The 1,129,559-nt window shown below is 48.0% G+C and overlaps 41 protein-coding genes, 7 non-coding genes, 3 pseudogenes and 1 gene segment (V, D, J or C); 28 read left to right on the top strand and 24 right to left on the bottom strand.

Moving 5' to 3' along the window:
* The window catches only part of SMARCB1 (SWI/SNF related, matrix associated, actin dependent regulator of chromatin, subfamily b, member 1), a 34,870-nt gene extending 1,793 nt beyond the window's left edge, over positions 1 to 33,077 (bottom strand). The window contains exons 1-7 of one of the 2 annotated variants that reach the window (XM_036276939.1): positions 32,804 to 33,077; positions 28,549 to 28,660; positions 26,666 to 26,795; positions 22,884 to 23,021; positions 21,119 to 21,246; positions 10,977 to 11,143; positions 6,718 to 6,908 (exon numbers count right to left, since the gene is read on the bottom strand). In XM_036276939.1, the coding sequence (XP_036132832.1) occupies positions 6,718 to 6,908; positions 10,977 to 11,143; positions 21,119 to 21,246; positions 22,884 to 23,021; positions 26,666 to 26,795; positions 28,549 to 28,660; positions 32,804 to 32,896 (959 nt within the window). In that variant the 5' untranslated portion in view covers positions 32,897 to 33,077. Of the gene's footprint in view, positions 1 to 6,717; positions 6,909 to 10,976; positions 11,144 to 21,118; positions 21,247 to 22,883; positions 23,022 to 26,665; positions 26,796 to 28,521; positions 28,661 to 32,803 lie in introns of both variants that reach the window. The other variant, XM_036276938.1, reaches the window with a different exon arrangement.
* Positions 33,078 to 34,938: 1,861 nt separating this feature from the next.
* MMP11 (matrix metallopeptidase 11) lies at positions 34,939 to 44,481 on the bottom strand. Its single transcript, XM_036277277.1, has 8 exons — positions 44,365 to 44,481; positions 38,948 to 39,177; positions 37,857 to 38,000; positions 37,644 to 37,777; positions 37,274 to 37,515; positions 36,941 to 37,157; positions 36,002 to 36,259; positions 34,939 to 35,072 (listed from the first exon to the last, which is right to left on the bottom strand). The coding sequence occupies exons 1-8, from the start codon at positions 44,479 to 44,481 to the stop codon at positions 34,939 to 34,941; spliced, it is 1,476 nt and encodes a 491-aa protein (XP_036133170.1).
* Positions 44,482 to 47,912: 3,431 nt separating this feature from the next.
* Positions 47,913 to 49,849, top strand: CHCHD10 (coiled-coil-helix-coiled-coil-helix domain containing 10). The gene is made up of 4 exons (XM_036276954.1): positions 47,913 to 48,038; positions 48,305 to 48,524; positions 49,392 to 49,539; positions 49,641 to 49,849. Exons 1-4 carry the CDS (start codon positions 47,998 to 48,000, stop codon positions 49,658 to 49,660), a joined length of 429 nt encoding a protein of 142 aa, XP_036132847.1. The 5' UTR covers positions 47,913 to 47,997; the 3' UTR covers positions 49,661 to 49,849.
* Positions 49,850 to 50,222: 373 nt separating this feature from the next.
* Positions 50,223 to 52,499, bottom strand: CUNH22orf15 (chromosome unknown C22orf15 homolog). Its single transcript, XM_036277276.1, has 6 exons — positions 52,475 to 52,499; positions 51,453 to 51,539; positions 51,225 to 51,362; positions 50,923 to 50,997; positions 50,683 to 50,839; positions 50,223 to 50,244 (listed from the first exon to the last, which is right to left on the bottom strand). The coding sequence occupies exons 1-6, from the start codon at positions 52,497 to 52,499 to the stop codon at positions 50,223 to 50,225; spliced, it is 504 nt and encodes a 167-aa protein (XP_036133169.1).
* A 3,294-nt stretch (positions 52,500 to 55,793) lies between these two features.
* Positions 55,794 to 57,173, top strand: VPREB3 (V-set pre-B cell surrogate light chain 3). The gene is given in 4 exon segments (XM_036277157.1): positions 55,794 to 55,829; positions 55,831 to 55,883; positions 55,885 to 55,988; positions 56,722 to 57,173. Coding segments are annotated over 4 exon segments (510 nt in total). The 3' UTR covers positions 57,039 to 57,173.
* A 4,725-nt stretch (positions 57,174 to 61,898) lies between these two features.
* Positions 61,899 to 66,172, top strand: ZNF70 (zinc finger protein 70). The gene has a single exon (XM_036277323.1). It carries the CDS (start codon positions 61,961 to 61,963, stop codon positions 63,305 to 63,307), a length of 1,347 nt encoding a protein of 448 aa, XP_036133216.1. The 5' UTR covers positions 61,899 to 61,960; the 3' UTR covers positions 63,308 to 66,172.
* Positions 66,173 to 81,828: 15,656 nt separating this feature from the next.
* LOC118640350 lies at positions 81,829 to 86,075 on the bottom strand. The segment is given in 3 exon segments: positions 81,829 to 82,247; positions 83,653 to 83,771; positions 85,879 to 86,075. Coding segments are annotated over 3 exon segments (636 nt in total).
* Positions 86,076 to 91,779: 5,704 nt separating this feature from the next.
* On the bottom strand, positions 91,780 to 92,323 carry LOC118639863 (immunoglobulin iota chain-like). Its single transcript, XM_036276445.1, has 2 exons — positions 92,278 to 92,323; positions 91,780 to 92,192 (listed from the first exon to the last, which is right to left on the bottom strand). The coding sequence occupies exons 1-2, from the start codon at positions 92,321 to 92,323 to the stop codon at positions 91,780 to 91,782; spliced, it is 459 nt and encodes a 152-aa protein (XP_036132338.1).
* A 1,871-nt stretch (positions 92,324 to 94,194) lies between these two features.
* On the top strand, positions 94,195 to 113,896 carry TOP3B (DNA topoisomerase III beta). Of its 3 annotated transcripts, XM_036276742.1 has the most exons (18): positions 94,195 to 94,245; positions 97,563 to 97,722; positions 98,913 to 99,044; positions 100,337 to 100,443; positions 101,037 to 101,111; positions 102,461 to 102,657; positions 103,115 to 103,271; positions 104,136 to 104,249; positions 105,509 to 105,599; positions 106,975 to 107,129; positions 107,255 to 107,360; positions 108,347 to 108,493; positions 108,604 to 108,777; positions 110,298 to 110,426; positions 110,909 to 111,058; positions 111,400 to 111,500; positions 112,131 to 112,332; positions 113,339 to 113,896. In XM_036276742.1, the coding sequence occupies exons 2-18, from the start codon at positions 97,653 to 97,655 to the stop codon at positions 113,818 to 113,820; spliced, it is 2,589 nt and encodes an 862-aa protein (XP_036132635.1). In that variant the 5' UTR covers positions 94,195 to 94,245; positions 97,563 to 97,652; the 3' UTR covers positions 113,821 to 113,896. The 3 variants fall into 3 exon arrangements, with proteins under 3 accessions (XP_036132635.1, XP_036132637.1, XP_036132636.1); XM_036276744.1 differs by lacking the exon at positions 101,037 to 101,111 and having other exon boundaries at positions 113,339 to 113,820; XM_036276743.1 differs by lacking the exon at positions 94,195 to 94,245 and having other exon boundaries at positions 97,677 to 97,762; positions 113,339 to 113,820.
* A 29,766-nt stretch (positions 113,897 to 143,662) lies between these two features.
* PPM1F (protein phosphatase, Mg2+/Mn2+ dependent 1F) lies at positions 143,663 to 174,320 on the top strand. 2 transcript variants are annotated; one of them, XM_036276724.1, is made up of 8 exons: positions 143,663 to 143,712; positions 149,426 to 149,672; positions 154,655 to 154,800; positions 161,463 to 161,665; positions 162,262 to 162,450; positions 164,436 to 164,579; positions 167,188 to 167,281; positions 170,157 to 174,320. In XM_036276724.1, the coding sequence occupies exons 2-8, from the start codon at positions 149,476 to 149,478 to the stop codon at positions 170,534 to 170,536; spliced, it is 1,353 nt and encodes a 450-aa protein (XP_036132617.1). In that variant the 5' UTR covers positions 143,663 to 143,712; positions 149,426 to 149,475; the 3' UTR covers positions 170,537 to 174,320. The 2 variants fall into 2 exon arrangements, with proteins under 2 accessions (XP_036132617.1, XP_036132618.1); XM_036276725.1 differs by having other exon boundaries at positions 143,712 to 143,780.
* Positions 174,321 to 187,828: 13,508 nt separating this feature from the next.
* On the top strand, positions 187,829 to 294,042 carry MAPK1 (mitogen-activated protein kinase 1). The gene is made up of 9 exons (XM_036277097.1): positions 187,829 to 188,174; positions 240,673 to 240,855; positions 243,540 to 243,729; positions 255,754 to 255,870; positions 263,486 to 263,600; positions 263,903 to 264,034; positions 280,688 to 280,797; positions 283,482 to 283,607; positions 290,139 to 294,042. The coding sequence occupies exons 1-8, from the start codon at positions 188,056 to 188,058 to the stop codon at positions 283,596 to 283,598; spliced, it is 1,083 nt and encodes a 360-aa protein (XP_036132990.1). The 5' UTR covers positions 187,829 to 188,055; the 3' UTR covers positions 283,599 to 283,607; positions 290,139 to 294,042.
* A 19,772-nt stretch (positions 294,043 to 313,814) lies between these two features.
* On the top strand, positions 313,815 to 335,444 carry YPEL1 (yippee like 1). 6 transcript variants are annotated; one of them, XM_036277099.1, is made up of 5 exons: positions 313,815 to 313,848; positions 329,036 to 329,315; positions 333,111 to 333,154; positions 333,688 to 333,796; positions 334,257 to 335,444. In XM_036277099.1, exons 2-5 carry the CDS (start codon positions 329,199 to 329,201, stop codon positions 334,344 to 334,346), a joined length of 360 nt encoding a protein of 119 aa, XP_036132992.1. In that variant the 5' UTR covers positions 313,815 to 313,848; positions 329,036 to 329,198; the 3' UTR covers positions 334,347 to 335,444. The 6 variants fall into 6 exon arrangements, with proteins under 6 accessions (XP_036132992.1, XP_036132996.1, XP_036132993.1 ...); XM_036277103.1 differs by lacking the exon at positions 313,815 to 313,848 and adding an exon at positions 317,278 to 317,496; XM_036277100.1 differs by lacking the exon at positions 313,815 to 313,848 and adding an exon at positions 324,790 to 324,877.
* A 2,126-nt stretch (positions 335,445 to 337,570) lies between these two features.
* Positions 337,571 to 369,933, bottom strand: PPIL2 (peptidylprolyl isomerase like 2). Of its 4 annotated transcripts, none has more exons than XM_036277093.1 (21): positions 369,829 to 369,933; positions 368,267 to 368,316; positions 366,393 to 366,438; positions 363,481 to 363,543; positions 362,033 to 362,084; positions 357,714 to 357,765; positions 353,507 to 353,598; positions 352,590 to 352,679; positions 351,610 to 351,685; positions 350,685 to 350,845; positions 349,062 to 349,137; positions 348,393 to 348,499; positions 347,925 to 348,014; positions 347,609 to 347,642; positions 346,887 to 347,004; positions 340,803 to 340,859; positions 339,803 to 339,875; positions 339,635 to 339,697; positions 339,399 to 339,538; positions 339,094 to 339,216; positions 337,571 to 338,258 (listed from the first exon to the last, which is right to left on the bottom strand). In XM_036277093.1, the coding sequence occupies exons 1-20, from the start codon at positions 369,858 to 369,860 to the stop codon at positions 339,120 to 339,122; spliced, it is 1,569 nt and encodes a 522-aa protein (XP_036132986.1). In that variant the 5' UTR covers positions 369,861 to 369,933; the 3' UTR covers positions 337,571 to 338,258; positions 339,094 to 339,119. The 4 variants fall into 4 exon arrangements, with proteins under 4 accessions (XP_036132986.1, XP_036132988.1, XP_036132987.1 ...); XM_036277095.1 differs by lacking the exon at positions 369,829 to 369,933 and adding an exon at positions 369,628 to 369,729; XM_036277094.1 differs by lacking the exon at positions 363,481 to 363,543.
* A 1,496-nt stretch (positions 369,934 to 371,429) lies between these two features.
* LOC118640252 lies at positions 371,430 to 379,924 on the bottom strand. The gene is made up of 6 exons (XM_036277170.1): positions 379,703 to 379,924; positions 379,338 to 379,461; positions 376,866 to 377,080; positions 376,144 to 376,214; positions 375,776 to 375,880; positions 371,430 to 371,632 (listed from the first exon to the last, which is right to left on the bottom strand). Exons 1-6 carry the CDS (start codon positions 379,922 to 379,924, stop codon positions 371,485 to 371,487), a joined length of 885 nt encoding a protein of 294 aa, XP_036133063.1. The 3' UTR covers positions 371,430 to 371,484.
* Positions 379,925 to 399,071: 19,147 nt separating this feature from the next.
* On the bottom strand, positions 399,072 to 401,166 carry SDF2L1 (stromal cell derived factor 2 like 1). Its single transcript, XM_036276926.1, has 3 exons — positions 400,913 to 401,166; positions 400,348 to 400,544; positions 399,072 to 399,475 (listed from the first exon to the last, which is right to left on the bottom strand). Exons 1-3 carry the CDS (start codon positions 401,094 to 401,096, stop codon positions 399,194 to 399,196), a joined length of 663 nt encoding a protein of 220 aa, XP_036132819.1. The 5' UTR covers positions 401,097 to 401,166; the 3' UTR covers positions 399,072 to 399,193.
* Positions 401,167 to 405,764: 4,598 nt separating this feature from the next.
* On the bottom strand, positions 405,765 to 410,259 carry CCDC116 (coiled-coil domain containing 116). The gene is made up of 5 exons (XM_036277017.1): positions 410,227 to 410,259; positions 409,779 to 409,917; positions 408,462 to 409,025; positions 407,616 to 408,359; positions 405,765 to 406,655 (listed from the first exon to the last, which is right to left on the bottom strand). The coding sequence occupies exons 2-5, from the start codon at positions 409,848 to 409,850 to the stop codon at positions 405,924 to 405,926; spliced, it is 2,112 nt and encodes a 703-aa protein (XP_036132910.1). The 5' UTR covers positions 409,851 to 409,917; positions 410,227 to 410,259; the 3' UTR covers positions 405,765 to 405,923.
* A 3,356-nt stretch (positions 410,260 to 413,615) lies between these two features.
* On the top strand, positions 413,616 to 415,567 carry YDJC (YdjC chitooligosaccharide deacetylase homolog). Its single transcript, XM_036276956.1, has 5 exons — positions 413,616 to 413,780; positions 413,873 to 414,032; positions 414,251 to 414,350; positions 414,447 to 414,624; positions 414,834 to 415,567. Exons 1-5 carry the CDS (start codon positions 413,617 to 413,619, stop codon positions 415,198 to 415,200), a joined length of 969 nt encoding a protein of 322 aa, XP_036132849.1. The 5' UTR covers position 413,616; the 3' UTR covers positions 415,201 to 415,567.
* A 5,028-nt stretch (positions 415,568 to 420,595) lies between these two features.
* UBE2L3 (ubiquitin conjugating enzyme E2 L3) lies at positions 420,596 to 477,047 on the bottom strand. 3 transcript variants are annotated; one of them, XM_036276571.1, is made up of 5 exons: positions 477,001 to 477,046; positions 475,721 to 475,871; positions 457,480 to 457,575; positions 431,069 to 431,255; positions 420,596 to 423,111 (listed from the first exon to the last, which is right to left on the bottom strand). In XM_036276571.1, exons 3-5 carry the CDS (start codon positions 457,546 to 457,548, stop codon positions 422,957 to 422,959), a joined length of 411 nt encoding a protein of 136 aa, XP_036132464.1. In that variant the 5' UTR covers positions 457,549 to 457,575; positions 475,721 to 475,871; positions 477,001 to 477,046; the 3' UTR covers positions 420,596 to 422,956. The 3 variants fall into 3 exon arrangements, with proteins under 3 accessions (XP_036132464.1, XP_036132463.1, XP_036132462.1); XM_036276570.1 differs by lacking the exons at positions 475,721 to 475,871; positions 477,001 to 477,046 and adding an exon at positions 457,993 to 458,213; XM_036276569.1 differs by lacking the exon at positions 475,721 to 475,871 and having other exon boundaries at positions 422,633 to 423,111; positions 477,001 to 477,047.
* LOC118640458 lies at positions 423,996 to 424,100 on the bottom strand. The gene has a single exon (XR_004961378.1). It is a non-coding gene; the product is annotated as a U6 spliceosomal RNA (small nuclear RNA).
* Positions 477,048 to 490,709: 13,662 nt separating the features above from the next.
* LOC118639918 (RIMS-binding protein 3B-like) lies at positions 490,710 to 495,656 on the top strand. Its single transcript, XM_036276568.1, has one exon. The coding sequence runs from the start codon at positions 490,710 to 490,712 to the stop codon at positions 495,654 to 495,656; it is 4,947 nt and encodes a 1,648-aa protein (XP_036132461.1).
* A 42,654-nt stretch (positions 495,657 to 538,310) lies between these two features.
* On the top strand, positions 538,311 to 542,587 carry HIC2 (HIC ZBTB transcriptional repressor 2). Its single transcript, XM_036276961.1, has 2 exons — positions 538,311 to 538,439; positions 540,686 to 542,587. The coding sequence occupies exons 1-2, from the start codon at positions 538,414 to 538,416 to the stop codon at positions 542,508 to 542,510; spliced, it is 1,851 nt and encodes a 616-aa protein (XP_036132854.1). The 5' UTR covers positions 538,311 to 538,413; the 3' UTR covers positions 542,511 to 542,587.
* A 21,291-nt stretch (positions 542,588 to 563,878) lies between these two features.
* Positions 563,879 to 566,301, top strand: TMEM191C (transmembrane protein 191C). The gene is made up of 10 exons (XM_036277319.1): positions 563,879 to 564,048; positions 564,315 to 564,438; positions 564,557 to 564,607; positions 564,750 to 564,827; positions 564,991 to 565,047; positions 565,190 to 565,249; positions 565,399 to 565,463; positions 565,543 to 565,615; positions 565,938 to 565,984; positions 566,097 to 566,301. Exons 1-10 carry the CDS (start codon positions 563,894 to 563,896, stop codon positions 566,299 to 566,301), a joined length of 915 nt encoding a protein of 304 aa, XP_036133212.1. The 5' UTR covers positions 563,879 to 563,893.
* A 7,370-nt stretch (positions 566,302 to 573,671) lies between these two features.
* On the bottom strand, positions 573,672 to 694,956 carry PI4KA (phosphatidylinositol 4-kinase alpha). 2 transcript variants are annotated; one of them, XM_036277116.1, is made up of 55 exons: positions 694,721 to 694,956; positions 677,641 to 677,757; positions 676,081 to 676,174; positions 672,535 to 672,623; positions 669,439 to 669,511; positions 668,538 to 668,797; positions 667,936 to 668,002; positions 666,443 to 666,591; positions 663,722 to 663,787; positions 657,630 to 657,726; positions 654,835 to 655,026; positions 653,057 to 653,157; positions 652,273 to 652,402; positions 650,884 to 651,016; positions 649,845 to 649,940; positions 649,282 to 649,465; positions 647,659 to 647,762; positions 642,126 to 642,294; positions 640,028 to 640,078; positions 620,422 to 620,530; positions 619,920 to 620,056; positions 619,592 to 619,725; positions 616,681 to 616,763; positions 614,345 to 614,415; positions 614,137 to 614,261; positions 613,464 to 613,545; positions 613,144 to 613,227; positions 611,733 to 611,822; positions 609,521 to 609,640; positions 605,632 to 605,724; positions 603,098 to 603,254; positions 602,716 to 602,843; positions 597,651 to 597,809; positions 597,193 to 597,344; positions 593,970 to 594,077; positions 593,010 to 593,137; positions 591,857 to 591,976; positions 591,630 to 591,709; positions 591,339 to 591,532; positions 590,306 to 590,396; positions 589,785 to 589,952; positions 589,014 to 589,067; positions 583,411 to 583,531; positions 581,423 to 581,552; positions 580,910 to 580,980; positions 579,517 to 579,589; positions 579,363 to 579,433; positions 578,400 to 578,509; positions 577,896 to 578,000; positions 577,678 to 577,803; positions 577,254 to 577,374; positions 576,712 to 576,871; positions 575,828 to 575,917; positions 575,189 to 575,272; positions 573,672 to 574,097 (listed from the first exon to the last, which is right to left on the bottom strand). In XM_036277116.1, exons 1-55 carry the CDS (start codon positions 694,871 to 694,873, stop codon positions 574,046 to 574,048), a joined length of 6,306 nt encoding a protein of 2,101 aa, XP_036133009.1. In that variant the 5' UTR covers positions 694,874 to 694,956; the 3' UTR covers positions 573,672 to 574,045. The 2 variants fall into 2 exon arrangements, with proteins under 2 accessions (XP_036133009.1, XP_036133010.1); XM_036277117.1 differs by lacking the exons at positions 573,672 to 574,097; positions 575,189 to 575,272; positions 575,828 to 575,917; positions 576,712 to 576,871; positions 579,363 to 579,433 and having other exon boundaries at positions 577,264 to 577,374; positions 694,721 to 694,901.
* Positions 624,918 to 634,784, top strand: SERPIND1 (serpin family D member 1). Its single transcript, XM_036277118.1, is given in 6 exon segments — positions 624,918 to 624,947; positions 624,949 to 624,968; positions 627,940 to 628,835; positions 631,922 to 632,195; positions 633,753 to 633,897; positions 634,593 to 634,784. Coding segments are annotated over 6 exon segments (1,557 nt in total).
* On the top strand, positions 641,711 to 641,773 carry LOC118640464. The gene has a single exon (XR_004961382.1). It is a non-coding gene; the product is annotated as a U7 small nuclear RNA (small nuclear RNA).
* A 58-nt stretch (positions 694,957 to 695,014) lies between the features above and the next one.
* On the top strand, positions 695,015 to 719,423 carry SNAP29 (synaptosome associated protein 29). Of its 2 annotated transcripts, XR_004961312.1 has the most exons (6): positions 695,015 to 695,586; positions 703,438 to 703,634; positions 709,001 to 709,086; positions 711,534 to 711,632; positions 716,183 to 716,424; positions 718,687 to 719,423. XR_004961312.1 is itself a non-coding variant. In XM_036276563.1 (5 exons), the coding sequence occupies exons 1-5, from the start codon at positions 695,350 to 695,352 to the stop codon at positions 716,338 to 716,340; spliced, it is 777 nt and encodes a 258-aa protein (XP_036132456.1). In that variant the 5' UTR covers positions 695,015 to 695,349; the 3' UTR covers positions 716,341 to 719,423. The 2 variants fall into 2 exon arrangements, 1 of the variants encoding a protein (XP_036132456.1); XM_036276563.1 differs by having other exon boundaries at positions 716,183 to 719,423.
* Positions 696,228 to 696,996, bottom strand: LOC118640296 (annotated as a pseudogene).
* Positions 719,424 to 733,545: 14,122 nt separating the features above from the next.
* Positions 733,546 to 761,998, top strand: CRKL (CRK like proto-oncogene, adaptor protein). Its single transcript, XM_036276564.1, has 3 exons — positions 733,546 to 734,373; positions 749,685 to 750,150; positions 758,296 to 761,998. The coding sequence occupies exons 1-3, from the start codon at positions 734,063 to 734,065 to the stop codon at positions 758,428 to 758,430; spliced, it is 912 nt and encodes a 303-aa protein (XP_036132457.1). The 5' UTR covers positions 733,546 to 734,062; the 3' UTR covers positions 758,431 to 761,998.
* On the top strand, positions 747,259 to 747,365 carry LOC118640442. Its single transcript, XR_004961366.1, has one exon. It is a non-coding gene; the product is annotated as a U6 spliceosomal RNA (small nuclear RNA).
* An 8,706-nt stretch (positions 761,999 to 770,704) lies between the features above and the next one.
* AIFM3 (apoptosis inducing factor mitochondria associated 3) lies at positions 770,705 to 785,709 on the top strand. Of its 3 annotated transcripts, XM_036276551.1 has the most exons (22): positions 770,705 to 770,760; positions 772,999 to 773,061; positions 773,576 to 773,748; positions 778,048 to 778,261; positions 778,502 to 778,611; positions 778,854 to 778,963; positions 779,059 to 779,103; positions 779,331 to 779,427; positions 779,503 to 779,615; positions 779,889 to 779,975; positions 780,649 to 780,740; positions 780,852 to 780,982; positions 781,084 to 781,199; positions 781,299 to 781,370; positions 781,464 to 781,527; positions 782,085 to 782,161; positions 782,262 to 782,379; positions 783,372 to 783,470; positions 783,761 to 783,836; positions 784,375 to 784,479; positions 785,114 to 785,134; positions 785,346 to 785,709. In XM_036276551.1, the coding sequence occupies exons 3-22, from the start codon at positions 773,718 to 773,720 to the stop codon at positions 785,383 to 785,385; spliced, it is 1,818 nt and encodes a 605-aa protein (XP_036132444.1). In that variant the 5' UTR covers positions 770,705 to 770,760; positions 772,999 to 773,061; positions 773,576 to 773,717; the 3' UTR covers positions 785,386 to 785,709. The 3 variants fall into 3 exon arrangements, with proteins under 3 accessions (XP_036132444.1, XP_036132445.1, XP_036132446.1); XM_036276552.1 differs by lacking the exon at positions 785,114 to 785,134 and having other exon boundaries at positions 785,346 to 785,707; XM_036276553.1 differs by lacking the exon at positions 778,048 to 778,261 and having other exon boundaries at positions 785,346 to 785,688.
* LOC118640432 lies at positions 775,331 to 775,469 on the top strand. The gene has a single exon (XR_004961358.1). It is a non-coding gene; the product is annotated as a U4 spliceosomal RNA (small nuclear RNA).
* A 901-nt stretch (positions 785,710 to 786,610) lies between the features above and the next one.
* Positions 786,611 to 804,944, top strand: LZTR1 (leucine zipper like transcription regulator 1). 2 transcript variants are annotated; one of them, XM_036276795.1, is made up of 21 exons: positions 786,611 to 786,858; positions 787,317 to 787,379; positions 791,008 to 791,064; positions 793,057 to 793,136; positions 793,513 to 793,621; positions 794,127 to 794,210; positions 795,097 to 795,154; positions 795,795 to 795,934; positions 797,549 to 797,750; positions 798,142 to 798,297; positions 798,674 to 798,784; positions 799,214 to 799,306; positions 799,487 to 799,582; positions 799,663 to 799,828; positions 800,043 to 800,212; positions 800,324 to 800,480; positions 801,324 to 801,450; positions 801,537 to 801,686; positions 802,302 to 802,407; positions 802,495 to 802,575; positions 802,813 to 804,944. In XM_036276795.1, the coding sequence occupies exons 1-21, from the start codon at positions 786,659 to 786,661 to the stop codon at positions 802,927 to 802,929; spliced, it is 2,523 nt and encodes an 840-aa protein (XP_036132688.1). In that variant the 5' UTR covers positions 786,611 to 786,658; the 3' UTR covers positions 802,930 to 804,944. The 2 variants fall into 2 exon arrangements, with proteins under 2 accessions (XP_036132688.1, XP_036132689.1); XM_036276796.1 differs by lacking the exon at positions 801,537 to 801,686 and having other exon boundaries at positions 802,281 to 802,407.
* Positions 804,945 to 805,014: 70 nt separating this feature from the next.
* On the bottom strand, positions 805,015 to 807,414 carry THAP7 (THAP domain containing 7). Its single transcript, XM_036276800.1, has 4 exons — positions 807,113 to 807,414; positions 806,543 to 806,698; positions 805,901 to 806,041; positions 805,015 to 805,708 (listed from the first exon to the last, which is right to left on the bottom strand). Exons 1-4 carry the CDS (start codon positions 807,358 to 807,360, stop codon positions 805,156 to 805,158), a joined length of 1,098 nt encoding a protein of 365 aa, XP_036132693.1. The 5' UTR covers positions 807,361 to 807,414; the 3' UTR covers positions 805,015 to 805,155.
* Positions 807,415 to 808,207: 793 nt separating this feature from the next.
* Positions 808,208 to 817,905, bottom strand: LOC118640027 (tubulin alpha-3 chain). Its single transcript, XM_036276802.1, has 5 exons — positions 817,888 to 817,905; positions 814,985 to 815,207; positions 813,939 to 814,087; positions 812,981 to 813,661; positions 808,208 to 808,589 (listed from the first exon to the last, which is right to left on the bottom strand). The coding sequence occupies exons 1-5, from the start codon at positions 817,888 to 817,890 to the stop codon at positions 808,293 to 808,295; spliced, it is 1,353 nt and encodes a 450-aa protein (XP_036132695.1). The 5' UTR covers positions 817,891 to 817,905; the 3' UTR covers positions 808,208 to 808,292.
* Positions 808,926 to 812,132, bottom strand: LOC118640295 (annotated as a pseudogene).
* Positions 817,906 to 822,978: 5,073 nt separating the features above from the next.
* On the bottom strand, positions 822,979 to 834,605 carry LRRC74B (leucine rich repeat containing 74B). Its single transcript, XM_036276801.1, has 9 exons — positions 834,458 to 834,605; positions 834,016 to 834,158; positions 833,584 to 833,716; positions 832,498 to 832,704; positions 828,887 to 828,996; positions 827,798 to 827,913; positions 826,650 to 826,728; positions 824,831 to 824,926; positions 822,979 to 823,134 (listed from the first exon to the last, which is right to left on the bottom strand). The coding sequence occupies exons 1-9, from the start codon at positions 834,603 to 834,605 to the stop codon at positions 822,979 to 822,981; spliced, it is 1,188 nt and encodes a 395-aa protein (XP_036132694.1).
* Positions 834,606 to 835,488: 883 nt separating this feature from the next.
* P2RX6 (purinergic receptor P2X 6) lies at positions 835,489 to 849,700 on the top strand. Of its 2 annotated transcripts, XM_036276797.1 has the most exons (12): positions 835,489 to 835,666; positions 836,384 to 836,534; positions 838,133 to 838,204; positions 846,450 to 846,525; positions 846,706 to 846,799; positions 846,874 to 846,954; positions 847,037 to 847,178; positions 847,266 to 847,375; positions 848,979 to 849,072; positions 849,146 to 849,211; positions 849,377 to 849,454; positions 849,540 to 849,700. In XM_036276797.1, exons 1-12 carry the CDS (start codon positions 835,533 to 835,535, stop codon positions 849,621 to 849,623), a joined length of 1,182 nt encoding a protein of 393 aa, XP_036132690.1. In that variant the 5' UTR covers positions 835,489 to 835,532; the 3' UTR covers positions 849,624 to 849,700. The 2 variants fall into 2 exon arrangements, with proteins under 2 accessions (XP_036132690.1, XP_036132692.1); XM_036276799.1 differs by lacking the exons at positions 846,706 to 846,799; positions 847,266 to 847,375 and having other exon boundaries at positions 846,823 to 846,954.
* Positions 849,701 to 851,805: 2,105 nt separating this feature from the next.
* On the bottom strand, positions 851,806 to 854,507 carry SLC7A4 (solute carrier family 7 member 4). Its single transcript, XM_036277274.1, is given in 13 exon segments — positions 851,806 to 852,084; positions 852,165 to 852,278; positions 852,514 to 852,547; positions 852,549 to 852,699; positions 852,702 to 852,787; positions 852,789 to 853,146; positions 853,607 to 853,745; positions 853,747 to 853,786; positions 853,788 to 853,911; positions 853,914 to 854,016; positions 854,018 to 854,133; positions 854,136 to 854,171; positions 854,174 to 854,507. Coding segments are annotated over 13 exon segments (1,914 nt in total).
* Positions 854,508 to 855,435: 928 nt separating this feature from the next.
* LOC118640197 lies at positions 855,436 to 855,842 on the top strand (annotated as a pseudogene).
* Positions 855,843 to 863,634: 7,792 nt separating this feature from the next.
* On the top strand, positions 863,635 to 870,897 carry LOC118640348 (tubulin alpha-3 chain-like). Its single transcript, XM_036277273.1, has 5 exons — positions 863,635 to 863,651; positions 865,489 to 865,712; positions 866,609 to 866,757; positions 867,036 to 867,716; positions 870,601 to 870,897. Coding segments are annotated over exons 1-5 (1,353 nt in total). The 5' UTR covers positions 863,635 to 863,649.
* Positions 870,898 to 871,960: 1,063 nt separating this feature from the next.
* Positions 871,961 to 879,999, bottom strand: MZT2B (mitotic spindle organizing protein 2B). The gene is made up of 3 exons (XM_036276192.1): positions 879,812 to 879,999; positions 879,401 to 879,549; positions 871,961 to 872,222 (listed from the first exon to the last, which is right to left on the bottom strand). The coding sequence occupies exons 1-3, from the start codon at positions 879,973 to 879,975 to the stop codon at positions 872,065 to 872,067; spliced, it is 471 nt and encodes a 156-aa protein (XP_036132085.1). The 5' UTR covers positions 879,976 to 879,999; the 3' UTR covers positions 871,961 to 872,064.
* A 612-nt stretch (positions 880,000 to 880,611) lies between these two features.
* Positions 880,612 to 908,688, top strand: SMPD4 (sphingomyelin phosphodiesterase 4). Of its 3 annotated transcripts, none has more exons than XM_036277037.1 (20): positions 880,612 to 880,676; positions 883,514 to 883,597; positions 884,561 to 884,647; positions 886,331 to 886,473; positions 886,622 to 886,697; positions 887,777 to 887,885; positions 888,007 to 888,059; positions 888,582 to 888,733; positions 892,800 to 892,932; positions 897,024 to 897,095; positions 900,427 to 900,513; positions 903,118 to 903,263; positions 904,005 to 904,095; positions 904,382 to 904,482; positions 905,015 to 905,178; positions 905,685 to 905,890; positions 906,517 to 906,750; positions 906,956 to 907,087; positions 907,275 to 907,403; positions 907,525 to 908,688. In XM_036277037.1, the coding sequence occupies exons 1-20, from the start codon at positions 880,659 to 880,661 to the stop codon at positions 907,852 to 907,854; spliced, it is 2,547 nt and encodes an 848-aa protein (XP_036132930.1). In that variant the 5' UTR covers positions 880,612 to 880,658; the 3' UTR covers positions 907,855 to 908,688. The 3 variants fall into 3 exon arrangements, with proteins under 3 accessions (XP_036132930.1, XP_036132932.1, XP_036132931.1); XM_036277038.1 differs by having other exon boundaries at positions 880,624 to 880,883; XM_036277039.1 differs by lacking the exon at positions 900,427 to 900,513 and having other exon boundaries at positions 907,525 to 907,854.
* On the bottom strand, positions 890,677 to 890,783 carry LOC118640457. Its single transcript, XR_004961377.1, has one exon. It is a non-coding gene; the product is annotated as a U6 spliceosomal RNA (small nuclear RNA).
* A 21-nt stretch (positions 908,689 to 908,709) lies between the features above and the next one.
* LOC118640450 lies at positions 908,710 to 908,815 on the bottom strand. Its single transcript, XR_004961372.1, has one exon. It is a non-coding gene; the product is annotated as a U6 spliceosomal RNA (small nuclear RNA).
* Positions 908,816 to 915,218: 6,403 nt separating this feature from the next.
* On the top strand, positions 915,219 to 921,100 carry LOC118640174 (coiled-coil domain-containing protein 74A-like). Of its 2 annotated transcripts, XM_036277049.1 has the most exons (8): positions 915,219 to 915,465; positions 916,643 to 916,687; positions 917,812 to 917,871; positions 918,801 to 918,960; positions 919,895 to 920,084; positions 920,160 to 920,242; positions 920,321 to 920,377; positions 920,781 to 921,096. In XM_036277049.1, exons 1-8 carry the CDS (start codon positions 915,219 to 915,221, stop codon positions 920,917 to 920,919), a joined length of 981 nt encoding a protein of 326 aa, XP_036132942.1. In that variant the 3' UTR covers positions 920,920 to 921,096. The 2 variants fall into 2 exon arrangements, with proteins under 2 accessions (XP_036132942.1, XP_036132943.1); XM_036277050.1 differs by lacking the exon at positions 916,643 to 916,687 and having other exon boundaries at positions 920,781 to 921,100.
* Positions 921,101 to 921,160: 60 nt separating this feature from the next.
* Positions 921,161 to 1,001,581, bottom strand: MED15 (mediator complex subunit 15). Of its 8 annotated transcripts, none has more exons than XM_036277040.1 (18): positions 1,001,464 to 1,001,581; positions 974,017 to 974,104; positions 956,303 to 956,354; positions 954,316 to 954,345; positions 951,541 to 951,753; positions 943,259 to 943,497; positions 941,592 to 941,912; positions 940,387 to 940,491; positions 934,394 to 934,513; positions 926,820 to 926,956; positions 926,594 to 926,721; positions 926,232 to 926,366; positions 926,085 to 926,148; positions 925,129 to 925,195; positions 924,512 to 924,672; positions 924,259 to 924,425; positions 923,555 to 923,657; positions 921,161 to 922,839 (listed from the first exon to the last, which is right to left on the bottom strand). In XM_036277040.1, the coding sequence occupies exons 1-18, from the start codon at positions 1,001,529 to 1,001,531 to the stop codon at positions 922,578 to 922,580; spliced, it is 2,460 nt and encodes an 819-aa protein (XP_036132933.1). In that variant the 5' UTR covers positions 1,001,532 to 1,001,581; the 3' UTR covers positions 921,161 to 922,577. The 8 variants fall into 8 exon arrangements, with proteins under 8 accessions (XP_036132933.1, XP_036132939.1, XP_036132934.1 ...); XM_036277046.1 differs by lacking the exon at positions 1,001,464 to 1,001,581 and adding an exon at positions 957,242 to 957,327; XM_036277042.1 differs by having other exon boundaries at positions 922,604 to 922,839; positions 923,559 to 923,657.
* Positions 971,077 to 971,394, top strand: LOC118640175 (cytochrome c oxidase subunit 7A2, mitochondrial-like). The gene has a single exon (XM_036277051.1). The coding sequence runs from the start codon at positions 971,077 to 971,079 to the stop codon at positions 971,326 to 971,328; it is 252 nt and encodes an 83-aa protein (XP_036132944.1). The 3' UTR covers positions 971,329 to 971,394.
* Positions 1,001,582 to 1,013,432: 11,851 nt separating the features above from the next.
* On the top strand, positions 1,013,433 to 1,057,415 carry KLHL22 (kelch like family member 22). Its single transcript, XM_036276803.1, has 7 exons — positions 1,013,433 to 1,013,460; positions 1,019,291 to 1,019,556; positions 1,031,817 to 1,031,982; positions 1,037,868 to 1,038,586; positions 1,044,300 to 1,044,492; positions 1,053,216 to 1,053,449; positions 1,056,484 to 1,057,415. Exons 2-7 carry the CDS (start codon positions 1,019,330 to 1,019,332, stop codon positions 1,056,847 to 1,056,849), a joined length of 1,905 nt encoding a protein of 634 aa, XP_036132696.1. The 5' UTR covers positions 1,013,433 to 1,013,460; positions 1,019,291 to 1,019,329; the 3' UTR covers positions 1,056,850 to 1,057,415.
* A 3,946-nt stretch (positions 1,057,416 to 1,061,361) lies between these two features.
* Positions 1,061,362 to 1,072,748, top strand: SCARF2 (scavenger receptor class F member 2). Its single transcript, XM_036277272.1, has 11 exons — positions 1,061,362 to 1,061,531; positions 1,066,673 to 1,066,731; positions 1,066,835 to 1,066,936; positions 1,067,158 to 1,067,677; positions 1,067,787 to 1,068,005; positions 1,068,143 to 1,068,271; positions 1,068,845 to 1,068,948; positions 1,069,028 to 1,069,145; positions 1,069,366 to 1,069,481; positions 1,070,937 to 1,071,089; positions 1,071,841 to 1,072,748. The coding sequence occupies exons 1-11, from the start codon at positions 1,061,362 to 1,061,364 to the stop codon at positions 1,072,746 to 1,072,748; spliced, it is 2,598 nt and encodes an 865-aa protein (XP_036133165.1).
* Positions 1,072,749 to 1,094,068: 21,320 nt separating this feature from the next.
* LOC118640454 lies at positions 1,094,069 to 1,094,174 on the top strand. The gene has a single exon (XR_004961375.1). It is a non-coding gene; the product is annotated as a U6 spliceosomal RNA (small nuclear RNA).
* A 1,686-nt stretch (positions 1,094,175 to 1,095,860) lies between these two features.
* LOC118640021 (zinc finger protein 74-like) lies at positions 1,095,861 to 1,103,999 on the bottom strand. Its single transcript, XM_036276793.1, has 5 exons — positions 1,103,959 to 1,103,999; positions 1,103,220 to 1,103,305; positions 1,100,760 to 1,100,886; positions 1,100,218 to 1,100,313; positions 1,095,861 to 1,098,586 (listed from the first exon to the last, which is right to left on the bottom strand). The coding sequence occupies exons 1-5, from the start codon at positions 1,103,990 to 1,103,992 to the stop codon at positions 1,096,911 to 1,096,913; spliced, it is 2,019 nt and encodes a 672-aa protein (XP_036132686.1). The 5' UTR covers positions 1,103,993 to 1,103,999; the 3' UTR covers positions 1,095,861 to 1,096,910.
* Positions 1,104,000 to 1,111,345: 7,346 nt separating this feature from the next.
* On the bottom strand, positions 1,111,346 to 1,128,515 carry LOC118640346 (zinc finger protein 74-like). Its single transcript, XM_036277271.1, has 5 exons — positions 1,128,216 to 1,128,515; positions 1,127,730 to 1,127,815; positions 1,117,618 to 1,117,747; positions 1,117,076 to 1,117,171; positions 1,111,346 to 1,113,917 (listed from the first exon to the last, which is right to left on the bottom strand). The coding sequence occupies exons 1-5, from the start codon at positions 1,128,247 to 1,128,249 to the stop codon at positions 1,112,242 to 1,112,244; spliced, it is 2,022 nt and encodes a 673-aa protein (XP_036133164.1). The 5' UTR covers positions 1,128,250 to 1,128,515; the 3' UTR covers positions 1,111,346 to 1,112,241.
* Between the last annotated feature and the right edge of the window lie 1,044 nt (positions 1,128,516 to 1,129,559).

Below are 1,129,559 nucleotides of genomic sequence, written 5' to 3'. Positions count from 1 at the left end.
AGCCTCCCAGCTTCAGGGCAGACAGCCCAAACCCCTGGCCTGGCAGACCAGCCTCAGATCATGACCCTAACTGTGATCCTCTTCTGCCCCTTCCCCATGTAACCACTCCAGCCTCCCCAGGCCCTTTTCTCTCTCCTCCAGCTGGGCGGCTATGCCTTTTTCTGGAGGCTCAGCCCACCTGAAGGCCTGCCCTGCTCTACCGCAGCCTGCCAGGGGGCTGCCCATCGGCCTGGAGCCCTACAAAACACCGCCAGCTCTGGGAAGAGTGAGGGCAAGTAAGGTCCAAGCAAGGTGCTTGGTGGACACTGATGGAATCAAACAAGATAGGCCCCTGGGGGGGCGGCCATGGTTTTGACACCTCATCTGGAAAAGAGGAAAGACATCCTGCGGAATTTTCAGAGGATTACACTTATTAAAGCAGCCAGCATACATCCACTGAGGAGCTTCCTAGGGACCAGGGGCCCTCTTACACAGTCTTTCCGAAGCCTTTGCCCAAAGTCACGTGAGTGGTTGGCTAGAGAGGAGCATCCACCCAGCCTGACTGCAAAGTCCCCGCTCCTCACAACGCCAGCTAGCGTGGGGCAGCCAAGGGTTTTTCGGCCTCCCTATGCTGCTTTCCTTGCCTGGGGTCTCAGATACCACTAGCCTACAAGACACAGCTTAGGGTACAAGCTAAGGCTGGCACCCTAGCCCAGAGCTGACCCTGGCTCCCCTGCAGAAGTGGGGCTCACCTCTTGTTGCTGAATCTTGGCTCCTGGGGTCCACACCCACAAGGCCCAGAAGCCTGAGCTGGTGACTCAGAGACCAGTGACTGAACAGCACCAGCCCTCACTCCTTGCTACCCTGGGGCCAATCTCTCCTAAGCACTCCTGACAGCTGTTTTCCAGCCAGTCCAGTGGTTTGACAGGAACCCCCTAGCCACAGACCCAAACATCATTCCTCACCTCGAGGGCTACCAATCACCTTCCTCATGAGGCAGCATGAAAGGTGCCAAGCCCACACCAAGGGAAAGAAAACATGTTTTCCTCTTAATTTAAATAAGAGCTGGTGAGTAGGTCCTGGAGGCCCCTCTGTTTACTCCCATGGCTCTGGAAAGATTCCACTCCTGGGTTTTTTTTTCTAAAATAAGAACTGCTCAAAACAAGAATGACCCTGGAGTCAGCAGGCCTGACTCCAGTTTGGGGGAAGACACACAGACACAGACCCATCCTGCCTCCCACTCTCCTGAAGAAATTATGATTCACAGGCCTCAAGGTCCCTAACACCCCACAGTGCGCAGGTGGGGACCCAGAGACCAGGCAGGGGAGGCTATATTTGGACTGGGACTGATGCTTATAAAGTATCTTAAAGTTAATTTCCTCTCTCTCTCTCTTTTTTTTTTGTTAATCTTCACCAAAAGACATTTTTTTCCCATTGATTTTTAGAGAGTGGAAGGGGGGAGGGAAGAGAAACATTGATGTGAGAAACACCGATTGGTTGCCTCCCACACACCCCGACCAGGGCTGGAAATCAAACCCTCAACCCTTCCACGTGTGGGCTGATGCTCTAACCACGGAGCCATACCAGCCAGGGCTTGAGGTTACTTTTCCATGTGATCTCACTTTTATAACCTCACATGACACAACAGACCAGCTGACAAGCATTTCTATGCTCACTGTGTAAATGAGAGCATGGAGACTGAGAGGGAAGTGACCTGCACAGAGCCACTCGACTGGCAGGAGGACACAAAACGACATCACTCTCCTGTTCAAGACCAACTGGCTTTTGACAAGGGTGCCAAGTCCACTCAATGAGGAAAGAGCAGTCTTTCTAACAAATGGTGCTGGGACAACAAGACCATGGATTAAGCAATGGTTTCTTATATGTGACACTAAAAGCACAAGCAACAAAAGAAAGAAGAGATAAATTGTACTTCATCGAAGTTTAAAATTTTTGTACTTCAAAGCACACTGTCACAAATGAAAAGACAAGCCACAAAATGGGAGAAAATATTTGTAAATTTTTGTATCTGATAAGGGGCTTGTTTCTAGGTTATATAAAGAACTCTTAAAACTCAATTATTAAGAAAAAAACAATTAAAGGACAGACAAAGGACTGGACTAGTTATTTCTCCAAAGAAGATATACAAAGGGCTAATAGCACAGGACAAGATGTTCAATATCATTAGTCATTAGGGCAATGCAAATCAAAACCACGAGATGCCACTTCATCCCACTCATTAGGATGGCTAGAAAGAAAAGTCAAATAGCTCTAGCCAGTGTGGCTGTTGGTTGAGTGTCCTCCTGTGCACCAAGAGGTCGCTGGTTTGATTCTCAGTCGGCACATACCTGGATTTCGGGCTTGATCCCCAGTAGGGGGTGTACAGGAGGCAACCAATCGATGTTTCTCTTTCATTGATGTTTCTCTCTCTCTCTCCCCCTCTTCCTCTCCCTATCCCTTCTTCTCTCTCTAAAGTCAATAAAAACATATTTTTCTAAAAAGCCAGGTAAATGTTGGTGATGACGTGGAGAAACTGGGACCTTCATCACTGGTGGGAAGGGAAATAGTGCAGCTACGTTGGAAAGCAGTCTGGCAGTTCCTCAAAATGCTAAATATAGTCACATGACCCAGTAATGCCACACCTACATACACATCCAAAAGAGCAGAAAATAGGTATTTAAACAAAAACTTGTACATAAATGCCACAGCAGCACTATTCTTAGCCAAAAAGTGGAAACAGCCCAAATATTCATCAATTCGTGAATGGATAAGGAAAATATGGTGTATCCATACAATGGAATATTAGTCAGCCACAAAAGGGGACGTTCTGATATAGGCTACCACATGGATGAAACTTGAAAACATTATGCTAAGAAGTCAGCCACAAAAGAACATATAGTAGTCCCCCTAATCCATGGCTTTGCTATCATAGTCTGTTACCCACAGTCAATTGGTCGGAAAGTAAATGGAAAATTCTGAAAATAATAATTCAGAAGTTTTAAATCGCACACCATGCTGAATAGTACGATGAAATTTTGCACCATCCCTCTGTCCTGCCCAGGATGTGAATCATCCCTTTGTCCAGCATCTCCACCCTGCGTGTGCTACCAGCCTATTAGTCATTTAGTAGCCATCTTGGTGATCTGATAAGCTACCATAGTATCACAGTGCTAGTGTTCAACTCACCTTATTTCACTTCATAATGACTTTGGTTATGTCAAAGAGAAGCTGAAAGAGCCCGGCTGGTGTGGCTCCTGGTTGAGCGTTGACCTATGCACCACGAGGCCACCGGTTCAATTCCCGGTCAGGGCATATGCCCAGGTTGTGGACCAGATCCCCAGTGGGGGGCATGCAGTAGGTGGCCAATAGATGTTCTCTCTCATTGTTGCTTTTATCTCTCTATCCCTATCCCTTCCTCTCTCTCTAAAAAAAAAAAAAAAAATCAATAAAGAAAAAAATTTTTAAAAAAGAGAAGCTGAAAGTGCTTCCTTCAGTGAAAAGGTAGGAAAAAACAGCATATATAGGGTTCGGTACTATTTGTGGTTTCAGGGGGTCTTAGAATGTATCCCTGTGAATAGAGGGGACTACTTACTGTATATGGTATGAGTCTATTTATAACAAGTGTCCAGAACAGGCAAATCTATAGACAGAAAGTAGATTAGTGGTCACCCAGGGCCGGAAAGGAGGACAGGGTGAGAAGGTAAAAAATGTTCTAAAACTGTGATGGTTGCACACTCTGCAAATATACTAAAAACCATTGAATCTGAATCATACACACCAGATAGGTGAATTACACGGTTTGTGAATTATACCTTAATAATCTGTTACAAAACAAACCAACAAGCAAACCCCGATGCCCGGGCAGGTGGGCAGAGCTCTAGGAGTAACCCATGTCTCCAACCCTGACGCTGCTCCAGTAACCCAGTCTCTGTCTCCATTCAGGCCCAGCTACCAGGTCCCACCTCTCTGCCTGTCCTGACTTCCTCTTGGCCAGCATCCCACTGTGTGACTACTACCTCCCTCCACCAACGACCTCCCTCCCTGTGCATGCAGTCTCTGGTGCCTTTAGTAACCAAGCATAGAAGTCTCTGTTACGGCACCTTTTCCTCGCTGTCCCTAGCCTGAGGCACAGGACTGGCCTGGAGGAGGTGCCAGTAACTCTGCTGGATGCAATTCTCATAGGCAGCGACTCACACATCTTAGTGAATGTCTGACACCCCATAGCTCTGCTCAGCCCAGCCCCGTCCCCTGATGGAGCCCTGTCCCTCTCCTGTTACTCATTGTCTCTTTCTGCTGGCTCCAGAACATCTATGTCACTCTGGTTCAGTTCTGTCCTCTAAGAGCTCAGGGCCTCCAACCCATCTGTCACACACCAGTGTCCACCACGCCCCGCACTCCACGCTCACCCATATCAGGCCAGCCCACCCCACCTGCTGAAGCGATGCAGCCTGTTCTGTCTTGGTTTCTCTGAGTGTGGGCATCTTGCATCTTGCTCACACATGTTCTGTGACCAGCAGCTTGCCCTACTCCACCATGGACATGACTCAATGTCATCGCTAAGAAGAGCACCAGAGCCAGGCACTGGGCTCAGTCTTATGGGGGAGGACAGGCCTCCCCTGGTTTATTGCAATGACAAGCCGGCCCTGACCAAAGGCTCCCCTGCCTGTCCTTGACTGCTCTTCTCTCCAGAGCATCTGCCTGCCCAGACCAGACCAAGCACACACAACAGGCTGGGCCCAGTGTAAAGAGCTCACAATGCCTGGTCAGCTGGGAAACACAAGCAGTCCTTCTGATGCCAAGAGGCGCTTGGGATGCCTCCCAGATCCCCAGGTCGGCCATACCCCTTCTGCCTGGCTGGCCCAGGCTGCCATAGAGGGAATGTGCTCCCCCTGGTCCCCAGTTGGGTGGCCCTGCCTTCAATCTCAAGGATGTGAAACCTGTAAACTCAGCACTGGAGAGCGAGGTGGGACGGGGTCTGTGATGCTCCCCATCCACAAAACTGGAATTCATTAACTGGCTGCTGAGATAAGGGAGGAATCTGCCTGTGAGTCCTGACCTGCCATCACCAGGGGCTCCCAAGGGGTGACAGCTCTGGAGCTACTTGGCACACTGCCGACATCCTGAGGCTTAAGCGCTTTAGGTGAACGGCTTGGATCACCTGGAGGTCAGAGCAGGAGAGATGGTGCAACATGCGTCAACACCCTCAGGGTCCCACTGCTGAGAGCAGGCTGATACCCCCACCCCCGCCAGTCAAAATGTGGATTCTGACTCCATGGCATTGAGGGGATGAAGTACTCAGTGTCAATGTCACTCCCAAGACCTGCACAATGTCACTGCCTCCCAGGACCTCAGGGTCCACTCCAAGAAGCAAGGCCACGCCAGACTGGTCTCAGGCCCATTGGCCTTAGCTCCAGTGCACAGTGAGCATACCTCGAGCAGGCCTCCCACAGGAAGTAGGAGACGTGGGCCAGACACCATCTCCCTTCTCCTCTCTGGGCCTGGACCCTTGTCCGTGAAGCAGGACCACCTGGTTGGCAGGGTTACTGGAGGGTTATGGGAGGTGACAGGTGTGCCATCTCAGCCTCGATGCTGGGGCTCAGCAGTCTCCCAAGCCTGTAACCTCAAACCCTGTGAGTATATAGTCATTCCTTCTCTCTTGCTCAGATTTACAGGAAGCCATAAGAAAGCTATCTCTTGGGAACTCTGGGAGAACAAGCTGAGACACAAACATACTCACGAGCCCCATTAATTGTTATGTCTTTGCAAAAAGGACTTCAAACTTGCTCCTCATGCAGTATTTTAAGCTTCAGTCCCTAAGTAATGACCACCACATGTGGATGATGACAGTTTCACGAGCAGAATAAATCCTAACATCCTGTTTTGATGTAAGGAGACTTACCACCAGCGCCCCCCCCACCACCCCCACACACCATCCAAATGTGAAAGAGGAGCTCAAGGGACAGGGTTGGTATAACGAAACAGTCCTGAGGCAGGCGAGCACCACTACTCACTTAACACTCACCAAGTCCTACCTCCCATCAGGCCTATGCTCATGCTGCAGGGCCAACACCAACAAGAAGGCCTTGTCTGTCTCTCAAACAGCCCCTGTTCCCTGGTCCACTACCCACCCCAGCACAGAGGACACTAGACTGGAATGTTCTGTTTATACTTCCACCTTCACAGGCAGCCTGAATTCAGCTCTTTATCTTCCACAGAACCTGTACGAGGTCCAGCCAGCATGGGCGCTCACCAAATGGCCTCTCACTGTACGACGGTGAGATGCGACAGTAAAAAGCAGCTCCTGGAGGACTCCCTGCTCCCCTGAGCTGGGGAGGGTGGTATGGAGTGGCCCTTGTGAGACAGAACACAAGTCCATCAGATAAAGAGCCCTGGGATGTGCAACCCTGACAGAGGCAGCGTGGGCAAGAGTGCAGAGAGAAGAACAGAGAGGTATGAGGGCCACATAGGGGCTGCTGGCAGCAGAGTGCAGCCCAGGGCAGTGCAGGGGAGGGAGGGCAAAGGGGGCAGATACCCCATCTCCTCAGATCTACCCTCAACATAATGGGGAGGTGGAAGCCCTGCTTCTGGGGCACACGAGGTGGCAGGAGAAGGTTGCAAGAGGCCAAACCGTACTGTGAAGTCCAGAAAATCCCAGAGACATCACCACGCACAGGGAGAAGTCTTTTCACCAAAACAGGTTTGCAGAAGAATGATAGAGGGATTCATCTGCGATCCTACCTGAAGGCATAGGTCTTCTGATGCCAGCTCAGCTGTCCCCGAATGCTGTAGGCGATGGTGGTGACAAACTCCCCACCTAGCCCCAGCTCCGAGCACAGCTTCAGGGCGAACTTCTCAGGCGAGTTCTCCTTCTCTGACATGTCCCACTCGAACTGGTCCACCAGGGAGATGTTCCCCACATGAATGTTCAGCTGGGGCCAGAACCAAAAAACCCAAATTAGAATAGTCAGAACCTGCCCAACAGAGGGGCTGTGAGAAGATGAGACAGCATGCTCTGGAACCATCAGGCCGAGCTGGGCCCTGCCCACAACTTACTGGCCGAGAATCAGGGCCGGCCCTTGTCCTTTTCACCTCAACTCCCCACCCACAAAACGGGGCTAAGCCCACAAACCACCTAGGGTGGCCACAAGGGGTTCTGGCACAGAGCCCAGCACAGTCACCCTTGAGGGAAGACCCTGAAGTGGCCCTGGGGCACCTGAGTCCCACCTCACCCCTATTACTGTCCCCTTACTCCCCTTTGTTCCTGCTGGTCTTTTTTTTTTTTTTTTGCATTTATCTTCAGATAGAGCGAGAAGGAGAAAGGGAGGAAGAGAGAGAGAAACATCGATATGAGAGAGACACATCGACTGGTTGCCACTCACTTGGGGCCGGGGACAAACTGCAACTGAAGTACGTGCCCTTACGGGAACTGAACCCAGGTCTCTCTGGACTGTGGGCCAACGTTCTAACCGCTGAGCCAAACTGGTCAGGGCTTGCTGGTCTTGATCTTGACACAAATGCACTGGTCAGTAGGGCTCAACTCAACTGTCACTCATCATCCCTGAGCTCTCATCTGAGCCACCCTTACTCTGTCTCTTTATAGAATGTGTCCCACTTGGAAATCATCTTGTTAAGTGTGCTCACAGATGCAAGCCGCACCTTTACCAGCCCACAAGGCACAGACAAAGCCTGGGAGGGGAGCAGAGGCCCATGGCCAGCTACTCAACCATACTCCCAGCAGTACCCTGCTGACACGCAGCCTACAGCCAGGACAGTCTCCAGACCGTGAATGTGTAACACGTGACCAGGACAGGACACAGCCTGTACCCCAAGGGCGCCCCACCTATGCCTGCCCCAGGGAACTATCACCCTGTTCTTTCAACCCATACATGATTGTGTACACTCTGAAACTGGGCACCACCAAAACACAAAGGAAGCACTCTTTGGGGTCTGACTTTGTTCACTGAGCATCGTGTCCACAAGACTTATTCCATGACTGTGTGAGGCTGGGACCATCTCTCACTGCTGTCTAGTACTCTGCCAGGTGAGCAGGCCATGGTGTGTCTGCCCATTCACCCCACTGTGGTTGGGTGCTCAACTCAGCTTTTTTTTTTTCTCCGGACCGCAATATATATATTTTTTTTATCCTCACCCGAGGACATTTTTCCATTTTTTGTACAGATAGAGTGGGAGGGAGAGAGAGGAAGAGATAGAGAGAGAGAAACATTGATGTGAAAGGGACACATCGAGTGGCTGCCACCGCACGACCACCCAGGGTCAGGGACAAACTGCAACTGAAATACGTGCCCTTAGTGGGAACCGAACCTGGGTCTCTCCAGACCGCAGGCCGACGCTCTAACCGCTGAGCCAAACTGGCCAGGGCAGCTTTTTTTTTCTTTATTGATTTTAGAGAGGGAGAAAGAGAGAAAACATCAATGAGCGAGACATTGATTGGCTGCCTCCTGCATGGCCCTCACTGGGGATCTGGCCCACAACCTGGGCATGTACCCTGACCGGGAATCAAACCAGTGACCTCTTGGTGCACAGGTCAATGCTCAACCACTGAGCCACACCGGCCGGGCTCAACTCAGCTTTTAAGACAAGATCAGGGCATGCAGTGAACTGGCCAATGCTCAGGGCCCAGCCTCCACAGGGACATCTCCCTTCTTTAAGCAACATTAAGACCCTGACTCTATTCATGAAGCTCTGCACATGAGTCCTATGCACTAAATTCACTCACTGCAGCCCAGAGCCCAGTCCCTTCCCACCCACTGGGCGACTATTGTGGGTTTACAGAACGGAACCAGAAGACCTGCCCCTTCCCCTAACAGGACCAGAATGCCTGGTGAACCACATCAGCACACTGGGACAGGAGAAAACAAAAAGCAGCAGGCAGCCAACAGAGACACACCAAACAGAACATAACTGAACCAAATAGGACCAGTGGGGGCAGCTGTTCACACCCAACAAGATCTGCCTGGGTGCAACACCATAAGTTCCCTCTGCTACCAGACGGTGCCATGTGGACTGGGTTATCTATGCCCCACCAATTTGGTCATTAATGCTTTCAATTATTAAATATAGATTGCACGCTGACCAAGGAGAGGTTCAGGGGATGCAACAGTGGGTAAAACAGATAGAAAGCTCACTTCATGGGCTGACATCCAGCAGCAGGAAAGACAGACATAAAATAAATACATTGGTTTATAGTGAATGGTGCCAAGTGCTAAGGGGGAAAAAAGAGAGGAGAGGTAGAAAGTATAGAGTCAGCCACATTATGCAGAAAGCCCAGGAAGGCCTCCTGTGACAGGTAGCATTTTAGGAAGAACTGAAAGAGCCAACAGAGAAAGCTCGTGGCTCTCTGGGGAAAAGGGTCCCTAGCAGAGTAGGGCCTGAGGCCATCATGAAGGCTCCGGCTTCCACGGAGGAATCTGCAAAGCTTACGAAGTGTTTACGCAGAGGAGACACTGGCTGACACTGAGACATCTGCTGGAGGAAGCGTCTGGTGGTGGCAGCAGTGGGATGGTGAGGAGTGGCTGGACTCCAGGTGAGCTCATAGAGACAAGGCAGAGACAGACCTCCGAGCAAGCACACAGGTTCTCACTTGTCTCCCTAGCCGCAACCTGTATTACCCCATAAACCTTTCCACTCCCACAAAGGCCCAGCCAACCCCGAATAGTTCGATGGTTTCTCTCTTAGCAGCACCAAGCCCCCCAGGCCTCTATAACTGTGCGGAGCCAACCCGGGCCAAGTGCCTGGTTAAGGCGGCCAGGCCTGAGCTTTGGTCCCACTATCACTGAGGACATCTGTAAGTGGCTGCTCCAAGCCAAGGCACTGCTTTGTGAGAAGAGACACTCCTCAGGTGCCATCACTCCCAAGATTTCTGTCTTCTACTGTGTCCCAGAAGCCATACAAAAGAGATCCTCACAAAAGCAAACTCCCAAGATGCAGCGTAGAACTTACAGAGCTCATGGAAAGGTCAACCCCCACATGAGCTCTCCCTGCCAACTGAGATGATCCTCCCTGAGAAAGAGCAGATTCTTCCTAAACCAGAAGAGGAGATTGCACAGAAGAAACTGAAGAAACAAAAACTTATGGCCTGGGAGTAAATTCAAGGTAAAACAAACACTAATAAAAAAACAAAAGATAAACAAATGGCCAATATGCACATGAAAAAAATATTCAACATCACTAATCAAAAGAAATGCAAATCAAAACCACAAGAGAGCCCTGACCAGTTTTCTCAGTGGTTAGAGCGGGTTAGAGCATCGGCGTGCAGTCCAGAGAGACCTTGGTTCGGTTCCCGCTAAGGGCACGTACCTCGGTTGCAGTTTGTCCCCAGCCCTGGTTGGGTCAGGGCCGTGCGGGAGGCAGCCACTCAATGTGTCCCTTTCACATCGATGTTTCTCTCTCTCTCTTCCTCTCTCTCTCCCCCACTTTGTCTGAACAAAAAATGGAAAAATGACCTCGGGTGAGGATAAAAAAAAAAAACAAGAGATACCACCACTTCACACCAAACAGGCTCTGTAACAGGTAGGCCTGACACCAAATCCCAACTCTACCACTTCTCAGCTGGACAGTTTGAAGCTCATGGCCTCACCTTTCCATATGCTCACCTCTTCACCTGTAACAGAGGGTAAGGCAGCATCTACCCCAGACAGCGATGGGTAACTGAGACAGGATGGGGTGTGCTAGGCCTGGCCAGCCTATGGGAAGAGTGTGGCAGTGTGTTCATCTTCCTGTGGGCTTCCCCTCTCTACCCACCAACTGGCTTCATCTCCTTTGAATACCCCCAGAATGTGATACTGTACTCAGAGAAGTCAGGCCCACTCTTCCTGGGATAGTAAGCAGAGCCATGTACTGTGTCAGACAGCTTTCCAGGAACACTGTCTCACAGGCTTCAACTGAGGACTCCATGTACTTTCAGTGTCCCATGACCCCCGCCCCCAAGCCCTTCTCAGGACAAGGAAGGCCCTGGCACATGGAGAGGAGCTGCCTACCTTGATGATGACACGCTGGTCTGACTGGTCCTCCAGAATGCTGTCCGTAGGATACGACTCAATCTGCTGTCTGATGGCAGAGGCGATAGCTGGTACGAACGTCAGTGGGTTCAAATCCAGGTCATCACAGAGGATTTCAGAAAACATCTCAGGGGTCATCAGCTTCTCTGAAATCAGGAAAGAGGGCAGGAATTGCTAATGAATTACAGGGCCTAATCTTAGTGTGCTCAGCCCTGACTTCCCCTACCCCTTCCCCTCTGCCAAACATCTCATATGAATTAAGGATAAAGATGAAGAGGACAGGGGAACTGAGGGTGGCCCTCCCAGACATCGCAAGGAAAGAAAGCAAAGGATGAACACCTCTCTTCTGGCCATCATTTCACATACACCCCTGGGGGTGGTCAAGGCCCTAAGTGTTCCCCCATAACAGGTTCTCCCCACTCCCAGGCACCACTACACCCTTCAAATAGTTCTAACCAATGAGATGTTTGGAAGGGGAAGCAAAGGCACTTCTGAGTTGATGTGCCATGTCAACACTCTCTTCTCCTCTGACCCAGGCAACCTGGGCAGCCCATGTGAAGACACAGGGAGGAGACAGCCATCTACACAGCAAGGAGAGAAGCCTCAGAGGAAACCAATGCTGCCAATACCTTGATCTCAAACTTCCAGCTTCCCGATCTGGGAGAAAATAAATTTCTGTTGTTTAACTCCCCATGTGTGGGACTATTATGACAGCCCGAGCAAACTAACACAGGTTCCTTCTGGCTAAGCCACTTTGAGACTAGTTCCCTGTAGGATGGAGTAGATGCACATTTATCCTCTTCCTCACCAGTAGAGAAATCCCTCTGAGATAGTATTAGGCTTCTTGTGGCTTTTTACAGACCTTCCCTCAGTTTCTAACTCTGTGGGCAGCATATGTAACTCAACAAGTTGATGAGCACGGAAGTGTGTATGGATCTGGGATCCTGGATACATAAACACACCAGGCATGAGCTCGCAGGGAGCATCTGTGACTGGCCAGACTATAGCAAGGTAGTGTGCAATAAAATGTTTTTCTCCCCATTCTGCCCTGTTCTCATAACCCAAACCTCAGTGACGACACACCACTCTGGGATGAGCCGTAGACAAGAGAAAACCAAGAATGAATATCTCATGAGCACATAGCATAATTCCATTATCAAGAACCAGGTGTGCGTTAACAGACAATGGAACTCACTATTCTTCAGTAGGCCAGAATTAAGTGTTAAAGACCAGCTGTCCTAACAGCACCATCAGGACAGACCCAGAACACAGCCAGCCTATGTTCAATAACTCATAAAGCAGCCTGGCCAGTGTGGCTCAGTGGATTGAGCGTTGGCCCATGGACTGAAAGGCCCCGGTTCAATTCCTGGTCAGGGCACATGCCCAGGTTACGGCTCAATACCCAGTAGGGGGCGGGCAAGAGGCAGCTGATTGATGTTTTTCACATCGACGTTTCTATCCCTCCCTCTAAAAAATCAATAAAAACATATTTCTAAAAAATAACTCATAAAGCAAGCAAATGTAGTTATTTTTAAGATTGCAGCAGGAAGCTAAAGTGCTCGGGCTAAGTAACCTATGAGTACACTATCCACAGTGTTTTAAAAAAATTAAACTTTTTTGTCTATGGTAATTGTAGTCACATATAATCTTCATTACAATAGCTATACAGGAAGGCTTGAGGCTGGGGAGACTGATTCCTCCCACTGTATTCTTCTTTTTCAAAATTGCTTTAGCTGCTTTAGTTCCCTTGTATTTCCATTTAAGTTTTGCTGAGATTTTCATAGGAATTGCATTAAACTTTCACATCAATTTAGGGAGAATTGGCATACTGAATCTTCTAATTTATGAATTTGGTTGTCTATCCATTTATTTATTATCTTCTTTAATTATTTTCATCAGTGTTTTGTAGTTTTCAGCATACAAGTCCTATACATGTTTATTAGAGTCACATCTAAGTATTTCTTTTCTTATTGATTATAAAAGTAATGTACTTTTAATGTGAATATCCATTTGTTTGTTCACTGATAGTGTACAGAAATACAATTGATTTTTGCATGTTTATCTTGTATCTTGTGACCTTGCTAAACTCAGTTATTCTGGTAAATTTTTTATAGATCACTTGGGATTTTCTATGTAGACAATCATGTCAGCTACAAATAAGAACAGTTTTATTTCTTCCTTTCTAATCCATTATGTCTTTTACTTCATTTTCTCTTTATTGCACTGGCTAGTACTTTTAGCACTATGTTGAACTAAGTTTGTAAAAGCAGACCTCTTTGCCTTGTCCCTGATCTTAGGAAAAAGTGTGTGGCTTTTAATCATTAAATATAATGTTAGATATAAAAATGTTTGGTAGATGTTCCTTATCAAGTTATGTGTATAGTCCGGCTGGTGTGGCTCAGTAGTTGAGTGTCGACCCATGCACCAAGAGGTCACCAGTTTGATTCCCAGTCAGGACACACGCCCAGGTTGTGGGCCTGATCCCCAGTGGGGGGGATGTAGGAGGCAGCCAATTGATGTTCTCTTTCATCGATGTTTCTCTCTCTCTCTCTCACTTCCTCTCTCAAATCAATAAAGAAAAAATAAATAGAACAACTTCTCAAGCTACATATAAAAAAAAAAGTTATGTATATAGAGTTTTTTATAATGCTCCCTTCCTTTTGTTATCTGTAGAGTCTATAGTGATAGCCGGTTTCATTCCTAAATATGGCAATTTATATTTCTCTCTTTTGTGGTCAGTCTTGCTAGAAGTTTGTTAATTTTACTGATCTTTTCAAAGTGTTTCATTCATTTTCTCTGTTTTCTGTTTTCAATTTCATTGATTTCTGTTCTTTTTTATTTATTTATTTTTTTTTTTATCCTCACCCGAGGACATTTTTTCCACTCTTTGTTCAGGTAGAGTGGGAGGGAGAGAGAGGAACAGAGAGAGAGAGAGAAACATTGATGTGAAAGGAACACATCGAGTGGCTGCCACCCGCACAACCGACCAGGGCCGGGGACAAACCGCAACCGAGGCACGCGCCCTTAGCGGGAACTGAACCCAGGTCTCTCAGGACCGCAGGCCGACGCTCTAACCACTGAACCAAACCGGCCAAGGCTGATTTCTGTTCTTCTCTGTATTATGTCTTGCCTTCTGCTTGCTTTGATTTCATTTTGGTCTTCATTTTCTTGGTTCTTGAGTGGGAGATGGTATTATTGATTTAAGACCTTTTCCTCTTTTCTAATGTGTGCAATGGTGCTATAAATTACTGTGTCAGGTGCTATTAAATTACCATCTCAGCACTACCTTAACTGAATCTTACAAATTTTAATATTTTCTATTTTCATTCAGGTCCATGTATATTTTTTAATTGAATTGGGGTTTGTCTAATGACCCATAATATGGTTTATATGGTATGTTACATAGGGACTTAAAAAGAATGTGTAGTCTGCTGTGTTGGGTGGAATGTTGAATAAATGTCAATCAAATTCTGTTGGTTGATGGTGATGTGGGGTTCTTCTATCATCTTGCTGATTTTCTGTCTAGTTGTTCTATTAGTTGTTGAGAAAGAGATGTTGAAGTCTGCAATATAATTATGGATTTGTCTATTTCTCCTTTCGGTTCTATCAGTTTTGTTTCACATATTTTCCAACTCTTAGTGCATATACATTTAAGATTGCAATGTCTGCCCTGGCCGGTTTGGCTCAGCGGTTAGAGCATCCGCCTGCGGTCCGGAGAGACCCGGGTTCGGTTCCCACTAAGGGCATGTACCTCGGTTGCAGTTTGTCCCCGGCCCTGGTTGGTCGTGCGGGTGGCAGCCACTCGATGTGTCCCTTTCACATCGATGTTTCCCTCTCTCTCTCTTCCTCTCTCTCCCTCCCACTCTGTCTGTACAAAAAATGGAAAAATGTCCTCGGGTGAGGATAAAAAAAAAAAAAAAAAAGATTGCAATGTCTTCTTGATAGATTGACCCTTTTATCAATCTTTTAAAATTGATTTTAGAAAGAGGAAGGGAGGAAGAGAAGGAGAGAGAGAGAGAGAGAGAGAGAGAGAGAGAGAGAGAGAGAGAGAGAGAGAGAAATACCAATTTATTTATACATTTATTGGTTGATTCTTGTATGTGCTCTGACTGGGAATCCACAGACATATATTGGGATGAGACTCAAAAACAGCTACCCGACCAGAAAGATCCTTTTATTACTTAATATCCCTCTCTAACTCTGGTACTTTTCTTTATTTTTAATATGTTTTTGTTGATTTTTAGTGAGAGGAAGGGAGAGAGAGAACCATGGATCAGCTGCATCCTGTATGCTCCCTACTGGGGATTGAGCCTACAATGTGGGCATGTGCCCTGAATGGGAATCAAACTAGTGACCTCTCCAGTACATGGGATGACACTCAAACCAACTTAGCCACACTGGCCAGGGCTAATTTTCTCTGCTCTTAAATCTGCATTATCTGATATTAATGCTGCAACTCCAGCTTTTCTTTGATTAATGTTTGCACGATATATCTTTTTTTGACCTTTTTACTTTACATTATATTTGAAGTGAATTTCTTGTAGTTCATATTGTTGGGTCATTTTAAAAATCCACTCTGTCCATCTGTTTTTCAACTAGTAATTATTGACATATGAGGGCTTAAGCCTTCCATTTATTCTTGTTTTTTGTTTTTTTTTCCTGCTTTCCTGTGGGTTACTTGAACTTCTTTTTAGGATTTCCTTTTGAGTATATCTCTTTGTATAGCATTTTTAAGTGGAATGCTATATATTTATTACATTATACTTAACCTTAGTCTACTGGTTTCTTCATTTTAACAATTCAAGTGAAGTACAGAAACCTTACTTCTCTTTATGTTCCTTTACCATTTACAATGTAATTGCCTTAAATATTTCCTTTACATATATTTAGAACCGTATCAGAAGTGTTAAAATTTTTGCTTCAATTGTCAAATATAATTTAGAAAACTAAAGAGAAAAAGGAAAACCTATTATATTTACCCATATTTTTGCTTATCATGTTCTTCTTTCCTGATGTTCCAAAGTTTCCTCTTTTGTGATACTCCTTCTTACAACCATGCTTTTAGGTTAGGTCTACAGGTGATAGCTTTCCTTCATCTGAGAATGATTCCCCCATTTATTCCTAAAGGATATTTTCACTGGGTGTAGGAATCTAGATTGGTAGTTCTTTTCTTTCACTGCTTACAAAACATTGTGCCACTTCCTCTGGCCATGGTTTGTGATGAGAAATCTGCTGTTATTCGAAGTCTTTCCTTGCAGATGAGATGTCATTTTTCTCTGGTTGCTCTCAAGATGTTTTGTGTTTAATTTTCACAAGTTTAATTATGATGTATCTTGGCATAGGTTTCTTCAGGTTTATACTGTTGAGGTTCACTCAGCTTCTTGAATCTGTCATTTGGAGTTTTTAAGTGCTCATACAGAAACAAATCTCTACAAACTGCTTCCTGTAGCCGTGCCCTGTGGTGTAGACCCTCAGAAACTGGATCACTCCTGGCCTGTGTGCAAGAACAGATTCCCTATCTTTTCCTGAGGTAGCTCATGGCACTGCCCTGGGATTTCCTCACCCCTTTTGGGATCGAGGTGGCATCCACGTAGAGATGTGTTCTTGTTCAGCAGCTCCTTTCCGAGAGATTTTAACACTCCCTCAGGAGGCTGACTATTGAGACAGAGAATGTCATACTTGACCAGCAACACAGGTAAGTTTCCTTTTAAGTCCTTCTCAGAGACGAAAACCTCAAACTCATTATTAACTGACATTTACAGAAACCTTGTTAGAGACAAATCCTGGTTAGAAAGGATGGCCTGAACTACATAGAGTTCATTCATGCTGCTCAACTAGTGCTGTTTCTACATTTAATCCCTTTGTAATAAATACTTTCATAACCTTTATTATTATTCTTTTGATTCACCCGAGGGCATTTTTGCATTTATCTTCAGATAGAGCAGGAGGGAGAGAAGGGGGAAGAGAGAGAGAAAAACATCAATGTGAGAGAGACACATCAATGGTTGTCACCCACACGACCCCAACCAGGGCTGGGGACAAACTGCAACCGAAGTACGTGGGCTGACACTCTAACCACTAAGCCAAACCGGCCAGGGCTAGTTTCATAACCTTTAAAGTTATTTGATATTTAAATTAAGTTAAATATGACTTTAAAAAAAAACAAGAAATTAAAAGCAATTTTGAATATGTTCTTTCAACTATCATGCCAGAGGCATGGCCTCCTAATCACCAGTTAAGATTATCACAGTCCTGCCCTGGCCAGGTGTCTCAGTTGGTTGGAGCGTCATCCCATATACCAAAAGGTTGCAGGTTTGATTCCCGGTCAATCCCCAGGATTGTGGGTACAATCCCCGATCAAGGTGTGTATAGGAGGCAACCCATCATTGTTTCTCTCTCACTTCGATGTTTTTCTCTCTCCCTTCCTCTCTCTAAACATATCCTCAGGTGAAGATTAAAAAGAGACTATCACAGCCCTGGCATGCGCTCACTCTCTCTCCAGAGCACGACTGCTCAAATCTTCTTTTTGGCCCTGGCCAGTTTGGCTCAGCGGTGATAGCGTTGGCCTGCGGTCCAGAGAGACCCAGGTTCGGTTCCCGCTAAGGGCATGTACCTCGGTTGCAGTTTGTCCCCGGCCCTGGTTGGGTTGTGCGGGTGGCAGCCACTTGATGTGTCCCTTTCACGTCAATGTTTCTCTCTCTCTCTCTCTCCCTCCCACTCTATCTGAACAAAATATGAAAAAATGTCCTCGGGTGAGGATTAAAAAAAAAATCTTCTTTTTGAGTGTATTTTCCTAAGCTCTAAGGGCCATTCTTTGGCCTCTGTAACTTGTTTCTTTAGCCCAGTTCTTCTGCGGCTCACTTTTACTACCTTTGTAACTTTCTTATAATTTGAAATATATTTATACATCACAGCCCTTAGACACACTAAATATCACTCTGGGTTGAGGAAGAGGCACAGAAAAACAGCATTTTGGTGCTTCAAGTGTTTGTACTAAATTACAGTTAGTGGGATATGGTATGTTGCAATGAGGACTCCTATGAATAACAGCCTGAGAAACCCATGGTGGAGTTCACAGACAGATGCTGGTCTTCATTACGTTATACTCACGAGAGCCGTGGGAAGAGGTTCTCTTAGATTTAAGTATTATGTGTGATTCTGCTTCTTCTGAGCCACTGGCTACTGCTAATCTTGACCATATTAAAAACTGTAGAACGGATCATCATGTCGCTCTCTGCTTGGTTCTAAAAGGCTGAGAGCTATGCCTATCTCCTAGCAATGGATGCCTACTGATTTGTGTGTATGAACCAGAGTACTAGATTCATTTCATGTTTTATTTTCCCCTTTACCCAGTTTTTCCTAATCACTCCTTTTTCATTTGCTTTATTCTTTTATACCAAACATCTTCATAACAGCTGCCTTACATCCCTTCTGAAACAAGGTTGGGTATAAAAATATGGTTTTCTATGTGTTGTTGAAAGAAAAGTAACAAGACAAGCATGTACTGATTCATATGAACTAAATTCCTATGTTTGGCCAGGTTCTAAGTACTCTAAGAAAAACAGCAAGAAAAAACAAAGTCTCTGCCCTGGCTGGTTTGGCTCAGCGGTTGAAACGTCGACCTGAGGACCAGAGAGTCGTGGGTTGGGTTCCTGCTAAGGGCACATACCAAAACAAACAAACAAAACAAAAAAAACAAAGTCCCTGCCCGGCTAGTTTTCTCAGTGGTTAGAGCATCAGCCCATGGACTAAAGGGTTACGGGTTCAATTCCCAGTCAAGGGCATGTACCTAGGTTGCAGGTTTGATCCCTGGCCCTAGTCAGGCTTGTGTGGGAGGCAGCCAACTGATGTGTCCCTCTGACATCAATGTTTCTCTCACTCTCCCTCCCTCCCTTCCACTCTATCTAAAAATAAAAGGAAAAATATTCTAGGGCGAGGAAAAAAAAACAAAACGAAGTCCTTGCATTGGCCAGGTGGCTCTGTTGGTTGGAACATCCTCCTGTACATCAAAAAGTTACAGGTTCGATCCCCTGTTGGGGTGTGTACAGGAGGAAACTGATTGATGTTTCTCTCTCACATCAGTGTTTCCCTCTCTCTTTCATTTTCTCTCTCAAATCAATAAATGTGTCCTCGGGTGAGGATTAAAAAAAAGTCTCTGACCTCAAGGGGTTGAAATGGAGAGAAACAGAGATGAATTAACAAAAACTATAGCCCTGGCCAATTTGGCTCAGCGGTTAGAGTGTTGGTTGTGGATCAAAGAGTTGCGGGTTCAATTCTGGTCAAGGGCACCTACCTCAGTTGCAATTCGATCTCTGGCCCTGGTTGGGGTTTTGCGGGAGGCAACCAATTGATGTGCCTCTCTCACATTGATGTTTTTCTCTCTCTCTCTCTCTCTCTCTCCCTCCCTCCCACTCTATCTGAAAATCAACGGAAAAATATCCTCAGTTGAGGATTAAAAAGCAAACAAAAAACAAGTAACTACAATGCCTGACAGCTGAGATAAGCGGGGACATTATGACAGGTGATGCACTGTACTGGCGGTGGCCTGGCACCCATCGGCTATCCTATCCCCACGCTGGGGTATCACCAGTACACCACACCTGTCCCTATCTACACTCATTACAACCTTCTGGAACCCTTCACTGATGTCCCCCCTCAGTGATGTCCACCCTCATCCATATCTTCCCTTGGCCATGTCATCTCTTTGTCAATGTCCTCTCTTGCCAACTGGTCTATGGGTCCTGAAAGACAGGTACTTGTTCCCAGGGCTGAACAGAGGACCTTAGAGTCATGCCTGGCATGTCAATTACCAGGGGATAATCAAAGGAAGCAGCCTAATCCTTCCAGAAAGCTCAAAGCCACTGGTATCAACAACACACGTTCCTCCCTGAGGAAATCCCCTCTGGGAGAAAAATTCTGTAAGCTAATATGTTATCTGCCATGGAAACATTTAACAGCAGGGGGAGTTTTAGCAAACTAGGACATCAGAACACAACAGAGAATTCTGCACCAATTATAAAGACTATAGAAACCAGCCCAGTAGGTGTGGCTCAATGGTTGAGCATCCACCCATGCACCAAGGTCACCGGTTCGATTCCCAGTCAGGGCACATGCCCAGGTTGTGGGTCCAATCCCCAGTGAGGGGCATGCAGGAGGCAGCCAATTGATATTCTCTCTCATCAATGCATCTATCTCTCTCTCCCTTCCTCTCTCTTTCAAATTAATAAAGAAAAAAGATTTCTTAATCCTCTTAAAAAAAGAAACCAGGAAGATACTTAAGTAAGTGAAAAAATAAAATAAAAGTATACTTGCACTATAATTACAATTACAACTATGCTAAGTGTGTTTGCATATGAAAGTGACTGAAAGGAAAAATGCAAAACTGAAAACATTACAGTGGTGAGAGTCTGGTGACTCTAAACTGTTATTCATCTTAAAATAACATTCAGTTTTGTGTGGTTTTCTGTCAGAGTATAAATAGCATGTTTGGTGTAAAAAGTCTGAAAGATTCAAGACAAAAATAAAGAAGAAAATAAACAAAAGTGTAATCCTTTTTCATAGATGTGATTAGGACTCAACACCCTAGTGGACATCTCCTAACCTCTCTCTTCTATGTTTACAAACAGAATTACATTCAGATTTTGGGAGCCAGGGAAGAGTGGAAAGAGCTGGCACCTGACCCAGGACTTAAATAGTGAGGATGGAAAGAATAGAAAGGGCGAGGGAAGGCCTCCCAGCCAATGAGATGACAAGCACAAGCGTGCACACACAGTGTCTAAAAGATTGGGGGGGGAGGGGTGGACAGGTACGTGGAGGGGAGGTATGTGGAGGGCCAGGCAGCAGCATCAAGGTCACTATTGAGCTCTGTAGACTGGCAGGCTTTGTATCAGGCCATTAAACTACACATGCTCATGATAGGGAAAGAACCCAAGGTGCATGTGCCCAATATACAAGAAACAGTGGCAGAAGCAGGATTTGAACCCAGAATCCACACCCTCTAAATCTATGCCACAATGCTCTGATTGTCATGTTCAGAATCCAGAACCTGCCTGAAGGGCGTCAGGTAGGAAAGGGGAGTATTTACGCGGCAGCTGGTCTGGGCTGTACGGAGCCCCACATACCATTCATGTTCCAAGTAAAGGCGTCCCTCAATTTCTGCCCATCAATCTCCATGTCCAGCCGGATGGGAACCAGCACCTCAGGCTGGGATGCATTCTCGTGGATCACTGCTGGGTCGTGGTCATCAAAGCTGGAAGTGAATGGCAGCAAAGTCACCACAGGTTGCTAAGGATCCCCCCCGGACCTCCCTCTCTGCACCATTAACCATTGCAAACCTGTCCCAAGCAGAAGCCCAGCTCTTAAAGGGACTGGTCATCTAAGGGCTGAGTCAGCAGAGACAAGGCCAGCAGGGGTCACAAGCCACAGGGGCAGATAGGAAAGAGAGAAAGTTGCTGACTTGGGCAGCGGGACAAGACCTAGAAGGGATATTTAAGCCCCAAAGCAGGCAGAAATTTCACAGAAAGCTGTGGGAAAGAAAAGGTATTTCCAGAAGACAAAATACTTGAGCAAAGGCCAAGGGACAGAAAGAAGCAAGGAGCTGCCAGGGCAGCAGCAGCCAGAACACTGAAGGCGGGGTACAGATTAGATGGGGGAGCAGCACATGAGGCACTGGGAAACTACAGGGTCAAGATGACAACAGTTCTCTAGCTCAGGCTATGGAATCCAGCCTCTACCCTGAGGGAGCTCCAGGAGGACTGAGCAAGGGCTTATCATGGTCACATCTAGATTTTAGAAAGACAAAGAGGAAAGAGATGTGGGGATGTTGGAGGGCACGGGAAACTTAAGGGCATCTGCAGAATATGGAGGGCTGAGAACTACTCTCAGAGCTTGGGGCAAAGACGACAAACAAATAAACACAAGGAAAGCAGAGCTCGTTCCAGAAACAAATGCTCTGGGAAACACAGACAAGACAAGGGAAGGGGGAGGAGTGGCCATTCTAAAGGTGGAAGGTAGCCCTGAGAAAGTGACATTCAAATAGAGATGGAAAGGAAGGAAAAGGAGGGAGGAAAGGAAAAAGGAAGGAAAGAGGCGGAGGAGGGAAGGGGTGAGCCATGCAGATACTGGCAAGAAGTGAATAAGGCTGGGCTGTAGAGATGATTGTGGGGATGAGAGCTTGAAAAATAACCCCCAAAAGATTGCTATGTCCTAATCTTTGGAACCTTGAACAATATCTTATATTGTAAAAAGGGGAGGGATACTTTGCATGGTGCTTAAGTTAAGGATCTTGAGAGGAAATTAATTATCCTAGTGAGCCCTAAATTACATCACGAGTGTCCGTATAAGAGATAGACCAGGGGAGATTTCACACACACAGAGAAGGCCATGTGACCACAGAAGTAGAGACTGGTGATGTGGACACAAGCCAAGCAACGGCAGCAGCCCCCAGAAGCTGGAAGAGGCAGGAAGAGATTCTATCCTAGAGGCCCCAGAAATGAAGCCCAGACAATATTGGCTCAAAGAAACTCTTAGCCTCCAAAACTGAGAGAATTAATTTGTTGTGATTTATTCCAGCAGCCACAGGGAACTAATACAGCTGGAATAGCGTCAGTGACATCTAAAACCATGAGAAGAGGTTCAAGGACTATGGCCCCAGGAATTCTACTCAAGGTACTGGGTAAAATAGGAGACTGATGAGACTAACAGGCAGAGCTGGGAGGCTGGAGCAAGCCAGAGACCAGCATCCTGAAAGCCGGGGAAGTTTCACGGAAAAGGCAACATGGCATTTTAGGGAATGCAAGGTCAACGTAGAGTGTTTTTCAGGGGAGGAATATACTAAAACACATTTGAACATTAAGGTGGAATTAGTGGAGAGGGCAAGGTGCTCACCAGAGAGGGAAGGTTCTCTTCTTGTCCCGGCCCATGCGGTTCCTGTTGATGGTTGTGGAACATGGTACAGCATCCAAATGGTGGGAGCTATTGGGCAGGGTGGGCACCCATTGACTGTTCCTCTTTGCTTTCTGTTCCCTGGAAAGACATGGGAAATCCCCTACTCAGTCTACAAACCCAATACCACCTACCAGGTATCAAGTCATGGTCAGTGGATGCCCACTGAACCCCTGCTGGCTCCAGGCCCCAGTGGGAACTTCTGTGCACTGCAGACTCTGCAGGTGTCTATTCCCTAGACTCCCATCAGCATCTGCGCGGAGGTACCCGAGTACCTAGAAGTGTGCAAAGGGGCCCCAACATGTCAGAGCAGCCCCAGCCTAGTGCATGAGCCATAGTGTAAAAACACTATGTGCTGGACATGGCTCCACAGAAGCACTGTCCCTTCTGTGGGAAAGAGCACAAGGAGAAGCCTTCCCAGAGTGGAGCCTTAAACACTGAGCTGGGGTTCACTGGGGTAGGGGACAACTGGAGGGGAGAAGGCATTTCAGGAGGAGCACAGTCAGCAGCAGGGAAGAGGGAGTAGACTGCAGGTTTGGCAGGGGCTGGAAACATGGGATACAAAAAGGGTCCCAATTACAGGCGCTAGCATGTTCCATGAGAAACTGACTGAGCTCAGCAGATGGTTAGGAGTCCCCAGGGGTTTGTAGCAGAAAGAGACATGATCAGACTATTATTTTATACATGCAGGCCAGCCTGAGATGGCCTAGGCAACACTGCTGGCCTCTGGACTTCCAGACCAGTAGTGGTGAGAAGATGTAATATTGGTAAATATTGTCTACAAAGCAACACTCAAAATAATTGAAGTAGCCTATGTTTCATAAAAGGCTCAGAGTGCTCAGGTTCCCACTATGTTCTGAGTCTGTTTATCTTTGTTGGGGCCGCCTTCCCTAGCGAGACAATAGCAATGTGAGGGCAGTGACTGTGTAATTCGCCTATATAAACACCTGCACCAGTCTTCTTCAATAACTGCTACAACTCAGAGAATGTGATAACTGTTGAACTTCCTGCTGCTTAGTCAGTGCCCTCTCAGGAGGGCCACAGACACTGCTGGCAGCCCCTCCCCTCATGGGTGGTGGAGGGCAGAGATTGTGGCCACAACCTGCATGGGCCTGGGCCCTTTAACTCTTTTCTCTTCTAAAGTTGGGGCCACTCCCATCTCAGATGCTGAGGTCTAGGAGCAGCCATTGATTGAAGGTGGGGTCAAAGAAGGATTCACAGCACCAAATTTGGCCAGGACTCCACCAAGTCTCCCATCCTCAGGTCTTGCTTAGATCTTATAACCAGCCTTAGCCTTGTTATCAGAGACCTGGGAAAACGGGAAACATGGAACTAATCTGGGCAGGGCTTAGAGCTGGGGACAACAAGATCAGGATCCCCACCACAGCTTACCTGGGTCCACTGGCCACACAGACTCACTTAGAGCACAAAATTTTACGTAGTGCACTCCTGAGCCCCACCGAGATCAAGTGACACCCATCTCTGGGGAGAACCAGGGAATATGAATTCTTAACTCCCATGGGCAATGCCACTGGGCCTGTACCTGGGAAGCTTGGGTCTAGCACACTACCTCCTTCCTGAGCCTCCAGAGCCTGTAATGAGGTTTCCCCCAACCCACCGCCAAATTCAGTAGCAATCTCACTCATTTCCAGCCTGTGCTGCTCTGCCAAGTTAGTCACAGACACAGTGAGCATGAATACACAGCCATGTACAGAATCCAAGGCTATGAGTCATGTAATTCAACCTTCTTCCACTGCTAGGCGGTCTGCCAGCCTCTGCCTGACCTATCCGGTGGGGGGGGGGGGGGGGGGGGGCAGTCCTAGTGCCTTGGACTGAACAGTGAGAAGGCACTTCCTAAACATAAATCCCTCGAACCTTTACCCCCATCCCCCATAGTTCTGACCTCCCGGGTAACAAGTCTCTACTCCTCCTTCAGCTGTTCCTCAAATGACACGATCATTAAGAAAGTGTTTACCACCCCATAAAAGATTCCCAGCTGATGTGTGCAGACTTGAAAGTCCCATCCATATGTACTTAATTTCCTTCTGCCACTCCCTGGGAAAGTCTAGCCACCCTTACGTTTTACCACATCCCTTGGGGAAAAAGAAATCTGTAAAGCACACATTTATAACGCTGGCCAGATTGGATGTGTGCCACCTTTTTCGGGGGGGGAGGATATATAAACAATCCAATAGTCAAGTTGAGAGAAAATCAGAAATCATTTTTCATAACCACATCACTTGAAACAATAACGCTCTCCACCCCCCTTAGTGCTCCCAGAGTGTGGTGTATATGAATGCATATTTTCTTGAGAATTGAAAGCATAAAGCAGGCAGACTGCACATCTCATGCATGTGAACCATGTTTTTCGTTGCTGCAGAGTCTACTTAATTGTGATATCCAGGGTTACATCCTAGTCCATTCCAGTGAGTGCCTTCAGTCACGCAGCCTCTCCCTAAGGCTAGACACTCAAGCAGCTCCATATTTCCATTCTTATTCACAATGCTCCCAGGGTATCTCTGTATATATAATGCTTTTGTTGGTGGTGGTATTCTTGTAAAATATTTCTCTGGGACAAATTCCCAGAGAAATTAATGGGCCAGAGACCAAAAAAAGTTTGATGTCCTAATGCTTTACAAAAAGATCACACCCACATACCAGCCATCATAGCATCAGTGAGTATACCTGTCATACTTTCCCCAATTCTTTATGTTGCTTTTTTTTTTAAGATTTTTTTTTATCCTCACCTGAGGACATTTTTCCACTTTTTGTTCAGATAGAGTGGGAAGGAGAGAGAGGAAGAGGGAGAGAGAGAGAGAAACATCAATGTGAAAGGGACACATCAAGTGGCTGCCTCCCACAGGGTCCAACCAGGGCCAGAGACATACTGCAACTGAGGTACATGCCCTTAACGGGAACCGAAGCCAAGTCTCTCTGGACCGCAGGTCGACACTCTAACCGCTGAGCCAAACCAGCCAGGGCTAAAGATTTTTTAAAATTGATTTTTAGAGAGAGAGGAAGGAAGAGAGGGAGGGAACCATCAATGCAAGAGCACAACATTGATTGGCCACCTCCCTCATGCCCCGCCCCGACCAGGACTGAACCCACAACCTAGGCATGTGCCCTGACTGGGAATCAAACTGGCAATCCCCTGCTGCATGAGACAATGTCCAACTGAGCCACACCAACCAGGGCGTTATTTTATTTATTTTGAATTTTTTAAATTATACATGAGGACAAACATCATTCCCTATGTTTATTTATTCTTTGTACTTCCAGTATGGACCACCCTTTACCTATTTATCTATTGAGGCATTCAAGGTTTCCTTATAATCTGAATGAATAGACTCTTTCTACAACATAACAACTTTCCAATTACTTTCCTGTTTAAATGTTACTGTAAACACTCTTTTAAAGGTCTAAATTTATATATTCAAGTCTACTGTTTGTTTCTTTTGCGACTTTGTCTGGGCCACTAATTTTTCTGACAGAATAGTCCCACTTTTAAAGCATTCTTAACCACTCTCCAGAATCCAAGACTTGGCTTAGGTTTCTTTTAAATTCCAAAGACACAGAAGAAACAAAAACCCGGCTAGGATGATTTGTAAGCACAGTGGGTAAAGTATTGAAAAGTATTTCGGTTTGACTTAACCCCAACCAGTTCAGGAGTATGAGAAAAATACTCAAGGATATCCCAAGAGCACACCTGGCCAGGGGTGCATTACCTGAGGTAGGTGGGGGGCTCCGTGCTGATGGACACAGCCTTGTACTTCTCATCATTGCCGTCCAGAATCTCTTCCACCTCTGAGGCTTTTAACAGAGTCACGCTGGTGGCCAGGGTCGTGTATCCATGATCTGCAAACAGAGATGCAGCTGTGGTCACCCTGCTGGTAGGCAGCCAGCAGCAGCAGCCAGTAGATGCAGCACATCAAGGTCCTCACATGCAAGAGGTGGGAAAAGCAGGTGTTAACCTTACTACTGCTGAATGCTGGCCTCTTCCAAAAGGGCAATCTGGACCGAGCGCTTCATTTCGAGGTCTTACTGGCTAAACACTCTCTGAGGATTTCCTTGGACTAATTTGTCCCAGGAGCACTGGCTCCAGGAACAGAGGAAGTGCACAGAGCAGTGGCAGCAGGTACAGCGCAGCACAGCCAACAGGGGCTCTCAGGAGAAAGGGAAGGCTCCAGAGCAATACCATCAGTGGGAAGAGGTCTGACACCACTGCAGTCACAACATGAAGCAAAGTGGAGAGATGGAATGAGAGATGAAAAATACTATTCTTTTAAAACAAGAGCCCAGAGAGTTGGAAAGAGCTGCTTCACACCGAACATGAACTCTTGGCCCTGCGCCAATAAACACTGTGTGAGAAGCAGGACAGATTCTAGGCAATTCGACCCATAGCTCTTCAAGGGAACCTTGGTCAAGAGCTGCTACCTGTCTGCAGGTCCACCCTGGCTTCTCCTGAAGGAACAAACCAGTTACAGGGGAGGTGTCTCCAAAGCACAAGGCGGAAGAGTCACCGAGACTTCCTTTGAGACTTGCAGGGGGGAAAGCAAAGCTAGGAGCTCACTGCATTAGTGACTGGTGTCCTACTGAGGGTGGAGGGAGGACAAAAAGGAGACTTTTTAAAGTGAGTGAAAATGTTATAGCAGCAGATAAAGAAAAAGCTCTGGCTCCTGCATTAAAAGAACCACTATTTTGCCCACAGTGGACAAGACCACAGCAACACCTATAGACACGACCAAACAGGACAGATTACAAAGCATGCTTGAACTCGCACGTGCGTGCGCTCTCTCTCTCTCTCTTTTACTCTCTCTCTCTCTCACACACTCTCTCTCACATACACACACACAAACGTGCATGCACGTGCTCGCACAGCTCTCTACAAGGTGCCATTGCCAACTGGGAAGCAGTTTCAGCATCTGCTAAACATTGTGCTGTGTCCAAACCCAAATGGACCATGAGACTTTCATGATAGATCTGAAGAGCATCCTTTCACCCTGCACAGAGCTGCCACGGCTGAAGCACACCTCTACTGTCACTAGTGTCGGGCAGCTCACCTAGCAAGCCCCAGGCACACCTCAGACACAACAAGCAGGGACATGCACATGAGCTCTAGCACAATGGCTGCCAGAATGAAGTGCTATGGGATGGATGTGCTCTGGGAAGCGAAGCAGTGAAAGCCGCAGAGGGGAGTGGGAGCTGGGGTCACCACCCGCCGCTCGGGCTGCATGAAGGGTAACTATGGCGATACGCCATGGCAGATGGCAGAGCATCACAGCATTCCTAAAACGTTTTGAGACCAACATGTCTTCACAGCACCCACTACTGTCCCAGCCCCACCCCCTCTCACACCCTCTGGCCCCATTAAAAATACCTGATAAAAGACCACCAGTGGCTCCCTGGAGCCACTTTCTTGCCTGAGCTGCATGTATGCCCTGCCCCTAGATGATCCCTGCCATGATCCCTGCCACACTAAGGTCAAGGCTGCAGTGAAGACACTCTGGAGTGAAAACGTTTTATCTTCATGACATAAGCGAGTGGTTTTGAAACAGGTTTACAAACCCTCGTGAAGACGCACCCTTAGTGTTAGGTTTTGTTTTTTTACCATGTGACGATGCAACTATTTTCTTCCTCTCTTCCACAGTGGCTAGTCGCCTCCAGAGTGAGGGATATCTCTTGTACAGAGAACCTCGGAACATACGGAGGTAGTTTCCCACCTATGAGTAAAGCAAGAAGGCTCATTATGAGGGTCGCATCTCCACACAGCGGGGAGGATCCTGGCACAGAGGCTCCGCTGGGTCAAATGATGGACAAACAGGCCTTGAGTTGGTGGTCATCAGGCATCACACTTTTGGCAGCAATAAAAACACATTCTACTAACATCAAGGGTTCAACAGCAGTGCACATCTGGCTCACATCTGCCCCTCCAGGCGGGGACAATAACATCTGCATCCTGACGACAGGACCAAAAAGTTCATGAAGCAGGCCCCTAGAGCTCACCAAGAAGTCCCCGGAACTAAGAGAAGCTTGCAATGATTTTGATTTTGAACTCGGGAGCTCTGGCACTTTCCAGAAACGTAAGGCCTCTTTGACGTTCTTTTATCTTAGAGAACAACACTTTGATATTTTTACGATGTAATAAACACCAAAAAGGTCTCTTAATTTTAGACAGATGCAGGATAATTTCCCCCATGACCCCTGTTGCTTTGTTTAGTAACAAAACTCAAACCAGGGATACCAAAGGAATTTTCCAAAGAGTTTAAAAAGCACTTATTGGCAATCACCAGATTGCTACATAAATCACTACTTTTCCAAACAACAGCTTCAGTTTGCATGTACCAAATACTCAAAGTATGACTTCCTTAATGAAAAGAAAAAAAATCTAGTCCTAAAATTTTTATAAAGAAACCCCACTGTCTCACTGACTTTTCCAAAATGATTGCTTGAATCACATGGCCTGTGAACTGGGTGCCAGGTGCTGGCTCCACCTGTGACTAGGAATCACACTCCCTTTCTGGGTCTCCTTACTTACCCGTCAAATGCTCAGCAACTCAGTACCCCACAAAGGACCACTTGTATTATTCTCCCATTTACCTACCCATCATAGTACATTTATTAAATAAATAAAAATGTTTCTCCATTTTTCATGAATAAAAGATTTCTATGATCGAGTCTGGCCAGAATGGTTCAGTGGTTGAGCGTTGACCCATGCACCAAGAGGTCACCAGTTCGATTCCCGGTCAGGACACATGCCCAGGTTGTGGGCCCGATCCCCAGTGGGGGGCATGCAGGAAGTGGCCAATCAATGTTCTCTCTCATCGATGTTTCTCTCTCTCTCTCCCTCTCCCTTCCTCTCTCTCTAAAATCAATCTCTCTCTCTCTCCCTTCCTCTCTCTCTAAAATCAATAAAGGAAAAATAAATTTAAAAGATTTCTATGATCAATCGACAACCAGAGCCCCTGAGCAACGAAAGTAGGTGGCCATAGCATGTCACTCATGTGCCACAAAGTAGGCACAGACCCCTGTGTGTTATTTGGCTTGAGTGTCGTTACCATCCAAGGGTAAAAGTAGTTTCTGTTAGGATTTTGAAAAAACATTGATGATAACGCCCCCCACTGCCACCTTCCAGGTCTTGCAGAGTTCCAGGACTCCTAGACCCTTCCTAAGTCCCCTTCAGATCATGGGAGACCAGGGCTTGCCTTTCTGGGTTTTCTCTGAACCAACCTCTGTCTGCTCTGGAACTGGTTTTCCAAATTTAAAATGAAAACACAGACTTGAGGATTTGCTTGAGTCCTCTCAGGTCTGTGACTCTGACTTGGTGGAACAGCTACCTGCAGATGCTGTTGTCCCAAGGCCACTCCACGAATGTGGCATGGTGGTGTTGGGTGTGATGCTATGGCTGGCCCACCTCTTTGAATATGGTGCCTGTTTCCCAAGGGGAAGAGTTCTGGGGGCCATCCACCCAATGCTGCCACAGGAGCTACAGGATAGCTGATCTTGAACCTTTCCTAGACCTCCAAAGGTCCCATGATTGTTCAGTCAAGCCCCAGTAAGCAAACTGCCTCTCCCTTCTCCCATCTGGGTCTCTATTGACTGGGTCTCAGGTCAATGTTCTCACTCAACAGGGCTGAAAGGGAAGACTATAGTTAACTTTCTAGAAACTAAAATGTGTTACGGAGATCTTGCCATCTAGTCTAAGTATCTCATTAGACACAAGGGAAAAATGACACAGAGGCAGAACAGAGCTGGGTCCAGGCCTCCTGACATTCTTCCCACCTGTCCACAATTTTCTCAATTTGCTCCACCTAATAAATGAAAGCTTGCTTTTCAAAAGTACCACCCATTCAGAGTCATGGCCAAACTGATTGCTTTTCCTAAACTTCAGATTAAGTAGTTTTCTCTGAACAACCTGCCCATTATCACATACTGAAACTCTTCAACTGTCTTCTGTATCCTGCACTTACTGGCTCCATTTTCCCAGCACAGCTATCTTTGAAGAGCAGCATTTATGTGATGTGAAGAATGTATTGCATCTTTGCTTGCCCTTTTTGTTTTATAAAAACTGGTGCAGCCCTGGCTGGTTTGGGTCAGTGGTTACAGTGTTGGCCCACGAACTGAAGAGTCACGGGTTCATTTCCAGTCAAGGGCATGTGCCTCAGTTGCAGTTCAGTCCCCAGCCCCGGTCGGGGTCATAGGGGAGGCAACCAATCGATGTGTCTCTCTCAAAATTGTTTGTTTCTCTCCCTCTCCCCCCTCCCACTCTATCTGAAGATAAATGGAAAAATATCCTCCGGTGAGGATTAAAAAAAAAAACTGATGCAAAACGGTAACACTAAAGTTCTGAACATGACAACATTGGTATCATAATTTGATATAACTAAGACAACAGGAATCATAGGGTGTCCAGTGTAACCATCATACAACTTAATTCATGTCCAACTGTGAAGAAAAACTGTAAAAACAAGAATGAAATGTTGGTGTCTGACACTGAAAACTGCTATAAGGAGAGGCAACCCTTGGCACTTTTGTGATTGCTTTAGCTTTCCAAGATCAGCACATACCTTGTTACACGAGACTCTACTGCTTGGTATGTACACATCTTAAGTGAATAGCCATGATTTTTTTTTTTAAAAAAAGGAATATACACTATCTGGGGACTGCCTTTAGACCAAAAAGGGCTAGTTTGAAATAATCTGGAAAAACTTAATATACTTAGTACAAACTACCACTGAAGGACCAATTGTAGGATTTTCCTAAAGTCAGCTGATGCAACAAACTGCTGTCACTTCTAGTGAGGATTAAAGATCTTTAGGATCACCCTGGCCATGTGGCTCAGTTGGTTGAAGCATACACCAAAATGCTGAGGGTTCGATCCGTCTCATGTATATAGGAGACAACTGCTCGATGTTTCTCTCTCTCAAATCAATAAAAACATACCTCGGCCCTGGCCGGTTTGGCTCAGCAGTTAGAGCGTCAGCCTGCGGTCCAGAAAGACCCGGGTTCGGTTCCCGCTAAGGGCACGTACCTCAGTTGCAGTTTGTCCCCGGCCCTGGTTGGGTAGTGCGGGTGGCAACCACTCGATGTGTCCCTTTCACGTCGATGTTTCTCTCTCTCTCTTCCTCTCTCTCCCTCCCACTCTATCTGAACAAAAAAACGAAAAAATGTCCTCGGGTGAGGATTTAAAAAATTTTTTAAGTTTTTAGAATTTTTTCCCCTGTAATAATTCAGTCAGTTCAAGATATCCAACGTGTCGTGAACTGCTGATAGATACAGTTCAGGGACTGGGGCCTTTCCCACCCAAAGTACATAGGATGTCCTTATCCAGCCAAAAGCAAGCATTCTCCTCCCAACCTATTCCCTCCCTGGTAAACAAAGGTCAAAACACCTCCGTGCCCACCTCAAAGGCAATAAACACAGTGGGATGAGCCCTCACTAAGCCCCCTCTTTTCAACCTGCCATTTCAGGATCCCAGTTACAGCGATGGGGGAGGGATGCATGTGAGATTTCCAACATCTCCCCCCAAGAGTCGCAGGGGCCAACCGAAACACCCAGTTTCTTTTCGTCTGCCTGGAGTTGCACCAACTCAGTGCAAAACCAGTGGGTCCCTCGGGCAGCCATTAGCCCCGGCAGCAGGCTGTGTCCCTAACCACCACGAAATTGGAAGGTTAAGTGAACCCAGAATCTCCTAGGTACGAGGGGTGGGGCCTACCCGGCCCGGCCCCGCCCCGCCAGGCCGCGCCGCGCGTGCTCGCGCACCCGCCCGACGCGATGAATGGAGACGCGCGTGCCCGGCGCGCAGACCCGCAGTGAAGCTCCCGCGGGGCGGCGGCCTAGAAGGACGAGGACGTGCTGCACGGTACCTCTGAGCCGATCATGTAGAACTCGCCGTCATCCTCCAGCTGGAACTTGACGGGCTTTTGCCCGAAGGTCTTACTCAGCGCCATCATCATCATTGCGGCGGTGGAGGCGGGCGGCAAAGGCCGGGATGCGAGGAATCGGGAAGGCTCAGGCGGGTCCGGGCCGCGTCGAGTCAATGGGAGCCGAAGTTGGGAGGTGAAGGGCGGGCCGGGCCGGGCGCTCGCGCCGCCGCCACCGGGCTCCTCAGCTGCTGCAGCAGACGACGACCAGGCCGCCCTCAGTGCGCATGCGCAGGCGTTGACGCTAACGCGCGCGCTGCCGCCTCCCAAACAAAAGACCAGAGCGCGTCCCCGCGAGTCTCTTAAAGGAACCTAGACCCGTTTCTCTTCCAGACTGCTTCCCAAATTGAGGTGCGGAGGAAAATTCTCACAGATGGAAATAGCAACCGAGGCCCTGACTCAGGCGGTGGCTTTCCCAGCCTTACATCTGTGACTGGAATTCTATCCAGTGGAGGAGAAAGGAAGTGAAACCCGAAGACAGGGAAAAGGACCAAAGTACCTGTGCCTCAGTTTCCCCACCCGGAAAACAGTGCAGCTGAGCACATAAGAGGACTCATGCGAACAGATATGCCAGTTCCGAGCCCACAGCTGTTCCTGTGGCTATGGGAATGGGCAAATTGACAACACTGAGTGGTGTTGCATGGGCAAAGGCTCCCTGGCTTGGAAGGATTCCAAGGTCCAGGTGGTATTTGGTTTGTCTGGTGCATCAGATGAGTGTTGGAGGGGACAGAGCTTTCTCCATTTCTTCCTTAACTTTGCTTGTGCCCAACAAACTGAGCCCTACGGTGAAACTAAACAGCCCTGTGGCACTTACAGCTGGGTTTGGAGACTGACGTCAATGAAAGCATCTAAGCATCCACGTATCCAGTTGACCAAAGCAGTAGGTCAAAAACGGCCCACTGCTGCCAATTCCATACAGTTCAGTCTAATAAAAATTGCAGCTGTGATAGGTGTTACTATGAGCCAGTTACACAGGGCAGGGAGTGGCAAGCAAGGAGACACTCAAGAGTTAGGAAGGGTCAGCTGTGGTAACCATGAGTTTTGTTCTGTGTCCTGACAATGGTGGGATAGGGGCTGGGGTGTGGTAAGATCAGAAAAAGTGACTATCCCTTGATGGAGAATGATCTAAGGGGCAAGGGGGAAAGCAGGGAACAAATTACAAAGCCACTCCAGTTGTCTAGTGAGACAAAATGGAGGACTGGAGCAAGAAGGGCCCTAAACATTGTACACAGCCCAAAGACCATAGGTTTGGGGGGGGGGGGGTCTGCCACCCTGGATCCTAGGACAGAGCAGGTCCCAAGCCAGGCCTCCCACCTCCCTGGCCCAGCTCTTTCCCCATCCTAGCCTCCCCATCACAGAGAAACCTCAGTCAGGCAAGTAGAAAATGATCATGACCATGTTTAATGATAGTCCTCAGTAAAAAAAAAGGCACTGTCCACACATTTACATGGCTTTGGAGGGTCTCAGTGCAGGATGAAGGGGCTGGGGAGGATCTGGCCCATGAGAGGATTGAGGTATGTTGGGGCCTCCAGGGCCCTGGGTCTCCGGCAGGAAGCACCCCCCTCCCCAGCTGACTCTGGACCTTCTGAATCTTGGGGAACAGATCCCCAGGATCACCAACTAGAAGGTAGCCAGTTCCAAGCTGACTTCTCAGGAAAGGGCAGAAGCATGGGGCCCCAAGATCCATGTGCCAACACCCTGCAGGAACCTTGCAGCAGGAAGGGAGCAAGGGCTCCAGCTCCCCAAAACCTGCTGAGGTCCTTTCCTGAGGGACAGGGATAGAGAGCGAGGACAGCCAGGTTTGACTGTGATCTGCACAGGTCGGGTAGAGCAGACCCAAGACCACCCCCCACCCTAATGCCAAAGCCTCCCTGCCTAGTCTGAGACAGTTAGTGGCAGGTGACCACGACCTGCGTGGCCCTCCCTGCAGTTGTCATGGTGGTAGGACCCCTCCCCCCTGAGGAGACACAGGCTCTGTCCCATGCCTGGTGCCCACAGCCACAAAGATGGCCATGGGTTTCTAGGTGGTGTCTGTGGCCTGGCAGGGGTCAGGGGCCCTGAGAGCATCCAAGCCATGGTTAGTGGAAAGTGTTGGCAGGTTCTTTACAGCTGAAGAAGTCGGGGCCCACAAGACGGGGAAAGCCCTCCAGGGCCTTCACCTTCACAGGGTCAAACTTCCAGTAGAGGCGGCCACGCAGGAAATAGGCGTAACCTGAGGAGAGAAGAGGGTTAGGCCTGGGCGGGTGGACACGGCCTCACACCTACTATCAGGCTGTGCCAAGGGGTGGGCACAGGGGGAGGTCTAAGTGGGCAGGCCTTAGCCACTGCTGAGTTCCTTGAAACCTACAGGCCTCCAGAACCCCCTTTCCCTTGGGGGAACCCTTCAGCCTAAGAGTCTGGTTTGGGCTACCACCCACCCTGACAGATGCTGGGAGCTTCAAAGGCCCAACTCCCACCTGTCAGGAGAGCAAGTCCTGCTACCTTCACTGTCCTCCCCCCACATCACTCTACTCTGCACCCACCAGTCAGGTACATATGAGTATCTTAAGTCATGTGGGTGACACAGGCAACCTGGAGCCCCAGAGCCCAAGGCCACTGCAGGACAGCTCTCCCAACAAGTCCTACTGTGGGAGAACACAGAAGTAAGCAATGGGCACAAGAGAGAGCACTGGACTGTACATCCCCAATCTAGTTCTTGGAGATTGCAAGTGGTTCAATTGTTAGGAGCAGGGACTGTCTGGGTGGTGGTCCTTGCTGCTCACAGTCCACCTGAGTGGCCCCAGTTAGGGAACCTCATCACCTGAACCTGTTCTTCTGGAAACTGGGTTCCTAACATGTGCAATACCTGAGAATTGAATGAGACATTTAGGGAGCTTAAGTGCCTGGAGCATTGTCAGCCCTTAGTGTGCAGTGGTTATTATTACCAGCCATGACCAAGAAACTTGGGCAAGTCCATTCATCTCTCTGTCTCTCAATCTTATCTGCAACACAGGGCTGTAGCACTGCCCTGGCACGAGGAGGGGGCTTGCTGGGGAGGGTGCTGGACAAAGGACCTGTGATGAAAAGCTGATGCCCAGCCACCACAGGGTGGGAGATACAGCTGCTGCTTTACTTCCACCAGCCATCCCATCCCCAACACACCATCAGCATCCTGGAAGGCAGCATCGATCTCAGAGGGTATTCCTCGCCAATCGGTGGCCCGGCGGGGCACGGGGTTGTCCACACGGCGGGTGCTGGGGTGGAAGCGCCAGTAGTCTCCATCTCGGAAGAAGTAGATCTTGTTCTTCTCAGGGCCCCAGACCAAGGCTGCGTGGATCGGGGACTCCAGCAGGCCCAGCTCAGAGAGGGGTGCAGGGCCTAGAATTGGCTTCTCACCATCATACATCCAATACTGAGCCCCTGCAGAGAGGGAAGGCTGCAATGGAGCTGTGCAACTGCCACACGTAGCTAATTCTGGACCTGCCCAGCTGCCACCACCACCACAGACTTTCCCAGCCTAAGTTTCATTGTTCTGCTTGGTATCATCAGTCCAGGGGAAGTTGGAGCCAGCAGGAATAAGCTGGGGTGGTGCAGGCTCTGGGAAGTACCACGTGGGAAAGTTATTCTAAGCAGCAGAGAGGCGCCTGGGCTCCCGTTCCTTCCCCTGGTATTTGACTGCTCACCGCCTCTTGGACCTTAGCTCTGTCACAGCAGGTCCTGGCCTTTATGAAGTCCCTGCTACCTGGAATGCTCCAGGCTCTCCTCTTTGCCAATTGAAAGTTAACAGCACAGGCTCTAGGGTCACTAGACCTAGATCAATTCCCTGCATTACCTTTTCCAAACTGTGCCTCAGGTGAGTCGTTTCACTGCCTCTGAGCTACAAGCCACTGTGTGATACCTTCTATTCTACTCCACCTCAGGAGCCACAGCCTCCGGGAATCTCCCAGCTGTGCCCAGAGCAATGAGCCTTGCTCTTCTTGGAACCTGAGGATTCAGGGCACCCTCTACCTGCCCATCATATGTATCTGCCTGCCCCTACCCTTGGCCATTGCCTCCTGGCTCCTAGAAATCTCCTGAGTGTGGCTCCCAGCCCCCACTCACCCTGGAAGAACCAGATGTGGCCCTGAGCATCCTCAAAGGCTGCATCCACGGGGCTGGGCAGTCCCTGCCAGTGGCGAGAGGCGAGTGCGGGGTAGCCAGGCTGCAGCTGGCCCCCACGCAGCCGCCACACAAAGCCTGCCTTGAAGAAGAAGAGCTCGCCACGGATAGTGGATACCGCGTCAAAGGAGACCTCGCAGGCATCAGGTGGGACTTCTGGCTGGGGGTGGGGTGGAAGAGCCAGGAGGAGCCCACATTGGAGCCATAGGGGCCAGTAGGGTTGGAAGAGCTGGGGCAGGGCCTCATGTCCTGTCTTCCCACCCTCCTGCACCTCACCTCCGGTAGTGCAATCTCGTTGGTGTCCACCCCAGCCTGGGGGCCCAGAGCTGGAGGCCTAGAGGTGGGGGCTGGCCGGGGCTGGCCATATAGGTGCTGGATGCCGCTGCGGTCATCTGGACTGAGGGTCGGCGGGTAGTGGAAGGTGTAGAAAGGGGACATAAGGGCCTTAGCAGCCGTCGTATGCTGTAACCCGAGCATATGGCCAAATTCGTGGGCTGCCACCTGCAGGAGGTCTGTGCCTGGAAAAGGGAAATAGCCCAGCAATCCCCCAGCCATCTGCAGCAAGATACCCAAGCTCCAGACCCCAGCTCAGGGGTCTCTATGATCTTCAGTTGCCCAGTCTGGAAAATGGGTCCCCAGCCCATACCCTGATTGTCCCCAATAGTCCAGGTCTCATCATAGTCGAAGTGGACATCCCCTTCTCGTTGAGTCTTTGGGAAGAAGGCATGGGCCAGGATGCCCCCAGGTCCATCAAATGGCAGGTCGTCCCCATGCGAGTACCTGCAGGTGAGTAGGGGCAGAGTCAGCAACTGTTGACAGCTGGGGTTGTTCTCACAGGGGTTCCAGGCCACCAGTTCACCTGGTGAAGTCGATCATAATGTCAGCGTCGCCCTCATACACTTCAGTAAAGGTTAGTGGTGTCACCTCGCTCCACACCTGTAGGGCTTCTGCCATAGTCTGCCGCACCTGCTCCCGCAACAGCTGCCACGGGAATCGAAGGATCCTGAGGGGAGAAGAAGGGGCCTGTGCCTCACTCACTGTATGGTCAGCCCCTGATGGTTGTTGGGCCAGGAATTGCCCCTGGATGGGGGGTGCATGCATGCAGGGCACAGTCCAGGTGAGCCTCAGGTGTGATGCATGGATCTCTCTGCCACATGGGCACATTTTTGTGTGGGTTTGTGTCCTTATGTGCACACAGGTGTCTGCTTTCAGTGGGAAGAACACAGGACTAGAAGCCCCAAGACCCACCTTGTAGACCTGACTGTACTGCTGACTGTGGGGAGACATTGACCCTTTGACCTGGCCCCTCTCAGTCCCCCGTTCCCACCCAGGACATTTCTGAGGCCCCCAGCAGTCTTAGCTCCAATATCGTGTTATACCACAGTGGTCTTCATGTGCCTTCTCTCCTAAACCAAGTCCCCACCTGCACGATGTGTAAGTTTCAGCTTCTGTATCACTCCCAGGGGCCTCAGGTCACCTGAGCTATTACCTGTCCCCTCACCACTGTTTCCCACCTGCATGGATCCTGAATTATGATGCAAGAGCTGAACAATGACAAGTTTAATGCCCAGCTCCTCAAGAGGACAGATTATGGCTGCCTCATTCACCATGGAGTACCAGAGCCTGGCCTTTAGTAGGTCCCTATAGAGACTGCCTGTGGGACTGACAGCTGCACCCCAGCATGTCTACAGGGCGACCAGCATAGGCTGACAGAGGCACTGTCCCTCTGCCATGGGAAGGCATATTTGTGGAGAGGTGCTCTCTGTGTGTGCATCTAAGTTAGGGTTCACAGATGTTGGTCCATGGATGGCTCAGAGGTCGGTGGACTCACAGTTCTCTTAACCATGGAGATGTAGCCCTGGCATGTGTCTCGAGAAGCAGGTATGGGGGTGGCAGGTGTATACACAGATACACAGGGGTCTAGAGTCTGTTCATGGCTGAGGGTCCTACCTGTAGGTGAGGTCAGTCTTCTCCCAGCGCCCACCCGACAGCACAAACCGCTTTTGTCGGTTCCGGGCACTCAGCCCATCAGGTGGGTCAGGTACGCCACAGCGGGGAGGTCTGGGGCCCCTGGAAGGCTGAGGAGCTTCCTGCAGAGCAGGGGGAGGTGCCAGGCTGCTTGGAGGAGCTTCATGCCAGGGCTGTGGCCCCCTCCTCATCAGGTGGCGGTGGTGGGGGTCCTGGGCAGGAGAGAAGATGGGGAGTCCTCACTGCCCACTGGGTGAGGTGTGGGCTGTCAGCATACCCATACTCAGCCTCAGCCCACTGTGTCACTGGGCAAGCCAAGGGCAAGAGAAGGCGTGCTCGCTGTCATACTGCAGGCCCTTTGGCATGAGCTGACTAATTTTCTGATGACCTGTTCCAAGACCTCCTACTGCCTGCCACTCCCTCCTGGAAGGACCCAGAGCTGACTGTCACCTACTCAGGCCATTTGAGCTGGTGAGGTCTGAGTGGGGACACAGACTGTACTCTCCACACACACTCAGAAAAGGACAGGCAGAGCCTCCTGCTTCTCCCACTGGCCCCTCCCCCAGCAAATACCTCCCACCTCCCTTTCTTCCCAAGTCCCCTCCCTGCCCCTCCCAGCTCCCAAGTCATGTAAGCTACTCCTGCCCAGGACACCCACCTCAAACAATCTTCACTGTGCAGAGGCTGCAGCTCTGCCTCGATTTGCTTACCTGACAAATGGGGATGCTGCCTCTCCATAGTGTTGATCTGAGGATGAGCCAAGACAATGCATTTAAAGCATTGGCCTGGAGCCAGGTACCCAGTAAGGACACTTGAAAGTGAGGTCTTATTTCTAAGGGCAGTTTTGCTCATACCTCACCAGGGCTGGGTGCACGGGAGGGCTAGATGTGGTCTGCCTGCCCCCTCCATGCCTGAGTGTGTGGGGGAGCAGACAGTTACCAGCCACCTAGCCCCACCACAGCCCCAGGTGATTCTGACCTGGAGCTGTCACCCTCCACAAGTCCCAAGGTGGAGGTTACAGTTCTAGTGCATGAAAAAAGCAAAAGCCCAGAGAGGTTGGGAGACCTTGCGAAGTCATCCTCCAATGACATGGCAGGGCCAATGAGGACTCTGATGACCCAGGCCAGAGGCAAAGGCCTAGCTGTGGACACTGTGCAAAGCTGGAGGAGAGGCATAGAGTGGTGCTGTTCGTTGAGATACTCAGCACCTGTCTGGTCTGAGCAGCTGAGGCTGACCCACAGCCATATCTGGGGAGAGAGCCAGGCCACCCAGGCCCCACCCTCAACCTTGGCATCTGGCAATTCTCCCAGGCCCCAGGCTTCTGATCAATGTCCCAGCCCCCTCCTTCAAGCTTCCGATTAGGGAGCCACCAATAACTCAACCCCCAAGAATACCCTACTACAAAGGGTATTATACCCTGAACAACTGGAGCTTCTGACCCCTAGGTGGCTATGGAACTACTTGGTGGGTGGGGCCCGGAACCAGCTTTCCCTTGGTTTGAGCTTGTTTATCAAATGGTTGGTTACCTGGCAGAGCCCAGCCTCACTGGGTTGTGGGTTCCAGCCAACACTGGGTTTACTGCTATTAAGTATTTATCACTATTGCAGTTCATCTGCCAACAGCTCCATGGACATGCTCTTAGGCCCTGATGGGACGTCTCACCAACTCTACCTTCATGATGCCCATGTCTCAGATGAGGAAATGGAGCCCAAAGAAGTTAAGCAATGTTCCCAGGTAATATCTGGCAGATGGCAGGCTGTCTGTGCTCACAGCCCACCCTACCTGCTGCCTCTGCTATGCTCTTTGTGCTGGAGTCACCCTCTCCTGGAGGAGGGACCCAGGCTGGCCTCACCTTGGTGAAGAATAGAAGGAATGGGAAATTATTAAGCACCTACTACTTCTCAGGCACTTTGCAGGCAGGCTCATTGAACCTCCTCCCATACGGTGGGGATGATACATATGCAAGGTCTTACACTGAAGCTATAGACCTCGGGTCTGTGTGACCAACCATGAGGGCTTGCCCCCTCCCCTCCTCACCCTGCCCCCTTGACCTCCAGGATACAGTTTCCTTTCCCAACCCTGGCAGAGATAAGAGGACCCTCTCCGGGAAGGGTATGGCCATTCCATCCCCTGGGAGTCCCAAACAGCCCAGAGCCCAGTCTGCCAGCTCTGCCTATGTCCCTGGGCAGAAATCCCTCCTCTCCTTTGCTCCCAGTGAGGTCTGGAGCAGCCAACTATGGAGGGAGGGTGGGTAATGGACACACACACTGTCCCTTTCTCTCCTGCCCCTACAAGGCACCAAATCCACCCCCAGAGACCTGGATCATGGCACTCTCAGTGCAGCAGAAAGAGCCATAGACTGAGATTCAGAAGGCCCAGTTCTATGCCATGGCACCTCTGGACAGAGTGAACCTGGGCAAGTCACAGTCTTCTCTTAGCCTTGATTTCCCCACCTATCAAATGGTGATAGTGCCATGGCAAAGAGCCAAATTCCCTCCTTCTGTAACGCCTGCTGCGGCATCTGGCAGAGCCTCTTCCCTGGCCCTGCTCCTTGCCCCTGTGAACCCTCCTGCTCCACACCTGGGAATCTGCTCTCACCAAATTCCCTAGAGCTCCCACCACCCCCATGGCATCCAACTCCCCAAAAGTCTCCAGACTTAAAATCATAAAACAGGAGTTGCAGCCAGAAGGGAGCCTGCAAATCCAGAGAAGAGTGACTTATGCAGGGCCAAAACCTCTTGCTCCCTGTCTGTGTCATGTTCATTGGTCTTGGAGAGAGAATAGGCAGAAGGCACCAAAATGAAGGCTCCAGCCAGTGAGATCTTTTGGGAGGAGCCCATCATTCAATGGCTCTTGGCCTCTGTTTCCTCATTAAGGAATGGGACACATGCTCCTTGCCCCACTGACCTCCCACACTTCCTCTTTCTGTGTCCTTCCTGGCCTGGGGCCAGGTGGCCTAGCAATAAGGCCTGGCACGAGGCAGCCTGCTGATTCCTAGGATGGGCACACTGGTCCTCCCAAAGCTGCCGGGATTCAGTGAGGTGGGTGGTGGGCAGACCACACCTGGCCTTATCTACAGCTCTGGGGGTCAGGGAGCAGGCATTTCCTAGAGCCCATAGAGGGCAATGACTTTACCCAGGGCCACACAGCAAGTGGGGCAAGAGCTGGTCCTAGACCCAGGGCTCATGCTTCCCTACCCAGAGCTCTCCTCACATCCCTTTAGTTCTTGGCCTATCTCCAAAACCCACATTGCTGAGAAGTTTCTCTTCTGGTGCCCTCCCTCCTCCTGGGCCAGTATCCTCCCTTGTGTGGTGACTGTCCAGCTCGCTCACCCTGTCCTCCTCTGGCAGGCACTAAACCACAGCCTCAAACACCCTCGAGGAATTTCTCGGCTGACTCAGTCTCTTGGCTGAGCTCCAGGTTCAAGGTCAGCCCCTGGGACAACTTCCAATCAAGAAAATGGGAGGCATCCGGTAAAGGGGAGATAAAGGAGGACCTTAGACTAGAAGACTACTGGGTAAAACCAGGCTAGCTGTGTCCCTCTCTGGGCCTCAGTTTGCTATTGGTCCAGTAGGGACAATTAATCATATCTATGCCTTCTGCTCTTGGCAGGAGGTAACCCTGTCAGGAGGCTGTGAGGAAGACATGAGAGCATCATCATGCCATTCTATTTAGCATCAAGCCCCTCTGAGGTTCAGAGAGGTCAAGCAACCTGGTCAAGTCACACAGCCAGCTGGCAGGCAAGACCACATTCTCCCCAACTCTGTGGCCTAATCTTCCCCTTCCCATCCCCTCCCCTGCTGGTCCCAGGGGCTGCAGCTGCAGGACTTTCATCAACCCTGAAAGCTGCTGAACTGGGATGGATAAATATTTACAGAGCTTTCCTGGCCCTGCTAACAGCAGCCTGGGGATAAACACATCAGAGGCGACCCCAAATGCTCTCTGCATAGCTGCAGAGTGACAGACAATAGCCCAGCTCAGACCCAGCCCCAACTGACCCTGCATAAGCATCAAAGTGTCAGCTACAGGTGACAGAATGTCTCCAGTGTGCCCAGCTGTACCACACCTCAAATTACCTCCTTTAATCCTCATTGCCCAGCAGTGGGCACTGTTATCTCCCACCCACCCTTGATAACACAGAGAGTGAGGTTCTGAGGCACAAGAAGGCTCACATGGTTCAAACCCAGATCTCTCCAGTTCGCAAACCTGTGGGTTCAACTGCTACCCACAGTGATATCCAACTGCCCCAAAATCTAGGGGACTGGGAGAGGCTGGGGAAGAGGCAAGACTTCCAGACTGAGGTACCTCACACTCACCATACCCCACCTGTCCTATCCTCCTGTTCCCACAGCCAGTGAGGGTAAGGCTGGCCAGGGCAGAGCAGTGGGTGGGGGGTGGACAGAGGGGCCCAGCCTGGTCAGGCCTCCCTCCTCACCAGACCAGTCCCACACCCCTGCTTATCACACCTCCTAATGGTTCCATACCTGCCTGAGCTGTCTGGATGCCTCAGTAGCCAGCAGGGGTGGGATGGACTCCCAGGGGCCCAGGGGCCTGCAGTTGCCCAGGCTCTGACTCCAGGCCCTGCCTGGCCACCCTGTTACTGGTCCCTCGAAGCCGCAGCTCAAGGGGAGCATGCAGCTTTCTGGGCACATGCAGACTGTCACACACATCCCATGACCGGTCCTCCCCTTCTCACTCTGCTGCTCTCACATGGACTCTCTTCTACTCTTCAGATCACACATTCTTCTCCCTTCCCTTGCTTTCCTACCCCCTTGCTCTCTGAAGTTCTCAATTCTCCACCCTTGGCCCCCCTTCCTTCTCACGTCTTCAGTCATACACACACATTGTAGCTCTCTCACTCATGCTGTCCTGGCTCCAGGCCTCCCAAACTTGCCACTTGCAGGTGCCTAGGTGTTGGCGCCTCCTCCAGGCTCAGACACCATTTCCCCCAGCACAGCTGCTGCCCTCCCCAGCTTTTCCTTAATCCTCCAGCCTACTGCACACCTGGAGGTGCGCTCATTAAGGCCACACACCTGGAAGCTGACACCAGCCTGAGACCTGCTCTGCTTTGTCCCTGATAGAGGGCCCTGTAACCACTCCCTCTGCTACCTCCCTCAGCACACCCTGTAACATCTGCGGCTGGGGCACCGAGGAGCGGGTTCTCACGCTGAGAGGGGGCGTGTGTTTAGCGCCGAGTGCCGGCGCTAGCCTGGACGATCCCTGTGCAGGCTCCACTTGTACACCGCCAGGGACTGAAAGCTCACTATCTATCACGCCCACGGACCCAGAGGACGTTTTGGGTAACAGACGGCTCCAGGGTACCTCGGGCGTCCCCATGGGTCCAGCTCAACCTCTGGGCCCAGCCCGCGAGGAGCGACCGGCCGGTTTCTGGCACTCACCGGCGGCCGCAGGGCCCGGGCCAGCAGCGGCGGCAGCGAGAGCATCAGCAGCAGCAGCAGCAAAGGAAGCAGGAGGGCGCGCGGTGCCGCACCGGGGAGCCGAGTGGCCCGAGCCATCCGCCCCAGGGCTGCTGGGCCTGCTGGGCCGCGCCGGGCCACCGCCCCTTATAGCCTCTGCTCCGCCCCCGCCCCGCCCCCGCCCCGCCCCCCACGCCTTTTGTTCTAAACTCTCCCGGCCTTGAGGCGGCCGCCAGGATGGGGGAGGTGGACAGGGAGGGGCTGGCTGGGTAGGGACCTGGGGCCCAGAGACCCCGTCCTAAGCAGAGGCGGGCCGAGCCTGTGGTGTGAGGCCTGGTGCTGGGTGATCCTAGCCGGCTGGTGCTGTTTCGGGCCTCAGTTTCCCCAAAGTGCGGTGGGGAGCCTGAGAGAAGTTGGGTTTCACTCCTCCTAGCCCCTATTCCCATCTTTGGAAGGCGCATCCCCTGGTGGCCTGGCCTCTGACCTGTTAACCTGTGACAGGTGATTGTACCCACCGGCAAGTTTTCTCACTCCTCAGAGCCTTGCTGATCCATCTGGAAGATTGCACTCTATCCCCTATGAGAAAACAAATTTTAAAATGTGTCCCAGGGGAAACTGAGGCATGTGGAGCAGCCTGGCCAGTGCCCCAGCTTGGAACAGGGCCATAGACAATTTATAAATGGGAAAACTAAGGTCCCAAGAGAGAAGGGCCAGAACAGGGTTTTCCATACCAGCAGGCAATGGAGCGTGATCCGGAGTTTCTCTAGCTGGTCAGCTGGAGCAAGGGTGCTGTCAGAGGAGAGTGGGGCCCTGGGGGCTCAGGCTGTCCCTTCATCAGGGACCAACAGGCTCCTCAGGACCTCCTGAGACCTGAGGAGGGGGTGGTGTGAACATGCTGGAAGGTGTCCTCCAGTCTCTTACACTCCCTGTGATGACCAGAGGCCTTCTCACCAGGCAATCTGCTCCACCATTGATAACACTGCTGAGCCAAAAAGCAGGCAGTGGCTTTTGTCCTGGTGGGCAGGGTCCTGAGTGTTACAAGGTGAGGCTGTGGGCACCCAACCTAGGCCTCTTATCAGACAGGGTTTGCAGACTACTGTGGACTACTCCTAGAAAAGGGAGGGAGGCTGGGAGGGAACAGAGAACAATCAGGCTGATTCAACCCTCCATCCTGGTCCCAGCCCAGGAGCTTTCACAGCTCTCCAGGAAGGCTCCACGGAGATGCCTAGAGGGCAAGGAGATGACTAACAGCAGTGATTTTTACTGCCTAAACTGTTAGCAACTTTTTCTGTAAAGTGACTCACTTTTAAAAATTGAAATGCCTACTTCAGCCTCATTCTTAGCAATATTGGTCAAGAAATCATGGATTTGATGAGCTAGTTATACATTTTTTTCTGCTTTACATGAAAATACATAATTATTTCAATAAAACATTCATTAAGTGGTCTTATTTGCCTCCAGGGCTGCATGGCTGTGCTTTGGGGAACCTGCAGTCCACCAGTCATGAGAGCTGAAGTAACAGCCACCTGTAATGCAGGCCCAGGGTAGAGGGCCATGATTACAAGCTAACCATGCACTCAGCAAGGTGGGCTGGTCACTGGGGGCTTCTTGCCAGAGGAGGACCCTGATAAGCCTAGAAGGATGAGCCCATTTGGCAAATGCAAACAGGTGGGCAGGGACTGAATGAGCAAAGAAGTAGAGGCTGGACCAGGACTGGTATGTCTATGAGGAGGAAATGGTTTACCCTTCACATGCTTACCTCACCTTGAAGTGAGTGATCACCCCCACTTGAGAGAGTAGAAAACTGAGGCCCAGGCCCAGACAAGGGTTAGGGGAAGGCCCTGCTTCACAGACTGGCTGGGAGGAAAGAACATAGTAGTGCACATGACTTGCAGGTATATGTAGCCTATAAATGTTTTGCACACACATAACTGACTATGCCAGGCATGGTCCCTTGCCCCTTTCCCCTTCCCCCTTCCCTGCTTTTCCTTTCTCTCTCCCACCTTCTCACAGAGGGGTCTCCCCTCTCCACTTTAATCAACACCTTCCTTCATGTTTTTGCACTGGGTGATTTCATCTTCCTCACAATCTTTGTGCCACCGGGTTTCAGTTTCCCCTCCCATGGCACAAGGGAGAGTGATGGTGGGTGCAGTAAAGAAGTCAGCCAAGCCCTGGCCGGTTTGGCTCAGCGGTTGGAGCGTCGGCCTGCGGTCCGGAGAGACCCGGGTTCGGTTCCCGCTAAGGGCACGTACTTCGGTTGCACTTTGTCCCCGGCCCTGGTTGGTCGTGCGGGTGGCAGCCACTCAATGTGTTCCTTCACATCGATGTTTCTCTCTCTCTCTCTCCCTTCCTCTCTTTCTCCCTGTACAAAAAATGGAAAAATATCCTCGGGTGAGGATAAAAAAAAAAAAAAAAAAAAAAGTCAGCCAACCCCAGGGTAATAATATGACCACTGCGAAGTCACTCAGAAAAGACCATAAAACCTGGAGTTCCTGAAGGGCTGGGAAGCGTCCTAAATCCCCATTGCCGCCCTCCCCTCAGCCTAGAACCAAGGTGGTAAAATCAGGAAGCTAAAGGATTCAAACATGTACAAACGCCTCTAGACACTCAGGTCACAGCCTTTGGGATGGGCACGCTGTTTGAATATGGCGTAAACGTTGTCAGTGTGTGGCGCTGTTTTCATGGGGCAGGGGTGTCAGGCCGGATGGAGGGCCACGCTGGGGGCCTCATTGCACCCGGGGCGTTGCTTCCGAAGCTGCCGGTGCCTGCAGCGCCTTTTGGCCAGGAAGGAGTCGAAGGCAGGCTCCAGACGCCCCCTGGCGGGGATTCTGGAGACAGGTCCCGCCAGGCCTTCCCCAGGGCACCTCTTCGCAGCTCTAGTCCCCCACCCCAACCCACCCCGGAGACCCTGAGACCACACAGTAGTTCGCAACCCTGTCTGATAGGAGGGGGAAGAGTGAAGCTCGGGCTGGCCCCTCGTGCCACCTCCTAGGGGGCCTCAACCGGTCGCCTCTCATTCTCCTCGGCCCTGGAGCATTGAACAGCACCCAACTCCACTCCCGCGCTCCGTAGTCGCCCTGCGTAAATCCTCCTCGCTCTGCGACATTGGCTCATATCCCCAGAGCCCACGTAGCTCGAGCCAAGCGCAAGAAGGGCTCGGGGCCACGTTTTTAATTTTTTTTCTTTATTGATTTTTAGAGAAGAAGGGAGAGGGAGAGAGATAGAAACATCCATGAGAGAGAACTTCGATTGGCCGCCTCCTGCTGGCCCCCCACTGGGGATTGGGCCCACCACCTGGGCAGGTGCCCCGACCGGGAATCGAACCAGGGACCTCTTGGTGCATGGGTTGTCATGTGTCTCAGCCACTGAGCCACACCAGACGGGCAGGGGCCACGTTTTCAGCTGAAACGGCCAGCGAGACAAGGGGAGACTGAAATAGGTAAGTACGAGGGACACGCGGGAGTGAGGTGCGGCGGCACCCGCGGCCCCTCCTGCTGGGGGCGTGTCCCCGAGGCTCCGCCCCTTGCTTCCGCAGCGACTAGCTGTGCCGCGTTGGTCCCGGGGACAGAATCGCCGCCACTGTTGCAGTGTCAACAGAGACCCACCACCGCGACCATGCCCCGAGGGAGCCGCAGCATGGCCGCCCGGCCAGCCAGGTGTGAGCGGGACAGGGGCCTCGTGGGGAGAGGGCTTGGGAAGCGCGGGTACTCCTCCAAGGGCGTGACAGCGTGACCTTGGCGACAACTGCGCCATCTTAGCGGTTGCTGGGGCGGTAGGTGAATGCCACAACCACGTGTCTAAGACGGTGGTCGTCCACCCTACGGGAGGAGTAAAGGGGCATGCATGTCCAGGGGCTGCGGGCCCCTCGGACCTCTGGCCTGGGGTCCGGCCAGGATTAACCCTGCGATCCCCTACCCTGCAGCCGCCCTGCCGCACCTTCTGCCCACCCGCCCGCGCACCCGCCCCCCTCGGCCGCCGCGCCAGCCCCTGCACCGTCGGGCCAGCCGGGCTTGATGGCTCAGATGGCGTCCACGGCCGCTGGGGTAGCTGTGGGTTCGGCTGTGGGACACGTCGTGGGCAGCGCCCTGACTGGAGCCTTCAGTGGGGGGAGCTCAGAGCCAGCCCAGCCTGCCGCTCAGCAGGTAAGCAGTGGGCTCCGGAGAAACTGAGGCCGACTTCTTTGAAGACCATGGAACAGGGAGTCCAGCCAGAACGTCCACCGAGTTGTGTACGGGCATTTCCTAAGCTGCCTCAGGCCCAGGACTTTGCCCAACCAGGGTCCTATTTCTCACTGGCTGTTGCCCTACTATCACTCACATGCAGGCTCTCCCAGGCCCTCCCCTTGGGCCAAGGTCCCTAGACTCTCAGGGACAGATGCCAACCAGCTCTTTAGAGATGGGGAAACCCAGGCTCTTAGGGCTCAGAGATTGGCCTAAGGTCACCTTACCCTAGTAGAGGGGAGGGATGGAAGTTCCTGAGTCTCCTGTCTCCCCGCTCCCATGTCATGCACCGTGGTCCCTAGGTCCAAGGGCAAAGGGACGTGGGTCTGGGGCCTGCTCTCTGCTGACCTGTCACCCACTGGGCATCCTCCCAGTCCTGAGCCAAATGCAGACTCAGTGGCAGGTCAGGGGTCATGAGGATCAGTGTGGCTGAGCCAAGAAGTTGCTAGAACTTATGGGGGTGGGGCTTATACTCCAAGAGTACTAGCAGAGCACTCACTGGGCCAGAGCACTCACTGGGCTTTTCTAGATTCTTCTCCGTGCCCATTATGAGGCAGCAGGAAGATGCTGTCTAGCATCAGCTGAGTGGCTTTGAGAGGACTGTGGGGCTGGCTCACTCTGTTTAACAGATGGAGCAGCTGAGTCTGCTGGTCCTGGGTCATTCAGCCTGCCTGGACCCTTTGGACACCCAGATTGGGGTTGTGGGGATGGGTAGGTGACACCCAGATTTGGAACCCACTTCTCAGTACCAACCTTTAACTGACCTTGTTCCCTCCTGCGCCATCCCAGGCCCCTGCCCGCGCTGCCTCTCAACCCCTGCAGTTGGGACCCTGCGCCTATGAGATCAAGCAGTTCCTGGACTGCTCCACCACTCAGAGTGACCTGTCCCTGTGCGAGGGCTTCAGCGAGGCCTTGAAGCAGTGCAAGTACAACCATGGTGAGCAAGTGGCCCCTATCCCAGGCAGGGGCTGGGAGGGACAACCCCTCTGCCTATACCTTTGGGTTGACCACCAGCCTGTGCCACCTCTCCCTCCACAGGTCTGAGCTCCCTGCCATGAAGAGACTGGGGCACACTGGTGCAGATTGGAGCAGATTCGGGGTCAGCTCTGCACTAAACTCCACCCCTTCACTGACAGCCAGACTACAATGCCAGAATGTACCCATGTAGGTGGGATTTTGTGGGTTTCTTACCCCAAAAATAACCAGAGACATGAATGTGCAATTAAAAGAGTTTATTTTAGACCAGAGCCTGCTGTGTGCTCTCTCACTGGCCTGTCTGCTGGGAGCACCTCGGTTGAAGAGGTGATATCGATGATTCACCTTAAGCTGGCTTCCTGTGTGGGAAGGAAGGAGCCCTTTTGTAATCCCAAAGCCTTGGGCAGTCAAAGCTGGTGCTGAGGCATTAGCAGGTGACTTCAAGGGCATCTGATTCTGGGAGCTGGAATTCTCAGTTGTCTCTCCTCTCAGGGATGCCTGCCCCTTCCACCTTTCCTGTCTGTCTCTAGATCCCCTTCCTGCACCCACATCTTAGGGGTCCCTAGTAGCATCACAGCCTGTCTGTGACCTTGCCCCTCTTGCTGATACAACACAATAATTCCAGATTTTATAAGAGGAATGCTGCTAGGCCACTATCTGTTTGGGCCTGATTGCACAAGGCAGAGATCTCAGCCAACCCCCTTGGAACTGAGTCCAGCGTGGTCACCAGGCTGTGATGTGCTCAGTCATGGGGCCTGCTGGAATGGAGGAGCAGGTCTGTAAACCTAGTGCAAGCCCCACCATCACACGTGCTGTGCTGTTGCCTTCATAGAATTCAGAGCATCTACTGAATGCCAGGTCCTATGCCACATGTCCTGGGCACTGAGGATGTTCTTGCCCTTGGGCACTTACACTCCAGTGGGGTGGTGGGCACCTGTCTCTGGGTATAGTGTGTTCCATCTTTCGGGTATATGTGTGTGTGAGAGATGGGGGTTGACGTTGGGGGGAGCCTGCTCACCTCTCAGTACACAAGTGTCTGTCTCCTGGGAAAGGGTCCCACCTCTGAGTGTGAATGTCCCCCCAGGTGTCCATGTCTCCTCCTTACCTGGCTCCTGGCCCCAGATAATGGGTCCTGGACAGCCGGGAACCCAACCTTTGGGGCTTTGAAGGAGGACCTTGCTCCTGGTGGCCATACCGAGTGCCAGTACATCTCTTCCAGCTGTTGCCCATTGGCGGTAGGCCCGATAGCCGGCGTAGCTCCTCTGGAAGGCCCAGGAAACCCTGACTGTTGGGTCTGGTGAAAAGATGCTCCCTCCCCACCCCAGGGCTCTACCATGATACTCACTTGCCAGCTCTGGACACCGGTCATCCAGGTTTTCCAGTAGGGACTCATAGCGAGTGGGGGCCCCACCCTCCCCATCTGTGGAGGGAGGAAGAATGACTCCTGACTGGCCCCTGCTTCTCACTCTAGACCTGTTTGCTGGCTCAACCTGGAGCCAGGACAGGCCATTGGATAAAAGGGTCAGGGCTAGTTTCTGGCCAAAGTGGGGAGCTGGGTAGGGCCTTAGGTGGTCTCTGGACTATTGTCCCCCCTCTTACACCAACATAACTATGGGGAGAGGGGAGCAAGTCTTGGGCCCCACTTACTGATGATCTGCACGAGGATATAGGTCCCACGCTCTTGTAGCAGGGAGCTACCTGTGGAAGGGGTCTGGGGAGCCACCTCCTCTAGGTCTTTGTCCAGGCTCACCAGGTGCCCATCCTCAGCCAGGAGAGCGATGGTTGCTAGGAGGGCAGGGAGGGAGGCAGGGCAGGGCTGGTACCCATGCCTGTAGCCCTCTGCCCCCACCCCATCACCCATCCTTGCCACCTCACCATCTGGAGGCACCCGACCCCTCTGCCTTAGGTGAGCAGCGAGAGTCACCAGGCTGCACCACAGGTTCACCAGCTCCCAGCAGCCAGCTGTGGAGGAGGGGCAGAGATGAATGAATGGGACCCTCTATTTCCCCCCAATTTGGGACCCTCTGCCTCTCCCATCTCTTTTTTAAGTTATTTTATTGAGGTAAAATTTGCATAACGTAAGCCCTGACTGGTTTGGCTCAGTGGTTAGTGCATTGGTGCTGGTCCAGCTGGGCAAGGGCATGCAGTTTAAAAACATCCTGCAGCCCTGGCCAGTTTGGCTCAGCGGTTAGAGCGTCGGCCTGCAGTCCGGAGAGACCCGGGTTCGGTTCCCGCTAAGGGCACGTACTTCGGTTGCAGTTTGTCCCCGGCCCTGGTTGGTCGTGCGGGTGGCAGCCACTCGATGTGTCCCTTCACATCGATGTTTCTCTCTCTCACTCTCCCTCCCACTCTATCTGTACAAAAAATGGAAAAATATCCTTGGGTGAGGATAAAAAAAAAAAAAAAGAAAGTGCTAAAGAAAACATCCTGCAGCCCAGTTGGTGTGGCTCAGTTGGTTGACCATCATCCTATGCACCAGGAGGTCACTAGTTCGATTCCTGGTCAGGCCACATGCACAGGTTGCAAGCTCGATACCCAGTAGGGGGCGTGCAGGAGGCAGCTGATCTGTTTCTCTCTCATTGTTTCTATCTCTCTCCCTTCCTCTCCCTGAAATCAACAAATATATATGTGTTTTTAAATAAATAAAAATAAAAACACCCTCCATGGTAACACGGCAGATATTCTAGGAGAGGGGCTGTGTGAATTTCTTGGTACCCAGCCAGGGTTTTCCCCTCCAGGGACGCACTCCAGGCACTAGTTCTGCTTCCTTACAGAGCTACTCCCCTAAACCGAGCATCCCCGTCCCCACGCTGCCTCCCTTCCTCCCCAGGGCAGAGGGAAGCAAGCTGAGTGTACCATTCCCTGACCCATCTGCTGGGACAGGGGACCCTACTTACCTCCAAACATCACTGTAATAAACATGGCGGCAGGGTAGAGGAGAAAGATGTGGAGGCTTTGGTACCCCGACTTCCAAGTAAGGGAGGAAATGGGGCTGAGTTCTATTCAGGGTCCGGGCCCTGCTGGGAGATGTATGTGTGTGAGGGTGATGGGCAGGTGGACCCTGGCCAAGGTCCGTCCCTACTTGGCCATTTTTGGGACTGGGTCCTTGCAGTAGTCCAGGACCCTTGGCCTCCTCTTCCTCCTGCTGGCTGGTCAGAGTAGCGGGAGGAGACGGAGGCCCTCCCAGCTTCCAAGCTGATCTCCATGGCAGTGGTAGCTGCCAAAACATCCAGGCAGGAAATGCCTTCTCCCCTGTATCCAGGTAACAGGACCAGCAGAGCTAGGGCAGGGCCTGTAGCCTCGGTTTCCAGGGATGTCTAGAGACCACATTCTCCTACCAGTAGAAACTTAGCTCCTAGTCTGAAAGTGGGGGATGTTCCTGCGGGTGGGGCAGTGGCCCTGGGAAAACCCCCAGTGTGAGCTAGTAGCCGGCCAGGGGCCTTGGCCAAAGCATGGGGTCCTCACCAACCTTGCAGGCTCCCCACCAACTCAAGGCCCCATTCCCTGATTTCACATTCTTTCCTCTGCCTCTGCCTTCCTGTTCATTCCCAGTCTCCCCTCTTTTTTTCTGTTATTATTTATTTATTTAATCCTCACCAGAGGACATTTTTTCATTTTTTGTTTAGATAGAGTGGGAGGGAGGGAGAGGAAGAGAGAGAAACATCGATGTGAAAGGGACACATCAAGTGACCACCACTCGCACAACCCAACCAGGGCCGGGGACAAACTGCAACTGAGGTACGTGCCCTTAGCAGGAATCGAACCCGGGTCTCTCTGGACCACAGGCCGATGCTCTAACTGCAGAGCCAAACCAGCCAGGGCAACTCTTCTTATTTTTTTTTAAGTTAAGTTTATTGAGGTAAAATTTGCATACAGTAAAATTCACCCTTTTTAGTGTTTTGAGTTTTGGCAAATCTCATATAACCACCACCACAGTTGGGATACAGAACATTTCCATCACTTTCCAAAATTTCTTTTATTTATTTATTTTTTTTATCCTCACCCGAGGACATTTTTCCATCTTTTGTTCAGATAGAGTGGGAAGGAGAGAGAGAGAGAGAAATATCGATGTGAAAGGGATACATTGAGTGGCTGCCACCCACATGACCCAACCAGGACCGGGGACAAACTGCAACCAAGTTACGTGCCCCTAGACTAAACCTGAGTCTCTCTGAACTGCAAGCCAACCTCTGAGCCAAACCGGCCAGGGCCCAAAATTTCTTTATGCCCCTTTGTTGTCAACTCCGGGCCCAGGCAACCACTGCGTTTTCCAGAATGTCCTATAAGGGAATCATACATTATGGAACCTTTTGAGTCTGGCTTCTTTCTCTCAACATTACACATTTTAGATTCACTGAAGTTGTCCTATATATCAATAGTTTGTTCTGGGAGAGGGGGACTGGATGAAAGAAGGTATAGGGACTAGCCAAAGAAAGTATATGCATAACCCATAGACACAGACAATGGTGTGGTGATGGCCAGAAGGAATGGGGGACAGGAACTGGGTGGAGGTAGGCAAAGGAGGGGGAGATGGAGACATCTGTAATAGTGTCAACAATAAAAATAAAGTTGAAGCCCTGGCCGTTTGCTTAGCGGTTAGAGCGTCGGTCCACAGAGCAGAGAGTCCCGGGTTCGGTTTCCGCTAGAGGCACATACCTCGGTTGCAGTTTATCTGGTAAAGCCAACAGATCAGTAGACAATTGCCACTGAGAAGACAGCTTGTTACTCACAGTTCCCAAGAGGTGGGGGTACACCACGTCTCCAGGGTGGGTGTCACATGGGGAAGCACCAGTGTTATCAGGAGGCACAGGGAGAGGGGGGAACTGTGGGCTGGAGTCTTTATTGTAGGAACAGGCAAGGGAGGGGAAGCAGGCTCAGGAGTAATTGCAGTGGGCTCTGGGGCATAGGGGATAGTCCTGATTGTCTGGTATCTATCTGGATAGTTAGGGTAGGAGGATAGTGGCCCAGTATGAGCCCAATAAAGGAGGTGGTTGGGAGTGTGGGCTCAGGATTGATTGGTTTGTAGTTGGAAAGTATCTCTAGGAGCTGGATAACCCTGGGAGGGGCAGTTCTCTAAGGTCAGCGAGGCCCCAGATGTCAAAGCATCAGAACTCAGAAACTAAAGGCATGATTAATACACGCACTGTGCCTGGCACTGGGCACATAAATCCTATCTTTGCATTTTACAACTCTTGGCCTAGCACTATGCTTATCTTCATTTTTCAGATGAGGAAACTGAATCCCAATGAAAGTCAACTCCCCTCTATCTGGCAAATTAAAGTAACTGACCACATCAAGTGCTGATGAGGATGTGAAGTCTCTTATCCACTAGTGGGAGCGCAGATCAGTCCAAGCATGGTGGGAACGCTGGCAGTATTTACTCCAGTTAAATGTACACATTCCCTACCCCCAGGCAATTCTAGTGCTGGGTGTCTGTCCAGCAGAAATGAAAACACAGGTCATCAAAGACACTGACAGGATCACTCACAGCAGTTTTATTTGTAATGGTCAAGGGCTGGAAAGTACATAAATGTCTGATAACAGGGGAATGGATAAACTAATGGATTACACAGAGATATGAGAATGAGTTAAATATCACTGCACACTCTGGATGATGCCCATAATGTTGAACAAAAGAAGTAGGAACAAAAGAGGACACAGTATAATTTCATTCATATTAGAGTTCTAGCCCTGGCCAGGTAGCTCAGTTGGTTAGAGCATCATACCGATACCCCAAGATTGCAGGTTTGATCCCTGGTCAGAGCACATATAATGTTCAACCAATGAATGCATAAATAAGTGGAACAACAAATCAATGTTTCTGTCTCTCTCTCTCTCCCCTCCCCCCTAAAATCAATCAATCAGTAAAACAAATAAATAAAAAGAAGTTCTACAGCAGGCAAAACTAATCTAAGTGATAGAAGTCAGAATTATGGTTACCTTTGGGGGTGGAGAGGGGTGGGGTGAATGAGGGAGGCTTTGGGGAGATGAAAGTGTTCTAAATTGTGACCTGGGTAGAGGTTGCAGGTGTGCATGTGTGTGTACATATATATAATCTGATATATAAAATCATTGAGCCATCCTTAAGAGTTGTGTACTTTATCATATGTGAGTTATATCTCAAGAGAAAAGCAGCCCTCTGCTATAATGCATGTGTGGATCTAGGCTCCTATTCTCAGAAGGCCCTGTGGGGTCAGGACTCTCACATTTGGGAAGATGGGGCCTGGCAGATGGGCCCCAGCCACTGTCTCCCCCCACCAATCAATGGGCTGATTTGCATGCCCTGTCGTGGTCCAGTAGCCTCCCTGAAGCACCTGGAGCAACCAACAGAACAGCTTCTGCCTGCCTCCCTGCTGCTGGCCATGGCCTGGTGGTGCCTAACCCTCCTTCTGATTGGAACCCTCCTGGCAGGTGAGCTCTCCCTGGGCCTGGCTCACCTGGGGGTGGGGTAGGGGACAACACTGGCTCCAGAGGCCCCTCCAAGGAAGCAAACTGATGTGGGTAATGGGAGGGTTCTGGAAGGGGCAGTGAGGTGGAGGAGAGCTACCAGTGGTTTTACCTTAGACCTGAGGCAAGTCACTTCTCCATTTCTGATTGACTAGATCGCTAGGGTCCTTTAGAACTTGGACTTTTTAGGGTCTTAGATGGGACTGGAACTGGTCACCTTTAGAGTTTTTCACAGGAGAAGCCGGTGTGGACTGATCCCTACCTCATAGGGCCTCAGGAACAACCTAAATCCAAGGTCCCCAGTGTCCAGTTGCCTGAGGCTGAGCTGATGGGTGGTATAGCTCAGGAAACTTCCTGGAGGTGGTTAGTCTGTAGCCACGGTTTGGAAGAACCAGTGTGACCAAGGGGATAGGGATCTTTAGTGCAAGGGGTAGGAGTGGGCAACAGAAGGAACCAGAGGCCACCAGTCCCACCTTTTAAACTCGAGGCCCTCAACCGAATACAGATCCTTGGGAACATGACACTAATGGGGACTTAGGAGTTGCCAATTTGGTACCCCATCCAGTGCCAGTCCCACAGCACCAGGCCACGAGCCCTTTAGGAACAGGGGTCATTTAGGAGTCTGACCAAGCCTTCAGGAGGCCAGGGTGGGAGAAAAGAGGCCCAGGCCAGACCTGAGCAGATCTGTCTTTCTCAGTCTCCCAGCCAGTCCTGACCCAGCCAGACGCATTGTTGGTCTTCCCCGGCCAAGTGGCCCAAATCTCCTGCATGCTCAGCCCCCGCCATGCCACCATCCAGGACTACGGCGTGTCTTGGTACCAGCAGCGGCCAGGAAGTGCCCCCCGTTATCTCCTTTACTACCGTTCAGAGGAGGATCACCACCGCCCCCCAGACATCCCTGACCGCTTCTCAGCAGCCATAGATGCAGCCCACAATGCCTGCATTCTGATCATCAGCCCCGTGCAGCCTGAGGATGATGCAGATTATTACTGCTCTGTGGGCTATGTATCTTAGGGGTGGGGTGTGGGATGAATGCCTCTTGTCTGTCTCCCACTTCTGTCACTGACCTTAGGGCCCTCTTTCTCTGAGCCTTGATTTTCCTCCTCTGTAAAATGGGTTAATAATATCCAACATGTCAATAATAACTATTCTGAGGGCTATGAGATCCCTGCTGAAAAAGTGTCTGTGATTGGTCTGAGAGGGTGGTGGTGGTGGGGTAGGGATTCTGGGGATTGGTGCACAAGAGGAAGCACCTGAGACCCTTGGGACCGCTGGCCCCCAGGGGGTTCAGACTTGGTGGCCTGGCCTTCCTGTCACCCAAGGAGCTGGAGGGAGAAAAAAAGGAACCAACCCTTGTCACTCTCAGTTCTGCATGGCTGGTTGTAGTCCAATGCTCACTGGGTGACCACTGGGTCCCCATGGAACCCAGGCTGCTAGGTAGGGGAGAATCAGTCCCTGCCTGTTCCTTGATGGGGCAGGGAGGCAGGTGTGTGTATAGGACACTCAGAGGCACCTGAGGGCCAGCATGGAGGGTGCTGAAGGCAGGTGGGCAGATGGCAGGGATGGCTGAGTTCCCCCTCTCAGGAACACGTGTTCTACTGGTCTCCCATGAGAGGGCTGTACTCCCCACCCCCCAGGGGGGCTCTCCCATAGGCAGGTGGGCCCAGGGGGAAGCCCTGAAGGAGAGGGGCAAGTCTTGTCATCAGAAGCAGAGCTGAGCGTCTGGGAGTGGGGTGGGGTTGGCGGTTCAAGAACACACCCCTCTTCCCTCCCGGTTCCCCTAGGAGGTACCTCATGCCCGGAGGTCATCCCTCAAATGAACTGAGTCCAAAGAGGGTCCGCCTACACTCGCAGCTATCTGCTGGGGGCCTTCAGTGGGCCCTTCCTCTCATCTCGGTCTCTGTAGAGGCTGGGTGGGTAGACAGAACCAGAAAGGGAGGGTGAATCTTTACAGGGCTCCCGGGCCTATGACGTGATGGGCTCCACTCTGGGATCCCCTTCTCCTCCTCTTGAAGACCCCAGACACCCCGGCGGCCCCTGGCTTGCCCCCACCCCGAGGGAGTGCAGCGAGCGCTGGGCTTCCAGCCTGCAGCTCTAGACTGGTCTGCCCCTTCTGGCCTCAGTTTCCTCCCCTGCACTCCCGCCATCGCCTGCCCAGCTCTGTATTCCTCCCAGCCGGGCCTCACTTTGAGGGCGGCCCAGAGCCACTGCGTCGAACTGCAGAGACTCTCCTTAAGCCCGGGTGGCAGGCGGCTACGCGAAGCGACACCAGGCGCGGCGGGACCACCGAGACGCGAGGACTTCCGCGCGGCCTAGAGCAGTCCCGGAAGTGCCCGCGAGCGGTGGGGCGGGACTCCGGGCTCTCGGGCCGCCGCGGGCTCCGCGTCAGCAGCCGCCGGGGAGCGAGGCCGGGTCGGCTGCGGGTTGGAGCAGCTCAGGTGCGGCCCCGCCCCGGCCTCCTGCGGCCCCGCCCCGGCCCAGGTGAGCGGCTCCGCCCCGGCCCAGGTGAGTGGCTCCGCGTAAGCCCGTGTGCTCAGCTGTCCCTCCGATGGTTCGGGGTGCGAGCGTCCCCATTGGTGGGAAGCATGTTGGGGCACAGGCGTCGCCACCAGGGTGGTGTGTGCTTGTCCGCGGCTGCTCGCGGGCCTCCAGCCAGGAAACCCTGACCGGACCGAGGGTCTGCCGTGTGCTCGGCCCTGTGGGTTCCCCGAAGGATGGGGTGACGGATGCAGGAGGAGCCGGGGAAGGCCCTGAGAGAGGTGGGAAGCATGGGGTTCCATACCTTTGGCTTTTTTGGTCCAGAAGCGTTTAACACATAGTTGGGGATAGATGAAAGATTGCCAACTTTTAAAACAGAGTGGAGACTTCAGGGTGTAGGTGGTACATAGTGGGAATGGAAAACTCCTAAGGAGGAAACCTTGGAAACACTAGGATTTAACAGGTGGGTGGAAGAAGAGTTGCAGTCCACAGATACCAAGAAGGAGGAATCCAAGGACGTGAAAATTTGGGGGGAGGGGACTTTCAGAAACCAAGGGAATAAAGTGGGCTGTGGGAGTGGAGATGATTTGTCCATTAAGCTCAAAGCCTTGAAGCATCCAGGTAGGCAAGGTGGGTTTAGTAAAGGAGTGGGCCCATATTGTCACATCTTCCAGTTTTTCTAGAGAAAGCCAGAAACCTACTGAGTTTTCCATGTTGGCAGTTAAGTCAAACAAAAAGGAAAAGCCCAGCTCTTTTGAGAGCCAGACAAAACGTGTCTGTGGCAGGATCCCCAGGCTGCCAATTTGCAACCTCTAAAATGAAGGGTTTTGAGGAGGTATTGGTAAGCAGTGCCAGAAGGGGTGGGGAAGTGAGGACTAAGAAGAGAGGATTGGCAGTAAGGAGGTCATTGGATGCTGGATCTGAGTGCTGAAGTCCCAGCTGAAATTGGAAACTTGAAATCTGTCTCGGTGCCATACACAGTCGTATGATTTTCCTTGGCAACATTTAACGTTTTAGCAGGAATTGGCAGAGAAGAAATTAGCGACTGGTTGCAGCAGGGCAAGGAGTTGAGGAATGTGATGTTGGTCAGAGAGTTAGCTGAACTAATGTCTATAGTTAGACCCACTACAGACAGAGAGGGTCTAAGCTAGATGGGAATAAGTAGAACTAGAAGAGGAGAACAGGGTGAAATGGGGAGATACTAGATTTGATGAGGTTGAATGAGAGAACTGGAAGGATTGGAGATTATGGTCGCTGAGGAGGAGCGTATGAGGAGGTAAAGTGAGCAAAGAACATTTATTAAGTGGCTGAAAATTCATTAAGAAGATTTTTCCAGCCCTGGCCGGTTTGGCTCAGCGGTTGGAGCATCAGCCTGCAGTCCAGAGAGACCCGGGTTTGGTTCCCACTGGGGGCGCATACCTTGGTTGCAGTTTGTCCCCGGCCCTGGTTGGGTCATGTGGGTGGCGGCTGCTTGATGTGTCCCTTTCACTTCGATGTTTCTCTCTCTCTCTCCCTCCCACTCTATCTGAACAGAAAAAAAAAAAAGAAGAAGAAGAAGAAGAAGGTATTTCCAAACAGAAATGAGTTCCATCATGACTATTCTGATTATTTTAATTTTTTTTTTGAGTCAGTTACTCTTAAGCTTCAGGGTAAAGATAATAGTACCATTGTATAGAGTTGTGAGGATTAAGTGAGATACGCTTGCAAAAGGTCTAGTAGTGCTTAGCACAGAGCAGATGCTCAATAAACATGAGCTGTTATCATTATGGTACCTGGAGACTTTTCCTTTAGCTGTACAGAAGTTTCTGAATGGGGCCCTGAGAGGCTCCTTAGGGGCTATCACAGTGGGATGAGGTGCTGAGTTGGGGGTGTTCTAGCCTCCTTCTTTGTTCCTACAGAAACATCCTCCTTCAACTGGAGCAGTCATGCCTTTGTCTGTTTTATTTATTTACATCTCCCATAGAATTTTTTTTTTTTTTAATATAGAGTTCAAGTGTGACAGTCAGCTCTAGCACAAAAGCAGATGGCTGTTTCTCCATTCAATCATGTATTAATTCAACAAATGTATGTGTAGAGATTGTTCTATTGTGCTGGGGGCTGGGGATTCCAAAATGAAGGAGTACAGGACTTGCCCTAAGGGAGTTCGCAGGCAGTGAGGTGGGGAGAGACCTGTCAACCCATGTTTGCCATCCAGGTTGGTGAGTGCTTGATGGATGTGTGCACCAGGCTCCATGGGTCTCTAAGGGGGTGTACCTGAGATCATCAGTCTGAGGGTGAAGAGAAGAGAGGACATTTGGACTGAATCTGGAAGGATGAGCCAGTGGCAGTCTGAGAAGGGGGAGGGACCTTGTAAGCAGAGGGAATAGCACAAATGAATTATTGAGATGTAAGGTTAGGGATGTGTGAAAGGAAAGGCAGGAGATGGGCTGGAAGGGTCTCACATGAAGGGCCTTGTGAAGGAGTTGAGCTGTCACATGATCCTAAGACGAGAAATGATACAATCAGCCCTGTGTTTTGGGTATTTTTTTTTTTTTATCCTCACCCGAGGACATTTTTGCATTTATCTTCAGATAGAGCAGGAGGGAGGGAGGGAGGAAGAGAGAGAGAGAAACGATGTGAGAGACACATCGACTGGCTGCCACCCTCACGACCCCAACCGGGCCAGGGATGAACTGCAACTGAGGTATGTGCCCTTATCAGGAACTGAACCTAGGACTCTCTGGTCCACAGGCCAACGCTCTAACCACTGAGCAAAACTGGCCAGGGTTTTGATTTGGGTATTTGACACTGGTGTCAATGTAGAGAACGGACCAGAGGGAGGAGTAGAAGCTGGAGGTAGGTGGCCATTTGGGAGGTGAGTATTGAAATAATCTGGGGGAGTTGTACTAAGGACTGAGCTACAGAATGGCAGCAAGGGCAGAAGGGCAGAGACCCCTTCAATAGGGCCTCAGGAAATGGACATGACGGGACACGTGGGTGAGAAAGGAAGAAGGTCTAGGCTGACTCCCAGAGTTGTGGCTGGAGCACCAGAAGGAAGAAAGTGTGCTCTCTCTTTCTCAGCAAAACCCCCAATATCCTCCAGTAGGAGTATTGCTCCTTTTCCATATGACTCCACTTTTTGTTCTAGCCCACCTTTCTGAATATCCTGTTTTTAGAGTCTAAACACCATGGTGTGGTGCTTGATTTTGTCTTTTCTCTGTGTTTTTTGCAGTTGTTTCTGATAAATCAAACATCCGTTAGCTCAGTGGGGATCATCTTAAGGGCAAGATTGTATCTTAGACTTATTTTGCTATATCTGCCATTCATTCTGGCACAGGAAGTAGGCTCATACTGCGTGCTTGACTTGCTGGTTTGACAATGTCCCTTGTTTTCTTTTCAGACTGTAAGAACAGTAAGTGTGTCCCAAAGAAGAACATCTTTCAAGAAATAGAGTCATTGGGGGTGATATTAGATCCACAATGGAGGTTCCCCCAGCATCCAAGCTTGGTGAGACCTTTGTGTTTGAAGATGGGTTAGAGATGCAGCAAGAACTTTTCCCAGAGGAGGACCTAGGGGAATCATTCCTTCAGGAAAGAGGTTTAGAGCAAATGGCTGTTATCTATAAAGAGATCCCTCTTGGGGAGCCAAGTGAGGAACATGATGATTATGAGGGGAATTTCAGTCTGTGCTCAAGCCCTGTTCAGCATCAGAGTATCCCCCAAGTAAACAAACCCCAGAATGATGAAATATTCGGCCAAACCTTCCTCCAGAAATCAGACCTTAGTATGTGTCAGTTAATCCATGGTGGAGAAGAACCCAGTAAACCTGACAATGAGCTAGTGGGCAGGGGGGACTCGGGACCGAATGAAACTCACAGAACTGCACAACCACCAAAACCCTATGCGTGTCGGGAATGTGGGAAGGCCTTCAGCCAGAGCTCACACCTTCTCAGACACCTGGTGATCCACACTGGGGAGAAGCCCTACGAGTGCTGTGAGTGTGGGAAGGCCTTCAGCCAGAGCTCACACCTTCTCAGACATCAGATTATCCACACTGGGGAGAAGCCCTATGAATGCCCAGAATGTGGAAAAGCCTTTCGCCAGAGCTCAGCCCTTACACAACATCAGAAAACTCACAGTGGGAAGAGACCCTATGAATGTAGGGAATGCGGGAAAGATTTCAGTCGGAGCTCAAGTCTCAGAAAACACGAGAGAATTCATACTGGAGAGAAACCTTATCAGTGTAAGGAATGTGGGAAATCCTTCAACCAGAGTTCAGGCCTGAGCCAGCATCGGAAAATCCACACCCTAAAAAAACCTCATGAATGTGATCTCTGCGGGAAAGCCTTTTGTCACAGGTCCCACCTCATTCGGCACCAGAGGATTCACACTGGGAAGAAACCGTACAAATGTGAAGAGTGTGGCAAGGCCTTCAGCCAGAGCTCCAACCTCATTGAGCATCGGAAGACCCACACCGGTGAGAAACCCTACAAATGCCATAAGTGTGGGAAAGCCTTCAGCCAGAGTTCCTCCCTCATCGAGCACCAGCGGATTCACACTGGGGAGAAGCCTTATGAGTGCAGCCAGTGTGGGAAGGCCTTCTGCCACAGCTCTGCATTGATTCAGCACCAGAGAATCCACACTGGGAAGAAACCCTACACATGCAACGAGTGTGGCAAAGCCTTTAGGCACAGGTCAGCCCTTATCGAACACTATAAAACCCACACCAGAGAGAAACCCTACGAGTGTAACAAATGTGGCAAGTCTTTCAGGGGGAGCTCACACCTTATTCGGCATCAGAAAATCCATGCTGGGGAGAAGCTCTAGAAGGAGGAGCTCACACCAAAGCTTGAAAGCCTTTCCCAGATGGAGCCCGCACTCAATCACTTTGTCTGCGAGGCCCCGCCCACCTTCCCAATGATAGTGCTGAACCTAGGTGCTCCTGAACACTCACACCAGCAGCAAGGCCCCCTTGTGGCCAGGTGCCCTGTGAGCTGCAGGTTTACTGAGCGCAAGGGAGGGTGGGGGATAGGAAGACCGCCAGAATGGCTGAGCACCCGAAAAGAGAGCAGGCCTTCGGTTTTCTCATTCTCACATTTGACTTCCAAGCCTATGAGGTTTAGTTTTGCCCTCTATTCCAGAATCCAGAAGAGGAATAAATGTAAGAGGGAGAAAGTTGGGTTAAACCCATGTTCTCAGGTGAGAACATCAGGCTACAGTGTGGCACTTGTAGAAGAAATAACCATTCTCACAGTCCAAATTAGCTGAAGGAAAAGGAATCCAAAAAGTAGATACCTCAGCCACAAAATCGAATCTTCTATCTGGCTTAGGCACTTGTAGGGACAACCAAAATAGGTCACAGAACAGAGGGAGTATCGGGAAGGATTAGTTCTGGGACTGCGTGAGGGTGTGAGTCCCTGGTGTGGTCTCTTAATCCTGTTCTGCGTTAGTGTGAGGGTGTGCTCTTCCAAGGAGAGTAGAGGTTTGGTCCTGCAGGCCAGAGGACGTTTGATTCCCAGCTCTGACTCAGCCCATGCTGAGGCATCAGTGCCCTCCAGGAGAACCAAGGCTCCCAAAACCACAGTGTGCCTTGGACATCAGCAGGGCCCATCTCTGGTCTGGCAGCTATGCAGCCTTTCTGCCTTCCAGTGCAGGGTTGGTGAGGGTGGGGGGATATTGGAAGCAGGGTGATTCAGAGGTCTGGGTTCAAGTCTCAGTTCCATCCCTCCTACTTATGTGACTTTGAGGAAGCCCCAAGGCTCTGTTTTCCTATCTGTGAAATGGAGATAGTGAGGCCTGGCCACATACTTCAAAGGGTTAGTGCAAGGCTCCCATTCAGAATGAGACCACATATGAAAGTGCTTTGGCAGTTGAGTGTGGATACCCAGAGTGACCCCTGCCTCACCTGGAAACACTGTCCCTGAAACCTGGAGAGCATCCCCATCTGGTCCCTGAAATGGCAGAGCTTGCAGCAGGTCCTCATTAAGCCACACTCCCATACTCCCTCAGGATTGCACCCTGGGCTGGAGGTGCCCTGTGTTTGCTACACACAGATGTCTCCTGGAGGCCATCCTGAGCCTGCCTGTGGTGGCAGTGCAGTTCATGTCCCTGTACTTCTCTCTGTTCTCCCCACTGCAAACTGGTGTTCAACTGGGGATTCATCCCATGTGGACCAATTCAGTGGGCATCCCCAGAGGTGGGACTCAGTGGTGTTTTTAAGCTCCCAGGTGATTATAATGTCCCAGCACTCAGCCAGGCTGTGAGCTCTGTGCTGGGCACCCATGCAGCCCCAGCATCTCCCAAATGTCAGGCCTGTTTGCCCCGACTGAACAGAGCTTGAAGGTGGCCATTGTGTCTCAGTCCCCCAAGAATGGGCTCCAGCAGTGAGGGCAGTGGCAGGTCTGGCTAGTTGGTAATTGTTTGTCTCAGGCCCTCAGTCCTTCATGTGGCCATGGGGATCTTTAACACTAGCTTTCTCCCCTACCAGGCTCCTCAGCTAGTGTGGAGGAGGCAGTCTGAGCTATTTTGAAGTTTTCCAAATGTTTATGGCTGATTCCCTTGAACCCATCGTGGTAAAGCTGGTTATTTCAGCTAATCAGAAGCTCAGCTTGGCAGTTATGTGGTTTTGATGAATAAAATGGGAGAGCCATAATTGTTACTAAGTGGGGCTTGTTAGGCAGAGATTTTAAAAGGACTAGTCTGATAGGCTGGGGAGACAACCTCTGTCAAGTCTCTCTCTTTGCTATGTGAGTATGTGAAAGATTTAACCAGCACCCCAGAGTCCCCCAGAACCTGCTGCACCACAGCTGGACTGGCCTGGCATGACCAGGTGGCACCTGGGCATTGTTGGTAGGAGGCCTGCACCCACAGTGTTCAGTCATTTATCAGGAGTGAGGAGAGAATGCTGAGACCCCTGCTTGGTGCGGGCGACAGCAGCCACCACCACCCCTAGATCTACCTCCTTGGCACCCTTCCCTCATTCTGCCTCAGCCCTGGCCAGGCCTGTCCCTGTCAGGCAGTCATCTGTTTCCTTACTACCTTTGGTGTCTGCCTCCTGTACACCCTAACCAAATTGATTTTTTTAAAAGCATCACTTTGCACATCACCACTCTCCTTAAAACCAACCTTTGGGGGCTTTTTTGCACGTGAACCCCCATTTCAGCCAATCTGCTCCACCCCCTCTAAACAAACCACAGGGAGTTCATGCCAGCCTCTGTCCTCAGTTCACTCCCAGCTTCTCAACTCGCTTTATGCTGTTCTGACGTTTTGGAATGTGCACTTTTCCTCTGCCACAACCTGTCTGCTTTATTCCTTTTGACAGTTTATGTAACCCAGGATTAAAATCCCTTTCTAAAGGGTTGACAGATTCTCAAATAACCATGGGTAAGACCAGGTACTTTTCATTTTTTGGAAGTGTGAGCAGAACCTAATTCCTTCTGTTCAATTTATTTCAGTTTGATTATGTATTTAAATTCCCGTCATTTGATTTAGGTTCTCAGTGTAATGTTATAAGGGATTGCCTTGGTAATAGTTTCATCCTTGAATTTCGTTTGTTTTTGTTGTCTTACGTTTTTTTCCCTCATGGCGGGTGTTGAGTGTTGTAAAGCTCCAACTCTTGACTTCGTTTACTTAATTGAATTGTTGTGTCAAAGTATATGTATTCTGTTTTCGTTTTTGGCTTAATACTTTATGTTTCTAAGATTAATTATTAATCATATATATATTTTCTATTGATTTTAGAGAGAGGAAGGGAGAGAAGAGAGAAATAACAGTGTGAGAGAGAAACACTGGTCGGTTACCTCCCTCATGTGCCCCAACCAGAGATCAAACCTGCAACCTGGCCATGTGCCCTGACCAGGAATTGAACCTGCAAACTTTTGGTGCATGGGACGATGCTCCAACCAACTGAGCCACACCAGCCAGGGCATTAGTTAATCATGTTTTTACTATTTCTAGTAAATGTGGGTAATTTGGTCTATGCTTTTTTTTTCTCTTATAGTTAGAGCTTTTTCTGCACTCCATAAGTTTGACATGTGGTATTTCTAATTATTAGTATATTAGGAATTTCCTTTTGGCCCAAGTGTTATTATTTTTTTATATTTCCAAGTGATGAATGCTTAAGTCATTGTTGTTATTTCTTATTTTATTGTGGTGTCAACCTTTCAAAGTGTCCATAGAACTTCTTTGGGCCAATTTTTATAAAGCATTTGTGTACTCTCAAGAAATGTGTTTTTACTCCATCAGTTCTATTTGTTAACTCAGTTTTTAAACTATTTTATACAAATTCATATTTTCCCTAACTTTTGTTTACTTTAGAGTTCTGAACCTGGGGTTCGTGAACTGCCTAGGATTCTGTGAGCATGCAGGGGTTTTAAAAGGTTGTGGACCCCCTAGGATGGAACAAGCTATGTGGATATATGTATGAATGAATGGTTCTGGGAGAGGGGTCTGTAGCATTCTCCATATTTGGAAGGGCTCTGTGGCCCCAAAATAGTTAAGAACACTCATTTACCTGATCTAAGTGTAGTCTGATTTTATGTGTTTTTTTCTTTATGTATTTCTGTTTCCCTTTAATTTCTGTTCCTCTTTTATGAGGGTCGTTGCTATGTTAGTCGTGCAATTATCTCAACTCTTTTTTGAGAAATAGGCAGGGTATAAATTGTCAATAAGTACGTACCATGGTATTTGGGGTATATATATATATATATATATTTAGTAGTGCTATATTGAAAACCTGTGCCTTTTAGTGCCCGCTTTGCCTTTTTTGATGCTTCTAGCTTAAACTTCTCTTTTCCAAATATTATAATTGAAGTCGTTTGCTTTTCTTGAATATGCATTTGCATGAGAGTTTATTTAGCTCAGCATTTTAATTTTTAAATTTGTGTATATATTTTGCTATATATATGTAACTTATAAATACCAAATTGTTGGATTTTATTTTCTGATTCTTTCTGTAATTCTTTTCTTTCTTGTGTAAGAAGTTCTATCATTAACATTATTGTTCATAGTAAGGCATAATTTTGCATTTTAATATTTTGATATTTCTTAACTCATTTAACCTAAAAAGACCATACTCATTCATGTGTGGAGTATCATTTCCGGGTAGACTAGAAGTCTGCCATTGGGTGTTCCTGCTCCTCCTTGTTTTCATCAGTCCCAGGCTGTGTCCTAAGCCCACTCTTCAAGGCACAGCCTCTGGTTTCAGTGTCCTTGGCTGTAATGTGGAGGAATGATGCCACCTCATAGCCTTGTGGAGCTCAGAGGACTAAGGAAAACAAACCTGCATGACAAATTGAGGGCATAGATGATTGTTACATTTTTAGTATATTGAAATATTTAATTTTCTGTCCTTACTCCTAAAGTTCTTTGAATGTAACTTAGAACATTACACTGTGCTTTGCTTTTCTTGTTTTGTTTTGCTTTTTGTTAATTCTTACCCGAGGATGTTTTTTCCCATTGATTTAAAAATATTGATTTCATTGATTTTTTTAGATAGAGAGGAAGGAAGAGGGGGAGAGAGAGCAAAACATTGATTGGCTGCCTCCTGCACACCCCATACTGGGGATCAAGCCAGCAACCTAGGCATGTGCCCTGACTAGGAATTGAACCGGCGACCTCTCAATACACGGGGTGACGCTCAATCCACTGAGCTACACTGACACCAGCTGGGCCTCATTGATTTTTAGAAAGAGAGGAGGTGGGGGGAGAGAGAGGAGAGAGAGAGAGAGAAACATCTGTGTGAGAGAGACACATTGACTGGTTGCCTCCCACACAAGCTCCAGCCGATGCTCTGACCACTGATCACACTGGCCAGGGCACATTGTGCTTTGCTTTTTAGAAAATACTACCAAACATAGTAAAGAATTAGATAGACAGCACAGATCCATCCCACCCTCCCAGAGTGAACCCATAGTCATTTGAAGAGAGGTGGAGAGGTGGGGACTCTGATCTCATACTTCCCATCCTCATCACCTATCTGTCTCAGGCTGGTGCCCTTCAACTGTCCCTGATCTCCCCTAACACACTCCTGTGGTGGGGGGAGGGCACAGCTGCAAAGGCTCAGGAAGTCAATCACTTATGGCCACTCCTGTTACATACAGGTGGGGAAACTGAGACCAATGACTTATCAAAAGTGTGGCGATTTAGTGTCAGATCCACCCAGCAGTCACGGGAAGAACATGTTTGGATGCTATGCTGGAGCCCCAGCCAGTTGCCAGGACTTCTCCGAGCTAGCATGGTTTAGTCACCACGGGCCAAGGTGAAAACCAGATTGCCTCAATCTGCTCAGAGTTGCTCAACTCTTGGAGATGAGTGGACATTTGCAAACGTCACACAAAATAGATATAATTGCCAGAATGCCAAGGCATCGATTTACTGGGGGTAGGGAAAGAGAAACCCATTTTTAGTATCTGATAACTCAGGAAACCAAGGCGGGTGTGAAATTGGGGTGTCAGGAGATGGACCATCCCTTCTGCAGCACAGGCCATGGAAATGCTGCTGGGGGTTGTTTTCTGAAGACACACACTCCGTCTGTCCTTGAGTGTATTCATCAGGGCAATCATGCAGCTTCCACCGGTGCTTCCTACCCCTAGGTCAGCGCTCTCTGAGGTCTAGAGCGCCCTCTGCTGGTGATTTTGAAAGTTGAAAGGCTCTTAGATCTCTCCCAACTCAAAAGTGTTACTGGCTTTCAATCCCTGCTTCCCTTTGCCACTACCCTCAGCCAGGCTGGCTCTTCTTACCCCAGAGATAACCGGAAGCATCTCTGTTTCTTCCCTCTGGCCCTTAGATCCAACACCTGAAACCCCAGAAGGGAGAGAGGGGGTCACAAGCAGCCACGCAGTAATGTGCTACCTCCTTAATCCTCATGAATCCTAAGCTTCCAGGACTGGACTTCTCCCAGGACCACAAACACCCTCAAAGTGAAGAGCTGTCCCCGGCACATAGTGGGGGTTAGCAAGGGAGCACAGATCCCCTCCTGGAGGCTGGTGGGGCTTTATCTGGGTCTCATAATGGCAGTCTTATCCTAGGGCCTGTAGCTTCTCCCTTCTGTTGCTGGCCCATCCAGACTCCCCGAATGTGGGCCTCCCTCTCTGCCATCTTCCTTCCTACCTGACTGAGCCCTGCAGAGGAGGGACCTGTAGGTTTCACTGGCTACCCTCACCCTGGTGCTGAGCTGCATTTGCTGTGTGAACAATGGACTTTCTCCTGCCTGCTCTCTATGTCAGTGATACTTTTCAGCCCTCTTTCAATTGCCTGTTTTTTCCTCCAGTCTTGCTGATCTCAAGTCAGGAATCTGATTCTACCTCCTCTACGTTCTCATTCATCAGTTCCCCCTAGTCCTGCACTAAATATCACTTGAAGCCACCTGCCCTCTCATCTGATTGCTGCCTCCCGGGGCTGCTGCCATCCAGCTGCACAGCCTTTCTTCTGCCTCCCTCCCGCCTGACTTTCCCTCTGTCCTTTCTCCCCTTGGCAACCAGAGTGATGGTTCATATCTGCAGTCTGACGGGATCACTTTCTTCATCAAACACTCCCATTGTTTTTTATGTAAACCTTAAAAGGTCTGAGCCTGCGGGAGATCACATCCAGGACACAAGAACAATGTAGAGCAAAATGGCTTTATTGCATGTGCCTGGGTGCAGGCGGGCTGAGCCAAAAAGGAATCAGCCTCAAATCAAGGTTGGGGTGTCAGTTATATACTGTACTTTTAGCTTCTGACAGTTCCTGCTGATGTACTTTGTCTGGCCCATTGTCCACTTTACAGTAGGACTGGTCTGGTATCTCGTCTGGCATCTGCTGGGTGATTCATTGTCTTGCGGATAATCCAGATAGTCCTTATCTGTACTCAACAGAAGGCTGAGCGAAGGTCATGCAAGCAACACAATTTCCACAGTTTCCACCTTTTGCAAGCTTTTACCTTTACCCTTTAAAACATTACTGACCCTTTCAAACCTAAGTGTGGAGGCCAGCCTGCAGGCCCTTCCTGATCTGACACCACCCCTCCCACCAGGGCCTCCATGCTCCAACCACACTGAGCTCCCCTATTTCCCAGACATGCCTTCCTCTGGCAGGAAGGACATCCCCTGGGGACACCCTTCTCTCACCCAGAGAAAGAGCATGGCCAAAGAGGGAGAGTTCTCTTCCAGGGTTAGCTATTTTAAAGCCAGACACTCCACCATGCCTCTCCCCAGCCCTGTGCTGTATTCTGGGTGTTAGGTGCGGTTGAACCACAGAAGAAGGCCAAGTTTAGGATCAAGGCCAGCCCTTTGGTTAGTGGAGAATGAGAGGATAGAGAGGGACAAAGCTAGTGTGACTTCTTATGTCTCACTGTTACACTTTCACATTATCTTAACACCTGGCATATTTGCAGAGTTCCTGAAAACAATGATTGCACAAGCACCCTGGAGAGGGTTGTGCCTGAGCCCTCGTCCACTACAGCCTCACTCCTGACCAGAACACCCAAGCCTTGCGCAGAGCCTCACATGGCTGAGGCTCATTGCCCTTGGTTTCTTCCCTGTTTAATGGGAGCCAGGGCTCAGCAGGGATTTCAAGGGAAGGCCGGTTCATAGAAGAGTTAAATGGGTCAGTTTCAAGATTACAACTGGTACCTTGTCATTTCATGTTCTCAGGCACCAACAGTGAGAACATTGGGGGGAGTTTGCTTCCTCATAGTACGTGGAGAAAGTGGAGTAAAAGATCTCACCAATTCGTGGGATAATGGAGGACCAGGCCCGATGAACAGCTGGGTCTTGTTTGATACCTCAGCACAGCCCCTGAGGGTGTTTAAGTGTATGACACAAAGGCCACCAGGGGGCGCCATGAGTATGACCAGGACAGATATGTGGGGAGCCGGACCCTGCACCCCTGCCTGGTGTTCACCCACCTGTGGAAGGCCTGCAGCTGCATCCCCCTGGCCTATAGGCTCCAGAAACAGATCCAGTGTCTCCTCCCCTTTGCTTCAGCCATTCTGCAGGCCTGAAGCCAGACCTGCTCCAGGGGAACCCAGCTCCAGATGTGGGGCCCCAGGAGGTGAAACTCAGGGTCTCCTACTGGATGCATGGATGCTATCAGAGTTTCACAATCTGTGTCTGTAATTAATGGAATAAGCAGACCATGAAGGCTAGAAAGGCTAGAGAAGGCTTGAACAACACAGTTGACAACCTCATGGCCATCCACAGAGCGGAGTTCTCCACGTGCAGAACACACTCTTTTCCAGCACACACGAGACAAGAAGCACACATGTGCTGGGCTATGAGTATGGGCAGATATCAAAGTCCTGAGGTGCAGATTATATTCTTGGAGAATAATGCAATTATGCAGAGATCAATCGTAACAACAGGACCAGAAAACCAATTCATGGTGCCATTTCTCTCCTGCCATTTGCCATCTGGGCCTGGGATTCCACCAGCAAGAATGTGCTTCCCACCCATGTCAGTGGGACTTTGGGTTCTGCTAGTGTAGAGGTTTTAGTTCTCAAGAGAGGAATGCTGCTTCCAGGGACACAAAAAGAGGCCACCCCTGACCACTCTGGGCATCTCGTGCCAATGAACAACAGGCATGGGGTGACCAGCCTGACTCAGGAGCATTGCGGTGCCCTACACTGTGGGGGCTGGGAGGGGTGTGTCTGGAAGCCTGATAGCACCAGGGTACCTTCATGTCCTGTGATGACAGTTGATGAAAATTACAGCCTAGTCTCAGGAATCAAGGTTGGGGCATCCACCAGACAAGTAACCCTGACGAGCTGGGGTGTTTGCAGAGGGCAAAGGGAATACAGAATGGGCAGTGGAAACAATAAGCACCAGCTACCACCATGGGGTAGGCATAGAAGAGAGGCCTGTGAAAGAGCTAGCTGTCTGATCAGCCCGGCTGTATTCAGCGAATCCTGTTAAGCTGGTTTGGTCAGAATCCCCCTCACCCCTGATGTTGCCTTTTAGTAATTTTCCATCCACAGACTCCCTACTTTGATCCTTGGCTATACATCCCCACTTGCCCCCTGTATTCAGAATTGAGCCCAAATTGACTCTATACTGAAGTCTCGTTCTCCTTCTTGCAAGTATCTGAATAAAATGGTTTTTACCACTTTATTGTCCAGCTCTGGCTTTTCTTGGACCGTGTGTGTGTGTGTGTGTGTGTGTGTGTGTGCCAGGAGAGGAATGAACATCACCAACTTACATTCACATTCTCTCATTCGCTCACTCTCATACAGATACCTATACATATGCACATCCACACATTACACACTCAGACGGGCACTTCCACCACCCCTCTCACCCCTGCTCAGCCTCACACAGTTCCACTCGCATTCTGGAGCCAGAGAGGGAACCAGCAGAGGATGAGATGTGAGCCTGGTTGGAGGGCGGGCAGGGCCAGCGATGACCCACAGCCTGCTCGGAGACTCCCTGGGCTCCAGGACACTCCTGCCCCCAACCCCAGTGGCAACTCGGAGGTGCCCTACTATGAGCAAGCCTTTGACCCAGCATTTACTAGCTTTTGGGGCACACCCGGGAGGAGCTCCAAGGGTGGGAACCTGGGGTAGGGGTGGGGTCTTTGTGCTTTCTGAAAGGGTTAGTAATGTTTTAAAGGGTAAAGGTAAAAGTTTGCAAAAGGCGGAAACTGTAGAAATTGTGTTGCTTGCATGACTTTTGCTCAGCCTTCTGCTGAGTACGGATAAGGACTATCTGGATTATCCGCAAGGCAGAAGCTGAACGAGATACCAGACCAGTCCTACTGCAAAGTGGACAATAGGCCAGGCAGAGTACATCAGCAGGAACTGCCGGAAACTAAAAGCAGAGTATATAGTCGACAGCCCAACCCTGATTCAAGGCTGACCCCTTGGCTCAGCCCGCCTGCTCCCAGGCACATGCAATAAAGCCATTTTGCTCTACATTGGCCTTGTGTTGTAGATGTGATCTCCTGCCGGCTCAGAACTTTTACTTTCCAGGGGAGGTCCTGCTCAGTCCCCTTCCGACATTGGGCAATCATGCCCAGGATCTGGGACCACCTCACCCTCCCCAGTTGCCAGATGTTTCTGTCTCCACACTAGAAGCACACAGGATGGGGCTCCAGCACATCTAGACTCAAAGTAGGAACCAGGATGGCAGGAGGAGCTCAGGGACTTCCGAGTGATGAGCGATGCCAGGGGAAGCTGGGGCTCAGAGTCCAGGGACCATGAGATGGGGCAGACTGGAGATTAGAGCTAGTGACAGCCAAGTGACTCTGGTGGGCTTTACCAGGGTTCTCACTTAATGCCACAAGGGGATGTGCACTGTTGGGGACCACCAGGTCTGAGTGTCAACAAGGAAAGGCCTGACTTGGGGAATGGGATAGTGGCCTGTAACTGGGCTGTAAATGAGTCCTGCTGCTCCAGAGAGCAGGCTGCAGCTCCCGGGAAACCCTAACATAGATGCCCTGTGTCCCCCAGTTCCAGAAACATAGACACCCTGTGTCCCCCAGTTTCAAGTCAGTGTATGCCCTGGTGAGTGCACTGGGGACATGGTTTGTGAAAGTAAAACTAGAATTGCCCCTAAGTCCAGCCACCAAGGTTGCTAGTACTGTGCTATTTATTACTATAAAGACATCTAGCTCTCTGTATTTGATGTAGTTGCATCAAATATATTGTAGAGATGTATTTGTAGGAAGTTAGAAGGAGTATGATGTCCTTCAGGTACATTTGAAAATTTGGAACAAAATGCAAGGTGTTCAGCATGATCTGCAAGGCCCCAGGGACCTGCTGGCCACGTTCTCTTCCTTGGATCTGGCCACACTGGCCTTGCTGTTCCTGTAACTTGTCAGGCATGCTCCACCCCAGGGCCTTTGCACTTGCTGTTCCTGCTGCCAGGAGCACTCCTTCCCAGGCACCTTCCTGGTTAGTCCCCCAGCTTTATTCAGGGATGGCCTCTCCTGACCACCATCTAAACTAATAGTTGCCACTCTCTCCCCCTTCCCTTGACTAAGGAACTCATCACACCATGTCTTGTAGCACAACATCTTGTTTGTTCTAGCCTATGTCACTCACTGGAACTTTGCCTCAGGACTTTGTCTCTGAGACCACTGCCACATCCCCAGAGCTGATGAGTGGCTAAGTGTGGAATGAATGGCATTGTTTTTTCTGGGGAAGGAGGGAGCACAGGGGACTCGAGTGGGGTCAGAGGCAAAGGGAGTCAGTTCAGCATGACCAGTTGTTTTTCTTCTCCAGTAAAATCATCTGAGCAGTTGACCCCAGGTCAACATTTGTTGCTTCTGCATCTATATCAGTGTTTTTGGCATTTTTGTGTTTCCGTAAAGCTCAGCCCCCACCCCTACTGACTTCCTCCCATCCAGTATGGAGGAGCCCCATCCATCTAAGGAACTCTGTGCTCTAGAAATTTTTCTTCCCCAAGGTGACCTCTTCCCTCCTGGGGGACTGTGCATTCTGTGTGTGGGGGAAGTGAGGGTACAGCTTCTGCTTCAGCCCCTCCCCTGGGAGAGGGTTCAGCCTCTGGGTTCTGGCAGGGCCTTGGGAGCCGGAATCTGAGTGCCCAGGCCAGTGGGAGTGGGGAGAGCACTGGCCCCAAAGTGGGGGGCAGGGCTCCACCACCTACCTCCTGTGCGACCTTGGCCAGGTCATGTCCCTCCCTGTGAAAGGAGACAATCATCTTCGGACTTGTGCAGCTGGGATTTCTGATAAACACTCCCAGGTTGTTACTGAGATGATTGTGACCTTTTACAGAAATGACAACAGAAGCTACTAGAGGGCACTGTCAGCTCAAGTGTGCACCTGTGTGAGTGTGAATGCGAATTGTGAGCGTGTGCAATTGTGTGAGTGAGTTGTGTGTGTTGTGGGTGCATGTGAGTGTGAGAGAGGGAACTGTAGAGGGACACTTGGGATATGTTGACTAGGAATGCAGCTGGGACACCTCTGTAGCCCACGGTGGACAGGCACGTGAGGGAGGTGACATTCTGAGTCTTAGAGTGCAGGTCACAGGGCTGGAGCGGGGACAAAAGGGGGCCTCCTCAGGCCGAGGGCCTGTGAGCATCGTGTGGGGAGAGCCCTGGGCCTTGAATCTGGAGGCTGGGCTCATGGTATTTCTGTGGGTTTTTTTTTGTTTTTTTTTATCCTCACCCGAGGACACTTTTCCATTTTTTGTTCAGATAGAGTGGGAGGGAGAGAGAGGAAGAGAGAGAGAGAGAGAAACATCGATGTGAAGGGACACATCGAGTGGCTGCCACCCACACGACCAACCAGGGCCGGGGACAAACTGCAACCGAGGTACATGCCCTTAGCGGGAACCGAACCCGGGTCTCTCTGTACCGCAGGCCGACTCTCTAACTGCTGAGCCAAACCGGCCAGGGCTGGGCTCATGGTATTTCCATGGAGCCGGGACAAGTCTCCTCCCTGGGCTCTCACTGTGGGAACCACCAGCAGGGCCCTCCCACAGCCCACACGGCAGACCCCACAGACCCCAGCCCACAGCCTGCTGACCTCCACTTTCAGAACTCACAGCCTCGCGGCACCCCCTGAGCAGCCCGAGGCCACGTGCACAGCCCTCTGCCCCCACTGGGGGTCGGTGCTGCCAGGGAGACACAGCAACTGGGTGTGGGGAGGGGTCACTGGTGGGGGGGGGGACTCCGAGGAGCTGGGGAGAGGCCTCGGGGCCCCTCTCTGGCCCTGCCTCAGAGCAGAGCTGTGGTTGGGGTTGGGGTAGGTGGGGGGCAGTGTCCCCAGGTTCCTCTCTGTTCATGCCTGTGCTGTCCCTTCCTCAGGACCCAGGGGGTCTTCCCAGGCTCTGAGGGGTGTGTGGGGGGTGGTACATGCTTGTCTTTCTGGAAGGTCTGGAAGTTTGTCTGCATCATGCTTTCATAGCCTTGGACAGGCGACCTTTGATTCCTGTGGGGAGGGTTTGGGAGGGTTCACCTGAAATCAGTGGTGGACCCAGGGACGGAGACGGGGCGTTGTCTGTGTCCTGTGTGGAGCAGTGTCGTCCAGCAGGACGGGGGACAGGCAGCCTGAGTGTCGTTAGAGCCTCACGTTCACAGTGTGATGCAAGCCCAGGTTCCCCACGCCTGTGCTGCTCAGCGCAGAGGAAAACCTCTCCTGTCTATCTGTCATCTGTCTGTCTGTCTATCTAACCTTCGTCTATGTGCAGTTCAAGGTCAAGTCTGGAAATACGCATACCAGATACAACCAACACAATCTCCAGGTTGAGCTAGAAACTTTTCTTCTTTATACTTTTTTCCCTGTTTTATTATTATTATTTATTATTATTATTTTATTCTCACCCAAGGACATTTTTCCATTTTTTGTTCAGATAGAGTGGGATTGAGAGAGAGGAAGAGACAGAAAGAGAGAAACATCGACGTGAAAGGGACACATCGAGTGGCTGCCTCCCGCATGACCCCAACCAGGGACAAACCACAACGATGTATGAGCTCTTGACCGAAATTGAACCGCTGAGCCAAACCACCTAGGGTTATTGTCATTATTTTTTATTTATTTTTATTTATATTTTCTTTATTGAATTTTAGAGAGAGAGGAAAGGAGAGGGCAAGAGAGATGGAAACTCAATAAGAGATGATTGGCTGCTTCCTGCATGCCCCCCACTGGGGATTGGGTCCACAGCCTGGGCATATGCCCTGACCAGGAATGGAACCAGCGACCTCTTGGTGCTCAACCACTGAGCCACACCGGTCGGGCTATTATTATTATTATTTTTTTTTTTTAAAGAAAGTTTATTGGTTTTGAAATGGCTCAAATTGCCGATAAACTGATCATGTAGTAGCAGCAGCCTAAGACATGGAATGCATCTCTGTCAGTTCGCTTCAGAGCACTTCAGTACTCAGGAGAGGAAAAGTCTCAGAGCGAAGTCACAATGTTAGTGGTAGGACCCTGGTTGAAGAAGACTGCAGCGAGTACACTGGGGATCGCAAGTTCGTGCTACACTGGTACTTATTTCTGCACATTGCGGAGCCTATGAAAAAATACTAAGTGAGCCCTGGCCGGTTTGGCTCAGCGGTTGGAGCGTCGGCCTGCGGTACAGAGAGACCTGGGTTCGGTTCCCGCTAAGGGCACGTACCTCGGTTGCAGTTTGTCCCCGGCCCTGGTTGGTCGTGTGGGTGGCAGCCACTCAATGTGTCCCTTCACATCGATGTTTCTCTCTCTCTCTCTTCCTCTCTCTCCCTCCCGCTCTGTCTGAACAAAAAATGGAAAAATGTCCTCGGGTGAGGATAAAAAAAAAAAATACTAAGTGAGAGATGTACATCTCAAACCCTTTAGGGACAAATATTTAACCTGACAAAGCAGATATAATATCTAAAGAGTTGAGTTTCTAAAAAGCCCATTTTTGACAACTTGACCTACACATCTGTTACCGGGAGTGCCTGAAGACACCTTTGACTTATTGAAATTAGAAATGAACAAAAAGAATGAAAAATTCTGTGAATCAACTCTCTTAAGTCTGTTCCAAAGGAGAAAAGAATGGGGGAGGGAAGAGATAACCCACAGAACTTATATGCATGTATACATAACCAATGAACAGAGACAACAAAGCTGGGGATGGGGTGGGGGTAGGGTGGGGATGGGGAGGAGGGTGTCAATGGGGGGAAAAGGAGAAACATCTGTAACAAAAATAAATTAAAAAACAAAAACAAAACAAAGAAGAAAAGAACAATCTGACAATGGTAGATTTCTCACTGAAATTATGTTCCCAAATAGCATGCAAGAATTCTTCCAGTGGGTGCCTCGCACAGTGATGACACTGGCCTCACGTTGGGTCTGTGTACGCCTAACATGTTTTCTGCGCTCTACTCAGGGTTGATTGCTTGATGTTAACTTTAGGAAAATGTAACTACAGCATTCTTCATTATGAACACAAACAGATTACAAATGTTCCTAATAACTTCCATATAGCCAAACTGTGACCTCATAAGTACAAATGTAACAGGTGGCAAGCATGAATATTTTCCCAAAATGTTCTGGGGCCAGATGCATCAGCACTGTTGATGATTTTCCTACGCCTGTTCCAAAGAGATCAAAACGTTAACACGTGCTCACCACTTGCAGAAAGAGATTCCTAGGAACCAGCATCTTAAAGAAAAAGAGAACTCACTGAAACATAACTGGTGCTGTATCCTCATAGTCTAAAATGTCTTACAAGTATATGCTAGCCCTTCATCTTAACCACCAGATAGCTAATTAAAAGCCACCAGGAGCTCTGGAGCCTTACTTTCAAGAACCAGAGTATGGCACACATTTTAGATTTGGAAAGCCTCCTAACAGACAGTTGTATCCCAAGAACCCTCTATACAGAAATTGTACTCCATCCTAGGTATATATTCTCTCCCAGGACGCCGGGCAATGGGCCCATGGTGCCAGTGAGGACACACTTAGAATGAAGTATCCAGGGAGTTTTCAGTTTCTAAATTAAGGCATATTAAAAAATGTTCACATACAAGTTTATACCACTTTTCTAAATTAATCACCAGGCAATTAATTCAGGTTCACAGAAGAATTACTCTCAGTTTAACTATATGCAACAATCATGCCAATAACTTCTTCTACATTCTGCATAATAATAGTTCTAAAAAGTGGTACAGGCACTGGCCAGGTGGCTCAGTTGGTTGGAGTGTCGTCCAGTACATCAGAAGGTTGTGGGGTTTGATTCCCGGTCAGGGCACATACCTGGGCTCCTGGTTCCATCCCCAATCTGGTTGCATGTGAGAGGCAACCAGTCAATCAGTGTGTCTCTCTCTCTTTCTTCTCCTTCCATCCCTCCCTTTCACTCTATCTAAAAATTAATGGAAAAATATCCTTAGGTGACGATTAACAAAAACAAAAACAAAAAGATTGAACTGTATGTAAACCATGGACTTCAGGTGATAATGATGTGTCCTTAAACGTGCTGTCCATCAGTTGTAACAAATGTACCCCTCTGTGAGGGAGATTGGTAATAGGGAGGCTGGGCATGTGTGTTGGCAGGGGGCATATGGGAACTCTCTGCAAATCCCTCTCAATTTTTCTTTGAACCTAAACTTCTCTAAAAATAATTGTTTAAAAAATCAGTTGGTCGTAAATGTATGGTTTGATTCCTGGACTCTCAAGTCTATAGCGTTGATCCATATGCCTGTCCTTAGGCCAGTACTACCCTGTGTTGGTTACTGTAGCTTTTAGTAAGTTTTGAAATTGAGAAGTGTGGGTCCTTTGTTCTTTTGGAAGATGTTTTCTGGCTGTTTGGGGTTTCTTGGATTTCCATTTAATTTTGGATCAGTTTTTGCATTCCTGTAATGGAAAAGGCCCTTGGGATTTTGATGGAGGTTGTGTTAAATCTGTAGATAACTGGGGATTATTGCCGTCTTGACAATAGTCAGTCTTGCAATCCATAAACAGGTGGGATATCTTACCATTCATTTAGGTCTTCTTTAATTTCTTTCAGAAATATTTGTAGTTTTTAGTGCATAAGTTTACACCTCCTTGGTTACATTTATACCTAATTTTTGTATTGGTCTTGTATCCTGCAACTTTGACAAATTTGTTTATTTGCTTTAATAGATTTTTTGTGTAGATTCTTTAGAATTTTCTATAAATCATATCATGTCACCCGAGAATAGATATAATTTTACTGGCAATGGATGAAGAGAGAAAGGAAGAGAGATGTGGAGATGCTAGGGTGAGAGGCGTTGATGATGGAGGGAGGGGCCATGGGCCAAGGACTGCAGGGACGGGGGGCTCTAGAAGCTGAAAAGGCAAGGGACTGATTCTCTCCTGAGCCTCCAGAAGGAGTGTGTCCCTGCTGACACCCTGATTTTAGGCTGTAGGACTCATTTCAGACTTCTGATTTCCAGGCCCGTAGGAGAGAAAATAAATGCATGTTGTTTGAGCCACTTAGTTTTTGCTGTGATTTCGTTACATCAGCCCCAGGAAACTAACGCAGAAGCCAAGGGAGAGGCTCACCCAGGACTCAGCATGGTCCCTCCACGGTCTCCTACCCATGGTGACACACACATGACCTGTTGCCACTGCCCCGATCCCCGTCGAAACCCTCCTCTCAAAGTGTCGTGGAAAAGCCAGAGTCCAGAGACCCAGCATAGAGGGCTGGGGTGACACCCCTCATTCTCGTAGCCTCACAGTCTCCTTACAGGACCTGGTTTTCTTCCTGACATCCAGGATCAGAAGGACATGGTTCCCAATAATTAATGCCCCCCCAAAAGATGTCAGGTGGCTTTCCAGGCCACATACCTGAGTGTATCCCGCCTCCCTTTGCTCCCGTGGGGCAGAGGCGGGAGTGAGTGGGGGAGCAGCTCAGGGGTCCCGGGACACCCAAGGGGGCATCAGGCAGAGGTGGACTGGCCTTGGGTGTGTGATGGATGCAGGGTGGTATGATTTTGTGAGTCCACCCTTGGTCCAGAGGCAGGAGCTTTCCTGGCTGGGCCACCCTGAGGCAAATCAGGGGACTTTTACTATGTAACACCCCTTCCCCCAGTGGTGGTGACCTGGTGGGAATGAAGACAGTAACATGGAAGGCTCCCTGTGCAGTGGTAACTGTAGCCAGCTCGTGATCATTGCCATGTCCTGAGGCTGCTGGGCAGTCACCTGTGGGTGTATCAGAGCCTGATTCCCATCAGTGCCAAGGTATCTGGAAAAGTCACCCCCACTTTTAATTGTGGTACAAGATGTCGGAGACACCAATTTCCCTCCAGCAAAGGCTTTGTCTAATCTCAGAGAGATTATGAGGCACCTCTTTCTCTCCTTGCATTGGTTCCTGGGGAGCTCAGAGCTTATTTGTGTCAAGTATCTGAGCCTCCAGGCAGGCGTTTGGTAGGACAGTTTCCTTCTTGTGTTCCTCCTACTTCTTTTATACCTCTGAATCTGACACTGGGTGAGGAATCAAGGTGGGCCCCAGGTTTAAGAGCCTTTAAAACGGATTCCACTGGAGCGTCCTGGACCCCATGGGTGGTCTAGCCTGAGGGAGTGACAGGGAGGGGGTGAGGGTGGGCAGGAGCTGAGCTGAGCATGGAGGGAGCGGGGCATTCCAGAGGGCAAGGGCCAGGAACAGAGGGTGTCTCGATCAGGACAGGGAGGGAGGGCCTATCTGAAGGTCACTGCTCATGGCCAGCTCTGACCAGGAAGGAGGGACATAGTGGGCTGGAGGAGGAACCAGGGGAAGGAGAGGGCAGAGAGGTTGAATGGTGACCAGACTCCTTGTGTACTAGCTAGGTTCCTGGGAGGTGCCCCAGGAAAGTTTCCTGCTGGGTACCAAGGATTTTCCCGCCCCACTCTGAGAACCAGGAGAGCTCACAAATTAAATATGAAACAAGAAAAAGAATGAGCAGAGAGCATGATTTCTGATTGACAAGGAGAACATTTTGAGAATTGATTGTATGCAGGGAGCAAGGCTGGGGACAACTAAGGTGGGAGGGGAGACTCTCCCAGAGATCCTGAGGCTCCAGCCCCCAAGGATGGGGGGCTCAAGGTCTTAGGAACACTCTGCAGGGACCACTGTCTTCTCCACGGTGCTCCCCTCGTGCGTGACCTGGCAGCTGTATCTGCTGGTGGAGCTCCACTGATCACGCGTCAGGCTCAGGTAGCTGCTGGCCGCGTACTTGTTGTTGCTCTGTTTCGAGGGCTTGGTGGTCTCCACGCCCTGGGTGACAGTGTTGCCATTGGCCTTCCAGGCCACCGTCATGCTGCCGGGGTAGAAGTCACTGATGAGACACACCAGTGTAGCCTTATTGGTGCTGAGCTCCCCAGGGGATGGCAGGAATAGAGTGATCGAGGGCGCGGACTTGGGCTGACCTGTGTGGACAGAGGAGGGGATGTGAGACACAGAGGGAGAGTCTGGGTTTGGGGGCAGCCCCCCTACTAATCTATAGCCTCTGTGGCCGGTCCTATGGTGTCCATGTTTGTTCATCAGGGGACCCTCCTTCCTTGTCTCCTACTTTCCACTCAGCCCCTGGACAGCAGACAGCCCCCACCCTCCCAGAAGCGCTTCTAAGTCACCTCTCCCAGGTGACCTGGTCGAGCCCCTCCATCTGTAGCCTCAGTTTCCCCAACTGTAACCAGGGAAGGCTGTCCTCCCTCTTGGTCTCCAGAGTCTGAGTGCAGAGTCTGGTCCTGACCGCCTGAGCCCTCAGCCCAGCGTCAGGTCCCCACCTCACTTCAATCTTCCGGCGCCCAGTGCTTCTTCTGTGATCTGGGGTTCCCCACCCAGCCTGATGGTGTGTGAGGAGGCCCCAAGCCTGAGCCCAGCACACAATGGGGCCTGGAGCCCCCTTTCACCCTTGGGCACCCAGGTTGGCCCCAGCCTGGCCTCAGCTCTCCAGTGAGGGCTGGAGCCAAAGCCCGGGGGCTCCTCATGGCTCTGCCTGCCTCCGTCTCTCATGCCCTGACCCCAGGACCCTTCACCTCGGCTGCATTTTTGGTGCCGCTCTTCCAGATGATGGACTCCATGGCCCCACAGCTCTGACAACTTCTGACTTCGTGGAGCAGCTGTGTAGCTTTGAGCCCCCCACGTGGTCATCTCCTGAGTCTAATGCACCCTTGAGGAAGGTGGGTGGCCACCCTTGGACAGGGGTTATGGGGTTCCAGGGACAGATGAATCCGTGCCCCACAGGGTCTGCTCCTTTCTGACTGCCGTCCTGGGAGGCCTGGGCTTCTGGCCACTTTACCCTCTGGCACCTCACAGCCCAGCAGAGGCTTCAGCTTAGAGGGAGCAGCACCTCTCTCTCTTTCCTCCTCGGGCCTCCCCTCAGGTTGACCCTGTGTCCCTGGAGGTTGGGGTCATAGCCCCAGCCCTCCCCCTGGCCTTCTGACTGGCTCTCCCAGCTTGGAGCATCAGCCCGGACCTCAGGAGCCCAACACTGTCTTCAGGGCCAGAGGCAGTCAGAACAGCCTCTGGTCCCTTCGCGAGCATCTGTCCTGGAAGAGAGAAAGGAGCCCTGTTCCTGGGCCAAACCCCCAGCCCAGGCCTCGGACCCAGCCACATCAAACTGTCAGTCTCTGGAGGTGGCTACTCCTGCTGCTGGGTCCTTCCTACTGGTTACCCTGAGGCCAACTTGCCTTCCCCAGACCCCATGGAGAAAGTGGGGTCGGTCTGCAAGGCTGGAGGACAGAGGGAAGCAGCCCCCAGAGAGAGGAGAGTGACTTTCCCAAGACAGCAGAGGGGTGGGACACGATGGGAAAGGTGGTGAGAGCCACTTACCCAGGACGGTGAGCTGGGTCCCGCTGCTGAAGACATACCATGGTGACTGAGGCTCTGACCAAATGCCGCCGGGCCAGCACCTGGGGCGTGTCCCCCGACTGTCAGTTTGGAGCAGGAACCTGCCGGGCACGATGGGCACAGGGCTACAGCAGGCAAGGCTGAGTGCTGGGGTGGGGCGGGTTGGCAGCCAGGCCCCAAAAGGCACCGGGGTGTCCCTGTGCCTGGCCCCCTTTCTGAGGCAGGCACCACCTATGCTTTGGAGTCACCCACTGTGTGACCCCTGAGGCCGTCCTGGTCACCACCGAATCCTTAGTGCCGATGGAGACACTGAGTGCCGTGTCCCCTCAGATGGCTGTGTGGTGTGGCAGAATGAGTCCTGAACTTGCTTGGATCTGCCTGATCTCTCCTGGCCTCATTTGAGGACCTCTGAGGGTTCCTTCCCCCCAGTTTCCCACTGGCCAGCCGTGGACATTGAGGTATTCATGACTTACAGTGCTCCCACGTGGAGAACCCCTTCTCCTTTATCTCCCCACATCAGGACACAATGCTGTTCTCTTTATGAAGCCTTCTCTGAGCTCTTAGACCACTATCTTTCTGTTCATCTATCCATCCCTCCATCCATCCATCTACCCATCCTCCATCCATCCAGCATCCATTCACCTATTTAACAACGGCTCCCAAGCAACTGTCTGCCAGTAACAGTTTCATGTGCTGAGACATGGTAGGGCTCCCAGTTTTCACCTCCATCTCTCCCTAAAACCTCTCAGTTAGGACCAACAAGTCCCTCCTCCCTGTCAAATCCGAGATTCCCTCCCCAGTTCCTGCTGTACCTTATGGTTTTGCTGGATGTGACACGGAGCGGGTTCCTCTTTCCAGTGACTCTCTTGCCCTGGGCATCTGAGACTTCCCACTCCCTTCCTCCACTGGCTTCCCTTTCTCTGCGGCCCATACACGGCAACTGACCCATTCTTTGCCATCTTCTCACCCTGTGGATTCCCCCTACTGCCCGGATGGTGAGGCTCAAGTCTGTTCCAGCTCCAAGCCTTCTCCTCCGCGCTGCCTAAATGGCCTCAATTTCCAGCTGGATGGCCAACAGGAATCTCAAACTCACCACATCCAAATGAATCTGGACACTTTTCTCCCACCCCAGTTCTTTTTCTCTCTTCATCTTATTACACGTGATCATGACTGTTCTCAACCCTGCTCACCCCCAGGCTGGAAACCTGTGTTCTTAGATACAGAATCTAAATCTTCCTTTTTAAAGTTAAAAACAGGCTCAAAATTATTGAGAAACAACAAAACCACCCTCCAAGATTCCAAAACCTCAAGAAGCCTCAGATTTTGCTTTGCTGATGTTAACCTGCAACTCATACGAGAATGTGGCGTTGCACTGGGGCTTATTGGATGTAAGCATCTCTGCATTTTCACCTTAGAAGTTGGCCCAGTCAGCTGTGGTTGTCTTTGTGATGTAAATATAAGATTTTTTTGCTTCAATTTTTAATTTGTATTTATTTATCTATTTATTAATCCTCACCTGAGGATATTTTTTCATTGATTTTTAGATAGAGTGGAAGGAAGGGAAGGAGGGAGGGCGGGAGGGAGAGAGAGAGAGAGAGAGAAACATTGATGTGAAAGAGACACATGAATAGGTTGCCTTCCACACGACCCCATCCAGGGCCAGGGATCAAACCTGCAACCCAGGTACATGCCCTTGACTGGGAATCAAACCCAAGAGCCAAAGATGTAAGGGAAGGTGCCTCCCACCACAAGGCACCAGCCAGAGCTTGTGCCCTCATGCTCCAGGGTCTGGTACCTACTCAGCGAGGGGAAGAGTGAGGATGTGACTCGTCAGCTAAGAGAAGGAGGCCTGGGCACCCTGGAATAACAGCACTCACCACCCACAGGGCCATCCTGCCCCTGGTTCTGCCCCACCCAGAAGACCAGGACGAGGCTCTAGTCTTGAGTACAAAATTTAAGGGGATCCAAAACTCAGTAATTAAGATAAATAATATTTTAATACAATATTAAAAAGTAAAAATCAGTGCAAACCAATCCACACTGAACAAATGTCAACTTTTTAAATAAATCCAGTGTCTTCCCAGGCCCCTGCTCTCTGGCTGACCCTCCCTTCTCTCCCCTTCCCCTCACTGCCACTCTCTGTCCCCCACTCCCAGTTTGGGCTGCAGAGACCCTCACATCCCCCACGTGACTCACTCAGCCCCTTACCTTTCCCACAGGCTCCAAGGCCTGCTTCTTGTCGGGGCTCCAGAGCTGGGAGCCCTGCTCCGAGGTGCTGTGGTAGAGAGCAGCAGGCCATGGGTGCCCAAGGCCAGGCCCAGCAGCATCAGGGACCAGCACTGCCTGAGGCCAGGGCTCTGCCCCCTGCGGGCCTCATGGCCCACCTGTCCTATCCTGGGCCTCATCTGAGCTCAGGGTCAAAGGCACCTCTGGCTGGCCTGCTGGTGTAAGCTTCCAGGGGGGAGGATTATGTGGGCAGGTCCCCTTAGTCCCTCTCACTAGCCGTGGCTGTCTCAGTGCATCTGGGCCATGGCCCTGTCATCTCCCTGGGCCTTCTCTGGTCCCTGCCCCCAGTGCCCCACCCTCTCCAGGGCCATGGCTATTGCTCCTGGGGTCTCTCCCAGCGGGACATCTACCAACTGTCGTGCTGTGGTTGGGATCCAGAGTTCAACTGCCCCACACCACAGCTGCCAGCCTGCTCCTGTCCCTGGGGCCTTGTGTGAGGCACACCTGCTCCTGCTGTGTCCAGTGGACCAGGAATCACCTGAGTTCAGCGGTGTGGGACTGGGGCTGGGGCTGGGGCTTCTCTTCTGACCAGACCTGGGGCGTACTCGTGACAGGGGAGGAAACAGGTGTTGGTTTAGAAAGAAGCTAAACTAGCCAGGGCTCACCCAGTGTTTTAAGCACCCACTTATGATCCTTGCTTTAATCATTACTATTATCACACTGAGGGTTGCAAAATAATGTTTTCTCAATATAGTGCTCTTTCTTCATGTGTACTCTTTCTCCAGTCAGTGTGTTATAAATCATTACCCTTTTGAGAGTTAGCTGGAGTCGAGGTGTCTTTGCCCACATTTTTAAAATACTAAAAACAAAATTAAATGTATTATTTTTGACATATCAACAAGTTCCTGGTTAGAGACCAATTTCAATGGCCTTGTACTGGCCAAAGATAGAATAACTTATAATAATTGCCATGGATTTAAATACCTCAAGTATGCTGATACCCATGAACTTTTCATGATACTAACAAACTCATGTTGTGTGGTACTGGCACACTGACTTGTTATTTATTTATTTTTTTATCCTCACTCGAGGACATTTTTCCATTTTTTGTTCAGATAGAGCGGGAGGGAGAGAGAGGAAGAGAGAGAGAGAGAAACATCGATGTGAAGGGACACATCGAGTGGCTGCTACCCGCACGACCAACCAGGGCCGGGGACAAACTGCAACCGAGGTATGTGCCCTTAGCGGGAACCGAACCCGGGTCTCTCTGTACCGCAGGCCGACGCTCCAACCGCTGAGCCAAACCGGCCAGGGCTGACTTGTTATTTTGATAGTTGGTAAATAAAGGAGAAAAATCAAACACTGATCCTGCCTTTGCTGTAGGAGCAGTCCCTAGGTGACTAAATCATTGATGAGTGGAAGTTTTCTTTGTACAAGTTTTCTAGTGAATGAGTGAAGAAGAAATGCTAGAATGAAAATATCTGCACTTTGCATCCCACAATGAACCGATGGATTTGAGTGTTGTGCATACATCACAAAATGAAACATAGAAAGAAATATAAGAGCCCTTTGTTTCCTAAAGGACCTCCACATGTTATTTCCACCCTCCCTCTCTATGTGGGGCCATCTCCCATAGCTCACCTTGCCAGATCATGTCACAGCCACACTGGTCTTCTGTAGGTGCAGGGAGCCCTTGCATTTCACTCTATCTGATTGGCACACTCCATCCTCCTGGGTCTTCCTCAGATCCTCTCTTCCAGGGTCTCAGGGTCTAACTCAGGTCAGAATATTTGGGACCCTCATCTTCAGTACCACTGGTGACATGCTCAAGCCAACTGGGTTCTGTGTTTCTGTGTCACTCTTGGGAGCTCCATCAAGCATTTCTATGCACACACCACAGCTCTTAGCACCCAACACCTTTGTTCTGTAACACAGTCAGGAGCCCTGTTGAAACCTTGGGGTGTGGGGTGGGAGTTCTTTGCTGTACCAGGTAGCAGATCCCAACAGTCTGGGAACCCCACCTTCTCCCACATCATTCTTCTCCATTACTGATTCAGAGAGTGTCCCAAGTGTTCCTTTCCCTGCATTGGCCTATTTCAAGCTTTTCCGTTCCACACCATTCCTGGTGCTGAATATAACCACTTGTGTCATATGCCAAGCATTAAAAGGTGTGTGTGTGTGGGGGGGGAATGTGGCCAGTCACTGATGTGACAGAGCTTTCCCTTCTTAGGGAAGCACAGTGACCCTAGCCATCAAACAGGATCCTGGAATGGCAGGATCTTTGGAACCCAAGAATTCATTCAGTTATGCATTAATTTACGTATTTATCTACTCACCCAACTCTACTATCATCTAGTGTTTATGACACACAAAATGAGTTGAAATAGATCTGACCCACTGAGAATTTGCAGATTAGTGGAGGAGAGAGACTTGCAACATAAATTTAGAGCTGTGTGGTAGGTGCTAAATATAGTTAGGAAAACATATGTTTGCACATCGCAGGAAGTCAGTAACTGTATAAACAGGTCAGGGAAATCTTGCCCAAGGAGTGAGATTTGAGATAATTATGGAACCCTAAGTCCCTGCAGGCAGCTGGAGGTCACTGACAAGGGACAGGAAGTAAATATCTTGGGCAAAGGTTTGGAGCCAACCAAGAGAAGCAGGTGTCAGATCAACTGTAGATGACTTAATATGACACAAACAGACAGTGAGGGGAGCGTAAAGGACATGGGACTTGGGACAGAATCTGGGTCATCTCCAAAGGCTGCATCATGATAAAGAATCTGAATTTTCTCCCTTCAACCTGTCACAAGCCATAGGTAGCTGTTGCTCACTTGGAACATGGCTGGTCTAAATTGAGACGAACCACAAGTATTAAAAACACACTGAATTTGGAAGATTTGAAAAAAGAGTTTAGCCCTGCTCAGAAGTTAAAGCATTGGCCCGGGGACCAAAGAGTTGCGGGTTCAATTCTGATCAAGGACACGTACCTCGGTTGCGGTTCGGTCCAGGCCCTGGTCGGTGTCATGTGAGAGGCAACCAATCGATGTGTTTATCTCACATGATGTTTCTCTCTCTCTCTATTTTTCCCTCCCACTCTGTCTGAAAGCAAAGGGGAAAATATCCTCAGGTGAGGATTTTGAAAAAATGTTTTTAAAAAAAGGGTTAAAAACTATATTGTAACTAATTTTTATACTGATTGCAGGTTGAAATGATAATATATGGGATATATTGGGTTGAAAATCATTTCACCTGTCTGGCCAGTTTGGCTCAGCAGTTAGAGCATCAGCCTTAGGACTGAAGGATCACAGGTTCAATTCCTGATGAAGGGCATGTACCTGGGTTGCAGGTTCTATCCCCAGCCTCAGTTGGGGTCGTGCAGGAGGCAACCAATTGATGTTTCTCTCTTTCTCTCTCTCTCCCCCTTCTACTCTATCTAAAAATCAATGGAAAAATATAGTTGCGTGAGGATTAACAAGAAAAATAATAATAATTTCACCTGTTTCTTTTTACCTTTAAAAAAATGTAGCTACCAGAAAACTGGAAATGACAGAAATGGCTTGCAAACATGCTTTTGAGAGTGGGAGACAATCCAAGATTAGAGAGAAGGAATGCAGGCAAGGCTGGATCCAGGAGTAATGAGGATGAGAAGTGGGGGAGGCGGTGGTACAGGCTGCAGCAGAGGAAGTCACAGGCGGCTAGAGACTAAGCAAGGTGAGAAATGCCTCAGACTAAAGGAAGGGAGTGGGCAAGGGAAGAGGCCAGGCCTGGGGACTGATGAAGAAGTAATAACACTGTTATTTTGTTGAGCACCCATTACAGTTAAGCCCAAATAAGCACTTTATATAAATTAATGGGTGCTATTAATAAACTCTTTACATACAACATTGGAAATGTTGGCCTAGAATTCAACTGAGCCTTCCAAGGCTGACCAGAGCTAAGACTCACACTCTGGCCCGAGGCCCCGGTCTCACCTTCCAGCAATCTGGAAGGGCAGGACAATGGAGGATCCCAGCCTCACTTCTGCCTGGTTTATTGTCATAGCATGGATTCTCAGAATCACGAAGGATGAAAGCAGGAGAACTGCAGGTTACAGGCAGAAGACAGAGTTCCTTTGGGACCACCTAGCTGGCCTTTAAAAACATGGGCCTGGGCCTGGCCAGGTGGCTTGGATGGTTGGAGTGTCATCCTGTGCACCAAAAAGTTGTGGGTTTGATCCCTGCTCAGGGCACAAATGGAAGGCAACAGATCAAGTGAGAGCTCAAAGGTACCTGAAATGTGTTATGAGGTGAGACCATTGTTTTACAAAAGAGACTCAGGCACACATGCCTGCCTTTTGTGGGGGGAATCCTCCTAGGTCTTTTTAGCCATGACAAGTGGATGTTCTCAGCCAATTTGGGGTAATGAAGGAGATGGTTTTCCTGGCACCTCTCTGTACATAGTGTGACCCACCACCCAGGGGTACAGGGTACTGTGCTATGGGCCAGCGTTACAGGAATTCACCTGTTCCCTCTTCACCTAACAAGCTAATTGGTGATACCACACCCCTCCTACCTCCAGGTCTTTCTGTGGGTCCAGAGGTTTAGTATCCCTGGGATCATCAGGTAGGAGGATTTGAGGATGACCTTGATCAATGCACCAAGCATGGCTTGGTTGAAACCTGGAGGCAGGAACTGGGGTGCTTCTCTGGAGCAAGAGTTGGCAAACTGGCCCAAAGGCCATATCTAGCTCAGCTCCATCTGCTTCTATGAATGAAGCTGAATAGGAACGAACGTGCGCATTTGTTCATGTATTTTCTGTGGCTGCTTTCATGCTATGAGAACAGAATTCAGTAGCTGAGAGAATGATTATATAGCCCAGAGAGCCAAAATTATTTACAATCTGGCCCTTCACAGAAAATCTGATTGCCAGCTCTGCTGTCCTGTCAGAAGAGTACAGCCCTGGCCGGTTTGGCTTAGCTGTTAGAGTGTCGGCCCATGGACCAATGAGTCATGGGTTCAGTTCTGGTCAAGGGCACGTACCTCGGCTGTGGTTCATCCCCGGCCCTGTTTGGGTCATGGGGAAGGCAACCAGTCAATGTGGCTCTATCACATCAATGTTTCTCTCTCTCTCTCTCCCTCCCTCCCACTCTATCTGATGATAAATAAAAAAGTATCCTAGGGTGAGGAATAAAAAAAGTTAAATTAAATTAAAAAAAGAAGAGTACATGTGTTGGCCTCAGCTAGACCTCAATTGGGGTGATTTTGCCACCCTGGGGACATCTGGAAATGCTTGGAGACATTTCTGCTGTCATAACAAGGGGTGGGAAGGCACAGGTACTGGAATTTAGTGGCAAGAGTCCAGGGATGCTGCTCAACATCCTACAATGCACAGGACAGCCCCCAACAAAGAACTGTCTGGCCCCAAATGTCAATAGTACCGCGATGGAGCACCTGCTCTATACCTATCACTCAGCACTCATTCTCCTCCCAGAGGCCCAGTAAAGGCAGCTTCTGTGAATAATCAGGTGATAGCAGAGGGCCCTGTTCTTGGCCAGAGTGTCCCCTCAAGATGCGTATGTCAGTCCCCTGCCCCCATAACCCACAAGAGCAGAGGCTCCAGCCAGGCAGACCAGGTCCAGTTAGTCTCTTGGGACCTTTGCCTTACGTTGGTCCTTGGGTAGTTCCTACCCATTTTGACCTTACACAGAACAGCTGGGGCCTCCTTGTTATAATTCAGCACACCAGTCAGACCAAACAACTTCCCAAGACACAAGCAGCTTTAATCCCCCAATCTAGTCTCCAACAGGGCCTAGCTGGACAAGGAGCATCTCCTTCGCTCTGCACAACCCAAGGCCCACCCTCCTCCTCGCCCTCTCCATGGGTATGCACACCCCTTCAGTCTTTAGTTCATGGTAAGCGTGTCCTGGGGTGCCTGGGACACTGAAGCAGCAGGCTCCGTTTCTTCCTCCCTCTCCATTTCCATCTTCTCGTTCTCCAAGCCCTGGATGCCCACAGCACAGAAATATATAGCCTCATCCTCAGGCTGCAGCTCAGAGATGCTCAAATACCCTGTGTTCTTGGCCACATCTTTAGATCCAGAGAAGCGTGGGGGGACCTTGGGGCCCAGTTTCTTGTCTGCAGAGGAGGAATATCTCAGCAAGAATCTTGGAGCGTGACCGGGCCTCTGCTGGTACCAGTAGATGCTATAAATGCTGACATCATGGTCGCTGCTCAAGGTGCAGGCCAGCTGGATTGTGGTTCCGAGGGACGAGGACACAGAAGGTGGCTGATTCAGCACTGGCTGAGGGATACAACCTGGGTACACAGAAAAACATGGACCCCTGGGGCAGGGCAGGGCAAAGGAAGGGGTCAGAGGCTGCAAGCTCTAGGGTGTTCTCACCTGTGCAGTGGGTGAGGAGCGCCAGCAGAACAGGAGCCCAGGACATGGTGCAGACATACAAAGCTCTGCTTCCTGAATTGTGCAGCCACAGCTCCTAGGGTTCTTTGGGGTCTAAGCAGTATCCTCCTCCACCCGCCCAGGGGTGGGGTCATTGCACACCCAGTTCCAGCCACTACCATCCCAAACTTATTTGGGTTTGCGGCATCAGTTAGGGAAATGGTCCCATGGTGGCAATTGTGGCTCTTACTTTGTCCTCATAGAAGCGTTTGGGGAGGAAACACCTGCTGAAAGCTCACAACCCAGTGCCCAAGAGGCCAGCCTGCAAGCTTGCGTCCCTGAGGGAGAGTGATCTCAACATCCCCTTGAGGAAGCCGAGCCCCACAGAAATAAGATTTTTGTTCAAATTTACATGGCTGGTGAACCGGGAAGAGAGGACACATCCTGAGAGTGGTGAAACACCTGCTTTGAGCAGCAGAAAATGTTGGGTCCTGGAGGTGACACTGTTCCCTTCCACACTCCTAGCACTCCTGACCTCCAAACCTAGAGCAGCCCCTCCCCCTCACCAGGGTCCTACCCAGGCCAGGCCCCAGCCCTCCTGACTGCTCCTCTTTACCACGGTCTTCCCAGGGAGCCATATGGCAGAGTTCTGGGGCCACTAGTTGGCCAGAACCTGTGCCTGCAGAGGTTCTATTTGTCCCACTCAGCCCCACCCAGCCTGGGTGTGAGCCCATCAGCAAGCGCTTTCAGTTGGCCCAGGGCCTGCTCTCTGCTCACTGCTCCCCACAAAGCTGTGCAGGTTGTGCAATTGGAGGCTGTTGGGTGCTCTGATGGAGACTCCTGTACTAGTCACAGTTCTCCAGACAAACAGAACCAGTAGGAGATATATTTTGAAAACAGCGGTGGGTAACGAGTGAGAGAAAGCGAGGAATACAGAATGCCTTCAAGGCATGGGATTTGAACAACCAGGAAGATGGGGTTGCCATTTTGGAGATGGAGAGTCTGCAAAGGAGTGGGTTTGGAATCAGAAGTTCTGTTTTGAAAGTGAAATCTCATTGTGACTTAATTTTTGGCATTTCCCAACCTTAGTTTGACCATAGCAGTTTCCCAGAGCATCTGTCAAGGCTAGTATTCAAATTTTAAAAAAGCAAATTGGGTGATCAAAATAGATCCAGAGACATGGAAGTAGGGAGGGAACAGATGGACAAACCTCAGAGGGAAGGGTGATTGGGGGTGGGAAGAGATAAACCAAAGAACTTATATGCATATATGCATAACCAATAGACACAGACAATAGTGTGGGGAAGGCAGGAGAGGGTAGGTGCAGGGAGGAGGGGCGTCAATGGGGAAAAATGTGGGGACATCTGTAATACTTACAAGAATAAAGATTTTTAAAAAGCCATTCGCTTCTTAAAAAAAAAAAAAAAAAAAAAAAGCAAGTTGGGATAAGTGTCTATATGGCCAAAAGGAAATGTTTGTATCCTGTAATATAAACTATATTAAAATATGGTCATGAAAGTCATTTTAATTTTTCCATAAACCTAATGTTCTAAAACAAATTACTTTTATTTTCTGATTCAATTTCCAGATATATTTTACTCAGTTCATTCATTCCACAAATGTTATAGTATCCAGAAAAGTCTGCTATACACATCTGTAGTTTTAATTATTGTAATTATTAACTATATATGTTTTCATGCTTATCCAGTTTTTTTTATAATCATTGTAATGATCATTGTCATTATTGCCTCCTCGCGGCAGGGAAGAATAGGGACTACCGGTAGATTGCGCGTTCAAGGATCCTCGGGGCCACGCAGGCGGAACGCGCAAACTGCGGAACCCGTGGAGGGAGACGTGCGACTGCCGGATGGCAGACGCGAGGACGCCAGCAGCTGCCGGACCCGGAAGTAGGGGTTGCCAGTGGCTGTGCCAGGAGCCGAAGCTGAAGCGGGAACCGCTGTGGGGCTGCGGGTGAGAGGCAGGCGGCAGGTGCCGCCGGGCGGCTCAGGGATGTGGGAAGCGCGGGCCTTTCTTGGGCAAGTTTCCCGAATGCTGGCCGGGCACCGGGTCCTGGGCCGGGCTCTTAGAATTCTCTCCGCCTCTTCCCTGGAGGGGATGGACTCCCTATCCCGAGGCTTGTTGTGGGAGTTCGGGGAGGTGGTGATGGGTCCGCGTTTAACCAGGTGTCTGGAAAGAGCAGGCGCTGCAGTTAATTCTCTTCATAGAACCCTCCTGCAGTTCTTTAACATGGGGTTTGTTGTCCGAATCTTTGGTTAAAGGTAAGGAAACAGGCTCAGGGAGGCCTTGCTGCAGTCGGGTCAGGGTTGGGCCCAGGTAGGCGCGGCTCCACTTAAAGGCGGGTTCTACTCGAAACCACCTGGGCCCCAACTCAGTCTTGAGGGCGTCCAGTCCAGGTGTTCTGAGTTGTTGATGTAGATACAGGAGAGTACTTGAACAAATGAACGAATCCAGGGGCAGTTTCTCACGGAGACGAAAAGGAAGACAGTGGCTTTCTTACCTTTTTATCACTCCTCCTTTGGAAGCAGCACGTGAGAAGTCAGGCCAATGTGGGCTTGATGACCAGTGAGCCCTGGGATTCCTAGAGCCTTTGCAAAGGTCATCTGACACTAGTCTGGACCTAAGTTGACTCATAATTTAAAAAATCATAATGCCGGTCTTGTAGGGTTGTTGGCAAGATTAAATAAAGTGTTTATAGCAATAGTGTGCTTAGTACAGAGGAGCAACTTAACAAAGGGTTGTTTCTTACCCTCTTTTCCTGATTCCACAGGTATTTGGTGAAATTACTAAGATGGGACATCCTAGGGTCTAAGTGCTGTTCAGACCACTGCTAGGCCTTCACTCCCAAGCCAACTCCTCTTGTTTGTAAGACACTGACATAAAGACTTTCTCTGCAAACAGTGTCTCCCACAGGACGCATACCATTGTGGTATTGCTGGTGAGAGTTGGCAGGGTAATAACAGGCTTACCTGCTACTCCTTTACACTTTCAGCCCTTCTAATTACAGTTACAAGTTAGAGAGTTTGCTGTCAACACCACCTTAGCACTTATAAATCTCCCTTTTTGAAATACGAAGACAAACTTCAGGCTCAGCTTCGACAGACAACACAATAAAACTTGATATACCATGTAGGTTACTGGAAAGAACCTAGTTCTGGCCTTTTAGTTCCTATGAGGCTATAAAATCTCTCTCTCTCTCTCTCTCTCTATATATATATATACACACACACACACACATTTAAACTTTTTTATTTTTTGTTAATCCTCACCCAAGGATATTTTTCCATTGATTTTTAGATAGAATGGGATGGATGGAGGGAGGGAGAGAGAGAAACATTAATGTGAGAGAGACACATTGATTGGTTACCTCTGCACACACCCTGACCAGGGCCAGGGATCGAATCTGCAACCTAGGTACATGCTGTTACTGGGAATCGAACCTGTGACTATCTGGTGCACAGGCTGAAGCTGTAACCACTGAGCCATGCCATCCAGGGCTACAGTCAGTTTTTAAATTTTAGACATCTAAAAGAGTATTTTTATTACTCACTTTGCAGGTAAAATTACACATTACTCATATTCAGTCATTCATTCCATCAATATTTTGCTCATCATCTACTACTGACCATTAGAAGGAAAAAAACAAAACCCCTGTTCTCCTGGAACTTACTTAAATTCTAGGAAGTATAAGACAAAAACACCAAATAAGTAGATGGAGACGATCAGGTATAGTGGTAAGTGCTAGAAGGAAGTAAAGCAGGGCTGCTTCTCAATATAGGATGCTCACAGATGAGGTTTAGTGTGTGGGTTCTAGGGCAAACAGGATAAAGGCTTAGTGCGTGGGTTCTAGCTTCTAGAGCAAACAGGCCCTTGTTTGTATCTAAGTTCTGCCCCTGGAGCTCTGGTCTCCCTGACCCTACAGTTCCCACTGTGGGGCAACACAGTGTCATTGCCACCACTTGAGGGCACTGGCAGGTGAGGTTTTCAGGTGAGGGAGGGAGTGCAGTCAGAGCCATTAGACATCTGGGGAAAATGACCTAGGTGGAGGCCCAAGAGCAGGAACAATCATGACACAGGGAGGGAGGAAGTGGTGTTTGGAAGGATGGGAGTGGGGCAGCCATGGGCTATGCGCCTGAGTAGTCCTCAGGTCTGTGAGCTCTTCTGCAGACTGCCCATGCTGTCATTCCAGCAGTTGTCAACTTTTTGTCTCTGGGATGGTGGTGTATTTAAGAGAAAACATCCAAAAATGTATTTTGAGGGGGGAAAAGCAGTGTTCTTTCATTTGGGGGGTAGCTTTCTCATAGAGAATACTGATTTCACTGAAGTTGTACAGTGCCTTGCAGCAAGGGGGCTAGGTAGACAGCCCAAAGCAGACCTTGATCCGCTTCCCATCAATAGTGAAGGTGTTTTCCTTGACATCCTTTTTGAAGGCTGCCCTTTCTAGCCCTTCTATATTTTTCTGGTGTTGTTTTATTTTGTCTTTAGTTTTAAATCCATCTTTGTTCTTTTTTTTTTTTTTTTTAATCCTCACCCGAGGACATTTTTCCATTTTTTGCACAGATAGAGTGGGAGGGAGAGAGAGGAAGAGAGAGAGAGAAGGAAACATCGACGTGAAAGGGACACATCGAGTGGCTGCCACCCGCACGACCAACCAGGGCCGGGGACAAACTGCAACCGAGGTACATGCCCTTAGCGGGAACCGAACCCGGGTCTCTCCGGACCTCAGGTGGATGCTCTAACCGCTGAGCCAAACCGGCCAGGGCGCATCTTTGTTCTTTTGACCAGTCACATTTGTCCACAATAGTGAATGTAAAAGGTTGCAAGAGGCAGTGTGGTGAGCTGGAACACCCCTCCCCCCAGCCCCAACCTTCAGGCCTTAACCCCACCCCACACCCAGGCAAATGCTTTGACCATTTATTTTCTTTTTTTAAAGCCTCACCCCAGGATATTTTTCTATTTATCTTCAGATAGAGTAGAAGAGAGGGAGGGAGAGAGAGAGAAACATCTATGTGAGAGAGATACACTGATTGGTTGCCTCCCACTTGACCCTGACCAGGCCAGGACTCAAACGTGCAACCCAGGTACGTGCTCCTGACAGGGAATTGAACCCTTGAGCTTTCAGTCTGCAGGCCAACACTCTAACCACTGAGCCAAACATGCTGGGGCTGTTTTTTTGTTTGTTTTTTTTTAAAGTAAGTTTCCTTGTTAGCAAGTGGTATAGGTTCCATTAGAAGCATTGCTATTTTCTGGGTGTCTTTTCTTCTCTTTAAGAGTCAGTGTTTAGTAGTGTTGGGCTGCTGAAGCACCGTTGCTGGACTTCATCACCATTTCCCTGAAACTGGAGTCAGCTCTAAGACAAGATGAAGACCGTGCTCATGGTTGCAGAAAAACCGTCCTTGGCCCAGTCCATTGCCAAAATCCTCTCTCGAGGTAGGGAAGACCAAGCCTGGAGTCTCTCTGGCTTTGATATGTAAGCATGGTTGTTCCTGTTTTACATGGTCTTTTTTTTTCTGAAGTGTGACTCTAGCCCGCTGGAGTGGACTCGGTTCAGGACAGCAGGCATTCGTGAAGCACCTTGGTGTTGGTCACTGTGGGACACATTTACTGCCACAGCCAGCGTGAGCCAGGGCTGAGACTCCCAAAAGGCACAGGCAGTGGTCACAGCACAGCAGCAGGTGCAGACAGGCCACTGTAAGAGCGCCGTGCTGGTCAGGGTTGTTGGTCACCAGCAGCAGAAAACAGCCCTGTAACTTACAGAGAAAGGAATTCAGCGGAAGGAGGAAGACACAGCCTGGACCACACCCCGGTCTAAGTCTGATAAGGCCATGCCATAGGCATCATCACCACAAGACCCTTGCCACTACCCTTAACCCCTGCGTGCTGCAGCTTCAGCCCACGAACTTTTTGTCATTTGAGAGTAGCTATGAGGCTGAGTCTTGGCCATGGCCCTCCCAAACCAGCAGAGCACTGGGAAAGGAAACATCTGCCTTTACCCCCATTCTGGCCACTGGGTGATTTGTGCTGCTTCCCTTCTCTTGAGTTCCCTCCAAATAGGAAGGGTATTTGGATGCTGGGGACCCAGAAATGGCATGCATCCGCCCTGACCTCCCCTTGGTCCCAAGGCTGAAGGAGGAAGAGACCCTGAGACAGTGATCTAAGAAGTCATGGTCTGAAGGGGAAGGGAGACCCCAAAAATAGTGCTTGCTCCCAAAAGCTGAGAAAGTTTAGCTGAAGGGCCATGAGTGGGGAACGTGAGATGACACTGTGGAATTCGATAATTAGGAGGTTCCTGGGGACCTCTGAATAAAGTTGAGAGAAGTGAGGCAGAAATCAAATCAAGAGTGAACACAGAAATGCAGAGAAAGAGCCTGAGGGTATCTGCTCTTGAGCGTTCAGAGGGGTGCTCCTGGCCCCCAGCCAACCTGGGGCTCTGTGTGGCGAGCACACTGCTGGTTGGTTACCAGTGGTGTTTTCCCTGTGAACCCTGAGACCTTTCAGCACCTAGTTCCCTGCAGTGGCCTGAGGAATGTCATCACTGACCACTCTGGGGACGGGGTACTTCGGCCCTCCGAGAGGCAGCTGCAGCTCTCTGGAGCAGCCCTTACTGTGCTTCTGTGCAGGGAACATGTCCTCACACAAAGGGATGAATGGAACGTGCTCAGTGCACGAGTACACAGGGACCTTCGCTGGCCAGCCAGTCCGCTTCAAGATGACGTCCGTCTGTGGTCATGTCATGACCCTGGATTTTCTAGGTGAGCCCCACCCCCTGCTGCCCACCCTCCATCCTACTGAGGGAAGCCCTGCATGGTGCTTCCCAGGGTCCAGTTGGAACCAGGGGAAGGCTCCAGGCAGAGAAGTCCAGAACCCATGATGCCAGTGGGTCGTGAAGTGACCTGGGGTTCCTGGGTGAGGCACCCAGGACTCAGGCTTTGGTAGTCAACACCTTGGGTCCCCTTTCCAGTAGCATCCTTAGTCACTGCATACACTGCACTTTCCTGTGCAGACTGGAGACAGCGTCCACTTCAGGAGGGCCTGGTATGGATAGGTGCTTGGGACAGGGCTGCTGCTCCTGCTGAGTGTCGCTGTCCAATGGTCTCTTGGTGGCTGTAACCATCATCCTCGTATCGTTATTGTTACCCATCATCTGTAATGGCCAGCATTAGTGAGGTGCAGGGTTGTGTGGTTGACAAGAAACTGGCCTGGGCTCTTAACCACATTCTGCCAGCTCACAGGCCGGGACTGGGGCAGTGACTGAGCCTCCATGAGTTTCTGCTCCTTGTGTGTGAAATGGGTATTACGACAGTGCCATCCACTTCCCAGGACTGTCTGTGGGCTCAATGTGACAGTGATGGTAGAGTGCTTAGCACAGGGCCGGGCACAGAGCAAAGCCTCAGTACTTCTTGCTGCTCAGTGACAACAGTGACATTGACTCAGTTACGTGGCTGAGCATTCGGACCTTAAGATTTACCACCAGCCTGCAGGTGGGGAGCTGGAATTTGAACTCGGCTCTATGACAACCCCAGTCTCCTAGGTTGCAGGAAATGGGACCTAAATGAAAGCCCCGGTGCTGTATATGTGAGCGCCGAGCCCTGAGTAGTGAAGTAGGTGGATGTGTCCAACGTGAAGCCCAAAGAGATTGATTCTCCACTGGCTTCAACTGAATACCCATCGTGTGTCTGGTCAAGTGCTGGGTAGGGGAGAGGGTTAGAGAATCCAAGCTGGAAGAGAAGACGAAGGCACGTGTGGCGTAGTTTACTGCTCTGGCAAAGTGAACCAGCCCAGGAGTTGTGCTTCTGGCCACAGGGACTTTCCTGGAAGCAAGGCTAGAGCAGCAGCCCTGCCCAGTGGTGGCTCCCATGGGTGGCCAAGGTGTGGTGTCAGCTCAGCAGCCAGAGGAGGAAAGCTCTGCCTCTGACTATCGAGGTTGCCCTGGGTGAATCATTTTCCAAGGCTTCCTCTCCTTATTTGTGAGGCAAGGCCACATGACAATCATGGAGCCCAAGCTCTGGTGTGATTCAGATGTTATTGTGCCTGTGGTTTATAGGAAAGTATAACAAATGGGACAAAGTGGACCCTGCAGAGCTGTTCAGCCAAGCCCCGACAGAGAAGAAGGAAGCTAACCCCAAGCTGAACATGGTGAAATTCCTGCAGGTTAGTGGGGCTGGCAGGGCACAGGCAGGTAGGGAGGCCCTTCCCCCTTCTCCCAACAGGAGATATTTGGCTCTTAGCCCTTTCTGTGAGCGCCCCCAGCTGGCCCACGAGGCACCTTTCAGGCCTGCTCCTCCCCCCACTACACTGTCAGCCACTAGAATTTTTAAAAAATAATTTTGTGGTGGTGGTTGTTTTTCTAATTTTAAAACAAATGCGTATACATTATGGAAAATTGGAATATGTAAATAAGTACAAAGAAGGAGAATTATTTATAATCACACTACCCAAGACAACCACTATTAACATTTAGGGTTATTTCATCTTAGTCCTTTTTCTATGCAGTTTTTGGGGTTAAGATCTTATTGCATTTTAAATATTTTTTTTTGCCCACAAAACTAAACTCTTTCCTGACTGGCTAAGCCAGTCTTAACTGGATAGTTCTTCTGCTTTGCCTGGGCCTTGCTCTGGGCACCAGGCTTCCTTAACAGCTGGGGGTGGAGGACCAGTGCTCTGCTCCCTGAGCCGGTGGGAGCGCCATGGGCACTGGGGGGCTGGGCTGTGAAAGGTGTAAGTCTCCCTGTGCTTTGTGGCAGGTGGAGGGCAAAGGCTGCGACTATGTCGTGCTGTGGCTGGACTGCGACAAGGAAGGGGAGAACATCTGCTTTGAGGTGAAGGTGGATCCCACTGTGGTCCTCACTTTTGGCCTTTCTGCCACCTGCCCCAACCATTCCTGAGCCCAAAGTAGGGATTCAGTTACATTGGCTTAAAAATGCATTTTATTCTCCTTTATTTGGGAAATTCTCTAGATATTTTAAAATGCATAGACTCTACTAGGGGTAATGGAGCGCTACTTCATCTACTGGGGGCACATCGTGTGAGCATCGGTAAAAGGACAGAATTTGCGAGATGGATTTGAGTCGCAGAATGGGGCTGTCTCAAGGAGAGAGTTTGTTTTCATCATTTCGGGCCACTCAGCACCTTTTCAGGGACCTTCGATCAAAGCCGGTTGACACCTGGCAGTCTTCCTCACTCCTTCACACGCCTCATCTTCTCATGTTCCACCTTCACACGCCCTCTCCCCATGTAGGGTGCCCTCACACCGGATGTGACTACAGGTGTCACCTTGTGCCCCTTAGGCTGTGACTCTATATATAGGTTGCCCTTCTGCCTCTGCACCCTAGCTGTCACCAGGACCTGGCATGCCTCGGGGCTCAGGAAATGCTTCCAGCACAACGGGAACTCGGGGTGCTCCACATTCCAGCACGGCACATTTAGCAAACGTGCTTCACCCCATCCCTTCCCAGACCCCCGTGTCCGGTCCCCTCCCCTGCAGGCCTGCTCTTCCCCAGGGGTTCTTTGTGGCTGTGGGTAAAGAATGATGGCAGCTCATGGGGCTTTCTCCCTTCAGAACCGAAACCTCTTCCCTGTAAAGAGGCTCCAGCCTGACTCCCCTCCCACTGCATGGCCTTCTTAGTGCGGCTTGCCTCCAGGACCCCTGCTGTGCCTTATCTCTGAGCACCCAAGTCCCCCACAAGTGGTCCTCAGGGCCTTCCCACTCCTGCCCATTGCCTTTCTTCTTCACCCTCCCCCCTGTCCTTTCTCCATTCTCCTAAAGTTTTACCCACCCCTCTGGCATTTCCTCCTCCAGAAGAAGGAGGGGAAATGGGTCAAGTGTGGTGGATTTGGCAACTCTGAGTTCCCTTGTGACTTTGGCAGTAGCATCTCTTGGTTTGGTGAGGATGGAAGCAGGAGATGAGAAAGGGTGGCAACCTGCAGGATGGTAATAAGAAGGGAGTGTTTGAATAAATTTGTAGACAAAAGGAAGCCATGTGGCAGGAATATGTGGAGAGACAGTCTTCCGGAAGGGGAGACAGTGGAGGGTCTGGCAAGAGTGAAGAAGGGATCGCGCACACAGCTGGGGAGGATCAGCACTGGAGAGGAGTTGGGCCCACAGGTGGGGTGTAGAGTGGGAGGTGGAGTTGGAGTTGGAGGGGTCATAGCCAGCCACCTCCACCAGGTCCTGGATGCCGTGCTGCCTGTCATGAATCTGGCCCATGGAGGTGAGAAGACAGTGTTCCGGGCCAAGTTCAGCTCCATCACGGACACAGACATCTGCAATGCCATGGCCCGCCTGGGCGAGCCTGACCACAACGAGGCGCTCTCAGTGGATGCCCGGCAGGAGCTGGACCTGCGCATTGGCTGTGCCTTCACCAGGTGCTGGCCGCCCTCCATTTAGCCAGAGCCCCCACTCTTGCTTGTCCCCATTCTTGGTTCCTGGGCCTGATCAGCCACCTGCAATTGTCAACATTTTAAAAACCCTAAAGAAAACTGTCTAAATAGACCACCGCTTGAAAAGGAGTGTGTTTGTCCACACTCTATGGGTCTTTAGGAGAGGATGGATGGGATGGAATGTAATAGAAGGGCTTCCTGGCCTGGGATGATGAGAACGTCTGCTCTTCTTTCCCACTTTCTCTGTTATGGGTACATACCTCCCTAGCCCCATGCTGAGCATGTCCTCTTACCTGTCTTCTGAGCAGGGAGCAGCCAGTCACCTTGGCCTCCTCCCTACACCCACCAGCTAGCCCATCTCAGACTCTGACCAGTGTTAATGATGGTGTCTTAAGCAAATGAATGACTGAAATGTCTTTCTCTCCCTCACCCCTCCTTGTAGGTTTCAGACTAAGTACTTCCAGGGGAAATACGGCGATTTAGACAGCTCTCTGATCTCCTTTGGGCCATGTCAAACCCCTACCCTGGGATTCTGCGTGGAGAGACATGACAAAATCCAGTCCTTCAAACCAGAGACCTACTGGGTGCTGCAGGCCAAGGTTTTCTTTCCCTTCTCTGTACCTGCTGGGTCTTACCAGGTTTTGGTGTGGATTCTGAGAGTTCCCATCATCATCACTGTCATTATCATCGTCATAGTCCTGCAGGCCCCTGAGGTTGAGGCACAATTGTGGACAGCTGAACAAAGGAGGAAGGGCAGAGAGGGGACTGCAGGGTGCCTAGGGAAGGGACCCCAGCCTTCATGGAGAGGCAGGATAAAGTTTGGCCTGGATGCTTTGGCGGCGTGGGGTGAGGTCATCTCTTGGGTCCATCAGCTGCCACAGTCAGGTCCAAGGACTGACTTTTAGACTTTTTAAGGTTTTGGAACCCCTTCTCCAAGTAAAGCCTCCATTGACGCTTCTTGTAAGATTTAGAACATAATATAGAGCTGCTCTGGTTGACATAGAGCCAGGGGACCCAAGGTGAGGCCAAGCTTTAGGACGTGGGCAGGGATGGCGTGAGGGGTGGAGGCTCTGACACTCCTTAAGGACCCATCAGCCTCAGCTTTGGGCTCCCCTCAGTGATACCATCCACCTAATTGTCAGAGTAACCTTCACTTGGGGAGGGGCTGCATATCTTTTTAATTGATTAAAAGAGAAGGGGGGGGGAGAGAAACATCGATCCTCCTGCACACCCCCTATCGGGAATTCAACCCGCAAACTGGGCGTGTGCCCTGACTGGGAATCGAAGTGGCAGCAACGCCCAACCACCTGAGCCACACTGGCCTGGGCACAGCTATGAGACTTTAGAGCTGGGGCCATTTTGCTCCCAGACAAGGACCAGCTTCATCTGCCCCTATTCTCTTCTCAGACATCAGATTCACCTGGATACTTTCTCTCCTGTGTTCTCCTCTGTTCTTTCTGCAGGTTAACGCTGATAAAGACAGATCTCTCCTTTTGGACTGGGACCGAGTACGAGTGTTCGACCGGGAGATTGCACAGATGTTTTTAAACATGACCAAGCTGGAGAAGGAAGCCCAGGTGGGCCTGCTTCACCCACATCTGTCACCTTTGCCTGGGTCGGGGTAGGAGTGGGAGACCTCTGCCTGGAGGAATAGCTTGTGACTTAGGGTCACATCTTTTCTCTTCCCCTTCCTGAAACACAGACATCTTTTGGAAAGAACAGTCACGCATACACTCCCACTGAAATAGTTCTGCCTTCCACATTAATTGCAGTATGCTGCACATCTGCTCTGTAGCGTGCACCGCCCCACTCCCGTGACCCACCAGGCCCCTTCCATGCTTGTCTTTCCACGTGACCCTATGGGCATCATCTACTTTTTTTTTTCCTTTATTCATTTTAGAGAGAGAGAAACATCAGTGAGAAAGAATATCGATTGGCCGCCTCCTGCATGCCCCTCACTGGGGATTTGGCCCACAACCTGGGCATGTGCCCTGACCGGGAATGGAATCTGTGACCTCCTGGTGCATGGGTTGACGCTCAACCACTGAGCCACAGTGGCCCAGCTGGGCAACATCTCCTTTTGACAGGACTTCATTTCACACAGATGTCCCTTTTCTGTGACGCCGAAAGCTGACAACATCACAGAGCTCTATGTGCATGGCTGTGAACCCGCCCAGAGTCATACAGCTAGCACATGGAATTCAGGGACGAGCTGTTGGAGTTGAGTTGTTTGGGCTGTTTCTACCACAGGCAAAACAGAGCCATCTCTTCTGACAACTGTTCATTCAGTTTAGAGGTTGAAAGTGGTAGCTCACCAGTATTTTACCTAAACTGCATGGTGTTTACAAAAGTTTCAAAATAGTTACCAACATTTAAAATTATGATATTTTTACATTAAAATTCTGGTGTCTAGCTTTTCTTGACAAATCAGATGTAGCAGTACTAGCAGGCCCTGATGGCAGCACTCGGGCTCATTGAGGGGCAAGCAGCTGCCCCTGAGATAGTCTGCATCCTGGGGCCCTCCTGACCCACTGCCACCCCCAGGGCCACGCTGATGCTGGCCCCTGTCTGATTTTGAATTTGCAATCCCTTCTCTTGCCTCTACCCCATTCCAGTTTTTGTCTTTCCATAGAAAATTCTTTAGAATGTTATCTTTTTTTTTTCTTCCTGGGGCCTGGATAAATGTTTATTCAAGTCTTGAGAGTACTGTGAAGAGTGAATTTGAGAAGCAGGGAGACCAAATGAATGAAACCAGACCTTTCACCCATCCTGATTCTCTATTGTGTCTTTCCTCTTTCCCCCACTGCCAAATCACTGAATCTACTCTGTCTTCTAGGTAGAAGCCACAAGCAGGAAGGAGAAGGCCAAGCAGAGGCCCCTGGCCCTGAACACCGTGGAGATGCTGCGTGTGGCCAGCTCTTCTCTGGGTATGAGAGCATTTCTTGGAGCAGGCACACAGTGACCCTGTTCAACCTCAGTGTAGTACTTGGGGGTACAGGACAATGCTGACTTTCTTACCCCTAGCATTCTCCCTCTATGCTCACCTGTGCCCGTGTACACCCCTCCACGGGCCCACCTGTGCCTGCACCCTCTCTCCATGCATTGTCACCCCAGGCTTAGAGGGAATTGATCTTCATGCAGATTTTATTTCTTAAATTCCAGAGTGAAAGCAAGTAAAAATAAAAGAAGAGAGGATTCCATTTCACGGAATTGTTGGTTGATAGTGAACAGGTTCTTTAAACTTATGTGGGGAAAATGTAGACCATATCATTTTACTAAATGTCTGAGGAGTCTCTGCCAGGATTGAACACATGGAAGGCCACCAGCAGGGCCACCCACCAGGCAGGCCCTCATGGGCCCCTCAGAGGCGTTAAACCATGGAGTTCAAGCTCCAAATACAAACTTTGGTCCAAATCCCAGCTAAGCCACCTCCTTTCTTGTCCTAGAGCCTCACTTTTTTCATAAGAAAAGAGGGTGACCAACTCTCTGGGTTGTTGTAAGAATTGAGTGACTAAAATAGCACTAGCACATCCTAACTAGCGGTGGTAATGATTGTCACCACCTGAGAGGGACATCCTGACATTAGTGTCCCAGAGCAGCTTCCCTGCTATTGGGGAGAGGTCAAGAACCATCTCTCCTGCCTGGGACAGGTGTGCCATAGTCTCTCTGAGCCTTGTTCCATAGTAGTGAGAAGTGGGTTGGGCTGGAAAGTTGGTAGCCTTTAGGCATTGGTCGGGGCCCCTCAGTGGCCTCAGGAAACCATGTGCGATGTCCTCTCGGGCAATACCTCTAGGGATCCTCAGAGGGCAACAGTGACATTGAGTGACCAGTAAGTAGCTGAGTGCCAGCGTCTGTGGTCAGGGAGGAGCAGGAAGACCAGCCCTGTCAGTGGCCCTGGACTGCTGTGAGGCCAGAAACATCCAAGGGGCTCCAAACAAGGGCATGTGCTAATTCTGTCACAGCAGGATGTCAGCAGACCCTGAGGCATAGTTAAGGTTCCATGCCAGAGGATGAGAGGCAGGCAGTCTGAAGGCCACGTTTAGTCACTGCAGCTGCCAACATCATGAGAGTGACACTGAGCATCCCTGTCCAGGGTTCATCCTCATAGATTGAGGACCTCAACCTTGGATATGGCACAGGCTCCTGGTCAGCAGCTCTGCTCTGGGCCTTGCCTGCTCAGATTCACCGTCACCCCACAAGAGGCCCTGTATACCTTTCTGGGAGCCTGAGTGCCCAGGCCCATGGGCAGGCACCTGGCTGACCCTGGCATTCCGGGCCTGCTGAGCCTCCTGTCTCTTGCAGGCATGGGGCCACAACATGCCATGCAGACTGCTGAGCGACTCTACACCCAGGGCTACATCAGCTACCCACGGACCGAGACCACCCACTACCCTGAGAACTTTGACCTGAAGGGCCCTCTACGGCAGCAGGCCAACCACCCCTACTGGGCCGACACAGTGAGTGGAGCCAGGCCCCCCGCCCCCATACATACCTGTTGCTACGGACTGGCCAAATCCAGGACTGGCAGCAGTGGGAGGGCAACTTAACCCAGACTCACACTGCTTTGTCTCCTCTCCCTCAGGTGAAGCGGTTGTTAGCAGAAGGTATCAACCGCCCACGGAAAGGTCATGATGCTGGCGACCATCCCCCTATCACTCCCATGAGGTCTGCCACAGAGGCCGAATTAGGTATCAGGTGATTCCCCCCCACCATTCTCACACTCACATTTACACACACACACACACCCCCCCAAGCTCCTAGGGAGGGAAGGGCGAGAAGCTACAGTGACATAGGACCTTTTTTTTTTTTTTATCCCCACCGGAGGACATTTTTCCATTTTTTTGTTCAGATAGAGTGGGAGGGAGAGAGAGGAAGAGAGAGAGAGAGAGAAACATTGACGTGAAAGGGACACATCAAGTGGTTGCCTCCCGCACAACCAACCAGGGCCGGGGATAAACTGCAACCAAGGCACATGCCCTTAGCGGGAACCGAACCCGGGACTCTGGACCGCAGGCCGACGCTCTAACCGCTGAGCCAAACTGGCCAGGGCGACATAGGACCTTGGTATGGTGTCAGGCCCCATAAGCAATGTGGGGACTCCCTCCTGCCCCCATCTGCTCCTGGCTGTGGCACAGGAGGTCACCTAAAAGTATGCTCCCTCACCATGGGATGGGGCAGGAATCAAGTGATGACAGCAGGTGTGCCTGGGTGCAGGGTGCAGGCAGCTGTTGTGGGAGAACCTAGAACAGAGGGCCAGGCAGGAGGTGGGAGGGTGAGGTGAGTGGGCAGGTGGCTGTGGACAGAATGGGTTGACCCTGAGACAGAGAGAGACAGGCTCAGTCATCGGGCCAAGACAGTGTTGGTGGCCACATGCCAGGAGAAGGAGAGAAAGGGAGAGCCATATGGGTGGAGGCAGAAGATGGCTTGTGTGAAGTGAAGGTGGCATATCACTAGATAGGGACAAGCCAGGTACCTGAGTAGCAGCCCCACCTGGAAGCAGGGCAGGAGATGGGAATCGTGGCGGTGAAGAGCCACCAGGGCACAAGAGACTCGCTTTCCTTGCTATGCATTTCCTCCTGCCTCGGGCATCCTGTGGCTGTGCTGCCTGAGAGGAGCCAGGAGGTCCTTGGAGCCCGAGCCCTGGCCTGGCAACCAGCGCCTGTGCTTCCTGCAGGGAGCGAGGCGTGGCGGCTCTACGAGTACATCACTAGGCACTTCATTGCCACGGTGAGCTATGACTGCAAGTACCTCCAGAACACCGTTTCCTTCCGGATTGGGCCTGAGCACTTCACCTGCACAGTGAAGACTGTCATCTCACCAGGTAAGACTGCAGGGCCAGCTTTGCTCTCTCTTCACCTCCACAGATAGAATGTTCTCCATCAGACCTGGGGATGGAGGCCCAGGGTCTGAGGCAGAACCTTGTCTCTCCAGGCTTTACCGAGATTATGCCCTGGCAGAGTGTGCCGCTGGAGGAGAGCCTGCCCACCTGCCAGAGGGGCGACACCTTCCCTGTGGGCGAGGTTAAGTTGCTGGAGAAGCAGACGAGTCCACCTGACTACCTGACGGAGGCCGAGCTCATCACGCTCATGGAGAAGCATGGCATTGGTGGGTGGCCTGCCCACCTACCTGCCCACCCGGACCCAGGCCTGAGGGTTCCCATCCCAGGACCAGCCCAGGAGGCATGCTTCTAGAGCTGCCCAGTGACCCTTCCATGCCCAGCACCTGGGATGGGCCCAGGGTGTGGCCTGCTGAGCCAGGCAGGGTGGAGCAGGCAGTACCTCGCCAAAGCACCATGTCAGGACCTGGCCTTGCATGTAAAGGCCGAGATGTGCCCTTATGTCACTAACACCCAGAATGCCACATGGTTTATTTACAACACAGAAGTCAGCTCAGAGTCCTCCTGAGTCCACCCAGCCAATCTGGCTCTGTCCTGGAATCAGGTGATGAGGAAACCAAATTCACAGCCATTGCTTCCCTGTGAAGGAAGCAGAGAGCCCAACAAGGGCCAGAGCTCCTGCACCAAAACCAGGTTCCCAAGCGAAAATGGCAGCCCAGGGCAGTTTGTCCGCTCAGAAGTATAGTTGCTGATAACAGCACATCTTGCAGGCGAGGTGGTCTTGCCCAGTCCCTGGGCCTAGGGCTGTGACCTGTGTCCTCGCCCCCTTGAGGCCTTCTCCCTAGGCAGTGCTTGCTCCAGTGGGCACTGCCTGTCCCTGATGTGCTATCCCAGGTAACCAGGCCCCTCCCCAGTTGACAGGCTCTGGAGGGTTGTGGGACAATCCAGGCCACTGTACCTGTGTCTGACTCCTTCACTGACAGTACTACAGGTGACTGCTAGGGAGCAGCTCACCTGAGTCTGGGGTCCTGGTGACAGAGGTGGCCTCGGCAGAAGACCTGAGGCCTGCTTCTTCCTGGGGACCTGGGGGCCTATGGGGTCCTGCAAAAAGGCCTGTCGAGAGCTATCCCTCTGGCCATGGCAAGAATACAGCGGGGAGCCACACAGGGCCTGGCAGACAGGCAACAGCAGGCACAGCATTATTTAAGAGTCCACCACACAGGGTTCAGATCCCTGTCCCCACTTCTTCCTGTGAACTTGGGACCATAGCAGGTTCCTTAGCCTCTCAGTACTCCTTAAGGAGGCTCCTCAGCCAGAGGAGCAGTAATGGCAGCATCTGGCAGTGCCAGGTGACCTTGAAGTCCCTTGGGACTGATCACCAGGAAGTGGGCAAAACAGTGTAGGTTTTGGAGGGGAAAATTGGGCAGTGAGTGTGTACGCTCCATGTTCAGGAGGCTGGGGCTCTGGGTCTAGAATGCGGTAGGTGCCACTGGATGGAGGCAGGAGAGGCCAGGGAAGTCTTACCAGATGTGAGGGGCAAGTCGAAGAAACTCTCTGCCCTTGGCAGAATTAACCTCTGAGCCTCTGTTGAGCGGGAATAAGCACCCAGCACTGGGAACACCGTCCTTGGATTCACAAGACGAAGCACGGATGGCACGTGGTACAGGGCCCGGCACACAGTGCTGGCCAGGTGCTGAGAACCAGGGTCCCATGACGGTGGGAAAGGGAGCCTACAGTCCAGTGAGTGTCGGGCAGCCAAGGGACACCAGGGCCTTGCTATGCATTGCAGGGACAGACGCCAGCATTCCTGTGCACATCAACAACATCTGCCAGCGCAACTATGTGGTTGTAGAGAGTGGGCGTCGGCTCAAGCCCACCAACCTTGGCATTGTCCTGGTGCACGGCTACTATAAGATAGGTGAGTTCTGCTGGCCGCTGCTCCTTGGGCTGCAGCTCCGCCTTTGTCAGCCCAGAGCCTCTCCTACTGGACCCTGTGGTGAAGCCCCCCAGCTCCCACTGCAAGGATGCTACACTGGCCACCCCAGGACCTGCCCCAGCAGGGGTTTGGCATGGTGGGTGATGAACAGACAAGTGCAAAGGATCCAAGAGGGGAGGGGAGGGGAGGCCTCTTCCCCACAGGCCAGCTACTGTCCGGGCCTGGATCCTCACTGCAGTACTGTCTGCTCTGTCCCCTTGAGGCCCTGAAGAACATAGACATGGCCCAAGGACTGCCAGGAGTACACCTGTGATGCAGTTCTAGAGACACGTATCCCTGGTGACTCCACACAGGGTTTTCTGCGTGGGAGATCCAGCAAGGTCTGGGGGGGGTGGGGGCCAGAGCTGCCGCAGTGACCAGAGCTGCTCAGGTGGGGGCTCACAGCGGCATTCCCCCACCTGCAGATGCAGAGCTGGTGCTCCCTACCATCCGCAGTGCTGTGGAGAAGCAGCTGAACCTGATCGCCCAGGGCAAGGCTGACTACCGCCAGGTCCTGGGCCACACCCTGGACATCTTCAAGAGGAAGTTCCACTACTTTGTTGACTCCATCGCAGGTAAGGTCTGTCTCCACTACCCCTTGGTCAGAGCCACCACCACTCGGGATGCCAAGGGCCCCCATGTGAGACCACTCCCCGGATCTGGGTTCCCGGCCTCTGTTGGAGGATGGGGCAATGATGAATCATCACTGGGCCCTTGTCAGGATTAAAGAGCCAGTTTGTTAATACTACACGCAGGGCACATGGCTCATTTGACAAACAGGGCTGCAGCTCTGCCGTTGCTGTTACTGACTCAAACCCCACCACCCTCAAGGCAGGGGATGTATTCACTCCGATCCTCTGCCTCATGTGGGGGCTGCCGCAGGCCGGAGGATGTGACTGTCCCGCACTGCTTTCAGGCATGGATGAGTTGATGGAAGTGTCCTTTTCACCTCTGGCAGCCACAGGCAAGCCCCTCTCACGCTGTGGGAAGTGCCACCGGTTCATGAAGTACATCCAGGTAGGTGGTGGATGAAGGGCTGTGACCACCCCTTATGGCCCACAGTACCCTTGTGCACAGACTCAGGCAAGTCTTGTCACCACACGAAAAGGACTAAGAAGCCTGAAGCAGCCTTGCCAGCCAATACCCAGTGTCCCCAGGAAACCAGGAACACATAAGCTCTTAGACCACTTAAGTACATGTCACCCACTATTTCAACACGTTCCTTACTGTCATGGGTGTTAACATACATGCAGGGATTTTAGAACTGCCTTCCTTCATGTGTAGAGCAAGTGTCCTGAGATTCGTGGCTGGATCCTTGCAACATATTACTTATTATGTATTGTATGTCACGTATTATGTATTACATATTACATGTTACATATTCTGCACAGGTATTAAGTATGACATACATATTATAAATGGCATATTACGTGTTCTGTATTATGTACATATGTATACATATGTTATGTATTAGTATTGTATATTATCACATTTTATGTGTTACATATTTTGTATTACATAGGATTTATTGTGTGTTGCATATTATATACTATGTTTTATGTATTCAGTATTATAGGGAGAAAGAGGGTGGGCTGCAGAGTCAGGTGGCCCCAGCAACCCTGTGCCTCTCCCCTGGCATTCCTGCAGGCCAAGCCGAGTCGCCTGCACTGTTCCCACTGCGACGAGACCTACACACTCCCCCAGAACGGCACCATCAAGCTCTACAAGGAACTCCGGTGCCCGCTGGACGACTTCGAGCTGGTCCTGTGGTCATCAGGCTCTAGGGGCAAGAGCTACCCACTGTGCCCCTATTGCTACAACCACCCGCCCTTCCGGGACATGAAGAAAGGTGAGAGCACCTTTTCCTGGGCTTCAGCTTTCCCAAGCTGGGCTGCCCACATACCCCCCCTCCCCCGGTATCTGTGGTCTCTCTTCGCACCAGCCCCTGCCTGACATCACGCTGGACTCTGAGGGTATCCCTACTCTGGCCCTTCCCATGCTTCTGGTGCTAAGATAGGAGACCCCCAGTGTACATGGGCAGTGCTCAGGCATCAGCCGGACCCTCTGCCGCTCGCTCTCATCGTAATTGTGCAAGTGACTATGGTCAGCTCACTCAGGACCTGGCAGTAGGTTGTTGTACCCCCTCCTGGGCTGAGGTGAGTGGGAGGATGCATCAGGTTGGAGGTGTGCCCCCAGTGTTCTCCTTCCTCATGCTTATTACTGGAGAAAGGAGAGCATGTATCCAGGCGGAGCTGAGAGACTGAGCTGGGAGTCTGAAGAGGGCCCAGGACCCAGAGTGCTTACCCACAGCTGAGCTGTCTCCTTTATATCCTGTACCGGCCCTGGGGGGTCATCACTCATTCTACAGACAGGAGTGAGTCACAGCGAGAGTGAGATATCCGCCCACATCCCCAGGGGTCTGGGGAGTCCTCAGAGGTCTCAGTTCCTGACTTAAGCCTCACCTCTGGGGCAGACACTGGCCCATCCCTACCCTCGAGCAGCTTCCAGGGCAGCTGATGGCCCCATGTGGCCCATGAGAATGAGGGCCACACAGAGTTGCCTGGAACAAGCTGGAAGCAAAGTGAAGCCCAGGTGGACTTGGCTGGAGGCCACCAGGAAGGCCTTCTGGGAATGATGTGAGCCCAGGAGAGGGTGCCTCAAAGGATGAGGAGGGTGCAGATACGCAGAGAATGGGGTGCTCCAGAGCCCAGGCCAGTGAGCAAATCCGAGAGGAGTACTTCTGCTGGGATGAGAGGCTGGACTGAGAAGCACTGCGAGGGTCCCGGGGTGGGGGCGGGGGGCTGCAGACGGGTGAGCAGCCAGTCCTACCTCACAGGCTCCCCTCTCCCCACTAGGCATGGGCTGCAATGAGTGTACACACCCCACCTGCCAGCACTCCCTGAGCATGCTGGGCATCGGCCAGTGTGTGGAGTGCGAGAATGGGGTGCTGGTGCTGGACCCCACCTCAGGCCCCAAGTGGAAAGTGGCCTGCAACAAGTGCAACGTGGTGGCGCACTGCTTCGAAAATGCCCACCGCGTGCGGGTATCCCCGGAGACCTGCAGCTCCTGTGAGGCTGCCCTGCTTGATGTGGACTTCAACAAGGCCAAGTCCCCACTCCTGGGCGACGAGACGCAGCACACGGGCTGTGTGTTCTGTGACCCTGTCTTCCAGGAGCTGGTGGAGCTGAGGCATGCAGCCTCCTGCCACCCCATGCACCGAGGCGGGCCGGGGAGGAGGCAGGGCCGAGGGCGGGCCCGGGGCCGACGGCCTGCTGGGAAGCCCAGTGCCAGGCGACCGAAGGACAAGATGTCAGCCCTGGCCGCCTACTTCGTATGATGGCTCCATTGTCCTTCACCTAGGCTCCAGAAGGTTGTCCTTTGCCCACAGAAATCATTAAAATGCATTTTGTCTTCTCCAGAGCAAGCAGCTAGGGACCTTTTGCTGGTGTCAGAGGGTTCTTTTGTCCTCCCCACCCATCTCCTCATTGCCCCTCCCATCCCTGTCCCCTTGCCTCTCCCTTTATTCTGCATATACCTCTTTTGGCCCTTCTTTTTAATTTATTAGGATCACTTACATTGTAAATAACCAGAGGCACTTACTGAGTACCACTGGCCCACAACATTGCAGGTACTCAGTAATTATCTTCGCCAACCTAGGCTTTAGTTGATGTAGGTGGCACAGAAATAGATCAACTCCCTGGCCTCTATGTCCTTCCATATGGGTCCAGAATTGTCTATTAGAAGCCAAATTGCTACACTGTCTTTGAATATCACTAACATTGCATATACCTCTTAAGTGCCTGCTCTTCCCACACCCCAGTGGTGCCTTCAGGGAGGATACCTAGTGTGGAAATGGTAGCTGTGTGCACGATAGGAGGTGCCCCTGATGTCTGCAGGAGGGAGGATACCACCAGCCTGTCACCCCAGGCAGGTGTTGTAGGAGGGAGGTCCAGTGGGAGAGATGGGGCTGGGAGACGTGCTCTCTGGACCTGGACCTCACTGCAGCCCACTGCTCGGGGTCAGACCCCACATTCCGGGCTCAGCGGCTCTGAGCAGGTCTTTGTGGTGTCTCAGGTGACGCCAACAGTCTCTGGGGCCTGTTCGGTTCCAGTTCTCAAACAAGCCCTGATTGTCTCAGCCAGAGATAGCTAGTAACTTACCGGGGGTCGGGGGCAGGGGTGCCATGGTAAGCCATTCACATTCATTCCAGGTACAGAAACAGCCCGTAAGTCATAGCGCCCTGTGGTGGCTGGGTGCAAGCAGTAGGCCACTCGGCCGCCTGCTGTCCTTCCTGTGCCTGCACTCCAGTCCTAGGAGGAACACCTGCTTCAGGCAGCCACAAGGCCTCTGCGCGTTGGGAACTCCGCCTTGGCCCTGTGGCAGCAAGCGCTCAGTAACACGGCTTTCCGGGCTGTTCAGTGGAACTCTTGTATAAGGAGCAGATAAATGTTTCACATGGGAACCCACTATCTTGGTAGAGGTACAGGTCACAGAACACATAAGACTCTGAGAAGAGCCTCCGTAAATAAACCTGTGGCTTCGCCTGGCGTTCCACAAAGGAACTGCACACCCAGGCTCCCTCTTCCTGGAGGCTCCAAGGAGCCAACATGGTGTTCCCTGGAACACAGTTTGGGAAACTAGAAACTTTCAAAAGGCTGTCTCTGCAAGCAGGCTCCTTGGGAAGCTGTGCTGCAGCTGCCTGGTTCTGGAGCACTGCCAAGGCCACATCTGCTGGTGGGTAGGGTCCCTGGCACAGGGCTGTGACTGGCCACCCACTTAGGCTCTCACATGGTCAGGGCCCTCTTTCATGTTCTAGGACCCCTCCACTGAGACAGCTGGGGTAGAGGTTGGGTTTGGGCCTAGAGCACAGACACTACATTAGGCCTCAGACCCAAACCACATTCCTTATCAGGATTCTGCACTGAGGTTCTAGCCTCCAGCAGGACTGCTCATAAAGGGTTCATTTCTTTTTCTCTGCACTTATTTTTTGTTGATGAATCCTTGGGACCCTTGGCTTTCAAAGCTGGACTCTACCTTCTGGAACCCTTTACCTCATCCATCCAACAGCATCCAAACACCTCTGTTACTTACGACGTAGCTGCAGGAACAAGAAGGACAAGGAAGAGACAAGGCCTACTTTAGACTAGAATGGCCTACTGTGCTCCTTGGGGCTGTACCTTCTGCCTGTGAGGCCGGGAGTTCAGTTAGGGAGCTACTGTAAAGTCCACACAAGATGTGGTGTCTGGGCCCTGGCTGGTTTGGCTCAGCGGTTAGAGTGTCAGCCTGCAGACCAGAGAGTCCCGGGTTCGGTTCCCACTAAGGGCACATACCTCAGTTGCAGTTTGTCCCCGGCCCTGGTTGGGGTTGTGTGGGTGGCAGCCACTTGATGTGTCTCTCTCACGTCGATGTTTCTCTCTCGCTCTTCCTCCTCTCCTTCCCGCTCTATCTGAAGATAAATGTGAAAGTGTCCTCGCTCAGGTGAGGATAAAAAAAGATGTGGCTTGGATCAAGGTGGTGGATGTGAAGGTACAAAGAAGAGGGTGATTTATTATTATTGTTTTTATCCTCACCCAAAGATATTTTTCCATTTATCTTCAGATAGAGTGGGGGGAAACATCGACGCAAGAGGGACACATCAACTGTTGCCTCCCACATGACCCCGGCCAGGGACGAACCACAACCAAAACATGCCCTTGACCAAAATTGAACCCGGGACTCATTGGTCTGCGGGCTGATGCACTACTGCTGAGCCAAACTGGCCAGGGCTATTATTTTTTTTATCCTCACCCGAGGACACTTTCATTTTTTGTTCAGATAGAGTGGGCGGGAGAGAGGAAGAGAGAGAGAAACATCGATGCAAAAGGGACACACCGAGTGGCTGCCACCTGCATGACCCAACCAGGGCCGGGGACAAACCGCAACCGAGGTACATGCCCTTAGCGGGAACCGAACCTGGGTCTCTTCGGACCGTAGGCCAACGCTCCAACCGCCGAGCCAAACCGGCCAGGGCAGGGCTATTATTTTTTATTGTGGAAAATTTCAAATATAAAAATAGTGAAATATGCTCTGGCTGATTTGGCTCAGTAGTTAAAGCATCATCCTGCAGACAGAAGGGTTGCAGGTTCAGTTCCTGATCAAGGGCTTGTATCTGGGTTGCAGGTTCTAGTCCCAGCCTCTATGTGGAAGCAATCAGTTGATGTGTATCTCTCACATTGATGTTCCTCTCTCTTTCCTCTCCTCTCCTCCCTCCCTCCCACTGTATAAAAAAAAATTAAAAAAGTGAAATAATAAAATGAACTTCCAGGCCCTGGCCCATTAGTTCAGTTGGTTAGAGCATCATCCCAATATACCAAGGTTGCAGGTTTGATCCCCTGTCTAGGCACACACAAGAATCAACCCATGAATGCATAAATAAGTAATAACAAATCGATGTTTCTCCCTTTCTCAAATCAGTAAAAATAAGATGAACCTCTGTATATCATCACCCAGCTTCAACAATTAACCTGTAGACAATCTTGTTTCAATAATACCCCCATCCACATCTCTCCTGTATTTGGATGTGAATCGTAGACATAGCATTTCACTGGATATATTTTGACTATAAACCAGACAGGTCTTGCTAATGGATAGAGTATGATGGGAGAGAAAGACTGTAGTTAAGGACCATTTCAACGCCTTTGGCCTTAGTGACCGGAAGGATGGAGTTGTCCTTACCTGAGACGAAAAACAGTGAAGGCCACAGTGTGGGCATGAGGACCAGGAGCTCAGCTTTAGAACTAAAGTTTGAGGTGTCCATTAGAGATCCATGTGGAGTATGGAATTGGATATATGAGTCTGGATTTCAGGGAAGAAGTCTGGGCTTGAGAATAAATTTGGGGATCACCAGCATAGAGGTATTTAAAGCCACAGCTGGATGAGGTGACCAAAGAAGTGAGTATCGAGCAAGACAAGGAAAGGACCACAAACTGAGCCCTGCAGTATTTAATAGTGTGAAGAGGTTGGGGAGTTGCAAGAATCCAGCAAAGAAAAATGAATAGGAGTAGCCTGGGAGGTGGAAGAAAAGTCAAGGATGGTTTTGAAAGCCAAGTGGAGACACCATTTTAAGAGGTGATCTTAAAATGGGTGCATCTGCTCTGATATCCTGATGGCAGTGACGAATCAGGGGAGTGGCCAGTGGTGAAATTAGCATTTTGAAAGATTGGTCTGGATGCTTTTGTGAGGATGGATTGCAGGATGCAAGAGAAGATGCAGGGAGATGTGTCAGGACACTGCAGTGTCCAGGGGAGAAGCATTGGTGGCCTGGACTTGGCTGGAAGCTGTGGAGGTGGAGAGAAGGGGCCAGATTCTAGGTCTATTTTGGAGGAAGGATAGAGATAGTACTTGGTGATTATAGGTAGGAGGTGAGGGACAGGGAGAAACAGGGATGGCCATCAGCTCTCCGGCTTGGGTCCTTGAGTAACTGGTGGAGGGCACTGCTAACTAAAGGGGAAGATTGAAGGAGAAATGGCAATGGAGGGATCGAGAAGTGTATCTTTGAATGATGACTTGGAAGTACCCATGGATGATAAGGGAAGTGAGCAGCTTCATATGAAGACAGATTTGGTTTTCCTCAGCACATGGATGATTGATAGCAAAATTAAGTAATAGACAAATAAATTGAAACTTGAGTTCCAGATAGGGTAGCCAAAGAGATGGGACAAAGCCAGAATGCTTAAAAACCTTGTCCACATTGCCTAATGCTTCTGATAAGTTGAGAAATACAGATCTGAGAAGTACCCAAAAAGCCACTGGTGACTGCAGGGGATGCAGTCTTATGGGGGAGCTGGGAGCAGAAGCCAGATTAGGGTGGGTTGAGTAACGGGGGTCAGGGGAATGGAGACCAGGAGTGTAGCTAACCCTTATAAAAAGTTCATCATGAAAAACAGGGTATGGGCTAGAGGGCGTTGTAGGATGGAGTGTTCATTATTTGAAGTACCGTTTTGAAAAAAACACCATCATGATATTTCAATTTAAACTTTCAAACTGGCTACCCCCGAATGTAAAGCACCACATTTTTTATTGCACAAATGTGAACTCCTCATACTGCCAATGTTTGATCCCCTCGGTTTTTAGGTAACTGCCAAGAGCAGTTGCAATTTTGCAAACCTCAGTCAACATTAAAGGAAGTCTCCAAACATTTGCCATGTGCTTATGATGACAGTTATTCAAACAATAAAGATCCGGGCCTTATATACTGTTTTTTTGTTCAGCTTCATGAAATCTCTGAGAGTTGAGCAGCTTTCAATTATTTGATCGTTAATACAGAGGAAGGCATTTAAAGATTTTAAAAGGGAACATGGAGTTGGTAATGTATGGGTTTTATGTTTTGTCAAGATGCCACCCAGTTGAGCATGTTTCTATGGGGAGGGAGAAAAGCCAGTGGATAGGAAGGGGGTGGTCTAGGTTTGAGGTCTGCATTACAGGATGTGTTCTGTCGAGGATACTGTGGATTTTTGGAGGCCATTATTATTTTATCTTGTCCAAAGAAAGTATTTTTTTCATTCATACAATTTTATAAACTTCATACATCCACAGTCCTCCATGCTGGCTGTTGGATGCACAGAGCAGATAGACAGGACACAGATGAAACTGCTGAACACTTGAGGGTCCCCCAGGGAATGGAGTTCTCAAAGCCTGCATCCTCTTCTCACTGTGTATGTGGTGGGGGTGTCTCCACCACATATCTCCAGAGCTCCAAACCACTGATTACAGGTCCACCAAGCTAATGAGGCCAAGGGCTGGGAGACCCAGGTTACTGAGCTGAAGCGGTGAGCACAGCCTTCATCCATCACCTATCTTATCTATAACTGTCCCTGCTGCAGGGGGTTGGGATTGGCAGAAGGGGCCTCACTTCATGGCGTAGGGAAAGAGACTGAACCGTGGCTCCATAGCCTTGGCCAAGCTTCTCTGAGCTTCAATTTCCTCATCCGTAGAGTGAGAGGTAAACGCTATGTACCATTTATTCCCTGCCATGTGACAAATCACCCCAAAGTATTAGTGGTTTAAAACAACATACATTATGGTCAGTTTGGCTCCGTGGTTAGAGCTTCAGCCTGCGGACGAAAGAGTCGCAGGTTCGATTTCAGTCAAGGGCATGTGCCTCAGTTGCGGTTTGGTCTCCGGCCCCAGTCAGGGTCATGTGGGAGGCAACCAATCGATGTGTCTGTCTCACATCAGTGTTTCTTTCTCCCTCCCACTCTATCTGAAAATCAACGGAAAAATATCCTTGGGTGAGGGTTAAAAACAACAAACAAACATTATTTAACTCACCTCTTTGGGGGCTGGCTTGGCTGTGTGTTTGCTCTGACATTATGGTGAGAAAACAAGAACCAAAAATGGTATGTACTGTAAAATTTTACTTACATGAAGTTCAGGAAATAGGCAAGTTACTCTATGATGATAGAAGGGAAACTATGTCAGTTGGGTGATTGCTGATAAGGAGGGGTACAGGGAAACTTGCTGGGGCCTAGAAATGGACTATGTCTTGATAAAGGAGGTGGGTCCATGCTGTGTACATATGTAAACATGGATGGAGTTTACATTTAAGGTTGATGTACTTTACTATTTGTAAGTTATGCCTAAAAAAACAAAACCTAAAATTTCCAGTGGCTTCTGAGTGCTTATGAAATAAAGCCACACCCTCATCATAGCCCTGCATCATCTGTTCCTGCAACAGCCCTAGGACCTCATCTCTTGCAAAATCCTCCTCCCCACCACCTTTTGCCTGGCTCCACTCATCCTAGAATCTCCATTTGCTTTGATGGAGGGAGTCAGGATCTGTGCAATTTCACCTTTGGATGGGAGAGACCTGCAGGAAATTGCCAGTCACCTCTTTTTCCTGAGTGATGTCAGTACTCACTAATGCTAATGCAGCAACAGTGCCCTGATCAGATGCCTCTTTTTCCAGGAAGTTTTCCCAGACTCCCCGACCCCAACTCCAGATAGGTTCTGGCTCCCACAACTCTCAGCTTTGTGATACTGACTTCACTGATGTGAGTCTGTTTATTTGTCTGCCTTGTGCCGTGAGGGCTGGGACCCTCTCTGTCCTGTTCCCTGCTTTATCACCAGAGCCTAGCAAGGTGCATGGACATAGTAGATACACAGTAAACACCCACTGAAACAAATTAATGTTTGAATAAGAAGATTAGTCATTTGATGGAAGAAAAGAATGGAATGGGGCCAATAGTGATTCTATGCAACCCCCTCAGTATACAGAAAGTAAAATTTGGATCCAGAGAGGACTTGCCTAAGGCCACACAGCCATTTAGGCACAAATGCAGCAGAGCACCTCTAGGAGACGCTATTGTAACCCCCTCACACACACCACCACCACTACCAGATTCCCTTTCCTGTCACTGTACCCTTCCCCCGCTGCGCTGAGGTTCGCTGCTACCAGTTCACAGGTATACCCTTTTCCAGGACAACTAACCTCCAGTAGGTTGGCCCAAGACCCCTATTCCTTTCTGTACTCCCCACAAACCATGGAATCCATCACCAATGATGCCATAGGCAGGATTTGTTCTGTGGTCCCAGAGCCGACCTCCCCTGCCCCACAATGGGATCAGGCTGAAGCTAAGCTAGACTGCATCTCCTCACCTGTCACCTCCTACTTCCCTCCCTCCCCTACTCCTGAGAGTACACCCCAGTTGGCGCTTCCACAGAATGCCCATTTCAAGCTCTGCTGCTGGGGGACCCTTCCTAAGACAGAACCCAAGGCTCCCGACTGCCTGCCTGGACACAAGGTGGATGCATGGCCTCCAGAATGTAAATCTAAAATGGCATTGTGCTCCTGAAGCTAGTACAGAATAATATTGAACGTAAACTGCAATTGAAAATAAAATCTAAATAAAGCAACTTGGTGAATACACAAAAAATGATCATTTCTGTTAAAAAATAAAAATGAAGTGAATGACAATGACAGTGATGAACTCGGAATGTGCCAGGAGCCCAGCCCTAAGGGAGGGCCCTCCACAGAGACATCCTGCCCAATCCTCAGCTCTCAGAAATGCCCCTGGCAGACAGGGTCAGTCCCCATGAATCACTGCAAATCGCTCTAGTGAAGGCAACTTACCCAGTGAGGTTACAGAAAATACCATACAGTCTCCTAAACTCAGATAAACACCACCTGCTCTCAGTTCTCTCAGACCCTAATTTTGCCCAGCATAATCACGAGTTATTAAGAGCTCAGAGGGACACAGTGTTTAGGGAATAACATACAGGCCTGGTGGCCAACAGCCCTCAGTCCCTTGCCCTGTCTGTGTCCCCCTGTATGACTGTGCAGAACATGGACTTCCAGAGTCAACCAGCAGGGCGTCCAATCCCATCTAGACCTCTACCAATTGTGTGACCTTAGGTAAGTCACACCACCTCTCTGAGCCTTGGCTTTTTCATCTGTAAAGGTATGTAATCACCTGCTTTTTTGAGGATTAAGTATTACATATGTGAAGTGCTTAGTACAATGCCTGTGGTTGCCACGTGTGTCGATTACTGTCCGCATCAATAGTATTGTTATTAATCACTTAGAGAGACTGGGATGAGGTGGGAGCCTGTGAAATTAGACTGCTGATCAGTTTCTGCACATGTGCAGGAAAAAAGAATGAAACAGGAGGGACAGACTACATCTGGCATCCTAAAGAACACAAACTAAAGAGGCCTGACAAGTGTATACAGTAGACACTCAGTATACAGAGGCTCTGTTTATTATAAAATTCCTCTGCAGAAAGAGAATCCAAGAGAACAACCTCTCTGGACTCAGAGATCTTTTTATGTCCAATGCGGCAATTTCGTGCAAACAGCCCCAGATCTCAGGCAAAACCAGGAACAGTTTACCTCTCCCTGGTGGTCACAGCCTCTGAGCTATGGTTCACCTAAGCCACAGTCGCCCTCTGCCTGCAGGAGGCAGCAGAGCTCACCACGTATCAGCCACCAAGGGGAGAACCTGCTCAGGCATAGCAGATGCTGGGGGAGCCCTACCAAACCCTAGTGGCACAGGTGAACAACTTTCTCCACTTGGTGGGACAATTTGGAGGCATGTTCTACAGTCCCCCCACCCCGAGATACCCAGCACACTTACACCCCAGAGATAACCTGCTCATCAGTACACCCTAATGGTGTAGCACCACCCAAATAAACCACTTGCCCTGGCACCCTTGACTCAGGCTCTGCTTCTGGGGGAACCCAACCTAAGACACCCCTCTTTCCTAGAATCACTGACTCACAAGAGATGGACTTGCTCAGAACACTTGTTCTCCCTAGGGTGTCCTGACACAATGATGAGACATACCCACTGTGAAGTGGGTCCACAACACACTGACTACCAATCGATGTAAGGTTCCAAAGTTTGCACTGGCTGAATTTTTTAAGTTGCTCTTTTACCAATTTATTCAGAAGAATATTTGACCCATTATGTGCCAACATCACCCCAAATCTACACAATAGCAATGCACTGTTATACATGATTTCTAAATCCTATGTGAAACATGCTCCACAGGCTTCGGAATTCTTGGTCTCTGATAAGCAGCATAATAGTATGGAAGGGAACTGGCCTTAGGAGGTTGACAGAGGGGGGCTCAGATCCTGGCTCTATTCCTTCTAGCTCTGAATTCAATTTTTTTCAGCCTTAGTTTCCTCATCTGTAAAATGGGGACTGTAACAATACCTACAGCATGGTGTCACTGCAAGATAAGGTAGATGAACATATAAACAGACTCAGTAAATGGGTTCTACTCTCTTCCATTAGCTTTTGTTCTGTGATATCTGTACCCCTGAGGTTCTGCTGCAAAGAGTCTGTGATCAAGGCCCCAGTCTGAAGTCTGTACCTCGTTGAAATGCAGCAGGAACCAGTGGTAGCAATAGAAATGAGTGTAGTCCCCATTCTGATACAACAGCTCAAAGAGATCTGAGGCCAGGATCTGTCAGAGCAAGGAAAGGTGGACAGCGAATTAAATGATGGTCCATCCTCATACCAGACACCAGACAGCCCTTACTCACCAGGTGGAGTTGAAAAAATAAGTAAAGGATTTGATGTAGAAATCAACCTAGTTCAACCTAACCCAGTCGTTTCTCCAAAATGAATATGCAGATAGACCATAAGCACATAAAAAATTCTCAGTCATGAATCATTAGGAAAATGCAAATCAAAACTGTAATGAGATGCCACTTACCCAGTAGGATGGCTATAATAAAAATGACAGAGAAGTGTTGATGACTATGTAGAGGAATTGAAAGCCTCTTAAGTTGCTGCTGGGATTGTAAAAATAGTGTGGCTACAATTCCACTCCTAGATATATCCCCAAGAGAAATAAAAACATATTCCATATAAAAATTTATACATGAGCCCTGGCCAGTTTGGCTCAGCGGTTAGAGCGTCGACCTGCGGTCCAGAGAGACCCGGGTTCGGTTCCCGCTAAGGGCACGTACTTCGGTTGCAGTTTGTCCCCGGCCCTGGTTGGTCGTGCGGGTGGCAGCCACTCGATGTGTCCCTTCACGTCGATGTTTCTCTCTCTCTCTCCCTTCCTCTCTCTCCCTTCCACTCTATCTGTACAAAAAAATGGAAAAATATCCTCGGGTGAGGATAAGAAAAAAAAAAAAAAAGCCCTGGCCGGTTTGGCTCAGCGGTTGGAGCGTTGGCTTGCGGTACAGAGAGACCCGGGTTCGGTTCCCGCTAAGGGCACGTACCTCGGTTGCAGTTTGTCCCCGGCCCTGGTTGGTTGTGCGGGTGGCAGCCACTTGATGTGTCCCTTCACATTGATGTTTCTCTCTCTCCCTCTTCCTCTCTCTCCCTCCCGCTCTATCTGAACAAAAAAATGGAAAAATGTCCTCAGGTGAGGATAAAAAAAAAAAATTTATACATGAACCCTGGCTAGTTTGCTCAGTGGTTAGAGCATCGGCCCACGTTCAAAGAGTTGTGGGTTTGATTCCAGTCAAGGGCATGTACCTCGGTTGTGGTTGGTCCCTGGTCCTGATCAGGGTCATACAGGAGGCAACCAGTTGATATGTCCCTCTCACGTCAATGTTTTCTCTCTCTCTCTCTCTCTCTCTCTCTCCCTCCCTCCCTCTCACTCTATTTGAAAGTAAATGGAAAAATATCCTTAGGTGAGGATTACCAAAAAAAAACAAACAAAAAAACACTTGGACACAAATGTACAACATTATTAGTAACAGCCAAAAAGAGGAAACAACCCAAATGTCCATCAACGGATGAATGGATAAACAAATATGGTATATCCACTCAATGGAATATTATTGGACAATAAAATGAATGATGTACTGACACATGTGGATGACACATGCTAAGTGAAAGAAGCCTGACACAAAAGCAAAATATTGTACGATGCCATTTATATGAAATGTCCAGAATAGACAAATCTAGAGAGACAAAAAGTAGACTAATGGTTTCCAGGGACAGGGGGGAGGGACTGATGTTACTGGGTATAGAGTTTCTTTTTAGAATGATAAAAATATCCTGAAATTAGATAGTGATGATGACTTCACAACAGAGAATATTCTAAAAACCACTGAATTGTACATTTAAAAGGGGTACATTTTATGGTATGTGAATTACATCTCAGTAAAGGTGTATGTGTGTGTGTGTGCATACACAAAATGCTGAATTTATTCTTGCATCATTATGTATTAATATATTCAAAAGTAAATACAACTGTAAACCTACTTTTGCCCCACTCTGTATTTTTTTTATTCCTTAGGATTTTCTACATGAAAGATGTGTCATTTGCAAATAGAGATGATTTTACTTCTTTTCTCATCTAGATGCCTTCTATTTCTTTTTCTTCCTTAATAGTCCAGGCTAGAACATTTTGTAACAAAAGTTGACATCCTTGTCTTATTCCTTATCTTAGGGGGAAAGTATTCAGTCTTTCATCATTGAGTATACACTAGCTGTAGGTTTTGCTTTTTTTTTTTAATCTTTTTTTTTTCATTTATTGATTTTAGAGAGAGAGGAAGTGAGAGGGAGAGAGAGGTAGAAACATCAATGAGCAAGAACATCGATTGGCTGCCTCCTGCATACCCCGCACTGGGCTTTGGGCCCACAACCTGGGCATGTGCCCTGACCAGGAATCAAACTGGCGACTTCTTGGTGCATGGGTCGATGCTCAACCACTGAGCCACACCAGCCGAACATCTGTAGGTTTTTCATAGGTGCTTTTTACCATGTTGAACTTTTCTTCTATTCCTAGTTTGTTGAGTGTTTTTATTATGAAAGAGTGTTGAATTTTGTCAAATGCTATTTCTTTGTCAATTGAGACAATTATGTGGCTTTTATCCTTTATTCTATTAATGTGGTGAATTACACTGATTTATTTTTCATACATTGAGCCAGCCTTGCATTCCTGATAATAAATTCCATTTGGTTGTGGTATATAATCCTTCTCATATCTTTCTGGGTTAGTTTACTAGTATTTTGGTGAGAATGGGGGTTCTTTTACACAATGTGTTTGGGGAAGAAAGATATAAGTTGTTTTGAAAACAATTGACATTGGCTATGAATAGAGAGATAGGGTGGGAAGGAAAGGGTGACATGGGTAAGTTCTGGGATAGGTCTAGTCCTAGGAAGAAATGCTTGTTGCAAAGTTGTGCATAAGCAGAATGTGGAGGTGTCTGGTGCTCAGCTATTCTTTTTAGATAACTGCTGAAATAGCTGCCTGGAAGTTGATTCCAAGTTGCAACATACCTTCAGGAATGCGGCAATCTTTTGTTGTTTTAAGCCCCTGTCTGCTAACTGATTAATTATCCTTCTCTGCTCCTGCCATCCTCCATGTGTCTGTGATTAACTTTCCCTGTCTCTTCCTCCCATCCTCCATCTTGCTCTAATTTAGGACACCTCAGAATTTATTTTCTTATCAATGGTTGGTAGTTCTCCAATTCCTTTATTCTAGAGTTTTGGAGGTCCCGGGGCATCCTTTCCAGCTGCCACTGGTGGCCTCATCTGCTTATCAGTGAAGCCGGGTGCCCCATGTAGACAGTGGAAGCGATGCTGACATTGTGAGGAAGGGACATTTCCCCTACGATATGGGTGGTGATGAATAGAAACATACACCTTTACTTGTTGAATGAGGCACGTGGAGCTAAGATGGTAAAATTGGGGTGTATAAGAGCTGCCACCTGCAGATTCTTTTCAGTGGTTCCTTTGTATAGGGTGTTGCAACACTGCGTCTGAGATGACATTGATAAACATAGTGACGCGATCATAGTTTTTTAAAGTTTTAAACTAACTTTCATCGCGGTGAAGACATGAATAAACACCAGATTTTTTATTGAGTCTCAAGGGAGACTTCAAAATCCACTCTTAGGAGCAGTTGTGGACGTCGAGTTGACCAGGAGTGAATGGTAAGCCGCCTTTATTCTAAAGATTCCCTTTTCTTCAAATAGTAACAGAATTGTTTTAAAGGTTTGCATGATTGCCCTGGCTGGTGTGGCTCAGCAGTTAGAGTGTTGGCTCACAGACCAAAGAGACATGAGTTTGATTCCAGTCAAGGGAGCCATGCGTTCTTTGGTTGCGGTGCGGAGGCAACCAGTCAATGTGTCTCTCTCACATCAATGTTTCTCCCTCTCTCTCTGTCTCTCTCTCCCTCTCTCTCTCTGCCCCCCCTCTCTCCCTCTCCCTCTCTCTCTCTCTGTCTCTCTGTCTCTCTCTCTTCCTCTCCCTCTCCCTCTCCCTCCCTCCCTCTCTCTCTCTCTCCTTCTCCCTCTCTATTTCTCTCTCTCCTTCCCACTCTATCTGAAGATAAATGGAAAAATATCCTCAGGTGAAAATTAAAAATAATAATAATAAAAGTTTGTATGATTTGGAGGAAAAAGGAAGAACTGACCTAAGGAATGTTAAAAATTATATGAATATATACATTGGATTATAGATTTATTTTTGGTCTTCAATCACTTTATTCTCAGAACTTTAAAAATATACTGTAAATATACTTATGATTCCAAGGTTCTTTAGTTGTTGGGAAGAATGGTAGAACATCTGGTTAACATTAGACTTGTCAAGCCAATTATGTAAATGAGAAAATTACTCAAAACCACAGTGGAAATAAAACATGACATTCATAGCAATAGAGAAAATGAAGTAAAACTAAAGAAAGACAGAAGCATTGATCAATCTAGTAGAAGACAGGAAAGGAGTAAAAAAAAAAAGAGAGCAAGTAAAAAGTATGATAAGCAGCCTGGCCAGTGTGGCTCAGTGGATTGAGCGTCATCCCATGGACTGAGAGGTCCCAGTTTAATTCCTGGTCAGGGCTGACATGCTGGATTTGGGCTCGATCCAGTAGGGGGCGTGCAGGAGGTAGCCAATTGTTGTTTTTCTCTCACATTGATGTTTCTTTTCTTTTTTTTCCCCTCACTTGAAGACATTTTTTGTTCAGATAGAGTGGGAGGGAGAGAAAAGGAGAGAGAGAGAGAGAGAAACATTGATGTGAAAGGAACACATCAAGTGGCTGCCACCCGCACAACCCAACCAGGGCCCGGGACAAACTGCAACTGAGGTACATGCCCTTAGCGGGAACCAAACCAGGGTCTCTTGGGACCGCAGTCCGATGCTCTAACTGCTGAGCCAAACCGGCCAGGGCTCACATTGATGTTTCTATCTCTCTCTCCCTCTCTCTCTCTAAAAAAAAAAATCAATAAAAATAAATATATCTATATTGTAGCCCTGGTTGGTTTGGCTCAGTGGTTAAAGTATCAGCCCACAGACCGAAAAGTCTTGGGTTTGATTCCTGGTCAAGGGCACGTACCTCAGTTGCAGGTTGGATCCCCAGCCCCAGTTGAGGTTGTGTAGGAGGCAACCAATTGATAATGTCTCTCTCACATCGATGTATCTCTCTCTCTCCTCCTCCTCCCCTCCCACTCTATCTAAAAAAAAGAAAGGAAAAATAGTCTTGAGTGAGGATTAAAAAATAAGTAAATATAGTCCGAAAACCCTCCCTCAGGGAGCTAAGTTTCAGCCTTGCCTCCTGTCTCCTTGCTGTTCGATTTAGCAGTAAAAGCCTTTTTCAAAGGCAGTGCTAGAGGGCTGGCTTCTCTAGGTGTCCTGCATCAGTCACAATGTTGACGAGTGATGGGTCTGAGGCAGGGGATATAGATGGTTCCCTGGGGACAGATCCCAGAACACCTGGACATGAGATCATGTCCTGGACACCCAAACCAAGAGCTCTCCTCTCTCTCCATCCTCCCGCCCCAAAGTTGCTGTGGGAGGCAGCTGGTGCCAGGAGCAGATACCTCGCTCAAGAGAATGGCTCAGATCCTGTCCCAACTCCTGCCTCTGTTTCAATCCTTGCCTGGATATACAAGGCCTTTCCTCCAAATGAAGACCATCCCCCCTTGATGGAGTGGGGGATCCAAACATAAGTCCATGTCCTGCTCAGCTCCTCCCCATCCCCAGCACTTGATTCTATCAGCTGCCTTGCAGTGAGACTTCCTGGTGGTCAGGTGACCACCCTGAATGACCAGTACTCTATTTGACTTCCAACTGGCTCAGAACCCAGGACATTCTAAACCAACTGCCCACATGACAGTTGCACAAAGAATTAGCTTCTTCTTCAACTGTCCAAACCTGGACAATGAGCAGTTAACATTGATACCTGGGAAGGGGTCTGCAGGCTAGTGCTTTGGTGGCTTAATGGATGAAGTCTCCATGCCCCCAGGGTCTCGCTGACTATTGAACTGAGCAGCCTACACTTAGGCCTGGCTGAGAGTGGGCAGTGGCTGCACCGGCTCTGAGTGGGCAGAGTCCTGTTTCATCAGAACCCAGTCTCTGCTATGTAAGCTACAGTCCAAAGACCAGACTCTACTGCTGTTATTTCCATGGCACCTTCAGTGGAGTGGGTGGTGAGGCATATTTGTGCCTTTATCTATTGTTTGGGTAGATGGCCATTTTCATGCTGCTGAACCACTGGTCGGGATACCAGTAGATTTCTTGACCGCATTTGACTGTCTATTGAATCCTCTGTATGAATCCCTCAGGTTCGTCCTTATGTTCATGCTCCCAGGGTATCGCTGACTATAGAACTGAGGAGCCAGTGTCTGATGACCTGTATCAAATCATCCTGGAAGCCACATGAACCTGGGAAAATCACTTAACGCCCCTCTGTCCTTGGGTCCTTATTCTGTGACATGGTGCCTACTTATTAGTATATGAGGCTTAATATAAGAAAATTCAGATAGATCCTGAAGAAAAAGGACTGATTCTTCATAAGTGCTACATAAGAGTTCAAATATTAAATGTCTGGAAAAAATAAGCAAGAAATGAGATAGTGGCTGCCTCCAGAGAGGACATGTGGGTGGCTTCAGGACAGGGGAGGGTGGAAAGTTACTTTTCAATCTATATACAGGTGTGGTGCTTTGTAACAGCTCATGGAAAGTATGTCTTATAATCTCCTGTCATCTCCACATGAGCCCTGTGAGGTGAACAGAGAAGGGGCTGTGACCCATATTTTATGGCTCAGGGCACTGGGATTTAGAGGCGTTAATTGACTTGCCCAGTGTCACAACACTGATGAGTGATGGATCTGAGACAGGAATGTCGTTGGTTCCTTGGGGACAAAGATCCCTGAACACCTAAGACCGAGAAATCATGCCTGAACCACTGACCCAATAGCTCTCATCACTTCCTTTCCCACATCCTCTGGCCCCAAGATTGCTTCAGGGAAATGGCTGATGCCCAGAGAAGGTACCAGACCCAAGAGACGGGTCCATGCCTGACCCACTTCCTGCCTCTACATTTAAATCCCTGACTCCAAAACTATGCAGTTTCCCCCATCAAAGGCCCTCTAAATGACCTGGGGTGTCCCATCTGTTTCCCTCCTCCCTCAGCATCTTCATACTATTAGAGCCTTCCTGGTGCTCAGATGGTTGCCCTGAATGACCAGCCATCTGCTTGACTCAAATGACTCAGAACCCAGGGAAATCCCAAACCAACTGCCCACATGACAGTTGCACAAAGAATTAGCTTCATCTTCATCTGTCCAAACCTGGACAATGAACAGTTAACATTGATACCTGGGAAAGGGGTCTGCAGGTTGGTGCTTTGGTAGCTTAATGGATGAAGTCTCTGTGCCCCCAGGGTCTCGCTGACTATTGAACTGAGCAGCCTACACCCAGGCCTGGCTGAGAGTGGGCAGTGGCTGCACTGGCTCTGAGTGGGCAGAGTCCTGTTTCATCAGAACCCAGAGTCCTGTTTCATCAGAACTGCTGTGCAAGCTACAGTCTAAAGACTAGACTCTACTGCTGTTATTTCCATGGCACCTTCAGTGGAGTGGGTGGTGGAGGATATTTGGCCTCTACCTATTGTTTGAGTCAATGGCCATTTTCATGCTGCTGAACCACTGCTGGGGACACCAGTAGATTCTCTTGACCATAGATGATTTTCTATTGAATCCTTTGTATAAACCCCTCGTGTTCATTCTTTTTTTAAAATAATCTGAGCCATGAACCTGAAAATTCATTCAAAATAGGACTTTTGACATGTTGCTTGCAGAAGGCCATGGGGAAGAATTCATTCATTCACAGGTCACACTTTCGTTCTCCTTATTCACCAGCTGCCCAGGGAAGCCAACTGATTCTGAGCTGGGCTGGGAGAGGGATGTTGCAGTGTAATGTGGACTTAAAATACCCCGCACACTGATCACATGGGGACATACTTTATTTGGATGAGACAATATAGAAAGTCATCACAGCACAGTGACTGAGCACGGGAGCTGGTGTTTGATGACCTGTATCAAATCATCCTCGAAGCCACAGGAACCTGGGAAAGTCACTTAACACCCCTCTGTCCTCAGTTCCCTGTTCTATGACATGGGGCCTACTTAACAGTATTATGAAGCTAAATATAAGAAAATTCAAATAGAGCCTGAAGAAAAATGACTGGTCCTTCATAAATGTTACATAAGTGTTCAAATATTAACTGTCTGGAAGAATACGCATGAAATGTGGTAGTGGCTGCCTCCAGAGAGGACACTTGGGTGGCTACAGGGCAGGGGCGGGTGGAAGGATACTTTTAAGTCTATACATGGGTGTGATGCTTTGTAACAGCTCATGGAGAGTACCTGTTATTTCCTGTGAGCCTCAAATCAACCCTGTGAGGCAGGAAGAGAAGGGGCTATGATCATATTTCAAAGTTCATGGCAACTAAAATTTGGAGATTTTAGGTGACTTGCCTAGAATCACAACACTGATAACAGGTGGATCTAAGACAGGAATGTGGTGGGACCCCTGGGGACAGAGATCCCTGAAATCCCCCAAGTCCTCTAGATCAAGTCTAGTACTCCTGAAAAAAGGGCCACCCTTCCTCCAGTCCCCACACTCTCCTACTCCAAGGTTGCGGGGGGAAGACAGGTGGTATCTGAGCCATGGGAAGGGCACACGCCTTACCCAGCTTCCACCCATACGTGTCAATTCCAGACCCAAAAGTTATGATGTCTTCTTGAAAGTCCCTTGAAGGACAAGGAGTCCAGTCTGTGTCCCTACTCCCCCAACATCTTCACACATCGGCACCTTAAGGTGCACTGCCTGAGGGTCTGACCAATATCTGTGTAGCTCCGATGCGGCCGAGAGCCCAGGCCTTTCCAAGCCAACTGTCCACATGGCAGCTCTCTAATGAATCAGCTTGGCCTTCAGTGACCAACTCTGATGAACAGTTAGTGCTAATTAATGAGGAGGGTGAGCTGCTAGGTTGGTGCTTTGGCGGTTTCATGGATGAAGTTGTCCTGTTCCACTGTCTGCTGACCACTGATGTGAGCAACCGCCTGAGAAGCCTGGCTAAGGCCTGGCTGAGAGCAGGTGGTGGCTGCACTGGCTCCGAGGGTGCACCGTCCCTGCCCATTCCTTCCTCACTGCAATCCAGTGTTTACAAACTCCTCAAACCTCCCCCAGACCCTAGTGATTTTGTGCACATCAACCCAGAGAAATCCCGCCAGAGAATCCCAGTTCCTCTCCTTTCTAAAAACCTCTGGAACTAGACTGCTCATCTTTGGTTGCAGATATTGACATTTATACTAGGACGGTTGACTGCCTAATTTGGGGTGGTATCAAGATTTTCTTGATCCAGTGAAAGCAGTGTGGGTGAGCCCCTCTGTATCTGTTCTCTGGAAGACTGTGTAGGAGACTGGCATTATTTCTAAAATGTTTGGTAGAAAACAGAGGAAGCCACCTGGGCCTGAAGTCAACTTTGGGGGAAAAATTTTGTTTGCATTTCTTGTTTTCTATTTGACGCTTACTTATTGTAAAGTACCCAAATCTTAAGTATAAAGTGTATGATTTTTTATAAAATAAACACGTTGGTTGCCAACACCCAGTTCAACATTCAGAATATCTCCAGTATGTTGGCAGCCTCCTGTAGAAGGAGATAAGAATAATACCTAACTTCTTCGGTTACAAGAATGAAATCGGTTATTCCATGTATATTCCAAGCACAATGATTGCAACTAATTAGCTCAATATTAATGTGGCAGCACCCTTCAAAGCTACTGGACTGAGCCAGAGAGATGGGGAAACCCAAGAGGAGGCCATTAGGGATTGACCATGGAAGTAGGGGCAGGGCAAGGAAGACCAGAAGCTTCTTAGAAACATTTGGTCTTTGACAGTGAAAAACGACTACTACCCAAAGTGTGGTGCCCGTAATACCCCACTGACGGCTGCCATTGTTAAGGGTGCACTCTATATTTGTGTTTTATGTAAAAAAAAAAAAAAAAAGTTACAAAAAAACTAGTAGGAGATAATGTAAAGACTTAGAGTCATAAATATAAAACCTCTCTCTAAACCTGAAATCTGTACAGTGCATCTACAAAATAACTGGCAGCACGTTAGCTGACCTGGGAGAGGAGGCAGCTCTGATTCTTGGCCTTTAATCTCATTTAAACTTCCCAACAGTGTGTAAGCTCCAACCCCTGGGGGCCCAGGCTGAGGCCTCTGCCAAGTCACAGCATCCATAGGTGTCAAGCAGAACCTGCAACACAAATGCAGGTGAGACATCCCTAAGGAGGCACAGAGACCAATGAAGAAAGGCTCCCTGGAGTGGGGACCTTCCTTAGGTCCTAGAAGTGACCTTAGGCCCTGACATTCCCCGGGGTCAGGTCCACAAGGCTCTGGGGCCTTTGCTGCTCTCAGCAGCAGATGTTGTCAGTCTGCTGAGTGTACAAATGTTCTGCAGGAGCAATTGAACCTGGGCACTTGGCTGGCAGCCTTCAGGTGGCTGGCCTCCTGGACAGTGGAGTTGATGCAGGGGTGGTGGTGGGGAGTGCTCTAAGACTCTAGGGGAAAAAGCCTGAGGTGCTCTCCCCTGAGCCCTGTCAGGAGCAGACCTGGTGACACAAGTGGGAGTGGGGACACTGCCCCTCCACCCCACACTCAGTATGACCCAGTCATGACATCTTCACAGTAAGAATGAACAGAGACCTGAAGCGTTTTTCTTTTCCCCTAATAATTTTTTCCTTGAATGCCCTTTGCCTGTGCCTTTCGATTTAAAAACCATTATGCTGAAGTAATTTTAAAAAATAAGCTTTATGGTTTAATGCATTCCAATCTGGAAAGGTTACAGAAGACACTGCTGTTTAAAATGAAATCAACTATATTTGTTTATTTACAAATTAGGTGAGATGTGTGTGTAGGTGATTTACCTAGGACTTCAAAAGAAAAAAAAAAAAAGGTCAAAGAAATGGTTACATTAGCCCTGGCCGGTTTGGCTCAGCAGTTGGAGCGTCGGCCTGCGGTCCTGAGAGACCCGGGTTCGGTTCCCGCTGGGGGCGCGTACCTCGGTTGCAGTTTGTCCCCGGCCCTGGTCGGTTGTGCGGGTGGCAACACACTCGATGTGTTCCTTTCACATCGATGTTTCTCTCTCTCTCTCTGTTCCTCTCTCTCCCTCCCACTCTACCTGAACAAAAAATGGAAAAATGTCCTCGGGTGAGGATAAAAAAAAAAAAGAAAGAAAGAAATGGTTACATTAAAGAAGACTGAGTTGTGTGGAAGGTGGACTCGGTCTCCATCCAGCTCATTCCAGGTCACAGACGTGAGTGAAGCAGCAGTGACAACACACGACAACACACAAGGGTGATCCTTCCTGCTTTCTCCTCCCTGGGGCCCCTTTACTCCTGAGCTGCATTGTTCAAACTCACTTTTCACATTCTGGTGTCAGTCTTTTTAGCCACAGGACACTGTAAACAGGTCTGCCTTCCACTTCTTCGTCACTTGGACTAGTCAGCGCTTTTCTTTACTTGGTCCACAGACACAGAAACATGAGATCTATGCAAAGAAGCAAGAACAGGCTTTATCGCAACTTATGGAGAAAACAAAAGAATCCTAGGCAGTAGATGGGGAGAGGGCACAGTCCACGGTAGGCAGGAGGGGGGCTCCCACCTGCTCCAGGACTGGAGAAAGGCTGGCTAAGAGCCTCTGAGGACGGTCCTGAGGCTGCAGACCAGTGTGATGGGACAGCAGCCTCACACCACCCCGCTTCGGGAAAAAGTGCAGGGCAGGGACTGGGGATGGGATACTATATCTCTGGGTACCCAGTTTGCTCCTAGTCTTGCGTTGTACATCTACACACAATCCAGCCTGGGAGGACGGTGGGCAGGGCTACTTCTGGAGAAAGCTGTTTCTTCAGGCCAGCATTTTGTCGCTTGGCCCTGGAGGAAAATGACTTGGTTGATGGCTAAATGGTTTTGTGTTCAATCAATCCCTGGACAGGCCATGAGGGGGCCCTAACATAACAGCAAGGATCTTCCTTGCTGTGCCCACAGCAGAGGCAGGGCTGCTGGGGGTGGAGGCCGGGACGGACACCCCTCTGGAGGCAGCCTTGCTGGCAGTGGTGCTGGGCCTCAGCTGGAAGGAAAGGGGCTCTTCTTGAGGGCACCTCTGCGGATGGGACTTAAGGTGGGGGCTGTACTGCCTCCAAGCACAAGGTTGTTCTTAGTGCTGAGGTTCCTCGTCACCATGGGGGCACTCTGGTGAGGGTGGCCACGGAGAGTTCTTTCCTAAGCTTCCCCAGGGCTGTGAGTGACACTGGGGGCCCCCACTTGTTTCTGCTGTAATTCTGGGCGCTACAAAGGTGCAGCTCAGATCTGCTGCTGTGCTCCCAGGGCCCACAGGTGCTGCCCAAACCCCATCCTGAAGTGGGCGGAGCTTGTGCTGCTCACCTATGGTCACAGCACTGGGCATGTGGATGGCACCTGCAAAGCCAGAGACAGTGCCTTTGCCAGAGGGGACTACAGCAGGGTTGGCAGCAAAGGCTGGCCAGGTGCTGGCATGGGCGCCCAAGGGGGAAGTTGTGGGCAGTGAGCCCCCACGAGTTGCCTGGGTGGTGCTGCCCAAGGCTACTGGCCTGGAGCAGAGGTTGGGGCCTGGGCTGGGGCTGGAACTGCCTGTTTTCCACCCTGGACAGAACTGTCAAAAGAGCTAGTTTGTGCTGCTGCCCATCAGAGGTCCCAGTCACAGTCTGTGTGCAGCTCCAGGGTTCACAGGAAGTTTCCAAGTTGGGGTGGGGCTGCAGAAACTCGGGGCAGGCAGGATGGTGGCCCCTGTTACCAAGGCCGTGCTGTCGCTGGAAGGCAGGGTCTGGGCAGATGGGAAGAAGCTCCTACAAGAGCCAGGGGGAGCAGTGGAGAAGAGGAACTAGGTAGGTGGGGTGGTGTCCTGGAGGTGACCTCAGTGTCAGAGGTAGGTTGGGGAGCCAAGCCTGCAGATGTGCTGGTTAAGGGACTGCCACTAACTACAGAACAGTGAAGGGAGCAGAGATTTGGGGGGAGACAGGAGTATCTACAGACATGGGGGTACAGGGGTGAGGAACTCTATTCTGGAGGTGTTGGGAGCAGCGGGGAAAGTAGAAATGGCCTCTCTGGCAGCTGCGTGACGCCCTGGGTTGCAAAGGGCCTCCTTTCCCCCCATTCAGGAGGGCCCCCAGATGGGCTTCAACATGAGGTGGGAAGGGGATGCCCCAGCAGCTGCAGGAATCGGCCAAGTAGCAGGTGGCTTCTGTTTGCACTACCCATGCCTGGTGAGGGGGAGGGAACATGGGTGGAAGGCTTTGGGGGCTCCCAAAGACAAGTCAGCCCTGCCTGAGACCCCTGGGAAGAAGCAGGGGTCAGCAAGGACACCAGGGCTGAGGACAGTGAGTGTGATGAGGTGCCTGGCAGGGGCTCTGACGGGGAGAAGAGGGGACCAGGTGGGTTGTGCTTCCTGGGAGACAAAGGATGCACAGAGGTGTCTCCTCCAGCAGATCCCAGGTAGCCACTGGGTTTGGGGAGTCCTGCTTCCTCTTTTCTTTCAGCAGCTGTGGATTTGTGCTGGGGGCTGGAGGGACAGCTGGTGCAGAAGCAATAGGCAGAGGGCAAAAATACAAAGGCTCTGGAGCACCGCAGCCCGCGATGGCTTCAGTCTCACCCCGCAAAGCACTGTTGATGCGCAGGAATAGTGCTTCCTTCTCTGCATCTAGGTCTTCAGCAGTGAGTCGGAAACCCAGCTCAGGGCGTGACGGCAGCTTCAGAGGTTCCCCTCACCTGCGTGGCAATAGAGGAACCTTGAATTTTTCGGGGTCTGGGTGAGCGGTTCCTCTGGGATCGTTCCAACCCTCTGGTTGCATCTTCGTCCTTTTCGTGCTGGCTCTTCCTCTGGGAAAACACAGAGCTGAGGGAGCCTGAGGGCCCTCGGGACTCCTGGTCTTTGAGGACCTCTGGGGCAGCCTGGCGTGGCAAGTGGCAGGACCCCTCCTCTTCTGCACTGAAGGGAAACCTTGAGTGGAGCTGGTGATGGCATTTCTTCAGGGACAGGAGCTCATCACGGAGGCCTGGGATTTCTTGTTGCGGTCATCTTCTGAGCTCTGTGTGTGGAGCATTCTCGGCAGAGGCCCAGGCCTGGGCAAGAAGGGAGGCCTCCCTGGACCCCCAAAAGCCTAACTGCAGACTGTGCATCCCAGTGCAATCAGGGCCTCTTCCTTGCACAGCCTGCCTCTCCAGGCCTGCAGGTTCTTCCTCCTGCTTGGGCACCTCTTTCCAGCTCTCTCCAAGGGCTCTCAGGATGATCTGCTCTGTGCAGGCGTCTTGGATACACCTGGGTGTTGTGAGCGGAATGGGGGTGACTACCCACTCCTGTGCCACACAGAGAGTGACTTTGCCCCCTACAGATACTGAGCTGAAGGACATCTTTGAATTAGGAGAAGACAGCATCTTTGTCCTTTGACGGCCACTGGTGCCTGCAGATTGAGGTAATAAGGAGCCCTGGAAAAAAGCACAGGGTCTGCAGAATCCCGGAACATAGCCTGAGAGATGCTGTGACACAGCGCGGAGGCCAGCTCAGAGGGTACTTGCAGGATGGCCTGTGAGTAGACGGCGGTGGACCAAGAGAAAACGGCGGGCACAGTGAATGTGGTGCTGGCCCCCCACCCACCCAGGGCTGAAGTCGGGGACAGCGTGTGCCCAGGTAACCGCCCATTGGGTGTTTGGGTGAGGTCTGTACTGGGACAGAATGCTGCCAACACTGCTGAAAGCCAAGAGCTCACTGTTGGGCTTGTTGCTGGGATGCACTTGGGCCGTGCGGGCAAACGATAGGTGCCAGTTGCAGAAGTGCGAGGCATGATTCTGGGGAGGCGGGAGCATGCAGAGAACACGCTAGGACCTAGGGCCAGTAAAGGTGCAGATCCTACCCGATCCTCAGGTGCTTCCTGAGCTGCTGACGGTTGGAGGTGTTGGCTTGAGGGCCATGAACATAGGCACAGAGACCCCTGCTTCCCAGTGCGCTCTGCAGCCCTAGCAGAAGTCATTGTGCAGTGCCGAGTGGGGGATGGGTTGTATCAAGCTGAGACCGGGAACTCTGGGGAACAGGGGTCCTGGCCCAGCTGCCCACACACAGGTGGCAGAGTCTTCCCACCCTTTTCCCTGGAGACCCTGAAGGGTAGTGGGGGGGTAGAGTCGCTAAGATCAAAAGTGCCAATGCCACTAGCTCCCACTTGGGTGGCACCTGAAGGTTGAAGGGGGGGGCATACTTACCATATGACTCTAAAATTTCAATTCTAGGCAGTTAACCAAGAGATATAAAAGTTAAGTTCTCACAAAAACTTGTACGTGAATCTTTTAGCTATTTTATCCACAACTACTAGAGAGAGGACTCTTGAAATTGTCCAACTTGTCTTGAGTGAATTTGTCATTATTTTTCAGTTGTTCTGGGAAGAACACTAAGTGTACGAATCGTTTCGATCTAATCAGAGTTAACGTTTCATGAGTGAAGTGTGAAGCCTTAGAGCCACGCACCTCCTCTACCTTCCCTGCTGTAGTTGTCGTACAAGTTACCTTTGCAGGATTTGAACAGCATCCTCTGAGGCTGCGCGATACTTTTTTTTCTCTTCAAGTCAGGCATATATTATATAATGTGAGAGGAGAAAATAGGCCTTCACATTGATCCAGAGCCTTACCATTTCTGTCGCTCTTCCTTTGTTCCTGCGGTCCCCAGCTTCCCTCTTGCATCATCAAGTCAGGTGTTGGCTCAACTTGAGTTTCCTAAAAGCAGAACACGAGAAAAAAGCTTGCATGAGGGTGACTTGTTTTGGCCAATGATCCCAAGGGACAGTTATGGGTGATTGACAAGGAGGAAACACCATTCCAAAGAATATTATTAAATTGATCACTACTCTGAGCAACCTGGGTTTGATCTCACTGGGCACCATCTGAGGAGCAGTGTAGAATGTGCCTCTCTGAAGAGGTGGAAGAGAGGAATACCCATTCACTGGTTCCTGTCTTTCCATTGGCCAAGGGCTGCTCCATGGGGTGTTAGTTAACTCCCTTGAACGTCCCTGTTTGGCCATGTGCGTAATGGCTGAATGGGTGCCCACAGATGTTAAGGGGCAGCAGAGAATACCCTGGTAGACAGCAGGGCTATTTTTCCTGCCGTGTGGAAAGAGATTATCCAAGAAAATCCAAGAAAACAGTGCTCTCAAAATGTTCCCATCCCGGTATGCACACTCCTCTGCAATGCTGACTTTGCAGTTCCTTCCGTTAAGAGGAGGTGGAGCCTATTTTTCCATCACTTGAAGCAACAAGGCACGTGACTTATTTTGATCAAAGAGACATTAGCAAACATGATGCAAGCGAAGGTTTAAAAAAGGTGTGCCTAATGGGACTTATCCTTTGTCTTGCTACTTTTAGAACCTAGTGACCATATGAACAAACTCTGACCAGCCTGCCTCTTGAATAATGAGAAAGACACGCCTAAGGCATTTGATTTTCCAACTGATATTGAACCAATTGCCAGACATATGAGTAGAAATGTTGTAGACCTTCAGCTTCAGGTGAGCCAGTCCAGACCAGAAAAATTGCTCAACCAATTCCCAGAGCCAGAAGCAAGTAAATGGGTGCTTGGAGGGTGGTTGGTTATGTGGCATAAACTGACTGACAGCTTCTAGAATCATTTGGATTGCTGGATTGCTGGACCCCTGGACTCCTACTGGTCATTAAATTCTTATTTTTGCTTAAACTAATATGAATTGAGTCTCTGTCACTTGCAACAAAAAAAGTCCTTTGATGATCCAAGATTGAATAGACTATACAAACAAATGGGTGGGAATGATGAAGATATTGACCAGTGAGTGACTGGTAGACTTGACCATGGTGTCTAGGCTGGATAGAAAAGGAAACACATCCAGGATGGAGTGGAAAGGGTTAGGGTCAGTCGTTCACGGTCCCTCGTGAAACACTAGAATTTCCTTTTCTGAATACACTCTTGGAACTGGGTCAGATTCATTGGTTTCCTCCAGATCTCCCTCAGAAATGCTGAACTCATCTTACCTCATATAAGCCTGTTTTACACAGGCACCCAGACGTCCACAGAGCTGTGAACCACTCCCCTGTTTAAAGGTAGGTAAACTAGGGAGACCCTTCTCTGATCATCATCAGAATTAATCATATATTTGGGCAAGACAGAGCTCAGTTGGACTCATGGATCTTAGGAGTTTTTTTTTCTTTTTCCATTTATCTTCAGATAGAGCGGGAGGGAGAGGAGGAGGAGAGAGAGAAACATCGATGCGAGAGAGAGATGCATGGAGTGGTTGCCACCCACACGACCCCAGCTGGGGTGGGGGACAAATTGCAACCGAGGTATGTGCCCTTAGAGGGAACCAAACCCAGGACTCTCTGGTCCACGGACCGACGTTCTAATGGCTGAGCCAGACCAGCCAGGGTTTAGGAGCTTTTTTGTGGTATCCAGGGTACCAAGGAAGAAAGCTGCATCCAGTCTTAAATTTACTCAAAGGACAAAAACTTTTACAAAAATGTTGCCAAATGCCTAATATCACAATATTTTTTCTGTCCTCTGACCTGGGTATAAAGCAGAAAGGAGATAGATAGCCTCTGGAGATGTGGATCTAATAAACAAATCAAGGTTGTAGTGGAAGAACCTGCAAATTTGTGCATAAAATGAAAATGAACCACATTGATTATGACTTACTCCCATGGCCACACACAGCTACAGAGGAACCTGGGAAATGTAGTCTTCGGACTTTGGCAATGTGCCTAAGTAAAAATTCTATTACTACAGAAGAAAAGGAGGAAGGGAATGGGGGTGTGGTAGGAGGATTCAGATGTTAATTATGTCTTGGCATGGAGGGTAAGAAGGTGAGAGATGTGCCTGGACAGGTGGACAGGAGTTGAATTTTGGGGTGCTGTTCATTCATTTATTCATTCATTCAATGAACTTTTTTTTTTTTTTTTTTTTTGCATTTATCTTCATATAGAGCAGGAGGAAGAGAGGGAGGAGGAGAGAGATCAATGTGAGAGATTGTATGGCTGCCATCCATACAACCCCAACCGGGGTCGGGGACAAACTGCAACCGACATATGTACCCTTAGCGGGAACTGAACCCGGGGCTCTCTGGACTGCAGGCTGACACTCTAACCACTTGAGCCAAACCAGCCAGGGCAATGAACATTTTTTGAGCATCTACTATATGCCAGTCAAGAGTTAGACATGCAAAAGCAATGAGTAAGCAAAATTCCCTGTCTGCAGAGGACTTACATTCCAATGGTGGAGACAGACAATAAACAGGATAAATAAATAAAATTATAGTAAATATGGTAATAAGTTCCAAGCAGAAAAATGAAGCAGGGAAAGAGATTAAGAGGCACCGTGTGTGTGCGTGTGTGTGTGTGTGTGTGTGTGTGTGTGTGGTGTCTGTGTTTTTAGGTGTTCAGTCTTAAATAAGGTGGTTAGAAATAGCCTGAAAAAGAGACATTTGTACAAAGACACAAAGGAGGTGAAGAGTGAGCCGCGTGTGTGTCAGAGGGAAGAGGATCCTTCATTACAGAAAGAACAGTGAGCACAGAGGTCCATGGCAACAGGAGCGCCTGGTGGGTTGGACAAGTAAGTACTACTGTGACTAGAGTGGAGTGACGGGGGGCAGGAGAGTAGGAGGGGATGAGGTTTGAGTGGTAAAGGGCGCGGACTAATGGTGTAAGATCTAAGACTTTGAATTTACTCTGAATAAAATGGGGAGGCACTGGGGAGTTCAGAGGAGGAACATGCTCTGAATTTTTGTTTTAACAGGATCACACTAGCTGCTGAGGAAAGGTTTCATAAAGAACAGAGGTCCATGGCAACAGGATCTAAGGAGGTGTTCGCCTTCACTCTGTTTTATCTGCCCAGACACCCCCTCACTTCCAGACCCACCTCCATCCAGATGGTTTCCTTTCAAATTTGCCAGCTGCTAGTTCTCCAGTTTCCTGGCTTCATGAACACTTTCCTGTTAGTGAAGCACCCCTGAGACCTTAATTCCTGGGGAAAAAGGATACAGGCTGGTGTGTGGACCTGAAAGTCAGGTGGGCAGGGCCACTGTAGAACTTTTGAGGGTCCTTAATCCATAAAATAGATTTTTAAAATTGTATTTATAACTGCATCGATATAAAGATGAGTATATTAATGTGATAACAGGGTATCTTCCAAAAATGTATACACAATTTGAATGATTATAAAGTCAGACATTAACATACAGTTAATTTTCAAAATTTAAAAGTATCTACAGAAATGAATACTTTTTTGTCAACGCCTGTTTTCAAACTGATGACCATTCTGGTCCAGGCATGGCTGATAACTTGAAGCAATGGAATAGCAAAGATCAAGAATCATTTCGTTCAGTATTTGTGTGCATTCTCTTTCAATAGCTGCCCTCAATTTGTCAACTGTTGCTGTTTTTGTACTATATACTTTTGTGTATCCCCATAAAAAAAGTCTAGTGGATACATTTTCTTTGTTCAAAGCTTAGTCTGGCTTCACTCATTATTTCAAATCAGTAAAACCTGAACAGGAGTGAGAATTGATTTATCAGCTGTTAAAATGTGTATATTAAAACATTTTCTTTGACCTAAAAGGTCATTTCTTTCTTTTGGCATTAAAACAGTTTTGTGGGCTTCTGTGGCAGCAGAAAATGGCCCTCAAACATGTCTATATCCTTCTGGCCCCTATGTGGCAAAAAGGAATCAGGGTTGCAGATGGAAGTAAGATTGCTCATCATCTGACTTTAAAATAGGGAGATTATCCGAGATTATTTGGGTGGCCCAATGTCATCACAAGGGTCTTTACTTCCCTAGTTTTGAAGATGGAAAGGACCACAAGCAAAGAGCGGGGCAGTCTTTGGAAGCTGGAAAAGGTGAGGAAACAGATTCCCACTAGAATCCCCAGAGAGGAACGCACCTGCTGACACCTTGAATTTAGCCCATTGAGACCTTGAGAACTTCCAACCTCCAGAACTGTTAATAAATTTGTGTAAGTTTGTGGTGATTGTCATAGTGGCAACTGGAAATTTATATAGTCTCTAAACGTATGGTGGCCCAGGCCTCCTCTCCTGATGGATGGCGTGCTGTAGGCAATCTGGGTGTTCACTGCTCTACCACTTAACGGATGTTGACTGCACAAGTTGCTCAATTTCTGGGCGTTGTGAGATGGGGACTGCTTTCCCCCATCTACCCACCCATTCAAGGCTCGAGAGGTGAAGCAAGTCTTCAGTGAGCAGCCAGAATCCAGGAGGGGCCGCTCTGCATCTGAACTGAAAGGACCTTCGTTACGGGTCAGGAGGCCGCCAGGGGGCAGCAAAGGCCCGGCCCCGCCCTCCAGGGGCCCCACTGCGCCTGCGCGACGCCCGCGGCGGCAGGGGACGGGAAGTAGGCGGGGCTGGCCTGAGCAGCTTGCGGGGCGCGAAGCGGCAGAGTGGCAGGTGAGGCCCGCTGAGACCTGGGGGTGAAGAAACCCGGGGTGCGGGACTACGGGGCCGACGGCACTGGGGTGAGGCTCGGGTGGGGGCACTAGTTGTGCGGGGGTGAAATGGGGCGCCGAGGACCAGAGGGGGCGGAGTGGGGGGCTGCGGGGGCAGGGAGGCCGAGATGGAGAGACTCAAAGTGTTAGGGGGCCGAGTGGGGGCCTGAAAAGCAGGAGGAGCTGCTGAGGAACCTGAGACGGGACATTGGGCGGGCTGGGGAGCCAAGGGTGCAGAACTTGGGGCCCTTGGCCGAGTGGGGGTGTGGCCGAGTCAAAGCCAGGTGGAAACGAGGGCCAAAGCAGAGTGGGGTGCTGACGGATGAACCGCCCGCGTTTGCCCGGAGTGCGGCCCCTTTCCGCTCCATCTCACCCCCAAGAGCATTTGGGCTGGGCCCAATGCCAGGACTCCTACCCCAGCAGCTCCTGCATCTTTGTAGGACTGCATCTCTGCCCAAATGCCCCCACCCCATGGCCTTCTGGCACCCCAAATGTATTTAAGGTGTTTTATTTAAAGCCAGTGCTTGGGCTGCAGCATCTTGAGCGGGACTTGTGTGAGATAGAACCTCAGACAAGGAGGCCATGGGCTCCACCACTGCAGTTGTGTGACCTCAGACAAGCCCCTTAACCTCTTCCTGCAATAGGGAAGATTGTAGGGATTTTAATGCAGGGCTGATGGATTCCCCCTCTCCCCCCAGCCTTCCACCCAGCCAGACACATGCCCTGAGTGACACATGTCCTCATGGCAGTCCCTGGGGCAAGTTCTTTGGGTGGAGCTTTGAGGTCCAGCACTCTGAGGTCATCTCCAGCTCACTTCTGGCCTTTATGCTTGTATCCGTCCGGCCTGTTGTCAGATTTCAGTCTTTTCCTCTGGCAACCCAAGTGGAACTGATAAAGGCATCTGAAGGTCCTGTTTGAGTCCAGCCTTGCTTTAGTGACCTTAGATGGGTTGCTCACTGTCCCTGAGCCTATTTCTTCAATCTGCTATGTGACCTAACAGCATTCACTTTCTGCATAGTTGTAAAAGGTAAACAAAAAAATGCCACTTTGAAAGCTGTAAACCTCCACACAAGTTCATTTGTAGAATTCCTTTGAGATATCGCCTGATGCCAACGCTGTCTTGATAAAAACCTTTCTCTGCTGCCCACATGTTCCACAGAGTGTTTTAGCTTCCTCTTAGAAGGTGCCAGACCTTAGGCTGCACATCTCAGCCCACACCATCCACTAGTGGGTGGTGGAAGGAAGCTAGCACCTTCCCTCTGCCATCACACTTGCCGGCTGCCATGCACAAAGGAACACCCGAGAGGACAGGTGGGCTCCCTGACATCAGGGAGCTTACAGTCTAGTGAGAAAGTCAAGCCTGTAAAAAGTGGTGGTTGCACAACAGTGTGACTGTGCTTAATGCCACACAACCGTATACTTAAAAATGGGTAGAATGGTAATTTGTGTGTTATGTATATTTCACCATAAAATGTATAAATGTATATGTACAGGTTTTATATACACATATGTATATAAAGATCTGGGAAGTATTTATATACTCTTCCCAATAGTTATTCAGAAGTAAATAAGATTCTCCATTTGTAGAAAAAAATTTAACAATGAATACAGTACTTTTGTAACAGTTGTGTAGTTTCCCTTTCTAAGGATTGCTGTTTGTTTTCCCCCCACGGGACTTCTGAAGTCAAGCAGGACTCAACAAGTGTTTTGTCCAGACCTAGAAAAATGCTGTTGTACTAATAAGTGTTAGTTGAGCTTATGAGTCAAAACTAGTAAACTTGGGGAAAGTCCATATTTTAAATGGGGACAAAAATGGATGTTTTACAAGTCAGGTGCCAGCAAGTGTTCTAGAACCACAGAAGACAGAGGACTGGACTCCAAAGGTGGTGTGATTTCAGCAGAGCTTGGATTAGAGAGGTCTCGGGGCAAAATGCAATGCTACCCCCCAGCAACGCACAGGAGCATAGAGGTGAGGGGGCACAGAAATGAAAAATGGGGCCACGAGAGAGACCGAATTGGGGCTAGTGACTGATGCAGGATAGGCAGGGTATCTGTTGCAGTTAGGAGTCAGTCATGAACCTTATTGAGGGTCCTTGGGCAAGTTACTTGGCCCTTATGCTGCAACACCCACCAGTATAAAGTGAGGATAGCAGGTTGTTGGAAGGTGAAAAGAGATGATCCAGGAAGAGAACTCAAAGCATTGGTGGCACCTGTGGGGTCCTGGCAGATATTAGCTGTCATTCTGGCCACTCTGGCTGCCCGTTGATGAACAGCGCAGAGGGGTGTCATTCCAGGAGCCAGGTTTTAGCTAGACTGGGAGAGGCAGGTGGTATTTGGAGCTAGGGGCCCAGTATCCTTCCCATATTCACCCCGGTTTTTGGTAACTTATACAAACTCGTGCACAAGTCCCTCTTGAGCTCCTCACCAGCATCCCCAGTTGGGCTATCCCGGCATCAGACTCAGCGTCAGCTCTTCCTGTGCTTCCTGGTCCTGTTGCCTGCTGGCCACTGCATTGTTCCTGAGACCGTGTCTCCTCAGTTGGTCCTGTGAGAGCTCAGGGCCACAGCACTGGCCCCACCCTTCCTGGCACTCCCAGGGCCACCTCTGGGTCCCCCTTTGGGTTAGGAATTCCACACCTCCTCCCCCTTCATGCCTTTATCTCTAGGCCCTGGGCTCCCAAGGGTAGGGATTGTTTTGCTCATATCCATGTGATTCCATCATAGGCGGGACTCTGTTGAAAAAAGGAAGGGCAGGGAAGGAAATTACTCTTATGTTATAAACCATCTGGGCCCCAGAAAACGGAAGCCATCAACACTGTCATACTGGTGCTACCTCACCCCCCCGACACCCTTGGCAAACATGTCCCATTCAGGCTGCTGTCCAGGCCTGTGCCCTGTGTGGTGAGCAGGGCATAGCAAAGACCAGGTCTGCAGTACAGAGAGGAGGGGCCCCGAAACCCCAGGGAAACTGGCCCACTGTAGGGAGGAGGTCCCAGGCACAAAAAACAGTATCCCAAGGCTAGGAGGCTCCTACATTACAAAATGTCCAGCTGCACTACCACCAACAAGTGAGGTCAGAGGTGAAAGGAGCCTTGAACTTTGTGCTTTATACCGTGGGCCAGGGTTCTTAAACTGGGGCCCTCTTGTGCATTCTGGGAGGTCAGTGAGCATGCTGTCCTTTCATTTGGAGCCTGAGATTTCAATGCCAGTGGTGTATTTATTTCTGGGCTCAGCATTTCTCAGCCTGGCCTGGGGCACTCAGCATTGCTTAGGGCAGCTCTGCATCACACATTTCTCTGCTCTAAGCAACAGGAGGCCAGAATGTTTGAACGCAGAGGAGGGGAAAGCAGAGGAGGCCTCTTTCTCTGCCCAAGGGTGTTGAAGCCTGCTGGGAAATTCTTGCTGTCATGTTTTCACTAGCTGACTCATATCTGTGGGCACTGGTGCAGCCTGGCTGGCCTCCTCTGCAGCTGACCCTCACCACCCCACGGGGTCCCCATCTTTCCTGATCTCTCTGTTTCACAGTCTTACCCTGTGAAATGCAGTGGTCTCCCTTCTTTGTTTTATATTCTTGAGCTTTTTACTTGTTTGCCTTTGTAACTTGGGGCTGCATTGTATTCTCTTCTGCTGGCAAGTAAATGGAAGGATAAGAATGAGCTTAAAGGCCCTGGCTGGTTTGGCTCAGCAGTTAGAGCGTTGGCCTGCGGTCCAGAGAGACTTGGGTTTGGTTCCCGCTAAGGGCGCGTACCTGGGTTGCAGTTTGTCCCCGGCCCTGGTTGGTCGTGCAGGTGGCAGCCACTCGATGTGTCCCTTCACGTCGATGTTTCTCTCTCTCTCTCTCCTTCCTCTCTCTCCCTCCCACTGTATCTGTACAAAAAAATGGAAAAATATCCTCGGGTGAGGATTAAAAAAAAAAAAAAAAAAAGAGCTTATGTCTGTCCCCGTGTTCTACCACATGTGGCCCTATTTCTGTGTGTCTACTTTTAAAAATTAACTTTTGCCCTGGCTGGTGTGGCTCACTTGGTTGGAGTTTCGTCCTGTGCACTGAAAGGTATTGGGTTTGATTCCCTTAGTTGGGCACATACAGGAGGCAACCGACTCATGTTTCTCTCTCACATCATGTCTCTCTCTCTCTCTCTCTACCTCCCTTTTCTTGCTCTAAAAATACATTTTAAAAAAAGAAAGAAACAAACACTTTATTTCTCTGGGGGATAAATTTGTGGGATTCATTCTCAAAGACACTTTCCTAGCCTGGATGCTATGGAGAGGAAGAGAGGAAGGGGTGAGAGCGAGGAGCCTGTTAAGAGTGGGTGGTGATAGGAGGTGACTACCCAGGTGTGTGTGTTAGGGATTGGGGCCTGGAGAGGGATTGAAGAAGGGTGGCGGAGTTGGGTGACAGAGGCTAACCCTGAGGGTCAATGAATGGAAGCTCTATGGGACTATTTGGGTCTGGAGGGCTGTGAGTAGGAGTTAGGAGTCTAGCAGACCTTTGGGGTCATTGGGAGGTGTCTGATAGGGACTTTGCTAGCATACAAACTGAGACAGGCAGGCTGGGAAGAAAGGGGCTGGATTTGAGGTAGAGAGGATGGTTCTCAGCCGAGAAAGAGAGGAGCTGGAGTCCCACATTGGGGTTGAGGATGGGGGTGAGTGACAGCTTCTTCCAGATGTGAGAGAAGGGTGAACTTGGGCTCCAGAATCCTTCTCTGACCCCATCATCCATTCTTAGGCAAAGGGCTGCCCTTCCCCAAGCTCAGTATTCCCATCTGTGAAATGGGGTGACTCGTCCTGGTTCCCAGGAGTGTTTGAGATAATGCACAGGGGCTGGCAGCTAGTAAGCCCTCCACCTTCCTAAGGTTGCTGGGAGGAAGAGCTCTTGAGGCTGGAGCTCTCCTGGAACAGAGGGGTCAGTGGCCTATGCTCTCAACAGTGCCTCTCTTCCAGGGGGCCTTAGGAGGCTTGGACTTATTAGGCTTGACCACATCCCATACTCCCCTGACTGTGCTGGGTTAACCCTCTGCTTCCCTCCTGCCCACACCCTGGGGTGCCCCATAGCCGTGGGGGAGCCCTTCCTTGCCCATGTCCCGGTCCATCTCTGAAATAGTCCAGAGCCAACCCTCTCCTGCATGTGGGCCCTGCCACCATTATGTCCATGCTTTTTTCTTCTTTCCTGCAACAGATGACCCTTCTTTTCTCTGTGTGCCACTTCTAGGCTCACAGAGCTACTGCCATCACTTCCTCACCTCCTGGATGCCCAAGCCCTGGGATCAAGTTGAACCCCCTCATCTGCCTCAGTGGCCTGGTCCCATTGTCCCTTTCCTCCCCACCACTGGCCATGCTACCCTTCTCTGCCAGGAATACGCCTGCCTTCAGGACTTCCATGCAATCACTGTTCCTGGCTCCATCTCCTGAAGCTGCTTCTCTAGCCGCCCCCTCTCCGCCTTCATCCTCTCAGATCAGACCAGCCAGCATTGTCCCTCCCACTTACTTGGACCCCCTGAAGTGTGTGTGAAGCTGGGGGGCCCTGCCCTTCTGCCCTGAGCCCCAGGCCTGGCGTGGCACCTGCCGTGTGATGCTTGGGGGTTTGGGAGACCTAGCAGTCAGCACTGTAGGGCCCGAAGACCCACAGCAGGATGCCGAATGCTCCCTGTTTTTACTGACCTTCATGTCTTCCCCTAGAGTGAAGTCTGACTGGAACCCTGGCAGCAGGCCCCCGGGATGCTCTGGGCATGGCCTCTGGAGCCCCAGAGCAGAGCAGCCAGATGGCAGAAGAGATCCCCAGTTTCCTGGATGAGTTTCTCCGTGACTTCCCAGCCCCACTGAGCCCAGAGAGCCCTTTGCCATGGAAGATCCCAGGGACAGTGCTGAGCGAGGAGGAGGTGGAGGGCGAGCTGGCGGAGCTGGCGGTGGGCTTCCTCAGCAGCAGGTAGGCTGTGTACCCACGGGGAGGGGACAGCACAGGGCAGTAGGAAGGGACATGCCACGTGTCACATGCAGACCTTGAACCTGGCATTTACCCCACACATCTGCCTTGTGCAAATTATGTTCCCCATATGAATCCCTGTGACAACACTGTGTTGGTTTCCAAGGGCAGCCTTAACAAGCACCACAGATTGGGTGGCTCAGAGCAATACAAATGTGTTGTCTCAGCTCTGGAGGCTGGAAGTCAGAGATCAGTGTGTCAGCAGGGCCATGTTCTCAAGCAAAGGCCGTCTAAGAGAATCTGTTTCAGACCCTTCTCTTAGCTTTTGGTGTCATCAGTCTTTAGTGTGCCTTGGTCTGGAGACACACCAAACCAGTCTGATTTTTGTTGTCACGTGGCATCTTCCCATGTGTCTCTCTTCACGTGGCGTCTCTCCCTGTCTTCTGTGTGTCTTCTCTTCTAGTAAGGATGCCAGTCCTATTAGATATGGGGCCCACCCTGCTCTAGTATGACTTGCAAAGACCCTAATTCTGAATAAGGTCACATGAATCACTGTAGGTTAGGACTTCAGCATATGATTTTAGGGGACATAATTCAACTTGTGACAGGTGCTAAGCAGTAGGCACTGTTTCTGTCCTGTTTTACAGCTGGGGAGACAGAGGCCAGACGGATTAGGAGACTGGCCAAGGCCTTCATGTTGGGGCAGGGCAGGGCCTGGCTATGTGCCTAGCATGCAGGCCACACTACCCACAGAGAGGTGGTGGTGCTTCCCCCATTTCACAGATGAGGAAGCTGAGACACAGAAAGGGAGCACAACCAGCTTAGCAGATGTCAAGGGAGATATGGGGAGGCCCATGGCGTGTTGGCTGGTGGGCCATGTGGTGCAAACTTTATCCTTCCCTGAGGGTCCACACCTGTAATCCCCAGGCCCTGCATCACCCCTGAATCAGGACATGGTCCTGGTCTCAGTGTGCTTCCTTTGTGGCAGGTCAGCTCCATTCCTCCCCTCCCCCCAGCAGAGCTGCCCACTCTGCGGCATGGGAGCCTGGGTTGTTGAGCACAAAGGCCCCTGCTTGTGGGCCTACTTCTGGGCCACGTTTATCCTAGAATCCCCCATGGTCCTACAGAGCTCAGGAGAAAATGCCCAGTGGCTGTGTTCCTCAGGGGAGCGCGTGTATGGAGGAGTTGCTAGCTTGTCTGGCTTTGAAGAAATATTTTAGAGGCAGGTGGAGCAGAGTGGGCCTGGAACCTGATGGTGCCACATTGTGGGTGCTAGGTGGGTGCTAGAGGTGTGGGAACTGGGAGGGCTCCCAGAGTTCTGCCTCCTTAGGGCCAGGAGCACGAAGGACAGGAGAAGAGGGAGCTGGCCAGGCACAACCGCAACTGTACTCACAGGGGAGAAGGGAAATCAGGGGACTCCAGGCCACAGGGTGTCTTTCCAGCAGCGATAGTGCCTTCTGTGGGTTTCAGGGGTTGTGGGAGGAAAGGCAGATCTGCTGACCAGGGCTTGAGGAGAACAAGAGGACCCAGCACACGGCTGTGCCAAGGATGATGTGTCCATGGGACAGAGAAGAACAAGCTGGGGACCAAGGTGGGAAAGCTGGCCTAGGTGACAGCAGATCCCTGAGTTAGCCGGGCCTCTGGGCAAGGGGCACAGCATCAGAAGAGGGATTTGCCACAGCTTGGGGCCTGGGAGGGGCACCAACTTGAGGGTCAGTTCCCAGGTGGAGGAAGGAGAGGCTCAGAGAAGTGGTATGCAGGGGGGGGTCCAGGACGGTGGGGCGGGGTTTGCTTCACAGCAGTGGAAAAGGTGGGGGGTGAAGAAGAGGGTGGTGGGCAGGAGCAGGTGACTGCCCTCCTGCCCAGAGAGGGGCCTGGGCTAGAGAAGTCAGGAATTGGTCTGCAGTGTCTATGGGGTTCAGAACCTTGAGGGGAGTGAGTTTTAGTTGTGATGGAAGGCAGGTGTCTCAGAGTAAATGTATAGAAAAACAGGACTTGTTTGAAGTGGAATGGGGCGCCTTAAGGCCCTGGCAACAGGTGAGGCTGAGAGGGGCAGGAGGTGGCAGCAGACCCTGGTCTCAGGCGATAAATGGGCACCCTGTTAATTATGACAAAGCAGGGGCCTGAGACTATTAGTGACAAAAGAGACCTCACAGCTCCCTGGCCTGAGGCTGGAGGGGGTGGTGCCAGCCTCTGTGAATCCACCTTAAAGCACCTTAAAATGTAATATTTTAAAGTCATGTTTTCTAGTCACCTTTGTGAATTTATTTTCGTTATTTTTGTCCTTTTCTTGTTTTTTTCTATGTGGATATTCACATGTCGTCCACACTGTGTGTGACTGTCAGGAGCACCCCACGCATGTTCCCATTGGCGGGCTCCTGTTCCTGGAGCTCAAGTGCGTGGGCTCTGGGATGAAGGGGCCCGAGCACATTGGTCCATGGAGTGTTTCAGGTTGTGGATGGTATCTCACGAAAGTGTCTGGAAGTCAGGTCACTGAGCTCAAGGGTGTGATAATTTACATCCTGTCTTTCCCCTTCTTGTTAGCAGTTTTGAGTCACATCTCAGGTCCCCAAGCAGTGTATACCTTACACTATATTATTTATGTGGTTTTTTATCTCTACTACTAAACTGGAAACTCCTTGAAAATCCCGAGGTGGGTGAGACTAGAGCGTTAATTGAGTCCCTGGGCCTCGCATACAGACCTTGTCCTGTTCACAGCGTCTTCTGGCCACTCTGGAGCCCCGACGGATGCGGGGCCTGAGTGCTTTGAGAGTGTATTGTGCTGAACTCCTGCATGAGCGGGAGGGGCATCCAGGAAGCAAGCCTGTGGCCCAAAGCCAGGCATTGTCTGGGTCCCGTTGGCCGGAAGCTCAGTGGCTTCAGCAGTGGGACTTCAGAGAGCCTCCAGGAAGGCACAGCTTGACCTCACCAGGAGCAAGGAGAACAAGCGCCCCTTCTCCCTGGATTGAAAAATGAAAACCCGGTGGTGGGCAGGAAATCCTCAAATAGCAGAGGAACTCATTTCTCATGTCTTGGCTGTTTGTTTTTCAGAGGCAGTTCCAGAGGCTTCTCTCCCTGAGTCAGCCTCTCATTCATCCCAGTAGATTTCTAAGACCATCTATAGATACCACAGATACCTAGCCTTAAAGGGATGTGACCCATCCGCCAGGCTGTTGGGAGGTCCTTGACCTCAGGGTCAAGTTCACTGTGTCAACCCAGCAGAGAATCACAGGCCGCCCACCCTGGGCCTTGGTCCCCAGCCCTCGGGGAAAGGCACAGGGTGGTGAACACACATCCTGTATCCTGCAAGGGGCTACCACTGGTGGGAAGGCAGATTCTGGGGTCAGAATATGTTCTTAAGGCTGTGGGGTACCAGGGGTAGCTATCCCTATGCCTGGGGGAGCCAGGAAGGGCTTCCCAGGAACATGGTGTGGAAGCTGGCCCCAAGGCTGGAGGCTGGGCAGGCAGGCAGGAGAGTCCATGGAAAAGTGCACCTGTAGCAGAATTTCCGATAGTCCTTCCCTACTGGCTTCACGCTCTCCATCCCCATGACTTCCTCAGAGCTGCCACTTGTCCCTCTCCTGTGCACAAAGTTCCATTTCCTCCCTCCATTTGCTTTCCCACTCCTGCCCATGCCGACCCCCCCGTTCTGTTCTGGGTGGCCTGGCTGTGACCTTCAAAGTGCTCAACCAAGTCTTGCTTCCCAGAATTGTTCCTCCACAGCCTTAGGTGTCCACCTTTCCAGCTGTTCCCGTCCCTCCAGCTGCTCTCTGCCCAGGCGAGCTCCTTCAGGCTGTAGCCTTCACCCCCGTTCATTTAGCGGCCCCATCTCCAGTCCAGACCACATGCCCATCGGCCCTAGGCCTCTTGACCTCAGCTGAACCTGAGACTCACTGTGGACGTGGAAGCTGTGTGGTCCCCTGCCCAGTGCCTGCTCTGTTCTCTCCCATCCACCACCAGGCCCTGCTCAGCTGGAGTCTTGGACTCTGCAGAATTTACCCTTCAGTCCACCCTGAATGGAAAGGCCAGAGAGAAGCCTATCCCACCATGTCACATCCCTCTTCAAAACACACCAAGGTCATGGCTCCCCATTTCCCTGACACCTGCCTCCTTACCCCCAACATCCCCTTGTACCAACTACTCTGATGGGCCACAGACCCTGTGGGCCATGCACAGCCCAGCCTTCTAAGCACAGCCCAAGGGTCCCATGCTCCCTAGATTTGTTTCCTGGGGTGGCCATAAACAACAGAAATGTATTGTCTCAGAGTTCTGGACACTGGAAGTCTAAGAGGAAGGTGTCAGCATGACTGGTTCCTTTTGGTGGTTATTGGCCACCCCTGGCTTGTAGGTTCATCATTCCGGTGTCTGACTTCATCCTCATAGCAGAGAGGGGGAGAGAGAGAGAGAAAGAGAGTCCGAATTTCCTTTTTTGATAAGGAAAATCAGTGTTATTGGATTGGGCTCATCCTACTCCAGGGTGACCTCATCTTAACCCTTTATATCTGCAACTAGCCTATTTCAAAACAAGATCACATTCTGAGGTACTGGGGATTAGAATTTCAACATAGGAATTTTGAGGGACACGATTCAACCCATAAGCTCCCTAACACCCAGAGATCTCCAGCTGGCATTGGAGACCAGGCACCTGTCATCAGACTGGCATTGGACAGTTTGTCTAGCCTGGCCACAGAGGCCAGTGGACACAGTTCACAAATCTGTGCTACCCCCACCTCACCAGTCCCAACCCACGTCTGGAGCAGCACAGGCCTCAGTGAATGGTGTCATGTGGACATCAGCTCCCCAAGGATCAGAGGCTGATCTTGTTGTGGCCCCATGTTGGGGTGCAAGTGGTCATTAATGCCTCCAGAGGGGCCTCCCTGGGAGGAGGGGGCCCTGAGGTCTCCCCCTGGAGGGTTCAGGCAGGGACTGGGCTGTTGGCTTCTGCCGAGGAGCCGGCCCCAGTTCACTTCTCATTCCCATCCCAGGAATGCTCCGCCACCACTTGCTTCATCTCTGGCCCATGAAACAGTTTCCCAGCTGCTGCAGACAGACCTTTCTGAATTCAGGAAGTTGCCCAGGCAGGAAGAGGAAGACAACGAGGAAGCAGAGGAGGAGAAGGCTCCTGTGACCCGTGAGTTCTCCTCTTTCTTGGGACCCCAGGCTTAACAGGCAACGGACTTGGCATCCAGACAAAGGGCAGCCTGCTGGCTAGCACCAGTGTGGGAGAAAGCAGGGCTCACCTGACTCCCATCTCCTTTCACATTTTGCTGGTGGAAAGATGGTTGCAGCAGCACATGTGAGAAACTTGAAGGGGCAACAGGATCAAGATGCAGATAAAGCACTCACAGCCTGAAGTCAGCAGGGGGAGCCAACAGCTGTTCATGCCTTCAGAACGGCCAGGGGATGCATAATGTGTGGCCTGTTTTACGTGGGAGGACACCAGGTCCTGACTCTTGGTCACACTTCTGCTCTTCTGCCTCTGCCAACATTGCCCCATGGTGAAGTGGGAGTTGGGAGGGTGATTTGGGAGTGGGTTTCCAGAGGCAGCCTTGATGTCCAGCTGGTAGAAAATGTCAGAGCTTGACCCATGGCCTGGCCTGACCCAACCCCATCAGGCTCATTGGGTTTCCATGAGAGCTTGGGGAAGCAGCCTGCTCCTAGGACAGTGGTTAGTGGGGCAATCCCGAGCCATGTAGTAAGAGGGACCCAGAAACAGGGAGTGAGCCTTATCTTAAAAAGGCAGGGCTCCCCTGGCTGACGTGGCTCACTGGTTGAGCATCCCCCCATGCACCAAGAGGTCACCAGTTTGATTCCCAGTCAGGGCACATGCCCAGGTTGTGGGCCCGATCCTCAGTGGGGGGCATTTAGGAGGCGGACACTTGATATTCTCTCTCATCGATGTTTCTCTCTCTCTCTCCCTCTCCCCTCCACTCTCTAAAATTAATAAAGAAAAAAAAAGCCCTGGCCAGTTTTGTTCAGCGGTTAGAGTGTTGGCCTGCGGTCCAGAGAGACCTGGGTTCGGTTCCCACTAAGGGCACATACCTCGGTTGCAGTTTGTCCCCGGTCCTAATTGAGCCTTGCGGTGGCAACCACTTGATGTGTCCCTTTCACGTCAATGTTTCTCTCTCTCCCTCCCACTCTATCTGAACAAAAAACGAAGAAATGTCCCCAGGTAAGGATTTAAAAAAAAAAAAAAGAATAAAGAAAGAAAAAAAGGCAGGGCTGCTCTTACTTTATATGCCTTCCTTCCACTTTCCTAGTCATTCCTTTCTATTGTATTTCACCAAAGTGTCAGTTCATGTCGGACGAGAACTGCAGCAAGCCAGGGTTGCTCTCTATGGCCTGTGGCGGAGTGTGCGGGGGGCCCCGGCTGGGCGCCAGCTTTCAGTCACTCCACTCTCTGGTGAAAGGTGCTGCTCAGGCTGCAGGCAGGGCTGAAGGCCAGTTGGGATGCAGAAGACAGAGTGGGTCCTGGGGTAGTGGGAGCCTCTGCAGATTCCCCTTCCTTTGCCATTTCTTTTTGTTTTCTTTTCTTTTAATCCTCACCCAAGGATATTTTTCTATTTATCTTCAAAGTGGGAGATAGAGGGAGAGAGAGAGAAACATTGATGTGAGAGAGACATATCGACTGGTTGCCTCTTGCACAACCCCGACCAGAACTGGGGATGAACCTCAACCAAAGTCCATGCCCTTGACCAGAATCGAACCCATGACTCATTGGTCTGTGGGCCAACACTTTAACTGCTGAGCCAAACCAGCCAGGGCCTTTCTTTTGCCATTTTTTTTTTATCCTCACCCGAGGACATTTTTGCATTTATCTTCATATAGAGTGGGAGGGAGAGAAGGGGGAAGAGAGAAAGAAACCTCGATGTCAGAGAGACACATTGAGTGGCTGCCACCCACATGACCCCAACCGGGGCCAGGGACAAACCGCAAACAAGGTACGTGCCCTTAGCGCGAAGCAAACCTGGGACTCTCTTGTCCATAGGCCGACGCTGAACCAAACCAGCCAGGGTTCTTTTGCCATTTCTTATCTGACTGTGTTACTTTATTATTTTTTTAATTGGTAGATCACTCTGTGTAAGTTTAAGGTGTCAATTTGGCATACCTTCAAGATACTGGGGACTCGTTTGAAGGCCACTGCTATAAAGCAAGTCATAATCTTTTTGCTGGTGGTGGTGGGGTCTTGCCTTCAGTTTATAAAAAATGTAACATCTGTCAAGCACAATAAAGCAAAGCATAATAAAACAAGGTATGCCTGTATTATGTGACCATCTCTGCATTAGTGGGAGCATTGAAGGCGAAGCCAGGAACAGGTCAGTAAAAGAGAAGGAAAACACACAGCCTGTTCCTGCACTAGGTGCTGGGCCCTTCTGTCCAGGTCCCCTACCCTTTTCCTAGGCTCCCTGCTCTCATTTCATCCCAGCACAAGCTTCTCTCCCTGCTTCCGTGAAAGACAGCAGCTCAGTGACAGGCAGCCATTGTCCTCTGCAAAGCCTGCAAATTTATTGCCCCACAGCTCTGCCTGCCCTCATCCTGGCAGGAAATCAGTGCCACCTGCTGGAGGGGAAGGAGCAGTGTGGCAGTGTGGTCTTGTTCCTCCACTTGGGGCCTCCTGCCCCTGCCCCCCATGCAGGCCTGGTCTCACTGGGATCAGCTGTCCCTGTTGTGGGAGTGGAACTTAGTTAAAGTCGTATCAGTGGGTGTTATGAGACTCATCACCCAAGGGCAGAGATGTGACTAAGACCTCTGTATGAGGTCAGGTGGAACCACCTGACCCCTTCTCAGTGACAGTTCCCTTATGTACCAGGAAAACAGGCATATCCTGTGAGTAGCATCAGGAGTGAGTGGGCCAGGTGATGCTCCCCGTAGCTTATCATTCCCATTGGTAATTGCCCTTTGCTGGAGCCAAGATTCAAGTTTAAACATGTTGATGAAAACAGTAGCGTGGCCTTAGACGAGAGAATAAACGGTGCTCTGTGCCTCCCTGGATATTTCAGACCTGATAAAACCCAGTTCTCAACAAATGCCTGAATGGCCACCAAGTTCTGGGTGTGGTGGCAGCAGCCAGTTCTAGACACCCCTGATGTGTGGATTTCCTTGGATGTATCTTCCCCAAGGCTTCCTGCACTTGCAGACCCGCCCTGCCTCCCCTGGCCTTGACCCTTCTTTTCTTCTGCAGCCACTGCCTTTGGGCACAAGCTTTTTCTTCTCCAGCTCCCCAAATCCTTCAAGTGTGGTTTGTGTCACAGCTGAGTCTGCCGTTTCCAACTCCTTGCCCTGGGGCCACCCTCATAAGTGACCAGCCCTGACTCAGCTGTACCTGCTACCAGCGTCTGGGCCAGCAGGGGCCCCAGGAGGGTTTGTGCATCAGAATGAACTCAGTCTCTGAGGTGCAGCACCTGAGGTTTCCTGTGGTCTTGTTCCTTGTTAATCTTTTCTTTAGAGCTAGGTTTGGGTATGATTTTAGTTTTTCTTTTAAAATCTGTGTTGTAGACATTACCTGTTGCTGCATAACATTGCCCCAAAATGTAGAGGCTTAAAACATTAAACATTTAGCTCTGGACAGTTTGGCACAGCCGTTAGAGCATCAGCCTGTGGACAGAAGAGTCGCGGGTTCCATTCTGGTCGAGGACACGTACCTGGGTTGCAGTTTGGTCCCTGGCCTCGGTTGGGGTCACGCGGGAGGCAGCCAATTGATGTGTCTCTCTTGCATCAATGTTTTCTCTCTTTCCCCCTCCCACTCTATCTGAAGATAAATGGAAAAGTTTCCTCTGGTGCCCTGGCTGGTTTGGCTCAGCGGTTAGAGCGTCAGCCGGCGGTCCAGAGAGACCCGGGTTTGGTTCCTGCTAAGGGCATGTACCTTGGTTGCAGTTTGTCCCCGGCCCTGGTTGGGTCGTGTGGGTGGCAACCACTCAATGTGTCTCTTTCATGTCGATGTTTCTCTCCCTCTCTCTCCCCCCCCCCACTCTATCTGAACAAAATATGGAAAAATGTCCTTGGGTGAGGATTGAAAAAAAAAAAAAGTGTCCTCGGGTGAGGATAAAAAAAAGAAGAAATAAATAAATTAAAAAAACATTTATTTTCCCACAGTTTTCTGTGGGTTTGGAATTTGGGAGCAACTGAGCTGGTGGCTCTTGCCCAGGGTCTTTCATGAGGTCAGATAAAGGCAAGTGGGGGCAGAGGCTCCACTTCCAAAATGGTTCAGTCACACGGCTGTTGGCAGGAGACCTCAGTTCCATACCACGTGGACTCTCTGCAGAGCTTCTTGAGCATCCTCATGACATGGCAGCTGGCTTCCCTCAGAGCCAGCGATTCACAAGGGAGACAGAGAGAGAGAGAGACAGTGAGAAAGACAGGACATGCAAGGTGGAAGCCACAGTGCCTCTTAGGACCTATTATCTGAAGTCACTCATGGTCACTTCGGTTTTATTCACCAGAAGCAAGTCACTAAGTTACACGCTCAAGAGAAGGAAATTGAATTCCCTCTTGAAGGGAACAGTATCAAATAATTTATGGACTTTTTTGTGTTTTAATCCTCACCTGAGGATATTTTTCTATGTATCTTCAGATAGAGTGGGAGAGAAGGAAAGAGAGGGAGAGAAAGAGAGACATTGATGTGAGAGAGACACATCAACTGGCCGCCTCCTGCACGACCCCAACCAGAGCCAGGACGAACCACAACCAAGGTATGTGCCCTTGACCGGGATCGAGCCCATGACTCTTCTGTCCACGGGCCAATGCTCTAACCACTGAGCAAAATCGGCCAGGAATATAGATGTGTTTTTACTTATTTTTAAATATGTTTTTATTGATTTTTTTTTTTTCCCCAAGGGAGAGAGAGATAGAAACATTGATATGAGAAACATCGATTGGTTGCCTCCTGCACGCCCCCCACTGGGGATCGAGCCCGCAACCTGGGCATGTGCCCTGAAAAGGCATCGAACCGGGACCTCTCAGTCCATGGGACAATGCTCAGTCCATTGAGCCACACCAGCCAGGCTATAGACGTATTTTTAAAACCATCATCTGGGGCCAACACTTGTAAAGGCAAATTGGGAAAGCACTAAAACAAAGTGTACTTAAGAAGAAACATCACTCGTAAACCACCACCTGCAGACAGCCACTGCTGACATTGTGGTTGCCTTTCCTGCCGTTTATTTTCTAGGTCCAGGTGATTGAAGACTTTTCCATGTACTCGTAATTAAACTGTAGTGGAATTTTCTATCCTCTTTTCACGACATGGTTTCTTAATATAATTGTTTTTCTTTAATATGCTTACAAACTCTGTAAAAGCCCATTTTTGTTTTAGCCTTTAGTTTTTTTAATTAAATTTTATTTGAGAGAACCATAGCCTTATGTGCTGTTATAAGAAATAACACATCAGGCCCTAGCTGATTTTGCTCAGCGTTAGAGCGTCGGCCTGTGGACCAGAGAGGTCTGGGTTCCATTCCTGCTAAGGGCACGTACCTCGGTTGTAGTTTGTCCCCACCCTGGTGGGGTTTGTGTGGGTGGCAACCAGTCGATGTGTCTCTCTCACATCCATGTTTCTCTCTCTCTTCCCCCCACTCTATCTGAAGATAAATGCAAAAATGTCCACAGGTGAGGATAAAAAGAAGAAGAAATAACACATCAGGATCCCAGGCATCCTTTACCCAGTTCCCCCCAATGGTAACGTCCTACAAAACTATACTGAAATATCATGGCATAGTGAAACTACTGAACAGTTTCATCCCACAAGATTTCCTCATGTTCTCATGGCCACCCTAACACCCCCACAAGCCCTGACAACCACTAATCTTCTCTAGTTCCATAATTTTGTTATTTCAAGAATGCATATAAATGGAATCACACAGTATATAATTTTGGGGGATTGGCTTTTCTCATTCACCATAATTCCCTGGAGATTCATCCAGGTTTGTCTTCAGATAGAATGGGTGGGAGAGAGAGAGAGACATTGATGTGAGAGAGACACATCGATTGGTTGCTTCCTGCACGACCCTGACCAGGGCCACAACTGAGGTACATGCCCTTGACCAGAATTGAACCCATGACTCTTTGGTCTGCAGGCCGATGCTCTAACCACTGAACAAAACCGGCCAGGGCAAGAATAATTTTTTTTCTTCACCTGAGGACATTTTTTCATTTTTTGCTCAGATAGAGTGGGAGGGAGAGAGAGGAAGAGAGAGAGAGAGAAACATCGATATGAAAGAGACACATCGAGTGGCTGCCACCCGCACGACCAACCAGGGCCGGGGACAAATCGCAACCGAGGTACATGCCCTTACCGGGAACTGAACCCAGGTCTCTCTGGACTGCAGGTCGACACTCTAACTGCTGAGCCAAACCGGCCAGGGCAAGAATAATTTTTAATAGTAGCTTAATTCTTTGTTAACAGAATAGACCATAATTTACTCTGTCATGGATATGTATTGTTTACAATTAATGCAAAATTATAAGTGATTCTGTTCTTTGTCCTTAAGTCATCTGTGCATTTCCTGCTGTTTCCTTGGGGTGGGCTCCACGAGTGGAGGTATTCCACCGGAGGGCAGGAGGCTCTTAGTGCCTCTTGCCAAGCCAGGCACTTCTCACTGCTGATAACACAGCTTGCCATGCATAGTTTATTAGGCTGCTGTGCCTGGGGGGTGTTGGGCAGGAGGGGCCTGTGCAGGCCTGTGATGGAGTTGTCTGGAGAGCTACAGATGCCACAGGAAGGGGGAGCAGGGAGAGCAAGCGGAGTGCCAGCTGGCCTGCGCTGTTGCTTCCCTAAAAGCCCTCCATCTTGCACAACAGTGCTGGATGCCGGTGGCCTGGCGCGGAGTTTCTTCAACCAGCTCTGGGAAGTATGCAGCCAGTGGCAGAAGCAGGTGCCCTTGACTGCCCAGGTTCCGCAGCAGCAGTGGCTGGTCTCCATTCATGCCATCCGGAACACTCGTCGCAGGATGGAGGACCGGCACGTGTGCCTTCCTGCCTTCAACCAGCTCTTCGGCCTGTCCGTGAGTGCGCCACCTGCTGGGCCTTAGGACAGCACATGAGGCCAGTGTCTCAGTTAGGATAGCCTAGGAGGGCGTGCATATGGGGTGGGAAACCACTCAGTGCTGAGCAGAGCTTCTAGCCAGAGCCGAGGCAGGGGTGATGCCTACAGCTTCCCTCCAAAGGCCAAGGTGCTAGACATATCCAAGCTCTTTCAGGGGGTCTGGGAGGCCCAGGTCATTATCCTGGCACTTCTGGGCTCACACAGCCACTAGCCACTTTGCTTTCCCAGCTGAGGGACTGAGGCTTTTCCCAGATCTATTATAAGTGTAAGCCCCAGACACCAAGTTCACCTGGACTCATGGTTGCTGAGCCGTACACTGTCTCAAGCACTGGGAGCCACCCAGTACATCTTGCCTCATCTTTGGTTCCCAGCAGCCCAGTGCAGAAGATGGACCTGAGGCTCTGGAGGGTTGTCTGATGGCGAAGGCCATGCTGATTCTTCCAGACCCCCTCCTGACCCTTCTAGTCAGTCCCTGATGAGAGCCTCTGGCTGGGTCACAGCCTCGGTCAGGCATGAGGCCAGCAGGGCGGTGACTCCCACTGCATTGCCCACCAGGACCCCGTGAACCGTGCCTACTTTGCAGTGTTTGATGGTCATGGAGGAGTGGATGCCGCGAGGTACGCTGCTGTGCACGTACACGCCAACGCTGCTCGCCAGCCGGAGCTGCCCGTAGACCCCGAGAGAGCCCTCAGGGAAGCTTTCTGGCGCACCGATGAGATGTTCCTCTGGAAAGCCAAGCGAGAGGTGAGAACAGGTGGACCGACCTCCTGTGCAGTGTGGGGGCTAGTAGCCATTAGCATCGGAGAGCCCCAGCTCTGCAGAGGGGTAGAAATCAAAGTGCTTGGTGGTGCTGGAAAGTCCTTACTAAATGCTACTGGCAGTCATGTCATTTCATTCTTCTAGCCAAGGGGGCTTGTTTTTCATTTGCGTAGAAGTCACGTAAAGCTTGCTGCTGGTCCAGCCTGGCCCTGCTGCAATGTGGACCTGCCCCACTGCAGAGGGTTTGTAGGCTTCACGGGGAAGACAGACTGGCTGTGTTAAGATGTGTCCGGGATTTTGTTTTAATAAAGCACGGTAAGCCCTGGCCGGTTTGGCTCAGCGGTTAGAGCGTTGGCCTGTGGTCCGGAGAGACCCGGGTTCGGTTCCCGTTACAGGTACGTACTTCAGTTGCAGTTTGTCCCCGGCCCTGGTTGGGTTGTGCGGGTGGCAACCACTCGATGTGTCACTTTCACGTCGATGTTTCTCTTTCTCTCTCTCTCTCTCCCCCTCCCACTCTATCTGAACAAAATATCGAAAAATGTCCTCCGGAGAGGATTAAAAAATAATAATAAAAATAAATAAATAAATAAAGCACAGTAAAATTACTGACAGGCAACTGTCCTGAAAGAGGAGTTTATTACTTAGAGGAGTTCATTGCTTACAGTTCCCAAGAGGAGACGCCATGCCACACGGTGCCACACGGGAAGCACCATGTGGGTCAGGAGGCAGAGGGAGAGAGGAAAGCATGGCCAGAGCCTTCGTTTTGTGGCCTCTGCAGGAAGGCAGGTGTGAAGCAGGGCCAGCAGTCACAGCGAGCTCAGGATTGGGTAGTTGGAATCACTTCTACAGGCTCTGGGCTACAGGGGTAGTCCCCAGCCATTCGGGCCAGGGGGACATTGGCCCAGCGTGAGATACAAAGGAGGTGGTTGAAGACATGGTGGTTGATGACCTGCTGGCTTGTGCATGAAACGTGCGCTGGGGGAGACATTAGCTATCTTTAGGAATCAGCTGGCCTGTGGGGTAGGGGGCATTCTCTCTAGGATTAGCAAGGCTCCTGATTTGTCAAAGCATAAAATACACAAAACAAAACTCATGATTAGTACACAGCCGCTCTTCCCCTTGTGCTTCTGGGCAGGGTCTCAGCAGGAGGTGGTGTCCGCTGGGAGTGTTCTTTCCTCGGGAGTTAGGGCCACACGGAGATGAGGCATCTGTTTCTAAAGAAAGAATGCCCCCACCCCCACCCCCAACCCCTATTTTAGACATCGGGAAACAGGCCCAGTTGACATGGCTGGTGAGGAGATGTGGGGTGGGGGCTGTACCAGCATCAGATGCCCTGAGCATAGAACGGAAATCAGCAAAGCTGGACTTAACAAAAAACTGAAAGGCATCTAAAATGGTGAGGTAGGAACCAGTGAAAAGCTGACATGCCTCAGCCCTCCTGGCCACTGTCACCCCTAGGAGGTAAGAAACGTCTCCCAGCTCACGGCTGTCTCTCAGAGTTGAGAAAGGATTCTCTGAAGCAGGTGTTTAGTTCAGTTTATTATTTTTAAACATCTTTATTGAAATATAATTGACATAATTAATTACACATATTTGAAGTTCTTGATTTGATAGTTTTTGACATATGCCTACACCTGTGAAACCCTCATGATAACGGACGTATCCATCAACCCCAGTTTTTTCCTGCCCTGTTGTCCTGCCCTCCTTCCCACCTGCTCCCCACTCCTCTGGTTTCTGACACGACAGACAATACTTTGCATTTTCCAGAGTTTGATGTCAATAAGATCACACAGGACGTGCTCTCCTTCCACATATCTAATCTGTGGCCTTCACGGTGCCCGTCATGCATTGGCAGCCCTTGGCCCTCTCTGACCGAGCACTCTTCCAGCAGTTCTTCAGTCTGGACCACATGTGCCAGCGGGGCAGGTGCCTGGCCCGCCCTCATCCCGCTTGGCCTTTTCTTCCCACAGCGGCTGCAGAGCGGAACCACAGGCGTGTGTGCGCTCATCACAGGAAAGACCTTGCACATCGCCTGGCTCGGGGACTCCCAGGTCATCCTGGTACAGCAGGGACAGGTGGTGAAGCTGATGGAGCCGCATAAACCTGAGCGACAGGTAAGGGGCTTTCTCCAAACACACCTGAGACATCCCTGGCCCCATTGTACTGGGCCTGTCAGGGAAGCAGATGGTCAGGCAGCCCTGGCCAGGCATTGCTGGGGCAAATGGGAAGTAAAAGGGACCTTGAACCATCTTCCCAGGAACCCTCTGGCGTTCCTCCACAGGGTGAGCTCCCTACCTGACTCCAGTGGCCAGGTGTCCTCAAAGTTTGGGACATTAATAGCCAGTAGTCCCAAGTGAACCCCTCCTGTCACAGCAACATGGAACCCAGAGCTGCAGGGAGAGCTGCAGGCAGCCTAGTACATGGAGTCAGCACGCAGGGTCTTGTGCACGCAGGCCAGGAGCCATTCATCTGGGCTCTGGGGAAGGAGGGCAGGGAGGAGGTGATGCTGGGCTGGAAGGAACCGGGCTTGGGGCTTCAGTAGGCAGACGCTACGTGGAGACCTGAGGTCACTCACCCACCTGCGCCTCAGGGTTCTCACCTGCAAGCGAGGATGACATATTTTTACTCAGACCATATCTCACAGAAGTGTCCGTTCTATCTTGGGCGGAGGGAGAGTGAGAGTTTGCCTGGAGTGGGGGTGCCTGTAGACTCCCATGCTCTGCGCCGGCTCTTTCACCTACCTGTGCGTCTGGTGGGTGTCAGCACAGAGGTACGCCCACCCTCTCCTAGGGCTGGTGGAGTTCCACTCATTTCCGTCTCTTCTCGATAGACATTGAGATTTTCTTTTCAGTCTTTTGGTACTAGAAACAAGGCAGCCATAAATAACTTAGTACAGCATTTCCTTGTTCAGGGTCAGGGACATCTGCAGGGCACATTCCCAGAAGTGCAATAGCTGGGCCAGAGTGTACAGATTTGCCAAACTGCCCCCTCAGGCTGTGTGGGGTCCTGCTGCCTGAGAGGTGAGAAGGGCTTTGTTTATCTTGCATTTCTGTTAAGGAGCCAGCTTGAGCATCTTTTCAAACACTGAAGATCATTTATGTTACCTTTCCTGAGAGCCCTCAGTTCCTGTCCTTTGCCCATTTTTTTTGTCCTGAACTGTTGCTCTTTTTCCTAACCATCGGTGGACACCTTGTTGTATACATTAGGGAGAGTAGTTCCCTGTCTGTGCCACAATCTGAAAATTCTGCCTTTTTTTTTTTTTTAAATCCTCACCCCAGGATATTTTTCCATTGATTTTCCAATAGAGAGGGAGGGAGGGAGGGAGGAAGGGAGGCAGAGAGAGACAGAGAGAGACATCGATGTGAGAGAGGCACATCGACTGGCTGCCTCCTGCATGACCCTGACCAGGGCTGAGGACTGAACCACATCCGAGGTACGTGCCCATGACCAGAATTGAACCCGCTGATTCTTTGGTCCGCGGGCTGAGGCTGTAACCACTGAGCTCTCGTCTTTTTTATGGGCTTTTCCATCTTGAAGTGTTGGTTTTATGTAACTGTGTGGAATTGTCTTTTCTTTTGTGGCTTGTAGAAAGCACTGCAGGGAGTATCATAACAGCCAAGAATGACAGCATTCCTTAGCCTCCCAGCAGCTCACAGCCTGTGCTCAGCCTCCCACATATGCTGTCCCCTTTATATAGAGGAGAGAACTGAAGCCCAGGGAGTGTAAGTAACTTGCCCAAAGCACACAGCCAGGAAGAGGCAGGATTCTCTTGTCATTCCTGGGCCTCCTGTGCCTGCTCTCTGGTGGGCCCTTCTACCCCAAGACAAGCAGCCAGGTGACATGTGGCCAAGTTAGGACTAGATACAAACTTCTGCTTGGGGTGCCAGTTCTGCACCCACCGGCTGCACCCATGTAAACTCAGTGTCCAGCACCTCCTCTGAGGCCCACTGGGCACTCATTTTCCAAACCCTGCCTGAGCTCAGCAGAGTGGCACCATGGCAAAGAGCAAGGACAGATATTCATGCTTGGGCCTCGCTCCAACCCTTCCAAGCCTCAGGCTTGTCATCAAACAGCAGGTGCTGTTGTTGCCACCTTCAGGCAGCAGGCTCACGTCTGGAAACCTTTCAGGGAAATTTCTAGACCCAAAGAGGTTTTAGGACTCATGGCTGGACTGGTCTTCTGTCCTGTCCTTTCAGGCCTGGAGCACCACAGTCCTTTGAGGGGCTGGGCAGGGTCTGTGGCTGGAGGAGAAGGATGATGACCCAGAGCCACAGGGCTTGTCCAGGGCCTGATTCAGGTCCATCCAGCTTAGCCAGATGGCCGCATATAGCACATGCTAGGTCTCCTCCCAGCAGCTTACAGAGAAGGGACAGTGTTCTGCATGAAAAGCAAGGCAGCTGAGGGACCTGGGGCTCGCACTCTTTCTGTTGCCTCATGAGCATCTCTCTGACCCTGAAACACTGCTCAGGGACAGGCTGTTGATCAGTGCCTCTGAGTGGCCTGTCCGTATTTGCACCATAACCTATTTAGTTATTCCTGCAACTAAAGGATGATTAGGTTATTTATAATTTCTCACTGTGGTACTAATGCCTCATTTGGGCATCTTTCAAGAGCTGTGGCTCCTAGCTGTCTTAGAAACCAGTTCATCTCCTTCCGGCTGGCAGTGTTAGATACCCTGCCCTGTCGGAGCACCTAGGCCCCCACTCTAGCTGTCTCCCGCAGGACGAGAAGGAGCGCATCGAAGCCCTGGGAGGCTTTGTGTCTCACATGGACTGCTGGAGAGTCAACGGAACCCTGGCCGTCTCCAGAGCCATTGGTAAGGAGGTGAAGGGTGGGGAAGAAAGGCCATTCAGGGCTCAGGCCTCTGGACCCAGCTGGTAGGACAGTGTCATGTGCTGAAAAAGTACCTGTCGTTAATAGGGATGTGTTATCAATCAGATTGTTATGGGCCCAGCATGCTTCCGCTGCGCCACTCTGTCAATCAGATTGTTAAAGGAATTTGGAGAGTGCAGGCACAGACATCTCACACAGATAATTGTGGTTCAAGTTATATGTCATTGTCTCTCTCTTTTTTTTTGTTATTCCTCACCCAAGGATATTTTTTCCATTGATTGGTTTTTAGAGAGTGGAAGGGAATGAGGGGTGGGAGAGAGAGAAACTTAGATATGAGAAAGACACATTGATTGGTTGCCTCCCACATGTGCCCGACAGGGGCCAGGAATTGAACCTGCAACACAGGTGCATGCCCTTAACTGTGAATTGAACCCACGGCTCTTTAGTCCAAGGGCCGACGCTCCAACCAATGAGCAACCCACGTCAGGGCATGTCTTTTATTTTTTCTTTATTGGTTTCTTAGAGAGAGGAAGTGGGAGAGAGAGAGAGAGATAGAAACATCGATGAGAAAGAACATCGATTGGCCGCCTCCTGCATGCCCCCCAGTGGGGATTGGGCCCACAACCTGGGCATGTGTCCTGACTGGGAATCGAACCAGCGACCTCTTGGTGCATATGTCAGCGCTCAACCACTGAGCCACACCAACTGGACCCAGGGCATGTCTTTATTTCTTTGTTGAAACACTTCCTCAGATAAGTCTATAGGGAAACCCTTGGTTAGCTGGGAGATAAGCTTTAAATTTCTGTGAGTGAGTTTTATATCTCTCATTCATGCTGATGATTCTTTTTTTCTGTCTTTTAAAATCTGAAGCAGCTCTGGCCAGCTTGGCTCAGCAGTTAGAGTGTCGGCCTGCGGTCCAGAGAGACGCGGGTTAGGTTCCCCCTAAGGGCGCGTACCTCAGTTGCAATTTGTCTTCTCGACCCTGGTTGGTCGTGCAGGTGGCAGCCACTCAATGTGTCTCTTTCATGTCGATGTTTCTCTCTCTCTCTTTTCCTCTCTCTCCCTCCCACTCTATCTGAACAAAAAATGGAAAAATGTCCTACGGTGAGGATAAGTAAAAAAATAAAATCTGAAGCTAGCCCTGGCCAGTTTTGCTCAGCGGTTAGAGCATCACCCTGGGTTCGGTCCAGAGAGACCTGGGTTCGGTTCCTGCTAAGGACGTGTACCTCGGTTGCAGTTTGTCCCCAGCCCTGGTTGGATCGTGCAGGTGGTAACCACTCGTGTCCCTTTTACATCAGTGTTTCTCCTCTCACTCTCTCTCTCTTCCTCTCTCTCCCTCCCACTTTATCTGAACAAAAAATGGGAAAATATCCTGGCGTGAGGATAAAACAGAAAAAAATCTGAAGTCAAAGCAGCCCCCCACCTGCCTCATTCTATTTTCTCAGCATCCTGTCACTGCCACGCCTTAGTCTGGGGCTCAACAGCCACATCTCTTCTTCAGATACTTAAGAATCACCCCCTTCCTATGATAGGACATCTGTTCCTCCAGCCTCCTGAAATGTCTGACCTTCTTGCCAGACATGTTGCCTTCTTTTTTTTTTTAAATTTTTTTTCCTTTATTAATTTTAGAGAGAGAAGAAGGGAGAGAGAGATAGAAACATCGATGAGCCCTGGCCAGTTTTGCTCAGTGGTTAGAGCGTTGGCCTGTGGTCCAGAGAGACCCGGGTTCGGTTCCCGCTAAGGGCACGTACCTCGGTTGCAGTGTCCCCCGCCCTGGTTGGGTCGTACGGGTGGCAGCCACTCATTGTGTCCCTTTCACGTCGATGTTTCTCTCTCTTTCTCATCCTCCCACTCTATCTGAACAAAAAAATGGAAAAATGTCCTTGGGTGAGGATTAAAAAAAATTAAGAAACATCGATGAGAGAGAACAGGGATTGGCTGCCTCCTACACGCCCCGCACTGGGGATTGGGCCCACAACCTGGGCATGTGCCTTGACTGGGAATCGAACCAGCCAACTCTTGGTGCATGGGTCAGTGCTCAACCACTAAGCCACACCAGCCGGGTGTGTTGCCTTCTTTATAGCCTTTCTCCTTGTGTCTTCTGCCCTTGTGTCTCTGGACATACCAGGACAGGGAGGTGGGGACAGGCCTGTCCATGTGGAAGGGGGTGGGGGTTTTCTTCCGGGAGAGGGGAGCTCTGGGAAGCTCGGTGTTAGGAGTGACAGAGTCCAGAGTCTAGTTCACGCTCCTTGGGGAAGTGACTGTCAGGGCAAGAGCAGGAGGAGGGTGCCAGTGGAAGCTCTCGGGTCTGGGTGAGGTGTGAGCTGTAGAAACCAGGAGAAGAGGGGAGTTTCAGCTGCCTTTGGAGGTAAAGCCAGTTGGACTTGCTAACAGGTTAGATGGGGGGGTGAGAGAGAATTAAGAAACCCCCAGATTTGGACATAAGTACCTGGGAATGGTGATGCCATTTTCCAAGCTGAGGTGTGAGGGAGGAAAAACTAGCTTAGTTGCCTGTCAGGTGTCTGAGGGGAGCTGTCAGGAGCTCAGGAGGGCCAGAGCCAAGACCATAGCTCATGTGATGTCCTGGGCCGCTCACTCTGGGCCCTGTTCCATGGGGAGTGAGAAAGCTGTTTTGTGCAGCTGAACTCTGGCCCTGCTAAGTTCTGGGTCTTCCCTCAGGAACACCAAAATAAATCTGTCATATCCCCTCCACGTGAAGTTATCTTTTTACCCTGTGTCCTTGCCCGTGAGCATGGGTGTTGGAGGAGGGGTGGCCACAGTGAGGCCAGGCCTGGCAGGTGGACAGAGCTGCAGGCAGTCTGATCCTCTGACACAAGGCATTTCTCTCCCATCCTCAGGGGATGTCTGCCAGAAGCCCTACGTGTCTGGAGAGGCAGATGCAGCCTCCTGGGAGCTCACCGGCTCTGAAGACTACCTGCTGCTGGCTTGTGATGGCTTCTTTGACGTAGTTCCCCACCAGGAGGTGGCCGGCATTGTGCAGAGTCACCTGGTCAGGCAGCAGGGCAGCGGGCTGCGTGTAGCCGAGGAGCTTGTGGCTGCAGCCCGGGAGCGGGGCTCTCGTGACAACATTACGGTCATGGTGGTCTTCCTCAAGGACCCCCAAGACTTGCTGGAGGGTGAGGCCCAGGGGGCTGGGGATGCCCAGGCAGACAGGAAAAGCCAGGACTTCCCCTCTGACCTCTCGGAGCCAGAAAACAACACTCCATGGAAAAGCTAGGAGGTCCAGGCCCCTGGTGGTCCCCACCCTATGACCTTTCCCCTCAGATGCCTAAGGACGCAACAGGCAGCGGTGGGCAGGCTGGCGCCACCCAAGCAGTGCTTTTCTCTGGGATCCCCAGGCCCCTTATGGTGTTTGCATTGGCCCCTCCTGATGGCTGTGGAACTGCATGGGGCAGTGGGTGTCACACCTCGCTCATGACAGGTTGTAGAAGGAAGGAATCCTCCAAAGGAAGCCTTACCAAAGAGAAGATGACCCAGGAAGTGGACTGGCTCTTGCTCCCCATGGGGCAGGGGCGGAACCAGAGGCCACAGTCACTGACTGCAGCCAGACCAAAGACACCAGGCATGCGTGTGGGGCAGCAGGATGCTGTGTGTGGGACCCTTGGAGACAACCGGAGCCATGGTATTTGCAAGCACATCCTGGGTGCCCAGTGCAAGTTTCTCATCCATTCCTCATAGGCTGCAGCTGGGAAGGTTCTGCCTGCAGACGCACCTGGCGGGGCCTGGCTGACCAAGCTTACTTCCCAAACTGGAGAGGAACTGGGATCACATCTGCTGCGGTCGCCTCCCTGCATCATGGCATTGCTGACCTGTGATCCCTGGCCTCACTGGTCCCTCTCGTCCCCCGCACACCCAGGGAGGGGAAGCTCAGAGATGCCGCACTAGTCTTTGCGTTTTTTTGTTGCAGGGAAAAGACTAATGCAGAAGCAGTATTGCAGATTTCGTTTTTGTTCTGTCAGTGCCAAGGTGACCTGTTGTGTCAAATAACTTAAGCTGAGCTTAGCCTTTATTTTATTCCTTAGAAAACTTATGTATTGATTTCTTTTTAGGGGAAACTTCTTTTGCAGTATTACTGAATTTTTTTCTTGAATCAAGATTGAAACAAAAACCTTTCCAGGTAGTGTTAATAAGCCATTCAAGTGCCTTAAACGGTTTTTAGGGAAGGCTAGATCTGCAGGGCCTGTGATGGGTTCCAGTAGACATGTCTTAAGTTTCCACAAAAGCAGGATTTATCTTGTTACAGTGAATGCTTTAGGCTAGAATTCTTCCTGGAAGAGTTCTTCTGCCTCTTTGTGTTGTGCCATGACAGTCAGCAAGGTGGTCCCTAAGAGCATGGGCTGTGCCACGTGGCCCAGGCCAGACTGTACTACAGGAGCTCAGGATGGCCGTGGTCCCTGCCTGATCCCCACCTTCCTTGGCCCTGCCACTTGGTATCTGGCTGGACCCTAGACAGAGGACCTGAGCTCCATGAGCAGGCAGGTCCTTGCTGCTGTTTGGAATGTTACAGAATGACTTGTGTGTTGGTAGTTGGATTGGTTTCATTTGGAAACACACGTAAGAGGCTCTGGCAAGTCTGATGTAGCCTGTGGGTCTGTTTGGAGGCAGCAGGGATGTGGCTGGGAGTCTATCCCGCCCGCCTAGCAGCTGCCTCTCTTTCTGCCAAAAGCTGGCAGCCTCTGCTCTGTGGCCTTGCTCTGTCTGCCCCAAGCCTTGACTGCCTGTGAGAGAGCTCATTGGTGTCCCTTGCTGCCCTGGAAAAGTGAAGCTTAGGTGACTTCATTTGCTCACGTCAGGTGGGGCAATACAACTGCTGTATGGAGTTGAAGGTGGCAAGGATGGGTGAGGGCTCCAGGGGGAGGTCAGGCCAAGAGAGACGGGTGTCTGGCGGGTGGACCTGGCCTTGCAGTGCTGGGCAGGGCTGCTGCAGGCAGAGGCTGGCAAGTCTGGGAAGGGCAGTGGGTTGCTTAACGGAGCCTTCAGCAGAATGTTGCTACGAGGCAGGGCGGTGGGAGGAAGCTTGGTGCCAGGTTCCCAAGGCCCGAAGGTCCTGTAGAGGTGTTCTAAATCCACCCACAGCATCAGGGGCCCAGGAAGGCCTGTGCAGGGAGCCCCCTGATCCTAGTGGCATTGAGGGGAGTCCTGGAGAAGGAGCAGATGATGAGAGCCAACCCTCCTGAGGCAGTTGGGCTGTCTAGCAGGAAGGGAAGGAGCCTTGGGGACCCACCGCCTACATGCTTTGAGTGTACCCCCCACAGCAGGATGAAGACACTGAGGCCATGTGGTCAATGCCTTGCTTAGGGCCTCATGGTAAACGGCATCTTAAATATGGTCACTGCAATTCAGAGAATACTTGGCAGCCAACATGACCATGTGTTACCCCATTTAACTTGAAGGCCCCGTTGCCTTCTGAGGGCCAAAAGCATCAGCCCCTCTAACTCAAGGCTGGCAGCAGGCTGGCTATGGCCCCACCCTTCACTACCAGCCTGGCATCGTGAGGGCGTAACCTTAATGGAGGGAGGGAGCAATGGGCTTGTTTTTCTCTTTGCTAATCTTACTCCACTGATTGCTGCCAAGAGAGGAGCTTCACTGCGTGGAGTCTGGATTACACCAGTTGGTGGCCTGGTTTGTGCCCTGGTCTGAGGCTCCACCGAGACACTTCTCCAGGCTTGTCCTGATGCCTGTCCACCCCAGAGCCAGGTTGCTGGGGTCAAAGTCCCCCACACCCAGCAGAGACCCTTGCTGCCTGGTGTGGCCCTGTCAGCCCAGGGAGTCCTTGTTCTCCTGCTGCTTAGGGGCTGGCCTGTGCAAGCACCTAGGCACAGAGCAGGACTTTTCCATCTTGACTGGGCTGCACTGGGAGCCACTAGGCAGCCTCTGAGCACCCTGGTCCACTTCCTCAGGACACAGTCCCAAGAGGGCCCCTAGTCAAGACACTGGTCTGGAAACCTCAGTCCTCTTCTCAAGTCCCAGCTTTGCCGCTGGCTTATTGTGCAAGCTGAGTTAAGTCTCCCGTTGCACTTCCCTGGGCCTCAGTTTCCCCTTTGTAGGGCACAGTGTTGCACTGAACCTGCAGCAGCTCCTGGAATTCTGGAGGTGCAGGGGGCAAGCCCAGCACATCCTGGGGAGATGCTGCCAGTGCTGAGGGCCCTTCCCCCACTGCCAGCAGGCAGGGTGAATAAGTATTACTAGTGTCTATTCTTGAAATTAAGTGGGTTGGAAAAGAATTGAGCTACTGATGCTAGCGCCTTATATGGAATACAAAAGCTGGAGAATTCCAGCCCTGCTTTTACAGGTAGAGCTGATCCTGAGCCAGCAGAGGTGGGAGGGCCTGGGAGAGGGGCAGGCACAGCTGGGCTCCCTGTGGCCTCTAGTCAACCCACTGAAATCCTGAGGCGAATGCATGGCTTCCCCAGTCCAGCCTGTGCTCAGCATCCAGGACTGGGAAATGGGTGTTTTAGGGAGAGAGCAACAGGGTGCAGGTTCCAGGGAGAAGCACAGGCCCACTGAGGTCCTGGGTCAGCTTTTGGCCGCCCCCTATCTTTGACCACAGTCCTGTCACCTGTCCTCCCTGGGCCTGCACATAGTCCCTGGCCTCGCCCCTTCCCCACCTACCTCAGCAGTATTCCCAGGGTCCAAGGTACCCCTAGGCCTGGCCCCCACACCAACTAAACAGAAACCAGGTGGGCTTAGGCAAAATAAGCCATTTGGTTTGATTCTGCCCATAGCCCAAAGAGGGCAGCCCTGGGGGCCTGTGCTTTACCAAGGCCCCACAGCTATGCCAAATCTGCCAAGCTTTGCCATTCATGCACTGTGCCAGCCTTGCCAAGGGTTTATCTGTGTGTTTCAGTGAGGTTCCTGGGAGTTAGGTTTTTTTTTGGGGGGGGGGTTCCCAAGACAGGATAGCTGTTTTCCCTGATTGTAGGAACACGTCCCAGGGTGAGAGGTTAGAAAGGCAGTCTCCTCCCAGGGCTGCTGTGCTCAAGTGTCAATAAACCACAAGTTCTGAAACCTGTCTTGATTCCTGAATTCTGCCTTCTCTCACCTCTGAATTCCTGGTTCCCCTGGATGTCCAGGGTGTTTAGAAGTTTCTGGGGTACAGGAGGAACATCTACAAATCATGCAGGAGGAGCAGATGAATTCTGGAGGGAGCTCTACTGGCTCACAGCCCCTCCAGCCATCCTGCTCAGCCTGGTTCACATCCCTAGGCTCCCAGCCCACCCCTTCCAGCAGCAGGAAGTCATGTTCACTGTGAGCATGTGCAGGGGTTACAGGAGAGAGGCAAGGCCCCTGGTGAGCCCACAGGAGTCCTTGGTATCCCTGGACCACTGAGGATGGAGGAACTGCCCATGCAACACTCAGCTAGGAGAGCAGGTCAGCAGCCCAGTGGGAGGTTCTTCCTTGTGCTCCTGGCTGCATTCAGATCTCCAGGGAACATGGACAACATCAAAAATGCCTCCTCCATGCAGAAGCGGCTGAGCCAGGGCCCCAAAATACTGCCTGAACTCCCCAGAACAGAGGGGTAGCTTGTGCTTTCAGGTTAGTTGGGGCAGCTAGCCAGGGGTTGCTGCATTGCTCCCTCCCTGTTAGCCCCTGCCCCAGGTCCACGCTCCTTGCCCTTGGAACCCTCTTGTCTGCTTTCAGGCCTGTTGGCCTCATTTCTCCTACTCCTTCCCAAATCACCCCTGAGAGCTTTCAGTGCCCCCTCCTGCTCCAGGCAGCCTGGGCAGTGGTTTCCTACCTTTCAGACTACACTGCAAGGGAGATAGCTTGATTTCTCCATCCTATCACTGAGGAGGAGTTGGGGCTTCCAATCAGGCCCTGCCCTCCCTTCCCCCAGTCCCACCTACTCACCCATCTGCCGTCCCCCTCCGCCTCCTTCAAAGCTCCTGCACAATCTGCCTGACAGATCCTGGGCTTTAAGTATATGCTGTCTCGATTGTTCCCCTAATGAGTTGCCTCGTGTCTGAATCTCATCACTACAACCAGATGGTGGTTCTGCACTTCTCCCCAACCCCCCTAGCCTGAGCTTGGAGCTCAGGAGAGCATTCTCTCTGGGGCCACTGGCTGGGGGCAGAGGGAAGCCTGAAGGACTGAGTAAGCAGGGGCTGAGTGGCCCCTGCTGGTCTAGGCCATCATGGTGGCAGGTGGGAGTGGAGGCCCTGGACATCAACCAGGCTCTCTGCCTGCAGGGAGGCAGATCTGCACCCAGGAGTCATGTCTGGAATAGGGTCTGCCTCAGGGAGGGCTGGGACCTGGGGCTGTGGGTACAGTCTCAAGAAGCTAGCCAGGTTCCCTAAGGTCAGGGCTTGGGGTGGGGGTGGGGGACAGAGGTAGGAAGCCTGGCTGGGAAAGCTGATGACTAGCCCACCCCCAGAGTTGCCTTCAGAGGGCCCTGATGGCCCCCCAGCTGCCTCTTCTGGTCTTGCACTGCCCCCACTGTCCTCAGGCTGGTCTAGGGCAGAGGCAGGTTCTGAACCAGTCAAGAACAGGGACTCACACATGTCATCTTGGGTCTGCTTCCTGGGGTTGGGCTGGGGGAGTCCTCCACATCTGGGCACCCAAGACGAAGGAGTGGGCATGGCCTCCTCAAAGGAGCTTTGAGGATTGCTCCAATCCCAGGAAAGGGTCCTCCACAGGTGCCAGCTCTGGGCACAGCACAGAGGCTCCACTGCCCACCATAAGCAGGCCCCTCTTTAGACCACTGTCTTAGTCATTCTGGCTATGGGAGGGAGACCTCCTCCTCCCCACCTCTCTCTTTTCCTCCTCCTTGCCCCCTCCACCCTCATCCTTAAATTATAAAAGCAATATGACAACATGACAAAACTTGGAAAAAAAGAAAAAAGGCAAAACAAGATTTGACTTTGGATATAGAACAAAATAACCACACAAGCAAATAACCAAGGTAAGTGTTAAGAAATATAGTTTAAAAACTAAAACTTCTTGAAATGAAAGGCACCTGTTGCCCAGAGAGAGTAAAATAATGTCAAGATGATGAAGATGACAAATATAAGAGCTATATATTTTAGAATCAGAACTATACCTATTTCATTGGCCAAAAAGCAGGCTGCAGTTTGGTACATTTAATAAAACTTCATGAAACCGGTTCTCAGCAGCTGCAGCTACCTTCCAGGAGGTCTGGGCCTCAGCAGGAGAACATTCTCCTTTCACAACAGCCTCTCTTCACCTCCAGGCTCAGCCACGGTGACTGACACAAGCTTCCCACCTCTGCTGCATGCCCTCCATCTCTCCATGCCTGATCTCCACAGTACAGCACACCTGGGCTGGTTCCTCCATTTTTAAAATACAAAGTAGTTGACAAATACGTTGAGAATCTATGTCATAGATCAGATATGAAGCATAATAATTACAGACCCACCAATCAACCTCAAAACATCGTTTTGCCAACAATGTGTGCCTTAAGAGAGCCCACCTTCTGTGTCATCTTTAAAGATGATATCTTTATAGATTTTTCCCATGTATATCTCCCTATGTATGGTTATTTTTGCTTGTATTTTTATTTCACTTTATTTTGTATTGAGTTGAAGTATATAGCATAGTGGTTAGATAGTCATGTATTTGACACAGTGTTCCCCTCAATATTTCCAGTACCCCAACTGATGCCGTACATAGTTTTTGCAATATTATTGACCATATTCCCTGTGCTTTACCTAAACCCCACGATTCTTTTGTAACTACCAATTTGTACTTCTTAATCCCTTCACCTCTTTCACCTAGTCCCCCAATCCCACCCCCCTCTGGCAACCACTAGTTTGCTCTCTATGAGTCTATTGCAATTTTGTTTATTTATTTTGTTCTTTACATTCCACATGTAAGTGAAATCATCTGGTATTTTTCTTTCTCTGACACTTATTTCACTTAGCATAATACCCTCTGGCTCTATCATTCTGTCACAAATGGTAAGATTTCATTCTTTTATGTGGCCGAGTAATGTTCCACTGTATGTATGTACCACAGTTTTTTATCTACTTTTCTATTTTGTTTGTTTATTTGTTTTGTTAATTCTTATCCAAGGTTTTTTTGTTTTGTTTTGTTTTTAGAAAGAGTTGAAGGGAGGGGAGCGAGGGAGAGAGAAAGAAAGAGAGAGAGAGAGAGAGAGAAAGAGAGAGAGAGAAACAGTGATGTAAGAGAGACACATCCCTGAATGGGCCAGGGATTGAACCTGCAACCCAGGCATGTTCCCTTAACTAGGAATTGAACCTGTGACCCTTTGGTGCATGGACCAACATTCTAACCACTGAACAACACTGGCCAGGGCCATCCTTTTACTTTTAACTTCTTTGTGTCCCTATGTCTAATTGAATATCTTATAGGATTCATAAAGATGGGTCATGTTTTTTAATCTATTCTGCCAATATCAGTCTTTTAATATGAGTTTAATCCATTTATATTTATTGTGTTTAGTGGTGAAGTATTTATATTTTTCCACTTAGCTCTTTGTTTTCACATGTCTTTTTTTTGTATTTTTGTTACAGATGTTTCTCCTTTTTTACCCTATTGACACCCTCCTCCCCATCCCCCCACCCCATCCCCAGCTTTGTTGTCCATGTCCATTGGTTATGTGTACATTTTCTGCATGTCTTTTATGTTTTTTATTCCTCAATGCCCCTCCCCCCCCCGTTATGGCCTCTTTATTTTTTAATTTAGTTGATTTTTTGGTAATGTACCATTTTGATTCCCTTCTTCTTTCCTTACATATATTTTTATTTCCTTGGTGAAAATTACAATTAACATCTTAAACCTATAATAATTAGAATAAAATAATTACAACAATTATAAATGTTTATAATTTAAAACAATTATAAAATAAAATAAGATTTAATTATACCAACTTATTTTCAATAGTATATGTGTTATATTATATCACCATTCCTCCTCTTCTATATTTTTGAGATTACTTATATACTGTATACCTATTTAAAAGAAAAAAAAATTTTTTTTTATCCTCACCAGAGGACATTTTTTGCATTTATCTTCAGATAGAGCAGGAGGGAGAGAGAGAGAAACATTGATGTGAGAGAGACACATGGACTGGTTGCCACCCACACGACCCCAACCGGAGCCGGGGACAAACTGCAACCAAGGTACATGGCCTTAGTGGAAACCAAACTCGGTACTCTCCGGTCCGCGGGCTGATGCTCTAACTGCTGAGCCAAATCGGCCAGGGCATATTCGGGACATTATTATTTTTATTTTTTTGCAGCACATGCCCCTAGCAGGAACCGAACCCAGGACTCTGGTACGCAGGCCGATGTTCAACTGCTGAACCAAACTGGCCAGGGTATATACTGTATGCCTATTAACATAAATTTGTAGTTATTGCTTTATACATTTACCTTTTAACTCATACAAGAAAAAGAGAAGTTATATACCAAACCAAAAGTACAATAATATTAGGCTTTATATTTATCAGTGTTCTTTAATTTTTTTTTTTATTGAACAAAAAATGGAAAAATGTCCTCGGGTGAGGATAAAATAATAATAATAATAAATATATATATATTTTTTTTTAAATTCTCACCCGAGGATATTTTTCCAAATATCTTCAGATAGAGTGGGAGGGGAGGGAGGGGAAGAGAGAGAGAGAGAGAGAGAGAGAGAGAGAGAATCATCAATGTGAGAGAGACACATCAATTGGCTGTCTCCAATTGGCTGTCTCCCTTAGGACCCTGACCAGGGCCAGGGACAAACCGCAACCAAGGTACCTGCTTTTGGCTGGAATTGAAACTGCGACCCTTTGCTCCGCGGACCAACACTCCAACCACTGAACCAAACCGGCCAGGGCTCTTTAAATTTTATGTCTTCAAGTACCTATTCAGTGTCTTCATTTCAACCCAAAGGACTCCCTTTAGCATTTATTTTAGGATAGATCTACTGGTAATGAACTCCAGCCTTTGTTTCTCTTGAAATATCTTTTTTCTCCTTCTTCTTTAAGGATTATTTTTCTGGATATATAGAATTTTTAGTTAGCAAATTTTTCTTTCAGGGCTTTACATTTGTCATTTCATGGCCTTATTTATTTATTTTTTTTCTTTATTGATTTTAGAGAGAGAGAAAGGGAGAGGGAGAGAGAGATAGAAACATCAATGAGAAAGAACATCAACTGGCCGCCTCCTGCATATCCCCCACTGGGGATTTGGCCCTGAACCTGGGCATGTGCCCTGACTGGGAATTGAACCTCGACCTCCTGGTGCATGGGTTGATGCTCAACCACTGAGCCATAGCAGCCGGACGATGGCCTTCTGACCTCCATGATTTCAGATGAGGAATCGGGTGTTGATCTTATCGAGAAAAGCTTGCACATAACCAATCGCTTCTCTCTTGCTTTTAAGAAATTTCTTTCCACAGTTTGAATATAATGTGTCTCAGTGTCCATCTCTTTGAGTTTATTCTGCTTGGCATTTGTTGAGCTTCTTGAATGTGTATATTCATGTCTTTCATCAGATTTGGGAAGTTTTCAGCCATTATTCCTCAAATATTTGTACTGTCCCTTTCTCTCTCTCTTTCCTCCTCCTTGGGTTCCTAGAATGCATGTTTGTATATTTGATGGTATCTCTACAAGTCTCTAAATCTGTTTATTTTTCTTTATTCTTTTTTATTTCTGCTCCTTAGACGAGGTACTTTCACATATTTACTGATCTTTTCCTGTGCCTGCTCACATCTGTTCTTAAATCATTGTAGTTTTCAATTCCAGAATTTCTGTTTGGTTCCTTTCTATAATTTCTATCTCTTTATTAATATTACCATTTTGTTCAGACATCATGTTCCTAATTTCTTCTACTTGTTTATGGTTTCCTTTAGCTCACTAAACATAGTTAAGACAGTTGATTTAATGTTTTTGACTTATAATTCCATTGTCTGGGCTTTCTTGGGGATTGTTTCTGTCAAGTTATTTTTTCCTGTGAATGGGCCATTTGACTGTTTCTCTGTATGTTTTGTATTTTATTGTTGTTGTTGTTCAAAACTGGACATTCTGAGTATCGTGTTGTAATAGCTCTAGAGATCAAATTCTTCCACTCTTTAGGAAGCTGTTTTTCACTTATTGATGGCTGGAGCCATCCTTTTGTGACTTTTCCAAACTGTTTTTGCAAAATGAGTATTCCTTACTGTGTGTGTTCATTCAAGTTTCTCTCCATTTGTTTCTAAGGTCAGCTAGTGACCTGATAAAATTTCCTTAAATGTCTGGCTCACAAGGGAGGAAAAATAAATAGGTCCTAAATAAAGCGTTAAATCATTTAATGGCTAGGAAACTGCTTCAGCCTATGGGGGTGAAACAATGGCCAACCTCCATGCCTCTCAGTGACTAAAAGCAGCAATTAGCAATCAGAACCCATAACCTTAATTTTTTTTTTTTTTTTTTTAATCCTCACCCGAGGACATTTTTCCATTTTCTGTTCAGGTAGAGTGGGAGGGAGAGAGAGGAACAGAGAGAGAGAGAGAGAGAGAGAGAGAGAGAGAGAGAGAAACATCAATGTGAAAGGGACACATCGAGTGGCTGCCTCCCACACGACCCAACCAGGGCCAGGGACAAACTGCAACTGAGGTACGTGCCCTTAGCAGGAACCGAATCCGGGTCTCTTTGGACCGCAGGCTGACGCTCCAACCGCTGAGCCAAACCGGCCAGGGCGCATTTCTTGATTTTTGCTCTATGAATTACATTTTCCCCTTTATCTTTTGTCATAATATATAAGGTAGAAATAAAGCTTTTTATATCACAAAAAAGCTTTTTACACTGAAAAATCATATAAAATTATACTATTTTTTAAAATAACGTTTATCTTTACTTTATGTAAAACAAGACCTAATGTGCCTTGCTTTTTCTACCTCCTTCCCCTCTCTCTGGTTTTCACTGAATTAATTTGAGGTTAAAAACCCAGCTATTTAAAAAAATCCTCTCTCAATTTTTTCTTTTGCATTTGTTTGTTACCATAGCAACTATTATTTCAACCTATCAGCATCAAACACTCTATACTGAGTGGTTTTATTCAGTTATCTCTTTATCTTTAGCTTGTTTCAAGGCTCATTGCCAGTTCTTTTCTATCATTTCATCATTCATGAGTTTCTGATTCATGTCTTGGTGATTTATTGTACAATTTTGAGCAATTTTTGCAGAAAAGGGAGTTAATTGGCTAGTGTATTAGTCAGAAACCCTGTGGTTTCAAATGACAGAAACCTAAGTCAAGTTGACTTCAGTAAAAAAAGAGAATATATTCAGCTGAGCCTGTAAAGTACAGGTTCAGCTGAATATAGTCTCAAACTATGTCATTAGAAAATTGTCTCCAACTCTGGACTCTGCTTTTCCTGTGTCACCGTCATTCTCAGAGAGCATTTCTTACATAATGGCATGTTTGGTCCCAGACTCACACTCACCACCCTAGCATCCCAGCAGAAAGGGAGCACCTCCTTCCCCCATTGTTTCTTTAAAAGTCTGGGCTGAGTGTCATTGCCCTAGATTAGGTCACATGCCTATCCTTCGAACTAATGTCTGTGACTCTGATTGGGGAGCCCTGGGTCACATGCTTACTCATGAGAGTGCAGAAGAGACTGCTCACCAATGAAAAAGTGGGTTGTGCTACCAGATAGAGAAGAGTTGATGCTGTGCATGCAAAAATAACAGATGTCCATTGTTTTCTAAGATTCTACAGATCTATGAATTGTCACCACCCTAGAAAAACAATAGAGAAGACATTCAAGCCCGGCTGGTGTGGCTCAGTGGTTGAATGTTGACCCATGCACCAAGAGGTCGCCAGTTCGATTCCTGGTCAGAGCACATGCCCAGGTCGTGGGCCTGATCCCCATTGTGGGGCATGCAGGAAGCGGCCAATCGATGTTCTCTCTCATCAATGTTTCTATCTCTCTCTCTCCTTTCCTCTCTCTAAAATCAATAAAGAAAGAAAGAAAAAAAAAGAAGACATTCAAGTGGCCAGCTAGCCATCCAAGTAGGTTCTTATGCTTTGATAGTGGCTTAGTTTGGTTTCAGTCTTCCAGAGCCTAGTTCTCACCTCTGTGCTTCCAGAAATGTGTTGTCACTGTGGATAGATTTTTCCCTCTGGGCCTAGCTCATGCTAATCTGACTCAGTAGAGACTGATGTATACTAAAAAAAACCCATCTTGGAATGAACAATAATTGCCACAGGACCTGAGCAAGGTTGTCCTCTGGTCAGTGTACTTTCTCTGTCAGAAAACCACAAGTGAAATCAATCTCTAATTATAAAGTTGCTTACGGCCCATGGAACCAGGCAAGAGAAGGCCTCTGGAGAAAATCAGCTGTTGAGTGCATCTTGCCATGATAGTGTAGTAGCTTTATTTATTTTTCATATGTTTTTATTGATTTTAGAGGGGGAGAGGGAGAAAAAGAAAAACATCAATCAGTTGCCTCCTGCACATCCTCTACTGGAGATTGAGCCCACAACCTGGACATGTGCCCTCACCAGGAATCAAACTGGTGACCTCTTGGTGCATGGGACGTTGCTCAACCACTGAGCTACACCAGCCAGGGTATGGTAGCTTTAAAATGTCCACAAATCCTGGGTGAGTGAAAAGAGATTGGTATGCGCTAAGACTGAAAGACAAGAGAAAACAGAGTAATTTAGTCTGGCTGGACCATGGAAGGGCAGAGTAAAAGGAGTTGGAGTGGAGGGATGGTCAGCTACTGTCTCACTCTGAGAGCATTGGGAGCCACTGAGTTGCTTTAAGAAGGGAAATGACACCATGGCCAGTTTGGTTCAGCAGTTAGAGCATCAGCCCGCGGACCAAAGAGTCACAGGTTCGATTCCTGTAAAGGACATGTACCTCGGTTTCAGTTCAGTCCCCGGCCTTGGCAGGGGTCGTGTGGGAGGCAACCAATGTGTGTGTCTCTGTCACATCAATGTTTCTCTCTTCCTCCTTCCCTCCCACTCTATCTGAAAATAAATGGAAATAATAGCCTCAAGTGAGGATTAAAAAAAAAAGAAGGGGAATGACACGGTCAATTTCATTATGGAAAGTCTGCGTGTAAATAAGGAAAAGCCATTGGAGATGGGCAACAGTTAAGGCTATTGTGGTAGCCTAGGTAAGAGAGTTGATGCAGCAGGCTTTAAGCAACAGAATGACAGTGGAAATAGTGTGGATACATTTAAAACAGTGCTTTTCAACATTTAGTAAGAACCCCCTGGATCTTGTTAAAATGTAGATTCTGATTCAATAGGTCTGAGGTGGGGCCTGAGACGCTGTATTCCTAACAAACATAATGCTGATGATGCTGGTCTGGAGACAACGTTTTGAGTACCAATGATTTCAGAAATATTAAAGAAATAGAATTTACAGGAGTTTGAGATTGGTTGGGTGGGCGAGGGGTTGGTAGGGAGATAAAATAAATTATTAAGGATCATACCCAAATTTTCAACTTGAGTATCTGAGTGAAGGTGATGCTATCCACAGATACAAGATGAAGAGCAGGTTTGGGTGGGGTAGATAACAACAACAAATAACATGTATTGGGTGTTTACTATGTGCCAGACTTTTTACATATGTTGTCTTATTTACTCTGTACAACAAACTTAAGATTTAAAGGGGAGGAAACTGAGGAACAAGGTCATACAGGTAGTAAGTGGAGCAGCCAAGATTCAAACCCTTCAGCAGTTTGAGTGCAGAACACATGCAGTTAACAATTGGCAGTTTGGATATGTGAAGTTGAAGCACCTGTGAGATGTCACATTGAGCTCTCTAGGGGCACATGCTGACCTGGATGGAGTTCAGGAGAAATTCTGAGCAATGGTTAAAAATCTGAGAGGAATGTCCAGTTGGTGTGGCTCGGTGGATTGAGCATTGTCCCATGGACTGAGAGGTTCTGGTTTGATTCGTGGTCAGGGCACATGCCTGGGTTGCAGGCTTGATCCTTAGTGGGGGTGGGGGTGGGGGGTGCAGGAGGCAGCTGATCAATGTTTCTCTCTCATATTGATGTTTTTCTCTCTCTCTGCCTTCCTCTCTCTCTAAAATCCAATAAATATTTTTTATAAAATCTGGGAGGAATTAAGGCATTGGAGGGAGTGAAACCAAGTGAGAATCATAGTCTGCTCCCTCAAGAGTTCTGTCTATCTTGTTCCATATTCCTTTGGGCATTTATTACAGAGCGGGAATCTGAAAAACAATGTTTTTAGCTTTTTTTGTGAATAATTTTTTTTCTGATTGGATGCTGTTCGTGTTTGTTCTTTATCCCTGAAATTTAAGAATTTTTTCAGATTATGTCTTTTTTTTTTTTTTTTATCCTCACCCGAGGACATTTTTCCATTTTTTGTTCAGATAGAGCGGGAGGGAGAGAGAGGAAGAGAGAGAGAGAGAGAAACATCGATGTGAAGGGACACATCGAGTGGCTGCCACCCGCACGACCAACCAGGGCCGGGGACAAATTGCAACCGAGGTACATGCCCTTAGCGGGAACAGAACCTGGGTCTTTCTGTACCACAGGCCAACGCTCTAACCGCTGAGCCAAACCGGCCAAGGCTCAGATTATGTCTTGAAGTTGGTTTGTACTTATTAATTTTTCTGGATCCCAGTGAACTCACTCAATATTCCGCTTCTACCTGAGATCTTTTTAGACCTAAGGAAAGTTTTCTTTTATTATAATTTTAATTACTGGCTGTAATTGATTTGCTGTGTCTACTTTGGGGAAATGCCTATATTTTGAATCTCTGTGATGTTCTCCTATCCATTTTCTTCTCAAAGAATTCCATCATTCGGTTGTTTATCTTCTGTATTGTTGATTGCTTTTCCACATTGCAAATCTGGTTTTTATCACTTTGACCAATGAATTTTACTTTGATTACTGTGGTTTTCATAGTATTCTCCATTTATCTTAGTCGATTATAAGAGGATGCAATGTCCTCTTATAATCAAGAATAAGAATTAGGTATTTTCACCTGGCTGGTGTGGCTCAGTGGTTGAGCGTAGACCCCGGCACCAAGAGGTCACTGGTTTGACTACTCATCAAAGCACATGCCCAGGATGTAGGCCCAGTCCCTGGTGGGGGACATGCAGGAGGTGGCCAGATCTTTCATCGATGTTGATGTCTCTCTCTCCCTCTCCCTTCTTCTCTCTCTAAAATCAATAAAGAAAAAGAAATTAAAACAACAACAACAACAAAAAAGAATTAGGTGTTTTCTAAAACTGGATTCTGCTTCTTGGACTAAATATATTTCAAATGAGTAATTTTTGGCTCTATCACTTTCTTATGTGCTACATGTTTTTCCCACAGGGCTCTTTATAAGGTTGTTTATTCACCTTTGAGATCTTTGCAGATGTCTGCAAGTCCAGAGTTGACTTCTTTATTTTTTTTTATCCTCACCTGAGGACATTTTTCCATTTTTTATTCAGAATTGAGTGGGAGGGAGAGGAAGAGAGAGAGAGAGAAACATCGACGTGAAAGAGACACATCGAGTGGCTGCCACCTGCACAACCAACCAGGGCCAGGGACAAACTGCAACCGAGGCACATGCCCTTAGTGGGAACCAAAACTGGATCTCTCTGGACCGCAGGCTGACGCTCCAACCGCTGAGCCAAACCAGCCAGGGCTGACTTCTTTTTAAAAATATGTTTTTATTGATGTATAGAGAAAGAGGAAAGGAGAGAGATAGAAACATCAATGCGAGAGAGAAACATTGAAAGTCTGCCTCCTGCACACACCTTTCCAGGGGTCGAGCCCACAACCTGGGCATGTGCCCTGACCAGGAATCAAACCAGGACTTCTCTGTCCATGGATGACGCTCAATCCACTGAGCTACACTGGCTCAGCCAGAGTTGGCTGTTTTCAAGATCACAGTGTTGGACAAACAGGATACGGGGTTTTCTGCTCATACTTCTCTAAAGATGGCAAGTGAGACGCTTCAGAAGCAGTGGCTTGATCATTTCTGTCTTGTCTTAGCTATTCTTGGCATTCACCTGCTTCAGGATTCCAATATTTATTTTTCAATCTGTTGTTTGTGACAATTTCTAAGCCTCGGTGTACATGTCTCATTTTCTCTAGATCTTGATACTTTGGTTCAGCATTTCCATCTTTGTGTTTACACATCAGTATGTCCTCTAAGTTTCTATCCCTCTGTATCAATCTGGGTCTCAGTCTGAATCTCAATGTCTTTCTCTAGTGTCTGAACCTACTTCAGGAGGTCCTCAAAGGATAGGTTGATTGATGAGATGCTGTAGGAACATAATTCTTATTTATATCAATTAGCCTGTGGTAAAATTTTTTTTTTTTTTTTTTATCCTCACCCAAGGACATTTTTCCTTTTTTTTTTGTTCAGGTAGAGCGGGAGGGAGAGAGAGGAACAGAGAGAGGGGGGGAGAGAGAGAGAGAGAGAGAGAAACATCGACATGAAAGGGACACATCTAGTGGCTGCCACCCACACGACCAACCAGGGCCGAGGACAAACCGCAACCAAGGTACGTGCCCTTAGCGGGAACCGAACCCAGGTCTCCCTGGACCGCAGGTCGATACTCCAACCGCTGAGCCAAACTGGCCAGGGAAAAATTGGTTTCTTTATACCTTCTTTTTTTTAAAAAATCCTAACCTGAGGACATTTTTCCATTTTTTGTTTAGATAGAGAGAAAAACATCACATGAAAGGTACACATCGAGTGGCTGCCTCCCGCACGACCCAACCAGGGCCGGGACAAATTGCAACCGAGGCACGTGTCCTCAGCGGGAACCGAACCCGGGTTTCTCTGAACTGCAGGCTGACACTCTAAGCACTGAGCCAAACCGGCCAGGGCTCCTTATACCTTCTTTCACTTGACGTCTCAGAACCTTTTCATATGTTAAGTGAGTACTTAATACTGTAACCTCTAACCCTATACTCTGCTTTATATTTCTTCATAGTACTTATCACAACTTGAGCATTATATATATTGATTTGTCCATCTGCTCCCTCTAGAATGTAACTTCCATGAGGGTGGATGTCCAGGAACTTGGTAGGTGCTCACCAAACACTTGTTGAAGGGACCTCTGTCTGATTAGAGGATCCGCCCACCTTCTTTCACACTTTCTCAGTATGCAAATGTCTTTCTCGGTCTCGGTCATGCCTTTCAGTTTCTGCCCTGGTCTCAAGGTCTCTAAGTTGGTGTGGGGACCATTGGCTCTCATAGGCCTGGCCCAGGCCCGCAGCCCGTGTGTGGCACGTCAGTCGTAGTCCTTCACGGGCAGTCCCCAGTCGCTCTCCGGTTGAGACAGGACCGCACTCCCGGGCTTCCTCGTCCCCGACCGTCTATCAGGATCAGTTCTCTGGGTTATTTCCCAACGCCTCGGAGACCTCCTGCACCTTAACATTCACCTCCCGCGCAGACGCTCCCGCCAGTGCACGTGACCGCGTAGGGCGGTGCCGGTGCCGCCGCCGCCGCCGTGTTCCGCCCTGAGTTCGCCGCTTCCGCCGGCCCGCACGGTCCCGCCCCCAGGCCGCGGAGAGCCAATCCACACGCACGTTGCTTGGCCCCGCCTTTGCGCCCCCCCCCCAGCGTGCGCCCCGCCCTCCGCCCGCCGGCCCGCCCGTCAGTCAGTCAAGCAGGGAGTCCGTCTGAGGTACCCTGGGCTCTCAAGCTTTACCGAGCTGCGTCCTCCTTGCTCATTCCTGCTCAACGGCGGCGACTGCACCGGCGGCGGCGCGGTCTCCCCGGGAGGCGCGGCGTGGGCCGAGCGACGGCCGCAGAGCGTCAAGCCCAGAGCGGCGGCGGCGGCGGCGGCCCGGCAGCCAACATGGCGGCGGCGGCAGCGGCGGGCGCGGGCCCGGAGATGGTCCGCGGGCAGGTGTTCGACGTGGGACCGCGCTACACCAACCTCTCGTACATTGGCGAGGGCGCCTACGGCATGGTGTGGTGAGTGTCCACGTCCGCCCGCAGGCCTGGCCGCTCCCGCCCACCCCATCTCTCGGGGCTGCAGCGGACGCAGCCGCGGCCTCGTCCGCGCCTGGGCCTCCCGCGCCACCGCGCCCCCGACCCTGGGAGTCGCCAGGGTCCGCGCGCCGGGGCTTCGGGCGGTGCCACGGACCGGTCGAGGTTTGGGTGTTGCTCGCGGCACTTAGCGGCCCGGCCCTCTCTCGCCGCACAGAGGGGCGCTGTGGGCGGAGGCCAGGACCCCGGGTTCTCTGGACCGGGGCGCTGCACAGATTTCAGACCTAGCACCCCCAGGAAGGGAATGGAACCCCACCCCACCCCCAGTTTGCCAGTATGATGGATGTCTTTTTGACATCCGATTTTAAAGACGGGAATTTCTCCAGATGTTTGTCGGTGGTGGCGGGGTTCTTGGTCGTGGAAGCAGTTCGCCTCGGCTTGTGTGCAGAACACCGAAATGATAATGTTTTCCTCACCTCGCCTGTGTTTTCCGCGAAGGCTTTTCATTAAATATTTTCAGTGGTGTTAATGGTGTTAAGCCTCCTGCGCAGGCTTTCTAAAAAGCATTAGTGGCACCAGTGTTAATTGTGGACTATTTCAATCTTGAAGTTTTTAAGTGGATTCAATATCGTACTGTTGACGTTTCAGGAATGATAAGGCAACATCGCTCTCTGGATTTATTAGAGTCGTGTAGAGTTGGGCCTAATTTGACTTTTTTTTTTCCTTTGCCCTGAGTGAGCTCTCTTCCAGCATAAATGCACCCAGACGTTATAGCACAATTACTTTGGACTTTTACTGTTAATGTTTTAATGGCCAATATATATGCAGCCTTAATGGAGTTCCTGCAGTCACATGCAGGCTCCCTCATCTTAATCAGATCCTTCAGAAAGGTGGAACGAGGGTGACAGTATTGTTTTTATTAGAACTAACTAGCTGTAGTGTATTATGCTGATGAAGACTTGTGGTGGTTCAGTGGTTGGAGCGTCGACCCGAGCACCGAGGGGTGGCGGGTGCTATTCCATCCCTGGCCCCTGTCCGGGCGTGTGTGGGAGGCAACCAATTGATACATCTGACATTGATGTTTCCCTCTCTCTCTCTCCCCCTCCCCCTCTTCCCCCTCCCTCCGTCCCTCTCCCCCCGTCCCTCTCCCCCCGTCCCTCTCCCCTTCTCTCCCTCTCTCTCCCACGAACTCTCTCTCTCTAAAAAAAAAAAAAAAAAAAAAATCAATGGAAAAAATATCCTCAGGTGAGGATTAACTAAAAAAAAAAAAGACTTGTGGAAGTGTAGACTCCTTTACAGCTAAATCTTGTGACTGTGTCTTTTGTGTTGAATGAAAGAAGCAAACTAATATTTATTGAACACTGCGTGGCAGGTACTGTGCTAGGTACATTACCTCATTTTATTTGAACAGCTACTTGGAGGGAAGGAAAGTTGGTGATATCCCTCTTTCAGGTGAGAAAGTATTCCGATGTGAAGCCAATTCCTAAGGTCATATATCTAAAGAGTCAGACTTGAGATTGAAGACTGATACCCTGTTTCAAATGCTGCAGCTCTTTCCATTACACCCTACTATCCTTAAATAGTGTTACTAATAATTTTACAGTTTTAGCATATTTTACTGTTACAAGCAAATCTATTTTGGCAACATTCAAATTTGAATGATCATAATTTTAGAAATGTCATGGACATATTTTACCAAATATGTTAGCTAGATAGAAAGACTAGTTAAAATTCTTATTTAAAAAACAAAACAAAACACTATAATTCAATATTGAGTATTCTCATTCTCTCCAGGAGCAAAATGCTTCACATTATACAACTGTGGAGATAAACATGAACACAGAGGCTTAGGAGTCAAAAGAAAAATTAAATTAGGTCAGGCCTAAAAGAAATAAGGCACTAGAAAGTAAGGAGAGAAAGTACTGCCTGCAACATCACTTCTCTGTCATACATCTGATTGCTGTTGCATCTGCTGATAAGTAAGTATGCCAGTAAATGTCTCATTGTGAGAGGCTCATAATTGCCCATCTCGTCCTTCATCCCTTTTTTCAGAAATAAGTTTCTAAAATAGGAACTGAAACAATCCTTACGTTTAGGACACTTTATTGAAAGGTTTGTTTGTTTTCTATCTGATAGGGTTTTTACTAGTCTGAAAGTGATTTAGATCTGGTAACAATTTCTACCAATGCTGGATGATCTTCTAAGTCTCTGTCAGGTGAAATGCCAAGTCCTCTTACTATAGTTTTTCTTTCCTAAGTAAAATACAAATAGAGTTGGAATTAAAATTCTGGGTCCAGATTGCTTTTTATCTTCGGCTTAATAAAAGACGCTAGTAAGACTTCAAAATAATTTTTTTTCCTTTATTGATTTTAGAGAGAGAGGAAGTGAGAAGGAGAGAGAGATAGAAACATCAATGAGAGAGATCATCGATTGGCCGCCTCCTGCATGCTCCCCACTGGGGATTTGGCCCACAGCCTGGGCATGTGTCCTGACCAGGAATTGAACCGGTGACCTCTTGGTGCATGGGTCGATGCTCAACCACTGAGTGGTACCAGCTGGATGCCTCTAGTAAAACTTTAATTATGTTGTACGTTATTAGCATTTAATGTTGATTAGCAATGCTGGGTTTATAGAGGGCTTGTTCTTTTTTTTAAAAAATCTTCACAGGAGGATATATTTGTTTTTTTTTTTCTTTTTTAAGGTAGAGGGAAGGAGGGAGGGAGGGAGGAACATTGATTACTAGTTGCCTCCTGCATGACCCAGACCAGTGTCAGGGATCAAACCTGCAACCCAGGCACATGCACTTGACTGGGAATCGAACCCAGGACCTTTTGATATACAGCCTGACACTCTAACCGCTGAGCCAAACCTGCCAGGGCAAAAACATAATGCTTCCAGAAGGTTCTAAGGATTTTCAAGCCTCCCCCCCCCCCATTTTCTGAATCAGTTTATTAGGAATTTTGCCTTTTCTGTGCAGAGCTCTTTCCTAATCATTATGTGGAGGATATAAGAAGAGTGGAGTTTGAATTGGGCCTTGAAGAGTGGGTGTGATTTTGCTAGACAGATAATAGGCACAAATCACAGTGTGAGCAGTGGAATCTAATCTGGATTAGATGGTAAATGGTAGAGAACTCTAAAGGCAAAACTGAGTCTGTATATTTGTGCAATGGAGAAGCATCAGTGTTTTTGAAAAGGCAGTCACACGGGCAATTTTATTTTATTTTTATTTTTTTAATCCCCACCCGAGGATATTTTTCTATTTATCTTCAGATAGAGTGAGAGGGAGAGAGAGGGAGAGACATCGACATGGGAGGAACACATCAGGGTTGCCTCCCATTTGACCCTGACCAGGGCTGGGAAAAACCAAAACCAGGGTTCATGCTCTTGACTGGAGTTGAACCCGCAACTCATTGATCCGTGGGCCACATGGTCAATTAAAAAATTTTAGGGGAAGATACATTAATACTGGTGGAAATTGTAAGAAAAAAACTGAGGTGGGGGAACCAATTAGGCTATTGTAACTATCTAGTGGCAGTGGAAGGTAGCAGATGGAGGTGAGAGACCTTATAAAGATAGAATTAGTAACAGGGGCTGTTGTCAGAAGACTAGTAGAAAAGCTTAGTCATGGAGACTATGGGAAGAAGCAAATAATGATGGGATCGTAAAGGGTAAGGCTGAGAGAGGTGGGATTTGGATTTGAGAGGGATTTCTAAGACAGGCTTGGTGATTGACTGAGTATGGGCATAGTTGTTAATTCCACTGCTTCTAGCTTGGGAGCCTGGGAGGATGGTGGTGCCATTATCCAAGAAGGAATACCATAGGTAGTGCAGGTTTGTTAGGTAGAAATAGTGAGCTCTGGTTCGGATTAAGTTTGTGGTACCTGTAGGCAATTTTGGCTATGTCCAGGAGATATCTTGAAGTTTATAACAAGGAAGTAGAATCTGGAGATGAAAATCTGTGTAAGTTTTAGTCTTGGTGGATGGACATAGATTCTTATTTGAGGTCATTGATTAGGAGAAATTGCACACACAGATGTTGGATATGTTGAGTAAACAATCAATACCATTCAATGGATTTTCTTTTTAAAAAATATTTTTTCTTTATTGATTTTTTTTTTCTTTAGAGAGAGAAAAATAGAAAGATCAATGAGCGAGAACATCAGTTGGCTGCCTCCTGCATGCCCCCACTGGGGATTGGGCCCTCAACCCTGGGCATGTGCCCTGACCAGGAATCGAACTGGCGACCTCTTGTTGCATGGGTTGATGCTCAACCAGAAAACCACACCAGCTGGGCCCATTCGATGGATTTTCAAAGAGGTTCATTATCCCAGAAAGGTTAAGAGTCACTTTGGTAGAATAGAAAGACTGACTGAAGAGGTAACTCTGGCAAACAAATACTTTAAAGCAAAGGAAGAGAAACTTGAGGACTGGTGAGATGCATAAGAATCAAGAAAAAAAGAAAGGATATGAGAGGAGAAATTAAAGTTGTATACTTGATCGTTTAATAAACTAAGATAAGAAATATCTACTTGGGCCCTGCCCAGTTTGGCCTAGCAATTGGAGCATCGGTCTGTGGTCCAAGAGATCCAGGTTCGTTTCCCGCTAAGGGTACGTATCACAGTTGCAATTTGTCCCTGGCCCTGGATGGGTCGTTCGGGTGGCAGCCACTCGATGTGTACCTTTCACGTCGATGTTTCTCTCTCTCCCTCCCACTCTATCTGAACAAAAAATGGAAAAATGTCCTCGGGTAAGGATTAAAAAAAAAAAAAAGTAATATCTACTTGGGATAATTTGAAACACTTTCTGAATATGACTGAGAGGTTATAGAGTCATCTCCATAGAGATGCTAATTGAAGCCTTGAGAGTGGACAAGATGAGGGAAAATGTGAAAACCTAGCCAAAGGAATGCCTGACTTTAGGTGTCAATAGAGGGCAAGTTACAGAAGAGGACAAAGGATGGGTGGTCAGAGAGACCAGAGAACCCTGAGTGTATTATCAAAGGAGCCAAGGGAGGTAGTGGTCATTAAGGGATTGGTATTGAATAAGAATACATATAGGGCAAACAGCAGCTTGAAGACAGAGCTCATGGATTTGTTGACTTTCATCCCCCCCCCCAAAAAAAAACAGATGGTTCCAACCAAAATTTCATTATGATCACATTCCCGATGGTACAATATCCAGTTCTATTAAGGTTTTTGTGATTATGACAAACTAGTAGACCTACTGTAGTCAGCATTTTCTGTTTTGTTTGTTTAAATATACATTAATTAATCCTCACAACTGCATTGCAAAGGTGGTTACTTTGTGAGGAAATGAGACACAGAGAGGTTAGTTAACTTGCCCAAGGACACACAGCTAGGAAGTGATAGAGCATCCCAGTCTGTCTGGTTTCTAAGTGATATTCAACCAAAGATCAGAGCTGAAAAAATACATGCTTTCAATAAAAGAAAATAGCTGTTGTCCTGGCTGGTTTGGCTTAGTGCTTAGAGCATCAGCCCTTAGCGCTTAAAGAGTCGGGGGTTTAAAAGATTCTGGTTAAGGGCATGTTGCGGTTCGACCTTGGCCCTGGTTTAGGAGGCATCCAATCAATGTGTCTCTCTGGCTTCGGTCGTCCCCCCCTCCCCCCATCATCTGAATGTAAATGGAAAAATATCCTTGGGTAAGGATTGAAAATAGTTGTTGTCTGCTTTTGCTTGTATTGCTTTTTAAAAACCTTTCATACAAGGTCATTCATGCAAAACATTTCTTGAGCACCTTTTTATGTGGCAGGATTCACATGGTTCCTGGTCTTTAGTAGCTCTTAGTTTATATAGTGGGGTGGAGTTGGGCAATAATACAGAGAATATACTAGTGCTATATAGGAGTGTGTGAAGTGCTGTGAGAAAAAAAGAAGGCTGTCTTTGGCTTCACAGACTTCTGAACTAGGTGTTGATGTTTGACTAGGAGTTTGCTTTGAGAAGTACATTCTAGGTAGAGGATAATGTACATGCAAAGGCACAGAAATTTGAAAATAGCACATCAGGTCAGGAAAACCACAAGTTGTTTGGGAATGGCAGGAGCATAGGGTGCCTTTAGGGAGAAAGTTGGAGTTGAGAAAGCTAGGATGGGCAGGACCAAATCCTGAAGGACATTGTGTACTAAGGGGTTTGGACTTGATTTTATAGGTGAGTCATTAAAGGTCCTCTTTCTTATCAAATTTTGTGTTCCCCTTTGACTCTCTCATGCTTTCTGCCCATTGTGCTACTCTTTTCTTTCTGCTTATCCAGGGGTACTCAGTGGGTGTGTTTTTACACACACACACCCATCCAGGGGTATTTTGAAATGTATGTGGGCGTGTGGACTTTTTTTTTGTTTGGTTACATTAATTGGCCTTTGGTGTGGATATGGTGTATGTGGGCTTACTAAACAACTTGTAATGCATGATAGAGTCCCTCCACTAAAGAATTGTCCTGTCAAGATACCAGTAGTACATCCCTCCAGTCCACCTCCGAAAGACACTGGGCCTTATTCAAGTTCACCTTCTTTCCTCTAAGACTTATCTGCTCTATAAACTTGCCTTTATTACTCCCTGCTATACCACTTCCTTCCCTTCCCCCCTCTCTGGAACTTGGCTGGTTATTTGCACTACCTGTTTGAAAGGCAGAACCAGCAATAGTATGTATCATCTTTAAAAGCTCAAGACTTGGAAACAGATCTGGATTCAGATACTTAGGTTTGCTTGTTAACTGTTAATTTTTAATAAAGTAGTTTCTTGTATGCTTTTTGGAGCTCAAAGATGTGAGGAGACCAACTTACACGAGCAACAAAAAATCTAGTGTTTCTGAACAGAGTTTTGAGAGTGAATAAAACTCAGAACAAAATTAAATTTGGCATTTATAACATTCCTAATAATGTGCTTCTGGTGATTAGCTGTAACAGATACACCATTCCATGAATTTAATTAGTATGTTCTCAATTCTCAAGTATTTATAAAAATATTTTTATGAAAAGCATCCAAGTTGAGAGAGGGTGGTAGGGAGAGGGAAGAGATAAACCATGGAACTTAATATGCATGTACGCATAACCGATGGACACGGACAACAAAGCCGGGTATGGGGTGGGGGTATGGGGAGGAGGGTGTCTGGGGAAAAAAAGGAGAAACATCTGTAATAAAAAATAAATAAATAAAAAATTAAAAAAGAAAAACATCCAAGTTGGATTTTCCCAGGATCCATATATAAAATTCATTCTTTGCCTTACTCACGTTAATGTACTTACTAAGTTAAAACAACTGATTTGCCAGTAAGTATCCAGAGTTTCCCCTCACCCAAGGACACTTTTGCATTTATCTTCAGATAGAGCGGGAGGGAGAAAGGGAGGAAGAGAGAGAAACATCAATGTGAGAGACACTTCGAGTGGTTGCCACTCACATGACCCCAACTGGGTCCAGAGACAAACTGCAACAAGGTACATGCCCTTAGTGGGAACCGAACCCCGGACGGACTCTATGGTCCGCAGGCTGACGCTCTAACTGCTGAACCAAACCGGCCAGGGCCCTTTTTGTTTCTCTTAATTACTTCTTGAGGCTCCTACACATTGGAAAGCCAACAGGATGGATTTCTTCCAAGGTCCCTTTCAGATTCTCAGGCTCAGGGCAGGCTCTGGGTTCTAAACCAATGGCCTGTAGGTCCTGGGAAGTGGTTTGTAGAGATGGTCTACATGAGATATGCCATGACCAACTGACCAGTGTTTGCTGCAAGCCTACCTTGCTTTAGGTGATACAGTGTGAAATTCATTTTCATCCTCCTCTTTCAGGTGTTATTTTTTTCACTTTACATACAGATAAGGAAATCAGGTCTTAGGTAACTTGTCCAGGGTTCACAGCCAATAAATACATAGCAGAACTGAGATTTGTCTAGACCCCAAAACCCATGAATTTTTTTTTTAACTACTATAGGTTTACCTCTGTTATACCAAGCTACCTGGAGACATGCTTCCTGCATATAGCCTGTATTCCTCCATTGGCACCAAAGTATAAAATGATGATTGTCATAGTTGACTTGAGCCTGTTGAGGAGGGTGAAGAGGGAAAAACTAGATACCTGGAAGGGATGAGGGCAGTAGGGTCAAAGCAGCTTAGTTTTTTAGCTGAAGGGTAGTGTTGATTTCTTCTCACTCCTCCTACTTACTTCTACTTGTTTCTTGATTTTCATTCATTTACTAATAGTATTAAGCATGTACCTGATTTATGTGCTAGGAGGTAGGATCAAAGTGGTGAACAGAAGTGGTTTTTACTCTGGTATTTACAGTCCAACAGAAAAGTAGTATTTCTGAGTATGATGAGGTGAGAGTGCTACCAGAGGGTATAAAAGGTGGACTAAGTGTGATGAGAGTAGTCTGGGAGGATTTCCTGGAGGAAGTGGTGTTAAGCTGGAACCTAGAGAATGACTTGGAGTTAGCTGTATGAAAGGTAGAGTAGGGTACTGGAGTGTTTCAGGCACTACCTTGTATATACTGAGTTTATGATTAATCCAGGGATCCTTCCCATGGTACCGAAGGGAAAGGAAGTACAGTTCAAGCTTCAGGTACGGTTGCAACCAGGAACTAGAAAATAGATGAAGGAATCTACCTCCCTCCTTTTTTTGTTAATCCTCACCCAAGGATATTTTTCTATTTATCTTCAGATAGAGTGGGAGGGAGGGAGGGAGAGAGAGAGAGAGAGAAATATTGATGTGAGAGAGACACATGGACTAGTTGCCTTCTGCATGACCCTGACCAGGGCTGAGGATGAACCACAACCGAGTTATGAGGTATGTGCCCTTGACTGGAATCAAACCTGCGACTCATTGGTCTGCAGGCTGATGTTCCCACCTCTGATCCAAACTGGCCAGGGCCTCCCTTTGTCATTACACTTATAAAATCTTCTTGCCCCTTGCATCTCTGCACATCTAGGTGTATTTTTCTTTTTTCTTTTCTCTTTTACCACTTCCCTATGCACTTAGCATAAGACAGCTGACCCAAGCTTCCCCAAGATATGTGTTTTCAGTTCTCTAAATTTGATTCCTGGGGGGAGAGAGAATCTGATCCAACTTGGAATAGTGTCTACCTCTGAGGCCTCAGTCAGCTGAGGCCCAAGGTGGGGTCATTTGGATATCTCTAAGGGATGAGTAGTGGGATTGGGAGGGGTCAGAAGATGTCTCCCATTGATTACTGGCTTGGCAGGTTAAAGTGCTTGGTGCTGCTCTTCTCTAGGCTGGAACCAGTCCCTGCTGTTGGAGACTTTGGGGAAGGGGAGGAGAGGAGCGGGAGTAATTGAGGCAAGAGAAGGGCTTTGGGCTGCTTTTAAGACTCTTCTGCCTTTCTGTCTCTGGCAGTATGGGGTTGGCAACTAAACTGGGTGGCATCTGTTATGTATATATAAAAAACAGGTGACAAGTGACTTCTTGACCAGATTGACTGAGGCCAGCATTCTGAAACCTGGCCACAGTCCTCACCTCAGTTTTATTTTCTTTCTGGGAGTCTATACATTAGAGTGAATATGAGTGTGGGCTTTGACTATGTATATGTGACTTGAGCCTTGTTTTCCTCACCTGTAGTAAGGGGATAGTGATACACACCTCAGCACTGTGAGGATTAAATGAGATATGTAGGTGAAGTGTTGAGCACACAATCTCAGGTTAATGCTCTAATTGTTGTTATTCCCTTGAAATAAATGGGCCTAGCAAGACCCTATCCTCCCTCACCTCAGGTTTTCAGAATACCTTCTTGTAGTATAAACCAGAAAGTGCAGAAATAAAAATATTAGACATTGGGGGTCACACAGGTTGTGTGTTGAGTTCCAGTTATGCGATCTTGTGCAACTCACTCTCATTCTTTGATTTAACAGTCAGAGCATTTTCTGTGCCAGGCCCCGGGCCATGTTCCTGCCTTCCCTCAAGAATGTTGCAGTGTAGTGTTGTGGAGACAGACTGATAAGAAAATAAATTATTGTGTAACATGGTAAAAACACTTATGAGATCATTCTGGACAGAGCAGCTAACTCCACCTGGGCTTTCTAGTTACTAATTAATTCAACAAATCTTGTATGTACTAGGCACATTATATTTGTGCAGATACATCAGTGAACAGAATACCTCAGAAAGCTACTGTCAGATGCCTGGCCAATGGGAGAGGCTTGAAGAGAGAATTAGAAAGGCTTGGTCTTTAAGTTCCTTGTAATGATTTTCCTTTTATTTCTCTCTATAGCATTTATCACAAGTACGGGTCTAAAATACTTTTTCCAAGTCTATTGATATGTCATTTATTTTTATTTTTTATTCTATTATTATTTTTAATCCTTACCCAAGGATATTCTCCATGTGTATTCAGATAGAGTAGGAAGGAGACAGAGAGCGAGCAAGCAAGAGAGAGAAACATCCACATGAGAGAGAAGCATCGATTGGTTGCCTTCCACACAACCTTGACCAGGTCTGGGGACTGAACTACAACTGAGGTACGTGCTCTATTTTTTTTTTTTTTTTTTATCCTCACCGGAGGACATTTTTCCATTTTTTGTTCAGGTAGAGTGGGAGGGGGAGAGAGAGAGGAACAGAGAGGGAGAGAGAGAGAAACATTGATGAGAAAGGAACACATCGAGTGGCTGCCACCCACACAACCGACCAGGGCCGGGGACAAATTGCAACCGAGGTACGCGCCCTTAGCGGGAACCGAACCCGGGTCTCTCAGGACCGCAGGCCGACGCTCTAACCGCTGAGCCAAACCGGCCAGGGCGAGGTACGTGCTCTTGACCGGAATCGAATCAGAGACTCTTTGGCCCATGGGCCAATGCTTTGACCGATGAGCCAAACCCACCAGGGCTGTCATTAACTTTCAATTGGCCTTCCTTGGTTTCTGCATTTGGGAAACTGATAAAGGTGGCTTATGCGCAAAACTCTTTTATTTTTTTAAATCCTCACCCAAGGACATTTTCCTGATTATTAGAGAGAGGGGAAGGGAAGGACGGTGCGGGGGAGGGGAGGAGACACACATACACATCAGTGTGAGGGAAAACAATAGTATGTCTCCTGCGCACTCCCTGACCAGGGCCAGGGATCAAACCTGCAACCTAGGTATGTGCCCGGATTGGGAATCGAACCTAGGAACTTTCAGTATATGGGATGACACACCTACCAACTGAGCCACACTGGCCAGGGTTCACAAAACTCATTTTTAAATCCATTTATCTTCAGGCAGAGTGGAGGGAGTTGGGGGAGAGAGAGAAACATTGACATGAGAGACATCAACTGGCTGCCTCCCACGTGACCCCGACCAGGGTGAACCGCAACTGAGGTTTGAGCCCTTGACCAGAATTGAACCCATGATTCTTTGGTCTGTGGGCCTATGTTCTAACCACTGAGCAAAACTGGTCAGGGCACAAAACTCTTAAAAAAATTTTTTTTTCTTTATTGATTTTAGAGAGAGAGGAAGGGAGAGGGAGAGAGAGAGAAACGTTGAGGAGAGAGACCATCGATTGGCCGGCTCCTGCATGCCCCCACTGGGGATCGGGCCCACAACCTGGGCATGTGCCTTGACTAGGAATCGAACCAGCGACCTCTTGGTGCACGGGTTGATGCTCAACCACTGAGCCACACCAGCCAGACCACAAAACTATTTTTTTTTAATCCTCACGTGAGGACTTTTTCCCATTTTTGGTTCAGATAGAGTGGGAGAGAAAGAGAGGAAGAGAGAGAGAAAAACATCGATGTGAAAGGGACACATCGAGTGGCTGCCTCCCACATAGCCCTGGTTGGGTCAGGGCCGGGGACAAACTGCAACCGAGGTATGTGCCCTCAGTGGGAACTGAACGGGGTCTCTCTGGACCACAGGTCGACGCTCTAACCAGTGAGCCAAACTGGCCAGGGCACAAAACTTTTTTTAAGTGGGTTATTTCTATTGTTAGTAAATGAACATAAAGCACCTCTGAGCATTTTCTATAGTAAGCAGATGATACTTGTGTTTGTGTGTGTTTTTTGTTTTTTTTTTACATATGTCCCCTATAAACTTAAAAATTTCAGGCCATGTCACAGTTGTCCCCCATTTAAAATTCATATTCTATAGTAAGAAATAAAACAATGGTTTACAAATAAAAAGTTGGTGGGACATTCTAACCAAGAAAATTATTAAATTTTTTCTCAGCCAGTCAGGATCCTGTACACAAATTCAGACTTTGTTGGTCTAATTTGCAATGCTGTTTTAATAACTAGCATTGATGGGTTTGTGTTTCCTAGCTCAGGTATGCTCAGAACCTTTTGCTCAGGTGCTGGAAGGATGGCTGATATATGTATGAGTCTAATGCAGATGCTGAGAATTCTGTTTAAGGCCAAATGGAGAGAATATGAAGACAGCAGCTCCTACCAGTTATCAGGTTCCCACACTTCGCAGTTTGGACCTTAATTTGGGTTAACAAGTGACTTTAAATATGTTATTTATTTGTTTTTTTAGAGAGAAGAAGGGAGAGAGAGAGAAACATCAGTCTACTGGGAATCTAGCCTGCAACCCAGGCATGTGCCCTTAATGGGACTCTAACTGAGACCTCTCAGTCCATGGGATTATGCTCAGTCCACTGAGCCACACCAGTCGTGCATTAACAAGCTATTTATTTATTTTTTAAAATATGTTTTTATTGATTTTTTAGAGAGAGAAGAAGGGAGAGAGAGAGAGAAACATCAGTGTGAGAGAGAAACATCAATGGGCTGCCTCCTGCATGCCTTCCACTGGGGATCGAGCCTTCAACCTGGGCATGTGCCCTGACCGGGAATAGAACTGGGACCTCTCAGTTCATGAGACTATGCTCAATACACCAGCCACACTGGCCAGGCTAACAAGCTACTTTAAAATGCTCATTCCCCTTATAGGGTGAAGCCTCATTCACCCCTTTATACTATACTGCTTTTTTTTTTTTTAATTAACTAAATGGCAAACAAAAGGAGACTATCTTTGGCTTTCTACCTTTTATTTTAAAACAGATATATGAGCCCTGGCTGGTTTGGCTCAGCGGTTAGAGCATCAGCCTGCGGTCCAGAGAGACCCGGGTTCGGTTTCTGCTAGAGGCATGATGTTGGTTGCAGTTTGTCCCTGGCCTTGGTTGGGTCGTGCAGGTGGCAACCACTCGATGTGTCCCTTTCATGTTGATGTTTCTCTCTCTCCCTCCCACTCTATCTGAAATATAAAGAAAAAATAAATAAAATAAAACAGCTATATGGGTATACTATAACATTTAAAAAAATTTAAGTGGTCAAGTTCAATAATTTTTTAGTAAATTTATAAAATTGTGCAATCATCACCACAATCCAGTTTTAGAACATTTCCATCATTCCAAAACATTTTCTCCTGTCATTTGTAGTCAATTCCCATTCCCATTTTCACCCCCAGGCAACTGCTGATCTGCTCTCTGTTTTGCTTGTTCTAGAACTGTCATGAAAATGGAATCATGCAAGATTTTGTATCTGGTGTTTTCTTTACTTAACAGTGTTTTGAGGTTCATTTATGTTGTTGCCAGAATCAGAAGCTTGTGTCTTTTTGTCATCAAATAGTGATTAATTTGGATAGTTATACCAGATCATGGACATTTGGAATGTAAGTTCTTGTGTGGACATATGTTTTCATTTCACTTGGGTACTTAGGAGTGGAGTTGCTGGGTCATTAGTGATGTGCATGTGTTTGGGGGAGAGGGGATGGTCAAGTTTTATTTTAATTGTAATAAAACTAGATTAATTTATTGAACAAATATAAATACCCTATGTACTGGTCACTGTTTTAGTCACTGAGACTAGGTAAACAAACACAGTCCCTGCCCTAGAGGAGCTTGCTTTTCAGTGAAGATAAACTATCACAGGTATTTTTAACATTTCACTTTCTGATAAGTGCTATGAAAAAAATTAAAATGGGGTAAGGGTATAGAGTGGAAAGGGGAGGGCTTTTTGTCCCCCTATAATTTTATAATATTTTTAATGCTACACTTTTTTTTTTAATCCTCACCCGAGGACAATTTTGTATTTATCTTCAGATAGAGCCGGAGGGGGAGAGAGAGGTAGGAAAAGAGAGAGAGAAACATCATTGTGAGAGAGGCACATCGAGTGGCTGCCACCCACACGACCCCAACCAGGGCCGGGGACAAACTGCAACCAAGGTACATACCCTTAGCGGGAACTGAACCCAGGCCTCTCCCGTCCGTAGGCCGACGCTCTAACCACTAAGCCAAATCGACCAGGGCAGTGCTACACATTTAACATATATACATATATTTTTAAATTCTCCCCCAAGGATATTTTTCCATTTACCTTCAGATAGAGTGGGAGAGGAGGGTAGAGAGAGAGAGAGAAACACTAATGTGAGAGACGCATTAATTGGTTGCCTTCCTCACGACCCCGACTGGGACCAGGGACCGAACCACAACTGAGACATGTGCCCTTGACTGGAATTGAACTTGCAACTCTTTGGTCCTCGGGCTAATGCTCTAACCACTGCGCACCTGGCCAGGGCTATTTAACATATGTTTAAATGTATGGAAATAATTACAAGGACAGTGCAAACATTTTGTCCTAAATCATTTGAGAACAAATTACTGATAAAAATGTCCCGTCTTGCCCTGGCCGGTTTGGCTCAGCGGTTAGAGCATTGACCTGCCGTCCAGAGAGACCCGGGTTCGGTTTCTGCTAAGGGCATGTACCTCGGTTGCATTTTGTCCCCGGCCCTGGTTGGGTCATGCGGGTGGCAGCCACTCGGTGTGTCCTTTTAATGGCGATGTTTCTCTTTCTCTCTCTTCCTCTCCCTCCCTCCCACTCTATCTGAACAAAAAACAAAAAATGTCCTCAGGTAAGGATAAAAAAAAAAATGTTCTGTCTTGCCCTGGCCAGTTTGGCTCAGCAGTTAGAGTGTTGGCCCACAGTCCAGAGTCCCGGGTTTGGTTCCTGCTAAGGGCATGTACCTTGGTTGCAGTTTGTCCCTGGCCCCAGTTGGGGTTGTGTGGGTGGCAACCACTTGGTATGTCTCACATCAGTGTTTCTCTCCCTGTCTTCCTCCCTCTCTCCCTCTTGCTCTATCTGAAGGTAAACGTAAAAATGCCCGGTCTCCCCAGATCACTTTAATGTGTATTTTCACCAAAGAGTCTCTCCTACATAATATCACAGCCATTGCCATTAGGAAATTAATACTAACACCTTCCTAATTCCTACTCTTTAGATCCTGTTCAACAACTACATGTTGCATTTAATTGTCCTTTCTCTTTGGTCTCCTTCATGCTGAACATTTCCTCAGATTTTCTTTGTCTTTAATGCCTTGACACTTAAAAATTGGTGTGTTTTAACTGTTTAAGAAACTTTTTTTTTATCCTCACCTGAAGACATTTTTCCATGTTTGTTCAGATAGAGTAGGAGGGAGGGAGGGAGGGAGGGAGGGGGAGAGAGAGAGAGAGAGAGAGAGAGAAACATCGATGTGAAAAGGACACATCGAGTGATTGCCTCCCGCACGACCCCAACCAGGGCTGGGGTTGAATCACAACTGAAGTTTATGTTCTTGACTGGAATCGAACCCGAGACCTACTGGTCTGCAGTCCCATGCTCTAATCGCTGAGCCAAACCAGCCAGAGCTAAGAAACTTTTTGAAAGTAGCTGTACTGTTTTACATTTCCATCAGCAGTGTATGAGCCATTCTAGTACTTCTCGCTAACACTTGGTTTAGTCAGTCTTTTTTATTAAATCCCATCTGGTGAATTTCACCTTGCATTTTCTTCTCATGACTAATGATGATGAGCATCTTTTTATATGCTTATTAACCAGTTGTATATCTTGTTTGGTGAAGTGTCTATTTATATCTTTTGGCCATTTAAAAAATTCTCATTTGACTTTGTTATATGTAGTTCAGCATTCTCCAGATTTTTTCTTGAGACTAGGGACAACCAAGAATTTGAAGCATCATCCAAATCTAATCATGAAACAGCACCAGGCAAACCTGAGTTGAGGGATATTCTACAAAATAGCTATCCTGTGATCTTTAAAAATGACAAGGTCATGAAAGTTAAGAAAAGACAGAGGAATTGTTCCAGACTGAAGGAGTCTAAAGAGATGTGACAACTAAATGTGGTCTCTGATTCTGAATTGTCACAATAGAATGAAGTCTAAAGATTAGGTTGTAGTAATGAATCAGTGGTAATAGTTTTGATGGATGCATTTTAATTATGTAAGATAACTGTCTTGTTTTGTTTGTAGGAAATAAAGTATTAAGGGGTAGCGAGTTTTTCTCCCTTTAGCATTATTAATAACGAGGATCATATTAATGGATTTCCTTATATTGAACCTCCTTTACATTCTTGGAATAAATTCTGCTTGGTTATGTTGTATTCTTTTTTATAATGTGCTATTGGATTCTGTTTGCTAGTATTTGGAGATTTTATGTTGATATTTACAAGTGATATTAGCTTGCAGTATCTTTTTTTGTGCAATCTTTGTCAGGTTTGGAGTTTACTGTTGTTACACTTCCTTCATAAAGTAAATTTGGAGGTTTTCTGTCTTTTTGTGTGTTCTGAGATAGCTTTGGGACTATCTTATCTTTAAGTGATAGAATTTTCCCATGACACCATTGATGTGGTGCTTTTTTTGTGTTTCCTTCCACTTTTGTTTCTGACTGGTCTCTGCCATCACTCTCTTGCCCCTCCAGCAGATTCTCCACAGCCACCACCATGACTATTATTTCTTTAAGAGTTTATTATCTATTAAACACCTTCATGTGTATTTCCTTTGTGATTATTTTTTTTTAAATCCTCACCCGAGAACATTTTTGCATTTATCTTCAGATAGAGCGGGAGGGAGAGAGGAAGGAAGAGAGAGAGAGAAACATTGATGTGAGAGAGACACACCGAGTGGTTGCCACCCACATGACCCCCACCGGGGCTGGGGACAAACTGCAACCAAGGTGCATGCCCTTAGCGGGACTCTGGTCCGTGGGCCAATGCTCTAACTGCTGAGCAAAACTGGCTAGGGCTATGTGATTATTCTTAAACAATATAGTACTTAGTGTATCCTGGTTTTGAATTTTATGTAAGTGGAATCATACTGTATATATTCTTCAACTTTCTTTTTTAACTCATTATTGTGTTTTTGAGTATAGTTATGCATTTTCACTGCTTTATGAATATCATGTATAAGTATACCTCAGTTTATCCATTCTAGTGTTTATGGATATTTCATTGTTTCTTGTTATTACACCGTTTCTGAGAATAACCTTGTACATCTCTCTTGATATACAAGAATTTCTTTAGACATATCCCCAGTTGTAGAATTGCTGGATGCTAGGACATATGCATGTTCACTAGGTAGTGCCACATTGTTTCCTAGGTAGTTTTTCTAGTAAAATTTTGTGCTGTTATTATTCTTGTACATCTTTTGTTAAATTTATTCCTTGATGCCTTACATTTGTTGTATCTGTAGCTGGTTTATAGAAATGCATTTGACTTTTTATATATATATATATATATTTTTTTTTTATTCTCACCCAAGGACATTTTTGCATTTATCTTGAGATAGAGCGGGAGGGAGAGAGGGAGGAAGAGAGAGAAACATTTGATGTAAGAGAGACACATTGGGTGGTTGCCACCCACACAACCCCAACTGGGCCGAGGACAAACCACAATCAAGATATGTGGCCTTAGCGGGAACCAAACTTGGGCCTCTATGGTCCGCGGGCCAACGCTCCAACCACTGAGCCAAAACGGCCAGGGCTGACTTTTATTGATTTTATGTCTCACAACCCAGCTAAAGTCTTACTTCATTGATCTATATTTAAATTATTTTTGGAGAAGCGTATCATCTGAAGTTACGACAATCTTAAGAGCAGTGGTGATAGTGGGCATTGTTTACTGATGTTAAAAGAAAAGCTCTAATTGAATGAGAGGGCTGTCAGTTTTAGTGTTTTCCTTATTAGCTTTACTTTTTTTTTTTTTTTTTTTTTTTTTTTTATCCTCACCCGAGGATATTTTTCCATTTTTTGTACAGATAGAGTGGGAGGGAGAGAGACGAAGGGAGAGAGAGAGAGAAACATCGACGTGAAGGGACACATCGAGTGGCTGCCACCCACACGACCATCCAGGGCCGGGGACAAACTGCAACCAGGGAACCGAACCCGGGTCTCTCCGGACCGCAGGCCGACGCTCTAACCGCTGAGCCAAACCGGCCAGGGCAGCTTTACTTTTTTTCATAGTTGTCAAAAAACAAACAGAGCCACTTTATTTTTTTATTTTTATTTTTTATCCTCACCCGAGGACATTTTTCCATTTTTGTTCAGATAGAGTGGGAGGGAGAACGAGGAAGTGAGAGAGAAACATTGACATGAAAGGGACACATTGAGTGGCTGCCTCCTGCACAACTCCAAGCAGGGCTGGGGACAAACTGCAACCGATGTACATGCCCTTAGTGGGAACCGAACCCAGGACTCTCTGGACTGCGGGCCGACGCTCTAACCACTGAGCCAAACCAGACAGGGCCAAATGGAGCCACTTTAAAATGATGCCAGAGCCGCCATGCCAGAGGAACTACCTTGTATGTCGTATGCCTCAAATCTTTGGAATGTTAAAACATTTAGGGCAAAGTAACCTTTGGACTGGGACTAAAGCAACCTTGTGCCCCAAAGAAAACTGCAAAGATAAGAAGAAAGCAGATATTTTGACTTCTGGAGGACGGATGACTTCCAGATTGAACATTAAAAACGTTGTTTAGAATTAGCAGCACTATGTTTATGTTATCAGCACCAATAGAAATGCCTTCCTTCTATTGATTCAATTGTTCTCCTTCCCTTTCTCATAAACACCCATTGCTTTTGTCTCCTAATTGGAACACTATTTGGTCTGCTGCCTGAATCTGAGCCTCGGGATAGCTGTTCTTACTGATCTTAAATAAATGCTTGTTGTCCTTCACTTCTAAAAGACCTTTTATTTTTAGGTTAGACAAGTTTTTTTCTTGAATGTTTATTGAATTTCCACAGCTGCCTTTTTTTTTTTTTTTTTTACTATATCTGTAGACGTTTTATGTGCTTTTTCTTCTTTAATCTGTTACAAATTTCAGGTTACATTAATAGATTTTTCTGATGCTGAACCAGTTTTTAATTCCTGGGATTAAACCCTTAGTTTGGTCAGGCCCTGGCTGGTTTTGCTCAGTGGTTAGAGCATTGGCCCAGGGACCCAAGGGTCTCAGGTTCTATTCCTGATCAAGGGCATGTACCTGGGTTGCAGGTTCAATCCTGGCCCTCGTCATACGGGAGGCAGCCAATTGATGTGTGTCTCTTACATCAATGTTTCTCTTGCTTTCCCCATTCCTCCACTCTGTCTAAAAATCAATGAAAAAATATCTTCGGGTGAGGATTAACAATACAAAAACAAACCCAGCTTGGTCATGATGTATTATCATTATTACATATTGCTAGCAATAATGCAGGGTAATAAAGTTGTCATAATTTGGTTTGCTAATAACTAATTAGGGTTTTTCTCATCATGTTCATAAATGAAATTGGTTGTAATTTTTCTTTATAATGCTCTCCTCTGGTTTTGGTATCCAAATTACATAGACCACATTACAAAATCAGTAAGGAGAAGTGTTCCTTCTTTTTTTACTCTATTTCTAGTTCTGTAAAATTGGAATGATTGATTTCTTTAAAGCTTGATAGAACTTGCCTGTAAAGTAGTCTGGACCTGGGTGGCTTTATGTTTTGCTTTGTTTTGTTTTTGTTGGCAACATGTTAAGCTACTGATTCAAAATTCTTTTTTTTTTTTGTTATCCTCACCCGAGGACATTTTTCCATTTTTTGTTCAGGTAGAGTGGGAGGGGAAGAGAGGAAGAGAGAGAGAGAGAGAAACATCAACATGAAAGGGACACATCAAGTGGCTGCCACCTGCACAACCAACCAGGGCTGGGGACAAACTGCAACCGAGGTATGCACCCTTAGCGGGAACCGAACCTGGGTCTCTCTGGACCGCAGGCCGATGTTTTAACCACTGAGCCAAACCGGCCAGGGCCAAAATTCTTTTTCTTTTTTTTTAATCCTCACCCGAGGACATTTTTTCCATTTTTTGTCCAGATAGAGCGGGAGGGAGAGAGAGGAAGAGAGAGAGAGAGAAACATTGATGTGAAGGGACACATTGAGTGGCTGCCACCTGCACGACCAACCAGGGCCGGGGACAGACTGCAACCGGGGCACGTGCCCTTAGCGGGAACTGAACCCGGGTCTCTCTGTACCTCAGGCTGACGCTCCAACCGCTGAGCCAAACCGGCCAGGGCCAAAATTCTTTAAAAAATGGTTATATGACAACATTTTTCTACTTCTTTTTGATAATTTATATTTTTTCTAGGAATTTGTTTCTTTTACTTGTTTCTACTTTTATTGGAGTATTGTATTTTCTTACCTCTTTTTACTTTGAAGTATTCAGACATGTGTAAAACATAGGTACTATTTGAAAAATAATGCTAAATACATGTAATTATTGTACAAATTATAAAATAGAATATTGTCACAACCATACAAATGCCTCTCAAAAACCCTTCTAGAGTTGACCACTAACCTCAATTTTGTGATAAATTATTTTTTTATTTTTTTATCCTCACCCGAGGACATTTTTTCATTTTTTGTTCAGAATGTGCGGGAGGGAGAGAGAGGAAGAGAGAGAGGGAGAGAAACATCAACGTGAAAGGTACACATCGAGTGGCTGCCACCCGCACGACCAACCAGGGCCGGTGACGAACTGCAACTGAGGTGTGCGCCCTAAGCTGGAGCCGAACCCGGGTCTCTCTGGACCGCAGGCCAATGCTCTAACCGCTGAGCCAAACCGGCCAGGGCTGTGATAATTATTTTTTAAGCCTCTCTTCCCTTTTTATTGTTTACTTTTATTGAAGTATAATATACATACAGAAACGTACATATTATAAGATTACAGCTTGATAAATTTTCACAAACTAAACACACTCATGAAACTAATCAGTGTCCAGATCAACAATCAGAACCACAGGACATTAGAAGCTCCCTTTCTACTCCCAGTCATCATTGTCTAAAGGTAACCTCTATCCTGACGGATAAACAGCATAGATTTGTTTTGTTTTGTACTTCACATAAAGAGAAAAATGTTTCTTTTGTATTTGGCTTCTCTTATTCAACGTCATGCTTGTGTGGTTGTGGACTGTTCATTCTCATTGCAGTATTAGTACGTTATGGTGTGACTATACCACAATTTATTTATTCATCCTACTGTTAATATACATTTGGATTGATCCCAACTTTTGACCATTATTAATAGTGACACCATGAACATTCTAGTGCATATATTTTAGTGAACATGTGTACACATATCTGTTGAGTGTACACATTTCTGTTGAAGATACACGGGTGGGCAAAGGTAGGTTTACAGTTGTAATACAAATATATACAAGAATTAACTCTGTGTCCAGGCCGGTTTGGCTCAGCAATTAGAGGATCGGACCACGGGCCAAAGAGTCAGGGGTTCGATTCCGGCCGAAGGCACATACCTCGGTTGCTGTTCGTCCCTGGCCCTGGTCACGGTCATGCTACCAATCGATGTGTCCCTCTCACATCGATGTTTCTCTCTCTCTCTCTCCCTCCCTCCCTCTCTCCCTCTCCTCCCTCCCTCCCTCTCCTCCCTCCTTTGCCTCCCTCTCCTCCCTCCTTCACCTCCCTCTCCTCCCTCCCTCCCTCTCCTCCCTCTCCTCCCTCTCTCACCTCCTCTCTCACTCTATCTGAAGATATTTGAGAAAATATCCTCAGGAGAGGATTTTTTAAAAATTAACTGTTTTGTGTACTCACAACTGTGAACCTACTTTTACCCACTCCATATATGTAGGAGAATGGCTGTGTCATAGGATATGCTTAGGTTCCACTTTAGAGGATGTTGCCAAACAGTTTTCTAAATTGATTAAGTCATATTCGAACCCACTAGCAGTATATTAGAGTTCTGGCTGCTCCATATTTGAAGCAGTTGGTATTTTATGTCTTTGTTTTAGCCATTCTGGTGGGTATGAAGGGGTATGCATTGTGGGTTTTGTTTGCATTTCCCTGGTGATTTTAACTCTTTTTTTATATTGGCCTTTTGGCTATTTTCTTGTGAAATGTTTAGTTTTTTTGCAGATTTTTTTTCTATTAGATTTTTGTTTTTTATTAAGTAAGAGAAATTATGTGTTTGTCCTGGACATGTGTTTTTAGATTTATGTATTGCAAATATCTTCTCCATTCTGAGAGTTGCCTTTTCATGCTCTTAATGAAGTCTCTTTGATTCTGTTTTATAATTTCTATTTTATAACTAAGTGAACTTCATCATTTTATCATCTATTTTCTGTTGGCTAGATTGTCAGTGTTAGAAGAATGGATATGCATGGGAGGAAGCCCCTGGAAAGGAAGAGGAGGCCTTTAACTTGTATTGCACCTCCTTTGTCTCTTCAGCAGTTGTACATGGGGTGAGATTACAGATGGGAAGGATAGAGGAGGACTTTCTTCCCCCTGAGCTCAAGAGAAGAAAGTCACTGTTGAAACCATGCCAAAATGAGTGGGTTAAGGGATTTTTTTTTTGCCTAGTGGCCTTAGCTTCTGAGTCAAATAGGAGGTAAGATCAGGCTTCTGTCAAGAGTACATTGCATGAAGGATCAGAGGCTTGGAAAGTGTGGAGAAAGTTTGAGACAGCTGTTGTGTGCTTGAAAGTCAGCTGGAGATGAATCAAAGTATGGCCTTACTTCTTGAAAGCAAGGACTATGTTCATTCTAAATCCCCACTACCTAGTACACATTTCACACAGTAGGTGCTCAGCAAGTATTTGTCGAATCAGCCAGATATAATAGTACCAGTCCATTTGAGGCTGGCAAGCTCTTTGCTGTCCTCATAATTTTCACCTTCTCATCACATTTACATTCACTTTCCTATATTTGAATACCTCACTGAACTGTATTCCTCTTTAAGAGCAGTAGGGAACACGTCTCATTTATCAGTTTAGAAACTACATTTTAAATTTCAGCTCTGGCACTAACAGCTAGGTGACTTAGAGAATGCCATTTAACTTCTCTGAGTCTTATTTAACCTTTGTAAACAGGGATCATGCCTTTTGAGTGTTGAAATGACTATATCAACTAAACCACTGTGTATTCCTGAAAACAATTTTTCTTACATCCCCAAATAGGGCTAGAGAATAAAGCATTAAAATGAATGACTCGGGTACAGGCTGGACACCTGTTTAAGTAGGTAACTGTGGAGCTTGTTTTGGAATTTTAAATTTTTTAATTGCAGTAAAATGCACATGACATAAAAGTTACCATCTTAACCATTTTTGAGTGTAGAGTTATATAAAGTATATTCACATTATTGTACAACAGATCTATAGAACTCTTCAGTTCCTGCAAAACTGAAACTCTGTACCCCTTAAACAACTCTTCATTCTTCCCACCTCTCAGTTTCTGGCAAGTACCATTCTATTTTTTGTCTCTATGAATCTGACTACTCTAGGTACCTCAAATAAATAACTATAATGTCCTCAAGGTTTATCCATGTTGTTGCAAATGGCAGGAATTCCTTCTTTTGTTACCAGTGAACACTTGTATTGCTTCCACCTCTTGATTATTGTGAATAATGTTGCTATACACATACATGTACCAAATATCTCTTTAAGACCCTGCTTTCAATTCTTTTGGATAGATACTCAGAAGTGGAATAGCCAGATTATATGGTAATTCTGTGTTTAATTTTTTAAAGAAACACCATACTGTTTTTCAAAGCAGTTGCACTAGTTAACGTTCGCAAACAGTGCACAAGGGTTCCAATTTCTCCATATCCTTGCCAACACTTTTTTTTATAGTAGCCATCTTAATGGGTATGAGATCAGAGAGCTTATTTTGGTGGGTTTTGGTGTGCTGTCCGCAGTGGGTATTTGTCAGCTTAAATGGAGTGTCTCTTTTAATAAATAGTGTTAAGCACTTGCTGGAATAAAAATATGAGTAAGACTACAATCCTTATCTCATAGGAGCCTATAATAAATACAGTAGGGAGCTTATAACTTTGAAGTCTGAGTGTGTATGTGTTTTCCCAAGTATGCCTTTTGTTCCTGGACAATTATAAAAGTACTTCTTTTTAAAAATTTACTTTTTAAAATTGATTTTAGAGAGAAGAAGAGAGACAGAGACCAACTGGCCACCCAGCCAGGGCCAAGTGCACATATACCTCAATTGCTCAGTCCAGTGGGTTTTTGCAAATTAAGCATACCTTAGGTAATTAGTGCCCAGGTCAAGAAACAGAAACCTGTTTTGTTCTTCCTTTCAGTCACTACCCACCCCTTACCCACCAGAGTAGCCATTATCCTGACAGCTAACATGTAGATCAGTTTGCCTGGTTTTGTACTTTATATAAATAGAATCAGAGTATGTATTCTTTTGTATCTGGTTTCTTGTACTCAGCATTGTAAGAATCATCTTACCCTGATGCCAGGCAATTCAGTACCTCCCTGTATGTCCTTGTTGCCTTTTGAGCTGCTGCCCCAGCATTGGAGCTCAGAGTGAGTGAGTTGGAATAAGTCTCTTGTGCATGGCTCCCTCAGAGGAACACCTGAAACTCCAACAGCCTCTCTATCTGAGTCACAATCCCTGCTGGTTTTTATAGCCAGAAGTTATGGGGACTTCTCTTCCCAGCACTGGAACCCTTAGCTGAGGATCCTGGTGTGGGGATGGGACCCCTCACTCCTCAGGGAGATCCTCTGCCACTGAGATATTTTTCCTGATTTTTATCTGCCACATGTAGTTGTGGGACCATCCTACATCTCTGCCCCTCCTACCAGTCTTTTTTTTTCTTTTTATTAATTAATTTAAAATCTTTATTGTTGCATGTAAAATGTATTACAGATGTTCCACATTTTTCCCCCATTGACCCCCTCCTCCCCACTCCCGCCCCCCTCCCACCTTTTCCCACACTATTGTCTGTGTCCATTGGTTATGCATATAAGTTCTTTGGTTTATTCTCTCCCCCCCCCCCCAACCCCTTTCCCTTTGAGGTTTGTCAGTCTAGCAATGAATTTGTACTTCTTAATTCCTTCACCGTTTTCACCCATTCCCCCAACCCCCCTCCCAACTGGCAACCAACATAATGTTCTCTGTATCTATGAGAATGTTTCTGTTCTACCTGTTCATTTTGTTTGTAGATTCCATTGTTGATAGATATGTATTCATTGCCATTTTGTTTGTTCATATACTTTATCTTTTTCTTCAAAAAGACCCTTCATCATTTCATGTAATAACGGTCTGGTGGTGATGAACTCCTTTAACTTTTTCTTGTCTGGGAAAGTTTTTATATGGCCATCAATTCTAAATGACAGCTTTGCAGGATAGAGTAATCTTGGTTGTAGGTTCTTGCTTTTCATCACTCTGAATATTTCTTGCCACTCCCTTCTGGCCTGCAAAGTTTCTTTTGAGAAATCAGCTGACAGCCTAGTGGGAACTCCCTTGTAGGTAACTAGCTGCCTTTCTCTTGCTACTTTTAAGATTCTCTTTGTCTTGAACCTTTTGCATTTTGATGATGATGTGTCTTGGTGTGGGCCTCTTGGGGTTCATCTTGTTTGGGACTCTCTGTGCTTCCTGGACTTGTTTCCTTCACCAAGTCAGGAAAGTTTTCTGCCATTATTGTTTCAAACAGGTTTTCGATTTCTTGTTCTCTCTCTTCTCCTTCCGGCACCCCCAAGATGCGAATGTTGGCACGCTTGAAGTTGTCCCAGAGGCTCCTTACACTATCCTCATTTTCTTGGATTCTTTTTTCTTTTTGCTGTTCTGATTGGGCATTTTTTGCTTCCTTATATTCCAAATCGATAGTTTGCTCCTTGGATTTACATACTCTATTATTGAAGCTGTGTAAATTATTCTTTATTTCGGTTAACGCCTCCTTCAATTCTGACTGTGCATCCATGATTTCTGACTGGTCCTTTTTTATGCTCTTGAGGCTCTCCCTAAGTTCACTGAGGTTCTCACTAAGTTCATTGAGCATCCTTATAATCAGCATTTTGAACTCAGCATCTGTTAGGTTGCTTATCTCCATTTCGCTAGTTCTTTTCTTGGGGTTTTGTTCTGTTCTTTCATTTGGGACCTGTTTCTTTGTCTCCTAATTTTTGCTGCCTCCATGTGTTTGTTTCTGTGTATTACTTTTTTTTTTTTTTTTTAATCCTCACCCGAGGACATTTTTCCATTTTTTGTACAGATAGAGTGGGAGGGAGAGAGAGGAAGAGAGAGAGAGAGAAACATCGATGTGAAAGGGACACATCGAGTGGCTGCCACCTGCACGACCAACCAGGGCCGGGGACAAACTGCAACCGAAGTACGTGCCCCTAGCGGGAACCGAACCCGGGTCTCTCCAGACCGCAGGCCGACGCTCTAACCGCTGAGCCAAACTGGCCAGGGCTCTGTGTATTACTTAATGAGAGGTATGGGGCTCGCTGAGACCAGATGCTGCTCATTTGAAAGAATTTAGGAAAAACCTGAAGCAGGATCCAAGACAGGCCAATCCTATGGTTAAGCAAGTGGCAACAGCTTGGGTGGTCTTGAAAGTTGGGTGGGAGGGGCCTCAGGGAGTCACCAGGGCGGGGCTACCAGTGTGAGCCAGGTTGCTGGAGTCCCAGATGTGGGGACTGTCTGCCGCCCCAGGGAAGGGCTCACCAAAGGAACAAAGGCCTCTGACAGCATGTTTGTCCCGGAGAAAGCTCCCTCTCCAGCCCTCGCTCCAGTGCCAAACAGCTCTGTTCTTCCCTGTATGTCTCTGGTGTCCCTCGAGCTGCCTCCCCTCCAAGCTTAGAGGTAGAGAGTCCGATAAGTTCTTGTGCGGGCCCTTTAAGGAGTTGCCTGGGGTTCCAGCCCATCAGCTTCCCTGAGCCTCAGTTCCCACTGGTTTTTCCAGCCAGAAGTTATGGGGACTTCTCTTCCTGGCACTGGAACCTTGAGCGGGGCACCTGGTGTGGGACAGGGACCCTCAGTCCTCAGGAAGGACCTTCCCAGCCCAGGTATCCTCCTGATTTTTATCCGCCACACGTGGGTGTGGGACCAGCCCATCTTGCCACTGGCCCTCCGCCCCTCTGCCCCTCCGCCCCTCCTACCAGTCTGGATGTGGCTGCTGCTTTAATTCCATAGTTGTAGGACTTCCATTCAGGATGATTTCAGGCAGTTTTGAATGATGGTGGTTCTGTAATTTAGTTGTAACTTTGATGTGGTTGTGGGAGGACGCAATACTGCGTTTACCTATGCCACCATCTTGACCGGAAGTCCCAACCCCCGTACTTTAAAAGCATAGTGCTAACCGCCTAGAAAAGGATTTTCCCCATTTTTCTGTAGTTGATCTTGTTGCGTTGTAGTGCTGTTAATATTCCAGTTCTGAAAGGAAATTTTCATGTATTCATATTCTGCATTTCTTTTCCAGACCAAATGACATCTACAAAGGTTTCCATTATCTTGCTTTTTCTTATTATATTCCTGTATTCCTAATTTATTGTTGTTTCACAATTTAATGACTTAAAACAACAATAAACATTTGTTATCTCACACTTTCTTTGGGTCAGGAATTGAGGAGTGGGCCTAACTGGCCAGTTCTGGCTCAGGGTCTTATGAGGTTGCAGCCAAGATTTCAGCCAGAGCTACAGACATCTGAAGGCTTGCCTGGGTCTGGGGGTGTCCACTTCCAAAGCAGCTCCCTCAAATGCTTGCAGGTTGGTGCTGGTTGTTGTTGGCAGGGGTAGGAGGGTCAGGAGTGGGGTTGGGGACAGAGGGCTAGGCCTCAGTTTCTCCCTATGGAGTCCTCTTCATAATCTGTTTGAGTATCTTCACTACATTGTGGCTGGTCAGGCTCTCCCCAGAAAGAGCACCTTTTTATGACCAGCCTCAGTAGACACATAGCATTACTTCCACCTCATTTTATTTGTGACAAGCAAGTCACTAAAACTGGCCTGTGTTCCATGGGGAAGGGAATTGTGCTTTTGGAGGTTAGGGAAGTCATCTACTATATCTCAGCCCTTGTGCCAGTACCACACTCTTTTGATTACTTGCTTTGCAATATGTTTTGAAATTTGGCAGTATGAATCCTGTAACTTTGTTCTTCTTTGCAGGATTGTTTTTGTTGTTCTAGTTCCCTTGAGTTTCCGTATGAATTTTAGGATCAATTTGTCAACTTCTACAAAAAAGCCAGCTGGGATTCTGGTGGAGACTGTGTTGAATCTATAGATCAATATAGGGAGTATTACCATCTTAACAATATTATGTCTCCTGATCCAGAACATGGGATATTTTTCCATTTATTTAAGTGTTCTTTAAAATTTTTTCAGTGATGTCTTATAGGTTTCAGAGTTTTATATTTCCTTTGTTAAATTTATTGTTTTAATTATTTTAATAGTATTGTTTTGATTTCATTTTTGCATTTTTCCATTGGAAATGTATACAGTTGATTTTTATGTATTGTGTAATTTGTATATTGATCTTGTATTCTACCTTATTGCACTTGCTTATCAATTCTAGTTCTTTATTGTATTCCTTACCATTTCCTATATACAAGCTTATGTCATCTATAAATAGAGATAATTTTACTACATCTTTTCCACTGTATGTGCCTTTTTTTTTTTTTTTTTGTCTTGCCTAATTGCTCGGGCTAGAACCTCTAGTATAATGTTGAAGAGAAATGGTGAGATTAGACATGTTTTATTCCTGGTCATTCATATATATTCATATATATATATATATGGTGGAGTTGGTTTGTTAATCCTCACCCGATGATATTTTTCATTAATTTTTAGATAGAGTGGAAGAGGAGGAGGGAGAGAGAGAGAGAAACAACAATGTGGGAGAGACACATCAGTTTGTTGCCTCCTGCATGGCTCCAGTTGGGGTTGGGGATCAAACCTGCAACCCAGGCATGTGCCCTTGACTGGGATCAAACCAGAAACCCTTTATTCCAAGGGGTCTAACTGCTGAGCCAAACCAGCCAGGGCTTATTATTATTATTGTTATTTTTAATCTTCACCCAAGGATATGTTTTAGAGAGAGAGGAAGGGAGAGAAAGAAACATCAGTGTGAGAGAGAAACATGCCCACAACCGGGTATGTGCCCTGCCCAGGAATTAAACCTGGGACTTCTTGGTGCATGGGTCAACACTCAATCACTGAGGAACACTGGGCTAGGATCTTGTTTTTTAAAGGACCCCAGGTGATTCTAACCCCAGGTTACTCACCCCGACTGGGGATTGAACCTGCAACCTAGGTATGTGACCTGAGCAGAAATCAAACCCACACCTTTTTGGTGTACAGGACAATGCTCCAACCAATTGAGTCACTCTGCCAGGGTTAAAACTCTCGATTTATTTATTTATTTATTTATTTATTTACTTACTTACTTATTTATTTATTTATATGCTCACCGAGGATATTTTTCCTTGATTTTTAGATCAAGTGAGAGGAAGGGAGGGATAGAAAAGAGACACATTGATTGGTTGCCTCCTGTAGGACCCTGACAGGGGCCGGGGATTGAACCTACAACAGAGGTACATGCCTTTGACTGGGAATCGAACCTGCAACTCTTTGGTCTGTGGGACAGTGCTCTAACCACTGAACAAAACCGGCCGGGGCACAAAACTCTCATTTTAAATAATTGAAGATACTGAGGTGTCGCTCTGATTCTGGTATTAAATTTTGGTATTGTTTAAGTGAGTTTCATTTTTCCTCATTAGAGTAATTCTATATAAGTCAGTGCTTGTAGGCAAGAGAAGAAGGGGATAAATTGCAAAGGGAAAGTGAAGAACTTGTGTTCTTTTGCCTATCTCTGTTCTGAAGGAAGGGTTCTTCTGCAATAGACCTAAAACTAAGAGATACAGGCCCAGGACAAAGTAAGCTTCGAAGGATTGGAACAATAATTCTCATTAGTTATACATTAGAATCACCTGGGGTCCTTTAAAAACCAAGATCCTAGCCCAGTGTTCCTCAGTGGTTGAGTATTGACCCATGCACCAAGAAGTCCCAGGTTTAATTCCTGGTCAGGGCACATGCCGGGGTTGTGGATCTGATCCCCAGTGGGGTCGGTCATTTAGGATGCAGCTGATCGATGTTCTCTCTCTAATCGATGTTTCTATCTCCTCTCTCCCTTTCCTTTCCTTTCTCTCTAAACTCAATAAAGGAAAAAAAAATTTTTTCTTTTAATTCTAGTGCCCAGACTGCACCCTAGACCAATTTAATCAATTTCTGGCTGTGAAACCAGGCATTTTAAAAAAGCTCCACAGATCGTTCCAGCCAAGATTGAGAGCCACTGGGCTATAGAAACAAGAAACTTAACGTCATGGCCTTGTTTTACATTTTTATGTCTTTTACATTTTTAATGTATAAATAAATATTGAACATTTACCTTGTGCCATACGCTATTGAATATTTTGCCCTTTAATTTATTCCTTCACATAGTCTCATTGTTACTCTCTTTTATCACTAGTTACCTTTGTTCCTTTTAAGTCGAATCTAGTTTCCCTCTTTTCACACGTCCTTCTCATTTGCTTTTCTTTTTAACATTTTGTTACAGCCCTGGCTGGTTTGGCTCAGTGGTTAGAGTGTTGATCCGCGGACCAGAGAGGCCCTGGTTTGATTCCCACTAAGGGCATGTACCTCAGTTGCAGTTTGTCCCTGGCCCCTGTTGGGGTTGTATAGGTGGCGACCACTCGATGTGTCTCTCTCACATTGATGTTTCTCTCTCTCTCTCTTCTACCCTCTCTCTCTCCTGCTCTGTCTCAAGATAAATGCAAAAACAAATTAAAAATTGTACACACACATATGTACATATCATTTTTAACAAGCATATAGTTTTTTTTTATCCTCACTCAAGAACATTCCTCCATTTTTTGTTCAGATAGAGTGAGAGTGAGAGAGAGAGAAACATCGATGTGAAAGGAACACATCGAGTGGTGCTACCCGCACGACCCAACCAGGGCCAGGGACAAACTGCAACCGAGGCACATGCCCCTAGTGGGAATTGAACCTGGGTCTTTCTGAACCCCAGGCCATCGCTCCAACCACTGAGCCAACCAGCCAGGGCACAAGCATATAATTTTTAAAGCTTTTATTTTGAGATCACTTTAGACTTGCAAAAATAGTCTTGAGAGTTCCTATACACCCATCTTTTCCTAATGTTAACATGTTATATGTCTAAAATTATCAAAATTAGGAAATTAAAACTAGTACAGTACTATTAACTAGATACAGGCCTTATTTGGACTTCCCCATTTTCCCACTAATACAATTATTTTTCTTCTAGGATGCCATGTTGCATTGAATTATGTCTCCTTGGTTTCCTCCAAATGTGACATTTCTTTAGCCTTTTTCTGTCTTTCATAACTGTGACACTTTTGAAGAATACTGGACTTATTTTGTAGACTGTCTCTCAACTTGAGTTTATCTGACGTTTTCTCATGAATGGAGTGAGATGATGCATTTTTTACAAGAAAGCTATAGAAGTGATGTTGTACCCTTCTTGATGTTTTATATCAGAGTTCACGATGTAATTAAGCCTTATTCCTGGAGATGTTAACTTCAATCACTTGGTTAAGATGGTGTCTGCCTATTGATCCTTTCATAATTAATATCTTTGAGGATGTACTTTAAGACTGCAGATGTCCTGTTTCTTCTCAGATTTTCACTCACTAATTTAAACAGCCATCCATGGATCTTGTCTGAAAACATTGTGGTGTTTGCTGAATGATGATTTTTTAAAATTTCCCTCATTCCTTCCATAGTGGAGTGTTTCTGTAAGGAAAAGCTGTCCCACTCTGGCCAGGTTGCTCAGTTGGTTTAAGTGTTATCCCATACACCAAAGGTTGTGGATTTGATCCCTATTCAGGGCATGTACGGGGGGCATCTGATCCCTGTTACATCGATATTTCTCTCCCTCTGTCCCTCTTTCTCTCCCCCTCCTCTCTCTAAAAATCAGTGGGAAAAATGTCCTCGGGTGAGGATTAACCAAAATAAATAAATAAGAAGAAAAGAAAGAAAGATAGGTGCACAAATATATAATTTTGTTAGTTATTGCCAAATTACCCTTGAGAAGGATTGTATAATTTTTATTCTCACCAGCAATATATGAGAATTACTCATATATATTTTGTAACTTCACATACATGTAAATGATTATCAAATTTTGTTTAGGATCTTTCTTTCCTTGTTTATGTCCTTTTCTATCACGATGGTTTACAAAAAGTAACAAAACAAAGCCCTGGTCGATTTGGCTCAGCAGTAGAGCCTCGGCCTGCGGACTAATGAGTCTCGGATTCGATTCTGGCCAAGGGCATGTACACTGGTTACGGTTCGTCCCTGGCCCTGGTCGGGGTCATGTGGGAGGCAACCAGTCGATGTGTCCCTCTCATGTCAGTGTTTCTGTATCTCTCCCTTTTTTGCCCTTTCTCTCACTCCCACTCTATCTGAAGATAAATAGAAAAAAAAAAATCCTCGGGTGAGGATTAAAAACAACAACAAAAAAACTGTAGCTGAAGAAACTTTTTTAATGGAAAGAAGTAAAAATAGTTTTTCAGAGCTGCCCGGAGATTTTCTTTCTGGCATTTTAGAGTTATAATTATATGTTACATTTTTCTACTTCACCTAGTTTAACATCTGTTATGTAATATCTCACTGCCTGCTTAAATTGTGCAGACAACTCTTGAGTTTAGGTAATAATACTGTGTGTCTCAAGTTTAACCATTTTCCTCATCTTGGGGAGTTATTTCCACATCTGAGGCAGGCTTTTAATATTTCTGATGAGGCAGTTCATAAGAGGCTTAATTTCTTGACTCCTTTATGTTTCAGTAATGAGGACAGTCATCCAAGTCTCTCCTCCTTGACCTGTTTGAGTACAGGTTACAAAGGTGTACAAGGGTCAGCCTTATGAAGTAGATAATTTTCTTTTCAAACTATAGCTCCCTACCCTCCTGTCCACTTTTCCCTGCACCCCCTGACTTGAGATTCTCACCTTTATGATTTTCCCAGTCTACTGATCTTGTCTGGCCTGGATCTGGATTCTGTCTGCTGACCTCTCCTCTGACCAGATTATTACTTTCTCTTGATCTCTCCACTTCCATTCTACGAGAACCCAGCTTTATTTTGTCAGATCTTGAGCACAGTGTCTCTCACATTGGTATATCTCTCTCTCTCCCTCCCCCGTCTCTTTCTCTCTTTTTCCCACCCGCCCCTCTACCCCCCTACCCCTCTTCCTTCGAGTCTCTCTAAAAATCAATGGGAAAAAAATCCTTGATTGAGGATTAACAACAGCAACAACAAAAAATGGGTAACCCATCTTCCTCATCAAGGTCTCTGTCTTTCTCATGACAAGTTCACAGCCAAAGGTCACTTCTAAGTAGTGCTGCTTTGGTTTAGAGAATATCTGTTACAGAGAATAGTAACTCTGACTTTGTGCTACCCTAGCATTACTTCAAATAAAACAAACTTTCTTAGATGATGGTCACAGTGCTAAATCCTGATAAGAAATCTTAGATCTAGTAACATAGACTAATGTTTCCTATTCATAAGGAGAGAGATGTTAAGTTTTTTATACTTAAAAAAATAATTTGTGTACTTCAGTCTACCAAATTTGTGGAACCTTTACTGAGTCACTGCAAATCTTTATCTTTCTATGCTTTTATCTATGCATATATGTATATACATTCAATCACATAACTGGGTGTGAGGATTTTTCTCTATTCTCTTATATAAATATTATGTTTTGCTTGTTTATTTTATTCTATACTTCTAATGTTTGGGAAAAGTCTGACAGAATAATGAAAGCTTCTCCTTTTTGTAACTTGGCCAACACTATCAGAGCAGACATATAGTGCAGAGCCAAGTTAAGTCTAAAACTCGGACCTCCTGATTTGAGGTCTGATGTTTTTTTTCCCCTTTTTTAGGGTATCATGTGATAAATGTAATTAATAGTAATCATAAATAAAGTAATAAAAATGTCTATGCCACTTTTTTGGGGAAGGTCTACTATCTTTCAGTCTTTGCATCTGCTATTCGATATCCTTCACAATCCTTGAGCTTTCCTCTTTTTTGTTTTTTAAAGCTGTGTCATTTTTGAGCCAAGCAAATGGTTGCTCAGAGATGTTAGGTAACTCATTGATGTCTCAGCTAGTAAAGGATAAGGGCAGAATTGCAACTCATCTATTTGGTCCTGTTTTATTACTGAAGAGATTAAAAAATGCATATATAGATAAACAAATTGGTTCAAGCTCTGCACTGTGCCCTTTTATAGAGAGGTTATATACATGTTAATCATATCAGATTTTAAGCTAAGATATATAGTATATTGGAACATTGATTTTTAAAATACTGTAAAATTATGGTTTTATAACTCAAATGACTTTAGATTAGCTTTTATTTGCTCACTTAATCATTTGCACCCTCTTAAAAAAAACCTTTGCATTGGCTTTCTTGGTTAGTACATTATGAGAGAATCAAGTTAAAGTAAGGAATATATTTTCAAGCAGTCATTTGTATTATCTACCTACTTATTTTTGGAACATTAATTTGGATCAGTCTAACTTACTTAGCATCTGAAGACAAGTTAATTTTTATCTGTGAAGCAAAGTACTGTAGTTTTGTATTCAGATAATTAAAGTTCATCAAAATGGGTAGCTTAGAGAACAGCTTAATAGCTTCTCTAAAAATAACCCATTCACAGCTGATAGGTAGCATTTTAGTTGCTTAACACTGGATTCAGTATATGATGCGTGTGCATGATAAGATATCTACTTTATTTAGACATGCCTTATTATCCACAAATATTATTGAGTCTCTGCTATGAAATGACTATAATGACAGGGGGCTAAGGAGGATAGGGAGAAAATCTGACATACTGGAAATTTAATATTTATATCAAAGTCTTAAAAAATGACTATGGAAGGCTGGGCATTTATTCTGATGATAACTGCCATATCTCAAAACCAGTTAGGAACATTTCCCTTGCAGTTAGTTGCCTTCAATGTGAATATACAGGGTGTGGCAAAAGTAGGTTTACAGTTGTGCATTTAGAAAATCAACCTCATAATTTTATAGCATCGCTCAGTTTTTTAAAATCACCTTTTGAGGTGTAGTTTATGTACAATAAAATAACACTTTTTGTATGTGCACAGTCCAGTGAATCTTGGCAAATGTATATACTTGTGTAACCACCACCACAATGAAGATATAGAACATTATATAACCCTGGAAAGCTCCCTTTTGCCTCTTTGCAGTCAGTCTTCACCTCAGGTAACCATAGATCAGCTGTCACTGTAGATCAGCTTCAGCTTTTCTAGAATTCTATATAAGTGGAATTTGAAAAGTTATCCTTGTTGCGTAGTTTCCTTTTTTAATTTTTTTTTTCCTCACCCGAGGACATTTTTCCATTTTTTGTTCAGGTAGAGTGGAAGGGAGAGAGAGAGAGAAACATCGACATGAAAGGGACACATCGAGTGGCTGCCACCCGCACAGCCCAACCAGGGCCGGGGACAAACCGCAACCGAGGTACGCGCCCTTAGCAGGAACCGAACCCGGGTCTCTCTGGACCATCGGCCGACGCTCTTATCCACTGAGCCAAACCGGCCAGGGCTCACCCGAGGACATTTTTGTATTTATTTTCAGATAGAGAGGGAGGGAGAGAGGGTGGAAGAGAGAGAGAGAAATATCGACGTGAGAGAGACATCGAGTGGTTGCCACCCACACGACCCCAATCGGGGCGGGGACAAACTGCAACTGAGGTATGCGTCCCCAGTGGGAACCGAACCCAGGCCTCCCTGGTCCGCGGGTCAAAGTTCTAAGCACTAAGCAAAATTGGCCAGGGCAGTAGTTTTTTTTGTTGCTGAGTACTCTTCCATTGTATTGATGGTGCATAGTCTGTTTATTCTGCACTTGTGGATGGATATTTAGGTTGTTCCAAGTTTGCGGCTATTATGAATAAAGCTCCTACAAACATTTGTATACAATTCCCTGTGGACATATATATTCATTTCTTGAGTAAATACTTAGGAATGGAATTGCCGGGTTATATGGTAAGTATATATATACCTTTTCAGAAACTGCCAAACTTTTCCATAGTGGTTGTACTATTTTGCAGTTCCATCTGTAGACTATTGAGAGCAAGCTTTTCTACATCCTCATCAGCACTTAATATGGTCAGTTCTTTTTATTTTAGCTCTTCACTAATGGGTATGTGGTTTTAATTTGTATTTCCCTTATGACTTGCCAGTCATCTTTTCATGTGTTTATTATCTCACAGAATTGTCTATAATCTTTTGCCTAGTTTTAAATATTGTGTTGCCTTCTTATTCTGAAGTTTGTAAGAGTTCTTTATATATTCTAAATACATACTGGAAATGTTTTTCTCCTGTCTGCACAGCACATTTCCACCTTGATAGTACTGGAGTCATTCACCCATTTCATTCCCAAGATCCCACTCAGCACCTTTCTTTGCCTTTATTACTCCCCTCGAAGGTGTGGTTTTTCTTTTTTCAATTATTTTACTGACTTGAGAGTGCTACTGGTTCATAGTGCCCTTGAGCCTGAGGTGTTAAGTGTCCTGCAGTGGGTGGCATGGTTTAACACAATGAACTGACATGCTTAAAATGCCAGTTACATGCTTGTTGCTCAGTCCAAGTCGCTATCAACTCTCACTATTGCAGTGCTTCAGATGGTTTTCTTTTTTTTAACTTCTTTTCTTTTTACAATTCATTCTTTTTTATTTTTTTTATTTTTATTTTTTATCCTCACCCGAGGACATTTTTCCAGTTTTTACTCAGATAGAGTGGGAAGGAGAGAGAGGAAGAGAGAGAAACATCAATGTGAAAGGAACACATCGAGTGGTTGCCACCCACACGACCCAACCAGGGCCTGGGACAAACTGCAGCCAAGGTACATGCCGTTAGCGGGAACCGAACCCGGGTCTCTGTGGACCGCAGGCTGATGTTCTAACCGCTGAGCCAAACTGGCCAGGGCTACAATTCATTCTTAATATCACAGCTGGAGAGATCATTTATTTTATTTTATTATTATTTTTAATCCTCACCCGAGGACATTTTTCCATATTTTGTTCAGATAGAGTGGGAGGGAGGGAGGGAGGGAGAAACATTGACATGAAAGGGACACATCGAGTGGTTGCCACCTGCACGACCCAACCAGGGCTGGGGACAAACTGCAACCGAAGTATGTGCCCTTTTTTTTTTTTTTTATCATCCTCACCCGAGGACATTTTTCCATTTTTTGTTCAGGTAGAGTGGGAGGGAGAGAGAGGAACAGAGAGAGAGAGAAACATCGATGTGAAAGGGACACATCGAGTGGTCACCACCTGCACAACCAACTAGGGCTGGGGACAAACTGCAACAGAGGTACGTGCCCTTAGCTGGAACCAAACCCGGGTTTCTCCGGACCGCAGGCCGATGCTCTAACCGCTGAGCCAAACTGGCCAGGGCAGTATGTGCCCTTTAGTGGGAACTGAACCCGGGTCTCTCTGGACTGCAGGCCGACACTCTAACCACTGAGCAAACCGGCCAGGGCTGGAGAGATTATTTAAAAATATAAATTGGACCCTGGCTTGTTTGGCTCAGCAGTTTGGTTTGGTCCACAGACCAAAGGGTCTCAGGTTCGATTCCTGGTTGAGGGCATGTGTCTTGATTGCAGGTTCAATCCCTGGGTCATGCTGGAGGCAGCCAGTCAATGTGTCTCTCTCTCCCTCCTTCCCTCCACTCTCTCTAAAAATAAATGGAAAAATATCCTTGGGTAAGGATTCACACAAATAAATTAATTGATTAATTAAAATATATATAAATTGGGCACTTTGGGTACCTAGCTAAAAGTGGAAGATAAATGTTAAATTCTTAGCACAGCTGCCAGATTACTGCCTATTTCTTTAGCCTCATGCTGAGCCATTCTCTCTCTGCTTGGTACACTTTGACCACATGGCCGCCTTTGGGTCCACAAAGACTCAGGCCTTACCTCTCCCTGCTTGATAGAATACTTAACCTTCTCTGTCACTTCTCAACCTGGCTAATTCTTGCTCATTTTTATTGACTTTTAGAGGGAGAGGAGGAGAGAAAGAGAGAGAAGCATCAATATCAATGTGAGAGTGGAACATTGATCGGCTCTCTCCTGTGTACCCCCTACTGGGGATCAAGCCCTCAACCTGGGCACATGCCTCAACCTGACTGGGGATTGAACCAGCAACCATTTGGTGCACAGGATGATGCCCAACCAAATGAGCCACACTGGCCAGGACCAGGTATCTGTTTTAAATGCCACTTTCTTAGAAAGAGCCTTCCCTGAGCCCCTAATTAAAACAAGTTCTCTAGTTATTCATAATGACATTAAATATATAATTTGTATTGTTTCATAGCATCCATTATAATTTATGTATTTGGAATTATATTAATATGTTTCTTTATATTTACCACCCATATTATATGAGTTCATGAGAGCAGGAAGCTTTCTACTTTTACACTGCTGTATTCATAGTACTCAATACAATATAGATACTTGATAAATAAAATTGGCTTTAACATTTAAATGTTTTTAAAGTTATTCAATATGCCTCCTTTACGATCCCAAAGTGACATTTCTTTCTCTTGGATACAAACTTCTGCACTGGTTTTCTGTCTGCCATTTCCACTAAATCTGTAAATTGCCTGATAACAAGAGTTCTTAGTCTTTTTTTTTTTTTTTTTAATCTTCACCTGAGGATATTTTTCTGTTTATCTTCAGATAGAGTGGGAGAGAGAGAAACATCAACATGAGAGGGACATATCAACTGGTTGCCTCTGGTATGATTCCAGCCAGGGCTGGGGATGAACCACAACCAAGGTACATGTCCTTGGCTGGAATTGAGCCTGTGACTCATTGGTGCTCAGGCCAACGCTCTACCGCTGAGGCAAACTGGCCAGGGCTTGTTTTTTTTTTCCAGAGAGGGGAAGGGGATAAGAGATAGAAACATGGACGAGAGAGAGACATCAACATCAGTCAACTGCCTCCTGCACAGCCTGGGGATGGAGCCTACAACCCAGGCCTGTGTCCTAGCCGGGAATTGAACCTGCGACTTCCTGGTGCATGGGTCCATGCTCAACCACTGAGCCACACTGGCAGGGCAAGAATTCTAAGTTTTTTATATTTTAATGTTCTTTCATTCTTACTGAGTATTTATTTGCCTCAGATATAATATATACAAAAAACAGAAGTCTTGACATGAGGGAAACAAAACTTGAAAGTACAACATCAGCTATATTAACTGTTGTTGTTTTTTACAGTAAATAAGGGCCTGAGAGGAGGAGATGTGATCAGGAGTAGACAGTATTCAAGTTTGCAGTATAAGCCAACTGTTTGGAGCAGCTCCTCAAACCAAGCACTGACAGCTTGTGTAAGAATGCAATAGCTGCACCGGCCAGTGTGACTCAGTGGATTGAGTGTCATCCCATGGACTGAGAGGTCCTGGTTTGATTCCCGGTCAGAGCACGTGCCTGGGTTGCGGACTTCATCCCCTGTAGGGAACATGCAGGAGACAGCCAATTGATATTTCTCACATCGATGTTTCTCTCTCTCCCTTCCTCTCTCTCTCTAAAAAATCAATAAAACAAACAAAACATATAAAATGTTTAATTAAAAAAAAAAAAAAGAAGAAGAATGCAGTAGCTGTATTAGAAATATAACTGTAGAGATCAAATTGGCTTCCTGAGCTTGTGTGGACACCACCAGCCCTGGAGAGGAATAATAGTGCTGATCACCATGCTTGCAGGGCCACAGACAGATCCAAATGTACCTATAATGAGCAAGTACATTCAGGACGGCAGGGGAAATAATATTATGAAACATAGGAGAAATACTATCAGTGAAAGGAACTAGATCACAAAAAGTAAAGGCAAATGAATAGAGTCTTAAGAATAAAGTGGAGTTCCTAAACTCTAATAAGCAAATAACTAGAAATCCTGAAAAATTGGAAATAATGTGTTTTAAAATATAAAATATACAGTTTTCATAATACAGTAATTTAGAGGAGGCCTATTTTTTTCCTTCGCATCCCCTCCCGCCACCCTCCAAACAAATCTGCTATCACTTCTGGGCAGGCAAACAGTAGTAGATTTGAAATGGCTCTTCTGTTTCTCAAAGTCCAGAACATAAAAGTGTTCCTACTAGTTCAAGTGGAAATCTGAAAATAATTGCTTTCTCAATAATATGAGGTGAATATTGTAAGTTTCTAGCTGCAACTGTTCTAGGCTAATACTTGGGCACCAGAATAAGGTTTTATTTTGTTATAATGACAGTCTCTTTCAGCTATGAAATTGCTTAGTATTTTTGTTTTTAAACTCATCTTTATTACTGAATGTATTACAGATGTTCCCCCATTTTTTTCCCCCATTGACCCCCTCCTCTCCAATCCCATCCCCCTCCGGCCTTTCCCATACTATTGTTGGTGTCCATTGGTTATGCATATATGCATAGAAGTTCTTTGGTTTATCTCATCCTACCCTCCTTCCCCCCTTCCCTTGGAAGTTCATCACTCTTAACAACCAATTTGTACTTCTTAATTCCTTCATCTTTTTCACCTATCCCCCCAGCCCCCACTTATCTGGCAAGCAACAAAAGGTTCTCTGTATCTATGAGTCTGTTTCTGTTCTGCTTGCTCATTTTGTTTGTAGATTCAATTGTTGATATGTATTAATTGTCATTTTATGGTTCATATTTTTGTTGTTCTACTTCAAGAAGACCCTTCAATGTTTCATATAATACTGGTTTGGTGGTGATGAACTTCCTTAGCTTTTTCTTGTCTGGGAAACTCTTGATATGTCTATTGATTCTAATTTTTTTTTTATCCTCACCTCAGGACATTTTTACTTTTATGTTGAGATAGAGTGAGAGGGAGGAAGAGAGAGAGAAACATCAATGTGAGAGAGACATATCGAGTCGTTGCCACCCACACGACCCCAACCGGGGCTGGGGACAAACTGCAACCGAGGTACGTGCCCTCAGCAGGAACTGAACTGGGCCTCGCTGGTCCACGGGCCAACGCTCTAACCACTGAGCCAAACCGGCCAGGGCTGTCTATTGATTCTAAATAATAGCTTTGCAGGATAGAGTAACCTTGGTTGTAGGTTGTTGCTTTTCATCACCTTGAATGTCTCTTGCCACTTCTTTCTGGCCTGCAAAGTATCTTTTGACAAATCAGCTGACAATCTTATGGGAACTCCTTTGTAGGTAATGACTTGCTTTTCTCTTGCTGCTTTTAAGATTCTCTCTTTGTCTTTAACCTTTTGCATTTTGATGATGATTTGTCTTGGTGTGGACCTCTTTGGGTTCATCTTGTTTGGGACTTTCTTGCTTCCTGGACTTGTATGTGTGTTTCCTTCACCAAGTTAGGGAAGTTTTCTGTTATTATTTTTTCAAATAGGTTTTCAGTTTTTTGCTCTCTCTCTTCTCCTTCTGGCACCCCTATGATGCGAATGTTGGCTTGCTTGAAGTTGTCCCAGAGACTCCTTACACTATCCTCATTTTTTTGGATTCTTTTTTCTTTTTGCTGTTCTAATTGGGTGTTTTTTGCTTCCTTATACAGTATTCCAAATCGATGGTTTGCTTCTTGGCTTCACCTACTCTACTATTGATTCCCTGTAAATTATTCTTTTTTTTTTTTTAATCCTCACCCAAGGACATTTTTTCATTTCTTGTTCAGCTAGAGTGGGAGGGAGAGAGAGAAGAGAGGGAGAGAGAGAGAGAGAAACATCGACATGAAAGGAACACATCGAGTGGTTGCCACCCACACAACCCAACCAGGGCCAGGGACAAACTGCAACCGAGGTACATGCCCTTAGCGGGAACTGAACCCGGGTCTCTCTGGACCACAGGCGACGCTCCAACCTCTGAGCCAAACCAGCCAGGGCTGTAAATTATTCTTTATTTCAGTTAGTGCATCCTTCATTTCTGACTGGTCCTTTTTTATGTTGTTCTTACTAAGTTCCTTAGAGGTCTCCTTAAGTTCCTTGATGGTCTCACCAAGTTCTTGAGCAACCTTATAACCTGTGTTTTGAACTCTGCATCTGATTGATTGCTTATCTCCATTTTGTTTAATTCTTTTCCTGGAGTTTTGTTGTTTTCATTTGGGACATGTTTCTTTGTCTCTTCATTTTGGCTGCTTCTTGTGATTGTTTCTATGTATTAGGTAGAGTTGCTATTTCTCCTAGACTTCATGTAGATGTCCTGTAGGACCCAGTGGCACAGTCTTTTTGATCACCCCAGCGGGGCCCTTGAGGTGCACCCCTTGTGTGGACTGTACACCCTTCTGTTGTAATTGAATCTTGATTGCTGTTGGCACATCAATGAGAGGGATTTACTGCAAGGACTGCCTGTGCCCACTGACCACTGACCTCTGACTACCTTGGAGCATCATCTGTGTAGGGGCCCACCACACAGAGCAAGACCTAATTCAACAGGGTTCTGGTACCTACTGAGTCTGCTCATTGAGTGTGTCACTTGTAGAGGTGGTTGGGTGGTGGTGTACCAATGTGGTCTGAAGCTGTCCACTGGGTGTGCTGGCTCTGGGACAAGGTAAGCAACTGCCTGTGTTCTATCCGGGGCCACCCAGCATAAGCCACAGAGTGATCTGCAGATGACTGCTTCTTGTGCTGGGCTTGGAGGTACCTAGGAAAAGCCAAGTTGTGAACCAAGGCTGGCTGCTTTTAGTGCCAGGCCTGGGGCCACTTAACGAGAGATATGGGGCTCACTGAAACCAGATGCTGCTTGTTTGAGAGATTTTAGGAAACTCTGAAACAGGATCCAAAAAAGCCCAATACTATGGTAAAGCCTTTGGAAATAGCTTGGGTGGACCCGAAAGTTGGGTGGGGTCGGGCCTCAGGGAATCGCCAGGGCAGGGCCAGGTTGTGAGCCAGGTTGCTGGAGTCCCAGATATGGTGGCCGCCTGCTGCCCCAGGGAAGGGCTCACCAAAGGAAAATTGCTTAATTTTTAAAACCCATGTTGAGCCCTGGCCAGTTTGGCTCAGCGGGAGAGTGTCGGCCAGTGGATCAATGAGTCATGGGTTTGATCCTGGCCAAGGGCAGGTACCTCAGTTGCAGTTCGTCCCCGACCCTGGTTGGTGTCATGCGGGAGGCAGCCAGTCAATGTGTCCCTCTCACATTGATATTTTTGTCTCTCTCCCTTTCTCTCCCTTCTGCAACCTGTCTGAAGATAGATGGAGAAATATCCTTGGGTGAGGACTAAAAAAATAAATAAATAATAATAATAATAAAATAAAACTCATGTTGAGAGAAAAGTATTTTTCCTTGACATTAATACTTCTATAAAAATGAGTATTTCCTTTTCCTTAGATTTTGTACATGTGAAGATGTTAGACTCCAATTAAATATATGTTCAGCTATATGATCTTGTCCTGTAGCTCATGGGTACTCTGTTTCCCCCACACACAACCAGTCTTTTTTTCTCATCGTACTACCTTTTGATTCATTTCTATTGCTGTATCTTCTAGGTCAACAGGTTTTTCTTAAGTGCATAATCTGTTGCTAATTTTAACCACTCAATTTTTTTCATATGTAGAAGTTCAGTTTGAGTCCTACAGCTTCCATTTCTCTGCTTATCATGCTGTAGTTTCTTGAACATATGGAGTATATGTATAATTGCTGTTTTAACATTTATTCTTGTCTGCTGATTCTATCTTTGTAATTTCTGGGGTTTTTTAATTGGCTTTTCTCTTCTTTATGGATTATATTTTTCTGCTTTTTGGGATTTGGGTAAGTTTTGATTGGACATATGGCATTGTGGATTTTACCTTATTTATAGAGTGCTAGATTTTTTGGGTATTACTTTAAATATTGTGGGGCTTTTTTTCCTTCTGGGATACAGTTAATTTACTGGAATAGTTTGATTCTTTCAGTGCTTGCTTTTAAGTGTTTTTAGGCAAGTCCAGAATAGCCTTTAGTCAAGATTAATTTGCCCCCGGTACTGAGTCATTGTTCTTCTGAGGACTCGATTTTTTGCCCATATATAAAGTCTTTCCCCTCTGGGTGATAGGACAGGAACTATTCCCAGCCTTATTTCAGATGTATTTGTCCATCTGCTCCTTTCTAGTGGTTCCTTCCCCATGCACATGCTCTGTTCATTAATCAGCTGAAGACTCAAAGGGAACGTCTTCCCAACCTTCTCTGAAGTTCTCTTCTATCCTATACTCTGCCCCACAAATTTTAACTGACTAGGGCTCTCGTAACCTTGAATTTTGTCCTCAACTCAGGGAAACTGTCAGGTTCCATTTGGGTTTCCCTTTTCTGCATTACAGCCTGGAAACTACAGGCAGTAAGCTGGGGTAGTCATAGGACTCACCTTGCTGCTCTGTGCTGTCTATTGTTGGATGTCAGAAAACTGTTTCATACATATTGTCCTGTTTCTTTAGTTATTTAAGATAGGAAAGTAAATCATTCCTTGTTCTTTTATCATAACTAGAAGCAAAAGCCTGTGAAGGTATTTAGAACTTTAGGAACTCACTTAAAAACTCAAGTTACTTTCAGCTGTCTTGTCTTATGTAACCTACATACAGTTCATTGGTTATTTTTGTCTTGCAATGGAATAGACAGAAATAGTGAGACAAAAGATGATTTAAATCATGTCTTAAATCACTCATGATCCCATCATCTAGTTCGTTTTATAGCTTTCTTCTTCTAGGTAAATGTTTTTAAGCTTCAGTTGTGATTTTATTTTGAATCTTACCTTTAGTTAATAGAATCTTCATACTTAGTTTTATGGCTGTACAATGATTTTTGTTTTGTTTTGTTTTTTATCCTCACCCGAGGACATTTTTTTCTATTTTTTTGTTCAGATAAAGTGGGAGGGAGAGAGAGAGAGAGACATCGACGTGAAAGGGACACATCGAGTGGCTGCCACCCGCACGACCCTACCAAGGCCAAGGACAAACTGCAACTGAGGTATATGCCCTTAGCGGGAACCGACCCCGGGTCTCTCCGGACCACAGGCCAATGCACTAACCGTTGAGCCAAACCAGCAAGGGCTGTACAATGATGTATTATATTGATATTCCATAATGTGTTAATCCATATGTTGGCAATATAGGCTTTGTTATTTTTGGTAATGTGACAGTAAATATCTCCAGATATCATCCCTATTCTTAGGGATGCTCAAAGGGAGAAAGGCAGGTGGGATTTTGTTTTTATGAGAGTTTAAAGTAGCTAATTATGAAATGTTTATATTTCCTTTTACCTATTAAATTAAGCCTATATTGTCTAGATTATTTTATCAAATTTGCAGGGAGGTATCATTTAATGGGAATACCTTTTTTCAGATAAACTTGTATGTTGGAGTAGTCTTAGGTTTACAGAAAAGTTGCAAAGATAGTACAGATGGTTTTCATATGCTCCTTCCACCCAGTTTCCATTTATTTCCCCTGATGTTAATTAACATTTTACATTACTGTAGTGTATTTATCAAAACTAAGAAACCAACATTGGTATGTTATAACTAAACTCCAGACATAATTCAGATTTTGCTTTTCCACTGATTTCTTTTTCTGTTCCAGGATTCAGTGCAGGATATATGCATTTAGTTGTTATGTCTACTTCATCTCTGGTCTGTGACTGTTTCTTACTCTTTGTTTTCATGGCCTTGATAATTTTAAGGAGTACTGATCAAGTATTATGTAGAATGTCCCTCAACTAGGGTTTGTCTAATGTTCATCTCATTAGAGTGGAAATACTGGTTTGGGGAAAAAATAACACAGAAGTGAAATGCCTTTCTTGCCTCATCTGTCAGGGGGCTCATAATGTCGTGTGACACCACTGTGATCACTTGGCTGAGGTGGTATCTGCCACTGTAACTAAATTTTTTAGCCTACTCTAAAGATATGGGAAGAGATTGTGCTCCATCTCCTGGAGGGCAGAGTATCTAATTTTATATCAAGATTTGTCTTCTCTACACCATTTATTTATTTATTAAGTCATTTATGTTAATATGGACTTATGTATATTTCTTTTATTCTTTGGGTTATAATCTAGTACTGCATTATTTATTTTGTTGTTCAAATTGTTCCAGCTTTGGCCATTGGTATCTCTTTCGGGTTGATTCCTGTGTTCCTTTCATGTACCCTCTTTTTATATATGTATGTATGTATGTATGTCTTTATTTTAGAGAGGAAGAGGGAGAAATAGAAGCATCAGTGTGAGAGAGAAACTTAGATCAGCTGCCTCCTGCATACCCGCCACTGGGGATCGAGCCCAAAACCCGAACATGTGCCCTGACTGGGAATAGAACCGGGACTTCTCAGTCCATGGGACTTTGCTCAATCTACTGAGCCACACTGGCTGGGCATGTCTCTCTCTCTCTCTCTCTTTTTTTTTTTTTTAGCATTTCTTGACTTTCTGGCACTACACCATGCTTTATGTTCATCTTGTATTTCCCCTGCCTTCACTCCTAGAACCAGTTATTTCTCTAAGGAGTACTGGTTCTTTTTATTGGAGAAGGACATTTTGAAACCAAGACCTGGGCTGGGCACTGGATTATAGTATAATGCTTTCAAACCTGTGATATTAAATAACAGAAATATGTTAGTAGATTAACTTGAGCTAAAGTGTAGAAAGTACCCAAATAGTTGTCAGAACCTTTGAACACAAAACAGAATGAGCCTTTTCAGTCAAATGACCCCCTTTACTTAGTGAACTTTAAATGTATATTTAAATGTATACTTAATATCAAACAATATAGGGCAGGGAACCCCAACTGGTCTATATTGCAGCTTTATGCCATATTCTTTCTTGACTTTGAAATCTAGCTCAAGACTATATTTGAAATATTTTTAGGCCACCAAGAAGGATGTTTGACCTGGAGTGCATTGGTATTCCAGGTATTTTGGGGCTAGGGTGCTAAGACAGGTAGAAGCTGAGTTGTCAAGACCTGAAGAACTTGTGGCTAGCGGTTTGTACCTCTCCCAGTTCCAAATGGCTTTTGTGGCTTATCTGTAGAATTTGTATAGCAAGTCTTCCTTTGGGAGAAGTGAGATAAGCATAGTATTTTGTTTCTCCACTCAAATTGGGTTATAAATGTAATAAAGAAAATATCAGTAATTTAGAACACTCTGCACTTGAGGAATTTAGTCTAATTGGATGGAGAGCATTTGAACAGGACAGAGCTAGGAAACATGAGGTTTATGACATCAGCACCTGCTCCCTCTGAGTCTGCCCATGCTACTTATCCGGAGCTGTGGCTCCCACCATCATTACGAGTTGGCTAAAAGGGCTCCTGCCTAGTGTGCTGCCCTCCCCATTACTTTTTTTCAGCAATCTGCTACCTGAGGGACCTTCATAAAAATATCAGTGTTGCCATGCTTAACATCTTTGCCTAACATCCTTTGGTGGCTACCCAGGTTTAAAATGTGAATGTGTAAATATGGCCTGTCTCCTGCTTACTCCTTCAGCTTCAACACACCATGTCCCTGTGTGTCCAAGCTCCAGTGTCCCAGGTTCCCACAGGCCTCAGTACCTTTGCATGTGCCCTCTGAAATGCAATCTGCCGTCCTATTCCCCTGGCTGTCTCTTGGGAGCCTTCTCTTTCACTCCAGCCTCAACTGATTCATTGTTTTTAGACCACCCTGTGCCTCTCTTGATCACTTGGATTTGCTAGTCGTTCTCTTCCTCCTTGCTTTCTTACTCTGTACTCTTCACTGCTGTCTCCATTTTTCTCCTTTTACTTACTTATACCCAGGTTATCACAAATTATCTCATTGCAGATTTAGTGAATACTTTCCAGTTTTTAACTTTCTCAGTCTCCTGTTTGGAACTCTTTCCTTTGGCTTCTGAATCACCACTTTCTCCTGGTTCTACGTGGTTTAACACATGGGATTTGGAGTTGTTCAACCAGGGGTCTCATCCCATTATTCCTTATTATTTTTTCATTGTCTTCAGCAGGTTCATCTACTTCTGATTGCTCCTGAGTTTTATCCTCAGAACTCTTTTCTCAATATCATCTCCCCTCAGTAGTACTGTTGCTATGGCTTCTATTAAAGATTCCCATATCTTATTCCCAATATTGGTCTCCTTAATGTTGCTAGCATCACAGGGCCTTCATTTCTTTCAGCTGAATCATCCATAAGCATCCTTGGATCTTTCAATCCTGTCCTTGAAAGTTCAAGACTGTCCTTCTTGTCCTCTGTCCCCCATCTTTTTTTTTTTTTTTTTCCATATCATCACCCGAGGATAATTTTCCATTTTTGTTCAGATAAAATGGGAGGGAGTGAGAGAGGGGAAGAGAGAGAAGAGAGGGGGAGAGAAAAGGAAAGGGAGAGAGGAAGAGAGAGAGAGAAACATCGATGTGAGAGAGACACATCCATGCGAGATAGGCACATCGACTAGTTGCCTCCCGCACGGCCCCGACCAGGGGATGAACCGCAACCAAGGTACGTGCCCTCGACCAGAATCAAACCTGAGACTCCTTGGTCCATGGGCCGATGCTCTAACTGCTGAGCCAAACCGGCCAGGGCCCCTGTCCCCATCTTTATTTGTACCTTCCAAACTCAGGCTTGCCCCTATTGTTTGCAAGGCCTGGATCAAGACTACAACAGAGCCCCACATACCTTAAGAAACATTAAATGGCCCTGGCCAGTTTGGCTCAGCGGTTAGAGTGTCAGCCTGCGGTCCGGAGAGACCCGGGTTCGGTTCCCGCTAAGGGCACGTACTTCGGTTGCGGTTTGTCCCCGGCCCTGGTTGGTCGTGCGGGTGGCAGCCGCTCGATGTGTTCCTTCACGTCGATGTTTCTCTCTCTCTCTTCTTCCTCTCTCTCCCTCTCACTCTATCTGTACAAAAAATGGAAAAATATCCTCGGGTGAGAATAAAAAATAAAAAGAAAAAAAAGAAACATTAAATGTAATATATTCTCCCTTCCAACCATGACCAATAAACTTTAAAGACCTGGAAGATCAGGTTCAAATTGAAATTTTTTTGCCTGTTTAGAATTTGGTGCCAGCAGTTCAAGGAGAGCAGGCCTCCAACATAGCCTTCTTCTCTTTCTAGCCCAGCGGTCCCCATCATGAGCTTGAATTTGTGTTCATGGGCACCTGGCATGATATTCCAGGTACAGTGCATACCCTGCAAACGCTGCCCCTTGGTCACCCCTTGTGCACACACTGGAGAACCATTCTGCTCTCTGCAGAGCCACCGTGCAAGGAAGAATGTACCCTGGACCCTATAAACCTCCTTATGAGGAGGGGTATGGCTTGGTGAGGGCCAGTCATTCCCATAGATGTTCTGTTCATTTTCCTCTCCTCCTGTTGGCTCTTGCCTTTCTTTGTAGCCTTGCTTCTCTTTTGAAAGCCTGCTCATTCTAAAGAGTATGGTTTCTATAGGCCTCATCTTTTAATCCTCTCCATAAAACCCTTATTTGGACTTAATTTACCCAGCTTCTCCATTGTTTCAAATGAGTTTTACTATGACATAGGCAATGTAAGTTGTCTGTTCCTGTTTCCTTCCCTCATTAAATTGCAAGCTTCTTAAGAGCGAGATCATTATTTGTTTTTGCCACCAGTCCTAACTTGAAGTCTCACAAATGTGAAGTGCTTGACAAGTGAGGTTTGAATCCACCACAACTCGAGCATCACTCTCATGTTGTTGTGGTAACACTATCAAAACAGGAAATGAAGTTAGTTTAGCATGACTTGTTCATAATTGACTCATTCTGATTCTCCTTTCTTCCCTACTTGATCACAAAACATCTGTTAAATGATCTCCAGAATGTTGTGGGCTGCTTCTTCCACATTTACTGGTCAGATACATTTCTGGAATCTGTTGGGTCCCACTCACCCAGGCCCAGGAATAAACCACACATCCAAGGAACCCTTGTTCCTTGTTCTCTTAAGAAGTAATTAATATAGAATATACTGCACGTATTTAAAGTATACAGTTTGAAAAGTTTGACGTACATTCCAGTGACAGTCAACACAGTCAAGATAATGAACATGCTCATCACCTCCAAAAGTTATCTAGTTCCCATTTATGCAGTCCCTCCCTCCCACCAGCAACCCTGCTTTTTGTCCCCATAGACTAGTTTGCATTATTTAATTTATTTTTTAATCCTCACCCAAGGATATTTTTCCATTTATCTTCAGATAGAGTGTGTGTGGGTGGGGGTGTAGGGGGGAGAAACACATCGACTGGTGTCTCCCGCACGACCCCAACCAGGGCCGGGGATGAACCGCAACTGAGGTTCGTGCCCTTGACCAGAATTGAACCCAAGACTCTTTTTGCTCCAAGGGCCAACGCTCTAACCCCTGAGCCAAACCGGCCAGGAATATTTTGCATTTTATATGAATGGAAGTTTTTTCTGTGTTTTGTTTTGTTTTGTTTTGTTTTTGGTCTGGCTTCACTCAGGATAATTATTTTAAGATTCATCTCTGTTGTTTATATTAATATTTCATTCCCTTTTGTTGATGAATAGTAGAAATCTGTTTTGAAAATTGATTATACCCACCTTGACTTCATTCTTCACAATTTATGTGTCTCAGTATAGAATTCATCTGGGACTTGAGGCTGCATTTATGTAAGGTTGACTGGGTGATCTCAATAGCTTGAGCTCCTCAAAAGGCAGAGTATTATTGATAACCTTTCTATCCTGTTAGAATAATTCTTGGTACATAGAAGATACTAACCCAATGCTAGGTTAAAGTTTCTCCCTTTATTCAGGTGTGTCTATGGGTCAGTTTTAAATAATACACCCAATACCATTTTGAAAAATTATTCTCTCAGGTGGGAATGAGTTTGAATTAAGATATTCTGTACCTTTTCCCAATAATTCTTTGTTTTGTAAATATTTTTATATTGATCAGGAACTATAAAATAATTGTGCTTTCTCTTTTAAAGGGTATTTCAGTATTCCACTAGTATTTTTTTTTCTATTTAAAATATATTTTAAAGAGATTTACATGGCCCTTAAGTCAAAACAATATAAAGATGAATTCAATGAAAGATTTTCCTCCCCTGTGTGTACCCCTCCAAGCTTGATATGCTGTCCCTTCCTCCACCACCATTCACATTACTTCCTTTTGTATCCTTCTAGACTTTCTTTATATAAACACAAGCAAATGTTAATATATATCTTTCTTTCTTTGTTAGGAAAAAGATAGTATGTTATCTATTGCTTTACTTTGCTTTTGTTTGGTAATTTTTTTTCCCTTTATTGATTTTAGAGAGAGAGTTAGGGAGAGGGAGAGAGAGATAGAAACATTAATAAGAGAGAACATTGATTGGCCGCCTCCTGCATGCCCCCCACTGGGGATTTGGCCCTCAACCTGGGCATGTGCCCCGACCGGGAATCGAACCGGTGACCTCTTGGTGCATGGGTCGATGCTCAACCACTGAGCCACACCGGCTGGACTATGAAGATATTTTTTTAATAATACTTTATAAGTTTTGTTATAAGATTACCCAGACATCTTGGTTAAATTTCTTCCAGGGGGGTTGGGGTAAGAGAAATAGTCATGTCAAATGGATAAAAAAGCTGTGGTACATATACACAATGGAGTACTATGCAGCGGTAAGAAAGAAAGATCTCTTATCCTTTGAGACGACATGGAGGGACCTGGAAAGTATTATCCTAAGTGAAAGAAGCCAAGGAGAGAAAGACAAATACCACATGATCTCACTTATATACGGAATATAATGAACATAACAGTATAAGGAATACAGTAGACCCAGAAACATGGAAGTAGGGCACAGACTGACATCCCTCAGAAGAGGGGGTGGGGGGGTGGGAAGAGATAAACCACAGAACTTATATGCATGTATGCATGACCAATGGACATGGACAACTAAGCCGGGGCCGGGGCGGAGGTGGGGTGGGGTGGGGGGTGCCAATGGGGTTAAAAGGTAAAATATCTGTAACAAAAAAAAAAATAAATAATTCATAAAAAAAAAAAATAAAGAAATAGTCATGTCATTTTGCAAATAAGACAGAGGTGATGAAAAGCATTCAGGGTGTGTTCTCTTGGGTTCATTTTTGTTAAGGATGAAGATGTGATTGGTGGTCATGTAATGTTTCTGCTGAGCCAGAGGAATCTGATACAACAGTAGGAAATTGTTTTGGAGGCAGAAAGAATTACTCTCACCAGAATGCAGTTGCTGTTAAAAACAGTGAGAAAATAGTTTTGTGTGTGTGTGTGTGTGTGTGTGTGTGTGTGTGTGTGTGTCATAAACCCATATTGCTGGGTTTATAAAAATGGACATCCACAGTTACCAGGGCCAGGCCCTCTGCTACATTGTTCCAGTTGCATCTTTCCTAGCTTGAGGCCTTTTTGTGAATAATATTCATGCTGCCTTCGCATGTATTAAACAGGTATTTAACTGGAGTATTAAGCACTTAATACTTTACCGGTTTGCATTCTTTCTACCAAGATATTCTGAGAACTGTTTTTAATGCTATCTCTTACTCCTCCTTTTTCTTTCTTTCTTTCTTTTTTTAGCTCTGCTTATGATAATGTCAACAAAGTTCGAGTAGCTATCAAGAAAATCAGTCCTTTTGAGCACCAGACCTACTGCCAGAGAACCCTGAGGGAGATAAAAATCTTACTGCGCTTCAGACATGAGAACATCATTGGAATCAATGATATTATTCGAGCACCAACCATCGAGCAAATGAAAGATGTGTATCCTTTGCAGACAGCAGACTCTACTGCTTGGTCACCTTGTTGAATAAATGTAATTTGAAGTGTCCTGGACTTATCAGAGTAAGGGAAAAGACATTGTAATGTGTTTGCCATTTACTATAATACTTGCATTATATAAAATTTTTCTCTGATTCATTTTATTAGTTCTGCCTATTTTTAGTGTCTTTTTGACAAATCCACTGTTTTCTCTTGTCAATTTCAGTAAAGATTTTCTTTATGTGTAATTAATGGAAAATCTTGCTAGTACCATTTTCAGTCATGCTTTCTTCATTCAAGGTATGGTTTATTATGATGGTGAAATAGAAAAGAAAGAGTTGTAACCCGGCCAGTGTGGCTCACTGGTTGAGCATCGACCTATGCACCAAGAGGTCACTGGTTCAATTCCTGGTCAGGGCACATGCCCAGGTTGTGGGCCTGATCCCCAGTAGGGGGCATGTAGGAGTCAATGTACTCTCTCTCATCAGTTTTTCTATTTCTCTCTCTTCCTCCCTCTCTAAAATCAATAAAGAAAAATTTAAAAAAGAAAAAAATTGTAGACTAAGAAAGAGAGTGTACTCTGGATATTACCTGGTCAAATCCAGACTGTCCTAATCTTAAACAAAGTCATTTTATCTTTACGTCTCAGTTTTCTCATCTTTAAAATTAAGGTACAGTACTCTAGCCCTGGCTGGTTTGGCTCAGCAGTAGAGCGTTGGCCTGCAGACCAATGAGTTGTGGGTTTAATTCTGGTCAAGGGCACATACCTCGGTTGCAGTTTGTCCCTGGTGAGGCAACCAGTTGGTGTGTCCCTCTTTTGTCAGTGTTTCTCTCTCTTCCTTTCTGTCCCTTTCTCTCCTTCCTACTCTATCTGAAGATAAATGGAAAAATATCCTCAGTTGAGGATTAAAAATTTTTAAAAATAAAATTAAGGTACTCTAGCCCTCATGATCTTTAAGGTAATTCACCTCTGAAATTAGATTAACTATGATCAACATTTAGAAATCTGGACTAAGGAGGTCCAGAGGATGCTGTCTGGTTAAAGACTACATTTGAAAGATAGACATTAAATATACTGAAGAGAATCTGCCAGAAGAAAGTTACAGTTTCGGCTAGTGCAGCATTCCTACCAGTTTGCTTAATTTGCATTCTGCCCCTCCAGGGAGAGATAGCTCACTATCTAGGCAGCCCTTTTCATTTTTAAATAACCCTGTTACTAAGTTGTAGTGATATTTTAAGTGAAATACCTCCTGCCCCTACCACCTGTTCTGCTTTACCTTTTGCCATAAAAATCAAATTTCTTGCCCTGGCCAGTTTGGCTTAAAGGTTAGAGAGTTGGCCCACCGACCAAAGAGTTGCCAGGTTTGATTCCAGTCGAGGGCACGTACCTTGGTTGTAGTTCATCCCTGCCCTGGTTGGGGTTGTGCAGGAGGCAACCAGTCAATATTTCCCTCTTGTGTCAATGCCCCCCCCCACACACACACACTCTCTATCTGAAGATAAGTAGAAAAATATCCTCAGGTGAGGATTAAAGAAAAAAAAAATCAAATCTCTTTCAGATGACAAGTTTTCAAGTAAGTTTCATTTGAACCCCATACTGTGTCTCATCTAGCATGAATCTGTAGGAGACATACAAAAACTAACATAGAAATGCATAAAAGAGATGCGAAAAATGCTAATGAAATAATAATATAGTGAAATTAAGAGCTAAAGGCTTTTATAACTTAATTTCTGTAAAGATGTTAGCCATAGCTAAAATTCTAGATGCTTAGATACATGGCAAGAAAGAAAGGAACAAAACAAGCACAGGCTCCTTCTTGGTATAACTTCTTCACAGTCTTACTTATTTAGAGTGTTAATATAATTGAGGTCAAGCATAGACTGAGGGTTGAATTTAGTGTGTTTTAGGCCTGAATTTCCAAAAGTTTGGGTTTTTTTTTATCCTCACCCAAGGACATTTTTCCATTTTTGTTCAGATAGAGTGGGAAGGCGAGAGAGAGAGAGAAGAGAGAGAGGGACATCGACGTGAAAGGGACACATCTATTGGCTACCTCCCGCACGACCCCAGCCAGGGGCAGGGACAAATCAGAACCGAGGTACGTGCCCTTGATCGAATTGAACTTGCAACTCATTGGTCCGCGGGCTGACGCTCTAACCGCTGAGCCAAACCGGCAAGGGCTCCAAAAGTTTTGTGGTTGATTTTTGAGAAGATGGGAACAAGAATGGAGGGAAAAGAACAGTGACATTACAAGTTGTTACTGGACCAAAGAAAGAAGGGAGTAAAAGATGCTTGCTGGTCACCACTCTTGCCCAGCTCTTTCCAGCAGCCTTGGAGGGGCTTTTTGATGATAAACAATTCAGAGGCCAAAAAAGTTAGGATTTCAGAATTGGCCAGTATTTCCATAACAGCCTGTTTCAAGTCTTAGTCTAGGTTAGTAATGGGTCATATCAAGGAGATATAATGCCTGTTGCCTCTCACGTGCCCAGGTGGTGGGCCCAATCATTGAAGAGTCAACTACTTCAGATTTCTTTCATAAAAGAATACTAAGTTTTCATCAGTTTCTCATTTCCCTCTTGTTGTCCTCATGATGAAATAGTGAACCATTTGGGGAAAGGATTCATTTGTTTTCAGTACTTTGCTTAGTGTGACCAGCTATTTGGTGTGTTACCTTAACCTTTCCAAACAGATATATAGTACAGGACCTCATGGAAACAGATCTCTACAAGCTCTTGAAGACACAACACCTCAGCAACGACCATATCTGCTATTTTCTTTACCAGATCCTCAGAGGGTTAAAATATATCCATTCAGCTAACGTACTGCACCGTGACCTCAAACCTTCCAACCTGCTGCTCAATACCACCTGCGATCTCAAGGTCAGGCAGGTTATTTACTTTTAGGGTGAAATATATTGGAAAAAACTTTTACTGGGGCGTGTTTATAGTTATTGTTGCTTGTATTTAAAATTATTACCAGAGTCCGGCCGGTGTGGCTCAGTAGTTGATCGTTGACCCATGCACCAAGAATTCTCTGGTTCGATTCCCGGTCAGGACACATACCCAGGTTGTGGGCCCAGTCACCAGTGAGGGGCTTGCAGGAGGCGGCCAATTGATGTTCTCTCTCATTGATGTTTCTGTCTCTCTCCCTCTCACTTCCTCTCTCTCTAAAATCAATAAAGGAAAAAATAAAATAAATAAAATTATACCAGAAATAACATGAAAACATTTTTATGGCAAAAAAAATTCAAGTGCTAGTTCTCTTCTTTTCCATCCCATTGCTCCTTCCTCTCCAGAGGTAAGCATTACAACAGATTGGTGTATTTTCTTCCAGAGTTTTTTCTTTGATGTTACATAATGTATACTTTTATACTTATATATAAAAATAGGATCATGTGCATTATGTGTAAGTTAAAACAATCATCTGTTTCATTGGTAACCTTTTACTTTAATAAATTTTATAAAAGGAACACTCAGAAAATCTCAATGAATTTGATGCCAAATAAGGCATTCCTAGTAAATAGAAACTCAAGATCCTTTACAGTCCTGAGAATTTATCCTTGAAAATGCGCAGCATATCTTTCTATTTCTATTTTAATAGGTAGCAGAGCCAAATAAGTAGGGAAATCTATTTATGTCTTAGATAAGTAGAAAGGATGTAGATTAAGTCTGATAAAAATTCATATGAATTCAAGAAGGCCTAGATATTCTCAGGCACCCCACTGGACTGTGTGCTGGCAGCAGCAGGGGAGGGCAGAGACCTCTTCCCTGGCAGCCAGTGTCAGAGTTGATTGTACCAAGGCCGGCCTGGTGCTTTTGGACCGCAGCTGTGTGGCAGGTGTGGTGCTAGGCACGGATAACATGTGCGAGCTGGCAGCAAAACTGCTATTCAGCAAGGTGGAGTTGAGTGTGCCACAGGCCCTTCTTCCCCGACCTGCCAGTGGCCCACCAGATGGCACTGCTGCACCTGAGTAGAGTGACCTCTTTGTGCTGAATGAATTGCAGGCCATGCTGCCCTTGCACACAGTGCCACTACTGGCTGTCACTGGTCTGCACACCGCACCCATGACTGCTGTGGCCTTCGTGGACTGGATGTGCACCTACCAGGAACAGGTAGATAAGCTGGGTTGCCTGTAGGCCGACTTGGCCAAGTACCTCTATCTCAAGGCCATCATGCTGTTACACCTGATGTCCGTGGCCTCTTGGATCCGGCGCACATGGAGAGCCTGCAGGAGAAGGTACAGGTGGCTCTCACCAAGAACATGTGGTCCCAGTACCTGTTCCAGTCCCAGTGCTTCCAGTGCCTGCTGCTCTGGCTTCCCACCTTGTGCACTGTCCCCACCTCCCTCATCTCCCGCTGTTCTTCATGTGTCTTGTGTGCAAGATGCTGATCCAAAACATGCTGCTGTTCAGAAGGAAGTACCTTCAGCTGGCCCTACAGCTTGGGCCAGTGACTGGATAGGACACTGGGGCAATATGACCTGGTCTGCAGAACTCAAGGGACACAGCTGCTCAAGCCTCAAGGGGAATCCCCAGACCAAGGACCCTCCAGCCTCTCTCCTCAGACTCTTGTTTATTTTCACTGCGCAGTGTTTTCCTGTTCTGTTTTTTAAATGATCATGAAACCAAAAGGTGACCAATCATCCAGGCTTCTGCCTTGTCCTCCCCAGAATCCATGGTCAAGATTTGTTGAAAAACTTAGAGACTGAGGTTCTAATCCTGAGACAGTCTTGACCCTTAGCACCCCAGGAACTTCTGAGAAGGTAGGGATAGCTTCCCTGGTATGATGGACAAACTCCTGGTATCTGGACTGGAGGGGCAACCCCAGCCAGGAAAGAGTTGATTGTGCCAGGCGGCTCCTCTGTGCTTGTGATCCACATTGGATACTACACGATGAATGAATCAAAGCCAGTAATAAAGGTGTTTCCTACCTAAAAAAGAAAAATATGAAAAATGAGAAAGATAAATGTAAAAATGTCCTGTGTTCATAGTTTAGAAGACTTAATATTGTTAAGATGTTAGTACTCCCCAAATCAATCTTTAGATTTAATGCAGTCCCTATCAAAGCCCCAGGTGGGTTTTTTGCAGAAGTGGACAGGCTATTCCTGAAATGCATGTGGAAATTCATGAGATCCAGAATAGCCAAAACACTCTTACAAAAGAATAAAGCTATAGTAATCAAGACAGTGTGATGTTGGCATAAGAGTAGGCATATAGATCAGTGGAATGGAATTGAGAGTCAATAAATAAACCTATATGTTTACGGTCAACTACTTTTCAATAAGAAAGCCAAGATCATTCACTGGGGGAAAATACAGATTTTTTCAACAAATTGTCCTGGAACAATTGGATAGCCATGCACAAAAGAATGAGATTGGGCCCCTCCTCACATCGTATGCAAAAATGAATTCCAAATGGATCGAAGAGCTAAAACTAGAATACTGAGAAAATATAGGAGAAATTTTTGCAATCTTGCATTATTAGACATTGACACCAAAAGCACAATCAACAAAAGAGAAAAAATTGGATTTCATCAAGATTAGGAACTTGTGCTACAAAATAAACCATCAGCCCTGGCCAGCTTTGCTCAGTGGTTAGAGTGTTGGCCCACGGACCATAGAGTCCCATGTTCGGTTCCCGCTATGGGCACTTACCTTGGTTCCAGTTTGTCCCCAACCTTAGTTGGGATCATGTAGGTGGCAACCACTCGATGTGTCTCGCATCGGTGTTTCTCTCTTCCTCTCTCTCCCACTCTATCTGAAGATAAATGCAAAAATGTAAGGATAAATAAATAAATCATCAAAGGATAGATAAATAAATGAACAAACAAACCATCAAAAAAGTTAAGAGCCAACCCACAAAATGAGCAAAATTGTTTGTAAGTCATGTATCTGATACGACATATCCGGACTACATGAAAAACTCTTACAACTCAGCATTTAAAAGGTAATCCAATTTTAAAATGGGCAAAGGATCTAAATAGACGTCTCTCTAAAGAAGACATACAGCCCTGGCTGCTTTGGCTCAGCAGTTAGAATGTTGGCCTGCGGTCCAGAGAGACCTGGGTTCGGTTCCTGCTAAGGGCGCGTATCTCGGTTGCAGTTTGTCCCCAGCCTTGGTTGGTCATGCAGGTGGCAGCCACTCGATGTGTCCCTTTCATGTTGATATTTCCCCTCTCTCTCTTCTTCTCTCTCCCTCCCACTCTACCTGAACAAAAAAAATGGAAAAATGTCCTCTGGTGAGGATAAAAAAAAAAGAAAATATACAAATGTCCAGTAAGTACATTAGTGGGAAATGCAAATCAAAACCACAATGAGATACCACTTCATACAAAGTAGGATGGCTGTAATAAAAAGATCAGATGATAAAGTGTTGGTGAGGATTTCACTCCTATGTGTATGCCTAAGTGAAATGAAACATGACCACACAAAAAGTACACAAAGATTTATAGTAGCAAAATAGCCTAAAGGTAGAAACAGTTCGAATGTTCAGATGATAATAGGTAAGTAAAATGTGGTAGATTCATGCAATGGAACAAAAAGGAGCGAAGTACAGATACAATGTGGATGAATCTTGCAACATTATTTTGTGAGTTAAAGAAGCCAGTCATAAAAGACCACATACTGTATAGCTCCATTTATATAAATTGTCTAGAACAGACAATTCTAAAAAGCCAGAAAGGTTAGTGGTTGCCTAGGGCTGGTGGGACAGGGAAGAGACTGCTAGTTGGTATGCGGTTTCTTTTTGCAGTTATAAAAATCTTCTAAAATTAGATGATGGTAATGGTTGTATAACCTGTGATTGCAATATCAGAAACCATTGAATTGTATACTTGAAATAAGTGAGTTGTATGGTATGTGAATTACACTTCAGTAAAACTGTTCAAAAAATATATGCAGATGTATAGCAATGATCATTTCATGTACTTCAGTTCAACAGACATTCCTGTGATAAGTCCTATAAAGTATACCTGGCAAGGGAGATGAGTGTCCCAGAAATATGAAATAATAGATGATTGTAATAATATTTGCTGTAATTGAGATATTGAAAAGAATGGTGTGTAAATACAAGTAAGAGAGGTGGATTAGGTCTAGCTGGGGCTATGGCAAGTATCAGGAAGAAGATAGTATTCCTCTAAGGATGAGTATACTTTTAGTAAACCAATTTCTATGTTGTGCATAGGGTATGTAGGCAGAAGGAACAACAGAAATAAGTCAGGAGAATAAGGGATCTAGTACTTAAACACTGTACTATGTTGCTGCAGTTTTGAGTGAGTAATAGAGAGTCATTGACACTAACTGGAGAGGTTGTTTGGAAGTAAATCATGGAGAGCCTTCTGGAACTAGATAAAAAAGACAGTGGGTTCTGTCATTAGATGGTCAACTTATCTGCTGTCACTGGAAGTTTAAAAACAGGATGGCTGACATCCTATGAGATGTGGAAGACCGCCTCCTACATCAGAAACAGTTGGATTGGATTCCGTCGCTTCTTAGGATCCTTCTGAGTTAGAGTCATGTACTTTCCACAAGGGATGTAAACCAAATCCTTTCCCATGGATCTGTGCAATTAAAAGCCAAGTGGGATCCAGCCAGTGTGGCTCAGTGGATTGAGCATTGTCCCATGGACTGAGAGATCCCAATTCAGTTCCCAGTCAGGGCACATGCCTTGGTTTTCCGGGTTAAATCCCCAGTAGGGGGCCTGCAGGAGACATCTGATCAATGTTTCCCTCTGCCATCTATGTTTCTCTCCCTTCCTCTCTCTCTAAAAAAATCAATAAAAAATATTTTTTAAAAAACAGGTGGGCACAAAAGAAATGAAGTTAGGAATGTCCATACTTTCTTGGCTCTTAGTGGTTTTCTTGAAAAATTAGTGAGCCCTGGCCGGTTTGGCTCAGCGGTTAGAGCGTCGGCCTGCGGTCCTGAGAGACCCGGGTTCGGTTCCTGCTAAGGGCGCGTACCTCGGTTGCAGTTTGTCCCCGGCCCTGGTCGGTTGTGCGGGTGGCAGCCACTCGATGTGTTCCTTTCACATCGATGTTTCTCTCTCTCTCTCTGTTCCTCTCTCTCCCTTCCACTCTACCTGAACAAAAAATGGAAAAATGTTCTCCGGTGAGGATAAAAAAAACAAAACAAAACAAAAATTACAGTGAATATTTTTGTCTCCTAGTGCTTTTCTTTTTCTTTCTGTTTCTTATCACAACCCTGTTATGGCAGATTGGTTTTATTTGTTTTTGGAGAAATATTCTCAGTCAATATTTTAGTTAGGTAATATTTCTGAGAAAAATTGACTTTTGCTTGAAAATGCTTACCCTTAAGAAGATAAACAGAACCACACTACTTTGATGCCTCTTTACTGTTTGTGAACTTTTCTTTTAACTAGGGCCATTTTACTCACTACTACATCTGCAGAATCCAGGCATCGTTCTTACTCTTGAAACACAATAGGATGTTTTAACTATTTACATCAGTATAATTCACCCACATTTCAAAAAAGTACATATGGACTGTGCTTCATTTACATAGGCATAAATACTCACGAGATAGTCTCATTCCAAAGATGAGTATGGTATGCCACGTAAGTCAATGATTTGTTCTAGTGAGTGTGTCTGAAAGGCAGGTCAGGGTTATGGTGGCAGTTCAGGTAGATATATGAGGGATGAGAGCACTGATGGGGAGAAGAGTCCTTTTTGCTTGAGCTTTGGAGTCACTGTACACCCATCACATTCTCAGTACCTTGGGGGTGATCTCATTGCTCATTCCACAGGCCCTTGTGCCTAGAAAGTTTATAACCTGTGGCCTTTCTTACCTTCTTATGAATTTTTAAGTAAGTAATTATGTCATTTGTTTCTTTTTCCATTGGCTTCTGTGTTACTGAAGTGTTTCCAACTCTTGAGCCCTCAGGATATCAGCTGTTCTCAGTGTCCTAGAAGTTTAACTTTGACTCTGGTACCAGTCAAGGCCAACAGCATTAAGTTTTCTTTTGTTTTCCATATTCATGCTTTGCTCTTAATATCTGAAGTCCTGAGACCCACCAGGCATCAGCCTCTTGGGACCCTTCTGGGACCTTTATTTGTAGACTTTTTCTTTCTCAGGGCCACAGAAACACAAGGCTTATAAATTTCTGATCTCTAATTGGAGATTTTTGCTAGCATATTTTTAGTGGAACTCTCATGGGGATATATGTTCTCTAGTCTGTGTCCTCACTATTTGCTAGACTGAGCCCACAGAAATTCAAGTAGAAGTCCTAGGATGTTGGGTCACAGCACATGGTTCTGGGAGTGCCTGGGAAAGAGGACTCTGAAAATTTTATACAGCCCTCAAAATAGCCAACTAGGAGTGCTATATGTCATATCCTAGTTGTCTGTCTTCCTTCATAAGGAATAATAATAAATACTGCTTTTTTATTTTGTAGCCTTGATGGGTTTTGTTTTTGTTTTTGTTTTGCTAATGCCATATAAATTTGGTTAGTCTTCTGTGTTACAGTGTTATGGGTATTTTTTTTCCCCTCACCTGAGGATATTTTTCTACTTATCAGATAGAATGGGAGGGAGGGAGAGAGAGACAGACAGACAGAGAGAAACATCAGTGTGATAGAGCCACATCAACTGGTTGCCTCCTACACGACCCGACCAGGGCTGGGGACGAATCACAACCTAGGTACATGCCCTTGATTGAAATCGAACCCATGACTCATTGGTCTGTGGACCAACGCTCTAACTGCTGAGCCATACCAGCCAGGCAGTACCTTTTTTTTTTTTTTTTTAAATCACATGAGCTTTCCACTGATGACCATGATTATGAAATTTTTCAAAAGTCTAAACTCATGCCCTGGCCGGTTTGGCTCAGCAGTTGGAGCGTTGGCTTACGGTACAGAGACACCCGGGTTCAGTTCCCACTAAGGGCACATACCTCAGTTGCAGTTTGTCCCTGGCCCTGGTTGGTCATGCGGGTGGCAACTACTCAATGTATACCTTTCACGTCGATGTTTCTCTCTTTCTCTCTTCCTCTCCTTCCCACTCTATCTGAACAAAAAATGGAAAAATGTCCTCGGGTGAGGATTAAAAAAAAGTCTAAAGTCACATCTTCCTCTTTATTTTTTAAATTGTAACCAGTAATTTTGAGAACCTGCTGATTCTATGCCCTGTACTTGGTGTGGGGTATACAAATAATAAAACATGGGTCCCCCTTATACCAACTCACTATTCTGAAAATTGGTAACTAAAAGAAAAGAATTAAACATTTTTCCTATCTTTCTAGTAGGATCTCTGTATCAGGGTAAACAAATAGCTCCTGTTGACGAACGACAACTTTATTTATTTATTTATTTATTTTAATCCTCATCCGAGGACATTTTTCCATTTTTTGTACAGACAGTGTGGGAGGGAGAGAGAGGAAGAGAGAGAGAGGGAAACATCGATGTGAAAGGGACACATCGAGTGGCTGCCACCCGCACGACCAACCAGGGCCGGGGACAAACTGCAACCAAGGTACATGCCCTTAGCGGGAACCGAACCCGGGTCTCTCCGGACCGCAGGCGGACGCTCTAACCGCTGAGCCAAACCGGCCAGGGCCGACAACTTTCTTTAAAAAGAATGCCAGTCAATAAAAAATTCAGAAGGAATGATAAAATTAGAAAAATTATTTTTCAACCTCCAATGAAATAATTGATTTATGCACTATACTCCATGGATCCTCTGTTCACCCTGCTCAGTCTAATCCCCTGGGTGGGCTTCTGCTGCCTCCCCACATGTACTCCCTCTTCATCTTACACCTAGACCATGTCTCCATCTGGACCCACTCTTAACTCCACTTGGAATGTACATATCTCCCTGGGCTGCTGTGATTCTCCCCACCCCACAGAGACCCTTAGGTCACATGATCCTACCTAAAAGCTTTTGGCCTGGATTTCCTAGAAGGAAATGACAAGGAAGAGCAACTGTACCCTTGGTTTTAACTTTAAAGAAGCAGATGTGTTGCAGCATAGTAATACATTCAATTGTCTTTCCTAGTGAAGAAATGCTACTAATTCCTATTTTTAATTTTTCTTTCTTCCTTACTGTTGTCACTTTGAACACTAATTTTATTAACATGATTATTAATATAATATTTTAGCCTAGTAACTTTTACCTTGATTTTTATTTTTAAGAGTTTATCAGTAATTCAGATACTGTGAAAATACAGTAAATTCTTAATGTCATTGATGGGTTCTTCAACTTGATGCAAATTGACATGTAATGAGCCTGGCTGGTTTTGCTCAGTGGTTAGAGTGTTGGCCCATGGACCAATGAGTTGCGGATTCACTTCCAGTCAAGGGCCCGTACCTCGATGGTGATTGTCCCTGGCCCTGGTTGGGGTCGTGCAGGAGGCAGCCACTCGATGTGTCCCTTTTACATCGATGTTTCTCTCTCTCCCTCCCACTCTATCTGAACAAAAGTGGAAAAATGTCCTCGGGTGAAGATAAAAAAAGAAAATGACATGTAATGAAACCAGTTTTACCATAGGCTAATTGATATAAGCAAAAGTTAAAGTTTCTTATCAACATTAAAACTAAGTGATGGATGCCCTAGCCAGTTTGGCTCAGTGGTTAGAGTGTTGGCCCGCAGACCAAAGAGTCTTGGGTTTGATTCTGGTCAGGGGCACATACCTTGGTTGCTGTTCAGTCCCCGGCCTTGGTCAGGGTTGTGTGGGAGGCAGTGGGTTGATGTGTCTCTCTTACTTCTCTCTCTCTGTCTCTCTCTCTCGCTTTCTCTCCCCCCCTCTCCCTCCCTCTCTCCCACTCTCTCTTCCCTCCCTTCCTCTTCCTCCCTTTGTCCTCCCCCCCCCCAACTCTTACTGAAGATAAAGGGAAAAGGTATCCTTGAGTGAGGATTTAAAAAAACAAACTAAATGATGGATGAAAGGATGTTATCCAAGCACCTGCCAATCTAGAATGTCTGCCAATTAATTCATCCCAGTTGTCATGCTTCCTAAAACATTTAAAGGAAGGCATTTGTTCACCAAGTGTTGAGTGCTCACTATGTATAGGACACTTAGGAATAAAAAGTAATTCAAGTATTGCCTTTTTCTAGCAACTTACATTCTAGTTTGGGAGACAGGGATATGCTCAACTATGATGCATTGTGTTTGTGTACTTACATATAATAAATGTCTAACAAAGTATTAGAGAGTTGAGAAAAATGAGTAATTCTTGGAAGTGGTGTTGACTCCTGGGAAGCTTTTTAGAAGAGTAACTTTCAAACTGGGTATTTAGAGTAAGCGAATGGTGTAGGTAGGGCACGCAGTTGAGAGGGCATTGCATGGCCAGTATAGTCTGGAGTAAATAGGAACAGATGTGGGACAGAGGTGGTAGAGGGAGAGACAAGATTAGGAAGGGGGTTTGGTGGCAGTTGGTGAATTGTCTTGAAAGTCATGCTTAAAAAATTTGGGCTCCATTCAGTAGGCAAAGGTTTAAAGATTTTTGAGTTAGAGAGGTGACATACATTTTGGAAAAAACATTTAGGCAAGATTTAAAGAATGAATTAGATTGCAGGCAGGGAGACTAGCTTTTGTCTAAGTCCAGAGAAGTGTGGAGACACCTGGCCTTACTGATCTGTGGATTTCTTTTTTTCTCATTTTTAAAAATCTACCTGGGATTTGTTTTTGTGGTTCACCTGACCCTCGAAAAGCTATGTATCATGTCTAGACACATCCAGTCTGTGACACTAGTGGAGAATCTGTGATCATGGTCTTGGAATTATGCTAGTTTTTTGCTACTGACAAGATGCAGTATTCTTTCTCAGCATGATTCAGAATGTGGCTTCAGGTGTCCATTTACACTACAGAAGGCAGGCTGAGTGGTGAGCTCTGTTTGAACTTGAATCAGAAGGTTAGCCCTGAAAAAAAGAGAAACAGTGGATCACAGATGTATTAAGAAGTTCAAGCCACACACAATTGAAATGGGTTGGTGGTAGTCCGGTGTGGTAGGTGAGGGCTGTTAATAGTGTAGAGGACTATCCTTCAAGTGTAAGAAGAAATCAATCATTTGTTGCTTCTCTAAGTTGGAAATCATTCTAAATGGGATCATGTTGCTAGTGAACCTCATGGGAACAAGTACTGAGGTGGTTTCCTGCAATTTGCTTCACAGGTATTGTTAGAAAAGGCTCTAAAGAAACAAATAGGGTATAAGTACATGAAAGCCTCAAGAGAAGTCAAGCCAAAGTTAGAACTTATGATCCCCCTTAAACGCCTTTGGCCATATATTAACCAGATCCTCTGACAGGCCCATGAGTGTGAGGGGTATAATGGCATTGGCAGGTAAATCAGGTGAGAGTGGTGCCTGTGGTGGAGGTTATGTTGATGGAGAGAGTACAGTGACTGGAGTTAGCTGTCATAACTATGGAGCCAGACCCAATATTTTCTCACTATGCAACTCTATGAGAGTACACATAGACAGTGGCCTTGGGAAGAATAACTGGAGGAGCAGATATGCTATTTGTTCCTTTTGAAGGTACAGTGACAGTATGTCAGAAGATGGAAATTATGCAACACAGATATGTAACTCTTCTTGAATGTTACAGTTGAAGCAAGCAGCAGGGCCTGTGGAATCAGAGGTACTGCAAGGCAATGCCTGTTTCACCAAGGACGACATTTGTAAGGTGGATGGGAGCTTTCTAAATTTTTCTGAATTATTGAGGCACTCAACTACGGAATATCTAAACAGGGATTGGTGTTCATCTAAGTCCTATGTATATCTCTGAGGCATGTCCCTTCCTCTTCTCTCCATTTTATGGCCTAAGCTCAGGCCAAACTAGTCTCTGTTTTCCAGGCTGCATTCTGTACTTTGGCCTATCTTTGTTAACACGCTTCTCTCTTTCTTTTTTTTTTAATTTTTTTTTTTTTTTTATCCTCACCCGAGGATATTTTTCCATTTTTTGTACAGATAGAGTGGGAGGGAGAGAGAGGAAGGGAGAGAGAGAGAAAAACATCAACGTGAAGGGACACATCGAGTGGCTGCCACCCGCACGACCAACCAGGGCCGGGGACAAACTGCAACCGAAGTACGTGCCCTTAGCGGGAACCGAACCCGGGTCTCTCCGGACCGCAGGCCGACGCTCTAACCGCTGAGCCAAACTGGCCAGGGCCACGCTTCTCTCTTTCTTAGGTTAGTTCCCCAGGAATCAAGTAGTTAAAATATCCTGCAGTTGTGTTAGACTTAGTATATTATAGTTATATTTTATGTATGTATGTTGGAGTCAATAGTATCGAAGTGTGGAATGGCCAGATGATGGAAGGCCAGCAGTACTTTTTGTGAGTCAGGAGAAATTAGAAGCTGGATATTAAGGGGGAAAAGATTTGACTTTAGCTATGAAATCTCTTTTAAAGCTTTGGGAGTGAATTAGACTACAAGGGGGTGGAGTGGAAACAGTCTTTGGAAATAACTACATTCATGGAACAGGTGGAAGAACATCTGAAAGTGAAGTCTGAGAAGTAGGAGTACAGGTTGAGGAGCTAACCTCAGCAGTGATGATCTCAGGAGTGCCAGCAGGTGGGGGCCCTAGAAAGGATCCTAAGTGGTTTTTGGTGACTTTGTTTTTATACAGAACAGTTTTTGTCAAGCAGCCTAAATGAGATTGATAGGGAATAAACAGGTATTGAAAGAGGGGAATGCCTTTTAAAATGTCCTGTTACAGACTCCTCCAGCCTGTTCCTTGTCTCTGACATGTGAATTGTCATCACTGACTTTCAGGTTGTTTCGGGGATTAAATGAGAATGAGTTTGTAGAAGTCCCAGGAAAGTATCTGCCACATAGTAATATTAACAATTACTTATTACCATCATTATTGCTATTATCTTTTTTATTTTTATGATGTTTTGGTATTAAATTGGTTAGAATCTCTAAGGTGTTCTTTTTTTTTTTCCCCTCTCTTAGATCTGTGATTTTGGCTTGGCCCGCGTCGCCGATCCAGACCATGATCACACAGGGTTCCTGACAGAGTATGTAGCCACACGTTGGTACAGGGCTCCAGAAATTATGTTGAATTCCAAGGTAAGAAGCAAGTTTGCTTAAAAAGAAAACCAGGAAGCAAAAGAACTTTGGACATGTGTTGCAGTAAGCCCTCCCTCTCAGTAAGCCTGTTTACACTTGGGCTCAGTCTTGGCCTGTTTGGCCAGAACCAAGGTCCTGTCATTATCCCCTGTTCAACATGGAACTCTGGGCCCTGGGTGTTGACCTCTCCACCTCAGCAGGAGTAGTGCTGACGTGTTACAGAGTTGGAGGCTATGCCTCTCTGGTTACTCTTACAGTAAATGGTTCTTGTTCTTGCCCAGATCTGGTGAAGTTCTACCTGTGCCAGCTTTTACGTGTGCTGCTGCCACTGCTGGGTGCATCCTGGGTTGGTGTTAGAGGTGATCTGATAATGTGTCTTTCTGTAAACATAAACCAGGGCTGTTCTATAAAGGTCGGATTTATCTCATAATAAGAATGTCTCTTCAGCAAAATTATAATATAATTTAGAGAAAATATAGGTGTGGAAAGAATAGGAACTGCTAGGAATTATTTCAAAATTATTTGATAATCCTGCTTCCAAATGACATGTTCCTCTTATTGCCAAATGGCTGTGAAGAGTGCATCTAGTTCGCAGGCATATTCTTCTAATAAGGTCTGAGTCTTGGTCAGAAAAAATAATTGAATAAATATATAAAAGCAAGAAAAAGTGAAGTATATCTTTGTTAGGCTTATGAAACAGGTGGCAAGTATTGAGGGCTTCTATGGGGATTGAGATTCAGTATTATTTTTTTATTTATTAATTTATTTTTGTTACAGATGTTTCTCCTTTTTCCCCCCACTGACTCCTCCCCCCCCCACCCTGTCCCCAGTTTTGTTGTCCATGTCCATTGTTCATGCATACCTGCATATAAGTTCTGTGGTTTATCTCTCCCCCTAACTCCCTCTTCTGGGGATTGTCCATCTGTACCCCACTTCCACATCTCTGGGTCCCATTCCTCAGACTGTTATGTTCATTATATTCCACAAATAAGTGAGATCATATGATACTTGTCTTTCTCTGTTTGGCTTGTTTCGCTTAGCATACTACTCTCTAGGTCCCTCCATGTCGTCTCAAAGGATAAGGAGATCTTTCTTTCTTACAGCTGCATAGTACTCCATTGTGCATATGTACCACAGCCTTTTTATCTATTCGTCTACTGATGGACATTTGGGCTGTTTCCAGATCTTAGCTATTGTAAATAGTGCTGCTACGAACATGGGGGTACATATATTCTTTCTGATTGGTTTTTCAGGCTTCTTAGGGTATATTCCTAGAAGTGGGATCACTGGGTCAAATGGGAGTTCAATTTTTCATTTTTTGAGGTAACACCATATTGTTTTCCATAGTGGCTGCACCAGTCTGCATTCCCACCAGCAGTGTACTAGAGTCCCCTTTTCTCCACACCCTCGCCAACATTTGTTGTTTGATGATTTGTTGATGGTGGCCATTATGACAGGTGTGAGGTGATACCTCATTGTTGTTTTAATTTGCATCTCTCTGATGATTAGTGATGTTGAGCATTTCTTCATATGTCTCTTGGCCATGTGTATGTCCTATTTAGTTCCTCTGCCCATTTTTTAATTGGGTTCTTTGTCTTCCTTTTGTTGAGTTGTATGAGCACGCTTGGAAATTAACCTCTTATCTGATGTATTGTTGGCAATTATGCTCTCCCATAGAGATTCAGTATTATTTTTAATATATAATTTGCAAATAATATATGAATAAGGTGTCAAATATGGAGAATTTAAGTGGGCCTGACATACTCCCTGAATTTAATATCTTAAGATTATGAGATTCTTGAACTTAATTCCATTTACCATAATGTAACATTAAGAAAGATGAAGAAGAGCAATAAAAATAGACATTGAACTTCGTGTCCTAGGTTCAGGAACCAAAAATTGCATTCTCTTCCTCCATCTATTATGAATAATAGAAGGGTTTGGAAATGAACATTAGATTGCTTTTGTGAGGAAATGGAATTTGTTTAAAGCAGTGAGTTATTCTTGATATTATACATTTGTTCAGTTCAGTTATAAAAGTAAAATTCCATTAAAATAAATTCCATTATAAAGAAAAGTTTTAAGTAACGAATGTTTCAAAGAAGAGAATACTGTTGATTCTCTTATAATTTTGTATTACAAAGAATCCTGCACACTAGCTTCTTTCTTTGGACTGGCCACATGACAATCCTTCCATGCATGTGTTTGGTGCCTGCTGGTTGTAAAGGAGAACTGTGGATATGCTCTGTGTACTGGTAGTTTCATGGTCTTATAGCCTCCATCCCGACTTGAGATGCCTCCACTGTCTTCACTTCTCAGTCACCCTTCAGGAGGCAGTAGCCAGGGAGGATGGCCTCTATGTTCTGCAAGGTGCCCAGCTATCTCCCTCTTCTTCCAGTTAACTACAGTGAAATTCTTTTTTATTTTATTTAACTTTTTAAACATATCTTTATTGTTGAATGTATTACAGATGTCCCTTTTTCCCCCACCTTGACCCACTCCTACCCCACTACTGCCTTCCCCGCACTATTGTCTGTGTCTATTGGTTATACATTCTCTGGTTTCTCTCTTCCCACCCCACCTCCCTCCTTTCCTTTGAGGTTCATCAGTCTGACAACCAAATTGTGCTTCTTGATCTCTTCATCTTTTTCACCCATTTCCCCAACCCCCTCCCATCTGACAACCAACAAAAAGTTCTCTGTATCTATGAGTCTGTTTCTGTTCTGCTTCCTCATTTTGTTTCTAGATTCAATTGTTGATAGATATACATTTATTGCCATTTTATTGTTCATATTTTTTTTATCTTCTTCAAGAAGATCCTTTAACATTTCATATAATACTGGTTTGGCAGTGAACTCCTTTACCTTTTTCTTGTCTGGGAAACTCTTTATATGGCCATTGATTCTAAATGATAGCTTTACAGGATAGAGTAATCTTGGTTGTTGGTCCTTACTTTTCATCACTTTTTTTTTTTAAATTATTATTTTTTTCATCCTCACCCAAGGACATGTTTGCATTTATCTTCAGATAGAGCAGGAGGGAGAGAGGAGGGTAGAGAGAGAAAGAGAAACATCGATGTGACAGAGACACATTGAGTGGTTGCCACCCACACAACCCTAACTGGGGCCGGGGACAAACTGCAACCGAGGTACGTGCCCTTAGCGGGAACTGAACCCAGGACTCTCTGGTCCACGGGCCGATGCTCTAACCACTGAGCCAAACCGGCCAGGGCAATCACTTTAAATATTTCTTGCCACTCCCTTCTGGCCTACAAAGTTTCTTTTAATAAATTGGCTGACAGTCTTATGGGAGCTCTGTTATAGGTAACTAACTGCTTTTCTCTTGCTGCTTTTAAGATTCTCTCTTTGTCTTTAACCTTTCGCATTTTGATGATTATTTGTCTTGGTGTGGACCTGTTTGGGTTCATCTTGTTTGGGACTCTCTGTGCTTCCTGGACTTGTATGTCTGTTTCTTTCACCAAGTTAGGGAAGTTTTCTGTTGTTTTTTCAAATAGGTTTTCAATTTCTTGCCCTCTCTCTTCTCCTTCTGGCACTCCCATGATGCGGATTTTGGTACACTTGAAATTGTCCCACAGGCTTCTTATATTATCCTCATTTTTTTGGATTTTTTTTCGTTTTGCTGTTCTAATTGGGTGTTTTTTGCTTCCTTATATTCCACATCAGTGGTTTGCTTCTTGGCTGAAATTATTTTTTAATCACAGCCTGAGAATATTACTTCTACCAATATAGTCTTGTTTTTCTTTTTATTAATTTAGAACATTCTCAAATCCATAGAATTGAGAGTATATAGTGAACATCCATATGCCAGCCATTAACATTTTATGACTTCATCCCTTTTGCTGTCTCCTTTCCTTTTGTCAAACCCTCTGACATTTCATCAACATACTAACATTTTACTCCTAGACTTTTTCGGTGAGGGTTAACAAAAAATTAAATTAAAAACTCAGATCCTCAGAGGGAATATATATGGGCCACTGGCCCTTGGAGAACTGTTGGTTAGAACTCTTGCATACCCTTCAGTCCAGATCCAAACTCACCAAGTCTTTATTCTGTGTACCATTTGCTTTTTCTTTCTGTGTATTTGTTTTTTCTGAGTCATTTGAGAATAATTTGTAGGGCGATTTTGCTCAGCGGTTAGAGCATCAGCCTGCGGTCCAGAAAATAATTTGTAGGTATGCTCCTTTGCCACTAAAAACTGTGGTCCCGCCCTGGCCAGTTTGGCTCAGCGGTTAGAGCGTCGGCCTGCGGTCCGGAGAGACCCAGGTTCGGTTCCCGCTAAAGGCACGTACTTCGGTTGCAGTTTGTCCCCGGCCCTGGTTGGTCGTGCGGGTGGCAGCCACTCGATGTGTCCCTTCACGTTGATGTTTCTCTCTCTCTCTCCCTCCCACTCTATCTGTACAAAAAATGAAAAAATATCCTCGGGTGAGGACAAAAAAAAAACAAACAAACAAAAAAAACTGTGGTCCCAATGTTTCCCTAGGACATTTGGCAGTCTTTGGAGACTTCTCTGGTTTTCACAACTGAGAGGGGAGTGCTACTAGCATGGAGTGGTTAGCAGTCAGAAATGCTGCTAAACATCCTACAATGCATAGGACAAGCTTCCACAACATAGTCTTTCCAATCCAAAATGTCTGTAGTGCCAAGGATAAGAAACACTGCGTTATAAGAAGGATGTTCTCTAATATGACCATAGTATAGTAATTAAAAGTAGGAAATTTAATACTGACCCACTAATGTGCAGTTTATATTTAAATTTTGGATATTTTTCCAATGTAAACTTTATACTTTTTCTCCCCTCCATCCATGCTCACATATTGCATTTTCTTTAGTCTCCTTTAATCTGAAATAGTTCCTCATCCTTTCTTGACTTTGATAGGTTAAAGAGTGCAAGTAGCTATTTTGTAGACTGAACCTCAATTTTGTGTTGTGTGTTTTGGGCATGAAGACCGCAGAAGCAATGTTTTCTTCTCAGTGCATCATCGTAATTGGGGCACATCTGTTTTATGTCAGTATTAGTGGAATGCATGTTGATCTTCTGGGTAAGATGGTGTTCTCCAGGTCTCCACCATAATTATGATTATAGGTATTATTATGTTAATAATTAATAGGAGTTTATGGGGAAATACTTAAGATTGTGTACGTTATTTTCTTCTTCTTCCTCTTCCTCTTCCTCTTCTTCTTCTTCTTAGTGGAAGGGAGGGAGGGAGGAGAGAGAGAGAGAAACATCAATATGAGACATATCAATTGGTTGCCTCCTGCACGAGCCCCAGGGATTGAATTTGCAAACCAGGTAAGTGACCTTAATTGGGAATTGAACCCATCACCCTTTGGTGCTTGGGCCGACACTTCACCCACTAAGCCACACTGGCCAGGACTCTACGTTACCTTTTTCATCAAACTTTTAACCACTAATTGTACTATCCATTGATGATTTCATAATTAATCTTTCTCTATTTTATTTCTCTTTATTTATTCATGGTTATTTTACTTTATTTTTATTTATTTATTTTTTTATCCTCAACCGAGGACACTTTTCCATATTTTGTTCAGATAGAGTGGGAGGGAGAGAGAGAGAGAGAGAGAAACATCGACGTGAAAGGGACACATTGATCAGTTGCCACCCACACGACCCAACCAGGGCCGGGACAAACTGCAACCGAGGTACATGCCCTTAACGGGAACCGAACCCGGGTCTCTCTGGACCGCAGGCCGATGCTCCAACCGCTGAGCCAAACCAGCCAGGGTCATTGTTACTTTATTCAGTGGCTTATAATTCATATCTACTGTTCTATATTTTGATGCTTAGACTGTCCCAGATTTTCCAGCGGGAGCTACTTTAGACATGTCCCCATTGTACGTCTTTGCTTTTAGGCACTAGGTGCTTCAGGTTTACCTTATAGTACTTTCCCTGCCCCAGACTTGGAGCAGCCATTTCTCCAGGGAGCCCTGGTTGCTTTTAGTTAGTTTTTGTGTGTGTGTTTTAAATGTTCCTCTTGTCCTGGCCAGTGTATCAGTTAGTTGGAGCATCATCCTATATACCAAAAGCTGGCAAGTTCAATTACCCATGAGGGCACATATCCAGGTTGCAGGTTCGTCCCCTGTCAGGGTACATGTGGGAGGCAACTGACTGATGTTTCTCTTTCACATTGATGTTTCTCTTTTCTCTCTCTCTCTCTTCCCCTTTCTCTCTCTAAAATCAATAAAAAAAATTTTTTTATCCTCACACAAGGACATTTTTTTGCATTTATCTTCAAATAGAGTGGGAGGGAGAGAGGGGGGAAGAGAGAGAGAGAGAAGCATTGATGTGAGAGAGACACATCGACTGGTTGCCACCCACATAACCCCAACCAGGGTGGTACAAACTGCAACCTAGGTACGTGCTCTTAGTGGGAACCGAACCTGGAACTCTCTGGTCCGCAGGCTGATGCTCTAACTGCTGAGCCAAATGGGCCAGGGTGTAAAATAATTTTTTTTAAATCTGGCTTCCAATAATACAGTGATCCATACAACTGTATTAAAGAAGACATTTTTTTAGAAGTTTCTCTTTATTTACTTTTGGCCCAAAGCAAAAGTATTTTGGATTAGCCCAGCCAGTACGGCTCAGTGGTTGAGCGTTGACCCATGCACTGAGGAGCACTGGTTCTATTTCCAGTCAGGATACATGCACAGGTTTTGGGCTTGATACCCAATAGGGGGCGTGTAGGAGGCAGCCGATCAGATGTTTCTTCTCTTTCATTGATGTTTCTATCTATCTCTCTTTCTCCCTTCTTCTTTCTCTAAAAATCAATAAAAACATCTTTTTTAAAAAGTATTTTGTCCCTGGCCAATTTGGCTCAGTGGTTAGAGCATCGGCCTGTGGTCCAGAGAGACCCGGGTTCGGTTCCCGCTAAGGGCGCGTACTTCGGTTGCAGTTTGTCCCCGGCCCTGTTGGGCCGTGCGTGTGGCAGCCACTCGATGTGTCCCTTTCATGTCGGTGTTTCTCTCTCCCCCTCCCACTCTATCTGAAATATAAAGAAAAAATAAATAAAATAAAACAGCTATATGGGTGTACTATAACATTTATAAAATTTATAAAAATTTAAGTGGTCAGTTCAATAATTTTTTAGTAAATTTATAAAATTGTGCAACCATCACCACAATCCAGTTTTAGAACATTTCCGTCATTCTGAAAGTATAAGAGTGCCTCCTCTTTTGAGTTGGTTTTCAGGTTTCTAAAATGAGTAAATGGGCCACAAATGTTCTAAAACAGTGGGTGTAACTGCTTTTTCTTATTTCCAACTTGAGCTTCTAAGGATTCTAATTCTTTTCTCTCAAATTACTTGGAAAAAGGAATGAAGTATACTTTGAAAATTCTGATTTAATAATAAGTTAATTAACTTTGAAGAGAATAAAATTACGTAGTCTTGGTTGTTCAACATCCTTCTAGAAAGCCAAATTATTATTGGGTTCTTCCTCTCTTTTCATTTATTTGTGAACTATAGAACCAGTGGAGAAGCTAAAACTCCTGATGGCCATGTGCCTGTCACGTAGGAAGATCTCACTGTGTCATGTAACATCAGTTATCATTCTGTGTCTTTTCTCCCTTTCTACTGCAGGGCTATACAAAGTCCATTGATATTTGGTCTGTAGGCTGCATTCTGGCAGAGATGCTCTCCAACAGGCCCATCTTCCCAGGGAAGCATTATCTGGACCAGCTGAACCACATTCTGGGTAAGCTTTCCGAGCACAATAGGGGCTAGATTTACTCAGTTCATCTGCCCACAGTTTACATCAGGGTCATGTCATTAAATTAAGAGTTTCAGCAACTCTAACCTCAGACAGACATGAAGCTTTAATCTTTTTTGATTTAAAATTTTAACCCTTGTAAAAAAACTTGCTGATAAGAAAAGTAAGCAATGGGAGGTGGTGTGAGAAGACATTATTTATCAAGGTCCATTCTGCCCTACAGATGATGATGTGTGGTCAGTTTACATGGATCTTGATAATTAACAGCTAATTATTTTATCTGATAGGTATTCTTGGATCCCCATCACAGGAAGACCTGAACTGCATAATCAATTTAAAAGCTAGAAACTATTTGCTTTCTCTCCCACACAAAAATAAGGTGCCATGGAACAGGCTGTTCCCAAATGCTGATTCCAAAGGTAAATATTATTTTGTTGATTATTTTTCTTAGGCTTAGCTTCTGGTTTTTGTGTTTGTTTTATTTGTTAAATCATTAGGTCACTAGCCTGAAAGTTAGCCTATGGTTATTTGACAGTGCCTATTTATTTCTCTCTCTTCTTTTTATTCGGGAGCAGTGCCAGTAGAGTAAGAGAGTCTGGGAGTGACTGTATAGTTTCCTGCCCTTTATTTTCTTTGCTACTTCTTAACTTGGATCACGTTTAGTTTTTTAGGGTTCAGATAGTCTAGGATCCTACAAAACAATTTACACCTTTTTTCATCTTGTCATTTGGTGATTTTTACAGTCAGGGTTATTGAAGAATGATTTATGTAAAGTAAAATTCACCCTTTTTTTTTTTTATCCTCACCTGAGGACATTTTTCCATTTTTTGTTCAGATGAGATAGAGTGGGAGGGAGAGAGAGAGAGAGAAAAACATCGACGTGAAAGGGACACATCAAGTGGCTGCCACCCACACGACCCCAACCAGAATAAAAAAGAGAGAGAGAGAGAAGAAAACAGGACAGCCTTCGAGACCTTAGGTTATGTAAACATTTCTTAGGATACGAAGAACATGATTTACAAAAGAAAATGTGATACATTAGATTTTATTCTTTGATTTATTTTATTTTTTTGTCCTTACCCGAGGACATTTTTCCATTTTTGTTCAGCTAGAATGGGAGGGAGAGAGAGGAAGAGAGAGAGAAACATCGACGTGAAAGGGACACATTGAGTGGCTGCCTCCCGCATGACCCCAACCAGTGCCGGGGACAGTTGCAAACAAGGTACGTGGCCTTGACCAGAACCAAACCTGCAACACTTTGGTATGCGGACCGACGCTCTAACCATTGAGCAAAACCGGCCAGGGCTATTTTTTTATTTTTATTTTTTATAATCCTCACTCGAGGACATTTCTGCGTTTATCCTCAGATAGAGCAGGAGGGAGAGAGGGAGGAAGAGAGAGAGAGAGAGAGAGAGAGACATCGATGCGAGAGAGACACATCGAGTGATTGCCACCCACACGACCCCAACCAGGGCCGGGGACAAACTGCAATCGAGGTTTGTGCCCTTAGCAGGAACCAAACATGGGACTCTCCAGTCCATAGGCCAATGCTCTAACCGCTGAGCAAAACCGGCCAAGGCATATTCTTTGATATTTTTAAGTAATCTTTGTTTAATAATTATATTATGCTTTATTTCCCATTTAGCATATATCTGTCAAATATATTAAGTAGCATTTTTTTTAACCTTATACTATTACATAAAGCTGTAGTAGACAGAATAATGACCTTACCCCCAAAGTTGTCCACATCCTAATCCCCAGAGTCTGAATATGTACAATTACCTGGCAAAGGGGAATTTAAGGTTTCTTAAACTCAGCTGACTTTAGATAGGGAGATTATGCTGGATTATCTAGATGGGCCTAATGTCATTGCCAAGGTCCTTACAAGTGGAAGAGGGAATCAGAATAGGGAACCAGAGTGAGAGAGAGACCTGCTAACACCTTGGTGCTTGTCCTTCAATATTTTTCTCTGTTGCCATAAATATGCATATTTTTACCTAAATGATTATTCTCTAAAGGTCATTGTTAATAGAATTGTCTTGAGTCTTTTTCCTTGTTAGTACATACATCTGATTTATCTTTAATCCTTTTATAATATTTTCATCTAATCTTTTCTTGAAAGTTTAGCTTTTTCTAATTCTTGCTATTTTATGTGTGGGGGTATTTTTTAAAATTTTAACAGCTGTCTACTTAGATTCTGAATTTCTTTTATCAAGGTTCAGAAACATTTGGGGATTTAGAATTAAATTTCATTTGGATATAGGAGAAACTGTCTTTTAAATTATCTGGTATAAAGGTAGTATATTACCATGGCAGATAGTTTGGAAGTATAGAAAGTATAGGTAAGAGAATAATACTCTTAATTTCCAGAATCCCAACATAACCTTTAACATTTTGCTATACCAATGTGTGCACACCTTCCATCTATTTAGTTAGAAATCGTAGGATTTTAAAATTTAGAATTTCACATGCATTGTACATGTTACTGATACATGACTTGTATAGTCATGCTCCAGTTAACAACAAGGATACATTCTGAGAAAAGCATCATTAGGCAACTTCTTGTCGCTGTGCAAACATCATAGAGTGTACTTACACAAACCAAGATGGTATATAGTACACAGCTAGGCTATATGGTAGATATACCACTATCGTGTAATGTGATTCGTCACTGACTGAAATGTAACTATTATATTGTCCGAAACATGTTACCTAAATCTTGTTTCTTTAGTTGCCTTTTTAAAGAGGTCTATATGTAACAAAACTGCATAATTGAGACTTCATGATAAACCTCCCAGGCTTCCCTCCTGTTTGTTTTTTTATTCTTTTCTAACGTCATAAATTTTATATAACATTATTTATAAGGCTTTTTTTAGCTTATTTTCCTTATGTTCAGGTTATTCAGATAATAAAACCACTAAAATTCAGAAAGTTACTTTTGAAATTAGGTTTTGAAATAATACAATAAAGCAGAGAAGGTCTATAATTAGAGTAAAGTAGAGAGATGGAGTTTGCTGTGCTAGACTGAACCAGTAAAGCATCATGTGTTAGGAGTACAGGCTTTGCAGCCAGACCTCCTAGGTTCAATCCGTAGCTCAACTACTTGACTATGTGAACTTTGTACAAACTACTTAACTCTCTGGGAATCAATTTTTCCATTTATAAAATAAGATTAGTAATAATACCTGTATTACAGGATTGTACGGATGTCTAGACCACTGGCATTTGTAGGTCTAGTTTCTGAGATCTCAAGACTGAAATATTTTTATTTGTATATTTTGGACATCTTTCCAAATCTGTAATTATAAAGTGACTACAGCCCTGGCCAGTTTGGCTCAGTGGTTGGAGCATCGACGCATGGACCAGAGAGAATGGGTTCGATTTCAGTCAAGGGCACCTACCTCAGTGGCAGTTTGGTCCCTGGCTCTGATTGGAGTTGTGTGGGAGGCAACCAATGGATGTGTCTCTGTCGCATCGATGTTTCTCCCTCCTCCCCCACTCTGTCTGAAGATAAATGGGAAAATATCCTCGGGTGAGGATTTAACAAAAGAGTGACTACATAGTGTTCCTGGTAAGGATGATCCGTAATGTCTTTAGCCAGTCTCATATTGGACATTGAAGTTTCTATATCAGTTATCTATTGCTGCATAACAAACCACTCCACACCACAACTCGGGGCCTTAAGACAACCACCACATATTTGTTTATAAGACCATTAGGCTAGCCCTGGCCAGTTTGGCTCAGCGGTTAGAGCGTCGGCCTGCGGTCCGAAGAGACCCGGGTTCGGTTCCCGCTAAGGGCACGTACCTCGGTTGCAGTTTGTCCCCGGCCCTGGTTGGTCATGCGGGTGGCAGCCACTCGATGTGTCCCTTTCACATCGATGTTTCTCTCTCTCTCTCTTCCTCTCTCTCCCTCCCACTCTATCTGTACAAAAAATGGAAAAATATCCTCGGGTGAGGATAAAAAAAAAAAGACCATTAGGCTAGGCACAGTTGGGTGGATCTGCTCAGCTCGCTTCAAGTCGCGTGGTCTAAGGTGGCCTCATAACATCTTACAGTTGGTTCGCCTCTCATCCTGATAGACCAAACTGGGCTTTTCCGCTGGCAGATATATTCCGCCAGAGCAGAAGCTGCAAGGTCTTTCAAAGCCAAGTCTCAGAACAGCAGGCACTTCTGCCACAGTCTAATGATCAGCGCAAATCACAAGGTTACCCCAGATTCAAGAGGTGGGAAAATAAATCCACCATTGTTAGGAGGAGCTATTAAGTATTTGTGGCCATATTTAAACTGCCTCCAGGTTGTTTCTAGATTTTTTTACTATAGCATACATACATTTGTTTATTTAATAAATGGATCTAAGTGTCTATTCTATGCCATCAAAGGTTCCAAGGCCTTGGACATAAAACAGCAGTAATACAGTTTAAGAACCTGCCTACAAGTAGCTAATAGTCTAGATTTATATGAAAATGACATAAAGAAATGAATGGAAGACCTCAGGGAACTCAAGAAATTAAAACTTCAAGCTGAAACAGTGCTTTAAAGTCTGGTTAATGATAGTTCATAGAAAAAGAACTGTAAGTGTCTCTTAAAAATAGGGAAAAGGACTCATTTTTATTCATTATATGACATATAAACATTGAAAAGTCAGTAATTCCATTTTTTCCCCACTCATCACGGTAGCAAGTTTGACAGCCCACTGTGTGGTCAAGGCTATGGGGAAATAGATGTTCTCAGAGACAGCTGATGGAGTATAAATTGGCTGATTCTCTCTGGAGGACAGTTTGGCAATTCTGTCACATGTCTTTTGTTCAATAATTCTGGCTGGGTACTGAACTTTTGGATCTGCCAATTAGGATCTGCCAATTAAATGGGGGAGAAGTAGCATTTTAATTTGTTTTTTTCTTTAATTAAGAGTGAGAATGACTATTTTTTCATGTTTGTTGGAAATTTCTGAGTGCTGAATCTTTTGAACCAGTAGTAGTATATATAAATTTTTCTTCAAGGGAATCTACCTTATGATTTTCTCAAATCTTGAGGGGGAAGAAATGATTATTATCCAGCAGATGGTTCTGGGCTAGTTGAATAGCTAATGGGAAGAAAATCAATTTAAATTATTACTCAAACATCAAAATAAATTCAAAAGAATTAATGATTACTTTTTTTTAAATCATACCATTAAAAGCTAACAGTATTTAGAGTATTCAATATTTTTCTGATCTCTGCATGGAGAATGACTATCTTCCGAAGCTTTTAAAACAAACCAAGGAAACAAACATAAGGGAAAGATAGTAAATTTGATCAAATGAAAGTTTTAAAACTTAAAATAGATTAGATGGATCATGTGTGGACAATAGGTATAAAATGTTCTAAATTGAATAAGATCAATTTTTTTTTTCTTTATTGATTTTAGAGAGAGAAGAAGGGAGAGAGAGATGGAAACATCGATAAGATAGAACACCAATTGGCCACCTCCTGCATGTCCCCCCTTGGGGATTTGGCCCACCACCTGAGCATGTGCCATGACCGGGAATCGAACCAGTGACCTTTTGGTGCCTGGGTCGACTCAACAACTGAGCCACACTGGCCGGGCTAAATTGAGAAAGATTTAAAGGAGCTCTGTCTTGTCATTTTGAAAGCAGCACAGCATAGTGGTTAAGCTATGTGCTCTGGAATTGGGCTCCTGAGTTCAGACAGGCTCTACCACCTCAGATCTTTCACTTTGGATAAGTTATTGAACCTCTCTATTTTACAATTTCCTTATCTCGAATTGGGACAAATTGTACTTCCCCCCTTATAGGGTAATTTGGGATGATTAAGTAAATTGTTAGTTACTAAAGTTAGACTCATCAATAATATTAGTGTATAAAGAGCAGAGAGAAATTTGAGACTTCGGTGGATAAATAAATGAGCAAAGGACAAGAACACAATTCAAAGAAATTACACAATTAAGAAATATACAGAATCACAATTAAGAAATTATGAGATGAGCCCTGACCGGTTTGGTTCAGCGGTTAGAGCGTCGGCCTGCGGTCCTGAGAGACCCAGGTTCGGTTCCCGCTAAGGGCGCGTACCTCAGTTGCAGTTTGTCCCCGGCCCTGGTCGGTTGTGTGGGTGGCGGCCACTCGATGTGTTCCTTTCACATCGATGTTTCTCTCTCTCTCTCTGTTCCTCTCTCTCCCTCCCACTCTACCTGAACAAAAAATGGAAAAATGTCCTCGGGTGAGGATAAAAAAAAAAGAAATTATGAGATGAGCCCTGGCCGGTTTGGTTCAGCGGTTGGCGCGTTGGCCTGCGGTACAGAGAGACCCAGGTTCAGTTCCCGCTCAGGGCATGTACCTCGATTGCATTTGTCCCCGGCCCTGTTTGGTCGTGCGGGTGGCAGCCACTCAATGTGTCCCTTCACATCGATGTTTCTCTCTCTCTTCCTCTCTCTCCCTCCCGCTCTATCTGAACAAAAAATGGAAAAATGTCCTCGAGTGAGGATTTTAAAAAAAAAGAAATTATGAGATGAGGCCCTGGCCTGTTTAGTTCAGTGGTTAGAGTATCAGCCTAAGGACCAAAGGATCTCAGGTTTGATTCCGGGTCAAGGGCACATACTTGGGTTGCACGTTTGATCTCCAGCCCAGTCAGGGCATGTACAGGAGGCAATCAGCGTGCCTCTCGCACATCAATATTTCTTTCTCTCTCTTTCTCTCTCCCTCTCTCCCCCCTCCTCTCTCTCTCCCCTTCTCCTTCCTTCTTTCCTCCCCCTCCCCCTTCTCCCCTCCATCTCCCACCCTCCCTTACCTCTCTCTAAAAATCAATGGAAAAAATATCCTTCAGTGAGGATTAACAAAAAAGAAAAAGAAAAATTATGAGATGAGGAAAACTATAGGAGGGGCAATTTGGGAGGTAGCATTTGAGAATTTAATTTGTGCCATATTAAATTTAAGACACCTGTTAGGCAGTAGAACAAAGTAAATGGCAAATGTTAATTGAATGATTGAGTAAATTATGATACTTCTACTTAAAGGAATATTAAAAGTCATTAGGCCCTGGCCGGTTTGGCTCAGCGGTTAGAGCGTCGGCCTGCGGTCCGGAGAGACCCGGGTTCGGTTCCCGCTAAGGGCACGTACCTTGGTTGCAGTTTGTCCCCGGCCCTGGTTGGGTCATGTGGGTGACAACCACTCGATGTGTCGCTTTCACATCGATGTTTCTCTCTCTCTCTCCCTCCCACTCTATCTGAACAAAATATCAAAAAATATCCTCGGGTGAGGATAAAAAAAAAAAAAAAAAGTCATTAGAAGTGAGTTAAAAAGTTTTACAGCATGGGAAAATACTAATGAGCAATATTTACTGGGGAAATAATACAGCATTTATTATATATATAGTATGATCTCAGTTATGTACAAGAAAATGCATAGAAAATTTCTACAAGATAGGTCAACAGATTAGCAGTGGTTACCATTAAATGAGGAGGCTGTGATTGCTGGGGTGAAGGATCTTGGGTGAGACATTCATACAGATTAGAGGGTCAGCTATTTGAGGCCTTCTCAGTTCCATATAACAAGAACCTACTGTCAGCTGACTTAAGCCTAAAGGACTTTACTGGATCTCACAATTGACAATCAGCCCTGTAGTGTTGGCATTCCCAGACACAGTCACTTTGACTGGAATCTGGACTTCCTGCTCTTTCCACATTTCCCTCCTCCATACGATCTTTTTTTTTTTTTTAACTTTATTGTTGAATGTATTACAGATGTCCACCCCTTTTTCCCCCATTGACCCCCTTCCCAATCCTGCCCCCTTCCTGCCTTCCCCACAGTATTGTCTGTGTCCATTGGTTATGCATATATGCAAAGAAGTTCTTTGAGCCCTGGCCAGTTTGGCTCAGCAGTTAGAGCGGCGGCCCATGGACCAGAGAGTCTCGGGTTTGGTTCCCACTAAGGGCATGTACCTTGGTTGCAGTTTGTCCCTGGCCCCAGTTGGGGTCGTGTGGGTGGCAACCACCTGATGTGTCTCTCTCACATTGATGTTTCTCTCTATCTCTTCCTCCTTCCCTCCCTCCTGCTTTATCTGAAGATAAATGCAAAAATGTCCTCGAGTGAGGATTAAAAAGAAGTTCTTTGGTTTATCTCTTCCAGCCCTCCCTCCCCCTTTCCCTTTGAGGTTCATCAGTCTAACAACCAATATGTACTTCTCAGTCCCTTTATCTTTTCCGCCCAGCCCCCCAGTCCCCTCCAATCTGGCAACCAACAAAAAGCTCTCTGTATCTATGAGTCTGTTTCTGTTCTGCTTGCTCATTTTGTTTGTAGATTCAGTTGTTGATAGATATGTATTAATTGCCATTTTATTGTTCATATTTTTGTTCTTCAAGAAGACCCTTCAACATTTCATATTATACTGGTTTAATGTTGATGAACTCCTTTACCTTTTTCTTGTCTGGGAAACTCTATATGACCATTGATCTAAATGGTAGCTTTGCAGGATAAAGTAATCTTAGTTGTAGGTCCTTGCTTTTTATCACTTTGAGTATCTCTTGCCACTTCCTTCTGGCCTGCAAAGTTTAGAAATCAGCTGACAGTCTTATGGGAGCTCCTTTGTAGGTAACTAACTGCTTTTCTCTTGCTGCTTTTAAGATTCTTTGTCTTTAACCTTTTGCATTTTGATGACTTGTCTTGGTGTGGACCTGTTTGGGTTCATCTTGTTTGGGACTCTCTGTGCTTCCTGGACTTGTATGTCTGTTTTCTTCACCAAGTTAGGGAAGTTTTTGTCATTATCTTTTCAAATAGGTTTTCAATTCTTGCTCTCTCTTCTACTTCTGGCACCCCCATGATGCGAATGTTGGTACACTTGAAGTTATCCCAGAACCTTCTGTTTTTTTTCGTTGTTGTTTTTTTTTTTTATCTTCACCCAGGACATTTTTTGATATTTTGTTTAGATAGAGTGGGAGGGAGAGAGAGAGAGAGAGAGAAACATCAACGTGAAAGGGACACTTCGAGTGGTTGCCACCCACATAACCCAACCAGGGCTGGGGACAAAGTGCAACCGAGGTACGTGCCCTTAGGGGGATCCAAACCCGGGTCTCTCTGGACTGCAGGCCAATGCTCCAACTGCTGAGCCAAACCAGCCAGGGCTCCCAAAGGCTTCTTACACTAGTTTCATTTTGGTTGGATTCTTTTTTCTTTTTGCTGTTCTGATTGGGTGTTTTTTGCTTCCTTATATTCCAAATCGATGGTTTGCTTCTTGGCTTTACCTACTCTACTATTGAATCTCTGTAAATTATTCTTTATTTCAGTTAGTGCATCCATCATTTCTGAGTGGTCCTTTTTTATGTTGTTGATGGTGTCACTAAGTTCCTTGGAGTTCTCCTTAAGTACCTTGAAGTTCTCACTAAGTTCCTTGAGCATCCTTACAACCAGTGTTTTGAACTCTGCATCTGATTGATTACTTATCTCCATTTTCTTTAGTTCTTTCCTGGAGTTTTGTGTTTTTTTTTTCATTTGGGACATGTTTCTTTGTCTCCTCATTTTGGCTGCTTCCCTGTGTTTGTTTATATGTATTAGGTAGTGTTGCTGTGTCTCCTAGGCTTCATAGGGTGGCCTATTATTGTAGGTGTCCTGTAGGATCCAGTGGCACAGCCTCCCTGATCACCCCAGCTGGGCCCTCAAGGTGTACCCCTAGTGTAGACTGTACACCCTTCTGTTGTAATTGAGTCTTGATTGCTGTTGGCACGTCGGTGAGAGGGATTTACCTAGGCTGATCAGCTGCAAGGACTGGCAGTGCTTTCTGACCACTGGCCTCTGACTACCTTGGAGGATCAGCTGTGTGGGGGCCCACCACACAGTGCAAGACTCACTTCATCAATGCTCTGGTACCCACTGAGTCCACTCCTTGAGTGTACTGCTTGTGGAGGTGGTTAGGTGGTGGTGTTTCAATGTGATCTGAAGCTGTCCACTGAGTGTGCTGTCTCTGGTGCAAGGTCAGCCACTTAAGGAGAGGTATGGGGCTCGTTGAGACCAAATGCTGCTTGTTTGAGAGATTTTGGAAAATCTGATCAGGATCCACAACAGGCCAATCCTATGGTATAGCCATTGGAAACAGCTTGTGTAGTGCTGAAAGTTGAGTGAGGCAGGGCCTCAGGGAATCACCAGGGCATGACAAATAGTATAAGCCAGGTTGCTGGAGTCCCAGATATGGTGGCTGTCTGCCGCCCCAGGGAAGGGCTCGCCAAAGGAACTATGGCCTCCGGCAGCAAGTCTCTCCAGGAGAAAGCTGCCCCTCTAACTCTCGCTTCGGTGCCAAACAACTCAGTTCTTCCCTATATGTCTCTGATGCCTTTCAAGCTGCCTCCCCAATGCTGGAACCCAGATGGAGTGAGTCCAAGTAAGTCTGTGCATGGGCCCTTTAAGAGGAGCTCCCTGAGGCTCCAGCAGCCTCAGCCTCCCTCATCCTCAGTTCCCACTGATTTTACAGCCAGAAGTGATGGGGACTTCTCTTCCTGGCACTGGAACTCTGAGCTGGGCACTTGGTGTGGGAAAGGCACCCCTCATTTCTTAGGGAGGACCTTCCCAGCTGAGGTGTCCTTTCTGATTTTTATCCTCCACATGTGGGTGTGGGACCAGCCCCTCCACTTCTGCCCCTCCTACCAGTCTTGATGTGGCTTCTTTAATTTCATAGTTATAGGACTTCCATTCAGTTCGATTTTAGGCAGTTCTGAATGATGGTTGTTCTGTAGATCGGTTGTAATTTTGATGTGGTTATGGTAAGAGGTGAGTACTGCCTTTACCTACGCCACCATCTTGACCGGAAGTCCTCCCTCTTTCTTGTTAGTCTCTTTCTTATGGTGACAGGATGGCCACCAGCAGCTCCAGGCGCACACTGACAGGTTTCTCAATAGTTTCAGTCCAAGTATGGGATGGCACTCATTGCCTTTTTGTACCCAACCCAAACTAGTCATTGTGGCCAGGGGAACTCACCCAGGTGACTGGCCACGCCAGTGTCACCGTTCCCACAGCACAACCAAGGAGTAAGGGCAAGCCTGAGAGCTCCCTAATGGCAGGTGCAGCTCCATGTGGTTAGAGAGCAGTGGACATGGGCAAGCAGAACCAACAGACAAAAAAAGATGAGGAATTCTGTTCTTTCTCCCCTACTTTTGTTTATGTAATAAGGCTCTCCATTTCTCAGATAACCTACTGTTTGAAAAGCTTCTAGACTTTTTTATTGTCCCTATAAATATATATATTAGTTACAAATGGGACATAAACTATATCCTTTTTTATTACCTACGGAGAATTATATTTATTCATCTGAAACTTGGTGAGAGTTCTAGGCTAAAGATAGAAGAATTGGGAGTTATTTAACAAATGGCATTTGAAATCACACAGGAGGTTGAGAGGATAGTAGAATGAGATGTATAAGAAGCTGGATAACATGGACCTTCGGTGGGCAATGAAATAGGAACTCTTGAAGATTAGAAAGAACGGACAAAGAAAATAACTAGTGCAGTATTTCACAGAAGCAGAAGATGGCATTATAAGAAAGAGGGCATATTCAGCAGTCTCCATACTGCAGAGAGGCTTCCAATTAATGAATCATTTATGACAGCATAAGAGCAGTTAAAAATTAATGTAAGTGAGAAGTTTGAAATGAAAAGTGAAAACAAATGACTAGTTCAGGCAAGGGAGAAATTGTTGTTATCAGGCCACATGTCGCAGAGGATTGGCTTTAATTAGGGAGATGATCTCCTCTTCCACAGTAAGGATGTGTATGAATTTGGGTGGAGGGGCATCAGGAATGTCACTCCTGGGGATCTTGATTTTTCAGCACTCTCAGTTAGATCTGCAGAGAGTAATGAGGGCTACTTGACAGGAAGGTTATGATTCAAGCCATAGGAGTTGAGAAGAATCTTAGAATAGAGAAGGGGCTGACCAGGGATTTCCCAGAGCTTTTGGGGGCCTTCATGCTTTTTTTTTTAAGAACTTTTTAAAATTATTTTTTCTTTATTAATTTTAGAGAGAGAGGAAGGAAGGAAGAGGGAGAGAGAGATAGAAACATTGATGAGAGAGAACAACATTCGATCACCTCCTGCATGCTCCCCACTGGGGATCAGGCCCACAACCCGGGCATGTGCCCTGACTGGGAATTGAACCAGTAACCTCTTGGTGCATGGGTCGACACTCAGCCACTGAACCATACCTGCCAGTCATGAGATCTTTAAAAAAAGAAAAAATCTTGCATTCTTGTGCCACAACTATTCTCAGCATACTCCTTACATCTCTGAGGTCTCAAGGTCCTTTGAGGGTGTCTGTGAGAATGAAACTATTTTTATAATAATCTTAAGGTATTTTTTACCCTTTTCTTTCTGCTGCCATCTACACTCCTGGCGCAGAAGCCCTGGTGAGCAAGACTGCCAGCAGCTCAACACAGGACAAGGTGGTGGCAGTGCCATGCTCTCACAGCTAAAAACCAATGCCAACTGCAGTAAGAATGTCCTTGTAGAAGCAGTAAGAAATAAATACTTTATTAAACCCCATCCTTCATATAGGTCTTTTTAATGTTCTGTGTGACAGAGTGCAAAGTATACATAGAACATGTCTGCCACATATGAATGTGGTTTTGTCAATGAAAAGTGTTTGTGCAGTTTGAATTATGAGCTGAATTAGCTGCTTTTAAAAATTGATCCTCAATAGTTTTTAAGAGTAGGGCTCTGTGGTCAGCAAGTTGTGGTGACACAGTTTGCACAGCTAGGTCTTTTTTTGGTCACCATTCAGAAACTCAAGTTGAAGATGGAAGGGACAGGTGCAGCCTTGATCCTAGATAATTTTTGCTGGGAAGGTGAGACAGATCCAAAGCAGTGTTGTGGAGAGCCAATCAGATGACCCACCACTGGGTCTGGGCTAGGAGGGGAAAAATAGCCTGATGGGCCGGAAGGGTGGGGTCATGTTACTAAGTACCCACTGAAGCTAAAGAGAAGGTGTGGGTTCTGAGAGAGCACCAAGGAGAGTCACGGTCAGCATCAGAGGGACTTAAGTCTTTTAGAAGAAATAAAACCTGTATCCAAGGAAACATAGGCACAGACAGCGTGATTCATGCCATCTGAGTGGTGCCAGTAGATTGCCGTGTGGCATGGGTGGAGGGAGACTGGACACTCTAACTGTGGGATCAGCACCTGCCAGCTGCTTCCCATTTCTCTCATTTTCCCCTTCTGTAGTTGTGAATAATGGAGAAATAGCATTTGCAGTAAAAGGAGGCTAGAGACCCAGTTATTTTTCAGGTAGAAAAATATAGTTATCTTCCTTTGAAATTGTTACCTGGAAGATTAAGGGTCTAAAATTTTTTTTTTTTTATCTTCACCCGAGGACATTTTTTTCCATTTTTTGTTCAGATAGAGTAGGAGGGAGAGAGAGAGAGAAACATCGACGTGAAAGGGACACATCGAGTGGCTGCCACCCACATGACCAACCAGGGCCGGGGACAAACTGCAACCAAGGTACGCGCCCTTAGCGGGAACCGAACCCGGGTCTCTCTGGACCGCAGGCTGACTCTAACCAATGAGCCAAACCGGCCAGGACTAAAATATTTTAACTTTAAAGAACTAGCAGATCTGTTTTAGAAATGCTTAAACTGTGCCCTGTCTAGTTTGACTCAGCGGTTAGAGCGTTGGCCTGCAGTCCAGAGAGACCCGGGTTTGGTTCCCACTAAGGGCGCGTTGCCATTTGTTCCCGGCCCTGGTGGGGTTGTGCGGTTGGCAGACACTCGATGTGTCCCTTTCACGTCGATGTTTCTCCTTCTCTCTCTCTCTCTCCCACTCTATCTGAACAAAAAAATGGGAAAATGTCCTCAGGTGAGGATAAAAAAAAAAAAAAAGAAAGAAATGCTTAAACTGCAAAGCATCTGGGTGCCTTAAAGGGGGAAAGTAACCCCATACTATTTAGAAATAATGCTGTTAGAATCAGACTGTGGCAGGCCCACCTGGGCTTTCCTGACACAGATGGTTTTTAATTGGGCAAAAGGACAAATGACTTCTAATCTAAGGAAAGTTCTTGGGGCAATATCTGTGGGGGAGGGGTGATTGGGAGCAGGGGAGGCAGGTTTTATTACCTGTATTACAGATAAGATTCTAAAACTTACTCAGCAAGGGTTGTATCATGTGTACACACATCTGCCTGGTATTCCATGGGACTCAGATTTGAGCAGGAGGTGTCTGAGTTTTTGACCATCGTGCTGCACTGTCCTGACCCTTGAGAGAGCCTCCTCTGAAACCGAGCCTGGTTGTTGGCCCAAGACCTCGTGTCTCACCTGCAGGAATGAACACCTCTTCTGCTGCCCAGACAGTGTTTCAGTCAAAGCCAATATGTCTAGATTCCCAGGAGCCTCCTTTGTTCTGAAGTCTTCTAGCCTGTAGAGCAAAATGTCATTGTTTCCTAATTTTGTAAGTTATACTCGTGTGTGTTAAAAAGATTATCAATAGAGGCAAAAATTTATTATATGTGCTTTAGTAAAAAACTTTTACAGTTCACTTTCTGGACATGAGAAAAATTCCTTGTTATGTGGGATTTCTTATTATGTCCAACATGTGATTTACCACATTTATTATATTTTAATTGTCTTAAAGATCAAGAAGGGTGTCACGCAATGAGGAGAGTTACTAGTTGGAGTCAGATGAGCATGCAGAAGCATGCACATAAGCAAACACACACCCTTATAATGACCTTCTCGTCCACCTGCTCTCTTGAGTTTTTGTTTTGTTTTGTTTTTTATCCTCACCCGAGGACATTTTTCCATTTTTTCTTCAGATAGAGTGGGAAGGAGAGAGAGAGAGAGAGAAACATTGACGCAAAAGGGACACATTGAGTGGCTGCCTCCCGTAGGACCCAACCAGGGCCAGGGACAAACTGCAACCAACGTATGTGCCCCTAGCAGGAACCAAACCCGGGTCTCTCTGGACCACAGTCCGACAGTCTAACCACTGGGCCAAACCAGCCAGGGCCTGCTCTCTCAAGTTTGACTTCCTGCACATATGCAATCACTTCAGGAGGTGTTATTGGCCTTCTGTTCGCAAGGAGTAAAAGAATGAGTAAAATGATTTTCCTCTACCATTCTACTCTTAGAGCCTAATGATGTGCTAATTTGCATTTGGATGAAATTGATAACTTAACAAATTATCACTGCTTCATTAAGTAGATGCCACTGTGTTTTTGTTCAAGTGTCACTATATTCTCTAGGACTTAAGGGAGGCTTCGGTAGCTTTTTATCTACTCCCTATCTTGAGATTTAAAGAAAGGACCTGCTGCTTAAATAAAAAACCACTGGTCTGAGCAGTATTGAATAAAAGAAGACATTTTTAAAAGAAGCCCCCCTTCTCCTGGCCATTGTGGCTAAGTTGATAGAAGCATCATCCGGTACACCAAGGGGCAGATTCAATTCCTGTTGAGGGCACATACCCAGTTTGCAGATTTGATCCCCAGTCGAAGCGCGTTTAAGAGACAACAGATCAATGTTTCTCTCTCACATCAATATTTCTTTCTCTCCCTTTCCCTCTCCCTGAAATAAGTTTCTTAAAAAAAATTTTTTAATCTTAAAAACAAAACCTTTGTACCTCTTTATTCAAACAATGATGTCTTTTCTAACATGCATTGTTTCTCATTGAAATCTACTCCTAATAAATACAGGAAGCGTTCTTTCACATTTCCCTTAACTCTTGTACCAGTTTCAGTTAGCCATGCCCTTTGGCTGTCCTCTTGGTTTGAGATGATCCCTGGACACCTAGGTATGGAGTCCATCAGGATAAACTGTTTGAGCTGGCCGGTGTGGCTCAGTAATTGCGCGTCGACCCATGTACCATGAGGTCACTGGTTCGATTCCCGGTCAGGGCACATGCCCAAGTTGTGGGCCAGATCCCCAGTGGGGGGCATGCAGGAGGTGGCCAATTGATATTCTCTCTCATCAATATTCTCTCTCTCCCTCTCCCTTTCTCTCTCTCTAGAATCAATAAAAAATAAATTAGAAAAAAGGATTAATGTTGGTTAGCCCTACTCGCCCACCTAACATCTCATTCCTGTTGATCCCATTCTTGCTTCCTACTGCTACACTCTTGACATGAAAGTAATGTTCAGCTGCTAACTATGGTCAGGTTGACAGACTACCTTTAGTTTGGGGCCTTGCAGAAAGATGCCAAGCTGCAGGGTGCATGACTCTCAGCCAGGTCTTGGAAGGAGACTGAAACCATACAGGAAGAGAAGTGACCATTTTCTTCTATAATCTTGAGGTCTTCTCTCTGTGTTGAAAGGTAAATTGACCGTTGCAGAAATCACTTAAGAGAAGTACATACAGCCCGGCTGGTATGGCTCAGCCTTGTCCCATGGACTGAGAGGTCCTAGTTCAATTCCTGGTCAGAGGGCGTGCAGGAAGCAGCCACTGAATATTTCTTTCTCGCATTGATGTTTCTGTCTCTCTCTCCCTTCCTCTCTTTGTACAAAAAAAATTAATAAAACATATCTTTAAAAGAGAGACAAGTACATCCAAAGCAGTAGTGATTTTTATTTTTTTTATTTTTTTATTTTTTATTTTTATTTTTTTTATCCTCACCCGAGGACATTTTTCCATTTTTTGTTCAGGTAGAGTGGGAGGGAGAGTGAGGAACAGAGAGAGAGAGAGAAACATCGATGTGAAAGGAACACATCGAGTGGCTGCCACCCGCACAACCGACCAGGGCCGGGGACAAACTGCAACCGAGGTACGCGCCCTTAGCGGGAACCGAACCCGGGTCTCTCAGGACCGCAGGCCAACGCTCTAACCGCTGAGCCAAACCGGCCAGGGCAGTAGTGATTTTTAAAAAGTCCAGATTTAGTAGGCAGACTTGGGTTTCAATTCTGGTCTTGCACTTTCAACCTTTGGCTGATCTCATCACCTTTCTGAGTCTGGGTCTGCAAATGTCAGATGGTCAGTCTCAAGGTCAGAAATACAATAGGCACCCAGTGTGTTAACTCTGAGCAATGCTTAGCTCAGTTGTTTTATTTGAACGGGAAATGGAAAGTATTTCAGTGATTATTACTTTGGCTTCTCACCACTGCAAAACTTTTCTCTTTGTAGCTCTGGATTTACTGGACAAAATGTTGACCTTCAACCCTCACAAAAGGATTGAAGTAGAACAGGCGCTGGCCCACCCATATCTGGAGCAGTATTATGACCCAAGTGATGAGGTAAGAGCCTTTGTTCCTGGCTGCTTCTGCAGGGATATATCTGTGAGCCAGCAGCAGACCCAACCAGGAGGGGCCCAGGTGTTCTGCTTAGATTGTCCTGAGAGGTACATTGTCCCATACCTGGTCCTCTTTCCATGCCCACATCCTCCATCTGGAGGCCTAGTTCTGTCAGCACAGCTTGAAACCGCTCCCCCATTTCCCAAAGGTCCTTTTATCTTAGAAAACTTCTTTCAGGACCCCTGCAACAGGGGTGATGCTTGGAAATGGGTGGATTAAGGGGTGCACAGATAAAGAAGGGGTCCAGGTCTGGAGACCATTGTCATTGTCTATGGCAGGAAGAGACACCTGAACCAAAGTGCCCACCCACCCTGAGGGGAGAGAGGAGATTGATGCCTGTTTGGGGAAGGGTGTCACACAGAATTGGGGGGCAAGGAGGTCAGCCTGGACAGTTGCCACTATAGCTTGGTGATTCATGTCTGATGTGCCTCTCTGAAGAAGGGGACACAAGAGCCTATTGTGGTGAGAAATGATGAGTACACAGGTCGATGTGGAAGGTCTCCAGAGCATTCTGGAGATCCAACTAAAGATAGCAGAGAAAAATGCAATATGAACCAAAATTAGGATCTTTTTAGTTGAGGCTTGTATGTATAGAAAATAAGCCTTCACACTCCTGTTTTAAAAAGAGGAAGAGGCAAAGGGAATGTATCAAAATTAAAGGGAAAAACAGAAGAGGAGAGGAAAAACTAGAAAAGCTAAAAGCTGATAAATGAAAGGGAAAGAAGAAATAAAAAAAGAGGAATTATTGATTAATCCTCTTTCCCTTCCACCTCTACACCCTCCTTTAGAATTTAGAAACAAGGCATTTTGCAAAGATACCTACAACATAGTAAATAACAGGGAACTAGGTGAGAGAGTATACCTTTTGGGACCCTTACTAGCCCTGTGAGCTAGAGATTTCCAAAGCCCTTGGGTTGTTACCCCATACCCAGTAGGGTGTTGGGAGGATTAGAAGGATGGTGTAGGCAGGACATCTAGTGCGATTCCACACAGAGCCACCCTTCAGGGAGGGATAGCTACTTGTTTTTCTCTCATGGACACGAATCCTTTCCCCCTTTCAAGAAGCCAAAGCTTACTGCAGAGGTTGGGGTCCATGTTTTTTTTTCCTAAAGGTCTGTTGTGAGGAATACTTGAATAACTACTAGGCATCCAGTAATTGACAACTGGTATCATCATTAGGTTAGTTATATAACATAGCATTAATTTGGGTTACTTAAAAATCAACATATAGCCCGGCCGGTGTGGCTCAGTGGTTGAGCATCCACCCATACATCAAGAGGTTGCTGGTTCGATTCCTGGTCAGGGCACATGCCCGGGTTGTGGGCCCGATCCCCAGTCTGTAGCATGCAGGAGACAGCCAGTCGATATTCTCTCTCATTGATGTTTCTATCCCTCTCTCCCTCTCCTTTCCTCTCTCTCTCAAAATCAATAAAGAAACAAAAATTTAAATTAAAAAAAAAAATCAAAATATAGCCTGGCCAATGTGACTCAGTGGATTGAGCATCGTCCCATGGACTGAGAGGTCCCAGTTTGATTCCCAGTCAGGGCACATGTTCAGGTTTTGGGCTTCTCAGTAGGGGCCTGCAGGAGGCAGCTGACCAGTGTTTCTCTCTTGACATTGATGTTTTTATCTCTCCCTTTCTTTCTCTCTCTCTCAAAAGTCAAAAACATCTTTTTAAAAATCAAAATGTAAATAATATTGACTAATTTTATTTTTTTTCATTGATTACATGGATTTTTTTACATATGTAGTTTAAATCTATACTTAAGTAGCTTTCTGGTTACATAGAGAGAGTGATAAAAGAAAACTTGCAGGAGAAATACAAGAAAGATTACTTTGTAGTCTTTTTAAGTTATTATTAAATTTTTGAAGTATTTCCTGCCCAGTCTTCCATTTCTGTATCTAAATTTTAAAAATAAAATAGGGTTCATGAGCATTTTCCCATGATATTAATCTTTCTTGCAGCTTCATTTTTTTTGTTAATCCTCACCCGAGGATATTTTTCCATTGATTTTTAGGTAGAGTAGAAGGGAGGGAGGGAGGGAGGGAGGGAGGGAGGGAGGGAGGGAGGGAGGGAGGGAGGGAGGAACATCAATGTGAGAGGGGCACATCTAGTGGTTGCCTCCTGCACGATCCCAACCAAGGCCGGGATCAACACTCCAACCACTGAAGCAGACTGGCCAGGGCATTACAACTTCATTTTTAACAGCTCCATAATATTTCTTCATATAAAGAAATTGTAATGTATTTAATCAGATGCATCTATTTGAGTATCATGGGTTTTGATTGTATAAACACCATTACCACCATCCCTACAACAACAGGTTTCTGTGATTTTTAACTTTCAGTGCCTTAAAACATTTGAAAATTATTCTGGGACAAATTCAGATGAATACTCAAAATAACTCTGTTGCTCCCTGTTTGTTTATGAAGTACTCACAGGAAGTGCACTTTTAGGCAAGTGGGGCACAGGTACATAGAATAGATACTTACCATAGCTCTTGGTCTTTAGTAGACATCAGTCTTGTATAAATTTCAGAGAGTAAGCCATAGTCATTTTACGAATCAATAATTTTCTTAACCGTAACATCTGTTGTCTACTAAATGTTTTTGTTTTCTCTTAAAGCCCATCGCTGAAGCACCATTCAAGTTTGACATGGAATTGGATGACTTGCCTAAGGAGAAGCTCAAAGAACTCATTTTTGAAGAGACTGCTAGATTCCAACCAGGATATAGATCTTAAATTTGTCAGGTACCTGTAACTTCGACCATACAATAAACCATAGTGAGGGAGCCAGAATATAAATTAAAAGTTATTTAAAAGAAAATGGGCCCTGGCCGGTTTAGCTCAGCACTTTTTTAAGCTTGCAGACCAAAGGGTCGAGGGTTCAATTCTGGTCAAGGGCAGGTACCTGGGTTTTGGTTTCGATCCTTGTCCCTGGTCGGTGTCATGGTGGGGGGGTGCAACCAATTGATGTGTCTCTCTCACATAGATATTTCTCTCTCTCTCTCTCCCCCTCCCTCCCTTCCACTGTCTCTTGAAGAAAAAAAAATCAATGGAAAAATATCCTCAGATGAGGATTAATAACAAAAAAAAGAGTGGGATTTCTGTGGGCCTACATGGAAGCTTAATGAGCTTAGATTTAAGGTGTGGTGGACAATACATGATATTGGTAGATTTTTAAAAAACAAATGCTCAGAAAAAGAAATGCGGATCTTGATTTTAGAAAATGTATGGGAGAGAGAGAATAGGGCTTGTGTTAGAACTCTGCAGAAATGAACAGTGAAGTAAGAAATGCAACCAAGCCCTGGCTGGTTTGGCTCAGTGGTAGAGCATCGGCCCATGGACCAATGAGTCGCAGGTTCGATTTCAGCCAAGGGGCATGTACCTCGGTTGTGGTTCGTCTCCCGCCCTGGTCGGAGTCATGCAGGAAGCAACCAGTGGATGTGTCCCTATCATGTTGATGTTTCTCTCTCTCTCCCTCTCTCTCCGTCCCACTCTATCTAAAGAAAAATAGAAAAATATCCTCAGGTGAGGATTAGAAAAAAAAAGTTACAAGCAAATATTGAAGCATTTGCAGGGGAAATGCTTCGGACAGACTGGCGTGGAGGGATTGGAGGTGTTTTTTGACAGGCAGCAATATCTTGTGCAGAGCGCAGACAAGTGGCCCAGAGGGATAGGTGCCTTTGCTTGTATTGGAATAGGAAGCCACCCTGATGGCATAATGGAAGAGCGGATTCTGCAAGTGGTACAATTTGGGGGTTTCATGGCTGGATTTGTATTTTATTCTTTCATGCTCTGTCCTTTCTATTTTTATATATTGAAGTCTGGGGGCAGTGGCTCGGGCTGAGGGTTGATCCCTCGTTAACTCTGTTGAGCAGCATCCAGGCTCGAAACCAGAATCTGCTTAAGGTGTTTCTAATAGAGGGCATGTGATTGATCAGAAGGCATTAGAAGGGCTGGAGAGCTAAAAGAGGGAAGGTGGAGTGACCTGCAGATGAGTAATTGCAGGAAGTTGTCCCGTCTTCAGCAGAAGGGAAAATGATGTTAGCCAGGGTTTTTGATTACCCACACAAGTGAGGATGCTAGGCACCTGCTGTAACTGCAGCCGTTAGAGCATCATCATCACTGAAGAGGGGTCAGGAACCTGAACTACCAGTGACATCAGGGATCTCGAGGCCTGAAACTGCCATCACCAAAGAGTGCTTCTAAAACCCAAGAGCCACTCCTCCTGAAAATCCGTGTGTTATTAGAAGCAAAAAGGGTAAAGAACTATGGTTTTTCCTTCCATTTCCTGCATTGGCGAAATCTCCCCAGAAACCAGTCACCAAGCCCTGTCATTAAGAACAGAGCACAAGAGAAGGCTAAAAGGAACTGAGAACAGACATGGCCAGCTCAACCTCAGAGAGCCAGGCAAGTAAGTGGGCTGGGAACAGGTAGGGAACAGACTCTACTAGTTTGGCGGAATGGAAAATGGTACTTTCAGAAGTCTGAAACCAAAGCAGGAGGGGTTGGAGAAGCCTGGGTGGGAGATGAGCTCAAAACAGACCAAAGGACTGAAGGCTTGGACTAGGGTTGTATGGTGAGAAGCAATGAATTCAGGAGAATAGGGGAAAGGCAAAGTCTGAAAGACTCCATGTTTTCTAAACCTAGCAACTGGGTGTCGGAGGGAGTGATACTGGCACAATTAAACCCTTTCTTAGCCTGGTGTTAACACTGAACACACCCTAAAAAACAAACTGAAACCAAATGAAGTGTTGAGGAAGCCTGTGCCTCCCTAAGGACATTAGGTGTGCTCTGCTAAACCAGCCCTTGGAAAGAGTCTGAATGAGAAGGAGGGAGAGGTTAGCAGGAGGCTGAGGAGGTCAGTCTAGTGAGAGTTGAATTCTTTTATTTTTTCACACCTCACAGGTGTGACAATCTGTTGAAGTATTTGATACATACAACCATCTACATACAGTTACTCGCTGATAGAAAGTCAGTTCCTAGAACCCAGCTATGTTCACACCTTAACTTGAGTCCCCATGGGGCTTCCTTCCTGACCCCTCTGCTTGGTGATCACAGTAGGAGGAACAGTCTCCTGAGATTTCCCAAGAGCCTGCTCTTCTCTTCCCATGTCTACACAGGGTCAGATTGCCTGCGCCTGGATTGGCTGCCACTGGGTTTTGTAAATAAAGTTTTATCTGGCCCTTTACAGAACAGGTTTGGTGACTCCTGGCCTAGAAGATTGAACTGGACAGTGTCTGTTGCTTTTCTTCCTTCACAATCCCTTTAACAGGTCATTTTCCTAAAGCAGGCTGGTGGCCTCCATTTTTCCCCGTCTCGTTTCAGTGCACATGTACAACTGCCTACTCTAAGACAGGCTTGTGTTAGACACCTAGGTGAGCAGAACAAACAAGACATGAACATGGCCTCAAAGGATTACATAGTCTAGTAGGGGACAGAATTGTCATGCACATTTTTAATGTAAAAGAACATCTAAGGTTGACATAGTTATCAGTTCGTCATTCATTTAATCACCATTGAGCACTTACCTGGTGCCAGGTCAGAGAGAAACAAAGAGGAGTAAGACTCAGGCTTTGTATTCCCACAGCTTGATGACTGGACATGGGAGACAACAAGGAGCTGAGTGCAGTAATTGTGCCACAAATATTGTGGAGGGCTAACTAACAGTGCTGTGAAGTGGGCACTCCACTACTGGAGGAGGGACATGGCACTGCGGAGCCAGGGAGACAGGCTGGTGAGAGCCCCACAAGAGCCAGGCTAAAGAGGCTGAAGCCCAGGCTTTCTAAGGAACCCACCTCTCCCTTAAAGGTAGTTTCAACCCTGGCCAGTTTGGCTCAGTGGCTGGAGTGTTGGCCTATGGTCTGGAGAGACCCGTGTTCGGTTCCCGCTAAGGGCATGTACCTCGGTTGCAGTTTGTCCCCGGCCCTGGTTGGGTCGTGCGGGTGGCAGCGACTCAATGTGTCCCTTTCATGTTGATGTTTCTCTCTCTCCCTCCCTCCCACTCTCTCTGAACAAAAAACGGAAAAATGTTCTCGGGTGAGGATAAAAAAATAAATAAAGGTAGTTTCAGGTCCTGAAACATTGGAGCAGGTGACTTGGGGCAGTAAGGATGTTGGGGAACCACAGAGAGCAGTAACCCATGGAACAACCAGCTAGGCTGCTGGAGAAGGGCAATGCAGTGGGCACAGAAAACCAGGCGAAGGCAAGGGTGCACCTGGGGCCACAGGATGTGACTGCTGACTAGATGCCTCCTGAAGTCCCTGTTAGCAGACAAGGACCAAGGCTCTCCTAGGCTCCACCCAAATTCTGAGAATAGGGCACTGGGGCTTGTTACCAGGGCAGAGGGGTGGCAGAGATAGTCAACTTTTATTTAGGACACTTCCTCCAGAGTCACAGAAGGGACAGTGCATGCTTATAGCCTGATTTGTTCCCCCAATGTTTTCTAAATGACAGTTTTCAATTATTCTGAAGTTTTTAGTTTTACTGTAGACACCTGATATTCCCATCACCTAGATGCTATGATTAATGTTTTACTCTGCTTACTTTCTCATGTATCTGTACATCTGTTCCTCTACCCATCAATCCGTCTTTTTTTTTAATACATTTTAAAGGAAGTTTCCAAGAGACAACTGACATAGTCAGTAGGTTTGGCTGCAGTTCAGAATGACTTAGATGGAGGTCATTTCCCATATCTGAGCCCGTTTCCTTGTCATAACACCCATCCTTCCTGTCCTGACTCTTGAGCTGTAGACAAAAGTCATCCATCTGAAAGTGCTTTGTGAAATACCAGAGTGACATTCTGCTACATCATCATGCTAGCAAAACTTTCACACCAGTAAGGGTCTCCAAGGAGAAGATCTCTTTTGTCTGCATTTTGACAACACATTTAATTGTCCTGGCCATCTTAATTAACCATGCTTTCTAATCAGAACCAAGAACATAGAACATGACTTGAGTGGCAGTGTTTTCACTTCGCCCAAGGATGGTACAAAACTAAGAGAAACCTAGGGATGAAATTAATTCATTATATACAGTGGATGCCTTAAGCAGTGGTTTTTGGAAGTGTGGTCTATCTATGTCCTACCCCAGCAATCTGTGTTTTAACAAGCCCTCCAGGAGATTCTGATGCTCGTGATTGAGAACTACTAACTAGCCTATAAATGATTAGAGTAATTTTGAATCGTAATATAATTTCTCCAAGTGAAATAGAGACATTAGGATAATAAAGGGAGTAATGTGCTTCTTGTAGTTTTGGAGGTGGTCCATCTGTAAACATCTGGAGAGCCAGGTGAACCTTGTGTAGATAATGAGTGAAGGTTGTCAGCAAGTTACCACCTGCTGCTTTTCAGGGTGCTCTCTTCTGACCTGGATGATCAGAACCTTCTCCTGCCTATGGGAACCATGCCACAGTTCCCTTCCTTTCCAGAATCAGATTCCATCCTCACTCTTTCAACCAGCACTTTGTTCTTCTGTATCACAGTCAGAGAAAACTTGAGCATTAATAAATAATAACACACTTTCTGTTGCCTGCGTAGCTGATTTTTGTCCTACCTGGTCATCCAGAAAGAAAAAGACTTACTAAGAATAGGAGGGAGAAGAGTTTTTGCTTCCTATTATTTAACAAAGAGCCTTAGACTCTTGATTTTGACCATTAGCATGGTGGGTATCGTGATTAATAAAAGGTATAATGGCCCTGGCCGGTTTGGCTCAGCGGTTAGAGCATCAGCCTGCGGTCCCGAGAGACCCGGGTTCAGTTCCCGCTAAGGGCATGTACCTTGGTTGCAGTTTGTCCTTGGCCCTGGTTGGTCGTGCGGGTGGCAGCCACTCGATGTGTCCATTTCACATCGATGTTTCTCTCTCTCTCTCTCCCTCCTACTCTATCTGAACAAAAAATGTCCTCGGGTGAGGATTAAAAAAAAAGGCATAATGGGCCCAGTTGGTGTGGCTCAGTGGTTGGGCATCGACCCATGCACCAAGAGGTCACCAGTTCGATTCTCGGTTAGGGCACATGCCCAGGTTGTGGGCCCGATCCTCAGTGGGGGGCATACAGGAGGTAACCGATCGATGTTCTCTCTCATTTATGTTTCTCTCTCTCTCTCTGTCTCCCTCTCTCTCTAAAAAATCAATGAAAACATATTTTAAAAATAAATAAATAAATAAATGGCATATTGGATATACAAAAGCCAGCCAGCCTTGGAGCAAGTGTTTATGTGTGTCCCCTATGAGTGTTATGGAAACATCCTCCGAAAAATGTCTGAGAAGCCCGGCCAGTGTGGCTTACTGGTTGAGCGTCAACCCATGCACCTAGAGGTCACCGGTTCGATTCCCGGTCAGGCACATGCCCAGGTCGTGGGCCCTATCCCCAGTGTGGGGCATGCAGGAGGCGGCCAATCGATGCTCTCTCTCATCAATGTTTCTCTCTCTCCCCACCTTCTTCTCTCTCTGAAATCAATAAAGAAAAAAAGAGAGAGAGACATATCTGAGGAGATATGCCTTTGAAGTGAAGACAAAGTCCCGCCCCTTTAAAACTGCCATGTTAGACATGCCCAACTGGTTCCAAGTGAAACGACTGTTTTTGCAGATTTTTTTCCTTTGCTTTCTCACTTTTTGTTTTTATGATGTTGGTAATGTTTTTTGTTGTTGTTGTTGTTTTTTAAATAACTTTATTATACACTTTATTTTTATTTATTTATTTATTTATTTTTTATCCTCACCCGAGGACATTTTTCCATTTTTTGTTCAGGTAGAGTGGGAGGGAGAGAGAGGAACAGAGAGAGAGAGAGAGAAACATCGATGTGAAGGGACACATCGAGTGGCTGCCACCCGCACAACCTACCAGGGCTGGGGACAAACTGCAACCGAGGTACGCGCCCTTAGCGGGAACCGAACCCGGGTCTCTCGGGACCGCAGGCCGACACTCTAACCGCTGAGCCAAACCGGCCAGGGCGGTAATGTTTTAATATGGTTCATTCTTAGTTCACTTTAACATTTTCTTAATGCTACTACTGATGTTTTAATGTGATTCATTCTTTAAGAGAGAGTGAAAGGGAGGAGAGAGAAACATCTATGTAAAAGAGACACATGGATCAGTTGCCTCCTACACAGGCCCTGACTGGGGCCGGGACTCAAACCTGTAACCAAGGTTATGTGCCTTTGACTGAGAATTGAACCCGTGACCCTTTGGTGTTTGGGCTGGTGACCTAACCACTGAACAGCACCAGCTATGACAATGTGATTCATTCTTAACTCATAGGTTTTTTGTTTGTTTTTCAATAGGACAAGGGATCAGAGGACTGGACGTGCTCAGACATCGGTGTTCTTCCCAGTTCTTGACCCTGCTCCTGTCTTCAGCCTGTCCCGGCTTATCCACCTTGACTTCTTTGAGCCGTTCGGAGGAGCGGTTTCTGGTAGTTGTGGCTTTTATGCTTTCAAAGAATTCCTTCAGTCCAGAGAACTGTTCCTGGCACCCCTGTGTGTGTCACCCATTGGTGACCTGTTGCAGTATGTACTTTCAGTGCACCTACTGCTTACCGTTGCTTTAGTCACTAATCGCTTTCTGGTTTGAAAGATGCAGTGGTTCCTCCCTCTCCAGAATCCTTTCTTACATGACGCCCTGCTGACCCATGCAGTCACACCAGAGATAGTTTTTTCCAAGTTGGCTCTCGTCACTGGCATCTCACTTTATGATAGGGAAGGCTACTACCTAGGGCACTTTAAGTCAGTGACAGCCCCTTATTTGCACTTCACCTCTTCGTGTACTTGTTTCCCCAGAGCAGGAACTCATGGAAACACCTGGGATGATGTTGCAGCCTGCAGCAAGTGCTCCCATCCCGGGGATCTTTGGGGCACTTGTCAGCGTCTTTTCTCATATCATGTTAGTCACAACATTTAAGGTATGTGCTATTTGCTCAGCTTTTAGAAAACTTAGTCATTTTTCTAAATAAAAGAAAGATATACTGCACTCAGCAGTTTCACTCTGTAGATTTACTGTGGTTACTTGTACCATTTATAGAGGTATAATACTTGCCAAACTGTGTTACATGGGAAACAGAGGTTTTGCAAGACTTATGCAAAAAAGCTTTAAAGTGGCAGCTTCACTCGGATTTAGTGAGAGATCAAAGGTCACAGCAGGGTGCTGAGGAAAGTATCTGGAGAAGTAGCCAGCAAGCTGCCTGATGTCACTGGGTGGAGCTCAGCCCTGGGGTATGCATGCCCCAAGCTACTTCACATGGTGTGCCACGTTCAATGTAACCACATTCAATGCCTGAGGATTTAGCAGAGGGTAAACACTGCGTCTTTAAATGAGAAAGTATACAATTTTTCCTCCTAAAGCATGTCAGCATCTCAAGTTCATTTTTCAACCTACAATATAATAAAGCCTTCATGAGCTCATGACATGAAGTACTGTTCTGTCATCAAGTACCAACTACTCTCAGCTGTTTCAGATAATGCTGAGGTAAGACCATCAGAAAAAGCTAGCACTAAGTCATGTTTGGAGCTCAATCCCATATTTTCCTGATCTCTTTAAGTATTTGTTCCTGCCACTGTACGCTGTGGCATTGACTCCGTGTTCTGTCCCAGTGCGGTGCCTCCTCTTGACTCCCCCACTGCTCTCTGTGGTGAGAAATTTGCCTTGTTCAATAATTACTGTACCCTCGCATGACTGTTACAGCTTTCTGTGCAGAGATGACTGTCCAAGTGCCACATGCCTATGATTGAAATGAAAAATCTATTGTTACCTCTGAGTTGTGTTCCACGGAAAATGCTATTCAGCAGATCACTTAGGAATAATTCTATTTTTAGCTTTTTATTTCTCAGCTGTCCTTTTTTTCTTGTTTGATTTTTGACAGCAATGGAGAATGGGTTCTATAAAGACTGCCTGCTAATATGAACAGAAATGCACTTGTAATTCATGGAAATAAATGTACATCTTCTATCTTCATATTCATGTTAAGATTCAGTGTTGATTTCCTCTGGATCAGCGTGTCCAAAGGGACAGTCAGGTTTAATTTGTGCTTAGAACAGAAATGCTTACAGCCTCATCTTCCCACCGGGCACTGCCCCAAGACTTTGGTTTACATGAAATTATTTAGAAAGCATTTTTTTTCCTTTTTACACAGCAGAGAAATCAATTCTGACCTGGTTCTTTATTTAAATCATAGGTCTAAAATATTATGCTAAACTCTGATGAAGAAGCCCAAGTGTCTCAGGTTGGATTCTCTGGTTCTTTCTAAAGAGGGCTTGCCTGTGTGCCCCAGAGCTGCTGCTAGGCACAGCTCTGAGCACTGGGAAGGGCTGTTCAGCATCCCTCAGCCCACCCCACCCGGCCCAGGGTGCTGATGCTCACACTTCACGGGCTAAAGAAGGATGGCTGACTCATCCTCAGACATCGGAACCACATCTAGATTTTTGCCCTAAAATACACGATCTTCACCTCCACACTCAGAGCTGCCATGTCAAGGTCCACACAACATTGACAGGATACAGATTTGACTGTTACTTGATACATTGATAAGTCACTTTTCATTTTAAAAGGAGCATTGACAGTTTTATTACTCTCGTTTCTGTGTACTTTTTAAATGGAATGTTAGTATTATTATGAGGTTAATCTGCAGTTCTCTAAATAGAAAGTCATAGCCTTGGTTACTAATCCCTGGGGACTGGGCTCTTTCCATCCTCCTTGCTGATACCCTGGAGTAAGATTGACATGAAACCACTAACTGCATTCTAGAATCACTGTAGCTATATGTTGTGTGCTTTCATTAATCATGCCAAACTTGGTTTAATAGTTAAGAAAATCGTCATAACCAAGGTACCTGTGGAAAGTACTAGCTGTTATGTGTGGTAGAGTCATTTGGATCTTGCATCTCTCAAAATGTACAGATTAGGTCATAAATTTATATTGGTGAGACTGAACACCTCCCTTATTGGTATGCTCACGTAAGCTTTCGGACTAATGGCTTTTTTGGTGTCTAAAATGTAAGCAAAAAATTCCTGTTGAAACATTCCAATTCTTTCATTTAGTTGAAATAAAATACTTAACAAGCCGGAGGGATGGATTTGAGAGAACTCATGACAACTCTGTGCTGACACAGGTCTTCAGAGCTGATAGAGACACGCAGACCATTTTGATGCATGGGTTGAAGAATATCTTTGTATTTGTGTGCAGTACACAGTGCTTGGTGTGTTCACAGTGATTCCTTCTGCTGCAGGCATAGGTGATGGGTGTGGAAGTACCTGTTAGCTTTCAGGAGTCACACATGGTTCACCACTGGTTATCTCTAAGGAGTCACAGGTATACTGCCCACACCGTGTGCCACGTAATATATTCAGACCATTCAGAGGAGACTGTTTTACCTTTATTTGCTTATATGTTAATAAGGTTTTTAAATCGGTAACTTTTATATAGTATGGTAACAGTATGTTAATATACACATACATATGCACACATGCTTTGGGTCCTTCCATAATACTTTTATATTTGTAAATCAATGTTTTGGAGCAATCCCAAGTTTAAGGGAAATATTTTTGTAAATGTAGTGGTTTTGAAAATCAGAGCAATTCTTTTGCTTATACATTTTTAAAGCATTTGTGCTTTAAAATTGTTATGCTGGTGTTTGAAATATGATACTCCCATAGTGCAGATGAGAAGCATGTAGTGGTAGAGCGAGTCTGTGGTTTATCTCACTAACCCAGCTCCGCAGGTGGGTCAGAAACAACTGGGAATCCAAAGCGAATTTGCTAGGGTTGCACCAGGTCTACCTAAAGCTCGTTGCCTTTTTTGTGCTGTTTATCTGTGTAGAGCACTCAAGAAAGTTCTGAAACTGCTTTGTATCTGCTTTGTACTGTTGGTGCCTTCTTGGTATTGTACCCCAAAACTCTGCATAGATTATTTAGTATAATGGTAAGTTTAAAAAAAAAAAAAAAGTTAAAGGAAGATTTTATTAAGAATCTGAACGTTTATTCATTATATTGTTACAATTTAACATTTATTTGTGGTATCTGTGATTTGGTTAATCTGTATAAAAATTGTAAGTAGAAAGGTTTATATTTCATCTTAATTCTTTTGATGTTGTAAACGTACTTTTTAAAAGATGGATTATTTGAATGTTATGGCACCTGACTTGTAAAAAAAAAATTTAGAATCATTAAATTGTGTCCCTGTGTTACCAAAATAACATACCATTGTGCATATAGAGTTTAATTGGAATTTTATGTGTGAAAATATGAACTCATCTGGTTCTTTATTAGAACGTTTCCCAAATAAGTGTATCTTCCTAATTTGACTTTCTTACAGTAACTGTGATAGAACCGTAGGCTGGAGCTCTGGAGTTCAGTGGCATTTCAGTGCCCCATCGGGTTCTCCAGACTGTGCTTCAGGCTGCTGGCTGTAGGGGAAGGCAGTGCTGGCAGTCCTCTGACGCAGTGCCCAGTGCGCCTCTTCCCACCGTCCTGAACGTCAGCAACTCTGCAGCAGGACAGGTGTCATTGCAGCCTGTTTTCAGACCAAGAAACCATGAATGTATTAGGGACTCTTGGACATGTGGTTCTTGTCTGTATTGGGCATCGTGAAGTGAAATATTTACAAGATAAAATATTGGAAATGTTTCTGGTGTCGTGTAGAAAGAGCATAGGTTTTAGCCCATAAAACTGGGTTTAAGACCTGCCCTCTGCTTATAACTGCAGTTGGCGTTAGACCAGTCACTGCTGCTGTGCACACCAGTCCCTCACTTGTAAATTGGAATTAATATCTTTCTCTTGGGTATGATAAAGATTATGAAAATATATTTCAGCTGTCTAATGTAGGACCTCAAAACAGTAAGCCTGGCCAGTGTTACTCAGTGGTTGAGCATCGACCCATGCACCAAGAGGTCGCCGGTTCAATTCCTGGTCAGGACACATTCCCAGGTTGTGGGCCTGATCCCCAGTGGGGGGTATGCAGGAGGCTGCCAGTCTATTTTCTCTCTCATCAGTGTTTCTCTCTCTCTCTCTAAAATCAATAAACAAAAAAGTTATTTAAAAAAACAAAAACAAAAAACAGTAAGTAGCAAATCTTCCTAAATGCTTTTTTATTTCTTTAAATTTTGTTAAGGTGGCACTAAAATGTCTGCTAACCGAACTAACTGCTTTCTGTTAATCTGAGAGAGGAAAACCTGTCCACAGCTTTCTCCAGGGAAGTGGGCTGATCCCAACTAAACTGATAGTTTATGACAAGTATTTAAAACACTCATAGGGCCCTGGCCGGTTTGGCTCAGCAGTTGGAGCATCAGCCTGCGGACCAGAGAGTCCTAGGTTCAGTTTCCACTAGGGGCACGTACAAAAAAAAAAAAAAAAAAAAGACACTCATAGGAATACGGCATTTGATTTACCTTTGAGGGGTTAACATTCTGTTGTCCAAATCCCATAGAAAGCAATGAAAATAATCATCTTTCTTTTTTTTTTTTAATCCTCACCCGAGGACATTTTTCCATTTTTTGTTCAGGTAGAGTGGGAGGGAGAGAGAGGAACAGAGAGAGAGAGAGAAACATCGATGTGAAAGGAACACATTGAGTGGCTGTCGCCCGCACAACCGACCAGGACCGGGGACAAACTGCAACCGAGGTACGCGCCCTTAGCGGGAACCGAACCAGGGTCTCTCAGGACCGCAGGCGGACGCTCTAACCGCTGAGCCAAACAGGCCAGGGCAATAATCATCTTTCTTATTCACAGGAATCTAATAATCATATTTTTTTCAACTTTAATTACGATGAGTTCCTTGCCTTAGCAGTAATGCGGCCATTCCAGCTGGTGGTACAGACCAGTATCCAGGGTGGCCCAGTTTGCTGTATTTAATCAGAACCAGTGTTCAGAGCTGGTGGAGGTGAGGCGCAGACCCCCTGAGCCCTGAATATGGAGGGAGAAGACACTGGGTGTATCCACAGAAGAACGGTGAAGGGATTGGTTTTCTTGGGGGAGAGGCTTGACTGTCTGAGTCTACGTGAGGGGGAGAGATGGTGAGGGGGGTGATGGCGCTGGGCCCTACAGGCTGAGAGCAGGTAGAGGGTGGGTCCAGGTGGACATGGGACATGGGGACTCCTGGATCTTAGCACCAAAGGACTGAAGACAAAAGGTCATTTTCTAGGTGAAGAGGGAGTGGAGTGAAGTTGTACCCCTTGACATGTCTTGTTCAGGCAAAGGGGGAAACAGTCTGCAGAGAATGAGGAAGAGCTGCCAATAGAAGCAGAAAAAGGAATGCCCAGCAATGCGGGGCCTGACCAAGGCGACCTCATCGTTTGTATGTAGTGAGTAGACTGTGGAACTTTTCCTCTCACAGTGATGTCCTTAGCTGGGTAAAGCAGAGGATGAGGTGACTGACCACGGGGGCTGGCATGCAGTGTGGAAGTGGAGCCTGGGTGCAGGGGCTGTGGTGGGAGATACAGAAAAGTAGAAGTCAGTGGTCAGATCCCCATCATGCTCTTTGAAAATGAAGTTGTATGGGTTCTGGTTCCCAAGTTTCCAGCGGGGTGGGGTTTTCTGTACAACACCAAGCAATCCTTGGGACAACTGGGTGTCCAAGAATTCAAACATTAGATAGCGTCCGATCCCACAGGATAAGGGCTCAGTCCCACAAGGCTGCCTCCTGCCCCCCACTTCAGGTTCCAGTCACAAGTCCAGGCTATAGATCAGAGGTTCCCACAACCCCATTCTTGGGTTCAATTAATTTGTTATCTAGAGCATCTCACAGAATTTAAGGAAACACTTAAGTTTACCAGGTTATTAAAAGATACGATGAGCCCGGCCGGTGTGGCTCAGTGGTTGAGCATGGACCCATGCACCAAGAGGTCGCCGGTTCGATTCCCGGTCAGGACACATGCCCAGATTGTGGGCCTGATGCCCAGTGTGGGGCATGCTGGAGGCGGCCAATCGATGTTCTCTCTCATCGATGTTTCTATTTCTTTCTCCCTCTCCCTTCCTTTCTCTCTAAAATCAATAGAGGAAAATTATTTTTTTTAAAAAAAGGTAACTATGATACTGCTGAACAGCCAGATGAGGAGATACACAGGGTGAGGTCTGGGAGGGTCATAAGTGCAGGAGCTTCTGTCCCAATGGAGTTGGGGGGTGCATCAATCTCCCAAAGTGTGCAGGGTCCTCAAACTCCCTTCTTTTGGGGGTTTATGGAGGCTTCACATAGGTATGATCGATCATTAAATTCATTTTCAGATCATCTCCTTTCTCCAAGAATGGGGAATGGGGCTGAAGATTCCAAGCTTCTAATCATGGTCTGGTGTTTCTGGTGACCAACCCTCATCCAAGAGCCCACCCGGAGTGCCGCATTAGAGCAAAAGACACCCAGCACCCAGGAAAACGCAAGGTTTGCTGAAGCCCTGTGTCAGAAACCAGGGTCAAAGACCAAATGTGAGAACAGAAGGTGCTCCTAGCACTGTTATCACCCAGAAAATTGCATGGGTTTCAAGAACCCTGTGTCTGGAACCAGGGGCAGAGACCACATACTTTTCTCTTATCACAGGCCCTCTCCCAACATGATGAGCCTTGGGTGTGCCTGTGGGGAGCAGAAAGTCAGACTAGGGCCAGAGAACTGTGCGGTCCACGATGGGCTTTGTTATGCTGGGGGTCTTGATGTGACATGAGATGGTCAGTAGTGAGGTGGAAGGAAGAGACCCTGTCCACTTTCAGTTGCAAAACACCCAGTGGAAGAAATCAGTTGTGTGGATTTCCTTTTGCTTGACTTCATGCTGATTTACTAATCTGCTCTCAGATCAACTCAGCAGACTGAGTCCCTGCTGTACAATATTCCTGAAGGAAAGCCAGCCCTGGGCTCTTGAAGGCAATCCCGAATTTGCAGATCTCTGAAGGAAGGGAGGAAACTACATGAGGCCAAGAACTATGTCCAGTGGCTTTACAATAGTATTTCTATGTGGTCCACAAGTGTGTGGATTCAAAAGCTGAATGATTGCCCGGCCGGCGTGGCTCAGAAGTTGATCATCGACCCATACAACAAGAGGTTGCCGGTTCGATTCCTGGTCGGGGCACATGCCCAGGTTGTGGGCCCAATCCCTCGGTTGGGGACATGCAGAAGGCGGCCAATCCATATTCTCTCTCATCGATGTTTCTATCTCCCTCTCCCTTCCTCTCTCTCTAAAAATCAATTAAAAAACAAAAAAAAAGTTTAATGATTACAATAGGAATATGAAAAACTAATTCTTACCTAGAAGCAAAATATTCTCTCTTTCTGAGAGGATCAGAAAAGACCCTATGGGACATCGTCACTCCCCTCACGTGGGCCTTGAGAGCCTCTGTGAGTACACAGGAAACAGCTAGGGACCTCCTTATTTTGAAATGATAGGCATTTTTTTTTCTGGTACGTGCTCCTAGCGGGAACTGAACCCCGGGTCTCTCCGGACCACAGGCCAATGCTCCAACCGCTGAGCCAAACTGGCCAGGACTGAAATGAAAGGCATTTTTAATTACCAGTGCCTGGAAGAAGTATTTCTTGTTTCTTTCTTCCCCTTCATCTTCCCATTTCCTAATTTCTAAACTTGAGAGTCTAAAGAAGTCTCTATATAATAATGTCCTGCGTTCCCACATCAGGTACAGAGCTGCTTTCCATTCAACGGACCGAAACATGGTCCTGTGACCTGACTCAGCCGGTGTAGGATGGCAGCCTCTGGGATGTGTTGGACTGTGTCCAAAGGAAGAAAGCCCAGCTGTTTAAGCTTGATAACCTTGAATAACTATACTGTGGCTCACTGGCTTGGGAAAGAAATGTTGGGAGAAAAAAATATATACTAGGGAAAGGAAGCACCTAATTGGGCGGGAGTTGGGGAGGATTACTCTTGAATTTCTTGGCCAGAGAAGCAATGGGAGCCCATTCTCCTTTTACATAGTAAGACCAAAAGGTAAGAAGCCTGCTGTCAGCTGTGTGAGACCGAGGGAGGCACACCTGTGTGGTGGGGTGAGGGAGGGAGGGAAAGGGGTGTCAATGACTTGAGGCTTTAAGGCAGACAGCCAGTACAGGCACAGGAGTTGGCTGTCACCTAAGCTGGTGCCAAGGCCAGTGTAGAGAGTCAGGCAAGGACCGGCAGCCACATCACCATTCCAGGAGTCTGTGTCCTTTTCTGTTTCCTCTGAAGCCCAGGCAGTACTTCTACTACCCAGTTGCCACCACTTCCACACTAAAGGATTTCCATTCTGTGAGCATGAGGAACTGGCTGACTTTATAGGCAAGAAAAGGTGGGTTTTCTGAGATTGAACCAACTACCCAGGGAGGGGGACACTCGGGGGGAGACTCGTGGTGAAAACATGTGAAGACGGCACCAAAAAGCCAATGCTTTCTTTAAAGGAATTGTGGTTTTTAAAAACTGCCTTTGAAAGTCTCTGCTGCGTGTGCACATCCCTCATAAGTGGTTTTCAGATTTTCAAATACTTCTATATCATCGGTGCCCTTTTATGAAATGAAATCAGCAAAAGTTCACCTGCTCTGAGTAAGCAAAGGTGGGGCAGCCCAGCGCCCCCAGCTGTCTCCTCCCACAGAAGAGCATAATGCTTCTGCCTTAGAAGAACCAAAGAATGATCGCAGAAACCATAGAAGAGCAAACACCTGCCACCAAAGAGCAGTTGAAGGAACACCAAGCAACAGATGACTGTTAACACTCCCACGGTGGACCTGGGGAGGGGGATCAGCAGTGTGGAGTCACCAACAAGACGGCCTGAGAGTAGATTAGGTAAGGTCATCCTCCTGGCTTTAAAGTACAGGGAAATTTCCGATCACTGGAGACGTCATGCAACAAAGGTTAGGGTGGAGCTAATAGTAGGTAAGAAAGATGAACTTCTAAGGCAATGGAGGATGAAGCACTTAGTATTGATGCTCGTCTCAGGCAAGCGCCAGGCTCCATTGCATGCTGTGGGCATTGCACTAAACAGAACAGGACTGCCCTAATGGCGCTGGCAACCTGGAATGGGAGATGCCTTAAGTGAAGAGTTACACAGAAGGTGGAAACTACAAATGCACTAAGTGCTTAAAGGAGAACAGATGTGGGCCTGAGATCAAGGCACTAACTCGTGCAGTGTTAGAAAGGGCACCACCACTGCTGGATTGAAAAGTCTTAAGTCTGCAAAGGCAGCTGCATGGGCTCTGTCAGTTAAGAAGGAAATGCTGGGCTACAGCAGGTTTCAAAAAGGAGAGCCGAGCTCTCAGTGATGACCTTCCCTGGCAAGAAAGCACTAGGGAATAAAACTACGGGGACTGTTTGCAGGTTTGGTCCCTGGAAGGCCATGCTGGTGGCCTGCAGCTGGTTACAGGAGGGGCTGGGCTGGTAAAGTTCATTCCCTGAAGAGGTAAGTAGCTACTTACCTGCGAAGTACAGAAGTACAGGGGTAGGCAGAGCAAGTCTACAGCCATAATACAAATACAATAATAATAATACAAGAACAAACTGTTGCATGTACTCACAACTTAGCCCACCCCTGCATTTTAGTGAAATCAGGACAAAAAGGCAGGTGACGTCATGACAAGAGAAGGCAGAAGGGAGGGACAGGGTAGGGCCAGCCACCTGGCTTCTCTGGAGTTTGGAAAGGAGGTCTTGGAATTGACAAAGCCTAAGGCATATCTTCCCTGTTTCCTGACACGATACATTAGACTGCCCTGCCAATGGGCACTAGAGACCCTATTGGATGGTTGATGGTGGGTTCACAGTGGCTGACTCCCTCCCCCAGGGTGACATGTCACTGCACTGGCCTGGGGTGTGGGGAGCACACAGAGCTGGCACAGATGCCCCTTCACCCCCGTGCTGCTCACATTTCCCACACACCATGCTGTAGGGCTGCTTGTCTGCGCAAGCTCCCTGGTCTCGAACATGTGATCATTGAGGTAGGATGTCCCACCTGAGATCAGAGAACACAGATCTCTGCGGACAAAGGAGTCCCACAGGGAAGGCAGACACACCCCATCCACCCTGAGTGGCCACAGTCTGGCCACCGAGCTGTTTACCAAACCCCACTTGGTCCCAGTGCTAGGTGTGCGTGATCTCTCTCCATCGAATGCACAGATGAGCCCTGGGCAAGTAGAGATCATGGCCTAATCTTGACCTCACTCTTGAGTAGCTGAGGGACTTCAGGCAAGGCCATCCCAGCCCTCTGTCTCTGCTGGTGAAATTGAATGGCTGAACCTGCCCCCCAGTGGCTCCCAGGATTCACGAGGACACCTGTGTCCTGCACCTGCAGCGGGTTCCACGCTGGTGCTCCCTCCCTTTTCCTTCTCTATTTTTTGTTGGTTTGGCTTTGCATTTTGTTTTTTCTTGGAGGTAACAGATGTACATTTCTGGTTCTGGAGATCACATCAGGGCCCTAAATGAGCCCCTCCCTACAACCACTCTGGTCCTTGGCACCACGTCCCTGCCTTTGTGCCTCACAGCAGTCACAGGGAATCAAATCACCAGATCAGGTCACAGTGATCTCCCTGTGAAGCCCCTCCTGTGGATGGCCCTGACCTCGCTCCCTGCCCGCTGCTACATCCCACTGACCCTATGCCCTTCTGGGCTCAGCCCCTCGCACCCAGCCTGGGTGAATTTGCACCTGGTCTTCGGGCTCCAGTGCAGAATAAACTGGAGGCCCTCACCCATAGCAGCCCTTGGGTTGGCCTGATGGGGACTGTCCCATTGTCCCTATGTTCAGGTATCACACTGGTACCCAGGGAAGCGTCTGTAGTGCAGTTAACAGAAAAGCATGTCAAGAGGTTTAATACTTTGTATTATTATGTAAAGAAATCATTAGAACTAGAACACATTTTATGGAAGATGCCGTATCACAAGGTGGGGAGGTTGCATATATAGGCCTGAGAATTCCAGGATATTCTGTCTACAAAAACCTTTAATTTTACCTGTATTCATTGATGCTTTCTGTTTACTTAGTGCACAAAGTACACCAACTGCATTCTGCTCCACAAGACTCTAATATATGTATTAAATCTGAAAAACAGTTAACATTCCTTTGTCAGAATCCTCTGGGATCACAGAGAGCCCGTATCTCTTATGGCAGTGGTTCTCAAAACCCCTCTTAGTCACTTTTTGATCCTCACATTCCCCAAGAGCTCATTTCCACCAAATCTGGCCACTAAGCCCCTCTTGCTCGTATCCTTATTTATTTATTTTAATCCTCACCCGAGGACATTTTTCCATATTTTGTTCAGATAGAGTAGGAGGGAGAGAGAGGAAGAGAGAAACATCGATGTGAAAGGGACACATCAAGTTGTTGCCACCTGCACAACCCAACCAGGGCTGGGGGACAAACTGCAACCAAGGTACGTGCCCTTAGCGGGAACCGAACCCGGGTCTCTCTGGACCGCAGGCCAACGCTCTAACCAGTGAGCCAAACCAGCCAGGGCTCTCAGCCATTATTACTTCATATATATTTTCTGCTCTTGTCTTTTTTTTTTTTTATGTTTTTTATTGATTTTTTTTAGAGAGAGAGAAAGGGAGAGAGAGAGAGAAACATCGATGTGTGAGAGATGCATGGATTGGCTGCCTCCTGCACGCCCCCTACTGGGGATCGAGCCCACATCCAAGGCATGTGCCCTGATTGGGAATCGCACCGGGGACCTCTCAGTCCATGGGACTATGCTCAATCCACTGAGTCACACCGGGCAGGCTCTTTTTTTTTTTTAATTTTTATTTATTGATTTAAGAGAGGGAGAGAAAGAGAGACATTGTCCTGCCTATTTATTCATTTATTTATTTTAATCCTCACCCGAGGATATTTTTATGTTTATCTTCAGATGGGGGATGGGAGGAGAAAGAGAGAGAAACATCCATGTGAGAGACACACATCAACTGGTTGCCACCCACATCACCCCAACTGGGGCCGGGGGCTAACCACAATTGAAGTATGTGCCCTTGGCCAGAATCGAACCTGGACTCTTTGGTCCACTGGCCGACGCTCTAACCGCTGAGCCAAACCAGCCAGAGCTTGTCCTGCTTATTTATGCATTCATTGGTTGTTTCCTGTATGTGCCCTGACTAGGGATTGAACCCAAAACCTTAGCATATTGGGACAATGCTCTAACCAACTGAGCTACTCAGCCAGAGCCAATAGCTTATTTCTTTTCCTTCTAGAATTCCCATTATGTATATGTTACACCTTTTATAATTGTCCCACAGTTCTTGGACATCCTGTTCCTTTATTTTATGTCATTCCTTTTTTCTCTGCATTTCAGTTTACAAAGTTTCTAGTGACATTATTTTGGCTCACTGATTCTTTCCTCTGCAGTGTCCAGTCTGCTGATGAGCCCATCAAAGGCATTCTCCATTTCTGCTAGTTTTTTATTTCTAGCATTTTTCTTCTGATTTTTTCTTAGAGTTTTCATGTCTCTGCTTACATTACCCATCTGTTCTTGCATGTTGTCCACTTTTTTCTCTAGAGCCCTTAGCATATTAATCGTAATTGTTTTAAATTCCCAGTCCAGCCCTGGCCGGTTTGGCTCAGCGGTTAGAGCGTCGGCCTGCGGTACAGAGAGACCCGGGTTCGGTTCCCGCTAAGGGCACGTACCTCGGTTGCGATTTGTCCCCGGCCCTGGTTGGTCATGCGGGTGGCAACCACTCGATGTGTCCCTTCACATCGATGTTTCTCTCTCTCTTCCTCTCTCTCCCTCCCGCTTTGTCTGAACAAAAAAAATGCAAAAATGTCCTCGGGTGAGGATAAAAAAAATAAATAAATTCCCAGTCCAATAATTCCAAAATCTCTGCCATATCTGAGTCTTGTTCTAGTACTTGCTTTGCTCTTCAGACTGTGTTTTTTCATTTCTTCTAGCATAATCATAATTTTGTGCTGAAAGCCAGACATGCTATATTGGTAATGGAACTGAGGTAGAGAGGCCACAAGTGTGAAGGTTTTTTTCTGACCAGGAATTAGGCTGTGTTTGCTCAGCTGTAGGTGTCAGAGGCTGGAATTTCCTCCAGTATCCTTGCTTCTGTCTCCCCTGTTGTGTTTGGGTTCCTTCTTAAATAGGTTCCTTCTTAAATAGGATCAGTCTTGCCACTCTTTCAGCTGTAATCCTGTGTAGTACACAGAAGTTCTGTTGATGGGGTGGGAAAATGTCACAATCAGATGAGTAGATCTCAGTCTTCCAGTGGGCCTGTGACTGAGCTGTGGCCTCCATAAGTGCTCAGGGACATAAGACAGAAAGGCTAGAGGGGCTGAAGTTAGGCGTGTCCCTTTCCCATCCTGGCTGAGGCTCTGAGGAAATCATCTCCCTTGCTGGCTGGTCTTCATTATGGAGAATGAACAATCTGAGCATATTTAGTTTTTTAAATATTTTTTCTTGTTGATTTTAGAAAGAGAGGAAGGGAGAGGGAGAGAGGGAGAGAGATGGAAACATCAGTCGGCTGTTTCTTGCATGCCCCCTCACTAGGGATCCAGCCCATAACCTGGGCATGTGCCCTGACCAAGAATCGAACTGGCAACCTCTTGGTGCATGGGTCGATGCTCAACCAGTGAGCCGAACCGACCGGGCCAATCTGAGCATATTTCAAATGGTTACTTTTCCTCTCCCTATTGTCGAAACCAAGGGAATTTTGTTCCAATCTTCACTGTGAGAACCTATTAGGGCTCCCTGGAGGTAAATCCTATAAAATTGTGGTGCCCCTTTAGACTGAGTCCCCATGAGTTTTTAGCTCTCAAGTGAGTCCACACTCAGCCACCAGCATTTCATCAGCCTTACCATTTAAGGAGTCATTTTGAGTGTTACTATGAGATCCTGTCTCCAGTGGCTTCTGCTGCTGGTGAGCTGTGTGATCTCTGTCTGTGCCTGTCTCTACCTTTTGGGAGGGTGTGGGGGGTGTCTTGTGACTTCAATTCTCCGATGGATCCAGGAAGCTATTGATTTTTCTTGTTTTGAGGACGGGAGTGATGACTTCGAAGCTCTTTACATCCTGAAGATAAAATGAATCACCTCTATTTTTATGGTTGCTACCTACTTAGACTTTTTCTAACAGATGCATCTAGATGGGTAGGATGTTCACTTAGCAGGTATGGTTGGAGAAAACTGGTAAGTCTAGTGACTTGGACAAACTGGGAGACTGGAGAGAAATATCTCTGCATCTGTTTTCAACACCGGCCAATATGGACAACGAGGGAAGGTGGACCACAGGAGCCAGGGCCACATCTGCCATGGGTGACCAATAATAAAAGTCTGTTCTCCAAAACAGAATAAATCACAAAAAAATAAACACTCTGCCTCAAAATCAAAGAACATTGTGTGCTTACATGAGGAAAAACATTCAGGGCCATTAAATGAAAATGAAAATGAAGATGAGTGCCATTTTGTGCGTACTCTACTTTCTGTTTTTTCAGCAAAAGAAAAATTATAAAAGCCAAATGTGAAGCTGTAAGGAAGTATGTAACCTTTGGCATTGCTAATAGTGCTGTAAGTGAATACAATGGAATCTGGCAGAGACTGGAGCCAATCCGAAGACGTGTTCTGACTCAGTAATTCCATTACTGGGTTTCTTTTCCCCCTAGACAATAACCGTAGAGAAAACAGCCACATGTACAAAGGCCTTTGCACCAGCATTAATGTAATGGCAGAGGCAAGGTAAAGCAGACTCCGTGTCCAGCATCAGGGAATGGTCTAGCAAACTTAGGAGTCAGTAGGTAATGGCAGAGTTCTAAGTGTGTTAATGTTACCTCTTCCAGGCTTTGATCCTCAATACACAAATCCCAACCACACTTCTAAATCAGGCCGCTTTCTGTCCACTCCTCTGAAGTCACGAGACTCTGCCCCTTCTCTTGTCCCCCTGCCAGGAAGTTCCTGGAAAGCATGCTGTGTGGCTTGCTCAGTTTGGTCTGCCTGCCACCTTCCTCGGGCTCCAGTACAAACCAAGGCCCTATTAAAGCCTGACGTGCGGAATGTGGGCCACGGCCCTGGCTGGTTTGGCTCAGTGGTTAGAGCGTTGGCCTGAGGACCAATGAGTCGTGGGTTCAGTTCCGGTCAAGGGCATGTACCAGGCCCTGGTCAGGGTCCTGCAGGAGATAACCAGTCGATGTGTCCCTCTCACATCGATGTTTCTCTCTCCTTTCCTCCCTCCCACTCTAACTGAGGATAAACAGAAAAATGTCCTTGGGTGAGGATTTAAAAAAAAAAAGTGGCCCAACCGGTGTGGCTCAGTGGTCGAGCATCGACCCATGCACCAAGAGGTCGCCAGTTTGATTCCCGGTCAGGGCATATGCCCAGGGTTTGTGCCCAATCCCCAATGGAGGCATGCAGGAGGCAGCTGATCGATGTTCTCTCTCATTGATGTTTCTATCTCTCTCTTCCTCTCCATTCCTCTCTCTCAGAAATAAATAAAGGAAAAAAAAAATGTGGGCCATGGAACCCCTGTATCAGCATTACCCAGAGTCCATTAAAAATGCCAAATCTGCCCTGGCTGGTTTGGCTCAGCGGTTAGAGCGTCGGTCTACTGTCAAGAGAGACCAGGGTTTGGTTCCCGCTAAGGGCATGTACCTCGGTTGCAGTTTGTCCCCGACCCCAGTTGGGGTCGTGTGAGTGGCAACCACTCGATGTGTCCCTTTTACGTCCATGTTTCTCTCTTTCTCTCTCTCTTCCTCCCACTCTATCTGAACAAAAAAACAAAACAAAAATGCCGAATCTATGGTTTAAGATGGTAAATTTTATGTTATATATATTTTGTCACAATTAAAAAGTAAATTGCAGAATCTCAGGCTCCAGCTCAGACATACACATTTCAACATAAGCATTTTCACAAGATGCCAGGTGATTTGTTTATATTTTGAGAAATCCTCTATGTGGATATATAGTTACTTTTATTTTATTTATTTATTTATTTTTTTAATCCTCAACCGAGGGCATTTTTCCATTTTTTGTTCAGATAGAGCGGGAGGGAGAGAGAGGAAGAGAGAGAGAGAGAAACATCCATGTGAAGGGACACATCGAGTGGCTGCCACCCGCACGACCAACCAGGGCCGGGGACAAACTGCAACCGAGGTACGTGCCCTTAGCGGGAACCGAATCCGGGTCTCTCTGTACCTCAGGCCGACGCTCCAACCGCTGAGCCAAACCGGCCAGGGCTATAGTTACTTTTAAAATATGCCCTGGTCGGTTTGGCTCAGCGATTAGAGCATTGGCCTGTGGTTCCTGCTAAGGGCACATACCTTGGTTGCAGTTTGTCCCCGGCCCTGGTTGGGTTGTGCAGGTGGTAGCCACTCGAATATGAGGACATCACGTTGATGTTTCTCTCTCTCTCTCCCCCTCCCACTCTGTCTGAACAAAAAATGAAAAATTGTCCTCAGGTGAGAATAAATATATATATGTATATAAATATATATGTATATGTGTGTGTGTGTGTGTGTGTGTGTATATATATACACAGTCCCGTCATTAGTTCCTGTTTCCCATTAAGACATATATTTTTCTTTTTCTCCCTATGTATTTCTTTTCTCTTGGAACCCTTCATTGGTAGGAAGAAGGGAGAGATCACAGTGGCAGCTGGTAGACTCCAAGGGCAGCATGATGCCATGGCAACCGCTTTCATCAGTAACTTAATTTCATCTCTGCTTTTCCATCTTCCTCTCCTTAATCCTGAAGCTGGACATGTTTTAATTTGGAAAGAACATAAAATGGCTTGTGGTTGCTAAGCCAACAGTAACAGCATGCTTCCTAATGGGCTTGACCATCATAAAGGAAACCATCAGCAAACATAGGATTTTTTTCTTTATTGATTTCAGAGAGATATGAAGGGAGAGGGAGAGAGAGATAGAAACATCGGTGAGAGAGAACATCGATTGGCCGCCTCCTGCATGCCCTCCACGGAGGATTTGGCCCATAACCTGGGCATGTGCCCTGACCAGGAATCGAACTGGCAACCTCTTGGTGCATGGGTTGACACTCAACCACTGAGCCACACTGGCCGGGTTAATCATAGAATTTTAGACATCAAGGGGCTACCAAGAGCCTTCATCCCCTGACCTGGCCAAGGAGAGTGCCAGGCCCAGGATTAAGTTTCCTATCTGCTGAAGAGCAACCCACCAGCACTCACTGAAGTCACACGTAAGCAGGCTACTTGGTCTGTCCATCCTGAGGGTTTTCGGAAGAATGTGAGGACAGAAGTAGACTGGCAAACCCTTTAGGAGAATTGCTTTAGGTGACATCTAAACAAAAAACCAGTGTACAAGTTTGCTGGGCTTGCCATAACAAAGGACCACAGGCCGGGTAGCTAAATAGTTTTTTTCTTTACAGTTCTGCAGGCTGGAAGTTTGAGATCCAGGTATCAGCAGGTCTGATTTCTCCTGAGGCCTCTGCTTGGCCTGCAACAGCCGACTTCTCCCTGTGTTCTCACGTGGTCATCCGCCGTGTCTTTTCTCATAAGGACACCAGTCAGACGGGATTAGGGCTCACCCTAATGGCTCACTTTAATTTAATCACCTCTTTAAAGACCTCCATCTCCAAATGTAGTCACATATGGGGAGACACAGTGCAGCCTGGACCACCCAGCCAGGCTGCTCCTTGGGGCATGACTGCCCCTGGCCCTCAGCCATCCATCCCTGTCCGTGGGCACCAGGCAGGCCTGGCTCCAGCATGCATCAGCCAACTCATGGTGCTGCCTGAGGCTGGAGAGTCTCCACCCCACGGAGCCACCTGCAATGCTGTGGCTTCCATATTCTCATCCACTTTTGAAATGTGTGACCGGTTCCATTCACCTATGTTGGGCTTGAGTCCCTAGCACTTGGCATGCTTGCTGGTAGCTGTTTTATGACACCCCTGAACACTGTGGCCACCTCCATGGTACTCCAGGCTCTGATGGCTGCCGACATTTGTCCTCAGGGCTGCTTCCAGCGCACTGGGCGTCCTGAGAGGACAGAGCTGGGGGTGTTAATGCTACCTGGGCTGGCTCCAGGCTGCCTCTGGGCCGGCATCTAGGAGCTCACTGACTCCTCAGTCCTGCAGGAGTCACTCATTCAGCAAATGTCTAAATGGTGGAGACACAGTGGAGAACAAACCAAGTCCCTGCCATCAGGGGACTCGCATCCTGGTGAGAGAAAAGACAATAAACCAAACAAAGAAGAAAAGGCAGACTCGGGTGGGGTGGTGAGCAAGGAGAAAAACAAAGCTGGGTAAGGAGAGAGAGCGAGTGGTGGGTGAGGGCTGCTGGTCCCCCGAACCTGGAGGGGTGGCTTCAGTGCTGGGAACACATTCGAGGAGGATCCTGAAGCAAGAGGGGCATTCCAGGGGAAGAGACAGCAAGTGCGGGGGCCCTGAGCAGAAGCAGCCAGGAGGCCATGTGTCTGGAGAGGGGTGAGCAAGGGGACTATGTAGGAACACAGTTAACTTCACCCCCGAAGAGCTTGGCCTTTGCCCTCTGCTCTGGGGTAATCTGTAAGCCCTGACAGGAATGTCTATTTGCCTAGGGGTCAGGGTCATTTTGGATAGTCTAACAATGTGGGGGTTTTGTTTTTATTAATTCTCACCTGAAAATATTTTTTCAATTGATTTTTACAGAGTGGAAGAGATGAAGTGATGGGGGGAGAGAGACATCGATGTAAGAGACACATCGATTGCCTCTTACACAACCCTGACTGGGGATCAAACATGAAACCCAGATACATGCTCTTGACTGGAATCGAACCCATAACCCTTCGCTCTAACCACAGAGCCATACCAGGCAGGGCACAATGTGGTAAAGTGGGGACACCACACCAGATAGTATCAGGGTGGGGCTGAGTAGAAAAAATACAAAATACATGATTCAGGATGGGTGTTCAGGGTCACGCCCACAGTGGGGGGCTGGGCAATACTGGAGACTGAGATCAACCACATGAGCACTTTTTTTTTTTTTTTTTTTTTATCCTCACCGAGGACATTTTTCCACTTTTTGTTCAGATAGAGCAGGAGGGAGAGAGAGAGAGAGAGAAACATCGATGTGAAGGGACACATCAAGTGGCTGCCACCCGCACGACCAACCAGGGCCGGGGACAAACTGCAACCGAGGTACATGCCCTTAGCGGGAACCGAACCCAGGTCTCTCTGGACCGCAGGCAGACGCTCCAACCGCTGAGCCAAACCGGCCAGGGCCACATGAGCACTTTTTAAAAAAAAGTTTTTAAGCCCTGGCCGGTTTGGCTCAGCGGTGAGAGCGTTGGCCTGTGGTCCAGAGAGACCTGGGTTCGGTTCCCTCTAAGGGCGCGTGCCTCAGTTGCAGTTGGCCCCTGGCCCTGGTGGTGGCTGCCACTTGGTGTGTCCCTTTCACGTCAACGTTTCTCTCTCTCTCGCCCTCCCACTCTGTCTGAACAAAAAGTGGAAAAATGTCCTCGGGTGAGGATTAAAAAAAAAAAAGATTTTTAATTGATTTTTAGAGAGAGGAAGGGAAAGGGAGAAGGAGAGAAACATCTATGCGAAAGGGAAACATGGATTGGCTGCCTCCTGCACACCCCCTACTAGGGATTGAGCCCACAACCCAGGCATGTGCCCTGACCAAGAACTGAGCCTGCAACCTTCTGGTGCACAGGACAACGCCCATCCAACTGAGCCACACTGACCAGAGCAGCCACGTGAGCACTCAATCAATCAATCATGCTTGTGTGATGGAGCCCCAATAAAAACTCTGAACCCCCAGGCTCTGTGAGCTCCCCTACTTGGCCAAACTCTGTGGGTGTCATCACTCACTGATGCCGAGAGAGGAGGCTGTTGGTGACTCCATGGGGAGACAACAGCTGGAAGCTCCACATCTGGCACTTCCCTCGACCTTTTAGTGTGTGCTTTCCCCATGGCTGATTTTAATCTGTATTCTTTCTCTGTTGTAAACTATAACCACGAGTATAACAGCTTTCTGGGTGTCTGTCTAGGAATTACCAAACCTAAAAGCTAGCATGGGGAGCCGGTGTGGCTCAGTGGTTGAGCACCTAGAGATTGGTGGTTTGATTCCCGGTCAGGGCACCTGCCCAGGTTGTGGGCCAAACCCCCAGTGGGGGGCATGCAGGAGGCAGTCAATCGATGTTCTCTCTCATCATTGTTTCTATCTCTCTCTCCTCTCCCTTCCTTCCTCTCTAAAAATGAATAATAATAAAAAAAAAAAAAAGCCCTGGCCAGTTTGGCTCAGCAGTTAGAGCGTCGGCCTGCGGTCCAAAGAGACCTGGGTTCGGTTCCCTCTAAGGGCACATATCTCGGTTGCAGTTTGTCCCCGGCCCTTGTTGGGTCATGTGGGTGGCAGCCACTCAATGTATCCCTTTCACGTCGATATTTCTCTGTCTTTCTCTCTTCCTCTCTCCCTCCCACTCCATCTGAACAAAAAAATGGAAAAATGTCCTCGGGTGAGGATGAAAAATAAAAAAAAATTAAGAAAAATAAAACTAACATGGAGAGCCTGAAACCTGCAGTTGGTGTCAGAAGTGAGGGTGGTCCTGTGTGGACTGTTCCCTCTAAACGTCGTAGTTGGCTAACTGCCCACAGGGTCAAAATTAGGAAGTGAGAGATGGAGGAGGGAAGTCATGTGGAGCCATTGGAAGTGTTAGTGGCAAAGTGGCACCAGAATGTTATTGGCAATTGGATCTCAGTGCAGCAACCTCAGTACTTGCTTTCTGACTAAGAAAGAATTCAGAACCAAGACTCAAATACAAGCAAAAGTTTATTTAGAAAGTCACAGAGGCCTGGCTGGTATAGCTCAGTGGTTGAGTGTCGACCCCATGCAACAGGAGGTTGCTGGTTCCATTCCTGGTCAGGGCACATGCCCAGGTTGTGGGCAAATCCCCAGTGGGGGGCATGCAAGAGGCAGCCGATCAATGTTCTTTCTCATCAGTGTTTCTATCTTTCTCTCCCTCTCCCTTCCTCTCTCTCTAAAACCAACAAAGAAAAATAAAAGAAGAAAGAAAATGTCACAGAGTTAGAATAAGTGAGCTGTGGAAGAGGTGAGCCAACTGGGCTGTGTGGGCTCAAGAAACAAGTTATAGAGGCAAAGAATGGGCCCTTGGAGCTTAGGGAAAAGAAGGGCAGAGAGAATGTGTGTTGGGCAAGGAGATGGGGAAAGACACAGGCAGGCTCAGGAGAGAGAAGGATTCACTGAGTCCTTTGTTTTGAGGGTTTTTATCTGGAGATCTCAAGTGAGAATCTCAGCTCTCCAGGTGTGTCCTTTCAGGGTCATGGTCTTGTCTCCTCTGATTGGTGGGGACAAGGCAGGGGATCATTAGTCATCACAGCTGGTTCTGAGGTCAGCCATGGTGTCACCCACCTGGCCTTGTTGCTTTTCTGGGCCTGGAGTTGAAACACAACTGAGACCTAGATGTTATCTTTTTTTTTTTTTTTTTTTCCCACTTATCTTCAGATAGAGTGGGTGATGAAGAGAGAGAGAGAGAAACATTGACGTGAGAGAGACACATTGACTAGTTGCCACCCACAGGACCCCAACTGGGTCCAGGAACAAACTGCAACCGAGGTACGTGCCCTTAGCGGGAACTGAACCCAGGTCTCTCTGGTCCACAGGTCGATGCTCTAACCATTGAGCCAAACCAGCCAGGGCTAGATGTTATCTTTTTAAAGATTTTTTTCTTTATTGATTTTTAGAGAAGAAGGGAGAGGGAGAGAGAGATAGAAACATCGATGAGAGAGAACATCGAGTGGCCGCTTCCAGCATGCCCCCCACTGGGGATTTGGCCCACAACCTGAGCATGTGCCCTGACCGGAAATCAAACCCGCGACCTCTTGGTGCATGGGTCAACACTCAGCCACTGAGCTAACACAGGGCTAGATGTTATCTTTAGGGCTTAATGTTTAAGGGAGTGGTCATGCAGGGGCTTGTATGAGACTGTTCTCTGGTCCTCCCTTTTGTTCCTCCTCTGAGGTAGCCTCCCACATGACCAGCGACATGCCAGGGGAGGAAAGGTCATCCTGGGGGCGAGGTCCTTGTTTTCCCAGTTTTGCTCATTGCTGGGTACCGGGGAATTTTTGCCCTGATGACCTGCCATACCTGGCCTATCATTTCTCCTCTGCTTACACCTGTCTAACTGCTGCTACAGAAGGACTCTGGCTTTTAGCCTAAGTGAACTGGACAGCTCTTAGAGGCTTTGAGGAGGGACAGATCTGGTTTTGGTTCTAAAAGAATCAATTTGTGAAGAATAGAGTTATGGAGGAAGAGTCTGCCGCCCAGACCACCTCAGCGATGGCAGTAATCTAGGCAAGAGATGAGAGTGGCGCAGGCCCTGGGTGCTGGCGGCAGGAGTGGGAGCCCAAGGACTTGCAGAGGGGCAGCTGGTGCGGGTGTGACGGGAAGAGGAGGTGCGAGGGGGCTCTGAAGCTTTTACCTGTGCTGAAAGGAGGGGGCACTTTGTGCCAAGGTGGTGAAGACTCTAGCTTGATTTAGGGCATGTAGAGTTTGAGGTGTGCCAGAGACCTCCAAGGGAGATTCTGAGTGGGCAGTGGGACGTGTCAGCCTGAAGTTTGGGGGCTCTGTGCTGAGGTGCATGTTGGGAGATGGCAGGCTACTGATGGTAGTCAAAGTCACAAGCTTGGTGGAGACCACTGATCACAAGTGTGTAGAGAGAGAAAAGGCCCAAAGACTGAGCCCTCAGGGCCTCCAATCTCAGGAGGGTGGAGAGAGCTGGTGGAGGAATGGACAGGGAAAAAGACAGAGTAGAGCCCCAGAACCAAAGTGAACAAGAAGATGTTTAAAGAAAGTATCTGGCTGTATGAAGTGCTGCTTGGACCACCCAGTAAGACTTGGCTGAGCCCAGGCATGAGGTTCGGCACGGTGCAGGTGGAGTGGTTGGGAGGGGAACCTGAGAAGGGGAGCCTGGCTCCGCTGCTCCTGAATAACCTTGCTCTGAACAGTTGCAGGAATCACGATGACAGCGAAAGGGGGATATGGAGATGGGACAACCAGTAAAGAGGGACTTGGGGATGCTGGAGAATGAGGACATCGTGACTGAAATGACCCTTCAGCATGCGCAGGGGTGGACCACATGGACTAATGGCATGTGGAGTCTTGGAGAGGACGTAAGCAACATACTCATGGCAGGAAGGTGGGCTGGCGCAAGGTCAGTTGTGAGAGCAGGAGGTACGCTCTCCTGTTGGTGAGGATGTTTTCAGTAAAGTAGGACACAGAGCCAGCGGGGGGCAGGGGGGTGGGGGAAGGAGGCTTAGGATCTTCTGCCAGGAAAGTGAGAACCTGAATGGACAGGAGAGGTGGAGCAGGTGTGGGGTTGCCAGGAGGACTCAGTGCCCTAGAAACTAGTCTTCACAAGTAAAGCATTTCTCTAGCCACGCAGTCTCCCTTACCCAGGACAGGGGTCTGCAGGGCAAGTGTGTGGGTGAGAAAGGGGCTAAGGAAGGAGGTGGGCATATGAGGGAGGAGGACAGACAGCAAGTAGGTGGAGGGGACAGTACACTGTGGCTCCTAGTGTGGGTAAATGTGGCTGTGATCAGGTCACTAATAGGAGGGAGCCCAAAATTGAGGTTGTGGAGGTGGTGATGACAGGGAATGAGTGGCAGACTCCAGGTTGTGGCTGATGGGTGCCTTGTGAAATCATATAAAGAGTAATTAATAAAAATGTAACAGAAAAGTATAGGAAATGTTAGGGCATGCACAAAGTAAGAGTGTGTATTAAATCATGAAACTTTTCTTATGTACGTGTATACTGGATCATAATGAAGAATATATATTTGTACTATTTTTTATTGTGGTAAAGCACAATAACAAAATTTGCCATTTCAACCATATGTTAGCCCTGACTAGTTTGACTCAGTGGTTAGAGCATCAGCCCGCGGACCAAAGGGAGCATACCTGGGTTGCAGGTTCAATCCCCGGCCCCAGTTGGGGTCATGCTGGAGGCAACCAATCGATGTGTCTCTCTCACATCTCTGGAAAAAAAAAAAAAAATTGATGGAAAAATACCCTTGGGTGAGGATTAACAAAATAAAATTTTAAAAAATATATTTTTATTTTAGAGAGAGGGGAAGGGAAGGAGAGATAGAAACATCGATGTGAAAGAGAAACATTGATTGGCTGCCTCCCATATGTGCCCAAACCTACTGAGTATTGAACCAACAACCTAGGTATGTGCCCTGACCGGGAATTGAACTGGAAACCCTTCAGAGCCTGAGACGATGTTCCAACCAACCAAGCCACACCAGCCAGGGCCATTTTAACCATTTTTAAGTGTATGTTCAGTAGCATTAAGTACATTCTCATTGCTGTGCAATCATCAACACTATCTATTCCCAAAGTTATCATTATCCCAAATAGAAACTTTATACCCATAAAATGTATCTTTTACTGTGATCATCGTTAAAAACATTTGAAAGAAACTGGTCAGTGGCCAGCAAGAGGGTTCATATCTGGGGCCATGCAGAGGACAAAATCCTTGCAGAAGAGGGGCCAGTGAGCTGACAGGCCAGGGTTCTGGAAAGATCACCTACAATTCAAGTACATACTGCAATCACTGACATTTGAATGGAAAGCTGTGTCTCCAAGAATGAAGCTAGCAACCATAATGCAAAGAACAATACACGGTGTCTGGTGCTAAAATTTTCAGAGAGTGAAGGGGTCAGCAGAAATAGAGTAGAGATAGCCTTGGCCAATCTTGCTCAGTGGTTAGAGCATTGGCCCGCAAACCAGAGTCCCAGGTTCGGTTCCCACTAAGGGCATTATCTCGGTTGCATTTGGTCCTTGGCCCTGGTTGGGTCGTGCGGGTGGCAACCAGTTGATGTGTCTCTCTCACATCAATGTTGCTCTCTCTCTCTTCCTCTCTCTTTCCCTCCCGCTCTGACAGTAAATGCAAAAATGTCCTTGGGTGAGGATAAAAAAAAAGAGAGAGAGCAGAGATAATCTAAGTACCTAACCACCACACATAGTTAGATATGTAGGTAGGTACTGTATATGTTAAGTTTAATATTGTTCAGCCACTAAAAATTTATAAAAAACTGCAATAACAGAAAAATTCCCCTTCAAAAAGCAGAATACAGAATTGTAAACTTTGGGTCATATCAGAATTATAATTTGTTTTCAACAAAGGACTGAGAAAAGATATTTGCAATAGCAAAAACAGCAAAAGCTTCACATATAAGACAAAGTACTCTTTTTTTTTTTTTTTTTTAATCCTCACCGGAGGACACTTTTTGTTCAGGTAGTGGGGGGGGGGGGAGGAGAGGAAGAGACAGAGAGAAACATGGACGTGAAAGAGACACGAGTGGCTGCCACCCGTGCGACCAACCACGGCTGGGGACAAACTGCAACCGAGGTATGTGCCCCTAGCAGAGACGGAACCCGAGTCTCTCTGGACCGCAGGCCGACGCTCTAACCGCTGAGCCAAACCAGCCAGAGCAAGACAAAGTAATCTTAACAACTCCCAAGACAAAGGAAACCTAGTTGGAAATTGAAGGAGACCTGAAAGACTTAACAGTTAATGAAGAGATGCTAACACATCTCTGAAAAACGCATCTTAAAACAATTTTAAGTTCGTGGAAGCAGGGAGCTGGAGACATCGCTAAAAGAATGGCTAAGTTCTGACAAATGTTTGAGGCAATATCCAGAGGCTTTCTAAGTAATAAATCAAGTGACACCCAAAGACACAGAGATCTTTATAGCACATTGCACAAAAGAAACAAGATCTAAAGGATGCTAACATGTATAAAAATGTTATATACATTGTAACCTGAACAGTGTGGGTTTTTAAAACTATGTAATTTAAAAACCAATCTATAGAGAAAGGCTGTGGGACCAACAAAATAATGACATGAGAGGAGTGAGGGAAAGAAGTGTGGACAACGAGGGAGGACGGGCTGTCTGGGGGCCGAGAGCCTGTTGGGTCCGATTTGGGGGTTCCAGAGCAGAGCTACGGGTCAGGTGTAGATCCAGAAGTTCTTGGGCTTGAAGAGTTCTGGGAGGGTGGTCCCAGCAAGTGAGCGCGCAAGACCCCGTTCTGCCCACAGGGTCAAGGAGGGTCTGGCCAGGAAAAACCCGGCGCCGCGCACGATCGACCCACACGCCCCGCCTCGGCCCCGGGAGCTGTGAGCCCAGCATGTCCACAGTCGACCCACGCGTGTGGACACAGTAGGTGACTTGCGGGCTTGCCGGGGCGCGGGCTCCACTCAGCCAGAGAATCCTGCGGGGGAAGCGCCCAGCCCGGCCCGCACGCGCCTGCGCGCGGCGCTCCTCGCTGAGCACGCCCCCGAACCCCGCACCGCACGGCCCCGCCCCTGCGCCCCTGCGCCCCTCCGCCCTCACAGGCTGGCTCCGAGGCCGCGCTCGGAGGGCCGGCCAATGGGAGCGCAGCGCGCCCCGTGGCACGTGCGCCCCTGCCCCGCCGTGGCGAGTGCGAGCCGGCCGAGCTCCCGGTCCCGGAGCGCGCAGGGCGGGGGCGCGCGGGCAGGGCGGGACGCGGGCGGGCGCGGGCGGTGCTGTGCGCTGATTGGCCGGCGCCGCGTTCCGAGGCCGTTAACGGCGGCGCGGCGGGGCCGCGGCTCCAAAACAAAGGGCTGGCGGCCCGCGGGGCGGCGGCGGGAGGATGCCTCGCGCCCTGCGGAGGTGCCAACGGCCGCAGCGCGTCCCGGGCCGCTCCGGGGCCGCCTGAGGACCGAGCCCGCGCTGACCGGGGCCCGGGCCGGATGGGCACTGCGGGCCGGGGCGCGGACCGCCGAGCGGCCGTGAGTACGGGCGGGCCTGGACACTGTAGCGCGGGCGGCTACTTTGTGGACCCGAGGAACCTGCGGCTGCGGGCAGGGTCCGGAGGCACCTGTTGGGCGTTCCGGCGGGCAGGCGGGTAGCGAGCGGGCCACACCTGTCGATGTTGCCTTCTGATTTGATTCTTTGATTTGTTGATATTTGGTTCACTCCGTTTTGGAGCAGACCAGAAAGCCTCATCTTTGATTTTGCCTCCGCTTTCTTCCCTTCTTCCCGCCCCCGCCCCCCCCCCCCCCCCCCGGCCATGAAAAATGTACGGAGGGAATGAACTACATAATAATAGGCTTTTCCCTCTTTAAAACAGTAAGTCGCCATTGGGGAGGAGAATGAGGACAAAGAGGTCTCCTAGGAATGATTATGAAAAGGGGGAAACGTTTTCAAGTTGCCCACATAAAGATCGTGACTAAAATGAATTGTCCTCCGTGTTCACCACTTGTGGCACTAGGCTGTGTTAAAGCAGAGCTTGCAAAGCCTTCGCTTTGGAAACCTGCTAAGCAGGGTACCCCCCACCCCCAGCCCTGCCTGTGATGGGCATCTTTGATGTCCAAATTATGTGCTAAATTTCAGGATGGAAAGAAAGCTGAATTCCGTTTTAGATAGTGGCCTTGAAGACATCGATTTCCCCACCCCCAAGCCTTTTCTGTTCAGTTGCATTTCAGACTTTCTCTTTGTATCCAAAACATACACACCTTAACCTGTCCATTCCTTTGCCAAGAATGTTATTTTTTGCACCAACCAGTCCTTCACTCTCCTAAACTACCCAAGCCTCAAGACAAGGCTTGCCTCCTCTGGGGAACCCTTTCAGGTGCTTCACCTGAGCATGCTGCCCCTCTCCCATCACCTGTGTATCCTCGGCCTCTCCTCTGTTTTAATGGGTGTGATAGATGTTTGTTGAGCCCCTGCCTTGTGCCAGGCACTGAGCTTGATCCCAGTGTTGTTGAGTTTCATAATCCTGTACTGGTTCCCCTACTCCTAGCTGTGAGCTCTTGGGTGACAGTAGTGGCACATCTGAAGAATGCTAATAGTGCGGCTCTCCTAGACCTTCATGCTCCCTCCCCTTGATCTCACAGGGTCAGGGTGTCTTCTGCTCGTGGGAACCCCTCAGGGCTAGGACGTGAGCAAATTCATGTCTTAAAGTGACCGTGTATCACAGGGTCTGGCCTGTTTTGGACGCTTTAAAAAAAATAACTGAATGATCCTAATCTGAGCAGTAGTCTTTCTTGCTTTTTACATCAACTTCTTATATTGGAATAATTTTAGATTTACATAAAAGTTGTAAAAATAGTAAAGACAACCTCAGTATGCCACACACACAGTGTTACCATCCCCATTGTTACCATCCATCCTACATTGCCACGGTACATTTGCCAAAATTAGCAATTGACACGGGTACATTAAGTAAATTCCAGACATGAAGTCTTTCTGTTTTTGCAGCACTAAAATCCGTAAAGCTCTTTATGTTGAGAGCAGTGTTCCTATGTCTGCCTTCAATTCCACCAGGCTTCCCGAGGTTCCATGAGGGCCCCGCGTCATGGGGCAGGGCTGGGAGTGTGGAGCACAAAGGGCTCTCGTGTCATTTTAATGTATTTTTCTCCCTGGAAGACTGATGAAGAGTATAGTTTAGAATATGAAGCAGCAGCTGAAGTCCGCCTGCTTTAAAACCATTCTCTGATACTTTTCATTCAAGATTCATTTGGTTTTGAATTTTTAGAAAAGTAGATCTGTTAATCAGCAAAACCTCTAGAGAGTGAGAATTTTGACAAGAGATTTCAGCAGAGGTTGGAGAAAGTTCTAAATAGCCAAGTTAGTGGAGGGCCAAGGGTTCTGGGGAGGGCAGTATGAGTTCGTTTCTGGAAAGATGGCAAGAGGATGAGATGGACCCGGCCTGCTGGGTGACATTGTGACAGAGACAGGAGCACTGTGGAAAACCTGTCCACCACTGAGAGTAAATAGAAATCCAGGAGCCAACCAACCCACTGCCCTGGAAAGGCACCCTCTACCCAGGCACCTGCCATGCCACAGAACCAGGACCAGGATTCCGTGTGGTTTGTGAGCTGTTGAGCCAAGCTTGCTAACTCTGCCACACTATAACAGTGACACAGCCTGTTGTGTGAGTCTCTGGACCACCTTGTGAATTCCGTATTACCCCCATTTTACAGATGAGGTAACAGCTTGGCCACCAAATCCATGGCACAGTTTGAGTGGAGCCTTCTTTCAGCCATGTCCCCATCCTCCACCCTGGCAACCTGTCTCTTGTCAAACTTCACCTGCTGGCTTCCTCATGATGCCACCTGTCTTCCCAGCATCAGCACACTCTCCCCCAAGCACTGGCCCCCTTTCTGATTCCTCTTTGCATTTCGGGTTTTTCCTTTCCCTTGCACAACACAGGGCTTTGAATGTTTAGTTCTGTTTTATTTAGCATGTGACTAATAGTGTAAGATCACCAACCTCTTTCCTCTTGCTTCAATCCAGTCTTCTAGGTATAGTCCCTCCCTCTCAACTGGAAAGAAGGGCCGTCCTGAGTGTGTATTGTAGTTCCTGCATCTCCCCTTGGTGGTAGCAGGGAAGCAAGCAACCTTTGCTAGAATGTCCCAAGGCAGTGATGGGAAACTTTGTTACTAGTGGGAGAATTAAAGAAGAATGTGCTGAAGGTTCTTCTAAAAGAAAGGCTCAGTGCAAACTCATTAATCTGTAGGCTCGGTGGGAGGAGAACTGAGGACCAGAACCTGGGCAATGCAGGAACTCGGACCCCTCAGGTTCCCCGGAGAGGCAGGGGCAGTGGAGTCCGCAGAGGGCCGAGGGGGCTTTATCTGAGGACAGCTGCATAGGTGGTAGGTCTGAAGGAAGGAGGCTTCTCCAGTGGTCCACCAGGGCTGCAGTTCCTGAAATGTGGAGAAAAGATTTTCATCCTGTAACTCAGGTAGGAAGGAAGCCGGTGAGGAGAAGCTGGTACTGCCTAAGGCAAATTGTACCCATGCTGTCACCCTTTGATGTAAATCCTTCCAGGCCTTTCCAGGCCTGTGTGTGCACCTGCCGTGTGGGTTTGAATTGTCAGTACATACACTTGGTATCAAAATCAAAAGTTACCAGAAAAAGACAGTGAAAAGGAAGTCACCTTCCCTGTCCTTCCTGTCCTCAGCCTGCAGTCCCACTTTGGAACTATTTCTGATTCATGTTTATCAGCATGTTCCGGGGTCTCCTGGTTAGACTTGAGGTGGTTTCTAATCTTTTGTTATTTCAGGCAACATTGTAACAACTGTTATTCAGTTACATTGCCCTGTGCAAGTCCAGAGGTAAATGCCTGGGATGTATACTCAGTCTAGGGGTGTGCCTGGGAGCACTGATGGGTATTACCAAATGGCTACATTGCAGCATTTTCTCACCAGTGGTGTTACCAACCTTTTTTTTCTAATCCTCATCGGAGGACATTTTTTGATATTTTGTTCAGATCGAGTGGGAAGGAGAGAAAAAGAAACATGGATGTGAAAGGGATACATCGAGTGGTTGCTACTCACAGGGTCCAACTAGGGCTGGGGACAAACTGCAACCGAGGTACGTGCCCCTAGTGGGAACCGAACCCCGGTCTCTCTGGACCGCAGACCGACACTCTAACCGCTGAGCCAAACAGGCCAAGGCAGTGTTACCAACTTGTTAAAAATCTTTGCCAACCTGCTAGGAGGTTGTAAGGCAGATATCAGTGTACCTTTAATTTGCATCAATGAATAAAGGTCAAACCTGTCTACAGACACTGTGGTCCAGGGTATAGACTCTTTCTGACTTTGAATCCAGCCCCTCAGCTTGCTTGCTGTACAATGTTGGCAGATTGATTAACCTCTCTGGGCTTCAGTGTCCCTGTCTACAGGGTGGGACTAATAAGAACACTCAACTCTTAGGGCTGCTGTTAATTCGATTTTCATAGAGTCAGCTGCTTAGAATGGTGCTGACATTGGCTATGAGGCTCTTTGGTAGATTCTACATTTCCTTTTCTGTGGTGGACGTGATCTCCCCGGACATGCCACCTGCCTGGGGTTCTGCTTTCTCCAGGAACTGTGGCTGGACACAGCAGGCCGTGTGAGCACACACTGTGTCTTTTTTTTTTTTTTTATCCTCACCTGAGGACAAGCTGAGGACATTTTTTGTTCAGATAGAGTGGGAGGGAGAGAGAGGAAGAGAGAGAAGAGAGAGAAACATCGACGTGAAAGGGACACATCGAGTGGCTGCCACCACATGACCCAACCACGGCTGGGGACAAACTGCAACCGAGGTACATGCCCTTAGCAGGAACCAAACCTGGGTCTTTCTGGACCACAGGCCAATGCTCCAACTGCTGAGCCAAACCAGCCAGGGCGATTTTGAGCCATGTTTTCTTCCGGAGCTCTGTCCATCAGCACAGTAGTGTCAGGGAGACCCCAGTTTCCTCTGACACTGACAAGCCCGCTTCTTTGTCTGCCTGGTGCCTCCCTCCTCCTCATGGTGAAGTGGAGGCCTGGGGTTGGAGCTCACCTGCCAGGTCATGGTAATGCAGGAAGGAAACAGTAACTGGCGTGGGGGAATAGAGAGAGTGGAGCATTCTGGTGTCCTGTGGGTGTGAGGACCTGACAGGTGGTTTAGAGAGAGGGAAGGGAGCCCTTGGCCGTTGGGCAGCTTCCATTCTATCCTGTAATTGTCAGAGCTCTTTGGCTTGGGGTTTATTTCTCAATGTTTTTGCTTTTTTTTAGAAGTGTGGTAATGGCATCATATGGACACGAGCCTGATTCACGTTCTCTTAAAATAATTATACATGCTTATTTTAGGAGAGAAACTTCTGGAATCCGGAATATTGTTTTTGCTCTAAAAAAATTACCAACCACACTAGTTTTTTGGGGGTAATAGCTGTCCTTCCTACATGGGGACATAATGTCCTGTGGTGGACATGGTTTGCCTGAGGCATAGTTACTTAAAGTTGGTTTGTTCCCTTGCTCTGGCCAGTGTGGCTCAGTTGGTTGAGCATAGTCCCATGCAACAAAAGGTCACCAGTTCGATTCCAGGTCAGGGCACATGCCCGAGCTGTGGGCTTGATCCCCAGTAGGGGGTGTGCAGGAGGTAGCTGATCAATGTTTCTCTCTCACATGTTTTTTTCAAACATCGATGTGAGAGAGAAAGTAGTTTTTCTTTATTGATTTGAGAGAGAGAGGAAGGGAGAGAGATAGACATCAGTGAGAGAGAACATCGATTAGCCATCCCTTGCACATCCCCCACTGGAGATCGTGCCTACAACCTGGCCATGTGCCTCGATCAAAAATTGAACCAGCGACCCCCTCCCTGGTGCATGGGTTGATGCTCATCCATTGAGCCACACCAGCCAGGCTCACATCAATGTTTCTATCTTTCCCTTCCTTTCACTCTAAAAAAAAAATGGAAAAGAAAAATCAAGCCCTGGCTGGTTTTGCTCAGTGGTTGGAGCATTGGCCCGTGGACCCGTGAGTCATGGGTTCAAATCCAGTCAAGAGTGTGTATCTTGGTTGCAGTTCATCCCTAGTCATGGTCGGGTCGTGTGGGAGGCAGCCAGTCATTGTGGCTCTAACACATCAATGTTTCTCTTTCTCTCTCTCCTTCCTTCCCACGCTAATGATAAATAGAAAAATATCCTTGGGTGAGGAATTTAAAAAAAAGAAAAATCAATAAAACAAACATTTTTTTTCTTTATTGATTTTTTAGAGAGATAGGTGAACAGAGAGGGAGAGAGAGACATCGATGAAAGAGAACATCGACTGGCTGCCTCCTGCGTGCCCCCCAATGGGGATTTGGCCCACAACCTGGGCATGTGCCCTGACCGGGAATCGAACTGGTAACCTCTTGGGGCATGGGTTGACACTCAACCACTGAGCCACATCAGCTGGGCCAAACAAACGTATTTTAAAAGTATTGCCCCATTCAGAGGTTAAGAAATGAGGAATGCCCCCTCATTCTAATTATGAATGTGAGTGATTATCATTTGTTTAAAAGCCATGAATAAATCCATAGTTTTCCATTCAGGTCACTGGGAGCAGCGTCTTTGCCACTAAAGGGGCTCTAGAACTCCAAAGACCTGAATCACCAGCCTTTGGTTGATCCAAGCTTCCTGCCTCTCGGCTCCTTCATGTTATGCTTTAGAAGGAAATTTGAGGAAAGGAGAAAATGGGTAAAACAGAAGTTTATTAATTTAAGGCTCCTTTCAATAAAAAGAAAAACTTGGGTGAAGATGTTAAAAGAGACTCGATTGACATGAATTCAATAAGTGAAGTCAGAAGAAGTCTACTCCTTCCTTACTGGCCATTACTGACTGGTGGAGCGTGTGTGTGGATTGAAATGTGTCTGCATGGGCAGTGTGGGACACGTGGGTGGGAGTAGAGACTGAGGTAGGGAGGGCTTGGCCAGCTGGGCTGGTACAGGTGGTGTCTGAGTTGACACTTGCCTTCGTGAGCTCCATGGGCCTTGTCAGTGAGCTTATCAAAGATGGGACAGATGCCAGGGTTCAAATTCATAAAGGTCCAGTAGGCTGGAGCAACAGATAAAATCTGATCTGTTGTATTGGGGCTAATGTAATGCCTTTGTTGGACAGGGCAAGAGTCTCAAGGTCTGGGCAGTTCTAAATGTTACTACTGTTATTCTTGCTAAGTGTTAAAATGTAGCACAGTATTTTGCAGACCAGCTGTAAATAAGATAAGCATGACAGGAACCCAACAGATTAATGTAGCTAACTGCAAAGAAGAAATCAATGTGTAATTAACCAAAGAGTATATATAAGCAATGGCGAAGCCTCCCTTCCTGTGACAGAGCTTTGAATATGAATCCTGTATCCTTGAACTTGCTGCAAGTAAATAAAACTACCTCGCAACAACCTTAAATAGAGCACCCCAAGCAGTGAACCCCTTGAGTTGGGTAACATCTTGTCCTTGATTCTGAAGAAACCCAAGAGAAGAATTCAGGATGGACACGTGATTTAATGGCAGCTAATGGGAGAAAAAAGTATGTTTGAGGAATTTAATTGGGAATATCTGATACAATCAAGCTTGTTCAGAAATACCTTAACACTTGATTGTGAAGACCATGTATTGGAGAAGGAAACAGGCTTCATTGTAGAAGACAGGAGTGTGGGGTTGGGCCTGTGTCCCCTGCTTGGAAATGGCCTCCACTGTAGTTGTGCTAACTGGTTTTCTCTGTTGGGAAGTATGATAAGTTATTCATTTTTGTTTATGGCATGAAATAAGATCCAACTTTTTTTCTTCCTAGATACACAATTGTCCAGCACCATGTTTTAAAATCTGCTCTTCCCCAGTGAGCCACAGTGTCACTTTTGTTGTAGCTGGCCCTTCTGTGATATGTGTAGGTCTGTTTCTGAGCTCTTTCATGTCACATTGACCTGTTTTTTCCCCAAGCCAGTGTCACGCTCTTGATAACTCTGGTGGAAGGGACAGGACTGGAGCCTTGGAAGATTTGGGTGGAGAACACGTTTTCATCGGCTCTTCACCTGTTTTGCCCTACATGAGCTGGCTGGGGTGCCTAGTCGTGCAGAATAAAAGAGGTGGTGTAAAAAGGTCTCTGGTTTGATTTTCAGTCAGGGCACATGCCCAGGTCGGGAGCTCCATCAGCGGTAGGGGGCGTGCAGGAGGCAGACAGTCTATGTTATGCTGTCACATGGTTGTTTCTCCCTCTCCCTTCCTCTCTCTCTAAAAATCAGTGAACTATTCTTTAAAAAAAAAAAAAAAAAAGCAGTGGTGTAGAAAGCATCCTAGTTTTTTTCTTGACCTCACAAAGAATGTTTTCTAAATCTTATAAACATTAAGTGTGATGTTTATTGTGGGGTTTTTTTGTAGATGCCTCTTAACAGATAAGTTCCCTTATGTTCTTAGTCTTCATGAAATGTTTTTAAAATTGGGAATGGGTGTTAAATTTTGTCAGGTATTTTTTCTACGTCCATTGAAATAAACAGCTTAAGAAAGCAATAGGTGGGTCCTGGCCTGTTCGGCTCAGTGGTTAGAGCGTCGGCCCGTGGACCGGAGAGTCCCAGGTTCGGTTCCCGCTAAGGGCACATACCTCGGTTGCAGTTTGTCCCCGGCCCCGGTTGGGAACTGGGGTCGTGTGGGTGGCAACCACTCGTTGTGTCTCTCTCACATCGATGTTTCTCTCTCTCTCCCTCCCCCTCTCTCCCGTTCTACCTGAAGATAAATCCAAAAATGTCCTCACATGAGGATAAAAAAATAAATTAAAAAAAAAAATGAAAGCAATAGTTGGTAAATTTATTTAACTACATTTTCTAATGTTAAATGATTTTGTATTCCTGTGATAACATCACCTTAATTGTATTATCTTTTTTAAATGGTATTAGATTCTGTTGGGTGATATTATTTAGGATATTTGCATCTTGGTTCCTGAGAAGTAAACTATAGTGAATTTTATTCTTGTACTTCCCTGATTGAGGTTTGGTATCAGGTTAAGCTATCTTTTTTTTTTTTTTTTTTTTTTTTTTAATCCTCACCCAAGGACACTTCCATTTTTTGTTCAGATAGAGCAGGAGGGAGAGAGAGAGAGAAACATCGATGTGAAAGGTACACATCAAGTGGCTGCCATCCGCACGACCCAACCAGGGCTGGGGACAAACTGCAACCGAGGTACATGCCCTTAGCGGAAACCAAACCCGGGTGTCTCTGGACTGCAGGCCGACGCTCCAACCGCTGAGCCAAACTGGCCAGGGCTAAGCTGACTTTTTCTAGAAGAGTTTTTGTCAGATTATTTGGTAGAATTTACCCGTGATGCTGGGCCTTTTGGTTGATTTGATTTGTATGTGTATATATTGGGGGAGGAAACATTTTACCAGAGATTTCGTTTTTTCATGTTAAAGAATTATTCTAGTTTTCTATTTCTTCCTGAGTCAGTTTTGAAAAGTTCTATTTATTGTAAGAATTTATCTATGTGGTTTCCATTTTAAATATATTGACTTAAATTGATCACACCATCGATGCTCTTATCCATGAAGCTTATCCCAAAAGTGTGCTGTCCCTTCCATTTCTAACAGTTTATTCCACCTACGTGATCTCTCTTCCTCTCTGTCCTGACCAGACTCACCAGAGGTTTGCCAATTTTATTTGCCTTTTGCAAGAACTAACTTTGGGCTTTTTTGAGCCTCTCTAGTGTATTCAAGTTTTCTTTTAAACAGTTTCTAATTTTCATTATTTTTAGACCCATGGGTACGTGCCCCTAGCGGGAACCCAACCCGGGACTCTCTGGTCCGCAGGCCAACGCTCCAACCGCTGAGCCAAACCGGCCAGGGCTATAAAAGTAATTTCTTAATTTCTAGACATACGAGCCACAGCAGCCAGGGCTTTCCTGGTCTTTCTATTGTGTTCCTTTTCCTCTCCTTTTTTGCCTCCCTTTAGGAACATGTTATCATTCCCTGATATTTCCCTTTATAGGTTTGGAAGTTATACACTGTTGTTCTTATAGAAGTTTCATCAGAAATTACATTTCTCCTTAACTTACTAGAATCTAAATTATTTTTGGACAATACAGGGACTCAGGAACATTTTCATTTGAGTTTGTCCCCTTATTGTTGTCATGTATCATAATCGTATCTTTTTAAAGTCACTGTTCTGTTTACCTGCATGTTTACCATTTTCTTTATTCACCATTCCTTCTTTTAGAGTCTGAAGTTTATTTATTTAAAAATATTTTTATTGATTTTTTAGAGAGAGAGATAGAAACATCAACGTGAGAGGGAAACATCCATAGGCTGCCTCCTGCTCGCCCTCTACTGGGGATCAAGCCGGAAACCCGGTCACATGTCCTGACCCGGGAAACCAGGACCTCTCAGTCCATAGGGCGACACTCCATCCACCGAGTCACACCAGCTGGGCCATCCTTGAACTTCTTTAGTGATACTTGGCCGAGATCAAACTATTTAGTTGTCTGAAAATATCATTCCCCAATTCCTTGAAAGATATTTTTGCTGGATATGGACTTCTAGGATAGCAGTTACTATCCTTCAGAGCCTTAACGGTTCCTTTCCCTCCTGCCCTCCGGGTTCCGTTGTTTTCCTTGGGAAGTTGTACTGTGGAAAGGTCGTTTTCCTTCCCCTTCTGGATACTTAAACGGCCCCCCCCCCTTTTCCTTTGGTTTTCTGCAGTTTTTTTATTATGTGGCCAGATGTGACTTTATTTTTTTTTCATTCTATTTGGAATTATTGGACTTAACTCTGTGGATTAGTGTCTTTCTTCAGTTCTGGAAAATCCTCAGCCTCTGTCTTTATGGAATGCTTGGGCCCCACTATCTGCTCACTTTCCTTCCTGCACGTCTGCACCTGTGCGCTTCTGGCGTCATCCGGGAAGGCCCTGCCGAACCCACTGTCAAAGTTCTGGCTGTATTTTATTCTAAGAGTTTTACTGGTTTATTTCTCCATTTTTTTCCCATCCTCACCCGAGGATATTTGTCTGTTTATCTTCAGATAGAGTGGAAGGGAGGGAGGGAGAGAGAGAAACATCGATGTGAAAGGGACACATCCACTGGTTGCCTCCTGCACGACTCCCAACCAGGGCCGGGGACGAACTGCAACCAAGGTACGTGGCCTTGATCGGAATCAAACCCGCGACTCGTTGGTCCACGGGCTGACACTCTAACCACTGAGCCAAACTGGCCAGGGCTACAGTTTTATTTCTTAGTTTAGGTCTTTGATGCACTTGGAGTTCATTTTTGTATATGGTGTATGGAAAGGCTTCATCTTTTTGCAGGTGGGCGTCCAGTTTTTCTGGCCAATGCTCTCACCGCTGAGCCAAACTGACCAGGGCAGATACACTTCTTCAAGGTTGTTGACTAAGTGGGTCCATCATTTATTCGTACATGTCGTGGTGCCTTGAGTCATTCAGTCCATGTATCCAGTGCTGCCGTCGCCGCACTCGGATGGGAACTTTGTTGGCTGCTCTTTTCTTTCACTTTCCCTGAAGCCACACACAGTATAAGATGCATTTGATCACACATTTTCTCAAATTATTTGTATGTAAATGTAACTCACCTATCATGTTCAACTAAATTTAGAATGGTTAATCAGCGATCAAGTATTAGTATTCTAGGGGAATGTAGAGGGGACATCTGTAATACTTTCAATAATAAAGATAAAAGAAAGCCTTGGCCAGTTTGGCTCAGCAGTTAAGAGCATCAGCCCTCAGACCGAAGTGTCTTGGGTTCAATTCCCAGTCAAGGACAGATACCTGGGTTGCAGGTTTGATCCCCTTTGGGAGGCAACCAGTGATGTGTCTCTCTCTCTTTCTCCCCACTCCCTCCCTTCTACGCTGTCTGAAAAACAATGAAAAATATCTTCGGGTGAGGATTAACAAAAATAAAAAAGATTTAAAAAGTATTGTTTTTATGTATAAGTAATATAAAAGGACTAGATCTTTAACTTCCAGTCCTGCCCATACATGTATCCTAACACACACCTTCTTGACTATTTCATTCTCTCCATAACTCACTGTTTGTCTTATTTATTGACAGGTTGTGACATTTTTCTCTCGCCCCAGCTGTGTGGACAGTGCCACACGCCCTCTGAACAACAACGGCTCTTGCGAGCATCTTCCAGTGTTTCCTCTGTCAGAGAGCCCAGCAGAGCCGCCCTTGCAGGGCCAGCCCTGAGCTGAGCGCGCAGTGCCCCGCAGAGATGGTGAAGATGACAAAGTCCAAAACTTTCCAAGCTTATCTGCCAAACTGTCACCGAACGTACAGCTGTGTCCACTGCAGAGCCCACCTGGCCAATCACGACGAGCTGATTTCCAAGGCAAGTGGTTTGTGTCTAGACATTGATGAGATTCCCTGAACAGTGATTATTATTCCTAATTAGCAGATGAAGAGGGAACCGTCCCACGGCTCCCTGGGCTGGCTGCGTCCTGGCAGCCCGGAGCCTCTGGGCAGCACTGCTGGAGCTGTGTGCACGATGCCCTGGTGCCCGCGCTCCTGACCCCTGGCGGCTGGGACTCCCGCACACCACAGAGAGCACGATGAGCCAGTTACTTGTCAGAGCAGTAAAATTAGTGTGAAAGCAGACACAGTGAAGGAACAAAGAAGTCTAGAAAATCTGTGGAAATAGTTTAATAAGAGAATTAAGAATTTTTAAAAACTTGAGACTGGTTCAGACGAAAAGAGGCTGCCATGTGGGGAATGGGCTCTTTCAGGAAAATGCCCCGGAGCGCAGCTCTGGGCACTCTCTACAGCACCCGGAGCGCCTGGTAGCTGCGACAAGAACAGCCCCATTCTTTCTTTTCTTTTTTTTTCTTTATTGATTATAGAGAGAGAGGGAGGGATAGGTAGGTAGAGATGAAAACATCGATGAGAGAGAACATCAGTTGGCCGCCTCCTGCATGCTCCCCACTGGGGTCTGGGCCCACAATCTGGGCATGTGTCCCAACCGGGAGTCAAACCGGTGACCTTCTGGTGCATGGGTCGACGCTCAACCACTGAGCCACACCGGCCAGGCCCCATTCTTATTAGGTCGAACTCTTAATTACATTATGTAATGCTTATAATCAACCACTTGTGAACATTTGAAACAGTTCTAACATAGTGGATGAGTGAATGTTCCCTTGGGAAGCAGTGACAGTTCCCTCCCACCCCCACCCCCACAGGTCATGACCCCCTCCACCCATACTCACAGGTCATAATCCCATACTCACAGGTCATGACCCCCTCCACTCACACTCACAGGTCATGACTCCCTCCACCCACACTCACAGGTCATGACCCCCTCCACCCACACTCACAGGTCATGACTCTACACTCACAGGTCATGACCCCCTCCCCACTCTCACAGGTGTTGACCCCACCCACCCTCACAGGTCATGCTGTCCGCCCACCCTCACAGGTCAAGACCCCCTCCACCCACCCTCACAGGTCATGACCCCCTCCACCCACCCTCACAGGTCATGACCCCCTCCACCCACCCTCACAGGTCATGCTGTCCTCCCACCCTCACAGGTCTGCCTTCCTGTGCTACATGAACCCCATGTCTTTCAAAAACTAAGTCCATCAGGAAGTTGTACCTTTCAGGAACCCCCACTTAGGCTTCTTGTTTCACTCAGTGAGAAGAACATTTACCTGCTTGTGTTTTAACTAGGCTATAACGAGAGGTTGTCTCATTTCTGTTCACTATCTGAAATAAAAACTGGTCATCGAGGCAGGAGTCCCTGTTCTCATTGCTTCAGTGGCTCCTTTGTCCATTAGGAGGTTCCAGGTGAGAAGGGGGTGCCTCAGGCACAGCAGAGCGCTTGGGCCTCCAGGTCGGGCTCAGTGTCCCCTCGCAGACCTTGAGACAACCAAGCAGGCGTCAGTGTCGAGCACCATCCCGGTCTTTGTTCTGAAGCATTTGAGCGGATCCATCATGAGATGGGCCAGAGGAGCTCCAGCCGCTGCTTCCAAAGAACCCTAAGGCCATTGAGCTGGGTTTTTTTGTTTTTTTTTTAAATTTATTTTTGTTACAGATGTTTCTCCTTTTTCCCCCACTGATACCCCCCATCTCCCCCCCCCCCGCCCTGTCCCCAGCTTTGTTCATTGTTCACGCATACCTGCATATAAGTTCTGTGGTTCATCTCTCCCCCACCCCCTCTTCTGGGGATTGTCAGTCTGTACCCCACTTCCACGTCTCTGGGACTACCCCGTTCCTCAGACTGTTATGTTCGTTGAGCTGTTTTTAAAGTTGCATCAAGAGCAGAGGCGTGCCACGTGGGAACGGTCACGACGTTAAAGGAGCATTTTAGGGCGGAAGGGTGCGAGCCGAGACTCCTCCCGAGCGCCGCTGCCAGGAGTCAGGTGCGTTTCAGCCGGTGACGGAGTGAAGGCTGCTTTCCTCCCTGCCTTCAGCGATTCCCAGCCCTGCCATCTCCTGGCACACGAAACTAATTACTGAAATTCTGTGGCACGCCAGAAGATCTTTTTTTTTTGCCTGACAGACAAAACAGGTATAATTTTGATTCATTCACACTGGACAGCTATTGTGTTGGCTGTTGTCATTTTTTAACTTGACAATAGAAGGGAAAACGGTCAGTGCCCCTGACTAAGTAGTTCAGTGTTGCATGTTTTAAAAATTCTTGTGGCACATCCTGGCTGATGTTCTCAGTGGTTAGAGCATCGGCCTGCGCGCCGAAGGGTCGAGGGTTTGATGCCCAGTCAAAGGCATGTGCCTGGGTTCATGTAGGTTCGATCCCTGGCTCCAGTCAGGGCACATGCAGGAGGCAACCAATCAGTATGTCTCCCTCACATCCATGTTTCTTTCTCTTCCTCCCTCTCTCCCTCCCACTCTCTCTGAAGATAAATGCAAAATATCCTCGGGTGAGGATAAAAAAAAAAACCTGGCTGATGTGGCTCAGTGGTTGAACATCGACCCATGCACCAAGAGGTTGCTGGTTCGATTCCTGGTCAGGGCACATGCCCAGGTTGTGGGCCAAATCCCCAGTGGGGGGTGTGCAAGAGGTGGCCAGTCAATGTTCTCTCTCATCGATGTTTCTGTCTGTCTCTCCCTCATTTCCTCTCTCTCTGAAATCAGTAAAGAAAAGAAATTTTAAAAAAAGAGCTCACCACATGTGATTTTACAGCTAGCTTTCTCCACTTAACAGTATTCTATGCCTGCCTTTCCACGCCCACTCACACCGGTCTGCTGTCTCCTTTTAATGTCGGCACGAGTTCCAGATAGGAAATGAGTGCACGTGTTTGCTCACTTGGTGGTGGATATCTGTCTCCCTTTTTTTTTTGCAATTATAAATACTGTAATGGTGACCCTTCTTGTCACCTTCTTATGCACTCATGCTGATTTGTTCTTTCCAGCCAGCTCATGGAATGGGATTGCAGCTTCTCACATTTTGATACTGTGAACTTGTGCTTCAGTGAAGTTTCTTCACAGTCTTGAATTGTGCTAGGTGGCAGGCAAAGAAACTCAGGCAGTGTTCTTGATTCAGTTTGCATTTCCCTGGTTATTTTTGCAATCCATCTGTTCTGTTTGGTCATTTGAGCTGGGCACCAGAGTAGACGAGCCCCCAGCCATGTTCCCTCTTGTTCCCAGGAGAGTGAGGGTTGTGAGAACTAAGTCTGAGACTGACCAGATTATATCAGGGAGGTACTAATACCCCATTCTGCCTCCTAAATCATCTTAGAACACGTAAATATTTCTTAGCTTATAATACTCTCCTGGAGTGAGCTGTCCTTTCCTTCAAGTAAGGGGCCGTCTTGGACTATGACTTTCTTTTTATTTCAGTGGAAAAGCATGGAAATGTCCCCTTGCCCCTAATACCTGACAGATGTGGTACGTCCTGTGCTGGCAGAGTGAGAACACCTGGCAGCCCCTCCGGGGCTCCGGGGAGGGGAGGGGCTCTAGGAAGGGGCGGGGCTCCAGGCCCTCTCTTTGGGAACAGGCTTGTCCTGCTCCTGCCCGAGCACCAGCCCCTCACTCTGCAGGGCAGCCTTTCAACTCGTGTCAAGGCCCATGACCTGAAACACAGCTTCTCCACTTTCATTCCACAATGCAAAGCTCACCATCACTTTCTGTCATATCACAACAGATCTTTTAAAACGTTTTTCTTCTTTGCAGTCCTTTCAGGGGAGTCAGGGACGCGCCTACCTCTTCAATTCTGTGTGAGTATCGCTGCCACTGGCCTTGCAGACATGCTGTGTTCACTGTCAGATCACATTCGTCGCTTCCGCGTACCCATTTCGTTACTCAGAGCTGGGATATATAAACAGTGTCACCAGTGGTCTAGAATTACCCAATGTCTCTCACATAATCTTAAAGAATTGAGAGTTTCAGGAAAGCGTAAGGCTCTTAACTGAGAAATTAGTCCCTCACACACGCTGTGGTTTACTTCCCATTGTGGTAGATTTTGAGTTTTGTTACAGCAGAACTATGGTCACCTCCATAGCCTGTCCCGGCCTGGGATTCTCATGGAGACATAAAAAGTCCCTTCTCCTAAGAGATAGTGATGAGCAGGGGCTGGGGGAGCTGTGAAGTTAAGAAGAAACACTGCTGCCCGTCTGGTAACCAGTTGACGTAAGAAATCACGACCCAGGGTGGGAGCCAGGGTGGCCCCTCCAGGCAGTGGGGGAAAGGCTGCTGTCAGCCCGGGGCCCCTCCGGGGACAGGGTTCAGCACCTGCCGCCTCTCCCTGCAGGGTGAACGTGGGCTGTGGCCCCGCAGAGGAGAGAGTCCTCCTCACAGGCCTGCATGCTGTTGCAGACATCTACTGTGAGAACTGCAAAACCACGCTCGGGTGGAAATATGTGAGTGACACACAGCTTTACTGTAATAAATAAAACATTTACAACTAAGTTTAGAATGATGCGGGTCCATCCTGAACACCCCCCATGAAGTGCCTTCTCTCCCCAGCACCTCTGAGCGGTGCCCGGGCTCTTGCAGTGACCGTCATTCTCCTTTCCCCTGGGGTCCCTGGAAGGAGCTTCTCGCTCCTCCTCCTGCCTCCCAAATTGCCCTGCTGCTCAGTAACAATCTGAATTCATTTTTCCTGGCAAGCTGAACCGTAACTTGATGATACGTCTGCAGTAGGCCTGCCCTGCCCTCGGTGGGCTTGTCACCCGAGATAGGCCCCAGCCACAAACCCAGCACAGGGAATGTGGGGAGACATGTTACTGTAGACTTACTTTCTCTGCTCAGAGTGAATGAAGTTGAAAAGTGAAAGAGTCTGTCCTGAAACCTGCTCTGTCTCTGTTTTTTTCCCCCAAGGAACATGCCTTTGAGAGCAGTCAGAAATATAAGGAAGGAAAATTTATTATTGAGCTTGCCCACATGATCAAAGACAATGGTTGGGAGTAAAGTGAAGACCTCCTGTTCTCTTTTGAATACTGTTTTGTGAAAGAGACTTTAATGTAATGGAAACATAGAAGCATCCTGGATGGCAATATTTCTTGAACTTGAACCTGGCAAGCCAGCCTCTTCCGGCCGTTCCCTTGGGTAAGGCTCCATCCAGTCCATGTCCCCTTCATGTACATGGTGGTTTCTGAAATATTTCAGTGACCTTTTTCTAATGTCTCAAGTTCTAGAGAAGGAATTAACCAACTGATGACTTATCTGTTTAGTTAATACCTTCTTCAACCTCTGCCTTTAAGATGAAGTTTGGCTCTTTCATGTGTGACAGAAACTAGCTGAATCTCCACAGACCACAGGGACAGGGTCTGTTGAGAGAGCAGGTTCACCCCTGTCATTTAGAATGGAAGTTTATAGCCCACTTTTTCCTAATTCGAAAAATTACAGATTGATTGTTTCTCTTGCAAATGAGCTGTTAAGTCATAGTGCTCATTTCAGAACCTTCCAGAAGCAGTCAACAAATCTCTACACCAAGTGTGTTGTTTTTAGTCTTGTTCAAAAACAGAAGACACTATTGATGACATTTCAGATAAGCTATAGAGAAATGTATGTAATGGAACATCTTGTTTATTTAAGCCAATAGCTTTCTTACCTAGAAAGCAAGTGAACTAATCGTTAGCAGAGACAGTTCCGGGGGCCTGCGGGTGCAGCGGTGCGGAGGGCCACAGTCCTGACGCTGGGCTCTGGAGGTGGGGCTACGTGAGTCAGGCACTGAGTGGCTGGTCCATGGAATAATAGTTTAACACACTGGACCGAGTAAATCGGATTTCCTTTTCTACTCTGGTGTACTTGAAGAAAAATAATTATTTTTGCATATGAGAGGCCAGAACGAACAGGATCAACTTTCAAACTTGTGATTTGATAGGTTGTTTTCAGAAAAGGTTAAAGTTGCAAGACAGGTTTCAACTTTGTAAATGAGATGTTTGGTTTGCTGTCCGGGTCACCCTGCTTTGCCTGGTTCTGTCCCAGGGACTGACGCAGAAGGGGCTTGAGCAGCCTCCTACGTCCTGAGTTTCTATCCACCTATGCGTCTGCAGGGAGTGGGCACTACACAGGTTTTGGCCAATTTGCAGAGAATGGAGGCCAAAAAGCAGTTCGAAATAAGTTTTGTTTTTCACTGTTCTAACCCAACTCCAGCCTGTGAGCACAGCCTGCTGCTCCAGGCGTGTGGGGAGGCCGGCCTTCCTGTGTGGTCACCGTGGTGTGAGACTCACTGGATCCCAGCACCAAGGGCAGGGCAAGGGCCCGGGGGCAGCAGAGAAAGGAGAGCAGCGTGCCCAGGTGTTTCTCAGCCTAGAGGATGGCTCTGAAGCTGCCTTTGGATGAGGTCAGTCCAGTGGCGGCAAGCGTGAGCCCCTTCCCTGACTCCAGCCTCCCCTTAGCCCAGAGGCCGTGGCCCATGCAGGCACTGGCTCCCCTGCCCAGTTCTGGCTCAGCTGCTCGCCTGGGTGCAGGACTCCAGGGCAGGTTAGCACATGGAGGAGCCTCTGACGCAGGTGTTCGGCTGTGAAGGGAGGGTCTCCATACAGCTGTGGAAGCCTCTGTGAGCAGGTGCTCCAGCCGGTGGCCGCTTCCTGAGCTGGTGTCCCAAGACCTAGGCTGTCCCGCACATCCCTGCATCCGTTCCTTCGGCTGTGCAGCAGCCTTCAGGCTCCGGGGCGCAGTCACGTCACCCCCACGGCACCCGCTGCCATGGTCCGAAACCCGAAGATGCTCCCTCCCTCGGGCATGTGGAACAGCAGGCGCCTGCAGCTCGGTCCCTAGTGAAAACGTGGAGGACTGAGGACACCTTCCTTGAGGATTGAGTACAAATATTGAAAACTTGGCCTCAACTGACATTCCCCTTCTCGTTTTGGTTCTTCTACCAGCCTCAGGGCTGCACCTGGAGGGCCCGCGGGCCCGGGAGACGCACGGGGCTGTGACACCCACTGCTGGGCCAGGGCAAGTCTCCTGAGTGCTTCTCCACGAGGTCTTCACCTAAACGGAAACATCTTTCTAAAATGCTGACCAATTTTTGTATATACTAAACTTATATTTAAAGCTTTTATATGTTCTGGGCAAATTTACTGCTCCTTCGATTTGAGCACTTTGGTTTTTGTATCGTCTTTTGTGATGGCATTGAAACCTTTTTCCTAGTGGTCTTATGAATTATTATTTTTCTTTTTTGTAATTGATACAAATACTCTTACCACTTTTTTGTTGGTCTTCTGCAAAATCCAAGCTCCTTTTGAAACCAAATGAACTGAGCATGAGCTGGCTTCAGGGAAGGACAGCCACGCGCACAGCCGCGCTGCGGAACTGCAGGCACGTCCCACCCGCTCCAATTCCGAAACAGTAAATGTCATCCCCTGACTTTTATTTAAGTTATTTAAAATATTTTTTCTTTGGGAAGAGTGGGAGGTGATGCCAGGATATAAATGCATTTAACTTAAAACTATGCCATGTCCTCTGGCAGAGTGCATCTGCTTTAGAAATGTGGTTTCGTTTTATTGCCATTTTATATGTACATAGATATAGTATTTTTATACCTTAACACTTATTCTTGATGGCATCTGTCAGATATTAGCAAGGATCAGAAATGAGAATTTTTCAAAAGTCCTTTAATTTACCTGATGACCTCACCAGGTACTTAAAAAATCCAAGTGGTTTTAATTTCTGGAAAACTACAATTTAAGCTCCAAAACAACCTACAGAAATGTAAACTCCCATCTGTCGAAGGCCCTGGGCCGGCCTGTCCTCCCGCTGTGGGGCGGCTCCGTGGGCCGCAGCCCAGGCTGCCCGAAGCCTCACCTCTCGGAGCAGGACCGCCAGGCGTGAGTGCACAAGCCTCCCTCGGCTCCCTGTCCAGCCCTTGGTCCTGTGTGTCTGTGTGAAGTTTACAAATAAAGTTTCCATGTCCAGTGTCTCCTTTTACATGGCACACGTGTCTCGGGGGCTCTGCTCTGATGCCGAGGGTCAGCCCTGGTGCTGTGCAACTCCCACCAGGAGCACAGGGCCGGGGTGCCCCTTCCACAGGCAGTTCTGGGCCTGCGCTGTTTCATGCAAGGGCGCTGGCTGCCAGGCTCTCCACCTGTTTGGGGCCCGATAAAAGTCAAGCCATTCAGTTCCAGGGCTACAGCTAAGCCACACTCCGCCAGCTTCTGAGCTGCTGCAGGGTAAGTCTTCTCCCCACAGTATGTCCGGCCTCCAGGGTCTGCACCCCCACCCCGCCTGCCCTCTCCTCCCACGTCAGCCAGGCTCTTGGAGACAGGGTCGCTGCAGACGGCCTCTCACGAGTGAGTTCTCAGATGTCTGTAAGTTGAAGGGTGGCGTAAGGAGTCATGAAGAAGTTAGGGACCACTGTCTAAAGGTGCAGAGGGAATGGGCAGTCACTCCGAGAGCCTAGGTCCCCTGCTGACGGTCAGGGGCAGGGAGACTGCAGAGGGACAGGCTGCAGGCAGGCCCGGGACTTGCTCTCAGCACAGTGGAGAGCCAGGCTGGCGGGCACGAGGGGCAGGGACAGGCAGGTGAGAGACAAAGGGTTTGGGCCTGCTGTTCAGCATCAGAGCTGGGAAAGAGCCAAGGTACCTTCTGGAAGTAAGAGCTGCTGAGACTTACTGATGGAACCAAGATTGAGGGTGAGGAGGGAAAGAAGAAAAACCAAGCGTGGGGCCGAGTCAGAATTTCAGCATGACGAGCAGGAGGGGATGGTGGCCTGTGCCGACCCAAGGACCACAGGCATTGAGTGAGGGTGAGAGTCCCAGGGCTAGAGGAGAGGGGGGTCCTGGGAGGAGGCAGCTGTCCCACGCTTCTGCAGAGGCACTTCAGGAGAACTGAGGTAGGAATGTCAAGGTCAGGAGACTGAAGCTGGGCTGGCACAGGCTGCGGAATGAACAGAAAACAAGGATAGGCAGGCAAGAGTAAGGTTTTTTAAGACATTTATAGAAAAACAGAATCAGGAAAGGGATCTTTTAAGTTAGGAAATGCTGGTGCAGCGGGCCTGAAAGCCCCAAGGGCTGTGTTTGACACAAGGATGGGCCCTGAGGGGGGAAAGGAGGGGGGCGAGGGGCACGCCAGCTCCCCAGGCCTGCGGTCTGTCAGGAGCAGCAGGGGCCAGCTGTCTTCAGCTGTGTGTGGCCTCGTCACCATCCTGAGGCAGACAGGTGGGCAGTCCTGGGGAAGGGCCCAGGCCCAGGCTCATGGTCCTAGCTGGGCTGGACTCGGCAAACCCAAGCTAGAAGAGGCAGAAATATTTTTCGGAAATAACATCGAGGTCCTTAAACCACCAGCATCAGGAGCCCCTGAAGTTTGTCAAAATACAGAGCTCAGAGCCCACCCCCAGCTACCGGGGCAGAATGTAACAAGGTTCCAGGTGATGCTGCTGGTGTGGGACCACAGAGAGTCGAGTCCCAGAGATGGTGATGGAGGTGGGTGGTAATGGTAAGAAAACTAAGATTATGGGACAAAAGCCCTTCTCAGACTTACTAGATCTGGTGCCTGGTGGCCCAAGACATGGGCTCTGGCTGGGCCCAGGCCTGGAAACAGGGCCAGGACTCCTGCACTGGGTGAGGGATGAGGGGCCCATGGGTTCCCGAGGGCAGGAAAGGGAACCCAGGAACAGACAAGGGCTTTGCTGAGTCGAAGCCAAAGGGCAGGCTTACTGAGGGCAGAACCTTCAGGGGCCTGATGGACACAAGCCCCAGCACTGTGTCCCTACCAGGGTCCAGGGCAGCAGGCCTGCTGCTACCATGAGCTGAAGTCCCTGAAACCTCCACTGGGCTTTTTCTTGGCCACGGGGACAGCTGCACTGGTTGATGGTTCCTCATCTGCTACACGTTTCCTAGGAAGAGAAGAGCCAGGTTCCAGCTGCCATGGGGGCCACATGTCTCCACATCACCCCCACCCCAATTCTGAGCTCTCCAGCCTGCACGAGGCCTCCCGGCATGCCTCACTGCTCGATCCCGGTGCCTGCTATGGGATCGGTAAGCATGCACCATGGAAACAGACTCCCACCCCACTCACGTGGCTGCCGGGTTGATGTACTTGCCCACCCCCTGGCGGTAGGTTGGGGGGCCCTGGCTCCCGGGCTTGGGCTGGCTCTTCTTCACTGTGTTCTCTGGAGCTGCCTCCTCGAGCTGTGTCTTCTTCCGCTCCTCAGCAATCTGTGGTGGAGCAGGGACACGGCTGGCCCCAAGCCCCTTAGGCTGGATATGCCTCCTCTAAGCCCCCTCCCTACGTGGTGGCCACACCCTCCGCACCTGAACATCGGCCTCCTCGTAGGGGTCCACAAACACCGTGGTAGAGTCAATGCGGATCTCCTCCTGCAGCAGAGGGGAGGCCAGTGAACAGGGCCGGCAGGAGACAGTGGGCCCCTTGCCCGCCTGCTGAGTCTGAGGAGTGGCCCCTTCTTCTCCCAGGGCACATACCTTAGGGCGGTCAGTTTTGGGGTCGCTCTCCACATTCTCCATGGCTGTCAGTGTGTCAAAGCCCCCAACAACCCTGTAATGGGGGGTGGGGGGCTCTGAGTATGCCCTGCTCAGAGTGCCCCCAAAGGCCAAGTTCCCACAGTGTGCCAGGAAGAGGGGCTGAGAAGAGGCCCAGGCTGTAGGCCTCATAGCAAGGGTGCAGACAGACTGGGTTCAGAAAGGCCCACAGGGCCAGGACAGGACTGCGGTCCAGAAGAGGAGGGGCCCGAGAGGCAATACCAGCAGCCACCGGGCAGGTTTCATTAGGACACAGCACCGCCCTGGCCAGTTTGGCTCAGCAGTTAGAGCATCGGCCCATGGACCAGAAAGACCGAGTTCAGTTCCTGCTAAGGGCATGTACCTCAGTTGCAGTTTGTCCCCGGCCCTGGTTGGGGTCGTGTGGGTGGCAGCCAGTCGATGTGTCTCTCTCGCATCGATGTTTCTCTCTCTCTCTCTCTCCCTCCCGCTCTATCTGAAGATACATGCAAAAATGTCCTTGGATGAGGATTAAAAAAAAGACACAGCACCCACTTCTTCCATGCTGTCTGTAGCCGGTTTGTGCTACAACCACAAAGCTGAGTGTGGCAGAGACCAAAAGGCCATGAGGCTGGAAATACCACCTGGGCCTTCAAAGGAAAAGTCTGCTGACCTCTGGATGCCGGGATGGGCAGAAAGACAGGAGGTGGCCCAGACGTGTGATTCAGGATCATCCAAAGGAGAACCCAAGGGGCTGACTGTGGGCAGGACAGCTACCAGACAGGGCCTCCTCCTTAGCCAAGGTCCCCTGCCCAACATAGAAGCCCCAAGTCCCCACTCCTGCATGGCCATGATCTTAGCAGGGACAGTTAAGAGGGCAAAGGAGTGTGGGGCCAAGACCAGGGAAAGGGCAGGGAGAGGCCCCAGCTGGGAAAGGAGCCCACCCTCACCAACACTCCAGACCTCACGCAGCAACTTCTCTTACCGCCCGAAGATGGTGTGCTTCTTGTCGAGGTAAGCACAGGAGCGAAAGGTGATAAAGCTGGGGAGAAGGACAGGGGGGTCAGGAAGAGCATGAGAGCTTCCCCGCTTGGTCTGCACTGACCCCCAAGGCCGCTGGGCACAAACCAGGCCACACACCCACACCCCTATACCCCTGTCCTGAGTCTGCTCTGGGAAGCTGCTCACTTGTGTGCACTGCCCCCAAACCCTGCCTGTCCAGGGCAAGCTGTCAACCATGAGGCCACCCAGGGGGCCAGGGGCCGCCCAGTGCAAAGCCACCAGGTAGGGACAGGGAAGGCTCAGGCCCGGCTGCTGCCAACCTCCCATCAGGCAGACACTGCCCAGAGCCTGCAGGGAGAGACTGCTCTAGAGGGCACAAGTAGAAGACCAGAGCCTGTCCACTCAGAGACTGATTAAAGGACCAAGGGCTCTGAACCAGCAGGGAGGAGGCAACAAGCAGGCAAGGGAGCAAAAACAGACGTGGGTACACGCACAGCAACACTGACCTAGAACAGTTTCACTTCTGATTTGGCATAAAAATGGGTGGAATTAGGCCTTGCTCAGGTAGCTCAGTTGGTTAGAGCTTCAGCCCAATACACCAGGGTTGCAGGTTCGATCCCCAGTCAGGGCACATATAAGAATCAACCAATGGCCCTGGCCAATTTGGCTCAGCAGTTAGAGTGTTGGCCTGTGGTCCAGAGAGAGCCGGCTTTGGTTCCTGATAAGGGTGCACACCTCGGTTGCAGTTTGTCCCCAGCCCTGGTTGGGTCATGTGGGTGGCAGCCACTCGATGTGTACCTTTCACGTCAATGTTTCTCTCTCTCTCTCTTACCTCTCTCTCCCTCCTGCTCTATCTGAACAAAAAATGTCCTCGGGTGAGGATAAAAAAAAAATCAACTAATGAATGTATAGATAAGTGGAATAACAAATCGATGTCCCCCCCCCCTTTAAATCAATGAATGGATTAAAAAACTTTTTTTAATGGGTGAAATTAAAATCTTCAATTACACTAATGTGGATGGTGGGGGTAACTGGAAGGATCTTGTCTGGGAGAGAGGTAGAGATATTAACTAGTAACTTTAGACTTTAAATAGATGTACTTGATTTAAGGCCAGATATAAAACATCTCACTTCCAAACCAGGAGAAAGAGGATAGGAGGAGAGAAAAATATTTAAAAAAGATAATCAGAAAACACAAATTAAGATAATAGTATAACTAGAAAGTTAAGTATACACTTATTCTCAGGTTGTGCCTTGCTGGTTTGGCTTAGTGGTTACAGCACTGGCCCATGGACAGAAGGGTCTTGGGTTCAATTCTTGGTTAAGGGCACATACCTGGGCTGCAGGTTTAATCCCTGACTCCAGTTGGGGTCCTGTGGGAAGCAACCAATTGATGTGTCTCTCACATCGATGTTTCTCTCTCTCTCTCTCTCTCACCCCTTCCCTTTTGCCTTACTCTCTCTTTAAAAAAAAAAAAAACAATGGAAAAAATATCCTAGGGTGAAGATTAACAAAACAAAAGCCCTAAAACTTCAACAATCTGAAAGCCTAAAAGTTAAAAGGATGCAAGAAAATATCAGGTTGTCCGGCCAGTGTGGCTCAGTGGTTGAGTGTCAACCCACGCACCAAGAGGTCGCCAGTTCGATTCCCAGTCAAGGCACATGCCCAGGTTGTGGGCCCAATCCCCAATGGGGGGCATGCAGGAGACGGCCAATCAATGTTCTCTCTCATCAATGTTTCTATCTCTCTCTCCCTCTCACTTCCTCTCTCTCTAAAATCAATCAAGGAAAAAAAAAATTTAACCAAAAAAAAAAAAGATATCAGGCAAGACATGAGGGTAGAAAGCATCCAAGGTCGGCTGCAGCGCACGAAGCCACACCCCAGAGCAGGGGTGCAGGCGGGCAGCCCTGCTGTGACAGTGTGCTGCCACCCACATCCTGACAGTCCAGACCCACATGGCCAGTGAGGACCAGGGGTTTCAGCCCCTAGCTTTAGCAGTATGCATCACCACATTCAACCAGGATGGCTCTCCTTCCGAGCCTGTCAGGTCCGACCAGACGAGGCCAGCAGACCAGTTCATAGCCATTTAAACCTGCGGCTGTGCAGAGCTGACTGGCCACACAACGGGTCTCTCTCTTGCTAATTTCTAACACGGGGAAGCTTAAAAGAGAATAAAATAGTCCCATAGAAAAAAGAAATAAATAGAAAAGTGATGAAAGGGAAAACAAACAGAACAAGGAAAGGCACGTGCTTCACGTGTACAGACTTGAACGTCCTTAGTGGTCGCGAGTAATACATGAAAATAAGACAAAGAGCAAAGAAACCAGGAAGAAGTTAAAGATGGAAACTGACCATAATCACCCAGAAAGTAAAACAGACAAGCCCTTCACACACCATTAAGGAAGAAAGAAATACAGGTATGATCAGGAATGAGAAAGGAGCAGCAGGCACTGAGGAGACGCCAGGGAAACGATCGTGGGACTCTAGAGATGGATGAGTTCAATTCCGGCAAAACAGAAACTACCCAGTTGGCCCGTGAAGTGCAGCCCAACAGGAATTAGCATGAAGGATCCGCAGGCTGGCCTCGCCCAGCTGACTAACAAGCCAACTCTAGTGGAAGTTCAACCACCCTGGACCATAAAGCCACAGCAGGCTCACTGTACTCAGGCTGCACCCCCACACTCGGACCCGACCCGACCCGGCACCCGTATGAAGGCAGTAGCACTCAACTGGGATAGCAGCCCGTGGAACACCACAGCACAGTAAGGCCCAGCCAGGCTGACTCCAGGACAGTCACAGAAGGGCTGGCCAACCCAGTGGTTACATCCACAAGTGTCAGGAGGAAAAATCATATACCATAGTAACAGATGCTAAGAGAAAAACATCTGGAAATTCCACAGCCTCTCCTAAAAAGGAAGGCCCCAGAACAAGTTTGAGCAGATGGCAAAGTAGCACGTCAGGTAGCTGATGCCCACATCCTCTCCCTCTGTCCTCACAGTGAGGTGACTGTGTTCATACCAGGAAAGCAGAGAGGACACCACCTTGTGCTGATAAATGTGATCTGAATTATAGGAGAATTTGATAAAGTGGCTGGATATAAAATAAATAGATTTTATCTACATAAGCAATAAAACTGGGAAAAAGTTCCACTTTAAAATACCAAAAATTAGCCTTGGCCAGTTTGGCTCAGTGGTTAGAGCGTCAGCCTGTGGTCCAGAGAGAGCCATGTTCGGTTCCCACTAGGGACACGTACCTCAGGTGCAGTTTGTCCCCGGCCCTGGTTGGGTCGTGCGGGTGGCAACCACTCGATGTGTCCCGTTCATGTCGATGTTTCTCTCTCTCTCTCCCTCCCACTCTATCTGAACAAAATATGGAAAAATGTCCTCGGGTGAGGATAAAAAAAATTATAAAATCCTTGAAGAACAAATTTATATGGGAAAGCAAGGGACCCGTGTGATGAAAACTATAAAATCACATTAGAACACAGAAAACATCCCCAGGGAAAGTCAAGCCAAACTCGGACGGAAGATGTCATACACACACCTTTTCTTCCAAAATACAGATCCCGTGTCATTCCAGACTCAACAGAATTCTCAAAGCTCTAGATCAGCGGTTTTCAACCTTCCTAATGCCACAACCCTTTCATACAGTTCCTCATGTTGTGGTGACCCCCAATCATAAAGTTATTTTCATCGCTACTTCATAATTGTGATTTTGCTACTGTTATGTCTTAGGCGACCCCTGTGAAAAGGTCGTTCGACCCCCAAAGGGGTCGTGACCCACAGGTTGAGAACTGCTGCTCTAGGTAAAAGGATCTTAAAGTTCATATTAGAGAATACACAACTAAATAAAGCCAAAAGATAATGTGAGAATAGAGTGGACCTGCCTATATAACTTGATAGAGAGTCAACATGATCAAGTAAGTGCAATATTGGTGCAGGAATGACAGTGAACAGAACAGTCAAGAATGAGACTGGGGGCTCCCCAGGGGACAGGTCCGGAGCCCCAAGCTGTCGCACCACCCTTGCCCTGTGAGGCCTGGGGCTGACCAGTCACACTTGACAAGGGGGACAGCTCGGACGGGCAATCTCACTCTGCACTGGTCAACGGCAAAGCCTCAGCGCAGCTGGAAATGGGAAGGGCTCCTCTGTGCATGATGCTAGCAAGACTGGGAGAAAAGAAAAATGCTCGTTCACGTTCATATATGAAAATAACATGTAAATATAGAATATAAAAATAAAACCTTCTGCCCTGGCCGGTCTGGCTCAGCAGTTAGAGCGTCGGTCTGCAGACCAAAGAGTTGTGGGTTCAGCCCTGGCCGGTTTTGCTCAGCAGTTAGAGCGTCAGCCTGCGGTCCCGAGAGACCCGGGTTCGGTTCCCGCTAGGTTGCAGTTTGTCCCCAGCCCTGGTTTGGTCATGCACGTGGCAGCCACTCAATGTGTCCCTTTCACGTCAATGTTTCTCTCTCTCTCTCTCTCCCTCTCTCTCCCTCCCAATCTATCTGAACAACAACACAAAAGAGTTGCGGGTTCACTCCAGTCAAGGGCATGTACCTCAGTTGCGGTTTGATCCCTGGCCCTGGTTGGGGTTTTGCAGGAGGCAATCAGTTGATGTGTCTCTCTCACATCGATGCATCTCTCTCTCCCCCTGCCCCACTCTATCTGAAAATAAATGGAAAAATATATCCTCAGGTGAGGATTTTAAATAAATAAAACCTTCCTGCCTCCCAAACAATGAAAGCCTTCCAAAATTTCGAGAAGACCCCACTTACAATCAAAGTAGGGAGACTCCCTTAAGTACCACTGAGAACTACAGACACACTGGAATACACAATATTTCAAAATATCACATGGTAGTGTTCCAATCAAAAGTATCTGGAAAAAAATATTTGGAGTATAGATGACTTACCTAATCTAAAAAGTTCTTAGCAAGAAAAATACAAACCACCTAATAAAAAGTGGGTAAATATTATAATTCAAGAAAGTACAAGTAAGAATTAAGGATTTTTATAAAGCATAAATAATGGCACTTAGATAAAATCATAAAGCTCCTAGAGAAGGATGACTAGGGCCAACTGAGAGAGAAACAAACCCCCAACTAGATGGAAACTGCTCCCAAATTCCTCCCCAAAAGCCAGATGGTTCTGTAGGTGAATCCTATCAAACATCCAAGAAAGCCACCACCCAAACCACGGCATCACCAGCCTCCTCATTCCCAAACCAGTCTCCCTCCCCTGCCCTGCCTCAGTCCACAGCCTGTGGCGCCTTCGGAATCAGGTTAGTGTAACACTGGTGCAGGATGACAGGCAGGGAACGGAACAGAGTCCAGAATGAGGTCCTGATTTAGACAGAAAGGTAACAGGACTGCAGAGGAGGAAGAGAAGAACGGAGCCAGGAGCTCCCGTGGAACACCTGAGGAGCACCTCTCCTCCCTCGGCCTCGCAGACCCTTCCATCTGTGCCAGGCTGGTCCAGCTGCTCCTCTCCCCACACTTGCCGCTGGTGGCTCCCCAACCCCCTCACCTTCACATCTGGACATGGGGACACCCAGGCCTGTACTTCTAGCCCATCCGCATCTTCTCAGCACCAAAACTTAGACCCACTTGGAACAAGGTGGGTGCCCCAGGCATCTGACACATAAACGTTCAAAGCAGAACTCTTGTCCCCTCGCCAAGTGCCCCCATTGTTATAAATACACCACGACTGGCGGCTGCTCAGGCCAGACCTGATTCTGGCCCCCTGCACCACTATCGCTCCCTGCCACTCCTTTGCTGGCACCCGAGCCCCCCCATCTGCTTCCTGTGGTGCCTTCTCCAGGAGGCCCTCCTGGATCTCCTGGGAACTCCTGGCATCTGTTCCTTCACAGGCACTGGCCCCAAGGCACAGTGCTGCCTGCTGACTTATTCTGCACGTAGGTACACACGCACGTACTCGGGCAGGTCTGGTCTGTGTTGTCAGTGAGTCTACCGTCTCCCCAGGGGGTGCTGCCGTACACCTACCCTCATGGTAAGGCTGAGGGGGAACCTACAGGGAGCCCCAGGCCCATCCCCTAGCCATCCAGAAACTCACAACTGAGACTTGTTGGTGTTAGGTCCCGAGTTGGCCATGCTGAGGATGCCCCGGCCCGTGTGTGAGAGGTTGGGCCGGAACTCATCTTTGAAGGGTTTTCCCCAGTACGACTCCCCACCTGGAAGAGAGAGGACACGGGTGGCAGCAAGAACTGGGTTATGGCTGAGTACAGCCAGCAGGATGCAGCCCTGCTCCAGGAAGCTATGCTGTCTCAAGGGACACTGGGCACTGCTCGGGCTATGTCTGGGACAGAGGCACGTTGGAGGGCAGCCCTGGCCCTGAGGGCCCCTCATCACCAGCCTCCAGGCCCCATGAAGCCCTACGTGGGGCCTGGCCCTGAGAACGAAGTAGAAAGTGAAGACCGCACGTCACTATTGGGAGTAGGCCTGGGCCCAAGCAGCTGACAAGCTGAGGGGAGCTGTGAGAGGCAGTGGGAGGGCAGCCAGACATCCAGGACAGGGCACAGCCTCCCTCTGCTGTGGGCTCCAGAAGCATCCCTTGGTCCACTGACAACGGTGGGTGCTCTGGAGGCCTGCGGAGGAGGCAACATGCTCCCACTTCTATCTATCAGGCCTGATGACCATCTCCAAATGAGAACACAGGGAGGTGCCCAAGGTCACCTAACTCCACATCTGGAACTCTCAGCAGGGCGCCACCCACATACCCCTCATGGCCGATGGGGCAGCCAAAGCTGCCGAGGGAGCACCAGCACCAGTACCCACCTGTGCCTGTGCCAGTGGGATCACCCCCCTGGATCTGCAAGAACAACAAAAGCCAGTAAGAGCCATGCCCTTGACCCCGCAGCTCTTCCACAGCCGCCCACGGCTCACGGCCCGAGGCAATTCCCCACCTGCCAGCTGGGCTCAAAGGGGTCCGAGCTCTTGGTGAGTCTCTGCACAAGCCCACTGTGGCCAGGAGGGGTGACGGGTTGAGCCTGCAGGTTCCCTGACCCTGAGGAGCAGGGGCTCCCATGTACGACAGAAGTCACCTCAGGATTCACCTAGCCCTGTGAGGCCAGCACCGACCCATATCACTCACCACGAAGTTCCTGATGGACCTGTGGAAGATGGTGCCGTCGTAATACTGCTTCTTGCAGAGCTTGATAAAGTTTTCGCAGGTTTTGGGGGTCTGCAAAATAGCCCAGATACTTCTGTGAGGTGTGAAGCAGCCACGAAGGGTACAAATGCCACCCAAACCCTGACCCTGCAGTGGAGGAGGGTCAGCTGCTCCACCTGAGCACGGAAGGACTCGTGACGCTAACAAGACACTTGCAGCCACCGAGCCCAAGAGCAAGGGCCGCAGAGAGACGGCAGCAGCGCGTGTGCCGGAGTGCACTCGCTGCCCAGACTCGGCCAAGAGATGCACCACATGGCTGAGAGTCCCTTCTGGGGAGGGAAGTAGGGGCACCACCCCTTCCAGGGGACAGAATTTTCTACTACACGCACATCCTAAGTGCAGCTTCGCGGTTAAGACCCTGGGCCTGGGGCGGACGGCGGCCACACCCACCATGTCGCAGTGCAGCTCCAGGTTGAGGTCGCCCCTGTTGGTGTGCAGCCGCACGTAGCCCTTCTTCTTCACAAACTGGTAGCGCAGCACGTCCTCTTCAATGGCGGCTGCAAGCAGAGGCCCAAGCTCTGTGCCTTCCCTCAACCTGAAGACCACCCATACCAGGCCCGGAGGCCTGGACCTCAGCCCCAGCTCTGGAGAAAGCCCAGGGGCCCACCCTTGCTGAGCCCAGGAGGAGAGGGCAAGGCGGGCGCAGCAGTTAGGACAGAGGTGCTGGAAAAGCCCGGACTCAGGGTGGGAGGGGAGTGAGAAGGGAGGGCTGGGGAGCTGACCTGCCAAATACACAAGAGGAAGAGGCTTGGGGACAATGACAATGGCAGCCTTGGTGGAGGGCTAAGGTGCCCATGGGCAGCCTGGGAAGAGGCCAAGGTGGGGGGCCCCAGCAGGCAGGCCACAGGGAGAGCCTCCTGCCCCCCTCGCCTGGCCCTCACTACAGCCTCCCCATAGGCAAACATACCTTCAAAAGGGCACGGCCCCTGACCATTCCTGAGCTGCCTAAGCCCACAAACCCCAGACACAATGGAGTGTTGTTGGGGACAGGGAGGCAGGGCACCCGCCTCAGCTGCTATCAATCAGCACCATTGCTGAAGGAGAAGCGAAGGCAGCTACCTGCTTCGTGTGTGGTCTCTGGAACCATGGCGGTGGAGGTGAAGGAGGCGCTAACCTTCCCAGTGGAGTAGTGGGCCTGCCGAGAAAACCACATAGGCCCATCAGCAGCACCCTGGGAGGCTGGTGGCTGGGGACATGGAAGCCAACAGTCCCCAGGGCTTAAGACCCTGCTCAGCACCTCTCCTCTAGGAAAGTGTCCCTACCACCCAAAGATACCACCAGGTACCTCCTGGGGGACAGGACGGCCCTGTCCAAATTGGCCTTTCCCTAAAGCCCCAAGGAATAAGGGACTCCAGTTTTCTTTTAAAGGTTTTCAGTTTCACCCGGCTGGTGAGGCTCAGTGGACCAAGCATCATCCCATAGACAGAAAGGTCCCAGTTCGATTCCCAGTCAGGGCACATGCCTGGGTTGCAGGCTCAATCCCCAGTAGGGGGTGTGCAGGAAGCAGTCAATCAATATTTCTCTCTCACATTGATGTTTCTATCTCTCTCTCCCTTCCTCTCTAAAAAAGTAAATAAATATTTAAAAAATAGTTTTTAGTTTCTACAATAAATACATTATGTTTTTAATCAGGAAAACTGATTAAAAAGTCCCAAAAAGTGTTTTTTTATCCTAGGCAGAAGGAAAAAAATAAAAGGAGGTATTTATCCCCATCAAAAGGAAGTATACCATAATGCTAAGAGATATTGTGTTAAGAGTGGTGGGCTTGCCTGGCCGGTTGAGTGTCCACTCATGCACTAAGAGGTCGCCAGTTCGATTCCCGGTCAGGGCACATGCCCAGGTTGTGGGCCAAATCCCCAGTGGGGGGGCATGCAGGAGGTGGCCAATTAATGTTCTCTCTCATCAATGTTTCTATCTCTCTCTCCCTCTCCCTTCCTCTCTCTAAAATCAATAAAGAAAAAAATAAAAGAGTGGTGGACTTATGAACAACAAACATTTTTTCTTTTTCGAATTTCCCTGAATACTTCTCTAAGGAGGGAGCCTCAGAGCCCTACCTCCCTATCCCCACATCCCCAGCTCGCCAGGCTGAAGAGAGGAAAGGGGGAGGGGCAGGTTTGGGGCCTGACAGATCAAGACACAAATCCAGGTGCCAGCACTGCCAACTGAGGGCCTCAGGGCCAACTATTGGGTATTGTAAGAAGCAACCTGACTGCCCAGGAGGGCCAGCACCAAGCAGCGCCCAGCACCACTTGTTCCCTCCCCTCAGCTCCACGGCACCCCTGAAATGCTCCACCATCTCTCACTGGGTCTGCTCTGGGCACCAAGTGAACAGCTCTGTAGGGCAGTGACTCCATGCCACACGACATCCCCTCCCACAGACCTGCATGCCTGGGCTACTGTGTCAGGTGGTACCACCAAAGCCACTGGGCAGCTACCCACCCAGCATATCTGTTCCAGGCTCCCCAGCTTGGGCCACCCTGGTTGGAGCCACCTTCCCTGCATAATCCCCAGCGTACCCATCTGTAACCCTAGCCTCCTCAGTGCAGCTGTCCTCTGGGCTCCCAGGGGCACCTGGATGGGGTCCCAGCTGTTCACCCACCAAATGTATCCCAGAATCACTCCTAGGGGCTATGAAGGGAGGGCAGCCTGAGCTGACAGCTGCGTGCCCCTCCACCTACTCACAGCATTCAGCTTGTCAACCTTCTTCTTTTCTGGGGCTTTCATGGTGGCCGCCAGGACCTCATCCCCTTTGAACTCCTTGTAGAGCTCCTGCAGTGTCTCTCGGGTCTCGGCGTTTGTATTTTTCAAATAGTAAGATGGGTCCTGTTTGGCCTTTTCTTCATCTAGAAAACAGCATGGTAGTTCTGAGCAGCTGAGCCCCCAGGAACGTCCCCAGATGTCCGTGGCAGGGGCCAAAGGCCAGAGCTGGCTACACCAGCAGAAGTCCCAGACCAGGACACAGGCCAAGCCTCCATCAGTGACACCTTCCTAGTCCTGCAAACCCAGAGGTGTGTGTAGGGAGAGAGTGAGGCAAGAGCCCCGAAGGGCTGCCGTCTACCCACCAAGGCTTCTGCTGGAGTCGGCTTTGGTCTCTGTACCTGGCCCAGCTTTGGCCCCAAAAGTGTTCAGAAACAGCCCCGAACCCCAGTGGTGGTGACCGGCTAGCTGAGCAGCTCCCATACTCACCACCATCACAGGACCCACCTACCTGCCTAACCACCTGCCCTGCAGTGAGAACAGACACAATTTAGACAGGACCCCATCCAGGCACCCAAGGGCCTAGGCGAGGAAGCAGCCTGAGGGCCGCTGGAACTGAGTCTTGAGTGGGGAGGACCAGGTGTACAGGCCTCTCTCACATGAGGCTGTGGGCACTGAGGTATAATGGCCTGGCTGGCAACCATGGCATCAGGCCCCCCGTGGGCAGGTGTGGGCCAGCGTGGTCCTGCCTAGCTCAGCACAAGAGAAGCTGAACGTCAGCTCAGTAAATTCCAGACCTGCCTAAGTGTGACCGAGGCTCTGGCCCCAGGAGCGCGGGAGCTCTGGCCAGGGAGCACTGACCTATTTCCCCCCAATCCCTGGCACCTAGACCACCCCTGGCTATTCATACCTGGGTCTGTTATTTTCATGTTATTCTTAACGTGAAAGAAGTTGGAGACGTTGAATTTGTCCAAATTCGTAGGGTCCTGCAGCAGAAAAAAGACTTGCATCAGAGTGAGCCCAGCCAGGTCTCGGGCTGTGACCATGTGGCAGCCCCAGGCAGCAAAGGATAGGTGGGTGGCATGAGGGTCCTGGGGCCGGGCGGGGAGACGTCTGCGGCTACACAGAGGCCTGGGGATCAAGCAGGAAACAGGTGCTGGCAGGGCCATGAGCAGGGGTGAGGTGGAGACTGGCACAAATGCTCACCAAACTGCATTTGCATCTCCCTGGCATACAGCTGACAAGTGTCCCTTGCTGTTAGGCAGCCACAGGGCAGACGGAACATGGGCAGATACGGCATGCCCGCCACCAGGCCTCCCACGTGCCACCCCATATTCCCTTCAGCTGGGCTGCCGGACACAGACCCCACAGTGCTCGGACGCTGGGGACAGTGAGCCCACACCTTGGAGGGAATGTACACTAACCTCCAACTAGAATGGGACAGTCACAGAAGGGTTTGTCCCATCTAAGTCACTCCTGGATTTTCTACGTCCATGTTTTTCACGAACTCACCCAGGGTTCTCTGACACCACAGGGGCACCCTGTGCCCAACGCCGAGGTACAGAGCACACACCCACCCCCACTCTCAAGTGGGGCCTGCAAAGAGGCCACTCGATGCCGAGATGGCTCTGAGGGCAGAGATGAGGAGCTCTGACCCAGCAGGGACAGGCATCGAAGAGGGAGATGTGGGAGCCAGGCTGAGGAGGCCACGTGCAAAGGGCCATGTGGCTGCGTGTCAGGAGAGCACGAGGTGGGAAAACAGCCCGAAGCCGCTGGGGAATCGCAACCAGACAGGTGGCAAGGAGGAAGCCACCGAACCTGGCAGAGGGGAGCCGCACCAAGGTTCTCAAGTGGTCCCTCCTAAGAACAACAGGGGGAAGGGACACCCACCTGGAGGGTGATGATGTCTTGCCGGGAGAAGGGCTCATCGGTCAGTAGGTCTCGGAAGTTCTTGGCCTTGATGTTTAGCTGCTCCACCGCCTGCAGCCAGGAGGAAGCAGCGGTTACGGTGCCTGTGCCCAAGCCGGCACTGGAGTCCACCGCCCGCCCTGAAGACAGCACCATTCCAGCACGAGGCACTATCATGTAGCCACCACGGGCTCACAGCAATGGCCCTGCCACTGAGGGGGAAGCTTGCTGAACCCCAGAAACTTGGTCAGCCCTCTGAGCAAGGTCCCTCACAGGACACTCTCATGACACACGTCTTACACATCAGCAAACAGGTTCAATGAGGCCACCCATCTGTACCAAGCCCCCCAAATCCATGCACACACAGGCAAGGTGTCACCCCTAGAGCTCCTAGAGCAGTGTCGTCCACCTGGACCCTGCCAATGGCCAGGGACAGGCATGGAAATAGCTCAGAGGGCTTCCCTGCAACATGGGGCCCATGCTCTGCTGTCTGTACCCTCTGCCAACACACCCGCAGAAGGAGGACTGGTATGGAAACCAGGGCCTCCTCTCGCCCCTACCTGCCCACCAGCTCACATCTGCTCCTCTTGGGGACTTCGCTAGGAATTGGGGGGCTCAAGACTCCCCTTAAGCCCTAGAACCTTCCCTCAGAGCACAGGTTCCCTCCCAGAGCCTGACCAGTAAGTCTTCACTGAAGACAACTGTGGGGAGGACCCCTGGGTACAAAAGGACAACCCAGGCTCCAGGTCCAGAGGCCACAGGAAGGCCCCACCTTTCCTAGACTGTGCTGATGGCTGTCTGCTCCACCAGGACATGCTGTGCGATCCCAGAGCCCAGACCAGGGTTCCCAGGAGCACACACCTAAAGAGCCTGTATGTGATACAGTTCCCAGAGCCTACCTCATAGGCATAGACATTGCCCGTGGTCCTGATGGCTACGATGTGGGTGTTGTTGGTGAACACGGTGTACAGCACTGGGCAGTGGTACTTCTCTAGGGAGAAGGCAGAACCCTGCATCAGTATACCCAGAGTGGGGCCCAGAGGGACAACCAGCTTCTTAAGACCCTCCTCCAACCCCCGACGTGGCCTTCCTCAGAGGTGTCTGCTTCATCAGCCCCAGCTCACTACGGGCAACATTGCCCTGGCCTCCTCCTCTACTTCAGACCCTGCCACATCCCTCACCCTGTCACCTGGGATATTGCAACAAACTCCTGCTGCTTCTGCCTCTGGCCCACCAACTCTCTACAGGTAGCCAGGAGCCTGTTCAAATAAGTCCCAACAAATAAACTGCAAAAAGGCAGGAGGAGCACTTATAAATTAAGAGACTTAGAGAGATCAACCACCTATTTGTGTGGACTTTTGAGGTTGCCAGTTCAATTCTCAGTCAGGGCACATACCCACGTCATGGGCCCAATTCCCAGTGGGGGGCATGCAGGGGGCAGCCAATAGATGTTTCTATCTCTTTCCCTCTCCCTTCCTCTCTCTCTAAAATTAATAAAGAAAAAATATTAAAAAATAATAATAGCCCAGCTGGTGTGGCTCAGTGGATTGAGCATTGTCCCATGGACTAAGTGGTCCCGGTTTGATTCCAGTCAGGGCACATGCCAGGGTTTCGGGCTTGATCCCCAGTGGGGGGCGTGCAGGAGGAGCCCATCGATGGTTCTCTCTCACATCAACGTTTCTATCTTTCTCCTTCTCGCTTCCTTTCTCTCTAAAAATCAATAAAAGTGTGTGTGTGTGTATTTTTTTAAGAAAAATTTAAAAATAATAATAAAACTTAAAAAAATAAAAAAATAGCCCTGGCCAGTTTGGATCAGCAGTTAGAGCGTCGGCCTGCAGACCAGAGAGTCCCAAGTTCGGTTCCCGCTAAGGGCACATACCTTGGTTGCATTTTGTTCCCGGCCCTGGTTGGGGTTGTGTGGGTGACGGCCAGTCGATGTGTCTCTCTCTCTCTTCCCCCCTCTCCCTCCCACTCTGTCTGAAGATAAATGCAAAAAATGTCCTTGGGTGATGATAAAAATAAATAAATAAATAAGAGCATTCTGGAAATTTGACCACTGATTGGATAGTTGATGATATTAAGGAATTCCTATTAAATTTTTAGGTATTAGAGTAGTATTGTGATTACTATTTTTTAAGTTTTATCTTTTACTGAAGTATTTAAGCATGAAATGCTACAATGTCTGGAATTTGCTTTAAAATCACCTAAGCAAGTACCGAGTGGGAACACAGATCAAATCAGACAGGCTGTGAGTGGATGGGAACTGAAGCTAGGTGATGGATACGGGCCAGGGGTCATCATACTAATTCTCTCCACTCTCGTGTGTCTAAAATTTTCAATTAAAAACAAAAGGGAAAAAAAAGGTGATTACTAGGTCAAATTTGTAAATAGGCAAAAATTACAACAGATCTCATTTCTCCTCTCTGGCTCCCATCTGAGTCCTCCTGTGGCCACCCGAGCCCTGCAAGACTGCTCTGCACCCTGTTCCCCCCACCACACCCCTGACCCCTCTGACTATAGCGTCTGCTTCCACCCCTCACTCACACTGTTCCAACAACACTGGACTCCTGGTTGTGCCCAGATTTGCCTCAGGGGCTTTGCACTGGCTGTGCCCTGTCTGGAATGCTCTCCCCCCACATTCCCATGTGGCTCCCTCCCTCCTTCCTGCCAGATTTCCATTCAAACCCTGTCCATGAGTCTTCCTACAACCTTCTCCCTCCTCACTCTGCTTCACTTATGTCCCTGACAGAAGCAGCGTCTGACATATGTGATCTGTTTTCGTTTCCTCCTTTACCATGATGCAAGCTCCTTTCATTCTAGGAGAGATCTGGCCTGTTCTGCTCTCTGCACATGGCAGGCACTCAGTAAATATCTGCTGAATGAGACACACTGTGGGTCTCCCCAAATCAGCTGATCTCAGAGCAGGGAGACCCACGGCACTTGGCCACCAGGGCAGAGCTCCCTGACCCTAGGGACTGTCTTTGAAGCACTGTGCTTCTGTTCTGCTGAGGGCGTTCACTCATCACTACAAACCAGTATCTACCATGGGCCAGGCCCTGGGGTCAGAGTCTAGTGTCAGACAGGCCCCAGCTTCAGGTGCTTCAGAATTTCCCTAGAATATACACACCCCGTTAGCATGAACACCAGCCTTGACCATGACATCTGCACGAGCCAAGAGAACAATGCCAAGCCCACAAAGAACTGAGAACAAAGTCAGTGCCCTCGGGGGTTACCTCAGCTACAGCATCTGGCCGAGAGGGTATGTGGGGATAAAAAGCAGGAGGACTCTGGTTGGGCTGGGGCTTTATGACCAGTGGTGAGGAGCCCAGCCCAAGAGCCACCCCACAAATGCAGCAAATCTGTCAGACCCCCACATCCACTACCCAGCCACCTGCCCTGGGTCTCTCAGCCTGTACAGCTTCTGCCTCCAGCCATGAACAGACCAAAGACACAGGGCCCATCTGTACCCACAGAGGCCCACATGGCCCCACTGCCTTTGTGGGAAGAATACCCAAAACTCAAGGTTTTGCCCCCGCCCCTCCCCCACATACACAGAACTTTAAAAACTACCTAGACCTTTAAGAAAAAATTCTGGCCCTGGCCAGTTTGGTTCAATGGTTAGAGCACTGGCCCTCGGACCGAAGGGTCTTGGTTTTGATTCTGGTCAAGGGGATGTACCTGGGTTGCAGGACTAATCCCCAGCCCCAGAAAGGGTTGTATGGGAGGCAACCAATCAATGTGTTTCACATCGATGTTTCTCTCTCTCTCTCCTTCCCTACCTTCCACTCTCTTTAAAGATACATTGAAAAATAACCTTGAGTGAGGATTAACAAAACAAACCAAAAAAGGAGAAAAAAAAAAGGGAAAATTGTATTACATCTTCTTTTATGGTACATGCCCCTAGCAGGAACCGAACCCGGGACTCCCTGGTCCACAGGCCGACGCTCCAACCACAGAACCAAACCGGCCAGGGCCTGTTACATCTTTGAGAAATTAAAAGCAAGTGTTCAGCCCTGCCATGTAGCTCAGTGGATTGAGCGTCATTCCATGGACTGAGGGGTCCCGGTTCAATTCCAGGTCAAGGCACATGCCTGGGTTGCAGCTTGATCCCCAGGAGGGGGCATGTAGGAGGCAGCCAATTGATGTTTCTCTCTGACATTAACATTTCTCTCCGTTCCTCACCCTCTAAAAAAATCAATAAAGCCCTGGCCGGTTTGGCTCAGCAGTTAGAGCGTCGGCCTGCGGTCCTGAGAGACCCGGGTTCGGTTTCCGCTAAGGGCACGTACCTTGGTTGCAGTTTGTCCCCGGCCCTGGTTGGTTGTGCGGGTGGCAGCCACTCGATGTGTTCCTTTCACGTCGATGTTTCTCTCTCTCTCTCTGTTCCTCTCTCTCCCTCCCACTCTACCTGAACAAAAAATGGAAAAATGTCCTCGGGTGAGGATAAAAAAAAAAAAAAATCAATAAAAACATATTTTCTTTAAAAAGTACCCTGGCCCTGGCAGGTTTGGCTCAGCGGTAAAAGCGTCAGCCCGCGGTCCTAACGGCATGTACTTTGGTTGCAGTTTGTCCCTGGTCCCAGTTGGGGTCGTGTGGGTGGCAGCCAGTCCACGTGTGTCCCTCACATCGATGTTTATCTCTCTCTCTCTCCCTCTTGTTCTATCTGAAGATGAATGTCAAAAAAAGTGTCCTCGGGTAAGGATAAAAAAAAAATTTTTTTTTTAAAGTGTCCAGGCCTGGCCAGTTTGGCTCAGCAGTTAGATTATTGACCTGGTCAAGGGCAGGTACTTGGGTTGTAGGTTTGATCCCCAGCCCAGGTTGGCGTCATGAGGGAGGCAATCAATTCATGTGTCTTTCTCACATTGATGTTTCTCTCTCTCTCTCCCTCCCATTCTATCTGAACAAAAAATGAAAAAAATACCCTCAGGTGAGGATAAAAAAATTTTTTTAAAAATTCCATGGAAGAATATCCTCAGGTGAGCATTTAAAAAAACAAACAAAAAACAAGTGTCCAGCCTGATCAGAAAGGAAGAACTAGTTGTGCAGAGGACTGGTGAGAGGCAGCGGCCGCATTCTGCAGGCCAGTTGGTTGTAAAAGAGATCCCTTACCTTCGCTGTTCTTTGCAAAGTTCAGCTTGATCAGGGACCGCCCGTCCAGTTTCTGGAAGAAATAGAATTTATCATTAATAATAATGATGCCCAGCTGGTGAGGCTCAGTGAATTAAGCACTGTCCCATAGACTGAGAGGTTCCAGTTCAACTCCTGGTTAGGGCGCATGTCCGGGTTATGGGCTCGATCCCCAATAGGGGGCGTGCAGGAGGCAGCCAATTGATGTTTTGCTCTCATACCTTTGTTTCTATCTCTCCTTCCCTTCCTGTTACTCTAAAAAAAATCAATAAAACATATTAAAAATAATAATAATGATGATAGTAATGAATAAGTGGCTGATATGAAGAACTGCTGAGGCTGGGTGACACAAAGACTGAAAAAGTCTGACCATCCAAGACTTAAGAAGAAAAGGCACAGATGCTGACCTGGGGGCCCCAGACACAGCGATTACCCTAGATAAGGGGGCTGCACAACGAAAGCCTGGCCTCTGAGCCAGCAAATCGACCTCAAGCTCAGGGACCGACATCCAGGCTGGAGGCTGAGGCCGAGGGGCAGGTTTGTTTATACTCTGTGATGTTTAGATAGATTCATGGCAAGTACTGATTATTTCAGAAATTAAAAAGCAAATCTATTTCACCCTGACTGGTTTGGTTCAGCGGTTGGAGCATCGGCCTGCGGACCAGAGAGTCCCGGGTTCGGTTCCCACTAAGGGCGCGTACCTAGGTTGTAGTTTGTCCCCGGCCCTGGTTGGGATCGTGTGGGTGGCAACCAGTCGATGTGTCTCTCTCACATCGATGTTTCTCTATCTCTCTTCCTCCCTCTCTCCCTCCTGCTTTACCTGAAAAAATAAATGCAAAAATGTCGAGTGAGCCCTGGCTGGTTTGGCTCAGCGGTTAGAGTGTCAGCCTCCGATCCAGAGAGACACAGGTTCGGTTCCTGCTAAGGGCACGTACCTCGGTTGTCCCAGGCCCTGGTTGGGTCATGCATGCAGGAGACAGACACTCAATGTGTCCCACTCACATTGATGCCCCCCCCCCCCCCCACTCTATCTGAACAAAAAATGGAAAAATGTCCTCTGGTGAGGATTAAAAAAAAAAGTCAAGTGAGGATAAAAAAAAAGTGAACGTATTTCTTCAGCTGGGTGGTGTTCATCTTATTCTTCTGTTATATAACTATTTAAGAAACACAAGGGAGAAATGAATAAATATACCCAAATGCTAAGAGCAGTTGCAATGGGATCCTCTATTTTTTAACATTTCTATGTGTCTGCAGTTTGCCTCTTCTACAGGAAACTTCACAACAAAACAAAGTCCAGGCAGACAGAGGAAAGCAGCAGCCCTGGGGTAGGCCTTGGCTGGAGGCAGCAAAAGGCGCTGTGGAGAGGCCCTAGAACAGGGAGGCAAAGCTGTCCCCGGGAGCACCTGACTCAGGGCCCATGTTCCTGTAGACACTGCCTGGCCCTGCCCACCCAGGGCCAGGTGTCCTGGGGCTGTGCCCTGAGCCAAGCTCCAACCCTGTGTCCTCCCTCTCCTGCAGTGGCCAGTCCACCAGCCCCACACCTGGCTTCATTCCTTCTTCTTTCATTCAACTACCCCACACACCTGTGCAGGTAAACACAGACTCTAGGACAGATGATGGGGTCCTTGCTCCAAGGCTGCTCCCACCAGACAGCCCTTCTCCTTCAGGCTCAGGCACCCTGGGCACATGACAACACAGAAAGACCCCTACACACACAACATGCTCCTCCTCGGGCGGAGAAATGACATGGGGCCAGCCAGCCATGGGTTAGCCGCTCTTGGTCAATTTGGACATGGCGGAAGGTCGAGCCCAGGGCAACCTACATGTCTTGGAGCCCCATGGAGCACCTGTGGAGCAAAACCCAAAGTAACAAAAAGTGCCCCAGATACAACCAAATGGCAATGTTCACTGGAGAAGGGACAGAGGACATGGACAAGAAAATACAAGGGAACTCAGGTTCTGAGCGGGGCCCAAAAACCTCCACCTAGGAGGCAAAGCATAGACCTTCCCCAGCAGGAGGCCCAGCCTCAGCCCCAACTGCTCCACTGAGGCAGACAGGGCCTGAAGCCAGGGAAGGCAAAGTACCTGAGAACAAGCCAATCACACAGGGCACAGGCAGGCAACACTAATGCTGTCAGAAGCCCCTGGAAGCCCACGGTGGCTCCCAGCAGATCTCACAGAAAAACACTGATGGTGATACTTTCAGTGACAAAAAAACAGGAAGAACATAAGACACCTGAAAGGAAGAGCTCTCCTTAGGGATGAGCACCCCACCCGTCTGCAACAGACAAGCCCAGAGGCAGCTGGTCCCAGAACACATACCACCAGCCCAGCTCCTTTTCTCCCAAGAGCCTGAGCCACAGGGCCATGGAACCCCACACCTCCCCAGAATGTCACAGGCCCACAGGAGTCCGGGCAGTACAGAAAATAGGTAACAAGACTGCAGCTAAGACCAAACCAGTGACATTTCACAAGTCCTAGGCTGGCAACATCACACCCACCTCACTCCCTCCCCAAGTCTCACAACACCCAGGTCTCCTTGGGCCTCCCTGGAGACAATGACGATGATGACGATGGCCTCCAGGGTCTCTGTTACAGAGCTGACCAGGCCTCACTCAGTTCACTATGTTGCCGGTCAAGTCAGGGCCTGACAAGCCAGGCTCCAAGACAGCCTCCAGCTCTGCCCTGCCAGTCTGCACACTGCGCGCCCCACCTGCGTGCCATCCCTCCCCACAGGCCACACTCTAGTCAGGCTAACCTCTCAGCCTCAAACACCTCCCTCGGACATCGTGCAAGAGCCAACTTGTCCTCCAACATCACGCAGAAGTCCCCGCCTTCCCTGTGTGCCCTCTTCATCCCACCTCCAGCCCAAATGTCTGCCTCCGCTCCAGGCACCCACCTCCCTCCTGCTACCTGGCTGTGATTCTGACACCCACGTTCCTGCCAAAGTCCCACTCGCCTGGAATCCAAGCACAAGCTGGATCACATAGTTCTACTTACCTGCCCCTGGCACAAGACATGCTAACTGACACAGTCCTAATACATGACTACACTAGCAGGTTACCAGTGAGCTCTCCCTGGCCTGGGGAGACACAGTATCACAGCAAGTCCCACTAGTCCAACCTCCACAGCAATCTTGGGTCCAGTCTCTCTGCTCCACCTTCCTGGCCTCCACCCTGGTCCAAGTTCACCTAGCACCTCTTGCCCAGACAAGTGCACAGCTCCCTGGCTGCTCTCTGACTCACCCTCGCCTCCCTACAGTCTGTTCCCCACACAGCAGCCAGAATGAGCTTTCAAAACTGAGGCCTGATCATAACACACTCCTGTTTAAAGTTCTGCCTGGCTTCTAGCCCACCCAGAACAAACCCAAGCTCCTTCCAGGGCTTCAAGGTTCCCCTGATGTGGCCCTATCTACCATCGTCTCCCCTTTTCCCCAAGTCTCAGTTTAAATGGCACTGCTGCAGTCTGGCTGGTGTGGCTCAGTGGTTGAGCATCAACCCATGCACCAAAAGGTTGCTAGTTCGATTCCCGGTCAGGGCACATGCCCAAGTTGTGAGGCTGATCCCCAGTGCAGGACATGCAGAAGGTGGCCAATCAGTGTTCTCTCTCATCAATGTTTCTATCTCTCTCTCCCCCTCTCACTTCCTCTCTCTAAATGCAATAAAGAAAAAATTGTTTCAAATAAAAATAGAAAACTTTTTGTCTATAAGTAACAAAAAATCAAAGAAATAGATGGTATCTAGTGTTGCTGAGACTATGGGGAAATAGGCCTTTTCTTTCACACACTGCTGTTCGGAGTTTAAAATGGTGCAACTTTGAAAGGAAATTTGTCAGTAGCTACCAAAATAGAAAATGCATTCACCCCATGACCCAGTCCCAGGACGACACTCGTGTGTGCCCAAAGAAGGGTGTTCCCTGACCAATGTCTGCAGCGGCACGTGACTTCAAACCTCCTGCAGTACCCCCACACGAGGGCACCCACAGCCACCCCAGAACGAGGCAAGGCTTTATGTACGAACACACTCATATCCCTGACACGCTGAGGGATGCGAAAGCAAGATACAGAGGAATTCACACGTGATCGTACCCATGGCCCAACGATAGATGTACTCCTGTACACATGTATGCACACATAGGAAACATTCCTGGAAAGGAACAGGTGTAGAGAGAGAGGACAGTCCCCTCACTGTGCCCATGAATCATCCTGTCACACCTGTGCGTACACAAAAACCACAGAACCAAAGGACAGACCATGGGACAGCATTCACTGGCATCACTTAAAAACTCCTGCACACCCCTACCTCGCCACTGCTGGGGTTGGTCCCGTACTTCTTAAGCCAAGGGAGGATGTTCCTGAAGGGAAGAGAACAGAGAGCATCAGCACCACAGGCAGGTACAGCATGGTCCAGGAGGCTGCTCCCGGGAACAGCTGTGCAGAGCTTTGCTCCGCCTCACTTCTGCTAGCAGAGGCCAGGGAGAGGAGCGCCTAGCCTCACTGAAGGAAGCAGGAGATGTTTCTGCTAACGTGGCTTCAAGTATGTTCAGGGTTTTTACTGCAGTTATGTATAAACACCACAAACCAGCAAAAAAAGATGTATATAAATGCTGATCTGGTGTGACTCAGTGGTTGGAGTGTCAGCCTGTGCATCAAAGGGTCTCAGGTTTGATTCCCAGTCAAGGGCACCCACCTGGATTGTAGGTTCAATCCCCGTGCGGGAGGCAACTAATCAATGTGTGTCTCGAACATCCCTCTCCCTCCCTCCCTTCCACTTTCTCTAAAAATCAATGAGAAACAAAAAAAAAAACCTCAGGTGAGGATAAACAACAACAAAAACATTGTAACTTTGTTGTTGTTGTTAATTCTTACCGGAGGATTTTCCATTGCTTTTTAGATAGAATGGAAGGGAGGGAGAGAGAGAGAGAGAAACACTGATGTGAAAGAGACACAATGACTGGCCGCACCGCCCCCACAAGACCCCAACCAGGGCTGGAGATTGAACCTGCAACCCAGGTATGTGCCCTTGACCAGAAATCAAACCCTCATCCCTTCGGTCTGAGGGCCGATGCTCTAACCACTGAGCCAAACTGGCCAGGGCCTAAACAATTCTTAATGACATGGGGGGAAAGCTCTCATGATGACTGGGTTACAAATGGATCCAGAACTATCTTCACGGTATTATCTCAACCATGTTACCACAAATAAACTCACAGAAAAAGATGAGTATAAATAGTGACGGTGGTTATCCCAGACTGATTACAGTAAAATTTTCCTTTGAAATGTTTTCAATTTTTCTAAAATAAGTCTGAAACATGAGAACAGTATATAAGCTGGCTTATGTTGGAACATAAAACTGAGCATAATGCTTCAAAATATAACACTGGAAAAGTATGCACCCTAATTGTGACTCTCCTAAAGTGAAAAATATTTAGTTAATTAACATTCCAAAACAAGTACACCAGTGCCAATTAGAACACTAGGATCCCACCTGGGGGGAGATCAATGCCACTCCAGGAAGAGACAGTAGCACCTGACAGTAAAGCTGCCTGCCAGGGGTCACAGCAGCATTGCTGCTTCATCTCTGAGGCCCAGACAGTCCCTCCAGGGTCTGCAAGAGGCCCAGGACCTCATTGAGGCCTGGTTTGGTACTGCCTGGAACCGTAAACCCCCCCGTTGGGCCCACATCCCTTCCTAAGTGGATATCAACAATTTCACCCCGTTTGTTAGCTCTAAAGTCAAGGGAGAACTCACAGCAAGTCAAAGACGACGCCTTCAGGGGTACAGACCGGGTAGTTGAAGGGCTGCAGAGAGAGACTGAAAAAGGACATGATCCTGGTCACACAATGGACTGGCCAGGCCACCCCCACATGGCTCCTATGACGTCTCCCTTTGCCCCTCCCTCCTTTGGTCATTCCTCCAACAATTCTGGTGCTCCTCTGCACAGCCTGGGATGGGCACCAGCACAGAGGGGACCCATATCCCTGCCCCTCAGAAGCTCCCAGCACAAACCAGTAAGTTCAAGGAAAGGGTTCCAGGAGGTGGTGAGAGGGCTCAGACAACTGCAGCCTGTACCTCTCCACACCCTGTGCTGTGATATGTTAACACACATGTGATCATGTTCAAGCTCAAAAGAGGTCCCTTGAAGTGGCCTGGAAGAGGCAGGACTGGAATTTGCTCTCCAAAACCTCACATAGCAGGCATAGGCAGGCCACACTTTTCTACTGAGAATTGCCCTCTCCCATCCCAAGAGACTCTGGTGGGGCCCTCATGGTCTGGGGGTGCCCTGCCTACTACTGACTACAGAGTGTGCACACAGTTCTCCCCACATTTCCTAGAGAAGGACATGTGACTCAGGCAAGACCTGAGGCCCCAGGAGCCCATGGTAAGTTCTCATACATGGATGTGGAGGCAGAGAGACCTGCAGAGGCCCAAACTACCCCAGGCCATTTGCCACCTCAAGAAGGGTCTCCTAAAGAAAAGAAAAGCCCAGCCCAGCCAGTGTGGCTCAGTGGACTGAGCATCATCCCATGGACTGAGAGGTCCTGGTTCGATTCTCTGTCATGGCACACGCCCAGGCTGTGGGCTTGATCCCCAGTAGGGAGTGTGCAAGAGGTAGCTGATCAATGTTTCTATCTCCCTTTCCCTTCCTCTCTCTCTAAAAAAATCAGTAAAAACATACTAAAAAGAAAAGCAGAGCCCAGCCCTGGCCAGTCTGGCTCAGGGGTTAGAGAGTTGGCCCAAGGACCAAAGATTTGCGGGTTCAATTCCCGGTCAAGGGCATGTACCTCGCTTGCAGGTTTGATCCCCAGTCCTGGTCAGGGTGGTGCATGAGGCAATCTATTGATGTGTCTCTCTCACATCAATACTTCTTTCTCTCTCCCCCCTTCTCACTCTACCTAAAAATCTATGGAAAAAAAAATCAAAATATCCTCAGATGATGATAAAAAAGAAAGAAAGAAAAGAAAAGCAATCCAGGCAGTGTGGCTCAGTGAATGAGCTTCAACCCATGCACCAAGAAGTCACCAGTTTGATTCCCGGTCAGGGCACATGCCCAGATTGTGGACCCAATCCCCAGTGGGAATATGCAGGAGGCAGCCAATAGATGTTCTCTCTCATCAATGTTTCTATCTCCCTCTCTCCCTCTCCCTTCCTCTCTCTCTAAAAAATCAATAAAGAAAAAAAAATTTTTTTTAAAAAGAAAATCAGAGCCTGGCCTGTTTGGTTCAGCGGTTAGAGCGTCAGCCCACGGACCATAGAGTCCTGGGTTCGGTTTCTGCTAGGGGCACATACCAAAAAAATTTAAAAAAAGAAAAGAAAAGCAGAGCCCACAGATGAAGGGAGACCATACCCGGTGGACTTACTTGAGCCAATCAAGAGCCTTTTCTTGCACAGGATTTCTGTCACTAGCCATCAAAAGCCTAGGCTGACCTGGCTTGTTTATATATCAGTCACCTATAAATTTAGTCAGCTCAGGTCAGTCCCCAGAACCTAGACAGCCTGGCAGCATGACAGGTACCTCACGGGTGCGGGCTTGAAACCCAGTGGGGCATGCAGGAGGTGGTCGATCGATGTTTTTCTCTCATATCAATGGTTCTATTTCCCTTCCTCTCTCTCTAAAAAAATCAATGAAAACATATATTTTTTAAAAATGGCCAAGCCCGGCTGGTGTGGCTCAGTGGTTGAACATTGACCCATGCACCAAGAAGTCACCAGTTCAATTCCTGGTCAGGGCACATGCCCAGGTTGAGGGCCAAATCCCCAGTGTGGGGCATGCAGGAGGCGGCCAATCAATGGTATCTCTCATCAATGTTTCTATCTCTCTCTCCCTCTCCCTTTCTCTCTCTCTAAAGTCAATAAAGAAAAAAAAATTTTTTTTTTAATAAATAAATAAATAATGGCCAAGACACTGATCAGAGACCTCTTTCAGGAACTGGAAACCCAGGATGTTAGTATTTCCATAAAACCAATTCATACCCAATTGAATAAGACATTCTCATGGGGCTGATGAAAAAACCTGGTGGGTGGGGAGAAATCCAGCCAAAGACACCTGGGTTTCATTTGTTCACCCTTTCTGAGTAAATGCTATGAGTGGGGAAAAGCCCTCCGCATGGGAGCCTCGTGGGGGACCCTGGGCAGATCCAGCGGCTATATCCCTGGGCCTTCCCTGCATCCTCACCACCCTGTGGTATGTGGCTGACCCGCCTCAACTGGGTGCTGGGATCACCAGGAGAGCTTTGTCAGTTCTCAAGGCTCACGCTGACATACAGAATCAGAACTCAGGGGGGTGGGCAGGACGGCTGTGCAGACACGCATGTGTGCAGGGCCCAGATGACCATGGCTCGGACTTAGGAAACCCAGGCCCAAGGGGACCACCAGACCTGCCCATCCCACAGCTGTAAAATGGGCTTAACAACAGAGTCTACCTACCCTGGAAGGTAAGAATGAGGTTAAAAAGACAACGCACTTGTAAACAAAGACACAGAATAAGCAGAAAGTAATCATTAGTTCTTATCATTGTTAGGTCTCCTTCTCCCAATTCAGTGAGATCTGCATGGGGGGCGCAGACAGAACCCACATCTGCATCTTCAAGGATCAGATTCACGGTCAAATAACAGTATCAGAGAACGATTGCAAGGGAAAGGTTAAATTCTCAAGACTCTTACCTGCAGTGGTCAAAAGGTAAACGACGAAAATTTGTTTGTGGGATATCTGTTTAAAACAAAAATAAGAGACAAAATTTATTCTGTAAAAAATTTCATGTATGTATTCCAACCAACAATTCAATTACATTTTAAGAAAAAGTTCATATAAACTACCTAGTGCAGCAATTGCTTTGGATTAAAAACTTTCAATATAATCAAAACACCTGGGGTACCTCAGAAAAGGATTTAAGACAAAAAAATATATGGCATACCTCAGAGATACTTCAGGTTTGATCCAAACCACCACAATAAAGAGAATATTGTAATAAAGTGATTCAAACAAATTTTTTTATTTCCCTGTGCTTACAAAAGTTATGTTTATACTATAGTCTATTAAGTGTGCAATAGCATTATGCCTACAAATGTACTGTACAGCCCTGGCCGGTTTGGCTCAGCGGTTAGAACATCGGCCTGCGGTACAGAGAAAATGTACTGTACATATATTAAAAAATACTTTATTGCTAAAATTGTTAACCATCATCTGAGCCTTCAGTGCATCATAATTTTTTTTTCTTTATTGATATTAGAGAGAGAGGAAGGAAGAGAGAGATAGAAACATCGATGAGAGAGAACATCAACTGGCCGCCTCCTGCATGCCCCCCACTGGGGATTGAGCCCACAACCTAGGCCATGTGCCCTGCCTGGGATCGAACCAGTGACCTCTTTTTTTTTTAAATTTATTTTTCTTCTTTAGAAAGAGAGGAAGTTAAAGAGAGAGAGAGAGACAGAACCATTGATAAAAAAGAACATCGATTGGCCGCCTCTTGCATGCCCCTCACTAGGGATCGGGCCCACAACCGGGAATCGAACCGGCGACCTCTTGGTACATGGGTCAATGCTCAACCACTGAGCCACACCGGCCGGGCAGAGTAATAATTTTTTTACTTGATGGAGGGTCTTGCCTTGACGTTGATGGGTGCTGAATGATCAGGGTGGTGGTGGTTGAAGGTTTGGGTGGCAGTGACAATTTCTTAAAATACAACAACAATGAAGTGTGCCACATTGATTGACTCTTCCTTTCACGAACAATTTCTCTGTAGCATGCAATGCTGTTTTATAGCATTTACCCACAGAACTTCTCTCAAAACTGGATTCAATCCTCTCAAAGCCTGCCACCGCTTTATCAACTAAATTCATGTAATATTCTAAATCCTTTGTTTTCATTTCAAAAACCACTTTCTTTATTCATCCATCAGAAACAGCTCCTCATCCATAAAGTTTTATCATGAGGTTATAGCAATTTAGTCACACTTTCAGGCTCCACTTCTAATTCTAGTTTTCTTGCTGTCTCTACCACAATTGAGGTTGCTTCCTCCGTGAAGTCTTGAACCCCTCAAAGTCATCCATGGGGGTGAGAATCAACTTCCAAAACAAACAGCCCTGGCCGGTTTGGCTCAGCGGTTGGAGCGTCGGCCTGTGGTACAGAGAGACCCGGGTTCGGTTCCCGCTAAGGGCACGTACCTCAGTTGCAGTTAGTCCCCGGCCCTGGTTGGTTGTGCGGGTGGCAGCCACTCGATGTGTCCTTTCACATCGATGTTTCTCTCTCTCTCTTCCTCTCTCTCCCTCCCGCTCTATCTGAACAAAAAATGGAAAAATGTCCTCGGGTGAGGATAAAAACAAACAAACAAACAAACAAACACACAAGATTAAACATTTTCTCATATGTTTAGTGTACTTCCTCTTTTCTGAATTGTCTGTGTCCTCAGCCCTTTTGTCTGCTATAGTTTCCATGTTCTTGTTAATTGTTCATTTTTACAGGTTCACTGTATAGTGAAGACATTCCTTAATGACACCCACACACATACCATGGGCAACAGAAGGATTTCATGCCTTACCTGGTTTCTTGCCACCATAGAAGTGAGTGTATTCAGCACAGGTAATGTACCTGAAGGAGAGAAAGAGAATCTTACTTCCACTCCCTTTGTAAACAAGACAGAGTTTCTGGAAGTAATAGATGACTGAATCATTCCACTCATTCAGCAAATGCTTATTAAACACCTATTATGTGACAGGCACAAAATGATAAACAAACTAGACATGGGGACATACAAACAAGTAAGCAAATACAAACAGTCCTGCTTGGCTCTGAAGAAAATGAACTGAATTTAACAGAAGGCCCAATGATGAGGAGATCACCATGTGAAGATCTGGGGTGGGGAGCTTTCCAGGCAGAAGGACCAAGCAGGCATATCACATATAAAAGCCATGAAGCAGGAAAAGCTGTTGCGTTCCCAAAGGGTGAAGTCACTGACAGACTGTGCATGGGGGCATGTGGCAGCAGATGAAGGAGACACAGGTGGTGGTCAGATTACCAGGAGCCTTGTAAGTCATGTAAGACTCTGGATTTGCTGTAAGCGGGACAGAAAGCTGTTGGAGGGTTTGAAGCAGGGCCCTGACATGATCTAACATAAGACCTCAAAGCATTACTCTGGCTGCTGTGTGTAGAGGGACAAATAAGAGAGGCACCAGAAATCCAATCAGGAGATGACTACAAAGGTCCAAGAAGTTGACATAAACTCTCAGATTTCTGATCTGAGCAAACTGAGACAGGGAAAATGGGGGAGGAGTAGACTTAGGCACTGAAATACACGGGTTCCTTTGGGGCATCTCAAATTTGAGATGTCTACTGGACCTCCAAGTGGAGATGTCGAGTAAGCAGTTGACTACTGAAAGACTGGACAGATCACCCACAGAGAAGGTAAATAGAAAACAAACCTGAGGAATGTTGACCTGTGAGGTCTGGGAGATGGGGAGAAGGATCCCAAGGAAGGGCTTCAGAAGGCGAGAGATGGTCAACTGTGTCATTGTGCTGTTGAGGAGCCCAACAACATGAGGACTGATAACTGACCACTAGATTTAGCAACATGGAAGTTACTGGATTCCTGACAAGAGTAGCGCTGGGACGAAACCCTGACTAAAGTAGTTTCAAGAGACAGCAGAAAACAGCAAGTAGACAACTCTTTCACGTAAGAAACACAGTGGCAGCCGGAGGGAAATTCGGGAAAGGTTGGTTGGTTTTAGATTGGAAGATTCTGTAGCGTGTGTGTAAGCTGATGGGCGTGAACCAGCACACTGGGAGAGACGGGGATGCAGAAGAGACGGGCTAATTCAGTCCAGGGCAAAAGCGAAGTCGAGGGGGCTGTCCCCGAGGAGCGCCCAGGCGGTGGGAAGGCCGCGCCCAGGTGAGGGCACTTACAGTCTAATTAGACGCCTCCAAATACGGGATCCCGGGAGATCTCGGCGGCTAGGGGGGCAATTACCGCGCCCGGGGAGGGAGCGCAAGCTTCCGGGAAGAAGCGACAGGAGGACCCGCTCTGAAAGGAGAGGGGCACCGCCGAGCGCAGGACAGGCGGGGACTCAGGCAGAGCCAGGAGCGCCTGGCTGCGGTTCAACTCACATCTTGTCCTTCTGGTGCTGTCGCTTCCCCATGGCGCCGACGCCCGCAGAACCAGTGAGCACGGAAAATCGTCAACATACAACCGAGTCCACAGGGTCCGGGCCGAACTCCTCAACTACTTCCGGGTCCCGCCCCGTAAGCGGACGCTGGGCATGCCGGGAACTGTGGTCCCTGGAGGCGAGCGCCCGAGTCCGCGGGCACAGCTGGTCCCTGGGCCGAGTTCCCAGTTGGTCTCGCGATCTGTAGGAGCTGAGCTGAGTTGTCTCCGCCTCGAAGCCCCGTCTTCTCAGAAGCGTCTCGCCTACCCGCTCAGCCCCGACTCAGTGCCATCCGCACTCAAATCCGACCTCGTTTGGCTTGGGTTCTCAGGTCTTTTAAAGAGTCCTCCTGGAGCCTCAAGCCCTACCAGCCTCCACCCCCCCATCTCAGCTCCCCTCAATGATAGATGCCTCCAAAACGACGACCACATTCGCAGTGTACCTATGCACCTCCCAATCTCTCCACCCATTTGTTCCCACAGCCTCCAGGACCCTGAGTGGCCCAAGCCAGAAGTTCCCACGCCTTCACTGATCCCTAGGGTCTCTTCTGACCAACCCCACCCTCGACCAGATAACGTTTGTGTGCCCCAGCATAAGCCTTTGGACCTCTGTCTACACTCAAGCACTGGGTGATCTTACACAGGCTCATTGCTTTAAGTACCACTTGTAACCCTTTACTACCAACACTAAATTGCCAGTGCTCCAGACTCCTGATCTCTACTTGGGTACCCACTAATCTCAGATTTAACATGTCTCCCCAAAGCAGAATTTCCCATCCCTTAACCACTACCCCCAGTCTCCACTCCTCCACCATACCTCTATTCACCTAGTCACCCAAAGCCAATTGTCCTTGCCTTTCTCATCTCACCTCATGGCTAGCTCCTTCTCATGTCTAGATTTCAACATAAATATCACACACACACACACACACACACACACACACGAAGATGGGATGTAAACTTCTTAAGGGAATGGGCCCCAACCTCTTGGTTTATTATCTCCAGTCCAAAGCAAGTAGTGGGGCATACACAAAGGCTCAATGAATATCTGCTAATGTCCAACAGTCATCAAGCATTTTGTGAGGACTCCTATCTCACATGCAGGTTTGATTCTAAGGTCAGGGTGTGAGGCAACAACTAAAGTCACTATCTTTGAAATTCCTTAGGGAGGTGCCAAGTTGAAAACTGACACACCAGCTCATTTTCCTCTAGGGAGGGAACAGATCAGTTTCTAAACTTGCACCCAGAGAAGGTTTGTGTTTAGGGGCCAGGTGTGTGTGTGTGGGGGGGGGGGGGTGGAAGATTCACAACTTAGTGGGGAAGACTTGCTACTCAGTGGGGTCAAGTAAGAGGCCACAGAGCCACTGCAGAGAAAAGCAGCACTCTCTCCTCACTCATTTCTCTTTCAAAGTGCATGCAGCTGAGTTCACAGTAGCACTGACCTGACCACCTACTGTATGCAAGTTCAGGCCTTAGGATGGCACTACCCTGACAACCTCTTCTTGTTGGAGGGATTGCACAGCCCCTAGGGAGCACGAGGCACCTCCATGAGAACTTTATTCATTCCTCCGCCATGATCTGTAGGGAAGAGGTTATGGGCCACTCTTGAGGGGCACAGACTATGCACTGCCTGGGTCATTCTCTGAGTCATCTTTAGGTCTGGGCACAGTCTGGAACTTGAGCAGGACAGGTGGAGTGAAAATGGAGGTCTTCACAGCAGGGGACGGTGTCTCTTCGGTGTTGGGAGAGTCACTACAGGCTGAGGTCCTGTGCAGGAGACAGCCAAGACATGTCCATGAGGTGGGACACAGGGCCATCAGAGGTACACAGAACAAAACCCTCCAGGCTGTGGGATGGCTCTAAAAACACTTGTACTTCCAGAAATCTCTCCCAAGAATGTTTGTTCGAGGCTGCTCACTGCAGCAATGTTGTGATTGTGAAAACCTGGAAACAATCTAAACATCCATCAGGAACCAAGGTACAGCCATGCAGTGGACTATTCTGGAGCTGTTTAAGGAATGAGGTAGGTCTGTATATCCCAACAAAGAAAGATATCCCAATAGTACAGTAATGAAAAAAAGCAAGTTGCTGAGAAGTACATACAATATGATCCTACTTTGTTTAAAAATTAATCCATGTGTGGTATGTGTGTTAGAAGAGTACACATGAAACTCTTAGCAGTGGGACTTTTAGCAAAGGGGACTCATATTTTATGTATGCATTTCTGTATTGTAAACTTTTTACCATAGAATATATTCTGCTTTTGTAAACATCTTAAAACCAATAAAAAATAACCCATTTTTGCCCTGGCTGGTGTGGCTAAGTGGTTAGAGCATGGACCCATGCACCAAAGGGTTTCAGGTTCTGCCCTTGGTCAAGGAAACATACCTGGGTTGCAGATTTGTTCCTGGCCCTGGTCAGGGCACCTATGGTAGGCAATCAATCAATGTGTCTCTCACATTGATGTTTCTCTCTTTCTCTTCCCCCTCCCTTCCACTCTCTCTAAAAAAAAAATTAAGGAAAAAATATCCTTGGGTAAGGATTAAAAATTTAAATTAAAAAACACAACCCAACCTGGCCAGTGTGGCTCAGTGGATTGAGCAATATCCCATGGACTAAGAGGTCCTGGGTTCAATTCCTGGTCATGGTACATGCCTGGGTTGCAGGCTCGATCCCCAGTAGGGGGTGTGCAGAAGGCAGCCAATCAATGTTTCTCTCTCATATTGATGTTTCTCTCTCTCTCTCTCTCTCTCTTCCTCTCTCTCTCCTTCCCACTCTATCTGAACAAAAAAGGGCCTGACCAGTTTGGCTCAGCGGTTAGAGCATTGGCCTGAGGTCTGGAGAGACCCAGGTTCAGTTCCCGCTAAGGGCATGTACCTCGGTTATGGTTAGTCCCCGGCCCTGGTTGGGTCGTGCGGGTGGCAGCCACTTGATGTTTCTTTCACATTGATGTTTCTCTTTCTCTCTTCCTCTCTCCTCCTCCTGCTTTATCTGAATAAAAAATTTAAAAATGACCTCGGGTGAGGATAAAAAAAAAAACACTACCCAGGCCCCGGCCAGTTTTGCTCAGTAGTTAGAGCATCAGCCTGTGGACTAGAAAGACCGGGGTTCGGTTCCTGCTAAGGGCAAATACCTCGGTTGCAGTTTGTCCCGGGACCCAGTTGGGGTCATGTGGGTGGCAACCAGTTGATATGTCTCTCTCACGTTGATGTTTCTCTCTCTCTCTTCTCCCCTCTCCCTCTATAAATGCAAAAATGTTCTCAGGTGAGAATTAAAAACAAACAAACACACAACCCAGCCTGGCCGGTGTGACTTAGTGAACTGAGTTTTGTCCCATGCACCAAGAGGACACAGGTTCAATTCCCATCAGGGCACATGCCTAGGTTGCAGGCTCAATCCCCAGTGGAGGGCAGCCAATTGATCAATGTTTTTTTCTCTCTCTCCCTCTCCCTTTCTTTCTAAAATCAATAAAAACATATAAAAAAATCTTTTTTAAAAATATAAAAATGGACAAGGGTATGAATAAATATTTCTCCAAAGATACACAAATGACGAATAAGCACAAGAAAAGATGCTCAATATCATTAGACATCAGGGAAATACAAATCAAAACCACAATAAGATAACACTTCATACCCACTAGGATGGCTGTAATAAAAAAGACAAGTGTTGCCCTGGCCGGTGTGGCTCTATTGCTTGAACGTCATCCCATGCACCCGGAGGTCACTGGTTCAATTAACAGTCAGGGCACATGCCTTGGTTTCAGGCTCAATCCCCAGTAGGGGGTGTGCAGGAGGCAGCCAATGGATGTTCTCTCTCCCTCTCTGATGTTTCTCTCTCCCTCTTCCTCTAAAAATCAATTTTTAAAAACATATTTTTTTAAAAGACAAGTGCCCTGCTGGTGTGGCTCAGTGGCTGAGCGTTGACCTATGCATCAGGAGGTCACTGGTTGGATTCCTGGGCCCGGGCACCTGCCTGGGGTTGTGGGTTTGATCCCCAGTAGGGGGCATGCAGGAGGCAGCTTATTGGTGTATCACTCTCACATTGCTGTTTCTCTCTCTCTTTCCCCTCCTTTCTCTAAAATGTCAATAAAAACATATTTTAAAAATATTTTAAAAAGAGCCCTGGCCGGTTTGGCTCAGCGGTTAGAGCGTCGGCCTGCGGTCCTGAGAGACCCGGGTTCGGTTCCCTCTAAGGGCGCGTACCTCGGTTGCAGTTTGTCCCCGGCCTTGGTCGGTTGTGCGGGTGGCAGCCACTCGATGTGTTCCTTTCACATCGATGTTTCTCTCTCTCTGTTCCTCTCTCTCCCTCCCACTCTACCTGAACAAAAAATGGAAAAATGTCCTCGGGTGAGGATAAAAAAAAAAAAAAAAAAAAAAAATTTTAAAAAGAGTTACCATATGACCCAACAATTCCACTTTTAGGAGTATTCCCAAGACAACTGAAAACTATGTCCTCATAAAAACTTATACACAAATGTTCATAACAGTATTGTTCATAATTGCCACACAAAAGGATACCCAAATGGATAAATAAAATGTAGTATATTCATACAATGGAGTATTATTCAACCATAAAAAGAAATTCAACCCACAGGATGCACAACACCAAGAGTGAACCCTAATGTAAACTATGGACTTGAGATGATTATGAGGTATCAATGTTGGTTCATAGCTTGCAGTAAATGTACTGCTCTGGTGGAGTATGTTGATAGTGGAGGATTCTGTGGGGCACAGACAGGGGGCATATGGGAACTCACAGCACTTTCAGCTCAATTTTACTATGAACCTTAAAATACACTAAAAAATAAAATCTGTTTTAAAAAAACGTTAATGATTTATGCTACAACATGGATGAATCTTAAAAACATGCCAATGAAAGAGGCCAAATACAAAAGGCCACATATTTTATTATTCCATTTATATGAAATGTCCAGAATAGGCAAATCTATAGAGACAATTAGTGATAATTAGTGGTTGCCAGGGACTGGAGGAGGGAAGAATGGAGGAGTAATGGCTAAGAGGTTCCTTTTTGGGATTATGAAAATGTGTTAAAATTGATTGTGTTGATGGTTTTACAATTCTGAATATACTAAAAAATACTGAATTGTATACTTTAAATGGGTGAATTACATGATATATAAATAATAACTTCTCAAAAAGGCTGTTAAAAATAATAATAATCTGGCCCTGGCTGATTTGGCTCAGTGGTTAGAGCATCAGCCCATGGACCAAAAAGTCACGGGTTCAATTCCGGTCGAGGGCACGTACCTCAGTTGCTTTTCCAGCCCTGGTTGGGGTCATTCAGGAGGCAACCAATCGATATGTCCCTCTCACATTGATGTCTCTCTCTCTGTCTCCCTCCCTTCCTCCCTCCCTCCCATTCTAGCTGAAGATAAATGGAAAAAAATATCCTCGGATGAGGATTAGAAAAACAAGCAAACAAACAAACCTTTCCTATAAAAAAGAAAAAGTAATCTGATGAAATGAAATAACTAGTCTAACTCATATTTTGGAAAAACACTCACTGACCTAGGAAATACATAATACCCATAAGTGAAAACACAGGTGATTTTAAAAACCCCATATTCAGTAAATCTCTGCTTTGCAAAATACACACAGATATAAATCATAGGGCTGCCCACAGTTGATGGAATCATTCCCTTTCTGTTGGCCTCTGGGCTGTTTCTGATTTCTCACTATTACACACAGTAGGGAGTGACTTTTCTAGCACTCCTGATTACATAAGGGTCCTTCCTAGAAGTGGAAGGCACCATCATAAAGAACATCTGTCCCCCCAAAAAGAACATTTGCCAGCCTTTGGACATACCACCACAATTCTGGTCAAAGGTGAAGCAGGGGCTGAGCCAGGATGGTGTCTGGCCCCGAGGAAGCTCAGAAGCACACTTACCAGGGGAAGCCAGGGCAATGGGGCTTGTGTGCACTGTTTCCGGGCAGGTAGGAGAAATGGAAGCCTCCGGGATTGAGTACCAAGGGAGTCAGATCAACCATGCGGCTGCAAGACAGGGCAGAAAGGCCTTGTCAGCTCTGGGATCCTCCCAGGTGGCGCCTCCTCTGTCTTGGTGGGGAACACTCTGATACGGGGACAGGGACCTCTGATCCCAGACTCCCTCCCTGGACAATGAGAAGAACCACTCAGGACTGTGATGAGGGTTAACTAAGAGTTTGGAAGGAAATAACAGCTGAGCCTGGCACAAGGCATGCTCCCCAAAATGCTCCCTTTTCATTTGTCTCAAGCCCAAAATAAATTCCATTGACCTCTTTGGGTTTGATGACAGGCCAGTCCGGTTTAATTTCACTTCAGAACTTGAAAGTTCCAATTTCTCCACCTGCAGGAAACAAAGGTAGTCTCAGGACAAGTTGGGGGGCCTCACCATGAAAAAAATAAATAACCTATACAAAAACTATGGAAACTATGTGACTTTCATTCAATCAGTAAATACATCAAGCTCGTCCTCTGTGCCCGCCTTGAGCTTGGTGGTAGGGAGACAGGAGACGAGATGGGGGCTAGCAGCCAACTGAGAAGGTTTTAACCCAGCCTGGGGATGAGGGTCTGGCTGGAGTGAGCATGTAGGATAAGTGGGAGTCGGGAGGGGCAGGAGGTTAGGAAGGGTACTACAGGAGAATGACACCCCCAGGGAAAGATATGGAATGGGGGTCTATGGTTCTCCACCTTTGGCAGTCCTAGGATTCTTCCCAGTGCAATTGGGGCTGCCTAGCTGGGTTGAGGCCAAGCAGGTAGAGCTCTGTGTCTTCAACCCGCACCCCAACTGTTCAATCAAAGTAGCCCCCCTTTTATCCATTTTATCCATTACTGTTCCACCCAAAACTTTGTCTACAATCTTAAAAAGGGCTCTGTGGCTTGAAACAAAGCTCTGAAAGTCACTGCTGTGGGCCTGGGAGAGCTGAGGGATGGTTCTGACGGGGGGCAGAGGCTGGCCCTCTCAGGGCTGTAAGGAGTGCGCAATACACCCACTGACCGACTTGCTAGGCAGTGGAGGAAAGGGGCCAAAGACCCTGGGCATAGTGTAGACAGAGGGTGATGGGGCCACCACAGAGGACATGGTGGTGGCAGGTGGTGGCAGTGGTGGAGGTGGCAGCAGTGTTGGTGGCAGGCATGGGGAGGTTGACCGGTTCCGCAGGAGGATAGGTTCTGGTTTCTTCACTTTTGGCTTCTTTCTCTTCTTCTTGGCCTCTATGACAAAAAGTGCCAGTGAGTGCCTACCCCTCAGCCAGAAAAGGGTAGAGTGGGGCCAAATATGAGGGTGTGGGGTATTCAGTCTCTCTAACAAAGAGGGGAAGCAGGCCCCACAAAGGGCACCACATAGCAATGCCTAGAACCACTGCTGACAGGTACTAACATGTACCATCTCATTGACACCAAAGCTGCCCACGTGGACCAGGTACTTTTGTCTCTATCTTTAAGAGGAAACAAAAACTCCAACTGTTCAAGGTACAGGCAGAATCTGAGACCAGGCTGTCTGATGTTGAGGGCAAAATTTTAAGAGAAGTGATAGAGTGTCACTGCCAAGGAGGTCTGGGCTTGGCCTGGGCAGGTTGGTCTGCTGCCACCGAACCCCCTCAAAGCATCATGGAAAGGTCTTGAATCTGCCAGTACTCTTGGGTATCCAGGCCCTGGACATGAACCCACTGACTATACCCAGCCTCACAGCTGTCCTAATGGTGTGCAAAAGGCCCTTCTATGAGTAAATCTGGGGACTGCCCCCCTTCTCTCTCCATGTTAGATATTCTTCCTGTATTCAACAAGTCTGGCTATTTTATTTTTTTTATCCTCACCCGAGGACATTTTTGCATTTATCTTCAGATAGAGCAGGAGGGAGAGAGGGAGGAAGAGAGAGAGAGAGAAACATTGATTTGAGAGAGACACATTGACTGGCTGCCACCCACACGACCCCAACCAGGGCCGAGGACAAACTGCAACCGAGGTACGTGCTCTTACAGGAACCGAACCCAGGTCTCTTTGGTCTGCGGTCCAACGCTCTAACCATTTAGCCAAACTGGCCAGGGCAAGTCTGGCTATGTTAACTGTTCAAAATTGGAGACTACCAGCAAAGTGGGTGTTAACAAGCTCATCATACCACCCATCAGAACAGCTCATCTAGAATGATGATAACCAATGCCAGGTAGCACTGTCCTGGAGGCTAAGAGCCTGTACCCCAGAGGAACCCAGAGCTGAGTTCAAATCCAGCCTCTATGACTTACTATGTGACCTAGCCTCCCTGGGCCTGTTTCCTCTTCCATAAAACAAGGATAAATAACCTCAGGAGGCTGTGGTAAAAGGTACAAGTGCTGTGCATCCTTCCATCAGATGAAATGGTGACGTGAAACACATACACTCAACATCATGTACCATGAGACACCCAGGTGAGCTGGGCCTCCCAATGTGATGCAGGAGAAAGTAGCCCCACCACCAGCATAGTCTATCACTGAATACAAACATACCAAAAGAACTGAACCCAAATCTAATCAAGGTGTTAGAGCAACTGTCCAAGAAATACAGGCAGAGGGAGACAAACATCACTCATAACCAAAATAACAGATATAAATCCATAACGTGGGATAGCCATTCTTCAAGTCCATGGCACGGTGGAGGGCTTCCCTTCCACCTCAAAGAGGACTTCAGCAGCAGTGGCTACAGATTCTCTCTCTCTCTCTTTTTTAATCCTCTCCCAGGGATATATATATACTTTTTCCATTTATCTTCAAATAGAGTAGGAGGGAGAGAAAGGGAGAGAGAGAGAAACATCGACTCAAGAGGGACACATCGACTGGCTGCCTCCCTCAAGACCCCCCACCAGGGCCGGGGACAAACCACAACCGAGGTACGTTTCTTTAGCCAGAATAGAACCTGCGACTCATTGGTCTGCGGGCCGAGGCTCTATAGCTGAACCAAACCGGTCAGGGCCACAGACCCTCATTTGCCATCCCTGTATGGTCACTAATATGGGCCCCTTTCACTTCACCCTCACAAGTGCCCCAGTGTGGACACAAATTATATGGTCACCCTAGTGAAAGAGGCCTAACACCCAAATCAATGTGTTGGCTTTCTTGGGTCCTGACATGACAGAGCAAGTGTAGAAAGACTTTCATGGACCTTCTGGGAGATCTGATTATGGACTAAGTATCAGCTAATATTAGGGAACTGTTGTTAATTATGTCAGGTTTGACACTGTGATTATATCAGAAACTTTTTTTTTTTAATTAAGAAGCATTCAAAAGTATTCAGGAATACAGTGATACATGAGATTTCCCTCAAAGCAGGTTCAGAGAATGAAACAAGCATGGCAAGACAGGGGTAGTTACTGAAGCTGGATGACAGGTACTTGTGTTCTATAGTTTTGTGTATGTTCATTTTCATAATGACTTCAGGGACAAGGGGTCCTGGGTCAGGTTGGCTGGGTTACTTGGGCGAGGCTGAGGTTGAGCCTCACCTTGGGAATAGAGGTGCACTCGGTGGATGCTCCTCTTCAGGTGCTCCAGGCGCTGGTGCATCTCCAGGGCACCCACGCTGTTGCAAAAGTTCAGCTCTCCCTGGACTGCACAGAAGAACTTCGCCTGCAACAGCCGGAGGGGTAGGGCAGGAGGAAGGAATCTGGACCCGTGAGGTGCCTGCCTGCTGCACTCCCCAAGCTGGGATGCCTCAGGCTTCTGGAAGACTCAACCCTGCAAATCCAGCTAGGCTCACCCCAAACCCCCATGCCCAGAGCTCCGCCCTAGAGGGCTGGCCGGGGTGGTGACAGCGCCGGCCCTTGTGAGCCCCATCCCACGCCCCTGCAGCCCCGCCGGCAGCCCGCACCCAGAGGAAGGAGAGGAGCCCGCGCCGCTCGCACTCGGCCTGCTTGCCCTTGCGCACCACCCTCTCGGCCAGCGCCGGGTTGCGGTCGAGGCTGCGGAAGAGGCGGCGCAGCGCTCGCTCCGTGTAAGTCGCCGCCTGCCTCTCGAAGTCCTCCACGGATATGAGCTGGCAGAAGGTCACACTCTGGGGGAACTCGCTGTCGAACTCATCCAGGACCTCCATCCGGGTCGGGCTGCGGGTGGGCCGGGCTGCCGGCAGGCGGAGCGACCGTCCGGGCGCGGTCACCGAGGGTCCACGCAAGCAGACCCACCCGCTGCAGGCTGGGGGAGAGGGGCCGCTCCCAAGGTCCCCTTGGGTCGCAGTGGGCGGTGGGAGCCCGTGGGAACGCACCCGCTGGGTTCCCTACAGTCGCAGCACCCCCGCCCCCACCGCGCCAGCCAGTCCCCTAGGAGATCGCGGGCCAGCCAATACCCGCAAGAGGGCCGCACGTGACAATGCCCGCAGCTCTGGGCATGCGTTCTCGCTCCTCCGATGGTGCGAACGCCGCTGTGCTGGGTTAGACCCAATCCCAGTGCGTTGCGGCAGAGCTTTGAGCAGGGCCCCGCCTAGAGCCACACCAAGAAAATGGTAAGCACCTAACTTTCCAACTTCTTTAAGGCCCACACTCTTTGGCCGGCCTCCAGCCCCTCCCTATCTCAGCTGCTCCCCCTCCTCATGGCCTGTAGCCTCCCATCCCTCCAGCTAGAGCTCTGCCTCTCCCCCAGACAACTGTGGAAGGACTTCATTCTGCCCCAATGCCTTTAGCACCTCACGTTTCACCCTCTTCCTCTTCTTCTCCAGCATCAAACCCACCCTTCTCCAGCTTGTCCTCTCTCCTCCTGATACAGTAGGCAATTAAGACAGACATGAGCATGTTACTGGAAAGGGGACCTGGCCCTGAGTGGGTCTGCCTAGGGCCAGCCGATAGTGTGTGGATTCCTGAGTTCTGTAGGAAAAAATTCACAACTGAGTCCAGATGAATCTTAGGGGATATTTATTAAAGCTGCGGACAATGAAATAAAAAAGGGCTGGAGAAAGGAGCTTAGGCTAGTCTGTTTCAGAGCTCACTAAAACAAGTATGGGGTCAGATTAAGGGGTTTTCCTGTGACAGACTGCTTTCACCCCTTGCTGGCCCATAGCCTTGTGGGGTCCCTTAGAGTTTAGAAGATGCATGCCTGTGGAGAAAGAAGGAAAGGGAGGGGAAAGGCTGGGGCATGCTCCAGGAAGGAGAGCACACCTGGGACATTGATTTTTCTTGAATTTCAAAGGCTGGGAGTTTAGGGGAGGTCTTAGGGGAGGATCACTAGAATATTCATTACCTTTATGCTGATATACCAAAATGAGATTTATTATCTTAATTTGTATGTCCTTGGGTGTGGTTAGCAAATGGCACTAATTGAACTTCTCCTTCAGTAGGGTGATTTAAGCTATTTACCCTCTGGTTGCAGAGGAGAAGTACAAACAATTTACTCTTAAGTGTCCTTGTGTTGTAACCCAATGAGATCAACCACACTCGGACACCAGGTTTAAAATTTAATTTGGTGGAGCTTTATTTTCCTGCGCAGGGTCTGCGGCCTCTCTGAGTTTAGAACTGCAGCCCCAAGCAGCAGAAATTCAACCCTCTCATAATCAGGGTTAAACAAATGCTAGCAAGCAAGCTTGTGACAGGGACGGATATCAGCGGTTAGCCAGGTGCAATACATATTTTCTTAACAGTTACAGTTTTATGGGGTAAAGGCAGCTTCAGTTTCTCCCTATCAGTTTATTTACAGAGCATGCAGGACACTCTGGCCTTGGGGCCATTCCTGTCCTCCCTTCTTCCGAAGGATGTTGCTTTTTAAATTTCCAGCGAAGGTCAAACTCCGGTTGTTTTTTATGGGGCTATAGCATTCTATAACATTCCCCACTGGTCTTTTGGGTAGAATCAAACCCTTGATTCATATTCCTCCGGGTTTGTGAAGAGCCTTTGGTAATATGAGACTAGGACTAAAAGCTTGACTGATTGGACCCGATCCTTGATAAATGCCATGAGGCGATTAATGATGATAGGGCCACAAATTAATGCTATGAGGAGCAGTATGAAGGGCCCCACTAGTGCGTTAAGGTTGTTAACCACGGGGACCAATTAAAAAGTCTTTCAAACCATCCCGTAGTAGTTTGTTCTTCGACCTCTCTATCTTTTAGTCTCTTTCTTAGGAGTTGAATGCTTTCTCTGATGACACCTGAATAGTTAGCACAGAAACAGCAGGTTTCTCCTAGAGCTGCACATAATCCTCCCTGTTGTAGGAATAAAAGGCCAAGTCCTCCTGCGGTTCTGAAGTGTCACCTCGGCTAGGGAATTTAGTGTCGTCTCTAAGTAAGCTACCTGGTCTTGTAATATTTCAATATTTTTAGAGAAGGTGGCAGATAATTTTTTAAGATTCATGTCTCCCGTTATTAAGGCTGAGGTCCCAACAGTCGCTGATCCTGCAATTCCTAAGCTTACTAAAATAGGGACCAGGAGTGGGGTTCTCTTACGGAATCGCTGAGAGGTTTCCTGGGAGAGGAAATGCTCAGAGCCTGAAGTCCCAGCATAAATGTATACTTGTGGGAGTATATAACCTGTGATACAGAGGTCCCCATCCTGTCTTCGGGGTTTTGGGAATAGACATTTAGTGATACCTGATAGGCATATGAACCAAGTTCCTGAGGGCGCAAGCAAAAGCCATTGCAGCTGTGGTGTGGGAGTCTTTAGATGACTGACAGTCCAACAATTGTCTCGGTATGGAGATGAATTCGATGAAAAATTTCTGGTGATGAAGCAAGTTCCTTGTCCTTGAAGATCAGCTAAGGTGAGGCGAGGTTTTTCGGTGCATTGGTGCAGGTCTTGATCCTGCGGTTCAGTGGTGAGGGAGATGTTTCGGATAGCCTCGGTGTGGTTCTCTATGGAAGCGTTGGCACCGACTCCCACGAAGTAGGGTGGAGCAGGGTTGAGGCAGAGCCAGCATTCTTTGTTCGTCTGAGGCTGGGTCTCATTCAAAAGGGTAAAAACAGAGTCTACAGTTTGCAGGAGTTGGTGGCTAAAAGAGGGCTTCTGAGAAGGTGGTTTAGTTGGGGCTCGTACTGGGAGAGTCAAGTTGGGTGCCTCTGGGGGCCCAGGTGTGGTCCCGAGTGGCTGAGGGTTAAGAACTAAATTGGGTCCTATAGGTTTGCGGTTGGGTAGACCTCCTTTGTTTGAATCGGAAGTCCCTTGCAGTCTAAGACGGATGGATAATTTTTGGATAGTGAATAAGGTCCCGATGTCCAGACCTGCCATGTAGAGTCTTAGTCCCCAAGTTTTCCTGTTGACCAACTAGGGTCAAACCGGTTCAGAATGGTTATGGTGGTCGGGTTACATTTCCCAGGGCTGTTGCAATTCTCTGGCTGGATGACAGTGTGACAGTGGAGACGGACATGTGCGTCCTGTCCACCCCAAGGTTGCCATCCTAGTGCTAGGGTCTCGCAACCCCATGTGCTACAGTAATAGTCTGTTATTGTCCCACGTCATGGAGCCCTCTCTTAGGGGGTTTCTCCTCAGGACATGCATAATGTTGGGTTCTCCAGAGGCGTTGTTCTACCTCAAGGGAGTCACATTCTAAATTTTCTCCCAATCGAGAGTTAGGGAGTCCATATCGATAGGGTGACTTACCCCTGCTGTGAGGTCCTAAGGTCTCACAGGGATCGCTCCCAAAGAGATGGGAGAGATCGAAGGTGAGGGTTGGAAGGTGTAAGCTACTCTCATTGGTGGCAATAGTGTTTCCATCTGTGGTCTGAATAAGGACCCATTTGGACTTGGTGATAGGGATAGTTCCTTGTGAGAGTTCTCAAAGTATGGTTGTAATAAGGAGGATTAAGGTACCTTTCGCAGTCTTAGTTTCAGTGGGTTCTCTGTCTTTGTAATTTTTCATGTCTCTGGAATTTGTTCAAGGTGGGTCTTCTTTACCTGGGTGTGATGCATCCAATACAGTGATACCTCGGTTCTCGAACGCCTCGGTTTTCGACCAAATCGGTATTCGACCAGGAGATTCGAGAAACTTTTGTCTTAGAATCCGAACAAATATTTGGAACTCGAACTTCCGAGATGAGCTGAGTTGAGCCGAATGGCGTTCATTCGGCCCAGCGCGCCTTGCTTGCGTCATCAGTGTGAGTGCAGAGAGAGAGTCACGCTTTGTGGAGTCACGCTTTCCTATTGGTTTCATTGCTTCGGTTCTCGAACAATTCGGTTCTCGACCATCCTCCTGGAACGAATTATGTTCGAGAACCGAGGTATCACTGTATTTCTGGCCAGCTACCTTGAGAGTGATGGGCGTCATGAGGATAACCGGATAGGAGCCGTCCCACCGTGCCTCGAGGGTTGTTGGTTGGTGTTTCTTAAGCCAAAACCAGTCGCCCGGTTTGATGGCCGATTTCAGTTCTTCGTTGTTGGACCTAGGAGATGGCCGTGCGTTCTGGACGAGCAGTCTGGTTGGTTCCCGGAGCTTTTGGATGGCCTATAATGACTTAAGGAGGGACCAATTATCAAGTTCTGCTAGGTGTTCGTCTCCTATCCGGGGCAGGATAGGAGAGGGTCTCCCGAACATAATTTCAAAAGGGGAAATCCCTTGGATGTAAGGGGTACAGCAGGATCGGAGGAGAGCAAATGGGAGGAGACTTACCCAATTTTCGCCAGTCTCTAAATGTAATTTTGTTAAAGTTTCCTTTAGAGTCCTGTTTATTTTTTCTACCTGTCCTGAACTCTGAGGCCTATATATACAATGTAGTTTCCAAGTAATCCCTAAACTTTTAGCTAGTAATTGAGAAGTCTTGGCAATAAATGCCGGGCCATTGTCGGACCCTAGGGCCAAGGGGAGGCCAAATCGGGGAATGATCTCAGATAGTAGGCATCTAGTAACGATGGCTGCTGTTTCCCCTTTGGTAGGAAAGGCTTCTACCCATCCGGAGTGGGTGTCGACAAAGACAAGAAGATATTTGTAGCCAAATTTCCCAGACTTGACTTTAGTAAAGTCTATTTCCCAGTGTTCACCTGGCATCTGTCCTCCATATCTTATTCCTGGATGGGAGTTCGGGTGTCTACCGGCATTTACCTTCACGCAGGCCTTGCATCTGGTTACTTCTGATAATATTATAGAAGCTGAATGGGGAATGAAGAAGGGACCCCCGACAAGTTGGGCTAATTTTGTCTTGCCTAGGTGGGTGCTTTGGTGTAAGTGTCTGATAAGAGTTTGTCCAAGTGCCGCAGGGAGGAGATGTTTACCGGGTAGATGCAGCCAACCATGGGCCCAGGAGTACAGCCTAGTTTCTGTCCCAGCTGTGAGGGACTTTTAGGTAGTTCTCGAGCTGGCAGGACGGGAAGAATATCTGGGGGCCCCACTGGTCTTATGGCCGATTCTCTAGCTACTTGGTCGGCTAGAGTATTTCCCCTGCTGATTGGCGAGTCATCCCTTTGATGGCCTCTAGTGTATGATAGCAAGCGTCCTTGGGAACTGAATGGCTTCCAGTAAGGCTAGAATTTCTTCTTTGTTTTTAATGTCTTTCCTCGCTGCGGTGAGCAGTCCCCTTTCCTGGTACAGGGCACCATGTATGTGGGTGGTGGCAAAGGCATATCAGCTGTCTGTGTATATGTTGATAGCTTTCCCTCGAGCCCATCATAGCGCCTGTGTTAGAGCAATTAGCTCGGCCTTTTGGGCCGAGGTTCCTGGCCTTAAGGCCTGTGTCTATATTGTCTCATTTTTAGTGGTGACAGCGGCTCCGGCTACTCAGAGCCCGTTGTGGATGTAGCTGCTGCCGTCAGTAAAAAGTTCAAAGTCTGCATCAGGCAATGGCTCGTCAGTTAGATCCAGCCTAAGACTGGTGAGAGTTTCAAGAGTCTCTAAGCAGTCATGGATAGGGGTCTGCAGGTCATCATCTGGTAGTAGAGTGGCGGGGTTTAAAATTGCAGTTTTTAGAAATTGAATGCGCGCCCTGGCCGGTTTGGCTCAGTGGTTAGAGCATCGGCTTGCGGTCCGGAGAAATTCAATGCGAGGTGGGTCTAAGAGCAAGACCTGGTATTGGGTTATTCTGGCATTTGAGATCCATCGATCTGGGGGGGCTCCAGAGTAGGGCTTCAACAGTGTATCCCCCAATAATTTTGGAGATCCTGACCCAAGGTGAGCTTTGAAGCCTCCTTTGTGAAGAGAGCAGTGGCTGCTATCGCTCTCATGCAGCTTGGCCAACCAGCAGCCACCGGGTCGAGTCTTTTTGGAGAGATATGCTATTGGTCATCTCCAGGGTCCCATGGTCTGGGTTAGGACCCCCTTAACAATGCCCCTGGCCTCTGCTACAAAGAGCTGGAAAGGCTTGGTGATGTCTGGCAGGGCCAGGGCGGGGGCAGAAATGAGAGCCTTCTTAACAGAATCAAAAGCCAGCTGTTCATTGTCAGTCCAAACAAGGTTGGGATCTTTTCCCCCTGTACAGGCATAAAGGGGTTTAGCAATATCTGCAAATCCTAAGATCCATAGCTTGCAGTATCCGACAGCGCCAAGAAATTCTCTTACCTGGTGTTTGGCGGTCGGGGTTGGAATCCTCAGGATGGCTTCAATCCTACTGGTGGATAGGGCTCTCTTACCACCCTGTAGTTCATAGCCGAGACAGGTGGCCTTTTCAGTGCAAAGTTGTGCCTTCTTAGCCGAGACATGTAGCCTAAGTCCTGGAGGGTTAAGAGTAAATCCTTAGAGGCTTCCGTGCATTCTGGTAGGGTTGCGGCTGCTAAAAGAAGGTCATCTACATATTGTAGTAGAGTAATATCGGGGTGCTGTTCCCAGAAAGGCTGGAGATCGCGGTTCAAAACCTCGTCAAAGAGGGTGGGTGAATTTTTGAATCCTTGAGGAAGTCGGGTCCATGTTAGTTGCCCAGAAAATCCACCTTCCGGGTCTATCCATTCGAAAGCAAAGATAGGTTGACTGAGAGGTGAGAGAGGCACAGAGAAGAAAGCATCCTTCAAGTCTAGGACGGTGTAATAGGTGCAAGAAGGAGGGATAAGGCTGAGAAGGGTATATGGGTTTGGCACCATGGGATAAATGGTTTCAACCCAGGCATTTATCTCTCGTAGATCTTGAACCGGTCGGTAGTCATCTGATCCTGGTTTTCTTACCGGTAGGAGAGGTGTGTTCCAGGCAGGCTGGCAAGGTACCAAGATGCTGGCCTCCGTGAGTCTTCAGATATGTTTGGCGATGCCTGCTTTAGCTTGTTGAGAGATAGGGTATTGGCGGACCGGAATCGGGGTGGCAGAGCTAGTTAACTGGACAATAGTGGGGGGTTGGTGGGGCCGCTAGCCCAGGTGGATTGGTTTCAGCCCATACCCCGGGAATGTTAGTTTTCCATTTGCTTAGTAATTCCCCGGCCTCAGTTGAGGAGTCAGAGCCTTCGAAGAATATGTATTCTTCAGAAATCCGGGCCGAAAATAGAATGGTTAATGAGTCCTTTCCTAGGGTTAAGATCGATTCATCCCTGGAGAAGGAAATAGTGGCTTGTAATTTTTGGAAGAGGTCTCTACCTAGCAGTGGATAGGGACAATCAGGCATGACTAAGAAAGAATGAGTAATGGTCCCTTTTCCTAAGTCTGTTATCCTTGCTGTAGTCCAGGGATAAGATTTTGCCTTTCCAGTAGCTCCTACAATGGAGATCCTCTGGTCCGAGATGGGGCCTGAGGGCTCCTTTAAGACTGAGAAAGTTGCTCCTGTGTCAGCTAGGAATTCAGTAGGTTGGCCCCTACTTTCAGAGTTATCTTGGGCTCCCAGGGGCCTAGTTTGTAGGAACCCTGACCTCCTCATTCTTGTCCCTCAAAGAGGAGTGGGTGGTGGTGTTCCTCTTTCTTCGGGCCCTTGGCTTTTCGAGTTAAGATCTTAGGCCATTCATTTTTTCCAGTGCCCTTTCTCCTTGCAATAGGTGCATTGGTCTGGGTCTCATTTTTCTTTGGCCCCTGGGGTCTTCCTGTGGTCTGAATCGGGGCCGGGGTCTTCCAGAGTTCCCCTGGAATGCGGCAACCATAATTTTAGCCATACGTTTGGTTTGTGCCGTATCTGAGTCATCCCTGTTATGAAAAACCCTTTGAGCTATTTCTAGAAGTTCACTTCTATTCTTTCCTTCAAAACCTTCTAGCTTCTGTAATTTCCTTCTGATATCTGGGGCCAACTGGGTAACAAAGGCTATGTTGACGAGTCTCCTGTTGTTGGGAGACTCTGAGTCCAGGGGGTATATAGTCCGGTATGCCTCTAGAAGGCGTTCAAGGAAAGCCGCCGGCGATTCCGCTCTTCCTTGTATTATCTCACTAACCTTATTAAAATTAGTTGGTTTCTTAGCAGCCCCTTTCAGACCCCTCGATAGAGATTGGCAATATTGGGCAAGACTTTCCTGTCCCCCGACAATATTTGGGTTCCAATTTGGGGGTGCTGTGGGCAGGTGGTTTTCTAATTCTAGTTGGTTGGAGAGGAGATCCCCTTCTCCCTCACCCAATATGGACTTGGCTGCCTCCCTATAAATCCTCTCTCTCTCCTCAGAGGTAAAGAGGACCTGTAGGAGTTGTTGACAATCATCCCATGTAGGTTGATGGGTGTGAAACAGTTTCTAACAGAGAGATTAATCTTTGGGGTTTTGTCAGAGAAATTGTTTCCAATTATACAGGTCATTAGTGGAGAAGGGAACATACACCATAAAAGGCTGGGAGACAACAGAATAATGAGTGATTCAGGGGCTGGCACTTCAATGGTTAAACAGTTTGCTTGTGAGAATGTTAATAAGCCTTGCAGAGAGGCATTGAGACCTCACCACAAAGAAGCCAGTACATCCGAATACATCCATATCCATTCAGACATTGGGTCCTCCCATACACAGGGGACACAACAACTGAGGCTCTGAGAGAAGCCTTCCCTGCCGACAAGGCAGGAGAAAGCGGCAAAGAATCATCTTTGTTATTCTTTAATGTTAATTGTTTATCTTCTATCATTCATAAATCTTAAATCTTTATTATTTTTATAATTTCCTTTTCATAAAGCCCTTCTCAGGTGGAAACCCAAGTACATCAGAGGTATCAATTTATTCATGCTATAGTAACCATACTTCAGATCCATTTTTTTTTTTTATGTGAGTACATTGTAGCACCATGAAAGAAAAAAACTTTCTTAGTTAAACCAAAAAGAGCTTGATCTTCAGGCCTCTGGGGCTTAATCATGTTCTTTCTTTAAATAATCCAAGCATGACTTTACAAAGTATCTTATATTATATGCCCCTTTAAAGTGAGGACTGTTTGTATAACCCACAGCATTAGCAGAGACCCACATAAAAGAGGCAGTCTATGCACCTGCTAAGTGAACAAATAATCACTCTTAGTAGTGTGTGTGTGCTCTTGCATTTGGAGTCTGTTGTCCCCTTACCCATACTCCAGTGGGGAAACAGACTGTTAAGCCATCTGCACTGGTTTGGTTTCCTTTCATACGGAGAGAAAACAAATCTTTGAGGAATTCCAGGTCCTATTGGGATGACCCAAAGCTAATTCCAGGTCAAGAAAAGTTTCTTAAAATCAAATCCTGGGAAGGTTGTCAAAACATATTTGACCAAAAGATTATATAGTATTATTATTATTAAATAATATTCAATTATTTATTCATTTAAAGTGACAATGACAGATGTTAAACATAGGTCAGTGAAACTTCAGTTCTTATGATTAAGAAAATGGGTCTTTAAGGAATCAAGTACTTGATTAACATAACATAAAACCATTTCAATAATATATATAACTTTTGCTTCCCAGGCAAATATTGGGGGAAAAAACTTTTCCCCTTTTAACAGGCTGAAAAAGAATCAAATAAATTCTATATTAATTTATTTCAGATTCATGTATCTTATTAAATTCATTATTTATTTTATTTGATTTCCTTCTAAGATTTCTCTTAACAAATCTTTTAACTTTCATAAACCTTTTTATCCATTCAGAAATAACCAGTTTTAGAACAATTTTCTTTTAAATACATATATATTTCCATATCTTATATTTTCTTTCATCAAAACCATATAATTTCTTTCTAACTTAATCTGAACTTTTAACTTTTAGAAATGTTGAATATTTTTTTCTTTTGACAAGTACAAGTAATTAACATTCCTCAGATTGGCAAATGTATTCATATTTTCAGTAGACATTTTTCGAATCAATAGATCATGAACAGATCCAAATTCATTTTCTAGCTTTTCTGTAATAAGAACCCAAAGTAGGCAAACTCAGGTTAATTAACATTTCAGTATATCCTCAAGGGGGGTCCTGAAGGACGGGATAGAATTTCCTGGGGGGGGGGAGGCTGGGAGGAGTTAACTGTCCTTCAGGGCAGGCTGAGGCATTGTTAACAAAACTGTTTTTCCTTTCATTTGAACCTCTGGACACTGACATTTCTTAATATAATTGGGTTTGTCATGGACTATGTCAATCCAGACATCTATATATACTTTCTGATCAGGGTGGGGAACCCCATAAACCACCGATAGAATTGCAAAGAGAAGTGAGAGGTCAAAAGACCCTTCTGGGGGCCAATCAACCTGGAAAGTGGGCCATTCTAGTTCACAGTGTTCTCAGGAAACCGGGATCGGCAGGTTTTCCAGTTACAGGAGCGCTTAAAGATCAGAAAAGTTATTCAAAAGGCACTGTAGGGGAGTGTGGGCTTTTGAGTCTCCTTGGCCCATTCTGTGGAAGAATAATAAGCCAGCACAAATGACAGACACAAAACGAACAAGGAACATAGAACTAAGAGACCCAAAAAGGGTCTGGAACCAACAGCCGGTCATGGTGTCCCGTGCCGACCAGGGGAGTGACTGTATCTCGGCATCCCACCAGTCAACAACCCTGCCAAAGTCTCTTGAGAGAAGTCAAAGAGGGAAACTAAGGACCGCGGTCACTTACCTAGGGGACGCTGTCCCCACGAAGTTACTGGGCCCGAACCACAACAAATGTAGAGGCGGAGGGTGTGGAGGCTTCCTCTGCCTATGACCGAGGAGGTTGACCCCAAGGAAGGGGACCTCGCGGTAGAATCTTGCTGGGGCCTCCAAATGTTGTAACCCAATGAGATCAACCACACTTGGACACCGGGTTTAAATTTAGTGGAGCTTTATTTTCCTCTGAGTTGAGGAGAACTGCAGCCCCGAGCAGCAGAAATTCAACCCTCTTATAATCAGGGTTAAACAAATGCTAGCAAGCAAGCTTGTGACAGAGACGGATATCAGTGGTTAGCCAGGTGCAATACATATTTTCTTAACAGTTACAGTTTTATGGGTAAAGGGAGCTTCAGTTTCTCCCTATCAGTTTATTTACAAGACCATGCAGGACACTGTGGCCTTGGGGCTGTTCCTGTCCTCCCTTTTTCTGAAGGATGTTGCTTTTCAAATTCCCAGCGAAGGTCAAACTCCGTTTGATTTTTATGGGGCTATAGCATTCTGTAACAATACCTACCATAAACAAGGAGAGTAGGAACCATAGGCCAGGTACACAAAGTCAGCAGGGTGGAAAGTCCCAGGTGCCTAGAAAAGAGACAGTTGTAGGGTGGGATCTCGACCCTAGGGTGACCTTTCCTCTCCTAGCATATCGCTGGTCATGCAGTTCAGATGTCCCCCTGACCTTTCCTCCCCTGGCATGTAGCTAGTCATGTGGTAGACTCCCATAAAAGCACGTGCATGACCATTACTTGGTTCTGACCAAGTAATCTTAGAAACAAAGCCTTGAATCTGTTGACCAGAGACAGAGTTTTGGTTAAAATAAAGATAACGTCTAGGCCTTAGCTGTGTTTCAGCTCCAGGCCCAGAAAAGCAGCAACACCAGGGCTAAAGACTGGCTTCTGGCTTTGATGACTAATGATCCCCTGCTGGGCAGAACAATCAATGAGGAGACAGGCCAGGAAAGCAGACAGATGTTCTATTGAGATCCTCCACTGAGACTTCCAAATAAAAGCTCTTGAGACAAAGGACCCAAAGGACCCAGAGTGCTCAAGCTTTCTCTCTAGACTCTAGAGTCTAGAGCATGCAAACTCTTTGCCCCACCCTCTTTCCCCAGCTGTCTCTCTCTAGAGCAGTGGTTCTCAATCTTCCTAATGCCACGACCCTTTAATACAGTTCCTCATGTTGTGGTGACTCTCAACCATAAAATTATTTTCGTTGCTACTTCATAACTGTAGTTTTGCTACTGTTATGAATCGCCATCAGAAATATGTGTTTTCCGATGGTCTTAGGCAACCCCTGTGAAAAGGTCGTTCATCGTCCCAAAGGGCCCTTGCCTTTCCCCCTCTCCTTCCCCCAGGCAGTGTTTTCTTTGCCTTTCTTTCTCCTAAGCTCCAAGGAACCTTCATTTGCCTTGGTTATTCTGTTACCTGAGTCCATGCAGCCCAGCTGGCTCATTTCTTCCACAGCTCACTTCTACCCCAGTGACTTTCTAAATAAACTTTCACTAGCATTTGAGTCTTCCCTCTGAATACTTTCTGGGCCAAACTTAGGGATTGAGGTCTAACATCTGTACCTTTTCCATTTCACCATCAATACCACTTTATAACCACTTCTGTATACTTGCTGTTGCTTCTTCTCCAGCACCTCCAGCTGCAACTTATGCATTTCAGAAGGTCTTTTCTCCACTGCTTGGTCCCAACCCAGAACTGACTTAACCCTAACCTGCATCTCAGACACAGACCTCCCTTGGGTTCCAGATCCACATCCAGTGTCTGCTGGGGATGTTTCTTGGGCATCTTACACTAAACACATCCAGACTCGCACACAGCTTTATTCCACCTCTCCTACTTGGTCAGTGGCTGACACCACCATCCACCCTAACCACTAATGAGGGGCATGCACCCTGGATGGATTGTTTCCTCCCTGTCTCCTCCACACACCTCCTTCCAAATCATCCCTGAGATCCATGGAGTGTACCTGAGAAGTCTAATGAGATTTTTCACCTCCTACCACCAAACCACCAGCCTTTTAGGCCTCAGCTCTCCCCATCATAGGAGGTGGCACTCACTTCTTCCTGCTTTGGAGACCGTGAAAGGGGAAGATCTGGCCTGTGTGTTTGCCTAGGGGTGCAGGCAGATACACCTAGGTTCAAATATCCACTCTGCTTCCTGACCTGTGACCTACAAAATGAGACTTTAAAATATCCAGTATATGTCTGTTTACTTTTTTTTTTTATCCTCACCCGAGGACATTTTTCCATTTTTTGTTCGGATAGAGTCGGAGGGAGAGAGAGAGAGAGAGAGACATCGATGTGAAAGGGACACATCGAGTGGTTGCCACTCACATGATCCAACCAGGGCCGGGGACAAACTGCAACTGAGATACGCGCCCTTAGCGGGAACCGAACCCGGGTCTCTCTGGACCGCAGGCCGATGCTCTAACCGCTGAGCCAAACCGGCAGGGCTATATGTGCCTCTTTATAAACAGTACAAACATCCTCTGAGGAGTCAAACAGACTCTTGATTAACCCTCCAATCGTGTTATGCTAATATTACTTCATACTTTATACATTTATTTGTATTTTTAAAAAGTGTAATAGCCTAGCTGGTGTGGCTCAGTGGTTGAGCACTGACTGACCCATGCACCGAGAGGTTGCCGGTTTGGTTCCTGGTCAGGGCATATGCCCAGGTTGTGGGGCCAGGACCCTAGTGGGGGGCATGCAGGAGGCGGCCAGTTGATGTTCTCTCTCATCGATGTTTCCATCTCTCTCTCCCTCTCCCTTCCTCTCTCTCTAAGATCAATAGAGAAAAAGATTTTTTTAAAAAAAGTGTAATGGGCCCCTCTCTGTGCCAGGCACTACCAAGAGATTAAAAAACACATGGTCCCTACCTTGAGGGGTTCCCAATCTAATGAGGACTTCAGCCACAGGGAGAAAATTTCAATCTAACAGGCTCTGCTGGAGGGACATCGGATGCTGTTGAACCTAGATAAGCCTTCTCCTAAAAGGGAACATTTAAGTAGACCCCTGAGTCCACAAGTTTCACCCAACAAGGGCTCTAGCCGGTGGGTACAGAATCTGCACAGGTATAAGGGTGGCCACCTCCAACCATGGCACCTGGAGCCCAGGGGTAGGGTGGACAGGACTGAGTCAGGTGGCCTTGGGATGAGGAACCCTAAGAGATGAGGCCTAGGAGGCAGGGGAGCATATGTCATTGCTCCTTACCCTCTCCATGGATGCCAAGGCTTCTACCCCCAGGATGGGGGTGAAATTGGTATCTAGATGTGTTCAGCCAGGGTTGAAGGGTACTCCCAAATGCCCATCTGGAACCTGGGCTTCCTCTCAAGGAGACAGGCTGGAATAACCGTTATTGGGCACATAAAAACCTTGTGCATTGTGTCAGGTCCTGATGGTGGAGGTAGCCCTGCCAGCATGCCTGGGGCCAGGCTCCTTGGCAGTTCAGCTCCAATACCCCCGATTCCAGCTGTGAGGGTAGGAATGCCAGGCACTCATAGTCCTTCCTGCAGGCTCAGGGCAGCATAATCTCCCTGTAAGAGAACAAGATGGTACAGTTGGTGGGCATCACTTGTGGGCTTCATATATCAAGGCCACCCACCCACCCCAAATAGTGCTGTTCCTGCTGGGAACCCAGGAGAACATTCTCTCCAGAGTCTGGTCTGCCCCAAGCCTTCAAGGAAGGCTTGGTCCAGTTCCCCTCCATGTGGTCAAGGGTGAGCTGAGTCTCAGCCAGGCCCAGACAGACCCTCATGTAAAGCAGTGGGTCTCTGAACCACAGGCCGACCCTCTTACTGCTGAGCCAAATCGGCCAGGGCGAAGCAGTGGGTCTCTATTTCTCAAGACCTTGATCAAACCTGGCGTTCCCAGTCTTCCCCAAGGTGCTGGTATGAAAGATCTTCAAATCAGAGCTTTTCTCAATCCATGGCCTCTGACTCTGCACCTGTCCGTCCAGCCATGACCCAGATGGAGAGTTTAGGGGGCAAACCCCCAGTTCTGCACTCACCTAATACTCTGATAGAGGGTCCAGCCCAGCTTCTCACCTGTACCTAACTGCTGGGAAGTGGTCTGAGGCAGCAAAACTCTCCCCCTCCGGGTGTTGTGTGTGGTGGGTTGGACCTGACTGATGCCCTTTCATCATTGCACTGCTTCTCAGCAGCCCACAGTAGTGCAACAGGGAAAGAGTGTCAGGCAGGCCTTCCAGTGCCAGCCTAGCCTCTCCAGCCTCTCCCGGTGGTCCATCAGCAGGGGATCAGATGAGGAATGCAGGCCCACTGGGGCTGGGCCTCTGCCTGGGGGAAGGGTGCCCTCTGACCCCAGAGGCCCAGGCCGGCCAGGATCTCAAGTTTCCATGGAGAGGGAGCCAGCAGGACAGGGGGAGGGGAAAACCTGCAGACCCAAGGGGCCTCGCCTGGGGAAGAGGTGGAGGTGTGGGGGAGGGGGGTCCCCGAAGGTTGGTCCCAGATGCTTTGACAATATCATTGCACTGCTTCTCAGAGCACAGTAGTGCAACCTCGTCAGAGCACCTGCGGCCAGCAGGGGGGACCCCCTCCCCCAATACCCGTAGGGTGGGAAGCTCAATCGTGGATGGGTGGGGTTAGAGTCCCGGTCGTGGACATCAGGGCCGGGAGGGGGAATTTCACGTGCGGTCCTCAGGGTCTTCAGGATACCAGGGCACCCGTACCTTCCTTACTCAACCCTCTCCAGATAGTGGTGGACGAGAGACCCTCCTCCCCCAAACTAAGGGTAGCTCCAAACCCGGAGCAAGAGAAGAAGGGGGGTAGGGGCGCACACACAAAGGAGGAGAGGAGCCCGTGCTCCGCCTCAGTTGGAAGCCCACTGGTGCCCGAATCGGGGGTGGGTACAGCCTGACGACCCTGCGCCCTCTCCCGGCCCGCGACTCCGCGATTCCGGGAAAAGGGTGGTCCCACTTAGGGACGACGCACCCCTGCTAGTTCAGGCCTCCATCCCTGGTCCCTGGCCCTCAACTTGGGCTCCGCGTCTGTCCTAACAGATTCGCTGCTCCGAGGCCCAGGGCGACGCAGAGGAATGGGGATGGGTGGCTGGGTGGTTCCCGCCCTTCTGGAGTCCCTGCCCCGAGAGGGCGCCCACGGTCCGGGCTGCGCCCCTCCACACAGTCCCACGGAGTAGGGCCGCCCTACCCGCTCCCCCAACGTGGGACCCTGCTACTCACGCGGCAGGACACTCCTTCCATCCCTGGTCGGGGCACGACGCAGAATGTTAGCTGGAGAGAGGTCCCAGTAGTCGTCCGCCCCTATCTTCTCCTCCAGGACCACCCCGCACCTCGTGGCGCCCTCTCGACCACCGGCTCCATCTTTAACCCGCTGACAGTCGGAGGGGCTGGGCCCCCAGCTCCTTAGCATAACGCCGCGCTCATTGGCCGGCGCCGGTGCGGGTCTTCGCCTCCCGCACACTTATTGGCTGATACCAGAGCGATTTCAAAATAGCCTCCGGGCCGGGATTGGAGGTGCTGCGACCAAGTCTCTGGCTCCTTGGTTTTAACAATGAGTTCTACAAACACTTTCTCCCCATTCATAACTTATCAAAAGGAACTTTGCCCGCCTTTTCTCAGCTCCAGTGTCTGCGAGTTTTCTTACTGGGAGGACAAGAACACTTGGAAGTCGGTGGGGGGCGCTGGCCGCGCGGCTGAGCCCACGGAGGAGGGGGCTGCAACCCTTAGAAAATGCTCGAACCCTCGCGGTCAAGCCCACAATGGAGCAGAGCTGTATGTGTTTCTTGTTGCGTGTTGATATTGTTCCCTGTATCTCGCAATCGGGATATTCAGCTGCGGCGGTATTTCTGGCTGAGGTAGTCGCCACCTTCCTACCACCCCCTCATCTCCTGGCTTGAGTAAAATTTGCCAGAAGCCACCCGGGTAAGCCTGGGCTCCTGGAGCGCGTGGAGATTTGTGGATCTGTGGGAGGTATGAGAAAGGGGGTGTTGGCTTGGATCCCTGCGGGACTGCGGTCCACTCTGTGGATAAGTAGTCATTAAGTGCTGCCCCTGGACTGATGACCTGGAAAGATATACTATACCCACAGGCCCTTGCATAGCTGCAGAGTGTGTGTGTGTGTGTTAGGGGGCAGAGGGCGGGTGCTTAGGCCCCCTCCTGTTTTATTCTCTCAATTCAATGGCTAAGAGAAAATATTTTAGAGGCAAGTAGAGTTAGGTTTGAAACTTTATGAACCTCTGTTGCCTCCTCTGCAAAATTAAGACATAACTGAACCTGCTTTATATGGTTACTGCCAGGGGCAAATAAGATGCTGTGTACCTTGCTGGCCCAGTGACTGGCACTAGTGTTTAATAAATGAGAGCTCTGCTGCTGCTGCTTTGGTTTTAATTTTTGGCCTGTCCTAAATTTTGCCCAGAGCCATTTTACCTGCTCCTACCTTGGTTTCCCAAGGATTAGTACATGTTGTGTGCACAGTCTGATTCTGCTTTTAATTAATACTCTGCCTTGCTTAGCAGGTGTTGCTCAGTGGTTGAGCAAAGACCCATGCACCAAGAGGTCACCAGTTTGATTCCTGGTCAGGGTACATGCCCAGGTTGTGGGCCAAATCCCCAGTAGGGGGCATGCCGGAGGCGGCCAATGGATGTTCTCTCTCATCAATGTTTCCATCTCTCTACCTCTCCTTTCCTCTCTCTCTCAAATCTATAATAAAGAGAAAAAAAAAGTTTTAAATTAACACTCTGCCTTATGTCTGTGTGGTAGTAAGGAAGTAATAGGCAGAGGTAAAAGAGGATTCTTATGGCCAGAACGGGCCAGGGATGGACCAGAGTGCCCCCTTGTTGGCAGAGTGTGGTCCACACACACTCTTGGTGCCCCGCCCACAGCCCCTTGGCAATCAACACCCAGAAAGGATGCTTCCCTGCCAGCACCTGCAGCTCTTCCTGAGGGCTTTATTTTGGCTTGTAGAATAAAGCCCTCCTATACACTTTCCAATGTCCAGGGCAAGTGGAAGTACTGCAGAATAATTCCCCAGTGCACCCAGCAGCTCTCAGCCAATGAGGACAATTACTTTGATTGGATAACTTTGATGCTTTTTCTACACTGGGTCCCAGAACTCCCCATGAAATTAAGCTCCAGTTGCCCACGAGGGTAACTTGCTCAACAATTCAACCTTCACTGGCTGCCTTTCCTTCTCCTTTCACAGCCCCACTCCTCTACCCCAGTCTTTTCTGGGACCACCTCAGAAATTTGCTTGCACTCCAATCCTATCTCAGGTCAGGTGAGTGATGGGAGAGGAATGTAGACTTGTAGACAGTACTTAAGAGGTTTGGCAGTGGACAGGTCAGTCAGCAGGAGCTCATGGGGGAGAGTGTGGGGAGTAATGGGCCTACATAGGACCCTCCTTCCCTCAGGCCTAAAAATTAGCTACAACTTTTATCCTACCCCTATAAGGTCAATTCATTTCTCAAATGTAATGTGCTCTGCCCATACTCCTCCAACCAGTTGCTACCCCCAACCTCCCTGGGATTCTTTTACTCAATCAGAAAAATGGCACCCTCTTCCCCCAGCAGCAACTTAAGCCCCTACCCTTCTACACAGCTCCACCTGGATGGAGTTTAGCAAATCCAGGAAGCCTGTAATGTCTGCCACAGCCTCTAGAGGTCACCCACATTCCAGGAGAGCTAACTGTTACCTTCCTTTATTATCTCCCTCCTATTGTTCCTGCCTTTGTAATGCTCTGCCCCACTAAATTGTGCCTCTTCTTCCAGGAAGCCTTCTCAAATATCTGCAGGTAGCAGTTCTTTGAGGTTATCTTTCCATACAATAGCTTTTGAAGTTTCATTATCTCCTTGGGAACTTGGAAGGTCGAAGCTGGGGCCTGAGATGCCACATGCCTGGACAGGATGGAGTATATGGGGGGCCATTTGCACTGAAAGTGAGGGAACTTGTGATGCTAATATTCAGCAGATAGGCAGAGTTCTGGCCTGGTGCTTGCTCAAAAGCAAATGTCAAGGCTTTCATAACTGCTAGGGGAAGGGTGCCAAGAGAATAGGAGGAGGGGCTCACCTCAAGGGGTGATAGGCCTTTCAGAAGGGGTCATCCCCTCTGAAAGAAGTGGGGCTCCTATTTATCCTGCTGAGGCCCCGGCCCTAGCCCTTAACAAGGTTCATAAAGCTCAGGTTGGAGAACGGTCACTTGCCATCAGACATCCTAAGGGTGACAGGGCAGTGTTGGAATGCATGGAAAAGCATCAGAAAGGTTTGGATGAGTTCAATTGTTCGGCTGTGTGGGAGACAGCAGTTTTGCACTAAGGAAGAGATGGTGAGGGCCAGGGAGAGCTGGCACCTCCTGGTCACCCCCAGGATCACTCCAAACGATCACAGACCAACATTCTTTAATTAACAAAGGCACTTGAGAACCCTACAAACCCAAAGTCTTCACCAATAGTGGCCCTGCAGATGCCCCACCCTGCCACCCTCCATCCACCCATCCATCACACTCAGAGTTCATCATGACCTGCAGAGGGATCCACGCTGGGCTTGATGAAGATGCCTTCCATAGCCTTCCATGTATTGTGTGTGTTGGCGCTGGGCATGCCGTGCACTTCGTGCTGCCCACGGATGGGGCTCCCATACTGCTCGCCAGTGACTGACAGGAACACAGAGGTGCCCATGTGCTGGAAGCGCACAGCAGCTTCCCGCTCCCAGTGCTGCCCTGAGCAGCGCACCGTCCACAGGTCCAGGTCATCACCCTCACCGTCTTCCCCAAAGGCGCTCACCTCCTATGGATTCAGGGGATGTGGGGGACAGTAGTCAGGATTCAGGGGATGTGGGGGACAGTAGTCACCACAGAGGGTACATTGAGTTCCCTGTGGTCACTTGCCTGGTAGCAGCACTTACACTTAGGAACTCAGGTTCTTCCTTGTACCTCTGAGCCTCAGCTTCCACAGCTGCAAAATGGGACAACACAACCCCCATGCCCAGTACCCAGTAGGGCCTCCCCAACACAGGCTCTTCAAATACATGCAAACCCTACCACACCTGTCTAGATGGTGACCACTGGCCCGCAAAGAGCCAAGGTCTGCTCCTCTATGTTCCACCCCCCCTACCCCAATCCTAATCACCCTGACTCTTAATATAAAGTCCAACCCCTCAGGCTGACAGTCAAGGTCTCTACTTAGTTCATATTTTTTCTTCTAACAATCCTCCAAAAACACCTGTTCTACCCCCACTCCCTCCTCAACCTCACACCCCAGTTCCAGTGAACTTCATGCACAAGCTCTTCCCCAGGCCTGGAAAGATGCCTCTCCTCTCTGTGGCCTAGAGGACTCCTACTCATCCTTCCAGATCCAGCCTGAGTTTCTCCTCCCTTGCGGGTTTCCCACCACAAAGGCCATGTGGATCCTCCTCCTGGGTCCAACTCGCCCCCAGGAGTGGAGCTTAGAATGGGATCATGACAGTCATTTGTGTCTCCAGAGGGGGCTCTCAGTAAACATTTATGAATTGAAATTCCTATTTCAAAGAGGAAGCTGAGGTTCAGAGAAGGTGAGAGGAAAAACAGGCTCTGTCCCCAACCCCTCAACACTCACACACATTTACACACACACACACACACACACAAAAGCCTCTCTTGGGGTTGAGGAAGGGGGCTCACCTGGTTATTGGACAGTGGCGACGGGAAGTGGTGCGTGTGCAGGTTCTTGCCAGTGAGCACGTGTGTCAGCCTCACAGCCTGCCCGCAGCGCACCGGGGATCCACGCGGGCACCCGCCCTCCGAGCCTCCGCGGATCCTCCAGTAGCTATTGGCGTCATCAGACGCCTCTACGCCGGTCACCGACTGTTGGCCACTGCCTGAGGGCGACACCCCACCCCCCAGGGTCGCCGTCAATCCCGGAACTCGCGACCCTCAGCCCGAACACCATAAACTTTCCAGAACAACCTCAAACCTGGGACCCCAAAGGCTCACTCCCAACCCCCATCCCTGGTCCCCCGCTGAACTCCAAGTCCTTAGGCTCGCAGCTCCCAGACGACCCTTCTCGCCGCCATGTCCCGACGACCCCCTCCAACCGCCGGTCCTTGCCCCCCTCAGTACCTCCATTATTTCCGGCCAGATAATCCCCAGACAGTTGTCCCGCAGACCCTCACAATCACCTAACCTTCAAAGTCCCAGCCCCAGGCCCCGCCCCCTAGCGATGCCCCAGTCCTGGGCCCCCGCGCACCGGATCCGTATTTGACGTCGTGCGAGTGCAGCCGCACCCTGTGCTGCGTGTTGAACAGCTTCAGCACCGACCCGCAGGTCACGAGCCCCGCGCTGGTCTTGGTGGCACCGCTACCCACCAAGAGCACCAGCAGTAGCCCCAACAGCGCCGCTCCGGCACTTCGGCCGCGTCCCGCGCTCCACATCACCCCAGCCGGGCTCCGCCAGCTCGGGCCCTTGAGCGGCTTCCGTCTCCGCAGCCGGCCAATCCGGCTTTGACAGAGCCCACCGCAACAGCCAGTCGCGGGTCTGCACGGCCCTCCACCTGCCCTACCATTGGGTCGCCGTGGAGGGGATCCTCCCCCAACTTTCGAGAGCCGCTGCTGGGAGGGAGCTGGGGACACGAGGAGGGATTTGATTGGTCCACGCTTCCGAGGACTCACCAATGAGTACCAAAGGAAGGTTGGTGCGGCTCCAAACTGTGGGAAAGCCAGCTGCGGACCGCTGTAGGTGAGGGCGCTCCACGCATCCTGTTCATGAAGCTGCTTCATCCTAGATCCCCGAGCCCTCATTCATGGCCTCTCCATTCAGACCCTCGGTCCGCAGCTTCAGGTTCTTGAGGTTGCTCGACCACTAAAGTTTGTGGTCACAAAGTCAACGGGTCTCAGGTACCATATTACCTGGTCCTTCAATTCCCGGATCCCGGGATTAAATAATCCCCCAGTCACTCGGCCATTTTCCTCTCTCTGACATTGGGTCACCTCAGGCCCTAGACCCTGTGGTTTCTGAATTCATACGGCCTCTCAGCAACTCCTTCCGTGACTATTGCGATTGAGCAGCAGACGGCAGCAGGGAGCAGTGGTATTTAGGGTAATGGCATATTTTCACTGGAAAGCCCCAAAACTGTTTTAGGAAACCAGAGCCACGGTAGAAAGTGACTGTAGGAACCAAGCCTGGGTGACTGTGTATCCCAAATTTCTGATATGCATGGGTCCCAATCTCACTGCCTTTTCAGAGGGCTGCCAGCTCGAATCTTCAAGGGTGGGAAATTTACACCCGTTTACCTAGCCATTAGTGGAACATTTTTCACTCCAGGCAAGTGCTGTGCTGAGGCAAGGGGAGGGGGTGGGGCTGGCTCTGATTTACATTAACCAATAGGCTGAATACCCATGTACTTGGGCCACCAGCAAAGCAGGGAGAAGAGTTCATGTTTAATGAACTCATCCCGAATTATTAAAAACAAAAAAAAATTATTATTTTTTTGTTAATCTTCACCTGAGGATATTTTTCCATTGATTTTTAAATAAAGTGAAAGTGAAGGCGGGGGGGGCGGGGGGCGGGGGGGGGACACCGATGTGAGAGAGACATTGATTGGTTGCTTCCCACACGACTCCAACCAGGCCTGGGAATGGAATCGCAGATCCTTTGATTGATGGGCCATCCCTCGCTAAACCAAACCTGCCAGGACGCATATAGAATTTTGCATTCAGAAAATTCAGACTAGAGCCATTTTAATTACAGCAACATGTTATTTGGGGGTTTTCGTGCTTTAATATTGTTTTTACTTCAAATTGCATAAGGGATAGCACATCTTGATCTTTCCAGCATTTAGAGTGTCAAAATTGCAATGAATGTGTACTGTTGGACATACCAATAAACATCTCACACCTAATATGTCCAAAGCAGAATTCCTGGACCCTTCCCTCAAACTGCTCCCCCTACCGCCGCCAGATTTCCCCATCCCAGTAATGACACCTCCAGTCACCAGTTGCTCAAACCCAAAACTTAGGCTTCATCTTTGATTCCTCTCTTTACTGCACTCACATCTAATCCAACACTGACTCCATAACAGATTGTAAGGCATCTCTCTTGCATCCCTCATCACCACTGTAATACAAGCCACCCTGTCTCCCCTCCAGATATCTACCATCACATCCTAACTGATTTCCCTGCTTCTGATACTCTGGCCCTTTCAAGACATTCTCCACACAGGAAAGTGACTTATGCCTTAAAAAGCATTATTCAGCCTGGCTGGTTTTTTTCAGTGGTTAGAGCACCAGCCAGCAGACTGAACAATTGGTTCAATTCCTGGTTAAGGGCATGTACCTGGGTTGCAGGTTCGATCCCTGGTCGGGGTCCTGTGGGAGGCAACCAATCGAAGTTTCTCCCTCACATCGATGTTACTTTCTCATTCTCTCTAAAATCAATTAAAAAAAAAATACTCCATATATCCTCAAGTAAGGATTTAAAAAATAAAATAAAACCCAGCATCATTTCCTGGCTAGTTTGTTCAGTGGTTATAGCATTGGCCCACAGACCAAAGAGTTGTGGGTTTGATTCCCAGTCAAGGGCATGTACCTCGGTTGCAGGTTCGATCACTGGCTCTGGTCTGGGCACATATGGGAGGCAACCATTTTATGTGTCTCTCTCATATCAATGTTTCTCTCTCTACCTCTCTTTCTCTCTTCCCTCACCCCACTCCCTCCCGTCAATGCTCTCTAAAACTGAATGGAAATAATATCCTCAAGTGAAGATTAAGAAAAAGAAAACCAGCCCTGGCTAGTTTGGCTCAGCGGTTAGGGCATTGGCCTGCAGTCCAGAGAGACCCGGGTTCGGTTCCCGCTAAGGGCACGTACCTTGGTTGCAGTTTGTCCCTGGCCCTGGTCCGTCGTGTGGGTGGCAGCCACTCAATGTGTTCCTTTTACATCGATGTTTCTCTCTCTCTCTCTCTGTTCCTCTCTCTCCCTCCCACTCCACCTGAACAAAAAATGGAAAAATGTCCTCGGGTGAGGATAAAAAAAAAAGAAAGAAAAAGAAAACCAGTATCATGACAAATGCTTTAGAGCCACTTTAGTCTCAGAGTAGTTTCTTGTTTTGTTAATCCTCACCTGAGGATATTTTTCCATTGAGTTTTATTTTATTATTTTATTATTTATTTATTTATTTATTTATTTATTTATTTATTTTTGGTATGTGCCCCTAGCGGGAATCGAACCCGGGACTCTCTAGTCCACAGGCCGATGCTCCAACCGCTGAGCCAAACCGGCCAGGGCTCCATTGAGTTTTGGATAGAGTGGAAGGAAAGGAGGGAGAGAAAGAGAGACATCAATGTAAGAGAGACACATCAGTTGGTTGCCTCCTGCATGACCGTGACCAGGACCAGGGATTGAACCTGCTACCCAGGTACATATGTGCCCTTGACCAGGAATCAAACCCATAACCCCTTGGTCCATGGACCGATGCTCTAACTGCTAAGTGAAACCAGCCAGGGCTCAGAGCAGTTTCTTACACAGCAACAGACACCTGAAACAGGAGCTAAGGTCATGTGTCTCTAGTATCATGTGTCAGTGGTTCCCAAAGGGAAGGGTCTGCTCCTGTGCCAGGACAGTCCCTGGACATGTACCTTGAGGCTGAGGTTCAAATCTTCCTTGAGGACTTAGCAGTGGGACTTGAGAAGTTGGTGGGTATCACAGCAGCTGCTGTCTCTCAGAATTTTGGGGCTCCCGTTCTTGGCTCCCTCCTGCCATCAGGATTTCTTGCCTCTTGAAAGGGGTGAAGATGGCTGCTTGTCTTCAGCCATCAGTGCAAACTGAACCAGAATTTCTCAGTGCATCCCAATTGCAAGCTCCTGGAAAGAACCTGACTGGCCTAGCCTGGACTAGAGATGTGCCAATAGGGTCAAGCAACTATGGCCTACTGGAATGGCAATAAGGCATGAAAATAGCTGTCATGGCCCCACACTATGGTGGTGGTGGTGGCAGGTGGCCTCAGGGAATGGATCTTAATGGGCTGAACATGTTCCCTAAAAGATCCTTACTAAAAGAGAGCTCTGTGGAAAAATGGGTCCCTGACTGTCACTGCCCCCCATCCCCGCCACTGCCCTTCCCCTGCTACCTTAGAACTCGGGTCCCTCTGACTGACAGCGGAGCAAGCCCTCCTCCCTGAGTCGCAGGGTGTGGGTGTTGTGTGGAAGGTCCTCCCTGCCTAGCTCCAGAGGAAACTTTACAGTTTCTGTGTCCTTACCCATGGGCAACTGAGCATGGTTGGACTATGTTGAATAGGCCTGGCCTCTCTGCACCTGGGTGGGCTCCAGGGGGAGGCATGAAAGACACACCTCCTGCAAGGTAAGGCAGCATGGAGCATCTCCACGTGTTCTCTCAGCCAGGGGAAAACGGTGGTGAGGGAAAAGGTTGAGCTGGTCCCTGGGCAAAGATGCCTGAACAGGGGAGCAAACAGACTGACCTAAGAAGACAGAGAGAAGGAGGGTGTTGAGCTGGTGGCACAGGAAGGCCAGAAGCCCCAGGAGAACCTTGGATATGAGATCTTCTGTGCCCACAGACCCTTCTGGAGAGAGGGCCACTAAAAAGAGTAGTCTTGTGGCCAACCTGGGGCAGCCAATCCACAGCTTGAACAAGCAGCAGCGCCACATGGCTTGGCATAGAACCTCCAGATTCAGGAGTTGGAGGTAGGAAATAACGAATTAGGAAGACAGGAGGCCATGGGAGCAGCGGGAAAGGATGGTTCCTCAGTTGGAATGTGACAGTGTGGCATGTCAAAGGAAGGAGGGAGCTGCCCTGGCAGAGGAGGAGCCCTCCAGAAGCAGAAGTATGATGCACAGGGGCTGTGATGGAGGGGGACCATGAACCCTGAGAGGCTTGAAGAGCCAAAAAAATACAGACTGGAATACAGAAAAGCCCTGAACAGGGATTTGTGTTCAACAGAGCATGTGAGGTCATGGGGGTCAGAGCACTGCCTGCTGTCATGAAAGCCAGCTTCGGCCAGGCCTGGCTGGCTGGAGGTGCTATTCAAGGACAGGTAAGCAAATGTGTGAAAGGGGAGGCTAAAATCTCCAGGCGAGAAAACTGTGCTCCATCAACAGCTGTTTTATTTTTTTCTGTTGGCTCTCTCGAGAGGCTGAGCAGAGAGCTTCTTGTGGGCATTTGGCCCATTCTGACTTCTGCACAGGGCAGAGGCTGGCTTGGTGGGCAGCATTTCCCTGGAGCAGGAGTAGGGAATCCAGAACTCAGTTCAGCTTAGGGGGAATCATGGGGAGTCTCCGGAGCCATCTGAAGAGTGGCGGATACTTGAGGCTCAAGGGTGCTCTGGGTCTTTCTCATTCCCTCAGTTTTGTAGTCCTCGTCGTCCTCCTCCTCCTCACTCTTCTCACTCTCCCCCATGTCCACCGCTTGCTCAAACTGGTTGGGGCTCATGCCAGCGCTGTAGGACAGGGAAAACTTGGGCTTCACTGGGTTTGTGGGCCCCTGCTCCTTGTCTGTGCTGTCTTCCAGAGGGCTGGGCAGCTGGGGGCCCGGCAACTCCTCCACCTTCTGATCCATGACAGTGGCTGACATGGGCAATGTGGAGAGGGACTCTGTAGTGTTCAGGGAGGTGCCTTGGTGGGTGGTGTCCTGGTGGGAATCAGTGTGATGAGAGGTGTCATGCTGGGAGGTCTTCTGGGCCCTCTGGGTCTCCTCTAGCTTGCGAAGCAAGCAGCTCCAGTTGACATCTGAGGACAGGCAGATATCGGAGCCTTTCACCTTCTTGAAGCCCAGCAAGAGGTTTGTGAGTGTCTCGGTGACAGGGAAGGAGATGAAGCCCAGCTGCTTGGTGAGGTTCCTCTTATATTTGTACTTGCAAACAAGCAAGGAGACAGCCTGCTCTACCAAGTAGTTGACGAGCTCCTCGTACCAGGGATTGGAGAAATGGGACATGGACTTGGAGATGGAGGGCAGTGTTGTCTTCTTCATGAACTTGTAATTGTTGCTCTGTGCAGCAGCCAGGGAGGGAAAGGGAGACATGTCATGCCACTCTTGCTGCTCTGGGATGCCCCTCACACCCAGAGCTCCCTACATGTCACCCACATGGACACCATGCTTATCACACTAACGGATATGGCCTTGACACATCTGCTCTGCTGTCCTGCTCAACAGCTGAGCACAAGTCCTGCATATCAACCAACCCTCACATCACACTATCATCATACTGGCCACACCAGTCAGGCCTAGGACAAGGCTTGTGACTGTAGTCACATTGGCAGCCAAACTGGTGCCTGGACAAACTAGATTTCAGCAGGTTTTTGCCCAGACTACAGTTCAGAGGAGGGAAGTGTGCCTGAGCCTTGATGAATGACAAGAGGGTCTGGAGCAGTGCTGGAGACCCACCAGGGTGAAGCCACCTACATTGCCTCAACCCTTCCTAGTCAACTCCATCATCAGGACAGATATTCTGGAGCCTTGTCCAAGGCAACAGGACCAGAGGGTACTAGACCTAGGATGTAGGGCCCCACTCTGGGCTTGGGTTGCTGTCCACAAGGGACAGGACCCTCCCCACATGGGAGGGTCTCCAAGATTCACATGCAAATGTTAAAAAAAATACCCAGAATTAAAAATAGCCTTTATTCATCTTTGACAACACCTGGCAGTAACTAGGCCAGGGTTCCTGGTCCCTATCAGTTTGTCCCCTGCTCAGGTGGTTTCCACAGTACAGGGCAAGAGACCTGAACCATGGGCACCTGCCAGTGACAGTGGTTGCTAGGAATGGTGTCTGAAGGGGACATTACCTTGCAAACTTGCCCCTATATCCCCCAGTCCCACCCTAGAGGAGATTGTCTCTGGATACAGTGAAGTGAGTGATGGGGATAAGTTTCTTAGCAAGGAGGTAAGTGGTGAGAACACAGGGGGGTGGCAGGAGGAGAGACAGCAGGGGGAGGCATGTGGAGCTGTTACCTGGGTGAGGTGGGTATGGCTTGGCACTTCCACCTTGGTCCCGGGGGCAGGTAGGGTAAGGTGTAGGCTCCGCCAGGGCTGGGCCTTTTGACTAGAGCTCTGGGGCCCAGAAGAAAACATGGGTGGTGTGTCTTCTTTGGGGTCCTGATCAGGTGCCTCCTGTCTAGAGTGGGGTGAGGGGACCTTGGGCTCTTCTGTGGGTATCACCTGGAGCCTGAATCTGGTGACCCCTTGGGCACTAGACATGGGAAAACCACCACCCTTTAGCCTTTCCCGTACTCTAGACTTGGTGTTCTTTCTTCCAACCATCTTGAAGCCCGGGGTTGTGGTGGTGGGCAAATCATAGGGCTCCTCCCCTTTGGTGGGTATGGCCTGCTTGAAGCCTGAATTGGGTTCTGTGCTGGGTTTCCCTTCTGATGGGAAGAGAGGGCATCCATCATGGCAGAGGGCACCAGTGAGCTTGTCCACAGCCTGGCTGACCACACTCTGCAGGGCAGGATAGAGGTGGTGCTTGGCCAGGAAGTCTATGGTCCGATGGGGCTCATGGAGTGAAGAGTAGCCAGGCAGGTTGAAGGACTCTGGCTGTCTCAGCAAGGACTTGATCTCCTTGTTTAACTCTCTCCTGAGGAAGGTCAACTCTCTCTCTCCAGGCCCCAGCTCTGATGCTTTGGGCATGCCCATGCTTGAGCCCAGCGAGTCCCACAGCAGGGAGTCCCTCTGGGAGCAGGACTTCCCCAGGCTTTTCTGAAGAGAGAAGGAGATTCTCAGAGGTGTCCAGGAACAGCCAAGCCAAGCTTGACCCTGGGCTCCAGCCTATCTACCCCAGGCCATGGCCCCATATCTTACCCCTCTGTTCTCTAACCGCAGCAGCCGTTTGAGGCTCTTCTCCTGCAGAAGTCTGTCCCTTGTGGGTGGCAGTGGGCCCAAGCCTTGGTAGCCCAGGTCGCTGTCCCGGCTGTGGGAATTCGGCCAGTCGGCTATGGTACTGTTATGTGAGTCAGACATGGAGCTCGAGCAGGATGGGTAGTTGTTGGGGTGCCCGATGCAGAGGCTGGGTCGGACCTGATGTCGGTGCACTGTACTGAGGCTGGGCCTGGCACGCACCCGCCTCCCACCCCTTGGCACCTCCACTGGGTCCTGCACCTCCACCAGCGGCACCCCAGTCTCTGTCTTCATGGTGGCTATACGCTCAGTTGCTTCCTCCACCACCCTCTGCAAGCTGTCCAGCACCTGGCCCTCGACAAGGAAATCCAGGAAGCTACCAAAGGGCTGAGGGCCCCTGGAGTTTCGACAGTGGTTTCGAAGCCCTGAGCTGCCCGAGGGGCCGCACATCGATGGTGGGTGTGGCATGTGGCTTGGCTTGGAGGCCTGCCCCATTTTCGGGAACGCTGACTTCTTAGGTGGCTGCACCTGAGCAGACAGGCATGTCACAGTGGTCAGGAATGCCCTAGAGGAGTAGTGATCCCTGGGGTCCTCCTAAAGCACCAGGAGCTGGGTGGGGAGTGGGCAGTGGAAGGAACTGTGATTTGGAGTCAGGCAGCCCTGCGTTTAGACCCTGGTTCTGCCACCTTCAGGCTTTGTGACTGTGGGCACAATGGTCCATCTTGAGATCCAGTTTCTTCTTCTGCAAAGTGGGGATCTATGTAGGGTTGCTCTGAGCTTCCCTGACATGTACATTTCACATGCACAAGCCCTGGCCTGGGAGTCTGAAAGCCCATTTCTGCCCTGACACAGTGTGTGAGTGGGTAATCACAAAACCCCTCTGAGACCCACTTGGGCTCCTCATCTGTCTGTAGAGCAGGCCAGCCCTGCTCCACTGCTGCGATGCACAGACACACCTGTGGTCCTGAGCCCTGCACACCCCATGGCTACTTCTGCAACTTAAGTCCTAAGCCCTGAGTAGACTCCATGATCCTATTCAGGGGCCCAATCCACTAAGCTCCTCCTAGGCCACTTGAAGTCAGGAGGCATGGAATGAAATTGAGGGTGACTGGGGCCCAACAGGGGGTCAGAGCAGTAGTCAAGAGATAAGGACGTCATTAAGAGGCCCAAAGAGGAAGTCAACAGGAAATGAGAAAAGGATGCTGTGATCCAGGCCCCCTGAGCTGGTGAGGATCATGATGAGGTGGAGCCTCAGAGTCAGGCCTTGCCAGGCACACTTACCCGGGCCAGGTACGTGGTGTGACCGGCCTCATCGTCCGCCAAGTATCCCGAGTGGTGGCGGCAGCTGCTCATGTGGTTACATCCCTCGGCGACAAGCCTCCTCTCTCTTCGGTTCTGCGGTGCAGTCCAGGAGTCCTCCCTGCGCCGGGCGGGGAGATGGCGTGAGAATCTGTCTCCCCAGTTTCCATAGCTTCGAGTCTCCGTCCGTCTGTCTGACACTGCGTCAGTGGCCCGGGGGTCCAAGGGTCCCTTGCTCCCTCCAACCCATGTCCCTCACGCGTCTGGCCCTTCCTCTGCTCGGAGTCCCCAGGGTATCTGCGCATATATCTAGAGTCGTCGGGGATGGGGTCACCAAGGTTCGCATCCTGTCTCTAACCATCTCCAACCCTCTCCCCTCCCAGACCCCGGGCGCCCTGGCGTCTGTCCCTGGCTGAGATCACTCAAGCACCAGAGTCGGTTCCTCGCTTGGCGCCAGCTAGTGCAATCAATCTACGAGCGCTGGAGGGCAGCTACACGGTGCTCTGGTGTCGCCCCAAGACCTCCCCGCTTGCTCATTTGCATGCAGCATCTTGATTGGCTCTCAACCGGAGATCTTTCTCTAGCTCCCCCGACACAAAGGTTGTGGGCGTAACCCACATTGGCCCCTCCCCACTTCTTCCGGCTCTGTCACTCCCACATTCGGAGCCAGAGGGAGAGACTGGTCCTCTCTCACTATCCGCCCAGTGAGGAGCCTAAAGGGCAAAGTCACAGTATACTCTAGTGACACAAGCATCTTCAGCTCCTCTCAGGTCCCTGCGTTGTCCTGGGCCTCCTGCTCCCTGTCTTCTTTCCAGTATCCTCTCCCAGTGTGGATAACCCTAGGATCTGTCTTGAGCCCTCTTCCTTCTGCAGTCTCCCTGAGCGTAGTGGAAAGAGTCCCGGCTCTAACTCACAGACCTAGCTTCAGTTCCTAGCTCTGCTGTTTCCTGCTTGTGGACTCAATCTCTCTGATCCTCATCCTCCTCTATAAATGGAGTTGAATGTCCTTCCACATGGGAGTATGAAGATTAAAATGTTCATACAATACACCTGGCACCCTGTAAGCTCCCCATGTATCTTTACCTCCTCTCCCCTCTGCCTGGTAAACTCCTCAAGCAGTCCCCCTGCCAGATGTGTCCTCTTAAGCCTTCCCAAAAGGCTCACCGCCCAGTCCCCAACAGAATGATCGCAAACTCCATCCCAGATTCTGCCACACTTGATTACTTATTTGTCTACCAGATGGCACTCCTTAGAGGTAGGAACTGAGGCGCCCACCCCTAATCTCTAATATTTCTAATACCACTACTAGTATTAAAATAGATGCTCAATAAATATCTATTTCCTCCGTCCAATCTTCAGACACTCAAGATCTTTGGCCTTTCCAGGATCAGCTTCCTAGTGGAGAATGATGGTTGATTGAGATCTGATGATTTAATAATCACGTTTGAACACTACAGTCCTTGTGCCAAGAGCTCAGTGAACTCTTTGAGGCCTCCAATTCTTTTTCTTAATCCTTACCCGAAGATATTTTTCTATTTATCTTTAGACAGAATGGGAGGGAGAGAGGGAGAGAAAAGGAGAAAGAGAGAAACATTGATGTGAGAGGGACACATGACAGGTTGTCTCCCGCACAACCTGGACGAGGGCCAGGGAGGAACCGCAACCAAGGTACATGCCCTTGGCCAGAATCTAACCCGCGACTCATTGGTCCACAGGCCGAAGCTCTACTGCTCAGCCAGACCAGCCAGGGCAAGGCCTCCAATTCTTACACTGCCCTCATGGAAGTGGGTATCATTTGTTATTCTCCAGCTCAGCTCTTTCCTCTCTGACCCTGACCTAGAGGAAGCCAGGGCCTAAAGGACCAGAGCAGACCCAGATACAGATTCAGAGCTTCAGAAGTAGTCTCAGCTCCATTACTCCTGGCAGGGTCATATTGGGAAAGAAACTTCCCTTCTCTGAGCCTCAATTTCTTCATCTACAAAACAGATTGGTAAACAGAAATTACATTACCAACATCACAGGCTGAACACAAATGCTGCACTTCCATTGAGAAAATCAAGACAGCCACATCATAATGAAAACCCTGGTTTTCAATCATATGACTATTTGTCAAGTCATGGGTAAGGAAAGCTTCTCTGGACCACAGAGAAAAAAAAAGAAGCTATTAATGTAAAACTTAGCTTGGCAGAGAACTCAAGAGATGAAAGGAAACAGGGGCTAATGCTTTCTCAAATAAAGCTATTGGTATTACGTTTTCTTTCATTTTCTTACTGTTTAGAGCTTTTACAAATCACACCAAACAAACCTCTTAAAAAAATCAGGCCCGGCCAGTGTGGCTCAGTGGTTGAGCATCAACCCATGCACCAAGAGGTCACTGGTTCGATTCCCAGTGAGGGCACATGCTCAGGTTGTGGGTTCATATCCTCAGTGGGAGGCACACAGGAGGCGGCCAATTGATGTTCTCTCTCATCGATGTTCCTATCTCTCTCTCCCTCTCCCTTCCTCTCTCTCTAAAACTCAATAAAGAAAAGAAAATATAGCCCTGGCCGGTTTGGCTCAGCGGTTAGAGTGTTGGCCTGCGGTCCTGAGAGACCCAGGTTCGGTTCTCGCTAAGGGCATGTACCTCAGTTGCAGTTTGTCCCCAGCCCTGGTTGGGTCATGTGGGTGGCAACCACTTGATATGTCCCTTTCACATCGACGTTTCTCTCTCTCTTTCTCCCTCCCACTCTATCTGAACAAAAAATGAAAAAAATGTCCTCGGGTGAGGATTAAAAAAAAAAAAAAAGACAAGAAAAGAAAATATATAAAAAAAGAGATGTCTAAAAAATATATCAGTAAAAGACAAACAAGCAATTTGAAAAAGAAGAACTAATAAAATCATGAAAAAGTTCATAGTCACTATAAAAAAATGAAATATGCCTGGCCAGTGTGGCTCATTGAATTGAGTTTCCTCTCATGGACTGAGAGGTCCCAATTGGATTTCTGGTCAATTGCTCACATGCCCCAGTTGCTGGCTCCGTCCCCAATGGGGAGCTCGTGGGAGGCAGTGATGAAGTTTATCTCTCTCTCTCCCTTCCTCTCTCTCTAATCAATAAAAAACATATTTAAAAAATAAACATTACAAAAATGAGATAACATTGATTTGATCATTATTTCTCACAATTTGGGGTGCGGGAGAAGAGGAATTGGGTGTGTCTATTTGCTTAGCGAAAATACTGGAAGGACACTATATCCAGAAAGTTAACAGTGATGTAATCTCTGGGAAGGGTAAGAGATTTCTTTCTTCAGGTTTTCTTTTCTACTGTTTTGTTTTGTTAATACTCACCTGAAGATATTTCTCCATTGATTTTTAGATTGAGTGCAAGGGAGAGAGAGAAAAACTTCGATATGAGAGAGACACATGAACTGATTGCCTCCCGCAGGACCCCAGGGGCCAACAATCGAACCTGCAACCCAGATTTGTGCCCTTCACTGGGAATCAAACCTAAGACAATTCGGTCCATGGGCTGATGTTCTAACTGCTGAGCCAAACCAGCCAGGGCCTTTTCTGCATTTTTCATATTAAATATAATTTTTGCAGTCACTTAAAGTTTCGCGTTGCAATAAATCTAGTTGTGGTCTGGTTAGATTGGAGTCCACTGGGTGGAGGTGGGAGGTCGCTGCAGGGCCATGGCGGGACCACTAGGTGGCAAGAACAAAGGCGAAGTGCAGACGCGTCGGGGTGTGAGCATCAGGGAGGGGCCTCTGGCTGTATTTAAGGGCGGGGCCTGGACAGTCCAGTCCACGCCCCTCAGGTCCCCAGTCGCCGGCAAAGGCAGAGATGGCTCGGCCGCGCGTGCGGCTGGTGGTCACTGCGGACGACTTTGGTTACTGCCCGCGGCGGGATGAGGGCATTGTAGAGGCCTTCTTGGCCGGCGCTGTGACCAGCGTGTCCCTGCTGGTCAACGGCGCGACGGCGGAGAGCGCTGCGGAACTGGCCCGCAGGTTAGATGAGAGAACCCCATACAGAGTAAGGGAGGGTTTGGGGCGCAGCCTCTCGGCGGCCGCCAGTGCTCCCGCTCGCGTTCCACCCTCAGGCACCAAATCCCCACGGGACTCCACGCCAACCTATCCGAGGGCCGCCCCATTGGCCCGGCCTGCCACGGTGTCTCGTCGTTGCTCAGCCCCGAAGGCTTCTTCCTGGGCAAGATGGGATTCCGGGAGGCGGTGGCAGCCGAAGATGTGTCCTTCTCCGAGGTACGGAAGTGAGGCTTCAGGAGGAGGAACCCCACCCCTCCCCGACACACACACACACAAGGCCCCACCCCAAGGGTACCATGACGCAATCAGAGGCGGGCGCTGGATACTTCCCGAGTTCCAACTCTGGGGCAGTCTGTCACACGGATACACAAGGCGGGGTTCTCTTTAGTAGCCGCTCCCGGACGTTTAAGGTGCCTATTGTCCTCTCCTTCTAGGTGCGGGAAGAGCTGGAGGCCCAGCTGAGTCGCTTCCAGGAATTACTGGGTAGGAACCCTACTCACGTGGACGGGCACCAGCACGTGCACGTGATCCCAGGTTGGTGGTCCCAAGCTGGGGTTGGTGTGCCCAGGTGGGGTGGGAGGTGCTCCAGGTGGGCAGACTTGCTCCTCCGTGACTGCGTCCCTCCCGCAGGCGTGTGCCAGGTATTCGCAGAGGCGCTGCAGGCTTACAGGGTGCGCTTCACACGGCTGCCGCTGGAGCGCGGATTGGGCGACTGTACGTGGCTCGAGGCCCCCGCGCGCGCCTTTGCGTGTTCGGTGGAGCGTGACGCCCGGGCCGCTGTGGGCCCCTTCTCCCGCAGCGGCCTAAGGTGAGAGCCCCCAAGCGCTGTGCCCTGTTCCCTGCCTGGCTCAGGTCCCAGTGAGTACAGGGGCCATTCAATTGGCCGCTGAATCTGTTTCTCACCATGGGAGTCAGGCTTCTACCACTAGTGTCTCCACTTCTGATCTGTCTGCCCTTGGCTTAGTCCTGCCCATAGCAGCCCTGCCAGTCCCTGCTCTGATGCTTGGGTATCCACAGGTGGACCGATGCCTTCGTGGGCCTGAGCACCTGCGGCCGGCACATGTCCGCTCAGCGCGTGTCAGGGGCATTGGCTCGGGCCCTGGAAGGTACCCCCACGGGCCACTCCCTGACAGCCGAACTGATGGCCCACCCAGGCTACCCCAGTGTGCCTCCCGCTGGAGGCTGCGGTGAGGGTCCTGATGCCTTTTCCTGCTCTTGGGAGCGGCTGCATGAGCTGCGTGTCCTCACCGAGCCCACACTGAAAGCCCAGCTTGCCCAGGATGGGGTGCAGCTTTGTGCCCTCCATGACCTAGATTCCAAGAGACCCGGGGAAGTGGTCCCTAGCGAAGCCACTCTGGAAACCCTGGAGTCCTCCCAACCCTGACCCTGACAGCCAAGAACACCTTAGTGGTCAGAAAGGGGGTAAGGGTTGAGCTTTGGCACAGTCCACAATCCAGCCCTAGAGTGAGTTCTGTGACTTCCCTGAGCAGAATAATGCCACCTCTTTGCCCAGGTCCTCATGCCTCAGAGTGACAGCCAGAGCTTCAGCAAGCCCTTCTTGGCTGCAGGTGGGTCAGCCTGTGACATCTTGGCCTGGGGCCTGCCAAGAGTTTTGTGCTCTTCATGTTTTTATGTAAGCATCTTCTTTATTTAGTGGGGGAGATCACTGTATTAATAAAATAATATCTTGTAAATTTGAATGATTTATAAACCGTGCCCAGAAACCTTCACAGACACACAGACAGACAAAAGCAAGTCCTTTGGGCTCCAAATCAGGTCACTATTCCAGAAAAGATAAATGAAACAAGCTCCATTCTCATTTTGTTCATACTTAGGTTTTATTTTGCAGGGGGAGGTGTAGAGGGAGAAGAATGTCTCACCCTGACAGGTGTGGCTCAGTTGTGCAACAGGAGGTTTGGGATTCCATTCCTGGCATGGGCACATGTCCAGGTTTCCGGCTTAATCCCCAGTAGGGGGCGTGCGTGCAGGAGGCAGCCCATCAATGTTGCAGTCTCATATTGCTGTTTCTCTCTTTCTCTCATCCCCTGACCCTTCTTCTCTCTAAACATCAATGAACTATTTTTTTTTAAAGGAATGTCTCACCTGGATACTTTTAAAAAAATCCTCACTCGAGGATATTTTTCCATTGATTTTTTTTAGATGGAGTGGGAAGGAGAGGGAAGCATCCATGTATCTCTCACACATTACCGGTTGCCTCCCACAGGACCCAACTAGGGCCAGGGCTCACCTAGATACTTTTGGGGAGGTATATTATAATCTCAATTTTTTACTTAAAAAGAAGTCACCTATTCTAAGTAAGCTCTTTGTTGTCCTAGGGAGCAGGTCAGAGGAGGTTCTACAAGCTCAAAGAGTGCATTTAAATTTTTCCAAGAGGGCCCTGGCTGGTTTTGCTCAGCGGTTAGAGCGTCGGCCCGCGGTCCAGAGAGACCCGGGTTTGGCTCCCGCTCAGGGCACATGCCTCGTTTGCAATTTGTCCCTGGTCCTGGTTGGGGTCATGTGGATGGCAACCACTCAATGTCTCTCTCATGTCGATGTTTCTCCCTCTCTCTTCCTCCCTCTCTCCTTCCCGCTCTGTCTGAACATGAATGCAAACAATGTCCTCGGGTGAGGATAAAAAAATTTTTTTTCCGCCCTGGCCGGTTTGGCTCAGCGGTTGGAGCGTCGGCCTGCGGTACAGAGAGACCCGGGTTCGGTTCCCGCTAAGGGCACGTACCTCGGTTGCAGTTTGTCCCCGGCCCTGGTTGGTCGTGCGGGTAGCAGCCACTCGATGTGTCCCTTCACATCGATGTTTCTCTCTCTCTCTCTCTTCCTCTCTCTCCCTCCCGCTCTATCTGAACAAAAAATGGAAAAATGTCCTTGAGTGAGGATAAAAAAAAAAAAAAAAATTCCTAAAAAAAAAAAAAAAAAAATTTTTTTTCCAAGAGGCCCCTGGCCGGTTTGGCTCAGCGGTTAGAGTGTCTGCCCGCGGACTAGAGAATTCCAGGTTTGGTTCCTGCTAGGAGGGTGTACTTCAGTTGCAGTTTGTCCCCGGCCCCAGTTGGGGTCGCCACTCAATGTGATCACATCGATGTTTCTCTCTCTTCCTCCCTCTCTCCCTCCAGCTCTATCTGAGGATGAATGCAGAAATGTCCTTGAGTGAGGATAAAAATAAATTAATTTTTCCAAGAGGGACAGCCTTCTGTGAACATGGGATCCCAGATTCCCAACTGTATCTGGTGATGTGTGGGTGCCCTGTGACTGGAGCCCATGTGGATTGGATCAGAAGAAGGGAGCAGATAGGAAGGGGTACGGAGTTCTTGAGAGCACAAGGAGTCCTGACCCACTCCAAAGGATAAAAAGGCAGATGGAATACCATCTCATGTAATACTCATGAGATACTGAGTATTGTCTCATGTAATACTGCCTAAGTGCAGGCACTAATGTCCCCATTTTATGGATTTTAAAAAGAGGGAGAGAGTGAAACATTGATGCTAGAGAGAAACAATTTGTTACTTCCTGAGGATCAAACCTGCAACCTTTTGGTGTACAGGATAATGCTCCAACCAACTGAGCCACGTCGTACCAGCCAGGTCATGTCCCCATTTTACAAACCTAGGGGTGGGAGTGGTAGAGCAGGGCTTTGAAGCTACCTATTCATGTATTTGCCATGCACTGTGCCAACAGAATTCTCTGCTAGCGGACGCAGCCTTGAGGACATCCAGCTTTCTGAAGAGTTAAAGGGGGGATCTTTTTCCTCCCTGCCTCCACCTGTCCACAACCCCATCCTTTTTTTTTTTTTATCCTCACCCGAGGATATTTTTCCATTTTTTGTACAGATAGAGTGGGAGGGAGAGAGAGAGAGAAACATCGATGTGAAGGGACACATCGAGTGGCTGCCACCCGCACGACCAACCAGGGCCGGGGACAAACTGCAACTGAAGTACGTGCCCTTAGCGGGAACCGAACCCGGGTCTCTCCGGACCGCAGGCCGACGCTCTAACCGCTGAGCCAAACTGGCCAGGGCTACAACCCCATGCTTAACTGTGGCTTCAGTGCCCTCTTTTCTGGCTCCATCTTCCATTCTCACCTTCCCTTGACCTTTACTTTTCCAGGCACAGCCCCTTTCCTCCTACCTTTTTTATCTATGGCCGTGAACTCAAATCACTGTAAGTTTGGTTCCTTCTTTTGCTTCGCCCTCACCTCTATGCCTCAGCACACTAGGGTCTGGCCACATTCCTGCAAGCTGCTGGCTGAAGCTGATAGGGGTGACCTGAAGTTAGCCTGTTGGCACAGGGGCACCTCCCTCAAGGGGGTGGTCCTGTTGTTCTGAAAGGAGGAGGCAGCTGGCTGTGTGATTCTGACTCAGAACAGGTGTGGGGGGATGGCACAGAGACTTGGGGATCTGAAGATGCTAGATGAAGCCATGGGAGTGACTACTATCACCCAGGGAGGGAGAGAAGGATGAAGGCCCAGACCATTCCCAGGGACCATGAACATTAAACAGTAGAGAAAAGAGAGGGGGGATGGCCAGTCTGGGAGGACAATTAGGAGATCCAAGGTCTGCCTCATACGTGGAGGGAAGGTGATAAGAAGGCGGAGAGCCCTGGCCGGTTTGACTTAGCAGTTAAGGGTGTCGGCCCGCGGGCCAGAGTCCGGGGTTTGGTTCCCACAAGGGCTCGTACCTCAATTGCAGTTTGTCCCGGGGCCCAGATGGGGTCGTGTGGGTGGCAACCACTCGATGTGTCCCTTTCACGTTGATGTTTCTCTCTCTCTCTGCCTCCCACTCCGTCTGAACAACAACAACAAAAAAAAAACATGAAAAAATGTCCTCAGGTGAGGATTAAAAAAAAAAAAAGTTAAGGAAGGGCTGGGCCAGTGTGGCTCAGTAGTTGATGATCGACCCATGCACCAAGAGGTCACCAGTTCAGTCAGGTCTCATGTCCTGGTTGCAGGCTTGATCCCTAGGGGTTGTGCAGGAGGCAGCCAATTGATGCTTCTCGCTCATCTATATTTTTCTCTCTCTCTAAAAAAAAAATTAATAAAAACGTATTCTTTTTGAAAAGTGAAGGAAGGGCCCTGGCCGGTTTGGCTCAGCGATTAGTGTCAGCCTGCGGTCCAGAGAGACCCGGGTTCGGTTCCCGCTAAGGACACGTACCTCGGTTGGTTTGTCCCCAGCCCTGGTTGGGTCATGTGGGTGGCAGCCACTTGATGTGTCCCTTTCACGTCGATGTTCCTCTCTCTCTCTTCCTCCCATTCTATCTGAACAAAACATGGAAAAATGTCCTCAGGTGAGGATTAAAAAAAAAAAAAAAAGTGAAGGAAGGTTCTGGCCAGTGTGGCTCAGTTGGTTGGAGTGACGTCTCGGTCAAGGGTTTGATTCCTGGTCAGGGCACATACCCAGGCCGCAGGTTCGATCCCGTCAGGATGCATGTGGGAGGTAACTGACTGATGTTTCTGACCCTTTCCCTTCTTCACTAAAATCAATTAAAAACAAAAATGAAGAAAGGCAAGAAAATGGTAACTCCAGGGTTCTGGAAGTTAAGAGTCATGCAGGCCTCTGGCTATAGAAAGGGGGGAACTGTGGCTGTGTCTGGGTTCAAAGGGACCAGTGATGGAATACAACAGGAGCTAGACTGTGTAAAAACACAGGCCATGTGCCCTTGGCTATCACTAAGGCTGTTTCCTCCTCTGTAAAAATAGGAATAATGGTGCCCATGGGGTTGTCCTGAGCTTCACAGAGAATAAAGAGCTGGGACATGGCAGAGTACTCCAGCTGATGATCAAAGGAAAGGTTTGCTCCCTGCTTCCTGGTAAAATGACATCCCAGGTAGAATGTTCCCTCCCAGAACCTGCAGGCGTGGCTGACAGGGCAGGCCTGGTTTCAGCTGGTATCATTACAGGCAAAGAACTTGGCTGATCAAAAAATAGTATCAGATGGCCTGGCCCGGTAGCTCTGTTGGTTAGAGCATCATGCCGATACATACACCAAGGTTGTGGGCTCGATCCCTGGTCGGAGCACATACAAGAAGCAACCAATAGCCCTGGCCGGTTTGGCTCAGCAGTTAGAGCGTCGGCCTGCGGTCCTGAGAGACCCGGGTTCGGTTCCCGCTAAGGGCACGTACCTCGGTTGCAGTTTGTCCCCGGCCCTGGTCGGTCGTGCGGGTGGCAGCCACTCGATGTGTCCCTTTCACATCGATGTTTCTCTCTCTCTCTCTGTTCCTCTCTCCCCCCCGGCCCCCCACTCAACCTAAAAAAAAAAAAAAAAAAAAAAAAGAAGCAACCAATATATCCAACATAAGTGGAACATCAAATCGATATTTCTCCCTCTCTCTCTAAAAATCAGTAAAAAAAATTAAGTGTCAGTGACCTGGGCTGAGTCACTACCTTAGCAGCCCACTGTCCTGGGGACTGAGAGGGAGGTTTCTGGGTGGAACCCTTCAAGGAAATGGCCTAACGCCACCCTCATTAGTTCCATGAACTTGATCAAGACAGACAGTTCGCTCTTTTGTTGTATGTGGATAATATCCCTCTTTTGGGGCTGATATAGTACATAGAGGTGATGTCCCCTCCCGAGACACCCAATAATCTGGACTCCAGCTTTTTCTACTCCTCTTTTGGAGGTTAGGCATGGAGAGAGGGGCAGGCAGAAACTTTGGGAAACCAGAGGCCGTAGGACCACAGCCCCAGCCACCTGTCCCATACCTCTGAGTGCAGGCCCCTGGCACTGTCCACCGCCAGTAAGTAAGAAACCCACACAACCAAACCAGTGTTGGAGAGCATTTTTATTAAGGGCAGCAGAACGGGATTGCAGCATCTTAGAAAGAAAGACTATTCTCTGCCATGGGGGGCAGGGGCAGGGAGGAGGGGGAGGACCCGGCCCACTTAGTTTTGGTTCAGGCAGGTGTGTAATTCCTGAGTGGGCTCAGGTCAGTGTTGACCAACTCTCCCCTTCCCCAGAGGACCCAGCTTGGTTGGCAGTGGAGCTGCCAGGGCTCCACGGTGCTCAAAGCCTGCTCCAAGGGCTCAGCTAACACCCACCACAACTGCTTTAGACTGGATGGAGCACGCAACCCAAGTTCTAAAGGAGGGACCACCCATGGCCTTGCTCTCCCAGGGCCAGGCCTCTCCTGACCTGCACAAACCATGGGGTGCAATGCCAGGGCTGAGAGTCCCCTGAGAGGCTGCCAGTTTTAACAAAGGTACCTCCTGTGGTAAACAGAGAAGTGAGGGGTGACAGGCAGGCAGAACTATGCTGGTAGAAACATGAAGCAATGGGACAGTTCCCAAGAATGGCAATAACTTTGGGTTCAGAGAAGCAACGATGGTGGCTTATTTGAATAGCTTTGGACAGAATTTGGCATCTTGTTACAAATCTGTGTGTGAGTGAAATAAAGTCCATCATCACCTTTCTGCTAATGAAGAGATAGATGAGGAAATGCTGGCCCAGCTCTCCTGGGCACATGGGAGTCTCCAGAGCCTGCCCCTTGAGTGACACACTATACAGGGGCCACGTGCTTGACAACCAAACAATGTTATGCTGCCAAACCCACCCATCACTCCCATTTCTGAGCAGCTGTCTCACTGGTCACAAGCCCTGGAAAGATCTCAAGTTTTAGAACTAAAATTAAAACAAAGCAAAGTTTCTTTCTTAAGTCATTTCTCCACAGAATCTAGTACCCCAGAGGGCCAAGAAAGGAAGCCTCCAATGGCAGAAGTGGAGTTGGTGACTCATGGCATTTGGACCATCGGCTTCCTCTGGGTGTCAATGAATGACACGTATTCTCTATTTCAGGGATAGTCCCACTTGCTTTGAAAAAAACATTAATATTCAAATCCTTACAAGTTCATCTGAGGATAAATTCTATGGTCAATTTTTATTTCTACAAAAAAAGGCAGTCAAAACAATATAAAACACATGTAAAGGATATTGTTGAGTGAGCTTCAAGTGGAGCTTGACTCTGCAAAGGCTGTGAGTCCAGAGGGAGAGGGAAGGCCGTCTTGCTCCTGGGCTGGCGTGGCCAGCTGCTTCGAAGGAAGAGGCCAGCAGGGCACTGGTGACCCCAGACTGGTGCTGGCTATAGCGGAGTCCTGCCAATTCCAACCCGCAAAGGGTCAAACCGTGCTGAGGGAGGGCTGAGGTGGGGCTGCTGCACTGAGGTGGAGAAAGGGCTCCGTGGCACATTCGGATGGAGCTTGCTGACAGGTGAGCGTGGAAATTCAAATGGACATTCTGGCTTTAGCGTTGTCTGCAATGACCAGCACTTCTTCTAAAATGGCTGCAGGGAGGAACGCCAAACTTTGACCTCAAGGAGCCTCTTTGATGAGAAATTCCTCACACAAGTGCAGTGTCCTCTGGCTGGCAGGCCCTCCCCTGGGTGGCCACAGACCTGATATTGCAGGGTCTCCGCAAGCAGGCCAGGCTGGAGTTCAGTCACACACACAGACATCAGGGTTGCCATTTAATCAATGTTATAATGGTAACATTGGCCAGATTTTTACATAAGAGCTGGGCTTCCCTTTTGACAGTTTTTTGTTTTTTTTGGTGGTGGTGGTAATTTGCTTATTTTTTAATTAAAAAAAAAAAAGAAAAAAAAAAAAGGATGATATAAATTGGAACCAGAAGAATTTGAATGAACTCCCACACTAGGCAGTGCAACATTGGAGAAGAGAGGCCACCAGACAGGACAGAGCTGTCTCTTCTCCTTTGTGGAGGAGGCAGGGCTTGGGTCCGGGGAAGTGAATGAATGAAAAATAAACTGAATGCAAGAAAGTGGGAGTTGTAAGGGCACGGGAAGAGAGGGAACCACAACCTTTTATTTTAAACCTTAAGGTCTAAATGTAAATTGAAGATTTGGGATAAATTTGGACAAGAAAAGAAACACCATTTTTTAGAGGAGATTGAAGCAGTGATTTTTAAAACAAAGAAAGCAGAACTAGAACATCTTAAATTTTTAATCCTTTCTTTACAGGTTACCTAAGACCACTTTTGATTAAGAAAACTGTAGAAAGTTAGTAACTGCCACAAGCAAACGCCAGGTGGTGGCCCGTGTCAATTTTCCACAGAGTCCTGCTTTGCGGGGTGTCTGAATGCACTGCTCGGGGTCTCTGCTCACACTTGCTGGAATCAATTGCGGCAGATTTTAGTCCACAGGTCGCTTTTCCCCATATTTCTTTGTAAACTCTTCAGCATTCTTACAGAATTTTTTACGGTCCTTAGAGTATTCTTCAGCTAGGTCAGCCCGAAGTGGGTGCTCGGGCTGGGGGTCATTCACCAGTGCTATGAGGGACTGGATTACTGCCAAGAAAAGGAGAAGGCATTGCTGGTTACAGTAGTTTCCGAAAGGGCCCAGGCAAGATATGCAACTCTGACTCTCATATTGATTTATATTTATGTGCTTCTAAGACAAAGCAGCCTCAGATTTATCCAAAATTCTAACCACAAGCACTTTAACTTTCCTCTGTAATGAGGAGAAAGTGATGAAAAACAGTCAACAGTGGATAACTGTTCAGAGTGATGCCTCCTCCTCCTCCAGGAACCTTCCTGAATTGACACCCTGAAGTTGTCCCAGTCCCTAGTCACTCCTACCCTTCCCCCAAACTCTGGAGACTTCAGGCCTGGATCTTTTTCTCATGCTTCTCCAGGTCAGGACTGGGTGATGTGTTCCAGAACTGTGCTCAGTTCAGGGTAGTTTCAATGAATAAGTGAATGAAGGGGGCATGACAGGCCTGCACCATGTAAATGCATAATAAGCCCACTCTGGAAGACCCTGATGAGCTTCTGAACCAGCTGACAAAGGTTCATTTGATCACCATGTCTAACCACTGGGAGGTTAATCCCCAGTGGCATTATACTGTCCATTCCAGAGGCAGAAGTCACACTGATGGCTTGGGGTGGGCTCTACAATGCTCTCCTAAAGAGCAGTAAATCCTAGATGTGCTGGAAAGCTAGCCCTGGGACAGAAGGACCATGAGGGGACTGAAGGTAGGGGAGGGAGATTGAGGCAGAAGTATGGAAGGTCCAGGATCCCCAGGCCTCTTCAGAAGTGGGGTGCACACAGCCATACGTTCTCACATACACTTCCACTAACCCTAGTACCCCCAGAATGCTGCATTACTTCCCACTGCCACATTCCTAGTACCACATGCCTAGCAAAAAGGCATCTCTCCTCTGGATTGCTGATACCATGAATTCCTATATTGGGGTCCCATGTTTTTCCTTGCGCAGGGGCCATGCTAATCTCTGTATCGTTCCAATTTTAGTATATGTGCTGCTGAAGCGAGCACGGGTCCCATGTTTTTCACAACAGCATTACAAGGAATGGATTCCAATGCTAGTGCTGCCTGAGTCATGCACAAAGGCATAACCAGTCAATAGCACCATGCTGAGTGAGGGGAAAAAGCACAAAGTACTCCTGGACAGGCATCTAAACACTACCTGCCCCCACTTCCTCCTATTAATGCTACCAGATGGTGAGACAGGGCAATCAAGGGTTTCTGTGACCGTGGTGGGCACAGGTGAGGCAGCAAGATAAAGGCAGGAAGGGTGGCCCTACAGGGATGATGTGGCCAAGGTTGAGTGAGGAAGGAGGAAGGCTGGGCAAGGAGGGTGTACTGTGAATAGCAAGCAGGGGTGAAAGGCCTGAAGTATCTCGTAAGGCCAGGGCAAGCTCTAATTCAATCTCCATGACACCCTCAGGGGCAGACATTATCACCTCCTTTAACATACCATCTGCAGTATCTATAAGAGGAAGCACACCCTGGAAGTACATTTTTATATCTTTTATCTCCAAATGTATCCCTTCTATATTTGATTTTTGCCTACCTGAGCAGAAATGATGATAAAGCTACTTTGTTTATTCCTATTTCCCCAACTTCAACCTCTGGTACTCCACTGGTTGCCATATATCCACATATAGCCTAAACAATAATTTACTTAATGTATTTCTCGAAATTTCACTTATTAACATATTTTTAAAAGGAAAAAAAAAAACCGTTAGTAACTCAAATGGAAAATCACTTTTACTTGACATAAACAGAAGGCATGCATCAACAAAAGGACAAGGAAACACTGGTTGAAATAGTCTCAGAAAAACACTAAAATAAGCACCAAAGGCTTCCTCCTGTCCAGCCAGGGGAGGCGACCATACTGGGACAAACACTCTTCCAAACAGTACCTTTATAGCTTCTCTAAAACCCTGTCCTCACCCCTAACCAAGTGACTATGCTGGTTAGAGCATGGTCCCATACACCAAAAGATTGTGGGTTTGATCCACAGTTGGGTGTGTATAGGAGGCAACCAATTGAAGTTTCTCTCTTACGTTGATATTTCTCTCTCCCCCTTCCTCTCTCTCTGAAAGTCAATAAAAATAAAAAACTGCCCTCAGTTTGCTGGCCATGTACTCCAAGATTCTTCATCCTTCATTCAATGCTACTTATAACATTGAGGAATAGAGTGAAGAAATAAAATGGAGTCACTATGGTCATGTTGCTAAATTATTAAAATAAAGTAGGCTGATGCCCAGCCAGTGTGGCTCCGTGGTTAGTGTTGTTCCATGCACCAAGAGGTCCTTGGTCTGACTACTGATCAGCGCACATGGCCGGGTTACTGGCTCGATCTCCAGTACGAGGCATGTAGGACGCAGCCCAAGGATGTCTCTCTCTCTAAAAATCAATAAAACATATTAAAATATATATATTTTTTATATTTATATTTATTTTGTTAATCCTCACCCGAGGATATTTCCCAATTTTATCTTCAGATAGAGTGGGAGGAGAAGGTGAGGAGGAGGGAGGGCGAGAGAGAGAAAAACATCAACATGAGAGAGACACATGGATTGATTAACTCCCCCACAACCCTGCCCAGGGCCAGGGACCAAATCAAAACTGAAGTACGTGCCCTTGACAGAATTGAACTCGTGACTCTTTGGTCTGTAGGCCTATGCTCCAACCGCTAAGCCAAACCGGCCAGGGCAAAAAAATTATTTTTAAAACACACACACACACAAAACAAAAACAAAAAAATAAAGTACGCTGAAGTATGAGGCATGCTGTAACCAATCTTAAACTTTTAAACTTATGCCAATACCTGAATGCATATCAGATTGCTGTTTATCAATAACTGGACATACATCAAACCTTCAGATCACCATCCAAATGACTTTAAGAAGAAATTGTTCCATTGTCCAGACCACTGGACACCTGAAAATAACCTTCTTGGACCAATCCTGCCACTAAGAATGTAGGGCTGATTCTTCTCAGGAATATACTTTTTACTCTCTAAGAACCGTCTCAGCTTTTCTTTCTCCTTCGAAACATTTCTACCTTTTGCCCAGCCGTGTTTCCAGTTTGCAAACTCTAAAAAGCTTGAATAAATCTTCTAGCAAAGCAAAGCCTCTTTGCTCTTTTTAACTTCTACAGCATAAATAGGTGGCTTCTAGACTTTTTCCATAATTAGAAATGGTATTGTAGCAGAAATGCTGCTACATTAGCATTTCAGGAACCCCACAGGATTGAATGCTTTGGGATATGAGGGAGCACTGATGAGTTTTCAAGTTTTCCTGCCCACTCTCTGTTATGGATACTCAGGCTCTCGGCTTTTTACTACGATTATATCTTAATATCTAATGTATTAGTATAAAATCATTTGGTAATTATTATGACACGCTTTTCAAAAGATACTCACTTTGCCCTGGCCGGTTTGGCTCAGCGGTTGGAGCCTGTGGTACAGAGAGACCCGGGTTCGGTTCCTGCTAAGGGCACGTACCTCGGTTGCAGTTTGTCCCCGGCCCTGGTTGGTCATGCGGGTGGCAGCCACTCGATGTGTCCCTTCACATCGATGTTTCTCTCTCTCTCTCTTCCTCCCGCTCTATCTGAACAAAAAATGGAAAAATGTCCTCGGGTGAGGATAAAAAAAAAAAAAAAAAAAAGATACTCACTTTGCCGTTTGTTATTTGTCTAATTCTTTCCTGAGAACTTACTTTTACTTGTTTCATTTAAAAAAGAAATTTTAAACGTTATTTATTTTTTAGAGAGAGAGGAAGGAAGAGAGACAAACCAATGTGAGAAACCAATCAGCTGCCTCCTGCACGCCCCCTACTGGGGATTGAGCCTGAAACCCGGGCATGAGCCCTGACCAGGAATAGAACCAGGACCTCTCAGTCCATGCGACAACATTCAACCACTGAACAACACTGGCCAGGCAAAATAAACTCTTTTTAAAAGTATACAATTAGCCCGGCCAGTGTGGCTCAGTAGACTGAGAGGTCCTGGTTCTATTCCCAGTCAGGGCACATGTCTAGGTTGTGGGCTCCATCACCAGTAGGGGGCGTGCAGGAGGCAGCCAATCAATGGTTCTTTCAAATCGATATTTCTATCTCTTTCTTACTCTTCCTTCCTCTCTAAAAAAATCAGTAAGCCCTGGCCTGTTTGGCTTAGCGGTTAGAGCGTCAGCCTGTTTGGCTTAGCGGTTAGAGCATCAGCCCGTGGTCCAGAGAGTCCCAGGTTCGGTTCCCGCTAAGGGCACGTACCTTGGTTGCAGTTTGTTCCTGGACCCAGTTAGGGTCCTGTGGGTAGTAACCAGTCAATGTGTCTCTCTCACATCGATGTTTCTCTGTCTCTCTCCCTCCCTCTCTCCTTCCCACTCTGAAGATAAATGCAAAATAAAAAATAAATAAATAATAAAAAATCAATATAGCCCTGGCCAGTTGGCTCAGCGGTTAGAGCGTCAGCCTGCAACCCAGAGAGACCCGGGTTCAGTTCCCGCTAAGGGCAAGTACCTCGGTTGCAATTTGTCCCCTGGCCCTGGTTGGGTCATGTGGGTGGCAACCACCTGATGTGTCCCTTTCACGTCGATGTTTCTCTCTCTCCCCCCCTCCCTCCTACTCTATCTGAACAAAAATATATATATATATAGAAAAAATGTCCTCGGGTGAAGATGAAAAAAAGGAAAAAAAATCAATATAAATATATTTTTAAGCCCTGTCCGGTTTGGCTCAGCAGTTGGAGCATTGGGCCTTGGACCAAAGATCTCGGGACTGATTCCAGACAAAGCCACGTTCCTTGATTGTGGTTCTGTCTGACTCTGGGCGGGGTTGTGTGGGAGGCAACCAATCAATGTGTCTCTCTCACATCGATGTTTCACTCTATCTAAAAATCAATAAACATACCCTTGAGTGAGGATTAAAAAAGAAAAAGTAGCCCTGGCCAATTTGGCTGAGCAGTTAGAGTGTCGGCCCGTGGACCAGAGAGTCCCGGGTTCAGTTCCCGCTGGGGGCACATACCTCAGTTGCAGTTGGTCCCCGGCCCCGGTTGGGGTCGTGTGGTTGGCAACCAGTCGATGTCTCTGTCACATAGATGTTTCTCTCTCTCTCTTCCTCCCTCCCTCCCTCTCGCTCTATCTGAAGATAAATGCACACAAAAAAAGTCCTCAGGTAAAGATAAAGAAAAAAGTATACAATTCAGTTGTTTTTAGTATATTCACAAAATTGTGTGACACTACCATTTAACTCCAAAATATTTTCATCGCCCCAATATAGGAATAATACTGACAGCCCTCTTGGGCAGCCAGCCCCTATAAAAGGTAGCAAAACACTTTTACTTGTGTTCATCTCCTGCAAGCCTCTCTACTCCTGGTTGTCACAACACGTCCTGTCCAGTCCACCTCCTGACCCCTTGGGGTTAGGGGTCTGGAAGGACTTCGCCTCCACAGACAAGGTGTTTAATACACACAAATTGGCAAGGGCTTTGGGAGTTGCATGAGGGGCTGACAAGGCATTCCTGCTACAGGATTCCAACACAGAGCTAGAGATTTGTATAGGGGGTAAAAAAAAATCAGGCATGTACACTTAAGAATAACTTTGTCGCCCTGGCCGGTTTGGCTTAGAGGTTAGAGCGTTGGCCCATGGACTAGAGAAACCTGAGTTCGGTTTCCGCTAAGGGCACATACCTTGGTTATAGTTTGTCCCTGGCCCCGGCTGGGGTCGTGTGGGTGGCAACCAGTCAATATATTTCTCTCAAGTCGATGTTTCTCTCTCTCTCTCCTTTCCTCTCTCCCTCCAGCTTTATCTGAAGATAAATGCAAAAATGTCCTTGGGTGAGGATTAAAGAAAAAAAAAAATATATATATAAATTTGTCAGCCCTGGCTGGGTAGCTCAGTTGGTTCGAGCATCATACCAATCCACCAAGGTAGTGGGTTTGGTCCCTGGTCAGGACACATACAAGAATCAACCAATGAATGCATAAATAAGTGGAACAACAAATCAATGTTTCTCTCTCTCTAGAATCAATTTAAAAAGAAAAAAGAAAAAAAACAAATAACTTTGTCAAGTTTTTATAAACATCAACTTGTACATGATCAAGTGCCAAGTCGATTGGAGATCTTTCCATTTTGACTCAGCATTTAGTACCCACTCCTCTTGGCCAGTTTAGCTCAGCGGTTGAGTGTTGGCCTGCAGACCAGAGAGTCCCAGGTTCAGTTCCTGCTAGGGGCACATACCACGAAAAAAAAAAAAAAAGAGTGTTTAGTACCCACTCCTTTCTACAACTTAGTTGTGCTGAGCCTGAGGCTGAACTTTCCATGTGAAAGCTTTTCAATTCCATCTTGCAGGGGTTCCACTGAAAAATGACTATTTATATCATTCACTGGAAAACCATCTGCAGCCCCATAAAGTCTAGCCTTATCTATTTTCTTTAATCTAAAAAAAACTTATAGTGGTTTGGCTGGTTACTTATAAGAAGCCACACAAAATATGAAGTTAGAATGTCAAACGTTAGTTCTGGAATTAGGAAATAAAAACTAGACACAGTCCATAATAAAATCTAGTAACTTCCAGGGGACAAGAGGGAGGCCAATAACAGTAATGAATTAAGTACCCTCCCCCATCCCTGCCAATGAACATGTATATTTACACAGAGACATCCAGACACATGGACACATCAAATTCCAGGGAGCTCCAGGCCCACTAAAGCCAACTATGTGCTTCCTTTTTTTGGTTAATACTCACCTAAGGATATTTTTCCAATGATTTTTTCATAGAGTGGGAGACAGGGAGGAAGGGAAACACTGATGTGAGAGAGACAGATCGACTGGTTGCCTCTCGCATGACCCAGACCAGGGTTTGCACCAGCATCCCAGGTGTGTGTCCTTGACTGAGAAATTGAACCTGAGACCCTTCAGTCTGCAGGCTGATGCTCTAATGGCTGAGCCAAAACAGCCAGGGCCTGACTATGTGCTTTCACTGAGGCACACAGTCCTCGAGTCTGACCATATCCCCATCCCCACACCACCCACTGAGCCACTGGCTTTCTGCTGCTGCCGACCAGATAACTTTGGCTTGTACCTTGTTTTAGTCTGGAAGGCCCTCTTCAACCTCCCTTCTTCCTTCATGTCTGAGTATACATACTAACTGCTGTGTGAGGCCACTTTATTTTTTCTTTATTGCTTTTTAAAGAGAGAGAGAAAAACTGATGAAAACACCGACTGGCCGCCTCCTGCATGCCCCCACTGGGGACTGGGCCCACAACTGGACCTGTGCCCTGACTGGGAATCGAACCTGAGACCTCTTGGTGCATGGGTTGATGCTCAACCACTGAGCCACACCGGCCGGGCTGTGAGGTCATTTTTTTAAATTTATTTTTATTTTTAATTTTTATCCTCACCCAAGGACATTTTTCCATTTTTGTTCAGATAGAGTGGGAGAAAATGGGGAAGAGAGAGAGAGAGAAACATTGGCACATGAAAGGGACACATCAAATGGCCACCTCCTGCACAACCCCAATGAGGTCGGGGACAAACTGCAGTCGAGGTATATGCCCTTAGCAAGAACGAAACCTGGGCTCCTCTGGACCGTGGGCCGATGCTCTAACCTCTGAGCCAAACCAGCCAGGGCTGTGAGGCCACTTGAACCACCACTCCCCCTTCCCTTCTGTGGCAGTCCATAATCCTTCATGAAAACTCCCAGGGACATTGCCTACCTCCCTCATTGCACTGGTACCAAGTACTAGGCTGGTCTTTCTACATGTGTCTCCACTGGTCTGCGAGCACAAGAAGGGTCCCCTCAAATACCTGCGCAGGTCAACAGGTTGACTGGGATGTAGCATGTCCATAAGAATTGGTGAAACCTCAGCTGCACTTGTGTGTAACCTAGAGCTGGACTGTGTGTGACATGGCATTAAAAGGCACTGAGGAGCCTTTGTCACACAGCAGCATCCCCAGAAGAGCACCTTTAGAGGAGGACATAGAAGCATGCCTTACCTTGGTCAGTTTTCGTTGCTGGCTTCCAGTTTTCAGCACTAATTACTGGCAGACAGACCTGTCCCTTTTCATCGATGTTGGGGTGATAGATCTTTGTTTTAAATGTGATCTTCGGTGGTTTGAATGGGTACTCTGCTGGAAAGTTGATTTCGATTCTGAAGGCCCCCTTATCATATGGAGGGTTGTCCTGCAGGGAAAGAGATCAAAATGAACATGCCATGGTAAACAAATCTGCAGCTGAGACAGGAATGTTCCATTTACTGAAAATTAATTGGTTTCAAGTGGTATATCAACTGAAGCTTTGTCACTTTTAGGGCAATTATCAGTCAATCAGTATTGCTAGAGCAAGATGTCTGCTAAGCTGTAAAAAGGTCTAAGATTGATATGTTCTGGTTTGTTTTCTTTAAATAGACTTTATTATTATTTTATTTCTCACCCGAGGATATTTTTCTATTTCTCATCAGATAGAGTGGGAGGGAGGGAAAGAGAGACAGAGAGAAACATCAATGTGATAGAGCCACATCGACTGGCTGCCACCTGCATGACCCAACCAGGACTGGGGACGAACTGCAACCGAGGTTGTGCCCTTGACGGGAATTGAACCCACGACTCATTGGTCCACGGGCTAATGCTCCAACTGCTAAGCCAAACTGGCCAGGGCTAGACTTTATTTATTTTTTATCCTCACCCGAGGACATTTTTTTCCATTTTCCGTTCAGACAGAGTGGAAGGAAGAGAAAGAGAGAAACATCGACGTGAAAGGGAAACATCGAGTGGCTGCCACCCACACGACCAACCAGGGCTGGGGACAAACTGCAACCGAGGCACATGCCCTTAGCAGGAACCGAAGCCGGGTCTCTCTGGACTGCAGGCCGATGCTCCAACCGCTGAGCCAAACCGGCCAGGGCTAGGCTTTATTTTTAAGAGTCATTTTAGTTTCATAGCAAAACTACCCTGGCCCTCAAGTGCACAACCTCCCCAACTATCAACATTTTGCAAGAGTGAGGTATATTTGTTACCACTGATCAACCACAGTGATACATCATTATCACCTAGACTCCATATTTTATTTTATTTTATTTTTTTAGAGCAAGAGGGAGGGGTGGTCGGGGAGGGAGAAAGAGAGAGAAAGAAACATCGATCAGTTTCCTCCTGCATAAGTTCCAACCGGGCCAGGGATTGAACCCGTAACCTAGGTATGCACCCTGACTGGGAATCAAACCCATGACTCTTTGGTACATGGGATGACACTCTAACCAATCCATACAGCGAGAGCAGAGACTCCGTATTTCACATTAGGGTTCACTCTTGGTGTGTACATACAGGTTTTGTTTAGTATCACACACTACATTTGGAATCATACTGTATGTAACCATTTCAGACGGGCTTCTTTCACTTAGCAATTTGCATTTAAGGTTCCTCCATGTCTTTACATGGCTTGATAGCTCATTTCCCTTTAGCACTAAATAATACTCCACCGTCTGGAAGTACCGCAGTCTAATTATCTCTTCATCTACTGAAAGACATCTTGATTGCTTCCAAGTTTTGGCCATTATGAAAAAGCTACTATAAATACCCACATGCAAGTTTATATGTGGACATAAGCTTTCAACTCCTTTGGGTAAATACAAAAAGCATGACGGCCCTGGCTGGTTTGGCTCAGCGGCTAGAGCCTTGGCCCGAGGACCAATGAGTCACGGGTTTGATTCCGGTCAAGGGCATGTACCTCAGTTGCGGTTCGTCCCTGGCCCTGGCCGGGGTTGTTCAGGAGGCACCCAGTAGATGTGTCTCTTTCACATCAATGTTTCTCTCTCTCTCCTTCCCCCTCCTTCCCACTCTATCTGAAGATAAATAGAAAAATATCCTTGGGTGAGGATTGAAGAAAAAAAGTGTGAATGCTGTATAGCAGGGTACAGGTATGCTTAGTTTTGTAAGAAAATGCCAAACCACTCTGGACAGTGTGGCTCAGTTGGTTGAGGATCGTCCCATGGACCCAGAGGCTGCTGGCTCAATTTCCCAGTCCCAGGTTGCGGCTCCATCCCCAGTGGGGGCATTCAGGAGACAGCCAATCAATCTTCTCTCTCTTAAATCAGTAAAAACAATTAAAAAAAAAAAAGAAAGAAATCACTAAACCATCTTCCAAAGTAGCTGTACCATTTTGCATTCCCACCAGTAATGAGAGCTGCTCACTGTCACATTTTCACAGTATTTAGAGTTGTCAGTGTTTTAGGTTTGGGAACATCCCCAAACATGTATCAATAAAATGGGATTAACAGTTGTCTGCACCCAGAGTTGTTCTGATGATGAGATAAGGCTGTTAAGTCCTATATGCCTGGTCCATGGGCAAAGAGCTCAATAACAGGGGGCAGGACAGGGCAGGCCTCTCTCTATCCAGAGAACTTGGTGAAACTCCTCTTAGCTTCTGTGAGCCTCTGTCCTCACCTGGGACTCTGTGGATAACCAAAGGAGGAGCTCAAGTGTGTGCAAATAACAGACAATTCTGTCCGTTAGTGATTTTTGTTGAAGGAGGTGTCAAAAAATTAAATACAGGATATATCTTCCAGTCTAAAGCTCCACATGTGATTTTTAGACATTTTAGAGCTAATTTATACTGTGGGAAGGCAGCTCACTATATATAAGGGACCTTAATGAGAAAACATGGTTTTGTTGTAGAAAAATATTATACAACTAACTTTTCAGCAATTTACCTCAAAAAAAAAAAAAAGTGACATCAAGTTGCAACACTATTTCATTACCAAACTAACCAAAGATTTCACACTTTTATCTTTACACACAACCCTGACCAGTGTTTTTCTGTTATTCCTTCCTTTATTTGGATGCCTTGAATTCTCTTCTGATAATATTGCTGTGCCAAAGAATCTTCTGAAATATAATTTTTTCTGATAATTTCACAGGTTCTAAATTTGTTCATTGACTTTAAATTTCACTTATATCTTCCCTGAAAGTGTTGTAGGTGATAAGCCTAACACACACATTTTATTTTTATTTATTGTTTGTTAATCCTCACGTAGGATATTTTACCATTGATTTTTAGAGTAGAAGGGAGGGAGGGAAGGGAGAAACATTGATGTGAGAGAGACACATCGATTGGTTGCCTCCTGCACGACCCAGACCGGAGCCAGGGATCAAACCCGCAGCCCAGGTTCATGCCCTTGCCTGAGAATCAAACCTGATACCCTTTGGTCCTTGGGCCGACGCTCTAACTGCTAAGCCAAACTAGTCAGGGCCTAATACGTACATTTTCCCATTTTTGTTCAGATAGAGTGGGAGGGAGAGAGAGGAAGAGAGAGAGATAGAGAGAGAAACATCGACATGAAAGGAACACATCGAGTGGCTGCCACCCGCTTAACCCAGACAACTGCAACGGAGGTACGTGCCCTTAGCAGGAACCGAACCCGGGTCTCTCTGGACCGCAGGCCAACGCTCTAACTGCTGAGCCAAACCGGCCAGGGCCTAATACGTACATTTTAAAACTTCAATCAATCCATGCCTAAATTTTTTCTTCTTCTTTTTTTTAATCCTCACCCAAGGACATTCTTTTCCATTTTTTGTTCAGATAGAGTGGGAGGGAGAGAGAGGAAGAGAGAGAGAGAGAGAAACATCGACGTGAAAGGGACACATCGAGTGGCTGCCACCCGCACGACCAACTAGGGCTGGGGATAAACTGCAACGGAGGTACGCGCCCTTAGCAGGAACCGAACCTGGGTCTCTCTGGACCGCAGGCCGACACTAACCGCTGAGCCAAACCGGCTAGGGCCACGCCTAAATTCTAAGACACTTTTCATCCACATTCCCTTTATATAAGAGTGACTAGTTTTAAAGTGTTTATTATAATATTTATTTTATAAACAGTATGGTTAAGATAAAGAAAAATAATTTTTGCACCACTTCTATGTTAAGAATCCACATTTCCCTGTATTTGCTTCTAGCCATTACATGCATACATATAAGATTTGATTATTTATCAAGCACTTATATGCTAGGTGTTTTTCTGCCTCATCTCCAATTCATTCCCCCTGCATGCTGTTATCATCCATAATTGAAGAAGCATCTGTCTGGGCCATCCTTGTCACCTCTGAGGGAAATGAGGGCAATAGGGACTGATGCAAATGTGATGATGTTCATGCTGTTTGCTGCTACATGAGTGATAAATTGTCTCTTGACTCTGTCTGAGAAGACTCGTGTCTTTTTCTGGCATCCAATAAGATGTGGAAAGCTACCATGTTAGCTAGCATATAGGATAAAAATCTCAGATTCTTCACACTTCTTGACCCAAGGCACAAAGCTATTTTGTGGCAACTAAGACCAAAAGGAAGCTCTTTCACACATGACATGAAACCACTCAGGACCTTTCACCCACATTTTACTTCTAACCTTGTGGTCAAATAACATCTTTCCTTCTCATTGCAACTACTGAAGAATCCCAAGACCCCACTGCACCCCATGTCTTCCATCACTCAAGTTAAGATTCCAAGTCCTGCCCTGGCTGGTTTGCTTCAGTGGTTTTAGTGTCAGCCTGTGGTCCAGAGAGACCCGGGTTTAGTTCCCGCTGAAGGCATGTACCTTGGTTGCAACTCGTCCCCACCCTGAATGGGGTCATGTGGGTAGCAACCAGTCTGTGTCTCTCTCACATCAATGTTTCTTTCTCTCTCTTCCTCCCTCTCACTCTATCTGAAGATGAATGCAAAAATGTCCTCAGGTGAGGATAAAAAAAAAAAAAAAAGATTCTGAGTCCTTCAACCATCCCACAGAAGTCAGTGTTATTTATTAAAAATTTTTTTTCCTTTATTTATTTTAGATGGAGAGGAAGAGAGAGACAGAAACATCGATACGTCACTTCCTGCATGCCCTCCACAGGGGATTTGGCCCACAACCTGGGCATGTGCCCTGACTGGGAATCGAACTGGCGACCTCTTAGTGTATGGGTCGATGCTCAATTAATAAGCCACACAGGCAGGGCCAGAAGTCAGTTTTGTGTCACTGCTTTCCCTGTTACACAGTGAAGACACCACACAGCTTCTTTTGCAGCCACAGAAGAAATCAAACCAATTCTCTCACTCCCTGACTTGGATTGTTGCCACACACGTCCCCATGGTGTGTGCACAACTGACTGACATCACATACAGGACTCATGGCTGACAACGCAAACGGGTGGCTCCTGGTTTGAATTTACTGAACACGCTGTCCCTTCTTCATTCCAAGCAGCAGACAAACTAAAAGCTCTGTGCTACTTCTTTTTGTTTTTAATTCACTATAAATCTTTAAACATTTTAAATTATGAACATTCATAAATACAAAGCTCTGCCTCTGTGTCACTTCTGTCCAGCTTGGTGGTGACCTCTCAGCAGCATCCTTTCCCATGGCTAATCTTTTTTTCACCCAGCAAATGAACAAAGCCCAAGTTTTGTCGCCACAAGGATGTCTAATCCAGACCTGCCCCGCTGGCTGCTTATCCCCCCCCCCCCAAGTTCAGCTGTTTTGTTATAGGGGGAACAACATGAGGTAGTCTGCTGTGTTCTGATTGCTCCAGGCTGGTTTCTATGCTCTGAAACCTTCATGGTCCACCCTAGGATCTTGACAAAAGCCAAGACAAGTTCTAGGTCTTCTGAACACAGACTCTATCTTCTTACCTTTTGTAAACTGTCAAGCATTTTAATCTATCTTTTCTGAAAGCAAGCTTTCTGATTGCCTGAATCACAAAATCTGCTCAATTAGCAGATTCATCTTATGGTAACTTTGCTTTCTTTTTAAAAAAAGTTTTTTTAATTGATTTTAGAGTCAGGGGAGAGAGGAGAAAGAGGATGAGAAGAGAAAAACATTGATTTGTTGTTCCACTTATTTATGCATATATTGGTTGCTTCTTGTATGTGCGCTGACTGGAGAGCAAACCCACAACCTTGGCATATCAGGATGACGCTCTAACCAACTGAGCCACTTGGCCAGGGCCTCTAACTTTGCTTCCTAAAGATGATTTCTTTGTACTGTTTTCAACAATTTGCTCTGTAGGATCATTCATTCATTCATTCATTCATTCAGCTTTTTGAACTTATCTCTAATGCTGAATGTATTACAGATATCCCCCTCCCTTTCCCCCCATTGACCCCCTCCTCCCTGTTCCCGCCTTCCCCACATTATTGCCTGTGTCCATTGGTTATATATATGCTGCAGGACTTTTCTTTTTTTTATCCTCACCCAAGGACATTTTCCCATTTTATCTTCAGATAGAGTGGAAGGGAGAGAGGGAGGAAGAGAGAGAGAAACATTGATGTGAGAGAGACATATCGACAGGTTGCCACCTGCACATCCCCAACCAGGGCCAGGGACAAACTGCAACCAAGGTACATGCCCTTAGCGGGAACCGAACCTGGGACTTTCCAGGCCGCAGGCCGACGCTCTAACTGCTGAGTCAAACCGGCCAGGGCTATGCTGCAGGACTTTTCATAGTACAACGAATATTCCAACATTAAGGAATTCTATCACATTCCCTTTGAAAATAAATATTAGTGGAAATAAGTATTTCTAGAACTGGTTTACCAATCTTTCATGACCAAACTACTCTCTGAATTATATCTAAATTTAAAATCACAATCTCCATTAACTGAATTCAACAAGGAACTTGTCCTCCTCTGAACTTATGTACCTCTCACAGCATAACTCAGTTTCCCCTCACGAATGGAAGCAGTTTGCCCTGACCAGTTTGGCTTAGCGATTAGAGTGTCGGCCAGCAGCCTGAAGGGTCTCGGGGATGATCCCTAGTCAAGGACATGTACTAGGGTTGCAAATTTGATCCCTGGCCCCGGTTGGGAGGTAACCAACTGATGTCTCTCTCTCACACTGATGTTTCTCTCTCTTTCTCCCTCCCTTCTACTCTATCTAAAAATCAACGGAAAAATATCCTTGGATGAAGATTAACAACACCAAAAAACGGAAGTATCTTTATTATTATTTTTCATAGAAATATACCATTTACACCAAAATCGTAGTATTAAACCTTCCATTCCCCAGGATAATGGCTGTTAGCCCCAAGCTGCAAGATTATGGTATGTTCTCTACCCCATATATAGTACTCACAGAGGCTTTTTACTCTAGATATCTATATATACTACCCATATGTAGTTATAAAACTAGACTCATGGATTCCGAAGACTCTGTCACAGGGGTTCGGAATCAGACATCAGCCGGCTAATAAACAGCTCTTATTTGGACTTAAAAAACAAAAAACAAAAAAAAACTAGACTCATACTATCTATATTTTCATAACTTCGCTCATGCTGCTATCTGTTGTCTTCCAGTCTGCAATGCAGATGTTGCTCTCTTCTGTTAGGCCATATTGCGTTGTGGCTTTTGTTCATAAAGCCTGTCCCTGGCTTGTGAAAGCTCAGTAGCTTCCAGAACATGAAGGCATAATCCCAGTACCCTAAGGCTGGCAGCAAAATTGTTTAAAAAAAATTGTTTTTCTTTATTGATTTTAGAGAAAGAAAGGGAGAGGGAGAGAGAGATAGAAACATCGATGAGAGAGAACATCAACTGGCCGCCTTCTGCTTGTCCCCCACTGGGGATTAGGCCCAAAACGCAGGCATGTGCCCTGACCGGGAATCAAACTGGCGACCTCTTGGTGTATGGGTCCACGCTCAACCACTGAGCCACACTGGCCGGGCAGCAAAATTATTTTTATGTGTGGCCCTGTGTCAGAAAACAGAGCTTCCCTTATTTTTTCACAGCCATTACAGTTACAGAAAGGGAGTAGAAGCTACAGAAGAACTAGCAGAGCTCTGGTCAGTTTGGCTCAGCAGTTAGAGCATTGATCCGCAGGTTTGATTTCTGTCAAAGGCACATACCTGGGTTGCAGGTTCGATCACCAGCCCCAGTTGGAGTCATGCAGGAGGCAACCAATCGATGTGTCTCACATCAGTGTTTCTTTCTTCCCTCCCTCCCTTCCACTCTATCTAAAATCAAGGGGGTGAAGAGAATCTTCGGATGAGGATTAATTAAAAAAAAAAAAAAAAAGAATTAGCAGAAAACAGGAAAGACAAGGCCAGTGTTGGGCCGGAAGAAGGAGGAACATGGCTTCTACTTATGGCCAGAAGGGAGGGAGGGAGGGAGGGAGGGAGGGAGGGAGGGAGGGAAGGAAGGAAGGAAGGAAGGAAGGAAGGAAGGAAGGAAGGAAGGAAGGAAGGAGGGAAGGAAGGAAGGAAGGAAAGGATATGGTGATGATTTGGGGTACAATGGGCTACACAAATGAGGAAGAACACAAAAAGGAAGGTGAGAGATCTGAATTACAAATGTAGCTACAAAAGGTGAAAGGAGGAAACCAAAGCCTCAAACGCACTCCTGGAGGCAGGGCTAAAGTTGAGGGAAATCTTCCTTCTTCCTTGACCAAAAAAAAAAAAAAAAACCTCTAACAGTGAAGGAGCTTTTAATCTGTGCCAAGTCCTTTTTATCAAGAATACCACATCAATTACGAGAACAGAAAAGGGGGGATGGGGGGAACCAAAACTGCCTCACAGATATCCAAATATTCTAATTTCAGCAAGTTTTTAGGTTTTGTTGCTAGTGGGGAGGAAAGTTTTTAAATTGAGGTGAAATTCACAAACACAAAATTAACTATTTTAATGTGTATAATTCAGTGGCATTTAGTGAATTCATAATGTACAACCACTTCTCTCTAATTTCAAGACCCCCCCCCCCCACCCAGTTTTATTGAGACATCATAATTGACATACTCCTCTGTTTAAGTTTATGGAGTACAGCATGATGGTTGGAATTATGTATATTGTTAGATGGTGGCGAAGGTGCCCTGATGTTCTGGTGGAATCCTTATAGCATTCTGATAGCTGCATTTTGATTATCTATGTTCTCCATTCGTCCAGGAGATTCCTGAAAGCAGGAATCTGAGGTGTCCTCAGAACCAGCCCTTAAACATTTGCTAACTGAACTGCTAACCTATCAGATTCTATTCTTGATGAAAAATTATCAAAACCAGTGTTTATGTTATTCTTTTGAACACAACCAAGAATGTTAGCTCTCAGAATAATGGTTTAACATACCTGGAACACAATGATCCCAGAACCTAGAACTAACCTGGAATTTGTTATACAGAAGAGAAAACATTTCCACATCTGCAGTCACAGCTTACAGCCGCTAATAAAGTAGGAGGTATGAGAACCTCATCACCAATCTAAGTGATAGGAACTCAATTCCAGGACATTCACATGGAAATAAAACAATTTGTAAGGGAAAAAAAAAATTGATCTTATTGCTTTTAAAAATCAAAGCTATGTCCTGGCCAGTGTGGCTTGGTTGGTTGGAGCATCGTATACAACAAAAGGTGGCAGGTTAGATACCTTGTCGGGTGTGCGAGGGAACCAATCAATGATTCTCTCTCACATGGATGCTTCTCTCTCCCTCTCTCTGAAATCGATTTAAAAAACAATAAATCAATGCTAATTACAACTGAATAATTTTTAAAAATAAGCCAATTTAAAAATGGGCAAAGTACATGAAAACACATTTTTCCAAAAAAGATATATAAATGGCCAATAAGCACATGAAAAGATGTTCATCACCTTAGCCATCAGGGAAATGGAAATTAAAACCACAATAAGAAACTACTCTACACCTACTAGAATGGTTGCAGTCAAAAAGACTGACAATATCTTCTGTTAGCAGGATGTGGAGAAACTGGAACTCTCTTACACTGCTGGTTGGAATGTAAACGGTACAGTCACTGTGGAAATAGTCTAGCAATTCCTCCAATGGTTAAACATAAGGTTACCCTATGACCCCCAAAATCCCACCATATGACCTAGTAAATACCCCAAAGAAATCAAAACATATGTTCACATAAAAACCTGTACATGAGCCATGGCTGGTGTGGCTCATCAATTAGTGTCAGCCTGCGAACCGAAGGGTTACAGGTTCAATCGTGGGAGAGGCAACCAATTGCTGTATCTCTCTCGTATCAATGTCTGTCTCCCTCCCTCCCACTCTATCTAAAAATCAATGGAAAAATATCATCGGGAGAGAATTAAAAGAACAAAACAAAACAAAAAAACCTGTACATGAATGTTAATGGCACCATTATTCATAATAGCCAAAACGTGGGAACAACCCAAATATCCATCAACAGTTGAATGAATAAAAAAAACTATAATATGCTCATTACAGTGGAACATTATTTGGCAATAAAAAGGAACGAAGTATTGATACATGCTACAATATGAATGAACCTTGAAAATATTATGCTAAGAAGCCAGATACAAAACGTCATATACTGTATGATTCTATTTATACAAAATATGCAGAATAGCTAAATCTAGAGACAAAATAGATTTGTGGTTTCCTAGACATGAGGGGATGAGGGTGATGGTCGAGGGGGGATTCTTTTGGGAGTAATAAAAAGTGTTCTAAAATTATGGTGATGGCTGCACACCTCTGTGAATATACTAAAAGCCATTGATTTGTATACTTTAAATGGGTGTAATGCATGGTTTGTGAATTTCAATAAAACTTAAGAAACAGGGACAATTCCACACAAATAACACACATACAGACGCCAAAATGCAGTTTGCCATGAAATCCCATTGGGAAACACTGCTCAAAGAGAACTACAAATTCAATTACAAACTGTGGGGTACCTACTATATGTAACAGAGTGCTAGGAATAGGAAATGGAGGGAAAACATATAAAGGTCTCTACCTGAACCAGACTCATTGAGATAGATATGCCACACATTCAACAAAGCAAGTCACATTGCTAGAAGTGACCACATAGAGGGGGCACAATGCTGCTGGGGAGAGGAGGGGAGATCTTCCTACACTGGACAAGTCTACTGTACTGCAGCAGCAATCTGACAGTTGGGCAGAGAGCCTGACAGAATCTAGGTCCTTACATCACTGAACTGCTATATTAACTGGCCCAGAGTACCCACCACAAAAAACTGTTATATGGGCCTTCTCGACATTATCACCCCTGCCACACACAAAGAAAGGAGGCAATCAGCACAGTAAAAGCCTTTGCCATTCCATTCTCCACAAAAGAAGTCTAGTCTAAAAATAACCCTTTCTTGCCTGGCCATTGTGTTTCAGAGTGAGTGGATTGACTGTCGTCCCATGGACTGAGAGGTCCAGGTTCGATTCCCAGTCAGGGCACATGCCCAGGTTGTAGGCTCAATCCTCAGTAGGAGACATGCAGGAGGCAGTCAATCAATCCATATTTCTCACATCGATGTTTCCTTCTTTCTTTTTTGAATCCTCACCTGAGGACACTTTTTTCCATTTATCTTCAGATAGAGTGGGAGGGGGGAGGAGAGAGAGAAACACCAATGTGAGAGAGGCACATTGACTGGATGCCTCCTGCACAACCCCGACCAGGACCGGGGACGAACCACAACTGAGATACGTGCCCTTGGCAGGAACCAAACTTGAGACTCATCAGTCTGCGGACCGACGCTCTACCGCTGAGCCAAAATTGCCAGGGCAAACCTGTGACTCTTTGGTCCACAATTCGATGCTCTAACTGCTGGCCCAAACCGGCCAAGACTCACATGGATGTTTCTATCACTCTTAATAAATAAATAAATAAACAAACAAACCGACCGACCGACCTGACTGGTTTGGCTCAGTGGTTAAAGCGTTGGCCCGCAGACCAAAGAGTCGTGGGCTCAATTCTAGTCTAGGGCACATACCTCGGTTGCAGTTCTGTCCCCGGCCCTGGTCAGGGTCATGTGGGAGGCAACCAATTGATGTGTCTCTTTCACATCGATGTCTCTCTCTCTCCCTCACACTATCTGAAAATTAATAAAAAAATATCCTCGGGTGAGGATTCAAAACAAAACTGTGGACCCCAAGAAGATTCATTAGATATATATGATATGAACCCCAAGAAGGAATTTATCTGCTGAAATGTACTCCCCATAGTCAAGAGAGGGCCCAAACTTTGAGTAATAACAGTTCAGTGACCATTTGCTGACAGGAACACCTCACATACTCTGTACACCAGAAAGAACTTCAGACTGACATCACTAGGCTATAGAAAATTTTCAGATCCATTATAATCTTAGGAATCATCATCATATATGTGGATTGACTGAAATGTTGTTATGCAGAAAATGACTGTAATATGGCCTTTAATGAAATCCACTCATTCTTGATTAAAAGAGAAAAATTTAGGGAGTGACATCAGTAAAATGGCAAAACAGGCATCTCCAAACTCCTATCTCCTTTTCCACAGAAACATAAATAATATATATATTGCCCGGATAGAGTGGCTTAGTTGGTTGAGCATTATCCCATGCACAGAAAGGTTGTTGGTTTGATTCTTGGTCAGGGTACATGTCTGGGTTGTGGGTTTGATCCCTGGTTGGGGAACATATGAGAGGCAACTGATCGCTGTTTCACTCTCTCTCTCTCCCCTCTCCACTTCTTCCTCTCTCTAAGCATGTTCTCGGGTGAGGATTCAAATAAATAAATATTGCCCTGGTCAGGTGGCTCAGTTGATTGGAGTGTCATCCAGTACGCCAAAAAAGTTACAGGTTGGATTCCTGGTCAGGGCACATACCTAGGTAGCTGGTTCAATCCCCAGTCAGGGCATGCATGGGAGGCAATTGATCAATGTTTCTCTCTCACATCAGTGTTTTATCTCTCTCTCTCAAATCAATTAAAAAATATGCGTGCGTGTGTGTGTCTGTATACACACACATAGCAGAAGCTGTCAGACCGACTTTGTCAGAACTCTGGAAAACAGTCAAAGGTTCAGAGCAACCAAATGAATGCAGAATCAAGAAAAAAGCAAGTAAAATCTTTGCCACTTTTTTTTTTCTTCCATTTTTTGTTCAGATAGAGTGGGAGGGAGAGAAAGGAAGAGAGAGAGAAACATCGACGTGAAAGGAACACATCTAGTGGCTGCCTCCCGCACGACCCAACCAGGGCCGGTGACAAACTGCAACCGAGGTACGTGCCCTTAGCGGGAACTGAACCCGGGTTTCTCTGGACTGCAGGCCGACACTCTAACTGCTAAGCCAAACCAGCCAGGGCACTTTTTAAAAGTCTTTTTAAAAATTTTTTCTTTATTGATTTCATAGAGAGAGGAACGAAAGGGAGAGAGAAAGAAACATTGATGAGAGAGAACATCAACTGGCTGCCTCCTACATACCCCCAACTGGAGGTTTGGCCCATAACCTAGGCATGTGCCCTGATTGGGAATCGAACTGGCGACCTCTTGGTGCATGGGTCAATGCTCAACCACTGAGCAACACAAGCCAGGCTCTTTGGCACTTTTTTTTTCCTTCTTTATTATTTTTTTTTTAAATTGGGCTTACCTCCAGCTTGTGTACAAGACCTTAAGGCATGTGTTTTATTTATTTATTTATTTTTGTGGTACGTGCCCCTAGCAGGAACCGAACCCAGGACTCTCTGGTCCCCAGGCCGACGCTCAACTGCTGAGCCAAACTGGCCAGGGATTAAGGCATGTGTTTTATACATTCAACTCACTCATGACCTCATCTTTTTTTGGGGGGGGGGTACATGCCCCTAGTGGGAACCGAACCTGGGACTCTCTGATCCACAGGCCAATGCTCCAACCACTGAGCCAAACCGGCCAGGGCTCTTTGGCACTTTTTATTTTATTTTCCTATTTTATTTATATTATTTTTTTTTTATCCTCACCCAAGGATATTTTTACATTCATCTTCATATAGAGCTGGAGGGAGGGAGGAAGAGAGAGACAGAGAGAGATAGAGAAAGACAGAGAGAGACACATCTATCTATTGGTTGCCCCCTGCACAATCCCAACATGGGCCAGGGATGAACCACAACCAAGGTAACGTGCCGTTGGCCAGAATCGAATCCGGAACTCCTTGGTCCGTGGGCAACACTATTACTGCTGAGCCATACCGGTCAGGGTTCTTTGGCACTTTTTAAAAATATATTTTTTGCCCTGGCCAGTTTTCTCAGTGGTTAGAGCCTGCAGACCAGAGAGTTCCGGGTTCAGTTCCCACTAAGGGAAAGTACCTTGGTTATAGTTTGTCGCCTGCCCCAATTGGGGTAGTGTGGGTGGGAACCACTCGATGTGTCTTTCTCACAATGATGTTTCTCTGGCCGGTGTGGCTGTGTTAGAGCGTCAACCTATTTAGTGAAGGGTCACAGGTTCACCTACCAGTTAAGGGCGAGTACCTGGTCCCAAACAGGGCACGTAGGAGGCGACCAATCAATGTGTCTCTCTCAAAGTACCCTCCACATTTTCTATAAAAATCAATGGAAAAAGTGTCCTCAGGTGAGCATTAACAACAGAAAAATTTTTGTTTAAATTTTTAGAGAGAGGAAGGGAAAGGGAGAAAGAGAGAGAGAACCATCGATGTGAGAGCGAAACATTGATCTGCTGCCTCCAGCATGCTCCCTTATCAGGGATTGAGCCTGCAACCCAGGCATGTGCCCTGACTTAGAATCAAACCAGTGACCTATCAGTACATGGGACAATGCCCAACCAACTGAGCCACAGCTTCAGCACTTTCACTTGCCCTTACCCGACCCCATTCCTGGCTGGGCAGCTGACAACATGATGATGGCATCCTCCGTTCCCAGTGTAGGACCCTGGTCCTTAATACCAGAGGAAGCAGAGTAGAGTTTATTCACAAATTACTGTGTCCGTCTGTTTTAACCTGTCTGGGGCTACCTGAAGGACTTACACAAGGTGCTCATCTGTTTTGTCTAACTCAGAATTCACTCAGGTTGGAAAAGCACAGGTACTGGTGAAAAAGCCTGTATGGTAATGAAAACCCACAGCTGTCTAGAGCAAAAGATAATAGTTGAGACATACAACAGATTGCCTAAAGCCAAGGAGGAAAGCCAGATAGAAACTTGTGGGAATACAGGGCATTCAGAAGTGTTCAGGTAGGATACAAAAAAAAAAAAAAAAAGGAGAGCTGACTAAAGTTTCTGGTTCTTTCACTGGCCAGGGTTTTTCTCACAGCCTTTAGTCATGTGTCTCTCTGCCCTTGGCATCCAAGGTTACTCTGCCCCGCAACTACTTGTCTTAGCCTTGAAGGCTGAAACCACCTCTTTTTCAGGCATCACTGGAGAGCCATGAGTTCTCAAAAAAAAAAACCCCACAAAAACATGGGGAATAGAGAAAGCCACACACAGGCCTAGAACAGAAAAGACCTGAAAAGATCTGAATCTGAAGCTTTCACCACTGGTTGGCTAAGTGTAGTCAACAGAAGCAAGAAGTAAAAGCTGAGGTAGAATCATAACTGGCCTGGCTACATGTTAAAAAAAGTACCCTAGCACAGAGCCAATCTGCAAAGACCAGGACTCTTTTTAAGTTCAGGAAAATTTCAGTCAGAACACTATGGAACAAAAGCAAACCCCGGGGAAGGGGAAAATCTAATTTCTACATCGTGATATTCAAACAACAAAAATCACAAAGCATACAAGATACAGAAAAGTATGGGCCAGGTAAAGGAAAAAAACCAAACTGACAAAAACCATCCTGAGGAAGCCCAGAAATTGGACTTACTAGACAAAGGATTAAAATCAACTGTCTTAAATATGCTCAAAGATGTAAAAGAAATCATGGACAAAGAACTAAACAAAGCCAAGAAAATTATATCTGAACAAAATGAAAATACCAATAAAGAGACAAAATTATAAATAGAAACCAAACAGATATTTTAGAGCTGAACAGTACAATAACTAAAATGAAAAAACTCACTAGGGCAATTCAGCAGTGGATTTGAGCAAGCAAAAGAATCAGCAAACCTGAAACTAGATCAAAATGATCCAATCAAGGGAACGAAAAGAAAAGAGAGTGAAGGTAAATGACCAGAGCCTAGGGACACAGGGACACCATCAAGCTGACCAAAAAACATGTCAGTCCCAGAGGATAAGAAAGAGAAAAGAGGCAGAAAGAATATTTGAATAAGCAATGACCAAAAACTTCTCAAATTCCATGAATGATGAATCTACACATCCAAAAAGTTCAATGAACTCCAAGCAGGATCATTCCAAGACAGAATAAAATCACTGAAAGACAAAGAGATAATCTTGAAGGCAGCAAGAGAGGGGAGAAATGACTTGTCATGTAGAAAGGATTCTCAGTGAGACAAACAACTGATTTCTCACCAGAAACCAGAGGCCAGAAAGGCAGTGGGATCACATATTCAAGGTGCTGAAAGGAAAATACTGTCAGAGAAAACTATCCTTCACAAATGAAGGAGAAATTAAGATATTCCCAAATAAACAATAACTGAAAGAATCTATCACTAGTAGACTTTCTTTAAAAGAAATACAAAAGGGAGTCCTTCAGGCAAAATGGAAGGACACTGGACACTAACTTGAAGCCACATGAAAAAATAAAGAATGGTAGAGGTAACTATACAGAATATATAAACCAGTATTATTGATGAATGCACTTTGGGCGTGTAACTTCTCTTTACAACAACAACAATATAAAAAAGGGGGAGTGAGTAATGGAGATGTATAGGAGTAGAATGTTCATATAATATTGAAATTAAGTTGGTATTATTCAAATTAGGTATGTAGTTAAAAGATTAAGATATCAATTATAATTCCAGAAGTGACCTTTAAGAAAATAACTATTAAGTATCCAGAAAAAGGGAATCAAAATGATATACTACAAAAACAAACAAAGCCAGTTAAATACTAAAACAGGGTAATAATGAGAAAATTAAAAACAAAAAGTATTTAAGACATCCAACAAACAGCTAAATAAAAAAAGCAAAAATCCTTTCTTATCTGTCTTAATTACTTGAAATGCTGTGAATGGAATAAACCCTCCACTAAAAAGGTAGAGATTACCAAAATGGAAAAGGAAACACAATCCATTTATGTGTTGTCAACAAGGAACTCACTTTACTGATAAAAACATAAAAAGGTTGGAAGTAAAGGATGAAAAAAGATATTGTACAAGTAATAACCAAAAAGACAGCTGCAGTGGCTATATTATTATCAGACAAAATAGATTTTAAGTAAAAAAAGATTTCAAGAAAGACTTCCAGTCAAGATGATGGCATAGGTAAATGTGGTACTTGCCTCCTTCCACAACCATACCAAAATTACAACTAAACTACATACAGAACAACATCTTTCAGAACCACCTGGAATTGAGCTGAATGGAAGATCAACAACTACGAAATTAAAGCAGCAGCCACACTGAGACTGGTAGAAGGGGCGAAGGCGCGCACTGGCTGGTCCCACACCCACGTGTGGTGGATAAAAATGAGGAGGGATACCTTGGCTGGGAAAGTTCTCCCTGAGGAGCAAGGGGTCCATAAACCACACCAGGCCCTCAGCACAGGTTTCAGTGCTAGGAAGAGAAATCCCATAACTTCTGGCTGTAAAACTAGCAGGAACTGAGGCTGAGGGAGGATGAGGCTGCTGGAGCCCCAGACAATTCTTCTTAAAGGGCACGTGCAGGGACTTACTTGGACTAGTTCTTTCTGGGCTCCAGCGTTGGGGAGGCAGTTTGAAAGGCACCAGAGACATACGGGGAAGAACTGAGTTGTGTGGCATCAGGGCGAGGGTGGGAGAGGCAGTTTTTTCCCAGACACCTGCTGTCGGAGGCCACTGTTCCTTTGGTGAGCCCTCCCCCATGAAACTGCAGATGAGTGCCATATCTGGGACTCCAGCAACCTGGCTCACACTGTTTTCCCCACCCTGGTGATACCCTGAGGTCCTATTCAAGCCAACTTTCAGGCCACAAAAGCTGTTTCCAGTGGCTTTACCATAGGATTGGCCTGTTTTGTTTTTTTTTTTTTTTTTTTTTTAAATCATCCTCACCCGAGGACATTTTTCCATTCTTTGTTCAGATAGAGTGGGAGGGAAAGAGAGGAACAGAGAGAGAGAAACATCGATGTGAAAGGGACACATCGAGCCCTGGCCAGTTTGGCTCAGCGGTTAGAGCGTCAGCCTGCGGTGCACAGAGACCTGGGTTCGGTTCCCGCTAAGGGCATGTACCTTGGCTGCAGTTTGTCCCCGGCCCTGGTTGGGTTGTGTGGGTGGCAGCCACTCGATGTGTCCCTTTCACATCGATGTTTCTCTCTCTCTCTCTCTTCCTCTTTCTCCCTTCCACTCTATCTGAATAAAAAATGAAAAAATGTCCTTGGGTGAGGATAAAAAAAAAAAACTACAAAAAAAAAAAAAAAAAAAGAAAGGGACACATCGAGCGGTCGCCACCCGCACAACCAACCAGGGCCGGGGACAAACTGCAACCGAGGTACACGCCCTTAGCGGGAACCGAACCCGGGTCTCTCCGGACCGCAGGCCGATGCTCTAACCGCTGAGCCAAACCGGCCAGGGCGGATTGGCCTGTTTTGGCTCCCGCTTCAGATTTCTCTCAAACAAGCAGTATCTGGCCTCAGTGAGCCCTATACCTCTCACTAAGTGTTCCCAGGCCTGGCACTAGAAGCAGCCAGCATTGGTTCACAGCTTGGCTTTGCCTGGACACTTCCAAGCCCAGCTTAGGAAGCAGCTATCAGCCCTGGCCGGTTTGGCTCAGCAGTTAGAGCGTCGGCCTGCGGTCCAGAGAGATCCAGGTTTGGTTTCCACTAAGTGCGCGTACTCGGTTGCACTTTGTCCCCGGCCCTGGTTGGTCATGCGGGTGGCAGCCACTCGATGTGTCCCTTCCACGTCGATGTTTCTCTCTCTCTCTCTCTCTCTCTCTCTCTCTCTTCCTCTCTCTCCCTCCCACTCTATCTGAACAAAAAATGGAAAAATGTCCTCAGGTGAGGATAAAAAAACAAACAAAAAATAGAAGCAGCCATCAGCAGAATGCTTTGTAGCTTATGCCTAGTGACCCAGGGTAGAACACAGGCAGTGGCTGACCTTGCCACAGAGCCAGCATACCCAGTGCACAGCTTCAGATCACATGGAAGCACCACCACCCAATCACCTCCACAAGGGGCACACTCAAGGAATGAACTCAGTGGGTACCAGGGCCCTGCTGATATAAGTCTTGATCTCTGTGGTAGGCCCCTGCAGCTAATCATCCAAAGTAGTCAGAGGTCAGTAGTCAATGGGCACAGCCAGTCCTTGCAATTGATCAGCCTGAGTAAATCCCTCCCACTGATGTGCCAACAGCAATCAATATTCAATTACAACAGAAAGGTGTAAAATTTACACAAGGGGTGCACCTTAAGGGCCTATCTGAGGTGATCAGGGAGGCTGAACTTCGTGAGACCCTACAGGACACCTACTATAACAGACCACCCTAGGAAGCCTAGGAGACATAGCAACTGCACCTAATAGATAAAAACAAACACAGGGAGGCAGCCAAAATGAGGAAACAAAGAAATGTGTCCCAAATGAAAGAACAGAACAAAACTCCAGGGAAAGAACGAAATGAAATGGAGATAAGCAATCTAATAGATGTGGAGTTCAAAACAATGCTTATAAGGATGCTCAGTGAACTTCATGAGAATGTCAAAGAACTTAATGAGGACCTCAGAAGCATGATAAAGGACCAGTAAGAAATGAAGGATGGCCCTGGCCAGTTTGGCTCAGCGGTTAGAGCGTCGGCCTGCGGTCCAGAGAGACCCGGGTTCGGTTCCCGCTAAGGGCACGTACTTCGGTTGCAGTTTGTCCCTGGCCCTGGATGGTCGTGCGGGTGGCAGCCACTCGATGTGTCCCTTCACATCGATGTTTCTCTCTCTCTCTCCCTTCTTCTCTCTCCCTCCCGCTCTATCTGTACAAAAAAATGGAAAAATATCCTCAGGTGAGGATAAAAAAAAAAAAAAAGAAAGAAATGAAGGATGCACTAACTGAAATAAAGAATAATTTATATGGAAACAATAATAAAGTAGGTGAAGCCAAGAAGCAAACCACTGATTTGGAATATAAGGAAGCAAAAAACACCCAATCAGAAAAAAGAATCCAAAAAAATGAGGATAGTATAAGGAGCCTGTGGGACAATTTCAAGTGTACCACATTCGCATCATGTGGGTGCCAGAAGGAGAAGAGATAACAAGAAACTGAAAACCTATTTGAAAAAATAATGACAGAAAACTTCCCTAACTTGGTGAAGGAAACAGACATACAAGTCCAGGAAACACAGAATCCCAAACAAGGTGAACACAAAGAGGTTCACACCAAGATCCATCATCATCAAAATGCAAAAGGTTAAAGACAAAGAATCTTAAAAGCAGCAAGAGAAAAGCAATTAGTTACCTATGATGAAGCTCCCATAAAACTGTCAGTTGATTTCTCAAAAGAAATTTTGCAATCCATAAGGGCGTGGCAAGAAATATTTAAAGTGATGAAAAGCAAGGACCTACAACCAAGATTACTCTATCCTGCAAAGCTTTTTTTTTTTTTAAATCCTCACCCGAGGACATTTTTCCATTTTTTGTTCAGAGAGAGAGAAACATCGATGTGAAAGGGACACATCAAGTGGCTGCCACCAGCACAACCAACCAGGGCTAGGGACAAACTGCAACAGAGGTACGCGCCCTTAGCGGGAACTGAACCCGGGTCTCTCTGGACCGCAGGCCGATGCCCTAACTGCTGAGCCACACCGGTCATGGCAGCAAAGCTATCATTTAGAATCGACGGCCATATAAAGAATTTCCCGTACAAGCCCTGGCCAGTTTGGCTCAGCGGTTAGAGCGTTGGCCTGTGGTCCTGAGAGACCCAGGTTCGGTTCCTGCTAAGGGCGCGTACCTCGGTTGCAGTTTGTCCCCGGCCCTGGTCGGTTGTGCGGGTGGCAGCCACTCGATGTGTTCCTTTCACATCGATGTTTCTCTCTCTCTCTCCCTCTGTTCCTCTCTCTCCCTCCCACTCTACCTGAACAAAAAATGGAAAAATGTCCTCGGGTGAGGATAAAAAAAAAAAAAAATCTTCACCCAAAGACATGCTTAGAGAGGGGAAGGGGAAGAGAGAGAAACATCGATGTGAGGTTGAGCTATCAATTGGTTGCCTCCGGCATGCATCCAGCAACCTTTTAGTGCACAGGACTACGCTCAATCAACTAAGCCATTCCAGACTGGCTAGATGACTCATTTTTATAAAATATCTACAATAGGCAAATTCACAGAGACACAAAATAGATTAGGGGTTACTAAGGAATGGAGGCAGGGGAGGGGGAAGTTATTGTTTAACATATAGAGTTTCTGCTTGAGTGATGAAAAATTTTAGAAATACAGTGATGATGGTTGCAAAACGTTTTGAATGTAATTAATGGCACTGAATCATACACTTAAAAATGATTAGAAATGATTAAAACATCAAATTTTGTTATATATATTTTGCCACAATAAACCAATGAAGCAAACATTTTCCAAAAATTTAAGAGAAACTTTCAAATTAGAAAATTTTGAAAAACAAACAGTAACCTTAAAAATACTTGTCCCTGACACAAAGGATTAATCTGGAATTCCTACAACTCAACAAAAACATTCAAAAACCCTAACAGATAACAGAATGCAGGAATATAAAGTCAATAAATAAGTAAAAAGAAATTTCAATTCTAATAACATTTTTTAAATGCAAATTACTATGGTCTGAATGTTTGTGTGCCCCTCCATCCCCACGCCCCAAAATTCATATGTTGAAACCTAATGCCCAAGGTGAAGGTATTAGGAAGTAGGGCCTTTGTGATATGATTAGGCCATTAAGGCAGAACCCCTCATGAATGGGATTAGTGCCCCAGAGAGCTAGGATACAAGAAGTCTGTGACCAAAAGAGGCCCCTCGCGTGACTATGCCCTGAGACTCAGACTTTAGAACTCCAGAAACATGAGAAATAAATTTCTGTTGTTTGTAAGGTAATCAGTCTAGTATTTGGTTATATAGCAGCCTGAATGGGACTGAGACACACATTAAATGGAGAACTTTTGCATCTATCAAAATGGCAACAATTTCTTTCTATATGTCTGTTTTATATGCTCTTTATTACATATTGCCAGTTTTCCAGAGAACAGGACAGAGGCTTTACTAACAAGAGGGAGGCCACTAGGCACTTCACACACACATGAATTTATTGAACTTTTATTTTTATTTTTTTTAAATCCTCACCTGAGGATATTTTTCTATTTATTTTCCGACAGAAGAAGAGGGGAAGAGGGGAAGAGAGAGAGAGAGAGAGAGAGAGAGAGAGAGAGAGAAACATCGACTGGCTGCTGCCTCTCGCACGACCCCAACCAGGGCCAGGGACGAAACCCCAACCGAAGTACATACCCTTGGCAGGAATCTGACCCGCAACTCATTGGTCCATGGGCCGATGCTCTACCGCTGAGCCAAACCAGCCAGAGCCACTTACTGAACTTTGAAGTTCATGCCATTCAGAACACCCTTTAAGCCCTGGCCAGTTTGGCTCAAAGATTAGAATGTTGGCCCCATGAACCAAAGAGTTGCAGGTTCGATTCTGGTCAGGGGCACATACCTCAGTTGCACTTTGGTCCCTGGCCCTGGTCCGGGTCGTGCAGGAGGCAGCTAATCTATGTGTCTCTCTCACACTGATATTTCTCTCTCTCTCCTTCCCTCCCACTCTATCTGAAGATAAATGGAAAAGTATCCTCAGATGAGGATTTAAAATAAAAAAAGAACCCCCTTTAAAAATACTCTGCAAGTTCTCGCATCAATGTTTCTATCTCTCTCTCTCAAAAAAAAAATCAATAAAAATATTTTTAAAAAAAATTCCCATTAACCTCCATGACAGCCAAGGACAGGTGTGGCAACTTGTACAGACACTGCCCATAGGATTATAAATTGGGACAGTCTTCCTGGAAAATGTTGATCATATATACAGATGCTCTTCAACCTCTAATGGGCTACCTTCTAATAAACCCATCATAAGGTGAAAATATCGTAAACTGAAAATGCATATAACCCACGGAACAACTTAGCTTTGCATAGATGATTTCTACTAAATGCATGTTGCTTTTGCACCATCCTAAAGTTGAAAGAAATCAATCTTAAATCAGGAACTGTCTTTATAGCCCTATAGATCCTTCATTATATATAACCCTGATGCTAATGAAATATATAATATGGAGTATTATACCTTAACATTAGAATCTAAAATAAAAAAGATACACACTGTTTTTCCACATAAAGATGTTTATGGATAAATTATTTTTAAAATGGAAAAACATAACCCTAGCCAGTTTGCTCAATGGTTAGAGCATTAGCCTGTGGACTGAAGGATCGAGGGTTCGATTCCTGGCCCAGGTTGGAGTCACATGGGAGGCAACCAGTTGATGTGTCTCTTGCATAGCGATGTTTCTTCCCCGCCACCCCCTTCCACTCTCTTTAAAAAAAAAAAAAAAAAATTATTGGAAAAAGATCCTCAGTGAGGATTGGCAAAATAAATAAATAAATAATAAAGCTGAAAACCATCAATAATCTAAATGGCCAATATGAAAGAATGATTCCAGAAATGATCATATATAAATATTATGGAATATTGTACAGTTATTAAAAATTATGTTCATGAGGAGTTTCAAGGCAATGACTAAATAATAATGACAATATGAAATAATTATGAAATTATCCAATGGCTCATTAAAAATGCATATAAAGCCCTGGCCAGTTTGGCTCAGTGGTTAGAGTGTCGGCTTCGGTTCCTGCTAAGAGCGCGTACCTTGGTTGCAGTCTGTCCCCGGCCCTGGCTGGTTGTGCGGATGACAGCCACTTGATGTGTCCCTTTCACGTAGATGTTTCTCTCTCTTTCTCTCTGTTCCTCTCTCTCCCTCCCACTCTACCTGAACAAAAAATGGGAGAATGTCCTCGGGTGAGGATAAAAAAAAAAGAATGCACATAAAAAGGCTGGGAGAAATATGCTAAAGGTTAGGAGTGAGCATGACCATGTCCCTAGTTCCTGAAGGACAGGTACCAAAAACTTACTAAATTTCTTCATGAAGGGAATTATGGGATTATTTTGTTCCTTACACATCACATCTTAATTTCAAATAAAAATGTTATATAAAAATATGTGTTTAAAGGGAGCAAACCTGAACTGCCATGGTAACAATAAAGTATCTCTAAAAAGTATCTCTCCAGCCTTACCTCGCACATTCCCTGCCTGGGGGGTCTGGTTCTGCCTTCTCTTTGAACTACAGCTAGGGTATATTTACTAAGCAGCTCCCCAAAGACCAGCCCCTGTTATAAAGGCATGCTTCTAGGGTGCCATGCCTTTATCAGCCTGGCCCTGCTTTCACCCCAACTGGGTAGACCCCAGGTAAGTTTAGGTAGAAGATTCCCCATACTGACCCAGTCCTGACCTTGCAGGAAGACCTCAGGCCCAGGTGTAAGGTACTAATGGGGACCCTGGAGGGATCAGTTGCCAACTGCTTCCTTGAAACTCTCCTCATACCAACCCAGGGGCCCTGAGCAATGACTTTAGGAAGAAGTAAGAAAGGAATGGGAAGAGGCAGTATAAGCAGAGGTGAGGGCAGCCATGGCCATGGCCTACTGTCTCTGGGCACAGCTTCCCCAAATGGAAGGTGAGGCTTGGGCCTGGACACTCCCCAGAGCCTTAGCTCAAACACACTGGGATTCTACCAACCAGTCATCACCTTGGGCTTAATGAGACTATATAGCCTGTTCTATAGGCCCTGCCAACAAGACACCAGAGGGAGGCTTTAGTGTGTACTCAGGTCACAGCCTGCCTGACAACCATCTACTCTTAGAACTAGCCTAGTCTTTTAGGCCACTGAGCTCACAGGGTAGACTGTCCAAGCCTGGCTGCTTAATGACATCCCATTCATTCTTATTAGTTTTCAAATGATCCAGACTACCTATTTACTTCTTATATTAGTAGGATATAAAGTCTCAATTAGAAAAGGGCCAGGTGGTCAGATGGTCCTGGCCATCCCTCCACTCAGCACATAACAGGTCCCTATGGCAGGGAAGGGCTGGGATCACCAGCTGACCCTCCCCAGTCAGTAGCCTCTCCACGATCCTCCCTCTGTTCTCTGAGCCCCACTACTTCCAAGCCTGGAGAAATCTAAAGAACTCCATCTTCAAAACCAGAGTGGAATCTCCCAGATTTAAAATTTCTGAATGTGTACAAGACTACAAAGTATATCTTTCCTTAGTTATCCAAATGATTATGAAAATAAACTACAAACCCAATATTTGCCATTCAAGTTCTAGGGACTTTTTACCAACATCAAGAAGAAAGCATCTATAATAAGCATGCTTGATGTTCAGCTCTGGCAAAATAGCCAGTCTGCTAAGGAAAGATTTTATACAACAATGAAGGGTAGGGCCAAGCACAGGGAAAGGGCCTGTGGTTCAAATGGGAAAAGTAGAGAAGAAAAGAGAAGGTGGGTGGATGCAGAAGAACAGGAAGGAAAGGGAGCACACAGGAAGAAGGTTGCAGTTGTGAGACAGGCAGACTAGAAGGCAGCCAATGTCAAGTTAGGCTGCTTTGTGGACACATGGTGAGGCTCTGGGGAGAAGGCAGGAATGGTGGCAGAGATGGGACTCCTTCACTTATAGTAATAGCCTAGTAACCAATGATGCTGGAAGAAGCAGGGATCACAAGAAACAAAACCGACTGAGAGAAAGGCAAGAGACTAAATTAGATCCATGTCTAAGAGTTCAGAGAAAGTAGAAGGACAGGAGCAAATAGCACACTGGTTACAGAACAGGGAGCTGGAACATGGAGTGGGTGCCAAAGGCTGGGGAGGCAAGTGGGGTACAAGGCTCCAGGAATGCCAAGCCAGAAGTGCGAGGACTGAGGGGAGCCTGTGTGCTTGGTGTAAAGCAGTTTCAGGGGGGTGGAAGAAACTGGGATCATAAACTGGAGTTAGTATAGAACAAATTTCTTGAGGGGTGAGGAGATGAAAGGATGGAGAAAGAGCAGACACTAAATCAAGAAGATAGTTAAGATCACTGGAAAGCTGGTTTTAGGAGGAAGTCAGAGCCTGTCTGAAGGCAGAAGTATGTAAAACAGGAGCTGGAACCATGGGGAGCAGATACTGGAGGCACAAACTCCAGAAAAGATACTGGGTGAAGGGAACTGGTGCAACATGAAGCAAAGGGATTTGAGACAAACAGGAGGTACATACTGGAGGGTACCAGGTATAAAGCCTGGAACACAGGTGTCCAGAGGGTTAGAGACACAGATGCAAGCCCAGGCAGAAAAGCAAAGTGAAGATCTAGATAGGAACACCCAGACACACACCTCCACTCCTTTCCTGGGTTGATAACAACAGACTTGGAAAGCTCAGGACCCTCAGAATGTTACAAGACCAACACAAAGTTGGGACTCTACTCAGGAACCTGAGGCTATGGTCCCCATCTTATTACCCGCCTCTGTGCATCTACTGGTGGCCTATACTAAAAGTTTCCTTGGAAGTAGAGAGATAAGCCCAACAGCACACATATCATCTTGAGAATAATCTGATAAGAAGTGAAGTGTTCAATACTCACAGGAACAATAAGCCCTTGCCAAGTCAATAAATTAGCTTCATCAACCTGGATGTTACGGAAGTTTTTCATTCCACATTTGCGGATTTCTTCAAGCTCCTGTTGATTGACAAAGCATAAAGGGGTGTCAAATAGGGGAAAGCACCACATTTTAAAATCCCTCCTAACTCCCTCAAATTAAAAACTGAGTGTCAACACCACTGATGATAAAATTTCAGAGTGTGGACTATATCATGCCTGTTCCGGTTAAGTGGCCCAGAGCCATGGTGGTCCCCTCAACTCATGGCCCAGACTAAGACAAGCCCCCACCTTGGTGAACCCATGGTACTCAATGGGGTAAATAACTGTGCTCCTGTGAAAGCACAGCCTCCTCTTTGGGCTATCATCACGCACCAGGAGCACAAGAAAGGTACTACAGACCTGACTTCTTCCAACCAAGATTTATTAAGCAATGACTATGTGTCAGACGGCGAGGATATAAAGATGAATGAAGTGGGATCAGGAGAACACACATACCCACAAAGTTTTCTACCCAACGCTGTAAGTGCGATTTCAGGACTCCACCTCAGCATAGGCACACAGCGAAGAGAACAACTATCCAGTCTGGGATGGGAGGGGGACAGAAAACCTTCACTGAGCCTCGGTTTCCTCAGCTGCAAAAGAGGGATAGCAAGACCCAGAGCTGTAGACAACGAAGGGGAAACTACGTTGTAAGCAACAGAACCCCTTGCAAATGTAAGGGATTATTATTATACAGTCAACACAACAAATACCATTTCATCCAGAAAGCATGACCACCCCGATTACTTCAAGGCCCTGCCTAAGATGTGTTTAGCCTAGAATTGTCTATCAGTTGTTTTTCAACTGTGTACCAGTCTGATATTTTCTGCTGTTTCCCCAACAACTCAAGTAAACATTCACACAATAGGTGTTATAGGCCAACATCCTCCATTCTCAAATACCTGGAGTGACATGCTGCCCTCCCCTCCATACCCAAATCCCCAGTCTGGCCTCTCATCCATGGCATAACGGCCTCCTCCACATCTTTTGAGTGAGTACCTTCTCTTCTGCAACCCTGGAGCACCACCCAGCTGAGCCCTGCCTCAGCTTATTCACTAGCCTGGCTTCCTCCTTGGTGGTCCAGCCCATGAACCCCTCCAGACCTAGGGGACTCCTCGTTTGATGTTCTGGGGCTTACAATGGCATGGAGGCTCTGAATCAGCCCCCACATCAAGCCCAAAAGATCTCTGTACCCCCTACTCTGGTCACACAGTTGACAGTTTACAAGGCACCCTGGGAATACAATTCCCAAGGAAGGGGAACTGGGCCAGTGCTACAAGTTCTAGGTTGGAGGATGTGCTGCAGTATGCCTGTCATGGAGTGGGCTGAGAAAGACAGCATGTTGAATAATGGTGCAAGAGGCAGTTGGGACACACTGACACTTCATTCACATCAGGTGACAGGCCCAAGTTTCTTCCCACAGGATCCTGCTGGTTGTCAACCTTAGCTATCCACTGCAATTGTCTAGGTCTGGTGCCCAGCCTGGGAAATTCTGGTCCACCAAGTGTGAAGTGGTGAAATTTGAAACAGGGATTTAAAAAAGCTAAAGTGAGATGACAGTCACTGCCACTGAGAGATTGAACTCCATTTCTAAGCAATGTTCAGCTTCAATGAGGGAAGACACTAGCAGCAATGGTTGTGACCCTGGCAGTAGGGGAAGGGGTGGCCTGGCCTCTTTTCCTGAACCCGCAGAAGGAAAAGTATGGAACTTGAGAGGCCACTGGTCCTCTACTAATGCCTAGGACCAATCAGAAATGTTTATCTGGGAATTATGCAGTCTAGGCAGATTCAGGAAGGGGAAAAGGTCTCATACCCACACTATCACCTTGGCCCCTACTCCTCTCCCAAAAAGAATGTGAGCTCCATGAGAGCAGGTGTGAGGGTAGGAACAAGAAACCTCAGAAGCTTACAGTCATACTTTGCCAAACACTTGCTTAATGATCAAGTTAGTAAACAGATGGGAAGCTGGGGGTTGGGAATGAAAAAAGGGCTCTGGAATGGGAAGGGATCTCTATGTATTTTGATTTTCTGGTGCTTGAATCAAGATACTAGAGTTAAGATTCCTGGCTAGAGACACAAGGTATCATGTCCTTAAGGGCCAAGTCCTACCAAGCTATCAAAAATGCAGATGGGGAGCCCGGCCAGTGTGGCTCAGTGGTTGAGCATCAACCCATGCATCAAGAGGTCCCTGTTTTGATTCCTGGTCAGGGCACATGCCCAGGTTGTGGGTCCAGTCCCCAGTGGGGGGCATGCATCGATGTTTTCTCTCATCAATGTTTCTATCTCTCTCCTCTCCCTTCCTCTCTAATATCAATAAAGAAAAAAAAATGCAGATGAGGAAAATATTCCATATAGAACTTTGAAATTAGACAAAAAAGAAGAAACAGTCCTGGCTGATTTGGCTCTGTGGTTAGAGCGTCAGCTCACAGACCAAAGGGTCGAGGGTTTGATTCCTGGTCAAGGGCACATACCTGGGCTGCAGGTTTGATCCCCAGCCCTGGTCGGGGTCATGTGGGAGGCAACCAATTGATTTGTCTCTCTCACACTGAAGTTTTTCTTTCTCCCTCTCTCTCTCTCCACCTCCCCCACTCTCCCTTCCATTCTATCTAAAAAATCAATGGAAAAGTATCCTTGAGTGAGGATTAACAAAAAAAAAAAAGAAGAAGAAGAAATAACAGGAAAATTTGTTCAATATCCAAGGCATAAAATACATTTCTAAATAATATGAAGCTATATTTTATGGCTTCAGAAATCCACATACTAACAACATGAAGTATGGGTGATAAATACAAGAAGGTAAATTTCAAAAAAAATTACAAAACACAGCAAGATGGGATCAACTGTAATATAGCAGTGAAAGAATGCATCTTATGGGGGAAAAATGAAGGAAAATAAAACAAGACAAAAAAGAAAAACTGCATCTTGCTCAAGAGAAAGGGAGGAACGAGTGGGCACTGTGCACAGGGGTGTAGGAAGGGTACCTATTGGTGCCTTGATAGCAAGAAATACATGAATAAAGGCAAAAGCCATACTGTGGGAGGAGGAAGCCACAAACCTCCTGGCCAAAGAAGGGGCAGCACTAATGGTGGCAGGGCTGGGAAGCTCAGGGAATCAAAAGTGCAGCAATCAGATAAATGTTCAATTTACCTAGCTGTCAAGCTAACCTCACCAAAGATAGAAGAGGCAACATCCTTTGCGTAATTCTAACCAACAAGGAAGAACTAATTATAAGGCAGAAGTGAAAGAAACCAACACAAAAAAAACAAGCAAACAAGCCGGTAATTTCCAGGGAACAGTGGGCAGCCTCCTAGGACAGTGTTTCTCAACAGGATGGTGCCAGCATCCAGCAAGACTCAGCACTTGAGCATCCCCAGCCCCACCCATTAGATGCCAGGCATTGTGATACCACCCCACCCCAATTTCCCAATGTTCTCAAGAGCCCAGCTGCTGAGAACCATTGGCACTATCAGGGGCCAGGATGCTAAAAGTCCTGCATTGCACAAGATGGTCTTACAGACAAGAACTATTCAACCCAAAACGCCAATCACACCTCCACTGAAGAGAACAACTTAGAGAAGATGGATTCAAGTCATTCAGAAAAAAGACAGGTTCATTTGAAGATATGAAATTTAAAAAGGCAAGATGACTCAAGAGGACTGACAAACCCTCAAGTAAAATTGCACCCCTGTAAATGAAAATGATCCTGAGAATGAAGAACTGGGGAAGGAATGTAAAGAAAGCAATGTAAACTCAAATTCAAAGTTCAAATTTCAATCAACAGATGAAAAGACCCAACAAAGAAAAAGTGTGAGAGGCCCTGCTCTAGAAGAACAAAGTTAAGAAGATCATAGCCAAGAATGACGGAAACGCCCTGGCTGGTTTGGCTCAGCAGTTAGAGCGTCGGCCTGCGGTCCAGAGAGACCCGGGTTCAGTTCCCGCTAAGGGCATGTACCTCAGTTGCAGTTTGTCCCCGGCCCCGTGTGGGTGGCAACCACTTGATGTGTCCCTTTCACATCAATGTTTCTCTCTCTCTCTCTCCCTCCCACTCTATCTGAACAAAATATGAAGAAATGTCCTCGGGTTAGGATTTAAAAAAAAAAAAGAATGACAGAAACTACAAAATATGCCCCACAAAGTTTTGTTTCAATTCTGCTCAGAGGAAGCAGCAGTCCCCAGTCAGCTGCTCCGGGCTGATGGTGCAATGCTGACAAATCGAGAAGAGCTCAAAGGAAAGCAGAACCCGCTAACTCAAACTTATCTTCTCCCAGTGGGAAAAAGCAGGCTTCTCCGCCAGGGTAAGTGATGAGGGAGAAAGAGCAATGCTTCTCACAATCAGGTCCATTTCTGAGCCCACACGTGGATCTCAATGTATTGCAGGACGTGAAAGAACCTGGGTGTGTTTCTCAGCTCTTCAAAGGGGGAAGACCTCATTCCCCAAACTGCAACTCAGAGAGCTTGATGTCCACTCCTGGCCAAAGTGTAGCATGCAGCAGAAACAGACCACTGCCTAACAGGTCTGCAGGCACTAACAGGGAGATGGCCCTGGCCCCAGCAGGAGTGCACTGCTCCAAATCCTGCACAGAAGACTCTGCACAACCAGTGAGAGGACAGGATACAGTTGTACACAGTGAGCATTCTATTCCACAACTCAGACATGTGCATCAAAGTTTGGGCCAAGTATTTAACATTATCTTTTTTTTTCCCTTTGGAGGTCTATGATGGGACCTGGAAAACTGACTGCCCAAAATTACCCAGAGTAATCCTCACACATAGCTTGGCTGAGAACCCCTGAGGAGCCAGTGATTCTTTTCTTTTTAAATGTTTTTATTGATTTTTTTTATCCTCACCTGAAGACACTTTTTGCATTCATAGAGCAAGATGAAGGAAGAGAGAGAGAAAAACATCGATGTGAGAGAGACACATCAACTGGCTGCCACCCACATGACCCCAACCCGGGGCCAGGGACAAACCACAACTGAGGTACGTGCCCTTAGCAGGAACCAAACCCAGGTCTCTATGAACCGCCGGCTGACGCTCTAACCGCTGAACCAAACCAGTCAGGGCATCAGGGATTCTTAACTAGCTTGTGGTCACAGTCCTCTTTAAGAAATACAGACACATAGAGGGAAAATCAGCTGTACAAGTCAGGGCTGCTTCAGATGTCAGTCACATCAATGCTCTGGACCAGCAAGTTTCAAGGTGGGGGGTGCTTATAGTTTTCAAAAGCATATTCCTTATCATCCTATAATTTTTATTAGCAAAGTAGAAAAAGGTGTGTCATGCCCCTAAAGAACTATAGGACGCTGAATGCATCTTCTTGGCCTTTGAGGCTATGTTGGGAGACAGAAGCTCTGTTCTAGGAGCCTGCATGTCTGAGCATAGGAGGCACAGCAGGCAACAGCAGAGGGTAACAGCTTCATGGAAGAGAGGCTCTGAGACGGGCCTTGGATGGGGAAAGCCGAACTTCTAGAGAGAAAAGAACAGGTGTTTGTGTGTAAAAAAAAAATGTACTCAAAGACATAGAAGAAATCACGTGGGCAAGTGTTAGGGCAACACTGGAAACCAGCTGGAAGATTATTAACTTTGGGGACTCCACCAGGGTATGTGCCCCAGCCTCTAGGGAAATTGTTCAACACCAATGAGGGGTGAGGGTGGGTCAGGGGCAAAGGGAGTAGAGAGAGAGAGGGGAGAGAAAGATTGAGTTGTGCCCAGGGCCCACCCTAGACCTACACAATCAGAACCCTGAGTTCAGATGAGTACCTGTGCCTAGGGATCCACAGGTGAGGATGAGGTGCACCTCTACTTAAGAACCACCACATTTGCCCTAGCCAGTTTGGCTCAGCGGTTAGAGCATTGGTCTGCGGACCAGAGTCCCAGGTTCAGTTCCCGTTAAGGGCACGTACCTCAGATGCAGCTTGTCCCCGGCCCTGGTTGGGGTCGTGTGGGTGGCAACCACTCAACGTGTCTCCCTCACATCAATGTTTCTTTCTGTCGCTTCCTCCTTCTCTCCCTCCTACTCTATCTGAAGATAAAACGCAAAAACGTCCTCAGGTGAGGATGAAAAAAAAAAAAAAGAGCCACCACACTCATCCCCAACCCAGTCTTTTAGCAAGGAAGACATTGAGGCCCTGATTAATTTAGTGTCACCTTCCATGGTTAGAAATAGGCTTCAAAAAAGAGCTAACATCTCTCAGTGAGTTGGGCACATGGAAGTTATATGTTCTGAACCTGGACACATGCCCGGGTTGTGGGCTGGATCCCTGGGAGGGGGTGTGCAGGAGGCAGCCAATCAATGTCTCACTCTCACATTGATGTTTCTCTCTCTCTCCCTAAAAATCAATAAAAACAAATGCTGGCCCTGGCCGGTTTGGCTCAGCATTTAGAGCGTCAGCCTGCGGTCCAGAGAGCCCCGGGTTCGGTTCCCACTAAGGGCACATACCTTGATTGCAGTTTATCCCCAGCTGTGTGGGTGGCAACCAGTTGATGTGTCCTCTCACATCGATGTTTCTCTCTCTCTCTCTCTTCCCCCTCTCTCCCTCCCGCTCTATCTGAAGATAAATGCAAAAAAATATATTTTTTTTAAATGCTGATTGTGGCTTACAGTGCTCATTTTACTGTTCTCTATCCTGAAGATTCTTACTATAGACAACGGGATCAGAATATTCCAATCCCAAACCATTCTCTTCAACATTTATTTTATATATTATATATAGAAATAATATTTTTATTTGGCAGCTGGTTGCTTCAACAGCTGCCAAGTCATCAGTGGACTAGAAAGAGCAGAGGCCTCTGGTTCAGACAGGCCTGGGCTCAACCCTCCTGGCTCTACCCTCCACACCAACTTGAAGCTCCTGAGAGTCTACCATCTTACCTGAAAGAAAAAAAAAAAGGTAGGAAACCTACTTCAGAAGGCTCTAATAAGAATTACAAGAAGTGTTATGTAGTGCTTAACACTTATCACCTCAGTAGGTACTCAACTAATGGTAGTTTCACTCCCTTCCATAACTGTACTGACATTTCTTAATCTCTAAGATAGCATCAAGGCACCAACATACATCCTCTATTCTACATAACAGGACACAGACATAATATGACATCAACAGCCTATGACCAAAACTCATGGGGTCTTAAATTAGAAATAAATGTTTATGGTAGTTAGCACAAAGCTTTCAGAAATGCCTTGATCAATTATACCTTAACTTAAAAAGAAACAGTCCTGCCCTGGCCAGTTTGGCTCAGCGGTTAGAGGGTCGGCCTGCGGTCCGGAGAGACCCGGGTTCGGTTTCCGCTAAGGGCACGTACCTCGGTTGCAGTTTGTCCCCGGCCCTGGTTGGTCGTGCGGGTGGCAGCCACTCGATGTGTCCCTTCACGTCGATGTTTCTCTCTCTCTCTCCCTTCCTCTCTCTCCCTCCCACTCTATCTGTACAAAAAATGGAAAAATATCCTCAGGTGAGGATAAAAAAAAAAAAGAAAGAAAGAAACAGTCATGGCCGGTTTGGCTCATCGGGTAGAGCATCAGCCCACAGACTGAAGAGTCTCAGGTTTGGTTCTGGTCAAGGGAACGGACCTGACCCCTGGTCCCTGTTGGGGTCTTGCAGGAGGCAACCAATCAGTGTCTCTCTCACATCGATGTTTCTCTCTCTCTCCCCCACTTCCACTCTGTATAAAAAAAATAAATAAATAAATGGAAAAATATCCTCTGGTGAGGATTAACAACAACAACAAACAGAAACAAAATGTAAGGGAGAGCTTTTTTTTTTTATCCTCACCCGAGCACATTTCCCCATTTTTTGTTCAGATAGAGTGGGAGGGAGAGAGAGGAAGAGAGAAACATCGACGTGAAAGGGACACATCCAGTGGCTGCCACCCGCACGACCAAACGACCAACTAGGGCCAACCAGGGCCAGGGACAACTGCAACCGAGGTACGCGCCCTTAGCAGGAATCGAATCCGGGTCTCTCTGGACTACAGGCTGATGCTCTAACCGCTTAGCCAAACTGGCTAGGGCAGGCAGGAGCTTTCTAACAACATATCACCACCACCACTTCTGGAGGGCATCAGCTTAGGGTGACACCACCTTCAAAATCCCAAGAACAAAAATGGAAATGCTAGGGAAGGTGTATGCCTTTGGTGCAAGAAGCATGCACCAAATGCAGCCATGTGAAAAGCAGCAGCAATGCCAGGCCAGTGTGGCTAAGTGGTTGAGTGTCAACCCATGCACCAAGAAGTCACCGGTTTGATTCCCGGTCAGGACATATGCCCAGGTTGTGGGCCAAATACCCAGTGAGGGGCATGCAGAAGGTGGCCGGCCAATCAATGTTCTCTCTCATCGATGTTTCTATCTCTCTCTCCCTCTAATCAATTAAAAAAAAAAAAATTAGCCCTGGCCAGTTTGGCTCAGCAGTTAGAGCGTCGGCCCGCGGACCAGAGAGTCCTGGGTTCGGTTCCCGCTGAGGGCATGTACCTCGGTTGCGGTTTGTCCCCGGCCCCAGTTGGGGTAGTGTAGGTGGCAGCCATTTGATGTGTCTCTCGCATCGATGTTTCGCTCTCTTCCTCCCTATCTCCCTCACGCTCTATCTGAGGATGGGTGCAAGAGAGCCCTCAGGTGAGGATAAAATAGAAAGAAAAAGAAAAAAAATTAAAAAAAAAAAAAAGCAGCAGCAAGACACTGAGAAAGAGAAGGGTGAGAATAAGCAGTTGGTTGTGACAACACCCTGCAATTTTTACACCGACAGCACATAGGATATGACTAGAAGCTCACTACACCCCTGAGATGGGCAAATCAGGAATACTGGCTTCATTTTACAGATGGTAAAGCCAAGGTTCAGATAGGCCCAAGTCACAGACCTAATACAGGGCAGGGCCAGACTAGAGCCAAAGTCAGGAATCATTCCTTTGGAAATATATCAGCCACACAAAGCAGTTAGAGCAGTTAGAACACTTACACTGGAAATGGGCAGTTCAGGGGCTATTTCTGGAGCAGGAGCCTGAGGGGCTTAGCTTGCTCTGGAATAGCACTTTCCAAGATTTATAATGACATAAGCGTTAACTTATAGAGCATTTGCCCTAGCCCATCACAACTAGGTTATTAAATGTTTACGTTGTGCAAGGAACGTTTCTAGGTTCCTCCTGGCCAGGCAAAACGAAACCTGGCAGATGGAGCTGGGTGTCTTAAGGGAAAATAACACAAATCTGCCTTAGATTTAAGTACAGGATCATTCTCAAAATACCAGCAACACATTTGGTAGGACATTAGTAATTTAAATCAGCTACTCCTTGCTTTTGTGTAACAGTAGAAAAGTGACTAATTTTGAAAGAAATGCACTTTCCAAGCTTGCACAAAGCAACCAGTGGCAATGACACTAAATCATGACTTCAATGTAATTCAATACTGTAAATCTAACCATAAATCTTCAGAGGCCTCAAACAAAATACTCTTATTTCAATTAATACTCAGCAAAGGGGGTGGGACCCACACCAACACATTACCCCTTCCATGGGTGGGCAGTATGCTAGCTATCTTACACTTAGTTATTACCACAACTAATACACTTAGCTATTCTCATAACTCTATGAAGGTTTCCTTAACCCCTTTAGAGAAATCAAGTCTCTGAGGCTCAAGGTGAAGACAGGAATGAATCCAATGCAAAAATCAAGATCTAAACTCAGGTTGTTACTCAACTACAGCACACTGCTCCAGGGAGGTAGGCCACTTGTCAGGAGGTCATTCTAGGAGGACATGACTAAAGAGTATACTCAGCACAGGCTCCAAGGAAATGCACTGCCCACAAACCTTTGGGCAAGTGTGGCCCAAGCCCCAGCTGAGCAACCTCTCATGCCAGCTCCATGCACAGTCAGTTTCCAGTCATCAGCCTTGCTCCTGGAATGTATTTCTGTCTCAATCTGAACATGGGTGTGCCTGGCATTCTTGACCTACATCACACACTACAGAGTCCATCACCCCTCACCAGACTGAGAGCTCAAGGGCTGGGACACAACCTCTTCAAGTCTGTCCATACCATACCCAGAGCCTCCAACAACAGGACAAGTGAGAATGGCAACTGCTTGCATAAAATATGTGGTGGATCCTTCCGTAAGTTTAGCTTACATGTGCTGATTTTTCTTAACAACAGGTACACTAGTATGAAGCATTTACAAGCCAATTCAGAAAGGGCTCAAGGGCTGTTCAACTTCTGAGTTATATACATCCTCTCCCTCATCCCATGACAGTCAGGTAGCATCCCCTCTTAGAAAGACAGAGAACAGCACTGTGAGCAATGGCTTAGTGACTGTTTTGATGGCATATGTGCCTCTTAGGCTAGGAGTTGTACAAACAACTCTGCTGAACTATACTAGTAAGAAGTGCAAGCAAAATCTGACAAGATAATGAAGCACAGAAAACTATAATCAATACAGATCTGGAATTGTTAAAAAGAGAACAAAATCCAAACCACCACCTGACCCAAAATGAATCCTACTCTCCGCCCTGTCACTCCTTAAAAACCAAACCAGCCATGTGAAAAGCAGGAGCAAGACCCTGAGAGCAGGGAGAGCTGGGCAGTGAGTGTAGTATGCCTGGTTCCACTGCTAGCTTGTGGATGGCACCCTACAAGCCACAGATTCCTGTCTGTCAAGGGGCCTCTCAAAGCTCTGAACTCTAAAGAGACTGTGGGGCAGCAGGAGGAGAAATGGAACAGCCACCAGAAGCAACCTTTCTCAACCTTTCTGTTTCAAGGTTGAAAGAGAAGACAAAAGACAACACTATTATTTCCGGGATTGCAACTACTTATTTAAGACTTTCCTTCCATCCCTATCCCTACCTCTACTTCCAAGCTCAGCACCTTTGCTGTCTTCCATAGCACCCAGGCTCATCTTTGGTCACAGCGACTGTCACTACACTATGTACATTCAGAACAGGAAGAGCAAATACACAAGGAGAGATTCTGAGATACCAGGAAGACAAATTTTGACTTCCAGAGCCTTTTGATTTTGTCAGGAAAAGTAAACATTTTAAAACAAAGCTGTCTCAATAAACCTTTCACTTACCCTCAAACAGGTTACTTCAAGAGGCAGGAAAGTAATGCAGGTAAGAGAATGGGCTCTGCCTCGGTGGTGAGGTCATATCCAGGCAAGTCTGCCCTGATCAGGCCTCAGCACCACTTCTATCACCTATCATTCCTCCAAACCCTCCCCTCCTGCCAGGCTGCTCTACTCACTGCCCTGAAATATGTCTTCCTTACTCCCAATAATAATATCTACACTTAATATATCTTGCACTTAATATGTGCTAAGCACTCTTCTAAGCACTTGATGTATATTAACTATTTAATCACACACAAATGAAGTAACTAATGCACAGAGGTTAACTAACTTGCCCAGGTTCCCTCAGCTAAGATGCTACAAGCCCAGGACTCAAACTCCAGAACCTGCGCTTCTAACTGCTAGGCTGTATTCTTCCTCAATAGCTTTGCCCCAAAGGAAAGACCCTTTCATCCCTTATTTTAATTGGAAAGAGGATTAAGCTGATCTGTGCCCTCAAGAACAGAAAGAATAAGGCTGGCCAGAGGAGACACACACAGGCAAAAGCCTTCCCAAGTGAGAGAGCTGCCACTTCTCATGGATGCTGCAGAAGGGGTTACACCCAATTCCTCAATTGAAAAGCTATGGCAGCCCTGGCCAGTTTGGCTCAGCAGTTAGAGCATCAGCCTGCGGTCCCAAGAGACCCAGGTTCGGTTCCCACTAAGGGCATGTACCTCGATTGCAGTTTGTCCCCGGCCCTGGTTGGGTCGTGCGGGTGGCAGCCACTCGATGTGTCCCTTTCACATCGATGTTTCTCTCTCTCTTCCTCTCTTTCTCTTCCACTCTATCTGAACAAAAAAATGGAAAAATGTCCTCGAGTGAGGATGAAAAAAATAAATAAAATCCTTACCGAAGGATATAAAAAAAGAAAAGCTATGGCATCTCGCCCTGGCCGGTTTAGCTCAGCGGTTAGAGCGTCGGCCTGCAGTCCAGAGAGACCCGGGTTCGGTTACTGCTAAGGGCACGCACTTCGGTTGCAGTTTGTCCCCAGCCCTGACCCAGCCAGGGCAGTGCAGGAGGCAGTCACTCGATGTGTCCCTTTCACGTCAATGTTTCTCTCTCTCTCTTCCTCTCTCTCCCTCCCACTCTATCTGAACAAAGAAATGGAAAAATGTCCTCAGGTGAGTATTAAAAAAAAAGAAAAGAAAAGCTATGGCATCTCTCTGCCACCGGTCCTTAAACCCATCAGCATCTCCCTTCATGGAGAGGCAGCTCTTCCAGTGGCTGGCTGGAGAACTTAGCCCTGCCAAAGCAGAGGAAGGAAGGGCTCCTAGATCTGGAGGGCCAAATGTGCTGGACATGCCAGCCTAGAGTAAAACCAGGTCAGTTCCCCAGTGCTTCTGGAAAGCACCTCAGAGGCTGGCCTAAGACCCAAGGAGAGAACAGCACAAGGTCAGAAGTATGCAACTGTATTGGGGAATAGGTATATTGTTACTGGGATTCCTCAGGGCATCTCTCATCACCACAGCCTACATCCATTCTGAGGGATGAAAGCTATTCCATCTCATCGGCTGCCAGGCCCCTCTCCTCTTCAACTACCAAAACCGTACTCATTCTGAAAAGCCAGACCAAGTTCCATCTCCTTCTCCATGTCAGGGGGTCTTTGCCTCCCTATATACCATTATTCAGCTGGCATATACATTCAGCCTATAGTGGCAGACCAGGATTTTTTTGTTCTAGATACATGCCCTTCTTCTCCCTTACTGAGCTCAAGGACAGAAACCAGAGGAGGTGTCCCTTGAAGCTGAGTCTTAAAAGACAAGTTACTCTGGCGCAGAGAAGAGACAAGGACACCCACCAAAAGACCCAGGGTGTGCAGGGCATGCCATATTAGGGGATTCCATGGGCAAGTGGGAAGGGAAAAGAATGGCAAGACCAGACCTTGAAAAAATATGGTGAAAAAATTCCTCACCCAAGGATATTTTCCCATTACTTTCTAGATAGAGTGGGAAGGAAAAAGGGAGAGAGGGAGAGGGAGGGAGAAAAAACATCAATGTGAAAGAAACACACCAATTGGTTGCCTCCCACATGACCCCAACAGGGGCCCGGAACAAGGTACTTGCCCTTTACCGGAAATCGATCCCAGGACTCTTGGTCAGCAGGCTGATCCTCTAACTGCTGAGCCAAACTGGCCGGGGCAGGAATATGGATTTTTAAATACAGAGTCCTGACCTACTCAATTTGGTTCAAATCTCTGAGAGCAGGGTCTGGACATGTGCTTACTTCTCTTGGATGGATTGCTTATTAGGGATCATGTGGGTCTAAGGGTAGACTGACTTGTGAGTAATAAAGGGTGTCCTGCCGCAAATGGGGATAGCTTGAACTAAGAGAGTAGCAGTGGGGATGAAGAAAAGACAGTCAGTGAACAGGGATAAAAGCATATAGTTCAGCAGAATCTGGCAGATGTGGGAGGAAGGGGCGAGGCAGGCTCCCCCAGGTTCTTCCTTTGGCAATTGCACAGACAAGTGTATCAATATCTAAGTAAAACAAGACAGAAGTGCAGGGCACAAGATGAGCTTCGATTTTTTATAGCTCACAGGTCTATGTGCCACTCAAAAGAAAATTCTCAATGACTGAACAAAGAGTCTGGGCTCAGGACTCGTGGTTCTCTAAGTTTGACTTCCTACCTTACTGTTACAGCAATGAAAACAGAAATATCTCACTCACTCACTGATATTTCTCAGTGGAATGAGAATATTTTCAAGTGTGCTGATAAAATAAAATGTAAAGTCAACAGCCTCTTTAGAGTTGTAACAACATCAGAAAAGATCCCAAATGTTGTAATAACTGAGTATACTCTTTCCCAGGGTCTGTCCCAATTATCTTTTTTTTTATTTAATCCTCACCCAAGGACATTTTTCCATTTTTTGTTCAGATAGAGTGGAAGGGAGAGAGAGTTAGAGAGAGAGAGAGAGAGAAACATCAACGTGAAAGAGACACATCAAGTGGCTGCCTCCTACACGAACCAACCAGGACCAGGTACAGACTGCAACCGCGGTACATGCCCTTAGCAGAAACCGAACCCGGGTCTCTCTAGACCGCAGGCTGACGCTCTAACTGCTGAGCCAAACTGGTCAGGGCGCCAATTATCTTTTAATAAAGAAACACTTACAAAGTATACTGTAAAAGAGCCTGAAATTGTCCCAACTTACTGGGATGCATGACCTCAGGGTAAAAAGTGCAATGCTTTTCTCAATTCCCAAAAACTTAGTGAATTCAGGACACTTACACTGGCATAGAATCATCTGTAAAACTCCTTTCACTGCCCTGACATACACAACACACAAGTACCAGACACACTCATTGCTCTACAGTATTAGTATAAACCTGTACTCAAAGGCAAACTAGTTCAATGCTGAGTACAATTAATTCCAAGGAATGAACTGTTGTTTAGTCAATCTTCCTACTCATTCACAAGTAATTACGGGTTGAAAGTATGGAGTCCTGAGTAAACATCATTTAAAGAGCATTAAAAAATTGCTACAAATCTCAAATACTCATCTCAACAGTTACACCATAATAACTAATAAATAATAACTAATAAAATGTCACCCCTCTCTTAAATTCATAATATTTTCCAACTGAGAAAGTCCTTCTGGGAAGATGCCCAGCTGGAGGGCCCTTAGGGGAGAAGTATGCAATTGAGAGGCTGAAAAGGAATGATCAGACTGCAATCAATTTCCTTAGCCACACCTTCAGGTTTCACTTTTGCAGCTATTTCCCTCCTGATGAAGCAATAGTTACAATCTGGTTGTTGCATCAATACTGAATTAGCTGCCTGCACATTAAAATGTATTTAATGTTTTATTAACATTGTAATTCACAAAAAGGGTTCTGAAAAAGGCTAATCTTTTCTGCCAGTGATTTCCAACCCTTTTCATCTCACGACACGTTAAAACTAATTACTAAAATTCTGCAGCACAGCAAAACACACATTTTTTGCCGAGCTGACAAAAAAAAGTATAATTTTGATTCATTCACACCAACAGCTATTGTTGTGTAGGCTATTGTCATTTTTGTATTTGACAATCTAAGGGAAAAGGGGTCAGTGCCCCTGACTAGTCAGGTATTACATGTTAAAATTCTTACAGCACACTAGTGTGCCTCTTGTAGCACACTGAAAATCGCTGCTTTTAGCAATTTTTTTTTTTTTTTAATTAATACTTTAGCCCGGCCAGTGTGGCTCAGTGGTTGAGCGTTGACCCATGCACGGAGAGGTCGCCAGTTCGATTCCTGGTCAGGGCACATGCCCAGGTTGTGGGCCTGATCCCCAGTGGAGGTCACGCAGGAGGCAGCCAATTGATGTTTCTATCTCTCTCTCCCTCTCATTTCCTCTCTCTCTGATATCAATAAAGGAAAAAATATTATTAATAAACAAAAAAATACTTTATCATACTCACTTTGCCTAAAATAATTTCTCAGCCCCATACATGCAAATCACTCTACCTTTAATAACGTATTTTATACTATCTGCAAACAGTCATTGTTTCAAAGAAATCTCTACTCAGTGCCCTGGAAACTAGTTTTTGAGGAAATCTAAAGTTTTTAAAGATATAATCCACTTGATTATTCAACATGTTTACTTTCCACCACTGAAAATCCCTTTTTCCCTGGCCGGTTTGGCTCAGCGGTAGAGCGTCAGCGTGCGATCCAGAGAGACCCGGGTTCGGTTCCCGCTAAGGGCATGTACCTCGGTTGCAGTTTGTCCCCAGCCCTGGTTGGGTCGTGCGGGTGGCAGCCACTCAATGTGTCCCTTTCACGTCAATGTCTCTCTCTCTCTCTCCCTCCCCACTTTATCTGAACAAAAAGTGGAAAAATGTCCTTGGGTGAGGATTAAAAAGAAAATCCCTTGCCCTGGCCGGTTTGGCTCAGCGGTTAGAGCATCGGCCTGCGGTCCTGAGAGACCCGGGTTCGGTTCCCGCTAAGGGCATGTACCGCGGTTGCAGTTTGTCCCCGGCCCTGGTTGGTTGTGCGGGTGGCAGCCACTCGATGTGTTCCTTTCGCATCGATGTTTCTCTCTCTCTCTCTGTTCCTCTCTCTCCCTCCCACTCTACCTGAACAAAAAATGGAAAAATGTCCTCGGGTGAGGATAAAAAAAAAAAAAAAAAAAAAAAAAAAAAAGAAAATCCCTCTTATTTCCTGTATTGACCAATCCTCAATTTTTTTTCTTCTTCTTTTTTTTAACTAACCAGGCTTAAACACTGACTCTCAAAGTCAATGATCAACACCATGAAACCATCATTCCCCCTACTGAATTGAAAGAATTTCCATCCACAACTCAAGAAACGACATACCCCTCCATGCATCCTTGGAAAAAGAAAGTATGACAAGGAGCATGGAATTTGGGATTTGGAGCCAGGGAGATTTAGCATCTCATCTCTCCCCACTCAGGTCTGCTACTCCACCTTAAGCAACACTCAATCTATAGCTAAGCCTCACAATGTTCTCATTTCTAGAATAAAGATGACAATACACTAACTTTCTAAAAAGAAGGAACTATGTAAATGATCTAGCACCTAATAGGTACTCAATTAATGTTACACTTTTTTTCCTAAGCTCCAATTTGTTTAAACACGCACAAAAATTCAGAACCATAGTAACTCCCATCTGAGACTTCTGAGCCCGAGAACCCTAAATTGGGTCAATTGGGCTAGACTAGAGGATACCAAGATGAATTAGGTCAAGATCCCTGCCCTTGAGGAAGTCAGATCCAGTAAGAAAGACAAGTCTAACACAAATTAGACTGTGACAAGTGCTCAAAGAGAAACATAAAGAAAGTGCTATAGAAGCATTTGAGAATTTGCGTCCTGGCAACTTCACTTCTGGCTCAAATAAACTCATAAAAATTATTTTTAAAAAAGAAAGCGGCTCGGCCAGTGTGGCTCACTGGTTGAACGTTGAACCATGCACCAAGAGTTTATCGGTTCCATTCCCAGCCAGAGCACATGCCCAGGTTGTGGGCCCGATCCCCAGTGGGGGACAAGCAGGAGTGGCCAATCCATGTTCTCTCTCAATGATGTTTCTATTTCTCCGCCTCTCCCTTTCTCTCTCTCTAAAAATCAATAAAGAAAAAAACATTAAAAAAAGAAAAGTGGCCCTGGCCGGTTGTTCAGTGGTTAGAGCTGTCAGCCCACAAACCAGAGTCGTGGGTTCAATTCTGGTCAAGGTCACATACCTCAGTTGCAGTTTGTCCCTGGCCCTGGTTGGGTTGTGCGAGATGCGGCCGGTCAATGTGGCTCTATCATGTCAATGTTTCTCTCTGTCTCTCTCTCTCCCTCCCCCCCTCCCACTCTATCTGATAATGGGTAGAAGAATATCCTCAGGTGAGGAATAAAAACAAAAAACAACAACAAAAGAAAAGTCCTGTCTCACACAAAGGAGGAAACAACTCCTTCTAAAGGGAGACCACACATATCTCACAGTGGAGCTGGCACTGGAGTTGAACCTGGGACTTCCCTGGAAGGGAGGAGAGGTGAGAGGCAGGTAGCTTTTCTCGGTAGAGCAAACACCTGTTTGCAAAGGAAGGTCACATATTAAGTGAGTAAGAGCAGAGGGCTTTGTGGCCAGAACTGAGATCACAGCTTATTCTCTCTCCCTAATAGAAAACTTGGGCAAGCCAACAAATCTCTTTGCATTCCATTTTCTCACCTACAAAATGGGAATAATAATGTGTCTTTTACTAGAGATTAAACATGATCATGAATGTGAAGTACAGAGCTGCAGAGTAAAAGCTTTACCCCCCCACCCCCCAAAAAATAACTATTGTGTAGGTGAAAGGGCAGTGGGAAGCCAAGGGCAGGAGGGGAGACTAAACAGATTATTTTCTGCCAACCTAAGAAAGGTCTTTCATGCCAAGTAAGAATTTAGGATTAACTGCTGAGGACAGTAAGACCATAGAGGTTTTCAAGAGGAGTGAAAGGATTAAGTATTTACTTTAGAAAAAGAACTCTGGTGTCCCTGAAGGGGAATCAGAGGAGAGCACTCAGGAGGGCACCCGAGAGATAAGGGTATAAATTCAAGCAATTTCAGTAAGATTAGGAAGAAAGGCACACACTCAATAAATCTGTCTACAGTAAAATTCACAGAGCTTAATGTAATGGCTGACCGCATTTGGGGAGTTGAGTAGGGAATAAGTAACAGTCCTCTCATCTGGATGACTGGGTAAATGATGGTGTCACTGACAGAGAAGAGATGAGGGCTGTTCTTTTGTGCCCACTTCCAATCGAGTTTTATGAAGTTAAAAGTCGTCTCCAGCCCTTAGTGAACAAAAGAAAGGAAACATTCTCAGGGACGGAGGGCCTAGAGGCTGTGACTCCAAGTTCAATGTCCAGTTCTACCAAGCACTGCTCTGTCCAGGAGGAACCCCAGCTCTGTATGTCCCCTCAGGAAACCAGCTTCTGGGACTTTTTTACATTTCCGGCCCAACGCAGCTCCGCAGCACTGCCGGGCAGCCGACTCACAAACGCTGGCGAGAGCGGCTCTGGAGGATGCCGGCAAACTCGCAAAAGAATTAAGCCAGTTTAGCATCTGTGTTCCTCACCAAGGGAGCCCATTAGCAAGAAAGCACTCCGCTGCATTCAAGATACAAAGCACCAAGTTATTTTTATAAACTTTGGCTGGTTTTGATTCTAATGACTGAAGCCAACCCCCACCCCCACCCCAAAAATGGTACTTTGCTTCATCCGGGAAAGGCGATCAGGATGACTAAGTGGTGGGTAGGAAAGGAGACGGGGAAGGAGAACCGAGCCGCGATCGGGGCCGACCCCATGCCTTCCTAGAGTTGGAACTAACCGCTGTGTGACTCTGCAGTCACAAGGCGACAGTTTGCTAGAACCCGGCGAAATTTCAAACGACCCACCAAAAACTGACCTAACTTTCGTCGCCCGGCATCCTCCTTCCTTCCCCCAACCCAAGCCTCCCAGCCTCCCGAGCTGCGGCTTAGAGAAGCGGGGCTCCCAGCTGGGCGCGCTGAGGCCCAGGGCGGGGCGGTTCCGCGGCGCGGGCTCCCGGCCGGGGCTCCAGCGCTCGGGCCTTACCCGCAGGAGCCCGGTTTGGGGCCTCCCGGCCAAGCCCCCACATCAACACCGCTCCTGTTTGGGGAGGCGGCCGCCGCGAGGCGGAGGACCCGGCTGGGCTCCGGGCAGAGGGCAGCGTGGGCACCCCGGGCCGGTCTGAGGGGCGGACGGCGGCTCGGAGCGCGGCCTGGCGCTCACGCCCAGGCTGAGGCCTAGGCGGCCCCGTTAGCTCCTTCAGCCCGCGCATGGCCCGGGAGGCGGCGGGGTCACGCAGGGTGGGAGGCCAGGTGGCGGAGCCCAGGCCAGCTGCGGGGGCCCCGGGTCCGCAACGCCGCCCCCCGCCTGGCCGGCGCCGGAGAATGGCTTTTACCTTCATCAGCCTCCTGCTGGCCGCCATCTTGGATCTGGTGCTGCTGCTTTCCCAGTGTGCATCGCGGCCGGCCGGGCGGCTGGAGCCCCGGCACTTCCTGGAGCGGGGGAGGGGCGGGCGAGGCGAGGCACCGGATGTGCAAATCGCCTACTATGTGCCTATCACAGTGCTGGGGAGTCCTAGGATGAACGAAGTAGGCAGAGACCTTGTGTTTATGGGGTATCCAATACGATGGCAATTACAAACAGTGACTGGCATATAATAGGTGCACAATAAATATTGGCTGTGCATGATCATTAAATAACCAGGATTATTTCAGGCACTGCTAAGTACTGTGAAGTAAACAAAACTGAGTGATGGAAAAGTGACTGTGAGGACCTACTTTTCATTGGGAAGTGAGAAAAGCCTCACTGAGTAAAGAGTATAAATAATAATAGGTAACACTGGTTACCATTAACAGCTCCATTTCGTGGGAAACAGAAGCATGAAGAAGCCCAATGATTTGCACAAGGTCATGCGGCCAACGGTGGGATGTGAAGGATGGAAGGAGCTGCTGGCAGGCTTGGAGGAGAATGTTTCAAGCAAGGGGAAATGACACTGGCAAAGACCATGAGACTGTGTAGGTGGTGGTTGGCCAAAAGGGATTAAGAAGGATTAGAGGGAGTGAGGAAGGCAGGTGACAGACTGTGGAGGGCCTTGTAGTAATGGGAGGGATTTGACTTTTCTTCTGTGTGCTGTGAAAGCCCCTTGATGCCTGTGGGTAGCAACCAAATAGTCAGTTGCAGGTGTTTAAGGAGAGTATTTTGATTGGATAATGGAGACTGGAAATAGGTAGGAGGATAAAAAGGGGATGAGGGGAATTCTGGAAGCCTGTTGCAGCCATCCAGGCAAAGAGATGGTGGTAGTTTGGACCTGGGGTGGCAGTGCAGGCAAAGAGAAGGCTACATCTTCAGAATACATTTAGGCCTTGTGAAGGAGCTTTTCTCCATTCTAAGAGCAATCAGTTTCCCAGGAAAGAAGAGAAGGGCCCTGGAAATATATAGCCCGGAATAGAACTGGCTTCCTGCATAGACCTGGAAGCCCACTAGGATGGAGTGGGGGAGAGAATAGATGACAAGCCTCATGCAATCAAGGATGCTGTCTGCCTTTTATCATCCCCCAGGGCTAGCACACAGTGGGTGCTCAATAAACAACTGGCAAAGGTATAAGGGACTCTAGCTACCTCCCTAGAGTCATGGGGGCCTTGGAAGTGTGGCCTGGAGACTGACTCCATGGTCCTATTATGTGCGCTGGACCTGGTGCTTAATGGGCCAGCATCAAAGAAAGAACACAGCTTTATTGGGAACTGCTTCCCTCTATGGAGAACCACACAGGGAAAGGGATGCTGCCCTGAAGAATTCCAAGCCAGCTGAGGAAGCACAATGCATACTCTTGACCTCAACATGCTAAACTGGGAATAGAGGTTGGGATCAGGAGAGGTCAAGTGCTGAGAACTAGCCTTTGCTGTGGCATCTTCCTACATCCTCACCACTGCCTTGCAAGGTGGCTCCCTTACACCCACTTTGTAGGTGAGGAACTGAGGCCCTGAGCAGCAGAGTGCCCTTGTTAAATAGCATGCAGGAGATATACTTAGTCGCAGCGGGAAACTGCCTGGTCTTTTGGACCTCTCTCCTACTTTGGCTTTTTTTTTATCCTCACCGAGGAGATTTTTGCATTTATCTTCAGACAGAGCGGGAGGGAGAGAAGGAGGAAGAGAGAGAGAGAAACATCGACGTGAGAGAGACACATTGACTGATTGCTACCCACACGACCCCAACCAGGGCCAAGGACAAACTGCAACCAAGGTACATGCCCGTAGCGGGAACCGAACCTGGGACTCTCTGGTCCGTGGGACGATGCTCTAACCGTTGAGCCAAACCGGCAGGGGCCTACTTTGGCTTCTGATCACACCAACTCCACCCTTCATTGAACTAACACTGATCATTCGACCTGACTTTTTTTTTTTTAATCCTCACCAGAGGTCGCCAGTTCGATTCCCAGTCAGGGCACATGCCCAGGTTGTAGGCCCAGTCCCCAGTGTGAGACATGCAGGAGGTGGCCAGTTGATGTTCTCTCTCATCGATGTTTCGATCTCTCTCTCCTTCTCCTTTCCTCTCTCTCTAAAAAAATCAATAAAGAAAAATTTTAAAAAATTTAAATCCTCACCAGAGGATATGTTCATTGATTTTAAAAAGAGAGGAAGGGAGAGAGAGAGAAACATCGATGTGAGAGAGAAGCATCAATCAGTTGCTTCCTATACACACCCTGACCAGGAATCAAATCTGCAAACCAGGTATATGCCCTGACCAGGGATCAAACCTGCAACCTTTAGGTGTAAGGAATAATGTTCCAATCAACTGAGCCACCCAGCCAGAGTCAGACCTGATCCCTTTTTTTTTTTTTTTTAATATGTTTTTATTGATTTTTTTTTAAGGGACAGGGAGAGAGAAACATCCATGTGAGAGAAAAACATCGATTGGCTGCCTCCTGCACGCCCAGCACTGGGGATTGAAGCCCACAACCTAGGCATGTGCCCTGACCAAGAGTCAAAACAGGACCTCTCAGTCCACAGGACGGTGCTCAATATACTAAGCCACACTGGCAGGGACAGACCTGACCTTTTTTATGCCACATCTAAAGCTCCCATCAAAAGTGGCCTCTGCCCTGCCCAGTGGCTTAAATGGTTTAAGTATTGTCCCGTGCACTAGAGGATTTCAGGTCTGATTTCTAGGCAGGGTATATACCTAAGTTGCAGGTTCAATCTCAGGTCAGGACATATACAGGAGGCAACCAATGGATGTTCCTCTCTCAAATCATTCTCACACTCTCACACTCCCTTCCTCCCTTCCACTCTCTCTAAAATCAATGGAAAAATATCCTCGAGTGAGGATTAACAAAAAATTAATTAATTTAATTAAATTGGGTGAAGATTAAAAAAAACATTTTTTTTAAAGTGGCCTCTTCCGCCCTGGCTGGTTTGACTCAGCAGTTAGAGGGTTGGCCTGCGGTCCAGAGAGATCCAGGTTCGGTTCCCGCTAAGGGCACATAACTTGGTTGCAGTTGTCCCTGGCCCTGGTTGGGTTGTGCAGAAGGCAGCCACTCGATGTGTTCCTTTCACATCGATGTTTCTCTCTCTTCCTCTCTCTCCCTCCCACTCTATCTAAACAAAAAATGGAAAAATGTCCTCAGGTGAGGATAAATAATAATAATAATAATAATAATAATGCCCTGGCCGGTTTGGCTCAGTGGTTAGAGCATCGGCCTGCAGACCAGAGAGTCCTGGGTTCAGGTTCCATTAAGGGCACGTACCTCAGTTGCAGTTTGTCCCCGGCCCTGGTTGGGTTGTGTGGGTGGCAGCCACTTGATGTGTCCCTTTCATGTAGATGTTTCTCTTTCTCTCTCTTTCTCCCTCCCACTCTGTCTGAACAAAATATCAAAAAATGTCCTCAGGTGAGGATAAAAAAAATAAATTAATAATAATAATAAAGTGGCCTCTTCCTCCTCCTTCTGGATTCCAGGCCCTTCTACTCAAATTTACCACATGCTGCTCCTTTCTCCAATCAGCACTGGATCCTGGGTGCTCACCTGCTAGGCGCAGAGAGGGCGATACAAAAGTGGCACCTGGCCCTGGCCAGATTGGCTCAGCGGTTAGAGCATTGGCCTATGAACTGAAGGGTCATGGATTCAATTCCTGATCAAGGGCACATACCTGGGTTGTAGCTTTGATCCCTTAGTCAGGGTTGTGTAGGAGGCAACCAAACAATGTGTCTCTCTCACATTGATAGTTTCTATCTCCCCCCTCCCACACACACTTCCTCCCTTCCACTCTATCTGAAAATCTAAAAATTGCCCAGCCGGGGTGGCTCAGTGGTTGAGTGTCGACCCATGCACCAAGAGGTCACTGGTTCAACTCCTGGTCAGGGCACATGCCCAGATTGTGGGGTCAAGTCTCAGTAGGGGGTGTGCAGGAGGCAGCCGATCAGTGGTTCTCTCTAACATCGAGGTTTCTGTCTCTTTCTCCTTCTCCCTTCCTCTCTCTCTAAAAATCAATAAAAATATATTAAAAAATAATAATAAAAATCTAGCCCTGGCCGGTTTGGCTCAGCACTTAGAGCGTCAGCCCGCGGACCAGTGATGAAGAAACTGATACCCTGAGAAAATGGCCTGCCTGACATCACCGTTTGGAAGTGGGGCTCCAGGAGGTAGATCTTAATCTGGTCCATGCTGGTGAGGCTCTGTCTTGTCCTCCCTCTGCTAGCCCAAAGCTTCACATCCTGCATCCCTCCCTTACCACAAGCAGTGCTCCAGCCACACCACACCCTTGCCTCTGACCATGCTGCTCCCTTGCCTGTGATGCCTTTATCATTCCCTCCCCCTAATCTCCTTATCCATCTGGCAAGTGCTAGTCATTCTTAAGGACTCAACTTACCATATTCACTTGGAGAACTTGATAGTTTGCTGTGTGCTGGGCTGAATGCAAATGTACAGCATGAACTACCTCAACTGCCCTCTGAGGTCAGGGCTGTTGTCAGTCCCATTTACAAAGGAAGAAATTGAGGCTCAAGGGATCAATCGCCCTTTTTGACTTTTTCGTAGTAACCCAGCAGATAAGAAGCTGGAGCCCAAGTCTGTGGTTGGACTATGAGGGGTAAACCAAGATCTAGGAGACTCAGCTGACCTAAAGGGCTCCCTCCCTCCTCCCTTCCCCTCTCCTTCCAGCCCTCCCTCATTCCCTCTCATTCGCCCTCCTTCTGTTCTATCCTGTATTCCTTGCTCCCTCATTCCTTCCTCCCTTCAGTAGACTCCATTGGAGGTTCTCTGTGTTTGAAGAATAAAGAAATTGCCCTGGTTAATTAGATCAGTGGTTAGAGCATTGGCCCATAGACTGAAGGGTCGTGGGTTTGATTCTCAGTTAAGGGTATGTACCTGGGTTGCAGGTTCAATCCCCAGCCACGGTCAGGGTGCATGTGGGAGGCAACCAATCAATGCGTTGCTCTCACATTGATGCCTCTCTCTCTCTCTCTCTCTCTCTGTCTCTCTCTCTCTCCCCTTCTCTTTGCCTCCCTACCATTCTCTCTAAAAATCAATGGCAAAAATATCTTCTGTTGAGGATTAACAACAATAACAAAAAAGAAAAAGAAATTAACAGGATGCCTGTTGGGCACTCCACAAACATTTGATAAAGGACTCTCCCCTGACCAACAGCAATAGCCATATGACTGGACAAATTATAGTTATTGCCACTTACGTTAGTAGGGAGGTAGGCAAGGCCTCGTGCTTCAGGCTACAAAGAAAGGAGGGTGATTGGAATAGGTCCAGAGGGGAGAGAAGTGGAGATGGAAGATAGGCCTCTCCTGGCAACACTGAGTAGCTGGAAAACTGTGCCACTGCCAACAGCAACAGGGTCCTCAGGAAGTCCTAGCCATTTGTCCGAGGGCTTGGGGGTTAAAATTTCACTTGGGCTGCCACAGCTAGTGGGCCAGGTTATGTGGCACCTGTTCAGAGCCCAGACTTGGGTCACACAGGCCTGGGCACAAGACCTTGTGTGACCCTGGCTGTAGTAAGGACTCAGGGACAAGGAATGTAAAGTACAAGTGGGGCCCTGGCCGGTTTGGCTCAGCATTTAGAGTACTGGCCCACAAACTGAAGGGTCTCAGGTAAATTCCGGTCAAAGGCACGTACCTGGGCCCTGACCGGTTTGGCTCAGCAGTTAGAGCATCAGCCTGCAGACCAGAGAGTCCTGGGTTCAGGTTCCACTAAGGGCACGTACCTCGGTTGCAGTTTGTCCCCGGCTCTGGTTGGGGTCATGTGGGTGGCAACCACTCGATGTGTCTCTCTCACATTGATGTTTCTCTCTCCCCCTCTCTCTCTATCTTTCTCTCTCTCTCTCTCCCTCCCTCCCTCCCTCTCTCCCTGGGTTCCTCCCTTCTTCCCTCCTTCCACTCTATCTAAAAAAAATCTGGAAAAATATCCTTAGGTGCCCGGCCAATGTGGCTCAGTGGATTGAGCATTGTCTCATGGACTGAAAGGTCCCAGTTCTAGTCCTGGTCAGGGCACATGCCCAGGTTTCAGGCTCAATCCCCAGTAGGGGTGCATGTAGAAAGCAGTGAATTGATGTTTCTCTGTCACATGGATATTTCTATCTCTCACTCCCTTCCTCTCTCTTTCTAAAAAAAGTCAATAAGCCCGGCTGGTGTGGCTCAGTGGTTGAGCGTCGACACAGGAACCAAGAGGTCACCGGTTCGATTCCCAGTCAGGGCACATGCCCAGGTTGTGGGCCTGATCCCCAGTGGGGGGCATGTAGGAGGCAGCCAATTAATGTTCTCTCTCATCAATGTTTCTATCTCTCTCTCCCTCTCCTTTCACTCTCTCTAAAAGCAATAAAGAAAAAAATATTTTAAAAAATCAATAAAAACATATTAAAAATTAAAAATAAAACACTTTAAAAAAGAAAATAAAAATATCCTTGGGTGAGGATTAACAATAATAAATAAATAAATATATAATAATTTTTTTTTTTAAGTACTGGTGGGGACAGGCTGGCCACTCAGAGAGGCACATGCCTGAGGAGCTAAGCCAGGGCTGCCAGGGTGAGAGGCCAGTCCAGCAGGTCAAGGGCCCCAACCAGAGACCTTAGAGCTGGCGCACACTGCCCCTTCCTGCCCAAGAGAATGTAGATTGTCCAGAGCAGGCTGCAGGGCCCAGGAAGTGGAGGCAGAGAGCAGCACAGTCCTTCTCCAGGTACCCAGCCCCATCCAGGAAGGAGCAGTGCTGGGGGTGCTAGTCCTCCTCATGCCCTGGAGTGAGAAGACCTGGTTGAGATCCTGCCAAGTGACCCTCTCCAAGCTCTAGTTTCTCCTCAGGTGAAGGAGAACCATGGCAGAACTGTGAAGAGTCAATACTAGAGGGATGTGGGCCTGCCCTGGATGGGGTGGGCATGGGAGATGCCCAGTGCTGGCAGCCAGAGTACAAGTCTTTGCAGGTCTCTCTGCCTGAAATCTGATCTCAGCTCTGGGCAGAACTCACATGTTCTCCTATTTCAGTTCTCAGGGAGCCTGCTCTAGGGGACTTCTTTCCCCCATTAGCACCACACCCCTCACTCACAGCACTTGCCCAAGCTCCAAGTTCACCATGTTCCTTTGCCATATTTTTATGTAACCTCTGTGTCCTCCTTCAGTGAGGACAGAGGTCACATCTAACCTGTCTGCCTCTGTCTTCTTCTGTCATGTATTTTTTTTTTTTTTATCCTCACCAGAGGACACTTTTCCATTTTTTGTTCAGGTAGAGTGGGAGGGAGAGAGAGGAACAGAGAGAGAGAGAGAAACATCGATGTGAAAGGAACACATTGAGTGGCTGCCACCCGCACAACCAACCAGGGCCGGGGACAAACCAACCAAGGTACGCGCCCTCAGCGGGAAGCGAACCCAGGTCTCTCAGGACCACAGGCCGACGCTCTAACCACTGAACCAAACCGGCCAGGGCTTCTGTCATGTATTTTTTGAGTACCTACCATGTGCCAGGCACTGTTCCAGATGCTGAGGCGACATCAGAGAATAGACAGAAAACACATTGACCCAAAAATAAGGAAAATGGAGTGGAAAGCTGGGACTACAGTAGCTACAGAAACTAGGTAACTTAAAACCTTTTGGTGGGTCCCTGGGAAGGAGCCTACAGTCCTCATCAAGGCCAGGTGAGCTCTGCAAAGTTCAGCAATTGGATAGCAGAGCTGAAACAGGGCCAGATCAGGCTGGTACAAGAGGATGTGAACCAAATTACCCAGGATCATAGACCCCATGACCACATGACCCAAAGGTTGTGAGCTGGGGATGTGGGGAGAGGTAGCATGGAATACAGGTCTGGTGATGTGGGTGAACCGAAACATGAAGGAGGCACGTGCCTTCTCTCAGGGTCAGTGGAATCATAGTCTGTTGGGATAGCACTCACGCGTGTGCGTGCGCGTGCGCGTGTGTATATAATACATAGGAGGTTTAGGGGGGATAAGGAGAAACATCTGTAACAAAATAAATTAATAAAAAAAAATACATAGGAGGCTCTCTAACATGGATGTTTTCAAATTTGATTCTAGCAGCACAACTCTTTAAAATACTACTAAATTGCCTGGCCGATGTGGCTCAGTGGTTGAGCGTCGACCCATGCAATAAGGTCACCGGTTCAATTCCCAGTCAGGGCACATGCCCAGGTTGTGGGCCAAATCCCCAGTGTGGGGGCATGCAGGAGGCGGCCAATTGATGTTCTCTCTCATCGATGTTTCTATCTTTCTCTCTCCCTCTCCATTCTTCTCTCTCTAAAAATCAATAAAGACCCCTGCCCTGGTCAGGTCGTGCAAGAGGCAACCAGTCGATGTGGCTCTACCACATCGATGTTTCTCTGTCTCTCTCTCTCCCTCCCTCTCACTCTATCTGATAATAAGTAGAAAAATATCCTCAAGTGAGGAATTTTTAAAAAATCGATAAAGAAAAAAAATTAAAATAAATAAATAAATAAAATACTACTAAACCAGCATGACCAATGAACACAGGCATTAGTTTGGGGAAAGCAGGAGGGGGTCAATGGGGGGATATAGGGGGACATATATACTACTTGCAACAATACAAATAAAAAACAACATTATTAAACTAAAGTCCTCCTTAGAATCTGGTAAAGGACACTACTGAAGCCCTAGGGACAGTGCTTCCCCTTCAACTTCTGGCATACCCTCTCCAACCCCAACAACCCTATAGTATCTCCCAGGAACCTGGAGCCCATGTAATCCATCCCTTTCATGTTATAGACAAGAAAGCCAAGACCCAGAGAATGCAGCAACATGGTGAACTAATTCCAGTCTCTGTTCTCTCCAGTTCAGTGTCGATGGGGATGACAGGCAGGTCAATGGATGATCACTGTATAACATGAGTGTGGGGATGGCAGAAGCCCAGCACTGGGAAAGCCCTGGTTTGGTCATCCACTCAACCATATTCAGAATGCCTCTGATATGCCATGGGTGGTGCCAGCACAGGCAGCTGCTAGATGGTGACTGTGAGGTTCCCAGAGACTCACCCCAGAGTCCTCTTCCTTAGTGGCAGCCTGCCCTCCTGACCTGCTGGAGGCTCCACTCTAGGCTGCAGCAGGACATCACTTTGTAGAGGCCCCCAACACCACCCTGAAGTGACAATCCAGCTCTGCCATCGCTGCCCACTGAGTCCTCCTCTGTCAGAGCTGTAGTGAGGATTCCATGAAGAAACTCTCCCCATGGCTAGCATGTCCAGTGGCCCAGCACCAGTTCTAAGCTAAGGCTATCCTTGCATCTTGCCTACCACCCCTCACACACATTCACTCACTTCTCAAAGAGAACATCTGGAGCCACAATTCCCTGTGTTGTTCTTACTCACCACTGTTCAAAGGCATCTCCTGAGGCACACCAGTGGTTCAAGGGAACTTGGTTTGAAAATATGAGTACAATAATGAGGTATCACCTCACACCTGTCAGAATGGCCGCCATCGACAAATCATCAAACAACAAGTGTTGGCGAGGGTGTGGAGAAAAGGGGATCTAGTACACTGCTTGTGGGAATGCAGACTGGTGCAGCCACTATGGAAAACAATATGGTGTTACCTCAAAAAATTAAAAATGGAACTTCCATTTGACCCAGTGATCCCGCTTCTAGGAATATACCCTAAGAAGCCTGAAACACTAATCAGGAAGAATATATGTACCCCCATGTTCATAGCAGCACTATTTACAATAGCTAAGATCTGGAAACAGCCCAAGTGTCCATCAGGAGACGAATGGATAAAAAAGCTGTGGTACATATACACAATGGAGTACTATGCAGTGGTAAGAAAGAAAGTTCTCTTATCCTTTGAGACTACATGGAGAGACCTGGAAAGTATTATCCTAAGTGAAATAAGCCAAGCAGAAAAAGACAAATACCACATGATCTCACTTATATACGGAATATAATGAACATAACAGTCTGAGGAATACGGTAGACCCAGAAACATGGAAGTAGGGCACAGACTGACATCCCTCAGAAGAGAGGGTGGGGGGGTGGGAGGAGCTAAACCACAGAATTTACATGCATGTATGCATGACCAATGGACATGGATAACAAAGCCGCAGGGGACTGGGCAGGGGTGGGGTGGGGAGGGGGGTACCAATGGGGTAAAAAAGGAGAAACATGTATAACAAAAAAATAATTAATTAATTAAATTAAAAAAATATGAGTACAGCAAAAAGGGTGGAACCCACAGGGCCACATGTTGAATGAACACAGTACCTGCTTTTCAGAGACTCAATTTTCCTTCCCACCTGTAAGATGGGGCCAAGAGCACCAGCCCACCTACCTGGGAAAATGACTTTGTAAGTGACAGGGCCTGTCTGTGTGTCTTCCACAAGGAACAACTCGGAAAGATCAGTCTGAGAAGAGAAACTGTTGGGGGAGGGAAAATTTACTCAAAAAGGTGTGTGGATGGCTCATGGCCATACAGCCATCCTCAGAACAGCGAGCCTGAATTGTGACAGGCTCCAGGTGCTGCCCAGGCCAGGCCCACACCACAGACCAAGAAGCAAAGAGGTCTCTAATGTGACCGCAACATTATGGTCTGGATGCAAATGGCCAGGTACCAGGCATCCATCAGCATCTCAGGAGCCACTTGGTGCTGGGGCAAAAAGGGCAGGGAGGAGCCAGATTTGAGTAGGGCTCCTGAGCTCCTAACCACACAGGTGGCCAGGCCAAGAGAACATCTGTCTCTGTGTGTGTGTGTGCGTGCGTGTGTGTGTGTGTGTGTGTGTGTGTGTGTTTTGTAGCTCAGGATCCCACCAACATTTCTGCTGAGGCCAGACCCTCACTCGCAGGCCAGCCTGAGTCCTCTGCCCAAGATGCTGATGAATAGCCCAGAGTCTGGGGCCCCAGCCCTTGCTGCCAGGTGGTACCTGAATGTTGGCGGTAGCCAGGTCGGTTGGTCAGGTCAGGCAGTGCCTTTCATGCCCTTCCTGCCCTTCCTGCCTACCTGGCCCTGTATCCCCACCACTCTTTTCTGGGGAGGGACTTTTCACTGACTCTTCCTTTAAGCCCACCCTGGGCAGGGACACAAATGTGTATCAGATATGTCCCTGCTCCAAAAGGAAGATGAGCCAGGGGGAGCGATGAGGGCTATAGAGTGCTGAGGAACCCAGACCAAGCCTGGAGAGATGGGAAGGCTTCTGGAGGAGAAATTGATAAGCTAGAGGCAAAAGACTATACAAGGTTAGTAGTAGGTGAGTGGACAAAACTGGGATTGTGCGGGATCCACTATCAGCTGGATTAGTTTGAGCAAAACTCTTAATCCACTGGGGCTTGAGACTCCTCATCTATAAACTAGGTAGTTTAAATAATGTATGGTGGCCTGGCTGGTGTGGCTCAGTGGTTGAGCGTCGACCCATGCACCAAGAATTCACTGGTTCGATTCCCGGTCAGGGCACATGCCCAGGTTGTGGGCCCAATCCCCATTGGGGGCATGCAGGGGGTGGCCAATAGATGTTCTCGCTCATCTATGTTTCTATCTCTCTTTTCCTCTTCCTTCCTCTCTCTCTAAAACTCAATTAAAAAAAAATAGCCTTGGCCGGTTGCTAAGTGGTTAGAGCATGGGCCCACGGACCAGAGTCCTGGGTTCAGTTCCCACTAAGGGCAAGTACCTCAGTTGCAGTTTGTCCCTGGCCCCAGTTGGGGTCATGTTGGTGGCAACCACCTGATGTGTCTCTCTCACATTGATGTTTCTCTCTCTCTCTTCCTCCCTCTCTTCCTCCCATTCTATCTGAAGATAAATGCAAAAGTGTCCTCAGGTGAGGATAAAAAATAATAACTAACTAACTAACTAACTAAATAATAATAATGTATGGAAAGCACTTAGCATGGCACCTGGCAGGCTCTTGACCTGCTATGGACATTGTTATTATTTTTGCATCAGGCAAGGGGGAACAACAGAGGTCTTTGAGCCAGAGGTATTCTTCAGACTCCTGGAAGGAGCTTGTGAGGGTCCAGTCCAAACCCTGGTTGGGAAGATGAAAACTGACCCGAACTTTGGTGCCACTCCTACTGCACACCTAGCCCTCAGCTAAGAGAGTCCTGGTGTCTGTCCAACTCTGAAAGGTTGGTGCTATCAATGCACACATTGTGTAGAAGCTGGGAGAGGTGAAGTAACCAGCTATGGTTACTCAATCAAAAAGTGGCAGAGCCTAGATGGAAACCCAGGTCTCTGAGGCCTCCTACCTGCATCCAGAGTGAGTCCAGGGAGCACAGAGAGTATCTGTGCTGCTTCCACCATAGCAGCCCTGACCAGTGTCAGCCAAATCCTTGCCTTGCAGTCCTCAGTTTCTTTACCTGCCAAAAAGGGACTTGAATTAAAAGTAGTGAGCTGTTAACCAGAGCTTTGCTCTTTTTTAGGCACTCTGCTCTCACCTCACTGAAACCTCACAAACAGAGGAAATGAATGCTCAGAGAGGTCCGGGAACTCTGGGAGGTCACACAGCTCAGAAAAGTGCTGCATTATTGGTCCATTTTATAGATGAGGACATGGAAGTGGCACAAGAAGCTAAAGAACTATTTGACTCCAGAGGTCCTTCAACCCTAACCAGCTGATCACACTACCCTTGGAGAACCATGAAAAGTTCTCTGGTCTTGCTGTTTCCAGGGAGGTGGTGTGGGGACCCAGCTGGGCCCATAGGGGCCTCTGGCTTTATCTTTTGTAGAAGCAAGCAGCCCCAGGCACTCCAGGGCGAGACCAAAGGGCAGGCTGGCCCTCATGGCAGCCTCATTCTCCCACTTCCCCACCTTGCCTCTCAAACTGGCCAGTACTGCACTCTTGGCTCTACTTGACCTTCCTGTCTGCAGATGCAGAATGTGACTCTCCCTGGGGGCAAGACTGGGGAGGGGTCCTCACAGCTGCAACCCTGAGAATGGGCCCATAGGTCAGAGTGTCCATGGACTCTGGAAGCAGAATTTTGTTGATCAGGACTTTGGTCCTTGAAGAAGCCCTTCTCCTGTCTCAGCTGGCACTATGCCCAAGTTGTGGGCTCAAAAGTTTCTATCTGTAAGCATAAGAGGTTTAAATAGATAATGTATGCCATTGCTTAGCATGGGTAGGCACAGTACCGGTGCAGGCATCAAATGCACTCTCCCCTAGCTTTGGGCATATCCTGTTGTAAGTTTTCAGCCACCTAAACCCATGGCAGGGCAGGTGGGTCTGCTTACACCCTTTCTGTGATTTTGACCCACACACGGAGCCTCTTTCCCCAGGCCCAGAGGAGCAGCCTGACTTCCTATCAGCCTGTTGGCCTGAAAGGGATTGTACAGTGCCTAGGAGAGTGCCTGGGTCAGTCGCAAGGGGCATGATGCTAAGAACAGGGAAAGGTCTGGAGCCAGAGAGACCCCCAGGCATCCTGGGAAGGACACAGGGTGGGTTGAGCAGGAGTGTCGAGAGTCCTTCCCCTGACTAGGCAACTGGGAGAGGAGCGAGGGCTTGTACACCTGTAGCAAGGCGTGAGAGAACACGCCCAGAGGCGGAAGGGGCGCGCGGAGACCCCCGGGGCGCCGGAAGGGGCGCGCGGGGCCGTTAGCGGCTGTGGTGGCAGCCGTTGGCGATCGGAGGCCTGGACCAGGCGACATGAGGCGCCTGGCCGGGCAGCAGCTACCATGACCAAGGACTCTCCTAACCCCTCTGGTGGCAGCCGCGCGACACCTAAGAAGCTGGCTAGTCCGGGCCCAACGGCGACGGTGCTGGAGGAGCAGAGGCGGGAGCTAGAGAAGCTGCGGGCTGAGCTGGAGGCGGAGCGAGCGCGCGGGCTAGAGGAGCGGCGACACTTCGCGGCCCAGGCGCGCCAGCTGCGGGAGGCAGCGGAACGGGAACGGCAGCAGCTGGTTGACCATCTGCGCTCTAAGTGGGAGGCACAGCGCTATCGGGAGCTGCAGCAGCTGCAGGAGAAGGTGCTGAGGGAGCGCGAGGCCGAGATCCGGCAGCTGCTGCGTTGGAAGGAGGCGGAGATGCGGCAGCTGCAGCAGCTGCTGCACCGCGAGCGCGACAGCGTTGTTCGCCAGGCACGGGAGCTGCAGCGTCAGCTGGCCGCGGAACTGGTGAACCGCGGCCACTGTGGCCGCGCGGGGGCGCCCCAAGTCGCCGCCGCACAGTGTCACTGTCGCCTGCAGGAAGTGCTGGCGCAACTTCGCTGGGAAACCGACGGTGAGCAGGCCTCACGCATTCGCCATCTGCAGGCGGCGCTCGACGCGGAGCGCCAACTCTTCCTCAAGTACGTCCTGGAGCACTTCCGCTGGCACCCTGTTTTGTTCGATACCCCGGATCCCCAGGCTGCGCATTCTTCGGAAGAGCTGCACCTCGAGACCACTGGCGACTCTCGCCGTCCCCCAAAGTTCGCCTGTCGACTCGAATCTCTCGACGGCCCGAGCGTCCACGTTCGCGTGCGCTCCCGCTCCCTCGACGTGGTGCCCACAGCGTGCTCCAACTGCCCTGACAGCCTGCTCCCCACGCGCGCTGGCTCCCTCGATTCCTTGGCACCAGCTCGTTCCCGCTCGCTCGACAGCACCCCCAGTCGTCCCAAGGCCCCCGAATCCGAAGAGCGGGCCTCCTCCTCTCCAGACACTTTTATCCTGGGCTCCCCGAGTACCCCGCCGCCGCCTCTGCCACCATCACCAACATCACAGCACGAGGGACCTAGCGACCTGACAGGAGAACACTCCGGGAGCCAGCCCTGCGCGGCCCTAACCCTTTCGCCACGGAGTCGGGACTTCCGCGAGCTTGTGAAGCAGAACTCGGAGCTGTCCGAGGCATTGCAGGTGCTGGCACGCCGCTGCTCTGGCCTGCTGGAAGAGAACATGCAACTGCGGCGCTCAGGTTTCCCAGACAAGGCAGAGGAGAAGGTGAAGCGACTCAAGGTGAAGCACGCAGAGCTAACTGGCCTGGCTCGGCGCCTAGAGGACCGGGCCCGCAAGCTGCAAGAAACCAACCTGCGGGCTGTGAGCGCGCCTGTGCCTGGGGAGAGCCGCGTTGGCCTGGAGCTGTGCCAGGCCTTCGCACGCCAGCGCGCCCAGGACTTGTTGGAGCAGGCGAGCGCGCTGCTGGCCAAGGACAAGCAGATAGAAGAGCTGCAGCAGAAGTGCCACTTGCTGCAGGGGCACATCGCCTCGGGCCTCGGCAGCGCCCCGCACCCTACTGGGGGCGCGGTCAGCGCCCAGTGGCTCAAAGTCAGCGAGCTGGACCGGCTACAGCGCGAGTCCCAGCGGGAGGTGCTGCGCCTGCAGAGGCAGCTGACGCTGCAGCAGGCCACCAGCGGCGTCCAGGCGGAGGCGGGCGTCCAGAGCGCACCCTGCGACGAGGTGCAGTGCCAGGTGCAGGAGCTGGAGCGCGAGCTGGGTGCGCGGCTGCACGAGTGCCAAGAGCTGGGGGCGCAGGCGGCGGCGGCACGGCGGCGTGGCGAGGAGGCTGAGGCACAGCTGCAGACTGCGCTACGCAAGGGCGCCTGGCTGGCCAAGGAGAACGCGCGGCTGCAGGCCCAAGCTGACTGGATGCGGAAGGTGGCATCCGAGAATAACGACGTGCGCGAGCAGCTGGGCCGCGCGTGCCAGGAGCGCGACTCCGCAGGCTTGCTGGTGGAGCAGCTGCTGCAGCAGGCGGCGCGCGGGCAAGACAGGCAGCAACAGCTGCAGCATGACCTGAAGAAGGCATTGCGTGATCTCCAGGCTGCCCGGGAGGAGATGAGGTTGCTGCAGTGTCGACCTGGTCACCATCCCCAGGAATCCCTGGAGACCTCCCAAACCCCAGATTCCCAAGGCAGGAATAGCAGAAGGATCAAATTCCAGCCAGGGCCTGAAGACCAAGCATCTCCACAACCCAGCAGAGACAAACAGGAGAAGAAGGAAGCCTCTCTGCTAGAGCACCCAGTTGCTCTCAGAGAACCAAACAGTGTCCCCCAAGTGCCAGACAGAGTCCCAGACAGCCAACCTCTGGACTCCAGACCCCAAGCCAAGAAAACCAGCTCCCAATCAAACTCCTTCTCTGAGGTGGAATCCATGTGGGCCACTGTGCCATCTTGCCTTACTCTGGACATGGACACAGCCAGTGAAGTAGAGGATCTAGATCCTGACAGTGTGTCCTCCACCCTGGAAGTGGAGGACTCAGAGGCCCCTGACACCCCCAAGCTCAAAATCTTCCAGGTTCGATATAGCTACAACCCATTTGAGGGACCCAATGAGCACCCTGAGAGTGAGCTACCCCTCACAGCCGGGGATTATGTATATATCTTTGGGGATATGGATGAGGATGGCTTCTATGAAGGAGAGCTTGAGGACGGCCGGCGGGGCCTGGTGCCCTCCAACCTGGTGGAGCAGATTCTAGACAGTGACATCCTTGGCTGCCTCCCTCTGGAGTCCCCTGACCTTGACCCTACTCAGCTCCCAGCTGGATGGGACAAAGCTTCAAGGGAAGACACTAGTCACAGCTTATTGCCTGGGAATGCTCAGGGAGCTGTGAACAGGGAGACATGCCAGATGGTGAGGGCAGCCTCCAAAACAGAAGTGGCAATAGAGATCTCAGAAGCCAAGACAGAAGAAGGTTGGCTGGGCTCAGTACAGAATGTGGAGGAGCAGGGCTTCTCCAGACTCCTCCTAGGGGCCGAAGGGGTCCTTTGTGTGGCCCCCAAGGAACTACACCTGCAGAATATTGCTGCCACGTCGGCCGAGATCACCTGGATCTACAGCAGCAGCAGCTACCCACACGTGATATACCTCAATGACCAGAAGCATGCCCTGACCCCAGCAGGTGTGAGCAGCTACACCTTCCACAACCTGCATCCCAGCACACGGTACCAGGTACGGGTGGAGGTGCAGCTGCCATGGGACTCAATGCAGGTGTGCTGGGAGACCATGCCTTCCACTATCATCTTTGACACGCCCTTGGCAGGACCCCCTGACCCTCCACTGGATGTGCTGGTAGAGCGTCACACCTCCCCAGGCCTCCTGGTGGTCAGCTGGCTCCCAGTGACTATCGACTCAGCCGGGTCCTCTAATGGAGTCCAGGTCACTGGCTATGCTGTGTATGCTGATGGGTTCAAGGTTGCAGAGATCATGGATGCCACTGCTGGGAGCACTCTGTTGGAATTGTCCCAGCTCCAGCTGCCCCTCATGTGCCAGAAAGTCTCAGTGAGAACCATTTCGCTTTGTGGAGAGTCACTGGATTCAGTGCCGGCTCAGATCCCTTCCGATTGTTTTAACTGTAACAGATTGCCAGAGACCTCTCCACTTAGTTACACCTGTGGTGACATGTCCCCCTGCAGAGACACCTTCCCTGTCTGCCCTCAGAGTCTGACACTGGCTCTACTGAGTGAAAAGGACAGTTCCCACATCCCCAGAAGCTGTGGGGAGCCCCTGGCTGAGTTCCTAGAAGCATTCCTTGAAAAACCCACAAAGAGGCGCTCCCCAGTGCCTAACCGGAGTTCAGAAGCAGAATGTCCAAGTGCAGGGGCTGGCAGCCAAACCCAGGGGCCTGCAGAGGCCTGGGAAGTCCACAGAAAAGACCTACTATTTCAGAAGAGTCCCCAGAACCACAAGCCCCCTCTGCCCAGTGGCCAGTCTCAGGGGGAAGAAGACCACTACCGGCACATAGACACCAGCCAAAGCCCTGCTCCGGGAGTTGTCCATCTGTCCTCCGAGGATGGGCCCAGGAAAGAAGCATGCCAGGAAAAGACTGCCCTTGAGAAGGTTCTTAGGCAAAAGCAAGATTCCCAAGTGTTCACACCTCCCCAGATGGGCACCAGCCACCACCAATATGTGTCTGACTTCCATGACATCTTGCAAGAGGAGGAGGCATTGTGCTTCAGTCCATGGGCCACAGAGAGGCAAGAGCAGAGAAGGGAGCTTAGGACCCAGAGTGGGCGAGGTCAGGCTCCAGGGGACAAGAGAGAGAGCCAGCTCCATGAGCCCTGCTCTGCACTTTGTCCAGCTTCATCCAGCAAGGTCATTAAGATGTCCAGTGGAGGCCCCCCATTGCTGGAGGCAGGCATGGACACTTCGGTCAGGGTCTTTGTGGCGCTCTTTGATTATGAGCCCCTGGTTATGTCTGCCAACCCTGAGGCTGCAGAGGGGGAGCTGACCTTCCAGAAAGGGCAGTTGCTGAAAGTATGGGGCTCTCAGGACCCCCATGGCTTCTACCGTGGGGAATGTGATGGTCAAGTGGGCAACATCCCTGGGCACCTGGTGGCTGAGGTGGAGGAGGGCATGGAGAGGACTGATAGGAGGTGGCATTTGCCAGGGCAAGGGCACCTGCCCTCTGTGGCCCACCTAGATAACTTTGGGGGGCTCACCAGCCCCCATAACTCTTCCCCCCTGCCCCAAGCGAACCCCAGGAGGTCCCCACTGTGCACTCCAATGACCATGATGGCAGCTCTGGACTATGACCCAAATGATGGGCAAGCAGGGAGCCAGATGAAGGGCAAGCTGTCACTGAAGGCTGGGGACCTGGTCACAGTCTATGGGCCTGTAGATGACAAGGGATTCTATTATGGGGAGTCAGGCAGCCACAGAGGACTTGTCCCAGCCCACCTGCTGGATCACATGTCCCTCCATGGAGAGTGAGCAAGACTATCCAAGGGAATATTGGCCTCTGGCTGCCCACTCCCTGCCAGAGAAGCAAGCATAGCAGACCCTTCACCAGTACTCCTCCTTGCCTCCATGAGCACCACTGTGTGAAACCAATGGCAGTCCTTTAGCATCCCCTAACCTCTGAGAGCAGTGGGGCTTAAATCTGAACTCAGATGTTTCCAAAAGAAAACAGGACAAGCAGCCCCTAGAGTGTGACAGGCTGGTTCAGAGTTGACAGTAACTACAACAGATATTTGGAGAAATGTCTTTCTGTGCTCATTAAGTGTTTACTTTAGGAGGTTAACATTATTTATCCATTGTCATGTATGAAAGTCTCGAGGAAAGCCTCCTTCTTTAAAGGGGACCAGAATGTTATTTTTCTCTTATTTTCAACCCCATATTAAAATATTGATAGAAAAAAGAAAAATAATATTTTATTTTTATTTATTGATTTGAGAGAGAGAGGGAGACCGGTTTCTTACTCCACTTATTCTGCATTCATTGGTTGAGTGAACCCTCAACCTTGGCGTATCAAGACAACGTTCTAATCAACTGAGCTACCTAGTCAGAGCTGAAAAAGAATATTTTAGAAGAATATTTTCCTCCCTCTGTTCTGTTTAGGAGCCCCAAAAGGGCAGTAAAAATGTTTTCCCAGCTGGGGGAAAGGGAGGGCACCCCCCTGATTTTTAGGGTCAAGGTCAGTGTCTGCTGGCAAGGCCACCAAGGGGCTAGCCAAGAGCCAGGGCTGAGAAGCAGGGCCCCCAAAGCTTAACACAGCCAGCTTTTCCCATGGGCATCACTGCCCAGGGACTATGTGTCCATTTGTGAAGGGTGGAGTCAGTGTCTCCCAGCTGCTTCTTGAGGAACCTCTCTGGGAAAGCATGTTCACTTTTACTCCATTTTACAGAAGAGCTGCTGAGCCCAGGCGGTGTGGCTCAGTGGAGTGAGTGTCGTCCCTTGCACCGAGAGGTCACAGGTTCAATTCCCGGTCAGGACACACACCCAGCTTTCGGGCTCCATCCCCACTATGGGATGTGCAGGAGGCAACCCATTGATGTTTCTATCTCTCTCCCCTTCTCCCTTCCTATCTAAAAAAATCAATTTAAAAATATCTATATATTTTTTTAAAAAGCTGCTGAGGCTCAGGGGGTCCCTTCAGATCCCACAGTTCCAGAACTGCTTCCTCCCATAATCTCTGGGGCTCCTCCTCCAAGAGAGGGGAGATGAGGGGTGGTCTTCATCCTCTACTTCTGTTTGATGCCCCTTTGTTTCCCTCAGTCCAACAATGCTGTCAGAGGAAGGACACTGCCTTCCTGAGTGCAGGAGGAAATTACTGGAAGCATTCTTGGGCAGGAGGATTGGAGCTGCAGGCAGGTTCTTTGGGGAGTTGGTGTCCAGAGGTCCAGAGGGTTCCACCATGGTGTCCCTGAGCTGAAGGTGGGAAAAGGTAAAGGGCAGGCCCAGGGGCTGTCTCAACCTGACACACTGCTCCTTTATCCTCAAAGGAACAAACAAGGCAGCTGTGGCGTGCACATGTGCATTTACCACTCATGAACAGAATGCTGTGGGGCTGGGCTTGGGGAGGAAACCCTTTGTCCTATCCACTGAGGGCCATAATCATCCCCTCTCAGGTTCACTCATAGCCACTCATTTTTACGGTGAAAAAGTTGGTTCAAAAGGTTCAGTGGTGGGTTTGGGAAGGCAACCCAGACCAGCTCACAATTTAAAAAAAAAAAAAAGATATAATATACATAAGATAAAATTTACCATCTGAACCATTTTTGTGTACAGTTCAGTCATTTACATTGTTGTGCAAGCAATCTCCAAAACTTTTCATCTTGCAAGACTGAAACTCTTGTACCCGTTCAACAACAATCCATTCCCCTCTTTCCTCCGGCCATAACTTTTCATCTATTTTCTATCTCTATGAAATTGACTACTCTAGGGACCTCATATAAGTAGACTGGATATAGTAAATTTGTCTTTTTATATCTGGCTTATTTCACTTAGCATAATGTCTTCAAGTTTCATCCATGTTGTAGCATGTGTCAGAATGTCATTTCTTTTTTGTTGTTAATCCTCACCCCAGGATATTTTTCCATTGATTTTTTTTTTATTCTTCACCCCAGGATATTTTTCTATTTATCATTAGAGTGGGAGGGAGGGAGAGAGAGACAGAGAGAAACATCAATGTGATAGAGCCACACTGACTGGTTGCCTCTCTTATGACCCAACCAGGGCCAGGGATGAACCACAACTGAGGTACGTGCCCTTGACCAGAATTGAACCCATGACTCATTGGTCCACTGGCTGATGCTCTAACTGCTGAGCCAAACCAGCCAGGGCTCCACTGATTTTTTAGATAGAGTAGGAGGGAGGGAGGGAGAGAGAGAGAGACATTGATGTAAGAGAGACACATCAATTGATTGCCTCCCTGCATGACCCTGTCCCCGGCTGGGGATCAAACCGACACTCTAACTGCTGAGTCAAACCAGCCAGGGTAGAATTTAATTTAATTTCTTTCTTTTTTTTTTTTTGTTCAGGTAGAGTGGGAGGGAGAGAGAGGAAGAGAGAGAGAGAGAGAAACATCGATGTGAAAGGGACACATCGAGTGGCTGCCACCCGCACGACCGACCAGGGCCGGGGACAAACTGCAATCAAGGTACATGCCCTTAGTGGGAACCGAACCCGGGTCTCTCAGGACCGCAGGCTGATGCTCTAACCGCTGAGCCAAACCGTCCAGGGCTCATTTCTTTTTAAGGCTGAATAATATTCCATTGTATGGATGTACCAAATTTTGTTTAACCACTTATTCGTCAGTGGACATTTAGGTTGTTTCTACTTTTTTAGCTATTGTGAATAGTGCTGTTACAAACATGGTTGTACAAGTATCTCTTTCAGCTTTCACAGTTTTTCAAACTATCAGATCTCTGTGAGCACAACCCAGAATGGTACCTGAAGATGATGAGCAGTGAGAAAGCTGCTCCTGCCCTGGCCGGTTTGGCTCAGCAGTTAGAGTGTCGGCCTGCAGTCCAGAGAGACCCGGGTTCGGTTCCCATTAAAGGCATGTACCTCAGTTGCAGTTTGTCCCCGCCCTGGTTGGTCGTGCGTGTGGCAGCCACTGGATGTGTCCCTTTCATATTGATGTTTCTCTCTCTCTCTCTCCCTCTCTCTCTCTCTCTCTTCCTCTTTCTCCCTCCCGTTCTACCTGAACAAAAAATGGAAGTGTCCTCGGGTGAGGATTTAAAAAAAAAAGAAAGATGCTCCTGCCCAGCAGGTGTTGCTCAGTGGTTAAGCATCAACCCATGCACCAAGAGGTCACAGGTTCAAGTTCCGGTAAGGGCACATGCCCAGGTTGTGGGCCCAATCCCCAGTGGGGAGTATGCAGGAGGCCACCAATCGATATTCTCTCTTTCTCTTTTTTTTTTTTAATACTCATCTGAGGACATTTTTCGATATTTTGTTCAGAGAGAGTGAGAGGGGGAGAGAGAGAGAGAGAGGGAGAGAGAAACATCGATGTGAAAGGGACACATCGAGTGGTTGCCACCACATGACCCAACCAGGGCTGGGGACAAACTGCAACCGAGGTATGTGCCCTTAGCGGGAACCGAACCCGGGTCTCTCCAGACCGCAGGCCGACGCTCTAACCGCTGAGCCAAACTGGCCAGGGCGATATTCTCTCTTATTGATGTTTCTACCTCTCTCTGGAAAATCAATACAGAAAAAAAAAAGGTGCTCCTACTGTGGCCAGTTTGGATCAGCGGTTAGAGCATCAGCCTGCAGATGGAAGGGTGAGTTCAATTCCAGTCAAGGGTACGTACCTGTGTTTCAGGTTCAATCCCCAGTCTTGGCTGCACTTTTAAAATTAAATACAGCCCTGGCCAGTTTGGCTCAGCGGTTAGAGCGTCGGCCTGCGGACCAGAGAGTCCCAGGTTCAGTTCCCACTAAGGGCATGTACCTCGGTTGCAGTTTGTCCCCGGCCCCAGTTGGGGTCGTGTGGGTGGCAACCACTCGATGTGTCTCTCTCACATTGATGTTTCTCTCTCTTCCTCCCTCTCTCCCTCCTGCTCTATCTGAAGATAAATGGGGAAAATTTTTTTAAATTAAATACAATAACTGATTCCATAAAAAACACAAATGCAACTCAACAAGAATTATACCAGCCACATTATCCCATCATTTTTTACTTAACTTTACATCCTTCCCTGACCATGGGCCAAAATCACTTTCTTTTTCCCAACAGCTGCAGGATAGACCACATCTAGACTATACAATGGCACCTCCACCCCTCAGTTCAATCCCCAGCCTGCTTTATTTTTCTCCACAGCCCTCATCCACACCTGGTAAGTTACCAGTGGTTTTTCTATTGTCCGTATTCCACCCCCACAGCCATCTCTTTGTCAGAATGTAAGCCCACAAAGGAAGACACTTTTTGGCTTATTCATTGCCTAGCATATAGCAGGTCCTCAATAAATGTGTACCGAACAAGTAGTTTTTGACCATCCCCTATAAGTGGCCCCTGTGCTGGGCCTAGACACTGGCTTATGCTCCAGGAATTCACACCCTGCATCAGCTGCGTCACCCACTGGAATAGAATAAGACGTGAACCCTGTGCAGCAGAGGAAGGATTTGGTAATTCTGACCATGGGGCCCGCCTCGTGTGGCTCAGTGGCTGAGTGTAGACCCATGCACCAAGAGGTTGCCAGTTTGATTCCAGGTCAGAGCACATGCCCAGGTTGTGGGCCCAATCCCCAGTAGGAGACATGCAGGAGGCGGCCAGGCGATATTCTCTCTCATCGATGTTTCTCTCTCTCTCTCTCTCCTTCTCCCTTCCTCTTACTCTAAAATCAATAAAGAAAAAAAAAAATTCTGACCACGGCCACTGGGTCAGGTGAGGAGGAGGGCATCTAGGCAGTGGGAATAGCAAAAGCAAAGTTCCCGAGTCACGATAATGAGCGATTGCATGTTTGGGGAAACTTGGGGAGCAGAAGCACAGGAAGAAAGAAATGGATTGAAGACAGGTACTCACCGGCTTGTAGGGCCCCCTCTTCTGGAAGGGTTTCAAAGTCTTCCGGAGCTTTCTCATACTGCCACTAGGGGGAAGCCTGGGTACACTGAGAGTTGCTCTGCTCTCCAGGGACTGTGTACCTGGGCAGAGGGAGAGCAGCCTGGGCCCACCCCTGCCTACGCAGGTCCTGAGCTCCAGTGTCAAGGTGAGCTGGAAATGTCTCTGACTCTGTAAGCCTAGGATTCAGGCTCCACCCATCTCTGTTTTCTCCCTCCTCTCTCCCCAGAGCACCCTGGGAAAACACACACACACACACACACACACACACACACACACGGACCCATAAAGGATGTTCTTCTAGGGGACCCAGGAGCAGTGTCAGGTCTGGAAAGCCTCAGGAAAGCCCCCCTCTTCATTTTTCTTGCAGTCCCACTCTTAACAAATCCTAATTTCCCCGAGGCCATGGGAAATTTAGTGAGTGAGTTTTGTGAGCCAGGTGGGCCATGGAAGGCAGGGCCACCTGAGTGCTGGAGCAACTGGGCTCTGGAACCCAGCCTGCCAGTGGGCAGCTGGAGGCCTCTCTGAGCTTCAGCTTTCTCATCCATGGGGGGCGGGGGCGTGATTTGAGCAGATTCTCTGTGCAGAGCACTTGGCCCATGGTCAGGACCCAAAGGAAGACCAAGAAAGCTGGTGAGGCCTGGCCAGTGTGGCTCAGGTTGAGCTTTGACCCATGCACCAAGAGGTTGCCGGTTTGATTCCCGGTCAGGGCACAGGCCCATGTTGTGGGCCCAATCCCCAGTGGGGGGCATGCAGGAAGCGACCAATCAGTGTTCTCTCTCATCAATGTTTCTATCCCTCTCTCCCTCTCCCTTCCTCTCTTTAAAAGCAATAAAGAAAAGAAAAAGAAAAAGAAGAAAGCTGGTGAGGACACAGGTGGCAGGAGTCTGGGGCCAGGGCAGATGGTTCTGGGTCCAGTTGGCCTTCCCCAAAGGCCTGAGAACCTAAAGACTTCGATCAGGGGCAAAGGGAGACCAGGCCATTCTAGTGAGGTGTGCAGGCTGGGAAGGAGTGAATGCCTGGTCATGGCCTGCACTGGGCCCCTCCTCAACTGACCAGATGACCTGGAGGCCCAAAGCCTGTCCAAGCCTGCCCAGGAGAAAGGGGGATGGAAAGCCCAACCTGGCCAGAGGGCAAAGGAACCAACAGAGTGGTTGAAGGGGCAGTGTCTGAGGAGTTTGAGAATTCTGGAGTAAGGGTCACTAAGCCTGACCTGGCACTGTCCACTTCTGCCTGGGGATCTCTGGTCAGGGCAGGTCTCAATAACTCACCAGACCTCGCCCAACAGAAGAAAGACTTTTAAGCATTTTTTTTTATCATTTTCTGTACTCACTTCCCGCACATTGGCTGCATTATTTTGTTTCACAAACCAGGACACTGAGACCCAGTGGCAAGAGCAAAAGTAGCTGCCACAAAAGCAGCATGAAGACAACTATGTGGCTCCTTTTAGCTTTTCCCATAACCCACCTGCTGTGGAAGCCCTCATCTTACCAGAGTCCCATGGGACCAGCCCATCTGTCCCCCTCCACCTCTGTCACTGTACATTTTCAAAACATAAAGTCAACTAAATTTCAGTCATATAAAATGTGTTCACAAGAACAAACATGAAAGATAATATAAAAAGCTCAGATTCGCCCTGGCCGGTTTGGCTCAGCGGTTGGAGCGTCGGCCTGCGGTCCAGAGAGACCCAGGTTCGGTTCCCGCTAAGGGTGCGTACCTCGGTTGCAGTTTGTCCCCAGCCCTGGTTGGTCGTGCGGGTGGCAGCCACTCGATGTGTCCCTTTCACGTCGATGTTTTTTCTCTCTCTCTCTCTTCCTCTCTCTCTCCCTCCCACTCTACCTGAACAAAAAAATGGAAAAATATCCTTGGGTGAGGATAAAAAAAAAAAAAAAAAAAAGCTCAGATTCCACCTTTTGGTCACACCCTCTCTTCCTGTCTCAGTCCCATGGAGGTTGGATTTGAAGGCTGGGTGGGGGCATGTGGGAAGTTAGGGGTTCCACCCAAGGTATCTGACACTGGGCCAACCCTGGGCTTGTGAAAGTAAACATTCCCAGGTGGTGCTGGCTCTAGGAACCTGGACATGGAGGCTTCCTGGGGCCATAGTGGCATCACTTACATCCTAACAGCCCCACAGGTCCAGCCAGCCTCTGGGCTCCGTCCTGTTTATCCCTGACTCATGTGGTGGGTGGGGTCTGCAACGGGTCTGTTTTGAGCTGGAATGCCCTATATTTGGAGGCCCCTTTTCTTAAAATACCTGGCTACAGCCCGGCTGGTGTGACTCAGTGGTTGAACATCGACCCATGCACCAGGGGGTCACCTGTTCGATTCCCAGTCAGGGCACATGCCCAGGTTGTGGGTCAAATCCCCATTGGGGGGCATGCAGGAGGTGGCCAATCGATGTTCTCTCTCATCGATGTTTCTGTCTCTCTCTGAAAATCAATTAAAAAATAAAAATATTAAAAAAAAAAAAGGCCTTTGGTTACCCTGCCCTTTCAACCATCTCACTCCAAGGTGTCCTTCAAAAGTGCTCTCCTTGCGTCTTGGCAGCTTTCCCCATCCCTATCTGCCCCCACTGGATTTACCTGCCCCTCCCTTGTGCATGGACAGCCCCCAGGCACAATCCCTATGCCCTGGATTTATTCCATCGCCTCCCCCAACAGACTGGGTCTTACTTTACGTTGCACCCTCAATGCAGGCATCTGGACTTGGTGTGGACCATGTATGGAGCAGGCATTGGGTTTGTGCCCTAGCACATTTGTTCCTAACTTAGGAAAAGTACCAGCTGGCTTGAGACCAAGACGCCCAAGAAAGAGTTGGCCTGGGGCTCTAGGTGGCTGCATTTCCCACTGAGAACTGGTCTTTGCAAGTCCTTAGTATGTGCCTTAGTGCACGTACTGCCCAGGGCAACCCAACCCAGATGGTGTAATTATTTCCCCCTTATACAGATGGAGAAACTCAGGCTCAGAGAGGGGAGGTCATTCAAGGTCGTTCAGCCACGTTGGTGGCAGAGTTGGGTTGGAACCCAGGTGTGTTCCTTTGTCCCTTGTCCTTATCTGATGAATTCCTGCACCAGCCTGGGGGAAGGGCCTGGGTCTAGGAAAGAGGCCAGAGGGAGGGAGAGAGAGGAATTCGAATTGGGAGAGCTGGTAGGGGGAGGGCGGGATGTTTGGGAGTGGCCAGTTGTTAGGACTTGGGCAACAGGGTGCTCTGTGAAGCTTCACAGGGTGGAGGGGGACAGCCAGGCAGGCACAGATCTGCTGAGTCAGAGATGCGTCAGGGTCTTCAGGGGAGGCATTTGAAAGGTGATGTTGGGCTGGGCTGGGGTCAGTGAAAGCACCCCAGGTTGGTGGACCAAAGGGTTGAATTGGGTGCTGAGACCCCCTCAGGACCATAGGGATTTAAGGAGAAAGAGGCCTCAGAAAGGACAGGGGATCACATTTTCCAGAAGGAGGGAGTGGTCAGCCTCCACAAGGTCAGACAAGATAAGGGCAGCTGGGCTCAGCCTCCCTTGTGACTGTGGCCAGAGGCTTCTGTTCCAGCCCAGGGGCTTCCTGGTGTCCTGGCTATGAGAGAGCTGGTCCCCTTCCCCCCAGCACAGGAAGCTCTACTGGGCCCTGGTGATGGGGGAAGGCTCCAGGAAGAAAACTGGAGTTTGGAAAATACAAGGCTGCACAGGAGCCACTCCCACCCTCTGACTACAGAAGCAGAGACTCCAAGAGGTTCACCATGCCCCAGGATCCTGTCCCCAACCAGAAATGAAGAGGGGTCTGCAGATATGGCTATCAGCCCCATTTTGCGAGTGGGAAACCTAAGGCTGACAGAGGGCAGTTCTGGGTCAGCTGGTTAGTCAGTGGCATAACCAGGATTTATTTATTTTATTTTTTATTTTTTTATCCTCACCCGAGGACATTTTTCCATTTTTTGTACAGATAGAGTGGGAGGCAGAGAGAGGAAGAGACAGAGAGAGAGAAACATCAACGTGAAGGGACACATCAAGTGGCTGCCACTGCACGACCAACCAGGGCCGGGGACAAACTGCAACCGAAGTACGTGCCCTTAGCGGGAACCGAACCTGGGTCTCTCCGGACCGCAGGCCGACACTCTAACCGCTGAGCCAAACCGGCCAGGGCAGGATTTATTTATTTTTATTATTTTTTAAAAATCCTCACCTGAGCATATGCTTATTGATTTCAGAGACAGGGGAAGGGAGAGAGAGCAAGAGAGAGAAACATCGATGTAAGAGAGAACATTGATCGGTTGCCTTCTGTATGTGCCTCGACCAGGGATTGAACCCAAAATGTAGGTACGTGCTGTGATTGGGAATTGAACCCACAACCTTTGGTATATGGCACCATGCTGCAACCAACTGAACTACACTGGCCAGGGCTGCACAGCCAAGATTTAGATCCAGGGGTCTCTCAATGGCTTCTCCCAGAAACACAGGCCTGTCAGCCATCATCCCCAGTCTGCCCATCTCACAGCCACTGCTGGGCCCCCACTTTTATCCATCCATTCACCTGGGCCAGGTGCTGTCCAAGCACAGGGGCAACAGCAACTTGCAGACAGACCCCAGGACAGATTCTGCCAGTCTAATGGTGGCGGCAAACAGGAAACCAAAGAGTGAGTGGGGGGTTAATCAAGAGCAGAAGGCCCAGCGCCTGGGGGAGTTTTTGACCATGCACGGGGCAGGCAAAGCTTTCCGAGAAACAGGGGCCTCATTAAAATTTTTCTTTTTCTTTATTTCATAATTGTTTTTCTATAAAATAACAAAAGTAATACATAGACATAACAGCCCCAATAGTACAGGAGTAGTTAAGTGTGAAGAGTCCTTCCTCACCCCTTCTCCATGCCCCCTCTTCCTGTCCCAGCTTTTTAAAAAACACTTACCAGCCCCGGCCGGTTTGGCTCAGCTGTTGGAGCGTCGGCCTGCGGACTAGAGAGTCCTGGGTTTGGTTCCCGCTAGAGGCATGTACCAAAATAAGTTAAAAAAAAAAAACCCTCACCAAAGGAGGATATTATTGATTTTAAGACAGAGAGAGAGAGAGAGAGAGAGAGAGAGAGAGAGAGACATTGATCGGTTGTCTTTTGTACTCTCCCCAACCGGGGACCAAACCTGAAACCCAGGCATGTGCCCTGACCAGCAGTTGAACCTGACATCCTTTGGTGTATGAGACAATGCTCCAACCAACTGAGCCACACTGGCCAGGGCTCTGCCCAGCTTTTTATAGGGATATATAAGTAGATACAGGAACAGAAACGGATATATAATTTCTAAACACCATAAATGAATTAAATTAGGCATAATATTCTATATCTTACCTCACTTAGCAGAATGTCTTGGCTGATTTAACAGTAAACCTTTCACCCTTCTTCATCTGTCTGCCTGGTGACAGTGCTGCCACCTTCAGCTGGGTTCCCCTAAGCCTTCCCTAGGTAACTGGTGGACTGGGTTCCTCCAATGCTGGCCTGGGCTGACAGTGCCCTCCTCCCCCAACTCCTCAGCTCTTATCACATCCCATGGTCCCATGTGCATGGCACTGCCCAGCCAGCCTTGTCTAGATGCCTCAGAAAGCCCTCACCCCTTCAGGAACTTGTACCTGCTGCTCCGCTGCCTAGTCTCACCCTGCCTTGCACTTGAGTTTGATCCTCTGGTTTCATCTACTGATTCAAGCATGCACCAAATTGCTATTGACCATGTAGGTGCCTGGCTCGGTCCCAGACACCAGCTGCAGCAGTGAACAGTGAACAGTGGATGATTTTAGCTCCCACAGAGCTCACGTTGTAGTGAGAGTGAGACGGTGAGCAAGGAAGCATATACATCAATAAGGATGATGCAAGAAATGGGAGGAAAATAGGGAGTGATGACGGAGAGCAAAGGGTGGCTGTTTTATAAAGAGAAATCAGCCCTGGCCAGTTTGGCTCAGCGGTTAGAGCGTCGGCCTGCGGTCCAGAGACCCGGGTTCGGTTTCCGCTAAGTGCACTTATCTCAGTTGCAGTGTGTCCCCGGCCCTGGTTGGGTCGTGTGGGTGGCGACCACTCAATGTGTCCCTTTCACATCCATGTTTCTCTCTCTCTCTCTCTCTCTCTCCCCCTCCCACTCTATCTGAACAAAATATCGAAAAATGTCCTCGAGTGAGGATAAAAAAAGAAAATAAAAAAAAAGAAAAGAAAGAGAAATCAGAGAATACCACTCTAGGAGTGACACTGGAGTTGTTGCTGAAAGTACAGTGTGAGCAAAGCTCCTTCCTTGACCTCACACACCAGGGCAGCCAGATCCCCTATTATGACCCCACAAAATAGCCTACTCATCTCACTGCCCAGCTCCTTCCCCCCTGTGACTATTCGCTCCTCTTTCCCCTTGACCCTGGTCTTCCAGGGGCCAAGGACCACTAGCCTGGTGCCCACTTTGTCATCTTTGGTGTCAGCAACTGTTGACTGAATAACAATAGTGTGCATCCTCTCTTTGGGTTCAGGATGCTTGGCTCTGCCTGGGCAATTAAAAAAAAATTTTTTTATTGTTTTTTTTTAGAGAGAGGAGGGGAGAGGGAGAGAGAGATAGAAACATCAAAGAGAGAGAACATTGATTGGCTGCCTCCTGCATACCCTGCCTGGGGATCGGGCCTACAACCTGGGCATGTGCCTTGACCAGGAATCAAACCGGTGATCTCTTGCCTGGGTGCATGGATTGACGCTCAACCACTGAGCCACTGGCTGGACAAGGGCAATTTTTTTTTTAATACAAATTTTTGAAAACTGATTTTAGAGAGAGAGGAAGGGAGAGGAAGAGAGAGAACATTGCATTTGGTTGCTTCCCACATGCACCCTGACTGAAGAAGTTTGAATCCGAAACCTGGGTATGTGCTCTGTTTGGGAATTGAACCCAAGACCTTTTGTAGTATGAGATGATGTTGCAACCAGTGAGACACACTGGCCAGGGCTTTCCACCAACTTTTGAACTTTAAGTGCTCGTATAAAACTGCACTGGAAGCAAGGGAGTAAGCATGCCTGGATTTTATCAAGTGCTTCTCAGGAAGTGGGCTTGGGGATGGGCATGGGAGGGAGAGAGATCATGTAAGGCTGCCCAGGAACAAGGAAAGATGTTGAGAGTCCAGCTCACTGAGATTTAGAAATATTTTCTTCCCTCTTGGATTTTTCCTCTGAATTTATTTTTATTTTTTAAAAAATATTTTTCTTTATTGATTTTAGAGAGAGAGAAAAGGAGAGGGAGAGATAGAAACATGGATGAGAAAGAACATCAATTGGCCACCTCCTACATGCCCCTCACTGGGGATCGGGCCCACAACCTGGGCATGTGCCCTGACCAGGGATCAAATCAGTGACCTTTTGGTGCATGGGTCGATGCTCAACCACTAAGCCACACCAGCCAGGCTTTTCCTCTAAATTTAAAAGGAATATGTATGCCCTGGCCGGTTTGTTCAGTGGTTAGGGCGTTGGCCTGTGGTCCAGAGAGAACCGGGTTTGGTTCCCGCTAAGGGTGCGTACCTCGGTTGCAGTTTGTCCCCAGCCCTTGTTGGTCGTGCGGGTGGCAACCACTCGATGTGTCCCTTTCACATCGATGTTTCTCTCTCTCTCTCTCTTCCTCTTTTTCCTTCCCACTCTATCTGAACAAAAAATGGAAAAAAAAATGTCCTTGGGTGAGGATTAAAAAAAAAAAAAAGAATATGTACTAATTATATAAAACTTGGAAGGTTTCGGAACGTTAAAGGAGCAAGCAAAATAAAAACTCACCCAAAGCATACGAATGCTACACATTCTTGGGGAAGTATACCTGGCAGGACCTATTCAAATTGAAAATGCACACAGAGCATTCAACCCATAGATTTTACTTTGAGTAAACTATTCAGAACATGTAAAGGCAGGAGTATGTAAAGATATATATCCAGGTTCTTAAAAAATAATTTTAATAGCACCAAACTGTAAATAACCTGAATATCCATAAATAAGGACAGTGTTTATGGACCCCTCATATTCTGGAATCAGTCAGCTATTAAAAAGAATGACTTATGGCCCGATGGCTCAGTGGCTGAGTGTCAAGAGATCACTGGTTCAATTCCCCATCAGGGCACATGCCCAGGTTGTGGGCCAAATTCCCAGTGGGGGGCATGCAGGAGGCGGCCAGTCGATGTTCTCTCATTGATGTCTCCATCTCATTCCCTCTCCCTCTTTCTCTAAAAGTCAATACAGAAAAATTATTTAAAAAAAAGAATCAACCACTCTGGCCGGTTTGGCTTAGCGGTTAGAGCATTGGTTTGGGGACCAAAGAGTCGCAGGTTCATTTCTGGTCAAAGGAATGTACCAATCAATATGTCTCTTTCTCACATCGATGTTTCTCTCTCTCTTTCTCCCTCCCTCCCTTCCACTCTATATTTTAAAAAATCAATGGAAAAATATGCTTGGGTTAGGATTAACAACAACAACAAAAAAAGTATTTCATATGGGCAGAATTGTTCTAATTAGAAATGTTACCTTTGGGGGAGGGGCATACAAAGTAGGTAAAGGGGGTCAAATACTATATATATACATATATATAATATATATTGTTCAGATAGAGTGGGAGGGAGAGAGAGGAAGAGAGAGAGAGAGAAACATTGATGTTAAAGGGACACATTGGGTGGCTGCCACCCGCACAACCAACTGGGGCCAGGGACAAACTGCAACCGAGGCAAGTGCCCTTAGCGGGAATCGAACCCAGGTCTCTCTGAACCACAGGCTGACACTCTAATCAATGAGCCAAACCGGCCAGGGCTATATACGTATATTTTTTATCCTCACCCGAGGATATTTTTCCACTTTTTATTCAGATAGAATGGGAGGGAGGGAGAGAGGCAGAGAGAGAGAGAGAGAAAGAGAGAGAGAGAGAAACATAGATGTGTAAGGGACACATCGAGTGGCTGCCACCCGCATAACCCAATCAGGACCGGGGACAAACTGCAACCAAAGTACATGCCCTTAGCAGGAACCAAACCTGGGTTTCTCTGGATCGCAGGCCAACGCTCTAACCGCTGAGCCAAACTGGCCAGGGTGAATATTATATTTTCAATCCTCACCCAATGCCCAGCCAGTGTGGCTCAATGGTTGAGCATTGTCCCATGGACCAAGAGGTCACTGGTTTGATTCCTGGTATGTCAGGGCACATGCCTGGGTTTCAGGCTTGATCACCCATGGGGGGTATGTAGGAGGCAGGCAATCGATGTGTCTCTCATTGATGTTTCCATCTCTCTCTCTCTCCCTTATTCTCTTTAAAATATATTAAATCCTCACCTGAGGATATTTCTCCATTTATCTTCAAATAGAGTGGGAGGGGGAGAGAGAGAGAGAGAGATAGAGAGAAACATCGATGTGAGAGAGACACATCGATTGGTTGCCTCCTGAACGACACTGAACATGGCCAGGGATCAAACTGCAACTGAGGTACGTGCCCTTGACCAGAATTGAGCAGTGACTCTGGTCCGTGGGCCAACATTCTAACCGCTGAGCCAAACCAGCCAGGGCCTCTGTAAATATTTTGATTCATTTTCATTTGCTTCTCCATAGATCAATATTTTGCATGCAATCATTACATACAATTTAATAGTTTGCTTTATTTTAATATGATTTTCAAATTTCCAGATCATAAAACATCCTTATAAACACCATTTGTACTGGCTTAACAGTCTATTATCTGGACTATTTAACCAATTCCCTATGTTCAGACTTTCACTTTGTGTATGGTATTTTCTTTTTTTAATCCTGACCTGAGGATATATTTCTATTTATCTTCAGACAGAGTGGGAGGGGGAGAGAAGGAGAGAAGGGAGAGAGAGAGAAACATCGATGTGAGAGGGACACATCGACTGGTTGCCTCCCCCACGACCGTGACCAGGGCCGGGGACAAATTGCAACCGAGGTACATGCCCTTGACTAGAACAGAATCCATGATTCATTGGTCCAAGGGCCGATGCTCCACCACTGAGCCAAACCGGCCAGGCCTTGTGTATGATATTTTCATTACTATAAATGACACTTAGTGCCCTGGCCGGTTTGGCTCAGCGATTAGAGCGTTGGCTTGCAGACCAAAGAGGCCTGGGTTCGGTTCCCACTAAGGGCACGTACCTTGGTTGGAGTTTGTCCCCGGCCCCAGTTGGGGTGGTGTGGGTGGCGACCACTTAATGTGTCTCTCTCATATCAATGTTTCTCTCTCTTTTCCTCCCTCTCTATCTCAAAATAAATGCAAAAATGTCCTCAGGTGAGGATAAAAGTAAATAAATAAATGACACTTAGAAAAAATGGCTATACATTAATTTTCTTTTTATCCTCACCCGAGGACACTTTTTCATTCTTTGTTCAGATAGAGCAGGAGGGAGAGAGAGAGAAACATCGATGTGAAAGGGACACATCGAGTGGCTGCCACCCGCATGACCAACCAGGGCCGGGGACAGACTGCAACCGAGGTACATGCCCTTAGCGGGAACCGAACCCGGGTCTCTCCGGACTGCAGGCCGATGCTCTAACCGCTGAGCCAAACCGGCCAAGGCAACATTAATTTTCAAATGTAAATGAAACAAGTGACTATTAAGTCTCAGGTGTGCACTTGGCACTGGAGTTCAGTTCGGTCTAGTTAGAGAGACAGATAATCAAGTACACGGTCTGCAAATGTGGATAATTTCTTTAGACTAGAATCCTGAAAGATGAATTACTACTGGTCCAAGGGAATATGAGCATTTTAAAAGATGTTATTTTTCACTCATACTGCTAACTTCATGTTTAGAAATTTTGAAGCAATTTATATGCTTCAACAGGATCTGAGAGTGATTATCCATCAGATCCTATAATTTGAAACTGATTTCTAATGTGGTAAAAACCAAAAAGCTGGCATCTTGTGTTTTTAATTTGTTTGTCTTCCACTGGTAGAGAATTGGCATTTTTTTTCCCAGTGGTTTCTTCAGATAGTGTGTCCTCTACTAAGCTCTTTTATGGAATATACCTTTTTTCTTCAAGATAGTTGATATCTCCTTTTTCATGGATGTTGGATATTTCCTTTTACATTTACTATTTCTGGGATCTGTCTCTAGGCTTTCTGTTCTGCGTCTTGCTCTGCACAGTACTGAATTAACTGCAGTAGCTTTATAATTTGTTTTAATATCTGTTATGGCATGTCCGCCCTTGTTCCTTTTTTTGCTCCCAAAGGGGAAAACCGTAGCTGTTTTTGGTTATTTATTCTTCCAGGTGAACTAAGAATTTTGTTAGGTCTAAGAAATGTCCTCCTGTTAGGATTACATTACACTTATACATTAATTTGGAAAGAACAGTCACATAATTAGCCTTCCTGAGGGGTTATTGAATTGTTCTTCAATCTTGACTAGTGCTAGGGCATAATTTCTCTACATGGCAAATCTGGGTTCCTCTCAGACTTTGACAGTGGTGTGTTCCTTTGTTTGGTGTTGGAAGTAGAGAGAGGTCCATTAGAGACGTGGCCGAGGCTCAAGGCCAGCTCCGGTCCCTTCGCAGGCCATCTGAATGACCGCCAAGAACCTGGGTCCCCGCAGGTCAGTTTAGGAGCGTCGCTTGACCCCAGGGGCCTTCGAGGGGCTGTGGTCACCGGAAGGGGCTGGCTGAGCAAGGCGTGATCACGACCTCCGCGCCCTCTGAGCAGGTAGGGCCAACCTGCGGGGTTTCGGGCACCGGGTGCCGAGGAAACACTGGGGTCAGGGGTAGGGGGCTACCCTCTCTTCGGGACTCAAACAGCCCGGATTTCCCTAGGATCCCAAGCCACGCAGCCTGCAATCCCCGGGGGCTGCGCCTTTGAAGGTGGGGTCCCTGCGGGAGACACGCAGCGAGGGTGAGAAGGTGTCCTGGAAATGGGGCACAGGGCGTTAGGGGTCCCTGATGGGGGACTCCGAGGGGTCAGGGTCAGGCTCAAAAGGGGTCAGTGCTGAGTGTGGGGGCTGGGCCTGGGCTTGTGGGGGGCCAGAGTGTCCTTCTCAGGGATGTGTGGTGCGGGTGTTTAGGGGGCGAGGTAGCGGTCTAGCTCCTGCACCTGGGGTCCGGGTCCCGCGTGGCGCACAAGGTGGGGGTCCGGGGCTCCTCCCGGGCGCCCCTCCCCCACGGCGCGGTCCTGCGGCCGCCCGCCCCGCCCAGTGCTCGGACCGCTCGCCCGCCGACCCCGCCCCCTCAGGCCCCGCCCCACAAACCAGGCCCCGCCCTGTCCCTGCCCCGCCGCTAGCCCATTCAGTTGGGTCAGGGGTGAGCAGGCGGCGCCGACGTCACCAGCTTCCAAGATGGCGCCGGGCGGGCGGCTGTGAGCAGCGCTCCGGGCGCGCTGGGCGGGGAGCCGAGCCGGGCCGGCGGCGGGAGGACGGGGCGGCGCGGGCTGGGCGCCGAGAACGAGGAACCACAAGCAGGGCCGGCCGGCCGGCGGGCGGAACGCCGCCGCCGACGCACATGAGGTGAGGGGCGGTCAGGGGTAGCTGGGGGCGCGGGCGCGGGCGGGGGCTGCGGCGGGGCGCGCCCCCGGGGACAGGGGCGTGGGCGGGCGCGCGCCCGGTCTACGTGGGGCTGCGCGCGTGGGAGGGGCGCGAGTGTCCGCCGGGCCCGGGCGGGGCGCACGCGGACCCCTGGGCTGGCCCCAGCCCTCCCAGGCTTTGTGGCCGGGTGCCCGCCGGGGCGCGGCGGCGGGGGACCCCAGGCACAAAGCCCACGGGGCCGCGCCAGGCCGGGACGCGGGTCCGCGGAGCCAGGGTCGGCGGGCTTGCGGGCGCTGGCTCTTTGTGCCTTTTCATTAGCAATCTAATCCGAACAGCGTCGGGCAAGCTGCGCTGCCTGACAGGCGGGCGGGCTGCTATTATGCAAAGGGCCCTGCGCCCGCGGCCGCCCCTCACTGGGGGATTTTGTTATTTCTAGAACTGCGGCCCTGCATGGTCTGCCGTCCCCTTCTTTTGCCCCCTCCCACAGAAAGACTGGCAAGGGCAGGGGCAGGCCTGGAGGGGCCTCTCCCAGAACGCCAGGTCCTGCGGCTGGTAGGCTCGCTGCCCTGCCCCCAGATCCCTCCTGTAGGCAACCGCTTGGCAGGAAGAGAGATGGGCTTGGGGGAGGGGGTCGGCTGGCAGAGGGAGGGGACTGAAGGGCCCCAGCTTGTCACTCTGTTTATCTGCCAAGATTGTTCATATTCACACAGGCTTAGCTGGTGGGGGGTGGAGGTGGGGGATGCCTCTCCCGGGGGGGGGGGGTAGTGACTTACGGAGAGGAGGGAACTTGGCCTGATAATGCTCCCAGCGGCCCCACCCAGAACAACGTGGATATGCCTGGGGAAGGGGGCCCAGTGCTGATCCGAATGGGTTGGAACGATTTTCAAGTCATTTATACATGCCTTCTCCTATCCCCTCCATCTCCAGTGTCTTTTCTAGTAGGAGTTGCCGAGCACATCTGGAAAGCTAGATTCCCGGCCCACCCCACCCCCCCAAGAGCAGGAGGGGTGTAACCCAGGGAGGCCACCCCTCTGACATATGTGGCGGGGGGAGGGGCAGCGCCTTGCCCATAGGAATCCTGTGGCAGGGGCTTGTTGACTGATGTGGGGATTGCTGTGCCTCTTATACCGAGGGAGGAGCTGGCAGGTAGTGGAGGGCCTCCAGAGCTTCTAGGCTGATCTGTGTGGAGAATTCCAGGGGCCCCTGGATGGAGGGATGGAGTTGGGTCACCCAAACCCAGCACCTTTCTGGAGCTAGCATTTATTGCTTCCTGGCTTCTGGCTTTACTTCTCTCCATACCCATCTGCCAGTGGCTGAACTCCCTGGGCCTTTCAGCAGACATTTTCAGGAGCACAGGCCATGTGGCTGGTCTGTAGCCCTCACTCAAGGAGAGGGTGTACTCAGCAGAGCAGGGTTGTTGGAATGGTCTTCGAAGAAGCAGATGGGCGGCCTCAGGCTGGCCTCTAGAGACAAAGCTGTGTGGTGAGATTGCTGGTTTAGCAGGCTCATGGGCCCTTAGATCGGGGTTGGGGGGTGCATGGGAGGCTGATACTTGAGGGCTGAACTCAGTCCTTTGGTCCTGGAGTAGGTCTCTGTGCCTTTGAGTGACCCTATGCAGTTGGGCTTATTATGAAAATGTCAATGTACCATGGGCAGGAGGACATAGACTCAAAGGCTGGAAGGAGGCTCCCCACCTGCCTGCCTGGGGAGTCAGAGCTCCCATGTTGGTCTGCTTTCCTTTGGCTCCTGGCTTCCTGCAAGCCTGTTTTGGGGTGTCAATGAGTGTCTGTTGCCCAGCTTCTCTGGCAGTTTGACTTGAGTGCTGGTGTGTGCCCAGAATTTCTCCCTGTGGTGTTTTCCTGCCAGTTGTTGGGACTTGTAGATTAGTCACTCAGCTTTTACAAGTGATTCCTGAAAAGAAAAATCTCCCTCTGGTTGCTGGCTTTGTGTAGAAGAAGCAGCCTGAGGCAGCCAGGCCTTTAATTAAAGAAAAACTGAAATGATTGTGGCGATTGCTGGAAGGTGAAGGAAGAGGCACAGGTGGGGCAGAGGTGATGATGCGTCCTCTCCTGCTGCTTGGTACCTGCTCTGGGGACAGGTAGGCGTGATCCCGTTCTTGCTCCCGGGTCTTGGCCAGCAGCCCAGCCTTCTCCACAAGCTGCAGTCCTGGATTAATCCTCACGTAGTGTTTTCTTTCCATAGATCAGATTTCTCATTTTGTTAATAAGCACAGCCTCCGATCCACTTGAAGTCAGCTGTCGTGGACTCAGAGCAACAGGGTTTTGCATTATTGAGCTGACAGGCCTGCTGCCTTCCTGGAGTCCTTATTGTCTGCCAGGATCAGATCTAGGGGTGGGTTCAGTGCTTTCTTTCTTTCTTTTTTTTTTTTTTATCCTCACCCGAGGACATTTTTCCATTTTTGTTCAGATAGAGTGGGAGGGAGAGAGAGAGAGAAAGAGAAACATCTACATGAAAGGGACACATCAAGTGGCTGCCACCCGCACAACCCAACCAGGGCCGGGGACAAACTGCAACCAAGGTACATGCCCTTAGTGGGAACTGAACCTGGGTCTCTCTGGACCGCAGGCCAACACTCTGACTGCTGAGCCAAACCGGCCAGGGCGGTTCAGTGCTTTTTAATCTGCAGCTAGCCCCTGGAGAAGGGCTGGTTGGGCAGTTCAGGAGAGTCAGAGGAGTGAGGAAGGAATAAAGTTCAGTTTACCCAGGGGACCTGTGGCTCTGCCCTTTTGCTTGGCCTGTTGGCCTCTAGCAGTCAGCCCCACCCCATAGCTTGCTTGCCTTGCCCACTGGGTTTGCGGGGCCACCCCCCCCTCCCCGGAAAGTGATTATTAGGAGGGTGGGGGCTTTTCTTCCTGGCTGCTCCTGCTGCCGGGGAGGCAGCTTTCACCTGACAGGTCAGGTTCCTACCATCTGGCTCCTGGAGCCTGGGTAGGAGAGACTCCTGGAGGGCAGTGAGAGGGGAACTGGAGTTAGTCAGAAAGTCTGGGGGCCAACACTGGCTCTGCCGTTTATTCTCCCTGTGACCTTGGACAGTGATGAACTCTGAGCCTTAGAGTCCCTGTTTCTAAAATGGAAATAGAATTTGAGTTTACATTCACATGTAGCTGCCCTCCAGAGCTTAGCCTGGGGAAGTCGGACAAGCAAACCAATGATTTGTAAGATGGGGTGATAAGGACTGACAAATGGAGCTCACATGGCACCACAGGGATAGTGACTGTGAGGCATGGAGAGGGAGGCTCGCTCTGGGCTGGAGGAGAGCCATGGATGCCACGCTGAGTTCAGGTTGGCTGCAGGAGAGGGGTTTTGCTTTAGTAAGGCAGTGGCAGTGTAGAGTGTGGCTGGGGAGACAGGAGAGCAGTGACAAGGGCCTGACCCTGCAGATGTTGTTAGGAGAAGCTAGCACAGGAACACCCACTGTGTCCAGACACCTGTGAGGCTTTTTACTCATTCTGTAAAATTTTTTGAGAACAGATGCAGTGTCTAGCCTGTGACTAGACTAATTGTGCTGGTCTCTGCTCTCTGGTGCTCACAGACCTGCCATCAAGAGGCCAGCTCCTCTGGCCGGTTTGGCTCAGCAGTTAGAGCGTTGGCCTGCGGTCCTGAGAGACCAGGGTTCGGTTCCCGCTAAGGGCATGTACTTTGGTTGCAGTTTGTCCCCGGCTCTGGTCAGTCGTGCGGGTGGCAGCCACTCGATGTCTTCCTTTCACATCGATGTTTCTCTCTCTCTCTGTTCCTCTCTCCCCCTCCTACTCTACCTGAACAAAAAATGGAAAAATGTCCTCGGGTGAGGATAATTAAAAAAAAAAAGAAAAAAAAGAGGCCGACTCCTACCTGAATTGCCTGATAGTACTCTCTTACAGAGGGGTAAATGTGACTTGGAGCTTAAACAATTTGCTGGAGTTGCAAGTAAGCAACTGGTCAGGCTGAGCCTGGAGGGTAAATGCCTTAAGACTCCAGAGCCAGTGAGGGCCTATGTAGTGTAGTGTGGAATCTGGAGAGCTCTGAGATCCCAGCAGGAAGGGACAGGACAGAGAGCCCCTTCCCCAAGACAATGATCCTGTTTCCCAGTTAGGGGCTTGGTTAGGGACTTGTAAACAAGCCCCGCCAGTTTGACTCTGCCTGGCACCACCAGGCTGTGCTTCCTTCTGGGAGGGGCCTTGCCCTAAGGGTTAGGGACCTGGGCTGGGGGAGGGCTCTGAGAGGGACTGCAGGCTCAGCCTGAAGCCCAGTTTGAGCCAGGAGTGGCAAAGCGAGAAAAGCAGGTGGGGGTGGGGGTTGTGTGTAGGCCCCCAGTAAGTTTGGTAAGGGAGAGAAAGCCAGGAGCTGACTTCAGGCTTCACCACAGTCCAAGAGGAAAGGGCCAGGGCTTGGGCACCTCGACTCAGTGGAGGGGGGTGATCCTAAGAAACTACCTGGGACAATTAGAAAGAGTTCAGAGCCCATCTTTCTGGCTGTTCATTTTTCATGGTAATGTCCCATGTAGACGAATGGGGGGGGGTGTTGCCTTGAGGTTAGAGCAGAGCAAGTCCTTCTGCTAGAAGGGACAGCCAGCTCCCCCTTGGCTGAAGGGCCTTGTTGCTGCTTGTGAGATTTGTAGGGCATTCCTATTTGAAGGTAATCCACCTACTTGAGCACATGGAGTGTTGGTGAGAAGGGAGAGGGTTTTGGAAAGGCAGGTGGCCCAGTCTTTTCATCTATCCCATGGCAATTCCAAGGGCGACTAAGGAAAGGCTTGGCTTAGGAGGAGCCTCTAGCACGGGAAGTTGGCCTATTGTGGAGATGGAAGGGAAGGACTGTTGGCTCTGGCATGGGTGTGACCACTGTGCAGACTCCACCCATGCCTTCCAGGCTGCTCCCAAGGCCTCAGGCTGCTTTCCCTACTGCACCTCTGGGTGGGTGGGTTCTCTTAGGCAAGTGTGGGGCCACTCAGTGCCTTGAGAACAGTACCACCATCCCCCCCCACACACATGGGTGGAGGTGCTGTTCCCATCACCACACAGTTATGAGCCCCTTGGCTTCTTCATCAGCCTGGTTGCAGGCCCTTTAAGGCAGAAGACTGTCCCATGGCCTTTACATTTTTCTCACCTGGGCTGCTTTGCAAGATAGTAAGCTCTTAGTGAATTCTTGTTCACAAAATGAATGAGAAGGGAGAGTAGGGTTGATGGCTGGGAGAGTGGGTCTGGGGGCCTCAGTGGCCTGCCCCTGTGTGGACACAGTGGAACTTTTCTTGGTGATGAGTATGGGCTACACAATGTACCGTTGCGTTGAGTGTGTGTTGTTACCCGTGCTACCTGGCAGAGACCAGCCCAGCCCAGCCCATCTCTGGGGTGGGCCCAGGCATGCATGTGTCCTAAAGCTTTTGAAATGAATCTGGTGTGCAGCCAAAATTTGAGAACCACTCTTTGTCAGTGATAGAATCAAGTAAGTGGTGAGTCCAAATAGACCAGTGTGTGTGACCTGGGGTGGTCACAAATTGCTTTACTCTGCTGGCCTAATGGGATTGGATTCACATAACAAGTCAGGCTGATTCTGTATTAGTTACCACAGTCTTGAAGTCTTGAAGATGCATCAGGTACAGAGGGGGCTCACTCTTCATGGTCTCTCTTACTTGGATGACAGTGGGAATGATTCCAGTACTCTTGGTCCTGCTTGGCCTTCAGAGTCTGCCTGTCCTTGTTTCTTGGTTGCATTCTTGGGCCCTGGTTGGCCTCTGTGTGCCCTGGCAGGGCCTGACATAGTGACTTTTAGGTTCCTTGTGGCTCCCTAACAAGACCTCTGGCCACAGCTGGGGACCCTTGGGACCTGTGCCCCTTTTTTTTCTCTTTGTCCTCAAGGTCCCTGGGAGAGAGAGACTGGTCCCTGAAGTTGGTTTCCTGGGCTGTTATCCGGGTAAGGTGTGTGAGGGAGCCACTAACAAGGGGCCAGGAGGCAGAGTGGGAGGGGTGCTGGAGGCTTCAGGTAAGACCTGCTTGCCCAGTCTAGCCCCCTTTGTTGGGATAGAACAATGGGCTGTCCTAGGGCTTAGTTCATATCTGTGGGCTGACAGGACACAGGACAGCCCCTGCCTACTCCTGGCAGCTTATTACCATGTGAGGTGAGTGGCAAGGTCCCTGGTGTGGTATGGTCTGTTGTGGCCCTGGTTGGCATCTTGGGTAGGAAGTGTCTGTAGAGAAGGAAGAGCAGCTTGGGCTGGGACAGTGAAGGAGATGGGATCGAGAGTGATCTTGGCTGGGTGGTGAAGGAGGAAGACGGGAGGGTGTGGGGTCTGGTCAGGATGTCCTCCCTCGGTTCTTTTCCTACCTGCACGCATCTTGGTAGGTGGACCCAGGGGGCTGTATTGAGAGTGAGTGGTCCTGGGCCTCCTTCAGGGCTTTTGCCTCTCCACTCCACCCTTCCCCAGGACCTCATTGCCCTTCCCTTTGGTAGGAGGCAGCTGATGGTCTTCTGTCTGGCAGGTGCTAAAGGCAATTTTGCTTGAAAACTGAGAGGAGGGTGGTTCTTACAGAATTTCTGACAGAATGCTAGGAAAATAGTGGCAGAAGAGAGCCTGGGGTTCACTTTTGGGCTCTTAACCCATGCTAGGCCTTATGGGAGGCGCTTTACACCTGAATTTAATCCTCAGAATATACCTATGTGGTCCCAGTGGTTTTCTCAATCACCAGTGTACAAATGGCTCAGAGGTTAAGTAATTAGTCTTGAGTTGCACAACTAGGAAATGGATAGAGAAATTCTAAGAGTATGAGAAGCATACTGCACATGTGCATGGAAGCCTTGAACATATTAATTGTGACCTCCTTCCTCTGGGCAGTTCTTGGGCCAGAGGATAGCTAAGGTTTTCATCTGAGTGGGGTGGTGAGATGGCTGCCTTGGACAACGTCAGAGAGTCTGGTTCCTGAAGCTGAAGGGTAGTCCCTTTTAAACTGGGGAAGGACCAGTATAAGCCTGTTGAGCAAGTGCCCTCCCCCTTCTCCCAGGACCTGGGGGCAGAGAGGACTCTTTGGGCCATTCTTATCCTTTTAGTCACACAACTCCTTCCTTCCCTCTGGCATGGTAGAATTCTCTGCCCTGTGGAAACTTACTCCAGGAGAGCCATCTGGGGACGGTGTCCCCAGAAACTCAGATCTGGGCTCCTTTTCTTTTGAGATTCTCTCAATGTGGGCAAATAAGAAGAGCTTAGGCATCGCCAGTGCTGGTGTTGGGGATGCAGGCAGGGTGGCCTATTGGCACTGTGAGGCTGTCTCTTGGTAGATGGGTCCAGGGGATCCAGAGATCCTAGCAGCAAGGGGTGGGACCAAACAACAGCCTCCTGAAGTGCCCTGGGCCACTACCGGCAGGTGCCTTTCCAGGAGTGGGTGGCTCGAATGCTGGGCCTGGGTTGTTTTTTGGTGGTAGGTCAGCCTGAGCTCCAGAGGGGTGCAGGCCTAGAGGAGAGGATTGTTTCCAAAGTCCCACATTCCATGCATGTGTTGACGCTGATAAGGGCAGCAAGGCTGGCTTAGCCGCTTTGGGCAGGAGGGGACTTTGACTTCATGCCCCCAGCAGGCAGCATACACATCCTGCTTCCTGTTGTAGCACCCCTCCCCCTCTCCCCCACTGACCACCTTTGCCTCCAGAGCACCCAGACCAGGTTCCACAGCCTGTGAGTTAACAAGTCTTCGAGGGTCCTTTAACAGTTTGTGCGGCCCAGCTTCTAAGAGTATTTGTGAATGCCATTTGAAATGGAACTTCCTTTTATTTGTTTGAAATATCACTCTTAGGTTTGGCAGGAGTCTCCTTATCCAGGATTTCACTATTTGGTGAACAGCTATGGTTTTGTAGAAAGAAGACTCTGATGTGAAACCTATTTTTTTCCATGACAGACCTCTCCATGCCTCATTTTCCTTGCCTGTAAAATGGGTTGGTAGAGCCCTGGCCGGTTTGGCTCAGCGGTTAGAGAGTTGGCCTGCGGTCCAGAGAGACCCGGGTTCGGTTCCCGCTAAGGGCATGTACCTCGGTTGCAGTTTGTCCCCGGTCCTGATTGGTTGTGCGGGTGGCAGCCACTCGATGTGTCCCTTTCACGTCGATGTTTCTCTCTCTCTCCCTCCCACTCTATCTGAACAAAAAAATGGAAAAATGTCCTCCGGTGAGGATAAAAAAAAAAATGGGTTGGTAGAAATATTTCAAATAATGCTTGTCAGTTGTTCTCAGAGTGTTTTGCAAGACCCTTTGAATAATATTTAGGAAAAAAATGTAAAATATATATTTAATGATTTGTTTTAGAGAGAGGAAGGGAGAGAGAGGTAGAAACATAATGTGAGGGAGAAGCATCCACTGGCTGCCTACTGCACGTCCCTTACTGGGGACTGAACCCGCAACCCAGGCATGTGTCCCAACCCGGAATTGAACCGGCACCTCTCAGTCCATGAGACAACGCTCAACCCATGGAGCTACACCGGCTGGGCAATATTTAGAAGTTATTGGTCTTTGTCCCTTGTTGACACTTCCACCAACATGGTGGGGCCCCTCTTCCCCCTGTGTGTAATGGGGAACCAGTACAGATGATTGGGTAGTAAGTACATCTAGACTCTAGACCCTAGAGTATATGTCGCTTTAGTATTTTTTTTTGTAAACTGATTTTTAGAGAGAGAGGAAGGGAGAGGGGGAGAGAGAGGGAAACATCAATGAGAGAGAACATCGATTGGCCGCCTCCTGCATGCCCCTCAGTGGGGATTTGGCCCACAACCTGGGCATGTGCCCTGACCAGGAATCGAACTAGCGACCTCTTGGTTCTTGGATTGACACTCAACCACTGAGCTACACCGGCCAGTCACAATGACCCATTTTATTTATTTATTTATTTTTAATCATCATTTGAGGATATTTTTCTATTTATCTTCAGATAGAGTGAGAGAGAGAAACATCGACGTGAGGGACACATCAACTGGTTGCCTCCTGCACGACCCTGAATCGCAACTGAGGTACATGCCCCTGACTGGAATCAAACCTGCAAGTCATTGGTCGGAGGGCCAATGCTCTAACCACTTAGCAAACCAGCCAGGGCCCTTTAGTATTTTGTGTGACAAAATGGGAGTACACATAGACTTTTCTGTCACAGACTGAATGTGATGGCTGTCTCCAGGAAAAGCACTTCACATTTGTTTGGGCTATATGCTTGAACCAGCTGCTTTTTCTCATTGAACATTTTTACTTGAATGAACGACTGATAGACATGGTTATTCAGACTCAGAATTTGTCAGACATTTTCTCAAATGAACAAGGTGAGCCTTGCCACTTTTAGGAAAATAACTGACAATATTTGTTGCTAGTAAAAGAGCTGTCAGGGGGGAATGAGAATTTTGGAAAACTCCTGTCACCAGGAATCTGACTTAAAGACTTCTCTAAAATTAGTGGTGATCTTAATATGGATCTTTTTTTTTTTTTTGGTGTTGTGTAATGATATGTAACAGTATTTAGAAGATTTTAACTTAGTGAGCCAGTATTTTCCAAATGACCAATGCTTGATGTTACAAAGTCCTAGGTGGATATGAGTGCAGGGGAGAAGACCAGTGGATTTTTATGTAATAACCAGATATGAATAAGCCACTGACACTTCAGATTCTGCATTGCAACTTCTAAGAAACTACCCCTTGACAAGTTTTAGTGTATATCAGTGAAGAATAGCTATACATCTGAAAAGGCTATTAAAATACTCCTTTCTGCCATGGCCGGTTTTCTCAGTGGTTAGAGCATCGGCCCTAGGACCAATGACTCGTAGTTTCGATTCCAGTCAAAGGCATGTACCATGGTTACGGTTTGTCCCTGGTCGGCTTATGTGGGAGGCAACTAGTCCATGTGTCTCTCTCTGTCTCTTTCTCTCCCTCCCTCCCACTCTATCTGATAGTAAGTAGAAAAATACCCTCGGGTGAGGAATAAAAATAAATAAATAAATAAAATAAAGTAAAATACTCCTCCTTGCCCTGCAGGTTTGGCTCAGTGGTTGGAGGGTCGGCCTGAGGACCAGAGTCGTGGGTTCAGTTCTGGTCAAGGGCACCAAAATAAAATAAAATAAAATACGCCTCCCTTCAATCTGTATAAGGTCAGATATCTTCATAGACTTTAATCAAAACCACGTAACCTAACAGACTGAATACAGAGCAGATATGGGAATCCAGTTAGTCCTATTAAGCCAAACACTAAAGAGATTTGCAAAAATGTAAAAGAATGCGATTCTTCTCACTAATATTTTTCGTTTGGAATAGTTTTATTATTTTTAAATTTTAAAAATTTATTTAGAGGGAGAGAGGAAAGGAGAGGGGGAGAAGGAGAGAAAGAGAAAGACATTGTATAAGTCCCAACCAGGGATCGAACTGGAAACCTGGCTATTGTGCCCTGACCAGGAGTCAAGCTGGCGACCCTCAGTGCGTGGGATGATGCTCAACCAACTGAGCCACACTGGCCAGGGCTGGAATATATACTTTTTTTTTTTTTAGAAAGTGTTATTTATGTTGCCCAGCCCATGTGGCTCCGTGGATTGAGTGGTATCCCATGGACAGAGAGGTCCCGGTTCGATTCCCGGTCAGAGCACATATCTGGGTTATGGGCTCAGTCCCCGGTGGGGAGCTAGCAGGAGGCAGATGATCGATGTTTCTCTCTCACATTGATGTTTCTATCTCTCTCTCTAAAAAAAAAATCAGTAAAACATATTTTATTTTATTATTCATTTATTTATTTTGAAGTCCAAATAGCCATTTATTAGCCGGCTGGCGTCTGATTCCAAACACCCCTGTGACAGAGTCTTCAGAATCAGCCAGTAAAACATTTAAAAAATGTTATTTATGTTAACATAAAATGGGATTATTATTGATATTTTAGGTCAATTAAATTTTTTATATTACCAGTTTTTCTAATACAGTAAATAGAATCACACAGTAACACTTACTATACGGTAACATATAAGCCCCATAAAAGTTCTTTGGGAGTCCTTACCAATTTTTAAGAATGTAAACAACAGTTTGGGGACTGCTGGCTGACAAGGGAGGGCTCTGAGCTACTCTCTCTTCTTTATAATTCCCCCCTCACCACCTCCACCTTATCTTCTCTCATGTATTATTTCACCCTATCTCTTCTGAGTACTGCTTCTACCTGACTGGCATTTGCTCACCTAATAAACATTTATGAGGGCCTGCTGCATGCCAGGTGCAGCTGTGGCTGCTGGGCTAGTGGGACTCAGGGTCTCTAACCTTAGGAGCCTGGTTGGGGGGGCCAGAGGGTAGGGCCTGGGTAGAAGGGGAGGTGCTGCGCAGTGGGAAGCAGCCTGGTAGCTGTTGCTGACATGGGCTGTGAGAAGGGAAATGCAGAACAGACTTCCTAGGGGAGGGGGCACCCAGGTGTGACTGGAAGGGGCCCAATCAAGGTGGGCTGGGGCCCCTCTGGGAAGCACTGTAAAAGCTAGGCCCCAGTATGGACTTTATTCAGGTATTAGGAATCCATTGAAGGCTTTAAGCAGGGGAGTGACTTGATGAGATTGGTGTTTGAAAAAGATAACTCATGATTGATTGGACTCCCGAGTTGGAGGGGGCAGGGGCTGTAGAGGGGAAATTTGTGCTAGACTTTGATATTTTCACTTATAATGGCTTTAATTGCCCTTCTTCCCCTCCAGTCCTTGGGATTTCCTTCTTGTTGGGTGAATCATGCCAGCCCTCCCAGGTATGGAGGCCCTGCCTTGGCTTCTGTTGCTTTCTGTTCATTAGGACAGTGATATTTTCAGGGCATCTCCTGTGGGACTGACCTTCTGAAGCCCTTGTTTACATATTGTTGCCATATTCGCCCAGCTGTGTGGCTCCGCTGGTGCCTGAGCCAGGTGATGTGAAGGGATGCTTAGCGAATGTCACACAGCTTTAGCTCAGTTCCTGGATCTAGAGGGTTTTGTGTCCCTCTCCTCTTTCTTGTGGGACTTCTGCACAGAGCGTGCTAGCTTCCTCCGTAGACTTGGAGATTGTGCTCCAGGGTATTTACAGAAGTGTTTACCAGAGGGTGTTAATTATATGCACACACACATAGGCATAACTAGTGGAAAAACACCCCTTGGCTCCCCAACACCACATAAGAAACAGCCCCCATCAGCCCTGGACACCTACCTTGCTCATTCCTGCCTCCCTCAGAAGTCACTGCTCTTCTGAATTTTGGGTTAAGCATTCTTTAGCTTTTCTTTGTTGTTCCCTGCACTTGTCTGGATTCTTTTTTTTTTTTTTTTATCCTCACTGGAGGACATTTTTCCATTTTTTGTTCAGATAGAGTGGGAGAGAGAGAGAGAGAGAGACATCGACGTGAAGGGACACATCGAGTGGCTGCCACCCACACGACCAACCAGGGCCGGGGACAAACTGCAACCGAGGTACGTGCCCTTAGCGGGAACCGAACCCAGGTCTCTCTGTACCACAGGCCGATGCTCCAACCGCTGAGCCAAACCGGCCAGGGCTTGTCTGGATTCTTGAACTGAACTGCGTGTGCCTGGATTTGGCCGGGTTTACCTCTTTGCCGCATGCACAGAGCTGCTGTTGCTGCCCTTCCTGTGTTCCTGTTCCTTGCTTGGAGTGTTCCAGGGTGGCGCTGTCTCACATTTCATCACATGGCCAGGCAGGAGGGGAACTGTGGGCAGAAGGGGAGCCTCTGGGTTGTTTTTAGGTGTTTTATTTTCCTCCTCAGTAGCCCAGTTTTCACACACCCCTAGCTCTACCACTCCAGGTAGAGAAGTGCCCGTTTATTTTGTTTTTTATCTTCAAGTCCAGTTCCTTAATGCTAAACAATTCTTCTAGCATCTCCAAAACTCCATGTAGAAAGCAGAGTGAAACCTGTGAGCAATTTTTCCCCCAAGTCTGAGTGGAGCCCTCTGTCTGATACCCTTTCTGAGCTCTTGGCCTTGCCTCTGTTAGACCCTTCAAGTTACCTGCTGGACAGGTGAGACCTCTTCTTTCAAGTGCTGCACTTAGAGGCCTTTTAGGCACGGTGCCACAGACTAATATTTTCCATAGCAGTTCCTTAATTTTATCATTAAAAATAGCTTTTAAAAACTCCAGTAGAGCCCTGGCCGGTTTGGCTCAGCGGTTAGAGCGTCAGCCTGCGGTCCTGAGAGACCCGGGTTCGGTTCCCGCTAAGGGCACGTACCTCGGTTGCAGTTTGTCCCCGGCCCTGGTCGGTCGTGTGGGTGGCAGCCACTCGATGTGTTCCTTTCACGTCGATGTTTCTCCCTCTCTCTGTTCCTCTCTCTCCCTCCCACTCTATCTGAACAAAAAAATGGAAAAATATCCTCGGGTGAGGATTTAAAAAAAAACTCCAGTAGAGCCCTGGCCATTTTGGCTCAGCAGTTAGAGCATCAGCCTGTGGACCAAAGGGTTGTGGGTTTGATTCCTGGTCAAGGGCATATACCTGGGTTGCAGGTTCAATCCCTGACCCTGGTTGGGTTTGTTCTGGAGGCAGCCAATTGATGTGTCTCTATCATATTGATGCTTCTCTTTCTCTCTCTCTCTTTCCCCCTTCCTTCCTTCCATTCTCTCTAAAAATCAATGGAGCCCCCCTGACCAGTGTGATTCAGTGGATTGAGTGTCGTCCCATGGACTGAGAGGTCCCAGTTCGATTCCCGGTCAAGGCACATGCCCGGGTTGTGGGCTGGTCAGGGCACATGCCCTGGTTGTGGGCTTCATCCCCAGTAGGGGGCATGCAGGAGGCAGCAGATCTATGTTTCTCTCTCACATCAATGTTTCTATCTCTCTCCCTTCCTCCCTCTCTAAAAAGTCAATAAAAACGTATTTAAAAAAAAACTAATGGAGCCCAGCCAGTGTGGCTCAGTGGTTGAGTGTTGACCCATGTACCAAGAGGTCGCTGGTTCGATTCCTGGTCAGGGCACATGCTCAGGTTGTGGGCCAAATCCCCATGAGGGGCATGCAGGAGGCTGCCATTTGATGTTCTCTCTCATCGATGTTTCTCTCTCTCTCTCTCTCTCTAAAGTCCATAAAAAGAAAAAAAATTTTTAAAAAAGATCAATGGAAAAATATCCTCGGGTGAGGATTAGCAACAACATAAACTCCATTGGATGCCCCAGGTGTCTCTATCCCCCCCACCCCTTTGAATTAAAACAACCTGATCCTTGCCATTGGCTTTAGCTCCTTAAACCCTTTGTTTGAAGCTCTGGGGGTTTGGGGAGGGGGGTGATCATCCACTAGGGAGCAAGGGGGCTTTCCTTTGTCCTGCCCAGCAGCAGCATCCTTTGACCCTAGTCCTCGGGGGCTTCGTCCATTTTCTTCCTGGCTTCTTCCCTTTGATATGCCCAGTTGGCTTTGCCCTGGACCAGCTTAGGCCCTTGCTGGGAGCTCTTTGGTGGTGTTTGTACCTAGCCTGCCCGTGCTCAAAGTTTCCTTTTCTCTCCTGGGCTTCCCTGTCAGGATCTGAAAAGCCTTTCTGTCTCTTGAGAAGTATCAGCTAGACACTAGGATGATTAAAAAACATCATCTGGTTGTTATTTCCTTTAGGTGGCAGACATTGGTCTGCCCCTACTAAGAGATTTTAAGGTGGTCTCTAGGTTTCCTGTGGGTTCCTATCCTGTCTGTAGAGTTGTCTCTTCTAAGACGAACACTCCTTCCTGGATTTGGCCACCTCCCTCTTTTTCTTTTTAGTCTTGTGATTGTTATTGGGGTGGGAAGGGCGGTTCAGGGAAGTTACCGCCTGGCTCTGATCTACTTGCTAATCAGTTCCAAGACCAGACCCTGCTTCCCCTCCTAAAGGTTTCTGTGCATTGTATCGAATTCCATAAGAAGTGTGCAGAGTCATGAGTGACAGCTCCAAGGATTCTTCACAGATGGACATGCTTGTGTAACCAGCATCCAGACTGAGAACCCCAGAAGTCCCTTGTGTGTCCTTTGAGTCACCCCTTCTCCCCTCACCCCCAACTGCCTTCCTCACCCTTAGCCCCTGAATTCTTGCTTTCCAACTTGAACTTACATGAACAGAATTGTACTGCTTAGTCTCTTGGGCCTGGCTTCTTTGGTCAAAATATACTTGAGAGACTCATGTATGTATAAGTCAGCTGTGTGACATTGCCAACAATCAACTATTTTTTAACCTGTAAAAGACAAATTCATATGTTTCTCTTTTAAAAACTTTTTTTTTCTTTATTGATTTTGAGAGAGAGAGGAAGGTGAGGGGGAGAGAGATAGAAACATCAATGAGAGAGAACATTGATTAGCCCCCTCCTGCATACCCCACACTGGGATTTGGCCCACAACCTGGGCATGTGCTCTGACTGGGAATTGAACTGGTGGCCTCTTGGTGCATGGGTCAGTGCTCAACCAGTGAGGCACACCAGCTGGGCACAAATTTATATGTTTCAATTTTAATATTCAGTCCTGCTCACTGATGGGTGGGTAATAGCTGCCCACACCTTCAGCTGCCTCCGCAGTAGGAGCAGGGCTTGCAGGTGCTTGCCTGAGTGGGCTTCCGGTGCTATGCACCCTGGAGTGTGCTTTCTGGCCCACACAATTTGCATGCTTTCAGTCTTGGTCGTATTTTATTTTGTTAATCCTCCCCCAAGGATGTTTTTTTTCATTGATTTTTAAATAGAGTGGAAGGGGGGTGGGAGAGAAACATTTAATATGAGAGAGACATATTGACTGGTTGCCTCCCACACAATCCCGACTGGGGCCAGGGATTTAAACTATAACCCAGGTAGGTGCCCTTGACCAGGAATCGAACCTGTGACCCTTCAGTCACAGCCAATGCTCTAACCATTGAGCAAATCTGGCTAGGGAGTCTTGGTCTTATTTTAAAATGTGACCTTTCTCTTTCCTCCCTGGAAAATAATTTTTTAGTCCTTGTCCAGGCAATTAAAACCCGTCATTGATGACTGGCATCAATTTTGTTTTGTTTTTTTCTAATTCCCTTTTAGCATACCATCTCGGTTTTATCCTGGCCAGGAGGGTCATGTTGTGGGGCAGGGCAGAGGCTTCTCAGTGTCAGCCTGCCTCAGAGTTTTTACCAGTCCGTGACAATGATGTGGGTGAGGACTGTCAACCGCCCTTTCTTGGGAAGGACTCATCCACATTGAGCGATGGTTCTTCCTGCAGTTTGGCATAAGAAATTGTTAGCTACTAGGGTTGTTTTTGAAATTAGGAAGTTGAAGAGTCTCTTCCCAGATCCTTGGGCTGGGCAGCTGCAGCTCTATGACTCAGCCATGACTCGTATCTCCCTCAGTTATCTCATCTGAAGGGTGTCCTGGGGCAGTTGAGATGATCAAGATGGTCCCTTCCAGGGGGGCAGACTACGCTTCACCAGTGCCCTTTTAGCTCAGTGTCTTTCTAGCTCCTTGTGTGTGGAATTTCCACCTACTTAACTGTTCTGCTGTCCCTGCTTGTCCTTTATCCCTTCTTTAAGCACTCTTCCTGCTACCCACACGCAGATGCCCACCATCCTGGCTCCCAGATGCCTGTGGTAACCAGGTTCAGCCTCTCTGTCTCACATTCCAGGCCCACCGATTTTATTAATCTCCCTCTGGGCTTGTTTCCATGAGAAACATGTCTTGCCTTTTGGGACTGTCTCCTTCCTCTTGATACCCATCAGAGGATCATTTATTGCTTGCAGAGCATAGTTCCTTCTGGGCATCAGAAAGCTCATAACCCGCCCCAGCTCTTCTCAGACTTGAATGTGTGTGTGTATGTGTGGTGTGTATGTGTCCCGTGGGGTTAAAATGTGGGTTCTGGTTCTGAGGTCTGGAGTGAGGCCTGAACATCTGCATTTTTAGAGCGATCCCAGGTGCTGCTGCTGGTCCTTGCACCATACCCAGTGACAAGCAAAACTAGTAGGAAGTGAGACTGGGGTTATAGGAACCTGCAAATGGGACCTATCGGCCTCCTTGCTGAAGTGGTTCCTGGATTTTCACTTGTTCCTGTACTGATAGGGATAACTGAATCTCTGCTCTGCCGTGCTATTTGCAGATCCACCCTGCCAGCCTCCCAGAGGCTCTCCTGCCTTGAGGCTTCTGTTCCTGTCACTGCCCTCAAGCATTAACCAACAGCTCAGGCCCCCTGCAGGGGGCAGTGCAATGAGGGGGACAGTCTGGAGGAGAGCATGGTTTTCGTAACAATAATCATAATTTTTTTTCAAACTAATCTCTTTTTTAATCCTCACCCAGGATTTTTTTTTTTTACTTATCTTTAGATAGAGTGGGAGGGAGGGAGAGAGAGGGAGAGAGAGAGAAACATCGAAGTGAGAGGGACATATCGACTGGCTATCTCCCACACGACCTTGACCAGGGCTGAGGACCAAACTGCAACCGAGGTACGTGCCCTTGACTGGACTTGAACTTGAGACTCATTGGTCCACAAGCCACACTAACCACTGAGCACACCAGCCAGGCAATAATCATAATCTTAAATTATTATTTCTCTTTGTGCAGTGCTTCTCTGCCTCTTTCAGTAGTACTCATGGTCTTGGGCCCAGCTCAAAACTCTTGGCCAGACTGTGTCAAGCCTGGGGCCCTTCACCTGTCCTGGTACTAGCTAGCCAGTTGTGCCAGCACCAGCAGGGGAAATCCATCTACAGTTCTCCAAGATTCTTTTGGCCTTGTTTCTCCTTGTTGGCACCAAAGCCAGGAGTGATGTGAGGGTTGTAGCCCTGGTGGGAGGAAGAGAGGACACAAGGCTGCTCTGGAGAAGCAAGGTTTGAGGGTCCCCAGGCTTGGGGCGTTGTGATGTGGAGCCTCCTGCTAGATCTTCCCTCAGAGCAACACTTTCTCACCTCTTCCTCCTGGTGGTGAGGTACCCACTAGCTTCATCTCTCAGATAGACTGGCACAGATCAGGTTGGGGTCTGTGTGGGACTTGGATCAGCATGGGGAGCATGGGGTCTTTAGTGGGGCCCACAGGGATTTCAGGACAGACTCAAGGTAGTCAGGCTAGGGTGGACACCACCTTCCTCATTGATCAGGGTGAGCCAGTGGGTGAGTGACAAGGCTGGCCCCAGGGGTAGAGAAAGAAGCCAGCCCAGGGACCCTCCTCCCCACATCACCAATGCACTGAGTGAAATCCAAGTGTTTATTTCATAGAAGCTGTGTTGGAGGGAGGGCTGTCTCCTGGCATTTGTGGAGCTTGTTGCTTTCCAGGAGGATGGTCTGGGAGAAGAGCCAGGAGCTGCTGGCCGGCATCCAGATCTGGGCTGGATTACACGGCTGGGCTTGCCCAGAGCAGGACGACCCACCCACCACCAGCCCATGCCTGGAGGGACGGGCCAGAGAGGTCACAGAGGCCAGGGCTGTTCCCAGAGGAGCAACAGGAACAGCCTGGAGGGGCCCCCAAAGCAGGCTGCACGTTGGACCCCACCTGTGGCTTCTAGCCTGAAGCTCCTCACTGCCCCTGTGTGGTGGAGGAGCTGGACCATCTCTGTGCCTTCACACTGAGTCAAAAGGACACAGCCCAGCCCAGCCGGTGTGGCTCAGTGGATTGAGCATAGTCCCATTGACCAAGATGTCCCAGTTCAATTCCTGGTCAGGGCACATGCCCAGGTTGTGGGCTTGATCCCCAATGGGGTGCGTGCTGGAGGCAGCCGATTGATGTTTCTCACATCATTGTTTCTAGCTCTCCCTTCCTCTCTCTCTAAAGAAAAAATCAATAAAAAAATATTTTTGAAAAAGAAGCTCACAGCCCAGATGGGGCCTTGCTGTGACAGGCAGGCTGTGGGAGTGAGGGGGAATTAGGGTGGAGGTGCGGACCAAGGGTCGCCCTCTGTGGCCGCGTGTTCCATGTGGAGGGCAACTCTGCTGTGAGTGGCACCCTGCCCCTGCCTGGGAAAGGGAGTGCTGTATCTGTCCCTGGGGGTAGGGAAAGTCTGATTGCAGCTTTAGAGTCACACTTTTGAGTCCTCACTCTGCCTGTTGCTCTTGTGACCTTGGCAAGTTGCTCACCTCCCCTTCTCTCTCTTTTTTTTAAAATGTTTTTTATTTATTGATTTTAGAGATAGTAACAGAGAGGGAGAGAGAAACATTGATGAGAGAGAACATCGACTGGCTGCCTCCTACATGCCCCCCACTGGGGATCGAGCCCACCTGGGCATGTGCCTTGACCGGGAATCGAACCCGTGACCTCTTGGTGCATGGGTCAGTGCTCAACCACTGAGCCACACTGGCCAGGTGAACCTTGTCTTTGTGTGTGTGTGTATGTGTATGTGTGTGTGTTAATCCTCACCTGAGAATATTTTTCCATTGATTTTTTTTTTTTTTATCCTCACCCGAGGACATTTTTCCAATTTTTGTACAGATAGAGTGGGAGGGAGAGAGAGGGAGAGAGAAACATCGATGTGAAAGGGAAACATCAAGTGGCTGTCACCCACACGACCAACCAGGGCCGGGGACAAACTGCAACCGAGGTACGTGCCCTTAGCGGGAACCGAACCCGGGTCTCTCCGGACTGCAGGCCAACGCTGTAACCGCTGAGCCAAACCGGCCAGGGCTTCCACTGATTTTTTAAAAATAGAGTGGAAGAGAGGGAGAGAGAGAGAAATATCAATGTGAAAGAGACATATTGATTGGTTGCCTCCTAAACTATTCCAACCTGGGCGGGGGATCGAACCTGAGACCCTTCGGTCCTTGGGCTGATCCTCTAACTGCTGAGCCAAACCAGCCAGGGCCAGAACCTTGTCTTATCTGTCCCCGGAGGTAGCGGTAACACCTCAGAGCATTCCTGGCAGGCAGGCAGAGTGCCCTCTCACAGGGCAGACTGGCGCAGTGCGAGGTGCAACCTATGCAGTAGTGAAGGGGAGAGAGGCTCCCTGCCCTGTTGAGATGGGAAAGGCTTTACTGAGGAACCCTAGGTTAAGTAGAGAGAAGGCTATAGGGATGGAGTGCACGGAGTCCTGGGCTTGTCGGTGTGCAGGTTTGATGGGTGGGTTGGGAACTGGGCCTTAGGCTCTTCTGGATCCTAGGCTGCTTGTACCTTCTAGGCAGTGTCCACTCTGCCTTCCAGCTGCCCTCCTGTAGATATGGAGGGACCGGCCTTCAGGGCAGAGGAAGTACTGCACCTGTCAGGGCAACACCTGAAGCACCAGGGGAGCACAGTGGGTATGGGCTGAAATAACGGCCAGTCCTGACCTGGGTCTCAGGCTTGGGGGCAAGGGCCAGCATGTTGGGTCCTCTATGACACAGTCTGATGTGCTTAAACCCTTGGGGATGTTGAATCTTTGAGGTGGCCACACCAAGCACCACTCCTCTGCATAGCATGCCTATACCTCCCACCTGGCAGTGGAGCTCTGGGTGGATGACGGGCGGGCCTGTACTCTTTGCTGGATGATTCACGTATCACTCTTACTTCTGATGGTGTATTCCTTTACCAGGAGGTAGTTAAGGTGGAGGAACAGTCTCCTGTTGGGTGCCTTAGGATGTGCTGGACAAGAGCTTCTCCTGGGGTCCTAGCATAGCACCAGGCCTCCTTAGGGAAGACCTACTCTAGGGAAGTGAGGGAGTGTCTCTAGGGAGGAAGATGGGGTGAGGAGGCTCCCAGAAGATCTGGGCAGTGAGATCTGCCCAGGAAGGGGCATGGGGGACCCTTTCCCTGTTCTTTGCCTTTCTCTCCAGGGCCCTCCATCCTGGATGGGTGTAGGCTGGGGAAGTTTCCTGAAATCAGATGGTGATTCAGTTAAGGTGCCTGAGGCTGTCCCTTTGGGGGCACATTCCTGCCCGAAGGAGGTCAGGCATTGAGTAAAGGGACAGCATTTTCCTGGGGTCACACTCATGAGAGAAGTATCAGCTACGAACAACACTGAGAGTGCGGCCCCCACCAGTAGGGTTTGAGGTGGGCATGGGAAGTCCTCTAATGTTCCCAGGGCTGTCAGCATCTCCAGAGGGTAACCTTGGAGGCCGAATGACCAGAGCAGTTCTGAGTGCCAGGGCTTCCTGGAGCTCAGGCTCTGGGCATAGTGGGCTGTCCAGGCTGAGTTGGGGCAGCTTCTGTCGGAATAGGGGTGGGGGAGTTTGGAGTCATTCTGGGCCTTCTATTTAAGCAAGGATTACTTTCATTTTTTTTTTCTTTATTGATTTTAGAGAGAGGGGGAGAGACAGATAGAAACATCAGTGAGAGAGAACATTGATTGGGTACCTCCTGCACGCCCCTCACTGGGGATCAGGCCCACAACTTGGGCATGTGCCCTGACCAGGGATCGAATCAGTGACCTCTTGGTGCATGGGTCGATGCTCAACCACTGAGCCGCACTGGCCGGGCGGATTACTTTCATCTTAAAATCTCCTCTCATGGCCTCTGAAAGGTGTGGGGCCAGAGCACACACTCCTGCTTTCTGTGGGGTACTAGGAAGAGAGGCCTCGAGGTGGCCCTATTCTAACCTCATGAACCCCTGTGGCTATGTGGACTGCCTAAGGTGGATGGGTCCTTGTAGATGAGTGGGGGCTCCTATGGGGTGTTGTTGCTCCATAGGTCAGGAAGTCATGGTCCCATCTCTGCCGTCCTCATTGGTCTTTTGGCTGATGTGTGTTTGGGGGTGGGTATAGAGATTAAGGCTGCTGAAGGGATGGGGAGCAGACCCGAGGGGTGCCCTTGGCTTAGGTCTTCGACTGCCTCCTGGAGACACACAGGGAGGAGCCAGGGACAGGGATCTTCTGCCATAGTCACTCAGACCTCATGACCTACTTTCTGTGTGGCCACAGGCTCATGAGGCTGAACTGGTACCCTTGGGTGGGCTGGAAACTAGCATTGGTGGGGTGGTTGCATCGATGGCCACAGATGACGTATTCCTCCACACTGCTGGTCCCAGGCCTTTCTGCCTCTTAGGGAGGTGAGAGGTGAGCAGTTGGGGTGAGTATTGGGGCAAGTGCACAGCACAGTCTCCTGGGCTGCAGGAGAGTCTAGGAGGAGTGCGTATGGAGGAGGGCAGCACCCAGTAAATGTTAGCTGGTGTTGAGCTCCTGAGACAGGCATGTTTTGTGAAAGCCACTGTCCTTTCTTTGAAAAAATAAATTTTTTTTTTCTTTATTGATTTTAGAGAGAGAGAGGAAGGGAGAGGGAGAGAGAGATAGAAACATCGATGAGAGAGAACATCGATTGGCTGCCTCCTGCATGCCTTTCACTGGGGATCGGGCCCACCACCTGGGCATGTGCCCTGACTGGGAATTGAACCAACGATCTCTTGGTGCATGATGGGTCAATGCTCAACCACTGAGCCCCACTGGCTGGGCACAGCCTCTGTCCTTTCTCTCCTTTTGTTTGAAGTTTATTTTTTTCCCTGTTTGAGGTAAAATTTACATAGAACATGGTATTCAAATTTCAGGTGACCCTTTGAGTTTTGACCAGTGAGTGCATCTGTCTTAGTCCAGACTCCTTCCAAGGTATGGAGTGAATCTCACCCCAGAAAGTTCCTCATGCCCCTTCCCAGACGATGCTCACCTCACTCTGCACAGACCGTCCTGATTTTGTTTCTATCATTGATTAGTCCTGCCCATTCTAGAACTTAACATAACTGTGTAATTCCATTCCTCAGATATAACTTCATTTAGTATTTGGGTGTGTGTGCCCCAAGGTAATTCTTTCCACGGATGACATTGCCTAGTGGGGCCTTTCATACCATTGGCTGAGGAGAGTAGATGGAAGGAGCAGCAGAAGGGGTGTGAGGAGCTCTGCCAGCTCCCTCTGGCTCAACAGGAAGGGCCTAGCCTCCCCTCAGGTGCTGTGTGTGGGGGTGGGAGGGCCTCTCTGACTTCTGTGGCAGGGGCCTGTTGGGAAAGAAAAGGAAATAAGAATTCAGCAAGGACCGGGTAGGTGGGTGTTGACCATTCTGTAAACATAGACCTGGGAAGGTGATCCAGGTATTCAGCTAGGTCTCTGTTCATTCTCTCACACCCTTTTGTTTACAAGAGGGCAGAGCTGGCCCCCAGAGACCTGTGTTTCTGTTCTTCCCTGCCAGGGTCAGCCCATCTGGGGACACCTACTCTCCCACCTACAACAGACTGGGTGTAGGCCCTAGAGGAGAACCTGACTGTCCCACTGCCCCAGATTCTGGGTTTCCTGGAGCTAATGCTCTAGGTGGGCAGTGTGCCTGACTTGGGCGTGAAATTCTTGGGGCTGATAGGCACACTGCCTGGGCCTGCTGCCTGGGGGCTGCTGGGTGCCAGGCAGTGTTCTCATCCTAGCCTATAGTGGGTTCCTGCCAGGGCTGGGCACCAGCCCCCAAACCCAGTGGGGCATTGCACTGCCAGCTGGCTGGTCCAGCCCCCACAGTCATGTTTCCACTAACCTGGCAATGCCCCCTCGCACCCCACCCCACCTGGTCTGTGATCTCTCTAGGATGGGTGCTTGCTGTTCCCACACCCATCGGTAAGCGGGAAGTGGTCTCTGGCTGTCGTCATTTTGCTGGGAAGAGAAGAGCAGTGCTTCTCCGGGGACCTGGCCCTGCAGCAGGAGGCACTGCCTCACCTGTGGTGGTGTTGCTTTGTTGTTTATAGACACAGTGGTGGCCCACACTTGGCCCAGCCTGGGATGGATGGCTGCAGGCAACTCTGCTGAGACTCCACCTAGTGGAGGGTGTATTGAAGCTGGCTCTGCCTTTTTCTGCTGAGCATCTCTGTGGGGAGGTCAGGCACCAGAGGAGTCTGACCCAGCTGGGAGACCTTGATTGCCATTCAGCCGTCCCGGCTAGCGAAGTGCCTGGCAGGGCTGGGCAGTGGAGACCCCCAGAGAGCCCTGAGTCCTGGTCACTCCCTATTGGCCTGATCTTTGACAAGGGCGAGTAACCCCTAGTTGCAGGATCAGGGCGAGTAACCCCTAGTTGCAGGATCTGGCACATGCTGAGGCAGAGACCACTGGGTAGGATGCTCTGCCTGGGCAGGGATTGGGTTGTCCTGAGGTCCAGAGAGGAGCAGTCAGTGTGGCATAGGGCTGTGTGGCAGGCCTCTGGTTGGCTGTGGCTTCATGTCCATTCCTACGGACACTGGTGTTGCAGTGGTCTCTGCTCACCTTTCCAAGGCTGGACTCAGCTCTGTCCCACTGGTGACTCAGCTCTGTCCCACTGGTTGTCTCTGGCCTCATGGCAGGGGGAACCTGGACTCCACACAGGGATTAAATGACGCTTTAGGCAGCTGGACCTACAGAGCTGGTTCTGCTGCCCTCTGGGCCATCAGTGGGATCCCAGACCAACCACCATGGCCAGCTGAGTCCCCCTCCCCCTGGGCCACCTCTGTGAGGAGGGAGTTGTGCTAGGGGCCAGAGAGACAGCTGGCAGGCTGTAGCTGAGGCCTCCCAGCCACCCGCACCCCCGGGTCTGGTCACATTCCTGAGGGACCTGCTGAGCCTCCCTGGCCCTGGGGGCGGGGGAAGGGCTGGCAGGGATGGGCTCCAGGCTGCTGCAGGCCTCCTCCCCCACCCTGGCTCCATTCCAAGGGAGCCCAGGTCTGCCCAAGTGGTGTACAAGGAGTCAGAATGTCAGGACCCCCTCCTGCTGGGGGGAGGTTGGGGGCAGAGGGAGCCCACCCCAATCTGGTAGCAGCTGCTAGTGGCTTTGGCAGGCTGGTATTGAAAGGCTGAGCTTTCGAAAACTCCTACAAGGGGAGGCCATGTGGTCAGGCTGGGCTGGGCAGGAGGGGTGGGCCCTCTGGGTAGGGAGGGGCAAGAGCAGATCTGGAAGGGAAGAAGGCAGGAGAGCCAGAAGCGGTTGAGACTGGTTCTTATAAATAGCCTATTGCACCAGTGCCTCCAATTCTGACCTTTTGTTATGTAAATGTGGCTGGCCTGGGGTGGGCCTTGCCCAGGCCTCCTGTCACCCTGCCACACATGAATTTATGCCTGCCCCCAGCTCCCCAGGCCTAGGTGGCCCTAGGAGTACCCTAAAACTCCTGAGTAGGAGAAGGGTACAGTGCTTTCCAGCTCCCTGCCAGTGAACCTGTCCACAGGGCACTATGGCCACTGTCTCAGCTGGCTGCCCCAGCATCCCAACTAGAGAAACCCTCTGACCTTCCTGAGAGCAAGGGCTCTAGGGCTGCCAACCACCTTCTGCTTCGCTCGCCCTCCCTCCCTCCCTCCCTCCCCTTCTCCCTCCCTCCCTCCCTCCCCTTCTCCCTCCCTCCCTCCCTAGATGATGGCTGTCTGGATGACCATGTTCATCTTCTCTCCAGGTGACCAGGCATTGATGCACCCCCAAGGGAGGCCACGCACTCAAGGAGGCCAACCCTGCTGGCTACTGCTCACATGGTTTCTGGGCCCCTGGCACTCCGGTAGGCAGGGGAGGGGTGAGGGAGGCCTGGGGGAGGGAGGGAGGGCATCTCCCACCTGCTCCTTCTGCTGGGGGATTTCTGGAAGGCCCACACAGCCTTGCACTTCTCAGCGAGTCCTGGTCTGCAGTCCTTTGTGTGCATGCAGCACTTGGCAGGGCAGCTTGGAGGGGAGGCTGGGCTGGGCTGCTGTCCTTAGTTCAGGGAGGAGGGGCTGCTGTGGGCTCACAGACTCTTGGAGGATGCTACCCTCTCCAGTCCCTTAGACAGGCGTGGAGCACCAAGTGTCCTGGGTGCTGGTGGAGCTGACATTACATTTTCCTGGGGCCAGGTATCCCGGCCAGTGTGGAAGCCATGCCTTGGGCTTTGTCCCTGCCTGGCTGGCTGTGGGACAGGGGAGTAGGGGAGGGTTGGTTTCCATGGGACCTGGGCTCCAGCGTCTTAAGTCCCAGCTGAGCAGCCTTGCAGGGCTGGCCTTGCTGCCTCCCGCTGTCAGGCCCTGGGTGCAGCCTGATAGCCACGTGTGTTCATGGAAAGGTCCAAGCCTTCTTTGGGGTACAGTATTTGCTGTTTTGTTTTTTTTGTTTGTTTCTTTTTTTTTGGTATGTGCCCCTAGTGGGAACTGAACCCAGGACTCTCTGGTCCATAGGCCTATGCTCCAACCTCTGAGCCAAACCAGCCAGGGCGGTTTTGTTTTTTTTTTAATCTTTGCATACAAGGGCACGTGTGGGCAAGGGAGAGTATTTGTGTCACAGGGAGGCAGGGTGGGTGTGATCCCTCCAGACTTTATCCCAAGAGAGGCAGAGCTGGGCGCCCAGGTAAGAGCAGGAGGTCCCAGGTGAGGTGAGGCTCAGAGTACTCAGTTACTTTCAGAGATTGAGCCCTGAGCAGAAGAGGTGAAGGTATCTTTCTCAACTGTGTGGCATAGAGTTGCCTGTGAAAAGTTTTATGTTCCTTGAGCAGCTGAAAGGGGGCAGGGAGCCATAGCCTTGTGCTATAGGCCCTGCCACTCAGTGGGGTGGGTGCATGGTGATCACACTGCCACACAACCAGCCTGTAGGGTTCCTGATATTTAGTTCTTTTTATTTTATTTTGTTTTATTTTTTGGTACGTGCCCCTAGCGGGAACCGAACCTGGGACTTTCTGGTCTGCAGGCCGATGCTTCAACCGCTGAGCCAAACCATCCAGGGCTCTGATGTTTAGTTCTTAATGACATCAGTTAGTGTCTGTACCAGTCTGTCCAGGCCAGCTGGCTGTCATTCCCATGCCCAGGCAGTGCCAGGCCATGTTTTCCCCTTAGCATCCAGAGACCCAGGCCAGGATGTGCTCCATGCCCTCCCAGGGGCAAAACACTTGTGTTCTGGGGCAGGTGAGGGACAGCCTGTGGGAGGTAGTAACGTGACTCTGGCAAATCTGAAAGCTTGGGAAGCCACTAGGGTTGTTTAAAGAGGCACCCAGTGTAGAGCAGAGGTTGCGGACTGGAGGCTGCTTATATGATTTGGCCCATGTGGCATTTAAGAAAAAGAACCTTCGTTTAGTATTGGGGTATTTCACCTAAAAATCTGGACTTCTAGCTTGTCTTCAAAGCCGTGTAGCTGCATATTCACATGGGAAGTCAGCCCTTCCAGAGCTCCTGCTCCCCTTAGTCACTGCCACTTCCCACACCTCATAGTCCTCTGCTGGTCATTTTTAGGTCTCCTGTTGACCTCCTTTAGTGTGGAGACAGGGTCCCTGGGCTGTGTAGTCATGTTCAGTCCCAGTTTGTCTACTTGGCACAGAGTGACTTTCATTGTCCTGTTGTTGTTTTTTAAATCCTCACCCAAGTACATTTTTCCATTTATCTTCAGATACAGTGGGAGAGAGAGAGAAATATCAATGTGAGAGAGACACATTGATTGGTTGCCTCCTGTAGGGCCCCGACCAGGGCGGGGGGCTGAACTGCAACTGAGGTATGTGCCCTTGACCGGAATCGTACCCATGACTCTTCGGTCTGTGGGCTGATGCTCTAACCGCTGAGCCAAACTCGCCGGGATGTTCCTGCTTTGGTTTTCTCATCTGTGGCCCTTCTCTGGCAGTTTAAGTGCTAGGTGGCCAGTGTGTTTCCTTCCTGTGTACTGTGTCTGAGGAGATGGCCAGTAGCCAGGTTAGCTCAGGGGCCTCTCTGAGTACCACTGTGGCTACCTGGGCCTGGAGCCCTTGCACGAGGGTCCCAGTCAACTAATTCCTCTCATGTCTATTCTTGCTTGCAGGTGGTACGCGTGGGCAGGGCGTGGGGACATGGGGCCTGACATGGAGCTGCCCAGCCACTCGAAGCAGCTCCTGCTGCAGCTGAACCAGCAGAGGACAAAGGGATTCCTGTGCGACGTCATCATCATGGTGGAGAACTCCATCTTCCGGGCCCATAAAAATGTCCTGGCAGCAAGCAGCATCTATTTCAAGTCCCTGGTCTTGCACGACAACCTCATCAACCTGGACACGGACATGGTCAGCTCTACCGTGTTCCAGCAGATCCTGGACTTCATCTACACGGGCAAGCTGCTGCCCAGCGACCAGCCAGCTGAGCCCAACTTCAGCACTCTCCTCACTGCCGCCAGCTACCTCCAGCTGCCTGAGTTGGCAGCCCTCTGCCGTCGGAAGCTCAAGCGAGCCGGCAAGCCCTTTGGCTCTGGACGGGTGGGGGCTGCTGGCATGGGGCGGCCCCCCCGAAGTCAGCGGCTGTCCACAGCTTCCGTCATCCAGGCTCGGTATCCGGGGCTCATGGATGGGCGCAAGGGGTCCCACACCCCTCAGGAGCTCCCCCAGGCCAAAGGCTCAGATGATGAGCTCTTCCTCGGCAGCTCCAATCAGGAGAGTGCACACAGCTTGGGCCGGGCTGTCTGTCCAGCCAGTGGGGAGGCCGGCCTGGGCAGCTGCAGCACCAATGGGAGCAGTGGGGGCTGTGAGCAGGAGCTGGGCCTGGACCTATCCAAAAAGAGCCCTCCCTTACCCCCTGCCACTCCTGGTCCCCCCCTTACCCCTGATGACCCAGCCCAGCTGAGTGACAGTCAGCATGGTTCACCCCTCTCGGCCTCTGCCCCTCCTACTGCCAACAGTGCCTCTTATGCTGAGCTGGGGGGCACCCCCAGTGAGCCCATGGATCTGGAGGGGGCTGAGGACAACCACCTGAGTCTGCTGGAGGGGCCCGGTGGGCAGCCCCGGAAGAGCCTCCGGCACTCCGCCCGAAAGAAGGAGTGGAGCAAAAAGGAGCCCGTGGCAGGTTCCCCCTTTGAGCGGAGGGAAATGGGGCCCAAGGGCTCTTGCCCAGGGGAAGAGAGTGAGGGGCTTGGGGACAGGGTTCCCAATGGTATCATGGCCAGCAGTGTAGCAGGGGGTGGCCCCAGTGGGCCCTATGGTGAGCCCCCCTACCCCTGCAAGGAGGAGGAGGAGAACGGCAAGGACGGGAGCGAGGACAGCGGACAGAGCGGGAGTGAGGGGGGCAGTGGCCATGCTAGCGCCCACTATGTGTACCGGCAGGAGGGCTACGAGACAGTGTCCTACGGGGACAACCTGTATGTTTGCATCCCCTGCGCCAAAGGCTTCCCCAGCTCTGAGCAGCTCAATGCTCACGTGGAGACGCACACAGAAGAGGAGCTGTTCATCAAGGAGGAGGGTGCCTACGAAACCGGCAGTGGAGGTGCTGAGGAGGAGGCTGAGGACCTGTCAACGCCCAGTGCAGCCTATGCAGCTGAGCCCCGGCCTTTCAAGTGCTCTGTCTGTGAGAAGACCTACAAGGACCCAGCCACCCTGCGACAGCATGAGAAGACCCACTGGCTGACGCGGCCCTTCCCCTGCAACATCTGTGGCAAGATGTTCACGCAGCGTGGCACTATGACACGCCACATGCGCAGCCACCTGGGCCTGAAGCCCTTTGCCTGCGATGAGTGTGGCATGCGCTTCACCCGCCAGTACCGCCTGACGGAGCACATGCGCGTGCACTCAGGTGAGAAGCCCTACGAGTGCCAGCTCTGTGGGGGCAAGTTCACCCAGCAGCGCAATCTCATCAGTCACCTGCGCATGCACACCTCCCCCTCCTAGAAGCCAAAGACCTTCTCCCAGCCTTCAGGCGCCCTCTGCAGACTCGCCCTCGGCAACAATGGAAGGAAGGAGCAAGGAGGCTTGGTGGGCTTACCTGGACCCCAAATCCAGCGGGAGTGGCTCTTGGTGGCACTTCCAGCCAGGCCCTCCCCCCCCCCTCCGCCCAGAGCTTTAATCCACAGTCTGTACCAAGGGAAGAGAGCAGAAGAAGGCCGGGTCCTGAGCCCCAAAGGTATTGTGGGTGTGCAGTCTACCTCCAGATCCTGCCCAGGCCCCCAGCTCCCTCCCAGGGCTGCCATTGGGCCTGTGGGAGTGGGTCACAGGGTTCGCAGGGACCCGGCCTTTTCTCGCAGGTCAGGTCTGAGCAGGGGAGAGTGGGGACCTCCCTCTGCTGGGAGGATCAGGGCTGCCTGTGGCCAGGGGCAGTGTCCCTACACGCAGGAGTGCTAGTCTGTGTGTGGGCCACTTTGGCTCTAAGGGGAGCAGTGCTGGATGGGAGGCGATGGAGCCCCCCCTCCTCGAGCCAGGGGGGCTCTCACTGCCTACCTCTCCACAACTAAAGAGCCCTCTGGGCCTGTGTTGCTGTTGTTTCTACTGATCTATTCATTTTTTCTTTGTGAGTTTTGTTTTTTAAACCAAAACCAACAAGAGTTTATTTTCCTCCCAGCCCCTCGGGGCTGAGCCTGGGTCTGCAGACTGAATGTATGGGGCAGCCGCCCCTCCCGCCCTGGCTGCAGGCTTCGGGGCGCCCACCCCTCCAGGCCCCAGAAGCCCTTCTTGGCCAAAGGCTTCCCTGGGCCCCGAGCCCACCTCGGCTGCCTCAGGAGAGAGAGTGCTTTTCCTATAATTTCCGAGGAATCTTCTTTGTTTAGAGGTACTTGTTTTTTATTAAGAGAAAAACCAGTGTAACTTTTATGTGAATGTTGAACTGGAAGGTCTGGGGTTCGAGGGGGGAGGGGGGAGGCTGGACTGGGTGCCAGGGCCGTCGGTACTCTTGTTTTCCTTTTCTTTGTGTGTGTGGTATGCACAGTGTGTGTGGACAGATGTTGCGCTTTCCTTCTTCCTTACCTGTCAAGGTGGAGAGACTTCTGACCTTTTGCTACCTCTTGAAATCCACGAAGAACAGTAAGTTGGTGACTGGCAGTTGAGGCCGTGACACTTTGTTTTCCTCTTGTTAGTGCACCCAGGCATTCAAGTGCACAGCCCTGGGCCCCACCACACACGCCACGTTCTCAGTGAGACTCCTGTAGCTTTGGAGTCTCTGTGCTCATGTGTGGGTTTTGTCCTGAGCACAGGGCTAGTTGTGGCCACCCTGAGGGTGTCCTGAGTATTGCTGAGAGCCAAGGAGCCCACACAACTCCAGTCTGGGCAACGGGGAGATGGGAGCCAGTTCTTTTCAGCTCCCTGCCAGGGCCAGGATGAGGTGGAAGTGAGCCCCCCCCCCATCCTGTTCCCTGGGCTCGCAAGAGCTTGGGAAAGCAGCAGCCCTGCCTAGTCAGTGCTAGCAGGTGCTAGCCAGCATGGAGGCATGTGAAGGGGCTGACCAAAGTGATGTGTGCCCCCTGGGGGACAGGGAGGGGACTTGCCCTAATTGGGCAGTCCTGGCCCACTGCCTCTCTCAAGGTTGACTGCCACCCACTGGCTCAGCCCTGTCTGGGGTTTCACCCCTCATCCCTCACCCCTCACCTTGGGTTTTCTCCACCAGCCTCAGACACCTCCATGGGTCCAGAGCCCGGCTCACAAGGCCAGACCAGGGTTGCTGAAGTCTGCTCCATTGTCCTCAGCTGACTGGAGCCACAGGGCTGAGCCAGTGGCTTTATTTTATTCATTTTGCTTCATGCTTTGCTTTTTTTTTTTTTCCCCCTTTCTATTTTAAGTTCAGACCAAAAAATTCCGGAGTCATCCCCTACCCCTAACCCTCCACCCTTCCAGAGACCCTCCAGCTGAAAACAGAGCCTGAGTTCAGGGACCTGAGTGGTGAAAGGTGTGTTTTGGGAGTGAGGGCTCCTGGGTGAGCCCTTATGCAGTGCCCACAGCCCTGAGCCAGTTCCTCTTCCCTTTGGGTGGGAAATGGAGGACTGGGCCAGGGTCACTTGTTCCAACAGATCAGTGAGGGGGCAGGGCCTGACGCAGGCCCCTTTGCTCTCCCTACCCCTACCCCACTCCATCAGCACTTAAGCCACACGACACAAAGTCTGTACTGCATGGGATGTGTACACACGCCCGGCCTATGTGTGGCCTCCCCAGCTGTGGGCAGCCGCAAACATGAGGTGACTTGTGAAAGGTGATTCATTTTGCAGAGCTTCAGGGACTGGGCGCAAAGGCCCCTCACTCAACGACGTTTGTGCGACATAGTATTGTACCCACCTGAGTATTGTATCGAGCCTTTTCTGTATTTTAACAAGAAAGCAAAACACTAGTTTCCTATTTAAGATTTTAAGGGTTTGTGGGGTGGGGTGGGGTTGACACAACACTTGGTTTTGTTTTCTTTTTCCTTTGATTTCATGTGGAGTGTGCTTGCGACAGTGTGCGTGGAAATGTGTTAAGAGCCTCACAAGGAAATTAGGCTGTTGGAGGCCCAGGGCGGCTTACAGTTCTCTGCTTTAGTCACTTAATTCCTGAATGTTTCGGAAAAACAGGAAACAGAAAATAGCAGATGTCATGTAGGAAAGAGGATAAACAACAAAAAGAAAAAAGAAAAAAAAAAGCTCATACCCAAATTCACAAAACCTATTTTTTAAACCAAAGCACATTTTGAGTATGGAACCTCAACGGGCTCAGAAAAAAAATACTAATATATTTATCTCATTGTTTACATAAACTTTTACAGTTTCAGACCTCAGCAGCTGTAAGGCCAGTACCAACGAGTCCCAACTTTCTGCTGGATGCCCCTCCAAGTCGGCCCTGGTAGAGCTCCCAGGCAGAGGGGCAGCTATGGGCTAGGGGCAGGTGTGGTGGCCCCCGGATTCACCTGAGCCTTCTTTCCCAGCCCGGGCTTGTCCAAGCCCAGCTGGCACCAAAGAGCTTGGGCCAGTGTTGACTGGCCCCCAAGCCTCCTGGCCATCCTGGCCAGCTGGCACCACAGGGGTGGCTGTCGGCTCTGACCACAGGACCCGAGTCTGGGCTTGGGCCCCGGGATGGAGGTGAGCCCCACCCTGCTGCTCTGCCCAAGATCCTGGGGTGGGCTGATGTGAGGGTTCCTCTCAAGCCAAAAAGCCAGGACCTTTGCACGTCCATTGTTTCTGGCTGGTCCCGGCCCCTGGGGACCCACTCCACCACCACCAGCAGCAGGAGGGGCTTACTGGGCTGGTCCTTACCAACACAGACGGTGCAAACACTCTGAACAGTGTTGTTTTTGTATCAATATGTTTGTGCAGTGATGAATGTATTTATTTCTCAGACTTGGGGCAAGCGAGGGGCAGGCCGGGCTCTGCCGCCGCACGCTCCTGCCAGACCGAGCCACCGCAAGGGCTCGTCCAGGATTGCAAAAAAGAAAAGATGAACCTTTAAGCAAATAAGAATCTCAGAGACTCGCAGCATAGCCATACACTTCAGCCTGTGAACAAACAATCTGGACCCAGACTGACTTTCAGAACCTCACGCAGCCATGTGTGTGTTTCCCGTTAGTCACCACTCTGGGGCGCTGGGCTGTCCCCTGCCCCCACCCCATCAGTATTCACTGGATTTGACCAAGTGCAGGAGTGCGATCTGGGCTGGCTGGCTGGGCAGGCAGACCCCAGCCACCTTCCCTGCTGCTGTCCTGAGTTGGGGTGAGGCCTGGGCAGCCAGGAGGGCAGGGCTCAGGGAAGAGGTCACTGCATCCATCCTGTCTCCTTGGCTTCGGGGACAAAAGCAGAGGCGCCAGGCCTTAGGAGAAAGAACAAGGGATCTGCCATGCCCCCTGAAGGGACCAAGGCCCTTGCTCCTCCCCAGAGCCACATTGGAACAGATATTACTGAACCTGTGAATCTGATGCCAGGAGTGAAGGGATGGAGGGGGACCTAACCAGAGCCTCAGTCTGACATTCCAAATCAGGGGGTGGGTGTGCACTGTGGGAATTGAGGCTGCCCAGTACCCCCCAGCTTCAGTCACCCCACTTTAATTTTCTACCGGGAATCCCTCCCCCTACCTCACCTTGCTATTTATTGCTGTAATTTATTGACCTCAAAAATGCTGCATAACAGACCTCACTTGGGGCAGGGAGGATCCTCAGGGCTCCCCCCCCTCCACTTGGCGGGGCCCTGTGGGGCCAGGTGCTGAGGGGAGCCTCTCTGTACCCTACCCATCACTTGCTTTCCCCCTCCCCCCTTGGGGGACCCCAGGTTGGGCACCGGCCCATTCATAAATACCTCGAGGGGGAGGGAGAGGGATGGGGTTATAGCTGTTTTGTTTAATTGGAACTGGAAGAGGGATCATGTCCTTACTTTATGTCCTTCCCAGAAAGGGGGAGGGACAGTGTGATCGCACTCCTGTACTGGCCACCGCCGCTGACAGTCATCACATTGAGTTCACTTCCCTTGAGAGTTTGGATAAATTCAGGTCAGAGCTGCAAGTTTGCAGCCCTCAAGTGTCATAGAAAAGCAATTCACCGACGACTGATCTCTCCATTCAGAAGCGTGCAGTCTTAATGTACAGTGATGAGAAACTGTTATTTTATGATCTTTTCATTAAAAGCTTGATTGAAAACTATCTTTCATGGGGCCTCTGTGTTCTGTGGCTGTTCTTTCTCACTGAGTGACAAACTGCTTTCCTTTCTCTGACCGGCACTTCCAAGACCCAGGAGGGTGCAAGTTGGGATGGGCATCTGCCCACCACCGTCCTAAGGGCAAGTTTTAGATGGGGCTGTGGGACCTCATTTGGTGGCATGTGCATCCCAGGGTGGGGCACTCTGGGGTTGGCATCCTCTTGGGCAGTTTGGCCTCAGTTTGCTCAGGCAGTGTAGGAAGCAGTAGATATGTAGATAGGAGCATGGGCCTGGTGGCCTGGATGAGGAGAAATATGTATGGCTCATGCCCGGGACGACCTATTGGAACAGCAGTTGGGCTGGGACAGGGCAGCAGCTCTCATGTCCACTGCTGCTTCCTGCTTGGCCTTGGGGTTGAGAGAGGTGAGGTAGGAGGTAGAGAATAACCAGGGGTAGGGACCGAAAATCAGATTCCCTGGGGGACTGTCCCTCCTAGCCACCAGGATGGAAATCTCAGGATGAGTGAAGGTGAAGGAAGAGGAGTGGGGGTGGGGCCAGGAGGGCAGTCAAGGAGCTTAGGCCCCTGGCACTATGGACTGCAAGTATCCAAGTGGTTCCAGGCAGCAGCAGATAAACCCAGGACTCCAGACCTCCAGAATAATATCGGGATTGCTGCTGTAAATCATGGTAAATGCCATTTAATTATGTTTTTTTTTTTTAGCCTCACCCAAGAACATTTTAGCATTTATCTTCAGATAGAGCAGGAGGGAGAAAGAGGTGGGAAGAGAGAGAAACATCGATGTGAGAGAGACACATTGACTGGTTGCCACCCGCATGACCCCAACTGGGACGGGGACAAACTGCAACAGAGGTACGTGCCCTTAGTGGGAACTGAGCTCGGGACTCTGGTCTGCGAGTTGACACTAACTGCTGAGCCAAATTGGCCAGGGCCCATTCAATTATTTATTTTTTTTATCCTCACCAGGGGACATTTTTTTTTCCATTTTTTGTTCAGATAGAGTGGGAGGGAGAGAGAGAGAGAGAGAAACATTGACGTGAAAGGGACACATCAAGTGGCTGCCAACCAGGGCCGGGGACAAACTGCAACCAAGGTACGTGCCCTTAGCGGGAACTGAAGCCAGGTCTCTCTGGACCACAGGCCGACGCTCTAACCGCTGAGCCAAACCGGTCTGGGCCATTCAATTATTTTTTTATTTTTTTTAATCCTCATTCGAGGACATTTCTCCATTTTGTTGTTGTTGAGATAGAGTGGGAGGGAGGGAGAGAGAGAGAGAAGAAACATCAACGTGAAAAGGACACATCGAGTGGCTGCCACCCGCACGACCCAACCAGGGCTGGGGACAAACTGCAACCGAGGTACGTGACCCTAGTGGGAACCGAACCCGGGTCTCTCTGGACTGCAGGCTGACGCTCTAACCGCTGAGCAAACCGGCCAGGGCCCTTTCAATTATTTTTAAATTTAGTGTTTGTTTTATCAAAGCAATACCTGAACATAGTTTAAATACTCAAATGTTTTAAATTTATAAATTAAATTTATCCTCACCCGAGGATATTTTTGCATTTATCTTCAGATAGAGTGGGAGGGGTAGAGAGAGGAAGACAGAGAGAGAAACATCAACATGAGAGAGTTACATCAACTGGTTGCCACCTACATGACCCCAGCCGGGGCTGGGGACAAACTGCAACTGAGGTACATGCCTTTAGTGAGAATCAAACCTGGGACTCCCTGGTCCATGGGCTGACCCTCCAACTGCTGAGCCACACTGGTCAGGGCTTTTTTCATATAAATCCTCACTTGTAGATATTTTTCCATTTATTTTCAGATAGAGTGGGAGGGAGAAAGAGAGAGAAACATTGATGTGAGAGAGACACATTGACTGCCTGCCTCCTGCATGACCGTGACCAGGCCTGGGGACTGACTGAACTGAAACCAAGGTATGTGCCCTTGACCAGAATTGAACCCAGGACTCTGTGGTCTGTGGGCTGATGCTCTAACCACTGACCCAAACCGGCCAGGGCCTTAAAAAGACTTAAGACAAGTTTTTTGTTAATCCTCACCTGAGGATATTTTTCCATTTATACTTATTTATTTATTTTTATTTTTATTTTTTTTATCCTCACCCGAGGACATTTTCAATATTTTATTCAGATAGAGTGGGAGGGAGAGCGAAAGAGAGAAACATCGACATGAAAGGGACACATCGAGTGGTTGCTACCCGCACAACCCAACCAGGGCTGAGGACAAACCGCAACCGAGGTATGTGCCCTTAGTGGGAACCGAACCCGGTCTCTCTGTACCGCAGGCCGACGCTGTAACCGTTGAGCCAAACGGGCCAGGGCTATTTTTGAAATCTTTATTGTTGAGTGTATTACAGATGTTCCTCATTTTTCCCCCATGGACCCCCTCCTCCCCACTCCCACCCCTCTCCTGCCTTTTCCCACACTATTGTCTGTGTCCATTGGTTATGCATATAAGTTCTTTGGTTTATTTCTTACCACCCCCCCAACCCCTTCCCTTTGAGGTTTGTCAGTCAAGCAATGAATTTCTACTTCTTAATCCCTTCACCTTTTTCACCCATTCCCCCAACCCCCCTCCCATCTGGCAACCAACAAAATGTTCTCTGTATCTATGAGAATGTTTCTGCTCTGCTTGTTCATTTTGTTTGTAGATTCCATTGTCGATATATATGTATTCATTACCACTTTGTTCATATATTTTATCTTTTTCTTCAAAAAAACCCTTCATCATTTCATATAATAACGGTTTGGTGGTGATGAACTCCTTTAACTTTTTCTTGTCTGGGAAAGTCTTTATATGGCCATCGATTCTTTTTTTTTTTTTTTATCCTCAACCGAGGACATTTTTCCATTTTTTGTTCAGATAGAGGAGGGAAAGACAGAGAGAAACATCGATGTGAAAGGGACACGAGTGGTTGCCACCCGCACAACCCTACCAGGGCCGGGGACAAACTGCAACCGAGGTACGCGCCCTTAGCAGAAACTGAACCCGGGTCTCTCTGGACCGCAGGCCAACGCTCTAACCGCTGAGCGAAACCGGCCAGGGCTGGCCATCGATTCTAAATGACAGTTTTAGGATAGAGTAATCTTGGTTGTAGGTTCTTGCTTTTCATCAGTTTGAATATTTCTTGCCACTCCCTTCTGGCTGTAAAGTTTCTTTTGAGAAATCAGCTGACAGCCTTATGGGAATTCCCTTGTAGGTAACTAAGTGCTTTTCTCTTGCTGCTTTTAAGATTCTCTCTTTGTCTTGAACCTTTTTGCATTTTGATGATGATGTGTCTTGGTGTGGGCCTCTTGGGGTTCATCTTGTTTGGGACTCTCTCTGCTTCCTGGACTTTTATGTCTGTTTCCTTCACCAAGTTAGGAAAGTTTTCTGCCATTATTGTTTCAAACAGGTTTTCAGTTTCTTGTTCTCTCTCTTCTCCTGGCACCCCCAAGATGCGAATGTTGGCATGCTTGAAGTTGTCCCAGAGTCTCCTTACACTATCCTCATTTTTTTGGATTCATTTTTCTTTTTGCTGTTCTGATTGGGCGTTTTTTGCTTCCTTATATTCCAAAGCGATGGTTTGCTTCTTGGATTTACGTACTCTACTATTGAATCTGGGTAAATTATTCTTTATTTCAGTTAATGCCTCCTTCATTTCTGACTGTGCATCCATCATTTCTGACTGGTCCTTTTTTTTTTATCCTCACCCGAGGACATTTTTTCTATTTTTTGTTCAGATAGAGTGTGGGAGGGAGAGAGAGAGAGAGAAACATCGACGTGAAAGGGACACGTCGAGTGGTTGCCACCCACACGACCCAACCAGGGCCGGGGACAAACTGCAACCGAGGTACATGCCCTTAGCGGGAAATGAACCCGGGTCTCTCAGGACCGCAGGCCGACGCTCTAACCGCTGAGCCAAACCGGCCAGGGCTGACTGGTCCTTTTTTATGCTCTTGAGGCCCTCACTAAGTTCACTGAGGTTCTCACTAAGTTTATTGAGCATCCTTATAAGCAGTATTTTGAACTCAGCATCTGTTACGTTGCTTATCTCCATTTCGCTTAGTTCTTTCTTGGGGTTTTGTCCTGTTCTTTCATTTGGGACCTGTTTCTTTGTCTCCTCATTTTGGCTGCCTCCCTGCGTTTGTTTCTATGTATTACTTAACGAGAGGTATGGGGCTAGCTGAGACCAGATGCTGCTTGTTTGAAAGAATTTTTAGGAAGACCTGAAGCAGGATCCAAGACAGGCCAAGCCTATGGTTAAGCAACTGGCAACAGCTTGGGTGGGCCTGAAAGTTGGGTGGGGCAGGGCCTCAGGGAGTCAGCAGGGCGGGGCTACCAGTGTGAGCCAGGTTGCTGGAGTCCCAGATATGGCGGCTGTCTGCCGCCCCCGGGAAGGGCTCACCAAAGGAACAAAGGCCTCTGACAGCACGTTTGTCCTGGAGAAAGAGCCCCCTCTCCAGCGCCAAACAGCTCAGTTCTTCCCTGTATGTCTCTGGTGCTCCTCAAGCTGACTCCCCTCCAAGGTGAGAAGGAGCGAGTCCCACAAGTCCGTGCGCGGGCCCATTAGGGAGCTGCCTGGGGCTCCAGCTGTGTCAGCTTCCTTGAGCCTCAGTTCCCGCTGTTTTTTCCAGCCAGAAGTTATGGGGATTCTCTTCCTGGCACTGGAACCCTGAGCGGGGCACCTGGTGTGGGACAGGGACCCTCAGTCCTCAGGAAGGACCTTCCCAGCCGAGGTGTCCTCCTGATTTTTATCCGCCACACGTGGGTGTGGGACCAGCCTGTCCGCCTCCGCCCTCCAACCAGTCTGGATGTGGCTGCTGCTTCAATTCCGTAGTTGTAGGGCTTCCATTCAGCTGATTTCAGGCGGTTTTGAATGATGGTTGTTCTGTAGTTTAGTTGTAATTTTGATGTGGTTGTGGGAGGACGTGATACCGCGGTTACCTACCCTGCCATCTTGACTGGAAGTCTATTTATTTTTAAATATACTTTTTATTGAGTTTTTAGAGAGAGAGAAAGGGAGAGAGAGATACAAACATCAATGTGAGAGAGAAATATCAACTGGCTGCCTCATGCATGCCCTCTACTGGGGCTCAAGCCTGCAACCTGGGCATCTGCCCTGACCTGGAATTGAACCAGGACCTCAGTCCATGAGACGATGCTCAACCACTGAGTCACACCAGCTAGGCAAGACAATAGTTTTTGTCCCCACACCCCATCACATTATGTAGATAACCACTGTTTTTTTTTTTTTAAATCCTTACCCAAGGACATATTTTTAAATTTATTTTAGAGATAGAAGAAGAGGCTAGCCGGTGTGGCTCTGGTTGAGTGTTGACCCACGCACCAAGAGGTCGCTGGTTCTTTTCCTGCTCAGGCCACGTGCCCAGGTTGTGGGCCTGATCCCCAGTGTGGGGCATGCAGGAGGTGGCCAATTGATGTCCTCTCATCAATGTTTCTCTCTCTCCTTCTCCCTCGCTTTCTAAAATCAATAAAAACAGCCCTGGCTGGTTTGGCTCAGCGGTAAGAGTGTCAGCCTGCGGTCAAGAGAGACCCAGGATCGGTTCCCGCTAAGGGCACGCTCCTCGGTTGCAGTTTGTCCCCGGCCCTGGTTGGGTTGTGCGGGAGGCAGCCACTTGATGTGTCCCTTTCACATCGATGTTTGTCTCTCTCTCTCTCTCTCTCTTCCTCTCTCTCCCTCCTGCTCTATCTGAACAAAAAATGGAAAGATGTCCTCGGGTGAGGATAAAAATAATAATAATAAAATCTAGAAAAACAAAAATTTAGAGATAGAGGAAGGGAGAGAGGAAAAGAGAAACATCTACCTGGGAATCGAACCAGGACCTCTCAGTCCATGGGATGTTGCTCAATTCACTGAGCCACACTGTCAGGCCTATCTCTACATTTCTAAATAGTAATCTTACACTGCTATCTTAATTCATTTGTTTTAGAATCTCGACTTATACATGAGGATTTTAGTTTATTTATACCTTCTTCCCCTTCCCTGTTTTTCAGATAGTTTAGTTTACTCTAATGGTTAGCAAACTTTTTCTGTCAAGTAGCCAGATAGTAAATATTTTAGTTTTGTGGGCCGTGCAGTCTCTGGTGACTACTCAGCTCTTTTCACAGTGCAGAAGCAGCCAGCAACACAGTGTAAGCATGCATATGGGCATAGCTGTGTTTCTTTTTTTTTTTTTTTCCTTTATTGATCTGAGAGAGATTGGAAGGGAGAGGGAGAGAGATAGAAACATGAATGAGAGAGAACATTGATGGGCTGCCTCCTGCATGACCCCCACTGGGTATTGGGCCCACAACCTGGGCACATGCCCTGAACGGGAATCGAACTGGCGACCTCTTGGTGCATGAGTTGATGCTTAACCACTAACCCACACCAGCTGGGCTGTAGCTGTGTTCCATTTAACTTTTAAAAGTTTGCCAATTCATATTCGTTATTATCACTATGTAACTTTGTTTACTGCTGAGCCAGGTGGTATAGTGGATCTTGTACGATTTCTTATTTTTTTTTAGAGGTTAATGCCTTATTTTTCAATAACTCAGTTTGATTTTAGTCTGTGTCTTCCTCTATTCTTTAATTCTGTGAAATGACTCCCAGTACAGTTTTCCACAGAACTGGACACCATCTGTACTGCAGTTTTTTTCCTCAGGGGACATCTTTCTGGAGCCTACTGTTGTCCTGCACAGATGGGTTGGGGTTCTCCCTTTTTGTCCTGTTTCGGAAGCCTTTCTTTGTAGACTCTGTGTTCTTTTCTTGAGTTACATACTTACTTTGGTAGCATGTTTATTCCAGTACCATCCTGAGAAAGAACATATGGGAAGTAGGTTTTCTGAGACTTTTAATGTTTAAAATGTTTTTAAACTACGTGGGATAGATAGTTTGGGTGGGTCTAGAACTGAAGGATGGATATCATTTTCTTGTTGAATTTTGAGGGTGTTTCTCCATTGGCTTCAACCTTCCAAGGTGATGAGAAGTCCAGTTCCTTTGTATGTGACCCACTTTCTTCCTTGGAAGCTTTTATTTATTTATTTATTTTTATTATTATTATTATTTTTATCCTTACCTGAGGACATTTTTCCATTTTTTGTTCAGGTAGAGTGGGGGAGGGAGAGAGAGGAACAGAGAGAGAGAAACATCGACATGAAAGGGACACATCGAGTGGCTGCCACCCACACAACTGACCAGAGCTGGGGACAAACTGTAACCGAGGTACATGCCCTTAGCGGGAACTGAACCCGGTTCTCTCAGGACCACAGGCCAATGCTTTAACCGCTGAGCCAAACCGGCCAGGGCGAAGCTTTTAATGTTCTCTATTTTAGACAGTTTGTCCTTTAATTAGACTATAAACTTGATGAGTTGATTTTACTCTGGAAGCTCCTCATTTCCTTCAGTAAACTTATTTATTTATTTATTTTTGTTAATTCTCATGAGAAGATATTTTTCCATTGATTTTTTTTTTTTTTTTAAGATAGACTTGCGGGAGGGAGGTAAGGAGAGAGGAGAGAGAGAGAGAGAGAGAGAGAAACAATGTGAGAGAGACACAAATACTGGTTGCCTCCTGCAAGACCCCAAACAGGGCCAGGGATCAAACCTGCAACCCAGGTACATGCCCTTGACCAGGAGTCAGACCTGTGACCCTTTGGTCCACAGGCTGATGTTCTTACCACTGAGCCACACCAGCCAAGGCAACAATTACTGATTTTTTTTTTATCCTCACCCGGGACATTTTTGCATTTATCTTCAGATAGAGAGGGAGGGAGAGGGGGGGGGAAGAGAGAGAGAAAAACATTGATGTGTGAGAGACACATCAAGTGGTTGTCACCCACACGACCCCAACCGGGGCTGGGGACAAACTGCAACCGAGGTATGTGCCCTTAGCAGGAACCGAATCCGGGACTCGGGTCTGCAGGCCGTTGCTCTAACTGCTGAGCCTAACCTGCCAGGAGAGCACTTATGGATTTTTAAGTAAACATCTCGGCCCTGGCTGGTGTGGCTCAGTTGGTTTGAGTATTGTCCCATACATGGAAAGGTTGCCAGTTTGGTTCCTGGTAGGGGCACATATCCAGGTTGTGGGTTTGATCTCCCATGGGGGTGCATTTGGAGGCTATTGATGTTTCTCTCCCTTTCTCTTTCTCTCTAAAATCAATAAACATATTCTTGAGTGAGGATTATTTTTAAAATATCACCCTCTCTAACAGCTTTCCTTTAAAAAAAATCTCAGCAATTTTTTTTTTTTTATCCTCACCCGAGGACATTTTTCCATTTTTTGTTCAGGTAGAGTGGGAGGGGGAGAGAGGAACAGAGAGAGAGAGAGAAACATCGATGTGAAAGGAACACATCGAGTGGCTGCCACCCGCACAACTGACCAGGGCCGGGGACAAATTGCAACCGAGGTACGTGCCCCTAGCGGGAACCGAACCCGGGTCTCTCAGGACCGCATGCCGACGCTCTAACCGCTGAGCCAAACCGGCCAGGGCTCAGCAATTTTTAAAAAATATTTTTATTGATTTTTAGAGAGGGAGAGAGAGAGAGAAACATCAATGTGACAGCATAACATTGATTGGCTGCCTCCTGCATGCCCCCTACTGGGATCAAGCCTGAAACCCATGTGGGTATGTGCCCTGACCAGGAATCGAACCAGCAACCTTTTGGTGCATTGGATGAGACTCAACCAACTGAGCCACACTAATCGAGGCTCAGCAATTATGTTTTAATTTTCTTTCTTCTGTTTGGTCCATGATTATTACAGTTTGTTCTCTTTTTATGGATGGCACCTCTTCTCTCTTTGTAAGGAAATTTTAATTTTTTGACATTTTCTTCTGTTCCTTGAATTGTAACCTTTTGGATTCCTTCTTTTGGTTTGCTTTTATCTTCTTTATCTTTATCTTTCCTCAAGTGTTGTGTGACTTTGGCAGGGTCTCATTTTTACATATGAGACCCTAGAAAGCTGCTTGGAACCAATCCAGTAGTCACCTAAGAAGTTTAGGTTTCATTCCACTCAACCTTTCCACGAGGAGGTGGAGGGAGGGGAGACCCGCTGTCACAAGCACTGAGCCAGCCATGGCGCTTCTGACAGAGGGGCCACGATGAGGGCCTTGCCAAACTGGCCTGGAGCTTCTTAGCACAAGAGTCTTGAAGAACACTCGAGAAGGGTGAAAGGTGAGACGAAATACTCTCTTGCAGCCTGAGCTCAAGCGAGGGCGAGAATAGGGAATAATTTTGAGGTTAGAGTTGTAGACACTTTCCTTTTATAAAGTGTTTCGTTTAAAACACGACTCCTTCCAAAAGCCATTTGAGGAAGATTGGCTTCTACCAAGGAATTCTATATAGTGGAGAATGTTTGAGCCAAGGAGAGGAGCAGCCAAAGGAAAAAGCTACTTTGCTGTCATGCGGCCGAATACTGTGACTGAGCATCACAGTTGGCACTGCATGCCCTGGCATCAAAACCAAAAAAAAGGCCGTTTCCATCTTCAGGCCTGAAGAAGTATCCCTGATGTTAAATATTTCAAAAATGGCCCTGGCTGGTAGACCAAAGAGCCAAGGGTTTGATTTTGGTCAAGGGCACATACCTTGGTTTTGGTCCCCAGCCCTGGTTGGGGTCCTGTAGGAGGCAAGCCATCAATGTGTCTCTCTCATATAGATGCCGCCGCCCCCCCCCCCCCACTCCCACACCACCACACACACACTCTGAAGATAAATGGAAAAATGTCCTCGGGTGAGGATTAAAAAACCATCACCCGAGGACATTTTTCCATTTTTTGTTTCGATAAAGTGGGAGGGAGAGAGAGAAACATCAACGTGAAAGGGACACATCAAGTAGCTGCCACCTGCATGACCCAACCAGGGCCGGGGACAAACTGCAACTGAGGTACATACCCTTAGCAGGAACCGAACCCAGGTCTCTCTGGACCACAGGCCAATGCTCTAACCATTGAGTCAAACCAGCCAGGGCAAAAAAAATAAATATTTCAAACTGTTCAAACTGTTTCACCCTGGCTGGTTTGGCTGAGCAGTTAGAGTGTCAGCCTACAGACTAATGAGTCGTGGGTTCGATTCCAGTCAAGGGCATATACCTCAGTTGCAGTTTGTCCCTCTCACATCAATGTCTCTCTCTCTCTCTCCCTCCCACTCTATCTGAACAAAGATGGAAAAATGTCCTCGTGAGAGAGGATTAAAAAAAAAGTGTTTCCCACAGCCCCTTCTACAAGGGCATTTTCATTATACAGCAATAGTAGAGGAAGCTTTTGAATGGATCTTTCCCAAAACCTGGTAAAAGCCAGGGCACGTTATTAAGAGGTCTCAGGGGTGCTGCAAAGGTTCCTATTGGTGGTCCCTGCCTCTGTGTCACTGTTAGGTAACATGCACCCTGTACCTATCTTTCCAGACTCTGAGAATGTGTGGCCACGTGTGAGACCTGTGCTTGAGTGGCTTGAAGGGAGAGGCCACTGAGTGGCTGGCTGGGGGAAGATGGTCACTCAGGCTGAGATGGCACATTTAGTCTCCCTGGGGACCGCGAGCCTTAGATGGACTAGTATGAAGGAGAGAGTTACCTGGCTGAGTGCCACCATCAGGTAGCATAGGGAGAACCAAGAATAACTGTGGCAGGAGGGGCTGAGACTAAAGGAAGCAATGCTATAGCACTGGTTCCCACCCTCTCCTCCCCCAGTGAACAGAGGGGACCCCCGTGTAGGGAAGGGGTAAAATAAATTTTAATTGGACCCAATATACTAAAAATATTTTGATGTGTAGTTAATAAAAACTTTTTTTTTTCTTTAGGGAGGGAGCGAGAAACATCAATGAGAGAACATCAATTGGTCGCCTCCTATATGCCCCGGCCCACAACCTGGGCATGTGCCCTGACTGGGAATTGAACTGGCAACTTCTTGGTGCATGGGTGGACGCTCAACCACTGAGCCCCACCGGCTGGGCATTATAAACTTTTTGTTGTTAATCCTTACCTGAGGATATTTTTCCATTTATTTTTTTTAGAGTGGAAAGACAGACAGAAAGAGAGAGAGAGAGAGATACATGCCCTTGACCAGGAATCGAAACTGTGAGCCTTCGGTCACCAGGCGATGCTCTATCCGCTGAGCCAAACCAGTGAGGGCAACATAAACATTATTAATGAGATTCATGTTTACCGTGCACCACATCTCAGTTTGAACCAGCTACTTTCCTGTCCTCAGCAGCCACCATCTGGGACCACAGGTCTTGAAGCGAAGCCGGGAGTCCTAGTGCCAGAGCTGGCTCACTTGAGGCCTAGGTGGTGCCAGGCTCAGCGCTCAGTGCCTTAACCGTGTGACCTCATTGATTCTCAACCCCATGAGGGAGAATCTAGTAATAGTCCCACTTTACAGATGGAGAAACTGAGGCATGGGGGTCTAAGGCTGTACCACTACCACTGTCACCTCCACATTTGAGCCAGAAGGGACTTCACTGCCAGACAGCTAACAGGTGGTGCCCACACCTAATCAGTGCCTCACGCAGGCCTATTGGATATGCCCCAGGCTCTCTCCAGTCCCCCGAGTCTCCCCTTCTCGACTCCCATTGAGGTTCCTCCATAAGACGGTCTTTCTGTGACCTTGTCCTGTGTAAAGCTCAAATGTAGTCCCTACTATTTAAAAAAAATTTTTTTTCCTTTATTGATTTTAGAGAGGAAGGGAGAGGGAGAGAGAGAGAGAAACATTGATGAGAGACATCCATTGGCTGCCTCCTGCACAGTCTCTACTGGAGATCAAGCCCACAACCCAGGCATGTGCCCTGACTGGGAATGGAACCAGTGACGTCTTGGTGCATGGGTTGACACTCAGTCCACTGAGCCACACCAGCTGGGCTCCAATCTCCCCTTTATATAAGGACTCCAGCACATTGGGTTAGGGGCCCACCCCCTGCAATATGATTTCATCTTAATTATGTTCACAAAGGCACTATTTCCAAACAAGGTCACATTCTGAGATGCTGGGGTTAGGGCTTCAACCGATGAATTAGGTGGAGGGACACAATTCAACCCATCACACACGAATGCCATGACTGTCATTTAGAAAAAGAAAAGAGCCTTGCCCTGGCTGGTTTGTCTCAATGGTTAGAGTGTCGGCTCAAGGACTGAAAGGTCTCGGGTTCAATTCCCAGTAAAGGGCATGTACCTGGTTGCAGGTTCGACCCTGGGCCCTGGTAGCGGTCGTGCAGGAGACAACCAGTTCATGTGTCTCTCTCACACTGATGTTTCTCTCTCCCTCTCTCCCTTCAACTCTATCTAAAAATACAAATGGAAGAATATCCTTGGGTGAAGATTAAAAAACAAAAAAGAGCCTTTGCTTAATAGTAAACTACACAGGCATAACCTTGATAAATGTGCTGAACCTATTTGAAAATGACAGATGCTGAAACAAGACTTGTAGGTTTGGACCGAAGTGCTCTATTCCCAGGGCAGATCATTGACGAGTGGAAAGTGTCCATTCTTCCCATTTAATAGACTGACTTAACATAGGGGTTGTTTGCAATCCTGATATAGATTCCCAACAAGGTACTTGGGAAATTTTGACAAGACAGCTCTGTAGTTTATCTGGAAGAGAAATGATTGATCCTAAGTAGCTGGTTAACCCCCTCACCCCCGCCCCAGGCCGTGGGCTGATGACCAGGGTCTGCTCCCTGCCCTCCAGGAAGGAACAGTAGCAACAAATAAACACCTCCCCCCAAAACCCTGTCCTGCTGAGGGTGGCCCATATTACAACCTGCTGTAGGAATTTGATCCATGGGAACCTTGAATGAGAGCAGACGCCAGGCTGATGTATGGACACCCAACAGCTGGAAAAGGTGAATATCAGATGCAGGTTCTTTGGATTCAGATCAACCTGGGTTTGAAGCCAAGGGTGGTGGTGGTGCCTCCAGGGACACATGCACCCTCATGTGGCTCTGTAAACTGAGGACCTAAGTGCCACATCCTTGGGTATGTAAGGATTGAAGGAGTTCATAGGATCATGTGCCTGGGGAGATGGACATTGAGAATGCACAGCACCTGCCATCCCCGTCCCCGTGCTACCTGGGGTTTATCTTTGACCTCTAGGGGACAGATACCAACACAAGAGATGCCAAGAATAAAGTTACCCTGTGCTCTGGCCAGTTTGGCTTAGCGGTTAGAGCGTCGGCCCGCGGACCAGAGTCCCGGGTTCAGTTCCCGCTAAGGGCATATACCTCGGTTGCAGTTTGTCCCCGGCCCTGGTTGGGGTCGTGTGGGTGGCAGCCACTTGATGTGTCTCTCTCACATCGATGTTTCTTCCTCCCTCCCTCTCTCCTTCCCACTCTATCTGAAGATAAATGCAAAAGTGTCCTCAGGTGAGGATAAAAAGAAAAAAAAAATTACCCTGCCCCCACCCCAGTGGCCTGCTCACTGCATGGTGTCACATTCATACAAGTACCAACTAGTAACCAGTAATCCTTTGCTACATAACAGACCCTGTGCTGTAAACAAAACACATCACCCTCAAAACAGTGGTTTAAAACGCCATTTTATTAGTCTTGATTCTCTTGGGTCGGCAACTTGGGCTGGGCTAGACTGGGCTGAGCTGAGCTGGGCAGTTCTGCAGATGTCATCTGGGGTCTACGGTCATCTCAGGGCTGGCTGGGCTGCATGGTCTGAGCTGGCTGCCAGCCCACCAGGCTTCTCTTGATTCTAAGGGAGAAAGGCTCCAAGGCCCAGACTCACAAGTCATTTCTACTTCTTCTTAGTGAGAGCAAGACGAGGGAGTGAGCCCAGGTTAATGGGCTTGGGAAACAGGGTCCACCTCCTAATAGCAGGACTGCAGGAAATGTGTGGTCATTTTTAATCTACAATGAAAATCTAAGGTAACTTCAGTCTTGCTTACATTTTTCAACATTAGTGAGGGGAGACCCAGCTCTTAGTTATAGCTGGCTTCCTGAACCCCACTTGGTATCTGCAGAGTTGTCACTTGCAGACTCCACTCTCCTGGGGACCCTCTGCTGGCCCCCAGATACAGTATGCATCACTCATCCTCATCCAAGGTCCATGCACAGACCCTTCTCCCCACTCCCAGTCCTGTTCTCCTCATTCTCTCCATCCCCACCTCCACTCACACCCATATTTGGTTTATGCAAACACTGTTATGGGTACATCTCATTCTACTTTCTATTTTTTAAAATAGATTTTTTTCCGTTATTAATTTTAGAGAGAGAGGAAAGAGGAGAAAGAGAGGAACATCAATGAGAGAGAACATTAATTGGCTGCCGCCTGCATGCCTCCCCACTGGGGATTTGGCCTACAACCTGGGCATGTGCCCTGACCAGGAATTAAACTGACGACCTCTTGGTGCCTGGGTTGACACTCAACCACTGTGGTACACCGGCTGGGCATACGTCCTATTTTTTATGATCAGCTTAATTCTTAGGTCTGTTCATGCTGATTTTAGTTGATTCTAGCTTATTTATTTATTTATATTTTTATCCTCACCCAAGGACATTTTCACATTAATCCTCAGATAGAGCAGGAGGGACAGAAGGAGAAAGAGAGAAAAAAACATCGATGTGAGAGAGACACATCGACCGGTTGCCACCCGCACAACCCCAACTGGGACCAGGGACAAACCGCAACCGAGGTACGTGCCCTTAGCAGGAACCGAACCCGGGACTCTCTGGTCCTTGGGCCTATACACTAACCGCTGAGCCAAACTGGCCAGGGCAATCCTAGCTCATTTTAAGTGCTCTACCAGTTTCCTTTAGAAATTTTCATTCATATTTTGCTCTGATTCCCTGACATTGGTGGGATCTTAGGCTCTTCCTGGTGCTTTGAGAACATGTCAGAAACTTCCTTTGAACTTACTCCATAGTGGAATTGGGGGTAACGGGGGGCCACCATACCTGTCACTCTTTGCTCAATCATTCCCCCAAATGTCTCAAGATGATGCCAGTAGCAGTGTGTGCTATTCACTCACATTGCTTATATTTGATGTCAAACAATGTCTTCATGTTAGCTGCTCTGGTGGATAGAAAGTGCAGTGTCTCTGCCTGTTCTTGTTGGGCTTTAAAGTTCTTCCCTTGGGTACTGCCTCCATGAGACCCTTTGCCCTTTGATGTTTGCTTTTTCTTGTGGTGGCCCAGTATTTCCCATATAATCGAGTTATGGATCAATGGATTACAAAGATCAAAAAGATCCTTTCCCATTTTGTCACCCATTTATAACATTTGCCCATTGTATCTTTTTATTCTAAGTAGGCTCTTCTTAAGTAAGGTATAATTACATAAAGTAAAATGCATAGATCTTAAACTCATCTGTGGGATAAGTTTTTTAAAATTGATTTGAGGGGGGAGGAGAGAGACAGACATCGATTTGTTGCTCCCCATATATATATATATTTTTTATCCTCACCCGAGGATATTTTTCCATTTTTTGTACAGATAGAGTGGGAGGGAGAGAGAGGAAGGGAGAGACAGATAGAAACATCGACGTGAAGGGACACATCGAGTGGCTGCCACCCGCACGACCAACCAGGGCCGGGGACAAACTGCAACCGAAGTACGTGCCCTTAGCGGGAACCGAACCCGGGTCTCTCCAGACCGCAGGCCGACGCTCCAACCGCTGAGCCAAACTGGCCAGGGCGAGGTACATGCTTTTAAAGGGAACAGAACCCGGGTCTCTCTGGACCACAGGCCGATGCTCTAACCGCTGAGCCAAACTGGCCAGGGCCTTTATTTATATTTTTGATTGTCCTGTATGTGCACTGACCAGGGCTCGAACCTGAACCTTTGTCCTATCAGGTGGACTCTAATCAGGGTGGAATGAGGTTTTTAAAATTATTTTTAAATTTTTTATCCTCACCCGAGGACATTATTATTATTTTTTGATATTTTGTTCAGATAGAGTGGGAGGGAGGGAGGCAAAGAGAGAGAGAAACATGGATGTGAAAGGGATACATCCAGTGGTTGCCACCCACATGACCCAACCAGGGCCGGGGACAAATAGCAACCAAGGTACGAGGTACGTGCCCTTAGAGGGAACCGAACTCGGGTCTCTCCAGACCATAGGTCAACGCTCTAACCACTGAGCAAAACCGGCCAGGGCTGGAATGAGTTTTGACCAATGTCTACACTCAGGTAACTCAACCTCCAAACAGGAGAGAGAGCATCGCTGTTACCAGGTGTCTTTTGATAAGCAGAAATCCCTCAATTTGATATAATGGAATCCATCAACTTTCTCTCCCTTCTCCCATCTGTCTCTCCCTTCCTCTCTCTCCCTCCCACTCTATCTGTACATAGACTTGCTTGCTGTGATGTGGTTAAATCTTTCCCCACACCAAAGTCTCAAGCCTTCTCCATTTAAGTCTCTGATCCTTCTAGGGTTACTTTTTATATAGAATGTGATGTAGAGATCTACTTTTATTTCTCTTTTTATCGTGAGTTACTTTTCCCAGCACCATTTGTCAATGGTGGGCCCTCGTCCCATACCTTCATCTTGGTTCCATTCCCATTTGCTGGTGGCTGCCTTAGGAATGAGTATGCCCTAGCTGGCCCGTGAGTGATGAGGGAAAAACCAATGGGAATCTTCCTCCCCAAAGACACCTGCGCCCGGACGCCTCCAGCCGCCCATTGTGACGCGCGCGGGCCGCTGGTCCGGAGGTAGGCAGCGGCTGTGGGGCAGAGCCCGGGGAGCCATGGCCGAGACGCAAGAGCTGCTGCTGCAGCTGCAGAAGGACAACCGCGACGGCCGCCTGAGGAAGCAGGAGCTGGAGGAGCTGGTGCGTGTGCTCGAGGCTGAGAGCGAGAGCCTCACCGGGCGCCTGCAGGATCTGCGCGAGCGTGAGCGCAGGTGCGCGGGGAGCGCGGCTCCACTAGGCAGGGCGGGTGCGCGACGGTCGGTCGGTCATGCCGGCGGTTGCACCCGGGGCTTCCTACAACCTCCGGCCGACCCGTCAGTACTCTTGCCTGCCCAGCCCGAACCTATGCTCTGGGCCGTCGGGACCGGGGCTATCTACTCAGGGGACCCACGAAGAAGAGGGTGGAGTCTAGAGCACGGAGACCCGACGTGGGCTTCCTCGGCCCGATCAACGGTGGGAGCACGTTTTCCCTCTGCAGCCTGCAGCGGAGGCGAAGCCAGGCGGCGCAGGCCCTGCGAGGGGAGGCGCGCGAGGCAGCGCGGGAGCGCGCGGAGCGGGCGCGCGGACTGCTGGAGGAGGCGGAGCAGCGCAAGAGGGACCTGGTGGGGACTGGGTCCTGGAGGAAGCAGTGCCTTCAGTGAGGGCGGGGCCGTGGATAGGCCAGGGAAGGCGGCGAGGGCATCAGAGAGGCTCCAATCACCCCCTCGATCCTGTCTGCAGGAGCAACACAACCAGCAGCTGCAGGGGCAGTGGGAAGAGCTGTCAAGTCAGGTATGTTCAGGGAATGCAGTTTACTTCCCCTAGAAGACCCGCTCTAGTCTCCGCCCCCATTTCAGCCCCATCCCCGCCTCCCAGGATATTCCCTCGGTCCCTGAAGCCCGCAAGCCCCGCCCTCACAAAGCTCCACCCCCAGCTCTTTTACTACGGAGGGGAACAACTGAGTCAGCAGCGCGCAGAGCAGCAACTCGGAACCCAACTGTTAGCGTTGCAGGTGCTTGGGTGGGGCCCTGAGGGCTGGAGCAGCAGCGTGGGTGGGACCATGACACACCGTGGGCAGGGGTGGGGGTGGGGTCCTGAGGGTCGGGGGCGAGACCCTGAGGCGCGGCTGGATACCGGGCGACCCCGCGCCTCACATAACTTGGATTCAATGGAAGAAACAATTGGAGTTATTGGAGGCCAAGCACGCGCTGCAAGCGGAGGGCCTGAGGCAGGTGAGGGCGGAGCCAGGTTCGAAGGGGTGGGTCTGCTTTGGATGTGGGTGGAGGCTGGGCTGGTGCAGTAAAGTGAAAGGTGGATGTGTACACAGCCCGGCCCCCCTCCCCCCGAGTTTAATCGAAGCTCTCCGCATCCCAGGGCGTACAGCGGACGGAGGAGGCCTGGGCCAGCTTCCAGGAGCAGAGTGGAGTCCTGCAGGTGCCTCGCCCCCCTGCCCTAAGAGCCACTCACCTCAGACTCCACTGCCGTCTCCATCCCCCCTCCTCCAGAGCGGCGGCGGCCCGCCTCCCGTCCCCACCTCCTCCGACCCTTTCCCAGTCCTGAGACCTCACTCCCACCCACTCCAGGAGCTGCAGGGGAAGGTGATGGAGGCGGCTGCTGCGCTGGATGCCTCGCGAAGCAGCCCGGAATTGTAAGGGATTAAGGCGTGTTGGGTGTGGCGGGGTAACTGTGGCTGGAGCAGATCGCCCATCTCGACGCCCGTTCCGCAGCTGCAACTCTCAGCCTCGCCGGGTGCAGGACTCCGCGGGGTCCCTCATGGAGGAGGTGGCCAAGGCTGAATGTGTGAGCGCGCGGCCCGGCAGGGCGGTCTGGAGTCTGGACCGCTCCTACAGGGGGGTTACGGCACACCCACCGGAGTCCCGTCCCCCCCCCAGGTTCCCCCGACGGAACCACCCCCATGGGGGCCCGCCCCCGGCAGACCCGCCCCAAGGAGGCTCCTACTCACGGGGCCCGCCTCCCCACGAGGGCCCGTCCTCCGACGGACCCGCCCCCAGGGAGGCTCCCACACACCGGGTACTAGTCCTGCGATTCCCGTCCGCTCGTGAGGTAAGTCGCCGCTCCCAGGAGGCAGGCGCAGAGCTGGACGCCGCTCCTCTTCCCGTAGGAGAAGCGGCTGTTCGGCGGCACGGGCGCGGGCGCGACGGGCGTCAGGTGAGCCAAGGGGCAGGCGGCGGGAGCACGGGACTCTGGCCGGCGCCCCCCACACCCCGACACGTACCTTGCGGGCCACGGCCTGTTTGTCTTTGCGTCCATCGGTCCGCAGGCTGTGGGCACTGAGTGCGCTGCAGGTGCTGCTGTTGCTCCCGCTCGGCTTCCTGACGCTGCCGCTGCTCTACGTGGTGCTGGTCAACCCCGCCGCCTTCCGCCGCCTGCTCCCACGACTGGGCTCGGACACCGCCTTCCGCCGCTTGCGCTACACGCTGTCCCCGCTGCTAGAGCTGCGCGCGCGCGGGTTGCTGCCCGCCTAGGACTCATCATGTCGGCCGTGGTCACCTCTGTCTCACGTGTGGTTTCTCCGTGTCTGGGGGAGGTCAAGGGGAGACTCCTGGAGGTGGGTCGTGTGTGTGTTCCTTGGGGCCCAGCAGTGGGCTCTGGCACCTCGTCCTCAGTGGGCGCGGGGCCTTCCAGGTGGACCTTGCGTCTAGAGAGGCTGTTCCGGCGCCCCGCAGCAAGGGGGCTACAGCAAGGGGGCTACCCAGGCCGGGGCCTCGGCCTGAGCTGGGCGCGCCCTCTCCCGGCGTTCGCACCAAGGGCTCTCAGGCGCCCCTTTCCTACAGCCTTGCTGCGGCGGCGCAGGAGCCGCAGGAGCCGTCTAGGAAGTTAGTATCTTATTACTTGCCTTTTTTTTTTTTTTTTTTAACCCTGCTTGTGAGTGAGCCTGGCAAGGTGGTGGGAACGGGGAGGGAGGTGGCCGGTCAGGTCTCCGTGGAGGTCTGAGTCCTTTGACCCGGCTGCCTGGTGGTTATTCATATACCCGCAGCGTCCCGCTGATGGTTCTCTCGAGGTGGGTTCCCCGCGAGGCAGGGCAGCTTGGCTGTATTTTCTGTGGTCCAATTCTGTGTTCTCGACAGCATCTTCGTGGGGAATCATTATTTTATTTATGTGTTCCGCTTAGTAGAAATGAACCTTGGATTCATTTTGAATGATACAAAATACTGCTCAAATTATATTTACAGGTTTTTAAAAGTATATATATTAAAAAATATTTTTTAAAATTGATGTTAGAGAGGAAGGGAGAGGGAGAGAGAAACATCAATGAGAGAGAACATCAACTGGCCGCCTCCTGCACGCCCCCCACTGGGGATGGGGCCCACAACCTGGGCATGTGCCCTGATTAGGAATCAACCAGCGGACCTCTTGGTGCATGAGTCAACGCTCAACCACTGAGCCTCATGGGCCTGGACGCATTTTTTTTTTAAAGTGAAATTGTTCTATGTACCTACTTGCCCACACATACAAGTGTTTGTTATGTTTTCTTGTTAACCAGTCGTTTTCTTACTGATTTGTATTCTCTAGTCCTTTTTGTGTTAAACTTGCTTATGGAATCCTGCGTATTAAATTTCATTAAATTTAACAATTGTGCAGTGTTTCCTAAAAAAATCCATTCTTGCCTTGGAATCATAATGACATTCTTATACTCTCAATACTTTGTTGGTGTAAATATTTTGTTTTTCCATTCACCCATTGGGACTTATGAGGGTTTATGGTGTGAGGATCTTTTGCATTTTCATAGACATTTTAGACTTGGCTTGTCATTTTCCATAAAACAGTCTGTATTTTAGAGATCACTGTGCAGATAATTACATCTTCCAATCCTCAATGTCACTCTCCATTTTTTATTTCCCTCAGCAATGTTTTGATTTTTTTGGTGTAGAGATCTTGTACATTTTTATACTTATCCCTAGGTATTTTAGGTGCTATTAAAAATGGTATAAATTTGCTGTGGCCAGTTTGGCTCAGTGGTTAGAGCATCAGCCTGTGGTCCAGAGAGACCCGGGTTCTGTTCCCTTTAAAAGCATGTACCTCGGTTGCAGTTTGTCCCCGGCCCTAGTTGGGTCGTGCAGGAGGCAGCCACTCCATGTGTCCCTTTCATGTCAATGTTTCTCTCTCCCTCCCCCCCCACTCTATCTGAACCAAAAATGGAAAAATGTCCTCTGGTGAGGATTAAACAAAAATGGTATCGATTTTTAAAAATTTCATCTTCCAACTGTTCATTTCTAGCATATAGAAATATAACTGACTTGTATATTCACCTTTTTTACTCGATGCTGCTGAACTTATCATGCTCTGGCCAGTTTGGCTCAGTGGTTGGAGTGTCGGCCTGCGGACCAGAGTCCTGGGTTCGGTTCCCACTAGGGGCATGTACCAAAAAAAATAAAAATAAAAAAAAAAAGAACTTATCATTCTTTGGTCTTTTCTGTACGTTCCTCGGGATTCTATAGACAGTTTAATTTCTGTGAAGGGCAGTTTCTCTTCTTTTCCAATCTACCTACTGCTGGTATTACTGCCCAGCACCCTATACCATACAATACTGGAAGTGGTGACAATAGGCACCGTTGTCTTGCTCCAGATCTTAGGGGAATACCTTTAGTATCGTAAGTATTTCATCATTACGATGTTAGCTATTTTTCTTAGATGACCTTTATCAGATTGAGGAAGGTTCCACCTATTTTTAGTTGGCAGAGTTTTTATTATAACTGGGTGTTGAATTTTGTCCATTGTTTTTGCATATATTGAAATGATTATATGGTGTTCCTTCTTTAGTTCATTAATGTCAATTACACTGATTGCTTCTTGAATGTTAAGCCAATCTAGCATTCATTACTGGGGTTAAGTCCCACTTGTCATGATGGTCCTTTTCTATACATTGTGTTCAATTTGCTAATTTTTGGGTAAAGATTTTTGTAGCTATGTCCACAAAAGGGATACTGCTCTGTAATTTTACTTCCTGGAAATGTCCTTGCATTGAAAAAAAAATGTTATTGATTTTAGAGAGGAAGGAAGAGGGAGAGAGAGAAACATCAATCAGCTGCTTCATACAAGCCCCTTAGTGGGCATGTGCCCTGATGGGGAATCCAACCTGCAACCTCAGGGTGCCTGGGACAATGCTCAACCAACTGAGCCACACCAGCCAGAGTTGAATGTCCTGTTTTAATATCAGGGTTATGCTGCTTTCATAAAAAATGAATTGGACCCTGGCTGGTTTGGCTCAGCAGTTGGAGTGTCGACCCACAGACCAATAAGTTGTGGGTTCAATTCTGGTCAAGGGCATGTACCTCAGTTGCAGTTCGTCCCTGGCCCTGGTGGGGTCATGCGGGAGGGAACCAGTCAATGTGGCTCTATCACATCGATGTTTCTCTCTGTCTCTCTCCCTCCCTCCCACTCTATCTGATAAGTAGAAAAATATCCTCAGGTGAGGAATAAAAAATGAATTGGGAAGTGTTCTATTTTCTGAGAGTGTGTAACATTGGCATTATTTCTTCCTTAGATGTTTACACAAGTGATTTTCAACCCTTTTCATCTCACAATACACATAAACTAATTACTAAAATTCAGCAGCACATCAAAAAATATATTTTGATTCATTCACACTAAACGGCTATTGTTGTGTTGGCTGCTGTCATTTAAAAATTTTTTTTCTTTATTGATTTTAAAGAAAGAGGAAGGGAGAGGGAGATAGAAACATCAATGAGAGAGAACATCACTTCCTACATGCCCCCCACTGGGGACTGGGCCCACAACCTGGGCATGTGCCCTAACCGGGAATTGAACTGGCGACCTCTTGGTGCATGGGTCAACGCTCAACCACTGAGCCACACTGGCTGGGCATGTTGTCATTCTTTAATTTGACAATCTAAGAGTAAAGAGGTCAGCATCCCTGACTAAATAGTCAGGTATTGCATGTTTTAAAAATTCTTGCAGCACACTAGTTGAAAGTCGCTGGTTTAAACTCATCTTGGTTTTATGATGAAAATTATAATTATGTTGTTTCATATATAATGACATTATTATGATTATAATAATTATACCTTAATGTTTTCTTTAACACAGAAAACTGTATGAATTGTATTGTAAATGTCTTTTCAGGTCTGTGGCATGCCTTTCTTTCATATAGTCCAAATTAAACTCCTTCTCCCATTTTTTTGGTTCTGTTTAAGAAATCTTTGTGTATCCTGAGGTTAAGACATTCTCTTCTGTACTTTCTTCTAAAAGCCGTTAAAGTTTACCTTTAACATACAGCTCTTCAGTCTATCTGGAAATGATTATACCAGATATGAGGTAGCTAATTAAGATTTTTTTTTCTGTATCGATATCCAGTTGACACAAAATCATTATTGAAAAACCGCCCTGGCCAGTTTGGCTCAGCGGTTAGAGCGTCGGCCTGCGGTCCGGAGAGACCCGGGTTCGGTTCCCGCTAAGGGCACGTGCTTCGGTTGCAGTTTGTCCCCGGCCCTGGTTGGTCGTGCGGGTGGCAGCCACTCGATGTGTCTCTTCACATCGATGTTTCTCTCTCTCTCTCCCTTCCTCTTTCTCCCTCCCACTCTATCTGTACAAAAAATGGAAAAATATCCTCGGGTGAGGATAAAAAAAAAAAAAAAAAAAAAAGAAAAACCCATCTTTCTCCTATTGCCCTGCATGTTTGTTTGTAGGTATGTTGATGGATTTCATCTCTTTATAATTTATTTGTCTTTCCTGGTACCAGTAAAGGAGTAAACATTGTCTTAATTATACTGTAGCTTCACAATATGTGTTGATATCTAGGTTTGCTGGTCCTCAAGATTGAAATATATATATATATATTAAATCCTCACCTGAGGATATTCTTCCATTTATCATTAAATAGAGTGGGAGGGAGAAAAGAGGGAGAAAAACATCAGTATGAGAGAGATACATCGGCTGGTTGCCTCCAGCACAACCCTACCAGGGCTGGGGATGAACTGCAGCTGATGTATGTGCCCTTGACCAGAATTGAACCTGTGACTTATAGGTCTGCAGGCCATTGCTCTAACCATTGAGCAAAACCGGCCAGGGCAAAATAGCTGTACTTTGACCTCTGCATTCCCATGTCAATTTTAGACTTGCCAATTCCACTACATTGGGATTTTGATTGGCATTTGCAGCGAAACTACAGACCAATTTGGGGAGAACAAGTATCTTTATAATATTGAGTCTTCCAATCCATGAATTCCAATCTATTGCGCTAACCATTGGCTGCAGTTCATCCCCGGCCCTGGTAGGGTTGTGTGGGAGGCAACCAGCTGATTACTGTTTAGATCTTAAACATTTGTAGTTTTCAATATTTCTTATGAATCTTTCATTAGATTTATTTCTTGGTATTTGATGTTTTGATATGCTGTTGTAAATGGTACTGGTTTTTTTTACTGATTTTTTGAGAGGAAGGGAGGAGAGATACATCAATCAACTACCTCTTGCACGCCCCCTGCTGGGGATCAAGCCTGAACCTGGGCATGTGCCTTGACCCAGAATTGAACTGGGACTCTCAGTCCATGGGACAAAGCTCAATCCACTGAGTCACACTGGCTGGGCTAAATTGTACAGTTTTATTTATTTTTTAAATCCTCGACCCCCTCCCCCCCAGGATTTTCTATTTATCTTCAGATAGAGCGAGAAAGAGAGAGAGACACACACCCACACACACATCGATGTGAGAGAGAGACATCAATTGGCTGCCTCCTGCACTCAAGGAATCAAACTGGTGACCTCCTGGTGCATGGGTCCATGCTCAACCACTGAGCCACACTGGCAGGGGCCGAGGATATTTTTCTATTTGTCATCAGATAAGAGTGGGAGGGAAGGAGAGAGAGGGAGAGACAGAGAGAAACATCGACATGATAGAGCCACATCAACTGGTTGCCTCCCGTACGACCTGACCAGGGCCGGGGATGAACTACAACTGAGGTATGTGCCCTTGACTGGAATCGAACCCTTGACTCATTGGTTCTCGGGCTGACACTCTAACTGCTGATCCAAACTGGCCAGGGCTAATTCCTGACTTTTACCTGGAGTGGTTAATCCATTTATACTTAACATAATTAATGATGTAGTTGGACTTAAGTCTATCTTTGCATGATCTCTCTGTCCCATCTGTTCTTTTTTCTTTTCTTCTTCCCTTCCTGCCTGTTTTTGGATTAACATAATATTTTAAATTGAATTTATTGAGGTGATATTGGTTAATAAAGTTACATAGGTTTCCAGTGTCCAATTCTATAGTACATCATCTGTGTTTACCACCAAAGTCAAATCTACCATTACCATATATTTGATCCTCCTTACTATTACCCCACTTTCCCCTCGTAACCACCATATTGTTGTCTGTGCCTTTGTTGTTTGTTCAATTGTTGCTTTCAGTTTTATATCTCACATGAGTGAAATCATGGTTCTTGACTTTTTGTCTAAATTATTTAATGTAGTATTTAAAAAAGTTTTGCCCTGGACAGTTTGGCCCAGCAGTTGGAGCACTGGCCTGTGGACCGAAGGGTCTGGGTTCAATTCTTGGTCAAAGGCATGTACCTGGGTTGCAGGTTCTATCCCTAGCCCCAGTTGGGGTTATGCAGGAGGCAACCAACTGATGCTTCTCTTACATTGATGTTTCTCTCCATCTCCCTCTCTCCCTTCTACTCTGTCCGAAAACCCATGGAAAAATATCCTTAGGTGAGGATTAACAAAAAAACAAAAAGAAGTTTCTTTTAACTTACATATTGGCTTATTTGTATTTTAATTTATACTTCTAGGATTCAACTGCACTTCCTGAAGCTGAGCATTTGTGCTTTTCACCAACTCTGGAATCCCATTAGAAACTGATTGAGCCCTGGCTGGTTTGGCTCAGTGGTTAGAGCGTCAGCCTGCGGTCCAGAAAGACCCAGGTTTGGTTCTCACTAAGGGCGCGTACCTCAGTTGCAGTTTGTCCCCGGCCCTGGTTGGTCGTGTGGGTGGCAGCCACTCAATGTGTCCCTTTACGTTGATGTTTCTCTCTCTCTCCCTCCCACTCTATCTGAACAAAGAATGGAAAAATGTCCTCGGGTGAGGATAAAAAAAAAAAATTTGATTGAAGCTTCTCATTCAACTTTCTTTTTCTTTCTACTTCATTTTTTGTAATTTCATTGTTATCTTTCATTGATTAGTTTTCTCTTCACCTGTATCTTATCTGCTATTTAATTGATTGCACTTTTAATTTTAGTGACTTATTTTCAGATGTTCTATGTCATCTTTTTTTCTTTTTCTTTTTTTAGTTTCGGGTCTTTACTTTTTATCTGCTTAAAATAATTAGAGGGCCATAGTGGGTGGGAGTAGATGGCTGCTGCTGGGGGCTAGTGGCACAAAGATTTTGGAATGAACAGACCACCTGAACGTGAACAAGAGAGAAACAGGAAAAGACTAGAGCAAAGCAGGACACTAAGTGATGCCTGCACTGAGGAGAGATGTGGACAGGGCAGCCAGGTGGCTTCCATGGCAGCTCTGAGTGGAAACAGCTTTGGAGTGAGAGAGCAGCTAGGGAAAATGCAGTTACTTTCGTACATCCGCACTGTGGTGAGTCATCTTTGTGAAGCTCATCACCAGAGTGCATGGCCCTGACCCCTGCAGCACATATGATGCCTGACCTCCCTGTACAGGGTGGCCAGCCCTAGCTGAGAGGGTCCCTGAGAGGGTCCGCAGCTGGCTGGCCCTTACCCCTTTGTTTCAGGACTTTGAGCAAACACTGTCCTACTCTGTTCCCAGCACATCCAGGAATCATCTTTCAGCTGAATATGCACTTGGGACCAAACAATAAACTTGATATTCAAGTTCAACACAGCACTTTATTTTCTTCATGTTGGTTAAATCTTAAGTGGAATATAATTTTTTTATACACAAGAAAATACTTCACGTACCTATGAAATAAGACAGGTAGGGAATGTGTTCAGTGCCAACAAAGTATTCCACCCATGCAGAGACAGTGCTATTGGACGATTGTCATTTTGTTTTCACATGCCACATGTGGGACACACCAGAGGTGGCCAGGCTCTGCAGGGGTGTACTTTTGTCTTATTTGTCCTATAAAAATAATTCCACTGGATGAAATGACAGGGCCACTGGCAGTTCACCCCCTTTGACCTTGCACAGTGGTGGGGCACGGAAGGGCTCACAGGGCTCCATGATTGTGAATGGCTTGGGTGGGTGGGGCCTACAACAGCTGGTGCTCAATCACCATCCTCAGTAGGGGATGTCATTCTGATAGTACTGGATCATGTCGTAGGTCCGGCTCCTGGAAGACCAAGAATTAAGGCTGTAAGGAACCTGTGTCTGGTGCTTTTCCATGTCTGCTTCACCCCAACACCTGCACTTGAGTCCCCTGTACTCCCTCCCTGAAGGTGCAAATGCAAAATTGCAGACCCTCTGGCCTCCTGCCAGCCCCTCCCATGCCTGGGAGATCCCTCCAACCCCAGTAGCCACATTGTGCCCCCATCTCCTGCTCCGCCTCCTCTGAGTCCGCTTCACACTCAATGGGCTTGAAATGTAGGCTCAAGAGAATGGCTCTTCCTCAGCCAAATTCGTGCCCTTGGTCCCAGGGCCCAGGCACTGGACCGACCCAAGGGTCCGTCTCTAGGTGCTGCCCCTGTACCAGGTTGCCACTCCAGACTTTCCTGGCATGTGGCACCCAAATGAGTGATACTGTGCTCAGCCACCTACATCATTTCACCAACAAAATAAGTATCAGAAAAGACCTTTTATTGCCTTCCAAACCTGTCTTGCTGACTCAGAGATACCATGTTCCCCAAACCACCCTGAACTACCTCCCATTTCTCTGCTCCCTTGTCAGCAGAACCAAACGGTGCTGCTCCTGTGCTGTCCTGGCCCTGTCCCATTCTTGTTAGGACCTGCTCAGCACCAGTTCTCATTCTTCTTCTCAGGTTCCAGCAGCTTCTACATGTCCCTGGGGCTCTGCCTTCAGAATCCTAACTCACCTCTTCTCACAGCTCCAACATTTATCACAGCAATGGCTGACTGGCAACCCCACCCCCACCCCGGCCACTGCTCCTCACCCAGCCCTGCTGGGCCCTGCACCATTCTCTTGAGGCCATCTTCATTTGTGGCTCCCTTGGCCTCACAGGCTCAGCCCCAGGTGGGCATGGTTTCTGGCCTTCAGGCCTCTGCCAGGTGTTCCCCTCAGCATGTCCCAGGCCCTTTCAACCAGCCCTCCGTTACCCTGAGAAAGCTCCCTTCAGGATATTGGGACAATCTCCCAGAACATCAGCTTCCTTGACACCTGACCCAGGCATCTTTCCAAACAGGTGCCCAGAGAGCACTGAGGTATGGTGGGTGATGCAGGAGGGAGGGCAGGAGGGGATGACTTGCCTGTTACTGAGGAAGCAGCTCTGAATGACCTTCATGATGAAATTCGCAGCTTCTCGCTCAGTCATATTGGGGCTGAACCTGTGCCTGGCAGAGAGGCTGTATCAAGGCTGCTGTCGCCAAGTCACTCCCTCTAGGCTACCCTCCCCACAAGATGTGCTCTTGCCCATACACTAAACTTAGCACTTGTAGGATTTGCTCAGCTGAGGGTCAGGCCCCCAGAATGTTCCCCTCTGGGGACAGTGTTTTCAGGGTTAGGCCTGGCCTAATGCGGAGAGACTGTTCCCAGCTGCCCTAGAGGGCTCTGTTCCCTTCCCCAGAACCTCCTGGGCTAAGTGTCCCCATGGCTGGGGGAGGACTAGCATGGAGGCCAAGTCTCTGCAGTCCCAGGGCTCTGGGACAGCACTGCCTCCTTGATCAAGGAAGGGGATTCTGGGTGTGTCCTCAGCTGTGGCTAGCAGAATCCAGGGCACCTTAAAATACAGTCTGGTAACAAGGTCTCACCCTTGAATCCTGTCTTCTCTGGGGTTCCAAGGAGAGTACTCAGCCTCAATAACCATCACATTAACCCCCACTTAACAGGGCCCCATCTTGGGGGACAAGTGCTCCCCCAAAACACCTATGTGTCTGCCTAGGACCTACTTCAAGAGCTTGATTGTCTGACCACGGAAGCAGGGCAGGCCCGTGTCCAACATGAGGGTGACCAGAGAGACGACTGCGTCCATGTAGGGCCTGGGGAGAGGCAGGGAGGGAGGTGAACAGAAACTGGTAAGTGGGGTGGCTCTGCCCACAGTCCTGTGGCCCACATGCTGCTCAGTAGCTGCTCACTGCCTGTGCTCATTTGCTGGTTCCCCCACCTCTCTGCTACCTTTCATGTCTCACCAGGGCAGACCCTGCAGCATCTAAGCTGGGGCTCACACATCCCCCCTGAATAGACTGAGAAATCATGCTTTGTTCCCCCCACCTGAGATCTCCAGCCATGGTTTCTGTGCCCAGCTGAGGAAGTGCAGGCTGCAGCACAAAGGTGCCCTAACCCTCCTTCTCTTCTGGGGTGGTGTGCACCAAGGGACGTGACGTAGGCTCTGACAAACTCTGGGTTGGAGTCCAAGTATCACCACACATTGCTGTGGGACCTTGGGCACATGACACCCTGAAACCAGGACAGTGAATCTCTGGCATGAAGTCTGGGGGTGGCAGGTGCTCAGGCTTGGGTGAATGAGGTGCTTAGAGGGGGGGAACTCTAGGCACTGACAAGTGAAGCCAAACCCAAGAGGCTGCAGGACATGGCTGGACTGATGCCCAGGGCAGAAGACACTGGCACAGGTGGGCAGAGAGAGGCGACAGGAAAGCAAGGGTCTTGGCTACCAGGTGGCCTCCAATACCTCCCTTGCTCTCTTTGAACCTCAGTCCCTTCATCCATAAAGGGACATGAGAAGGCCCCATGGGACCTTATTGGGTCTGGCCTTCCTAGATGAGTGGCACCCAGGACTGGTGCCAGGCTGCCCACACTCCTCCCCAGGGCTCACCGCACAGCCAGGTAGCCTCGGACACACATCTCCATGAACCACTTGAAAGGTGTGGCCTCCATCTTGCCTCCCATGATCATCACCATCTCATCTGTCAGCTTGATATCCGGTTCCCAGCCAAGGTTGCCGCCTGGCGAGCTTTCGAACATGAAGCCAAAGTCTGCAAAACCCCAAAAGCCGTTGGTGATAGGATCAGATACCAGGGCAAGTATGTGGGTGCACTTCAGCCAGGGCTGGGAGCCAGCAGCTCCCCGTGGCCCAGGAGCTGGCCACAGGTCATGTTTTCTTAGGGATGAGAGGGGAGCAGCAGGCGGAAGACAGGCCAGAGCAGAGAGAGGCTAGCATCTAGGCTGGATGAACTCGGCTCCAGTTTCCAACCCCAGAGCTCTCCATGTCCCATGGCCCCAGCTGCTATTCTCAACCCCAGTGCCCTCCTGGTGGCCAACAGCTCAGCTCTCAAAACTGGACTTAAACCCTGACCCTTCCCAGCTGGGATTACAGGGGTGAAGGAAAAGGAGGAGGGAGGTGCTGGGCTGGCTGACCGATATGGATGATGTGGCCCTTCTTGTCCAGCATGATGTTGCCGTTGTGCCTGTCCTTGATCTGCAGCAGGAACAGCAGGAGGCTGTAGGCGGCCATGCTTCGGATGAAGTTGTAACGTGCCTGTGTGAAGTGAGCCTGGTGTTAACGATAGCTCTGAGGGCTGTGCCTGCCAGGGCCTGCGGGTGCTCTCCTGACTCCATGTCTGGGACCTCCATACAGGGGCAGTAGGCCCCTTCCCCCGACACCCATGAATTAGCTTTCTCCTGGGGTGTCCATCTCCAGGGTTCCTTAAAGCCCAAGGAAGGTTGTGGGGTGCCCTAGTTTTACCCCCAAATGTAAGAGGACTCAGAAAAGCAGGGTAACCCTGAGGGGCAGGGTGGACAGCACAAACAAGCCCAGTCTTGGAGCTGTCCTGCTGGTCACCTTCTGGAAGGCCAAGGTGGACTCGTCCCCATACTGGCGTGTGAAGTAGTCATACATGCCGAAGTCTGTCTGGCGCCCCAGCTGGTCCCGAGAGGTGCAGTCGGGGATGCACTCGATCACCCCACACTAGGGAAGAAGGCCAAATAGCAGACCTGTGAGCTGATCTATCTTGGCTAAGGCCTGATGGACAGCTGCCTGGGCTCCTGCGGGAAACTCACCCCAGGGGCGGTGGCCACCACACGGTAGGGAAAGACAAAGAGGTCCAGGCCAACCAGTTGGAAGATGTTTTTGAAGAGGTCGATGATCTGCAGGGCCAGCATATCCTGGGAACAAAGGAGACACAGGGTAGGGCCAGCCTTCTCCTGCTCACGTGACCCATGGGGGGGTCCTCTCTGGTGAGAGAAGGAGGAAGGCCTCAAAGAGCAGGAAACCAGAGGGACTGGCCTCACTGACCACCAAGTGCTGGACTGAACTGCAGTCTGGTGGGGTGTATAAGAGGTACGCAACCTCCAGGGCAGCTCCCTCTGGGCAGCTAGTGGGTGCAGAGCAGGAGGGGTCCCTGGAAAGGGCCCTGGGTTTGGAGAAAGCCTTGATTTACTCTGCAGCACATGAACCAAACAGAAACAAAGATTGGTGTTTCCACGCATGATGTTTGACTGTGAGGCCTGCCCAGAGACTTGGAGAGAGGTAGGCCTAAGCCAGACCTGGGCCCAGTCCCTTACCTGTCGGCAGTCGTCTCCCACTTTGAAGATGGCTGCTTGCCAGGAGATCTTCTGGCCATCGGCCTCCTGTGTGCCACACTGGTCCTCTGAGTCTGAGCAGCACCGCAGACCTATGTGTGGTAGGTGAGAGGCTGCCTGTTAGCCTGAGGGCAGTGAGAGGCCCTGTGAGGGTGCCAAGTCAAACCCTGCTTAGGGGCCTGGAAGGAGCCCTGGGAACCTTGGGGATCATTACTGCACAGCTCTGGGGAAGCTTTGAGGGCCCAGCAAATGTCTGAGGTCAGCCGGTGGAGTCATAGGGCCCAGGGGCTTTTCCTAGAAATGTTTAAACATAAATGGAACTGAAGACAGACCCTACTTTTCATTACAAGTGAGGATGCAGGTGTGCTCAGGGTCAGTGGTAGGCACTATGAGCTGGGGGGCAGGGGAGTCTGTCTGTACCCTGTGGTGCCTGGCAGGACCTGGTGGCCAGTGTTCAGGTAAGGCCATGGAAGCCACATCTCTGCACTGGCTGGGGACACATCCCCATACTGGGTTAACTAACATCCCCCCAAATTCATGCCCATCCGAAACCACAGAATGTGACTTATTTGGAAAAAGGGTCTTTGCACATATAAACAAGTGAATGAGACCATAATGGATTAGGGTCGGCCCTTTATGAGTCAAGGAACTGTGACAGAATTGTTAAAGCCACCTAGTCTGTGGTCACCTGCTTGGCAGCCTGAGCAGATGAGTATAATTCCCAAAGCCCCAACTATTCTGTCTCAAGGTCTCTTGGACTGACTTGGGGCCAACCTTTAGGGGACTCTGTTACTGTACATGGGCTCTGTGCTGTCACCAAATGAATGGATGGATGGCCATGATCCCTCATGGGGAGCTGGTAACAAACTAAATGTGCCAAAAGAAAGTGGCATTAGCAAGAAGAGACACTTAGATCCCAAACTACATCAGAAATTCTCCACTGACCTTCTTTTTCAAGTTCACTAACTCCACATCGTTTCACCTTAAATTTAGCCAGATACGGAGCTTTTGCAGCACTGCAAACAACAGAAAGAAGTGCACAAGTGATACAGCTAACAGGAAGCTCATGTGTGAGAAGCTGAGGGGGGGCGGCCTTCACCTTTGCATGGGTGTCCCTGACTTGTAGTCAATGTCCAGCACGATGGCCTCAGGGTTGCTGGGCAGGTAGCAGCCTGTGCAGGGAGAGAGGACAAGTCACAGGGAGTTGAAGTGTGATAAAGGTGAGGACACAATCCATCTTCAACACAGAATTCTCTTTGCAGAGTCCATCCTGCAGATGGGGTGGTGCACAGGGGCCTCTGGGTCCTCATCTATGGCACCAATAACTGATTCGTGGCCATAAAAGGTCCATCTTCCCTGATTCTGTGATTTCCCCCTGGGTCCTTTCTGATATCTAACAAAGAAGCCACCACCTCCTGGGAGACACTTCTCCACAAGGATGCAAGTCCTCAGCTTGGACCCAGCCCGCTACTACTGGGGCCCGCATGGCTACCCAGTGCAGGTGTGGAGTGGCCCGCTCTCACATGACCCACAGGGGTGTCCTGCTCTGCTCACCTGAACACCCTCAGTTCTTGGACTTAGCCCACTAACTGTAGCTCCCCACTCTCAGCACACGTGTCAAGTAGGAGGACAAGAAAAACCCCTTTCTTGGCCAAGGAACTGGCAGTTGCCCTGGGGGAGCATGCCCCTGTGCCCCCAGGAGGTGGAGAGCTCTGGGAAGTGGGCTTTAGGAGGGGCCCTGAAACAGGAAGGACTGGGTCTCCTGGGGAGCAAAGTGAGGCCTTGCTGTGAGGTACAGATGGGCTGTTGTACCAGGGGAAAGAGGAGCAAACCAGGACCACATGGTCCCATCCCCTCTCACTCTCCTTTACCTGCCTCTAGCCTCTCTCACAGATGCAATCTCTACTCCTTTGCTCGAGGGCCCTGGCCGGCTTCCCAGTGCCTCCAGGAAAAGATCCAGGACAAGTCCTGGCAACATGGTCTTCAGGGATGTAGGGGCTCGCTAATGAGGGAAATGGAAGCCCCTTATGGATGTCAAGCCTTCTCTGAGAAGCTGAGCTGTTGTCCATGCTGAGCAGGGCAGGGAGCTCAACAGAGTAAGTCAAGGAAATGTTTAAACCGAGGCCCCATACTGGCAACCTTGCTGAGACCAGTTGGTGTGGACATCTGCACAAGACGCTCAGGGTTTTGAAACAAACAAGTTTATACCAATGGTTAAAAATGGAGAGCTGAGCAGTGAAGCCTAGATTTAAATCTTGATTTGAAAAAGCACAAATATGACCACACTGAACTCAAATTCCTGTGTGGCAATAGCTATAGGCACCAGGGAGCAGCTTCCCACACAGGGGTCATGGTCCTAAGCACACTGTGATGCCCCCAGTCCAACCCCATGCCCACTGTGTGGCTGACACTGCTCCTATTATAGAGTTCATGCCCACCCCGTAATCCTCAGGGAAGGCAGTGGCCTTAGCCTCCTGAGGCCACCTGCTCACCAGGCTGTACTTTCACTTCAGACAGAGCCGACAGACAAGCCTTCTTTCTCTCATCTCCTTTAGGGTAGGGCCTGTGAAACAAGACAGAAGTGCTGTGTTTTCCGTGGGAACTGGCCTGTAGGACTTCTGGGGGACATCCACAGCCCTCTCCTATCTGACTGCCCTCTCAGTTTCTCTTCTTAGCTCTAGCATCTCCTGAAGGCCCTGCCGAGCTCAATTCCTCTAGGAGCACAGCAGTTCCTTCCCTGTATTCCTCTTCGAGAGGCTAGTCAGTTTAACAACGGGAGCTGTGAAGGAGTCTGGTTTTCCTAACAAGGCTCCTTCAGAACTTGGAGAGAGCAGAGTGGCCTCAAACTGTGGGACAATATCTGGAATGAAACCAAGATATGTTTTCTGAAGCTCGCATGGCTGTGCATTTTGCTAAACTTGCAAGAGGCAGAGATTCCCCTTCCCTGTTTATTTGCACTCCCCAGGCAATTCCCACCAGCCAGGACTGGCAGGAGTGCCGCTTACTTGATGATGGCCGATACGTTGGTGATCTTGTTAAAGAAATCAAATTCCCGCTGGTAGAAGTCCTTGGCTGGGCCTGACAAGGAGCCTGTGATCTCTTCCACTAACTGTTCCAGGAGGTCACCAATGTCAGCTGACAGAAAAACCAAGAGGGTGTTGGTAGCTGAGACACAAAAATGCCCCAGAGGAACCCCGCACATTTCCCAGATGCACAGTCTGGATATTTCCTGGCACCTAGAACAGTCATCATCAGAGTGTGGTCTGCAGATTCCTGGGGGGTCCCTGGGACGCTCTCAGTGAACCCCACAGTCAAAATAACACCAAGAGGTCATTTGCCTGCCTCAGTGTGTTGATGCTTGTGAGGCTGTGCACAAGCAGTGGGGCCAAGGGTACGAGTGGTCACTGGAGCCTCATGGCTCTGCTCTAACTGACGTTACTTAATACTGAAAGCTAAAGTCCATATAAACCAAAGTTGTTGTTTTTTTTTTTTTAATTTTGTTTCTGTCTCTTGTAGCAAGAAGAAATAAAGAAATGTAAAGGGACAAACAAGATCAAGGTAAGCTAAGGAGAAGGGGAAGAAAGGAGGACTGAGAAGAAAAGGCAGAAGAAAGAAGATACACCAGGGAATGTTTGTTCCTGAAAAAGGATTCTTTTCTCAAGCAAGGTCAGCCAACTTTTTCCCGAAAAATGTTCAAATTGAATACTTTATTCTTTTATTTATTTATTTTTTTTGTGGTACGTGGCCCTAGCGGGAACTGAACCCGGGACTCTCTGGTCCGCAGTCCGACACTCAACCGCTGAGCCAAACTGGCCAGGGCCTAAACCAAAGTTCTTTGAGGGTCCCAGTAGTTTTGTTAAATTTTTAAATATATATTTTTTTAAAGATTATTTAAAAAATTTTGTTGATTTTTATTTTATTTTATTTTATTTTATTTTTTTTTTGTACAGATAGAGTGGGAGGGAGAGAGAGGAAGGAGAGAGAGAGAGAAACATCGACGTGAAGGGACACATCGAGTGGCTGCCACCCACACAACCAACCAGGGCCGGGGACAAACTGTAACCGAAGTACGTGCCCTTAGCGGGAACCGAACCCGGGTCTCTCCGGACCTCAGGCCGACGCTCTAACCGCTGAGCCAAACTGGCCAGGGCTTTATTTTATTTTTTTAAGGTTTTAGTTTTTTATCCTCACCCGAGAATATTTTTCCATTCTTTATTCAGACAGAGTGGGAGGAGAGAGAGAGAGAGAAACATTGATGTGAAAGAGACACATCCAATGGCTGCCACCCGCATGAGCCAACCAGGGCTGGGGACAAACTGCAACCGAAGTACATGCCCTTAGCGGGAACCGAACCCAGGTCTCTCTGGACTGCAGGCCAACGCTCTAACCGCTGAGCAAAACTGGCCAGGGCAAAAATTCTGTTGATTTTTAGACACAGAGGAAGGGAGAGGAGAGAGAGAAACATTGATGTAAGAATGAAACATCAATCAGCTGCCTCCTGCACGCTCCCTATCAGGGATAAAGCCCGAGACTCCAGCATGTGTCCTGACTGGGAATCGAGCCAGCAACCTTTCAGTGCATGGCATGATGCCCAACCGAACCCTGGCCAGGGTGAGGGTTCCAGTAGCTTTTAAGGGTGTGATGATGATTAAGAAGTTTCTGTTTGAGAACTGCTGCTCTAGGTGGTTGCCTTGTTTCCACATGGGGTCACTGGGTCAAGCACAGGGGCCACTACTTGGGAGAAGCAGCTCAGCTCAAGCAAGAGAGTCTCACAATTGCCTGGGGAACTGTAGGGCGGGACCAGCAGGGGTATGGGGCAGGCAGGAAATCTGGAAGGTGGGCTAGCAAAGGCTTTGTGATGGGTGGGGTCCTGGTCCCATTGTTCTAGACAAAGGATGGGAAGTAGAGGGAACTACAGGCTGAGGCAGCGCAGGTCACAGAAGGTGTTAAAAGATGAGGGTTGAGACCTGAGGAAAGATGACAAAATACTCACGGTCTTTCTGGTGCCCCTCTTCATCTAGATAGATGTTCGTTTTCATGTTCCAGATAAACTGGTGTGCCAGAAGCTGGGATTTGGACGCTGCCCAAAGAATATATTCCCGCACGTAGCCCATCTGTAGGACAGCAAGGTCACTGTCAGCCTAGGCTTGGAGCCCCTTTCCAAGAGAGACTCTAACCCAGAGCAGCAGCAGACTCAGTGCTTGCAGACTCTACAAGAAGTGAGGCCAGCCCTGGCTGGTTTGGCTCAGCAGTTAGAGCGTCGGCCTGTGGTCCGGAGAGGCCCCGGTTCGGTTCCCGCTAAGGGCATGTGCCTCAGTTGCGGTTTGTCCCCGGCCCTGGCCCTGGTTAGGTCGTGTGGGTGGCAACCACTCGATGTGTCCCTTTCACATCGATGTTTCCCTCTCTCTCTCTCTTTGTCTCTCTCCCTCCAGCTCTATCCGAATAAAAAATGGAAAAATGTCCTCGAGTGAGGATAAAAAAAAAATTAAAAAAAAAAAAAAAAGAAGTGAGGCCAAGTGGTTTCTGGCAGTGAGCAAGCGCGCTTGGGTCTACAGTGAGTCCAGCTCAATGGCCAGGTCAATTTCTGGCTGGTCGGCCAGTGGGGTGGATAGGGCCCCCAGGGGATAGAGTTGGCAATACAGGCATGAGTTAGCTTTTGTCTCTTCTGTTCCTTCCCTGGGATTCTAAGAACTGTGACTCTCTCACCAGTTTCTGCTGTTGTCGAGTATGAAGAATGAGTAGGCCGGGTACTAAAACTTATCAGTAAACTGGCTGTTTAGAACAATGGCCCACAGTGACACAGGGGTTTCCAGAAAACTATCTAATGCACAGATACTATATGAGTTGACTCACTGTGGCCACCCATCCTATGGGACCACTCCTCCTCTTTCTGAGACATTTTCCACCACTCATAATACCAGTTTTAATTACTGCGTCCTAGGATAAAAAGGTGGTTGGCCTTTATGGAACACTCCTAGAGGAGCAGCCTCTCCTCCTACCCCCTATCTGGTAAGGTCTTCCTTGGACAGATGTCCTCAGCTTGGTGGGCGGACTTACCAAACTGGTCAAATTTCAAATAATTTGTCACTATGACTTTCCTAACTCTAATCCAGCAAATGGATCTAAAGATAAACTGAATATTCAGCTTGTAGTCTGCTTAAGCAGAAGTCTGCAGAGCTTCTGGGTTGGTGAAGGTACCTGAGAAAGTGCTTGGAGAGCAGGGAAGCTGTGTGCGCTTCCCACACACCTCGCCCATGCGGTTGTTCCCATCTTCCCCATCTGGTTGTTCCTAAGTTTATCCTTTTATCATAAACCTGGTAATATAATAAGTTTTGCTAAGACCATGAAAGGGAACTCAATGAAGTAGCAAACCGAAGATGACAAGAAAATGAAAACTGATGCAGCACAGGGTGAATAAGGAGAAATTGTCATCAGTCATTCTGGACCACAGGAAGATTTCAGCTTTGGAAAAGATTACAGCATTTTATTCCTGTATTTCTTTTTAATCCTTACCCAAGGACATTTTTGCATTTATCTTCAGATAGAGCAGGAAGGAGACAGGGAGGAAGAGAGAGAGAGAAACATCGACATGAGAGATACATATTGAGTGGCTGCCACCCACACGACCCCAACTGGGGCCAGGGACAAACTGCAACTGAGATACATGCCCTTAGTGGGAACTGAACCCGGGTCTCTCTAGACCGCAGGCCGATGGTCTAACTGCTGAACCAAACCAGCCACGGCTATTCCTGTATTTCTTAATCCATATAATATATACCTTGCTAACCAATTTGGCTGAAAAACTATACATATAAGTTTGTGGTAATTATGCAGAGTGACACAGTTCTAAAGCCAAAATTTACTAAGTGTGGTCACTTGCATCCTGTTTTCTCCTCTCCGGCCAGTAGTATTAGTTTTGGTTTATTCTTTTTTTTTTAAATCCTCATCTAAGGATATTTTTACATTTATCTTCAGACAAAGCGGGAGGGAGAGAGAGAAACATTGATGTGAAAGAGACACATCAACTGGTTGCCACCTGCATGACTCCAACTAGGGCAGGGGATGAACCACAACTGAGGTACGTGCCCTTGGCTGGAATCGAACCTGGGACTCTTTGGTCCAAGGGCGATGCTCTTACCACTGAACCAAACTGGCCAGGGCGGTTTATTCTTTTTTATAAAAATAATAAGTGCCCTGGACCAGAGAGTTCTGGGTTCGGTTCCTGCTAAGGGCATGTTACCTTGGTAGCAGTTGGCAACCAGTCGATGTGTCTCTCTCACATCGATATTTCTCTCTCTCTCTTCCTCCCTCACTCCCTCCCACTCTATCTGAAGATAAATGCAAAAAAAAAAAAAATGTCCTCGGTGAGGGAAAAAAAATGAAAATACATATATACATTTGTATCCTTTTAAGCTTAGACTTAAAAAATTCCTAAAAATAGAGAGCAAAAAATCCTTGAAACCAGTAGAGCTAGCCGAGTCCTGAGTTAGTATAACCACCCAGAGATAAATCATTTCATGTAACTTTAAAATAGACTAATCTGACTGTAGGTCCCTAATGTAAAATATACCAAGGACAACAAGGCAAAAAAATTCTGACCCAGTTTCAGTAATCACATAGTGAGTAATAATATTGGTATTGTTACTTTGAAACTATTAAAGTGGGATAAAGCAAAAGACACTATGTTAATGTTGCTAGGAACCAATAGTTTTAGTGTTAAAACAGTCAAACATGTCCCTGGCCAGTTTGGCTCAGCGGTTGGAGCGTTGGCCTGCGGTCCCGAGACCCGGATTCGGTTCCCGCTAAGGGCATGTACCTCAGTTACAGTTTGTCCCCGGCCCTAGTTGGGTCGGGCAGGTGGCAACCACTCGATGTGTCCCTTTCACGTCGATGTTTCTCTCTCTCTCTCTCTTCCTCTCTCTCGTTCCTGCTCTATCTGAACAAAAAACAAAAATATGTCCTCGGGTAAGGATAAAAAAATAAAAATAAAAAAAAATTCCACAGCCTCTCTAAAAAAAAACAAAAACAAAAAAAGTCAAACATAAAAATCAAATAAAGTTAAAAAACTATGTAATCCTACATTTGAATTGGAAATATCAGTATAATCTTATGATATATTTAAAATTTTTTTTAAAAAACCAAAGCTCTATCAGAAATGCTTAGAAACAATGACAACCCAATGGCTCTGAGCATGTTTAGCATTCAGATCACAGTGTCACAATACCATTTCTCATAAAGTGAACCAGAGTTCCTTGGAATATTGATGACTCCAAGTCTGAGGCAGAAAAATAAGAAGAACCTAGAGTATTTTGTCATTATGGAGAGCAAGGATTTTAATAAAGATAAAAGTCTAAGAAGACAATCAAGAGTTCCCAGTTCAGAGAGATGGGCCTTCAAAATAAATGTAGTTGCCCTGACTGGGTAGCTCAGTTAGTTAGAGTGTCATCTTGATACACCAAGGTTGAGGGCTCAATCCTTGGTCAGGGCACACACAAGAATCAACCAATGAATGCATAAATTAGTGGAACAACAAATCAGTGTCTTTTGTTTTTTATCCTCACCCGAGGACATTTTTCCATATTTTGTTCAGATAGAGTGGGAGGGTGAGAGAGAGAGAGAGAAACATCAACGTGAAAGGGACACATTGAGTGGTTGCCACCCGCATAACCCAACCAGGGCCAGGGACAAACTGCAACCGAGGTACATGCCCTTAGCAGGAACCGAACCCGGGTCTCTCTGGACCGCAGGCCGACGCTCTAACTGCTGAGCGAAACCAGCCAGGGCACAAATCAGTGTCTTTATCTATCCCTTCTTCTTTCTAAAATTAATCAATCAATAAAAAAACTATAGTAGACTTGTGCACATCAAACACGTCAAAATCCATGAGTTTACGATATTTGAGAGAAAAGAGAAAACTCAATGATCATCTCTAAATAATGCTAAAAAATTAGTTCATTACTTTGAAAACTAGAAAAACAATAAAGAAAAAAACTGGGAATATTTTAAAAGCAGTTTATGTAAAGTAATAGCCAAATAAAACAAACCATAGCTTACATGCTTCTCCGCATGCTAGCTGCCACACGCTACCCACTCTGGCCTGCTCCTGCTAAGCACAGACTGAACACATGGCCCACCCAGGGATGCAGTGTTCTCTGGAGGCCACTGTTGTGCTCTCACATGGAAACCCCCTGGATTAGAACCTTCTACTAGGCCCATATGGAAGCAAGCACACAGGAGGGAGAGAGGGGAAAGGGAGACGCTACTTGGAAGAAATATGCATCACGACAGTACACTGTGCTGAGACCAGTGTAAAGGTCCCACCTTAGCGAATGTGGTCCTACACAGTATCAGAATCACCTACTTAGAGCTGGAAGCCTTTGACAGCTACCTAATTAAGGCAAGACTCAACCTATCAAAAGAAGTTGGCTGTGATTCTAGAAGCACTTTGGTCTTTGGAATGAGATGAAGCATCCTACCAATCTATGGGGAAGAAGTCAGCCTCAGGACACCCAGCCACTGTGCTCACAGCTGCTATGGAGCTGTGGGAGGTGGCCCACAGGTGGGTTGGTGCTGCAAGGCTCAGTTGGGATGCAGTGGGGAAATGAGGCTGGCACAGGGCATGGGGAGGACTGGCAGCACCAGGGAAGAAACAGGTGCTGTTGCTATGCCTGTCAGACATGGGTGCTGACCTAAGGCACGAACAATGTGGGCTCTGGGTTGTGGTCACCCCCATGGTTGTTTTCTGTGCCAGACCCTGTGCTAGACATCTTACGTACATGTGCACTGTTATGGGATGAACTGTATCCCCCCTGATTCATATGTTTAAGTCCTACACCCCAGTGCTTCAGAATATGACTGTATTTGAAAATGGGTCTTTAAGGAGGTGACTAAGTTAAAATGAGGTGATTAGGATAGGCCCTAATCCAATCTGGTGTTCTTATCAAAAGAGACACACAGAGGTATAACTATGTGAGGACATGGAGAAGACAGCCTTCTACAAGTCAAGGAGAGGGGCCTCAGAGGAAATAACCCTGGCTGACACCTTGATTTCACACTTCTAGCCTCCAGAACTGTGAGAAAATAATATATCTCTGTTGTTTAAGGCCCCTCCCACCAAGTCTGTGGTCCTTTGCTATGGAAGCCATTGCAAACTAATATATCATCGAATTTTCCTCACCACTTCTCACTCTTCCTACTGAAGAGACAAGTGCGCTGAATTCAGGGAGTTAGGAAACCTGCTGAAGTTCTCATCCAACGAGTGGAGAACCTAGGCCACACTGCCAAACCTGAGCACATGGCCGAGAACACTTCCAGAACTTGCTCACTCTGCAGAGTGAGAATGGGCTCAGGTTGAGTGGGGGCCTCCTGGCCATGGACACTGGTGACAACTATGGCGGGAATGCATGTGAGAGGAGCTCTGTCTGGGACAATGGTCACAGGTTGGTGACCCTACTCCCAAGGCAGGCTGGGAACACACCTGATCACCAGGCTGGGTGTGAGGGCTGGACAGCATGTTCTTGTTGCCAAGGGCTCCCTCCCCAGCGCCCAGCACAGCTCTCAGAATGAAGAGGACAGCATGCAGAGGCACAGCCTTACCTTGTCATACCTGAGGGCCTGCACGATCTGAGGGATGTAGAACAGGATGGCATCCTGCAAATGAGGAGAAATGACCATGACCCCAGAGAGGGAGGACAATTCCTCACCTCTAGGAAAGGTGAGAACAACTGAGTATGTATGGATGTCCCTGGTTCCCCACCACCCAATCTGGGAATGGCCCTGCTGTCACTCAGCCTACAGGATACTGTCCTTGTTGAAGATCACAGCAGGATTGAGAACCTGGGAAAGCCCAGAGACAGCAAGGGAAATGATCAATGGCTCAAAACACATGATCAGTGAGTAAAAGCAAAAGGAACAAGGCTCCCATGCCTATAAGGACAGAGGGAAGGGCCCAACTGTGTTCACTGCTGCAGGCCTGCTTGGGAACAAGGGCTGAGGTTACAGCAGACCTGTGTGCTGGAGTTGTAGTAATTCAGATTTTGGAACATTCTATCAAACCCATCACTGTGCCTGTCATGTGGGGTTACTGGGCCATGAGCCTGCATGGCCACAACTGGAACCAAACTCAAGTAAACATCGTTTTTAACTCAGACACTTAAAAAGAAATATAACTAGAAAACACACCTGAATTAGAACTAAATCTATCTTCTATGACTACTTGAACAGAAATAAGGAATGAAGATGTATGAAGATGGACCAATGTTTAATCAGGCCTATGTTGGGATTGGAGATAAAGCCTGTCGTTCACCTCTCTATCTAAGCACTGTAGGGTAGTCCCACTGATGCCAACTCTAACAGGACCAGGCTTACCGGTGGGAAGGACCGCAGGACTTTTACCCCATACTGTGCTGTGAGAGGATGCGGTGGGTACATGCTGGAGAAGTAGGAGAGACCTGTGGGTGGGTCCGCAGGTGCCCAGCAAAGCACATGGCTGAGCTCAGGTGCATCAGCATCAATGGTGTGCCAGGTGACCAAGAACTGGGAAGGAAACAGGGAGAGGGTCTGCCTCAGGCAGTACTTGGGGCCCCTCTGGAAATACTCAACCCCATCCTGAATCACAAGGATGGCCTCGAAAAGATGATTATAAAGCATTCAAGACAAAGTGGGAAAAGCTTCTGGCAGTTATGTAAACCAGCATAATTTCAACTAGGGTGAAGCACATTCAATAACATAATAGACGCTTCATATGAGGAGTGGAAAACTCAGGAAAGTAGAAAAATCATTAAAACACTGAGGTCATCAGGTTTGTCACATTTCTAGTTTCCAGGCATTTCTGGAGGCCATTCTGTTTTGTGCATTTTGAAGCTATGCCCCAGCACACACTACATTACCTTGATAGCTTCAGGAATGTCACTAACGGCTCCTGGGTCCAACCGAACCAGACGGGTCACTTCACTGCCAATGGCTTCTGTGTTCTTAAACCTACAGCCACAGAGGGAATGGGTGGGATGGCCTCACCAGCAGAAGGGGACCCAGAGGGAGCCCTGAACTGGAGGAATGCAGATCAATTCCCAGAGATGTCTATTGACACATTGGCAATTCCAAACACAAGTGTTTACAATAAACAGCATTATGATCGGCTGTGATGAAATGCCAGAACTATCTCAAATAGGAATTATCCTCTCACCATTCAAAAGACACCTCCCTTTACAATCCTTGCTTTCTGAACACCCCCTTGCCCTGGCCCCCAAAGGGGCCCATCCATGGGCCAGAAGTCAACTTAGCAAGTGGGAGGGTGGGTGTAAGTTTTCAGGTGTTAACTGGCCCAGTCTAACACAAGACAGGCTTCCTATAAACACTGTCAGGCTGTGGGCCTGATCAAGAGGACTGAATGTGAACCAGTAGGAGGAAAGAAAGGTTCAACCCTGCAAGCATTCACATGGAGGGTAACGCAATCTCTCTGGTAGGATTGAATGCAAGGGCCTTGGAAGTCCCTCTCAGCTACCATCAATCTAAGAATTCTGTCCCTGTAGGAACTCCCATGGGGAAGTTACCATACCCTTGGCTGCTGGCTGACTCCTCTGAGTAGCCTGTCACTGAAAGACAATGGTCACAGGAACAAACCCAAACCCTTCCCAGGTCGACTCCCTGGTGGTAGCCATGTATTTTCTTTCCTCCTTAATAAGACTAGGGCCTGAATGGGCTGGTGTGACCTCCTTGGGCTCTCGGTTGCTGGGGTACCTTAGGTAGCAGTCTATGCTTTGTGATTACTGCACAGGAGAACTGGGTGAATGTCCAGGATGGAGGACCAGCCTACTAATATTGCATCTCCAACTGTCCTGGATGATGATATATCAAACTCCTCCCACTAAAGCCCCCTTCCTCTGGCAAAGCCCTTGTCAGGCAGGTGTAACCTGGACCCACCTGGCTGGTAGCTGCACGGCCAGGTAAGGAGAGATGCTCCAGGCAAGGTTCACATTATCTTTCCACTGCTTCTCATTCAGGCTGATGTACTTGGACCTCCAGTTGGCCACACTGTTTTCCCCGGCCTGATCCAGCTCCAGCTCTGGGGCTGACAGTGGGTTGTACCACGTGATGAGACGCTCAATCTCAGTGGCCTGGTGAGATGAGACAGACGCTGATGTGCCTTCTGCATATGCTCACGTGCTGCTCTGCTCCCCTCTCCTCCCTGGTGCATGGTGGGTGGTGCCTTACCAGCAGGGACAGCAGCAGCGTTCTGCGCTTCATGTAGTATTTGTGCAGCTGGGAGCCCCGGTTAGTCTTCTTGGACATGCCTGGGGAGGAAAGAGGAGCCACACATGTGTTCCTTGGAGGGCACTAGCCCACTCTTCGTTTCAAGAACCCAGGGGAAGCTGTCTTTCAGTACTCTGTCCAATATCTGACTCAGACCTGAGGGACCTGTCAGCAAAATTTCAACTGACCTGACTTCTTGGAGATGGTTGACATGCCGCTGGACAGGGGGTAGGTGTTGATCCAGCCTTGTGTGGCTTGTTGGCGTGAGCCGACAGCTATGTCCAGATTGCTTCGGGTGTCTTGGTTATCTGTGGGCAAACACAATGTTGCTTCCAGAATGAGGCATCTGAATTTTCACGAGAGAAGGCAATCAGCGGAAGGGCAAGAGGACATGCTTTGCAGAACTAACCCAAACATCTGAGAAGTTCTTTATTTAACCATTCTAGATGAAAAGCTTACTAAAATTTATATCTTCCTCGTAGCCTTTAAGATAGAATAAAACAAATATGGTAGTCATCTCGATAAATAATGGTGGTTATCTGTTCTCCAGCATTGTGTTGTCTTTTAATACAGCAAAAACTGAAGGACCTGTGGGAGCAGATAAGGGCTGTTTGCCCTGTTCTAAGTGGAGCCAGGAAGCTGACTTAGGAAATCACTGTGCCTGCTTTTTCATTTCTCTTTTCTTTTCCTGGCAGTCAGGTTGTCAGCTGTGGGTTTGGCTGCAGAAACTCCACTCCTCATTTCTAATTTATGGTGTGTGATAGGCTCCATGCTTAGAGAAACAAGAACATGCTTTCCTTTTGGAGGTTTGCTACTTGCTTATACTTCAGAGCCTTTTCCTTACCCCTCACCTTCATCCACCCTGTCTAGCTTTTATTCATTCTCAGAAACTCAGCTTACATGTTATCTCTTCCAGAAAACTGTCCCTGGCTCCCCAACTCCAGTGGGCCAAGTGATTCTCCTTCAAGGGTGCTTCCACAATTCCCTCCTGTTCAAATCATCTGTCGATTTGATTGTGTCCTACCAATACAGGCTGTCAGACAGGCAGCAGGTGCTTGTAAACCGAGCTGGTGCTGGAGGAAATTATGCTGAAGGCATCTGCTCAGAGCCTCTTGTGCTCATTCATGCTTCGCAGCTGGGGCTGTAGAAGTGGTGGCCAGGCAGGCTTTGGGCCCTTGATTACTGTGCAGCATGAACAAGGTCAAGGCTCAACTGGGCCCTAAGTGCTCTTCTGACCTGGCTCCTTCAGGGCTGCCCAATGCACACCTCTGTCCTGCTCTCCCCTGGCCCCCCACCTCAGCCCTGCAATCTGTGAGCAGCTGCACTGCTCAGAACCCTCACCTGGGGGAACAAGCTGGTTGGCAGTCAGGTACTTCTTATCTGAGAACATAGCAGTCCAAAATTTAATCATTATGCTTATATCTTCACGCAGCCTCTTTTCTCCTTGAGTAGGGAACTTCGGAGGACAACTTCAAACAACCACAAGAGGACAAGAGTTGAGTGCCTGGAGTCAGGGACTAGAAGGCAGCACATTATAAAACAGTGAGAGGTGCCTGGCTGATGTGGCTCACTGTTGATCATCGACTCATGCACCAAGAGGTCACTGGTTTGATTCCCAGTCAGGGCACATACCCAAGTTGTGGGCCTGATCTCCAGTGGGGGGCATGCAGGAGGTAGCCAATTGATGTTTCTCTCTCTCTCTCCCTCTCTCTAATATCAATAAAGAGAAAAAACAAAACAAAAAACAGTGAGAGGCAACACCAGTGATATCTGAATGATGAGAGGTTAGCCAAGAGCACGTCATCAGCAACAATAATCTTAATCTGCACAGGAAAGTGGGATGTTCTCAAGCCTCTTGTAATCACCTCCACCACTATCCTCAGCAATGTCTCTAGCTCTTGGCAGAATGATGTGCTTATGGCAGGTCGTGCAACCAGAGCTGTCTCCATATAATAATAATACCCATACTTGCAAAGTCCCAGGAGGCAGGTATTTGCAATTCTTTGTGCAGTAACCACTCATATTAATTGGAAAGTTAAAAGGATGCACTTAATCTCTTAAGTCAACTGAACTGAATTGTTTTCATCTCACAGGGAGGCCAGCTAAGTACACACACAGAAACAAAGCACAGTGCTGAAGATATTCAAATCCAGGGGTGCTAGGGTTGCTGAATGAGGCTGGTGGCATAAATAAGGCAGACCATTTCCTCCTGTGAGTAACTTCCGGGAGCCTGGGACAACTAGAGGCACTGTCTGGGGCTGGGCTGTCACTGGACACTGCACAGCACAGTGAGGGGAGTACCTGAAGTAGTCAAAGGCAGTCGAATAAATCTTCTCACGAAGTACATTGCGAATCGTTGCATTTGGAACCACGTCGGCATGCAGGAGGGACAGCCCCAGGGTCAGCAGTCTAAGAGAGAATCAGGGGCTCGGTCAAAGCCATGCAACCTGGACGAAACCTCTGTGGGGTCTGGGTCTACCCTGCAAAACACTAAGCCCTTGAGCTCACGGTACATCTCCAAATGACAGCTCCAGGCTGCCAGGACGGCAGTATCAGTCAGGTGATTACAGTTCACAGGTTTATTGGACCTGAATTGTCTCAGTAAAGGTTCTTAAACCTTCACTTCTGTTGGGGTAAAATGAACAATGTGTGTGTTAATCTGTCTTGGCCATAAGCTTCAGTTCAACAAACTATTGGCAAACTACTCACTGAGCCCTGGCCGGGTGGCTCAGTTGGTTGGAGCATTGTCCTGTAGACCAAAAGGTAGCAGATTTGATTCCCAGTCAGGGCACATACATAAGTTGTGGGTTTGATCCTCGGTCAGGGTGTGTGTGGGAAGCAACAAACTGATGTTGCTCTCTCACATAGATGTTCCTCTCTCTCTAAAATTAATAAACATTCTCGGGTGAGAATTAAAAAACAAAACCCAAAGAACAAAACAAAAAACCTACTCCCTGAGATGCAGTCACCTATAGGTGCTTTGTTTGTTTGTTTTTTATATTCTCACTTGAGGACATTTTTGCATTTTATCTTCAGATAGAGTGGGAGGGAGAGAGGGGGAAAGAGAGTGAGAGAGAGACATGGATGCGAGAGAGACACATTGACTGGTCGCCACCCACACGACCCCAACAGGGGCCGGGGACAATTGCAACCAAGGTATGTGCCCTTAGCAAGAACCAAACCCAGGACTCTGCCACGGGCCAACGCTCTAACTGCTGAGCCAAACTGGCCAGGGCACCTGTAAGTGCTCTGTAGGTACAACATTTAATTAAAGTGTTTTTTTGTGTGTGTTTTTTTAAAATTTTTTTTATCCTCACCTGAGAACATTTTTTTCCATTTTTTTGATAGAGTGGGAGGGAGAGAGAGAGAGAGAGAAACATCGATGTGAAAGGGACACATCGAGTGGCTGCCACCCACACAACCAACCAGGGCCGGGGACAAACTGCAACCGAGGTACGTGTCCTTAGCGGGAACCAAACCCGGGCCTCTCTGGACCGCAGGCCAACGCTCTAACCTCTGAGCCAAACCAGCCAGGGCTAATTAAAGTTTTTTAAAGAAGAGATGCAACAAGAACCTGCTTCTGCCAGGTCAGGGCTTCTGAACAAGCATCACAGACTAGCACTGTCTGTAATGCTTGTTCAGAAGCATTACAGACAGTGCTAGTCTGTGATGAGGTTAAGTACAGGAACAGAGAGGGAGCACCTAATCATTTATAGAACATGTGGATCTTTCTCCTAATTCATTCTCATTGCATTTTATAAAGGTATAGATAGATGACAGATTTAAAATTAGGAAAAAAAAGAACTAGCCCTTTTCATGGTGGTTTGAGAACAGCCCAGGCAGTGCCCAGTGGGCTGTAGAAACATGGGTCTGGAGCTCATGGAAGGGACAGACAGAGCTGATATCACTGGTAGGCAGCAGGAAGGGGTATAGGCAGGAGAAGAGGCATACCCCAGTGGGTGGGCTCTGCACCTTCCCTCCATCTGACCACCCAGGCATGTGCAGGTCCAGCTCAGACCCAACCCCACATCAGGCTGGCCCTTCCTGCTATGTCCAGAGCACCCCTGGTCATTGCACCTGGATTGAATAACCCTACTCCCTGCAATCAGACCACACGTCCCAAAGAGAATTATGTGCCCTCCCCTCGTGTGTCTGGTGTTTCACCTAGGACTTGGTGTGCAGTTGGCATGATCAGAAGTTTTCTGTGGACATCTCAGAGGGATAAAGTGACCTGCTCAAAGTCATCACTGGCCTCTCAGCCTGACCCTGTCACACCACCTGTTATTTTTTTTTAATTCTCACCCTAGGATATTTTTTCCACTGATTTTGAGACAGAGTGAAAGGGAGGGAGGGGAAGAGAGAGAAAGAGAAAGATGGATGTGAGAGAGACACATCAATTTGTTGCCTTCTGCATGCGCCCTAACTTGGGCTGGGGATTGAACCTGCGACCCAGGTATGTGCCCTTGACCAGGAACTGAACCCACAACCCTTTGGTGCATGGGCCAATGCTCTAACCACTGAGCATACCAACCAGGATTATTTTCTTTTAAAGCCCGGCCGGTGTGGCTTGGTGGACTGAGAGTCACCCCATGGACTGAGAGGTCCCAGTTCAATTCCCAGGCAGTGTACATGCCCAGGTTGTGTGCTCAATCCCCAGTAGGGGGCATGCAGGAGGCAGCTGAGTGATGTGTCTCTCATACATCGATGTTTCCATCTCTCTCCCTCTAAAAACCAATAAAAACATATAAAAAAAAGATTTTTTTAAAAACTGATTTTTAGAGAGAGAGAAAAATGGAGAGGGAGAATGAAAGAAACATCTACGTGAAAGTAAAACATTGATTGGCTGCCTCCTGCACGCCCCCAACGGGGGATCAAACCCCCAACTTGGGCATGTGCCCTGACTGGGAATTGAGCCAGTAACATTTTGGTGTATGGGATGAGGACACCACCTGCTATTTTTCACTCACCACTATGTCACCAAAATGGTGACGCCATTTTGTTGCCATCCACCCCCAATTTAGAAAGGATGATCATCCCTAGCCAGTTTGGCTCAGCAGTTAGAGCGTTGGCCCACAGACCAATGAGTCGAGGGCTGAAGTCTGTCTGGTCAAAGGCATGTACCTAGGTTGCGGTTCATCCCCGGCCCTGGTCAGGTCATGTGGGAGGCAACCAGTCAATGTGGCTCTATCACATCAATGTTTCTCTCTGTCTCTCTCCCTCTCTCTCACTCTGTCTGATGATACATGGAAAAAAATCCTCAGGTGAGGAATAACAAAAAAGATGTCTGCCTAACATTTGGCTGCCCAGGTTCATGAGAAGATGAGCTTCCTGGATACTCCCCTGCTGTGGACAGAACAATGCCCAACTTTCCCAGCCCTGAAGGGCGCAGTGGGCCAGGTCACTTGTGTATATACTGGGGGCTCAGTCAGTTTCCGGTGAATAAATGACCAACCATAGGAAATCCCCTTGCAGAGGGCCCATAGCAACAGCAACTCAGCCCCCCAAGAGGAGGAGAGCCCCTCACTTGAAGCGGGGCCCAATGGCTGCCACATGCCGGTTCATGCTCCCCTTGGCCCCGCCGATGTTCAGGGACATGGAGCGCTGCAGCAGGCTCGAGAAGATCTCCACTTGGTCAGAACTGCAGTACTTGGCAATCTCGAACCGCTGCACCAGGAACTGAGAGGGAAGGACAATATGCTACCGTGCTGGGGCCTGGCTGGCCCATCCCCATAGCCAGCTTGGCCAGCTGGGAGGGGCTCTGTGCTCAGGAGGGCAGGTGGTGGTCTGAGGGAAGCAATGAGAGGCCAACAGGGGCCTGTGGAGAAGGCTGGAACAGCCAATGCCCACCCCCAGGTAAGACAACCTTAACCCTAGAGCCCCATGCTCACTACGCCACGGGCCCCAGAGGAAGCCCCCACCCCTGTAGCTAGAGGGGGCTGAGCACAGCTGAGTCTGGGGAGGCAGTGGGGCCCAGGCACATACGTCAATCCAGATGTAGTGAGGGGTCACTTCGGGAGCACAGGGTTTGGGCTGACTTGCTTCTGATGCTGCCAGGGGGTCTGCCTCCTTTATCTCCGCAGAAAAAAGGCCGAACTTCTGCTCCACTGTCATCTGCCAGGCCCCTGCCATCTCTCGTAAAAACTGCAAGTACACAATGGCTGTTAGCCCCTCGTAAAGCACAGAAAGGTGCTTACTAATTATTCTTTTTTTTTTTTAATTTATTTTTTTAATCCTCACCCGAGGACATTTTTCCATATTTTGTTCAGATAGAGTGGGAGGGAGAGAGAGAGAGAAACATCGACGTGAAAGGGACACTTCGAATGGCTGCCTCCCACACAACCTAACCAGGGCTGGGGACAAACTGCAACCGAGGTATGTGCCCTTAGTGGGAACTGAACCTGGGTCTCTCTGGACCACAGGCCGATGCTCTAACCGCTGAGCCAAACCCGGCAGGGCACTAATTATTCTTTATTATAAAAGGAATAGATGCTCACTGAGCAAAGTTTATAAACCAAGGAAAGTATAAATAAAAAATAAAGATCACCCACCTATTATCCCACTTGTCAGACTTAAAAATTTTTTAATACGAAACCCATTCTTGAACTATTACCAGGCCATGTTCTGTGTGGTGGTAGCCAGGGCTGCTTTGTGATGGCAGGCCTCTGAACTAGCAAGGGCAGAACTGGACTCTGGCTCCAGAGTCCACCCCACATGGACCGTGCATAATTCCTTCATGCCACTAACCAGGCTAGGGAATAACTGTAGGAGATGAGTGGAGTCTGCAAATGCCACTGGGCTGGGCAAGGGGTTCTGCAGGGGAACAGCTTTCCCTGTTGGCCTGACAATACCAGGCAGCTCTTTCAAGGGTGTCCAGACCCACCTGCACCGTGGTGCCAGGTGCCTGAGCAACATCGGCTAGGGATAGTTCATTTGTTTTGAGTCCTAAATTTGAGCACCATACCAACGGATCAGAGTTTGTCTCTACCCTAGACCCTCATACTGAAATGAGATCAACAAGCTCACTAGCACTTTATCACTCTACGATTGTAAAAGATATCAAGACAGTATCAATGACTGCCTCTGAAGTTACTTTTATTTTTTCATTAGGCTTCCAACTTCTCTATAACGAGCATATATATTATTTTTAAAACAGAAAAACTTAAAAATCAGAATGCAACAATACAAAAGGCAGAAGTGCCCTGGCCGGTTTGGCTCAGCAGTTAGAGCTTCGGCCCATGGACCAGACAGCGGGTTTGATTTCCGCTAAGGACACGGCATGTACCTCTGTTGCAGTCTGTCCCTGGCCCCGGTTGGAGTTGTGTGGGTGGCAGCCAGTCGATGTGTCTCTCTCACATCGATGTTTTTCTCTCTCTTCCTCCCTCCCGCTCTATCTGAAGATGAATGCAAAAATGTTCTCGGTGAGGATAAAAAAACAGAAACAAAAAACAAAAGACACAGAAGTAAAAGTAGAAAGGCCTCATGGGGTGTTGCTGGGCCTGGACAGCAGGTTCTCACAGTGGCCAAGATGAGGAGTGAGAGGAAACAGATGACCTTCAATCCTCAGCTAACAGTAAGAAAGATCTGGATAATGATGATGATGATGATAATAATAATAATAAGTATATATATGTATATGTATCTCCCCACATATATCTGTCAGACTGTTGAGTGGTGGATAAAGAAAGCCACAAGGGCCTGGCTGGTGTGGCTCAGTGGTTGGGCATTGACCCATGAACCAAGAGGTCACTGGTTCGATTCCCAGTCAGGGCACATGCCCAGATTGTGGGCCTGATCCCCAGGGGTATGCAGGAGGCGGCCAGTCAATGTTCTCTCTCATCAATGTTTCTATCTCTCTCTCCGTCTCCCTTCCTCTCTCTCTAAAATCAATAAAGAAAAAAAAAGAAAGAAAGCCACAAGGAACTGATTCCCAGAGAGTAGATTTCTCTGAGAAGCAGCAAGCCCTAGCAGCTTCATGGATTAGCACTAGGTCTGGGTACAAGTGGGTGGATGAGGCCTGCCTAAGGCTGAGTGACCTGAAGCCAGCAGAGTTACTGGTGATGACTGGGGTTTGTGGGGACAGACCAAAGTTTGAAAGACTCCAAATGAAACAGCAATTTGCTTGGCATAAAAATCCTTCCATGACTAATCTTCCTAATTTTGCTGGGAAAAAAAAAACTAAGTTAAAGTGGGGTGAAAAGTGGGAAGAAGCCATGCTTCTTGCCAAGACTAGTCCCCTTGGGGGGGGGGGGTAGGAACCTTCATTTTAGCCACTTGACATAAGAAAGACCTACTAATTGCTGGAAAAATAAATTAGCAGTCCTTCTTAGTCTCCACTGCTTTTATTTTATTTTTTGTTAATCCTCACCCACGTATATTTTTCTACTGATTTTTTAGAGAGTGGAAGGGAGGGAAAGAGAGAGAGAGAGAAACACTGATGTGAGAGAGACACATCGTTCAGTTGCTTCCTGCACTACCCAACTGGGGCTGGGGATCGAACCTGCAACCCAGGTATCTGCCCTTGACCCAGAATGGAACCCATGACCCTTTGGTCCATAGGCCGACACTCTAACTGCTGAACCAAACTGGGCAGGGCTCTATGCTTTTTTAATTTATTTTTTCTTTTTGCATTTTAGAGAGAGAAAGGGAGAGGGAGATAGAAACATCGACGAGAGAGAACATCGACTGGCCACCTCCTGCATGCCTCTCACTGGGGATTTGGCCCACAGGGCATGTGCCCTGACTGGGAATTGAACTGGCAACCTCTTAGTGCATGGGTCGGCGCCCAACCACTGAGCCACACCGGCCAGGCTCCATGCTTTTTAAAAAATCCTCATCCGAGAACATTTCTGCATCTATCCTCAGAAGAGAGGGAGAAAGAGAGGGAGGAAGAGAGAGAGAGAAACATCGATGTGAGAGAGACACATCGACTGGATGCCATCCACACGACTCCAACAGGGGCTGGGATGAACTGCAACCGAGGTACGTGCTCTTAGGGTGAATCGAACCCAGGTCTCTCTGGTTTGTGGGTAGATGCTCTAACTTCTGAGCCAAACTGGCCAGGGCAGGGCTCCATGCTTTTTTATGCACAAGGTCTCAGTACCCAACCAGAAAATTTAAAACATTAAAGAAAAAAATAAACAGAAACCAACCCACAGATTACCCTGATACTAGAACTAACGAACCAGACAAGGATTTAAAAATAATTATTATACATATGTTCAAAGATGTAAAAGATAAAGATGCAAAGAATAGGTGAAATACAAAGACTCTTACCAGAGCAATGTAAACTACATAAAAAAAATCCTATAAATCAGAGGATTATATCTGAAATAAAAATATATCAGATGGCTAAATAACACAATGAATAAGGCAAAAGAAAATATCAGTGAGCCCTGGATGGTCTTGCTCAGCAGTTAAAGCATCAGCTCGTGGATGGAAGGGTTGAGGGTTTGATTCCTGGTCAAAGGCATGTACATAGGTTGCAGGTTCAATCCCCAGCCCCAATCAGAGTTGTGTGGGAGGCAACCAGTCAATGTGTTTCTCTCTTACATCGATATCTCTCTCTCTCTCCCCTCCTCCTTAAATCCCACTCTATCTAAAAAAATCAATGGAAAAATATGCTCAGGTGAGGATAAATAAATATATATGTACATATATATAAATAAATAAATATATTATATATATATATATATCAGTGAATTAGAAGATAGACCAATTAATATGAACCAAAATGAAACAAAGAGGGGGAAAAAATGAAAATGACTGTTAATGACCAATGGGACAATATCAACTCACCAACATATGACTTTTAGAAAAAATATTATAAGATGTATGACATATGTAATAGTAAAATAAATGAAAACAGAACATAAAGGATGACAGGGAGAAAATGGGTATATATGGTGGCAATGGTATACAGCTATCACTGAAGAATCCTCTGCCTGACAATAACAACAGCCACCCCCACAAATGCAGTTAGCAGTTCCTGATAGCTTATTACATGCTGGGCCCTGTTCCTGGCTTGTGATGTGAATTAGTCATTTAATTCTCATAACAACTCCATGCCATAAGTGCCCTTGTTATTGTTCACATTGCACAGATGAGGAGCACTGCTCTGGAGTCAGAACCCTGCAGGCTTGCAGCCTGACTCCCATAGGCCCTTCTGCACACTCTCTGATGAAAGCAGAGCAGGCCAGGCTGAGAACCCAGTGCCACCTTAGTTCCACCTAGAAAGGGTCCAGGAGCCACTGATTAGCCCAGCCTCCCAGCTGACTTCTTCTGAGAGGCAGGGGCAAGTGCCTCTTCCTGTCTACACAACTCCCACAAAAGCCAACTGAATCAAAACATTTCCTCAAACTCTGAATGGTGTCCCCAACACAAACTCCATGCAGTTATAAAATATGTTAAGTATTATGATTATTGCCATTACCACCTGCCTAGAACATTCTAATTCCATCTTTGGAAATACTCCAATTTCCCTCAGTGGAAAAGAAAGAAAAAACACATCCTTTTTGACCACTTAGCTGATCGTAAGAAACACAGTCAAATTTACTGTTACCGTGAAGATGAACAGAACCTTTGAAAAATAAAACTCTTCTTAGGTGTTCATTCAATTAGCCGAAAGGGCATACATGACCTTCCCTGAGGACCCCCTCCAGTAGCAACTTCAGAAACATGGAAAAAAGGAAGGCTGCTCCTCCTAAAACTAGCAGGCCAAGAGAAGTATTCCTTGTGGACAAACACAACCATTCCCAATCCCATTTGATGTTAATAGGTATTCCAATCTCAGAGAAATGGCTCCCCCTACTGAGTTTTAGAAAAGTAACAGCTTCTAGGCACCACTGGGATGCTTTTAACATATATTCCCTCTAGTCACCATGACAGTCCTGTGGTCAGGCATTAGTATCACACTGTTACACATAAGGAGACTGAGACCCCAGAGGGTGAGGGTCTTGCCCAGGGTCTCTAAGTTCTTCAGCTGAAGATAAGCTCTCTCCATCTCTCACTCTGCCCAACCCTTAAGAGCAGACCACCACCAGTGTCCTACCGGCACTTCCACTCCGTTCTTGCCGGCCAGTAGCCACTCCCAGCACGCCAGGGCAGTCTCCATGCCAAGCTCATTGAACATCCGGAGGGGACCCCAGCACAAATGATGGAGGAGCTGTGGGTCACAATCTGGAACCAAACACACAGTTTAGAGGCCTTGAACAATGGCTGAACCCACAGCCTCCCCACGTGAGCAAGATAGTCAGTACCAGCTGGGCCAACTATGGCCTTTTATTTACTTCCACCCACCAAAGAGGCTACAGAGATTTCTATGGCAGGAGCTTCAGTTCTTTCTTCAGCCAGAACTCCAGTCCACTAAGGATGATGAAGGCCAACAATTTCTTTGCAAATGAGCCTAGAGGTCCACAGTGCTGGTCCCTTACCTTTGCTGCTGATGAGCATCGCTGTCAGCTTGAACATGGCCTGTGTGTAGTGCTGAGTATTATTGAGGTTTAGTGCTGTGTTCAGCTCCTGGATCATCATTTTGTTTAGGTTATATATCTGGCCTGTGGCATCAGAGAACCGAATCATTCCAGACACCTGCAAGAAGCAAGCCATGTCAGCAAAGGTGCACATAATTCAGGCACATGAGAGAGGTCCTGGCAGCCTCCTAACCATAAGCAAGAGAGGACTGAAGGGATGCTTCACTGTCCCTGACTAGAGTTTATGCATGCAGAGAGTGACAGGCTCATGTCAATGAGGCTACCACTGCTCACAGCTTTTGGGGAACTTCTCTTTTAGAAATGAATGTTCCCATCATTCTAGATGGTCCTTGAAGACAGGGAGCTGGTCTTGTCATCTTTGTAATCCAGCACTGAGCCTGGGGTCTGACTCCTGTGGGGCCACATGACCATGGGTTGAATCAAGTTCCTTTAGAATCAATCAATGACTTAATAAAATCAGCCTATTTTTTTTTTTCATCCTCACTCGAGGACATTTTTTTTTTTTTGGCATTTGTCTTCAGATAGTGGGAGGGAGAGAGGGAGAAAGAAAGAGAGAGAGAGAAACAGTGATGTGTGAGAGAGAGAGACACATCGACTGGTCGCCACCCACATGACCCCAACTGGGGCCGGGGACAAACTGCAACTGAGGTCCGTGCCCTTAGCAGGAACTGAACCCGGGTCTCTCTGGTCTGCGGGCCAACACTCTAACCGCTGAGTCAAACTGGCCAGGGTAGCCTCACTATTTTTAATTAATTAATTAATAAAAAATTTTTTTCTTTTATTTATTGATTTGAGAGAGAGAGAAAGGGAGAGGAAGAGGGAGAGAGAGATAGAAACATTGACTGGCTGCCTCCTGCATGCCCCCCCACTGGGGATTTGGTCCACAACCTGGGCATGTGCCCTGACCGGGAATAGAACCAGTGACCTATATTGGTGCATGGGTCTGACACTCAGCCACTGAGCCACTCCAGCCGGGCAGCCTCACTATTTTTAAAGTCATACATAATTTCTACCCTCAAGTACAGACTTCCCACCACCACTGGGAATTCAAAACACATGGGACAGGAGCTCAGAACAATTGCCAGTGACTGGAAACATCAGGTCAGTGGTAGCTGAGCAAAGCAAGGGTCCCACTGCCAGGCCTGATGGGAAGAGTGACTGCTAGAATAAGCAGGTTGCAGCCCTGGCCAGTTTGGCTCAGCGGTTAGAGTGTCGGCCCGCGGACCAAAGAGTCCCGGGTTTGATTTTGGTCAAGGGCACATAACTACCTCAGTTGCAGTTTGGTCCCCGGCCCTGGCTGGGGCCCTGTGGGAGGCAGCAAATCGATGTGTCTCTATCACATTGATATTTCTCTCTCTCTCTTTCTCGTCCTCCCACTATGTATGAAGATAAATGGAAAAATATCCTTAAGTAAGGATTAAAAAAAAAAAGAAGAAGCAAGTTGTAGAGCTCTCGGGGCAGGTGAGTCCCCTACTCAGACCAGGCCACTGACAGACTTTCAGGGACCTCTGAAATGGGGTAGGCTAGCTTCTGTGTTTTATGGATGAGGAAATTGGGACCGAGAGGTAAAGTGACTTCAGGTGGAGATAAACTGGTGTGGGGGACAAAAGCCCTCATGGTAGTCAGATTTGGTTCCCAATCTTGCGGTCTGTGTGAGTTTGGCAAGTTACTTAATCTTGGGAGCCTGAACTTCTTTTTTTCTTATTCAGCTAGAGAGGAAGGGAAAGAGGGAGAAAGAGAGAGAGAGGGAAACATCGATGTGAAAGGGACACATCAAGTGGTTGCCTCCCGCACGACCCAACCAGCACTGGGGACAAACTGCAACCAAGGTATGTGCCCTTAGTGTGAACCAAACCCTGGTCTCTCTGGACCACAGGCCAATGCTCTAACCGCTGAGCCAAACTGGCCAGGGCGGGAGCCTGAGTTTCTTTATCTGTAAAACTGAAATAATAGTATGGCCCCGGCCGATTTGGCTCAGCAATTAGAGTGTTAGCCCACAGACCAAAGAGTTGAGGGTTCTATTCCCGGTCAAAGGCATGTACTTCAGTTATGGGTTCAATCCCTGGCCCCGATCAGGGTCACGTGGGAGACACCTAATCGATATGTCTCTCTAACATCGATGTTTTTTTCTCTCTCTCTCTCACTCCCTCCCATTCTATCTAAAAAAAAGAAAGAAATAGTACATATACCTCACCAACTGCCCTGGATAATACATGGAACTCAACGAATGTTGTTACCACTTAACAAATAAATAAGAAAAGTAGAATGCTTCAGTGTAGCCCCAGTGTGGTGAGTGATTGTCATACATGTTTTAGGCTGTGCTGATGGACCCAGGGCCCCATGCCTTCAAATCCACCTAAAATGAGTGAGTTCCATATTCACCAGACTCCTTGTTCATTTTATATTGGGAAGAGGCTAACATCAGAACAAGAGGACACTTTGAAGGTCCTCAGACACAGGAGCAGAAGAAGTACCTCGCCTGCATAGCGGTTGCGCAGATTCAGGGATGCCATGAAGTTGGAGTAATCTTTCTTCACACAGGCTGGGCGCTCGGTAAGCTGAGTTGCCTACAGACAAATATTAATAATTACTTCAGACCATCGCAAATTATTTTCATCATGTTTATCATGGCTAAACCTAAGTCCAATTAAGAAGTAAAGTTCAGGATGTGAGGGCGATCTGGCTGCGACATCTGTCACCCCATTGATTGCCAGGGTTGATTCGGCTGATCTGGCTGGCTAGGCGGGTGTCCCCCTCCTCCCTCAACCGATCCATGTTCGTCCCTCCCGAAGCTGCGCGCTCGGTCGAAGAGGACGACCTTCCCCCCAGAGGAGAGGACCGGTCTTCAATCAAGGGTATACGAGTAGCGGCACTCCCCTGCTAGAACCTCCAAACAAGCTCTCAAGAAGTAAAGTTCAGATCCAGGGGTTATTAAAAAATCTTTAGTGTTGGCAAGTTAATAAAATAAAATGAAATACTTTAGAACACCCTCTAGTCTGGTATGTCCCATGGAAAAAAGATTAAAAAATCTTACTAGGAAAAATTTCTCTGGAAGGAAGCCCATACTACAGCTTCACTTTGCCATCCTGACTACTTTCATCCCAGTGGCAAACAGGCCTTTGAAACAGAAATTCATCGTAAACTGTGAAAATCATCGTTCACTGCAATGGCAATGTTGTCAAGTTAATGGTCACGGGATGTCCCCTCTGTGATGGTGCTGCTTAGAGATGGTAGAGGGTGACTGAAGTGACAGCAGTGACAGAGCCAGCAAAAGCTGCAGGGGCTCTTAAACATCCACTCACTGCTGTACAGGGGCACACTGAGTAGAGATAACCCACAAAATGGGGAAAACATCCCCTCACTTCTTCTGCTTCAGCCTCAGCCCCCAGCCTATTGCCCACGCCTCCAGGACTCTGGGTCTCAGTGACTTCTCTCTTTAACTCTGGCGCTCACTGCTTTGCCCAGCTTTACTAAAGACTACAAATATTCATTAATTACCTCTTACATGCCTTCAGCACCTTTTATCAGAAACCAACACAACCTATCCACTGCTTGACTTACGGATATTAATGGGGAAAATGAATTTCTCAACTGTTGGAATTTTGAGACTTTTTTTTTTTAATCTTCACCTGAGGACATTTTTCCATTTTTTGTTCAGGTAGAGTGGGAGGGAGAGAGAGAAACGGGGAGAGAGAGAGAAACATTGACGTGAAAGAGACACTTCGAGTGGCTGCCACCTGCAAGACCAACCAGGGCTGGGGACAAACTGCAACCGAAGTACGTGGCCTTAGCGAGAACTGAACCCGGGTCTCTCTGGACCGCAGGCCAACGCTCTAACTGCTGAGCCAAACTGGCCAGGGTAGAATTTTGAAATTTTTTATTTGAAGAGGTGATAATGAGGGTCAGGAGAAGAAAATATAAATTTTGAGAAAAACCAAAATACAAGCAAGAACAAAAATATATGGTTTTGGCCCTGGCCGGGTAGCTCAGTTGGTTAGAACGCTGTCCCAATACATCGGGATTGTGGCTTTGATCCCCGCTTGGGGAACATATAAGCAGCAGCCAGTGAATGCATGGATGAGTGGAGCAATGGATCAGTGTTTCTCTCTCTCTCTAAAAAAAAAACAAAACAATCAATCAATAAATAAAACTTTAAAAAAATATATGATTTTCTTGTAAAACTTTTAGGCTGGTTTATTAAAAAAAAAAAAAAAGGGCACCCAAAACTGTTTTATGTTTTTTGGCATCAAGCAGGCCTGCATTGGGACCTGGCTCTGCCACTGACCAGCTGTGAGACCCTGGGGAGGTTACTTACTGCCCCTCAGATTCAATGTGCTCCCCTTTGCAAAGCAGAGATAACAGTGTTTTCATCAGGCTGTAAGGGAACTCAACCATGCCCACAGAGCCCTGGGGCAGCAAATGGCACTGGTGGGCCACAGGGCAGGCCAGCCCTCTCTCTGGCTCACATGTCCAGTACACTGAGGGGTGGCAGATGTCCTGCATAAGTTTTCTGATTCAGTTCTCTGGGCAGCATGACCAGATGTCCTGAAATCACATTTCTGAAAGGGCTCCGAGTGTCATGTGATGGAGAGATGTCACTCTGGGGTCTGTAGACTTTTGCTTTCCATGGAGCAGGGGCACTTAGGCCAGGATCTCCAGCACAGCAACAATCAGAACACAATAAAAAGTATCCTTTTGTCTTTAGCAACAGAAAAGGAAAAACCTAACCAAAATCTAATTTTCTGATGAGTAATATTGAAGTCTTTTAGGTAAAATTGATCTCTCACAAGTCAGCTGGCTAGAGTCTAGAGAAAGACCACAAATTGTCACATGCATTCTTGGTCTATGTAAGCCCTGCTTCTGGCTTCTGCTGGTGTCCTCAGATTGGTGGGGAGACCCAGGGTTGGGGAACTGAGCCAATGCCACTTGGTCCTGCCAGAGCAGCATGGCCTGAGGGTGGCAGCCTAGCCTCTATTGCCTATGTCTGGGAAGATTTGTTCTGCAGAGAAAACGCAGTAACCTTTTGGTGAGTGCTCTGAGGATGACATGAGGTAAGCAGATACTGGCTTTGCCTGGCCAGTGTGGCTCAATGATTGAGCATCAACCCACGCACCAAGAGGTCACTGGTTCAATTTCCGGTCAGGGCACATGCCCAGGTTGTGGGCCAAATACCCACTGGGGGTGTGCAGGAGGCAGCCAATCAATGTTCTCTCTCATTGATGTTTCTATCTGTCTCTCCCTCTCCCTTCCTCTCTTTCTAAAATCAATAAAGAAAAAAAAATTAAAAACAACAAAAACAGACACTGGCTTCTGCTAATGGGCTCCTCCCTTCCTCCTGAGGTCACTGGGCAGTCCTGAAGCCCTCCCTCCCTGGTGCTTAGCTGCTATACCTCCATCACACCAAAACCTTAAAAGATAGGCAGGCAGCCCTGGCCAATTTGGCTCAGCGGTTAAAGCATCAGCCCGCAGACAGAGAGTCCCGGGTTCGGTTCCTGCTAGTGGCGCGTACCTCGGTTGCAGTTTGTCCCTGGTCCCGGTTGGGGTCATGTGGATGGCAACCACTCAATGTGTCTCTCTTGCGTTGAAGTTTCTCTCTCTCTCTCTTCCTCCCTCTCTCCCTCCTGCTCTATCTGAGAATAAATGTGGGAATGTCCTCGGGTGAGGATTAAAAAAAAAAGATAGGCAGGCAGTTATTCACACCCCACCCTGTGAGAGTTAAGAAGCACCAAGGGAGCACAGAGCCATGCTGGGTTCAGATATTGACAGAGGCCCTGCACTGGGCCCTGAGGTTGGGAGACATCGAAGTGCAACGCTGCCAGTAAGATAACCCATTCTCAACTCCCTGCTTTGATCCTAGGCTCGAATTTAACTCAGAAAGCACTACTTAGTAGATGTGCTGCCCTCTGAGTTAATCTCGAGTAGAACAAGATGAAGCTGAAGACGTGTGTGTACAGTTCAGCATCTGCTGAATATAGGACCATCAGGAAGTTGTTGAAAATCAACATGACTATAAAATGCTGCTGACAGTATCTAAGAGATCAGTTTCCTTCCTAATGAAGGTGGACTCGCAGACATCCAAATCTGACCTCATTAATGAATCAAGCTTAAATTTCCATCAGTCCCTATTTTCCAAACAGAAGCACAGTAAGGAAATGCTTGCTTTACCGACCAGTTGTTCGCTGAACCTGGGGATCTCTCACAAGATTCCGATCTAGTGGTAGACACTCTGAGCGCCTCTTACAGACAGCCTGTGGGTGGCCAGGTGGCTTTCATGAAAAGCTACACATCAGCTTTGGCCCTTCCCCCCCCACTGGCTTACACAGTTGAAGGAGCTCACTGCTCCCCAGGAGCTCTTTCACATACCCCGAGAGTCGTGTTCTGCTTGTTGTAGCTGGCAAAGTGAAGAATGCTCTCGGTGGCCATAGCCAGCCCTGTGTGCTGAGACAGTCCTGACACCCAGTTCTGATGTTTGTTTAGATATTCCTGAAACAGGAAAACATGTTTTACTTTAAAGGTAAAAATAACGCTTTATAAACTGAGGCAGTAAAGCAAACACTGGTGCCAGTGCCAGGTCTGCCCCTTCCTGACTGCTGTGGGACTCTCAGTAAGTGAGAGAAAGCCCCTCTCTGACTGGCTGTTGCTTCCATGTGAACAAGGACAAAGCAGGTCCCCAGAGTGGCTGGCACACAGTAAATGTGAGGACCACTGATTCCTTAGCACATCCTTGTGAACATTTGTTATTTGCCAAGTGCCGGGAAAACAGCTGCAGAGCCCTGGTCCTGCTGTCGACATGCAGGCAGTTCGGCAGTTCTAGTGCTGAGCAGCCCTGCTGAGAAGGGCAATGTGCTGGACAGCAGGAAGGCAGAGAAAGTGCCTAAGTCCGCTGGAAGAAGACACAGGGGTAGAGACGTACCTGACACAGCCTGGAGATATGAGTGGGCCTCTGGGGACCCCAGGGTTAGATACTGCAGAAGTGGCAAGTACAAAGGGCAAGAAGATAGGGGGTGAGCCCAGGCCAGAGACAGGCCAGGTTTGAAAGGCCTTGTGTGTTGGGCAAAGGAGTTTAGGAAAAATCATGTAACTCCCCTCAGGAAAATGTACATTTACACACAAAAGCATTCCTACGGTTTTGGAGAGTTTCTGGAGCCCAAGAAACCCAACCACGATCCCATGGTGATAGGGCTAATGAGCACATGTTCCAGAGAGGTACTGAGCAGATTCGCTACTGAAACTGGGGTCATGTGGAAGACTGTTCAGGGTGGGCTAAGGCAGTAGGCAGGAAATCCAGGTGGGGTGGGGCCACTGAGGCCAGGCAGTGAGAGCTGGATGGCAGGTGGGGCAGGGATTTAGACAGACTGGATATGCAGGGGAAAGGGACACGGAGGGTCGAGGAGATATTTGGTAGATATATCAAGACCATTTCAAGCCTTTTCGTTTTCCATTTCCTTCTTAGGCCAGGCCTAAGAAAAGAAACAGCTCTATTGATCTCTTTTTGTCCACTGAACCCTTTTAGGAATGAAAGGAAGCTTCCCCCTCTTTAGATTGCAGCCTTAGGAGCTAAGGTCCCTTTCCTCTACATGAACCAAAAGAAATCAGACATTTCCCAAATATGAACAGTTTGAGAACTACCACAGTCTGCAGAATACCAGCATACACACTAGACAGCTATAAGTCATCAAGTTACAGGAGTGGCTTAATTACAAGGCTCAGCTTTGTTCAGCTTAGCTGGTAAACCTGCCTGATGTAGGGCTTTAACTAGTTCATTCTCCTAGTATCTTCATCCTCACTTGTCCAACATCTTTGTAAAGGAAGAAATTTATAGTTACCCGAGGCAAAACCCAGGGATTTGCAAACAGCCTCCAAGGCTCTTGGAGCTAGCTGCTCTACCCTACCTCAATTCCATACCCATAAACACTTTGGTAGCTTTATCTTGACAAGTGTTGCCATGATCAACTTCACAAGTTCCTCTTGACACACCTGCTATATGTTAAGCCAGATTTCTTCTAATGGCATTTAAAAAATCTTTGATCCCTTTTAAGGTGACTTTCCTCTTACATACTGCGGCATCATTTCATCTCTGCTTGACCATCTTCAGAGGAATGGCTTACCTTGTGGTCATTTGCATTTATAAGCCAGTGCTTTGGTGTGACCGGACTCATGTACAGCTAGCTACACATGCAGCCCAGATGGAGCGCTAATCAGCATGGGTCCTGAATCTGCTTCAAGATCCTACTCCAATTCCTGCACTCTGCCCTCGAAGCTGCTGCTGCTGCTGGTCTGCCAGGCCTCCCAGCCAACCACAACTCCCTTGCCCATCTTGCAAGCAGACCCAGCACCTCATCTGGTGTGCATAGTCTGGTTCTCTGGGCCCATCTGCCCACATATCCAACTACATCTGTCTTCCTCACCCCCAAATAGCACACTTACCTGTCAATGTCCTCCTAATGCAGATCTTTTTTTGAGGCTTCTATTATTCTCAGGCACTAAACTAATGCTTTTGGTCTCTGTTTATTCACACTAGTGCTAGTTTGAAAGAGCTTATCAAGATTTCTATTTGATGATTTAAAAAAAATACCTGTAGGTGGGACTTGGTGACTGTAGGTGCCCATTTCATAGCCTCCTGTAGGATCATTCCACAGCGTGCAGCAAAGTCCTTCACAATGCTCTGAAAAAGGGTGTGATTAACCCAAGGTCAGTGTATCTGGGCTGTCAGAAGACACCACCAGTATACTGTGGATAGTTAGAGCCTAATTGTGTCTCCCCCAAATCCATGTTAAGGCTCTAACCCCTAGCACTTCAGAATGTAACTGTAATTGGAAGACACGATCTTCAACACAGTGATTAAATTAAAATGGGATCGGTATGGTGGGCCCTACCCCAATAGAACTGGTATCCCTGTAAGAACAGCAGATGGCCCTGGCCTGTTTGGCTCAGTGGTTAGTGTGTTGGTCTGTGGACCAAAGATCTGCAGGTTCGATCTCTGGCCTGGTCGGGGTCATGCAGGAGGCAATAGATTGATGTGTCTCTATCACATCAATGTTTCTCTCTCTCTTTCCCTCCCACTCTATCTGAAGATCAGTGGGGAAATATCTTCAGGTGAGGATAAAAAAAAAAAAGAGCAGATAAAGACATAATCATGTACAGAGGGATGAGCATGTGAGAACACAGAGAGAAGACAGCCATTTACCAGCCAAGGAGAGAGCTTCAGAAGACACCAACACTATTAACACTTTGGTCTCAAACTTAAGCTTCCAGGAATATGTGAAAATACATCTCTGCAGTTTAAGTCACCCAGTCTGTGATACTTTGTTATGGAAGCCACAGCAAACTAATGGGAGGGAATGTGCTCTAACAGCAAGGCTCCTAGGTACAGAAAGCCTGCACACATCCTGGTCTGTAATTCTTGCGTGAGGCTGTGTAACAGACCAACACTCAGCACATCACACAGCCACTGTGCAACTGAAGACCTGAGTCAGTGACTGAAAGAGAAGGGAAGGTCCAGGGAGGTAAAAACCATCACAGGGGCCTGATTACTATACATGGGGAACTCCCTGTTGACAGCAGGTTTGGCTGGGAGGTCCTGAGGTTGGAACATGACCAGCCCCAGACTGGTGGAGCACCAGTCTGAGCTGGGTTTCAATTTGCCACAGTGAGGATTCTGAGTCAGACCTCAGAAAGGTAAAGCTGATCTCAAAGTCATGCTTGCTCATATAGCTTTGAGATACTATAAACTGACAGGTAGCTGAAAACCTATTTTGTAACTGAACCAAGAAAAGAGCTGAGAATCAGCATGGCTGAGTAGCAGACAGACCTGGGAGTGAGTTGGTACCCATTCATACCCTGTGACTCTGGCAACTGATGGATAGAACACATACTGCTCACACCTCAAACTGCTGAAAACTGAATGACATAATATTTGGAACATGCTGGCCCTGACACAGATGACAGTGAAATGGCCCTTAAGAAGGGGACTGCTTTGGGCCTACCTCTCGAGCTTCATACGTGTCAGGAACGGTGATCCGATACGGGGCATCAGGGATGTTGTAGTAAGGCTGGTCCTTGTGAATATCCTGAAAGCACAAGAGGACTCCCTCTTCCAACAGCCTTCCCCAAGCTGCCCTGGCTGAGGGGTGCCTCCAGGGATGCTGGGCAGAAGAGCATTTGCCTTCCTTCCCCCAACTTGACAGGCTTCCAAACTTGCTGTGGCTTACTGGGAAAGGCCAGGGTAGGATTTGGGCTCCCCATCCCCAATTAAGTCACTTATAGTATAAGTTAGGCTCAGCATAAGATGGGCAAGGACACTTACTGCACTCAGCGACAGTGACAGGGTCTGGAGGATGTCCAGCATGGTCTTCAGCACCGTCCCACTCCATAGCAAGTGAGGAAACCTGCACCGAGAGCCACTTCTCAGGGCCCAGGAGCCGGATCCCCAGGGTACCCCCATTCCTTAAAGTGTAGCCTCAGGAGGCTGAGAGTCCCACCTCTGGCTGCCCAGTGGAGGATAAGAGGAGATCAGGAGGATTCCAAGGCAGAGCACCCAGTCAGAAATGCTCCCAGGCTCCTACCAGTCCCACTCCTCAGGTCTAGACACAGGCCCAAGTGACCTGCTTCCAAACCCATTGTCTTGGTTATGCAGTGGCCAGGCCATACTCCCCTACCCTCATAAGTGATCCTTCTCTTTTATGACCAGGGCTCCCTGATGTTTTCACATCATGGTACAAATAGAAAATAGATGTATTTGCATGACACCCTAGAGAAGGAGAAGCTGCTGCTCCTGAATGAGGGGCCCCAGGGTGGAGGGGAGCAGACTGTAGTTGTGACTTGTAGTGACTGCAGCAAACTCACTGACATTCTGTGGGAGGCTACATCACCCTTTGAAAGTTTCAATTCTGACTACTTTTTTCTGGGCTGATAATGTAACAATTATCACACATGTATATGTGTACATACACACAGCATTAAAAGGAAAATGAGCGTACTTATCCACCAGACCGGACAGATACTTGTCCGCCACTCTCCGTATCCTCTTGTGAATATGGTTGAAGTTCACCAGGAGAAACTGCGCATGCCGCTCCAGCTCTTCCTCATTCTCCTTGGTCTTTGCCTGGAGAGTCAGGAGAGAGAGATACATCAGGTGTCCTCCGTATGCCCCTGGTAAACACATGCTAGCTCTCTGACAAGACTTACTTTATCTGCCATCATGTTCAAGAAGGCATCAAATACTTTATCTGCAACAGCAATCACACACTGCATCATCCCTGAAACAAGGAGGAATTTCCGTGATGAGGAGCATCAACAGAAAGCGACCAACCCCAGCTACTTTTAAATGTTTTGTTTGGACTTGATTTTAGACTTACGGAGGAGTTCCTATATATCCTCCATCCAGCTTCCCCTGATAGTAACATCTCATTTGTCAAAATTAAGAATCAGACATTGATACTGTACTATTTCCTAAACTTCAGGCTTTATTTGGATTTCTCCCATTTTCCCACTGGCATGTATCCCTTTTCTTTTCTTTCTTTTTTTTTTATCCTCACTCAAGGACATTTTTGCATTTATCTTCAGATAGAGCGGGAGGGAGGGGGAGAAACATCAATGTGAGAGAAAAACATCAACTGGCTGCCACCCACACAACCCCAACCAGGGCCAGGGACAAACTGCAACCAAGATACGTGCCCTTAGTAGGAACTGAACCCAGGTCTCTCTGGTCTGTGGGCCTATGCTCTAACGGCTGAGCCAAACCGGCCAGGGAGGCATGTATCCCTTTTCTGTTCCAGGATCCAATCCAGGATGCCATTTACTTATCATGTCTCCTTGGTCTCCCCCAATCTATGTTGATTCCTCAATATGTTCTTATCTTGTATGCCTTTGAAATTTCTGAAAACCACAGGTATTTTGTAAGGAGGTTCCTCAATTTAGGCTTGTCTAATACTTGCTTATGATTAGACTAAGGTTAAAGGACTTCAAGGAAAAGGCACAGAGGTTAAGTGCCCTTCTGCTATATCAAATCAGGGTATATGTGAAAATAGTATCTCCTATCGCTGGTGAGTTGTCCTGATCACTTGGCTATAGTGGTGTCTGCCAGGTTTCCCACTATCCAGTTAATATTTTTCCCTTTCCATACTCCACTTTTTGTTGTTGTTGTTGTTAATCCTCACTCAGGAATATTTTTCCATTGATTTTTAGATAAAGTGGAAGGGAGGGAGGAAGAGAGAAGCATTGATGCGAGTGACAGCTCGATTGGCTGCCTCCTGCATGACCCTGACTGGGGTTGGGGATAGAACCTGCAACCCAGTTATATGCCCTTGACCGGGACACTCTAACAGCTGAGCAAAACCAGCCAGGGCCCATACTCTACTCTTTTTTTAATCCTCACCTGAGGACATTTTTCCATTTTTTGTTCAGACAGAGAGGGAGGAAGAGAGAGAGAGAGAAACATCGATGTGAAAGGGACACATCGAGTGGTTGCCACCTACACGACCCAACCAGGGCTGGGGACAAACTGCAACTGAGGTTCATGCCCTTAGCAGGAACCAAACCCTGGTCTCTCTGGACCGCGGGCCGACACTCTAACCACTGAGCAAAACTGGCCAGGGCCATACTCTACTCTTTAGAAGCAAGTGAGTTACTGAGTTCAGCCCATACTCTGGGAGAGGAATTAAGTACCACTTCATGAAGAGAATCAATGGACAAAGTTAAAACCACCACAGTAACTGAGAAATACTTTGGGGAAAGTACTCTGAGGTTATGCAGATACCCCATTTCTCTTTAAAATGTTGCCCTCTAATTCAGCACCCCTCAGTGAGTTCTATCCATAGCAGATACTGTGCTTCTCACTGGGATTTTCTGTGTTTCTCATTCTTTCTACTTTTAGTACCTGGGCATTTAATTATTATTATTATTATTATTATTATTATTATTATTATTATTATTATTTTTTTATCCTCACCCAAGGACATTTTTCCATTTTTTGTTCAGATAGAACGGGAGGGAGAGAGAGGAAGAGAGAGAGAGAAACATCGACGTGAAGGGACACATCGAGTGGCTGCCACCCGCACGACCAACCAGGGCCGGGGACAAACTGCAACTGAGGTACGTGCCCTTAGCGGGAACCGAACCCGGGTCTCTCAGGACCGCAGGCCGACACTCTAACCGCTGAGCCAAACCGGCCAGGGCTGTACCTGGGCATTTAAAAGGCATGACTGTTCCCTGGCAACAAGATGCTCCAGGTCCATCAACAACCATCCAAGGAGCCCAGGATCCTCTTAGCAGAGGATAGTATTAGGGACTGAAACCTGGGGGTTGGAGCACACTTGATCATTGATGGTGGGCAAGAGTGATGCTCCTGCTCTTAGGCCTCTCGTGGTAGTGGCACAGTAGTGGCAGAGTCACAAAAATATATGTATTTTAAGATTATATATTTTATACTGCTCTTTCCATACAGACAGAAAATAGGGAGCAGTATTTCCTTTTATCCTATCAATGCTCAGTTCATCATGAGAGTACCACAATAATGAACTTACCAGACTTGTCTTTCTGAATAGCTTTATCCTCAAAGTAGCAGAACATGACCTGGAAGCGGTCAGGATCTGTTGAGCGTAAAACCCTAACAAGGAGAACAGCTTTGAGTAAATTTTGAAAACCCAGCCCTTCCCATTATAGACTGATACTGCCCAGAAATGGTGAGGGTATGAAGAAGAGGTCCTACACCTTTTAGAGCAGCGGTTCTCAACCTGTAGGTCACGACCCCTTTGGGGGTTGAACGACCCTTTCACAGGGGTCACCTAAGACCATCGGAAAACACATATTTCCGATGGCGATACATAACAGTAGCAAAATTACAGTTATGAAGTAGCAACGAAAATAATTTTATGGTTGGAGGTCACCACAACATTAGGAACTGTATTAAAGGGTCATGGCATTAGGAAGGTTGAGAACCACTGATTTAGAGGGACAAATGCTGACGTGTACTTTCTGAATGGTGATGTCCACCATCTATCATAACATTCTCATACTGTTCCACCCAGCAACCCACCACTAGTGATATATCTTAAGGGTCACATGCATGAGGATTTTCCTAACAGTTCTGGCTGAATGTCAATCATCAGGAGACTAGTTAGATAAACCAGAGTACATCCATCTGATGGTATATTCTGCAGCCACCAAAATGAGAGGTAGCTCTGTGTGTTGCTACAGAGAAGCAACCAAGATGAATGGTTAGGTGAAAAAAGCAAGGTGCGGGGAAACAGGTTTCCTAAAGGCCTCGGTGTACCTGGTGAATGTGTAGAATACATGTGCTTGCATATACAGAGAAGATTTCTAGAAGGGAAAGTGAGACACTATCAACAGTGGGCAATCTCTGGATTCAGGGCTGGGAAAGTGATGCTTATATTTTTCATCTTTAGCATCTTCTCTATTATCCCAATATTGTTCTTCTCTTTTTTACTTTACATACCTTGAACATTTTTATTTTTAGAGTAAAAAATATCTTTAACCTTGGGGAAAAAGAGAAAGGAAAGAAAGGCATGCACTTGAACCGTGGCCCCTGTGGTGAGCCGTTCAGGGTTTGGGGGGCTCCATAGGGACAGTGCAGGCACATACACAGGCCAGTGCTTCTCCATGTCTGTGGGCACCCACCTTTAGATAATTAAGCATCAGTGGAGCAAGCCTGGTGGCTTTAGGCATATGTGGTCTCGAGTGCTCATGTGCACACAGCTTTAACATAATTTCTCACACATTTTCTACTTGTTATTTTAAAGTTCTCCTGATAACTATTGGCTGGGAATCTGAGATAGGTTCTTGAATAAAGGCTTCAGAGTTGTTTCTCCGTGCTAACAGAGTGCTCTTGGGGACTGGCAGGCAGCCCGAGGCAGGAGCTGGGCTCGTGGGAGCTGTTGCAGGTCATCCCCTAGTCTTTCTCTGCCAGCCAAGTCAACAGCCTGTCCAGAGAGTTCAAGATCACTATTCATGGGCACTCATGAGGAAGCAGGAGACAGCTCTGCCTGCAAGCACATGAGGTTGAGAGCATTTGTTATAGCCACACATTTGGTATTACTTGTTTTGTTTTTCTTTCAAAGTATATTATTAAAAAAAAAAAAATTTAGAAGAAACTATACTAACTATAGGGGATGGTGGTGAGATCAGGGATTTCCCCCCCTCTATTTATTTCTAAGTGTTTGTGTAATGTTCTCATATTACTTTTATAACTAAAAAAAAAAAAAAAATTACAATGAAAAAAGAAAAGCAAGTTAAAACTCCCTTACCTCTGTGGGACTCTGGGAAGAATGAGTCACTAATTTTCAAATTCTGCTCTGTTGTGGGGTCCTCAGGCTGCCAGAGGCAGGGAGGAAGGGATTAAGTGGGAGGGTGAGGCTCACTCCCACTTCCCCCAAATAGCCTTCATCTATTTTACATGTTGAGCTTCCAAGTATGACTTCTTTTACCAGAAGGGTTGTGGCACCAAATAAAGGTTAAAATAGTGGTGTTTTCCAAATATCCCTCTTTTAAAGAATTTTCTTTTCCAAATCATTTGAGAAAGACATTATTCTATAATATTCTATCCTGTGACTTCAACAAACAAGCTGAGTGTAATCTGATCTTTATAGGGGATAGAAATGCATCACTCTATGGTTCATGTATGACTACAGTGCAGCATGCCTCAGCCTTAGCATGGTGGGTCTGTAGCATCCACACTGGTAGCCATAGGCAGCTGAATACTGAGCATTCTGGCTGCTTATTCCAGTCTTCATTTATAAGAGGCAGAATGATACTTTAAGAGACTACATAAGTTTCTATCTCAATTAGGGATTACTACCTTGGGCAATTTACTAAACTGTTCAATTGCCTCATCTGCAAAATGAGTATGTAAGAGTGCCTACCTCATAGGCTTGTTGAAGAGCACATCAATATACTAAGGCACTTAGCCCATGCTAATACTGATATTGTCATGATGACAATTATAGATCATTACAATTATTATAGCTGTTAGGTCCACTGTGGTTATAATGCATCATGAGCATCAGGTCACTTATGGGTTTTTTTTTTGAGCAGGCATCTTCCCACTTCCTGTTTGCACTCTACTATAGTCTTGGAAGCCAGCTCAGTTGAGTGTCTCAGTGAGGGCTGGTTTCCAACAGAGCTCTCGCCCAACTTGACTGAGTTTGCAGCATCTATTGTGACTGCTCAGAAGCCTCTTCCCTATGAGGAAAGTATAATACCAGAGTTTAGACACTTGGGGAATAGTTAGATGTGGTGTTTGGTGCTCAGGAAGGAGGAGCACGTAAGAAAAGGAAAGGGTGTTTTTTGTTTGTTTTTAATTCAGCTTGCATATCTTGGGAGGGATTAAAAAAAATTCCATGCACGTCCCATGCCTAGAAGGTACAAAAATGTAAATCAGCTCAAATGTGGATGTTCAGGAGGTGAAGTTTTGTCTACCTCATATATTCTAGCCGATAAACAGACAGGAGATAGGTAGACATAGCAAAGTCCAGCTTGTTGATGAGGGCGGACACTTCGGGGACAGGATCCAGCAGGTTGATGATGGTGCTTCGGAGCTCATTCAGTTCAGCCTAGAGGGAAATGAACACCTGAGGTCTCAAGTGGGCACTGGAGGGGAAGCGAGCCCTTCTCCAGGAGACATAAACCTTAGTGGCTAATTCTGGCTAATTTGTGTTAAATGAAAGGATCTGCTCTTATTATTCAAGACAACTTAGCAAAACCCCTGTGCTACACCATCTGACCTTGGTAGGGCAAGAATCCTTACGGGAGTGACTGTGTCATTTTTCATGGCCGAGTTATACTGGAGGACAGACCGCAGTGGTTCTTTGCTGGGAAAGGTGAGCAGCGGGGACTTGGTGGCTATTTCACAGACCCCCTCATACCATTCTTCTGGCCAGAGTCCTGAAAGAGAGTGCACATTAGTGAGATGACAGCCCTGATCGTGAAGCACTGCAGTAGGGTTGACACTGGCAATTTCTAGAGTCATGAGTCCCTTGTTTAAGTCAGTTATCCCCCAAACTGAGAAAAGAAACAAATCTGTTTCCTAACTTGGGCAGACTTTTCCTAAAATATGTGGTATTCTCAAAACTCTAAACCACATCTGGGCAGTGTAAATTTTGAAAATACCTGTAGGAAGCAGCGACTGCATCAGGCTAATTTCAAATGTGTGCACATTCATAATTAGGTTGAGTCCTACCTCATAATTAGGTTGAGTCCTACCTCACCTCTGTACTCTGTCTTCTCTGGAAAAGCAGGCATGCCCCTACCTGACCCCTCCACGGCGAATCCCATCAGTACAGAATAGAGCCAGAAGTCCCGGAAGAGCTTCTGCAACCGTGGCTTAGCTTCCTTGATGGGCGGCAACCGTCGGGTGAGCTGATGTGCCAAGGAGAGAGGGAGAAAAGGAGGTTATTTGCTCACAAAACCCTAAAACCTACATATGTGAAATCAACCACAGATTCATTCTCCAAGAGCATTCTCTGAGAACCTGTTAGTTAGATTGGATAGGAAAAGACACAATGAGCAGTCAATGACACTTCTCGGTAAGTTCCTCAGTAAATGTTCTTTCATTCTGCAAACATTTATTAGTAGCTAATTTTCACCAGGAGGTGAAAAGCACCATTCCTACAATTTAAGGTCTTTCGCCTGATTTTGAGGCAGGTAAGCAAGCACAGTGTGGTGAAGTTTCCAGAGAAGGTATCATGAGTCTCAATGTTAGAATATGAATAAACCTTAGCCAGGCAGAGAAAAGAGAGCAGTCTGTCTAACATTAGGCCCAAAGCCCAGAAATGTGGAGGGCATGGAGTATTTATGGGAAGGCAACAAGGAACTGGGGCCAGGGCTCAGGTGAAGATATGTGATCAGAGAGACTGAGATTATGAGAATGGCTCCTCAGGTGTGGAAAATGGTTCAATTTGTGCACAGTGCCTGATGGCCAAGTGCTCCTCACAGAACCCCAGCAGACATTGAGCCCCCATACAGTGATAATCAACCTGCAGTGAAGGGGTACTCTGTGCCCATACTTATGAGCACCAAGTACGAGCAAGGCCCTGGGCCAGAGACACAGAGGTGGGACAGATGATAATCCCCCTTGCTAGAGGGGGACAATGAGACGGACACCTTCACACATGACTGGTAGGATTATAAATTGGTACAACACTTCCTGGGAAGATGTTTAGTAATACATATCAAAATCCTAAATATCCCCATTTTACCTAAAAAAAAAAATCTGCCCTGACTGGTTTGGCTCAGCAGTTAAGAGTGTCAGCCCGTGGACCAATGAGTCGTGGGTTCGATTCCAGTCAAGGGCACGTACCTCGGTTGCAATATGTCCCCAGCCCTGGTTGGGGTCATGTAGGAGGCAGCCACTCGATGTGTCCCTTTCATATCGATGTCTCTCTCTCTGTCTCTTCCTCTCTCTACTTCCCACTCTATCTGAACAAAAATGGAAAAATGTCCCCGGGTAAGGATAAAAAACACAACGAAAACAAAAACAAAAAAATCTAGCTTGTAACTATTTGTGGAGATGGATGTTAACTAGACTTACTGTTGGTAATCATTTCACATTATATAAAATTATCAAATCATTATGTTACACACCTGAAATTAACATGTCAATTATATCTCAATTATGAAAAAAATCTGACCCTGGCCCTTGTGGCACAATTGGTGCACCAAAAGATCACTAGTTCGATTCCCGGTTAGGGCATATGTCTAGGTTATGGGTTTGATCCCCAGTTGGCGTGTATGCAGGAGGCAGCTGATAGATGTTTCTCTCTCTCTCTCTCTCTCTTTCTCCCTTCCTCTCTCTCTTTAAAATCAATAAAAACATATTTAAAAAATCTGATTTAGGCATAAAAATATATCATCTGTTATAATAGCAAAATAAACAGAAAAGCACTAAATGTCTATCTGAAAAGGGCATTCAAATAAGTTAAAGTATATTAAAAATCATATTTTCTAAGAATATTTGGTAACACAGGTAGAACTGACACTACTTCCAGTGAAAAAATACAAAATGTATAAATAATATGATATAGGTTTAAAATATATGTATAGAAAAAGAAGGGGAAATCCCAGCTACATATTAATAATGATTATTTTTGGGTGGTTGAATTGGCAGGAGTTTCTATGTTCTTCCTTAAATTGTCTGTACTTCTTAGAGTTCTGCCATAGATGTATTCTTTCCACAATCACAGGGAGGGTGCAGGAGCTGGCGCAGGGCTTGGTAACATGCTGTGTAGGAGAAGGAACAGCTTTTCCTCAAAAGCCACCAGAATGCTGTATCCATGGGGAGACACCTACGGATACAAAGTGGACTCTGGGAAGATGCTGAGGAGGTGGAGGAGCATCAAGGAGGTCCAGCAGTGAACAGAAGACTCCTATCTAAGAAGCCCAGAGCCACACAGGACATTGCCACAAGAGCACAGTTAATGAGGAGCTTCCAGATTTCCAGTGAGCAAGGGGAGAGGGTATAAGCGTATGAGTTGCCCTGGACAGTTTGTCTCAGAGGTTAGAGCGTTGGCCTGAGGACCAAAGAGTTTCAGGTTTGATCTTTGGCCCTGGTCATGCGGGAGGCAACCAATCAATGTGTATCTCTCACAGTGATGTTTCTTTTTCTCTCCCTTCCTCCTTCCCTCCTTGTATCTAAAAAAAATAAAAATCAATGGAAAAATATCCCTGGGTGAGGATTTAAAAAAAAGAATAATAAGCTGTCGAACTGTCTTTAAAGTGATTGGCCTGCCTAAGATAAGGTCCCAAGTGATGGAGGCATGGCAGGGTTCCCAGACCACAGCCCTGATTTGGTGTTCAAGGTCTATGTGGCTAAGAGGTTCTGGTGTCTTGTAAAGAGAACCTTTGGTGGTTAACAAAAAGGTCAGGCTTCCAGAATACTTCATTCTCAATGGGATCAGAGGCTTAAGAGTGGTTTTGGCACAGGTGAGAAAAAGTGATTCCCAAAAATCCATCTTTGATTTGGGATCCTACTCCTCATCCTCTGAACTTCCTGGCTCCCTCCTAAGAATTTGGGAGTGCCCAGTGGGTTCTCCCCATGCTGAAAACTCCTGGCCTGTCAGCCATAATGCCAACTGAGACAGCTCTGGTCCCCAGGAAGTGAAGACTACAGTGGAATCAGAAAAGGCCCCAGAAGTGCTCTGAAGCATCCTGAGATAAAGACAATACAGCTGTGGCTGGTTAGAATACTGTGCAGGGACACAGTCCTATGCTTCAGGAGAGACAGAAAGGAGCAAGAGGTGCTACAAAAGCTCTTAAAATGATGAAATATTGTCATTCGCCCTCATTTAGAGTGGAGAACACAGAAATTGGGAGGCAAGAGGTGGAATTTCCACCAGGGCAGACCATGCGGCTTCGGTGAGGCCAAGAACAAATGGTGAGAGAGCAGCAGCCAGATGAGGGTCTAGAGCAGTGGTTCTCAACCTTCCTAATGCTGCGATCCTCTAATACAACTCCTCATGTTGTGGTGACCCTCAATCATAAAATTATTTATGATTATGTTGCTACTTCATAACTATAATTTTGCTACTGTTATGTCTTAGGTGACCCCTGTGAAAGGGTCGTTCGACCCTCAAAGGGGTTGAGAATCGTTGGTCTAGAGGGAAAATATTCCACATAGAAAGAACAGTAACTGCCAGGGGCCAGGCTCAGCACATGCGAGAAGGAGATGAGGGAGCCAGCCAGGAGCACATCATGTGGGCCTTAGCAGGTTCCTCTGAGGAGTCTGACAAAGGTCATGGCCTCTCCAAGCCATCAAGAGAGAGCCTATGCTGAAGACTCAGTACTGAGTAGAAATCATGCACACTCAGAAAACATCTGACTGAAGCTACTAAGTGCTAAACCAGACCAAGATCCAACACATTTTTTTAAGTCCTGAATAAAAAAGACAGACTTTTAACATGCCAGAATTTGTCACAATAAGCAACACACAGGTGCCCCCTACAGGCCCCTCGCACACCTGCAGATTCCTCTGAGAGCCCCACTTTCACTTTAGAAGAAGGGTGACAACACTGCCAAACACACTCATGGGTACTGAAATCAGGGAGAAGCACTCTGTAATAAGTGGGTCTTCCAGACAATCCAGAATATTCTTATTATAATGTTTTAGATTACAAAATTTAAAACAAATAAAAAACCACAGCCCCACAGATTGTGAATGCCTAGGTGGACCTGAATTTGGGAAGCACTGATCAGTACAATGGACAGGAGAGCTGGGCTGCAAATTCTGGCAGAGAGCACAGTAACCCTCGACTGAAGAAAGGTCTCCCTATGCTATTAGTCGCAAATCTCATTCTTCCTCTTCACTTTTCACTAAGCTCGTGGAAGGATGGGGATACCTGGCTGCCTAGCAGCTATGTCAGCCCTGGAGGCCAGGGCGAAGTCAGATGCTATGATCATCCTAGAGGCATAATTCATAGTTGGAGGGCAGATGAGTTGCCTCTACTTTCATGGAAGCAGTACAGCTATTATCCATGAAGTAACCCAGCCCCCGAGCTTTGAAGAGCATCTCTATAATGTGGTGGCTTCTGAGAAACTGCTCCATCAGCACCTCAATACAGTGACAGTCATGCATTCAAAACATCAGCTACACCAGAACTAGAGCTGAGGAGTCACAAGTCACTCAGCAGTAACCAAAGACACAGAGGGGTTTGTGCTGACAAAGCTAGTTGAGTGGTGTTTGATTTGGGACATATTTACTTTGGAAGATATGCAACAACAGCCCAGCACCAAAGTTCACTTTGAAACTGTGATGACCTTGGCTGATTTCATCTCTGCAACGCCACTTCTCAGAAGCATAGAGGTGAGTTGGGTTTCTAACATTTCTGCTGATTATAAATTCTCATTTGTATTTATAGATGGGCAACATTTCTCTATCAAACTACAAGTTCAAAAGCTTTCTATACTATCTTAGAAATGGAAAAATGTTTTTATTTTTTAATCTACCTATTATAAACTTGTTTTACATTATTGGGACAATTGAAGAGATAAAAAACAGGTAGATTAAGATTATACCTATGTTAAATTATTTGAATTGGATAACTGCACTGTGATGATGTATAAGAATATCCTTGTTCTTAGACATTTTCCCCTGAAATATTAGATTTAAAAGTCAGAGGGACACAATATAAGTGACCTACTCCTAAATGATTCAGATAAAAAAAGGTATGTATGATTGTGCCTTTGTGTGTACACACGCATATATAGGAGAGAGAGAAAGAGAAAATAATATAACTACTGTTCCAAATATAAAATCTTGGAAAAGAGCACACAGGGTTTTTTTCTCTATGCTGTTCTTTGAACTTTTCTGGGAGTTTGAAGCTATTTCAAAATTAAAGGTTTTTAAAACTTCAGGCAGTTACTCCTCTCCTGCTATACCTGCCCTGTTTGGGGCTGGAGATAACAGTGTTATACTCTAATGCGTAACCGAAAATAATGCTTCTCTTCAAATATAAGAATCTGGATTTAAACACAACCTACTGAAAGTTTTAAGTGTCTTATATAATTCTTGCTATACTAAATGGCAAAACAATAGGAAGACTTACTTTTTAGGTCTTTAGTTTCAATCCATAAGAAATATTAGATGTATTTTCTCCTTCCTTTGATAAGGGAATAATGAAAACTATTTTTGGCTCTTCATCATATAATGCAGAAACAGGGTATAAGAAGCTTCTGAATATACTATTTGAACACAGAATAAAAAATGTCTTCACCTCTGCCTCCCCATCTGGTCTCACATTTCTTTTCCTGAACTCTTATTTATTCAAGTTGGGCTTATTTTTTTAACCCATTTTTAACCAAGAAGAATACTTTTCAGTGCAGCTGAGTAAGGAGACTTCCACCAAGTCGCTTACTTTCTTCTTTTCTAACTTTTAAAAGTGTATTACCATCAATACCTATGCCCAATTCTGTCTGGAAACTGGGCCCAGTTCTGCTTGCAGCCACATACATTAGAAAGTGTTTCAGGGGCTACATGTGTGGCACTGCAGCCTCAGCTAGATGCTTGGGGGTGAGAGGTGCGTGATAAACAACAGACATTTTCAAAGCCAGAGACTATAAGACTTTCTCTCTCCAAAACATGCAATTCAAAAGCTTCTCAGTTATGAATAGAACAGTAGGTGAGCTGGTAATTTTAACAGAACTGTAAGGAAAGACCCAGGGAGGGAGACTAAGGAAGGGTAGGGATACCAGTCATGGTGCTCTAGGGCAAATAGGCAGAGCTCTTGATGAAGAGGGGGGTGGGGGTTCAATCTACTTGGTTACAATCTAGCTTCAACCACTCAGCGATGTAAGGCTCAGTATCTAGATCTGCAAAATGCTGGAAGAAAGACTAAGTTAAGTTACATAGACAAAGTTCCTTATTCTGTGCCTGGCATCATCAACATCAATAAACTGAGAGCATTTCAAGTGGGGTATCTACAGTTAGCCCCATCTTCAGGCCTAACAAGTCCAAATATTTACTTAATAGGAGCAGTAACTCTTATCTGGCCTCAAATGGAAGCAGATATTCTGGTCTTCAAATAGATGGGGATACACACAACAAACTTAGTAAGTCACAATTCCTCTTTCTGGAGTAAACAGAAGTCGGGATAATGTGCAATTGATTGTATAGCATTACAAACACTGTCACTGTCCTGGCAAAATACAGACGCATCAAATAATAGCTCATCTACCCAGGATGTAATTAATAACTAAGAAACGAGCAAGAGAATGACAAAGATTTGGCAGCCAAAACTGATTTGACAAGATAAGTCAAATTTTTTCTTGGAACAGGCAGAGGATGAGTAGATAAAGATAGGCTTACCACAAGGTATGTATTAAAATTTATCTTGTTTTACTTAAATAAAGAGAGTGCCCCTCAGGCCTTTAGTAAGAGCTTTGTGACATCACCCTCATATAGACTTTATATGTCAGATGAGATTATTTCTCACTTTATACTAGAAGCACTTAAGTAAAAAAGATACAGCTCCTAACAGCAAGCAATGGGTGCCAATTTAACAAACAAAGGAGAAAAAAGTACAACTGCAGCAAGTGCAGCCTCATAGCCTCCAACTACATTTTAGCCCACCAATCACATTTTACTAGGCCTGGAGGGGGTCTCTGTTAAATACATATTCTAAATCTCATGCAAATTAACCCTGTAAGACAAGACTACACAAATTTCAAATACCTTTACAATATTTGTTTTCAGAAAGCCTGGCCCACACACATTTTCAACATCTCCACTCAAGCCCCACGTCTTAGTGAAGTTTTCCTGACTCTCTGGGCCCCCACTCCTACTGCAGGAGGCAGAGCTACACCCCAGATTTGCATCACTCCTCCTACCTGCTTTGGTAGCATCTTTATGAGAGCTCCTGCTTTAGGGCATGTCTGTACCCCACCTGGCTGATGGGGGGAGACCTTTATGCTTCTAGTGCCTAATATGTTGTGTGAAGATAGGAAACAAAGTTTAGTGAATGAATGAAACAGAAACTCTCCTAGGCTCTTGAGCCCCCAGGATTCTAGATGGTTATAGTTCTGCAAACCTTTAAAGAAGGGATTCTCATCTAGGGGCCAATAGATCCTTCAGGCAGGTTATGAAGCTCTCACTCAATGTTAGTTTCTGTTCATCTTCACCAAATTCTCTTCAAGTTCATAATCCTAAAATGGTTTGAGACTGGCACTCCCAGGGCATCTCTCAGGGTCAGAGACTCAGGGACTTGCTACCTGAGCACTGCAGGAGGTGGGGTGTGGTCTGCTAGGCTGCCTCTCACATGTCTTGTTTTCCCTCTCAGCTTTAGCTCTGCCAAAATGAAATGCCAGTTCCAATTCCTCATTGTTTCTCTCATATTAACATCCGTGTGTGGGAACAACGGCCTGGTGAATCAGCTTGAGAAAGGAGGGAAAGGTTCTGAATCTGTGGATCCCCAATGGGGGCAGTTAAATAGCAAAAACCTGAGCATGCCCCTTCTTCCTGCTGATTTCCACAAGGAAAACACGGTCACCAATGACTGGATCATAGAGGGGGAAGAGGACGAGGATTATCTGGATCTGGAGAAGATACTCAATGAAGATGATGATTACATTGACATCATCGATGTGGTCTCACCAACAGATTCGGAGGCCACTGCTGGGAACATCCTCCAGCTCTTCCAAGGCAAGAGCCGGATCCAGCGTCTTAACATTCTGAATGCAAAGTTTGCTTTCAGTCTTTATCGAGCATTGAGGGAGCAGGCCAGTACTTCCGACAACATCTTCATTGCCCCTGTGGGCATTTCTAGTGCCATGGGTATGATTTCCTTGGGCCTGAAGGGGGAAACTCATGAACAAGTGCACTCAATTTTGCATTTTAAAGACTTTGTCAATGCTAGCAGCAAGTATGAGATTATGACCATTCATAACCTCTTCCGTAAACTGACCCATCGCCTCTTCAGGAGGAATTTTGGGTACACGCTGCGGTCAGTCAACGACCTTTACATCCAGAAGCAATTTCCAATCCAGAATGACTTCAAAACTAAAGTAAAAGAATACTACTTTGCTGAGGTCCAAGAAGCTGACTTCTCAGACCCTGCCTTCATATCAAAAACCAACAACCACATTCTGAAACTCACCAAGGGCCTCATCAAAGATGCTCTGGAGAATATAGATCCAGCCACTGAGATGATGATTTTAAACTGCATCTACTTTAAAGGTAATAGCTTTATGTTTCTCAAAGCAAAGTCACAACATACTCTTAGTACACATGCAGGTATGTTGAATGTCACGAACTGTATTCTGGCTCTGATTTATCCAGGAAACCAAAAACAAGGTCAGCTCACAGAGACAGGTAAGATCATGATGAGGTGACAGTAGGATCTGACACTCACCTGAGCCCTAACATTACACTTACCGAATCTTCACAACCTTGTGAGGTTGTTACTACTATTAGCGTCCCCATTTTACAGATGGAGCCACCAAGGAACAGAGAAGTAAAATGACACTCCAAGAGCACAGCTAAGTAAGGGTCAGAGCCAGGATAGTCCCAGGCAGGCCATCTCTAGGCACTTTGTTAATTTGGAAAAAATACAGAAGCCTTTTTAAGTATTTGGCCAGTTTGCATTTTTTAAATCTCCTTGCCCAATTATCAGTTAGCAGGAATATGGATGAAAGGCTGAGGTGAAAACCGTTCAGCTTGAGTAACTAACATTAACATCTACAACTCTTTTTTGGGGACACTTCTGCACTAATGAGCAGGTGTGGGGGTAAATAAACTATTATTTCTAGAGCAACTGTTCTGCGCCAGGCACCAAAGCACTTATTTTTATTTTTATTTTTTTCTTTACTAATTTGAGAGAGAGAGGAAGGGAGAGGGAGAAAGAGATAGAAACACTGACGAGAGAGAACATCGACTGGCTGCCTCCTGCATGTCCCCCGCTGGGGATAGGGCCCACAACCTGGGCATGTGTCCTGGCCAGGAATCAAACTGGCGACCTCTTGGTGCCTGGGTCTACACTCAGCCACTGAGCCACACTGGCCAGACCAAAAGCACTTTTTAAAGAGACTACTCCCCCTCATTATACACATACAGGACCCCTGGAGTCCTAGAAATGAATGGGCATACATTTGTAAAATCCAGGCCTCTCTTTTAAAATGCCCTCACTGAGACCTGAACAAGAAACGCCTACTCCCCTCTATGAGCCTAGAGAGCTGGAGGGCAAAGGAATGACTCAGTATCACAGCTGGTCTCTGTGACACAAACCACTTTCCTCTCTGCTACCAAGAATTAGTGGGCACCAGCTAGGGTAAGTCCCCTAGGCCTGGGAGGCCACGCTTCCAGGGTAGTTAACACCAGTGAAATTTACAACAGCCCAGAGAGGCAAAGGACTAAGTAAGGCCCTCTTCTGGTTGCTGCTAGGGGGCCAGCACCTTTCAACAGGCCAATACACAGCTCTGTAACTATGCCAAGGCCTCCTAACAGTTGTGCCAGGCAGGCATTCTGCCAGATGGGCAAAAAAGGGCTGAAGAAGCCAAGACTACAGGAATGAGCTGGACCCCTGGGCTCTCCTACCCCCAAAGTCAGGCACAGGGCTATCCTTGTAGTGGGTGGAACCAAAGGCTGAGGCTCTAACAGGCTTATGACAGACACACACACTATACAAGTATCCCCAACTTTCCGAAAGTTATCACTTTGCTTTTACAAAAGACCTACATTAGTATAGCAACAGCTTTTTTCATAAAAGCAAAAATCCTCTTCAGATTTCTTTCGGTTAAGGAAAAAAGGTACTCTTCACTTTATACCACTTTGGCTTACAAAAGGTTTCACAGGACTGTTCTACTTTCGGATAGTGGAGAAAACCTATACATATGATGAACACAGACACATCCTTTCTATTACTGGCTAGCAGTACACATTTTAGAAGTGAACAAATTACAGTCTAAGCTCTGGCTTCACCACCCCTTATTTGTGTGACTTCGGGTAAATCATTCACCATCTCTGTGACTTGGTTTCCTCACCTTTATCATGGAGATAACACCTACTCTGACAGGGCTGCGGGCAGCACTGCAAGACAGTGAAGCCACACTTTAGCCTAGTGCATGGCACATAGTGATGGCCCAATGAATGTAGATGAGTAAAACTGTAGATTCTAGAATGTATGTATGTATGACATTGCTAGTGACATTTATTTTACTTCTATAAGCAATTAAATTCTGTTTAGGAATGACTTTAGAATAGGCCAGTGGAAGCATTTGGGTACCAAAGCCTTCAGTCCTACAAGTCTGTAGGGCATCACTGGGCTGTGAGACCCTCTGCATTAGGCTGGCCTGGTATTGAAGAGCAGGCAGACACACAGCAACAAGCCATCCCAACTGGGAAGGGGCTGAGAAACAGCTAAAATGGTCAGTTTATAATCTCAACTTAGTAACCAGTGTCCCACCAATGTGTAAAGTGGCAAATACTACATGCTTCTTTTCCCCATCATATTGAAATGGTTATTTAATTTAGTCCTGGGAGCCTGGCCGGTGTGGCTCAGCGGTTGAGCATTGACCCATGCACTAAGAGGTCACTAGTTCAATTCTTGATCAGGGCACATGCCCAGGTTGTGGGCTCAATCCCCAGTGCAGAGCATGCAGGAGGTAATACAGGAAAGGTGCTTTAGAAGAATGCCTGACACATCACCAGTTCTCAACTGTCAGGCATCCATCATTACTAGTCATTAGCGTCTTAGAGCTAAATTAGTCATGTACTTTTTCCTGGATACACAGTGCTGCACCCAAATCTAAAGTGAAGATCTTGATGGCAGCATTATATCACCAATGTGTCTTGCTAGTTCTTACAGAATTGTAGTGTGTGAGGGATGAAAGTCATCAAAACAGATCTGCCATGAGCTCAAAGCTACTCACTTTACAGATGAACAAGTAGAGGCTCAGGCATGTTAGATGTCCTGCTAGGGTCAACAATGTTAGTGTCAGAATCTAACCCAGAACCTACTCCAGTCTATTTATCCTCTCCACCATTATCATGCTTCCTACAAGTATGTTAGCATTCTGACTTTCTTAGAATCCTCTAAAACTGTGGTTCTCAAACTGTGGTCTGCAGACCAGGAGCATCAGCATTACCTGGGAACTTGTGAGAAATGGCAGTTCTTGGCCTAAACCAGACTTTTGGGATCAGAAACTCTGCAGTGGGACCTATAGCCTAAACAAGCCCTCCAGTGGTGTCTGATGCATGCTTCTGTGTGAGGACCACTGCTCTAAAAGAACATTTTCATAAAAGTCCTGTTCCTGTTGTCTTCACAGGAACCTGGGTGAATAAATTCCCAATGGAAATGACCCACAACCACAACTTCAGGTTGAATGAACGAGAGGTGGTCAAGGTCTCCATGATGCAGACCAAGGGGAACTTCCTGGCAGCAAATGACCAGGAACTAGACTGTGATGTCCTGCAGCTGGAGTACGTGGGTGGCATAAGCATGCTAATTGTGGTCCCACACAAGCTATCTGGAATGAAGACCCTCGAGACACAGCTGACGCCCCAGGTGGTGGAGAGATGGCAGAAAAGCATGACAAACAGGTACTTCAGGTTGAGGGTTTATATTTGTTCTTTTATTTATTTATTTATTTATTTATTTATTTATTTATTTATACCTCACCCGAGGATACTTTTTTCCATTTATCTTAAGATAGAGTGGGAGAGAGAGAAACATTGACATAAGAGAGAGACATTGACTGGCTGCCTCTTTGAATTGAACCCACGACTCTCTAGTCCTTAGGCTGACGCTGTACTGCTGAGCCAAACTGGCCAGGGCTGTATTTGTTCTTTTGATTTCAAGGACCATGAGGGAGCCCAGAAATACTGGAACTTTGGTCATTTTAAGAAAAAGGGAAAAGTATGCATTGGGCCACTCTATTAATTCAGCCCAAATTTCTTGTTCAATGAGAGGTAATGAGACCATCTGCGAGAAACACATCTGCTCTCCATAATGACAGAAGTTAGGGACAGGTGACTTAGAGCCAATTTGAAAACAATCCTGGCTCTGCCCTGAACTTGCTCTGTGGCTTTGAGCCCTGGTTTTGTCATCTGTAAAAGTGGCATTATCCCCTAACTTCCCAGGGTTGCTGGGGGAAATAAATAGAAAAGCAATGTCAGGCATCCCTCAGAGTGCCTGGAACCTGGGAGGTGTTTAACAAAGATGAATTCTCCCCTTCCCCTATCTAAGAAATCCCGAGGTCCTCTAAACTCATTAAGAACATGTCACTCATGCCCTAGCTGGTGTGGCTATGGGGTTAGAGCATCAGACCGAGCACCAAAGGGTCTTGGGTTCAATTCCTGGCCAAGGGCATGTACCTGGGTTGTAGATTCAATTTCCAGCCCCAGCTGGGGTATGTGCGGGAGGTAATCAATTGATGTGTCTCTCTCACATTGATGTTTCACTCTCTTTCTCTTACCCCCTCTCCCTCCCTTCCACTCTCTCGCTAAAAAACAACAAAATCAATGGAAAAAATATCGAGTGAGGATTAACAAAAAAAGAACATGTCATTCATATTTTCCTCTATTATTTATAATTCCATAGTCAAAACTACAGGTTTTTTTGTTTTTGTTTTTTAAATTCTCATTGGAGAATATTTTTCCAATGATTTTTTTTTTAGAGAGAGTGGGGCTGGATTTAACCCCAAAGGCACTATTGTTGCTATTTATCCAGTTGAGGACTGAATAAGTTGAGGGGAGGACTGACAATGCTCAGCACTGTCTGGTATGTGCTTGGCTCTTTTTAAAAGCACACTGACCTTAATTAACAAAATAAGCAATGGCTGAAATTAAGGACCAAAACAAAATAATTTTATACACCTTCTTGAACCATGAACCAATAACAGTTCTACTGCTGACCTGGAAGACAGGACATGAACCACACGGTATTGAGGAAATGACCACTCAGCAATAACCATGCCTCTTTTCAGTAACTGGAATTATAAGATGGTCTTTCTAAAATCCTCAACTAATAGTACTGGGATATTAACAAGTGCTGTATTAATTCTGTGGTAATTGCACCACTTTGGGTACAGATAAAAAACATAATTCTTTTGCAACTTGTGGTTCATAAAATTGGGCCCCCTTTTATTCTCTGACCAGAACTCGAGAGGTGCTCTTGCCCAAATTCAAGCTGGAGAAGAACTACAACCTGGTGGAAGCCCTGCAGTCAGTGGGGGTCACAGCACTGTTTGATAAAAACAGCAACATGACAGGAATCTCAGACCACAGGATCACCATTGACATGGTAACTAACCTTTTCCCTCTGTCCTCTGCACCAATCCCCAGGGTCTGCCTCCAGCAAAGCCTCCTCCTCTCTGGCCCTGACTTCATATGTTGGGGAAGCTGGGTCTGCTCTCCCTGAGTCTGCCAGACACTTAGTGGGCAGGGGGCTCTGTCTCAGGGAACAGTCTGGGGTTGAGCCCCACTCCTGCTGACACCAGAGAGAGAGAGCAGGTGTGTGCTCCACTCTGTGAAATATCTACTCCCAGCCGAATCATGAAAGACCTAATACATGCAAAGACACTGCACTGCCTGCACCCTGAACTTAACACACCAATGACAGGCACTCCACAAAAAAGAGAGAACACCAGTGCAAATCATGTGCAGTTCTAGGTCCCATCCTTCCCCTGGCAGTGCACCCTAGAGTATAAGGACATGGTGTCTGCAGCCTCTGTCTTGGCTCACAGACTGCTCATACTGTGACCTCCAGCAAGAGTGATTATGATGCTAGAGTTTAAAGATAAGTTTGTTTCAAGCACAATGACCATATCTGACAGGTGATTAGAAAGTGTTTCAAGAGTTATTCTAACCAGCTATGATCTGTGCTTTACATATGGTCTTTCAACCCGTTCCCTGAATGAGATGCGACTCCACCATATCTTCTATCCCTCTGTGTGCCAACTATGGATTCTGACAACTCTCCTTTCCATTTTGAAACAGTTCAAGCACCAAGGTACCATCACAGTGAATGAGGAGGGCACTCAAGCTGCTGCTGTTACTACGGTGGGGTTCATGCCACTGACAACCCAAGTCCGTTTCATTGTCGACCGCCCCTTCCTGTTCCTCATCTATGAGCATCGTACTAGCTGTCTGCTCTTCATGGGGAGAGTTGCCAACCCCACCAAGTCTTAAAGGTGGAGGTCTGGGTGTCTCAAGTTTTGGGGGCACTCTGTAATTCCATTCTGACAATGAGAACAGAGATGTTGGCATCATTACCTTTGTGGTTTATGCTACCATTCTGAAATTGAGGCCCATATGAGAGAAATTTACCAACAACTGAGAAGCTTGCTGGAATCAATTCTGCATAGTGAACAATGCCATCAGTTCATAGAAGTTAATGTACCTGTAGCATGTCAGCTGGTACCTGGAGGGTGTCAGCAGAATACAGATCAGCTTACCTCCTGCCTCCTCAGAGCCTCCCTGGGCACTTCCTTCCCTTGTAGTCCCCATCCTTGCACATCTGGCTCTATTACTCAAAGCCTTTCTCAACCAGGGCTCCTTATCTAAACACAGAACACAGAAATGAGCGGCATGACTAATTTCTCAACCAATGGTGCACAGCAGGCACCATTCCTGATGCCCAGGAGAGAAGCCACTTCATGATTTTCAAGGGGTGCCCTGGACATGAGAGCTTAATTCTAACAAAGGCCCAACCTTCTGAACTGATGCTATTATCTATACTCCTGCTGTCACCTGCTGCTCAGGCAACAGTATGTACACGTGGCCTTGCCTTCTACACTAAAGATAAATAAATATCACCAGAGAAAAATATCACCACTTTCACTGAGTATGTTATAAGTCTAATTTTTGAAGTTCAAATAACTAAGAGAGGCCAAATTCAAAATAGCTGACATCCCCAGAAATGACAGAGGTTGAGAAAAAGTAACTTGAGTTCTCCCCAGTGATTCATGCACAGGGCACATTCTCAGGTGAGTGTTGCTAAGTCCCGGGGGCAGGGCTGCTGTGGATGGGGTTGCATGGGGAATTTCTGAAATCAGTTTTTACGTGGGGCATACATTGTGGCTTTTATCCCTGGATGCCGAAAGACCCTCAGATATGCTCCTGTCTGGTTTGATAAAGCAGGTGACATCTGAGGAATAAATTTCTGCATTCTTTGTTACCTGGGTAAGACAAGTGGAATCCAAAGAGGCTGCTCAGAATTCAAGAATGCTGGGGATGATGGGCAATGCCAAGGAGAGCACAAAAAGTGTGTGTGCAGTTGTCCAACTGTGACCCCCACAGCCCCATAGGAGAGGCTTTCTCTCTGCACAGGAGAAAGATCTGGTTCAGCAGGGCGCTGAAACCTGCCAAGATGTTGCTGCAGTGAGTGGTGTGACCAGGGTTCAAGTGCAGTTTGGCCTGACTCCAGGGTCACATGTGGAGTCTTGTCACAGAGCGCCTCTGACCCAATGAGACCAACACCAGTCATAGGGGCAGCAAAGGGAACCTAGGGCTTCCCAATGTTGAGGACATTGCGATGGGGTGCCTTGGGTTATCTCACACCAACCCTGACAAGTTCGCATTATTATAACTTCCTTTTTGCAGCTGAAGAAACTAAAGCTCAGGCAGGGGTGGAGAACCTTTTTTCTGCCAAGGGCCATTTGGATATTTATAAGATCATTCATGGGTCATACAAAATTATCAACTTAAAAATTAACCTGCTAACTAATTGATGTCTCTTTCTCTCCCTCTCTCCCTCCCTCCCTCTCTCCCTCCCCACCTCCCTTCCTTCTTCTCTCACTCTCTCCCTTCCACTCCACCTTAAAAATAAAAAATTAGCCTGCTATATTTGGTCAGGCTAATTTGATGAGGCCTGTGATATTAGCTGGTATTGATTTTATATTTCTCAACCCTGCAAAGAGGTAAAGGGACCTGCCCCAGGCCTAAATTCAAACCCAGGTCCTATTTTCACTGCTAACCCTTTCTGCCTGCTCCCTTCCCAACTTCCTGCACTAGGGCCTGCCTCTGCCTCCACCGTCTACTGACCGGCACAGGGTTGGGACTAAGACTTTCCTTGTTACGCCCTCTTGATCTCCAGGTGAAACCTGACATTGCCAATGATCTATTCCTTGAATTCCTCCTCCAATTTGCTTCAGCATTGTTCTTCTCTGGTGCTTGTCCTACATTTCTCATCTTGTTGCTGGTTCCTCCCGCTCTTCCCATTCCTAAATTTAGCTACCTCAAAAACTCTGCCTTTAGCCTTTTGTCACATGTCCTCTACCCAGAGAGGCAAGAGCCCACTTTCAATCTGGCTGACCCACCTCTGCTGGAGTCAGCCTAGGCTCCTCTATGACCCCACATCCACACAGGTCAAGGCCCTCCACTCTGCATGCTTTTCGTTCACTTACATCCACTCAGAATGCCCCTGGATCCCCTCTGTCAGAAACTAGCTCACCCATATTTCAAGGCAGTGGAGTATTAATTCAGAGCAAAGACCCTGGGCCATGCTGCCTGGGTTTGAATCTTGGCTCTGACATTAAGTCGCTGTGGGATTTTGAGGCAAGTTCTGTGCCTTGGTTTCCCCATCTTTAAAGTAGAGATAATAACAGTACCTACCTTGCACGGTTGTTGTGAGGATTAAGCGAGTTAATGCCTGGAAAGGGTTTAGATCGATACTTAGTGTTTAGCAAGAGCTAGGTAAGAACATCCTGTTACTATCTTCATCTGAGATAAGTCTAGCCCAGGAATTCCTAACAGGGGACCCTTGGCTGGGTTTCTCCCACTTAACTTCCTGAGTTTAAATGCTAACCCTTGTGAACAGATGCATTTCTAAGGAGGTAGAGGGCACAGCTTTCAAAGGGACCCATAATCTAAAAATTGTTGCTCCATAAACCTCATTTTACAGGCACTGAGAAAATAAGTAACCTGCTACTAGTGGCACAGGTCAACTAGCTCTAAGTGAAGGGCACAAATGTTTTTCAGCAAGAGGCACACATTATTAAATCACTACTTCATTACAATGGAGCAATCAGGACTCTAGAAGAAACTTTCAAAATGCTTAATTAACTAATGGGCTAAACAGCAAGAAAAGCAACTTAGTCAGTGATATTTCTGAAGAAATATTCATAAAGTTGCAAGACAAAAATCACCAAACCTAAGCAGGAAGGAGCCTCGCAGATTACAAGACCCTGACTCCAGCGACTCTCTCCAGGTTCCTAAGGTCACTGATGAGTAAGTGAACAGCTGCATTAGGGACTGACACCCAGGCTTCCAGACCTAAACCAAACCACTTGACACTTCCACTGAACAAAGGAATATTTACCCTCAAAATATCCAAAACAGAGTATCTTTTTCTTAAAAAAACAAGAAAGAAAAGACCCACTTAAACCAACAAACACAAAAACCCATAAAAAACAAAACTTTGGAAATTAGTTTCTCATAGAAGGTCCAAGGGGTAACCTGAAAGCAAATTCAAGAGTCTATGATCTATGTGCTCTTTGTTGAGCAACAGAATCAAATATTTGTTTCCTCCCCCATAATATAACCATTAACTTTTGTTAAAACTACAATACTTGCCCTGGCTGGTTTGCCTCAGCGGTTAGCGCATCGGCCTGCGGTCCAGAGACACCTGGGTTCAGTTCCCGCTAAGGCCACGTACCTTGGTTGCGGTTTGTCCCCGGCCCTGGTTGGGTCGTGTGGGTGGCAACCACTTGATGTGTCCCTTGCACGTCGATGTTTCTCTCTTTCTCTCTCCCTTCCACTCTATCTGAACAAAATATCGGAAAAAAAAACTGCAATACTTATTCTATTCATGTAAAAGGTCACTGAAGCAGAGGAAACACATACTTTTAGTATGTTCCAGTCTATCATTGCTAACACCTATGCCTACAATGACTCAGCCAGAACTTCAGGGGGTAATCTTCATCTTTTTTGTGAACAGGCTGAGATGATCACTCAAGATTCCACATGCAGGGCCAGAGGTTCAATCCTGGCCCTTGTGACCCTAAAACCAACCTCACCAGTCATCGCTCCCCCAAAGTGCTAAGTGCCTCCTCTAGATTTGTGTTACACATTTATTAAACTCTAAATGACAACCGCTAAACATGTTTAAATATGGGTCGTAGAATTCTGCTCTACACTGATGCAAGCATCAAATCAAGCATGCTAGTAATTCTTAAATCTCAAAGGGCTGTAAGAGAATATCTGATCACAGGTATGAAGGTGGGTCCCAAAGAAATGTGGAAAGTCATCATGCTACAGGCCCAAACCCCTTGTCTCCTCAAGCACATTGAAGAAGAGAAGACTGTTCTGACATAGATGTGGCAAGGGAACAAGTGACTGTGCTTCCCCTCCTGAATCATCCACTTACTGGAAAGAGGGACAGGAGAGAAAACGACAGGCAGAGGAAGGTGAACTGAAAGCAGAATGTTCCATAAAATGCAATGTATCATCTGAAGGGTGAAGAATAATGACTCAGTTACTATTTTTTATTCATCTTTGCCAGCTAAAATTAGACACCCTAAAAGCCCCCAGATTCAGAATAATGAACAACCAGATTGTAGTAAGTATAAAAAGTGCTTTGCAGGGATCAGCAGAGGTCTCCTGCCTGCCTGACCTCCATGCCCGAGTCACTACGGCAGCTCAGAGGTCAACCTCTTTGGTGTTCATGTGAAGAGACACACATGTAAGTGCTCAAGACAAACTATTAGGGGTGGGTTGAGGTAGGAAGAAATTAGAAGGCAGAAGCAAGGGCTTAACTAGAAGATGGGTTAAAATACTAGAACACAGGACCTGGCATAGGACTGGTAGTTGGGAATGACTGAGGAAATGGCGGCAGGTTGAGACAGGAAAAGATGAAGAGGGGCTCTCTACCAGACAGTGTTATGGCAGAGGAGAGGGTCTGTACCACAAGCTGCCCACCACAGTGGTGGGTTGGGGCTGTGACCCAACGTGTGCTGGGCTCGCTGTGCCAACAATGCCCTCCAGGGAACATCGAGAGCTGCAACAAGGCCTGAGCAATAACCACAGACCTAAGGCCTCCTTTTGTAGGAAGGGGCTGGGGAGGAGTTGGAAGTAGGTACCCACCTGTATCAGAAGCACCATAGCAGGATGTGAGACACAGGAGAAACCCAGAGTCAGACCATGGACTTGGGAGCCATGTAAGAGGGAAATGAAGTGGATTCCGTGGTCAAACTGCTGAGGATGGTGGAGCAGGGCTTAGAGAAAGGGAATGAGGTGGTGTGGCTACAGTGGCACATGCCTATGGGACAATCACCAAAGAGCTGGTAGTGATTAAAACACAGTCACATCTACAGAATCTATAGAATCACTGGCACTTCAAAACGACACTTTTCTAAAGGAATTGGATGTGCATCACTCAAAACATGAGCATGGTACCTAGAGTTTGAAACCACTCAATTAAAATTAATACTTACGACAGCTATAACAGGAATGAGTACACCCAAGTTCCCTGCACTGCTAGAAGCCTAGAAAAGAACAGAATTCAGTCAATGATGAGTATGTGCTTATTAAAAAAAAAAAAAAGGACACAGTATTATGTAAAGTTGGAATTCCTTAATCGAAAAGAAGTGATGATGCCTGGCTGGTGTGGCTCAGTGGTTGAACATCGACCCATGCACCAAGGGGTCACCATTCAATTCCCAGTCAAGGCACATGCCCAGGTTGTGGGCCAAATTCCCAGTGGGGGGCATGCAGGAGGAAGCCAATCTATGTTCTCTCTCATCAATGTTTTTATCTCTCCCTCTCTCTTCCTCTCTCTCTAAAATGAATAAAAAAAAAACAAAAAAAAAACAACCTTTTTTAAGAAGAAAAGAAGTGATAAGAAGTCTATACAGAGAGATGTATAAAAAAGCTCAAGCAGCCCTGGCCGGTTTGGCTCAGCGGATAGAGCTTCAGCCCATGGACCGGAGTGTCCCAGATTCGGTTGCCACTAAGGGCACGTACCTTGGTTGCAGTTTGTCCCCGGCCCCAGTTGGGGTCGTGTGGGTGGTAACCACTCGATGTGTCTCTCCCACATCAATGTTTCTCTCTCTCACTTCCTTTATCTCCCTCCCACTCTATCTGAAGATAAATGCAAAAAAAAAAAAAAATTGTCCTCTGGTGAGGATTAAAAAAAAAAACCTTGTCTGGCCTGACCAATGTGGCTCAGTGGCTTGAGTGTCACCCCATGGACTGAGAGGTCCTGGTTTGATTCCTGGTCAGGGTACATGGCGGGGTTATGGGCTCAATCCCCAGTAGGGGGCATGCAGGAGGCAGCCAATCGATGTTTCTCTCTCACATTGACGTTTCTATCTCTCTCTCCCTAAAAAAAATTTTAAAATGTATTGTTTTAAAAATGCTCATCCAGGATAATTTCTTTTTTTCTTTTCTTTTTCTTTTTTTATCCTCACCCGAGGACATTTTTCCATTTTTTGTTCAGATAGAGTGGGAGGGAGGGAGGGAGGGAGAGGGAGGGAGAGAGAGAGAGAGAGAGAGAGAGAGATCAATGTGAAAGGGACACATCGAGTGGCTGCCTCCTGCATGACCCAACCAGGGCCGGGGACAAACTGCAACCATGGTACATGCCCTTAGCAGGACCGAACCCAGGTCTCTCTGGACTGCAGGCCGATGCTCTAACCACTGAGCAAAACCGGCCAGGGCTCTTTATTCTTTTATTTTTTTTATTTTTGTTTTCTCTTTATTGATTTTAGAGAGAGAGGAAGGGAGAGGGAGAGATAGAAACATCAATGAGAGAGAATATTGATTGGCCGCCTCCTGCATGCCCCCCATTGGGGCTTGGGCCAACAACCTGGGCATGTGCCCTGACCAGGAATCAAACTGGCGACCCCTTGGTGCATGGGTTGATGCTCAACCACTAACAGCCAGGCTCATCCAGGATAATTTCAACAGCAAAATAACTTAAATGTCAAATAGTAGAATGATTACATAAATCACAGCGCCTCTGCACAATTAAATACCACACAGCTATGAAAAAGACAACTTTCTGAAAATATTTAGTTACCTTGGAAAGTGCCCCAAAAAATGTTAAATGCAAAAAAATCAGGATCTAAGAGTATACTTTGAATAAGTAGTCACTCAATTATTTAAAATAAACCCCAGGGTGCTTGCAGCTCTTTTAGAATTTGTCTAGTAGGTCTTCCGGTTTTCACTGGAAGGCCCTAAAAAAAATAAATAAATAAAATAAAATAAACCCCAGCCTCTGCCTCCTGATTTCTTACACATTATCAGATGTGCAAGAGAGATGGGGTCAGGGGTGATAAGTAGTCTGCTGTCACCTTATCACCCTGGACTGGGAAAGGCGGCTGCCATGAGTTTGATGCAGTCTGACAAGGAAGCCACCCTCTTCCCTGACCCTTGACAGCACCCCTGAGAAAGAACCTCACTCCCTTTGTTCTTGTACTATATTAGATGTGTTTAAATCTTTTAACATAGAAAGTTCTGTTTCAACCAAGATGGAGCCGAAGACTAAGCCCTGGATGGCAGGGCAACACACTAGGCCACCTTCCTCCCTACCTTCAGGGCAGGCCCCTTCTCGCTGGCCCTCTCGCTGGCACGCTTTCCTTCCAGCCCCAGCTGCACAAACAGCTCCAGCAGGTTCATGAGCAGCTCATCCACAAGGTGCTCGTCCTGGATGTTGGCTGCGATGTTAGCCAGGGCATTGATTACTGCCAGGGAGCAGTGCCTGGGGAAGGGGAGAGACATGACAGCCACCACTAGGCAAGGACACCTCCCCATTCTCTGCAGAGTGAAGGCTGGCTGACTCCACCCAGCCTCGGCCAGCCTCATACACCTTCTCAGTGCCTATGAAGAAAGAAGCCCTCCAGGTGCTCTGCTTTCCCATTCCATCCCCTTCCAGCTCCCCTGCTTTTCACTTTCACTTCTCCCTCCCACAAGGCAAAAAAAGAAAAAAGAAAAGAAAGAAGCCCTCTAGAGGAGATGAACACACCACCTTTGAAGGGAACTCAACTGCTGCAGAAATGACTGTGACCTTTCTCCTGACATGCATTAAGGGTCTCAGAAGACTTGTTAGGTCCCAGAAATCTGCCTGCTACAGACTTGGGAAGGTTTCAGGACAATTCCTTCTGAATGTCTAATACCCAGTACATAATTAAAAATGGACTTCCAGTCCTGGTCAGTTTGGTTCAGTGGGTGGAGCGTCAGCCTGTGGTCCAGAGAGTCCCGGGTTTAGTTCCCGCTAAGGGCACATACCTCGGTTGCAGTTTGTCCCTGGCCCTGGTTGGTCGTGCAGGTGGCAGCCACTCGATGTGTCCCTTTCACATTGATGTTTCTCTCTCTCTCTGTTCCACTCTCTCCCTCCCACTCTACCTGAACAAAAAATGGAAAAATGTCCTCGGTTGAAGATTTAAAAAAATGGACTTCCACCCTGGCCAGTTTGGCTAAGCAGTTAGAGCATCAGCCCACAGGCCAATGAGTTGGGGGTTAGGTTCCAGTCTAGGGCACATACCTCGCTTGTGGTTCATCCCCAGCCCTGGTCGGGTCGTGTGGGAGGCAACCAGTTGATGTGTCTCTCCTACGTTGATGTTTCTCTCTCTCTCCCCCTCTATCTGATGATAGACAGAAAATGTCCTCCAGTGAGGATTAAAAAAAAAATGATGATTGCCCTGGCCAGTATGGCTCAGCAGCAAGAGTGTCATCGGCAGACCAGAGAGTCCCGAGTTCGATTCCAGCCAACGGTATGTACCTCAGTTGCGGTTCATCCCCAGCCCCGCTGGGGTTGTGTGGGTGGCAACCAGTCGATGTGTCTCTCTCACGCTGATGTTTCTCTCTCTCTCTCTTCCTTCCTCTCTCCCTCTAGCTCTATCTGAAGATTAATGTAAAAATATCCTAGGGTGAGGATCAAAAAACAAAACAAAAAAATGATGGACTTCCAGTTAAGATGGCAATGTAGGTAAAGACGACACTCACCTCCTCCCACAAAATTACAACTAAACTACAAAACAACCATCATTCAGAACCGCCTGAAATCGAACTGAATGTTAGTCCTACAACTACGAAATTAAAGAAGAGACCCTACTGAGACTGCAATCAAGACTCAATTACAACAGAAGGGTATACAGCCCACACTAGGGGTGCCCCTTGAGGGCCCAGCTGGGGTGATCAGGGAGGCTGTGCCAATGGATCCTACGGGACACCGACTACAATAGGCCACTCTGTGAAGCCTAGGAGACATAGCAACTCTACCTAATACATAGAAACAAATACAGGGAGGTAGCCAAAATGAGACAACAAAGAAACGTCCCAAATGAAAGAACAACAAAACTCCAGGAAAGGAACTAAACTAAACAACGATAAGTTATCTAGTAGATGCAGAGTTCCTGGTTATAAGGATGCTCAAGGAACTTAGTGAGAATTTCAAGGAACTTAGTAAGGACCTCAAGAGCATAAAAAAGGGCCAGTCAGAAATGAAGGAAGCCCTGGCCAGTTTGGCTCAGCGGTTAGAGCATCGGCCTGCGGTCCGGAGAGACCCGGGTTCGGTTCCTGCTAAGGGCACGTACATCGGTTGCAGTTTGTCCCCGGCCCTGGTTGGTCGTGCGGGTGGCAGCCACTCGATGTGTCCCTTCACGTCGATGTTTCTCTCTCTCCCCCTTCCTCTCTCTCCCTCCCACTCTATCTGTACAAAAAATGGAAAAATATCCTCTGGTGAGGATAAAAAAAAAAATAAAATAAAATAAAGAACCAAAAAAAAAAAAAAAAAAAAAAAAAGAAATGAAGGAAGCATTAAGTGAAATAAAGAACAATTTACAGGGTATCAATAGTTGAGTAAGTGAAGCCAAGAAGCAAATCACTGATTTGGAATATAAGGAAGCAAAAAACACCCAATCAGAACAGAAAGAAAAAAAAAAGGAACCCCAAAAAATGAGGATAGTGTAAGGAGCCTCTGGGACAACTTCAAGCGTACCAACATTTGCATCATGGGGGTGCCAGAAGAAGAGAAAGAGCAAGAAATTGAAAACTATTTGAAAAGATAATGACAGGCCCTATCCAGTTTGGCTCAGCTGATTTCTCAAAAGAAACTTTGCAGGCCAGAAGGGAGTGGCAATGAATATTCAAAGTGATGGCAAGCCAGGACCTACAACCAAGATTACTTTATCCTACAAAGCTATCATTTAGAATTGATGGATATTTAAAGAGTTTCCCAGACAAGAAAAACCTAGAGGAGTTCATCACCATCAAACCAGTATTATATGAAATGTTGAAGGGTCATCTCGAAGAAGAACAAAAATATGAACAATACAATTACAATACATATCTGTCAACAACTGAATCTACAAACACGAACAAGCCCAACAGAAACACACTCATAGATACAGAGAACTTTTTGTTGGTTGCCAGATAGGAGGGAGGTTGAGGGATGAACAAAAAAAGGTAAAGGGATTAAGAAGTATAAATTGATTGTTAGACTGAAGAACCTCAAAGGGAAGGAGGGGGGAAGAAATACAAAGAACTTATATGCATATATGAATAACCAATAGACACAGATAACAGTGTAGGGAAGGCAGGAGGCAGGGGGGGAGCGGGGAAGAGTGGGTCAATGGGGGAAAAAATGGAGGGACATCTGTAATGCATGGCCCTGGTCGGTGTAGTTCAATTAAAACGCTGGCCCGTGGACCAATGAGATGTGTGTTTAATTCCGTCCAAGGGCCCATACTTCGGTTGCGATTCGTCTCTGGCCCTGGTCAGGGTTGCGCAGGAGGCAACCAATTGACGTGTCTCTTTCACTTCGCTGTTTCTCTCTCTCGCTCTCACTTGCTCTCTCTCACTCGCTCTCTCTCTCTCTCCCCCTCCCTCCTACTCTATCTGCAGATAAATGGAAAAATATCCTTGGGTAAGGATTAAAAGAAAAAAAATTCTCAGGTGATGATTAACAAAAAAATAAAATAAAATGATGCCCTGGCTGGTGTTGCTCAGTGGTTAAAGCAACAGTCTGCACAATAAAAGGTTGCAGGTTCAATTCCTGGTCAAGGGCACATACATGGGTTGTAGGTTTGATCCCCAGCCCTGGGGAGGCAACCAATCATTGTGCTTCTCTCACACTGATGTTTCTTTCTCTTTCCCCACCTCCTTCCCTCCCTTCCACTCGCTCTAAAAATCAATGGAAAAAATATCCTTGGGTGAGGATTAACAACAAAAAAGTACTGACATGCCCCCTCAACCAGATGCTGTGAACCAGTCAGACAGGCCTGGCTTCTGTTGACACTGGGGGCAGCCAGACCCTGCCATTTCTATGCTGTGGACCCTAGGTGAGCTAACATCTTTGAACTTCAGTTGATTCCTGAGTAAAACAAAAATAATTTCGTCCTCACAGGGTGCAGGAGGAATTAAACTCTCTATGTGAAACACTGGGCACACCGCTGGCCCCAGTAATCTCGGAGCAAATGGAAGACATGATAAAGACACCCATTTCACTGATAGGTGAAGATAAACAAATGGCAGTAAATACTTCCACCAGTGAAGCAAACAAATCACTTTTGGTGGCAATATCAAAAAAGGCATTATGAAAGAAGAGGAAACTTGAGTCAGAAGTTGAAAAACTGGTAGGCATGGGAACAAAGAAGGGCCAACAGCAGCAAGACAGATGTGAGGGTCAGAGGAAAACAGAGCAAAGACAGGGTAGGAGAGGTTCAAGGAGCAAGGAGGAACATGAGTCACTTTCAGAGCAAGGAAGCAATGTGGGAAAGAAGTGTTTTGGTCTGTGAGTCAGTTTCATTGCAGAGATCAGGATGGATGGATAGAAGGGAAGGGAGGGAAGTTGGCTGCCTCCCCAATCCACTCTATAGGCTGTTCTAGTAGCCTGGGCTCATGATGGTGGCCATAAGAAGGCAAATAAATAATGCTGAGAGCTGTTATTTATCGAGCTTTCACACATACGATTTCAACTACCCACACAACTGGAGACATTTGATGAGTAAGGAAACTGAGGCACATAACCACATTCTCACCCTGAGTTGAATGTAATGGTCAGGAGGGGAGAACGGAAATACCAAAAAGTGGCAATATCACTTCCTCCCCGCCCCAACCTCTGTCCTCTTGACTTCACTTCCTTCTTTCCCTCTCTTCCCTTGATTTGACAAACTTTTGTGAGATCCTCCAAACATGGAAAAGCATGTTCCCGTCCTTAAGACATTCCCAGTAAGGACAATGGACAGACAAGGAAGCAATTCTCACTCGTCCAGGGAAAACTGGCCAGACTTTACACAAATTTCAAACATTCGAGGTTATAAAATGCCCATCTTCTTCAACCCTCCAAATTCCACCTCTCTGGCCCTGGCCAGTTTGGCTCAGCGGTTAGAGCGTCGGCCTGCGGTCCGGAGAGACCCAGGTTTGGTTCCCGCTAAGGGCACGTACTTCGGTTGCAGTTTGTCCCCGGCCCTGGTTGGTCGTGCGGGTGGCAGCCACTCGATGTGTCCCTTCACGTCGATGTTTATCACTCTCTCTCCCTTCCTCTCCCTCCCTCCCACTCTATCTGTACAAAAAAATGGAAAAATATCCTCGGGTGAGGATAAAAAACAAAACAAAACAAATTCCATCTCTCTGAATCTAGCCTAAGGAAAACATCAGAGCTGCTCACGGATATTTGGTAGCTATTATGGTATTCAATGAAGTACTTACCAGCAGAAAAACTAGAAAACTACTTAATATCCAACAGTGCTGTTAGATGATGTGATACTATACAGCCATTAAAGGTGACATGCAGAGGAATGTTTATGGTATGGCTGATGTGTTGCTCCATTAAACACACACACACACACACACACACACACACATACACACACACTCAGGTCACCCAGATGGACAATTTAAGCCTGCCTGGAGTAGGGGAAGGTAATGAGCACTGAGCTCAATCCGCTCCAGGCAGTGCGCATATGGGGTTTTCAATTTCTCACCTTGGGTGTGCACTGATCTGTAGCATATTTTCTTTAGTAAGAAAAAAAGTTTATTTAAAAAACAAATCTCCAATCTCACATTTTCAAAGGGAGTTAAATACTGTCATGAACTAAAGCAACAATGAAGTCCAAAGAATTACCTATAGCCATGATCCTTGTAATCTTTAGTGGCTGAGTACACGACAGAGCTTGCCTTCACGCTGATCTGCTGGAAGAGATTCCACACTTCCTGATAAATGTATTGCTGGAAGAGAGCAAGGGACACAGTTACCATGCCACAATTACTCCATGAAAGCCCCTCCTTGGAACACAGAAAAGGCCCTCCATTGTCATTCAGAGAGAAAATTCCAAGAATCATGGATTATAAGGGTCTGAAGGCCTTTAGGACATTCATTCCCAAAACTTTAAGAAAACCTCAAATTAAAAGCTAAAAAAGGCCCTGGCCGGTTTGGCTCAGTGGTTAGAGCGTCGGCATGCGGTCCTGAGAGACCCGGGTTCGGTTCCCGCTAAGGGCGCATACCTTGGTTGCAGTTTGTCCTTGGCCCTGGTCAGTTGTGCGGGTGGCAACCACTCGATGTGTTCCTTTCACATCGATGTTTCTCTCTCTCTCTCTGTTCCTCTCTCTCCCTCCCGCTCTACCTGAACAAAAAATGGAAAAATGTCCTCGGGTGAGGGAAAAAAAAAAAAAAAAACCTAAAAAAGGCCCAGCCGATGTGGTTCAGTGGTTGAGCGTCGACCCATGCACTAAGAGGTCACTGGTTCAACTCCTGGTCAGGGCATATGCCCAGTTTATGGGACAAATTCCCAATGGGGGGCATGCAGGAGGTAGCCAATCAGTGTTCTATATCATCAATGTTTCTCTCTCTCTCTCCCCTTCCCTTCCTCTCGCTTTAAAAAAATCAATAAAGAAAAGAATTTTTTTTTAAAAAAAGCTAAAAAGGAGACAGCTTCCATTTAAATTCTATTATTAATATGAGTGAAAAATTAGTCTATCTAAACTTCGTTTTCCCCTACCACTTACAAAACTATTACACTATTCTTTTTTTTTTTGACCCTCACCCTAGTATATTTTTATATTAATCTTCAGATGGAGCTGGAGGGAGAGAGAGAAGAAGAGACAGAGAGAGAAATATCAATATGAAAGAGATATATGGATTGGTTGCTACCCACACAAACCCAACCAGGGCCGGGGCAAACCGCAACTGAGGTATGTGCCCTTGGCCAGAATCGAATCCGGGATTCTTCGGTCCACGGGCGACGCTCTTACTGCTGAGCCATACTGGTTAGGGCAGCACTATTCTTTCATTTATTTATTTAAATTTATTTTTTTTTTTTATTCTCACCTGAGGACATTTTTCCATTTTTTATTCAGACAGAATGGGAGGGAGAGAGGGAGGGAGAGAGAGGGAGGGAGGGAGGGAGAGAGAGAGAGAGACACATTGACGTGAAAGGGACACATCAAGTGGCTACCTCCCGCACGACCCAACCAGGGCCGAGGACAAACTGCAACTGAGGTCCATGCCCTTAGCAGGAACCAAACCCGGGTCTCTCTGGACCTCAGGCCGACACTCTAACTGCTGAGCCAAACCAGCCAGGGCTACTCTCTTCTTTAAAAACAAAAACCAAAAACTCACTATTCAGACAGTTGTGAGCATTTAACTGATATGCAAAGTAGATTTAATTTGTATTTCTTACATTCCTGATAGTCAAAGGAGTTAAAAGAAGCTTGCTCAGGGTTAGTGGGTGTCTGGGGCCTTCCTTACATTTCCAGTGATAACCAGGCAGCCTAGCTGGTCGATGATAAGCACGTCAAGGGGGGATGGGGGTTGGCAGAATTTCTGCTGCAGGATCTGCAAAATTGGCTCCATGACCTTTGGGGTGTCCCTCAGGGCCACTGCGATGTGTCCCAAGGCTCGAATGGTGTGGTCAGGAATCAAGTGAGCGTCCCTATGGGAGGGAAGAACAGAAGCACCCTGGGAACAGTCCTCTCGCACACAGCAATGAAATAAAACCCGGGAGCTGGACCAGGACCTCAGTGTCATCACAGTCTTTCAGATAAAGCATTCATCTGAAAGTGACAGCCTGGGTTCCATAACCACCAGCAGAAAACACAAAGCCCAGGGTACCAGGCAGGAAGACAGAGATACTTCTCTACTCCAAATACTGGTCCAGAACAGATATTCCAAGATGGGTTTCTTCTGAAATCATGGGACAAACCCAATGCACAATTCACATTGTACAAGAAAGGAGAACAGAATTGCACAATGCCAGCAACCCTCACGAGCCTCAAGAGAGCAACTGGCTGCTTCTCTGAGATGGGACGTACTTATCACTCTCCTGGGAGATGTAGAGCCGGTTGGAGAGGCTGGCCAGGAAAGCCTCCACAATCACTGCATCCACCGTCAAGCCAGCTTTCAGGCACCTAAGCAGCAAGGAAACCCCCACAGCATTAGGCATCATAACCACCAGATGAACGTTCTATGTTTTGTTTTGTTTTAATTTTTTCTTTCTCAGGTTTACAAAGTTTAAAGAACTTCTCTGAACCTTTGCCCCCAGAAATCTGAAAGTCATTACATAGAATGAATTCAAAGAACTGCTGCAGATTTTGCCCACTTGATAAATATCTGTCGGAAACAGTAACTTCATTATTTTGCCCAGAACAGTTTCTATCAGAATGTTACAATCACCCTAATTTCAATTTAAAATTTCCTGTACTGTTCCTTGACAAAACTCATTATAACTGATTCAAAAGACAGATGGTCCCGCCCTGGCTCGTATGGCTTAGTTGGTTGGGTCACTGTCCCATACGCTGAAAGGTATTGGGTTCGATTCCTGGTCAGGGCACATACCCAGGTTGAAGATTCCACCTCTGGACAGGGTGGGTAAGAGGCAACCAATCAATGTTTCTTTTTCTCTCTCTCCCTCTCGCTTCCTCTCTAAGAATCAATAAAAAATGTTATCATCAGGTGAGAGTTATTTTTTTTCCTCCTTCATTGATTTTAGAGAGAGAGGAAGGGAGAGGAGAAAGAGATAGAAACATCGATGAGAGAGAACATCGACTGGCCGGCGCCTGCATGCCCCTCACTGGGGATGGGGCCCATAACCCAGGCATGTATCCTGACTGGGAATCTAACCAGCAACCTCTTGGTGCATGGTCAATGCTCAACCACTGAACCACACTGGCTAGACAAGGTGAGGATTATTAAAAACAAAACAAAACAAACAAAAAAAAAACAGATGGTTGAGGGAATATTAAAATTATACAGTTTTACAAAATTATAAACATCTCTTATTTTGTAAGAGTTTATTTTGTCTGAAAACACACTTCCTCCCCAGTAACATGTCCCTTTGGCCCAGCCTCCCACCTGCAGATGTTGTCAATGGCAATGTCCCGGAGCTGCTCATACATGGAGGGCTGGCTCTTCTTTCCTGACATGACGCTCAGGGTCGACTCAGAATGTTCATTGGTTACACTGATTTTTATATCATTGCCAGCAACTGAATGTAAAAATTCAAATATGTACTTGGTTAAAGCTTGTCACTTTCCACCCCCGTGTCTATAATTCAAAACCAAATAATATGCTAATCATTATTAACTTTTTTTTTATCCTTATCTGAGGACATTTTTCCATTTTTTATTCAGACAGAGTGGGAGGGAGAGAGAAGAAGAGAGAGAAAGAAACAATTGACGTGAAAGGGACACATCGAGTGGCTGCCACTTGCACGACCCAACCAGGGTCGGGGACAAACTGCAACCGAAGTACATGCCCTTAGCGGGAACTGAACCCGGGTCTCTCTGGACCGCAGGCCAACGCTCTAACCGCTAAGCCAAACCAGCCAGGGCCTAATCATTATTAACTTATAATAGCAATCACTCTAAAAACATTCAACCAAACATTTCAGAAACAAAAGTGTCTGATAACAGGAAGGATGAAACAAACATGTTTCAATCAAAAGGAAGAACACCTAGGTTACAAAGTGATAAATACATAAAACAGTAATTTCTTAAAAAATGGCTCAAAGACCTGATGAGCACTCATAGGCATTCACCCAGAAGGTTATCTAATTAACTTGCACAAGCTGGTAAGGGTGGGGGCAAGGGTGAGTGCAAAGGCCTTAGAGTCAGAGGGACCCCTCTTTGTTCCGGGCCAGGAGGAAAGTGGAGGGAGTCTTTCCAGCACTCAAAGTTTGGGTTTCTTCATCTATAGGGAAGAAATAAAATGTCCACCTTCACAGGACTGTGAGAAGGATGAGCTACACTACACTAGAGCCCAAGCTTGCAGTGGCTGTTTAGTTAATGTTAAGTCATTACAGGTTGACCAGATTTGCTCTGGGCCTATGACCTTGTCTGTAGAAACATAACACATTCCCTTGGGGCAAGGGAACTAGATGACATTGTGTACAGTCATTGGTCCAGTGTCTGGGTCATGAAGAACTCACACTTCAGACAACCTTATTGAGCGAAGGGTCCCAAAAAATGTGGGACCAGAGAGGAGCCTACAGGGGTGGCGAGTGCACATGACAGGGAAGGCAGAAGGGAGAAAGGCCTAGAGCCCTGAGGGGGTCTCGTAGGAAAAGCCATAAGGGAGGAGGCAGAATGAATCCACATACAGAAAAGACTGCACAGCTCAGCCATAAGTTCTGTCACAGAAGCATGTTGGGCTCACATAGTCACATGGCCCCTTCTAGGCACCTCAAGAGCACTTGAAGGCTGGGGGCTGGAAACACAGCTTCAGGCACACCCATCCTGTTACCTGTGTGGTATTGACTGTGATACTTATAGAGCTTCACCAGCACGGGGGATGGAATGACCAGGAAGTCCCGAAGAGACGGCGTCACTGAGTGTACCACCACTGGGAACCTCTCACATAGGCGGCCCAGACCCTGCAACACATCATTGACCTGTCATGTGGCCTGGGGAAAGGCTGGCTGGGCAATAAGATGCTCAACCCTTCAAATACCCAAGTTTGAGCAGAAACTTCCTGGGTCAAAGCTTCCAAGGGGCCACCTGACCATGGGGCACAAAGACAGGAAAGAGAGATGGCCTTGACTCTCCTTCACCTAAGGGGCAGATATACTGTTTAAGTGTGTCCATTTCTTTTTGAAGCAAATTAGGGGAGAAAGGGTCCAACATATGATTTCTAAACAATAGTAGATGTGGAGTCACTGAGATTTGCAACAGGTTATGAGTCTTGGCAGAACAGAGCTGGCACCACAGAGATGTCCCCTCGTGAGTCCCTCTGGCAAACATCTGCAGCCCTTCACCTGTGTGCTTGAGAATAGCCTGGCTGGCAGATACAGGGAAGCTCCACACAAAGAAGGACCCAGCTTCTCCTGGACCCCACTCACAGAAATCCCAGCACCCTTTCAGCAGCAACCCTCACTCAGTGGTGAACTGTGTCTACAACAGGCTCTAGTTCAAGTTCCTAAAGACAACAGCTCAGATTCTGGGGCCGGTGTGCCAACCACAGCCTGAATAGCATGACAAGAAGGTCCTACTGATAGGATCTCAGATTCTCCAGTGTCTGTGAGACTGACCTGCAGACAGCAGATAAGCAAGGGCAAATGAGCAATGATGACTTTGCTGGATGTCTTGGACTGTAGCTTCTCAGACAGCTTGATGCAAAGACTTTCTGCACCTAAATTCAACAATCAGGGAAGGGTATAAATAATTAGCAAAAGGACGAAATTTATAAACTACTCATTCACCAATTAATCATGTAACTTCACTAAACCCCAAAGATACTTTTTTTGCAGGGTTTATTAACACAGTAAACTCTCAATTTTGTGGACTTCGATTTAATGGACTTTGGATTTAATGGACAAAATTTCGGGTCTGTATGTCATATGTGAAATTAACACCCTATTAATTTTAAAATGCTTTTAACCAAGATTTGCTTATAATTAAATTAACAGGTTACTTTTGTTATTAATTCATTGTTAAACAAATTTTAGCAAATAGGCCATATGTTGGAAAAAATACTGTAGTAATTTGCTGACATAAATATTACATATCTACAACTATAGTCTACATATTTAAATCCAAGAGTCACTGCTTGTAAACAATGTTTGGTGAATGATTAGCACACGATCACATGGCATTGCACACAAGCATTTCGTACTCTCAGTAACTGGTCCTGTTGTTGAGTGGCGTGACTTTCTGCAGCAGTTTTAATGCATGCCAACTGACATCATATGTGTTAAGCCCTGCCCCAGCTGTGTGCATTTGTTTAGATGACTAGTGAATGCACGCATTTACTAGACCTATTCAGTATAAATTTAAAATTATAGTAATACATATAGAAAACTTACCTGAAATAAAACTTTTCATATATAATATTTTTCCATTTATCTTTAAATAGAGGGGGAGGGAGCAAGGGAGAAAGGGAGGGAGTGAGGGAGAGAGGGAGGGAGAAAGAAATATCGATGTGAGAGAGACACATCGACTGGTTGCCTCCCGCATGGCTCCGACCAGGGCTGGGCACCAAACTGCAACCAAGGTACTTGCCCTTGACAGGAATCGAACTTGAGACTCTTTGGTCCAAGGGCCAATGCTCTAACTGCTGAGCCAAACTGGCTAGGGCAATTGTACATAATTTTTTTTTTTTGTACGTGCTCCTAGTGAGAACTGAACTCGGGACTCTCTGGTCTGCAGGCCAAAGCTCCAAACGCTGAGCCAAACCAGCCAGGGCCGTACATAATTTTAATTACATAAGTGTGTCTACATAAGTAAAAACAGGTAAACTAATTTGTCAATTGTTTTAGCATATGCATTCGAAAAACCTACTTTATTATATAATAGATTCTTTCAGTCCTCGGGCCAACACTAACTGCTGAGCCAAACCAGGCAAGGCAAAGCAGGTGTTCTTAACTGAAAGCTTATCTCTGCTTCTTTTCTGCTATTGTAAAAACACCACCCTGCATGGTATGTGACTGCTTTCTCTTCTCTGCTGGCCCTGAGCCTCCTCATCCCCCTGTCCCCACAATGGTCTGTGAATGGCAGCCATCCACAAGTCTGCTGAATGCTTCCAAACAATGACAGATGTGGTCATTAGGGTTTGCAATAAGTTACGAGTCTCAGCAGAACAGAGCTGTCACCACAGACGTCAGGAGATGTTCTCACGAGGTCCTCTAGTAAATATCTGCCACCCTTTACAAGGGCTGCAACAGGCATTGAGTTCCCACTTCTCACAGAAAAGCCTCAAGAATAAGCAGTAAGTAGTGGAGAGAACACACAGACCCTGTGGCCCTGGCTAGCACCATCCTCCCAGGTCCAGACACTAGACTTCCAGGGAACAGCAGGAGCTGATACTCACCCTGCTCATCCTTCACGGCCCACACCATGAGGTCCACACAGGCAGCGTTTGCCTGGCAGCGCAGCTTGAGGGGGCTCAGCTCACTGTGGATCCGGTCTGCATCGTGAAGAATCTTCTGAAGCTCCCCCTGGCTCGTGTTGAACTGCTCCAGCACAAAATCATGGATCTCCTTAACAAAGGTGGTCGGGAGGTCTGTAGGAGAGAGTGGACATTGCAACTGGAAACAAGACTGCACCAAAATTCAAGCAGAGGCTGTGAACTTCTACGGTCTTTTCCTCTCTACCAAAAACTCAAGAACAACATGTTTGCTGCTGGCTGCTATGGTTCCAAGAATGCCCTCTAAGAAGATCCTGGATAGGTTGTGTACAGCTGCCCTCCAGACACGTTGCCACCTGGCACAAAGAGCAAATGATCATTTCCCAGGGAAGTGAGAGCCCTGCCTTGTTCCAAGTAGTCAATATACTAAAACCTGAATATATGAAACACACAAATTAAGATTTATCACACTGCAACTGATACAATTAACATCAGGAAATACTTTAGTGATACATATATATTATATTTCCTACTTTCTTTCAGTTTTAGTAAGATGTAATTGACATAGATCACTATATAAGTTTAAGGTATATGGCATAATGAGTGGACAGGTGAACAGCAATTTTTTTTCTTTATTGATGTTAGAGAGAGAGAGGAAGGGAGGAGAGAGACAGAAACATCGATGAGAACGCAGAGTAGCCGCCTCCTGCATGACCCCCACTGGAGATCTGGCCCACCACCCCAGGCATGTGTCCTGACCGGGAACCAAACCGGCAACCTCTTGGTGCATGGGTCGATGCTCAACCACTGAGCCACACAGGCTGGGCTGAATAGCAATTTTTTAAAAGGCTGCCAGTTAGCCCTTGCCAGTTCGGCTCAGCGGTTAGAGCATTAGCCTATGGACCAGAGAGTCCAGAGTTCGGTTCCTGCTGGGGGCACGTACCTCAGTTGCAGTTTGTCCCCAGCCCCGATTGGGGTCGTGTGTGTCTCTCACATCAATGTTTCTCTCTCTCTCTCTCGTCCTCCCTCCCTCCCTCCTGCTCTATCTGAAGATAAATGCAAAGGTGTCTTCGGGTAAGGATAAAAAAATAAATAAAATAAAAGGCTGCTAGTTATTAGGTAAGTACAAAAACTGGTTGTAGCCTTAAAAAGAGAGTTTCCTGCCTTCAGGGCTAAATCTCCAGAGCACCCAAAATTTGTAGCCTTTTCAAACTCTTATCCTTGGAAAACTTAGGAGAACCAATGTAGGCACAAGTCACATCAGTCAAGAAAGCTGGCAACACACAGCTTAGGTAAGAAGGGAGGCCACGGGGGCTCCTGGAAGTCAGGCCAAACTGGGCAGTCCCTGCCACCCTCCTTTGTAAACCTAAGTAACCGGTGCTGTGGCCCCTACAAGACTCAGCCTCCACCTCCCAAGAGCCCTTGGAATCAGATTAGGAAAATGGATTAACTGAATTATGATACATCTGCATGACAGAATATTATATGGTCATCAAAACTTATGTTTATGAAGAGTGTTCAATAATGTAAGGAATGACCACAGGAAAAATGTTTCTAAAACATACAAAAGAGAGACTGGAATGAAATGATAAATTTGTGTGTGTGCTACACTATTAAGATATTATCTCTGGCCTGGCTGGTGTGGCTCAGTGGTTGAGTGTCGACCCATGCACTAAGAGGCTGCTGGTTAAATTCCTGGTCAGGACACAGGCCCAGGTTGTGGGACAAATCTCCAGTGGAGGGCATGCAGGAGGCAGCTAATCAAAGTTCTCTCTCATCGATGTTTCTATCTTTCTTTCCCCTCTAAAATCAATAAAGGAAAAAAAAAAAAAGATATTATCTCTGCCCTAGAGAGATGGCTCAGTTGGTTGAATGTTGTCCCGTGCACCTAAAGGTTGTGGGTTTGATTTCCAGTCAGGGTACATACCTAGGTATCAAATTTGATCCTTGGTCAGGGTGCGTAAAGGAGGCAACCAATCAATATTTCTCACGTTGATGTTTGTTTCTCTCTTTCTCTCTTCCCCTTCCTCTCTCTCTAAAAATCAATAAAAACGTATCCTCAGTTGAGGATTTAAAAAATAAAGATATTGCCCTGGCCGGTTTGGCTCAGCGGTTGGAGCGTCGGCTTGCGGTATAGAGAGACCCGGGTTCGGTTCCCGCTAAGGGCACGTACCTCGGTTGCAGTTTGTCCCCGGCCCTGGTTGGTCGTGAGGGTGGCAGCCACTCGATGTGTCCCTTTCACGTCGATGTTTCTCTCTCTCTTCCTCTCTCTCCCTCCTGCTCTATCTGATCAAAAAATGGAAAAATGTCCTCGGGTGAGGATAAAAAAATAAATAAATAAAAATAAATAAATAAATAAAATAAAGTTCTTAAGAACCAAGACCATAATTTAAAAATAAATAAATAAAGATATTATCTCTGATTTAAGATTATGAGTACCTTTCTTTTTTTCATACTTTATAACATGTCTAAAATAGACATGAAAATGTATGCATGATCAGGACAATACAACATGTCCATGTCAGAAAAACACCTGAGGAAATAAACACACCAAAGAAGTCATCATTGATGGCACTAGGGCACAGGATCATGGACAGATTTTTTTTTTTTTTTTTACTTACTTTTACTCTAAAATTTCAGTCACATGACCATGTCTTGCCTGTGTTTTTAAGTACCCCCAGCAGAAAGGAAGCACAAACCTGAGGCAGTGGCCCTGAACCCAATCTCACTGAATTCCCACATGTGTGCTAAGTACTCACCTTTCATGTAGTACAGAGTGTCACGAAGCATCTTGAACATGGCCACATAGAGGGGGTCACTGAATGTGGTATAGTAGAGATCAGCGCTGGGGTTGGCCTGTGGGGGAGGCAGAGGCACATGACCACAGCACAGAAACACTCCTCTGGGACTCCACCTTCATGCAGCGATCCAGCTAGGTAATCCTTACATATATGACTTAGCATTATAAATGGAATTAACTGTTTACCACGATTCATCACTTGGAACACTTTATTTATTTATTTTTTTAATCCTCACCTGAGGACATTTTTCCATTTTTTGTTCAGATAGAGCGGGAGGGAGAGAGAGGAAGAGAGAGAGAGAGAGAAACATCAACGCAAAAGGGACACATCGAGTGGCTGCCACCCGCACGACCAACCAGGGCCGGGGACAAACTGCAACTGAGGTACGTGCCCTTAGCGGGAACCGAACCCGGGTCTCCCTGGACCGCAGGCCGCCGCTCCAACCGCTGAGCCAAACCGGCCAGGGCTGGAACACTTTAATTACTCTCTTCACCCTCTTGCCTAAGGCAGAGGAAAACAGGAGGCTCACACAGTCCAAAGATGCCTGCAGGGGAGCAGCCACCTGCACCCTTCACCTCCTCTCACTGAAAACTCACAGTCTTTGAAGTCAGGGGGACACAGAAAGTAGAGGAGGAGAGGGATGGCCAACGGACCACCAGACCATCAGATTACGGGATTCAACCCTGTCCACCACCTGGGCAATAAACACTGCAGCCAGGGAACCTTCAGATTCAGCTTATGTTTTGTAATTAAAACTCATTTTAAATTATTTTTTAGTGTGCAGCCCCTATGGAAAACAATTTGGTGATTCATCAAAAAATTAAAAATGAAACTGCCAATGGACCCAGTGATTCCACTTCTAGGAATATATCCTAAGAAGCCTGGTACACTAATCAGAAAGAATATATGCACCCCTATGTTCATAGCAATGCTATTTACAATAGCTAAGCCCAAGTGCCCATCAGGAGATGAGTGGATAAAAAAGCTGTGGTACATTTACACAGTGGAATAATATGCAGCTGTAAGAAAGAGAGATCTCTTACTCTTGGAGGGACCTGGAGAGTATTATACTAAACAAAATAAGCCAATCAGAGAAAGACAAGTACCACATGATCTCACTCATTTGTGAAACATAATGAACAAAATAAACTGTTGACCAAAAGAGATCCAGAATCATGGAAAGAGGGACCAGACTAACAAACCTCAGAGGGATGGTGAGGTGGGGGGGAGGGGGGGACAAACCAAAGAACTTATATGCATATTGCACAATCAATCAACACAGACACTAGGCTGGGGAAGAAAAGAGGGTGTGGGACCGGGAAGGAGGAGGTCAATGGGGATAAAAGGGGAATATCTATAATACATTCAACAATAAAAAATAAATAAATAAATAATTTTTTAACAATTTAATCTAGAACGTAGCACTATTTTTCTTCCATGGAAAAAATTCACACACGGTCTAATGTGATGAATAAGATACTCTTCTAATGAAAAGGCACAACTTCCCTGGCCGGTGTGGCTCAATGGTTAGAGTATCACTCCACACACCAAAGGGTCTCGTGTTTGATTCCCAGTCAAGGGCAAGTACTTGGGTTGCAGATCTGATCCGTGGCCCTGATCAGGGCTTCTGTGAGAGGCAATCATTAGATATGTCTCTCTTTCATATCAATGTTTTTCTCTCTGTGTCTCCCCTCCCTCTCTCCTTCCATTCTCTCTAAAAATAAAAATCAATGGGAAAAAATACCCTCAGGTGAAGATTAACAAACAAACATAAAAGGCATGGCTTATCAGAATTCTTGACACATGCAAAAATGCTCTGCAAATACAGGTGAGAGGGATGAGGAGAAAAAGAAAGCAAATCCCCATTGGGCCAAGGGGATGGGCCTGTGGTGTGAGGCTGGTGGAAGGTGCAAGAGTTATGTAGAAGGCATGAGAAATGCATGGAGGACATGAGAGTGATGCCAGATTTCAAGTGGGCATGGATAACAGGGCCTGTGGTTAACAGTGCCATCAATGGGCATTGGTTAACTACTATAGACATGAAGAGATGAGATTTGCTGAATAGGGTGACCTAGGGGTCAGATCTGGGGTTCAGAAGAAGTCACTGCAAGCAAGGAGCAGATGAAAGGGAGCCCAGATAATGCAGCCTGTTTCCCTCACTCACTAGCTATATAACTAAAGTTCCCTAACCCTGCAAGCCTCAGTTTCCCCATCTGTAAATGGGGGATTGCTGTGGAAATCAATGAGTGAGTCATGTCCTATCCCAGTGTCTAGCACATAAGCATGCAATAATTGCTAGTGATTACTAATGAGTATTATATTTAGTAATACAGGTCATGGTTTTACTCTTTTTTCAGCAACAAAACCATTCATAAAATGAACATCTATACTGAAGTCCAATAAAAAACAAAAATACGAGAACTTTTGGTCAAGATGGCGGCGTAGGTAAACGTGGTATCGCGTCCTCCTACAGCCACATCAAAGTTACAACTAAACTACAGAACAACCCTCATTCAAAACCGCCTGAAATCAAGCTGAACGGAAGTCCTACAACTACGGAATTAAAGCAGCAGCCTCATGGAGACTGGTAGGAGGGGCGGAGGCTCAACGGGCTGGTCCCACACCCTCATGTGGCGGATAAAAATCAGGAGGATACCTCGGCAGGGAAGATCCTCCCTGAGGACTGAGGGATCCCTATCCCACACCAGACACCTTGCTCAGGGTTCCAGTGCCAGAAAGAGAAGTCCCCATAACTTCTGGCTGGAAAAACCAGCAGGAACTGAGGCTCAGGGAAGCTGACGCAGCTGGAGCCCCAGGAAGCTCCTTAAAGGGCCCGCGCATAGACTTATCGGACTCACTCCCTCTAAGCTCGGAGGGGAGGCAGCTCGAGGAGCACCAGAGACATACAGGGAAGAACTGAGCTGTTTGGCACTGGAGCGAAGGCTGGAGAGGGGGCTTTCTCCGGGACAAACTTGCTGTCAGAGGCCTTTGTTCCTTTGGTGAGACCTTCCCTGGGGCGGCAGACAGTCACCATACCTGGGACTCCAGCAACCTGGCTCACACTGGTAGCCCCACCCTGGTGATTCCCTGAGGCCCCGCCCCACCCAACTTACAGGCCCACCCAAGCTGTTGCCAGTTGCTTAACCATAGGATTGGCCTGTCTTGGATCCTGCTTCAGGTTTTCCTAAATTCTTTCAAACAAGCAGCATCTGGTCTCAGCTAGCCCCATACCTCTCATTAAGTAATACACAGAAACAAACACAAGGAGGCAGCCAAAATGAGGAGACAAAGAAATAGGTCCCAAATGAAAGAACAGAACAAAACCCCAAGAAAAGAACTAAGCGAAATGGAGATAAGCAACCTAACAGATGCTGAGTTCAAAATACTGCTTATAAGGATGCTCAATGGACTGAGTGAGAATGTCAGTGAACTTAGTGAGGGCCTCAAGAGCATAAAAAAAGACCAGTCAGAAATGATGGATGCAGTCAGAAATGAAGGAGGCATTAAGTGAAATAAAGAATAATTTACAGCCCTGGCCAGTTTGGCTCAGCGGTTAGAGCGTCGGCCTGCGGTCCAGAGAGACCCGGGTTCGGTTCCCGCTAAGGGCACGTACTTCGGTTGCAGTTTGTCCCCGGCCCTGGTTGGTCGTGCGTGTGGCAGCCACTCGATGTGTCCCTTCATGTCGATGTTTCCCTCTCTCTCCCTCCCACTCTATCTGTACAAAAAATGGAAAAATATCCTCGGGTGAGGATAAAAAAAAAAAAAAAGAATAATTTACACAGATTCAATAGTAGAGTACGTAAATCCAAGAAGCAAACCATCGATTTGGAATATAAGGAAGCAAAACACACCCAATCAGAACAGCAAAAAGAAAAAAGAATCCAAAAAAATGAGGACAGTGTAAGGAGCCTCTGGGACAACTTCTGCATCTTGGGGGTGCCAGGAGAAGAGAGAGAACAAGACATTGAAAACCTGTTTGAAACAATAATGGCAGAAAACTTCCCTAACTTGGTGAGGAAAACAGACATACAAATCCAGGAAGCACAGAGAGTCCCAAACAAGATGAACCCCAAGAGGCCTACACCAAGACACATCATCATCATCAAAATGCAAAAGGTTCAAGACAAAGAGAGAATCTTAAAAGCAGCAAGAGAAAAGCAGTTAGTTACCTGCAAGGGAGTTCCCATAAGGCTGTCAGCTGATATCTCAAAAGAAACTTTGCAGGCCAGAAGGGAGTGGCAAGAAATATTCAGAGTGATGAAAAGCAAGAACCTACAATCAAGATTACTCTATCCTGCAAAGCTGTCATTTAGAATCGATGGCCATATAAAGAGTTTCCCAGACAAGAAAAAAATTAAAGGAGTTCATCACCACCAAACCATTATTATATGAAATGTTGAAGGGTCTTTTTGAAGAAAAAGATAAAATATATGAACAAACAAAATGGCAATGAATACATATCTATTGACAATGGAATCTACAAACAAAATGAACAGGCAGAACAGAAACATTCTCATAGATACAGAGAACATTTTGTTGGTTGCCAGATGGGAGAGGAATTGGGGGAATGAGTGAACAAGGTGAAGGGATTAAGAAGTACAAATTCATTGCTAGACTGACAAACCTCAAAGGGAAAGGGGTTAGGGGGTGGGAAGAAATAAACCAAAGAACTTACATGTATAACCAATGGACACAGATAACAGTGTGGGAAAAGGCAGGAGAGGGGCAGGAGTGGGGAGGAGGGGGTCCATGGGGGAAAAATGAGGAACATCTGTAATACATTCAACAATAAAGATTTAAAAATCTTTTTAAATATAAAACAAAAACAAAAATACCAGAATCTGCTCTGGTTCAATGGGGAGGAGGGTTCCAGCATCCCATATTCCTAGCCTTCCCTCTGCTTGTAAAATAAGCCGTAAAAGAAATCCCCACTGAGCACCAACTTTCCCCTCAGGACCCAGATCGACACTTTTCAATTACAGATGGCATGTGGGTCCAATAAGTGGCCAGGAGTTCTGACTACCCAGACCAGCCCTGGGTCACATATAACCAAACACTGACAAAGGAAAACAAGAGGCCTCTGAGACTGCATGCAGTGAGAGAACTAAATCTCAGGCCAACAGGCAGAACACAACCTGCAAAAAGGTTGAAGATAAAGTAGAAAGGGCCAGACTGCAACCTGGAGAGTTACAGGAACTGTGCTTTTCAGCCAAGAACTGACCCAAAGCAAATCACACCTAGCACATATATACATCTACTGTCTGCAGACAGCCTGCTGGGAGAAGATGCAGGGCAGAAGGCACACTCTGTAGCACAGGAAAGTCCCTGGGGGCTCCCTCCCCCTTCAGAGCTGAGCTCCAGTGGTACCAGGCACTGAGTCTCACAATCAGGTGAGAGAAAGAATACCAGGCTTAATGAGGAATATGGGTCCAGCACATGCTCACAGCAAGCATCAGGCTGGCAAATGGCAATTGCTGTAGATCCCAACACTTGAAAGAGGGCTGACTCAAATGTTCCCTCAGGTTTTGAGACCTCCCAACACCAACACTTAATAATTTTATAAATAATGCAGTAGGCATTGGTTCCAAATATATTAAAGACAAAAGTTTCCTAGGTACACACCCTACACACATAAAAGCCAGGGATTGTATGTGCCTAAAAAAAGTGTGAGGGGTGTGTACTGAGCCCAGAGAAGCAGCTTTGAAAGCACCAAAGGAGCAAGGAAGATAAAGAGCTTCAGAGTCAGAGGACCCAGTGCAGTCTCAGCTCCCATGATGACTATGTGACCAGGGCACAGTAGTTAATCCTTTAAACCTCTATCTTTCATGTGTAAAATGGAGACATTGACCACTGCTCAGAGGCACTGTGTAAGGATATAATTAAAAGAGCTCAGCATGGAGCAAGCTTTCAAATTTGCAGGTGTGTTGTCATTATCGGGACTAGGAAGTTTAGATGAAAACTCACTGCCCCCACGCAAACCCGCCCTGCTCTCTCCACACAGAGGCTCACAGCAGGTGGATCTCATTGCAATGCCCTCAGAAGGTACGTACCTCTATCACACTGGCTGCAACTTCGTCCAAGGATTTGAGCATAGACTCGTCAACAATCTTCTTCACCTATCAGTGAAACAAGACCTCATGAGGCACCTGACAGTAAGAGACAGGAATGCTAGCTCCTTCTACTAAAAAAGAAATGTTGACAGATAAAACCACATAATAGCCCTGGCCGGTTTGGCTCAGCGGTTAGAGCATCGGCCTGCGGTCCGGAGAGACCCGGGTTCGGTTCCCGCTAAGGGCATGTACCTTGGTTGCAGTTTGTCCCCGGCCCTGGTTGGTTGTGCGGGTGGCGGCCACTCGATGTGTCCCTTTCACATCGATGTTTCTCTCTCTCTCTGTTCCTCTCTCTCCCTCCCACTCTATCTGAACAAAGAATGGAAAAATGTCCTCAAGTGAGGATGATTGAAAAAAAAAAAAAAAAAAAAAAAAAAAAAAAAAAAAACCACATAACAGGTCCATGTGGTGAAAAATGTGCTAGAAAAATAGGCCACAATATATAAATAATATCAAACTATATACACAAAATGCCCTTAATTCTGCCATCACTTGGCCCATTTATCAGGATTATAATGACATAAAAACAGAAAAGGGCCCAGCCAGTGTGGCTCAGTGGTTAAGTGTCGACCCATGAGCCAAGAGGTCGCTGGTTTGGTTCACGGTCAGGGCACATGCCCAGGTTGTGGGTACAATCCCCAGTGGGGGCATGCAGGAGGCAGCCAATCGATGTTCTCTCTCATGGATGTTTCTGTCGCTCTCTCCCTCTTTCTTCCTCTCTCTCTAAAAGCAATAAAGAAAAAACAAACAAAAAAAACAAGACAGAAAAGGTACCAACTTTTTCAAATTTTGCTGATATCAGATTTCCTTTTCTAGGATGTGAAAGTGTTCAGACTCCAGGCATCACTGACATTTATCCAAATGCCCTCCCAGATGTCAAGAGCACCTTCACAGCCAGTCCTCGGGTGCTGACAGCTCCTCCCTCTTCCCCTGGGCTCTTCCGAAGCTTCCCAGGTACTCAAACTGCAGCACCCATTTTACATCTCTAATAGAAGTGATTATTTCTACCCATTCTCTATACCACCATTTAGTACAGGATTGTGGGATCACCTGATGAAACAGCCCACCCCCAACCCCTCAAATTTTAGTACTTTAAGAAAGCATTTTAAAAATGTATAAATATGGCCCTGGCCGGTTTGGCTCAGCGGTTGGAGCGTCGGCCTGCGGTACAGAGAGACCCGGGTTCAGTTCCCGCTAAGGGCACGTACCTTGGTTACAGTTTGACCCCGGCCCTGGTTGGTCGTGTGGGTGGCAGCCACTCAATGTGTCCCTTCACATCGATGTTTCTCTCTCTCTCTCTCTTCCTCTCTCTCCCTCCCATTTTATCTGAACAAAAAATGGAAAAATGTCCTCGGGTGAGGATAAAAAAAAAAAAAAAAGTATAAATATAATAAACAACATGCCAGGAAAAGAATTTAAAAATTGCCTATAAGAAAACCTAACCTGGAAAAGTTATAATACAGTGAAAAAAATAATTCCCTTTCTTTAAGAAAAGATCTGAAACATTCAGCCTTCAATTGGGATGTCTAAGATGATACTAAGAAGAGCCATTTGAGAAAGCCATGGGCCGCGCAGGCCACCATGTTGTCTGGGACACTGACAGTAAAGAGCAGTTTGAGGGAAGTTTTCCTTCCTGACAGCAACTTCAAAAACATCCTAGGCCATTTAATAATTCGTTATGCCTCTATCCTCATTAATTATTGCCTATGCTTTGATGTCTTCTTACATCTTCAGCCTAAAGCCCTTCTCTGAGTGATTTCTATTCATACTCCAGACAGGACACAATGGGTGCTCTCTCTAATGCATGCTGTTTCGGATATGTCACTCTCATTCTCTCCAAAACAGAAAGTCTCATCTTTAGAATCTGTCCTTGATGATGTCTTCACCCCTATCCACTCAAATATCTTTTTTTTTTTTTTATCCTCACCCAAGGATATTTTTTCATTTTTTGTACAGATAGAATGGGAGGGAGAGAGAGGAAGGGAGAGAGAGTGAGAAACATCGACGTGAAGGGACACATCGAGTGGCTGCCACCCGCACGACCAACCAGGGCCGGGGACAAACTGCAACCGAAGTACGTGCCCTTAGCGGGAACCGAACCCGGGTCTCTCCGGACCACAGGCCGATGCTCTAACCGCTGAGCCAAACTGGCCAGGGCATCTTTTTTTTTTTTTTTTTTCCAAATATCTTGAAGTATCCCAGCTCAATCATAATAACTTCAGAGTCCCTGGATCAGAGTCCATTTCGGGACTTAGACAATGGCACCAATACCTTCTCTGATATCACCTCAAATGCCATCCAAAGGTACCCAAATTAGAAAAAGTTAGGTTTTGTACTGATTGGAATAGAGCACTCCTGAGACAGAATCAGACACCCTGAGCTAAGCTTTGATCCTGCCCTTGGCCTATGGATCCTTGATGTATTTGACACTGATTTCCTTACCTCTAAAATGGGGAGCATGGTGCCTCCCGAAAATGACTGCTACAAGGATTAGATGAGAACATATTGAACAATTGCTCCGTGAATGTTACTTTCCTTCCTTCTTTAATCCGAAAATTATGACTACTAAGTTGTTCAATTGAAATACCAAAAAACTTTCACCACTAGCAATTTTACTGATTGATACACCCGTGGTCTGTTTATCCATAGTGCTCTGCTTACCAAGTTTAAAAGTTCCCGAAGCAATTCTTGTGGAATACTGAACTCCTTGTAGGTGACGCCATTGAAAAGAGGAGAAACTGAGAAGCTGGAGCTGATGGTGGAGAAGTAGTAATCAGGATCCAGAGCACTCCCATCAGGTAAGTACGAGACTGATGGAGAAGAAAACCAAATAGTCACAGGAACACATAACAGGATACTTCCTCAAGCTGATTCCCTCAATAACCATCAAAGATATAGACTTTGTTTTTGTTTTTTACTCCTTTCCTTGTTTTTTAATTAAGAAGTGAAGGCTTGGCCTAGCCAGTGTGCTCAGTTGATTGAGCATCATCCTGTGCACCAAAAGGTCACCAGTTCGATCCCGTCAGGGTACATACCCAGGTTTCAGAAGGTTTGATCCGTTGGGGTGCATACAGAGGCAACCAATCAATGTTTCTCTTTCTCCCTCTCCCTTCCTCTCTCTCTCTAAAAACCAATTTAAAAAAAAAAAAAGAGAGAAAAGAAAAACATTAAAATTTTAAAAATAAAATAAAAGTAAAAGTTTCTAGATTTCTTTTTAAAAAGTTTTTTTTCTTTATTGATTTTTGAGAGAGAGGAAGGGAGAGGGAGAAAGAGAGAGCAATAGAAACATCGATGAGAGAGAACATAGATTAGCCGCCTCCTGCATGGCCCCCACTGGGGATTTGGCCCACAACCTGGGCATGTGCCGGGAATCAAACCAGCAACCTCTTGGTGCATGGGTCGATGCTCAACCACTGAGCCACATTGGCTGGGGGAGAAATGTGTTTCTTTTTTAGCAATTAGCAACATCTGAAAATGCAATATATGGCATTATGAGGCATGGAATTCTGGTTTCCCCATTTCCTATCACTTAATCAGTATCTTACTTCCCTAAAGGATTAAGTTGAAAGTAATTTTAATGTGTCTGACACTACACAGGGCTATCCTACGAATCAAATTTAGTAAATTCTATGAAAGTGTTTCTGTAAACAACTGAAAATCAGTGCTTTTACAAATTAACATAATAAAATTGTTACAGCAGGTACATGAGGGTTTATATATTATTTTCTGCAATTTTCTGTTAAAATTTTTTCTTTTATCCTCATCCGAGGACATTTTTGTATTTATCTTCAGATAGAGCAGGAGGGAGAGAAGGAGGAAGAAAGAGTGAGAGAGACACATCGACTGGCTGCCACCCACACAACCCCACCAGGGCTGGGGACAAACTGCAACCGAGGTATGTGCCCTTTGCGGGAACCGAATCCAAGACTATGGTCCGTGGGTCAACGCTCTAACTGCTGAACCAAACTGGCCAGGGCTCTGTTTGAAATTTTTAAAAATTACATTCTAAGAAGTTTAAAAGAAAATAAGTGCTTTCTAAAAACTTGACACTCTAGATGCATGATAGCAGAACATTAGTATTACTATCCCTGACATCATAAGAAGTACTCTATGAACCTGTTATCCAAGTGCTAAGTCAATAATATGAAGCCCACCTTCAAAGTAGTGAAAGGCGGATCCTCCAGGGGAGCTGGGAGGGGGCATCCCACGTTCAGGGCTGACCTGAAACACACAACCACATTTAGAGATCAGAAAAGGCCAGTCAAACCTCAGTCAGAATTCTCTTAGATAAGGTTCTCTCTGACAGCTCAATAGTAGTTGTACTCCAAGTTATGGTTCAAGCCTCACCTTTTCCATGAAGCCCACTGTACCTATAGTGTTCTCTACTGTATACCAAATCACTGAATTCTTCCTGTCTAGACATACATTTTATACTTGCTTACTAAGCTGAATTAGTCTTGTGTTTCATGTCTATCTTTTCTCCATGAGTCAGTTATATACTTCTTAGGGGAACCAACTGTCTCCCAGTCAGAATAGATTCTGGCTCCCAATTGATAAGAAACAAATACTTCATGACTAGGAGATGAAATCACTTATAAATTGTAAAAAGGATAAGGAAAGCTTTTCAATTAAAGAGAATTCTAGTGAGAACATTTTGTTTTCTAAGTTTCCTCAAGCTACACACAAGTGGGATTTTCCTCATGTGAGCATTTAACAAGACCTCTCTCCTCTACTCTTTCCAGGAGTGCAGCCGTACCTGAGATATGCTGGACACGCTGCTGGTCTTCCTCTTCAGGGTACCCTCCTGACACACAGTCAGCAAATTGCTGGGCAGGATGGAGCGAAAGTCATTGAAGGAACGCCTCCGAACACCTTCTAGCTCCTCCGGGACTCGGAGGGAATGAGGAGGGACTTTGGGAAAGAGTTTCGAGAGGAGAGACTCTTCTGTGTTGCTGTAACGCCCAAATGCTCGTGAGATTCCGATTAGGCATGGGATCGCATATTTGCAGAGGTATTCTAGAAGACAAAATAAGACTATTTTGATACCAGAAAGTTACCTGTGAGAGAACCATACTGTACCAACTTATAACACTGGCTCACATCTCACAACACACCCACTAACAAATCTGAAGGATCAGAATAAGTCACAGCAACAGGGTCAATCCCAAGAGCTGATTGATGATATTTTTCAAACTGGGATTAACAATAACTTCAGACTATGGCTGTGTCACACACAGTTACCTTCTTTGGGAGGTCTTAGTCTATTCATGGCACATCCAAATCATTTATACAAGTAAGTCATGCTATCATACTTCAACAATATATTTATGAATCATAAATCATGATCATACTGTTAGCCTTACCCTAGAGAAAAAAATGACCTTTGGAAGTCAGACATGTTAGAGATGAAGAAACTTATGCCAGAAGGATGAAGTAATGTGTCCATGATCACTTATCATTCTTAGGTAGCAGACCTGTGCTCATGACCCCCATGAGACCTCTTAGCTAACACACAACAAAGGCAACTAATATAGGAAGGTTTCCATCCATGACATACATAGAGTAGTAAAGAACAGAAAAGAAGATTGAGGAAAAGCAAGGAAAAAAATAATCACAAACCACTCTTTTTAAAAAAAGCCTTGGATCTATAATCATACCTTTTTCTTGAATCTCCAAGGCCTGGCACATTCCCAAAAGGACATGCAAAACCTGAAAAAGTGCCTCTAGAATCTGTGAAAGCCAAGGAAATAGAGCAAACTTTTAAACAAAATCAGAAAAATATTACAAAATTAATTCAGAATTAGTAGGAGTTTCAGACATTATCTTGTCCAACCTCTTATCAGATATAGCACTTCCCACATGAAAGCTCTGCTGAGGGGCTAATCAGTTGACCTTCTAGGGACAGAAACCTTCCCTTTCTGGGGTGGTCCAGAGTTCCTCCTAACACTGGGCCAACGTTGTCCTCCTGGTGCTGAATGGTACCCACCAGTTGTTGGGGCCACTCCTCCCTCCATATTCTGCGAGCAGGAGATAGGCCCCTGAATCCCTTTTCATGGCTAAATACCCCTAGTTCTCTTCATCCATTCCTTATGATTACAAGTCCTTTACGATGTTATTTGTAGGCTTCTGACTTTACTGTAGTCCACTGTGCCAGAAATTGTCTTGAATTGTAGTGCTCAGTATAAAATTCATTAATATTCCAAGGATGCTGGGACTCACTGAGTAACCACTAAACTCAACACAAATTCTAGACTTTCTTATATGTGTCATTAGCTTTCTGGCAGGTACTTTACACTGCTGGCTCAATGACCTCACAGATAAATAAAATACTTAAATCTTTTCCACACATGCTGCTCCCAAGCTCTGCCACCTCTGCTTACATAGCTGGTATTTTTTGCCTATCACTGATCCCTACAAAGCTCACAATACTAACTTTAGTTCAACATACTGCTTGTTTGTTAATGCTGGGAATTATGTTTTCTACAAATGATGTCAACTTGCTTTCTGGTCTTCATTCACAGACCTCGCTCATTTTGCTTCAACAGTAGGAGGTACCTCACCAGTCACCCTTTGGGGTGGTCCTTTGGGCAGTATCTTATGAACTGTTTTGGTGCTCAGCCCATACTCTAGGATGTCAGTAGAGGGACTGTCCAATGCCCGATGAGGACCAACTAGACTATATCCACCTCATTTCCCTCTACTACCATTCTTTGAAAACCCAGGCAAAGAAGAGAATGAAGTTGGTCTGACATGACTTGCTCATAATCAAGTCAAATTTCTTACATTTTCCTAATATTAAATGATGCTAAATAACTTATAAAGACTTGCTCTGGCTGGTTTGGCTTAGCGTTTGGAGCATCGGCCTGTGGACCACAGTCCCAGGTTTGGTTCCCGCTAGGGGCACATACCAAAAACAAAAAACAAAAAAAAACAACTTATAAAGACTTGAAAAGAAATATTTTCCCCATTTCATATACTAAAGTGATGTCATTGTCTTCAGTGTTAACCTTTCAATTTTCATGTTTTTTATAGAAACACCCTTAACTTACAGACTATTAACTTTTTAATATGTAGTTCTAACATATCTAGCTATTTCTTTAACCAACCTACAAATAAAGAACTTAAACTAAGAAAGAATAATGAAGAATGTAATGGCAGAAATACTGACAATAAAACTTAGTTTAATATCAAGAGAAGAGATTTTAAAAATTAAAAACATATACAAAAACTCAAAAAACTTAGGTAACTGGGAACACTTAGCATAGAGGCAAGCAACCAGGAGCTCCTTGGCAGGACCTAAGGATAGCAGCATATAAAAATTTATTTTCAAAATAATAAATCTGCTTAATTAAAAAAAGTATAAAGATTACAATCATATTCTTTGTTTTAAAAAGTACGAAATAGCCCTGGCTGGTTTGCTCAGTGGTTAGAGCGTCGACCTGCGGTCCAGAGAGACCCGGGTTCAGTTCCCACTAAGGGCACGTACCTTGGTTGCAGTTTGTCCCCGGCCCTGGTTGGGTTGTGCGGGTGGCAACTACTCGATGTGTCCCTTTCACATCGATGTTTCTCTCTCTCTCTCTCTCCCTCCCACTCTATCTGAACAAAAAATGGAAAAATGTCCTCGGGTGAGCATAAATAAATAAAATAAAAAGTATGATATAGCCCTGGCCGGTTTGGCTCAGCAGTTAAGAGTGTCAGCCTGAGGACCAGAAAGTCCTGGGTTTGGTTCCTGCCTAGGGTACGTACCTCGGTTGCAGTTTGTCCCCACCCGGGTTGGGGTTGTGTGAGTGGCAACCACTCAATGTGTCTCTCTTGCATCGATGTTTCTCTCTCTCTCCCTACCATTCTATCTGAAGATAAATGCAAAAATGTCCTTGGGTGAGGATTAAATAAATACATAAAATAAAAACTATGAAATAGCCCGGCCGGTGTGGCTCACTGATTGAGCATCAGTTCATACACCAAGAGATTGCTGGTTCGATTCCCAGTCAGAGCATATGCCCAGGTTCTGGGTCAAATCCTCAGTGGGGGGCTGATGCAGGAGGTGGCCAATCGATGTTCTCTCTCATTGATGTTTCTCTCTCTCTCTCCCTCTCCTTTTCTCTCTCTCTAAAATCAATAAAGAAAAAAAAAAAGTATGAAACAGCCCAGTGGGTATGGCTCAGTGGATTGAGTGTTGTCCCTATAGACTGAGAGGTCCTGGTTCAATTCCAGGTCAGGGCACATGCCCAGGTTTCAGGCTTAATCCCCAGCAGGGGGTGTGCAGGAGGCAGCCAATATATGTTTCTCACATCGATGTTTCCCTTTCTCTCCCTTCCTCTCGCTCCAAAAAAAATCAATAAAACCAAATTTTTTTTAAAAAGTATGAAACATTTAAGTAACATTTCCAATAAAATAAAGTATAACCAAAAAAAAATATGAGCACTCAAAAGATTAACTTCAACTATCTAGAAAATCCTCTTCTATGAAAGACTTTAATATCCAACCTAGAGTCAGGAAAATGAGCTGCCTCTGCCCTTTGCTGTCTAGCTCACAGGACTATTTGGAAAGCTGAATGAGATCAGACTCAAGAAATCAATGGGTAACTGGAAAAATACGGTAAGCAAGTATTAAGCACTTCTTAGGTATGCTGTTGATAGTATGAAATAAGTCAAGACAAACAATCCAATCACTTCCAAGTTATTTTTTAGTCTTGTCATCACTTTGTGACTCCTTCTGATCTTATAGAAATACACAATTTACCACATATTTACCTCACTCCTAAGTGAAGGATCCCTGTAAGCCACATCAGATAGCAAGGTTACCAAACAGAAGCTAAAGCTCTCTGCAACTGGGAGGGCACCTGGAATCCATAAAGAAACAAATCAGATCATCACAAAGGGGACACTGGACCCCACCTACTGGTCACCCAATTCAGTATGTTGCTTCTCTCACATGGCCTGCCAACGGATCAGTTTATAGTGGTGACTGCTCTTGTGGAGATAACTCTGAGAAGAATAGAAAGGGGCTCAACATGTTTGCTGAGAATACTCCTACCTTTCTTTTAATAAAATGTTTTGGTTCAATAAACGTAAATGTTCCCTGAGTCAGTTTGAGATTATACAGCATCTCAATATGATGGATTCCATTTTTTATTCCTGACCTAAATAAAAGTGAGAAACCAATCTTGATAGTGTATAAAAGACAAAATATGGAGACTAATTGTAAAATATATATTACTACTACTTTAAACTGAATTAAATGCTTGTATTTTATTTTCTGCTTTATTTTGACAAAGGAAGAAAATCCTAATAAGAACTTCCAAAGAGTTGCTCCATTCCTCATAGGTTTTTAAGCCCTTCCACTACTGAGCCTCCTAACAGGGAGGTTCTTAGGAGCATAGCCTCAAGGTCAAGAAGGGAGCACTATACCCAAAAGACCAAAAGCTAAGCAGTACTTCTATCAAGTGCACCTTCAAAATATTAGTATCTCTGCTGTATAGGTCTAACCATTATTAAATATTTAAACAATTTTGGCCCTGGGCGGTTTGGCTCAGTGGTCAGGGAGTCGGTCCGTGGACCAGAGAGTACCAGATTCGGTTCCCACTAAAGGGCATGTACCTCGGTTGCAGTTTGTCCCCGGCCCTGGTTGGGGTCATGTGGGTGGTGACCACTCGATGTTTCTCTCTTTCTTCCTTCCTTCCTCTCTCCCTCCCCCTCTATCTAAAGATAAATGCAAAAAATGTCCTCGGGTGAGGATAAAAAAATAAAAAATAAATATTTAATCAATTTTGAATACTAAATATTTAACCAAGAACATAGAGCTATCCAGTTTTTTCATGACCACATGCAGAAGAATAATACATGGCAGAAGACTGTTACATTTCTACTTTTGCACTTATTTTAAGATGAAGTTCTAGGTTATTCTCAGACTTGACTGTGCTTCAGAATCACCTGGAGGGCTTGTGAACCACAGACTGACTGCTTCCCAGCCCTAGTTTCTTTCTTTCTATTTAAAAAAAATTTTTATTAAGAGTTTACTTAAGCGAAACTGATGAACATGATAGGGAACAAGATCTCAAATGCTCCCCAGCCCTAGTTTAAGAGTCAGTAGCTCTAATGTGGGAGCTGAGAATCTGCATTTCTGACAAATTCCCAGGTGATGCTGATGCCGCTAGTCCAAGAATGGAACTTTAAGAACTACTATTACAGAGTTTAAAAGTATAACTAATACTGCCTTAATAAAAAAATAAAAGAGGGAAATGTTACCCAATAATTGGAAATTTATATATCTCCAACATTTCAAATAATGCTAAAACTTCCATCCTAATATGAGTCCATGTATATAGAAGTATATTTGTTTTGAAATAAAATAATACAAAAATAGAATCAACATCTACTGGTATTCTATTCCCAGGTTAGATAACAAAGGTGGAATAGATGTTTAACTTTTTAGCAATGATCTCTCTATTTAATTTGTAGTCCTTTAAATTCCAGGACACATACATAATTTGGGCTCCATCAGTTTTAGGCACTGGAGAGCACCAGAAATGATGAAAACCCAAAGGTTAAGAGGAATATAGGCACAAGCAGGATGTTAGCAGATTGAGCCCATCTAACAAATTAGGGCCATCCCTCCAACAAAAAGGACAAGGATATTCTTTACAGCCATCAACCCCCTGCTATATCTGAAGGTGGGCCTCAGGCAGACCTCAGAGAGAGACACACAAGAAAGCTTCACTCTCATGGGTCGTGAACTCTAAAATGCTGGAGGATGCCCTGGCCGGTTTGGCTCAGCAGTTAGATCATCGGCCTGCGGTCCAGAGAGACCGGGGTTCGGTTCCCGCCAAGGGTATGTACCTCGTTTGCAGTTTGTCCCAGGCCCTGGTTGGGTTGTGCGGGTAGCAATCACTCGATGTGTCCCTTTTACGTCGATGTTTCTCTCTATCTCTCTCTCCCCCTCCCTCCCTCCCTCCCATTCTACCTGAATGGAAAAATGTCCTCGGGTGAGGATTAAATAAATAAATAAATAAATAAAAATAAAATGCTGGAGGACTTCCAAGCTGATTTTGGAGTCTTGGGAAACCAGTATACAAGAATATCAGCATTTTAAGTATTTAGCATAACACTGGCATATAGTGGACCTTTATTATAAATATTTCAGGAGGGAGAGAAGAAGAAAGCAAGGAAGGAAAAAAGAGGAAAGGAGGGGATGGCAGTGGAAGGAAAGAGGAAAAAAGATGACCTAACTTTTCCTTTTACCTTAAAGAGAGATCAAAACAAAATACAAATTAAAAAGAACTACATATAAATTGTCCTGGCCAGTTTGGCTCAGCAGTTAAAACATCAGCGTGCAGCCCTGGCCGGTTTGGCTCAGCGGTTGGAGCATCGGCCTGCGGTCCCGAGAGACCCGGGTTCGGTTCCCGCTAAGGGCATGTGCCTCGGTTGCAGTTTGTCCCCGGCCCTGGTTGGTCGTGCGGGTGGCAGCCACTCGATGTGTCCCTTTCACATCGATGTTTCTCTCTCTCTTCCTCTCTCCCCCTCCCACTGTACCTGAACAAAAAGTGGAAAAATGTCCTCAGGTGAGGATAAAAAAAAACATCAGCGTGCGCAGGTACGATTCCGGTCAAGGGCACGTACCTCGGTTGTGGTTCAGTCCCCAGCCTTGGTCAGGGTTGTGAAAGAGGCAACCAATCAATGTGTCTCTCTCATATCGATGTCACTCTCTCTCTCCCTTCCACTCTATCTAAAGATAAATGGAAAAATATCCTCAGGTAAGGATTAAAAAAAAGAAATACACATGAATTTATTCCATTTCTAAAGGTGCAAAGTCTAACTGAAACTTAGCAACAGCACCAAAATAATAAAATATTTATAGTGCACAGGGAGGTGAGTTCTGAACATTCATTTCACCCTTCCTTTTTGGACCAGAAACAATGCAATTTGGAGAACTAACCTCAATCCAGGAGTGAACCAATTCATCTAAGGGTGATAGAGACTGGTTCAGGGACAGGCAAGTGTCTGACCAGTAAGACATGAGAAAAGGTTCCTGAAGGTCTCAAAGCTCCTGTTCACTTTCAGAGTGCAATGGAAAGCCGTCTTGTGCGGCTCTTCCCTCTCCCTACCTTGCCCACAAGTCCAGGACAACAGTGAGCAGGCACAGCCCATATGGCTGCAGGCAGGCAGTTGCCCCAAAGCCAGGATTGGAACCAGCTAGAAGCATCCTAACTGATGTGTGAGTATAATGAAACACTTGGGTCTTACAGAAAATGAACATATATATTCTTCTTTTCATTCAGGGAAAACATTATACAAAATTACCTCTGCCTTTCCGAGCTGTGCTTTCTTCTACCCAATACACTTTTGGAAGACCTCTGAGAAGTTGAAGAAGGTAAGGAACCACAGAATATTTGTGCTTAAAAAGAAAAAAAGATTACATTTAGTAAAACTGGTGACCGGTAGCTTTTTCGCATAGATTAAGCACAAAGTAAAGTATACCTACACACTAATCAACTCAAAGATGAATATTCACATTGTGTGGCACTCTTCCTGCTTCCAAGCAGTTTGTACCACAAGTGCCTAAGAGGAGGGTTAAAACCTGCCCTTCTGAAGCTGAGTGCCCAGCCTGGCTCTGGCCTCTTCTGTGGGGCTGGGCCCCCTAGAGCCACTCCAGAAAAAGGTATGTGTATGCACACACAATAAAAATTGCCTTCACTAAGAGGTGTTCAGAATGCTCCCAAATCCTTCAGTGGGACCCAGGATCAGATTCTCTGGACTGGAGAGAAGCTCACAGCCACAGGCTTCTAAACTTGGTGATGCTTCCATTGCTCATGGCCCTTGGTTGTTTTCTTGTTTTGTTTGTTTTAATATTCTGCTTCACCCTGGCCAGTTTGGCTCAGCAGTTAGAGCATCGGCCCAGGGATCAAAGAGTCATGGGTTTGATTCCAGTCAAGGGAATCAAACTTAGTTGCGCTTCAATCCCCGGCCCTGGTTGGGGTCATGTGGGAGGCAACCAATCGATGTGTCTCTCTCACATCAGTGTTTCTCCCTACCACCCTTTCTCTCTGTCCCACGCTATCTGAAAATCAATGGAAAAATACCCTCAGGTGAGGATTAAATAAATAAATAAATAAATAAATAAATGGCCCAGTAATTTGTACTCTAAAACTTAACTTATACCCATCACAATTTTTAAAACAATAATATATCAAAATTATCTCAAAGAATACTATTCTTTTGGAAGAAAAATAAGTGGTTACTCTGAGTCTGACTGATAAGCATTTTATTGTGATTGAAAATTAAGCCTACTCTGGAGGACACACAATTACTTCATAAAGCATTTTAACTAACTTTCTGGAAAACAAACAAACAAGCAATCGATCTAACTTTTAAGATCATTTATTCACACAGTTCCAAAAACAAAATTTCAGCCCTGGCTGGTTTGGCTCAACGGTTAGAGTGTTGGCCTGTGGACCAGAGTCCGGGGTTCGGTTCCCACTAAGGGCACATACCTTGGTTATGGTTTGTCCCCGGCCCTGGTTAGGGTCATGTGGGTGGCAACAACTCAAAGTGTCTCTCTCACATCGATGTTTCTCTCTCTCTTCCTCTCTCTCTCCCTCCCACTCTGTCTGAAGATAAATGCAAAAATGTCCTTGGGTGAGGATAAAAAAACAAAACAAAACAAAACTTCATAAAGTGTAAATTAAAAGGTCTCATTCCCCTGTTCCACCTATTCTGTCCTACACACCGATAACCACTTTTATTAGGCTTGTATGCATTCTTCTAGTATGCTGTAGGTAAACATAAGAAGGTACACATTTAAATTCTAATCCCACCCCCATTTTATATGGCAGAAACACTGTCAATTTAGTAAAGACTTACCTGAAGATCAGATTCAATGAGAAAAATGCCCAACGCAATTACTGCATCTCTCCGCCTTTCATCTAATTGGAAGATCCCATGGAAATCTACTGGGCACATACAAAGCAGCTTTTGGACCTAGAAAATGAGACCGAAAAAAAAATCACCCATAGTTTTAAAAAGTATCAGCCCACATTCAGAATAAACTAATACCATAAAAGGCCAGTGAGTTGACACAACCAATAAGTCAGGTTTTCCAACTAAAAGATCATAAAAAGGACATCTCCAGCTTCTAAAATTATTAAACACATGCTTCCAAAACACACACACACACATACACACACTCTGAGGAACATGGGTGAAGGGTTACAATAATGTATACACAGAGGAGGTAAAGCATAATAGCTAATAGCTAACACATACACATGGTGTCAGGACAGCCTGCTGTCCCCAATTCCTCCCGGTGGTGACTATAAGCAAGTTACCCAAACCTACCTACAGGCACAGTGCCCCCCGTTAAAGCTCTTTAGTTATTTATTTTTAAACTGGAGATCTAAGAAAGAGATTTGTTTTTATTTTTTAAATATATTTTTATTAATATTTTAGACAGGGAGGAGTGAGAGAGAGAGAAACATTGATATGAGAGAGAAAAACCAATCTGCTGCCTCCTCATGTCCTCTACCAGGGGTCAAGCCCGAAACCTGGGCATGTGCCCTGACTGGGAACCAAATCAGGCTGGGCACTGTTCTCTCTCTCTCCTCTCTATCTCTCCTCCTCCTTCCCTTCCACTACTTTCTCGTAAAAAAAAAAAAAAAAAAAAATCAATGGAAAAAATATCCTTGAGTGAGGATTAACAAAACAAAACAAAAAAAGAAATAAAATAAATATTTTATGAAGTCACAAGAGAAATTATCTGAATAACCATTTACAGAAAAAATACTGTAAGAAAATATATCAAAATGTTAATAGTTTTGAGAGGCAAGATGACCAGTGGTTTTCCATTTCTTCTTTGTGCTGTTTCATATTTGCCAAAATAATATAAGGAATATATTACTTATAAAGATAAACATCCAGTAAGTAAAATAAAAAACATATACATATGAGAGGAGGAGAAATTCATACTTTTTAAATTAAATGCTCAAACAAGAGAATATGAAGTAATAACAAAAGAGGAACAGAAATGTTAAATTCCTACTTTTCTTCAGTGTTCGTCTACAAGGAGAATGCTTCACAACCAGAGGGAAAAATAAAATACAGAGCTGCACCACAATAAAGTGATCACTTCTGAGGCTACAGTCACTTTTACCAGAGAATTCCATATATATTTTTTTTATCCTCACCTGAGGACATTTTTCCTTTTTTTGTTCAGATAGAGTGGGAGGGAGAAAGAGAGAGAGAAACATAGACGTGAAAGGGACACATCAAGTGGTTGCCACCCAACCAGGGCCGGGGACAAACGGCAACCAAGGTACTGCCCTTAGCGGAAACCAAACCCAGGTATCTCTGGACTGCAGTCTGACACTCTAATCACTGAGCCAAACCGGCCAGGGCAAGAATCCCATATCTTGACAGAAAGAATAAAGTCTCTCAAGAAACATCCCTGTACAAGAAATGGAAAGAAGGTAGATTTCTATCAAAATGAGTCAGTGTGATGCAAAGAATGTTGATTAATGAATCAATAGGTAACCAGAGAGAACAGTTTGGGGCCCTGTCAAAGTCCATGTACTCTGCCCTGTCCTGTGCAATACTTAATCAACACCCTGCTTGAACACACAGAAGACACACTATGCCTCAGACATGACAGGTAAAACTGATGTGCGCGTTGGCTGGTTTGGCTCAGCAGTTAGAGCGTCGGCCTGCGGTCCAGAGAGACCTGGGTTCGGTTCCTGCTGGGGGCGTGTACCTCAGTTGCAGTTTGTCCCAGGCCCTGGTTGGTCGTGCGGGTGGCAGCCACTAGATGTGTCCCTTTCACGTCGATGTTTCTCTCTCTCTCTCTCTCTCCCTCCCCCACTCTATCTGAAAAAAAAAAGGAAAAATGTCCTCAGGTAAGGATAAAAGAAAAAAAAAACTGATGTGCTAGAAGACAGAATGGAGACTCAGAAACTCATCAAAACTGGCACAACCTCATCATTAGATATGGAAAAGATATAACAATACAAAAAGAGATAACATCAATATTCCCACATGACACACACATATGATGCTTAATATTTTAAATATTTTTGCTTCCAGACCCTTATTTCTGTCCTTAGAGATTTTGGGGGGCAGGGTAGGAATTTGTTTTGTTTTTGTTATATATAAATAAATCTAATCTTATCTGGCTGGTGTGGCTCAGAGGTTGAGAATCGACCCATGCATCAAGAGATCACCAGTTTGATTCTGGTCAGGACACATACCCAAGTTGTGGGCCCAATCCCCAGTGCAGGGCATGCAGGAGGCAGCCAATTGATGTTCTCTCTCATTGATGTTTCTATCTCTTTCCCTCTCACTTCCTCTCTCTCTAAAATCAATAAAGAAAAAGAAAAATAAATAAATAAATCCAATCTAGATAATTTTTAGGAGAGTGAATTACACATGGACTTTGGAGTTAGACCCAGAGTCACATCCTAGCTCTGGCACAGCCCACTTGAGTGACATGCTGATCCTCAGCTTCCCTATCTATATAGCAGTCCACGTGGAGCTAGATGAAACCTGAACTCAGGACTCACTTCACAGTACATGATAAATACTGCCCATGCTACTGCTTAACACCCTTCAAATGGCTTATAAAAGAGTTAATCAGCCCTGGATGGTGTGACAAGGTTCTTATAGCATTGGCCTGCACCATGAATGGTCAGAGGTTCGATCCCAGTCAAGGGCATGTACCTGGGTTGCACATTTGATCCTGTGCGTTCAGAAAGCAACCAATTGATATGCTCTCACATTGGTGCCCCACCCCCACCCCGTACTCTATCTAAAATATCAATGGAAAAAAATGTCAGGGCACATGGTTAAGTTTTGGGTTTGATCCCAGTCGGGGTGGGTGCAGGAGGCAACCAATGTTTCTCATATCAATGTTTCTCTCTCTCACCCTCCCCCTCTCTCTAAATATCAATGAAAATGTCCTCTGGTGAGGATAAAAAGAGTTAATCAAGTAAATATGCCTTTAACTCATTCATTATTTTTAAAAATATGCTTTTATTGATTTTTTAGAGATATAGAAACATCGATGTGAGAAACATCAATCTCCTGCATGCCCCCTACTGGTGATTAAGCCCCCAACCCCAGCATGTGGCCTGACCAGGAATCAAACAGTGCCCTCTCAGTCCATGGAATGACCCTCAATCCACTGAGCCACACCAGCTAGGCAAACTCGTTCATTATTTATGGGCCCCTGTTTCGTGGGAGAGGCCTTGAGTACTGTGGATACAGAGTAAACCAGGCAGACTGGGCCCCTGCTCTCATTCTAGACCTGAACAGACAAAACAGGTGAATATCAGATGAGATAGGGTAAAATCAACTACAAATTTAAAATAAGAGGCTTAATTCTTCCCGTTGAAATAAGGAATGCCATTTCCCTTTCCTCCTTTTTCTTTGTTCTTTAACATTGAAAACTCACTATTGTACTTTCTTTCTGTAAAACGTACATAAATCCTTTTGAAGACTAGATTGGCAAATTGTAAGCTTTACAACTTAGGAAGGTCTTTCTCAAGGTCCTGGAAGACATCTCTTTGGAATGTAAATACCAAGAAAGATAGCACCCCTATCTCCCAGTTTCTGTGGAGGGTAGGAGCCTAACTTCAGTGGGCTCTTTGCTCCAAGTTGCAATCATAAAGATAGAAGTTTGACTCTGGCTGGCCTGGCTCAATTGGTTGGAGCATCGTCCCATACACTGAAAGGTGGCAGGTTCGATTCCCAGTCAGGGCACATGCCCAGGTTGTGAGTTTGATCCCCAGTTACAGCATGTACAGGAGGCAACCCATCTCTCTCTCTCTCTCTCTCAATCTCACTTTCCCTCTAACCAATTAAAAATATATATATCCTCAGGTAAGGATTTTAAAACTTTGTTTTTCCTCTGATTAAAGCCAATTAGCTAACACAGTCACTCCAATTACAAGGTAAATTAACTATATGTGACAAATGGTGTTGTCCTCTTACTGAGGACTTGTCTTGGTTTACCCTGAAAACATGTATGTGATGGGTTGTATCTGCTTGCTATATAGATGGGTGAGATTTCTTTCTGTTTTTGCAATCTCTTAGTGGATTGCTTGTGATGCATATCATGTTCTGGTTTAATGCTTATTCAATAATAAAAATGTTTTATTTCTCTACTTCCTTTGTGGAAAATGTTTCTGGGTCGAGAGATTATGTTTTTAATTTTATTTCCCCAACAATAGTGCTTACAGGACTACTTTTAATGGGAGTGATTAGGGAAGGCCTCTGTAAGAAGGTGCCCATTATACTGGGACTGATTAAGGAACCAGCTATGACAAATGAGGAAAGAACATTCTGGCAGAGTCTACTGGGGTGGCAGCACCAGGTGAAAAGGGAGAGCAAGGAGTCCAAGCACAAGCAGAAACAACCCCACAGGGCCCCGCAGGCCAGGTTGAAAGCATGGATTGTACTCTAATAGCAATGGGAAACCAGAGCCACTGAGGCACACAAAGAGGCCTTAATGACTCAGGTTTAGAAATGAGGTTTAGAAAAAGCCCTCTAGTTGCTAGCCCTGGCTGGTATGGCTCAACAGTTAGAGCGTCGGACTGCAGTCCAGAGAGACCCGGGTTCGGTTCCCGCTAAGGGCACATACCTCGGTTGCAGTTTGTTCCTGGCCAACCGGCCCTGGTTGGTCATGCGGGTGACAGCCACTCGATGTGTCCCTTTCACATCAATGTTTCTCTCTCTCTCCCTCCCACTCTATCTGAACAAAAAAATGGAAAAAATGTCCTCGGGTGAGGATAAAAAAAAAAAGTACCCAAAGATGGACATCCAGGATATGTGAGGTCTAGAAACACTCCATACAAGGATCAAAGAAATGGTTAACCTAGAGACAATCAGGCTATAAGTAAACACAGCAGTCTTTGTGTATTTGAAGGGCTCCAATAACGTCATCAAAAACAGCAGATACCCCACTGGTAATGTTACAGATACTAGTGCATTTGACTGTCTGCACACTAACCTGTAAGCTCCTTGAGGGCAAAAATTATGTTATCTTTGTAACCCCATCTCTGACACAGTAGACATGAATGATGAGACCCTCTCACTCTTGCCCAGACTGCAGACCCTGCCATCTATTCTTTTCTTTTTTTAAATATTATTTTCTTTATTGATTTTAGAGAGAGAGGAAGGGAGAAAGAGACAGAAACACTGATGAGAGAGAACATCAATGAGCCGCCTCCTGCATGCCGCCCAGTGGGGATTGGGCCCACAACCTGGGCATGTGCCCTGACCGGGAATCAAACCGGTGGCCTCTTGGTGCACGGGTTGATGCTCAACCACTGAGCCACACCAGTTGGGCCCTGCCTTCTATTCTTACTTATTGCCCAAACTTCACACTGACCAGCATGGCAAGTTCTCTTCTCAACCCAGACCCTCCCCTATGTGTGGGGGCTGGTGTCAGCCCATCCTGGCACTTGTCTCAGAAGGCAGACACAAACCCCAAGGTCTCCTCCTTTATGTCAAATATAAGAAATGGATTTCTCCTCACAGGGCAGGTGTTCTGGTTTGGGTTTGTTTTTCTGTTTGCTAGTTCTTTTGGTTTTTTTAGGTATTACTCTCTTATCTGGAAACTAATACTCAAAATGCACATAAACATGAGCTTTAGTAATATCCCAGAATAAGTTTTCAGCATCATGAACATGTCTAAACCCTACTGCCCATGCCTCTGTCACCATACCTGGTAGAGATATCTGAAAGGTAGCACAGGCTTTACCATCCTTGTCTCCTCTGAACTGCCTGGGCACCCCTATTTCAAATGCCTATTAGGGCTCTGGGCTACTCTGACTTCAGAACTTCCTCTCCCACGCTACTCACTTAAAAATATTTAAATAGCTCTGGCCAGTTGGGCTCAGCAGTTAGAGCGTCAACCCGCGGACCAAAGAGTGATGGGTTCAATTCCAGTCAAGGGCATGTACTTCGGTTGTGGTTTGGTCCTGGCCCTGGTCAGCGTCATGCAGGAGGAAACCAGTCTATGTGTCCCTCTCATGTCAGTGTTTCTCTCTCTCTTCGTCCCTCCCACTCTACCTAAAAATAAATACAAAAATATCGAGTGAGGATTTTTTTTTGTTTTTGTTTTTTTGTTTTTTTTATCCTCACCCGAGGACATTTTTCCATTTTTTGTTCAGGTAGAGTGGGGGGGGGGAGAGAGCAACAGAGAGAGAGAGAGAAACATCGATGTGAAAGGGACACATCGAGTGGCTGCCACCCGCACGACTGACCAGGGCCGGGGACAAACTGCAACCGAGGTACGCGCCCTTAGTGGGAACCGAACCCGGGTCTCTCAGGACCGCAGGCCGACGCTCTAACCGCTGAGCCAAACTGGCCAGGGCTCGAGTGAGGATTTTTTAAAAATAAAATAAAAATATTTAAATAGAAGTCAGCGGTGACAATTTAGAAATAGCTCTAAAAGCTGGGCACAAAGTTTTAAATGTGGACAGATACCAAAAGAACTAATAAACAACTTAAAAGGTCTACCTAACAATTCAGAGATGCATGAATTACAGTGGTGTGGCAGGCAGAATAAGTGTCCCCCAAAGACACCTGTATACTAATCCCTGAAACCTGTTAATATGTTACCTCACATAGCAAAAGGAACTTTGCAGGTATGATTAGGTTAAGGACCTTCAAATGGAAAGATTATCCTGGATTGCTTGGGTGGGCCCAGTATAGTCACAAAGGTTCTCAACAGTAGACAAGAGAGGTAGAAGAGATCAGAGTGATGTGACATGAGGGTCTGACCCCATGCTGCTGGCTTTGAAGATGGAGGAAAGGGCCATGAATCAAGAATATGGGTTGGACTTCCAGTCAAGATGCCGGCGTAGGTAAACGCAGTATCCTGTCCTCCCACAACCACATCAAAGTTACAACTAAACTACAGAACAACCATCATTCAAAACCACTTGAAATCAAGCTGAATGGAAGTCCTACAACTATGGAATTAAAGAAGCAGCCACATGGAGACTGGTAGGAGGGGCGGAGGCAGACGGGCTGGTCCCACACCCACGTGTGGTGGATAAAAATCAGGACACCTCGGCTGGGAAGGTCCTCTCTGAGGACTGAGGGGTCCCCGTCCCACACCAGGCACCCCGCTCAGGATTCCAGTGCCAAAAAGAGAAGTCCCCATAACTTCTGGCTGGAAAAACCAGCGGAAACTGAGGCTCAGGGAGACTGAGGTGGCTGGAGCCCCAGGCAGCTCCTCTTAAAGGGCCCATGCACGGACTTATAGGACTCACACCCTCTAAGCTTGGAGGGGAGGCAGCTCGAGGGGCGCCAGAGACATACAGGGAAGAACTGAGCTGTTTGGCATTGGAGCGAGGGCTGGAGAGAGGGCTTTCTCCGGGAAAAATATGCTGTCAGAGCCCTTCCCTTGGGCGGCAGATAGCCGCCATATCTGGGACTCCAGCAACCTGGCTCATACTGGTTGCCCTGCCCTGGTGATTCCCTGAGGCCCCACTCAACTTTCAGGCCCACCCAAGCTGTTGCCAGTTGCTTAACCATAGGATTGGCCTGTCTTGGAATCTACTTCAGGTTTTCCTAAATTCTTTCAAACAAGCAGCATCTGATCTCAGCTATGTATTACTCCTTAAGTAATACATAGAAAAAAACACAGGGAGGCAGCCAAAATGAGGAGACAAAGAAATAGGTCCCAAATGAAAGAACAGAAAAAAATCTCCAGGAAAAGAACTAAGCGAAATGGAGATAAGCAACCTAACAGATGCTGAGTCCAAAATACTGCTTATAAGGATGCTCAGATAACTTAGTGAGGACCTCAAGAGCAAATAAGAGGACCTGTCAGAAATGATGGATGCTCAGTCAGAAATGAAGGAGGCACTAACTGAAATAAAGAATAATTTACACAGATTCAATAGTAGAGTACGTAAACCCAAGAAGCAAACCATCGATTTGGAATAAAAGGAAGCAAAAAACACCCAATCAGAACAGCAAAAAGAAAAGAGAATCCAAAAAAATGAGGATAGTGTAAGGAGCCTCTGCGACAACTTCAAGTATGCCAACATTTGCATCTTGGGGGTGCCAGGAGGAGAAGAGAGAGAATAAGAAATTGAAAACCTATTTGAAATAATAATGGCAGAAAACTTCCCTAACTTGGTGAAGGAAACGGACATATAAATCCAGGAAGCACAGAGAGTCCCAAACAAGATGAACCCCAAGAGGCCCACACCAAGACACATCATCATCAAAATGCAAAAGATTCAAGACAAAGAGAGAATCTTAAAAGCAGCAAGAGAAAAGCAATTAGTTACCTACAAGGGAGTTCCCACAAGACTGTTAGCTGATTTCTCAAAAGAAACTTTGCAGGCCAGAAGGGAGTGGCAAGAAATATTCAGAGTGATGAAAAGCAAGAACCTACAACCAAGATTACTCTATCCTGCAAAGCTGTCATTTAGAATCGATGGCCATATAACGAATTTTCCAGACAAGAAAAAGTTAAAGGAGTTCATCACCACCAAATCGTTATTATATGAAATGATGAAGGGTCTTTTTGAAGAAAAAGATAAAATATATGAACAAACAAAATAGCAATGAATACATATCTATTGACAATGGAATCTACAAACAAAATGAACAGGCAGAACAGAAACATTCTCATAGATACAGACAACATTTTGTTGGGTGCCAGACGGGAGTGGGGTTGGGGGAATGGGTGAAAAAGGTGAAGGGATTAAGAACAAATTGGTTGCTAGACTGACAAACCTCAAAGGGAAAGGGGTTGGGGGGTGGGAAGAAATAACCCAAAGAACTTATATGCATAACCAATGGACACAGACAACAGTGTGGGAAAAGACGGAAGGGGAGCGGGAGTGGGAAGGAGGGGGTCCATGGGGAAAAATGAGGAACATCTGTAATACATTCAACAATAAAGAAGAAGAAGAAGAAGAATATGGGAGCCTTGAGAAGCTATAAAAGACATGGAGATGGGTTCTCCCCTAAAATTTCCAGGAAGGTACGCAGCCCTGCCATCACCTTGATTTTAGTCTAGTAAGACCAGTGTTGGGCTTCTAATCTACAAGACTGAAAAACAATAAATCTGTGTTGTTCTAAACCACTAAATTTACGGTAATTTGTCAAAGCAGCTAATAAGTATTACACTAATAAGAAACTAATACAATTAGTCACAAAGTATTAAAACTAATACTTTAGGAAACTAATACAATTAGTCACAAAGTATTAAACTCAGACCCTGGCCTGCCTAGCAATAAAGATACAAAAATTAGTACTCAGATTACAGGCAATATTTATTTACTTCTTTATTCTTTTCTGTATTTTCCTTAATGATCATTGTTAACTTCAGAATCAGAAAAAGAAATTTTTTTAAATAGTAGAAACAACTTTCCCATTAATACAAATCTTATTTTTGGAGGCATAATAATATTTATACTCTTAGAACTCAAAGTAAGAGAAAAAAAGCGTAATCTTTTTTTTTTTCTTTATTGAGAGAGGAAGGGAAAGGGAGAAAGAGATAGAAACACTGATGAGAGAAAACATCGATTGGCCGCATCCTGCATACCCCACACTGGGGACTGGGTCCACAATGTGGGCATATGCCCTGACCGGGAATCAAACGGTGACCTCTTGATACATGGGTCAATGCTCAATCAATGAGCCACACCGGCTGGCAAAAAAGTGTAATCTTTCAATGGATAGAATCTAAGTAATCCCAGGACAAAGAAGTAATACAAAACTGAAAGAATATCTGATCTAGTAAGCTAAGTAGATGTTTACCACATTCAATGGTCCTATAACTTCTTTAATTTCAATATCTTAATATTATAAAATAACTCCTACTTAAATATAACTTCCCTCAGAGTCTCAATATAAGTAAAAAAGTTTTTGTTTTTTTTTTAATCCTCACCCAAGTACATTTTCCATTTTTTGTTTAGATAGAGTAGGAGGAAGACAGAGGAAGAGAGTGAGAGAGAAACAGCGACATGAAAGGGACACATCAAATGGCTGCCACCTGCACGACCAACCAGGGCCAGGGACAAATTGCAACCGAGGTACGCGCCCTTAGCAGGAACCGAACCCGGGTCTCTCTGGACCGCAGGCCGACACTCTAACCGCTAAGCCAAACCAGCCAGGGCAAAAGTTTTCTCTTTTTAATGGAGCAATAGATGCAGCTACAGCAGCCCTGACAGAGACATGAATGGTTGCAACAACAGGCACAGCAGAGACCAACACAGGTACCATTTGAAACAAGAGACCAGAGCCCATAAAGCTTAATCTTGCAAAAATGATATTGAAAAAATTTCACAGCTATGTGTAAATAAGAACCAAATTTATTAAATAACCTTATTAGCCAAAAATGAAAAGAGGAAAAAATAGAATGTGACATTGAGCTTAATTTGGTATAATTTCTCTAAAGAAATACAGAATGCACAAAAGCTCAATTACTACACTGAAATGATGCTCACCTGGACCTCAGACTTGAGGACCACTAAAAAATCCCAAATATATGCAGGATTATAGATGAAGGGTTGCAAGAGCTCTCACACAGTCAAATGCCAAAAGTCCACTTGCAGGCAGATCATTGTGTGTTATTCTATCCTTGTGTTACAGGCTAGGCACAATCTTATTAGGGAATAGGTTCTTTTTTTTTTTTATCCTCACCAGAGGACATTTTTCGATATTTTGTTCAGATAGAGTGGGAGGGAGAGAGAGAGAGAGAGAAATATCGATGTGAAAGGGACACATCGAGTGGTTGCCATCAACACGACCCAACCAGGGCCAGGCACAAACTTCAACCGAGGTATGTGCCTTTAGTGGGAACCAAACCCCGGTCTCTCTGGACCGCAGGCCAACGCTCCAACCGCTAAGCCAAACTGGCCAGGGCTAGGCAATAGGTTCTTAACTAGACCTCTCTCTGACTTGTCCTTCCCTACTCCAATATCACCACTTCCAGCTCATGCACCTTCAATGGCTCCCCATTCCAATGAACACTCCATGTACACTCCCAGACTAGCAATGAAGGTCCTCCCCAACTTCCTGAACACCCAGACTCAAATACAACACTCACTTCTCCCTGCCCCGCCTTTTCCATGGTCTTCACCCATCTGCAACATTTCGTTCAACCTGCCTCATCTTCCCTATACAATTTTTACCAATCCATCTCATCTGTCTCCTGCTTCTCAAAGTTTTTTCCAGCCAGACCCTGCAATATAATGTGATCTCTTTCATCACACCTCTCTGTAGCCACCTCTCCAAGAACTCTGGATTTCTCTTGAGATAATTATTTTTTACATCTTATTTTGATGCTACTTGTATACTCATCTTCTGCTCACTGCAAATAGAACTCTGTTCCCCTAATCACTGGATCTACAGCACCCTACTTAACCAGAAACTTAACAACTATTTAGTGGACCTAAAGGGGCCAGTGTAACACACCTCACAGGTATTTAATGAAATGAGAAAGAGAAGAAAGAGGACCACTAGAACTCACTCAGGCTTCTTACTGTAGTGTTCAACTATGTTGTGATACTTGTCATATAATCAGTACCAGGCATGGTGTTGGCATGCATCTGGCCCTGAACAAATATGTACTGAATCATCAAATGAATGGAAGGATTGCAGAATAATCAAAGTGATGTGTAATATACAGTTACTCCTTTACAAGCCTTACAATCCAATGGGAGTTGCAAAACCAATAAAAATGACATGACAACTAGTGAATAACACAAGTCAGAAACCAAATGATGGAGAGCCCAGAAAACCTAGCACAAGGTCCAGGCTCTGATGCAAAGTGCCCTCAGAAACTGAGATTCTTGTGAGAAAAATATGTGAAGACTTGAACCCAGATCCAACAGAAGTTGTCACACATCAGATAAGGGCGAACCAGCTCTGGTGAGTGTCACAATCCAAATACTAACAGCTAACAGTTAATGAGCATTTATCACATGCCACACGCTAGTCTGTGTTATTTCATCTAATCATCACAACAATGTATTAGGAAAATATCAGTTATCCCCATTCTACAGATTAAGAAACTGAGACAGAAAGGTTCAAGTCCTAATGCAGAATAAAACTTTGATGCTGTAATAAAAAAATGGAAAGACAAAATAACAATGAATTATTTTTTCAGAATTTTACAACAAAGAAGCTGTTTTCAGGTAGGTGTGGGATGTAGAGCTTGTCATTATAAAAAGTCACTAAGCTTAGAGAGCCAGGGTTACTCTCACAAAAAGGATCGAGAGGGGCTCTACACACCACTTTGAAGAGAAAATAAGCCAAGGGACCACAGGGAGGCAACAGAGATAACTTACATAGACTTTGATAAGAATTCCTGACAGCACTGTAATTCAAGGCTATCTAAAAAAGGGAATTTAGGCCCTGGCTTGTGTGTCAGTTGGTTGGAGTGTCATCCTGTATACCAAAAGGCTGTGGGTTCGATTCTCTGTCTGGGTACATACCCGGGTTGTGGGTTCGACCCCTGGTGGGGTGCAGATGGGAGGTAACCAATCAAAGTCTCTCTCTCTCATTCTCCCTTCCTCTCCCTCTAAAATCAATAAAAGAATATCCTTGGGTAAGAAATACTTTTCTTAAAGAGGGAATTTAGATTGCCAAGGTAAGGAAATGCCAAAACAAAGAGAAAATAAGATGCCCTCACACGTTGCAGATGAGAATCAAATAACAGTGGGTGTAGGTAAGGTATCTGGGTCAAACAGAGCTACAATAATAGCATTACAAGCTGACTAATTAAGCAATTCTTTAAAAAGCATACAACTTTTGTTATCTGAAACCTCTGGGAATAGTCTTTCTGGAAAAACAAAATTCCCTGAGAATTAAAGATGAAGCTTTTAATATTAGTGGTAGTTTTTTTCTGTTTATTTCGGTTTTTGCTAAACTATTTTTTAAATTGTTCTTTCTCTTAAATAAAATTTTTTTTTAACCCTCACCCGAGGACATTCTTCCATTTTTTGTTCAGATACAGTGGAAGGGAAAGAGAGGAAGAGAGAGAGAAATGTCAACGTGAAAGGGACACATCGAGTGGCTGCCTCCCACATGACCCAACCAGGGCCAGGGACAAACCACAACCGAGGTACACGCCCCTAGTGGGAACCGAACCCAGGTCTCTCGGGACTGCAAGCCGACGCTCTAACCGCCGAACCAAACTGGCCAGGGCTAAATTTTTTTCTTTATTGATTTTAGAGAGAGAGGAAGGGAGAGGGAGAGATAGAAACATTGATGAGAGAGAACATCGACTGGCTACCTCCTGCATGCCTCCCACTGGAGATTCTGCCCACAACCTGGGCATGTGCCCTAACCAGGAATCGAACAGGGACCTCTTGATACATGGGTCGACGCTCAATCACTGAGCCACACCAGCCAGGCATAAATTGTTCTTTCTTGAAGGTACTGCTCCTGCCCTGGCCAGTGTGGCTCAGTTGGTTGGAGGATCATCTCGTACACCAAGAGGCTGTGGGTTCAATTCCAGTCAGGGCACATACCTTGGTTGCAGGTTCAATCGCAGGTCGAGGCACATGCAGAAGACAACCAATCAATGTTTTCTCTCACATCAATTGTTCTCTCTCACATCAATGTTTCTCTCTCTCTCTAAAATCAATAAGCATATTCTCAGGTGAGGATTTAAAAAAAATGAAAGGTACTATTCCTTAGACAGAGAACACTGAACATATTTAACATTTCTAAGTAACACAGAGCTATCAGAATAAACAAAGGTGACTGTGACATGGCGCACAAGAAGCTGCAGGTACAGGTGACAGAGCACCTGCTCCTACAAGCAGCCTGGGAGGAGGATTTCATTAAACATGGCTCTTTGGGTCATCTGCAGATGATTGCATGACCTATTAACATGGCTTTCTACAACATTCAACACAGGCAACCCTACATGGGCCTTTCTATACAACTAATGAGCCACCATTCTTGAGCCCCGCTCATGTGCCTGGCAGGGAACCACACATGAAATGCACATCTCTGATTCCTGGTACATCATTTCCACAGGAAGTACTCCAATGATTAGAGAAACTGCACAGAGTCAGGACGTTCTGATTTTCAGTCCAGTTTTGCCACTTCTTACCTAAGTGATCCTAGATAAATAAAAAAAACGTAACTGAAGATCTCTGCCTTTGTATTTCCTTCTGTAAAATGTGGACAAAACACTAAGTGTATGTGTGTGTACAGAAGCATACGTAATCTTGTGTCTTATTATTATTATTTTTAATCCTCACCCGAGGACATTCCATTTTTTGTTCAGGTAGAGTGGGAGGGAGAGAGAGAAACAGAGAGAGAGAGAAACATCGATGTGAAAGGAACACATCGAGTGGCTGCCACCCCACAACCGACCAGGGCCGGGGACAAACTGCAACCGAGGTACATGCCCTTAGCGGGAACCGAACCCGGGTCTCTCAGGACCGCAGGCCGACGCTCTAACCGCTGAGCCAAACCGGCCAGGGTGTAATCTTGTGTCTTAAAACCATGCCAAGCCCTGGCCAGTTTAGCTCAGCAGTTGGAGTGTTGGCCCTCCAACCAAAGGGTTGTGGGTTCAATTCCCACTCAAGGTCACGTACCTGGGTTGCAGGTTCAATCCTAGGCCCTGGTTAGGGTTGTATGGGAGGCAACCAGTCAATGTGTCTCTCTCACATCGATGTTTTTTTCTCTCTCTCTCTCCTTCCCTCCCTCTCTCTCTATCTGAAAAATCAATGGAAAAAAGTCCTCGGGTGAAGATTTTAAAAAAAAAAGATGACTAGACCGATTTTTAATAATATCTGCTCCAGTAATAAAATCCTATGATCCAAGAACTTCCACCAGCAGCCATGAGGGAATAACAGGGCCTGGATTTATCTTCCTGCCATAAAACAACTAGGAAAATGGACAGATGTAAGAGTACAGGATTGTAATACCTGAGAGAGAGGAAACAAAGTGAGCTCTATGATGGCCCTGGTTTTCTACCAGAAGACACATCCTGGACCACAGAACAGGGAAGGGCATCCCAGGCAGATAATGTTGGTCTCACTAAATTGGAGAGACAGACATGGTAATACAGAGGTCTAAAGCTACTGAAAATTCTGAAGAGACCTCAATAGGAAAAAAGCTCCAGAAATCTGCAACAGAGTTCCCTGAGCATTTAATGAATACTAAGATAAACCAGTATAGGTTGATAGCCATAAAGTTGGACAAAGAACACCTAGAGAATTGGGAGCTGAATAGTTCCCAGAGATCATACAGAGCTGTGAGGAGTCTGAAGTTATCCCAGTCAGAGTGGAAAGCCCTCAAAGTATTCAGTAGAGACCTCAGAAGTGCCACATAGTGGAGCTAAACTATCCCTGGAGCAAACATTTTGCCCTAACAAAGTTTAAAAATCAGCTTTGCAACTCAGGAAAAGGAAGTCAAACAAATCCAATTAAAATGTGCAGAGGACTGAAAAGATACTTCTCCAAACAGGACATCCAAATGGCCAAAAGACATGAAAAAATGCTTAATGTCACGGATTATCAGAGAAATGCAAATTATAACAACTATGAGGTATCACCTCACATCTGCCAGAATGGCTCCCTCCAACAAGTCATCAAACAAGTGCTGGAGAGAATGTGGAGAAAAGAGCACTTTTAGTGACCTGTCCAGTTACACCAACGTAAACAAATGACACAGGATTTAAATTCAGATGGTCCTATCTCTGTAACTCATATTCTTTCCATTCTATTGTACTCCTTTAACTAGAAGTCAGGTTGGCATCAGTCTCCCAAGAACTGCTCACCCTGCATTTGAATGGTAAACCAAGTGTGGGAGGTACAAAAGCAAGGAAGAACTAGGCCACTCTGCCAAAGCACCTAAAACAGCATTTCAGCTTCACCCTTCACCAGAACCACAAAACCACTCCCAACTACAGCAGGCCAGACTCCAATCACCACTGCTCTCCTACTGTCAGACAACATTCTCTTCTCATCTGCCAGAAAGCTATGTGGGGAAAAAATCCCATCCCTTCAATACTAACACACTGTAATGAGTCTCATCACACACTGGTGTGATTCATAGAAAGCTAACCTTTACTGTTCACCTACTCTGTACCTAGGTCTGTGCAAGGCACTTCATGCTTGAACTCAATAAATCCTCAAGAACCACTTCATTTCACAGATAAGGAAACAGAGGCTCTGAGAGTTGAAGTAACTTATCTAAGCCAATGCACAGTAAGTGACAGTGCAGGGATGAAACAGGTCTGAATCTAAAATCTATGTTCTTTCCAGGCACACCTTTTAGTTACCGTTCACCTTTCTCCCAAGATAAGGATTCTAATGGCATAAATTATTTTTCCTCTGAAGCAATTCCCAGTTCAAGTCCCTGCCCACTGATAGTTGACTCGTGCTTCCCTGCCACACTGTCCCTACTTCAGTCTTCTACCCAATCTAACGCCCCCTCTAGTGTCACAGAAAAACAATGCGCAGTATATTTGCATTTTAGAAAGCACTTCCAGAAACACTAGCTTATCTGCCCTTCACAGTTCCGTGAACCAGGCAAAGTAGGTAAAAGCACCCCCATTTTACAAGAAAGGCATCTCCCCAACGTCACAGAATAAAAAGCAGGGAAAATTGGGAGCAGAGCTCCAAAACTGTACCATGGTCCTAGGCTCTTGCCACTGCTCCTCACTGCCGCCCCCGCCCCAACGATGTCACAAGGTGCCCCCTCGGCTCGAACCCCGGCCTGTAGTTCACACATCCATCTCACGCCCACCCACCAGCAGTGTCCCCGCCTATGCACACGGCCCACTCCCCACACGGGCTTCCTCACCCCGCCAGCCACCTCAGCTCATGAGCCATCTCCCCACACAGGCAGTACGCGACCGCCTTCTCGGCCTCCTGCAGACCCTCGCCCAGCCTCCCCTCGTTGGCACCCCAGCCCTCCTCTCCTGTCACTTCGCGGCCGGGTCGGCCCAGAGTACCTTCTCCAAGGATGCAGGTCTCTGCACTGCCAGAGAGCGGGCCAATGACAGAACCGTGTTGAAATAGAAACCCCGAGAGACACTGGAGCCGCAGCCGGAACCGCAGCTGGAACCACAGCTGGACCCGCTGCTTCCTCGGGCCGCCGCCATCATTGCGCGCACAGCGGCGCTGCCCGCCGGCTTCCCGAACCGGCCCGCCAGCTCCAGAGCTCACCGCGCAGGCGCGGCTGCATCCGGCTTCCCCACCACGTGACTTCTCTGTTGCCGATCTAGGTGGGGCGTGGCCGTGGAGAAGTCCCATCACTAGAGGGGGGAGAGAAGCCTTGCGATAGGTCGGGTGGCGTGTTCCAAGCGTGGTCCCCCCCCCAAGCCTCTGGGCACGATGGTCGGCTCCAGACGCAGGGTCACCCACTCTCGAAGCGCCGAAGAAGCTTGCGTTGCGACCGCGGAATCGACAGGCGGAGGGAGGCACTAGACGGAGGAAGGCGGCACGGTGGGGCTGCTGGGTGGTAGGCACTTCCGGAGGATTTCGGAAGGGCAGCCGGGACCCCTGCGGGCCCGGAAAGGCCATTCCTCGCCTCGGCCGAGCACCTCCTGTTCCTGCCCAGACCGAGCCGAAAGCCGGAACCATGTCGGCCTACTCCAAAAGTTACAACCCTTTCGACGACGACGCGGAGGATGAGGGCGCCCCGCCGATAACGTGGAAGGACGCCCGCGACCTCTCTGTCGAGCCCGGCGCGCCTGCGGACAGGCAGCAGTACCTGCGGCAGGAGGTGATGCGCAGGGCCGAGGCCGCGGCCGCCAGCACCAGCAGGTCTTTGTCGCTCATGTATGAGTCTGAGAAGGTTGGGGTCGCCTCTTCCGAGGTGAGTCTGGAGCAGGGCTAGGCTGGAACGGCAAGTCTGCATTGTCACAGAGGTTGAGAAATGTTTTGTTCACAATCTTTGGGGAATTCTCGAATTGTCTAGAATAGGTTCTTGTACTTTAGTGATTTAACTATTTGTTAGGATTTGTTAACTTTGTGTAAAGATGTGCATCATGAGTATTTGAAAGAGGCAATTTGCTCCCAGGAATCTTCCTTAGTCATTAGACTGCTTAGTTGATTCATTTTTTTCTACTCCTAGTTCAGAGGTACACTCCACAGTGTGTCCTGTCCAGGTAAGTAAAAAATTCTGAACAGCAGAACCTGGATTAGGGAAATGGAGGATCAGGTTTTTGTTGTTTTTTTTTATCCTCACCCGAGGATATTTTTCCATTTTTTGTACAGATAGAGTGGGAGGGAGAGAGAGAGAGAGAGAAACATCGATGTGAAGGGACACATCGAGTGGCTGCCACTCGCACGACCAACCAGGGCCGGGGACAAACTGCAACCGAGGTACGTGCCCTTAGCGGGAACCGAACCCGGGTCTCTCCGGACCGCAGGCCGGCGCTCTAACCGCTGAGCCAAACTGGCCAGGATCAGGTTTTTTTAACATAAGTTTCTGGTCGGAAGTCTGGCCCAAGAGCTTCAGCCATTCCTTGCCACAGTGACCCAGAATGAGTGAGGACTATGTGCCTGCTGGTGTCTGAAGCATAAGAGCAAATAGGCCTTCAGTTTTTTTCCCATCAGTGACCACTTCTCCACCTTGCCAAGAGAGATGTTGAGGTCTTGTTTGCCTAGACACCTACTGAGTAAGCCAAACCACGAGTTTGGGCCAGACTAGGGCCTTATCTTTACTTCTAAAATCCAAACAAAGACCTAAGTAGACAGTGTGTGGTTGGGACAGTCCATTGCTCCAACTCACCTTTGTCAGTTCTTTCCACTTATAGTAGATTTCAGAGTAGGATCTTATGTGAGGATTACCACATTCTCTCCTCAGGTTACTAATGAAATGGTTGTGTGGGCATTTTTTTTTTTTTTTTTTAGTTTTTTTTTTTTTCTAATTTTTAAATTTTTTACCATGATTGGATTTTCTAACAAGAGGCTTCATCCTCAGTTTAAAAATAGCCAGATACCTGCTCTCAGAAGAAACATTCAGCCTCAGGTAACTGGGAAAGGACTTTTTCTGCTTTTCATAATCAGCAAACACAGAAGCAATAAATTCTGATGTCAAAGAGAGAGGTCTGGGATTCTCGAGACCTCTTTCCTTAAGATATGCCTTAAGGGTTCTGAAAAAAAAGATCTTGGTTTCTGGGGTTGTTGAGTGGCTTCCATTTCTTTTGTTTCTCAGTGTGGCTCCATGTACAGGCCCAAGTAGCACCAGGGCAACACACAGCAGCAGGAGTGCTTTATGCATGGTGGAATGCAGCAGGAGTTTGGCTTGGGCTGGCCTGGTTGGTGGACTACCTTTTTTTACATTTTAAAAAACAGAATAGCAGATTATTGGTGTGTCAGCTAAGAATAATTAATCTTAAGCATATGTAGCTTTGAAATGTAATGCTGGAAACTAAAGTGTTATCTTCCTCCATGGGTCTCCTTGTAATTCTTTTTTTTGAATCCTCACCCAAGGATATTTTTTCGTTTATCTTCAGATAAGAGTAGGAGGGAGAGAGAAGGAAAGAGAGGGAGAAATATCAACGTGAGAAGGACACATCAACTGGTTGCCTTCCGCACCACCCCTACCAGGGCCAGAGAGGAATTGCAACCGAGGTACTTGTCCTTGACCAGAATCGAACCCACAACTCATTGGTCCAGGGGCCGACGCTCTGACCACTGAGCCAAACTGACCAGAACTCCTTGTAATTCTTTTCCCTGGCAAAGTTCATTCTGACCTGATCACTTATCATCTTGGGCAGTTTTAAGGTATATTGATTAACTTCTCAAATAGTCATCTCTTTCATTTACTCATTACCCCTCTCTTGGGTGATTTTCCTTCCCACCTTCTCCCTGGTACAGTATCCCTCATTGGCTCACCTTCCTGTCTTTAGCCTTATTGAGGAAGTTTAGCTTGTAGTTCTTACATGTCCTGTTTCCTGGATTCCCAAGTGGAAAATGTTGACTCAGATTTGGGAGGATTGCTGAGTACTTGGGGCCTTGGTGAAGGGGTCACTTGATTGAGTATCCCAGGTCCAAGGAAGCCAACTAAGAACTGTTTGAAGAGACATATTTGGAAACAGAACACATGAAGAAATCAGAATGATAAAAAGTCAGAATCATAATAGCAGGTAAACGTAAATCTGGCTTTTTAGGCTAAAGTTTAAACAAGAGGAGTGAGGAGGAAGAGAGGTTTTCCCAGGGAAAAGAGGAGCAACACAAAGGCAGTGGCCCAGAACCAGAGCTCCAAGGCTCCTGTGCAGGGAAGTGATGCACAGGATGAGGATGAGGTAAGAGCCTGGAGGAGTTAACTTAGGAGTTTTTTGTAGTCTAGAGGGAAGGTCTGTTCTCATAACAAGAGAACCAAAAGCAGAAGATGTGAGTTGTTTCATAAGTTGATACACCCCACACTGCCCCCAAAGGGCCTTCTCTCTATACAGTGGGGGCTGTGAGAACAGATACAGATTGGTACCTCAGCCTCATGAGGCTGAGCCTGGGCCAACCTGGTGTTGCTCTGAGAGGTACAGTATGATCGTGACTGCATGTTGAATTTTTCTGAGTTCTCAATTATTGGAGGCAGGAATGGTCAGCACCCCTCCCCACCCTATTTTATACTCTCCAAACTGTCTTTAAATTACTCTCATCACTCATTTCCCTCAGAGTGGCAGTGCAGTGATGGAACAGGTGAGCTATTCCTGCCACTCGGTGCACAGGGTGGTTCCCAGCAGTTCCAAGTCACCTGCTCACCTCCCAGCCTAGATGGGTGCCTGCTGGATACTCAGCACTATGAAACAAGCCAAAACATGACAGATTTTTATAGAGGATAGGAGTTTACAAATAATACTGGGTTGGGAAGGTCATCATTCAGTTTCAGCTTGGCAGAAGGAGGAAAATTACTTAGGTAGCCTTTAGCAAAGGAGAGCTCTCCTTCTCCTGTGAAACCTGGCTAGGTTTGTTTCTCACAAGGACTAGTGCAGATTGTGACCGCCAAAGGACAGAGGAGAAGTAAGCAGTGCAGAGCAGGTTGCACTTGGCTAGCCTGGTAAGCACAGTCCAGAACCATAGACAAACTTGTAGGCCATTCAGCTCAAATGTGATTTATTTCTTCTTTTCTTTTTCTAAGGTTTAATTTTTGTGAAGTAATAATTCAGTCACATGGTTCAAATTTCAAAACATACAAAGGGCTATGAAGTTTTCTTCTATCCCTCTGCCCCCACAGCAGCTACTTACTATCAGGTCCTTAGGTGTTTTTATAATGATATTCTTATCCTGTATTTAAAGGCATACTTATAGTCTTTTTCCTTTTTTTTAAATTTTAACTTAAGCAGAAGCATCCTATACATTTTAGTCTGTTTAACAGAGTTGGAGGCTATTCCATAACAATATATAATGTGCTCCTCTTTTGTTTTTTGCTATGCCATATTCCATTGAATGATGGCTTCTGTTTCTGTAACCAGTGCCCTAATGATGGGCTTTTGAGTCATTTGCACCTTTGGGTGAGCCGGTTTGTGTCCTGCTTGGACGCTGTTTTTGTCCACCCTTTTACCACTCTGTCCAAGGAGCCTGCCCAGGGCACTTCACATTCCTTCTGCTCCAGTGACATTTTGTAGGGCCTGGGATCTCAGTGCAGGGGAGTAGAGCAACAAATTTTAGACCTGGGCCTGAACACCTGATTTGGTAACATCAGTGGAAAGGGAATGGTGTTTAGTAGGATTCGAACATGATGCACTCAGCAGCCTCAGCCAGAATGTCCTGCATAGTTTTGTGCTGGGGCCTCACTTGCTGTCTCAGTGCCTTTCCAGCACTCATCAGTCACCAAAGCCATACTGAACATTTACTTCAGAGAGATGGGCAAGAGAACACCCTTCTAGCCCAGGAACAGAGGCCATGTGGCCATCTTTTCAGGGTGTCTCCATAACTTAGGGTGGTGCTCCTATTCTCTGGGAAACTGGCCTTGGAGCAGAACCTTCCCCACTCCAAATGAGGGGCTATACTGACCAGTGTTTCCCTTCCAAGGCAGCCTGTGGTGGTTCTGATGTGGCCATAATTCTGGGTACAACCCTGTCCTGACATAAAGGCTGATGGAGGGGGTAAACATCTGCTAGGTTAAGTAATTCCCTAGTAGATTTCCAAATGATAACTGTGGGGGAGGAGCAGTCTCTTGCTCAGCCATGTACTCCCACACTTCTCAGCACAGTGTCCTTTATGTTATTAGGTGCTCCCCAAATCGTTGCCAGGTGAATAAATGACCTGGGGAAGGAAAGGAAAAAGAAGGGGGGAGTGGAGCAGAGGATTGATTGGAAGTGGAGGAGAGATTGATGGGAAGAATGAATTGATCATTGTGGCTCTGGATAAATCTTCCTTCTAATGTCCAGAACATGCCTCCTTAGGCATTTCAGGCTTTCTACCAGGTGTAAGGGACTCTGATAGAGAAGTGTCATTAGACTACATCTTCACCAACAGATCTGTTTTGGATTATTTTTTGTTTTGTTTTTACTAATTTTTCATCAAATGCCAATGATTTAGGATCCCAGGCAAAGCTTGTTGGCTCCTTAGCTGTAACAAGGCACCTTGTGAAGATGAATTGTTACCATTCCAGTAGGTCAGACATCCCACACCAGAGATGTGGCATCTGGCCATATCAGCTGCTCCTTCCTGAAATGTCATCTAATGGCTCCCTTGTTGTCCTGAGAGACCTTACTCTACTGCCCAGGTAATGTGCTGAGGAACTGTCTGCTCTCCAGCCTTCCACCTCTGAGTTGGTGGTTCTGAGAGATGTTGTTTGAGCGTCCCCAGAACCACCCTCAGGCCCATTGATTCTTTAGGACTAACGGCAAAATTATTATACTTGTAATTATGGTGTATTACAGTAAAAGAATACAGATTAAATTCTGAAAGGAAAAGGGTTTATAGGGCAGAGATCAGGTGTGAACTTCTAGCTGTTCTCTCCCAATGAAGTTGTGTGGACAACACATACTTCTCTCAGCAATGATGTATAACAACACATACAGAGTACTGCCAGTCAAAGAAGCTCACCCAAACCTGGGGGTCCAGATAGGCTCTCCACCCCAGTCATTATGAAGGCAGGCCTCAAATGCTCCCATCACAAGCGTGCTCCCATCCCTCAGAAGGGAGTCACGTCACATCTTCTCTATTGGTTCCTGTGAGAACAGAAGGTCACCTAAGGGGGGAGGGGGGGGCTGTGAGCTCTGCAAAGTGCCCTCAGTGTAAAAGGCACACATACAAAACTCTTAGCTCAGGTGTTAGCATTACAGGTGATTCCCTCTCCCTTGAGCCCCCTAAGGAGTTTTCTAACATTAAACTGGAAAAGAAGATGATTGGAGGAAAAATCTGGTTGGCTGAAGGTACAATACTGATGACAACACAGAAAGAGGGAGTGTCTCAATTCCTCTTTGGCTTGTGGCTTTTTGTTAAGCACAGAGATTCCTGATAGAACAAGGGGAAGTAGAAGACAGCTGAAGACCCGGTGAGGGTGTACACTGCCAGATGTGAGGTGGCACCTGCTCAATGGAGTATGTCCAAGGGCCATGTGAGGATGTGAAGTCAGGGCATTGTGGCTGGCAGTGCTCTTTGAAAACACACACAATGACAGGTGCTTCAAGACACGCATCAACACCTATTATTGAGCACCCTCCCTCTCTCTGTCAGGCACTGATCCAGGTGCATGGGATTCAGGGATGAACACCCCAAATCTCTGCCCTGATGGAGCTGATAATCTAGCAGAGGATAGTGTGAGGAAAGTTAAATCTGGTTTTTCATTTGTGGATAACACTGTGGTACTGAAAATCCAAGGAAGACAACTGAGCCGCTGCTTCACTGAGCTTAGTCTCATGGGATAGAGAGACAAAAAAGCCATCATACACAAGCGATTGAGGCTCTGCCAGGGTAAGCCCCTCACAGAGGGGGTCAGGGAGCCTCCCCAATGGGGTGAGAAACTGAAAGCTGAGAAGTTAGGGAGTCAAAGAGTCAGGGTGGGGCAAGAGCATTGGCTCAGAGGGAGTGGCCAGTGCAGTGGCTTGGGGCAGCAGGGCCCATTGGGGGAACTGAGAAAGGAAGAGGAACTGTATGTGGTGATCATGACAGGGAGCAGGAGGGGATATCAGGCAGGACCCAGCAAAGTTCAATGATGGGGCAGAGCTATGACCTTCAAAGGGCAACAGTGACCACCAGACCTCAACCCCAATTCACAGCCAAGGCATCTCATAATGTCAGATGGATCTCGGCATCTTCCTTGAGTCATGCTCAGAGCTCTTAAGGGAAAGGTGTCAATACTGTTTCTCATGTTAAGCTTGTAATTAAACTCAGGAATCAAATACAAGTGGCAAATGTCAATTTGGAGTAAAAAAGCTGAATTTAGAAACTTTAAATTTATCTTCACTATATAGTTCATCTTCCAAAGAGCACACACATGCACAAGCACTGGCAGGAACTCATGAGCACAAGTGGAACATGTGTAAATCTAGGCTCTGTCTCAGTATAGTAGCACTTGAGTCTCACAGCATGTCTCATAGTGATAGCATGAAGTGATTCAGAATCATAAACTGAATACAGGGTTGCATACAACCACCACCATGAGCAAAGGTGGTAATGTATGTGTGCAAGGAGACCTGGGGCCCAAGTAAAGGACTAACTCAGCTGGCCTGAATTGTCCACATCCTGCACATTCCAAAGAAAGGCCTTATCTGCCTTTCTGCCCTTGAATTACCCTGATATGAGTGTCTTTGTTTCCCTGAGTCCTTAGGTCAGGTCAGATAATTTATGTGAACAATGTGATCTATGATGGGGGTCTTGGGCCAACACGCTTGACTTCTGGAGGTGTTGGACACTTAGGCCCAGCAGGCAGGCATCCACATTTTAGGTGCTCTTGGTGTTCTGCCAAACTGTCTTCCTTGTTGGTTAGAACTTAGTCACAGGTACATGGAGTCCGGTCCTTTCCTCTGCCTTGGAGAAGGATTTTAGTAGAAGTTCCTCTTCTGGCCTCCTGACCAGCAGATCACCTCCAGCAAACACCAGCTTCCAGCTCACAGAAACTTCCATAGACCAAAGCAGCATTCACTTCCTGGCCTTCCAACCTCACAGCAAGACAAGCCACCCCACATATGTCTCTGCACTTCTCTCATGACATCTAAATAAGATGTTTGGTTTCGTTACTGAGTCAGCAGAGTGGTGCAGACTCTGAGAGTTTGAAGGACTGTGTCACTTATAAACAGAAAGGACCCCAGAACTTAGTCCAAGAGAGTTTAAAGACATGACCAGAGCCAGGTATCTCAATGGGAACTTCCATATCTAAAAGTAAAGAGTACAAAACCATAATCTAAGTGTTTAAGGGTTATTGGGGTTAAGGGGAGGGCCAGAGAAGGTCTGCTGCCAGTCCAGGCCCTGCATTCTGACTCTCACAAGCACATTACATCCGTCTTAACATGGTTCTATGAATCAACCTCAGATGGGCAGGAGGGGAAAGGGACTCGAGAACAAATAAGCAAGCAAGCAATTCGAGGTAGAGCAGGGAGGGGAAGACAAAGGAATGTGTTGTCAAAAAGAATAGCGTACCCCTCACAAATCACAGTTTCTGTCCCCCATATGTGGTCACTGAGGGTTTGTGAAGAGTCTGCTGTGTGTGGTCCTGTACAGGAGAGAGGGAATTACAAGAACATACAATGCCATCACCTCTGGTTTTTCCTAGGAGCTTGTCCGTCAGCGAGGAGTCTTAGAACGCACAGAGAAGATGGTGGACAAAATGGATCAAGATTTGAAGATCAGCCAGAAGCACATTAACAGCATTAAGAGTGTGTTTGGGGGCTTCGTCAATTACTTCAAATCTAAACCAGCAGAGACCCCACTTGAACAGAATCACACCCTCACCCCCCAGCCCAACAGCAGGTGAGTGGCCCTTCAGATGTTCTTATGTGAAGTAGCAGAAAATGGGGTTTAGTGCAAATAACCCAAACCATCAGGCCACTTCTAGTACGTTAAAGGGATCAAAGAACCATGTAAGTTTCTCACTGGTAGGGATTCCTCTTCAAACAAGAAACAAGAAACATTTCTCCAACACTCCCAATTACCTTTATTTAATTGACATCCAGTCTGCAAATTCAGCATCAGCTGGGTCTCCAGTATATTATGGCTCCAGTAATTGTGACCCCTGTGATTTGAAAGAGAGAATGTTTACTTCAGAAAGCTTAATCAATACAAATGTGACTCACTTCACCAAATTTTTGCTTTGTCTTTATAGTGAACTTTTCTATATTTAATCCAAGTTGCCAATTGATTTTCATGGATTTAATTTTAAAATTAGAGATTATTCTCACATTTTTGGCTAGAGTATAATGAAATCATACATGTGATATTGACAAGCATTTAGATGTCACGTATTTAAAAGAAAAGAATTGAGTTTCTGCTCAAATAGATTAATACTATTCATATCTCAGATCACTGTATCTTTTTTTTAATTATAAAAACAATGTGGCCAGCCCAGCCAGTGTGGCTCAGTGGATTGAGCGTCAGCCCATGCAACAAGCGGTCACCAGTTTGATTCCCAGTTTGTGGGCTCGATCCCCAGTGTGGGGCATGCAGGAGGCAGCTAATGTTTCTCTCTCTCTCTCCCTTTCTCTTTCTCTCTCGCTAAAAAATAAAAATAAAAACCGATTTTTTTTTATCCTCACCCAAGGACATTTTTCCATTTTTTATTCAGATAGAGTGGGAGGGAGAGAGAGAAAAACATCAATGTGTCCATTTCACATCGATGTTTCTCTCTCTCTCTCTCTCTCTCTCCCTCCCACTCTATCTGAACAAAAAATGGAAAAATGTCCTCGGGTGAGGATAAAAAAAAAGAAAATGTATCCATATTACAGAAAATCTGCATCTTATCTACCAAAACTTTTTAAGTTTTTCTTATTCATTGACTTCATGGTTGTATTTATTATATCAGAAGATTCTTTTGGTTTTGTAGCCTGCTTCTACTTAACCCATAAAAATGTTTGATGTGATATTATTCCATAATGATCTCTGGGTGTGTGTCTCTCTTTCTCTTTTAATCCTGGAATATAAAGCTATTTTTTTTTTTTTTTTATCCTCACCCGAGGACACCTTTCCATTTCTTGTTCAGGCAGAGTGGGAGAGAGAGGAACAGAGAGAGAGAGAGAAACATCGATGCGAAAGGGGCACATCGAGTGGCTGCCACCCGCACAACCAACCAGGGCCGGGGACAAACTGCAACCGAGGTACATGCCCTCAGCGGAAACCGAACCCGGGTCTCCCAGGACCGTAGGCCGACGCTCCAACCGCTGAGCCAAACCGGCCAGGGCAAAGCTATTTTTTAAGAGGTATTTTTTTTAATGCATAACTGATCTTAAGTAGAGAGCCAATGACTGTTAACCTATGTATACACCTGTGTGGCCATCACCCAGATCAGGAAGTAGGGTGCCAGGGGGGAGAAATTCAGAAACCATTTTCACCTCACAGTGGGCTGGGAGAAAAACTCTAGGCAAAAAAGCCAGTGGTGGCGGCAGAAAGAATAGGCAGATCAAGTCATTGGTGAGGGGTCCAGGGACTGTTTTCTGTGGATACACTAGCCAAGGTTATGAAGGTTTGTTGTTTGTTTTTTGGCTCAGCCATGATCTCCATTTATCCCCAAATTTCCAGTTTGACCCTAATTTCAAATATTTTGTCACCTTGTTCCCCCAACTGGAGTAGGTTTTTTTTTTCAATATGCAAATCAGAAAGATGATGTGTGTCCTCATTTTTGGCTACCTGTAAGTATCATAAGAAGTGTGGATGTCTGTTCACTTTGGATGGGGAGACATCTACCTCACATGAACTCAGCATAAGAGCAAGCCCTTGGAGAAGTGAGAAGCTGGTGGGTTTGTGATTGGCACTTTCCTGTGTCCTCCATACTTCTTCCCAAAGGCTTCTTCTTGGGGCTCATAGTATAAAAGCCTTTACGGTTCTAGGGCTCCCAAGATAATTTCCCTTTTATTGGAACATCTTGAAAATTGGAGGCCTTCCCAACAAAGTGTTCCAGCAGGGAGGCAGCCAGAGTTATTTCATAGAGGAGGGCTTCTCGGTGCCCCATGTCATGTACCCCATCTGGTCTCTGTCCATAGATCAGCCCCAGTCAATTGTAGAGTTCTTGCCATCACTTAGTAAATGCAGGAAAATAAAATTTTTACATGAAGCAACTTGCTCTCATTCAAGTGTTGTTCTAATATGCATGAAAGCAGATCTGTGCAGCTTTGTAGAGAGGCTGTTCTGATAACATTGTGTATGTTCCTTTCTTCATGGGTCCTGAGCGCCCACACTCTGCAGGCCCGTGCCTTTGGCTGGGAGATGAAGCTGTAGGAGAAAGGTCTCTGTCTGTTGGAAGGTATGGGGGAGGCAGACAGTCAGCAGTGATGCAGTGGAGGCTCAGAGGAGGGGTAACTTGGCTCTGGGGACTGAGGAGCTGACCTTTTGCACGGAGTAAGAGTTGTGTGGAAGTCTCCCAGTTGAAGGAGGGGCAAAGGGGCAAACACATAGCAGCCAGGGCACCAGAGAAGCCAGGGCAAGGGAGGACATTGGCTGTTTCCAGAATGGGAGCCCAGCAGGCTCTTAACATTGAGGCATAGCCTGTGACGGTAAGACCTGTGAATTCCTAATCCCTAAATTTGCAAAACTCACTAAAATATATAATTGCTTCTACAAAATGCAGTAAATTGTGAATAAAATTTGTGTGGTCTATTAAACCTTTAATCCATAAATACAGGAATATTTATCATTTACAAGCTTTTAAAGTAAGGTTAAGAACTTAATCAAACGTCTGTCAATCATGTGTTTTCTGTATACATCCTTATTGCACAAACCCTTGGGTCTTCTTTAAAGTTTTTGTTTGTTTTATCCTCACCTGAGAATATGTTTATTGATTTTAGAGAGAGAGGAAGGGGGAGAGAAAGAGAAACATCAGTGTGAGAGAGAAGCATCAATCAGTTGCTTTCCATACATACCCCGACCGGGGATCGAACCTGCAACCTAGGTATGTGTCCTGACCAGAAATTAAACCCTCAGCCTTTTGGTATACAATACGATGCTCCATCCAACTGAGTCACCTGGCCAGGGCCCTTCTGTAAAGTTTTGTTTGTCTCTTAGTAAACCATTGTTCTTGGTAACAAAGCTTCTTAAGGTGCTTACTGTCATTCCATTTAAAACTCATGGGGGTTCCAGTGGGATCATAGCTTTAACCACCACTAAACCTGAAAATCTGTAATTTAGTCATGACTTGGCTTCTGACCAAGAGCCACCACTCTCTTAAACTCTTTCTCTTTCTTACCACTTCTATCACCACTATCCCTAGAATTGGCTTTCTTTGGGGGAACTAATTTTTACTAAGAAACCTAGTTTTTATGTCAGTAGTACTACTGTTCACATAAGAGTACACAGAAAAACAGTCAGCTTTGAGGTGTGCAGGCTGGATGGTGTCCAGGAGGGCTCGGAATCCACGCGTCTCCCACATAGACCTAGCTCGGCAACACATGTCGTGTTCAGAGAAACCAGCTGTGTGTTCTGGATCTTCAGTCACTGCTGCTGAGTAATGAAAACCTCAGGTTTCAGAAAGTTTTGCTCTATTCTACATGTCAGTGGAGCACTGGGGCCTGCAAAACCGTTAGCCTAACAGAGTCCAGGCTGGCTTCAAATGGGCAGAGAGCCTTTAAAAACTTTAACTGGAGCCCTGGCCGGTTTGGCTCAGTGGTTAGAGAGTGGGCCTGTGGTCCAGAGAGACCCAGGTTCGGTTCCTGATAAGGGCACGTACCTTGGTTGCAGTTTGTCTTCAGCTCCGGTTGGGTTGTGCGGTGGCGGCCACTTGATGTGTGCCTTTCACATCGATATTTCTCTCTCTCTCTCTCTCTCTCTCTCTCTCTCTCTCTTTTTCTCTCTCTCTCTCTCCCCTTCTCTCTCCCTCCCGCTCTATCTGAACAAAAAATGGAAAAAAAATGTCCTTGGGTAAGGATAAAACAAAACAAAACAAAAAAACTTTAACTGGAGAAGTACATGTCAGGATTATGTTAGAAAGATTCCTGGCATTTGGGGGGTAAGGATTGGAAAGACAGTGAACTAATCTCTGAGGGTAAAGAGAGGGCAACAGGAGGAGCCGAGTTTCTGGGGTACATGGGAGATCAAGAGGACTTTTTTTTTGCATGGTCCATGCAGAAGGTGGTCCAAAATGGAGAATAACTGGGGATCCCAGCTTGGCTGATGAAGTAGCCAAGCCACTGGTCAGCAGAGGTGGAGAAGCGCAGACCGTGTGGGAGGCCCAGCTTTGGAGACAAATGCCACACCTATAGGGGTTCATTGGGGTGTTGGGTGCAATCTTGAGTATCTCTGAGTTGCCAAGAGCAGTCCCTTTCTGCAGCTGGAGCTGGCAAAGTAGGCTTTGTGGGCCAGGAAGCGAAATCAAAGATATTTCATAGAGACTTATATAACAAGAGGGGGTAAAAAACAAAGTTTTAGTGATAAAACTCAGAATAATAATTGAGTACAATTTTTGTATAATATAGATCTACTATTGAGAAGACCTAAATTCTTTATTTTTTTATTTTTTCCAATATTTTTTCTTTATTAATTTTAGAGAATGAGGAAGGGAGAGGGAGAGAGAGATACAAACATTGATGAAAGAGATGTCAATATTTACATTATATGGCCGCTTCCTGCATGCCCCCCACTGGGGATTGGGCCCACAACCTGGGCATGTGCTCTGACCGGGAATTGAACCAGTGAACTCTTAGTGCATGGGTCGACGCTCAACCAATGAGCCACACTAGCTGAGCAGAAGACTGAAATTCTTAATTGAGGTTAAGAGTTAGTGTTCCCTATCATTTAATTAAGTGATTGGTAGTAGACATCTTAAAAGCCATTTAAGATGGCTTGTGGCCATACAAAAACAAGTGGTTGGCTGAATTTGGCCCGTAGGTCAAAGTTTGCTGAGTCCTGGTGTAAGGTACCCACTTTGTTGTTTCATATGCTCTCTTCCACCTGGGGCTAGGATCCTTGTTTTCCTGAGGGAGAGCCACCTAACCAGATACTTTGCTTCAGAAGCAAGTATCTCAGAAACTTGCTACATGGCATGGGCCTTTTAGGCAGAGCTGATGGAATCCCTGCTTTGGTCAGAGGACGCATCTGATTTTCTCACACAGGCATTACTTGAAAAGACTGACTATACTGTTATAAGTGTTTTTCCTTTCTAAAAGTTTTTCTTTTTTCTTTACTTTTATCAAAAGATTGAAAGAAGCTATAAGTACAAGTAAAGAACAGGAATCACAGTACCAGGCCAGCCACCCAAACCTCAGGAAGCTGAATGACTCAGGTTAGTGGAGACCTGTGCTCTCTCCCACATTTGGATTCTGTGGGGAGATCTCTGGATTTGGTGTTGGCCCTGAGTGGGTGGGGGGTGGTGCAGCAGGGGCTTCAGCTATTGTCATCCTACATGCTGGGTGATGGGTGTTAGGGACCCAGCACTGCTCTCAGAGAGCTAGAGGTGTACATTACTTTAGAGGGTAGAATAGCCCTAGCTGGTTTGGCTCAGTGGCTGGAGCATCAGCCTGCGGTCCCGAGAGACCCGGGTTCAGTTCCCGCTAAGGGCAAGGACCTAGGTTGCAATTTGTCCCCAGCCCTGGTTGGGTCGTGTGGGTGGCAACCACTGGATGTGTCCCTTTCACGTCGATGTTTCTCTCTCCCTCCCTCCCTCCCTCCCACTCTATCTGAACAAAATATGGAAAAATGTCCTCGGTGATTATAAAAAAACAAACAAACAAACAATAGAGGGTGGAATAACGAAGTGGTAGCCTATGTCCCATTGAAAATGAGCCTGAGTTCTGGCAGTGAAAAGCCAGCTGCAGGAAAACCCCTATGGTTTTCCCTATGGTAAGTAGAACAATGGCCCCCTAAAGATGTCCAGTCCTAATCCCAGATCCTGTATAAATATTTATGTTATATGTCAAAGGGGGAAATATAGTTGCAGAGGGAATTACAGTTGCTAATCAGCTGATCTTGAGGTGGGGAGAATCTTGGGTTATCCAGTTGGGTCCAGTATAATCACAAAGGTCCTTTCTAAGAGGAAAGGGAGGCAGAAGAGGGAGTGTCATAATGAGAGACCAAAGATAATACGCTGCTAGCTTTGAAGATATAGGAAGGGGGCATTACTGAAGAATTTAGGTGACCTCTTGAAACTGGAAAAGGGTAGGAATTGAATTCTCGCCAAGGGCCTACTGAAAGAATACAACGCTGTTGACACCTTGATCGTAGCCCAGTGAGACTCGTATTGGACTTCCAACCTCTAGAACTTAAGGATAAGTTTGTCACAGCAGCAATAGGAGACTTAATTCAGTCCCCAAGCCTGAGTCAAGGGAGAAGCAGCAGCTGGAAAAGGTGTGCAAGATAGAATGGTTTGTGTGAAATCATCTCGTTATATCAAATGACAGCCCAGAAACATCCCTTACCTGAAAAGGAATTTAGGCATCCTGGGAGCTTCTGTAGACCCTTAGAAAGCCAGGTACATTGGGAGGGCTTCAGAAACCAAATGCTTTCTGTGATGCCTTCACGGAAAGCAGGACACACTGTGGAAGTACCAGAATCCACCACTGTCATGGTTGACACAACTAGGGAGAGGCCTGATGGAGGAAGAGCTGGGGGTCAGGAAAGACTGGGATCCACGCAGTTCAGTCTGGAAAGGCAAAAACCACAGGAGGAAATGAGAGAAAACTAAAATAAACCCAGGAAAAAAATCAAACTCATCATACCCTGAAAAAGTGGAGCAGGAGTCCTACACCCAAAAGACACAATTTTTGCCCTGGCCAGTTTGGCTCAGCAGTTAGAGTGTCGGCCTGCGGTCCAGAGAGACCCAGGTTCAGTTCCTGCTAAGGGCATGTACCTCAGTTGCAGTTTGTCCCCAGCCCTGACCCAACAAGGGCTGTGTGGGAGGCAGCCACTCGATGTGTCTCTTTCACATCCATGTTTCTCTCTTTCTTCATCTCTCTCCCTCCCACTCTGTCTGAACAAATATGGAAAAATGTCCTCGGGCGAGGTTTAAAAAAAAAAGACATGATTTTAAGGAATTAAAGGGAGTTTTTATTTGTGTGGTTTGTATTAAGAGACTTAAAAAAAGAAAATGACACTGTATGTGTAGAATGGCTTCAGTAGGTTGTGCTAGAGAAAATACACCAAGTCTGAAGGGGATGTTTCCCCCAAAAATTTGTAAACCAGGATGACAGACAGGGTTTTCTCTGCATTTAGAAACTGAAGTTCAAGGAAAATTTATTTCTAGAATAAATTAATATTTGTTTTTTTCTTATTTTGTTTGAAGTAAAAAGACAGTAAAGAAATAAATTTCAAAAGGAAAAAAAATCACACATCATCCCATCTCTATAACATAACCATTTTTATTTTTGAACCTTGTCTTTTAGACCTTGTCTGTGAGCCTGTGTGTTTATGAAGTGTTGCAGTTCCACTGCCACGTTATTACTTGTATGAATCTGTCTCCTGACCTTGTGTGCCAGTGTCTGACCTGGTCACCTGTAGGTTGAGGGTCTTTGATCTCTGAAGGGCTGCATTGAGGAAGTATCTCTTCCTCTACCATGAGCCTCCCTAGTGCTCCTGCCTCTGCATGTTATCCATTCGCACACTCATCTCTCCAAACAGCCTCTAGTCCAACCACCTATTCCTTCCACCCATTTTCAAGATTGAGATTAATTTAGTGAAGCAGCATTTCCAGAGATATCAGTTAATGGTTCTCCTGGTGTTTCTTTCTAAACTCAGACTCCATCCCTGAAGGGGCCATTTCTGCAATAAGTACTGAGGCTTACCCGAAGAATCCACACCTTCGAGCCTATCACCAGAAGATTGACAACAATCTAGGTAAGATTGGAAGCTGCACCAGCCTCCGCATGTCCTTTATTTGAGACGTTTGTCTTCCAGGCAGCTCGTGCCATGCCAGTCATTGCGTTAGTAGGCACCCAGGTTCTCAGGACTAAAACCTGGTGTCTACCTCTCCCTGATCATATGTCACAAGTTGTGTCCATCTCACCCCTCACTCTCTGGAGTCTGTTCACTTCTTTCCATTTTCACCACTTATCTGGATTGTGACATCAACAGGGACCAGGAGTCCCTAAGGGGCCACAGAGTGCAGCCTGGACCCTGCTTGCTTCATTCATTTTTATTTAACATGTTTTTATTGATTTTTAGAGAAAGGAAAGGAGAGAGAGAGAAACATTGATGTGAGAAAAACATCAGTCTGTTGCCTCCCACACATACCCTGACCCGGGATTGAGCCCCCAACCTGGGCATGTGCCCTGACTGGGAATGGAACCAGCAACCTTTCAGACATGGGACAACGTTCAACCAGTCGAGCCACACTGGCCAGGGCCATTGTTACCATCTGGCATGCACAACCCCACTTCTTCCCCTGCGCACCAGGCTCAGGAACAGAACCGCCTCTGAGAACTAGGATAGGGGTACATGAGTGACACCGTCAAGCACTTAGAAAACTGTCTGTCCTGGTAAGAGCAAGCGTTCGGGTGGTTCTTATAGCACGTTGTCCACATAGCCTGGTCCTTACAGTCTAGACCCCTAGTTCTTGCCTCTGGTCCCTGCCTGCCTCTCCACCCTCATGCCCTCATCACTTTGTAGCTCTAGGTTTTTTACTTGCCCACCGCTCCCATCTGCCTGGAATGTCCTTCTTCCAACACTGCAGGCTGGCTCTTTCTCATGCTCTGAGCCTTGCATTAATGTGGCCACCTCTTATATCTCAGAACACCCTATTGTTTCCACTACAGTGGCTTATCTGATGTCTTCCTGACCAGACTGTAAATTCCCTAGAACATAGGAATATTTTTGTTTGTCACCACTTTACACCCAGGGCCTGGCAGGCAAGCACTCAATAATTATTTTTTTAATGAAGGGAGCAAAGTCAGTTATTTGAAGTTCAAATGGAGGAGTGTCGTGGGTGCAGATAGTAGGGGTTCACCTGTGAACGGCTTTCATGAGTTTATTCTAGATGGTGTCTCAGACAGTGTTGCCTCCCCTGATTTTTCCTCCATGAACAGGAACCTCCCCAGTGGCTACCTGGGCTCATCAGTCTTCCATCCCCATTAGGAGATGGCAAGGTGAGACAAAAAGTAAAATATCTTCCTACTCCAAAGATGTCTAGTGGGAGACAAACCCAAACCCTATGTAAATGCCACAGGCCGACGCTCCAACCGCTGAGCCAAACTGGCCAGGGCTAACATCAGTTTTTTTAATTGAAAAAGAAAAAAGAAAAACCCAAGAAGCATAGGATTGAAAATTAGCTCTCTTTTTTTTTTTTTATCCTCACCTGAGGACATTTTTTTTCCAGTTTTTATTCAGATAGAGTGGGAGGGAGAGAGAGAGAGCGAGAAACAGAGAAACATCAACGTGCAAGGGACACATCAAGTGGCTGCCACCCACACGACCAACCAGGGCCGGGGACAAACTGTAACCGAGGTACGTGCCCTTAGTGGGAACCGAACCCAGGTCTCTCTGTACCACAGGCCGATTCTCTAACCGCTGAGCCAAACTGGCCAGGGCGAAGATGATTTCTTTAATTGATCCTGTTTAGACGTGTGGGGCCAGTGCCAGTATTTGTGGATTTTGTCCTTTTTTCACTGTTTTATCAGTAATTTAGCAGTTAGAAGGCTTACACAGCACCACCTCTTCTGTCTTTCCTCTGGCTTTTTTCTGTCCTGCTGTTCTTAGTAAAGGGACAGAAAACAGTCTTGAGCATGCCTCCATTCCCATTTCCCATGTGCAGGTACATGTGTCTGTGTGTGCATACACTCAAACACACACAGTTATGAAACTTGGGATAGAGGCTTTATCATTCACCCAGAGAGAATCAATTCAAGACTTATTTCTGCATTTGGCACAGCCCCATCAGGGGACCCCAGAGTCCTTCCAAATGCCTCTTCCCCCGACTCACCCTCAGTTCTCTGTCATTTATGTCAAGTAAGCCTTTCATGTACTCCCAAGGTTGCCAATGACCTTATAGACATTATCCCTCTTGAAAACAAATGTGAGATTGATTTTTACAACTTATTGAAACAGAAGAAAAATATTTGTTACCAGTAGAGTGGAACAACCTAATGAGGGAAACAGAATGAGCTCAGAAGGGGCACTTGTTATGGCCAGGTGCTTCCAGAAGCTTTTCTTTCATAGTGTCTTGCCTCAGCTGTGTTCATGGTCGTGGGCAGGCCGGAGCTCACCTAAGGAGTCAGAATTTGCACTCAAGTCAAATGTAATTAGCCTGGATTTCCCCACATATTACACTTCCCCTGGGTAAAAGTGGGGCTTTCATTGTGTTTGAACTTGAATTTCAACGATAATGATTTAACCTAGCACAAGAATTGAACCTTTGCTAAAAGCAATGTACTCTGTAGTTACCTGGGTCTCAGCTAGCTGGCATCTCAGAGGGAACCCAGCACCTTCAGCACTTCTCTTTTTGACATGGGGACACTGAGCTACAGGGATCTGTGCACCCAGCTTGTTCAGATACCACTGCCTTCTTCCTGACCACACAGTAAGCGAAGGAAGTGGTGCCAGGCCAGATCTGGGAAATGCAAGCTAACTGTTGTACCCCAGAACATTCACAGCAAATGTGCTCATGGATCCGGGAAATGGTAGCAATGAGTGACTAAATGTGGGAAATGCGAATTTTCATAGCATAGTTTGGTAAAGGAACCTCACAGAATTTGCGTCCAGTAGGAACATCTGTAGTTCATGTGTTTTCTGCCAGAGCATCCCAGGTAGCAGGGCAGAGACAGACCCCCATACACACACTCTCTCCTGCCACTTGCAGAGTGGACCAGCTGGGTGCAGCCTTCTGTAAGGGAGAGCCTGGTGGATCTTGGACAGGGCTTCCCAGGTCTATCTCAGACATGTTTCCAAACAGGGATCCTCATATTTTTCACTCTGTGTTTGATCTAGCTTTAGGGAGCTAGAGATGAAAGGAAGGAAGGAAAGCAGGCACTACCCAGTGACATAGGTGTTTTGTTCTTGAAGAGCAAGTCAGTAGATTTGGCTGTTAATAACCAGTGTACTTTTCCCGGATACCATGGGATCTAGGAAGGGAACTTGTTTTTAGACCCCTCTGTGCTCTTTTTCTTTCTTTCTCTCTTTTTTTTAATCCTCACCCAAGGATATTTTTCCATTTATCTTCAGGTAGAATGGGAGGGAGGGAGGGAGAGAGAGAGGGAGAGATAGAGACATCAGTGTGAGAGAGACACATTGACTGGTTGCCTCCTGCACGACCCCAACCAGGGCCAGGGATTGAACCTGCAACCAAGGTAAGTGCCCTTGACCAGAATCAAACCTGAGAGTCTTTGGTCTGCAGGCCAACACTCTAGCCACTGAGCCAAACTGGCCAGGGCTCTGTGCTCTTTTTCATGAATACTAACTGATCTTGCAATTCACACCAATTTACTCGAAAATTACTGAAAAATTACATAGATCTATATGCACTTTATAAAACACTGGAAGGACAGCCCTGGCCAGTTTGGCTCAGTGGTTGGATCATCAGCCTGCGGACCAGAGAGTCTTTGGTTTGGTTCCCACTAGGGGCACGTACCTAAGAAAATAAAAAATAGCCCTGGTCGGTTTGGCTCAGCGGTTAGAGCGTCGGCCTGCGGTCCCGAGAGACTTGGGTTCGGTTCCCGTTAAGGGCGCGTACCTTGGTTGCAGTTTGTCCCCACCCTGGTTGGTCGTGCAGGTGGCAGCCACTCGATGTGTCCCTTTCACGTCAATGTTTCTGTCTCTCTCTCTCTCTCTCTCTCTCTCTCTCTCTCTTCCTCTTTCTCCCTCCCACTCTACCTGAACAAAAAATGGAAAAATGTCCTCAGGTGAGGATAAAAAAAGAAAAGAAGAAATAATAAAATAAAAAAATAAAACACTGGAAGGACAAACATAATTTATATTAAGAGTGATTATTTTGGGTGGTTGGTATGGGGAAGAGTGGATTTTATATTAAGAACATATTAATTATTTTATTTTTCTTTATTGATTTTGGAGTGAGAGGACGGGAGAGGGAGAGAGAGAGAAACATTGATGAGAGAGAACATCGATTGGCTGCCTCTTGCATGTCCCCTGTTGGGGATTTGGCCCACAATCTAGGCATGTGCCCTGACTGGGAATCGAACCGGCGACCTCTTGGTGCATGGGTCGATGTTCAGCCATGGAGCCACACCAGCCAGGCCATACTACTTATTATTGAGTAAACAAGTTTTCTTTTCACTTGCACATATTTTGGAAAATGTAGAATCCCCAGAGGTTAGTCTGTTAAGTGAGGAAGAGGACTTTGTAATCTAAATGTCACTGAACACCTGGGAGGGACAAGAAGCAGTTCCTGATGCTGTCACTGTTTGCTTAGACCTGCATGTCCTTTCCCTCCCCCACAGATGAGCTGTCCATGGGACTGGGCCGGCTGAAGGACATAGCCCTGGGGATGCAGACGGAAATTGAGGAGCAAGATGACATTATTGACCGCCTCACAACCAAAGTGGACAAGTTAGATGTCAATATAAAAAGCACAGAAAAAAAAGTTCGACAACTTTAAAGACAGTGAAGGATTTCCACTCCATTATGATGAAAAGATTTGAAAGATCTTTTAAACTCTCAAGAAATTTCATTTATTATTTTAGTATGTGATTTAACATGTGTTTGCAAATGTTCTAATAGTGTGGGTCTTAAGAGATTTTGTTACGAGGAAGTGTCTGTCCCACTTTTTCTGAGAGCCAATACCTCGCTCACTTCTTTGAACTGAATGCTTAGAGTTTTAGTCTGAGCACAATTTCCTTGCCTCAAATATCTTGGGCCTTTGATTATTACTATGCTGGAATGAGAAGAAAAAGTTGCATTTCTCACTTTAATGAGCATTATCGAAAGACTGGGCAGAATTTCAATCCCTGTTTGTTGTATAGCTCATTCCTAGGCCTTACTGTGAGTCAGAGTGCTAAGGGACCCTGTGAGCCAGTTGTTTGTGCAGGAGGGTCCTTCCTTCCCATACCTTTATTTAGCAGTCATCATCATCCCTCCCCCACACCATACAAACACATACACACATGAAACGCACACACACTGAGCACATCGTAATTCTCTTAACCTCCTGGAAAAGGATCAGTGTGAGGTTCAGAAATGGAGTATGTCAGCATTCTTGGCTGTTTTGTTGACGTTACCTCTTCCTCTCCTGGCCTCCATCCTTGACGTGCATTTTAATAGGGGTTCAGACCACTTGTGCTCACTGTGATGCCTGGAAATATGTAGGAAATTCAGTAAGCCCTTCTTCCCTGTGTACCCTCATATCTGACTCTCTGTTCCTGATTAGGAGCAAATTCTCCCCTGCTTCAACACTGAGCCTACTGACCACCTAGGGGCCCTATGGAGTTGGTGGGAATGGAACATCACACAGACATGGCCAACCAGTAGTCTTCCTATACTGAGCCTTCCATTCCTCTCAGACTCTCCCTGACCCAGGGTATGGCAGTGTTCACTCACTACCTGGGTCTCCTAACCTGCCAGGGTTCCCACTTACTCTCCTTGCATGACTTACAAGGTGGCTTAACTCAGTGCTTGGTTCTCTGCCACCCAGTTTCAGGACTGGAACTCTACAAATGATGCTGTCTTTGTACAGAAGGATTTGGCTAAAAGAGAAAACCCAGCCATTATCATTTTTAACTGGCTTAGCTTGTTCTTTCCTGTTACAAACAGAATCACAAGCATTAATTACAATTGATCTCTATAATTAAATGGTTTTGTGTGTGTGTGTGTTGGTACCTCCAACAAACTAATTGAAGCCACAAGATCCTTGCTTCTAAAAAAATAATTTTAAATATTTTGAAGATGGTGAAAGTGGTCAGAGGAAATGATTTTAATTAGACAATTTAGGTCAGAAACTTTAAAATAACTACCTTTCACCTTGAAACATGGCAATGGCTAAATGAGCTTCACCACTTCCATTCTGTAGCCTAAAACAGTTCGTTAAAGGAAACTTCTATAAAGTGCTGCAGCACTGCCTCAGTATTTATTTAACAATTCATTTGTTAAAGGTCCATCCCATAATGCATGACCTTCCTAAGAATACTGACAGCCTCCATCAGTAGATACTTTCTGTCAAGTTGCAGCCACCTCAGGGAGCCTGACCATGTCATAATGAATAGCCCAGGACATGAGGATGCAATTAAAAGTAATTTAGATATTTGATTATCAGATGAGCTCATTATGATTATTCTCTTCATAACTGGTAAAAGGAAAAATTTTAAACATGTATCTGGCCCAAACTAACCAAGTTCACAGGGTTTTCAGTAAAAAGGCTGCCAAAAAAGCATGAAACCAGAGTACAGAGCAGCCAGTATATACATTTCCACTTATTATAATTGTTTCTGTTTTTTTCCTTATTAACACTTTCCTCAGTGTAGTAATTGTTTCTGCTTATTATCATGAGGCATAGACTCATGGAGATCAGTCATTATACCTCAGACCTTAGCTTTTTTTTTTTTTTTTTAAATGCCACCCACTGCCAAACATTCTCTTCTGCAACCTTCCATCTGCCTAATGGAATTAGCGATTTGACTGACTTGAAGCAAAGTAGCACCTTATCTTATATATGCCCTCCCTGTTTTGGATTGATGAAGCCAATCACCTCACCCCATTTTTTTTTTTAACGCAAGCATGTGGAAGGAGAGTTGTCCTCACTTTTATAGAAGTTTGTCTTCCTCTGACACGTTAGAAAGCCTCTTATCTTTTGTTTTTGTTCAGATCCCCTAATTCTAAGGCCTCTGCGGAGGGACTGTCTGTGCTGGCCAGCAGCTTCTTTCTGCTGGGTCTTCCTTCACCCCTGCTTCCATGCCCACAAAAGACCTGTTGCTGATTCTATTTTATAAAGCAAAGCTGTTTGCATTTTCAGAGAACAAAGGGAGACCGGAGGAGCCTCTAGAATCTTTGTACTGATGGTGATGATCAAAAAGAAAACATTCTACCCTCTAGAGACATTCAGAGGTGCCCAGGCTGGGGTTGGGTGTGGGGTGGGCTTTGGTATGACAGACAAGACCAGTGAACTTGTCCTTCTTGCCAGATGGGGCCCATAAGACAGATTTTTACGTCCACAGTCAAGCTGGAAACAAACTGTGCCTTCAAAAAAGTAACTTTTCTAACTTTAGGTTGGTTATATGTTAAGTGTGCTACTAACGTAAAAATAAGTGCATTCTCCTCCAGAGGAAACTATTTTTAACATCTAGTGATTTGTAACTTAGCAGTGGGGTTGTCTTTTTTGCATTCAGTAAGAAAAGAGACCTGAATTTAACTCAGGTGGCAAGAAAAGAAATACAGAAGTGCATTTTAATTTATCTTAACTTCTTTTTATGAATATGTAATTTTAAGTGTACACTACATCAATTTAGTAAAAATCCTATACTTTGCCTATATAGGCCTTTGCTGCTAAATTTTTCAAGTTAGCAATGTTGTTGAACATCTTCAGCTCTGATGGATGAAATGTCCTATGTAAGAATCATGATCTAGTCATTAAAAGTGCTCATGGGAAGGTGGGCTTTTTGTTCAGAGTCTGTATCAGGACAGCTTTTATGCCCCATGCCTTCAACTTAATGATCATATTCCATAAAATAAAATAGGATGTTTTTTAATCAACTTCTGTCTCCTACATAGTCATTTTCAAAGAGTTGGTGGAGGGGAATCTTCCTTGAGTTGTCCTACATATGGCCTTCCCTACCACATTTGGCCTGTGAACAAGCTTCCTTCTTGAAACCCTCATCTTCAATCTGTCTGGGCCCAGCAAACTGTAAAGGGCCAGAAAGTAAACGTTTAGATTCACAGACCTGTCTGTTGCAACTGCTCAACTCCATAATTGTAGCACAAAACCAACCAAAGATGATATAACAAGTGGCTGTGTTCCAATAAAACTTTTGATTTAAAATTTTTAATTTCATATAATTTTTACATCACAAAATACTTTTGATTTTTATTTTATTTTTTATCCTCACCTGAGGACATCTTCCCTTTTTTTGTCCAGATAGAGTGGGAGGAAGAGAGAGAAAAACATCCATCGACATGAAAGGGACACATCAAGTGGCTGCCTCCCGCAGGACCCAACCAGGGCCAGGTTCAAACTGCAACTGAGGTACGTGCCCTTAGCGGGAACCGAACCCGGGTCTCTCTGGACACTCTAACTGCTGAGCCAAACTAGCCAGGGCTGAAATTACTGTCTTAAACTTTGCTGTGAAGGAGAAAGATGTGATAAACTAGAAAGGGGATGGATGATGCCATCAAGGGAGAGACTGGACCTCACGTAAAGGCTAAGGAGAAAGCAGGTGAGAGAAGAGAGAGGAGAAATACCACAGGAGGGGAAAGGTCAGCACAGACCAGAGAAGAGACCTTTCTCAGAAAAGTATTATAGAAGAATGTGGAAACTTTTAGTTTGCTAAGGCTTCATAACCAAGTACCACAAACTCAGTGGCATAAGCAACAGGAATTTACTCTCATATTTTAGGAGGTTAGAAGTCCCAAATCAAGGTGTTGGGCAGGATTGGTTCCTTCTGAGGAACCAACCAATTGGGTGGTGAGGGAAAGATTTTTCCAGGCTTCTCAAAAAGTTGAGAAAACACTAATTAGAAACAACCTGAAGGGAAATCTGCTAGGATGTGTTACAGTTGATAGAGGTAAAATTTGTGGCGCAGAAAAAGGCTTAGTTGGGCAAATTTATAAAGCCCGAGAAAATGTAAGGCATTTAGTGCCTATGGTTATTCATTGTCACAAATGACTCATCAAGAGCTAATTTACAGGAAGTATTTGAATCTATCGTGTTATTGAACTAGAATTGTCAACAGTGAATGTCATTTGCTCTCATATTTAATCAACACGTGATAGGAATTTTTATCACAAATAGAAGCTGAATATCCTGACTTGCCCTACCACACAGCATTTTGATGACTTAGCAAGGGTACAGTTTTACTGCATTTTTTTCAGCTCAGAGCCAAGACGGATATTTTTCAGAACAGAGAACTATTCTAAACCATTATTACTGAAAAATAGCCTTGGAAATTAGCTTTTGCTACAGCATTGATGTTTCTTAATTAATTCAACCTAAAATTACATGGCAAAATAGTGCTTATATGTGAAACATATACTGCAGCAAAGTCATTTTGACAATACCTGATGTTTTGAAGCACAAGTAATGTTAAACTACTTTATGCACTTCCTGTGCTGTCAAAAGTTAAAACAAACGCCCTGGCTGGTTTGGCTAAGTGGTTAGAGCATCAGCCTGTGCACCCAAGACTCTTGGGTTTGATTCTGGTCAAGGGCACGTACCTCCGTTGTGGTTAGTCCTTGGCTTTGGTCAGGGTCGTGTGGGAGGCAACCAGTCGATGTGTCTCTCTCATGTCAATGTTTCTCTCTCTTCCCCCCTCCCCATCTGAATATAAAAATGGGAAAATATCCTCCTGTGAGGATTAAAAAAAAACAAAAGCAAGATCTCCATTCCCACACAAATATGCAGCACGTGTATTTTCTGAGCTCAAACTACAGTTCCAACAGCATTTTCAGACCTTGATGTCAAGTGCAATGGAAATTTTCATATTTCAAAATCCACTTAATTGTGCAATTGAGGAGCTTCCATCTAACCTTTAATTGAAAATGATTAATGTAGCCTGGCCAGTGTGGCTCAGTGGTTGAGCGTCGACCCATGTACCCGGAGGTCACCTGTTGATTCCTGGTCAGGGCACATGCTCAGGTTGTGAGCCCAGTCCCCAGTAGGGGCATGCAGGAGGCAGCCAATAGATGTTTTCTCTCATTTATGTTTCTGTCTCTCCCTCTCTCTAAAAATCAACAAAGAAAAAAATTTTTTTAAAGAATTAATCTACAGTGTAACAAGTTAAGAGGCTTCCTTCCAGACTTATGTACTTGCATCCAATTCAGTAAAACAGAAATAAGCTTGAGTGGCATTTCCCAAATTGTTATGTCCTTTATTATTTGGGGTTTTTTTTGTTGTTGTTGTTTTTGTTCAGGTAGAGTGGGAGGGAGAGAGAGGAACAGAGAGAGAGAGAGAAACATCGCTGTGAAAGGAACACATCGAGTGGCTGCCACCCGCACGACCGACCAGGGCTGGGGACAAACTGCAACCGAGGTACGTGCCCTTAGTGGGAACCGAACCCGGGTCTCTCAGGACCGCAGGCCAACGCTCTAACCGCTGAGCCAAACCGGCCAGGGCTGTCCTTTATTATTTGTTTTGCCCTTCAGAATAGTGTACATTGTATAACTCACATGTTGTTATGTTTCACATGAACTATAAGATTTATTAACATCGCCCGGCCGGTTGAGCGTTGACCCATGCACCAAGAGGTCATAGTTTGATTCCCGTCAGGGCACATGCCCAGGTTGTAGCTCAATCCCCAGTGCGGGGCATGCAGGAGGCGGCCAATCAATGTTCTCTCTCATCGATGTTTCTATCTCTCCCTCTCCCTTCCTCTCTCTCTAAAATCAATAAAGAAAAAACCATTTAAGCCCTGGCCGGTTTGGCTCAGCGGTTAGAACATCGGCCTGCAGACTGGAGAGTGTCCCAGGTTCGGTTCCCGCTGGGAGCACATGCCTCGGTTGCAGTTTGTCCCTGCCCCAGTTGGGGTCATGTGGGTGGCAACCAGTCGATGTGTCTCACATTGATGTTTCTCTCTCTTCCCCCCTCTCTCCTTTCCGCTCTATCTGAAGATAAATGCAAAAAAAGAAAAAGAAAAAACAATTTATTAACATGGACATTAAGGGATAAGAAATTTAAGAAATGAATAAGAGCCCAGCAAGTGTGGCTCAGTGGTTCAGCACTGAACCATGGACCAAGAGGTCACCAGTTCAATTCCCAGTCAGGGCACATGCCCAAGTTGTGGGCTCAATCCCCAGTGTGGGGCATGCAGGAGGCAGCCAATAGATGTTTTTGTTTTTTATCCTCACTCGACATTTCTCTACTTTTTGTTCAGGTAGAATGGGAGGGAGAGAGGAACAGAGAGAGAGAGAGAGAAACATCGACGTGAAAGGAACACATCGAGTAGCCGCCACCCGCACGACCAACCAGGGCCAGGGACAAACCGCAACCGAGGTACGTGCCCTTAGCGGGAACCGAACCCAGGTCTCTCTGAACCGCAGGTCGACGCTCTAACCGCTGAGCCAAACTGGCCAGGGCCCAATAGATGTTTTTATCTCTCCCTCTCCCTTCCTCTCTCTCTAAAAAAAGAAAAACATTAAAAAGAATAAGAAATGAACAAGAGTATTTTTTTCTTTACTCTTTAAAATGTATTTTTGATACACTAGTATGACAAACCTGCTATCAATAAAGTACTGATGGACAGTCTCATAGATACTATTATTTAGTGTTTCTTTAATTGTCAGCCCTCTAAACCTAAAAAGCAACTTTGGGCAGGTTTGAAGAAAAGTGGTGGTGCTGTAGCAGGATGGATGGCGCTAAATGGGCAACAGCAAGCAGGAGAACGGGAGCCAGAGTGCCCTCAGAGCAGGCAGCTGCAGGGGAGAGGGTGGCCAAGTCACTGCCAGCAGAGATACCAGCCATGCCCAGTATCTGCGTGCTGGATCCCAGGTATCTCTCAATGTTTCTCTGTCTCTCTGGCTCTGTCTCTCTCCTCCTCCCTCCCTTCCACTCTCTACAAAAAATCAATGGAAAAAATATTCTTGGGTAAGGATTAATAGAAAAACCCAGAAGAACCTGGGGGTGACAACCGGAGGGTCATTTGGAATCAGTGCTCACAGAGGGAGCAAGGAGCCATTGTCAGTGTGTGCCCTCTTACCAGCTGGCTCCCCATAATGAGGGTCATCTTCAGTTGAACCCAGCCTGGAGTTGCTCAATGAGTGCGCCAGTGCAGGTCCAAGGCTGATGTTAACGTCCACTGCTGTCCTCCTGGTTCGAGGAGCTGGGCCTCCTGCTGCTGCTCCAACATCAGAAGAGATGCCAGAGCAACCCCGTCCCCTGGGAAACTCCATGAGCTCCATGGAACCCACTCTGTGGTACATTGATGGGCCATTCCCCTCTGACCCTCACCTTTGCCAACAGAACACCAACCAGCCTCCCAGCTCCCTCTCCTCTCCATGGTCACCACAGTTTGGGAAGTGACCAATATGTGCCAGAGCCAGGTCCTTGGGAATCTATAGCCAATGCCAACAACCCTATGAATCCAGGCAGCAACTCCATGGCCTCGGGCATGACCACCAGCAACCCTGGCCTCAATTCCTCCAGTTTTCTGGGCAGCAACAGCAGTTCTCAGCCAAGGCTGGTCCTGAGAAGCCCTACATCCAGCAGGGTATGTAGAGCCAACCCAACTACCCTGGCAGTGGGGGCTTCTGGGCCAGTTACCCTGGGGTCCTAATGCCTCCATGGGCCTGGGCATTTCTTCACACACCAGGCTGCCTGCTGACTTCATTCAGCCGCTGGGCAGCAGTGGCAGCCACAGCCAGGGCCACTGTGGCAGCCTTGTAGAGAGAGAAATTGGTTGCCTCGGGGATCAGACCTGCAACACACATAGATGCCCTTGACCGAGAATTGAACCCAAGACCCTTTGGTGCGCTGGTCAACACTCTAACCACTGACCCACACCTGCCAGAGCACGCCTGTTTTCAAACAATAATTTTTTAAAAAGATATTTAAAATTGACTTTTAGAGAAAGAGGAAGGGAGAGGGAGGGAGGGAGAGACAGTGGGAGAGAGTGAGAAAGAGGGGGAGAGAGAGAGAGAGAAACATCGATGAAACCTACTACACAGGTAGGTGCCTTGACTGGAAATAGAACTCGCAAGCTTTCTTTCTTTTTTACGATTTTAAATTTATTTTTAGACAGAGAGGAAGGGAGAGGGAGATAAACATTGATGTGAGAGAGAAATATTGATCAGCTGCCTCCTGCATGTCCCCTACTGGGGATAGAGCCCAAAACCTGGGCATGTGCTCTCAGAATTGAACCAGCAACCTTCGGTACATGGGACATGGTCCATCCAACTGAGCCACACCAACCAGTGCTTAACAACAATGTAAAGCTACAAAGTCATCTGGAGAAAAGGAATATTGGACTTAGCAAGCAAACCATTTCTCTCCATGCATTTTTCCTTCCTCCTACACCTCACCCACCTCTCCAGGTTGCTATGTGGGACATGTACTTCCTTCTGTACTCGTTCCCCTTTGTCCCTACCAGGCAGCAAGGTGGGATGGTAGAGAGGCATGGGAGACGCAGGCTCCAGCACATGCGTGGGCTTAGGAGCAGGAACCCTTGTGTCAGTATCTCCAGGCCCCACTGTCTGCCTGCCCCTGTGCCCAAGGCTGCCCAAGTGTGTTGGGATGTACCCACAAGCATCAAGGGGTGTTTTTGTGCCTGCCTCAGACACCCCACTTGGCTGCCAGCCTCTCACCTCTGTGTCCCTCTGCCATAGAAAGTTCACCCCATAGTCATACTGGTTCAAACAGAAGCAGCCTCTGGTTTTCCCTTCACCTTTGCCCCATTCATCTTACTGCTCTTTGAGTTTCCCTAGAAACTTGTGTCCGTTTAATTTCAGGCTCCTCGGTGCTCTCCTAAGCTACATGGCTTGGGATGCTGCTGGTCTGTCGGGTCACTTGTGTCACATTTGTAATTTCATTGTGCCCCTCCCTGCCACCACTGCCTGGGGCCTTGTCCTGCTCTCCTGTCCACCATCTGTATTCTTAGTCTCCCTCTCCATCTCCATGGTAGGTGGTCCCCAGCATTCCTTTGGATGTTGACCAGAACAATGGACCAGTTGTTGCTTTCTAGTCACTGTACCAGATATCCAGCACAAGGTTTTCTTAAGGAAAGTGGCCATTGTCAGTCCCCCACCTTTGTTCCTTTGTCCCATTGTTGAGGTTTTTTTCAAATAGTGTGGTTTTCAGTATACAAATCAATTATTTTAAGAATTGCTTTCATAAGTATCTTTGTGAATATTTTAGTATTGTCTTTGATAATATCCAACATTTTCATGGCCTGGTTATAACCTTTGCTGGTGTTTTCAAAATACCTTGACTCACCTGGCTGGTGTGGCTCAGTGGATTGAGCCCATCCCATGAACTGAAAAGTTCCAGTTCAATTCCTGGTCAGGGCACATGCCTGGGTTTTGGGCTTAATCCCCAGTAGGGAGCATGCAGGAGGCAGCTGATCAATGTTTCTCATATCAGTGTTTCTATCTCTCTCCCCCTTCCTCTCTCTCTAAAAAAATCAATAAAAACATATAAAAAAATACCTTGACTCAATGACAAAAATAAATAAATAAATAATAAATATAAATAAAATTTGAAGAGAAGTGACATTTTTTTAGGTCACTTTAAAAAAGATAGAATGTCTGCCCTGGCTGGTTTGGCTCAGCGGTTAGAGTGTCAGCCAGCAGACCAAAGAGTCTTGGGTTCGATTCTGGTCAAGGGCATGTTTCTCAGCTATGGTCTGATCCCTGGCCCTGGTTAGGTTGTTCAGGAGACAACAAAGTGATGTGTCTCTCTCACATCAATGTTTTTTTCTCTCTCTCTTCCTCCATTCCTCCCACTCTATCTGAAAATCAATGGAAAAATATTGAGGATTAAAAAAATAAAAAACATATAATGCCTGATTGTATTTTAGATTGTTGTATAAAGTTGGGGCCCAAAATGACATTTTTAACTTGCTTATGAATAGTCATTAGGTGAGTTAGATAAAATAGAAAATACTTCTTCTACTGGGTAGATAAGATAGGTCAGTCATATTGGTAATGCCTGTCTATTAGCCATTTATGCATTATTAATGAAATTACAGGAATAAAAAAGTTAAAAGGCAAATATTAGAAAAATATAATAGAATTCTATACACGACAATTAATATGGTCAATTAAAATCATTCTCACGGATTGACAGCAATATTGGCAGTACCATCTGGGTGAAAAACATTTTCAAAGAAGAAAATATGTAGTCTCATTACAGATCTGCATTAATAGCTCAACATTTATTTGATAGGGAACACTAACACTGAACCCCAATTAAGAAAAAAATATCTTCCCCCAAATTCCACTCTTCTGGTTAGCATACCTGAATTACAAAAAATGTTATACTCTATTATTATTATTATTATTATTTTTTTTTTTTTTTTATCCTCACCTGAGGACATTTTTCCATATTTTGTTCAGGTAGAGTGGGAGGGGGAGAGAGGAAGAGAGAGAGAAACATCGATGTGAAAGGGACACATCGAGTGGCTGCCACCCGCACGACCTACCAGGGCCAGGGACAAACTGCAACCGAAATACGTGCCCTTAGCGGAAACCGAACCCAGGTCTCTCGGGACCTCAGGCCGACGCTCTAACCGCTGAGCCAAACCGGCCAGGGCATTTTTTTTTTTTTTAATTTATTTTTATCCTCATTTGAGGACATTTTTCCATTTTTTGTACAGACAGAGTGGGAGGGAGAGAGAGGAAGAGAGAGAGAGGGAAACATCGATGTGAAAGAGACACATCGAGTGGCTGCCACCCGCACGACCAACCAGGGCCGGGGACAAACTGCAACCAAGGTACATGCCCTTAGCGGGAACCGAACCCGGGTCTCTCCGGACCGCAGGCGGACGCTCTAACCGCTGAGCCAAACTGTCCAGGGCTATTATTATTATTTTTGTTAATCCTCACCTGAGTATATTTTTTTCCATTGATTTTTAGAGAGAGTGGAAGGGAGGGAGGGAGGGGGAAAGAGAGAGAGAGAGAAAGAGAGAGAGAGGTGAGAGAAACACATCGATTGGTTGCCTCTCGCACACTCCCCGACAGGGGCCAAGGATCGAAGCTGCAACCCAAGTATGGGTCCTTGATTGGGAATTGAACCCTCAACTCTTCAGTGCACAGGCCAATGCTCTAACCATTGAGCACACTGGCCCGGACATACTCAATTATTACATTTTGATTTTCTTTTTTTTAAAAATATTTTTAAATTGCCCTGGCCAGTTTGGCTCAGCGTTTGGAGCGTTGGCCTGCGGTACAGAGAGACCCAGGTTCGGTTCCCACTAAGGGCACGTACCTCGGTTGCAGTTTGTCCCCGGCCCTGGTTGGTCGTGCGGGTGCAGCCACTCGATGTGTCCCTTTCACGTCGATGTTTCTCTCTCTCTCTCTCTCTCTCTCTCTCTCTCTCTCTCTCTCCCTCCCTCCCTCCCTCCCTCCCACTCTATCTGAACAAAAAATGAAAAAATGTCCTCGGGTAAGGATAAAAAAAAATATATATATATATATATATATATATTTTAATTGATTTTGTTTTAGAGAGAAAGGGACAGGGAGAGAGAGAGAAACATTGATGTGAGAGGGAAACATCAATCCAGTTTGCAACCCAGGTATGTGCCCTGACCCAGGATCAAACCAGCCACCTTCTGATACATGGGACAATGCCCAACCGAGCCACACCAGGCAGGACTTGAACTTCAATTTTTAAAAAACTATAGAGGTCCTAGCCAAGGTAGCTCAGTTGGTTAGAACATTGTCCAGATATGCCAAGCTGCAGGTTTGATCCCTGGTCAGGGCATATACAAGAATCAACCAATGAATGCATAAATAAGTGGAACAACAAATCTATGTTTCTCTCTCTCAAATAAATAAATTAGCCCTGGCTGGTGTGGCTCAGTGGGTTGGGTGTCATCCAGTGCACCAAAGGGTTGCCAGTTTAATTCCTAGTCGGGGCACATGCCCAGATTTGGAGTTTAGTCCCCAGTAGGGGTTCTGCAGGAGGCAACTGATTGGTGTTATGCTCTCACATTAATGTTTCTCTCTCCCTCTCCTTTTCTCTCTCTATAAAAATCAATAAAAATATAAAAAATAAAAATTACATTAAAAATGGCAAGGGGAACATGACTACATGATTACACTTTTTCTTGAGGTTATCTAGAGTCACCAAAGCCGCCAGCGCCCGATTACGCTTTTTCTTAATCCTCACCTGAGAATATTTTTCTTTCTTTTGTTAAAAAATATATTTAAATTTTTTTTCTTTATTGATTGATTCTTAGAGAGAAAGAGAGAGGGAGAGAGAGAGAGAGAAACATTGATGAGAGAGAACATCGATTGGCCATCTCCTGCATGGGGATTTGGCCCAAAAACTGGGCACGTGCCCTGAAAGGGAATTGAACCAGTGACCTCTTGGTGCATGGGCTGATGCTCAACCACTGAGCCACACCAGCAGGCTTAAATATGTTTTTATTTTTTTCAGAGAGAAAGGACAGGAGAGAGAGAGAAACATCAATATCAGAGAGAAACATCAGTTGACTGCCTCCTGCATGCCCCCTTACTGGGGATCGAGCCTGCAACCCTGGCATGTGCACTGACTGGTGATCGAACAAGGACCTCTCAGTCCATGGGACAACGCACAAGCCACTGAGCTACACCAGCTGGGCCGGAGAATATTTTTTTATTGTTTTTTAGATAGAGTGGAAGGGAGGGAAGAAGGGAGAGAGAGAAACATGGAAGTGAGAGAGACACACAGATTGGTTGCCTCCTGAATGACCCAAACCAGGGCTGGGAATTGAACCTGCAACCCAGGTACATGCCCTTGACTAGAAATTGAATCCTTGACTCCTTAGTCCATGGCTCATTGCTCTAAACACTAGCCAAACCAGCCAGAGCAACAGGGCCACATTTTTTGTTCTTTTTTTGTTGTTGTTGTTGTTTTCTTTATTGATATTTAGAGAGAGAAAGGTAGAAGAGGAGAAAGATAGAAACATCGATGAGAGAGAACATCGATTAGCCGCCTCCTGCATGCCCCCCACTGGGAACTTGGCCCACAACATGGGCATGTGCCCTGACCAGGAATCGAACCAGTGACCTCTTGGTGCATGGGTCGATGCTCAACCACTGAGCCATACTGGCTGAGCAACAGGGCTACATTAAATTTTTTTTTTCTTTATTGATTTTAGAGAGAAAGGAAGGGGGAGAGAGAGAGAAAGGGAGAGGGAGAGGGAGAGAGAGAAACATTGATAAGTGAGAACATCGACTGGCCACCTCTGGCATGCCCCCTACTAGGGATTTGGCCCACAACCTGGGCATGTGCCCTGACTGGAAATTGAATCGGCGACTTCTTGGTGCATGGGTCAATGCTCAACCACTGAGCCACACTGACTGGGCTACAGGGCTACATTTTATTTTTTTAATTATTATTTTTTCCTTTATTGATTTTAGAGAGAAAGGAAGGTAAAGGGAGAGAGAGATCGAAACACTGATGAGAGAGAACATCGACTGGCTGCCTCTTGCATGCCCCCCACTGGGGATCGGGCCCACAACCTGGGCATGTGTCCTGACCGGGAATTCAACCAGCGACTTCCTAGTGCATGGGTTGAAACTCAACTGCTGAGCCACACTGGCCAGACAACAGGGCTAAATTTTATTTTTATTTTTTTTGTTTTATTTTATTTATTTATTTTTATTTTTTTGGTACGTGCCCCTAGGGGGAGCCAAACCCAGAACTCTCTGGTCCGCGGGCCGATGCTCAACCACTGAGCCAAACTGACCAGGGCAGGGCTACATTTTAAAACACCAGAATAAAGAAGGCCAGAGCTTTCTATAGTGGTCAAAAGAGCTTCTACATATGGCAGCTAAGCCTAGTTTAGAGATATCACCCTATGAAAGAAGTGCTTGTTAAGTTATTTTAAACAGTGTGGTGTGGATAATTATAATGGGAATGTGAACAGTATTTTATTAGTATTGTAGTAGCAAATAGTAGGAGAAAATCATCAATAAACTCCTTTTTTGTTTTAGGAGATAAATTTAGAAATATACTCACTAAATCTGCCAGTGCCTTGACCTTGGACTTCCAGCTTCTAGATCTGTGAAATAAAATTTAGCCCTGGCTGGTGTGACTCAGTTGGTTGGAGCATTGTCCCTTACAACAGCCAGGGCAGCCCTCTTTAATGCTCCTTTGTTGCTTTTCCATTTGTTTGCATTTTATCTCTTAGCATCTAGGAACATTTTTTGGAAATATTTTTAAGCTTGTCTCAGCTGTATATAAGGCAGAATAAAGAAAAGTTCTTTTTAAAAAACTTGATTGCACTCTGACCGGTGTGGGTCAGTGGTTAGAGCATTGGCCTGAACACCGAAGCATCTCGGGTTTGATTCCTGGTCAAGGCTACCTGGGTTGCAGGTTTGATTTCCAGCTCTGGTCAGGGCGCATTTGGGAAGCAACCAATCAAGATGTCTCTCTCATATCAATGCTTCTCTCTCTCCCCCTGCCCCACCCCTTCACTCTCTCTAAAAAAAATAAAATCAATTGAAAAAAATATCCTTGGGTGAGGATTAATAAAAAAAATAAAAATAGCCCAGCCGGTGTGGTTTAGCGGTTGAGCGTCGACCCATGCACCGAGAGGGTGCCAGTTCGGTTCCCATTCAGGGCACATGCCCAGGTTGTGGGCCCAATCCCCAGTGGGGGCCATGCAGGAGGTGGCCAATCGATGTTCTCTCTCATTGATGTTTCTATCTATCTCTCTCTTCCTTCCTCTCTCTAAAATCAATAAAGAAAAAATTTAAAAATAAAAAATTTTATTGTGACAAATTCCAAACATATACTAAAGTAGAATACCCACCTCCAAATATATAGAGCCTGGAGACAAAAGTGCCACAGAAAAAGACTGAGAAAGTATATTTTGAGAGGTGGAAAAAATTGTTAGTGTGTTGTGTGTGTTGGGGGGGAGGGTCTTTTCAGAAAGAGATTTTCAATATAAACACATAAAGTCAGGCAGATCAAGGAAAATGATGGATTCAATGGAGATCAATGATGATCTCCAAAGATCAGTTTCAGGCAAACAGTAGAAGCCAAACCAAGAAGTTTCAGCATGGAGTGCATAATGACATGAGAAAATCTGGCAGTGAAAAGCAGCTAGAAAATCAAATGGAGAGTTTTTTTTTTTAATACTCACCTGAGGACATTTTTTTTGTTTGTTTTTTGTTCAGATAGAGTGGGAGGGAGAGAGAGAGAAAAAAAAACATCTACGTGAAAGGGACACATCAAGTGGTTGCCACCCACATGACCCAACCAGGGCAGGGACAAACTGCAACTGAGGTACATGCCCTTAGCGGGAACCGAACCCGGGTCTCTCTGGACCGCAGGCTGATGCTCTAACCGCTGACAGGGCTCAAGTGGAGATTTTAAGATCTACACATTTTTTAAGATCTACATACTTTTTTTTTTTTAATCGAGGACATTTTTTTCCATTTTTTGTTCATAGAGTGGGAGGGAGAGAGAGAGAGAGATAAACATCGATGTGAAAGGGACACATTGAGTGGCTGCCACCCACACAACCCAACCAGGGCCAGGGAAAAACTGCAACTGAGGTATGTGCCCTTAGCGGGAACCGAACCCGGGTCTCTCTGAACGGCAGGCTGATGCTCTAACCGCTGAGCCAAACCGGCCAGGGCAAGATCTACATACTTTTAGGGTATAGAGGTGACAGCCCAGAGAGAGAGGCTGAATAATAATAATAATGGAAAAACATATAAATGATGCTTAATATGTGCCAAGCACTATTCTAAGCACTTTACATAATTTAGCTTGTTTAATAATACATGAGGCATGCATGGAACAATTAAGTAACTGGCCCAAGGTCACTCAGCTAGTCAACTGACTGAGACAGGATTTGAACCCAAGCAGTCAGCTTCAAATTCCATGCTACTCAAATTGTACCTGAGACTAATACAGCATCAAAGTAATTGGGGGATTAAAGAAAATGTGCTGATGTTGAGTCACAAAAGGCACTAGGCTTGACCCTTTAGTTTACCCTAGGATGGAGGTCACCTATCACCCTACAGTCTAGAATATGTTCAACCTGAGGAGTAGGGGTATGCAAAAGGCCAAAATGAAATCTCACTGACAGAGGGGGTTTGTATTGCCTGCGTCTCCTTTTTTGGATGTGCAGTTCCTGGGCTGGTGCTACCAATAATCGGGCACCAGCAGCCTGGAGGTTTTTCTCAAGAGTAATTCGTTCAACAAATACTTGTGCATCAATTTAGGGCCATGCATTGTGTTAGGCCCAGAGGTGAACAAGACCGACGAAATCCCCAATTTCTTAAAATTTACATTCTTGTTGAGAGGTAGAGAGCAGAAAGGCTAGGAAGGCACGGCTAGAGAGTGGTAAACACGGGGGTAATGAAAGACCAACTCGGAGAATCAAGTAGAAGGCCACGCCCGAGAGTGTCTGTATTTTATTTGCATCAATTCAGCGCCAGTGATGACCCAATTACGTAGATCACTGAATCCAGTCAATCCAACCTTCTCTATCCCAATTTGTGCCTGTCGGGTCACTTGGCTATTCCGGGTCCCTCAGCCTACCAGGACACTTCGGGCCAGGGTTACCTAGTCTTTATCTGTTGGTCGCCTCAGTTCCCGCGGTCATCTCCTTCCTGAACCACCTCAGTCCATCCGGGACTGTCCCCTCAGCCCGCCAGGTCACCTCAGTGACACGCCTCCCTGGCCGGAGACTCGGCCTGCACGTTACGCTTTGTTCCCAGAGCAGGTTTTCGAAATGCCGCTCCCTCTTGGCTCCAGCTGTTTTCCTGCCAGCGCGAGGAGATCCGGGAGCGGCAGCGCCCCCGGCGGCACACGACGGTCCAAGAAGGGAGTGCCCACCTCCACCGACTCCTCCGCCTCCTCCCGGAACGCGGGAGCCGGAGCAAGCGGCGCACGCCCTGACCCTCACGACCGCGCTCCTCATTGGGTGCGTTTCGAGACGTCACGGGGCGGACCCCGGAGGCAGCTGGAAGCCGGAGCCTGCGCGTGCGCAGACAGAGCGCGCTGAGCGGAGGGGGAGGTGGCTGGCCACTTCTCCCGCGTCCGCCATTTTGTTGCTGTGGCTCTTGGGAACCGGCTAGGCAAAACCACCCTGGAGGCGCGACGCTCCTTGGAGTTCGGTGCTTGGTGTGGCAACTGGGGTCGGTGCAGAGTCGTGAGGGCGCAGAGCCGGCGCATTTCGGGCCGGGAGTGACTGGACGGAGGCACTCCCGGTACGTGGGGCAGTCCGAGAACCTCGGGGCGGCCTCCGCTGCGGCTCAGCTTCGCCCGCCCCGACCTCGGGCTCTGCTCCGCATTCCCGAGCCGGCTCCTTCCGTGAGGCGGCCCCGGAGCAGGCGGGCGAAGGCGGAGGATGCTGCGGGCCCGGAGCCGAGAGGAAGGTGCTGGCTCGGCCCTCTAAACTCGCCTCGAGGTGTGCCGAGAGGCCCTTCTTCAGTCCCAAAGCCGTCTGCCGGGCAAAGGCGTCCAGAGCAGGCGAGAGCAGCCGCCGCCCGGACCCGCCCCAGAGCTTCGGCCCGACACCATGTCCTCCGCCAGGTTCGACTCCTCAGACCGCTCCGCCTGGTACATGGGGCCAGTGTCTCGCCAGGAGGCGCAGACCCGGCTCCAGGGCCAGCGCCACGGCATGTTCCTAGTCCGCGACTCCTCCACCTGCCCGGGGGACTATGTGCTGTCGGTGTCCGAGAACTCGCGGGTCTCCCACTACATCATCAACTCGCTGCCCAACCGCCGTTTTAAGATCGGGGACCAGGAGTTTGACCACTTGCCGGCCCTGCTGGAGTTCTACAAGATTCACTACCTGGACACCACCACCCTAATCGAACCCGCGCCCAGGTACGCGAGCGCCCGCGTTCCCGGGGCGTGCAGCCCACCCGACCCCCGAGGAGGGTCGATCCAAGAGTGTGTGTGTGGGTGGATGATTGAACTCATTTCTCCCTATTCTGAACCAAATTATTCTCCAGAAGGCATTCCGAATGGAGGGCTAGTGTCAGGATCTGGGTCACTGTGGATGAGGGGATGTGTCTTTAAACATGCTAACGGCGGTTGTATAGTGAAATTAAAATGTACGTTTTTCACCACGTTCACTATTTGGATATCATACTAAAACAGAGCTTTGTTGTTTGTGTGTGTGTGTGCGCTTTTTTTTTTTTTACCTTTTTTGGACCACAGACTTGAGAATCTGAAGATATCCTTGGCATCCTCCCTTCCCCCCTAAAATGCACGTACACACACGTTTGCACACTATTCAGGGTTCTTGGATTCTCTGTAGATCTCTGAAGGCCAGGTTAAGAACTCCTGTCCAGCAGCCTTTGGAGCAGTTGATAAATTTAAATGCGTAAACATTTAGAAACAAAACCTTTAACCGTGAAGTACCAGAATTGTACATTGATACTTTGGTGCCAAGTTTGAAATAGCCAGACACTTAACAATATTATACATTAAATAAAGAAACTATCTTTTTATTAACAATTTTTTTGGTTTACCTATTTTAGAGGGAGAGGAAGGGAGAGGGAGAGAGATAGAAACATCAATGAGAGAAAACATTGATTGGCCACCTCCTGCATGCCCCCACTGCAGATTAGTTCCATAACCTGGGCATGTGCCTTCACCAGGAATGGAACCAGCGACCTCTCGGGTGCATGGGTCACTGCTCAGTCACTGAGCCACACTGGCCAGGCAATACAGAAAATTTAAAAGAAGGCACATTGTCTTCAGGGAGGATTTTTTCTTTTCTTTTTTTTAAATTCATAGTTTTCCCTCAAGCTGGACCATTAATAGACTAGAAATCCATTTGGTTAAATTCCAAAGAAGAGTAGGAAATGTTTACTTCTGGAAATTTTTGAATGACACTTTTTTCTATCCTAGTTGAATTTTAGATGAACTTTTTGTGTTAAGCCTAATGATTTAGCATCTGTTTTAGAGTTAAGAATCCTAAATGACAACGAGCATCAAGCATCCCCTTTTCCAAGTAAAATGCATTCCTTTATTTGATTATTTGCATTAATTTGCCTTAATCAGTATTTCATCAGAGGTATCTTTATGTAAATTTTGTTTTGGGCTGAAGAAATTGCCTAGAATTTTAAAAATAAAAAGAATTTCACTGCCCAATTTGTTTCTTAAACATCTATTTTAAAAGGACAGGGTGCAAAAACAAAAGTAAAAGGACAGGGTGCTAACATAGATTTTTAGGGATGAAATATTTCTGATTTTATAAATTTGCTGACAAGGTATTATTATTATGAGCTTTAAACATTAAAAGCTCTTATAATTAATTAAGAAGCAATCACTGAATGCCTAATCTATGCTTCGTCTGTGGAATAGAGATAGAGAAGAAACAAAGCCATGACAGTGTAATGGTTATAAGATTAACTACTGAACTAAATGGACTTTAAAAACAGGGAGAAAGTGATTATAAATCAAATACTGTATAACAAAGACCTAGACACCAAGAATCTGGTGAAACTTCTAGGTCCCTGAAGAAACTCGTAATTGAACTCTGAGCACAGTATAACTCCAGTAGTAAGGAATTGGAGAGAATCTTAGAACCCACTGTAATGAGGTTTTGTAGTATGTTTTAGTAAATGACTTCCATAACTTGGGAAGGTGAATTATATAATTGTTTTCAGGCATTAATTAAACTATGTTATGTGCAAGGCATTGTGCTTACATTGAAGTGACAGGTACTATAATACAGCTATTCCAAAAACTGTGACTAAATAAATGGCTTGATCCCTTTCTAAAGGAAGAAAAAGGAATATGCTGCAGTGGCTTCCTGCTACCCACAAAAAATGACTCCATATTTTCCTTCCACTGTGTCTTCCTAAAAACCAAATCTACCTTTGATGTCTGTGCTTACCTACTCCTCTAACTTGGTGCAGCCCCGTTAGTCCGCTCACTCATTTCCTGGGAACCTTTGCCCAGGCTGTTGGCTCTTTGCCTAACTCCACCCCACTCCTCACCTCTTGAAAGCTTACCTGTTCCAGGCTCCTCACAAATAATAAGGCCTTCCCCTGATCCTCCCCCTCACATTCAGCTTGAATTGTTTCTCTTTGTGCATTCCACCCCAGGCATGTTGCTGTAATTTAGTTTTTCATTTTCCCTGTTACCTCTCATAGGCCTTTCAGTGCCTGTTGAATCAGATCCTCACTGGATTTACTTTGTTATACTGAGTCTTTGGATTGCCTCTCCCAAGTCTGAAATTTACAGTTTTGGTTTGATGTGCTGTTAGCCTTTGTAGAAAACTAGAGGCTAGTAAAACCTTGGCCAGATGCAAAAATCAGTGTAATGCTTCTTCATTCCCTAAACAGGAGAAATTAAGTGGTTTAGCTTTTAGGCATCAAAACTGAGCTCTTAAAGCCAGAATTTCATGTCCCTTGGCCAATAATTCATTTTTTGTTTATTGCTTAGCAGAAGGCCATAACTATGTGACTTCCTCAGAATTTAAGAATTGGTGGTTTGCCCTGGCCAGTTTGACTCAGCAGTTGGAGCGTCAGTCCGCAGACCAATGAGTTGTAGGTTCGATTCCGGTTGGGGGCACCTACTTCAGTTGCGGTTCATCCCCTGCCCTGGTTGGGTCTTGCTGGAGGTGACTAGTTGATGTGTCTCTCTCGCGATTTTTCTCTCACCCTCCCTCCCATTCTATCTGATGATAGATGGGGAAATATCCTTGGGTGAGGATTTTAAAAAAAAAAGAATTGATGCATGTTTTATTCTAGTCTGATTTTTTTTTTTTGTTAGAGAGGAAGGGAGAAAGATAAAAACGATGTGTGAGAGAAACATCTATTGGGTGCCTCCTGCGTGCCCCCTACTGTGGGATTCCGCCCTGGGCATGTGCACTGATCAGGAATAGAACAGGGATCTCTCACTCCATGGGCTGATCAGCTCAATCCACAGAGCCACACCAGCAGGGAGCTTTTTTTTTTAATTCCTCACTGAAGGATGTGTTTATTTTTTATTTATTTTCCCCAATTTTTATTAATTTATTTTTGTTACAGATGTTTCTCTTTTTTCCCCCCTAGACACCCTCCTCCCCATCTTGTCCCCCTAGCATTGTTGTCTGTGTCCATTGGTTATGCATACATGCTGGAGGATATGTTTATTGATTTTAGAGAGGGGGGAGTGAGGGAAGAGAGAGAGAGAGAAATCAATTTTTTGTTCCACTTATGTGTGCGTTTATTGGTTGCTTCTTGTATACATTGCTTTAACCAACTGAGCAACCTGGTCAGGGCCAGAGTGTGGTGTGGTGTGGTGTAGTGTGGTTTTAATCATCAGATAGAGTGGGAAGAAGGGGGAGAGAGACAGATAGAAGGAAACATTGATGTGATAGAGCCAGCCAATCGACTGGTTGCCTCTTGCACGACCCAACCAGAGCCGGGTAGAACTGCAACCGAGGTATGTGCCCTTGACCAGAATCAAACCCGTGGCTGATTGGTCCAAGGGCCAAATCGCTGAGCCAGACAGGCCAGGGCAGGAATGTGGTTCTTTTTTTTTTATCCTCACCCGAGGACATTTTTCCATTTTTTGTTCAGGTAGAGTGGGAGGGGGAGAGGGAGAGAGAGAGAGAGAGAGAGAAAGAGAAACATCGATGTGAAAGGGACACATCAAGTGACTGCCACCCGCAGGACCAACCAGGGCCAGGGACAAACTGCAACCAAGGTACACACCCTTAGCCGGAACCAAACCCGGGTCTCTCTGGACTGCAGGCCTATGCTCTAACTGTTAAGCCAAACTGGCCAGGGCAAGAGTGTGGGTGTTTTTTTTTTATATCCTCACCCGAGGACATTTGTCCATTTTTTGTACAGATAGAGTGGGAGGGAGAGAGAGGAAGAGAGAGAGAGGGAAACATCGATGTGAAAGGGACACATCGAGTGGCTACCACCCACACGACCAACCAGGGCTGGGGACAAACTGCAACCGAGGTACATGCCCTTAGCGGGAACCGAACCCGCGTCTCTCCGGACTGCAGGCGGACGCTCTAACCGCTGAGCCAAACCGGCCAGGGCAAGAGAGTGTGGTTCTTAAAGCAAGAGGTGAGAGTTTGGAAATACAATGGTCAAGATAAGGAAATTGGATTTTCTTTAAAGTGCAGTGGGTGCCATGGGAGGAGTTTGAACCTGAGGACATTACTATAATCCAGGTGCAAAATGATGGTGACTGATGTGTGTGTTGTAGGTCAGATAGACATCATATAGACAGCTGTGGTTTGGTGGAAATGCCTGTTTTGGAGATAAGATTGATCCTGATGGGAGGGAGGGGGGATGATAGAGGAAGAGAAAGGAAGAAACAATGATTATTTGCTATATTTGTAACTTTGACCTCTAGCTTATCTTATTATTATAATTGCTTTTTGTATCTGTCTATGGTAAACTTAACCCCCAAAAGGTATCATGTCAAATGGCTTTTGATTTTATTTTTTGAGAGTACGATTATTAAAGCTGGGGACAGTGAAACAAGAAAGGCCTTTGGATAGAAGAAGCAACAGGAGAGAGCCTTGGCAAAGCTGCTTTGGCTTACTGAAAAGGGACCTTGGAGATAGGTTCATGGTATTAGCTCAAGATGAGCTGCTACTGCCCATTGCTCCCCTGGTTGTAAGTCTCTTGGGGACTCTTAGAGTTTAGGAGATGCATGCCTGAGGGAAGAAAGGCAGAAAGGCAAGGGCTGTGCTTCTGAGAGCTAACTGGCATTTGTTGATTTTGAATGATCCTAAAGAATTCTTTTTCTGTATGTGGGTATAATTTTTATGTTACAAATCATTTGCTAAACATCTTGTGATGGTTTTCACCCCCATTTTATTTGAGTATAAACAATTTTAACATTTTGTTCATTGTTATAGTTAGTAGTCAGGTAAGCACTAGTGTTTTTTTATTTAATAGACACTATTTCCAGTTTAACAACAGAATGTTTCAGAAGGTATCTGAGTGGATTGTTTAGATATGAACTACATTTTGCCATGGTTTAGAAACTTGAAAGTGTGTTTTGTGTGACTTGCTTTTTCAATTCTAGTTTATGTATGAAAGTTAGGAGAAAAATCATGAGAAGTAAACATTTAAAAACTGAGGCGAGTTGACCCTTAGAGAAAATTTTGATTTTTACTGAATAGACATTGCACGTCGCATGTATCTGGTAATATGGAACTAACATTAAATCAACAGTCCCGCCCTAACCAGTGGTTAGAGCATCGGCCTGCAGTCCAGAGGGACCTGGGTTTGGTTCCCGCTAAGGGCATGTACTTCAGTTGCAGTTTGTCCCCGGCCCGTGTTGGTCGTGTAGGTGGCCGCCACTCAATGTGTCCCTTTCACATTGATGTTTATCTTTCTCTCTCTCTTCCTCTCTCTCCCTCCCACTCTTTCTGAACAAAAAATGAAAAAATGTTCTTGGGTGATGATAAAAAAAAGGAAAAAATCAACAGTCCCGTCCTGGCTAGGTAGCTCAGTTGGTTAGAGCATCGTCCCAATAGGACAAAGTTGTGGGTTTGATCCCCCATTAGGGTACATACAAGAAGCAGCCAATGAATGCATCAGTAAGTGGAACAACAAATCGATGCCCCCCAATCAATAAATTAAAAATTTTAAATAATTAAAAAAAAAATAGTTCTTGTCATACTCTTAAGGACCTTACTAGGTACTGGGATTTTTTAAAGGTTATATCCATGCTATCTAATATGGTAAAGTAGCTGTGGGAGAACTGGAAAAGGATGCTTAACCTGAGTGCCCAGAAGAGAACTCTCACACCTGTGAAGCAGAAAGCAAACTCTGCATAGACCAGAGGGTTACCACAGGCAGCAAGATCACACCTCCCACACCCCCTGTTATAAATATTTAAGGGAACTCAAATCTGGACTTTTATAATTAGTAGGGAAGGGTACCAGTAATTGTAATTAGCATAGCAATCGACACTGTGAATAAACTTCTGAGTTTCTCCTTACTGTGGTTTAAATCATTAAATTTAATTTAGATAAGAAATCAGAATGTCATTATGCCTGGAATGGAAGCTTGACCAGTTAAGAGTTGTGTACCTGCCCTGGCCAGTTTTGCTCAGTGATTAGAGCGTCCGCTCATGGACCAAAAGAGTCGAGGGTTTGATTCCAGTCAAGAGCACATACCTCGGTTGCAGTTCAGTCCCCAGGGCCCTGGTTGGGTTGTGTGGGAGGCAGCCAATCAATGTGTCTCTCTCACATTAATGTTTCTCTCCCCCCCCCTCTCTTCCCCTCCCCCTCTCCCCCCTCTCCTTCCCTCCCTCTCCCTGTCTTCCCCCCTCCCACCCACCCACTCTTTATTCTTCCTGAAGATATGGAAAAGTATCCTCTGGAGAGGATTTTTAAAAAAGAGTTATGCCCCTGTGGCATGTAAAATACTGGTATTCATTTTATTTGAGCCTCTTGTTTGAGGCTCAAATATAGAGAAATTTTTACCTAAGAAAGAGTTTCCCTTTTGATCTGAATAGTTGGACTAGATTATTTCTAAGGTTCCTTCAGGCTAAATATTTTAGTTCTTTCTGATAAGTAAAGGGAGGCATTTCTTATTAGTAGGAGTTCAGATTATCCTAGAGTCTGAGCTAAGATCCTAACAAGTAAGGTGGGGCCCCAGGCATGTGGCAGCTAGTGAGTGGAGCAGTGCTGAGGATTTCCTTGTCTGAATAACTGGATTAAACCCTGTTTAGGGGATTGGAATGGCAAAGCTTTTGTGTTTCAGAAGGAATGGGAAGTGCTTCCCTGTGATTTTGACATTTTAATTTTATTAGGAATTTAAATATATATAGTTCTACTCTATACCAAAGCCCAATAATTCAAGGCATATAATGCAACTAAATCATGATTCTAGCCTTTGAGAAGCTCAATATCTTGAACAAGTTAAAATATAATACCATGGAAGCTTAAAAGCAAGTATGATCAACTAACTAAAGGGTCAAACTGATTCTTTTTTTTTTTTAATCCTCACCCAAGGACATTTTTCCATTTTTTGTTCAGAGTGAGAGGGAGAGAGAGGGAGAGAGAGAGCGAGAGAGAAAAACATTGAGGTGAAAGGGACACATCGAGTGGCTACCACCCGCACGACCCAACCAGGGCCAAGGGCAGACTGCAACCGAGGTACGTGCCCTTAGCAGGAACCAAATCTGGGTCTCTCTGGACCGCAGGCCGACGCTCTAACTGCTGAACCAAACCGGCCAGGGCTCAAACTGATTCTTGAAGAATGAGAACAAATATATGATGTAGAAGGTGGTGGCATTGCCTGCTGGAAAGGGCACGGGGTTGTAATTAATATGACTGATGGGTAGCAAGTTAGGAAGGAAGAATAAAGCAGATTGTCAAATAAAAAATAATGACAACACAATAGCCATCTGGTGTGAATGAATCAAAATTATGCCTTGTGGGGGTCAGATCAGCAAAAAATATATTTTTTTAGTGTGCCACAGATTTAGTAATTAGTTTACGTGTGCCATGAGATGGAAAAGGTTGAAAATTGCTGCTTTTAACCAAAGAGGAGGTAGGTTCATTATTAGATAAGAAAAGTCAGTTACCAGTTAGTCATCCAGGGCCTTACTGCTTGCTCAAAGTATGTCATGGACCTTAGGCATAAGAGAGGTTTAGTATGTTTGGATGGACTTGGAAAACCTCTTTGTATGTAAATTTTATTATTTATTTATTTATTTTATCCTCACCTGAGGACATTTTTCCATTTTTTGTTCAGATAGAGTGGAAGGGAGAGAGAGAGAGAGAAGCATCGACATGAAAGGGACACATCGAGTGGTTGCCACCTGCACGACCCAACCAGGGCTGGGGACAAACTGCAACCGAGGTACATGCCCTTAGCGGGAACTGAACCCGGGTCTCTCTGGACTGAAGGCTGAGGCTCTAACTGCTGAGCCAAACCAGCCAGGGCTTTGTATGTAAATTTTAAAGGGGAGTTGATGTGTGCTATTTACAGTCTTGATCAAAGAACAAACTGAAATGATTGAGAAATAATGACTTGTTCTGATTTTATGTTTCATATTTCTTTGAGCAGTGGGACCTAAAGGGCAAGTATAGTTTCATCTACAGTGGAACTAATGTGTGATTTGTAGATGATTTTGCTGAGTAAATGAATTTGAGAATATGGGATGGAAGACTTCAGTGTCAGAGATGTATATGGCTCGGAGATTGATTTGATGTTAAATTTAAGGATATCTGCACATGTACTGAATCAGGAAATGACCCCCAAGGTCACTATAGCATTATAGTAGTAGAGAAAGTATAAGCTGTCTTCCATCTTGATCAAATTTATACACACATACATACTCCCCTCACCAAGGAAGTGTTGAAAGTTGAAGGGCACTTTGCATCCTTTAACCCAGTAATCCAGAACAGGAATCAGAAAACTTTCAGTAAAAGGCTAGATAGTAAATATTTTAAGCTTTGTGGGCCATATAGCCTCTGTCACAACTGCTCAACTATGCCCTTATAGCACAAAAGCAGTCATAGATTAATACGTAAATAAAGGGGCTTGATTTATGTTTCAGTAAAATTTTATTTATAAAACCATGCAATTGGAGTACTGGCCTACATGCCATAGTTTGCAGACCCGTAGCCTAGACTTCAGATAGTTTTGTATAGTGTAATGGAGCTAAGAATGGTCATTACACTTTTACTTATTTATTTTATTTTTTCTTTATTGATTTTAGAGAGAGAGGAATCTAGAGGGGGGGAGAGAGAGAGAGAGACATCGAAGAGAGTATTGATTGGCTGCCTCCTACATGTCCCCCACTGGGGATTGGGCCCACAACCTGGGCACGTGCCCTGACCGGAAATCAAACTGGCGACCTCTTGGTGTATGGGTGGATGCTCTACCACTGAGCCACATCAGCTGGGTGGTAATTACACTTTTAAAAGGTTGTATGAATATACATACGTGCGTACACATACACATACCCAAAGGCCATATGTAGTCCACAAAGCCTCAGACATGTACCAACCCATTACAAAAGTTTGCCAACCTCTGGAGGACATCCCCTACAAAGCTACTGGTTCATGCCTGTAGGAACCAGCAGTTGCCCTGTGAGCTGTGGGGAGGCTGGGAAGGAAGCTTTTGAACCTTTGGGCCTCTAGTCTTTTTCTGAAGCAGAATCAAAATATATAAGCTTATCTTCCACAAAATCTGTCAACTTCAAAGGGTGCTAGTCTTGAGCTTCTTGTGCATTACCTCCTTGCTTGTTCTCCTGACCCTTAGCAGAACTTACTCCTTCCTTTGAGTATTCTTTGACCCTATCAACTTCTGTCATGTTAATTGTACTTTGATAATCTCGTTTGTCTTCTAAGAAGTCTCTTCCTCTACTAAATTGACTGTCTTTTGAGAGCAGGAACTTGGTTTTAATTTTTGTCTCCTGAATTCTTTTTTTGTTGTGGTTATTGTCTTTAATATGTTTTTATTGATTTTCTAGAGAGAGAGATAGAAACATCAATGTGAAAGAAAAACATTGATCGGCTGCCTCCTGCCCAACCCCACTGTGGATAGAGTCTGCAACCCAGGCACGTGCCCCAACTGAGCATTGAACTGGGACTATAGGCTGTCGTTCAGTCCACTGAGCCACACCAGCTGGGCTTTGTTGTTTTTGTTAATCCTCACCCGAGGATATTTTTCTTGATTTTTAGATAGAGTGGAAAGGACGGAGGGAAGGAGAGAGAAAGAGAGAGAACATCAATGAGAGAGACAAGAGACACATCTATTGGTTGCTTCCCGCAGGACCCTGACTGAGGCCAGGAATCAAACCTGAGACCCTTCAGTCCACAGACAGATGCTCTAACTGCTGAGCCAAACTGGCCAGTGGGTATCTGGGTAAATGGATTTCATTGGTGTTAATTCCCGCTGAAGCTGTACTAGTGTCCTTACAGTCTGCAGGGTAGAATGTACTGCTTTTTTTTTTTCTTTCTTTCTTAATATTCACTGGAGGATATTTTTCTTGTTGCCTCCCGCACAACCTCGACCACGGCCAGGGATGAACCACAACCGAGGTACGTGCCCTTGACCAGACTTGAACCCGCGACTCTGATCTGCAGGCTGACGCTCTAACCACTTAGCAACCCAGCCAGAGCCTGCTTTTAATTTCGACTGTACAAAAAAATAAAAATACCCTTGGATGGGGTCTGAGATGCAAATGATTGTGTGTTAGTAAAGTATCTGAGATTTATGTAGTACTGCCCAAACTTGTAAAAAATTTTAATCCTCACCCAAAGATGTGTGTGTGGTTTTCTAAAATAGATTTTTAAGGAGAGAGAGAAACAATCATTTGCCTCCATAAACGCTCCAATCCGTGATCAAACCCACAACCTAGGTATATGCCCCAACCAGGAAATTGGACCCTCAACGTTTTGGTGTATGGGACGACGCTTCAACCAACTGAGCCATTTGGCCAGGACACCACCCATACATTTTACACAATCTTTGTGGCACTTGAAATAGGAACAGAGGCCTGGCTGTTGTGGCTCAGTGGATTGAGCATCATCCCTTGGACTAGGAGGTCCGAATTCGATTCCCGGTCAGGGCACATGCCTGAGTTGCGAGCTCAATCCCTGGTGGGTGGTGTGTAGGAGGTGGTCAGTCAGTATTTCTCTCTCTCTCTCTCTCTCTCCCTTCCTCTCTAAAAAATCAATAAAACTTTTTTTTTTTAAAAAAGAACAGAGGTATACTTTAAAGGGTGTGGCATGGGGAGCTAATTTGATGCTCTTTGCCTAGTCAGGAACTATTGTGAATGTTTCACACACACATTATGACATTAATTGTTATACACCTGAAAGATGCAAGGTTAATTCATGAGGCAGCTGCCCAAGTGCAAATCCAACCCTGCTTTGGCTTCCTCATCTGTAAAATGGGGATGATAAGAACATCTACCTTACCAGATTGCTCTGAGGATTAAATAATTTATTTAATTTTATTTTTATTGATTTTCTTTTTTTAAGAGTGAGAGGAAGGGAGAGAAAGAAACATTGATGTGAGAGAGAAACAACAATCACTTGCCTCCTGTATGCATCCTGGCTAGGGATGGAACCAGCTACCTTTCTTTTTCTTTTTTTTTATCCTCACCTGAGGACATTCCTGCATTTATCTTCAGGTAGAGTGGGAGGGAGAGGGGGGGCAAAAGAGAGAAACATCTACGTGAGAGAGACACATCGAGTGGCCGCCACCCACACAACCACAACCGGGCTGGAGACAAACCACAACCAAGGCACATGCCCCTAGCGGGAACCAAACCCTGACCTCCCTGGTCCACTGGCCGATGCTCTAACCACTGAGCAAAACTGGCCAGGGTGAATCAGCTACCTTTCAGTGCATGGGACAATGCTCAACTGAGCTACATTGGCCAGTACAGGATTAAACAATTTAATGTCTGCAAAGATTGCTGCAAATGATGTCTGGATTTAGGTAATGCATGTCAATTCTTTATTACTGTTGCTGCTTCTACCATTCCTGCTGTCTCTTTTTAGATACACTGATTGATAGTAGGCAGTTTACCCTTAGTAAGTAATAAGGCCTTTGAGGTTTTAAATCAATCTCCTAATCACCATGGTATTCTGATCTAGTCATTTACATAAAAAAGATACAAGTTTTGCCCTAGTTGCTTTGGCTCGGGATAAAGCGATTTGGCTCAAAGTGTTGTACCTGGGTTGCAGGTTTGATCCCTGGCCCCAGTCAGGGTCGTGTGGGAGGCAACCAATCTATGTGTGATGTTTCTGTTTTCTCTCCCCCTTCACCCTACTCTATCTAAAAATCAATGGAAAAATATCCTTGGGTGAAGATTAACCAAAAATAAATGAGGGAGGGAGGGAGGGAGGGAGGGAGGGAGGGAGGGAGGGAGGGAGGGAGGGAAAGAATGTTTCATTCTCTTTAAAAAAGATACAAGTTTTGCCAAATAATGAAGACTGTCTTTGGAAAGTAGTGTGGCAAGTATGTACCAAGGGCTATGAAAATGTTTCTGTTCTTTAATCTGGGAGTCTAGGCTTTACAAAAAATCTATTATAAGGAAAATATGGTCAAAACTGTCTGTGACATGGATGATTAAATATAAAGAAGAAAACACTGAATATCCAGAAAACCATGACTGCTTCATTGTAGCAGGCTCCTAGAATGAAATGTTATCCTGCTGTGAAAGTGATCATGAAGACCAGTGATGTGGGGAAATGGCTGTGGTGTGATGTTCGGCAGAAAAACAGAAATGCCACAGGCATACACAGGACTTTTTTTTTTTAAGAAAGTCATTGCCCTGGCCAGTTGGACTAAGTGGTTAGATCGTCGCCCATCAACCAAAGAGTCTCCGGTTTGATTCCGGTCAAGGGCATGCACCTAAGTTTTGTTTCGGTTCCCAGCCCTGGTCGGCGTCGTGCAGGAGCGACCAATCGACATGTCTCTCTCACATTGACGTTTCTCTCTCCCTCCCACTCTATCTAAAGATAAATGGAAAAATATCCTCAGGTGAGGATTTATGTTGGGGTTTTTTTTGTTTTGTTTTTTAATATTTTTTTCTTTATTGATTTGAGAGAGAGGGGAAAGGAGAGGGAGACACAGAAACATCGATGAGAGAGAACATCGATTGGCTGCCTCCTACATGCCCCACATTGGGGATTGAGCCCACAACCTGGGCATGTGCCCTGACCGGAATCAATCCTGCAACCTCTTGGTGCATGAGTCGATGCTCAACCACTGAGCCACACCAGCCAGGCTCGGGTGAGGATTTAAAAATAAAAAAAGAAAGGTGCTTGCTTCAGCAGCACATATACTAAAATTGGAACGATACAGAGAAGATTAGCATGGCCCCTGCGCAAGGATGACATGCAAATTCATGAAGCGTCCAATGTTTAAAAAAAGAAAGAACGCCATAAACTGAGCTGGTGGGAGGGGAGAAAAGGAGAATTGTAGCTATATTAGGGCAAGAACTATGGGATTTTTTGATCTTTTGTTTTCCTATTTTTGCTGAATGTTGTGACACTTTTTTTTTTTTAATCCTCACCCGATTGTATTTTTTTCCATTTATCTTCAGATAGAATGGGGGGTGGGGGGAGAGAAACATCCATGCAAGAGACACATCAACCGGCCGCCTCCCGCATGAACCCAACCAGGACCGGGGACCAAACCACAACTGAGGTATGTGCCTCTAACCAGAATCAAGCCTGCGGCTCCTTGGTCCATGGGCCAACACTCTAACCACTGAACAAACAGGCCAGGGCAATGGTGGCACTTTTTATAAAGCAAACTTATTTAAAAAATTAAAATGCTTTGACATAAATCATGTTGTTATGAAATAACTTCTTAAATCATTAGATGGGAGAATAAAGAAAGTGAATGGCCATGAACCATTCAGAAACCATAGTCAGTGGGAGTATCTAACCTTCTCCCTCAAGGCTCTCCTAGAACCTGACTGGTGAATGAACCTGTAGGGAAAGTCATCACCTAAAGATGCACAGACTCTGTATGACAATCCTAGGGCTTGTTACTGTGGTATAGATTGTGTGCTTCAGAAAAGTTATGGGAGTGGGGCCAATGGTAAAATAGTTTCTAAAACTTGGTGTGTTTGCAACTTTTTAGAACATTTCTTAGGTTAAGAACCTAAAGGGGAGACCTCTTTACTTCTTTTGCAGAAGGGGCATTACAAATGGGATGCTGGAGAGCAGGGAACTGTGCTTGTGTAATTGTCTGTGGGAGTGCATACTATAGAATGGTAGGCAAATACACATTGAATCTGTGGGCACAGCAGAGGGGTGTGGTGGTGTCTGTTAATTGACTGATGCTTAGCCCTGGCCAGTTTGGCTCAGCGGTTAGCGCGTTGACCCCTGGACCAGAAAGTCACCAGTTCTATTCTGGTCAAGGACCTGTACCTTGGTTGCAGTTTGATCCCAGCCCTAGTCGGGGATGTGTGGGAGGTAGCCAATCAATGTGTCTCTCTCTCCCCTCCTCACTCCCACTCTATCTGAAGATAGATGGAAAGATATCCTCAGGTGAGGATTTTAAAAAAATAATAATAAATTAATTTAAATGTTTGATGCTTAACTGAGAGCTATTCTTGCCTGTGAGGTTTTTTTTTATTATTAATTTTTTTTCTTTATTGATTTTAGTTTTATTTATTTATTTATTTATTTATTTTTGGTACCTGCCCCTAGTGGGAACTGAACCCAGAACTCTCTGGTCCGCAGGCCAATGCTCCCAACCACTGAGCCAAACTGGCCAGGGCTCTGTATTGATTTTAGAGAGAGAGGAAGGGAGAGGGAAAGAGAGATAGAAACATCGATGAGAGAACATCGATTGGCCACCTCCTGCATGTGCCCCCCCCTAGAGATTGAGCCCACAACCTGGGCATGTGCCCTGACCAGGAATTGAACTGGTCACCTCTTGGTGCATAGGTCAACGCTCAACCACATCGGCTGGGCACAGTGTAAGTTTTTTTTAATTTGGAAAGCATATAAACCCTTTTCTGGTGTATAGATATGTATAAATTTTTTGTTGTTGTTTTTAATTCTCACCCAAGGATATTTTTATTTTCAGATAGAGTGGGAGAGAAACATCGATGTGAGAGAGATGCATCAGTTAGTTGCCTCCCACACAAGCTGGACCAGGGCTGTGGACCAAACCGCAACTGAGGTACATGCCCTTGACCAGAATGGAACCCGTGACTCTTTGTCCGCAGGCAACGCTCTTAACTGCTGAGCCAAACCTGCCAGGGCTGGTTTTTATATTTTGAGGGGGAACAGAGACAGAGGTCTTTGTCATCTTCTCTGTGGGTATCCAGGTAAGTGTGTAGGATGCATCCCATAGATTAGGACCATGAGAAAGAGTATGTAGTGCTTGTGAGAGGGTCCTAAGAAGACAGCTGCTGAACTTACTCGAGATTTCTAAAATAAATTCAGACCAGGTATCTGTAAACAAAAGGTTCCTGTAAAACAGAGGTATGGGGTGTGTGTATATGTGTGTGCACTTGGCATGTGATTTAGAAAGGCATATTCAGGATATTAACTTCTGTTGCAATACAAATAATAGTAAAACAGTGCAACAGAACCTTCTTAACTACTGAGAAGGAGTTAATTTAGAGAGTGAGATAATTTATTATAGAGAGTTGTTTATTTAAAGGTTGACAAACACTGGTATAGAGTAAGATTTTTCTCTTAAAAAGTAATTTTTTTTCTCAAGGTATCCAAGCCCACCAATGGGGTCTGTATCAGCACCCAACCTGCCTACAGCAGAAGAAAATCTGGAATATGTACGGACTCTCTATGATTTTCCTGGGAATGATGCTGAAGACCTGCCCTTTAAAAAAGGTGAAATCCTGGTGATAATAGAGAAGCCTGAAGAACAGTGGTGGAGTGCCCGGAACAAGGACGGCCGGGTTGGGATGATTCCCGTCCCTTACGTTGAAAAGCTTGTGAGATCCTCACCACATGGAAAGCATGGAAATAGGAATTCCAACAGCTACGGGATCCCAGAACCTGCTCATGCATATGCTCAACCTCAGACCACAACTCCTCTACCTGCAGTTTCCAGTACTCCCGGGGCAGCAATCAACCCTTTGCCATCCACACAGAATGGACCTGTCTTTGCAAAAGCAATCCAGAAAAGAGTACCCTGTGCTTATGACAAGACTGCCTTGGCATTAGAGGTAAAATCTACTAAGGTTGTTTTTTGGAGTTCTTTGACATTGTTTTTATCTTTAGTTTTAATTTTGTTTCTGCAGAGTTATAATCATAGGAATAAGAGAACTGGGTGAGTGATACACATGATTCTTTTGTCCTTTCCTATTCCTTGTTTCTTCCAGGTTCTCAATCTGCTTGCTTTCTTTTCTGCTCCCAAAGCCTCATAGATTTAGTTTCACAATAGTCGGTTTTCTTTTCAATAAGGAAAGATGATGGTTAAGAAAGATCCATGACCTAGAGATAACATCAGTAGACTAACATATAGCCACTTTTACATTTTCACATTTCTAATGTGGTCAGTTTGAGTTGAGAATAAATATTTAATAAATGTCTTAGAATTTATCTTTAGCCAGACAGAGGAATAATTTTCATTTTTTTTATTTTATTTTTTTATCCTCACCCGAGGACACTTTCCCATTTTTGTTCAGATAGAGTGGGAGGAAGAGAGAGAGAGAGAAACATCGACGTGAAAGGGACACATCAAGTGGCTACCTCCTACACAGCCCCAACCGGGGCCAGGGACAAACTGCAAGCAAGGTACACGCCCTTAGCGGGAACCAAACCCGGGCCTCCCTGGACCACAGGCTGACATTCCAACCGCTGAGCATTAACTGCCTTTTTTAAAAAAAAGTATTGTGAGCTGGGCCCTAAATATTATTGTATCAGAACATGAGATTTGGTACCACAAATCCTAGCTCTTTTATTGATAACTGTGAAAATGCTTTAGGAACCACAAACTGCATTTTGAGTATAATTATGATTAAAGTTGAACATTATTTTTTCTTCATTGATTTCAGAGGGAGAGAGAGAGAGAGAGAACATCGATTGGCCACCTGCCACATGCCCCCCACTGGGAATTGGGCCCACAACCTGGGCATGTGGCCTGACCGGGAATCGAACTGGCGACTTCTTGGTGCATGGGTCGATGCTCAACCACTGAGCCACGCTGGCCGGGCTACAGAAGCAAATTTGGAGACAAGGGAATTTTTTTTTTTTTTTTTTTATCCTCACCCGAGGATATTTTTCTATTTATCTTCACATGGGGGCGGGGGGAAACAAACATCATTGTGAGAGAGACACATCAATTGGTTGCCTCCTGCAGACCCCAACCAGGGCCAGAGACAGACCGCAACAAAAGTACGTGCCCTTGCCCTGGCCAGTTTGGCTCAGCGGTTAGAGCGTCGGCCTGTGGTCCGGAGAGACCTGGGTTCGGTTCCCACTAAGGGCACGTACCTCGGTTGCAGTTTGTCCCCGGCCCTGGTTGGTGTGCGGGTGGCAGCCACTTGATGTGTCCCTTCACGTCGATGTTTCTCTCTCTCTCTCCCTTCCTCTCTCTCCCTCCCACTCTATCTGTACAAAAAAAATGGAAAAATATCCTCGGGTGAGGATTAAAAAAAAAAAAAAAAGTATGTTCCCTTGCCGGAATCGAACCCACGACTCTTCAGTCCACAGGCCAATGCTCTAACCACTGGCCAGGACATAAGCGAATATTTCTATGAATTGTGTTATCTTATACAACTTAGTAGTGCCTGTCTGATCTTGTTAAAGATAACTCACTTGGGACTGTTGAAATTAGGTTATCAGCAAAAGTATTAAACTTAAAATGAGAAAGATGAGACAAATAGGACAAAATGTACCAGTAATTGAAGCTTCTTAAGCCCCTTGATAGTATTATAGAGAACAGTGATGACTTAGGTGAACTTTGTTTTATTTTATTTATTTTTTTCTTTATTGATTTTGAGAGAAAGGAAGGGAGAGGGAGAAAGAGATGGAAACATTGATGAGCCCAGCTGGTGTGGCTCAGTGGTTGAGCGTCGACCCTTATACCAATAGGTTGCCGGTTCAGTTCCCAGTCAGGACACACGCCCAGGTTGTGGGCCAAATCCCCAGTGGAGAGCATTCAGGAGGCGGCCAATTGATGTTCTCTCTCATTGATGTTTCTATGTCTCTCTCCTCTTTTCCACTCTCTCTAAAAAAATCAGTAAAGAAAGAAAAAAAAACATTGATGAGAAAGAACATCGATTGGTCGCTTCTTGTCATGTGGCCTGACCGGGAATCAAACCGGTGACCTCTTGGTGCTTGGGTCGATGCTCAACCACTGAGCTACACTGGCCGGACATAGGTGAACTTTATTTCTTGAATTATTTTACTTTTTTTTTTTAATTCTCATTTGGAGGAGAATATTTTTCCATTTATCTTCAGATAGAGTGGAAGGGGAAAAGAGAGAGAAACATTGATGTGAAGGATACGCACCGATTGGTTGCCTCCCACACATGCCTTGACCAGGGCTGGGGATTGAGCTTGCAATCCAGGTACATACATACATACTGTTGACATGTACAGGTCAACACTGCAACCCCTGAGCTACACCAGCCAGGGCTTGTGTTGCCTTTATTGAGGTATGAAATATCCAATTTCTTACAATAGAGGAGGTTCTGAAGTTTACAAGCATTTTACCTTTTTTTTAAAATAGATTTTTAAAATAGATTAGAGCAGGTACTTGAGTCTCCCTATAATCATTTCATTCTCACATATTTGTATTCCAGTATACTTGCCTGAGTAGAAAAGAAAGGGAAGAAATTTCTTAGCATATTCAGAATTGTGCTTAACTCTGAGTTACATACCCATGAGGATGAAAATTTGTATCAAAGTATCTAAATTTAGCCCTGGCTGGTATAGTTCAGTGGTTAGAGGGTTGGCCAAGCACCAAAGGGTCTCAAGTTTGCTTCCCAGGCAAGGGCATGTATCTGGATTGCAGGTTCAGTTCTTGGACTGGTTGGGGTGTGTTCGGGAGGCAATCAGTCAATGTCTCTTCTCTTAATCAGTGTCGCTCTCTTTCTCTCTCTTTCTCTCTTTCCCTCTCCCTCCCTCCCTCGCTCCCTTCTACTCTCTCTAAAATAAAACCAATGGAAAAATATCCTCAGGTGAGGATTAACAACAAAAATAATAATAATAATAATAATAATAGCCTGACCGGTGTGACTGAGTATTGTGCCATGGACTGAAAGGTCTCAGTTCAATTCCTGGTCAGGGCACATGCCTGGGTTGCAGGCTTAATCCCTAGTAGGGGGCATGCAGGAGGCAGTCGGTCGATGTTTCTCTCTCACATCAGTGTTTCTATCTCTCTCTCCCTTCTTCTTTCTCTAAAAAAAATCAATAAAAACATTTAAAAAAAAAAAAATCAGTGGAACAGCCCTGGTCAGATCGACTCGTCAGTTAAAGCGTTGGCCTGCAGTCTAGAGAGACATGGGTTCGGTTCCTGCTAAGGGCATGTACCTCCGTTGCAGTTTGTCCCCGGTTCCAGTTGGGGTTGTGTAGGTGGCAGCCAGTCAGTGTGTCTCTCACGTCTCTCTTCCTCTCTCCCTCTTATTCTATTTGAAAATGAATGCGAAAATGTCCTCAGGTGAGGATAAAAAATAAAATACCAGGGCCTTTAAAAAAAAAAATCAGTGGAACAGATACTGTGGAGGAAGAATAACCATTTCTCAGGCTGCAAGTAAGGCTTAAAGTGATTCAGGATGAAAAAGGAAGAAAGGCAAGTTGTAATAAACTTAGATCATTTAGTTGAACCATCTTCCTAGTGATTTTAGCTTTCTGCAGTGTCTAAATCCATTAACCCTCCTATCTCAACTCAGAATCCTTCAAAAACATTCGCTCCTTCAGCAAAGGTTTGAATGCTTTTATGTAGCAGGCATTGTTACAGGAGTTGGAGTACAGCAGTGAACAAAACAGAGGTTTCTGTCCTTGTGGAAGTTCTGGGACAGTTTCATGCGTGGTTCCTCCCACATTGGGTAACTCAGATAGTTAAGAAATTCATCGAGTTCTATCTCTCCATCAGGGAAAAACAAACCACTGCAAGTCCTCTTCCTGTATTTGCCTAGCCCATGTTTGGACTTCAGTACGTTGCCCTACAGCTGTCCCTCTAGGGTGTTTTTCATTTTTTCTTTTTGGTATACTTCTGAATCTTTTAAAATCCTAATTGTGTCTTCTAGCATACTGATTCACCACCACCACCAGGTTCTTGTCAACTGCAGAGTTCATAAAAGCACAATCCAGGTCATTGCAGTGAGCCCTCCTCTACCTCTCTGGATCTATGTCTCATCTGAAAAAAGACAATGAATTAGTCTGGCTTGACTTATTCTTGGTTGAGCCCGTGCAGCCTTCTAAACACCCATTTCCCATTCTAATCCTTGTAAACTATATTTTGCTAATTTGCATCTAGGTTTTTGTCCAGGTTTGATTTCAAGCTCACCTTTTACGTTTTGTAGAATTTGCCGTTATCCCTGTTTTGAGAAAAATGAAGAGATTTAACCCTGCATAGGTCTGCAAGTGTCCTGTGATAATACCATGACAGGAGACCACTATTGGACTCTTATTCCTGCTTGTGTTTCAACAGTACTTAGCTATCTGTCCTTATCAATATAAGGACATCCTTTCATTTTTGGTGCATATTCTTTTCATGATGCTAAGTTCTTTGTGTGGGCCCACCAGCATTCTCAAGGTACTTTACGTTCCCATTGGAGTCATCTTTGATTGTGTTGTTCATATTCCTTCTTGGATTGTCTTCTCCCCATTTTGAAACCCCTTGCTAGTCATTGGATTACATCTGGTCTCGGAATTTTATGAATTGGCTTTCCTAAGACCCATGGTACCATTTCCTTTACTGACTGGCCTGGAATTTTCAGATTTCTACTTCAACTAGTTGGTTTTGCTTTTTTGGTTAGAATTAAGTTCACATCAGCTTTATCTTCACTTTTTCTATGTACTTACTGAGATGAAGTTTTCTGCAGAGCAAATCTAGGTTTCAGTAGTACTGGTGTTTTTGTTTTTTTTAATCCACAAACAAGGACATGCTGAGAGAGAGAGAGAGGAAGAGAGAAACTTTGATGTGAGAGAGAAACATCGATTGGTTGCCTCCTGTACACAACCCAACTGAGGACCAAACCTAAAACCTGGACTTCTGCCCTGACTAGGAATCAAACAGGCAACCTTTTGGTGCAAAGGACAATGCTCAACCAAAAGTCTGAAAAATAGAAGTCTCAGTTGCTAACCTTCAAAAAAATTTTTTTTTCTTTATTGATTTTTTTTTTACCCTCACCCAAGGACATTTTTTTTCTATTTTTTGTTCAGATAGAGTGGGAGGGAGAGAGAGAGAAACATCGACTGGCTGCCACCTGCACGACCAGTCAGGGCCGGGGACAAACTGCAACCAAGGTACGTGACCTTAGCAGGAACAGAACCCGGGTCTCTCTGGGCTGCAGGCTGATGCTCTAACCGCTGAGCCAAACCGGCCAGGGCTTCTTCATTGATTTTAAAGAGAGAGAAATAGAGAAATATCAATGAGAGAGAAACTTTGATCAGCTGCTTCCCGTGTGCCCCCCACTAGGGATGTGGCCCACAACCTGGGCCTGTGTTCTGACCTGGTATCGAACCGGTGACCTCTTGATGCATGGGTCGAAGCTCATGAGAAATACCTGCTAGGTGCTAACCTTCAAATTTTAATTGTTCAGCCAACTTTGGTGTTTCAGTTGAGCCTATGACGTTAACTATAATAACTTAATTTATAAATACATCGCAGTTGTCCTTTTTTTTTATCCTCACCCGAGGATATTTTTCCATTTTTTGTACAGATAGAGTGGGAGGGAGGGAGAGAGAGAGAGAGACATCGATGTGAAGGGACACATCGAGTGGCTGCCACCCGCACGACCAACCAGGGCCGGGGACAAACTGCAACCGAAGTCCGTGCCCTTAGCGGGAACCGAACCCGGGTCTCTCCGGACCGCAGGCCGATGCTCTAACCGCTGAGCCAAACTGGCCAGGGCCGCAGTTGTCCTTTTTTGTTTTTTAATCCTCACCCAAGAATATTTTTCTATTTATCTTCAGATAGCGTGGAAGGGAAGGAGAAAGAGAGAGAGAAGCATTGACATGAAAGGGATACATCGACTGGTTGCCTCTCACACTGCCACAACCAGGGCGGGGGTTGAACCGCAACTGAGGTACGTGCCCTTGACTGGAATCGAACCTGAGACTCATTGAGCGGCTGACTCTCTACTGCTGAGCCAAACCAGCCAGGGCTGCAGTTGACTTTTTACATTTTGTCTTTCTCATATACCTATGTAGTACTTGACTACAAAAATATGGATACTAGCCCGGCCCTTGTGGCTCAGTGGTTGAGTGTCAACCCATACACCAAGAGGTCGCTGGTTCAATTCCTGGTCAGGGCACATGCCCAGGTTGTGGGCCCAATCCCCAGTGTGGGGGTTTGCGGGAAACAGCTAATTGATGTTCTCTGTCGTGGATGTTTCTATCTCTCTCTTCCTCTCCCTTCCTCTCTCTCAAAATCAATAAAGAAAAAATTTTTAATGAAAAAAATAGGGATACTGAAGTACATTATATTTTTGTCTTAGAACTTTTCATTGTTTAAATCTGATTCTTAATTACCAGAATAACTCTTTATAAGCCATCCTGCAGTTGTTGAATTGATGGTTCTTCTAAATAAAGGAGTTTGAGTCAGAATTCAGACAGACAACTTAAAGGAAAAAAACTTTTTTTTAACTGAATTTATACTGTGTTCTAACCAGGGAGCCTCAGAGAATAAAGCTTTTTTTTTCATTGTCATTTATGTGAGTACTCAGAATAAGCCTGTTTCCACAAGATGAGAAGTTTCATTTGGTAATAGTGTTGTTTTTTTTCCACAGCCATGTAGTGACTGCAGTCTTACTTCGCAGAAGGTTTGGGGAATTACAAGTCGTTCTATATGGCTGGGCCCATAGATCCCAGTGAACAAATAGAATGATAAAATCAAATAATGAAGGTCCTGGCTGGTTTGGCTCAACGGTTAGAGCATCGGCCCACGGACCAATGAGTCACAGGTTCTATCCCGGTCAAGGGCACATACCTCAGTTATGTCGTCCCTAACCCTGGTCGGGTCGGGCGGGAGGCAGGCAAGCAACCAGTTGATGTGTCTCTCTCGAGTCGATGTTTTTCTCTCTCCCCCCTCCCTCCTACTTTATCTGATGATAAATAGAAAAAATATCCTGAGGTGAGGATTAAAAAAAGAAAAATCAAACAATGATGGATGGGAAAGGAGAAAACTCAAGGCAGCCAGTCTGCGTTCACAGGGGGAAGTTAAGAAGATGGGACATAAGCCCTGCCAGTGTGGCTCAGTGGTTGAGCATCGACCCATACACCAAGAGGTCGCCGGTTCAATTTCCGGTCAGGGCACAGACCCAGGTTGTGGATCCAATCCCCATTGTGGGGCATGCAGGAGGTGGCAGTCGATGTTCTCTCTTGTCGATGTTTCTATCTCTCCTTCTCCCTTCCCCCCCTCTCTAAAAATCAATAAAGAAAAATATTTAAAAAAAAGAAGATAGGATATTAAGAGCAGAAGGTGTCTTGGTGAGAAAAGCCCAGGAAGGGAAGCAGAGTGGTCCTAGGTACTGGTGGACCCTGCTGCCTTTGCACTGTGCAAAGTGGCAAAGACACAAGTGGCCAGCACTGGATGCTGTCTAGCTTTGTACCCCTGCGTCATAGTAGACCAGCCTGTGACCTTGGGGAGGGCTCCAGTCTTTGGATCTTTTATCCAAGTCTACATTATAGGAGGTTAGTGTATGTTGAGGGACAAAGGGGACAATGGGTCTAAAGGAGCCCTGCAGGTGGAAATCTCTGTGAAAATGGGGCCACACACCTGACTCACAGTGTCCATTGAATTACAAACCCAGTATGCTGCATACTCTGGCTGGTTTTCTTCTCCATCCTGTTTGGACCTCTCCCTCAGCTCTTTGCATCATGATCCCTTTTTATATTGATATGTGGTCATATCAGGACAGAATTTACCAAGTTTACAAACTTAGTAGATATTGACAGAATGTTAAGTTGTCTGCTTCCCAATGGCATGTGTTAGAGATACTCAGTCACCTATGCAATTGTTTCCAGTACCCCTGTAAAAAGAGATTTCTTGGTGTTTTCTTAAAATGGCTGATATCAAAGTTGAGTCCTTAAAAAAGTATAGTTTCTTTTGGAAAGGACAGGGTGTGTGATGTAATGTAAACTTTCTCTTTTCTTTAATTCACAGAGAGCAAGCTGACTTTGTCTTTTCTCCTTTCTTACAGGTTGGTGACATTGTCAAAGTCACAAGGATGAACATAAATGGCCAGTGGGAAGGTGAAGTGAATGGGCGCAAAGGGCTGTTTCCCTTTACGCACGTCAAAATCTTTGACCCTCAAAACCCAGATGAAAATGAGTGATTGCCATTGGCCTTGTTTTCTGCTGCTTCGTTTTTCTGCCTGTCATAGTCTCCTTTGAGTGGGAAAGCATTCTATTTTATAGGCAAGTTACACTGCATTGCCGACGTCCAGCTTTCTGTGGACTGGTGGTCTCGTACACGTTTGGAATGCACACAGTGGCTGCCTCGGCATTTGTATCATAGTTGTATTGTCAAAGAATAGCCGATTTTAGAGTTCTTTTGGATCATAAACTGGAAATACTGGTGGAAGCACACAAGTGGAGAGAAGTTTACGAGGAAAGGGTCCTTCTTCTCATCACTGCCCTGTTTGTTGTACTTTTGACTGATTCTGTCATGTTCATCAGAGAAAGCTTGAGGTCATGGCAAGACATTGCACGTTGCTGTTCCATAAAGGAGTGGCTCAGTTGCTAGTTTGTTTTTCCTTTAAAGAACAGAGCAAGTGAACCTTAAAGAAGAGGAAATTCTGTCTTAAATTCCCCAAATCTGGCTTTTGTCTTTTTTTCTTTTGGTTTGATTTTGGAAGACTTAATTAATTAGACTTGTGTGTTCTGAACAGGTTTTTAAGTAGCAGGTTGGATTTTTGTGACATCACAAGAAATGGCACGTGCCTCTGGGCTTCTAAACTGAAGCTACTATAACTAAGGAAATGAAAATAACAACTCTGAAGTGGAGACCTTTATTGTCTTGGTTGGCAGTAGAGTCTTTTAGCCATATAGCAAACAACACCAAAAAAATCAGCAGTCGTGGTGTGCCAAGCTGTGTGGTCAGCCTCTTGGATCACGTTGTCTCCAACAGCAACAGTATGGAGGATGATTTGGGGAAACCTTTGCTTACCTTGTTTTGCCAATGACAGGAACATTTGGGGAGGGCAGGGCACTTGGCCAGTTTTCTGTTCTGTGGTTCAGTGAATGCACCTCTTTAAGGTGTAGGACTTAAGTTTCTTTAAAAAGGGAGGTTGTTCATAGAATCATTGATTTCATTAATGAATCTTTAAATCCTGAAGCCTAGTCCTCCCTGCGACAGCCCAGGCTCACCAGGCTGCCAGAGAAAGATGGTGCTGCTAATATTGGTTCCACTGTCTATGTGCCCATGATGCTCTCAAGCAAAGAAAATGCAGACTCTGGAAATTGCTTAATATATTTGATGTCTAATGTTTTAGTGACTAGGGAGAACCATTAACCAGTTTACCATTAATCATTTACCAATTTGATGTTAAAGTTTCCCTGTTAACTGAAAGAGGCCTGTTCATACAAGTACAAATGGCTATAGCAGATTAGACTTCTGGAACCTTCTTGCAGGTCAGTCTGCTTTCCCTTCTGGACACTGGTGAAGACAGCCTCGGCTCAGAATGAACACAGCAGACCTAGAGATGTAGCAGCAACCTAATGAGCAGCTCTGTATCATTTACTGAACTTCTGCTATAACTGTCTCCCAAGGGTCTTAGGTTTTGAAGGTTAGAGCAATATATTCTGATGACAGGACCAGCAAAACAATTTTTAAATATTTCTTTAAATCAGTATTTTATTAGGCAGGTAACCGCCATATTAAAGAATCTTAATAGTGCTCCTATGTGACAAAATTAATGGTCGGTTGGAAAAAATATCACTGTGGCAGCCTATCTCTTTTTCCTGAAAGAATATAGCATTCAGCTCTTCCTAATCACATGAGAACTGTGGCTCTGATGGTAGCAGTCCATTGCAGTTGCCTCTTGTTCTGAGTTCAGGCCCAGCGTGGCACCCACAACAAGTGGCACGTGTGGTAGGGTCTCCATACTCTGCCTGGAAACTAGCCTTGTGGGGGGTGTCTAGCAGAAGGTGGAATGTGTGCCTTGTTCACTGGAGCAGGGGCAGGGCACAAACCTTAAGGCATTTTTAAACCAAACTTAGCTGAGCGGCTTGGCACTTTTTATGACAATAGTTGGCTCAGAACACAAGAAGTAATATGGCCATTTTGGAAAGCAAGGTTTCTTTTCAGCCATGTCTGCTGACCCGTATAGCAAGAACCACATCATGTGGAGCACTTCAGAATCAGAACACACAACCTAAGTTTGGCTTTATAGTAAGTCTACTCATCACTTCAGCCCACATACCTGTCTCCAGGACTGCACTGGAGACTCAGAGCCTCAAATAAGGTGAGCCTTGAATTCTGAACTCTCAAAATACGTGCCAAAAGGAGCACCTTTTTGACTTAGAACCTTACTAGTGTTTTTCATTTTACTAGTGTTTTTAATCAGGCAGGGAAATTCTCTTTTTCACACTAAACATACAAAAACAGCACCCTTGCCTCGGCTTTATGTGTAGATTCCCCAGTTGGTCTGGGAAGAATGCTTCAGAAAGTGATGTGAATCTTCCAGAGGAGCTGCCTTCCCTCCTGGGTGCACTTCCCTTTTAGGATGGTTCATTATTGCTACTTGCTCTACTCTACTGTTTGTCATTTAAGAAAATATTTGGATGTTAAGTTAACCTGGGAAGTGAACAAGTTACATACTAAAGGGCATTGACTGTTTCATTCAAAATGTATTTATCCTGGGAAGGACCTCCAACACAGGAGTAATTCTTGTCATTTCTGCATGGTGTGGTACCACCTGATGACATGGTTAACGAAGAGGAGGAAGCTTTGAGTGGCTGCCATTTAACAACTTTGGTCACCCAGACGAGACACCTTCTGTGTTCATGGTTGGAAACTGAAAGGAGGGAAGGACAGCTGCTCCCTCCTTGGAGCTCAAGCATCCCTGGCACTGTGCTGACTTTCTTTTACAGCTGTTTACAGACAAGGCGGGCCGAAACAGATGGCCACTGCTCTTGTAATGTTTGCTCAGAGGAAAAATGAACATTTTATTTTTGAAAAGGGATGATGTGTTTTGTGCCAGGTGTTTATAATTTAATCCTTTAATATTATGTTCATTAACTTCTTAAAATGAGTGAATTATTGTTTTAACACAGTACCTAAGACTAATGCTTTCTTTGGACACCACTGAGCTCTGCCTCAAACTCCACCCTCTGGGACTGGAGATCAGTGTCCCTGGTAACTGCTGACATTGTGGACACTGAGCTAGTTGTATATTCTAAAGGAGAAGGACAGTTCTCTGAGTCAAGGTCGTTGTCTCTGCAGGAGGAACAGTGGCCTTGCTTCTAGACGGTCTTCACTGTGTGTTTTAAAACAACACAAAATTCTTTTGACCTGTAACTTAAAGATCGTAAACTTCAGGCAATAATATTTTCTGTGTAAGCTTTTAAAATTATTTTTGGGGATCATAGCTTGTTTTATTTTGTGCTATAAAATTAACAGTATTAAATGACTTATATTCTTAGAACACATCGAGTGTCTTTTCTTAACAGATTAGTGCCTTTTTATTTTTGTATTTCATTTTACGTTACTGGTCCTGGCATCAGAACTCTTGTTTCCATGGCCTGTTTGTACATTGTCTCAATAAAACTTGCATCAGCCGGTGGTGGCAGCAGCTTCAGTGTTTCAGTGTCTCCTCAGTGCTGCCTGGAGGTACTCAGCCCCCACCAGCCTCCCGAGCAGTTCCTGGTGAAACACCAGGTGCCCCACTGAGGATGAGTCCTGCAACCCAGCCCTGCTACTGACCACAAAATATAATGGGATCTTGCATCAGCCCTCCCTCACCTCAGGTCCTCCCTACAAAAGAAAAGCAGCTGGTTCTTAATCTCAGCTTTCTGAGAATGGGGCAATAGTTGCCATGCTTTTACCACCAAAATAAACTGGGATGTTTTCCCTCATAGGCACCCATATCTGAAGGCTGTTAATTATTCAGCATGAGCTAGGCAGTGTTGAATGGTTTCAGGTAGAAGTCACAGAAAACAAGTAGCTTCATCCCCAGTCAGGGCATAATATCAGTCTGGCTTTTTAAAATCTTTTCATTGCGTGGTTGGTGTGGCTCAGTGGTTGAACATTGACCCGTGCACCAAGAGATCGCTGGTTCGATTCCCAGTCAGGGCACAGTCCTACGTTGTGGGCCAAGTCCCCAGTGAGGGGGCATGCTGGAGGCAGCCAGTTGATGTTCACTTTCATTGATGTTTTTATCTCTCCCTCTTCCTCTCTCTAAAATCAATAAAGAAAAAAAAATTGCCCTGGTCGGTTTTGCTCAGCGGTTAGAGCATCAGCCTGCAGTCCAGAGAGACCCGGGTTTGGTTCCCGCTAAGGGCATGTACCTCGGTTGCAGTTTGTCCCCAGCCCTGGTTGGGTCGTGCTGGTGGCAACCACTCGATGTGTACCTTTCACGTCGATGTTTCTCTCTCTGTTACTCTCTCTGCCTCCCACTCTATCTGAACAAAAAATGGAAAAATGTCCTCAGGTGAGGATTAAAAATAAAAATTCTTTTCTTATCTGTATATGGGCCTCCTGATGAATCTGGGGACCTTCAGGTGGACAGCTTGAGTTTTGGCAGACCACTGGTTTCCCTGACACCCCCTCAGCCAGAGACCTGTTCCCATACTTATTTATATAGTGTGTATTGAGAGTCCAAATTTTGTGGTATAAAACATCTGGAAATGAGTTTCAGGAAGTGATAACAGTCCATATTTATATAGAATTATGGCACTTACTGGCTCCTGCTTTCAAGATTCTGCAGCTCGCCCTGGCCAGTTTGGCTCAGCATTTAGAGCGTCAGCCAGCGGACCAGAGTCCCGGGTTCGGTTCCCACTAGGGGCACATACCAAAAAAAAAAACAAAACAAGAAAAAGATTCTGCAGCTCGGCTAGTGTGGCTCAGTGATTGAGTGTCGACCCATGCACCAAGAGGTTGCCAATTCTATTCTAGGTCAGGACACATGCCCAGGTAGTGGACCCAATCCCCAGTGGGAGGCATACAGGAGGCTGCCAATTAGTGTTCTCTCATCGATGTTTCTCTCTCTTTAAAAATCAATAAAGAAAAAAAATTCAAGTATGTCTTCAATGGAAATACCAAAACTGTCCAATCATTCTTGAAAAAAATGTCCTGGCCCAGCCGGTGTGGCTCAGTGGTTGAGCGTGGACCCATGCACCAAGAGATCACTGGTTTGATTCCTGGTCAGGGCTCATGCCCAGGTTGCAGGCCAAATCCCCAGTGGGAGGGGGCATTCAGGAGGTGCCAGTCGATGTTCTTTCTCATGAATGTTTCTCTCTCTCCCTCTCTTTTCCTCTAAAATCAATAAAGGAGAAAAAATTAAAAAGAAAAATAATGTCCCAGAGACACCATTTGAAAAGGTACATTTTGGTCAGCAATCCTGGGCTGGGTTCTTCTGAAACAGGGAGCCCTTGGAAATGGGGTTGGATATGGGGAGAAGGGGCTGCCCCTCCACCTCCACCCTCTTTGCTAGATTATCCTTAGTGCTCCTCCCCAGAGGCCAGGGCCCAGGTCCTGAAACTTCACCTTGCAGCAAAAATCATGACCCTGCCTGGCTTCTGAGAGGCTCTTTGGCCAAGTCAGTGATGGCCTCTCAAGGCCTGACCTTGCTCTTGCATCCTTCCACACACACCTTGGCCCCTTGGATGGTACACAACCATAGCTGGAGTACAGGAATCCCTACAATGCCTAGGAGAGTTCCTGGTGCACACCCAGTAATGATGGCTCTGCCAGTGGGGGTCACTTTGGAGCCCAGGGTGGATTCAGGAAGGCTTCCTGGCTGCCTAGGGAAGGGTAAATAAAGGCAGTCTGGCTTGGAACACTGCTGCCTTTGTCTTTGCCTACATTTCGTCTCTTAGAAGACTCCGGGTGAATTACCCTCCCACATCCCCTCTGTTCTCATCAATACCTTTGGCCCTTCTCCCACGCTGCAGGAGACCTGGGGATCCCACCAGAGGTTCTAATTTCGTGGATCTGGGCACCTGCTTTTTCATCCCCCTCCATGAGTTTGAGAAGCATTGTGCCAGTGAACCCCTCACTGCTCCACGAAGTCTCTGGCCAAGAGGCTGTGACACATCTGCTGCCTATTGTGAGAGTGAAGCCGGGTGTGCTGGAAGAACTGAGACTATGGGCCTGCAGTCACCGCGGTGGGACTCCCTGTCGGGGCACTCTCCCTGCCCGCCTTTATGGGAGGGACCAAGAGTGGACTGCTGGGCGCCACCGGGGCAGCACTCAGCTCTGGCACTGCCTGCACAACCTCCCAGCCTCTGGTACTCCACAGCGTCCTTGGACCGAAACTGCGCTGCATCTCGTCCTCCAGACCCCTTACACCCGTCCCGGGCAGGGCATCGCGACAACCGTCGGACCCTAGGGAGCCTCGTGTGAGGCGGGGTCCAGCTTACAGCGCACCGGAAGGGGTTACAGGGAGGGTTGACCACTTGCGGGGTGGATGTGTCCGACCTAAAGATCTGGGGCCCCAGCCCTGGCCAGTTTGGCTCAGCGGTTGGAGCGTCGGCCTGCGGTACAGAGAGACCCTGGTTCGGTTCCCGCTAAGGGCACGTACCTCGGTTGCAGTTTGTCCCCGGCCCTGGTTGGTCGTGCGGGTGGCAGCCACTCGATGTGTCCCTTCACATCGGTGTTTCTCTCTCTCTCTTCCTCTCTCTCCCTCCTGCTCTACCTGAACAAAAAATGGAAAAATGTCCTCGGGTGAGGATAAAAACAAAAAACAAAGATCTGGGGCCCCGGAGGCTCCTTCCCCGCCTTCAGGTCCCAGAAAGGGTTAGATTTTGCCCCACGTTCTCCGGAGCGCAGGGCTTCCCGCAGGCGCGGTGAGGCCGGGGTGCCCCGGGCCGGCGGTGGTGGCCGCAGGGATTAGGGGTGGCGGGGTCTGGCGGCCACACTGGGCATCTCCCCGGAGGGCTGGGCCTTGTGGAGAGTGGGAGGCGGGCCCCCATTTCCCGGGCTTTTGGCCCTAAGGAACCTGCGCCCCACTAAGGCAGGGATGGGCAGGAGCATCCCACCTCTGCCATCGCTAAAGTGGGAGTGGGCACTAGCGGAGGAGGGAGGTCTGGAGCAGGTGGCTAGGCTGTGGTCCAGGGAGGACAGCCCACACCCACCAGCCTGAAACAGCCCTAGAGAACCCACTGTAAAGACTCGGGATCTGAGGAAGGGAATAAGGAAGGAGAAGCCCTCTGAATGGGCACCCAGAGCTGCCCAGCAGCCAAACCTGAGGCGCAGGGAGTAGACGGTCTGCCTAGTAACTACATAGAGGGTGAGTGAGAGAGGCTCCCTAGCTCAGGGGTTAGAGCACTGGTCTCCTAGAGGGCGAGGGCGGGCTCCAAGAGAAGGATGGACCTGGGCAGGGCTGCCCTAGGCCAGTTACCAAAGGAGGGGACCCAAGCCCCAGAGCCAGCCTTCCAGGAATGGGGGTTGTTTGCAGCCCACCTGAATTCACCAAGACAGTTCTAGGATTCTGAGAAATTTCACTTTGGAGGGAAAACATCCACAGATGCAGCATTCAAAAGATGAGTATCTGATGAAAGGTCTTCCCTCTGTCCTTTCTACTTCCCACAATCTCTGTTTTCAGTTTGTTTTACTTATATCTTTCTAGAGTTATTTTGTAACATAAAAGGGAATGTGTCTGTGAATATTTTTCAATGATTTCTCTGCACACAGGTAGCATAGATTACTCTTCTGCACCTTGCTTTATTCCCCCAATCTGTTTGAGATTGTCTTGAATCAGCATATTGAGTCTTTGTTCTTTTTCATCACTGTATAGTATTCAATGAGATGAATGTATTGTCACTCATTTATGTTCCTATATTTTTTTAAATATATATTTTTTTCTTTATTGATTTTAGAGGGAGAGGAAATGAGAGGGAGAGAGGGATAGAAACATCAATGAGAGAGAACATTGATTGGCCGCCTCCTACATGCCCCCCTATGGGGATCGGGCCCACAACCTGGGCATGCCCTGACCAGGAATCGAACCGGCGACCTCTTGTTGAATGGGTCAATGCTCAACCACTGAGCCACACCAGCTGGGCTATGTTCCTGTATTGATGGACATGTAGGTCCTTTCCAATCTCAGGTGGTCAGATACTTTCAAATAAGTTCCTCCAAGTGGGATTGCTGCATCAAAGGCTTTGCACATTTGCAATTTTGAAAGGAGAACTGTTGCCTAGCTGGCCTCTGTAGGGATTGCCTCAGTTTACACTTTCAACCAGCATCAGGTAAAAAAATATCTATAGTGTTTACAAACCCTGGGTAGACAAACAGCTATTTATTGCTAAATAATATTTACCTCTGTGGATAAGGCAGCTTATATTAACTCATCTGTCACTGGGGGTGGGGAAGTTGTTGTCAATCTTTTGATGATAAAAAATCCTCGGGTCGCCCTGGCCGGTTTTGCTCAGCAGTTAGAGCGTCGGCCTGCAGTCCAGATAGACCCAGGTTCGGTTCCCGCTAAGGGCATGTACCTCGGTTGCAGTTTGTCCCCGGCCCTGGTTGGTTGTGCGGGTGGTGGCCACTCGATGTGTCCCTTTCACGTCGATGTTTCTCTCTCTCTCTCTCTCTCTCTCTCTCTCTCTCTCTCTCTCTCCCTCCCTCCCTCCCTCTCTCTCCCTCCCACTCTATCTGTACAAAAAATGAAAAAATGTCCTCGGGTGAGGATAAAAAAAAATAAAAAATCCTCAGGTCTAAGTAAAGGCCACTGGGGCAAGGCCCGCCTTCCAGCCCTTGGGCTGACTCTGGCCCAGTCCTTGCCCCAGGTGTCTCCTGACTTCCTGACTTCCCTGCTCCCTTCCAGTCCAGTGCCAATCCTAGTTGCTGGTATGTTTTATTCCTAAAGACACATGTGATGCAAACCCCTTCCCCTCCCTGGCCCATGATATACTTCCATGCCATGCCCCTGCCCAGAACCCAGTACTCAGGCCAGACTGGACTTGCACATTCTGAATTCCCCAGAATTTGATACCTTACCTCCTTGCCTTTGCCTACATGTTCTTTCTGCCTGGATGTACTTCTCTCTTTTGACAAACTCCAACTGGCCTATCATATCCTCAGCTTCTTCCACCTCCTAGTAAAGCCCTCCTGACCTATCCCTTCCTTATGAGCACTGGAATGAGGACTAGTGGTTCCAGAGCCCGAGAATAGGATAGTGTTGGCAGCAAGCCATCAACTTGGGGAGGGTCTAGGCTGGGCTGAAGAGGTTTGGGGAAGCTGGAGCTGGTTTTGATAGAGAGCCCCCAGAGAGTGCAGGGGGGGTCTGGGAACATGGTGGTTAGACTGTGTAAACCAACCTGAGCAGGGGAGAGACTGGACTGCAGTAGCCAGAGCACACCAGGGAGTCATAAAGGAGGCTAGAAGTGGGGCTTGGCCTGGGCTTCCCAACCTGAGGATTCTCCCAACCTCTGCTTCTATATGAATAAATCACTGTTTAGCTCTGGGCACCATTTCCACATCTCTTGCCCCTCAACACAGCTGGCCTCAGCTCAAATGTTGGCTGTGCTGTACCAACACCCCAACATGTCCTGGGGATCTTTTAGTCAAACCAAGGTCCCCCTATCTGGAAATCCACCTAAGTGGACAGGGAAGAGGCCCCCACTCTCAACCCCTTCCCTCAGAACTTGAAAGCTGAGGGAGAGCCCTGTAGACCCTCAGACTGGCCTCCAGGGGGCGCCAGTGTCAATCCCAATGTTAGACATTGCAGCTATCTTATTTTCGTAACTAAAAAAAGGACCATCCTGCACACTTGGCTTGGAGAACCTAGGCTGAGAAGAGTGGGGAACAAAGAAACTGACATGACCAGGAAGATGTAAGGCAGGCAGAGACAGGCTTGCTGCATAGTGAGGGTGCTCCAAGGCGATTGGGGGGGAGGGGGGGTACAGGGATCACCAACCTGCTTCTCAGACCTCAGCAACCCTCTCCCTGCCTTTGGGGTGTCTGTTGGTCTAGGAAAATCTGAGCTGCCCATGGTTAGTTCACAGCATCTCAACCTGGAGCTTGATTTCCCTCTTTGCTGTTGTCCCATTAGGTACTGTCAAGACTGCTGGGATGGATGATATCACCTTGTCAGAAACATCTTTGGCAGCTAGACCAGGACCTCAGTCTACCCAAGGCTCAGAGGCCTACTGAGTGTCCTTGGATCCCTTTGCCCATGGGCATCCCCCCAAGGTCTGGGGAGCCCTCCATGAGGCAGCACTCCTAGCCTACCTCTGGTTCTTGAGGATCTTGCAATATCTGCCCCACCATGGGGCAGTCAAAGCTTTGAGACCCACCCCCAGGGCAAAGGGCACCACGATGGGCTTCCCCATGTCAAAGCCCAATGCACTCCATGTTAGGACATCTCCTCAGCCACCATGCTGACCTGTACCCCAAATTTTACCTCTGGCATCCCAAGCTCAGCAGCCCCCATCCTACAACCCGAGCACCCGTCATGGTGTCCTGGAGACAGCCCCAGCGGGAGGCCAATGCAATTACCCCATGTTTCCTGGGGAACCTAAGGCAGAGGGGCTCACTGATTCAAAAGTTCACAGAGCAGGACTTGAATTCTGCACCGGAGACCCTGAGACCTTGGCTGAGCCTGGAAAGCCTCTCCCCCCTGACTCCCACCCTTCCACCTTGTAAGGCCAGCATAGCCTAGGTAGCCTGCCAGGATTCAAGTCTGTGATCTGCCACTCACCAGCTTTGTGGCCTTGGGGAGTCCCTAACCTCTCTGAACCTCAGTTTTCCCATCTGTAAAATGGAGATGATACAAAGAGAAACATTCTCCTCAGGCTGTTGTGAATATTAAAGTAATAAATGAATATGAAGCCCTGGCCGGTTTGGCTCAGCGGTTGGAGCGTCGGCCTGCGGTACAGAGAGACCCGGGTTCGGTTCCCGCTAAGGGCACTTACCTCGGTTGCAGTTGGTCCCCGGCCCTGGTTGGTCGTGCGGGTGGCAGCCACTCGATGTGTCCCTTCACATCGATGTTTCTCTCTCTCTCCCTTCCTCTCTCTCCCTCCCGCTCTATCTGAACAAAAAATGGAAAAATGTCCTCAGGTGAGGATAAAAAAAAACAAAACAAACAAACAAACAAACAAAAGAATATGAAGCCGCAGTCATGGTTTTGAGGCACACTGTCTTCCTGGATGGGGGTAGGGAGTGGGGTGAGGGTTGGGATATAGAAAATCAGCATGTGTATGGAATGGAGGCAGGCTGGTTGGAGGCCAAGGGAACTAGGGCCAGGCAATGTCATCTGCCCAGTGATGACCCTCTCCTGTGGCAGTGGCAGCAATTAAACTGAAAACCACACATGGCCACAGAGGGATGGCTGAGCAGAGCCACATGTCCCCCTCCATGCCTGGGCCCCACACCCACCTGCATGAATGTGACCCATGCAGGCCCTGGTCCTACCCTTAGGTGGTACTCAGCCTCTGAGCTTCCCCATCTGTAAAATGAGGCGGGGGTGGGGGGCAGTTGTATGGCATAAGTAAAGGATTCCCTTGGAAGCCTGAGCAGCCTGGCACAGGGGACTTTTACTTCTGTGGTGTTGTTATCCTTATAGGAGGATAGCAAGGCCAAGAAAGGGAGAGGCAGAAAAAAAATTGAGGACCCAACTCAATCCACCAAAGGAACAATATTAGGACAACAGAGTTGTTGGGCCCTGATATGTATAGTAATAAATGTGACATCACTTCCTTGGAATGTGTCATTCACTCATTTACCATACAGTTACTGAATTCCAGTTTGCTAGTGGGACAAAACCACAAGCAAAGATCTGGACAGTAGGGACAAACACTGAAGTCTACCTAGGAGTCAGAATATCAGGTCTTGATGGAATCTGGGGATATTAGTCAGGAAGGGCTTCCTGGAGGAAGGGACACAACACCAGAGTGCACCAGGATTTATGGGGACCCAGGAAGCTCTCCTGGTATAATGACAGATGGGAAAGAGAAAATGTAGTAAAATATAAATTAAAATAAGACATAGAACATATTGTGTGTGGGGAGATGGGGGGGAGCTAGGAGACCTGAGAGAATGAACCCCCAAAGCAGGTCAAGGAGCAGTGGGAGTAATCTGGGTTTTCTTTCTTGGAGAGGTTTCTTCGAGTGATTCAACTTCCCGGATGATTCGAAAACAGGATAAAAAAATAAAAGAAAAAAGATCCGACCGGGTGCGCGTCCCAGCTTGGCATGCTTAGGGGTTCGCAAGGATCCCCGGGGTCCCAGAACCCGCCAAAGCGTCCAGGGCCAGAAGGACCCCCAGCTGCCTCCCCACAACCCGCAACCCGCATCCGGACTCCGAGGCCGCCAGCCCGACCCCTGACCCGGGACAGCTCCCACCTGCACCGCCGGCGGGGCGGGGCTGGGCGCGCCTGCTCCTGGGCCGCAGTGTAGCCGCAGCGCCTGCCCCGCCCCCGCCCGCACCCGGCTCCTCTCCCCCTTCCCCCTCGCGGCCGCGGTCCAGGACCGCGGAGCCACTCTAGAGCGAACGCCCAGCCCAGGTGAGCGCCCGCCCGGATCCCCGGACCTCGGCCCCGACCCCACGACCCTGCCACCTCTCCTCCGCCCCCGGGTTCCTGCCCGGCAACCTCTGTACCCAGGCTAGCGTGTGCGCTCGCGGGTCTCGGACCTGGGACCGGCGCTCTAAGGGCTGCGGGTTAGGAAATTGGGGAGAGAGAGACAAGCTGGGGCGGGAGCGCCCCTCTTCCTTCTCCCCTTCCTCGCTGGCCCTTCCTGCTCGCCGCGCGGTCCTACTGTGTGGCATTCCTTCTCCTGGTTCACTTGGTCTGGTGAGGGGACCTGGGTGATGCGTGAAGGCTGCTTGAAAAGGCATCTCAGATAGAGAAACTGCACGTGCAAAGGCAGGGAGAGTGCACAGGAGGTTTGTGCCTGAGCCCCGTGGGGGAGGAGGTGAGGACCAATAGCACCCCAAATGCCTGACTGAGGAGCTTGGATGCCGTGCGAAGAAAGGCTGGAAGCTACTGAGGGCCTGAGCTGGGCAGGAGCCTCCCAGGGTGGGTATGGGAAGGGCCTATGTGACCCTTGATGAAGAGTGGAACCAAGGGGGGGGGGGGCAGTGCAGAGGAGTGGGGAGAGGCTCCTCCCCAACTGCATCGCTGGGGCCCTGGGAAGGGGATCTGGGACAGGACACAGGCACTGTTACAATTTTTGGCATTGGGCAGCTTGTGGGCAAAGGACAGCACTCCTCAAAAAGTTGGGGTCTTACCCTGGCTGGTGTAGCTCAGTTGGTTGGAGTGTCCTCCCCTGCACCAGGTCAGGGCACATACCCAGGTTGTCGTGTGTATGTATGCAGGAGGCAACTGATCCATGTTTCTCTCTCACATCGATGTTTCTCTTGCTTTGTCTAGCTCCTCTCTCCCTCTCCTTTCCTCTCTCTCCAAAAAATCAATTTAATAAAACATATTATCAGGTGAAGATTTTTAAAAAACTTGGGTTCCCCTCCTGCCATGCCCCTGGCAAGGACTTTTGCCATTGAGTGGGGGTGTCTGTAGGAGGCAGAAGGACGCTAAGCTGGCTGAGCACACAGTAGGCCTGGAGAAGGTTCCATCCCCAGTAAATCTTTTCCAGGTCCAGGGCTCTGGAGCGTCCAGACACCTGGGCACCTGGGAAGGGGGGGAACAGCCTAGACAAGCACCTGGTGGCAAGTTAAGGTTCTACCTTTTCTGGGATCTGTGGTCCAGCAAGTGAGGCCAGGTACCAGGTTGGAAGAAGGTGGGCAGGGCTGAGCTAGTTGTGAAGCCAGGATCTGGGGAGGGGCCTCCTTTGTGCCCAGGGAGGGTGCTGGCAGTGCAGGTGGTGATCACATTTTGCAGATCTGCTTTGGTGATGAGTGGGGGAAAGAACATGGGTGTGCCTAGGTGGCTCTTGGGTGCCACTGTTTCCTGGCCTATAATGAGTGTCACTAAGGCAGGTAAGATCAGGTGCCAGGCAGTAGGTGGTCCTTTCCCCAACCTTTTCCTTCTTTCTTGACCCCCTTTCTATCAGGTGCCCACCCAGGGTTCTGTCTGTGATCGAGATTGGGGTGAGACCCAGTGGGCCTCAGCCTCACCTCAAGTTAGACTTCAGGAAGAATTTCCAGGGGAAACAAATGGGATGACTGTGAGATAGACTGTGAGGAAGTCAGTTGTAAACAGGGCAGCTAAACTTTTGTCCTGAGTCTTCCAAAGTCCATTCTGTAAGCTGCATCTTCTAGATGGCCCATCCTGTGGCTTTGAGGTGTTTTTGGCTGCAGGAATCTCCTTGTTGACCCGTTGACCCTCCCCCAGCCCCGTGGCTTGCAGGGTGATGTCAGCTTCTTGAGTCTCTGCCCATCTTGGAACTAAGGTGGGAAGGGGATGGGAGGCCACCCAGATGCCCCTACCTGCTGTTTGACCTTGACAAGTCCTTGGCCCCTCAGTTTATCCATCTGCTGTTAGGCATGACCTTCAGCACCGTGGGCCAGGTGGGCATTTGTGAAGAGTGAAGGTGGGAGTGGGAGCTCATGGCTGCTGGACATGCTCTGTGGCAGGACTGTGTGCCTAGCCTCGCTTTCCCCCAACCCCATCAGGCCTGGGCTTTCAGCCCACTTCTGTTCACCATGGATCTGGGTTTCCCTGGGGACCAGTGGACAGGCTCAGCCCCACCCACCCCCAACCCATCCTGGCAGCAGCTCACACTGAGAGGAGGGGGTGGAGGCTGGGCTGCCTCCTGGACCTCTGCCCCCTTGCCCTGCTTTCCAGGGCCTGTCAGCCTGATTCTACTTCTGGGCTGGGAGCAAGAAGCAGCGGCCGCCCTTGAAGAAGGTGAGTGTCCAGGGGCTGGCAACCAGGGTGGGCACAAGGACCAGGGAGAACTAAGTGTCATCCCATTGTAGGAAGGGGAAATCCAAGGACCAAGAGGCTCTGATCTGCCCAAGGAGACCTGGGGTTTGACCCCAGCCATGGTGGCCTCCCCAGAGAAAGGAGGGTCCCAGTGATCCCAAGCTGCAGGATTTTGAGGGGGCAGCAGCATCAGGGTGGGTTTCCTGGACAAGGCTGGACCTAAAAGTCTGGCAGAGGGGCTCCCCTGGCAGTGGGCACAGCCCAGGCAAAGGTGAGTGTGAGGAGTGAGGGTGCTGAGCCTGGAAGGCCTCAAAGGGGAGGTGCCCTCCAGGGTCCCATTCTTCCTCCGGCTGCCCTATTCACAACATTTCCCAGCTCCAATGTGGGCCTCTTCCAGAAACCCCTCCCATACTGTATCTATCTCTCTGTGTCTCTACCCACATCCCACATCTAAACTCTGATCCCTATAGATGCCCCCTCTCCCCTACCCCCACAGGTTACTAAAGGCAACTCCAGCTGGAATGGCAGCAACAGCATTTCTAAGGGCCGTGGGGGGTCCAGCCCCACTGGGGGCACCCTAGCCTCCCACAACCCACCATCAGTGCGACTGCCTCCTGCCCATCTGAGGGCCACTCGCCATGGGCGGCTGCTTCTCCAAGCCCAAGCCAGGTACATCCTCTCTTCTTGCTTCCCCCCTCCCTCCACCCTCCACCCTCCTTTCCTCTGTTCTCCATCCCCCCTCCCTCCTCCTGCCACCTTTCTCCTCCCCCTCCCCCGCTGCCTCAGAAGTAGGTCAGGCTGGGTGGCTGCCACTTTGAATGTTAATACGCTGCAGGCAGGAGGGGGTGAGAGGCCTGGAGCCCTACTTCTGGCCCCCCTCCAGTGGCCCTTCCTCTTTATTTGGGGCTTTGGATGCTGGTGGTAGGAATAGCACCTGAATCTTTCTTGGAAAGGGGAGGGGAGGATTCCTTCTGCAGCCGGGTGGGGAAGGGCAGCTGTGTCCCCCAGGGCTGGGGAAAGGGGCTCTGGGGACAGAAACCCTTAGCCACTGTGTGACCCAAGGTATGTAAGTTACCTTTCTGAGCCTCACTTTCCCTCTCTACAGAATTGCTGTGAGAGTGGAATGGACAGGTCCCAGCCCTCTTCACCTCTTCTGACCCCTGTGTGATCTTGAGCCACCTCCTCAGCCTCTCTGGGCACACTTTCCCATATGTACAGGAAATCTCCACCCTGCCTGGCCCAAGGAGTTCCAGCCCAGGATGGGGGTGGTCCAGGGTGCTGGGGAGGCCTGGGTTTGCTCTCTGATGGAGGCTCTTCTCTGGGAGTTCTCCCTGTGGCCCCACTTTCCCTCTCGTCCTCACAATACTCAGGAAAGCAAGGTGTGCAGGCATGCCACAGATGAAGAAACTGAGGCCAACAGAGGCCTCTCTTGTGCCCAGTTAGTGCCCCACCCACCTTGCCCAGGCCACCTGCCCAGCTCCCCTTACCTGATACCCATCGGCTCCATTACCTTGGAACGCCTGAGCCTTTTCTCCTTTTCTTGCATCTGAAGGGGAACTTGGGGGCAAGAGGAGATGTGTGATGCCCTATCTGCCAGGCAGGGGAACTCACCCACATCTGCCTGCCATCCCCTCCGGTGGCTTGGACACAGCCCTGTGCCAGATCTCACCACCCTCCCTGCCTCCATGTATGACCTGGGCAAATGATGTCTGTTGTCTTGATCTTAGCCTTCCCCCATCAGAATCGAGTGGAAGGATGCTGACTGGCCCCAGCTGGCAGGAGGCCCTGGGCAGAAGATACCACCTGTAGTTTCCTTTAAAGGGATACAAAAGGCTGGCCTGCCTGGGACCCCTAGCCCCAGGACTCCTAGTATAGTGCCTGGTCACACTTACCACACCAGAGGCAGTGCTAAGAACTTGGCCTCTTGAGTCCAAATCCAGCCTCCCTAAATGTGTGGCCTTGGGTAGATGACTTCACCTCTCTGATTCTTGGTGTTCTCACTTGTAAAATGGGGCCGCCCTGGCCAGTTTGGCTCAACAGTGAGAGCGTCGGCCCTGGGACCGAAGAGTCTCCGGTTTGATTCCTGGTCAAGGGTGCGTACCTCAGTTGCAGGTTCAATCCCTGGCCCCTCGGTCCTCGGAGTGGTGTGAGAGGCAACCAATTGATGTGTCCCTCACGTTGATGTTTCTCTGTCTTTCTCCCTTCCTCCTTCCCACTCTATCTAAAAAAATCAATGGAAAAATATCCTCATAGCTTTGCGCAGTGGCAGTATTGTAGCCAATGAGGTTTATCCAAGGCACAATTATTGCTAAAAAAAAATCCTCAGGTGAGGATTAAAAATAAATAATAAATAAATAAAATGGGGCTAATAATTGTGTCCCCTATGCGGGCTGTTGTGTTTAGCATAGTGTCTGGCACATAAGCAGCCCTTGAAAAACGTCCTCTTTTAGGGCTGGGCTATCTGCAGCCAGGATTCCCTTGTGGGGCTGTGGTGGGAGAGCAGGAGCTCAGGCCTCAGGCACATCCTGGGCAAGTCAGGGGTGAGGCTTAGGGAATTTAAGGGTGTGGGAGTGAGAGCATTTGGCCATGAGGGTTTAGCTGAGATTAAAAGGGACCACAGGGAAACCAGAACAAATTCTTCACTTTCTACTTGCCTCAACTCCGTGGCTCAGAGAACATCAGCACACACTTTCTGAGCTTCCTCTATTCTCCCCGTGCTTCAGTGGAGCTGTGTTCCTTATAGGAAGTATTCCAGGCCAGACCCTTGCTAGGCTCAGAACTAAGAGGAAGTGCACCTCTTTTGGTATCCGGTCACCTGCCTTTTATTAGGCCACAGTGCTACCTAAAGGCTTTCCCTCTTCATCACAGCCGCCAGGAAGCTCAGAGCTAACCAATAAAACACTGTTACCCAACTTCATCTGTTGAGCTTCTGCTCTGGGTTACATATTACTTATATTATCTCCTTCAGCATTCAGTGTCAACAGTGGGCAGCTGGGAATCATGGAGTTAGGATTGCTTTGGCTCTGTGAGTGAGCAGAGACATTCACCTTTCCACCACTGCTCCTGACTTAATGGCTTCCAGTTAGATTGCATCAGGCAGAGCCTCAGAGCCTTCTGGAAGAAGGTGTAGGATGAAAGCAGTCTGGCTTGGCTATTATCTGGGCCCCTGCCAGGCTGTTCTTGTGAGCCCCCTCTCTAAAGCTCACATAGCTGGTGTCAGCTGAATCCAAAGTATTTTTCTTTTTAACTCTTCTGAAAACATTCTAACACTATTACGTAAAATGTGGAAAACAGAGGGTAAACCCACTTCACCCATAAGCCCCCACCTGACACAACAGCTTCAGCATGTGGTGTGCTCAGGTGCCCCTCCTGCCCAGCTGGAATCATGGAGTAGATCTTCACCCCTGCTATGCCAGGCCTGAGCTGGGGGCTGGAACTTGAGGATGGGTGGGGGAGCTGCCCCCGGGCTCCCAGACCAGGCCAGGGTAGGGGATTAGTAGTGTGAGGTGAGACATGCAGGGTCTGGGCAGCCAGAGGAGGCAACACCTGAGCTGTGTCTAGGCGGATGGACAGGAGATAGGGCCAGGAGAATGGCAGTCTGGGCCAAGGGAATTGCATAGGCAAAGGCTAGGAGATGTGACTCTGGGTTGTTTACTTCTGGTGTGTCAGGTTTGAGGTGGAGGGGATGCCTGGAATCTCTGGTGCCTTGGAAGTTGGGAGGCACTTTCTGCTCCCTCATCGGGCCCATGCTGTGCCAGGGTCATAGCTTTCATCACCCAGCGTCCTCCCTGCAGCAGCAGCCCAGGAAGCCGGATTATCGCTGTTCAAAATTCTGTTTATTGTTCCCTTCTAATTAGAAAAATACCCCAGGCACATTGTAGGGAATTTGGAAAATGCAGAAAAGTATAAAGAAGAAAATGACAATCTCTGGCTAACTCTCCCCTAGAGTTGGCCCCATGGGCAGGCTGGGGAAGTATCTTCTGTGTGGAGGCTGGTGTGTGTGTGTGTGGGGGGGGGGTGCTGTGCCCTCTCTGCTCTGTCCACATGTACTCCCCAGGTGGGGTCGCCCCCAAGGCCCCAAATCCCTGCACATGAAGATGCTGAAAACCAGTGCTTGGTCAATGCTGAAAGATTCTCAAACTGATGAGAATAGCTATTTTAAGAAGTTGAAATTATGTCGTGTACATTTTCTTTTTGATTTTGAAAAACATTTCAAACCTATGAGAAAGTTGCAAGCATAGAACAATGAACCCTGACTTCCCATCACCCAGATTCGCTGGCCAGGATCTGAGCTGCACCCATTTGGGATGCCCTGTTCTCACTTGAGTTAGACCCTAAACGTGCCCCTGATGCCTCCGGGATGTTGATGTCCTCCACTGGAGGCCGTACCCTTGGAGTTGGATCAAGACTCAGGGAACCATCCCTGCTGGTGTGGTTCAGTGGATTGAGAATTGCCCCATGGACTGAGAGCTTCCGGTTCAAGTCCCGTTCAGGGCATATCCCTGGTGGGGGCTGTGCAGGAGGCAGCTGATCGATGTTTCTACCTCTCTCCCTTCTACTCTCTCTAAAATAAAATAAAATAAAATAAAATAAAATAAAATATATATATATATTAAAAAAAAAAAGACTCAGGGAACCAGGGAGAATTCCTACACACAGAATTATAGAGAAACGGTGATTTCAGAGTTGGAGGAGTTTTGTTTGCGCCTCCTTACTAATTTTGTTATTGGGAAAAAAAAAAAAATCATGCAAACATCAATTCAAGCCGACCCAGTGCCCATCCCTGCTGCCCCTGCCCTGCTTCGTGCCTGTTTTAAGGCTCTTTGCTGGTGGCATTTATGGCTTTCTGGAGAGGTCCAGGCATAGGGGAGAACCCACACTGAGAAGAGCAGGCCCTCCCCAGAGCTGGAGGAGTGGGCAAGGAAGTGGGTGGGCAGGGGGCTCATGGTGCCTCCCACCCCCCAACAGTGGAGCTCAAGATCGAGGTGGTGCTGCCAGAGAAGGAGCGGGGCAAGGAGGAGCTGTCGGCCAGCGGGAAAGGCAGCCCCCGGGCCTACCAGGGCAATGGCACTGCCCGCCACTTCCACTCAGAGGAGCGCCTGTCTGCCCCTCACCCTTATCCTGGTGCTCAGGACTGTGTGGAAGCCGCCGTCTGTCATGTCAAGGACCTCGAAAATGGCCAGTGGGTGCTGGGTCTGGTACAGGGATCAGAGGGTCCAAGGTGGGAGGGCAAGCACAAACCATAGATAAGGTGGGCAGGGAGGCCTGGAAGGGGCCCCTGGCTAGCTCCCATCCTGGCCACTGCCTTCGTGGCTTCTGCTTGTCTGGGCCTGCTACCCAGAAGGCTGGACTCTGGGGGGAGGTGCTGGCAGGAGGTGGTGCCTCACATCTGGCCTGAATTCTGAGTGCAGCCCCTCCCCAGGATGCGGGAAGTGGAGCTGGGCTGGGGAAAAGTATTACTGGTGAAAGACAATGGGGAGTTCCACGCCCTGGGACACAAGTGTCCGCACTATGGTGCGCCCCTGGTGAAAGGTGAGTTGTCTGGGTGCACACTGGAGGTAGGTGCGGGGCTTCCCGAAGTGGTCTTGGCCACTGCACCTTCCAGCCCAGCTCCACAAGGCCCTAGCCCCAAGTTGCTCCTTCCTGGACCTCCACTTCCTAATCTGCTGGTGGGGTCTGTGGGGCTGTGTGAAGGGCCAGCAGGTGCTGGGACACAGAAATCCTTGGAGAGGGGCTCTTGCAGGTGACCTCAGTTCAGGAGTGCCTCCTCCCAGGCGTGCTGTCCCGTGGCCGGGTGCGCTGCCCCTGGCATGGTGCCTGCTTCAACATCAGTACTGGGGACCTGGAAGACTTCCCTGGCCTGGACAGTCTGCACAAGTTCCAGGTGTGGTTGGGTGTGTGGGGGATGGGAGGCTGGGGGTACAGGGTCAGGGGCTGGAGCACCCCAAACCCTGTTTCTGAGCACTGCAGCACTTGCAGGTGAAGATTGAGAAAGAGAAGGTGTATGTCCGGGCCAGCAAGCAGGTAAGGGTGTGATTTGAGGCTCAGGTAAAAGGGAGAGCCGAGGTGGGCATCTGGGCCCAGGGAACAGCATGTGCAAAGACCTGTGGTGGGAGGGAGTCCCATGAGTGTGGCTGGGGAGCAGAGTAAAGGGTGCATGGTGGGGATGAGGCTGGACTGCTGGGATTATGGCAGGGAAGTTGGCCATGACCTCAGCTCCCAGCTGCCCCTCACTCTCCGGCAACTCCCAGGCCTTGCAGCTGCAGCGAAGGACCAAGGTGATGGCCAAGTGCATCTCTCCAAGCGCTGGCCATAGCGGCAGCACCAACGTGCTCATTGTGGGCGCAGGTTGGTGGTGGGGTAATGAGCGGCAGGGTTGGGTGCGAGAGAGGTGGTCCCTGACCCCTAACCCCTTCCCCTCAGGTGCAGCTGGCTTGGTGTGTGCAGAGACCCTACGGCAAGAGGGCTTCTCAGACAGGATCGTCCTGTGCACACTGGACCGACACCTCCCATATGACCGGCCCAAGCTCAGCAAGGTGGGAGTGGTAACGGGGGGTGGGAGCAGTCAGGCCCACTCAGCCTTGGGTGCAGTCAGGCCCACTCAGCCTTGTTCGCTGCCCAACTGGGGGTCTGGGCAGCTGCCCTCTCTGCTCCAGGCTCTGGGGTATGAAGATCTGAGTTTGTTGAGTTCAGTTCTACAGCCCCTGTGTGACCTGGGGCTGGCTCTACCCTCCTTGGGCCCCAGGTCCTTTGTTGCAAAATGGAGCGATGGCTGCTTGGCTCCATCTTAAGCTGGCTCTCTCCCACAGTCCCTGGACGCCCAGCCTGAGCAGCTGGCCCTGAGGCCCAAGGAGTTCTTCCGAGCCTATGGCATCGAGGTGCTCACTGAGGCCCAGGTAGGGGACAAAGCTGGGGAACAATGAAAGGCGTGAGGCCATGTAGGCTCCTGAAAATGTGAGTCTGCTTTGCCCCCCTGGCCTTGCTGCCCAGGCACCTGGGGGTGCTCCTGGCCTGGGAGGCTGCACTGGATATTCTTGGTTGGGTCATGGGCACATTGATTACCCCAGTGTGGGGACAAGGATGATTTGCTCGGGGCTGGGAGGGGAGAACTTGGTGGGACTTGGCAGTGTAAGGAGGGCCTTGAGGGAAAGCTGATGTCTGAAACTTTAAGAGGAGGGCCCTGGCCAGGTTCAGTGGTTAGAGCTCGGCTCACAGACCAATGAGTCATGGGTTCGATTCTGGTCAAGGGCACGTGCCTCGGTTGTAGTTCATCCCTGGTCCTGGTTGGGCTCCTGTGGGAGGCAACCAGTTGGTGTCTCTTTCATGTCAATGTTTCTCCCTCTCTCTCTCCCTCTCTCCCACTCGATCTGATGGTAAATGGAAAAATATCCTCAAGTGAGGATTTAAAAAAAAGGAGGAATTGCCAGGTGAGGGAGGAAGGACAACCCAGGTGGCAGGAAAAGCCCCCATGGAGCTGCTTAGAGGGTCTGGCTGGGCTCTGGGCATACTGCAGGACCACGAAGTGGGTGGCCAGGCCCAAGTCCATGCTCTACCTGGTGGGGATTGCAGGTGGTCACAGTGGATGTGAGAAACAAGAAGGTCGTGTTCAAGGATGGCTTCAAGCTGGAGTACAGCAAGCTTCTGCTGGCACCAGGGAGCAGGTGGGAGAGTGTCTCCCCTGCTGGCCTCTGTTGGACACCTGGCAGGGCACCGGCCAAGATGGGTGGGCTCAGAGTGCCAGGAGCCCCTCACTGACACTGGCTACATCTCAGCCCTAAGACCCTGAGCTGCAAAGGCAAAGAGGTGGAGAACGTGTTCACCATCCGGACGCCCGAGGATGCCAATCGTGTGGTGAGGCTGGCTCGGGGCCGCAACACAGTGGTCGTGGGAGCCGGCTTCCTAGGTGAGCAGCTGTGCATGGTGGGGTGGAGGTGGCTGGTCCCAAGGCAGTGCTAGCCCTGGAAGGTGCAGGGTGCCAGCCTGCTGCCCACAACATTGGCCCAGGGATGGAGGTGGCTGCCTATCTGACTGAGAAGGCCCACTCAGTGTCCGTGGTGGAACTGGAGGAGACACCCTTCAGGAGGTTCCTAGGGGAGCGTGTGGGTCGTGCCCTCATGAAGGTGAGCCCACCCTGGTTCCCAGCCCCTCAGAACCCTAGGTGGCCAGCTTAGTTCCAGCGAGGCTCTCACCTCCTGCCCATTACCCACCTGCCCTGACAGATGTTTGAGAACAACCGGGTTAAGTTCTACATGCAGACAGAAGTGTCGGAGCTGCGGGCCCAGGAGGGAAAGGTGGGCCTCTCTCTCCACCCCACGCTACTCTCTGACCCCTTTCCCCTGTGCCCAGGAGCTGGGCCCACTTGCTCATCTGCCTATTCCCTGCAGCTGAAGGAGGTTGTACTGAAGAGCAGCAAGGTGGTGCGGGCTGACGTCTGTGTGGTGGGCATTGGTAAGTGGGTGGGCAGGCGGGTGTGAATGAGCAGAGCCTTGGGCCAGTCCCTTCCCTTCCCTGAGCCTCAGTTTTCACATCTATAAAATGGAGACCACAACTTTACTCACTTCAAAGGGCTGTTGGGGAATGGGCATACTGGGCTTGGCCTAGGCTTGGCATGGAGGGTGCTCCTAGTGACAACTGCCCACTCATACTTGACTCCATGGCCTGCCCTGTGAGGGCTGCAGGACACAAACATGCCTCTAACTGGTCCCTGATCTAGTTGAGGTGCCAGTTCAGGGAGGAACAAAGCTGGGGGACTGGGGTGGTGTAGTATACCCACCCCTATCAGGGGCCTTCCTGGACTTCTTCTCAGAGGAGGTGATACCTGAGGCCTAATTGGAGGCACAGGGGTCTGTGGGAGTTCAGGCAGAAGGGACAGGACACACAGAGGCTGCAGGGTATGCAACCCATTGGATGATTGGTCTGGGGCTGGGTTGTGGCAAGTGAAGGGTGTGGGTCATGGAGAGAAATGAGATGAGAGAGAAGTGGACACAGTGGCCCTATCCTGTCAGGCGCAGTGCCCTCCACGGGCTTCTTGAGGCAGAGCGGCATCAGTCTGGATTCCCGAGGTTTCATCCCTGTCAACAAGGTGAGGCTGGGTAGGGTGGGAAGGTGCTGGGCTGGGGGCAGTGGGAGGCCAGGGCAGGGCCCCCTTCCCACCCACAGAGTCCTGGGCCCTCTCCCTACAGATGATGCAGACCAATGTTCCAGGAGTGTTTGCAGCTGGTGATGCTGTCACCTTCCCCCTGGCCTGGAGGAACAATCGGAAAGTGAACATTCCACACTGGCAGATGGCTCATGCCCAGGGTATGGCCAACCCCACAGCAGGATAAGGGGTGAGAGGCTGTCCTAGGGGCTCAGCATCCCCTGGGCCCATCCCTCAGTTGCTGACCTTGGGTCCTGGTTGCTGGTTGCAGAGACATTCAAAGCTCTGTGGTGACCTGTCTGGGCCAGCCTCATCCAGGTGATCAATCCAGCCCCACAGAATAAGCCCTGTGTGTGGCCTGTCTCAGTAGACCTCCCTCCTGTGTCCTCTCATTCAGCCAGCCACAGTACCCCACCCCACTTGTCTTTCCAACAGCCTCTCCTTTTCTTTTGTACTCAAAGACACACGTTCATGAGGGAGAGAGAAAGGGATTTTAGTAGGACACAGGCCAGCTAGCATTCTGCGTCTCCCTTGGGTCACTTGACTGACTCTGGGGACCCAGTTGCCTCATGCAGGCCCCTGGGAGGTGGCCACCTGAGCTTGGAAACCTGGGGCTCAATGGGGAACTGTTGTGCTGAGAAATAGATTTTCCCCTCACCAAGCCTCTGAAGATGTCCTCACTGTGCACACCTGGTCTAGGCCCCTAAGCTGCAGGTGCCAGCAGGCTCCAGTGGGGCTTCATGAACTGGGAAGCCACCCCTACTATTCTCTCTGGGGCTCTTGGTGTGGCTGTCATCTGTTTCCTGGTTACTTGTGCCTGCTCTCCTGCCTCTCTCTTCAGACCTGATGATATGTCTGATTAATTGTCTGTGTGCACATCTGAGATGGCCTGGCAGCCCCATCCCCAGGAAGCCCACCTTACAGATCCAGGGCACTTCACTCAAATTCTCCAGAGAAGCAATTTAAGTGGCCAGCTTTGCGCTATGTCCCCCTCTGTAACCAATCAGCTGAAACCAAACTTGTTGTGCCTCTTGATCACTGGGGAGGCAAGAAGGAGTAACCCCACATGTGAAGGGTCCCCAGGGAACCGAGGCAGGCAATGTAGGGGTGGTGGGGGCTAGTGTCGGGGTTTTCACTATTCTGGGTCTCGCAGGGCGCGTGGCGGCCCAGAACATGCTGGCGCAGGAGGCGGAGATCAGCACCGTCCCTTACCTGTGGACCGCCATGTTCGGCAAAAGCCTGCGCTACGCCGGTAAAAGGAACCTCGGGACGGGGTGGGGCCAGGAGAGGTTAGGGGCGGGGCTAAGGTGTGAAGAGTGCAGAGGTGGACTTGGAATTGGGGAGGGGTTATGAGCATCCTAGGGGCGGGGCCACGACAGCCAAAGAAAGCAGTAAAGCACTCACTGGGGGTGAAGCCAGGGACTACCTAAAAGCACAGGGGAGCTAGGCCTGAAAGAGGATACGAGGGGGCAGTTAGGAGGGCACAGGACCCTGACCCTCTGCTAAGCTCACGTGGACGCCGTCCGCCTGCTTGGCCCACAGGGTACGGAGAAGGCTTCGACGACGTCATCATCCAGGGGGATCTGGAGGAGCTGAAATTCGTGGCTTTTTACACCAAGTGAGAGCAACGGGGCGGAGATGGGGCACGAAGCAGCAGGAGCTCCGTCGGTAGGGGGAACTCATCCCAGAGAAGCCTTGCTCCAGACTAGGGGGATTTACCTGAACGGTGGAGAGTGGCAAAGGGAGGAGCTAGGCAGGAGATACTGCTGCGGAGAAGTGGGGTGGGGCAGTGATAACTCTAGCTGCCATTCATTGATGGGGCATTTTATCTTTTGCACAATTCTTTGAGGTAGGTGTTGATCCCCTGCTTTTACATTGAGGAAAGTCACACAGGTAGAGAGTGGAAATCCCAGGACAGGAGCCCAGCCCTGAACCCAGCTGAGGAGTAAAGCTAGAACCTCTATGGGAGTCCCACAGGAGCCAAAAGCCCATGTGGGGCTAAAGTGCAAAGCAGGGAGGGTTGGATGCTAAGGACATTCCTGTTGTCCTGGGTAAGATCCCTTCCTGGGTCCCAGGTGGACTGGAGTGTGTCAGGGTCTCCAAGAAGAGGGACCATTGCTGGGCAGTTGTCAAGCTCAGTCACTCTCTCCCTACAGAGGTGACGAGGTGATCGCTGTGGCCAGCATGAACTACGATCCTATAGTGTCCAAGGTGGCTGAAGTGCTGGCCTCAGGCCGTGCCATCCGGAAGCGGGAAGTGGAGTGAGTGTGGGCATTGGAGGCCTGGAGAAGAGGGCAAGAAGTCTACTGAAGGACTAGCTCAGCCTTCCTATGGCAGTCTGCTGCCCCACAGCCCTCCAGGGCCATTACCCTCACTCTTAGTCCCCATCAGTCTGAGGCTCCCAGAGCTATGGGGCCATGTAGGGCATGGGTTATGATTTGGGAGTGGGCTGGTTATATGTACTCTTGGGAGACAGGAGGAAAAGGGGTCATGTCCGAGGGTGGGGTCAGTGCTGTGGGGAAGGGTCAAGGCACACTGCTTGGGCAATCACTGAGCCTGGGACATCTGCCTGAACATGGTTGTTTTGAGCCTGGCAGAAGCCAGGTGGGGAAATGCAGCTAGTGATGGCCCCGGGGACACCCTGCACAGAGATGTGAGGTGGTTGTTCAGGGTCTGGGAGACACTGGACACCAGTCATTACCCTCATCCCAGCATGGCATCAATGTGAGTCCCCCAAGCTTGACCTGCCTACAAAGAGCCTCCAGGAACTGGGGGATGCCTGGAGGCATGGGGTGGAGGTAGTCCTCATGCTAGCAACAATGGAGAACCAAGAGGGGACATAAATGACAAGCTTTTCCCTCGCCTTCTCTGTCTCTCCCTCTTGCACTCCCAAAGGCTGTTTCTGCTGCACAGCAAGTACGTGTCCTGTCTTTCCTGTTGACTATCCTGAACCTTTCCCACCTCAGCCCAGCCTGATGATCTTTCCCCCTTTGCCCAAGTACACATCCCTGCTGGGCACCAGAACCTGGCACAGAGCATACCCCTGCTGTCCTCAAGGGCCAGCTGCTCATGGTGGGGAGCCTGCTCTCTTTTTCTGTCCTGACTCCTCCTCCCCTCATTCCTGCAGGACTGGCGACATGTCCTGGCTCACAGGGAAAGGATCCTGAGCTTGCATGCAGTAGACTTGGGCAGGCATGCTGGGGCACCAGGGACAGAGGCCAAGCCCTGGGGGCAGGTGCCAACCTCCAATTTCCCAGGATCCCGCAGGGCAGAACCTGAGCCCTCTCAGTGCTTGCCATCAGCTGCCTGGCTCACCTCCAGAGAGGCCTCCGCTGCTTCCAAGAGATGCTCACCACCCAAGGCATCGACTGCCACTGATGGCTGCCAGTGGCCTGTCCTGCCTCTTCTCCCTCTACTGGGACTGGTCCCCTGTAGGACCCTGCAACATACTAGACATTATCTCAAAATTAAAACACACACATTTGCAGATCTGTGTGACTTCCATTGTAATTGGGCAAAAACACTCATGAAGGAGAAAGCAGATAATGGGGAGACAGGCACAACCATGGAATGCTCAGTGCCACACCAAGGAAGTTTGGTCTGAGTGCCCGAAGGAGGGAGCAGCTTCTTCTGTTCCCAGGGTTAGGAAGGGCTTCTCCAACCAGTGTTTTGGTTCTGGATTTTGATTCAGGTAGAACTGCAGGTGCAAAGGGCTTGAGACAGGACGTGCTTCTTCAGAGCTCAGAGATAGCAACAGTTTGGCAGCTAGGGGGCATTTGCCCACTTAGGGCTGTAGGAGATGGGTCCTGAGACAGACCTCATGCTTCTCCAAGCAGCCAGTGCCTACCAAAGCGGCATTTCGCAGGTGAAGCAACTGAGGCTCTGCTATAAAGTAGAAATGAGAATCCGGAGCCTCTGCGCCACGCTGCCTCTCAGCCAATATGAATATCGAGGACAGACGAGGGGGTTCGGGCTGGGGGGCCTGCGCAGAAAGGGGATAGTTGGGCTGCCTGTGGCGGCTGCTGCGAGCTCGGAACCATTCACCAGAGATCCCGGGAGCGTCGGACGACCACAGCCGAGCCCCGCGCAGACAAGGCATGCCGGGATCTGAGGCCGATCTCCGGGTGGCGTGTGGACAGGCAGGCGCCGGGGAAGTGTAGTCAGACGGGACTGGGGATCCGGCGCCGGCACTCCGCGGGAAATGTTTCCCAGAAGGTTACGCACTTGATGCAGCTTTGGGTCTCAGGGGCTCCGCCCGGCCGCTGGGCCACTACGAGCGCTAGGCTTGTCGGGAAGCGCGGACGGACCAAAGCGCGACGCTGGCCGGAAGTGCTGCGCCTCAGCCCAGTGCTCGCCGGGAAATGTAGTCCCTCGGGGGGAGGCCCAGGGCGGTGGCTGCACGTCCCGCGGACCCGGTGATCCGTCCGGCGTGGACCCAGGATGGCTGGGACGGGGGGCTCAGGGGGCCCGATCGGGACCGGAGCCCTGGCCGGCGCCGCGCGGTCCAAGGTAGCTCCGAGCGTGGACTTTGACCATAGCTGCTCGGACAGTGTCGAGTACCTGACGCTCAACTTCGGGCCCTTTGAGACAGTGCATCGCTGGCGGCGCCTCCCGCCCTGCGACGAGTTCGTGGGGGCTCGGTACGGCGTGGTTTAGGGATCTTGGGGGTGGAGGGATGCCTGAGAGGGTTTCATGGTGGGTTCCAGGGGCGAGGCTTGGGTGTGGTGCCCTGGAGCTGGTTCTAGTTATGGAGGGGGAGGAATGGTGGTGTCCAGGACGGTGCCCAGGGCAGTGACGGGGGTTTTGAAGGAGTCCCGCAGCGGGGTGGCCAGGGCCAGGATACTAGAGTTATGTTGTATTTGTGGGTCTCCAGCTGAGGTTCCGGGTGCTCTGTAGTGGGATGAGGAGTCCAGAGAGTCCCAGGGCAGTGACAGGGTTCCCCACATGCAGGGGTTTTTTGGGTATTGGTGGGATTTAGGGATATCTGTTAATCTTGGTAGTTGAGAGGTGTTATTCAACTTCTGTGGCAGCCCCAGTGCTTGGTCTTATTCCTTGGGTGCCCTGGGCTTACCACTGCCCACCCCTTGTTTCTTTCCAGGCGCAGCAAGCACACAGTGGTGGCCTATAAAGATGCCATCTATGTATTTGGTGGAGACAATGGGTGAGTGAGTCTGAGCATCTGAATGTTGGGATTAGATGGTGGTTTGGATTGGGCTTCTGCAGCTCCACTACTATCTTTACAAATGTTAGCTAATCACTCAGCCTCAGTTTCCCAATCTGTAAGGTTACCTGTACTCAAGTCCCTCACCACAGCATCCAGTGGGTAGCATATGCTCAGGACACAGAAATGTCTCTTTTGTTTTGAATGGGTGGACACAGCCTTGAAAGAAACATATCTGCCCTGGCACATTTCCTTTCTTGCACTTCTCTGAGTCTCACTCACATGCTCACGTAGCAGCTGAGAACATATGGAGGACAGTTTTATTTATTTTCCACATTTTTCATTTTGTGGGAGGGTTTTCCCACATTGCTATAAATTCCTGGCAAACAACGTTCCTTGCAATGACAAGATGTTCTGTTGTTGAGCACACCTCCATTCTCTGAACTGTTCCCAGTTAAGCTGTGTCTGGTTTCCTTTGTTGGAAGATAATGGCCAAGGTGAACCCTTGGTTTATGCAGCCACTTTCTTCTCTGAGCATGTTTACCTCTGACTTGTTCCCCAGGAGCTGAACCTCCCCAGAGGGAAAGACATGTCTTAGTGTGGGCTGGGCCATGTCAGGGACTGGACACAGGCACAGGTGCAGCAGGCACAGGACCAGGGGAGGGGGGTTCTGATCTTGTCAGGGAAGCCTTTATGGAAGGGTTGATGACCTGAGAGATGAGTAAGAGTAAGCTACACAAAAGGGGAAGAGTGTGCCAAGCAGAGGGATCAATGTGGGCAGTGGCCTGGAGGTGGGATAGTACAGAATAGCACTGGGTCTAGGTCTGAACAGGGTTTCCTGTCTTAATTTGTTGATGTGCTCAGGAAAGGCCAGGGATGCCCACCAGGCATCCGGGAGGGTTGAGAGCCTGCTGGATATGGGGCTGAAGTTTGTCTTTTGGACAGGCAAGGCTCAGTTTAAGTTAGAGCTTTGTGGCTTTGGGCTGGGACAGGTGGCTTAACAGCACTAACTGCACTCTGGTCTCCTTCTCTGTATGTGGGGTGGCTATGTGCTGCTTTTGCAAGGTGCTCGTGAGGGTGAGTGTGCACAAGGCTGTGAGGGGCTTAGCATAGAAGTTTCCCTGTGTTGAGGGTGCAGTGTCTGCACACAGTCCATCCTGTTCATGAGTCCTATCCTTGCCTCTCAATCACAGGACCTGTGTGAAGCCTGGGAAAGAATGGCCTCTGATTGGTACTGCAGCCTTGGTCCTGGGGAAGGACTCCTGGGGAAGCTGACTTGGGGCTGACAGGGTAGGCAGGATCCCATAAGAGCCTGTAGAATGGGTAGATGGTCTCCTTGGGCATGGTCCCCTGGCTTCCAGCTCATATCCCCCACAGTCTCTTCTCAATGAACAGCCAGAGGGATCCATTTGAAAATGCAAGTCAGAGTGTGTTCCTCCTTGGCTCATAAATCTGGGATGTCTCCCCACCTCTCTGATTAAAAGCCCCAGCCCTCTTGGCCATCAGTGTGCCCCCCCCCCCCCCGCCTTCGCCCTGCACTGTGCTGGGCCACACCCATGCCTTGCAGTGTTCTGATTGTACCAAGAATCCTGCATAGGTCCTTGCACTAGCTGTTCCCTCCTGCTCACCCTCCTGCTCTTCCTCTGAATCACCTGTGAGTGAGGCCTTCCCCAAATACCTGGACCAACTGCACCTCTTTTGGGCTCCATTGGTCCCAGAACACACAGATGTTTGTTATCTGTCTCCTCCAGAGCAGGGCCTGTATTCCAGCACCCAGACAATTCAACAAATCTTTGTCACATGAAGGAATAAAATAAAGACATTTACTGGAACCTTAATGATAATCTCTCAAACCAGAAAAGGTCTGATGTCCAGCACAGGGCAGTGGTGGGGAACATCCCCAGAAGTGTCACTTCTCTAGCAGACACTTCTGTAGCAGGAACTGTGGAGCAACAAGCAGAAGTACTTTTGCTACAATGTGACACTAAGAAACAGGATACAGATTTGTCTCAATCTAGTTGTAACTTTGTAGACTGGGTACAAAGAAAGATGGCCTGCCCTGGCTGGGGGGGGGGGGGGGGCAGAGGACAGATGGGAGAAGGGAGGAATTACTGTCACATCTCTGCTTCCTAGTTCCTGGCTTTCTGGATGCATGGCCTCAGACAGGTCCTTTTATCTCCCTTTTGTTTCATTTTCTGTAAATGGAGGTGGAGAGCTCAGCCATCTGGTGCGGATTGAGCTAGGCAGTGCAGGGGGCACCCAGCACAGGCCTTGCCTGGGCTGGTGTGCAGGGCGTACTGGGTTTCTGTTGGGTTGACACCCTTCTTCCCTCTTAGTGACAAGGGCTGGGTGGTAATATGCAGGTTGTGTTAGGTGGTGCTATGGCCAGTGGATTTGTTTTCTGTTTTATTGTACCTTTTTGTTGTTGTTGTTTGTTTATTTATTTAATTAATTTATTTATATGGAATTTATTGGGGTGACATTGGTTAAAAAAATTATATAGATTTCAGGTGTACAATTCTATAATTCACCATCTGTATATTGTATTGTGTATTCACCACTCTGTTTTATTGTGTCTTTGTTTTATTTTATCCTTACATGAGGATATTTTTGCATTTATCTTCAGATAGAGCAGGAGGGAGAGAGGAAGGAAGAAAAAGAGAGAAACATCGACATGAGAGAGACAAATCGATTGTTTGCCACACGCACAACCCCAACTGGGGCTGGGGATGACCTGCAGCCGAGCTATATGCTTTTAGTGGGAACCGAACCCAGGACTCCCTGGTCTGCAGGCCAACGCTCTAACCGCTGAGCCAAACTGGCCAGGGCTGTTTTATTGTGTTTTTGTTTTTGTTTTTTAATCCTCATCCGAGGACATTTTTCCATTTTTGTTTAGATAGAGTGGGAGGGAGAGAGAGAGAGAGAGAGAAACATCGATGTGAGAAGGACACATTGAGTGGCTGGCTCCCACACAACCCAACCAGGGCCGGAGACAAACTGCAACCGAGGTATATGCCCTTAGCGAGAACCAAACCCAGGTCTCTCTGGACCGCAGGCTGACACTCTAACCGCTGAGCCAAACTGGCCGGGGCTGTGTCTTTAAAATGTAGTTGCGCCCTGGCCGGTTTGGCTCAGCGGTTAGAGCATCGGCCTGCGGTTCAGAGAGACCCGGGTTCGGTTCCCGCTAAAATGTAGTTGCGACACTGGCTTTGTGATAAAGAGGTGGCAGGAAGAACAGCGAGAAGGCAAGGGCCTCCCCTGAGATGTGAGCAAGTGTCTGCATTGTGGTGGCATAGCCTTAGAGAAGGGGGCACTGGGATATGCAAATGGGGATTCTGGAGCCCGGGGTGAGGTGTGAGCCCTCAAGTCAGCTGTGGGGTGGCCAGATCATGCTTTGGTGCTGACTCCTGGCAGGCAGCCCCTGTGCATGTGCCAGCTCAGGAACTTCCTTTGTGGTTGGTCATCTCTCTGGTCCCTCAGGTCATCAGCTGGTTGTCTGACCCAGGTAAGTCTCCCAAAACAACGCACCCCCACCCTGGGCTGCAGTGTCCATCTTCTCAGTCTTGGCTGGGTGACGCTCTGCAGAGCAGATGAGGACCGAGTCCACCTCTCCCTGGCTCTCTTTCAGGAAGACGATGCTCAATGACCTCCTGCGGTTTGATGTGAAGGACTGCTCCTGGTGCAGGTGGGTGGCCTCCTGAGGTCCAAGTCCCTCCTCTTTCTCCCAGAACTCAGTAGCACGGTTTTGGGCCCTGATAGCTTCAAGGAGGAGATAACAACCTTTCTTCCCATGCCACGCCCAGTGCCTCTCTCAGTGTTCTATCTCTTGGGTTTCTTTTCCAGTCCATGACTGAGATTTATTATTCTGAATCTGTTATTTAGGGGATCTGTTTGATCCGGTGGTGGGTCCTTAAAGTCTGTCTCAAGAGAGCCCTTTGGTCACCAAGCCTATCTCCCAGGCCAGGGGCTGGAGCCAACATGGAGAGCCCTCTAGGAGTGACTCTGCTGCTGCAGGGGCTCCTCTCCCCTCCCTGCCCCATGGGGCCTATCTTCTGCCAGGAGACCCCACACAGGCAGTGATCATCATGTGGACCCTGGCCTCCCTCCTGTAGATGGCCCTCCCCAGCTATGTAGCCTTGGACAAGACACCAGCCCTCTGAGCACTGTGTAGTTGTGCCCTGCAGTCCAGACCCTGACTGGGGGCAGCTCATAATTAAGCGGGGAGAATAGATCGAGGCATTAGGAGTTACTGGGCTTCCTCTGAAGCTCTTCCATCTGCTTGTGCAGAAGCACAGGTTCACTGAGCCCCTTGGGTGCCACGCTCTGTTCAGGAGCTCTGTGCGCAGCTCTCTCAGTCCCCTGCAGCCATCTAGGGTGGGGTCTGACCACCCCCTTTGACAGAGGAGGATGTCAGGGCTCAGGGCCCACTCTGCTGAACCTGGCATGCCAGGGTGGTATTACCCCACACTGCCCACCCTCTGCTGAGGAGATCTGGATAGCACTGGGATTGCCACAGAAATTTCTGTTGTTTCTCTCACACTTCATTTTATTTGAAAAAAAAAATTTTTTTTTTCTTTATTGATTTTTTTTCGAGAGAGAGGAAGGGAAAGGGAGATAGAGATAGAAACATCAGTAAGAGGGAACATTGCTTGGCCGCCTCCTGATTGCCCCTCACTAGGGATTGGACTCACAATCTGGGCATGTGCCCTGCCTGACCAGGAATCAAACTGGTGACCTCTTGGTGCATGGGTCGACGCTCAACCACTGAACCACACCAGCCAGATTATAAATGGGTTTTTATTTTATTTTTTTTATCCTCACCCGAGGACATTTTTCCATTTTTTGTTCAGGTAGAGTAGGAGGGGGAGAGAGGAACAGAGAGAGAGAGAAACATCAACGTGAAGGGACACATCAAGTGGCTGCCACCCGCACGACTGACCAGAGCCGGGGACAAACTGCAACCGAGGTACATGCTCTTAGCGGGAACCGAACCCGGGTCTCTCGGGACCGCAGGCAGACGCTCTAACCGCTGAGCCAAACCTGCCAGGGCATAAATGGGTTTTTAATCTGACAGTAAAATTTGTGGACCACCCATGCTGCAGAATATAGTGCAGGTGTGAGAATGGGGGTGATGATGATTCGAAAGTAGCTTGAAGACCTACTTATAGTCTATTGTTTGGTTGAAAAAGCATATTACAAAATATCTACCACATGATTCCATTTAAAAAAAATTACTCAGAGCCATAATATACACAGGAATGTGTAGGGGAAGTCACCAGGTATGGATGATGGTTTCTGGCAAACTGTTGTCCATAAATTTTACTGTTTTTTTTTTGTTTTGTTTTTGGCTTTTTTCTTTTCTTTTTTTTTTTAATTTTTTTTTTTCTCTATTGATTTTAGAGAGAGAGGAAGGGAGAGGGAGAGAGATAGAAACATCAATGAGAGAGAACATCGATTGGCCACCTCCTGCATGCTCCCCGACGGGGATCTGGCCCACAACCTGGACATGTGTCCTGACTGGGAATCGAACCGGCGACCTCTTGGTGCATGGGTCGATGCTCAATTACTGAGCCACACCAGCCTCTTATTGGCAATTTTCTAAAAAAAGTTTTTATAATGGTACAGGTATTACCTTCAAAATACTGCTGACATCCATTGCCTCTTGTTCCCCTGCCAGGGCCTTCACCACTGGGACCCCGCCAGCTCCCCGCTACCACCACTCAGCCGTGGTCTATGGAAGCAGCATGTTCGTCTTTGGTGAGCTGCAGGTCACCTCCCAAGCCGAGAATCCCCTGTCCTCCCATCAAGGCCCAGGCCCACATGCTGTGCTTGGCTGGCCTCTCTCTGTCTATTACTCAGTCTGATCTCTTGGGGTTGGAATGGTCTGCCTCTGTGACTGGGCTAGAAGGTGGCTTTCTCTTCCTGCCAGGGACAGGGAATTGGGTCCTGCTCCTCTCTGGGCTCCTTCTCCCAGAGCCCAGCACAGAGATAGGCACCCAGTAGGTGCTCCCAAGGTGTGCGGAGGAAGTTCTGGAATGCATTTTCAATGTGGCCAGATTCTGCCCTCATCCCCTGGGATTGAGGACTCTGAAATGCTGCCTTTGGGTGTGACGGTTTCTTTCTCTTTACCCAGGGGGATATACTGGGGACATTTATTCCAATTCTAACTTGAAGAATAAAAATGACCTCTTTGAATACAAGTTTGCAACTGGCCAGTGGACAGAGTGGAAAATTGAAGGACGGTGAGAGACGGTTAAACCTTTGGGGGTTATTCTGCAGGCTCTCTGGCCCTGTAGCATTACAGATGAAAAGCCTGAGGCTCAGAGAGGCCTGGGAGCTGGGAGTTGGTGCTGATTCCAAGCTGCACCTGTTTGCAGACTCCTCCCATCTCTTCGATTGCCTCCTTTCAGGTAGTAGAAGGGACCTGAATGTTCTGTGATGGGCGCTTCAATGGTCCTGTGTTGCGAGCACCCCCTTTGATATTTTGGTAACAGCTGGGAGAAGACTGTGCTCTATGGTTATCTGAATGCATCATCAGTGACCTGGTGCCACATGAGCTCAGCCCCCTCGTGCTGTTGATTATATCCTGACTGGAGACCCTGGAGTCCCAGTGTCAACAGATGTGGACACGGCAGTCCCGGGGCTTGGCAGGACTTGCAGGGCTGTGGCCAGTGGACTAGCCTTGTAGGGTTAGGAGGCTCGGGTCTGCACTGAGTGGCCTCATTCCCTCTCCATCTTATGCTCCAGGTTGCCAGTCGCCAGGTCAGCCCATGGTGCCACGGTGTACAGTGACAAGTTATGGATCTTTGCTGGCTATGATGGCAATGCCAGGTAGGTGGTGGCCTGGCCTGTGCACTCCACCTCTGAGTGGCCCAGTGTATTGGGGCACAGAGTGGGCCTTCTTGGTTTTAGAGGGCTCTCAGGAGGGTGGGTGTGGGGGAAGGGGGTGATGGGGAGAGGAAAATGGTCAGGATGAGGATGGTGGCCACTGAATGGAGCCCCTGCCCTACCCCACAATGGTCAGAAGGACTGGCACCCCTGAGGCCCCTCCTAGGGTGTCTGAGGCAGCATCAAGCCTGGCCCATGTTTGTACAGCTTTCGTATAAGTCTCCAGAGTAAATAGCTGGGGGTCATCAGAGCTGGGGCGTGGGAGAGGTGGCCCCTTGAATTTCTAGGGTGAGAATGTGCAGGCCCACGGCAAGGAATGACCCTAAAGGGCAAGTGAGCAGGTGGGTGGCAGCAGCAGGGCTCAGACTCGGGCCCTCCTCTACAGAGCACAACAGAGTTGCTGCTTACGTCATAGACATTTTCCTTCTGATTTTAGTAATTGACTTTGCTGTATTTTTCTGATTATAAAAACAGCATGTGCTCATTCCCCAAAACTTCATCATTATAAAACTCTAGACAGTGCAATTTCTGTGAATGTGGCCTCTCTGAAGTCCTAGCTCCAGGGATCAGCTGAGGGACTGACCCTGTCCCCTGCCCTAGATGTTGGGAATGAGGCCTTTCTTCTTGCCTGGGTTGGGCAGGGGCCTGGCATAACAGGGCCTCAGGTAGTCCCCACAGCCCCTCAACTGCATGGTTGCCTTAGAGTCCCCTGGTCAGAGTCCCAAGTGATGGGTTGTTCTTCCCTGGAGTCATCCCTCCTGGCCACGCCCAGGCCCAGCTGACAGCCAGCCCCAGCGGTAGGCATTCTGACCCCTTTGTCCTCATGTAGGTTGAATGATATGTGGACCATTGGTCTGCAGGACCGAGAGCTCACATGCTGGGAGGAGGTAAGGGGCTGTGGGGCTGAGGTGGGGTTGTGGAGAGGCAGGGGGATATGGGATTATAGGGGGCAGGGGGGGAAGGGAGGTGAGGGGTGCAGGGAAACGGGGTGGGTACAGGAGGCAGTGAGGTGAGGCACTCAGGGACTGGGGTGGGCCAAGGTGGGTTGGGCTGGAGGCTGCTTTGCTTCTTTTGCCAAAGCCCAGCCTTGTCCTCTGCCTCGCCCTTCCCACTGACCTGCCTGGCCCTCATGCCGGTTCCAGTGGCAGTTCCCTAGTGACCAAAGACTCTGTGCTTTGCATGGCAGCCTGTCACAGGTGATTGATGTGGTTCAGGTATAACCCACCCTTATCTGAACATAGTGAGGACAGCATGTCACCCGCTATCCCACTGGCTGCTTTTTCGAGACCAATCTGTCCAATTGCTCTACTGTCTTTCCCTGGGGGGTTTCTTTCTTCTTTAGTGATGATTTTAACCCCAGTTTAGGAGGGTGTGGCTTTAGGTTGTTCTGCAAAGAGTGACATATAACCCCTCATTCACAGAAGAAACTTCAGGAATAAAGGCAGTCCCAGCTCAGCCATGTAAGCACAGATGTGTACTCTGGGTCCTGTGAAGGTCCTGGGCTGAACTGCCTCCCCATCCCCACAGGTGGTCCAGAGTGGCGAGATCCCACCATCGTGCTGCAACTTCCCAGTGGCTGTTTGCAGGGACAAGATGTTTGTGTTCTCAGGGCAGAGTGGAGCCAAGATAACCAACAACCTCTTCCAGTTTGAATTCAAGGACAAGATGTGAGTGTCCTGGTGGTGGGGCCCTTGGCCGGCACCCCGTGCCTGCATCTGGAGCCATCCTTGTGAGCTCCCAAGTAAGGCAGGGCCAGCTGTCCTCTCTCCCGGAAAGGGGATGTGTGGTGTCTTTGTACAGACTGGGCCTGAGGCCCCCTGCAGGCCCCTTGGTGTGGCTGCAACTCAGCAAGATAGATGCTGGGTGGCCTCCCTCTTTTTTTTTTTTCTTATCCTCACCCGAGGACATTTTTCCATTTTTTGTACAGATAAAGTGGGAGGGAGAGAGAGGAAGAGAGAGAGAGAGAGAGAAACATCGACGTGAAAGGGACACATCAAGTGGCTGCCACCCGCACGACCAACCAGGGCCGGGGACAAACTGCAACTGAGGTACATGCCCTTAGTGGGAGCCGAACCCGGGTCTCTCTTGACTGTGGGCCGACGCTCTAACCTCTGAGCCAAACCAGCCAGGGCTTTTAGTTTTTTTTGTTTTTTGTTTCCCCTCTTTGAGCAAAGAGCACCCCAGCCCCATGGATGGCATTGTCAGTGCCACCAGTAACAAATATGCCTGGCATAGATCTCATATGATGGCAGAAAACTGGAGGGGTGTCTGGGCCCTGAGAGCTTTCAGCCTATGATGTTCTTGACTGCTGGCCAGCCCTCGATCCCTGTGATGGGGACTAAGGCGAGGGTCAGGCATTGGCTCTAGGAGTTAGTAGAGGAGAGGAAATGGAGCTTTGGCTGCAGGTTAGAGAGGCTCCGGAGGGAACTTGGAGTTGCCCTAGAGACCAGGGTATCAGCTGGGAAGTAGGAAGGCTGGGCATCCTGGGCAGGGGAAACCCTGCTGATGCCTGTCCTGGAGTGGCCAGGCCTGGGAGGAGAGACACACTGCACACAGGCCCGATGCTCCACCCTGGCCTTGGTCCTCAGGACAGTGGGTGTCAGAGGGCTCAGAGCAGGCAGGGGCAGACCTAGAGAAGTGAGGGGCATGGGTAGAGGCCGGGTATAACCAGACTGGGGAAGGTTTGGGGCAGACATGCAGGCTCTGGCCAACTGGCCAGGTGGCTGACCTGCAAGGGGGTCCTCACGGAGGTGAAGGTATTGGGGGGGACACAGGGCTTGAGGGCTGCACCTGGGCCACGGTGTCCTGTGGAGCAGGCTAAAGAAGGTGCATCTAGAAGGCAGAGGGTTGCAGGACAAGGGGCCCAGGCCAGAACTAGGGGGCAGAGCTACAGCTTGGGGTTAAGGGGATAGAGTAGGAAGAAAACCATGAAAGACTCGGCCACCAGCAGCAGCTGGGTGGGTATTGGGTGACTCTGGTGGCCCCTTTGGGTGGAGTCACTGTGTTGCCATCTTCCTCACAGGCCAGCCCCCAGGCAGCCTCCCACCCAGCTTGCACCTTGTTCCCCACACAAAGGTGGGCGGAGCTGGTTCCAGAGCAAAATGGGACAAGGGACACTGGGCACATGCACTGTGGCCCTCCCTCAGCCCGGAAAAGTCTCCCAGGGGTTTCAGGACACTTTGCAGACTGAGCCTATAGTGGGGGGACCTCAGAGCCCAGGTGGAGGCCTCAGGGGAACAGAAGTCTCTGCCTTGCACTGATTCTGTGTTGCGTATTCCCAGGTGGACACGCATTCCCACTGAGCACCTGCTTCGGGGCTCCCCGCCGCCCCCCCAGCGGCGCTACGGGCACACGATGGTGGCCTTTGACCGCCACCTCTATGTGTTTGGGGGTGCAGCTGACAACACTCTGCCCAATGAGCTACACTGCTATGATGTGGACTTCCAGACCTGGGAGGTTGTCCAGCCCAGTTCGGACAGCGAAGTGAGCACTGCCGGGTGTTGTGAGGGGACCCAGGGCTTGTGGCCTGGGGTGTGTTCCTAACCCACCTGCTCCCACCTCCTCACAGCCTCGGTGCTCCCAGGGCGTCAGACAGCCAGCAAGGAGCAAGGCCAGGATGCCCTCAGCCCTGGACACCTATCCTGGCCCGTCCCTGGGCCTCTCTGCCTATTCCCCCATCTTGTAGCCTGTAGGCTTGTAAGATTCCACTTCCCACTGTGTTTGCACTGTGCTGAGGATGTCCTCCCAGCTCCCCAACTCAGCCCTCATCCTGTAGCTCTTCCCTCCCTGCCACCTGTCCCCACAGCGCTGTTGGTGTCTCTGGTGCCTGCCTGGCTCTTGCTGACTGGTGGCACCCCCGCATGTCTCCCACCAGGTTTGTGGGGCTGAGGTGCCAGAACGAGCAGCTGCTTCTGAGGAGGCACCTGCCCTGCCCTCTGACGATCGGGGCGGCTTCAAGAAGTCCCGAGATGTGTTTGGCCTGGACTTTGGCACCACGAATGCCAAGCAGCCATCCCCACCAGCCTCAGAGGTGAGAGCCAGTGTCCTTGTTACTGCTCCCTCACCCTCTGAAGCCGGGCCTGTGATCAGCCCATCTCAAAGGTGGAGAAACCAAGACTCAGAGAGTACTTGTTGGGTTCACACAGTAAGGGAACTGAGGGCCAGGAGCCTATGCCCTGCTGGCTGGGCCATGTCAATGCAGCATATGAGACTGAGCACCTGCTGAGTCCACTGTGGGCCACACAGGCCCTGCCTCCTGCCCTGTGCTTGCAGCCTGCTCCAGCCCCTCCTTCAAGGCCAGTGGTGCCATGTTCTTGCCCACAGTATGGTCCACTCCAGGCCTCACCTAGCTGGAGACCCAACCCCACCCTTTCTCACCCTGCTGACTTGTCCCCCTCTCCACCCAGCTGCCCAGCGGAAGGCTCTTCCACGCGGCTGCTGTGATCTCGGATGCCATGTATATCTTCGGGGGCACCGTGGACAACAACATCCGTAGTGGGGAGATGTACAGGTTCCAGGTGGGGCTCACGGGCCTGCAGAGCAGGTGGTTACCTCATGAACTGACTCTGCAGTGGGGCCAGCCAGGGGGAGCAGGCCCTGATGATGAAAACTCAGACCCAGTGGGTAGGGGTGGAACTTGTCCAAGGGTATCCAGAGCCAGAGTTGCAGCTGGTGGGATGGCAGCCTTTCTGAGGAGTCTGGCAGCTGGGGTGGAGAGGGGGACCCTAGGCTAAGGCAGGTAGGAACCACAGTGCAGGGTGTGGCTGGTGGGGCAGGGTGAGGGCTCATAGCAGAGCCAATAGAGTTCTGGGAGCTCCCTGGGTCAGTGGAGGGAGCCAGGCTAAACTGAGCTTGGAACTGAAGCCTCAAGGGCACCCATGGCCTGCAGGGGGCAAAGCCAGGATGACTGTGTCTTTACTTGGTAACACCTGGGTCTCCTCCTACAGTTTTCCTGTTACCCCAAGTGCACGCTCCATGAAGACTATGGGCGGCTATGGGAGAGCCGTCAGTTCTGTGATGTGGAGTTTGTGCTGGGTGAGGTGGGTGCCCTTCCTGTGCCCAGCTCCACACACGGTGTGGAGTGGGGGCTTTGCACCCAGAGGCATACTGGCTGCCCACTGGTGCCTGAGTCCCTAAGTCCCTGCCTGGCTTGCTGAGCCTGTGTGTTCTTTGGGGCAAGATTCTTATGCCCTTCCACCAAGGTGTCATTCTTGCTGCAGAAGGAGGAGTGTGTTCAGGGCCACGTGGCCATTGTCACAGCACGAAGCCGCTGGCTCCGCAGGAAGATAGTACAGGCGAAGGAGCGACTGGCCCAGGTGAGGCGCTGCCCTGCCTGGCCCTACCTGGGCAGCAGCATTCATGGGGTGACCTTAAGCTCCTCTTTCTCCTCCCACAGAAGCTGGATGAGGAGGCAGCTCTGGCTCCCAGGGAAGCCCTTGGTGTGGCCCTGGGTGGGGCTCGGCCACCCCTGCTGCATGTGGCCATCCGAGAGGCCGAGGCCCGGCCCTTCGAGGTTCTCATGCAGTTCCTCTACACCGACAAGATCAAATACCCGAGGAAAGGTCTGCTTGGGCTGGGGTGGAGCAGGAACAGGGTGGGGTGTGAGCAGCCCTACTTGCAGGTGGGCAGCCTGAGCCTCAGAGGCTGAGACTACCTGTGCGTGGTTTCGCTGCTGCCTAGCAGCTCCAACCCACCCACAGTTGTCTATGGAGGGAGCTCGGGGCCCTGTCCTCCCCTGACCAAGGTCCGTAAGGCTCAGGGAGCCCTTGGGTGTAGGCCATGTGGAGGACGTGCTGCTCATCATGGACGTGTACAAGTTGGCACTGAGCTTCCAGCTGTGCCGCTTGGAGCAGCTGTGCCGGCAGTACATCGAGGCCTCTGTGGACCTGCAGAACGTGCTGGTTGTGTGTGAGAGTGCTGCCAGGCTGCAGCTGGGCCAGCTGAAGGTGCGTTGCAGCCCACCCCACCCCACCTACCCTGCAAACCTCTGTCCCGGTCTGGTGCCCTGTTGGAAGCTGAGGCCTGACCCCGCTGCCTGCCTGGCCTTTCTGTCCCAGGAGCACTGCCTGAACTTTGTGGTGAAGGAGTCCCACTTCAACCAGGTGATCATGATGAAGGAGTTCGAGCACCTCTCATCCCCACTGATTGTGGAAATTGTTCGGCGAAAGCAGCAGCCACCGCCCCGCGCCCCCTCAGACCAGCCTGTGGACATTGGTAGGGAGCCTCGTCCCTTCCTTATCAGTGGCTGGCCAGGTGGCATTCATGTTGGTTGAGACTTGGGAGCCATGGAATCACCTGCCAGTTTGTCAGGCAGGGGTGGAGAGTTGGGTGCAGGGAGGACCCCAGAGTGCTGCCCCAGTACAGGGGCAAAAGAGGGAGGCAGTTCAGTATCACTTAAAGGAATAATGCCCAATCCACGGGGCTTTCCACAGTGGGCTGTGTGCCTGAGGGTAGGGAACCTCCTGAGCCCATTTCTGGAGGTGACATAGGGCACCTCTCTGGCAAGCATGCCTGCCCTGAATGATGTCAGGTCTGAAAACCTCTGAAGTGGGCAATGTGCTCAGGGTCACAGCCATTAGTCACTAAGCTTCTCTTCTAGGCATACCCACATCTGGGGCCGTGAGGAGTGAGAACAGCCTGCAGACCTCAGATGTTCCCACTGCCTCCCTGTGCTCCCCCTAGGAAGGGAGGACACAGGCTCCTTCATCCTGACCTCTCCCTGGGGCCTGTGCTGCCTCAGGCCACTGGCTCTGGGTGACACAAAGCAGGCACACAGGGTGTGCCAGGCCCAGAGGAAGGCTCAGTGAGCTGAGTTTGGGAGATCAGACTCTGGGGTGGGCAGGCCTGAGGGTGTGTTTGGAGCTGAGGATAGTGTCTGGTGGTGCCTCGGGGGCCAGAATGGGAGGCCTCTGGCCTGGAGGAGGTTCATTCAAAGTAGCAAAATGGGCAGATGTGCAGGAAGTGCCCTGGGGCCCTGAGGCTTGAGCCAGGAGTAGGGTCTACTAAGGGGAAGGAGGTGCCTGCTCAGGGTTCCTCCATGCCCCCCCACCCCCCCAGGCACCTCTCTGATCCAGGACATGAAGGCATACCTGGAGGGAGCAGGCGCAGAGTTCTGTGACATCACGCTGCTGCTGGATGGGCACCCTAGGCCAGCCCACAAGGCCATTCTGGCTGCCCGCTCCAGGTAGGTGGGAGTGCAGCTGCCGTGCAGGGCGGGCCCCAGTGTTGACTACATCTGCTGAGAGCCAGGCCTCTGCGCCCCGTCTGCAGCTACTTTGAGGCCATGTTCCGGTCCTTCATGCCTGAGGATGGGCAGGTAAACATCTCCATTGGGGAGATGGTGCCCAGCAGGCAGGCCTTCGAGTCCATGCTACGCTACATCTACTACGGTGAGGTCAACATGCCTCCTGAGGACTCGCTGCATCCTCACCCTGAGGGCGCTCCTAGGTCATCACTGGGGCTTCCGGCATCTATCTTGGGCTGGCTGGTCTTGGCCAGGTGATTTCCTGAGGATTTCTTGGTGCCTGGAGCTCTCCTAGGGTTCTCTGAAGTAGTTGGTCGGCCCACACTGAGGGAGAGACGGGTGGGTTCTTGACTCTCATGACTGCTCAGAGTAAGGGGTCAGTCACTGCTCTATACAACAGAAGCAGATGGATATAGAGTGATTCTTGGTCATGTTACGTCAGTGGGGGTCTGAAAATGGGGTGCGAGGATGCCCTCTAGGGCTCTGGGAGACAGGACAGTTCAGCAAAGATGCATATGGGTATATTCCCGGGGAGAGGATTCTTTGTTATCCTTTAAATTTTGATGGGGCCTTTGACCCCTAAGTGGTCAGAGTCTGTGCAGAGATCAAGCCAGTGATCTGCCTGGATAGGAACCCATGCCAGACCCTCCTGATGGGGTGAGCCCCCTGGTTCTGACCAGGTGTAGTCTCAGATTTTTTTCTGCCCCTGGCAGGCTGGAACTCTCTTGGGAGGAGGGTGGTAAGCGGGAGGATGTCTCCTTTGGTGACAGCTCCTTAACCAGCTCCCCCAGCTACCTGTTTGCGGCCCCCTACTACTATGGCTTTTACAACAACCGGCTGCAGGCATACTGCAAGCAGAACCTGGAGATGAATGTGACAGTGCAGAATGTGCTGCAGGTAGTATACCTGGTGCCTGCTGGACTCCCTGAACCTGGGCGGGTGGGTGAGAGGTCGGGCAGCACCTCAATGAACCTGCCATTCCAGATCCTGGAGGCGGCTGATAAGACGCAGGCGTTGGACATGAAGCGGCACTGCCTGCACATCATCGTGCATCAGTTCACTAAGGTCAGGGCCCTCCTGGCTCAGCCCTTGCTTACCCCTCGTATTCAGGAGCCACTCTACCAGTGGTCAGGGGCGGGGAGGGTGCCTGGAATCTGGCTATCTTCTGCAGCAGTGGGCCCTGGGGATAACCAAGCAGAGCCACCCACCCACTGGCCACTCCTCACCCCATCTCTGGAGCACACCCAGCCCTCACACGAATCCAGTTCCATTCTGTTCTGGCCTTTTGGTCACCTCCTGCAGGTCTCCAAGTTGCCTACGCTGCGCTCCTTGAGCCAGCAGCTGCTGCTCGACATCATAGACTCCCTGGCCTCCCATATCTCTGACAAGCAGTGTGCAGAGCTGGGCGCCGACATATAAGGGCCCAGGCGGTGTCAGCCCACACGTGAATGACCATGCCTGCTCTGCCCCTTGCGAAAACTGCTGGCAATCCTCAGGCCTGTGACAGAGTGGTCAGACCTGCCGGCCAAAAGGGTGCCTAGAGCATCAGAAGAGAGCTGAGAGGACAAGGGGGGCTCCAAATGCCCCATTTCATTGCTGACAACACAGGTTCCACAGGAAGTGGATGGTGAAGAAGGCTCCCCGGATGGCATCCTCTCCTGGGGTGGAGAGGTGGGTGGGAAGCTAGGGCCTAGTGATGATAGCAAGAGAAGGGGTCCAGGCCAGGGCCCAGCAATGGGGAGAGCCCACCAGGGAGCTGGCTTTGGGGCCTCCACCCAGCAGGGACCCAGCATAGCTTGTGGATCTGACCACAAAGTCATGTTGCAAAGATCTCTTTGATGTGGGGGCCACACAGCACCCCCTCACCAAGGTTGGTGTAAGGGGGCTCCTCCTATCACCTGGAGCTTGTGTGTGGGCAAGAGTTATGGGCAGATGGACTCTGATTCAAGATGAATTTTGGTGCCCTTCAAGATGAATTATGGAGTGTGAAGGGCCCTGAGGTCAGCGTCCAGCCCACAGGGCCAACCACACTGGACTGGGCCTGGATTCCAGAGGGGCTTCAGGATCCCATATACCTGTGTGTACATCAGTGCCCTGGGCTGTGCTAAGGAAAAGTCAGTGAAGATATCCTCCACTAAGTATTCTGTCACAGACATGCCTCCATTAAAGACACGGCAGTGCTACCTACTCACAACTTGTTGACACAGTCCCCACTGTGGGCTCTGGCCACAGCCTATGGCCCTCCCAAAGCTGTGGACTGGCCATCTGGCCTGCTTGCTTGGAATTGGTCAGTTTTGCCTGGTTCTTTATCCATGTCAGCAATTTCCCACTTCCACCTGAGGCAATCTAGACACATGGGGGAAGGGGCTGTGGCAGGAATCTAAAGGCTGGAGTTTAAGCCTGGGGCGACCCCCCTCCTCCCATATGCTGTACTGCAGGCTCCTGCATGGGCTGGAAATGCATCCCTCCCTGTTCCGACAGAAGGCCCTGTGTGATTCTACCCCAATGGGGAAGGCACTGTTCTGCCTTTCTGAGAACAAGAATCCCAGGGACCATTCTGTCCCAGCTGCTGTAAGCCACTTTGGTGGAAATGATCTCTCTTCCCTGCCTCAAAACTCATTTCCTTCCTCTGGTTGTGTCTCATGCAACCATAGTACCTGCCATTCCTCAGACCTTGTTGAAGAGCCTGGATGCAGGTGGATGGGGAGCCCTGCTGGCAGGCTAGCACCCTTAGGCAAGGGGAGCCTAGCCTAAGCCAGAAAATGAACCTGGGGACCTTGGGGAACAATCTGCAAACCCTGTTCTACAGCGGACCAAATTGTGTGGCAATTCACAGGACTAGAATTCAGCTGTGCTCTTGGGGCTGTTGTGTCCAAGGCCCATCAGAGATGTCACCTGTGCAATTAAAATTGCTCCATATACTGACGTTTGCCATGATTACAAATGCAGGAGACCTTCTAAATTCCAGTCAAGTTGATGAAAAATGGGGACACAGGTTGAGGTCAGGACTGCTGTTGCGTGGTTCCCCCAATTCTCCAGGGACCAGAAATGTTATTTGTTGAGCTTACTTGCCAAGCATAGTAGCCCCAGGAGGTCAGAAATTGCCATTCTTGTCTGTCTGCAGATGAGATAGGCCCAGTAGTGAGTAGGGGGCTGGCCTTCAGGCTAGGACTCAGGCTGGGCAGACTGGGCCTGTTGCTGGAAGTCTGTGTCTCTGCAAAGAACAGTCTGGTATGGATTTTAGGAGTGTTTTCAAAGGAACTAGCTTGCTTAAGTCAAGGCCATTTCAGATGCCAAAGGAAGGGTGCCTAGTGCTGCCCCCAGCCTCGACTCACACCATCCCATCCCTCAGAGAAACCCGTGGGGCACAGAGCTGTATGGGGAGGGGTGGGCAAGGTCCCACAGTCCAGAGCTTGGACTCAGGGTCTGCAGCCATTGTCTGGGGGAACAGTTTGGTACTGAGGAAGGGGGCCCACTCCCCAGGTGAACCAGATACAGGGCCTCCTAGAATCCACTTTATTATGGCATCTAGTAGGTCTGGTGGATGCAGCCCAGATCAGGTTCCTTTCCAGTTGGATTCTGACGAAGAGGCTGGAGCCCTGGAGGGCAGCCCCTCAGACAGCTTTGGATCCAGTGGCCCCTCATTCAGGTCATGCTGCTGCTCAGCTGCATGGCAAAGTCCTGCACATGCTCCTTTAGAGTCTGGCGGGCATCTGCCTGTGCCCGCTTCTCTCGCGCCCTCTCCTGCTGTAGCTTAGTCAGCCGCAGCCGCAGCCGCTGCTCCCGCCGCTTGCAGGCCTGCAGCTGGCGCTGGGCCTTGTCCAGGGCATCAAGTGCAGCCTCAGCCCGACGCTTCCAGAGCAGGGCACTGCCCACCTGGTAGCTGTGCTCATTCTGGATGTAGGCTCCAGCAGGTGGTGGGAGGCGCAGCATGTAGGCTGAGGGTGAGACAGGCCGTGGCTCAAGAGGGGATGGCTGCCGCTCTGGTGAAGGCTGGGCACTGCAGCCTGCTTCATCCGCTTGGGCACCCAGAGGCCCCAGGAGGTCTGAGAAGGGGTTGCTAAGGCCAGGCTCCAGCCTCCCAGTGGGGGAGGCAGGTAAAGCAGCAGGTGCAGAGGCCTCTTCCACAGGAAAGCAGGTGACCTCAGCAGGTGGAGGCAGTGAAAAAGGAGTTGTGGGCCCTCGGCCTTCAGAGCAGCTGTGGGCAGCGAGACTGACAGGTCAGGCTAAGGGCTTGCCAAACCCCAATTCACCAGCCACCCTGAATAGGAGTGTCAGTCTGCTCCACAGGTTTAGGACCCTGTCCACAATGTCTTTTGGTAGACACTCTAAAGCCCAGTCCCTCAAAATTGGAGTGAGGGGGTCACCTCTCCCCACCCGTAGCACATACCGCTTCCTGCATCGCCGTAGCCGACTGACATCAGGGGGACCATGTGGGTAACTGTGCCCCTTGGTCTTGGTTGTCCGGCGCAACTTGGAGAAAGACTCAAATATCGTGGGAACTGCTCCCTCCTTTAGCCTGTGGTACCCACTGTGGGGGAAAGCAGCCTGGATGAGATGGAGAACAAGCACTGCCACCCACAGCTGACCAGTAGGGGCTCAGAGTCAGCATGCCCTCCAGCACCCCAGAGCAGGCTCTCCAGCGCAAGCAAACAGTTTGGGGAATGCCAAGTTAGAGTTACACCAATCTCTTCCCTGCAGGACTCTTCAAAGTTAAAGTGCATGGAAAGGCTCCACCACAACTGGCTTGATCAGTCAAAAAGAATTATTTAATTTGTGGACTTGATGGGAGAACTGGGGTTCTAAGGAACACCTGCTGGAAAAACTAATGTTCTTCTCTTGTGTCACTGAGATAGTCATCCTGAGGGGGTGGGTCTTATTGTCCTCATCTGTCAGAAGATAAAACAGGTACAGAGCTGAGAAGAGGCAGCCATCTCTGAAACCAGGTCTGCCTGTTCTCGTGCCAGGTGCTTCAAGGATGTCCTCATTGGGCCCTACAGATGCCCCAAGGGTGGCTAGCAAGGAGACTCACCTGATTCCCACCAGCTCAAAGCAGTTTTCCTCAAAGTGTTTGGAGCAGAAGTAGATGTACTCGGATGCTGGGTCCCATAGGCCCTGGCCGCTGGGGTCCAGCCTCTGGCAGTTGGCCAGCCACAAGCCTCGCCTTGGGTTGTCCTTTTTGGGAAGTCTGTAGAGCCACAAACCTGTGAGCCCCAGGCTGCCTGAAACCATGGGGCCATGCTGCCAATGCTCCCAAGATGGGAAGAGATGGCCCTGCACATGCTGCCAGACCTCCCTTAAACCCTACCAGAGAAGCACCGTCCACCCGGGCACAGACGAGGAAACTGAGGACTCAAAAACACGTGCAACTTGCTCGGCATCATCTAGCAAGAGTCGCGGGGCAGAGAAGAGTGGTGGACGTGCGTCCTTCCTTTCTGGTCCGGACTCAGTCCCACCTGGACCTCTCCCTTCACCCACTCCCACCCACAAGTTCAAGCCTCGCCCGCAACCAAAGAAAGCGCATGCGCAATAGTGGCTTCACGCCAGCAAAACTGCACATGCGCACGTTAACCTTCGTGAGGCAGCACGCACGCGCGCTGACCTGTGGAAGGAGATGCCGCGATTGCGCGTCTCGCGCGTATCCCGTGTAGAGCAGCCGGCGGCGGAGCAGTGACGCGGCATCTGGGGAAGAGGCGGGAGCTTGGTCGCGGATGGCTGTCTGGGCCCGTAGAGGCATCGAGCCCCCAGCCGCCGCTTCCCTTCAGGCGGCCCTGTCCTGCCGAATCTCCCACAGCTTGATCTCGCCCGAACCCCGTCCCAGCCTCTTCTCCTGACTTCCGTCGGCGGCATTCATGGTCTCGCCATTGCTGAGCCGCGGAGTCTCGCGAGGTGTGGCTAGCGACGGAAGTTGGTACCATAGAGACTGGGAAGCCCAGGGCGTTCGTCCGGGGGGCGGGGCGGGTCCCGGAAGCCGTGGGAACGTAGGGCCAACGCAGTACGCGCGTTGTCCTAAGCACTCTGGACGTCTTCGCCTTCGCAAAGTAGGCGCCTCTCCTTTGTCTTTTCGGGGCTTACTACTGGCTGCAGACCGGTAGTGCAGTGGGGCCCGACCATGCAGGTCGTCTCGGGAGGCCCCCACTGCAAGAGAATAAACTTAAACGGCAAGAAGAGGGGCAGGGATGCGAGTTCAAACCTGACAAAAACCAGTGTTCACGACTTCTGGAGAGGTGCCTCTAATGGGAAAGGCGGGAAAATGTGATGGGAAGTTCTATGCTAGCGACTGCCGGCAGGGACCTGAAATGGAAAAGCTGAAGGCCTTCCTGGAAAGGGAGGTCAGAAACTGGGTTTGTGTTGGGCGGGGCTGCCTCCCTGACCCCTCCCACAAGACTAAGGGTGAAAACAGCCCACTCCACAGCTTAGAAAAAACAGGGTTACTATTCCATTTTTCAAAGAACACGAAGTATGGAACAAAGGATTTAAGAATGTTTCAATTTAAAATAATTGAATTACTTTTCCCTAATTCCCTCTGCCGTGTTGTTTGAAGCCGTCTTTCTGGGAGTAATGCGGTAACTAAACATCAGACATGCTTATTTTTTTCCGTTTGAGGGGAGGCGTTTTCCCCCCTACAAATCCACTTGGAAAAAGGCAGATATCTGTATGTTGTCAAAGTGCAGCACAAGGGACAGATGATGCCTCAATACAGAAACTTTAATAGGTAAACATCTTGTAATGTTATTGTGGGGCGGGATACAAAGGGACGGATGCCAGCACAACTCTCCCAATCAGTATTCTTCCCCTTCTTCAGCCTCTGCTTCCACCGAATCCACGCCCACCTCTTCATAATCTTTCTCCAGAGCTGCTAGATCCTCCCGGGCCTCGGAGAACTCCCCTTCCTCCATGCCCTCCCCCACATACCAGTGCACAAAGGCTCGCTTAGCATACATGAGGTCGAACTTATGGTCCAGGCGGGCCCAGGCCTCAGCAATGGCGGTGGTGTTGCTCAGCATACACACAGCCCGCTGCACCTTGGCCAGGTCTCCCCCAGGGACGACAGTTGGGGGCTGGTAGTTGATGCCCACCTGCCAGAGAAGGGGGAAAATAGAGTGAAGTTTATATTATGATCTCAGAAATGGTAGCTGTTTTTCAAAAGTGGAGCTGGGGCCCGGTTTAAATGATGCCCTATGGCAATTGGTACTTTAGTTTTTGGCAGTATCTATCAACATTTAATATCCTTTGATCATGTACTTTTTACACATTTCTTTTATTGATTTTCTTTTTATTTTTTATTTTGGTACACATATTCTTTATTAAATCTTACCAGTATTCTTTAAGGGACATGCAGATGAGTAGGCTACAGTGAAGAAATCTTATTTTTATAAGAGAGTTAAGTCACTAAGATACTTCCAGATATTATCTTCAGTGATGCTTCTTATCTTTATTTTGGGACTCCAGGTAATATTCAACTCCTACAGCTACCACAAATGCAGCAAATCCCCGTGTGAATCCTTTTAATAATGCACCAACAAAGGAAACATTATTTGCAAAGCCACTCATGTTATCTCCAAGCTTCATTGCGGCCCCACAGATCACTTAGCCCTCGTGCAGCCAACTTCTCCTGTACAGTTTCTAATAGGTGTCCCTTCTATCTTCCACTGTTTATAATCTGGAAGTTCCATTTTACTATGACCATGTACATGTCCATGGGCTATGTCTGACAGCAGTCTAATCTCTCAGGACATTCAATAGTCAAACGTCCATCTAGAGCCAATTAGACACGGCATTTATTTTTTTTTAGAATTTTATATTTTTTTATTCCTCACCTGAGGATATTTTTCCATTTATCATCAGACAAAGTGAGAGGGAGGGAGAGAGACCAGACAGAGAGAAACATCGATGTGATAGAGCCACACAGACTGGTTGCCTCGGGTTTGAACCACAACCGAGGGATGTGCCCTTGACTGGAATCAAACCTGGGATTCATTGGTCGGCGGGGTGACGCTCTAACTGCTGAGCAAAACTGGCCCAGGGCTGATTGACTGATTTTAGAAAGAGGAAGGGGGAGGGAGAAACATTTATGGTTTCACATATGTGCATTCATTGAAATATTCTTTTTTTCTTTTTGTTAATCCTCACCAGAGGATATTTTTTCCATTGTTTTTTTTTTTTTAGAAGGGGGGGAGGAGACAAACACTGATGTGAGAGAGACATATCGATTGGTTACCTCCCAAAAGCACCTAGACCAGAGCCAGGGATCAAACCTGCAATCCAGGTACATGCCCTTAACTGAGAATCAAACCTGAGACCCTTCTGTGCATGGGCCAGTGCTCTAACCACTGACCCACACTGGTCAGGGTCATCATTTGATTTTTTTTTTTAATCCTCACCTGAGGTATTTTTTCCATTTATCGGTAGAGTGAGAGGGAGAAAAAAGGAGAGGGGAGAGAAAGTAGAGAGAGGAGAGAGAGACACACATAGATATGAAAGAGACACATCAATTGGTTGCCTCCCACACAACCCCGACCAGGGCCTGGGACCGAACTGCAACCGAGGTACATGCCCTTGACTGGAATCAAACCTGCGATTCTTTGGTCTTTGGGCCAATGCTCTAACCGCTGAGCCAAACCGGCCAGGGCCATCAGTTGATTCTTGTATGTGCCCTGACTGGGAATCAAACCAGCAACCTTGGCATATTGGGACAACACTCTAACCAACTGAGCTATCTGGCCAGGGCCAACAATGTATTTTCACTTTTTGAATTTACAAAGCTACATATATGAAAATTTCTATTTCATTTAAAGCACTGTTTGTAATGACAAAACTAGAAACAAATGTCCATCATAGGGAACTAGTTATTATACTCCCATACAGTGAAACACTATTTACGATTATGAAAAAGAATGAGAATATGTTCTGGCATATAAATATGTCAAAGGTATATTGTATACTTGGTAAAAAGAAACGCAAGTTGGCCCTGGCGGGTTTGGCTCAACGGTTAGAGTGTCGGCCCGCGGACAGGAGAGTCCTGGTTTCGGTTTCTGCTAAGGGCATGTACCTCCGTTGCAGTTTGACGGTGGCCCTGGTTGTGGTCATGTGAGTGGCAACCACTCGATGTGTCTCTCTAGCGTCAATGTTTTTCTCTCTCTTCCTCCCTCTTTCCCTCCTACTCTATCTGAAGATGAATGCAAAAATGTGTTGGATAAGGATTAAAAAAAAAAAATTAAAAAAGAAAAGCAAGTTGGATTCTATGTATGCTTAGAAATATCTATAAGAGTAATAAGCAGACTACAGCCTTGGACAACTTAGGGAACATCATGCTGGAAGAAGACAAATGCCAGGGAGTATGCTGAGGTGGTCGCCTGTCTGTTCTGGTGAGCAGATAGCAGCAGCCCAAGCACACCAGACTCCAGAAGAGTTGGGAGGGGCAGGGAGAAGGACACAGGGGGTTCTGACCCTGATCAAGAGGTCTTACAGTTCTAAGGCCAGGCCAACTGGCCCCTCACAAGGGGGAATACTGCGAGCTTCCTGTTCTAGCTGGCCACCTGTGTGAAAAGAATGTGCATCCTTTGCCCATGTTGCTAGGCTCTTTCTGTCAACATCACCCAAATAGCAAGAGGCACAATACACCTTGAATATGCACAGAACATCACTTTAAGGACAAAGCTCTGGGGAAGGAGAAGACTAGTTTTTCAGCCTTCTTCACTGTTTTAATACTTTGCCACATATGTACATTTTTTAAATAAAAAGCTAAACATATTTAAACATGGAAGATTCCTCAAAAAGACCATCTCCCCGAGCAAATGGCTGTTAATAAACATGGTGAAATTAAACTCAGACTGATGAAGAACTTTGAAAGGAATGGTAATTCAACATGGTCCCTCTAAGGTTAAACTGTCTTTTCTGGGGACAGTAGAAGCTTTGACTTCCTGCACCTCCTCACTGCCTGGCCTTCCTACTGGCTCACAGGAACCTGGGCGCAGGGCATAAAACCTCCCACAGTGCCTCCCAGCTAAGGCTGTCTTGTATGTCCTTTTCAATTTCAAAGTGACAGACAAATTTTCCTCCGCTCAAGGACTTGGAATGGCCCTGGCCAGTTTAGCTCAGCGGTTAGAGTGTCAGCCCATGGACTAGAGAGTCCCAGGTTCGGTTCCCACTAGGGGCACATACCTTGGTTGCAGTTTGTCCCCAGCCCCAGTAGGGGTCGTGTGGGTGGTGACCACTAGATGTGTTCTCGCATCAATGTTTCTCTCTCTCCCTCCAGCTCTATCTGAAGATAGATGCAAAAAAAAAAAAAATGTCCTCAGTTGAGGATAAAAAAAAAAAACTTGGAAGGTTTCAACTCCTACCTAAAATCTGTAAGGTCTGAAAACTTATGTAAGATTTAATGATTATTTTTTTTGTGTGAGTCATTTTAAATTGATTTTACTTCCTCAAAGACTATCTGCCTCACAGTGTCATAAAGTGGGGCTGACAGAGAGCTAGATAGCTTCAACAACTTATATGTAGTCAGAGGCAAGCTACAACCATTCTAAATGAGAACAAGATGACATATATTTCTGCTACCTGTCATTTTCATTCTGGCATGATCCTGAAACTTGCAATTCCCCAAACACCTCAGTACTCATGAGGTCTTACAAATGTGGGGTCTACAGCTTTATCTAATGCAGAAAACCAATTGTGAACAAGGACTTAAAGACGGCACAAAATTAATGAACCCAAGCATGAAAAAGCACTTAGCATGGTAATCACAATAGATCTAGAATCTAACATTCTATTATTTGGCTTCCAAGTACGCTGGAGTGAGTTTTTAATAATGCCCCAATTCCAAATACCCACATGTATTGGCAAAGTGCCCAGGAAATATCTACATTTCTATTTTTTAAAAGTTTCTATTTTAAGAAAATTTCTATTATAAGAAAAAATACTCATTTCTAAGGCCAACCTACATTTTCCACTTTAATTTCACCACCCAAATGGCAACACAGATCCTTCAGAAAACTTCCTGTTCGGTAAAAAAAATTTTCTCACCACAGACAGTGTGTTGACCTTGGCAGGAAGTTAAAAGACACCACTAGAGCCCTGGCCAGTTTGGCTTAGCGGTTAGAGCGTTGACCTGCGGTCCTGAGAGACCCGGGTTCGGTTCCCGCTAAAGGCATGTACCTCGGTTGCAGTTTGTCCCCGGCCCTGGTCGGTCGTGCGGGTGGCAGCCACTCGATGTGTTCCTTTCACATCGATGTTTCTCTCTCTCTCTCTCCCTCCCACTCTACCTGAACAAAAAAATGGAAAAATGTCCTCGGGTGAGGATACAAAAAATAAAAAAAGACACTACTAGATAAATTACCACTCTGGTACACTAACTGATGACCAACATCCTAGCTGCCGAGAAACGGGGTATTCTCCACAAGGGCAGCATCCTATCGCAGGGTCTGCTGCAGGCTGAAAGGTAAAACCACTCGTTATCACCCAGTCCTACCTTAAATCCCGTTGGGCACCAATCCACAAACTGGATGGTGCGCTTGGTCTTGATGGTGGCGATGGCCGCGTTGACGTCTTTTGGGACCACGTCACCCCGGTACAACATGCAGCAGGCCATGTACTTGCCATGGCGAGGGTCGCACTTGACCATCTGGTTGGCCGGCTCGAAGCAGGCATTGGTGATCTCGGCCACAGACAGCTGCTCGTGGTAGGCCTTCTCGGCTGAGATGACTGGGGCGTAGGTGGCCAGGGGGAAGTGGATGCGGGGGTACGGGACCAGGTTGGTCTGGAATTCCGTCAAGTCCACGTTCAGGGCCCCGTCGAAGCGCAGGGAGGCCGTGATGGAGGACACGATCTGCCCAATCAGACGATTGAGGTTGGTGTACGTGGGCCGCTCGATGTCCAGGTTGCGCCGACATATGTCATAGATGGCTTCGTTGTCCACCATGAAGGCACAGTCGGAATGTTCCAGGGTCGTGTGGGTGGTCAGGATGGAGTTGTAGGGCTCCACCACGGCCGTGGACACCTGGGGGGCTGGGTAAATGGCAAATTCGAGCTTGGACTTCTTGCCGTAGTCGACCGAGAGCCGTTCCATAAGCAGAGATGCAAACCCAGAGCCAGTGCCGCCTCCGAAACTGTGGAAGATGAGGAAGCCCTGCAGCCCCGTGCACAGATCCGCCTGAGAGAGAGCAGACACCATGAGCAACGCCTGTCAAAGCCACACTGCCAACCTCCAACAAGCCTAGGTCACTTCTCTTTGCCTCCACAAGATCAAATGGATTCCATTCATGCCCAGGGAACACGCATCACACTTAGAGGTGAGGCGAAGCAGATACTAAACATGTATGGACGCACCACAGTCACACCAGAAAGGAAGACACGGGTTCACGAATTGGCCTGGGTTTTGCCAAAATGACCCTAGAGCTCTTCTAGAGGTTTCCCAGCGCTCTTCTTACCAGTTTGCGGATCCGGTCCAGGACCAGGTCGACAATCTCCTTGCCGATGGTGTAATGGCCCCTGGCGTAATTATTGGCCGCATCTTCCTTCCCAGTGATCAGCTGTTCCGGGTGGAAGAGCTGCCTGTAGGTCCCTGTGCGCACTTCATCTACAAAGAGGACACATGTGTCATGGCCTTTAAGGACGATTGTTAACTCACCAGCATGCTCAGATTTGGGGACCGTTCAATTCACCAAGCACATGCTGTTCCTTGTAGGTCAACAGCATCAGTGTATCACTGGGAGTCTGTAAGACACAGAGCACATCTGCAATCTATGGCTCTAGGGAGGTAAACTCAACCCATGGCACAAATACCAGCATGACCGGTTCCTAAAGAAGAGAACAGAGCTCTCACCCCTGCAGACAGGCAATACTACATATGCATATTTCTTTCACACCAAAAGTTAGAATTTTAAAAACCCTTCATACTGGACAGTCACTATATCAGCATGATTTTTGCCAAGTGGTCCTATCAGGGCGTCTATGTGGCCTGTGTCTCAGACTTTAGGGTGACATTCTGTCATCTCCTTGATGACCACTGACACATGCTCTCTTTGTAGCTCTCCTTGGAAACTACCTCAGGCATCTAATCTGGAGGAACCCAATAAATGTCCTCCACTTTCTGTGTCTGAAATGCAGGTCAAAACTCTCAAGCACCAGCCTGTAGAGTGCACAGAAGGATGGATGCGTGTCCAGGCACCCTGCAGGCTGGGTCTACAAGACCACCTACCTGCCTGGGGCTGAGGCAATCATGGATGAATCTGTCATGAGCCCAGCTTACTCCTTGCACAGCAGCTTTTGTCTGTGTTAGGTTTTCCTAAATCAGGAGCCTAAGCCCCACATTTCAAGCACTAGCCTTTCAGTTTCCCATCTAACACGATCACAGACATACCTGTCTGTGTGTCTCTCCATCCTTCTGCAGAGGAATTCCAAAAAGCACCTATGGGGATTTAGGAAGGCTCTCCTGGCTCCCCTGGAAGCTGCCCTAATTTGCCAGAATACCTACCGACCACAGTGGGCTCCAGGTCCACAAACACTGCTCTGGGCACATGCTTGCCAGCCCCAGTCTCGCTGAAGAACGTGTTGAACGAGTCATCCCCACCACCAATGGTTTTGTCACTTGGCATTTGCCCATCAGGCTGAATTCCATGTTCAAGGCAGTATAATTCCCAGCAGGCATTGCCGATCTGGACACCGGCCTGCCCCACATGGATAGAAATGCATTCGCGCTGGGGAACAGAACATAAATTTGAGACCCATTAGTTCTCAAGGCAATTGTCACTATATGGCATGCAAAATATAATTTAATATATATGTACTTAAGAGTGTCTAAGGCTTTCTCAAATGTTATTTCCCCCGAGGCTTACGTGACCCACTTATCCCTGTGAAAAATGAGGTACTATAAACCACCTAGCTAAGCGCTAGAGTCCCAGAACCTAAGTGTTTTCTAGTATACAAAAGTTAGGTTATTTTATAACTTGGAAACCACATAATGTCAGTAGTAAAATCCGCATTACAGATAGTGACAGTAATTCTCTGAAGGACAGTGGTTTTTGTGTCCTGACCAAAAGATAAGATAAAATGTAATGGAGTTGGGGAAGGGAAAGTGGACCAGGACAGAGGCCACTATGGTCCAAGCACTGGTCATCATTCTCTGTGCTTGTGTCTTCTATTTGCCCCTCTAGATCTACCTTCTGTTCTCCATCCAGTTCTGTGCTGCAGAAGGCTGACCCATATGGACTGCATCAAAGGATTTTTTTGCTCATTGCTTTAACCAATGTTAGGCAGCAGGCAGAGACCAGGAGGTTAGAATAAGGGGTAGTCAGGGTCTGACTCCCTGGGTGCCCTCTCAGTCACACTGCCATGGGTTGAGTCAGTTTATTGAGACCACAAACTTTCAGCAGTCAGCCTTCTTCATAAAGCTACCCTCTCAACTTCTAGTAACCATTCTCTCCCCTGACCACTTGAAGCCGAGGAGTTAATGGCTCCTAGAATCACAAACGTTGGGCTTTTGAACTATCCTTTTAAAAGATTCTCCCTCAAGCCTGGCTGGTGTGGCTCAGTGGTTGAGTGTCGACTCCCGCACCCAGAGGTCACTGGTTTGATTCCCTCTCAGGGCACATGCCCAGGTTGTGGGCCCAATCCTTAGTGGAGGGCATGCAGGAGGCGGCCAATCGATGTTCTCTCATCAATGTTTCCATCTCTCTCTAAAAATCAATAAAGAAAAAATAAATTTCTTTTTTAATCCTCACCCGAGGACATTTTTGCATTTATCTTCAGACAGAGTGGGAGGGAGAGAGGGAGGAAGAAAGAGAGAAACATCCATGTGAGAGAGACACATTGACTGGTTGCCACCCACATGACCCCAACAGGCACCAGGACAAACCACAATCGAGGTACATGCCCTTAGCGGGAACTGAACCTGGGCCTCTCTGGTTCGTGGGCTGACACTCTAACTGCTTAGCCAAACTGGCCAGGGCCACTTACTAAATTTTAGATACATCTCTACAAATACATAGAGCAAATGAAATATGAGGTGTTTCACCCACCCTAAATTCTAGTGTACAACCCCAAGAACCTGAAGTCCTGTTTTCTGTTACACAAGCATCAAAGATTGATGTAATGTAGCAATGGATCATTGACAAGAAGCACAACTTTATTATAATATAAAGGAAGGAGGAGAGCAGAAAGATGTGTTTGCATATTTGGTGGCAGGAAGTTGAAGCTTCTGGATAATTAGTGAACTATGTCATCCAACAAAAATATGAAGATGGGTAAACTGTTGGCTCCTGAGCACAAATCAGGCTACTGGAACCAAACTGTACAAAGTGGTTATTGGAGCCCAGCTGGTGTGGCTCAGTGGCTGAGCATCGACCCATGCACCAAGAGATTACCGGTTCCATTCCCAGTCAGGGCACATGCCCAGGTTGTGGGACAGATCCCCAGTGGGGGGCATGCAGGAGGCGACCAATGAATGTTCTCCCTCATCAATGTCTTTCTCTCTCCCCCTCTCCAAAATCAATAAAGAAAAAAAAAAACAAAGTGGTCATTGGAATCTTCACCCTTATGCACTTGGTATAAAAAGGAAGAAAAAGGAGGCCAGTTTCATTTTTCACTTAAGAACATGATGAAGAAAACTATTAATTTTATTAAATCTCTACATTTTGTACTCTGACAAAACAGAAAGTACATATAAAGTACTTGTGCTCATGATGAAATACAGCTGACCTGACAAAAAACCCGTGTTTTTGAGGTGCCAACTGTGAACAAGCTGCTTTTTTCATGAAATGCTATTTGTACTCGAAAGAAATGACAAACTGGCTGTTCAGACTTAGATATTTGTTACTTATGTTCACGTGTTCCTTTAAAGTGAGTAAAAAAAAAAAGTGAGAACTTTCATAGTTCTGTTTTAATTTCTAGTGGGACAAGTGTAGAGAAATCCTGAGACCAGGAAGTTAGAGAACTGCTCTCCAGTCTTCAGGAATCCCACATTGTGGTTTGTCCTCTCAGAGACGAGTCCATGCCATCCAACAACCCGGCTGCCATCTTGGCTCTTTACGGCAGGGTGAGCTGCCTTCCCTTGCCAACCCCTCTTCACCCTAGCTATTCCCGTGCTGGGGATCACCGCTACCCTCTAGGTGCACAAACTCAGAACGAGCCAGCGTCCTCATGTGCCCATCCTGGGGTCCTCCAAGCCTCATGGTGCCTCCGGGCCGGCTTTCGCTCGCCCTGCCCAGCCTCATCTCCCCACCTATGGCCGCTCCCGGGTTCCCAGGGTCTCTTTGTCTGATGCCTCACGTGGCGGGCTTCGTCCACACTCCCGCCTGGGCGTCCACAGGTTGCTGGTTTCCGGGGTCCTGCCAAAGCGCGCCAGGCCTACAGCACCCCCACCCAGCCCCAGGGCCTTACCATGGTGAGCTCTGCCGCTACCCGACTCCACTAATGGAACAAAACGGTCCACAACCACCACGCGCGCCCAACTGCCACCTCCGCACTGCGCACGCTGCCCCTTATAGGCCCGCCAATGCCCAGGCAGCTATTGGTCCAGAGTGCCTCGAGCAGACCGAGGCCTAGAATCCAGTTTCTGATTGGCTGTTGCTTGACCCATGGAATGTGGCGCTTTCTGATTGGATGACGGCTTGGCGGGAAGGCTGTGGGGTCGAGGAAAGTTGAGTGCACATCCGGGTGTTCTGGGGGCATTCTCCAACTTGAGATTAGAGTGGCTGGGGTGCCCCCCTGGGTGGGACACAGGACACTACCTTACATGTAAGATCCTGTCAGCATGCGAATGGCTGTCGTCTCCTCGCCAGACACCACAGGCCCTTGCCTCTTTGCTTCTTATACAGGTCTTTGCAAACATGGCCACATCCTAGAGGTGTGACTACATTTATCCAAAGTATGCACCCTCTCTTTTCCACCTCTTTCGGGTGCAGAAAAAGGCCTTTCCCAGCCAGCACCCTGAATTTGGGCAGGATTTGGTTACTTCTTTATTGTTTTTTTTTTTTTTTTTTTATCCTCACCTGAGGACACTTTTCCATTTTTTGTTCAGGTAGAGTGGGAGGGAGAGAGAGGAACAGACAGAGAGAGAGAAACATCGACGTGAAAGGGACACATCGAGTGGCTGCCACCCGCATGGCCAACCAGGGCCGGGGACAAACTGCAACCGAAGCACATACCCTTAGCGGGAACCGGACCCGGGTTTCTCTGGACCGCATGACGCTCTAACCGCTGAACCAAACCGGCCAGGGCCTTTATTGTTTTTCTTTACTGATTTTTTTTTAGAGAGAGAGATAGAAAAATAGATGAGAGAGAACAACATGTGGCCGCCTCCTGCATGCCCCCTAGTGGGGATTTGGCCCACAACTTGGGCATATGCCCTGACTGGCAATTGAACCAGTGACCTCTTGGTGCATGGGTCAATGCACCACTGAGCCACCCTGGCAGGGCTGATTACTTCTTTAATGAGGAATGGGTGTCCTAGGACAAGGGATGGGGGTATGCAAGAGCTGGGTTGTGGCACAGAGCCCATGGAGGACTTTGGAACAGTCACTTGATTCTTCCATTCCGTAAAGATTGACTGAACTTTCTAGTGTGCGTTTTTTACTTGTGGGAAAAGTGGGGGCAGAGGGATCTAGCCATACCCCCAACTCACCACCATAACCAGCACTCTGTTCTGGCGTTCCAGCTAGACCTTTAACTTCTCGGTAAAGGAGAGTGGGGAACCTGCCCTCTGACGTGGGAAGCACCAGACAGAGGAGTTGGAACTTCTCTGTAGGATTTGGGGAGCCTCTGAACAATACCATCAGGTCTGCTTTTGGAAAGATGGCATTGGTAATAGGGAGCAGGGGGATGGAAGGGGGTGTGTAAGAGAAACCAGGAGAAATCCTCACTGCCTCTTCTCCCCATGGAAGTGAATCTTTGTCTTATTCAGGTTGGGTTGCCATAACTATATACCACAGACTGAGTGGCTTAAACAACAGAAATTATTTTCTCACAGTTCTGGAGGCTAGAAGTCCTAGATCAAGGTCTGGGAATGTTAATTTCTGGTGAGGGCTTGCTTTCTGGCTTGTAGTGTCTTGCTGTGTCTTTACATGAGAGAACAGGGAAGAGAACAAGCTTTCTGGTGCCTTTTCTTTTCTTTCTTTTTTTTATCCTCACCCGAGGACATTTTTCCATTTTTTTTTGTTCAGGTAGAGTGGGAGGGAGAGAGAGGAACAGAGAGAGAGAGAAACATCGATGCGAAAGGAACACATTGAGTGGCTGCCACCCGCACAACCCAACCAGGGCCGGGGACAAACTGCAACCGAGGTATGTGCCCTTAGCGGGAACCGAACCCGGGTCTCTCAGGACCGCAGGCCGACGCTCTAACCGCTGAGCCAAACCGGCCAGGGCCTGGTGCCTTTTCTTATAAAGACACTAATTCTGTTGGATCACAAACCCACCCTTATTACCTCATTTAACCTTAATTACTTCCTATCTCCAAATACAGTCACATTGGGGGTTAGTGCTATAAGATATGAATGGGGGAGGCACAATTCAGTCAGTAGCACCCTCTTTACCCAGGGCTCTAACCATGCCATGCACCAACTAAATTGTATCCTGTATCAGGTTGTGTTTTTAAGCACTATTTATTTTTCTGATTATGAAAGTAGCACATACTTAGAGTATAAAGTGTGGAAATGCAGAAAATATTTTAAAAAATTAAAATCAATAAACCTATTAACAGGGTCATTTGTGTGTGGGGGGGATCTTCTTCTGTGGATATATTCATCCTTTAAAAAAAAACAACATAGTTTGGATCAAACAATATGTGTTCTTGTTGTTTTTGTAACAGCTTTCTTGAGATATAATTCACATGCCATACAATTCACCCATTTAAAGTGGTACACAATTAAATGGATTTTGGGCCCCGGCCGGTTTGGCTCAGCGGTTAGAGCGTCGGCCTGCAGCCCAAAGAGACCTGGGTTCAGTTCCCGCTAAGGGCACATCCTTCGGTTGCAGTTTGTCCCTGGCCCTGGTTGGGCCCTGCGGGAGGCAGCCACTCAATGTGTCCCTTTTACGTCGATGTTTCTCTCTCTCCTTCCCACTCTATCTGAACAAAAAATGGAAGAATGTCCTTGAATGAGGAAAATAAATAAATAAATAAATAAATAAATAAATAAATAAAAATAAATGGATTTTGGTATATTCAAAGAATTGTGCAACTATCACCACAATCAATTTTAGTATATTTCAAACATCCCCAAAATGAAACCATTCTCTTAAGCTGTCAACTCCTGATCCATCCTATTTCCCCAGCCATAGAAACTTCTACTTTGCCTCTTCTAAAAATTTTATATAATCTGAATCATATATATGTGGTCTTTTGTGACTGACTCTTTTCACTTAGCATACATAATGCTTTCAAGGATTGTCCATGTTGTAGTTTATACCAGTACTTCCTTCCTTTTTCTTTTCTTTTTTTTTCTTTTTTTATCCTCACCCAAAGACATTTTTCCATATTTTGTTCAGATAGAGTGGGGGAGAGAGAGAGAGAGAGAGAGAGAGAGAGAGAAACATCGACGTAAAAGGGACACATTGAGTAGTTGCCACCCACATGACCCAACTCAGGCCGGGGACATACTGCAACCGAGGTACGTGCCCTTAGCAGGAACCAAACCCAGCTCTCTCTGGACCGCAGGCTGACTCTCTAACCGCTGAGCAAAACCATCCAGGGCCATTTCTTTTTCTTTTAAGCAACTTTACTGAGATACAGTTCACATACCATACAATTCACCTATTTGAAGTATACAATTACTTTTAGTATATTCATGTAATTGCACTACTTTACCATAATCAATTTTATAACTTTTAAAAATATTTTTTTCCTTTATTGATTTTAGAGAGAGAGGAAGTGAGAGAGAGAGAGAGAAATAGAAATATCAACGAGAGAGAACATCGATCGGCTGCCTTCTGCATGCCCCCCACTGGGGATTGGGCCCACAACCTGGGCATGTGTCCTGACTGGGAATCGACCCGCGACCTCTTGGTGCATGGGTTGACGTTCAACTGCTGAGCCACATTCAATTTTAGAACTTTTATTTTTAAATTTTTTAGAGAGAGAGGAAGGGAGAAAAAGAGTGAGAGAAACAGTGATGTGAGTGAGAAACATTGATCAGTTGCCTCCCACATATGCTCAGACTGGGGATTGAACCCACAACCTGGGTATGTGCCCTGACCAGGAATCGAACCCATTACCTTTTGGTATATGGAACCATGCTCCAATCTACTGGCCAGGGCAATTTCAGAACATTTTTATCACCCCAAATTTCATTCATTTTTATTGCCAAATAATATACCATTGTATGGGTATACCACCTTTTATTTATAAAATATGAATGGGGGAGGCACAATTCAGTCAGTAGCACCCTCTTTACTCAGGGTTCTAACCATGCCATGAACCAGCTGAATTGTGTACCACATTTTATTTATTCATTCATCAGTTTGGGAGCATTTGCACTTTGATATTATGGTAATGCTGCTGTGAACATTTGTGTACTATTGTTTTTTGTTTGTTTTTAATTCTCACCCGAGGACATTTTTGCATTTATCTTCAGATAGAGCACGAGGGAGAGAGGGAGGAAGAGAGAGAGAGGAACATTGATGTAAGAGAGACACATTGACTGATTGCCACACACACAACTCCAACCGGGACCGGGGACAAACTGCAACTGAGGTACATGCCCTTAGCGGGAACTGAACTCCCGTCTCTCTGGTCCGCAGGCTGACGCTCTAACTGCTGAACCAAACCGGCCAGGGCTACAAGTTTTTTTGTGGACATATGTTTTTATTTCTCTAGGAGTGGATTTGCTGGGCCATATGGTAACTCCACGTTTAACCTTTTGCAGAACTGCCAGAAAACCATGTGATTTTTTTATCCTGATTTTCTCACTTAACGTTAATTATGTGCATTTTTACAAATTGATCTCTGTACTTTGAACACTTGGCTTTCAATGTTTGTAGAGTTCCAAACTGTAGTGACCAATCTCTTATTTGACATTTAAATTATTGCCAATTTTTATTATTATAAACAGCATTATTTCTGTAGAGCAGATTTGTCAGATCATTGGATCAAAGGACACAGGCAGTTTTAAGGCTCTTGGTGCCTAATGATAAATTGCCTTCCAAAAGAGTTGTGACAGTTTGCATCATGAGTTTGGGAATGCCAGTTGCACACTGCCTTATATTTTAATTGTCTCCTGAGGTCACCAGAGCAGTGACTTGTTTGGGCATCTTTGACCCCATGCCCAGCTCAGTGTGCAGCACATAGTACGACTTCGTGTTACATGAATGAGTGAGAACAGGAAGGCCCAGATTAGTGCAGTGGTCGGGAATGGAGAAGAGAGTACAGGTGTCTGAATCATCGTGAAGTTTGGCTCCAGAGGACTTACCACCTGATTGACATGGGGACTCAATGCAGACTCAAGTGGTAAGAACACATCGTGAGGCCACACTGCTCAGTCATTTCGGGGTAGACACTGGTAGGGACGGTCTCAAGACTGCCAGTAACTCTTTTTTGTACTCCACTCTGTGCACACCAGTCTTTATGCAAAGCCCTGGAAGAATTACTTTCACTGAGGTAACGAGGTCATCAAAATCTCTGTTCACCTGGATATCCTGAGGAGAAACCAATGATCACTTTCTGAGAACTTGACTTTTTTCTTTACACACACGAGGTCTTAAAGAAGCTGCTTAGGAGAGCTTCTCTCCTATGGATTACTCCCCAAATTATTAAAATCAAGAAGAGAGGGTGCTCAAGGGAGGCTTCTAGGAACTTGCTCTATTTCTTGAGCTGGGGGCTGGTTATGTAGGTGTATCCTGTTTGTGAAAATTCACCAAACTTTGCCTTTAATGTATATACGCTTTTCAGCATTCTCAATAAAAAATGAAAAAAAAAGGGGGGGTGCTGGGGAGAAGAGAACTGTGTTCTCTGTACTGGACCTTTCCAGAGGGTGTGTCATCTCATCCTACCTTCACAGTGTTCCTGAGTGGTAAGTGTTAACCTCATTGCACATAAAGATAAGACTGAGTTCTGGAAAGGATTTTACAAGAATTGTAAGGATTCAGAAGTATTTCTCTTAAAGCTGAGGATAAAATCTGAGTCAGATCAGACTAATGATAACAGTTAAGGAACAGAAAAATAGAATAGTGCATCTAGACTAGGGTTGATCTCTAATTCAGAATCCAAGATCCCATATGATAGTCTCAGGACTTGGTTCCAGGCCTAATTCCAAATCCTGTGGTATTTTCATTATATAAAAGCTTCTGATAATAACCATACATTGTATCAAATAAGCGTGTATTTTGGCAGGACAAATTTATATATCATTCCATTTTGTAGAGTGATAGAATCCACTGGTGACAGGAATTCTCAGAGCAGAGGGAACATGATCATGGCAAGCTATTCTCTGGCTTTGGAGCCATAAAGAGCAGGTAAGTAGAAGGAAAGAATAAGGGTGTTTGAAACCAGTTGTCCGAAGCCTGAAGGACTGGAATTGGAAAAACGTATCTCTGAAAAGACTTTGACTCAGGTCTGGGTTGAAATAAATCAGGGTGGAATAAGCAGTGATTTGTGACTTGACTTTCTTTTAATAATTCATATTTGGGGATTCTCTTCTAATGTTAACTGCCTTAGGGAAGAGTGACATTTATTTTTATATTAAAAAGGCAAGCCATGGTCAGTTTTGCTCAGCGGTTAGAGCATCGGCCCGTGAACCAATGAGTCGTGGGTTAGATTCCAGTCAAGGGCATGGACCTCGGTTGTGGTTTGTGCATGAGGCAAACAGTCGATGTGGCTTTATCACATCGATGTTTCTCTCTCTTGCTCTCTCCCTCCCTCCCACTTTATCTGAAGATAAATAGAAAAATGTCCTCAGGTGAGGATTGAAAAATAAAAGAAAGAGGCAGAATTGAATGAAAAGGGGTCCTGATTCCCTCATAGTCACACAAATGAATCTTCCAGCACCAAGATTCCCCTGCAGGCAGTACAGGAAGGGTGGGGAAGGGGGCCGCCTTGCAAGTGCTAAACCTGCAAATCCAAATAGCAGTGAACAGTGAGCATTGTTGCCCCTGAGCCACTTATTCTCTCTCAGCCAATGAAGAGCCCAGGGGATTGAGGTGAGACCACAGCCAGGAGCAGGAGTGGAGCCAGAGTGGTGTCATGACCTACTTTCAGGCCTGGAGTGGAACTCAGACTCAGCCACGCCATGTATCTAGGCAGGGCACTCTATTTCTCTAAGCCCTGGTCTCTTCCTGTAAATATGCTTCAGGGTTGTGGCGAGGCTCAGAGGTGAGGTTTATGAAAAGTTCTTACAGAAAAATCCAGCAGTTCCAGGGTAGACACTGGATTATCCTGGACAGACTTGAGAACACTCAAGCAGCCTTCACTTTGCATGGGATTCCTGGACACCTTTGAAATACACATGCACACAAAACTGAGAAATGCTGATCCCAGGGAGGCCGGGAGAGCACCACAAAAGGGAAGATTAGGGATTCCTCGTCTCTGATGCTATGCCTCTGGATAGCCCCACCGTCTCAGCTCACAAGTGTCTGCATCAGATAGAATGCCCCAGGTGAGGCTGCAGGGCTGGGGAAGACAGGGCGTAAACACTGAGTGCCCACCCAGTCCCTGGTTCTGCCGTACACCAAAGATACAGACACATAAGACACACCCTTGCCCTTAAAGAGCTCACCCACTTCGGGAGTAGAGGAAAAAGAAACATCATAAAAATGCAGTGTGGTAAGTGCAATGAGAGCGTGAGTGTGAACCAACTCTACCTGGGAGGTAAAGGTTAGGTGGGTAATCAAATACCTGTAAAGCTGAGCTTTACAGGTGAGGTGGGTGGAGCTGGGCATTTCAGCGAGAAGAGCAGCAGGGGCAAAGAGAAATGGGAAATTGCAGTGTGTCTGGAGAATTCCAAGGAGCTTGGGTGAGAGAAATGAATTTCAAGGCAGGAGGGAAAGGCAGGTTGGCAGAGCCCAGGTCCTGATGGCATGCTGCAGATGACACAATACTAAGCTCGAGTTTATCCAGTGGGGAGCCTCTAATGGGTTTAAAAGCAGGGAGGGACAGCTGCGGATTTCTGGTTTAGAAATATCACCTGGTAGCAGGAGGAAAGGAAGGGCCAGAGATGGGAAAGTAGGAGGGAAGTCAGAAGGAGGAGCGGGCAGCCTGAACACTCTGCAGGAGATGAGGTGAAGGAAGGAGGATGTGGGAAAGAGGGAGGGACAAGCTTCTGAGGGAGAAGGAGCTCTCTCCCTACACACACACACAAAGAGGCAGCCTTTAGAGGGAGATGATGGGTTCAGGTTGGACTCTCAGAATCCCATGTGCCTATGGGACACCGGGGAGACTATCAGCAGATGGAAATTTGGATCCAGAGCTTAAGAGAGAGGTCTGGGTTCTAGTGCAGGAATGGGGGGCATGAAATGGGGGTGGGGAGTGGGAAAGGAGTGAGCCTTAGGTGGGGGATGAAAGTATTGCAGGGGCCTCCTCTGCCAGTTTAGAGAGTTGAGGGCCAGGCAAGGCTGGATGCCCTCCTGGAGCTGGCAGTACTGTCCTCTGAGCACATGCTGTTGGCACAGTGGTTCTCATGGAACTGCTCTACCTTCATTGCACCCTGGCTTCTCTGTCTTCTGCTCAGCTGCTCCCTCCCCACCAGCAACCCTGAGGAAGGAGCCTTCTGCTGTGCATACAGGAGCTCAGGTAGGTCTGAGCAGTGGCCAGCAGTATACCTGGGCTGATCCTGGGTTCTAGCAAGGCCAGAGGAAGAGCAGGGGAGAAGATGAAGGGGAAGCAAGGGTGTCTCAATCACCATCAGTAGAGCAGTACCCTGGTGGGCTAAGAAGGAGATGTGGTGATGCCACTGGGAGAGAGGGATGGAGCAGGGAGGAGTCTGAAGAAGTGCATGGGCCAGACCAGAGATGGGCAAGTGAGTGGCAAGGGGAAGAAGTGGTAAAAGAGGGATCCAGAAGGCTCCCTCCCCCATCTGGGCTCTGGAACCTCCCTGATCTGGGCTCTGGAACCTGTATTCTCTGCTGCTACTGGGATAGGGGCATGTGACAGGAGAGGGATCTGTGTGGACAGGCACAGGCAGGTCAGCTGGGGCTTTTCCTATCAGATTAGCACTCACAACAAGAATCCTCAGTGTCTGGTTGACCCGGAGGCCCAGGCCCAGGCTCCGGGCTCCCACCATAGAGATGCAGTTGTTGCTGCAACAGAAAGACATGTGCATTGTACTACCTTCAGAATAGCTGTGCAGAGCCAGATTGTCCCAGGTTCCCAGCTGGCACTGCTGGTGCATCCTCTAGGTAGGGCTTCACTCATGTCCTGGGGACCCTGGACAGGTCAGTGTGTAAAAGCTGGATAGCAACCCTCCTTCACTGGAGAGAGATCACCCAGCAAACCTGCTTGGAGAGCACCACCCCACCCCAGCTGTTGTTCCCTGGCCTTTCAGAGCTCTGCAGATGTTCTGCCCCACCTGGCCCCTAGTACTTATCACCATGATAACATGTGTTCTGGAAAACCACCCAGCTCCCCACTACCATGTCCTCTCCTTCTCCTGCTGGGCCCAAATTTGAGGCCTCAGCATGGCACTTGGCCACTTTGTCTCTGAAACCAGCCCCATTTCTCTCTGACTTTTCAGACCCCAGCTCCGAGCTCAAATTTCAGCATCTCTCATGGAATCCTCTGGCCTTGGCTCCTTGCATGGGGAGGAAAAGAGGGAAGGACTACAGCAGACAGGCCCTGCGCACTCTGCAGCCCACAGGAGCGGTTCAGCCATGGCAGCCCAAGCATCACCTGTTGGGCCTCTACCTCTCTCCTTCCCTCTGGACTTGTGGCCCCTGATCTGGTTACCCCAAGGGCTGAGAGTCTGCCTGGTTGGGGAGGACCAGCTCACACACTGCAGGGCCCCCAGTAGCCATGTGCTAGGCAGAGCATACATGTGGGCCCACTTGTCAGAGTTAGCTTCTCTTCTGAAAGGGAGGAAAACTCACATGGAGCACCCAGCCCATGCCAGGCTCTGCTGAAGAGGCTTTACATATGTGTGCAGTTCCCTGGCCCTGCCTGTGTGGTAGGAATTATGAGCCTGGCATATAAATGATGACCTCGAGTAAAAGGATGGAGCTGGGTGTTCCTGGATTGTGGCTCAAGCCCCATCACAGACTGTGGTCAGTTTGAGAACTGAAGTGGTAAACAGCATCAAGATTACAGAGCCTCTGGTCCCTCAGGTGGCTATTGCCCACAGACTGTGACATGGGGGCACCCCGTGCTCCTCACCTCATGTTGAGTTCCTCTAACACATTGTTGGTCCTAAGTGCCTCACCCACTGCAGAGGCTCCAGGATCTCCAAAGCCATTGCATGATATGTCCAGAACTCTCAGGAAGATGTTTGCCTGGGATAGAAAAGAGCAAAGCCATGGGACCACAAGTGATAATGAAGAAAGCCAAGGCCACAGCCTTCAAGTCCAGGACACCCGTGGTGCAAAGAGCATGGACTGAGAGCAGGACAGAGGTTCCAGGGAAGAGTCTCATGGCTTGGATGATGGTGACCAGTAGAGCTGAATAACCGGAAGCACAGTACAGAGGGTGGGTGTGGGTGTGAATACCCCTGAAATTGAGGGGTCGGCATATGGCAGCAGGCCCCAGAGACACTGTGAGCAGACCCCATGCATGTTTGGGAGCCTCTCAAGGGCAGGTAAAGAGCAGCTCGGGGGCCCAAAGTTGGATGAATCCTACCCAGGGGTCTGTGATGGGGAGAAGGGCAGGAGCTTGTGGGTATGCTGGGAAAACAGACCTGTTGCCTTGTGGGGCAGGACCCCAGCTTAGCCCCTGTTGGAGGGCAAGGCCGCAGCTGCCACTCCCTGGGGAGGACCCCAGAGAGATAGTTGACATGGGGGCATTGCAGGTTTTTTGTGCCACCCTGGCAGTGGCTGCAGCCACCCATGCCTGACACCTATGAGCTACAACTATGGGAGCAGGTGGTTTGTTAGAGTGTGTTCTGGTATCTAAGGGTGCAAGAGTGTCACTCAAGCAAGCACCTGTACATGCCCCACAGCAAGGAAGTGTCACCAGACTGCACGCTGTTTCCCACCAGCAGAGTCTGTGATGTTTGGGGAAGGTGTGCAACATTCAGCTGTGGACCCCTCAGTAAGTGATGTGAGACTGGGCACAGTGGATTGAAGTCATTAAATGGGTCTGGGAAAATTAAAGACACCTAACAAAATATTCTTTCAGCTCTGCTTAAAAGACCCAAGACTCCTTTCTGAAGAGCTGCAATGATGAGGAGCTGGCCCCTGGGAGACCATCCTTCCAGGGACAGGCTGGAGGGGCTGACTGTGGGGTGGGGTGGGGATGGGGCCCTCATACCCCTAGTCCTCTGGCAAAGGAGACAGCTCCGGGGCCTTGAAGATGATTCCAGCTTATGTTAAGTTCGGTGAGTCCTGTGTTTTCTGCCAAGGCTGGTCCAAGTTTCTCCCCTTCCAAAACACCAAGACAGACTTTATTCATTCTGTTCATTTCTTCAAAAAATGATACCGATGCCCACTGTGTGACAGGTTCTCTGCTGGGCATGAGGGTCACAGAGTTGAACCCAACATGGGCTTGTCCTGCTCATAAGGATTTCATATTTAATTTTTTTTCCTTTATTGATTTTACAGAGAGAGGGAGAGAGAGATAGAAACATTGATTGGCTGCTTCCAGCATGCCCCACACTGGGGATCAGACCCACAACCTGGGCATGTGTCCTGACCAGGAATCAAACCAGCAACCTCTTGGTGCATGGGTCAATGCTCAACCACCGAGCCACACTGGTCAGACAAGGATTTCATATTTAATGGGGGAGACATAAGTACAAATGAATGGGATGTAAGCTATTATAAAATATAAACAGGAGGCATGGGAACAGAATGGGGGCTAACTCTATTTTGGGGATGGTCAGGAAAGTGAGGACAAAGGAAATAACCTTGAATGTCTGCACACACAGTGGAGAGCAGACAAGGAAAGACAAAATGTGCAGAGGCACAGAGAGCATGGGGCACTTGTGAAAATGTACACAGGCTTGGTGCTGGGGGCAGGGTGAGGGGAATCCAGTGAAGTGAGGTAGGAGTGATGAGCAATTGAGAGATGCTGAGAGGCCCTGAATGGTAGGCCAAGGGTCTTGGGCACTGCCCTATCATTGGTGAGGAGACAGGGAAGGCTTTAAGGATGACAAACCTGGATTCCTTAGTGGTTGTAGGGAATGGACTGGGTTTGGTAGAAGCAGAGATGAGAGGTTGGGGACTAGTTAAAAGCTCACGCTATAGTCTAGGCAAGAGGTGACAAGACTGGACAGGTGTAGTGCAAAGAAGGCAGTGGTGGTAGAGAAAGGATATAGTGGGTGGTGTGTGGGGGTGAGAAACTCTAAGAGATATTTAGTATGTAGACTGGGCAGAAGCCCTAACCACCCACCCAATCCACTCTTCACTTTGTCAGCATTCAACCAGTCTGACCTCTTCCAGGTCTCAAAAGTGCCAGAACCAACATACCTCCTGGCTGTCCCCCTAAATGGAACTGTCTATCCCCTTCTTCACCTGGCTAACAGCTCCTCATCCTTCTAACCTGGGCTCTTGGCATCAGAAAGCCTTTCCTGCCTGGTTGGGCCTCATGTCAACTGCTTTCATCCTTCAAGGGTCTGGCCGTTAGAACTCCCAGGTCCTCTCCCTCCAAGTCTTGCCCCAGGGTCCCTGTGTGTCTTCCCCATCAGCCTGACAGTCCCACAGGGATCTGAATTTGACCCCTTTCCATTGTCCCAGCACCTAGTATAGGTCTAGTAAGGGTGGTTTGAAGAAATGCACAGAGGAAAAACAGATGAACTAACTGAGCTGAGTGCTCAGCCAGAACACTGGCCAGCAGACACTTTTAGCACCTTGGAGAGCTCCCGCAGAACCGCGAGGACGCCCTGTGCTGCCTCCCTGAGAACAAGATCCCAGATTCCCCGCCAGCACTGAGTCTGACTCCTGCAGGTACGCAAGTTCTCAGATTCAGTATTTTCCTCTTCCTCAGACACTTCCAGGGCTGGGAGGAGAGGGCAGCGGTGCCTCACTTTGCAGGGAAGCCCCTACTTTGCTGAACAGCTAGAGGTGAGAAGTTTCTTTTCCATGCATACATAAATCGTCCTCTTGTAGTTCCAATGCTTGGCATTTGTGATCTCTGCAGCCAACCTATGAAGTAGGGGCTTCCATTACCATAGGTCAGGTGGGGAAACTGAGACCCAAGCTTCTTCACCCCTCAAGAAAGTGAGGCCCACCCACAGATCCTTACTTGGGGGAAAAAATGACCCCATTAATGTCTGTTCTTTTCCAGGGTGAGGATACCCAGCTCCATATTTGTGCAACCTTCACAGGGCCTTAGCTTCCAGCTCCCTCCATCCTGGCTGCCTCTCCAGCATTTGCCCTCTGACCATGCAGGTCAAGAAGGACACCTATACTTTGTTGAAAATCTGAAATGAGTTTCTTTTTTAATTTCACTGGCTTCTCACAATAAATTTCTTAGAGACCAAGGCTCATGCCACCCTCCTCACTCTAAGCAGCTTGAGACAGAGCAGTGATTACCAAACTTTCTGGATAAGACAAATCTGGGGCATCCAGTAATGCATGGGCATCCCCCCCCCCCCCACACACACACCAGTCTGGTTCAGTTTGTATTCCTAACCCGGGGTTCCAGGTGATTCTTCTTCTTCTTTTTTTTAATTTTTAAAAAATCCTAGGATATTTCTCCATTGCTTTTTAGACAGAGCAGAAGGGGGTGGGGGAGAGAAGGAAACATCGATGTGAGAGAGACACATCAATTAGTTGCCTCCCACACAACCCCCACAGTGGCCGGGGATCAAACTGGCAACCCAGGTATGTACCCTGTGGCCCTTCAGTCCATGGGCCAATGCTCCAACTGCTGAGCCAAACCGGCCAGAGCCCAGGTGATTCTTATAATTAACTGGGGTGGTTGGGGGCAGGCAAGTAGAACAGCATGTTCAAGGCAAAGAAGATAGCCCATGCAAAGGCCCTGGGACATGAGAGAAAGTAGTAAGATTAAAGAATTCCACTGATATTTTCCATAGCACTTCGAATAAAACCTTCATGCTTTTTGCCATGATTTGTAGCCCTTCAGCCTCCTGTTGCCTCTTTACCCCACAGCCTAGCAACTCTCCCCTGGCTCACTACCCAGGCACACTGGTATCTGTCAGTCAGGGAAATAGGCCCTCTGCTTGAAATGCTCTCCCTATGATCTTACAATGGCTGATTCCTCCCCACCCTGCTCATTTCAGTTTAAATGTCATCTCTGTAAAGAAGCCACCCTGGCCACCCCTCTAATGGGTGGTACCCATTCTTCTCTAGAATCGTTCCCTGTTTGTTTCTTTTGTAGCATAAATAATTATGGAGAACTAGCTTGTTAATATTTGTTCCTTGCCCTGGCTGGTTTGGCCCAGCGGTTAGAGCATCAGCCCATGGACCAAAGAGTTGAGGGTTTGAGTCCAATCAAGGGCACGTACCTCAGTTGCAGTTTGGTCCCCAGCCTCGTGCTGGAGGCAATTAGTTGATGTGTCTCTCTCATGTCGATGTTTCTTTCTTTCTCTTTCCCTCCCCCTCCCCCTCCCCTCTCTCTCCCCCTCTCACTCTATCTGAAGATAAGTGGAAAAATATCCTCTGGTGAGGATTAAAATATAAATATAGGTGTATGTTCCTTGAGGCCAGGGCCTTTGTTTTGTTCATGGCTAGATTCTTAGTGGCCAGATCAGCTCCCAACACATGCAGTAGCAGGCAGGGAGATATTTGTAGCATGGATTAAGAGTTGTGTGGAAGAAGTGGGAAAGGGGCAGGTCTATGTGGAACATGGAGAGCAGGGGCCAGAGCATGGATGCTCAGATTGGTCCTGCCAACCTCCACCCACCTCTGCCCCAGGAAGATGAGCTCAAGTGCCCCATGGTAGTCCTGGCTGGACATTACCTGCTTGGTCGTTTAGCTGGTTATAGCTCAGATCCAGGGACTTCAGGCCCGTGTGGGCCCGCAGGAGTTCAGCAAGGTACTGGGCTGCCTGCTCCTCAAGGTTGTTCCCTGCCAGCTGTACCTTCTGCATGGCCGGGTTTGCCATGAGGGCGGCACAGATGACCTGGGCTCCCACCGCTCCCAGCTGGTTCTCGGACAGGTCCACATCTAGGGATTGGCACCACTCCTCAGTCAGTGGGACTCAAAGCCAGGCATCATTCTCCTCTACCCTACTTCATCCCCCAAACCTCCAGGCCTGAGGCAGCAGAAGGGCTTTGTAGCCAAACTGTCCAGGGATGCATGGTGACTCTGGCACCCATCAGCTGGCTTCCCTGATGCCCAACTCCACCCCATGTGTCCAGAAGCTTCTTTGTCAAGGGGCTAAAACCACCTACTTCCTGTTGCTATGGAGAATGCTGGTGATGGAGATGCAGCCACCCTGTTGATCATTTATGCCTGACAGCAATACAACCCACCCACAGAAGCTCTCACTGCTGCATTTCTGGGAACTGACAATAATAGCCTAGGTGACCATGCTCAGAGCACCTATGTGAGCTAGATACGGTTGCAATGATTCTCACCACATCCCCAAAGTCTAAATGGTATTGTTGGGCCATTTCACAGATTGGAAACTAAGGCTCACCAAGGCTGAGCTCCTTGCCCAGGGTCACCCCACTCATTAGTGGCAGAGGCAGCATTTGGATTCAGCCCCATCAAACACCCACCCAACCCTCCTTCCTCTCACTCTGCCTAGCCCCCTCCTGTGTATCAAAAGACTCTCCCACCCATTCAGGCGCTGGGAGGCCACCATATGAAAAGTGTGCTGGCCAGAGGAGGAGGTGAGTGGGTGGGGTGGGGTTTGTCAGGAAAGGAGTGGCATCCAGCATTGGGTGCTCCACGGAAGGTCTAACTCCACCCTTGTCATGAGGCCCCTCCCCAACAACACCAGCAGGCCCCAGGTGAGAAGGTCTGGATGGGGGGGGGGGGGATACCCCTCAGGAAAAAAAGGACTCAAGTCTGCCCACTTGCCTTAGGCTTGGCACCTACCACAGATGCTGCTGCTTTTGCTCAGGGCATGTGCCAGGGCCTCCGCGCCAGCCCCACAGAGCTCGTTGTCCCGAAGGTCCAGCCATTTGATATAGGGATTGGAGGTTAGTGCAGAAGCCAGAGCTCGGGCCCCCTGGGACACAGAGGGGCTGAAGGGTCTGATTGTTCCCAGCGTTCCACCAAGATCTCACCTCCTGAAGCCTTTCCTGACCCCCCAGCAGATTAGGTGCCCACTGCAGTTTCCCCAGCCCTGTACTGAATTCGGTCATAGACCTGATCCCACCCAGTACCCAGATGTGGGGGTGGGGCAAGCCTGGGACGGAGCAAGGCCAGGGAGTGTGTGGGAGGGGCTCAGGAAGGGGGCTACACCCATGGCTGCTGCCTCCCAGGTCCTGTCCCTCCAAGTGTGGCCCCAGGGTCCCTTTAGGGTACCTGGGGCCCCAGGCCGCGGTGCCGCAGGTTCAACCTTGGGGCTTTCCCTTGGCGCAGAAAGCAGGAAGCGGGCACGACATTGTGGGCCCGGCAAGACCTCAGGTAGAGGTTGTCCTTAACCAATTCTCCAAGCCCATGGGTGCCTAATAGGAGACAGAGAAGAATGTGGATCCCTGTTCAGGCACAGCCAGCCAACTTCCAAGGGTTCCCCTGTCCTCTGTCACACTACCCAGCATTTCATTCTGCAAGCCACACTTCGGATGCTTCCAGGAGCATTGCAGGGAGGGCTCGGGGCTGGGTTGAAGGTGACCCACGGAGGGGTGCGCTCCCTGCTTTGCTGAACAGAGGCCCCTGTCCACTCAATCCCAGCGTGTCTCCCCACTCCTGCCGAAGAAGTCCCCAAGGTGAGGAGACCAGCCTGGCATTGCCGGCTCAGAGGCACCTTCCTTCTCCAGGTCGGAGTCCGTATCTGTGTCCGAGCCCTCAGCCTCAGGGACCCCTGCAAGACTCCCAGTGGCCGCTGTCGCTGCCGCTGCCGCCTCTTTCTCTTGCTCTTCATTCTCCCTAGACTTCTCGCACTGACTCCTCATGGTTACGCTCCTTTTCCTTTGCTGGCACTGAAGCCTGGACTGCGCGCAGCCCCCCGTAGAGTTAGGAAATTTGGGCGGACCCTCCGGCTTCATCGACCAATCGCACGTGGTGTGCAGCGAACAGGCGCCCGCTGCAGCAAATAGAGACCGACGCAGTCTCCCCGGCAACCCGGTGTTGTTGGGTTGCTGCAGAAACCTCCGCTGGTCTGCCGGGACTTAGAGTTGGCTCCTAGCCAGGCGCAAGGCTGGGCGCTTTGCAGGAGCTTGTTCTCCCTGCCGTCTGCTGCGGTTGCAGCATCGCCACCGTTTCCACGGACCTGGGAAGAGGCCTGACCCTGGGCTTTTAGTCCCTGCGCTTGGCGGATGTGGGCAGATTTGCGAGGACATCACACAGGAGGGCTTGGGGAAACTTGCAGAGCCTGGCCACCCTCCTCTCTGGAACCAGGGTCACGCTCTCTCTAGGCCCCAGTTCTCTCTCGTGCTCTAGCGTCGTATATGCAGCTTCCTCCACTAGGAACATTCCTCCCTAACTTTGTTGAATTTCAGAATCTTCAAGTGTGAGTTCAGAGGTCACTTCTTTCTAAAGCTTTCCTTGACCATTCCTCTGGACTCCTGCAGCCCCCAGGCCATCCTCTCACACTCATCACTCAGGGAAGTAAGGCCAGAGGGCAGGGGACAGGGGCTGCTCCTCTCTGTGTGCCCAGGGTCCGGCAGAGGTTGTCTGGAGAGGCACAGGGCAGCTGGGGATTGGGACTGAGCCCAGGACTGGGGGTGGGGGTGGAGGCTGGATCCTGCCGACAGTGGATCCTGTCCCTTTAATAGCTGCTGGCCTGGTCCTCCTTGGACTCCTGCTTTATCTCCTGTTCAACTGTGACTGCAGCTGCTCTGCTGACTCATGTGCCCCAGTAGCCAGCAGGAGCTGCGAGCATGGGCTCCCCAGGGGCCTCTGCGGGCTGGGGGCTTCTGGATTACAAGACTGAGAAGTATGTGATGACCAGGAACTGGCGGGTGGGCGTCCTGCAGAGGCTGCTGCAGCTTGGGGTCGTGGTCTACGTGGTAGGGTAAGAGAATGGCTCCTGGCCATGTTGGCTGAAGGGACACGATGGGTCCTGCTGGGCTGAGGGTTGAGGGTTTGACTCTTCAGGGACTGGGCTGGTGGTAGTGAATGGGGTTGGGGGACAGGTTGGGACAGGGTAGTGAGTAAACAGAAGGAAGGATCTCTGTCTGTATAGGGGCCAGTGAGTGTAATAACAAGCCAAGTACATGTGTCTTCCTGTGTGCCCACCTGCTTCTTCTCCTGGGCCTTGTCCCTAGCCCCGTGTTGGGCTCTGGGCACAGAGCAGGATGGGTTCCACCCTTACCCATGAGGCCCTGGGCAGGGCAGGATGTAGACCCTGACATTTGTGAAAGCTGGAACACTGAGGTCTCCGGTAGAGACCACCAGTTCTGGCTGAGTCAGGGAATTTTTAAGGAGGAAGCTGGGTTTAGCCAGGGCAAGGGGAGGGTGTTGGCTGGTGAAGGGGGTGGTAGTGGGCATCTCCAAGTCCATGGGTGCCTAATAGGAGACACCCATATGGGCACTGGCTCTCCGATGCATGACCTGTGCTTCTGGCCTGTGCAGAGTGTTTGGGGGGTGGGAGGATGAAGGTGGAAAGGAGGCAGTGGACCTGAGTCATATACTGGATGTGAGGGAGAGAGACTGAGAAATTAGGGCCCAGCTCTGCCACTGCTCACAGTGTGCCAGGGACACACCATAATGCCCATTGCCTCCTTCCCAGGTGGGCCCTCCTCGCCAAGAAAGGCTATCAGGAAAAGGACCTGGACCCCCACATTTCAATTATCACCAAACTCAAAGGGGTTTCTGTGACCCAGATCAAGGAGCTGGGGAATCGACTGTGGGATGTGGCAGACTTCGTGAAGCCGGCACAGGTGGGTACCTCAGTGCTGTCACCAGGCGCTAACACCTCTGATACCACCATTGCAGCAAGCATGTGCAAGAGAGGCAGGAGGCCCTGGCTGGTTTGGCTCAGTGGTTAGAGCCTCGGCCCATGAACCAAAGAGTCGCGGGTTCGATTCTGGTCAAGGGCACGTACCTCAGTTGCAGTTTGTCCCTGGCCTTGGTCGGGGTCGTGCAGGAGGCAACTAGTCGATGTCTCTCTCTCTCTCTCTCTCTCTCTCTCTCTCTCTCTCTTCCCCCCTCCCACTCTATCTGAAGATAAATAGAAAAAAAAAAGAGAGGCATGTGATATCAGACAAGGGTTCTGGCACTGTCACAGGGCTTGGCTTGGGAAACGCCTTACAGTGGAGTGGTGCCTGGACCCGTTGGGGATGTGTAAGAAGTTTCCAGGTGACTGAGAGCAGGGGCCAGGAAGCCAGGCCAGAGCCACCACATTTACAAAGGCTGCATTTGGGAAAGAGTGGAATGTCTGGGAACTTGACATTGAGCTGGAGCTTGAGGGTGAGGTGGAAGGAGCCTAGGGGGGCAAGCCCTAGAACTTCCTGTATGTGCCCCTCCCTCACCAGGGGTGCTGCTGTTGGGCCCTCCTCCTCTGCCCCTCTCACACTGCATTTCTAGCTGCTTCCTTCTACCCAGATTGTCCACAACCTGTTTCCACTTCTGTCCTGCTGATGTCCAAATTGTAGCCCCAGTGACCATCTGCCCTGAGCACAGTTGCCTCCTGGGTGCACACCCACCATGTCCAAAGAGAAATTATCTCCCTCTCCCTGGTGGCCTCTTTTCATCCACCAGTGTCAAAGCTGGATGCAGCTTGACACCTTCTTGTTCCTCATCCCCGCCCTATCCATCCCCTAACAGTTTTCACTGCTGCTCATGCCATACATGGATGAAGCTGTGGTCTTCTATTGGGCCCCAGGTGCACCCACGCACCAGCCAGGCTGAGCTTCCACACGTGACATCAGAGCCTGCCAGCTCTTGCTTTCCACCCTTGGAAGGCTCCCTGTCCATGATGGTAGCTGCAAGTTCCTCCAGATCCTGACCCGTGTCATAGACCTCAGCCCTCTGCCCAGCCCTTGCCTCCCCATCCTGGGTGTACATTCCCCCAAGTTCACAGAGCTCTCATGCTCAGCATGTGGGCACCAGCTACCCTTCCTGTCTTTGGCCACCATTTGCCCAGCCAGAGCTTAGTACCTGCTCCCCTGGCCCTTGGCCACACATACAATGAGGGGCCCACCTTCCCACCAGCCTGGGTGGGTGCCCAACCCAACTCAGTTCTGGATCTTTAGTGTCTACAAACAAGAGGTTCTTAGAAAATTCTGATTAAGCTAATGAGAGTGAATATGAGAAATAAACTTGTCTCATAGAGGTAGATGTGGGCTCAGAAATGGCCAGAAACCCAGCCAGCCTCCTACCACTCCCTCAGCTTGCCTCTCGGGAGGCATTTTCCTGGGGCACAGAGTTGATGACTCGATGGGGCCAGGGTTCCTTCCCTCACAAACCAAGCTGCCGGCTTCTGTCCTCTCGCACTGAGGGAGCCATGCAGGCACAAACCCTTACATTTGCCTTCTAGGGAGAGAATGTGTTCTTCTTGGTGACCAACTTCCTTGTGACGCCAGAACAAGTTCAGGGCAGGTGCCCAGAGGTAAGGTTGCCCAGGAGCCTTCCAGAGGGTCCCCAGCTCCTCTTCCAGCCCTGGGTCACCAGCCATGTCCTCCCTTCTCCTTCCCAGGGTGACTGGGAGCTCAGTATGTGCTACTGTATCCCAGGCACTGGGATAACATTTTGAGTAAATAATTTCATTTAGTTTTCACAAGCACCCTGCCTAGTAGAAATTACTGCAATCCCTCCCAGCCTGTGGGTGACAGGACTCCAGACCTCTGAGAAGTATGCTTCTAGAGCCTTCCACTGTCATTCCCTGTGGGATATCCAGGCCCCTACCCGTCCTGGTTCTGCCTCTGGGCACTCCCCAGGTTGTCAGTGCGACACCCAGAGCAGGGCTCAATCCCCCGGTGGGCTCTAATAGCAAAAGCCAAGCTGGGAGATCACTTCCCCTTCTCTGTGCTCAGCCTCTATTGATGTGTCCCCAGGCAGTTTTCATTTTTGTGGGCAAACACAGCACGCTCTTTCTTATGAGTTCAGGCTCACTTATGATCTCTGGGTATTTTTCACTGTGACTGTGGTCAAGCAAGAGTCCCCACTCTCTGTTCATTTCCCATACAGAAATGCAGATTCTCCCCCTGAAAGCTCACCTTTTCCCCTCACCTGGACACGTTACTGAGCAAGGGCTTGCTGCCCAGTGCACATAGAAGCTGACACTATGGTGCCAACTTTTGAAAAAGAAAGAGTTTTATTTGCGAGCGTGGCTAGCAAGGAGACAGGAGGCGAGGCTTAAGCCTGTCTCCTGGACCCAGGGCTCAGGGTGGGATTTTGAGGGGTTTCAGCACCAGGTCTTCCTAGACAGCAGACCCTTTGCTTCTGAAAGGTCTCCTGCCTTCAAGTTCTGGTCATATCTTTGTCCTTTGGTTCTTTGCAGGGGAGCAGTTAGGGTTCACAGGTGTTACTTGTGAGTGGTATTCCAAAGTTTAAACTTTGGTTCCAGGTCTTCTTAGAAACAAGATAGGACCAGTTTGAGCTGGTTCTGTGGTTACAAATCCCCCCTTTTTGTCCATTACTCAATCTTGAGGAATAGGGGTGACAACTGCTCTAGCTACTTCCTTCTGATAAGGGACAAAGTAAGTCAGGAAGAATGAGAGGAAGCATAAGAAAGTAGAATACTAGGGCCCTGGCTGGTTTGGCTCAGTGATTAGAGCGTTGGCCTGCAGACCAGAGAGTCCCAGGTTCGGTTCCCTCTAAGGGCACATACCTCGGTTGCGATTTGTCCCTGGACCCAGTTGGGGTCATGTGGGTGGCCACCACTCGATGTGTCTCTCTCACATTGATGTTTCTCTCTCTTTTTCTCCCTCTCTCCCTCGCACTCTATTTGACAATAAATGCAAAAATGTCCTCTGGTGAGAATAAAAAAAGAAAAAAAGTAGAATACTAGGACTATACAAGCAAATTTCACAACCAGGAAAGTAAAACACATTGTTTAAAACCAAAGCAACAGCAAGTTAACATAGATAATTTAGGTTTATGCAGGCCTAGTCTGGACTCTTGAGCAGAAGAAGTATACTTTTTAAAATATGTTTTATTGATTTTTAGAAAAAGAGGAAGGGAAAGGGAGAGAGAGAAACATTGATGTGGGAGAGAAACATCTATCTGTTGCCTCCTGCTTGCATCCCAACCAAGAACCAGACCTGCAACCTGGGCATGTGCCCTGACTGGAAATCAAACTGGCAACCCTTCTGTGCACAGGACAGTGCTTAACCAACTGAACCACACCAGCCAGGGCAGCAGTCTACTTTTGAGATGTCCATGTCTTCTCTTCCTGGACAGACAGGGTCTCCGTTGTCCTGTTTTTGTTTTTATTTGTTTAAAAATAGTTTTCTTATTGATTTTAGTGAGAGAGAAAAGGAGGAGAGAGAGATAGAAACATCGATGAGAGAGAACCTCCTGCATGCTCCTTACTGGGGATCTGGCCCACAGCCTGGGCATGTGACCTGACCAGGAATTGAACTGGCGACCTCTTGGTGCATGGGTTGATGCTCAACCACTGATCCATACTGGCCAAGCTGTCCTGTTTTTAAAAGTAACTAACTAAAAGGACTTCATAGGGTCTCATTCTACTTAGGTTGTAGCTGATCCTTAGGGTGTTGATTTTTCCAAGTCTTGAGGAGCAGATAAAGTTACACCTAGAGACTGTACTCATAATATCTATTTTTTTTTTATAATATGATCACTTTCAAGATTACAATACTATTTAGTCTTAAGGAAGGGTTTCCCATATAACATTTCATAAGGGCTCAGTGGGAACTTGCTTTTAGGGGCTACTCTTACCCTAAGTAAGGCACCTGATGAGACCTTATCCCAAGTCAAGCTGGTTTCTAAACATATTTTAGCGATTGTTTTTTTCAAGGTTTGAGTCACTTTTTCATTCTTTCTTGTAGACTGGGGCCTCCAAGAAGCATGTACTTTCCATTGTTTTCCAAGGGTCCCACACACTTTCTGTGTTAGCTTAGCTATCACTTCCCTGAATATGGTGGAGACATTTTAAAATCCTGTGGGAATACCAACCAGCAATATCATTGTTTCATATTAGTCTCTGGATCATCTCACTCAAAGGCAAACTGTTCCCAGGACTCAGGACTTAGGGATATACAGTAAAAGGCATCTTTGAAATCCCAAACTGTAAACCAGCAAAAGTCTCCAGATAGAGTTGTAAGAACCACTGGATTAATGGCTGTAAAGGAGTCCCTAGGCCCTGTCATTCCTGGTTGTTATCAGTGAGCTGTGGCATCTAGTGAGAAGTTTTAGAGCAAGTCCCTTTTCCTTTTTGCTAAAAAAGGTTGGGACACTCCCATTTTCAGTGTCCTTCTTGTTGCCCTGGCTGAGTGGCTCAGGTGGTTGGAGTGTTATCCCATACACTGAAAGGTCTCAGGTTCAATTCTGGTCAGGGCACATACCTAGATTTTGGGTTTGGTCCCTGGTTGGGGCATGTACCAGAGGCAACCAATCGATGTTTCTCTCTCTCTCTCTCTCTCTCTCTCTCTCTCTCTCTCTCTCTCCCTTCTTCTCTCTCTAAGATCAATAAACATGTCCTGGGGTGGGAATTAAAACACATTGTTGTGGTCTAACAGATGGATGGCCTTTTCAGTCATGTTGTGGGGGTCTTGGGGGGGTCTTACCCATGGTTGTTTATTTCCTCCAGCAACCACCTTACTGGGACTTTCTTTTTTTAATATGTTTTTGTGTGTGTGATTTTTAAAAATGTATTTTTATTGATTTTTTTTTTTTTTTTAGAGAGGAAGGGAGAGGGAGAGAGAGAATAATCAATGAAAGAAACATGGATCAGCTGCCTCCTGTACGCCCCCTACTGGGGGTCAAGCCCGAAACCCAGACATGTGCCCCTACCTGGGAATCTAACTGGTGACCCCTCAGTGCATGGGACGATGCTCAATCCACTGAGCCACATCAGCTGGGCTCTAATATGTTTTTATTCATTTTAGAGAGAGAGAGAGGATGGGAGAAGGAGTGAGAAATATTGATTGCCTGACTACTGCATGCCTACTATTGGGGATCGAACCCACAGCCTGGGCATGTGCCCTGACTGGTTCAGAATCCAACCAGTGACCTCTTGGTGCATGGGATGACGCTCACCCAACTGAGCCACACAGACCAAGGACTTACTGGGTCTTGGTTGTTGTTAAGTGCCGTGGCTAGCAGTGCAGCTTGTCGTCTCATGTACGTTGTAAGCCTCAAAACCTTTTCAGGGGTTCTCCTTGGGCCCTGTTTGGGGCCTGTTTGTGAAGTCTAGTTATACTTGCATGCTGCCCACTTCTGCTGGGGGCGGGGCTGGCGAGCCACAGGCAGATCCTGGTGGCTGCAGCGCGATGTGAGCCCCGCCTCACTCTTGTCCCCATGGAACTAAAGGCCACTGAAGCCTGGGCTCAGCCCTGGGTTGGCCTTGGCAACACCAAAGCCACAGCAGGAGCCCAGGACAGGGGCCAAAGTGGGGCTTCTCAGCTGTCATGCAAAGTGCAGAGGTCCAAAAAAACCCTCAGTGTATTATTTGCTGATCCCAAAGAAATAACTCAGAAGCCTGGCTGTGAAAGACATGGGCTAATTAGGATTTTCGTGTGCACCAGTGGCAGAAAGCTGGTGAAGTTTTCTGCCATACTGGGGGCAGCTGGCCGGTGAGGTTTCTGCAATGCCAGCTTTCCCAGAACAAGGATACGGAGTACAGAAAAAAAAGCAAGGCGGAGAGGAACGTGCTTGTGCACACGCCGTGTGAGATCAGAACGCTAGCTCTTTCTCTGTGGTTGTTTACAGTCTGGGCTCACATCTAGAAGCAGTTTCTCTTCGGTCCAGGAGCTGGCCAGGCTCCCAAGGTCTCAGTCCTCTTACAGATGGCCTTTATCATATTTCCACAGGGTGGGAGGGGGAGTTGGAGCTGTGGAAGGGACCCATGTGCTCACATACCACACACCAGCCCTGGTGCTGTCCCAGCCCACTGCTTCCTGCTGTGTCTCTCCTGGTCAGCTCCCCACAGTATTTTCTAAGTGGACACTCTTACTTTGCCTCTGAATCACACCTTCAGTATTCACAGCCGTGAAGTCAACTGCAGCACCTGACGTAAAGCTCACTACTCTGTTCCTTCACTAGCACCAAAGTCCTCTTTAGTGGAAGCTTCCAAATGCTCAGACGCCTCAGTGGGATGGCATGCTATTCTTCCACTTACATAGGTCAGAGGGAGAAAAGGAGAATTGTACGTGCACAGATCCCCCAGGTTGACTTTGGTCATTTAGACCGGCGGGGACTTGTCTCAATGGATATTGCCCTGCCTGAGGCAGAGTAACCCCTGGGCTGAATTGAGTACTCCTGTGTGTACTGGGAGGGAGACCATTCCCTTCTGACTATCTGGCAAGGAAGGGTACAGGGCTGGATCCGAGGCCCGAGGAGGCTTGTTGGTGGGATCCTCAGCACTACTTGCAGGAATTCCCATTTCATACAGCGGGGAATCGAGGGAGGCACCGGAAGAGGAGCCAGATGTGGTAAATCGAGACCATCACTTGGCTCTGACTCCAGCAACAGACTGTTATTTTTCCTGAGGGTCTTCCTTCTGAAGGACACATTTTCAGGCCATTTCTCCCCGACTCCAACTAATATTGGGGCCAGGCTGTGTTAAAACTATTTTCCTCTTATCGCTTCTATATAGGCTCATAGTTAAATAATTTATTGACCAAATTTGAAGAACACATCCCAAAAGACTGCAGTCAGGTATACTGTTAACAGTCCCCATTTTGAAAGGTTTGTCTTAGGATGACCGGAGCAAAATGACATGAAGTAGTTTCCAAAAAATTTTGCTGCGGTCATCCAGTAGTTAGCCCCCACTACCCAATCCTTGACAGATAAAACAATCAGACTGAGCAAACACAACCAAAGACATTCAAAACCCTGGGACGCTAACCGAGGTTTGGGGACTCTAACTTGATCCTTTCAGTACCTCCGTAGTGTAACCTTTCATGTTGGTCTCTAACTCACAGTCCTAGCCTTGACACTCTAGCCCAATGTTTGGGACTCTAACCTTACAAAATCTCCCCAGGGTAACACTATAGCCCAAATCCTGACAAGATCTACCCAGGGTGGGACTCTCACCCACAGTCCTGATGAGGTTATTGGACAGCTTAGGCACAAGTGCATTTTACTGAGGTTACTCCCCCAAGAGACATCTCTGATTCCGAAGCTGTTCCTGTTCCCAAACGTGGAAGGAGAAGGCAGTGCCAGGAGCCCGGAGTGCCACTTCAAAGAAGCAGGAACCCAGCAGCTGAACCTCCAAACTGGCTCGGTGGCCACTCAGGGTCAGCTGTAGGTGACCACTCAGGGTCGCTTCCAGAGCTCGCCTCCGACCAGTGGTTACAGTGCCGTGAGCAGACGGTTGCAAGACCGAAATCCCTTTGTGGTTGCCCAAACTGTTTCCTTACCAAGCACAGGCTCACGCCCCATCTCCCATTGGAGCAAATACTATGGCACTAGATTACAGAAAAGAAAGTGTTTATTTGTGAGTTTGGCCAGCAAGGTGACAGAAGGCAAGGCGCATATCTGTCTCCCTGATCTAAGGTTGGGGTGTGTGTGTGGGCGGGGGTGATTTTTAAGGGATTTCAGCACTGACTCTTTCTGGACAGTGACCCTTTGCTTTGGAACCTTCTCCTTTGTTCACGGAACCTGGTCCTTGGGTTCCATGTGAGGGAGCAGTTAAAGGTTCACAGGTGTTAACTTGTGAGTGGTGTTCCATGGTTTGAACTTTGGCTCTGGGTCTCGCTGGAAACAGGACCAGTTTGATCTAGTCCTGTAGTTACAGGCATGTTTCAGGGATCCCATGTGTATCACAGCACACTGGCTCTTTTCCCCAGCTGTGAATCCCCCCCCCCCCCATTTTTTTTTTTTTATTGCAACAAAATACACACAATGTAAGATTTATTATCTTAATCATTTTTTAAGTGTGTGGTTTCCCAGCTGTAAATTTGTTTGAACAGTTGGGACCCAGGACATAGACCTGGAAACCTACCTCCATCGTGACACCTTCCTTTAGTTGAGTTCAACATTGAATTACTTGCTAGGCTGTATTAAATGCTGGACTGTGTGGTCCCCTGTCCCTTGAGCCCTGGTGGTTGGTCCCACCACAGTTGCTGAGGGTGCCACATGTCCCTGTTTGGCCCTGTTCTCAAAGGAGGGGAGTCATGTGCACAAAGAATGTGCTTATGCTTGCCAAACACACATGATGCCCTTCCCTCTGTAATGCTCAGAAGACATCTATTTAATGTTTGGTTTGTAGATGATTCTGATTTTTGCTAGGGTCATGATTCTGTGTTTTCGCCTATGTCCTGGGTTTAGGCTCTTCCCAAGGAACTGCTGGGGCTGGGAAATAATCCATTTGATCTGAAAACTCAACTTCCTGAGCCCAGCCAGAGTTCCTGCCAGCTCCTCTCCGGGGTCCTGGTCATCTGGTCCCTCCCATCACATGCATTGTGCTCCTTCAGCAAACACCTGTCAAGCCTCCCCCTGGGCCAGGCCCTGTGCTGGTCTTGCAAAACTCTGTTCCCTATACTTCAAGAAACTCCTGCACAGACAGTCCAGCCAAAGTGGCGGTCCTGTGATGGGGGCAGAGGCTGCAGGCAGGAGACCCGGGGAGCTGCTTCTGCCAGCTTGGGGCCTCAGGAAGGGTTTCCCATAGGACTGGAGGCTCAAGTGGTGTCTTAAAGATGTCCAGGCAGAGGGATGTGTGGGCAAGGGACCTCAGCTGTGTGAAATGAGGCAGCTCCAGAGTCACTTGCTGCTGAGTGAGTCTGGAGCCTAGATTTGGAGACTGAGGCGGGAAGGGAGTGACCTGAGATCTCAGGGTCCCTGTGAACTAAAGAGCCGAATTCCATCACAGGAGCAGCAGGCAGCCACAGGTGGGCTCAGAGGAGGGGTACTCCATCTTCTGTACATAGGATGTACCATTCAGTTGCTGGGTGGAGGTGGATGAGGGCAGAGGCAGGACCCTGTGATGGTCATCAAGGGGTCCAATTGGAGGTCATGGTGACCCAGTCAGGGTGGAGAAAGGGGGCAGACTCAGGACACAGGTAGGGACAACGGGGTAGAAGAGGTGGCCCCACACTGTCCTCTGTCCACTTATCATCACAGTCCCACCCCCCAAAAAGTCCCATCTTCTCATTTGGCTTCTCAGAGTCCCTGAGCCCTTCCCTGGCACTGAAACTCCTCCTGCTGCCCCTGAGCTGGGTGCCTGGACAGTGGTGTCTGTCATCTGTCCTGAGCAGAACCGTGTCTGCAAGTGCCTGCTGCTTGAGGGTACCTTCCTTTCCAGGGTCTGGGGCCCCAAGAAAGCTCACCACCTTCCCCTCTTCTGGCTGATCCCAGGACTCTGTGACTGTGTGCACACATTAATGTCCCTGTTTTACTGAAGAACAGGCAGGGGAGGCCCTAGTCTGTGGGGTCCCTCTTCCCTACCCAGGCCCCTTGGAGTAGGGTCCTGTCCTTTGTTTGCCATGTCTAGTGCCTCCTGCGTGAACTTACCCTTCCCAGGGTCCCTCCACCTTCCCTGATGTGTGATCTGAAATGGGATCAGAGGAGCTGGGCCTCAGTGAATCGTTTCTGCCTCCAGCGCTCCATGTGCCCCCGACCTCAGGGAACCCTGGAGGGCTAAGGCGGGTGGGACAGGTCTCTGTGGACTGCAGGGCTGGGTCACCCACTGGGCCCTTGACAACTCTGCTCTCACCCACCCACCTCAGCACCCCTCCATCCCGCTGGCTACCTGCTGGACCCATGAAGACTGTCCTGAAGGGGAGACGGGGACACACAGCCATGGTAACTATGGGCCCTGTCTTCCAGTGTCTCTACTGGGAATGGGATTCAGGGACCAGGCTGGGACCCTGGGTGGCTTTTGAGTCCTGGCCTGGTGGTGCCTCTGCATCACTCCTTTTTGTCAATAACGACTTGTCCACCCATCCCCCACTTCAGGCCTAGAGTTTGTCTTGTGTTTTCAAGGCATAAAAACGGGCCAGTGTGTGATGTTCAACGGGACCCATAGGACCTGTGAAATCCAGGGCTGGTGCCCAGTGGAGAGCGGCACTGTGCCCATGTAAGTCTCCCCCATCTCCCAAGGCAGGGCCCAGGACTGGCAGAGCCTGCCCCTCACCTCCCCCACACCCACAGGAAACCCCTGCTGGTCCAGGCTGAGAACTTTACACTGTTCATCAAAAACACTGTCACTTTCAGCAAGTTCAACTTCTCCAAGTAAGTGTGGGTGGGTCCTGACAGGCCCAGATCCTCCTTATCACCATCCTGGCCTGACCTTCCCTTTCTCCACCCCTCGAAGGTCCAACAACTTGCAGACCTGGGACAACACCTATTTCCAGCGCTGCCGATATGATCCCCTCTCCAGCCCCTACTGCCCGGTGTTCCGCATTGGGGACCTCGTGGCTGCAGCTGGAGGTGTCTTTGAGGACTTGGCATTGCTGGTGGGTCTGTGGGGGGCATGGTTCTGGGAGGATTCAGGGAAGGGTCCAAGCTCATGTGACAGTGGAACGTTGATGTGCTGTGTGCAGGGTGGTGCTATAGGCATCCGAGTCCTTTGGGATTGCAACCTGGACACCGGGGGCTCTGACTGCCAACCCCACTACTCCTTCCAGCTGCAGGAGAGGAGCTACAATTTCAGGTGCCACCACCACAGCCCCCAGTCCCCAAATGTTGCTCTTCAACCAGGTCCACCTTCACCTGTCTTTCTGTGGTGGTCAGGACAGACCCACCCCAGCCCAGCCCTCTGGATGCTCTGCTCTGTGCAAGAGGGGGCGGTCCCGGGAGCAGGATGGGGCATTTTCAGCTGCAGGTCCCCCTGCACAGGCTCCGTCCAGCCTCCCTCCTGAGCTCTTCCCCTTTTACCCCGTCTGTCCCCACACTCTATGTTATATTTGGGACCCCTTACCTCCATCCTCTCCTCCACCTCATGCTGCCTCCAGCATCTCCACAGCACAGGGGGCTTTTCTTACTTTTCCCTTAAGATTTAAAAAAATTGTTTTAAATCTATAGAAAAATTCAAAGATTAGTACCATGAACACCCATATACTCTTCATCTGGATTCGCCAGGTTTTTAAAATTTTTTTACCATTTTGCCACATTTGCTTCTTTCTCCCTCTCTAGAGTGAGCCAGATAGACTTAGATAGATTTCAAATGCAGCCATTGAAAAGTAAGTGTCAGACATCCAGAGGCTCGACCCTTTCAATACTGTGCTGAGAATGAGGACCTTCCCCAAGGGACCACTGACCTGTTGTCACACTCAAGAAATTTGACACCCAGCTGGTGTGGCTCAGTGGTTGAGCGTCGACCCATGCACCAAGAAGTCACCAGTTCAATTCCCAGTCAGGGCACATGCCCAGGTTGTGGGCCTGATCCCCAGTGGGGGGAATGCAGGAGACGGCCAATAGATATTCTCTCTCATTGATGTCTCTATCTCTCTACCTTCCTCTCTCTTAAAATCAATAAAGAAAAAATATTTAAAAAATAAATTAACATTGGCAGAATAAATCTCATATTCAAATTTCCCCAACTGTGCCAATAACAGTCCTAAATCTTTTTATTTTTTTAATCAGGATGCACTCAAGGACCTTGCATGCCATTTACTGTCATGTCTTTGTCTCCTAAGCAGACCTTCTTGCCCCTGCCCAGAATCCTTCTGCCACCTCAGGTCACCTTCTCACTTGCTCACAGACATATGTGCACATAGCCACCGAGCCTGCAGGTGGCGCTCCTGACACTGCTGCTTGGCCTGGTTTCACTGACCTCCCCAGTCCTTTGCAACTATATGGGGCTGGCTCCCTGCCCACACCCTGCTCCCCTCACCTCTGTGCTCTCACTGGTCCTACTTTCTCTGCCTCGAACTCCTTCCTGAACCCTGGAAAACCAGCCTGAAAGTCTCCCCTGCAGGAAGCCTTTCCTCGTTTCTAAGGGGGAGTGTTTCCCCCTCTCAACGCTCACAACCCTGGTCTAACCCCACTCACCCCCCGCCACTCCCCTGCCCCTGCCAGTGTCTGTTTAGAGACTTTTCTCTCCCTGGCCCTTCAGGAGGCAGGGAGCTTCTGAGAGGCAGGTCCTGGTTTGCTTTCCCCCCTGTGTCTTCAGCAATGACACAGAGCTGAGACCCAGGATTTGTGCTGGGACTGAAGCTTGATGGAGTCAATGGATGAGCATGACGGAGGCCTGGGAGGGCCAGTCCAGCCTGGGAGTGGGCAGAGCAGGCCACCAGACTTTCTCTTTCCCACAGGACAGCCACTTACTGGTGGGAAGCCTCAGGTGTGGAGGCCCGGAGCCTGCTTAAGCTCTATGGGATTCGCTTCGACATCCTCGTTACTGGGCAGGTAGAAGGGGTCAGGTGGGGTGGGATGGAGGTGACAACCATGGCCAGAGAGGCTCAGTCCAGGCATCTCTCAGGCAGGGAAATTTGGGCTCATCCCCACGATCATCACTTTGGGTACTGGAGCAGCTTGGCTGGGCATGGTGAGTGTGGCCAATGTGGGCTTCCTCTCGCTGCAGACAGAGCATTCCCAGACCCGTCTGCATGAACACTGAGCCCCCTCTGCCCACTGTTAAGTCTCTGAGTGAGGGTTGGGGAGGTGGCAGGAAGGCAGGATGATCCAACCTACCAGGACCCTGCCTTTCCAGATTACCTTCTTCTGTGACCTGCTGCTGCTGTATGTAGATGGAGAAGCCCATTTCTACTGGACAACCAAGTATGAGGAGGTGAGCTGTGGGCCTGCTCTACCACCAGTTGTTGCTACACTTGGAGGATGTGGCCAGAGCCCTGACCTAATGTCCTTATCTGCAGGCAAAGGCCCCGAAGGTGACTGCCAGCCCTGAGCAGACAGAGCCAGCCTCCGCACCCTCGAATCCAGCTGCCCAGGTGCCTTAAGGGGAGTCTAGCACCTGCCCCCATGGTGACTGCTGCTGCTGGGAGCCAGACACTAATGCCAGGGGTGGCCCTACTCCCGTTCTGGTTCCTACTTGCTGGCCCATTCTTGAGGCCTGTAACCATTTCCTATGCCTGGAAAGGGTGGGGCTCCACCTTGGGGACTTCATGGATAAAGCCACTGCAGAACCAGGGTAGGCATTGGGGGGGGGGATTCTACCTTTAACTCCCAGGCAGATTGTCCCTCCCCTGACTCCAGCCTTGGTGGGTGCTGCCTGGGGAGTAACAGAAGCAAGTTTTGCATAGAGATCTGCAGTGGAACGGGAGCCATGGAGAAGGAGAGAGCCCTGGGCACCACATGGCAGGGCACTGGTCCAGTAGGGCTCCTGCTATGTCTGTGTCTAGAGCTCTTAATCCCTGTCCCCAGTGTTCTCAGCAGCAGCCCACTCACCAGCTGTCAGCACTGACTGTAGCCAACCCCAGCCCTGCCTGGCTTCTAGCCCTTCTCCCGCTGCCAGCACCCCCATCACAGGTAGATCCCCCACCCTCTCACCTGTGCTGCACTGGGGGCTGTGTGACCAGAGTCCACAGCAAGGTAGAAGGAGGTCTGATGAGACGGTCTGTCTCAGCTGCTTTGGTGCTGGGTTGCTGGGAGCAAGTCCCACTTAGACTTGGGCCTCATCCATGGAATGGGGAGTGCAGTGGGTGATGATCCAACCTACCAGGACCTCAGGCAAGGGCACAGGCACCGCTTGGGCCCATACCTGCTCAACTTATGATCACCGGCGTCTTTGTGACCTATATGCCTCCTTGATGACCCCTCAATTCCAGCCCCCTAGAACTTGCTTACTGGGCTCGCTGGGGGTGGGGAGAATGTACATCTGAAATTCAGTCTTGCCCAATGTCATACCTAAAAACCTGTCTGGGCAGCTGCATACAGAGGGCCTTGACTATGACAGGTGAAGCTTAGTGGCTAAAGGAATATCCCTAACAAAAGACCCAGAAGCCCCAGAAGGTTGGCTTGGTTTTTGGCTCTGTAATCCTTTGGGGGTCTGTGTCTTGCCTACAGGAGAATTTCCCCAGGTTTGGGAGATCCACAGTCAGGAGGAGAGGGATAGAGGCTACAGGAGTCAAACTCTCTTTTAGTCCCACGGCAGGGGCAGGGATTTGGGAATACTCACCCCAGGAAGGTGAGGGGTTGCTTTTTCATAGGTCCCTGGTGACCAGGGGCATGCTAGCAACTTGCCAATGGACTGACATGGGGTATTTGGGCAGGGCTGGGATGGGGCCAGCATCTGGAGCCTCAACAGAACCTTGGGTCCCTGTTGCCTTCCAATCCCCAGAGCAGTGTGTATGGGAAGGCAGGTTCAGAAGGGCCAGGATGAGAGAACATGGCCATGAGGTCTGGTTATTGGAGCAGGGTCACATGTACCTGGTTGTCCTCAGAGCCCAGAGAAAACCAATGACATGGCTGCAAGAAGTCGAGAAGTAAAGCCTGCCAAAGCCAGCAGCCTCCTGTGTGGTCCTTACAGGCAGGGATGGGGATCTGGAGATGCCTATAGTCGATATAGCACAGTCTAGGAGAGGCCAATGGGGGAGGGCAGAGTGGGCCTGGGGACCCCCCAAGGACTGGGACCTGCCAAGGACTGGGATGGAAGGTACTTGGAGAAGGCCCAGGCACTTGTGCACCCGTACGTAAGCGTGTGTACCATACACATATACCATCCTGAACCTTTAGCGAAAAGCCCAGGGCAGCCATGTGGATGACACAGGTGCATGCCTGAGAGGCACGTGAGCCCATGTAAGCATGCCTCTACATCCCCGGGCAGGCTGCAGGCACACACCATGTTCTCTGAGAGCCCTTGGAAACTAAGGCAACCCTGGCACTCCATTGCCCTTTGCAGGCTCTGCTCTTTGGATCCACCCCTGAGGGGACATGTGGGGAGCCTGGAAGGGAGCCTGACCCTCACCTGTCATGGATCCCTCCTCACCTGGTGCTTGTAGGGGTGTGTGTAGCTCCCCTCTGAGATAAGCAGAAGACACTGGCCTGAGGGCAGGACCCTGGAACCCAGGCTGCGTCCCTGACTCAAAGCTGTCCCAGGGCTGGCGCCTCCTCCTGGCAGAACCTAGGTGTCTTTGCTGGGGATTGAGGAAGGTCACCTAGTTCCTGGGGGCAGGTGAGGACTCAGAGGGGGCTCCCAGGCCCTCCAGCCTCCTGAGAAGGTGGGGGAGGGTGGGTAGGCCTCCAGCTGTCCTCATGGACTGGTGGCTGCCCCACGAAGCTGGGCTCCTGGGCCAGTGCCTGGCTTAGGGGCTGCATGACCTGCACCGTCTCCTCCAGGCTGCCATTGGGGAACACTATGGAGCGTGCGGCGGCTGGCTGCTGCATCTCCTGCTGGTTCTCTTTGCTGCACTAGATACAAAAGCCGGAATACACCATGAGTCCTGCAAGGATTGCACAAGTCTGAGGGGCAGGCCCCAGCCCTTCATCCTCCTTGCCTTCCCTGCTATCCTGCAGCCACCCAGGGCCCCAGCCTGGCCCACACTCATTGATCAGGACCAGATGAAGAAATGCAGACAGGTCAGGTTGTTCAGCCTCCACATGAGACAGATGTTCAGAAGAGTGCTCAGGACTGGAGTCAAGGGCACCAGGGGGGTCTGAGGGGAAGGGCAGGGCTGAGTTTCAGGAAGGTCTGCAGGCCCAGGACCTGATTTCTCAGGAATTCACAGAGCCTTAATTTACCTCTGCCGATTCTGGAGACAACTGCCCATTCCCCATACAGATGGCTGCCCCAGCCCTGTGACACCCTGGTTCATCCTGCCACAGCAGAGAAGAAGGGGCAAAGGGAGCTGGCTGGGCTGACAGAGAGAGGGTGTTGGCTGGAGGAGGTACCTGGAAAGTGTCCTACTGGTTCTGGTGCTGGTGGCCCCAGGACGAGGAGACTAGGCACAAACACAATAGTGCTGAGTAGGTGCAGCAGGATGTGGCCCCAGCATGGGAGGTGCAGAGCCAAGTCCTCAAAGACCAGTACACAGCCCAGGGTGATGGCCAAGGCCACCATGACACCTACCACCCAGCCACGGCAACTCCAGGGCTGCACCCACCCAAGAAGCCCAGGTAGGGCTTCAGGGCTGGCTGTCACTGCTGGGGCTCAGGAGCTGAGCTCAGTGCCCACCAGCTGGGTGTGATCTTGAAAGAAGTTGTACTTCTTGACCACAGGGCCAGGGCTTCCCTGGCCCAGGGAACTAGACTGAAGGGCCTTCTGGAAGCAAAACTCGATTATGGTGGTGGCCACAAAGGTATAAACCAGCAATGTGACAAAGGACAGAAACTGGACCAGCACCTTGAGGTCCAGCAGCAGTGCCATAAAAGCTATGAGGACCCCAAACACCAGCATGCCCACCATGGGCACCTGCGTCTGGGGGTGCACGTGGGCAAATGCCTGGGAGAAGAGCCTATCAATAGCCATGGCATAGATGATTTGTGGCCCAGATAAGAGGTTGAGGGGTAGGACAGTGTTCATGACTGTGTCAGAGGGTGGGAGACAGGTTAGTATGGTAGACAGGCCCACCAAAGACCTCTACTGACAGCTAGGACATGGGCACTCCCTTGGAATCATGGGTGTGAGTTTGTCTGGGCTATCAGAGTGAGCCTGAGAATATGTGGGGTGCTAAATTGTCACTCCCACTGCCACTCAGGAATGGGACACCCCAGTTTAGGTGACAGGCCCATTGGAGAATTTGAGTCCCTCTGCCAAGAAAGGTTTTGGAAGCACATGCCCGGAACTGATGATATACAACTGGGAGGGAGCAATTAATACGTTCCTTCCAACAAGCCTGAGTGGAGAGGCTAATAATTAACACCTTTCTGAGCCCATTAGGCAACTGGTAACACTGAGGCCCAGATAGAGATGTGTTTTCTGGGAGGGTTAGGGCAGGGCCCCTCTGCTCTGTTCCTTCCCATCTTGTCTGGAAGGGCCCCTTACTGAAGATGGAACCAGCCACCACGATGAAGCCTGCCCAGCTGTAGGCCCACCGGTAGAAGGCATTGGCAAGAATTGAGTCAGGGTCCAGGCTGTGCCAGGGTACCATAAGGGTGAGCACAATAGAGATGAAGATGTAGGCAAGTAGCCACTAGGCCCAGCGAGATGGCAATGGCTATAGGCAGCAATGACATCAAAGCCCACGAAGGCAAAGAAGCAGGTGGCAACGCCAGCCAAGATGCCAAAGAAGCCGAAAGGTGCAAAGCCACCCTCCTCGGGGCTCCAGTTGTGTGGGTGGGCCAGAACACACCAGAGAGGGAGTGGTTGAGCCAGGAGGACATCTAAGCTTGGAACGAGACCAAGGTGGAGGCCAAAAGGATGATGCCAGCAGCCAGGAAGTCTGGGTAGTGGGACTAGGAAGGACACCTGCCAGACGCCCACATGGCTATAGGTAGATGCCTCTGTGAAATTACAGATGTGATGACTGAACATGGAGTCCAGGTAGCGGCTCCAGGCATGGGCCACAGCACACCACTAATGAGGTACTCAAGGAGCACGGTCCAACCAAGAAGGCCCACAGCTCATCTAGATGAACACATAGGCAGAGCCCATGTGGGGCAGGTGGCCCAAACTCTGCATAGCATTGAGCAGCCAGCAGGGATGACACAGCAGCCATGCCAAAGGACACCAGCACAGCAGGGCCAGCCATCTCCTTGACCATGGTACCTGAGAGCATGTAGAGATCCGAGCCCACCATGCCACCCACACCCAGAAAGATCAGGTCCAGTGTGGACAGGCAGTGCCATAGTGATGTCTCCATGGAGGGATCCTCCAGTGGCTTTAGCCAGTTCAACTTCTTGCAGATGTGCACAAGGCCGGTGGTCCTGGGCAGCCCTGGGTCCATGGTGGGCAGCTGAAAGAAGCACCAAGCCAGCTGCCAGCACCTGCCAGTGCCAGAGGGGAATAACAGGCTGCTCAATGGGGTCCTGATCAGCCTTCAGTCCTCACTCTGTCCCCACCATGGGGATCCCAGCACCTGCACCACTGGCCTGCAGGAGGGTCCAGAATGGGACAGAGGTCAGGGCCTGCCAACAGGGTGGGCAGGTCACAGGGAGGCATGGAGACCTCTCCTGCCTCCAGGGCAGGGCAGGGAGCCTGGTGGAACCCGACCTGGCCTATTTTGGGATGGCCCTGAACATGCAGGAAGAGCAGCCCCTGGAAGTACAGCAGGGAACCACTCCATGGAAATCCAAGGCGTCCTGGGAGCTGGGCCAGGCTGTTTTAGGACATGGAACAGGAGTGGCTCTGAGGGTCCTGGGCTTTACCCAGGTCGATACCTGGCCTCAAACAGATGAGGTCATCCCCACTTCCCCTGCTGGGCTGAGAAGTCAAGGGCTACACTTGCCTGAGCCAGGTCTGCTGCACCCTGTCTCCAGGTACCTAAGTCACACCTTTTCTAGAGCCTGAGCAGGTCCCTGCAAAACTGCTGTGCCGCTTCATCCACCGTTCCCTGCTGCTGGTGCTGCCTGTGCATAGGGCCGCCCCACCCCCCTTCCCACCCCCTACCCCCTAGCAACAGATCCACCACTGGACCCCATCTCACTGTCACACATGCACTCAGATAGCCCACTGAACCCCTGCCTCACAAGATGAAGACCAGAGCTCACCAGATCTAGGAAAGCCCCATTACTGTTTGCAGAGGAGGAAGCCAAGGACACAGATAAGTAAGTGACTAGCCAGAGTCATCTGGGTGACCTTGGGAGGCAGGTGAGATTAAGATCTAGGTCTAGGTTCTTTCCTTTCTGCTCTAGGCCTGAGTGGCCGCCTTTGAAATGGGCAAGTTTATGAAACCCGGGAAGGTGGTGCTGGTGGCTGAATGCTACTCTGGACACAAAGTGGTCATCGTGAAGAACATTGACGACAGCACCTCAGACGGCCCCTACAGCCTTGCTCTGGTGGCTGGAATTGACTGCTGTCCCTGCAAAGTGACAGCTGGCCATGGACAAGAAGAAAATTGCCAAGATATCAAAGATCAAGTCTTTTGTGAAAGTTTATAATTACAGTCACTTCATGCCCACAGGGTACTCTGTGAATATCCCCTTGGACAAAACTTGTCAACAAGGACGTCTTCAGAGATCCAGCTCTGAAACACAAGCCCTGATGGGAGGCCAAGGTCAAGTTCGAAGAAAGGTACAAGACTGGCAAGAACAAATGATTCTTCCAGAAGCTGTGGTTTTAGAACTTTTCAGTCATTTAAAAAAGAGAGAGAGAGAGAGATGTAGGTCTGGAGGGGTCAAGAGCCTACCCACTTGCCCCTGCTGCAGACACCCTCCTTGATTCCCACCCCAACACATATACTCCACCATCCAGCCCCGCACCCCCCACTAGAAAAGTGTAGGGGCTGCTAGCATTAGGCAGGTTTCTGTTAAGATGAGAGTATGGTCTGGCTCAGTGGCCCTCGGGTAATCTTTGGTGAGCATCTTTTCATCTGCTTATTTGCCTTTTGGTGGGAGTCTATTCAGCTCTTTTGCCCTTTTTTTGTTTGGTTAATCCTCATCCTAGGATACTTTTTCCATTGATTTCTAGATAGAGTAGAATGGAGGGAGGGAGGGAGAGAGAGAGAAACATCCATGTGAGAGACACATCAATTGGTTGCCTCCCGCATGACCCTGACCAGGGCCAGGGATCAAACCTGCAACCCAGGTGCATGCCCTTGACTGGGAATCAAACCCGAGACCCTTCAGTCCGTGGGCCGACCAATGCTCTAACTGCTGAGCCAAACCAGCCAGGGCTACTTTAGTTTTTTCTTATAGTTTCTATATTTAACTCCTTTTTGACCCTGCCTTCTCTATGAAAATTTCGACTTATTCAGGTTGTGCTTAGAAGAGCCAAGAGAAGGGGCTCTTTACCTCTGTGGGGTAAACTCAGACTCTTCCATGGATCAGCAGCAGGCATGGTGGGAACTTTGAGCCAGAGGTGACTTGAGGGCTTCAGTCACCCTTCCAGAAACCTTGGAAATTCTGTGTGTCCTTTCACCAATGTGTGTGAATGTGTAGGTAATCCTTGGCCTTCTGTAATGACCAGTTGTGGGGTCCCCTCCCCCTCTTCTCCTTGCTGCCATATGCTTCCCCTAAAACGCCAGTTCAACCTGCAGGTGTTGCTGACTGGCTTCTGCCCACCCAAGTCAATCTCCTCTATCTGGCTGTGATTACATCAGCCCCATCCAGAAGCTCCAGTGTCACCCTTTACATGGCAGTCCACAAGCCCAGCCGAATCTCCCTGCCCTCTGACCTCCTGTTCCCATGCCTGCCATGCACACCCCATCCATTCCTTTTTGCTGCTTGGAAAACTCAAGATACTTTCTTTGAGACCCTGCTGAGATGTTCCAAGTCTCGTGGAAGGTAGACTTAACCCCTCCCTCCCTCCTACAGCTTCCTGGCCACTTCCTTCAGGGAGCTTATCCCCTGTGGTCCACATCACATGCTCCTGCAAGAGCCCCAGTACATAGATTGGTCCCCTGACACACCTTGGACTTTAAACTTCATGTCCTGGCCAAGTAGCTAGGTTGGTTAGAGCATCATCCTGATATGCCAAGGTCAGTTTCAATCCCCAGTCAGGGCACATACAAGTATCACCCAATGAATGCTTAAATAAGTGGAACAACATATTGACATTTCTCTCTCTCTCAAATCAATACATAAAAAATAAAAATAAATTCTTACTAGCCTAGGATGTTAGGATGTTACTATTGCTAATATCAGCAATAGTAAAAGGACGCTAACTGAATAGCTCTTACAGGTATTTGCTCTAGCTTAAGTCTGCAAAGGCCTGTCCCAGTTACCAGCCCTCCTAACTTCTGACACCCCTGGACAGATTTGTAGTAAAACTACATTTTACCCATAAACAATTGAGCTCAAGAGGTGTAAAGTACAGTAGAGGGGCCTCCACCCATAACCAAGGGCTCCTCCTTCACGCTGCTGCCGCCCCTCACAGCTGCACAACAGGCATCTGCTCCCCATGGCTGCCGAGGAGTTGCCACTTCCCGCCCAAAATGACGACCAATCAAAAGAGAGATTTTGTAATTCATGAAAATGGCCAATTGCAATCAGGCCCTGTCCTAAGGCCCGTCCCCCACAGCAGTTGGAGCTAATGGCAGTTGGGCAGGTGGCATGTCAATCAGAACTCGGTGCGTGGCGCAAAGGGCGGGCATTTGGAAGCGTGGAGTTAGACTTGGACGGAGTGGAAGTAGGAGCACAGCGTGAGGCCAGGCGGTGACCACCATGGTACAGCGGGCCGTGTAGGCGGGGGGGGGGGGGGGGGGGGGGGGGGGGGGCGGCTAGGCCCAGGTGGCAGTAGGAGGGCAGGAGAGTGTCACCCCTGACCCGATAGCGCTGGGACCCAGGCGCTACCAGGGGTAGTGTCCGGAGCATGTGGGTCAAGGGTGGGCGCCAGACACACGCCGCAGGTACAGTGGCCCTCTGCTCTCACCCTTCCAGACTCTTCCTTTCCGAAGCAACACCATGTTGCTCTTGAACTCTCTCCTGTTCGCCTTTGCTATGCTGTGTGAGCTTCTGAGGGCGCTTACAAAAATAGGCAATATTTACAAGGTACTATTGAAATAAGAAAGATAGAAAATGGTATATGCTGAAAAATCTTGCTTTCTCCGTTAACAGTATTTTTATTTTTGGTTGTTTGTTTTTGCATATAGTTTCTTAAAAACAAAACCAAGCAGCCGTGGGGTTTGGCGCAGCGGTTAGAGTGTTGGCCCGCAGTCCAGAGAGACCAGGGTTCGGTTCCCGCTAAGGGCACGTACCTCGGTTGCAGTTTGTCCCCGGCCCCAGTTGGGGTCGTGTGGGTGGCAGCCGGTTGATGTGTCACTCTCACATCTCACATTGATGTTTCTCTCTCTCTCTTCCTCTCTCTCTCCCTCTCGCTCTATCTGAAGATGAATGCAAAAGTGTCCGGGGTGAGGATTAAAAAAAACACACACACACACACAAAACCAAGCAAACAGGAATAGATAGATCTACTTCCACCCCTCACTTTCTTGCCTCAAAAGTAGTACACAGTATATATACACTCTTGCTCCTTGGTTTTTCATTGTATAAAAAAAATCCAGCGCCCTCCTTATCAGCATATGAAGATCTGCATTGTTGTTTACTGAGGCATAGTATTCCAGTGAGTGGCTGTAGGTTATTCAGCCTGTTTTGTGTCACTGGATAGTTGGATGGTTTCTAGTGTTTTACACATAAAAGTACAGTAAGTAATCTGTGTACTAGCCGTTTCTTACTGGTGCAGGTGTATATGGGATGCCAGAAATGGATGGCTGTGATTTGGTAGATATTGTCAGATTCTTTTCCAAAAGCAATATGTAAGAATTACTGTTTTCCCATAGCACAGTGGGCTTCTGCCTTTATTTTGTTAATTAAAAAAAATTTTTATTTTTAATTCTCACCCGAGGCTATTTTTCTATTTATCTTCAGATAGAGTGGGAGAGAGAGAGAAAAACATTGACATGAGAGAGACACATTGACTGGTTGTCTCCCACATGACCCTGAACAGGGCTGGGGACGAACCACAACCGAGGTCTGTGCCCTTGTCCAGAATGGAACCCACGACTCATTGGTCCGCGGGCTGACGCTCTAACGGCTGAGCAAACAGGTCAGGGCTATTTTGTTAATTTTTATATCCTCGGCTCATAGGTATGTACTAGATACTGTTGAATTAATACATTAATAGTTTACATATCGATGGAACCCAACCAACACCTCCGTCATTGTGCACTTCTAAAACAAGTGGTGCCCGCCCCGGCCGTTTTGGCCCAGCAGTTAGAGCATTGGCCCGTGGACCAGAGAGTCCTGGGTTCGGTTCCCGCTAAGGGCAGGTAACCCCTTTGCAGTTTGTCCCTGACCCCAGTTAGGGTCATGTGGGTGGCAACCGCTCGATGTGTTCCTTTCACGTCGATGTTTCTCTCTCTCCCTCCTGCTCTATCTGAAGATAAGTGCAAAAATGTCCTCGGGTGAGGATAAAACAAACAAACAAACAAACAAAAAAAACAAGTGGTGCCCAAGAGACAGCCTTATGTGGAGAGAGGCCAGAATGACCCTCTGGCAGGACTTTACATGATCCTGTTCAAGTTTCACTTGTTTCCAGTTAACTGAGGCTGATGGCTAGTTATTTCCACCTCAGTTGCTTCTTCTGATCACTGTGGTAGCTTCCAAACTATAAAAAGTATGTAACTACATAATAACTCATTCTAACCTCACCATTCTCTCTTTGGTTTTTGTTTTTTTATCATCACCCAAAGACATTTTTCCTTTTTTTTTTTTGTTCAGATAGAGTGTGTGTGGGGGAGAGAGAGAGAGAGAGAGAGAGAGAGAAAGAAACATCGACGTGAAAGGGACATATCGAGTGGCCACCACCTGCACAACCCAACCAGGGCTGGGGACAAACCGCAACCAAGGCCCCTAGTGGGAACCGAACCTGGGTCTCTCTGGACCGCAGGCCAATGCTCTAACCACTGAGCCAAACAGGCCAGAGCCATTTTCTCTTTGTAAAGTTGATTTAGAAGCTTCTCTTGTTGGTCATTGTACGGTATGAAATCAAGCTTATAAAAAAATTTTTTTGTAGAGGTGAGTTATTCTAAGTGTAAAGGAAAGGTATGTTCTATTACCTGACAGGTAAAAAGAAGGTTCTGGATAAGGGGGAGAGGGGGAGTATGCTTTTCATTATTTTTAGGAATTGTTATTTTTAGCAAAGTCTGTCTTAAAAAGAAAATACTGTGATTAATACTTTCAGAAGAACTGTTTGGCCATTGCTTGTTGGTATAATAGCGTCTTCTCAACTTGAAATGCCTAAACATGATTTTAAAAGTTCATAGTACTGCCCAGCTGGTGTGGCTCACTGGTTGAACATTGACCTATGCACCAAGAGGTCACCAGTTTGATTCCTGGCCAGGGCACATGCCCAGGTTGTGGGCCAAATCCCCAGTGGGGGACATGCAGGAGGCGGCCAATTGATGTTCTCTCTCAGCCACGTTTCTGTCTCTCTCTCCCTCCCTCTCTCTCTAAAATCAATAAAGAAAAAAAAGGTCACAGTACTGAGTCAAACCAGTTAAATTTGGTAACGAGTAGGTGTGAATATAACCTAAAAGAATTTACCCTGAACCTGGCCAGAGTGGCTCAATTGGTTGAGCGTTGTCCTGTGCACCAAAAGGTTGACCAAAAGGTTGCCAGTTCTATCCTTGGTTGGGGCATGTGTGAAAGACAACCGACTGACAACCGATTGATGTTCTCTCTGTTTCTCTCTTTCTCTTTCTCTTCCTCTCTAAACTGAGGATTAAAAATAAAAAAGAAGAAACTAAACAAACTGCTGAACAAAATTAACCCAGAGACATAGAGGTTGGGGGTACAGACTGACAAGCCTCAGAGGAGGGGGGTTCGGAGGAGAAGAGATAATCTACAGAACTTACATGCATGACCAATGAACATAGACATAGGGGATGGAGGAGGGGGAGAAGGGGAGGAGTGTGTCAATGAGGGGAAACTGAGAAACATCTGTAACAAAAACAAATTAATAAATAAAAAAGAAAAAGAAAGAGCCCTGGCCAGTTTGGCTCAGCGGTTAGTGCAGAGAGACCTGGGTTTGGTTCCTGCTAAGGGCATGTACCTTGGTTGCAGTTTGTCCCTAGCCCTGGTTAGGGTTGTGTGGGTGGCAGCAAGTCTCTCTCACATTGATGTTTCTCTGTCTCTTCCTCCCTCTCTCCCTCCTGCTCTGTCTGAAGATAAATGCAAAAAAAAAGTGCCCTCGGGTAAGGATAAAAAAGAATTTACACTGATCTCTGAGAAAATGTTGGACATTCCAGGTACTTTTCCTTTGTGTCAGAGGGTTTCTGTCTCAAGATGAATTTAATGGTGATCCCAGCAGCAGAAATTATGTTTACAATCCTATTTTATGTATCCCAGAGCCTCTTCATGAAGTTGAGTAACTTCTGGAGAATTTGTTCTTGCTTCTAAGGGTAATTTTTTTCTGGCTCAGTATTGTAGTTGGAACCAGAATTAGATTAGTGACTGTGATTTAGCCCCTTGTCTTTCACTTACTAAGGACAAGGCCAGAAGCAGAATTTCTAGGCTTCTAGACTATCACTCTTTTTATTTTTGCATTCATCTTCAGATAGAATAGGAGGGAGAGAGGGAGGAAGAGACAGAGAAACAACGATGTGAGAGAGACACATCAACTGGCCACCACCCACATGACCCCAACTGGGGCCGGGGACAAACTGCAACTGAGGCATGTGCCCTTAGCAAGAACCGAACCCTGGGAATTTCTGGTCGGTGGGCCGCCGCTCTAACTGCTGAGCCAAACTGGCCAGGGCCAGACTATCACTCTTAAGAGTTAGGAGATTATAATGATGGGTTAGGAGATGAGAAATAACTTGAAGTAGTTTGAGATTTCTGAACTGTAATATAATCATGATTATATGATGGGAAAATAATACCTATGTTTAAAATTATCTGGATCATGATGTGGCCATTTTGACCGTCTATTCTATTTTTATTTTGATTATCTCTTCTTGAGTGAGCTTTAGTAGTGTATATGAGGAATTTGTTTATTTCATCTACATTGCTGAATTTATTGGCACAGAGTTGTTCGCAATGTTCTCTCTCTCTCTTTTTTTTTTTTGAGATTCATAGTTTGGGCTTTTATTTCTTCATTTTGACTTATTTGTTTCCTTAAAAAAGTCTCTTCAAATCATTAATAACTTTATTACAATAATTCTTTAAAAAATTTTCTTTATTAATTTTAGAGAGAGAGGAAAGGAGAGGGAGAGAGAGAGAAAAACATCGAAGAAAGAGATCATCGATTGGCCACCTCCTGCATGCCCCCTCACCCCCGCCCGGGAATTTGGCCCACAACCTGGGCATGTGTCCTGACCAGGAATCGAACTGGTGACCTCTTGGTGCATGGGTTGACACTCAACCACTGAGCCACACCGGCCAGGCACTACAGTAATTCTTTTTAATTCTTTGTTTAGCTGAAGCAATTCAAATGCTGTCTAAATTTACAGTACTTATGCCTTCCTAGAGCCTTGAAAAAAGCCAAACATTCATTTAAAAGGCATGGAAACTCAAGTTAAACTCATAATCTTTCTTTTTTTTTCATAATATTATTTTATCTTTTTAAATAACATCTTAAGCCTGGCCGATGTGGCTCAGTGGTTGAGTGTTGACCCATGCACCAATAGGTTGCTGGTTCGATTCCCGGTCAGGGCACATGCCCAGGTTGTGGGCCCAATCCCCAGTGGGGGGCATTCAGGAGGTGGCCAATTGATGTTCTCTCTCATTGATGTTTCTATCTCTTCTCCCTCTCCCTTCCTCTCTCTCTAAAATCAATAAAGAAAAATTATTGAAAATATGCCCTGGCCAGTTTGGCTCAGCGGTTAGAGTGTCTGCCCACGGACCAGAGTCCCGAGTTTGGTTCCCACTAAGGGCATGTGCCTTGGGTGCAGTTTGTCCCTGATTGGGGTTGTGTGGGTGGCAACCAGTCAATGTGTCTCTCTCACATTGATGTTTCTCTCTCTCTCTTCCCTCCTCTCTCCCTCCTGCTCTATCTGAAGATAAATGCAAAAAATGTCCTCATGTGAGGATAAAAAAAAAAAGAAAAATTATTAAAAATAAATAAATACATAACATCTTAATAGCAATAGCCTATTTTTCATTCCTGATATTGGCATTTTGTGTATTTCTTTTTGGGGGGGATTAATTTGGCTAAGGGTTTATCAATTTGATCAGAGCAAATTGGTTTCATTGATTTTTTTTTCCATTTTATGCTTTGAATTATTTATTTTTTCTATATGATTTGGATATTTACTCTTTTTCTAGTAAAGGTGGAAACCTAGAAAATTTCATTGGTTTTGAAAATTTTGAACAAATTTTTGTATCTGTGTTCATGGTCTGTAGATTCCTTACAGCTTGTTTGGTTTTGGTATCAGGGTAATGTTGGTTTATAAAATGAGTTGGGAAGTGTTCCTTTCTATATTCTGGAAAATATTTATAGATCATTGGTTTTAGACCTTTCTTTTTCAGATAAAAGCATTTTATATATGTTTCCCTCTAAGCACTGTTTAGCTGTATCCCACAAATTTTGGTTTATCATGTTTTCATTTTCATTACATTCAAAAGACTTCCTAATTCCCTTTGTTATTCATTTTCAAATATTTACGGATTTTTCAGATATCTTTTGTGTTACTGATTTCTAATGTAATTCCAACATTCTGGGAGCCTGCCCCCTCCCCCAGTGCTACATATTCAGAGGCTGCTACAGTCCTCCCCAATCTAGCTTGATGGTCTTCAGAGTACACTGCTGTACAAGGACACAGGTCCACAGGAGCTACCTTAACAAGTATTAAGTGCCACTGCCACTTTAATAAAAGCTTTCTGTGATAGTGTGGCACCAGCCTGTCCCTATGCTGAAAAAATACTTTCAGATTGTAATGATGTAAGTATAGATAAGTTTTATTTCTTCCATGAAATCAATCCCAGAGAGAACATTTTGTGCCAGATAGGGTCAATGGAACCAAAAATAAAGTTCCAGATTCAAAATGAGTGCTCAATTCCACAACCTGTTCATGTTAAATACCCTCTTTCTTTTAAAATAGGTTTTTATTGATTTTTTAGAGAGAGAGGAGAGAGAGAGAGATAGAAACATTGATGTGAGAGAGAAGTATCAGTGGGCTGCCTCCTGTATGCCCCCACTGGGGATTGAGCCCTTAACCTGGGTATGTGCCCTGACTGGGATTTGAACCTGGACCTCTCAGTCCATGGGACATTGCTCAATCCACTGAGCCACACCATCCGGACATACCCTTCTTTTTTTTATGAATACCATAAAGTTCCTTAATCTGACTACTGTTCCAACATGCAATAGCCAAAACCACATGGCCATGACAATCCCATATGTTCCTTTATATCTCCGTCTTGATTTCTTATTCCTGTTGATCCTTAAGCCACCTTTTACTTCCTCCTGACAGTCACTATTATGATAATCTGTGCCTTACACAGCCAGTTTCTCTTTGATATTTCCAATCGACCCCACATCCCTGTACATGGAGCAGCATTGACAACTTTGAGGTTCTATTTCTGACCCTGTTGGAAGGGAATAAGAGGAAGGCTTGTAGGACAGTGTTTATAAAGTCTACAGTAGTGTACAGTAATGTCCTAGGCCTTTACATTCATTCACTACTTAACTTACAGTCCTACAAGCTCCATTCTGGATAAGTACTCTATACAGGTGTACCATTTTATATGATATTTTTGTTGTTGTTGTTAATCCTCACCCGAGGATACTTTTCCATTGATTTCCAGAAAAATGGAAGGTGGGGGTGGAGGGAGAGTAATATCGATGTGAGAGAGACGTTGATTGCTTGCCTCCTGCATGACTCTGACCAGGATCTGGGATAGAACCCGTGACTCTTTGGTCTGAGGGCCAACACTCTAACTGCTGTGTCAAACTGGCCAGGGCTATACTGTATTTTTATTGTACCTTTTTTATGTATAAATATGTTTAGATGCACAAATACATACCATTATGTTATAATTACCTACAGTATTCAGTACAGTAACATGCTGTACAAAATTGTAGTGTTGGAGCAGTAGGCTGTACCATATAATTAGGTGTGTAGTAGGGTATACCATCTAGGTTTGTGTAAGTACACTCTATAATGTTTGCAGTGACAAGAAATTGCCTAGTGATGCATTTTGCAGACCGTATTTGTCATTAAGGGATGCATGACTGTACTAATTTTTGGTATTAGGTTTTACTTTCATGCCATATAGTGACAATTGCCTTGAGAACTAATGGGTTTCACATTTATGTTCTGTTCCCCAGCGCGAATGCATTTCTATCCATGTGGGGCAGGCCGGTGTCCAGATCGGCAATGCCTGCTGGGAATTATACTGCCTTGAACATGGAATTCAGCCTGATGGGCAAATGCCAAGTGACAAAACCATTGGTGGTGGGGATGACTCGTTCAACACGTTCTTCAGCGAGACTGGGGCTGGCAAGCATGTGCCCAGAGCAGTGTTTGTGGACCTGGAGCCCACTGTGGTCGGTAGGTATTCTGGCAAATTAGGGCAGCTTCCAGGGGAGCCAGGAGAGCCTTCCTAAATCCCCATAGGTGCTTTTTGGAATTCCTCTGCAGAAGGATGGAGAGACACACAGACAGGTATGTCTGTGATCGTGTTAGATGGGAAACTGAAAGGCTAGTGCTTGAAATGTGGGGCTTAGGCTCCTGATTTAGGAAAACCTAACACAGACAAAAGCTGCTTTGCAAGGAGTAAGCTGGGCTCATGACAGATTCATCCATGATTGCCTCAGCCCCAGGCAGGTAGGTGGTCTTGTAGACCCAGCCTGCAGGGTGCCTGGACACGCATCCATCCTTCTGTGCACTCTACAGGCTGGTGCTTGAGAGTTTTGACTGCATTTCAGACACAGAAAGTAGAGGACATTTATTGGGTTCCTCCAGATTAGATGCCTGAGGTAGTTTCCAAGGAGAGCTGCAAAGAGAGCATGTGTCAGTGGTCATCAAGGAGATGACAGAATGTCACCCTAAAGTCTGAGACACAGGCCACATAGACGCCCTGATAGGACCACTTGGCAAAAATCATGCTGATATAGTGACTGTCCAGTATGAAGGGTTTTTAAAATTCTAACTTTTGGTGTGAAAGAAATATGCATATGTAGTATTGCCTGTCTGCAGGGGTGAGAGCTCTGTTCTCTTCTTTAGGAACCGGTCATGCTGGTATTTGTGCCATGGGTTGAGTTTACCTCCCTAGAGCCATAGATTGTAGATGTGCTCTGTGTCTCACAGACTCCCAGTGACACACTGATGCTGTTGACCTACAAGGAACAGCATGTGCTTGGTGAATTGAATGGTCCCCAAATCTGAGCATGCTGGTGAGTTAACAATCGTCCTTAAAGGCCATGACACATGTGTCCTCTTTGTAGATGAAGTGCGCACAGGGACCTACAGGCAGCTCTTCCACCCAGAACAGCTGATCACTGGGAAGGAAGATGCGGCCAATAATTACGCCAGAGGCCATTACACCATCGGCAAGGAGATTGTCGACCTGGTCCTGGACCGGATCCGCAAACTGGTAAGAAGAGCTCTGGGAAAACCTCTAGAAGAGCTCTAGGGTCATTTTGGCAAAACCCAGGCCAATTCGTGAACCCGTGTCTTCCTTTCTGGTGTGACTGTGGTGCGTCCATACATGTTTAGTATCTGCTTCGCCTCACCTCTAAGTGTGATGCGTGTTCTCTGGGCATGAATGGAATCCATTTGATCTTGTGGAGGCAAAGAGAAGTGACCTAGGCTTGTTGGAGCTTGGCAGTGTGGCTTTGACAGGCGTTGCTCATGGTGTCTGCTCTCTCTCAGGCGGATCTGTGCACGGGGCTGCAGGGCTTCCTCATCTTCCACAGTTTCGGAGGCGGCACTGGCTCTGGGTTTGCATCTCTGCTTATGGAACGGCTCTCGGTCGACTACGGCAAGAAGTCCAAGCTCGAATTTGCCATTTACCCAGCCCCCCAGGTGTCCACGGCCGTGGTGGAGCCCTACAACTCCATCCTGACCACCCACACGACCCTGGAACATTCCGACTGTGCCTTCATGGTGGACAACGAAGCCATCTATGACATATGTCGGCGCAACCTGGACATCGAGCGGCCCACGTACACCAACCTCAATCGTCTGATTGGGCAGATCGTGTCCTCCATCACGGCCTCCCTGCGCTTCGACGGGGCCCTGAACGTGGACTTGACGGAATTCCAGACCAACCTGGTCCCGTACCCCCGCATCCACTTCCCCCTGGCCACCTACGCCCCAGTCATCTCAGCCGAGAAGGCCTACCACGAGCAGCTGTCTGTGGCCGAGATCACCAATGCCTGCTTCGAGCCGGCCAACCAGATGGTCAAGTGCGACCCTCGCCATGGCAAGTACATGGCCTGCTGCATGTTGTACCGGGGTGATGTGGTGCCAAAAGACGTCAGCGCGGCCATCGCCACCATCAAGACCAAGCGCACCATCCAGTTTGTGGATTGGTGCCCAACGGGATTTAAGGTAGAACTGGGTGATAACGAGTGGTTTTACCTTTCAGCCTGCGGCAGACCCTGCGATAGGATGCTGCCCTTGTGGAGAATACCCCGTTCCTCGGCAGCTAGGATGTTGGTCATCAGTTAGTGTACCAGAGTGGTAATTTATCTAGTGGTGTCTTTTAACTTCCTGCCTGAGTCATCACACTACTGTCTGTGGTGAGAAAAGTTTTTTAACAGAACAGGAAGTTTTCTGAAGGATCTGTGTTCCCATTTGGGTGGGGAAATTAAGGTGGAAAATGTAGGTTGGCCTTAGAAATGAGTATTTTTTCTTATAATAGAAATTTTCTTAAAATAGAAACTTTTGAAAAATAGAAATGTAGATATTTCCTGGGCATTTTGCCACTTCATGTGGATATTTGAAACTGGGGTATTACTATTTGTGTCACTAAATCTCACTAGATTCCGCAAGTATGTAGAAATTAAACCCAATTTAAATATCCTATGAAGTGTTTGATAAAGAAAAATCATCATTAATCTTTTGCCCTGGCCAGTTTGGCTCAGCGGTTAGAGTTTCGGCCCACGGACCAGTGTCCCAGGTTTGGTTCCTGCTAAGGGCACATACCTTGGTTGCAATTTGTCCCCAGCCCTGATTGGGGTCCTGTAGGTGGCAGCCACTCGATGTGTCTGTCTCACATTGATGTTTCTCTCTCTCTTTTCCTCCCTCTCCCCTTCCCTCTTTATCTGAAGATAAATGCAAAAAAATCCTCAGGTGAGGATAAAAAAAAAGAAAAATCATCATTACTCTTCTAAAAAATTTTTTTTCTTTATTGATTTTAGAGATAGAGGAAGGGAGAGAGAGAGAGAAACGTCGATGAGAGAGAACATCAATTGACTGCTTCCTGCATGCCCCCCACTGGGGATTGGGCCCACAACCTGGGCATGTGCCCTGACCGGGAATTCAACTGGCGACCTCCTGGTGTATGGGTCCATGCTCAATCACTGAGCCACACCGGCCAGGCATCATTCATCTTTTTGTGAAAAAAATAATGGCAACATCTTTTTCTTCCTCTTGGTAAGCCTAAATATTTTGGCCTGAATTTGCCTCAGGACTCCAGTTTGTACCAGCCTTTCATTTGATACAGACAAGAAACCTTGGTGTCATGTTTCAGCTTAGTTCTGTACTTGATTACAGAACCCTGCCTATTCTTTTCCTCTGGGATCTGTGCTTCCCTGGACCTTCCTTTTCATGCTGCCTCCTATGGCTCAGACCCTCAACTGTTTCTGGTAGGCCTGCTGTTCTGCGTTCTTTTTTTTAAAAATTGTTTTCCTAGAGAGTTATTTATAAATTCATTCCTAATATTTTTATTTTTATTATACTTTTAACATTTTTCTTTATTGATTTTAGAGAGAGAGGAGGGGAAAGAGAAAAAGAGAGACATCAATTTGTTGTTCCACTTATTTATGCATTCATTGGTTGATTCTTGTATGTGCCCTGAACCCACAACCTTGGCATATCGGGACATTGCTCTAACCAACTGAACTACCTGGCCAGGGCCTAATATTTTTTTAAATTGATATTAGAGAGAAGAAGAAAGAAGGAATATGATGTGAGAGAGAAACATCAATTGGCTGCTTCCTGCATGCCACCCTCACTGGGGATTGAACCCACAACATGGGTATGTGCCCTGATCTGGAATCGAATCTGTCACCGTTTGGTGTACAGTATGACGCTCCCACCCACTGAGCCACCTGGCCAGGACTTGTACTGGTTTCTTAACAAAGACTTCCTACACTGGGTCCTCTTCCTCTAGTTCTGGGGTTAGCATAGTTGGTGGACCAGTGCCTGATTTTGTGAAATTTAACATGAACACAGCCACAGCCATTCAGTGGCCTATTGTTGTGGCTGCTTTTGTGCTACAGAGACATAATTGAGGGGCTGTGACAGATTGTATAGCCCACCCAGCATAGAATATGTACTATCTCACTCTTTTTTTTTTAAATCCTCATCTGAGGTTATTTTTCCCATTGATTTTTAGAGTGGAAAGGAGGGAGGGAGAGAAACATCCATGCAAGAGAGATTGGTTGCTTTCCGCATAATCCTGACCAGGGCCGGGGATTGACCCTGCAACCCAAGTAGTGCCCTTGACCAGAAATTAAACCGGCGACCCATTGGTCTGCAGGCTGACACTCACTGCTGAGCCAAACTGGCCAGGGCACAGCCAGGGCACTATCTCACTCTCTACAACAAAGTTTGCTGACCCTAGCTCTAGCTGACCCTGTCTGTATTCTGCTGCCAAACCTCTGGTCCTGTCTCCCCTGAAGTCTGGAATGCCTCCCTCTTGGTCTAAGCCCCGGAATGTCAGCCCTTCCTCCTACTTAGCATACACACAGACCGCTTGCTGTTGTAGTCATAGCAGTGGTCCTAGGCCCTCTGATAGTGTACCTGTCATTCTGCTGTGCACACAGACTGTTTGGTGGGAAAGCAGGGTATGACCTTCCCTTGCAATACCATCACAGCTGTGTACTAGGTAGAAACGGCTTCCACTGTTGAGATCAATTTCCCTATTGTTGAAGCCTATGGAGAAAGTAACCTATGAAGAATCCAGGGCACAGTTCTTCTTCAGAAGGAAAACAGTTTAATCACCAGGGTGCCTATCACATGTCACAGTTGCTGGGACACAGCCCTTCAGGCTCGCTCTGGCCACTTGTCTTTCTTTGTCTGGAAACCATCATCTTGCTTTCCTGGCACCTTGCCTGGCACAAAAAAAGGGCTCAGAGACTACAGATTGATCCAAGCCTCTGCTAGGTTTGCCAGAGGGCACCTACATGCCTTCTGTTTCTGGGAAAGCAGCCACCATTTCTAGGTTTAACAGAAGCTTCACACAGTGCTTTATTCCCCTCTCTGGCAGGTGGGCATCAACTACCAGCCCCCCACCGTTGTCGCTGGGGGAGACCTGGCCAAGGTACAGCGGGCTCTGTGCATGCTGAGCAACACCACCGCCATTGCTGAGGCCTGGGCCCGCCTGGACCATAAGTTCGACCTCATGTATGCTAAGCGAGCCTTTGTGCACTGGTATGTGGGGGAGGGCATGGAGGAAGGGGAGTTCTCCGAGGCCCGGGAGGACCTGGCAGCTCTGGAGAAAGATTATGAAGAGGTGGGCGTGGATTCGGTGGAAGCAGAAGCTGAAGAAGGGGAAGAATGCTGAATGGGAGTGTGGCTGGTGGGTGTACCTCTCTTCTGCTTTCTCCTGCTACCCTTTGGCTTGACTGGTTTCAAGTCGTTTGTTATTAAAGTTTCTGTATCAAACCTGTCTGCTGTGGTGCTTGGCTGGGAAACACTCGTCTGCCTACAGGAGTGGATAGAAACCCAGTCTTCCAGGCATGCGTGGAAGGCTGGTTTGGGGTGGGTGCAGCACTACCCAAACCTGTAAGGAGCTACTGCTTACATGACATGACTTAGGGCAGTCAATATTTCCAATCCAAGATTTCAAAGTATAAACATATACTAAATTCTAGGAAAATTGAGTTAGGTTTTTCAATTGAATTTGCCATTTTTCAGGCTCATCCACTGATGGGACATATACACTAAAGTACAAAACCTTAGAACTGGGATTTTTATTTATTTTTAATTTTTTTTCTTTATTGATTTGAGAGAGGAGAGAGAGGGACAGAAACAGCGATGAGAGAACATCGACTGGCCGCCTCCTGCATGCCCCCACTGGGGATTGGGCCCACAACCTGGGCATGTGTCCTGACAGGGAATTGAACCAGCAACCTCTTGGTGCATGGGTCGATGCTCAGCCACTGAGCCACACCGGCTGGGTAGAACTGGGGTTTTTTTTATCTGAAGTCCATGGAAGGGGGCGTGTGCACAGAATTTCTGAAGCTCTATTGGATTCTTAATGACATTCATGACCCACAGAAGGTTCGAAGCTCTGCACAATTCATCTTTATTCTGTGTGTGGTAACAGTGTTCTTCCTCCATGCTCAAACCCTGGCCTCTCGCTGCGCCTGAGCACCCTGGGAATGGTCTCAATGAGTCACTCCTTTTACTTCAAGCAAAATGTGTTGAAATCTGTTAGTAAAAGACCTAGTAACACAGATAGCTTCTCCGAGACCTGAAAATGAGGTCCAGGAGGGTGAAGTCACTGGTTTAAGTCACTTAGTTAGTTCAACTGTAGCATAATCAGGATCAGCACACAGAACTAATTCTCAATATTTGTGCCTTAACATATTCAAAGGATGACAGAAAACATTTTGAGTGGACCCTCAGTTTTTCAAAAAGGTTTATTACCAACTGGAGGAAATACATAACCTCTGCTAGGAAGCTGGTGGAGCCCACAGCAGGTAGGTGTGACAAGTCTCTGCTTGGCTCAGGTACTGCTCCGGGTGGGGCTCTTCCCTGGCCCACCCCCCTTGGGCAGCCTGGTAGCACTGGGCTGTCGGGGCATCCTCTGGCTGGATCCTTCCCGGCAGCTTCGTTCTGCCAGGGCGGGGCCTCCACCAAGAGCAGTGCTGCCTTTGTTTCTCCCTGAGCAGACACAGAAAACAATCATTATGAACCAAGGCAAACTCCACAATCACAGTGCATCTCTATTTGTGTTCCCTGAGCTACACTTACAGCTAGGATGTTTCTATTACAGTCCTTTCAGCCGAGGACACTATGTTGGCCTAGAGTTCTGAGGCTCAGGACTGCCTGGAGATGGCACATCCAAGAACAATCCTTGGTAGAGTGCAGGAGGCCCTCTAGGGTGTCCTAGAATTGAAGTCATGCAAAGAGTGAGGGGGAAAGTATCCATGGTCAATTTAGTGGGAGGGAAGCTCAGTTAGTTGACTCTTGCCCTGGGAAGCATAAGTGGTTAGCCACACCTACCAGCAGCACAGGAGGGCTCACTATCAGCAGGGCCGCATCTCACTGCTCCCCAGGCACTCTCCTCACTCTGGATTATCCATGCCTGAGCTGATCAGACTGATAACACAGGAAGCACAGGAGTCATCAATAGATGATGAAATCAGGCTTTTGAACTTGAAAGCTCTTACATGTTTTCCTCCCTCTCAGTATTCTGCAAACATTCTGTGGTCAAGACTCTTCCTCTCAGGTTCACTCCCAGCTCCTGTGGCTGGGCTCCTGCAGAGGTTTGACTGCTCAAGACTTGCCCTGACCACTAGGTAGTCACACTCAGATGGAGACCACTGGTCTAGCCCTTGATTTGTAATCTGCTTACTTTATTCTTTTTTTGTGTGCATACAGGAATACCTGTAAACCACGCCTGGACTGGAGCTTTATTTTATTTTAATATGTTTTTATTGACTTTTTCTTTTTTTTTCGAGGGAGAGATAGAAACATCAGTGTGAAAGAGAAACATGATTTGACTGCCTCCTGTATGCCCCCTACTAGGGATGTGCCCTGCAACCTGGGCATGTGCCCTGACTGGGAATCAAACTGGGACCTCTCAGTCCATGGGACATTGCTCAATCCACTGAGCCACATGGGCCAGGCTAGAGCTTTATTTAAATGAGTGACTTCCCTGGGCTCAGGGTGTTGACAGCATCAGGGGACAAAATGTACTGGTAGAACAGGCTCACCAATTGGCTCAATCCCTCCCCTTTGGGCCAGCCTCAGCCAGGGTCTGCCCTGTGGGCTCTGACCAGGACACGTGTGTCCCCTGTCTGGCCCCCCAGTCTCCATCAGGGTTTAGAGTCAAATAGCCTGCCATGGGGGAATTTTGAGTTATTGGATAAAAGATGCAACAAAGGTTCTTGGGGACTGTTAAGTCATTCCTGTTTCTCCATCTGTCACCTTGAGCAAGCCGAGGCACCTGCATTGAGACTGCTGACCCTGGCTCCTATAGGACATCAGACTCACTTTCCATGCTCTCTAATACTGATAACTAAGTTCTATAGATTCCTGCAGGGATAGGATGGCCCCTTTTAAGGTAATTTTTGGAATGTTCTTCCTCAGAGAGCAGGGTCTTTTGCTGCCTGGTGTGGTGGGGAGGGTTATAGTAGCACCACAGTTCAGGTTTCCCCTGCCTCTCCTCCCTGGGCTTCTCACTCAAGTGCTTGTGTGCACTTGATTTGATAAAGATATAGTAACAGGTTTCCCAGAGCCGAGGAGGAGGAGCATGTTGTGGGGTGAAGCTGAGTCAACTCAGCTTGCCTTTAAATCTGACAAGGTCAGTGACTCACAAAAAACATACAGAGAGAACTGTCATCCATATTTTCTTTGGTACAAATGCCAATATTCTGGTCAGTGGGCAAGGATCCCTATGAGTACATGAGCCCCACCACCCTGCAGTGTCTCCCAACATGCTAGTGCCCAGCTTTGAGGCCACAGCACCTCCCCAGGCCAGAATTAGGTCTTCTATAGCATCTGGGTTAGGGACCCTAACCCTGGGTCCCTGGGCATCCCATGAACTCTCGACAAGGGGCATTTGCCAAAGGACTCAGAAGTACAGCTCAGGCTCAGCTCACGGCCAGCAAGTGGCAGGGTGGGTCTCAGAGGTGGGTCTAACTTTGAAGCCAGCTTTTCTTCAGCCTGTCACACTTGAGTTCTCCTATGCCCTCAGTGTAATAACAAGGGTCCTTCTGGAAACTCAAGGAGAGAAAGTAGAAAAAGGCAAATGATGTTTCTCTATAAATTTGACAAGGCCCTAAATCCTAGAAAAAAGACTCTAAAGTTACTTTGAGCCATAGAAGGCATTAAGAAAACCATCTAACAATGAAAGTAGACTATTTATCCAGCTGTGTGATTCATGGAACCCTCAGGAATCCCATGCTCTTGGGGTTAGTGGGAAGATCCATTCAGGCCTTTCCATAGAGATGGAAGATGGAGGAGGGTGGTCTGCAGGGCCTGCAATGCAAAGACCTGCTGTATTCAGCTGGGCTCAGGCTTAGGCTCAGCCATGGCATCCCCAGGGAACCCAGCTCAGAACGTTTTGGAGCTGGTCACATGGAATGGAGGATGGGACTGAGCTAAGGATGACCACATGCTGGGGAGCAGGGATGTGCCCGGTTCCTGACAGCACAAAGACAACATCACTGAATATTAAAAACAGTGGTTTTATTGTTTTCAAAAGTCAGTATTCCTCCTACCCATAAAACCAGCTTGTGTCTACTCAGGGTTTTGTGACCCCCCAATGAAGCAAACTCCCAAAACACCAGCCAATAGTCCCTGTGATTTGGGGAGCCCCTGAAGCTGGGGAGATGACCAGACCCAGTGGGACCCTGTCTGTCACTTATCTTTGGTGTGGCCCACGTGAGTCCCACTCACCACCCCCTGCAAGCTCTGCCAGCAGAGATGTTTGGGTACAAAGATTTATCAAGTCCTGCTGGAGTTACTGGTCCCCAAGAGAGGGCTTTCTCCTTTATGATGGCAGCGCCACCTTGTGGCAGAATGGGTCAGTGGGGCGGACAAGGCAAAATACTAGTGACAGGCCCTGACCATGCACTTGAATGCATGTTGTGTGAGAAAGGAAAAAAAAGAATGGGATGGGCGGGGAGGGCAGTTAAGAAATGAGGAGATGGAAAGAGAGCACTACAGCCCCACTCCAGGAGTGCACTACCCCGGGCAAGGCAGCACAGCAGGTCACCCAGTGTCTTCAAGGCCACTGGCCATTGCTGGAGAGCCAGGGAAAGGTCTGCACCCACCAGCTGGTTTTGCTGCTCTACCTGGCTGGGCTCACAGTAGGGGCTTAATCAGTGCTTCCAGAACACATAGAAACAATAGCAAAGATTGACATGCCACACGGGACGTGTACATGTACATGTACACTTTTTCTTTATCCTCACCTGAGGACATTTTTCGATATTTTGTTCAGATAGAGTGGGAGGGAGAAAGAGAGAGAAACATCGACGTGAAAGGGACACATCGAGTGCTCACCACCCACACGACCCAACCAGGGCCGGGGATAAACTGCAACTGAGGTACGTGCCCTTAGCGGGAACTGAATCCAGGTCTCTCCAGACCGCAGGCCAACGATCTAACTGCTGAGCCAAACCGGCCACGGCCATGTACACTTTTAACACTTAACATAGAGTATGCTTCTTGGAAGGTGGTCTTCCTTGTGTGACCCCTCCCCGAAAGACACACACAGCCCTGACAAGGTGTTTCAGGAAAAACATTATCAATGTTCGGGAGCAGCGATGTCTAGTACAAATAATTATGTGAGGCATATATATATAATTTTAAATTTCCTAGTAGCCATATTAAAAAGTAAAAACAGGAAATTAAGCAATATATTTTAGTTAACCAAAAATATCCAATATATGCCTGGCCAGTGTGGCTCAGTGGCTGAGCGTCCACCCATGCACCAAGAAGTCACCAGTTCAATTCCTGGTCAGGGCACATGCCCAGGTTGTGGGCCAAATCCCCAGCTGGGGGGCATGTAGGAGGCAGCCAATCGATGTTCTCTCTCATCGATGTTTCTATCTCCCTCTCCCTCTCCCTTCTCTCTAAAAATCAATAAAGAAAAAAAAAATCCCAATATATTACCATGTCAACATGTACTCAATATAAGAATTTTGTGAGGTGTCACATTCCCCTTCTAGGTCAATTCTTTGGCATCTGGACTTGTGTTGTGTACTTACACTCGAAGTGCCTATCAAGAGCCTCACCCCAGGGCTGTGGTTTCCATGTTGAACAGTGCAGCTCTGCCTGAGGCTCACAGCTTCTGTACACCAAACTTCACCTTACATGTCCTGGAGGGACATCTTTTTAAAATGTATAGTGTCCCTAAATTTCAACAGACAACACTCAATTGAATTAAAAATTTCCTCAGAGCTCCACATTCTCCCCCTGACAAGAATTACCCCTCTGTGCTTTTAGGGTCTTGTTTCCTCCCTTTCTGCCAGAAGAGACAGAAATGAGTCAGCTTCCGGAGACGAGGCGGGGATGGGGTGGGGAGGGGGGTGCCAATGGGGTAAAAAAGGTAAAATATCTGTAACAAAAAAATAAATAAAAAATTTATAAAAAAAAGAAATGAGTCAGCTTGCTGGTGAAGTCCCCACAAGCCACCTCAATGATCAGGGGACAGGAATCCAGAGAGTCAAGCCCATGGCCTGGAGCAACGCTATACCCCGATTCTGTGGGAAAGCTAAGGCCAGTTAATCCCAACTGCCCCAAACCCCCATCATCATCCTAGGCCACCATGGTTCCCACAGCTGGATCGCTCTGACAACTCCTATTTTCTCCACCCCAGATTCTGCCATAATGAGGTGGCTGGAAGGTCTGTACGAACAGGTGCTGCGACATGTGGTCTCAGAGATCTGTCTTATCTGGTGGCCTCTGCCTCTCTGCTGCAGTATACTCCTGGCATGGCCCCTTGACTGCCCTGCTCCCCTCCAACTTCTCCCCATCAACAACCTTCCCAGGCTACCCTCACCCACACCACACATCTCTCCAGGGTCTCTGTGTCCTCATATCCTGGCTGCTAGCCAGCAGCCTAGTAGGACCCAAGGCCTGAGCACTCAAGGAGAAAACAACTCTGTGGGGCCCAGTGATCCACTCCTGTCCCTAACTCCCTCAGAGCTCCCTCTGATCTTCCCAACCCCTCTATGCTAGTGCTCCCAGTGCCATGCCCATGGCATACCTCTTGACTCTCCATCCTCCTCTCTCCCCACCACCTTTCAGCTCAGGCCCAACTCCCACCAATGGCCTGGATGCACACCATGTATCTCTGCCTCACCTTTCTTCTCTCAGGCCCCTTCCCCCCACCCCATCTCACAGGACTCTGCAGCTGACCCAGAGCCCCTCCCCCCGCCTGCTTAACCCTTGATGCTTCCATTTTTGTCTCTGTCACTTTTCTAGCCATCTCCTCACTGAACTGACAGCATGTCTACCCTGCAGCCCCACTGTGCCCTCAGCACTGAAAGGCGGCCTGGCACACAGTCACTGAGCGAGTGGTACCACACTACCAAGTGAGGAGGGCTCTGTTCCCAGATTCTCCCTTCTTCTGGAAACTCACTCATCAATTCCTCAGCTCAGCCTGTAGTCCACCCACCCCTACTCTGACCTGCCTCTCAGCCCTTCCCTACCCCTCCCTGGCCCAAGCTCAGGTGGCACCTGGAATGGTGAGGTGGGGGATGTGGGGAGGGGTGTGTAGGAGGGCAAAGGCAGAGCATCTATGGGATCTCAGGTCCTCACACACCCCTGGCACTGGGCCTTCAACCTCATCACACCTGGCAATGCCTGGAAGGTATCCCCAGCTCAGGACCCAAGCAGAAAAGGGGAATCATGATTGTATCTTCCAGGATGCCCATCCATGTATGTGACAGTATCTAAGACATCATGGTATTTCTCACACCTAAGGCTTTGCAGTTCACAGCATGCCACATGCCTCTTCCCTGCCCTTCGGTCTCTTGTCCTTCTCTGGATCAGGGCACCTTTACAGAGCACAAATCTCACCCAGCGCAGTTAATCTCCGGGGTGGGGGTAAGGGGTGTTGGTTCCCTTCTAGAAGTACTGCAGGTTGTCTCTTCATAAACCATGAAACTGTGTCCTCAGTCTCTAAGCTGTGTGGCTGACATAGCCAGCAGGATCCTGCCCTTGTAGCTAAAAGCTTTTCTGGCTTTCTTGGGCCAGTTTCCAAGGAAACAAGAGAGCACACCAACCCCCAGAGATAAACCAATAAATGCAACCTGCAAAAGGAGAGAACAGGCAGCAAGAGAACCGGAGGGAACCGGGGGGCCCCGGAGAGAGAGGCGAGTGCATGGCAGCTGGGCTGTGGTGCAGAACCGGAGAGGCCGCAGGCCGCGGGGCTGAGGAAAAGGAGGACCTTGCTGGGGGGCTACAGTTCTTGGCAGAGAGAAAGGAGTCCTCTGCAGGTCAGAGAGAGACACAAAGAGAGCAGATGGAGCACTGGTCAGTGAGGAGGCCCAGGGCCTCTCAGGAAAGAAGGTGCTAGTGCCTAGGACCCTGGCACTCCCACCCAAAGAGGCCAGCCTGCCCTCCACTCTAATTTTAGCTGCTTCTTAGGATGTCTGTAAGTGCCTGAGTATTCTGGCCAAGGAGCCAGCCCAGGAGGTTCTGCTGCATCTCAGAGGGTTTCTGACAGCCATCAGGAGCAGAAGTGGCCCACAGGGGGTTCTGCCATGACATCCTCATCACCAGCACCTCTATTCATAACCCTTGGGAATGAGGAGGCCCCTCAAGCCTCTGCACCCTGAGTGTCTAGGGTAGCCAGGACTGCCACACTGACTCCTGGCCCACAATCCAAGGAAAATTCAGCTGGCCAGACTCCTGGGCAGGATCTGGAGCTGGGATGGGTATGTACAGAGGAGGGGGTTGTAAGAAGGCCTCTGCCTGTCCACTCCCTGAGCACTTCCTGGAGACTGTATATACTATGAGAGCAGGAACCAAAGCAGTTTTGTCCCTGTAATTGTGGTATGAAGGCAGTGAGTGATGAAGTGAGAAGAGGCCTGGACAGCAAAAGTCCCAGATGAGGCCTAGCCTACTTGGGTCACTTTGGGATACCCATTCTGCCTACACCTGATCTAGATGTGCTCTCTCAAGGCTAGCATTGAGGCCAAAGCTGGGGACTGCGCCAAAGGGGAGAGCCCTTGGTTGGGTCCAGTGGGTCCTGGGAGAAGACCTACAGAAAGGCCTGGCCGCTGAGGGACTAGCCAGTGCTGTGCCGGGCACTGCCCACCTCCTGGCCCCTGCCACCCAGCTGCCTGGGCCACAGGGGCAGAGAGCACCCCATCTCTGACCTCGGGTCTCCAGCACGTTCGATGTGGGCAGGGATACAGCAGCAGGGTCCTGGGACTCGCTCCCCAGCCTCTGCCCAGCACACATGGACTTGAGCATCTGGAAGACTGCGAGGGGCGCGACGTTCAGCTTCAGCAGATCCACCAGGATCCTGGTGAGAACAGACGCAGTGCGCAGTGAGCCTCCTGGCCCTGGGCCCGTCTGTTGCAGCGAGAACAGGCCAGGCGTGATTAGCTGACTGGGGCTGGGTCCAGGAGAGCCACCTCCCTCAAGGCCCCGACTCTACTCTGGGCCCCTGGGGGGTACCGAAATGGACAGGGGCCCTTATATATAGATCAGTGGCCGGGCAGGGGCTCAGAGCAGGGCTATCTGGGGATAGGACAAGCGCGCAGCCCCCACCCGTGCCCTCTCACTTGAACACGTCGGGATCCATGGCGCCGCCCGCCGCCTGCGCCAGCTCATACAGCTCCATCTCTTCGGCGCTCAGCACCTTCTTCCGCCGCAGCGCGAGCTTCTGCAGGGCCGCCTCCAGCCCCGGGGGTGGCCCCGGCCCGGACCCGCCAACCGGCGCCGCCATCTGCGCGGCCTGCGGAAGGTGCGCGCCGCAGCCTCGCCTTGGCCCTCCCCATCCTGCCTCGCGGGGCGCACCCACAGTGCCCTCTGCTGGCCCCGCCGGCTGTTCCTCTCCCCGCAGCGTCACCGTTTGGCCTTAGCACATCCCTACCGCGGAAGGCATGGATCAGTTTGTCTCCCTCCGCCATTCGAGCCACATTTAATGTGCCGGGCAGTGTTAGGTGCGGGAGAGGCCGCGGAGGGCCAAACAGACCCGCTCCAGGACTTCTCTGCTAGGCTACTTTGGTCCTTCTTGCTTAATTAGCACCATCCAGCGCAGTGCCTGGCATATAGTAGGCACTCAGTAAATGCCTGTGGGACCAAGGGCAGTCAATGAATTGCTCCTCTCCGGGATGCCCCATTGAAGCCGCACCCCGAGGGCCCCAATTAACAGCCTCTCAGGCGCACGCGCGTTCCTTGCCGCGCACACAGCGCTTGAACTCAGGACTCCACTGCGCACGCTCACACAGAAGTGAAACCCATAGACACGGCCCGCCTTCGCTTTACGCACGCGCCTTTTGAAGTAGCAACCGGAAAAGGTAGCCGCATGTTTCCCGCCAGGTCGGGGGGCGTGGCCCCACGCGCAGATTGATGACGACGTTTCGGCGCCGGATAGCCGAATGGTAGCCACAGTCCCTGAGGTGAGGGATGCTATTGAGTCTACAGGTGAGTGGCGGGACCCGCGCGCAAGACGGTCCCGGCAGCCTCTCTGAACTTCCACCGAAGCTGTCTCCGTTCCTCCACGAGCCCAGTTCCTCCGCGAGACCCGGGCCGGGCCTCGGCGTCTCTGCCCCGGCAGGGCCGGCGGAGTAGCCAGAGGCCTGGGCTGCGCCTTCATGCCACCTTCCCACGCGGCTTACACATCCCGTCCCGGTGGGTGCTCAGTTAACGTTCGTTGAGTGAGTTGGAGGAAGGAGAGCTTTGAGTTAAAGTTGAGCCATGGACTCAATAAACCGTGTAGGAGGAAGAGCCGGGTGTGGGTCCCGGCCCGAGCCTTCTTCCCTGTGTGGCTCGAATTTTCCGAGCCTCAGTTTTTTTTATCTGTGGTATTGGGATCCGGATGCCTACTTCACAGGACAGTTGTGAGCACCAAATGGGAGCATGCTCTGCTTTTCAAAGCAGCTAGAGGGAGCCCGTGGCAGTAGCAGATTTGCGTAGCATGATTGGCGCGTTGACTGAGGGCTGTCGCTCTCAGCAGAAATCTCAAAACAAGGTCCAAAGCAGCCCCCGAATGAAGAAAGTGGTTGTTGAAGTGGCGGAATGAAGCAAACGCTTGGTGCACAGCACAGAAGGGTGTGATAGGGGGAGCCTGGCCAAGGCAGGGTCGGAGAACAGTGTGTGTAAGAGACACTGCCCCCCCTTGGAAAGACCCCTAGTCGGGCGCCTCTGGCCTGATTCCTTAGATCCCCGCCTATGCAGACTTCCTCTGAGCAAGGAGGTGCTTTCACCTCATCTCTAAAGCTCTGCCCTTTGCAAACAATTCAGGATTTTATGTCACTTCGATCATTTAGAATAGTTCTCTTGGCCACTTTATTGAGGTGTTTTGTTTCGTCTTCCTTAAAACTGAAACTGATAATTTAAGAGTTGAAAAAAAAACAACTTGGAGGTGTTTTATATAGTCAAGTTACAGATATGTGCATGCATCTCCTTGTCAACCCCTCAACTGCCTACACAGTTCCCTTGTACCCAACCTCTCCATCCACATTGAGCCGTCAGTTGCCACCTCAGAGCCCTTACTCAGGCTGTGGGAAGGGCCATGCCAGGAGATCCATCAGTAGCCCATCACTGGGACTAGGAATACTTCCTCTCTGCTCAGTCCAAGTCTGGATATTTTCATTTTCTAACCTGGGTGGGCAGAGAGGTAGGAATCTGGAGAGCTACTCCTGAATTTTTGATGACCTGGCCAAAGACTCCCTTGGCAAAGCTTGCTCATCTCCTCCCTTCATTTTCATAGAACACAGGTAATAGAGATGACGTATTCCCCTGTCTTTGTGAGAGATTTGTAGGGAGGTCTGTATATTTGAATGCTGGCTCTGCCATTTACCATCTGGGTGAGGGCAAGTGACTGGCCTTCTCTCTGTCTCCATTTCCTCATCAGTATTGACCTTGTAGGGTTCTGAGGATACTTTTTTTTTTTTTTTTTTGGTTAAACCTCACTCAGACATTTTTTCCAATGATTTTTAGAGAGAGTGGAGGGAGGGACAGAGAGAGAGAAAGAAAAAAAATATATATGGGAGAGACATCAATTGGTTGCCTCCTGCACACACCCAATCATGGTCGGATTGACCCTGCAACCCAGGTACATACTCTTCACCAGGAATCAAACCAGAGACCCTTCAGTGCATGGGCCAGTGCTCCAACCATTGAGCCACTGGCCAGGGTGAGGATGTATTTTCTTGCTTAATGAATTTAGCAACTTAAAGTTTCACCTATTTATCTACAAAAACTTTTTTTTCTTTATTGATTTTAGAGAGAGGGGAAGGGAGAGGGAGAGAAAGATAGAAACATTAATGAGAGAGAATATCAATCGGCTGCGTCCTGCATGCCCCCCATTGGGGATTTGGCCCACAACCTGGGCATGTGCCCTGACCAACAATCGAACTGGTGACTTCTTGGTGCATGGGTCGACGCTCAACCACTGAGTCACACAGGCCGGGCTACCTGTTTATTATTTCACAGCTTTATAAGCAGGCTTAGGGTTCTCAGCTTAGGGTCTCACAAGGCTGAAATCAAGATGTTGGCCAGCTTTGCTCTTAACTAGATGCTCTGGAGAACAGTCTGCTTCCAAACTTATTCAGGTTGCTGTCAGAATCTAGTTCTTTGGAATTGTAGAACTAAAGTCCTTGTTTCCTTGCTGGCTGTCAGCCAAGACTGCTTTGTATTTTATGGTTACGACTTGAGGCTAGTTGTATCTGCAAAATCCTTTTGCAGCAGTACCTAGATGAGTGTTTAATTGAATAACCAGGGATGGGCACTTGCAGGGCTATCTTTTTTCCCTATTTTTGTTTAGATAGAGTGGGAGGGACTGGGAGAGAGAGACAAATATCTACGTGAAAGGGGCACATCGAGTGGCTGCTTCCTGCATGACCCCAACCAGGACCGGGAATGAATTGCAACCGAGGTATGTGACCTTGACCGGAATCGAACCCGTGACTCATTGGTCTGTGGGCTGACACTCTAACCACTGAGCCAAACCGGCCAGGGCTGGAGGGCTATCTTTAGAATTCTGCCTACCACTGAGAATTAAATGAGAAATACATGGAAAACCCCTAGAACCAGGCCTGACGCATAGAAAATGCTATACAAGCATTACCACATTACCAAGGATTCACCACCACAAACTTGGCTCTGAAGCTGGTGACTATGGACTGCATTTTTATAATACATGGGACGTGGCAATGCAGTGTGTGTTGAGCTATACAAATGTTCTCCTGGGCATTGTGAAATGAAACAGTATTCTGTTGTTAGGCAGATGTTGAGATTTCATCTTTGCTTTTCCACAGTGGTTTCCTAAGACAGCCATTTTCAACTCTCCACAAGAGGCTACTATGGCATTTCCTCACCTGCAACAGCCCAGCTTCTTACTGGTAAATATCAATTGCCCATGTGAGCGTCAGTTCTAAGCTGAGGGACTTGATAGTTTTTTCCACTAACTTGAAGAATTCTGCAGTGGTTGTTTTTGGGGCTCTGTGATGGAAATAATAGTGGACTCGGGGATGAAATCCTTAGACTTGACTGCCTCTGCAAGACCTTGAGTTTACTCAACCACTGAGTCCTGGTTTTCTCATCACCAAGGCATATTGATTCAAATGCCATTTTCCTTGCTTCCCAGGGTATGGGGAGGATCAACTGCAAAGGATGTACATTCAAATTTTTATGTCTCGTAAATCCTTGCACAAAAGTGTAATAATCATAACTGTCATTAGTGAAAGATGGAGGGACACTGCTATACTGGGGGCAACCAGGACTGCACTTGGCTGAAGCTGTCTGTGGATTTTAACCTGCCTGTTTCTTAAGGTTATGAAGGTTCAATAGGTTCATTATTTACTAAAATAAAAGACATTTTGATTAAGGCTTAAATGGCAACAAATGACATACTCATTTTATTGGGTATTCTTACTGACATTCACAGTGGTGTAAACCATGGGTGCGCAGTCATGTAGTTCATGCATACATACTTGGTGAGCACTCTGTGGTCTATGAAGGGAGCCCTACTTCATAGGGGCCTCTCCCGAATGTGGGGTTGACCCCCTGCTAGTAGATCAGGCAGAAGTCATTTTTATTCTGATAGTGTACAATTCTTTGCGGTAACTGGGGATACCTAACAGGGTACTGGGAAGCAAGCCTGACAGTTACTAGTCTAGAGAGCATGGTACCTCAGCTTCTCTTCTAGTAGCATCACTGATATATGTATGAGGTACTGGGGAATCAGGCCAGTGGTGTGTATCTCACTCCTGCCTATCACTTGGATTTCTGTTTTGACTTGAGCGGAATATCATCAAAAGCTGCAAAATGAATATGTTCATTTTTGTTTGATTTCTTCTCCTTAGGCTAGCCTGAAAGCTGACTCTATAAATAAGCCCTTTGCACAACGATGCCAAGACTTGGTTAAAGTCATTGAGGATTTTCCAGCAAAGGTACAGCTCTGCAAGCATTTCTTTGGGGGATGTCTCATACTATCCTTGAGAAATGTTCTTACAGGCCATGGTTCCCATCTCTGAGCACTGCCCTGCACAGAGGCCTGACCAGGCATTGTAATTATCGCATTTGTGGACATATAGACAAGGGGTTTTCTACCATGGATGCTTCTGTCCAATATGAGGTGCTTGGCAATGTCCAGGGACATTTTTAGTTGTCACATGGGGGTGGTGCTACTGGCATCAAGTGGTAGAGGCCGGGATGCTGGTAAACTATCTCATAATGCACAGGATAGCTCCCACAACAAAGAAGTGTTTAGCCTAAAATGTCAGCAGTACCAAAGTTGAGAAACCCTGATATGAATACTGAAAATACATATTAACATGACACCCAGGATTGTTAAGTTGTAAATGAGGTAAGTTCAAGAAGCCGGCCTGGACAAGGAGTTATTACCAAATGGTAGTAAGTCTCAGTTTCAAGGGCTCACTTTGAGAAAGAACGTTACCACTTTTTTTTTATTTTTAATTTTTTTCCCTTTATTGATTTTAGAGAGAGAAGAAGTGAGAGGGAGAGCGAGATAGAAATATCAATGAGAAAGAACATCGATTGGCTGCCTCCTGCATGCCCCCCACTGGGGCCCTCCCCGGGGCCCTCCATGTCCACCACCTGGGCATGTGTCCTGACTGAGAATCAAATGGTAACCTCTTCTTGGTGCATGGGTCGACGCTCAACCACTGAGCCACACCGGCCAGACACTACCCTTTTTTTTTATCCTCACCTAAGGACATTTTTCTATTTTTGTTCAGATAGAGTGCTGAGGGAGAGAGAGAAACATTGAGGTGAAAGGGACACATCGAGTGGCCACCTCCCATATGACCCCAACTAGGGCCGGGGACGAATTGCAATCAAGATATGTGCCCTTGGCTGGAATCGAACCTGCAGCTCATTGGTCCATGGGCTGACGCTCTAACCACTGAGCAAAACCACCAGGTGACACCACCCTTATTTTTATTTTTATTTATTTATTTTGTTCAGATAGAGTGGGAGGGAGAGAAAGGAAGAGAGAGAGAGAGAGAAACATCGACGTGAAAGGGACACATCGAGTGGCTGCCACCTGCACGACCCAACCAGGGCCGGGGACAAACTGCAACCGAGGTACGCGTCCTTAGCAGGAACCGAACCCGGGTCTCTCTGGACCACAGGCCGACGCTCTAACCGCTGAGCCAAACTGGCCAAGGCGATACCACCTTTTTTAATAAAGGTCTCTTCAGATCGAAGTTTCTGACATTAAAAAAATTTATTTTATTTTATTGTTTTCCATCACCATTTATCCCCACCCCTCATGCCCTCTTCCACCTCCACCCCACCCCACCTTGCCTCCTCTGGCATTTTTTCAAAACCTTTTAAATAGCTTGACTTATTTGATACCCCCAAATATAAAGCAGTACTACTTGATATGCCACATAACTATAGTAAAAGAATCCAAAGCTGCTATGCCAGGATTCCTGTGGGTGCCAGGGTGGTCCTGTGGGCCTTTGAACCGAGGAGTGACATCCTCAGGGTTCAGGTCCAGCTAGGGAAGTGGGCGGCGCGTGGTGCAGGACAGGAGCTAGCACATAACCCAGCAGTGGGCACTGGTCCTCAGCACGCCTGCCCAAAGCCTCACCTGCACACTGTTTCAGGAGCTGCATGCCATCTTCCCGTGGCTGGTAGAGAGCATTTTCGGCAGCTTGGATGGTGTTCTCATCGGCTGGAACCTCCGCTGTTTACAGGGACGTGTGAGCCCTGTAGAGTACAGCATTGCAATGGAATTTCTAGACCCTGGGTAGGTAGATTTGTCACCTGAGGAGCTGGATGTTTCTCCAGTGATTCCAGTTTTAAATCACTGTATTTTTCTACGTTAAGAAACAAATCAAAGCAAGATGGTTTGCAGTTCATTTGCTCTGTTTTTGTTGGTTTAATTTCATGTTCAGTGGCCCAATGATGAAGTTGGTTTATAAACTTCAAGCTGAAGACTATAAGTTTGACTTTCCTGTCTCCTACCTGCCTGTAAGTAAGCTGTGGTGGTGAGAGCTGTGCTTGGGGCAGAGAGCCCCAAGCAGAGGCTGCAGTGGTAGTGGGTGGGCAGGGGCTCAGAGGTGCTATGAGAGTGGGCAGAATGCCATGATGTCTGTTTAGGGCCAAGGAGGCATCACAAATTGGAACTTTAACAGTTACTTTTTTTTTAATCCTCACCCGAGGACATTTTTTGATATTTTGTTCAGATAGAGTGGGAGGGAGAGAGAGAGAGAAACATACACGTGAAAGGGACACATTGAGTGGTTGCCACCCGCACAACCCAACCAGGGCTGGGGACAAACTGCAACCAAGATACGTGCCCTTAGCAGGAACCGAACCCGGGTCTCTCCAGACTGCAGGCCGACTCTCTAACCGCTGAGCCAAACCGGCCAGAGCTATTTTTATTTTTTTATTTATTTATTTTTTTTAATCCTCATCCGAGGACATTTTTCCATTTTTTGTACAGACAGAGTGGGAGGGAGAGAGAGGAAGAGAGAGAGAGGGAAACATCGATGTGAAAGGGACACATCGAGTGGCTGCCACCCGCACGACCAACCAGGGCCAGGGACAAACTGCAACCGAGGTACGTGCCCTTAGTGGGAACCGAACCCGGGTCTCTCCAGACCGCAGGTGGACGCTCTAACCGCTGAGCCAAACCGGCCAGGGCTATTTTTTTTTTTTTAAAGATCATTCCAAACTCTGTCAGTAGGAAAGGTACCATGCTGCCTAGTTTGTTCCTGGCCTTATGGCAGACAAGGCTATGTGACTGGTTACAAAGGGTGACTTGCTTGGTGGATCTGAGAAGCAGAGGAGATAGGAGTCATCAAGTGACTGGCAGGGCTTAGAAATGTGCACCACTACTGCCCATGCTGTTTGCAGGTCTTTATGAGGGTGACATGAGAGATTCTCAGTGAAGGCCTTTTTGCTCAAGTGCTATGTAGAGGATAGTACTGTTCCCACAGACAGAGTCCGTGTGCTGGCTGCCTCCTCAGCAGCTTTCCCAGAGGGCTGCGCCACATGTGAAGCACCCAGCCAGAACCTGCCTGTGAACCTCCTCCCTCTCTCTACAGGGCCCTGTGAAGGCATCCATCCAAGAGCACGTGCTCCCTGATAGCCCTCTGTACCACAATAAAGTCCAGTTTCCGCCCACCGGGGGCCTTGGCCTGAACCTGGCCCTTAGTATCCTTTGCTGGCTCCATGGGTAGGGAGGCTGGGGGTGGCCAGCACAGTGTGGGGGAAGGGAGAAGGGGGAGCTGGAGGCCCATCAACCCTGTCGTTTGCTCCCTGATGCTGCCTTCAGATCCGTTCGAGTATTACATGTTCTTTTTTGCTTTGAGCCTCATCACTCAAAAGGTATAGAAGGGTCCCCTCTGAACAGAGTTTGCTTTACTGGAGACCCCTGTGAAGGGTGGGGGCCATGGCCTTGGGCTCTTGTTTTCACACAGCAAGAGGAGCTTGGGATTTGCTTGGGAGCCAGCTGCCAGCCTTTCTTTCTCTTCCATTTCTCCTTTTCCCTTCCTGCCTCATTTCTCTGGGCCTTCCTTTCCTTCCTCCTCCAGCCTTTGTCCTTCAGGTCATCCTCACGTAGGGCAACAGACTGGTAGGCAGATTTGGCAGGTGATGTGGGGTGACCCGAGTGGCAGTCAGGGGACTTCCCACAGGAAATACTTGCTGGATGTTGGGGCAGGGTGGAGGGTTGTGCATGTCCTCATGAGGATAGGACTGAAGGTTTAGTCAGGCTGTCTGTGATGGGAGCTTTTCTCCTGTCACCACCCTCGGTGCACATGGGCTGGCCAAGGTTTTCGTGTGACTGCTGGGGTCAGCAGCCTGGGGTGGTGCCCAGAGCCACACACTAACTCGAGTTTTATTTTCCAGCCACTCCCCGGGGCCCTCCATGTCCGTACTTCAGACTGTGCCTATTTCATCCTGGTGGACAGGTACCTGTCATGGTTCCTGCCCACAGAAGGCAGTGTGCTCCCCCCACTCTCTTCCAGTCCTGGAGGACCCAGCCCTTCACCAGCTCCCAGGTAAGGCTCTCTGGCTACCCTGGCCCTTGGCCAGTGCTCTGAGGTGGCCCATGCCTGCCAGTAGCTATTAAGGCCTGGCCCTTCTACAAAGGAGTGGCTTGGTCATTGAGCATTGTTCATGGGACAGTGGTGTCACTCTGTCCAGGGCTCCCCGGTTTTTCTTATGCCTGAGATTCCCCAACCCCAGCTGCCATAGCACAGACTAGAGGGCAGGGGTGAGGAGGGTGTCTGTTTTGGTTTTCAGTGGCCATCCCTGAAGCGGTCAGGTCCTGTGGTTGCGTGGCTCTACTATAGGAATGGGCTGTGTTCTGCCTATAATAGCCCTCTAATGTACAGCATCCAAGCCATACACTGAGCAGGGTGAGCAGGGTGATGGGAGCCTCGAAACTGAGAGCTGATTGATGGTGCTGAGCTAATGGTGCTGGAGAAATAGGACTTGTAGGCAAGCAGTGGAAGGGTTGACCCGTGGACAGTTAAGACTACCATCATCACCCTGGTTGGTTTGGCTAAGTGGTTAGAGAGTCGGCCCCTGGACTGAAGGGTCTTGGGTTCGATTCCCAGTCAAGGGCACATACCTGGGTTACAGGTTTGATCCCTGGCCCTGGTCAGAGTCGTGCAGGAGGCAACCAATTGATGTGTCTCTCTCACATTGATGTTTCTCCCCCCCCCAACCCTCTCTCTCTAAAAAAAAATCAATGGAAAAAAGATATCCTCAAGTGAGGATTAACAAAGGTAAATAAGTTAATAATTAAAAACAAAAGACTACAGCCATGTATCACTTAATGACAGAGATACATTCTGAGAAATATGTCATTAGGTGATTTCATCATTGTGTGAACATCATAATGTACACTTACAAAGTGATACCTGCATAGGGCACTTACTCTGCTCGAGGCTTGACGGACTGGACATTGCTCTGAGTGAGTCAGTGAGTGATGAGTGAATATTAAGGCCTAGGACATTTCTGTACATTATTATAGGCTTTATAAATACTGCACACTTAGGCAATACTAAATTTGTATATTTTTAGTGGCATAATGAAAAAAAGAAAATAAAGGAGAAAATAAATAGCGTGGTACTACACTAAGACATCTCTACTCAATAGAAAATTTTCAGCTCCATTATAGTCTTTGTTTTAAGTCTTTGTTTTTTTTGTTTTGTTTTGTTTTGTTTAATTTCTCACCTGAGGATACTTTTTTTCTATTTATCATCGGATAGAGAAGGAGGGAGGGAGGGAGCGAGAGAGAAACATCAATGTGATAGAGCCACATTGACTGGTTGCTTCTCGCACTGCCTGAGCAGGGCCAGGGACAAAGCGCACCTGAGGTATGTGCCCTTGGCCAGAATCGAACCCACAACTCATTGGTCTGAGGGCTGACGCTCTAACCACTGAGCAAAACCAACCAGGGCTAAGGTGTTTATTTTTTTATTTTTTTATTTTTTTATCCTCATCCGAGGACATTTTCCCATTTTTTACTCAGATAGAGCGGGAAGGAGAGAGAGGAAGAGAGAGAAACATCGATGTGAAAGGGACACATCGAGTGGCCGCCACCCACACAACCCAACCAGGGCCAGGGACAAACTGCAGCCAAGGTACATGCCCTTAGCGGGAACCAAACCCGGGTCTCTCTGGACCGCAGGCCAACACTCTAACCGCTGAGCCAAACCGGCCAGGGCAAGGTGTTTATTTTTTAATTGATTTTTAGAGAGGGAGGGAGAGGGAGAGGGAGAGAGAGAAACATCGATGTGAGAGAAAAACATCAATCAGTTGCCTCCTGCATGCCCCTACCAGGGATTGAGCCTGCAACCCAGGCACATGCCCTGACTGGGAACTGAACTGACAGCCTTTCAGTGCATGGGACAATGGACAACCAACTGAGCCGCACTGGCCACGGCCATATCTTTGTGACACCACTGTGGTATATGTGCTCTATTGTTTTGTTTTTGTTTTTGAATGCTTCATGAATTTGCATGTCACCTTTACGCAGGGACCATGCTGATGTTCTCTGTATTGTTCCAATTTTAGTATATGTGCTACTGAAGTGGGCACTGTATTCCGCTGTTAACCAAAACATTATGTGATACATGACTGTAGTAGGAATCTGTGTGAGCTCTAGAACCAGGTCTTGGCCTGAGCCAGAGGTCCTGGTGTGAAGAGCCTTTCATGCCAGTCTGAGCAGGCTGGACTGTGCAGTAGTCTGTGCAGCCAATCTCAGCCCAAAGGTACTGGGGTTTAGTGGGTCCTAAACCTGAGGCCTTTTAGCTGACTCTCCCCAGGCAATCCTCTTGCCCTAACAGCTTCGCCTGTGCCCCTCTGACCCTCCTCCACCTCACTGACCCAACTTCTCCCCTAGGTTGCTCTTCCCTGCACATACTGGCACATGCCGTACCCCAAGCTCACATATATGCACAGATGCCCCTAAGGAAAGGGGATTGAAAGGGGAGACAGGGTCTTGGGGGTGGGCCACATTCACACCCTCTCAAAGGCAGACTGCAGCTGCCAAGTGGTTTTCTAGGCCTGATTTTGTTAGCTTATTTTCACGTATTTAAGACCTACGAAAAAGTTGCTATGCATAACATAAAGAACTACTATAGACCCTTTGCTCAGATTTCTGAATTGTTTTTATTTTATTCTATTTTATTTATTTATTTATTTATTTTTTTGGTACGTGCCCCTAGGGGGAACCGAGCCTGGGACTCTCTGGTCCGCAGGCCGATGCTCCAACCACTGAGCCAAACCGGCCAGGGCTCTGAATTGTTTTTATCTTCTACCTGTATGTTTTTTCTGGTCCCTTTAAGTAAGATATAGATATGATGCCCATTATTTCTTTATTTCAGAGTGTATTTTCTCATAGCGAGTACACTATCATAACTGCAGCACATTTATCCAAATCAGGGAGCATTGCTACAAGGCCATTCTGTAGTCCTCAGGCCCCACTTGGGTTTCACTAGCTACCCCACTAATGTCTGTTACCTGGCTAGGATTCAGTGCAGGGTCACTACATACAGTTATCTCTCTAGTCTCCTTCAGTCTGGAACTGAATCTCAATCTTTCCCTCAATCTTTCCTGACCTTGACACCTTTGAAGCATGTAGTCTAAGTGTGTGCTGAATGCCCTTGACCTGGGTTCTCAGGTATTTCCTTGTGATTAGGCCCAGGCTGGCATTGTTTGGTAGGAGCTCTGCAGTGGTGACCTATGGTTGTCCCTGCGCCCCATTACTGAAGACATTAGCTTGATCACTGGGCTAAGGGGATATTGGCCACGTTTTCCTGCTATAAAGTTAAATAAGTACTTTGTGCCTAAATAATTAAGAAGGGGAATCTGCTGGGAAGATATACTGAGATTATACAATCATCACCAGTGTCAGCATCCCTTGATGACCCTCAGCCAAATCAGTTATTAATAAGATGGTTGCCTTCTATGTTTATTAGGGGGCGCTCTTTTCTTCCTATTTATTTATTTGTATATATTAACATGGACTGGGGAGTTGTTGTATGATTCACTGTAATTGTTGCTGTGGTTATTGATTTTTTTTTTTTTAATCCTCACTCAATATTTTTCCATTGATTTTCAGATAGGGTGGAAGGGAGAGAGAGAGACATCAATATGACAGAGACACATCGATTGGTTGCCTCCCACACGACCCCAACCAGGGCCGGGGATCAAACTGCAACTGAGATCTATGCACTTTACCAGAATTGAACCCGCAACTCTTTGGTTCACAGGCTGGCGCTCTAAGTGCTAAGCCAGACCAGCCAAGGCTGTGATCATTTTTTTTTTCTTTATTGATTTTTAGAGAGAGAGGAAGGGAGAGGGAGAGAGAGATAGAAACATCAGTGAGAGAGAGAACATCGATTGGCCACCTCCTGCATGCCCGCAACTGGAGATTTGGCCCACAACTTGGGCATGTGCCCTGACCGGGAATCAAACCTCTTGGTACATGGGTCAACACTCAACCACTGAGCCACACTGGCCGGGCATTGACCATTGATTTTGATATCCAGGTTGATCCTGGTTATACCAGTGGGAGCCCCTAATGAAGGCCCGTTTCTGTGTTTCCCTCAGGACGCCAGCCATGCCTTTTGCTTCCTATGGCCTCCACCACATCAGTCTCCTGAAGCGACACATCTCTCATCAGACATCTGTGAATGCAGACCCTGCCTCCCATGAGATCTGGAGGTCAGAAACTTTACTCCAGGTGAGAACTGAGACAGTTCTTCTCTGCTTCCATTTCAAAATAAACTGCTTGTGTTTCTAGACTCGGTGGTCTGAAAGCTTCTTGTTCCTGCTTTCTTTTCCCTTTCCCTTTCCCCGTCTCTGCCCTCCCTCCCTCCTTCCCCTCTTTTTTCTTTTTTTTTTTTATCCTCACCTGAGGACATTTTTCCATTTTTTGTTCAGATAGAATGGGAGGGAGAGAGAGGAAGAGAGAGAGAGAGAGAGAGAGAGAGAGAGAGAGAGAGAATCATCGACATGAAAGGGGCACATTGAGGCACTGCCACCCACACGACCAATCAGGCTGGGGACAAATTGCAACCGAGGTACGAGGTACGTGCCCTTAGCGGGAACCGAACCCGGGTCTCTCTGGACGGCAGGCGGACACTCTAACCGCTGAGTCAAATCAACCAGGGCTGCCTCCCTTTTTTTCTACTGACACCCTGGGGCCGGGCCATTTTCCAGGCCTGGCATACTAAGGTACATGGCTCCAGCGCTCAGTATATGACCTGCATATAAAAATGTATTAAAAAATAAATAAACTAGCCCTGGTCAGTTTGACTCAACGATTAGAGTATTGGCCTGCGGTCCAGAGAGAGTCCTGGGTTCGGTTTCTGCTAAGGGCACGTACCTTGGTTGCGGTTTGTCCCCCGCCCTGGTTGGGGTCCTGTGGGTGGCAACCAGTCTATGTGTCTATCTCACATCGATATTTCTCTATGTCTGTCTTCCTCCCTCTCTATCTGAAAATAAAAGTAAAAAAAGTCCTCGAGTGAGGATAAAAACAATAAAGATCAGTGATGACAGTACTTGGACATACATTGACTTACCTCGGTTGCAGTTTGTCCCTGGTCCTGGTTGGTCGTGCGGGTGGCAGCCACTCTATGTTTCCCTTTCACGTGGATGTTTCTCTCTCTCTCTCTCTTTCTCTTCCTCTCTCCCTCCCACTCTATCTGAACAAAAAAATGGAAAAATGTCCTCAGGTGAGGATTAATAAATAAATAAATAAATAAATAAGCTGCCCTGGCCAGTTTGGCTTAGCATCAGGCTGTGGACCAGAGTCCTGGGTTCGGTTCCTGCTAAGGGCATGTACCTCGTTGCAGTTTGTCCCCTCCCTGGTTGGGGTCGTGTGGGTGGCAGCCACTCATATATCTCTCTCACATCAACGTTTCTCTCTCTTTCTCTCTCTCTCTTCCCCCCGTCTCTATCTGAAGATAAATGCAAAAAAATGTCCTCAGGTGAGGATAAAACAAAAAACAAATAAACTGCTTGCCACTTTCCACCCTATGGGTGAATTATCAGTATTTTCCTTCTGTGACATTTAGAAAACAGACAGGAATAAATTTGCCTACCTGTCTAACCTACGTGTCATTAGAAGTGTTTTTCATCCCAAGATTTCTTGTACACAGAGTTTTATTTTGTTTTTTCATGGTGATGTAATCACTGCCCAGTCTTGTAACTTATAGATCTGTGTAAGTGCTCTCACCACACCACCCCACCTCTCTGATCCATTCCCATGTGGTTGGCAGTGTTTCCTGTGATCACTGTCATATGGATGTTAAACCCTACCCCAGCTACATTTTTATGATGCTGAATAGAGAGGGCCTTTGAAGCCTTCACCTTGGTCAGCAGGCAGCTGCTGGCCCCTCTGTGTCAGGGATCCACATGAGAGGTGACAGCACCCCTTGTCTGCCCTTATGTGGCTCCAGCCTCTTCTGCAGGCTTGGTATAGCTCACTCCCACAGCGAAGGGCTGGCCACCTCCTGAGCCTTGCTGTCTCACCTTGGAGAGTGAGGTTTGGCTGGTTCTGACGCAGGATTCTAGGGCTGAGTTGGTAACCAAGGTAACCACAGACATTGCTTGTTGGCAATCTGGAATGTAGATAAGATGGGATTCTGTCCTTCCCACCTTGTACTTAACTCTTGGCATGTGGGTTGCTATATTTTTATTTATTTATTAAATAAATAAATAAATATTAAAAATAAATAAAAAAATTTTTTCTTTATTGATTTTAGAGAGATAGGAAGGGAGAGGGAGAGAGAGATAGAAATATCAATGAGAGAGAACATTGATTGTCCGCCTCCTGCTTGCCTCTCACTGGGGATTTGGCCCACAACCTGGGCATGTGCCCTGACCAGGAATTGAACTGGTGACCTCTTGGTACATGGGTCGATGCTCAACCACTGAGCCACACCAGCTGGGCTCATTTTGATTTTGATTTGTTGCTCTAATGATTAGTGATATAAACATCTTTTCATGTTCTATTGGCTATTTGTCTATCTTTGGGTAAATGTCTATTTAAGTCCTTTGCCCATTTTTGAATTGGGTTGTTTTTGTTGCTGCTGTTGGGTTTTAGGCATTCTCTGTATAATCTGGGTATTAATCTCTTATCAGATACATGAATTGCAAATATTTTCCTTCATTCTTTGGATTGTTTTTTACTCTGTCAATAATATCTTTTTTTTTTATCCTCACCCGAGGAAATTTTTTCATTTTTTGTTCAGATAGAGTGGGAGGGAGAGAGAGGAAGAGAGAGAGAGAGAGAGAGAGAGAAACATCGACGTGAAAGGGACACATCGAGTGACGACCAACCAGGGCCAGGGACAAACTGCAACCGAGGTACACGCCCTTAGTGGGAACCTAACCCAGGTGTCTCTGGACCACAGGCCGATACTCTAACCGCTGAACCAAACAGGCCAGGGCATTTATTATTTTTATTTTTTTAATCCTCACCTGAGGATATTTTTTCAATTGATTTTTAGATAGCATGGGAGGGAGGGGGGGAAAGAGAGAAACATTAATGTAAGAAGGAGACATCAATTGGCTGCTTCCTGCATGACCCCAGGTGGGATCACGGATCAAACCCACAACCCAGGTACACGCCCTTGACCAGAAATTGAACCCACGATCCTCTGTCTGCAGACCAATGACTAACTGCTGAGCCAAAGTGGCCAGGGCTGTCAGTAATATCTTTTTCATTTTTCTAAAATCCTTACTTAAGGATATTTTCTTACTGATTTTTTAGAGGGTGGAAGGGAGGGAGGGAGGGAGAGAGAGAGAGAGAGAGAGAAAGAGACATCAATTGGTTGCCTCCCACATGACCTGACTGGGGCCAGAGATTGAACCTGCAACCCAGGTATGTGCCCTTGACTGGAATCAAACCTACGAACCTTCAGTCTATGGGCCGACGCTCTAATCTCTGAGCTAGCTTGGCAGGGCTCAATAATATCTTTTGATGCACAAAAGTTTTTCATTTTCATGAAGTCCAATTTGTCTGTTTTCCTTTGTTGCCTGTGCTTTTGAAGTCATGTCTAAGAAGTCACTGCCACATTCAATGTCATGAAGTTTTCTCCCTGTGCTTTCTTCTAAGACTTACAGTTTTAGCTCTTACATTTAGGTTCTCTGATCCATTTTGAGTTATTTTTTGTTTATGGTCTATGATAAGGGTCCAGTGTCATTCATTTGCATGTCAATATTCTGTTTGCCCAGCAGCATTTGTTGAAAAGACTGTCCTTTCCCCCAACTGAATGATCTTTTTTTTTAATCCTCACCTGAGGACATTTTTCCATTTTTTTGTTCAGATAGAGTGGGAAGGAGAGAGAGGAAGAAAGAGAGAGAACCTGGCCAGTGTTGCTCAGTGGTAAGAGCGTCAGCCTACAGGCCTGGGTTCGGTTACCGCTAAGGGCACATACCTCCGTTGCAGTTTGTCCCCGGCCCTAGTTGGGTTGTGCGGGTGGCAGCCACTCGATGTGTCCCTTTCACGTCGATGTTTCTCTCTCTCTCTTCCTCCCTCTCCCTCCCACTCTGTCTGAACAAAAAATGGGAAAATGTCCTCGGGTGAGGGTAGAAAAAAAAAGAGAAACATCGACGTGAAAGGGACACATCGAGTGGCTGCCTCCCGCATGACCCAACCAAGGCCGGGGACAAACTGCAACTAAGGTATGTGCCCTTAGTGGGAACCGAACCCAGGTCTCTCTGGACCGCAGGCTGACGCTCTCACCACTGAGCCAAACTGGTCAGGGCCCAACTGAATGATCTTGATACTCTAAATTCATTTGATCAGCCGATGCTCTTTTGCAGGTTTTCGTTGAAATGTGGCTTCATCATTATTCCTTGGAGATGTATCAAAAAATGCAGTCCCCTCATGCCAAGGTATGTTGCCATAGTTTTCTTTCGATCTCCTGCTCTGGTCCTGGTGTGCCTGGTCAAGTTGCTACTTCTTGTCCTTAAAGTCAGTCAGTTTTCAAAGGCTTGATGGTGGGACACAGAAACCCACCATCAACCTCTCACTGAGATGTTGAACAGCAGGTGGATTTTGTTCTGTAATGGGCTTGCAGGCTGAGGGCTGGAGGCCTGTCCTCTCTGGTGTCTTCCCAAGCTACGTATAGAGCCCCTTTTCTGGCAGCAGGAACAGCTAATAAGGTGGTGGTGCTCATGCTCTGGGGGCAGGGGAGCTGCTGATGCTTCTGGGAATCTTGTCTGGGTCTGTCCCTTCTACCATCACAGCACCTGCTGCTTTCCTGCTGAGGGGGCACCCAGCAAACCCCAACCACCCTGATTCTTCATCTCCTGAGAATCGGCAAGCTTTGTAGTGGGTGGGGTCTGACACCTTCCTGCATGTGGCCTGGTCTGTTTCCTCCTCCTCCTCGAATGTCCCCCTTTTTTTGCTGGGCAGTTTACTTGTGTGCAAAGCTATGGAGGTGGCCAAGACCATGGTACCCTCCTGGGGCTGCTGTCCCCCGGGCCCATAGCCCACTGGAGTTATCAGGGTAGAACAGTTCTGTTCAGTTAGTAAGATGGACACTTAGATTCATGTTCCATCAGACTATAGTTCATGGCTTCTCTGTACCAGGTCGCTTCTTAGACTTTACTTCCATCACTGCCAGACAAAATTCTCATAACCTTCCTTGAGAATTAAGAATCTAGCCCTGGCCATTTTGGCTCTGTGGTTAGAGTTTTGACTCTTGGACTGAAGAGTTACGGGTTCAGTTCCTGGTCAAGGGCATGTACCTTTGTTGCAGGTTCAGTCCCCGGCACTGGGGCTCTGTGGGAGGCAACTAACTGATGTGTCTCTCTCACATCAATGTTTCTCTCTTTCTCCCTCCCTCTCTCCCTTCCTTCCGTGCTATCTAAAAATCAATGGAAAAATATCCTCAGGTGAGGATTTAAAAAATAATAATTAAGGATCTATGGTTTTTTAAAAAATGTAAAATGGCAGTCTAACATTATTAGTTCTGTGATTCTGGGGAGAAGTGGGGGGTTCTGCTCCTGCTGCAGAGTCTCAGCAACCACTTCTGTGGCCCCGGTGCTCTGCCACGTGGAGGGCTGGGGTGCAACCCCTCCCACTGCTGCTCTTTTAAAGTGCAGGGCACCCCAAATCTCCTTCCTTGGTGTCACACAGAAGGAGGAGGAGGAGGAGGAGAACAGGGGACTCCATTCTGGGCTGGGCCTGTCATGTCACAAAGCTCTTGCACTGCCCTTCCTGCTTCCAGAGTGGACTCTGCATGTTCCTGACTGGTGCACGGTGGTCGGGGCCAGGCTTCCTCGTGGGGTCCTGGGAGGCTCGCTTAGCTCCTATGCATGTGGCTTGGTCATGCAGAGGCTGAGACCACTTTGCTGCATTGCCTTCCTTGTCTGCTGGTTCTGTCTTCTGAGTCGGTGGAAGCATACCCGCTTTAATTTTTATCAGATACGCCAGGCAGGAAGGCCTTTCTGGGCTGTGTCACCTGTGAGGATTCTGAGTCCACACAGGGAAGGGGCAGTATCCTGCTTCTGTTGGGGCAGGAAGGCCTTCCCCTTCTCCCCACATTTGCTTCCTCTTGGCTAGACCACAGGATGAGTGAGAGCTTCTCAGAATGGCTGGCAATGAGGGGGCGGGGAGGAAATTGTTCCCACCAGGCACCCAGAGAGGTTCTGCCCTTTGCCTCCTATTAAGGCAGAAAAACAAAACCTGAAAAAACTAGGTATATGGGAAGCCGGGAAAGATAGCCGTGGAGGTCGGCTTCATTGGAGGCCCCTTATCGTTTATCCAGGCCCATGTGCACTGCACCGTATGGAAATCCTTGAGTCCTGGTTTTAGGAAAGCCGGAAGCATAGCTCCTGGCAATCTCCCGGTGCACCCGTGGCTGGACTGAGTGCAGAGTGCATGCTCACTTCCTGGAGGCCCGGCCTCCACTCCACCCAGCTTGCTGAGTGGGGCTTCTGGAAAGGCAGTAAGGATGGCCACAGCACTATAGGCTGGTATGGGGCTGCCCTGTGTCCCCACAGACCAGGACAGAAACCCAACAGGAAAACTATGTGCCCTGATTCCTCACTGAGAGCTGCAGCTGAGCCCAAGGTCTGGCCTGGAGGAAGACTGTGAATGGCCAACACCACCTTGCTGTGCTCCTTTTCACCCCTGCTCTGCGTATCTCTGGCTGTGTCTATCTCCTTAGAGTCTGGCACACTTGTTCTGACCTCTCCAGTGAAGCATGCTGCTCAGGTGGGAGGCATGGCCCTCACAGGGCAGGAAGTGTGCCTGGACTGGCTCTGGGCTGTGCTTGGCTGATGGAGGGCTGCTTTGACGCTGCAGGGAGGTAGGGCGGAAGTACTGGGGTGGGGCCAGGCAGCATTTGAGCTCAGCAGTCATCCCCAGTGTCCCAGGCTCAGGGTTCCAGCTGCCTCTGGGAGTGTGTGACCATGGCTAGATTCTTGCTATGGGGACTGATAAAAAGCTCTGTGTATCTGGAGGGTGGAGGGGGTCCCAGTGAGGTAGAGGCTTGTCTTCTCAGAATTAGAACCCGGGAGTGTTTGCACTTCCTTTAACCATTTCCAGAATGTTGAGTGTGGAGGGCATTTGGTGGGGCCTGGTGAGCTGAGCCTGTGCTCACCTCTGTGCTGCCTTTAGGAACCAGCTCCCATCAGGACAGAACACTGATGGGATCTTAGACATACAGAAATTGTGCTGGTAAATTTTCCTCAGGGCAACCCAAGGAAGTCCAGGGTATTACATATTTTTGTTTTCTTGGCAGAGAGGCCTTCATTTAAAACTGGCTCCTAAAGAGTTTCTTTCCTGAGCCTCTGGCCTTCAGGCCTTGGTTGTTGGTACCTGGGCTCCTAGTGGGCTACAACGTGCATGTACAGTGCCATCAGGGTTAGAGGAGAGCGGGACCCTCAGGAAGGAAAGTGAGTCAGGTTGACCTCAGGGAGCGGGAGAGGCCTTCAGGCCTCAGTGACATGGAGGGGGCCTCCCAGTGATAGGGAGGGTCTGTCCATCCCTCTGTCTGTCAGGTGCTGCTTGGGGGGGACTCGGTCTGGGTTGCTGTGAGGGTGATCTCTCTGGCCTGAGGTTGCTGGGCCTTGATTATTAGGATTGTCACTGATGAGCTTTTGTTTTTGTTTTTTTTCTCTTACTTCTGGGCTCTCACTTTTTCTTTCTTTACCCACTCTCTCCTTCCCCTCCCCTCCCTCCACCCTGTCTGGCTTCTGTGTTTTGTTGTCTCAGCTGGAGGTTCTGCACTACCGACTCAGTGTCTCCAGCGCCCTTCACAGCCCTGCCCAACCCAGCCTCCAGGCCCTCCACGCCTACCAAGTACTGGCTGCTCTTGATCTGTTCCGTTTCACCCCTGCCCTGTGGTGTAAGCCACAGAGCTCATGTCAGTGCAGTGGTAAAGCAAGGGCATGGCTGGGGGCCTGCTGTGGGTGATACAGAGAACCGTTTCATGTATAGCGAGGCCCTGGGCATTAGGGATGGCCTGGCCCTTCAGCCTGGCCGGGACTCCAGCTTCGCAGACTAGCCAGGATTTGGGATGTGCAGCCGTGTGACAGGAAGTGAGACACATGATTCCTTCTGGCTATGGGGTCATCAAATCTGCTTGGCCAAGCCTCAAGCCAGCTGAAATGTTACAAGTTCTTGTGTGTTGTGGGGGCTCCATTTTTGGCCCTGGTTCGAAGGAGCAAAATATTTCTTCTTTTGCAGTAGCCTGACTCATCCTGCAGTTCAAGCCTGGTACTCAGGAAGTGACTGAGGACATGAAGGCCTAGGGGCTTATAGTGGTATAGTGCTGTTGACCTGAACTTGTGTGTGAGGCAGAGGGGCAAAAAAACTTTGGGCTTGGTCCTCTAGCCTGGAGATGCTGTCAGTCCCTGGGCAACTCAGGGCCTGGCCTTCTATAAGCCCAGTCTCTTGTGGATTCCTCCAAAGGTGGACAAGGGTGAGCTGTGACCTCAAGGAGATTGTGGCTTGCTTAGGCAGAAGTGAACAGTGTGACAGATTTGAGGTCAGAAAAGTGGATTTCAGCCCTGTAGGGTGTTTCAGGGTTGACAGTCTCATAGTTCACTGATTTATGAGATAAGGCTGGATGTCTGGGCAAAAACAGCCGAATGCTGTATCTGGAACCATGCTCACAGCTAGGGGCCTGTCCATTTCACCCTCCGTGGAAGCACATGACATTGAATTTGAACACAAGGGGAAAAGTCTTCTTTTGCTGGAATGGGATGGTCAGCATGCAGCACATATTGGGGTTTCTGCTCAGAAGCAGTAGCTGCAGTAAGAGAATGTTCCAGAAGGTTCATTATGAGCCATCTGGGCACAGAAGTTGGTGTTGCTCCAGCCTCTGTTGGGGAGTGTCTCGCTCAGCTAAGAACACGGTTCCTGGAGAAATATCTGGCTGCATTCACTCCACAGCAGGAGGGCCGAGAGCCCTAGAATGGGCTTTGGAAAAGTATCCTTAAAAGGTGGAGGAGGCCACCTGCAGCTGAAGCCAGAGATTCCGGTGGGGCTTTGGCTAAGGGTATGGAGTTGGAAGTAAAGAAGATTGGCTTGACAAACCTAGAGGGAAGATAGCATTGAGGTTACAGTAATTGCTGGGGGTCTGTGGCAGGGAGCCTGGCTCTCCAGAAATACCAGGAAGGATGGGTCGAGATGGGACAGGGGATCCCCATTCTCCTGTCCATGGCCAGGTAAGGGTGAGGGGCTGGGAATGAGAAAGGGGAGGGCTCTCAGCAAGGAGTTATGGCCTGGCATTGATGCCCTTCTAATCTTTTATTATTATTAAAATAGCTCATGCTTTTTTCTTCAGAACAATGCAGATTCATTGTATAAAGACTTAAAAATACAGATAAACAAAGAAAGTTACTTTCTGCCCCATAGTACCATCCCTAGATGTACTGACCTGTGGGGTGTGTCACTTGGGCCTGTGGAGGCATTTTCCTGACAGAACTGCATGGACAGTGCTGTGGGCAGAGCCCAACAGGCCGGCTTCCTCAACCCATGAGAGGTCTGCATCCCAGGGTGTGCCAAGAGGCATGGTCAGCCCCAACCTCAGCTGTGGGTTGGGATGAGGCTGCAAAGAGTCTTTCCAAGTTTGTTGAGGGCCTAGAGGGCTGGGGGTGGATATGGGGAGAGGATCATGTCAGTCTGGACAGCCAGAGCATGGGGGATAGGCACAGGGGGTCCTGCCTTCCCATGTATCTTCTGCCACTCAGGGGGCTCCACCCTGAACAGCTGGCAAACAGGCTTTCTCTCAGGTCTGGCTCTCAAAGATCCTACAAGGACTGAATCAAAAGTTTGGCTCATAAGATTGAGGGTGTTCTTGTCTTTGGGGTTGTTGTGTTGACCATAGGTCCAATAGCATCAGAGGGAAGGCTATGTCCAGGAGGGGGAACAGGTGGAAGGGTGGGGTTTCAACAGGGAGAGGAACTGGGGAGTGGTTCACCTGGAAAGGGAAACCTGTAAGCCACGGTGACCTGTCTGCACACACCTGGGAGGCAGGAGAATACCCAGTCCAGATCCCAGGTAGGATGCCAGCCTATCTGCCCCCTGCTCTTCATCCTCTGTCTGGCCAGGAGGTGAGGACCCCTGATGTCCTAGATGGGCAGCAATGACAAGTCACCCATGAAGGGTTTGAAAGGGGGTTTGAAGCATGTGGGGAAGCACTTGGCCAACTTGTCTGTTTAGCAGCTGTCCCAGGGCACACTCTGCAGACTTCACTGCTCTTAGCTGGTCTCAGACCCTGCGGTGCCAGGGTCATCAGCAGGTGGCACCTGGGGTGGGACCCCAGGTGGTCGCACTTCCAGCCTGGCCCAGGCATCCTGTGGGGAAAGCAGAGAGATGGGCCCTGGTGGGACGTGGTCAGACATGGGGATTCTAGATCAGAAAGATCTGAATCCTGACACTATGCCCTCTCAACCTTAGGAGTCATTCACGCCCACCGAGGAGCACGTGCTGGTGGTGCGCCTGCTGATCAAGCATCTTCACGCCTTTTCCAATAGCCTGAAGCCCGAGCAGGTGTCTCCCTCCACCCACTCTCATGCCACCAGCCCCCTGGAGGAATTCAAACGGTGGGTATGGGGCTGTGTGCAGATGCTGTGCTTCGGCCTGTCTCCTTGTCCTCCACACACATGCTGCCTACAGTGCCCTTTCCCCAGGGTCATGTGGGCTGGGTGAGCAGAGGCATGTGGGGCCTCTGTAGGGGGGGCCAGGTGGGAAATCACCTTATCCCCTCCTCACTCTGTCTCCTCATCTCCACCCCAGCCCCAGAGGTGGATGGGGCATATAGCTGCTTCTCTGGTTGCCATGGCCTTTCCCTCCAGGCCTGCCTCTTCGGTGGAAAGAGCCAATATTCAGTTGGTTAGAGCATCGTCCTGATACATCAAGAGCCAGGCTGGCCAGGAAAAGGCCCTGTCTTGCATGCTCTTGTCCCTCCCAAGTGGCAGGCAAAAAAGCCAGTGGGCTAGGAGTGCCTTCGAAGCACAGTGGCTCAGTTGTCACAGGAGTTTGGACTCTATGCTGTCCCCTCCCCCTCCTCAGGCAGGGAAAGGGCTAGAGTGGTGAGCCAAGCTGACAGATATACAGGAGCCACACTGGACCAGCCATATGCATGCTGTATGTCTTGGGATGGTCCCTAACCTCTCTCAGCTATGGTTTCTTCCTCTGAAGAATAGGGCTAAAAACAAAAGTCTCAGCTCCAGGGGGTGCCCAGTGCTCACACTCCCCCATCCCACTCCCACCCCCCGAGAGCCTGTCCTTAAAATGAGAGCCACTGGGTTCATCTGTGAGGTGACCCAATTCCTCTCGTATAGAGCCGCCATCCCGAGGTTTGTCCAGCAGAAGCTCTACCTCTTCCTGCAGCACTGCTTTGGCCACTGGCCTCTGGACGCATCCTTCAGAGCTGTGAGTGTCGGTCCTGTCATGTCTCATTGAGCTTTACTTGGCCCCACTTCTGAAGGGATATTGAGAGGGTTATACTTCCTAGGGGTGCAGTGAATTTCTCCTGTGCTCTCTCAGGGGAGTGCAGGAAGAAGCCAGAACCTGGTGGCACCCATGCCTACCCCAGCAGGGTGAAGCCTTGCAGCTAGAAATGTACCCCTGCTCTGGTGAGCTGCCTCCTGCATGGCCCAAGGATCTGGCCCAAAGCCTGCCCCCCACAGCCCACTTGTGTGCACACATGTCTCACCAGGTCCTGGAGATGTGGTTAAGCTACCTGCAGCCCTGGAGATATGCGCCTGAGAAGCAGGCTCAGAGCAGTGATGGCCAGGCCCGCTGTGTGTCAGAGAGATGGTGAGCCTACACCCTGTCCTGCCCCAGGGGAGCTGCTTTGGGGGCCTAATGGGGCTCTTCTTTGAGGTCCTGCAGTGGGAGTGCAGGCTGCCCCTCCTGGACTCTGTTGTGTCTTGCCTAGGCCTTGGAATTGGTTTGCTGCAGAAATAGTAGGTCACCCTCTGTCCCCTTGTCATTATCATCTCACTCAGATATATGTTCATGCTCACCCCAAACCTTCTTAAACCTTCCTCATCAGCTGTTTCATAGCCACCGTACTTCCCCGACATCTCCCAGCTGGCCCCCACACTTCCTCGGCACCTCTGCCTGCCTTTCCCTGTGCACCCCTCTGGTGCCCTGGCCAACCTTTGCCATGGTGGCCTTGGTTCTCTCAGAAAGAGCCTCCTTGGGAAGGTCTCTTGTCCTTAGGGGGGCGGTTTCTGTCCTGCCTTCTCCATTGTTACCCCCAGACTCCCATCAGTCTCTATTCTTGACACCTCCATGAGGTCATGACTAGGGAGGTCTGGCCCCTGACTAGCTGCCTGGTCCCTAGGGCGCCCTTTGTACAGGAGAACTTGCTGATGTATACCAAGCTCTTCGTGGGCTTCCTGAGCCGTGCACTGCGCACTGACCTGGTCAGCCCCAAGAATGCACTTATGGTGTTCCGAGTGGCCAAAGTCTTTGCCCAGCCCAACCTGGCTGAGATGATCCAGAAAGGTAAGCCCTTAGCCAAAGGGACCCACAGACCCTGTATGTGCTTCACGGGCTTGTGGGGGACCTGGCAAAGGGTGGTGTGGGGAGTCCTGGTGCCCAGAGCAAGGTGAAGATCTGAGCCTGGCTGAACCCTGTCTTCCCTGTAGCGCAGCACATTGGGCTAGAGTCTGTGGCGTGCCTGGCAGGAGGGGGAGCAGATCTCTGAGCTGTCTCCCTGTGACTCATGGCTTTTTTCTTCAGAACAATGCAGATTCATTGCATTGTCAGTCCCTGCCCTGCTTTCGTCTTAGCCAGCCTTGTTAGGCATTAGTTTCTTGTGCTACCTTTTGGCAAGTATTGGCCTTCCTGTTGAGACCAGCAGGGGCTCTGGGAACATCAGGACCTGGGCCCCCTCGCTGCATGTTCACTGCTGTCCGGGAACCTCAGGAAACATTTAGAGAGCCTGCCAATGGCAACTGCATATTTTGTGTCCTTGGAAGCTTAAGCCAGACTTGTGACCTGCCTTCCAGGTGAGCAGCTGTTCCTAGAGCCTGAACTCGTCATCCCCCATCGCCAGCACCGCCTCTTCACACCTCCCACATTCACCGGCAGCTTCCTGTCGTCTTGGCCGCCAACTGTCACCGATACCTCCTTCAAGGTGAAGAGTCACGTATACAGCCTGGAAGGCCAAGACTGCAAGTATACCCCGATGTTTGGGCCAGAGGTCCGGACACTGGTGAGTGAGTCTGGGCAGCCACAGAGCCATTCCGAACCTCTACAACAGTGAGCCAGGAAGGGTGCATGCATTTGGGCGGAAAAAAGAGGAAGATTAGGTGTTGAGTAAATGCTATTACTCCCCCCTCACCTTTTTTTGTTCAGTGAAGGCTAATTCTTTTTCTTTCTAATAATAGGGATTTTCCACATTTAGAATATGCACTTTAGTTTTTTCTTTTGTTTTTTTATATTTTTTTAAGTCCTCACCCGAGGATATTTTTTTATTTATCTTCAGACAGAGAGAGAGGGAGAGAAAGGGAGAGAGGGAGAAAAAAACATTAATATGAGAGGGACACATTGACTGGTTGCCTCCCACACGACCCCACCCAGGGCCAAGGATGAACTGCAACCGAGGTACGTGCCCTTGGCTGGAATTGAACCTGTGACTCATTGGTCCACGGGCTGATGCTCTACTGCTGAGCCAAACCAGCCAGGGCTGCACCTTAGTTTTTAAAAATCTTTTCTAACGTGGAAGCCACCCCTCCTGACCCTTGGCAGGCTTCCCTAGGACCACCTACTGGTCTGTTGGTGACTGGGTGCCATGAGCTGACCCCACCAGAGTTGGCTGACCTCTTGTCTGCCCCACAGGTCTTGCGCCTGGCTCAGCTCATCACACAGGCCAAGCAGACAGCCAAGTCTATCTCTGACCAGTGCGGGGAGAGCACAGCTGGTCGCCCCTTTCTATCATGGCTAGGCTTCTGCCTCTCAGACACAAACAGCTCCTACTCAGCCAATGACCTGGATGACATGGGGCAGGACAGCGTCCGCAAGACAGACGAATACCTGGAGAAGGCCCTGGAGTACCTGTGCCAGATGTTCCGAGTATGAGTTGTGAGGCTGTCCCCTCCCCAGTTTCGGTCCCGTGGCTCTCACCCCACTGCTCAGCCCAGAACCAGCCACGGACCAGGACCCAGCGTGGGTTGTGCCTGCAGTGTCATGTCTGGGTCCCATCGTTGTCCCCAGTGGTTTGAAGACCAGTTTCCTCCCTTCACCTGGAGACTGAAAGCTGATAGTTTCTCTCTGACAGCTCAGTGAGGCCCAGCTCGCCCAGCTCACACTGGCCTTGGGAACAACTCAGGATGAGAATGGAAAGAAGCAGCTCCCGGACTGCATCGTGGGTGAGGACGGACTCATCCTCACACCCCTGGGCCGGTACCAGGTAAGGCCCACATCCCAGAGGAACCTGGCTCTCCAGGGCTTTGCAGGCAGCACAGCTGGTGGTCTCACTGGCCTGTCCCGATCCCCCATAAGCAGAGACAACTCTATTGAGTTGTTTGCAAACCTGTGTTTTCTGGACTGCTGTGGCCCAGGTTTCCCCTTGGGCTCACCTCTCCTGCTGCTTCTAGATCATCAATGGGCTGCGGAAGTTTGACATCGAGTACCAGGGGGACTCAGAGCTACAGCCCATCCGGAGCTATGAGATTGCCAGCCTGGTCCGCTTGCTCTTCCGGCTGTCCTCTGCCATCAACCACAGGGTGAGTGTGGGTGGGAGGGCACAACCTCACCTCAGTGTCCCTTCCATCCTAGAGCCTTGGGGCTGGTGGAAAGGGGGGCTCCTGCCTGCTGCCCACTCCCGTGTCTTTTTCTGTGCTCTAGTTTGCAGGCCAGATGGCAGCCCTGTGTTCCCGGGCTGACTTCCTCGGCAGCTTGTGTAGATACCACCTCATGGAGCCTGGGGTGTCTAACAGACACCTGCTGAGCCCTGTGGGGCAGGGACGTGCAGCCAGCCGTGCCCGGGGCCCCAGGCTCAGCCTGCGCTTCCTGGGCAGCTATCGAACACTGCTGTCGCTATTGCTGGCCTTCTTTGTGGCCTCTCTGTTCTGCGTCGGGCCCCTGCCGTGTGCCCTGCTCCTCGTGCTGGGCTACTTCCTCTATGCTGCAGCCATGACACTACTGACGGAGCAGGGCAAGCTGCACCAGCTCTGACCACAAGCCAGCCTCTCTTCCCACACAGCCCCTCCCGTGTACCTGGGAGGCCACCTCCAAACCTGAGCCTGGTCACCTTCGTGCTTCTAGGGGACATTTTCCTGTAGCCTCTGAACCATTCAGAAGAGAACCTGAAAGAGAAGGGTGTGCAGTCCAGACTCGGCCAGGAAGGAAGCAGTGTCCAGGGGCCCATGGCCTGCGCAGGATAGGGACAGTCCAGGGTCCAGCCACTGGGCCTTCCTCCTTTCTCAGTCAGAGGGGAGGCCCCGCAGTAAGGTGGCTTTTGAGCTTCTCTCTCTCAGCTGTTTCAGGGTGTAGCCATGGGAAGCCACGGAGTCAGTGCTTCCCCGGGAGGGCCCTTGGCCTCTGCCCGCACTGTCCTTGAGGTGGGCAGTGTAGCATGAGTCCCCTCCGCCTGGATGACACCAGGACAGCAGCTTAGTCTCTGGCTTTAGAGAACCACAGACCCTTAAAGAGATTTCTGAGAAAATTAAATGATGGTTCTCGGATTTCTAGTTTTAAAACTAAATTTTGCCACCACACTTGGCAAAGCAAGGGTCATTCTTCATGTTCTCCCAACAGTTGGAAGTCTGGGCCTACACTTCCACTTTTGAGGAAAAAATATTCTTCAGTTGCTTCCTTCGGCCCCCAGGTCAGCAAGCACCTCTCTCAGTGGTGGCCCAGGTCACCACCTTGTCCTGTAGGATCAGCTCTTGTCCCCTGCGGGCATAGGGGATATGACAGGACCACCAGGTCCATCCTACAGCTTCTGGTCTACAACCAAAGATGATCAAAAGCGTTTGTACCTTCAATAAAATCAAGTGTGCAAAGACAGTAACCTTTTATTTTTATTTTTTAAATATGGAATGCTTTACGAATTTGCGTGTCATTCTTGCGCAGGGCCATGCTAATCTTCTCGGTATTGTTCCAATTTTAGTATATGTGCTGCCGAAGCAAGCACAGACAGTAACCTTTTGATATCACTTAAGTATTCAAATTACGCAACAATTACATGTTCACTGTCAAAACCCCTCAGGGTCTCACACTCCTTTCATTGTACAGATGACACCAGAGAGAACTATTTGAACAGTGATTTAAACCAAACCATTTGTGGGGGTGGGGGTGGGGGCAGAGATGGTGGTTGTTATAGTTTTAAAACTAAAAGTTGCGCTTTGTATTTTGCTGTAAAATCAGTGCAGTGGCATTTGGAAGCCTATAACCAAAAGTCCAACCAGCCTTGTAACCGGTCTATGGATCTGAAGAAACCCATTCTTGACCCTGACTCTTGCAGTGCCTGGGCTCAACATGCTGGGTGTCCTGTCATCCCTCACTCGGGTCAGTGGATTCACTTAAGCTACAGTAGACAGGCAGATATAGACACAAGTGGCTGTGATGGGGATGGTGGGTCCCCAGAGGTTTGGGGGTACAGCTAGCACAGCCCCCAAGACAAGTCTAAGCTGTGAGACATTTGCCTTCTATTCCTCAGCAGGTCAGAGTCGACTAATACGAAAAACACTGGTGATCCTGGTGGGTTGCACTTTCTGTGGCTTCTGAAAGCTCAGAGGGTCATGTGCAGCTGGGAACTGAACTGTGTGCTCCACATGAGCATCTCACCAGGAGTGCTCTGGCCTGGCCTGAGAGTTAAATGTCCCAAGTTCAGCATTGACAGATGATTGGTTTTTATTACCAGACTCATTAAGAGATATGAACACACTACGAGATGAAGGCCTGGTGTCAAGAATGATAAGGTCAAGGAGGGGACTGGGTTCCAGTAGTCAGGGACCTGGGAGATGGTATTGGGGGGAGCAGAGACAGCACGCAGGAAGGACAGCCTGCAGCACCCTGTAGCTCGTGCCTGAGAAACCAGGAACGGAGTGGGTGGCTGGGGTGCCAGGTGTTTCCAGGTGAGGGCTATGGGGACCTGATTGGCACAGTGATCCCAAGTTAAAGTTTGCCAAGAGCTCACTCACAGTTGAGAAAGGACTAGGAGGGGAAAGCCAAGGCGGAAGTGCAGTTGGGGGGATGCTCTGGTGGGAGAAGCACAGGCCCACTTAGGTGGCTGGGCGTGGGCTGTGAAGAGGAGCAGATAGGAACACATCGAAGGAGGAAACAGCCATTGGGAGTGGGGGAAGCTGCTGGCCTGGACTCAGGACAGGGTGGTGCCAAAAGGCCAAATCCAGACCACATGACCCAGGCCTTCTGCCTGCACTGGGTGAGGACCACAGATCCATGGTTCTGAGGCTTCGCTCTGCCTCTAGCACCTCCAAGACTCACCAGCCAGTCAAGCTATATTGTTACTCAGAGCCCATGCTGGACCCACTGTCTTTTTTTTTTTTTATTCTTTTTTTCTTTATTGATTTGTAGAGAGAGGAAGAGAGAGATAGAAACATCATGAGAGAGAACATCGGATGGCCACCTTCTGCATGCCCCCCACTGGGGATCGGGCCCACAACCTGGGCATGTGCCCTGACCGGGAATACGATCCAGCAACCTCTTGGTGCCGGGGTTGACACTCAACCACTGAGCTACACTGGCCGGGTTAGACCCACTGTCTTTTGTGACCCGTTTAGCCAGTGGCATATAGTAATACCCCAAGCATCTTGTGTTCTACAGAACACCTTCTGGAAAGCTCTAAATTTGTGCATCTGACACTTCCATAAAGGTCTATGTTCTAGGCAACCTAGTAAGGAGGGGGAAGTGAGCTTTCTGCTTCAGTTGGTCCCCTGAAATCTGAATGAGCTGAAGAAAGATGCAGTCAAACCCATCAGGTAATCTACTGATTGCATTTATGTTCCCCTTGGCCACATCTGACCTTGATGTGAGAAACATCGATGTGAGAGAGACACACCGACTGGTTGCCACTCACACGACCCCAGCTGGGGCAGGGACAAACTGCAACCAACATACGTGCCCTTAGCAGGAACCTGACTGACCTGTTCCTTCAGGCCTATTTCACAATAGCCAAGTTAGGATTTCTCCCTATCACTATCCTGTTACTGATTATTGATCCAATTTCTCTAACAAATATATACCTACTTATTTTTAAAATATATATATATTTTATCCTCTCCCGAGGACATTTTTTCATTTTTTGTTCAGAGTGGGAGGGAGAGAGAGGAAGAGAGAGAGAGAAACATCGACGTGAGAGGGACACATCGAGTGGCCGCCACCCGCACGACCAACCAGGGCCAGGGACAAACTGCAACTGAGGTACGAGACCTTAGCGGGAACTGAACCCGGGTCTCTCTGGACCGCAGGCCGACGCTCTAACTGCTGAACCAAACCGGCCAGGGCTTAAATATATTTTTATTGATGTTTTTATTTTATTTATTTTAAATCCTCACCCAAGGATATATTTTCATTTTATCTTCAGGTAGAGTGGGGGAGAGAGACAGAGAAACATAGATGTGAAAGAGACACCCCAATTGGCTGCCTCCCACACAACCCCAACCAGGGCCAAGGACCAAACCACAACAGGTACGTGCCCTTGACCGAAGAACCAAACCCATGACTCTGCCCCATGGCCGATGCTCCAACCGCTGAGCCAAACCAGCCAGGGCTAGAGACTTTTTTTTTAAATCTTCACCAGAGGACATTTTTGCATTTATCTTCAGATAGAGCAGGAGGGAGAGAAGGGGGAAGAGAGAAAGAGAAACGTCGATGTGAGAGAGACACATCGACTGGTCGCCACTCACACGACCCCAACTGGGTGGGGACAAACTGCAACCAACATAGGCATGCGCCCTTAGCGGGAACCAAACCCTGGACTCTGTGGTCCGTAGGCTGATGCTCAACCGTTGAGCCAAAGCGGCCAGGGCGAGACTTCTTTTTAAATGACGGCTGAGAGGAGCAGTTCTTTCACTGTGTTTCCCTATTTTTACACAGAACCTCTGTTGATGTGGAGAGAGAGTGTGGAGAGAGAGGGAAGGCCAGATGCAACTAGAATTGGGTATTTCCCTCCCCCAGGTTGGTTAGGCTCTGGTGAAATCCCAGTCAATTTAACTCTTAGTTTTTTTGACGGAGGACCTCGTAAAGGAGAACAGAATGCTTTGAGCGTATTTCAAAATGGCTGCTTCCCTGTGAGAACCTGGTGGAGCTCCTGGAGGTTAAAGTCACAAAAGTATGATGGCTCCTTAAGACTGGACCCCTCCCTTGGATATTTTTACTCCCAAAGTTGTCCACATTGAGCCACACCAGCAATTTATCAATTACAGTTTAGATTTTCCCACTGGTTCCTGAGGAGGTCTCTGCTCCAATAGTTTGTGACTCCCTGTCTTGGCCTGTCTCTAATTTTAGGGGTAGCAGTTTTCCCTGTGACCTCAATTTTCTGATAAATCTAAGAGTTATTGATTTTCAGTTTGTTCAGCTTATTCCTTTTTGTGTTGATGGGAGTGACAACTTCCAAGTTTCTTACATGCCAGATCAGGAAACCAGGAGTCCAGATATAGTTTTAGTTTCTAGGATTTCCTTTCATTCCTATCTTTTTTTTTTTATCCTCACCCGAGGACATTTTTTCCATTTTTTGTTCAGATAGAGTGGGAGTGAGAGCAAAGAAGAGAGAGCGAGACAGAGACAGAGAGAGAGACACACACAGAGAGAGAGAAATATCGATGCGAAAGGGACACATCGTAGGGCTGCCACCCACATGACCCAACCAGGGCTGGGGACAACTGCAACCGAGGTACGTGCCCTTGACCGGAATCAAACTTTGGTCCACGGGCTGACGCTCGAACCACTGAGCCAAAGCAGACAGGGCATGTTTTTTTTTTGTTGTTGTTGTTGTTTTCTTTATTGATTTTAGAGAGGGAGGAAGTGAGAGGGAGAGAGAGAGAAACATCGACGAGAGAGAACATAGTTGACTGCCTCCTGCATGCTCCTCACTGGGGTTTTGGCCCACAACCTGGGCATGTGTCCTGACTGGGAATTGAACTGACGACCTCTTGGTGCATAGGTCAACACTCAGTCACTGAGCCACACTGGCCGGACAGAGCATGGTATTTTAAAAAATTGATTGATTAGAGAGAGAGAGAAACACCAATTTGTTGTTCAACTTATTTTATGCATTCTTTGGTTAATTCTTGTATGTGCCTTGATTGGGAATCGAACCCACAACCTTGGCATATTGAGATGATGCTCTAAGCAACTGAGCCACACCAGCCAGGGCATTGCTGGCATTTTTATTATATCTCAGACATTGTGGATAATGTGTCATAGACACTGTGGGTTCTGTTATAATCCTCTGAAGAATGTTAAGGTTGTTTTTTTTCCCCTCTGGGTCTTAGAGAGTTAAATTACTAGAGTCTAGGGAATTAAATTACTGGAAGATCACTATGACCTTATGGAGGCTGGGCTTTAATTTTTTTTCTGGACAGATATATTTTGATTTTGCCTGCAGTCTTAGTGCAAATTTCTTATTTCTAGAACACAGTCTTTATTCCCAAGGTAAGGCCCTTTTGGAGTTTAAATGGAACACTAAGGTGTTTAACAAGTCTCCCCTGGAGTTTACAGCAAATGAATATTCTCAGTACTATGCCCTTCCAGCTTTGTCTTTCCTTGGGATCCTGGAATCTTATCTACACATGTGCAGTTCAGGCCAGCCACCTACTGGAAGGGAGTTATAGCTTCCTGTTCTCACCCACTGCAAGCTACCCAGCATTACCTCAATGATCAACTGCAGTGTTCATCCCAAACTTTGCCTCCCGGAGCCAATGAAACGGTAGCTTCTTGAGATCCAGGTGAGTACAGAGAGTCCTCAGGAGAAAAGTAGCTCCTCTCTCTCTCTCTTTCTCTCTCTCTTCAAAGGAGTTTATTTCAGGATAAAGCATAACTTCTACCCAGACAATAATTCCAAAGGGTGAAAAAAGTGTTTTACCTCCTTTAACCCTTCAAATGGAGCATGGCAGTGCAAATGTCTCTAACACGTCTGCATAGTTCTCAGAAACGACAGCCTAGCTATTGAAAACGGTTCTCCAGCCCTGGCCGGTTTTGCTCAGTGGTTAACGTTGGCCAGCAAGGGTTCGATTTCCAGTCAAGGGCACATACCTGGGTTGCAGGTTCCATCCTAACCCCAGGCCGGTCAGGGTCCTGCAGGGGCAACCAATCAATGTCTCACTCTGACATGATGTCTCTCTCTGTCTTTCTCCCCCTCCCTCTTTCCCTCCCTTCCACTCTATCTAAAAAAAAAATCTGCCCTGGCCAGTTTGGCTCAGCAGTTAGAGCGTCGGCCTGCGGTCCGGAGAGAACCGGGTTCGGTTCCCGCTAAGGGCACGTACCTCCGTTGCAGTTTGTCCCCGGCCCTGGTTGGGTCCTGTGGGTGGCAACCACTCAATGTGTCCCTTTCACGTAGATGTTTCTCTCTCTCTCTCTCTCCCTTCCACTCTCTCCCTCCCACTCTATCTGAACAAAATATCAAAAAATGTCCTCGGGTGAGGACTAAAATAAATAAATAAATGAATGAATGAATGAATGAATAAATAAATAAATAAATAAATAAATAAATAAATAAATATCAGTGGAAAAATATCCTCGAGTGAGGATTAATAAACAAACAAAAAAAAACCTCTAAAAAAAAAAGAAAGAAAATTCTTCTCCATTTTAGCTGGTATGTGGTTTGTTAGAAAACCTCTGTAACAACACATTCAATTTCGGGGAGGATAAATTCCCACACTCTCCCTGGATTGATCTCATCTTCTGTGCTGCCCAAACCTTGAGCCACAATGGAAGTCCTGGATCTCTTTTCTGCAAGCTTCATCGCGGAATTCATTCTGTTTCCCGCAAGCCATCATCACCAACATCTGCGTGAGACAGATCGCCCAGGAAGAGTTAGCTAGGATGAGGGGCTTGCTAGGCCTCAGTATAGCTTCCTGGGGCTTCCTAGCCGCACTAGGCTGGGCGTAGCCACTGCGCACCACGCTCCCCGCAGCTCTTATTTTAAGAGCTTCCTCCCTCTAGTTTCCGCCTTCTCCAGTGCTTCTGACAGCTGTCTCATATATTTTGTCCACATTTCATAATGCGTGGGGGTTCTGTAGTTATTGGAAGTGGAAACACTACCTTTTTACTTTTGAACCTGTAATCGAATCATTTATTCAAAAAGTGGACCATTAAAACACAACAAGCGAACAAAATCAAATATTAAGGCCTACTCTAAAGAAGATTGTCTAACGGTTAATTAAGCCAGAAGATTCCTTTTAAGATACGTTCCACTCACCAAAGCAGAAGAGGCCCCAGGCCCCGCCTCCACCCGCACACCACGCTCCAGGCGCCCAGACCCCGCCCCATTCACGCCACGCCCCCAGGTCGCGCCCGTTTCCATGGCGACGCGGCACTAGGCCGAGTGGGTGAGCAGCGGCAGCAGCTGCAGCGACATGAGCGCGGCAGAGCTGACGGCCGGGCAGCGGCCCCCCAGCTCGGAGACCCTGGGCTCCTGGGGCACAACGCGCCTGCGCCCGCGCCTGCACGCGGTCCTCCAGCACAGCACGCAGCTCGGGCTCAGCGAAGCGCAGAAGCGGGTACAGGACCTGGAGAAGAGCCTGCAGTTCTTGCAGCAGCAGCACTCGGAGACACTGGTCAAGCTCCACGAGGAGATTGAGTACCTGAAGCGGGAGAACAAGGGTGAGTCAGGGTAGCCCGGTGGGAGCGGAGCGATCCCCGTGATGAGGCCGGAGAGACAAGAAGACCTGCCTCCCCTATATCCTCCCGCCAGCCTTCAGCACCAAAACAGGGCATGGACTCTAAAAGACGCAGGGTTTAGGGAGAACACAGAGCAGCAAACCCCACCTTGGGTCCTACCACGCAGGGTTAGGGTTCCCTGCCCCAGACCAAAACCCTCCATCACCAGTCATCGTGGGAGCTGCCCTCCTGGTCATCTGCCCATCTGGTGGGGGTGTATCTGGCTGCGTCATTTCCCACAGTCATCCGGCCAGACTTCTCTGTAGGCAGGGCCAGGCACACCACATTTAAAAAACTTTTTAGAGAAGTAAAACACACCCCAGAAGTACAAGTATATAGCTCGGTGAATTTTCACACTAAACACACCCAGACCAAGGGCAGACATGCTGGTCCCAGAAGGATCCTTGGGCCCCATCTAGCCCCTCCCCAGACACCTCCCGCCCTGTGCTCGTGTGTCTCCTCAGGGCAGACCTCCCTAACTTGACGCCCCTTGAGGCTCTTCTGTCCCATGGGCTTGGCTTGAAGCAGAACCTGAGGCCTCCACCACGGGACCCTGTCCCTTCCTCTGGTCTTCCACACACACACATCTGGGCCTGCCTGGGTTTCTCACTCCCCTTCTTTCTCCTGCTGCCTCTACCTAGAGTGCCAAGTACTCCAACACTGGGTATCCGTTGTCAGGATCTTCCCCTCCCCATGTCTTGAGTCTCACCCCAGTCCCTCCCTAAAACTGGGCCGGATGTGGCCAGCCCATGTCTTGGGTGTCACTTGGTTGTTGCACTGACTGTATGTGCTAATCCATGGCCAGGGGCTCTTGGAAAGCGGGGTCATCCTGACTCACCCCTCTACTCTTGGAACCAAGCACCCCACCTGGCAGAGGGTGCCCTATAGATGGCATGGATGAAGGGTGGGATTTCAGGTGAGACTGTCATGCAGGGGCTATGGCTTAGGGAACAGCCAGAGGCATTCCTGGCCCTACGGTGCCCAAGGCAAAGGTTTGGCCTTGGGGCAAGGTCTCTGAAGCCTCTTGGTGACTCAGCTGAGAGGGAGTGGGCAGGCAAGCCAAGCTTCTCTCAAAATGGCTGTGGCTTCAAAAGTGACCAAAACATGTGCTTGCTTTCAGATCTCCATTATAAGCTAATAATGAATCAAAAACCACAGAAAAAAGGTAAGACTGAGGCCCTCAGTGCCTGATGGGACATTACCACTGTCAAGAGCAGCTCTTCCAGACTGCCTGTGCCCACCAACCAGCTGCACTGGCCCACCCACTGTCCTAGTTGTGAAGGATCTTGGAGGATCTGAATAGACAGACACCGCTGCCCCCAGCCATGGTCTGGGTGACAAGCCCAGAGGTGCCATTCTTAGGGAGCCCAAGGCCTGAAGTTTGAACAGTAGGGTCAGTGGGCAGAGCAGCTGCAGGTGGGGGGCTGCCCAGGCCCTTCCCCTGCCCTCCTCAGCCTCATGACCTTGGTGAGCTCTTGCACTTGGCTTACTGCTCTGGCCCGCTCCAGGTTCCCCCTGAAATGCTGGGAGCTCAGTACAGCATAGCCCCGGCCTTGTGGCTCTGGTCCCTCACTCTCTGGACAGATGGCGGGGATCCTCCCTCCCATCTCAGAAGCAGCTGTGGAGGCTGGGAGAAGGAAGTGCAGACACAGACCTGCAGCCACTTGTCCAAGGCCCTTCCTCCTCTGTGGCCCATTCACCTTGCTTGTCCCCCAGCCCAGCCAGGGCTGTCTTGGGCTTGTACTCCCCACCAACCTTTGGGGCCAGATCTGACATGGAGGCAGTTTGAGTGGTGAGTGGTGCCAGCCTGGAATGCCCGTCTGCCGGGTGTCCAGGTCTCTTTCTTCCTGGGGGACAGAGAATGGGATGGTGGGGGCCCTTTTCCAGTGGGGCAGAGCAGCTCCAGTGAGCTGTCCTGGGCACACAGTGATGCCCGTTTAGCGGTCCCAGTCCTGCAGTGGTGGGGGGTAGGAGACCCTCATAGGACATCAGGAGGTTGTACTCCTTTAGGACCTGCCCACTTCTAAGGCTCCAAGCACCCTGTTTTGTGGATGACCCTTCCAGAAACCACTTTTCCCATGGTCTTGGCTCCCTCAGGCACTGGGTAGGTCTGAGCTGCCTCACAGAACGTTGGGGAGGGCTCTGCATGAATGCCCGGGTCCAGGGCCTGCAGGGCCAGAAGGCAGGCACAGGTGGGCCTGGCCTCTTGCTGTGCAGAAGCTGCTGGGGAAACTGGAACAAAGCATCATTGCTGCCATCTTAGGTTGACCTCTGCATGTTTGCCCACAGGTAGCACCTCCAATTCCAGCTTTCAGTTCACCAAGGTCATTTCTAATTCATTGGTGTCAGGTGAGTGTGCCAGCACCCTCAGTGCTTGGGGGACTGTTAGGCAGTCCTGGGGAGGGGGCAGTGCCTTTGCCAGGCCCGACTTGAGGGTTAAGGGGCAACTGAAGGGAGCCAAGGAGGGTGTGGTGAGCTGAAACCACCAGAAGGGGGCTGGGCTGGGACAGGACTGTGAGTCAGGCCAGAGGGAGGCTGGGTGGGCTTGGCTGCAAAAAGTGATGTCAACGAGGCACACCAAGTCCCACAGCAGGCTCACTCTGGAGCGGGGTGGTGGGCAATGAGACTCACTGACAGAGCCTCTCTGAGTTAGTATTCCAGAGGGGGTGGGGAGCTGGCTGCCTGCAGGAGTCCTGCTTGTAGTGTTCCCGCAAAGCAGGCTGGATGCAGGTACGATGGCCCTGCACGTGGAGCCCTGGGCTTGTGGTGTCCTTTGCAGCATAGGGAGTCAAGAGCCTCTTCTCCCTCCCCATTCTGCCTCCCCAAGAGGCCAGGCATCCTTATCAGGAGCGGCCCCTGCTCTTTCTAAATAGGACCCAGGCAGGCCAGGGACCTTGTCCTTGGAAAGTAAACCTGTGCAAGGCTGAGTCAAGACCTCTCATTCAGTTTCATTTGGTCCCAAATGGGGTGCTGCTTCAGAGTCAGGGAACAGCTTACAGGGCCACTCCATCCCCAGCATTTCCCGACTCCTGAACCCTGAGAGACTGGCCCTGTTTCAGGTGTCAGGGCATTTAGCAGGCACCGACCGCCCTTAGGCTTTGTCCTCAGACACTCACTGATGTTTTCCAGCAGCAGGATCTGTTACCATATCCCCTTGACCAGGAGAAAACTGAGGCAGGGGGCAGGGGCTCCTTGGGTGCACACAGCTGATCCCTGAGGACATGGGCACAAATGCTCGAGGCCTGCAGTAACTGGCCCTGTCTGGGTCTGACCTGTAGTCAACTATCAAGGCAAGGCCAGGCCTCAGCCCAGCTCCAAGAAGCAAGACTTGAAAGCTGACATTCCCCAGAAGATGGACGTGGAAGAGAAGCCCCTGGTTGCTGCCTTGCTTCACAGCAGCAAGCCGGACAAAGCCCCTGGGGCACAGAAGCTGGCCAAGTAAGGCATTTAGTGGGTTCACACCCTGGAACCAGCCATTGTTTTGCCTTCCAAATGGGCTAGCCTCCAGCATGAACCAAGTTGGAGGTCCTACAAGGTCCCTTTGCTGACCTGAGCCCACAGAAGGGACCAGCAGCAGTCCCTAAAACATTTTCTCAAAGAATCTGGTCTCCAGAAAGCTTGCTTTTGCCCTGGCCGGTTTGGCTCAGCGGTTAGAGCGTCAGCCTGCGGTCCGGAGAGACCCGGGTTCAGTTCCTGCTAAGGGCGCGTACCTCGGTTGCAGTTTGTCCCCAGCCTGGGTTGGGTCGTGCGGGTGGCAGCCCCTCGATGTGTCCCTTTCACGTCGATGTTTCTCTCTCTCTCTCTCTCTCTCTCTTCCTCCCACTCTATCTGAACAAAAAATGGAAAAATGTCCTCGGGCGAGGATTAAAAAAAAAAGCTTGCTTTTCACCAAGAATAGTGTCAGGTTTCCAGGCTACACACTGGGAAACTCGGCCATTGGAAGGCAGAGTCAGCAGGACACCTATTTTTGGAACTTCCCTGGAAAACTGCAGTGAGTCTGGACTTTATACCAGAAAAGGGACCCTGTTGTCCCCTGGGTAGCACAGCCAACAGGACAGGCTCCTGCTTCTCTGCAGTCCTTAGGTTCCCTCTCGACCAGCTCTACCAGGTTTGGGGTCAGGAGCGCTTGAACCACATACGACCCTCAGTGCACCTTATGAGGGAAGAAAGATGGGCCCAGATCACAGCTGGCTAGAGACTGCCCTGGTGCACCCTGGTCAGCATAAGGCAGCCAGGCCTCTGAGGAGGCTGTGTTGATGCCCCTCTTCCCTATGCTGGCCTCATGTTGGTGAGGGCACTGCCCTGAAGAGTTGGTGGGTGGTTAGAGCAATTCTGGTAGGCCACTTCTGGGCTGCTGCAATAACTATTTCAGAGATGAAGAAGTGGAGGTCTTCAGTCCAGAGACCACCTCGGTGGCGGGCAGCCAGCACAAGAGCAAGCAGGTGATGGGGGCGCCCTGCCTGATGAACCTGCCCCCCCACTTGCGCAAACCCACCTCTCTTCAGCAGTGTGAGGTGGTCATCCGCCAGTTGTGGAATGCCAACCTGCTGCAGGCCCAAGAGGTGAGGCTTGGGTGGTGGTGGGCAGCCCTGGTGGCTGCAGCCTCGGCCACTATGCCTCTTCTCCCTGCTTTTCAGCTGCAGCATCTCAAGTCTCTCCTGGAAGGGACCCAGAGGTCGTCCAAGGCTGCCCCCAAGGAGGCTGGCCCGAATTCTCCTAAGTAAGAGCCCTGCATGGCTCTTGCCCCAACACAGTGAGGCCTGTTTGTAGGGCTCACTGATTACTCTTCCTTCACCAGGGACCAAGATGCCATACAGCTCCCCAAGGTCCCCACCAAGGGTGTCTCTAAGAAATGGTGAGTCCAGCCCTGGCCGGTTTGGCTCAGCGGTTAGAGCATCGGCCTGCGGTCCTGTGAGACCCGGGTTCGGTTCCCGCTAAGGGCGCGTCGGGGTTGCAGTTTGTCCCCGACCCTGGTCAGTTGTGCGGGTGGCAGCCACTCGATGTGTCCCTTTCACATCGATGTTTCTCTCTCTGTTCCTCTCTCTCCCTCCCACTCTACCTGAACAAAAAATGGAAAAATGTCCTCGGGTGAGGATAAAAAAAAAAAAAAAGAAATGGTGAGTCCAGGGTCATGAGCTGGGTGGGGTTCCTGCAAGGAGAGAAGGGCAGGGCACAGCAAAAAGCAAGTTCTGGCTCTGAGCCTCGCCCAGTAGCCGCTCCAAGGCACATCTCCAATGCCTGCCCTCTGCCCCTGCCAGCCTGATCCTGAGCCCGGTGCCTGTGGCGGAGCGTGCCATCCTGCCTGCACTGAAGCAGACCCTGAAGAGTAACTTTGCAGTGCGGCAGAAAAGGCTGCAGGTGGTGCAGAGCCGGAGGCTGCACCGCTCTGTGCTCTGAGCAGTCCTCACAGTCGTCCGCAGCCAGGCCCAGACCACCGCTGGGGATACTAACCCTCTCCAGGTAGTTCAAAAGAATTCTACTTCCACATAAACACAACTCACAGCAGATAAAGTCCTTGGTCTCAGAACTGAGAAACTGTTTATTTTCTTGCTCAGTATTTTGCTATTCTGCATTTACACAAAAACATGTTAAAAGTATTACTCCATCTGTTGAAGATGAAATAAAGCTTGTTTCTCTAAGTCCTGAGTCTAGTCCCTCCCTGGGAGGCCCCTACCTCTGCAGCCTATAATGAGGGTTGGGGTGGGGGGAGCCTGGTGACCATCCTGGCAACAAGCTCAAGCACAGTGTGCACTCCCTTGTATGCAGGGGGCTTTTCTGGCCCAGGAAGGGGAACTCTGGGTCTCCTGCCTGATCAGACACTCCTCGGGGCAAGACACTGTCCTGCCTCAGCAACATCTATGTCCACACTGACTGCCGATGAGCCACTCTGCCCAGCCCACTGTTCTCTGTGGAGGGCCATGGTCAAGGCCAGAGGAGAATGGCCCACTGTAGGGTGCTGGGGCCCCACCCTGTAAAGTCCCCACCCCTTGAGGGCCTCACATCAACTCCTCAATTGCCAGAACTGTAGCTTCCTCTTGTATCTCATGGATGTGGTCAATTTAGTGCTGAACCTCACCCAAAAGGACAGTCTTCTTGGTCCCACTCGCCATTTTCTCAGTGCTAATCTCTGCCTCTTGCAGTTTTAGGGAACAGGGACTTTGTCAAAATCCTGGAGGTGAACCAGAATGAGGCATCAACAGTCAGATGAGGGTGAACTAAGGTCTGGATGTCCATGGCCATCACCAAGGTGATGAACAGTGGGCCCTGGACTCACAGCAGCAGGGTGGGGAGAGTGACAAGTTCATGACAAACACAGGAATAATAAATTTATTATAAGAACCACAGATGACATAGTAGTGCACATACAAAAGAGGGAACCTCTTGTCACCAGAGGGCTGGCTGATGCCCGATCAGGGAGCCCTCACTCTCTAGAGTGGCTCTGTGGACATCAGGTCCAGAGGATGGCACCCTGACCCAAGAGCAAGCCCAACTAGTGCACATGGTGCCAGGGACAGGATTCCCCCAGAATCCTCTGCTCCCCAGCATCCCCCCAGTGCTGAGCAGGCCCCCAGGGCTTGAAAGGAAAATGCCGTGAGGTATGAGGTCTGGCTGGTAGTGGGGACTTGCTACCACCCACAGGCCAGACTTCCCTCTGAGATGCAGCCGGTGCCCCTGGATCCGGAACCCTCCCTGTGGCATGCCCCATATGCCAACAGTGGCACACTATGAGCAGAGAATTCTGTGTTTTAAGGGTTTCCTGTGTCTTCCATGTTCCCCTACAGAAATGGGTGGAGTATTTTTTCTGGCACACACACAAGGGGCTGTAACAGGGCCCTGACTTCTCCCTGTAATGCTGTGGAAGGACACAGGCCCTGCAGATGCCAAAGGGACAGCAGCCCGAGGAGTGCAGGCCTGGGGGGCATGTCCGTTACCCCCACCACTGATGCAGCCAACTCTGTAGCCACCTGTCCCAGTCCTGTACAAGTGTGGGGAAATGTTTGGTAGGTCCCCAAGGCAGAGATAAAAGCAGGAAAGCTAACCTACGCCCAGACTCTCTAAGGGAGCCAACACCTAGAAAGGTCCGACACGAGGTGCGTATTCTCTGTGGCCCTGACAAGGCTGCCAGCAGACCCCGCGGTCCCTGGTGGGCTGGCAGCCTGAGATGCAGCAGTGGTGGTGGCTACGCAGCTGAGAGGCAGGCCTGGTGGATGCTCTGCGCCCAGGTGTTGAGCAGGGCTGTAACTGAGTGCTTGTCGGGGAGCTGCAGCAGCCTCGAGGTCATGCATCGGTGCACCGACTGCAGGAAGGGGTTGGCGTCTGCAACACAGCAGCAAGCCTTGAGCACTGTGCCCTGCCAGGACAGCCGGCACCGTGAAACTCTCAGTGGGGGTGGGAGGATGGGGTGGGGGGATGGAGGGGGCACTGCCCTTGAAGGCATAAAGCTGGCATCTAGGGTACTTCACCTAGCCGTGGCTACCTGGGATGCCATCTGCCATACACCGCTGATGGCTGGCAGGCTCTCCTGGGCCCGCGTGTCACTGGATGGACCTGTAGCCCAGGGCTTTCCCTCAGGGACAGCCTTAGGGTCCTAGTCCTGGTCCTCTGTGCACCAGGTCTGAGCCTCACAGGGGCTGTCCCTATCAATGAAGCCCTCTGGGCCTCTGCTTTAGAGCCATGTCATCCAGATCCCAGGAGCCCAAGCTCTTGCCTGTCTCCCCATGGCAGCCTTGCAGAGGCCACAGGGACCACTGGAACAGCTGGATCTGGGTCTGCTCACTCCTCACCTATTGAACACAGACGCCCTGGAATTGCAGGACAAAGGGATACAATGGGGGCAGAGATCATTCTTTCTCCAGTGGCTGCTAGGCAACCTGCTCTTGTCAGCAAAGGGGGAGCCAGAAGAAGAGGGAGGGGCCTCAGCTTGGGGGTGGGGCACATGGAGAAAACCCTGGTTGCCCAGAGCTGACCCTGCCTGTCCCGGGTCCCCAGGCAGCAGCTGAGAGGCCTCCTCACAGCCATCCTGTTGGCTCACCCACCGTACTGCCACTGCCGGTCGATCCACAACGGGCTCTGGGCGGGGTAATCGGCTGGCACACTGAGCTCCAGTGGTGGCACGCTTGGGAGATCCTTGTCATCTGCAACAAAAGAGGCTGTGACTGGGACCCGCCCACCCTGCCTCACAGTCCTGCTCTGATAAGGCTGCAAAGCCTGAAGGTCACTCTGACTCCCCGGTTTCCAAGTCTCCCTAGGGCCTCAGGCAAGCAGAGCCACACCTGGGCAGGAAGGTGGGGCCTCCCTGGCGCACAGGGGAGAGGTGAGAGTACTGGGCTCACGGTCCAGCCCTTGGTAGATGTCCTGGGACCAGGTGTGTGAGGATCAAGGAGGACAATGCAGGCAAGCTCCTGAGAGGGACAAAAGGACTGTGGGTCTGGGGCCGTGGTGTGAGCCAGGGGCTGTGGTAAGCCTGAGTGTCTGTGGGAGGCTGGCACATGTCAGGATGGAGTGGGCCAGTTCTGAGGCGAGTTCAGATCCTGGAAAGCGATCTGAAGCAGAGAAGGGATGTGATGAGAGGGAGGCTCTCGCTACTGGCGTTGAGGATGGAGGGGCTGGTGCCGAAGGGATGAGGCGAGGCCTGGAAGCTGTGTTCTCAGCATCCCCTTGGCCTGAGGCAATGGTGGAGCCTGGGGCCAGAGCGCTGGGCTCACTCCTCCCAGCCCCGCCCTCCCCGGTACTCACCTAGCTTGCATATCAGGTGGACAGTGCCGTTGTTACTGCAGTGAGAAGGGTCCAAGTTCACCAGAAACTTGGGGTCTAATCTGGCCACCTCCCCCTGGAGCACATTGGGGATGCTCTGCCGCTCATCCTCTTCAAACTTACGCTTCCGGGAGCACACCACTGGCGCCCTGGAGGAGGCGACCATGGTGACCACAGTGGGCTAGGCTGTGGCCTGTAGCCGGCCACCCACCACCCACCTGGAGGCTTAGCATACGTGATGGGTGGGCCGTGGATGGCCGTCATGGCTGGCACAAATGTGCGGTACAGGGAATGGTTGAAGACAGGCGAGCGGATGTTGGCCAGGACGGCATCCAGGAGCGGCTGGCACAGGTACTGCTGTTTGGTTGTAGGTACCGGGGGTGGTGGGGGCGTGGGCTGGTACAGGATGAGTGGGGTCAGCAGCTCACTCTTGGAAAGGTTGTCCCAGACCCCAAGGCCCTCATCCTTACTTACAGCTAGACTTCTGGAGGCTTCCCCACCACCTCCAACCTCTGCAGACCAAGATGGCTAATCCTGGACACATTTTCCCCAAGTCCCCTCCCATCAGGGCTTGGCCTAGTGCTTGGCAAGTGGAGGCAGGATGGTGGAGGCAGCACCCACAGGCCACAGCTGGAGGGCAATTTCTCCCACATCCCCACCACCCACAGCAGACCTACCTGGGAGAAGACTCCAGACAGGGTCCCCAGGCTGAGCGGTAAGCCCCCTCTGCCCACCCTGGACTGTGAAGGCTCTTCCCAGCATGTGGTTCCAAGTCACTGTCGGGTGAGCCCTGACATTCCCAGAGATGCCTGCGGCCCTCAGAACCTCACCAGACCACAGCGCCCCACTCACCACCGCCATGTCATTCTTGAGTTTCTCTAAAGCAATCTCACACTTCTGCAGAGTTTTCAGGGGGCACCTGTGAGGAGGGTACATGGCTGATCCTCTGTGCTGAAGGATGGGGGAGCTGGCAGTTCTTATGTGCTAACCTCAACCACACCCATCTGGCCTCCCCTGGACAGAGCCAGTCCAGGGGCCTTGGCTACTGGAACCCTCCATAGGAACCCAGAGTCTGAGGCATGGTGGTCCTACCCCCAGGAGCTGCTCAGTCCTGATTGACAGAACAAGGCATATGATGGGCCAAGGAGTGGGGCAGAGGCCCTATAATCCCAATGAGGGTCAACCCAAGAAAGTCTGGTGGGCCACTGAGCTCTAACAGGCCAGTCCTGTAGTGTCTAGCATTCTGTCTAGAAAAGCAAAACAGGGAAGACCTTTTTCAAAGAAGAGCACAGCCTGAGCCAAGGGAAGTAACCTGAAGGCCAATCCACATGTACAGTTCTGTGCCCCTGGCCAAGCTTTGGCGCCATGTTGAGAACCTGGCACCCCACTGAGTGTTTAAGGCACAGTCTAATTTCATTTTCACAGCTAATGAGCTGCAGCGGCCCCTTTTGTAGATGGGGTAACTGAGACAGTTGCTTGCCCAAGGCCACTGGCAAGTCAAGGGCAGAGCTGAAAGTCAGACTGAAGCCTGTCTCAGCCAGCAGGATTAGTAAGGGCCACTGCAAGCCCAGACCTGGCCAGTGGCCTGATGAGACAGCCACGATAGCCACAGGGCTTCAGCAGCTGCCGCAGGCAGCGGGCAAGGTGGGGTAGGGGATTGGAGCCCAGCAGACACAACTAAGTGGAGCCCTGGGACCCTTCTCTAAACTCTGCATTGTCCTAGTCTGGGCCAGCAAGCGGCCAGGGACCCTCCATGAGCTGTGGGAGAAGCACCACCTTTCCCCTGGGGGCCTGAGGACAAAGCTCACCGCTTGGAAGGGTCAGTCAGGATGTCCAGAAGGCTCTTCATCTTACTCAGGTCCTTTTTTCTGTCTGGAACAGAAGAGCGGGTGCTAAGACACAGTCTGGGAGGTCTGCAGGCCCTGCCCCAACCCCTGTGCAGGCCCCACCTTCACCTTCATTTTTGTCGATCTTGTTGATCATACGGCGTAGGGGCTCGATGTACTTGGACAGCTGCTTCAGCTTGTCCAGGTACTGCTGCTCCTCGGCCTGGCTGGAGCCTGCTGGGCTCATGACTGAGCTGGGGTTCACTGCAGGACAGAGCTTAATGAGTATGGCTCAGCCCATAAAGGCCCGACTCTGTAAACCCTCAAGGTGGGGTGTTCAGTCTCCGAGGGGTTCAAGTTTGCTCACTCCTTGCAAGCGAGGCCTCACGAGGGTGAGGGGGTGACCCTTAGCATCTCAACTCCCAGGGCGACATGTGGGTGACACAATGGGCTCTGGGCCTCAGGCTATGCCCACCCCAAGCCCAACTTACCAGGGGTGTTTAAAGGTCCCGGGGAGGGTACACTGAAGTTCTGCGGGGTGCGCGCCGTCACTGGACTCTGGGAGGGCTGTGGTGAGGGGCTGGGCAGGAAGCTACTAGGGGATGGGGCAGGGCCGGAGCTGCAGCAAAGTGAAAGGGAGTGTGTCTATGAGCTGTGGGCACTGGGCAGGGCCCTTCCTGTGAGCCAGGCAGGGAAGGGCACCCTGGCCAGGTCTACCTGACGTTGGAGTTGGGCTGCGAGCTGGGCTGGCCGGGCTGCGGGGACGGCTGTGGGGGAGGGGGCATCGACTGCGGGGTCTGCACCTGCTGGCCCGGCGACGGCGAGGACAGCATGGTGAGGCTGTTCTGGCTGACCTGGAAGGGAAGGGGGCTTAGCCTGCTCGCCTGCTATACACTCTCACTCCTACTGTCCCCTTGTTCCCACCAACTCAGGCTTGAGGACCCCTGCATGCACAGCGTTCTCTTACAATTCACCACATACCCTTGTCTTTCTTTGATGTCCTGCTTTTCAAATACAAATACAGGCACACACCCCACCTTGTGGGTACACACACATGCACACGGTAACCAAGGCTGGGTAGTCCTTGCTTAATGGCAGGAGACCCATGAAGAACTGGGCCTTCTACTCTGGGACAAGCATGCCTCACGGTGTGGGAGACTGTGGAGCGGGAGGCCAGAGAAGGTTTACGGCCTTGGATGTGAGCTCTCCTCTGTGAGCCCCGCTCTGCGATGGGTGAAACCATCTTCCGATGTACTTCCATGAGCTCCCTCAGCCCCCAACCACAGGGAGAAACTGTGTCTTGCATTTAATGAGAGCAAAATGGACCTTGTATCAGCCCTCACCAGCACGCCTCACCTGGGGTTCCTGGGTCTGGACCCGCAGGTCCCACTGAGAGGTGAGTGACACGGTGTCATTCTCAGAAGCTGTTTCGTTGTCTACAGAGCCAGGGCTCACCCTACTCCCTCCAGTCCTTATTGAGGAGGCACAACAGAGTCAACTGCACCACTGTCATCACCAGAGGAAATGTCCTATTTCCCTGTGAACTCCACAGGGAGAAACCATACTGCCCCAGGGGTCAAGGACCAGGATGTGTGAACCGATCACTTCCACAGAGAAGCTCAAGTTCTGGGTGGTGAGGACAGCTATGGGGAGATGCCTGCCTGCCAGCCCAGGGTAACCTGCCTCTCTTGGAATGAGCCCCACAGAGAGCTGCCTCGCCCAGTACTTGATGATAGTGGCATAAAGGCCTGGCCCCTCGACACACTGGCATCACCCCAAAAGCCCTGCCAGCCTCAGTACTCCCAAGAGTTGGCAGTGGCTAACTAGTCAACCTCCAGCACTCCAAGCAGCTCCTCAGAGCCTGCTTTCCATAGCCCACCATACTCCCGCCTCCTGAACCTTCCAGTTCTACGGACCCACTCCGGCCTCTCCCAGGGCACTCTGGACACCAATGCCATCTACAGCCACAACTTCACACCTCTCTCCCACACACTCCTCCACCACAGCATTGGGAGTTCCGGGTCAGGGTCACTCGGAGTGGGTGGCTGCATTTTGTCAGGGAGCAGGAAGGAATGACTGAAAGAGCCCAGGTCCCACCAGGAGAACAGGATTGCTGCCCTCCTCATTCGCCTACCCCACTGGCAGGGCAGGGGCAGGCACGGGGCCTGCTCTTTCTCCCATACTACTGCCTGAACCAAGCTCCGAGAGAGGAATGACCTTCCCCTCCTGTTCTTTGGCTTCCTACCCATCCCACCGAGTGTGCGGGATGGAGCTGCAGGGCAGAGGCCACATCATGACACTTCCAACATGGCTGGGTCAGAGGCACAAACCCAAGCCAGAAGTGGAGAGGCTGGAGTGAGGGAGCTTGAGGGGAGCAAATCGTTCCAGGTGTTTCATGCTGACATCAGCAGGGGCACCCACAGCGCCCGGGTGGCTTAGTTTGCTGAGCTGAAGCACAAGCAGCAGCTTTCCTCTGTGTAGGACTTGCCCTCACGGTGCCTGGGTGCATGGAGTCCTGGGGCCTCATGGCCCCCGCACTGGGAAATATGCTCTGGAACCTACTCAGGTGCCAACGAACTCCTAGGACTAGAAAGGTGAAACAGGTCACCTCAGAAAAGTCCATTCAGAGAACCATATATGGTGCCAAGAAGGGAAAGCAAAGGCCCTCGGGCCCCACACTAGGTCGAGCATGTCAGGCATGGGCACCCTCCCTGTAAGGCCCTGCTCCTCACCTACCTCCCAGCCCCAACCTTTCCCTGACTCCAACTCCCTGACCTACAGTCCCTGAAGCTGCCTCTTGCCCCACCCTCTTCCTGCCCACAGGCCAAACCCCTTCACCTGGCCTCTACCTGATGACCTGGGCCCACATGGGCCCCCTGTGCCCCAGAGTGCTTCAGCTTCTGCTTAAGAAGCTATCACTTCTAGGAGGTGTTCAGCCTTTGTCTGTAGCCTAAAGCTGGTGCTTCCCTGAAACGGAACGAGGCACCTGCTGGCATGAGGCCACTGAGCAGAAAGGCCGCTTCACAGTCCACTTCCCGCCGCAAGGTCTGAAACTCTCCAGAGTGGGGCAAAAGTAGGTTTACAGTTGTGAGCATACAAAAAACAGAGTTTATTCTTCTTTATTATTTATTATTGTGTTATTTTCTCTAAGAATAATTGTAAACCTACTTTTTTTTTTTATCCTCACCCGAGGACATGTTTCCATTTTTCATTCAGAGTGGGAGGGAGAAAGAGTGAGAGAGTGAGAGAGAGAGAGAGAGAGAGAGAGAGAGAGAAACATCAATGTGAAAGGGACACATCAAGTGGCCACCTCCCACACGACCCAACCAGGGCCGGGGATAAACTGCAACCGAGGTACGTGCCCTTAGTGGGAACCGAACCTGGGTCTCTCTGGACCGCAGGTCATTGCTCTAACCGCTGAGCCAAACCGGCCAGGGCTAGAAACCTACTTTTGTTCTACTCTGTATTTTAATAAATATTTTTTCCTTTATTGACTGTTTTCCTTTTAGAGAGAGAAGAAGGGAGAAGGAGAGAGAGATAGAAAAATCAATAAGAGAATAGATTAGCCACCTCCTGCATGCCCCTCACTGGAGATTTGGCTCACAACCTGGGCATGTGCTCTGACCAGGAACTGAACCAGCAACCTCCTGGTGCATGGGTCGACGCTCAACCACTGAGACACACTGGCTGGGCTCTACTCTGTATTTTAAGAGGCACTCAGACCATGGGGAAATAGGGCGCACTTTGCCCACACCCTCTGCTTTTGGGTTCCATGGAGCCACTGACATACACACAGCTCCCCAAAGCACAAGACAGAGGGTCTAAGACAGTGAAGAACAACACCCAGGCTGGGGGCGTGAGCTCAGTCGTTCTGCCTCTTCCCCAAGCCCGCCTCGTGTCCAGCCCTGGGTTCTGGCCCCTCTGGTCACCACTCTTATGGCTACTAAAGGAAATCCCTTGGTCTCCAACATCCAATCAAGATCTCTTTGCACCTGACAGCTCCTCTGGAAAAATGCACGATTTCTTGTTCCAGCAAACCTTTCTCCTCAGAGGCCTTCAGGATGCCTCTCCAGGAATCAGTGCTGGGAGGCCCAGGGCCCCCAGGACACCTGAATCCTAAGTCACCAATGGAAAGCAGCTACCCAGAGGCCTATGGGATGGGAAGCAGCCACCCAAAGGCCTATGTCAAGAAAAAATTGGCCTAGTGAGGCAGCTAACAAGACAGTGATCCCTGGTCTTCAGGTTCATGCCGGGTCCAACTGGCCTCTGAGACAAAGAAAGACAGCTGTGCTCCCTCTGTCCTGTGACAAGCCCATTAGCGAGCCGCTCTGCATCTCCCACCTTCCGGCACTTTCTGCCACAGGTGTGGTTGTGTCTATCATAGCTATTGGCAAAGCCACGGAATGCTGCACCTCCCAAGGAAGGGAGTTTGAGTGCCACCTTGTCACTTGCACATCACTCACAAGAAGTGAAAGCTCAGATAGAAGTGACCTACTCAAGGTCACATGGCTAGCAGGGACGTCCAGGCACCTCAGTGCCATCTGCTTCCTAGGGGAAGCAAGGACAAGTGGAAAAGGGAGCCTACAGGGAGCAGAATGGAAGGCAGGGTGGATGCATAGGGCAAGCTACCAGAGGCGGGAGGGCGGCAGGGCCGGAGGGCAGCGAGGCAGGTCTGGGGAGCCTCGTGCTGCAAAGAAACCTCAAGGGAGGCTGGCAGCTCCATGCACTCCAGCCCTCTTAAAACCACCTGCATCCACTGGATGGATCCTTGGAATCGTCCTGTGTTCCTGGTCTCCTGCATGTGATGTGTCCCCTAAGTCACTCTCCAGAGCAGAGCAAGTCCCATTGTGGAGCCACCTGCTTACATGCACCAAGGGAGTGTTGGGACAGGAACCCATATCACCCCTGGACTCCCATGGTTGGGAGGCACTGTGTCCTGCATGTGTCTGGCACAGACTTCTGCTTGGTTCTGGGCCGTTCACATCCCTGAAGCATCCGCACCACAACATGAAGATGCAGCCAGGGAACAGGGGTTCGAGGAGAGGCGGAGACGATGGAGCCCCGTCTCAAGGAGTGATGCAAGAACAGCCAACTTTCTATTCTGCCTGTTTTCTTAAACCCAAATTCTTGCCAAAGGTAAACAGAACCAGCCAGGCACTACAGATGCTGAACACATCCCACTTTGGGCTACGTGTAGGTGGCCGGGGGTAGATAGCAGTCACACAACATGCCATACAAATGTGCCAAGGTCTGGAGGTGCCAGTTGCTGAGAGCTTGGTTGGGACCCCTGTTGGGACAGCAGGGATGGCAACTTTTTTTAAAAAATTGATTTTAGAGAGAGAAGGTGGGGGGAGAAGGAGAGAGAGAAACATTGATGTGAGAGAGAAACATTGATCGGATGCCTCCCGTATGCACCCCAACTGGAAATTGAACCCAGAAATTGAACTCGAGATCCTCCGGTGCATGGGATGACACTCAACCAAGCCACACCAGGGCTTAATGATACAGTCTTGGAATAAGCTATCTTTTCTCAGAAGGGACTGGATTAGAAATACACTGGCACAAAAGCAGCTGCACATTGATTCTGGAACCAGCTCTGTGGCCAGCTGAATGCCCAAGGTCTGCCTGATCCTGTATGTGTATGTGTGGTGGAGAACAGTGGGTTTAAACCCTGGAAATGTCAGGGAAAGGCAGAGGCTACTATCTGCTAGGAATATAGATGCATCTCCCTTACAATAGAAAATGAATGTTAAAGTTTTGGCAAATCTGAGGTTTTTACAGCAAACACACTAAAATGAAAAGAAAGTCCATAAGATAAGGAAACCTCATCTCCACTCAGAATCTTATAGTAGTGCCTGGCCCATGGAATGCACATGACTGTTAAACAAACAAACCATAGAAGAATTCCAAGTTTCTTACCATAATAAAGAATCAGAAATGCATACCCCTGAAAATGTGTAATGTCTATAGAAGTCTTTATCTACCTAGAAAGAGAGGCGTGTATAGCAAATTCTATACACAGTGAACTCTAGAACAGCATGGCCTGACAACTTTTCGCTTCCATGAACTGACTTGATGATCTGTGCTGTCCAGTGTGATAGTCACTGACTTCCCCATGGGGCTACTGGGCACTTGATATGTACTTGAATTTCAACTGACTGTAACTTGAGGAATTAAATTTTTAGTTTTAGTTAATTTTAATTAATTTAAATGTAAATAGCCACATATGGCTAGTAGCTATATAGTATTAGATGGCACAGCCCTAGAAAGCAAAACTATTTGCTTAGCTTGTTTTATTTTACCACAAAAATGACAACAGCATAACTATCTAAAATGCTAACTTTCTATTTATTTTTTTGTTAAACCTCATCTGAGGATATTTTTCCATTGATTTGCAGATAGAGTAGAAGAGAGGGAGGAAGGGAAAGAAAAGGAGAGGGAGACAGACAGAGAGAGAGGAAGAAAGAAAAAGAGAAACATCGATGTGAAAGAGACACATTGATTGGCTGTCTCCTGCACAACCCCAACCAGGGCCAGGGATCGAACTTACAACCTAAGTGTATGTGCCCTTGACTGGGAATTGAACCCAAGACCCTCCAGTCTGCGGGCCTATGCTCTAACAACTGAGCAAAACTAGCCAGGGCTAAAACACTATTTATTTATTTTATTATTATTGAAAAAAATTTTTTTTCTTTATTGATTTTAGAGAGAGGAAGGGAGAGGGAGAGAGAGATAGAAACATTGATAACAGAGAACATCAACTGGCCGCTTCCTGCATGCCCCTCACTGAGGATCAGGGAATTGAACTGGAGACCTTTTGGTGCATGGGTTGATGCTCAACCACTGAGCCATACCAGCTGGGCTATTTTATAATTGTTTTTTTCTTTATTGATTTTTAGAGAGAGAGGAAGGCAGAGGAGGAGAGAGATAGAAACATCAATGAGTAAGAACACTGATTGGTCGCCTCCTGCATGCCGCCAACTGGGGATTTGGCCCACAACCTGGGCATATGCCCTGACTGGGAATTGAACTGGTGACCTCCCGGTGTATGGGTTGATGTTCAACCACTGAGCCACACCGGCTGGGCTATGTATTTTTAAATATTTTTTCTTTATTAATTTTAGAAAGAGGAAGAGAGACAGAAACATCGATGAGAGAGAACACTGATTGGCCACCTCCTGCATGCCTCCCACCAAGGATCAGGCCCACAACCTGGGTATTTGTCCTGACCAGAATTTGAATCAGTGGCCTCTTGGTGCATGGGTCGATGCTTAACCAGTGAGCCACACTGGCCAGGCTAAAACACTAACTTAAAAAAAATTTTTTTTCAAATTGATTTTTCTAGAGAGAGAGGAAGGGAGAGAGAGATAGAAACATCGATGTGAGAGAGAAACATCACTAGGCTGCCTCCTGCACAACCCCTACTGGGGATTGAGCCCACAAGCCAGCACATGCTCTGACCAAGAATCGAACCAGTGACCTCTTGGTGCATGGGATGATGCTCAACCACTGAGCCACACTGGCTGGGCTAAAAGGCTACCTTTTTTTTTTTTAATCCTCACCTGAGGACATGTTTTTTGCATTTATCTTCAGATAGAGCGGGAGGAGGAGGGAGGGGGGAGAGAGAGAGAAAGAGAGAGAAACATTGATGTGAGAGAGAGACATCAAGTGGTTGTCACCCATACAACCCCAACTGGGGCCAGGGACAAACTGCAACTGAGGTATGTGCCCTTAGTGGGAACTGAACCCAGGACTCTCCAGTCCACAGGCTGATGCTCTAACTGCTGAGCCAAACTGGCCAGGGCAGGCTAACATTTTTTTAAAAATTTTTCTTTATTGATTTTACAGAGAGAGGGAGAGAGAGATAGAGACATCAACGAGAGAGAACAATAATTGGCCACCTCTTGCACACCCCCCACCAGGGATCAGGCCCATAATCCAGGCATGTGCCCTGACTGGGAATCAAACCGGCGACCTCTTGGTGCATGGGTCGACACTCAACCACTGAGCCACACCAGCTGGGCTAAAAGGCTAACATTTTTAGAAGATAGTTTGCTCCCACTTTCTCCAGTAAATGAAAATATCAGAACTATCCAAAATATTAAAATAAAAATAAGCCCAGATATTTACTCACATCCCCTCAAGAAATAAGCTGGATTTGGCCTCATGTAAGCTTGGTTAGGCACTCTGAGAGCCACTGTGAAGGAAGTCACAGAGATTACAGTGTGCCTTACAAAGGCGCTCAGAGGACCCCAAGCTCCCAGGGGCCCTGGGCACCGCCCCGTAAATACCTGTGCTGAGGGCTGTCCGCCCAAAGGGATGGAGCTTGACTGGACGGCAGACACAGCGGTGGTGGGTGGGAACCGGGCTCTTACTTGCATCCCGCCTTGGGCCAAGGCTGCGGCAATCATCTTGAGGACAGAGGGACAACAGACAAGGTGATCGCAACAAAGAAACGCAGTGCAGGGGCAGGTGGAGAGGGGTGTGCAGCCTCTGTAACAAGGGTGAGGGGCCTTCAGGAGCTAGGGGCAGCCTGGCCTACATGTTCAAGCCCACAGTGTTGAGGCCCATCTAGACATCAGGGATCTAGAGGAGCTGCCAAGAATACCGCCTCCAAACCGTTCTATTCTGCTGGCTGCACTTCAACAAGCCTCTGATCTGCTGATGTGCCCACAAAGCCTTCAAGGCCAGACCTCACGGACCAGCGGTGGTATGTTTGGGAGACCAGGCTCCTGGGGCAGACTCTGAAAGAGTACAGTCCACTAAAGCTGGTTAGAAATTGGCTGTCATTAAAATGGAAGAAGAGCCCAGGCAAGCCGGCTCAGAGCACCTTTCCTTCCCAATAGTATGCCACCTATGAAAACACCTCCGAGGGCCTGAACTCAAACTGTCCTCCTCTCCTCCAGGTGTCTGAGTTTCTTCTGGGGAACTAGTTTATAACTAAAATCAGGGAGAGGTGGACAAGGGAAGCCTGGGACTCTGCCTGAAGCCTGGAGCTCATAAGGAGGTGCATCTCCCCCAGGGACATGGGTCAGGTATGTCCCTAAACGTACAAGATGACTCCAGACTCCAGAATTCCAACATGTACTGGGACCACTATCCTCAAACAACTTATATTGCTGAAAGCATTAGGACAGCATTGCCATGGGTCAAGGCCCGGCTTGCACTGATGGGAACCAGTGGTCTCCTGAGGCCTGGTCACTCTCACTCTAGGCTCTGAGTTGGGGATGGAGAACAGGCCTGCATATACTCACAACTGTTCAGATGAAACCAAACTATAACAATTCAGCCCCTCAGAAAGGAAGTGGGATGATCCATGGACAAACAAAACATCTGTCCCAGGAGGCTGTGAGCCAGTCCATAAGACTGAAGCAGCACTGACGGCCACTGAGTCAATGCGGCGAGGTGTGCCAGCACAGAGCTCTGAAGCAGGGCAAAGGCCCGAGGGGAGACCTCTGGCATCACAAGTGTGTTCCACACTCACATCCACGGGTCACATGCAGCAGGCACCACAAGCTGGGGGTGACACAAGCAGTAGCAGATTCCAAACTGAACCTTCTAATAGCTACGGGAATGGGGCAGCCCTCACATAGGGCTGGGAGCAGACTTTTATGCAGCCACTCCAACAAAATAACTACCTGGGGGTGGGGGACGAGGAAGCCATTCTGGTATCTGCCAAAACACGAGAACAGTCCTGGAAAGCCCACCATTCACCACTTAATTAGACACAAAGCAGGATGTCGGTGAGGGTGTGAGGATAGGAAGTCTGGAGGAAACACAGCTCCTCCTCAGAAGGCCTATTTCCCGAACCCAGGGTGGGGCCAAAAGCAACTGTCCTGGGTGTGGCTTCAGCCTGTGGTCACATGGGGTAATAGTAAACAGTGTCCATTTACAACCACCAATGCACTGCACTCGGAGGAGCCCATGTGAGCCAGTGGCTATTCAACAGTGCTCCTTTCAGAGGGAGAAAGACCTGGAAGTAAGTCAGGTGGTACAAGAGAGTTGCAATTTTTTTCCATGAAGAAACAAAAGTAATAAGGAATGAATACTTAAATCTAATTTGGTGCTGACTGGTTTTCTTGTAACTGAAAACTCCTGGGAGGAAAAGCTCCTTTTCTTTTAACCACAAATTCTAATGAAACCATAGCAGTAGTGTTTACTGGATCAGATGAGCCAGGCAGCGAACATCCAGCAACCCATTCTTCTGAGTGACTACGTTTCTCTACCTCCCAACACACATCCACCCAGAAAGAAATTAAAGCTCCATCCTGCAGGCTGCAGGCCTGGCTCCTCCGTGGTCACTAGGTAGGAGGGCCTGGAAGGAGGAGAGAGGGATCCATGCAGGGTGGCACATCAGGAAAGTATCTTTTTGTTGTTGTTGTTAATTCTGAGGATATTTTTCCATTGATTTTTAGATAAGAGTGAAAGGGAGGGAGGGAGGAAGAGAGAGCGAAACATTGATGTGTGAGAGAGAGAGACATCGATTAGTTGCCTCCTGCACAACCCCAACTAGGGCCAGGGATTGAACCTACAACCCAGGTATGTGCCCTTGACCGAGAATCAAACCTGTGAACCCCCCGCTTCAGTCCAAGGGCTGATGCTCTACTGCTGAGCCAAACTGGCCAGGGCCAAGGAAGTATCTTTGATGATAATTCTTTGTGATTTGAGAGTTATAGTTAAATTTCCATATACCACAAAAATAAAATGTTAAAAGATAAAACCATAGGGGCTGTTTGGAAATGGAAACAAGTTCTGTTCTGGTTTTATCTGCAGTCACAGATAACATTTAGGAAAGAAACAGAAGTTAGTGCAGCTACCCTGTGTACCCTACTAAATCCCACTGTAGTGATGATGTCAGCTTGCTCATTTACACAAGCAACGTCAGATACAAGAGCTGGGCATATGCGGAACAGAGCACACCAATTTTCCTAGTATACCAAAACCCCAAACTCAGTCCCTGGTTGAGGCCTGATCACTCACTGGGCCACAGCACCATGGAACATTCGACAAGGCACCTCTTTTCTGCTGTAAGGGGCAGACTTGACAGACAAGGCATGGAGGGCTGTCAGCTCAGGCCCAGTTTCAGCACTTTTTCACAGAATCAGCATTTGCCCCTTTGTGCAGCAGCTCACATATGAGAAGCTGCAACACAGGCCACTGTGTCCTGATGTCAAATACATGGGCACCACATATGAGTCCTAGCTTGCATCTCTGAACTCCTGATAGATAACTGGCTGATATGATTTGAGGGCACCAAAGTGACCCAAGTGACTCACTTCTGGGAAACATCAGAAACAATCCAAAACCCAGCCATGCATTAGGACATGCATCCCTGGTAATAGCAAAAAAATGGAAATAATCTCAGGATCCAAGACTAGGACATTATTTAAGGACAGCAGGATACATTCATAAGAGGAACACTATCTATACAATAATGTTGATAGACTTTAATTATATTTATCCTCACCCGAGGACATTTTTGCATTCATCTTCAGATACAGCGAGCAGGAGGGAGAGAGGGAGGAAGAGAAAGAGAAACATCAGTATGAGAGAGACACACTGAGTGGTTGCCACCCACACGACCCCAACCGGGGCCGGGGACAAACTAAAACTGAGGTACGTGCCCTTAGCGGGAACCGAACCCGGGAATCTCTGGTCTGCGGACAGACACTCTAACTGCTGAACTAAACCGGCCAGGGCAAGAGATTTTAATTATAAAACATTTTATTTCTATTGTAACATGACCAGGAAATAAGCCACGCACAAAACCCTATGTATATCCTGTCACCTCGACTATGTGAGAACTGAAAAAAAAAAAAAAAAGATGCCAAACTGCTTCTTCTACTCTGAAATAATTCTCTTATTTATAGTTCTCCTAACTAACCACACTCTATAGTCACCCCATATTATAAAAAGTTTTTGGGTCCTAGTATCTCTAGCCTTGTCTTGTCCAGGTTGCAAAGGAAGGCCGTGAATCCAGAGATTCCCCAGCAGGGCTTGTCCCATCCTGGGGACCCCACTGCTGCTAACAGAATGCAGGGATGCCAGCCAACTGGCCTCCATGAAAGTGCACTGCCGGCCATGAGCCCAGATATGAACCAGCAAACCAGAGGCAGAGGACTGCCCAAGTTCTGCATCTGGGCTGAGAGGCACAGCACACACGTGCACTGGCACGCCCGGGCTGCGAGAATGCTTCCTCTGCTGCCAGCACCTGGGAATCCCACTGCAGGCCACACAGCGCAAGGTGAGGCCTCTCACCTACTCTGCCCGACACTGGTCTGTAACACGGGAATGAGGTGGACATTACTCCTAAAAACAAAAACAAAAACCTGAAGGCACCTTCTTCATAAAACCGAACCCAGCCGTAAGTACTCAAGTGATGTTCCCCTTCATCCACCCCAGCTACCAGAAGAGGCCCAGTCCCCTCTTAGTTTTGCCTGCCAGCAGCCCTGTGTGCTCTACCTGGAAGGAAAGGTTACTTTAGAGGTGACTGAGCCCATGGCAGAGTCCACAGCCAAGCTCCTGAGCTGGCTGGACTAGGACCTTGAACAGAATCAAAGGTCAAAGTAACTGCTGGGAAAAGAAGCGCCGAACGTGGGCTCTTATGGGATACTGAGTGCACAGCTGTGCCTGATTTTGGAAGGAGGTGAGGCAGCAGCGAAGCTACAAGAGTACAATTCCTTGAGCTAGAAGCCTAGGAATAAACCTGCAGGATGGGCCCATACCATTGGAAGACATCAACTTTTCCATGGGGGCTTATTCCCAAACACCAAGTAATGGGATGAAAAGGGAAGTTCTGCTTCAGGATGGCCCAGCACAAGGCAAAAAATGCCTTGCATTTTCCTACTAGACTGGACCTGAGAACCAGAAGTTTCCATTAAGAACAGTCCAGGGACAGAGGAGGAAGGTTCATATAGTGGAAAGGGCAGTGGCTTTTGTAGGCTGGGAGGGCCATAGTTCTGACCATGCACCACCTCCTTCTCTGCATAAGACACCAAGAAGAGAGAGTCCTAGAAAGCTTGAGGACAAGTACAGAACACACAGTAGTAACAGCAGAGATGGACTCCAACCTTGTCACATAGGAGAGCCAGGCCCCTCCCCAGCTACAGATGTGAAGTCCATGGTGTGTTTTGCACAAGACCATGTCTGGCAAGCTGGTGACATAGGGAACTCTGGGCCCAAGTCCTTTGGTACAGTGACCCCGAAGGCTGCTAGGTTGGCTCAGCTGCATCCAAACATCTCAGGCTCCTCTGTTGGCTAGCTTCTCCTCAGGCAGCTTCCCACGACTCCAGTATTATAGCTGGGACCAGGAAGGACTGTTTCTTAGTCTTCCTACAATGAAATGTCATCTGATACTAGAGGAACACACCAAATCCCAGAAGTGCTCGACATGTGGCCCCGTGCACCAGACAGGGAGACTGGCGCACTTGTGGATAACAAGTGGGACAGGAGTACAGTGTCACAGCGGGTGGCTGTAGTTGCAGCACATCAACTAGCACGTCTCCTCCATCTAAAGCCAACACTCTCTTCTGAGCCAGGACTATCAACGCTCCTACCACTGGGTGGAACTAGGAAAAACTGAGGCCCCAAACTGGATGTCTCTCCATCTCAGCATGAGCACGAGGGCGAGGGAGGGTGTCTATGGAGAAGTCACAGGGCCAAGCTCCAACCCCCAGGTACCAACGAGGATTTGGCATCTACTAGGAAAGGAGGGGCAAGGCCTCCTCCATCCCATCGACATCCAATACACAGAGGATGGATGTGGTGGTCCTTGGCCACACTGCCCAGCACAGGCAGTGAGCTCCAGAAGTGAGCCAGACAGAAGATCACAGCACAAGCCTGCACTATCAGCTGGAGTCAAACGCCGCCATTCTCACGCTCTTCCTACTTTCTAGAGAGCTACTGTCCAGCCCCTGCCAGCCCCATATTCAGAGCTGAGGCAAGCATAAAACGGCAACACTGCCCTCTCTAATCAGTGATCTTAGAAGAAGGAAAGAGGTAAGATAAAGGACATCAGAAGAGAGGTGGAAATGACACATGCACTATGCATCTGGGGTGCCCAGATAGGATTAAGCAGAGCTGGCTACCCCATGACCCCAGGGACCAGCTCCAGGAAAGCCGTCAGCTCGCAAATTGCCAGGGGAAGAGGAGACCCATGCTTTACCAACTTGGCCCCTGATCCAATCAGGACCCTTAGCACAGAGCACCAGAAATCCAGCTCCACTCACAAGTGGACATGCACCTGCTAGCAACTACAGAAGCCCTTGGCTCTGATGGCCCTCACCTGGACTCCAGAACCCACTATCTGGGGGGCCTGAGCTGTCGGCGCTGGCTGCTGCTGCACCTGGGTCTGCACCTGGGGCTGCTGCACCACCATCGGAGCTCGGACCTGAGGGAGGAAGGGAGAATTCGATTTGGAGCCACAGAGAGCAGAGCACCCACTACTTCTGGGGGAGCTTTGAATCTCGAAGCTTTTTGTGAGAGGGAGGATGGGATCATTATGTCTTTGCCGGTTATGTCACTTTAACTCACTGGCTCTGAGCTGGCACAGTGGAGTCTCACTTCCTCTAACTCTGGTGAGAAGTCCAGCCTTCCCACTGAATGTCACCACTAGCTACCACTGCAAGCAAAGCAATGGCTCTAAATACACAGCCCAGCCTGCTCAACCTCTGGCCCAAGCACACTGACAGTCTTACAAGAGTCCACTCGGAGCCCTGACATCTCAAAGAAAACCAGGGTGGCTGGCCAGCCAGAAACAGGATGGCTCCCAGGTGACATGTGAACTCATACCTGCTCCTCCCGACTATCCCCAGCCTTCCAGCCTGCCCTGTGGGCCTCCTATTCACCTGCAACTCAGTTCAGGCATGGCCTGTCCCTACTCCATTCAATGAATTGCAAATAGAAAAGGCCATGGAAACCAAGGAAGTGAGAAAAAACAAAACAAAAAACACCCCAAAATTAAAATGGCCTCTTAATGTAGCTACTCCTAACTTGGTGACACTTTCTGTCCTCTGTGTAAATGCCACTGACTGGATTTGATTTGTACAGAGATGCATAATGAGACTGAAAGTAACATTTCATATTAATACTCCCCTCAGAAATATGGTAGTGACAGGGATCTTTGATCAGGAATTCTGAGCATGGATGCTCAATGGAGGTGACATGTCCTCCCCATAGTGAGAATGCATGTGCTGCCATTCACAACCCTAAAATGTCCACGGCCACCACCAAAGTCAACCATGCTTCTTGGAAGACGAACTACTACCCCTGCAGCAGGAGCCCCCTGTGCAGGATGCAGCATCTCTTGGAATGCACGCTCCTTCGCTGAGCCAGATGTGGAGGCCAGTGTGGGGAATGGCCACCTGAGGCCCAGTGCTTGAAGAGAGGACATGCCATCTACAGCCACGTAGCCCCAGAAACTGCTAACGGCCACCAGTTACATGCAATACCAGAGAAGAGCTATGTCCACCACAAGTCACGAGTACTTACAAGTTTCAGCTGTGGTTGGGTGTACAGCATCTGTCCAGGGAGGGCTGGAGCCTGTGACACCAAAGGCTGGGTCTGTGACTGTGGCGGGAGCTGTGATGGTTGGTTCTGAGCAACTGGTGGCTGCTGGGGCTGAGGCTGGGGCTGATGGTGCTGTGGGTGATGCATCTGCTGCAGCTGCTGGGGTAGGGCCTGGTTAGGGGGAGGCTGTGGCTGCTGCATTGGTGGCTGCTGTATTGGCGGCTGGGCCTGCAAAGCCTGTTGCTGTTGCTGCTGCTGTAGCTGCAACTGTGCCATCCTCTGTAGCTGCTGTTGCTGCTGTATCTGGGGGCAGAACAAGTAGCACTCCGTCACCCCACTAGCACCTGGGGCCTGTGCCAGCTTTGCCCCCAGGAAGCCTGCCCAGGCTGCCCTCACATGGGGTGGAGGGAGCACTTCCCACAGGACACTGAGAACACACCAAGAGTGCACCAGTGCTCTGGCCATCAGACACTGGTCCACCCCTAGATCTGAGAGAATGAAAGATTCCAGGGAAATATTGGGAGAGTTTAGTAAGGAGTAACATGGTTGTAGCCCCATGGAAGCTGGGATAAATGCTCGGTGACTTAAATCTTTAAAGTCTCTCCAGTGATGTTGCTTGGTGCCTACAGTGGTCAATAGTACAAGCCTCACGAAGACAGCCAATGTCTGCTTTTCAGGATGAGGATGAAAAGTGGGACTGAAGATTCACTGTTGGCTCTGGAAGAGGGGCCTCCAAAATCCAGGAGGGTGGCCACTAGTAAGAGAAGTCAGCCAGCCAAGGCCTGGAGGAAGTGGAAAAGTGGAGAGGTCTCCTTAGGGATTCCTTTCCTCAACCAAGAGCAGACCTAATAATAGGTGCTTAACATGTCTGGATGCTGACTGTAAACCATGGGCAAAAAAAACTGTTTTCTTAGAAACAGGGCTTCTTTTTTTATTTTTTTTTATCCTCACCCGAGGACATTTTTCCATTTTTTTGTTCAAGTAGAGTGGGAGGGAGAGAAAGGAAGAGAGAGAGAGAGAAACATCGACGTGAAAAGGACACATCGAGTGGCTGCCACCCGCACGACCAACCAGGGCCGGGGACAAACTGCAACCGAGGTACATGCCCTTAGCGGGAACCGAACCCGGGTCTCTCGGGACCGCAGGCTGATGCTCTAACCGCTGAGCCAAACCGGCCAGGGCGAAACAGGGCTTCTTAAGGTGACATTGCCATGACCATATGGGACACTAGATAGAGGTCGATTAGTGCTGCATCCAGATACCAAACAAGCCCACAGGATGGCTCAAGCATTCCTACATCGTGGCATGTTCTTTTCACTTCTTGATTCAGTTAACTCTTACACGAATCTCTTGCACTCAGAGCCTCCACAGAATCAGGCTCCAGCACACAGTAGGCCTGCAGCTAGACATTTAGGCCTGGCAGAGAAGCCTTCCTCTTAGCACAGCACCCTCCTAGTAAGTCAAGGCCTATTTCTCCTCCATGTCTCAGGTTCTGTGGGAAGCCTAAGAAGAAGGAAGCAGAGGCACCAGGCATCAGGAGGATCTGCTGCTGGCTCTGAGCCCCTGCACCCAGCACAATGGCTGGTGCGTGTCCAGGGCTCAAACGCCATAGGAGGGAGGCCGAGTATGGGAACAAGAGCACTTGGTACCTGTTGCTGGTTTTGATGATGCAATTTAATCAGGTGCTGCTGTTGCTGCTGCTGCTGCTGGAGCTGCTGCTGCTGCTGCTGAACCACTGCCTGGAACTGCTGTTGCATGGCATTCTGCTGAGCCTGGAACTGTTGCTGTTGCTGCTGCTGCTGCTGCTGTAATGCCGCCTGCTGCTGCTGGAACTGCTGCTGCTGCTGCTGCTGCTGCTGCAACGCCACCTGCTGGAGCTGCAGCTGGGCTGGAGACAAGACCCAGGAATCAGGCCCAGTTGTACAAGGCAAGCAGAGCCCATTGCCCAGTGCTGTTCAGACAGGGAGGGTGGTAAGACTGTCTGCTGTGCCACCCAATCCTGAGACTAAACAGATGTGATGGGAGCAGTATTTGTGTTGATTATAGAACTTATTATCACAAATTGCTCTATAATAACAAAGAAAAAAGAAAAGGGTTAAGTCTTAGATGGCCAAGAGGCCCAGCTTCTGGTGACCACTAATCTACTTTCTGTCTTTTTTGTTGTTGTTGTTAATCCTCACCCGAGGGTATTTTTTTCCATTGATTTTTAGAAAGAGTGAAGGGGAGCAGGGTGAGGAGAAGGAAACATCAATGTGAGACACACCTCAATCGGTTGTCTTTTGCATGTAACCTGACTGGGGCCAGGGATGGAACCTGCAACACAGGTACATGCCCTTGACCAGGAACCAAACCCATGACCCTCAGTGTGTGGGCCAAAGCTCTAACCACTGTGCCACACCAGCCAAGGCAACTTTCTGTCTTTATGGATTCAAATTAATGGAATCTCAAAATATGTGGTCTTTTGTGATGGGCTCCTTTCACTTAGCATAATATTTACAAGGTTCACCCATGCTGTAGCACATATTGGTATTTATTTTCATTGCCAAATAGGATTCCAATATATGGATTTCCCATTATTGGTTTATCCATCCACCAGCTATGGACATTTGGGTTGTTTCCACTTTAGGGCTATTATGAATAATGCTGATATGAACCTTTATAAGATTTTCTGTGGAGAAGTTTCCATGGAGATTTTCTTTTGGAATGATGAAAAGGTTCTAAATTGATTGTGGTTATGGTTGCACAACTCTGTGAATATACTAAAAACTACCAAAGGTTTCACTTTAAATGGGTGAACTATATGGTACACTAACCATATTTCATTAAAGCTGTTATAAATAAAAAAAAAAGAATACAGAGAAATCCTTTGTATACTTTGACCAGTTTCAACCTATGGTACCATTTTGTAAAATTATGACATAACAACACACCCAGAATGTATGCTCATTTATGCAGTGTGAATATTAAGTTCTTTACAATTTTCTCACCTGGGTAGATTCAGCCATCATCACAGTCAAGATACTGAACAATTCCAACACCACAGGGATCCCTAGTGGTGCCAACCCCTTCAGCAGTGGTTCTCAACCTTCCTAATGCTGTGACCCTTTAATACAGTTCCTCATGTTGTGATGACCCCAAACCATAAAATTATTTTCGTTGCTACTTCATAACTGTAATTTTGCTACTGTTATGAATCGCCATCGGAAATATATGTTTTCCGATGGTCTTAGGCAACCCCTATGAAAGGGTCGTTCAACCCCCAAAGGGGTCACGACCCACAGGTTGAGAACCACTGCCCTTCAGCAACCCCATCCCTCCACTCTTGGCAACCACTAAGGTGTCCTCTATTTCGAAATGTTGTCATTTCAAAAATGTTACATAAATGGGGCCATACAGTATGATTAACTTTTTTCATTCAGCATAATTCTCTGAATATCATCCAGGTTGTAATGTGTAGCAGTAGCTCCCTCTTTTTGAAAAATTTTAACTGATTTTATTTTATTTTATTATTATTATTTTTTTATCCTCACCCAAGGACATTTCTCCACTTTTTGTTCAGATAGAGCGGTAGGGAGAGAGAGGAAGAGAGAGAGAGAGAGAGAAACATCGACGTGAAAGGCACACATCGAGTGGCTGCCATCTGCAGACCCAACCAGGGCCGGGGACAAACGGCAACCGAGGTACGTGCCCTTAGCGGGAACCGAATCTGGGTCTCTCTGAACCACAGGCCGACGCTGTAACTGCTGAGCCAAACCGGCCAGGGCTGAATTTTTAACTGATTTTAGAGAGAAAGATGAAGTAGGAAGAGAGAGGAAGAGAGGGAGGGAGGGAGAGAGAGAGAGAGATTAGTTGTTCTATTTATTTATGCAATCATTGGTTGCTTCTTCTTTTTTTAAATATGTTCTTATTGATTTTTTTAGAGAGAGAGGAAGGAAGATAGAAACAATGATGTAAGAGAGAAACATCTATCTGCTGCCTCCTGCACGCCCCCTACTGGGGATCGAGCTTGCAACTGGGGCATGTGCACTGACTGGGAATCGAACTGGGACCTCTCAGTCCATGGGATGACACTCAATCCTTGGAGCCACACCAGCCTGGCAACTGGTTGCTGCTGCTTCTTTTATTCTTTATTAATTTTAGAGAGAGGAAAGGAGAGACAGAAACATTGATGAGAGAGAACATCGACTGGCCGCCTCCAACATGGCCCCCACTGGGGATTTGGCCCACAACCTGGGCATGTGCCCTAACTGGGAATTGAGCCAACCACCTCTTGCTGCATGGGTCAACACTCAACCACTGAACCACACTGGCTGGGCTAAAATTTAGGCATATTTTAATCTCTTTCCCAAATATAAAAACCTGAGTACTCTCTTTTTTTTTTAGGAGAGGAAGGGAGAGGGAGAGAAAGAGAGAAAAACATTTATGTGAGAGCGAGACATGGATTGGCTGCCTCCTAGACTCCCTACTGGGGATTGAGCCCGCAATCCGGGTATGTGCCCTGACTCAGGATCAAACCAGCAACCTTTTGGTGCACAGTTCAATGCCCAAGCAACTGAGCCACACCAGGCAGGGTGAACACTCTCTAATTTTTAAAGTAGGTTTTATGTGCACATAATAGACCTAATTTCCTTGATATATTCCCCTCTCTGACTTATAGTTTGGTCCCTGTTTATCAACTTATACCCACTTACATACAACAGACTTATAATAAGAGGTAGGATAGAATGGCTAGGGGTACCGCCTCTGACCCAGACTAAGCTGACTCAAATCCCCAAACTGTCACTTCTCTATGCCTCAGTTTCCTACACTGGACTAACAAATAATCTATTATAGGTAAAACACTCAACATAGTGCTTGGGATGTAGCACATCCACATGGAGGTTAGCTCTAAGCATTATTTTACAGAGGTAATTTTTGTTTATTACAAGAATTCTCAACCTTATCCCTACTGAATTTTGGACCAGACAATCCTATGCGATGAGTGTGTGTGTGTGGGGGGGTTGTCCTGTGCATTCAAGATGTTCAGCAGCATCTCTGGCCTCTACCCACTGGATGCCAATAGCACCTCCACAGTTGTGACATCAAAACAGTCTCCAGACATTGCCAAATGTCCCCTGGGGTGCAAAATCACTGAGAATCACTAGTTTAGATTTACACACATTAACTATTTTATATGAAAAACATTTCTTCTCTCATCATACACCTGGCATCTTAAGAAGGATAGTCTGAGAGGTAAGAGGAAACGGTGAGAAAATAAGAGTATGTCCTTAAAAAAAACTTTTTATGAAGGTCTCTTAGGCTTTATTTGTCTAAAAATGTCTTTTTCCCCCCTATTCCTTAGATGAGTTTTACTGGCATACAACTGTGGTTGGCAGTTCTATTCTCAACACTCTAACCACCTCCTACTTGACTCCATCTCTGAGTCTGCTGCTTGCACCTTACAGAAACTGGCTGTCTCTAAGATATTCTTCTGACCTTTGGTATTCTGCTGTTTCATACCAGGTTAAGGCATGGATGTATTACTCAACCTGTGTGGGTGTACTGAGCTTTTTCTAAGCCATTGTCCCACATAGTGTTGTGCTTCCATTCTCTCCACTTGGTCCTTTTGTTAGGTATTAGTCAAACTTTCTGATTTTATCATTTACATTTCTTACCCTCATATTTTCCATGTCCACTTCTCTGGGCTACATTCTACATTATTTCTTCAAATCTAGCTCTAGTTAATAAATTCTTTCTTTAGCTATATCTAATATACTGTTTATTCATCCATACTTTTTTCTTTCATTAATTTTATTTCTCACTTTCTAAAAGTTCTATTTGGTTCCTTTTCAAATCTGCTTGGTCACTCCTGATAGTATCACAGTGTTTGTTCAGTTGGAATTCCACCCTTTATTTCTTTAGCACACAAAGCCCATATCTAATAATTGCTATGTGTGTGGTCCCTAGGAATTTCCAATTTGTTTATTGTTTCTGTTCTTCCTCATGGTGCCTTTGCTCTTTTCATGCCTGCTGATCTTTGTGTGTTCAATGCTTGACCTTAACAGCAATTCTCACAGTCCTAATCTTGGAAGCATTCTCCTCCAATCTGCCCTTGCTTCTGGTGGAGCTACCGATGTCAAGGGCCCCAGCACAAATCCTGCTGGATAGAGGGATTCCAGCCTTGCTTTCGCTCATCTTGCAGTGGGCCAAGGCACAGCAAGGCAAAGAGTATCCTCTACCTTCTGCCAGCCCAACAATTCAAAATGCAGCCTAGCCCTGGCCAGTTTGGCTCAGCAGTTAGAGCATCGGCCTACGGACCAGAGAGTGCCAGGTTCAGTTCCTGCTAAGGGCATGTACCTTGGTTGCAGTTGGTCCCGGCCCTGGTTGGGGTCGTGTGGGTGGCAACGTCAATGTGTCTCTCACATTGATGTTTTTCTCTCTTCCTCTCTCTCTCCCATTCTGTCTAAAGATAAATGCAAAAATGTCCTCAGGTGAGAATAAAAAAAAAAAAAATGCAGCCTAGTTATCCAGAAGGAGGGTTCCTTAGCACCTAGCCTGTCAAACAGCCAGAAATAGGACTTACTTTTTTTTTTTTTTTATCCTCACCCGAGGACATTTTTCCATTTTTTGTTCAGATAGAGCGGGAGGGAGAGAGAGGAAGAGAGAGAGAGAAACATCCATGTGAAGGGACACATCGAGTGGCTGCCACCCTCACGACCAACCAGGGCCGGGGACAAACTGCAACCGAGGTACGTGCCCTTAGCGGGAACCGAACCCGGGTCTCTCTGGACCGCAGGCCGACGCTCCAACCGCTGAGCCAAACCGGCCAGGGCAGGACTTACTTTTTTTTTTATCCTCACTCGAGGACATTTTTCCATTTTTTTGTTCAGAAAGAGTGGGAGGGAGAGAGAGGAAGAGAGAGAGAGAGAGAGAAACATCGATGTGAGAGAGAAACATCAATCAGCTACCTCCTGTATGACCCCCACCAGGGATCGAGCCTGCAATCCAGGTATGTGCCCTGACCGGGAATTGAACTGGGACCTCTCAGTCCATGGGACGATGCTCAATCCACTGAGCCACACCAGCCAGGCTAGGACTTATGCTTAAAGTTAATTTTACATGTACATGACATAAAATTCATTGAGGAACAAAAATGTAGAGTGATTAAGTAAGTCTCATTCCAACCCTGTATCCCAGCCAATAGCCTTACCCTTAGTCAGCATTTGTGTTTCTTATGACTAACCTGGGTCACTTAGATATTATCACAGCGGGCCCTGGACTAGCCCTTTGATAGCCCTGGCAAAACCTCCAACTAAGGCCCTGCCCACTAGGGGCACTGAATTAAGGCATGAAATGGCCTTAATCACAGTGGCACTTGGAAAAAAAAAGTAAGAAAGAAATAGCAAATGCCCATTTGGCCATGACACCTACTTAAGGCACACCAGGCAGATAAGAGGTCAAAGGCAGGGAGGGAAGGTCTCTGACAGAGGCAGCAGCAGGACATGAAAGTAGAGAACCCACTTAAACCTTCCTCTAGGGCCACACAGGAGACCAGGCCCTTCAGAAGCTGAAAACAGGATGTGGGTCAAGGTTAGATTGAGGACGGTGCAAGCAGGATATCAAATCTTTTGTCACTGATCTTCTGACAAAGTCTTAGGTGTGAGACTACAAGACAAATCATGGGAGCATTCTAAACTCACACATTTTAAAACTATTTTTTATTATAAAATACAAGTTTGTGATCAGAGAAATTCAACCCATTACACTACAGTATAATGTAAAAAGAAGCCCAGGGCTGGAACCTCTCCTGCACATTCTTCTGTAAGCTATCTTGTGTGTAGCAGGTGTGCTGATAAGACAAAAGGGGACAAAGGAGCTCAAGATGAAGAATTGAGTGAAGAGCTAAGAGTCTGATGGCAAGACATTAGTAAGGAGAAGAGCATGAAGTCCTGAGGAGGAAGAGGATGGCTGAGGATGGAAGGTTCTAGTGCAGGAGTGGGTGGGAATGAGAACACATATGGCATCTGAGAAGAGCAAAGCAATGCTAATACAGTAAACCCAACAAAGAACAGGGTGCTCGGGTCAGGCAGCCTGGGTTTGACCCTAGCTCTAGGCCACAATAACTTCTGGGCAAAGCAGAGGCAGTGACACTGCCCTTTTCATAGGGTTACTATGAAGAATACATGACAAAAATACATCAAAACACCACAACCAATACACAAGTGTTCACAGCAGCTTCATCTATAATAGCCCCAAACTGTAGACAACCCAAATGTCCTTCAAGGGTGAATGGATAAGTAAACTGGGTACACTCAGTTCATAGAATACTACTCAGCAATGAACAAGAATAAGTTATTAATACAACTTGGAGGATCTCAAGGGCATTATGCTGAGTAAAAGAAGCTAATCTCAAAAAGGCAGACATTGAATGATGCCACTGATAAAACACAGGCAAAGTGACACAATTATAGAGATGGAGAACAGATCAGTGACTGTCAGGGCTTAGGGTTAGAGGGCAAGAGTGATTATTAAGAGGTATACCCAGCCTACTGGTGGTGATAGAACAGTTCTGCATGCTGACTGTGGTGATGGTTACTCAATTCTACATATGATAAAATCTCACAGAACTACACACATGTAAGTGCACACAAGAATGCATATAAAAACTGGTAATGTCGCCCTGGCCTGTTTGGCTTGGTGGTTAGAGCGTCGGCCTGCGGTCCAGAGAGACCCGGGTTCGGTTCCCGCTAAGGGCACGTACCTCAGTTGCAGTTTGTCCCCGGCCCTGGTTGGGTTGCGCGGGTGGCAACCATTTGATGTATCCCTTTCACGTCGATGTTTCTCTCTCTCTCTCTCCCTCCCACTCTAGCTGAACAAAAAACGAAAAAATGTCCTCGGGTGAGGATAAAAAAAACAACAACAAAAAACTGGTGATGTCTGAATGGTCTACCTGAGTTGATAGTATTGTTAACATGTTCATTTCTATTTTGTTTGTTTGTTTTTTTAAAATCCTCACCCAAGGACATTTTTGCATTTATCTTCAGATAGAATGGAAGGGAGAGAGGGAGGAAGAAAGAGAGAGAGAAACATCGATGTGAGAGAGACACATCAAGTGGCTGCCACCCACACGACCCCAACTGGGGCCAGGGACAAACTGCAACCGAGGTACATTCCCTTAGTGGGAACCGAACCTGGGACTCTCTGGTCTTCAGGCCGACACTCTAACCACCGAGCAAAACTGGCCAGGGCCATTTCTCAGTTTTGATGATGTACTAAGATATTATCATTGGGGAAACTGGGTGAAGTGTACTGTGCTATTCTGCAACTTCTAGTGACTCAAAGTATTTCAAAAATAAAATGTTCTATAAAGGAAAAAAAGTACTGAAGCACTTTGTAGTGCATTCCAAGTACTAAATAAATGTTTATGAGAGTGAAAGGTCCATCAAGACATATCCTGGAAAGAAGAGGGAGACCTGTGCTGTAGTCCAGCTCCTGGAAAGGGCAGCTGAGTGCAGAGGACAGGGGCCATGTCCTGCAGAGAAGTGCAAAGAGGGAAAGGGTAGAACTAGAAGGAATGGCCCCTGAGATTGGGACAGTCCAGGGGTTGTGAGGTACTAACAGCTCTCTTTGTGGCCAAGAACTCTGAAACATAACTGTTTCTAGTATGGCTATGGCTACAAAATATAACCCTTTGGATGGAGCCTCAGGCCACTCCAACCTCCTCCAATTCCTCCACTCCCACCCAGGGGTGGGAAAGGGGTCTTAGTGTCACTTAACTCTTCTGGTAGCCCACAGAAGGCTTGGAGCCTTTTCTCTCCATACCAACAAAGATAAATAGACAGAGCTCCTTGGACCTTCTCCAGGCTTTTCAGGATACCATCTTAAGCAAAAGAATAAAATGCACAATGCATCTAAAGAAAGTGGTAGGTTCTCTAAGAAGCGTGGTACTCACTCTGTGGAGTTGCCGTGGACACAACAGCCATGCCATGGGGGGCCATCCCTGAGGTGCCGGGGGGTGGCTGCCCAGAGAGGGGCATTGGCTGCCCCATGGCACCAAGGCCTCCCATCCCACCTAGGGACTGTCCTGGGCCCCGAGAAGGCATGCCAATTCCGGCTGCTCCTGCAGCAGGTCCGCCAGTCAGGCTCTGTAGTGCATTCATAGGGTCTGTGGGAACACAAAGGCACAGCGTCTCAGAAAAGCGACCACTGAACTGGGTGAGGCTCTGAAGGTTATGAGGCCCTCATGGAGCACACACTTCCTGCCACCTCCAGGCTCAACTCCCTCAAAGCCCCAACTGGTCAGAGGCCAGAATCCTAGAAGCCTCCAAAATGCCAGCCCAACTCCCCATCACAACCCAGGGGCAGGATGCCCCTGTGTGTATTTGTTACTGCTTCTGGACCATGAACCCTATTGGGCAGGGCATAGGTCCCATACTCCTAGTCTGGCCTATATCAGGGTCCTAATGTTGAGAGACAAATTTGCCCTCCAGGACAGGTGGTGGCCCCCACCCCTCCTGGCTGTACAGTCCCTTCCTGCTGGAGGAACACACAAGGCCCTTTTCAAGTAAACAAGAACATGGGGGTGTTGGGGGGATACAGAAAAGCCAAAGGGAAGGTAGACGTTCTCCAGGGAGATCACACATCTCCTTGTACACCAGAAGCCCACCTCTGCTAATCTGTGTAGAACCCCCACTGAGGAGCAGTTCTCAGGACACTACTCCTACGCCCAGGACCACCACACCAGAACATGCTAAGGCGTGAGGGAGAGGTCCATATAGTGCCAAGGAGCTCTATGACACTCGCCAAGTCTACCCGGTCTGCAGACTCAGCTCAGTGAGCAATGCTGCACCAGGACAAGTTAACTTGATGCTCTCGTCACACGCTCTTGTGAGTGTAGGCTCACTGCAAATGGCTAGCTGCAGATAGGTATGGCCTGGCCTAGGCACCATGCCACAGAACTGGGTGCCCAACGACTCTATGCTTCAATGCCAAGAGCCCAGATGTTCTCCTGGCCATGTACTCTGATCCTACCTGCCCCAGCTGGCTGAGAATCACTATACATGCAGAGACCCTGAGGGAAGATAGGGCCACATAGGCAGGTGCAGCTAGCTCAGCTGAGGCAAGCATGGGAGTCTGGCATTTATAGTTCTGCTGCCTAAGGTAAGATAAACAGCATGGAGGCTAGCTCCCTTCCGGACAGGCTGGAGTCTAACTGGCCACAGTGGACCTAACCTCCTTCGCTGGCAGCTCAGTCAGTGAAAGCAAGGCTAAACTGTCAGACAGGATCTCCCTTATGTGATAAAGCCTTAAAATAAAAAAATAATGATAATTTTTAGTTTAGTTTTGTTTTTTCTATCCTCACCCGAGGATATATTTTAATTTTTTGTTCAGATAGAGCAGGAGGGAGAGAGAGGAAGAGAGAGATAGAAACATCAAGGTGAGATACATCGAGTGGATGCCACCCGCACGACCCAACTAGGGTCGGGGACAAAGTGCAACTGAGGCACATGCCCTTAGCAGGAACCGAACCCGGGTCTCTCTGGACCTCAGGCTGACACTCTAACTGCTGAGCCAAACTGGCCAGGGCAATAATGATAATTTTTAACTTACAAAGAAACTCTGTAACTTAAAGATAAATCACAGTTGCCCTGGCCGGTTTGGCTCAGTGGTTGGAGCGTTGGCCTGCGGTCCAGAGAGACCCGGGTTCGGTTCCCACTGAGGGCACATGCCTCGGTTGCAGTTTGTCCCCAGCCCTGGTTAGGTCGTGTGGGTGGCAGCCACTCGATGTGTCCCTTTCACATCGATGTTTTTCTCTCTCTTTCTCCCTCCCACTCTATCCGAACAAAAAATGGAAAAAAAATGTCTTCAGGTGAGGATAAAAAAAAGATAAGTCACAGTTACCCTGGCCGGTTTGGCTCAGCGGTTGGAGCGTTGGCCCCCGGACCAGCGAATCCCAGGTTCGGTCCCGCTAAGGGCGTGTGCCTCGGTTGCAGTTCTGGCCCCAGGGGCCGTGTGGGTGGCAATCACTCAATGTGTCTCTCTCACATTGATGTTTCTCTCTCTCTTCCTCCCTCTCTATCTGAAGATAAATGCAAAAAAAAAAAAAAGTCACAGTTATTCTCTAAGAACCACTACAAGCTGTTATGCTGACTATATAATAATTGTTCTCTCCCAGAGAAAAATTTTAGATAATGTCTCAATAACTATGTGAGTTTTTTTTTTTTTTTTTAATCTTCACCCGAGGATACTTTTCCATTTATCTTCAGACAGAGTGTGTGTGTCGGGGGAGAGAAATATCAATGTGAAAGAGACACATCAATTGGTTGCCTCCTATACGATCCCGACCAGGGCCGGGACAGAACCACAACCAAAGTAAGTGCCCTTGACCAGAATCAAAACCTTGACTCTGGTCCACGGGCTGACACTCTAACTGTTAAGCCAAACCGGCCAGGGCACTATGTGAGTTTTTATAATCTTTTTGCTGGGGAAAAAAACATATTCAAGTGAAATGTGATGGAGCAACAACATCTTATGGGCACAAGAAAAGGAAGGATGGGGAGTACGGGGTGCAGCTCCACAATTCTCATGGCCAGCCAGAGGTCTCTCTGTGAATTCTGTCTTCTAGTAACAGCTTAATCCCAGGTACATGTGGCATCCACAGTCTCACACCTGCCACTCCAGATCCAAGGTTGGTAAAAATTTGAATTCAAAAAGGAAAAATTCTTACCACTGACAGAAGCTTGAGATTTCTTGTTATCTATATTAAAACAAAACAAAACAACACACACACAAAATAAACAAAGTTTTATATAACCACATATTTCTACAGTAAGTCAGTTTTACAGGCATTTGCCCAGAGGTTATTTGCTAAACCTGAGCTGACCCTGCCTAGAAACCAGATAAAACATACCTCAGAGCTTCGAGAGGTGTGTGTGTGTGTGTGTGTGTGTGTGTGTGTGTGTCCTATTCTTGGCAGCACTGACACTCAAGCGGGTGTGTGGTCAATCTAGGGCCTCAGAAAACTGCCCCCAGGCAGAGGCTCACTCACTCTGGGCCTACTCTAGTTCTCCTTTTTTCCCAGGTCCACAGTCTCAGCTAGTGTCCTGAGTAACAAACAAGAAAGCTATGGGGATCCATGATGGGCCCAGAATGGTGCTGAGAAGTCCACACTTCCATTTTCAGCCTATGTTGGTGAGGCAGCATCTCCATTTTCTACAAGAAACTGAGGCTGGCCAAGGCTGGCTGGGAGTCAGATCTAACTGGCCCCAGTATCAGGTGGGGAACTGCTACATCAGTTCTACCCTCTCCTGAGGAGCTGGTGAGATGGCTGCAGACACTCTAGCCCATAGGTCTGTGTGCGCCAACATGCCAGGGCCACCTCCTGAACAGGCCAGCCCAGCCCTGACAAGCAGAATCCCTTGCTAGGACAAACCAGAGTGGTTCATCCAGGCTGCTCATTCTACAGGCTCCTACTTCCACCTCCTCTTGTTTTATACTCCACAGGACCCTTCCAAACACAGCAAGAAAATAAAATCAAGTGAAGTTCACCTTGTTGTGGCTGTCCTGGTAAAAAGTTAGTGTGGAAAGAACAAAATCTACTGGCCATTAAAGGGCTCTGGGGTTCTCCCTTAGCCCAGGATTACTAACATTGACTCTGTAGCTGCCTCTACAACCACAGGAGTAGTGACTGGACTTGCAAAGTGCACACTCCAAGGACAGGTTATGTCAGGAGCCTATCTCCCATGGTAACACAACTGCAGGCAGGCAGGAGGTGCTGTTGGCTGAAACCACAGAGTGCCCCACCAGCCCCAGTTTCTTTTAGAGATTGCAGCCATCCAGGAACATTCAGTGTCTACACAGAAGACCACCAGGACCTTGACCCTGGGATGCAATGACATTCATTTCTGGAGTCATGGCTGCTGCTGGGCCTGGCTAACAGGGCCACAGCAGGACCCTGGGAATCAAAGGAGGAGGAATGTGGCAGGAACTGGGTGTCCCTCACTACGGCAGGGAGCTAGAGGCATGATTTAGGAAGTTGGCCTCAGAAGCTTCCAGCCTGACAGGAACACACATTTAGGTCAGGCCTCCGTGGGTCAATAAAACCAACTATTAGGAAAAGAAGTTTCTGTTTCAGGAAAACTGCTTGTTTAAGAACTACTTAGAGATAAAAGCAACAGTCCTTTCTGTTTTTAAAGAATTCTTTTTTTAAAAAGCCTCACCCAAGGATGTTTATTGATTTTAGAGAGAGGGGGAGGAAGGGGGAAGGAGGAAGGAAGGGAAGGAGGGAGGGAGAGGGAGAGGCACTGATCAGCTGCCTACTGTACAAGTTCTGACCAGGGATCGAACCTGAAACCTATGGGTCCTGACCAGAAATCAAACCCACAACCTTTTGGTGCACTGGATGATGTTCCAACTGACTGAGCCACCCGACCAGGTCAACAGTCCTTTTAAAAAGATTAAATGGATAAGCAAGAACAACAGTCCAGTTTAAACCACTTTGACGCTAACATTTCCATTATGCCAAAATCAGCATTTTTGAGGCTGAGGCTCTGGGGGGGATGGGAAATATGGAATCAAATGCAAAGCAATGAAGAACTTTCCAGAAAGCAGGCATTTTTGCACAGACTCAGGCACTATGGCCAAGTAAGTCTCCACCACACAACAGGGCCAGCATCTCACAGCGATCACAACCAGAAATGTAAAATTTTACTTACGAATGTCTCGAAAATGGATAATGAGCCTGGCCACAAGAGAAAGGTATTCGTCCTAAAAATAAAAACAGGAAGCAGTTTAATCCCAGATGAAGTGAAGCAGTGCGCCACCCCTTCCCTCCCCCCTAACACTCCGGTGCCACCAAGCTAAGGGCTCTTCCTGAAAGGCTGCTGGGTTGAAGCCCACTCACACCTACAGCAACACTCTGCCCAGCTGGGCCTTCTCTGGAATCTGGCTCTCAGAGAAAAGCTGTCAGTGCTCAGCTACAGGACGCCAACAAAAGGCACCGAGAAAGAGAAAAACAAGACTTCAAACTGCTGCTCCTTCCACCTTGTTGTAAACACTTAACCAAGAGGGCCAAGTGCCAACTCAGGTACCCTACTTTTCAGAGGGTACAGTAGGTCCAGTGGAAACGAGAGGCTGTCCTAAGGTCACAAGGCATATCAAAGTAGTCATGGGCGAGCCGCTTTTGTCTTTGCACTATTTGTATTGAAGTACTTTCGCTTTTAATACCCAGCCTGTTGCTTTTTCACTGCTGACGTCACACTTACATGCAAATCTGGATGTTCCTCCCTGGTTGTGCTTTCTGAGATCTGTGTTAATCTGAATTTACTGCACAGACAAGGAAGAGGATGCAGGGCCACTTGAGGGTGGCAGGTGAAGGCGACTGCTGAGGGCCCTCTTTGTCCCAGCTGCAATGTTTCTGAAACTGCTCAGTAGGGCCTGCCTTCCACCAAATGTACTCTTTGCAACCAAGGACACTTACTCCCGGGTGTTCTGGGGAACTCACTACTGTGGAGTTTGTCCTGTAGTCAACAAAGGGATGTTTGAGTTAAAATCTTATTTCACAGAAACTGTACATCCTTTCACTCCTCAAAATGCTCATCCTCCCATCAAGGCAGCCCTGAAAGGGCAAAGCCTTAACTCTCTGCCCCACTCACATGGCTCTCTTCTTCTAAGTCACTGAAAGTGACTATCCACTTGAAAGCAGACTGACATGTCGATATCTAGGACCCAGCCACAGCACCTGTGAGCCCAGGGACAGACAGTGAATCTCTGTCATAAGAACACCTCCAGGGAAAGAAAAATAAAACAAAAGTGGTCTCAGACAAATGTAAAACTATAAACATACTTTCTAAATCCTTATTATCCTTCATCTATCTCCAAACTTCACCCGATCACTTTTTTCAGCCAGGGACATCAACAGAAGAAACCATGAAGGGGAAAGGCCCAGGGGAAAGAAAATGCTGGGATGATAAACACATCTAAGGAGGCAGGTACAGAAAGAGGGAGAATGAGGCTCTGTTGGAGCAAAGGGACACTTAAGAGGCTGTCAACACTACCAATTTCTGACTGCCCCCACCAATTTCTGGTAGGAAAGATAATGTGCCGGGAATAAAAGTGTCACTGTCTCCTGCATGTCAACCACCTACTGAGGCTGCTCCTTGAAGGACAGGGGAGTGGATAGCAAGGAAAGGGGAGTGCTAAAGGAAGCTCAGGAAATGAGGTGGCCACGTATGAGAGGAACAGAACTGGGAGTTCGCCAGGTCAGTATCTGATATCTTATTAGGGTCTTGGACCATCTTTTAGGAGGGCTATATCTTAAAAGAATTTGTGGAGTTTTCGCCACTTCTATAAAAGGTAAAACAAGAGGAAACAGGTTTAAAAAGCAACCAGATTTTTTTTTTCTTTTAAATCTTTATTGTTGAATGTAGAATGTATTACAGATGTTCCACGATTTTCCCCCATGAACCGCCTCCTCCCCACTCCCTCCTTTTCCCACACTATTGTCTGTGTCCATTGGTTATGCATATAAGTTCTTTGTATTATTTCTTCCCTCCCCCCAACCCCTTTCCCTTTGAGGTTTGTCAGTCTAGCAATGAATTTGTACTTCTTAATCCCTTCGCCTTTTCACCCATTTCCCCAACCCCCCTCCCAACTGGCAACCAACAAAATGTTCTCTGTATCTATGAGAATGTTTCTGTTCTGCCTGTTCATTTTGTTTGTAGATTCCATTGTTGATAGATATGTATTCATTGCCATTTTGTTTGTTCATATATTTTATCTCTTTCATCAAAAAGACCCTTCATCATGTCATATAAAAACGGTTTGGTGATGATGAACTCCTTTAACTTTTTCTTGTCTGGGAAACTCTTTATATGGCCATCAATTCTAAATGACAGCTTTGCAGGATAGAGTAATCTTGGTTGTAGGTTCTTGCTTTTCATCACTCTGAATATTTCTTGCCACTCCCTTCTGGCCTGCAAAGTTTCTTTTGAGAAATCAGCTGACAGCCTTATGGGAACTCCCTTGTAGGTAACTAGCTGCCTTTCTCTTGTTGCTTCTAAGATTCTCTCTTTGTCTTGAACCTTCTGCATTTTGATGATGATGTGTCTTGGTGTGGGCCTCCTGGGGTTCATCTTATTTGGGACTCTCTGTGCTTCCTGGACTTGTATGTCTGTTTCCTTCACCAAGTTAGGGAAGTTTTCTGCCATTATTGTTTCAAACAGGTTTTCAATTTCTTGTTCTCTCTCTTCTCCTTCTGGCACTCCCAAGATGCGAATGTTGGCATGCTTGAAGTTGTCCCAGAGGCTCCTTACACTATCCTCATTTTTTTGGATTCTTTTTTCTTTTTGCTGTTCTGATTGGGCGTTTTTTTGCTTCCTTATATTCCAAATCGATGGTTTGCTTCTTGGATTTTACGTACTCTATTACTGAATCTGTGTAAATTATTCTTTATTTCAGTTAATGCCTCCTTCATTTCTGACTGTGTATCCATTATTTCTGACTGGTCCTTTTTGATGCTCTTGAGGCCCTCACTAAGTTCACTGAGGTTCTCATTAAGTTCACTGAGCATCCTTATAAGCAGTATTTTGAACTCAGCATCTGTTAGGTTGCTTATCTCCATTTCGCTTAGTTCTTTTTTTTTCCTTGATATTTTGTTCAGATAGAGTGGGGGAGAGAGAGAGAGAAAGAGAGAGAGAAACATCGACGTGAAAGGGACACATCAAGTGGTCGCCACCCTCACAACCCAACCAGGACCAGGGACAAACTGCAACCGAGGTACATGCCCTTTGCGGGAACCGAACCCGGGTCTCTCTGGACCACAGGCCGACGCTCCAACTGCTGAGCCAAACCGGCCAGGGCTTGCTTAGTTCTTTTCTTGGGGTTTTGTTCTGTTCTTTCATTTGGGACCTGTTTCTTAGTCTCCTCATTTTGGCTGCCTCCCTGTGTTTGTTTCTGTGTATTACTTAACGAGCGGTATGGGGCTAGCTGAGACCAGATGCTGCTTGTTTGAAAGAATTTAGGAAAAACCTGAAACAAGGTCCAAGACAGGCCAATCCTACGGTTAAGCAAGTGGCAACAGCTTGGATGGGCCTGAAAGTTGGGTGGGGCGGGGCCTCAGGGAGTCACCAGGGCAGGGCTACCAGTGTGAGCCAGGTTGCTGGAGTCCCAGGTATGGCGACTGTCTACCGCCACAGGGAAGGGCTCGCGGAAGGAACAAAGGCCTCTGACAGCACGTTTGTCCGGGAGAAAGCTCCCTCTCCAGCCCTCACTTCAGTGCCAAACAGCTCAGTTCTTCCCTGTATGTCTCTGGTGCCCCTCGAGCTGCCTCCCCTCCGAGCTTAGAGGGAGAGAGTCTGATAAGTCCGTGCGCGGGCCCTTTAAGTAGCTGCCCGGGGCTCCAGCGCTTTAGCTTCCCTGAGCCTCAGTTCCTGCTGGTTTTTCCAGCCAGAAGTTATGGGGATTCTCTTCCTGGCACTGGAACCCTGAGCGGGGCACCTGGTGTGGGACGGGGACCCTCAGTCCTCAGGAAGGACCTTCCCAGCCAAGGTGTCCTCCTGATTATTATCTGCCACACATGGGTGTGGGACCAGCCCGTCCGCCTCCTACCAGTCTGGATGTGGCTGCTGCTTCAATTTCATAGTTGTAGGACTTCCATTCAGCTTGATTTCAGGTGGTTTTGAATGATGGTTGTTCTGTAATTTAATTGTAACTTTGATGTGGTTGTGGGAGGTCGCGATACCGCGTTTACCTATGCCATCTTGACCAGAAGTCGCAACCAGATATTTTAATGGATTGCCCGTTTGGCTGGGTCTCCTTCGCTTGCCACCCTCACCATGGAGAGAGAGGAGGGAGAGGGAGAGAGAGATGGAGGCATCGGTGGGGGAGAGCTTTGGTTGGCCGCCTCCTGCGTGCCCCTCACTGAGGATCGGCCCACAGCATGGGCGTGTGCCCTGATGGGGAATCGAGCCAACGTCCTCTTGGTGCATGGATCGACACCGGGCCGCTGGGCCTCACCAGCCGGGCACAAATATCATCTCTTTTGATTCTCAGCATAACCCTTTGAGTTCAGAACTATCATCCTCATTTCTCACAGAGAAAACTGAGGTTTAAAGAACTTAACCTATTCAAAGTCATGTGGCTAGAAAGTGGCTAAGAGTAGGATCATCAAACTACAGCCCATGGCCCTGGCCGGTTTGGCTCAGCGGTTAGAGCGTCGACCTGCGGTCCTGAGAGACCCGGGTTCGGTTCCCGCTAAGGGCACGTACCTCGGTTGCAGTTTGTCCCTGGCCCTGGTCGGTCGTGCGGGTGGCAGCCACTCGATGTGTTCCTTTCACATCGATGTTTCTCTCTCTCTCTCTGTTCCTCTCTCTCCCTCCCACTTTACCTGAATAAAAAAATGGGAAAATGTCCTCGGGTGAGGATAAAAAAAAATACAAAAAACTACAGCCCATGGACCAAATCCAGCCTGCTACCTGTTTTAATAAATAAAGTTTTATTGGAACACACACACACACACACACACACAAAAAGCAACCAGATATGCCCTGGCCGGTTGCTCAGGTGGTTGGAGTATAGTCTCATATACCAAAAAGGTTGTGGGTTTGATTCTCGCTCTCTCTAAAATCAATAAACATATTCTCAGGCGAGGATAAAAATAAATTAAAAAAAAAACAACCAACTAGATACTTTTACTAAGACACAAGACACAGTAAATGAGGCTCAGGATCATGTCCTCAAGGTCCTTCAAATAGAATTAGGACCAAAGGCTCAAAGCTATGGGCAGATTCTACCAACAGCAATCCCAGCGCCAGAGCAGGGGCACCGGCATGGTCTGCTCCTGGCTGAGGCTGCTCCACTGGTGGAGTGGAGGCTCTCCGGACCAGAACAGTGTGAGATAGTCTGAGGGGAAGAAAGGGAGGGAGGGATGTGACCCCCTGACAGTAGAAATGGGCATAGGACACTGTTAAGTCACACTGATACGAAGGGGCTTTCTTATGGGTTAAACACATCTCCAAAATTCTTGCAAAGGCCGGGTCACTCAGGAACCATTGTGGGGTTGAGGGCTGCAGATCTGCTGCAAGCACTCCTTTCCACAGGAGACCCTGGGATCTGAAACTGCACCTCTGATCTCCCCCAGGCTGGGGCTGTCTTATCCCCATCACTGAATCTCTTATCTGTGAGTGCTAGCATCCTGACTGACCTCCCCACGTGTGAGATTTCCAGCCCCCATCAAGGATAGGTCATTAAACACCCTTCTACTACAAGGCTCCAGGACTTCCAGGAAAAGAGCTGAAAAGCATGTAACCTCCCTTATATTCACTCAAGTCTTCACCACTTCCCCTACTTGACATCATAAACTTGGCATGTCCAGGCTGCAGGTGAGGCTGGGTCCTCTCAGACTGCAGACAATAGCAGCTAACACTCTGGCATTTATATGGTGCTATAAACACTTTACATAAATTAATGCATTTAATTCTTCCAACCACCCACTGAGGCAGATATTACTAACATGCCTGGTTTGTAGATGAGAAGACAGAAATGTAGGGGGCGGGGGGTACTTTATATAATTTAAACACTTGCCTGACCTGTACAAGTCTTGCACAAGGGCTCCACGATAAGGGGGAAAAATATCTCCCCACACAGATGTAGAATGAGCAGCAGGAGGGACACACACACTCCATATAAAATACTACATGCCATACACTATATGCTAAACACTACCTTTTGTATAAGACACGGGGAATCTAAATATATATATTTGCTTATATCTGCAAAAACAAATGCCAGAAGGATAAACCAAAATTGACGATCAACAGTTACCCCCAGAGATATCAGGAACTGGGCTGGAAATGAGACTTCCCACCTTGTTATATGGTTTTCACATTGGAAGCGTGTAAATCTTTTAACAAGTTGAAGATAAAACCAAATGAAAAGAAATAAGTACAATTCATAAACATTTAAAATAAGCCAAAGTATGAGCTGGATATCAAGTTGGTGTCAAAATCAAATAGGGAAAATAATTTTTTTTTCATTATTCACTTAAAAAAATTGAAAATAAAACAAAAACCCGCACGATCTTAGTGGAAGGAATACATTTGAGGACAAAAAGAGCTGCAAAGAAATCTTAAACTTCATTCCACATTTTGTTATTATTTGTTACTAATATTAGTGATAATATTAGTCTGTATTCTGACAGTATTTTAGAGTAAGCAATTATGCTAATTATATCAGAAGCCAAGATATTCATAGTAAGAGAAAAGATACATGTTTAAAATGAAAGTAAAACCCTGTAAGGTTAAATCTGAATTAGAAACATCAGTGTAAAATTATGGGGATTTTGAGGTTGTTGTTTCTCAAAAACATTAGTTCTTAGCTCTGTTCACAAAAAGGCGCAGACGCCATGAACAGCCCAGTGTCAGTACAGCAAGCTCTAAATACCATTTCACCTTCAAAGGGGAACCAGGGTTGCTTAGAGGAATGGCTGATTTTAGGCTGAGATGCAAGCAAGCTATGAAAGACAAAATGGGTCATGATAAGGGACCCCAAGAGGGATGGGAGGGTGCTTCAGCGCTGCCACTGGGTGAGGATGGGATCATCTAAGCATCAAAATGAACGGCAGCAGTGGACTGAAACACACTAGATACAGTGCCCCAAGCTCATGTTTGTTACTCATAGGAAGAGAACCCATTCTCACCCCCAATCCCAAACCCCATTTGTCCTCTCTGGGGGTATCAAGAGCAGTAACTCCTTGCCCTGAAAAGAATCTATGGTCAGGGAAGTATTCCTGGTGGTCCTCCACAGGTTGTGTTTCAAGCAACCAAGAAGCCCTAGTTGATGAAAGAAAACCCTTCTTTATAGAAACATTCCATCTATAAATGTGGAAGAAAAGCCAGAAGTAGGGACAGTTACCATTTTGCAATGCCCAGTTAAATGATGGAATCATTGAATGATAAATGAATGGGGAACTCCATAAGAGAAGTGTCAGGCCCCCTCACTCTCTAAAGTCCTAACCAACTGTAGCCTTGTGGGAAAATTGAGACACCCAGAAATAAAAATATGACGCTCGGCCAGTGTGGCTCAGTGGCTGAGCGTCAACCCATGCACCAATAGGTTGCTGGTTCGATTCCTGGTCAGGGCACATGCCCAGGTTGTGGCCCAAATCTCCCAATGACAGGCGTGCGGCCAATCGATGTTCCCTCACTGATGTTTCGTTCTCTCTCTCCCTCTCCCAAAAATTTAAATAAATAAATACATACATAAATAAATACATAAATAAATAAATAAAATTTAAAAAATAAATGATGCATCATATCAGGCAGATTCCTGCTAACAAGACCACTGCACCCTCTACTCTTTCAACCTAACACCCAGTTCACAAGAAATAAGGGGCAGGCAAAAGGGACTCAGGCAATAAAGAATGCTGATGGCAGAAACATGGATATTATAGGTTCTGCCACTTAGGACTCAGAAGAAAGTGAGAAACCTGGTAGAGAAAGCTCATATCATCTTAGAGAATCCATATATCATCAAAAACAGAATGTGGTAGAAAAAGCAATGTTAAAGGTGTTTCTGCTGAGGACTCAGAGGAAATGAGAAATGTGTTATTACAAACTAAAGCAAAGAGCATCTTATATAGCAGCATAAAGTTTTGCCGAGTTGTATAGAAAACAGAACTTATAAGCAATGAAGCTGATTATTTGGTTGAGTAGCCTTCCAAGCTGGCCTGATTTCTTCTTGCTGCTTGTAGTAAAATGTGAGAGGAAAGAAATAAATTGAGGGACGAACTATTAAATAAAAAGGAACTTGCACTTGATGATTTGGGAAATTTCCAGGCTACTCAGATTGCACAAAATGCTAAAATCAGGAGATTCACTGTTAGTAAAGTGTGCCCTGGAGAGAAGTCCATGGGTGTGGCTGGACATATTTTGTTGGTGCCAAAGAGATTAGGCATGTGATTCATGAATTCCTTCAATCATTTCACAGAAGTCAGGAATAGGGAGGAAATTATCCAGGAAAAATCTGAGGAGAAACCTCTTGTCTAATGACATGAATCTTGTCACATACACAGGAGACCCATCAGGTTTTTTAGTGTTATACCAGCAGAAACACTGCCAGATTGGACTGAAAGGGACAGAAACTGGATGAAATCAAAGAAGGGTATCAGACTTCCAAAATTCCACAGGAAGGAAACAGACTATAAAGCTACTCAGCTGCACACATGTGCTAGTCTTTAAGAAAAGGAAAGATGACCACAAGAGCAGAGCCTTGGGCCAAGAGGCCAAAGCCTTGGGCCCAAAGAATGGAGCCTCCAAATCTGTAGTCATATTTTTTCTTTATGGATTTTAGGGAAAGAGGAAGGGAAATGGAGAGATAGAAACATTGATGAGAGGGAACACAGACTGGCTGCCTCCTGCTTGCCCCCCACTGGGGATTTGGCCAACAATCTGGGTATGTGCCCTGACTGGGAATCAAACTGGTGACCTCTTGGTGCATGGGTCCACGGTCAACTGCTGAGCCACACCAGCCAGGAATAAGTCATAATAATTTGTTATAGTAGCTACAGGAAACTAATCTATAGATTTGCCTACTCTGGGCATTTTATACAAATGCAAATATACTTTGTGGTCTCCTGTGACAACTGTTATTAATCCTCACCTGAGGATATTTTTTCCATTGATTTTGAGAGAGAGTGGAAGGGAAGGAGGGAGAAAGGGAGAGAGAAACAGATGTGAGAGAGACACATCAGTTGGTTGCCTCCTGCATATGCCCTGACCAGGGCTGGGGATCAAACCTGCAACCCAGGTACATGCCCCTGACCAGGAATTGAATCCGTGACCTTTTGGCCCTTGGGCTGATGCTCTAACCACTTGAGTATACTGGCTAGGACCCTTGTGACTGTTTTATTATACTTAGCATAGTACTTTCAAGGTTCACCATGTTGTAACATGTATCAGTACAGTTGAGCCTTAAACAATGCAAGAGTTAGGGGCGCTGACCCCCTGACATGGTAAAAAAAATCCATGTATAACTTTAGACTCCCTCAAAACTTAACTATTAATAGCCTACTGCTGACTGGAAACCTTACTGATAACATAAACAGTAGATTAACACACTTTATATATGTATTATATGTGATATTCTTACAATAAAGCTAGAAAACAGAAAATGTTATTAAGAAAGTCATAAGGAAAATACATTTATAGTATTTATTGGGGGAAAGGAACAGATATAATTGGACTGGCACAGTTCAAACCTGTGCTGTTCAAGGGTCAACTGTACCACATTACTTTATATGGCCAAATAATATACCCCATTTTATCCATTCATTAGCTGATAAACATTTGGGTTGTCGCCACTTTTTGGCCATTATGAATGATGCTACAAATATTTATGTACATAAGATTTTGTGGGATATGGTCATATGTTTAATTTTTTGAGGAATCATCACATTTTTTCATAGTGGCTGCACCAATTTACATTCCTTCCAGCAATGTATGAGTTTCCAATTTCTCCACATCTTCACCAACACTTATTGTCTCTCTCTCTCTCTCTCTTTTATAGCCATCGTGAGTGTGAAGTGGTATCTCACTGTGGGGTTTTTTTAGACAGAGAGGAAGGGAGAGGGAGAGAGAGAGAAACAGCAACAAGAGAGACACATCAATCAGCTGCCTCCTGCATGCCCTCTGCTGGGGATGGAGCCCGCAACCCGGGTATGTGCCCTGATTGGGAATTGACCAGCGACCTCTTGGTCCATGGGTTGATGCTCAACCACTGAGCTATACTAACTCAGCTCACTGTGGTTTTGATTTGCATTTCCCTGATGACTAGTCATGGTGAGCATCCTTTCAAGTATTTCTTTTTTTTTTTATCCTCACCTGAGGATATTTTTCCATTTTTTGTACAGATAGAGAGGGAGGGAGAGAGAGAGAGAAACATCGAAGTGAAGGGACACATCGAGTGGCTGCCACCCGCACGACCAACCAGGGCCGGGGACAAACTGCAACCGAAGTACGTGCCCTTAGCGGGAACCGAACCCGGGTCTCTCCAGACCGCAGGCCGACGCTCTAACCGCTGAGCCAAACCGGCCAGGGCTCAAGTATTTCTTGACCATTTATTTGTATATCTCCTTTCGAGAAATGCTTCGGAGAAATGTCTATTTAAGTCTTTTGCACACATTTTAATTAGTTTTTTGTTGTTGTTGTTGAATTGTAGCAGTTCTTTTTTTATCCTCACCTGAGGACATTTTTGCATTTATCTTCAGATAGAGTAGGAGGTAGAGAGGGTGGAAGAGAGAGAGAGAAACATCGATGTGAGAGAGACACATTGAGTGACTGCCACCCATATGACCCCAACCGGGGCTGGGGACAAACCACAACCGAGGTACATACCCTTAGTGGGAACCGAACCCAGGCCTCTCTGGTCCATAGGCCGACACTCTAACCGATGAGCTAAACCAGCCAGGGCAATAGCTTTTCATTTTGATAAAGTCAAATTAACCTTTAATGTTTTCTTTTGTTGCTTGTGCTTTTGGTGTCATATGTAAAAACTGTTGCCTAGTTAAAGGTCATGAAGATGTCTGCTTAAGTTTTCTTTTAAGAGTTTTATAGTTTGCCCTGGCTGGTTTGGCTCAGCAGTTGGAGCGTCAGCCTGCGGACCAGAGAGTCCCGGGTTCGGTTCCCACTAGGGGCACGTGCCAAAAAAAAAAAAAAAAGAGTTTTATAGTTTTAGCTCTTACACTTAAGTCTTTGATCTATCTTGAGTTAATTTTTATACATGGTGTGAAGACAGGGTGCAACCTCAATATTTTATATGTGGTAATCCAGTTGTAGAAAAGACTATTTTTCTTTCCCACTGAAATCTTCTGGCACCCATGTCCAAACAAAAAAAAAAATTGGTTAAGCCCTGGCCGATTTGGCTCAGCGGTTAGAGCATTGCCTGTGGACCAATGAGACCCAGGTTCGATTCCAGCCAAGGGCACTACCTCAGTTGTAGTTCGTCCCCAGCCCTGGTCGGGGTTGCACAGGAGGCAACCAGTCGATGTGTCTCTCTCACATCAATGTTTCTCTCTCTCCCTGTCCTAATCCGTCTAAAGATAAATGGAAAAATGTCCTCAGGTGAGGATTAAAAAAAAAATCAGTTAATAGTAAATATGAAGGTTTATTTCTAGACTCTTAATTCTACTTCAATAATCTATATGTTTATCCTTATACTAGTTATTTTTTTAAAAACTCTGTAGTACATTTTTAAATTAGGAAGTGTGAATTTTTCTATTTTGTTCTTTTCCAGGTTGTTTTGGCTATTCTGAGTTCCTTGAATTTCCTTAGGATTTGTTTGTCACTTTGTACAAAGTCTATTTGAAAGTTTTCCTCACATATTGAAAAATATATCATATCCCAGAGCAGACGCTCCAGAGCCAGTGTTCTCAGCAACATGAGATCTTTGATAAGTATTGCATTGATTCACATAGTTTAACATTTTATTTTTATAGCTTATAAAGTATTTTACACATACAAAAAATGAATAATAAAACAAATGCCAGGGGCTCCTTACCCAGCTTAAATTAAAAATGAAGAAAGAAAGAACCCCATGCTACCATTTACTTACTTATGTATACACCTTGGTTTCCTCACAGGTAAACTAGAGAAAATGTCACAAAAACTAGACAGTATTTGTAAAGTACTTCTCTCAGTGCCCCAATTTAACTATTAAAAATATAGCTACTGAAAAATAAACAATCAGAATTCACAACTAAACTTCTAAACAAGTATGTTTATTAAGGATGGTGCAGGAGTTCGGACTGTCACACATTAGACAAAATGGAGCAAAGGAGCACTGCCTTCTAGCAGATCTCAGCAATTGTTAAGAAAATGCTAGACTTTTCAAGTGTTTAGATTTTTAATGTCCACAGTTGTGCTCTTCTAAGCTCTAAGACAATACTTCTAATGACCAAATTCTTGGGCAGTCTAATAACTATCCTCAATTAAAGAGGGGTAGCAGGAGATGTATTCAGATTCAAGCAAAAGCCAGAACCTAGGCTTGTGAGAGCCCTTAAAGAGGCTAAAGGTAGGAAAGTGTCTCCCTTTATCAGACATTCACAGGCATTCTCCTCCTCCCTTGCTAAGAATGCCACTGGACCTGGCCCAATTTCCTCTTCCCCACTGATTCCAGCTGGCTAGTTGTTTAGCTCAGGCCCTCCTCTTTGGTAAGTCCCAAAGCGGCTTCCCATTTCTGATGCTTTCAGCCTCCTCGGTCTCTGGCTTTACTTCTGCCTCACTGTGTGACTTCCTGGGCAAGTTAACTAACATCTGTGTACCTGAGCCTCCTGGTCTGCAAATTGGGAAGAGTGGTACTGTACCTGCTTCATAAGGCTGATGTGAGTTCAAATAAGCTCACACAGGTGAAACACACAGAACAGGGCATTGCAAAGGGACATTATTTAGAGGGAACAAATGGGGTCAGGTCATTAAACCTGGAGCCAGCTAATGACAGAATGGGAAGTGTTTTACCTTGGGTTGCTAACATTCACACTGGAAGCGTGTGCTCACACCTGGCAATTTGGTAAATTCTTTTAGACAAGAGTACTCAAGGTTTTCCTTGCCCTGGGGTGTACACTAGGCAGCTCTTTAGCACCCCATTTTCCTTCAGGGCAGGTACTTGTGGACTCACCAGCTTGCCAGGGTTCCAAGGTTAGGTCAGCCTCTTCTCTATGGCTTTCTCCACCTCCCAGCCCATTCCAGAGTCCAGAAAAAAACAGAGATATCACTCTTTCCCATCCTTTTCCCTATTCTGGGGTCCCATCTTTTAAATTCTTTCACAGTCATTCTAATGGGGTCTCAGGTGAGAGGGGCAGGTAACAAGCATGCAAGGTGCCATCTGACCTAGAGAGTCCTCTCAAGTCCCACCTGTGAGGAAAGGCCACAATGACTGGTATGCAGCTCCATGAGGAACATGAGCGGTAGTAAAAAGCTGGGCACCAGACAACAATGCCTATGTCTGTATCTGTAAATAAGACAGGATATTTCCAATACTTCTTATAAATGTCTCTCTTCCAAACAGAGCCTCTTCTTGGAGTTAAACAAAGGATGTGGGACTCAAACTGTTAAGGTCTGGTTTGTGGGCTGCAGAAAGGCAAAGGCTAAGACAGTGAGGGGGCTGTTGCCTGCTAGACGCCCACTTTGGGATAGAAGGCTTATTCCCCAGCTGTTGTGAGTTTCTGTGGTAGCCAGTCTCTGAGAGGGCCGCTGACAACCACTGCCTCCCGGTACACACACCCCGCTGCTCACATCAAAAGGTAGAGGGGATTCCCTCTCCTGAATCTGCACAGGCCTTAATTAGGGCTTGCTGTACTCATGTGATGTTCTAAGACTTCTAAGGACAGGAAGCTTCCACTCCCTACTCCTTGGGAGCCAACTGCCATGCAGTAAGAAGCCTGGGCTATGCTGCTGGAGACATTAGGTGAAGGGAAAACCAATGTACAGCCATGGGAGTAAGGCCTTATGGACCGTCTGGCCCAGCACAGCTGCCAGCTAGATGACAGGTCACAAGTGAGACCAGCAGAATGCCAGACAGGCAATTCCAATTGCCCCAATTACTGACCCACAGAATCAGGAGACATAACTCACTGATTTTTTTTTTTATCTTCACCCGAGGACATTTTTCCATTTTTTTGTTCAGATAGAGTGGAAGAGACAGAGAGGAAGACAGGGAGAGAGAGAAACATAGACGTGAAAGGGACACATCGAGTGGCTGCCTCCTGCATGACCCAACCAGGGCCAGGGACAAACTGCAACCGAGAGGTACATGCCCTTAGTGGGAACCGAACCTGGGCCTCTCTGGACCGCAGGCCGACATTCTAACCACTGAGCCAATCTGGCCAGGGCAATTCACTGATTTTTTAGGCCACCATGTTTTCGGATACTTTGGTATGAAACAATAGATAACAAACAATACTGAACCAGCAAGTTCTGCATTTCAAAAGCTGAAATAGTTCAATAAGCCCTCATCAAAGCTCTTTTTTTAAATCCTCACCTGAGGATATTTTTACATTCATCTTCAGATAGAGAGGGAAGAAGAGAGAGAGAGAGAAACATCGATGTGAGAGAGACACATTAACTGGTTGCCACCCACACAACCCCAACTGGGGACGGGGACAAACTGCAACGGAGGTACGTGCCCTTAGTGGGAACCAAACCCAGGTCTCTTGGGTCTGCGGCCCGACGTTCTAACAGCTGAGCCTAACCGGCCAGGGCAAAGCTCTTTTAATTATAATACAAACTAATAAAAACAATAAAAACATCCCATCCCCCAAATATTTGCAAATTATATATCTAATAAGAGACTTGTATCCAAAATACATGAAGAACTCTATCAGTCTAATAATAAAAAGACCAAAAACCCACTTTTAAAGTGGGCAAAGGAGGGTTCTAGTGTGACAATTTTCATTCCCGGTGTTTGGCCGTCGCAGTTGGTGGGCAGTAACTGAGTTAACATGCTGCGTAATCTGCTGTCTCTTCATCAGATTGCTCAGAGGACCATAAGTACTGCTTCACGCAAGCGGTTTGAAAATAAAGTTTCAGGGAAACCAAAGCTTTTTCAGGAGGACAATGGAATTCCAGTACATCTAAAGGGTGGGGTAGCTGATGCTCTTCCATATAGAGCTACCATGATTCTTACAGTTGGTGGAACAGCATATGCTATATATCAACTGGCTATGGCTTCACTTCCCAAGAAGCAGGATTGACTTCAGTTATTCTCCCAGCCATCAGCTGGTTGGTTCACTTTCATTCAGCTCTCTATGGACCGGTATGCAGATAAATAACTGAATTCTTCTTTGGGGATCAATATTTATTGACTTGTACTAATTGCCATCAATAAAGCAGTCTTTAAAATAAAATAAAATGGGCAAAGGATCTGAATAAACATTTCTCCAAAGAAAATATACAAATGGCCAATAACACATGAAAAGATATTCAATATCATTAGTCACCAGGAAAATGCAAATCAAAACCACAACAGGATACTTCTTTACAATTATTATGATGGCTATAATAAAAAAGACAAACAATAACAAGTGTTGACAAAGAGAGGAGAAATTAGAACCACATACGCTGTTGATGTGAATATAAAATAATGCAACTACCCTGGCCAGTTTGGCTCAGTGGTTAGAGTGACGGCCCAAGGACTGAAGGGTCGAGAGTTTGATTCTGGTCAAGGGCACATGCCTGGGTTACAGGTTTCCCTCGCCCCAGCCAGAGCTGTGTGGGAGGCAACCAATCAATGTATCTCTCACATTGATGTTTCTTTCTCCTCTTTCTCTCTCTGTCCCCCAACTTCTCCCCCTCCCTTCCACTCTCTCTAAAAAAATCAATGGAAAAATATCCTTGGGTGAGAATTAACAAAATAAGTAAATAAATACTAAAATAAAATAAAATGATGCAGCTGCTTTGGAAAAACAGTCGAACAGTTTCTCAAAAGGTTAAACATAATTATCACGTGATCTAGCAATTCCACTCCTTGGTATATATCCAAAAGAAATAAATCAAAAACCTGTACACAAATGTCCATAGTAGTATTATTCATAATAGCCAAAAGGTGGAAACAATCCCAATGTTCATCAACTGACAAGTACATAAAATGTGACATCTATACAATAAAATATTTGGCAATTAAAAGAATAAAGTACATGCTACAACATGGTTCATGGATGAGCCTTGAAAATATTATGCTAGTGAAAGAAGTGAGTCACAAAAACACATACTGTACAAGTGCATTTTTGTAAAAAGTTCAAACAAGGCAGATAAGTGGTTGCCTAGGGCTAAGGGTAGAGGGCAAATGGAGAATAACAATGGATATGAAGTTTCTCTTAGAAAATGCTCTAAATTTTATTTATAAATGTTTTTTATTTTTATTTTTATTTTAGAGAGAGAGAAGGGAGAGGGAGAGAGAAATAGAAATATCAATGACGGAAACATCAACCTCCTCCAGCTGCCTCCTGCACGCCCCCTGCTGGGGATCAAGACCACAACCCAGGTATGTGCCCCAACCAGGAACAGAACCTGTGACCTTTCGGTGCATGGGTTGCTGTTCAACCACTGAGCCACACTGGCTGGGCAGAAAATGCTCTAAAATTTAGATTGTGGTAATGGTGGAACAACTCTGTGCATATCCTAAAGACCACTGAATTGTACATTTTAAATGGGTAAACTGTATAGCATATAAAGTAGATCTCAATGAAGTTATTAAAAAAGAAAAAAAAAAAAAGAAAATGCTTATCATATATACCTAGGGCACAGAGCCCTTCCTGCCCTGCCTCAGAGCTCTTCCTTGCACTTGCATGTGCTCAAAAACACACACTCATGTGCTCTGACCTTTAAGACCAAACTGCATAGATGGTTTCGGTTCTGGAACTTGCCTTTTCTAGCCTCTCATCTCTACCTTTCCATTTCACAAAATGATCAACTCATCTAAACATTCAGACTATGCTCAAATTTCCCCAAATGACCTATAAGTGTCTTGATAGTTTATCAAATCAGTAACCAATCAAGGACCATAAATAACATCATCTTTTAATTTGTGACACATAGCATGTCTTAGACCTCCAACACCTCACTCAAGCACAAGATGCTCAGAGCACACACAATGCATGGGGGAGGAGGGGCTGGAGGTCAGGATCTGTAAGAAACACAGCGCAGGTGTGATGCAGAACAAAAGCCCTGGGCATTAGCCCCACCTTGCATGAGCTGGGTAACCTTAGACAAGCAGCTTGGCTTCTTTGTGCCTGTTCTGCTTCATTTTTACCAGAACAGCTCCACCCCAAGGAGAGTGCATGTATGGAAGGAGGTGGTTACATGAAGCCCATAATGCTCAGCCCAGGATGAGGGCTCACACATGGGAAATCCTTCCTAACTACTCTACCAGTAATATGTCTGGTTCCTCGATCAAGGCCTCAATCTCCACTAGCAACACCTTCATCACTTAACAAAAGGGGACAAGAACTCTTCTGGGCCCAAATGTCAGGGCCCTGTGGGTCTTAGGTGAGGACCCCCTGGTAAGGCTGATGCTGAGGCAAGAGCCAGTTCTTACTCAGAGCATTTGTCCCTTCTAAAGGAGAAGATGGGGCCTGCGTGAACATCCTACAGGATTCATGGGTGCTAACCACAAATGGAAGATGCTGGTAGTGAGGTCTGGGGTCAGATGCTGGGTCTGCATCCTGGGAGACCATCCAGTAATATCCCTGCACCTATACCATAGACACACAGGAAGACCCACAGAGTGCTGCAGGCAAAGCTGATAGTGCCTGTAATCGATCAGTGAGTGGCCGCCACTTCGTCACTTCCCCTCTCCCCAGGCAGGGGAGCTTCCAGAGTCTGCATCACATGCTCCCCTTCCTGAGCCTCTCTGCCATGGGCTCTGCCCACTAGGGCCTTACCCGGGTCTTGGCCTTCAGGAACACATGGCTCTCCATGTCCTTGCTGGATTTACTGTGGGCCACACCAGCTTTTCTCATGGCATCCTCACTGAAAGACAAAAACAGGAGATGTTGACACACCTATGAGTCTGTTCCTGCAGGGTTCCTGGCCAAAAGACCCTGCACAGCAACTGCCCCTGGGTAGAGAGGCCTGTCCCCTAGCACACCAGCCTCACTGAGGTCTAGGAAAGGTAACAAGGGAGGAGTGTTCCAGCAGAACGATGAAAGGTGGCTGAGCGAGTAAGAGGGCAGGGCCACAAGAAGGAACGAACAGGAAAGGTGGTCACCATGAAGCAAAACAGCCACCCCTGGCACAAGGGGGAGAGGGGCTGAGCCCTAGGGATAACTCACAATTAGTACAAAATCAAGGGTACATTAGAAGGCTAAGTGGCCAGCAAGCCTCTATTTCCTGCTTTCTGAATGGCCTGGGTCCCCACCTAATTCTGGCATTAAGAGCAGTGGGACCCCAGCTCCGCTCTCCTTCTCTGTAAAACAAAGGGGCCATGACAAGTCTCTCAGTCCCTCCCAAGGCAAAGGTCCCTATGTGGGATGTGCAGGTTCTTCAGGTGAGACCCAAGAGATAAGCCCCAACTTCAAAAGTTTCTTGCTGGGGAGAGGAAGACACAGACCACACACATGAGGAAAACATCTTAAAAGTACATTTGTCAATACATGTACAATAAAAGATGAAATCCTATCACATTTTCATCATGCCGATGCTCTGCTAGGACAAAGCAGTGAACATTAGCTAAGCTTGAGTTCCCTTTGAATGGAAGCATGTGAATAAATACACACACACACACACACACACACACACTCCACATGTACATTTGTTAGAAAGGAAGGGGCATGTTAAGCTTGGGTTCTGAGGCCAGGGCCCTCTGCTCAGACTGCCTTGTTCCCTACAGGACGGGTCTCCCTGCCCATCTTCCCAGCAACGGCCTGCTGAGAGACAAATGAACAAACATGTCAGGGCTCTGCTGCCTCACTCAAGTGAATTAAACAAGCCCAGTCCAGCTGGTGCTACAAAGCTTTCTGACCATTCCAAACAAAGACATCCCAGGCTACTGAAAGAGTATGCACATGGGGCTGCAGAATCAGATTTGTGATCCTTAAAGAAATCCCAGAAAAGAGGGTAAATGCTAAGAGATGGACACATCTGTATTAATGTATAAAGAAAGATAAAATGATGCTGACACACCACAGCACTAGATAAGTCATTCTACATGTTTGAGTCTGGGGTCCAAGCTCCCTGTGTGCTTCCTTAAGCCTGCACAGGAGGCAGAAAAAGGTTCCTGCTGACAAAGCACCCAAGGTGGAGCAGATGTACACACAAGGGGATATAAGACCAGGACCACAAGAGAGAGGCAAGAGAAATAATGCAGAAGGACAAATCAAGACCCAACTCATAGGGAAGTGAGGCTAGCAGGCTAGAAGGATCCGGCACCCACGTGCTGAGGCTGGCATGGGGCAGGTACTCCACACGTGGAGATTGACATCCAGGAGAGATGTCACCTGATAGGCTCTAAGTCACTGAGCATTTCCAACAAGATAAATGACTGAGCAGACCTGTCTTCGGAAGGGCGCCACACCAGTGCCCTCCCCACAAGATAGTACCCTTGCCACCTTCCGACAGCAATGTGAAGCAAACCCTGCCACAGAGCCCGGACCAACGGGGTGACCAAGAGCAGAGCAGTGGACATGGCAAGGGGACACTTACCGGTACACAGGACAGACTGGAGGCTGACTGTGTGGAGTAGGGAGGCTTCGAGTAGAGGGTGGAGCCAGGAGCCACAGTGTAAAGCACAGAGAGGCAAAGAGGGGTGCTTAGGTCTCTGAAGATGAGACTTGGTTACACAGATGGACTCTGTGACCTAGAGCAGCTATCTCCAAGGGCTTAGCCAGGCTCCTGGTTGGCTAAAAGCTGTCCCCAAGCTGCCGACTGGCCATCTTTTATAGGGTCAGCAGACTCACAGGCCCCAAAGACACTTGTGCATCTTAACTGCAGCAAAGACACCTGGCATATCCACCTATATAAGACACAGACAGCAGCTTACTGTAATAGCTTTTAGGTGGGGGGAACCTCACCAGGCCCAAAGGTACCAGATGCCAGGGGATCTGCTAGAGGAGCCCTATACAACTCTGGTCAGGGCAACATCACAGAAGATATCGATGAAATGGACACTGGCTGTCAATGCCTCAGAGCCTGAGGAGTATCAACAACATGGAAGGCCAGAAACAAGCGTCCATGGATTTTTTTCAGATAGAGTGGGAGGGAGGGAAGAAGGGTGGGAGGGAGGGAAGAAGGGAGGGAGGGAGGGACAGAGAGAAAGACACATTGATGTGAGAGAGACACATCGATTTGTTGCCTCCTGCATGACCCCAACAGGGCTGGGGATTAAACTCGAAACCAAGGTATATGCCATGCCATTGGCCAGGAATCAAACCTGCAAATCTTTGGTCTGTGAGCCAACACTCTAACCGTTGATTCTAACCAGCCAGGGCAACAAGCATATCTTAACAAGCTGGAACACACACCTTAACAACAGGAAACGGAACTGGGGTAAGCGTCCAGTTCTGTCCTTGAGTCATGAAAGGGGTTGTACCAGTACAGAGCCGAAGAGGAAGGCTGCTCCTCAGTCAGGCACCAGGGACCTATGAGGCAGCACCAAGCCCATGTCCGTTCCACTGCTGCATGTAGAGTCTGCCCAAACAGGCTGTGTGTGTTTGTTAGCTGAAGAATAAACAGGTGTCCTGACACTGTTTTCAGTTTTGCAAACCATATTTTTAAAAATGTCTTTGCTCCTGTTTCTAGTCTACAGATCATGTTCCATAGTACAAAAGATAAGGCAAAAAAGAAATCAGGCAGTTATGCTCTCTGTGAGTATATTACATTTTCCCCCAAGGACAGGGCCTGTCCTTTCCTATTCGGCCACCTCAGCATTTTGTCCCAGACAGCTGTCCATTATCTGGGATCTAATTGCATATCACACCACATTTCATACCTGTGCTTAGGTGTGGTCCTCCTTTGCACTCAGTACCTAACATGTTCACTGTATGAGGCTGTCGTTGGGACCTAGTCCCATGCTGGGAGCAGCCCTTAACAGGAGCAGAAACAGCTACTTGCCAAAGCCCCCTCCATTCTCCCTGAGCTGGGCTTTGCTGCTGTCCTAGAAGGCCTGCTGGAGCAGCTGGACCCGAATAGTCACTCCTCAGCCTCTGTCTCAAAAAAAAAAACAAAAAAAACCTTTCCAGCGACTGTCCCTAAACAAAGGTAAACTACCATTCAACAAGGAGACGACCCCAACGACAGAGTGGAGCAGAAGTTACAGCCACAGAGATACAACTGAGAAACACCAACATGTCAAGTCCCAGGTCTATGCCACTCAGTTGGGGTAGGTCAGGGAGTACAACCAATGTCAGTTCACAAGGACAGACCCTAAGTGGCTGTCCTGCCACAGTTTCAATACCAAAGTAGCCACCACCAAACCCAAGGCTGCCAGGGAAGCCTTAGCACCATCACAGAAGGGCTCTGTAAGGTGGCTGCTGCCTGGGCCTGACCAACCCTCTGAGAAAAGTAATGAAGACTACACCAGCTCAGAGCACACAGCTTCCTGCTGCGACCTAGGCTCCATAAGCTCCCTCAGTCTAGCTTTCTCCTGGTTAACACAGCTATACCTGTCTGCCCGGTCATGGCTCCACTAGTATCCTGTTTAAACCAGAGCCTGCTAAGGGAGGACCTGATCCGTCACACAGGCCCTGTGGGCTCCCCCAGTGAGTACTGGAGGAGGCCCTTACTGTCCAGATCTTGCTGGAGGAGAAGGCAGTAATACATCAAGAAAACACCCTGGAATCTTAGCTCTGTGCCCACCTCCTGCACAGACCAGAAACCTGGGAACCCCCTCTTCAGTTCCCAATTCTGACTTCCATTCTCTAAAGTTCAAATTCGCACCCCATTTCTCACTAAACCTGTGATGATCCCTCTGGACAGGCCTGTCTAGATCCCATTTCCACCCTGCCACCTCTGCCAGCTCCCCAAGCTACATAAATGGAGGTAAGTTTGGGGAGCAACTCAGGCTATGTCTGTGCCTGCCTCAAAGCAGGCAGCCCACCAGCTGAGGAGTCTGCTTCCTTGCCCACTGCTAGATATCCCAAGGCCCTGCTACCTAGTACACTGCCCAACTATGCCACCAGCTCTGTGTGTTGGGCTCTCTGATCTTGCTCCCACTCGAGTACCCTCATTCTCTGCTTCATGGTGATCACTTCAACCACACCCATGGCATCTCCTCTGTGGGAATTGCTGGCTTTGTGCTGTCACTCTCCTCTGAGCACCTTAAGAGTAGAGACATACCTCCGTATTCAGCAGGCAGTAATCAGTGTCAGACAAAAAACTGGCTATTTGTAACAGAAAGAGTGGTTAACACCACGTATTTTGATAAAACATGACATGCAGAACCTAAGAATCAGTATGGCAGACACTGGGGAAACCAAGCCCCAAACAAGCACATCCAGACTGCAGAGACCAGGTGACTGGGGAAAGGCATATGCTGGGGCAGGCGAAGTGCTAGACAGCAGGACCTGGCAGGAAGTAGACAGAGGAGGAAATCCCTGAGCTATGGAATCATACAGACCAGGGCTCAAATTTCCAAACTGGCCACTCACCAGCTCTAGGTCTTGGGAGAGGCACTCTACCCCACAAGCGCATCCTCTCTGTAAAGGAGCACTCTGACAGGGCTGTGGCCAGGATGAAAGGAGATGTACAGAAAGGGCCAGGATGTGAGGACAGGCCCAGCCTCAGCATAGCCTGCTCTTCCTTACCTTTCCCGTCCCCATATTGGGAAACTCAACTAGGGCAGTCTTAGTCCTTGTAATCGGAATCAGTGCAGGATAAAGCAAAAAAAAAAAAAAAAAAAAATCCAGCAAGTATGTACCCTTGGGAAGATAGATATGCATGAACATATGCTTAAAGTGTGCTAATGCTCCAGTCTGCCCCTTGCCACTCCTCCCCAGAGCCAGTGACCCTGGATAAGGTACCACCTTGTAGAGCCTGTATGTCCTTATCTGCAGAGAGAAGATGGTGACAGTGCCCACCTCACAAAGCTGTTCTAAGAATTACAAAAGTTAACATTGTCAGGCACTTGGCACACAAGAAGCACTAATATGTGTTGAAAAAAATCAGTCAAGAAAAAAGTCCGCCTCACTGTACAGTAAGACTGCATCCCAAAATACTTCCAACAAGCGATGGCATTTGTGTTGCCCACTTCCTGGAAGATGATAGCAATGAGCGTGTGTGGCTCCCTCAGGCAGAGCTGCTTTCCCACCAGAACTCTGAACCACCTGGAAGTTTGCCCCATGGGTGCCCAGCTCCACAGCCCCTATGGGCTGCCCATTTCTCAAGAAGGGTCTTCACACATCCTTCCCTGCCCAGCAGCTGCCAGATCCATCCATCCACACTCCATTTCTAAGGGCAATGATTAACACTCGAGGGCCCTCTCACCACCTCTCATGAGACCACCCTCCAACGCTGCACTCTTCCCTGGATCAAATTTCTTTTCCCACTGCTGAATGAATGCTTGAATTCCTGGGAGAGTGAGCTCCTCTGGTCTCTCGCTGGTGTCTAAAACAGAAGATTCTTTCTTCCCTGGGTCACAGACTCACCCTCCTGACCTCAAATGCACAGGGCAGCTTCTGCACATCCAACTGAGTGACAGACTTTCATTCTGCCCAGAGGAAACTTCTGATTTGAGAAACATAACACCCATCAACCCACTCACTGACCTCTCATGGGGCAGGAGTTTTTGCCAGCCCCGCCCAACTCTCCAAGAGAAGCCTCCAGTGAACTGTCATCTACCTGCTCATAGGACAGGAGCTCGAAACTTGTATGTGTGACCCTTCACCCTGTGTGTATAAAACCCTCAATCATAAAAGTAGCAGATGACAACAAGAAAATAGTTATACAACAGTGGGATGAGACAAGCTTTCCTAAGCACATCACCAAAAGTAGACATCATAAAGGGAAAATCTGACTTTGCCAGATTTAAAAATATTTCTACCACACTTTTCCAGCCATCTACAAGAGAAACAGGAATAGATGACCTGATAATACAAGCCCTTGGCAGCTCAAGCCCAGCCCTGATGTTCGAGGGGTGAGGCTCTGGCAGCCCTGTTTCCTTTCCGGGGTGCTCAGGGAAGTGCCCACCCTACCCTCACCCCCAGACTGTGCAATGGCCTGCATGTTTGGGAACAAGCTCCCAGCATTTGTGGTGCAGCTCAGGGGTGCTCTATGTTTGGTAAGGCATAGCTCAAGCCAGCATGAAAAATATCTGCCCCACCCTCCCTAAATGCACATGGATGAGGACAGCCTCAAAACTTTTGCCTGGCTCTAGCTCCAAGGAATTCTGCAAGTCCACTTTCAGGAGAAAGGCTAGAAAGTTAACAAAGACAGACTGTAAGGAAACAAATCACCACAACAGCACTAAGAGGGAAATACAACTTTGACTAATTCTTGTCACATCCATAGGTTTCCTATTTTCAATTCAGAAAGGATCTATTTTTTCACTGTAATTTTGGCTTGTTCCCCCAAAATATTATACTCTCTTAGGTGCCAATTTATTTTTAAACCAGGAATTTATTTGGAGAGCAGAATGATAAGGGATCAGTCAAAATGAAAAACATATAGTTGCAAATGTAATGTTCTGGCCCTCTGAAAAGAGGAACTCCTATCTGCAGAAGAACAAAGCCATATAAGGGGTGAGGTACTTAAATTAAGCTAGCTTAATTCACAATCTAAATAAATATATTCCCCACAAAATATGAGGAACTGAACCCACACATCTAATTTTGTTCTACCCCAAAACACCACTAAAATCACAGAAAAAAGGATTTGGTTTTTCTCTAACACAAACTCACCAGGATGGGAAGAAGAGGATGGTGGTCCCAATACTTTTAGAGGCTGGAAAGCTATCTGATGGCCAAGTGGTAATGGACACAGCAAGCCAACCAAGAAAGCAGGACTGAGACAACCAGGTAACAGCCCGGATATTCTCAAGGTTCAGGACCAAGGGTGAATGGAAGGATTCCTGGGTGAAAGTCACCCCCATATCCCCTCCCCTACCTTACACTTCTAGGTAACCACTCACCACATCAGGAAACCACGAGAGAGGTATTCTCTGGTAAAGCATAAAATGGAGAGTTAACTCACCCAGTTGAGAAGGAACAGGAAGATAATGAAAAAAGTAGACTGCATGCCCATCCAAGTGACTAGATCCACAACTAACTGCTGAGAACCACCCACCCACCTGCCCACCTGCCTGTAGCCTCCTCCAGTGCAGCACCCAGCACGCTGGCACCCAGGCCTTTCCCCTCAGCCCAGCATTTGGAAGATTATACTCTAGAAGGAAGACTCAGAGAGCCTGAAGCTACATGAGCCTCCAGTGAACCTCCCAGTGGACAAGCCCAGGTGTGCAAAGTGTCTACTCACCTTCACAATGCCTCTCTCTCTTAGAGTGAGCAACCAACCAAGGGCTCCCAGACACCCCAACGTGGCAGATAAAGATCCCATGAGAAATGTCATTTGGAGCTATCAGTAAGGTATTACATTCACTTAACAAGAACAGTTGCTATAAAATAGAAAAAGTCAGATTACAAAAACAAAGTATTCTTACATATAAAAGCATGTTACAGTGAAAAATCAGAGGTAAAACTGAGTATGTCTCCCAAAGAGTAGAGCTAAAAGACAAAGAGATGGGTAACAGGAGATAAAATATAAAGAATATTGGCCAGGCCAGAGTGGCTCAGGTTGGTTGAGCATTGTCCTGGTTGGGGCACATACAGAAGGCAGCCATCAATGGCTCTCTGTCTGTCTGAGCATGTCCTTAGGTGAGGATTAAAGAAACAACAACAGCAGCCCTGGCTGGTTTGGCTCATCAGTTAGTGTTGGCTCCTGGACCGAAGAATCTCGGATTCGATTCTCAGTCAAGGGCCCGTTCCTGGGTCGCAGGTTCAATCCCCCGCCCTGGTGGGGGTTGTGCAGTAGGCAACCAAATGATGTGTCTCTCTCACATCGATGTTTCTCTCTCTCTCTCTCCCTCTCTCTCTCTCCTCTCCCTCCCTCTCTCTCCCATTCCCGTCCTTCCATTTCATCTAAAAAAAAAAAAAAAAAAATCAATGGAAAAATATCCTAGTGTTAAGATTAACAACAAAAAAGTGGAATGACAAAATTCACCTAGAAAGTGTGCCACTTGCCCAGCTGGTGTGGCTCAGTGGTTGTGTGTTGACCCATGCTCCAAGAGGTCACCTGTTCGATTCCCAGTCAGGGCAAATGCCCAGGTTGTGGACCTGATCCCCAGTGGGGGGCATGCAGTAGGTGGCCAATCGATGTCCTCCCTCATCGATGTCTCTATCTTTCTCCCTTTCCCTTCCTCTTTCTCTAAAATCAAGAAAGAAAAAAAATTTTTTTTTAAAGTGTGCCACAGACTGCCATGGAGACATACTCAATGAACACCAGCTATTAAGAAAGGTCTCCGTCTGCCCTGGCTGGGTAGCTCAGTTGGTTAGAGAGTTGTCCCAATATGCCAACATTGCAGGTTCAATCCCCAGTCAGGGCACATATAAGAAGCAACCAATGATGCGCGGCTGGTGTGGCTCAGTGGTTGAGCGTCATCCCGTACACCAAGAGGTCACCGGTTCGGTTCCCAGTCAGGGCACATGTCCAGGTTGTAGACCAAATCCCCAGTGGGGGGCATGCGGGAGGCAGCCAGTTGATGTTCTCTCTCATCGATGTTTCCATCTCTTCCTCTCCCTTTCTCTCTCTCTAAAATTAATTAAGAAAAATAATTAAAAAAACAAAAACAAAAAGAAGCAACCAATGAAAACATAAATGGAATAAACAGATGTCTCTCTCTCTTTCAAATCAATAAAAAAGAAAAAAAAAAAACCTTAAAAAGAAGTTTCCTTCACCTATCTAAACTTCCTTACTCTGTCAACATAGAGATAGGAAGCTTCCACTTAATCAGCAATTCTGACCTCCTGAAAAGCCTACCACACATTCATTCCACAGTTCTCCCAGTGGGCCACTCAGTCTGAGTACACTCAGACTGCCAACGCAGTCTTCCCACCATTCCCACACACCTGAGAGGTGCCTCACCATACCCACAGCAGAAGAAGCCCCTTCCTTGTCTTCCACCAGTGCAGGACCTTTCAGGCTAGTCAGGTGACCTTCACCAGATCCACAGATAGCTATAGAGCAGCCTCTTGTGCTTCCATTGGTCTTTTCCCATTTTACAACGGGCAGTGTTTAGTGCACCAGTGCCCCAGGTGGTTTTATATTGGAGGCAGGAAAAGATGAGTCACAGACTGGATAGTCATCAGCAGTAACCAAAGCCAACATCTGGCCTCGACAGGGAGGAAGCCTTCTTGACCTCAGAGGTAGGTGGAAGCATGTTGGCCATACAATACCCCAGACTGCAACTTCTTCCTTTTCTTCACTAGCACACTTCTGCATTCTGGTTCTCTGACTTTTTAAAGAAACATAAAAGTGTTTAGTTTTGTTTTTATCCTCACTTGAGGATATGTTTTCTTTTCTTTTCTTTATCCTCACCCAAGGACATTTTTCCATTTTTTGTTCAGCTAGAGTGGGAGGGAGACAGGAACAGAGAGAGAGAGAGAGAAACATCGACATGAAAGGGACACATCAAGGGGCTGCCACCCGCACGACCAACCAGGATTGGGGACAAACTGCAACCAAGGCACGTACCCCCAGCAGGAACTAAACCCCGGTCTCTCGAGACTGCAGGCCGATGCTCTAACCGCTGAGCCAAACAGGCCAGGGCTATGTTTTCTTTTTATCCTCACCTGAGGACATTTTTCCATTTTTTGTTCAGCTAGAGTGGGAGGGAGAGAGAGGGAGAGAGAAACATCGACGTGAAAGGGACACATCGAATGGCTGCCACCCGCACGACCAACCAGGGGCGGGGACAAACTGCAACCGAGGTACGTGCCCTTAGCAGGAACCAAACCTGGGTCTCTCTGGACCGCAGGCCGATGCTCTAACCGCTGAGCCAAACAGGCCAGGGCTATGTTTTCTTTTTAATTATTAGTTTTATTGATTTATTTTGGAAGGGAGAGACAGAAACAAAGACAAACATCAGTGTGAGAGAAACATCGATCAGTTGCCTCCCGCACACAGCCCAACTGAGGATAGAACCTGCAACCCAACTGGGTATGTGCCCTGACCAGGAATTGAATCTGCCACCTATTGGTGTAGGGGATGACACTCCAACCAACTGAACTACAGCAGCTAAGGCTTTATTTAAATCCTGACCCGAGGCGTCAGCCTACGGTACAGAGAGACCCGGGTTCGGTTCCCGCTAAGGGCAAGTACCTCGGTTGCAGTTTGTCCCTGGCCCTGGTTGGTCGTGCGGGTGGCAGCCACTCGATGTGTCCCTTCACATCGATGTTTCTCTCTCTCTCTCTTCCTCTCTCTCCCTTCCGCTCTATCTGAACAAAAAATGGAAAAATGTCCTCTGGTGAGGATGAAAAATAAAAATAAAAATAAAAATAAATCCTGACCCGAGGATATTTTTCTATTTATCTTCAGATAGAGTGGGCGGGAGGGAGGGAAGGAGAGAGAGGGGATAAGAGAGGGAGAGAGAAACATTGATGTAAGAAGGACACATCGACTGGTTGCCTCCCACACCACCCTGACCAGGGCTGGGGACAAACTGCAACCAAGGTACGTGCCTTTGACTGGAATTGAACCCATGACTCTTTCGTCCACAGGCTGATGCTCTAACCGCTGAGCAAAATCGGCCAGGGTGGACCAGGGTGGGCCAGGGCTTTTTTTTTTTATCCTCACCCAAGGACATTTTTTCCATTTTTTGTTCAGATAGAGTGGGAGGGAGAGAGAGAGAGGGAGAGAGAGAGAAACATCGACGTGAAAGGGACACGTCGAGTGGTTGCCACCCACACGACCCAACCAGGGCCAGGGACAAACTGCAGCCGAGGTACATGCCCTTAGCGGGAACCGAACCTGGGTCTCTCAGGACCGCAGGCCAACGCTCTAACCGCCGAGCCAAACCGGCCAGGGCTTTATAAATTGATTTTAGAGAGAGAATAAAGGAGAGAGGAGAGGGGAGGGGGGAATCAGTGGGGGAAAAAGGAGAAACATCTGTAACAAAAATTAATTAATAAAAAAATAAAATAAAAAGATAAAAAAAAAGGAGAGAGGAGAGAGATAAACATTGATGTTAGAGAAACACTAATCAGCTGCCTTTTATTTTCATTTATTTATTTTTGAAAATGTTTTTATTGATTTCTTAGAGAGAGAAGAAGAGAGAGAGAGATAAAAACATCAATGGGATAGAGAAACATCAAACAGCTGCCTCCTGCATGGCCCCTACTGGGGATCAAGCCCACATACCAGGCACGTGCCCTAACTAGGAATCGAACTGGGACTTCTCAGTCCATGGTACAATACTCAATCCACTGAGCCACACCTGCCAGGTGATCAATTGCCTTTTATACACACCCTGACAGGGGATCGAATCTGCAACCTAGATATGTGCCCTGAGTGGGAATTGAACCTGCAACCTTTCTGGTATGTGAAATGATGCTCCAACCACTGATCAACACGGCAAGGGTGTTTTTTAACAAGATAAAAATACGGCCCTGGTTGGTTTGGCTCAGCTGTTAGAGTGTCCGCCCACGGACCAGAGAGACCTGGGTTTGGTTCCCACTAAGGGCACATACCTCGGTTGCAGTTTGTTCCTGGCCCTGGTTGGGCTTGTGTGGGTGGCAACCAGTCAATGTGTCTCTCTCACATCAATGTTTCTCTCTCTCTCTCCCTCTCCCCCCCCCCCCCCTTCTATCTGAAAATGAATGCAAAAATGTCCTCAGGTGAGGATAAAAATAATATGTGTGTGTGTGTATGTATGTATATGTGTGTGTGTGTGTGTGTGTGTATATATATATATATATATATATATATGTATATATATGTATTCCAGGGGTTAACCATCCACCTACATGTAGGAAAGGGTCATTTTAGTCTTGCAAAAATAAACTCTTTAATCATACAAACACAAGAAACTTAAAACACTTTCTCTTCACAATTACTCTTGTTTTGTTTGATTAAGTTCTCCAATTTCTGGTCTCGAAATTTCTCAATTCCCAATGAACTATAATCAATGAAAGAACTATACCTAAAGAAAATACCACTGTCCTTAAAAGGGCATGTTGTGCCCTGGCTGGTTTGGCTCAGTGGTTGTAGCATTGGCCTGCGGTCCAGAGAGACCCGGGTTCAGTTCCCGTTAAGGGCACGTACCTCAGTTGCGGTTTGTCCCTGGCCCTGGTTGGGTCATGTAGCCACTCGATGTGTCCCTTTCACGTTGTTTCTCTCTCTCTCTCTCTCTCTCTCTCTCTCTCTCTCTCTCTCTCTCTCCTTCCCTCCCACTAAAAAAAAAAAAAAAAAAAAAAAAAAAGGGCATGTTGTTATGTGAGCTAGTTCAGAAGACCACACAAGCCTCTCTGAGGTTTGGCCTCAACAGAACCAGGAGAGCTGGAAAGACCTCTTGATCCCTGTCCAGGCGCTGAGCTTTGGGCTCTAGGCCTAGAACCACTCTGGCTCCCCCAGTTCCAACCCCAAGCATATCCCACTCACCATAAAGCAACCAAGAATTGGCTCAGCTGTTAAGAGTGTCAGCCCACGGACCAAAGAGTCGCGAGTTTGATTCCGGCCAAGGGCATGTACCTCAGTTGCAGTTAGTCCCTGGGCCCTGTTCGGGGTTGTGCAGGAGGCAACCACTCCATGTGTCTCTCTCACATCAGTTTCTGTCTCTCTTCCTCCCTCCTATTCTATCTGAATATAGATGGAAAAGTATCCTCAGGTGAGGATTAAAAAAAAAAAAATCAATAAAGAATATTTTAAAAAACAACAACAACAAAAAACCTGTTCCCACAACCAGGGGTTGGTCTACTTCTTGGCCATCCACTTGGAGCTATGTAGAAGAGTTCCACCAGCCAGACAACTTGCTGTGTGTGCGTGGTCCATACCTCACATGAACCTGGGATGTGGGCACACAGGTCCTAGCCAGAGTCCACCCAAGAAAAGAACACAACCTAAGCAGTGAGAAGTGAGAAAGTCACAATTCAAACTAAACTCAGAGCTTAATTCCACTTAAAAAATACAAACATATCTACATGTATTTACATATTCAAAATACATACAAATAAAGTTATATGCGTACAGAAACAGGACAGGAGGAAATAGATCAAAATGTCAGTAACAGCCATCTCTGTGCAGAGAAATTATGGAAAACACCTTCCTGTTTTGAAATCCCCTACAATGCTATCTGGAAGGGAATGAAATACTGCACCCACAAGGCCTAAATACACTGACCAAAACAGGAGGTGGAGAAAGTCTGAGCTACTGGGACTGGCTTCCTTGTGTCCACATCCTACCTCAGTTTTTTTCCACATCTGCTCTGTCCCCACAGCCTCTGCCAGAGGAGGAACCCACATATGTCACTCCTGCAGCTGACTACTCTTCCAGATTTGATCTGTACATCTCCCACTGGCTATTGGACTTTTCTCCTTGGAAGGGTTGACACCCCCATACACTCTGCACATCATCACTTTGCACACCACCTCTCAGAATCAGGACTCATTTCCTTTCGGGGTGCATACTTGTCTTTCTCCTCCCTTCCCCATGCATGTGTGTACATACAACACACACATATACAAAGAGCCACCAAATTCTACAACTTATTTCCTTACAGTTTCTATCCCCCTAAATCATTCTTTCCATTCCTGTTGTTACTTCACTCAGTGGATATCAAACTATAGTGTGCATTTAAGATAAACAAGGGTGCTGGTTATGAAGGTAGGTTCCCTGACAATGCTAGGTGTTGGCAAGGATGTCTAAAGCTGAACTCCCCCACATGGCTTGTAGGAACATAATTGGTACCTAACCTAAGAAAACTGTTTGGCAAACCACGCTGCAGGTGAAGGCCATACCCCTGGACCCAGCACTGGGTACAGAGCCCAGAGAAAGTACATGTACCCATCAGAAGACATGACCCAAAACATCTCTGGCGCTATATTCACAAAGCCAACTACTGGAACTAACTCCAATGTCCATCAAGCGTAGGATAAAAAAGTCATCTGGGGTAGAATCATACAATGGAATGACACAAGGAATAAATAAGAACTGCTACCTAGCCCTAGCAAGTGTGGCTCAGTTGGTTAAGCCTCGACCCATGCAACAGTGTCACCATTTCAATTCCTGGTCAGGGCACATACCCAGGTTGCAGATTCATCCCCAGTTGGGTGCGTGAGGGAGGCAGCTGATCGATGTCTCTCTCTCACATTGATGTTTCTCTCTCAAAATCAATAAAAACATATTTAACAAACAAACAAATAAAAAGACCTGCTACCTACAAGGATAAATTTCACAGATATGCTGAATAAAAGAAGCCAGATGCAAGATTTCAGAGTGTGATTCCAATGACAGAAGTTTAAGAACAAATGTCTCCATGGCTGGGAAAGTCAGAGGAGTGGGGCAGAGTTTCCACTAGCTGAAGCACAGGAAGGAGCCTACTGGGTGCTAGGCCTGTTCAAGATGTAGGTTTTGGTGGTGACTATGGGGACATTTACATGTTTGAATATTTATCTGGTGGCATCATGCTCAAGATTGGTGTCCTTAAGTCATTCACTGTAGTAGGTTTGTTATATTTAATATAAAGAAACACTTGCCTATGCCCCATCCTTAGGTTTGGACTTGAAAGGCCTCAGGCCTCAATTCCTATTACAAAGCACCTGGCAGGGATTCTGTAGCACTTGCACAGGCATAAGTCCTCCCTAGCAGAAATCAAAGCAGACCTATCATGACTAAAGGGCCCAGGGTAATCCACCAGGAATTCTCAGGGTAAATCTGGCATTCTTTCTACTTTATAACAGGGGCTCTCTCCCACATACTGCAACCAGATTACTTCCTCAAACGTCACCTCTGATGAAGACTGAAAAAAAGTTGGAAAGGGGAGAGCAGAACAGAAGGACAGTGGGGACAGGGCAGAGATAAGCCATTTCTTTTTTTCTTTTTTCTTTTTTTTGGTACGTGCCCCTAGCGGGAACCGAACCCGGGACTCTGGTCCGCAGGCTGACGCTCCAGCCACTGAGCCAAACCAGCCAGGGCTGATAAGCCATTTCTTAACCAACAAGCACTGCCTCCTCACACCCACCAAAGCTCGTACAGGAAGGAGTAGGGGGTACATAGGCTGGGAAGAGCAGAAACCCCAGAGGCTGGGGGTCTTTATGGTCCAAGACCCTTGACCTGGATGTCACCCACCTGTCTTGCTGTTCTCTCCCAGACTAGATGCAAGAGACTCAGCTCAAAGGCTGACCAGCAGCCAGGTCACACCTTACCTGTTCCCACCTGCCCCCACCCCTCTAGCAGATTCCCACACAGAGAGCCTGTGGGACTAAAGGGTTCAGAAGGAGGAAGGAGCAAAACAGCACTTGACTGCCATTCATCAAGCATGAGCACCAGGAAGACATTTGTGAGAGAATCAGTGAATCTGAGGGAGGGATATGTCCAAGCACTCTCTACTATGCTTGCAACTGTTATGTTTGAAACAAATAGTCCTGGCCGGTTTGGCTCAGCAGTCAGAGCGCCGGCCTGCGGTCCAGAGAGACCCGGGTTTGGTTCCCATTAAGGGCACATACCTTGGTTGCAGTTTGTCCCCAGCCCTGGTTGGGTCGTGCAGGTGGCAGCCACTTGATGTGTCCCTTTCACATCAATGTTTCTCTCTCTTTCTCTCTCTCTTACTCTCTCTTCCTCCCACTCTATCTGAACAAAACAATGGAAAAATGTCCTCGGGTGAGGATAAAAAAAAAAGAAACAAACAAATAAAGCTCAAAGTAAGACCCTAGCTGGTGTGACTCAGTTGGCTGGGCATCATCCAGTGAACCAAAAAGTTGCTAGTTCAATTTCTGGTCAAGGCACATGCTCAGATTGCAGGCTCAATCTCCAGTAGGGGGCATGCAGGAGGCAGCTGGTCAATGTTCTATTCTCACATTGATGTTTCTCTTTCTCTCTCCCTCTCCCTTCTTCTCTCTCTAAAAATCAATAAAAATATATATTTTTTAAAAAGCTCAAAGTAAGCCCATCTGGTGTGACTCAGTGGTTGAGCGTCAACCCATGTACCAAGAGGTTGTCAGTTCGATTCCCAGTCACAGCACATGCCCAGGTTGTGGGCCAGATCCCCAATGGGGGACGTGCAGGAGGCAGCCGATTAATGTTCTCTCTCATGGATGTTTCTATCTCTCTCCCTCTCCCTTTCTCGCTCTCTATTAATAAAGAAGTCTGGCTGGTGTGGCTCAGTGATTGAACGTCGACTCATGCACCAAGAGGTCACCAGTTCGATTCCCAGTCAGGACACATGCCCAGGTTATGGCCCGATCCCCAGTGGGGGGCATGTGGGAGGCGGCCAATCAATGTTCTCGCTTATCGATGTTTCTATCTCTCTCTCCCTCTCACTTCCTCTCTTTCTAAAATCAATAAAGAAAAAATAAATTAAACTAATGAAGATAATAAAGAAAAAATTTTTATTTCTTTTTTTTTTTTGGTACGTGCCCCTAGCGGGAACCGAACCCGGGACTCTCTGGTCCAAAGGCTGACGCTCCAACTGCTGAGCCAAACCGGCCAAGGCAGAAAAAAATTTTTTTAAAAAAAGCTCAAAGTAGGGAGAACCAGGACTTAGAGAGATCAAAAGTCTTTTCCAAAGACTCAATGCTCTAAATCCACCTGGAGATACTTAACTCATTCAATCCCAGACCTATATTAACAGGTGCCCCACCTAGGTTAAGAAGAGATTTGTTATTCAAGTTGAAGGAAACGTCTCTCTCCTAATGGGTTTTAAGATGGTTCCGTCTGGGCTTCTAGTGCATCCCCCTTTGTTCTCTGGGACTCATCTGCTTATCTGCTAAACAGAATCATCTAGTAATGGTCTGGATACCCCTTTGTTTTTAAATGTCTCAATTTACAAAAAAAGAATGGGGAGGCTGGGAGTGAATGGGGTGTAATACGTGGTGCTGGAAGATGATTTGACTTTAGGTGGTAGGCATATAGTGCAATATACAGATCTTATAACATAGAAATCCACACCTGAAACCTGTATGATCCTATTAACCAATGTCACCCCAATAAATTTAATTAAAAAAATAAAGAATAGAAAAATAAAATAAAATAAAAAGAAAGGCTCAGAAGGAGAAGTGGTTCAGTGTTTAGGTAGTATTAATGGAGAAAGCCCTGGCAGGCTGCAAAAATAGAACATAGCACTGCTTTTCACAACCCTACCTGCAATTATTGTATGTACCTCTTGTCTAAGCCGAGGCACCATGCTAGGAGTTAAATGAGATGCGGAGGTATGAGACCAGCTCCTATGCCCAAGGAACTTATAATGTTGTTGGCAAAGCAAAATAATAACAATAATAGTGAGTGTAAAAATAGCAAGAAATAGCTCATCTGTTCACTTCATGCCACGATGCAACCAATGAAGGCACTACAAACTCCAGAGGAAGGAGGAACTGCAGTGGGCTGAGCCATCATCCTGTGAGGAGGGGATGAGGCCATGAAACTCCAACAGGGAAGAGAAAGAATGACAGAGAGAGAGCCAGTCAAGATGGTGGCCAGAGTGCAGGGCATGGGGTAGGGAGCATTCTAGCTAGGGCTCTCACACCAGCACAGAGGAAGTGTCAGCTGAAAGGACAGTTTCAGATTGAAAGGGGAATGCTTCTTAGCAGGGGTGGAAGGATAGAATCATCTTAAGAAGGTTATGATGGCACTCAGGTGAGAGAGGACACTACCCTGCAGGCAGAGCACATGGTGACTTTGAGCCTTATGGTAGCTGTCTGTAACCACAACCAACTCCTCCTCACTGACAGACAGGGTCTACCTCATCTTCAAAAGATTTCTGATTACAAAAGGATGTATGTTTATTGTTAACAAAAACACACACGCATATATATGTACTAAAAATTACAAAGAAAATTAAAGTCACTCAGATAACCAGCTAAAGACATCTATTTTTAAAAACAGCCTGTACCATGGTGTCCTGCTTGCTAACCTGCTCTTCTTGACAGCAATATGTTATGGAATACCTCCCTTGTCATTTTTAACAGCAGCACCAAGCCTGCCATCTGCAGCTACAGTAACAAATCTAACTCAGCTCCCACTGCTGGCTTGTCTCTCCTGTCCTACCCCTGACATGATGTGGAGATGAGCCTCATCATCACCAGACTTTGAACACTTTCCTGCTTATAGCCTTAGCGGAAACGCCTAAGGAAAGGTACATTTTAAGGCTAACGGGATAAACAGATTGCCAAACAGCCTTCCAGAAAAATGACCTAATTTATGTGGCCCAGTAGCAGCTTGTGAGGATGCCTGCATCTTCACTTGTGTGGTGTTACGACTTTCTCCAACGCAGAGGTGAATGCCCTTCAGGTTAGCCCACTATCACCACAGAGCCTGAACAGGCCACAGCACTCCTAGTAAGACAGGGATCAACTCTGATTCACAAACACTCATAGCCTGAGGGATTCAGACTAAAAAGCAGGGGGCAGCTGGAGGCCTAGTGTCCTGAGAAGGTGAATGGGATGGAACTGCAGTGCTCAGCCATGGGAATAAGGGTCTCTCAGACAGGGGAACAAACAGGAGGCAGAGCAGCTGGGGTGAGAAAGATCCTGTGAGGATCCATTGGCAATACAGTATGGTAGGGTGAACAGACAGACAGGCGTAGAGCTGGAAGAAGGGAGCTAGAATCTACAGGCGCTGGGCGGCCAAACACTCCAAATAACCAAATAATTGGGAGCAAGGGCAGAATTCAGGAAGCAAGAGTTGATCATCTGAAGCTGAGTCATGGGTACGTGGGCATGGGGTCTTTAAACTATACTACTTGTTTTTGTAATTTTAAACTTCCCAGTTTGAATTTTTAAAAATTCATTGAAATTCCTTTTAAAATGTACCTTCTGGGTATATAAACAACATTATTGCTCTGAGGAATGCTTTAAAGAGAGCAGGTATCCCTTGTCCTTCATGACAATCATATGGTCATGGTCCTTCCCACTGCAGAACATGGGTCCTGGGCTAGCCACAGCCACCTTATCAGGAATGGCAGAAACAGTTGAAAGACTCTGGTCAGGAATGAATGCAAAGGCTGCAGCTGTGGTAAGTGGGTGGGGTCACCTACAAAAGGGAGCTGGTGGGGTTTTGGGACTGGCTGCAGCCTGTGAGGAGGCCAAAGATCTGTAGGGGTTTGCTGTGCTGTGCCAAACAATTACAAAAAGGCCAGTCACTATTTGGGGCCCAATGACCCACAGGGAGTCACTAAAATAGCCAACAGGATACCTCCTCACAGCAGGCTCCTCTAGCAGGCTCTTCCAATGCACTTGGCTTGGGTTAACTCCAGCTGCCTTCTCTCCTCTACCCCAAAAAAGGTGCAACCTCTTTTTCAAAGATTAAAAGGCAGCTTGCCTCTCCTGTCCTGCTGCAGTTCAACAAGCATTCATTTATAATGTGCAGGGTATAACTTTTACAAGCAGCAGTGGCCCCTCTTCAACACCTGTTTCTTCATCTTATAAATTAAGAGTAATGCCCAGCTGGTATGGCTCAGTGACTGAGCACAGACCCATGCACCAAGAGGTAGATCACTGGTTCAATTCCCAGTCAGGGCACATACCCAGGTTGTTGGCTTGATCTCCAGTAGGGGGGTGTGCAAGAGACATCCAATTGATGTTTCTCTCTCATCAATGTTTTTCTTCTTTTTTTTAATCCTCACCCGAGGACATTTTTCCATCTTTTTTTAATTCAGATAGAGTGGGAGGAACAGAGAGAGGAAGAGAGAGAGAGAGAAACATCAACGCAAAAGGGACACATCGAGTGGCTGCCACCCACACGACCAACCAGGGCTGGGGACAAACTGCAACCGAGGTACATGCCCTTAGCGGGAACCAAACCTGGGTCTCTCTGGACCGCAGGCCGACGCTCCAACCACTGAGCCAAACCGGCCAGGGCTCTCATCGATGTTTCTATTTCTCTCTCCCTCTCTCCTCCTCTCTCTGTAAAAAAAATACCAATAAAAATATACTTTAAAAAACAATGGAATTCTCATAGTGCTAAAAAAAAGTGTGTGTGTGTGGGGGGTAATAAGTGCATCTACTGGAAGGGCAAGCATGAAGAATCAATCAATGAGCTAACATGGCCCTGGCCAGTTTCGCTCAGTGGTTAGAGCGCCGGCCTGTGGTCCAGAAAGACCCGGGTTTGGTTCCCACTAAGGGCGCGTACCTCAGTTGCAGTCTGTCCCTGGCCCTGGTTGGTCGTGCGGGTGGCAGCCACTCGATGTGTCCCTTTCACATCATTTCTCTCTCTCTCTCTCTTCCTCTCTCTCCCTCCCACTCTATCTGAACAAAAAATGGAAAAAAATGTTCTCGGATGAGGGGGAAAAAATTGACCTAACATGTCAATTCCTACAACAGGGCTTGGCACAGCACACCTATTACATGTCAGATGCTGTGGTTGCTGCTGCTGAGAAAGCCCCAGACTCCTGAGCAGCTAGATGACTGAGGATTTTTGTCCCCTAAGGTTACTCACTCCTAGTCTAGAGGCAGTAGAGAGCCAAGGGTCAGACTCTGAAATTGTGTTTCAACCATCACTTCCTGGCTGACATCAGGGGCACTGGGGCTTGAAGGTAATCACACAGGCGCCTGGCCTCAGGGAGTGGACATTCTGGCAATGGCTTATATACAGAAACCAGCCATCATTTAGACAACAGGCTAGGAAGAAAGCAGCAGGTCTCAGCAGCTTCCCCACTAGAAAACAAGGGTCAGAATTGTACTGGGAGAGCACAGGGCTGTTGGGAGGCCTGAGTGGGATAAGACACAGAAAAAGCTCAGCCAAGACACTGGCTTCTGCCTGTGGCAGGGACCACAACTCACAGGCAGGATCTGAACGTGCAAGTTTCAGGGCCCTCCCCATCCTTCTGAAGGCTTCCCCAGACCACTGGAAGTTGTTGTTCAGTTTATGATTTGTTTCTTCTGGGGTTTTTGTTCTTGTTTTTTTCTTTTTGCTTTGTTTTGTTTCTGGTTATATAGTATTTGACTTTATCCTTTACAGTCTAGGCTAAAATCTCCGCATCTCCTAAGTCTCCAACCTGGAGCTCACATCTACTTTAGGGGCTTCACCAGAAGAGGTGGCTGACCTGTCTGCCAACTCCACTCCATGCTCCCTGAGCTCCTCCTAGTACTTGACTAGAACCCTGATACAGGGGCTACCTTCCCCTCAGGGTCTCCTCCCATCTGCAATCTGTTCAGCCCAACAGACATTTACTTATTCCACACCTATATGTGTAATCTGCTCTGTTGAGGGGTGATAGGTATAAAAGCTTCAAAATATAAGATGGCAATCCAGCCAGTGTGGCTCAGTGGTTGAGCATTGACCCATGCACCAAGAGGTCTCCAGTTCGATTCCTGGTCAGAATACATCCCCAGGTTGTGGGCCCAATCCCCAGTGAGGGGCATGCTGGAGGCGGCCAGTCAATGTTCTCTCTCATCGATGTTTCTATCTCTCTCTCCCTCTCACTTCCTCTCTCTCTAAAAAATCAATAAAGGAAAATAAAATTTTAAGATGGCAGAAAAATTTTATTTATTTATTTTGTTATTCCTCACCCAAGGATATTTTTTTTTCAACTGATATTTTTTTTAGACAGAGTGGAAGGGAGGGAAGAAGGGAGGGAGAAAGAGAGAGACAGAGAGAGACAGATACACATGAATGTGAGAGAGACACATCAACTGGCTGCCTCCCACAAGACCCTGACCGGAGCTGGGGATGGAACCTGCAACCCAGATATGTGCCCTTGACCAGAACTGAACCTGTGGCCCTTCGGTCTGTGGGCCAACGCTCTAACCAGTGACCCAAACTGGCCAAGGCAATGGCAGAAAAGATTTAAAGAATTGGGAAGAAATGACTGATTAAGTCCTTTCATTAAGTGCATATCCTGAACGCTACTCACACAACCTTGTTCTCCAGGAGCCTACAGACCAGACACATGCTCAGCACTAACCCCCAAATCCCATTAATCCCTGGCTGGATAGCTTAGTTGGTTAGTGTTGTCCAGATAGGCCAAAGTTATGAATTCAACCCCCCAGTCAGGACACATACAAGATTCAACCAATGAATGTATAAATAAGTGGAGCAACAAATTCATGTTCCATTCTCCTATCTCTCTCTCTCTCTCTCCTTCCTCTCTAAAAATAACATTTAAAAAAAAATTCCGCCCTGGCCGGTTTGGCTCAGCGGTTAGAGCGCCGGCCTGCGGTCCGGAGAGACCCGGGTTCGGTTCCCGCTAAGGGCATGTACTTTGGTTGCAGTTTGTCCCCGGCCCTGGTTGGTCGTGCGGGTGGCAGCCACTCGATGTGTCCCTTCATGTCGATGTTTCTCTCTCTCTCCCCCTTCCTTTCTCTCCCTCCCACTCTATCTGTACAAAAAATGGAAAAGTGTCCTCGGGTGAGGATAAAAAAAAAAAAAAAAAAAAATTCCACAAGGAAGGCCCAATGCCCACAGAGACCAGCTCAAGGGCTCTAATGGGGGGCATCCCCTGCAATCCTGCAGAGGGTGGGAGTTCAAGAAAGAGCCAAGATGAACTCAATAACAATTTCACAACTACCTTCCCCACAGGCTCCTTTAACTGTCATCAATTTCCCTAACCAGGTTTAGGGGTTTCACCCTCACCATCCACGGCTCCTATTCTAGCAAGGGCCTAAGAAAAAGGTGTCAAGGAACTGAGTCCTGAGTCCTCTGTTAGGTATCCAGCAGAAATCCCTTCATTTTCCCTCCCACCATCCCCGTGACACATTGAACTCCTGCCATTTCATAGATGAAGGAGACATCCAGAAAGGTTAAGTATTCTGCCTAAGGTCACTCAGTAAAAAGTGGAGAAAGCAGGGTTCTGGAGCTTCCCAATACACATTAACACAGGTAAAGAAGGCCACTGTCATATGAGATAGTGGTGCACATAACCCCAGAAAAATACTCTTGCACTCCTCAACATGTTTTATATGCCAGGTGCCATACTTCATAGAACTGAGGTCCTATGCGAAACTAAAAGGGGCTGAGAGGCCTGGCCAGCAGGGCTCAGCGGTTAGAGTGTCAACCCGCAGATCGAAGGGTCACGGGTTCGACTTCCGGTCAAGTGTACGTACTTGGGTTGTGGGTTTGATCCCCAGTCTTGGTTGGAGTGCATGCAGGAGGCAACCAATTAATGTGTCTCTCTCACATTGATGTTTCTCTCTCTCTCCCCTCCTCTCCATTCCCCTTACTCTCTCTATAAATCAATGAAAAAAATATCCTCAGGTGAGGATTAACAAAAATTTTTAAAAACTTTAAAAAAAGAGGCTGAGAGCCCTGGCCGGTTTGGCTCAGCGGTTAGAGTGTTGACCTGCGGTCCGGAGAGACCCGGGTTCGGTTCCTGCTAAGGGCATGTACCTCGGTTGCAGTTTGTCCCTGGCCCTGGTTGGGTCATGGGGGTGGCAGCCACTCGATGTGTCCCTTTCATGTCGATGTTTCTCTCTCTCTCCCTCTCTCTCCCTCCCACTCTATCTGAACAAAAATGTCCTCGGGGGAGGATTAAAAAAAAAAGAGGCTGAGATACAACATACCAGACCCATTTTAGGCAAGGTGGGCAGGAAAGGGTCCTGAGAATTTGATATTTACACAGACACCTAAATGAAGAGAAGTAACTGGTCATAAATATAATGTGGGGAGTCTACCCACTGTCAAATACCTTAAATACTTCACAATACATTGTTTAAAGAGAGAACACAGAACTTGGAATGTTCAAGAAGCTGAAAGACCAGAGAGGCTGGAACAGAGTGGGGGGGGGTATCAAAAGAGGTGGCTAGGCCAGGCCAAGGTGAGGGGCTAGGAGAGTGGGCCATCTAGAGCTTTATTCTAAAACTATGGAACGTCACTGCTAGGATTTCAAAAGGGCAGGGGAGAGTGAGTGAGAGAAGCAGGTAGCAATCCAGAATGAAGTAGAAGCAGTGGAGGGCTGAGGAGACTGTACTAGAAAGTCCCTGCGAAGGCTCTCCTAACCATCCCTAACTCAAAACTGCTTTTTCTCAGTGAAAGATAGGAGACTATTTAGCCCGTGCTCTGAAACACTGTACTCTTAGTAGATACTCAAGAGCTAGGCAGAGACAGTGAACCATCTCTTCGATGCTTTCCCTTCCATTGAAATTTCTCAGTTCTTCATTATGCTTTCTTTATTCTGTCACTCAACTATAAATTACTTGGGTTCAAAACATTCCCCAAGATGGACAACTTTTATTTTATTTTTAAATTTTTTCTTTCTTTATTGTTTAGAGAGAGAGGAAGGGACAGGGAGAGAGAGAGAGAGAGAAACATCGATGAGAGAGAATATCAGTTGGCCGCCTCCTGCATGCCTCCCCAATGGGGATTTGGCCCACAACCTGGGCATGTGCCCTGACCGGGAATCGAATTGGCAACCTCTTGGTGTGTGGGTCAATGCTCAACCACTGTACCACACCAGTCAGGCCAACCTTTAAATAACAGCATAAACACCAAAGAAAATTAGAATTAACAATATGTTAGGAATCCTAATCCAAATCCTCTTTTTAAACCCCGTGAACACAATAAATCACAGCACCAAGAATCACAACTTTCAAAGTGAGCCCTTGTGAGAACATAAACCTGAGAACTGAGAACACCTACATCATGTTAGGAAGACAGCCTTTGAAACTGCTCTCACAGCCCTGGCCGGTTTGGCATGGCTCAGTGGTTGGAGCGTTGGCCTGCGGACCAGAGTCCCAGGTTCAGTTCCCGCTAGGGGCACATACCAAAAAAAGAAAAGAAACTGCTCATGCCAGCAGTGATAGGGAGAAGGATTTTCTAAAGATGGCCATGCCTTAATCCCAGGAACCTGTGAATATGCTACATTATATGTCAGAAGGAACTTTTGCACATGTAATTAAGGTTACAGACCTCAAAATAGGGATATCATCCTGAATTATCCCAGTAGGCCCTATCTATTTGAGTCTTTAGTAGAGAATTTTCTCTGGCTGAAGTCAGAGAGATGTAGCAGAAGAACCAGCCCTTGCTGGAGGGGGCCACATAAAAGTATGAGGAATGCAGGCAGCCTCTAGGAACAAAGACTGATCTCAAGCTAACAAACAGAGGAATGAGGACACCTCAATCCTACAACTTCATGGAACTGAACTTGGCTAACGATCCAAGTGAGCTTAAAAGCAAATTCTACCCCAGAGCCTCCAGGAAGAAATGCACACCTGCCAACATCTTGCTTTCAGTCCTATAAGACCCTAAGCAGAAGACTCAGCTGAGCCTACCTAGAACTGTAACCTATAGAAACTGTAAAATAATAAGTCTGTTGTTTTAACATGCTACATTTGTGGTAATTTGTTACGGCAGCAACAGAAAACAAATACACAAGCAGCAATCTGTCAAAAAAAAAAGAACCTAGTTTCCCTAGAAGCAAAAGGAAGCTTTTGAGGTATCCAGTCAATCCTTGACATCCAGAAACTCTTTAATCCAATCGCCCTCCCAGCCCTCTGACACTCCCCTACATTCCCCATTTTCTTTGATTGCAACTCATTCGTCCCCATGTGTATGTGTGGGAAGGCTTCCTAGAGTCCTGAAGTGGCCCATTCCTCAAGATTTCATCTATAGACAGCTCTAGTACATAAAAAAAAACAATGTCTACTGATTCTGCAATATCTGCAGATTTGTCCCCAGACTATTCCACAGCAGTGCCCAGAGCCACTACCTCTACAGTGCCCACTCCTTCCAATGTACTAAGAGGTTTCCCAGCATTCCACCCCACTTCCTTCCTTCCACACTGCTGCACCCCACCCCCTTCATCCAGTTAGTCATCAAGGACGACTGTCAATGCTCCCTCTCCCCTTTCTCTGGAATCACCTTCCTCTTTCAGTTTCTACCAGTGTATAATCAAGCCTTTATAATCCCTTGCCTGACTAGATCATTCCACAGCCATCTTATGGAGCACTGTGATCTAACAGTGGAAATACAGGGATGAAAAATGGCAGGTCCCCAAACCCCAAGAGTTCAAAACTCTCAAAGTGATCTAACTAGCCTCTCTCCTCTGTTTATCCATCTCCTGAGACTCAGGGGATCTTTCCAACTCTGGCCTTTTACTACTTTAAAGCAGGCCACATGCCAACACAGGCTCAATTCCTTAGCACAGCACGAACATGTCAGCACCTGCTCATCCTCATTCCATTATCATCACCTGAACCTCCTAACTTCTCAAACCCCAGAACTCTTCAGCCTACAGCAATATCCTCCATGCAATGAGTGCTCACACTTCCCCACTCCTTAGCTTGGAATGATGGCCCATCGCATTCCTACTTGTCTTTTTTAGGGCTCAGTTCATTCACCTGCTCCTGGCCTGCTCAAGCAAACGGTCAATTCTTCTTCTAGGAGAAAGACCGCTGCAACTGTTCCTTTATTCTAGTACAGTACATTCCCTGAAGGCAGGGGCTGTGTCAGACAAATCTGTGGCTAGCACAACAGGCCAGTAAGCTCAGTAAAAGACTGCTAAATTAAACAAGCAGTGGGTGATGAGGAGCTAGAGTTCTGCTAGGGTGAATGAAGCCTAGAGTGCACTGGCAGCCCCTGCATTGAGGGGTTCTACAACTGAGACTGAAGAGGAGGCACTAATCCCAGCTCTTCACTCCCTCCTCCCAATCCACGTTGGCTTCCTGACAGCTTCTTCCTGTCACCCTTCAGGAAGGTCCACTCTGGGGGGCGGGGAGGGAGGTGGAGGAAGGCGCTGGCGACACCCATAGATCCTCCGTTCCCACCACACACAGCGCAAGCAACTAGCCTCCCAACCTCATCTTCCATCCACGCCCCCTCCAATCGTTCTCTCGCCCTGATACGCTTTTCTAGAAGAGGAATCACAAAGCAACTAGACCTGCTAAAGCCACTATGGGCTGCCCCTTTTCTTTTAATTATTCAGTGTGATTCAAAGCAGGGAAAAGTCTGCATCCAAAGCACACAAATGATGAATAAGAAAGCTCAGGACGATGACTCATAAGCCAAGGTGGTTTTCATAGTTCAGCCCTAGGAAAGCTCACAAGCAGTCTGTGTCGGCCGAGAACAGAGAGGACCGCTGGAGTAGGGCCGCGCCCTGGGCCACACGCGGGTCCCCGATGCTTTCGGTCTCCCGGCGCCCTACAGTTCCCGCGAGTCCCGGCGCCCTAAGTCCCCCGCGGGTCCAGCCTGGGCCTCGCCTGCCCCGCGAGGGGGTGATTGAGGGGGGCGGTCCGGCCATCCCACCCGCCACCCCGGCCCCTACTCACATTTGACTGACCAACTTCTGCCGGAAGGCGGCGCTCCGCCAGTCCGTCTCCTGTCCCGAAACGTCCATGCCGGTCCCCCGCTCCCACCTCCAGTGTCCCACTCAGCCGCCGCCGCCGCCACAACCGCAGCGCCAGGCCCAAACCCGGAAGCCGTCCACACAGCGCCTCGGCGCACCGGAAGCGGAGTGGGAATTGTGGGAAATGGAGTTGCGCCTGCAGGCCTGTGGGAAATGGAGTTCCGGCGCGCACGGACGTTCTAGGCGTCCCCAGGGTCCGTCAAGCCATGCACACCTCTCCCAGCGCGAGACACCAGGTGCCAAGAGCTAATTAGAGTGGATGCGGTGGAATCGTGCTGTGTAGTGCGACAGTTGCTGCCCGCAGCAGGCCTACACCTGGCCTCTTCCATTTCCTATGACCCTACTATGTGCTGGCCTCACCAAGTCCAGGAGATCCGCACAGTTCCGGGTATGGTGCAGGCGAGATGGTTTATCAAATATTTATCAGCACCTACTGTGTGCCAGGTATTCTGCCCACATGATTTGGGCCAGCTTTCCTGCGATTGCCTTTCAGCGCCACATAAAAGTGACTAGATAGACTTTCTTCATTGTTTCTTCCCTCCCTTAGACTTTTTGCATATCCTACCCATGGCTATATTTTGTAGAGGTTGGGGATGTGAGGAACCTAACCCGCATTTATTAATTTTTAGACATGGGATTACAATTTATTAATTTTTACATGTTTGGCCCAACAACTATGTCCTGTTCATGGAGAACACAGCCCAGATCCTCGCTGGTGGCCAGATGCACAAAGACTTGCTGGGTGGAGGCATGCTAGATGGAAGCTGGAGGGGGATAGTGGAGCCTTTTGGGAGGATAAAAGTTCTCCCAGATTAAATCTGCGGGGCCCTTGTCTGTGCTCCTGTGGAAGGAGGACAAGTGACAAAAGTCCTGAGCCCAGATGGTCCACAACTGCCAAGTGGACAATCACCAATATGGGCCTTAGAGAGTGTGAACTGGCACCTACTGATGCCTAGTAAGTGCTATGCCCAGACTGGGCTGTGTACACCCATTGTCCCTGAGTGCCAGGCAGAAGCTTGTTGTAGGGAGCGGAGATTGGGAGGGGAGTGAGTGAGCAGTTTCCCCAAAGGGGCCCCTCTTGCCTACAAGGTTTCAGGTCTTGTGTTGATAGGAGAGCTGTTCACACCTTCAAACATTTTTGCTCTCATTCTCCCAAAAATAATTTTTTAAAACTCTTTCCTGGCCGGTGTGGCTCAGTGGATTGAGCGTTGTGCTATGTACCAAGAGATGGATAGTTCGATTCCTGATCAGGGTACAAGCCCACGTTGTGGGCTTGATCCCCAATAGGGGTCGTGCAGAAGGCAGCCAATCTATGTTTCTATCTCTCTCTCCTGATCCCTTCCTCCTTCTCTCAAAAAAATCAATAAAACATATATTTTTAAAAAGAATAGAAACTTACATTAAAAGCAACTCTGGCCCTGGCAGGTCTGGCTCAGTAGTTAGAGCGCTGGCCCATGGACCAGAGAGTTCCAGGTTCGGTTCCTTCTAGGGGCAAGTACCTTAGTTGCAGTTTGTCACCAGCCCCCGTTGGGGTCCTGTGGGTGGCAACCAGTTGATGTGTCTCTCTCACACTGATGTTTCTCTCTCTCTTCTGCTCTATCTGAAGATAAATGCAAAAATGTCCTCAGGTGAGGATAAAAACAAACAAAACTCTGTATCTTGGGTGATCAACTTGTCCTGGTTTGCCCAGGACTCTCGCAGTTTTAGTTCTGAAAGTCCTGCATCCCTGCATCGCCCTCAGTCTCAGGCCAACCTGAATGGTTCTTCACCCTATCTGTATCCCTCTAGCACATTTTTAAAAAATAGATTTTTTTTTTTTTAGAGAGAGAGGAAGGGAATGAGATATAGAAACATCAATATGCAAGAGAAACATCAACTGGTTGTCTCCTGCACCCCCTCCTCCCCCGACTGGGAATCGAACTAGGACCTCTCAGTTCATGGGAGGACACTCAACCACTGAGCCACACTAGATGGGCCCTCTAGCACATTTTTAAAATTTGAAAATTTAAAGTGTACAATTCAGTGTAATTTTAGTATATTCACATATTCATAATATTGTGCCACCATCACCACTCTCTTGCACATTTGTTTTTGTTGTTAATCCTCCCCAGAGGATATTTTTCCATTAATTTTTAGATAGAGTGGAAGGGAGGGAGGGAGAGAGAGAGAAACATTGATGTGAGCGAGATACATCGATGCTTCCTGCATGACCCCGATGGGGGATGGAACCTGCAACCCAGGTATGTGCCCTTGACCAGAATAGAATCAGTGACCCTTTGGTCCGCAGCCTGACACTAGCGGCTGAGCCAAACGGGCTAGGGCTCTCTTGCACATTTTTAATTTGACATCTAAATATTTCTCTATGAGTCATTGGAAAGTTATAAATAACCGCAGTGTATCCTATATTATGTATGGATTTCAGATGCATTTTGTTTTTTAGATCCTTGGCCCTGAGATTCCTTTCATTAATTTATGAAAAACATTGGCCTCATATAATCTCACTACTGTCAAACTCTGGCAAATTAGACTTCCTGGGGCTTTTGGGCAAAAAGGGTATATATCACGTTCCAACTAAGTGAGCATATTAATAAGGTCCCAGGACAACTCTACCCTTTCTGCACTGTGATTCTAGGGAGGCCAGTAGAGCAATAGATACAGTTTTTCAGACAGACAGAGGCTCGGAGCTTTGTCAAGAGTTTATCATCAGGATAAAAAGAAGAGCTACCCCTTTGGTGTTTGCTCCAGAGCTCTATTTCTACTTGTCCCTTCATTTGGGGCACAGAGGTGGTGAGTGGTCCTTGGTTAGAGTGGCCAGGGAAAGAGAGGTAGAGACAGCCACAGACCTCCTGACCTCCAAAGAGAGTGTGGCCACCGGAAGGTCAATCCTGAAAGGAACCTGTACTCTCATGACACCTGCAGCTCCTTGTGGTATCCCCAGTCTTAAAGTTGGTGGTTTAGACTCTGAGAAGGAATGGTGGGGGAAGATGAAGCTGTGCACAAGCCTAGCCTGTATCCAATACCATTTGAGATTAAGTCTCCACCTTCCTAGTTCTTGCAAGTTACTGTGTCATGGCTGTATCCTGTCATTTTATGGATACCATCCTGGGCCCTGCAGGAGGTGGGAGCTGGAAGCATCCCAGGCAGATGAAATGTCCCTCCAGAGCAGTTGAACGACCCTTTCACAGGGGTCATCTAAGACCATCGGAAAACACATTTCCGATGGTGATTCATAACAGTAGCAAAATTACAGTTATGAAGTAGCAATGAAAATAATTTTATGGTTGGGGGTCACCACAAGATGAGGAACTGTATTAAAGGGTCATGGCATTAGGAAGGTTGAGAACCACTGCTCTAGAGAGTCTTGCTCATGCTCTTTGAACCGCTTTCTCCCTCCAGCCTCATGTGGAGACCCCTCTGATTCCCCTTCTTGCTTTGGTACTCTGTCTGTGGAAGGTGCTGGTCTGCTCCTCCTTCCATCCTAGCATCTGCCAGATGTAACCCCTTTACTGTTTTTAGCCTAGAGCCTTCAATCACTTATGTGTGTGGATGTAGAGGGCAGTTAATAAGGTCCCCAGGACAACTCTACCCTTTCTGCACTGTGATGCACTTCTACAAGCAACACATGGTAGCCCTGGCAAGTGTGGCTCAGTTGGTTGGGTGTCATCCCATACACTGAGAGGTCACAGGTTTCATTCCCAGTTGGGCACATGCCCTGGTTTCTGGCTTGACCCCTGGTGGGGGATGTATGGAAGGCAGCTGATCTAAGTTTATCATCATCTCCCTCTCCCTTCCTCTCTATCTCTCAAATTAATAAAAAATATTTTATTTTATTATTTATCCTCACTCGAGGACACTTTTGCATTTATCTTCAGATAGAGCGGGAGGGAGGGAGAGGGAGGAAGAGAGAGAAACATGGATGTGAGAAAGACACATCGAGTGGTTGCCACCCACACGACCCCAACTGGGCCGAGGATAAACTGCAACTGATGTACGTGCCCTTAGCGGGAACCAAACCTGGGACTGTCTGGTCCACAGGCCGATGCTCTAACCGCTGAGCCAAACTGGCCAGGACAATAAAAAATATTTTAAAATTAAAATAATAACAGCAATACATGGTAGAAACTTAAGAAAGGACCGAACATTATAAATCCTGTCAGAGAGAGAGAGCAGTTTGCATACCCACCAGTAGTTGTCACATTATAAACTGTGAAATTTGGTCTGGGTGAGGCTATAAGACAAAGGGCCCAGTTTCTTCAAGATGGAGGAGAACCCATATATTTAAAGACTGGCTGGTATGGCTCAGTGGTTGAGTGTCGACCCATGCACTGAGAGGTTGCCAGTTTGGTTCCTGGTCAGGGCACATGTCCAGGTTGAAGGCCGAATCGATGTTTCTCTCTCTCTCTAAAACCAATAAATAAAAAAATAAATAAATTTTAAAAAGAGAGAGACTTTAGAGATATCCCACCTGTCTGTAATGCGAGGTCCTTGTTTAAATCTCGATTCAAATAAACTTCAAAAGGCAACGAAGGCCCTGGCCAGTTTGGTCCAGCGGTTAGAGCGTCGGCCTACGGTCCGGAGAGACCCGGGTTCGGTTCCCGCTAAGGGCACGTACTTCGGTTGCAGTTTGTCCCCGGCCCTGGTTGGTCGTGCAGTGGCAGCCACTCGATGTGTCCCTTCACGTCGATGTTTCTCTCTCTCTCTCTCTCCCTTCCTCTCTCTCCCTCCCACTCTATCTGTACAAAAAAAAAAATGGAAAAATATCCTCGGGTGAGGATAAAAAAAAAAAAAAAGGCAACGAAGGACATGTAGAGGATAATTGGGAAATGTGATCACTTGACTATTTGGTGATATTAAGAAATTATTGTTGCCCTGGTCAGTTTGGCTCGGGGGTTAGAGTATTAGCCTGCAGATGAAAAGGTCATGGGTTCAATTCCTGGTCAAGGTCAGGTACCTGAGTTGGTGTCCTACGGGAGGCAAACAATTGATGTGTGTCTCTTGCATTGATATTTCTCTCTCCTCCTCTCTCCTTTTCATTCTGTCTAGGAATTAATGGAAAAATATCCTTGGTTGAGGATTGACAAACAAAAATAAATAAATACATAATTGTTGATTTTGTGTGTTTGAAAATGGAATTGTTCGGGAGGCAGGGGTCAAAAGCAGGCTTCGGCGGTGGGTCTTTCAATATTGGAGCCTGATTATTATTGGGCAGAGCTCCTGATAGAATGTGAAGGACAGACAATAGGGCAATAAAACAAAAGAACATACAGCTAAATTACTGTGAAAACTCGTAGTTAAAAATTTCCCACTTGGGAGACCTTGCCCTGGACCCTCAGAGGATTACACGAACTAGGTAGGAGGGAGCTAGGCATCAGCCGGAGCTGACCACTATATTGTGCAAATAGAACTGCTTACCCCTCAGACATAATGGCTAACCGCAGATATTCGCTTCTGTACATGCTTGCTTGCTTGCAGACCCTTAGCCCGATTTCTTTTTTTTTTTTTTTTTTTTATCCTCAACCGAGGACATTTTTCCATTTTTTGTACAGACAGAGTGGGAGGGAGAGAGAGGAAGAGAGAGAGAGGGAAACATGGATGTGAAAGGGACACATCGAGTGGTTGCCACCCACACGACCAACCAGGGCCAGGGATAAACCGCAACCGAGGTACATGCCCTTAGCGGGAACCGAACCCGGGTCTCTCCGGACCGCAGGCGGACGCTCTAACCGCTGAACCAAACCGGCCAGGGCCTTAGTCCGATTTCTTAACAGGGGCTAAGAAAACTATATAAGCAACCCACCCCCTGAGCTCGGGGCTGTTCTCTCCTCTGCGTAGGATGGGACAGTAGGGCTAATAAAACTCTCTTAATTTGAACCCAGTTCGGAGTCTGAGTCTGGTCTGTCTCATTGGTCTACAAACAAGAATACTTCAGGAGTGCTGGACACCTCTAGCTGATGGGTTGGAAGTAGCCCTGAAGAGTAAGTAAACAAGTCTTGAAGGTGCTCAATTAAACTCTGAGATGAGACTATTCCCTCTGATGGTGACTACCTGAGTAGCCTATTGTTCAGATAAATAGATTCTCAGGAAGTTCTTCAAAGAAACAGTACAGTTATTTGCAACTTTATCCTCCCAAATAAAGTCCTGTTGGAACAGTATGGCATCATAAGAAGTCATCTTGATGGAGACAGTGAGCTGAAGCCTGTGGATGGCTTCAGTCCTCAAAACTCTGGTTGTTCCTTGCATTAATACTATGTCTCTTTTCACAATTTGTCCTTGTCACTTAATTGCTACATCACAGCCCCTACCTCACCCACAGTACCAATGCACCATAGTTTATTTATGGACATTTACTTTTTCACAATTGAAAATGTGCTGTGATAGATATCCTCTGCTGTGCTGCCTTGATTCCATCTGGGGGTATTTCTTCAATATAAATACCCAGAGTACTGGCTGGTATGGCTCAGTGGTTGAGCATTGACCCATGCACCAAGAGGTTGCCGGTTCGATTCCTGGTCAAGGCACATGCCCAGGTTGTAGGCCAAATCCCCAGTGGGGGGCATGCAGAAGGCGGCCAGCTGATGTTCTCTCTCATTGATGTTTCTCTCTCTCTCTCTCCCTCTCCCTTCTTCTCTCTCTAAAATCAATAAAGAAAAAAATATATATCAAGAAAAAAGAAAAAAAATATACCCAGAGTGGAATTATTGGTTTGCAGAGGGCCCTGTTGCATTTTACTTAAATGGTAATAGCTACTGCCAATTGCTGCAGGTATGAGTTATCTAATGCTGCTGCATAACAAATTACAGTCTCCTCCTTATCCGCTACCTGAAACCAAACCAAGGATAGTACTGAACCCTACATGTATATACTATTGTAACAGAGTAAAATGCTAGGCCTCTCTGACTCCATCATGTTCAAGCCTGCTTTTTTTCCCATGGCCTTCAGGCTAATAGCCTCTGCTTAGTCTTGCATATAGACATGCTAATCATTAAAGGAATTCTGCTTGAGGCTTGAGTTTGACAAAAACAGCCCCTTACCCAGAAGGTGCCTCTCCAGAGGAGATAAGAAAAGTATGTACAAAAATAAAGATTGTTGCCCTGGCCGGTATGGCTCAGCGGTTTGGCTAAGTGGCTGGAGCATCAGCCTGCGGACCAGAGAGTCCCGGGTTTGGTTCCCACTAGGGGCATATACAAAAAATTAAAAATAAAGATTGTTTATCAAGAGTTGCAGGAACCTCTTGACCCAGATTCACATCAAGGAGGGTTAACAGATGAAGAACAAAGTTCCTCTTCCTTAGATTCCTGCTGGCACTCAGATGTCTGCAGGTCCTCAGTCACCTCTTGCCCCTCCCATTTTCCTTTCCCTTGACATAATAGAAACCTGAACTCTGTACTATCTTAAGATGAATTTGAGGCACCACTAAGTCTTACATCTTCTCTGCTGGCCTTCTGGATCAGTAAACACTGCCTACTTCAAACTCGGATGTTTTGAGTTTGGCCCTTTGAAGCAAGCATCAGGCACACAGACTTTGGTCTGGTAACACTATTTTTTAAAAGTTAAAATATAGTTGGCTACTATTTTTTTTTCTATACATATATACCTATAATAAAGTTTAATTTATAAATTAAATTCAGTAAGAGATTAACAAAATAACTAATAATAAAACAGTAATAATAATAGAGTGTAATAAAAGTTATGTGAATGGCTTTGAGGCCATCATGAAATAAAATAAGGGTTACTTAAACAAAAGCACTGCAATACCACCACAGTTGATCTGATATCCAAGATGGCTATGAGTGATTAATGGGCAGGTAGCATTTACAGTGTGGAGATGCTAGACAAATGGATGATTTACCTCCTAGGTGGGACGAAGCCAGAAGGTGGGATATTTCACCATATTACTCAAAATGGTGCACAAATGAAAACTCATGAAATGTTTATTTCTTGAATTTTACATTTATTATGTTCGGACTACATTTGACCACAGGTAATTAAAACCACAAAAAGCAAAAGTGCCACAGACAAGCAGTTGAAAACAATAATAAACATATATTATCTTTCACAGTTTCTGTGAGTCAAGAATTTAGGAGAGGGTTAGCCAGGTTTTGGCTCAGTCTCTCTTGAGGTTCCAAGTAGATGTTGGACTTCAGAAGACTACAATCCTCTGAAGGCCTGACCAGGGCTGGAGGCTCTGCTGCTGAGGCAGCTAACTCATGGCTTATGAGTTGGTGCTGGTTTTGACAGAGGTCTCAGTTCCATGGAATCCTCTCCTTAGGGCTGCTTTAATGTCTCCATGACATGATGGCTCACTTTTTGCAGACTGAGACAGAAGCTCCAATGCTTATTATGGCTTGACCTTGAAAAATCACATGCTTCTATTTCTGCCTCATTCTATTCCTTAGTCACTAAGTCCAGCCCATATTCAAGTAGAGAAAGATGGGGCTTTTGAAGGGAGGTGAGTCGAAGAATTTGCAGACATATTTTAAAACCACTATATGCTCCAAGTTGGCTGTTCCAATTTATATTCTCATCAGCAATGTATGTATATTCCCACCCTCACCAACACTTGGTCTCATCCTATTTTATATTTTGCCATGTTAATGTTGAAACTCTCTCCTTGAACAAACTAACAAACTTCAGTTAATCTCCTCTGAACGCTCTCCATATATATATATATATATTGATTTTAAGAGAGAAATGGAGAAACATCAATGTGAGAGCACAACATCGATCAATTGCCTCCTGTACACCCCCAACCAGGGACTGAATCCACAACCCAGGCATGTGCCCTGACCTGGAATCAACTGGGAAAACTTCTGGTGCACGGGACGACACCCAATCAAATGAGTCACAAAGACCAGTGAACCCTCTTTTTGACTAGGCCTCAATCAGTTTAGGGAGAATCCCCTACCCTTGATGTCTCATTCTTAGTAATTTTATATCCATTGACCCCTTCAGTTTGCTCCTTGGTTATAAATTCCCAACTGTCTTTGCTATATTCAGAGTTGAACCCAATATCTCTCCCCTACTGACATACTCCTATTGCAACAGTCTTCCTGAATAGTCTTCCTTATTGCTTTAACAATTGTCAAAATAATATTTTTTTTCAAACAATGAAAATGAGGTATATCATTTCCATATCCTGATTATTAATGAGATTGAACTCAACTTCCTTTGTTTTCATCCACTGGGACTTCCTCTTTTGGGAGTTTCCAGTAAATATCCTTTACCATTTTTCTGGCTGGTTGATTTTCTAATTATTGATGTTTAATATTTCCTTATACATTCTGGATAATAGTCTCTTTTTTTTTTGGATAATAGTCTGTCTCTTTCATATATTGCAAATATATTCGCTGATATATTTTGTCATTTGCATTTCTTTTACTGATATTTAGTGATTCAGATATTAAATCATTTGTTCTCATTTGAGTGTTATCTTTTCATGTCTATTTCCACATTACTATTGGGATCTTAATATCTTTTCTTATTGTTTTGTATGAATTTTTAAAAATATATGTGTTTATTGATTTTTTAGAGAGAGGAAAGGAGAGCTAGAAACATTGATGTGAGAGAGAAACATTGGTCAGCTGCCTCTTGCACACACCCTATTAGGGATCCATCCCACAACCCAGGAATGTGCCCTGACTGGGAATTAAACTGGGACCTCCCAGTCCATGGGACTATGCTCAATCTACTGAGCCCACTGGCCAGGCTGTATGAATTTTTTTATATATTAAGACTACTTACCACTTGCTATCAATTTTGTTGTAAAAGTTTCCTCAATTGTTTTCTTGTTTGGGAAGGCTGTGATCAAATTGTTTTGCAGACAAGTGTGTTTGTCTTTTCCACTAGCTCCTCCCTCATACCCTGAAGGTGCTCTCCTCCAGTCTTTCCTCCTAAACTGCGGTCCCATTTGTCTACATCTCAGAGGCCAGGCCTATCCCTATAGTCTTCCTGTCTTCACCTTTCACACCAGGCACAATAGGCTGGCTCCTGCTACTCCAAGGAAAGGTCCTGTGAACACATCAAAAGCCTCCCTGTTGCAGATCTAGGGACTTTGCCTCCTCATACCCACTGGGCCTTTGAGACTGCTCCTCTCATTCCCTCTCTGGGTTCCTACTCTCTGAGTTTCTGCTCTCTAGGTTCCTGTGCTCTGGTTGCTCCCTGGAAAACCACTGTGCCTCTTGCTCTGCCCTCAGCCTACTCTCCTTTTCCCCATATTTGTTTTGGCTTGGTGCATCACCTCCAGCTAAAGTGCATGATGTACCCATGACCTCACCACTAGCCTGACTCCCATAGAAAGGCCCTCAGTTGGACATCTGCAGACTCCTTATCCTGCCTGGGGCCAAGGTGGGCACTGTCTTCCCCTACACTTGCTCTTAGTCCAGCCTCCTTTTGAGTGGGGTAGTCCTGCTGTCTCCCTCCATCTCTTGGGCTCATCCCTCCTCATCCATCACTCATGTGTACTGAGGACCCTGCCTCCTTTCCAGATCTCCAACAAGCATTGCCCTCTGTCCTCACTCCCTACTAACAAGAGGCAACAACTTCACTGCTGCCCCCTTGAACTGCTTCCTCCCACTCTCCAGTCCAGATCTGCAACCCACAGTGGCATCTGCCTGCCCTGGCTGAAGGCTGCCCTCAGGGCCACATCCACGTCCAGAAAACAGGGTCTGGTCCTTAAATTTCCCTTCAGACTGAGAGACTCCTGCAGCCTCCTGATCACTCACTTCCCTGAATCTCACCTCCATGACCTTGCTGACACTGTCCCATTTCTTGAATGCTTCTCCCACTCCTCATAAGTCTTCATCTGTTACACAACCGGGGGTGGAGGGGTCACCTTTTCCAGAAAGCCTTCACAGAAGCCTACTCTCATTGGGAACCTCTGCTCTGGAGGCTGATCCTACTCTCCTGGCCCTTGTCTGGACTCTCAGGCAGCTCTCTGGACTCAGTCAAGACAGTGCTTCTCTTTCATTTATTGTCTTCTTCTTCTACATTCCCCTCAACTTTTCTTTTTTAACCCTGGGCCATCTGGCAGAGTAGGTCACCCTGACCTTATCTATCCAGAGGCTCTGCTAGCTCTAACCTCTGGGCACTGCCATTAAGGATGAGCCTCGGAGGATGGGATCCTCCTGGAGTTAAGGCAGATAAAAATGAATGACAAGAGCTTCCTGACAGACAGGAGCCTCCTGGGACCAGGCCTTTGGGCTGGAAATTGGATTTACTCCAGAATCTCAGTAAACAGGAAAACACCTGTTCACATAGGCTGCATTTATCACTTCTCCTCAACATCCAGCAGAGGGCAGGCGACCAGCAATCACAGCCGACCAAATGGGACTTGGAGGGAGGCAGGGAGGGGAGTAGGAAGAGAAAAAGGGAGGAAAGTAGAGAATGAATGTGTTGGTGAGAGACAGAATGCAAGAGGAAATAAGAGAAGGGGAGAATGAGGGAAGGGAAGGAGGGAATGAATGAAGGAGGGGATGAATGAAGGAGGGGATGAATAAGGAGGTAATAAGTGGGACAGGTGGGAGAGGATGAGGGGGTCAGGGAACGAAGGAGTGAGGGAGGAAACAGAGAGCGACCCGGGAAGGCAGGGAGAAATGGATTTGCAGGGTGCGACCCTCGCCTAAAGGCATTCGTTCAGCCCAGCTGCGGAGCTGTACCAGGTGAGGAGACTCACGGTCACCCAGGCGGCGGGGCACTCCTCCTCTGAGCTGAGACCAGAGCCGCCCTCGCGGAAGGGCGGCGGCAGGTGACACCCCTCCCCTTGCCGGTGGTCGGACCGAGTACCCTCGCCGGGAGACCGCCTCCTTCCCCCAGCTTCGGTCCCCGCCTGCGCGGCGCGACCACGTGATGCAGCCGAGGTCCCGCCCCTCGACCACCCGCCCCCGCCTCCCGCGAGTGCGGCCTCGGCTTAAGGTGGCTCCAGGTGAGCTGCGAGGCGCGTGCCGGGCAGACTGGGCGGCGGGGATCGCGGGCGGCAGAGGGGATGGCGCCGGCCGAGGGTGCAGGACCCGGGCGAGCAACGCTGGGAACCCGGCGACACGGGGGCGGGGGCGGACCGGGGACCCGGGGGCGTTGGCCCGAGGAGAGCCACAGGGCCTGACGTGGCGGGGGCGCGGCGCGCGAGATCCCCGGTACGGCGGAGCGGTGATCCTGCGCTCGCTGAGGTCCGGGGCCTCCGCGCGGCCGTAGGGCCCTCGGGCCTTCTGGCCCCCTGCCGGCCCTGTTACCCGCAGCGAGTCCGAGCCCGGCCTTCCTGGCAGCGACCCCTGGTGCTGCGCGGGTGGGTCCTGCGGGCGGGTCCGGGCTGGGCTGCCGACACCTGGTGTGACTTTGGACCTCGGCCTGCGAGCCTTAGTTTCCTTAAACGCGCGTCGGGGCCAAGGGTCGCCGTTCCCGGGGGCTGCAGCCAAGGGAGCCCAGCCTCGCTAGCTCGCGTGGTTTCCTGAGAGAATCCAGAGATCACGCTGTCAATGCAAAATCTCCGGTGCAGAAGCGGCGGCCGCCAGTTGTTTCCAATCCTCGGCGGGCCGGAGCCTCGGGGCCGCCACCACCTCCTGCGGCTCCTCCCCGGGGCCACCCTCGCGCGGGGCCTCCGTGAGGCCGGGCCGGGGCCGCAGGTTTGGCGCGCCAGGGTGCTCCAGCTCTGCTTTCTGGGAGACTCATTCCAGGGCGCCGAGTCGGCACCCCTGCGAAGGCATCCCCATCTGGAAGTTAGGACGCACTTCCTCCTCCCCTCTTCCTGAGCTGACCCTTTCCGTTTGTTGCAGACCTGGCTTCATGCTGCCAAGGATTGAGGTTCCTTGAGCGCAGGCACTCTTTTGGGGTCTTAGGGAGGAGTAGGGTCTATTCAATACTAGGTCGTTTGAGTTAAAAATTAATCTTTGGCCCTGGCCGGTTTGGCTCAGCGGTTAGAGCGTCCGCCTGCGGTCCCGAGAGACCCGGGTTCGGCTCCCGCTAAGGGCATGTACCTCGGTTGCAGTTTGTCCCCGGCCCTGGTTGGTCGTGCAGGTGGCAGCCACTCGATGTGTCCCTTTCACATCGATGTTTCCCTCGCTCTCTTCCTCTCTCTCCCTCCCACTCTGTCTGTACAAAAAGTGGAAAAATGTCCTCGGATGAGGATAAAAAAGAAAAAAAAGAAAACAAAAATTCATCTTTGACTTTGTCATCCATGAGTTCATGAACATTTGTTTTATGCCCTTCAGTTTGTACCTACTTGGGACATAAAGCTTCTATTCTCCTCTGCAACTCTGAACTGCACAGAGTGAAGGGGCCTTGCTCTCGGTGACTAGAACGTTATGGGGCTGGAGGAACTTAATCTAGGGAAAGGCTTCATTATAGAGTCACCCCCTGTAGAATGAATAGGAGGGAGGGTGCCACCAAGTAAGCTAAGAGCATTCTTTATTTCAGGAAAACAGGCATGGGGAAGGAATCACAAAGGATGTGCTGGATTTGACTTAAGTTTTTATGACTTTGTCAATTACCAAAATGTAGTTACACTATGAAATGCTGTTTTTCAACTGTTAAATCAGCAAAGATAAAAAAGAAACACTATTGGTGAGGTAGACAGTGGTTGGAATCAGGTTCTCATGGGAAAATAAATTGGTATAATCTCTATAGAGGGCAATTTGGCAATATCCATTAAAATGACATACACTATCCTGGCTGGTATGGCTCAGTGGATTAAGGTTGTCCCATGGACTAAGAGGTCCCTGTTGGATTCCTGGTCAGGGCACATGCACAGGTTTTGGTCTCCATTCCCAGTAGGAGACCTGCAGGAGGCAGCCAATCCATGTTTCTCTCTCATATTGATGTTTCTATCTCTCTCCCATCCTCTCTCTCTTTCTAAAAAAATAAAATAAAATAAAAAAACATTTACAATGACATGCACTAAAATTAAAATGATTCAGCAGTTCTGTATCTAGGAAAATTTCCTCAGATAACTGTTACATATATGGCACATCTCAATGATTTTTAGTGCAGAATTGTTTGCAATAGCAAACTATCAGAGGGAACCCAGATGTTCAATAAAATATGGTTATCCATACAATGGACTATAGGAGGTATATGAAGTTATGTACAAAAACTAAAAAGGAGCAGGGGGGATGTAGACTGACAGATTCTCCTGTGACTCCATAGGTACCACCTGGAAAGGCATTAGGGAAAGAATTGTAGTTTCCTCTGGGAGAGGATCTGGTTGGGCTATAGGTGGAAGGAAATTTAAGTTTCAAAATAATGTACTTTTTTTTGCCTTTTGAATTTGAACCATGTGAATGTATTATATATTAAAAAATAAGTTTGAGAATTCAATTATTAAATATTTCACAGTGACAGAGAAGGTACAGACAATAACATACTGCTTCGCCCTATCAGATCCTAATATTTTGTCTTTGTTTGAAAAATATGCTTTTATTGATTTTTTTTTTAGAGAGAGAGAGAGAGAGATAGAAACATTAATGTGAGAAAGAAACATCTATCGACTGCCTCCTGCACACTCCCTACTTGGGATCAAGCCCGAAACCCGGGCATATGCCCTGACTGGGAATTGAACCAGTACCTCTCAGTCCATGAGGATGACGCTCAATCCACTGAGTCACACCAACTGGGCTATTTTGTTTTAATTTAATTTAATTTTTTTTTTTTTTTTTATCCTCATCCGAGGACACTTTTCCATTTTTTGTACAGACAGAGTGGGAGGGAGAGAGAGGAAGAGAGAGAGAGGGAAACATCGACATGAAAGGGACACATCGAGTGGCTGCCACCCGCGCGACCAACCAGGGCCGGGGACAAACTGCAACCGAGGTACATGCCCTTAGTGGGAACCGAACCCGAGTCTCTCCGGACCGCAGGCGGACGCTCTAACCGCTGAGCCAAACCGGCCAGGGCTAATTTAATTTTTTTTTTAAAGAAAAGCACCCCCCCCCTTTTTTTTCCTGGAGATAATCATGACCCTGAATTCCTGTAATGCATTCATACTATTTTATACCATAACGCCTATCTGTAAGAAGCACTGGACAGTATTGTTTTGTGTGTTTTCAAAGTTTTTGTAAAGGAAATTGTACTACATGTATTCTGCAATGTGCTATTCTTTTTCTGTGTGGCTTTGAGATTTCTCCACATTGACTGTAGCTTGAGTTCCTGCTTGCTCATTTTCACGATTGTCTAGTGTTCTGTGGAATCATTGCTAATGACAGGGTACAGGGGAAGGAGCGTTTTGAGCCAGATTACAGGGATCCCCAAGTAGGAGGAAGTAGAGAACCAGCATTTGAGAAGTCAGGTGGCACACTCATGAGGTGTTTTGGGGAACTGGGTAGGATGTGACAGTTGGTAGGAAACTGGTTGGAATGTCATTGCTGCAGTCTGACCCAAAGTGATGGCTATGGAGGAATAAAGGGATGACCATCTGAGATGGTGGAATGGCACTAGAGGATCTGATAGGACACAAGGGTTATCTTTATGTCCTAGACAGGAAAAGAGACCATTGAGACCATGAGGTTTCTAACACAGAAGTGGTGATTTTGTTGTTGTTTTTTATCCTCACTTGAGGACATTTTTGCATTTATCTTCAGATAGAGCAGAAGGAAGAGAGAGAGAGAAACATCGATGTGAGAGAGAGACACATCGAGTGGTTGCCATCTACACAACCCCAACTGGGGCCGGGGACAAACTGCAACCAAAGTACGTGCCCTTAGCGGGAACCGAACCTGGGACTCTCCGGTCCGCAGGCTGACGCTCTAACCACTGAGCAAAACTGGCCAGGGCAGAAGTGGTGGTTTTATCAGCAACAAAACTAGACCAACTGGGAGGGTTTTTGGGTGGATTAGGAATCTAGTTGGAAGTGCAATTGGGAATGCAAGGGAAGGCTCTTAGGAAAGAGGGGTGGTCTTGGGCACGGCGTGTTGGCTGAAGGGAAGAGGTCAGGAAAGGGAATTGCCATAGGGCAGAGTTTGCAGGCAAGAGAGGTTGGTCTGCAAGAGGGGCTATGCCTTGGCTCCACATGAGGGTGTGGAGGAAGGAGTAGGTAGGCAGAGGCTTACTGAGGGGCACAGAGGTGTATTGCATTTGTTGAATGGGAAGCAGTGGAGGGTCCAAAGGAAGCATGTCCTGGGAGAGGAGGAGGAGGCATTGAGGGGGTGCTCCTGAACCCCAATAATAAGCAGAGGCCGCCTCTTTTTGGCAAGTTTTGTAGTAGAATTTATTTTCCATTTTCTCTTGTAAAGACACAGTAGGGAATTGGAGAAGAACTGTTTAGGGGAGGGGATAGTAGAGTAGCTGGAAGTGGGGAAGGCAAATGTTCAAGGCCCTGTGGGAGGTGGCTGGCTGGTTGGCTGGCTGTGCTCTGGAGAGTGTGAAGCTTGACTACACCTTGTGGTGTAGGACTGGCCGGTCCCTGATCCGGAGCAGCCGGCTGTCCATGGTCACTTGGTTTGGAATGCGTAACCAAAGTGTGTTTGCAGTAGGTTTGTTTTACTAATAAGTTTCTGAGCCTCCTATTCAAAGCAGTTTCTTTTGCTGACATCAATTTTTTAAAACGTGCTGACTCAAATATTAGAAGGCAACCTTGAATTTATTTTTTTATTTATTTTTAATCCTCATCCAAGGATATTTTTCCCTTTATCTTCAGACAGAGTAGGAAAGAGGAAAGGGGAGAGAGACAGAGAACCTTGAATTTAAAACACGATGCAGATGATCATGAATCTCAGAGTCTTGGTAAAGAAGGAAGGTCCTAGACCCCCTCCTGGGTCTCCTGACCACAGCTCAGGCCTGTTTTTTTCCTTGATGGCGTAGGTGCATTTTATTGGTTTTCATTCCGAATCTTTCTACAAAAGAGCAAAGTTAAAATCCAAGTCCCTAGTAAGAAGGCCTGTTTTATTTTGTTTTTAAATAACCACTAACCTTTATTAAGCACTTATTATGTGCCAGGCACTTTGCTAAGGCCTTGTAAATGTGTGTTTTATATAATCCACCTCCATATAACATCTCAATGAGGTAGGTGCTATGATTATCCCCATTTTCTAGAAGAGCAAATAGGCTTAAAGAGAAGTCACTTATCTGAGGCCACATACTTAGTAAGCAGATTGGGAGAGAGATTGATGTGACAGTAACTACCTTTATGTTCCAGGATTACAAGAAAAGACAGAGTAGTCAGTCACATGAGCTATTGTTAGCAATGATCCCACCTCATTAAAGGTGGTATTAGCCACTTAAATGGCCCTGGAACAGATACAGAGAGAGTCCCTCAGTAGAGAACCAAGTGCCTGTTTAATTTGTATGCATTTATTCTTGTGTGGAGAAACCCAGTTTTGTTCTTTCTCGGTGGGAAAGAGGAGGAGCTCTTGAAAACCTGGTCTGTGCTGATGCTTTTTGTTCCTCTTTTACTGTTTTCCTTTTTTCAGTTGAGGAACGTGAGACTCAGGTTGATCATGCAGTGAGTTCATGGTGGGATGGGAGCTTCAATTCAGGGCAGTCTGTCTCCAGAACCCTTCTGTTTTGCAGTGATGCTGAAGGAGATAGAGTGGGATGAAGATTCTTGGCAGTGAAGGGACACAGGTCATCAGAAAGAAGGTCCCAAGTTTGGACAAGTGGTGGGAGGGGAGAGGGAATTGGAGTGTTCAAGACCACAGGAAAAGCACAGGTAAGCTGGAGGGAGGAACAGTTCAGTGAACAGCAGGTGCTGCTGGGAACAGAGCTGGCCACTTGTAACTGGTACGGTGTTGCCTCCCTGGCTTATTTACCCATTCTTTCTGTCTTGTCAGCTGACGGCCAAGGTGGTGAGGTCTGGTGTGGTGATCAAAATGGCAGAGGAGCAGGAGTTCACCCAGCTGTGCAAGTTGCCCACGCAGCCCTCACACCCACACTGTGTTAGCAACACCTACAGAAGTGCACAGCATTCCCAGGCCCTGCTCCGAGGGCTACTGGCTCTTCGGGACAGTGGCATCCTCTTCGATGTAGTCCTGGTGGTAGAGGGAAGACACATCAAAGCTCATCGAATCCTACTGGCTGCGTCCTGTGATTACTTCAGGTGAGTTTTATTTTACTTATTTTATTTATTTATTTTTTGGTTAATCCTCACCCAATGATATTTTTCTATTAATTTTTTTAGATAGAGTGGGAGGGGGGATGGAGAAAGAGAAAGAGAGAGAAACATCGATGTGAGAGAGACACAGTTGGCTGCCTCCTGAACAACCCCAGCCAGGGCTCAGGATAGAACCTGCAACCCAGGTATGTGCCCCTGACTAGGAATCGAACCTGTGACCCTTCAGTCTGCAGGATGATGCTCTAACCCCTGAGCCAAATCGGCTAGGGCTCAGGTGAGTTTTATACACCTGTTCTCATAAGTAAAATAACAGGTAATCCCATCTCCACTGGGCATGTGTGGGCACTGACATGACTGGGTGGGAGATACCAGCCAGAAGCTGTCCAGGTGCCCACTTCACCCTGAGCTGCTTCTATTGCTTGTTTGGTGATTTGGGTCAACAAGAGTGACAGAAGGGGTCTTAGGATTTGTTTTTCTTTCAGCTGTTCATCTGTCTTTTGAGCATGTTCTCTTTTCTTTTGAAGATGATATGCTTGATGATAAGCTTGGCTTTACTTGAAATATTATACTTTATAAAATGAATTTTCTGCTACAAGTACAATATCTTGATATAAAACAGATTTTCTTTCTACTTTACTCTGGCTTCCCAATATTTCATTATGAAAAATTTCAAATCTGTGGAAAAGTTTAAAGAATAGTATTATGAATACCTGAATACCAATTGTTAACATTTTGCTGTATTTGCTTTCTCTCTGCACACACACACACACACACTTTTTAAAAAGACATTGTGACATTTTACATCTCAGTCTTTCAGTGCCACATCTCTCTTCACTCCCCTTCCACATGGCATTCTTGTAATGCCTGCTGGAAGCTCACACACAAGCCTGGTCACTTTTCAGGACTTACGGACCCTGTGGGTACTGAAGCCAAAGCCAGGTGATTAGTACTGTATACACATGGTCCACACAGCTATGTGATGTGTGGAGTCACCCTTCTGTGCCTTTGCCTGGCTATCCAGCTCATGACCCACACCCTCTCACCCCTTGGGTGTTAGCCTTTGACCCTCTGGGGTTTCCCAGGACCTCTTGCATGACCTCATCCCAGTACTTGGCACACTGGGAGGAGTTGGTGCCACTGCCCCATTTCACACAGGTGAGTGAGGCTCAGAGGGAGTGAGCCCTACCTGTGGCCTCTCATATCCTTCCATTCAGCTCTGTTTGATATTTTTGTCTTCAGGTCTCAATTACAGCTCATTATTGATTTTAGGAACTGTCAAGCAAAAAAAAAAAAAAATATATATATATATTTTACAATTATTTTCTTTATTGATCTTTAGAGAGAGAGGAAGGGAGGAGAGAGAGAGACAGAAACATCCATGAGAAAGAACATCGATCGGCCCGCCTTCTGCATGCCCCCCACTGGGGATCGAGCCCACAACCTGGGCATATGCCCTGACTGGGAATTGAACCGGCAACCTCTTGATGCATGGGTCGACGCTCAACCACAGAGCCACACCGGCCGGGCCAAAATATTTTTTTATGGTTTAAGTGCTTCCTGCTCTCCAGAAGGACTTTATAGAGAGTGTGACCCAGTGGTGCCTTGGGGCAAACATATGCAGGGACAAAAGTGAGGTTCAGCTGATGTCTTTACTAAGCTCTGAGATAACATACAGGATTTAGGGGCAGTGTGGGGTTTGTTGAGAGCCACCTATCCAGAAGGCCCATCACTGGGGCCCTCCCAGCAAGGGACAAGGAGCTTAGGGCCTGTGAGGTAGAGGCTGACAGGGCTGTAGAGCCAGGAGGACCTCCTTGTTCCAACCTCAGAGCCCTTCAGACTTTTATTTATTTATTTATTTTTAAAATTTGGTTTTTATTGATTTTTTTTTTTAGAGAGAGAGATAGAAACATCGATATGAGAGAGAAACCTCTATTGGCTGCCTCCTGCGTGCCCCCTACTGGGGATCGAGCCCGCAACCCACAACCCGATCATGTGCCCTGACCGGAATTAAACCAGGACCTCTCAGTCCATGGGACAGTGCTCAGTCCACTCACTGAGCCACACTGGCAGAGCAGAGCCCTTCAGGCTTGAACTCCTCCCCCCTGCAGGCCTTCATGGTTCACTGTCACACCGTTCTTTCTAAAGGATACCACCTTACAGATATCACCTTTCCGTATTTGATCAAAAACCTTCTATGGCTTTCCACATTGTCCAGGAGCAATTTCTAGTCCCTTCCACAGCCACCCTCAGGTGGGCCTCTCATGGGAGGTGTTCCCTTCTTAGGCTTGGTCACTCTGCATAGTAACACTCCTTTCTATTGGGAATGGGGAGGGGTGTGACAAAAATTTTGGGAAAAACTAGACTCATCTCAGAGTCTTTATATATATATATATATATATATATATATATATATATATATATATATTAGATCATTCTCAAGCTTTAGCATGTTTTTATTTGATTCCATTTAAAATGATAAAGGACCTTTTTTTTTCTCCCAGTAAGTCTGGTAAAAATGTGAAAATGTGCCATGGCCCTTGTGGCTCAGTTGGTTGAGCATTGTCCCATTCACTGAGAGGTTGCTGGTTCAATTCCCTGTCAAGGCACATGCCCAGGTTTCTGGCTCCATCTCCAGTAGGGGGCCTGCGGGAGGCAGCCAATCAGTTTCTCTCTCTCTCTCCCCCTTCCTCTCTCTCTAAAATTAGTAAGAACATGTTATTTTATTTTATTTATTTATTTAAATTCTCACCTGAGGATATTTTTTCATTTATTTTATTATCATTATTATTATTATTTTAATCCTCACCTGAGGATATTTTTCCCGTTTAACTTCAGATAGAGTGGGAGAGAGGAAGGGAGGGAGGGAGGGAGAGAAACATTGATGTGCCCTGGCCGGTTTGGCTCAGCAGTTAGAGTGTTGGCCTGCAGTCTAGAGAGACCTGGGTTCGGTTCCCACTAAAGGCACGTACCTCAGTTGTGGTTTGTCCCCGGCCCTGGTTGGGTCGTGTGGGTGGCAGCCACTCAATGTGTCCCTTTCATGTCAATGTTTCTCTCTCTCTCCCTCCCACTCTATCAAAATATCAAAAAAAAAAAATAAGTCCTCGGGTGAGGATAAAAAGAAAATAAAAGAAAGAAACATTGATGTGAGAGAGATACATTAATTGGTTGCTTCCCACACAACTCCAACGAGGGCCAGCAACCAAGGTATGTGCCCTTGACTGGAATCAAACCTGAAACCCTTTGGTCCGTAGACTGACGCTCTAACCGCTGAACCAAACCAGCCAGGGCAATAAAAAACATTTTGGAAAAAAAAGTTAAAATGTGTTGTGACACAGGGTTGAGAATAGCTTCCTGAGGTCATACAAGTTAGCTGGAAGGGCCCTTGTCCCAATCTCCTCTTCTGTTGTATGCCTACCTGTCCACCTCAGGGGAGCCCTGCAGCCAGATAACTGTTATCCTGTCATGCTCTGCGCTTTCTTGCCTCTCTGTTTTTGCTGTTATTCTCAGCAGTGCTGCCCTTCTCTGCCTTTCCTTCCCTGAAGAGTGTCATCTCCTTCTAGGCCCAGTGGAGGGACCTTTTCTCTGGGGAGCCTTCCTAGTTGTCTCTTACCTTTTCCCAGCCTCTGGCTCTCAGGGCTGGCTCCTCCCTGCAAAAAGCTAGCCCCTGCCCTGGCTGGTGTGGCTCAGTTGGTTGAGCATTGTCCCATGCACCGAAAGGTCACCAGTTTGATTCCTGGTCAGGGCACATATTCAGGTCGCGGGTTCAATCCCTAGTTGGGGTGTGTGTGCAGGAGGCAACTGATCAATGTTTCTCTCCCTTTCCTTCTCCCTTCCTCCCTCTCTAAAATCAATGAAAACATATATATATTTTAAAAGGCTTAGCCCTACCCTAGCCAGTTTGGCTCAGCGGTTAGAGCATTGGCCCACAGACCAGAGAGGCCTGGGTTCGGTTTCCACTAAGGGCAGGTACCTCCATTGCAGTTTGTCCCTGGTCCCGGTTAGGGTTGTGTGGGTGGCAACCACTCGATGTGTCTCTCTCACATCTGTTTCTCTCTCTCTCTCTCTCTTTTTTTTTTTTTTTGATATTTTGTTCAGATAGAGTGGGAGGGAGAGAGAGAGAGAGAAACATCGACGTGAAAGGGACACATCGAGTGGTTGCCACCCACACGACCCCACCAGGGCCGGGGACAAACTGCAACAGAGGTACATGCCCTTAGCGGGAACCGAACCCGGGTCTCTCCGGACCGCAAGCTGATGCTCTAACCGCTGAGCCAAACTGGCCAGGGCTCTCTCTCTCTCTTTTCCTATCTCTTCGTCCTACTCGATCTGAACAAAAAATGGAAAAATGTCCTTGGGTGAGGATAAAATAATGAATGAATTAATGAATGAATGAATAAATAAATAAATAAATAAATAAATAAAAGGCTCACCCCTGGGGCCAAGAGCTGATTATGGTTTAGGGATTGAAGGGTCAGACTGCATCTAAAGTTTTCTCTTTCATTTTGGCTAGTTTTATTTATTTATTTATTTATTTATTTATTTATTTATTTCTCATCTGAGGACATTTTTCCATTTTTGTTCAGATAGAGAAGGGGGGAGTGAAAGAGAGAGAGTGAGATAGAACGAGAGAGAAACATCGACATGAAAGGGACACATTGAGTGGCTGCCTCCTGCACGACCACAACCAGGGCCAGGGTCGAATCGCAACCGAGGTACATGCCCTTGACCGGAATCGAACCTGCGACTCATTGGTCTGCAGACCCATGCTCTAACCGCTGATCCAAACCGGCCAGGGCTGGCTCGTTTTAATAACTGTCCATTGCATGTCTCTTTTGGCTCTCATGACCTGTGCTCACCTTACCCTTTGTACCCCTGGACTGGTTCCTGTGCTCCTCCCCACCACTGTGTGTCGGAGGGACCCAAGGGCTCTTCTGTATACAGCCTCCTGGGCCATCTCATCCCTCTCTTAGTTTTCATATCATCTGTGAATTATAAGATAGATTACTTTGTTCAACTTAGTGCCTGTGATTTTGAAAATTTGGATTAAATGGATGATTTTCTAGAAAATTTAAATTGGCAGAACTTCACACCCAGAAGAGAAAGTTACATTCTCCACAGAAGCAGGAAGCTCAGGTGGGTCCTGGGGGAGTTGTGCTTTTTAGGAACAGATTCAAATGCCATTTAGGCTTTTCTAGAAGAGAGAAAAAAGAGTTTCCAGAACTTTTTTTTTTTTTGGTACGCTCCCCTAGCAGGAACTGAACCCGGGACTCTGGTCCGCAGGCCGACGCTCCAACTGCTGAGCCAAACCGGCCAGGGCTCCAAAACTTTTTATGAAAGTTATATACATTGATATCAAAATTGGACAGACAGCAGACACAGAAAAGTTTAGCTGGTTTATGAATGACAGTGTGAAATCTTCAGTGAGAATGGGCATACAGTGCTCCACCAAACCTAATGTCACTGTAGAGCAGCAAAACCTGGCCCAGGAGGGCTTTGTTCTTAGAACAAAAGCTGGTTCCATGTTAGGGAATCTTTCTTTCAGTTTAAGTTGTTAGTCAAAGGTGACCCGGCATATAGCCATCTGCAGACAAGGTGAGCAGGCATGTAATAACATTCAGCATCCATTCCTGCAGCGCTTTTGAATAGGTGGGAAAATAGTGAGTTAGCACATTACCCCTGCCCCTCCCACTAAGGCAACTATTTTTTTTAAAATATGTTTTTATTGATTTCAGAGAGACAGGAAGGAAGAGGAAGAGAAAGAGAAACATCAATCAGCTGCCTCTGGCAAGCCCCCTACCGGGGATTGAGCTTGCAACCTGGGCATGTGCTCTGAGCAGGAATCAAGCTGGCAACGTCTTGGTGCATGAGACAATGCTCAATCAACTGAGCCACACCAGTCAGGGCAAGGCAACTATTTTATTTATTTATTTATTTTAGAGAGAGTGAGAGAAACATAAATTTGTTGTTCTACATATTTATGCATTCGTTGGTTACCTCTTGGATGTTTCCTGAGTGGGGATTGAACCTACAGCCTTGGTGAATTGGGACGACACTCTAACTAACCAACTGAGCTCTCCAGCCAGGGTGCCAACTATTTTTAAACACTTCTGTTTATTCATACACTATTTGTTTTTGCAAATACTAGTCTATAATTCGGAAACCCCAAATACTCTGAAATTAGAAGTATTTTGTTGTTGTTCCACTCAGTTGCTAAAACTTCCTAAGAGTACACTAGAGATCTTCCAGAGCTGTTTTTGTTCGTGGATAGCTGTCCAGTCATTGATTTTTGTGGGGAGAGGGGGAAGTTGATTTCACCTACATTGCCATTTTTTCTGCGAATATTTTGTTTTTTATAAATTCATTAAACTACAGCCCTGGCCGGTTTTGCTTAGCGGTTAGAACATCAGCCCGCAGACCAGTGAGTCACGGGTTCGATTCCAGTCAAGGGCACATACCTCAGTTGCAGTTCGTCCCCAGCCTTGGTTGGGGTCCTGCGGGAGGCAGCCACTTAATGTGTCCCTTTCACGTCGAAGTTTCTCTCTCTCTCTCTTCCTCTAACTCTATCTGAACAAAAGATGGAAAAATGTCCTTGAGTGGGGATTAAAATAAATAAATAAATAAATTCATTAAACTACAAAAAAACCTGAACTGCTATGAGGCTACTTATATATATATGTATGTATATGTATATATGTATGTATGTACAAATTATATGTATATATGTATAAATTATATATATATAATTTGTGGTTGTTAATTCTCATCTGAGGATATTTTTCCATTGATTTTTTTTTTTTTTTTTTTAGAGAGAGTGGAAGGGAGGGAATAGGGGAGAGACAGAGAAACATTGATGTGAGACAGACACATTGATTGGTTGCCTCCTTCCCATACCCTGACCAGGGACAGTCACTGAACCTGCAACCCTGGTATGTGCCGTGCCCTTGACCAGGAATCAAACCTTCAACCCTTCGGTGCACGGGCCAACACTCTAACCACTGAGCCGGCCAGGGCTTTTAATTATATATACATATATTTTTAATTTTTTTCTTTTATTAGATATTAGAGAGAGAGGAAGAGGGAGGGAGAGAGATAGAAACATTGATGAGAGAGAACATCAATCGGCCACCTCCTTCATGCCCCCTTACTGGGGATCAGGCCCACAACCTGGGCATGTGCCCAGACTGGGGGTCGAACCAGTGATCTCTTGAAGGGTGGGTTGATGCTCAACCACTGAGCCACACCAGCTGGGCTTTAATTATATTTTTATGCTACATAGTGTGAGTTTTTATATACATATTTTGCTTCCAAAATATTAAGGTGCTTGGATATAAGGTGCTGACCCAGACCCCAGTGGGGTATGACATCCTATCTGGCACACATATAGTGTTTCTCCAGCTGAAATCCTTTGAAACACACCTGGCCTCAAGGGTGTGGAAGAGAAATAGGGAAGTAGTGGGGCTGAACATGCTGACACAGGAAATGTTCCTCCCACTGTACATCAGAGGCAGCTCACTGAGATCTTGTGATACCTGGTTGTGACACCCTGATAGTAGAATTGGCCCTTGCTCTCTTTGTGCTGCAGAGTTTTCTGGGGTGTCTGTACCCTCCACTTATTTGGTCAGTCTCCTACTGCTAGGTACTTGGTGAACTTTTTTTTTAATTGATTTAAAAAAAACATAAAATTTACCATCTTAACCATTTTTAAGTGTACAACTTAGGTTAAAGTATATTCACATTGTTATGCATCTAATCTACAGAACTTTTTCATCTTGCAAAACTGAAACTCTGTCCCCATTAAACAATTCCTTATGCCCTCCTGTCCCCAGCTCCCTGGTAACCATCATTTTTTCTGTTTCTATGAATTTGATGACTCTAGGAGCCTTTTATAAATGGAATCAGCCCTGGCTGGTTTGGCTCAGCGGTTGGAGCGTCGGCCTGCGGTCCAGAGAGACCCGGGTTCGGTTCCCGCTAAGGGCACGTACTTTGGTTGCAGTTTGTCCCTGGCCCTGGTTGGGTTGTGCGGGTGGCAGCCACTCGATGTGTCCCTTTCATGTCGATGTTTCTCTCTCTCTCTCTCTCTCTCTCTCCCTCCCTCCCTCCCACCCACCCTCCCTCCCACTATATCTGAACAAAAAAACGAGAAAATGTCCTCGGGTGAGGATAAAAATAAATAAATAAATAAATAAATAAATAAATAAATAAATGGAATCATATATTTGTCCTTTTGTGACTGGCTTTTTTCATTTAGTGTAATATCCTCAGGGTTTATCCATATTGAAGCATGTGTCAGAATTTCCTTCCTGTTTGTTTTTTTTAAATTTTTTATTAATTTATTTTTGTTACAGATGTTTCTCCTTCCCCAAGGATTTCCTTTCTTTAAGACTGAATAATACTCCATTTTATGATGTGCCACATTTTGTTTAACCATTCCTCTGTAAATGGATACTTGAGTTGTTTCTGCCTCTTAGCTATTGCAAATAATGCTGCTATGAATATGGGTGTGCACAGATCTCTTTGAGATGCTGCTTTTAATTCTTTTGGATATACATCCAGGAGTGGAATTGCTGATTGTATGGTAATTCTATATTTAATATTTTGAGGAACCACCATACTGTTTTCCACAGCAGCTGCACCATTTTACATTTCCAACAACAGTACAAAAGGGTTCCAGTTTCTCCACATTCTTACCAACACTTGTTATTTTGTTTGTGATAGTGACTATCCTAATGGGTATGAGGTGTGCACATCTTTTAACATTTTTTTCTTTTTTTAAGTTTTTATTTTACATAATTTCAGAGTTACAGTAAAAGTAGTAAGAATATGATGAAGAATAAAATATTCATATTCAATTAAAAACAACAAAAAAATGGAATAGATATGTATTTTTTCTCTGCCTTTTTTTCCCTCCCTAATTCTCATTTTGGAAGATATTAGTCCTGCAGAGAAGTTGAAAGATAGGCACATGAACATTTGTGCCCTTCACCTAGACTCATCAGTTATTAACGTTTTGCCGTATTTACTTCAGAATAAGTTGCAGATATGACAGTTTTTCTCAAAGTACTTCAGTGTGCCTCTAAGAATAATGACCTGCTCTTACATATCTATAATACCATTATAAATCTGAGAAAATTTACAATCATTTCATAATTTAATCCAATACTGAGTTTAGATTTCAATTTTCCTGATTATTCCCAAAATGCTTTATATCTTTTCCCTCCCCACTTTATTCAGCATTCAGTCAAGGTCCATGCATTGCATGAATCCTTTTTCTTTCGTTTTTTAAAAAATATGTTTTTATTGATTTTTTTTAAAGAGAAAGGAAGGGAGAAACATTGATGTGAGAGAGAAACACCAGTTGGCTGCCTCCCACACATTCCCCACTGGGGATCGAGCCTGCAACCCAGGAATGTGCCCTGACCAGGAATCGAATCCGGACCTCCCAGTCCATTGGACAACACTCAATCCACTGAGCCACACTGGCCAGGCATGGATTCTTTCTTAAGGTGATAAAATATACCTGAATCAACCCAAGTGTCCACTTCTTGCTGCGGCGTGTGTGTGTGTGTTTGTGTGTGTGTGAGTGCCCCAGCATTGACAGTGCCCTAGCATTGTCATTCCTACTGTTGTCAGCATGGAGATCTCAGGCTCCCAATAGCACAGTCCTGGGAAATGCAGGAGAGCCGGTCAGACTGCCCCAAGAGTGAGTCAAAGTACCTTGGAGTGTGGGAAAGTGTCTTGAGGGGCTGCATGTGGAGTAAAATGTCTAGGAATAAATGTGGCATACATGTGCCAGGTCTGTGGGAGAATGACCTGCAAGACCTCCAAAGAGACCCAGAGGCTAGCTTGGTAGAGATAGGCCCACTGTGTCCATTACAGAGTCGGTCTCTCTATATAACCTAGATATTTAGTGTGTTGCCAATAAAAGTACCAAGAGGGTTGATTGGGGGCGAATTGTACAAATGAATTCTAAAGTCCAAATTAAAACAAGCAGTGTCCATTTGCAGGTTTAATCCCCAGTCAGGACACATACAAGAAGCAACCAATGAATGCGTAAATAAGTGGAATAAAATTGTTTTCTCTCTCTCTCTTCCTCCCTCCCTCTCCCTGTCTTTTCCTCTCCCCTTCCCCCCCCTCCTTCCTCTCTCTCTACAAAAAAACAAAAAGAAATTAAAGCAAACAATGGCCAGTAAATTGTGGAAAACAAAGGTGATGAAAGGAGACTATCCCTGCCTATATTAATACATATTATAAAATCAAAAGATTTGTGGTAGAAAAAGAAATTAAATTCATTCAAATAAGATTGCTCCAAATTGACAAGACAGATTTAATAGAAAATTGGCAAGGATTCTGGATTATTCAGACAAGAATGTAGAAATGGCTCTCAAACATTCGATGAGATTATCTATACCATTGCTTATAAGGTTTCTCCCTTATAAGGTTGATAGCATATGGGCAGTACTATCAGTGTAAATGTATATACAGCCTTTGTCTCAGCGATTGCTTTGGTAGGAATTAATCCTTGCAGTCACATAACCAAAATGTTGTGTGGATAGGGCCATCAGTTGGGTAAAAAAATGGGAGATTAGAAGTAAACCAAGTACACCCTAGCAAGAGTGGGTTAAATCAATTATGATAGTCTTTACAGTGAGAATCCTCACCCAGGGGTATTTTTACCATTGATTTTTTTTTTTTTTTTTTTTTTTTTTAGAGAGAGTGGAAGGGAAGGAGGAAGGGGGAGAAAGAGAGAGAGAGAGAGAGAGAAACATCAATGTGAGAGAGGCACATCAATTGGTTGCCTCCTGCATGCTGGGGATCAAACCTGCAACCTAGTTACGAGTCCTTGACTAGGAATTGAACCTGCGACCCTTTAGTGTGCAGGCCGATGCTCTAACCACTAAACAACACTGGCCAGGCACCCTTTCATGTCTTGTACTATGTATGTGTATTAACCTAGTTGAAAAATAAACAAACTAAAAATAGCTACTTTATCATCTTCATGTTGCTGACATATTTTAGTCCTGATGCCTCTCCTGACCACCAGCCTCTTCCTTCTGAACACCTAATTAACTCTCCACTGGAATGCTTCATGAGCACATTACAGTGATGGTTATACAATGGGACTCCTACTGCCTTCCCTGACCCTGTTCCTCTCAAGTCCCCATCCGCACAGCTGGCTGGATTATGACGCCAGCCCAGGCCCTGATTCTTCCTGTTCTCTGCTAGATTCATTCTGTCAGCATGTTCTCGCCAATCCTCCCCAGGGTAGTTTCAGCTATAGCTTTCCAGCCATGTGGCCCTTGCCAGGCCTAGAGGAACCTTCCCACCTCTCCTCTAGCCCCTCCACTCTAGTCAACAGCACCCGAATTTGAAGAGTCAGTCAGCTCATGTCACCCTCCTGCATAAAATTCCCGATCAGCATCATTATGCTTAGATTTAAATCCAGGCTCTACCCTGCCCTGGGGTAACAGGACCTGGCCCTGTGTCTTACCTCCAGCTCACTTCCTCTTTGCCCTGGCTGCCTTATGTGCCACGCTTGTCCTTGCCTGGGACTCAGGTGTTCATTCTCACCTGGAACACTGTACCCTGGCTGCTAAGGTGCTGCCCAGTCTCATTTCAGTTCCTCAGAGTGAGCCCTTCCTGCCTCCATTGCTCTCCACCCACTCTACTCTCCTAGCCATGCTGTCCTTGATCAGATGCCCCATTGAGTTCCTTCCCAGCATTCCCACAATCTGAAATACCTTGTTTCTTTCTTGTTATCCTCCCTAGAATTAAACTCTGTGTATGTAGGAATCTTGCCACATTGCTTAACTGTTAATTCTTTGAATGGTGGTACCTGGCATTTAGTAGGTGCTCAGTAAATATATACTGAATGGAATGACTTATTGTTTCCCATTCATTCATTCTTTCATAACATGCTCTGGGCTGCTGCTGTGATCCAGGAAGTGTACTTAGTGGATGCAGCAGAAAGCAAGCCAGACATGGTCTCTGTCCCCAGGAGGCTCACATGTAACTCTCTGGGGCACATGAAATGGGACACAGGACAATTTCTAGGGTGGTTGCCCAAACTTGGTCAGGGGATTTTGGATGCCTTTTGTGGGATGACTCAGTGCTCAGATTGAACCAGTGACCTATCCCACGCTGATGTGGGGTCAGCCCACCCCCTGCTCTGGATGCTCATGTTCTTTGCAGCCTGAGCTGGTGTCCTGATTAGTATAACTCCACTGTTTCATATCTTCACTTTGCAGAGGAATGTTTGCTGGGGGATTGAAGGAAATGGAGCAGGAAGAGGTCCTAATCCACGGTGTATCCTACAATGCCATGTGCCAAATCCTGCATTTCATATACACTTCCGAGCTGGAGCTCAGCCTGAGCAATGTCCAGGAGACGCTGGTTGCTGCCTGTCAGCTTCAGGTGAGGCTCACCTCATTGGAGCAAGGCAGACCTATACCTAGGTGTGGTTTCCTTGGGTGCCTGCCAGGCAGAGATTTGAGGGTAGGTCAGGCAGGTGAAAACATGAGGCAGTAAGAGACAGTGTGGAGGAGGGTGGAGGCTCCCAGGTAATGCTTGGTTTAGCCAGCTCTGGGCATTGAAGCAGAGCTGCTCCAAAGGTCTTCAGGTCCAGATTCCTTCTCTGCTTTTCTGCTGGTTCCTTTTCCTCTCCTTGGGTCTCCCTGCCAATAAAAAGGTCCTGCATGTAAACAAATGGCTGAAGGCAAGCCTGTGACATCCCGTGGGTAGCATGTGGCAAAGCTGACCTTCCCCCAGTGTTGCTACCTAGGCCCTTTCTGCCTATCCTCTCCACTTGGTCTCATTGATCTCTGAAACTGCTTTCCCTTTTGTTATTGAACTTTAAATACTTATTTTCCTGCAGAATTCAAAACGTTTTCTGGGACTTTGACAGTGTGACTTACATTTTAGAAGATTATGTTGACTTTTGGCACTGTTGGTGCAGTTACAAGGACTGGGCCTGCACATACCTTTGCTCTGATTAAGAGCTGTCCATCAGACAGCCCGATTGGGATTGAGAGACATCGCTTCCCACGTTTCTTGAAAGTGAAGAAACTTCATGCTATGCTGAATTCATTATCCTGACCTTTTTTCAGGTCAGAGCACATTTGGGGCAGTCAGAACAACTCAACTCATAGGAAAACCAACTTGTTCAGGGCATCTGGAAGCCCCACCCTGCCCTCGTTCCATTGCCCTCAGAATGGTAGGTGGGAGACGCTCCACTCCTGCTTATTGGGTTGGTTTGAGTAAGGCTTCCCTGGCTATTCATGGTGGGTAGGTGAATAGAGCCAGGATGGTCTTTATGATAGAAGAATTTCCCCACCTTCTCTTATTGAGATATCTCTTCTGTTCCCACACCCTGGTCACTGTTGCTTTGGGAACCCTCATCCAGTTCTTGCAACACCTAAGTCCCGTATTTAGTTCTCCACCCAGGGACTCACTGTCAGCATTGTCTCCTTCTTACTGCATGCTCCTTTCCCCAATCCCCTGGTCTGTATCTCATGACCATTTTGCCAGAGCCTCCATGGCTCCTTGAGCCCTTCTATCTTCATTCCCTGTGTCCAAGTTTGGACAAGTCGTCCATGTAAATATTACCTGTAGCTATCTCTGTTCTCTGTTTCCATGTCCTCATCTTTGTCCTGGCCTCCACCTCCCCATTTATACTTCCCATCAGGTCACTGCTTTCTCTTTGAATCCATCATGCACACTGATACTAAACAATCTTCCAAAACATCACTTTTCCTCTCTCACCCATCAGCTCATAGATCTGCTATCTCCCCAGGTTGCTTACTGCTCCCTAGCGCCTCCTAGGCCATTTCAGGGAATGGCATGGGAGAGGGAGCCCCACTTCACCATGAGCAGCCAGCTTTGTTTTATTTTATTTTATTTTATTTTATTTTATTTTATTTAAATCCTCACCCGAGGATATTTTTCTATTTGTTTTCAGACAGAGTGGGAAGGAGAGATAGAGAGAGAGAAACATCCATGTGAGAGAGACACAAAGACTGGTTGTTTTCCACATGCAATCAAGGTATGTGCCCTTGACTGGAATCGAACCCATGACTCTTTGGTCTGCAGGCCGACGCTCTAACCAGTGAACCCAACTGGCCAGGGCTGTTTTGTTTTATTTTGATATATTAGGCTTCTAGGCAATTATTATTATTATTTTTTTGGTTAATCCTCACCCGAGGATATTTTTTCATCGATTTTCTAGAGAGAGTAGAAGGGAGGGAGGGGGAGAGAGAAAAACATCTATGTGAGAGATACACATTGATTGGTTGCCTCCCTCACTACCCCTACCAGATCGACCCTGTAACACAGGTATGTGCCCTTGAATGGAAATCGAACCAGAGACCCTATGTTCCGAGGTCTAATGCTCTAACTGCTGAGCCATATTGGCTAAGGCTACAATGATGGTTTTTTTGTTTGTTTGTTTTTTATTTTTATTGACTTTTTAGAGAGAAATAGAACATAGATTGAGAGAGAAATATCAAGGCTACCTCCCATGCACTCTCTACTGGGGATCGAGCCCACAATCCAGGCATGTGCCCAGATCGGGAATCAAACCGGGACCTCTCATTCCATGGGATGACACTCAACCCACTGAGCCACACTAGCCAGGCTGCAATGATGTTTTTTAAATATTTTTTCTTTATTGATTTTAGAGAGGGAAGAAGGCAGAGGGAGAGGGAGATAGAAACATCAATGAGAGAGAAGATCGATTGGCCACCTCCTGCATGTCCCTTTCGGGGGATTGGGCCCACAACCTGGGCATGTGTCCTGACCAGGAATTGAACTGGCGACCTCTTGGTGCATAGGTCAGCGCTCAACCAGTGAACCACTGAGCCATAGCAGCTGGGCCACAGTAATACCTTTAAAGCAAGTTTTACTTGGCATAACAGTTCCAAGTCCATAGGCCCATCAGATCATATTTGTTTGTGTAGCCATTAGCTATTGGTGGCTTGCTCCACCCCTGCCCCCATGTACTGTGTGCTGTGCTAGACTCCTTTATATTTTATTATTTTAAAAATATTGATACACAACTATTTTGTTTTTTTTTTCTTTATTGATGTTAGAGAGATGGAGGAGGGAAGAGGAGAGAAATAGAAACATCGATGAGAGAGAACATCGATTGGCCGCCTCCTACATGCCCCCCACTGGGAATTGGGCCCACAACCTGGGCATGTGCCCTGACTGAAATCGAACTGGCGACTTCTTGGTGCATGGGTCGATGCTCAACCACTGGGCCACACCAGCTGGGCTAGACTCTTTTTTAAAAATTCTCATGAGAGAGGCGGGGGGTGGGGGGGTGGAGAAAGAGAAAGAGAAACATCAATCAGTTACCTCTCTTAGGCTCCCCAACCAGGGTTCACCTGAAACCTAGTAATGTGCCCTGACCCGGAATTGAACCTGCAACTTTTTGGTGTACAGGACAATGCTCCATCCAACTGAGCCACCCAGCCAGGGCGCCCTGTGCTAGACTCTTGTTGGTGTCCTCGGGGACCTGGGTCTGAACTCCAGCAAGACCAACCCCACTAAGTCATCCCCAGCAAATGAATTCCCTCCTCTGAGCCTCTTGTGGGGCTCCTGCATGGGGTGGGCCTGAGGTGATTCCTCTGTGAGATTCCACCCAGCAGAGGGCCTGCTCCTCTGACAATGAGGACAGAAAGGAGAAGGCAACTCGGTCCTTGTGTAAGTGGCTTTGGTTCTTCAGGGGCTGCTTCTCCAGGCCCACTGAGGGCAATTTGCTCTGACCTTCTATCCAGAACCTGGTCCTCAGTGTCCTGCCCACGACAAGTCAGAAGTGGTATTTTAGGAAGAAGCAAAGCAGAAGTGCAGGCTAAGAGAGAAAACGATGGTTGAATGAAGACTTTCGGGACTTAACAAAGAACTCTGGGGACATTCCATGTCGGGAAATACATGCCTGGAACTTTGCAGGTTTCCTTTCAGCTCTTAACATATCGCCTGGCAAGTACTAAATGTCTTGGATCAGACAAAATAAAAGTAAAACAATATTAGACTTTTATTTTGAGCTTCAGATGCCAGCTGAATTACTGTATGTGCACTAGTCAATTTGTTGATGATGCTGGAAAAATTTGGTATTCTGTTTCTAGAGAAATTCCCAAATCCTGCTTTCCTAAAGAATTTAGTAGCCCTGGCCGGTTTGGCTCAGCATTTGGAGCATCAGACCACAGACCAACGAATCGTGGGTTTGATTCTGGTCAAGGGCACGTACCTCAATTGCGGTTCGTCCCCAACCCTGGTTGGGGTTGTGTAGGAGGCAACCAGTCAATGTGTCCCTCTCACATCAATGTTTTTTTCTCTCTCCCTCTCTTCTTCTCTCTCCCTTCCACTCTATCTGAACAAAAATATCCTCGGGTGAGGATTAACAGAATTTAGCAGTACCTGGGCAGCTTTCCCTAGACCTATTCCCTCTATCTCCTTTATTCCATCATGCTTTGGTTATCTAATCACAGGTTGCTCTTTGACCCCATGGTCCAATTCTCAGCTCCTACCTAAGTGTCCTCCTTTCTTTTGCCCTCCTTCCAGCCCACTGATTCTTCTGCACAATTGGGAAAGGGAAGGTGCAGGCCACTTGGGAGACCCCTAAATGAGTCTAACAGGCCTCTGCCCAGGCAGGATGGCTTTCATCTTTTCAAGAACTCTGGGTCAGGCCCTGGCCAATGGTTAGAGCATTGGCCCAAGCACCGAAGAGTCCTGGGTTTATTTCCCAGTCAGGGGCACATACCTGGGTTGCAGGTTCGATCCCTGGCTCAGTCGGGGTGTGCAGGAGGCAACCATTTGATGTGTCTGTTTCACATCGATGTTTCTGTCTCTCTCTCTTCCTCCCTCCATCCTCCCTTCCACTCTCTCAAAAAAAAAAATCAATGGCGGCCTGACTGGTTTTGCTCAGTGGTTAGAGCATCAGCCCTCAGACCAATGAATCAAGGATTCAATTCCAGTCAAGGGCACGTACCTTGGTTGTGGTTCGTCCTGGTCTTGGTCGGGGTTGTGCGGGAGGCAACCAGTAGATGTGTCTCTCTCACATCAATGTTTCTCTCTCCCTCCCTCCCTCTCTTTTCCTCCCTCCCACTCTACCTGAACAAAAATGGAAGAATATTCTTGGATAAGGATTAAAAAAAATCAATGGAAAAACTATCTTTGGGTGAGGAAAACAAAACTCTGGATCAGGTTCCTACGATGAGTACTGGGTGGGCGTTTGGGAATGCCCTGCTGGTGGTGGGGGTTTTTTGTTTGTCTTTGTGTTTTGTTTTTAAGCAAGGAAGCAGGGGAGGGGGGGACACATTGATGTGAGAGCACATCAATCAGCTGCCTCTTGCATGCCCCCTATTGGGGATTGAGCCGGAGACTCCGGCATGTGCCCTGACCAGGAATCCAATGAGCAACCGGACAGTGTCCAACCAACTAAGCCATACCAACCAGGGCCTGCTTGTGGTTCTTAGTGTGTGGGTAGCTTGGGGCCTTTCTCCTAGGGGGCGGGGGTGTGTTTCCTGGGCCTGAAGCTTTGGCTGGGCTTCCAGTTGTGGGGGTTGTGGAAGGAGAAAGGAACTGAGTTTCTTCTAGACCTAGGGGTTGAGGTGGGGGTCCTGGGTGCATTCCAAACCAGGGACAGCCAACACAGTGGCCACTGTGCAGCTTCCAGCTTCTCTGGAGATCCAGTGCTTTTTTTTTTAATCCTCACCTGAGGATATTTTTTCTATTGATTTTTAGAGAGAGTTGTGGGGGTGGGGAGAGAAGCATCCATGTGAGAGAGGTACATTGATTAGTTGCCTCCCTCACACACCCCGACTGGGGCCGGGGATTGAATCTGCCACCCAGGTACATGCCCTTGACCCTTGGTTCAAGGGCTGATGCTCTAACCACTGAGCAACACCAGCCAGGGTAGAGATTCAGTCATTTTTATCTAAATGGCAACTGACATATATCAGGGGTCCACTCTGTGCCAGGGAGTTCCTGTGCATCATGTCATTTGTAATTATTCCTCTCCACTTTATCCCTATTTTATAGATGAGGAAACCGAGGCTCAGAGAGGCTAAGAGAGCATTCCACAGATCACTTCTGAGCCAGGATTTAAACCCACTCCACCTTCAGTAAGCCCTAGTTGTCTCTAGTGTTGGGGAAAGCAGCTGTACCAGCCTCTGCTCCAGGAAAGGTTGGGGAAGGAGGCTGCTTCAGAGGACAGCCATGTAAGCCATGTAAGCACCATCACTGTCTTCTGTGCCCAGACATTGTTTCCCAGGCTTGGATGGGTCTTGCTTTATTCACAGATCCCAGAAATCATTCATTTCTGCTGTGATTTCCTCATGTCCTGGGTGGATGAGGAGAACATCCTTGATGTCTACCGACTGGCAGAGCTATTTGACTTGAGTCGTCTGACCAAGCAGCTGGACACCTACATCCTCAAAAACTTTGTGACCTTCTCAAGGACTGACAAGTACCGCCAGCTTCCCCTGGAGAAGGTCTATTCCCTCCTCAGCAGCAACCGCCTGGAGGTCTCCTGCGAGTCCCAGGTGTATGAGGGTGCATTGCTCTACCATTACACCCTGGAGCAGGTGCAGGCAGACCAGATCTCACTGCATGAGCCCCCCAAGCTCCTTGAGACAGTGAGATTTCCCCTAATGGAACCCGAGGTCCTCCAACGCCTGCACGACAAGCTGGACCCCAGCCCACTGAGGGACACAGTGGCCAATGCTCTCATGTACCACCAGAATGAGAGCCTGCAGCCCAGCCTACAGAGCCCACAAACAGAGCTGCGGTCGGACTTCCAGTGTGTCGTGGGCTTCGGGGGCATTCACTCCACACCATCCACCATCCTCAGCAACCAGGCCAAGTACTTGAACCCCCTGCTGAGAGAGTGGAAGCACTTTACTGCCTCCCTGGGCCCCTGGATGTCCAACCAGGGCATTGCGGTGCTCAACAACTTCGTGTACCTTATCGGAGGGGACAATAATGCCCAGGGATTTCGTGCCGAGTCCCGATGTTGGAGGTAAGAAGGGGCCCTTGGCCATATCTGTCTGAGGATGATGCTATAGTGTAGGAATCATGGGCTGAGAGGGCTGGTTACAGAGTGGGTTCTGCATGAGCACATCACATGGACCAAGGTGGTCAGCCTTTTATATTAATCTTGTGCTTGTTGGGGTACCCCTGTTTTGTGGAATAAATTTCAGGTTAATCTGGAGAATGCAGATGGCAGTGACATAAGGAAAAAGGGACCTGGAATGCTTTGTTTCACTTTTGTCCCCTTCTCAGAAGCACACTCACCCTGGATCACACCCTGCTGTCTTGTCGGTGAGGGGATGGGTTGTGACTCTGCACTTGACTGAGCACAGGGGAGGGGAGCCAGTAGCAGGAAGAGTGGTTGGGCCTCAGAAGGAGGGGACCTAAGAGCTGGGTGCACTGGATAGGCAGGTGCTCCCTCCATCTTGCCCTCTCTTGAACTTTGACATGTCTCTTCCCAGCTTCCCTTTGCCTATCTGCTTTGCTCTTCTGACCATAAGCCAACGGTGGAGCATGGCTTCCTCTTGCTGCTGCTCCCTTGAGTTCAGTCCTCAGCCCAGGGAGCAGGAAAGGCCGACAGGCATGGCTGAGCCTCATGCCAAGTCCCCACCCCTCACCCCTACCATCTGCCCTGTCATCAGCATTGTGCTGGGCATGAGGTCCCAGAAGGAGGCAGTTTTCTGAGGTGGGTTTTGTGGACTACAGTGGTCTGTAGGAGGCCTAACTCTGTCAGTCTATGAAGCTGTGGTTCCACAAATCCATTTCTTTGGGCTGAGAAAGGGAAGTAGGGCAAATCCCCAGCGCCTCAGCTGCCAGTAGGTTTCCAAGGCCCCGTCCACTGTACTTTGGTTTGATTTCATGGGGTTTGGTACCTGTGGGAAGTTTCCACCCTACACAAGCTGAAAGATGGCACTGCAGAGAGAGAGAAAGAGTTCCAACTCCTGGCATCTGTGAGCTAGGTGGGACCAAGTTTGTGTCCATGATTTTATCTTCTGGGGTGAGGGTGGGTTGGGGTCTGGCCTGGCTATGCCTCTCAGAAGTATGGTAACCAAGACTGAGGAGGAGGTGACCATTTCTCAGCCACCTCCGATCTCCAGGAAGTGATAACCTTTGTTAAACTGATGAAACTCAAAGCTAGGAAACAATACTTTCACTCATACCAAATGCTGTCCCCAGTGGGTGTGGCAGCACTGGGTACAAGCCTCCCTCCAGCCAAGCCTCAAAGTTTCTTTTTTAGGGAGCTCAGCTTCCCAGTTGGAGAGCCAAGGCCAGATCTCCCTGCTAAGCAACCCACAGACTTGTAAACCAGATGTCTCTAAAATACTGTGGTCTCCGGCCCTCAGCACATGGTAGGGTGGTTGTATGCCTGTGGGGAAACTGTAGGGTGACAGGATGCTGCTGGCCTGTAGTCTGTCCTGTTACATGCAGTTTCACACAGGACTGGTCTAAATTCCCTTCTTGGACATTTGCTCTGAGACCCAAGCCAGACTCTGTAAAATGCTAATATCAGTTCCTGTGGTTGGTAACCACAGCCTCAAACTCCACTCAGGAAGTCGAATCACTATGGCAGATGGGGTTGTGAGACCTGCCTGGTGGGAGCAGGCATCACTGAGGGGCTGGGGTTCAGAGCATCTGGCAAGATGGTAGGAGGGCCCTGGGATCTGTCATCTCAACAGAGTGAATGTTTCCTTAATCTCCCAGTGGATGCTTACAGCTGCCAGATGAAGATAGATCTTAATTTTAGTGATCTAAGAGTTTGGTTCTCTCCCCTTGCCCCTTCTATACTTCACCAGCCTTAGAACCCATAGGCTCTCAGAATATAAGAAAACAAGATTTTGCAGTAAATTAGGGTTTGCATTTTAAGGAGCTAGGGACTTATCAGGTTTTATCTTTTTTTTTTTTAATCCTCACCCGAGGACATTTTTACATTTATCTTCAGACAGAGTGGGAGGGAAAGAGAGAGAGAGAGAGAGAAACATCGATGTGAGAGAGACACATCTATTGGTTGCCACCTGCACAACCCCAACGGGCCGGGGACCACAACTAAGGTACATGCCCTTGGCTGGAATCAAACCCAGGACTCTTTGGTCCACAGGCCGACGCTCTAACCGCTGAGCCAAACCAGCTAGGGCCCAGGTTATATCTTAAAGCATTGGTACAGAAACTGTATATAAAAAGTTACCTCTTTGGAGCAAATTGTATTTGCCTCCAAGATAACACTGTTTCTTTTTTTTCTTTCTTTCTTTGATTGCATCTATGTTATCCACCTTCTATGTTTGCACCTTTTCCATAGCTATAGCTCTGGGCTACTAAAAGCTGACTGCATGTCTTACCTGGTAGTAGCTGGTGTCATGTGCCACATGCCCTGACCCTACTTAGAATAACTTGTTTTTTTCCTTGGGCATTTCCATGACTATTAATCTTTTACTGCACAGGAAGATGCCCAACCAACTGAGACACACCAGCTAGAGCTATGATTAATCTTTTAAAGTGTATTTCAAAAAATGTTTTAATTTTAATGGACTTTATTAATAGTCATAGGAATGCTTAAGTCATGGAAATACTGAAGAAAAGGCCTACTAAATTTAACAAGGACTCCAGAACATATATGTACCAACAACTCTAGATTTCACTTCTGAGTTTGCAGTTCGATGATCCACAATTTGCATTAAAATGATTAAAACTGATTATATCCTTATATGCAATAATAAAGCTTATTTTAAGTAGAAAAAGAATATTACTTGGGGGTTTATTCTAACAAAGTGGAAAATTAATCTAATAAAGAGGAAAATGTGGAATATAGGACACAGTGGGAAGATAAGAAATCAGCGAAACTGTGGTTATCTATAAATTATTGATGTGTGATGTTATCTGTGTGTGTGTTTCCTTAAATCTAAAACCACAAATCTAAGTGAACTCAGCCTAGGAAGCTGTGAGGGCAGGAGACCAGAAGGAAATAAGCGGAAGCACATGGAGGGTCTTGTTTAACTTTAGTGGAAGATACTGACTTGTGCTTGACTCAGAATAGGGAAGAAGAGGATGTGAGGATGATCTGGCTATGACATCTGTCACCCCATTGATGACCAGGGTTGATTTGGCTGCCTCCGGAAGCTGCATACTCAGTTGAAGAGGAAAATAAATAAATAAAAACATAGGTAGAAAGACATATACATGAATGAATGACATATACATGAATGAGTGTCATGCACAGGAAATGCAGCAGTTAATGCACCATTCTAGCCAATTAATCGCCTCTTAGTGGTGTACCCTGGACTGGTCTGGCTGTCTGATCCCAGTCAGATCACCTGGCTGTGCTCCTGGTCATTCATGTCTCAAATGGCACCTTCTCAGGAGGCCCTTCATCTCTGTAAGAGAGCTTTGCTCTCCCCTGACCCAGCTGCCAGGTAGATAATTTTCTTTACCTTATTTCTATAATTTGTTTTGATGACACCTGCATTATATTGAGCACTTGTTCACTCTTTGTTTCCCATTCTAATGGAAAGCAGGGCCCTTGTCTTGAGTTTCTTGTGGATCCCCAGCACTGAGCACTGTATCTGATCCATGTTGGGTGACTGATACATATTTGTAGAGTGAGGGAATGATTTCACTGCTGGAAATCTTACTCCTTTGTTAATTTATTCAACAGACAGTGCGTGGTCTACCGCGATCAGGTGCTACACTGAGGTCTGGGAATACCGAAGTGAACCTTGGTCCTTTACAAACTTCCCTCAGGTTAACAAGGATCCTTTTTATGTGTGTTGTCCTTTATGATCCTTCATGATAGTTTTTCTAGGCAGATGATATCACCCCATTGGACAGGTGTGGAAACTGAGTGAACGGCAAGAGTAAAACTGATGCCCAGATGCACCCAGTTACACGGGCAGAGCTGGGATTCAGGCCTGCATCTCTGTGTCACCCAGGTTCATATTCTGTCTCTCCTAGTGGTCCTGACTCCTGAGACAGCTTGTTCCCTGGAATTCCTGCCCAGCAGGGAGGGGCTGGCCAAATGGTGTAGTAGAAAGAAGTGGCTGCAGACCATGTCTAACTTGTACTTTGGGCAATGGATGCATCTGATCTCTTCCCTCAACCAGCATGTGACACAGGCCAAAGAAAGCTTTATTCACTTTCTTCTGAACCATTTAACCACTTGAAGTTTGACTTATTCTCTTTGGAGTTGGTCTTCCTGTGGAGAAATAAAAACACTTCTCTGAGAGGCTACATCTATGCATTGGCTGTTGAGCAAGGAGGCTCCAGAAGCAGGAGCTCCAGTGCAGGTGCCCGGCTACATGGATGCCCAGGAAAAGGGGCCAGATACTGGTCAGGGAAGGAATGGGCTTTCAGCCTCAGGCTCATGGGGCCCTGGCCCTTGAGGCTCTGTGATCATCTGTATTCACCTAAACAGCACACCTACCTGGGTGCCCCACATGGGCCCTGCAGAGCACCAGATCTGAGGCATGGAAAGTAGTGGTAGAGGCAGGAAGAGGCCCCCTGGAAGTGGGGAAAGCTTGGAACGGGCTGTGGGTGCTGGAAAGGTGGGTGTGGACTTGGGCTGTGAAGAGCCTGGGCTATAGTGATAGGATTTTGGAGTGTGAGCAGGAGCTTTGCTGGTGAGGATGGGATCAATGTATAGAGGGAACATGGGGTTCTATTTAGGACAAGTGAGTTGCTAGCTGGAGATGGCTAGGAGACAGTTGCAGTGTAGGTCCAAAGTGCAGGCGAAAGTAAGGGTTATAGTTTGTTGTTCTGGAGTGGCTGGGATCACCTGGTTTGAGAATTTGAAGGCCTTTCAAAGCAGAAGAGGGAGTAGGGGTGGGCTTTGCACTGGAGTGGAAGATGAAACTGCTAGTTGGGGACTAGACATTTTTATGAAGGTTGATGGGAAAAGGAAAGAGAGGGCATGGCTGTAATTAGGGGATAGCTGCATCTTCAGTGAAATAGGTGTGAAAGTGACCCTCGTGTCAGAAGAGCAAGTTATGGTAACAGGTAATAATGCTCACATGGTGCTGGGACGCAGCAGTAGCTCCGTAGAGGTTGGCTTTTCTCCTTGTTGGCTGAACTGCACTCCTCCAGCTTCATGGGAGTGCCTGGACTCCCAGAGGACCCCACCATCATGGTACCCACCGTCCAGTTTGGGAGATAGCACCCTGACACTCTCAGAAAGAGAGACCTTGAGAAGTGGAGAGGACAACCCCGCTGGGGAGGTTGGGAAAGCATGAGGTAAACGAAGGGATGAAGAGGTGGGCTGTGATGAAGGTGAGCACATGTATGTACTATGCACATGACAGGTTCGAACAGGCCACCCAGGAAGGAATGTTGGTGTTGGCTAGAGGCTGGGAGGCTGTTGTGTCCATCCATAATTCATGGTCATCTTGAATGAATGGGGACGGAGCTATAGGAACCAGGAGGTGAAACAGATGAGATGGAGGTAGCTGTAAGAACAACTCTTGGACACCCTGGGGTGGATAGTAGGGTGGGCTAGCAACCACATAGGAGGTTATACCTGGAAGGGACCAGCTTCATGGGCAGAAACCCAGGAGGCTTCTGGCCACACACCCCGGTTGTTTAGCAGCCTGCTGCCATGGCTGTGAGTGGGTGTGTGCTGGTGTGTGGAGGCAGCTGAGGGGGGGTTCAGGGGACATGGGCGGAGCAGGAGGTGCTATATCACCTGTCAGTGATGTGCTGTCCTCATGTCCCCTTAAAAGGTACGACCCGCGGCACAACCGCTGGTTCCAGATCCAGTCCTTGCAGCAGGAGCACGCCGACCTATGTGTGTGTGTCGTGGGCGGGTACATCTACGCGGTGGCAGGCCGTGACTACCACAATGACCTGAATGCTGTGGAGCGCTATGACCCTGCCACCAACTCCTGGGCCTATGTGGCCCCACTCAAGAGGGAGGTAAAGAAGCCCCTCCAAGAGGGTTTTTTTCCCACCCACTTTCCTTTCTGGGGTATATACAGTGAGCCAAAGACCAGGCCAAGGAATTAGTCCCAGATAGCAGAGTCCACATCCCTCCAAAAACCCTACACTGAGAGTAGGGTGGCAGACTGCTGAGTTCTGCCAGCTACCTGGGGAGAGCCTCATCAAGCATCCATACCTCATTCCCCGGAATTTCACCCCCCTCTTGGTCTTGCCACATTGGCTGAGAAGCCTCACACTTCTTCCCTATAGGTCCCCTGGAGGTCAGGGCCTTTAAAACACCAAAAACACTTGAGAATTTGTATTTTTCATGTTTTTTTTTTTTTAAATCATGTGCCTCCTACACAGTACCTTGGTTTGTTCCAATGTGGAGATGTTTAAACTTGGGTTCATTGTGCAAAGGCAGTGCATTAGGGAGGTCCCTGTCTTGTCCTATGCCTTTCGGGTACTTGGACCCTGCCCCCCAAACCAAACATGAGATGTCAGGGCAAGGAAGAGGCCTTGCTGATCCCCCATGTTCCAGGTCTCAGCCTCTGAGAGCAGGGTATACACCCTGTTAGTACTGGCATTGTCATTTTCATAGCACCTGTTATACACCTTTGGGGATCTCTGAGCACCTCAAAAGCAGGGGATGGCATAAGGGATGTGTGGGGCTCTGCTAGCTCTGGGACCTTGGCAGGAGCTCCTGCCTTTCTTAACCTCTTTCCAAACCTCCCCTCTTTATCTCTCACCCTTCCCCAGTCCCCCAGGGCCTTGGACTTTGACCCTTAGGAGCTAGGGACCTCCCTGATGGGTCCAGCTCCTCTCCAACGCCAGCATCTTCCACCTTCCACTATGGTTCCTTTCAGGCAGGGTGTGCTCCTTTCTCCCCAGCTTCTTTGGGGAAGGGAGCCCTTCTAGAAGGATACTCCCTATCCCCATTCTGGAGAAAGGAGTAGATTTTGCACAGGAAGTATCAGGGCTCCTTGAGACCTGGTGGATGAAGATGAACTGAGTTCTGCTCTGGAAGGGTGCGAGATGGAAGTGAGAATCTCTTCCTGTGGGGAGGGGCCTGAGGGTTCTTTGTCTGGGAAGCTGCAGTTTTGCAGTATGGCCACAGAGGGGCAGCGTTGGCCTTTAGTCAGCTTCTCCCTGACTGCCAATGTCTCCTTCCTTCATACATTCATTCATTCAACAACTATTTATTAAGCACCTACCCTATTCCAACACCTGGGGATGCATGAGGACAAGAAATGACAAAGGTTCCCCCATGGTGTTTATAGCCTAGCAGGAGAGACCACTTTTTTTTTTCTCCTTTTTCCCACCAGACACCCTCCTCCTTATCCCGCCCCCAACCCCCACTCAAGCAATACTTTCACTTGGAGTCAGGAGAGACCACTCTTAACCTCTAAACAAATCTATAAAATAATTACCAATTGTTGTAAGTGCAATGAGGAAATTAAGAGAGGGTTGAGCCCTGGCCTGTTTTGCTCAGTGGTTAGAGCATTTGCCCTCAGACCAATGAGTTACAGGTTCAGTTCTGGTCAAGGGTACATACCTTGGTTGAGGTTCGTCCCTGGCCCTGGTCAGGGTTGTGCAGGAGGCAACCAGTCGATGTGGCTCTATCACATCGATGTTTCTCTCTGTCTCTCTCTCTCCCTCTCTCCCACTCTATCTGATAATAAGTAGAAACATATCCTCGGGTGAGAAATAAGAAAAAAGAGGGGTGTGAGCTGAACAGAGCCAAGGGAGGAGGCTCTGGCAGGACAAATATAATTAGACTATTTGGGAAAGGTCCGTTTGAGGAGATGTCAGACTGAGGGAGGAAGGACCTTCTAGGCCAGGAGGGGACTTAACAGTTTATTCTGAGCAAGGGGAACCATGGCAGTGCTTGTGAAGAGAAGAGGGTTTAGAGGAGCAAGGACAGAAGTTCTGTGCTAGGTAGAGGCTGTTGGAGAAGGAAGGAGATCGATGCATTTGAGGTACAGTTTGGAGGTAAACCGACCAGACTGTTGTAAACTAATAAGCAGTGCACTTCTAAATGATCTATAGATCAAAGGGGAATAATAAAAATACCTTGAACTGAATGAAATGAAAAGGCAGTGTGTCAAGATTTGTTGCACCTAGCTAAAGTTCTGCCAGGAAATTTTGTAGCACTAAGAGCACACATTAGAGGGTGGGATGTGTGCGGAATCTCAAATGAATAATCTAAACTCCTATCTCAAAGAACTGGAAAAAGAAGAGCAAAATATACCCAAATCAAGCAGAAGAAAGGAAATAATAAAGATAAGAGAAATAAATGAAATTAAAAACAGATAAACAATAGAGCAAATCAACCCAAAAACTGTTTGTTTTTCACAAGATCAATAAAATTGACAAACTTCTAGCAAGATTGACCCAAAAAAAAAGAAGAGAGAGAAAACACAATTTAAAAGATCAGGAATGAGCCCTGGCCTGTTTGGCTCAACGGTTAGAGTGTCGGCCTGTGGACCAAAGAGTCCTGGGTTCGGTTCCCTCACGTACCTCAGTTGCATTTTGGCCCCGGTTGGGGTTGTGCAGGAGGCAGCCAATTGGTGTGTCTCTCACATTAATGTTTCTCTCTCTCTCTCTCCCTCCTGCACTCCCTTCTATCTCTATCTAAAAAATCAATGTAAAAATATTCTTGGGTGAGGATTAACAAAAAAAATCAAGAGTGAAATTAGGCATTCCTGCAAACCCCGCAGACATCAAAAGGATAGTAAAAGCCCAGACAGTGTTGCTCAGTGGATTGAGCATCGTCCCATGGAATGAAATGTCAAGGCGCATGCCTGGGTTGCGGGCTTAATCCCTAGAAGGGGGCACGTGCAAGAGGCAGCCAATCAGTGTTTCTCTCTCACATCGATATTTAAAGGAGAGAAAAAAAATTTTATATAAAAAAAAAAGATAGTAGGGGAATACTGTAAACAACTCTACACATGTAAATTTGAAATGAACAAATTCCTCAAAAAACTGTTACAGTCTCCACAACTTGCTCAGTACAAAACATGAATTGAATAGCTCTGTACTAGTTGAGGCATGTCTAGACCCAGGTGATTTCACTGGAGAATTCTCTCAAACATTTAAGGACAGATTGGCACCAGTTCTGCATAGTTTTCCCCACAGAAAACAGAAGAAGAGAGAATATTTCCCAATTCATTTACGAAGTTAATATTACTCTGATACCAAAACCAGACAGTCAGTACCAAAAAGGGAGACAAATCTTTTATAAATATACACATGAATATCCTTAATGAAATAGTGGCAAATAGAATTAAGAAACAAACAAAACGAAACACGTCATCATTACCAAATGGGACTGATTATAGAGATGGGAGGCTAGTTTTGTATTTGAAATTCAGTCAGTGTAATTCACCATATTAAATCATGATCATATCAGTCAATGAAGAAATTATTTGACAATAGTTATTTTTTCATGATCAAACCCAAAAAATAAAAGTGGAAATGACTTTTCTCAACTTGATGAAGAGCATCTACAAAAACTCTATCACTAACAGACTTAGTGATGAAAGACCGCTTTGAGTGCTTTCCCCTAAGGTGGGGAACAGGATAAGATGTCTGTCTGCTCTCACCACTTTTTTTTTTTTATCCTCACCCGAGGACATTTTTGCATGTATCTTCAGATAGAGCAGGAGGGAGAGAGGGAGGAAGAGAGAGAGAGAAACATCGATGTGAGAGAGACACATCAAGTGGTTGCCACCCATACAACCCCAACTGGGGCCGGGGACAAACTGCAACCAAGGTATGTGCCCTTAGCGGGAATCAAAGCTGGGACTCTCTGGTCTGCTGGCCAATGCTCCAACTGCTGAGCCAAACCAGCCAGGGCTCTCATCACTTTTTTTTTCTCTTGTTAATCCTCATCTGAGGATATTTTTTCCACTGATTTTTAGAGAGAGTGGAAGGGAGGGAAGAATACAGAGAGAGGAGCATCAGTGTGAGAAAGACATCGATTGGTTGCCTCCTGCACAACTCCAACCGGGGCCGGGGATCAAACCTGCAACCCAAGTATGTGCCCTTCACCAGGAATAAAACCCACTACCCTTGGGTCTGAGGGCCAATGCTCTAACTGCTGAGCCAAACAGGCCAGGGCTGCTCTCACCACTCTTAATTCAACATAGTCCTGGAAGTTCTAGCCAATGAAATAAGGCAAGAAAAGAAAATAAAGGCATGCAAATTGAAAAGTAAGAAATAGCCCTGGCTGGTGTGGCCCAGTTGGTTGGATGTTGTCCTGTGCACAGAAAGGTTGCTGGTTCAATAACTGGTCAGGGCACATGCCTGAGTTGTGGGCCTTATTCCTGGTAGGGGGTATGTAGGAGGCAGCCAATCAATGTTTAGTTATCACATCAATGTTTCTCTCCCTCTCTGAAAATTAATTTAAAATTTTTTTAAAAAGACAAGAAAATGAAGAAATAAAACTTATTCTACAGATGACAAATTGCCAAAAATTTGAAGCAACTACCCTCCTAAGAAAAATCCTACCACAAGTAAATGAGTTCAGCAAGATTTCAGGAAATAAGTTAACATACAAAAATCAGTTGTATTTCTGAATACTAGCAATAAACACATGAACACTGAAGTTAAAAATAACATGCTGTTTACAGTTGCTTAAAAAAAACTGAAATGCTTATATAGAAATCTAACAAAACATTTTCAGGATTTATATGCTGAAAATTATAAGATGCTGATGAAACAAGATGTGAAGAAATGGAGAGGCATGCCATGTTCATGAATTGGAAGATTCAAATAAATAATAAAAATGCCAGTTCTTCCCAAATTGATTTGCAGTAATTTAACTCAGTTCCTATCAAAATCCCAGCAAGTGTTTTTGTAGATATAGCAATTATCCTGAAATTTATAAAGGCAAATGATCTAGAAGAGCTCAAATAATTTTGAAAAAGAGTAAAGTGGGAAGAATCAGTCTACCCAATTTCAAGACATAACTACATAGCTACAGTGGTATTGGTGGAAGGAGAGACACATAGATCAATGGAACAGAATGGAAAATTCAGAAATAGACCCACACAAATATGCCTAACTGATTTTTTTTTTTTTTTTGTAGTCTTATATGCCCCCAACTGACAAAGGTGCAGAAGCATAAGTAGAGGAAAAATATTCTTTCAAGATCTTATATTGGAGCAATTGGATACCCATAGGCAAAAAAAAATTAGTATTAACCTAATTCTTACACTTTAAAAATTAATTGAAATTGATTTATGGACCTAAATGTAAAACTATAAATCTTTCAGGAAAAAATAGATGAAAATCTTCATACTCTAGGTCTAGACAATGAGTAATTTGTCTTGATCCCCAGAAGTATGAGCCATGAAAAGAAAAGTTTATAAATTGTGCTTTATCAAAATTATATAATTTTGCTCTGCCAAAAGACCCTGTTAAAATGAAGACAAGCTGCAGAATGATAGAAATATTTGCAAATGACATATCTGAGAAAGGACTACTTAACATATATAAAGAATTCTCAAAACTCATCAGTAAAACACATATACAAATGCACTCATTAGAAAAGGCAAAAGCCCGGCCCATGTGACTCAGTGGTTGAGCATTGACCCTTGCACCAAGAGGTTGCTGGTTCAATTCCCGGTCAGGGTACATGCCCAGGTTGTGGGCCAAACTCCCAACGGGGGGCATGTAGGAGGTGGCCAATTGATGTTCTCTATCATCGATGTTTGTATCTCTCCCTCTCTCTCTAAAAAATAAATAAAGAAGAAAATAAAAATATTTTTTTTAAAAAGAAAGAAGGCCCTGGCCAGTTTGGCTCAGCGGTTGAAACGTCGGCCCGAGGGCCAGAGAGACCCGGGTTCGGTTCCCGCTAAGAGCACTTACCTCGGTTGCAGTTTATCCCCGGCCCTGGTTGGGGTTGTGTGGGTGGCAGGCAGTCGATGTGTCTCTCTCACGTCAATGTTTCTCTCTCTTCCTCCCGTTCTATTTGAAGATAAATGAAAAAAAAAAAGTCCTCGGGTGAGGATTGGAAAAAAAAAAAGAAAGAGAAAGAGCCCTGGCTGGTTTTGCTCAGTGGTTAGAGCGTCGGCCTACGGTCCTGAGAGACCCAGGTTCCCTTCCCGCTAAGGGCACATACCTCGTTTGCAGTTTGTCCCCGGCCTTAGTTGGGTCATGCAGGTGGCAACCATTCGATGTATCCCTTTCACATCGATGTTTCTCTCTCTCTCTCCCTCCCACTCTATCTGAACAAAAAATGGAAAAATGTCCTTGGGTGAGGATAAAAAAGAAGGCAAAAGACGAGACATTTCATTGAGGAGGATATACAGATAACAAATGAGCATATCATTAGTTATTAGGGAAATGTAAAAGCCACAGTGAGAAAGCCACCTCTCAAAATGGCTAAAATTACAAATACTAACAACAAATAGCTGGTGAAGATACAAAAAACTGGTTCACTCCATACATTGCTAATGGGAATATAAACGGTGTAGCCATGCTGAGAAGAGTTTGGCAGTGTTTTATTTTGTTTTGTTTTTAATAAAATCCTGTGCACACACAATTATTATGTACACATCAACTTGGCATTTTTTAAAAATTTGTTTTTCTTTATTAATTTTTAGAGAGACAGGAAGGAAAGGGAGAGGGAAAGAGAGAGAAACATCTATGAGACAGAACATGGATTGACTGCCTCCTGCATGCCCCCCACTGGGGATCGGGCCCACAGCTGGGCATGTGCCCTCACTGGGAATTGAACCATTGACCTCTTGGTGCATGGGTCGACACTCCACCACTGAGCCACACTGGCCGGGCTGGCTTATTTATTTATTTAATACTCACCTGAGGACACCCTTCCATTTTTTTTCCAGATAGAGTGGGAGGGAGAGAGAGGAATAGAGAGAGAGAGAGAGAAACACTGACGCGAAAGGGACACATCGAGTGGCTGCCTCCCACACTCACGACCCAACCAGGGCTGGGGACAAACTGCAACTGAGGTACCTGCCCTTAGCGTGAACCAAACCTGAATCTCTCTGGATTGTAGACCGACTCTAACCGCTGAGCCAAACCAGCCAGGGCCGGGCTGGCAGTGTTTAAAAGTTAATTTTCACCTACCATGAGACCTAGCAGTTGCCAGCCTGGGCATTTACCCCAGAGAAACAGAAACGTCTCTGGACACAAATGCTTGTAGTAGCTTTATTAGTAACAACCAGTAACTGGAAACAAATCAGATATCCTTCAACTGGTGCATGGCTAAACAAACTGGCTGATACTCAGCATGGAGTACTACTTGGCGATAAAAAGGAGTAAACTATGGATATCAGCATGGTTTGGCATAGAAACCAATCTCAAAAGGTTATATACTACATGATTCCATTCATATAATACTTCTGAAATGACAAAATGGAGACCAGATTAGTGGTTGCCAGGGGTTAATAAGGGGGTTGAGGGCAGGAAGGCAGTGGGTGTGACTATAAACAGGCAACAGGAGGGATCCTAGTAAAGATGGAAATATCCTCTATCTTAACTGTCAACACCAGCATCCTGGTTTTGATATTATACTGTAGTTACACAAGCTCTTACCACTATAACTACATGCAGATCTACACTTACATCAAAATGAAGTTTAACTTAAAAAACAAAAACAAAAACAAAAACCACTCCCCAGTCCTCCATCATTGATGGGTGAAGACCTGCCCACTGCCCTGTCCCCTGCTCTCCACTCTGTCTACATCTCCAGCCACTTGCTGTGCCGCTACACAGCTTGAGTGCTAGTGACTGTCCCTAGACCAAATCCTGGAACCTACAGAACCTGTTGGGCTCCTCTCCCAAAGCACAGTGCCCTGCCTTGGGGCCCAGGGGAAAGCAGGAGGGCCTTGCACGTGGGAGGTGGGAGGTAGGAGGTAGTGGGGTAGTAGGGACCAGTGTGAGGGGTGCCTGTGGTGTGGGCCAGCTGGGCACTGGGCTGCACGTGAAAGGTTGAGGACCAAAATCAAGGGCAGGGTGGTGTATTCTCTTCCCCTCAGAAACCCATAACTAAAAAGTACTCTTGGTGTTTTATTTTATTTTATTTTTTTAATCTTCATCCAAGGAAGGGAAAAAGAGAGAGAATATCAATTGGTTGTCTATTGTACGTGGGGGATCAAACTGGCAACCTTTTGGTATATGGGATGACTCTCCAAATAACTGAACCACACCAGCCAGGGCTTGGTATTAGATTTTTTTTTTACTTTTGCATCTCACTTCTTTCCTCATCATATCAGACACCATTTGCAAGCAAATATTTTGAAAGTGGGGTGAGCAGTACTGGAAGATTGGCTGGACATTGGGAATGGGGGAGAGGTGGAGGTAACTGAGGGTGGATCAAGGGGAACTGCTCTCCCTTTTCCTGTAACTCTGAAAATGATGCTTAGCTTTTCTTTGAGACACCCCCCCCCTCTTTGTATTTCTCTGTTTGGGGCAAGGGAAAGACAGATTCTGGCTTCCCCTGTGGAAGCTCAGGGTCTGTACAATCATTCCCATTAGGAAGAGGTCAAGGGTGGGTGACGGGACAGTACATCCAGCAAAAATCCAGGGAGTGTTCTTATCAGAATGTGAAAAGGAAGTCGGTGAAGCCAGGAGATGTCAGGCGGTTATGAGGTAGGAGCAGCCTTGGCAAGGGCTGCTGGTTACGCTCCTTAACTGGTCTCTTGCCCTCTCCCCACTTGCCTCTGTTCTCTTGGTGGCCCATGTAGGTGTATGCCCATGCTGGCGCCACACTGGAGGGGAAGATGTACATTACCTGCGGCCGAAGAGGGGAGGACTACCTAAAGGAGACACACTGCTATGACCCAGACAATAACACCTGGCATACTCTGGCTGATGGGCCTGTGCGGCGGGCCTGGCACGGCATGGCCACCCTCCTGGACAAGCTGTATGTGATCGGGGGTAGCAACAATGATGCTGGCTACAGGAGGGACGTACACCAGGTAAATGGGGCCGGGCTGCCTTACACACCTGTTGTTATTCTGCCCTTTCCAATTGTTATGGATGAAAAAGTATTTGTAATGTGTGCCCCTTTTTAAATTTTTTGTTTTATTTTTTTAAAGCAGTTTATAGGTTCACAGCAAAAAAAAATTTAAATGATTTGGTTTTTCAATTTGGTGCACAGCAAAATTGAACAGAAAGCATATAGAGCACAGAGGATTTTTAGGGCAGTGAAAATACTTTATGATATTATAATGATGGATACATGTCATTTACATTTATCCAAATCCATAGAATGTACACCAACAGAGCCCTAAGGTAAACTACAGATTTGGGGTGATTATATGTCAGAATAGATTCATTCATTGTAACAAATGTATCACATGTGGGGGATGTTGATTCTGGGAGAAGCTGTGTGTGTGGGAGCAGGGATATGGGAAATCTCTATACCTTCTCAATTTTGTTGCAAACCTAAAACTACTCTAAAAAATAAATTATTTTAAACAATTGAACAGAAAGCACAGAGATTTTCCATATACCCACGTTTCCACACACAGTCACTATGGACATCCTCCACTAGAGTGGGACATTTGTCACAGTCGATGAACCCAGAGTGACCATCATTATCTTCCCGAATCCAGTTTACATCAGGATTCACTTTTGGTGTTGTACATTCTGTGGGTTTGGACAAATGTCTAATGACATGTGTCCACCATTATAGTATCATACAGGATAGTTTCACTTATTTTTATTATTATTAGAAACTTTAATTATAAAATTAATATAATCACATTGTAGAACCTTTAAATACTGGAGAAGGGTGAAGAAAAACATAATCAAGCCCTATGTCACTACTTTTTTTGTTGTTATTAATCCTCACCTGGGCATATTTTTTCCATTGATTTTTTTTTTTTATCCTCACCCCCGTGGACATTTTTTCATTTTTTGTTCAGATAGAGCAGGAGGGAGAGAGAGAGAGAGAAACATCGATGTGGAAGGGACACATTGAGTGGCTGCCACCCACACGACCCAACCAGGGCTGGGGACAAACTGCAACCGAGGTACATGCCCTTAGCAGGAACTGAACCTGGGTCTCTCTGGACCGCAGGCCGACACTCTAACCACTGAGCAAAACCAGCCAGGGCTTTTCCATTGATTTTTAGAGAGAGTGGAAGGAAGGGAGGGAGGGGGAGATAGAGAGACAAACATCGATGTGAGAGAGACCCATTGATTGGTTGCCTCCCACACACGTCCCAGGGGATTGAACTTGGAACCCAGGCACATGCCCTTGACCGGAAATAGAACCTGAGACCCTCCAGTTCAAGGGCTGATGCTCTAACCAAGCCAGGGCAGCAATCTGTATTGTGTTTTTTTTCCTTTATTGATTTTTAGAGAGAGAGAAGAAGGGAGAGGGAAAGATGGAAACATCCATGAGAGAGAACATCAATTGTCCCTCACTGGGGATTTGGCCCACAACCTGGGCATGTGCCCTGACTGGGAATCGAAACAGTGACCTCTTGGTGCATGGGTCAACCCTCAACCACTGAGCCACACCTGCCAGGCAGTAATCTGTATTTTAACAACTCCACCCCTCAGTAGTGAGACCCACTGGTCTCTAGTATATTAGTTTCCTATTGCTACCATGACAGTTCACCACAAATTTAGCAACTTAAAACACTCACCACTGGTCTCTAGTATATTAGTTTCCTATTGCTACCATGACAATTCACCACAAATTTAGCAAGTTTAAACACTCACCACTGGTCTCTAGTATATTAGTTTCCTATTGCTACCATGACAATTCACCACAAATTTAGCAACTTAAAACAATATAAGTGTATTCTGGCAGTAAATGCTACATGGGTCACACCCAGATAAAACCCAGGTGTTGTCAGTGCATCTCTCCTTTATAAAGGCCCTAGGGGAGAATCCATGTCCTTGTTCACTCAGGGTGTTGGCAGATTCAGTTCTTTGTGGTTGTAGGACTGAGGTCCCTGTTTCCTTGCAGGCTGTCAGCTAAAGGCCCTTTCGGCTTCTAGAGACCCTTGCATTCCCTGACATGGGGCCGCTTCATCTTCAAAGCCAACAACAGCAGGTTGTCCTCATCTCTCCTGTCAAACCTTCCCTTCTGCTTTCAAGGACTTTTGCAACTAGGTGGTTCCACCCACACAACCCAAGATAACCTCCCATCTCAATGTCCACACCCTTAATCATGTCTGCAAAGTCCCTTTTGCCATGTCAAATAATACTAGTTCAAGAAATTAGGACATGGCCTTCTTTGGAGGGCCAGTATTCTGCCTACCCCAGCTGGAAAACCAAGGCTGGTTATTAAGTCAAAAAGGTAAGATTGTATGACTTAATACATATTGCCAAATTATTTTTTTCTTGGCTTGTCAGACAAGTGCATAGCAGTATAGCTTCATGACACCTTCACCGGCATTGGGTTTTATGATTTTTGGTTATGGTTGCTGGTTAACAGTTAACAATTTCTCCTGACCATTTATTTTGCATTTCTTGAGTTACTAGTAGATTGAACATTTTTTCATGTATTTGTTTACTGTTTGTGGTAATTTTGAAGACAAGAGAAAATTGATGGTCTTTAGTCAGCAAGCAGCTATTTCCGCATTTTATTTGCACTTTCTTCTGGTGTGGGGTACTATGGGGGCGTAAAGATATTGTGTGGGATCTGTGACCTCAGTCACCTTCAGTCTTATGGAGGGGAGAGAACCAGTGCCACCAGACCACGGAAAATAACAGCATGCCAACTGGAAGACGTCCACACACCTGGGGGCCACAGGCTGACTGAGGGCCCTGGAGATGGGACAGTGTCAGCCTGGCCAGTGGACAGGGTGTTTTGACACTGGCCCTGAGCCCTTCCTTCATGGGGGAAGGGTTTGCCCACAGCCCCACATGTCCCTCAGCATTGGTGTGAATCCAGGGCCTGGCCAAGATTGCTGCCCTGCCCAGCTGGCCTAGGCCAGGCTGGCAGCCCCATCCCAGCAGGTGCCCGGCTTTACTCCAGCCTTGACTTTGCAGGTGGCCTGCTACAGCTGCACATCTGGGCAGTGGTCGTCTGTCTGCCCACTCCCAGCGGGGCATGGTGAGCCTGGCATTGCTGTGCTGGACAACAGAATCTATGTGCTGGGTGGCCGCTCACACAACCGTGGCAGCCGCATGGGCTACGTGCACATCTATGACATGGAGAAGGACTGCTGGGAGGAGGGGCCCCAACTGGACAACTCCACCTCGGGCCTGTCGGCCTGTGTGCTCACCCTGCCACGTTCCCTGCTCCTCAAGCCATCCCAAGGGACCCCTGACTACCAGGCAGACCCATACTTCGCCTCTGAGGTGATGAGTGTGTCTGACTGGGAGGAGGAGTTCTACAACTCCAGTGAGGACTAGGGCTTTGGGGCTGGTGTCAGCAGGAAGGGAAGGGGGGTGGGAGCTCCGAGGGCAGCCCAGGCCAGAGCACTTTACCCCAGGGTGTTGAGACCCTTATTTCTGGCACTCCCCAGTGGCTGGCACCTGCCACTCTTCCTTCAACCAGCCTATCTGCCAGCTTGCAGCAGGCATTCGTGGGGCTCTGTAGATCTCAGCTGTGGATCACCATGCAAGGGGAAGTGCTCAGGAAGGTTCTGGTCCGCTGGAGGGGTTTACTAGACCTGCCCACACAAAGTGCGCCATCAGCAACCTCCCTGGTTCTGATCCCTGCTGGGCTGAAAAGGTATCTTTCTCCAAAGGGAGCTGGGTACTGGCACCTGGGTGAGGGGGCTGAAACATATTGAACCCACTTCTGTGGGCAGGGGTGGGGTGGGCCCCTCGCCTACCCAGCAGCCAGTGGCTTGAACAGTTGAAAGCTCCCAGGGGCTGGAGGGGGAGAAGAGATGCATAAGGTTGTTTGAGACTGGTTTTGGGATTAAGAAGATCCCCTACAGCTGGGTTTTTCTGACCCCATGTTGTTGATAAATGAAATAAATCATCTTACAAAAGGTATGAATTGTTCCTATGGCCATGGCCTCAATTCCTTTCACAGCCTGTCCAAGGCTGCAGCACCAGGAAGCACGGGTTCCCTTCTTGGGGAAGAGTGGCTGAGCGTACAGCTCTGGTGTGGGAGCTAAGGCCAGAGTTTCTGGGTGTCAGTGACAGGCCAAAAGCCCGGCTCAGAGGCAAGAGCACAGTACACCCCCTAGCTAGAAGGATATCACCTAGAGACCTGCCGCAGTCTGGTGACAGGTCGTCACCTGGCCTGCTGGAGTACCTTCTCTGGGGGGAAGCTGTTCTCTGAACAGCTGGCAATACTTCAGCCCAAGCACAGCTCATCCTGAGGTTTGGGAAGGGGGCTCCAGTGCCTGCGGAGGGAGACCCTGTCAGGATGGGCTGCTCCCCACTTCCTGGATCCGAGTGTGTGGCGGAGTGGGAAGTTGCACTTCTACAAGTTCACCAGGTGAGTTGAGTTCTTAGCACATCGGTTCCCTGGTGCAGCAGTTAGGACCTCTTTGGGCCACCAACTTTGCCTCTGCACCTCAGAGCTTCCACCTGAACATGCTCCTCTCCTGCCTGCCACAGGTTCTACTCCAGCAAACTCCTTCCACAGGCCTCCCTGCCAGCACCGCCCTGCAGATGACCTGTGACTTCCTCAGGCTCTCAGTCAGCTGGGCAGATCATGGAGACAACCAAGTCTTCTTTCTGTTGCTTGGTGCCTTGCCCAGAGCCTGCTGCAGCTGGCACCGTATCATGGATGGGAGGGGAGCAGAGAGCAATGTGAGCTACTTGATGGATGAAGGAGTGGGGAGAGGGACAGGAAATCCATGGCTTTGGGTTCTACTTTCTGATACCTTAAGGACTTTGGGGTGTGGGAGTGAGGCCAGTGAGAGTTGCTCCTGCTCCTCAGGGCCATGCATGTGACCGGAAGGAACTGCTGTCTCTTGGGGCCTGGTACTCCAGAGGAAACATGCCCCACTCCCTGACTCCAACATGACATCATACACTCGCACTTCAGAATGGCAAACCCAGTGTTGACCCTGGTAGGTCACTTCCAATGGGACAGGGTGGACACATTCTCCGGTTTCTTCTCCCTGTCCCTGAGGGTGAGGTGTGAGAACATGGGTGCAGAGTAGGGACCCATCACTTCCTGTCTGCCACCACCTTGCAGGCCAGGCTACAGTTCCTGCAGACCTCAGAGGTTTCTGGGAAGGAAAGCACTAGAAATGCTTTTCCTGCCCCTTATCTTCAATATGTCCCAAGCTTGTTGGTGCTGTCTCCCCACCCAGAGCCACCAAGGCCTGGCCATAGCTTTACAAAAGACCTCTGGTCTGCAGAGGAGGAGGGAAGGGTCTTTGATGCTCTGAGCATGGGCTGGGGTAAATGTGAGCTGTGGAAGGGATCCTGAAAGCTGGGCAGCAACCTGGCCCTGCCACTGCAACCTTGGGGCCCAGCCCGGCATTTGTGGCTGCACTTCCCATCACCTCCTACCCGCTGGCCTCAGCATCCCAGGCTCCCAGGCCCTGCACTCAGGCCTTCATTCGGCTTGTTGCTCATCTCTTTCTGCCTGCAAAATCCTCACCCTTCAAAGTTGACCTCCTCCAGGAAGCCACCCTGGCAGGAACTGGTCAGCTTGGGCTCTAGGCTCCCACAGTTTGCCTGTGTGGTGGTCTGTGGATGCCAGGGAACCCACAGCTTCCTCATCCTGGTATTCACCTAGCACCAGGCCGGGCATATGGACAAGCATTCACTCCACCTGAACTTCTTAGTCTCCAGATAGCCGTGTGGTGGGGTCTGGGACAGATATGGGCCCTGTCTTCGACAACAGATCTTGCCATCAACTGTGAGATGACCGCAATGGAACACATGCAGGAGGCTCAGCCAGCCTGGTGATGTCTGCAAGCTTGGGCCTTTCGGTGGCCCTTGTTCCAAGGCTGGGATGCTCCTTGTCCTGCAGGCAGTGGGGGACAGCCAGCTATGAGATTAGAAAGACTACTCTGGTTGGTACATAGATGGGGGTTGGTAGAGATCTGAGACATTCAGCAGTGAAGGTATTGTCCAGTGTTGTTCACAGGTGGGAATTTGGGAGTGAAGAGCAGTTGTGGGGAAGGGAAAAGAAGGTGATAGAGTTTGAGGTGCCTGTTCATGAATTCAGTCCATTTGAGGTGAGTGCTTCCAGTCCTGGGGAGTATGTGCCTCTAAAGCCAGGAACAGGGCTGCCACAGGCTGCTGGGCAGTCACTGCAGGCACATGGACCTCTGCTGGCCTCTGTTGGTGGCAGTCAATGGGGACCTCTGTGGAAGGGGCCCTGGCACTGGGAGGGCACAGCTGAGGTAAGGGCTATGCCCAGGAGGAACTGCCCAGAACTGGTTTGGTCTATTTACTTGTCCCCAAGAAGTGTTTGCATTTGTGATCACAGGGGTATGACTTCCTCTTCCAGTCCACCCACCTATTACCAGCACGACTGAGTGAGAGGCTCTAAACCTTAGAAGCCCCTTACCCTGCTCCCCTTTCCACCTTCTGCCAGCCTTCCCTGGACAGGCCCCTGGCTCAGCCAGCCTGGTGATGTCTGCAAGCTTGGGCCTTTCGGTGGCCCTTGCTCCAAGCCTCTTCCTCCAGTCCCACCTTCTACCCTGACCGGCCTCCACATAGCTAAGGAAAGACACCACTCCTCCCTCCTCAGGGTGTCTGCATACAGCCTGCTTCCCAAGAGAAGGCAGGTACCCTCTCCCTGCACAGGACCTCCTGCCAACTCTTAAGCCCTCAAAACACATGCTCATCTTTACTGGGACCAGGCTGTTCCCCTTGTTCCATCCCCAGGCCTCCCCACCTACCCTGCCCTATGGGCCCTGGGGTTGGATCTGCCATCCACCAAAGCACCAGACACCCTTCTACATCCAGACCCAGAGTTCCTCTTCCACCTGGTCCTCCTAGGCTCTGTCCCTCTCAATCTTGTTCCCCTTCCTCCTTACTGCTGCCACTGCTCTGCTCAAGCTGTCACCCACTGCCCTGCTGATGCAGGATTTCTCAAGTTTCTGGCCCTGACTCCACCTCTGGACTTCTCCCTCCGGTGATCCAGCAGCCTTCTCAAGCAGAATCACTTTCCCAGGCTACCCAGACCCTTTTCAACCCCTGGCAAGGATTCCTGGAGCTCTCCCACCTGCCTCCTCTGCCTTTACCCCCACATTCTACGGGGGCCCTTGGCTGGGCCATTCTACCTCCCTGTCATCTCTCCAGTCCATCCCTACCGAGTTCTCCCTCTGGTCCAGACCGAGTCTATCCACAGGCCTCAAGCATCCTGCGCTGTCCCCTGCAGGTTTTGCATTGAGTCCGATGAAGGGCACCACAGGGCTTAGGGGAGTGTAGTGGAATGGGTGGGGAGGACAGTGTAGCACAGGCGGGCTTGAGGCCTCGACGTGGGTTGCCTGCGGGACACCTTTCCCTGCCTGCCCGGTTCCGAGGGGCTGGGGGGTGAGGGAGGCTTTGGTGCGTTCCGCCCTTGTCCCCCAGCCCCCTTCCCGCCCTGGGCCTGGTCGTACAGTGAGCCCGCAGGGCCGGCTTCTCCAGAAGGTCTAGGGAGGGAAGGGAAATAAGGGGGACCAGGGATTCCTTGGGCGGGCCCCTGCAGCCCCGCCTTCCCCCCGTGCTCGGCGGGCCCCCTCCAAGTTCGCCCCAAGTTTGAGAGCGGCCGCGTGGGGGCGGGGGCCGCGCGGAGGGGCGGTGGCGCGGCCGGAGGGTGGGGTCTGGCGCGCGGGGCGGGCGCTGCCGCCTGGCCGGCCGCGGCTGGCCCCGGATCAGGGAGCCGATGTGGAATTTCCTGCCCGGCCCGGCGCCCCTCCTGCCGCCCCCCGCCCGGCCGCGCACTCCGCTTCCGGCCGCTCTCGCAGCGGCCGCACCCGCGCCCGCGCCCGCCCCGCGCCTGCCCCGCGCCGCATGGAGGGCGCAGGGCCCCGAGGGGCTGGGCCGGCGCGGCGCCGGGGAGCCGGGGGGCCGCTGCCGCCGCTGCTGCCGCCGCTGCTGTTGCTGCTGCTCTGGCTGCTGCCTGGCCCCGCGGCGCCCCAGGAGCTGAACCCGCGCGGCCGCAACGTGTGCCGTGCGCCCGGGTAGGAGCCCGGCCTGGCTGGGGGAGGGGGGCCTAGGAGTACGCTCCGGGCCGGGGGAGAGGGGATGCCCGGCCTGGGGAGGGGTTGGGCATCCGGGACCTCCCTGCGCCAAAAGCGCCGGCCCCTTCAGCCACCCTCGCCGACGCCGGCTACGCTCCAGGCCGAGACTGGGCTCCGGGCCACGACGGAGCATCCGAGGATACCCCGGACAAGAAGTCAGCAGAGGGGAGAATGGAGTGCATTGGGCGCCGGGAAGGGTGACACACGGTGTCCGAGGTTTCAGACCTAGAAAAAGGACACTTGGGCCGGGTTCTGAAGGCCATAGAGAGAGTAGGGGAAAGGCATTCCAAGCAGATGGAATGGTATGTGCAAAGGCCCGCGGCACGAGTATGACTCCAGTTAAAAGGGAAACTGAGGTCGAGGGGAGATGGAGCTGCGCTGTAGAGAGGTAGGAGCCGGGAAGGTCCTGAGGCAGTCGAGACTCGGAAGGACAGATCTGTTTCTTAGAAAGAGCGGGTGCGGGTGGGAGAAGGGTGGTGATAGAGGCGGGCACCGAAGAGCCTGCGCTCAGACTGAATCAGAAGCGGGAATTGAAAGGACAATGAGGTGCTTTGGGGTCGGGAGGATGTGGAACTCCCGGGTGGGGATACTGGGACGCCACGAGGAGCCGGCTGGGGACGCCAGTGTGGGACAGGCACGGGACAGGCCCTGCAGAAGGGCGGTGGGCCCAGGACCTTGCGCGGAGGGCGAAGATCAGAGGCCAGGATGCTAGTATTGGGCACAGGAGTTGGAGGATCCGGTCGGCCAGTCAGAGGCCACGGCGAGGTCACGGACATCTCCGAGTTAGGGCAAGGAGCCGGCGTGCGGGGGTGACTTGGAGCGTGTGGGGAGGTGCCGCACGGGCTGGAAGCTGGAGAGGCTGCCTCGGGGCTCCGGGTTGGGTCCTGTCGAGGCGCCCTGGGCCACAGAGCCCTGGGAGGCCGCGTCCGGGGGGCTCGGCCATCGCCCCAGACAAGGGGCTGTGAGGGGGCCGCGCGGGGTTTCCGAGCTTGGATCTCGAGGCGCGCAGACCCCTCCCCGCTGCGAGCCCCGCCTCCGGGGCGGGGGCCTGCCTGGCCCGCCATCTGCTTCGCATCGACGCCGACACAGCCTCCCGGGCCTCCCCGGCCCCAGGAATGCAGCGGCGGTGGCGGGCGAGGCCTTGCATGGAGAGGGGGAGGGCGCGATCGCCGCGGGCCCTGCCTATCTTCCTCAGCCGTTCTTCCCCTTGGGGTCGGTGCTGGGGGATCCGGTGGCATCGACTGGAGCTGTCGAAGCCTGAGCCTTTCTCTCCCACTCCCCGTCGCCCAGAGACCTCCCCACGAGGCAGCCTTTTCTAGTAGCCAAGAGCCCGGGTTTGGGTTTCAGATCCTGTTGCTACCTCTCTCCACCTGTGTGGCCCAGGGCAAATAATTTCACCTCTCTGGCCCTGTCTTCGCCTCTGTCAAATGGGATTGGTGATGGCCCCTACCTCATGGATTGGAGGGGAGATGACTAGGATCATGTGTGGAACTGGTTAATGGGAAGGACAGCCACTTTGGGCACTGCCCACCCGGGGTCTTTTGTTATCTTCCGAAGGCTCCCACCAGCAGTTCCCTTTCCCCAGAGGTGGGAGGACCAGGGAGGGGAGTAAACAGTCAGTAAAATCCAATGCCATCTCCTATGTGCCAGGCCTGTGGTTGGTGCAGAGGTACAACCTGAGAGACAAACACCCCTGTCTGGGTGGTGGAGGAGGATACTTACAGCAAGTCATCTGATGTCTAGAAAGAGCTGGGGAGGCCGTGTTCAGCTGGGGAGTGCTGTTTCCTTTAAGGTGATCTGGTAGACCCACTGAGAGGTGATAAGTGGGCAGAGGCCCAAAGAAGAGGTGCCTGGGGTTAGGCCCTGAGTGCAGAGGGCCTACTGGAAGGACCATGGGGGCTGGGCAGAGCCTGGATGGTGGAGGGGAGGACAGAGTGAGGGTGGCCAACCACAGAGGTTCTGCCCACTACCCTGAGGACTTAGGCTTTTTGTCTGAGGGGCATGGGAACCCCCAGGGGCTTTGCACAGAGAAGGGGTGGGATCTGACAAGGGTTGGCTGTCAGGTGACAGAGGAACTGGAGGCAGGAGGGTGGAAGTGGGGCCAATTAGGCAGTCAGGAGAAACCAAGGAGAGCCAGGGTGACTCTCACAAGGCTGGGGCAGAGCAGGGGAGAAGTGGCCTGACCCATCCTAGATCCATTGGAGTGGTAGAGCCCTTGGATGTAGTGTGTGCTGTGAGAGCACAGAGTCCTGGGCACCTCTGGGGATTCAGCCTCTCAGCCTGGAAGAACAGGGCTTCCCTGAGATGGGGGTAGATTAGTAGTTCAGTGTTGGGAGAAGGGCCCCCTGGAGGGCTCTGAGGCATTGTCAGCATCTTTTTTAAAAATTTATTTATTTTAGAGAGAGGAAGGGAGAGGGAGAGAAAAATAGAAACATAGATGAGAGAGAACATCAATTGGCTGCCTCTTGCATGGCCCCCACTGGGGATTTAGCCCACAACCTGGGCATGTGCCCTGACCGGGAATCGAACTGGCAACCTCTTGGTGCATGGGTCAACGCTCAACCACTGAGCCACACCAGCCAGGCCATTGTCAGCATCTTTTTTTTTTTTTTTTTTTATCCTCACCCGAGGACATTTTTCCATTTTTTGTACAGCTAGAGTGGGAGGGAGAGAGAGGAAGAGACAGAGAGAGAGAAACATCGACGTGAAGGGACACATCGAGTGGCTGCCACCGCACAACCAACCAGGGCCGGGGACAAACTGCAACCGTAGTACATGCCCTTAGCGGGAACCGAACCCGGGTCTCTCCGGACCGCAGGCCGATGCTCTAACCGCTGAGCCAAACCGGCCAGGGCATTGTCAGCATCTTGATGGGACCTGGTGAGCTTCCAGAGAGGAGAGAGGCTGGGGAAGGGAGGGGGAGCAGAAACCAGAGGACGGGTGTCCAAGGGGGCAGAGTAGAGCCATCAGGTATGGAAACCTGGAGCCTGTTCAGCATGGGCTGGAGATTGAACTACAGTTTTAGCTGAGCTCTTAGTTTGTCCCAAATGCTTGAGACATCTTGGCATAATCCTCCTGCCAAATTCATGGACTCCATTTCTACAGATAAGAAGCCTAAAGCTCAGAGAGGTTAAGTTCTGTACCCAAGATCACACAGTAAGTAGCAGATGCAGGCATCAAATCCAGCTTACTGGGGCTTTACAACCAGGTTCCTAACCATAGAATCACATGACCAGGTAGAAGGTGACCAGTGCTTCCAAGACCATCCCAGCAGGCCACCTGGCAAAGCTGCCTACAGGAGGACATGTGCAGAGGCTCTCCTCCCAGAGACCTGGGTTCAGAACTAGCAGAAAAGGTGGAGGGTAATGGACCCACAAACCTGGTTCTACCTTTAGATGGGCACCCAGAGCCCTGGGGCAGGCCCAGGGGAGCCCAGGTCATGTGAAGCAGGAGAAGCCAGTCCTTTGTGTTCCCTGTGTCAGGTTTCCACTTCTATTTGTGGAAATAAGCCGGGCCGCTTTCCTCCACTTCGAGATTTTTAAAAATGTGTTTTATTGATTTTTTTTAGAGAGAGAAACGTCTATGTGAGAGAGAAACCATTGACTGCCTTCTGCACACCCCCCCACTGGGGATCAAGGCTGCAACCCCGGAATCAAACCCGGACCTCTCAGTCTGTGGGACAATGCTCAATCCTCTGAGCCACACCGGATTTTTATGGGTCCTGTTCCCCAGGTCCCACATCTGAGAGAGAATCAGGTTCTTTCACCAGGGTGAGGCCCTGAGGCCCTGTCGAGGGTGTGCTGATATCCTCGAGCTAGGAAATGGCTGGGGGGGGGGGGGCACGATGTGGGGCAGCTCAGCCTTTCACTTCCCAGCCTGGCCCACTTCCCCAGGGTGCTTAGGCTCCCTCCCAACCTCTTCCCATCATCACATCCAGGTTCAGATCCTTCTTTGTGCCTTTAGGATTTGGATGAAGTTCTGGGTTTGATGGGGCCCTACAAACTTGTGCCTGAGCATCTGTTCCTTCTCAGCCTCCTTTGCCTGTCAAATGTGGGTACACCTTTTTCAGTCCTCGTGCACCCTCTCTGGTGGTTATGGCTTCACTGAGGCAGGGCTTCCAAACATTCGTGCCCACACACCCCATCAGCCCAGGGTTTTGGATGCTGTACTGCCCCAAAATGTGACAGTTATAAATTATTTGCCTCCTACTGAGGTGATATCATGTACCTTGTAAAGCCAAATAAAATTAAACAAGATTTTAAAAACATATAAGTAGATGCCTTAATATCTCCTTCCTCCACCTCAAGTCTTGCCCTGGTGCACTGGAGACCTCACAGTTTTACCTCCTTTACTCTTGTGGAGGATTCCCCAGGTGTGCCCAACTTTCCTAATGCCGTGACCCTTTAATACAATTCCTCATGTTGTGGTGACCCCCAACCATAAAATTATTTTCACTGCTACTTCATAACTGTAATTTTGCTCCTGTCATGTCTTAGGCAACCCCTGTGAAAGCGTCGTTTGACCCCCAAAGGGGTCGTGACCCACAGATTGAGAACCGCTGCTATAGACGGTTCCTCCACTGAGTGGACGCTGTGTCCACATCCACCTCGTCCCGGGGCTACACATCTGCCTTGGCACTTAACCTCAACTGGTTATCCAGGATGCCACACTTGAGCGGGTCCCAGAGTCCCAGGGACCTCTCCCCAGCCCCTACCTTACTGCTGCCCCTCCTGGAACATGTGGGGTCTCTTTTTCTCAGGCCTACTGGATGGGGAGAGGTACAGAGAGTTAGGTGAGATGGGGAGAATGAGGAGACTCCTTGTTGAGAGGACTGGGAAGTTCTTAGAAGTTAGGTCTATTGGTGGTCTGCCCTTTGCCACCTTCCAGAGTCAGATGCTGGAGGGCTGGAATTTATGTCATTCTTATTTGCTGGGACTCTCCCAAAACTAAAGTCTACAACATTACCTGGCCTGGGTACACAGCAGGGCCTCTATAACCACCCCCCCATGACAGAGTAGAGGCTGCAGGGAAGCCCCAGCAAGGACGGGGATTGGGGCTCAGGCTCCTCTCTCTGTTTGCAGCTCCCAGGAGCCCACGTGCTGCGCCGGCTGGAGGCAGCAGGGGGACGAGTGTGGGATCGGTGAGTGGGACATCCTGGGGACCTGGGCAGTGGGTGGGGGTACAGAGAGGCGGGGATAATGTGGGGGCTGGATGTGGCAGCTCAGGGCCCCTCTCATCCACAGCGGTGTGCGAAGGCAACTCCACGTGCTCGGAGAACGAGGTGTGCGTGCGGCCGGGCGAGTGCCGCTGCCGCCATGGCTACTTCGGTGCCAACTGCGACACCAGTGAGCGCTGATCTGTGCGGGCGCTGGGCAGTAGGGTTGGATATTAGAGATATGGGCGGGACCTGTGAATGGGGTGGGGTCTGATCCAGGAACCTGATCCAGCTTGCGATGGGGTTGGGGTGGGGAGGTAGGTGGTCCGGGGCGACGCGGACAGGTTCAGGATGGGTCCAGGCTCGCTCGCGAGTGCCGGGGCCTTCCACTGTCTCCACTCGTCCCTGTAGAGTGCCCGCGCCAGTTCTGGGGACCCGACTGCAAGGAGCTGTGTATCTGCCACCCGCATGGGCAGTGCGAGGACGTGACCGGCCAGTGTACGTGTCACGCGCGGCGCTGGGGAGCACGCTGCGAGCATGCGTGCCAGTGCCAGCACGGCGCGTGCCACCCGCGGAGTGGCGCGTGTCGCTGCGAGCCTGGCTGGTGGGGCACTCAATGCTCCAGCGCGTGCTACTGCAGCGCCACATCGCGCTGCGACTCACAGACGGGCGCGTGCCTGTGCCACGCAGGCTGGTGGGGCCGCAGCTGCAACAATCAGTGTGCCTGCAACACGTCGCCGTGCGAGCAACAGAGCGGTCGCTGCCAGTGCCGCGAGCGAACGTTCGGCGCGCGCTGCGAACGCTACTGTCAGTGCTTCCGCGGCCGCTGCCACCCTGTGGACGGCACGTGCGCCTGTGAGCCGGGCTACCGCGGCAAGTACTGCCGGGAGCCGTGCCCTGCCGGCTTCTACGGCCTTGGCTGTCGCCGCCGGTAAACGCGGGCCCCGCGCCTGGGAGGGGGAAGGAGGAAGGGCAGGCTGCCTAAGGGGGCGGGGGTTAGGTGGCTCCGGGCCCCGCTTAGCCTCCCGCCCCTTTCCCAGATGCGGTCAGTGCAAGGGCCAGCAGCCGTGCACGGTGGCGGAGGGCCGCTGTCTGACCTGCGAGCCCGGCTGGAACGGCACCAAGTGCGACCAGCCTTGCGCCACCGGCTTCTACGGCGAGGGTTGCAGCCACCGCTGCCCGCCGTGCCGCGATGGGCACGCCTGCAACCACGTCACTGGCAAGTGCACGCGCTGCAACGCGGGCTGGATCGGCGACCGGTGAGCAGCCTGTGCCGAAATCGGTCCCAGTCCCGCAGGACCCCAGCCCCACCTGCCCTGATGGCCTCTGTGGAGGGCACTATGGGCTTGGGTTCCTTTGCCTCCATTTTCTCTGACGTTCCTCTCCGCGTTTCGAGGTGCGAGACCAAGTGCAGCAATGGCACTTACGGTGAAGACTGTGCATTCGTGTGCGCCGACTGCGGCAACGGCCACTGCGACTTCCAGTCCGGGCGATGCCTGTGTAGCCCTGGCGTCCACGGGCCCCAGTGAGTGCCCGGGGACCTAAAGGGGGTTGAGGGGTACGAACCCGACTCAGGGCTCCAGCCAGATCCCAGATGCTTCTATGTTGGTGGGACCAAGGCTTGATCCTTTAGCTTTGGCCCCCTTGCTTTAGCTAAGGAGTGACAACAGGCTCTGGGCAATAGGCTTCCGCGTTTTGAGCTGGACCCGGCGACCAGTTCAGCCTGTGGTCAGGGGGCTTCTAAGGACGGCAGGGCTGAGGTGACCCTGAGCTGGTGTAGAGCGGGCAGGGACCTCCACTTACAGCCAAGGTCTGATCTGGCATTCCCTCTCCCACCCACACAAGAGTCAGCCTTAGGGATAGGCACTGTGGCCCGGTGGCCACTCCCCAGGTCCCTTCTCACTGGTGTGCACGCGCCCCCACCCCACCCCCACATTCATTTCTAAAACACTGATCGCGGAGTGTATGCCCGGAGGTGGAGGTAGGCATCAATTTCTACAGAATGGAGCACCGGGACCGGAGTTGGCTGGCCTCGGGGGCAAGGGCGGGAGGAATCACCGGGGTCGCTGTGGCTCTCCCTGAACCTGCGCCTCCGCAGCTGTAACCTGACTTGCCCGCCGGGGCTCCATGGCGTGGACTGCGCCCAGGCCTGCAGTTGCCATGAGGACTCGTGCGACCCGGTAACTGGTGCCTGCCGCCTGGGTGAGTTGGTGAGCGGGGCGCCGGGTTGTGAGGTATGCGGGAGGGTACTGGTACCCTCGCTGACCCCAATACCCCACAGAGACCAACCAGCGCAAGGGCGTGATGGGCGCGGGCGCACTGCTCGCCCTGCTTCTGGGTCTGCTGCTCTCGCTGCTCGGCTGTTGCTGCGCCTGCCGCGGCAAGGACCCCGTGCGCAGGTGAGGCCCGGAGGGGTCTGGCTCTGTCCTGAGCGCAGGACTCACCCTGTCAGTGGCGCTGCGGGACCTCTCCCCACCAACCCCACCCTCTGGCAGGGCTCTGGCCCCGCCCCTGGAGCATGGCCCCTCCCTTTCTGTTTCGGCTCCCACCGAGATTGAACCTCCCTCTCCAGGCCCCGCCCCCAGCTCCGCCCCTTCACTCAGGCCCCCGCCCCCGCAGGGAGCTCTCACTTGGGAGGAAGAAGGCGCCGCAACGACTGTGCGGGCGCTTCAGTCGCATCAGCATGAAGCTACCCCGGATCCCGCTCCGCAGGCAGAAGCTACCCAAGGTCGTAGGTAAAGATGCTGGCACAGGGTCTCTGGGGAACATCTTCTCACGCAAGAGGCTGCTGGGAAATGGGTGTGAAGGTATCCATGTAGGGAAATGCTGGGCCTTGAAGGTTGATGTGGGTGGGCATGGGGAGGTGGACCAGAGAGAAGGAAAGAGGGGATGCTGACACGCGCGAGCCCTGGGAGGAAGGTAGGAGGCCTAGATGTGCAGGCAGGTGTGGGGCGTGTGTGGGAGGCCTTGGGACCTGATTCTGTGTGAGTGATTGCATCTGGGGTACAGTGAGGGCATGTGGACATCTGGGTTGGACACCTCCCCCCCCCCCCAGTCTGTAGGAGTATAGGTTAAGGGCTGGTGTGTTCACCTGGAACTGTAGGTGAACTATAGAGCACCTGTGCAAGGGAATTGTTGGCACCAGTTGACAGAAGGGGGTCCCGCCTGTAACCCCTGCAGTACCCTGGGTCCTTCCTGGAGCCCCCACTCTACCAAAGAACCCTGGGTGGGGAAAGAGGTGAAGGTTCTGCTTCTCTCCAACTTCACTGACATATACCAGGGGTGGACTCTCTTTCCCACTTGTTTCTTCTTTTTCTTTTTCTTTTTTTATCCTCACCTGAGGACATTTATCTTCAGATAGAGCGGGAGGGAGCGGGGAGGAAGAGAGAGAGAAACATCTGTGTGAGAGACACGATGGGGTTGCCACCCCCACAACCCCAAATGGGGCCAGGGACAAACTGCAACCAAGGGAGGTGCCCTTAGCGGGAACCGAACCCAGGACTCTCTGGTCCTCAGGCGGATGCTCTAACCGCTGAGCCAAACTGGCCAGGGCCCCACTTGTTTTCAAAAATGAGGGGGAGAGGGAGACTCAGTCTTCTGGGAGGTAAAGATGGAGACAACTGAGAAACCCCTTGGCCCACCCAACAGAGTGGGATCTTTGAACACAGGTGTAGGGGTGGACCCCACATCCCATCTGTGAAATGGGGTACTGGCCAGCCAGCCTGTGGTATTCCTTCATTGTGGGCTCTGCATCTGTGGAGGCCAGGCTGGGGCTGCAGCTGGCTGAGATAAGCTGAGCCAAAGGCAGCCTTGCACATTTGGGCTCAAAAATGTTCCAAAGCTCCCTGTGTCCCATGAGACAGGGTCTGAAGCCTGGCTTGGAGACTAGTGGCCTGTTCCAGCCAAGTGTTCTCTCGTGCCTTATCTCTTTTCCTAACACTTCAGCCCATAATTTTTCAGCTCCTTGGCTACACAAACTAGCTTTGCCCCTTTGAATATGTTCACTTTTCCTGGTTCACCGCAACCTATTCTTCAATCTTGGCCTAGTGTCACTCTGCTTGTTGAATTGCCTGTCCTACCCATAGTCTTAGGGTAGGGCTGGTGCTCTATCATTTGTGGCAGGAGGGCTATAGAGGGTGCAGGCTAGGGCAGGGCAGGGCCCCGGCAGCTGTGCCTCCCTCCTTCCCCAGTGGCCCACCACGACCTGGATAACACGCTCAACTGCAGCTTCCTGGAGCCACCATCAGGGCTGGAGCAGCCCTCGCCATCATGGTCCTCCCGAGCCTCCTTCTCTTCCTTTGACACCACTGATGAAGGTCCTGTGTACTGCGTACCCCACGAGGGTGAGTACCACTCTGCTTAAGCCTCCCTCCAGCCCAGTGAAATGTTCCAGCTTCAAAGATCTCTGTGCTCTGGGGTAGAGGCAGCATGGAGAGGAAGGGTGTGGTAATAATGCTGTTAACTGGGCGTTGGACTCACAGCTACCCAGAGGTCTGGGGAGATAGGTGGGCTCTCCTTTCTCTAACCACAGCCCAGGGCTCATTTCTGGGGGAGAGACCAGGCAGAGAAAGTTCTGAGCTGGAATAGAAAGTGGCAGAGTTGACAGGAGGGGAGGCCTATAGGTTATGGGCACACACCTTTGCCCACAAGCAGTAGGAAGGAGCCTGACTGGCTGAGATTCTGGCCTCTTTCCTCCCCTGACCATTGGCCTGGGTGACCTTGGGCAGGTGACTAACCTGAACCTTAGAAGCCTTGTCTCTTAAAGAAGGATAATGAATCCCTTTGCAGGTATTGAAGGGTTACATTTGATGATCGTGGCCTCCAGGCTGGGGATGTGGTAGGGAAGGGGTTCAAGGCCAGGCTGAGGTTGTTTGGGGCTTTAGCTGGGAACGTGCCTTTCAACCCCCAGCACTCTGGGACTAAGTAAACTTGTGGTTAGTGCTATGAATGCGACAGGGTTTGGATGCCAGGGCGACTGAGCACCAGCGAGGGTGGAAGGAGGAAGGGAGGAAGAGGGAAGAAGGTTTGCGCCTGGAGTCTGGAGGGCTCGGGCACTTTTTGTTTGCGGTGACTGCCTGGCTCTTCCTTTGTCAGAGGCAACAACCGAGAGCCGAGACCGGGAAGTCCCCACCGCCCCTGCCGAGGCTCAGGTGTCGTCCCCCGCAACAGTGACCACGCCAGCGTTGTCGTCGGACACGACGCCTCTCCCTGCGTCCTCTGACAGCGAGCGGTCAGCATCCAGCGTGGAGGGGCCTGGTGGTGCGCTGTATGCACGCGTGGCCCGCCGCGAGGTCCGGCCGGCCCGGGCCCCGGGAGAGGCTGGAGGCCTGTCACTTTCACCATCGCCAGAGCGCAGGAAACCGCCGCCACCCGACCCTGCCACCAAACCCAAGGTGTCTTGGATCCACGGCAAGCACGGTGCCACTGGCGCTGCCCGTGCGCCTTCACCACCAACCCTGGGCCTAGAGGTGGCGCCCAGCCCCAGCAAGAGGAAACGGACGCCCAGCGACACATCGGCGCGGCCAGAGGAGCCCGGCAGTCCCCGGACCCAGGACCCGACGCCACGGCCCCCAGGGCTGGCTGAGGAGGAGCCAGCTCTCGCCGCGCCGTCACCGCCCCGGGCTCGGGCGCGGGGCCGCGGCCCTGGCCTCTCGGAGCCCACGGACGCTAGCGGTCCCCCGCGCAGCGCGCCCGAGGCCGCTTCCATGCTGGCCGCGGAGCTGCGCGACAAGACTCGCAGCCTGGGCCGCGCCGAGGGGACCCCGAGTACACAGAGCCCCCGGGAGAAGCCGGCGCCACCGCAGAAGGCCAAGCGTTCTGTGCTGCCCGCCTCGCCGGCCCGCACGCCCCCGGCGCCCGAAGCCCCAGGTCCCGAGAAGGTGGCGGCGGGCGCACTGGTGCCCGACACCCCCCGGAAGAAGATCCCCATCCAGAAGCCACCGCGCAAGAAGAGCCGGGAAGCGACGGGCGAGCTGGGCAGGGCGGGCGCACACACCCCGTAGCAAGCGGCGGCCTGGCAGCAACCGCAGCTTCACCGGGCTTCGCAGTGCTGCATGCACCCCGCGTCCCGCACCCGCCCCGGCGTTCCCTCGGGGCGGCCCGGGCGCGGCGGCCTCGCAGGGGCCGCAGCCGGATGGGTCTGGAGGGAGCCTGCGTCTTTTTGGCTCAGGCCTTGGCGGCGGCTCCCATTGGTCAAGGCCTGACTGGCGCTTAGCTGGCGACTCCCTTTGCCTCGGCCGAGTTGTGTAGGGCTCAGGCCAGCCCGGGTCTCAAAGGTCAGGACCGACGGGTTCTGCCTAGAGACCACCTCTTCCTGGCCAAGCGTGCACTTGGCTGGGCCTGCCTTCTTATTGGCTGAGGCCAGAAGCACTTCTGCCTCGTCTGCCTCTCATTGCCAGGGCCTGGAGCCTCTGGCTGGAGCCCCTTTCCTTCACCGCAGCCCCGGGCTATTTCCCCGGGCCAGGCTTCAGGGTATCTGGTTGACCCGAGTCTGGGGAGGAGGGCTGGTCTCTGCTCCTCAGGAGTCTCAGCACCCTGGGCTCAATCCTTCCCACCTTCCCCTTCCCTGCTCCCCTGCCCCAACCTTCCCAGCCCTGGCCCCTCAGCTGTCAGCTGGTTTTGATGGCCTCCCACCACACCACACACTGGTGGGAATCCCAGGGGCACTCCAGTAGCCTGAGGAGACATATTTATAGGCCCCCAGCAGGGCTGCTCCCACCTCATCCGGGTGCCCCAGGATGGGTTCCTCCGGGCAGGTGCTTGGCCAAAGCTTTCTTAATAAAGTGCCTTTTTTCCCTCTGTGCTATGACTGCTTCCTATCTGTGGAGCCTAGGACAAGGATGCCCTCCCCCCAAAAAATTGTATGTGACCTCTTCCATCCAGCATTCACACCCCAGTATCCTTCAAACTAACCAGAGCCTGGGAGTCCATGTGTGGGTCTCCTGCGACCACATTGGAAGATGGTTGTGTCCATCTGTCCATCATTCGTTTATCCAGTTAATTTTGAAACCACCTTGGCCCACCCCATCCTGGACTGGCCGCTCAGAATGAAGATTGGGTCAGAACAAATCGGGTGGAGACCCTTGACTATAAGGATTGGGTGCGTGGGGCTGCATCTGACCTGTGCTTTCCCCGCTGGCCACTGTTGTTACACTTGGAGGCTCTGAGCTGTTTGGTGTGGCTAGGTCAGGTCAGAGACTGGGGCCAGGGGGCAGTGGGCCATGGGCACAGCCTTCAGCCTGGCCTCATCTGGCACAAACACGACGGCCTGGCACTGCACAGAGCCCCACTGTCTGCCTCAATGGGCTCCTTGTACTCAGCCGGAAACTCTCACCCACCCACCCCACAGGTCTGCGGGTGGTGGGGGTAGATGGAGGGAAGTGGGCCTGGCCCAGAGCCCTGGCTGGCCTTGAAGGCAGCCCCCCGCTCTGGCCTGGCCTTCTATTTTACTATTTGTCTCCCAGTGTCTTCACTGCTCTGGACCTTGGGAAGGCCTCCCAAGTGACCTTCCTGAGCTATAAAGCCTTACTTTTTTGTGGTGCCCACTGTCCTCCATCTATCTGGTGTCCTCCTATCTCCCTAACTCTGCCTATTGGGCCTCTTCCCCATCTTTTGATACTAGCAATTTTGGTCAACAGATTCTGCCAGGATTCTTCAATCATCTCCCACCCCCACCCTGTGGACCACAGCGCCATATGTGTCTGACCAATGCTGGTACTTCGAGGATCTCACCTGGCAACTCTCTGTCCCTCTGGCTGGATACCACATTGAGGTCAACTTCAGTGACCCATACAGGGACTCAGCCACCTGAGTGGAGATAACCTCATGCCACAGACGGAACATCTGGCAGGGCTTGCATGAACACAGTCCCTGCCTCTGGTCTGACTAGGCGGCACACGGGCTCCATATCTCCAGGACATGCTGCTTCCCTTGGGCTAGTTGGGTATCCTCCAGCTGTGGCCCTGTGGCTGGTTGGTCTCTGATCCATTCAGGCACCAGGCCATGCTGGCTGCTGGTGTTGAGAACACAGGCTCAAAGTCTGCCAGGAGGGGCAGATGCCCATCTGGGCCCAGTGAGGGCAGGGCAGTGATTCATGGGGTGGGGGTGGGCAATGCAGTGGCTCAAGCCACATTCTTGCAATACCCCTCTCCCCTCCAGGACCACCACTCATCACACTGTGGCTCCTGACCCCTCCCCCTAATTAGCTCTATCTCTCCCTCTCCCTCCAGCCTGGACCAGTAGTGGTCACATCAACCAGACCTTTCCTGGGGTCTCTCCTCCCCTGCCCTGGGAGACTTCTAGGTGTCCCAGATCCCAACCTTCAGGAGCCACTCCGTGTGGGTGCCTCCCAGAAGAGGAGGGGCATTTCTTTAACTTTCAGCTGCCAGCCCCTGCCACTTTCCTCCCTATGGATCAGATGCTATGGGCAGGAGGCCAGGCAGGACCTGGGCTGAGAAGCCCCTAGCCCACCAGGATGATCCTGGTGGCCATCTGGGGAGGGAGCTGCTCAAAACCCCCATGTCCAACATGCACTCCCTCCCCACCCCCTCGGGCTTGCAGCAGTGCCAGCTCCCAGGGCAGGCGCCACAAAAGGGAACCACTGCTGCTGGAACCTCCGTTGCCATGGGGACCGGGACCACAGGACCCACATCTGGTAGCGATTGAGGAGGAAAAATTATGAGTCGTGGAAAACGCAAATATTTTTTGTAGCACAGAGCACAAAGGAGCAGGAGGAATGTGGGACTGGAGAAGGCCTGAGCCCGGCCAGGTTCCAAACAGGAACACAGTGCGCACACACACACACACACACACACACCAAACACCAGACTCACAGAAACGCTGAGAGAGACACTCACTCGCAACACAAAATATGCCACTGGACCCACAAAAATACCGAGACTGGCACACTCACTGCAACATATACGCACACATACTACCCAGACTCAAAGAAGCACTCCCTCTCCAACGAAAACACAATTCACCACACACAGAAACACAGACAGAAACACATCCTGCAACTCCAAACACACACACCAAACACACATACAATTCGTCTCCCTGAACTAAATACCGGGAGAGAAATGCACGGCAAAGGAAATACAGGCACAGCCAGCCCACAAGAACACAAGGAGGCATTCTCACCCCACAAGACACACAGAGCCCACATGATGCACAGAACAGAAGAAAAGACTCACTCCGCAATGCACACTACGGACTGCAGATACAGGAACACAGGGACTGATGCTCGCACCACGGGCCACAGGGAAACCACTACACAAACACAACCCTGCAGCATACACACACCCACAGAAGCACATACACCCTCCACCAGAGACACCTGGATGGACACACTGAGACACACACACACAACACAATCCATGAGACAGACAGAAGCTGGGTGCAACAGAAACTGATTTCACTAGATCCATAAAAATATTGAGACACATACTTTATAAACACGCACATCACCTGACACAGAGAAACAGAGACAACAGGTCAAGAAACACACACATCCAACAACAAACAGAAACACAGGAACAGACAGCCAGCCTGCTGCAGCCACACATAGTTCACCAGACGCGATTAAATGCTGAGACAGGCCCTCACCCTGAAACACACACGTACACACACTCCACTAGAAACACAGATACGAGTTCTTCACACAGCCTGCTCGTGCGCAGGCACACCTCCAGACACAGAGAGCATCAAGACAGACACATACAGTGGAAACACACACACACACACAACCCACTGAGCACTCAGAAGCTGACGATATTGAGATCTGCTTGAGCCCCTTGCTCAGGAAAAAAAACCATGGTTGAGAGCTCCCCACATTCTTCTGTGCTCTGAGCAATGGCAGGTCCTAAAGGACCCCTTTGCCCTCTCTCTTCCTTATGACTCCCTTGCTTACCTGCCTCTAGAGAAACCCAAGCCCTTCCTTTCCTTGCAGACATTCCTCCTTAGTGAACTTCCTGTTGTCAAAGCCTGAATAAAATCATCTCATCATCTCATCTTCCTAAGTGTCTGTTGAGTTTCCCCCATGGTTCTGGGGCCCCGACTTGGCATGGATTGAATCTTGCTGGTGGGTCCCCATTTATTCCCTCCAGGTAGGGAGCCTCTTGGAAGCCTCATTGATTTTTTTTTTTTTTTTGAGAGAGAGAGTGGAAGAGAAAGAAAGGAGAGAGAAAAAAACATCAATGTGAGAGACACATCGATTGGTCAGTTGGTTGCCTCCTTTATGTGCCCTACCCTGGGGAGCAAACCCCTGACCCTTAGGTGTGTGGGCTGATGTTATAACCACTGAGCACACCAGCCAGAGCTGTTTGTTTTGAGCTTGAATCAATTAAGAGTTTATATCCACTGGGAAGATGATTTGGAGATTTGGCCAGTCTGTGGAGAGTTGTGCGGTCACGAACGTTTCCTTAAGAGAGGCTATAATATGGACAGGTAAGCGAGTGGGAGCTTGAGGCTTGTCCAACAGTTGGTACACTTTGGTGAACCTTACCCAGACTCTTGGCAATGCCTCCTGTGAGGGCAGTGGTATACAGGTGAGGTTAGGAGAGCAGAGGTCTGGGAGGCAGAGAGCCAAACTCAAAAGACAGGTTAGGTTGGGGCCCACGAGGAGGATGAGGAGGGCAAGTGGAAGATGAAGAGCAAGTCCAGGTGGAGGTGACATTTGATGGAGTACAATGGGGTGTAGACCGGAGATGATTGCACCTGGGATCATCATCGGGGACAGTCCATCTTCTGGTGAGGTCCACTTGCAGGGCTGAGGCCACCTGGTTTAGTCAAGAAATTGGTTAGTTTTACAATAGCTAATATGTGGAGGCAATCCAAGTGTCTATCGGCCAGGATGTAGTGTATCCCTACAATGGAATATTATTCAGCCTTAAAAAAGGAAGGGAATTCTGCCCTGGCCGGTGTGGCTCAGCTGTTTGGTGTTGTCCTGTGCACCAAGAAGTGCTGGTTTGATTCCTGGTCAGGGCACATGCCCAGGGTACGGGTTCAGTCCCCAGTAAGGGTTCATACAGGAGGTGACTGATCAATGTTTCTCTCTCTCCCTTCTCTCTCTCAAAATAAAAAATCAATACAAACATTTTAAAAAACGAAAAAAAAAAACAAAGAAGCTCGGCCCATGTGGCTCACCAGTTGAGCGCTGATCTATGCACGTCGAGCCAGGAGGTCGCCAGTTCGATTCCCGATCAGGGCACATGCCCAGGTTGTGGGCCCGATCCCCAGTGGGGGGCATGCAGAAGGAAGCCGATAGATTTCTCTCACATCGATGTTTCTATCTCTCTCTCCATCTCCCTTCTTCTCTCTCTAAGATCAATAAAGAAAATATTTTTATTTTTTTATTTTATTTTATTTTTATTCTCACCTGAGGACATTTTTTTCCATTTTTTGTTCTGATAGAGTGGGGGGGGGGGGGAGAGACATCGATGTGAAAGGGACACATTGAGTGGCTGCCATCCACACAACCCAACAACCAGGGGACAAACTGCAACCAAGGTACGTGCCCTTAGCGGGAACTGAACCAGGGTCTCTCTGGACTGCAGGCCGACGCTCTAACCACTGAGCAAAACCGGCCAGGGCAATAAAGAAAAAATATTTTTTAAAAAACAACAAAAAAAAGAAGGAGATTCTGACACATGCTACAACATGGATGAACCTTGAGGACATTATGAACATAACATAATTCAGTCACAAATGGATAGTGTATGATTTTACTTATATGAGATACTTAGAGTAGTCCAAATCATAGAGACAAAGTAGGATGGTGGTTGCCAGGAGCTGGGGGGAGGAGAGGATGGGGAGCAGTTTCAGTTTTATAAGATGAAAAAAGTTATGGGAATATGTGTTTGTGATGGCCACACAACAACATGAATGCTTTAATATCACTTAAAATAGTTAAGATAGTAAATTTTATGTTATGTGTATTTTAACACAACTGCAACAACAAAAACAAGTCAGTTAGAGAAAGGTCAATAGCCACATTAGATTTGTAATGACCTTGGGGCCCGGCCAGTGTGGCTCAGTGGTTGAGTCGACCCATGCACCAAGTGGTCATTGGTTCGATTCCTGGTCAGGGCACATGCCCAGGTTGTGGGCCAAATCCCCAGTGGGGAGCATGCAGGAGGCAGCCAATCAATGTTCTCGCTCATCGATGTTTCTATCTCTCTCTCCCTCTCCCTTCCTCTCTCTCTAAAATCAATAAAGAAAAAAAAATTTTTTAAAAAAAGTTTTGTAATGACCTTGGGCTGACTACTGAACCTGGAGGCAGCCACTGATCCAGGAGTCATGGAAATGTATGTCTATAGTTGTGTAGTGACAGTGAGAGGCAGAGGGGGCAATGGAGGAGGCTGCTATTGGGGATCGGATCATCCCAAAGGCACCTGTTGTATACATCTTCAGGTGAAACATTCTAGTGGCTTGTTTTTTCTACTTTAAATATGTTTATATTGATTTTTTAGAGAGAGAGGAAAGGAGAGAGAGATAGGAACATCTTTGTGAGACAGAAACATAGATTGGCTGTGTCCTGCATGCCCCCTACTGGGGATCAAACCTGCAACCTGGGCATGTGCCCTGATCAGAAATTGAACCCAGACCTCTCAGTCCATGGGATGATGCTCAATCCACTGAGCCACACCGGCTGGACTTAGGGCTCACTCTTGGTGTCATACATTCTGTGGGTTTAAAAAGGAGTGTAATGACATGTGTCCACCATTATGGTATCATACAGGGCAGTTCCACCACCCTGAAAATACTCTCTGCTCTGACTATTCATCCCTCCTTCCCCACTAACCCTGGCAACCACTGATCTTTTTATTGTCCCCATAGTTTTGCCTTTTCCAGAATGTCATATAGTTGGAGTCATACAGTAAGTAGCCTTTTCAGATTGACTTCTTTCACTTAGTAATATGCACTTAGGCTTCTTTTATGTCCTTGCTTGGCTTGATAGCAATGAATAATATTCCATTGTCTCGACGGACCATATAGTTCATTATCCATTCACCTACCAAATGATATCTTGGTTGCTTCCAGTGGCTTTTTATTAATGGTCTGACATGCATTTTGAGAGGTGAGGTGTGAGATAGGTTAAAAAAAACAAAGCAAAAAAAAACCCTCACAGTGGATATTCTGAGTACAGGTGCTGCCTTGTGCGTGGTGAACTCCCTAGTGTATTTACAACAGCCAATAGGACTGCCTTCAACACTGCCAGTTTGCCCACCAGGTGAAAATGGAACAATAGTGCCATCTAGTGGTTAGCTGTGGTAGCATAGTGAAGAGCAGAAATAAATAAGTGTAGGTGACCTGAGATACAGCTCTCCTGTTGTCAGATGGGGCCCATCCAGTGGGATGCTGTGTCCAAGGCCCAGATTATTCCCCAAAGTAGGCATAGCCAGGTGAGAAAAGCCATAAGGCTGAGTGATAGCATCTGCTTGATGTGGGTGCTATGTAACATGAGACACCAGGTGGACCCTGCTCAACATGGGCATAGTGTTAACCAGTTGCTGTGTAAGAATTTCACTGAGGCACAGAGCTTTGTACCTTATGTGAGACCATAGACCATTTCCTCTCCATGCTCTGTGCAAAAGTGACCGCTGACTCTCCCCTCAGGATTCTGCGGGCACAGGAATCAAATAATGAGTGTTGTGTCTCTTCAAAAGTGAATGTGGTCAGCCACAGGAAGGAGATTTTAACACAGGCTGCAACATAAATGAACCTAGAGAGCACTACGCTGAATGAAAGAAGCCAGACACAAAAGGGGCAAATTAGTAGAGACAGAAACATAGAATGGAGGTTGCCAGGGGTTCGGGAGGGGGTGGAATGGGGAGTTAGTGTTTAATGGAAAACAGTTTCAGCTTGCAAGGTGAAAAAGTTCCAGATCCGCAGTGCTGATGGCTACACAACAATATAAATATACTTAATTCTGCTGAATTGTACATTTAAAAATAGTAAAAGTGTAAATTTTATGTTATCTCTATTTTATCACAATGAAAATACATATGTAAACTAAAGAAAAAGAAACTGAAAAAGAAAAGTGAATGCAAGTAGAGGCTGTGAGGCTGTTGCAATAAGAGCTGCATAGAATGTTAGTCAAGTTATAACAACAGAATATAGGCCAGGGGGAGATGGATCGGCCGGCATCACTTCAGCAGTTCACCATGAGGTGCCACTTGTCCTTTCTGGGTTGAAAAACAGGCCGAACTGGACTGTTAAATGGAGACACAGTAGCAATAAGCACCCTTCTCTCTCTTTAAAAAAAAATTTTTTTTTTAATTCATTTTTGTTTTGTTTTGTTTTGAGAGAGAGAGAGGAAGGGGGAGAGGGATAGAAACATCGATGTAAGAAACACTGATCGGCTGCCTCCTGCACGCCCCCTACTGGGGATCGAGCCCATAATCTGGGCATGTGCCCTGACCAGGAATCAAACCAGGACCTCTCAGTCCATGGGACAACACTCAGTCCACTGAATCACACCGGCCAGGCAAGCACCCTTCTCTTTATACCTTGTGAGTAATGAGTCTCATCCTTGAAATCCCTGTTTTAATATATATTGGGCCATATTAGCAATTTTAATGGCTTGGGCAAGTCCTCAGCATCCAATTTGGCAAAGTTTTTATTTTATTTCAATTAGAGCATCCATCCTAATAATGAGAAATTCCAGAGGAGAGGAAAGCAGACCACTGGGACAATAGTGTGGCCTGTTTGCCCTCCATCCTATGTGCAGTAATGCCCCAGAGAACACAGGGAGTCCACCCTTCAATTTCGTGGGGTCTCCAGGGAACTGGTATCATTTAACGCCACAAAAGGTTGCTTAGTGTTTGGGGACCAAGGGACCACCACATCTGTACAGGGCAATTGTCCCCAGTGATGGCTGGGGCCTGGGAGTGCCATGTCCCTAAAGGGCTGGAGTTAAAGTTAATTCAGAGCCAGTATAAGGCAGGTTCAAAAGCCAGTCAGTGCCTTTTTCATAGTCTAAATCCATAATTGTTTAATAAATTTTGAAATTATGGTGAAGCCAAATTTTAGATCTCTGTTTCAGTTTGTCTTTCTTGCCCTGGCTGGTTTGGCCCAGCGGTTAGAGCGTCGGCCCGTGGACCAGAGAGTCCAGGGTTTGGTTCCCGCTAAGGGCACCTAACTTGATTGCAGTTTGTCCCCGGCCCCTGTTGGGGTTGTGTGGGTGGTGACCACTTGATGTGTCTCTCTCACATCAATGTTTCTCTCTCTCTCTTCCTTTCTTTTTCTCTGCTCTATCTAATGATAAATGCAAAAAAAAAAAAAAAAAAAAGAGGAGCTACTTGTGGCTCCAGCAGCCTCAGCCTCCCTCAGCCTCAGTTCCCATTGGTTTTTACAGCCAGGACTCCTTTTCCTGGAACTGAAACCCTGAGCTGGGGGCCTGGTGTGGGACAGGGACCCCTTGATCTCAGGGAGGAATTTCCCAGCCGAGGTGTCCTCCTGATTTTTATCCGTCACATGTGGGTGTGGGACCAGCCCGTCCTCGCCTCCGCCCCTCCTACCAGTCTCGATGTGGTTTCTTTTTTATTTTTTATCCTCACCCGAGGACATTTTTTCATTTTTTGTTCAGATAGAGTAGGAGGGAGAGAGAGGGAGAGAGAGAGAGAAACATTGATGTGAAAGGGACACATCGAGTGGCTGTCTTCCCAACCAGGGCCGGGGACAAACTGCAACTGAGGTACATGCCCTTAGCGGGAACCGAACCCGGGTCTCTCTGGACCGCAGGCCGATGCTCTGACCGCTGAGCCAAACCGGCCAGGGCTCGATGTGGTTTCTTTAATATTCCTTTTCTGTAGGACTTCCATTTAGCTCGATTTCAGGCAGTTCTGAATGATGGTTGTTCTGTAGTTTAGTTAATTTTGATGCGGTTGTAGGAGGAGGCGAGTACTGCAGTTACCTACACCGCCATCTTGGCTGAAAGTTGGATGTAAGTTTTTTTTTAAATCTTCACTTGAGGATATTTTCCCACTTATTTCAGATAGAGTGGGAGGGAGGAAAATAAAGAGAGAGAAACATCAATGTGAAAGAGACACATCAACTGGCTGCCTCCCACATGACCCCGACCAGGGCCAGGACAAACCGCAACCGAGGTCTGTGCCCTTGACCAGAATCGAACCCCTGACTTATTGGTCCGTGGGCTGACGCTCTAACCACTGAGCCAAACCAACCAGGGCTGGACATAAGTTTTGAACTCCTTTGGGTAAACACCAAGAAACAGGATTGTTGGATTTTAGAGTAAAAGTATGTTTCCTTTTGTAAAAAACTGCCAAATTATCTTCCAAAGTGGCTGAACCATTTCAAAACCAGAAATAAATAATAGTTCTTTTTTTTTAAATCCTCACCCGAGGATTATTTCTACATTTATCTTCAGTCAGAGTGGAAGGAGGAGAGAGAGAGAGAAACATCAATGTGAGAGAGACACATTGATTGGTTACCACCCACACGACCCCAACCGGGGCTGGGGACAAACTGCAACCGAGGTACCTGCCCTTGGCCAGAATCGAACCCGGGACTCTTTGGTCTGCAGGCTAACGCTCTAACTGCTGTGCCATACCAGCCAGGACTTTTTTTTCTTTATTGATTTTTATTTTATTTATTTTTTTATTCTTCAGATAGAGCGGGAGGGAGAGAGGGAGGAAGAGAGAGAGAAAAACATCAATGTGAGAGAAACTCATCGAGTGGTTGCCACCCACACGACCCTACCCGGGGCCAGGGACAAACTGCAACTGAGATACGTGCCCTTAACGGGAACCAAACCCTGGACTCTGGTCTGCAGGCTGATGCTCTAACCACTGAGCAAAACTGACTAGGGCTCTTTATTGATTTTTAGAGATAGCGGAAGGGAGAGGGAGAGAGAGAGAGAAACATCTATGAGAGAACATCAACTGGCTGCCTCCTGCACGCCCCCTACTGGGGATTGGGCCTACAACCTGGGCATGTGCCCTGACTGGGGATCGAACCAGCATCCTCTTGGTGCATGGATCAATGCTCTACCACTGAGCTACACCAGCAGGGCTTAATATTGTTGTTTTTTTTAATCCTCACCCGAGGATATTTTTCTATTTATCTTCAGATAGAGTGGGAGAGAGAGAGAAACATCAATGTGAGAGGGATACATGGACTGATTGCCTCCCGCATGACCCCAACCAGGGCCGAGGACGAACCGTAGCTGGGGTCCGAACGGAACCCCTGACTCATTGGTCCACAGGCTGAGCCAAACCTGCCAGGACATATTGTTTGTTTTCTTATTTTTGAGTGTTAAGATATGTATTTGGAACAACAGCTCTTTAGCAGATGTATCTTTTGCAAATACTTTCTCATAGTCTGCTTTGTCATTCTCTTGAGAGTATCTTTTGCAGAGCAGACATTTTTAATTTTAATGAAATCCAGCTTATCAATTCTTTTTTCACCGACTCCGCCTTTTGTGATGTAGCTAAAAAGGCATCACCATATCTAAGGTCATCCAGGTTTTCTCATATTATCTTCTAGGAATTTTATAGTTTTGAGTTTTACATTTAGATCTAAGATTTATTTTGAATTAATTTTTGTGGAAGGTGTAATATCTGTGTCCAGATTCTTTTTTTTTTTTTGCATGTAGATGTCCAGTTGTTCAACATTTGTTGAATTGCTCCATTGTATTACCTTTGCTCCTTTGTCAAAGATCAGGGGACCATACTTACGTGGGTTTATGTCCAAGTTCTCTATTCTGTTTCATTGATCTAGTTGTCTATTCTTTTGCCAATACTGCACTGTCCTTAGTACGTCTTGAAGTACGGCAGTATCAGTCCTCTGTCTTTGTTGTCCTTCAATATTGTGTTGGCTATTCTGGGGTTTGTGCCTCTCCATATAAGCTTTAGAATAAATTTCCCAGTAGGCATATGCCAGGGTTTCAGGCTCAATCCCCATTAGGGGGCGTGCAGGAGGCAGCTGATCTATGTTTCTCTCTCACATAGATGTTTTTATCTCTCCCTTCCCCTCTCTCTAAAAATCAATAAAAACATATTTAAAACAAAACCAGTGTCACAATCAGGGGTGAATTGAAATAAAGTCATTTTGTTTTAGATGTTTGACCGCTGAGAGTGGTCAAGTCCCACTATCCTTGTGCCCCATGAGGTGCTCTGGTTGCACCCGTGGAACTTCAAACCTGGGACCCCAGACCTCACTTGAGAACTTGCCCTAATCCCACCCCAGGCCAGTATGATGGCCTAACACACACGTGGCAGAAGCCACTTATGCCCACCTGCTCTCCCCACTGAGTCCCTTGTGTGACTAATAAACTTCTTTCAAATATTTCTGTTGTGTGGAATGTCATCACCCTCGACAGCAAATCCATCACATTTTTATGGGATCATCACAAAATAATTGCCAAATACTTGGGATGGTCCAGGCTGGAACTGCCGTCTTTTGAGGTCTTTCTTCTCTTGCTCTTAGTCATGGAGTACAAACCTCGGCTTGTGGTGAGTGAATTGGTGCCCCAATTCCTGGATGAGCTGAGCTATGTTCCACTTGCTAGTCCCTACTGAGCCTATTATGAATTTATGACCAGAAAGTTTAAAGTTGGTGGTTCGATGTGCACAGGCATGCTAAATAGCAATCCCAGACGGTGAATAAAAAAAACCTGGATTTATTTAAAGAAAAGAGGATGGGGATATACAAAGGGAAGGGCTACCCATCACCCAGCCATGGGGTATTGTGCTGATGGCAGCACCCAGGAGCTGCAGTTTGGTCCTTATATGCGTCCAGTGGCGGCAAGTTTTTGTCATCAGTGAGTTTTGGGGTCTTGGTTGGTGGGTTGGGCAGGGGGTTGGATCTGCAGGAATTCTTTAGCAGTTTTGGTTCCTTATATGGTTTGATTCCAGGTGTCCGACATTTCCTGTCTGGCCTGTTCTCTTGGTCTTTTGTTCTGTGTCGGGAAGTTTGGTCTTTGCTCTCCTGCGGCAGGGAAGCTTACAACATGGCTGTTAAGAATGATATTGGCCCTGGCCGGTTTGGCTCAGCGGTTAAAGCGTCGGCCTGCGGTCCAGAGAGACCCTGGTTCGGTTCCCGCTAAGGGCACGTACCTCGGTTGCAGTTTGTCCCCGGCCCTGGTTGGGCCTTGCGGGAGGCAGCCACTAGATGTGTTCCTTTCACATTGATGTTTCTCTCTCTCTCTCCCTCCCACTCTATCTGAACAAAAAATGGAAAAATGTCCTCGGGTGAGGATTTAAAAAAAAGAATTATATTGCCTTGTAAGTCCTAACACGACCTGAATCACTTTGGGGGAAGAGTACAAGATTGGGGTCCCCCTTATCAACATTAAGGGGTCAGGGGAAGTTCTTTTACTCTGTGAGTGTTGGTTGTGTGTCTCAATCAGTAGTAATCCCCATTCTATAGGGCACTGAAGGGACAACTGATACCCTGCGCAATGCAGGATGTGGCTGTGTGGTGTGAAGACCATCAGTAATCAGGTAACATGCTGAGGTCCATACTCTTCAGAACAGATGGCTCATTGGGACCCTCCGAAGCCTAAATGCCTTTATAGCTGCCGCTACCATCCATACCTCTGCCATTTCGAGATCCTAATTCTCAGCATTAAGTGAAAATGTGCAAGGTGTCCAACGGCACCAACACTTAGGAAAAATGGCTCCAAATGTTTTCCACTGGGCCCTCCTAAAGGGCACAGGGCACAAGGGCAGGAAACAATGGACTCAACAGGCCTGGGTTGCTCAAACCCCACACATTCCAAAGACAGGCCTGTTTTCAAGTCACCTCTGAGCCTCTGGACTGTTCTATAGGTAAGAACGTTTGTATGCCTGAGGCCTTGGGCTACATGTACCAGTTTGACCAGGTAAGTTTCTCCTAAGATTGTGATTTATTGTGAACACTTATTTTTGCTCTGGGGTGGGAGGGAGAAGTGAGGGCTGGTGTCTGAGAGGCTGCAGTCAGTCACATGGTGCTGCAACCCATGTGACCAACCCCCAGTAAAATTCTGGACGCTGAGGCCTGGTGAGCTTCTCTACTCCCGGCCCTTTGCACGTGTCATCACACATTGTTGCTGGGAGAATTAAGTGTGACACGGGTGCGACTCCCCAGGGAGGGGACACCTGGGAGCGTGTGCCGGGTCTCTCCTGGATGTTGCCCCCTTGTGCCTTTTTCCTTTGCAGATTGAATCTGTATCCTTTCACGGTAATAAACTATAATTGTTTCTGAGTTCTGTGAGTCCTAGTGAATCATCAAGCCTGAGGTGGTTTGGGGATCCTGATACATGGGGATCACTATAAAACAGACCAACAGTGATTATGGGTCCTCTTTGGTGCTGCCGCAGATAAACACACTAAACGGAGTCTCTGCTACCTGCCTCAGCCCAGGGCCCCTAAAACCATAGTTGTAATTCCCACCAGGTGTGTGTGACCTAATCCTGACGATATTGATTGGACTCCGGAGGAAGACGCAATATACCATGAACAGTGGGAGAGGACCCCAAGGAGCCAACTCTAAAACCACCCCCAAAACAATTCTATAAGGGGAGGAAACAACCAGAAACAGACATCTCTGATTTGACTCAATTGAAAATTCAAAATTTTATTGGGAGATTTGATGCAATTAGAATATGAAAAGGGTGCTATTTGGCTTTGTGCCTAAATGATCCTGGCTCTAAATGAACTTTAACTTTTGTTGAGATGTGCAGATTGGCCTGAGTATCTGTGGTCCTCAAATTAGTAGTCACGGGCCCGCTGGACTTACGGAAGGGGATGTACAATTTTTGCCTGCCCCAGTACTAACAGCCAGGACGTCCATCTCTTTTTCTGGCTCCAGTAGGTGCTCAAGGTATGAAAAATAGCCCACTAATTTCAATCCTAACCTCTAAACACCCTAGCCCTAGCTCTCTTTCCTAACCCCCCAAACCCAGGCCAAACTGCTACCCTAACCCGGACCCTAACCTAGCAGACAGACGCTTTGACCTCTGGACTAGGCAAAGTGCCGCTGGTGCCAGGAAGGCCCATTCAGCCCTCTGCTGCTTGGGGGAAGAGAAGAGAGAGGCAGGTCCCCTGACCTCCTTTCACTTTCTAGTCTGTGCCTGTAGCTCCCTCTGGCACAACCTACCTGGGGACAAACTGGCAAGAAACATTGTTGCCAAGCCTCAGAATCGTGGGGGTAGGCTGGGCGGGCACGATACGTGTGCTCCAGCCTCTCCCTCTGTGAGTCAGAGCTTCGGCCAGGGCAGAAAAAAGTGTCATTCTGGAGCAGTGCTATAGAAAGGTGGTGGACCCTATACATTGCTGTTCAAAGTGGAAATTGCTTGTTGTACCGATTACCAAAGTAGTAAGGGACTGTCATTTCAATGATTGAGATAAAAAGTCAGTCCTAACCCATCATCTGGGAAAAGACAGCATCTGGTGCATCTCCTTGCAGATGCCCGCATACAGGTTCCCAGCTGCCATGCCATGTTCTGGAGGCCCCCACCCCACTTTACTTTTTATTCCTCACCTAAGGATATTTTTCTACTTGTTATCAGATAGAGTGGGAGGGAGGGAGAGAGAGAGATATCGATGTGCTAGAGCCACATCGGCTGGTCGCCTCCTGCACAACCCGACCAGGGCCGAGGACAAAACACAACCAAGGTATGTGCCCTTGACTGGAATCGAACCGAGACTCATAGGTCTGCGAGCCGACGTGCTAACCACTGAGCCAAACCAGCTAGGGCCACTTCATTTATTTTTTATTTTATTTATTTTTTGAGCAAGCGGGAGGACAATCCTATCGATGAAGCCTAGCCCCTAAGGAGTTGGTGTGACCCTTCTTCCTGGGTGGTTTATTTCCAGGCCAAACCAGAGTGAAATCCTGGGCTGGATGCTGGGCAGCTCTGCTTGTTGTGGCCAAGCTCTAGAAAAGTGAGTCCACATGGAGTAAACATGAGTGCTCTACTAAACGGGGTTTATTCCAGTAACACAAAGATGGTAAGTTAGAAAATCTCTTTATAAATCCAAGTGTATCTCCATAACAAGAAAGGAAACCCATATAATCATCTCTGAGGTAGTGCCAAGGTTTGGTCAAATTCAGCATCGGACCCTGACTTTTCAAAGTCTTAGTAGCCCTAAACTGGGTAGCTCAGTTGGTTAAAGCGTCATACCGACACACCAGGGTTGCAGGCTCTATCCCCGGTCAGGGCACATACGAGAATCAACCAATGAACTTATAAATAAGTGGGACAGCAAATTGATGTTTTTCTCTCTCAAATCAATCAATAAAAAAAATTTAAAAAGTCTTAGCAAACTAGGCCTATAAAGATAATTCACTAATGTGATAAACAATCAGTCATGGCCAAGGGCTGGCATTTTTCAAAAAGTAAAATACAAGCTGTCTCCCTTTGAGTCAGAATCAAGACCCAGATGCTGTACTGGTGAGGAATGGAACAACTGTGAGGAGTGACAAATGGACTTAAGCTGTTTGTTTTTCTTACACAGCAAGAACTCAGGGTGTTGAATGTCAGTAGCTGAAACAACAGCTCAAAAATTTCATCCAAGGCCTAGGAGCCTTCCATTTTTCCATTTCACTGTGTGTGGCTTTTGTCCTCAATTGTCTCATAGTTGCAAGATGGCTACCACACCTCTGAGCTACCAAGTTCCAGGTAGGAAGAAGGGAGGAGAAAGGTACAATTTTCCTATCAGGAAAGCAAAGACTTGTTCAAAATCTCTGGCAGACCTCCACTTGAGCCTCATGGGTCAGAACTGGGCTGCATGAGCACCCCAGCCACAAAATCTTAGAGGCCCAAGTGTTTTGAGATGGACACACACCTGCCACAGATGACCACTACCACCACACTGAGTGGTGCTCTGGAAATGTTGGCCAATGTGGGCCTTTCTTTTCTTCTTAAAAAAAAGATACATTTATTCAGCATCATGATCAGACTATTATATCTGGCAATCAACAGCATGGGTGCAAATATATATATATATATATATATATATATATATATATATATACACATTAAAATCCTTTGTTGGAGTGCTTTATACTTTCCACAGAATAGAAACTAAAATAACCTGTTATACAATTAGTCACAAATACAGTCCTCGAGTTTTTCTGCCCATTCACATGACTATTGTCTAAAACATGTGTTCTTTTTTTTTTGATATTTTGTTCAGAGAGAGTGGGAGGGAGAGAGAGAGAGAGAAACATCGATGTGAAAGGGACACACTGAGTGGTCGCCACCCGCACGACCCAACCAGGGCCGGGGACAAACCGCAACCGAGGCACGCGCCCCCAGCGGGAACCGAACCCGGGTCTCTCCAGACCGCAGGCCGATGCTCCAACCGCTGAGCCAAACCGGCCAGGGCAAAACATGTGTTCTTTGTACCAGCTAGGCTGCTCTTGTTTTTCTTAAAGTTTTTTTTTGTTTTTTTGAGAGAGAAATATCATTTGTTGTTCCATTTACTTATGTATTTAATGGTTGATTCTTATATGTGTCCTGACTGGGCATCAAACCTACAGCCTGTATTGGGATGACGCTCTAACCAACTAGCAATCCCAGCCAGGGCCCAGTGTGGGTTTTAAAAGAAATAAAGTAGCCCTGGCCGGTTTGGCTCAGTGGTTGGAGCATCGTCCTATGGACCAGAGAGTCCTAGTTTCGGTTCCCACTAGGGGCACATACCAATAAATAAATAAATAAATAAATAAATAAATAAATAGTGAAGTAAAAGGCTATCTATATGGAAAGGAGAGGCAAGCTTTTTATTGCCAACTAATATAACTGTTTACCTAGAAAACTCAATAAACTGAGCTGTTAGAGACCTTAGAATAACTAAGTATAAAATAAATACACAAGAAGATATAATAAACACTGGTCCTCTATATGTTATAACAGAAAGATTCAATTTACAAAACCCACAAAATCAGAATGAACTTAATAAAGAAAACTATAAAACTTTTCTGATGGTTAGCAGATTTGAATGAACAGTTATCTACCACATTCTTTGATGTGAAGATTTAATATTACATGGAACTTAATTTTTCACAAACTACTCAATTCTAATAAAAATCCCAATGAGATATGCAGGGGAATGAAGAAGTTAAGTTCTGAGAAAATGATTCCTGGTTCACCTGGAAGAATAGATAAAAACAAGAACTTTTAAAAAACAACTAAAAATGTGGTCCTGGTTCCACCCTATGATGAAGTGAATTATGGAGCTACAATGACAGGAAAGACAGGTCTATAGATAGTGAGGAATGCAATTCAAGAATGATGCAGGGACCTTGAATTTTACCTCCCAAATAGATGGAGGATTTAAGGGTTAAATATAAAATACGGAACCACAAAAGGAGGTAAGGAAAAGACTTTCTAAGAGCCAAAGAAAAATATCAAGGGGAAAAAAAATCAAATAGACCTTATTACACAGAATTTTTAAATCTCTACATAAAAATGCAGTAACAAGGATAGAAAATGTATGTGCTAAGGTGATATAGATCAGTGTATATATGTGTATTGTGTATATATTACAAAACAAAGAATGAAACAGTGGACAAAAGATAGGAATAGACAATTCATATGAAAAGAAAAAAGGTAAAAAAAACAACAAAAAACCATGAGCAAATAACATTTCAAAATGTTATTTGCAAATAACGTATCAAAATGTCAAATATAAAAAGTGAGGAGAGCCCAGCCCTTGTGGCTCAGTGGACTGAGCATAGTCCCATGGACTGAGGTCCTGGTTCCATTCCCAGAAAGGGCACATGCCTGGTGTTGCAGGCTCGATCACCAGTAGGGGGCGTGCAGGAGGCAGTCCATCAGTGTTTCATGTTTCTCTCTCCCTTCCTCTATCTTTTTCTTTTTTTAATTTTCACCTGAGGATATTTTTCCATCTATTTTCAGACAGAATGGAAGGGAGGGAGACAGTGAGAGAGAGAAACATTGATGCAAAAAAGACACATTGACTGGCTGCCTCCTGCGTGACCCTGACGAGGGCCAGGGACCAAACCACAACCAAGGTATGTACCCTTGACCAGAATCAAACCCATGTCTCTTTGGTCCACTGGCTGAAGTTCTAACCACTGAGCGAAACCGGCCAGGGCCCTCTCTCTCTCTCTCTCCCTCTCTCTCTCTCTCTCTTTTTAAATCTTTATTGTTGACTGTAGAATGTATTGCAGATGTTCCACATTTTTTCCCCATGGACCCCCTCCTCCCCACTCCCTCCCCCTCCCGCCTCTTCCCACACTATTGTCTGTGTCCATTGGTTATGCACATAAGTTCTTTGGTTTATTTCTTCCCACCCCCTAACCCCTTTCCCTTTGAGGTTTGTCAGTCTAGCAATGAATTTGTACTTCTTAATCCCTTCACCTTGTTCACCCATTCCCCCAACCCCCCTCCCATCTGGCAACCAACAAAATGTTCTCTGTATCTATGAGAATGTTTCTGTTCTACCTGTTCATTTTATTTGTAGATTCCATTGTTGATAGATATGTATTCATTGCCATTTTGTTTGTTCATATATTTTATCTTTTTCTTCAAAAAGACCCTTCATCATTTCATATAATAACGGTTTGGTGGTGATGAACTCCTTTTTTTCTTGTCTGGAAAACTCTTTATATGGCCATCGATTCTAAATGACAGCTTTGCAGGATAGAGTAATCTTGGTTGTAGGTTCTTGCTTTTCATCACTCTGAATATTTCTTGCCACTCCCTTCTGGCCTGCAAAGTTTCTTTTGAGAAATCAGCTGACAGCCTTATGGGAACTCCCTTGTAGGTAACTAGCTGCCTTTCTCTTGCTGCTTTTAAGATTCTCTTTGTCTTGAACCTTTTGCAATTTGATGATGATGTGTCTTGGTGTGGGCCTCTCGGGGTTCATCTTGTTTGGGATTGTCTGTGCTTCCTGGACTTGTATGTCTGTTTCCTTCACCAAGTTAAGAAAGTTTTCTATCATTATTGTTTCAAACAGGTTTTCAATTTCTTGTTCTCTCTCTTCTCCTTCTGGCACCCCCAAGATGCGAATGTTGGCATGATTGAAGTTGTCCCAGAGGCTCCTTACGCTATCCTCATTATTTTGGATTCTTTTTTCTTTTTGCTGTTCTGATTGGGCATTTTTGCTTCCTTATATTCCAAATCGATGGTTTGCTTCTTGGATTTATGTACTCTACTATTGAATCTGTGTAAATTATTCTTTATTTCAGTTAATGCCTCCTTCAATTCTGACTGCATCCATCATTTCTGACTGGTCCTTTTTTGTGCTCTTGAGGACCTCACTAAGTTCACTGAGGTTCTCACTGAGTTCATTGAGCATCCTTATAAGCAGTATTTTGAACTCAGCATCTGTTAGGTTGCTTATCTCCATTCCGCTTAGTTCTTGTCTTGGGATTTTGTTCTGTTCTTTCATTTGGGACCTGTTTCTTTGTATCCTCATTTTGGCTGCCTCCCTGTGTTTGTTTCTGTGTGTTACTTAACGAGTGGTATGGGGCTAGCTGAGACCAGATGCTGCTCGTTTAAAAGAATTTAGGAAAAACCTGAAGCAGGATCCAAGACAGACCAATCCTACGCTTAAGCAAGTGGCAACAGCTTGGGTGGGCCTGAAAGTTGGGTGGGGTGGGGCGGGGCCTCAGGGAGTCAGCAGGGCGGGGCTACCAGTGTGAGCCAGGTTGCTGGAGTCCCAGATATGGCGACTGTCTGCTGCCCCAGGGAAGGGCTCACCAAAGGAACAAAGGCCTCTGACAGTACGTTTGCCCCAGAGAAAGCCCCCTCTCCAGCCCTCGGTCCAGTGCCAAACAGCTCAGTTCTTCCCTGTATGTCTCTGGTGCCCCTCGAGCTGCCTCCCCTCCAAGCTTAGAGGGAGAGAGTCCGATAAGTCCGTGCGCGGGCCCTTTAGGGAGCTGCCTGGGGCTCCAGCCGCTTCAGCTTCCCTGAGCCTCCGTTCCCGCTGGTTTTTCCAGCTAGAAGTTATGGGGATTCTCTTCCTGGCACTGGAACCCTGAGCAGGGCGCCTGGTGTGGAACAGGGACCCCTCAGTCCTCAGGAAGGACCTTCCCAGCCGAGGTGTCCTCCTGATTTTTATCCGCCACACATGGGTACGGGACCAGCCCGTCCGCCTCCGCCCCTCCTACCAGTCTCGATGTGGCTGCTGCTTTAATCCCGTAGTTGTAGGACTTCCATTCAGTTTGATTTCAGGCGGTTTTGAATGATGGTTGTTCTGTAGTTTAGTTGTAACTTTGATGCGGTTGTGGTAGGAAGCAATACCGCGTTTACCTATGCCGCCATCTTGACCAGAAATCCCTCTCTCTTAAAAAAAAATCTATGAAAGCATATTTAAAAAAATAAAATAGTAAAAAGTGAGATAATGTGCTCGCTTCAGCAGCACATATACTAAGAAATTGGAATGATACAGAGATCAGCATGGCCCCTGCACAAGGATGACACGCTAATTCATGAAGAGTTCCATATTTAAAAAAAAAAAAGTGAGGAGAGAATGCCAAGTGCTGGCAAAGATGTGGAGAAGCGGACGTTCTCAGGGATCTTGTGAGAGTATAAGCTAGGAGTGAAGCTGACGCTGGGCCCACCCTGGAAACAGCAACAGCTTTGCAAACTTAGTGATCTCCCCTGATACTGCCACTTCTCAGAATTTCCTCTGGGGAAATAATCAAAGATGGGCATATAGGTACACATAATCTTGATGTTCAACCATAAATGAACAGGTAAATCATGATACAACTATAAGATAGAAAATAATTCAGCCATCAATGCTTTTGAAAATATTTGATAAGGAAATGTGCATCGTAAAATGTTAAATGAAAAAGATAAAAATGACATGCTGAGTATGATCCAGTTTTGTTCTAAAAGAAAAAGCGCACGTGGCACTGGGCAGTTTTGCTCAGCGGTTAGAGTGTCGGCCCGTGGACCAGAGAGTCCTGGGTTCGATTCCCACTAAGGGCATGTACCTCGGTTGCAGTTTGTCCCCGCACTGCTTGGGGTCATGTGGGTGGCAACCACTCTATGTGTCTCTCTCACATTGATGTTTCTCTCTCTCTCTTCCCCCCTTTTCTCCTGCTCTATCTGAAGCTAAATACAAAAATGTTCTCTGGTGAGGATTAAAAAGAAAAAGAAAAAGCGCACGTGTACATGTGCACAGAAACAAACTGGAAGGAAATGCATCTCTAGGTAATGACCCAGGAACTGACACTGAGGTCATTTTTATTCTTAGAATTTTCAAATTCTTTTTCAAATGTCTTCAATACATATGTATTTCTCAGATACTCAGAAAAGAAAGCGTATATGTAAATAAAACACCAAGACTCCAATGGCAAGAAGGCCAAAGGGTATAGTCAAGTAATTTTCAGGAAGAAAGACCAATAATAAAAACATGTTCAATATCAGCCTCATCAGTTATCAAAGGAGTGAAGTGGAGTAATAGTGCCACCCAGCTGAGCATATTAACAGCACTGCAGGGCAGACAGTACACACGGAGCACAGGACCAATGAAGACGGTTTCATTTTCTTTTAAAATAACAAGAAAAAACAGAATGATGATAATGAATCAAACCTAGATTATATTTGTGTTTTCCCAACCAGTGGTGAAAGAGGACTTATCCAATTTGTCACGGAAAAGGGCCCATGACAGTCATGATGTGGCCTTGAGGACCACACAATACCAGGCAAGGGAGCAGCAGATGCCCAGGATCATCACTCTGTGGTCACCACGCCCTGAACAAAGACCATCTGGACATCCACTGTGAACAGTGCCTGTGCCCTGTTGACATGCAAGGGACATTCCTACTTGACCAGTGCCGCTGATTGGTTTCTTCATACTGAAACATGATTACTTTGAAAACACACAAACAAAGAAATACTGAGATGATTCCTTAAGCTATTCATTCATCTTACAATTTTACACTTCTAGAAATCTACTCTAAGAAAATGCTAAAGTAGTACAATGCAAAAGAGGCTCCATGAAGAATGATTTATTAAAGTGAAAAACATGGAAATAACCTCAACATCCAACAAAAGAATATCAAATGGAATACTATGCTTCCATTTACAATTATGACTCCAAAGACAGTGCAGTTACTTGGGAAAATGTTCTGTACAGGTTAAGTGGAAAAAAAAAAAATTTAAATGACATATCTACTAGGTTTAAAGTGATCTAAAAATGCAATATGGAAAAAAGCAGGAGTAATGTATCAAAGTGCGAAATGCAGTTTTATTAAAAATTCTGGGTGCTTTCTGTCCTTTATTCCACATTTTCTGAAATGTGGTTATTTTGCCTGCATAATTTAAAAAGTATATGAAAAACTATTTCATAAAGTATAGCACTCTGTACAAATGTAAAGTATTATTACTGAGAAGGCATCTTGTACTTGCTGAGAACTGAGTAGAAATAACATAATTCCAGATGAACACCGTCTTTCTGTTCCTGCAGGGAACATGGGAATGATCTCATGGAGGGGCTTCTCCCTCAGGGTTGCACTGATGAGCTGAGCTAATGTGGGTGTGGGAAGGCCCAGCAGGCAGCCCCAGCTTGGGGTGAAGGTGTGCTTCTGGACACATCTGTCCTGACATTGCAGCCATCTTTCCTGGACACACCGGGCATGGCCTGTGTGCTCCCAATCTTTCACCATGAACCAGGTGGCCAGGTGTGAGGCTGGCTTGTCAGGGTCTGCCTACTCTGTTGCTGGTCTGTGCATCTGTGACGTCTGTGTTGGCTGTAAGAAATGCCTCTGCAGTAGAGCCACTTCAGTGAGGGGAGTGCAGGAAATCGGATTTTTTCCCAAACTCCCACTATCCAAGATTATTCTCCCTTCCAGGAATATAATGTTCACTTAGAGGTAACAATGTTCATAATTCTGGTTTTTAAAAATTATTCATATTATTCTCAACATAAGAGTTCACAGATGAAATTCCTGATGAAAATCATGCCAGGAGCCTGTCTGAGGACACGATGATTGACATACCTTTTTATCTGCAGGAAAGATCTAATCCACTGGTCAGTGACCACAAAACCCGTCAAAGGAAACAAGACCATGGGACATCCTCAAATGACCTTCAACTCTACTCTCCTAGAATGTATCCCTTCCCAGGAGGTGATGACTGCTAATAAGAGGGTGTCTGCTACAGCATGTACCTCCGAGCCACTGTGTTTTCCCCGCCGTTCACCCTGGGGAAGAAGCCAGATGACAAGCACACCATGTTAATTTCCAGGTTTGCTACCCAGGGGGAAGTTCCTGCTGGCTGAGGGCTGAACCACACACAGGAGCTTTGCCATGTCCAGTGAATTGATGGGGTCCATGCCACTCACGGCCGTGTCACCTGCATCCAGCAGGCTACTGGGAACATAGTATGTATTCAGCAAATGCTTGTTGAACTGGATGGCAAATGGCTTTTCTTCTCTGTGTATCCTCTGGTGTTTGGTGAGGTGAGTGCTCCAGTTGAACATTTCGCCACATTCATTACATTTAAATGACTTCTCTCCGGAGTGGATTTTCTGATGTTTAATGAGACAGTGATTCTGGGTGAATGCTTTGCCGCACTGGCTGCATTTATAGGGCTTCTTTCCTGTGTGGATCCGCTGATGCACGATGAGTGACGAGTGGCAGCTAAAGGCCTTCCAGCACCGACTGCAGTCAAATGGCTTCTCCCCTGTGTGCACCCGCTGGTGCACGATGAGGTAGGAGTGGGAGCTGAAGGCTTTCCCACACTCGTTGCACTTGAAAGGCTTCTCCCCGCTGTGGATCCTCTGGTGCACGACCAGGTAGGAGTGGCAGCTGAAGCCCTTCCCGCAATCGCCACACTTGAAGGGCTTCTCTCCCGTGTGAATCCTCTGGTGGAGGGTGAGGCGTGAGCGGTTATTGAAGGCCTTCGCACAGTCGCTGCATTTAAACGGCTTGTCTCCGTTGTGGATTTTCTCGTGCACGGTCAGGGATGAGTGGCAAGTGAAGGCCTTCCCGCACTCGTCACACTTATACGGCTTTTCTCCCGTGTGGATTCTGTGGTGCCGTGTCAGGTGCGTCCTCTGGTTGAAGGCTTTCCCGCACTCGCTGCATTTGTAGGGCTTCTCCCCGGTGTGGACCCTGAGGTGCATGTTCAGCAGCGAGCTGCAGCTGAACGCCTTCTCGCAGGCGTTACACTTGTAGGGCCTCTCGCCCGTGTGGATCCTGTGGTGCACGTTCAGTGACGAGTGATAGCTGAAGGCTTTCCCACACTCGCCACAGAGGAAGGGCTTCTCCCCTGTGTGGATTCTCTGGTGCTCGACGAGGTTGGTCCTCCAGATGAAGGCCTTGCCACACTCGTTACACCTGTAGGCTTTCTCCCGTGCGTGCCATCGCTGATGCAGGGTGAGGGAGGAGCTCTGGTGGAAGGTTTTCCCACACTGGCTACACATAAAGAGACCCTCCCCGGTGCCAGTGCCCTGAGGCCTTTTCCCAAGCGGAGGTTTGCTGTGCTCTCGGGACTGGCAATTGTTTCTCCCTGTGTATATCCTCTGGTGCTGGCTTGCAGCCTCGCTGGATGGGAAAATGTTGGTGTGTCTGTCAGGAGACTCTCCCTCTGTTGGAATGAGAGCTCCTTTGCTCTGCTGGGCAAAGAGGGTGCACCTGAGGGGCAAAGCCTCCTCAGACGCTTCGTGTCCCTGCCAGTGCTCCTCTGCAGAGACCTCCCCACAGCCGGTGGGCTTGCACCTCCACAGCACATCCTCGCCTCCTGACAGAGCAGCCACTGGGCCCTCCCAGGCCCACCCCTCGCCTGGACCAGGGCTGTGGAGACTGGACCTCGTCAGCCCCTCCGAAACTGACTCCTGTGATGGCTCCTCTTTGTAGATGCCCTGCTGCTGCCACAACTCCTCCGTCATCGCAGGCCTGGGCTCCCATTCTGTAAGAAGCGGAAATACAATGTTCTGTAAGCCGGCAGAGGCATGGCCCTGGAATCAGACTTGGTATCTGAGCTGGACGTGCAGACAAGCATAGAAAAGAGAGCAGAGACCAACAGAGTGAGGGAGCTCGAAAGCAGCGAGACAGGCAGGGGCGCACGCGGGATGAGACGGGAAACAAGCTGGGAAGAGGAGAAAGAAACGGAAAGGAGCCCCTGCAGGGAATTCCATAAAAGAGTTAGGGGGTCAAGGGCTCATGGATACAATTTACTCATTGAAACATCAACTGAGAGACTGCTGTGTGTCAGATCCTGGTCAGTCATGGCTGGGATAAACACAAATCTTAAAACAATACATTTAAAATATCTTGCCCTGGTTGGGCACCTTGGCTGATTAGAGCATCCACCTGATACGCCAAGGTTGATGGTTCGATCCCAGGTTAGGGCATATACAACAAGCAATCAAGCCATGGCCGGTTTGTTCATCGATTAGAGCACTGACCCACGGACCAGAGTCCCAGGTTCAGTTCCTGCTAAAGGCATGTACCTCGGTTACAGATTTTCCCTGGCCCTAGTTGGGGTCATGTGGGTGGCAACCACTTGATGTGTCTCTCTTGCATCGATGTTTCTCTCTCTCTCTCTTTCTCCCTCTCTCCCTCCTACTCTACCTGAAGATAAATGCAAAAATGTCCTTGAGTGAAAATAAAAAAATAAAGAAACAATCAATGAATGCATAAGAACATCAAACTGATGTTTATCTCTCTCTCTCCCCCTTCCTCTCTCTCTCTAAAATCAATAGATTAAAAAAAAAAAGACTCATTTTCTTCATACCCTATTAAAAAAAATTGGCTCAGCTGTCGTGGCTCAGTGGTTGAGCATTGACCCACGCACCAAGATATCACCAGTTCGATTGCCGGTCAGGGCACATGCCCAGGTTGTGGGCGAAACCCCCGGTGGGGGGCATGCAGGAGGCAGCAAATTGATATTCTCTCTCATCAATGTTTCTATCTCTCTCTTCCTCTCTAAAATCAATAAAGGAAACAAATTAAGGAAAACAAATTCATGTCCCTTTTTCCAGAGGGGAAAGGAACTCTACCATGCCACTTCTCTTTAGTAATTCCTCCAGATCACTTGAAACTGTAAACGTAACCTCTGTCCCGGAAATGTACATACATCTTTTTAAAAGCTAAATAAGCCTCTGTGAACTGTCTCCCCGTCTCTCCCTGCCCCAGGGCTGACTCTGCCCTTTTCTCAAAGAGGAAAGCTCTCACCCATTCCACACACACTCCCACCCATCCTGCTTCATTTTTCTTGGCGCCATCTGACAGTCGCCAATAGTTAGATATTTCTATACATGTAGAAATGATTTGTGTCTCCTGCCAACAGAAGGCAGATGTCTTTGCCTGTTCTCCTGTTGTATTCCCAGCGCAGTTTCTGGCACACAGCCAGTGCTCAATGTGTGCACTGAAGGAAGGAAGGGAAGCGGGAAGGTTCTAGAAGGGGCACAGAGCAGGCGCAGATGGAGCGGGGGCAGTGGACTGTGGAAGGAGGTCTGTGCTGGGATGTCCAGATAGGTGGTGGGAGGGGCACTGAGGGTGGGAGCTCCATATCCTTCCACTGCATTCCTCTCTCACCTGGACGAGCCCCTCTGGGGACTTCTCTGGGCACCTGCCATGGCTCTTCGCCTCGTTCCAGATGGGAGATCATGTCTGGCTTACAGATCGGAGGCCCTGCTCGTGGGGAGGAAGCGGCATGGCTCTGTGTGCTTGGGCTCTCCAGAACCAGCAGATAAGACAGAGCAGCCCCCAGAACAGTACGGGCTGGCACCGAGGGTCTCAGAATCAGAACCTAAATTGAGGCATGCACTCTGAGGATCCCACGGGTATGGACGCGCCCTCCCCTCCATCTCCCTTGGAAAGCTCCAGGCCAGGCTGGGCTTCCAGGACCCTATCCACCCCCTCCCTCTCATTCTGGCTGCCTGATGACCAGCCACACCTCCAGGCAAGGATGCCAGTGGCACCGCAGAGCCCTGCCACAGGGCCCGGGCACAGAGACCACAACCCCCACACCCTGCTGAGCCCGGCACCAGGGCTGGTGCTGAAGGGAGACTCAGTAAAACCTATGGTGTGGCAGAACGCCCAGACTGCACACTCCAAGCCTCGGGGAGCCGTCTTACCCAGGGCGAGAAGGTTCTGGTAGTTCTCCAGCATCACATCCCGGTACAGGGCCCTCTGAGGAGAGTCCAGCTGGCCCCACTCCTCCTGGGTGAAGTCTACGGCCACATCCTTGAAAGTCACAGATTCCTGGGATGACACACACGTTCTCAGAAACCCAGGATGGGAGTGATTCCAATTGCATTCATGCTTCCAAGGGAGTTAAGGGTTAACTTTGGTGACCTTCTCCCAAGCACGGAAGGTTGTGCTTAGATGCCATCTGTCCTACAGCCCCACGTGCACAACAAGGCTGGGCCAGGAATCACCATTTGCACCTGGCCTTCTGAGCCTGAAGGGCCCAGCTAACTCGGCAGCCCATGTGCGCCTGCTGCGGTGGAAGAAAACGGCTGTGATAAGTTCTGGGTAAGATGCTGTGCTTACCAGGGTCAAGGATGTCAAACTTGAAAGGATAACACAAAGAACCCAGAAACCTGTTCAAATCTCACCACTGCAAAAGGACTTGACCCTAGACAGAAAGCCATCATTACACCCTGAGGAAGGAAACTCTATACCCATCACCAAGCCTGTGCCTCAGAGACCAAAGCTGTTCATGTCCTTCCTGCCTGCCCCTCACTCCTTCCCACCATTATCCTTCTCCCTGCCCTCCCCAGGCCCGAGTCCTGCCCATGCCACCCTGACCTGCTCCCACCCTCTCCTCCAATGCTGGTCAGATTGCAGGGTAACCCTTCCATCCACTTGATACTCTGGTTCCAAGTGTTACAAATGCCTCCAAATGACTCCACTTGTACTTCTGCCCTCAAATCCTAGGCTCTTGTGCCCCTGAGGACTCCTCACCCCTTCTGAAGCCTCCAGGATGACGCTCTAACCACTGAGCAACAGGGCCAGGGCTTTATTATTATTATTGATTTGAAAGAGAGAGATGATTAGAGGGAAGGAGGGAGAGAAAGAAAGAGAGAGAGAGACCGATTTGTTGTTCCACTTATTGATGCACTCACTGGTTGGTTTCTTGTATGTGCCTTGATAGGGATCAAACCTATAACCTTGATGTACTGGGACAACACTGCAACTTAGCTACCCGGCCAGGGCCAAGTGGCTTATACTTTTATTTATTTTATAAGATTTTTATTCTTTATTGAGTTTAAAGAGAGACGAAAGTAGAGGGAAAGAGAGAGAGAGAGACATCGATGAGAGAGAACATCGACTGGCCGCCTCCTGCATGCCCCGCACTGGGCATGTGCCCTGACTGGGAATCAAACAGTGACCTGTTGGTGCATGGGTCTGTGCTCACCCACTGAACCACACTGGCTGGGAAGCTTATACTTTTAGATAGTTATCATTACCTGAACTGTGTCCACCTGAAATTTGTAAGTTAAAGCTCTAACCCCCAAAGTGACTATATTTGAAGATGGGTCCTGAGGTTACATGGGGTCATGTGGTGGGTCCTGATCCAATAGGTGTCCTTATGAGAAGAGGATGACAGAGACCTCTCAACCAATGTGCACAGAGGAAAGGCCTCATGAGGACCTAGGATTGATGCAGCCATCTGCAAGCTGGGAGGAGAGCCCTCACCATTAAACTTTTGGCATCCAGAACTGTGAGAAATGTTTCTGTTGTTTAAGTCGCTGGTCTATGGTATTTTGTTAAGACAGCTCAAGCTAACTAAGACAAATGTCAGCATAAGAAAGATTAAACCACTCTCCATACCACTCACAGTGCAGCTCCAGGCAAAGCAGGGATTTAATGTGAGACATCTGGGGGCAGTTCTGTGAATCCCTGGCTGGCAGAGACTATAAATGCAAAAATACCCCAGTAACATGAAGAGAAGATTTACATCTGCTCCATGAAAGTTTACATTTTCTGCATGGAACACTGACAATCACTAAGAAAAACAAGAGACATCTTTGGGCAGCTGTGTATGTGTGTGTGTGTGTGGGGGGGGCATTCATTTAATCATTTCTAGTAAAGCTGAGAGGGTATATTCCCTGTGCCTCGAAAGTCCTCTTTGAAATTCCTACTCAGGCTAGAGTGACTGAGAAAACACAGGAAACAAACCAAACACCCATTAGTTGGGAAGAATATAAGCAATTCTGTGCAGCAGTGACAGGAACAGGACAGACAGATGAACCTGTCTACGTGCGGATCTTTCTAAAGCATAGCAGTGGGCCAAAAAGCAAGCTAAGAATGCCCCCAGTATCATGCCCTTCTAGAAGTACACACAGTACCACATGGAGTTTACAAATACTCAGATGCGTAGATAAGGGCACAGGCTCTGAGCTCAACAGCCTGGGTGGGCTCCACACACCTGCCCTTACCAGCTGTTCCCAGCCCAGAGCTTCCTGAGACTGGTGAGCCGGCCCCCAGATAGGAAGTCCTTGGACGACTGAAGATCCTGATCAGGGGAAGGAAGCTGCCAACCCCTTCATAAAGAACAGATGTTCAGAAGGAAGAACGCAGCCACTCACCTCAGGCCTGGCTTCCAGGAGACTGTGACCCCATTTATTCTCTAGATTCTCCTTGCCAGGAAGAGCAGGGTCCTGAGAGGACAGAGCTGGGAAGGAGAAATGAGTAATGGGGGGCTGTTCAGCCATAGCATTTAAGGTTAGTTAACGGAGCTAAAAAACATTCCACCCATGGCACCCAGGGGAATCAGGGGTCAGGAACCTCCACTGCTTCTGGGGAGTGAGCCCCTATGTCTGGCACAATCTGATACTGCATCAGGGATAACCCCGTCATTCAGTGCCAGACAGTCTAATTAAGAAGGAAAAACAGCCCTGGCCGGTTTGGCTCAGCGGTTAGAGCGTTGGCCTCCCGTCCAGAGAGACCCGGGTTCGGTTCCGCTAAGGGCATGTACCTCGGTTGCAGTTTGTCCCCGGTTCTGGTTGGGTCGTGCAGGTGGCAACCACTCGGTGTGTCCCTTTCACGGTGATGTTTCTCTCTCTACCCCCCACACCCGGTCCCCATTCTTTCTGAAGGAAAAATGTCCTCAGGTGAGGATAAAAAAAAAGAAGAAGAAGGAAAAACACTGCCATTCCCTTCTTCTCAGCAGCACGTCCCAGACAGCGGGATCAAACGGCAAACGGTTGTGCGCGTAAGGAGGCAGGAAGCCTGACTCTGCGGGTGCTCTGGGAAACGAGGCTGACCTGTCGGAGTGTCAGTCTCCTCAATGCAAACCCACAGACCCACTAAAAGAGACAACGGTACCTGTCTCCTGGGGCTTCGGGGCAGGGGTCTCCATGGCGGCCCTTGGCAGCGTCCCCCCCGAGCGGGCAGTTCTGCAGCCACCTGGGCCCTAGGCCAGGCCCAGAGAATCAGGTCCCTGCCCCTGACGGCGGCCTGTCGGGGAGCCCCGCGGGGTCGCGCACGCACCCCCGGCTGCAGGGTCACACTGGCCCAGCGCCCCGCCGAGGTCGGGGCCAGGCAGGCTCGGCAGGAGCTCCGCACCCCAGGCTGCGCTCGCACCTCAGCGCCGCGCCACACGCAGCCCGTCACACACTCCTCCTGCCGCGCGCGGTCCCAGGCAGACCTGGGGCTCAGCCACTCGGAGCCAGCAGGCGTGGAGCGCGGCCAGCAGACAGGCCCCGGGGCGGACGGACAGAAACGCGGGTGAGCCAACCGGCCTCCCACAAAAGGACAACCGCTTCCACAAAGAAGCAGCCCGGCGGCCGCCGTGGGAAAATGCGCCTGCGCGGACCAGACGCGAACTACTGCACCCCCGTGCCTTTGTACCGCGCAGGCAGCGCACTCCATTTCCCAGAGGGCATCGGGGCATTAGAGCCGCTCTGACCTGCGGACCCAAAGGGGCGTGTGGAATAGCCTTCTGGGAAATGTAGTTCTGGGACCAGAAACGGTGCGCTCCGAACACGCTCCACTCACTGCCGTCTCTTGCTGTGGCAGTATCTTGTGCGTACGTGTGCGTGCACGCGTGTGCGTCTAATGAGTTATGCGGTGCCCTCGGCAGGGTCCTCTCGTGGTGTGGGCAGTTCTGCAGCCTCCTGGGCCTCACCGCGGCCCGCCAGTGCGTCCACATCTCCAGGTGGAGACAAATGGCTCCCGACCTACATCCATCTTTGCAGGAAAGACTCGGGCCTCTGGACTTAGGGACACTAAGGGTGGTGGGCCGGCACCTGGAACCCCTGGTGAGGGAGAGCTCCAGCCCAAGTTGTCAGGCCCAGTGGCCCTGATCACTGTCCACCATCAGGAGCTTGGGAAAAGGGCAGTGGCACAGCTTTGGGACAGTGCTCCAACATTAATACAGCGATGGCGCCAATATTTAATGAGCACCGACCATGCCAGGAACATTTCCAAGGGCTTGACATGTAATTTCTGGCAACAGCCCAGTGACGTTTGTAAGCTGTTATTACCCTTATTTTAGAGATGAGGTATCTGGGCACAGAGATGAGGTAACTTGTCCCAAGTCACACAGCCAGGAGGAAATGGAATCAGGCTTTGATTCCAGGCTGAGTAATTCCAGAACTGAAGTTTATTACCAGGTTCCTACAGAGAGCTGATCTCAGGTGGGGCAGAAAGAGTGCAGACTGGAAACTGTTCAGACTCCCACTTTCACCCCAGGTAGGCTTGGCCACAGGCTCTCACTTGATACCTCTGTGGCCAGTGCCTGCATCAGCATAGCTGTGCCCCATGCCAGGAACAGTGTCAATAGCAACCCCGGGACAGGAGCCTGTGAGAGGGTGGGACTGTATGTACCTGAGCCTCACAAGTCTGGTTGTGGATCTGTGAATGTGGTGCTGAGTGGCTGTTGCCTTACAGGGCTGGTTAATGTGTGAGTCTTTGAACCTGTGTGTATATTTGTGTCTCTGTGGGTCTTTCAGACCTAGGGGAGTTTGTATATGTGTACACAACCATTCATGCTCATTTCTGACTTTGGTTCTTGCCTCTCATTTCTCATCTGTGTGTGAATGTGTGGGTGTGCTTCTGAGAAAGGGTATGCATGCACTTGTGTACAGGTGAAACTGCACCCAGTATGTGGCTGTTACATGAAAAGGCTGTGTAGGCAAAGCAGTCTACAAATGTCCAAGGAGCCAAGAGACCAAAGAAAGAGGCAGACAAGTCCAGCTCGCCAGGGAACTTACTACAGTAACGGGTCCTGAGACCACAGGATGTTCAGATCTCTGCACCTTTCATCCTCTGGACCACCTTCATTTATCCCCCCCTTAGAGATGAACCTATGTGCTAGGAAAGGAATGTGTGGGTGATTAGGGGGAAGCCAAGAGGCCAGAAGCTCTGGCAGCAGAGAGATAACATCTAGGGCACCTTGCCCCAGATGTAGGAGTATTGGTAATTCCATCATTAGCTGAAACCTCTGTACACATTCCAGAGTCCACCCAGGGGAACGGGAGGGGAGTCAAAGGTCAGGCCTCATTCACTTAGAAGTTAAGTTGGCTATTTAGCTTCAAGATGGAATCAGCTTTGCCTGCACGTGGCTGTTGTCTGACAGTTCTGATATGTCTGTGGATGTGTGCCTATGTGCATGTGTCTGTACATGGGAGTGTAACTTGTGTGCATCTGTGTGCTCACTTGTGTCTGGTGTGATTCTGTGTGTGATGACATATAGCTGTTGACTTACAGGTCTGGTCTGAGTCTGTATAAATATGTGCTCATGTGTGTGTGTGTGTGTGTCCCACTGAGATCCCACAGGTCTGAATAAATGACTGTGTATTTGTGGCATGTCCCCTTTGTATTCTTGTATGTGGATGTGGGTGGTTCATAGGATCATATTACCTGGGTGTGTTCTGTGTGAGTGTGTATGTCTTGCACATGTGGATCTGTAAACCTGTGTTGTATGTGGTTGTTCTCTCACATTTCTGGTTTGTGTCTGGGGGTTATGGACATCTGTAAATTGTGGGCCTGTGGGTCCAGTTGTGACTGTGTGTGTGTTCTGCATATGTTCCTCTGTACATCATTCTGTGTGTGTATACCCAGTACTCATCAGTGTGAGCATCTGTTTATCTGTGCCCCTATGTACATGTGTATGTCATTATGGGTCTCACAGATCTGGTTGTGTGTCTGAATATAAATCAGTACAATCCCAGTGGTTCTATGTTGAGTGATCTGTCCAGGCATATCTCTGACCTCGAGTCTTGAAAAGTAACAAGACAGTAGCTATGTGTTCAGCCTGAAATAAAGGAGTGATTGGGAGTGTGCAGTTATTGCTTTATACTGAATGTAGAATTCTGGAGCTGTGAAAGACATTTAATCAAGAATATTTAGCATGACCCTGACTGGGTAGCTCAGTTGGTTAGAGTGTCATCCCAATATGCCAAGGTTGTGGATTTGCTCTCTGGTCAGGGCACACAGAAGAAGAAACCAATGGCTCGGCCGGTGTAGCTCACTTGAGTGTTGACCCATGTACCAAGAGGTCACCAGTTCAATTCCCGGGCAGAGCACATGCCCAGGCTGTGGGCCCAATCCCTGGTGAAGAGCATGCAGAGACGCCCAATCAATGTTCTCTCTCATCGATATTTCTCTCTCTCTCTTTCCTTTCCTCTCTCTCTAAAATCAATAAAGATAAAATATTTTTTTTAAAAAGCAACCAATGGCCCTGGCTGGTTTGGCTCAGCGGTTAGAGCATTGGCCTGCGGTCCAGAGAGACCCAGGTTCGGTTCCCACTAAGGGAGCGTGCCTCGGTTGCAGTTTGTCCCCGGCCCTGGTTGGTCATGCGGGTGGCGGCCATTCGAATGTCCCTTTCACGTCGATGTTTCTCTCGCTCTCTTCCTCTCTCTCCCTCCCACTCTGTCTGAACAAAAAATCGAAAAATGTCCTCGGGTGAGGATAAGAAAAAAAAGGCAACCAATGAATGCATCAATAACTGGAACAACAAATCAATGTTTCTCTCTCTAAAATCAACAAATAAAAAATTAAAGAAAAAGAGTATTTACCATAAGATTCCCACTTATCCCAAGTTACTTTCTGACATCCCAAGTCACTTTGTGACCCCTGAGGGTCATCCTGAGGGCTGATTAGCAGGGCTATGTGAAGGTCCAAAGAAATGTGGGTATAGGTGCTATTTTAAAAGTAAAAAGCATTTTAAAATTTGAGATTGTAAAGACCAAAACAATAATGTCTTATTGCATTAAATGTTTAGTGTTATAACCTAAATACTTGTCCCCAGTACCTATACAAGTAACCTGTATCAGACTAACACTCTTGCCAATAACAACTATAAACTTGCACAGAGGAATTTTTAAAAATGATAATATATCATAACCCAGTTACACTTATACAAAAAAAGCGAAGCTGGTTAAATACTCAGAAAGTATCAATGTTATTAGCCTAATTAACAGAATATGTGGTAAAAAATAACCTCAATAGATACAGGAAAAACATTTGATTAAAGAACACACTTTTTAGCCCTGACCAGTTTGACTCAGCAGTTAGAGCATCAGCCTGCGGTCCGGAGAGACCCGGGTTCGGTTCCCGCTAAGGGCACGTACTTCGGTTGCAGTTTGTCCCTGGCCCTGGTTGGTCGTGTGGGTGGCAGCCACTCGATGTGTCCCTTCACATTGATGTTTCTCTCTCTCTCTCCCTTCCTCTCTCTCCCTCCCACTCTATCTGTACAAAAAATGGAAAAATATCCTCGGGTGAGGATAAAAAAAAAGAACACACTTTTTAGCCCTGACCAGTTTGACTCAGCAGTTAGAGCATCGGCCCTTGGACAGAAGGGTCTTGGGTTCAATTCCTGGACAAGGGCACATACATGAGTTGCAGGTTCAATCCTCAGCACCTGCTGGGGTTGCACCGGAGGCAACCAATGGATGTCTCTCTCACATCGATGTTTCTCTCTCCCTCCTTCCTTCCTTCCCAGTCTAACTGAAAATCAATGGAAAAATATCCTTGGGTGAGGATTAAAAAAAACGCTTTTTTATGAATAAAAATCAACCAGCTCGTCTTGGTAGGTTTGTCTCAGTAGTTAGAGCATTGGTCCTTGGACCAAAGAGTCATGGGTTCAATTCTGGTCGGGAGCACGTACTTCAGTTGCAGTTCGGTCTATGGTCCTGGTTGGGGTTGTATGGGAGGCAACCAATGTTTCACTCTCTCTCACTTTCCCTCCTTCACACTCTATCTAAAGATAGATTAAAAAATATCCTCGGGTGAGGATTAAAAAAAAAAAATCAACTAGCTCAGTCTAAAATTTTAATAGAAAAGCAAAGGACCAAGAATAGTCGGGCCCTGCCAGTTTGTCTCAGCAGTTAGAGCGTCGGCCTGCGGTCCGGAGAGACCCAGGTTTGGTTCCTGTTAGGGGCACGTACCTCGGTTGCAATTTGTCCCTGGCCCTGGTTGGGTTGTGCAGGTGGCAGCCACTCGATGTGTCCCTTTCACATCGATTTTTCTCTCTCTCTCTTCCTCGCTCACCCTCCCACTCTATTTGAACCAAAAAAATGGAAAAATGTCCTCAGGTGAGGATGAAAAATAAATAAATAAATAAAAATAAAAGACTTAATATAAATCTGCAGTAATTAAGACAGGGTAGTATTTGGGAGGGTTGTCAAACAGATCAAAGAACAATAAAACCTAGAAAAGACCCATATTTATATTGTTTTGGTTGTTGTTAATCCTCACCCAAGGATATTTTTCCATTGATTTTCAGAGTGGAAGGAAGGGAAGAAGGGAGAGAAACATCGATGTGAAACATATCAATTGGTTGCCTCCCTCACGACCCTGACTGGGGCCTGGGATTGAAACTACAACTCAGGCATGTGCCCTTGACTGGGAATTGAACCCAAGACCCCTTGGTCTGAGGGCTGACATTCTAACCGTTCAGCCAAACCAGTCAGGGTGGCATATATTTGTTAATTAACAGATCACAGAAATGTTGTTGAAGGGTGATGGTGCCAGGAAAGTCTAGTCCACAAATTGTGCTGGAAAAATGAGGTAATCATATGAGAAAAATTAAAAAAAACTTTGACTCTCCTGCCTTGCAACAAACATCCATTTAAAATGAATCACAGATCTTACTATAAAACCTAGAACCATAAAACACCATGTTTATCTTAAATGAAACACAGAATACCTTTAAAACCTAGGCAAAAGACTTCTTAGGGAGTACACAAACCGCACATAAAAGAAAAAAACCTAATAAATTGGACTTCATCAGAAACAAAACATATGGTCATTGTAATGTTGTAGTAAAAATTAAAATACTAACCGTTGGCAAGGGTCAGAGCCCATTCTCTCTTTCCTGACTATCTGAGGCATGGCCAAAGCTTACCCCTCTCTGCTAGAACTTTGGCCATGATGGGTACATCCCTGGGTTATGCTCGTGAATAATAAGACATTGTGGTACAGTGGAATTGTAAGTACCCGTTTATTTTTTTGTAGTAAGGTATTCCCCTTGGCAGGGCCAGACCAAATGATTTCGTGGGCCTTATACAGCCCAAGAGCTGGACTTTCCCTACCCCTGATCTAAAAGAAAAAGCACACGTGTACATGTGCACAGAGACAAACTGGAAGGAAATGCATCTCTAGGTAATGACCCAGGAACTGACACTGAGGCCATTTTTATTCTTAGAATTTTCAAATTCTTTTTCAAATGTCTTCAATACATATGTATTTCTCAGATACTCAGAAAAGAAAGCGTATATGTAACAAAACAAAACAAAACACCAAGACTCCAATGACAAGAAGGCCAAAGGGTATAGTCAAATAATTTTCAGGAAGAAAGACCAATAATAAAAACATGTTCAATATCAGCCTCATCAGTTATCAAAGGAGTGAAGTGGAGTAATAGTGCCACTCAGCTGAGCATATTAACAGCACTGCAGGGCAGACAGTACACACGGGGCACAGGACCCATGAAGATGGTTTTATTTTCTTTTAAAATAAAAAGAAAAATCAGGATGATGATAATGAATAAAGCCTAGATTATATTTGTTTTCCCAACTCAGTGGTGAAATAGGACTTATCCAATTTGTCACGGAAGAAGGGCCCATGACAGTCATGATGTGGCCCTGGGGACTGCACAATACCAGGCAAGGGAGCAGCAGATACCCAGGATCATCACTCTGTGGTCACCACGCCCTGAACAAAGACCATCTGGACATCCACTGTGAACAGTGCCTGTGCCCAGGAGATGGACGTGCAAGGGATGTTCCAACCGGACCCGTGCTGCTGATTGGTTTCTTCATAATGAAACACAATTACTTTGCAGACACACAAACAAAAACATACTGAGATGATTCCTTAAGCTATTCATTCATCTCAAAATTTTCACTTCTAGAAATCTACTCTAAGAAAATGCTAAAGTGGTATAATGCAAAAGAGGCTCCATGAAGAATGATTTATTATAGTGAAAAACATGGAAATAACCTCAATATCCAACAAAAGAATATCAAATAGAATACTATGCTTCCGTTTACAATTATGACTCTAAAGACAGTGCGGTCACTTGGGAAACTGTTCTTCTATACAGCTAAGCGGAAAAAAAAATTAAATGATATATCTATGTTTAATGTGATGTAAAAATGCAATATGGAAAAAGCAGAAGTACTATATCAAAGTGCAAAATGCAATTTTATTAAGAATTCTGGGTGTTTTCTGTCCTTTATTCCACATTTCCTGAAATGTGGTTATTTTGCCTCCATAATTTAAAAAGTATATGAAAAAGCATTTCATAAACTATAGCACTCTATACAAATGCAAATTATTATCACTGAGAAGGCATCTTGTATTTGCTGAGAACTTGTGGAAATAACATTAAATCTAGATAAACACTGTATTTCTGTCCCTGCAGGGAGCATGGGGATGGTCCTATGGAAGGGGCTTCTCCCTGGGGGTTGCACTGAGGAGCTGAGCTACGTGGTGGGGATGCCATGCAGGCAGCCCCAGCTGGGGTGAAGGTGTGCTTCTGGACACACCTGTCCCGACACTGCAGCCGCATGGCCTGTGTGCTCCCAATCTTCCATTACGAACCAGGTGGCCAGGTGTGAGGCCAGCTTGTCAGGGTCTGGCTGTTGCTGGTCTGTGTGTCTGTGACGTCTGTGCTGGCTGTAACAAATGCCTCTGCAGCAGAGCCACTTCAGTGAGGGGAGTGCAGAGAATCGGATTTTTCCCAAACTCCCACCATCCAAGATTATTCTCCCCTCCAGGAATACAATGTTTGCTTGGAGGTAATACTGTTCATAATTCTGGTTTTTAAAATTCTTTATATTATTCTTAACATAAGAGTTCACAGATGAAATTCCTGATCAAAATCATGCCAGGAGCCTGTCTGAGGACACGATGATTGACATACCTTTTTATCTGCAGGAAAGATCTAATCCACTGGTCAGTGACCACAAAACCCGTCAAAGGAAACAAGACCATGGGACATCCTCAAATGACCTTCAACTCTACTCTCCTAGAATGTATCCCTTCCCAGGAGGTGATGACTGCTAATAAGAAGGTGTCTGCTACAGCATGTACCTCCGAGCCACTGTGTTTTCCCCGCCGTTCACCCTGGGGAAGAAGCCAGATGACAAGCACACCATGTTAATTTCCAGGTTTGCTACCCAGGGGGAAGTTCCTGCTGGCTGAGGGCTGAACCACACACAGGAGCTTTGCCATGTCCAGTGAATTGATGGGGTCCATGCCGCTCACGGCCATGTCACCTGCATCCAGCAGGCTACTGGGAACATAGTATGTATTCAGCAAATGCTTATTGAACTGGATGGCAAATGGCTTTTCTTCTCTGTGTATCCTCTGGTGTTTGGTGAGGTGAGCGCTCCAGTTGAACATTTCGCCACATTCGTTACATTTAAAAGACTTCTCCCTGGAGTGGATTTTCTGATGTTTAATGAGACAGTGATTCTGGGTGAATGCTTTGCCGCACTGGCTGCATTTATAGGGCTTCTCTCCAGTGTGGATCCGCTGATGCACGATGAGCGACGAGTGGCAGCTAAAGGCCTTCCAGCACCGACTGCAGGCAAATGGCTTCTCCCCTGTGTGCACCCGCTGGTGCACGATGAGGTAGGAGTGGGAGTTGAAGGCTTTCCCACACTCGTTGCACTTGAAAGGCTTCTCCCCGCTGTGGATCCTCTGGTGCACGACCAGGTAGGAGTGGCAGCTGAAGCCCTTCCCGCAATCGCCACACTTGAAGGGCTTCTCTCCCGTGTGAATCCTCTGGTGGAGGGTGAGGCGTGAGCGGTTATTGAAGGCCTTCGCACAGTCGCTGCATTTAAACGGCTTGTCTCCGTTGTGGATTTTCTCGTGCACGGTCAGGGATGAGTGGCAAGTGAAGGCCTTCCCGCACTCGTCACACTTATACGGCTTCTCTCCCGTGTGGATTCTGTGGTGCCGTGTCAGGTGCGTCCTCTGGTTGAAGGCTTTCCCGCACTCGCTGCATTTGTAGGGCTTCTCCCCGGTGTGGACCCTGAGGTGCATGTTCAGCAGCGAGCTGCAGCTGAACGCCTTCTCGCAGGCGTTACACTTGTAGGGCCTCTCGCCCGTGTGGATCCTGTGGTGCACGTTCAGTGACGAGGGACAGCTGAAGGCTTTCCCACACTCGCCACAGAGGAAGGGCTTCTCCCCTGTGTGGATTCTCTGGTGCTCGACGAGGTTGGTCCTCCAGGTGAAGGCCTTGCCACACTCGTTACACCTGTAGGCTTTCTCCCGTGCGTGCCATCGCTGATGCAGGGTGAGGGAGGAGCTCTGGTGGAAGGTTTTCCCACACTGGCTACACATAAAGAGACCCTCCCCGGTGCCAGTGCCCTGAGGCCTTTTCCCAAGCGGAGGTTTGCTGTGCTCTCGGGACTGGCAATTGTTTCTCCCTGTGCACATTCTCTGGTGCTGGCTTGCAGCCTCGCTGGATGGGAAAATGTTGGTGTGTCTGTCAGGAGACTCTCCCTCTGTTGGAATGAGAGCTCCTTTGCTCTGCTGGGCAAAGAGGGTGCACCTGAGGGGCAAAGCCTCCTCAGACGCTTCGTGTCCCTGCCAGTGCTCCTCTGCAGAGACCTCCCCACAGCCGGTGGGCTTGCACCTCCACAGCACATCCTCGCCTCCTGACAGAGCAGCCACTGGGCCCTCCCAGGCCCACCCCTCGCCTGGACCAGGGCTGTGGAGACTGGACCTCGTCAGCCCCTCCGAAACTGACTCCTGTGATGGCTCTTCTTTGTAGGTGCCCTGCTGCTGCCACAACTCCTCCATCATCGCAGGCCTGGGCTCCCATTCTGTAAGAAGCGGAAATACAATGTTCTGTAAGCCGGCAGAGGCATGGCCCTGGAATCAGACTTGGTATCTGAGCTGGACGTGCAGACAAGCATAGAAAAGAGAGCAGAGACCAACAGAGTGAGGGAGCTCGAAAGCAGCGAGACAGGCAGGGGTGCACGTGGGGTGAGACGGCAAACAAGCTGTCAAGAGGGAAGAGGAGAAAGAAACGGAAAGGAGCCCCTGCAGGGAATTCCAGAAAGAGTCAGGGGGTCAAGGGCTCATGGATACAAATCACCCATTGAAACATCAACTGAGAGACTGCTGTGTGTCAGATCCTGGTTAGTGATGGCTGGGATAAACACAAGTAAAAAAATAATATATTTTTGTTGTTGTTATTAATCCTCACCCAAGAATATTTTTCCATTGATTTTCAGAGAGAGAGAGGGAAAGGGAGAGAAAGTGGGTTAGCGCGAGAGAAATGTTGATGTGAGAGAGCTACATCGATTGGTGGCCTCCCGAACGACTCTGATTGTGTCGGGGATGAAACTTTCAAACCTGGGGGCATGTCCTTGACTGGGCATCAAACCTGCAAACATTTAGTCCAAGGGTTGACATTCTAACCGCTTAACCTAACCAGCCATATCCAAAAACAATAAAGTTAGCACGGCTGGCGTGGCTCAGTGGATTGAGCATTGTCTCATGGACTGAGAGGTCCCTGTTCGAGTCCTGGTTAGGGCACATGCCCATGTTGTGGGATACCCGGTGGGGGGCAAGCAGGAGGCAGCCAATAGATGTTTCTCTCTCACATCGATGTTTCTATCTCTCTCTCCTGTCTGCTCTCTCTAAATAATCAATTTAAAAAAATATTAAGCCCTGGCCAGTTTGGCTCAGTGATTAGAGCGTCGGCCTGCGGTCCGGAGAGACCCGGGTTCGGTACCCGCTAAGGGCACGTACTTCGGTTGCAGTTTGTCCCCGGCCCTGGTTGGTCGTGCGGGTGGCAGCCACTCGATGTGTCCCTTCACGTCGATGTTTCTCGCTCTCTCTCCCTCCCACTCTATCTGTACAAAAAGTGGAAAAATATCCTCGGGTGAGGATAACAAAAAAAAAAAAATATATATATATATATATATATTAAAAAGCAATACATTTAACATGTGCTGCTGTGGTGGGATAGGTAGGTTGGTTAGTGTGTCATCCCAATAATCCAAGGTTGTGGGTTCTAACTGTGGTCAAGCACATACAGGAAGCAACCACTGGCCCTGGCTGATTTAGCTCAGATATTAGAGCTTCTGCCCTAGGACTGAAGGGTCTTAGGTTCGATTCCCGGTCAAGGGCACGTGTGCCTGGGTTGCAGGTTTGATCCCCAGCCCTGACTGGGATTTTGCAGGAGGCAACCAATCCATGTGTCTCTCTCACATGGATTTTTTTTTTTTTTTTAATCCTCACCCGAGGACATTTTTCCATTTTTTGTTCAGGTAGAGTGGGAGGGAGAGAGAGGAACAGAGAGAGAGAGAGAAACATCGATGTGAAAGGAACACATCGAGTGGCTGCCACCCGCACAACCGACCAGGGCCGGGGACAAACTGCAACCGAGGTACGCGCCCTTAGCGGGAACCGAACCCGGGTCTCTCAGGACCGCAGGCCGACGCTCTAACCGCTGAGCCAAACCGGCCAGGGCTCACATGGATTTTTATTTCTCCCCCTCCCTCCATACCTTCCACTCTCTCTAAAAAGTCAATGGGAAAAAATATATCCTCCTGTGAGGATTAAGAACAACAACAAAAAGAAGCAACCACTGAGTGCATAAATAAGGGAAACAACAAATCAATGTTTCTCTCTCTATCTAAAATCAATAGCTTAAAAAAAATGAGGAGAGACAACCTCGGACCATTTGGCTCAGCTGTCAGAGTATCGGCCTGCAGACCAGTCGACCAGTCTCAGGTTCCATTCCAGGCAAGGGATATGTCTCTCTCACATCGATGTTTCTCTCTCTCTTTCTCTCCCTCCCTCCCTCTCACCCACTATATCTGAAAATCAATGGAAAAGTATCCTCGGGTGAGGATTAAAAAAAGAGAGACTCATTTACTCCATACCCTATTAAGAAAAAAAAATGAAAAAATTAAAATGTCCCTTGTTCCAGAGGGGAAAAGGAACTCTCCCACCCAACCTCTCTTTAGCACTTCCTTTAGATCACTTGAAACTATAAATGCAATCTCTGTCCCTGAGATGTACATACATCTCTTTAAAAGCTAAATAAGCCACCCAACCAGTGTGGCTCAGTGAATTGAGCTTCGACCCATGGACTGAGAGGTCCAGGTTAGATTCCCAGTCAGGGCACATTGCCCGGGTTGTGGGATTGATCCCCAGTAGGGGGCATGAGGGAGGCAGCCAACTGACGTCTCTCTCTAAAATCAATTAAAAAAAAAAAAAAAGCTAAATAAGCCTCTGCCAGCTTCGCATACCAGAAGGCACGTCTTCCTTGGAGCCACTTCTATAAACTGTCTCCCTGCCCCTGGGCTGACTCTGCCCTTTTCTCAAAGAGCAAAGCCCTCACCCACTCCACACACTCCCATCCCTGTGCTGCTTCGTTTTTCTTGGCGCCATCTGACAGTCGCCACTAGTTAATTTTTTTTTTTTTATCCTCACCTGAGGATATGTTTGCATTTATCTTCAGATAGAGCAGGAGGGAGAGAGGGAGCAAGAGAGAGAGAGAGAAACATCCATGTGAGAGAGACACATTGACTGGTTGCCACCCACACGACACCAACTGGCACTGGGAAGGAACTGCAACTGAGTTACATGCCCTTAGGGGAACTGAACCCAAGACTCTCTGGTCTGCGGGCCCAACGCCTTAATCACTGAGCCAAACCAGCCAGGGCTAGTTAGATATTTCTATACATGTAGACATGATTTGTGTCTCCTGCCAACAGAAGGCAGATGTCTTCGCCTGTTCTCCTGTTGTATTCCCAGCGCAGTTTCTGGCACACAGCCAGTGCTCAATGTGTGCACTGAAGGAAGGAAGGGAAGCGGGAAGGTTCTAGAAGGGACACAGAGCAGGCGCAGATGGAGCGGGGGCAGTGGACTGTGGAAGGAGGTCTGTGCTGGGATGTCCAGATAGGTGGTGGGAGGGGCACTGAGGGTGGGAGCTCCATATCCTTCCACTGCATTCCTCTCTCACCTGGACGAGCCCCTCTGGGGACTTCTCTGGGCACCTGCCATGGCTCTTCGCCTCGTTCCAGATGGGAGATCACGTCTGGCTTACAGATCGGAGGCCCTGCTCGTGGGGAGGAAGCGGCATGGCTCTGTGTGCTTGGGCTCTCCAGAACCAGCAGATAAGACAGAGCAGCCCCCAGAACAGTACGGGCTGGCACCGAGGGTCTCAGAATCAGAACCTAAATTGAGGCATGCACTCTGAGGATCCCGCGGGTATGGACGCGCCCTCCCCTCCATCTCCCTTGGAAAGCTCCAGGCCAGGCTGGGCTTCCAGGACCCTATCCACGCCCTCCCTCTCATTCTGGCTGCCTGATGACCAGCCACACCTCCAGGCAAGGATGCCAGTGGCACCGCAGAGCCCTGTCACAGGGCCCGGGCACAGAGACCACAACCCCCACACCCTGCTGAGCCCGGCACCAGGGCTGGTGCTGAAGGGAGACTCAGTAAAACCTATGGTGTGGCAGAACGCCCAGACTGCACACTCCAAGCCTCGGGGAGCCGTCTTACCCATTAGGGCGAGAAGATTCTGGTAGTTCTCCAGCATCACATCCCGGTACAGGGCCCTCTGAGGAGAGTCCAGCTGGCCCCACTCCTCCTGGGTGAAGTCTACGGCCACATCCTTGAAAGTCACAGATTCCTGGGATGACACACACGTTCTCAGAAACCCAGGATGGGAGTGATTCCAATTGCATTCATGCTTCCAAGGGAGTTAAGGGTTAACTTTGGTGACCTTCTCCCAAGCACGGAAAGTTGTGCTTAGATGCCATCTGTCCTACAGCCCCACGTGCACAACAAGGCTGGGCCAGGAATCACCATTTGCACCTGGCCTTCTGAGCCTGAAGGGCCCAGCTAACTTGGCAGCCTGTGTGCGCCTGCTGCAGTGGAGAGAAACGGCTGTGATAAGTTCTGGGTAAGATGCTGTGCTTACCAGGGTCAAGGATGTCAAACTTGAAAGGATAACACAAAGAACCCAGAAACCCTGTTGAAATCTCATCACTGCAAAAGGACTTGACCCTAGACAGAAAGCCATCATTACACCCTGAGGAAGGAAACTCTATACCCATCACCAAGCCTGTGCCTCAGAGACCAAAGCTGTTCATGTCCTTCCTGCCTGCCCCTCACTCCTTCCCACCATTATCCTTCTCCCTGCCCTCCCCAGGCCCGAGTCCTGCCCATGCCACCCTGACCTGCTCCCACCCTCTCCTCCAATGCTGGTCAGATTGCAGGGTAACCCTTCCATCCACTTGATACTCTGGTTCCAAGTGTTACAAATGCCTCCAAATGACTCCACTTGTACTTCTGCCCTCAAATCCTAGGCTCTTCTGCCTCCCAGGACTCCTCACCCCACTGAAGCCTCCAGGCTGTCGCCCCTAACATTCTCTACACTCATCATGCTCCAACCTCTTCTGGATAACGCCCTGTAGAAAATAAGCTCTCATGGCCCACCAGGGCTCTGACCTGAGGCAGCAAGGGTGGGCAGGCTGCTTTCTAAGCAGCTGCTAACTAACTGGCTCTCTTTTCGAAGATGCTGGTGGTAACCTGGCTAAAACTATAGTTAAGATGTAGTTACGTCAGACATAAGAGCAAAGACTAATCCAAGGGAGGCAGGGCTGGTTCCCACCTTGTAAGCATTTGCTGGGGAGTGTCTGGTGTGGGGCCAAGCTCCCAGGGGCCACCAGGGGCCACCAGATTCCACGAGCTCTGGATCCACATCAGCACCCAGAGTAGGCACAGGGCACAGACTGTCAAGCCTTGAGAAGAGGTCTCCTGCCTACCAGGTGCTTACCAGGTAGTCAGTAAAAGCGGGAACCCTCTCTGGCATCATAGGAGTTTTGACCTTTAATTCTAAAAGTAGCTTATACTTTTTTGTTAATCTTCATCCAAGGAATATTTTTTCCACTGATTTCAGAGAGAGAATGGAAAGGAGGAAGGGAGAGAGAGAGAGGTAAACATCGATGTGAGAGAGATAGATAGACTGGTTGCCTCCTGCACACTCCACAACTGGGGCCAGGTATTGAACCTGAAACGCAGGTACGTGCCATTGACCAGGAACCAAACCCAACACCCTATGGTATGTGGGCTGACACTCTAACCACTTAGCAACACCAGGGCCAACCCTTTATTTTTTTTATTGATTGCTTTTAGAGAGAGATGATCAGGGGGAGAGAGAGAGACAGAGACAGAGACAGAGACAGCCATTGCTTTGTTGTTCCACTTATTGATGCATTCTTTGGTTGGTTTCTTTTTTTTTTTTTTTCCTCACCCGAGGACATTTTTCCATTTTTTACTCAGATAGAGCGGGAAGGAGAGAGAGGAAGAGAGAGAAACATCGATGTGAAAGAGACACATTGAGTGGCCGCCACCCACATGACCCAACCAGGGCCGGGGACAAACTGCAGCCAAGGTACATGCCCTTAGCGGGAACCGAACCCGGGTCTCTGTGGACCGCAGGCTGATGCTCTAACCGCTGAGCCAAACCGGCCAGGGCTTTGGTTGGTTTCTTGTATGTGCCCTGACAAGGACTGAATCCACAGTCTTGGTGTATCAGGATGATGCTCTAACCAACTGAGATATGCCACCAGGGCCAAGTTGGTTATACTTTTAGATAGTTATCAATGTTGATATATACTGAACTGTGTCCCCCTGAAATTCTTAGGTTAAAGCCCTAATCCCCCAATGCGACTACATTACCCTAGGAGGTAACAGGCTAGGTGGGGTCATAGGTTGGGCCCTAATCCAATAGGACTGGTGTCCTTATTTAAAGAGAATGACAGTCCTGGCTGGTTCAGCTTAGTGGTTGGAGCATCAGCCAGCAGACCAAATAGTTGCGGGTTTGATTCTCAGTCAAGGGCAGGTTCGATCCCTGCCACCTGTTGGGGTGGTGTGGGAGACAAGCAATCAATGTGTCTCTCGCATCGATGTTTCGCTCTCCCTCTCCCCTCCTCCCTCCCATTCTATCTAAAAGTCAATGGAAAGAATATCCTCGGGTGAGGATTAAAAGAAAAAGAGGATGACGAGACCTCTCTACGAATGTGCACAGAGGAAAGGCCACGTGAGGACCTGGGAAAAGAGGCAGCCATCGGCAAGCGGGGAGGAGAGCCCTCACGATTGAACTTCTCGCCTCCAGAACTGTGAGAAATATTTCTGTTGTTTAAGCCGCCGGTCTAGGGTATTTTTTTTAAGACAGCTCAAACTGACTAAGACAAATGTCAGCATAAAAAGTAAGAAAGATTAAACCACTCTTCATACCTCGCACAGCACAGCTCCAGGCAGAGCAGGGATCTAACGTGAGACATCTGGGGGCAGTTCTGTGAATCCCTGGCTGGCAGAGACAGTAAGCGCAACAGGAAAGCCAGAAACATGGAGAGAAGATTTCTACCTGCTCCATGAAAGTTTACGTTTTCTGCATGGAACACTGACAATCACTAAGAAAAAGAAAAGCAAGAGACACCTTTGGGCAGGTATGCATAGTGGGGGGGACATCTGTTCAACAATTTCTAGTAAAGCTGAGAGGGTGTGTTCCCTGTGCCTCAAAAATCCACTTTGAAATTCCTACCCAGCCTAGTGTGGCTGAGAAAACACAGGAAACAAACTGAATGCCCATTAGTCGGGAGGAATATAAGCAATTCTGTGACTGTGAACAGGACAGACAGATTAACCTGTCCACATGGGGATCTCTCTAAAGCATAGCAGTGGGCACAAAAGCAGGCCCCCAGTGTGATGCCCTTCACAGAACCATCTAGAAGTACACACAGTACCGCATGGAGTTTACAAATACTCAGATGCACAGATAAGGGCACAGGCTCTGAGCCAACAGCCTGGGTGGGCTCCGCACTCTTGCCCTGATTAGCTACGTGAGTGGAAGGGTGCTTCAGTTTGCCTGTTTGTAAAACAAGATGCTGATCGTGCCTACATCATGCATTGTGGTGAGTGTTACGAGTTACTACTGGTGGGGAGCTCCCATCAGAGTGCCGTTGGTGTTTGTTGGTCATCCCTGTGAGACTGCCAGGGGCCGGTGAAGGTAGGAGACAGAGGAGCTGGTGGAGGACACAACAAGCACTTTGCCTTGACCTGCAATATAGTTTTTATTTTTTATTTTATTGTTTTTTAAATCCTCACTCAAGAATATTTTTCCATTTATCTTCAGTTAGAGTGGGAGGGGGGAAGGGAGGGAGGGAGGGAGGGAGAGAGAGAGAGAGAGAGAGAGAGAGAGAGAGAGAGAGAGAAACATCGATGGATGTGAAAGAGACACATCGATTGGCTGCCTCCCGCATGACCCCAACCAAGGTTGGGAACCTAATGGCAACCGAAGTACATGCCCTTGACCAGAATCGAACCTGCGAGTCTTCAGTCCGTGGGCCAACGCTCTAACCGCTGAGCCAAACTGGCCAGGACCAATATAGTTTTTAATGATCAGAAGTAAATATGACAAAATTTAGACATTTGTTAACTTTACAAAATAGGTACATAGGTTGTTATTTCTGTTTCTGTTTTAAATGTTTCAAAACTTAAAAACAACAAAAAAAGCTATTCAAGGAGGAAGAAATGCAAATTTCCAATGGACTTATAAAAAGGTTAGTGATTTTTGTCAGGAAAATACAAATCAAAACAAAAATAAGATAATACTTCTTGCTCTGGCCAGCTTTGTTCAGTGGTTAGAGTGCTGGCCTGCAGACCAAAGGGTCTCAGGTTCAATTATCAGTCAAAGGTATGTGCCTGGGTAGTGTGGGAGGCAACCCATCAATGTGTCTCTCTTACACTGATGTTTCTTTCTCTTTTTCTCCCTCCCTCCCACTCTAACTAAAAAAATCAATGGAAAAATATCCTCAGGTGAGGATTAACTAAAAATAAAATGAGTCACTTCTTGCCTATCAGAGTAGCACTAATTACAACCTGGTAACCAGCAATGAGAAAGCACTTATGGCTGGAGAGGGACAGGCTACACCCTTTTGCATATTTACACCAAAGAAACAAGAGTTCTGCACATAAGGGAGCACATGCAAGGTTGGATATTGCAGGACTGTACTTACCAAAACCAACCAACCAACCACGGTGTTAGAACGGTTCACTAATTAGGGTACAGGCGTGTGGACAGACCATAGAGAGTAATTCAGCTATCCAAAGAATGCACTGGACACTATGCCAAGTGAAGGAAGCCAGACAAAGAAGGCTACATATTGTATGATCCCATTTGTATGAAATGCCCAGAATAAGCAAATAGAGACACAAAGTAGATTAGAGGTTGCTGGGGAGTGGGAGGTGGGATAAACTGCCAATGGGTGTTCAGATTCTTTTTGGGGTGATGAAAATGTTCTGAAATTGATGGTGGTGATGGTTGGACTACTTTGTGAACATACTAAAAACCACTGAATTGCATACTTGGAAAGGGTGGATTTTATGGTGTGTGAATTACATCCCAATAAAAACAAAGGGAAGCACTGGAATGTGTACAATATGATTCTACTTTGAAACAGTCTGTTTAATTAAGCTCTTTGTCTCCGCATGGTAGAGTCTATTTATGTGAACAAGGAGATGTGAAGAAGAAATGTCAAAACTGAGGGCACTGGCTGTCTCAGGGAAAGGATACTGTATGTATGGGGAAAGAAGATTATTGAAGACTACTTACTGTTACACAGCAAATACTGTTTTTGTAAGTTAAAATAGTTTTCAAAGAAGGAAAATCAAAGCAGAGCGGGAACTGACCTCACCATTTGGTCTGGCCACCCAGCTTCCTTGAACAGTGGTCCTCCCATGGTTGCATATAAATGAATGAAATGAGGTAAGAGCACGACAGTCTTGAATACCAAGGAAAGGGCTCAGTGTCTATCAGCCCCCACGTGGCCATCTCCCACCCCTCTGGCTGGGCACACCCACAGGTTGCAGACCCTGCCCCTTCCGCTATGAGAAGAGAAGAAACAGCTGCGTCCAGAGTCATGACAGGGACACCTACTGTCTCAGGTATTAGAGGAGGGACAGACTACAGTGGGGTGGCATGGGGGCACAGAAGTGGGTGCCTTGGGCCTCAGCAGCAGAGTGAACTGAGGTTGGAGAGGAGTGGGGTGTCGGTGTTCTGATACTCCATGCTTGGGGAGCTCCCACAGTGTGGCAGGCACAGTGGTTGAAGGGCACCAGAGCAGTGGGAGGCGCCGCTGTTGACAGAGTAAGGAGGCATCTGCCCCCAGGTGACGGTGTCTGTCTTCTGCAACAGGCAGGACAGATGGAAGGCAGGACAGGTGGAAGGCAGGAGTGGAGCAGCAGCATGGTAAAAGCTGGGTTCCCTGTTCTGCTTCCAGCCACAAAAGGATAACAAAAACCAGATGTACCCTCTTACTTCAAACAACTAGTAAACTGGGCAAAACACATGAAACAATGGTTGATTTCCAACAATGGACATGGGGCAGTTCAGAACAGAGACTCCTGAGAGACGGGAAACAAAGTGAGTCCTACAACTGCCTCACCTGCCTGCCTGGACCCAGTTTCCAGACTGCAATGTCGGGCTGGGAACTCAGACAGAGCCTGTGGTCTGAGGAGTTGAGGAGACAGCACAGAGTCTGGAGACTAAACTCTGCAGGGCAAAGTGCCAGAGCTGACGGAGCTGTACAGACTCAGAACTGTGGATCCACTTGAGACTGACAGGGCAGATGGGCATGTGCCTTGAAGCAAACCACCCAAACCAGGGGAAAGAAACACCAGAAAGAGGTTGGCAGAATAATCAGTAAACTCACATGGGGCTGGGAATGCTCTGTGTGCCAGTTAGTGTGCCAGAGTGGGACATCCTCTTGTACATGGCACAGAGTCAAGTCCCCAGAAGGGCACTGCCTCGGCAGTGAGGCAAAATCAGCCTGAGACTATGGCTTCTCTGGACTCACCTCAACAAAACCTAAAAGCAGACCTTAAAGGATCAAACGAATACTAAGTAATTCCATTGCAGCCCAAAATAAATCCCCCAAATATTTAAGAAATTCCAAACACCCAACACTCAACAAAGTAAAATTCACAATGTCCAGCATCGAATCAAGTAACTAAAACGAAAAACAAGTTAATAAAGTCAGAGGAATTAAGAGTCTATTAAAATAATATTGTTTACCCCCAAAAGACGCATTAAGGGAGGAATAGAATAAAAAAAGACACAAGATAACCCTGAATAGTCACAGCAATCTTGAGAAAGAAAAATAAATTCGGAGGTATCATGTTACCTGATATATAACCATACTACAAGGCCTCAGTAATCAAAACAGCACGGGACTGACATAAACACCAACACATAGATCAATGGAACAGAATAGAGAGCCTAGAAATAAACCCATGCCTATATGGTCAATTAATCTGTGACAAAGAAGACACAAATATACAATAGGGTACAGACAGTCTATTCAGTAAATGGTGCTGGGAAAACTAGACAGATACATGCAAAAAAAACAAAACAAAAACTAGACCACCTTCTCACACTATATACAAGAATAAACAAAATGGGTTAAACACTTAAATGTAAGACCTGGGCTCTGGCTGGGTGGCTCAGTTGGTTGGAGTATAGTCCCGTACAACAAAAGGTGGTAGGTTCAATTCCTAGTCAGGGCACATAAAGGAGGCAACCGATTGATGTTTCTCTCTCATGTCAATGTTTCCCTCTCTCTCTCTCCTTTCCTCTAAAAAAAATCAATAAAAACACATCCTCAGGCCCTAGCTGGTATTGCTCAGTGGTAAGAGTGTCAGCCCACACACTGAAGGGTTGTGGGTTCAATTCCTGATCAAGGGCACATACCTGAGTTGTAGGTTTGATCCCCAGACCCGGTCAGGGTGCATGCAGGAGACAACCAATCGATGTGTCTCTCTCACATCGATGTTTCTCTCTCTATCTCCCCCCTCCCTCACTCCCTTACACTCTCTCTCTTTTTTTAAAAAAATTATTTTTAATTTTTTTTATCCTCACCTGAGGACATTTTTCCATTTTTTGTCCAGATAGAGTGGGAGGGAGAGGGAGAGAGAGAGAAACATGGACATGAAAGGGACACATTGCATAGCTGCCACCCGCACAACCAACCAGGGCCGGGGACAAACTGCAACCGAGGTACATGCCCTTAGTGGGAACCGAACCCGGGTATCTCCGGACCGCAGGCCGACACTCCAACCACTGAGCCAAACCAGCCAGGGCCCCTCCACTCTCTCTTTAAAAAAAAAAAAATCAATGAAAAAAATATCCTGGGGTGAGGATTAAAAAAAAGAATTGCCAGCTGGTGTGGCTCAGTAGACTGAGCATCCTCCCATGGACTGAGAGGTACTGGTTCGATTCCCAATCAGGGCACATGCCCAGGTGCAGGCTTGATCCCCAGTGGGGGACGTGCAAGAGGCAGCTGATTGATGTTTCTCTCTCACATCGATGTTTCTCTCTCTCTAAAAAATCAATAAAAAAAAAAAATAATAATAATAAAAGGCCCGGACAGTATGGCTCAGTGGTTGAGTGTCGACATGTACACTGAGAGGTCACCAGTTCGATTCCTGGTCAGGGCACATGCCCACATTGCAATCCCTGGTGGGAGGCGTGCAGGAGGCAGCCGATCAATGTTTTTCTCTCACTGATGTTTCCATCTATCTCTTTTTTTTTTTTATCCTCACCCGAGGACATTTTTCCATTTTTTGTTCAGATAGAGCAGGAGGGAGAGAGAGAGAGAAACATCGATGTGAAGGGACACATCGAGTGGCTGCCACCCGCATGACCAACCAGGGCCGGGGACAAACTGCAACCGAGGTACGTGCCCTTAGAAGGAACCGAACCCAGGTCTCTCTGTACCGCAGGCCGACGCTCCAACCACTGAGCCAAACCGGCCAGGGCTCCATCTATCTTTCCTTCTCCCTTCCTCTCTCTAAAAATCAATAAACACATTAAAAAAAATGTAAGACCCAAAACAATAAAACTCCTAGAAATAAACATAGGCAATAAACTCTCTGACACTGCTCTTAGTAATATTGTTTTGGATATATCTCCTCAGGCAAGGGAAACAAAAGAAAAAATAAATAAATAGGACTACATCAAACTATGGTTTCTGCATAGCAAAGGAAACCATCAATAAAACTAAAAGATATCCTACCGAATAGGAGAAGATATTCATTAATAATACATCCCATAAGGATTAATATCCAAAATTTATGAAGAACTCATACAACTTCACATGAAAAACCCCAAATAACCCAATTAGAAATGGGCAGAGGTCCTTAATGGACATTTCTCCAAAGAGGACAGACAGATGGCCAATAGACATGTATAAAGATGCTCAGTGTCACTAATCATCAGAGAAAGCAAATTAAAACTACACTTCACACTTGTTAGAATGGTTATCACCAATAAATCAACAAACAAGTGTTGGAGAGGATGTAAAGAAAAGGGAAGCTTCATGCATTGTTGGTGGAATTGCAAATTGGTACAGCCACTATGGAAAACAGTATGGAGGTTCCTAAAAAGTAAAAAATAGAACTACCTTATGACCCAGCAATTCTACTTCTGGGTATTTATCTGAAGAAACCCAAAACACAAATTTGAAAAGATATTATGTATCCCTATGTTTACTGTAGCTTTATTTATTTATTTACTTATGTATTTATTTATTTTATCGATTTCAGGGAGGAAGGTGGGAGGCAGAGAGAGCATTTCAGAGAAGGAGGAAGAAAGGAAGAGAGAGAGAGAAACATTGGTTAGTTGCCTCCCACACATGCCCTGATCATGGCGGGGATCGAACCTGTAACCTACTGCCCTTGACCAGGTATTAAACCTGTAAGCCAGGTACATGCCCTTGACTGTTCCCAAATCAGTGTGTAGACTACACTCTAACCATTGAGCAATACCAGCCAGGGCCAGTAATGCGCTTTAAATACAAAGATAGATTTTAAAAGTGCAAGAATGGGGAAAGATATACCCTGTAAATACTAATAAAAAAAAAGCTGAGGTGGCTATGTTAACATCACACAAAGATTGCAGCATAAGGAATATCATCATAATGATCATTATTACAATATCAATATAAGTGCTCACAACAATCTAAATATAGATGCATCTACTAACAGAGCTTCAAAATACAAAAACAATACAAATAGCAAAAACCTGATAGAACTGAAAAGAGAAATAAACAAATCCACCATTATACTTGGTGATTTCAATCATTTCTCTCAATAATTGATAGAACACACAGCACTACATCACAGCCCTTCCTTTAGCTGTTCCATACCAGATTTCATGCCAAGAAACTCCCCCAAACAAGAACCAACCACCACAAACATCTAAGTCTTCGTGAGGAGACAAGCCAAGTGATCTCATGTGACCTGATTGTTGGCATTCCACTAAAACCACTCTTCAGAGCTTCTGGCAGTGTGGACATGTAGGTCCTGGGCAACTGGCCTACTCGTTGGGCTGAATAAGGCTGAAAGAAACACTCATCTTGAGAGCACCCCTGGGGCAGCACCTGGACTCTCTTTAACTGGGGCTGTTCCCAGCCCAGAGCTTCCTGAGACTGGTGAGCAGGCCCCCAGATAGGAAGTCCTGGGACGACTGAAGATCCTGATCAGGGGAAGGAAGCTGCCAACCCCTTCATAAAGAACAGATGTTCAGAAGGAAGAACGCAGCCACTCACCTCAGGCCTGGCTTCCAGGAGACTGTGACCCCATTTATCCTCTAGATTCTCCTTGTGAGGAAGAGCAGGGTCCTGAGAGGACAGAGCTGGGAAGGTGAAATGAGTAATGGGTGGCTGTTCAGCCATAGCCATCAGGTGAGTTAACGGAGCTAAAAAACATTCCACCCATGGCACCCAGGGGAATCAGGGGTCAGGAACCTCCACTGCAGAAGGGGTGGGGAGTGAGCCCCTATGTCTGGCACAATCTGATACTGCATCAGGGATGATTCTGCCACTCAGTGTCAGACACTCCAATTAAGAAGGAAAAACACTGTCATTCCCTTCTTCTCAGCAGCATGTCCCAGACAGCGGGATCAAACGGTTGTGCACGTAAGGAGGCAGGAAGCCTGACTCTGCGGGTGCTCTGGGAAACGAGGCTGACCTGTCTGAGTGTCAGTCTCCTCAATGCAAACCCACAGACCCACTGACTAAGAGAGACAACGGTACCTGTCTCCTGGGGCTTCGGGGCAGGGGTCTCCATGGCGGCCCTTGGCAGCGTCCCCCCGAGCGGGCAGTTCTGCAGCTACCTGGGCCCTAGGCCAGGCCTAGAGAATCAGGTCCTGCCCCCGGAGCTCAGCCACTAGGAGCCAGCAGGCGTGGAGCGCGGTCAACAGACAGGCCCCGGGGCGGATGAACAGATCGACCGACGGACGGACAGATACGCGACCGAGGCAACCGGCCTGCCACAGAAGGCCAACGGCCACCACAAAGAAGCAGCGCCCCCTGCCACCGTGGGAAAGTGCGCCTGCGCGGACCCTATGTGAACAACTGCACCCCGGTGCCTTTGTACCCGCAGGCGGCGCACTCCATTTCCCAGAGGGCTTCGGGGCACCAGAGCAGCTCAGAAATCCCGACCTGGAGGAGCGTGTAGCACAGCCTTCTGGGAAATGTAGTTCCGGGGCCAGAAACCGTGCGCTCTGGTCACGCTCCACTCACTGGCATCTCTTGCTGTGGCAGTACCTTTTTTTAAAAATATGTTTTTATAGAGAGAGGAAGTGAGATAGAGAAATAGAAACATTGATTGGCTATCCCCTGCACACTCCCTACTGGGGATCAAGCCGGAAACCGGGCATGTTCCCTGATCCGGAATCCAACCAGGATTTCTCAGTCCAAGCGTTGAAGCTCAGTCCACTGAGCCACACTGGACAGGCTGTGGCAGTGTCTTGTGTGTGTGTGTGTGTGTGCACACGTGTGTGTGTGTGTGTGTGTGCGTGTGCGCGCACGTGTGTGGGGGGGCGTTGGGGGAGTGTGTGTCTAATTAAGAGGGCAGTGCCCAGGTCTTCATGGCGCCCTTGGCAGCGTCCCTGGGTGGTGTGAGCAGACATCTCCAGGTGAAGTCACATGGCTCCCGACCCACATTCATCTTTGCAGGAAAGACTCAGGCCTCTGGACTTAGGGACACTAAGGGTGGTGGGCCGGCACCTGGAATCCCTGGTGAGGGAGAGCTCCAGCCCAGTTGTCAGGCCCAGTGGCCGTGACTCCTGTCCACCATCAGGAGCTTGGGAAAAGGGCAGTGGCACAGCTTTGGGACAGTGCTCCAACATTAATACAGCGATGGCGCCAATATTTAATGAGCACCGACCATGCCAGGAACATTTCCAAGGGCTTGACATGTAATTTCTGGCAACAGCCCAGTGACGCTTGTAAGCTGTTATTACCCTTATTTTAGAGATGAGGTATCTGGGCACAGAGATGAGGTAACTTGTCCCAAGTCACACAGCCAGGAGGAAGTGGAATCAGGCTTTGATTCCAGGCTGAGTAATTCCAGAACTGAAGTTTATTACCAGGTTC

The sequence above is a fragment of the Molossus molossus genome, unplaced genomic scaffold, assembly GCF_014108415.1.
Source record: "Molossus molossus isolate mMolMol1 unplaced genomic scaffold, mMolMol1.p scaffold_m16_p_22, whole genome shotgun sequence".
In the NCBI taxonomy this organism is placed as follows: Eukaryota; Metazoa; Chordata; class Mammalia; order Chiroptera; family Molossidae; genus Molossus; species Molossus molossus.
Note: the sequence above shows the minus strand (reverse complement) of the source record. Positions and strands in the feature narration are given on the sequence as shown.

What these genes read in the sequence shown, in the direction of transcription:
- MMP11 (XM_036277277.1), bottom strand. Translation starts at nt 44,481, where the DNA reads ATGGCTCGGGCCACTCGGCTCCCCGGTGCGGCACCGCGCGCCCTCCTG. An exon ending in AAGACTGACCTCACCTACAG is followed by an intron (nt 38,001 to 38,947) that starts GTAGGACCCTCA and finishes TTCTCCCCTCAG; the next exon opens with GATCCTTCGATTCCCGTGGC. An exon ending in TGCCTTCCAGGATGCTGATG is followed by an intron (nt 35,073 to 36,001) that starts GTGTGTTGGGGA and finishes TTCTCTCCTCAG; the next exon opens with GTTACGCCTATTTCCTGCGT.
- CHCHD10 (XM_036276954.1), top strand. Translation starts at nt 47,998, where the DNA reads ATGCCCCGAGGGAGCCGCAGCATGGCCGCCCGGCCAGCCAG. An exon ending in ATGGCCGCCCGGCCAGCCAG is followed by an intron (nt 48,039 to 48,304) that starts GTGTGAGCGGGA and finishes CCTACCCTGCAG; the next exon opens with CCGCCCTGCCGCACCTTCTG. An exon ending in CCCAGCCTGCCGCTCAGCAG is followed by an intron (nt 48,525 to 49,391) that starts GTAAGCAGTGGG and finishes GCGCCATCCCAG; the next exon opens with GCCCCTGCCCGCGCTGCCTC.
- CUNH22orf15 (XM_036277276.1), bottom strand. Translation starts at nt 52,499, where the DNA reads ATGTTTATTACAGTGATGTTTGGAG. An exon ending in TATTACAGTGATGTTTGGAG is followed by an intron (nt 51,540 to 52,474) that starts GTAAGTAGGGTC and finishes CCTCCTCCACAG; the next exon opens with CTGGCTGCTGGGAGCTGGTG. An exon ending in CCGGTGTCCAGAGCTGGCAA is followed by an intron (nt 50,840 to 50,922) that starts GTGAGTATCATG and finishes TGGGCCTTCCAG; the next exon opens with AGGAGCTACGCCGGCTATCG.
- ZNF70 (XM_036277323.1), top strand. Translation starts at nt 61,961, where the DNA reads ATGGAGGTTCCCCCAGCATCCAAGCTTGGTGAGACCTTTGTGTTTGAA.
- LOC118639863 (XM_036276445.1), bottom strand. Translation starts at nt 92,323, where the DNA reads ATGTCCTGGGCTCCTGTTCTGCTGGCGCTCCTCACCCACTGCACAG. An exon ending in GCTCCTCACCCACTGCACAG is followed by an intron (nt 92,193 to 92,277) that starts GTGAGAACACCC and finishes CTGTGTACCCAG; the next exon opens with GTTGTATCCCTCAGCCAGTG.
- TOP3B (XM_036276742.1), top strand. Translation starts at nt 97,653, where the DNA reads ATGAAGACCGTGCTCATGGTTGCAGAAAAACCGTCCTTGGCCCAGTCC. An exon ending in GAAGACTGTCATCTCACCAG is followed by an intron (nt 108,494 to 108,603) that starts GTAAGACTGCAG and finishes TTGTCTCTCCAG; the next exon opens with GCTTTACCGAGATTATGCCC. An exon ending in CTTCCGGGACATGAAGAAAG is followed by an intron (nt 112,333 to 113,338) that starts GTGAGAGCACCT and finishes TCTCCCCACTAG; the next exon opens with GCATGGGCTGCAATGAGTGT.
- PPM1F (XM_036276724.1), top strand. Translation starts at nt 149,476, where the DNA reads ATGGCCTCTGGAGCCCCAGAGCAGAGCAGCCAGATGGCAGAAGAGATC. An exon ending in GTGGGCTTCCTCAGCAGCAG is followed by an intron (nt 149,673 to 154,654) that starts GTAGGCTGTGTA and finishes TTCCCATCCCAG; the next exon opens with GAATGCTCCGCCACCACTTG. An exon ending in GGCCGTCTCCAGAGCCATTG is followed by an intron (nt 167,282 to 170,156) that starts GTAAGGAGGTGA and finishes TCCCATCCTCAG; the next exon opens with GGGATGTCTGCCAGAAGCCC.
- MAPK1 (XM_036277097.1), top strand. Translation starts at nt 188,056, where the DNA reads ATGGCGGCGGCGGCAGCGGCGGGCGCGGGCCCGGAGATGGTCCGCGGG. An exon ending in ATCGAGCAAATGAAAGATGT is followed by an intron (nt 240,856 to 243,539) that starts GTATCCTTTGCA and finishes CTTTCCAAACAG; the next exon opens with ATATATAGTACAGGACCTCA. An exon ending in ATTATGACCCAAGTGATGAG is followed by an intron (nt 280,798 to 283,481) that starts GTAAGAGCCTTT and finishes TTTCTCTTAAAG; the next exon opens with CCCATCGCTGAAGCACCATT.
- YPEL1 (XM_036277099.1), top strand. Translation starts at nt 329,199, where the DNA reads ATGGTGAAGATGACAAAGTCCAAAACTTTCCAAGCTTATCTGCCAAAC. An exon ending in ACGACGAGCTGATTTCCAAG is followed by an intron (nt 329,316 to 333,110) that starts GCAAGTGGTTTG and finishes TCTTCTTTGCAG; the next exon opens with TCCTTTCAGGGGAGTCAGGG. An exon ending in GCCTACCTCTTCAATTCTGT is followed by an intron (nt 333,155 to 333,687) that starts GTGAGTATCGCT and finishes CTCTCCCTGCAG; the next exon opens with GGTGAACGTGGGCTGTGGCC.
- PPIL2 (XM_036277093.1), bottom strand. Translation starts at nt 369,860, where the DNA reads ATGGGGAAGCGACAGCACCAGAAGGACAAGAT. An exon ending in GGTCCATCAGGAACTTCGTG is followed by an intron (nt 347,643 to 347,924) that starts GTGAGTGATATG and finishes TTGTTCTTGCAG; the next exon opens with ATCCAGGGGGGTGATCCCAC. An exon ending in TACATCAACCCGGCAGCCAC is followed by an intron (nt 339,217 to 339,398) that starts GTGAGTGGGGTG and finishes TTCTCTTCCTAG; the next exon opens with GAAACGTGTAGCAGATGAGG.
- LOC118640252 (XM_036277170.1), bottom strand. Translation starts at nt 379,924, where the DNA reads ATGGAGGTCCTGGATGAGTTCGACAGCGAGTTCCCCCAGAGTGTGACC. An exon ending in GGCTCCTCTCCTTCCTCTGG is followed by an intron (nt 379,462 to 379,702) that starts GTGCGGGCTGCC and finishes CGGCTGTTGCAG; the next exon opens with GCGAAGTTCTTCTGTGCAGT. An exon ending in CTCCACTGCCTAGCAAGTCG is followed by an intron (nt 376,215 to 376,865) that starts GTCAGTGGGTGT and finishes TGTTTCCTGCAG; the next exon opens with GTGGAGAAATTGGAACTTTC.
- SDF2L1 (XM_036276926.1), bottom strand. Translation starts at nt 401,096, where the DNA reads ATGTGGAGCGCGGGACGCGGCCGAAGTGCCGGAGCGGCGCTGTTGGGG. An exon ending in CGACGTCAAATACGGATCCG is followed by an intron (nt 400,545 to 400,912) that starts GTGCGCGGGGGC and finishes TGTCGCCCTCAG; the next exon opens with GCAGTGGCCAACAGTCGGTG. An exon ending in CGCCACTGTCCAATAACCAG is followed by an intron (nt 399,476 to 400,347) that starts GTGAGCCCCCTT and finishes CTGAATCCATAG; the next exon opens with GAGGTGAGCGCCTTTGGGGA.
- CCDC116 (XM_036277017.1), bottom strand. Translation starts at nt 409,850, where the DNA reads ATGAGCAGCTGCCGCCACCACTCGGGATACTTGGCGGACGATGAGGCC. An exon ending in TGCGGTTAGAGAACAGAGGG is followed by an intron (nt 408,360 to 408,461) that starts GTAAGATATGGG and finishes TTCTCTCTTCAG; the next exon opens with AAAAGCCTGGGGAAGTCCTG. An exon ending in GCCATACCCACCTCACCCAG is followed by an intron (nt 406,656 to 407,615) that starts GTAACAGCTCCA and finishes GCTGCTGCACAG; the next exon opens with AGCAACAATTACAAGTTCAT.
- YDJC (XM_036276956.1), top strand. Translation starts at nt 413,617, where the DNA reads ATGGCTCGGCCGCGCGTGCGGCTGGTGGTCACTGCGGACGACTTTGGT. An exon ending in GCTGCGGAACTGGCCCGCAG is followed by an intron (nt 413,781 to 413,872) that starts GTTAGATGAGAG and finishes TTCCACCCTCAG; the next exon opens with GCACCAAATCCCCACGGGAC. An exon ending in GCACGTGCACGTGATCCCAG is followed by an intron (nt 414,351 to 414,446) that starts GTTGGTGGTCCC and finishes TCCCTCCCGCAG; the next exon opens with GCGTGTGCCAGGTATTCGCA.
- UBE2L3 (XM_036276569.1), bottom strand. Translation starts at nt 477,027, where the DNA reads ATGGCGGCCAGCAGGAGGCTGATGAAG. An exon ending in GGCAAGGGCTTATTGTTCCT is followed by an intron (nt 431,256 to 457,479) that starts GTGAGTATTGAA and finishes CTTTCCCTGCAG; the next exon opens with GACAACCCTCCATATGATAA. An exon ending in AGCAACGAAAACTGACCAAG is followed by an intron (nt 423,112 to 431,068) that starts GTAAGGCATGCT and finishes TTTTCTTGGCAG; the next exon opens with TAATCCAGTCCCTCATAGCA.
- LOC118639918 (XM_036276568.1), top strand. Translation starts at nt 490,710, where the DNA reads ATGACCAAGGACTCTCCTAACCCCTCTGGTGGCAGCCGCGCGACACCT.
- HIC2 (XM_036276961.1), top strand. Translation starts at nt 538,414, where the DNA reads ATGGTTTCTGGGCCCCTGGCACTCCG. An exon ending in TCTGGGCCCCTGGCACTCCG is followed by an intron (nt 538,440 to 540,685) that starts GTAGGCAGGGGA and finishes TCTTGCTTGCAG; the next exon opens with GTGGTACGCGTGGGCAGGGC.
- TMEM191C (XM_036277319.1), top strand. Translation starts at nt 563,894, where the DNA reads ATGGCCGAGACGCAAGAGCTGCTGCTGCAGCTGCAGAAGGACAACCGC. An exon ending in GGGAAGAGCTGTCAAGTCAG is followed by an intron (nt 564,608 to 564,749) that starts GTATGTTCAGGG and finishes CTCCACCCCCAG; the next exon opens with CTCTTTTACTACGGAGGGGA. An exon ending in CCCAACTGTTAGCGTTGCAG is followed by an intron (nt 564,828 to 564,990) that starts GTGCTTGGGTGG and finishes ATTCAATGGAAG; the next exon opens with AAACAATTGGAGTTATTGGA.
- PI4KA (XM_036277116.1), bottom strand. Translation starts at nt 694,873, where the DNA reads ATGATGGCGGCGGCCCGAGGAAGCAGCGGGTCCAGCTGTGGTTCCAGC. An exon ending in CGCTGCTGCTGTCCCTGCTG is followed by an intron (nt 591,533 to 591,629) that starts GTAAGGCACCAC and finishes TCATCTCACCAG; the next exon opens with GCCACTGAGATTGAGCGTCT. An exon ending in GCCGTGCAGCTACCAGCCAG is followed by an intron (nt 590,397 to 591,338) that starts GTGGGTCCAGGT and finishes CTGTGGCTGTAG; the next exon opens with GTTTAAGAACACAGAAGCCA.
- SNAP29 (XM_036276563.1), top strand. Translation starts at nt 695,350, where the DNA reads ATGTCGGCCTACTCCAAAAGTTACAACCCTTTCGACGACGACGCGGAG. An exon ending in ACCCCCCAGCCCAACAGCAG is followed by an intron (nt 703,635 to 709,000) that starts GTGAGTGGCCCT and finishes TTTTATCAAAAG; the next exon opens with ATTGAAAGAAGCTATAAGTA. An exon ending in CAGGAAGCTGAATGACTCAG is followed by an intron (nt 709,087 to 711,533) that starts GTTAGTGGAGAC and finishes TTCTAAACTCAG; the next exon opens with ACTCCATCCCTGAAGGGGCC.
- CRKL (XM_036276564.1), top strand. Translation starts at nt 734,063, where the DNA reads ATGTCCTCCGCCAGGTTCGACTCCTCAGACCGCTCCGCCTGGTACATG. An exon ending in CTAATCGAACCCGCGCCCAG is followed by an intron (nt 734,374 to 749,684) that starts GTACGCGAGCGC and finishes TTTTTTCTCAAG; the next exon opens with GTATCCAAGCCCACCAATGG. An exon ending in AGACTGCCTTGGCATTAGAG is followed by an intron (nt 750,151 to 758,295) that starts GTAAAATCTACT and finishes CCTTTCTTACAG; the next exon opens with GTTGGTGACATTGTCAAAGT.
- AIFM3 (XM_036276551.1), top strand. Translation starts at nt 773,718, where the DNA reads ATGGGCGGCTGCTTCTCCAAGCCCAAGCCAG. An exon ending in ACCGGCCCAAGCTCAGCAAG is followed by an intron (nt 779,616 to 779,888) that starts GTGGGAGTGGTA and finishes TCTCTCCCACAG; the next exon opens with TCCCTGGACGCCCAGCCTGA. An exon ending in TGGGTCGTGCCCTCATGAAG is followed by an intron (nt 781,200 to 781,298) that starts GTGAGCCCACCC and finishes CTGCCCTGACAG; the next exon opens with ATGTTTGAGAACAACCGGGT.
- LZTR1 (XM_036276795.1), top strand. Translation starts at nt 786,659, where the DNA reads ATGGCTGGGACGGGGGGCTCAGGGGGCCCGATCGGGACCGGAGCCCTG. An exon ending in GACGAGTTCGTGGGGGCTCG is followed by an intron (nt 786,859 to 787,316) that starts GTACGGCGTGGT and finishes GTTTCTTTCCAG; the next exon opens with GCGCAGCAAGCACACAGTGG. An exon ending in AGCTCACATGCTGGGAGGAG is followed by an intron (nt 795,155 to 795,794) that starts GTAAGGGGCTGT and finishes CCATCCCCACAG; the next exon opens with GTGGTCCAGAGTGGCGAGAT.
- THAP7 (XM_036276800.1), bottom strand. Translation starts at nt 807,360, where the DNA reads ATGCCGCCGACGGAAGTCAGGAGAAGAGGCTGGGACGGGGTTCGGGCG. An exon ending in CGCGGCATCTCCTTCCACAG is followed by an intron (nt 806,699 to 807,112) that starts GTCAGCGCGCGT and finishes GTGGCTCTACAG; the next exon opens with ACTTCCCAAAAAGGACAACC. An exon ending in TTTGAGCTGGTGGGAATCAG is followed by an intron (nt 806,042 to 806,542) that starts GTGAGTCTCCTT and finishes TTTCCCCCACAG; the next exon opens with TGGGTACCACAGGCTAAAGG.
- LOC118640027 (XM_036276802.1), bottom strand. An exon ending in CCTGGAGCCCACTGTGGTCG is followed by an intron (nt 814,088 to 814,984) that starts GTAGGTATTCTG and finishes TCCTCTTTGTAG; the next exon opens with ATGAAGTGCGCACAGGGACC. An exon ending in TGGACCGGATCCGCAAACTG is followed by an intron (nt 813,662 to 813,938) that starts GTAAGAAGAGCG and finishes GCTCTCTCTCAG; the next exon opens with GCGGATCTGTGCACGGGGCT.
- LRRC74B (XM_036276801.1), bottom strand. Translation starts at nt 834,605, where the DNA reads ATGAGGAGTCAGTGCGAGAAGTCTAGGGAGAATGAAGAGCAAGAGAAA. An exon ending in CTCCGACCTGGAGAAGGAAG is followed by an intron (nt 834,159 to 834,457) that starts GTGCCTCTGAGC and finishes GTCTCCTATTAG; the next exon opens with GCACCCATGGGCTTGGAGAA. An exon ending in ACCGCGGCCTGGGGCCCCAG is followed by an intron (nt 833,717 to 834,015) that starts GTACCCTAAAGG and finishes TCTGTGTCCCAG; the next exon opens with GGGGCCCGAGCTCTGGCTTC.
- P2RX6 (XM_036276797.1), top strand. Translation starts at nt 835,533, where the DNA reads ATGGGCTCCCCAGGGGCCTCTGCGGGCTGGGGGCTTCTGGATTACAAG. An exon ending in GTCGTGGTCTACGTGGTAGG is followed by an intron (nt 835,667 to 836,383) that starts GTAAGAGAATGG and finishes CCTCCTTCCCAG; the next exon opens with GTGGGCCCTCCTCGCCAAGA. An exon ending in TTCAGGGCAGGTGCCCAGAG is followed by an intron (nt 838,205 to 846,449) that starts GTAAGGTTGCCC and finishes CACCCACCTCAG; the next exon opens with CACCCCTCCATCCCGCTGGC.
- LOC118640348 (XM_036277273.1), top strand. An exon ending in CCTGGAGCCCACTGTGGTCG is followed by an intron (nt 865,713 to 866,608) that starts GTAGGTATTCTG and finishes TCCTCTTTGTAG; the next exon opens with ATGAAGTGCGCACAGGGACC. An exon ending in TGGACCGGATCCGCAAACTG is followed by an intron (nt 866,758 to 867,035) that starts GTAAGAAGAGCT and finishes GCTCTCTCTCAG; the next exon opens with GCGGATCTGTGCACGGGGCT.
- MZT2B (XM_036276192.1), bottom strand. Translation starts at nt 879,975, where the DNA reads ATGGCGGCGCCGGTTGGCGGGTCCGGGCCGGGGCCACCCCCGGGGCTG. An exon ending in ATGGATCCCGACGTGTTCAA is followed by an intron (nt 879,550 to 879,811) that starts GTGAGAGGGCAC and finishes TGTTCTCACCAG; the next exon opens with GATCCTGGTGGATCTGCTGA. An exon ending in GAACGTGCTGGAGACCCGAG is followed by an intron (nt 872,223 to 879,400) that starts GTCAGAGATGGG and finishes GTGTCTGCTCAG; the next exon opens with GGAGAAACAAAGGCAGCACT.
- SMPD4 (XM_036277037.1), top strand. An exon ending in AGCCCTTCACCAGCTCCCAG is followed by an intron (nt 888,734 to 892,799) that starts GTAAGGCTCTCT and finishes TGTTTCCCTCAG; the next exon opens with GACGCCAGCCATGCCTTTTG. An exon ending in CCCCTGGAGGAATTCAAACG is followed by an intron (nt 903,264 to 904,004) that starts GTGGGTATGGGG and finishes CCTCTCGTATAG; the next exon opens with AGCCGCCATCCCGAGGTTTG.
- LOC118640174 (XM_036277049.1), top strand. Translation starts at nt 915,219, where the DNA reads ATGAGCGCGGCAGAGCTGACGGCCGGGCAGCGGCCCCCCAGCTCGGAG. An exon ending in GGGGCACAGAAGCTGGCCAA is followed by an intron (nt 918,961 to 919,894) that starts GTAAGGCATTTA and finishes TAACTATTTCAG; the next exon opens with AGATGAAGAAGTGGAGGTCT. An exon ending in GCTGGCCCGAATTCTCCTAA is followed by an intron (nt 920,243 to 920,320) that starts GTAAGAGCCCTG and finishes TTCCTTCACCAG; the next exon opens with GGACCAAGATGCCATACAGC.
- LOC118640175 (XM_036277051.1), top strand. Translation starts at nt 971,077, where the DNA reads ATGCTGCGTAATCTGCTGTCTCTTCATCAGATTGCTCAGAGGACCATA.
- MED15 (XM_036277040.1), bottom strand. Translation starts at nt 1,001,531, where the DNA reads ATGGACGTTTCGGGACAGGAGACGGACTGGCGGAGCGCCGCCTTCCGG. An exon ending in TATCCATTTTCGAGACATTC is followed by an intron (nt 954,346 to 956,302) that starts GTAAGTAAAATT and finishes GTTTTAATATAG; the next exon opens with ATAACAAGAAATCTCAAGCT. An exon ending in CTGACTGACCCTTCCAAGCG is followed by an intron (nt 925,196 to 926,084) that starts GTGAGCTTTGTC and finishes CCCTCCTCACAG; the next exon opens with GTGCCCCCTGAAAACTCTGC.
- KLHL22 (XM_036276803.1), top strand. Translation starts at nt 1,019,330, where the DNA reads ATGGCAGAGGAGCAGGAGTTCACCCAGCTGTGCAAGTTGCCCACGCAG. An exon ending in GCGTCCTGTGATTACTTCAG is followed by an intron (nt 1,019,557 to 1,031,816) that starts GTGAGTTTTATT and finishes TTCACTTTGCAG; the next exon opens with AGGAATGTTTGCTGGGGGAT. An exon ending in TGGCCCCACTCAAGAGGGAG is followed by an intron (nt 1,044,493 to 1,053,215) that starts GTAAAGAAGCCC and finishes TGGCCCATGTAG; the next exon opens with GTGTATGCCCATGCTGGCGC.
- SCARF2 (XM_036277272.1), top strand. Translation starts at nt 1,061,362, where the DNA reads ATGGAGGGCGCAGGGCCCCGAGGGGCTGGGCCGGCGCGGCGCCGGGGA. An exon ending in CGGTGCCAACTGCGACACCA is followed by an intron (nt 1,066,937 to 1,067,157) that starts GTGAGCGCTGAT and finishes TCGTCCCTGTAG; the next exon opens with AGTGCCCGCGCCAGTTCTGG. An exon ending in GTACTGCGTACCCCACGAGG is followed by an intron (nt 1,071,090 to 1,071,840) that starts GTGAGTACCACT and finishes TTCCTTTGTCAG; the next exon opens with AGGCAACAACCGAGAGCCGA.
- LOC118640021 (XM_036276793.1), bottom strand. Translation starts at nt 1,103,992, where the DNA reads ATGGAGACCCCTGCCCCGAAGCCCCAGGAGACAG. An exon ending in TCCTGGAAGCCAGGCCTGAG is followed by an intron (nt 1,100,887 to 1,103,219) that starts GTGAGTGGCTGC and finishes GTGTCATCCCAG; the next exon opens with GAATCTGTGACTTTCAAGGA. An exon ending in CCCCAGAGGGGCTCGTCCAG is followed by an intron (nt 1,098,587 to 1,100,217) that starts GTGAGAGAGGAA and finishes CGCTTCTTACAG; the next exon opens with AATGGGAGCCCAGGCCTGCG.
- LOC118640346 (XM_036277271.1), bottom strand. Translation starts at nt 1,128,249, where the DNA reads ATGGAGACCCCTGCCCCGAAGCCCCAGGAGACAG. An exon ending in TCCTGGAAGCCAGGCCTGAG is followed by an intron (nt 1,117,748 to 1,127,729) that starts GTGAGTGGCTGC and finishes GTGTCATCCCAG; the next exon opens with GAATCTGTGACTTTCAAGGA. An exon ending in CCCCAGAGGGGCTCGTCCAG is followed by an intron (nt 1,113,918 to 1,117,075) that starts GTGAGAGAGGAA and finishes CGCTTCTTACAG; the next exon opens with AATGGGAGCCCAGGCCTGCG.